The 1102279-nt window shown below is 38.4% G+C and overlaps 7 protein-coding genes, 2 non-coding genes and 2 pseudogenes across 25 annotated transcripts; 8 read left to right on the top strand and 3 right to left on the bottom strand.

Moving 5' to 3' along the window:
• Window positions 1–55537: 55537 nt before the first annotated feature.
• On the top strand, window positions 55538–56367 carry TAS2R16 (taste 2 receptor member 16). The gene is given in 3 exon segments (XM_053447905.1): window positions 55538–55635; window positions 55637–55871; window positions 55873–56367. Coding segments are annotated over 3 exon segments (828 nt in total).
• An 83832-nt stretch (window positions 56368–140199) lies between these two features.
• Window positions 140200–680251, top strand: CADPS2 (calcium dependent secretion activator 2). Of its 8 annotated transcripts, none has more exons than XM_047839609.1 (29): window positions 140200–140832; window positions 264905–265018; window positions 332047–332379; window positions 358478–358558; window positions 365077–365313; window positions 370632–370753; window positions 415533–415644; window positions 439967–440106; window positions 489917–489983; window positions 519717–519825; window positions 520830–521030; window positions 527965–528101; window positions 530386–530573; window positions 551033–551134; window positions 558479–558542; window positions 561516–561639; window positions 563659–563679; window positions 585140–585243; window positions 600146–600302; window positions 614407–614548; window positions 619490–619645; window positions 621018–621165; window positions 622108–622122; window positions 629144–629218; window positions 640463–640546; window positions 640645–640677; window positions 654445–654552; window positions 673611–673715; window positions 679357–680251. In XM_047839609.1, exons 1-29 carry the CDS (start codon window positions 140494–140496, stop codon window positions 679525–679527), a joined length of 3789 nt encoding a protein of 1262 aa, XP_047695565.1. In that variant the 5' UTR covers window positions 140200–140493; the 3' UTR covers window positions 679528–680251. The 8 variants fall into 8 exon arrangements, with proteins under 8 accessions (XP_047695565.1, XP_047695581.1, XP_047695572.1 ...); XM_047839663.1 differs by lacking the exon at window positions 140200–140832 and adding an exon at window positions 212767–212856; XM_047839625.1 differs by lacking the exon at window positions 563659–563679.
• On the top strand, window positions 305161–306256 carry RNF148 (ring finger protein 148). Its single transcript, XM_047839720.1, has one exon. The coding sequence runs from the start codon at window positions 305188–305190 to the stop codon at window positions 306115–306117; it is 930 nt and encodes a 309-aa protein (XP_047695676.1). The 5' UTR covers window positions 305161–305187; the 3' UTR covers window positions 306118–306256.
• Window positions 308713–310449, top strand: RNF133 (ring finger protein 133). The gene has a single exon (XM_047839707.1). The coding sequence runs from the start codon at window positions 308955–308957 to the stop codon at window positions 310089–310091; it is 1137 nt and encodes a 378-aa protein (XP_047695663.1). The 5' UTR covers window positions 308713–308954; the 3' UTR covers window positions 310092–310449.
• Window positions 413633–413735, bottom strand: LOC125161370 (U6 spliceosomal RNA). The gene has a single exon (XR_007150582.1). It is a non-coding gene; the product is annotated as a U6 spliceosomal RNA (small nuclear RNA).
• Window positions 603186–603315, top strand: LOC125161406 (small Cajal body-specific RNA 20). Its single transcript, XR_007150609.1, has one exon. It is a non-coding gene; the product is annotated as a small Cajal body-specific RNA 20 (non-coding RNA).
• Window positions 680252–689562: 9311 nt separating the features above from the next.
• Window positions 689563–698360, top strand: FEZF1 (FEZ family zinc finger 1). 3 transcript variants are annotated; one of them, XM_047839696.1, is made up of 6 exons: window positions 689563–689817; window positions 691035–691170; window positions 695362–696235; window positions 696495–696629; window positions 696829–696961; window positions 697390–698360. In XM_047839696.1, exons 3-6 carry the CDS (start codon window positions 695435–695437, stop codon window positions 697746–697748), a joined length of 1428 nt encoding a protein of 475 aa, XP_047695652.1. In that variant the 5' UTR covers window positions 689563–689817; window positions 691035–691170; window positions 695362–695434; the 3' UTR covers window positions 697749–698360. The 3 variants fall into 3 exon arrangements, with proteins under 3 accessions (XP_047695652.1, XP_047695642.1, XP_047695633.1); XM_047839686.1 differs by having other exon boundaries at window positions 689563–689997; XM_047839677.1 differs by lacking the exons at window positions 689563–689817; window positions 691035–691170 and adding an exon at window positions 692706–692825.
• Window positions 698361–734287: 35927 nt separating this feature from the next.
• On the top strand, window positions 734288–734797 carry LOC125153932 (transcription factor BTF3-like; annotated as a pseudogene).
• A 78242-nt stretch (window positions 734798–813039) lies between these two features.
• Window positions 813040–875454, top strand: AASS (aminoadipate-semialdehyde synthase). Of its 5 annotated transcripts, none has more exons than XM_047849779.1 (24): window positions 813040–813173; window positions 820976–821200; window positions 825346–825522; window positions 828234–828318; window positions 831352–831419; window positions 831528–831674; window positions 832608–832686; window positions 832814–832941; window positions 834331–834479; window positions 835887–836009; window positions 836398–836509; window positions 851766–851825; window positions 851989–852056; window positions 854716–854837; window positions 855025–855151; window positions 858973–859083; window positions 859176–859284; window positions 860161–860301; window positions 866487–866654; window positions 869514–869609; window positions 871715–871830; window positions 872502–872590; window positions 873121–873297; window positions 874430–875454. In XM_047849779.1, the coding sequence occupies exons 2-24, from the start codon at window positions 820991–820993 to the stop codon at window positions 874546–874548; spliced, it is 2781 nt and encodes a 926-aa protein (XP_047705735.1). In that variant the 5' UTR covers window positions 813040–813173; window positions 820976–820990; the 3' UTR covers window positions 874549–875454. The 5 variants fall into 5 exon arrangements, with proteins under 5 accessions (XP_047705735.1, XP_047705736.1, XP_047705737.1 ...); XM_047849780.1 differs by having other exon boundaries at window positions 813068–813173; window positions 820983–821200; XM_047849781.1 differs by lacking the exon at window positions 813040–813173 and adding an exon at window positions 813593–814627.
• An 8134-nt stretch (window positions 875455–883588) lies between these two features.
• LOC125160631 (glutaredoxin-1-like) lies at window positions 883589–884114 on the bottom strand (annotated as a pseudogene).
• A 3292-nt stretch (window positions 884115–887406) lies between these two features.
• Window positions 887407–1072815, bottom strand: PTPRZ1 (protein tyrosine phosphatase receptor type Z1). 4 transcript variants are annotated; one of them, XM_047849163.1, is made up of 30 exons: window positions 1072396–1072815; window positions 1016882–1016947; window positions 980176–980355; window positions 977749–977900; window positions 974202–974297; window positions 973635–973701; window positions 959564–959721; window positions 959263–959413; window positions 948948–949132; window positions 946945–947071; window positions 940270–940316; window positions 933220–936808; window positions 928117–928261; window positions 920430–920521; window positions 917646–917731; window positions 914664–914684; window positions 914402–914498; window positions 909726–909808; window positions 908080–908214; window positions 907401–907535; window positions 906229–906392; window positions 904221–904356; window positions 902602–902748; window positions 895101–895194; window positions 894743–894816; window positions 892796–892924; window positions 891860–892006; window positions 890433–890575; window positions 889554–889689; window positions 887407–888368 (listed from the first exon to the last, which is right to left on the bottom strand). In XM_047849163.1, exons 1-30 carry the CDS (start codon window positions 1072451–1072453, stop codon window positions 888228–888230), a joined length of 6981 nt encoding a protein of 2326 aa, XP_047705119.1. In that variant the 5' UTR covers window positions 1072454–1072815; the 3' UTR covers window positions 887407–888227. The 4 variants fall into 4 exon arrangements, with proteins under 4 accessions (XP_047705119.1, XP_047705121.1, XP_047705120.1 ...); XM_047849165.1 differs by having other exon boundaries at window positions 935809–936808; window positions 1072396–1072811; XM_047849164.1 differs by lacking the exon at window positions 914664–914684.
• Between the last annotated feature and the right edge of the window lie 29464 nt (window positions 1072816–1102279).

The following is a 1102279-nucleotide window of genomic DNA, read 5'->3' as shown; positions in this document are numbered from 1 at the left end:
CAGCACAGAGCCCGATGTGGGGCTCGAGCTCATAGACCACGAGATCATGACCTGAGCTGTAGTGGGCCGCCCAACCGACTGAGCCGCCCAGGCGCCCCAAAAATATTTTCAAAACGATTAAGAGCTATAAAGATATAAGGTATTATCAATAGAAAAGTGTTTTGAAAATATTATCTCTAATATTTATTAGATACGAGTCTAAAACCTTCTGGCTTAACAACATAGAATTCTTTTAGATTCTGTATGCACTTAGTAGATGCCTCAGAAGTTGGGGAGTTCCTTTCATAGCAACCTGAGCAAAAGGAGACTTCAGTGCTCCACCCCGCCCCCAACCTGTCCCTGGAGATGCATGTTCACAGCATACTTGAACTTCATAATGCAGTTGGAGTTTCTGCACCAGGAAGGTTGGCCCCTCTAAAAGCAATGCCTCAGAAATAGTTTGAGAGGAACCACAGAAGGGATGCCTTTATACCTCACCCTCTATACCCACCTCTCATAGAAGATGAGGAAAATACTCATGGGACCACCTGGGGAAGCACTTTCTCCAAAACAATGAATATATGTGAAAGACTTTTGACCTTGAAGTGGTGCAGGAATTAGGTTTACCCTTTGGTGTAGTTTAGGGTCTTGAAATCCTAGGAACCTACAAAGGTGAAGTAACACTTCAGACCAGATCTTCAAAGAAAGCCTCTGACTGAACTTCAGCTGAAGTAACTTCAAACAGGTGCAGACTCTGACATCTCTGAGTTCTTCCAAAGATCAGCCCATGTCTGGTTCTGATTTGCTGTTGATTTAGAGAAACTCTTTATTTTCTTTGGGCATCAAAGTTTGTTTTTGTCATAAACCAAAGCCTCTCCTATCTCACTGCCCCCAGACCCAGCTCATAGCAGAGTTCTCAGAGTATTTAATCAACAATAAAGACTGACGTTAACTCAAGAAATTTACTTAGAACTTTCGAGCATTAGGCAATTTGCTAGTTATCTGTGAAATTCATCTTTGACTTATAAAGCAATTAAACTTACTATCTTTTTTTTAATGCTTATGAAATTTTAAGAGAGAGAGAGACAGAAAAGAGTAGGACAGCCTAATTAGGTAATAGCTGATGATGACAATTGCACCTTTATTTTTCTTTGTATGATTCTAAACTTCACTCCTCTCTCCACACCAGTGCCATTATCACCACCGCAAACTCCTTTTCAACTGGTTTAATCATATTCTACTGGGGCTGCTTTGTGAGACAAATAGTAATAAGAAGTCTCAAGAAAAGGAAAGTTAAATAGTGATATATTTAACATTTTCACAACTCCTTAGTTTTTGAAGAATTTCAAGGACCTTGGTTCATTATGGACAGGCACCAGATACCTACCTACAAATGATGTTTTCCAAAAATAACACTCCTTACAATCACTACCTTATGTCACAGACTATGAGTCTGGAGTTCTCTCTTGTCCAGCAAGAGGACAGATGCAGAATTGAATATGAGAGAGGCTAATGTCTGGGAGGAGACAAGAGCCCCAAACAGGGGTATTTTATTGAGATATCAAGATCTTACACATGTGGTGAATGTGCAGAAGAAAACAAACAGATAGTAATCGTTAACTTGTGTGTGTAAGAAGCAAAGGGCCTGGGGGGCAAGTGGAATTTGAAGTTGTGATCAAAGTATATTGGTGCCAGATGGAAAGTAGTTTCCTGCAGATGATATAACAAGTTACTCGTGATCCCATTATAATATCTCGCTAACTAATCTTGGGCAATTTCTCCCTGTGGTGGCAGCTTTCCACCCTAAGCTTTTTTTTTTTTTTTTTAACATATTTGTGTAAGTATAAGGAATTCTTGAACCTATTTCCCACAACCTTAAGTCTGAAACAATTAACATGAGGGCAGAAAGCTCCCCCTGGTTTGTGGCTTTCTTTGCTATGGTCCCTGATATTGGCTCTCAGGTACCTCGATAAGCCTAGACTGATTTCTTATAAGTATACAAGAATGAGGGTGTGCCAACATAGCTTACTCACTTGCTTTTTCTCTCTGTCTCTTTTTCTCTCCAACAGCCTGTAGGATACAGGGGATATAAATACTCTTTCCTATTCCAGCCAATAACATTCCTGAAAGAATGAATTATTAACACCAGAGATTGTCAAACTATTTGTGATAAAATAGTTATACATATTATGAAATGTAGTTCTGTTCTATTATTTTCATCAAGACTGAGTAGACAAAGTGGTAGAGACCCATCACTACATGCAAACAAATTCTTTTCTCATCAAGGCCTGTCCCCATCCTCCACCTTCTGGTCACACTAATTATATAAGACAGCTTGTAGGGATAGTAGAGGCTCTCATGCCTACCACAGAATTCACATTTGGGTGTCAAAGCAAAAATTCCACCAAAGTCAAACAAGTAAGGAAGATTTTGTGCTGAGCTGTTGCAACAGGGAGCCAGGCCAGAACTTTGAATTCATCTCTGTTGAAATAAAAGGCAGGAGAGTTTTGAAGCACTGGGGTGAGCTTTTGAAAGAGTATTGGAGGACATTAGGAGGAAAGGTTGGTTAATGAAATGTGTGGAGCCACTGAGTTATTCCTGAGTTTGCAAATGTTTTTCTGTGATTAGGCCATCTGTGTTCACCCCTAGAACTTACAAGTTAGCCTCCTGTTCTCCCACAGAAAGTATGGCCCTATTTCCCTGATGATTACATTTCAAAGAAACAACTCCCAGACCCTGGAGAAAGACATTCCTGGGTTTAAAACTGGCGAGAGGTTTCTAAAAGGTTTATGTCTCAAAGGAGCAGAGAAAGAATTTACATGTTTTCTAAAGCAAATGCTCTGAGAAAAGGGAGGTCAGGATCCCGGAGTCAGGAAGAAGTCTGTCTAAAGTCAAGAAGCTGAGAGGAATGTTCAGGTTGTCTTGGTCATGGGCCCATTTTAATTACTGCTGAACTAGAGTGTCTCCACAGTATGACCTTCTACAAAATAAAATTTGGTAGAAAATGAACTTATTTTAACTATATACAAGAAGGTTTAGTCACAGAATGGCCTCCCTGGGAGGCCTCCTCTAAGGCAGATCTCCACAGAAGTACACATTAAAAAATACAAGATGTCAATTTGTTTTCCAGTATATTCCTACTGACTATTGTGATCAAAACACAAAACTGATTTTCACATGAAATCAAGTCACCATATGGCTCAAGTGACCTGAAGAACCATAGGTCTTGTGAATCATGTCTTGCTTTTTGCTTAGACATGAAGGTGAAATCCTTAAAAGCTTTTCCTCTTTTTAATGATATGCACTGATAGAGCTGCTGGTTTGTTCCCCACTTCCATATATCACAGAATGAGCTTTGTTACCAAAAATCAAGGACTTTGGTTTTCATTCCCGACTCAAACGCTCCCCGACTCCCACCTCTAGTCCTTTTTGGTTTTTTGTTTGTTTGTTTGTTTGGAAGTTGAGAAGCTTTTTTAACACCTTGCTCTTAGAATATAATTTATGTTGGGGCGCCTGGGTGGCGCAGTCGGTTAGGCGTCCGACTTCAGCCAGGTCACGATCTCGCGGTCCGTGAGTTCGAGCCCCGCATCGGGCTCTGGTCTGATGGCTCAGAGCCTGGAGCCTGTTTCCGATTCTGTGTCTCCCTCTCTGTCTGCCCCTCCCCCGTTCATGCTCTGTCTCTCTCTGTCCCAAAAATAAATAAACGTTGAAAAAAAAAAAGAATATAATTTATGTTTCTTTAGGTACCCAGAAGCCAGAAGGCATCATATAAATAAAATTAACTTCATTTTGAACCAGGCTGTAAACTGGTTAATGGAAACCAAGATGAATTGCTTCTGAATGGAAATCAACACTCATCCCTAGAATTGGAGCACCTATCCCAACAAACAAAAGAACTGTTACGTGAAGAATAATTTTCTGTTTATAAATCTCTGTGTATTTCCAATCATGCTTATTGTCATATGAACAAAGTGTAAGTTAGAAAGAAGCTCACTTCCCAATAGTTGGATCTTCATTTAATATTCATCCACAGTCGCTGCCGGAATTAATTACTCACACCTGCGCACGTTGTTCCCGTCATACTTTTGCTTCTACCAGCGGCCATCAGAAATTACCCAGCCTCTGGGCTACTTCTCTAAGTCGCTTAGAGCCACCCACTCACAGATTGTTTTTTTTCTAAGGATGTGGTTTCTTAGTATTCCTCTGGGTTTTCTTTGTTTGTTTTCCTAGCTTTGTTGAGATAGAGTTGACGTATGGTATAAAAGGTGTACAACGTGATGATTTGATATATGTATATATTGTGAAATGATTACCACAATAAGATTAGTTAACACCTCCATCCCCTTACACGGTTACGCGTGTGTGTGTGTGTGTGTGTGTGTGTGTGAGAGAGTGAGAGAGAGAGAGAGAGAAAACATTTAAGATCTCTCTTAGCAACTTTCAAGTATACAATACAGTATAGTTAACTATAGTCATCATGCTGCACCTTGGGTCACCAGAACTTATTTATTTTATAAGTGAAAGTTTGTTCCCTTTGACCAACATCTTCCCATTTCCCCCCACACCCCAAGTATTTTTCTTACAAGGAAATTCTATTTATTTAGTGCATGTTGGGCTATTCAGTTGAGTTAAATGGACACAGATCACAACTTGTTTAAAATTCTGATTGGCTATGTTCACCTTTAAGTCTTAACATTTCTATAATAATTAGGCTAATGACCATCTAATCAGAAGAAAATACTTCAGTGTCACCACTGCAGGGCATATGTTTGGGGCTGCTTTGATTAGCATCAAATCATTTGCAGTCTTAAGTGATCAAAACTTAAATGAGCGAGACCAGTGAAGGTTTTAGATACAGTGCAAAATCATGAAATGGAGTCACTTTAACAGGATTAGATATTGTTATCAAGTCCTTGAAATAACATGATACATACTTCATGGGAAAAAATGGCTTATTCAACGTTAATAACAAAGTTAATTGGAAGGAAGGATGGATGGATGGATGGATGGATTAATGGATAGATGAAAAGGAATATATATGGGTTATAGATTCGGTAAAATACAGTTTTTTTTTTTCTCAGAACAACATGATTCTTCCTCATTAGGTCATGTTTACATATATAAGTTATTTAATCAATATTCAATTGTTACACATTTATAATATGTATAATTCTTCCTTATTATAAACCCATCTGCAAAAAAAAATTTATAAATACACCTTAACATGCATCTAAACAGCAAACACGTATTATGACCTGTTGGTACACATACGTGACCCAGCACAGCATTTATTGGAGAAAACTGGCCAGGACAGGAGCAATCAGGAGCAGGTACAGAGGCTGCTTCTGCTCATCACATCTAGACTCAGTGCGAAAGGATAAAGCAGGGCCAGAGAGAAGCCCTGGGGGGTTTAAAGGACCCCAAGGCTTTCCCTTCCCTTAGTCTAAGCTCTGTGGTTCCAGCATATGGCAAAACTCTGGCCTCCTGTCTTAGTCTACCCTCTTTGCATTCCTGGTTGATGGAACATAAAGGGAAGAACCCAAATAGAGGACAGAATTTGGAAAAAAATGATGGAAGGGTGAAATTTTTAAATCTTTAGCCAAGGTCATGCCTAACCTGACCAAGTCACTTCAGGCATTTTCAATTATAGTCCTCTGTTTTAATTTCTTCATAGCAATTATTGTTGCCTTGAATTATTTTACTTTATTACTTCTTGATTTTGTGTCTCCCCAAACTTGAAGATGAATTCCGTGAAAGGAGAAATCCTGCCTGACTTACATTCCTGGCACTCAAAATAGTATCTGCATCATTGTGAAAACTGACTATTTGTTGAAATAAAAAGGGGAATGAATAAATAAATTCTATTACCTGGAAAATAACTCATACGTTAGATATATACTATGTAATATAAACATTTGTTACAATGTAGATACACAACACACATAGGTGTGAATATATGTATATATAGTGTATATGTGAGTGTGTGTGTACATGTGTGTATTTAGAACTGGTGTAAGAATGAGCTTACTTTGAGACTGGAAAACTGGTAACTATCTAAAAGGCAACATCAGAATTGAATTCTCTCTTCCCACTGCATCATGGGGTCTTGCTTCCTTCCATGAGAAAATGACAGGGTATTTACCTTTTTTGACCTCATAATTGCACTCTGCCGTTAGCTGTCCTTCCTCACTGCAGCTCAGACAAATTGGGGGTGAGGTCAAGGGGTGTTACCCTCTCTGGAGCCTATGTGTTTCTGGATTGACTTCACGATGTCTCTGTCACACTGAGGTCTGCCCAGTGCCGGGGACTGTTGCTGAAGTGTGGGCAACAATCTCATTTGGGAAACATCCTGGGATAAAGAAAGCAAATCTGGGGGTGCATGGCACAACCCTGATATCTGGCTAGGTAGGGGCTCCTGACACAGTAGGAATCTATTGCCCTGCTCACCTACAACTTGCTGGCTAGGGATCTGGCTTCAGCGGTCTGGCTCCTGCCTCCCTCACCTGTGAGCCCACAGGGTCACACAAAGCTCTGGTCATAATGTCACTGTTTGGTCTGAGGCATGGCCGTTTTATTTTTATACTTCATCAGTAGCTTCACTAGTAGCAAGGATTTCGAAACTCTGAGAACTGTCTGGGTTTGGTAGAAACTCCTGCTCATCTATCTCTGAGACCTACATTGGCCTCACACAGATATTTCAGTTTCAGTAAGCTGCATTTCACAGCATCTAGCTGATTGGACCCTGTCATTTCCCCCTAAGCCTAAACACATAATTAGAGCACATACTGACCTTTCTATCTACATGCAGGTGTGATTTAAACATGTGAACCCAGTAGTAACTGCACTCCTTGCTTCATCTTCTATGATTGATGAGTTTTCTGCTACAAAGATCCGCATGGACATAAATATTTCCTAATGCTGGATCCTGGCTGACTATCCCATTAACCTAAGTCTCCACTTAGCCCCAAGGTCTGAAAGCCCTCTTTCAATTCAATGCATTTTCTAACCATGAAACAATGTCCTCTTGCTTCATACCTGACACGATACCTGTGACATTCCTGGTGACAAACAGCTTATAGCAGTGTTACCCAAACCTACTTGATCTTGGCAGCTCGGTCTCCATGGGACTTGCTCTTGGCTACTGACGAGGTTCCAGTCTCATTATGAGTGTCAGAGACCTCTGCTCTCTTTTCAGGAAAGACTCTAAATCCTATATAAATTGTGTGTCTGAGGAAGAAAGATAACACCTCATTTCCAGCCTGCAAGTTTGAAGTCGTTTTTCACACCCTTTCATTCTGGGTATCTCACATAACACTGCCTCTGTCTAATTCAGCTGTGCAGGGGGTGGGGGAAGGTAGGGGGTGGATAGAAGAAAATTTGAAATATGGCTTTTGTGTGTACTCAGGAAGAAGTGAGGAGATCGTCAGCCAGAGCCCAGGAACTACCGCATCTCATTTCTTGACATATCAGCAGACAGTTCAACCCAAGATTCCCCCACATACACCCTCAAGAACTGCTTTAGGATCCACAGTGGTAGGTGAGCTTTTAACCAAAAGAAAACAAACTTCACAAAGCCATTCCATTTCAGAAGAGACTCAAGCATGCATTTGAAAGGAAGGGGTATTAGGATAATCAATCGGAACAAAGATGAGGTTGACAGTGAAAGTCTATGAAAGGGTTTGGACGATTATTCAAGAGAATAAACCATTTTTAAATTGAATCTTTTAACTTTTAGAAAGTGTGACAATGTTCTGGGGATTACAAGGGGCTGCTGTTTCCTCTTCAATTCTTCAAGGCATCATATTCCAGGCACTTTATTCTCACAACACTTGTAATTCCTATTTCAGACTCCTTTTCATGATCTCCCTCTTACTCTTAGGCAATTGCTTTCCATTCTTTAAAACCATAAATCAAGCATCTTGGAAAACGTGGTGTTACAGGGTGCCGATTTAATCAGAGTGTCAGGGGGCAAATCAAATAATAGATCTTAAATCTTAATATGACTACAATTAAACTGAATCACCTGGGAACTCAATAGGGTGTGATCCATCAGAAAAATATCCATATACACCCCAGAGATCTGTTTAGATATTTCCCTTCTTAAATTTCTACTCTTGGACTCAGCTGGTCAAAAGTTAATCCTTTTTTCTCTTTCCACACAAACCTTTTAAGATCTGTTTGTCTCTCCCATTTCCTTCCTTCCTTTCCAGGCTCCCCATTTCAGCTTCAGCCAAATCCATAAGCCACCCTCCCTCCTGCAAGAAGTTCTTGCCTTAAGAGGAGAAAGCCTTCAGCTTAGACTGGTTATTCTTTAAAAAGAAAGAAAAAAAAAATCACCTTCCTTAGAATCCCCCAGCTTGAATGTATGAACCAGAGTTTAGATTTTGGCCATCTTGAGTCAAGGGTAAAGGCTCTTCTAACATCACTCTGGACAACACAGAGAAGCCCAATCACTCCTCCGCCTCAAGGCTGCCCCTATAGTCCTACCTGGGAATATTTTCTCCTCCCTCAACTATGTTTTAGAACAGCATATTTGTAATGTAACTTTTTTTTCTTTTTTGCAGTTAATAATTTCGAGAAACTGAATAGTGTAAATAAACAAAATAAGCCCAAAGATACAAAATTAAAGTTTTACAGTTGATGTCCCCAGCTCCTTAGTGGATTACAAAGTTCAATTCCTGACTCTCTGGGCTCTCTAGGCTCCCTGTTACCTGATTCTGACTCTCTGGGTCTTGGCAGAGAGGCTGTATAGTTCAATGGTTATGAGGACAGTCTATGAAACTCACAGTTCCATGCTCACTGGAGGGTTATTTTTTTTTCTTTTAATGGTTTTTTAATTTATTTTTTAATATGAAATTTATTGTCAAATTGGTTTCCATACAACACCCAGTGCTCATCCCGACAGATGCCTTCCTCAATGCCCATCACCCACTGCCCCCTCCCTCCCACTCCCCATCAACCCTCAGTTTATTCTCAGATTTTAAGAGTCTCTTATGGTTTGGCTGTCTTCTTCCCTTTTTTCCCCCTCCCCCTCCCCCATGGTCTTCTATTAAGTTTCTCAGGATCCACATAAGAGTGAAGACATATGGTATCTGTCTTTCTCTGTATGACTCATTTCACTTAGCATAAGACCCTCTAGTTCCATCCACGTTGCTACAAAGGGCCATATTTCATTCTTTCTCATTGCCACGTAGTACTCCATTGTGTATATAAACCACAGTTTCTTTATCCATTCATCAGTTGATGGACATTTAGGCTCTTTCCATGATCTGGCTACTATTGAAAGTGCTGCTATAAAAATTGGGGTACAAGTGCCCCTATGCATCAGCACTCCTGTATCCCTTGGGTAAATTCCTAGCAGTGCTATTGCTGGGTCATAGGGTAGATCTATTTTTAATTTTTTGAGGAACCTCCACACTATTTTCCAGAGTGGCTGCACCAGTTTGCATTCCCACCAACAGTGCAAGAGGGTTGCCGTTTCTCCACATCCTCGCCAGCATCTATAGTCACTGGAGGGTTATTTAAAGACCATTCTGTGCCCCATTTTTCTGTGTGACTGATGATGATCAATTAGAGACATGACATCAAGATAGTTGCTCAGATGACTGTGCTGTTATCCCAAAATCCTGCACTTCCTCATTTGTCTGTAGATAAGGCCTCTGCTGAGTTAACCTGAACACATCGCTTCCTTGAAATCTTCAAGATTCTAAGACACTATTGTTCACACTCAAAAAATGAGATGCACTCAGTCTCTAGCTGTTTTTCTTTTTCTTTTTTTAAGTGTATGAAGACACTTGATTTACCCAGAAAAGTTTGCCAAAAAATTGATCAGAAAATAAATGAACTATCCTGAAAGTAATGCTGATGCTTCATAGTGTGATTTTTTTTTTTTTTAACTTAAGGATACAGTATGGATTTCTCTAAAGATGCTAGAAAGTGATTTGGTCTCAGTTCCAGTAGTTTTGAAATTTTATTCTTTAAGGAACTCTAGCAAATTTGAGGAAGAAGTTTTATCCCTTTCATTGCCATATTAATCAAAAGGAACTATGCAACTTTCTCATTTCCTGAATTATTTTTTAAAAGCTGCTCTTTTTATTACATAAAGACTTGGTAAAGAAAAAAATCAAAATAAGTAGAAACTAGCTCACCTATTTTTCTTTCAAGAGCTTACATTTCTAGTGCCTAGCACAATGTCTTTTCTATTCCTTATTATTTTTTTGCAAAAGTTTCTTTTTCAGTTTGATGTATAAATCAAGATAGGCTATGAACTATTTCTTCCCTTCAATTATGTATGCATAGACTGCCAAAAATGTATCACTAGCAAGTGGCATTTAAATGGCAATTGGAGGGGGGGCACCTGGGTGGCTAGGTCAGTTAAGCATCCCACTCTTGGTTTTAGCTCAGGTCATGATCTCATAGATGCTGACTTAGAATTCAAGCCCCTCATTGGGCTCTGGGCTGACAGCATGGAGTCTCCTTGCGATCCTCTCTTTCCCTCTCTTTGTCCTCTCCCTCTCCTGCTCGTGCTCTCATGATCTCTCTCTCTCTCTCTCAAGATAAATAAACTTAAAAAAAAGAATAAATGGAAATTTTTAATACTAAAATATAAAGCTATAATTAATAACCATTATTGACATGTCGAAAAATTACATACTCAGTTCACATCTGTGATTGTAGTCTGGGATTAGGCAATTTGAGAAACAGTATGTCCCTGACATGTTGCATTAGACTTACAAATTTTCTTTTTGTTTCTGTTTCTTTGTTTTTTTACATGCATTTTTAAATTTTTTATAATTTATGTATTTTTTATAATTTATATGCAAGTTAGTTAGCACATGTGCAACAATGATTTCAGGAGTAGATTCCTTAAGCCCCTTACCCATTTAACCCATCCCCCCTCCCACAACCCCTCCAGCAACCCTCTGTTTGCTCTCTATATTTAAGAGTCTCTATATTTAAGAGTCTATATTTAAGTTTTGTCCCCCTCCCTCTTTTTATTTTATTTTTGCTTCCTTTCCCTTATGTTCATCTGTTTTGTATCTTAAGTCCTCATATGAGTGAAGTCATATGATATTTGTCTTTCTATGACTGACTAATTTCACTTAGCATAATACCCTCTAGTTCCATCCATGTAATTCCAAATGGCAAGATTTCATGCTTTTTGATGGCCGAGTAATACTCCATTATATATATATATACCACTTCTTCTTTATCCATTCATCCATCGATGGACATTTGGGCTCTTTCCATACTTTGGCTATTGTTGATAGTATTGCTATAAACACTGGGGTGCAATTGCCCCTTTGAAACAGCATACCTGTATCCCTTGGATAAATAGCTAGTAGTGCAATTGCTGGGTCCTAGGGTATTTCTATTTTAATTTTTTGAGGAACCTCCATACTGTTTTCCCAAGTGGCTGCACCAGTTTGCATTCCCACCAGCAGTGCAAAAGAGATCCTCTTTCTCCACATCCCAGCAACATCTGTTGTTGCCTGGGTTGTTCATTTTAGCCATTCTGACAGGTGTGAGGTGGTATTTCAAAGTGGCTTTGATTTGTATTTCCTGGATGATGATGTTGAGCATTTTTTCATGTGTCAGTTGGCCATCTGGATGTATTCTTTGGAGAAGTGTCTATTCATGTCTTTTGCCCACTTCCTCACTGGATTATTTGTTTTTTGGGTGTTGAGTTTGATACGTTCTTATAGATTTTGGATACTAACCTTTTATCTGAGATGTCATTTGCAAATATCTCCTACCATTCCATCAGTTGCCTTTTAGTTTTTCTGGTTGTTTCCTTCGCTGTTCAGAAGCTTTTTATTACAGTGAAGTCCCGATAGTTCACTTTTGCTTTGGTTTCCCTTGCCTCGGGAGATGTGTTGAATAAGAAGTTGCTGAAAATGAACTATTGGAACCTCATGAAGATAAAAAGCTTCTGCACAGCAAAGGAAACAATCAACAAAACTAAAAGGCAACCAACGGAATGGGAAAAGATATTTGCAAATGACATATCAGACAAAAGGCTAGTATCCAAAATCTATAAAGAGCTCACCAAACTCCACACCCGAAAAACAAATAATCCAGTGAAGAAATGGGCAGAAATCATGAATAGACACTTCTCTAAAGAAGACATCCAGATGGCCAACAGGCACATGAAAAGATGCTCAACATCGCTCCTCATCAGGGAAATACAAATCAAAACCACACTCAGATATCACCTCACGCCAGTCAGAGTGGCCAAAATGAACAAATCAGGAGACTATAGATGCTGGCGAGGATGTGGAGAAACGGGAACCCTCTTTGCACTGTTGGTGGGAATGCAAACTGGTGCAGCTCCTCTGGAAAACAGTGTGGAGGTTCCTCAGAAAATTAAAAATAGACCTACCCTATGACCCAGCAGTAGCACTGCTAGGAATTTACCCAAGGGAAACAGGAGTACTGATGCATAGGGGCACTTGTACCCCAATGTTTATAGCAGCATTCTCAACAATAGCCAAATTGTGGAAAGAGCCTAAATGTCCATCAACTGATGAATGGATAAAGAAACTGTGGTTTATATACACAATGGAGTACTACGTGGCAATGAGAAAGAATGAAATATGGCCCTTTGTAGCAACATGGGTGGAACTGGAGAGTGTTATGCTAAATGAAATAAGCCATACAGAGAAAGACAGATACCATATGTTTTCACTTTTATGTGGATCCTGAGAAACTTAACAGAAACCCATGGGGGAGGGGAAGGAAAAAAAAAAAAGAGGTTAGGGTGGGAGAGAGCCAAAGCATAAGAGACTCTTAAAAACTGAGGACAAACTGAGGGTTTATGGAGGGTGGGAATGGGGCAACCATGCAGAAGCTTTATATCTTCATGAGGTCCCAATAGATGCATTGAAGAGGGCATCTTTTGGGATGAGCACTGGGTGTTGTATGGAAACCAGTTTGACAATAAATTTCATATATTAAAAAATAAATAAAAAAATAAACAAATAAATATTTAAAAATATATATTATCTCAAAAAAAAATAAGAAGTTGCTGCAGGTGAGGTCAAAGAAGTTTTTGCCTGCTTTCTCCCCAAGGATTTTGATGGCTTCCTGTCTTACATTGAGGTCTTTCATCCATTTTGAGTTTGTTTTTGTGTATGGTGTAAGAAAGTGGTCCAGGTTCATTCTTCTGCATGTCCAGTTTTCCCAGCACCACTTGCTGAAGAGACTGTCTTTATTCCATTGGATATTCTTTCTTGCTTTGTCAAAGATTAGTTGGCCATACATTTGTGGGTCCATTTCTGGGTTCTCTATTCTGTTCCATTGATCTAAATGTCTGTTTTTGTACCAGTACCATATTGTCTTGATGATTACAGCTTTGTAATACACATTAAAGTCCAGGATTGTGATGCCTCCTGCTTTGGTTTTCTTTTTCAAGATTGCTTTGGATTTGTGGGGTCTTTTCTGGTTCCATAAAAATTTTATGATTGTTTGTTCTAGCTCTGTGAAGAATGCTGGTGGTATTTTGATAGGGATTTCACTGAATATGTAGATTGCTTTGGCTAGCGTTGACATTTTAAGAATATTTGTTCTTCCTATCCAGGAGCATGGAATCTTTTTCCTTTTTGTGTGTGTCTTCTTCAATTTCTTTCATAAGCTTTCTATAGTTTTCAGTGTATAGATTTTTCACCTCTTTGGTTAGGTTTATTCCTAGGTATTTTATGATTTTTGGTGCAATTGTAAATAGGATTGATTCCTTGATTTTTCTTTCTGTTGCTACATTATTGGTGTATAGGAATGCAACCAATTTCTATGCATTGATTTTATATCCTGTGACTTTGGTGAATTCATGGATCAGTTCTAGCAGTTTCTTGGTGGAATCTTTTAGGTTTTCCATATAGAGTATCATGTCATCTGCAAAGAATGAATGTTTGACCTCCTCCTGGCCAATTTGGATGCCTTTTATTTCTTTGTGTTGTCTGATTGCAGAGGCTAAGACTTCCAATACTATGTTGAGTAACAGTGGTGAGAGTGGACATCCCTGTCATGGTCCTGACATTAGAAGGAAAGCTGTCAGTTTTTCCTCATTGAGGATGATATTACCATTGGGTGTTTCATATATGGCTTTTAGGATCTTAAGGTATGCTCCTTCTGTCCCTACTTTCTTGAGGGTTTTTATCAAGAAAGGATGCTGGGGCGCTTGGGTGGCTCAGTCGGTTAGGCGGCCGACTTCGGCTCAGGTCACGATCTCGCGGTCCGTGAGTTCGAGCCCCACGTCGGGCTCTGTGCTGACAGCTCAGAGCCTGGAGCCTGTTTCGGATTCTGTGTCTCCCTCTCTCTGACCCTCTCCTGTTCATGCTCTGTCTCTCTCTGTCTCAAAAAAAAAATAAACGTTAAAAAAAAAAAAGAAAGGATGCTGTATTTTGTCAAATGCTTTCTCTGCATCTATTGATAGAATCATGTGGTTCTTGTCCTTTATTTTACTGATGTGATGAATCATATTGATTGTTTTGTGGATACTGAACCAGCCCTGCATCTCAGGTATAAATCCCACTTGGTCATGGTGAATAATTTTTTTAATGTATTGTTGGAACCAGTTGGCTAGTATCTTGTTGAGGATTTTTGCATCCATGTTCATCAGGGAATTTGGCCTATAGTTCTCCTTTTTAGTGACATCTCTGTCTGGTTTTGGAATCAAGGTAATGCTGGCTTCATAGAAAGAGTTTGGAAGTTTTCTTTCTCTTCCTATTTTTTGGAACAGCTTCAAGAGAATAGGTGCTAACTCTTCCTTAAATGTGTGGTAGAGTTCTCCTGGAAAGCCATCTGGCCCTGGACTCTTTGTTTTTGGGGATATTTTTGGTTACTAATTCGATTTCCTTACTGGTTATGGGTCTGTTCAAATTTTCTATTTTCTTGTTTCAGTTTTGATAGTTTATATGTTTCTAGGAATTTGTCCATTTCTTCCAGATTGCCCATTTTATTGGCATATAATTGCTCATAATATTCTCTTATTATTGTTTGTATTTCTGCTCTATTGGTTTTGATCTCTCCTCTTTCATTCTTGATTTTATTTATTTGGGTCCTTTCCGTTTTCTTTTTGATCAAACTGGCTAGTAGTTTATCAATTTTGTTAATTCTTTCAAAGAACCAGCTTCTGGTTTCATTGATCTGTTCTAATGTTTTTTTGGTTTCGATAGCATTGATTTCTGCTCTAATCTTTATTATTTCCTGTCTTTTGCTAGTTTTGTGTTTTATTTCATGTTCTTTTTCCAGCTTTTTAAGACGTAAGGTTAGGTTGGGTATTTGTGACCTTTCTTCCTTCTTTAAGAAGGCCTGGATTGCTATATACTTCCCTCTTATGACTGCCTTTGCTGTGTCCCAGAGGTTTGGGGCTGTGGTATTATCATTTTCATTGGCTTATAAGTACTTTTAAATTTCCTTTTTAACTTCTTGTTTAGCCCATTCATTCTTTAGTAAGATGGTCTTTTGTCTCCAAGTATTTGTTATCTTTCCATATTTTTTCTTGTGGTTGATTTCAAGTTTCATAGCATTGTGGTCTGAAAATATGCATGTTATGATCAATTTTTTTGTACTTATTGAGGGCTGATTTGTGTTCCAGTATGTGATGTATTCTGGAGAATGTTCCATGTGCACTGGAGAAGAATGTGTATTCTGCTGCTTTTGGATGAAATGCTCTGAATATATCTGTTAAGTCCATCCGGTCCAGTGTGTCATTCAAAGCCATTGTTTCCGTGTTGATTTTCTGGTTAGGTGATCTCTCCATTGTTGTAAGTGGGATGTTGAAGTCCCCTACTATTATGGTATTATTATCAATGAGTTTCTTTATGTTTGTGATTAATTTATTTATATATTTGGATGCTCTCACATTTGGAGCATAAATGTTTACAATTGTTAGATCTTCTTGGTGAATAGACTCCTTGATTATGATATAATGCCCTTCTTCATCTGTTGTTAGTCTTTATTTTAAAGTCTAGATTGTCTGATACAAGTATGGCTACTCCGGTTTTCTTTTGTTGACCATTAGCATGATAGATGGTTCTCCATCCCCTTACTTTCAATCTGAAGGTGTCTTTAGGTCTAAAGTTGGTCTCTTGTAAGCAGCATATAGATGGATCTTGTTTTCTTATCCATTCTGTTACTCTTTGTCTTTTGATTGGAGCATTTAGTCTATTGACGTTTAGAGTGAGTCCTGAAAAGATAAGAATTTCTTGCCATTATGTTGCCTGTAGAGTTGGAGTTTCTGGTGGTGTTCTCTGGTCCTTTCTAGTCTTTGTTGCTTTTGGTCTTTTTTTTTTTTTTTTTGTCTTTTCTCCCCTCAGAGAGTACCCCTTAACATTTCTTGCAGGGCTGGTTTAGTGGTCATGAACTCCTTTAATTTTTGTTTGAGAAACTTTCTATCTCTCCCTCTATTTTGAATGACAGCCTGCTGGATAAAGAATTCTTGGCTGCACATTTTTCTGATTCAGCACACTGAATATATGCTACCACTCCTTTCTGGCCTGTCAAGTTTCTGTGGATAGGTCTGCTGCAAACCTGATCTGTCTTCTCTTGTAGTTAAGGACTTTTTTCCCTTGCTGCTTTCATGATTCTTTCCTTGCCTGAGTACTTTGTGAACTTGACTATGATATGCCTTGTTGATGGTCGGTTTTTGTTGAATCTAATGGGGAGTCCTCTGTGCTTCCTGGATTTTGATGTCTGTGTCTTTCCCCAGGTTAGGAAAGTTTTCTACTATGATTTGCTCACATAACCCTTCTACCCCTTTTTCTCTCTCTTCATTTTCTGGGACCCCTATGATTCTGGCATTGTTCCTTTTTAATAGTCACTGATTTCTTTAATTTTTTTTTTTAATTTTTTTTTCAACGTTTATTTATTTTTGGGACAGAGAGAGACAGAGCATGAACGGGGAAGGGGCAGAGAGAGAGGGAGACACAGAATCGGAAACAGGCTCCAGGCTCTGAGCCATCAGCCCAGAGCCTGACGCGGGGCTCGAACTCACGGACTGCGAGATCGTGACCTGGCTGAAGTCGGACGCTTAACCGACTGCGCCACCCAGGCGCCCCTGATTTCTTTAATTTTTAAATTGTGTTCCTTTGCCTTAGTCTAGCTCTTTGTTCCTGCTTCATTGTTCTCCATAAGTTTGTCCTCTCTATGGCTGATTTGCAGCTCTGCCTCATCCATCCTTATCACTGTGGCATCTATTCAAGATTGCAGCTCAGTTATAGCATTTTTTATTTCATCCTGATTAACTTTTATCTCTGCAGAAAGAGATTCTAATCTGTTTTCAACCCCAGCTAGTATTCTTGTCATCCTGATTCAAATTCTGGTTCAGACATCTTGCTTGTATCTGTGTTGATTAAGTCCCTGGCTGTCATTTCTTACTGTTATTTCTTTTGGGATGAATTCCTTCATTTTGTGATTTTTGAAGGAAGAAAAGGAATTAATAAGGTAAGGAAAAAATTAAAATTAAAAAATTAAAAACAACACAAAAAATCAAATAAAGGATTCTAGATCCTAGGTGTGTTCTGGTGTGGTTATTGAAAGAACCTTGATGGATTAGAGAAAAAAGGGAAAACTAAGAAAAGAAAAAAAAAAAAGGAAAATGTTTGAAAATTTGAAAAAAATACAATGAAATAGAATAAAATTAAATGATGGAAGTAAAAAAAATAGAATTTGAAAAATTTAGAAAAAAAGTAAAAAATTCAGTAGAAAAAAATTAAAGAAAAATATTTTTAATAGAAATGGAAAATAAAAATAATTTTTTTCTCTTTCTGTATTCAAGAATAAAAGAAAAGAAATTGAATAGATAGACCAGCAAACAGACTGAAGTACGATTGAAATTACATTGGTTTCCCCTAGAAGTCGAACTATGAAGCACTTCATAGTCTGTATACTAAGCAGGCAGAGAGACTTGTATTGTTCCTGAAGAGGGAGGTTGGCTCAGTTGGGCGGGGACTTAGTGTAAGGACTCCGTTCACCACTAGATGGCGCTGCTTAGCTCACTGGGTCGATTGCCAGTGGCGCTTGTAGGTGTGTATGCACATGCGCCAGAGGGGTGAAAATGGCATCGCCTGACTACCCAGTCTTGGAACTCTGTTCTCCCTGACCAGGCAATTGCACAGCTTTCCTTTGTCTCTGGCTTCAGTCCGCTCCTCGCTTTTACACTGTCTGTGACCAAGCCGTCAGGTTGCCAGGCGGCACCTCCCTCCTGAGTTTTATCTCAGGTGTGGCTGTGTTTCCCGGCCCCTCGCTTCTGAGGGACTGTGGCTTTGACCCGCTTATACCCTCTGGGGGAGGGTCTGACCGAGCAATGGTCGGTGCCGGCTGCTCCCAGGAACGTTTGTGGGACCATGCTTCTGCCAACGCCCAGCGACTGCGGCTGGGTGCCAGCCCGCCCCAGAAAAAGTTCACGCGATCATTTCAGGGGTTATGGAAAATCACAACACATCTGGCACCAGGCTTCACCCTTAACGACCTTGTTCCAGTGCAGCGAATGTGGTTGTTCTCTGGCGTCTGCTGACACCCTTGTCTGGGGGGGTCCACACAGCCTCTACCAGATGCCCTCCCAGCAGGGGAACCGCCTCTCCCCTGTGGCCTGCAGACCCACAGACTTCACTCTGCTCTTGGAGATTCACCCTTCCCACCAGCGCACCTCCAGGTATTGAACTGCAGAGTTTCAGGCTCTGTGCTCCCCCTGTTTATAGAGTCTTAATGGAATTTAAACTGTCTCTCCTTTATCCCTTTTTTGTTCAGTTCCTTGAGTACTCTTTCTTTTCTCTCCAGCTGCTTTGGGCGGGAGTGGGGATGCTTTTCGTACTCTGCCCCCCCCCCCCGTCTCCATCCTCTCTCTGCAAACAAAAACAGCTGCCTGCCCTCTGCAGCTTCTCTCTTCCCCAGTTCACCTCTCCGCGCCATGTACCTGCTGAGTTCTGTGGTTCAGGTTGTGCAGATTGTTGTGTTAATCCTCAGATCAGCTTACTAGGTGTGCAGGATGGTTTAGTGTTGATCTGGCTGTATTTCAGGGATGAAAGGCGCAAAAAAACTTCCATGCTGTTCCACCATCTTGACTTAACAAATGTGTTAAGTCAAGACTGTTTTCAATCATATTTGTTTCAAATTTCTGTTTAGGTGAAATTGTCTCAGACATTAGATTGGCTAAAATATCAAATGCCTGTTTAGAATGGGACTTTGCAAAAGCAGTGTCTATTTGCTGTCCCTTTTAAATCAGTTGAACTCAGTGCCATATATTAAAGTTGCCTGAGAAGGTTTAATATTTTTCATATTAATAGTGGAAGAGCTTAAATATTTTAATTTAATTGCACTAGAGTGAGGCTTCTAAAAAGAGTCAAGATATGAATCACTGATTTTCCCTAACAGTGAAAATTGAAGAGTCAGGACAAAGCGTGGGACCAGGAGTCTGTACATTAGTTGGTATCTTTTTAACCATGAAGGATTTAAGACTAACCAATGGTGCAAAAATCCCTTGTCTACTTTCATGTTTGCTATCCTTTATATGTATTCTTTTTTAAAAATATTTTTTAATGTTTATTTATTCTTGACAGTGTGTGTGTGTGTGTGTGTGTGTGTGTGTGAGTGTGTGTGAGCAGAAGTGGGTCAGAGAGAGGGAGACACAGAATCTAAAGTAGGCTCTAGGCTCTGAGCTGTCAGCACAGAGCCAGATGTGGGGCTCAAACTCACTAACCTTGAGATCATAATCTGAGCCAAAGTCAGACACTCAACTGACTGAGCCACACAGGCAACCCCCTTATATATTCTTAAATGTGGTTCACCCCAATTCATGTGGGCCTTTATTTTCAAGTAAGCATATGGGGGAGACAAACTTCACAGAGAAACTAAGAATGAACCATCTCACTTTAAATGGAGAACTCACAGATGAGCTTCCTTAATGTGGCAATCTGGACCAGAGCCCTTTCTTTTGTTATCTCAGCCGGCACTGGGGTTGGTGGGGGTCTCAGGGCTGTAAAGGATAAAATGCCACAGAAAACACTATGCTTCCGATTGTAAAGTTGAAAGTCAAAAGAGGTCATGTCTCATCTTCTTGCTGATTCAGAAGAAGACAGAAGATCCAAAAAAGCAGATGTTTCTAACAGTTCCTGGAGATGCAAGAGACCTGGACAGAAATATTGAAACCCACACTCCTGCTTCCCAAAGTATCTGAGTTAGTAGCCTTTTGCTCACCCAAAGGACACATTTATGGCAACCTCCCCCACTCTTGGCACATAACAGATGCTCTGTAAATCTTTTGGGAATTGATTAGGAAAAAATGGCCATAATAAAATGCTTGGATCCACAGGAAAAGAAGTCTTTTAAGCCTCATATAAAACCCATTGATGAGGAAATAATTTTTTTAACTTAACAAATTTGGTCATCTGTGTCCCTAGATTACATAAAACAGCCTTTTAGAAAGACTAATTGGGCTGATAAGCTAGAAGCTGATGCTGAGAAAGAACAGCTGATGTAAAATCCAGACCTAGAAAAGTAGGGTCTCATTGGGTTCACAGTAAAACTGAAACAATTGAAATTTATCACTCTGGTTCCATCAGAGAACTTCATATTTTGTTCAGGACACTGTACGTAACAGGATGAAAAAAAATACTAACTTACATTAAAAAGTTGTGACTTAACTATCTACATGGCTTAAATATAATAGTGAATAAATTCTAAGCCTTAATCATTATAAAATTTCAATTATGGGAAACAATTTATTTTCTGATAGAGCTACATAGATAAAACAATACTCTTTTTCTTTTCTATATGAAATAAAGACTCCTGGTCTGAGAGCAGCTATATACTCATCATGTTCTCCCTGAAAGCCCGTAATTGCCACACTTCCTGTTACCGTTCTCCCAATGGATTGAATGCCAGTCAATGTTCGCTACCGACTCCTGGGGGCTTCTGAGGCTTACATGCTGACTCTGTAATTAAAAGCCTGTGCCAGGAAGCAACTGTCAGCTCAAGCCTTCCCTCCTACTGGTGAATGTCTGTCAACTCAAGGATTTATTTTTTTAATATGAGAAAATGTCAGTTGCCGTCTGAAATAAAGTTTTTGATGATTCAAGCAAACATTGAATACCTAATGGTTAAATAAAAGAAATACAAAAAATACAGCATTGCTTTGAAAGCAACTCCTTTTACATTGTGAAAAGGATTTTACCCAAGAACTCATCATAGATCATAAATAAATGTTATATATTCCCCTTTTGTAAATTTTACACACACACACACATACACACACACACACACATATGTGTGTGTGTGTGTATGTGTGTGTGTGTGTTCTAGGGTTAGTGTTTTTTAATAAGAAGAACATATAAAAACCTCAAGATCTCTTATCACTACATCTGTTCCTATGAACATAAAAACATCTATAGTAGGAAACACCATGAAGTTTAGTAGCAAAGATGATATTTATTCATCATGAACTTTAACACTTGATTGAACAACATTATGACTATCCCAATTTCATACCAAAATAACAGTGTAATATTTTTTAATTCAGAAAAAACTAGTTGCCATATTATGAATACAGTTGACCCTTAAACAATGCAGGTGAAAAGAGTAAGATGAAGTCACTCATGTCAAGCAGTGACCCATGTCAAGCAGTGATGTAAGCAGCCAAGTGTGTTGCAGCTAAGACCACTGAAATCAGCACAAGCTGATGACACCAGAATTGATAACGAGCAGAACCAGAGGAGGCCTGCAAAGCCCCAAGACTGATTTTACTCCTTGAAAAAGAGAGGACTTTTACAGCAAGCTGCCAGACTCTCCAGATGCTGATCCTTTCGCGTCTGACAACATCAAAAAGGCAACAGCTGCTTAAAGGCTCTGCCTGACTGATCTCTGAACAGAACAGAGATCCTCCATTGCTTGAACATGATAAGCAACACGTGCAGAGGGCTGACCGTGACCGGATGGAGGCCTCATCTCAACTGCGCGCTCTCAGATTGATGTCACGTTTGGTTTGTTAACTTCTTACCCCTTGTTGTATCTGATTTTTTGTGTGACTTTGTATTGTGCTTTGCTTTGTGTGATGTGTATGAGGCCAAGTTAAATGCACAATGAAATATCATTGAGTTTGTAATCCTGGACCTGCTTTACAGTTAGTTAACCTTGCTTTATAATTGAATAAAGCTGACATTATGGAAAGACTCAACTCATGGGACGCCTAGGTGGCTCAGTCAGTTAAACATCTGACTCTTGATCTCAGCTCAAGTTTTGCTCTCAGGGTTATGGGCTCCACCCTGGGCATGAAGCCTACTTCAAAAAAGAAAAAAAGAAGACACATTGCATCCACAACTTATGTGTGCACCTTCATAGTGTCCTGATGACAGCAGGGATTAGGGGTACCAACCTCCTGTGCAGTTGAAAATCTGCATGTAGCTTTTGACTTCTCAAAAACTTAACCACTAATATCCCACTGCTGACCAGAAGCCTTCCAACAACATAAAAAGTCAATTAACACTTATTTTGTATGGTTTATTTTGAGAGAGAGAGAGAGTGTATGTGCGTGTGCATGATTGGGGGAGGGGCAGAGAAAGAGGGAGAATATCAAGCAGGCTCCACCCCTAGCGTGGAGCCCTACACATGGCTCAGTCTCACAACTATGAGATCATGACCCGAGCCAAAATCAAGAGTCAGATGCTTAACCAACTGAGCCACCCAGGCACCCCCATATTTTGTATGTTACCTTGTTATATACTATAATCTTACAACAATGTAGAGAAAGAAGATATTATTAAGCAAGCTATAAGGAAGAGAAAATACATTTACAGTACTGTACTATATTTATGGGAAAAAATCTGCTTATAAGTGAATCTGCACAGTTCAAACTCGTGTTGTTCGAGGGTCAACTATATATGCCCATGGAGATATTTATTTTCCAAATTCACTCGTGTAAGTTTGAGCACACCTTATCTACATTTGTTTATAAGTGCCCAGACTGTGATTTTGGTAGAAACAGTATAATGGTAATCTTTCATTTCTATCTTGCCCTCCCATCAACTATGGCTTCCGCCACATACATCCCATCCATTAGTTCTGGGATTCCCATGAATGACATGTGCTCTCAAACAGCTCTCATTCTATAAGACATCACTGTCACCCCATCACAACTTTTCCCCTCCAAGTCTTCCCCAGAAAGGACAGTACGTCTCAAAATGCTGTGGCTCTGCCATTTCATGTGTTCCTTCTTGAAAATGGGTCATCCTTCTCTTGTGCACATCCCTTCTCCTATAGAAGTTTCAGAGGAGACTGACAGCACACTGTCCCCTCCATTTCCTCCACATTGCTTCCGTTCTACAGGAGCCATTCTGGCCCTGGAACTTCCTTCTTCTATCATCCTAAACAAAGGCCTCATGCAAACCAATCCCTCATGAAGATCAATCCCTTTAGGCTTGTTCGAACCTTAAGTCACAAGGAAGGGTAGCCACTACACATTCCTTCTTTCAAATGGCTTTTATTGAGACCTTTACAAATTTCCAACACATGATTTAAGAAAGCTATACAGGATGAAGTGTAATGACAGGATGTTACGAAAGAGAAGCACACTAAAGAAGGGGAGCATTAAGATCATTCCTCTTCCTAAACTAGATGAGTAGCAGTAGGTGTACATGTGTGATTATGTTCAATACCTGCTTTTTATGAAGTGCCTCTAGATCACTTTCATTATAAACCTTCAAAGCAACAATTCCATCTTTATTTCATTGTTTTATGAATATACCTAGAGGCCTACTTGAGTAGTATACTTGATAAATCCAGTTAATAGCTGATAACTCTCTAAGATCACTCAATTGCTAAAGAAAGGGGCACATGCTAGGTTTATATTTGCAGACACTGAAATAAATTACTAGATTTTTATCCCATACAGCTAGAGGTAGAGATTGATAAAGATGCTAAGTCCCATTACTAATCTTTTTCTTGTACTGTCAGTAAATATGTTTTTGAACTCCTGCCATATGTAAGAAACTATGTTAGGTATTTTGATGCATTAAACAAATAAAAATAAAGTCACTGGCCTGAAGATAACTTACCATCTAGTTTGGGAAGGAAACCATGTACGTACAAATCAATATAAGGCCTTACACTATATTCCAAGTTTGAAGATTTGTAAAGCTATGTAAATTTAAAGTTTTTATTAAATATGTACATCATATTTATACAAGAGCATAAGCTCCTGTTTAGTAACTATGCAGAGATAAATTTTGTGTTCTTAATCTTTTTCCATAAAGTCTCTATGTAGCTTAACAAAGCTGACTAGTTGAGACCTGGTTATTGATATATAAATTCATCTTTTTGAAATAATCATGTGGTTTCTTTGAGATAGATTCTCATTTATTTGTTTGATAGGTGATAAATGCATTTGGTATGATATTCAAAAGGTAAAATATATAAACAGTGAAAGGTAAATCTCAATCTCTTTCTTCTTCTCTAGTTATCAGTCCCCCCACCCCCAGCCAATACTTTTACCAGTTTCTTGTATATCTTTCTAGAGAAAAATTATGCCTTTACAAATTGTACATACGTGCTTTGCTTTTTTGATATAAATGGCAGCTTACTATGTATAATCTTTTGTTTTATTCACTAAGTAACATAATTTAGAGTTATGATATTCCCATATTAGTCCATGTAAAAGTGTATATACCATAATGCATTTAATCAGTACCTTATTAAAGAACATTTAGTTATTGTCCAACTTTTATGAGTACAAGCACTGTTTTAGTGAATATCTTTGTACATAGATCATTTCACACATGAAATAGAATTGCTGGATTAATGGGAGGTACATTTAAAATTTTTACAGATATAGTCAATTTCCTTCCAGCAATAAATTTCTTCAATGGCAAATCACTTATGAAAATAGCAAACCCATGGAGCAAGCTGAACATCTGTTTTCTTATGCAAGAACCAAGTGGTTTTTAAGCCTTACATTTTAAGGCTATATCTATAACCAGAGTGGTAAGGCCAAAATTATTCAAGAACTATTTCAAATGAAGCATTTGTCTTTAAAATTAGCTACAGTCCATCGAGTAAAATTGTTGTCAGGGGACAAATTTTAGGGACAAATTTTGGGGCGTTTATTTTTAACTAGCATTAGGTCATAAGCAGGGTATATTTGGAAATTTTCTGTCAGTGATATCAATAAATATGGTCTAATAATTTTTCTGAACATTTCCCCAAAGTTTTTTATTCTTTTAAGTCAACAGGCAATATTTGACAAATACTTTAAGTATGTATTTTGAGTCAGGCACCATTGTAAATATATACTGAGTACAACAATGAATATTACATGGCCTCTGACTTCAATTAGAAAAGCCACATACAGGTAGAATAACATTTTAATTAAAAAGGCAGTGAAGTGTTACAGAAGTGTTAACAAGGACCAATGGATATACAAAGGAAAATATCAATTATAGCTAAGGGAGAAGAAGAGACTTCATAGAGGAGATAGCACACGAATTGAGTTTAACAAGTGAGTTAATATTCAACACGTACATTGAAGATGGAGATGACATGAGGAAGCAGAGGCCAGGAGGATGAAAAACTTTGGTATAGTCCATGAAAAAAATTCAGAATAGTCAAAAAGATAGATGTAGATAGACATAAATATACACACTGAACACATATATACGTAGGTACACACATATATATTACATTACATATAGGATATATATAATACTTTAATATATTATATATAATATATATTTATATGTATATAAAACTATGGACAAGGAGCAGAAAAGGGATGCAACTTGAGATAAGGTTGGAAGAGAAGTCAAAGACTAGATCCTGAAAGAACCTTGTATGATACATTAAGATATTTTGACTTTGAATCTCCTACGACTAAGCAGTGCACCACTTGGAACTGACAACACTAAATCTGTTACAGTTTCACATTCCATGAACAATTCAGCTCTAGGATGGCTGAGGATACAAGAAAATCTCCCAGGCATGTCCCTCTGAACAAGTAATCTCATCCATTTACACCAAAATATACATCATTTTCTATGTGTGCCATGATAAAGAGAAAAGTAGAGACAAACTCCTGTAGGTAATAAGAAGCTATTTAAGCTCCTAAATCACATGCAGTTTAGAAAGATCACTAAGAATTGCATGAAAGATAAAGAAGGCTTAAAGGCCAAGTACTGAGTTGACAATTGATAACGAGAAGGTACAATTAATATCTCCCAGGAGATAAAAGGATGACACCCACATTTTGCCTTCATTGACCAAGAGAATAGTAATGTCTCTTGTTGAATTTAAGAATAAAAGATAAGTAAGAGCTTTTGCAGGAAAGATGAGTTGAATGTTAGAATAGTCCTCGCATGTCAAAAGCCAGAGGGACATATAAGATACATATGAGATGCCAGTAGAAATATCAAACATTGGGGCACCTGGGTGGCTCAGTGGTTGAGCCCCAATTCATATTGGCTGAAGTCATGATCCCAGGGTCGTGGGATCAAGCCTGCGATTCCCCCTCTCTCTTCCTCTGCCACTCTACCCCGCTTGCACTCGCTCGCTGAAGAAGAAGAAGAAGAAGAAGAAGAAAAGAAGAAGAAGAAGAAGAAGAAGAAGAAGAAGAAGAAGAAGAAAGAAAGAAAGAAAGAAAGAAAGAAAGAAAGAAAGAAAGAAAGAAAGAAAGAAAGAAGGAAAGAAGAAAAGAAAGAAAAAAAAGAAGAAAAGAAAAATCAAATTTTAACATTGGCTTAAAATGCTATGTGTACTTAAAGTCAAGTAATAGAAACTGTAGATACTGCAATTACCTTGTGCCCTAGAAACTGCCCTAACTTTGTATAACAAATATGTGGAAAGTGGATTAAACAAGATCTAGATTTTTTTTTATTCCATGTAGCTTGTCCAGTCTGGAGTTGGATATTCCAGGACTTGATGCTTTAGTTCCAGGGTGTGATCAATGACCCAGACAGCCTAGGAGTTTTCACTGCACTATGCTTTCTGGTGATTTCCAGCCTTGAAGTCACTATAAGGTCATAAAATGGCAACTGTAGTTCTAGCCAAAATATCCACATTCCATGAAGGAAGAAGGAGACAAAGGAGAAGATAGAGGGCATGTGCCCATTGAGTTTAGTCATTCTGTTAAGATTTCCAAGAAACATTAAAACTTGCCTCCAGAATGAAGCTGGACCTTGTGGGAGTAACATAAGGCTGGAAAGTCTGAAGAAAGAAGGTATCCCTACAGGAAGCAGCCTTTGTATGTACAGAAAGGCCACGTGCAAAAAGTAAAGTTCCACACACACCCACCATGGGCCTTCATTTGCATCCGACCAGCTAGTCATGAACTTGTTTTCTTTCTCAAAATGGACTGTGCCCAAACTCATTTCTAGATGCTGTGAGCATGAATAAGTGAATTGATCAAAATAATAAGTACTGAAAATAGTTTCAAATATATTTGAGTCATAAAGTTTGTGTTAGTCGTTATCCTTATTTATTAATGCCTTCTTACATAGCTCAGCATACCATAAGAAAGTAGAAACATTAAGTAGCTAATATGTGTATTGAGTGTTTACGGGTACACATTTCAGTTGAAAGAAAGAAGAGAAAAGACCCAGGGCCTGGGCTCTTTTTGAATCACTACATGTCAGCATGTTAATCTCCACGGTTATGGTCATAGCCAAAATGTTCTACCTCCAAGGTTAGAAGTCCTTTCCAGCTGATAACTAATTTAAGTGTCTTGGTATAAGCTGGGAGAGATCTTTAAACACAGTAAGACTTGAACACATGACAACATAAGGAGTGTAATGAGATGAGAAACAAAACTAGAACATTCTACACTGTCTTGGTGTTGGGTAGGGGATTTTTAATTCTAGCAAAAGATACAGTCTTTTTTCCTTTGATCCTTTCCTTATTTTCATTCATTTATGGTGTTTGTTGGTTGGTAAACTTGCCTTGTAAGTCAGTTTTCTTGGTTTGTACTCTGGCATTCTCACTGCCAAATATGGGAACAACACCATTGGCTAACTATTGCATTTCTTTCCAAAAAACCATTTGATATTCCTTGTCTAAGCAATTTCCCATTAAATAAAAATCATTTATTGTCATTGTGATTATATAAACAGATCAACTTTTGACAATTCTGCTTTTAAAAACATCATTCCCACCAATCACCCTATTTCCTTCAGCAGTGTTCCTTTGGTGACTCCTATGTTTCCTTTTCAATTACCATCCTATTTTCTTTTTAAATTAATACTTAGTGGAAAATGTAAGTGCTACGACAATGTTATGAAAATAATCCCACACGAAATCTTTAAGAATTTTATTTCCCATTAACTTCCATTGTAAAAGTTGTTTTCATTTCTTGTGAAAGGCAAATTTAATAGACCAAGACTCACAGTTTAGGAAGTGAAGGAATGTTTGTGTGCATTCTCTCTGCTCAGCCACAGATTTCCCTGAGCTGTCCATATCTAGTGGATCACTGGGTGCTTCACACCCTATGGCTTTCTTTAGGTAATAATGACTATTACATTTTTCAAGTGATAAATACTCTTGACAGTCCAGGTAACTTTTCGGATTTTTGTTCCTACTTTTGCAGGCCTTATATCATCTTTTTTGGGTTTATCTGTTCTTCCTACTTTCTATTTTCTTCTCCTACCTCAGACATCCAGGAAATATAGAATGTGTCTTTTACTTTCATTCTCAAACTTTCAGGCCTTCACAAAAAGTAGAGAAAAATGTCTGAAGTTAATGAAAGGCAATTTTTCCTTCACCCACTGGAGAAATTGAAAATATGACCTTTCAAAAAGACATATAGAGAGACAGCTTAAAGTCTGATAAAATCTATGTCAAATTAAGTGATTCCCCCAGCCCATAATTGCTCTTCAGGTGGTTGATTTCCATCAGGATTACTCAGGACCCAGACTAGCTTGAGCAATTTACAAATACTCTCTGCCTTTTCCCTGCGTATTACCCCTTAGTTTTGGCCCCATTACTTCTCCTTGTCATTTTCCAGCTTTCACCCATTTGCAGACTAAATTACACATCAGACACCAGGAATCTTGAACACCAATTTCATGCACAGAAATTTGAAATGAAGAAGCTCATAGCAATGTCTCCTTTACCTGAAAAGAGCATCTTTATTTCTGTGCTAAGAAAATAGGTGTCCTATTATGGGTTTAGATATCCCTAATAATTTAATCTGCACTTAGTCTCATTTTTAAATTATAAAATAGGGATAAATAATCCTTTTAGAGTAGTCATGAGATTGGAGAAAGGTCCTATTATATGATCAATAAAAGAGGTTGTAATAAGGATAATAACAGAAAGCAAATGATTACCTAGCACTTTCCACAATGCAAAGGGCTTTCACATGCAGGTTTCATACTGTATATTTCTAAATTTGCCCTCATGGCAATCTCAAGAATTAGATAGCTAGTAGATATCACAGATGTGGAAATTTAGAGAATTAAAGTGACTTGATCAAAGTCACACACTTAGGAGGAATCAAAACCTTGACTAAACAAGGACATCTGATTCCTATCCCCAAACTTTCTATGCTTAAAACATAAAATAAAATAAAACAAATTTAACTAAGTCTATTTATCTTCCTTCATAAAACACTATTGTTCTGATCACTGAAAAATAGACTCTAAAAATTAGAAAAGTCTTATATCCCAGATTTTCACTCCGTCCATAAATCTTTTTCACAATATAGCAGATTCTCTGGATTCTTCTTAAATACCAGTGTCAGGGAGCATCCTGCCTTGTATATGGCAGCCTGTTCCACTTGAGTTATCCTATTTGTGTGTGTGTGTGTGTGTGTGTGTGACCAATATTTTCTTCCCCTCAGCTTTAAAGCTCCTATATCATTTGCCCTCTCTGTGTTGGTTATGTTCTTCAGATGCATCTTTTATCCTAGCCCACCAGATAAGTACTGTATGATGGTTCTACATATATTTTAAAATAGGTTTCTCTTCTGTTCTGTTTTCTCTTAAGTAAACTTCCCCAAATCCTTATATGAGACATTTACCTGCTTCCTCTCTAGCCTCGGTATCTGTTTTTTGAACATTTCCTAATTGCCAAAAGAGCATCCAGTTGAATCCCAGCACTCTTCTCCATAAGACATTGGAGGAATCATTTGGACATTTAAAAAAAACCTCAACCACCCTTTCCTGCCCTCCAACAAGGAATGAGAAAACCAAAGCATAGAGTGCTAAGTGACTCGTCTGAGGACACAAAAGTCATGGCACAGGACTCCTTGATATTATACAGTAATATTATTCTCTTAATATCATGATACCAATGATTCTCCCTTCTTAGACTTGCAAATATGAAAATCTTAAAAGTCACTGGAATGTTAAAACAGTCACTGAAAGAATGTTCTCAGTTGATTTTTCACTAAATTGGTCATTTTATATACTTATTTCTTGGGGCTAACCCCTGAAAAATGTCAGGGCACCAGCAGAAGCAATCCTTGCACCCTCATGGAGAATCACCTCCAAGACCATTATAGCTCTAATACCCTATGGTTCTATGTTATAGGTCAAATGATATCATGCATTCTACTTCCAGGGAAAATTACTTGCAATAGTATAGTTTAATCTCCGTTGCTGAGCTCCTGAATGACTAGATGTCTCTCAGCTACTAAAATTAGCCCACCTCTACTATTAAAAAAAAGTATTATACCCGGGGCGCCTGGGTGGCGCAGTCGGTTAGGCGTCCGACTTCAGCCAGGTCACGATCTCCCGGTCCGTGAGTTCGAGCCCCGCGTCGGGCTCTGGGCTGATGGCTCAGAGCCTGGAGCCTGTTTCCGATTCTGTGTCTCCCTCTCTCTCTGCCCCTCGCCCGTTCATGCTCTGTCTCTCTCTGTCCCAAAAATAAATAAATGTTGAAAAAAAAAATTTAAAAAAAAAGTATTATATACTTACACTGCATCTCTAAGGTCTTGGTACAAGGAAATATTAAATATACAAATATTTATTAACTGGTATAATTTAGGAATAGTTTGTTTTGATTACTCCATAAGCTTTCTGGCTAACGGAGCATTCACTCTCCTTACATAGTAAAATTGCTGGGGCAATGCAAAGAGTTGCCATGGAAATTCTCTTTGATGTGTGTATAATTGCATGTTTTTTTAAAGGTTTATTTATTTATTTATTTATTTATTTTGAAAGAGAGAGAGAGAGCGAGCACTTGCAAGCGTGCGTGCAGGCAGGGGAGGGGCAGAGAGAAAGGGAGAGAGAGAATCCCAAGCAGGCTCCGTGCTGACACTGCAGAGCCTGACATGGGGCCCAGACTCACAAACTGTGAGGTCATGACCTGAGCAGAAACCAGGAGGCCCACACATAACTGACCGAGCCAACCTAGCACCCCTGCATGGTTTTATTTTTAAACTATGTATTTTAAAACAGGTGGTTACCAGAGGGGAGGTGGGTGGGGAGACGGGTGAAATAGGTGAAGGGGATTAAGAGTACACTTATCATGATGAGCACTGAGTATTGTATGGATGGCATTGTTGAATCACCAGATTGTACACCTGAAACAAATATAACATTGTATGTTAACTACACTGGAAGCAAAGTTAAAAAAAATAAAAATGGTAATTCTACAGACTAAAATGCGACAGCAAGATAACCAATAACAGGAATTGGTTTAAATTTAAAAAGTAGGAATTTAAGTAGGCACACAGGAAAAATAAATCCTCTAAATTTTACATAAGTAGAAAGCTTAAGGAATGAATACTACTACTACTACTAATAATAATAATATTTTAAAAATCAGAAAAACAAGAAGTCTAAAGTGTTTCTGAGAAATACCAGAGGCTTAAAAAGTATTTGTGAAGGTCACAATTAAAATGCTACAGTCTGGGGAACCCTCTTGCACTGTTGGTGGGAATGAAGACTGGTGCAGCCACTCTGGAAAACAGTGTGGAGGTTCCTCAAAAAATTAAAAATAGACCTACCCTATGACCCAGCAGTAGCACTGCTAGGAATTTACCCAAGGGATGCAGGAGTACTGATGCATAGGGGCACTTGTACACCAATGTTTACAGCAGCACTCTCAACAATAGCCAAATTTTGGAAAGAGCCTAAATGTCCATCAACTGATGAATGGATAAAGAAATTGTGGTTTATATACACAATGGAGTACTACATGGCAATGAGAAAGAACGAAATATGGCCCTTTGTAGCAACGTGGATGGAACTGGAGAGTGTGATGCTAAGTGAAATAAGCCATACAGAGAAAGACAGATACCATATGTGTTCACTCTTATGTGGATCCTGAGAAACTTAACAGAAACCCATGGGGGAGGGGAAGGAAAAAAAAAAAGAGGTTAGAGAGGGAGAGAGCCAAAGCATAAGAGACTCTTACAAACTGAGAACAAACTGAGGGTTGATGGGGGGTGGGAGGGAGGGGGGGGTGGGTGATGGGTTTTGAGGAAGGCACATTTTGGGATGAGCACTGGGTGTTGTATGGAAACCAATTTGACAATAAATTTCATATATTAAAAAAATAAATTAAATAAATAAATAAATATATATATATAAATAAAATAAAATGCTACAGTCTGTCCATTCATCCCTGCTTTATCCTCTTAGAAGCTATGAATACTATGTTTACACAATTAAAGCTTACTTCTAAAAAATCTTTATTCCCAATGGATTAAGATCACTGAAATTTCTAAAAAACTTTTATTCCTTTTTTATTATAACCATAATACATATTCAACTTAGAGAAGTGGGAAATATAGGGAATATGTGGAAATATATCCACAAAAATTAATATTACTAACTCCATTACTCAAATGCGATCAGTGAAAATTTTGCCATTTATCCATTTAACCTTTATATATGCCCTGATGTAAATATTATAATATGTAAGTTTGAGGGGCGCCTGGGTGGCGTCTGACTTTAGCTCAGGTCGTGATCTTGCAATTCATGGGTTCAAGCCCTGCCTCGGGCTCTGTGCTGACAGCTTAGAGCCTGGAGCCTGCTTCAGATTCTGTCTCCCTCTCTCTCTGCCCCTCCTCCACTCTCACTCTATCTCACTTTCAAAACTAAACATTAAAAATTTTTAATAAAAATACATAAATTTGAAATATTGGGGTCATATGATACATAATGGAATATAACTTTTTTTTCACTTATGAAAATACCATAAAGCCTATTCCATATGTTTGAATACCCTTCAAAAATGATTTTACTCAACATAAAAATGTTGAGACATTGTTATGGATATATCAAAATGTGTTTAGTTCCCCTATGATGCATTAAGTTATTTCCATTTATTGTAATTAAATTTCTCTCTAGTAAACAATGTTGTGTATGTATTAATACAAATATATATAATATGTCCTATATACACATATACACATACATATGGGGGCATAAGGATATAGCTGTCTTGAAGTTCTTTGGTGCATATTACTAAAATGCCTTACAGAATTTCATGATTTATACTCCCATCAGACAAATATAGAATGCCTGTATATTTTTAACTCATTGTTTTAACTTGTGCCTATCATTATTTGTATTAAGACTGTTATGATAAGGAGGATAATGGTCCCCCAAAGATGTTCTAATCTCCCAAAGCTGTGAATATGTACCCTCACATGGCCCAAAGGACTCTGTAGATGTGATTAAATGAAGCTCTTGAGATCGGAAGATCATCCTGGATTATCCTAGCAGGCCCAATGTAATCACAAGAATCCTTATAAGAAGCAGGTAGGAAGAGTCAGAGAAGGCAGTGTGATAGCAGAAGCAGAGAAGATATGCTGACTGAAGCAGGAGGCAGAGAGAGAGAGAAATAAAGATGCCACACTGTTGGCCTTGAAGATGGAGGGAGGAGCCACAAGCCAAAAAATGCAGGTAGACTTTGAAAAGTTCTAAAGGCAAGGAAATAGATTCTTCCCTAGAACTCTTAGAAGAAATACAGGAATACAACCCTTTTGACCTCCAGAGCTGTAAGACAATATATGTGTGTTGTTTTAAACCACTAAATTAGTGGTAATTGTTACAACAGCAATAGAAACTAACACAGCTCTTTTCATCGATTGTGGATTCTGTTATCACAGGTCATCTTTTAGACCATAAATACATTGTCTTTTTTACTTCTACTTTCATGAACATAAGAAATGTTTGACAGTTCTCAGCAACCACCTATTGTTACTATGCTAGTTAATAGAATTACGGGTCTTACATCAAAAGAAGGAGATTTCATTACATACTCGAAGACATGGATACTCAGAGACCATTAGCTCTCCAAGGGAGTTTAGAGACTATAAAGTCCCACAAAAATTAAATCTTCTTATTCATGAAGAATACTTCAAGTTTATGAATAACTGGTTCACATTTAGGTGACAGTTTCATTTCACTTAATGTTAATTCAAATTCATAGTGAGAATCACAATAGCCTGCTACATAGGTATGAAAACAGAAAAAGATCATCAAAGAATCCCAACAATGGGATGAGTAGGAAAACCAGTCAGAATCCAGAAAAAAAGTCACACCAAATAACTGATTGGGGAAGGTAACAACCAGTACTTTCTAGGCTTTCCTCAGGAAATAGAAAGGACATCAAGTTTGTACCTCCTATAGTGTCCAGCCCCTATTTTGTAGTCACTATGTGTAGCACCCAGACACCTGGACCAATGTCTCTGCAGAGCAGATGTGGGACCAATCAGTACCCTGCAACACTGTGCACTGACTTCTTTTAGGACCTTGTCAAAATGAGAGTGACACCCTACTTTGAATAGGCCCAATTTAATTGACTTTTTAAGTAAACAATGAGATGGAAGCTTCTGGACACCAAAGAATGGAATTCTGTTAAAGAGATTGTCAACCTCTACCTTTCAATACCTACTGTTGTTTGAAATAACATTCCACCCTGGACCAGTGAGTCTTCTGTTCTCAAATTTTTGAGCAGACACCAAAAACTGTTTAGTCCAAATTTTCTGAGAAGCAGATATCAAGAAAGGATTAAATGTGCAAGGATTGTAATATGGGAAATGCCCGTGTGAGTGAAGTAAAGAAGCTTGGAGAAGCCTGGGAAACACTAAGATGAAAGTCTGACTTCAAGTGAAGGAGAAAGCCCATGTTTCTCTAGTCAGACACAGACACTATGCTCTGGAGAAAGGAATATCTTTCTAACTCTCAACTCCTCTCCACTACTCAAAAGTTGTGCAGAGGTACCTGGGTGGCTCAGTCAATTAACCGTCCAACTTCAGCTCAGGTCATGATCTCACCATTCCTGAGTTCAAGCCCTGCATCAGGCTCTGTGCTGACAGCTCAGAGCCTGGAGCCTGTTTCGGATTCTGTGTCTGTCTCCCTCTCTGCCCCTCCCCTGCCAGCTCTCTCTCTCTCTCTCTCTCTCTCTCTCAAAAATAAATAAACACTAAAAAAAATTTGTTTAAATAAAAATAAAAACAAAAGTTGTGCAAATATGGACAAGTAAAACTTCTCCAAGACTTAGTTTCTTTGTCAATTGAATGGGGATACTAATAGTATTCCCCTGCTACAGCTGGGCTAGTAAATGAAAGTGTATATAATTTAAGCTCAGTGATTGGCATTAAACTTTTAATAAATCTGGCTATTGTAAATATAACTTGATTAGTTCACCTCTCTTCTAGATAAAAAGAAAATAGATTAAAAACAACATTTCTCTTTTAAGATGCAGCAAAGGATAGTGAGTGCTATAAAGATAATTAAAAAGCATGATGGGCTATGCAACCCTACAGACCAGAGTTCAAATTGTATTTCAGCCCTCTGAAACTTACTGAGACATTGCAAATTAATTAAAATAGCTGAGACTTTCCTCATTTGTAAAATGAGGGTAATAATAATATCTATAGTATATGGATATAGTTGTTTCAGGGATTAAATGAGATAATAAATGTATTCAAAACCCCTACGCAGTGCCTAGCACGATAGTAAGAGCACAATACATTTTAGTTATAATCCACTATTGTTCTCTATTATATAGCATGATAATTTCATGGCTGATGAGTTAAGTAGAGTCATCAATTCCTGAAACTAATAATTACAAATTATTCTCTTCAAGGTTTTCATCATCCTTTTAAAAATGTTTTAAAATCTCTTTTCATGTTGTCCTTCGTGGTTCATGTATTCGGTGGTCACACTTGTCATCTTCACCAGAGTATGTGCCCATTTTAGAGGTTGTGCCTTCAATGTGCCTGTTACAGCGGCTTTGTTTCTTTCTTCCTAGATTTTGTTTCTAAGCTGCTTAGGTGCTTGGTAGCCAGAGATGCAAATTTCACTCAGTTGTATGCAAAATAAGAATAAATATATTATGAGTGAGAGGCCAAGAGATTTTCCTTGTCCAGAGTGCTGAGCTTGAGTACCAAGGCTTCAGTGAAATACATTTTGCTCTCCAAAGGCCATTCTCACATCCTTCCTAACTCTGCAATATTTCCCTATAAAAACTGAGTCTCAGATATCATATGATTTCACTCATTTGTGGAATTTGAGAAACTTAACAGATGAACATAGGGGAAGGGAAGGAAAAATAAGGTAAAAACAGAGAGGGAGACAAATCATAAAAGACTCTTAAATACAGAGGACAAACTGAGGGTTAATGGTGGGGGGGCTTAAATGGGTGATGGGCATTAAGGAGGGCACTTTTTGGGATGAGTACTGGGTTAAGAGATAAATCACCCAGCTCTATTCCTGAAGTCAAGACTACACTGTATGCTAACTTGAGAATAAAAAAATAAAATAAATTAAAAAAAAAAAACCACTGAGTCTCCAGTGGGTTGCAGTTGCTGACTATAGTCCTGTGCCCATAAAAAAAAAATGCCAATAATGGTTGTTAATTGAATGAAATGGAAATAAGTTGAAATAAGTTGAACCTTAGCAACATTACGACCAGTCTTCTTTCAGTATAAAAGTGTTATAGACTAAACTGTCTATAAATGTTCACATTATTTTATTTCTACCAACCACATTGCATGTCTGGTCATGTGTCCTTAGGAACTTTGATTTTCTTTTATACCAATGAAAAAATGAAAACTTTGCTAATCCTGTTGCAATCCTCTCTGAGGATCCATTCCTGTGTCTGATTAGACAAGTGTTGGTATATGAGCCTACCTTTAGGCACGGCAAACATTCAATATCCCTCTGCTTATTTGGTTTTAAAAAGGTTTGTGAAGTGTACATCTGGGTATTCTCAGCACTTCATTTTCCTTCTTTTCCAAGTGGCATTTAATACTAAACAAAAGCTGATCAGAGGTTGGGAATTATCCTTGGCCCATTGTGTTTCCATGGTTACAGGTCTGTGTTGTTCATCTTCCGAATTCAGCCTCAATGACTTACGCTGCCTTTGTGACCTGTGCTTATTAAATCTTGATTACTATGTTCCATCTGCATTGGTCTCTTACTTATACACCACAATAGCTTCTAAAGGAGGCAGTCTTCCTACATTGTGATTGAAGCATCTGAACACAAACATCACTTTGTCAGTATTTCTCACTTCTCATGACAAAGTCCACACTAAAATAACTGGCCCCTTTTAAAGTTATGCTTTGAGGAAAGTAACATCTTTTTAACCTCTTTTAACAATGTTATTCCTTCAAAATTCTCTCCAATGTATGATTAATCACCTCCTTTTCTACCTTCCCATCTAGAAAAACTATTATTTGTTTGTTTCACTACCAAGGTAATGAATGGATTAATATAATCTAGAAAACAATGAAGCAGTGCTACCAAATTAATAGAACATTACAACACTAATTAATAGAAGATATTTTGAAAATGAAAATGTAATTCAATTCAATCAGAATGCCTGCTGCCTTTGTAAGTAAATTTTAGAAAATCCTAGATGAGAATATTTGTAAAATAGAGAAAATTGAATTACCAAAGGAAGGTAATTGAAAAACAGTCTGTATCAGAATTAGACACTGCTGCCTGTAACAATAGTAATAAAAATAATAAGAAAAATAGTGTCGTAAGTAAAATAGAAGTTTTGTTCCCTAATAAAAGGATTCTAAAAGTAGGCAGTCCCTGGAAGGAATGGCAGCTCCATAGTCATCAAGGACCCAGGCTTCTTGTAGTTTCTGCCTCAGGATTTTTAGCAGGCTGATTCACAATCCATTAGCATTGCCAGAGCTCCAGCTCTCATAGCTACATTCCAGGAAACAAGATAGAGAAAGGGGAGGACTCCTTCAAACTCCACACATCATATGTACTTACATCTCTTTGGCCAAAAATTAGTTATATGGTCACATGTGGTTGCAAAGAAGTCTGGAAATATAGTCTCTTAAATAGGCTACAAGGTGGCCAGCTAAAAATCAAGATTCTGTTACTATAGAAGAAGAGGAAAATGGATATTGTGAACAAGTAGCAGTCTCTATCAGAAATCCCAAAAATATAACATAAAGATTATAAAGAATACCATGAATAGGCACTACTGACAAAATCATATTTAAATAACTGTTGTAGCATTTGAAAAACAACTTTCAAATATTTCTTTGTTTTAAGGAATATTTGACAAATTAAATTTTAATCTCTTCCCCTTTTTCATCTCACAGTATTGTCTTTACCTTCCCTAGACAATTTGATAATAAAGATAATTGACATTTATTGAGCAGACTAAGTGCTAGGCAATGAGCTTAATTTTAAAACCCCCAGGCCAAACTTTTGAAGTGGTTATAATTTATTGCCATTTTATAAAAAACAAATTTAAGGAGATAAGTAATTTGACCAAAGTCATAAGGCTAAGTGGTGAAGTCAAGACTCTAACTCAGTCAAGTTGACCAGGGAATTCTGTTCTCACTATACTACAGCACTATTCACTTATTGTAATTATAATTTGCTCCTATGCTTTTATATACTTCTATATACAATTCTTATCTCCCTTACCTTCTGCGTCTTACATCCAATTACCTTTTTCTACTCATTTTCCAAACTAGAACTCAGTAAAAACCTAAAACGTACACTAAGAAGCAATTTAGGGTTAATGTGTTCACTGTCGTCGTATATTGCCTAATATAGTCCCTTCCATAAAGTAGGTGCTCACTAAATACTTAGGGGCAGCATACAAGAAGGCTAGAAGAAGGTAATGGGTAATGTATGGATGAGTGGTTTCAGGTAAATGGTGGAGGAAGAAATAGACTATAAAACGTAAGCAGAAAAAGAAAGCAGGAATGTCGGGTGAGTCTGTACTCTTGAGTTTTGCATTAAAAGGTTAGAGGTTAAATAAAGATTACAGGGCTTAGCAGGATTTTGTGCAATTTGGGTTCTGATGGTTTGGTTTTTGTTTGTTTTGATTTTAACATCTGGGAATGTTGAGAATGTTTGAGGTATAAAAAGTCTGAGGAGGGGCGCCTGGGTGGCTCAGTCAGTTGGGCAGCTGACTTTGGCTCAGGTCATGATCTTGCACTTTGTGGGTTTGTGTGCTCACATTTTATAGTCTATTTCTTCCTCCACCATTTACCTGAAACCACTCATCCATACATTACCCATTACCTTCTTCTAGCCTTCTAGAACCCCTTTGTGGGTTCAAGCCCCGTGTCGGGCTCTGTGCTGACAGCTTGCAGCCTGGGGCCTGCTTCAGATTCTTTGTCTCCCTCTCTCTCTGGTCCTCCCCTGCTTGCACTCTGTCTCTCTCTCAAAGATAAATAAAGATTTAAAAAAAAATTTTAAGTCTGAGGAAATAAGGAGAAAGATAATGTAAGGGATAAAATGTAAAAATAGCCCCAAAGGAAGTGAGACAATATGAGATGAGGGCGTAAATGAAAAGCAGAACCTCAGCAAAGACAGAGAAGTCCATTTTCCTGAACTGTATGGAAAAATGGAGGTACAGGAACAATAATTAATCTCCTTTACTGCAACCTGAAATTAGGCACTATTGCTAGTTGAAATGAGGATAGGACAAGAGATATAAATGAAAAGGAATAAAAGAGGAAAAATGTTGGAGTCCAGCCAAGAAGTGACCCATGAACTAGATGTGGAAAGTTAGGCACAGAAAAATCATCGAAGAACATCGCTACAGATGGGCAAATCAGTATGGTAGCAAGAGCGATTCTCAAGGATCTAGTGGAGAAGCCACAAGGAGAAAGGGAAACTACTGACATGAAAAGCAGCCAGTGAAATGGATGAAGACAAAGGGGACTGAAAACAGGATCAGGGTATTTGGAGAAGACTGAGGTATGTGGGGGAAGTGAGAGGTGAGTAGACTTTTCCTCTGATAAATGTTCTCTAGTCAGCCATTGCATTAGAAGGTAATTTGAAAAAATGTCCTACATTAGCATATGACAAAAGGAGAAAAAAAGAACATTCTGTGCAGATCTAATCTTTGGGGGTATTCAAAGCAACAGCATATTGTTTATTATCATATTTCATAATCACAGAGTCATTATACCGAACTGACATTTTTCTCAAGTACCCCTTTTATTTTCCTCACCGCCACTACATTTTGCTTCCATGATACTATTTACAAATTTATCTCTTTGGCTAAATGAGATCTTGAGCTATTGCTCAATGAAATAATGAATAAATCAGTAGGTACTCCAGACACAAGGCCACCATCAGCGGTGGTAATGCAAATGTGAGATTTCTCCATGAAGAGATTCCTATGATTTCAATACCATTACAGCATTAATGTTAAATTATTTACCCAACTTGGCATAGACTTGCAATCATTTATCCACCTTTCTTCATCCGGTTCCCTTTCTGGTAATGAGCAAATATTTTTCAGAATAGGAATAGCCTTAGAAAAGCCGAAAACATCATTAGCAAATTTCAATGAATCATTCAAGAAAATATTTACTGGCCTCATTATGATCCCAACACTGTGTGGGCACTGGGGATCTAGTTGTCACAAAACAAAGTTCCTACCATCCCTCATTTACATTTTGATGAAGCAAGTAGACACTAAACGAATAATTTAGTTTATGGTGTATCAGCTGGGAATAGGTGCTGTGAGGAAAAAAAAAAAAGGACAGGCTAGGATAGATGAGGTAGGACTAGGGAGTGAGTAGGACAGTGAGGGAGAAAAATGCAATCTTAAATAAGAGTCAATAGAAACCTTGCTTGTGAAGGTAATATTTGAGTAAAGATCAGAAGGAATTGAGACAGTAAACTAGATATCTGTGAGAAATAGTTAAGTAAGACTGGGAACAACAAATCAAAAGACCTAAGAGACCCTGAAGTTGGAGCCTGCATAGTCAGAGAAATGATGGGGTTGTAGATCATTACAATATGGGAAGACATTGGAGGATTTTGTGCAGAGCAATAGCTGATTGGGCTCACGTTTTTAAAGGATCACTCTGGACATTATGTTGAGAATAAGCAGTAGATGGCAACAGTGGAGCCAGACAGATGGTAGAAAAACAATTGTGATATTGAACTGAGAGGCGATGGGACCTTGCTCCTGAAGAGCATTAGCAGCAGTAGTAAGAAGTGATAGGTTCCTGGGTCAGTTTTGGATATCCATATTTGCTAATGGATGGGATGTGGGATTTGAAAGACAGAGACAGCAGTGACCCCATTATTTTTGTCATGAGCAAATGAAAAGTTGGAGGTGCCATTGGGGCAGGAGGGATAACTACAGGAAGAGCAGATATGTTGCTTTTCTGTTGATGCTATTAAATCTGGAAGGCTCAAAGAGGATCAACTTAAATGTAAGAAACACCATGTAATTCTTCCAGATGGCTCAAGTTAGCTAAAGGAATAAGGGATTGAGGACAGTTAATCCAGGTCTACTTAAATTGAATACTCATCAAACCCAGACTCATGAAGCAAAGGTCAAACATTTTGCTTCAAAGACCAAAGGAGGGAGGAGAGGCCCCGGCCCTCATCTCCTCTTATCTGTCACTTGTGGTCTGATGAGAGGTTCTTCTCTCAGCCAGGGTGTCCTCCTTCAAGCTCAGGGGACAGAGGCAATATATATAAGGCTAATTGCTCCTCTTGCAGTGGGGTTCAATTAATGGTGAGATCTCGTAACATTTTCATAGCAATAGAGAGTGGGTAATAACCAAAAATTGGAGTTGGCTCTCAAATTTTATCAAAGCAGGAATGATGTGCAGCAGGTCTTTGAGTAGGATTCAGGGATTTTTTTTAATCTGTTTTTTTCCCCTCTTGCATCAGCATCACAAGTAAGGATCAGTAGTAGCTTATCAGTCCCATCCACCATCACCCCCCATTCAGGGTTGTTTCATCAATAGCAGGGGCTCACTTCTAATTTGCTTATTGATTTCCAAGAAAAATCTAGTGCTTGTGAATAACTCTCTTTATTTGATCAACTGAATTCTCTTACTTAATGAAGCAAAGTTAAGTGATTCTTAAATAAAACATTTGCTGCTATATAAAAGTTGTATCCACTTTTCCTTATCCCAAATACTATATTGACTAACCTAAACATCATTAACTTTTTCTTGTTTCCTATTGCTCCCCTTTATGAGGCAAGACAACCTTTAAAATATTCTAAAAACAACAAAAAACAAAAAACAACTTCCCAATTTAGAAATGTTTAGCCTTCATGTTGACGCTCCCTGTTCTGTTTCCTTTCTTCTCATCTTTACTGCGGTTGTGGAATATTACAAAGGAGCATGCTATTGGTCAAGAAAGAGCCTGAAGGCCCTGATCTGGATTTTGGTTCCTTAGCAGCTCTGTGTATGCTACCATCAGAATAAAAGTGTTTTCATAAACTACTGAACAACCAGCTAGTTAAACTAAGCCATGCATTTTTAGCCCTTATTATCCAGGAGAGCACTTTTCGTGTTTACCTGGCTGCAAAGGAAAGAAATAAGCTGATGAATCTTATCCAAAACAGATTACATTGTGAAAAACTGGGAAGGGGTATTGAAACTGGCATGCTGTATGTTTTAATCTAATGTGGCTATATTACATGTATATGTTAATATTTGAATGAATTGAGTCGTTTTGTGTCCCATATTTTTCTCCAGAAGGTGATAAAAGGAAGATATAGGTAACGAAGTTGCAAATATACATATATATGAAAATGAGAGAGAATAGAAATAAGTGAAAATGTATACAAAGCACACTGATAGTCAAAATATGTTATTAACTGGATGTCTCCACAGACTTTTCTACTTGCCTCTTTTTCTCATTGTTAATAGAAATATTATAGTATTTATCTGTTGTTATTTTCTCAAGTTCACTAATCTTTTCATCCGCAGAGTTTAATGTGCTCTTTTTTCCAGCTTTATTGACATACTATTGACATATAACATGTAAATTTAATGTGTACAGTGTAATTATTTGATACACATATATATTGTGAAATGATTACCACAGTAAGATTAGTTAACACTCCATCTCCTCACATAACTACCTTTGTGTGTGTGTGACAATAGCATTTAAAACCTATTCTTTTAACAGCTTTCGGATATATGATCCAGTTTGTTAATTATAATCACTATGGTGTACATTAGATCCACACAACTTACAGCGGAAGTTTGTACCTTTGAGCAAATCTCCCCATTTCCCCCATTCCCCAGCCCCTGGCAACCACCATTCTATTCTCTATTTCTATGAATTTAGCTTTTTAAAATTCCATATGTAAGTGAAAACATAGTATTTGTCCTTTTCTGTGTGACTTATTTTACTTTTCATAATGTCCTCAAGGTCTTCATCAGTATATACATCACATCTTCTTTATCCATTTACCCATCAGGAGACACTCAGATTGTTTCTATGTCCTGGCTAATGTGAATAAGTGAATAATGCTGCAATAAACACAGGGGTGCAGATACCTCTTTAAGATAGTGGTTTCATTTCCTTTGGAAATATACCTAGAAGTGAGATTGCTAGATTCTATGGTAGTTCTATTTTTAATTTCTTGAGGAACCTCCATACTGTTTTCCATAGTGGCTGTACCAGTTTACATTCCCACCAACAGGGCACGAGGATTCGCTTTTCCCTACATCCTCACCAACACTTGTTCTCTCTTATCTTTTTTTTATGTTTATTTATTCTTGAGAGACAGAGACAGAGAGAGACAGAGTGCAAGAGGGGGAGGGGCAGAGAGAGGATGACACAAAATCTGAAGCAAGCTTCAGGCTCTCAGCTATCAGCACAGAGCCCAGTTCAGGGCTTGAACCCACAGACTGCGAGATCATGATCTGAGCCGAAGTTGGATGCTTAACCAACTGAGCCACCCAGGCACCCCTCTTATCCTTTTTATAATAGCCATTCTAACAGGTGTGGGGTGATACCTCATTGTGGTTTTGATTTGCCTTTTGCTGATGTGCCTCTCATCTGCTATTAATCCATCTAGCCAATTTCTTACAGTTCTTTCATGTTTGATTTCTTTCCTCTTTTATCAGGCTCACCACATCCCCATCAAGATCCTTCTGAGACAACCTTTGTTAGCAGTCTGCCACCCCAGGAGAGGAGATAGAGTAGTTCCTGAGGGCTGCATTTGTTGCCTGGTAGAAAGGGGCCTCTACAGCACCTTCTAGCATGGGAGATATACTCGCTCTTACAGGGAATGGAGGGGTACTTCTGAAAGTGTTGAGTGTTTAGTGATATCTGTCTAGCCAAAATCCTAAGGGGCAGACATTCAGATATCCTTCATCCTGTGTCTAAGTATCCCAGGTTTTCCCAACCAGGGCCTTGACTTTACCCTGGAAGACCTGTCTTGGCTTAACATTTAAATAGTTCTGGATCTCTGCAACATTATCAAATCTTCATTTCAGTGCTCAGTTTTGTCTGCTGTTAGCTCTTCCACTATGAGAGGTAAGAGCCTCATGATAAGTTACCAAAGGTGCCTCTGGCTTTCATACTTAACCTTTAACTGCTTGTCCATGAATCTCAGTTTCTTCTTATCCCTTTCCAGGGAGTCAGTACAACTTAGCAGAAACCAGTGAACTACTTGTAGGTATTGTTCCCTCCTTATCTTTCAAATGACTAAATTATCACAACTTTAAGGTCAGTTCATTCCACTGAGATGTTTTCCCAGGTCACCACTGGTGAACCTTTAGCAATCAGGGCACCATATTGTGCCAGGGGCTATGTGTGTCCCCAAATAATATTCATATTGAGGTCCTCTCTGCCTGCTGGGATAAGAATGAGTGAGTCTCCAAATCCCATCTTATCACCTGCTCCTCAGACCACTCCTGGGACCACTTATGCGAGTTCAGACTTCCAAAAAGCAGACACCACAATAGCATCTTATGTGCAAAAGACTAACTGGATAAATTTCTGTGAAACAAAGAGGATGACTCTGAACATGACAGAGGTAGAATCCAGACTGAGATGAAATTTGACCTCTAGAGAGAAGGGGAGTGAGGAAAGATGATGAGGTAGGAAGATTCTTAGACTGCAGTGCAGTTTAAAGGAAGTTCTGGCCAGACTGAAAAGCGTCCTTGAACCAAAGTCACACAGTGAAGGAGTCCCCATCTCACAGAAATGGATCTGCATCATTCCTCCCTTTCCTCCAGCCATGCTCATTCTCCCTTTCCTCCTGCCATGCTCAGTCACTAAGTGAGAACAGCCCATGGGAAACATGGCTTTCATGGCAAATGCGGTTGTGGAACTAGAAGGACAGACGCTGGGGCCATCAGTCAAGCATGTTGTTACCAGCAGCTAGAAATCTGAGCAGCACATTTTCATGGCTACTGTCTCCACAGCTCCTTGCTAACTAGTCTATGTAAATGCTGCCCTCTAGAGTTCTGAAGGCACAACCCCTAGGTGTCTGATTCCTAAATATCTACTGCACAAACTCACCTCCGTCTTCAAATTCAGACAATTCCATCCCTTCCTCCTTCTCAGCTTACAATATTTTGTTTCCTACTTCACTGAAAAAAATAGGCACAATAAGAAAGGAACTTCAACATGTTATCACCATGTATATACTTCTTTTATTCCTGCTACTGGGGAAAAAACATTCTTGCATAAAACAAAGGTCAATTCCTCCACTTGGCTAGGTCCCATTACCTCTGAACAAAATTCCAGAAGTTCTCAGTCCCCTCTCTCTTCTTCTCCCCCGTCCTCTCTCATCAATCTACCTTCTCTACTAGATTACTCTTATCATATAAAAACATGCCATTATTAATCTTTAAAGAGGGTTTAGGCAGCCTGTGAACAACTCTAAATTCTGGGCTACGACAAAGACCAGGAGGCTTGAGAACTCTTGTCCTCTTTCTCTTTATTTCTCAATCCTTTCCTTTCCTTCATCTTCTTGCATTTTCATCCTTCTTGTTCCTTTTGTTCCTATGCAAATCCTTTGGGTAGCACAGAGATATCCTAGTCTTCCATGAAGGTTGCCACCATTGTTTGCATCCAGGGCTGGCTGATGAGTTATTGACCTTGTAGTTGTGAAAGATACAGAAGGAAACCAAGAGAAGGCTTCTCAAAGTTCTTCAGTAGCTCGTCTGTCTCTTATTCTTTTCTACCATGTGTCATTAAGTAAGATTTATTCCCAAACTTCTCTCTAAGGTATTTGACCTCTGAAAATATTATATTGCCCCAAATTAGAACAAGGATACTTTTGTAGTGGGATCTCATTTATTAAAAACAGGAGAAAAACCTCACTTATTTTATATGTGGACAGAATCTCAGCTTGGGCCAAAGTGTGTCTTCTCTTGGAGTCAAGATAAATTTATTTATAACTAGAACACCCTGAGGAGTGGCCACAGGGAAGCCTATGTATACGAGGTCCCGAGACATCCCAAGGCTAGAAGGAACCAGGTATGATGTATTCATATCAATAATTGTCAAACTTTATCAGGCATCCAAATCACCTAAAAGCCTTGTTAAAATTTGGATTGTTAGGTCCCACTCCCAGTATTTCTGACTCAATAGGTCAGAATAGGGCCCAAGAATTTACATTTCTAAGTATTTTTCAGGTGATAATGATGCTGTTAATTTATGGGATCCATGGTTTTAGACATTATTGCAAGAGAGGACTGTCTCTGAGGGTAGTGTTTATCATTCTGTCCTAACCCCTTCCAGCGTCATGGATTTATACTGTGTCCTAGGGAGAGAGAGAGAGAGAGAGAGAGAGAGAGAGAGAGACAAATAAATTAAACATCACTGAGGCTCTGGAATATTTGGCTTTGGTAGCTTTCTAATTGAATATAACAGGAGAAGGGGGAAATTATTCTCATCCACAGTACCACAGGTCATCAGAGCCCTATACCTTGAGTGTTCAAAGGTTCTAAGGCATCATGGATAGTGCCTGATTGGAATGATGAAATGGAGAGAGTGCCTAATGGAGGTACATATGTCACCTGAAACACAGTTGTTGATGATGATGGTGGTGGGCTTTAACTCCTTTTGGTCAGAATTTTGCCTAAGGCCTTTGAGTGGCATCATTTTAGTATTAAATTACAGTTCTTGTACTGTCTATAATTTGCAATTTGCCAACTGACTGAGTACATGCTCCCAGGGTTTCAGTAATGTGTACATTCAATAAATTAGAGACTAAACAAATTAATGCTATGATTCTTATCTAAAGAATGAGATAAAAAGCAAAGAAAAACGTTACTTGCTTCAGGCCACAAAGGTTGGTGGCAGAATTAGAAATAGGAGAGAGAAAGCTCCCAAACCTTCTTCATGGACCACGTTAGTTACTATTAAATATTCATTTAAACTGCTGACCATTTTCAAATGAAAAAGATCAATTCTGATTGTTATTGAATGCTGGTGACACAAGAAAGAATGTGTATGGCTAACTGGGAAACATCTAAGACCACTGTTTTTTGACAAATCTGGAATTGCTTTAACAAGAGTCAAAAGCAAAAAAACACCAGAGCACCTGGGTGGCTTAGTCGGTTAAGTGTCCGACTCTTGATTTGGTTCAGGTCATGATATCATAGTTTCTGGAGTTCGAGCCCAGCATTGGGCTCTGCACTGACTGCATGAAACCTGCTGGATATTCTCCCTCTCTTTCTGCCCCTACCTGGCTCATACTCTCTCTGCCTCTCTTAAAATAAATAATTAAACTTAAAAAAGAAAAGAAAAGAAAAAAGAAGGCACCAAACTCTATGACTAGCCTGTTGGGGAAGGAGTTCTGTTTTTCAGGGAAGGGAGTTATAAAGGAGAAGGCAGGTAAACAAAGCATGCTGTTCATTTTGGGGTGAAGATGAAATCATTTTTCCCACAGCCTTTAAGGATGGATACAATCTTCCTCCACAGAACAAATAAATACTAAGAAAAATAAGATTGTCACAGACGGAAAAGAAGCTTCCCCTACTATATATAGGAACAAGTATAGGCTTAAGTCACCTCCAGAGATGGATTATCTCTGAACTTCTATAACACAGGGAAACTTTAAAGAAAGAGGTATATAGAGTATATATCTTCACAGGATCTTTAGAGAAGGCTTTGTTTAGAGGTCACAGCCCTACATGTTGTGCAATATACAGGCTCTAATGTTATTAGATAATTAAAATGCACCTGGAGTTCATGAATGCTTTGAAAATATGATGCTATATATAGCATTAAACATTTCATTTGTAGCTGCAGAAAAATTGTGGCTTTTACTAGAATAATCAATATACCAGAATTTGGGATGATAGTAGAACCATAAGCATATTCACAAATTTGGAAACTAAGAAAGATCCAGCAAAATTTATATTGGGTGAAAGCACTGAGGGATAAAAATATGTAATGAAGACTATCTTCATACTGTGGATGAATGAGAATTATTTCCTGAAGAATTGGACACTCCCATCATTTTTCAGCTACTAAAAGCTTATGAAATGAAGAGGTCACTTCGCCTTACAGATGTTCAAAGTAAAACTACACATGGAAGTTTTGTTATTGTCACTACACATGCAAGTATCTTCCCCACAGAGGTGGCTCTAAAGCCGTGGGTCTAAAACTGAGCTGCCATTTAGAATTTGGTGGGGTGATTTTGTAAAATCCTGATACCCAGCCTATACCCCAGAAAATTAAATTAGAGTATTAGGGATGGAACTTAGGTCTCAGTTATTGATTTTTTTTTTACAGCTTTACTGAGGTATAATTGATACACAGTTGACCCTAGAACACAGGTTTAAACTACATGGGTCCACGTACATGCAGATTTCTTATAGTACAGCATGATAAATGTATTTTCTCTTCCGTATGGTTTTCTTAATAACCTTTTTTCTCTAGCTTACATTATTATAAGAATATAGTTTATGATACAGATAACATACAGAATATGTGTTAAATGACTGTTTATTTTATCCGTGAAGCATCTGGTCAATAGCAGGTTATTAGTAGTTAAGTTTCTGGGATTCAAAAGTTATATGCAGAATTTTTTTTTTATTGGGGGAGAGAGAGAGAGAGAGAGAGAGAGTGTGTGTGTGTGTGTGTGTGTGTGTGTGTGTGTGAGGGGGGTGGGCAGAGGGAGAGAGAGTGAAAGCGAAAGAGAAAGAGAGAGAATCTCAAGCAGGCTGCATGCTCAGCCCGGAGTCTGACACAGGACTCAATCCCACAACCCTGGGATCATGACCTGAGCCAAAATCAAGAGTCAGATGCTCAATTGACTGAGCCACCCAGGTGCCCCAGTTATATGCAGACCTTCAATTACATGGGGGGTTGAAAACTGTACAAAAACTACATATATTTAGTGCGTACAATTTGATGAGTTTAGACGTGTACAAACACTCATGATAACCATCACTACAGTCAAGGTAGTACCATATGCAACACTTCCCAGAGTTTCCTTGTGTCCCTTTGCTTTTTTTTTTTTTGCTTTATTTTGTGGTAAGAACACTTAACATGAGATTTACTCTCTTGACAAATTTCGAATGCATAATATCATATTGTTAACTATAAAATCCATGTTGTATAGCAGATCTCTAGCACTTATTCATTGAGCATGACTTAAACATTATTCCTATTGAATAACAATAACCCATTTCCTCACTACCCAACCTCTGGGAAGCACTATTATATTCTCCGATTCTATGAATTTGACTATTTTACATATGTCATATAAGTGGAATCGTGCATTATTGATCTCATTATGACTAGCTTATTTCATGTTGGATATCTGTCAGATTCATCCATGTTGTCACAAATAGTAAGATTTCCTACATTTTTAAGGCTGAATAATATTCCATTGTACATATATACCATATTTTCTTTACCCATTCATCTGTTGATGAACATTTTGGTTGTTTCCACTTCTGGGCTATTATGAATAGTGTTACAATTAACATGGGAGTGCGACATCTCCTTGAGATCCTGACTTCAACTTTTTGGATATATATACCCAGAAGTGAGATTGCTGAATTATATTGTAGTTCTATTGTTAAGTTTTTGAGGAATCTCCATCTATTTTTTCATAGTTGTTATGCCCACCAACAGTTACATTCCCACCAACAGTATTCCAATTTCTCTGTGGCTGCTCCAATGCTTATCTTTTTGTTTTTTAATAGTAGTCATCCTAGGGGCAACTGAGTGGCTTAGTTGGTTAAGCATCCAACTCTTGATTACGACTCAGGTCATGACCTCGGTTTGTGAGGTCGAGCTCCATGTCAGGCTCTGTGCTGACAGTGCAGAGCCTGCTTAGGATTATCTCTCTCCCTCTCTCTCTGCCTCTTCCCTGTGCTCTCTCTCTTTCTCTCAAAATTAGTAAACATTAAAAAAAGTTTTAAATAATAGTCATCCTAGCAGATATGAGGTGACATTTATTGCAGTTTTTTTTCTGCTTTATTGTGATGCTTTTAACCTCAGCACAAAGAGTAAGTAATTTATCTTCCACATTTTCTTTATTGCACTTCTGATTTGCATTTTCCTGATAATTAATGACATTGACTATCTTTCCACATATGTGTTGGCCATTTTGCAGGATACAAAATTGATATATAAAATTGGTTGCATTTACATACACTAATAATTAACCATCTAAAAGGGGAATTAAGAAAACAACCCCACCTACAATAGCATCAAAAAGGATAATATACGTAGGAATGAACTTGTTTTTTTCTGTAGAAACAAAAACAATTCTAAAGTTCTTAGGGGACCACAGAAGAATCATAGTAGCTAAAGGAAGATTGAAAATGCACAAACAAGCTAGAGACATCACATGTTCAGATTTCCAAATATATTAAATTTCCAAATATATTACAAAGTTGCAGTAATTAAAACAGTATGGTACTGGCATACAGACAAATATATACACTAGCAGAATGGGATAGAACAGAAAAAAAACCTATCGTGTACACAACCAACTGATCATTGACAAGGAATGGGGAAAAGAAAATCTCTTCAACAAAAGGTGCTAGGAAGCCTGGATACACAAATGCAAAAGAAAGAAACTGGACCCTTATACTATACACAAAATCAACACAAAATGCATTAAAGACTTAAATGTGAGACTATAAACAGTAAAACTCCTAGAAGAAAACATAGGGGAAACGTTCCTTGACATTGCACTTTGCAGTGATTTCTTCAATGTGACACCAAAAACACAGGGAACATAAGCAAAAATAGACAAGTGCAACTATATCAAACTAGAAAGTTTCTGTACAGGAAAGGAAACAACCAACAAAAATAAAAAGGCAACCTATGGAATGGGATAAAATATTTGTAAATCAGATATATAATAAAGGGTTTATTCCCAGGAGGTATAAGGAACTCCTAAAATTCAATAGCAAATAATCAAATAACCTGGTTCAAAAATGCACAAAGAACTTGAAGACATTTTCCCAAAAATGTCAGTTATGGTCTCTAAAGCTCTATAAATTAGTCCATGTGTACCTGTGGAGACTCTAGTTCTCTGGGGTGAAACTCAAGTATGTAGTAAGTAGCTTCTAAGTGGTCTACCTATATTTATCCTGATTTGTCACAGAAATCTTAGTCTATTCTATTGAGATTTTGCCTGTATATAAACCCATTGTTTTATTACTTACTAAATATAGGTACCTATAAATATAATTCAACTAACATAGAGTTTGGCTATCTGTTTCTTAGAGTTGCCTCTGTATTAGCTTCCTATTGCTGCTGTAACAAATTACTATAAATGTAGTAGTTTAGAGCAGCACAAATTTATTATCTTAAAGTTCCAGAAGTCAGAGTCTGAAGTGAGACTTGTGGGTCTAAATCAAGGTGTCCACATAGCTGTGCTCCTTCTGGGAACTCTAGGGGAGAATCTGTTTCTTGTCTTTTCCTGCTTCTAGAAGCTGCCTGGATTCCTTAGATTGTGACTCTGACCTCTGCTTCCATCATCACATCACCTCCTCTGACTCTCACTCTCCTGCCTTCCTCTTACAAGGACCTTTGTGATTACACTGGGTCTATTCCAGTTTTCCAGGATCATCTTATCATCTCAAGATTGAGATTATCTGCAATGTCCTTTTGCTGTAGAAGGTAACATAGTCAAAGGTTTCAGGGATTCAAATATGACAATTTGTGGACCCTTATTTTATCTATGAAATTATAAATAAACTACCATGTGATGGGCACGTGACCATAGTATTGCTGAAATTACATTGTATTAACTTGGGTTCATTTTGCCAGTCCCATTGGTTCAAACAGTGATTGACAGTACATATCCACAGTCATGTGGATCATGGAAATCTCTCTCCACAATGTCACATGTGATTATAAGTCACCATTTGTCTCATTCAGTTTCAGTGCATTTGTTCAAGCCACAATTTTTCCCTGAAAAATAGTTGCCAACTTAGGCACACTTATATTTTATCAACCTTGCCAATTTCAGTTATTTGAATGGCATAGGAATATAACCATAGTGTATATTCTCTACAATGTTAGGCCACTGGCCCTTACACTTACAGTAGAATATGTGGTTCTCTAGTCTGCTCTTCTTGTGTTCTTCATTCATTCAATAGATATTTTCTAAGCACCAACTAGAGGCTGTAGTGTTCTAGTTGCTAAATCAAGGGACCTCAGAGATTGCTCTACAGGAGTCATACACACAGACGTAATAAAAGACAACCTTTGAACTCCTAACCCCACAGAACATTAACCACCAGTTTATAGGGACTCTTTACGTGTCACTTTCAGAGAATCTGGGTTGTTTGATTGGTTGTTATCACAAAGAGAGTGCCTCTGTGGAGTAGAGTTGTGCCAGATCATCCCTGGGGCTGCGGGCCAGCCTATCAGTGGCTGGTTTGGACAGGTGCTCATTCCTGGTCCAACTACAGTGGCTGGTATTGTCACGAGGGCTATAGTAGTGCGTATTGTGCTTAAGAACCCCTCAGAAGGAGGTCTGGAGCATCATGAGCCTTCTGAGGTTCTCTGAGTGAGGCAGTGCCTGTTGGAGGCAACATGTTTAGTGCATCCTGGACAAAAGGCAGATCTTAATGTTATTATTGCATATTTCACTTACCATCACTTCCCATTCTCTTCTTTCTCCCTACTTCTGTATGGACACATCTTAACCCATTCACCTAGTAATCGCAAGCTACTGTTTTGTCATCTCACTTTTTAAATTTGCTGATTCTTGCATTTTATTGAGAATGCAAAGCACATGCTTTCTAATATTCTTTTTTCTAGTATAATTTTTTAACTATTGTTTTTACCTTTGTATCATGAGTTCAGTGGTTTATTGTTATGTTTAAGAATTCTAAGCATCATGTTGGATTGCTTCTGTTTTCTCCTCTGTGAATGATTAAAAGTCCATAAGACTTGGTGCTTATCACACATAAGGTCCATGACTTTCACTTTGTCTTTATCGCCAACTAGCAATTATTAGAATTTGCTTCTCATTTTTGAAGCCAGTAATTAAATGTTTGGTATCTATCTGGTACAGTTTTCCGGAACTCATTTCCTGAATTCATCCTCTAGTCGGCCTATATAGCTATGAATTAGTTCCTAGATATTTGGAAGTAATGAGTAGTTTGTCCCTTGTCCAAAACAGTGCTTAAAGTCTACCAGTTCACAGGTTCCTGCTTATAGGGATCTTTTTGTCTCGGAGTCTTTCAATTCCATCTTCATGTTCCAAGGTGCCACACACACCATGGGTTCACTTCCACCTAGCAGCATTAGGTACACTGAACTGTGGTTCTAGAATCAAGTTATAAAAAGAGATTGCTTCATGGAGGTGCCATGAGAGCTGTTTGAGAAACTGCGAATCAAGTTTGCCTCTAGTGAGAATGCAAAGCGTGGAAGGGCAAGGGGTTAAGCTTCCACGTCCCCTGTAACAGGTGAATGTGAACACAGGTATGCTTCACCACAGACCACTGGCTGCTCAGCTTGGGCTCAGGACCTGTAGCAATTGGAGCTTTGAGCATCATAGCATGTGATGGGGAAGAGTACAGCAAACACCATGGTACACTGCTAGAAAGGGAAGCAGCTGGCAGGTGCAGTATCCTCAGCAGGTGCCTGACAAATCAGACCATCCAGCATCTGCTGCAGTCAGTCTTGCTTGTGATCCCACAGGGGACACTTCCAGAAATAATTCATGGGTACCGTACAGAGGGCTGATAGTTTACAGGACCAGATTATACCAGTCAGAGACATTTGAAGTCACGACCATCAGTGATTCCATTGTTCCAGCCTCCCAAACAGAGAAAGCAAAGCTTCTTGGCTTCTCTGCTCAACAGGCCTAATTTTTAAAAATTGTTTTACTAGTGGTAAGAGGGCCTTCTTTATTCATCTTGAGCAATGTCAGCAGTGACAAAAAGAGCTGGCCATGTAGGAAGGCAAAAAACAATGATGTCAATGGAACATGAACAATTCTCAAAAATATATAAAGCATTGGCTCAAGGCATTGAAATTGGCAGAACAACAGCTAAGGATGCCACCCTCCCACTGTAGGGAGTGCAGTGCAGGAACTCAATGGGCAGTTATGAAAGTGGCATGCATTGGATGAGGGTACTTGAAGGTCTGGAATTCTAGCAATATTGCAGGTAGAAACTGAGAGTAAGGACTTTTCTTTGTTATTTTTAATTTGCACTCACACTTTGGTTATAGCATCCACTCCAGCCTACTGTGGAAGCCAAGGAGAGAGGATTTCTGAAGTTTTCCTTATTATGGCCTTCAGCAGAATAGAAATATTATCCAGGACATGAATGGACAGTGAAGGCTTTATCTTCCCTGTGGTTCAAATTTTAGGTTAAAGAAGTGAGGATATCATTTAAAAAATATTTTTTTTACTGTTTGTTTATTTTTGAGAGAGAGTGGGGAAGGGGCAGAGAGAGAAGAAGACACGGAATCCGAAGCAGGCTCCAGGCTCCAAACTGTCAGCACAGAGCCCGAGATGGGGCTCAAACCCATGAACCGTAAGATCATGACCTGAGCTGAAACTGGACGCTTAACTGACTGAGCCACTCAGGCGCCCCAAGAAGTGAGGATATCATTTAAAGAAGATGCGAAAATAAGTTAAAGATGCCTTAGACAGATAAAGATGTAAACAGCATGACTATGAAATAAGTATGTCTTTTATGGGAATAATCAAGGCACCTCAGGAGCAGGAAACAACATTCAAACAGATTTCTTTGCATCCGGGCCTGCTAAAAAACCAGCAAGCAAAGCATAAGCAGATCTTGCAGATAGGAAAATAGCAAAGTGAAAGATGAGCTGGGAAAAATTTACATCCAGAGGGCAGTATTTTCTTGCATGAGACAATAGTGGGACTTGGAGCCTATTCCCTACCTGGAAATTATTGCAGAGATTTTGAGTCCGTGTCCAAGAAGATACTTTGGAGTGGAAGAATGATGCCCCTCCGGCTCACTATCTTCTTCATAACCATCTATGTGCTCAAATCCTTGAGAGTAATTATGCAGAGGAGCTTAATGTTTGCAGTGCTGGGCAGAGTGGGTGCAGGCCAAAAGGCTGTCATCGGTGGACTTGAGTCTCATCTGCCTGGGTATTTGCTGCTTCTGTCTACAGTGGGCATCTGTCTTATACAATTTTTGCTCCTATTTTAACCCTAACTATGTATTTTGGTACTTATCAATCACCTGGGAATTTACTAATACTCTTACTTTCTGGTTAACCAGCTTGCTTGCTGTCTTCTACTGTGTCAAAGTCTCTTCCTTTACCAGTCCACCTCTTCTAGCTGAGGTGGAGAATGTTGAGATTTGTTCCTTGGCTGTTGCTGGGTTCTTTGTTGGTTTTTTGTGTGTCAATCATCTTTTCAACTATTAGGAATTGTGTCAACGTTCGCTTAATCACCATGGGGCGTTTCTCTACAAACAGCACTATGGTTAAGGGACTTAAGACATTCCATTTGTTTACCATATCTCATCTAATGGTTGCATTGGTTATTCCTTTCCTCCTGTTCCTGGCCTCCACCATCATGCTCATGGCCTCACTGTTCCAACACATGGAGCAGATGCAACACCATAGCACTGGTCACTGCAGCTCCAGCATGAAAGCTCACACCACTGCCCTCAGGTCTCTCACCATTTTCCTCGTCCTCTTCACTTCTTACTTGCCGACCCTACTCATCTCTATTATGAGTATCTCATTGGATAAGAGGTCTTGGTTCGGGGCTTGTGGAGCTGTCATCTGTGCTATAGTCTCTATTCACGCTGCTTAACTAATGCCGAGCATCCCTAAATTGAAAAAGTGTTCAAGATAAGGTGCTGGAGCCTAGAGACTGACTGAGGCACAGGGTACAACAAGACCCCTGGGTAAATGGGAGTATGCATTGACACAACTAATACCAATAACCAGCATTATTCTTGACAATCCCCCATGTAATAGTAATACACCATATGTGCAAGCCTCATTCTCCTTCATCCCACAGCCATCTATCTCTAATCAATTCTTTCTCTATTCCATGACACTCCTTCATTTGCTTTCCACAATCACCATGTTGGTCCCAACTTTCTCATACATTTTTATTTTATCCTTTTCATGACTGCCAATTACTTTATGCATTAATATGAATCCCTTCCCCTCAAGAATTTATTGCCCACACCCTGAATATTCCCCATGCTAACCCCTCAATCCACTTTCCTAAACTTAGTCAAGAAAGGTCTTGCCATCTCTCTCTCTCTCTCTGCTGCTACTGCTTCTAAACCTTTATCCAATGACATAAATTTTCTTATTTGGTTCTCTACCAAATACTGTCCCTTAATTCCGCTAAAACTCAAGTCAAAAATGAACTCCTCTTTTATTTTCATTCACCAAGAAACTATACTCTTCCCAGAATAGTAGACTACTGACCCAGTCTGGGTTCATCCTAGAACCTCTCCAAATATTGGCAACCTAACTGGGTCAATTGTAGATAGTTTCCATTGGTTGGATACTTGCCTCTCTATCGTACTACAAATTGGACAGAACTTTCTAGGAAGATTCCTAGATTGAGGCTTAGCTGGTTTTCGATATATAACCCAGGGGTCAGCTGGGAAACTCCTCTTACTTTGTAAAATCTGAATTACAGTGGCTTAAATTTTCTATTCTCTTCTATATGTGCTCAGTCATAGTCCAAAGTCCTCCTCAAATGGGTAAGAATATAAGAGTTGCATAGTACTCAATTAAAAATCACCTGTAGGACTTTCCTGTGCTTTGGAAGCCCTTTTCAGCCTTCTCAATCCCACAGAACTCTCTCATACTCTTTCCTTTGCAAAAACTAGCCCCACTCTCTTCCCATGACATCTTGTTCATTATTTCTCCCCTCTTCACCCTGGCCCACCGGCAACAAAGTGTCTTGGCAACACCCAACTCTCAGGCCTTTGGGTCTCAGCTTTTGTCTGCTCCAGGCACTTATCAAGGTATTTTTCCTAAAGACAGCTTCATCTCTTAAGGCATCCTGGTGCCTGAGGTTTCACCTTTTATATGAATCAAGCATGTGTGATGAACTGAAATTCTGGCTCTCTCACTAGAAGACTGAAGCACCTGCTGGGAAAAAGCCAAACTATCGGGAAAAGGACACAGTTATCTCAAGCTAGACTGTGAAAGAAAGACTTAGTCCCTGGAAGGGAATGGAAATTCCCATCTGGCCTTGGGTCTGTCATTCCAATTTGTCTCCAAGTAAAGCCATCCCTTAAATTCACGTTTGAAACTGAGGATGTGAAACAGAAGCATAGTCTGAGAGACCACTCTCACCAAAGACTCTGTGCCATGCGTCAGACCTCAGCACCACTGCTGCTGTTGCATAGAAAGGTCAGTGAACTATATTTTCCCACTTCATGGCACCACCCACGCAGCCTTGGCATTTCCCAAGCTCCAATGCTTCAACTATAGTAGAAGGTGGATGGAACATGGTGGATGCGGTAATATCTGGGGAACACAGTCATAACCCGATGAAGTGGGACTGAGAAGAAGAAAGGAAAATAAGAAGTAGATATCAACGTTGTGTTACCTAATCAGAGACCCCCAGGAATGCTTAGGAAGCTGGTGGGGAGATAGGTTGCAAGGGTTTGGGATCTGAACGGAATAGGTGGGACAAGAGACAGTAAAATTTGAGTTACTGCTATGGGTCAATTATAGTATCCACATCTTACATGTTGTAAAATCTCAGAAAGCTGAAAATAACAAAACTGTAACCTCCATATATGTATAAATAAAGAACGGAGGGGCGCCTGGGTGGCTCAGTCAGTTGGGCGTCCGACTTCGGCTCAGGTCACGATCTCGCGGTCCGTGAGTTCGAGCCCCACGTCGGGCTCTGGGCTGATGGCTCAGAGCCTGGAGCATGCTTCCGATTCTGTGTCTCCCTCTCTCTCTGCCCCTCCCCCGTTCATGCTCTGTCTCTCTCTGTCTCAAAAATAAATAAACGTTAAAAAAAAATTTTTTTTTTAAAAGAACGGGGGGGGGGGAACCCTCCCCTTAACTATCACATACATAGATGCTCTTCCAGAATCTGTTAAATATTTGTCATACTCAGTCTTCTTTTGTATAAAGTGCAATGGAAAACTTATTCTGGATATACAAAAGGTGGGGTGTTAGAGGTAGTTGAAGGGGTACAGAAATAAAAAAAATACAGTGGAAACTGAAATAATAACTATCTCTTATATTCATGGCACCTAACAATTCACAAAGAGTTTTCACATACATTTTCTCATTTTCAACTAAAAAGACAGGTCGAGATCATCCAATCCAACCCAGATGGAAAACAGACTTGAGAAGGTCAAGTGAATTACCTAAATTCGCATTGTTGGTTAATACCAGACCTAAGAATCAAGGGAAAAGAAAAGGAAACCAAGGGATAAATTTTATTTTATATTTTTCCCAATATATGAAGTTTATTGCCAAATTGGTTTCCATACAACACCCAGTGCTCATCCCAAAAGGTGCCCTCCTCAATACCCATTACCCACCCTCCCCTCCCTCCCACCCCCCATCAACCCTCAGTTTGTTCTCAGTTTTTAAGAGTCTCTTATGCTTTGGCTCTCTTCCATTCTAACCTCTTTTTTTTTCCTTCCCCTCCCCCATGGATTTCTGTTAAGTTTCTCAGGATCCACATAAGAGTGAAACCATATGGTATCTGTCTTTCTCTGTATGGCTTATTTCACTTAGCATAACACTCTCCAGTTCCATCCATGTTGCTACAAAGGGCCATATTTCATTCTTTCTCATTGCCACGTAGTACTCCATTGTGTATATAAACCACAATTTCTTTATCCATTCATCAGTTGATAGACATTTAGGTTCTTTCCATAATTTGGCTATTGTTGAGAGTGCTGCTATAAACATTGGGGTACAAGTGCCCCTATGCATCAGTACTCCTGTATCCCCAAGGGATAAATTTTAAAGAAGCAAAGAGTTTAAATTTGGAAAAAGATGATTAACATTTAAAAAGGAAATACTTTTTTTTTTTAGTTTTTATTTTTGAGAGAGAGAGACAGATCAGGAGTGGGGGAGGGGCAGAGAGAGATGGAGACAGAATCTTAGGCAGGTTCCAGGATCTGAGCTGTCAGCACAGAGCCTGATGTGAGGCTCGAACTCATGAGCTGTGAGATCATGGCTTGAGCCAGAGTCAGACATTCAATCAACTGAGCCACCAGGCGCCCCACAAGGGAAATACTTTATAGAGAACAGCAGCAGTGTTTGGACCAAGGACAAAGAAAATTCTTTTGAGAGTTGAAGTTAGCTAGATAAGAAATTCTATCTGCAAAAGGGCTATGTACCCGTGTTGTCCAGCTTGTAAGTAGTTTATCCTATAATACTCGTTATTAACATTAATTGACATGCATGCATAGAGTGTGTTGCCTGATAACTCACAACAATCAGGGAGCAGAAGATAAAAAAACAAAAAGAAGATAAAGAAGTCCTGGATTTTAGGAGCAAATGTTTAGAAGCCCATGGGTAGTGACAGTGAATTTAGGAGGAGCTATGTGAATGTGGCATCCCAGCACCTGTATATACACCAAATCTTTAGCAACTAGAAAGTAGATTCTCCACCCTTCACACAATGCCCCATGAGTTTAATGAATGTCTTATGATACAGAGAAGAGTAGCAACTGTGGTGAATTTCTGGTAATGCCTGGCATGGAGTCTGTTCCTAATTAGACACACCACAGAATTTATCCGTTGAATGATATTTTCTAAGTCCCAACCCCCACTCCTACCGTTCAATTTACATGAGTTCAAAAACTTGAGTTGCACCATTTTGCCTGTTTCTGAGCTGATGTAAGCCTCAACAAGATCTGCCTCTGAACCACTGGCCCAGCCTGAACTCCCAGTAATCTCCAGCCTAAACCCAAGTGTTTGCACCAGAAGCATCTGTTTCCTGAATATCCATGCATAGCTCTACATCCTCACATTCACTGATGCCATTCACCTTTTCCTGTGCTCCTCTTTATGACCATGGCCTAAGTTTTATTCCCCTTTGAGCCCTAGTGCCAGACAAGCTGCATACACAAGTGCCAAACCCGATCACTAACTCTTGCCCCTTCACACTTGTTCCCCTTTCTGTTATACCTAATGTGTTTATCTCTTACTTGGCACTGAGTGTAAGTTCTGTCCCATTATCACATATCTCTTTATTTCACCTCTTTTTTAAAAATTGAGATATAATTGACATATATTATTTAAGTTTAAAGTGTACAAACATTTTTTTTATGCCTTGTTGTTTATTTATTTTGAGAGAGAGAGAGCACGTGTGAGTGGGGAGGGACAGAGAAAGAGACAGGGAGAGAGCGAGAATCCCAAGCAGGCTCCTCACTGTCAGCACAGAGCCTGATGTGGGGCAGGGCCAATCGAGGGGCAGAGTTGGACTTGGGGATCAATACTCATGAACCGTAAGATCATGATCTGAGCCAAAATCAAGAGTTGAACAATTAACAGACTGAGCCACTCAGACACCCCACAACATGTTTATTTTATACACTTAGATATTGTAATATGATTACCACCACAGTGTTAGCTAAAAACTTCAATCATGTCACATAGTCACCATTTCTTTTTTGTGGTAGACATTTAAGATCTAGTTACTTAATGACTCTCAAGTACATAATACAGTATTATGAAATATAATCACAATGCTATGCACTAGATCCCCAGAACACATTCATCTTCAGATTGCAAGCTTTTAACGCTTTGACCAGCATATCCCAATTCCTCCACACCCAAGCCCTTTGTAACCACCATTCTACTCTACAGGTTTGGCTTTTATAGATTCCATATATAAGTGAAATAATACTTGGCTTTGACAGGGATTCCACTAAATCTATCAGGTGGCTTTGGGTAGTATGGACTTTTTATAATATTAATTCTTCCAATCTATGAACAAAGGACAGCTTCCCAGTTATTTATGCCTTCAATCTCTTTCATTAAAGTCATGTAGTTTTTAGTGTATGGATCCTTTGATTCTTCATTCAACTTATCCCTGTTTTATTGTTTTTGATGCTATTGTGAATGGGATTTTTTTTTTAATTTCTTTTTTAGACATTTCATTGTTGATGTATAGGAATGCAACTAATTTCTGTATGCTGATTTTAAATCCTGACACTTTACTGAATTTGTTGGTTACTTCCAAGTGTTTTTTGGTTAAGACTGGTCTCTATGTGCTCTCCCTGTGTACGCACATCACCTGTCTTGGGGCCGGGCATACACAGACAGCCACAGAGTCAGGGGAGGTACGGTTTGACACTCAGGGCATTGGGGGTGCCTGGGGGTCAGTTGCAGGGATCCTCAGGTGAGGTTTTCCCGGAAGCTCATGGGCAGAATTCCTGCTGGAGCCCAAAACACAGTCAGCAGTAACCATATCCCTTTAATGTCCTCTGATATTTGTATGCACGTCTTTTCCAATCTCCTCCCTAGTAGTGTCCCCCACAGCTGGGGAAGCCGGGCACTCACTCCACCCCTTCTCTTTCTCCTATGGGCAAGGTGACCAACCTGTTTCTCTTACCTACATCGATGTGTCCAAACTCTTCTGTTTTTCTTTCTCAAGTGGAGTGCTGGAACTTCTCCTCTGGAGAATCTGGACTTCTACAAGGGCTCTCTTGCTGGTGAGTATCTACACAAGCTGGTGATCTCCACATGCTCTTAGACTACAGCCAAAAGGGGCTTAAGCCAGTTCACAGTCTCCTGCTGGTTCCATAGCCAAAACCGATATCTGTTTGCCTCGTACCTGATCTACAGGTGGGCAAGACTCCTCCCAGGTCCCTTGGCATATGGTGTTGGACCCTACGACCACCACAGAGGCACTTTTGTTTATGAAAGGATGCTGAATTTTAGTTGCTAAAGGAGTGACAAAAAGGAAGGCATCTTATGCCTCCTTGATGTTGATGTCATTGTGTCTGCTCCTATGCAGTGGAAGCTTTCTACACACAAGAAATTCAACTAATATTAAATGGTGATGATGACCATGGGATGATAAGTAACAACACTGAATTCTGATGAGACAGCACAGGATTGGCTCAGATTTATTCCATAAATATTCACCGTCAACCTACTGGACACTGCTGGGAATATAAAGATGGGCTGGCAGCTGTATCAACCTGTGTTCCTCCTGGGAAATGAGGGCTCTTCCCTGAGAGTTCACATGTCAGCTTTGTTATCCCAGTGGAGTGCTTAGATCAGCTTTTACCCTTCTTGTTTCAAGAGAACGTGGGTAGAAAGAGGCTGTGGGTGTTCCACGAAGGGGTAAAAGCTCAAAGGAGTCAAGCAGTAAGAGCCTTTCCTATAGCAGGGAATGATCCATCAAGTGTGGAAATCCCATCTTGAAGCACAGGAAACAGCCTGCCTGCATTTGCACCCCTTCCCCAACAGAGGGCACCAATGGCCAGATTACAATAGCACCAGGCAGTTAGGCTTTAATTTTATTTCCCCCTCAACTCAATGGTCCTGTAAGAGCAGGAAGAAGAGAGAGAGGAGGAAGTGAAAGAATTGAATCTCCACTTTCTTCCCTGCTGGTCTTCAACCTCTGTACTAGACCTAAGATAGTGGAGGAGATGAAGACTTTAATTAGATATGACATTAATGTTGATTTAGACACTTTAAAACCTGAAAATGAGACTAGTCTTCAAAACCTGTGGAATCTATAATGCCATCAAGAGGTGATCTCTGGAATGTTTTTGAAGGCAGAGGTTGGAGAAAAGCTTGTTTCTTTGGAGTTCGGTCTATTCAATAAATGTGTTGTTCCATGAGACGTAAAAATCAGTATGATGTGAAATACCTCTGTATTTTCTTTGAGATCGCTTATCCTGTGTTGTGTATTTCATTCCCCTTATAAAAAGACCTTGAGATAAGTTCCTTGCTCAGAAAGAACTAAACCAAAGGTCAAGGTAAAGGCCTATCTCTGATAATCCTTCATTTTCTTGCCACTGTGGCGGTCACAACTTCCTCTACCTGAATCCAGATATAGCCGCCTTAAATTGTCTCTGTTGAAATACTTTTCTAAGGTACTCCTGACACAGAGCTCTGCTCTCCTGCTCATTCTGGTGCTTGTGTTTATATATTTCGTTACTGGTGTTATTGGTCTCCTATGAATGGTTCTTATCGTCTCGTATTTCTACTATAGATTGTGGCAAGTTCTTTCCAACATTGGTCTTGTGAAAGATAGAACAAGAGAAGACAAAGAAAGATTACCAGAGGCAGTGGAGGAGTAACATTGTAGCAATGAAACAATCATGACATACCTGCAATTGCAAACCAATTTTTTAAAACTGTGCAGATTTATTTTTATCCCAGAAACACATATTAAAGGAGAGAGTTTAGGGAACTTGTTCTTGTAAAGCCTAGAGGAGGTATCTCCTTACAATCAGTGGGAAATAAGTTATTCCTGTGACTATTCTTAATGTCAAAATTCTTCCCAACAGGAAGGGAAACCATCTTCTTCAGCCTTTAAATAGAATCCTTGAGACACATTCACCATCTATTAGCCACGTCTTAAACTCCCAAAGAAACACTTTTTGAAAGACTATTTGTTCTATTTTTAATAACACTTACAAAATTGATCCTAAGTGTGAATTGACTTTTTTGTTAGTTTTGCTGGCAAGGATATAGTTATATAAACTGTATTGCGGTGCCAAGTTTCTTCAAAACATATTTTTTAATAAAATATACCAAAAATGACAGGTTAAGTTGGTTGGATGAAAGATAAATCCCTTATCATGAGCTAAGTTTTCTTTAAATTTTAACCTAAATGATAGATTTTTTCAAAGATATTTTTTATTAAAATATGCTAGATGTAAGTAACTGAAACACAGCCAAGATACAGTCAAAATGATTGCGAATAATCCCTTGCATTGCAGGGAAAATAGATCTTAAAACTTAAGTTTAAAATTAGAAGAAAGATAAGTCTCACAAGCCTTCATTCTTAAAGTCTAAAGATAGACTGTGTAGGTCGATATTTCTTAAGAATATTGGCAGCTTGGTGTTGTCAGTACTTGATGGTTTGAATGAGGCCCACTCCAAGAACTTGGAAATAAGATCATCTTCTGAAGATCAATCTGTAGAGTCTGAAGAGTCAATCAAGAAATCAACTCGCATCCCTACCTCTTCTCTAAATGTAGTAACCAGAAAATGGGTGGCTAGAGCATAAGTTTTTAGTCAGTATATAGTTTCAAGGAGGGCTAGGGAACTAGGCAGAATCAATGCACCAAGCAGAAATACCCAACCATACCCACACCATCTGCCACTGGCATCCATGATGTTAGGGGACAGGCAAGAGGACACGCATCACAGCTGTCCTGAGAGCCTCCGATGCCTGTGACCCAAGATCAGCTCTCACCTACACAGCCACTACCCCACATCACTTATTTCCTCCTTGTGTGACTCTGGTGGGTGCCTCTGCTTACTAACATGGATCACACATAGAGTTCTAGCTGCAGAGTCTGAAAAATGCCATGTTAATATCCCAGCCTTCACTGAAGGCTCACAGGAAGGGAGCCAGAGGGGGTATAGAGTGAGACAAAGCAGTCTCTCCACAACTTTCTTATGCAAATACCTGCCACCTGTAATTTATAGACCTTACACATTGATTACCATTTTTCACTAATAAAAAACTAGTGAAGTATTGCCAAAAATGTGCTTATACCTAAAATGGATATGAAATGGATATGAAATGGATATGAAAATAAATCATGAAAGTTCTCAAGCAATTGATACCGGAAAAAAAAATCTCTATATAACATCAAGGATAATTAAATATGGCTACCTTGACATTTATTAAAATCAAGAATCCCAAACTCTAATAATTTCAGGCTAGTCACATAAATATGTGAAGTTCACGTAAGACAATGGTAAACGTGGCAGAACACGCTGACCGTTCCCCATGTCACTTGCTTTCTGTTGCAGAGGGGGAAAATACCTTAAATGTAATGGCAGAGAAGGGGAAGAAGACATTATTAGCTGTAGTATTAGATGGGCTTCATTTACCTCCCTGATCCTCTTTATCAAATCCGTGCACTTAGCTCCTAGCTGTTGTCACGATCAGCTGCTAACAGCTCACAAGAGCTCACTTCTTGAGAAAATTGCTAACAAACAACAGAAACAGCCTTACTCAGGAAACTATTTTCAGCCTACATATTGTAGCCTACAGCTAATGACTGAATGATATGGAGTGTAAATTCCAACCCCCTTGGGCCAGACTAACTCTATGGTACAATTCATACTCAGAACTCCCTCTGGGATCCCACATCCTTACCTAGCTTTCCCCTACCTGCCCTACCCAGCATGCCTCACTCATTTTCTCCTGAGAACTCTCCTTCACTATATCATCTGAACAAGAATCTGCCCAAGTTTTGTCTCCAGGGAATTAAAATGAACTAAGAAACTAGCTATTTTCAGTATTGTTATAGTAGAAAAATAGTAAGGAGCAAAGAGAAAAAAAGAAGGCACTAATACTTAGTAAAGAGAAATATATCAGAGCTAAACAGTATAAAAACACATGCATGTTAAAATGCTAAAATCTAGCAGTAGATAATATATCTTATTTTTAATTGTACATGCAACATGTTATAAAAATTGACCACAGATTAGACAAAAAAGAAAAAAACCCCAAAAGTTTCAAAATGAAATAATACAGCCAACATTATTTGACACAATACAATTAACCCAGAAAATAATAATAAAAACGATTAAAAAGACCTTTTTACATAAACCTTGAAAAGCATGCTGAAAACTCTTGGTTCAAGGCAGAAGACAAGACTTCAAAATTTATTGACAATAGCTGCAAACAAAACATATCAAGTCTGTGAGATACAACTAAAACAGTTTTAGTGTTGAATTCCCATAAAATACAAATACAAAATAAAAATCCATTGATTAAACACCCTACTCAAAAAACTTTGAAAGGAAAAGAAAGCAAAAAGAAATTAATAAAGATAAAAGCAAAAATTGATGGATTTGAAAACTGAAAAAGAGTTAAACTAATAAAATCGAAAAGTGTTAGTTGAAAATTTTAATACAATAGACAAATTACTAGCTAATTTAATCTAGAAATGATGGGAAAAAACAAAATTATCCAAAATTATAAGTGACAAAAGATAAATAACCATTAAAACAGAACATCAAGATTTTTTTTATAATGTTTATTTACTTTTAAGAGAAAGAGAGAGACAGAGACAGAGGCAAGCGGGGGGGGGGGGGGGGGGGGAGGGAGGGGAGGGGTTGGGAGGTGGGGTCAGAGAGAGGGAGACCCAGAATTCAAAGCAGGCTCCAGGCTCTGAGCTGTCAGCACAGAGCCCGATGCCAGGAGCCCACAGACGCCCCAAAATAGAACTTTTAAAGAAAATTGTGAAACTACTTTGCAAAACTCTGAGAAAATCCATTTTAAAATATAGATGAGGGACACATGGGTGGCTCAGTTGGTTAAGTGTCCGACTGTGGCTCAGGTCATGATCTCATGGTTCGTGGGTCCAAGCCCCATATCAGGCTCTGCGCTGACAGCTCAAAGCCTGGACCCTGCTTCAGATCCTGTGTCTCCCTCTTTCTCTGCTCCTCTCCCACTTGTGCTCTGGCTCTCTCAGTCTCTCAAAAATTAATAAACGTTAAAAAAATTGTTTTAATATAGATGAAATGGGCACCTGGGAGGCTCAGTCCGTCAAGCAGCCAACTTGGGCTCAAGTCATGATCTCGTTGTTTATGGGGTTGAGCCCCACATTGTGCTCTGTGCTGACAGCTTAGAACCTGGAGCCTGTTTCAGATTCTGTGTCTCCCTCACTCTCTGCCTCCCCTCCACTTGCACTCTCTCTCTCTCTCAAAAATAAAGAAAACATTAAAAAAATTTTAAATATAGATGAAACAAATAATTTTCTACAACAATGGAACAGAGGGACTTCCAGGTTTCTGTTCCACATGTAAGGAGCTTGGAAGTTGCCATTCCAGCCCAGCCCATGTAAAGAGCTGAACAGACTGAACCCTGGCAAAGATTACCTAAGCCAGGTGATCAAGGTTAACCTCATTAGTGGTATGTCATACCCCTGCTATGGGCCCCCTGGTAGGAAGTAATAAGAATGACACTTCAGCTCTGTGCTCTTCCTCCTAGAAACCCAGTGTAACCATGAAAACAACATCAGACAAACCCAAACTGAGAGACATTCTACAAAATACCTGAGCAATTCTTCTCAAGACCCCTCAAAAAATCGGAGAAATTGTCCCAGACCAGAAGAGGCTAAGGCAGCAACGATGATTAAATACAGTGTGATTATCTTTGATAAGAGTCCAGAACACAAAAAGGACATTAAGGAAAAACTAGTGAAATCTGAATAAACTTCAGAAATCAGTTAATAGTAACATATCAATGTTCGATCCTTAGCTGTGATAAATGTTCTGTATGTATCCTAAGTAACAATTGGGGAAAACAAGTATTAGCACTCTTTGCTCTGTCTTTGAAATTCTTTTGTAAATCTCAACTATTTTAAAATCAAAGTTTTTTTTTTTTAATATTTATTTATTTGGGGGAGAGTGCAAGCGGGGGAGGGACAGAGAACAGAAGATCAGTCTACCCTAGGTGATCCACACGTCCCTTGCTCTACCCTAGGTGATCCTTTCCATACATCCTTTCTCTCCTTGGAGGAGGCTGTCCCTGCATGGGTGTCAGATTGCTCACTCACCTTATGTCTTTAGCTCCATGGTGGGTTCAAGAAAAGTTACGATTTTGTCATTTATCCAGCTCTTTCTCATTGATAGATGGGAGCATGTTCTTTTCAGCTTTGCCCATCCTAGGTGTAAGACAAACTCCAGAGATTTCTCCCTAACTCTGAATACTACAGTCAAGCATGCATTTGGGAGGGGTGGTGATTATATTAATCACCATTAGAATATAATTCTAATTCTAATGGTGATTAGAATAATATACTTTTAAAACAGAGATTCTGGGGTGCCTGCGTGGCTTAGTCAGTTAAATGTCCAAGCCCTGATTTTGGCTCAGGTCATGATCTCACAGTTGGTGAGATTGAACCCTGCATCCACTGATAGCACGGAGCCGGCTTTGGATCCTCTCTCTCCTCTCTCTCTGCCCCTCACCTGCTCTTTTTTTTTTTCTCTCTCTCTCTCTCTGAAAATAAATAAATAAACTTTTTTTTTTAAAAAGAGAGAGATTCTGAAGATTTCAAAAGAATCATAGAATCGTAACAGTGCAAGGAATATATTAGAGGCAATCTAGCTTAGATAAATTCTTTAAGCCATGTCCTGTTTTATTAAAATTAACATTTCACTCATATTCCTTCCAGGAGGAGGTTGCTTCTAAGTAAAGATCACTATACTTCCTGCACATCCCTACCAATCAAAAAATATCTCTCACACTTTTCTTTCAACTGAAATGAAAAGCATAGGACATAAAACTTACAATATTGAGAATGTTTTCAAACTCTACACCCCTATCCTGACTCTGCTTAAATCAGTACTGTATATGGAATCTTCCCCCTCCTTAGTTAGAAAATAATTCACTATTCCAAACACTCCCCAAATAAATATTTTTCTTCTGTATATGTGCTTCTCAAAAAAGTACTTTTGACAGTGAATTCTTTACACTGACACAACAAACCAACGTGGTAGTAACAAAGATGGGGATAGATAACACGGGCAAGAGAGGGAGGACAGGTCTATCTCTTTTTGCAAGAAGGCTGAAAGGTGGGTTATAATAAAAAAGAACTGTGCCATCTAAGGACTCAATACTTCTAAGGCAAATGTGGTAAAGCACCAAACAGCCAAAGAACTGAGGTGATGGAACAGATTCATATCAAGTGTCTCTAGTCTCTGACCAGAAACAGAAACCCCCGTGAAGAAATCAGAAACATCTGCAATGTGAGACCTGAGGGACACAGCCCATCTTCGTTGTTTGTAATTCTCAAATGCTGGAAAAAAAATCCTGTAACGATTACCATTGACTAGTAAAACATAACCTTGGAGAAGTGTTCCCTTGTCATAAGAATCATCAGGCTTCCTATCAAAAATACAGATTCCTGGGAACCATTCCAGATCAAAAAACCAGAATCTCCAGGAAAGATTCCACAAAAGGTAAACTTTCTTTTTTTCTTTTTAAATGTGCATTTATTTTTGAGACAGTGTAAGTGGGGGAGGGACAGAGAGTGAGACAGAGGATCTGAAGCAGGCTCTGTGCTGACATGACAGCAATGAGCCCCGTGTGGGGCTTGAACTCATGAACTGCAAGATCATGACTTCAGCCAAAGTTGGACACTCAACCAAGAGAACCACCAAGGTGCACCTTGTTTAAAACAAAACAAAACAAAACTATTTTATTTATTTTTTAATTTAATTTTTATTTTTTAAAATTTACATCCAAATTAGTTAGCATATAGTGCAACAATGATTTCAGGAGTAGATTCCTTAAGCCCCTTACCCATTTAGCCCATCCCCCCTCCCACAACCCCTCCAGCAACCCTCAGTTTGTTCTCCATATTTATGAGTCTCTTCTGTTTTGTCTCCCTCCCTGTTTTTATATTATTTTTGTTTCCCTTCACTTATGTTCATCTGTTCTGTCTCTTAAAGATCTCATATGAGTGAAGTCATATGATTTTTGTCTTTCTCTGACTAATTTCACTTAGCACAATACCCTCCAGTTACATCCACATAGTTGCAAATGGCAAGATTTCCTTCTTTTTGATTGCTGAGTAATACTCCATTGTATATATATACCACTTCTTCTTTATCCATTCATCCATCGATGAACATTTGGGCTCTTTCCATACTTTGGCTATTGTTGATAGTACTGCTATAAACACTGGGGTGCAATTGCCCCTTTGAAACAGCACACCTGTATCCCGTGGGCAAATGCCTAGTAGTGCAATTGCTGGGTCATAGGGTAGTTCTATTTTTATTTTTTTGAGGAACCTCCATACTGTTTTACAGAGTGGCTGCACCAGCCTGCATTGCCACCAACAATGCAAAAGAGATCCTCTTTCTCCGCATCCTCGCCAACATCTGTTGTTGCCTGAGTTGTTCATGTTAGCCATTCTGACAGGTGTAAGGTGGTATCTCATTGTGGTTTTGATTTGTATTTCCCTGATGATGAGTGATGTTGAACATTTCTTCATGTGTCGGTTGGCCATCTGGATGTCTTCCTTGGAGAAGTGTCTATTCATGTCTTTCGCCCATTTCTTCACTGGATTATTTGTTTTTTGGGTGTTGAGTTTGAAAAGTTCTTTTTTTTTATTTTTGAGACAGGGAGAGACAGAGCATGAACAGGGGAGGGTCAGAGAGAGGGAGACACAGAATCTGAAACAGGCTCCAGGCTCTGAGCTGTCAGCACAGAGCCCAACGTGGGGTCGAACTCACGGACTGTGAGATCATGACCTGAGCCGAAGTCGGACCCTTAACCGACTGAGCCACCCAGGTGCCCCTGATAAGTTCTTTATAGACTTTGGATTCTAACCCTTTATCTGATATGTCATTTGCAAATATCTTCTCCCAATCTGTCGGTTGCCTTTTAGTTTTGCTGATTGTTTCCTTCACTGTGCAGAAGCTTTTTATTTTGATGAGGTCCCAGTAATTCATTTTTGCTTTTATTTCCCTTGCCTCCAGAGACGTGTTGAGTAAGAAGTTGCTGCAGGCAACATCAAAGAGGTTTTTGCCTGCTTTCTCCCCGAGGATTTTGATGGCTTCCTGTCTTACATTGAGGTCTTTCATCCATTTTGAGTTTATTTTTGTGTATGGTGTAAGAATGTGGTCCAGGTTCAGTTTTTTTGCATGTAGCTGTCCAGTTTTGCCAGCACCACTTGCTGAAGAGACTGTCTTTATTCCATTGGATATTCTTTCCTGCTTTGTCAAAGATTAGTTGGCCATATATCTGTGGGTCCATTTCTAGGTTCTCTATTCTGTTCCATTGATCTGAGTGTCTGTTCTTGTGCCAGTACCATACTGTCTTGATGATTACAGTTTTGGAGTATAGCTTGAAGTCTGGGATTGTGATGCCTCCTGCTTTGGTTTTCTTTTTCAAGATTGCTTTGGCTATTTGGGTCTCTTCTGGTTCCATAAAAATTTTAGGATTATTTGTTCTAGCTCTGTGAAGAATTCTGGTGTTACTTTGATATAGATTGCATTGAATATGTAGATTGCTTTGGGTAGTATTGACATTTTAACAATATTTGTTCTTCATATTCAGGAACATGGACTCCTTTTCCATTTTTTGTATCTTCTTCAATTTCTTTCATAAGCTTTCTATGGTTTTCAATGTATCGATTTTTCACCTCTTTAGTTAGATTTATTCCTAGGTATTTTATGGTTTTGTGTGCAACTGTAAATGGGATTGATTCTTTGATTTCTCTTTCTGTCACTTCATTGTTGGTGTATAGGAATGTAACTGATTTCTGTGCATTGATTTTATATCCTGCAAATTTGCTGAATTCATGAATCAATTCTAGCAGTTTTTTGGTGGAATGTTTTGGGTTTTGCATATAGAGTTATCATGTCATCTGTGAAGAGTGAAAGTTTGACCTCCTCCTAGCTGATTTGGATTCCTTTTATTTCTTTGTATTGTCTGATTGCAGAGGTTAAGACTTCTAATACTATGTTGAATAACAGTGGTGAGAGTGGACATCCCTGTCTTGTTCCTGACCTTAGGGGGAAAGCTCTCAGTTTTTCCCCATTGAGGATGAGTTTCTTTATGCTTTTGATTAACTGATTTATGTATTTGGGTTCTCCCACATTTGGCGCATAAATGTTTATAATTGTTAAGCCTTCTTGGTGGACAGACCCCACCCAGATTATGATATAATGCCCTTCTGCATCTCTTGATACAGTCTTTGTTTTAAAGTCTAGATTGTCTGATATAAGTATGGCTACTCTGGCTTTCTTTTATTGGCCATTAGCATGATATATGGTTCTCCATCCCCTTATTTTCAATCTGAAGGTGTCTTTAGGTCTAAAATGGGTCTCTTGTAAACAGCATATAGATGGATCTTGTTTTCTTATCCATCCTGTTACCCTATGTCTTTTGATTGAAGCATTGAGTCCATTGATGTTTAGAGTGAGTATTGAAAGATATGAATTTATTGCCATTATGCTTGTAGAGTTGGAGTGTCTGGTGGTGTTCTCTAGTCCTTTCTAATCTTTTGTTGCTTTTGGTATATATATATATATATATATATATATATATATATATATATTCTTTTCATCTTTTCTCCCCTCAGAGAGTGCCCCCTTAACATTTCTTGCAGGGCTGGTTTAGTGGTCACAAACTCCTTTATTTTTTGTTTGAGAAACTTTGTATCTCTCCTATTTTGAGTGATGGCCTTGCTGGATAAAGAATTCTTGGCTACATATTTTTCCGATTCAGCACACTGAATATATCCCACCATTCCTTCTGTCCTGCCAAGTTTCTGTGGATAGGTCTGCTGCAAACCTGATCTGTCTTCCCTTGTAGGTTAGCAACTTTTTTTCCCTTACTGCTTTCATGATTCTTTCCTTGCCTGAGTAGTTTGTGAATTTGACTATGATATGCCTTGTTGATGGTTGGTTTTTGTTGAATCTAATGAGGGTCCTCTGTGCTTCCTGGATTTTGATGTCTCTGTCTTTCCCCAGGGTAGGAAAGTTTTCCACTATGATTTGCTCACATAACCCTTCTACCCCTATTTCTCTCTCTTCCTCTTCTGGGACCCCTATGATTCTGATGTTGTTCCTTTTTAATGAGTCACTGATTTCTCTAATTCTTAAATCATGCTCTTTTGCCTTAATGTCCCTCTTTTTTCCTGCTTCATTATTCTCTATAAGTTTGTCCTCTATATCGCCGATCTCTGTTCTGCCTCATCCATCCTTGCTGCCGCTGCATCCATTTGTGATTGCAGCTCAGTTATAGCACTTTTAATTTCATTCTGGCTATTTTTTATTTCTTTTATGCCTGCAGAAAGGGATTCTAATCTATTTTAAACTCCAGCTAGTATTCTTATTATCGTGATTCTAAATTCTGGTTCAGATATCTTGCTTGTATCTGTGTTGGGTTAAATCCCTGGCTGTTGTTTCTTTGTGCTCTTTCTTTTGGGGTGAATTCCTTCATTTTGTCATTTTTAAGGGAGAAAAGGAATTAACGAGGTAGAAAAACTGAAATAAAAAATTAAAATTAAAAATTACAAACACACACACAAATCGAATAGATGATGCTAGATTCTAGGTGTGTTTTGGTCTGGGTGTTGAAAGTGATTTGACAGATTAAAGGAAAAAAAAGGGGGGGCAGGGGAAAAGAAAAGGAAATCATTTGAGAATTTGAAAAAATGAATACACTGAAGTAGACTAAAATGAGATGATGGGGGTAAAATAGAATTTGAAAAAAAATACACAAAAGTAAAAATATAGTAGAAAAAAATTAAAGAAAAATATTTTTAATAAAAATTAAAAACAAATGTGAATTTTTTGTTTTCTGTATTTAAGAAAAAAGAAATGAAAAAGAAAAAAGATAAAAATGAAAGAAAAAAGAAATAGTTTGAAATTTTGAAAAAGTGAAAATACTGTAGGATACTAAAATAAAATAATGGAAGTAAAATAGAGTTTGAAAAAATTTACATAAAAGCAAAAAATATAGTAATTAAAATTAAATAAGAATATTTTTAATAGAAATTGAATGTAAAAAATAAAGTTTTTCTCTTTTTGCATTCAAGAAAAAGAAAAGAAATGAAAGAGGGGGAAAAAAGAAAAAAAAGGAAATCGTTTGATTATTTGAAAAAGTGAATACACTGTAGTAGACTAAAATAAAATAATGGAAGTAAAATAGAATTTGAAAAAATTTACACAAAAGTAAAAAATATAGTAATAAAAATTAAATAAAGGTATTTTTAATAAAAATTGAAAATAAAAATGAATTTTTCTCTTTCTGTATTAAAGAAAAAGAAAATAATTGTAAAAAAGAAAAAGAAAAAGGGGAAAAAAAGAAAGAAAATTGAATAGATGAACTTGCTAACAGATTGAAGTAGGACTGAAATTACTTTGTTTTCCCCTAGAAGTCAGTCTATGTAGCTCTTTACAGTCCATAAATCAAGCCAGTGGTGAGTCTTGTGTTCTTTAAGAGTGAAGTTGGCCCAGTTGGGCGGGGCTCAGTGTAACAGCTCCACTCTCCACTAGGTGGCACTGCTAGCCTACTGGGGTGGATTGTTGCTGTGCTTGTAGGTGTGTTTGCGCAGGTGCAGGAGCCGTGAAAATGGCGCCACCAGGCTACCCAGTCTGTTCTCCCGGATCAGCAATCGTGCACCCATCCTCTGTCTTCAACTTTCGTCCACTCCCCGCTTTTCCACTCTCCGTGACCAGGCCCCAGGCAGTACTTCTCTCCCGAGTTTTGTCTCAGATGCGGCTGTTTTCCCCACGCCTTACTTCTAAAGGACTGTGTTCTGCCCCTCTGCAGGAGGGTCTCACCGAGCAATGGCTGAATGTCGGCTGCACCCAGGAACGCCCGCTGGACCCTGTTGTTGCCGGTGCCCCAAGACTCAGCCAGGTGCCAGCCCGTCCCAGAAAACGTTCATGATACAGTGTAGTAGCAGCGTTTCAGGGATTATGGAAAATCCCACCACACATGTGGCACCAGGCTTCACCCTTAATGACCTTGCCCCAGCACCAGCGAACGTGGCCGCCTTCCAGGTTCTGCTGGGACCACGTGGCTTCAACAGTCTCTACCAACTGTCCTTCCAGCAGTGAAACCACTTTTCCCTGTGTGGCCCAAGAACCTCCCAGACCCCACTCTGTTCCTGGGGATTCGCCCTTCCCATCAGAGCACCAGCAGGTATCGAGCTGCAGAGTTGCAGCCTTTGTGCTCCCCTTGTTTACAGTCTTAATGGAATTTAAACCCTCTCCTTTCTCCTTTCTCCCCTTTTAGTTTAGTCCCTGCGACTGTTTCCAATTTTCCCCTTTCTCTCCAGCTGCTTTTGGGGAGGGGTGATTTTCCCCTATTCTCCCCCTCTCCCCAGTCTCTGTCTTCTCTCCGCCCACAAAAGCGTTTCCCTACCTTCGTGGCTTCTTGCTCCCCAAGTTCAGCTCTCTGTGCCACGTACCTGCTGAATTCTGTGGTTCAGGTTGTGCAGATTGTTGTGTTAATCCTCCAATCAGTTTTCTAGGTGTGTAGGATGGTTTAGTGTTGGTCTGGCTGTATTTCATGGACGCGAGACACACAAAAAGCTTCCATGCTGTTCTGCCATCTTGGCTCCTCACCCCCAAAAAACTATTTTTTTAAGTTTATTTATTTATTTTGGGATAGAGAGCACACGCACATGCAAAAGCAGGGAAAGGGCAGAAACAGAGAGGGAGAGAGGATCCCAAGCAGGCTCCAGGCTGCCGGTGCTGGGCTGGACACGAGGCTGGACACAGGGCTTAGGTTCACAAACCGTGAGCTCCTGACCTGAGCTGAGATCAACGGTTGGATGCTTCACTGACTGAGCCACCCAGGTGCCCCAGAACTGAGACCCATGGGATTCCTTGGCTCAGAATTATTTGGGGAACACAGTTGGAACACAGCCTCTTCAACCATTCCTTGCCCTAAACAGCATTTTTGTATTATTAGCCAATTATTTCTGATAATCAAGGCCAAATAACCCTGATGCTTAACACTAAAATATTAAATATGAGGAGTTGCCTGTGTGCTTGTTAAACTATAATTTCTTTTCTGGAGATACAAACGGAAGAAACTCAGTGTTGAATTCACCTTACAGTAAATTTTAGTGAGAAGCTGGTAGCAAGCAAACTGAAGTGTTTTATTTTTGCCTGAATGATTTCCTTTAGAAAATTATTCAAGGACAAGATATAACCTTTTTAAACAAATTATTCCAATGAGTGTAAAATTATATGAGCAGGAACAAATCAAAATTTATTCATAAACATATGACTGACAGAGTAGAATCATTGCTCTAAACCTCTTGAGAATATGTCTCAGACTGAACCTAGATTGAGAGCCTCTTTGTGAACTATCCACGGCCACATACTTCAGTGGAAATATGTTTGTTTTAGACAAAAGGAGTTTCTAATGAAGAGAACTTTGTCTTTTATAGTAAAGATGAAAGGCATTGAGGCTTGGTTTTAATTTGGGGGAAAAGGATGAAAATACTGCAGAGACTTGTTTTGTTTTTTAAGTTTTTATTTACCAGAGACTTCTTTGAATTCTCCTACAAACTACCTCCTGGGCTCTTATCACTGACCCTTAAGCAGTGTTTCTTAATGTCTGGCTTGAGATTATTGGAGTCAGGAGTACTTGAAATTAAGTGTTTAAAATGCTAATTCCTAGGTCCCCTTAGACTTAAAGAAGTCACATTTTAAGTGTGTAAGCCAGAAGATACATTTTTAAAAGCATTCCAAATTATATAGATGAACACAGAAATTGGAAAAATCAGTGCCCTGAAGTATGGACCAGCAAATCTTTTCTGGAAAAGGCCAAATACTAAGTATTTTTACTTTATTCTTAAACCACTTTTTTTGAAGTATGGGTGACATATAAAAGGTTGTACATATTTAATGTAGATAGTTGTATGAGTTTGAGGATAAGTATACACCTCTGAAACCATCATCACCATTAAGATCATGGACGTATTCATAACCTCCCATGGTTTCCCCCAGCCCCCTCTATTATTATTACTATTACTATTTTGGTGTGATAAAAATATTTAATGTAAGATCTGTTCTTTTAGCAAATTTTAAGTATACAATACAATATTGATAGCTATAGGTACTGTGCTATATAGGGATTGCTCGAACTTATTTATCTTGCAAAACTGAAACTGTGTACCCTTTGACCATCATCTCCCCCATTTCGCTCTCCCCGCTGCCCCTGGCAGCCACTTTTCTATTCTCTGCTTCTGCGAGTTTGATTATTTTCGATTATCCATGTAAATTATATCACATAGGGGCGCCTGGGTGGCTAGTCGGTTAAGTGTCCCACTTTGGCTCAGGTCATGATCTCGCGGTTTGTGAGTTCAAGCCCCACATCGGGCTCTGTGCTGACAGCTCAGAGCCTGGAACCTGCTTTGGATTCTGTGCCTCCCTCTCTCTCTGCCTCTCCCCTGATCATGCTCTGTCTCTCTCTCAAAAATAAATAAACATTAAAAAAAAGTTTAATGATATCACTTAGTATTTATCTTTCTGTGCCTGGTTATTTCACTTAGCATAACGTCCTTCAGGTCTATCCATGTTGTCACACATGACAGGATTTCCATCGTTTTTAAGGCTGAATAACATCCCACTGAATGTATAAAGCACTTTTTCTTTATCCATTCATCTGTCAGTGGACCCAGGTTGTTTCCCTGTCTTGGCTATTGTGAATAATGCTGCAGTGAACATGTGAGTGCAGGTATCTCTCAAGATCCTGACTTTAATTCCTTTTGATAAAGATCCACAAGTGGAATTGCTGGATCATATGGTAGTTCTATTTTTCATTTTTTGAGGAGATAATGTAATTTTAGAATGCATTTAGCTAGAATGATAAACAAAACTATACTACTTGTATCCAGAATGTTTTTGTGTTGTCTACCTTTAAAAGACACTTATTAATTCTAATAATTTTAATAAGAAAACTCAGAAACTCCATTCATAATTAAGTGCCTCTTTTATTTGTAGCCTGTTTAGAAACTAACTCTTACTTTTGGAGCTCTGGGACAAATTATAATATTCCCCATTGAAATCTCTACCAGTTGCCTTTTGTCTTAATGTCTTTTGATCTGACTCTACTAACATTGTTAAGTGAGAGAAAGAATGTACTCTTATGTTTGCAAAACTTATTTCATACCAAATTTCTATAATTTTCTAGAACCAATATCAGAACTTCAGCATCAGCTTTATTTTTATTTTATACCAAAATACTCCTACATCCAAGAGGCATAAAGTTCTCTTCAAGGGTAAACTTTTTATGATCAAAGGCACTCCTAGATACCACAGGCCCCCAACCACCATGCCTTCTCTTTCTGCCTTCGCCGCTCTCATGGCCTCCTAATTCCCACATCTGCCACACATGCACACACGTGCTCGCATGCGCACACGCTGCACATCCTCTCTTCTTCCACAGACCCCTAATCGTTGTTGCCTGGGTTTTACCTATTTCCTAATCCAATGTTTGCATAGGAGAAAGTGTAAGTGATTACAACAGATAAAAAGGAAGAGAATTGAAAGGAGTGGAGAAAGTATTGTCGTGAGGTAGCCATGAAATGAAATAACAGCATAGAGAAGGAGCTGTGTGTAAATCTCTGCCTTCATCTGATGACAGATGTGTTGATGCAGAATTTGAGGGCTAGGATAGACCTGTGAGTCTTCCAGTACAAAGCCCTCTGTTAGCAGATAAAGAAAAAAAAAAAGGAGTAGAGAGTGGGTGACTTAATTCAGGAATTTAAATAGGTGTTGAGGAAACTAGAATTAGAAACTATATGTCAGTTTTTCCATTAAGATGTTTGAGTTTTGTTTTTGTTTTTGTTTTCGTTTTTCCTATTCATACATCCTTAGTAGCATGTACTCCTCCTAACCCATATGAGATAAGACTGGTATTTTCACCCCCGCATTATCAGCACAGTGATAGTGGTGGTGTATTCATCAGGACTCAGGGTTTGAGGGAACTGACTGTACTCAGATTGCACAAAGAACTATGATTAGTTTATGCTAATTAATTTGGGTTTATTGCATAAATACACCAAGAGTAAATTAAACAGTAAACAGTATAAATTGTCCCATAGCCAGGTCTCACGGAGCACTGGAATGTTAGTTGCAAAGCAAGTCTAAGGATCCAAAATTCTTGTTCCTATTCAACAGCAGACATCCTTGCTCCCTATTCCAGTGTTCTAATATGATGTTGACTCAGCTAATCTCTAAATGTAATGCTCTTATTTTTACTAATAACAGACTTTTTCCCCTTTCTCTGTGTGTATGACTAATACCACTCCCTTAGAAAAATGGCAATCACCTTTTAACGTGGAACGACCCAAACATGACAGAGCACTTGTGTGTGCCCACTTCAAAGGCCATGAGTTAACCCCCAGATCTGGTTCTTTTAGGTCAGATGCCCATCTTGTGTCAATCAGTTATGGCGAGGGTGGTGGCAAAAATCATGGCATCATATGAAATAAAATACGCCTCAGTGGAGGCCATGGGTATAGCAGCCCTATGGTTTCCCAAAAGGTCATTGTAACCACTTCACATGTTAAGCACTTCGCATGGCCTTCCCTATGAAGAAACAAGCTTTAAAAACAACCCCCACCGGGGCGCCTGGGTGGCGCAGTCGGTTAAGCGTCCGACTTCAGCCAGGTCACGATCTCGCGGTCCGGGAGTTCGAGCCCCGCGTCGGGCTCTGGGCTGATGGCTCGGAGCCTGGAGCCTGTTTCCGATTCTGTGTCTCCCTCTCTCTCTGCCCCTCCCCCGTTCATGCTCGGTCTCTCTCTGTCCCAAAAATAAATAAAAAATGTAAAAAAATAAAAAAATAAAAATAAATAAAAATAAATAAAAACAACCCCCACCAAAAAAAAAAATATACACAATGAATGAATACAGAATATATATGTGTAGTACACATAAAGCAGAGAGATTTTGGATTACAATTGAATGTACACAGTAGTCACACCTGAGACCACAGTAAATGATGACAAAGGAGGGGTGGGGTGGAGGCATCAACCTTTACAGATGAAGAGAAAGGAAGAGGGGACAAGAAAAACAGTATTTTGTGGGCAAGAGCACAGACGTTTGGTAACTGACTCAGCACTACTGAGAAAGTTGAATCCTAAACTGACAATATTAGAAAATCAAAAAGCAAGGCAATTTATACCACATGACTCATGAAGGAGATGAAGGCTCCGGGCACCTCTGGAAGTGGGGGTGAAAGTAGAGAGAGAACAAGAGATGTTGCTAAAGTCTGTTAAAGAGAGTAGTGGCCTCCATAGTTCCTCTGCCTGCCATGGCAAAGCCTGGGGCTTATTCTCCAGGGAGGATGAAACAGAGGGTAGGTCAAGTGGATGGCACTGGCACAGCTAAGATAGGGTACCATCCTGGAAAAGTGCCTTCTGCCAGGACTCAGGTTCCAGAATCCCAGCAGCTGAGTTTATACCTTTCAGGCAGGAGATTAGAAACACTTTCCTGAAGAATTCGACTACTAGGGGTTCCCTAGCCAAATGCCAAGCCAGATCACCCAGCAGTGGATCCCACCACATTCAACACATGACAGTCCTGTGCAGAGAGCTTCCCCTCAGCCTTTTAGCACCGGATTCTTCAATAGGATTGAATAGCATGTCCAGATATTTGGTGAAAGCTTCTAGTAGGAAAGGCAGAGAAACAAGAACACAGGGAAAAGTAGCTTGGAGGAAATAAAAATTTGAAAGGACCTAGTGGTGAATACTCCCCTAAAAAAAAATCACAGCTCTTTGCAAGGGTGTTATTGCTTTTCCTCCCATCAAGAGAGTCCATTTGAATATGGGCTGGCTGGTGACAGACTTGGAGAGTTTGTCAAGGGGGCCTATAAGCCTCTGCTATTGCTCTCTTAGAACCTGGGAATTGCCCGGAATCATGAGAAATAGTAAATGAAATTGTTCTAAACCACCAAGTTTGACATGTGTTCATTTTAAGATTGCATAAGAATCATGGTCTTACCTTTTTAAAACTATGCTTTAGCAACAGCCAGGTCTTCATTTTTCTCAGGTTGAGAGAATGCCTAAAACTGGGCGGGGGGTGGGGGCTGGGAGGCAAAATAAGCATGTTACTTAGAATAATGGACATTAATGTCAAAAGAAACCATGAAAGCTTGAAATTGTCATTTTTCCTTATAATCTTTACAAAAAACTCTTGTTTTATCAAAGTCTTGTGCATGTGTAACTTGGATAAAAGTTAAAACTACATCCTAAAATGTAAAGGCCCAAGAAAAAAGATAGAGAAAGAAATGTACCAAAATGTTCCTGATGCTACTGATTGCCTGAATGGTCGGTTGCAAGTGATTTTTATTTTGTATTGTTTTGAATATGTACTGATTACATATTCTCTAACTTTTCTCTATTTTCCAAATTTTCAATAGTGAGTATATATGGCTTACATAATCAGAAAAAAAAAAACTTGATGAGTTAGAGAAAAAAATAAGCAAGAAAGTCTTCTTGACCATGTTTAACTGCTAGGCTCTCCTGCACTCCCATGTCCCTTCCCATTCTCTTCAGGCTTCTGAATGTTTTCATCTCTTTCTCACTCTCACACATAATGAGAACACACAATCAGTTCCTTGACAATTGTCAATTCTTTTTAGGTTTTTGGTTCTTCCTGAAAACAAACCTTCTCAGAAAAACAAACTGGTCTGTATATGGCAGCTTTCTTTGATTTCTAGACATTCTCTGTGTTTCTGTATAACTTTTTGTCTCTCCCCTATCCTAACCCCTAAGACTACTGGCTCTGCCATCCTATCCTACTCTCCCTCATCTAGAAGTACCAAACTCAGATCCTCCATGTTCATGATTTGACTGCAGGATAGTGATTCGACACATCTGTGTTAAATCATAATCCACTTTCCCAAGCTGTTTTTCCTCACAGTCAGGACTGATGTTGGCCAGAAGAATGACAGAAGTACCATTTGTCTCTGGTTCCACCCCTTGTAAGCTCTTTTTAAGGGGAGCTGTGATGTTGAATGTCACTGTTCACACTATAACACCATCTTGTAGGCTGTCGATACTGTTGCTCATGTTACAGGTTGATCTGCATGAAATACGTGCACTATCCACAAACCTGAGAGTCTTGCAGAAAGGATCATTTAAGGAAGCCACACATAGGAGAAAGATTTTTCAAGGTATTAGTTCTTTCCTTCTTAGAAGAAAGGCTAATTTCCAAATAAAACAGTGGAGACAGGGAGGGCTGAGAGGAAAGGATAAAGACTTGCCTTTCACTGAGACATAAATATTTTATATGTGAAAGCTAGGATTAGTTTCTACTCTGGTCTTTGAATGTTTTTTTATTCTTTAGCTAAAATGTGCTTTTCCAAATTACAGCAGGAATATTATAATACAGCAGTACTTTCTAACCCTGCCACTGTGTCACACTCAACTGTTGTGGTTCACTCCTTTAAACTGTGCTTCAGATTACATAGATAAGTGATTATTAATACTGTACATATTTATGTACTTGATAAATTATTTTCAATATTTGCATTTTTGGTGAAAAAAGTCTCCCTATGTAGAGGAGAGGAGGGAGTCAAAAGGAAAAAAAACTATTATAAGCTAAGGGCAGGGCTAAAGTATTGAGCAAAGTATGAGTCTTCATGACTAAAATGTTCACTCCTATCTAAAAAAAACATACTACAGTCAATTGTTTGAATAAACAATTCTAAGAGCATGAAAAGATCCTTGTTTTTACATGGAGCACAGCTTGTATTTATATACAGTGTAAGGTATTAAAGTATAAACACAAGAAGTCGCTGCAATAGGTAATAACACCTACTTCCTTTGTGATGAGGGACTAGGAAGCTCTCAACTGTGTTGGAGAAAAATCATCCATGGGAAAGAAGGAGGGAAGAGAAAAAGAAGGAAGGAAGGGAGGGAGGGAGGCAGGAAGGAGTAAGGAGAAAAGAAGGAAGGAACCCTACTGATTTAAACTGTATTTACCAACTCTAATCCACCAAGAAATTTTAGAAATACTGATTTATGTCAAGAAAAACATTTTTTAAGGTTATTTATTAATTTTGAGAGAGAGAGAGAGAGAGAGAGATAGTACATGGGCGTGCACAAGCACAAATAGGGCAGGGGCAGAGAGAGGAGGAGAGAGGATCCCAAGCAGGCTCCATGTTGTGCAGAGACTGACATGGTGCTCGATCCCAGGAACTGGGAGATCATGACCTCAGCCAAAATCAAGAGTCAGATGCTTAACCGACTAAGCCACACAGGAGCTTCAGGAAAACATTTTCATCTTACATTCAGAAATGGGGAAAGGGATGGTCTGGTCATATCAAAAAGGGAATATTAAATTCTCTCTTTTTAAACTGCTAACAATAATAATCTATAGTTAAGACTTTTTGCTTAAAGGTACCAAAGAAAATAAGAAGACAAAAAAGAAAATTAACTTTATTGTATCTCCCAGAGTCTGTGGGCATAGCCAGCTGTGCATGATGTAATAGGGGGTACTGCAATAGATGGGCACAGAGGCCAGCACAGGAGATTTGAGCCACATACTTGGATTTGGAGAACTTTTGGAATCTGGGTTTTTTTTTCTTTGTTTGTCAGGTGGTACTAAAATGTTTTAATTTTATAAAATAAAAAAGATGGAGAGATAGAAAACTAAATGTGATAGAGATTAAAATAATAAAAAAAATCTACAGAGAGTGGAGTTGGGATGGGGAAGTTAATTACCAATTTCTATTCTGATTCTTCCACCTTATATTTTATCATAGCTCTTGGATATCACTTTAAACACAACTTTGTCTTTTCCTTATAACCCCATAACAAATTCCCCTTCTCTTCCCTTCATATTTTCAAATATACCCCTCTTCTCTCTTATTCCCTCCACTTTTCTTCCTTGTCTTTCCTCTTCTATTTCCTATTTTTCTTTCCCTAATAGCAAGAGACATGCAAAGTGTAGAACAAAATGGGAGTATTATTTTTAAATGAAATGGGGGAAAATGTCAAGAAACAGCAGAATATTTGGGAGGTCAGTTCGATTATGCTTCCTCTCTGCAAAGACAAGATGAAAAAAAGAGGAAGAGGAGAAGAAGAAGGGAGAGAGAAGGAGAGAGAAGGGGGAGAGAAGAGGGAGAATCTGGAGGAAGAGCAGATGGAGAGAAGGAGAGGAAAAAGGGGAGAAGAGGAGGATTTCCACAAATAATCTCCAGTGATCTTTGGGGGCAAAGGGACCCAAGTTTGAAGTACTAAGGAGTGACTGAGCCAAAGAAGGGAGATCAACGCAGAAGAGTAAGATGAAGAGTAATAGAGTGTACTAATGAGGTGGGAAAGGAATAGGATTAGTGGTAAATATAAAGCAAAAAAGAAAATGTGTAAATTGGATTGTTAAAATTATATTCAGTGCTTTCAGTTGTGTAAATCAAAGGTATGAAAATCCACTAGAAAGGCTTTTGTTTCAATAGTATCAAATGTCATAATGAATTAGAAAGCAAAATCATAACCAAGGACATTGTTGAAAAAATTCATTAATAACGCTTAAAAAGTTATAGCACACATAAATTGTTAAGTACTGCCCACTCAAAACAATTAATAATTCAACTTAATATGTAGCTCCTAGTCCAGACAAATGGTTTTAGCATATTTACTTAAATAATGAAAGATTTCATTAATTATGAAGGCTGGTAGTGGGATAAAAAGCTATTCAAGGCATTCAAATTGTTCTTTTTCTAGGATATGCTCTTATATGGAGTGTTGAAATGAAAAGGTGAGATTTGCAATCTATTAGAACACCAAAAACTAAGAGCTATAATATTGCTAAATACTTATTTGTACTCAATATTATGCAGTCTGTAAGGCTTTCCTTCTTTTCTTTTTAATTTGATGATCATACCCAACAAATTGCCTGATTTATCTCTAATTATCTTGTCAAAATTCTAAATAATAAATTTTTACATAAGTAGAATTATAGCCAGGTAAGAAATTTTTTAAGCTTCTAGCATATCTACTAAATAAAATATACTATGATAGACAAAGAGGATTATCAATAAATTTAATTTCTATTAGTAGGACAACTGCGTTAGAGCAAACTAATCATTTGTGAAGAGTGGACATACTTTAAAAATACATTTAATTAAATACATTTAATTCAGTCAGAATTGCTGGTCTTCTCTTTGCTCAAGACCTTATGTATATTAGGCATTAAAATGGGTCAAATAATTTTAGGTGAGAAACAAAAATACAAGTGATTATAAAACCACACTTGCTCTTATGTATACTTTAATATTTAATAGTTCAATAGTACAGTGGAAAGAGTACTATAGTAGTACAGTATCTGAAGTAGGAGAGATAAAAATAATAATGGAAAGACCTGGAAATCCCCACGGATTGGTAAGAATAATGCAGTGCCTTCCACCGACATCACAGGGAAGGAAAGTTTGAAAAGGTGGTGAAAAGCAAGAGCTAAGGCCCAGAGGTAGGCATCTCTTATTTCTGAAGTTTCTTCCCTTGTAGCAATCTGAAATCAAATCCTCTGTGATTTTAATCCCCTGATATTTTTCCTGTCTCTGGAGTTATGCACACTAGACCTATTCATTCCTTTAAAAGACGGCTTTTAATTACTGCTGATTGTGTCTGAGTCTTCTGTAAGTAAAGATCTTCTGTTCCTTCTTAAATGACAATTTTTAAGTGTTTCTTAACTGTCAAAATTTTGAATCACTTTATTATCTTCATTGTGTTCTTCTAAATCAGTTTCAGATTGATCATACTATTTCAAGTGTGTTGTCAAATGCCTTTCAGTGGTGACAAAGCAAAACTGGATTACAAGATCTCCTGCTCCCAAACACAGATGAATAAACAATTACCAAAAATGACAAATGTACTGCAATCAAAGAAAAAAGTAGAAAATTCTGGGCTTTTTTACATGGCTCTGAACTCCCAAGAAATATTATCAAGGGAAAAAGTGGATTGAAATCTTAAAAATCTCACAAATGCTATCTATGTGGAAAGAAATGTACTATAAGTGAATAGGAAGCAGGGGAAAGAAAGTCTTGAGAGTAGAAAGCAGTATGATTTTTCATGTTTTTAGAAGCTCAGCAGAGGCAGAATATGTGGTTAAGGATTGACATTGTCCAGGGATTTCCAAAATAAAGAACTAATGTCAAGCCTTAAACCATTGTTTCTTGAAAATACAGCATACCTTGGACTAGATAATGTGGACTCCATGAGAACTGGAGAAGGCCATCAAAAAAATATGAAACAAAAACTCAGCATCTGAGTCTTATGAAGAAGGCTGCTCCAGTTCCAGCTCTTATACATACTTCATATTTCAGAAAGGTGGATAACATGTAGTTCCAATCTTTAAGCAGAAGAGAAGCCTATCTTAGGTAAAGTGTTAACGCTGCAAGAAAGAATTCAATCACTTTAAATCAAAACATTGAGAATGTCCGGATAGAACTGCCCACATCAAACATGAGCAAGCTGAGAGAAAAAAGCCAAAAACAACAACCAATGAAAAAAATAAGAAAACAGAGAAGGAGAGGAAGAGAAGGATGAGAACAAAGCATGCAAAGATGAAGAACCCACTACAGAAGAAGGCATTACCCAAGGTAAAGAAAATCTTCCAAAAATGCTTTGAGCCACAGAAAAATGGAATATGGATAGGAATTCAATAAAACATAAACTCTAGGAGAGGATGATAAAGCATCTATATAAATGGCTGAAGAAACAAATTGAGAAAAAATGCATTATTCCAGAACTAAACAATAATTTAGAATCAGCAAGGAACAGAATTGACATGGCTAAAAATCTATTAGCTACATAGACAATAGAACTGAATATCACGGTAACTGTGTACAGTAGGTTAGATAATAACCACCTAAGAATATCAGGTGTCAGTCCCTGAAACCTGCAAATATTACCTGATAAGGAAAAGGGGTCCTTTCAGATGGGAGTAAGTGAAGGATCTTGACATGGGGCGATGATCCTAGATTACCCAGGTGGGCCATAAATCTAATCATAAATGTCCATGTAAAAGAGAGGCAAAGGGAGATCTGACTCCGTGGAAGAGGAGGAAGCAATGTGACCAAGGAGGCAGAGGCTGGAGTGACACTGCCATAGGAAAGGTTGCCAGCAGCGACCAGAAGCTGGAAGAAGGGGAGCAAATCTTCCTAGAATGTTCAGAGAGCCTAGCCCTGCTGACACCTTCATTTCAGCTCAGGGAAGCTAATGTCAGACTTCTGGACTCTGGAACTCTGAGAGAATACATTTCTGGTGTTTTAAGCCACTGACTTTGTGGAGCTTTGTTACAGCAGCTCTAGGGAACTAGACAGAGATTACTGCTTCATTTTTGCCTTCCAGACCCTGCAAAATTCCTCTTCTGCCCAGCTCTAACCTACTACCATACAGGAAAGGGGGGTCTAGGAAAAGTAGTTCACACTTAACTAAATGATTGATTTGGTTGGTAAGCCAACATGAGTAGCCTGAGGTTTCCAAACAAGGAGCCCAGAGGTTTGGAACAATTGGTCTGTAATCAGAAACCATTCAAACAAAACAAATCTGTATTTGCTTGTAAAATGATCTGCTCTCTTTTTATCTTGTTCTCTAATGATGCTTATTGTTTTCATGTCCAAGATTAAATGTCCATTCAAGCTTAACCAATTTCCTCCTGATGTTCATTTCAGGTTTATACCACAATGAGGTCATGATTTTACTCTTGCAATCATACATTGGTAAAATGAAGTTACTTCTGAAAATTATTTAATATCTAATTCAAGACAAAAAATTTGAGAAGATATGACACGTAACCAACACTGCTAGTGTTTAGGTAGTTGACTATCTTCCTATCTACTTTCAGAGTGAAGGATTACACGGAAACAGAGTAAAACTACACTACATTTGGAATACATCTGATACTTCATCCCCCAGTATTTTTTCTGATCAGTACTATCACTCATTTATTTATAAAGGAACAAAATGTAAGAGCGGCATTTTCTGATGTGCAAGATGGGCATTCTTGAATGACTATAAGTTTCATGCAGCATTATACAAAATTTAATCACATAGAGATAAAGATCTGCCCTTCCCAATTATCTTTCCATTGATTATACCAAAGAGAAAGTCTCAACTTCTTGCTAGTATCTTAAACATACCTCTAAATATAACTGTTCTCTTGAAGTAAATAGAGATCAGGTCTCAGGCCTAGGGCTTAGGGAAGGCAAGAGGACTTGCTATAACTTATGTAGTGTTTTCAATGCATTTAGTTTTATACAAGTCTACTTTCTCCAAGTAACATCACTGACTAATTATATTAGTTATAGAAAGCCAATTTAAGGAATATGGTAAGTAAATAATGTTACAAGTAGATGTGGATATAGCAAATATTATGAAGGTAGTACAAAAATGGATGAACTTAGAGAAACAGTGCATGGGGAAATCACGCAACATACCTTCACCATAACTGGTTGTCACTGCCATAAATAACACAAAGAAAGAGGTGACATCATCACAGGTTATTTTCTTTGTACTAAAGCTACTGTATTTATACTTAGAATTGTTCTTCACGAGGGATATTTCCTACTAAAGAATAGTTATGTATACATATAAAACCAGATTCAATCAGTTATGATGCAGGTTCAGCTGCTATTACTGGTAACCAAGTGAAAAATGGCTCAGATAACATAGAAGTTGATTTCTCTCTCCTGTAATAGGCATATTGCAAGTAGCCCAGGAGGTCTCCATTTCGCTTTTGCTCCTCTTGCACTGCTGAAGCTGCTACAGGATCAAAGATGCCCAAGCACACGTTCTACATCTCATGTAGCAGGATGAAAGCAGAAGCCAAATGAAGGAAAGCTTCTTCCCTTAGTGCTGTACCCTGGTAAGGGCAAAAGCATCTTGCCACATTTAAATATAAAGGAGGTTGGTTGGTCGTATGGTCCACCAGAAATTCCATTAGTATAGAAGAGAATGGGTATTCATGGGCACATAGGGGTCTGTTTAAAGATCCAGGGGATTTCTCAATACAGAAGAGATGAAATTATATTCAGTATTATTTTATCATTACTGCATTATTGCATCTTATGGTTCTATTCCATGCTAAATTAAATACAAACCCCTTGGCCTAAAGTTCAAGTATCTCCACAGTTACCTACAATATAAAAATATGGCTTTAAGTTACAGACAGTTTGAAATGGCAACACATTAGAGCTGCTTCTTTAAAAAAAATGTACAATGTTACTGAATGTATCTGGGTGGATATGATAATTAAGCAAGATGCAAATTTGAGCATGTAAGAGCATGTATATGGGGTTTATTTCTTGAAGACATCAACTGACACTAAAGCCTAGAAAGGTATTTATACATTTTTAGCTCTGCTAATGACCAGTAGGTGACAGAAGGTAAACTTAAGACTCCCACAGAAGAGGCTGACACTGATAAATGAAAACGAGGTTAAACAGAATCATTATAAAAATCCCTTTGGTAAAACTTTAGAAAAACAGAAGTTAAAGCCAGATGCTTCTGTTACACAGCTCATCCAATTTAAGTCCACACAAGTATCAAAAATCTCTCTTCTAAGACTTCATCACAAATGCCCAAGGTTTTGGGAGTGGCAGGAGAAGTGGTCAGCACTTGCCACTTCTGGGACATTTTGTATGAGGCCCCCAAAATCGTATAATTTGAGTTGTGGGAAGCCCCTGGAACCTGTCCTAGATATAAGGGTCTTAAGTCGTATTCACTACCATGATAGCACCATTGGGAATATAACTTTTCAACTTTCCATATCTTGGAAATAATTGTGACACATGGTAAGCAGAAAGTGGGACACTTTCTGTGGGACACAGAACTACACTCCCCCTGTAGTTCTGTGTAGGAACTCCCCTATACACCCCCAACAGTAACAGAGATTCCATTCCACTGTAACAGTGAAAATAAAGTGAAAACAATCATCAATATAATAGAGTAGTATTATCACTTACTACTCAAATGGTACCAGAGTATAAGAATTCACTTATATATCAGATCAGAATATGTACTAATTCAAGCATATATGACCTAATGCTACTTCTCTTTGAAATCTTAGAATATTTTCAATATGTAAAGAATTGTGTCCATCCATCCTTAAAAAGTAAAGCTATGCTGGACATGAGGAAAGTAGCTTAACTGTTATTAGGATAGCTCTAAATAAAATCGTAGAGTAGGCAGAGCTTCTGTCTTCACTTCCAGCCTAGCTCTTTTACAATTTCCTGCTGGTCTCTACCCCTAATCTTTCAAGCACCTGGTCTCCTTGCATTCTTCTCTATCCTATCCCACATCCTAGCTTCTGATTTCATCCATGCTATTCTTGCTCCCAGAGAAGGACCTTCTACACATGGCAATAGTACATTACATTGTATACTCAACTTCAAGGGGAAAAGAATGACTATGGACAGGGTGGCTAGATATTTCCATCCTCTTCCATCAACAGTATTATGAAAGAAGTCGTGCCCCACTCATTCTTGGTCATGTCATTTGGGTTGGATAAACCATTCACAACTTTAGGGGTGAGCCGTATGATCGCCTTTTGTCATCTGGATCAAGTACCTATAGAAGGCCAAGTTTTCAGTGGAAATAAAGAGTTTAAGGACTGTGGACTTGGTTGGTTACTTCTAAAAAATGTGGGAAAAGAAAATGATGAGTTTAGAGCTTTAAATTCATAGCACAAGGTCTAGGGAATAAACGGAAAGCTTCCTTACACCTTGTAGCTAAATGGTTGAGATTTCTGAAAACAAACCCAAAGTCCAATCCTGCAGGTGGCTAAATTATAATGCACATAGAGTTCACAGCCCCAGATTCTCTTATGTTATAGAATTGATTAGAAAAGAGTGGGAACTATGAAAAGTGGAATGAGACTATCTGGAGAAGTCCTAGAGAAGCTGGGCACCTTGAACCTCCAAATTCTGCTGTGTCTCTTTTGCCAGGAGAAAAAGCCTATTTTCACTGTGGAAAGAGGTTAGACTCTTCTTGCCTAAAAAACGTGTAATGACCTTTGCAAGAGAGTTACCTTGCAGGAAATCTTAATCTTCTTCTTACTATTACTCCTTACCTATAACTATGTTAAAATCCAGGGCACTGAGAATAAAGTATGACCTGGGAGGAAGTGGCATACACGATATTGCAAAATTCTGGCAATATACACAAACTAAAACCTGAGGAATGTGTATCATAATGGATTCTATCATAATGGAGTGCTTGGAATCAGGTAGAAGGAATGCACTATTGGCAAAGGCCAAACTTACTGATATAGGGGGATTAATGACAAATTTTGAATTTAATGTGTTATCTAAGGTAGTTTGGATTGGCTCTATGGGTTCAATTGCTTGATTGAAATTTGGAGTTAAGTGTGGTTATGCTGACTGAAGTTGAGAAACCAAAATTGCCCTGGTATTTTGCAGAGAAATGTATCAAATATTTAAGGACTATTGGATACTGCAGTGACTTTATAACATGTGACTTCCTCTCCCATCAAATTATGTCCTCAAGGAAGGTCTGGAGGGCATTTCCTTTATAAAGGCTTTGAGAAGTAGACTGGTGAAGGGATCACCAGTATCCTTGAAGGCTTCTGTAATAGCTTTTTCTGGAGGCCAGGGGTAACAGTGGGCAATGCTGCTATTAAAATAGGTTGTCTGAATCCTGTGTGGGAAGATGCAATCCCACTGTACCACAAGCCAAGTTCCAGGTCTTACTTGTCAAGAGTCAAAGAAGGTACAGTTACTATAACAGGAAGCAGACTATTTGACCATCAGTGATCTTTGGTCCTGGATAATTGATTGTGATGATTTTAGGTCTGAAATATACCATTGTAGTTTATTTGAATAATCAGAATGGCTCTGATAACTGAATAATGGTGGACAGAAATCTAACTTAAATCATCTCAATAGAGAGTCCTGGACCCTCAATCAATTCCCAGATTTGAGCCAATTTATAGGTAAAATCTCCTTGAATGAAGGTAGGGCTGGGTTTCCTTGAGACATTTGGGACCCTTAGACATTCCCAAAGAATATCCCATAAAACTTCTTAGCCTTTCCCAAAGGAATTGTGGACACTTACCAATGTGAATGCACTGACGAAAGGGTAACACCCAGATCTGAGGGAATTATTGGATCCTGGGCACTAAACCAAAACTAACTTGGGGAACAAAACCTTAACAGTCAAGTTAGAAGCTTATGGAAGTCAGGAGACCAATAAGGTTTTGGTTCATGTCTGCCTTGTAGTGGCTCCAGTAGAACCTCTATCCACTCTAGTAATTTTTTCCAATTCCAGAAAACAGAATTGAAATAGACACACCTAACAATTGCCAGAATCCCCACAGTAGTTCGCTGACACACAGTGAGGCAAGAATTATAGTAGGAAAGGCCAAATGGAAACCTCTAGAATAGCACTGAATTATCAAAAATTAATCTGATGGTGACTCTTGTCACAGTGGCTATTCTACATGTGTTTCTTGACTACAATAAATCAACATAGTCTCTGGTTCCTGGTGTGTAGCTGTTAAACTGGTGAAATCTTTTCCTCTGTACTTGCTAGAAACAATCAAGAGTAGTTTGCTTTCAACTATCTCTCTGTCCAATTCAGTCTGCAGGCACTTTGATAACCTATCCATCCTATAGGATATGATACTGCTCAAATACAATGGCATCACACTAATTGAACCTTACTGGTAAGCAGAAACAGAAACACTGGTAAGTCACATGTGGGTCAGAGGTAGGAAGAAACCTCCGTGAAAATTCAAGGGTCTGACACCCCAGTGAAATTTCTAGGAGTCCCATAGTATGGGGCATATCGAAATAGCCCTTCCATGGTTTAAAAATCCTCTCCAGTTACTAAGAAAGAGGCTTAATGGCATCTTTTCACTTCAGGGACATCATACTTTATTTGGGTATTCTATTACAAACCATTTACTGAAAAACCTGAAAGACTAAAATTTTTAAATGGACCCAAAGCAAAAAATAGCTCTGCAACAGGTAAAGGAGGCTGTACAGTTGTTCTGCCATTTGAGTCCTATGACCCCGCAGATCCAGTAATGTTTGAAATGTCTGGGCAGATAGGGATGCTGTATGGAGTCTTGGCCAGACCCTATAGGGAAAATGCATCACAGGAATACATTTTACAGCATAGCTATGCTGTTATCTGCAGATAACTATTTCCCTTTTGAAAAATAGTTTATGGCTTACCAATGAGGGTAAACAGACACTGACTGCTTGGCCATTGGCCCTTGAGTTAGTATATTTTCTGAGCTGCCCATGACAAACTGGGAATTGTCTGATGCCCAAGTCATTCATAGTAACAGTAAAAACACCTCGTCAGGAAAACGTAGTAGAAAGGAAATCAGAGTTGGGAAGGTCATGAGGCACAAGTAACAACATCAAATGGCTCAGATTCCTTAAAAAGCAGTTAATTAAAAGTCTACTACTTTCCCCACTATGTTCAGAACTCCTTGAAGCAGAGAATATGGAGTGTTCATCTCTTTATCTGTAATGCTTGAAAAATTCCCAGCAAATTTCAACATATTTTTATTGAATGTGTCCAAGCATGAAATAATTAGGGCCTAGTTAAGGAATGTGGGAACACAGCACAAAGGAATTGGTGGGTTAAATTAAATTAGCAAGAAAGTTGTACTGGGGGCAAAAAGCTGAGAGAACAGTTGGGGAACAATCAGGCAGCATGGGAAACATGGACAATGACAGTGAGAATTCTGATTTTTTTTTAACTAAACCTGGGGTAGAAAATGACATTTTATTGGTTGATATAAACAGAAATTTCAGAAAAAGAAGTTTCAGAATGATGCAATGAAGTATAGTGTCTGTGAATATAAGATATAAGGAGCTCTTCAAGGCAATTAGTATCCCGATGAAATAGTAGGTCCTCCAGAAAGGATCATAATCATATTAAAGGGGGTCATGGAGAAGAAGCAAGTAAAGAAGAAAATTCAAGAGCAAATAAGGGGGAGAAATGGAGAAACAAGAATAATGTAGTTGTGTCAAAGTAGGTAGGTCTAACAATACTGTCAAATATGCAATAAAGAGGGATAAGAATAGGCTCCTGCTTTAGGTGTCTTTGTCTTTAGTCACTTTTTAATTGGAATGATTTCAGTAACATGGAAACAGTGTAAACCACAATAGAGAGCCACAAAATTTGAAAAATAAATAGAGAAAGGCTGCAGGGATATTCTATTTGATCAAGTTGAAGCAAAGAGAGGAAGGGGAAGCATTCAGGGTGAGTATACACTGGGCAGAGGACATACCTCCCCATGTTTGAATATGGCAGGGCTGGAAGCAATGGGAAGAGGTGAACAATGAAAGAGAAAGCATGGGCTCAAGGCTGAGGCAGGTGGATGGCTGAAGAATAGGTATGTCTGTGGAGAACAGCTGATTTATGATTATGATATTGGAAGATGGGGGAAAGCGAAAAAAGATTAGGTGCCAAAATCAGTGATGTTTTCCCAAAAGTCCACCTCACAGGGCCTGGGAAGAAATGATCAATGGGGAATAATAGATTTTTTAAACTGTGAATGCTCATTAGTGATAAATAAAGGAGCAATAAAAAGCTGAAGATCATAGAAAAATATGCATTGTTTCACCTTGATTTGACTTGTCAGTCTTACAAGCTTTCGTTTTAATTGTATCCCAAGTACACAGAACTACACTTGATTATAGTCATGCATTTTGGATTAGTGAATATTTAACAATAAATTTTATCATGACTTAGGTGCTAAATTTTGCTCTGTATTCAATAACATCAATTATGAAATGTAATGTTCCAGATTCTAGTTCAGTAGCAGGGAACATGCACATTAATGGAATCTTTAAAAGCCTATATATATAAATTACAAATGCAAATATGAAAATCATATATATTATACAATCTTAGGTTTGAAAGATATAGAAAGATTTAAGAAGTCCTTTTTCTCTTACCCACTGAGGGCTATGAGATTAAACAAAGTTGTGGAGGCGTCCCATTGAAATGAAGCTTATTACCTTGACTATTTTCCTCCTACTCCACTACTCCTATTTTCATTCTAAAAACTCAATATAGTCTTAACATATTTTGAGTTTATCTGTGCATTACTTTATTTTCCCCATCTTGTTTAAGAATTCTGAGGGAATAGGAGAAGAGAAGTACCCTTCAGATACCCACAATAATGCTGCTTCCATGGAATCACATTCAATTAATTGGCACCTGACCCCAGACCTAGGAGCATCCTCCTGAAAAAAATGTAGTTAAAAAATGTTCAATAAGCATGTTCAGTGATAGATGTTCAAGTGCTGATTTTCAAGACCAGTTTTTCTATACCTATTAGCCTACCAGTTTTGTGGTTCTCTTCGTTTACCATCAGGAGAGAGCAGTCATAAACATAGCTAGTCATTAGGAGCTTGGGTGGTTTTAATAAAATGAAAATTGCCTTGTTTCTATTATTGATGATCTATCTCTTCCTTTGCTTGTATTGAATAGCAACTACTAAATGGGTTCATAATACTAATTCTTTGCTGAGTTCCCTGAGGTTGCAAGGAAAAGACATGCCAGGTTAGATGATATGGTGTTATTATAAGGATGGCTCTAGAAATAAAGAAGCATGGGAAGCCATCTCACCAGCTATACTCCAGTTCAGAAGTGCATCACCTCTAGGGATGGGATTGCATTTAATTCCATGAAAAACAAGCAAGGGCCCATTTTCATCAGGATTTTTCAGACTAAGGCCCAAGAACCCACCTCCTATTGGGGTATCTTCACATTAATGAGACAATCCAGTATGGAACATCCCAGTTGGGCTGAGTATTGCACCAAGCCATCTCAGTAGGAGATAGCACACCTTACATCCATGAGATGGCATATCTTATTTATGTCTATACTTTATGTCCAAGTTTATTTCAGGCAGGGTACCTATAGCTGGATCCCTATAGCTATTTCATATTGTGTACCTACTATAAACCATAGTAGCTTAAAACAGAAGTTCATTTCCTTATAACAGGTCTGAAGGGCATCCTTGTCCGCAATTCATCTCTGGTATCATTGCTTCTGTAGGTAAGTACTGTCTAAATAGTAAAACATTGGATCTCAAGTGTATGTAAGATTAACCTGTAATGCTTATTTAAAATGTAGGTGATTAAATAAATTTAGAGGGAGTTGGTGCTCTCATTTTTTATTAGAGAGAGAGAGGGAGTGCCTGCAAGGGAAAGGGGAACTAGGAGACAGAGAGAGAGAGAGAGAGAGAGAGAGAGAGAGAGAGAGAATCCCAAGCAGGCTGCATACTCAGCACACAGCCAGATGTGGGGCTCAATCCCATGACCTTGGTATCATGACCTGAGCTGAAATCAAGAGTCAGACACTCCACTGAATGAGCCACCCAGGTGCCATACATGCTTCCATTTTAAAAAGCACCTTTTGTGTTTCTGATGAAAGTGGTAGAGGATCGCACTTTGAGAAATTCTGTATAGAGAATGTCTTCTCAGCCTGCTTTGCTTTTTCCAGACTGAGTCATTTGAGGCTATTCAGGGTTTTACCAGGTCACATAATCTTGCACTCAGGTTCTTTAAAGACTAAATGTTTGAGAATCAGACCAAGATACCCATAGAGCAAGAAGAGAACTCATTAGGGACAAAGGTAGTTTTAGAAGTTACATATGACATGAAAATAAGAAAAAAATACTGTATCAGGAATTATTCTTTGCAAAATGCCTGTAATTCACCACCATTATCACTTCCACAGTTAGACGCTGTTAGAACGGAGGCTATTAGAAGACTCCACCCAGCTGGGTTTGGAAACTTGATTAGATCATGGTTCGGTGGCAGATGGTAGCTGGAAAAATAATGCAAAGCACAACTAAATGATAGCAGGAAAATGAGGATCCACATTGAGAGGGAACACACCATAATCTTTAATGACAAATTAAGTTCAGTTAACTAAGCTCGTCCAAGCCTTCAGTACCGTGTAGTGTGAGATTTTAGAAAAACATCTCTGCTAAACATGAACAAACCATTCTTTTATAGACAACTTAATCATTTATCTTCTTATATTGGCAGCTAGATAATTTCATTACCAAGCTTTCCTTGAAATACTTTTTAATTGATTACTTCTATGTAACAGGTATTTATGAATAAGTTTAGAAAGATACGTAAAACACCATTAGGAAGTTCTGTTGCTGGGTTTGCAATGTGAAGTTTATAAACTATTTTATTCAGAAGCAGTAGAGGCCAAGTTTCCTCTACATGTACCTCCCTCAAAAAGATTAAATGGGTAATACTTCTAAAATATTATGAGAGATTTAATTAAGACTACATAATCCAGCATATAGGATTAGAGAAGCACTGTTAACTAGCAAGAAAGGAAATACGGGCTCTGAAGGAAAAATCACAAAGCCTTAGCACGACAGAAGCATAGGTAGGTTAAGAACTAAGACAGGAGAAGGGGCCATATAATGGAGTGGTTGAGAGCATGGACCTTCTCTCCCTCTCTCTCTGTCTCTCTCTCTGTCTTTGTTGTTGTTGTTGTTGTTGTTGCCTACATTAGGAATCCTAACCTTCTCTATCTATAAAGACAGGATAATAACAATATCTGTTTCACAAGACTGTTGCAGAGTCAATGAGTTACCATAGGTAAAGGACTTAGGACAGTGCCTGCACATAGCAAGTTCCAAGTAGCCCTAACTCTTGGCTCTTATTATTAACCAGAGGAGATTAGAGGAGATTCACACCACTCTAAGACAGAAGGGTTTAAATAATAACACGTTCCCCATAGGTAAGCCAAATCCCTTCCTCTCTTTCAATTTAAACTCATATTCTCTTACTGTGTCATTCATGGCAGCAGGGAATAGTTGGACACTCTCCTCTGCATGATGACCCTTCATACTCTGAATGATTTCATGTATTCGGAAACATTTGTGGATGTAGAGCTCTTCAGGGAAAAGCGTGTCCCAATCTAATTTCACAAAGTAATGTCTGGAAGGAAACGATCAATGAGGTTAGTCTAAATCAAAGCACTTTAGAGAAAGTCTTTTAATCCATCTTTAGGCCAGTAAAGCATGGATAGAGAATCACTGATGTCCAAAAGAGTTCCTTATATCTATACTTCCTAGTACATTTTGAGGCTAAAATTAAAGGTTAGGGAAAGATTTAATCGATTAAATCAGAATAATGTGGAGTCTGTTTCCACATTACGATATCAGAATATTTATTTTGAATCTTGAGGTTTATAACATGATTTTGGTTTATCCTAATCTTGGTTTTAGTTACCTATTTGAAGTAACAACTGGAAGGCAGAGGATCCTATTTACACATATTCAGATTTTCACAAAACCTAGCAAATGGTTTACCTATTACAAGTATTCATTAAGCATTAGTGCTTAATGAGTCCATAGTAGTCAAGTTAGAAATTTAGGAGCTAACAATCATTTCTGAGTTCTGTTTATTAAAATTAATAGCAACCACGGAACATCACACCATGAGGTAAATGCTCAATAAATATATGTTGCTTCAAGCAGTGCAGACAAACAGTAAATGAAATGTCAAGCTCACTTTCTTTAATGAGTGCTGAGGGTGCTCATAGGCCAGTTGGGGGATTCATGGGTGAGGTGAGCCCAATGTCTCATGGGTGGAGTTCTTGATGGGAATCTCTGATTCACTTAGTGGGATCCACGTTCCTTTAATGTCCTCTGAGAGTCCTATCTTCCACTCTCTCAGCTTTCTCCCTCTATCTCCACGTGCAACTCATGATTCCGTGCTTCATATATGGTGAGAAGGAAATGGGTCTCTGGAGCAACATCCCACAGGGCTGGGGAAGCTTGGTTGTCAGCCACATGTAATCACTCTCCCCCATGGGAGAGATCACAGGCCAGTAAGGTCTCACTTGGCACTGAGCCATGCCCCTTGTAGGGGAAGGGTAATGCAGATGAAGTCAAACTGTTCCTCTGACTCCAGTGCATCCAAACTCGTACTTTCTTTTTCCTTTAGTGGTGGGCTAGAGCTTCTTCACTGAAAACCTGGACTTCCACATAGGTTCTTGCATCCATGGGTGATCGTCTAAGTCCACAGCCAAGAAGGGCTGGAGCCAGCTCACAGGCCACTGCAGAGTCCACAGACAGGACCAAGGTCTATGTACCTATTACTTAACACATGGGTGGGCAAGACTCCTCAGGTTTTTTGGTATATTGTGCTGTATCCCACAGTTCCCACAAATGCATTCGGTCTATGGATTGATGCCAAACTGTTGTGAATGCAGGATACAACAAGGGACATCTTATTCAGCCATGTTACTGATGTCACATATGAACATATACTTAACTCATACAGATTCTTCCCTAACTGAGAAATGTACTTTGATCCTGTATTACATTGTCTGTCACCTGTCACCATTGACCCAATACTACACTCAGGCCTTCCCAGACTTCTTTTCATTTTCATTAAGTTTTGAGGTTGTTTCATTAGGTTACTTTAGTCCCAATAAGAAATAAATCAGAGTTTTTGACACCGCAGGCCCAGGGCTCTTCCTTTCAAGTAGTATCAGGGTATGTTCTATACATTAAACATTAATACGTGTAATCCTTCTGTTGTTTCCCACAAGACAGAATTGAACGATATAATATATTCAGGCTGATTTTTTTTCCTAAAAAGTCTAAAATGTTTTTCAATGCTTTTTTATCGCTCCTATCATATCTTCCATATGTACTTGGGAAATGGGCAAAGAGCTTTAGAGTACTCAAGATCATGCGATGAGAAACTAAAAATTAGAATATTTGACTATAAGCTATTTGAAATACAGCTTTGCAATAATCTTCTAGTAATCACAAGAGCTTAAGATTGCATTTTGAATTCTTTTAAATATCAGCTTATTTTATATTTCATGTTCTGTAGGATTTTACTTGGCTCTTACTCATGTTCATTTTCACCTTTTTTTTTTCATCTTCTATATTTAAAGTCTAGGCAATTTCTTACTAAATTGTCATTTCCAGGTGAGGTTGGTGAGTGACTGCTGATGACATTTAAACGGTGAATTCATAAACATCCAAAATATTCCTCACTTGCATGAACTTTTCATTCTTTTAAATTAAAATATTTAGACTCCATAAACCTGCCATTAAAATTCAAATGTGATACTTGGAATAAGTAATATTTTAAGTCATTATCACTAACACGTTTTGTAATCAAATTAGTTGATGTACATAGTTCATTGAATTTCAAGTAGATACTCTTTATAACTAATTCAATTCTCCTGTTCATAGATTTATTATTTTTGAGTGCTATTTATTAAGAGAACTGTATTTTAGCTTTTGACCAGGTTAGAGTAGGTTAATATACAATTCCTTATAGGTTAATGAACACTTATTTCAGTGACAGAAATTAAATAAAATAAGAGATTGTGATGAGGAGGCAGAGAATTAGCATAGACTTCAATGCTACTTACAAAATAAATGTCATATGAACTAAAAAAGTTGATGGGTTCAAGGATCCAACACTATAACCTAAAATGGAAATTTAATAATAAACTCTTGTCAGCAGTTACAAATTACTCAAGTAAAGAATGAATTTGTAGAAAGAAAGCAACTCACAAAGGAAAAAACATGAGCAACAAATGTTTAAAATCTTTGACTAAATATTTAAAAATAAAATGTACATTAAAACAACAATATAACAGGATTTTATTTTGTTTTGTTTTTTACCTCCCAAATTGTCCTATTTTAAAAATTGATAACAACAACTGTGTTAGGAGTACAAAAAGAAAAAAAAAAAAACAGGCAATCCCTCATATTCATAGAAGCAATGTTAATTGATATAGCCTTTCCAGCAATTGGGCGACATATATGCAAATTTTCTGGCAATTAAAAAATATATACCAAACATCTTGAAATATATGTTTGTCAACTTAGAAAAGCCTCTTCTAAAAAGTTGTTTGGAGAAAATATTTATTGGTATCTGCAAAAATACAGCTGCATTATTAAGGGCTGTAAAGGTCCAATAATCAGGGTTAAGTAATTATGTTTCACAAATTGACGTGTAAAGTTATTCAAAATTATCATTAATCAGAAAGCCCATTTTTGTAAAAAAAGATATACATGCATATATAAATATAAATAGTCATAATTTCTGAGATATATACCAGGGAACTTGTGTGATATCAACTTTTTATTTTTTACTATTTTATTATTTCTATTTTACTATTCTATTTTGTGCATCTATATTTATAATTTTTGTCCAATGATCATGTATTTAAGTTTTTAAAAATAATCTAATAATTGTTTTACATACGCCTCAAATATATAACCCCCAAAAATCTCCTTAAGCTGTAATCCTTTTTAATGAAAGAAAATTGGGAAATGTATAAAAACCTGTTGAGCCATATACTCAGCACCATCCCCATCTCTGACAACTGCCCTTCTTCACCCCAGTGAGAGAGCCCGACAGCTCTTATTTTTTTGTTTATTTATTTACTTTGAAGAGAGAGAGAGAGAGAGAGAGAGAGAGAGAATCCCAAGCAGGCTCCTTGCTGTCAATGCAGAGCTTGATGTGGGGCTTGATCCCACAAACCATGAGATCATAACTTGAGCTGAAATCAAGAGTCCGAGGCTCAAACTACTGGGCCACCCAGCTGCCACCCCCCCACATAGCTGTGTTTTAATGGCTAACGCCACTGGAACCAGATATGGACATTTGTACAAACGAGGCCACTCAAGGTCTCTCCCTTTATCTGGAACTGGAATTCAGATTGGCTAGTAAGCAATACCTGAACTGAAAACAAATAAACCCAGAGGTATGGGATGTTGTAAGAGAAAGGTAGAAAAAATTAGCCTCCTAGAGACAGAAGGAAGGTGAGGGAAGAATAGAGAAGAGACAGACTGTGGAGTTACCAGGAAGACAACATGAGTAATCCTAGTTCTAAGGTTCTTTTCTGAAGCTTACCAGGCCTGATTGCACTTCCTGTCTCAGGATTCCAGGAGCAACATATATTCTATGATAAAGTCTATTTCTTCTTAAACGAGTTCAAGTAAGTTTCTGTTATTTTCAAAGAAAAAGCACAGATTAAGAAATAGTCTACCAGTTAAGAAAGCAGAAGTCATACCAACTATTTTAACTAGAAAATTTAATAGAAGGAATTGATTTAACAGTTACTAGAGGATCAAAGAGAGAACAAAGGAAACACTGAAGTATCGTTGAGGTAGCAACCACAGTAGGAAGCTACCACCTGTAGGGCTGGCATAATAAAGAGAAGAAAGTAGGAATACTGTAAAACCTAGGAGTTTTAAAGCAGGCTGCCTAGCTGGCGCTTGTAACTCAATGATCCTGGAGAAGAGGCCCCAAGAACCTGGGACTCAGGTATCCAAGAAGAGGATGCCAGCCAGCTGGTGCTGGTCTTTCTGAGAAGGCAAAATGAGAGTGGCTGTGGAAGTTTGAGGGAAAGAAGTAGAAACTAGAACCAACTGCTACTGTTATTTATTGTCACTTCCAGGGCAAAAAAAAACACTTCTGGGGTGATGTTGACAGTGACAGGAAACAAAACGGGAAAGAACACATCCCTTTTTCCTTCTTTGGCCTCCAGTATTCCTTTAGAATTCTCTATTGTCAAAGTCTAAGACAGAGGCACCTGGCAAAGTGGAAATGTGTATGGTTTGCATAGTCCCAGCCCTAGTAATACAAAGCAGAACGGAAAAGAGTAGGTTTGAAACAACAAGAAAATGCCTTAATAACAAGTAAATATGGCAGAAGTAAATTTTATGTTACTTCTTAATTCTATGTTTATGCCAAATACAATCTAAAAATACTTTCAAAATGAATGAAAAACACTGTAGAGAAACCATAGAAACCATTCAGTAGATAAATTAGCAAATTCAGGGGAAATTTGCTATTTTGGCAGTCTGTGTTCTGCTAAAAAAACTCTTTTAATTAGCTTTGTTTAGTCCTACATATAATTAAGTTTGTGAATTTAGAAGCAATCTTATATGTGTCAGTTGAACAAAAATGAGAAATTGTTAGCATCTTTTTTGTTGAAAAATGTTGAATTCCGACAGTACCAAAACCTAATACAAGAAATAATTGGAAGACAAAAATTTAAATGGGAACCATATGAGGTGATGAATTTGTTAATTAGCTTGATTGTGGTAATCACTTTACAATGTATGCTTATATCAAAACATCACATTGTACACCCTAAATATATGCATTTATTTGTCAAAAAAGAATAGAAAAATTAAATAATCTTAAATTAAGGAAATTAAGTCAATTATTTTTATCAAACAAATAAAATCACATCTCAAAAACTTCACTAGTGAAAATTTCTAAACATTGAAATAAAAAATAAGACCCACCCTAGATAACTCTTTCAAAGAATAGAGAAAGAGTGGATACTTTCTATTTCTTTTTTTGCCAACACAGATGTTACAAGAAAGAGAAATTACAGACCACCCTTTCTTGCAAATACAAATGCAAAAATCCTTTTAAAAAGTTGTCAAGTCAAATATAGCTATATATAAAAAGGATAATGCAACAAAACTAACTGGGGTTTATCCCAGGAATGTAAGGTTAGGTAAATATTCAAAAATTATTCAGTGTAATTTTTTACATTAACAGAATGAAGGGAAAAAATGATCATCTCAATAAGTACAGAAATATATTTGATAAAATTCAATACTTATAATAACAATAAAAAAACCCTCTTCACATACTGGGACTAGAAAGGAATATTCATATTATTATAATGGTTGTCTATGAGCAATCCATAGCTAACATTATACTTAGTGATGAAAGAGGCAGTACTCTCACCCTGAAGGTAGAAAGAAGACTCATATGTCAACACTCACCATTTGTATTCAACATTGTACCAGAGGTCCTAGTCTGTGTAATAAGACAAGTAAAAGAAATAAAAGATATAAGTATCAAAGAGAAGGAAGCAAAACTCTGTATTTTCATGTGACATGTGTGTATATATTTTTTAAAATCCAGACAAAAATTGCATATGACGTGTGTGTGAATATTTTTTAAAAGCCAGGAAAACTATTGGAAGTAATAAATGAGTCTGGCAAAGTTGCAGTATTAACAAGATTAATAACAAGGCTATTAACAAGGTTACTATACAAAATTGATTTTTTTCTGTATACTGGCAATGAATAAGTGGAAAGTAAAATTTTAAATCAATGTCATTTGCAATAGCATCAAGATCACCAAATACCTCAAACTAAATCTAATAAAAGATGTGCAGTGCCTCTACAATAAAAATTTCGAGGGGCGCAGTCAGTTAAGCGTCCGACTTCAGCCAGGTCACGATCTCGCGGTCCGGGAGTTCGAGCCCCGCGTCAGGCTCTGGGCTGATGGCTCAGAGCCTGGAGCCTGTTTCCGATTCTGTGTCTCCCTCTCTCTCTGCCCCTCCCCCGTTCATGCTGTCTCTCTCTGTCCCAAAAAATAAATAAACGTTGAAAAAAAAAATTTTTTTTTTTAATTTCGAAAGCTTATTAACTAGAATTGAGTAAATAAAGTAGCATTTCACCATATTTATGGCTTGGAAACCTCAATATTTTTTTAAGTTTATGTATTAATTTTGAGAAAGAGAGAGAGAGGGACTGTGAGTGGGGGAGGAACAAGGAAAGAGAAGGACAGAGAGGATCCTAAGCAGGTTCCACACACCCAGTGTAGAGGCTGACTTAGTAGGGCTCGAACTTACGAAGCATGAGACCATGAACTGAGCCAAAACCAAGAGTCAGACGTTTAACTGACTGAGCCGCCCAGGTGCCCCAGAAACCTCAATATTTTTGAGATGTCAGTTTCCCCAGATGAACCACTGGTTTCAATGTAATCCCAACCAAGAGTTCAGAAATGTGTGTGTTTATGAGTATGTAAACTGTCAAAATGTTGCTAAGAGTTACACGAAAATTAAAAAAAAACAACAACTTGAAAAGCCAAGACAATCTTGAATAAAAAAAATCTTGGAGGACTTAGACTATCATATTTCAAGACTTAGTATCATGCCAAAATTGGTGCAAGGATCAATAAGTGGAACAATGGAACCAAGTGGCAAAAGCCCCACAGCAATTCATGGAGAAATGAATTACTTTTCAATGACTGGTTCTGTGGGAACTGAATACCTATAAGAATCCAAAGGAGCTTGACTCCCTACTTCATACACTATACAAATAAAAACACTAGGTTGAGGTATATCAAGGGTAAATGTGAACAATGAATACATAAAGCAAAAAGACGGGGAAAAATCCCAGAGGACAATATCTATATTATTTTGGGACAGGCAAATATTTCTTACACGGGACACAAAAAGCATTAGCAATAAAAAATGGTGATGTTGGACTGCTTTAAATTAATAATTTCTTTTCATTAAAAGACATCAGTATTGGGTCAGAAAAGGTAACCGGGAATTCATATTTTCAGTTTCTATAACTGTCAAGGGCTTATATAACAGTTTATACAATTGTCCGGGATATTTAAGAACTCACACAGATCCATTAAAAAAAAAAAAAAAGACAGGCAATACAAGAGAAAATTGAGCCAAAAAAGGAAACCGACATTACAAAAAAGAAGAAAGTGAAATGGCTGGGAAATACATAAAAACATATTGAATTTTACTACAGTACCAGCTCCACAAAAATATCAGAATGAGAAGAACAGACAAGGACGACAATGATGCAGGACAATTGGAAATGTCATACACTGCAGTAGACATTTACATTGATATCACTTGGAAAAATTGTTTGGCAGTATCTACTACTGTGGAACATACACACACCTTATCAGGTTTCTATTCCTAGATCTATACGTGAGAGATGCATACAAATATTAATAAGAAAGACATATATAAGAATATTCATGGCAGTGTTGTTTGAATAACTCAAAACTGGAAAAATGTAAATGTCTACTTATGGTAAAACTGATGAAAAATTATGGTACATTTTAAAAAACGGAATGCTATCAGGGCGCCTGAGTGGCTCAATTGGTGAAGCTTCTGACTCTTGATTTCGGTTCAGGTCCTGATCTTGTGGTTTGTGGGATCGGGCCCCATGTGGCACTCTGTGCTGAGAGTGGGGAGACTGCTTGGGATTCTCTCCCTCTGTCTTTCCTGTGCTTTTGTGCACGCTCTCTCTCTCAAAATAAATAAAGAAACGTTAAAAAGTGGAATGTTATCGATTAGTGACAATGATCAAATTACAATTTCATGCAACAGCACAAATATACTGTTGGAAGAAAGAAGCCATAAGCAAAAAAGAAAATATTGTAAGATTCCATTCGTAGAAAGTCTTAAAAAAACACAGGCAAACTAGCCAATTTCAGGGGCGCCTGGGTGGCTCAGTCAGTTTAGCATCCGAATTCGGCTCTAGTCATGATCGCACAGTTTGTGGGTTGGAGCCCCGAGTCGGTCTCTGTGCTGACAGCTCAGAGCCTGAAGCCTGCTTCGCATTCTGTTTCCCTCTCTCTCTGCCCCTCCCCCGCTCATGTTCTGTCTGTCTGTCTGTCTGTCTCTCAAAACTAAGCAAATATTTTTAAAAAATTAAAAAAACACTAACCAATTTCATTAAGTCAGGATATTGGCTACCCTTGAAATGGGAAGGACAGGGTGGGGCATAAAGGGGCCTTCTGAGGTATTCATAATGTGCAGGTTAAGTGAACATGTTCATTTTGTGAAAACACATTAAGCTACTCTTATGATTTGTGTACTTTTAAAATGTATGTTATAATCCAATAAAATTTACATTAGCAAGCCTGAATGGAAGGATTAAGCAGCTAATTAGACACAGATGAGAAATAATGTGATGACTAGAAAATAGATCTGAAAAAACTTGGAAAAATACAGCACAGGGAGAAAATTTGAAAGATTAAAAGATGCAGAAAGTAGAATCCAAATGAGGATAAATACAAATTGATATACACTTAGATACAGCGTCATGAGATACAAAATGCCAACACACACACACACACACACACACACACACACACACACAAACTTAAAAGCCACAAGAGAAAAGAAAATTATCTTAAAAAAAGGAATGACAATTATCCTGGAAGCCAGAAAATTGTGGGAAAATATCTTCAGAATACTAAGAGAAAGTATTTTTCACTCTAGACTTGTACGCAACATGCCTGCATCCTAGATGAAAGTAAACCTGGGTATGCGAGTTCTCTTGTTTCTTGGGAGGGCTGACTTTACAATGTAGGAAATTACAAAACATAAGGCTGTTCAAAGATGTTGGACAGCCACTTCTGATGAATATCCCCTCCATCCCATTCCTTGACTGCCTGCCAACCACATGCTACTTTATTATATACCTGAATATCCAAAAATGAATTCCCTCACCCCAACAGAAGAATGCTGTTTCCACAAAAGCAAAGCAAAATGAACCTCATTCGTTTGTTCCCTAAAAAGGAACAATTTGTAAATATCATCAGGGACTGCATCTAAACTCCAATTTCAATATTCCAAAGAAATGTGTTTTCCTCCTGTGGATTACTCATGATGTTGTTTTTTTGCTTTGCTTTTTACATTTTTTAATTGAGATATAATTGACTTATAACATTATATTAGTTTCAGGTATATGACATAATAATTAGATATTTGTATATATTGCAAAATGATCAACACAAGAAGTCTAGTTAATATCTATCACCATACATAGTTACAGTGAGGTTTTGATATTCTGTAAGTTATGAACGAAATTACAAAAATGACCACCAGCCACAAATCCTATTTAAAATAGTAGATGAGGGGCGTCTGGGTGGCTCAGTCGGTTGAGCATCCGACTTCAGCTCAGGTCACGATCTCACGGTCCGTGAGTTCGAGCCCCGCGTCAGGCTCTGGGCTGATGGCTCAGAGCCTGGAGCCTGTTTCCGATTCTGTGTCTCCCTCTCTCTCTGCCCCTCCCCCATTCATGCTCTGTCTCTCTCTGTCTCAAAAATAAACATTAAAAAAAAAATTTAGGGGCGCCTGGGTGGCGCAGTCGGTTAAGCGTCCGACTTCAGCCAGGTCACGATCTCGCGGTCCGTGAGTTCGAGCCCCGCGTCAGGCTCTGGGCTGATGGCTCAGAGCCTGGAGCCTGTTTCCGATTCTGTGTCTCCCTCTCTCTCTGCCCCTCCCCCGTTCATGCTCTGTCTCTCTCTGTCCCAAAAATAAATGAACGTAGAAAAAAAAATTTTTTTTAATTAAAAAAATTAAAAAAAATAAAATAAAATAGTAGATGAATTGGAGGTGCTTCAAACTCAGTTAATACCTTAAATACCACCTTCATTTCTACAAATGGTCACTAGAGAACCAAAGTTCATTCCTTAGAGCAATAAACCTTTGATGGTCCTGTCTGGGTGGATATACTCTAGAATGCGGTCAATTCTAGTGAACGTGATAGTACAACAGGACACTAGGTTATCCCCACAATTCCATCTGTACTCCTCCAACCCTTATTGTTTACTTTGTACAAAATGCTCTGCAAAATGCCTTATGCTGCTTTTTATTATCTTGAGAATAATTACCACTTATATAGTACTGCAGCTGAGAATCTTTGGAAACTCAAGGCCAAATATACATATACACCCAAAATTGTCTATAGAAAGCATAAAATGCCTTCCCCATCTATGCATTTGTAAATGTGTAGATGGCACTTCCAACTAATGAAATACAGTTTACTTCATTGTTTCTCTCACTTAACAAGTATCTATTAAGGGGAGTCAGTCTATCTCATCACATGTGCCAAAAATAGGGATGGAGTGGATGCCCACAGGAAAAATTAGTTCTGTTACCAGAAGAAAAGTGATAGATTTTGAGCAGGCAAAGACAGCAAATAGTCACCCTGTCATTTATTTTCAAAATCTATATAGGCATGGAAAGATGAGAGTCGGGATGAAGTTTTGAAACTTTGCCCGTTCTTACCTCTTCCCTTGAAGCTCTGTGTATAAGCCAAAGATGAAGAAAATGACAATCATGATATAATAGAGTGGCAAGAATCTGAACTTTGTGTTAGTAATTTCACAACAAAATTATTTAATACATGTGAATATCAGCTTCCTTGTTCAAAAACAAAATGGAAGAGGAGGAGGAGGAGGGAAAGAGAAAATTGAATAAGATGAGCTCCGAAGTACCAAAATTCTATGCTTCTTTATCTTTTATTTTAATATTCCTGATTAGACAGAATCTCATTTTCCTTTTTTATGTTTAAGAATTTGATGTTTTTAATATCTCATGCTTCTTGGTTATTATCCACATATGTGCTGCGGTAATAATCTTACTATCTGGTATTGGGTTTTGAATAAAAACAAAATTGCAGTATTTGATGACAAATATATAAGGAAGATTTTTTTTTTGTGGAAGCATGGATACATATTTTCATGGAATTGTTTTTTTCTTATCTAACAGATCAGATTGGATGTTTTTGCAGGACAAGGATAATGTATTGGGCATAAAGTAGAGTTCATTATGGAAACGTGTTGCACTAATATCAGGTATAGAAATAATGCATTAGAGTCCAGGAGAACAGTACCAAGCAAATATAATGGTCATTTTGCAGTGATCTTTAAATAAGATGCTATAGAACCTTGGATAGGAAGATAATAATAACCACCCTTTATTGAACAGCTGCTAGGTGTCAGCTTTTTGTGTGTTCTCTGTAACATTCTCTTATAAACCATATTACAGTGTTGTGTATAGAGATCATGAAATAGAATACATGTATAAGGAAATGGCAAAGGGATTAAGGCTCAAAGATTGATAGTTTACCTAAACTCACAGATGTGGTCATTGACAACAACGAATCCGTTCTCAGGTCTCTTGGATATTTTGAGACCATTGTCTTTCCTACTTTGAGATTATGACTTTTGATAATTTCCAAGAAGAGAATGCCTCGCCTTCTTGTTTCATATCAGGAAAGTTGTTCCCTATGAAACATCTCTGCGACATTTGAATCTGAGGCAAATCTATATCAAATGAAGAAAGGTCTACAGAAATGCAGGAGTTGTGATTTTTTTATAAATTGCTATTTATTATTTGGTAGAGAATACAAAATGTTGACATAAGAAAGAGCAAATTGGCTCTTATTTCTAAATCCATAAATGCAGTTGATAGTGGTCTTGTAGAAACTCTTACTAGAATGTCCTACAGAGATATGAAATTAGGTTACTAATTTAGGATCTGTTTAAAGATAGCAGTATTAATTTCCCTTTGTTTTCCATGTTATCCAGAATAAACTACCTTATTTGGAGGAAGATGCTTCTGAAGCAAGAAGCACAAGAAAGCAGCTCAAAGTTTCTTACTCTTAAGAATAGTGATTGTTCCTTATTAAATCAGTGGTCATAGATCAGCAAAGCTGCCTCCAAAGGTAATTTCAGATGAATCAAGCCCTAGGTAATCAAGGCAAAGCTTTGCTATGCACATGTTAATTTGAGTATGTCTCACACTGCCAAAGGCAATAGCAGAACCCACCTAATAAAGTAGCTGGATGTACATATGGAGCAAGAGGAAGCCTAATAGGTCTCTGGTCTAGTTCAACAGCAAGACTTCTTTCTATTCTAAATTTTCACAACAAAGTGGTTATGCAAGCTCGGATAAATCTCAAGAGGTTGAATAATGGTTCAGGAGCCAATTGGAATGTTTCCATTTTAAATGTAGTCCTTAAAATAAAGAAATAAAAACAAATGTAGTCATTATTTTGGTAATGTCATGGATTGCTTAATTCTGCTAGTTTTTCAACAGTGAGAGGTAGCAGAATATACCACCCTCCATATGCCATTTTGACATATTGATTGTTTTGAATCAAAGTTCCTTAAGACAGTTAAGAAGGACACACTGACTCTCCTTTGTCCCCTTGAAAGCAAAAAATAAATCTCTGTGTAAAAGATACCCTCCCTTTATCAGGAGGAAGAAAAACATCATTATCACCAGAGACAGGGAATTTAGGGCTGAGAAAGCTATATAAACAAACCTTGTTACTTCTTCGCTAATTTACTACCCCAAGCCCAAACTTCTTTGTCTTGTCAATTCTTCACAAATGTATTGTTTGTCTAGAAGATATAAAAGATGCTTGCTTTGGTAACTTCTTGGAGTACTACATTTTGGTGGGCTCCTGTACATATGAAATTAAATTTAATTTTTTTCCTGTCAGTTTGTCTTAATGTCAATTTAATAATTAGACCTGCTAAAGAACCTCAAAGAGAAGAGCAGAAAAGGTTTCCTCCCCTACAGCAGAAAAGGGAAATGGAAACCATTGCTGTACTTGCCAATATGCAGCTTTACACGGATACCCGCTGAACTGGAATGGAAGCTATGCCAGGCTTTCAGTTAATGAGATTTCTCAATCAACTGGCTATAGGTGCTGAGTGCCTGCTCTAGGGGTGCACTTTTCCAGGCAAACTCTGTGTTAGATTTTCTATGTATAGCCACAAGTGCCTCTCCAAAATTTGGAAGAAGGGGAAATAAGTTTGTTTTAAGAGACAAACATTGAAATCAATGTATAAAACAACAGTAAACAGATTTGCCTCAAAGAGAGTGAAAGGCTCCACTGATGAATGGTAACTTGATTGAATGAAATAGCAACATATTTAATGGAAGAATGTGTTAATGAATGGAGAAATAAATTAGTCACACACACACACACACACACAGAATATGAGAAAGAGAGAGAGAATGCGAAAATCTAAGTATCTAGAAATAAAATGGGATCAGGGCAACACAAGTCTGGTGTAAATTAAACATTGGAATATTGTACCTTTAAGGGTAAAAACAAATTAAAAATAAGAAGCTCAATTCTCCCTATTGAAAATGAGAGAACTTCTCTCCCACTTCCCCTTTCTTAGAGAATTTACTTAGAAACCTTTTAAGTTCTTTTGCTCCTCTTGGAAATGTATATGTCTTTTATTTTTTATTTAGATATAATTGACATATAACATCATATTAGTATCAGGTGTACAACATAATGATTTGATATTTGTACATACTGTGAAATGATCACCACACTCAGTCTAATTAACATCCATCACCATACGTAGATAGAAATTGTTCTTTCTTGTGATGAAAATCTTCAAGATCTACTCTCTTAGCAACTTGCAAATACAGAATACAGTGTTATTCACTATAATCCCCATGCTGTACATTATATTCCCATAAGTTATTTATTTTATAGCTGGAAGTTTGTACATCTTAACCTCCTTTACCCATTTTGCCCTCCAACCCCATCCCCTATCTTGGGCAACAACCGATCTCGTCTCTGTATCCATAAGCTCAGGAGTTTGTGGGGTTTTATTGCTTTTTAGTTGTTCTTGTTGTTGTTGTTATTTTTTAGATTCTACATATAAGTGAGATCATATGGTATATAAGCCTTTTTAAAAGTTAGATAAGCCTGTTGGTAACTTCAAGAGCCAGGAATGTCTTTCTCAATGACCTAGGAACCATCTCTTTGAAAATGTAATAATCAAGACGGATAACACCCCTATTTCCTAGTTTCTGTGGAAGATTAGTGGCCTAACCTCAGTGAGAGTCTCATTTCAAGTTATAAAACTACTTCCAGTCCTAAAGTTAAAAGATTTTTTTTTTCTTTTGGGTAAAGCCAATTAGCTAACAAAGATGGTTATCCCAATTACCAAGTTAATTAAGGGTGAACTATGTGTGACAAATGGTGTTGTTCTCTTAAGAACTAGTTATTGTTCATCTTGAGAACATGGATATAATGAATTATATCTGCCTGGCTATATAAGAGTGAGATTTTTTGTTTTTGCATACTATTTGGTGGATTGCCTGTGATGTGTTTCACATTGTGGTTTACTGCTTATTCAATAATAAAATTGTTTACCTTCTCTTCTATCTTTGTGGTGAGGTTTTCTGAGCTAGGAGATTTTATTTCTAATTATTTTTCTACAACACAATTCCCTTTGCTCTGATCCCATGCTCATTCTAAGTTCTTGATTATAAATAGTTTTCCCTTAAAAGTCTGGATCCAATGCATTAAATAGGTGTAAGAATTTTTGGCTTACATTCTTATTCTTCTCCTTGTAAAATAATACGCATTTGTTTATACACATCAGTCTCTAGGAGTTTGATTATTGTTAGTACACTTTCAAAGAAGACTCCAATCTTAATTATGCTGTCAAGTTTTTAAGCGCGTAAATCTGAGAACCATCTTCCTATCCCTGATGAATTGCCAAGATGAATGCTACTCTGTGAGGATTCTTAGCAAATAGCCAACAGGCTTTCCCTAGTGAATTACTTTAGATATGCAACTTTTCATGCAAAATTTCTTCAGAAGCAAAAAGATAGTAGATTAGAAAAACTTGCCTACCTAACAAAAATTGCTAAATGTTAAAACAAATGTTGTCTGTTCAGATCTTGCTCTTGGCTTTGCACTAAAAAGTGGTTAAGTGTTGTGATGCCTTAAATTTCTTTCTGGGATATACAAGGGAATTCATCAATGTGGGAAGAAACAGGTATTCTACTGAGGAATGAAGGAAAGAAAACAAAACATTATGTTTCAGTGTTTCTATCCTAACATCTCTCAGATATAGGGCTTGGTAGCCAGCAGATGGAGAACACCATTCTCTCTGCCTAATTTCATTTTAAAAAATATGGAAGACTAAAGAAAGTCTACACATTATTTATTCTTTCTGTTATCAAATGCCCATTTTATTCTACATTTGTTTTAGATGCTTCCAGGTAGCATTAAAATATAAAGACTCATCAGTTTTCTGGGAAATTTCAATGTACCATTGAATATCTGGAGCTGACCTTTTAATTCAATAACATACTTGGGACCCTGTTCCCTCACTTGAACTTCTAGTAACAAGCCCTCATTTCTGTTTACCCTTTCTATGTTCATTTTGTTGTTCAGCCTCTTAATATGCTGGCACACTTTTATCCAGAGCAGATCATTTTTAGTATATCAGTTTTCTCTATACTATATAGAACTGAAAACTATGGTTTTGTGTAACCTAGCTACATTCAGGTTGCACACATATAAATTGCTTGAGATTTATGTACATTTGAAGTTTGGAGTACTTAATTTTGATTCTAGATTATCTTACTCTCCAGAATATTAGTTTTCATTTGTTTACTAAGAAACTTTTTAGTTTGTGAGTTCCATGGTTTTGTGATTAGCTTGAATTTTGGTTATGTACATATTGGTGGTGTGCCCTGAAATAATTTTATTTAAATTTCTTTAGTGTTTTATTTTTATTTTTGAAAGAGAGAGAGAGAGAGACAGAACGTGAGTGAGGGAGGAACAGAGAGAGAGGGAGACACAGAATCTGAAGCAGGCTCCAGGCTCTGATCTGTCAGCACAGAGCCCGATGTTCAGCTCAAACTCACAAAACTCAAGATCGTGACCTGAGCCAAAGTCAGATGCTTAACCGACTGAGCCGCCTAGGCACCCCCTGAAATAGTTTTATTAATCAAAGTACTATTCATCTCAAACTCTTCCAAAAACTGAAACTATCTGTGAATATAGTGGCTAGTTACATTTTAATCTTATCTCTAATGTCTATGCTTTGTAAGAAGAAGGGTAATAGATAGGTAAACTACTAATCTCCAGCTTCAACCCCAAAATGCACAAAATATATAATCATTGTCATATTCATCAAGGGTGAAAAACAACAAATGTATAAAAAAATGGGCATTTGATATAGAAAGAATAATTAATCTGTAGACTTTCTTCAGTCTTCCGTATATATTTTTTAACGGAAATTAGGTAGAGAGAATGAAAGAGAATGGTGAATGCTAACAATTCAAAATATATTTCAAGATACAACTTAATTAGTAGTTCTGAATGTAACCATAAATATCACATACACATGTAAACATACATATATATATATATATATATACGCACACATGTACACATACATACATACACACACACTGTTTCTCCTTTATTTTCTGAATTCCCCATAATATTTTGTACCTCTCTTATGATTGAGATCAATATCCGAAGTTTTATTTCTATAATTTTTTAAATTTCTTTTTTAATGTTTTTATTTTATTTTTGAGAGGGAGACAGAGTGCAAGTGGGGGAGGGGCAGAGAGGGAGGGAGACAGAATCTGAAGCAGGCTCTAGGCTCTGAGCTGTCAGCGCAGAGCTTGACACGGGGCTTGAACTCACAGACTGCAAGATCTTGACCTGAGCCGAAGTCGGACGCTCAACCGACTGAGCCACCCAGGCATAATTTTTTCTAAATTCTTTTTTTAATAATTTTTTCTAAATCCTTACTAATAATTGTTTTTCACTTGTTAAAAAATATTCTGTCTCATTGTAAGTTACAAATGGTTTGGTCACTAAGGTGCTTCACTGTAAAAGATCATCAGTCTCATTTAAAATAAAGCACACGATGGGGCACTTGAGTGGCTTAATTGAGTGCCCAACTCTTGATTTCAGTTGGGGTCATGATCCTAGGGTCATGAGATTGAGCCCATGCTTAGTGTAGGGCCTGCTTGAGACTCTCTCTCTCTCCCTCTGTCTCTCTTCCTGGCTCACGCTCTCTCTGTCTCTGTAAAATAAAAAATAAATAAATAAACAAATAAAATAAAGCACATGCAAATCCCCCTGTCCACTTCCAATCAAACCCAACAGATTTTTAGTCACTCTTCAAGAAGTTTTTTTTTTTTTAAGTAAGCTCTAGGCCCAACATGGGGCTTGATCTCCTGACCCCAATATCGAAAGTCTCATGCTCTACTGACTGAACCAGCTAGGCTCCTCAAGAGCTTTTAATAATAGTCTTAAACACCTACTTTGTCTTACTCTTTTCAGTGTTAATCAAAAATATTACAAATGGAGAACGTGACTCTTCTAATTAAAATATATTAACATTATTATATCATAAGGAATGTGATTTCTTTAAAAAGGTATGATAAAAATTTGCAATCTAACAGTTATATTTAGCAGGTAAAATGTTGTGTTATTTAATATTGCTCTAGAGAGTGTTGAAATGCTACATTCAAAAACATGAAGACAGAAGGAGAAATTGGGCTTAAATTGGTAAATAGGAAGATTCCACTAAATCTGATAAAACCTAATAAATGGCAAGGATTTGATAAATGGCAAGATTCACTGGCACTCAGTAAAACCTGAGATGCCAAGAAAACCAAAAGATCAAATTATTTTCTTATTTTATCTTAGCATACCTGCTTGTCAGTTGCCAAGAATTCAAATAATCATGTCCGATTACTTTAGTACTTTTCTGTGCTGGCTGAGCAAAGTCAGAAAAAGCTCACTGAAATAAATAGGAACATTGATGTGGTCTTTCTCCGGGGAAGGGCATACGGTTAGTTATGCACAACTCTAGGGAGTACTTCTCATATTCATGGTTGCCCTGGACTTGTGTGTTGATTACCATGGCTGTTTGTCAGATGGACGTACATGCTTTGAGAAAGAAATTTTCTCCTACTATGAACAAAAGCACCATTCAGGCTGCAGCAAGGCTAGACTCGGACTCTAGATACGCACTGCCAAGCAGTAACACAATAAGCCAGAATCTTTGCATGATTAGATTACAGCGTCAACCAAACTTGCATCCTTTGTGAAAACATGTGGAAATTCAAATGTAATATTTCTTCAGAAATTTAGTGACTTTAACAAGGATATCATATTCTGAAATAAAATAATAAAAAATGATTAGCTTTTATAGTATAAATATAAATAGGAATCTGCTGATTTTATTATTAGTTCTTCCCTGTTGCAGTCAATAGTTCTGGTTTGTTTCAGTCAAAAAATAGCTAAAATTTTGCACATCAAGTGGAATACAATTAGATAAAATATAGGAAAAAATTTTAATGAACAATATAGTCAAAAAGTAATATAAGAAATACAATGAAAACAAAAGTACAACCAGAAAAATAATGGTACATTAAATTACTGAAGAATATTACAGAGAAAGAAGTAGTTGCCCATGAAATGCTATTAAAAAGAATTATATACCAAATAGCATGAACTTGAAAACAGTATATTAATATAAAGCTAAGAGGGAAGGTAAGTCCATGCATCAACACCTATGCTCTGACTTAGAAGATACAGGGAAAGAACAATTGGAATAAACTCCCCAAAATAAAAGAGCAAAAACTTACCATTGAAGAACAGTTACAGATGCTTGTAACAGAATCAGATAGGTGGGGGAAAGAGATCTTGAATAACAGCAAAGAAAACCAGTAGAAAACTGTCCTGTGGTCAGGAGATCTTTGGGGAGCTCATTGCAAGAGAAGGAGAATATTGGAAACATCAGAATAAACCCCAGAAGTAAGAGGAGAAAAAAGAGTAGGCTGAAAGGAAAAGTAAACCCCACAGAGAAGAAGCAAGCATTCCATTAGGCAGTAAGGTATATCCTAGAATGAAAACACACAGTCTTGATGGCTTGAGTTCACATCCTACCTCTGTTATTCAACTGGCTGTGTGAACTTGGGCAAGGTAGTTACCCCTCTAAGGATTAAATATGTATTGTGTAGGTATGATATTTGTCATAATTGCATGCAGTATGTATGTCCAGCCATCCAATCATGAATATATGTATTATATATCTCATATATTATTATGGCAAAAACAAATGAGGGAAAGAGAAATGTTGCAACCAGGAATAGTATTCAAAAGAGTTTTAGTTTGAATCTGGAAATTCCAAGATGTAGAGGAGATAAAAAGGATGATATAGCCTTCTCACCATACAGTTAAAAATATTATTAATTATAATTCCTTTTCATCCCTATGCAGGTTAGAGAGGGAGCCATTCAGATTTTTCTGTTGACTATACCTACAGTTTGCCTTCTTGCAAGTTAGTTTTTCCACTAATTTCTTCAAAATGCCACTGAATATTTAGTTTACTATACTGACAATTTTGTGGTTGATGACATTTGTCTGCCCTGCCAATCTGGTCTCCTTTCTTCCTTCCTAGAAAAACCTCTTATTTGATCATAGCAAAACCCTTTTCCAGGGGTTGGCCTGATTGGTTTAAGACCAAAAGTGAATTCTAGTGACTGGTTCAAGGATCTAGACCTAAGCCAATCAGCACATGACACATCTTAGGCTACAAGATTCAGTCACAAATGGGTATGTGACCAAATTCTGGCTAATTGGGAGAGATTTGCTGAAGACTTCTGGGGGGGGGGGGGGGCGCGGGACGGGAAGCATCTTTGTTATTATAAGATGGCTCCCTGAATCTTTCCTATCTTTTTCTGGTGTAGTAATAGGCGATGGGCAATATAGCATTTTCGCTACTATGCAGACAGCAGTCTAAGGAAAAACCCAATACTCAGAGGAAGGCACAGGAAACTATGAAGAACCAGAACCAGAATTACTAAATGAAACAGACCTAAAGTCTGTCTGGCCTCTGGAGTCTCAGTCACATAAGTCAATAAATTTTCTTACTGTTTAAGCCAATTTGAATAGGATTTTGAGGTACTTGTGTGTGAATTGACTTCCATGTCAAAAGAGTGTTGGTTCATTCTCTGACCAGAGTGCCCTGTATCCAGTTTATGTGGCCTTATGAGTTACTGTATTTCAGCCAGAAGGACTTTTGGTCATAAAATGTTGGAGGATCTCCTGATCGATTCCGGACTGTATCAAAGAAATAAAAATTTCTTAGCTACCACTCTCAGGAAATTCTTCCGCTTGTTTGCACTGGTTTTTCTTTTTGTTCCAGATTAACAAATAAAACAGTGGATTTATTTCTCATAAATTCTTTTGCTAATATAAGTAGAGCGTGATTTCTGAGTCCTCTCTTCCTTTAGATCAGTATATGGCTGCCATGAGGCTTCTTCTATTCAGAACTGTCCTTCATAGGAAGTAGGCTGCTAAGAAAGAAAAATGAGATCATTCTCACCAAGACAGTTTTGCCTAAATGAAAAAGAGAAGACAAATAAAAATTAAATTAAAATAAATTCATTATGAGTTTAATACTATATTTTTTGATGAATAGATAGTAATTTGCATGTTATGTTAAATATTCTGAAATTATTGCCATTTTAATAATACAGAATAGTATTAGAAAAAATGTAAACTGGAGGAAAATAATTCAAATTCAATGTGTCTATTTTCCTTTTTTTTAATATTTTATTTTTAAGTAATCTCTACTCCCAACATGGGACTCAAACCCACAACCCCAAGATCAAGAGTCTCATACACTCCACTGACTGAGCCAGCCAGGCGCCCCAGTATGTCTATTTTCAAGTCAAACTAACAGGGTTTTTTTGTGGCTTTCATCTTCAAATAACTATCCTTTCAAGATGCATTTCATTTCAATTCCAAATAAGTAGCATTTCATTTCTTTTACTTTAGTGGGTTTTTCCTTATTATTTGTTCACCAATACTTAGTTAATTTACTCTCATGGGCTTGTACCTTAGTCCTGCTGCAAGTAATCTTTCACATCTATTATATATCTTGCTTCACAAGTATTTGGTCATGTTTTAAAATTTATTTGACAAGAAAATTATTCATTGCTGAGTTCAGATATTACCTCCTTTGGGAAGGCTGTCTGGAATCTCCTAAAGCAACTCAATCTGCCTCGTCTGTTCTCCCTAGAACATATAGTTACCATTCATACCTCTATAGCTTGTTATTTACCTCATTTTCTTTCATTTAACTTTTTAAGTAATGGTCTCCTTTACTAGCCTGTGATGTCTGCATTAGTAGACTCCCAGCCTTATTAGAACTTCAGGCCTCGGTACCTACCACAAAACCTGACACAGGTACAGCCAATAAAAGTTTCTTGTGTCCCTGCTCAGTTTAAGGTCTTCTAAGGAATGTGCCTAGTTTCTGCCATTCTTAACCTAAAAGTTGGAGACAGTTCGCTTTCACCTCGTCTCTATATTGCAGTATTTACAATTCATAGAGATTAAGAGACTGCATTCTAGAGTTAGATTATCTGCATTCAAATTCCAGCTTTGTTCGTTTCTAGCTGAGTAACCTTGAAGAAGTTACTTAATATCTCCAAGTCTCAATTTCTTTAGCTGTAAAGTTGGCATAATAATAGCATAGCAACTTGGCATAATAATAATATGCTAATAGGGATTTTGTGAAGATCCAGCGGGGGAAAAAATTATAAAACTCTTAATACAATGCCTGGGTTGTACTACGCATTCTCACCCTCAAGTATATGGCAGGCAGTGCTTTTGGGTTTAACGTTAGCTATTATTATTACTGTTGTTATTATTAGCTATTTAAATATTTTATTTTCAGTGTGATTAGATACTACGTTTCAGATAGTAATGAAATGTTGTTATAGAAGAAAGGCTGTTGATTTAAGGTAGCTTTAGAAAAATTCCAGGTAATATTACAGCTAAGAATTAACAGTATCAACAAGAAGCATTCACACCAGAATTCTGCTTTTATTGTTCACAGGCTATCTTTTTACAGGAAAACAAGTTTTATATTTTCAGTCAGTCTTGACCCACCATTTGAATTCAATGGTTGCTATCTTTGGGTTTTTAGCATGTGGATATCTTAGTACACAAACTCTAGAATTCAAATAAACAGTTGATAGTTGGGGGGAGGGATGTACTTTGCTATGTCTTCAAAATGCTCCAAATTTGCTCATATTTCTCTACATGATAGATCACCATGGACAAGTATGGACTGTGAGAGATTTAGAAAATGGACAACTAACTAAAATGCTGATTATTTAGTATTTTCCTATTAACTTCATTTTTTTGTTCACAATTCCAGATATTGAAAATTTGTGGGTGTGATGGAAATATGTGTAGGTATATGTCTGCCAGAGGAAAATTGATGTATATGGTACTGCTTCTAGGTGAAAAATCCCCAATATGCAGTCTATTCGAATTCCAAAGAATCTCACATGATTATTCACTGTGGTTCTTTAATGTTAGTGCTTGAAATATTCAAGTTGAAAAAGTTAAATTAGTTGAGACTAATAAAGACTGCCCCGTTAAAAGCTTAACCATGACTTTTGGCTGGACGATAGAAAAATTGTGTTTATTTTGGAAACTGACTCCTAAGACTCTGTTATTTGTAAACTTCATATGTAGGAAAGAAAAAAACAAATGTGGGATCAACTTGTAGATTCCAGTGTGGCAACTGTAAGAGAAAGCATTAGAAACCAGTAACAGTCTCCTCAGAGATTCACTACATTAGGTCTGAATTTCGTTAGATTCTGTAAGCACGTATACATTACCGTGACCTTGGGAGTACCTTCTCCGAATTCTGGAGACTGCGTATGCAATGTTTAATTCATTTTATTTTTGGGGTGCCTGGGTGGCTCAGTCGGTTAGGCGTCTAACTTCAGCTCAGGTCATGATCTCATGGTCCATGAGTTCGAGCCCCACGTCAGGCTCTGTGCTGACAGCTCAGAGCCTGGAGCCTGCTTCGGATTCTGGGTCTCCCTCTCTCTCTGCCCCTTCCCCACTCATGCTCTGTCTCTCTCTCTCTCGTAAATAAAATAAAAACATAAAAATTTCTTTAAAAAAAATAATTCATTTTATTTTTGTCAGTACTTCCAATTGCTTTAATGGGATTACATGTACTACCTCTAGTATTTTAATTTTATACCTGAAAATTATTTCCCAAATTACAAAAAAATCAACCTTCTTATATATCAGCAGTGCCTAAGGTAATAGCACTAGCTGAAGTCTATTTAAAAAGTCCCCTCACTTATCTGCCGGGGTTATGTGCCAAGACACCAAGTGGACGCCTATGGATAAAGTCAAATCTTATGTATACTGGGTTTTTTTTTCACTATACACACAAAGCTATGATAAAGGTTAATTTATAAATTAAGCACAGTAAGAGATGAACAATGATAACTAATAATAAAATAGAATAATAGTAATAATCTACTGTAATAAAAAGTTATGTGATTGTGGTTTCTCTTTCAAAATATTTTATTGTACTGTACTTACCCTTCTGGTGATGATGTGAGATGGTAAAATGCTTACGTGAGGAGAAGTGAGGTGAATGACGCAGGCATCATGTCAAAACTAGGCTACCATTGACCTTCTGCTAATTCATCGGGAGGATGATCTGCTTCCAGATTCCCATTGACAGAGGGTAATGGAAACCACAGAAATGAAACAGCAGATGAAGTGAGACTACTGTATTTATAGAAATTCAGCAGCATTACTTGCTTTCTAGTTTGCGATAAGCATCATCACCAATGAAATATTAATTTTCTATAGGTCATTTCATTCCGACTTTTGGAAACCTTTCTATTTTTTATTTATTAAATGTTTATTTATTTAGGGGCGCCTGGATGGCTCAGTTGGTTAAGCATCTGCCTCTTGACATCAGCTCAGGTCATGATCTCGTTGTTCATGGGTTCTGGCCCCGCGTTGAGCTCTGCATTGACAGGGCTGAGCCTGCTTGGGATTCTCTCTCTCTCCTTCTCTCTCTGCCCCTCCCCTGCTCACTCGTTCTTTAAAATTAAGTAAGTAAACTTAAGAAATAGTTAAATGTTTATTTATTTTGAGAGGGAGGGAAAGAGTGTGAACAAGGGGAGGGGCAAAGAGAGAGGAAGACAGAGAATCCCAAGCAGGTTCCAGAACCTCACGTGGGGCTGGATTTCATGAACCCTGGGATCATGACCTAAGCTGAAATCAAGAGTCAGATGCTTAACTGACTGAGCCATCCAGGTACTCCCCTTGTTATTTTTTTAATCAACTTTATTGAGTTGTAATTTACAAATAATGAACTACATTCATATAAACTACAGTAAAACCCTGGTTTGTGAGCATAGTTCATTCCAGAAACATGCTTGTAATCCAAAGCACTCGTATATCAAAGTGAATGTCCACACAAGAAATGAAGGAAACTCAAATGCTTCTTTCCACAACCCAAAAATATTCATATAAAATCATTACGGTACTGTAATATAATACAAAATAATAAAGAAACTACAAAATATAAAGAAAAATAAACAAATTAACCTGCACTTTCCTTTGAAAACCTTCATGGCTGGAGTGAGGGAGACAAGAGAAATGAGGATTATTATGTAGGACAAGTTTCACTATCACTAATAGAATCACTGCTATCTATTGGTCAATGGAATACTTTTCATTTCGTGCAGGTTTAACAAGGAACCTATCCAAAGACACTTGCTTTTGCCTCCTTTTGAGGATTTTGCGGAAATGTGACATTGCATTGTCATTAAACAGATTCGTTGCTCGCACTGTTACTGCCTTATGTGCGTGGTGCTTTTCTACAAAGTTTGCACAGTCTCCTGCATTTTACACATCTCCCTAATCTCATTTGAAGTGAAGGGTTCCTCCACCTTTTTCTCCTCCTCTGCAGATGAGATGCAGATGTTAAACTTCTTATAAAATCTTGCAATTTTGGCCACTCACATACCTCATTCATACTTCTTGATGATTTCCTTCCTAATTTCCACCATAATCATCTCCTTCTTACCACCTTTCTTTTCAACTTTTTCTGCATGGGGGTCATTGTATACACTTGCATGGATATTGACTACAGTTCAGTATTAATAAACTTGTGTCATATACTGTATTTAATGTAACTGGCAATAAGGTAGCAGAGGAAAAGGTCTCTATCTATAGGTAGCCTGACCTAGAATGAAGCAAAACATTTCTATTCTTACTCTTGTATGGAAAAAGTAAAGGACTGTCCATAAATACTTTGAAGTGACAAAAAATACACTAGTGCCAGTTGTGGGCACCTTCCAATGTTCTGAAAAATCACTGATTTCTGCCAAACACCATGGCCTGAGACCGAGCATCCGAGCATGGAAGATGATCACCCACAATCCCACACAAGAGACACTGAGAGAGAGAAGAACCATTGGCTCAGTTGTAATTATGTGACATTCAGCGTCATGTACTACTCATATTGCAAGACATCACTCGTTTATTAAGGTAACATTTATTATAAATATTTGCTTGTCTTATGAAACACTCACAGAACAAGTTAATCGCAATCCAAGGTTTTACTCTATATGATTTGTTGAGTATTGACGGAGGTATGCGTCTGTGAAACTACTACTATGAATCAAGACACAAAATGTTTTGATAGCCCCCAAACTATTCCCCATGGCATTTTGCAATCCATCTCTTCCTCTGCTCCTGATCCCAGGCGACCACTTTTGCCTTCTGTTATGATAGGTTAGTTTGCAATTGTCATACTTTTAGATAAATAGAATTATACATATGTCCTTCTTGTGTCTGGCTTCTTTCACTCATCACAGTATTTTTGAGATTCATCCATATTGCACATATCAGTAGTTCATTCCTTTTTATTGCTGAGTAATAATAAATTCATGCATTTACCATATTTTTTCCCATTCACCTGTTGATTTGGAGAGTGTCTAGCTTTTGGCTAGCATTATTGTGAATAATGCTGATTTGAGCATTCATGCATATCTTTATTTGGACTTGGGTTTTCATTTCTCTTAGGTAAATACATACTTAGGAATGGAATTGCTGGTTCATATGCTAATTATATGTCTAAATGGATGAGAAACTGCCAAACAATTTTCCAAAGTGCTGTGCCATTTTACCTTCCCACTTATCAGAGTGTAAGTTCCAGTCCTCCGCATCCTCACCAACAATTGGTATTGGTGATGTTTTTACTTTTAATTCAGATGGCTATGTAGTACTGTGTCGTTGTGGTTTTAACCACGTTAATGAACATTGCTTTTAAAAGTGGGGTATAAATGAAATTCAATGATCTTTTGCAAGGTTCCAATTCTGTCCTATCCCTAACTCTATTCAATAAGTATAGTTAATCATCTACCTTGTGTCATGTACTGTGTTAGGAAAGAGAAAAGAATAAGAAACTGTTTTCTGAAGACTTCACTTCATGAGACAGGAGTAAAAAAAAAATGTCACATACAGTCCAGTTGCTACTATAGTAAAGGTTTAGGAAAATACATTGACAGGGGCGCCTGGATGGCTCAGTAGGTTGAGTGTCCAACTTTCACTCAGGTCATGATCTCACAGTTTGTGAGTTCGAGCCCCACAGCAGGCTCTCTGCGGTCATCACAGAGTCTGCTTCAGATCCTCTGTCTCTCTCTCAAAAATAAATAAAGACTAAAAAATACATATATTGACAAGAGCATCTGGGTGGCTCAGTCGGTTGAGTGTCTGATTTTGACCCAGGTCATAATCTCATGGTTTGTGAGTTCAAGCCCCGAATTGGACTTTGTGATGATAGCTGAGAGCCTGGAGCCTGCTTCCGGTTCTGTGTCTCCCTTTTGCTCTGCGCCTCCCCCACTGATGCTCACTCTCTCTCTCTCTCTCTCTCTCTCTCTCAAAAATAAACATAAAAAATTAATATAGATAGATAGTAATAGAGGAAGGAAGAAAAGTTGGAGAGGACTTCACAAGCGGTGGTGTCACTTGAATTATCTTCATTATAATTCCTTTTACCTTCTTTTGAAAAGGAAATACATTCATAACAGAAAATTTAGAAAAAATAAATGAGATTTACCTCATTAATCTGTATTTTGGGTGCTAGCAATCTCATATGGACCAAAAAGTTCAATGAGGAGATGTGCCTTAAGTAAGAAAAAGAAACCTGGTTGTCTTGCCTGACAGGCCTTCCCTACAGATGAGTCATTTATACTGATATGGCCACTAGAGTTAACTTCACTTAAATGTAAACCTCTTGTCTTGTGCCAAACAAGTGTGCTTCATTGGAAAAAGGGAATGGGCTTGAGAGGAAACAAGATGGGTAGGAGAAGCCAGGAGGTGGAGATTTCATTAAATGAGCAGAGACACACAGAAATCGCAGTGCCTGCTCTTTACCCGCCATTCACTACGGGACACACATCCTAAGTGTTTTGTTGAATTCTCACAGCAACCTTAAGAGGGTTTTAAATAGAGAGAAGCTGAAGTAAGAGATATTAAGACTACCATGATAGATTCAAAGATTGTTTAAAAAAATTGACTCTCCCCCACCCTTACTTCCCCACTGCATTGATGCTTGGTTTGGTCATTTGACTGGGCTCATGGTGGACAGAAGGCAGAAAGACTTTAGTTTTGGCCATGTGATTTGCTTTGGTCAATGGGATGCTAACAGGTATAACACAAGCAGAGGCTTAAAATATGCATGCAGGGATGGCTTCTCCTCTAATGGCTCTGCCATCACAATGAAACATGCCCTACTTGGCCTACTGGTACAAGGAGGATGAAAGACAGGTGGAGCAGTCCTGGGACCAAGATGTAATTTAGAGTACAGGCAAGCCTGAGGCAGGTAGCCCACAGACAAGTGAGAAAGAATAGTTGATTATTGTTTATTCCACTGAGTTTTAGGGTGATTTTATTACTCAGCCACCTAAGTATCAGAAAGAATTTGAACTGTGACAACATAACTACAGAGTCTAAACCACATTGCCACTCATTTGGTTATTTTCAGATATCTAGGTAAAGATAACTGGTTGGAGGCTGAAAGATAATCAGGAGGAAGTTATGGGTCCGGAATTAAAAGAATATTTTGGGGGCGCCTGGGTGGCGCAGTCGGTTAAGCGTCCGACTTCAGCCAGGTCACGATCTCGCAGTCCGTGAGTTCGAGCCCCGCGTCAGGCTCTGGGCTGATGGCTCGGAGCCTGGAGCCTGTTTCTGATTCTGTGTCTCCCTCTCTCTCTGCCCCTCCCCCGTTCATGCTCTGTCTCTCTCTGTCCCAAAAATAAATAAACGTTGAAAAAAAAAAATTAAAAAAAAAAATAAAAGAATATTTTGTCGATTAAAGAACTAAACCTTGGCAAATTATTTAATCTCTCTGTGCCTTCCTTATAAGGCTATGGTGAAAAAGAAAATGCAGTAATAGCTATCATATCTCTTCAAGTGTGGTAAAAGTGTTATGGAAATGCTAGTTTTTCTTTTAAGTCTATTTTCTTTCCTGCTGTTTCTCAGTGCCTAGAACAGCACCTGGTGTGCAGTGGGCACTCAGTAAATATTTGTTAAGAGAAATTAAATTTTTTTCAAATAGTATTCTCAGTTTGTAAATGTAAATGACAGGAACACACTGTGCGTCTATCATTAGGGGAGTAATTTCTGTTTTTGACAAGAGTGGGGGAAGTCTAGGAAGTCCCTTCCTCTTAGAGCAGATTTGTGTGGGGTATACTCTACAGGGGATGTTCGTTTCCTGTCTCTATCACCCAACTAAAGGCACCCAAACTAATGCTCTGTAAATCCTCACATTAAGGGAGAATGTTATTGCAGTCTTATACTACGATGCTTTCTGCCTCAAAGATTGTTTTATTAATGGGAAAATATTTGAATTTCATATTTGTTCTGCCGTTAAAGAAAGGGAACTTGATTTATAAAATACAGATAATTCAGAAAACAGCCAAATGAACATCTGGGTTTGAAAGTTGGGTCACCATGATAAAAATGTTCATTTACCCTTTTTCCTTCTTTGTTTACCACAAAGCAAGATCTAGCCAAATGAGACATCTCACTTTACGACATTTGCATTTAAATCACTTTAGGATTCAGGTCAGAGAAATGGTTGGTTTGGTTTGGGTTAGATGAGCAATTTGTTCCCCACATCAACTCACAGAACATTCAAGGACTAGAGATGTTATTTAACTTGCTCTATTTTCTATTATAACACAGACTGCCTTTTTATCCCAAAACTTTTCCGAAGATTTCCCAAGAAAACTTCTGGTCGTGTGGATAAAGGATTACTTCAGCTCCAAACTTTCCTGTTAAAATATTAAACAGGAACATTTGAACAGTATAGTATCATCGCCATGAAACTGACTAACAATCTGGAAGCAATAAATTTTGCTTAAGTGTCCTCCATTGTACTGAGTGCTTCAGCCTGTGACAGATATTCTCCAGTGAGGGTTTCGAGTGAAACTCCTATCTCAGCTAAAAATCTTTTAATAGCTACTCCTAATCCTGAACCATTTTTGGCCTCAGTTAATATGTGTTAGGAATGTAATTAACCTATCAGTATCAGTAGTATGTTAACAGTTATAGACTAAATCTAGTATTGAAAGACAAAAAAGAAAAGATCAATTTCATTATTCTCGCTGTAGATTTTCATTATAATGAATCCTTTGTTTTATTTCTTGAAAATCCGTTGTATCTATTCCAAGACCACATGTTTGAAAAAAAATTTTTTTAATCTGATAAAAAAACAATTGTTTAATGATTACTTATTTTTAAGACAGAGAGAGAGAGAGACAGAGAGAGCATGAACCAGGGAGGGACAGACAGAGAAGGAAATACAGAATCCAAAGAAGGCTCCAGGCTCTGAGCTGTCAGCGCAGAGACCAATGGGAGGCTTGAATTCACAAACCAGAGATCATGACCTGAGCACAAGTCAGATGCTTAACTGACTGAGCCACCCAGGCTCCTCAACAATTTTCTTAATTAAAAGAATTTCGCAAGTCCAATATTGTACAAACTCAAAAGTTTGGGAGGCCTTAACATCTTCACTCTCATTTTTGTCTAATATCCATTTCTTCATCAAGATACTTCAGTTATAGCTCCTATATTTCTTTCCAATTATTTCCTTTCTTCTATTTCCACTGCTTTCACCTATTCTTGCCCTCTTGTAATCGCTACAGTGCAACTTGAGTGATTTTTATTATAAAAAATAAAACGTGAATATAATGCTGATGCCCAACACCATCATTGCTCTTAGGATACAGGCCAAAACCGTTGGGATGGTCCACAGGGCCTGGGCTGTCTGGCTTCAGTTCTGGGCATTCCAGTCACCCTGGCCTTCTTTCAGGGACTGAGAACAAACGAAACTCCTTCTTGTTTCAGGATGCCCCCTCAAATATGCCCCCTTCTGCCTGAAATTCTAGTATGTATCTCTCTCTCTCTCTCTCTCTCTATATATATATCCACATACCTATTATTGAAATTATCACACATATGTATACTAACAATACATTTTTAATCTTATTTCATTTATGGCACCACCTGCCTCTCCTCCAGCCCAGACAATTTTGAAGCAAATCCCAGGTATATTATGAAAGGCCCTTTCTAACTCATGCCTATCCTCACGATCTCTGCCCAAGCACCACCTGCTTTCCTCATCTCTCTGCCAGAGTGGGTCATATCTGCCTGTCTCATGTTGTCTTATGTTCACTAATACAGCACTTCATAATGACTACTAGCTTACTCAAAGTTTTTGGAAAAACTATAGCATTGTATCGGATTAAAAGGTGTAATGATGGTGTCAATCAGAAGATGGCACTGTTCAAAGGGAGAAAAATAATCTGAGCAATTGATGGAAAAGCCAATCAATAAAATTAAAAATATCCCCGAATTATAGCAGTAAATATTTTCTTTGAGATTTTCATGTGGCTATGTTATGCCTTAGATATACTTATATAGATATTACTGCCCTTAAGAACTTCAAGTATTTCCTTTTAGGAACACATTTTCCCTTATTACCTCCCCTAAAATGGTTTCTCTTCATTTGACATAAGATTGTTTATCTTTTTTTTTCTTTTTTTAATTTTTTTTTCAACATTTATTTATTTATTTATTTGGGACAGAGAGAGACAGAGCATGAACGGGGGAGGGGCAGAGAGAGAGGGAGACACAGAATCGGAAACAGGCTCCAGGCTCTGAGCCATCAGCCCAGAGCCTGACGCTGGGCTCGAACTCACGGACCGCGAGATCGTGACCTGGCTGAAGTCGGACGCTTAACGACTGCGCCACCCAGGCTCCCCAAGATTGTTTATCTTAAAAGTAAAGGATCTTGTAACCAATTTTTGAGTACTCTGTTTATTAAACCTGTTTATGAGTGATAATTAGATAGGATATAAAATATTACTTCTCCTGACCACATCACCTGAAATCAGAAATACATTATACAATTAGCACATCTTAAATTATCTTTCCCTCACTGGGTAAATAATCTAGAGGGAGAAAATTATTGAGTTAGCTCCTCTATAGTTCCTCAACAATTGAAAGGACATGCTTGCGTGTGATGTCATTTCTAATTTCCATTGGATGTTACAGAGGACTTCTAAAGACAACTGCTAACCTTGGTAGAAAGTGATCCTGTATATCATCCAACTGCTTCATTTGTCTAATATGGTATGTGCAAAGTGGCTATTTAGAAAATATCAGTTGAAATAAGAAGTTCAATTATTTTTTTCATCTATACCAGGTGACTGAATCTGGGGCAGGACATTTTAGCAGTTGTGTGATATATGAAAAATAAGTATGTAAAGATTCCAGTTACACTTATACTGACATCTCTAGAGCATAAGACTTAGTAAAAGTTAAACTCCAACCTAGTCTTTTAACCACATTTGTAATACATGTGTTTTAGCATTCAAGTATCTGACCAAGTTAAAGATACAGCACCATCTTATGGATATTTCTGTATTTGTAAAATCTGGAAATGCAAAAATCATTCAAGTTTGGGAAAGGAAATCTTTACCAGAAAAAAATTGTAGAAGGAGAATATTTTAATATAACAAGGGAAAATGATACGGTATTGAATAATCTGAATATGTGTGTGTGCATGTTTGAATGTGTGTGTTTGTGATGGCATATTAAATGAAGGCACAGACCGAGATCTGTAATTCTTTTTCTTTTCAAAATTGTGAATTCTGATAAAAAGAAAAATGAACACCTGTTCTTTCAATCCAAATTCATAACTTTGTGAAATAAGACATGTAGCCCAGAATCCTATCAGTCTCTAAATGACACTGAAATATCACTGAGTATCAACCTTGCAAAGATGCTTTCAAACTACAGAACTACTGAGAAGTAGAAGCGTGCTTACTAGCCATGAGTCACACTTCCTAAAGAATTCTGAGAAGCTTAGGTGATAATAAACCTATTTAACTATCTGCTGATACTACACAACTGGTAATAAAGTCTCCTTATATTTATCTAGTATTTAAATGTTTTCACAAGTGATTTATGCCCATTATTTTGTTTAGATTTTAGATGCAGATATTTTTGAATAATCGCTTCTTAATAGAACTCTTATTATTGTAATGTAGAACACAAAGCCGGTTTAAGGAGATTACAGAAAAATTGATGAACAAAACTCCCCAGTTAATGGTTAAGGTGCAGTCAGATACGTATGGTCCACCAACTTTCGTTCACTTTAGTTATCAAGTATGGGCCTGAGGCATTACATGATTTACCGAGTTCATATTTTATAGAATGATTCCGCTCTAACTAAAACACAGCTTCAGTGATTCTTAGATTTTTGCTGCCTTGAACTCTATGGTATAAGCTTTGGAACCTCTTCTTAGAAAAACAGTCCATGGATTTGATACATTTTGCATACAATTTTAGGGGGCTCTAGACCCCCTGGAGTTCATCCATACTCTATGATTTTAAATAATATTCTCCTTATTTTATTTTATTTTTAAAGTAGTTTTTAATATTTATTTATTTATTTTTGAGAGGTAGAGCAGGGGCAGAGAGACAGGGAGTGAGAGAAGACCCCAAGCAGGTTCTGCGCGCGGTCAGCACAGAGCCCCATGTGAGGTTCAAACCCACGAACCGTGAGATCATGACCTGAGCCGAAATCAAGAGTGCGCCGCTCAACCAACTGGGCCACCCAGGTGCCCCTATTCTCCTTATTTTAACATTTATTTATTTAGGTCCTATTTTGATGAGTAAAAGCCGGGAACTTAATTGCAAAAATATGAAGTCTTGTGATAGAGAGGATCTATAATTTTTACAAACACACACACAAACACACTCCTATTTGGTTTTAAGTCATTTCCCCCCACAACTAAATTACATAAAAAGATCATTGTAAATAAAGAGGTTCTTATTGGCTTATTTTTATATATATTTTATTTTCATATTGTTTACTTCAGAGTGAGATGTGAAAATATGATGCTGACTACAAGTAATATAGAATTTTTAGTTTTATCTGCACAGAATAGTATAGTTTCTAACAATGTCCTGTTAGGAATCATTTTTTTATATAATGTAGACTCTTGAATCTAAATTTCTAAATTTTGTTTTAAATGTAAACTTGTCACCAATTAATAAAATTAAGTTATCCCTAGATGTCCACAGTAGTAGAAAAAATATGACATAGTTGAAAAATTCTAAGCATACCATATATATCTTTTTTGCTCAGTTCTTAGATAAAGATAGGTATTTTATGACTTAAAAGAAACCCAGGGAAATTTAATAGGCTTATAATAATAATATGTTTAAGTTCAGATTCAAGGCATAATATTAGATATTAAATTACCTTTTTTATGTTATCAAATGAAGAATTATCCCTATATAAAAATTACTTTATTAATATTCCAGAAATATCTTGCTAATTTAATACAATGCTTTAATTTTTGAGAGAGACTGCATAAAATGTATGAAAAATTTATATATATGATAATTTAAAATATGAATGAAGACATTTTCACAATCTATATCTTTAACTGTAATAAGATCCACAGGATATATTTGTTCAACATAGTATAATACCTACTTTATTCTAGACAGAGAGAAGAATATTTGAGAGTGAATATTTAATGGGTAACAACAATGTTTTAGTTGTACAATAGCAAAATTAGAAACCTAACCCTGAAGACGAAGCATACTCAAAATACGATCCTTAAACCCCTGGGCATCCCTAAGACCCTAACAGAGAGGTTGAAAATTTTTTCATGTGAATACAAGATGTTATTGGTCTTGTTCACTGTGTTGACATTACATAGCTGCTGTAGAGACAATGGTAGATTCATGCTGGAACTTCAGCGGGAATCAAAGCAGTGGCTTCAAAAGCCACTAATATCACTGTGTCCTTCACCTGCAGACACTCACAGAAAGAAAAAAAAAGCCAATGTCACTTAAAAATATTCCTGATTAAGGGGCGCCTGGGTGGCGCAGTCGGTTAAGCGTCCGACTTCAGCCAGGTCATGATCTCGCAGTCCGGGAGTTCGAGCCCCGCGTCAGGCTCTGGGCTGATGGCTCAGAGCCTGGAGCCTGTTTCCGATTCTGTGTCTCCCTCTCTCTCTGCCCCTCCCCCGTTCATGCTCTGTCTCTCTCTGTCCCAAAAATAAATAAACGTTGAAAAAAAAATTAAAAAAAAAATATTCCTGATTAAGCAGTAAAAAGGTAATGAGTTTGTTAAGTCTCAACCCTTGGGCATACACTTAAAAATATATTCTGTGAGGTGAAATGAGATGTTCACATAGAACACTTCCACTGTATATTGAAATACAATGTTTGGAGGAGAAGGAACTGTTTGAGTTGCAAGCTGAACTAGCTGCTTTTTCATTGAACGCCATTTTTACCGGAGAGAGCAACTTGACAAACAAATTATAACTATTCAGACTTCGATAACTTGGGAGGCATTTCCTCAAACATGAGTGAGGTGAGCTTGTCTCCACTGACAGTATTGTTACCAGTTATAAAATTCAAGCTTTCGAATGAAAATTAGAATTCGGAAAATCTCTGTCTGCAACCGTGAGCTTAATAGTTTTCCGGTACTCAACGACTTTTTTGATGTTATTGCTGGTTATTGACAAATGTAATTTTTTGGGTGCTATGTAATTAAATAAAATGTGCCAACTTTTGGACAATCTAGATTATCCAATGAACCAGTGTAAGAAAGTTTTACTGATGTGGTTTTAGATTCCATATTGCAACTAATCTTAAGGAAACCCCCACTTATTGAGTTTGGGTATAATATCAAAGTAGCATAACCACAGTTACAGAAACAGGCTATTAAAATACTCCTTCCTTTGTCAACTGCATATTTATGTGGGATTGGATTGTCTTCATCTCTTTCAAACAAAACATATTTCAACAGGTTGAATGTAGAAACAGATAAGAAAATCTACATGATTTCTATTAAGTCAGACATTAAAAAGATTTGTGTAGTGGAAAATAATGCCACTCTTTCCACCCACCTTTTTATTTTGGAAATACAGTTCTTTTTTTTCATAAAAATATGTAATTTATGTTACATAATAGGTTTGTTACTTTTACGTTTAAATGAATTAATAAAGAACTATTCCTAAATTTTCTTAGTTTTATTTTTCTAATATTAAAAATACCAATAAATGTAACCCGCCTAACCAAGACCTTGTGGTCCTTAACAACTTTTAAGAGTGTAAGTGGGTCCTGAGAACAAGTTTGTTCAGCACTGCTACAGACCAGAGTAATAGTAGTTAATAAAAATATATCTTTATTTTTCCTATGTAACGTAATTTAACTACCACTTATAATTGTCTTCAATAAAAACTCTACTTCAATTTAGTTTAATTTTTTTGAGCATTATTGTTGAAATGGTGTAAGTTTTTTTTTTACAGTAGTAGAATTCTCATCTCTTGAGTAAGACATTGGTTGAATTTCTAGTCCATCGATGCAATGCTCTCTTTACAGTGCCCTAGTACGGTGCTTAATGTAGAAAAGGCACTCAATAAATATTATTGATTGGCAAAAAAATCTGTTCAGCAACAAAGTCAATATAACTTCAAGAAAACTATAAAAGGTAGATGGGGGGAAAAACCTGTTATTGCTTTATCCATTTATGAGCATAATTCCTACGTTTTAACATTTAAAATACAAACATCTTTTCTAGGCTAGATATCTGCTTCTCTAGAAGAGCATAATCACCACATGCATTATATAACTTGAATTAATGTAAGACTTTTCGCATGACATTTTGAGCACATAGGTCACAATATGTTTCTACTTTTTTTTCTCCTTGTACTTTACAACCAGCTCATTTCTGTTACCTCCTCCAAATTTCCACCAAATGGAAAATTAAGAACAAAACTATAATCAATCATTAATGAATGTCCGCAGATTGAATAGGAACAGAAGAAAAGTAGCTTCTTCTTGTGGGTCAGACCTTCTTATAAAAATTATGAAATCTTTGGGGTGCCTGGGTGGCTCAGATGGTTTGACGTTCCACCCTTGATTTTGCCTCCAGTCATGATCTCATGGTTGGTTCACGGGTTCGAGCCTCGCGTTGGGCTCTGCACTGACTGTGTGGAGCCTGCTTGGGATTCTTTCTCTCTCCATCTCTCTGCCTCTCTCCTGCTCCTGCTCTCTCTCTCTCTCTTTCTCAAAATAAATAAACATTTTAAAAATTTATGAAATCTTTGAGATCTTAATAAAATACTTTAACACATATTTGAGGGTTTCTTCAGTCTGGTTGTTTCAGGACAAATAATTTAGAAATACAAATTCTAAGCTATGTAAAACCCAATAAAAATGCATAGAATCATTTACTATATTATCTACAGTTTGTTTCTTAAAAAATTTTTTAATGTATATTTATTTTTAATAGAGAAAGAGAAAGACTGCAAGTGGGAGAGGGACAGAGCGAGAGGGAGACAGAATCTGAAGCAGGCTCCAGGCTCTGAGCTGTCAGCACAGAGCCCAACGTGGGACTTGAGCTCACAAACTATGAGATCATGACCTGAGCTGAAGTCGGACGCTTAACTGACTGAGCCACCCAGGCACCTCTTTACAGTTTGTTTTTATAGTTCTATGGTTAACAGTGAGCCAAATAATAAAGCAGTTATAATAACAACAGCAAAATACTTGGCATTCACTGAGAATTTACTCTGTATCAAATACTTTTTTAGTACTTTACGTCCATTATCTTGTTTTATCTTCACAACAATCCTTTGACTATATCTTGTGTTTATGTGCATGAGTCTGTGTATCAATGTTGACTACTCGTTTACTGGTCAATTTGTGCTAATCGTTTGCATATATTTTACCCATTATCTATAAAAAGTGGAGTCCTGGAACAGTTCTCCACTAGGACTCAAATTCTAACTAGAGAGGAGGAAAAAGGGAAAGCTAGGCAACGAGAGGAAAGGGATTTAAATAAAGTTGCCAGGAAGATCATTGCCTCATAAGATATAAATATTCATCTTCAAATTTGTTGTTTTTATCTTACTTCTGTAAATGCATAGTCTTTTTTCTTACCTGGGCTTGTGAGTTGACAGTTTTCCTGTACATATTTGCAAAACTGGTCCTTCTATTTGACCTGAAAAAGATTCCTCTCTCTGTTGTAATATTATTTTAGTGATAACTAGACTACAAAAAATAATAGACTGTCCAATTCCAAAACACTTAAGGGATATTTTGTGAATTTTTTCTGTATTGCCACAAGAGCATATATTACCATAATTTCTTATTTTGCTCATGTCTGTTTCACATGCATTGCCTCAGGGACTAACTTTTATTGTTTTTATCTATTCAGAATAGTGCAGAGCCTAGAGTGGATGCCCAAAAAAATATCTGTTCAATGAAAGAATGATTTCATTTGTGACTTAAAAGAGTTAATACCTTCCTTTCAGGTCAAATGCACAAATCAATTCTTAACCAGAAAACAGACCACCTATAGCTATTCAGGTCACACACCTGTTTCCTTAAATATCATTGCCAAAACACATTTTATATTCTATTTCATTACTGTGCATCCATCTTTCCCCAGGATTAAAGGTGTTTCATTAAAAAGCAGTATAAGCTCAATTTGTTTTTATATTCACCTTGACAAAAGTAAAAATGTATCATTGAATAAGTTCAAGTGTATTTTGTGTATTTATGAAATGGTACAAGCCAATCATAGTCTTACGTTAGGCATCATTATTCAATTATTCTGGAGCATCAGCTGATGTTATAATTGCCTGGAAAGCTAATATTTATGGTAAAATTTGGCAAGAACATCCATGCCAGCACAAAATAAAAAATGTTAATTAAGAACAACTGAATTCTAATGATCAGGTTGTCTTTTCAGGCTTGTTTTCTTTGAACCATCCTTTAACTGGAGAAGAGGCAGGGAGGGTTCCCCAGAGACCCATTGTTGGCCTTCTCTCTCTGAACATGATTTCTGGACCTTCTCATCTATATCTGTAGCTTCAACTAGCACCAATATGCTGACGATTCCCTTATCTGCTGACAGAATTGAATAACAGCTTTGCATCTCCAACTGATCTAGGATAGAGTTTAGGATCTCTATGATGGGTTCCTCAAAACTTCATGTTTCTCCAAACCTATGTGTCTATCATCAGTGAAGTTACCCTATCCTGAGAATCGTATTCTATTCTTAACCTCTTCCTCAGCTCCTCATCCATATTCTATTAATTCCTTTGTCCTTCTCTTAAGCGTCCCTCTTCTTCTTGTCCTCTGTTTAAAGTCAAGCCCTCACTGTTTCTCTCCCCGATTTTTTTTTTTTTTGAGTAATTTAATTGGTATTTTGCTTCTGGCTTCACTGCCCTTACACTGCTCTGGATGACTCTTAAGAGTTAAGGATCATCTTATGTTGTACCTTACTTAAGCCTTCACGTATAACCCCATTCGGATGCCTGCTCACTGTCCTGCTTGATGCTAGATTTGCCTCTGCCAATTCTCTAGTCTCACTCCCTTCATCTTCATATGTATCCTCCTCTTCAGGCATGCCAGTTTATTTGCAATTCTCTGAACATGGCAAATAATTGCATACCTTTGCAAACAGTTCCTCCTGCCTCCAAGTGCCCTCACCCTAATAGCTCTAAATCATTCTTCAAGACGTATGTCAAGCATCCTTCCTTTTCTCTGTCCTGCATGAGGTAATTCTTCTCTATCTTACATTATCTTTGGGGATACTAGAATAATCATCAGATTGCAATATCAATATTTATTTTCTGCTTTTTTAAAATAAATCATTTTCTCATTTGTCATTGTTTAATCTATACACTTTTAAAGGTTCAAGACTAGATCTTGTTTTTCTAAGTATACCCAGCATAGTTTTGACATATGTTAGCTTCTTAAGCGATGTATGTTTAATTAATGAAATCCTTAAACATTGTCTTTGTTGTCTTTTGGATACTTCTTTAATTTATGCCCCTTAAACCATTTTCATCTTCATAGAGAAAACACTACATCTTTTTTTAAAAATGTTTATTTACTTTTGAGAGAGAAAGACAGAGAGAGAGAGAGAGAGAGAGAGAGAGAGAGAGAGAGAGAATGAGCGGGGGAGGTGCAGAGAGAGAGGGGGACAGATGATACAAAGCAGGCTCTGTGCTGACAGCAGAGAGCCTGATGTGGGGCTCAAACTCACAAACTGAGAGATCATGACATGAGCCAGAGTCAGACACTCAACTGATTGAGTCACCCAAGTGCCCCCACTGTCTATCTTATTCTAAAAATTATTAGATGTTTTCCAGTCATGTCCCCAAGGCTTGAAGAATCTTTAATTTGGTAACTATTTTTAATAGGAAGAGAATAAGCTATTACATCAAGTAGTATTAACTAATTAATAAAGGAAACACAAGTATAGCTTTCTTTGGCAAGAAAAGAAAGGGCAATAAAACTGTTATAAATTGTACTTTTATGTTGCTAAGTACAACATATTTGAGTTATCAGTTTAATAAACATCATACATTTAGTAAACTGATTTATAATCAGATTATAATAGAAAAAAAGCACTATTTGGAATTAGAAAGGACTCATAATGTTGAGTCTTTGTTCCCATAATTCTGTGGGAAAGAGGATTCTCTAAATCTCAGGATCCTTATCTGTACAAAGGAACTACTAATAAAAATAAAAAAATGAAATAATGTATGTAAAGGGCTTGGTGCAATAGTCCATACAAAGCACCTAAAAGATTAATTGTAATCATCACCATCATCATTACCTGTTATCCAAAGGTTACTTTGATGGCATTAGTTAAGCACATTTACAAAACTTTGCAAAATGTAAATTGCTATGTATGTAAGCATTAGATACTATGACTGAAATGAATAGGCTTATCATTTATGGTTTACCTTGCCAAGAATAAAACATTCTTGAAATACATCAGTTTCTGAGATTTCCTATTCCTTGGAAAGTTGGAGATCTGCCAGCAGTAATGCCCTCAATGAACATTTTATCGCTATGGGCACCCATTGAGGATTGATAAATAAGCAAGGCTCCTTAGGAGTAAATGCCTCCTTATCTTTTTACCCCATCTAGGGAGAACGTCAGTAAATGCAGAAGGAAAGCCTCTCTATTGTGTACCTAACTGTGCAAGTGGCTTTAAAAAAGCTAGAACTGCTTTTTGGCCACAGAGTAGACAAGCTCAGAGTCGACAGTGTACCTCCCCCGTATCTCCCCGGCGCTTCATAATCTCTCTGCCAGTCTGGCCATAGTACATTGCATCTTGGATTGAATGCACTGTTTTCCCTGTTTCCCCCTCTTGACCGGATTAAGAACATTGGAAACAGAAATCACAGGAAGAAACTTCCAGGTGGTTCCAGCATTGGGACTGAGAAATCTGTGCAGATAAAACAGGCTTCAGGTGCAGCCTCGAGACGCCCACTTGAGGCCAGAACCAACAATGACCAAGTGCTGTGTGTCCCTGAGCTTCGCAGGCTCTGCCAAATGCTGACAGTGCCGGACAACGGGCGTGTGCACAAACGTTAGCTGAAGATATGTGTGCACTACACAAACTATTTGAGTCAATCTCATTCCAACCCAGAAAATAATCCAGCTATGTGTGAGCTGAACCAAAGTGCCATTCCAAAAATACAAAATCTATCTTGCTCATGTGGGAATAAAAACAGTTTAAAAAGAAAGCCTCGCGTGTTTCTTTTTCTTTCTTTCTTTTTCTTTCTTTTTCTTTTTCTTTTTTTTTTTTTTTTTTGTCAAAAACGTTCCTCTGACTTTATAATTTGGACTTCTGCATGAGCGTCAAACAGCAGCAGAGCAGAGCGAGAGACTTTTCAAAGTCTCTCCCCAACATTATTTTGAGGTGAGTGGCTCCCACTTTTCCGCACTTGGGTTCAATCTGGGCATCGGATTCGGGTCTCAGGGATGTTCTGGCCGCTTTCCTCACCTTCGGAGAGTAGCAGCAACTCCACCGCCCCCATCCACCTGCCCTTTAGGAATCTGTCGGGAGGAAAAGCATGGAGGGTAGGGGGTCAAGGTAGTCCAAGCAACCCCGGGTGTGCATACGGAGCAGATACGTCTAGCCCCTCCTCGCTTTTGCAAACTACCAGCCTCGGCACCCGGGATCCTGGGCCCCGGCAGCAGCCGCGGCGCGCGCACGCGTACTCCACGACCCCGCGCCAGCTCAACATTTTATTCCACGTGTTGCTTGTTGTAGGAGCCACAGGTTCCCCACCTGCGTCCGGGCGCTCGGGCCGCCCCGCCTCTGCCCGCCGGCGTGGCCGGATCACGGGGTTGGCGGGTCCCGGGCGGGCAGAGGAATTCACGAGGTGCTCACGTTCACCTCCAACGCTAACTCCGCCTATTTAATCCCGGCGGCTCCCCCTCGCCTCCTCCCGGCTCTTGCCCGCCCCTTTCGCCCTGGTGGTAGGAAACATTCCGGTCTTTAACTCGACGTGTCCGGAAAGCTCTAGCCAGTTTTCCTTTCGTTCTGCGGCCGCTGCTGCCAGCCGCACGGCTCCCTCAGACCGGCGGACGCAGCTGCCGCGGGTGAGGCGCCTGGGGGCCGCGGGCCGAGCGGCGGGGCGCCCCGAGCACCATGCTGGACCCGTCTTCCAGCGAAGAGGAGTCGGACGAAGGGCTGGAAGAGGAGAGCCGCGATGTGCTGGTGGCGGCCGGCGGCCCGCAGCGAGCGCCACCGGCCCCGGCTCGCGAAGGGCGGCGGGACGCGCCGGGGCGCGCGGGCGGCGGCAGCGCGGCCAGACCCGTGAGCCCGAGCCCCTCTGTACTCAGCGAGGGGCGAGATGAGCCCGACAGGCAGCTGGATGAGGAGCAGGAGCGGAGGATCCGCCTGCAGCTCTACGTCTTCGTCGTGAGGTGCATCGCGTACCCCTTCAACGCCAAGCAGCCCACCGACATGGCCCGGAGGCAGCAGAAGGTGAGTTGCACGCAGGACTCGGCGCCTCCGGCCGCCACTTCTACCTCCCCGGAGTTTTCTCCCGGGAGAGCGCTGGGGCGTTTGCCCTCTGCCCTTGTATAATGCGTGCACTGTTTTTGTCGGTCTTTACGGTTCAAGGGAATCTTTCAGGGGGAATCCCTTCGTGCTTTAGCCGGCTGGGTATCGGGTTGCAGCGGATGCGTCCTCCCCCAGCCCCCTTCCTGTTGGCAGAAGCTGTCAGCTTGGCATCTGGAGACCCGCAGCGCCCGCCGTGCGGTGGTTGCACCCGCTGGGACTCCGCTCCGGCCAGGTTACAACGCAACTTCCATCAACTTAAGTTTCTAAGAGCAGTGGTGCTTTCCTCCCCACCTGAGTTCAGCTGGAGCTGGGCTTTTCTGTGGGTCTTAATGATTGTGTAATTAGGCGAAACAGGTGGAATCTGGCCACCCCTGTTAGCTAGAGCAGCCTTCACTAGGGCGAAGGGGTAGAAATTTTCCGCAGGGAATAAAAAAGTTAACGAGCTTGCTTTACTGCTATGTAATGAACACTTCAAATCCAAACCCTGGAGAAGGTACGCAGTTCTTAGAATTGCTGTAGGTTGATAATTCCTGGTCTGGGCAGGCACTATTAATGAAAAACAAAGGATTGGTGCATAACCACTTGGTAAGGAATGCGTGGGTTTTTTTTTTTTTTTTTTGCTTTGTTTTTGCATCCCAAAGAGGTAAGGAGATTGTTTCAGGTGTAACGTCTGCCAACTTTAGTTTTAAAACAACATTGCAGGGGTCCGATGTTTTTGTAACAGTAGAAAGTCATGACTTCAATTGCTCTAATTGGGTAAATGGGAACCTAAGAAATCTTTCTGATAGAATGCTGAACCTAAAAGGTCCAGTAGAAATCTAACTATCTCTGACAAAATGTGGAGACCCAGAGAGCTTATAATTTGCCCGAGGCGTATCTAGATGCACACGTGTTTATTTTCTGAAATATCAAGCACATAAAGCATTTCTCAGAAATCCAGGGAGAATTTGAATGGTCTTCTGAAACACCACTGCAGCTTTGAGTACATGCAGTCCTCCCACCATCCTCCTCTATCCAGCCTTTAATAACACACCTAAACTAAGTAGCTGTTTTGAAACCCTTCACTCTCTGGGAATACTTGAGGGGTGATTCTTTACAGCTGGTGCCTAATTACACCGAACCTTCAAGAACCTAACCCTGTAGGTAATTCAGTCACAGAATGCTAGAGCTGGAAAAGACCTTGGTGTCCTCCAGGCAGACCCCTCATTTCGGAGGTGAGCAGTCTGAGTATCCTTTCCTCAGGGGGCATGATTGAAGTCCCCATTCCTCCAGTCAGTTGTGCGTGCCCCATGATGTTCTTGTGCACCTTCTATTCTTCCGTAGGTAAGTACCCTGCTTCCTCATCGTTGTGCTGTAGTCACCTGTTGCTTGTCCACTCCATAGGTCAAGCAGATTTCAACTTCAGTAGTCCTCCTTATGCTAAGTGTAAGTAATTCTTGACCTGTCTAGCCGTGTAAAGCTTCTGAATGTCAGCCTGTTATCACTTCAGTCATTCATATTGCATTGAAGCTTATTTTTAGTGTATTAAACTGTAAAAGCGTATGGTGAAACTAAAGCTAGTCCTGTCCAGACTATTCTGCTTTTGTAAAAAGTTACTGGTAGCTGACTTACACTGTGCTTGTCGCATTTTGGTACTGAAACTCCCCTTTGCTTGTTCATGGTTACAGATCTGACTCCTCCCATTTAAATAGAATGTTCCTACAGAAGTTATTTGAACTGTCAAATACGTTCACAACCCTAAGAAAACTATGACCTTACCCAGAGGTTACCAAAACCCAAACAACAAAACCCTGCATCTGATCTCTGCAAAACTACTTGGAAACTTCAGCTCTCTAAATCTTGGGAGCATTGAGTGCTGTCAGATTAACTTCAGTGAATTTTTATTAAGGGGGAGGCCACATAACCTAAATCTTTGCCTTATTCCAAAGTCCCCACACTTTTTTTTAACGTGCTGCTTCCTAGAGGGAAGTGGAACAATTCTTGGTAGTAGGTTTTCTTCTAGGATGGAGTGAAGTGGGAACTTCTATTCCTGTGAATTTGATACATAAGTCAATTAATGCCAGAAACTTTAAGTCTCAAATTATACACGTGGGTTATGTAAAAAATCACTGCATAATTGCAAAATCATTAATCCATTGTATGTTTTTTCCTGTATCTTCAAGTAGTCCGACATCTAATAAAAGGATCTGATAGCTTAAATTGTTATTGACCTGCATGTTGCTGCTTACTCCTCACAACTTTGAGAATTTAGAAACTCTCAGACTGAGATCTTGAAAGGGTCCTCACTTAAAAAAAAGAAAAAAGTTAATGTTTATTCACTTTTTGAGAGTGAGGGACCTAGCACAAGCAGGGGAGGGGCAGGGATGGAGACCCAATCCAAAGCAGGCTCCAGGTTCTGAGCTGTTAGCACAGAGCCTGACACTGGGCTCAGACCCATGAACTGTGATATGACCTGGGCCGAAGTCTGACACTTATCTGACTGAACCACCCAGGAGCCCCAGGGGTCCTCGTTTTATAAGTGACACAAGAGCCTTCCCTCTGGCTGTCCTAGCCCTCCCTTAAAGGGCTGGTGAGTTTTTTGAACTAGACCTCAGCTGCAGTGTTTTGTTTTCTCCTTACTTAGCTAGAAAGGCCCACAAAGCTAGTTAGGGGTTTTATCCAGGAGTTACTCGAAAGCTTAGTAGCATTAAACTCGGTTGACTCAAACATTGCTTTCTTTGCTCTTGGCTGGAAAACTTCGAGGAACAGTGGCCAGTGTATGCCATTGGGGCCCTGGGACTACTGATGGCTCTACAGAAAATTCTGGAAGTGAGTATCTGGGTCCACCCTAACAGCTTTGCACCAGGTGGTCACATCACTTAACTTATCCAGGGGTTCACACGTGATACCAATATGAAGTAACTGCTAATGGCAAAAGATTTAGTTCCGAATAGTGACTAAGCCTGATGCCTCTTTACCTTGATGACTTTGGTACCATCAGAATGCTACAGCAATAATGAACTTTGTGTGACTCTCTATCATTGGTTAAGGGTGGGATCAGTATTAATGGCAAAGCAGTTTACCAAATAAGCAAATCCGCTTCATCATAAGGCAAATCATAAAGGCAATTTATTGAACCTTTGGAAAAGTAATAGGTGTTCATGGTGACTAGAAGGTAGGGGGACTCTGACCCATCATAACGACTACCACAGCAGGGGGGTCAGTATGTTCATTCCTGTAGTTAAAGGTTTAGACTACAGGTCTGTAGGCTTCTAATGGGTGGTTGCACTGTTTTTGTTTTCGTTAAGGTTAGTAAAGTCTGATGTTGAAGGAACCTGTTCTTTTTAAACTAGAAATCAGGAATTAGAGTAAAATGGTATTTGATAACTTTCTGTGAATCCTAGATCGATGTTCTTGCCATTTCTACATGTATGACCAGTAATCACTCTAAATTGTGACTTACCTTCACCTAGAATAAGCATTCCCACCACTTCACATAATTTTTGTCTAAGTTTGAGAAACGTACACAAATGTGAAATTGTGGGTGGGGGTGGGGGGGAATGCATAGGTGCCTGCCTAGAACTCTGCCATCTGAATGTTTCATTACAAAAAGTGGCTACTTTTAGATCTTTGGACATGATGGTCTCTTTTGTTAACATTCTGACTGCTCAGGTGATCCCTAAGTTCAGGGAAAAGAGCCAAATTTTTAAAATTTTCTTTAAATGTTTATTTCTGAGACCGAGTGGGGGAGGGGCAGAGAGGGGAGACACAGAATCCCAAGCAGGCTTCAGGCTCTGAGCTGTCTACACAGAGCCCAACCTAGGACTCAAACCTGGAGATCTTGACCTGAGCCTGGGTCAGACACTTAACGGAATGAGCCACCCTGGCATCCTGGAAAAACCAGTTTTCCAAAACAAAGCCCCCACAGCTTTACAAGGGTTGAGAATCCCTTACCTAAGGCTAGGAAATCTTATGCCTTTAGTGCTGTGTTGCCCCCTCTTTGGTGCCTTAGCGTAGGGCGTCCAGCAAAAACGTGTCTGGGGGGGGGGGCGCGTGCCTTGGTGGCTCAGTTAGCTAAACATCAGACTCTTGATTTCAGCTCAGGTCATAATCTTGAGGCCTGCTTAAGATTCTCTGCCCCTCCCGTGCTCATTGGTGTATGTGCTCAAACCCCCCAAAACTTGTTTGGATACAAACAAGTGTCAGATTTAGTACATGTTGCAAAGAATTAGGTGCAATTTGGAGGAAAGCGGTGGCAGGGGTGGGGGGGGTGCTGGGAGAAAGGAAAGTAAGGGTCTTCTGATCTCGGGGAAACTAGTGTTCCTAAATGTGCTTTTGAGACCTCCAGGATTTTTACCCCCTGAAAACCATAAAAATGTAAAGCTGGTAGAACTGATGACTGCAAAGTGAAACTTGGCCACTGCCACTACCAAGCCCAAGAGACCAGCAGTGTAGAAGCCTAGTATTCTACCTTGTTTTCTTGTTTGCAGGTTTCCAGCAAATGATGTGAAAATCTTAAAAAGCCACCCTCTTTGGGAGTTAGGCTTAATTCAGCCTTTGTGCTCTTTCTGACTTTGGTACATTGTGGAGCAAATGCAGAAGGGATAGGTTATGTTGGTTTTTAAGAGCGAATACATTGTCCTCTAGGGAGTGAGTTGAAACCACATTAAAGTAACCTCAGACCGGACTTAATACAGTATCTCAGGAAGATGCGTGTTGCTTTGATTCATCTAACCCTCCACAGGGTGTCTTGAGATGGTGGCACTTAATTTAGTGGAATGAGTTGTGTTGATGAGAAGAACTCAGACGGATTAAGTGATATTGACGTTTGCTTCTTTCAAAAATGAAATCAGCTGTAATTCTGATATACAATGACTGCTTATAAAGTGAAATAGCTAATCATGTTTCCCTCTTTGGTTTTTTCTTAATGGAAACTGTTCCCTTTATTTATACCCTCAAAAGATAAATAACACTGTATGTAAGGTCATTAAAGAACTTTAAGATAAAATTAAAGCCAATTGCCAGGTTATGAAATAGAATTCCAAATAGAACATCCCACCAGTTTGGTAGTGAGGAGGCTTCTTTTGCATGATTGTGCTATTTTCTATGCATTTCAGATTGACTTAGATCTTTAGGAAGGAAGTGGTGGGTCACATAGTCATGTGTTGCCGTTTTAATTTTTGGGTTAAAGACCTAATAGCTGTAAATGTAAAGGTGGACGTATACTGGAACAAAGGACACCTGCCCAAAATTAATATTTAGGAATCAAATTATGAAATTGTCCTGAGTTGGTTACACTTCCTGTTAGGACCACTGTTTTTGGTCCCTGTGTTTCAAAATCAGCTGAGGATTTTGATGGGCTTTCATTTTTTTAAAAACAAAAATCTGATTTCTATCCTTAGCTGCACATTAGAATTCCCTGGAGAGCCCTTAAGAATCCCATCATCCAAGTTGCACCCCACATTAATGAAATCAGTCTCTGGGGGTTGTAGTCTTAAAGCTTCCTAGGTGATTCCAGTGTAGGGCCAAGGTTGAGAACTGTGTGTGTGTGTTTTCTGGAAAGCTGCCGGAAACTGGCTTATTTTCACATGGGCAAGGTGAAAGTATTTGCATTAACGAGTAAGATTACTGAGTAATTAAACCAATATTCCATGTTAAGGTAAAAGCAACAGGGATGCTCTAAGGGAGGAACGAACATCTAAATATTCTAGACTTTATTGAATCAATACAGTGGGAGGCCAGTACATATTAGACTTCCGAAAGGTCTTTAATTAGGTAATATGCTAGAGGCAATTAAGTTGAATTTGCAAGTGTGTAATTATAAAACCACAGATCACAACGTTAGCGATAGAAAATATAGGATGCTGAGGGTAAGCCTGAGTGTTGCTTCCTATTCCAAAATGAACTGGGAGAGTATAGTGAAATCTCAGAGGTTGACACTGAGTAATGCCTAACTGAAGAGTAAATTGCACCAAGGTCTTTCAAGATCTTTAGTCAGTGGAATATTTCCTTGGTATATGCAGTAGTCGTCCATATAGGTCTTTCAGAAAGTAACTTCAGAAGGCATTAAGTGAAGTACTTAGCTAAGTTCTTGTTTAAACGGTTTTAAGTGTTATATTTTTGTTTGCAGTCCGCAAAATTTTAGTGTTAGGTGGAGAGTATGGAAACCTGTTGAAATTGCATTAGTGTCACATAACTGTTGTACACCTGAGACTAACGTTGTGTATTGACTGTACTTCAGGAAATTAAAAAAAATACATTAATAGGTTGTAGTTTGCATTTGAGAGTCTTCTGTTTGTAGAGCATCATTGGTCTACTTTTTGAAACTTCTTCACATCACTTTGTAAACCTTGTGGTTTGAATATTTTCATTTTCTAACCTTCAGGTTTGTGATGAATTTTTACAACAAAAATATTACTGGGGCAAAAGGTATGAACAGTTTAAAGGCAGTCTTTGCCAGGCTAGCAGGATAGTTAACTCGCTCCTTCCTGATAGTGAAGATGAATATATGTGTATGGTCTAATGTCCTTTTTTTCATTTTTTTTGGTTGCGATTTTGGTAATGTGAACTCTTTATCAGTATGTTGAAAATAACATTCCTTTGTGAAGGGTTTTCTATAGTCTGCCTTTTTTAAAGATATACTTTGATCTTTTCCTTAACTTTTCTTCTCTTGGACAATTTCCCATCTAGAATTAATGTTTGAAGCAAGGAGTTGACATCTCCCCGGCCCCCCCCCCCCCCCCCCCCGCCAAAGTTAAGCAGTTCTTGCAGACTGATTCTTGATTTTGCTCTGCTTCCTTCCATTCCTAAGCTGGAAGGCCAAGTTCATATGATTTCCCTCATTAATTCATTGACCAAGTATCTATTGAGCCTCTACTTAACAAGATCAGATGTTCTGGAAACACAGTCAAGAATAAAACAAGCATAAATTCCCTCAGTAGTGTTCAGTAACTTATAGATTATGCGTATGTGTCTTTTACATCTTTTTTTAGGTTACCTATTCTAATTGATCTAGCTCTTTTCCTATTGCTCATATCATATAATTTTGACTTAGGATAATTACATATTTTAATACTTGATTGGAGTTCCCATTTGTCAAATTTTTTACCATTCTATTCCTCCCCCATCCCCACCCCCTCACCCTTAATTTTTTTTTTTAATGTTTATTTTTGAGAGAGAGCCACAAGAGTGCAAGCAGGGGAAGGGCAGGGATAGAGGGAGACACAGAATCCTAAGCAGGCTCCAGGCTCTGAGCTTTAGGCACAGAGCCCCATGCAGGGCTCAAACTCAAGGACCCTGAGATCATGACCTGAGCTGAGGTCAGCTCAGGCACTCAACCAAATGAGCCACCCAGGTGCCCCTCACTTGCCCTTTCTTAAAAAAAAAAAAAAAAAATGCAGCAGTTAGGAAATTGCTTTGTCTTCAGGGAGCCTGGCTTCATTCTTTTGTAGTATCCATGCATTGTATGAGTAAGGTATTTCTGCTCTCTAGGTCCTGGCTTTTTCATTTGTAAAAAGGAGCTAATGGCTGCATAGAATTTTTGTTACAATTAAATGAGATGCATAGAAAGTGTTTAGCTTAGTGCCTGCTAACACATATCCTCCCTTATGCTCCTGATTAGATGCTGTCATTTCTTGTTAAGCCTGTTTGAGAAACTAATTTTTACTAAAGTCAGTCTTGTTGATGTACATCCTCTTCAGTTAGGCTTCTTCTGTCGTCGTGATGTTTTGTCCCTTTCATTGTATTGACCCCTTGGGTTTATAACCAAGTTATTTTTAAACCTTTTACAATTTTTTCGCTGTGGCTTGTGTTTTTCTATTACCAGTAATTGGTAAATGTTAAACTCTAGCTTTGTTTTAACTGATCATATCGCTGTGCACTATTGTTTTAGTAAGTCCTATCTGAGCCTTCTGGGTTGTCTATGGTAGGCGGTTGAATCCTCTGATAGTAATGATTTGTCTTCTCCGGTAGCTGTACCTGTTCTGTTTGACATCTCTGGTTAAGAACGTTCAAAACCGTGTATTTGTTTTTTTTTTTAATTTTTAAAAAAAAATTTAAATGTTTATTTTTGAGAGAGTGACAGACAAGAGTGAGCAGGGGAGGGGCCGAGAGAGAGAGGGAGACACAGAATCAGAAGCAGGTTCCAGGCTCTGAGCTGTCAGCACAGAGCCTGACTCAGGGCTTGAACCCACAGACAGTGAGATCATAACCTGAGCTGAATTTGGATGCTTAACCAACTGAGCCACCCAGGTGCCCTGCCATATCCTTCTCTTGATGCAGGCTTTACTAGGAATGCTTTTGGAATTGTACCAAGGAACATATTGTTAACATTTTAGGGTATTCTTTGCTAGTCTATTTTTCTTACATTAAGTGAGTTGAAAAATATCAGGAATGGACTTTTATCAAATTTCTTGTCCCATCAATTGAGGTGATTGCCTGATTTAATTTTACTGATGTGATGGATTTACTAGGTTTCCTATTGTTAAACTGTATTTACATTCCTAGGGTAATTGCTCCCTGATTGTGGTGGTTTTTAAACTTGAGTTCCCTAGGCTTTTAATTTTTTGTATTTCTTTTGGTCTGTATTCAGAAAGGTCTTTTTCTGTGCTGGCTGTCAACTGTCACCGAAAATTGGCCATTTCTAGGTTTTCAGGTATATTAACATAGTTGGATATATCTTTCATTTTCTCTATCTTCAGCTTTTGGTCTCCAGGGTTTCTCCTTTTTAAAAATTCATTAGATAGCCCAGATACTCTTGTTCTTACAAATGTACACGTTAACTTTATAAACTTTGTTTTATAGTTTCTATTTTCCTAAGTTGGTTTTTTTTTTTTTTTTTTGGGGGGGGGTGGGGGTGGAGCTGGGTAAGGGGAGATACAAGGTGGTTCTTTGATCTGGCAGCTTAACAGGATTTTTTTTCTGCTTTGTAATAAAATGAAAGTATATGAAGCTATGAATTTACCTCTAGGTACATTTTGGCATCTGTAGTACTATGAAATTTTTGCTAAATGTTATTTTTCTCTTGAATCGGTATTAACGTAGTTAACCAGAATACTTAAAAATTTCTAGTGGTGAAGTTTTTTTTTTTCCTCTGGTAATTTCTAATCTTATGTTGACACTATGGTTCACTGTAGTATGCAATGAATATTAAGTTTTAGGTCAAAAATCATGTGGCAAATTTTGACTTTAGGATTTTTTTTATATATCTAATAATTAGCATTATAGTAATCATTCCTATCTTATTTGTTGTCTTTATAGTATCATCTTTATATTATCCTACAATTGTATGTATCTTTAACTGACTTTGTATATCTAGAAGTATTTAACTCCTAGATACTGATGCCAGATTCCTACTAGTATAAAGAGAAGTATATACTGTAGTCAGTGGAAAGGAACTCCCTTTGATTGATTTAGTGTGGGTGTTGGACAAGGATTCTTTGTCCAACTTTAAAGGTTAAAACTACTTTCTGTTGGAGTTTTGGATGTTAATCATAATGCATACACCTGCTTTTCACATCTATAAACACATCTGCATGTGTGCATATATACATTTTGAGGTTATTTTGTATTGAAGATTATTTAATACAACAATTTTTGCCTGGTCTTTGCTTTTGAGTTTGAAACCATCATTGCCAATGTACCATTAATCTTATTTTCCATTTTGTTTTTTGTTTCCTTTATTTTTGTTTTGTCTTGAGTATATGGCATTTCAGCTCTTCCATCCTGGAGCCAGGGACAGGTAGAGGGACAGGATATAAATCTTGCTAGGTCTTCATAGTTGTGCTTCTTGTTTTGATTCACAAAGCAAAGCATGTGTGCTTTAAGAAGCTGGGTCTCTAGTTTTCATGGATTATGAAGTTAATGGACATTCATCTTGATGGGTTTTAGTCTTATATTTCATCTGCAGTATTTCCTTTAAAAATACTGTTATGTATCTGTATGAATACTGGAAGATGGGAAAATTAAAATCTGCTACAAAACCTGTATTTTTATTTCACAAATTTAGGGAAATCTATTCCATATTTTATTTAAAGAGATGAGAGTCTTAATTTGGTTCTGTAGAAAAATCTCTAAAACTCAAAATACTTCTTTAGCCAGAAAGGCTTACAAAATGCTAAGTATCCTCAGGAATCATTCTGAACTATAACAAGACATCTATTGCCTACATTTGTGAAGCTCTGGTTTTCTTTGCCAGAAGGGCTTCATGTATTGTTGAGTGGCAGGAAGTAGGGAGATAGAAAGCACTTTTTTTTTTTTTTTTTTTTTTTTTTTTTTGAGAGAGAGTGGGGGAGGGCAGACAGGGGACGGGGGAGAGAATCCCAAGCAGACTCTTTGCTTTGATCGCAGAGCCTGATATATAGGGTTTGATCCCAAACTGTGAGATTATGACCTGCACTGAAATCAAGAGTTGGCTGCTTAACTGACTGAGCCACTCAGGCGTTCCAGAAAGCACATTCTTGTTCTCTATTCCCTGCTTCAACTAGAAGGCCACTCTGTTTTACATGATAGAACAGTATATCTTAAATTACTGGGGGAGGACAGTGTCCAAATAGCTTTAATGTTTCATAATTGTGGTTCAAGGGTGTGATCCTGTAAGAATGTCTATAATTTGATCGCTACATCCTAGAATCCTAGGCTTTGTTGCCTTTCTTATTCTTAAAAATATTTGAGAAGCTATGTGGGGATATACAATTTAATCCAATACAGATCATGCCATGAGGAACTTAAAACCTAACAGGTGAGATGTTGAATTTGTGGTCCTTGAAATAAGTAGAGCTCAAAAGGACAATTGTTTGGAGCTTGGGAGGGATTTGGGTATAAGAAGTAAATTTGAGAATTGTCATGTGGATTTCATTTGAAAGCATGGGCTTGAATGATGTAGAAGGAAAGTGAATCCAGCAAGAGAAGTAGCACTAGGAGTACTAGTTTGAGATTGTAATCTGAATCTAAGCTATTACAATATATTTACATAGCATAAACCTTGCAGAACTTAGAATTAAACAGTCTGTTCACTCTTCCCCATTGCCAATCAGCTTTCCAGAGGGAACCTTTATAACTTTTCATGTTTTTTTAGTTCTTTTGGAAATAGTTCATAAATTGAAATATGTATACCACTTTTCTCATGGATTCCTAGTGACTTTAGCCATTGCTTCCTGTAGAATATACGATGGGGAGAGTCAGCTCATTTCCTACAAGCATCTGGTTTCCTTTCTTCTGGAATATGGTCTTTTACCATTATTGGTTTCTGCTAGTTGCCTCCTCTATGTTCTCACCTTCTTACAAGAAATAGAATTTTTAGCTGGGCACGTGGCTGTCTGGCTGAAGACTACATTTCTTATCTTGCCCTCCCCTTCCTTTTGTTATCCGTGGAACAGAGCATGACTGTCCAGAGAATGTATGTCAAGAACCTAGCTTGGAGGGTGCCAACTTTATTTCTCCCACACGAGAATAGGGCCAGGTCCCATGGCCCTATCAGTCTTTACAAGGAATTGCACAGGTAATGTCTTTGTTTTTACACAATTCTGGAAGACCAGCTACAGACTTGAGATTTTGCTGAGGAGGGCAGGAAGGAAGTCTTGCCAGAATAGGAGGAACAAGTATGTGGCATACAAATTGTTGGCTCAAATTGTCGTTGATGGCTGGGAACAATTGGAATCTGATATTTGTTCTACCTTCTCTTGGAAGTTAGCTTAGCCAAAAGACTAATTTCAGGCTAGAGGGCTATGAATGGAAGTGATGTGTGCGAATGTATGGGCCGTTCCTTGTGAAGGGAAGGAAAAATTCGTCTTTTAAGGTTTTCTAGCTGGAGTAAGAATTAAATTTACATGAGACAGACCAGAGAAAAAGTTTATTGCATGCACACAGAGGCCCAATAATAGAGACCTAAAGACATGACTAAGGCAGCTTTTTCACTTTTTAGGTAAAGACAGTAAATCTGAGGAATTGACAACTGAATTTGGGGAGCTTCAGTAAGGAATTCTAAACAGAATTTAGGCCAAGGTACTAAATTAGTAAAAAGGGTTGTTTGTACAGGCTTCAGGCTCTAAATTTCCTGTCTCTCATCATGAGAATGTCTTTTAACCTCCTGGTACAGGGAGGGTACCTTTTGTGTGGGGCATGATGCCCTGCTTTTAAGGGGGACAGAGGAGGGTCTAGGTGTCCTTGTGCAGGCTGTCCCAGTAACTTTTATTTAAAGAAGTAAGTTAGGGGCGCCTGGGTGGCTCTGTCAGTTAAGCATCCGACTTCAGCTCAGGTCATGATCTCAGAGTTCAGGGGTTGGAGCCCTGCCTCAGGCTCTCTAGTGTCAGCACAGAGCCAGCTTCAGATCCTCTGCCCCCATCTCTGTCCCTCCTCTGCTTGTGCTCGTTCTTTCAAAAGTTAAATATTCCAGAGTGTGGTCTGTCTTGGGGAAGCCTGCCTTTGGCTCCTACACCGGAAACAAGAGGAGCGTGTCCCTGTCCCTCTGCTCTTGCCCACCCACTGGCTGAATATCTGTCTCAGTCTGGCAGTTAAAGCAGCCTTTGGATGAGGAGCCGGTTACTAATTGAGTCGCTGAGCGGCGTGGCTTGCAGACGGAGAGCTACCCCACCTCTCAGATCTCTACAGGAGAGAGAAGTGAACCTCTCATGGTTAATTTTCAAGTGACTTGATTTTTACTTGTTAAAGTGGGTCTGCTCTATCCATATTGTAACTACAGTTAGTTTGAAGTCTAAACAATCACTTGTTTTTTGCCTTCCTATATGAGGCAGGAAACACTCCTTGTGACTACAAGGAAAAGACTGCAGGAATTTCAGACACTGGAATTGAAATCCATTGCCAACAGCACCTGCATCTAGATTCTTCAATGAAGAAAATATCTTCCCAAGGTTAACTTTATCTTTTAGAATCCTTAAGACTTCTGGGGCTCCTAGGTGGCTCAGGTAAGTGTCTGACTTTGGCTCAGGTCATGATTTCACAGTTGGTGGGTTTTGAACCCTGTGTCCATCTCTGTGCTGACAGCTCAGAGCCTGGAGCCTGCTTCAGATTCCGTCTCCCTCTCTCTCCACCTCTCCCCCACTTATTCCTTCTCTCACTCGCTCAAATAAACACGAAAATTAAAAATCCTAAAGACTTTTGTATTTTGAGTAGCTGATTCTAAAAACTGGAAGCTACTTAGTGGAGTTCTGTCACTACAAACCACATAGTATGCATTGGTTGCATATCTTCTAAAAGTTGAAACTTTTCTTGGAGTTCTTGTTTTTCTTTACCTATTTTGTCTCAAGTTGTTAATTACGAACCATTGGTACTTGGAAGCAAAAACCTAAAAACAGGGAGGGGGACATGACAGACTCTTAAATATAGGGAACAGAGGGTTGCTGGAGGGGTTTTGGGAGGGGGGGATGGGTTAAATGGGTAAGGGGCATTAAAGACACTTGGTATGAGCACTGGGTGTTATACATAGGGGCTTAATCACTGGAATCTACTCTTGAAAATTGTTGTTGTGCTATATGTTAACTGGGATGTAAGTTAAAAAAAATATAAAAAGTGGTAAACAGAAAAAAGTTTTATTACTTAAAAAACAAAAAAAACCTTGGTTCCCAATGGGGCTGGTAATACCCCCAGCAGACACTTAACCAACATACCCCATAAAATGTTTTTTTCTCGGTGATTGGGGGGTTGCTACTAGTTTAGTGGGTAGGGTCCAGGGATTCTAGAAAAAACTAAAATGCAGGATAAATTGTCTTTCATCCTACATGGCATTTGAATGTCTTGTTGGACATTGGTGTAGGTAAATCCTGTCTATGGTTATTTGAGCCTAGAGTAAAGCTCTTTATAAAGAAGGTATTGGGGCACCTGGGTGGCTCAGCTGGTTGGGTGGCTGACTCTTAATTTTGGCTCAGGTTGTCATCCCAGGGTCTGGGAATTGAGCGCCCCCCCCCCCCCCCCCATCCTCCTACTGCCATTGTGCTCTGTGCACAGAGCATGGAGCCTGCTTAAGATTCTCTCCTTCCTCCCCTCTCCCCTGCTCATGCTGAAGCTTACTCTAAAATTAAAAAAAATCTGTGTGGTTTAATATGTATGATCTTCCAAAAAATCCAGACAACTTTTGGGTAAATTGGGGAAAGATTGAACTCTATTTTGTTAGGAACTTACCTGAGAATTGCTCATCATATTGGAAAAAAAAGTCACCAGTAGCAATGATGCTTATGATGTTTGTTATCGATATAGGATGCCTGTGTCAGCTTTCATTTTCAGTTGTCCCATTCTCCTGGATTTTATGGATAGGCAAACTGTTTAGCCCTTGAAAATATCAAAAGAGAGTGTTGATAACATTCAGTTAAATCTTATCTCCCTTATCTTAAATTCAGACTTCCATATCATATATGTGGGTATACATGTCGAGTTTACTTTCCTGTAGACCAGCTATGCCTAAGCACTTATATCTGAAATCCATGTTATTTCCCTTCATTTTATTATTCTAGTTAGGAGGTTATATTTTTGAAAGTATGTGGAAATACTGTAACCTAGCAGTAAAATCACTTCTGTGTAGCCAAAAGGTTATTATTTATTTATTTTTTTAAAGGAGGAGGATTATGAAATAGGGCCCAGTAGGAAATAACTGTTATGCCAAGGGGCAACTCACAAATGAGAGGGTCAGGTAGTTTAAGGGAACCAATGAGGGATGGTGAAGCATTCAAGGGTTACTACAGGGGGAAGAACTTACTTACCTGTAGGCCTCTGTGGGCGAAAGGAGGAAACTCTGACCTGAACTGACCAGGAAGCAAAGGTGTGGGAGAAAGCTATCTGACAGAGGGTGTGGTCTTCAGGTGTAGAATAGAATTATGGCCAGATGGTGCATAGTAGGGAGGTGGCCCAGGGATTAAATCTCCTGTTATCTTGTACTTCTTTCCCTCTGATTTTGTGCAGGCACCTCCCCAACAAGGAAAACCCAAAGAGAAGCTGAAGAACAAGCCTGCTTAGCTGTTAGGACTTATTGATTCTGAGAGTGCAGAGCCGGATAGGTGATGGGAAATGGAGCTCGAGACCAAAGGGGGAATCCAGCGCATGGGATATCTGATTGGGTTTGGAAATCACTATTACAGTGGATAGCTGGCCTTAATTGCTTCATCTCTTTTCTTTTGCATATCTTTCCCCTTTGGTTTACTCTGAACTCAGTGTTGGGACAACAGGCTGAGAGTTGTGATTCTCTTTTCATAGTTCTTGTGAGCTATAGAGCCCTGTTCCTATTTCCTAATTTTGTTTGAAAGTTTTCATACTCCCCTTTGAAGGAGTGTGACAAATTTTCTGAATCTACATGGGTTTGAAATTTTTTTCATAGAGAAATCAACTGGGCAGAGTAGTCTGGATTGAAACCCTCTTCCCTCGGAACTTTTAAGGCATTAATAGTACACTCTTCCAGTTTCCAGTGTTGCTAATATAAAGTTTGAAGTTGGCTTTCACTCATTTTTAGAAGACCCATTTTTTTCCTTTCTGGTGCTTTTAATGTACTTGGCTTTAGAGGGCTCTAAAATGTTAGTCTTAGTTTGAAAGTTTGTTGTGCTAGATGCTAAATTTTGCTGTTCTAGTCAATCTGGCTATAGGCACATGTCATCTTAACCCAAAGGAAATTATTTGTGGATTTGGGGTGGACAAAGGCTGGGTTATAAAAGGTGGTGATTGCTTTTCTTAAAGGTGAGAAAGCTCCTTAGAATCACTGGCTTTATAAGCACACTTAGAAATTTCACAGGGTTCTATTTGGATGAATTTTCTAATCCTGCTCTTGAGATTGTTTAAAGTGTTTTTTGCCTGTCTCTTGGTTTTGCTTTAGGTATCAGAGTAATATAAAGTTAGCTTAGAAGAATCCAAGAACAGAACAGTGTATTCATGTTCTGTTTATAATTAAAATGTTCCCTATTCTTTTAACTTTCTGTGTGACTTCCATGTGTACTAATGGAGCTGTTTAACTGGAGTAAGGCCGTGATGATAAAATATAAACATCTGGCTGAAAAAGCGAATTTCAAAAGAAATGTATTGGTATGCTGCATGGTTTTTACCTAGGGGCATTAAGCAGTTAATGCAAATGTTAAAAAATCTGATTTAACCAACTTTTTTTCAATCTGTATGTATGACTCCCATGTTCAGTCAGTCATTTATAAAATGGAGTCTTTGGGGATTTTATTGTAAAATATTGCAAACTTAGCTAAAACCCAGTTAAATTGAGTATCTTAAGCAGGCTTGGGAACACACCAATAAGGGAGTAGTGAGAGGAATCGGGAGTATATTCTGAAAAAGAACTTGGAAGTTATGTGCTAGGGTCCAGGAAGAGCTGGGAATTTTTATTATTTTTTGGGTAGATACTTAACTTTTCATCGTGCATAACCCTTAGGGCCCTGTTCCCTGATGATATCAATATGTGTTGGTTTCAGTAGGTAATAATGACTGTATTTACCCCCAAGAGCCAAGAGTGTGACCACAAGAACATTTGAATTTTATGAAGCAACTTATATTTTCATTAAAAAATGCTCTTTTCAGCATATTTGCTTAAATACAGCCCTTTTCGCGTGTGTTTTTTCTCATCAAGAACCTCACGAGACCAGTGTGTTCATCAGTTTCAGAGTTCGGTATTGCTGTTCAGAGGTCTCACAGCAGAATCGTCTCTCTCTTCATAAAAACATAGACTCTAAACTGTCAGCTACATACATTGTGCCCAAAATATTGTTGACCAGGTTCTGAGATGTTCTTCAGATCATGAGGGTTAAAAAGGGATGAAATAGATAAAATTGCTTTCTAAAAGAAATGAGTAGGATTAAATGGCACTTTCAAGTGTTGGGCGTTTGAGCTCATCTTATTTCTGTTTCTGCGTGTGCTCAGGGAATGTAAGTGATCTGCCTTAGGTCAATAAATGATGGCATTGGAATTACCCCGTCTCTGTGCCTCCACACCCTTGGATCTTCATGGGCTTGCCAAGGTGTGTTCTTGGTTTTTTTCTCTCACAGTAAGAACTATATTTGTTTCTTGAATAAGAGCTCTTATTTAAAACTGGTTTGTTGAATTGCATGGAAGTCAGGAGTACGTGGGTGTGTCGCAGAACAAGTCATGTGCCTCCAGTGCGTTACTACCTACAGTTATAGCCCAAGTGACTTGAATGTTTTTGTGATCTTCCACAGTGGCTTTCTACAGGGAGTTAGGATTGTATGGGAAATTGTTTGAATAGGAGATGTTCAAATGTCAGGACCTCATGATTGGAATTCTGAAGTCTCCTAAATTGTAATGGAGGCTGTCACACTGCTAAGGTTATTGATCTTGATTCCCTTTGGGTGCTTCAACTGAGGGCTCCCAGCTCCCTTCACCAAAGCCACATGAATCTGGTTATGGAAAGCTGTCCTCATTTAATAGTAGCTGAACCTGGGTTCTTTGTACTGTTGCATTTTTTTTATACTATCTTTTGTTTTTCTTATCTCCAGAGCTGTATATATTTTTTGAATATAGAAATAATGTGCTTGTAGAAAACTTCAAAAACAGAAGTTAAGGGGGAAGTTACTCAGGATCTGGCTAGAGGTAACAGTGGTGAGTGCTGAGCAGTTCATCCTTACTGTTCCCATGCGACTCCCATTGATCATGCTGTAAGCAACTTTGTATCTTGGCTTTTTCCCCCACTTAGCATTCTATCCTGAATATATCCCTGTTCAAAAAAACTTGTTAACGGTCTTGTACTCTTTCCTCATACATACTAATTTCATGAAAATTTATGTCCTGATGACCTTCTTGGTGTACCTTATGGGGATGAGGGATGGATTTTACGACACTTCTATTGTAGGTGTACAATAAGCGTGCACATGTTGACACTTGTAATATACAGTTGGCCCCTGAACAGCGTAGGGTTAGGGGCACCAAGCCCCCCCCCCCCCCACCGCCATTCTCCCATGCAGTCAAATCTGTGCATACGTTTTGACTCCCAAAAAACTTAATTTACTTATAGCTTGCTGTTGACTGCAAGACTTACTGATATCCTAAACAGTCCATCAATATATCGCATGTGTATTATATACTGTATGCTTAAAGTAAGCTAGAGAAAACGTTAAAATCCTAAGGAAGAGGAAATTTACTATAAGAGAAAAAAGATCCACATGCAAGTGGACCCACACAGTTCAAACTTCTGTTCAAAGTATATTGAGTAATTATACTGATATATACATACACACCTGTGAATAGTCTTTAAGAATATCTCCTTGCATCCTCGCCAACTTTGAATGTAGTAGAGATGTTTTGGTAAAGGTCTCTTTCATTTTAACAAAGACCATCTTCCTGTGCTCTGTGAGGAGTTAGACATCTTTGTATATTGGATATAAATGGTCTCTTTACTACTTAAAAATGTTAAAATGCTGGCTTTTCACATGTTTTTGTAGCCATTGTTGGACCCCATTATTGTGAAGTCTCTTGAGAGACAAAGTAGAATCCAAGAATTCATGTTGGTATGTCTGGAAAACTTGTCAGGAGAGGTTTGTGTGTCTAAAAAGTGTATTGGTGGCGGGGAGGAGTTTGGCGTTTCAGTGGTCTAGAGAAGGAGAGCATGAGTGAAGGTAGTGAAGGTAACGGAAGGGTTGTATGGTGTTTAAGAAACAATGAGGTACAAATGGGCTGATGTGAATGAGGAGGATTTAAGGATGATTCTTAGGATCTTGCTGGTGCCAGTTGGGGGGATGTGAAATGGAAGAACAGGATTTGGGGATCTTCCAGTGAGGATTTTGTTGGCTCTGAACAGAAAGGCAGTCTAATAGCTTAAATCACTGGGCTTTATTTCCCTTTACAAGAACAGAGTGCTGTGGCAGTGGCTCCCTTGTGCTTTATCCCTCCCATGACACTTTGGCCATTATGGCTGCAACTACCTGCAGGTGAGGCACTTACCTTCCAAGTGGAAGGAACAGGGAAGCCATGGGCTCCATCATGGAGAAGACCTCATTCTGGAAAGGAGGTCCCCTCCCCACTTCGGCTTCTTTCTATAGCTTATTGGCAAACCATAGTTGTAAAGAAGGCTGGGTGGAGGTGCCTGGAAGGCTCAGTCATTTGATTTTTTTTTTTTTTTTCCTTACCAGCTTCTGTATCAGAGGAACACAGAAGAGGAGGGATTTGGAATTGGAGTAAAGTTACTGAGAGTATGCCAACAAGGAAGGCAGGAAACAAACTAAATTTTGGCATGTTTGTGGAGGAGACTTCTGTGCAATAGAAAACAATGCCTCCTTCGGAAGTTGTCAGTGTTTGAAATACATAGGGGCAGTCTGTACTTCATATTTAGCCTTATAACTAAAGAACTTCATGTTTTTTCTTTGTTTCTGTGGCTTCTCCTAAATTCCATTTTGTAGGTTTCCTGCCAGTTGGTGGTTTCAAGACCATGTCCTCCACCTTCCAGCCACAGAGCTGGATTCCCCGTGACTTCTTATTCTGGTCCGGTGTGCTGTTATTTTCCTTAACTGTCTCAGTTCTCCTGGGTATGCTTCTAGTGTGAATGGGAGGGTCCTTATCCATGTTTGGAACTTGAATTCCAGTTTATAGCGTATAGATTGTAACCACAATTTCCAGTTCCTCCCCATGCAGTTGACCTTTGAATAACACGGGTGTAAACTTCACGGGTCCACTTGAATCCATGTGTGGATTTTTTTTTTTAATACTGTAATAGCATTTTCTTATGACTTCATAATTATTTTGAGCTTTATGATAATACAGTATATTATGAAACATACATAATGACTGTTCCTTTTTTTTAACGTTTATTTTTGAGACAGAGACAGAGCATGAACGGGGGAGGGTCAGAGAGAGAGGGAGACACAGAATCGGAAACAGGCTCCAGGCTCTGAGCTGTCAGCACAGAGCCTCACGTGGGGCTCGAACTCACCGACCGCGAGATCATGACCTGAGCCGAAGTCGGACGCTTAACCGACTGAGCCACCCGGGCGCCCCCATAATGACTGTTCTTGGTAAAGCTTCTAGTCAACTGTGAGCTACTAAGTTTTTGGGAAGTTGGGTTATACTTGGCTTTTGGACTACATAGCAGGTGGTGCCCCTAACACCAGCATTGTCCAAGGGTCATCCGTATATACCTTTACGTAAATGGGGGATTGGATTGCTCCTGGACTAAATGTGTAGTAACTCTTAACTCGAAAGGTCTATTCCCTCCTGGTATCTGTTTGGTATCCATTCACCGTGCTAACGCAGGGAGATGTAGCTTCCAGGAAGAATACTGCTGTGAGGGATACTCCTGCTAAAGAAGTGATCCCTCTAGGAAATGAACACTCCCTTTCCATAGGATGGTGCTTGTTTCCTCCCTTTCGTGTCCTTTGCTATCCTGAGGACAGCAGATGGGGATCAAAGTGACCCTTGAAAAGCTTTCAGACTACCACGAACTACTTCCTCTCCAGGGACAAAGGCTTTTAAGTAATTTGAAGCCTTTATAGGTTCTATTTCATATGGGTTGTATTTTCACATATAACGAGTCTGTAAACATCTAATGTTTTAGGTCTGACGCAATCTAGTTGATGTCCCTTTATACTATGACTGTCAAGGACATGATTCATTGTTGAATTAGTGGTGACTAACCGTTGGAGTGCTGAAGCGGTTTTCTGATCCGTGAGGCTACCTGTCTTCCCTGGGGTCAGTCCAACATTCCCTTTTATACCAAAGTGCTTATGCAACACAATATAACCTGAAGTATGTTTTCTGTAGAACTTGTTACTCTCACAGGCACTCCAGGCTGAATTTTCTGTCCTTGTATATGCATCCTGTTTATCTGCAGGGCTAATGAGCGTTAGCCTGGAGGTTGCCGGTAGAGTCTCCCCAGCCCTTGTGTGCACAGCACACATTGTTCCAGCCCAGCTGCGTGATGGAGGGGGTCTGGTTTGCCCATGTTCTGTAGCAAGTGTGGGTGGTATCTTTGTCTTGACACCTTAGCGGCTCAGGTTTTTCTGTTGACGTTTCTGTACATCGACCTCACCTCCTTTGACTTCTTAATCATTCTGTGCTGTGAGTACAGGGTTGGTGAAAGCAAGGCTCGTTTCTGGCAGCTTCTAGGACTGGCCTCAGGGGTGCCCGGAGCCTTGAGGTGGTGACTGATAGCAGCAAGTTCTCTAGGAGGACTGGGGTGAGGTTTCCTGGCTGAGCTGTAAGCCCTGAGGAGCCTCCAGGACTTTTGCCTTGGGCTCCAGATCAAGAGTATTTGTAAAGCACTTAATCCGTGATCTGGAGGACATCCCTCTTTGCCTCTTCCTCTCGCACCCCTTGCCCCTTTCGTCTCCCCTGATCTCCCTTCAGCCAGATTTCCCTGGGAAATCAGTGTAGGTTACTATAGAGTATGTGCATACCTTCCAGATTGTAATTTAACACACCATGCATGTATATCTTTTGACATAGGAGTACCAAAGGATCTAATCAGAAAAACGACCACCAAGTGGTTTCATAGAGGGAATATAATATAGGGAACTAATTACAAAGGTGTTAGGAAAGCCAAAAGAGCAGATATGAATCTGTTCTTCAATGCAGAGGTTACCAGCTGCAGGAAGCTGCCATTCCTTGGGCCACAGTGGGGGTAAGAAGAGTTCCTGTTGTTAGAGCCAAGGAGAGGGAGCGTGGTGGGAGCCCAGCTGTAGTAGAGGAGCCACCTGTGAGCAGAACCCAGGATCTAGGGCCACCTGATTCCAACTGGAACCATGGAAGAGGCTCCCCATGGGGAACTGAACAGTGGAGATCTAGCTACTGTTGGAGATGCCACCTGAAGTAGAAGACGTTGTGGGAGGAACGTTGATCTTTCTAGTCATGACGTCCAGTTTCCAGCTAGTCTCTTAAGCCAGCTGTCCAGGAATCCTGGGCACTGAAGTCTCTGGCCTTCAGTCCTGTGAAGGGGAAGGTGGGAATAGATGGGAAGGCAAAGGACAGGGCCTTTTCCTTAAGTAAGGTTCTTTATTAAAAAAAAAAAAATTTTTTTTAAATTTTTGAGAGCACGAGGGGAAGTGGGGGAAGGGCAGAGAAAGAGGGAGACCCTGAATCTGAAGCAGGCTCCAGGCTCTGAGCTGTCAGCACAGAGCTCCATGCAGGGCTTGAACTCACTAACCTTGAGATCATGACAACTAAGGTTGGACACTTAACGGACTCCCTGATGCCAGACCTTAAGGGATAGTCCTGCTGCTTTTCTAGCCTAAGGCACATCCCTGATGTACCTTCTATATTTCCACTTCAGATTCTTTTAATTGGTGGGATTTAATTTCATGTGATTTTTTTAGAATGGTGATTACAAAGCAGTCTGCACGCAGAATTCTGCAGTAGCCTTCTAAACGTGTTTTCTTCTGTCCTTCAGACAACCCAGTCTGATCTCTTCAAGCAGTCAGTGATTACTTTGTAACAAAAGTCAAACTGCTTTTGTTCAAGACCTCCAGTGGGTTCCACTGCACTCCTAGAAAGTCTTCACTGTGGCCTGCAAGGCTCTGCATGATCTGCCCCCTTTATCTCTTACCTCCTGCTCCTCTCTTGCTCTTTCTTCTTCTCTAAACGACCTTTTTGCTGTTCTGGAACATGCTGGCATGTTCTTACATCTGCCCTTTTGTTCTTACCATTCCCTGAACCTCAGATGCTTTTCTTCTAGATAACCCTCCTGCCCCCCTTCACCTGTACTTTCAGTTTGGTAAGGCAGTTTTGGTCAGGAACACCTGACCTTGGTCTGTCCTTCTACTCATTTACATACTAACTACTTTCTCTTCCTGCTTTAATTTTCCCTGTTGTACTTATCACCTAATATACTATGTAACCTTCATTGTTCCACCCCTACCTTCTATCTCCTCCCATAAGCTCAATGAGGGCAGGGAATTTTGTCAGTTTGTTCATAGAAGGTCTGGCATATGTATGTCTTTAGGAAGATTTTCTAGCCATTTGGAGTGTCAAGATTACTTATCTTTCAATTACATTGAGTGGGACAGTATTTTACCAACTTTTTAAAAGACATTTGAGAGAGTGCACATGTGTGAGTTGGGGAAGGGGAGGAGAGTGAGAGGGAGGGAGAATATCAAGCAGAGGTTATGGACCACGCAGAGCCCGATGTGGAGCTCCATCCCACCAATTGTGAGATCTTGACCTGAGCTAAAATCAAGAGTTAGGAGATAGACCAACTGAGCCACCCAGGTGTCCCATATTTTTACCAACTTTTAATGCGTATCTCATTTAACTTAATTCTTCGTAGAAGAAAAACTTCTTCACGCAAACTCGCGGGGTAGTAAGGACTTCTGGATTCAAATTAGAGTTGACACTAATTGATCGTGGTCCATCACCTTTGCCTTCGCTTCCTTGGTGATATTAAGGTAATAGTGCCTTGCTTCATGGTTGTGGGTATCAAGGCATAAAAAAGGTTGAGCCTACACAGTAAGTGTTCACTTGCTCTTAGCTGTTATAATGGGATTACATGCTGGGGTGACTTGTAAAGTGGATCTCCGGGGGCTCCTTGGCTCATCGCCCACTTTCTGGGAGTTGGATGCTCCTTTGCTTCCTCTGGCACTCTGAGGTCCTGTCTGCTGTGGGCTGGGCCTAGCCAGGTGACCAGGGACAGAAGGGATTGTAAGGTAGGCAATCCTTCAAATTGTGGGACTGTGCTAATGGATGACTTGAGCTCGAGGACTTGCTCTCCACTTGGCTGAACCTTTTCTTGGACCTTTGCCAGAAGTCCAGTCCTTCTCTCTTCTCCTTGAATCTTGTATGAGGATGCTGCCTGTCTTTGCTCCCTACTTGTTATGGGATGTGTGTGTGTGTGTCCCCAAAATTTAGAAGTTGAAATCCTACCCATCAAGGTGATGGTATTGGGGGTGGGACCTTTAGGACATGATTAAGTTATGAGGGTAGAGCCCTCATGAATAGGATTACTGCCCTTCAAAAGGCATCTATGAACCAGGAAGTGGGCCAGGCACCACATCTGCCTGTGCCTTAATCTTGGACTTCCAGCCTCCAGAACTATGAGAAATAAATGCTGGTCACCTAACCAATTATTCTTTTGTTTATAGTAGCCTGGATGGACTGGGACCCTACTCCAATAGGTCTTTTATTGGAGGCTCCAGGCTGCAAGCTGTCAGCACAGAGCCCAATGCGGGACTCGAACTCACGAACTGTGAGATCATGACCCAGGCCGAAGTTGGATGCTTAACTGACTGAGCCACCCAGGCGTCCTGGGCTTGTACATGTTTAATCTTACTAGTGGCTTCTTGATGGATCCGAACTAATGCAAATGACACTCAAAATAATAAAAGCCTCACTGAAAGTTGACCAAAGTTGGAGAGGAGTGATGGCTGTCTGGAGGGAAAGTATTCAAGGTTCAGGAAACTGTAAGACCATGGGGGCAGATGAACATGCCAGGATGTTCTAGAACACCAAGGAGGTAGTTTAGTTGAAAAACACAACCATCTCATTGTGGGCTTAGGACTTGTCCTACTGAGAGCAGAAATGTGTGGCCAGTGAGGAGCCTACTAGCTATGGTATGCCCTTTGCAGAGTAAGAATGGTGCCAAGGTAAATGGAGAGCATATAATAAACTTGTGTCTTGCTGGCTGTTGGAGTTTCTGCTAATAGTATTAGCTTGCAAGCTGTTTCCCCCTGCCTGCACCACCCCACCCCCGATTTCACGGAAGTGAAATCATATGGTATTTCTTTCTCTGACTTCTTTCACTTAACATAATATCATCTAGGTCCATCCATGTTGTCACATATGGCAGGATTTCATTCTTCATGGCTGAGTATATCCATGGAGTATCTCAATGGCTGAGTATCTCCATTGCTCGTATGTGCCACATGTTCATCTAGTGATGGACACTTAGGTTGCTTCCTTATCTAGATTATTATAAATACTGTGGTGAACACAGGGGTACATAAAGTTCTGAACTGATTTTCATTTTCTTTGGATAACTGGAAATTGGTAGTATGGTAGTTCCATTTTTAATTTTTTGAGGAATCTCCATCCTGTTGGCATTGTGGCCACGCCAGTTTATATGCCCACGGATAGTGCACAAGTGTTTGGTCATTCTCCATATCCTTGCCAACTCTTGTTATCTTGTCCTTTTGAGAATAGCCAGTGTCACAGGTGTAAGGGGGTAGCTCATTGTGGCTTTGATTGCATTTCCCTGACTAGCCGTGTTGAGCATCTTTACATGTGCCTGTTGGCCATCTGTAGGTCTTTGGGAAAATGTCTATGTCCTCTGCCCATCTTTTAATTACTGTTTTTTTTTTTTAAATAATGTGTAAACTCTGTATTTGGGATGTTAACCCCTTATTTGGGTAGGATTTATAAATCTCTTTCATCCGGTGGGTTGCCTATTTTGTTTGCTGTGCAAAAGCTTCATAGTTTGTTGTAATCACATTTGTTTATTTTGGCTTTTGTTGACCTTGCTTGAGGAGACTGGTCCAAAAAAATTGCTAAGACCAATGTCGAACTGCTTACTGTCTGTTTTCTTCTAGGAGGCTTATGTGATTTTTCTTTCAGAAGACTTTTGACTAAGCAGATTAAATATAATGAAAAAGTAAGTTTTACCCAGGCATCTTACAAATTGAGAAATTCAGAATGTGCCAACATTCTTCAATAGAACTGTTCAAAATTTTGGTAAACATGAATAAATTACATTTGTGTTTACCAAATAGTGGGTAACTCACTTATTAATCACTGATGGAAATGTGAATTTGAGTGGTCTCTAGATAGCTTGGTAAGGAGACTAAGTTTAGACTCCATTTCTTAGCCTTCAGATGAAAACTGTTAGATGTGGAGGGTTGAGAGGTTTAGCAATTATTCGTTAACCTGCCTGGGACTTTAGAAAGCAGGTTCCATGTTCTGGCATCTATTTTCTTAATAGAACACGAAAAGCTGTGCTGAGATGCTTCCGAAACCTTTTCTTGTGAAGTCTTAAGAACAACAATGTAGGGGAGAGAAAAATGACTTTGCTTCAACCCATCTAGGTTCTTGGCTGACACCACCTCCCTATAGTATGAGATTAAGAGGAGAAAAACAGAAGTTTAATACTCCACTTACCCCACACGTATGGGAGAGACAGCAGAAGACTCAATAACTCCCTAAATGGCCCAAGCCAGCACGTTAAATACCATCTGCAGCTAATGACAAAGAAGATGGTAGTGGGGTGGGGGGAGGATGGAAGGAAAGCAAGTTACGGGAGGTTTCTTAGGCAAACCGCAGTAAATAAAGACTTGTGGTGGTTCCTTGCCTTCTCCATTGGTAAGTTTCTAGAGATTTAATCTTCCCCCTCTACCTGGTAGGGAGAAGGGGGTACACTTACAAATGGAGATGTGTCTGCTATTAAAAATCATGAGCTCAAGATAATCCTTATGCCAAAGAGGTGTATTTTGGGGTGGCAGATTTTCCCTTTCAGTAGCTTGTGTGTGTAAATCTTGAGATTTCTTAGATGCATTCTCTTTCCCCTTCCTGACATCCACTGCCTCGGAGTTTAGAAGGAGTTGCCTGAAGGTTTTGGTTGCCTAGGTGTCAAATTCTTAAGGTAAAAGTCAGCATTGCATTTTACACACAGATGCAGAGTCTGGGTGTAGTCCACTAACATGGAAATATTTTAATTTGCAGTGACCTCTGAGAATAACAGTTCAGTGGGGTGGCATTGGAGGCTGTGGGGTCTGTTTGAATCACAGCTGTGCCACTTTGTAGCATCTGATCTTGGCATTTGAGCCTTTGGGAGCCCTGACTCCTCATCCATGAGGAAAACACTCAGCACAGATCTGGGGCATCATAGACTGTAGATAAATGGTCTTTACTCTAGAAGGTGATGTAGGCATTTGCCAGTTTGAGGGGAGACTTTTCCTTCTGACCCTTCCCATGCAAATGGAGAGATTCAGGTTCCCTTGTTCTTATTATTCCAGCAGTGACTCTAGTATCTGAGGGCTCTGTTTCTGAGGAAGGGCTTGTCTGTCTTGGAACACTGCCTCAACAGGGACTTTTCTCTTAGTTATGCTGGTTACAGGCCTTGAGAGAGTAAGGGTATTGCTTTTATCAGGGGCATTTATAAATTGGCAAGAGCTTAACTATAAGCAGATACTGAGTGTTCTAGTGGGATCACCTTGTTAGAAGGTTCAAATTGTCTATTCTGGCAAATTTTGCCATGTGGTTGCTCTAACAAGTTATCTTGCTCCCACCAAATAGTTTCTTGGCAGGATGTTTTATTGGTTTTGCTAATTTCTTTCAGTCCGAAGTATTAACCAATACTATTCTAATACCTTTACCATTCTTACCACTACTGTTGGAATTGGAAGCCAGGAACACTTTTTATTTCAGTAAGTCTAGAAAAGAAAAACGAGGGAGGTTAAGTAAGTAACTGATAAGGCTGTTGGGTTTGAATGGTAACTTGACTAATGCCTACCAGTGTGAACTGAAGCAAAGTTGCTTTTGAAAACCTGTTTTCCCATGTATTAAGAGGGCATAAGAATGGTATTTTTCTCATGGGGACTGTTAATGAAGAAAAGTCGAGTTAGACATAGATATATGGTGGCTGTTCTTGTTCAAACAAGTGAATTGATATAAAAAATGGGAAACGTACAGAGCTGCACACAATTGAAGAAAGCAGAAGGCCCTTTAGTTGATCACTGAAGACTTCTATTAGGTAAGTATTGAACTAGATTAGAAGAGATGAATGAGGAATAATGGACTAGAGAGACTTCCATTCAGGTACTTAATTACTTATTCAAACTTTTGTTTCTTTTTAATTTAAAAATTGTTTTTAAAAGTTTATTTTTGAGAGTGAGCATGAGCAAGAGGGAGGGGGGAGAGAGAGAATCCCAAGCAGGCTCGGCAGTGTCAGAATGGAGTCCAAATGTGGGGCTCAAGCTTAGGAAACCATAAGATCGTGACCCGAGCTGAAATCAAGAGTCGGAAACTTAATTGACTGAGCCACCCAGGCACCCCTTACTCAACATTTTAAAGCCATGGTTCTCAAACTGCAGCATGTGTTAGCCTGCTGAGGACGACTCCTGAGGAGACCTTCAAAAAATGCACGTTCCTGGGGTGCCTGGGTGGCTCAGTCGGTTAAGCGTCAGACTTCAGCTCAGGTCATGATCTCGTGGTTTGTGAGTTCAAGCCCCACCATGTAGGGCTCTCCACTCTCAGCAGAGGGCACACTAAAGATCCTCTGTCTTCGTCTCTCTGCCCTTCCCCAGCTTGTGCTCTCTGTCAAAAACATTAAAAACACATTCCTGAGCCTACTGCCAGCTGTTGTGGGTCAACAGGTATGGGGTGGGGCACGAAAATTTACATTTTAACAAGCACCAGAGTTGTGGCTACTGACAACACTACCAGTCTGTGGCAGGGAGATGCCGCAGGGTCCCATGGAGCTTGGCATGTTGCTGACGGGAATGGAGGCCAACTTGAGGGTCCTCTCAGGATGTGAAAGTTGCAGTTGGCACAGTCGCATAATTTGCTATATGCGGATTCTCCAGACAACTAGAACCAGTTGGCGTGTGGTGGGGGATGGTGCTCAGGAGAGTAGAGGTTTAATGAGGGAAGTGGCTCATATGACGACGGAGGCCAAGAAATTCCACAGTCTGCTGTCTGCAAGCTAGAGAACCAGGAAAGCTGTTGCTGTAATTCAGTCTGAGTCCAAAGGCCCGAGAATTGAAGGACCAGTGGTTGAAGTCCTAATGTAAGTCTGAAGGTCCAAGACTCGGGAGCACAGATGCCTAAAGGCAGGAGAAGGTGGATGTTGCACAGTCAGCAAATTGACCCTTCCACCTTTCGTCTGTTTTATTTAGATCTTCAAGGGATCGGATGTCCACTAGCATTGGGAAAGACCATCTGTATTCTGTCTTGTGATTCAGGGCTAATCTCTGGGGAGATCTCATATACACCCAGAAGTGTTAGATCAGTTCTTGGGGTATCTTGTAGTTCAGGGACATTGACCCAGTCATTCCCCTCTGCTCTGCGTATTTTCTAGAACCTCAGTTTTGACGGTTTTGGCCTGTTTGTGGTTGTTCCTTACCAAGATACAAGTAACTGGTCTGTGTCTTTCTTCACATTTTTGGCTGTTTGCAACACAAACCTCTCTCTCATAGCTCATATCAACTTTTATTTCTGCAATTCTGTTGAATCTGTGAATACATATATTTCACCTAAAAATTGAAGCAGTGCTTCAAATACCTCATCCTTGGCTTTAAATTTCCTATATTAGGTGACTTTTGCATCTAACTAAACTCAACCTAAAGTTTACTTTTGAGCCTTAAAAAGTACAGCCATAAACCTTCTCAACACTGGTGAAAAAATTTCCCATAATTTCCTTGATATTTGAGAGATTTGTACCATTTGCTTTAGGCTACAACTTAGTAGACCATCTTTTTAGTGTATGAAGCAGTTTTTCTCACACAGGTTTAAGTCCGTTTTTATTTACATCTTATTCCAGCTTTTACATCTTGTTTCTTAGAGTAGAAATGAATAAACCTTGCTGACTAGGTTTTATAGTACCTTTATCACTTAATATGACTAAGTGGAATGTGTAAGATGCAGTGCTTACCATTTAGTACCTTGCATTAAAATAAATGTCTCCAGCTTAATCGTGAATCCCTACAGAGAAACAGCTAGAATTCAACATATTTGCTTACCTCTGAATTTTTAGAGGTACATACTCCAGTTTTCTTCTTGGGTATTTTAACCATTGTGTTGATTTGCAAAAACACGACTTTGTGTTCCCTCAAACACTCCCCCCCCCCCCCCCCCCCCCCCCGCCCTTGGATGGAGTCTTCACTAGGTGCTGTAACCTTTCTTGGACGATAACATGAGTGATATGTCAAATTCTCTTATTTCCTGTAGTCCTACAAATCCCATTTTGGTAGCTTTCAGTTTTGAGTCATAATCAAAACTCTAGACTTTGAGGTTTGAAGATGGTCCGTCCTGTATGCGAGGGCCTGCCTTGGGCTGAGCCCCGTAGTGGGGTAAGTAGTGCAGTTGGAGAGAAATTTATAAATGAAGCTTCTTGTGAAGAAAAAAAAATGGGGCATTTATACAAGAGGATTAATTTTAATTGGAGTGATTAGAAAAGGTACCAAGGAGAGGTGCCTGGGTGGCTTAGTCGGTTAAGCGCCTGACTTCTTGATTTCCGTTCAGGTCATGATTCTGTGGTGGTGGGATCGAACCCTGCATAGTGCTCTGCTCTGGGTGTGGAGCCTGCTAAAGATTCTCTCTCCTCTCCCCCACTTCCGTGCTCATTTCACTTGTACGCTCTCAAAAACAAAACAAACACCAAGGAGTTGGCATTTGAATGCAGTCTTGGAAATCATCTCCTTTAAGTCTTATTCGAGGAGTAGGAGAGTGGCAGGTATGTTGAGAGGACTTGGTATAATCTGGGGAGATTGCAGTATAATGGACATGGTGGGGCAGGGGTGATAAAGTTGGAAAGGTCAAATTCTGGAAGTTTGAGTGCCATGCAAAGAAACTGGGATTTAATGAAGGGAATATTCCTTAGTTGTAAAGCATTGCGTGTGAAGCCCAGCTAGAGGTCAGAGCTGGGAACTGGAGCATGATCTTCAAAGATGCCATAAAGGGTTTACAGTGACATTACACAGCCACCAATCCAGGGACGTGTGAGAAAGATCTTTATCACCTCAAGTCTTCTGTGGCCATTATCTTCTGATGGATGGTGATAACCCCTATTCTCCCTCATTCCTAGGATCTGAGCCAAATAGAATTTGTGGTCGAGAACTGAGGATATCTGTCAGTGGGGAAATGGTGATTAAAATGCCTAATTCAAAGTTTTAAATCTCTCAGAAGCACCTTGATTTTGTCCCTCTGTGAACTATGGAATGATAAAATCTGTGGGGGGGGATCCCCATAACTTGCAATGCGCGCGCACACCCCCCCCCCCCACACGGTAACCAAAAAGCCTTAGAATAAAATATTGTTACGTCTTCTCATTTAAATACTGCTTTAGGCCACAGGTCTATCTTTACATCAGAATTTGACTCAAACTCTTAAAATTGCCTTCTGTAAATCTTTTGTCTCCTAAGCTCGAATAGCTGACTTTTCTAACTGCATCAGACCTCTGACCTCCAATCTTTTATTTGATGTGACTTTTTACTTATTAAAAATTTTAATATTTGTTTACTTTTGACAGAGATCCAGAACATGAGTGGGGGAAGGGCATAGGGAGAGGGACACAGAATCTGAAGAAGGCTCCAGGCTCTGAACTGTTAGCACATAGCCCGACATGGGGCTCAAACTCACGGACTGTGAGATCGTGACCTAAACCGAAATCAGACACTTAACCGTCTGAACCACCAAGGGGGGCACCTTGATGTGACTTTGGATAGTGTAGTCACTACCATGATTGCATACATTATACCTGAATCCTTGTCCACAAACTGTAATTTAGGATGCATCACTATATTGAGGTATTCTAAAAGAGCTATTTTCTACTTAATTCGGTAAGCTGTATTTTCCATCCTAGTATGAGTGCCAGTGTTCTAAAATGTTTCCTATGTGTAAATAGGATACAGGATGTATAGCGATACTGTATTGTTAAGGCATACTCTTTGAGAAGGGAACTCCTAGAAATGTTTGGTCCCCAAAAAGACCTGTATCTATGATCTAGATATCAGGGGTAAACAGGATTCTCAAGTATCCCTTTTAGAGGAAAGGTCAGGTAGGGTATTTCTTGGCTTTAAAGCTCTCAAAGAGTTTGCCTCTAATCTTAGAAGATGAACTTTAATATGAAAAGTACAACTTAGTTATGCCCCAACACTTCACTCCATCTTGTAGGTTCAGCCTCATCCCCCAGACAGGGCTGATTTTTTTTTTTGTCTGTAGTAGGGCCTGTATGAAGAGTTTGGAAGCAGAAAGCCATTAGACTCAACTTTAGGCTTGGCTTGTGTTCAGTCTGGTTCTCCTCTTGGTGCCCTAGTTGCCTGGAAACTGGATTCCTGCCTTGCTCATCTGTGATCACTTCTCTGCTGGGTATCCCAGTTTCCTTTCAGATACAACGTACTCCCTTTGAATTCCTTGTTCTCCTTTTTATCAGACCACTTGTGCCCATAATGCCTTCCAACTTGCCCTCCACCCAGATCCTATTTTCGCTTTCAACTTTTGGCTTATAATGGTATCCTCCCCCCACCCCAACTTCATCGTGTAGGCTCTTTTCATTTCAGATCTTCTAGACTCAGGCCCTCTTTTACCATCTTATCATTAACTGAGTCTTTTTTTCTTCTGTATTCTGATCAGTGTGGAATTTCAAGTCAAACCTTCCAAAGTCTGTCTTGTCAGACTGCTTAATTTTATGGTGAAAATATTTTTTCTTTGTCAAATGTCATAATTTGGTATGATAGCATCATTCCCCAAGGAACTGGGGTTTTCATTAGGAGCTCACACATGCATTGCTGGCTGTGCATTTTAAAATATTATTCTTTGTATCAAAGCACCAACTTCATTGTTTCCCTCTCCAGGGCATCACTTTTTGTTATCCTGATAACCACTCGTCTCATGGTTTCAGATCCAAGTATATATATACACGTATGCCTGGTCTATGGCTGAAGAATTAAAAGCTTTTACATATTATGCAGTTTAGCCAGGGACACATTGGAAAGCCAGAGATGAAACTAAGGATAGGACTCTACTCTTGCTAATCTTTGGTTCCTGTAGCCCTCTTGATGGAAGAACATTAACACAAAATCCACTATGTGGGGTGGTGCTTAAGCTGATCTTGATTCCCTATCTTTTGCCTCAGGAAGATTGTCTCTGTAGGCTCTGTAAGCTACGACCTAATTTTCATGATCTCTTTTTCCTATAGCTGAGAAGTAACTTTATCTGCCACAGGGCTGATGTAGTTGCTGTTGGGAGCTTAGGGAACCTGGGTTGTAGGGAAATGAGAATTCTTCTTGGGCTGTGAGAGTAGGAGAGAATGTTCAAATATGTGAATGATTACAACCTAGATTTTCAGGAAAGGTATCCAAAAACTAACTTTGGAGAACTAGGGTGTAAACTTTTTGAAATATATGCATTTATTTTTTTAATAATTTTTTTTTCAACGTTTATTTATTTTTGGGGCAGAGAGAGACAGAGCATGAACGGGGGAGGGGCAGAGAGAGAGGGAGACACAGCATCGGAAACAGGCTCCAGACTCCGAGCCATCAGCCCAGAGCCCGACACGGGGCTCGAACTCACGGACCGCGAGATCGTGACCTGGCTGAAGTCGGACGCTTAACCGACTGCGCCACCCAGGCGCCCCAAAATATATGCATTTAAAATCAGGTAGTGAGGACATTAATCGCACGTTCTTTATTAGGTCCAATGCTTTTTTTAAAATAACAAATAGTGTGTAATACCATTTTTTGTGTCCTAAAATAGCTATATGCTCTATGAATTTTATAAATATTTATAACAAATGCATAACCCAGTCATAATGCATTGTTATAATGCCTTATCTATAATATGAAGTAAAAATAATTTCAGTAAACTAACATGTAAATCAATGTGTAAATACTTGAACACAGCTATCCTGGGAGATCCAATTTAAGATGTGTGTATTCATATTTATATAAAATCATGGAATGTACCAATCTCTGGTGCAGACTGACATAAATGTATTCTGTTGATTTAAACATAGCCCACAGCAGGATTTTCCTAACTAGCAAATAGCTGTTAATGTTTCTAAAAATATGGTCTTTCCTGAATTTGCATAGTAGTTGTATTTTCGAAAAACTGTGGATATATTTAAACCCCTGCAAAAATGCTTGTATATAAACTTAGTATTAGGTTCTAGTAAGTTTTTTTCTCTTCTGTGGATGTCCTGGAGGATGTCTGCAGCCCCAGGACCATCCTTCATGTAGATCATTTAGCATTACTATCCCCTGCTTCTCTAATACCAGCTATGCCCCTTCACTCCCATGTCATTGGGACAACCGTCAGTAACCATTTTAAAATGTTCCTCAATGAGGGTGGTCTGTGGCCTTCTTAGAGATCCTGTGCGCCAGTCATTGGGGTGGTGATGCATCCCTGTAGATGAGCTTCCAACATCAAATAATAGGTTCGTTCGGGTCTTTTCTGACTTCTGCTAGGTTTCTGGCCATTTATATTCTTGGTGCTGCTGATATTATACTCAGAAAATAAAGTTGGACTAAACCCATTCTAGTCAAGGGTCCATTCTGGTCATGGAACCAGGAAGAATGGGTTCTGAAATACTTCTGGCAAGGAAGGGATAGTCCTCAGCCCTTTAAATTAGTAGTTGTAGTTCAAATGCCGGTCGCAGTTGGTGTGACAAATGGGTGTTGGCTTCATCTGTCTCCCACTCCAGGGCAGGAGTGGAAAAGACAGATTTTTTTTTTTTTTTTTTTCTCTAGCCCTGTGGTTCACGAATATGGCTGCATATTAGAATCACTTGGTAAGTCTTGAAGCAAAGCCAGGTCTACACCAAGTGAATCAGAATTCTGGGGCTTACCCTGGATATTTAAGCTCTCCAGACAGTTTGGTCAGTTATGGTTAGAGGGGACTTCTCCATCAGTTCTTATTCCAATTAACTAGGCTGGTGCCTTGTCCAGTCTAGCACTTTGATGTTCTGGCAAGATCTTTGGCTAATCGATATATCAAAAATGTGCTGGTTTTATCGATAAAAAGTTTTATTCATTTGGTAAGCAAATACCACAGATCTAGGACTTGAGGATTCACACTGACTGAGAAAGTAACCTGTCCTGAGGGAGGAACACAAAGAAGCAGTCAGTTCTCCAAGGCACCATCAGAGTTGACTTCTTGGAGGAAGTGAAATTAGAGCAGCAGGTTGAAAGGTGAATAGATCAATATGTGAGTGAGAGGGATTCAGATGGGATTAGCTGTAAAGGTACCAGGACATGAAGTGGCACATTGTGTGTGGGGGGCAGCTTTGGGGAAAGGCACATAGCAAGAGATGAAACTTGGTTAGGTGGGTGGGAACTGGGTACGCAGAGCCTTTTGCAAGAGTTTGGGCTTTATTCTGTAAAGCGAGACCTAGTGAAGGCTTGCACGGAGGAAAAATATGAGGTGAGTTCTTTGTAAAAAGAGCATTCTGGAAAACCTAAGGAGAATAGTTTAGAGGAAGGCAGAGGTGAGTGAGTGGGAAGGTCCTGGCAGAATTCGGACAACCTGAAGTAAGGTAGTAGCTGTGTAGGTAGGTAGAGATACTGTTGGGATGATCAACACATCCCAACTGTGTTGGGATGTTGGGGTTTGATCAGAGATCCAGTCAGTAGGAGAGTGGAGTCGAAGGGATTTATGGTGACTCCTCCCTTTTACATTTGAGCGACTGGGTGGGCAGTGATGGATTTCCTTCTAAAATGTTCCCTTTGAGGTCGATGATCCAGGCATCTTGATGGGACTCGCTGGCTCTTGAGGTGTGGGCTGACTCAAACTAAGCCCTTAGGAAGGTGAGAAGCTAATAGCATGTAAATAGAGATTTTGATAAGCATTGCAAAGGCAGCTGATGAATTTCCTTTGAAAAAGGCTTCTGTCTGGTTAGAGGAGGCCATTCACTACATCGGAGTTAGCTTGCCCAGTGGCCAGGTATCTTTGGAGGCTGTCCCGTGGGGCTACCAGACACTGTCACTGATAGTACATCTCAAATTTGTCACCTGTTTCTATCAAATATCCCTTCATCTCAAAGTTTGGTTGTAACTTTGACAGTAGACCGTGACACTTCAGAGGTCAAGGTAGTGGTGTGAGCAGATTAGTTACCTTCCTTCTCAACTTCCCATTTTGATGTTTTCCTGGCTTTTTCTGTTATGGCAGATACGTGGGTAATTCTGTGGCCTGCTTTCTCCATCCTTCTATATTGTTGAAGGAGAATTTCGTCCTGCTTTTGGTAGGAAAGAAAAAATAACCCATCTAGTACATTGAGTACAGGCTCTTGCTAGTGTGTGTTCAGAATGGGAATCCGGTATCTGGTATTAGAAAGCACTGTTCTTAATGAAGCCTTTTGTTTTTCCAGTTTGGTATCCTTAGCTAGCTGTAAAAAGAAAAAAAAAAAACCCAGAAAAACAAAAGGTTGGGGGAGGTAACAATCTCTTAAGTAATTTACTCATGGGATTGTAAAGCATTGTTTTCCTTTGTGCCTTCTTCCACATATAGTTACAATTGATTTTTATTTTTGCTCCATTAGAAGTGTTTAAAAACAACCCCCACAAAATTTTGCTTCAGTGGTGGCTACTGAAAGGCTTAAGTTATCTAGCTTATTTCCTTTAGTTATCTTGACAGCAAAAATGTTCTCAAACTGAGAATTGACTGGGCCCTTACTGGATAATCTAGAACATGTGTTTTTTCCCTTTCCTACCTGTTTGTATCTTAGTCTGGAAATTTAAAGAACACTGTATCCTATGTTAACACATACCATTTTTAACATATATATTCACATGCTTATAACTTTAACATACAAAGGATATGTACTTTATTTTTCTGATGCCATTCTGTGTAAGCATTATCTAGTTGACTTTATAATCTTAGTATCTCTCTTCCCCCCCCCCCCCCCCCCATTGTCACTTTTTGGTATGTAGGATTGTGACTATTGTTAAATGAGTGTCCATTTTCGACATGGTTAAAGAGGAATAGAAAGCGTTTCAGATGGTCAGGAGCCTTCCACCAGGTTTCAGGGCATCGTGTGAAACTGGCACGAACAATGCTGCAAATCAGAATTCGAAGCAGAAGAGCAGTCCTGAGGCTGGGCTCACCCTGTCCTACGAGATTGTTGCTCCTTTAGACTCCCCTTCCACCCTTTCTCACCCTGCTTTCTGCCCCAGAAGTGGACCTGCTTGGACTCTTGCTCTCAGGCTTCTGATTAGGTTTGGCTCTCGGGAACCTGGCTGAAGCTGGGAGGGTCGGGGGAGGAAAGAAGTCCCAAGTATTCCTGCTCCCTCCCTGACCCCCAAGGTCCTCTGGAGTGGGCTGTGCTCCTTAGAGCTCACAGCTCTCCAGGAAGCAACCATTTCTTTTCTTTTACATTTATTTATCTCTGAGAGACAGAGCACAAGTGGGGGAAGGTCAGAGAGAGAAGGAGACACAGAATCCGAAGCAGGGTTCCAGGCTCTGAGCTGTCAGCACAGAGCCTGATGTGGGGCTCGAACCCACAAACTGTGAGATCATGACCTGAGCCGAAGTCGGTCGCTTAACCAACTGAGCCACCCAGGCACCCCCCACAAAGCAACCATTTCTATGGCTATTTCTCAGACTGACAATAACTGCTCCTTCACCTACTTCTAAGCTAGGAGTGGTCACGGCCCAGCCACTGTCAGCCTAGGGCAGGGTTCTGTTACACTCCCACCTTGTAAATCACCCTTATTAAATTCTGTTACCACATTCTGAGTGTCCCATCTTTTTCTTCTTGGGACCCTGACTGAAGGACTGGTCATACTGGATAGTTGGCTTGTAGTACAAAGTTCTTAGTAGGAACTAGGCTTTGGAAATTTGGAATTAGTGGACTCAGCCTTGAAGATCTTCAGTTCTTCCTGTTTACATTGGTTTTGGGAAGAATAGTTGAGAATCCAAGTCAGCCTGGGGAAAAAAGTTCTGCTTTTCTTTGCTATTTTATGATGGGTGGAGAGGTTCTAGGTTGTTTGTTTTTGTTTTTCCCTGTAATCAGGTATATTTTTTGATTCTTCCTACTCTTAACATACTCAACTTGCATTTTCACCTCTTTCATAAATTGGCTTAAAATTTATGGTTGCTGTAACTTTCTTTATGCTACAAGGTAGGTTTATTTTTTTAAAGTGTTTATTATGTTATATAAAACTAAATATATATTTATAGTATATATATTTTTAAGAGGCAGTGTGAGCGGGGAAGGGGCAGAGAGAGGGGGGACACAGAATCTGAAGCAGGCTCTAGGCTCTGAGCTGTCAGCATAGAGCCCAACGCGGGGCTTGAACCCATGAACCGTGAGATCGTGACCTGAGCTGAAGTCGGATGCTCAACCGACTGAGCCACCCGGGCACCCCTTCAAGGTAGATTTGAAAAGTTTTCTGTGGTGCTATGTTATCTAAGTTATTAACTTTTCCTAAATCCTTGAGCTTGATACCAAATTTCATACATTAAATTACATATAATTATGTCTTTCCTGAGACTTCTAATTCTTTTGCCTCAATCTGCTTTAATTTTATGATTGTTTTAATGGTAGCCCCACCTTTACATTACAAACTAACTGTCCTGTCCCTTTCATGTTGGAGTACTTGACAACATATTCTTTCAAAATAAGTTTTGATTTATTTAGTGAATACATTTGTTATCACGTGTGTCTACAAGTGTACATGTACTGTCAGGTGTCATTTGTATAATTTACTTTAAGAACTGTAGATCTACTTTGCAATTGTAATGTTGACCATTTCCCCCCAGAATCTTCACCCTAAACAAATGGTTTAAAGAGTTTTATACAGTTTAAATTTGGGTGCCTGGGTGGCTCTGTTGCCTAAGCATTTTCTTTTAATTAAAAAAAGATTTTTTTTTTTTAACGTTTATTTATCTTGAGACCGAGCATGAACAGGGAGGGTCAGAGAGAGAGGGAGACACAGAATCTGAAACAGGCTCCAGGCCCTGAGCTGTCAGCACAGAGCCCGACGCAGGGCTCAAGCTCATGGACCGTGAGATCGTGACCTGAGCCGAAGTCGGACGCTCAACCCACTGAGCCCACCCAGGCGCCCCATGGCCTAAGCATTTTCACTCTTGATCTCCGCTCAGGCCCTCATCTCAGGGTTGAGTGTTTAAGCTCTGTCCTGGGCATGAAAGCTATTTAAAAAAAGAAACAAAACCCAAAACAAGTTTTAACTGCAGTATAAGCATTGGAAGGAATTTTTTATTGCTAAATGATGCCCGTAGATTACTGCATATAACCTCTAGCATGGCATTCTACAAAACAGCATTGATAAGGTTGATACTGATAGACTGGTTCTGTATTTTCTGGAACGTTAATCACAAAGAATTGATGTTTTTGCAGTTGTTTTCATAAAGGAATATTACAGGAATGTTACATAACTTTTAGGTACATAAATTTTATACCTTGATATATGGGCATGAAAATTTTATTATATACGTGACTTCTTTAGTAAAGATTATCTTTTCTGTAGATCTGCCAATATATCAATTCATATACTTTGCTATTTCCTATCATTGTATTAAGAATTTCCAAAAGGGGCATTAATGGTAGTAGGCCTTTTTTAAAAATCTATTTGAAGAGAAGTTCTCCACTCTGAAGTATTCTGTGGCTTTTTGTTTAGTGTGATACATTTTATTCTGTTTATCAACTTCTAAAAGGTTTTAACTCAGAAAAATGGAAAAATTGTTTTTATGACTACCCTCCCCCCCAGATACTTGTTATAGTAGCAAAGCCCCTCATAAGGTGGAGGGGTGCCACTGTGTGTCTTTCTCAGTTTATGGTACCTGGCTATTTTTGGGTAATTCTTCCATTGGTTTTAGGTATGGTGGTAGTAGACTCTCGGGCTGTGTTGAGCATCTATGCTGTGTACCGGTATCTCCCTTAAGGAAGTTTGACGTGACTGGCACTCTTGAGCCTGCTCTCTGCTCTGGTACAGAGTAGTGGTACAGAGAAGAGCAAGAAAGCCAGAAGGAGTCTAGAATTTGGTGATGGTATACTGCTTATTTTCTTGTCAGTGCTGTTTTGTAGAATGCCATGCTAGATGTTATATGCAGTGATCTATGGGCATCATTTAGCAGTCTTTTATCCAGGATAAAAAATTCCTTGTAATGCTTGTACTGAAGTTTAAACCATTTAGGGTGGAGGTTGTGTGGGGTAATGGTCAACATTATAATTGGTTAAGGGATCTAGAGTTATAAAGTAAATGTATTACACAAATGAGACATGCGTGATACACATATACTTGTATATACATATGACATAGTTTTTGGCTGTTGTAATCTTGCAAACCAATTAATAAAACCAAATTTTAACTAAAATTCTCTTATGGGCTTGGATGCCTTGAATCTTTATCTACAACTGAGTTGTTTCAGTAAGCTTGGAAAAGAGAATCCTCTGCATTCTGTAGAAAGTAAATTTTAATAATTTTAGATGTAAGGTAATGCTATCTAAGAATCTAACATAAAATTACTTTCACATACAATATTTACTAAAATGATTACTGGAAGGTTCACTGAACAGATATGGAATGGAGGCACCAAGAAATTTCCACTTATGCTTATAAGTAGATCTGAGTAAAGGATCTAAGTCGTCAGTTGGTTTTCTTCATCTTCATTTCTTGTTTTGCCAAAATGTAAAACCAAAGGTGACTTGAATTCCAACACTGAAGGGATTTGTTTTCCTATAGAAGATTTATAAAAATGAATTTGATTATATTTTGGGTTCCTTTTAAAATTGTAACTGACTTGCTTACGTAACTAATGCTTGCCTCCCTCCAGAAAAGTACTCCCTAATCGTCTCCAAGTCCTGGCACGCTTAAATGATAATTTGTATAGTACTTCCTGGTAACTGGAAAAGGCTTCCTTCGTTTGGAGTTGATGGGACCAGGTGATTCTGGTTGTCCTGGGCCCAGCCTTGTTCCTGGGCCATGGCACGTGTGCCATGGAGGCTCCGGGTAGAGCTCATTATAAAGTTCGGCAGCACAATGAATACATTCTTCAATACGGTTACTGCGAAAGACAGAAAGCACTGTAGGAACAGCTCCACTCATTCGGTTTTGTTGTTCTTCCATGATTCTGACCTAGGTTTTTCACTCTTCTGCTCAAAACCCCAGTGGCTCCCTAATACACTCAAACCACAGGTCTTAAATCACCTGCAGGATCTGTCATCCTTTGACTTCATAGCTTTACCTATCCTTGTTTCTCTGTGTTTTTAACTCCCCACTAGCCTTCTTTGTACTGCCTTCTACATGCTAGGCATGTTCTCCGTGCTGTTTCCTCTACCTGAAATGTTCTTCCCCAGAGAATCAGTATGACCTTCCCAGAGGCCAACTGACCACTCTTTGAAAAATGGATTTGACTTTTGGGTTCCCTGTGCATTATCAACTTCGCTGATAGTGGAACTTGGGTTTATGCTGGTATTTCTGGGAAAAGTCAACTGCAAAATCTACAAGGTTCTCTGCTTGTTGTTCCTGTCGAAACTGAATTCTTGAAGGTCTTTACCACTAAATCTATTGGCCTCTTCAGCTGATGTTTTCCTGCCCTTCTGTAGCATGGGATAATTGCCCTGCTTGTTAAAACCATCTTCTCCTTGAACTTTGGTAATTCTGCCCTTCCCTAGGTTTGTAATGCTTTGATGGTTCTTCAGTTTTCTTTCACCTGGGATTTTTTTCAATTCTTTCAGGGTAATTTCCCAAGGGTTAGACCTGAATTTTCAGTTACTACCCATTTAGTTTTTCTACCTTAACCTTTTCACCTATTCTCACAATGTTATCAACTCTGCCCTTGCAGGCCTATCTTGGTTATTATCTTTGATGGCACTCCTATCTGAACAGTTTATAAGTTTCTTTTAGCCAAATGTGTTTAAGGTAGTCTCTGGTTCCTGGCTCTTTTTCCCTCCATATCCATTCAAACCTTATTTAAGAACAAGCTCAAATCTGTTTCCCATCTGAAACCTTCCCAAACACTCAGTCTGATATTTCTTGAATTTGTGTTCTTAGAAAGTCCATAAATTAAGGACTTTTATTGTTAACTTGAAATTTTTTTATTTTTTTATTTTTTATTTTTTTTAATTTGTATTATCTAATAAACTTTTTATCTTTATTTATTTTTATATATGAAATTTATTGTCAAATTGGTTTCCATACAACACCCAGTGCTCATCCCAAAAGGTGCCCTCCTCAATACCCATCACCCACCCTCTCCTCCCTCCCACCCCCCATCAACCCTCAGTTTGTTCTCAGTTTTTAACAGTCTCTTATGCTTTGGCTCTCTCCCACTCTAACCTCTTTTTTTTTTTTTTTTTCCTTCCCCTCCCCCATGGGTTCCTGTTAAGTTTCTCAGGGTCCACATAAGAGTGAAACCATATGGTATCTGTCTTTCTCTGTATGGCTTATTTCGCTTAGCATCACACTCTCCAGTTGCATCCACGTTGCTACAAAAGGCCATATTTCATTTTTTCTCATTGCCACGTAGTATTCCATTGTGTATATAAACCACAATTTCTTTATCCATTCATCAGTTGATGGACATTTAGGCTCTTTCCATAATTTGGCTATTGTTGAGAGTGCTACTATGAACATTGGGGTACAAGTGGCCCTATGCATCAGTACTCCTGTATCCCTTGGATAAATTCCTAGCAGTGCTATTGCTGGGTCATAGGGTAGGTCTATTTTTAATTTTCTGAGGAACCTCCACACTGCTAACTTGAAATTTTTTTAAAACCCTATTGCTGTTGAAGTGAAAGTTAGAGGAAATACCCTCTTGGGCCCACATTAAGTGTATTTCAGCTTAATGTTTAACATTGTAATTCTTAAAACCAAGTTTAGTATTTAAACATAAAGCATGATACATAAACATTTTCCTGTTTCTTGAACTGATTCACAACATTTTAATAAGGTGAAAAAATGGTCCATTTCAGTAGGAATTAAAACATTACAAACCACTAGATACTACTTTCATCTGTTAGCAAAGATTTTGAATACTATAATGGTATGTTATGTTAAAACGTTATCTCATAAAGGGGCGCCTAGGTTGGCTCAGTCCATCTCTGAGCATCTGACTCTTGATTTCGGCTCAGGTCATGATCCCACGGTTTGTGGGACTGAGCCCTGTGTCAGGCTCTGCACTGAGAATGTGGAGCCTGCTTGGGATTCTCTCTCCCCCCCTCTCTCTGCCCCACTCACATTCTTTCTCAAAATAAACTTAAATTATATCATCACAATTAGGGAAAATGGAGATAGAAATGATATGAACAGAACAGAGGCTAGAAGGCATTACGAAAATGTTACTGGTCTCACTGTCCAGGCACAACTATCTTTCCTCCCTGGGTTATTTCCCCCACTTTTTGATCAGCAATATGGTATTTGGACATCTGTTTCCTTTTTGTAGTTAAAGAGGAGGAGTGTATTCACGTGAGCTAAGGAAAACAAAAGTGAAGAGAAATGCCGTTATTTCATCATGAAACTAATAAAAAAGTAAGACTTTCATTTTTTATAGCAGTGTTAAGTGCACAAAACTGAGGGGACATACAGAGGTTGCCTGTACACTGTATGACTTCCCCATTGTCCACATCCCCCACCAGATGGTACGTTTGTTACCACTGATAAACCTACGTTGGCACATCATAATCACCCAAAGCCCATGGTTAATTTTAGGGTTCACTCTTGGTGTTGTCCATTCTATGGGTTTGAATACAGGTATATTATGTATCCACCATTTTGGTATCCTACTTAGTAGTTTCACTGCTAAAATTGTCTTTTTATGATCTGGCAGTCTCCCATTCTCTGTATTGGAATGGCTTGCTTTCATGACCGACGAAGATTTGGGTAATGTTTGTGTAGATCTCACTATGTTATGGCAATTTCCATATCGTACTGTGATTTCTTGGCTTCTCTGGGGATAACCAGCTATGGTTTTGAATTACTAATTTGTATAGCAGCATTTGAACATCTATTCAGTTTACATCTGTGAGGTTTACTTCAGTTGCCTTGCAGTGGTAGGTAGAACCAGACCACAATATTGCCATCTGTTCCCACGGTTATACTGGTAGGTTTCTGGTAACACAGGCAGAGGAGGTCTGTTTATGTTCCATTTCTTCAGATGGAAGATCAGACCCAGGAAAATAAGCCCTTTTTCTATTTCCAGATGATTTCTGATCAAGCATAAATAGACTTTGAAAATCTGTATGCTACATTTCTCTTGAGCAAGTATTAGCAAAGGGCCACGTATGAAACCAGGTCTCTCTATGCTGTTTCAGGATTCAAGTTCACACTTCTCATTTAGTATACATGTGTGCACACATGTGTGGTTCACAACATGCTTTTTATATTTAAGCTTTTTTAAGTCCATGATCTTGGAAACTGTGGACTTAAGGGAATCTGATGTTTTGAGGGAATTAACACTATGTGTTTAGATGCCACCTACCACCGGAATAGAGTTCCCTTAATGACCACTCTGGTATTTGTTCCTTTATTTTTATTTTTATTTTTTTATTTTTGAGACCATGAGCAGGAGAGGGGCAGAGAGAGAGAGACAGACAGACAGAATCTGAAGCAGGCTCCAGGCTCTGAACTGTCAGCACAGAGCCCAGTGTGGGACTCGAACTCAGCCATGAGATCATGACCTGAACTGAAGTTGGACACTTAACCAACTTAAGCCACCTAGGCACCCCAGGACTGTTATTTCGTGTATGCATCCTAACAATGCTTGGCACATAAATATTTTTGAATGATTTTAGAGTGAAATACATACTTGTATATAAATCCATCTATTACCAAAGAGGGACAGTATTTTATAGCATGATTGATGTTGGCATTTATGGTCTCTAACCAGAATGGGACCATTCCTTTATGGAATGCTGACCTAGAGCTTTCCTTACATACTATATTGGCATCCCTTTTTCTGGAAAGATTTTCATTTTTCAAAGGGGAAAGATAACTTACTACAAGCTTCAGTCTATTTTATGTGAGAGTAGAGCTACAGTGACAATCCCTATGTATGCTTTGTGTGTGTATGTGGGGGGGGGTCTCTGATCAACTTTTTAAATTGCTAATATTGGAAAGGGCTCTTTAATCTTTGGCAGAATTGCTTGAGGGTGAGGAGTTTGAGTTCAGGCTTTTGGCCCCTACTGAGGTGGAGAGTTTATGTGATTGAAATCTTACTGGCAATAATTCTAGGGACCTCCTTTAAACTGCCCCCTATGCCAGACAACATCCCAACAGGAATACAGGAATTGAAGTACATCCCCATTTGAGAAATAACTCCTATATCTTCAGTCCTCTTTTTTTTTTTTTTTTTTTTTAAGGTAAAAGCCTGTAGAATTCACAATAAAATATAAACATCACAGGTTCTAATGAAAATCCATAATTGAATATACTGATGGTTTTTGAAGACTGGAATGTATCAATTTTTCTTGTAGAAATAATAAAGGGTTGCTTTGCTATTTTACCCCACAAATAACACCAGTTAGGGCATGATGTTTTGTTGCATGAAGTGATGATGTAATATAGGTATGAGTCCCTTATGTTACTTGATCATGTAATGTTGGACTTGGTTTTCTTTTTGTAACAAGAAGATCTGAATAATAGCCCCATTGATCACTTTCAGCGGGAAGAAGGAAGAGGAGGCCTGTTTCCTAGTAGGTCACTGAATTTTGTGTGGTATTACTACTTCCTCCAGCCTAGGTTCTAAATTTCTCCTAGAAAAGCCTAATAATATGGCCCTCAGATTTTTTACATTTAAAAGATTATGGGGCACCTGACTGGCTTAGAGCATGTGACTCGACCTCAGGGTCGGGAGTTCAAGCCTCACTTTGGGTGTGGCACCTACTTAGAAAAAAACCCAACATCAGATTTTTTTTTTTTTTTTAATTTCCGCTTTAATCCCGTGGTGGTTCTTTGTTTTTTTATCATAAGCTCTGTTCACTGGAAGTCCTGATTGCATTCTTTTAATGACCTATTGTGAGTACTTTCTTTTGAATTTCATGGTGTTATAGTTGGAATTTATAAATGGAAAACATGAAACTTTTTTTTTCTTAAATAGAATGGAGTTATTTTATAGCTGAAGGGGATATGTAATTATTGGACTTGGAACTATCTTTAGCCTTCTTTTACAGTATGAATTGCTTGCTTTATGATTAATCTTTTTGCTTCAGTGTTTTCTGAAGAACCTCCTAAATAGGAATTGAAGATCTTCCAGTGTCCAGAGACCGTTCTTTTTTTGCAGTTATTACAAATTGAAGACTACAAATTACTGAAAAAAATACTGAGCCTGGCTCATCTCTTTTTCCTCTTATGCACTATATATGGGAGAAGTTAAATTTCTTATTTTGGTACTTCTTATTTTTAAATTACTGCACATTCAGAATAGTCTGTCTCTGCAGACCTTTTGAAATTGGTGGGATTGGCATCCTTTTTTTTTTTTTTTTGTATCCTAATGCTAATAAGGTTTAACTTCCTGCTATTTCTATAGCACTGTCAATAAATGGAATGCCACTTTTTTAATCCTCACTTAAAATAGAATCCTTATTCTATAGATTTTACACTTTGCCTTTTAATCTTGCAGTAGACATTACTCTCCTGTGATTTTTCTGAGTCTGCAGTGTAGTGACGAGTTAGCAGGGACTATGGAGACCAGACTGTCTCAATTTTGATGATTCTGCCTCTTACCGGCTGTGTGGACTTGGGCTGGGCTAGTTAACCTTTCTGTGTCTAAATTATTCTCACCTTGAAACGGGGATAATAGTTCTTTCCTGTACTTTTATATATAGTGATCACTGTAGTGAAGTACAATGGATAGTTGTATGCCTCATTCTGTGTATTCATAAGTACTTTTTTTTGTGTGTGTCACAATACTTGAAAAGGTATCTGCTCTTGTGCTGTTTTGAATGAGCTTGGCCTAAATGAATTATAATCTTATTGTCAAATTTAGAGATATTAGAGGCCCCTTTTAAACAGTTTTGTAAAAAGAGGTGCATCTTCTCTGTAGGGTAAAGACTTCAAGCTGTGTTTTAGAAGTGCTTAAAATATATTTAATACATGAAATAAGCTAAAGGCTTAAGGTTACTTAGGAGTGAAATATTTATGTACCAGTTGACCTCTATAGTAAGGTTTTCCTGTAAAACTTCTGTCATGCTTTCTTCACATGAGACAAAAGATAGTTGAATCCATCTACCAGTTGCACATGACTCTTCATAGGGTAATTGAAAATATAGAAAGTGGCTTTTGCATGCAAGGTAGGAATGTGGGAGGTTGACCTTGTAATGCCATTCACGAGGTTTCTTCTTGCAAAACATTGAACAAAACTGATCCAGTATTCCTTCAGAGTGCAAAGGGAAGAAAATTTCTAAGTTTGGCTTTTGGATTCTCTGCTTCACTCTTTTGCTGAAGGAAAACAACACGTTAGCCTAATGCAAGTAGTATATACATTATAATCACCTGAAGACGTGATGGGTAGAATCGGTGGGTTGGACAGTGGAGAATAGTGCTGTTTGACCAAAAACACCTAGGTGTTCTGATGGCAGACCTCAGTCTGAATGCTCCCATAAAGTTCATAGTATTTCCTAATATTTTTAATGGCTGGGGGATTTACAGTGTTGTATTTCATTCTGGGTATCGGTGATGTGTGTCTTTTTCTGTTTTTATGGTTGTTGCTAGAAGTTTAACAAACTTATTCCCCCCCCCCCCCAAAACCAGCTTTTTATTCCATTGATCTTTTCCCTCTGTTGATTTCCTATTTTCAATTTCATTAGCTTTTGCTTTTCATTTCCTTCTAGTTAGATTGGATTTATTTTGTTCTTTCTCGGTTCTTGAGCTGAGAGCTTAAATTAAGACTTCTAAAATCTATACATCTAGTGCTATAAATTTTGCTCTCAGCAATGCTTGTGTCTAATCTAGATATATTGTATACTCATTCGGTTTAACATTGGTTTATTTTTAAAAATTCATTAGGGAGGGTACGCAAGTCGGGGAGGTGGCAGAGGGGGAGAGAATCCTAAGCAGGCCCCACACTCATCACAGAGCTTGATCTCACTACCCTGGGATCATGACCTGAGCTGAAATTAAGGGTCAGACACTCAATCTACCGAGCTGCCCAGGTGCCCCTCTTGTTTAAAAAAAAAAAAAAAAAAAAAAAAAAATTGAGACCCTCTTCGATCCACTTGTTTAGAAGTATATTGCTTGGTTTTCAGCTGCTTGGAAGTCTTCCTGTTGTCTTTGCTATTGGTTCCTAGTTCGGTCCTATTTTGGTCAGATAAAATAGTCTGTATGATATCATTAGTTCTTTTAAAGTTTTTGAAGTTTGTGGCTCAGGATACGGTCTATCTCAATATGTGCTCTGATGTCACTCGAATGTATTCTGCTGTTGGGCAGAGTGTTAACATTAGATTCTCCTAGTTGAAGGTATTGAATCCTGTATGTTTTCTAGTAACTTAGTTCATCTCCAACTGTAATGGTAGACGTGTATATTTTGAGTTTTAGTTCTGCTTTACATATTTTGCAGCCTTGTTTTTTGGTGCATGCACATTTAGGTCACCTAGGCCATCTTGGTGGATTGACTTTTTCCCATTATGTAATATCCCTTTGTCTACTAATTTTTCTCTGAAGTCTGTTGTATCTGATAGTCCTGATTACCTTTCACCAATGTTTGCATGATATCTTTTTCCTTCCATTTCCTTTCAATTGCCTGTGTCATATTTGAAGTGAGTTTATTGTATGCAGTATATAGTTGGGTTAGGGTTTTTAATCTGTCAGTCTGTCTTTAGTATATTTAAACCATTTATATTTAATATAACCATTTATCTGTTAGGGCATAAGTCTGCCATTTCATTTTGTTTTCTCATTTTCACTTAGTCTTGACTTCCTATGGGTTATTTTAATATAGGTTAAAATTATGATAATATCTACAATGAGTGTATCTTTATGGCCTTCTAAGAGGTTGCTCTAGGTATTACCTAAATACCCATAAATTCTTACAGTCCACTAGTATCACCTTTTTACTAGTCCTTTTGAAATATAGACTCTTTTTATATTTCAAAACACTTCTATTCCAGTGTGTGTATTCACACACATACACCACATCTGGATCCACTCATCTGTCAGTGGGCACTTATGTTGCTTCTGTATGTTGGCTATTGCAAATAATGCTGCAATAAACATGGGTGCATGTACTTTTTGAATTAGTGTTTTTGTGTTTGGATAGATACCCAATAATGGGATTATTGGATCATAGGGCATTTCTATTTTCAACTTTTTGAGGAATTTACATACTGTTTTCCACAGTGGCTACCCCAGTTGGCTTGCATTCCCACCAACCGTACACGAGGGCTTCTTTCTTTCCTTTCACATTTTTGTGAACACGTGCTATTCTTTTTTAATTTTAGCCATCCTTACAGGTGTAAGAGATCTCATTTTGGTTTGGACTTGAAATTCTCTGTGGAGTAGCTTTTCCTGTGTCTAGCCATCTGAATGTTGTCTTTGGAAAAATGTCTATTCAAGTTCTCTGCCTGTTGGATTGATGTGTTTTGTTTTTGGTGTTATGTAAGATCTTTATGTATTTTGGATATTAACTCCTTATCATAAATACTGTGCAAATATATTTTCCTGTTCAGTAGGTTGCCATTTTGTGTTGTTGTTGATGATTTTCCTTCATTGTGTGAAAGCTTTTTATTTGGATATAGTCCCAGTAGTTCATTTTTTGCTTTTGTTTCTCTTGCCTTAGGAGACCTATCTAGAAAAATGTTGCTATGACTGATGTCAGAGAAATTACTGCTTGTATTGTCCAGTTTTATGGTTTCATGTCTGACATTTAAGTCTTTTTTTTTTTTTTTTAATTTTTTTTTTTCAACGTTTATTTATTTTGGGGGGGACAGAGAGAGACAGAGCGTGAATGGGGGAGGGGCAGAGAGAGAGGGAGACACAGAATCGGAAACAGGCTCCAGGCTCTGAGCTGTCAGCCCAGAGCCTGACGCGGGGCTCGAACTCACGGACTGCGAGATCGTGACCTGGCTGAAGTCGGACGCTTAACCGACTGCGCCACCCAGGCGCCCCGACATTTAAGTCTTTAATCCATTTGGAGTTTATCTTTGAATAGGGTTTTAAAAAGTAGTCCAGTTGGAATTTTTTTTTCCATGTAGCTATCCTGTTTTCCTAGCACCATTTATTGAAGAGACTTTTCCCAGTTGTATAATCCTGCTTCCTTTGCCATAGATTGACCATATAAGCATGGGTGTATTTTTGGGCTCTATATTCTGTTCTGTTGATCAGTGTTTCTGTTCTGTAACAGATCCAGACTCTTTTGATTATTACAGCTTTGTGGTAGATTAGGAAATCTGGAACGGAGATTTTTGGCTCTGTTCTTTCTCAGGATTGCTTTGGCTATTTGTGGTCTTCTGTGGTTCCATACAAATTCTAGTATTCTGTGAAAAATGCTGTTGATACTTTGAGAGGATTGCATTAAATCCTATAGATTGCTTTGGGTAGCATAGACATTTGACCAGTATTCTTCCAATCCATGGGCATGGAATATCTTTCCATTTGTGTCCTCTTCTCTTTCATGAGTGCCAGAGTTCTCAGGGTACAGATCTTTCATCTCCTCGGTTACATTTATTCCTAGGTGTCTAATTCTTCTTGGTACTATTCTAAATGGAATTATTTCCTGGATTTATTTTGCTTTGTTATTTGTGTACAGAAATGCTACTAATTCCTGGGTATTAATTTTGTATCCTGCAGTTTTACTGAATCTTAGTTTTTCATGGCGTCGATAGCGTTTTCTATATAGAGTATGTTACACAGCCATGAAAAGGATGAGCTCTTGTTAATTGTGACAACACTGATGGACCCAGAGGGTATTATGCTAAATAAGTCAGACTGAGAAAGACCAATACCATGTGATTTCACTCCTGTAGAATCTAAAAAGAATCAGACTTCTAAATACAGAGAGCAAACTCAAGGTTGCCTGAAGGAAGAGGGTGGGGTTTATAGGCTAATAAGGTGGAGGTGGTTTTACAGTTATGGAATGAGTAAGTCATGGAAATGTGCACAGAATAGGGAATACAGTCAGTGATATTGGAGTAGTATCCTGTGGTGACAGATGGTAGCTACTTGTGAATGTAGCATAGAGAAGTTGAATCACTATACACCTGAAACTAATGCAACACTGTCAACTATACTGAAAAAACAAAATGAAGCAATTAAAAATATTTTTATACATAACATTGGAATGATATGAAACAGTGTTTTGCTTTAACCATCAAAAACCGTAATTTAGAAATCTGAAAAGGAAGAAAGCTTATTATGTTTACCTGTGTTTTGGTTTATTTGGTTTTTCTACCAAATGTTTTCTAGAAAACACTTCAGTTGCTTTTAAAGTAGGTTTGCTTGTGAAAAGTCCTGGGTTTCATTTATCTGAAAAAGTCTGGATATCCCTTCTATTTCCTGAGGACATGTTGGATATAGGATTGTAGGTTTGCCATTTATTTCTACTTTTGCATAACACTCAACTCTGGCTTCCATGGTTGCTAATAAGACACATATTTTCAATAAAGTATGTCATTTTTCTTAGCTGCTTTACAGATTTTGTTTCAGAAGTTTAATTATTATGGGTCTTGGCATGGATTTCTTCGGGGTTATCCAGTGTTTGGGGTTTTCTTGGTTTCTTGAATCCATAGGTTTGTGTCTCCATGGCAAATTTGGAGAGCTTTCAGCCATGATTCAGTACTTTTTCAGACTCCCCCTTGTTTCTCTTTTCCTGGGATTCCATTGACAGAAAAGCTAGATGATTATTAACCCATAGGTTGCTGAGACTCTGTTGATTTTTTTTTTTTCTCTTGTTCATACTGGGTATTTCCTATTCTGCTTTCTAGTTCATATTCTTTCCTCTGTTGCCTCCACTCTGTCATTGAATTCATTCACGGAATTTTAAATTTTGGTTGTATATTTCCTTTAAAATTCCCATTTGTGTTTTCCCTTGCTGAGGCTTAATTTCTTTGAGGCTCTTTTTTTTTTTTTTTTTTGGATGGGTTTTAATAAACATAATTGTTCTTTGAAGTATTTTTATGATGGCTGCTTTAAAATCTTTGTCAGGGGCGCCTGGGTGGCTCAGTCGGTTAAGCGTCCGACTTCAGCTCCGGTCACGATCTCACGGACCGTGGGTTCGAGCCCCGCGTCAGGCTCTGGGCTGATGGCTCGGAGCCTGGAGCCTGCTTCCGGTTCTGTGTCTCCCTCTCTCTCTGCCCCTCCCCCGTTCATGCTCTGTTTCTCTCTGTCTCAAAAATGAATAAACATTAAAAAAAAATCTTTGTCAGTTAAATCTGATGTCTGTCATTTCAGTGTTGGCATCTGTTGATTGTCCCTTCAGTTTCCAGTATTCCTGGTTCTTGGTTATGACTGTTTTTCTATTGAAACCTGGATCTTTTTGTGTCATGAAAGACTATGGTGGTGGTTAAACTTTAAGTGCTTGTGTTTGCTGCTGGCAGAGAGCAGGGGATACTGCCTCATTGCTAGCAGGGGGAGCTAGAAGTCTAGATTCTTCAGTGAGCCTCAGTTGACCTGTGAGTGGGGGTTCTTAATTGTTGGGTGGGGTGGAATTTTTGCCTTTTCTCTCCATGGACCCCGTGGTGTTTCTGCTGGTTGATGGTGAAAGTCTTTAGTCTGCACTAGGCCACCTCTGTCCCTACCTGAGTGGGAGGGATGTCACCTTGTGGGGGGGCTGAAGTCCAGGCTTACCGTGTTGCTTCTAGTGATTGAGGAAGAAGGGTGCTCATCATTGCCCAGTAGGCTTTAATCACAACTTCCCTCACTTACTCCGTGGTCTCTGGCACAACCTAGGCAGGAGTGTTTCAGGTGTTCAAGTCTCTAGAGAAAGTAGAATTCCTGACCTTTGTTGGCTTGGGTGGTGGAGATGAGGTAGGTTTGGTTATTTCTTGTGTTTGTGTATTTGTGTGTGTGTGTGTGTGTGTGTGTGTGTGTGTGTGTGTGTGTGTGTTTAGGCCATAACAACTGTATTCCAAATGTTTTCTGTCTAATCAAGTTGCCTGTTTGCTAGTATTTTGGTTATCTGGAGAAGCCTTTTGTCACGGCTTTTTTTGGGTTGGGCCATTTGTTTTTAGGTGTCCTAAATCTTTAGCTCCAAATCTGGAATATAAGAGGCAGAACCAAACAGTGTTATTTCTTGGTTCCCAGCTTTCTTCCTTCTCTTTAATATTCTTATCCTTGTTTTATAAATCCAAGATTTTCTGTTGTACTTAATGGGAGGAATAGGGAAAAGGACATCTACTCAGTTGTTCCAGAAGCAGCAAAAGTACCATACAATACTTCTTGAATGAAAAAATTGTAGAAATCAAAGATGAGTTTTGAACAGGGGTTAGGGATGGGGTGGGGCTGTGGCAGGAAGGTTATGTGTGATGTTCTAAATAAGCAACCTGAAGAATTCTTGTGGTTTTTGTACCCACGGTGTTGGATTAGAGGAACCTTCACTGGTGACCACATTATTTACAACCTAATGTGCATACACAAGGAATATGCATAATCTGGGGAAATTTAAGTTAGATGGATTGTGTCAATGTCAATATACTGGTTTCAGTATTGTACTCTGGTTTTGCAAATTGTTACCATGGATCAAAGTGGACATGGGACCTCTCTATTTGAACTATGTGTGATTATGGAGTGATCTCCATAAAAATCTTAAATTAATGAATTCCAAAATACAAAACTAAAACTATAGAGTAAGGTATATTCACAGAAATCTTGTTTTCAGAGATGTCCCCTCCTTTTTTGGCTAAGTAACCATATCTGTGTTTTTTCTTCTTGTTTTTTTTTTGTTTGCTTTTGTTTTTTCCTTTGGGAACCTTGATGTGCCCACTTATGAAGAATCCTATTGAAAACATTGTATATCGTGCTTTTTCACTTGATAATAAGGTTTGCCTTGGTCACTCTATATAGACTGTTTTCACCCATTATTGCATGGGTGAACCATAGTTCGTTGGCTCTTATAATAATACTATCTTTATGCTGTGGTTATTTTGTATTCTTGTGAGTATATTTTGGAATACAGTAGAGGTGGGATTTATAGATTAAGTGGAAACATTGGAAATTTTGCAAGAATTTTTAATTCTAGAGAGTTTGTAATGTAGTTAATACCAGGGTGGGATAATCCCATTCACCCAATTACTGTGCTTTTTCTGGCTGTTCTAGGTATTTTTCCACCTTGAACTTTTCAATGAACAATTGAAGGGTGTCTGGATTTTTTTTTCTCTATTAGATTATGTGTACATTGTTTCATTGGTCACAAAACCTAGTACTGTGTATGAAAAGGTTTATCAAATCAGTGAGGAAAAAATGGACTTAATAGCCATTTTTTAAACCACTGAATAGCCATATGGAAAAATGAAATTAGATTTGTTCTTCATTAATGCATAAGAATTAATTCCAAATCCAGAATAAATTCCAAATACAAAAAATGAAATAGTACAAGCCCTTAGGAATAGAGAAGGCATTCCTATACAAAATTCAAAACCCAGGAGCAATTAAGACATTAATACATTTGCCAAAGATATAAGCAAGGTTGAAGTAATCAAACTGGAAATCATTGCTACACATCATAGACCTAGAATAAGGACTAACCTTGATTTTGTAAGGAGCTATTAAAAACTGGAAGAGTAATAAAGAAAAAAGGGTAATGGAATAAATGTAAATGGCTCTTGAACAGGAAAGTATAGGGCATCTGGGTGGCTTAGTTGGTTAAGGGTCTGACTTTTGTGGGCTCTGGTCATGATCTCAGGGTTGAGATCAAGCTCCTTGTTGGGCTCTGGGCTGGTTGTGGAGCCTATTTGGGATTCTTGTGCTCTGGCTCCCTTAGTAGCTCCCCTGCCTTGTGTGTACATGCTCTCAAAAAAACAAAAACATGGGAAAGTATAAAAGCAGTTAAAACAATGAGTGAGCAATCATTTCTTTTGGATCAAGTGGCAGAATGCTACAAGTTTATTTTTTTGCTGGCAAAGCATTGAGAAAAAGCATACTGACATTGTAAGTTCAGATTCGGTGCTTGTGTGGAAGTTTTTTCAGGGTGCAGTTAAGAGCATGGACCCTATGCTCCTGATGTTGTAATTACTCTTGTTAGCTACATGACCTTGCACAAATTTCTTGGCTTCCCTAAGTTAGTTATCTTGTCAATGAAAGAGGGATGTAAAAATATTTATCTTGGGCGACTTATGTGAGAAATAATACATTAAATGAAAACACCATGATATTTTTTTCCTCATCACTTCTGTCCTCACTGTTTCCTAATTGTTAAATGATTGCCAGACTAATTCTTAAGCTGAAGATGAAGGGGTACTGGAGGGTACTTGGAGGTTGAGCTTGAGCAATTGCAAGTCCATGCCTTGTGCCTGTGCAAGTCACAAGGTTTGGGAAGGTCAGGCGTGGAACTGGAGCTCTGAGTGGGAGGGACAGCATAACCCCACAGTGTGAGGCGTTGTTGTTGTAGTTGTTGTTGTTGTAGTTGTTGTTGTTGTAGTTGTTGTTGTTGTAGTTGTTGTTGTTGTAGTTGTTGTTGTTGTAGTTGTTGTTGTTGTAGTTGTTGTTGTTGTAGTTGTTGTTGTTGTAGTTGTTGTTGTTGTAGTTGTTGTTGTTGTAGTTGTTGTTGTTGTAGTTGTTGTTGTTGTAGTTGTTGTTGTTGTAGTTGTTGTTGTTGTAGTTGTTGTTGTTGTAGTTGTTGTTGTTGTAGTTGTTGTTGTAGTTGTTGTTGTTGTAGTTGTTGTTGTTGTAGTTGTTGTTGTTGTAGTTGTTGTTGTTGTAGTTGTTGTTGTTGTAGTTGTTGTTGTTGTAGTTGTTGCTGCAGTTGCTGCTGTTGCTGCAGTTGCTGCAGTTGCTGCAGTTGCTGCAGTTGCTGCAGTTGCTGCTGTAGCAGCAGCTGTAGCAGCAGCTGTAGCAGCAGCTGTAGCAGCAGCTGTTGTAGCAGCTGTTGTGGTTGTTGAAAACCCAGCACTGCTTTTACCCTTCTTATGATATGATACCCAACTACTAGAGTAAATGGTGAGGGACCCAGAAACTGGTGCAAAGTGGGCAAGAGACTTTTTCAGAGACCCAGCTCCAAAGTTAGGTCCATTGCAGGTTACATTTTGTTAACATTTGAGTGAACACACCCAATGGAGTCTGTATCTTGAAACAAAAATAACCTTTTGAATTGGAGCTGATCTTCCTCCATAGTTACAGAGCCCTGCTACTGGGACTGTGGACAGGTAGGGCAGTTACCTTCAGAAATTCAGAATCTCTAGCCCCACCCCAAGCCTATTGAATTAGACTCTTCATTCAGCAGGATCAACTGGGGATTTGTATGCATATTTCAAAATTAGAAGCATTGTTTACTTGAAACTCTTCTAGGCATGGGGGGCCTGGGTGGCACAGTCGGTTAAGCGTCCGACTTCAGCCAGGTCACGATCTCACGGTCCGTGAGTTTGAGCCCCGCGTCAGGCTCTGGGCTGATGGCTCAGAGCCTGGAGCCTGTTTCCGATTCTGTCTCTCTCTCTCTCTGCCCCTCCCCCATTCATGCTCTGTCTCTCTCTGTCCCAAAAATAAATAAACGTTGAAAAAAAAAATTAAAAAAAAAAAGAAACTCTTCTAGGCAAACTATCTAGGAGAGAGGGACAGGCTATATTCATAACTTTTTATTACCTGATTAGCTTGCTTTTTCATTCCCAGTATTGAGGCTTTACAGACACATTGCAATTTATTAATCACTTATATGCTAAGACAGTGGTTAAACAAGGTATACCATTATCATCTAATACCTCAAGGTTAAGAGTTAAGTTCTGGTCTCCCCATTTTTACAGTGGAGGAAACTGAGGCAAGGGAATTTTCCCTGCCACCCCCCTCCCAAATGGAAACGCATTGTGCAATTAAGAACATGTGAGGTGAGCATCAGGTATTTCTCTACTGATAAGGATTGAATATTTTGGAGCACATGCCTTGACACGAAATGATTTCTTTAAAAGCTAAGAATTAAAAAATTTAGGAAATAGCATTTAATTTTTGAGAGAGTAGAGTTCATCTTTTCTTCTAACAATAGGTTAATTCTTAAGCAGAATGATTGCAATTAGAGCTGCTGAGAGTTGAAACTTTGCTCTCAGTGACTGCCAGGTTAGAGGTGGGGTAATTGGTCAAGTCTTCTAACCATGAAGGACCTGGTGGGTTTATTCCGTACTTGTCAAGGTTTAACAGTTCTCTGGAATGTATGATAAATTTTTGTTTTTCATTATTAGCCATGGCTCATTTGTTTCCCTCCCTTTCAGGTCTAGTTCTGTTGTATATCTGTATGGTTTCACCTGCTTACAGCATTTCTTGCTTCTACCACAGCCGGGGAATAACTTCAAGAATTACATATTTTAACTGACTTCTAAATTAGGTGTCATGTTTTGATCTTTTGTTTAAAAATTGTAGATAAACTTGTCTCCTGCACAGCTTTGTGAAATCAGTTTTTCCAGATGTGAGGTCAAAGCATAATCATCTGAAGTGTATTCTTGAGCATTACGTGGGGCCTTGAACACCCTTTTTCTGGAAGCAAATTAGCATTCTGGGTGAGTTGAGCAGTACGTCTCTAGTTAGGTGCACTTTGGAGATTCTCTGAACAATTGTGACTAAGGAAAGCATACATTACATGTAGAATGATAATTTAGCGAGTTACAGGAGCAATGTATTCAAACCACTTTATTGTAGCTATGTTGCAAAGTCTAAGCATGCAGAAGCCTTCCCCCCCACCCCCCACCCTCCACTTTACCTCTTAAATACATCTTGGTTTTTGCCTGTAAAGCTGCCTGCTTCAGTTGTATTTTCCTTCACGCTTTGTGCTAAAGCTCTGTTGGACTGATCTAGGAAAAATTCCCACTCATCCTGTTGCGAGTACAGGGACCCTGAATCAAAAGTGTCTAAAGGAGGTTTCCATGAACCAAAATACAATCAATTTAATAACATGACAACTGTATGTGAATATCATAGTTTCTTGATTCACAGGAACTTGTAATAAAAATAGTGAAATGCTGGCTGTCTTTAAAATTGCACAACAAAATAGATTAGTATGTGTATATATACCAATATACACAAATTCAAACATTTTAGGCTTGGTGTAGGCCATAGTGTCTCTGTATCCACTCTGGTAGTGCAGAAGTAGTCCTAGTATGCAGATACATGGCATGGCTGTGTCATAGCAAAATTGTGGATGCAAGTTTTAACTTCATAGAATTTTGGTGTGTTGTGAATAATATACTTGATTAAAAAATTTTTTTTTAAACATGAGAATACCATGTCTCCTAGAAAGTATGCTAGGCCCCCGTAATGTAGATTTTATAGTCTGTTGACACCATTATGGTTGTGGTGCAGTTAAGATGCTTCTTAGAGTATTTCAGTTGATACTTGAAAATTCTACATTTGTTTCAGGCTTCACTAAATTGGGAAGACTTCTTATTTTGCTTATGTGATCTGCTTTAAGTATATCTCCTCTCTTTGTAGGATTTTGCTAATACTACTTCCGAGAATATTGTCTGCTTGACTTTTGTTGTTCAGAATATTTAGCGAGATACTAGTTGGAAGGCAGAAATAGCTTGATGTAGTTAGGCTTTGTAATCAGGTTCCGCATGCTGGCTTTATGATTTGGGCCCACTCCTAAGCCTCATTTTACTCAGCTTTAAAATGGAAATAGAGGACTAGTTTTGCCCCCCACGTCACTATACACACATGAATGAAGTAATTTTTTTAAAAACTGGGGGAAGGGTGCCTGGGTGGCTCCATCAGTTATGCGTCTGACTCTTGATTTCTGCTTAGGTCATGATCTCATGGTTCATGAGTTCAGAGCCCCATGTTGAGCTCTGTGCTTGCAGTGTGGGGCCTGTTTGGGATTCTCTGTCCCTCTCTCTACCCCTCCCCTCTTCATGCATGCTGTGCATAAATAAACTTTAAAACCTAGGGGAAAAGCAAATTAAAACAGTGAGCTCCCACTGCATACCATAGAATGGCCCAAACTTGAAACATCAACACCGAATGCTGACGTAGAGCAACAAGAACTTATATTGCTGGTGAGACTATAAATGGTACAGCTACTTTGGAAGATGGTATGATGGCTTCTTACAAAAAGAACATACTCTGACCATACAACCCAGCCATTGTACTCCTTAGTATTTGCCCAAAGTGCTTGAAAACTTAAGCTCACACAGAAATCAGCACATACATGTTAATGGCAGCTTTATTCATAATTTTCAAAACTTAGAAGCAAGCAAGATATTATTCAGTAGGTGAGTGGATAAATAAGCTGGTATATCCAGACAGTGAAATGTTATTCACTGTTTAGAGGAAATATGAAGCCATAAGATGTGCAGGAACCTTAAACGCATATTACGAAGTGAAGGAACTGATTTGAAAAGGCTTCTGTAGAATTCCAATTACAATGTTCTAGAAAAGGCAGAATTATAGGGAAAGTAGATAAATGGTGGTTGAGGGCTAGGGAAGGGGAGGGATGAATAGGCATAGCACAGAAGGTTTAAGGCAGTGAAAAAACTGATACCATAATGATGGGTATGTGTCATTAGTATACGTTTGTCCAAAACCATAGAATGAATGCCACCAAGAGTGAAGCCTCAGGTAAACTGAGTCCTTTGGGGGGTTACGATGTCAATGTAGGGTTATCAACTATAACAAATACACTATTCTGGAGGATTTTGGTAATGGGGCAGCTGTGTATGTTGGGGTAGGAGGGTTTCTATGGGAAATCTCTGTACCTTTCCCTTCATTTTGTCAACCTAAAACTACCCCCAAAATACTTCTGATTAAAAGCCAGCATGGATAACATTATTTTAAAACTTTAAGTCAGGGCCACCTGGGTGGCTCAAGTCATGATCTTTGTGGTTTCAGAGTTTAAGCCCTGCGCTGGGCTCTGTGCTGACTGCTCGTAGCCTGGTGCCTGCTTTGGATTCTGTCTGTCTGTCTGTCTCTGTCTCTGTCTCTCTCTCTCTCTCTGCCCCTCCCCGCTTGCTTGCTTGCTTGCTTGCTCTCTCTCCCTCAAAAATAAACCCTTCAAAACCAAACAAACAAAAAAACCCCCAAAACTTTAGGTCAGACCTCATTTCTCCCTGGTTAACATTTTTATGGGACATACTCATTTTCCCGTGTTTAAAGAGGAAGGCCTGTTTTTGAGGGGGGGGGGGGGGGAGGAAAAGTTAGTACATCTGTAACTTAAAAAATTCTTTATTAAAGTATTTCCTAGTACCCAGTTTTTTGGGGGTAATACTAAGAATGGTATTATCAAATAAAGTCCTGAAGGGCGATTGAGACCAAGCTGTGAACACAGACGGTACAGTTTTTTTAATGCAGTGGTATTGTCAGAATACCCTCTTTATAGCCTGCATGCATTTCCAGGCATTTACTGAAGTCCAGTTTCTTGATGTTACAGTTCAGTTTTTAAGACCATATCTATACTTAAAAGATTCTTAATGTAAATAAGCAAGGTAATTTACAAGTGATAGTGGTTTTGAGTGTTTTTTTGACTAGAGAACAATGAACACTCCATTTATGGTTAGCAAACAGCTAGAAATGATGATGAGTTATATAATGCCACAATTACATTTTAGTAAAAAGACTTAAGAGTAAGTATCACAAATTAGCATAATTAAGCAATATAAGTATAGTCTGTTGATATAATTTGGAGCTGTGTGGAAAATTAAAGTGTCCTTACTCACTTTCATTTCTGAACAGGGAGTAGGAGGAGAAGAAAAACCCTATAAATGCAGGTATTGATTTGCATCTTGCAGGGAAGGGTCAAAAGGGACTTGGCTGTAGATAAAGACATAATTAGCTTGTACTTTTCTCTAAGATAATGTTGTCTTTGAAAAATCTTTCTACCTATGCTGCTTTAAAATCTGAGTGGAAGAAGAATGGAAAGTGGTAGGACCTTGGTCTTTGTTCATAGCTTTTCCTGCAGTGTTCCATTTTGGGTAGAATACCAGAAGATTGGATTCCTAGCTTTAGGAGGTCCAAGGAGCAGTTGACAAATAGCACATTGAGAGCCAACCAAAAATAACTACTAGGTTTTCAGGGTGTGTTAACAAATAGTAGTGTTGGTTATATAGAGAAAGTTCATAGGAGGACACTATTTAATTTAAAATGACCCTAATTTTAAGAAACCATAGTATTAGTAATGAAACGAGATCTTTTTAGCATCTAATCTGTAATAACTGGAAGATAGTATGGCCGAAACATAGGATGAATAAACGGTATGTGTTGGGTATTATATAAAGATTTTGAAAAACAAAGTGTTGTATCTATCATAAAGATGACCCCCTCCCCACCCATTTTCATAGGAAGTTTTTAATTGGAATTCCCATGTTAAAAAGTTCTTTTATGCTATTTTTGTTTTCTATAGCATTTACCAGCCTTTAGCATTTATTCATAGTTTTAGATCTATAGCTAACTAGAAGGAAAGACTATTTCTGTTCTTTGAAGTTCTATTTTCTGTCAGTATATCATGAAAATCCTTTAGAATAACTGATCAACCTATATAACCTTGATGGATGTGTATACCATCATGCAGATAGGGAATTGATAGCAGAAATCACTGAACATGTGTTGGGACAAGTAGGGTATTTAGTCCATTGGAACCTCAGTCTACCAAATTGTATGAAAGGAAACATACAGGAGGGGAAGAAATAAGTTGAAAATCCCAATCAGCTGAGGACCCAGAATACTAGAATCTTTAAAAGGGGAAAAAGCAACAGTAAATGATCTAAATGATTGAATAAATAATAGAGGAGTTTGCTCAGTTTAGCAAATTATTGCCCTAATTAGTTTTAGCAGTGGGTAATGTAATAAAACAATATTTTCCAAGATATTTCATCTCCGTATATTAAAAAACCACTTAGTAATAGGCATTTAAGATTCCTCTTTTTGTGGCTTGACAGTTGATATTTGTGGGTATTTTTAAATACATTACAAAGTGGTTTCTTTTTCAATGTTCTTTTTATTTTGTTTTGTGTTTTTGGGAGTGTGAACAGGAGAGGGGCAGAGAAGGGAGACAGAGAATCGAAGCAGGCTCCAGGCTCTGAGCTGTCAGCATAGAGCATGACACAGGGCTTGAACCCATGAACCATGAGATCATGACCTGAGCTGAAGTTGGATGCTTAATCAACTGAGCCATCCAGGTGCCACATACAAAGCTGTTTCATACTAAGATGTGAGGCAGTATTTTTTCTGTAGACCCTGTCATCTTCTAAATTTTTAGTAAATTTTTATTTTTGTGATCTGAAATGATATATGGCACACATGCAGAAAACCACATGAAACAGATCTAGAGCATAATGAATTATTAACTCGGCATAGCCTCCTTTTGGTGACCAGGTAGTTAGAGCTTGGCAAGTACTCCAGAAGTCTGCCAGTGTCCTAAGACAAGCCCTTGGTGGTCCTAAATTTAAATTAGAATTATCAGTATGAATCTCCATATGTATGAACACTACCTGTACATCAAAATCCTATCTCTCCCTATAAGATATTTAAAATCCATATTTCCTAGCTTTTACTCTTTCTATGGAAAATACATAGAAACAGTCTAGTAATAATGAGCATTCCTAGTGCCAAGACTAGCCCTTGAAATCCCGCTTTCCATAAGTTTGTCCAATATCTATAGTTTAAAAACATTTTTTAAAATTACGTTTGTTTTTGAGAGGCAGAGACAGAGTGTAAGTGGGGGGGAGAGGGGCAGAGAGGGAGACACAGAATCTGAAGCAGGCTCCAGGCTCTGAGCTGTCAGCATAGAGCCCGACATAGGGCTCGAACTCACGAACTATGAGATCATGACCTGAACCGAAGTCGGACGCTTAACCAACCGAGCCACCCAGGCGCCCCTCCATATCTTTAGTTTTACTGAAGTGTAGAAATTGTGGCAAATGCTGGGGCTTTAGAAGATGTCAGGTGGGGAGTATGCCTGTGTTCAGAGCTATGTGAATTTGGTATGTTCTACATTTATAATGAGAACTTTATAGCTAAGAAATAGTTGGACCTTGAACACAATACGCCTCAAGACAACACTTCAGTATCTGTGTTGGTATTGTCAAAGAAGGGGTTTGGTTTTGTTACTTTAGCAGTAAAGCTGCTGTTACCCAGTTTCTTAATGTTGTATTCCAGGCCCTCCTGCTCTTGATCAGTAAAGTTGTCAAGGTGGTTAAGAATGTGTGGCAGAACTCTGGAAAACAGTGTGGAGGTTCCTCAAAAAATTAAAAATAGACCTACCCTATGACCCAGCAGTAGCACTGCTAGGAATTTACCAAAGGGATACAGGAGTGCTGATGCATAGGGGCACTTGTACCCCAATGTCTATAGCAGCACTCTCAACAATAGCCAAATTGTGGAAAGAGCCTAAATGTCCATCAACTGATGAATGGATAAAGAAATTGTGGTTTATATACACGATGGAGTACTACGTGGCAATGAGAAAGAATGAAATATGGCCCTTTGTAGCAATGTGGATGGAACGGGAGAGTGTTATGCTAAGTGAAATAAGCCATACAGAGAAAGACAGATACCCTATGTTTTCACTCTTATGTGGATCCTGAGAAACTTAACAGAAACCCATGGGGGAGGGGAAGGAAAAAAGAGGTTAGAGTGGGAGAGAGCCAAAGCATAAGAGACTGTTAAAAACTGAGAACAAACTGAGGGTTGATGGGGGTGGGAGGGAGGGGAGGGTGGGTGATGGGTATTGAGGAGGGCACCTTTTGGGATGAGCACTGGGTGTTGTATGGAAACCAATTTGACAATAAGCTTCATATATTGGAAAAAAAAAATGTGTGGCAGAGAATTCAACCGAACTGGGCTATAATTCTGTAAAACTGTACTTTCTTAATGCTGAATCAGAAAGGTATGTATAACTGAATGGTGAAGTTCCATAAAGCATGAACATAGACGGTGGGGATTCTAATTAAAACACAAGTACACCATCAGTGTGTCAGAATTCAGTCTGGAGGCACAAACTGAAAGTAATTTGAACAAGAAAAACTTAACAGTTTACCATAAAAAGAATAAACAGAACCTTCAGTGATAGATTGGATAGATCAGAGCATCCAAGTTCTGGGCTGAAATGTGCCCTGTCACAATTCTCATGTTGAAATCCTAATGCTCCAGTACATCAGAAAATACCCATATTTGGAGATAAGGCCTTTAAAGATGTCACCAAGTTAAAATGAGGCTGCTGTAGTGGGCCCTAATGCAGTCTGACGAGTGTCCTTACAAGTAGAAGAAATGAGAACTTCCAAAGAAGACACAAAGATTCATGTGCATGGAGAAAGACTGAGGACCCAGCAAGAGGGCAACCATCTGTAAGGCGAGGAAAAGAGGCCTTAGAAGAAACTGAACCTGCTGACACCTTGACCTTGGACCTCAACCTCTTGAAGTAGGAGAAAACAAATTTCTGTTCAAGGCACCTAGCCTATGGTAGTGTTATGGCAGCCCTAATGAACTAATAAACCAAGGAAAGAACAAACTTGGGAAAGGGGGCTGCCTCTCCGGGGCTAGGATTCAGATTTCCTTATAGAAGGTATGGTTGCAGCACATGGTATAGCAGAAGTTAAATGAGTTTTCCAGGCTACGGCTGGTCCACAGTTGCCAGGCAAGCCAGATACTACTCCAGATAAGAGGCAGCTTGAGTCTGGTCGGTGGGGAATGCCTCTCAGGGGTTCAGGTGGGCCCTGATGGTGGAAGGAGGCAGAAAGATTCTGGCAATGGAAACGTGCTTGTTTCCCTGGCTGAGTGGAGCAAGGCCTGAGGTGTGCACTGTCTAGGGCAGGAGGCTCTAATGAAGTGTTGCCTGGGCTGAGATTTGGGGCTAGGAGCTCACTGAGAGTCTGTGGTTTGGGGGCGTGTAGCTGGTACAGCACTGTGTCCCTGTCTTTGCACTGCTTATAGCCGGTAATAGGACCAAAAAAGAGTGAACACAGGCACTTTGGAACCGGGAAGGTAGTGCCCCTTCCTCCTGCAATGTCCCACCAGCATCCTCTGCTGACAGTTCAATAGCACATTCACTGCAAAGGGAGGAATACTTCTTCGTGGTCAGCTCTCTTAGTGTAGGCAAAAAATGGTGGGTCTGGAGCCAAGAGGCAGTAGAATGTTTCTTGTCCTATGTGCTCTCCCTCTTTCCTATAAATGAACAGTCTTTAACGTTGTTCGGGAATTAAAAAACAAAATTCCAATGGACTTATCTTGCTTTTAATATTGCCCATGCTTAAGCCAAAAAACACTCTTCTCCAGAGAGAAGAAAGCAAGGGTTACCAGAGGGAGAGGTGAGTAGGGGGCAATGGGTGAAATAGGTGAAGGGGTTTTAAGAGTCCGCTTATCCTGGTGAGCATGGAGTAATGTATAGGTTTGTTGAGTCCCTATACTCTACACCTGAAACAGAACACTGTAGGTTAACTACACTGGAATTAAACATTTAATAAAAATACCCATCTTTGGAGTATAGGTTAAACAAATTTCTAGACTTGAGGATAGTCATAACTGTAGAGGAAAAGCTTATGGAAGTGGTAGTTTTTGGCAAAAATTCTTACTGTTAACCTAAAACCATGCGTTCCTTATCTGTATTCTGTTCACTGAGATTGCTATGTGAGTGTATCACCAACTACAGAAAACTGCGAGAGAAAGACAAAATCATTAGAATTGCTTTTAATAGATGACAGGATTCTAGATGAACAACTTGTTTATTTAGACACATCAAATTATTTAAGTCAGTGTTAAAACAGCATTTATGTTATAAAATCCATTAACTGTCCTTGCCGGTATAGTGAAGTTACTAGAAGGAATTATTTAGGCAATAAATTCTAGAATCAGGCCTTTATTTTTCAATTAGAACACTTTGTTAGATGTGTTTTCTTTTAGTTTGGGTGCGGTGGCAGGAAAAGAAATGACAGGCGAAATTTTTATTGCCAGTTCGAAGTAAATTTCAATGTAGAATGGAGAGAGTCACAAAAGTGGTTTATTCACTCAAAACGGAAAACCTATCTAACTCCTCAGAAACCTTTATATAGAATAAATTATTATAACTTAGTTTTTTAAACTACATCATGAAGAGCTTCTGACCATGCAAGTCTCATCCTATCTGGTGGTTCTGCCACAATAAGAATGCCAAAAACCTGAAGTAATGAGTTAGTACCTCTTAATTTTACTTTGAGAAGGATCCTGTGACAAAGGGTTGCATATCCAGTGCTCTGATATACATACTAATAGACATAAAAGGCATGATTCCTACTTAAACGAGAAAGTATTGCTTTGTTGGAGAGTTCATGGTTAAGTACCCTATAAAACCTCTATAAAGAGCTAGTGTTAAAGGTCATTGTGCCTGTGTCCTTTTATCCTGCCATTCAAGTTTAAGCATGGGATAGACTGTGGCAAATTGGTAGTATCCATTCACATTTTATTTTCCTTTTTGTTTGCAGAGGGGTTCTTCTGTGAGATGAAAGGTGCCTATTTCCTAGTAACTGGTCAGTGTGTAATGTTGGCACTTGGCAGTTGTTCACCAGCCCTTGCTAGTTCTGAGACCCTGTTTTTGTGACTTCTGATACCCGTTGTGGTCATCTAATTACTTGAATTCTAACCAGGAAAGATGGTTATGACCTGTCAGGGTAAATGATTTGGGAGGACTACATTTAGCTTGTAAATGAATAAATATGGAGGGTTTTGATCTTTGGTTCTACTGTTAAAATTAGCTTAGGTCCAGATAAATTATGTTTTGCTATTGAATATACAGAAGAATAAAACCCTGAAGGAACTCTCCCATGCTTATCACCCATGTTGGGTGTAGGCTGTAGAAATAAAAAGAAAGCCTGTGAGTTTTGCTCTCAAACTTGTGCATGTGTCTTCTGTTATTAACTAGAACTAATATTAAGTGGACAATATTGATAAATACAATAAAGGTCCTTCTGAGATAATATATTCTTATTAAGAATGCTCCCTACCAGGAGCGCCTGGGTGGCTCAGTCGGTTAGGCGGCTGACTTTGGCTCAGGTCATGATCTCACAGTTCGTGAGTTCGAGTCGAGCCCCATGTCGGGCTCTGTGCTGACAGCTCGGAGCCTGGAGCCTGCTTCGGATTCTGTCTCTCCCTTGCCCCTCCCTTGCTCATGCTCTGTCTCTCAAAAATGAGTAAACATCTAAAAAAAATTTTTTTTAAATGCTCCCTACCAATCCCTAGAGTTTACTTATGGTTTCCCTTATGATTCTAACCAATCTAGTTTAAGTGTATGGTATTAGAAATGGCAAGCAGGTGAGAAGAACTTCTAGAGGTAGCAAAGAGATTACAGGGAAAAAGGATAGTTGATCTCGAGGCAAGACCAGAAAATCCGATCAGGTGTATAAGAATTTGAGGCATGTCAGTCTAGTCATTAACATAGGGAAACTGACCCTCCATGGTACATAGTATCCTTAGGACATCTGTTATAATCTAGAGTAGTAATCTCCAATCACGGTAATTTAGAGGTTTAAGAAAGGCTGAAATATTTTCTGCTTCATTGACTTAATACTGCATACTCCAGTATGTAGCCAAAAATCCTTGTCATTTCCTTAAAATGCCATTGAAGAAATATTCTAGGGGTGCCTGGGTGGCTCAGTCGTCAAGCGTCCGACTTCAGCTCAGGTCATGATCTCGTAGTCTGTGAGTTTGAGCCCCGCATGGGGCTCTGTGCTGACAGCTCAGAACCTGGAGCCTGCTTCCAATTCTGTGTCTCCCTCTCTCTGTCCCTGCCCCTCCCTCACTCGTGCTCGCTTGCTCTCTCTCAAAAATATTAAAAAAATTTTAAAAATAATGGTAAGTTGATCTCTTGGCTTCAACTAGAACTGTCAGCCATTCAATTGCACAGGAGTTCAGAGAGCAGATAATCTATTACATTAAAAATACTTTCCTGAAAGAAAACTCAGTCTATATCTGTGGTTGTAAAAATGTAGCATTTAGTGGTTATGAATGTTGATATTCAAACTTTTGGTAGATATTTATAGATTTGCCTTGTTTTGACTTACAAGAAGTTATTTTATAAAAAAGTCATTTTCAAGGATGTTTAAAAGCTTAGAGTAAATTAACTTGTTTTTTTCTTCTAGAGAAATACTGGTTATGCCATTGCCTTGCGCTGATGTCTTTGTCTAAGACTTTTCTGAACTTAGAGTTCAGGTTCAGTCCTATCCTCAGTCAGGAACAGACCAAGAGCATTGTGATGGCTGGGGACACTGACCACAGTGGATTGATGGCCCTTTCCCACCATTTGGCCAGAGGGAGTATAGCTGTTAGTCACAAAGCAAAAAGCCTTAGTGCAAACATGTTTGTGATTCTTTCCGTTCAGGAATCATCCCCCCAACACAGTTAAAATGGAGCATAAATACACTGGAAGAGCCAGGCATTCATCTTGGTTATCTAAAAGAATGTTGACAGCTCTGAAGTGTGTATAATACTCAGTTGACAATGCCTTATGTTCTTAATTGAAGCAATTTAATTTTAAATTGAGGATCTTCTTTCTCAAACCTCTTTCCATTGAAGAGACCAGTGATGTCAGAGGCCTGAGCTCACCATCTAGTGGTTAAAGGTTACTGTGAGTAAGGGTATGTCACGTTATCATACATGATAAAGAGAAAACACCATGGAGAATGACCAGCTCTATCTCACAGTGGTAGCAACCTGACATTCTTTCAGATCCCGAAGTGAGCTCCATAATAGAATGTTTTCTTCCCTACTCTTTATCTTAGATTACCAGGACAAGGATTTAAGCAGGTGGTTACTGTTTCTACCTTGCAAAGGAAGAAATGAGTCTTGCCAGATTGTGATTACTCTTTACAGAATACTGGCAATATGTACTTTTTCACTTAAGATGTACATTTTTTTTTTAAGCAGCAAGGTAAGGGATTAAGTGAATTTCTACAAACAGCACTGAGCTGTATGACTTGTATTCACCGGTTTAATTTTTAAAAGTTAATTTTTGAGTTCATCTACAGTATGACAAGGCAATAAGGGGGGAGATGGGGAAGTGAAGAGGCCTAGATCCTTAAAAATACATGCATATGATAATGCATCCATATTGGTTTCTTATTAAAAACCATTTTTTAGAACAGTAAAATAAAAATGAGAAATCACAACATGTTAATAAAGGTAGTCATTGTAAGAACTGTATCCTTTTGTATACACGAATTTGATTATAAAAGGTATAGTGGTCTGTGTTCTGTACTTTACCAGCTTTCCTTAACTACTTTTCAGGGCTATCATTTTAATGGTCGATGCCATTGTATGCATGTGTAACTATTTAACCAACCAACTACTTATATTTGGATGGTGGCTAATATTTAAAAAAGTGTTTTGAAGAACCTTTTTATTTTTTTTATTTAAAAAAATTTTTTTTTAACATTTATTTATTTTTGAGACAGAGACAGAGCATGAACAGGGGAGGGTCAGAGAGAGAGAGGGAGACACAGAATCTGAAACAGGCTTCAGGCTCTGAGCTGTCAGCACAAAGCCCGATGCGGGGCTTGAACTCCCGAACCGCGAGATCATGACCTGAGCCGAAGTCGGACGCTTAACCGACTGAGCCATCCAGGCTCCCCTTGAAGAACCTTTTTTTAAAAATTTTTTTTTCAACGTTTATTTATTTTTGGGACAGAGAGAGACAGAGCATGAACGGGGGAGGGGCAGAGAGAGAGGGAGACACAGAATCGGAAACAGGCTCCAGGCTCCGAGCCATCAGCTCAGAGCCTGACGCGGGGCTCGAACTCATGGACCGCGAGATCGTGACCTGGCTGAAGTCGGACGCTTAACCGACTGCGCCACCCAGGCGCCCCTGAAGAACCTTTTTAAACAAACCTGTGTGTCAGGCTTTATGCCAAGTCTCAGAGATGACAGGGGAGATGTGATTTCTTCAGTGATGGAGCTTTTGATGGGAGAAGATACTTATGGTTGGACATTTATAATGGGATAGACCTATACCTAGGGTGTGTAAAGGCATGTGGGTGCATATCTACATTAGGGAATTCAGAAAAATTTTTTGAACTGAGGTCCCAGGAGTGAGACTGGGCCAGCTGTTACAGAAGACTGAGGTAGAGCATTTGAGGCAGAAAGAATAGGAAGTGCAAAGTTCCTGAGGCACCCGTGGCCTCAGCTTGTTGTTAAAAGGAAGAGATCTTTGAGTATCTATTTCTCCTTCTGCTTTGAAAATGAATCATGGGTTCAGTGTTAGTTTAGAAAGCTGGACTTTATTTTTTTTTTTTAACTTTAATTTTTTTTGCCCACATAGGGTAATTTCAGGGGGATATTTGGCACCCACAGTATAGTATTATTCACAGTACTATGCACATAGTAGAAACATAAACACTCTATTCAGGTTATTTTTACATCTTTGAATTTTTAAGATTTTACCCATATTGACACCTTTGAGACATTTTAAGTTTTTTCTATAAGATTTTTGAATACTGTTAGTTGTAGGTCTTGAAGCCCTTACTGAAGCCTTAGGGTTTAAAAATTCTCTTGACTTTCCATATGGATCTGATTTCCAGTAAATACCAATTTAAGTTTTCCTTTTTTAAAATGTATATTTTTGACTAATGTTTCTTACTGCATTGACTAAAAATATAGTAAGTGAGTAGTAGCAATGGTACTAGGGATCCTGTTTTTTTTCCTAATTTAAATGAGAGCATACCTAATATCTTCTGGCTAATTGTGTGGGAGATTTGTGCTAGGTACACTTTGATACCCTTTACTACATGAAGACCCTTGAATACTGGTCCTTGCTAAATACATTTTGTTAGCAAAGGGTGATGAATTACTTAGATCCTTTTAAGCATTGATGTGATCCCATGACATTTATTCTTTAATCTGTTAATGTAACAGATTTCATTAGGATATTTCTAACATACTGGACCGTCTGTACATTCGTGGCATAAACATTAATGGGTTTAGGCACATTATCTAGGAGCTTGTGAGAAATGCAGATTCTCAGGTATCTACTGAACCAGAATCTGAATTTTAAAAAGACTCCCAGGTGACTCACGTGAATGTTAAAGTTTAAGAATCCCTGTCCTGGAACTTGATCAGTGTTTGTTAAAGGTTACGTACGTGTTTTAACAGAGTATTAATCTGTGAGGTAAAAATTTCTCCTTTATTTTGACAAGTTAGATTGTGTACTGTGCTTAACGAAATCGGAGATGTTAAATTTTCCAACATGACTACATTTATCAATATTTCTCATGTGAATCAAATATGAAACAGGAATAGAAACTAGTATTGTGACTCTGGATGTATCCGTTTATTGAGTAATATATTCCAAGTATTGAACTAGATTGTAGACAGTGAAAATGGCTTATGTGTAAATGGTATTTATGGAGCACTGTTTGCATATATATCTATTTTAAATATTTTTATTTATTTTTGAGAGAGAGAATGTGAAGTGGGGAGGGACAGAGAGAGAGAGACACAATGCAAAGCAGGCTCCGAGCTGTCAGCACAGAGCCGCGGGGCTCGAACTCACGAACTGCGAGATCATGACCTGAGCCAAAGTTGGACACTTAACCGCCTGAGCCACCCAGGCGCCCCTGCATATATTAACTTTCCAGGACAAGGGAGTGTTAGGTGTTTCCTTCTGAGAAGCCACAAGCAGCCTTTCTAAAGTTCCTTAGCTGGTAGGTGTTGGGGCCGGGAGCTGTAGATTTATCTCCCCAGCCTGAGGTTTGGTGACTTTTTTCCCCACACGGATAAAGGTATTACCTGGGGAAAAAGTGTAAATATAAGGCATCGAACCTCACCACTTAGAAGAGAAAGTGAACAATTGAATATTTTAAAGAGTTTTAATTGTTAGGTTATATGTTGACTGATTGGAGTGCCATGGCTAATGTTTTTATCTGCTTGTTCAGGCCTTTTGATGAAAAGATTTTTGTTGAATTTGATTCCATTTTAATTCTTTAGGTTAATGTTCTATATTTGCTTAATGAGCTATACTCCTTAAAAATATACTTTCATCTTCTCAAAAAATACTGTGTTTTGTGTTTCTTGCATTATTTGGGAACTGTGTTTTATAATTAATATTTTCAGATGGATTGGCAATATCTCAGGGTTGGTATTTAAAGAAAAGTGCTGTATTATTGAAAGGTAGGAAGATTATAAACCTGAATCTGATTTTGTTTATAAAGCCATTAGGTTTATCATGTGACTGAAAATGTGACCAATATTTTAACAATGGAAGATCATTTTTCTAAATGTGAGTTATACCTGAACAGATGATTTCACTAGTACTCCTTGCATAGAGGGCTTTTTTAAAAGCCCCCACCTAGCTGTCCAAAGTAACTGTTAAATGCTTTCTGCAAAGGGAGACTTCTCTTCACCCTCCTGTCTTGGAAAAATCAAGCAGCAGGTAAAGTAGGTTTGCATAAATCTTTTATGAGCTCAGGAAAACTCAAACACTCCTCCCATAATGTAGCTTTTATTTTCTTCCTGGAACAAGTCTTCCATGAAGTAGAGTTTAAAATAAAATGGAAGTGGGGCCACCTGGGTGGCTCAGTTGACTAAGTATCTGACTCTTGGTTTCGGCTCAGGTCATGAACTTGCAGTTTGTGAGTTTAAGCTCCGTATTGAGCTCTGTGCTGGCAGCTTGGAGCATGCTTGGGATTCTTTGCTTTCTTGCTCTCTCGCTTTTGCTCTTTCTCTCCCCCTTCCTTTCTGTTTTTCTTTTTCTTTCTTTCTCTCGCTCACGCGCTCTCTTGCTCTTTTTCGCTCTCACTCTTTTTCACTCTGTTTCTCTTGCTCTTTTTTATCTCGCTCTTTCCCGCTTTCGCACTCGTGCTTTCGTGCTCACTTTCTCTCGCTTTCTCTTTCGTTTTCTCTCTCACTCTTTCTCGCTCTCTCGCTTTCTCTCGCTCTTTTTCTTTCTCTAGCTCTTGCTCTCACTCGCTCTCACTTTCTTTCTGCCCCTGCCTTCCCCCCAGCTGTGTGTGTGTGTGTGTCTCTCTCTCTCTCTCTCTCTCAAAATAGATAAACTTAAAAATACATAAAATAAAATGGAAGTCTCCAGAGTTCCAATACAATTGGGTCTACAAAACTTGTGATGGAGTCCATGGTAGAATTTCTTTTGTTGAAAAGGTTACCTTATAATGTTTTGCATTGGCTAAGGCTTTGTGAAGACTAACCTTCCATTTGCTTTTGCAGCATTTGGGATAATAAAGGACCTATATATAGGTTGATATAGAGACAGAGGCTGTAAATATCATCCAGGTAGTGGTGGTTCCCCTCTAAAGAATTTCATTTCAGCTGATAGTTAATGTCTTAGTCTGTGAGGAAGTTTATGTGCTTACTTTGGCTTTTCATCAAGGAGAGTAGCCTATTACCTTACTCCAGGGGCTGAGTGAGCTGTGGCCTTGAGCAAGCAATGATGGCTGAGTCGAGGATGGTGTGTTCAGGGAGGCTCATAGAGCCTTCCTTCCTGGTTTTTGCTCTTGATATTTACAATGAGTTAGGGAAGAAAAGAAGTTGTTAGAGCTTTACCATGGAGTTAGAGTTCTTGAGGATAATGTGAAGAGGAGGATTCCATGTCTGAATGTTAGTCAAAGAATAATGTTCAAGGGTTAGGGGTTGGAGAGATGTACCAAGGAATTTTAAACAGTGAAAGTGGGAAGAAATGAGAAAATCTGTGAAATCATAAGGGGCCTTGAGTAATCTTTTTAGACACTGGACACCATAAATCTGTGGTGTTTTAGGTTTGTGTGTATGTGTATATATGGAATGGCTGAAAGGTACAACTTTTATGTTTCCTCGTTTGCACTCGGTGGTCTTCGCATGAACTCAAGGATTCCTACTGGAATGCTCAGACATGCAGTCAGGAATCACATTAGAATTGTACAAATCTTATCCATGGTGTGTTGACTAGAAGTTGAGGTAAACATAGTGCTGTTAGAATGATCAGTTTATCTTGAGAGACTAGATCTTTTCCTGTTTCTTGGCTTTGGATGAGCCATCTACCTTTCATTTGCTCCATTTATGTTTAAACGGAACATGTTCTAATTCAATTTTTTTGCTTTAACAAAATAAGCTATTTGAAAGACATCAGATCTAATTTACTTGAAATCCATAATTTCATGCTACTAAATACCTTTGAGAATCTTATGGGTGCTTCTTTAAAGCCTGTTGAATTTTTACTAACAGTAGTTTAAGTTTGTTACCAGAGTAATGGTGATCTCTGTTCGCCACAGCATATGCTTGGGAATACATTTTGCTTGGTATACAAGATTGTGATTTGATTGACAGACACTGAGTCTGCCTTTTGTTTTTAGGTTCATTTCTTTTTAATATTCAGCACAAAGCAAATATGTGGGATTTGGTCTGTTGTTTAGAGACTGACTTAGCCACTTGATTTAGTTCCCTTAAGACATCAACCACTAATATAAAATGTATTTTCTTCACCAGAGATTTTGAGAAATAATTAGATGCATATAAATCATTTAATTACTAACATTGAGATGAAGATGCATTTGTGATTTACTCAACCCATTTAGTAATTTATAAAATTTAAGTGCCTTCAATTCCGAGCAAACATTTTAGACTGTGGTTTATAATTAGATTGAGTTCATTTTTTTTTATTTTAAAATTTACTCTGAAATTGAAAAACTTCCAAGATAGGCTGTTTGTGTAAAAATTCTTTTGTCCTGTCTTGCTATTCTTAATAGGATAATTAAATAGCAATAAGATGCTGATGAAAGTTGCTAAATCACGATGTACTTGGTAATGGCATCCTGTGTAATCTTTCTCCAGATTGTGTTTGAATAGCTGTTATTCTGGCAGTTGGCTGTTAGTTGCTGTGCTGGTATATCTGCCTATGAGTTTCACTCCTAACCTTTGGCCCAATTCAGAATGAACTCAAGATTTAGTTGACATTGACTATCAACCCAAGGATGATGGGAATGTTCAGAAGAAGAACTAAGAATAGCAAGGTTTAGAAACTTTTGTGTTTTTATCTCTGAAAAGAATACTATCTCATCCCATCTATGGCTTCCCCAGTGTGTTGTATAGTGTAAAATTGAAAAGTTAGGCAATCTTTTTTTTTTTTAATTTATTTTACTTGGGGTGGGGGTGGAGGGCTGGAGAGAGAGAATCCCAAGCAGGCTCCATGCTGTCAGCACAGAGCCCAACACAGGGCTCTATCCTGCCAACAGAAAGATCATGACCTGAGCTGAAATCAAGAGTGGGATGCTTAACTGAGCCACCCAGGTGCTCTGAAAGTTAGACAATATTGTATGCCATAGTGGAAAAATAATTTCTTCTGGAAAACTGTGGTGTTAAAGGAAGAACTTCATCTGAACCTCATACATTACAAATCAGTCGTTTGTACTCGTAACCACCAGCACAGTCTCATACAGCATATTTAATTTTTCCCTGGTCAGTGTGGTCTACAGCATTGAAGCACAGTAATAAAGACAACTGGTAGAATTGAGGGACCTTTTCATTTCCTGTGGGCATACTGCATATGGAGCTCTAAATTTAAAATGATTTGTACCTTTTTCCCTTTGCTATATTTTAGGTGCTACCGTTTCCTTTTGTACTTTGCTCATAGTTGAGATTCCTTAAATGCTTCAGTGTTAAGTCTTAATAGCCAGGAAAAGTTACGAAGATGGGCTCTTGGGAGACTTTAGTTCTACAGAAGGTCAGGATCTTATGCCTGAGAATTTTCGAGTAGCAGCTCAATTAGTCAGAACTAGTCATGCATTGGAGTATCTTGAAGAGCTATCTTGAAACCAATTTCAAACCTAGCTGGTGTTCATGAATTGTAATTTCAAGAATGAAGGATAGAGTACTAGATTTAGATGCTTCTTTAAAAATCAGTTTCATATGGATTAAGTTGATGTTTCATAAGCACTAGTTTGATCTTTATATGCCTCGATAGTTTAAAATCCTGTATTTTCCTGAGTTTTGAATTCATTTCTGTAGTGTTTATTTTAAAAAGCTAAATTGAAAGGGGGAAGATTAGGAGCCTTTTCTTGAGTTTAAGAACTTTAATAAAGTTGCATTTAAGGAAAAACTCATCCACTCTGACCATTCTGTTTTTGATCCACAACCTTATTGCAAACTTCGCTCCAGGGACCTGTGTTTGTCTTAAAACAAACAAAAACCCAAACCTGCCTGACGGGATTCTTTGTTCTTATGTCAACATAAAGTATTTATTTCCTTCAGCACCCTACCTTCAATTTATTTTTCTAAGAAAATGGGTTAAGTGCCATTTTTATTTTCTTCAAACTGTATATGCAAGTCCGTGTTCTTTTAAGGAAACTAGCTCTATATCTCTTAGCATTGCAGATATTTTTCCACACATAGTTTTGCCTTTCTAAATGGTGTTTCATTTTTTGCTCTGTTTTCATGCACAAGTTTTAAAGTTTTATGTAGTCAAATTATCTAGGTTTTCCCTTTGGCCTCTGGGTTTTATGTACAAATGACTTTTGAAAAGTGTTTACTGGCTATACCCTTACCGAGGGACATCTTTAGGAGTTAGAGCACTTTTTCTGATCTGGAAGTGGGAGAACTTTAAAATTTATTTTGAGAGAGAGGGAGAGAAAGAGAACATGAGCAGGGCTGGGACAGAGAATCTCAAGTAGGCTCCGTGGCCAGCATGGAGCCCAACATGGGGCTTGATCCCACGACTGTGAGATCATGATCTGAGCCCAAATCAAGAGTCAGACACTTAACCAGGTGAGCCACTCAGGTGCCCCTGGAAGGGAGGGAATTGATATGGATGTCCTCTGGGTTTGGGAACTAAATAGGTTTTGGGGGTTAGGTTGTAATCCTGATGTAGTAAGTGGCAGAGCTTTTTGTATTCCTGAGCAGTTCTCCCCTGTAAGACCTTTGGCTTCTGAGTGCTTTCCAAAGCAAGATAAAGTGGCTGAGGCAATTAAATAAGAGATCTCACTACTAATTACTGGGCCTTTGGAGTAAATGAACCAATTAGAGGCTAACCCTTCCTTGAAATGTATTGGCCTTAAGGGACGTGTGGGCTAGTAAAGCAGTAACCAGCCTTTCTGACAGAAAAGTGGTTATAAAAATGTGAAGTTCTGAGTAGACTCTGGATGCTGCAGCTGGCATTCTGAATCCTTCCAGCCCAAATGACACCCTACTACTGAAGTCTTTTCCTCTGAGGACATTCCCTTCGTCCCCTCATTCTTTTATGTATGTCCCACATGGGTCCAGGGCAGCTAAGCTGAAGACTGAGAAATAGCATTATCCTTGCCTCCCCATCTGACACTTTCCATCTCTGAGGACATGTGGCCTGGGGAGTATCTTAAAGCCTGGGACCGAGTGTTGGAGATAGGTAGGCAAGTACTTCTTTGTGGTCCACATCTAATGGCAGCCAGGGTGCTTGCAGCCTTTAGAGTAAGGGCTAGTGAAGTGTGGAACTGTTTGTCCTGCTGAAGCAGGCAGTTCCTTAATTGTGGTGACTGTTTGAGGGCTTAAACCCTGGGGAGCACAAGTCCACCTAAGCCTGACTGAACACAAGTGACAAAAGTGGAGCCCTGTGACCTCAGATCAGACTTAGTGCCTCAGGCTTTGCTGGAATCTACACTCAGTCATGGAATGGGTGGTTCCCTGAAGGCTTGCCGAGGGTCTTGCTGTAGCCAAATCAGCCTAAGACCATCAGGGACAATGTTGTAGTTTTACAAAGTCATGTTGATTCTTTGCAATGAGGGAGACCACACAGTAGAGGATCCACTCAACCTTTCATCAATAAAAAGAAAATACAGAGTTATTACAGGGTTTTGGAGAAGGATGAGGTTTGGGTGACATTTAAATAAACTTTTTGATAGGTTTAGAGCTGGACTTCGTCTAAATAGGTTAACATCACTGCAAAGTGGACCTTGGTCCTGTTTCCTTGGAAACTGCAAAGCTGAGTGATGAGAAATGTCCTATCCATCAACCTTTCTGAAGCTCTGTGCCTGGGTTTGTAAATCAAGTTTACTTCTTTGTCCAAGTGACTTAGATCCTCCAGGTTAAAGTGAAATGATTCATTCTCATCATTAGGATTTTAAACAAAGTTTCTGATAGTCTGTGATTTTAGTGAACTAAAGTTTCTTCAGGAGTAAGAAAATGGACACACAAAGGGGGTTATTATGGAACATTACAGTAGCAGGAGTCCTTGAGAAAAATACTGCTTTCTACTAACCTGGAAAGTGGCTCTATCCATATCTGTTGTTCCAGCCTGATGAATGGCTGGGCAGATTTTTACTTTAATTTGTACTTTTTCCTTCTCCAGTAGTACGCACTCAGTCTCAAAGGACGTTTGTTATGTAGTCTGAGTATGGTTTGTCAGGGACTCTTTGTTCTCTCCTAGGACCGTAACTGCACAATGCCTTTCCAGTTGTTTTAGGCTGGTGGTTGGACCTTGAGAGGTGTTGAGTGAGGTTTAGAGATCACTTAGTACTGCTTTGCCTCATCCCCTAACATGAAGTTTTGTGCATGGTAAAAGATACTACTGAAGGATCCCCTGCTATTGCCAGACATCCTGGAATGCAGTTAGTTTGTCAGGTTAGAATTTACTCCCTTTTCCCTGCCCCAGACATGTAATTGGGAACTTGCAGTGGACCCTGTAATGCACTAGGCACTTATGTCAATGTTAATACAAGGTGGTTTTGTCTTTTGGGAGCTCTGTTGGGAGAGATGAGTATGGAAGCAGGTTGTTGTAGTGAATGTTGGAGACACGGAGTTGGTGTTGATGAAGTGTCCATTTCCATTTGAACTTTAATAACTCTTCAGTTACCTGGGATTTGGGCCCTGCATTGGAATATATCTGGGCTCAGAGTCCGTTTACAGATGAGAGTGCATCATCCAGAAGTTTTATAATAACTTGTAGGCCTGTGGTTTTCATAGACCCTTCTGCGATGGCCTGAGACAGCATATGCATAAATTCATGGTACTGGACACGGCTGTCAAATGGCATGAAACCTAAGTGAATAAACTTTCAGGTTTTCCTTCTGAGTAGGGAGACACTTTGAGACACCCTCCTGAGAGGCAGGGAGGTTAAATATCTGGTCTCCAGTCACTCAGCCAGTGAGAGCATGAGATGTTCCTGGTGCTTAGTTTTGTTTTTGGAGTGAGTTATCCAGAGTATTTAGATGAAGGAGTTGGGAATTGTTTCCAAAGAGTCCTGTGTATTCCTAGGGGATTCACATCTTAAATGCTAGGTGAGGCCTGCCTATATGCCTGGCATTTGCTAGCACTAGGGATGCGGCTGTGAGAAACACCCATGCTTCATTCTCCTGGAACCTCGTTTCCAGCAGGGGAGAATGCATTGGGCTGGGAGGATGGAGTCTTGAGCAGTCTTGATTATCCTTTTATCTGTTGTCTGGTTTATTTCAGTTTTCTTTTGAATAAAGGGTAGCCAAAATCAATTTGAAAACCACCTTTATAGAAAAAAGTCGAATGTGGTGATGGTTTATTGCCCTTTACTTCTCACGTTATAGTTCTAAAAATACTGGTTGCAGTCCTGTCTGCAACCTGGGACTCCTACACCATTAGTAAAAGCATTTACAATTGAAGATTGGAAGGGAAAACTGTTCACGGAACTTGTGCCATGTATCAAAATTGGGAAATTTTGTGAGAATTCAACAATGTTGACATAATAGAAAAGAGACAAGAATGTCACTCCCTATTCGCCAACTTTCAGCTAAACATCCTTGTGCAAATCTAATCTATAAATGTGCTGCTTATCTATTTTGTAAATCATTTTGACTTTGCTTCAGGCATTATCTGGTTAGTCCTTTTTCTCCCAGTTTCTTGTCTGCTTGATCCTCCTCCTTCCCTTTTGAAATTTGCTCTTGGCATTCTAATGCTCATTATTAGCTGACCTACACCGTTCTCTCTGGCCTCTCACCCATTTCCCCAGTGTTGCTAATTTGCCACTTAAATGAACAAAAACTGTATTTAGATGTTGACTATATCCTATAAATGTCAAAAATGAAAGTCTATGTGATTCCTGCCTAGGAGGGCAGTTTGAAGATGTGGGTATGTTTTATTTCTCTTGGGACCTTGTTACCTGGCTCTTCTGAGCCACAGGGACCTATAGGCAGCAGGTTTAAGGGGGGTGGGGCTTCAGGGAAATGAAATGGTGGGGGCTTTCTCTAAATGGTCTGAGCCTTGCTGGGAGAACAGTGTTAGAACCACAGGATGAAGAATCTCAAAGAGATCCTGGAAAAAGGCTGGTCTTTGGAGATCTGCATGTTCCTTGGAGTAGGCGTGTGAAAGTGTGCTGGACACCCTAAAAGCCCAAGAGGAAGCTGACTGGCTAGACTGGGTCATTCATGCTCTTGAGCCTGAGACAGCAGTAGGCCTGAGAGGAATGAGACTTCCCCCTGCTCTTTGCCAGGGACTGACAGCCTCTTCAGAGCTCACATGGGTGCAATTTAAAACCAGGTTAGAGCTCAGGTTCTCCAACTTACATGGGGAATTTACATAACTAATGCCTGAGTTTTCTACTCTAGGGATTCTTATTTAATAGGCCCTAGGCTTTAGAAATTTTAAACTCCCCAACCACCCAAGTGAATCTAATGTGTAGCCAGATTAGAGAACCACCAGACTGGAACCAACAAAGACAGCAGCAATCTACATAAGACAACCTGCAGTCAGAAAAAGGAAAATCAAAACAAATTTGAAATGAAGTATTTCATTGGATGAGACATGTTAAACACTCAAAAAAAAACACCAAACAAACCCTAAAAATCTTAAGCATGATTCCTAATCAACTTAGTTCATGAATAAGAAGGGAATAAGAGCGAGGTTGGTCACTGCTGACACCTGAGTTGGTGTCCTTGGAAGATCAAGTACACAAATATCTCAGGTTACAGAAGTATAAAGATGATAAAAAGATAAAAATCACGAGGGGAAAATAGAAGAATGGGAGAGTAGATTCTAGAGGTCTGAAATAAAAGTAACAAATTTAGTGAGGTTAAAAAAAATAGGAAAGGTATGAATTCTCTATAGTAGAGAGTCTCCCTGACCTGAACATAGGAAAGATCTGGGCCAGTAAACTGAAATTGCTCACTAAGGTCTAGGCTCACCTGATGAGAAAGACCTATAGTCTAGACCTATTCTGGTAACATGATGTTCTGTAAGGCTATAGATGGTTCCAGGGAGAAGAAGAAGAAAAAAAAAAAACCCAACTTTAGAAAACAGTGGGAGGTGGGAACCAGCCTGGCATTGGTTTTCTCATCTGCAAGTCAGAGAGGAGATGGGGATATCCACAAGTTACTGAGAGAAGTGGACCATAATCCAAGAATGCTATTTCCAATTTATGTAACTCACCTGCCTACATGAAAGATGTGTGAGGATATGCATGAATTCAGAGAATCACCAGTACATACCCTATTGTAAGGATAGGTGCTAACTAAATACTAAATGAACCTGAACAATGACTTCAAGATGGGAAAAGATAGAGTAAATACTGATCATAAACCTTAACACATTTGTGCATAGACAATTAGAAATTAAACCTAAATGGATGGAGATCACTGGGGATTTGTAACTTAAATGCAAAATGACACCTTAAGTCTTCCTAGAAAACCCAAGGTATACTGTATCAGACAAACTGAGAGCGGTGGGCAGAGAAGTGGAAGCATTCTAGAAAGATCATAAGAGGGTTGAGGGAGGAGAAATTAAAAAGAACACACAGTGAGCTTACTAGGGCGGTATAAAAGGGTAAAGAGAAGGTCATCTTGGGAAAACTCCATTAATGGAAGTAGTTGTAATCTTGTTTTCAAAGAATGGAGCCTTATCTGGTGAGAATAGGGAGAAAGAAGGTGACTAATGAAAGAAAGGATGTCCAAATTAACAAGGGGGTTGGTAAATAACAAATCAGTCCTTCAATTAAAAACTGTGAAATAAAACGACTACAAGAAGGAATAATAGGAATAAAATATTAGTCCTTGTGTTAAATATAAACAGAATAATTAGAAAATTAAAAGCCAGATATAAGATTAATTAGAGTAAACCAAGTTAGTCTATTTATTGCTTATTGCCATTTATTGTTAGTGTTTATAAGAATATCTGAAAGAGATGCATTAAAATCATACTAGGAAATGACAGGTTAAAAACATAAATGCACCAAACAACATCAGTTAAACTGTAAAGCAAAAAAAAAAAAAAAAATGTGAATCAAACAGACTATCCATACACATAATCCATTATGTCCTCACATTTGGTATAGATGACCAAATACTTTTTATTTTTTAATGTTTGTTTATTTTTGAGAGAGGAGGAGAGACAGTGTGAGTTGGGGAGGGGCAGAGAGGAAAGGAGACACAGAATCTGAAGCAGGCTCCAGACTCCAAGCTGTCAGCACAGAGCCCAAAGTGGGGCCCTGAACTCATGAACTGCGAGATCATGACCTGAGCCGAAGTTGGATGCTTAACTGACTGAAACACTTGGGTGTGCTGATGACCAAATACTTCTTAGTGTGTGCTGATGTCATTTCCAATGAAAACTGAAACAGGAAGAAATTTAAATCAATCTTTAAAATTTTAGAATAAATGATTACTAGTATAACAGATTAACAACCAAGTTATCTAGTTGTGCTATTTTTAACATTTCTTGAAAATTTTAGTAAATGGGAAAGTAAAGTAGCAAAGACCTTGGAAGGTTATTGTTACTGTTATGGAGAGATATAATTTTATACCTAGAAAACTTAGTCTAGTAAAAGAATTTGATAATTTTTGTGTATTTACCTTATATCTAGCAACAATAAGTCTATGTGCTAAGCAGCCAAAATAAAAATGCAAATAATTTAGAATAGTGACAAAACCACATAGTGATAAATTCAAGGTAAGCATAAGACCTATGTGAATAAACCAAAGTTTTCCTGACATAAAATGAAATCTGAACAAATGAACTTAAAATGGAAGATTCAAGGGGCACCTGGGTGGCTCAGTCAGTTAAGTGTCCATCTTCGACTCAGGTGATAATCTCATGGTTGGGGAGTTTGAGCCCTGCATTGGGCTCTGTGCTGAGAGCTCGGAGCCTGGAACCTGCTTCGGGTTCTGTCTCCCTCTCTCTCTCCCTCCCCTACTTGTGTATGCATGCTCTCAAAAAAAAAAAAAAAAAAAAAAAAAACCATTAAAAAACTGGAAGATTCGATGGCAGTAAATATGAAGTCATTCAGTATATAGAGGTTTCCATTTCAGATGTCAACATGGTTGTTAAATGGAAAGAAATAGTTTATGGAGAATAAGTGCTTGGATAGAAAACTTAGGGGGATTTTGGCTACTCAGTTGGAGTATTCTCTATACTGAGTTAATAGTACAATATTTAATCAATATAGCATTGTGCTAAGAACAGATAAATAGGTGAGTAGAACAAAATTAAAAATCTCTGTAGAAAATTTAACACTGATAATGCTTTATTAAATGTAGAGACTAGGAAAGGATATTTACTGAGTGGTACCGGTACAATTGAAGGAAAAGTGAATTCTTTTATGTTCAGATAAAAGAACAAATGAGGTAAGAGATAAATATAAAAGCCTCCAGGTAGGAGAATAACACCTAACAAAGACTGGAAACACAAACTAAAAAAAGAAAAAACAGACTTTATAGTCTCTTCTACTCAGAAGAGTTATCTTTTAAAGAGTCAAAGAGCCCCCCACCTCAAATATCATACAAATGATGTATTTATAGCAATTACATGGAAAGACCTGGTAATAGACAAGACAAAAGGGTAATGGGTAAGGAAATAGACAATTCAGAGAAGAGCAAACCCAAATGATCAAATTTATGAGACGATGCAAAATGAAATATCAAAGGTTGATTTTTATTTATCAGACTGGTAATTGTAAAATGACGCTACATCATGGGTATGGCAGGAAAGGTATTCTGGTAGATCACTTCCGTAAGAAGCTACAAATCTATTGAAAGGGATACATCCATTACTTCAGTATTTTCACATGTGGGACTACTCTAGAGAATAAAAGCACCTTAAGTAAGGCTATATATGGAAGAATGGTTATTGGTGCATTGTTTGCAGTGACGTGAAACCAAAAACCATGTAGGTGCTGTCAGAAGAGGAATGGCCGTATGAATTGTGGTCGGTACAGCTACGTGTCATTTAGTATTATGCAGGTCCTAAGAGAAGGACTCAGAGCTAAACTGGATTACTTGCAGGGGAGGTTTCTCTGGAGGTACTGGTTGAGTGAGAAATGCAGTCTACCAAAAACTAATTTCCCATTTTTGTAAAATAAAACTATGGTTTAAAATACCTCTGTAGCTTATGTAGTTGTGTGCATGTTTGTATCTATAGAATTGAATATGGAGAAAAAGTCAAAGTTGTATTATTTCTAGTACTCCTGGTAGATGTGTCACTCTGAGTTTCTTTGTAAGACTATAAAAAGTGAAGGTTGGTGAGGAAGAGCATGGACTCAAGCTGGAAAGAAAAAACTACTTAAAAAAATATTGATAATATGTAGGGATTTGTAGAATGCTGTACAGGTAGACACAGATTTTTAAAATCTGGCTCTTGGGTATTTGACTTCGAGACAAGTTGAGCCAACCTACTTATCTCTTCAAGTCTGGAAAGGACCAACAAACAACAAAAACTAAACTTAGTGAAAGTGCTAGAAAACATGGAAGGATGCCACTGAGTAACCTGAGGCACTGAGGAATTTTTAGCAGTTCTGCAGCAGACAACATCAGATGAGGAGAAAAGTCCAATAATGGTGACTGGCCTGTGATTCATCACATGGAACAGAGGACGTGCCCAGGAAGTGACTCGTCAGTGGAGGTGGTTTTACTCAGAAGGCTTTAGTAAGTCTGTAGTTTGAGGGTAGCAAGGTAGTGATGTTAGGTTCATGATGGAGTGGTACACAGGGTGACAAAATGAAGGCCCTTTTGAACATGCGTTAATTCTGTGTGTGACTCCTGGCTTTGTCACTGAGGTCTGTTCCCAAAATAAATGGGACCTCTGCTGCAGTGGGTTTTGTTTGTGTGGGCACTCAGTTCTTTGTTTGTTTTTTCTTTTAATGTTTACTTTGAAAGACAACAAGTGAGTAGGGGATGGGCAGAGAGAAGGGGGAGAATTTCAAGCAGGCTCCGTGCTGTCACTGCAGAGCCCGATGCAGGGCTAAGATCACCTGAACTGGTGGGAGATCATGACCTGAGCTGAAATCAAATGAGTCCAGATGCTTAACCAGCTGAGCCACCCAAGGGCCCCCTGAACACTCAGTTCTTTTTTTTTTTTTTTTTTTTTTTTTTTTTTTTTTTTTTGAGAGAGGGAGAGAGAGAATGCGAGCCAGGGGATGGGGGAGAGTGAGAGGAAGCAGAAGCTGACTCTGTGCTGACAGCAGAGTGCCTGATGTAGGGCTTGAACTCACAGACCTGTGAGGTCATGACCTGAGCTGAAGACAGATGCTTAACCAACTGAGCCACCCAGGTACCCAACACTCAGTTCTTGAATACCTAGAAGGTTTATTTATTGTGTGGTGGAAAGTGGGGGCTGTGAACTAAGGCATTCACAATAACTGAGATTATTGTCTAGCAAATGCTTGCTCTTTTTTTCTCCTTCCAGGCAGAGTTTACTTTCCTTGCCCCTTGGCTTTGAGCCTGGCCTTTTGATTTCAGCCAGTGTAATGTTTGTGGGTGTTACTTGAACAGAGTTTTGAAATGTTACACCTATTTGAGGTTGGCCCCCTTGAGAGCTACTGACTTCAACATGAGAAGACGTGTCTTCTGTTCCTGAGCCTGGCCCCAGAATGAGGCCAGTGGAATGGTCACCTGGTTGACCAGAAGCAGCAGAGCTACCCTAGCTGATGACTCTTGAGAGAGGAAAGGCTACTTGTTTTTGGCTGACACGCTGTAAACAATAGCTGAGTGACACAGCTATTGTAGAGGAGAAAAACCTGTTGTTTTACAGGTACAAGAACTAGAAATTCCTCTGACTTTACTAGAAATTTTACTTTGAACTTGAGAAAAAGTACTTTACCCAAATGGAAGAGGAATCCTAATAACATGGAAGGGGAATGGAGGAATCAGCAGTGGAAACTGAAATTAGTAAAATTTATGATTAAGCTTAAGTAACAGCTTGTAAGAAGGCTGTGAATCTTAATACAGTTGTTAGGAAAGGATTTTCAGAATTCAAGATCTGTTCTGTTGGAAAAAGTATCGGGAGTCTAAGCTCAGTAAATTTCAGGAGGCTGGCAGGGAAGGGGAATTAAAACCTTGTTTATAGTCCTAAGTCCTATTTTACTGGGGGGAAGATCATATATAGTGTTGATTGTTAATGGTGATAAGCAAGTATAGGTGCAAATATGCTAAATTAAAGGTAAGTAAAAAATGCAATATTAAAAAAAAACTGCTCTCTGTGCCAGAGGGAGACTTTGTTTCCTAACCAGGGTAATAAATACTTCCTTTCCTCCCTCTGGGAGGAAGTTTAGAAAGCTATGCCTAGCATTTAATTAAAAAATTAAATACGTACATACTTACATACATACATACATTGACATTTCCTAAACCACAGGGTTTTGTAGCTGTGACACGAACACACTGTGCAGCATCTTGCATCAAGCCACCTTGCATCCCTTCTATGGGACTTCACAAGCAGAACCCCTTGACCATGAAGCTAATGCTCCCTTGTGTGTTATGAAAAATAATCTCCTTTAATCTTTGACTCAGGAGTTTCATCTCCTGTACCAGTGTCTATAAAACAACGACAGGCCAGTTTGTTACCTTGAAAACAGTAAAATCTCAGACTTTTCAGATATTGTTATACTGTTAAATGTTTTTTGTATCACCCTTGGATAAAAGGTACAGCATACTGAGAATGAGTATAATTGTCATCAAACTTTTATAATGCAAAACAACATGATAAAACTTCTGGAAGTAGTTTATATTTTCAAAAAAATTTTTTTTGAAAAAAAATTTAACGTTTATCTTTGAGAGACCGAGCTTGACAGGAGAGTGGCAGAGAGAGAGGGAGCTACAGAATCCTAAGTAGGTTCCATGCTCTGAGCTGTCAGCACGGAGCCTGGCATGGGGCTTGAACTCACAAACTGAGATTATGACCTGAGCCGATGTCGCTCAACCAACTGAGTCATCCAGGCACCCCATTTTGAAACCCTTATTTCAAAAGCTTTAACATGGTATTATCAAAAAATTTAACAAAAATCTAGGGAGATTTGACTATCACCCTCAAAAGCTTGAGTACATAAAATATTTATGGATCTACATATACCATATTAGAAAGTAATGTAAATTGAGTGCCCATGAAACCATTAAATACAGTGTAGGCTTCAAATGAAAGTTCAGTATTAAAAAGTAGAAACAATTCAGTCTATATTTGCTTTCCTAAATCCCTTTAAACTAGAAATTAGGTTGGAATTTTTGGTTCCAAACAGAATTGAAAGCTTCTAAATAATTTTAGGATCAAGGAGGATATCAAATGTAAAACTATGCTGCTGGAATAAGAGACATACTCTATAGCAAAGGTTATCTTAAGTGGTTAAACCATAGTTGGTAGAAAATTCATAACCTTATGCTTTGATTAAACAAAAGGATATGAAAATAAATGAGAAATTCAGACCTAGAAACTAGGGAGTCTTCACTAACTTTTCCTTGGAAATGGTTCTGGTTCTCACTGCTAAATATAAGCTTGTGCTAACACATTGTTCCATTTTTAGAAAAGAAAATAGCTTTTTAGCTTCTAAAGAAATTGGCTTGAGAAGGCTTTTTTGTCAGTTAGTATGTTTCCAGAGTGTGTATTTTTATTTTTATAGAAAAACTTGAATAAATCTTAGCAGATTTCTCATATTCAAAAACAACTTATAATAATTTACATCATCTACCTTTAGAGATTAATACATAGGACAACATGTAGTGCTTGAAATTTAAATGGAATTGAAGAGTTATTTTTTTTAAACCGAAATGCTTACAAGACTGATTCAGTATCTGAACTACATTTATTTATTTTTTTTTCTGGATATTTGGTTTTTTGTTTTTTTTTTTTTTTTTACAGCCTGTTAATAAAAAAAAATTTGACCTATAATGTGCAGAGTTTGCACAAGAGAGAACTAAGCAAACATAAGTTTATAATCCGTACAGCATGCAGAACAAACAAGGTGAAGGAAAATGTGAATGCCAAACATCAGAGAGCAAAACTGTGGAGATCTGTCTTTATTCCTTTAAAATGTAAAAGGTGATTTAAGGAAAGCTCCACAAGGGAAGTGGACTGAAAATTTGAAGTGCTGTCACGGAAAAGTAGTTTGCTACAGTAGTAAAGATTAAAAAAGTATTTTGTATGCCAACCTTTTTCTGATATTAAAGCAGTGCCAGAAAAATACTTGTTCATTTTAGAACATTTAGGATGTGTAAACATACAAAGAGGATGAATCCTACGTTTCTTTTGTGAAGTCTTTTCCATGTCTTTGGGCTGCATTCTTCTTAATTTTTTTAATGTTTAGTTTTGAGAGAGAGCACGAGAAGGGGAGGGGCAGAGAGAGAGGGAGACAGAATCTGAAGCAGGCTCCAGGTTCTGAGCTGTCAGCATGGAGCCTGATACGGGGCTCGAACCCACAAACTGTGAGATGATGACCTGAGCTGAAGTCAGACCCTTAACTGACTGAGCCACCCAGGCACCCCTCTCTGGGCTGGATTCTATTCCTCCTTTTTGTGTCCAAGGTGTACCCTTTTCATTCTTGGTATTTCATGCACAGTAGTAAAGCTGTGATTATCTTCTCCATTATGGTAGGTAGCATTGAAGTTTAAACAATGTTACCTTTTTTTTTTTTTAATATCGGCAATTTAGTGATGTCATTAATAGCACTCAGTAAACACTGATTTTTGGGTTAGTTATTAGGATTGATTTATTCTAGAAGAGGAGATGCTTCTTTAAGCAGAATAAACCGTATTTAGGCCTTAGGTCAACTAGCATTTCAGAAATGCTAACTGCCAATTTTTGCACTCGATTTAGGTTTAAAAATCCCCGTATCACTGTGTCCTTTCCAGCACTGGGCATTCCAACTTTAAGGTGTTAGCCAATGTAATCAATAAAATCTTAATGTGCTCTCTTTTCATTACTAGAGCGATTGGACATTTTAACAGTATTGAAATCCTGTGAATTACTCATGTCTTCTCCCTTCTGCTTGAGATCTAATTCTAATAAACTAAACTTTTGCCCATTTCATGTGAGGGAATGTTCTTCCAGTTTGTTGCTTTTTTAGTTTTCTTTGGGATCTGTGTACCATACAAAAGTTTTGTGTATTTAATATCACGGATTCTTTGTCATTTCGTTTGTCTGGAAAGTCCTTTTGTATGAAGAGCATACGTTTTCACTTTTATTTTCTTGTGGTGTTATATGGTTTAAGTGCCTTATCTGGGTGCAAAGAATGCATTGTATTTACTGGATTTGCATTAATTGAGCATGTGGATTTGTGAAGAATGGACATCTAACTTCTGGTCCAGAAACCAAACCGGTTTCTCCAATTATTTACTTGAAATCTCTCAGCGAAGATTTTTTTTTTTTTTTAATGTAGACTCCGAATCTTCCATAATTTTTCCTCTGTTTTAGTTTGGGATGATTTTTGCCCCTGGATTTTCCTATTATATAAAATTTTACTCATGAAAAACTTTTTTTTTCCCCCACAGATTGACCTATATCTGTTGAATTTATTGAACTCCCTTATTTACCAGAAGCTACCCAGTTCAGGTTTTCTAGATAGAAAGTATATTTAAGAGTAAAGTGATATTCTGGCTTGGGATTGTCCTCAGTTTTTCAACCATTAAGAATGCTCTCCGTTGTTGTGAAATGTAGGTTATAATGTTATTCCCAAAATGTACTTAATTTTTAAAAATAGGAATCCATATAGAATTTGACAAATATACAAATACCTTCTTGGCCTATATTAAGATCAAATCTACAGATACCTAGCATATATTAAGATCATTACGTGGTGTCAGAGTTTGACCTGTTGAAGTGCTCTACTAGTCAGATTTGTATATTAAACCGTTCTTGAAGAAATCTGACCTAGTCTTGGATTATTTTAACAGAAGATTGGAATCGATCCACTTTTATTTTCCCAAATACTTAATATCACATTTTGAGGAGCACATGAAAAATTCCTGCATACTACCCATCTGTCTCTATTCTGTTCTCCTTCCTTAGTGACTTCAGATTACCCTGACTTCTAAGTTTTTTCACTCTTCCATAGGGAATGGATGAATTTAGTTAAAACTTCTACCCCTAAATGTATGCAATCCTCCTTCCCCAGCAGCAGTTGCCTTGCTATGATCTCTCTTCCCTGCCCCCAAACACAAATTTGATCATGCCAGTTCAGTTTTCAAAATCAATTGGTAGTGTTGCATTGCCTTTGCAATGAAACTGAAGCTCTTTAGCGGAGTTATTTTGATCTTTGACTACCTTGAAGTCTTTACATTTGCCCTTATTCCAGTCTTAGTGCATCACCTTATGTTATAGAAGTATGATAGGTTCTCACAGCCTAGAATGATCTACTGCCTTATTTGCCTGGTGACTCCTGCAGCTTCCCTCTTAAGCTCAGCATCTACTTCATCTTGGAAGTGTTTTATGATAGCTTGGCTATGCACCCTAAATTTAGCTGTCTTTCCTGTCTACTCCCATTATAGCCTTCATGTTTGTGTTCTACTTATCACACAGTATTTTAATTTTCTTGCCTTTTCATCACTACGCATTTGAGAGCAAGTATGTTTGGCCTTATTCGTCTTACTGTGTCTCCTAAACAATAGAGGCTCAATAAATATTTGAGTGAAAGGATAGAGAAATAGACTACCTGGAGCCTGCATTATAGTAGACCCTGGTCTTTTCCTCTTCTGCCTCACTGCTACTGGTGTTCTTTCCAGAAGATAAATCTAACATTTTTAGAACAGCATTGTAAATCCTTTAATGAGTCTCAACACCCACATGATAAAGTACTTGAAGCAGTGTTTCTCTAGACTTGATTCTGAATGCCTACAGGTTAGAATCATCTGGGGAGTTTGAAAAACCATGGGGATGCCTATACCCTATCCCAGACCAGTTACAGTAATCTCTGGGGTTAGGCCTCAGCATGGGTATTTTCCCAAAACTCCCTGGATCCTAGTATGTAGCAAGATGAAATTTGCCCAGCTCACAATCTGGGCATTTCCAGCAGCCACCGGTCAAGTCCCTCAGTTTATCTGGAAGTCTGAGTGTCAAGGCTTGATGGAGCACTGAGAATTCTTCCTGGTTGTTTTCTCTCTGCTGAGACCTGCTTCACTGTTTGGAGACTGGCTCCTCAAGGCCTTGATGCCCTGGTTGTCTGCAGAGGCCCGTGAGTGCCCATGTGGCATGGTTGCCATCGGGACTGCCATTTGGGTGCCACCATACACACTGCAGATACTTTACATCCTCCGTGCGCTGTTCTTCACAGCTCTCCGGGGTTTACATTTATGGGTTTGCTCTGCCTAACCTGTATTGGGCACTAGGTTGAAGAAAGAGTGCTTTTCTTTGTCATTCTCCCTTATTTAATGGGTGTCATAAGAAGTGAAGCTACCTTATGCCTGGTATGTTCTAAGTTAGTGTGATGTCTTAGCTGAGATTGCGGTAACAATATACTGTAACCTGGGTGACTTCTACAACAAACATTTCTCAGTTCTGGAGGCCTGGGACGTCCAAGATCAAAATGCAGACAGAATCATTGTATTGTGAGCATGTTCCCTGGTGTATAGACAGCTGTCATCTGTCTTCATATGGCCCAGAGAGGGAGCTTTTGTCTTGTCCTTTTTTTTTTTTTTTTTTTTTTTTTTTAAATCAGGACACTAATCCCATCTTGAAGGACCTGCTCTCATCACCTGATCTAACCCTAGTTACCTCCCCAATGTCTGACCTCCAGATACCATCATACTATGGGTTAGTATGGATTTCAAAATGTGAATTTTGAGGGGAGGGTCTCAAACTTTCTCTAACAAAGGACCAGTGGTACCTGTGTTACAGATACTGTGTGTATAGATTTACCTTTGAGAAGGTTACTTTGTCACTTGCCAGAATGGTCTGTTACACTCTTTAAGGGGAATTTTTTTTTTGTTTTTTGTTTTTTTTGAAATCTGAGGGACGCTGTTAATCCCTTGTATCCTTAAATTTCTTTTGATAAAAGTGGTCTTCTCAATTAAGGTACTGATTTTATAATCCACATGATAGAGGGTGGAGTGCAGATGAGGTAGGAAAAAGAAAGGAGTGTGTGGCTGGTGCTATTGGAACAGACTGAATACCGTGTGCTCACTCAGTGAGGCAAGCTGTCCTGGAGGTGAAGGGTTCTGTACACCCACAGCTGGGTTTCAGTTTTTATCCCATCAGTTATAGCTGGTGTCCTTGGGTAGCCACTTAACCTCATGCCTCAGCTTCTGTAAAACACCCATGAGTTCTCATCTCATGGGTGGTTGTGTGGATTCAGTGAATTAACTATATAAAGTGCTTACAAGAATACCTGACACATAGAAGCGCTCAGTAAATGTTAGCTATCGTTAGAACTGTGAAAACTATAATTTTAACCCTCACAGCAGCTATTTGAGATTTCTCTTACTATCTCCATTTTAAGGGAGGAAAAACCAGCTTTGGAGATGTTAACTGAATGACCCAGGACATGTGATTTAACAGCTGACAGATTCAAACCCATGTCTGTCTCAGTCTGAAGCCTCTACTCTTAGTTTAACTATAACCATAGAAAGATGTTTAAACTGCTCCTAAGTATTGTTGAAGTCTTTGATTAGAAAGTTTTCAGTGGTTACTTGATCTGAAAACCACTAAGAAGATTGACCTTCGTCAGAGTGATTAATGTCGTTCCCAGAAAATTGTGCTGCACGTATGGAGTGATTGGTGGGGGGTTCCGGGGGGGGGGGTGCGAGGATAAAGACCTGGCAACGTCAGGTGACAGAGCTTGAACAGAGGTGGAGTCAGGGAAGAGTAGGAATATTGTGACCTGGAGATCTCCAAGTCCTTGGCGGCCGGCTACTGCAAGCCGTGGACCCAAGTGCTGCTTTCCTGAAGAATAGATCGCTTCGCCATGTTGGGAATTTGGAGGGAGGAGAAATGCTGTCAAGGCCTTTCCAAAGGGAGAGCATGAGATTTGGACTCTAATTTTTAGCTGTGGATTTTAAAACCATGTGTTGGCAGAGGTGTAAGAGCTAAGTGTCTTATCTAGTAATCGTAAGACTAAGCGGAGTTGTCTTGAGGGCAGGGCGAACATAAAAGCAGAAAGTCAGATTATAGTTGTCTCAGTGACTGGAGTCTCTCAAACTCGGGGTATGGATCTTACATTAAACATACACCGAATTTGACTGCAGTTAGAGTGGCAGCCTTGCTGTGATCTAGAAATACTTACGGCAGCTGTGGCTTTTTTTTTTCCCCCCTTAGAATGGCACTTAGCATATGCTGTCTTTCCAGGTTATCTGTATTTTCTGTCATAGGCTCTGCTTTGAATTGTGGCTGTCATTCCTCATTTAGGTTTTCTTTTTAGAACAAAATGTATTTACTGTGTTCTCTCAGGACTTGGTATACATGGGATCTTTGGGCTACTCGGTACTTGAAGACAAAACCTGAAAGGGGGAATACTTAAGTCTAAACATATGGCTTCCAAAGGAACTGCTATTACTTATATAATTATCCACAATATGATTTTCCTCATGTCTAAGCAGACACTTTAAAAATAGCATATGTCTCCTTCTGCAAAACTGAAGACATTATTTTGTGTCCTTCTTAGTCATTTTGTTTTCAATCTTGAAAAACAAATCCTTACCAGATAGTGTTTTAAAGATCTCTATCGGATGACCAGCGGGTAAGGTAAAGTAAGGTGACCTTCGTAAAAATCTTTCAGCTTCTATTTGACTCTAAGATTTACTGGTCCCCCTTTTCTCCTATTTAAAAGAATCTTAAATTTTTAGAACAAAGTAGGATTTTTTTTTTCTGAAATTCCTGTTTTTCTAACAGGATGGTCTGTCTGCTATTCATATGTGACTTGGTATATTTCTTAAGACTGACTAAAGCTTTATGTTGCCTTCACACTTAGCACCCGACCACTCTAGTAGCAGCTAGGAAATGAAGGTCATAACCCTGGATTTGGGCTTGCCAGTGTCAGGTTTTTCTGTCAGGTGCTTGTCTCACTCAGCCAAACTGATGATTAGACATTTGAAGATGCCTGCTGTAAGCCGTCCTTTATTAAGGGACAGTTTGGCTGTAATTATCACATTTCCCTTTGTTAATTTGTGACTGACACCTGGCTGCATCCTTCAAAAACTGTATATAAGACCACAAACTCATTTCAGCCGTGACTGTCACCTGATCTATTTTTCTAAAATTGTAAACACAAAAAGGAATGCAAACTTGTTTCTCATGTGAAATAACACATGAGAGGAAGTAGATCAGTCACAGTAAGAGAACCAGAATTCTAGAAGCCTAATTTTTCAACATGGATTATCTAAGTTCTATTATGAAACAGTTTCTTCACCCTTTTTAACTACAATCTCATGAAATGACTGAAAATCTGGGAGTTGTTCCAACCAGATAGTACCCTTCATCATAGTTTACTAAAAGTGCTTGGAGGTAAATTTTTGGAATGTCAGTAAGTGACTAATTTACAGTTGCTAAAATGATTGGCACACCACCACACTGGAAGGGTGAGGCGAAGGCAGGAAGAAATGGGCACGATGGGTGTGCCAGCTGTGTAGAAGTAAAGCCTTTGTGGATCTCACTGGATGCTTTAGAGGTCTTCTCATCTGTCGGCTTTTCCTTGCACAAAAAGTAGGTAATTTGTCTCCAACTGGGAAGTTCAGGTTCTTGAAAAGCATAGTAGGTGGCACCTGTGGGTTGTGAGGAGCGACGGGGTTAGGGTGGTGGCACAGTGTTCAAAAAGGTAGACTTTGGAATTAACATACCCAGGTTCAGAATCCCATCTCTCACTTCCAGGCATTGGCACTTTGCTTAACTGCTGAGCCCACATTTTCTTGTCTGTGAAATGGGGATACTAACCTCTGCTTCAGAGTGAACTAGTTTACTGTCTAAAACCTAGGAAGCTTTCAATAAAGGACGGTCTTGTAATGATCTAGGAAAAAATTAAAATGACATTACGTGCACATTTAAAAACTCATTAAGGGGCGCTTGGGTGGCTCACTTGGTTAAGGGTCAGACTTCTGACAGCTCAGCCTGGAGCCTGCTGTGGTTTCTGTATCTCCCTCTCTCTCTCCCCCTCCCCTTCTCCCACTGTGTGTGTGTGTGTGTGTGTGTGTGTGTGTGTGTGTGTGTGTGTGTGTGTGTCTCTCTCTCTCTCTCTCAAGGATAAAGGAACATTACAAAAAACCTTAAAGTTTCTAAAAGTGTTTGCTTGGAAGCGTTCTACAGTTTTTATTATTTATTCATTCATTCATTTTTGAGAGAAACAGACAGAGCGGGGTGGGCCAGAGAGAGTCTCTAGCAGGCTCCACACTGTCAGTGCAAAGCCCAGTGTGGGACTTGAACTCGCAAACCGTGAGAACACGATTTGAGCTGAAACCAAGAGCCGGACACTTAGCCAACCAAGCCACCCAGGTGCCCCGGAAGCATTCTACATTTTGATAGCATTGAAAACACAATTTGGCAGTCAGCCTTCTCCAGAAACTCCTTACATTATCTAGGGAATAATGACTTTTTTCTTTTAAATGTTTGTTTAGTTTTGAGAGAGCATGAGCAGGGGAGGAGCAGAGAGAGGAGGAGACACAGAATCCGAAGCAGGCTCCAGGCTGTCAGCACAGAGCCTGTTGTGGGCTTGAACCTATGAACCGCGAGCTCATGACCTGAGCCCAAGTTGGACGCTTAACCAACTGAGCCACCCAGGCACCCCGGGAATAATGACTTTTTATTAAGTAGCTGATAAGTGTTAGATGCTTGTCTTTCATATTTGGCTTTCATATTTTATGTGTATTAGTCATCTCATCTTATGCCAGTTCTGTGAAATAGGTACTATTATTATCCCCTCTTTATAGATAAGAAATGGAGGTGAAAAGAGTGAGTTACTTCCCCAGTAACGAGCAAATGATAGCACTGGCATTTAGCTTGAACTCCATCAGCAGGGCCAGAGTTGGTTGGGTACCTGTCAGCTAGGATGTCGTCATCTGCTGACATACATTCTCCTACACTTCTGTGTTCCACAAAGTCTTTTTAAAAGCTTTTGAACTAGCCCTTACATACTTGAGATTTACTGTCTCTTGCACTGGCATACACCCTTGCTAACACCTTGTCTTGGGTGTTAGCAAGACAGCTTTTCAAAGTCGTCTTGGTTTTGAAGGGTTTTTCTGAGCCAAAGCTGGCTGTATATTGAAAGAGAAGGGAAAGAACAGTTTTCATTTCCCTGCCCCATGGTTCAAAAAACATAGTCTTTAGGACATGTAACAGTAACTTTTGAGTTTGAGGACAGATAACTAAATGCGTAAAATGACCAGAGATGTAAAAATATTCCTAAATCCATATAAAACATTTCTAGGGGTGCCCAGGTAGCTTAGTTGGCTAAGTGTCCAACTTCACAGTTCATGAGTTTCAGCCCCGTGTCGGGCTCTGTGCTGACAGCTCAGAGCCTGGAACCTGCTTCGGATTCTGTGTTCTCCTCTCACTGCCCCTCCCCTGCTCATACTCTGTCTGAAAATAAATATTAAAAGAATTTTTTCTGAAAATCTAGTTGGCTAGCAATCAGTCTGTATTATATCTATACGACCATGGCTCAAATGAATGAAAAACTGTTGTTTACCTTCATGAGAGAGAAATTGGTCCCGGAAATCAAACACGTCTGAGGATTTGCATAATGGCCTCACAAACAGCTAGCTCTTGGGTGACCTCGGGAACCTTACCTGTCCTGGAGTACTGCTTCTCAACTGTAAATTAGAGATAATAAAAATTACAGATTTGTTTAGATGATTAAATGGGTTTACATTTTAGCTAGCATAGTACATAGGGTTTCAATTATTGATGGCTGCTACTTCAGCTGATTTTTGTTAATACGTTTTTACAAAGAGGACATGTTCCTAACAAAGAGTGCACTTGAGTTTTAGAAATATCGTAAACCACCTTATTTTGAATATACGTTGTGACTGTATTAGTGGAGTAGGTGCTGTGGGAAGTTCTGGAACTGGGAAGAAGTTGATGGCGATGGTCCTTGAGGTGTAGAAGGTCTGCAGACTAGTGGTTGAGTTCCTGACTGCATCTGTCCTCTCCTGGTGACTGACTGGTGAGTCGTTGGTCCATGTGCTTCTAAAGTGTTTCTTAACATATTCAGGGTGATGGTTCTATATCTTTAGCTTCCAGGGTTTGTTTGAGTTTATCAATCCCCCCACACACACACACACACAGGTCAACAGTAAGCAGTATAAACTGACCAGGATTCTCCATGGTCATTTTAATCAGTTGTCTTCCAGGAGGGAGAATTAAATATACTATTGGACTTCAACTTGAAAATTCTTGACTGGGACATATTGAGACCCTTGAGCCCTGACTTTCTACAGGAGTAAAATCAAGCTGTGAGCCTTCGAAGCTCTGAACTGTTGGAGTGCCTGAGCTATTACATGCCAGAACATGTACAGTTCAATTGGTATAATCCATCACCGTATCAGATGAGCCCCTGCAATTGGATTTAATTCATGAGAGTGCGAGTCGGGGAGTGTGACCCCACGTATGTCTGAGAGCCAGCTTACCTGGCACCCTCCATCTGCCCTCAGCTGGGTGGTGGTAGGGGGCACAGGAGCAGGGAAGGCAAGGTAGTAAGATGCCTGGGCTCCAGATTTTGCTGTTAGTGTAACAAACTTGACATTTTGTAGTTGAGGGGAAATGAGGCTTAGAGAGGTAAAATGATTTCTTGCAAACTTATGTAACTGGTTGGTGGCATAACTGCCTCGAACACATACTTTCCCTTTTCTGGGCCTTGGTATTTGGCTCTTACCTCTAGCTGGAGCAGACTTACCCTAAATGCCTAGTTTTTCCCTCCCTCACCATCTTGTCTAAAATAGCACTCCTTCTTTTTCCTTTCTACCACTTTACTCTGCTTTATTTTGCTTTGTGACCCACTCCGCACTGTCTCACACTGTTAAATATACTTGCATCTTTGTCTCTCCATCTAGAATGTAAGTTCCACAAAGGCCAGTTATTTGTACTCTTTACAGTTTTATACTCAAAGCCTAGGAAATGCCTGGCTACACAGTAGATGCTAAATATCACTTAAATCAAGGAACAAACTCGTTAATCAGACATCTGTCTACAGTGACCAAGTATTATACTAGTTGCTGAGGATACAGTTATAAATAGGCTATTTGCTGTATCAAGATTGCGTTTTCTAGTGGAAGAGAGACCAAATTCATTTAGTGTGTGTTCTATTGATAGGAACGCACAGGAGGGTCTCTAGGCTTAGAGATAGAGAAGTTACCCTGAAAATGTGATAATTTAAGCTGAGTCATAGAAGCAGCTTGAGTGAAACTGAAGTGTGGAAGTGTTGGGCAGGGAAGTGATGGACATCAGGCAAAGGGAGCTCCAAATGGAAATGCCTACAGGAACGGGAGCTGAGAGAATTTTAGGAGTTAGGTTGCCTGGATGAGGAGATCTTAAAAATCTTTTGGCCAAGCTGAATTTATAAACCTCTAGATATACTGATGAAATAAATGTGTACTCATAATATTGGTACATTAAATCCTGTACCCTATAAAAACATACCAAAAGTCCTGCTTCTATTTTAATCATTTGAAGTGTCTCAGCCTTTTGATGTGTATCTTCTGTGTTATTATCATAAATAGAACCGCTTTGGGGTTACCTAACAAAGTCTTCCAGAGCTGCTTATTTTTTACTTTGCTAAAGTCATGCATTCATTCAGTAATAAGCATTGCAGAGCAACTCCTTCGTGCCAGGCACAGTGATGGAAAATGGACAGAACCCTTAACTCTCGAGAATAGAGTTAACATTTTGAATGTTTGTGATGTGCTTTTTGAATGTAGATTTGGTATTTTTGACAATGTTATCTCTACAGATACTTGTATAACCTTAAAGCCATTTTTGCTCTTTTCTGTTTCTTCTGACAATTATACATGCCCATATTTTCTTCTTAAATAATTTTTTTGAAGTTTAGTTTGAGAGAGCCGGAGTGGGGGAGGGGCAGAAAGAGAAGGAGTCAGAGAATCCCATTTACAGGCTCCGCACTGTAAGCATGGAGCATGATATGGGGCTGAAACTCATGAACCATGAGATCATGACCTGAGCTGAAACCAAGAGATGGATGCTTAACTGACTGAGCTGCCCAGGTGCCCCCACATGCCTGTATCTCTAAAGAATGTTTATGTACTCATGTAATTGATCCATTTTAGCCATTGTCTGCCGAATTCCTATCATGGCTTAGGATTTAGTGCTGTTAACCCTCTGTCCCCTTTCCTTCCTCATATAGGGTTGTATTAATCTTTTTTCTTCTATCACTATTTAATATTTTGCATATGCAGTATTCACAACTGGGAATTATGCAGTGTGATGATATTTTCTTCATTTTGTTTTTCTTGAAACTAATGATGACTTACTTGCATAGTTATAACTACCAATTATACTTTTCCCCACTCTATCCAAAAGACTTTCTATGCAGCCCTCCATAAGTTGGTCATGTTAAGGAAAGAAAATCTCTTCTCTGATTTTTGGTGGTCCCATCTCTGTGGTGATCTCTATTGACCATGTAGACTGGTTGCGAGGTGGGCTGCCTTTTAGGTTTTGCGCGAATTTCCTTTGCTGTTATCCTGGATATTCCTTTTAAAGACCATATTATGGATATTCATATGACAGTGTAGAAGCCCACAGAGCTTTGGTGTACTAGATTAAAAAAAAAAAAAAACAAAAACACCTGAAGTCTATCAGTTGGGTTGAAGAAGAAATCACATACCTTGATGTAGTCATCATATGCCTGTCTTAGGAACTAAATACAGTTAGAAAGTTAGGACCAAAAGGAGAAGAGCAATTATTTTTGCAAAAAAGGGAATAAGATGTTTAAAAGGATAGGAGTTTTAAATCTGTATTTAAAAAAAATACACATATCAAAATTAAAATTGACATCTAATCATTAAATACACACTTAACCAAACAGCTTTGGTGACTTTCTAGAATTCACGTGTAGTGAGCTTGTTAAATCAGTTGGTAGCTGATTTTTTCCACATGTTGTATGTTCTATGTTGAAACTTCTCTGGCTAGTTAAGGCACAGGTAGTAAAGGTATGCTTTGATTAAATCACTAGTGATTGTCAGGATACAGATGATCCCCTATTTAAGCACAGCTTGGTGGATGCCTTTTATTGCTTGCTTTGCCCATGTGTGCATATGACTGTTACTCTTCTAAAAGACAGGGAAGTCCTATTTTGACTGTTCTTCCTTTCTTGCTCTTGTCCTATACATTTTCATGAACTGGTTTGTTCAATGACCTACACATGTAATCAGGAAATTAAAATAGGGAACAAACCAATTAATACACAACAGGGCATGGTGAAAATTGTGGACAACTCAAGAGTTCATCACTTCTCAGCTGTAGCTGTCATTGCCCAGTTTAGTACATCTTCCCTCCTTCTCTTTTCCTCCTTCCTTACTGTTATCCAGAAATTCAGTTTTTGTGTGTAATCTCACTTTGAAGAGGACTTTTGCCCTTTGAGTTGGTTCAGAATTTGGATCAGTAATCACCAGCTAAGTTTGGCTTTCTCAGTCTTGAGAGAGCATACATGTGCTGCTTCTGGCTTTCTGGGTGGAGTTAATTCAGGGGTGTTGCTTTCCGGGGCCTCTTGGTTCCTTCTTTGGCAGATGGCTCTGGCACTCCAGGTTCTTTAGCTACTCGTCTGAAGGGCTGGGCATCCATGAAGGATTTTTGTGTACTGCAGGGGTTCTCCTATTCCCTTCTTCTTTTGAATCCTTTTCTCTCTTACCAAGATCACTTTCTTGGTCTTTCACTTGCTTGGGCCAAACATGTTCTCTAATAGTGTCATCAAGTTAAAAAAAAAAAAAAAAAAAAAAAAGGTACAATAGCAATGCACACTGTGGTGACAGCCCTTAACAAATCTGCCTTTTAAGGGTCTCTTGGGTGGCTCAGTGGGTTAAGCCTCTGACTCTTCATTTTGGCTCAGGGTATGATCTCCTGGTTCATGACATTGAATCCCCTCTCCTGACAGCCCAGAGCCTGTTGGGGAGTCTCTTTCCCTCTTTCTCTGCCCCACCCCTGCTTTTGTACAAGTTCTTGCTCAGTAAATAAACATTAAACACACACACACACACACACACACACACACACACACACACACACACACACACAAATCTGCCTTTTGAGTCACAGTGTTCCAATTTGGACAGGGCTGCCCCAGCCATCTTGAGAGTTCAGTTTGCTTGGCTCCTTAGTTGATGCTTCAGTTTCCTAGGAGGATGTTCTCTTTCTTGGGAGGACATCTCATTTTGATGAAGCACATCCTCCAGTAACTTCCTGAGAGATGGTCGTGCGCGGGAGGAATATTTATTGAATTTTGTAAAACACTTTTTATTCACGCGTTCAATTAATAGTTGGACAGGTAAAGAATTTTCAGTCCATTTTCCTCAATTTTTAAAGCCTTTGTTCCATTGTCTTAGTTTTTGGTGAGTCTGAAGCCCTTCTGATTTCTCATCTATTTATTACAGTGATGTGCTTTGATTCGTAATCCGAATTCAGAAACACTACCCCTACCGTGTTTTATTACAAGGTGATACGCATGGTGAAATGTACCAAGGTAGTATTTTTTTTCTTTGTACTTTTGAAAAATCAGAAATGTAACTTCATGAAAATGGAGTTTATTCCTTCTTTAACCTTGCATTTCAATTCATCCTTTGTCTTGTGTCTTTAATCCTTTTTGTCCACTCACATCTGCTTCATTCCTCTTCAGAGTATATGCTTTTTTTCAATTAAAAAAAACTCAGAGAAAGGCATAATAATCTTACTCATTTTGGCAATAATTCCTGAGACTATCTATTTAGTGAGGAAATAGTAAATTTTTTGTCCTATTCAGTAGCTTCATAAAAATACAGTTTACTGCTCTGAAACTACATGGATTCCTCGGCCTCTTTTTCCTTTAAGGGCTTTAATTTTTTTCTTTTCCCTGAAATAAGAAAGCCCTTAATCACTATTTTTAGCTTATGCTAAGTAAAATTTTCCTTTCTAAACAAATGCACTCTTTGAATGTGTTAAGCTTAGTGCTTTCTTATCCTAGTCATTTTCCCCTTGAACTTTGCTGATAAAGATTACGAAACACTGATGGTTTACAGCTATCACTTTTTTTAATGCCAAAGGCTTTCATGGCAAGAGAAGAAATAATTGAATGAACTTAGTTCTAATTCTGAAAGGTGGTTTAGCATTAGCTCTGAAGACTGCTTAGGGAAAGGTCAGTAAACATATGCAAATCCCATCTTCCTTCGGATTTGAGTAGCTTTTGCCCCCGCATCCCTGCGAGTCTGACTGATTTCATATAATTTTGAGTGATACAGATGATTTGATGTGTGCCCGTTTAAAAAGTGGCAACAACTTAGTATTTGTTGAATAGGAAATCGTTCAAGAAGCATAGGTACTAAAATTTATGTTTTTTATACCAAAATCAGGCACTTGATATCAGTCTCAAAATAGTTACTTTATACATTCCTTGTGCTTTAAATCCAGTAGAGACTTTCAAAATAAGGAGCAAGATTGCATTTGCTTCGCTTCATCTCTGTGGTCATTATAATGTGTATGAAAATGTTCGTAAGAGTCTTAATGGGACTGATCAAAGATTTTAGAAGTTTAAGTAAAATACAGTGAAAAGTTTGGTTTATTTGTGGCCTGACCATTTTCTTGCTGTGCTGGGGTTGAGTGTACAATACCAAAACAAGAACTGATGTTGAGAACCTCTAAGGAATATAACAATAAGGTCTGACAATTTTCTTTCCTGCTGTTGAATTATAATTGACATACAACATTACTAGTTTCAGGTGTACAAGAGAGTGGTTCAATATTTTTACACATTTTGAGATGGATCACCATGAGTGGTCCAGTTACTGTCTGTTCCTTTCCAAAGTTATTACAGTGTTGTGGACTGTAGTCCCTCTGCTGTACATTTCATCCCTGCAACTTATTTTATAACTAGAAGTTTGTACCTCTTAATCTTCACCCCTTCCCCCCCGGCCCCCTGCTTCCCTGGGGGACCTACTGGATCTCTGAATCTATGAGTCTGTTTCTGTTGGTGGTGGTGGTTTAAGATTCCACCTACAAGTGAAAGTGGTGTTTGTTTGTTTCTGACTTAACTCCACTTAGCATCATACCCTCTAAGTCCATTCATGTCGTCACAAACATCAAGATTTTATTTTTTTATGACTAATATTGTGTATATATACCACATACTCTCCATCAATCAGTGGACAGGTTGTGTCCATATCTTCTTGGCTATCGTAAACAGTGCTACAGTGAACGTAGGGGTATATGTATCTTTTTGAATTAGTGTTTTCATTTTCATCAGATAAATACCTGGAAGTGGAATTGCTGGATCATATGGTCATTCTATTTTTATTGTTTTGAGGAACCTCTCTACTGTTTTTCACAGTGGCTGTACCAGTTTACATTTTCACCCCCAGTGCATGAGTGTTCCCTTTTCCTCCATATTCTCCTGTATGCTTGTTATTTCTCTTATTTTTTATCCTAGTTATTCTGACTGGTGTGAAGGGGGTATCTTCTTGTGGTCTGGATTTACATTTCCCTGATGATTAGTGATGTTGAATATCTTTTCATGTGTCTATTGGCCACCCGTATGTCTTTGGAAAAATGTTCCTCTGCTCATTTTTAATCTGATTATTTTTTTGTTATTGAGTTATTGAGTTCTTTATACATTTTGAAATTCAGGCCCTTATCTGCTGTATTATTTGCAGGTATCTTATACCGTTAAGTAGGTTGCCCTTTCATTTTATTGATGGTTCCCTTTGCTGTGTAAAAAAGATTTTCAATTTGATACTATCTTGGTTTTCTGTTGCCCTTACCTGAGATGTATTAAAAAAAAAAATTACTAAGACCAATGTCAAAAAGCAATTGCCTTTTTTTTTTTTTTTGGAAATGTTATGGTTTTAGGTCTTAAATTTTTTAATCCACTTTTTATTTTTCTATGTGGTATAATAAAATGGTCTGGTTTCATTCTCTTGCATGTAGTTTTGCCAACAGTTTTCCCAACATCATTTATTGAAGATTGTTTTTTTCCCATTGTGTTGTTGCCGCCTTTATCATAGCTAAATTAACCATATAAATGTGGGTTTATTTCTGGGCTGTGTCTGTTTTGGTGACAGGGCCTGACTGTATTGATAACTATAACTTTGTAACATAGTTTGAAATCAAGGCGTATGATACTCCAGCTTCCTTCTTCTTAAGATTGCTTTGGCTATTTGTAGTCTTTTGTGGTTCCATGCGAATTTTTGAATTACTCTAGTTTGGTATAAAATACCCTTGGGGTTTTTTTGTTTTGTTTTTTGTTTTTGTTTTTTTGATGGTGATTATTTTGAATCTGTAGATGGCTTTGAGTAGTTTGAACGTTCTAACAATGTTGTGCCAATTCCTTAGCACAGTACATCTATTTATTTGTGTCGTCTTCAGTTTGTTTCATCATTGTCATAGAATTTTCAGAATACAGGACTTTTCACCTCCTTGGTTAAATTTATTTCTGGGTATTCTTATTGATGCAATTGTAAATGGGATTTAAAAAAAAATCTTACTGCTTTTAGTGTATAGAAATGCAACAAATTCATATTTGTATCCTGCAACTTCACTGAATTCTAATACTATTTTGGTGGATTCTTTAGAGTTTTCTATACATAGTATCATGTCATCTGCAACTTGTGACAGTTTTCTATCCAATTAGGATGCCCCTCCTTTTTTTTTTCTTGCCTAATTTATGTGGCTAGGATTTCCAATATTGTGTTGAATAAAAGTGATGAGTGGGCCTCCTTGTTTCTGATGGTTGTCTTAATTTGTTGGCAATTTGCAACTGAAAGGAACTCAGTTTCATAGGCATGGGTGGTAGTGCATATATGTAAGTAATTATAATTTAATCCAAGATCTAAAAACTGCAAGGAAGTTTTTTACAAAGCATAAAGGGAAGCAAGCTTGCTTGTTGCATTTGCTTCCAATAGACTTGATGTCTGTCTACTAAGAAAGTATTAGGTTGTGAATGTTCCTGTCCAAGTGTTGTTAGTTTTTTAAATAGCATTTTATGTAGGAAGAATATAATAATTTTGGAAATCCTAGCTATACTTGTATGGTTATCTTATGCTTTTACTGATGTTAATTTTTTCTTTGAACTATGTGGCTATATTTAGGAAGACAGCCAGGAGTTTGATCTAGACAAGGTTTTTATAATTTTATCTTAAAATTAACTCTATATAATAGTATCAAATGGGTAATGACCACTTCCTTTTTTTGGCCTAAAATAAATAAATTTATAATTTTTCTTTAATCTTCAAGTATGTAATTTTTATTAGTTTTATAATTCAGCTCAAGATTGAATCTAAGCAGGAGTCTTATAAAAGAGGATTGTTCAGGTTTTCAGATTCCAGCCAAGTGTTCAGGACATGAATGTCTGGACTGCTTCCATACCCTAAGTGACTACAAAGCATCTAGAGCAGGAAATGGGATTTTGAGTTTGGTTGAGTGTGCCTCAACCAAAGACCTTACCATTCTCTCTGTTGCCACGTAAAGGTCTCCGGATGCCAAGTCTATTGTAGTACGGAGCACTTTGAAAAATACGCCCAACTTGTGGTAACAGAAGCTTGGTCAGCAGTGTTTTAAAACATTGCCTTTTGGCCATATTTCACAGCTTTCTCACTTATGTGTTGGAATACACTACAGTGGTCATTATATGTATGGCCAAGGGCTGCCTTTTTAGCAGAATTTTAGGAAGTACCATTCACGTTCATTCAACATAAAAGATGCCCCTCTGGAGAGGTACAGGATTAGCAGTACTGCATACTGCAACGTGGGATGCAAACTCGAGGGTATTAGGATATCTGTATTGGTTCAATGAAACAGTTCAGGACTTTTTTTGTTGCGAAGAATGATTTTGACCTGGGAAAACCTCTGAGTATCTGGAAATTTGATTACTAAGGGTATAAATATTCTTCAAATGTAGCATCTCTTAACAAGTGTGGTAGGTATACTTTTGTAAATATAAGTGCTTTTCAAATTGAACTTTCTCCTATCAGGACTTTCAGAATGATTTTATTCTTCACACATTGTTTACATGATGTCCTACAGTATGAGGATACAAATAACACCAACTAAGCTGTGCTAGTGACTTGTCTTAGCCTCACTTTTGAAGTTGAATTGTTTTCAGTCTATAAGCTTTGTCAGTACATGTTCACGTATATGCATCCAGTCCTTGTAATTTTCGATTAGTTCATTCTGGGTCTCCAGTGTCTGCCACTTTTTGAAGCTGGCCAGTAAGTATCCAACTAATCTGCAAGGTGAGTGTAAAGCATTACAGTTTTCTTTAAAAAAAAAAAAGTCACTTTTTAATTTCCTCTTTAGATACACTTTCCTGTGCCATCAGGACGCTGTGATAGGAAACAAATAACAAATGATGGGCTGATCTTCCTGTTGCCTCACATAAAAGCTGGAAGCAGATGGGACGGTAGCCACTTGGATTATATTCACCATTTGCTTAACATAATTTAGTATAAAATCCAGGCAGGCTTCTATAGGAAGGGTCTTTGGAAGAAAAATGACGTGGTAATTACATTGCAATATTTTCAGAATCAACTCTTGATGTCCAAGCCTTTACATATTCCTGTCAGTGCAGAGCATACACATAGGCCTTGTTTATATAATGTCTTATTTGTTTCTTGATTTTTCTTCTGCCACAGAGGATATTTCATTCCTAGTAGTTTGAGTATTTCTCTGCAAAACAAACAGTGTTGTTCTAAGCATGACTTCTCTGGAATTTTAGTTGTTTTTTTTTTTTTTTTTTAAAGACCATTTTAATAGCTGCAGATTCATTAATATGTAATGAAAATTAAATTTTTGATTTAGTAATGTTTGGAATTAGTATTGTCTGTCATCTGACCTCTTTATCTGTAAGAATTTGGACAGCTGACACCTTTTGGTCCCTTATACAATCTAATGTTGATAATATGTAACTGTTGAAATAAGCCATGTCCTGGTTTAGGTGAGATGTTTTGGCGTTGGCGTTTAATTGCATGACCTTGAGTTCTTGAGTTGAGTATGATACATTTGTAACAGAGCTAATAAAATTTCTTAAAATTCATCACTTATTTATGAATATATTATGGGAAGGTATGAGCATGGTTTTTGTGTAATACCTTTGCTGAACTTGATAAATGTTTGTGATGAAATAAGAAAAGAATTACTGGAATATACAAATCCTGATCTGGTATAATCTTCATACTGCCTAGTGTCAGACCTTCTTATCACTATTATCTGAAGGTGTTCTAAATTAAAAAGAAAAAAATGTATTTTAGTGGAAAGAGATCTGTAAAAACTCTATTCAGATGAAAGTTTTAAAGGAGACTATGAGCTATTACGAATTTGGAAACTTGATCCAAAAAAACTCTAAGGTTGCCTGTGTTAAGATTGTTAGACTATTCAAAAATTTAAAAATAGTTTTAGGAAATACTGAGATACAGATATCCTGTAATATTCAACAATTGAAACTTAGAAATTCACATAGATGTTCATAAAATAAAAAATTAAAAAAAATAAACATCTGTTCAGAAGCTCTAAAGGCCCTTAATCCTTTTCATGAAATTGCATGAATTGAGAAGCAAACTTCTTTCCAAATCATAGAATTCCTTCAAGGGGCAGACTTTGGTTAAGTATTAAAAACGACAATAGATAAACTTAGGAATAGTTGATCCAGTTCACAGAAAAACAATAGTAGTTGTGGTAGTAGTGATAAGCAGTGCCACTTTGTGTTAGTAGGAAAAATTATGAAACACAGAGAAGCAAATTAAATGGAGGGAACGCTAAACGTTTTACATGTGGGTGCTAAACAAAACTCCTTGGTTATAAACGGACTGCGAGGACAATTATCCTGTGATTCAGCTGGAGGTCGGGGGGTGCAGTTTGTAGGGACCTTATGCTGCTGCTTGTTAGTGTGGAGTGCTCTGCATCAAGCCTTATTTGTCAAAGTGACCATGACCTAACCAAGAAGGTTTATGGAAGGAGCCATGCAAATTATGTTCAAATAGGATTCAACTGATTAAAGCTTTTTGAATAGTACTTTGAAGAGGTTAATTCTTGTTGGTGACCTGCAGCCCTCAGGAAGCTCTGTTCTGTAGAGCTTGTTAACACCACCCCCCCCCCCCCGCCCCGCTACTGCCAGTGGGTGGGTAGGGGGAGTATATGCGTATGCTCTGCAAGTACGCTTATGCATTGGCGTGTTAATGCATACACAGTGTAGTCAGTCCTATGTTTGGCAGCCATAGCTGTTAGCTAAAGTGTAGTCTTTTACAAACCAAGATCACAGGAAGGAAGAAACTTCCTTTCTTCAATCACAACTCGATTTCAAAGTATCATAGTTTATTTTACAAAACACTGGAAAATGAGGATGTATTTTCAACCAAATACTAACTAAACTCACTGAAGGTAGACTTTTTTTGTCCCCCATTGTCACTGCAGTACTTGGTATGGGACAGGGTCTCGTATATTTGTTGAAATGAATATTTGAGAAAACCTTAAATACTAACAACCTTTCTAAATAGAAGTTGAGGCACTTATTGCTTTAAAGTTTCCTATTTGCATTTAGAAAATTGTAGGGCAGTGTAGTAATTGAGAAGTGATGTGTATGGCTTTTGGCTTAAACAGAGAATAACATGAGAATGAGTTTCTCTGCTTTATGTGTATGTAGCATAAAGTGCATCTCCTTCCTGGGAAATTTCTCTTTGATTTAGTTATACCCTATGAGATTTCATTTTTAAAAAATGTGCTTTTAAGATGTATATTAAAGATGTGTATTAATAAGAGACTAATTTCTAGGTTTGCAGTCACAAGTAATCTTTTACCTGAGGACTGGTGACGAAGTAATCTACCAGAATGTCCATTGAACACTTTCTTGGGATGACTCCCTTTTGGGGAGTAGAAGTTCCAATCTCAGTATCTTATTCTCTGTTGATCTGCTTTCTTCCCACAGCCTTCTATCTGCTTGCTTTCTTTTTCCTCTGCTGACTCATTTCCTAATCAGGAGGGAAAATCATTGGTGCCCTGTCTTTTAGGAGAAGGCTGCTGGCTTAGTGAGCTAATGCTAAGCTGCCATGCACTTTAAAGAACTAATAGGTTTAGATACTCACCTACTATAGGAATTTTTAACAAGGCAGAGGTTCTGGAAACAATACTATAACCCAGAGAGTTAGTCATTATAGAATGCCAGACATTTTGGTGGGCAGAGATGGGATATGTGAGTAATGTTTCGGAAGATGCGACAAATCACAAATCTGTCACATGGAAGCCTTTTGAGTTGTGTAAAATTTACCCAGTGTTTTTTCAATTTAGGTGCTTTATGTAATTTTTTGCAGTATCCTAATTACAGTGGCACTAAATTTCATGCTTAACTGTTAATGTATATTATTGATATTTATAATTCTGTCACTGTAGCCAAGTTTTGCAGTGATACCCAGGAACACTTCAATTATTTATAATACTCGGGACTTCAGAAAGCATGAGAATGTGGTATTCTTTGCTACAAAAGTAATTTAGGTGGTATTGTAATTTAGCAATGTCAATAGATATTTTATGGGATAAGTAGGGTTTGTTCATAGAATTTTTTGTGAGAAACATTAAACAGAAACACTGGAATGTCTTCCAATATGAAAAAAAATTCAGATGTGCTTTAGCACAAAATATTTAACTTTTCTGTTCTATATATTCACATCCTAGATTATCTTTCGGTTTTTAGCATCTTGAATCCCTTTTGAGTTGTCTTGAGTTTTCTTGGACATCTGTTTTGTGAATCTAAATTTTCTCCTGCAAAATGGAACTGATAATAGTCTTAAACATTAACAAAGAGTAAATAAGGACTCTTCTAGTTGGCTTGGCTCTAGGTCTTTGTGTGGGCAGGAGATGGAGTAGAGCCAAAGGCACCCCAATAGACAGTTCTAGGACCAAAATGCAAATTCTGTGGCCTGAATTGCATGGTTACTTCACTCTTGAGGAATCTTTATGTATATGCATTTGGTATAGGATAGGTTTTCTCTTGAGACCAATGTATTCTGTGGGGATACTTGACATGTGGTCACCAGTGAGTGATACTATGCAGTGACCCTTCTCCATTCCTGTGGTTTGGTTGTATTTGGAGGTTCGGTTTGTGTGGCCAAGGTCTTTCCATGTTGATTTGAATTGCTTTAATTTTTTTACAATATGGCATTCTATTTTTTTTTTTTTGCTTTTTTTGCTTTTTTAAACTTGTAGACTTGGTGTATAAAGCCACCTTCTTTAAGATTCAGGCAGGTTAAGGTTAGATTGTATGTGAAGGCTAACTTCCCTGGGCATGGTGTGAAGGAGAGCATGCTTTAGATTTTTTTAAGGTATATTTTGAGAGAGAATACAAGTGGGTGATGGACAGAGAGAGAGGGTGAGATCGAATCCCAAGCAGGCTCTGCACTCTCAGTGTGGAACCCAAAGCAGGACTCAAACTCACAAACCAGGAGATCATCACCTGAGCCAAAACTAAGAGTAGGATGCTTAACTGAGCCACCCAGGTGACCCTAATTTCTAACACACTATGTATGCTCAGCCTTCTACCTCAGTAGAATGCATGGCTAAACCTTAGGTTCTGTATGTTAATTCCCCATGCTCTGGAAAATTATATTCTGTATTTCTCATGAGAAATTTGCTTTATTTATAAGCATTTGCGTGTTAGATGCTTTCCAAGCAGACAAGATGTACAACTTAAGTTCCTGTATCTTAAACTAGGACTCATAATTACACTAACCAGGAGATAAATGTATTTTTTTTTTTTTGGTCATGAATAAAAATCTAAAAGTTGCTTGTAGTCCTACCCTGTGTATCTTGCATGTCTGTTTTCCATTTTGTTAGTTGAAAATACAATTTTACGAGTTAAATCTAAGCAGTATGTTGTGTAAATAAACTTTAATCCACTGATGCCTCCGTACATTTGTTTTAGTTAGGTAGATGTCTTAACTCATGGGCACCAGATCCAATAATCCTCTAACCTAGCTGAACATCAGACCCTCAGGAATTTAGAGTAGCTTTCCAGGTCCCTGTATTCAGAAGTTGAAATAGTAGGTCTTCAGTATCTGTATTTCTGAAAAAGCTTTCAAAGATTGTGAGGAGCCAGGTTTCAGAAACTCCCCAGTTTTTCATGGTTTAAAAACAATCACACATGCCTCTTAGTGGTGTCTCCTCTATTTGTCCAGTTTTCATCTTGCACAGCATATTGAGTTGCGTTGTAAAGATTTCCTTGTGAGCTTTCTTTTCAGATAGCACTGAAAAGATAAAGAAGTTGGAGGGGACAGTTACAGTGACACATTGTCAGGTCCTAAGAGGCAGAGGAATACAAGGCAATCCAAAGAACAAAGGGAAGATGTTATCAAAGCCTCGGTGAGTTAGAAGGTAGAATACAAATACAACTATAGGATACCCTGGGACACTGGAATTTTAGGTAAACTGTGAATAACATTTGACATAAGTATCCCAGGTAGTTCATAGGACATACTTCTAAAAACCACCCTAAGTACGTGTTTAACATAAGTATTTTATCATTACCTGTTGCTTATCTGAAATTCAAATTTATTGGGACATCCTATATTTGGCAGCCTTACCTAGAAGCACACTGGTATGAAAGGAGGACATGCTATATGCTTAGACTCAACAGCATAGCCAAAAGTGGCCGTTCAACTAAATTAGCTCTAGAAGCAGTTTTTATTTTAAGATCCCTTATTTTCTTGTTTTTAGTTACTTGAAAGCTAGCTTTGTAGTTGACAGAATAAACTATTTGCTTTTTTTTTTTTTTAATGCTTTATTTTGAGAGAGGGAGAGAGTGTGTGCTGTGTGTGTGTGTGTGTGTGTGTGTGTGTGTGTGTGTGTGTGTGTGTGTGTGAGCTGGGGAGGGGCAGAGACGGAAGGAGAGGACTGTGCTGTCAGGGCAGAGCTCCACGTGGAGCTTGATCTCATGAACCGCCAGACAACTTGAGCCAATACCAATAGTCCGATGCTGAGTTCTCCAGGTGCCCCCATTTGCTTTTTCTTAGTGGGGAAATGGTTACATAGTTTTTTGTTTGGTTTGACCTCACTGTGTTCAAGTGTACTATCTATCTACTTTTATCTACCAGCAGCATTCTGCACATGAATTGAAAATTGCTTTTAAAATCTAAAAATCTAAAGCACATGTCATCCAAGTCTATGTGTTCAGTTCTTTTAATGCTAATCTTGAAGAGGTTTTTGGGGGGATTGTGTGTGTGTGTGTGTGTGTGTGTGTGTGTTTAAACTCCGTTTAATTTTCACCAGTCCTTGAATTTGCTGATAACAAATGTTAAGCCCTGAAGTTGAGGTAGCATAGCATGCTTTGCTGGCTAAAATTCTGGTAGATTGTTCTCTTTAAAGGAGTAGTAATGTGATCTTCGCAGTTATCAACAGGGGTTAAATTCTTAAAGTTGCTGCTAAGATTTCTGTTTGAGGTACACACTAGGACTTTATGTGTTAGGGAAATTAGCCAGGCATTTGAACATAGAAGGCTTTAACTCTTCTCTGCATCTTTCCATTCCAAGCCTCCTTTTTGGAAAGGTCAGGAAGAACGACAGTTCTAGTTGGCCTACGTCATAGTCCTTCTGTAGCTACAGTTCTTCCCTAACCAGACCCTTGGATTTATTCAGATATCAGACCCCCATTGTGCGGGAATGACTGGATTCCTCTTGAATCCTCAGGGTGACTGACTCTGGATCCGTCCATCATGATACTACCCCTTCCCTTACTTCAGGGATTTCTTCAGGAATAGATCCATGAATCCTTACTGGATAGTAACATGTAGAGAGAAATACTACATGTAAGGGTGTGCTGATTCTGGGAAAGTTGTCTCTACCCGCCCCCCGCCCCTCCTCAGAGTAAAAACACTTTCTTTAATGTTTAGTTTTTGTGACTTGGAGGATGCCTTGATAGAGTGAACATGGGTTTCTTTGGAGGCAGGGAAGCTGGAGGACAAACCAGCACATGGAGGGATATACCTAGATGTAAAAGGCCTACTAAACCCTTGATGACTTCATTGAGTGACTCAGTTAACTGATCTGGAACCCTCTTGTCTTGAGATGTGCGATGATAAACCCCTATTTTGTCTAATAGGCCCTTTTGAGTTGGAGCTTGTGTAACTTTCAGTCTAATGCACTCTTACCAAATTAAAGGAGTTAAAGAGGATATTCTCTCACTGGGGTTGGCCCCACTGGGTGTGTCAAGGATGGGTCAACCAAGATGACAAGCTGAAAGTCCCCCCCCCCTTTTTTTTTTTAACAGATAGCCTTTGCTCATCCATGATGTATCTGCTTTAGAAAGAAAGCAAAAACTTCAAACATTTCTGGGGAAAGCAAATGTATATCCTATTTTCTTTTAAAAGCAGCTATCCCAGAGCACTTATTAGCTCCTGGAAAAGGCCATTGTGTGGCTTGGAGCTGGTCAGCTTGTTTAAGCTTTTAGACAAGTACACAGTTGTCTGCAGCAGTGTCTGTCCAAGTTCTTTGTGACGAATATAAAATCTCTGTTTCTTCAGCATGCGGAACTTTGCCATGAAATACCAGATGGTACCAAGGCACAGAGTTCTTCCTGCCGGAGAACAATATTCTCTGCAAAACAGAACTACTCACACTGCAGCTCAGCAAAGAAAGCCTTTGGTATTTCTTAGGTCCTCACTGAGTCTGACCATGCTTACTTAGACAACACACAGTCCTGGAATTTTAAGACTGTCCCATACTCCTCATTCAGTTATGTCACTGCAAGTGTTTTTTTTTTTTTTTTTAATGTTTATTTTTGAGAGACAGACGTGGCACGAGTGGGGAGGGAGGGAGACACAGAATCTGAAGCAGGCCCCAGGCTCTGAGCTGTCAGCGCAGAGCCCGATGCATGGTGAGATCATGACCTGAGCTGAAGTTGGACGCTCAGCCAACTGAGCCACCCAGGTGCCCTGCTAGTGTCCTTTGCCAATGGTTGTGACAGGATACATGCCCAGAAAAGCAGGGTAGTGCATAATGATCTCTTCCACTCTAGATTTTCTTCCAGTGTAGATGACTTTGTATCAGCAAACACTGTACTTAGTGGGAATGGGGATACATAGATGACTGACAGCCCTGTGTAAGGAATGTGTACTCTAGTGAGGAGAAAACCATGCTATGCAAATGATAGGGTACACAGAAGGTTTCTTGGAGGTTTTGTTTGGGTTCCTTTCTAAAGGGAGAAAGGAAATCTAGGCAGAGTGGACTAACCTGTGTTGAACAAGCATGGTGGGATAATGATATGGAGGGAAAGAGAGGAGCTTTTAAGGGGCGCCTGGGTGGCTCAGTTGGTTGAACGTCCGACTTCGGCTCAGGTCATGATCTCACAGTCTGTGAGTTTGAGCCCCGTGTCAGGCTCTGTGCTGACAGCTCAGAGCCTGGAGCCTGCTTCAAATTCTGTGTCTCCCTCTCTCTCTGCTCCTCCCCTGCTCGTGCTCTCTCTCCAAAAAAAAAAAAAAAAAAAAAAAAAAAAAGCCTTTACTCAACTTGCCAGGCTGATCAAATCTTGTGATGGCTTTGCCAGGCTCTGAGGGTCTTGTATCTTGACACTGGTATGAAGAATGATTTGCTCAAGAAGAAACTCAAAGGGTAGCCAGTGGCTAAGAGTGTGCTAGTCAGATGCACCTGACTCTGCCTCCAAATTATGTGAGTTGGGTCTTTCTTATCTGGGTCTTAGCTTCATATTTGACACAAGGAACCTACCTCATGGGTGCTTGGAATAACCCTTGTAAAGAGGTTAGAAATGTGCTTACTATGTGGTAAGTGGTCAATTAGTATTAGCTATTCCTAGGTATTAATTACATGTTTATCAGGGGTGGTCAAGGGGAAGTTCTATTGTTTAAAAAGGGCAATCCCCTTATCTCCCTTGACATGGTCTACTAGACTTATTTGTAGGAAGACAGGACTGCTTCTGACTTTGCAGGTGGTGAGGTGACTGAACATGTGCTGGACTACTTCCTGTTTTCTGCCTTTCTAACCTAGTTCATCTCCAAGATGTCTTTTGGGAAGTCTTGTATACCCATAGTCATCTCTGACTTGCTTGATTCCAACAGATCGTTAAGACTGTTATTATAATTGGCATATTAGTCAGGGTTCTCTAGAGAAATAGAGCCCATAGTATATCTATATATATCTGCGATTTATTACAGGAATTGGCTCACACAATTATGAAGGCTGAGAAGTCCTATAATCTTCCCTCTGTAAGCTGCAGGGCCAGGAAAGTTGGTATATTCAGTGAGTCCGAAGGCCCAAGAACCAGGAGCCGTGATGTTCAAGAGCAGTAAAAGATGGATGTCACAGCTCAAGAAGAGAGAGAATTCACCTTTTATCAGCTCGTTTCTATTCAGGCTCTCAGTGAATCAGATGATACCTGCTCATACTGGTGAGGGTGGATCTCTTTATTCAGTGTACTGAATCAAATCTTCATCTCTTCCAAAAACACTTCCATAGACCTACCGAGAAACCGTATTTTACCAGCTATCTGTCAAGTGGGCAGATAAAAAAAAAATATCCTCACGATTAGTTTGCATTTGCTTGTGATGAGCTGCTATTATTTGGGACCATTAAAGGTGTTCATAGGTCCATCTCCTTCTGAATTGTGGGTGAAACTGATGCTCTAATGAGTAAGAAGGTCCTAAAGCATATTGTTGAAAGATAATGACCAACAAAATTTGGCAGTTGGCTCTCTTAACCTTTATTCACTTGATTGTCTTTGGTAAGATAAACTGAATGGAGACTTAGAGTCAAACAACATGTCAGTGGGATAGGCAGCATGTAGGGATAAAATACAACTCATAGACTTGGATTCAGGATACCTAGGTTATGATCTTGCTTCTGTGACCTAACGGGTTATGTACCTTTTAACCTTTAAGACTGTTTTCTCATCTAAAATATGACTAATAATACCTACTTTGCTCTTTGACAGTGAAAAAACACTAGGCAAATACTTAAGTTTTTTGCCTTTTAGGCTCTTGTGTTCTTCTGAATCAGTCATACCCTAAGACTGCCACAAGCCACATACTGGGGGTCCCGTTGCTGTGAGGTCACAGCTATTTGGCAGGATGTAGCATGGACTTGTTCATCTGTCATCAATGGACACCTGACCATCACTCACATTTCTCTCTACCAGTGTGTCTGATTGAACTAAAATGGGAGCCGTGTAACTAACTTAAAATTTCCCAGTGGTGCTTTAAAAGCAGATGAAGGTCATTTTAATAAGTCATTCTATATATACAAAATGTCTTTCAATATATAACCGATATGCAAGTATTAGTGAGATGCTTCATATTTTTTATTGTACTGTTTGAAATCTTGCAGGTGTTTTAGACTTGGACCACATGTCAACTTGGACCAGCCACATTTCAGTTGCTTGGTGGCCAGGTGTGGTTATGTACTGGACAGCATAGCTCTGGGCAGTCTATTTTTAATGGTCCATCTGCATCCATCTTAAGATTGGTTTTTGTCTCTGGTCTCTGCCACTGTGGAAACAAAATCCCCATGTATTTCTAAAATAATAGGTAACAGTTCAAAGCATTTAATGTGTGTTAAGCAGTTTTCCCCCATTACTGGGAACAGCCTTATTGTAGATTGCTACCATCCTCATTGTGTAGATAAGGAACTGGAGACCTTGAGGGTAAGTGACCTGAAGAGCCTACAACTTGTGGGGGATCCTGGAAACAAAGGCAGTCGGGCACTGCAGCCTGTTATCTTTATTACTGTCGTTTGTCATGTAGAACCTTGTTAATGAGTAGGTGAACCTGTCTGATAAGCTGTTGTCTGATCTGTTGTGATGGATTGAGGTAGTCTTGAGGTGTTATGATTGCATGATAAGCCAACATTTTTGTGGGGGTAGGTGAGCGTGAGAGTGGAGGATGTAGCTGTCCTGGTAAGGAATAGTGTCATAGCGGCTGGTATATGTTTGTTCATTTGTTCATTCTTTAAAAAAAAAAAAAAAAAAAACAACAAACAAAAAAAAAACATGTTCTATGTGTTAAAATCATGTTCTTATCCCGATGAGGATTTTATTCTAGTGGGGAGACTTTAATAAGCAAAAGAAAACATACAAGCTATCTGTGACACAATGGACAGTGATAAACACCTCTTAACTGGTTGGGGGGGGGTGGTGGAGAGTGACTGAGCAAAAACAGTAGTATGGTGATTAGAAAGAATATAGGCTTTAGACCAGGATACTGGTTTACATTCTTCCCCTGCCCCTTTATCAGATGTGAAGTTAGGCAAAGTGCTTAACTTCTTTGGGCTTAATTTCCTCATGTATAAAACGAAGATGAACACTTTATAGGAGACTAAGGAAGATTGAAACACGTGTGGAATGTGTTTAGTGCAACAAGGAAATTGATGGAATTCATGGATTTAACTTGTCTAGGTCCAGTATTTACTAGCATCCCCCTACACCCTCCAATCCCATCATGGCATGTAATTTTGCTGAGGCTTGAATTTGACTTAGGAGGCCAGTGAGAATGGGGATAGAAGTAGTCACTTAGTGGCTAAGACTAGCCTGCAGCCTGTCTATTCAGAGGGATTTTGCTCTTTCAACTCATGACTGTATACATTTCATTATAAAATGTTTTAAAGCAGATTTGGGGCTTTTTAATACCCACTTTCAATACTGTGGACAATAGAATTCAGTCTGGCAGATAGCTTTATTTTTAGCCTCCATCAGGCACTTAAACCCTAGGCTTAACTGTTCATGGGGTGAAGTTTACTAGATGGTTTTTTGTTGGTTTGTTTTTACATAAAATAACATATGGAATGAATATTCTATTTCAAAACTAAGATAACCTTACCAGCAAGGGATGGCATTTTCACCCTGGTTGGGTATCTCACCGGGATTTGTATCAGTTAGGATTTGTTTCATTGCTATATTGATAATGAACTCCAGATAAGAGTGATCGGTATATAGAGGCTTATTTCCCTTTTACATAAAGGAAATTGGGGTGTAGATGGTCCAGGGTTACAGTGGCTCTTCCACATCAAAAAGGGCATCAGGCTCTTTCTATCTTCCACCATTTTTATGGGCCAACCTGAGAGTTACTGCAAACACCTCAAATTCCAGTCAGTAGGAAAAGAGGAAAGAGATAAAAATTGGCTTTTCAGCTACCTTTTAGGGTCTCCTGCAAGTTGCACACACTTGCTTACATCTCTTAAGCCTTAACTTGGAAATACTAGATGAAGCTGTTGTTTGTAGTCTTAGCTAGGAGTATTCACTGTTCCAAATATCTGTGCTTACAGAAGGGGGCAAGAAAAGTTATTTGGCTAGGAAACTAATAGCAATGCCTTCCACGGGCTTTATAACTTATGAGACCTGGCCACGGTCCCTCTGTTTTTCTACTGATAGGCAGTTTGGAGAGGTTTGTGGTTTTGGAAACATGGAAGGTGTGGATTATTTTGCCCTAATAGTGTCTTTTTTTTTTTTTTTTTTTTTTTTTGGAGAGAGAGTGTGCATACGAATGGGGGAGGGGCAGAGGAACAGGGAGCTCAAATCTCATGCAGACTCCATGTCCAGCACAGACCCTGTCACTGCGGTGGATCTCAGGACCCGAGACCACAACCTGAGCGAAAACCAAGAGTGGGATGCTTATCTGACTGAGTCACCCTAGGCGCCTCGCCCCAATGGTTTTGTGTAGATCTTTTTGACTGCCAGAATGTTGGTAGGGAGGGAAAAATGAAAATAGCATCTCTACTTTAGTCTTCTTCTGTTAATATCTTTTAGTATATCTCACTAATAGGCATTAAAGCTATGCTTGTGTATTTCAGAGACCATCTGTGCCTGGAGTAAATCCTTTCATTTTCTTGAAAAATATTTGTTAGTATCTCTTCGAGGTATGCATACACTGTGACCCATTCTCCAATCCTAGAGGGAGGTACCATACCCACTAGTCACCTGCCACTTTGCTTTGGAATCTGTGGTCACTTTTACGTGGATATCACACAGCCCCACCATGAGTGTGAAGGCTCTTGATGGGGAGCACAGGTCAGGACAGGCTTTGCACAGCAGTGCTTGCTGGATTCCCAAATTCCTGACTAACATAAATGGCTGGTTTCCTGCTGTAGTCAAGATGCTGATGTAAGTCTTCAGTTGGTCATGACTTAGAATGAAAATGCTAGAATCTAATTTGAAAATGAAGGAAAAAAACACCTAAGAAACATAAAACACATCTGAACTTTGAAAATTGTTTTCTGTGGCAGTTGTTACGGATAAATTATCACTGCCAGCCAGAAGTCGTAAAACTTAGCTTTTGCTGTCAGTATTCAGAATGTTCTGTTTATAAGCCTAATCTCTTGGCTGTATTTAGGTATTTGCAAGGATATTTATGTTCTAGTTTCTGCAATTTAATTTCATATAAAAAGCTCTCTAAAAATTCCCGTTGGATAATTTTTGCATCAGAGTTTTCTCTATTTGAAAAACGTTATGTATTCATTGGTAAGTATACTCTTGTGAAGGCAGTATATGGACAAAACTGAAATATAGGATGAATCCTAATAAAGTCAGCTACCCTGAAGAATGTTAATCGATTGTGTCAAATTTGGGTGAATCCATGTAATGATAGGTTTCCTGTTTCTTAATCCTCAGCTGAAGGTTTCTTAAAATGACTCCCCCAGTTGAAGACTACAGATACCACCTTATGTTAGTGGACATAAAGCTAGGAGTGTTATTTGGTCATTGGGTGAAGGAATTAGAATTCTAATAAAATATTAATCAACTGGAATAGTAGACCAAATCTAGCAAGATGAAACATGGCTTAATGAAACGCAGGTAAGAATGTTATAGAAATTTTTGTTTATAAGCATGATATGAGTCAGTTGATGTGACTGCCAAGAAGAGTTCATTTGTTTTCGGTTTGAATTAAGAGTGATTAGAATGTGGGAAGTGGTCCCCCCCTTCTGTGTTGCCCACACTGTCTTAGGAGAATTATGATCGGTTGGCTCAGTATTTTTAAGACGGACATTACTATTGTTATGAGCTCCGTTTGTATGTTACATCTTCCAATGTGCTTTTTTTTAATACTTACCTGTAACGAACTTCTATTTAATGGTTGAATGTTTAATTTATGAAGAAACCTTTAGGGTGTTGGGGAACTGGCAGACTTTATCCTGGAAAGGCAAAGACTCACAAATAAGCCAGTACCTGTTTTCCAGTTCCTGAACAGCTATGTTGAAGAAAGTAATGTTTAGTCTGTCTTGTCCTGGTGCTAGAACTAGGATTGTGTGAAAGTCCTAAGGGAAGGGAAGCAAATTTCAATTCTTGAAAATTTGTATAGGCTTCATTGTGAGGCAATGAAGGTGTGTGTTAGCTTTAATAGACTCCAAGGGAGGCTGAGAGATGACTTCATAGGGATTTTGTAAAGTTTAACGCATTGATCAGAATATTAAATAAGATGACTGCTACAGTTTTATTCTGAGTTTGTTGTTTTTTTATTTTCCTGGTCTAGAGATGTTAGACCCAAAAACTCAAAAACCCAAAAATCAACAACAACAAAAAAAGTGGGACTGTCAAGTTCAAATCTTTCACTTGAAAGGAGAACTGAAAAATCAGGTCATCTGTTGTCCAGTCTCCCTGCAGGATGATGAGATCTAAACTATATGCAATGGATCGTAATTGTTCTGTGTTAAAACATGTGGAAAGTTGCTCTCATAGCTTATTTTAAATCTAAATTAAAATTTGAGTGAAGAGTCCTAGGAGTTAAAATCTAAAATAAATATAGCAGTATAGGTTGAAAAGTCTTTTTTACTTTTTTCCATCTGTCCAGTGCCCATAGCCATCCTTCTCTAGTTTCCATCTGTGTGTGGAAACATATTCACATGCGTGTTCTAATTTTGCCCCTTTTCAATGGGAGTGGTGGCTTATTTTTATACCCTGTTCTATAACTAGCTTCCTTCCCCCAAGATATTTTGCAGATCTTTTCATATCCATACAGAAGAGAACTTTTTTCTTTTTATAGAGCAAATAGTATTGCCACTGTTTGGATATAGCATTTATTAGCCCTCTATTTATGAAAATTTAGGCTGTTAGCTTTTTTCTGCTTTTTGCTGCCACTGAGTGGAGGGGTGGGGGATGACCAGCTGCTACTGTGCTAGAAGCTAAAATTGGCCCGAATTAAACACAATTTACATTCAAGTCTTCCCCTGTAAGTTGCAAGCCCTCAGTAGACTCCAGAATTCCAAAATATTTATATCAGACAGAAACTGCCAATGCAATTGTAGGCTAGGTGGGAGAGATTTCTGGTGCTTCCCACTCCACCATCTTCCCAGAATCCTTCCTCTGTCATGTAGATCTAATTTGCATTTTACTTATTATGAATGAAGTTAGGCATGCTTTTTCATAGCTTAAGAGTCATTTCTCTGGATATATCCATTTGGTCTGTTTCTCTGTTGTCAGATTCTTACAGTGTCTGGGATATGTATTTGGAAATTAGCTCTTTAAGATAGGAGTTACATGTATTTTCCTCACCCCTCATTGGTCTTTTTCTAACTTTTTTGCCTATGATTTTTTTGCCATGGAGAATTTATATTTAGTGTATTTGTAATTAAATTTATGACTTGCAGATTTGCATTCATGGTTAGAAAGATCTTTTCACATGCTAGTGTTTAAAAGAATTTTCTTCTTCATGCACTTCTACGTTTTCATGTTAAAAGTTTTAATTTGGACTGTAACAGTGTGTGTGATGATACAATTTAATTTTTTTCTCTTTGGCTACCCACTTATTGTAACCCCATTCATTAAATAGACCATCTTTTGAGTGTACTTAGACCTAATTCTTTGGTTTATTCCATTAGTCTTTATCTATTGATGTGTAATATTTATTTTGATAATGCAAATAGATTTTAGGGAACTCTACTTTCTAAACAGCTATCCCTGCTGCTAGATTTTAAATTTAATTTCCTTTTTTCCCCTCCGTATCTTTTGTGGAAATACAGACTTCTATACTAAAAAAGTACTTTATTGACTTTTTATATATATATATTACTGTAATGGTGGCTGCCATTTTAGGTCTTAAATGTAACTGCAGTAATTGTTAAAAAAAAAAAAGTTGAAGTTGGATATTTAGCTAGATGCCTCTGGCCTGTTTATGAACTATACCAACAGTGTTGAAGTTTCTAAGAAGACTGTTTTCTCAGATATCATGTACCTAATTGGTATTCATGAATTTTCCATGCCGTAATCCCCCAAAAGAAGTAACTCATTGGTACAATGGCACAATAAACACTGTAAAGAACAAAATGCATCTGATAAGACAATTGAATGAAGAAGTCTGCAGTTTTTGAAAGCTATTTACTTTATATATATATATGTATATATACAATGTGTGTATAAAATGGATGTGTATAAATGTATAAAATACATAAAATATATATATCTCAAATGAGGGAGATGGGGAGAAAGCTCAGTAAGATCTCATCCAGTTCGTTGTCATTTGCACATTTTTCCATGTTCATTGTGTTACCTGGACACTTGGTTTGCAAGTTGAAGCCCTTGCTGGCAGTTCGTGGGCTTGGCAGCTAATGTGCTCTCAACAACTGCTGTCCTGTTTCCATCTGGTCCTTTTGTGTGAGCCATGCTTCAAGAGCTAAAGTCGTGGACTCCATTTGCCTTGCCAGTACTTACACACAAAAGGTCCCTGCTTTGATTTTCCTTATGTTATAAAGAGGCAAGTGTAATATAATGGTGATAGTTCTGCATTTGAGCTTGGTTTAGCTTTCCCTAAAATGAAGGAGATAAGGTTAAAAAAAAATGGAGTGGTATTTCTTCTCTGCTGCTCAGGGCAAGAGGTTTCTTACGCTGGGGTACAATAGGACGTTTCTGTGTAAGTCTGTCACTACCAGCAGCATTTTCTCTAGAAACTGTCTTATTTGTTAGATTCCTGAATAAAATCCCCTTTCTTTTGAAAGCGCTTGTCTTTCCTATTGGAATGGCATCTTAATAAGCCTTTTGAACAGATTTAAACTTAGGGCACATCAGCCTTCTTTTGGAAGCCAAATCGTTGCAGTTTATTTAGCCTTCCTTCCTAATCCTTTTTTAATCATTTTATCTTTAGCATATTTCCAAATGTTTCGTATCTCTCTGTAGAATCCAGAACTGGAATGAGTTCTTTAATAGTCTGATGAGGAATGAATGAAATGGAAAGATCACTTTTTCCTGTTCCTTATGTATGTTGGCATTGTGGGTTTTTTTTTTTTTTTTTTTTCCCCTGCAAGACTGTTCTCTCAGCAGGTAAGCACTTTCAACTGCTGTGGGACCTACTGTGCCCCACCTCTAGTGAAGTCTGTGCCCTGTATTCTGGGCTGGCTTCAGGGGCAGTTGCACAGGGCTCCATGCTTCAAAGGGCCCATGCTTGGTGGAAAGTGCTGTTACTACTGTCTTGAAATCCTTCAATTTTTAATAACGGGCTCCTGCGTCTCCTATTGCCTTGAGCCCTACAAACAGCTGACTCTGCTTGTCACTGATGACTATAGGACATAGTTGGTAAGTCATGGTTCGTGTCCCACACACCTTTAGTAATCATTATGGCAGCCAGACCCAGGGTGAGGAAATCTGGTTGTGAACTTGAACTCCCCTCCGTGGCGTATAGCTCTTGCTTGGTATGCTTATAATAAGGCATGCTCTGTCTGCCTGTTGCCTCTCTGTTCTCTGGATTTGTCTTCCAATCAATTCTTTATCTCCCCTCAAGCACTGAGATATGTTCATGGAATTCAAATTTGTGCCATCCAAAAAATGTTCTTTCCAGAGGATACTTTCTCAGGGTCCTCTGTCCTTTGCAGTCTTCCAGTTAGTCTTCATCTAAGGTGGCTGTTGTTCACTCACTTCCAAGGACCCTCGTTCTCTCTGTTCTCTGTGCTCAGGACAGCTGGCAATTTTGCACAACAGTTCATTTCTCATCCGAACTTTAGATTTTACCTGTTTCTACAAACAGACCAGGGTAGTAAACCTAGGAGCTCCATCTGGCATAGAAACTTGTATCACATTGCAATGTTAGGATTCCAGAGTATGGGGAAGTGAATTGGAAATGTTTTAAAATTGAGCCATAGTATAAGTTAGTAGGAGTTGTTAGCTTTTTTTTTTTCTTTTTTAACATAAAGCTAATTCTAGGTGTCAGATCTAACTTCTGGCTATTAAAATTTTTATGAATTGTCACATTTCTCAGATTGGCTGATTTTTCAGCTAATTCCCTCTTTTTCTTCTAGCTTAACAAGCAACAATTGCAGTTATTGAAAGAAAGGTTCCAGGCCTTCCTCAACGGAGAAACTCAAATTGTGGCTGATGAAGCATTTTGCAATGCAGTTCGGAGTTATTATGAGGTAAGTTTAAAGAGCTTTGTTTTTGATATTTTGATGCTTCTTAGAAAGATTTTTTAAAAATGGCTTTCCTATTTTAAGGAACTCACTGGTATGATAGGAAGGCTGTGAGTTTGCAACCTTCCTGAAAGCATTGTCAAATTTATTTTACAATTTAAAAACTCTAATTCCACAACCTGGCTTGGAGAGATAAACAGAATTGGAAATTATTCACATCTTTTCAGGAGAAGTAAACTGTTTAGAAAAATGTTCTGGCAGTGATTGATACAGGTGAGTATAGCTATCTTTGGGTCCACATGTCTAAATTATCCTTTTTAATCAGAATTTTAATAGTAAATTACTATCTTGTACCATTGTGTGCCCTAAGCTTTATAATTAAGGCTGGTACTAATTTCAATAGGATAAACTGAATTCTTTTTTCTTCCTGGAGGAATAATACTACCAATACCACCTTGCTTATTCTGATTTTAGTTTGTGATTCATCAAGAATTCTCTGTGGATTTCCTATGAGCACCAGTTTTCACACATGGTCATTAACTGCTTCAGTGAGTTGCCAGTAGATATTAAATTTAGAGAAATCCCTTTTTATCCTAAGCATTTCAGAGTCATTGGTGGGGGGTGGGGATGCATTCCTTTTACTGTGTAGACAGTCGAAATCTTTAGCTGTAGAAGCAGAACATGCAAACTAGTAAAAGGAAAATGTGGAGATGCGGTAGGTCAGAACTTGCCTGATGCAGGGAATATCTTTGCATGAAAAATCACTGGATGTACAGATAATTGGTTGCATTTGTCATTTACTGATGGTAGGCGTTCGGAGGTCCCTCATGCCACCTGAGGGAGGTTTGTATTAGCCCAAGAGTTGGCCTTGTTGAGTTGTATGAACGTGTGGAAGTCTTGCTTACCAAATGTCTATATGGCATGGATCTCATGACAGCAATGACGTGTCCAACTGGATCTCGACTCAAAAGATCTTAAAGTATAAGATATATGAAATATATATAAATATATATAAATAAATAAAGTATATATGAAATATAAGGACCTGTAGTAGTAGCCTCGTGTAATGAAAGAATAGCCAAAGGTCTGTGTTCGGGATGAAGGAAATGGAGGTTCTGGAAAGTAATTTGTGCTAAAAAAGAAACAAAAACAAAAACGGGGTGCCTGGGTGGCTCAGTCGGTTGAGTGTCCAACTTCGGCTCATGCCATGATCTCACGGTTTGTGGGTTCAAGCCCCACATCAGGCTCTTGTGCTGATGGCTTGGACCCTGGAGCCTGCTTTGGATTCCGTGTCTCCCTTTCTCACTGCCACTCTCCCATTTGTGCTCTGTCTCAAGAATAAACAAACATTAAAAATTTTTTTAATGTAATTAAAAAAATCAACCGGCTCATTTTTGGTTTGGGGAAATGTACTGTGGCCACTGGCTATGTTAACATTAGGAAAAACTGAGTCTGGGTGAGGGGAGTGTGTGAGAGCGTGCAGTACTATATCTGCAATTTGCGTGTAAATCTGAAATTATTCCAAAGTAAAGTATATTCCAAAATAAGTTATTAAGCACATTAAAAAGCATAATGTGATATGGTCACACTTTGACAAGAGGCACACTTAAGCTGTGACACTGGAGAGATTGAATTGTAATGAAAGTGTGTCCTCATTGTATCCTACATGGGGATTTTCTCTTGGTGTCCTGTATAAAGATGTGGACAAATTTAGGGTTATCATGTTTGGAACATATCACATGTAGGTTGTTTCAAGAAGTGAGAAATGTTTAGTCAGGAGATGGATTAGGTGTCTGTGGAGCCAACAGCAAAACTAGCCTAAGGTGGAAACTAAAGTGGGGAGATGCCAACCTAACATCAGAGTTTTGTCGCACGCCCCAAATGCAGAATGGCTGGTGAGAGCAGCATCACCAGAGGCTAGATTCTGGCTACACTTGCACATCACTTGGGAGGCATATTGCACAAACCGGTTCTGGAACTTTGCCCTGGACTTTGTGAGTCAGAATTTCAGAATCTGTCCTTACCAAAGCTCCTCAGGTTGTTCTCCTGCAGTTGGTAGGTTTCTAAACAATGGAATTAGATGATGATTTGCTGGGATTGTTGCAAAAAGAGTCGCAAGAACTGAAGAGGTGGTTGGACTGGGTGACCAAGCATTTTCTAGTCTTCTGGATACTATTTCTAGCCAGCGTGAGACTGTATCCACCTTGCCTTTGTGCAACTCTCAAAGCCATGTTAAGATTGGTGATACTAATCGTGTTTATGGAGGCAGCATTCCTGATTTACATTTGGGAGTTATTCTCAAGGTGGCACACAGTTGGTATTTAAACTCTTCAACAGGGGTGTTTTGTTGGGTAAATACGGCAAAAAAACTTTGCAGTTTTTTTCCTCAGAAGTCCTATTTTTGTACATATGCTGTGACTAACAGTGCTAGTAGCCTCTGGTACCTTTATGAGGTATTTTTTATGGCTCAATAAAAATCCCTAATTTTTTTCTTCCAGTGTCTCTAGTAAAGAGTACACATATTACCCACAAATGAGAGGTTAGAAACTAAATCTCACAGATGTTATAGGACTTGTCTGGTAAGCATCTGAGTTAAACCTGAACCTAGATGTTCAGAAACATTCTGATAGAGCTGTTTCATGGTTGCCATTTTGAATACACCTGTGTCAGGTAGTATATGTGAAGCACTTCAAAAAATACTTTATTTTTTTAAAATGTTTTTCTTTATTTTTGAGACAGAGACAGAGCATGAGCAGGGGAGGGGCAGAGAGAGAGGGAGACACAGAAGCCGAAGCAGGCAGTAGGCTCTGAGCTGTCAGCACAGAGCCAAACGTGGGGCTCGAACTCAGAACTGTGAGATCATGACCTAAACTGAAGTCCGACATCTCACCGACTGAGCTCCCCAGGCACTCCCCAAAATTATTTTTATTCTTGAATAAACCTTTTAAACAGACTTCATCTCATTTTAGAGATGAAACTGACAAGTGTCAAAATCTGTATTGCTAATTAGTAGCACAACTAAAACCTCTCTTTCCATTAAAGCTTTTTTCTTTTTTTGAGCATGAGACAGTGTAAGTGGGGGAGGGGCAGAGAATGAGTGGGGTAGAGAGAGAGAATCCCAAGCAGGTTCTGAGCTGTCAGTGTTGAGCCCTAGACAGAGCTCTCTCACGAACCATGAGATCATGACCTGAGCCAAAATCCAAAGCCAGATGCTTAACCAACTGAGCTGCCCAGTTGCTCCTCCCCTAAAGTTTTTTTTTTTTTAAACATTTATTCATTTTTGAGAGATGGAGACACACACATCATGAGTGGGGGATGGGCAGAGAGAGGGAGACAGAATCCGAAGCAGGCTCCGAGCTGTCAGTACAGAGCCCCAAGTGGGGCTCGAACCCACCAACCCTTGAGATTGTGACTTGAGCTGAAAATGGACACTCAACAGACTGAGCCCCCCAGGCACCCCTCCCCTAAAGCTTTTTAGAAGTAGATTTTAATTCACTGTATTTTGAGAAACATGTTGAACTAGATCTTACAACTACTAGAATAGGTGTTTCCTGAAGGATCTGTTTTTGTCCTGGTCATCATTGTATCCCCAGTGTGTAGAACACAAATGCATTCAGCAGCTATTTGTTGGCTAAGTGAAGGAGTATCGTAGCACCTATTTCTCTATGTAGAAATTGCTTATTTTCCCGCACAACAGTATTTTTCTAAGAGTATTTCAGTATTGCAATGGAATTTGCTTTGGTTATAAATGTTCTCATTCATGATTTGTTCTTCAGAAGTTGCAATTACTTGGGCACCTGGGTGGCTCAGTTGGTTAAGCTTCTGACTGTAAGTCACTATCTCATGGTCCCTGAGTTGGAGCCCCTCATCCAGCTCTTTGTTTACAGCTCAGAGCCTGGAGCCTGCTTTGGATTCTGTGTCTCCCTCTCTCTGCCCCTCTTCTGCTCATGCTCTCTCTCTCAAAAACCAATAAAAAAAAAAAAAACCCAAAAAACAGATTTCAGATAGTTTAGAAGTCTGGTTGAATTTTCATGTTCTAACTTAGTATTCTATGATTCTATGATCTGTGTTTTGGCTTCTCACATCCTTTGAGGTCTGTTTTCAGAGATACTTTGTTGTTTGCTATATATAATTGTTTTCAACTACTAATCTTATCAGTAGTAATTTTCTCATTTATTAGGTTCTGTACCCTTTAGCTGCAATGGCCATTTCTAAGTATGATAGGCATGAAAAACCCTAATAAATGTGTATTACCAATAAAACTGATAGTACATCTTCATACTTTGTGAACCAAAGTTCTCCCAAAGTCTGTATGCTACTGACTTTATTTTTATATTTTTGGTTTCATAAATGCTATTTAGTGATTTTTATGGCATCTTTTCCAGCTTGGTTGTATATCTTTTTTGTAATTTTTAATTTTTAATTTTTTTTAAAGACCAGAGTTACCTGCCTGGTTTTTGTTTTGCTTGTAACTTCAGATATTTGGTTTGCATTACTTTTTAGCAACTGGATCTTAATATGACTCAAAATACATATTTCTTCAAGGTACATTCATTACTTTAAAAGATAATTTCTTTCAACTAGATCATGACAGGATTGGGATTTGGTATTTTATGTGGTGCCCTCTTGGGTGTGCTTCTTCAGGTCTTTGTTTTAATAAATACCATGAATACTATTCAGTATGTCACTTACACAGAATTATATATTATGAAGGTAATGATTCCTATTGGACAAAATTTTTATCACATCGATTTTAATAAGATGTCTTAAGTTTGGCTTAAATACTGGCCTATAAAGTACTAAGAGTAAGTCTGTTTTTGAAATCACACCAGTCTTTCTCACCATAAAGCTAAGCATAATTAGAAAACTGTATCCAGGCATCTAAACCACCTAACGAGGCAGCCATATGGTACAGAGGGACCAGAACGGGAAAAGAGGAAAATGGCAGGTAGTGTATATAGCTACTTAATAAAAGTTAGCAGTTATTCTCTTGATAATTTCATCATTGCTAATGGTTGTTAGATTCTACCGTGCTTTTTTTAATTGAAATTTTCTTCCTTTCAAGTTTTTTGTTTTGTTGTTTTTTCTTATTTTTTTAATTTTTTTTAACTGCTGCAGGTAACTTATTGTCTGGAGGAAAGCATAAATGGATATTAAGTCTATGTATTTGTTTTTTCTTGCCTTTTTTTTTTTTTTGCGTTTTGCTTTTCAACTTAGGAAACTTCAGCTGATTCTGGGAATGGGGAAACATAAGTTTTATTACAACATAAAACTTTCCAACTTATTCTTCCCATCAGATATATGCTTGTTTCACAAGACTCAAGTGGACTTTATCCAAATACAACCAATGACAGTGTGATTTATAACAGATATGTGGGAAAGTAAATGGCTTTTCTCAGAAATTTCCAAGAGTATACAATTGCTTACTACTTGCTTTCAGCCCAACAAGCTTTCAAGTTCTGTTAGTGTGGGAGAAGGTAAAAAAAAAAAAAAAAAAAAAACCAAAAAAAAAAAAAACCAAGATATTGGAGCTTTTCTTTTCTTTGTTGGGTTGGTTTTCTTCACAACTTTTCAGAAAGGGTGTGATTTTTTTCTATTACTTCCACTTGTTTATGTTCTCTTCTGGTTCTGAAGAATGGACAAGGGTTATAGGGGTGTTTAGTGTTTAAAAATTGCCAAAAATATATTGACGTTAGTCTTGCCCCCACCATCACGACCACCACCATGTGCTCTCCAGAATTTCTACTTGCTAATAAGAAAAAATGAAAATTCTTTCACTAACTTAAATTTCTCTTCAGTGTTGTTCAAATTTCATATAAAATGAAAAATTACTTTCATCTCAAAATATAGTGAGCTCTAATTTTCGCCCTTTTATTGCATACTTTTATTTAAAATGCATTTTTAAATTCTTGGATTCAGAAAATGTCTACTTTATTGAAGAACACTTGTGAGTAGAAGTAATACATGTTTATGTTAGAGAATTAAAAACTAAACAGGAAAATTTGCTATCCTAAAACTGTTGTAAAAAAATATAGTACTATTTTAAAAAAGGAAAAACAAATAATCACCTATAATTGCAAAACCTGTAAATAACTCCTTTCAACAGTTTAGCGTTTCTCTCTTATACATAAGAAACTGGAATCATTTGAATTTCCTTATGTACTACTATGTCAAGACTATTTTTTTTTTTTTTATTTTGAGAGGGAGTGGGGAGGCAATGAAGGGGAGAGAGGATACCAAGCAGGCTCCATGCTGACAGCATGGAGCACAGTGCGGGGCTCAAACTCACGAACTGTGAGATCATGAACTGAGCTGAAACTGAGAGTCATCGGTCATCGAATGCTTAACTGACTGACTCACCCAGGCACCCCTGTCATGAGCATTCTTTAACAGCAAATGTTCACCATAAACATGGTTTTAAATAGGTGCATAATACATACACCATTGATAAAAATAAAACCCATGTATCTTTTAATTTTCTTAATAAATGTTCCAACTTTTTCCATTTTTAGCTATTAAAGTACTGAAATGGTCATTAATACTCATTTATTTTTGATAAATTTCTGCAGGTGGTATTACGGGATGATCTGAAATGAGCATTGTTTACTCTTCATACCAGTTACTAAATTGCCCTCAAAAGTAGTAATAACTTGTGGTAAAAACAATGAGAGCCTCATTTTTAAAAAAATGTTTATTTTTAATGTGTTTTATTTCTGAGACAGAGAAAGACAGCATGAGTAGGGGAGGGGCAGAGAGAGAGGAAGACACAGAATCTGAAGCAGGCTTCAGACTCTGAGCTGTCAGCACAGCCCGACATGGGGCTCAAACTCAGACTGTGAGATCATGACCTGAGCTGAAGTCGGATGCCCAACCGACTGAGCCACCCAGGCGCCCCTAAAAATGTTTGTTTTTGAGAGTGCATACAAGCAGGCAAGGTGCAGAAAGAGGGAGACACAGAATCTGAAGCAGGCTCTAGACTCTGAGCTGTCAGCACAGAGCCCAACACGGGGCTCGAACAGATGAACTGTGAGATCATGGACCTGAGCCAAAGTCGGACGCTTAACAGACGGAGCCACCCAGGCACCCAGAGAGTGCCAGTTTTTCCTTCACACTTGGTATTACCATAAAGTAAATGCCAACTATTTGGTTCACTTATTTCTGTTTTACTAGTGTGGTTTTGACAGTCTCTATCGGTCATTCATATTTCTTGAATTACCTGTTCATATCCTTTGTCCATTTTTCCATTTGGATATTCTGTCAAATACTGAGTTTATGGGTGTTTTTTATACAGCAAGAAAACTATTAATCCTTTGTTATGCTGTGGTCATTTATCTTTTTTTTTTTTTTTTTTTTTTTGCACGTTTCCTTACCTCCAGTAGTGATTCATTTCCTGTTCTGGTGGAATGAAAGACCTGTTCACATACAGAGTAGAACCTATACCCTATTTTGTTAGCTTTGGATTTTCTTCTTCAAAAATCACTTGTGACCGTGCTTTCCATCATACTTCCAGCTACTGCCTTTCTTTGCTCTGTCAGTAGCTAATATTGGTGTAACTCCTGTCACTGCTGTGCCTGAAGGGGGAAGATGATCTCAGACTGCCTCTAATTGCACAAGTCCCTGAAGGGTAATTTGTGTCTTGCTACTTTTCCTTTCTTTGTCCTGTGTGCTCTTACATCTCCAAAATGAAAAGAACAAATAGAGGAGCATGGCTTGATACTACTGTCCTCAGACAAATACCTGAGCCATAGTTTTGAATTAGATAAACACATTAAGACAAAGCAAAACGATCTTTCTCGTCCAGAACACCAAGGAACTTCGGCCTGCTTCTTCCATGGAAATTGGGGTATGCGTTCCTGTTACATAAAAATTAAGTGCAGGAGTGCCTGGCTGGATCAGGCAGTAGAGCATAGGACATTTAATCTCAGGGTTATGAGTTTAAACCCCACACTGTGTGTAGAGCTTTTTAAAAGGTTGACCTCAAGGGTTGCCTGTTGTGGTAGAGGTGACAGTGACCTATGAACTAGAATGAGGATAGAGATTATTAATCTCTGACCTTGATACTTGACCCTCCCCCATCTTCACCTCAATGATAAAATTGTCACATATTACAAGTATAGATATTTAATGGTTTGTGAAAACTGAGAGCGTTTTAATGCATTTTTGTCTTGTTTTATGTAATTACTGTCGTTATTTTAGAGTTAACCTGTACAGCCTGAGTGTTCCTTTGTCTAGTGTGTGCCAACTAAAAGGAGAGAGAGGCTGAGCAGGCCTGCATTTAAATATTTTGATGAAAGTTTCTTTATCATTTTACTTTGGGATAGAAAGATTTACTTTTCATATTCCAAGGGATGTTTGACCTGTCAAAATCTTTTACAATGTGAAATAATGCCATGCAAAAGGCCTATTTTTTCATAGGGAATTGACGATTGCTGAGTAAACCAAGATTGGCAGCCTGTGGCAGGAGGGTGTAAAAAAAGGTCAGCACATTCACAGATGAAATCCAGTAACCGGTAATGAGAAGTGAGGTTTTAAATTTGCATTGAGCTCTGCGGATCACATTGTGTTTGCTATTTTTGATATTAGCCATTTTATTTCACATCACATTTTCTTAAATTCTAAGGATGGCATTTTCAATTAAGTATTCTGTAAGAATCTGGAAAATGTTTTCATGTCTGAGATTCCTATTTCTGTTCAGGGGAGCTTCCTTGATGCTCTCTGTCAGTGGGTTTTGTAGACCTGCTTACCTTCTTGATGGCATCCATTTCATGGTGAAGAAGGGTTAGTCTATAGATTGTATGATTTTGTTGTTTGAAGGTAGGCGATGTTTGAAGCAAACCTGGTTTGACCATCTTCTTCCTCTTCACATGTTTTTAGAAGAAATTGTCTTTGTTTTTCAAGCTCATATAACGTATTTGTGGTAGAGGGCATGGTTAGACTTTATCTCTTAGCTCTTAATGTTCTTTACATTTTAAGACAACGATATTGTATCTTTACCATGGGCTATGGGTTAGTAGACCTAGTGCAGCTTTCCAGTTTGGCTGGTGATTTGGAAATTTAATCCAAGCCAGGTAGCCACAAAGAACAGAAGTATCTGTGGCTTACTTCAGGCCAGCATTCTCTAATCCCCAAACCCAGTGTGAGAGTTCTCCATTTAGGGTTACCACACGACAAAGGTAGACTTTTGAGCTTTGCCCTATCTCAGGTGCTTTTTTTTTATTATTAAATTTTAAAAATTTACATCCAAGTTAGCATATAGTGCAACAGTGGTTTCAGGGCTAGATTCCTTAATGCTCCTTACCCATTTAGCCCACCCCCCCCCCCACAACCCCTCCAGTAACCTTCTGTTTGTTCTCCATGTTTAAGAGTCTCTTATGTTTTGTCCCCCTCCCTGTTTCTACATTATTTTTGCTTCCTTTCCCTGTGTTCATCTGTTCTGTCTTAAAGTCCTCATATGAGTGACATCATATGATACTTGTCTTTCTCTAATTTTGCTTAGCATAATACCCTCTTGTTCCATCCACATAGCTGCAAATGGCAAGATTTCATTCTTTTTGATTGCTGAGTAATACTCCATTGTATATATATACACCACATCTTCTTTATCCATTCATCCATCAGTGGACATTTGGGCTCTTTCCATACTTTGGCTATTGTTGATAGTGCTGCTGCAAACATTGGGGTGCTTGTGTCCCTTCAAAACAGCATATCAGGTGCTTATTTTTGAGTCACACCACAGGCATGTTCTACTTTGGCCTAACATCATGATCCAGGAAGAATTTAGACCTATGTTGGTCCAACTATCATGCTTTCTATCAGGCACTCTCAGTTCTTTCAATAAAATGCAAGTCAGCAAAGCCATATCCTCCTCCCGGGAAAATTCCACATTAGTGCTTAGAGAATCTGACTGGTCTCACTGCTGGTGCTTTGTGATGGATGAGCTGTTGGGTCACAGATTACATTTTTTTTTAAGGGAAATGCTCTTTAAGTGTCTTTGAGAAGTTGTTTAGTGTCATTTGTTAAATTATGTCACCCTAAGGTTAACATGTCTTTGAAAAACTATTGTGCTTTGATTTACCTAATTAGGCAAGTTATATCTTATGTGGATTGTTTTTTGGTATCAGATAGTTGTTTCTAATTCTAAAGTTAATTTCTTTGATTACCTGGAGCATTTTTCAATTTTCAAAAAGTTTCAGGAGTTAAATAATCCCTTTCCCTGATGCTTTATGACCCTGAAAGCATCAAGACGCTTTGTGGTTACTTAAATGTCACTCTTGGGTCGAATGCCTTTCCTCTGCTTATCTTCTGTCAGGTTTACTCATTAGAACTTTTTAGCATTGAACTTCTATTTATTTTTAAGGGAGGGACAGAGAGAGAGAGAGAGAGGGAGACAGAATCTGAAGCAGGATCCAGGCTCTGGGCTGTCAGCATGGAGCCTGATGTAGAGCTTGAACTCATCAACCTCGAGATCATGACCTGAGCCGAAGTCAGACGCTTAACTGACTGAACCACCCAGATGCCCCTGAAATTGTTTTTAAAGCTTTGTCTTTCACTGGTTTCAGGGGTGAGATCTTGAGAGGAATCCCATGTACCCTTGTTAGCATAGTCCCAGTGGGGGCTGGTCTCGCCTTGGTATGTCTAAGTTTTTCTCTATCCTAAAAAATGAATAGAATATGCTCTTGAAAAGCATAAGGTATTAAGCAGGTAAAATATGCAAGACAATGACCAGCTAAGATTGCCATTGATCATCTGTTTCTTAGCTCATATAACTTGAATACCTCTGTTAACTGTTTTCAAAGTACTTATTGAAAGGCCTGTTTGATACCTCCACAAAACACACTGAAGATCTAGTCCTTATCCTTTAACACTTTACAGTTAAAACCAAAAAACCTCAGTGTCCATGAAGGTACTGGTTCTTCTGATCTTTTCAGAAGATCACAGAGAATTATGGAAAGAGCCTAAATGTCCATCAACTGATGAATGGATAAAGAAATTGTGTCCATCAATTGATGAATGGATAAAGAAATTAATTCTCCATACACAATGGAGTACTACGTGGCAATGAGAAAGAACGAAATATGGCCCTTTGTAGCAATGTGGATGGAACTGGAGAGTGATGCTAAGTGAAATAAGCCATACAGAGAAAGACAGATACCCTATGGTTTCACTCTTATGTGGATCCTGAGAAACTTAACAGAAACCCATGGGGGGGAGGGGAAGAAAAAAAAAGAGGTTAGAGTGGGAGAGAGCCAAAGCATAAGAGACTCTTAAAAACTGAGAACAAACTGAGGGGTGATGGAGGGAGGGGAGGGTGGGTGATGGGTATTGAGGGAGGCACCTTTTGGGATGAGCACTGGGTGTTGTATGGAAACCAATTTGACAATAAATTTCACATATTGAAAAAAATCAGAGAGGAACATTCTTTTGCATACAAATCTGTTTGTGATGGGAGTTTTATTTAAAAGTAGTTGAGCTGGTGAAAGAAGATTTGGTGTCTTGATGAAGGATAACTATTTGAAAAAAATTGTCAAGCTTCTTTGGAAGTGCCTACTATTTTTAGCCAAAGGGATAATATAAAAGTTGTATGCATTTATCCCATAATCCTTCAGCCTTCCACTCACTGTGTGTGAGGTGCTATGCAGGTACCCTTCAGGTGTTTGACTGCTACTTTGCTCCTAAAGTACTAGCTGTTCCATTAAGGGTAAAGACAGAGTATCAGCATTCCTAGCTGTAATGAGAGGAAGGATCATGAAGAATGGTAAAAGAGGGGTGCCTGGGTGGCGCAGTCGGTTAAGCGTCTGACTTCAGCCAGGTCACGATCTCGCGGTCCGTGAGTTCGAGCCCCGCGTCGGGCTCTGGGCTGATGGCTCGGAGCCTGTTTCTGATGCTGTGTCTCCCTCTCTCTCTGCCCCTCCCCCGTTCATGCTCTGTTTCTCTCTGTCCCAAAAATAAATAAAAAACGTTGAAAAAAAATTTTTTTAAAAAAAAGAATGGTAAAAGAGAAATGTCAGAGAGAAGCTGATTAATTATAATTTACAGCTGTGGATCTTTTTTAAAAATATTTTTTTAATATCCATTTGTTTAAGACAGACCATGCAAGCGGGAAAGGGGCACAGAGAGATAGGGAGACGCAGAATCCGAAGCAGGCTCCAGGCTCTGAGCTGTCAGCAAAGAGCCCTACGTGGGCCTGGAACCCATGAACCTATCTGAGCCACAGTTGGATGCTTCACCGACTGAGCCACCCAGGCACCCTACAGCTGAGGTTCTTAATCTGGATAGAATTCAGGGAATCTGAGCTCAGATGGAAAAACATTACACCTTTATTTTCACTAATCTGTAACTGAAACTTAGCATTTACTTATGAATGTAGAAAACACGCTACAGTAGTACTGGGTGTTATCTGTGGCTTTATCTCCAATCAAAATACATGTTTCTTCCTATCACATATTTCATTGCAGCTATCTTGAAATACTGTTTACATTCATGAGCTACACTGAAACTACAGTACTTTTAATACCTTATTGCATCTTTAAAAAAATTTTTTTTAATGTTTATTTTTGAGCACAAGAGAAGAGAGAACGTGAGCAGGGGAAGGGCAGAGAAAGGGAGACAGAATCTGAAGCAGGCTCCGGCTCTGAGCTGTCAGCACAGAGCCTGACACGAGGCTTGAACCCATGAACTGCAAGATGATGACCTGAGCTGAAGTCGGACACTTAACTGACTGAGCCACCCAGGTGCCCTCTGTATTGCATCTTCTTAATGAGTTATTAACGATACATATAAACTTCCTGCCACACATTGGCTTTTAAAATATTTTTTATAACTGTATTTCAGTAAAACTGCTTTTCTTTGTAATCCTGTGAATTTGTTTAAAAGCACTATCCTCAGAAGGGATTCATAGGCTTTACTAGACTGCCAAAAAAGATCCTATTACCAAAATGGTTAGAAATCTTAGAGGACTTTTGAAGACTTCAATACAGAGGGAATAGGGTGTAAGCATAAGGGGTGAAAGCGGGCAGACAAAAGTGTGTTTTGTTTCTGTGCTGGGGTTGCAGATTTAACACCTATCTGTGTGACTCCTAGAACTGAACCTTGCTGCTTCATTTTCTTCATCTGTAAAACGGTGCTAGTGCATCTCCCTCCCAGGATTGTTGATGATTAAATTGCCAAGCCCAGTGTTAGATGTGAGCTATTTATTACCTGGAGCATTGCTTTCCCAAAAGTACCCCCCCCTTTTTTTTTTTTTTTTTTTTTTTGCCTAGTTCAGCACTTAATTCATATTATGTGTATTCCTTCCTAATTAAATGCTCTTTCAGAACAGGAAACCATGGCTTATATATGCTACAGAACATAGAGACATAAAGTAATCAATTTTGAGTGAAATAGCTCATCTAATAAACATTGAAATGTTAATCAGGTACTGTCTTATGCTCTGGAAATACAAAGATGGATAAGCAAGGTCCCGTGACCTCAAAGACTCCAGTGTGTTTGGACGGATAGATACACGAGCAGTTGATGATTAAAATCACCCTGGTCCAACTTTACTGGCTTGGAGTAGGGAGAACTGAAACCACATCTAAGTTCTCCCTTCTGTACAGAGTAAACCTAAGAAGACTTGAATGTGCTGTCACCTACGTCTATGTGACAGTTTTATGTACATAGTAGTTGACACTTGGTGATTTCTATGAAGCTGTGAAAATTAGATTAAGTGTGTTAATGTACCACGGTGTGTGGCACATATTACATTTGTGATGGTAGCTTTTCAGTTGAATGATACGAAACTGCCAATATGTTTTTAATAAAAAAGCTTCCTATGGATACATCTGATAGTATTTAAAGCTGCAATAATTAATTCTACTTGCTGTCTCTCATAGGTGGTTTTGTGTGTCAGTGTTTTTTAAAAATTCTTTATTTTTGAGAGACTGGGTGAGTAGGGGAGGGGCATAAAGAGAGGGAGACAGAATTTGAGGCAGGCTCCAGTCTCTGAGCTGTCAGCACAGAGCCTGTTGTAGGGCTTGAACCCACAAACCCCGAGATCATGACCTGAGCCAAAGTCAGACGCTTAACCAACTGAGCCACCCAAGTGCCCTTGTGTGTCAGAAATCTTGTGAACATCTAGATATCGGTCAGAATCGTATGTGATTGACTTTTAAGAACGTGACTGGAGGCAGATGACTTATTAGGGGCAGACTAGAAGATTCCAAAGGTTCTTCATGAAAATCCTTCATCATATATACTTTTGTAATACCTTATGCTTACTTACTGTCAAGGTATATTTAAGCATATACAGTTTTAACAGCATTAATACTGTTTTTATGTGTTCTTAATTTTGTTTCCAAATATTTGACATGTCCTCTCAAATCACATTTAGAAATTAATATTAAAATTATTTAATTTAATAAAATGGTGTTTATTATCTCAGAAACAGTCTCTGCTGTCTCATGAGGTCTGACACCTAATCAGCATGGCAAAATGATTTTATTTCAGATCAGCCAACATTTGGATATCCATTGATCATGTGGATTTGGAGTAGCCCTGCCTGTGCTCCAAAATTAGGGGAAAATTGTGAGCTGTTGAATTCAAACATAATGTTTAGGAAACATTTTAGTAAATAGTTCTCTATTGCAAGAACTCTCCTTTTTGAATAAGCTTTTTCCATTCTGAGATGGTATGTACGTGTTTTCATTTTTTAAATTGCAACAGACAGTTGCAGGGGAAATTCTTCCTTCCCCAATGGCCTTTTAATCTCCGATTTTGAAGAAGCGGTAAGTGATGATTTTCTACTTCTGTGATTTTTTTTTTTTCCAGTCACCTTGGACTATATTTAATCCTTTATATACTGCTGAGATTTTAGCTTGACTAGAGTTCTGAAAATTTCTATCTCACATAGGGGAATTTAATTCCCATCCTGGCTTGGCTTCTCCTTTTCTTATAAAATTATATGCATGTTATAGTATAGCACGGATAGGTGTTAAACCAGTGATCATTATAGATGGATTATGAAGGGTCCTTCAAGAGGTAAGGCTGTAAATACACTTCATCTCAGTTCCATGCATACTGGAAAGAAAAATGGATGCCAGCTTCCCTCCCTGTTTCTGTGCCTAGTAGCCTTGGTTTTTAAAATTGACTTCATGTGTACTCTCATTAGTCACTCCGAAGGATAGGTGTGGTGTGAACTTGGCCCTCTTGTTTCCTTTACAGCATGGAGAAAGTAGATGATTTGAGCAACCTAGGGAGCAGAGAGGAAGGGCAGTGTTGGGGGACTTCCTGCTGACTCCCCTGTAAACAGAATTCCACACCTCAGTTAGGCTGGCCTTTTTCTGTTTCACTGCCTTGTCCTTCCTTTGTTTTCCCTCTTTCCCCGACCCCGACCCCGTTTAAAGAGCTCTCGGTATGGTCAGCACCTCTCATCTCAAACCTAGTGACTGCTGGCCCCTTCTCCTCCCACACTTGAAGATCCTGGGTTGCCCATGGCTATCAGCAAGTATGCTAAGGGGGTTGAGTCCATAGAACATGGAGGGATTTGCATCTCGGCTTTTTTTTTTTTTAAACTTCACCCCTTCAAAATTGATACACTGAAGGTGGCATCAGATAGCAGTCCCTGAAAGTTTAAAAAAAAAAAAGTTTTAACATTCATTTTTTTGTTTTTTTCAACGTTTATTTATTTTTGGGACAGAGAAACAGAGCATGAACAGGGGAGGGGCAGAGAGAGAGGGAGACACAGAATCGGAAACAAGCTCCAGGCTCTGAGCCATCAGCCCAGAGCCCAACGCGGTGCTCGAACTCACGGACCGCGAGATCGTGACCTGGCTGAAGTCGGACGCTTAACCGACTGTGCCACCCAGGCGCCCCTAACATTCATTTTTGAAAGACAAAGTGAGCAGGAGGAAGGAGGGGGTAGAGAGGGGGAGGGAGACACAGAATCTGAAGCAGGCTCCAGCCTCTGAGCTGTCAGCACAGAGCCCGACGTGGGGCTTGAGCACACAAACAGTGAGATGATGACCTGAGCCGAAGTTGGATGCTTAACTGACTGAGCCACCTGGGCGCCCCATCCCTGAACATTTTATTATTGAAACACAATCAGTGGCTAATGATTGTTGTAAATGTAGCAAGTTGGAGGTGTAAAGAGGTCCACCCTAAACTATATTCTTTGCCAAATTCTGTTTGAGAAAAGGAGTTTATTTGCTTTTATTCACTGCTATATCAAACCAGCTGACAGGGTCCTTGGCTCCCCACATTGTCTCTGAGAAGTAGTCCATGGTTCTTGTTTCGCTTCTGTGCTCTACAGTGTGTTCTCATTCTTTTAAATGTTATGTTGTAATGCTTGGATTATACATGGAGCCACTTGATCAGTTCCTTGCCAATTTATGTCTTCGTTTTAGTCTATTCAGGCTGCTATAATAAAACACCATACACTGGATGACTTATAAACAATAGAAAGATTTTTCTATAAGTTCTGGAGACTGGGAAGTCTAAGATCATGGTTCTGGAATAGTGAATGGGGTAGCAGGCAAGGAACTAATTCCTGGTTAATGCATGGTGCTTTCTTGCTGTGTCCTCCTCATTCAGTGGAACAAGCTAGGGAGCTCCATCGAGTCCCTTTTTATAAGAGCCCTAGTCCATTCATTGAGGGCTCTACCCTCCGGACTTAAGTATCTTCCAGAGACCTCACCTCCTAAAACCATCACATTGGGTGTTAGGATTTCAGTGTTCAGAATTTGGGGGGGCGGGGGACACAAGCCTTAAATCATAGACCTCGTTTCACTACATCATACATGACTGTTCAGTGATGGGGGAGGGGAGGGTGGTGGTGCATAACTGTAGTTACCTGAGAATGACATACACATCTTTTCATTTCCATGGTTTTCCCATCCTGCTCTATCCAGAGAACACTTATCTGTCCTGGAAGACTGAGCTTCCTTATTACGTCCTCTGTGTAACCCTCCCTTCTCTCCCCATCCTCCTTCCACTTCTCCCTTCCCTCCTTTTCTTTTCCCCTTGTCCTCCCACATGATTTTTCCATGTCAAAAGATTTACAGATCTATAGGAACATAATGGATGATGTGGATATGACCTTCTTGGAGTAGATTAAGATGTAATAGTTGAATTGCATAATGACGATCACATAAACTACACAAAGTTTCTACCCTTAGTAAACTCTAAATGTGAATTTTGAAAAAGAAAAAGGGGGGATATACTGCTGGTCTAAGGTAAATAGTATTTCGGTATTTTCTGCCCAGTAATTTTATTATCTCAGGAAAATGTTTATCTTCTCTAGGGTACATTCTTAAATTTAAGGCCTTTGAGCTAAAAGATGGAAGGGATGGAAAGATTTCAGTTGCTCAATGTTGTATAACATTGGTTTTTCTACAGTATAATGTTGTTTACTCCCTATTATCTTAAATTTTTTTTTCAACGTTTTTATTTATTTTTGGGACAGAGAGAGACAGAGCATGAACGGGGGAGGGGCAGAGAGAGGGAGACACAGAATCGGAAACAGGCTCCAGGCTCTGAGCCATCAGCCCAGAGCCTGACGCGGGGCTCGAACTCACGAACCGCGAGATCGTGACCTGGCTGAAGTCCGACGCTTAACCGACTGCGCCACCCAGGCGCCCCTACTCCCTATTATCGTAAAGCTGCTTCATTATTACTCTTAGCTTGGGGGTATGAAAATCGGTTTTTTATTTTCAAGATAACTTCCATATGGAAAACCTAAACAGTACTATCTATAAACCAATTTTTAGTCAATATTTATTGGGAGAAAAAGTTTCTGCTACTTTATAATGTTCTTTATAATTTTTATAGAAAATTCTACATGTTCTTACCCATTTAATGTTTTCATTCAAAAATTAAGCACTACCTACAAGAACTATTTATGGTCTGTGTTTTTAAATGTCTTTGTACCTTCAATTTACACATTTTTGAAGTTGTCAGAGTGTTAAGGCATTGCTACTATCTGTCCCCTTTGCTTATTTGGTGGGACCAAACAAAAAGAGGAGAAAACCTCTTAATTGGGTTCTTGACATGCTATTTGGGAAATTTAGTGTGAAGTAGCAAAAAATGATAGATAATGCCAAATATGAAAATAAGCTGGGGATCTGTGACATCTTGAATTCAAACATATTAAATGTACAGAATAGTTAAGAAAGATTACTTGCAGTAAAAATCTGTGTTTTGTCATTTAGTTCATTATAAATTTTGCTTAAGTGGTAAATTTTGTTTGTATATTGAAAACTCAGGTATAGCATGTGTTAGATTGTCCGCTCTGTCCTAGAATGAAAGGCGTGTTTACATTCTGTGTAGAAACTGAACTCCTTTTCTTCGGATGTGGAGTGACTATAAATAGACTCACAGTACTTTAGATCAGATTTGCCCCCAAATGAGTTTATTGCAAACTTCAGGGAAAAAAAAGTTCATGTTGAAATGTGTATAAAACATATGGCCCTTAGTAAAATCTAGAGGAGCACAATCATGTTCTTTTTTTTTTTTTTCCAACGTTTTATTTTTTGGGGGACAGAGAGAGACAGAGCATGAATGGGGGAGGGGCAGAGAGAGAGGGAGACACAGAATCGGAAACAGGCTCCAGGCTCCGAGCCATCAGCCCAGAGCCTGACGCGGGGCTCGAACTCACGGACCGCGAGATCGTGACCTGGCTGAAGTCGGACGCTTAACCGACTGCGCCACCCAGGCGCCCCTCACAATCATGTTCTTAATGTTGGTCACAGTGGATGGATGACTTTATTATTGGCACCTTACTAAGAATAGACTATTGGGATTTTTAGTCTGGAGTTATGTATTGGTTGGTTTTTACAGTTGTACCACTGGATTTCTTTTTGTCATAGCTTGTGTGTGAAAGTTTTAAGCCTTATGCTATGGAGAAGTTTTTGGCCTTGGCGGGAGGAGTATAGCTGGCTTTGTCCATGGGAAAGCTGCTCTTGATTTAGAGGCAGTTACTGTATTTACACTTAGACCTTACACAAAGGAGCATGCACTCAGTTTAAACTACAGGTGGCCCTGGTACACAGGCTTAGAATAACACTGGTGTTTTCCTAGGCATAAGTGTGTGAAAGACCATCTTTTTCACGTCTTTTAGGCATAAGCAACACAGTATCTGCTCATCTTTAATTGCAAGGCGTATAAATCCTGTTGTGTGACTTACAGAGGAGCCACGTTTGGATTCATGCTGTTTGTCCGTAGGCTCAGATTCCATACCCCCGACCCAGGCCCATTCCACCAGTTTGGCTGTGAGGAGAGAAACCTTCACCAGGAAGCAGGGTTATATAAGGCCTAACCAAACCTAACTAGTGACAGTGGACACTCCAATAATAGTCACTTACTAAAGAATAATGTCATGCCACTTGAGAGATTACCCATGCATGGGGGCGGGGAGGGTAAAGGGTATATACAAGTTAAAAGGTTTTATATATGATGGAAGAGATTGAGAGCCTCAAAACCTGGTATCAGGCGTTCATCATTGCAAAGAAGGAAAAGTGTCTCAAATGTCATTCTGAGAGTGAAGATTGTTTATAGAGGCGGGTTCTTACACCACCCACTTGGTAAATTCATAGTGTTAATTAAAGTCAGCATCTTAATGGGAGTACTTAGGTTTACAGGTCAGTCAGAACAGCTGCCATGGACTGATTAGCATCTTGGCAACATTAAAAGGCTTTTTTTTTTTTAAATTTTTTTTTTAAAAACCTTTGACTTTTCTATCTTGGCTATAGTTTTGGCTACATACACTGTTCCCTCAGATAACTGACTTACTGCTGAGTCCGGGTACTTAATTCTGTAGATAATTATAACCCCAAAGAATGAACTTGAAAGTAGTAAACATGATAAAAAGTAAAGAAACTGAGGCTAAAGTCTAGTTGTGGTAGACCTGTGAGACTGATGCTACCCAGATTAATGAAAAAATGCATAAATAAGCACAGTTAGATAAGCCCAAATAGCAGAATTACATTTGAATTTTAGCTACTTTGAACAATGCTAGGCCAATATGTTTGGAAACTTTTATGAATTGGTATTTTTGTTGGAAAACAAAATTGAAGAAGAAAAAGAAACCCTGAATGATCTATAATCCTTTAAGACAGTGAAATGATAAGTTGCACTCAAATAGTTTTACCAAACCTTAAGGGAAAAATAATTTCTAAGACCTGTTCTGGAAATGAGAAGAAATGCTTGTTTTATGAGGCTGGTAAATCTTTGTACAAACGAAATTGGAAAATATATGAATAGAAAACTAAAGATCAGCCTTTTTACATAGATACAAAAATCCTTAATAAAATGTTAAATATCAGTGTTGTGTATCAAAAAGTGTGTTCTATCCTGAGTGGGTGAATGGGTCAGTATTAGAAAAACTATTAATATTGTATACATTGAGCTAAGAGAGAAATCATTATGTCAATGTAACAAATGGCATTTAATACAATTCAACATGTGTTTAGGATAAAAATGTGCAAGATAAAAATGGGCACTAGAAAGGTTCTTGAATATCAAAAATTTACACAAAGCATCTAGTTAATGAAGACCTTGAAGTTTTCAAAAGAAAAGACAAGGCTGTCACCCCTTACTATTCAAGTATTCCATGATGTAACAGAAGTCCTAGTCACTGCAAATAAGAAAAAGTGACTTTAAACTTGTAAAAGTAAACTATCCATATTTGCAGGTGCTACGTTTTCTATGTAGACCATTTCAAGAAAACCTATAGAGAAACTACTAAAACTAATGACTTCGGCAGGATTGCTGGATAAAAACTAGGCCAACCTACAGAAATCTGTACCACTTTTATTAAAGAACTAGTAAAAAAAAAAAATGGGGAAAAAACCAATTCATTCTCAAAAGCATCAAAACTCAAAGTACCTGTTAGGTACGAATCCAACCAAATACTGCAAGGTCCCAGGGAGAAATATCATGAAATATTATTGAAGGTAGAGAACATGTTTCTGAATGGGAATATTTGATGGCATTAGTTATAATTTAACCTGAGCATAGTCAGGAAATCATTGAAATTAAAACTTCCAACAGAATCTTGCTTTTTCTTACGTTACTTGATAAGCTGATACTGAAACTTGTGTGGAAAAGCAAAGGATCAAGAAACAGGCATGATCGTGTGGAAAAGGAGAAATGGCATGGGGAGATTTGCTGTACCAGGAACCCATGATTATAATTAAGATGGCTTATTTACTTCTCTATTATTGTCATAATATAAATAAATCCATGCATAGGTATAAACTTGATCTGTTTCACAAGTGGCATTACAAACTTTTGAAGAAATGATGGACTGATGGATAAACATTGCTAGGATAACTGGCTACCCGTAGGGAGTTAAGATACTACTGGATTCTGTCCTCACACTCTGCACAAATACGTTCTAAACATGTTAAATACAGAAATGCAAAAAGCAAGAACTTTGAGGAAAATGTAAGTGAAAATAGGATGACAGGATTTTTAAGCCAAAGAAAGCACAAACCATAAGTGATTGAAAAAAAATGCTAAAAGCTGAAATACTTCACATGACAAAACAAAGTAGGGAGAAAATAGTTGGTATTACCATCAACAAGCCTATAATACATAGGCTTAATACCTAAAATACATACAGAACTCTTCTATGTCTGTATGACAAGGCAAATGGTCCCTGGACAGAATGGGTAAATTTCAAAGAATAGGAAATCTACATGGTTAATAAACTGTAATAGTTTCATGTAGCTGTTGTGATAGTTGCCACAAACTGATTGGCTTAAAACCTTTATTTTCCTAGTTTGGAAGGTCAGATAGCTGAAATCAAGATGTAAGCAGGGCTGCATTCTCTCAGCTCTGGGGGAAGACTCCTTCAAAGCTTCTTCCAGCTTTTGGAGTCTCTTGACATTGTCATCTTAGCTTGTGATCGTGTCACCCTAGACTCTGCCTTCATCTTTACGTTGCTGCTTTCCCTTCTGCCTGCCAGATATTCCCTGTGTCTCTCTCAGAAGGACACTGGTCATTAGATTTGGACCCCGCTTGATAACCTAAGATGATTTCTTCATCTCAAGATCTTTAATTTTATCCACAAAGACTTTTTCAACAAAAGTAGCTTTCATAAGCTCCAGGGGTTTAACATGGATGTCAAATACATGTTGGAGTCATTCAACCTGTTACAAAATTGGGATGATTAACATTCCTAGTAATCAAGGATGTTTAGATTAAAAGGAGATACCGTTTCTTCCAGTTTGGTGAATTTGGAAAAATGAAACTTTAATAAGGATATAGGAGAATGAGTAGTTACATGGTTCTGGCTGAAGTTGTAAATCTTTTCAAACAATCTGTTCAACTTGTAGCAGTGTAATGCCTATACCTTGTGAACTGGAAATTGGCCTGCCAGGAGTATAGTCTAGGGAAACTCAAGCACAAGGAAACCCATGTAGGAATGTCTGTCGCAACGCTGAAATATTGAAGGAGTGAAAACAACTCAAGTACTTATCAACATGTGTTTAGGATAAAAATGAATATAGGTGAGTGAATATAAAGTACGATATGTTCATACAATAGAATGCTATAAAACTGGTGAATCTCAAAGACAATGATCAAAAAAGTTGCAAAATGGTTTGTATGGCATAGTTGTATTTATATGGTTTTTGTAACACATAGCAGAGTTTTTCTATATGAATACATGCACATAAAGCTTACTGAAATTAGTAGCACTTTCAGAATAGGGTTTATCTCTGGACGTCTGGATTATTGGTTTGAGGGTGGTATATAAAGGGCTTCAAGTGTGTCTAATTTATTTTCATTAAACATCCTTTACTAGGTTGTGTAGTGTTCCCCCCAAATTCAGGTTCTTCAGAACCTCAAAATGTGACTTCATTTGGAAGTAGCGTTGTTGTAGATGTAATTACGGTGGGGGGCATACCAGAGTAGAGTGTGCTCTTGAGTTCTATGACTAGTGTCCTTAGGAGAAGAAAGATACAGGGGAGGACGCCCTGAGAAGATATGAGGATCAGGGCAGACGTTGCAGTGATACGTCTGTAAGTCAAGAGACTAAGAATTGCTGGGAACCACCAGAATGTGCTGGAAAACATGGACCAAATTCTCTTGAGCTTGCAGTAGGAATAAGTCCTGCCAACACTTCAATTTTCTATCTCTAGCACGAAGAACTATGAGGGGAAAAAAGCCCTATTTCAAGTCATCTAGTCTGTGGTATTTTGTTACATGGCCCTAGGAACTGAATGTGTGTCTAAGATGTTAAGATTAAAAGTTGGGTGATGAGTATGTGAGTGTGTAACATTTTCTTTTTCTTTTTAAATATTGCACCTTAAAAATACTTAAAAGCGAATAATCCCCACTAATTTGATTGAATTTGCTATGATTAACCTTTTTGTTGAAGAAAATAAATGTGTATGTAATTGTCTAAATGAGCAGTGCTGCAAATATTGCAGATGGACTCATGGCTGATAGTTGCAGTAAAATCCCAGCAGTATGTTTTCTGTTGTCTTTTAAGGTTTTAAATATTGAAGTGGGGGACTAATTCACCATCTGAAAAAGTTGTTCTTGGCCAGTGTCCAGTATGGTAAATGATTATGCATCGGGACCTGCTTATAAAAGTATATGGGCTATGAGACATTATGATAGCTATCAGGGTCAAATCCTGATTCCTATTTAACTCCCTCTGTGGTGTTAAATGACTACTTGCTTGGCTTCAGTTTTCTCATTTATAGCTTAGAGATTCTAAATAGTACTACTTCATTGCCAGGTGAATAGTAAAAGCGATAATCTAGAAGGTGCTAAACCCCACCATTTAGTAAAGACTCAAATTGAAGCTCTGTTATGGTTCATAGCAATAGCATTATAAATTACTGTACTTCAACAGATTATGAAAGTACTGTAGTTGAAATATGAGCTAGAACAGTTTGTAAAAATACTACACTAATAACCTTGAGAGTACTTTGTATTCCTGTGCATGGCATTGGGTTTTGTCTGATTGACTCTCCATCTGTCTCACACTCAGTAGCCCATCTTGTGTATTTTTTGAGACATAAATGTAAACCCACGAATTTTGTTTCAGTCTTCAGTTTTTTGTGGATTTTTTCTGTAATTTTCACCTGTGGCCCTACTTAATGTTTTTTGTTCCATGATTGATGCAAGAAAAGTATTAAATTTACTAAAGGTTTTAAAAGAAAAAATGACATTTGGAAGATGAAGTTAAAAAATAAGACCACCAGAAACAATTCACAAAGTTGTAGAGAGGAGAGAAGGTGTTAACTTCATATACTTGGAGATAAAAAGGCTGTCACTCACCTGTGTTTTTGGGTTAACTGTATCACCATCTTTTTTACAGTGTTTATTTCGACCACTCAGTCTCGTCACCCAATTTCATCACAAATGTACTTTTTTTTTTTTAATGTTTTTATTTATTTTTGAGACCAAGACAGAGTGTGAGCAAGGGAGGGGCAGAGAGAGGAGACACAGAATCCGAAACAGGCTGCAGGCTCTGAGCTGTCAGCACAGAACCCGATGTGGGGCTCAAACCCACAAACCACGAAATCATGACCTGAGCTGAATTTGGACGCTCAATAGACTGAGCCACCCAGGTGCCCCGCAAATGCACTCTCAATCCCCTCACTTATTTTACCCTTCCCTCGTTTCATCCATTCCCCCCACTCCTCTCCCCTCTGGTAACCATCTGTTTATTTTCTATCGTTAAGAGACTGTTTCTTGTCTTGTTTCTTTCCCCCCTGCCTTTTGCTCATTTGTTTCTTAAATTCCACTTATGAGTGAAATCAGATGGTAATTCTTTGACTGACTTCACTTAGCTACATCCATGCCATTTCAAATGACAAGACTTTATTCTTTTTTTATGGTGGAATAATATTTTAATGTGTGTGTATATCATAGATTCTATACCCATCAGTTGATAGATACTTACCCTGCTTCTGTATCTTGGCTATTATAAATAATGTTGCTTTAAACGTAGGGATGCATGTACCCCCTTTGAATTACTGTTCTTGTGTTCTTCAGGTAAATAAGCAGTATTGTAATTGCTGGGTAACAGGATAGTTCTAATTTTAAGTTTTTGAGGAACCTCCATATTTTCTAGATGGCTATACCAGTTTGCATTCCTACCAACAGTGCAAAAAAAGATCCCCCCTCCCCATCCCTGCCAACACCTGTTGTTTCTTGTGTTGTAGACTTTAGCCATTCTGGTGAGTATGAGGTGATCATTCATTGTGGTTTTAATTTGCATGTTCTTGATGTCAGGTGACTATGAACGTCTTCCCATGTATTCGTTGGCCATGTGTATGTCGTCTTGGGAGAAATGTCAGTCTGTGTCTTCTAACTTTTTTTTTAATCTTTATTTTTGAGGGAGAGAGAGAGACATAGCGCAAGCAGGGGAGGGGCAGAGATAGAGGGAGACATCGAATCTAAAGCAGGCTCCAGGCTCCCGAGCTGTCACCATGAGCTGTGAGATCATGACCTGAGCTGAAGTTGGACACTCAACCGACTGAGCCACCCAAGCACCCCTGTCTTCTGCCAGTTTTTTTAATTGGATTATTTGTCTTTTGGATGTTGAAGTTGTATCAGTTCTTCATATATTTTAGGTAATAGCCCTTAATTTGATGTATCATTTGGAAATATCTTTTCCTATTCCATAGGTTGCCTTTCAGTTGTATTGATTCCTTCACTGTGAAGAGGCTTTTTATTTTGATGTAGTCCCAGTAGTTTATTTTTGATCTTGTTTCCCTTGCCTCAGGGGACTTATCTGGAAAAAAAAGGTTGCTGTGGCTGATGTCAGAAAAATTATTGCCTGTGCTCTTTTCTAGGATTTTTATGGTTTCAGGTCACACATTTAGGTCTTTCATCCATTGTGAGTTTATTTTTGTGTATAGTGTGAGAAAGTGATCCAATTTCATTCTTTTACTTGTAGCTGTCCAGTTTTCACAACACTATTTGTTGGAGACTTTTTCCCCGTTAGATATTCTCTCCTGCTTTGTCAAAGATTAATTGACCATATAATTATGGGTTTATTTTTGGATTTTTTATTCTGTCCTGTTGCTCTGTGTCTATTTTTGTGTTAGTGCCATACTTTTTTGATTACTATAGCTTTGTAGTATAAGTTGAAGTCCAGAAGTGTGATGCCTCCAGCTTTGCTTTTCTTCTTCAAGATTGCTTTGGCTATTTGGGGTCTTTTGCAGTTCAATACAAATTTTAGAGTGGTTCTAGTTCTGTGAAAAATGCTGTTGGTATACTGATAGGGATTGCATTAAATGTGTAGATTGCTTTGGGTAGTATAGCCATCTTAACAGTGTTTTTCAAAAATACTGGAATGTGAAATGTCTTTCCATTTGGGTCTTCAATTTCTTTCGTCAGTGTTTTGTAGCTTTCACAGTTACAGGTCTTTCACCTCTTTGGTTAGGCTTCTTCCTAGGTATCATTATATTAGGTATGGGAATAAATGGTATTGTTTTCATAAATTCTTTCTGCTGTTTCGTTATTTGTGTATAGAAATGCAACAGATTTCTGTAGATTGATTTTATATTCTGTGACTTGAATTAGTTTATCAGTTAAAGCAGGTTTTTTTTGTTTTGTTTTTTGATGGATTTTTGTTTTTGTGGAGTCTTTCAGGTATCTATGTAAGGTATCATGTCATCTGCAAATAGTGAAAGTTTTACCTTTTTCTTGCCAATTTGGATGCCTTTTATTTTTTTGTCTGAATATTGTGGCTAGGACTCCCAGTACTATGTTGAATAAAAGTGATCAGAGTGAGGGGCACCTGACTGGCTCAGTCTGTACAGCATGCAACTCTTGATCTTGGGGTTGTAAGTTTGAGCCCTATGTTGGGTGTAAAGATTACTTTTAAAAAAATCTAAAAAATTTAAAAAGGTGGTAAAAGTAGACATCCTTGTCTTGTTCCTCACCTTAGGGAAAGGCTCTCAGTATATTCCTACTAAGGATATTAGCTCTGGGTTTTTCATGGATGACCTTTATTATGTTGTGGTTTGTTTCCTCTAAACCTACTTCATTGTGGGTTTTTATCATAAATGGATGTTGTACTTTGTCAAATGCTTTTTCTGTGTCTATTGAAATCATAGAATTTTTTATCCTTTCTCTTATTGATGTGATATGTTATATTGATTTGTGAATATTGAACCACGCTTGTAATCAGGAATAAATCCCACTTGATTGTGGTGAATGATTTTTGTATTATTGGATTCTGTTTGCTAGTATTTTGTTGAGGATTTCTGGGTCTGTGTTCATCAGACATACTAGCCTTTAGTTCTCTTTTTTTTTGTGGTGTCTTTATCTGTTTTTGGTATCATGATAATGCTGGCCTCACAGAATGAATTTGGAAGTTCCCCTTCCTCTTCTATTTCTTGGAATCGTTTGAGAAGAATAGGTATTAACTCTTCTTTAAATGTTTAGTAGAATTTGCCTGTGAAGCTGTCAGGTCCTGGACTTTTGTTAGGTGTTTTTTGATTACTGATTCAATTTCTTTGCTGGTAATTGGTCTATTCAAATTTTCTGTATCATCTTGTTTCAGTTTTGGCAGGTTATATGTTTCTAGAAACTTACCCATTTCTTCTAGGTTGTCCAATTTGTTGGCATGTCGTTTTTCATAAATATTCTCATAGTTGTATTTCTGTGGTGGTATTGGTCCTCTGTCATTTATGATTTTATTTATTTGGGTCCTTTCTTTTCTTGATCTGGAGAGAAGTTTATCATTTTTTTTTTTTTAAGCTTATTTGGAGAGAGCAAGAGCTGTGGGGAGGGGTAGAGAGACCGAATCCCAAGCAGGCTCCACACCAACAGCACGGCTCACTCCCACGAAGCGTGAGATCATGACCTGAACAGAAACCAAAAGCCAGACACTTAACCGACTGAGCCAGCCCGGTGCCCTAGAGGTTTGTTAGTTTTACTGATGTTTTTTTTTTCCCCTCTCCAAAGAACCAGTTCCTGGTTTCATTGATCTGTTCTATTATGGTTTATTTTTGTGTTTTGTTTTTTAGTTTTTATATCCTTTATTTCTGCTCCAACCTTTATTTCTTTCCCTATCCTGGTTTTAGGTTTTGTTCTTCTAGTTCATTTAGGTGGAAGGTTAGGTTGAGATTTTTCTTCTGTATAGGCCTACATTGTAATAAACTTTCCTTTTAGACCTGCTTTTGCTGCATCCGAAACGTTTTGAACCATTGTGTTTTCATCTTCATTTATTTCTGTGTACTTTATTTCCTGGTTGATCCATTCATTATTCAGTAGTATGTTATTTAATCCTATTTTTGTTGTTTTCTTGGTGAATGACTTTGTTTCTCAGTGTATGGTCAGAAAAGATGCATCGTATGACTTGGATGTATTTGAATTTTTTGAGGCTGGTTTGTGGCCTGATACTTGATCTGTGCTGGAGAATGTTCCATGTGCATTTGAAAAGAATGTGTGTTCTGTTTTAGGAGAGAATGTTTTTGAATATATCTGGTAAATCCATCTGGTCCAGTGTGTCGTTCAAAGCCAGTTTTTCCGTGTTGATTTTCTGGTTAGACGATCTGTCCATTGATGTAAGTGGGGTGTTAAAGTGCCTTGTTGCTGTTATGTTATCATTGGTTGGTTCCTTTGACCTAGTTATTAACTGTTTTAATTATCTTGTTGCTACCATGCTGGGTGCATAAATAGTTACAGTTGTTACATCTTGTTGGATTGTCTTTTATTATAAATGTTCTCCTTTGTCTCTTATTACAGTCTTTGTTTCAAAATCTATTTTGTCCAACATAGCTTTGCTACTTTAGCTTTCTTTTGACAACCTTTTGCGTGATAAATGTTTTTCTGTCCTCTCACTTCCAATCTATAGGTGTCTTTAGGTCTGAAATGAGTCTCTTAGGGACAGCATATACATGGGTCTTGTTTTTTTTGTTTTTGTTTTTTTATCCATTCCATCACGCAATATCTTTTTATTGGAGTGTTTAGTCAATTTACGTTCCAAGTAATTATTGATATGTATTTATTGCCATTTTATTAATTATTTTGTGGTTGAAGATTTTCCCTCACCCTTTTTTGTCTTTTTCATGGTTTGCTGATTTTCTTTAATGATCTATTTGGATTTCTTTGTTATTCTTTGCACATTTATTATTGATCTGTGATTATCATTAGGTTTGTATATAACATCTGTGTATACAGTCTATATCAAGTTGATGGTCCTTTAATGGAACCATTAAAGGTGGTTCCTTTAATGATGGAACCCATTCTTTACTCCTCCCCATGTTGTAGGTGCATGTATATAGGTCATATACCTAAAACATACCATACTTAAAACATATACCTAAAGGAATCATTTTTATTCTTTTATTTTGTGAGTTCCTTGACTGATATTTTACAAAAATGCTCATTTTTACTACTATTGTGTTTCCTGCCTTTATACTGTAACTTTTGGTTTCCTTTTCCACCCAGAGTCCCCTTTATTATTTCTTACAGGGCTGGCTTAGTGGTCATAACTCTTATAGTTTTTGTCTGGGAAGCTCTTTATCTCTCCTCTTATTCTGTGTGATAACCTTGTGGCGTAGAATATTCTTGGTTGCAGGTTTTTCCCATTCAGCACTTTGTATGTATCATCCCACTCCTTTCTGGCTTGGAATGTTTCTGCTGAAAAACCTGATAGATAGCCTTATGGTGGGGTTTCCTTTGTATATAACCATCTTTTGTCTTGATTCTTTTATAGTGTTTTTTTCCTGTATCACTACATTTTGCCATTTTGATTACAACATGCCTTGGTGTCGATCTACTTTTGTTAATTTTGTTAGGGTTTCTCTGTGCCTCCTGGATCTGGATATCTGCTTCCTTCCCCAGGTTAGGGGAGCTTTCAGCTATTATGTTTTCAAATATATTGTCCCCCTTTCTCCTTTTCTTCTGGGACTGCTATAATATGAATGTTACTATGTTTGATGGAATCGCTGGGTTCCCTAAGTTCTTTTGTGTAACTCTTTTTCTCTTTTGTTAACCTTGATTTCTTTCCATTACTCTTTTAAGTCATAAATTTGTTCCTTTCAGCCTCCTGTCCCTTCCATCCAGTGTGTTTCTTATTTTGTTTATCGAGGCCCTTATCTCTATTTATTCTTTATCTCTGTGTTAAGGGTATCACTCACGACCTACACTCTTTTCAAATCAAGTGAGTATCCTTCTGATGATTGCTTTAAATCCTCTATCAGACATGTTACTTACACCTGCTTCACTTAGATCTCTGGCCTTGTCGTGGTCTTTTATTTATTTGGGACATTCCTCTGTCTTATTTTGTCTAAGTATCTGTGCCTATTTTGTGTATTAGGAAAGTCAGTTACTTCTCCTTTAATGGCCTTATGAAGAAGAAATCCCATAGTGCCCTTGATTTTAGCATCCCCTGTTTCTCAGGGCCGGTGCTTCTGGGATTGTCGTCAATGTGTGCTCCGTGCACTCTGCTGTTGTGTCCTGGCTGTTGTTTTGTTTTGTTTTGTTTTTTCCCTTTAGACCAGCCTTCTGCAGAGGCTTTCTTTGTGTGTTGTGGGCAATGTTTGGTCCCTGGTCTGAATGTGCTAAGTTTAACTAGGTATGCTTTGATCTGCTTCTGAAATGAGACCTGTCTGTGTTGCCACTAGGACAGAGGACTTGGAAAAACCCCAGGGTTGGGGGTTGTGGTGTGGGCAGGGGTTTGGGCTGGTCTTCTGAGAGAGGGGTTCCTGCAGGGCCAAGACTGAGGCAGGTGTGACTGGGAAGGATGGTTCCACCATAGTGCAGGGGTTGGGACTTGGCATGAGCAAGTGACTTGGCACTGGCTGGTTACTGCAGGTAGCCCTGGGCTCAATGCTGAAGGGTGGGGAAGAAAATGGCACCTGCCAGTTCTTTTGTTACTGGTAGGATCTCACCCTCGATACTCCCTCTTTGGGACAAGCTCTGAGACGAGCACCTAACCTTCCAACTGTGTGCCTCAGGTGCTCTTCAGATAACGGTTTCCATACTGTTGGTCCACAGGCAGTTTGCCCTTCAGCACCAGTATCCTCCAGCCTCTCCCAGGGCCAAGCATGCTGACCCAGGCTTTAAAACTCCAGGCTTTAAGCTGTGCTTGTTTCAAGAACTCATGAAATCTAGGTCCTCTCACTTTCCAAGCCACTTGCTGTAGGGGTTCATTTTCGCCGTGTACTCCCCTATGTGCTAATCTGCCTCTCCCCCTTCTCTGCAACCACGTTTATGATCCAGTTCTCTCCCAAGCCACACCTCTGCACTTCCCACCTTCTTTGATGTGGCTTCCGCTCTATCTTTAGTTGAGTTTGTTCCGCCAGACTTCATGTTGATTTCTGGGATATTTAGTATGATCTTGTTGTATTCCTAGGATAAAGGGAGCCTAGGGTCTTCCTACTCTGCCGCCATCTTTTTACAGTCTACTTTCATTTATATGGGATGTCGATCATTTAGTTTTTCCACCTGAGTAATTTTAGTGTCCTCTCAATAAAATAGACAGTGGAACATCAGTAATTCAGCTATGTTGCACAGAATGAAATTCTTTACGTGTAGTTTACACATACTTTGCTTTCTCACATAACATCTGTCCCTTAAAACTCAAACATCTTTTCCTAAAAACTCATGGATAGTTTGAGTCATTGGTGACCTGAATGTTCTTCTTCGAGTTTAATGTGGATTAGTCATATAACAATTGGTGAAACAAGGCTCCTTTTCAACATAATGAACAATATCATGTCAGGAAAGCTAATCAAAAGCTTTACTTCTTTGTTTTGATTTTATAGGAGGTCTGTGGGTGTGAGGGAACAAAAAACACCTTTTGTTTGAAGTTGGTCATGTATATTCCAACAATAATAATAACTAAGCTCTGTGACTATTTTCTTGCCCCCTCTGAGTCCCAAAACCCTTTCTCTAAAGGGCAGCCATGTTAACTGTTTAGTTGGAGATGGTAAGAGGCATTTATGTAGAGACTAGGTCTCTAGTCTTTAAGAGTGAATGTTACATGTGGAAAAGTGATAGCAAATATTCTGTCAATATAGAGAACTTCTTAGAATTATAGGATTTTAATCAGCAGGTTTCTGGGGATTGTAGGATTTGACCACATTTTTGGCTGGGGAATATAGAAGGCCTTCTGGGTTGCTGAGAAAGTTGGTGTCATTTAGAACTTTGTGCTTTAAGTATTACTGTTGATCTAATCTAGGGCTTTGAGGTGCTGCAATGCGCAATATTAATCTGATACAGTTTTCTTATATTGACCATTTGACATATGACTTGAGGTACAGATATGTTGATCTATAAACTAAAATAATTTTTTTAATGTTTGTTTTGAAAGAGAGAGGTAGAGAGCAGGGGAAGGACAGAGGGAGCGGGGGGAAAGAATCCCAAACAGACTCTACACTCTCAGCGTAGAGCCTGCTGTGGGGCTCGAACCTATGAACCCAGGAGATCATGACCTGAGCCGAAATCAAGAGTCAGATGCTTAAACGACTGAGCCACCCAGGCACTCCTAAACTAAAGGGTTTTTGATTCAGTAGAGTCTACTTAAACATTAGAAATAGTTATTACTTTATGGCTGTATATTATTCCATTTTTCAAGTATAGAGTTGTGGATGGAATTTATTTCACAGAAAAAATGTCAGACGGATGGCCTCTGATCTTGTGATACTAAATAAGCCTTTGCTGGACAACTGTTGTCAAAGTAATTCTTAGCTGAGGGAAGATTTGTCACATCATTGCCTGTTTTATATATTTTTTAAATGGGTGGCTGTACAAAGCAGAGGTTGCCAGAGCTGCTGATGGATCTTAGTATTTTGAAGAATAAGTACTTGAAAAGACACATATTTGACGGGGACCCTGAGCGCTAGTCCCTGTGCTAGTATAGGGGGAAAAGGGAGGAAACCAGTTTTATACAAATAAGTTAACATTACTCACCAGACATTTTAAGCCAAACTGAACTGGGAACAGACATAAACACCTAACTACATGTAATATACGGCAGGATTGACTGTCAAATAGATGTAAAAACAATGTGTCATAGGAACAGGTGCTTTTCTCTGGGGAGATTGCAGAGGGAGGATTGGGATGAGTCGTGAAGGATGAGAAGAATGTTATTAGGTGGAAAATGGAGGAAATAGGCTATCTAGAATTGGGAAGGGGCGGAAGGGCCAGGCCTGTTGATCAAGCCTCTACCATGCCAGTGGTGTGCTTGGTGATTTCCGAATAAATGTGGAAGCGGTCATCTGATAGTCCACCATCCATCGTGCTGAGAGGCCGACATTACTTCCCCATCGTACAAGTGAAAAAACAGGCTCACTGTGGCACCCCTCACTCAGCATGTGGTGAAGACTGGGTTTCCCGGTGGGTCTGTCACATAGCTGGGTGCTTCAGCAAGTTGCTGCTAGCATGATGACGCCATCCTCCTGTTTTTTCTCCTCTGCTGCCTCCCAGGAGGGATTAAATTACCTCACAAATGGGTAAAGTTTTTGTGACCGGTGAATTGGAAAAATATAACTGATTTAAATGGGAAAATCTCCTTAATTGCCTCTACCCTGCTATTTCAGGTGGCTAAGAGCTTACTCAGAGTTAAGTGCTCTGCAGGACTGGTCTTCAGAAGGCAAAACAGAAACCTTCAATGACTGACTTTGGCTTAGGAAGGTCTGGAATCTACTTGAGGGTTTTAGAACAATTTTAAAATGGCAGAGCCTCAAAATCGGCCTTCATACCCATTTGGTCCTCAGTGTTGGCTCTTACTAACTACAGAAGCAGAAAGTCTATTGATAGAACAAGTTCTTGGCAGTTATTCAAAAGATTCCTTTTTTTTTCTTTTTGAGTGCATTGCCTATTCACCCTTTCAAACAAAACTCCAGACTAAATGATCGAGTTAATATTAAGATGTGTTTTGTCCCAACTCAAAGAAAGATGGTCATACAATCAAATACAGTTCTTAATCTTGTGTTTACTTAAGGATGTTCAGCTCCTTCCTCTCTCCTCCTTGATGCAAAGGTTACAGTGTAAATAAAGGTTTTTTTGCCCCAATTACTTCTCAGACTGGTTACTAATATATTCCTACTCTATTGATTACCATTCTATATTCGAACTAGGTAGATGGAGAAGAAAAAAAGATATTCAATTTAGTGTTAGTTATATGAACCTTGACTTAAATTCTGAATGCAGAAGAGAATATAATTTAGGTAGTTTGTTTTATACCCATTAAAATTTAAAGACATTTGGTCATACTCTACCTGCTCATTTATCTTTGTATTCAAGTATGGCTATAGGAAATCCAGTTTGGAGTATTAAATATACAGAATTCAATATTGAACTCATGCACATTCTAATTATACCCAAACTGAAATTATCACCCTTGTAACGATAAAACAAAATACATAATTATTGAATGAGGAATAGTATATATTAGGATATAGAGGATAATGACACTGTGAGTTTATCCAGCCTTCACTAAGAACTTACAATAGATAACTACATGTGCTAGATACTGTGCTAGAGGATGAGTACTGAAAATGAGCCATTGAGTCCTAGCTGTGAAGGAAGTTAATGGAGTAGATAATTCTGTAGAGGGAGCTCTGTCAGCTGCTGCATTATAAACCATCCCACACTCCTGTATATCGGAGCAGTTTCTTCTTTTTATAAACTGTAAAATAAGAGTATCTGTTACTGCTCAGAAGTCTAGGGTTGACCAGGTGAGTCTTCAGTTCTGTGTGGTCACCTCACGATCATGTAGACCTCTCTGCTTATCAAGGCCTTTCACACATGTTGGTCTATCTGTAGACGGATGTAGGGTGGGCTCAGCTAGGCTGCCTGGCCTCTCCTCCACTTAGCATCTTGTTAGTCAGGCTTGTTAGTCAGGCTAGTTTTCTTTACTTTGAGGGTGGTGGGGTTCCGAGAGCTGGGGAACAGGGCAAGACGGTAAGGCTTCCTGAGGCTTAGACTCAGACCTGGCATGTCTGTACTTCTGTTCTAGTCTCTTTACTACTTAAGTTCAAAGGGTATAGAAATAGATACACCTCCTGATGGAAGGAACTGCTCTAAGCCACATTGCAAGGGCTGTCATTAGAGGGAGGGAAGTAATTGGTGTCGTTTGCAATCAGTGTACCTACCATAGGAACAAACCCGCTTATTAGAAGGCATAAAGCCTGTGTAAGGTCTTCTATAGTGACTGCCGCAATAGGAGTGCAGGAAACTATAAGCTGTTTGAATTGAAGAAGATAAATTTCAGGATTGATAATTGTAGAAAATGAGACCAGATGAAAGCAAAGAGGACCAAGCTGGAGAGGCTTGTATTTCATTCTTGGCCGCTTGGGTGTTATCCTTTGAATAGAGCAAGCCGTCTAAAGTTTTAAGCAAAAAAAGGAATGCCATTGTAAACTTCATTACTTTTTGTCTATAGGTTGCTCTGGCAACGAATGAATCCAAGGTGATGGGAGATTAGATAACGATGCTATTGCAAAGTTCTACACTGTGGGAATGATTTTGAAGGCCAGACTAAAACAGTGGAAAGTATTCATTCAAGTGTGATAAAACCTGACCATGCTAACTACTCATTCACACAAGCTCTTTTGAGCCAGCACTGTTAAGTGTTTGAGTAAGGTGAGCATTCCTTGTCCTCCATGTCATGGTGGCTTCTTGGAGCTTTGGAGCTCCTACACTAACTAAACTTTCCTTCTGCATCTGTTAGGCATGCCAGTAAATAGAAATAGTAATCCTGGCTTACGTTAGTGAAGAAATGGTGGTTGGTCATGTGATTTAAAATGTGTCTGCTTTGGGGGCACCTGTGTGGTACTGTTGGTCTTCAGCTCAGGTCATGATCTCATGGTTTGTGAGTCCGAGCCCCTACATCGAACTTGCTCCTATGAGCACTGTACCCCTTTCTGTGACCCTCCCCCTGCTTATGCACATGCTCTCTCAGACCTTCCCCCAAAAAAACCAAAAACTTCACATGTACAGAGAAAAAACAAGTGTCTACTAATATACTTAATTACCAGAGCCCTTAATGACTTTGAAAGTCATTAAATTGGTTAATATAATGAATAATGAAGAGCCTGAGTAAATTTTGGGGTTTTCAGGTATCTGTACCTGTTCTAGTACATAGTACTTGACTGTCCAGGTAATTCCCAACTTCATGTTACTTAAAAAATTTATTGTCTTTCATTTAAGCATATTCAGAACTCCTTTCTGTGTTCAAGAATATTAAGAGGAGAAAGCATTTGTATATTAAAAAATTTTTTATTGCATATGTCTGAATATGTGAGAATAATGATTAACTTATGAGAGAAAATGAGAAAATACATGAGAACTTAATTTACAATAAAATAGATAATTTTAAGTTGATGTAATTCTGCCTTTTAATATTCTGTTCTTGCCAAATCCTATTATGCATTTAGTTACTGGCATAAAACTTACATAGTTTTCAAACTTTAAGTGAATCCAGTGTGTTTTGTGGATTCTTAGAGATCTCGAATATCATAGCCCTGGATACTGTGACTTGTGAAATCATTTATTAAAGTTTCTTCAGTATCACCTGTATCTTACAGATACTATGTAGGCAATGCTGAGTGAATGCATTTGGCTATTTCTGTCATCAGGGTGGAGATTTCTGGAAATTTGAGTAATGAAAATTATAACCTTCTTAACATTTTAGGTGGAACCTGAAAGTTAAGATACAGAGATGCCTATTTCTGATTTGTGCATAACGCTTTTCTACTACCTAGATGATGACCTCCTTAATAGAGGGGCCGTGTTGTGTTCCTTGTGATACAGGCTCTAGCCCTTGTCAGTGTATAGTGTGTATTACATGTTTGTTGTGGTTAATGATTATTTAAATATTCCTTTGGGCAAAAGGAATTTAGAGCCTGTAGCTGCTGTGTTGTTTACCTACTCACGTGGCAGTTTGTACCTTTTTCCTTTAGTGGGAGAGCACCAGTAAAGGAGATCGTTATTGATATATTGGCAATTATAAAAGCTGAATTTATGATAAGAGCTCAGATATCCCATGGAGAAGTAAGTTTTGTGTTGGTTCCTTCCTCACAAGCCTGTTCTATTAGTTTATTAGCCTCAGCATTGACATTTTGGACCAGATAATTATTTAACCGGGCTATCCATGTGCACTTTGGAATTTTAAAAAGCATCCCTGGCCTCTACCAGTGCATGCCAATAGTATTCTGTCATTGTGGCAGTCGAAAATGCCTTCAGAAGCAGCCAAATATCCCCTGGAAGGGAAAATTGTCCCCTATTTGGAAACCACTGTGTTGGAGATAAACAGTTGTTTCTTATAGTTGCATGTATTCTGGGACTCCAGCGAGTTCTATCATTGCCTTAGTTCCCTTACCTCGTAGTGAGAAAAATACAATGAATTGGTAAAATTTTCAAATCATTTTTCAACCACAGGACCTTGAGATTTGAGATGTGTTACTGAGTCAGAATATAGTTCCTGTTTAAACTGTTTACCCTTAAGAATTAGCAAACCAAAACAAAGTTAGAATTTTTTAACCAGATTTACTGAGGTATTGACAAATGGTGGACAAAAATTATACATGTGTGAGGTGTACAGTGTGATGCTTTGGTACGTGTACATTTTGAAATCGATCACAAACTAGTTAACCTATCCATCCCCTCACATAGTTTCCATTTGTGTGTGTGATGAGGACACTTGAGATCTACTTTTTTGGCAAATGTTGAGTATACAGCATTCTTGAAGTTGTGTGTTTTCCAGGTGTAGTTGACACACAGTGTTACGTATTTTCAGGTATATGCATAGTGACTGGACAAGTTTATACGTGATGTTCGGCCCACAAGTGTGGTAGCTGCTATCTGTCACCCTACAATGCTGTCACAATACGATTGACTAATGTTGCTTACACTGTGCCTTTTAGTCCCATGACTTAGAGAATTACTTCTTAAAATCCAAATGTTAAGTAATCCTACAGCACCTAATGTGATGATGTAAATGGTCTTCCTAGTAAGGCTTCACCTGATCAACGTTAATGGGCCAGCGCTTGACATGATTTGAAGCTAGGAAGAGTCCACGTTCTGTGTGTCTTCACAATAGTCCAGATGTGAACTGAATGATGAGACAAGTTTCATGGTTTCCAATTTTATTTTTGTAAGTGAATATTAAATATTACAAGGAGTACAACTAAATGCTTTTGTCAAAACGGCAGAATTCTGTCAACATGCCTCGAATTTTTTTTTGTCCCTTTTGTATCCCGAGGGCGTTAGGTATGCCTGGGGCATAGGCTACATTTTATATAATGAAAATGATAAATGTTTGAGTGTTGCCTGTTTATTGCATCTTTGAAACAGACTTCAGGTGAGATTTAAAATTAAAGCAAATAAGCATTAAAGGATCTTTAAAGCAGTAAAGATGCCATGGTTTGCAGCAATAAACTGAGTGATTTGTGGCCATTATGGTCCTCCTTTCCTCCACCCGCTACTACCCTTCCAGTTACCAGATCTGTTAATTCAACCTTTGAAGTGACTGACTTGTCTGTGCCTCTGCATGTTTACTACTATTTCAGGAGTCCAAGCCACTGTCTACCTAAGCTCCCCTCACCACTCTTCTCCTCCAACCCGCTCCCCGCATGAGACAGCCAGAGTGTGCTTGATAACGTGTCTACATCTTGAAATGTTTATAAGTCCACCTCCCCACCTTGCAACCCCTTTGGTGTGTTTCTTTTGTCCTTGGGACCTAATCCAAAATCCTGGTGTAACATTTACAACCCTGCACGCTGATTGCTGTTTGCCCTCCTCCCTCATTACCTTTTGCCCTCTCTCCTGTTTTGCCAAACAGACATTGCTTCAGATCCTTTCATTTGCTGTGTTCTTTCCTGTGTTAGGGTCTTGAAACTGCCATTTCCTCTGCCTGAAATACTATTCTCAGCTTAGGTAATTCTGATTTATCTTTCAAGTCTTAGTGGTACTACGTACCACTTCCTTGGGGAGCAATGCCTTGGACCTCTAATCAAATTTGTGTCCTTTTATATTCTTCGGATAGAGTGTTTTCCTTTCAGCGACCCTATCAACTTGCAGCTACGTGTTTGTGTGTGTGTTTAAGATGTGTCCTCACTAGGGGTGCCTGAATGGCTCAGTTGGTTAAGCATCCGACTTCGGTTCAGGTCATGATCTCACCATTCATGAGTTTGAGCCCTGCCTCAGGCTCTGTGCTGACAGTTCAGAGCCTAGAGCCTGCTTCAGATTCTGTGTCTCCCTCTCTCTCTGTCCCTTCCCAGTTTGCGCTCTGTCTCTCTCTTCTCAAAAACAAATATGTATTTATATATATAATACAGATTTTTATGTATATATATGTATATACATATATATAAACGTATATATACATGTGTATACATATACATATATATACATATATACATATACATATATATAAATCTGCGCTAGGTTGTAAGCTCCACACAGTAGGTGCCTGTCTGTTTTTGCCTCCAATGTATGATCCGTGCTTAGTGTTTGCCTAGCACATAGATTTTTAGTAGCAATTTTAGTGAAAAGTTGAATGTGCCTTGTGAGTTGGCAATGTATCAGGCTTACAACATGTTTATTGTTCTTATGTTGAATCTGAGATAAGCATTTAATTTTGAAAGAGAGTAGAAATGATTTGTTCCTGCTGCCCATAGATTAGCATATTGGGTAGCATGGAACCATGCATGAGAACTGGTGACTGGCCAGCCACATGCACGAATACATGAATGATTTCTACTTTGCTTAACAGACAGAAAAACAATGAATATAGAGTGGTATTAGGCAGTTTTCACTCTATCCAGAACTAGGAAAGAAACTCCGGGCTTAAAAACAAAAACTTGCCTGTTTATTGCTTTACAGTTTATCCAAATTGTTATATACCATGAGTCCTTGCTTGGTGGTTTTTTGGCCAATAGAATTTCAGTATGCAGTGCACTAATATCAACTCCTGGATTGGCTTAACTACCTCTGATGTCACAATATCCCCGTGAGGAAGTCATAATTTGCTTGAAATCACATTGTACTAATAACAACTCTTGTTCTGTTTCATTACAAGAAAGATAATCTACCAAAAATAAAAATGCTGGAAGGAGGAACATACCTCTGATCAACACAGACTTTTTTCCATTTATGTGCTTTAATTATCTACTGCCAACAATTGAAGTTAGCTTCTTTGCTGTTTTTTTTTTTTTTTTTTTTTACAACTGATGTTTTGGCTTTTGTTTGTCAGTTAAGAGGCAAATGGAGGAATGAGCCTACTTAGAATTACTCCTTCAACTCATAGTTCTGTTTCATCTCAACTATTGAGGCTTAGCATCTTTCTACTACTTAGCCTTTCTGGCTCAAAAGGAAAAGCCATTTGGACAGCCCACCTGAATATAACATTTCAGGTGGGAAATCGGATTATATCTGAATTAGGAGAGAGTGGAGTGTTCGGAAATCATTCTCCTTTGGAAAGGGTGTCTGGTGTGGCGGTACTTCCGGAAGGATGGAATCAGAATGCTTGTAATCCTATGACCAACTTCAGCAGACCTGAACAAGCAGACTCTTGGTTGGCCCTCATTGAACGGGGAGGCTGTACTTTCACACATAAAATCAACGTGGCAGCAGAGAAGGGAGCAAATGGGGTGATCATCTATAACTATCCAGGTACGGGTAACAAAGTATTTCCCATGTCTCACCAGGGAACAGAAAATATAGTTGCAGTAATGATAGGCAACTTGAAAGGCATGGAACTTTTGCATTTGATTCAGAAAGGAGTCTACGTGACGATCATCATTGAGGTGGGAAGAATGCACATGCCATGGCTGAGCCATTATGTCATGTCTCTCTTTACCTTCCTGGCTGCCACAGTTGCCTACCTTTTCTTGTACTGTGCTTGGAGACCTAGGGTGCCCAATTCTTCCACCAGGAGGCGAAGACAGATGAAAGCAGATGTGAAGAAAGCTATCGGTCAGCTTCAACTACGAGTGCTCAAGGAGGGGGATAAGGAACTAGATCCAAACGAAGACAGTTGTGTTGTTTGCTTTGACATCTACAAACCCCAAGATGTAGTACGTATTTTAACTTGCAAACATTTTTTCCATAAGACGTGCATTGACCCCTGGCTTTTAGCACACAGGACATGCCCCATGTGCAAGTGTGACATTCTGAAGACTTCAACCCAGACAATCTTCTGAAGATGTAACTGAGTCTTTCCAAAGGTTAAAATTAAATGAATTTTCATGTAGTACTTTATGTAGGGAGAAACTCCATCTTCTCTACCTAAGCACTGAAGAGGATGAAAGTTGCGTTTTTAAAATAAAACTCCATATCATGCCAGCTATTTGAACTTGTTGTTTTTCTATTAAGTTGTTAGATTTTTTTGTCTTTATCCAAATAAGAACATCAGTATATGTTTAAAAGCAAATTAGTTTTATCTTCAAATTAAAATGATTTTGGTGTTGAGGCTGTAGAGGATTAGGCATGATATTTTAAAGTTTCTTTTTTAGATTCATTTTATTATTTCTATGGGTTTTTTAATTATGAAATTGTCAAATTGGTTTCCATACAACACCCAGTGCTCATCCCCAACAGGTGCCCTCCTCAATGCCTGTCACACACTTTCCCCTCCCTCCCACCCCCCATCAACCCTCAGTTTATTCTCAGTTTTTAAGAGTCTCTTATGGTTTGGCTCCCTCCCTCCCTCTCTTTTTTTTTTTTTTTTCCTTCCCCTACCCCATGGTCTTGGTCTTCTGTTAAATTTCTCAGGATCCACATAAGAGTGAAAACATATGGTATCTGTCTTTCTCTGTATGACTTATTTCACTTAGCATAACACTCTGTTTTTGATACCTAAAATCTCTATTAAATAAATTTCATTATAGGGATGCCTGGATGGCTCAGCCAATAGAGCATGCAACTCTTAATCTCAGGGTTGTGAGTTCAGGCCCCAAGTTGGGCATAGAGCTTACTTAAAAAAATAAAATCATTATATAATTAGACCTTGATTTAATTCTCCATGGTTAATCAATAGGAACTCTGGTTTCCAAAGGCACTGGGTAGATCATGAGTTCTAAGTAATTGCTTTGGATGACAACACCTCTGGTTAGGTAACTAAAATATTTTAAATTATTATAGACCTCATTTAAGGAAAGCATCACAAAAAAATATCTCTTTTGTTTGTCAGAGCCTAGTTAGCCTAGCCTAGTGAATTTAGCTCTGGTAGCAGATTTCTCTTCTAGAATTAACCTTAGTAAGTGCTTTTGTTTTCTTAAAATGGTGGTGAGTGTGTTTCTGCTTGGGCATTTTGACACAGTTCTAGAGTGGAGCTGAAATTTTGTTTGGCTGCCTTTAAAAATTGTGAGTAGATAAACACAAATACTTCTGTGTAACAATGGAGAGGCTGAAAGATTTGGGTTTTGTGTTTGACTAAAATCTCTGGATGAAATGCTACACCATTGGTATCAACTTAGATGGCACTTTATGGATGTACACACTATGTACTACACATTTTGAAGAGTGGGTTGTATGGAAATACAATCAGGTTAGTGGCCTTTGGAAAAGAAAATTCACTCTTGGGAGCTGAAGTTTACTCAGTAGTATTTATGTTTTTATGCCACTTGGGTTGGGCCTGTAGGACCCTGTCCTTCTTCCCTCCCTCAAGTTTTGTTGACTCACATTTCATAAGAACAACTACCTCCCTTAGCCCTGGTGAGACCCAGCCAAAACTGTCTCTCAGCATCCTGTGTTGTAAGGACAGACATTTGTGTTCAAGGTAAAAATTCTTGCTTTCCTAGCCAGTGGATAAGAACCACTGAGAGAGACCCTCATGAAAGTGTATGCCCCTACACCAGGGGCTGTCCATGTTAGTCCACAAGTCACTTTGGTATGAAGTGTTTTTGTGCCAGTGATAGAAGTGGAGCAAAAATATAGGCAGAACTGATAGTGTATGTGGGGATGGGGAAGGGCAGTTTCTATCAGGGATGTTTGATTTTAGCAAATGTTTTGTTCAAAGCATCTGTGACCTTTAACACTGCTGTTGGTGTTCATCTAAATGAGGGACCTTGATGTTTTATTAAAATCAATAGTTGCCTTTTTGTTTAAAATGAATGATGCGAAGACTGCTAAACAGAATTGTTTCCCCTTATACTCTTCCTCTCTTCCCTCAAAATATTGTTAGATCAGTAACAGATGTCAGTGTCTGCAGAGAAAAGAGATTAAAGTTCTTTACTGCTGTCATCCCTATGGGTAGGCAACGTAAGAGTGAGACAAGCGAGGCTAAAGTAATCTAACAGGATACCCTCCTTTTAAAAATCAAAACCAAATCAAACCAACGAATCTGAGCAAGCAGTTGTTAAATAAACTTAGTACAGTGCTTTATGTGATAAATAAAAAATCTATTGTGATCACGTGAGTGAAAAATGGTAGTAACGCTCATTGCTTTTACCACATAATTGTTCTTCATGCTAATTCCTAATTATTTTAAACTTGCCATTTTGTTGCATGTTTCCTCGATTTGTGAAGAGTGATAATGCTGTGGCTTTCTTGCATATGCTTTCAGGTGTGTGTGTGTGTGTGTGGTATGAATTTTATATTTCTGATTTAATGTGATACCTGTTAATATGTTGCTCAGGGATTGACTTGATCTTACAACCTAGGTATCACCCATAAACAGTATTTGAAACTCTCAAGTCAGTAAGTTGACAGCAGATTCAAAGCTCTTATCTAATTGGCTGTGTTATCTTTTATGTCATAATCACATCACCCAATTGTAAACAGTATCTGGAGTTACATTAGTGGGACTGGGATTTTTTTCTTTTTCAATCTAAAGGGTTTCTCTTCCTCTCTCTAATAAAACATCTGAACCTCCTAAGACCTTTTTAAGAATTTCTTACAAAAACATGCCGGAAGACCGTGGAACTTGTTTTCACCCTGAAGATTTTTCTCATTTTATTATTTTCAACTGATTGCCCACAGATGTGGAAGCCACATCTTTTTGTTGGGTTGGTTCTTCAGTCGCTAGGTGGGGAGAGAGATGAATCCACTCAAGATTAGCACTTACAGAAACAAAACTGCCTCTTCCTGGCTTATGAAATTCAGTTTTCTTTGGCTTCTTAGTCACAATTGTTGCAGAGCCAGTGCTGTCTGGACTGCTTACATGAACATCTCGTTTCATGTTGGGAATCGGATGTTGTCAGAGTTGGGGGAAACGGGAGTGTTTGGAAGAAGCTCCACTTTGAAGAGAGTGGCAGGAGTTATTGTGCCACCTGATGGAAAAACTCAAAATGCATGTAATCCCAGTACCAGTTTCAGCAGATTGAAGAACTCAGAGACCTGGCTTGCACTTGTTGAACGAGGTGGTTGTACCTTCACGCAGAAAATTAAGGTGGCCATCGAGAAGGGAGCCGGCGGAGTGATCATCTACAACTTTCCAGGAACTGGCAATCAGGTTTTTCCCATGTCTCATCAGGCATTTGAAGACATCGTTGTGGTGATGATTGGCAACCTCAAGGGCGTGGAGATTTTGCATTTAATTCAGAAGGGAGTTCACGTTACAGTCATAGTTGAGGTGGGGAGGAAACACATCATCTGGATGAATCACTATTTTGTCTCTTTTGTGATTGTCACAACTGCTACTTTAGCATATTTCATCTTTTATCGTATTCGGAGACTTTGGATAGCAAGGATTCAGAACCGGAGATGGCAGCGGTTAACAACTGATCTCAAGAAAGCCTTTGGCCAGCTGCAGCTTCGGGTTCTGAAAGAGGGGGATGAGGAAATCAGTCCAAATGGAGATAGCTGCGTAGTTTGCTTTGAACTCTATAAGCCTAACGATACAGTTCGTATTCTCACTTGTAAACACTTTTTCCACAAGAGTTGCATTGACCCCTGGATTCTGGCCCATGGGACGTGCCCCATGTGCAAACGTGACATTCTTAAAGCTTTGGGTATTCAGGTGGATGTTGAAGATGGGACAGAATCTTTGCAGGTTCTCATGTCAAATGAATTGTCTGATGCCCTGTCCCCTGATGAAGAAGAGACAGACAGTGAACTTCCTCCTGTGAGAGGATCTGACGAAGGGACCCCTTTGGAAGCAGGGGAGGTGCCACTGCCCCCTCAGAATGACAGCCAGCCTACTTCACTAGTTGAAGATGTTCATCCTTTACCTTGACAGCATGACCTTTGAGCAAGTGGATTAAACCTGTTTGTCAACTCAAGTCCTAATACTGACAAGCAGTTTGTCTGTTTGAAGTGTGGTTTTTGTGTCCTCTTGTTACTTTGGTAACTTTCTGCATTGTTTGTCAAGCAGAAAAAGGGCCTAGCAGGATTTTTTTGTTTACCTTTTTGCCTTTGCTAAATGTAACTTTTTGTCCATGTCTATTGAGTATATATGTCTATTTGTACACGTGCATGTTAAAATCAAGAATGAACTTTCCCCCCTAAATGTTCGTACATATTCTGGGCTCCATTTTGATAAGAAAATTGTTCATATATTCGCATGTTCCTTATACAGAAGCCATCAATTGTTTGGGAACGATAAATTATGTGCTAGAAAGAGTAATATTTTTGATATATTTATAGTACAATATACTACTTTTGAAGTCAATGTGTGCTGTGGTTTTTTCATTCTTAGCATGAAAATTTTGCTGGCCAGAATTTTATTACTCTCACCCTTGGCAAGAAGTTCTTTTCAAGCTGTTAGTACATTTTGATGGGCTCTGCATATGCATGGTGATAGTAATTTTAAAAGTAAAACACTAGCACTTTTCAGTGAACAGCAAATAATTCAGTGCCCAATATTGCTGAAAAGTATTACATGTTCATGATTTGTGGAAAGATTTAAATGGTCAAGAATTCCTATGGTGTTTATTAGGGTGTATTCATTTCCTATGTATTTCAGCTTACTAAGTATGTTTTGTCATTAAAGATTTAAAACGTGCTAGATTATTTTCAGGTAAGTATCACAATGTAGATGTTCTTACGACAGCGTTTGTGTTTATTTTGTTCACTGTATTTTCAGGATCTAGCAGAATGCTGGACACTCATAGTTTTGAGTGGAAGGATGAGTAATAAGTATTTTTTTTTCTGTAACATAAATATATATTAATATGAAAACCTGGGTAGTTTATCCCAATCATACAAAATAAGGGGAACTTAGTCCTGACAATTTTCATCCTAAATCACCTTGACAAAATAGAAAACTGATTCTCCGCTCAGAATCCATTATTTCTACTTAACATATATAGTTCTAACAAGGAGCTTTGAACTCTTCCCGGCCTGATAGTGGGTTTTTAGTTCTTGTGCAACACTAAGAGAGTGGGGTTTTTTTGTTCTTGGCAACACTGGAGAGAGATCTGTTAGGAACTTTCTTGAGTTCAGTGCTGACAACCCTGGAATTCAGAAGCCGGTGGAAGGGCAACAGATGATTCTAACTGCAACACCAAGTCAGACTATTTAAAGGAGGGAGAAGCAATCATTGAAGGCCAGGGAGAATCGGAACACAGCAAAATGTGTCTAAGATGACCAGGTAGAGGGGTGAAACTTGACTTGGTACACACATGCTTCTTTTTATTTTTGAGAGTGAGTGTGCTATCGGGGGAGGGGTGGAGGGGCAGGGAGAATCTTAAGCAGGCTCCATTCCGGGCATGGAAACAGATGAAGGACTTGATCTCAGGAGTCTGAGATCATGATCTGAGCCGAAATCAAGAGCTGGATGCTTAACCCACTGAGTCACCCAGGCACCTTTACACAGGCTCTTATACCTAACCGGGGAGAGGTTTGATTCAGTTAATCAAAGGAATTGGTCTTTGAAAGAACTGCAGAGCATCGATACTGTGGAGGATTTCACAGAAACACTGTTTGGCAGATCTTTTTGCTTTTACCTGGGAGAGTAAATTTGTTTGAGGTACCAAGGATCACTTTAAAGAGACAGGAGACTGAAGATCATTTAAAAGCCACTCCTACTAGAATCTGTTGCTAAATCCAGGATAAGTTGTCTTTCTCAGACTGGCCACTGTTGGCATCTCAGTCTCTAGGGCTAGCAGCTCATGGAGTGGCAAGGGTGACTTCCACTGGTTGCCCAAGAGAATCATTGGAACTATGGAAGTGAATGCATCTTGGCAGCCCCCGAACCTAGGTTCTAGAATCATTACAGCTGTGTGTCCTCCTGGCAAATTAAATATGGGTTACATGTTCCACGATAGACCTAGCATTTAAATTTGCTTTTCACACTAACTGCCATTGTGTTCTCTTTCAGTCCTTCCTGTGCCTCCTTGGTTTTTCCTTTTGGTTCATCATTGTCAACCGTAAACATGACTTATCATGTGTACAAAATTAACATGTTTACTTTCATAATTCAGTGTCTCATTAATGATGGACATTTAACGCACTGTGGGCTTATTGTCTTGATCTGAGAATTTTCAGTGGATACCCTTTAAAAGGTGTTAGAACCTGTATTTGTGTTGGGGAAGGAAAGGTCAGTGAGCTTGGAAGCTGTCATTGCTGAGTTGTCTACCATGTAGGCAGAGGACTAAGTGCTTTCTCTTTCTTATGTCCAAACAAAAGTTTTAATTTTTGTCTTTAGAATGTTGTAAACAGATCAGTTAAACCACTTTTGCTGAGTTTAATAACTAGAACCTGGAAATAAGGCTGCTGTGTCAAATTTAAGGTATTATTCGTTGTAGTAAATTTTTACCTATTTTGTGGGCTACCTCATTTTCTCTTAGCGAGGTAAACGTCTTTTGTCATAATGGCATGGGACCATGATAAGGAACTGTCTTGCTCCTAATACCAGCGTCATGATACATTTCCCTTGTGTTTCTTCGTACATACTTTTGCATTCCCTGGTGGTTGATTCCCCACACCCACCTCTAATAGGGGGGTTTGATGTTCCTTATAAAAATGCAACTTCTTTGCTTCATTACTGGGATATATTAGGTTTAATTATTTACTAAACCGAAAGTGGCCTTAACCACTTGGGTGAACTTGACCACTGATTGGGTGATGCAATAGGTGATTTTATCTATACATTTCCTTGTATGACAAGACACACTAAACTATAACCCTGTCTCTTGCTATAGAAATACTGTAATGTAGTTGTGCTGTAGAGAAATGTTGGCCAACCATACTATTTACAATAGTTTGTGTACTTTAAAAGGCTTAGCTTGAGAGCTGGTGTTTCCGATGGTATTTAAGTTTTGTGTACAGTTAATGTTTTCTCCTACAGACTTTCAGGTTTTTGAAGTAGCACACAGGAATCAAGGAAAGGATCAGAATTTAGAGAAGCACTGATGTAAAAAAACAAAAGAAAAAAACATTCACTCCTGGCTACTGTGTGAAGAGGAATGGCGACTCCATGTTCTTACTCCATTTCCTATGGGCACCAGTTTCCGTCTTTTAGAATTTATTTGGCTTTGTGTTTGGTGCATTTTTAAGTGTTTAGTGCTTACTGATGAAGAATACGGATTATGAGTTACTGCAGTTACTAAAAGAAATATCTTAAAAATAACTTTTTATAAACTGCAAGTACTTTTTTTAGAAAAGGAGGGAATAATGCACTTGAGATAACTGCTCCCTGTGCACAGGTGTTAAAGCTCCTCATCACAGTCCCTCCACAGAAACCTGCCTTATTTGTAGATATTCTGCCTATAAGTCTTCACAGTTGTGCTGTCATCTTAGACCTCTGAGATAGAGTTCCTTGAGGACTTCAGCTGCTGACATGAACTTTCCTCATTGTTGACAACCAGCGTAATCCTGATTTCAAAACTTCTCTACACCTGTAGTGTTCATCTCCCAGTTCTACAACACACCATTGTCTCCGCCATCAGCTTCTGTCATTTTTGAAAATGACTCAACTAAGAGCATCTTTTTCAGAATTACCTCTTTGAATTCACTTGACTTTTCCTTTCCACCCCTTGCTTGCTTTGTTCTCATTCTATGGTTTCCTGTGCCCATTCTTTTTCAGCCCATCTCTTTTCCAGCTGCAGCCTAGAACCAACCAGCAGCCATTTGTTTTGTTCTACCACATGCCACTGAATTCCTTGCCTTCTAAACTTTTTTCCAGGACCATTGGTTGTCTGAGTCATCTCTACTGATTTTTACCAGATACTTAGTTCTGTTTAAAAATTCTTTATTCTCAGGGCGCCTGGGTGGCTCATTCGGTTGAGCGTCCGACTTCAACTTAGGTCACGATCTCACAGTTTGTGGGTTTGAGCCCTGCATCAGGCTCTGTGCTGACAGCTCAGAGCCTGGAGCCTGTTTCAGATTCTGTGTCTCCCTCTCTCTCTGCCCCTCCCCGCTCACGCGCTGTCTCCCTCTGTCTCGAAAATAAACAGAAAAAATTTAAAAATTCTTTATTCTCAGGGTGCCTAGGTGGCTCAGTTGGTTAAGCATCCTACTTCGGCTCACATCATGATCTGAGTTTGTGAGTTCGAACCCTGCATCGGGCTCTGTGCTGACCACTCAGAGCCTGGGCCCTGCTTCAGATTCTGTGTCTCCCTCCCCTGTTGGCTCGTGCATGTGCACGCTCGCTCACTCTGTCTCAAAAATAAATATAAAAAAATTTTAAAATTCTTTATTCTCTTAAGTCCCTCTTTTGTTTCTCATGGAGCAGTGCTTCTTGACCTTGGCTACACATCAGAATCCTGTTGAAGGCTCTTAAAATTCTCCATGTCCAGACTGCACCCAGCACCTGTGCTTTGGGCTCTGGCTTCAGAATTTTTTTTAGTTACCCAGTTGATTGCAATAAACAGACAAGATCAAGAACCACTACCATAGGGCTTTTTCAGAGAGCCTTTATGTTAATCAAGTTCCTTGTTTCACCTTCTGCTTACTTCTTATTGACTTGTTTTCACTTTACTCAAAATATTGAGATGGAAATCTAGCAAGTCATGAAGGGTGATATTTCATGAAGAGCAATTGATAAAGGCTTCTGGGAATATGAAGGAATGGATTTCAGCTAGAGAAGCAAGAACACTTAGCTCCATTTCAAATGTTACTTCCTTCTCTATCATTTGGGAAGAAGCACATTTTAATGGAGGGAAGGATGTGAGCAGCAGTGTGGTTCCCCCCACCAAAGAAATATATTGTTGGTAATTCAGGCAGTAAAATAATCATGTAAGAATTTAAGAATGTTGATATATCATGGATTATTATTATTTTTTAAGAGAGTGAGTGCACGAGAGGGGTAGAGAGAATCCCAAGCAGGCTCCACACTCAGCCATGAGCCCTACTCAGGGCTCCATCCCACAACCCCATGATCATGACCTGAGCTGAAATCAAGAGTCAGACGCTTAACCAGCTGGGCCACCTAGGGTCCTCAGATCATGGATTGTTAATCTGTTTTTTTCTTTTTCAAGTATTTAAATTACAGATAACATGGTATAATATTTCAGGTGTAAAATTTAGTGATTTATCACTTAAAATACCCAGTACTCATCACAAGTACCTTCCTTAATCCCCATCATCCATTTACCCATCCCATACTCCAAACCTCTAGCAACCCTCAGTTCTCTATAGTTAAGAGTCTGTTTTAACAACAGTGTTTTCTAAAGAAGTTAGTATCATGTAGAATTTTGACTAAGGAACTTGAAGACCAGGAATTCTGGAGGCTGTTGTAGGAAACCAGGAGTGATAAAAAGAAAGTGTAAACAAAAGCAGTAATGGGTGAAATTGAGTAAGAGAATTCACCTTCAAGATAACATGTGCTTTGATTTCATTTGCTGATTTGTATTTTTGATCTGATTTTTTAATGACCAAGTTGGTACTGATTTCAGAACTTGCCTTTACACCCATAACTTTCATCTTCAGTTTAGCAACACCGTGAATAAAGAATAGAAGGGTTAGGGTCAGCAGGAGTAGAGGAAGGGTCAGGGTCAAGGATGACTCCTAGATTTCCGTCTGGGGCACTAGGTGATAATGGTGCTATTCATTGGAGTAGAAAATAGGTGAATCAAGCTTTTGGGGTAGAAGAAGGGTTCACATTTTGAATGTGCTGGATTTGAGGAGCCCACATAACTTACAATAATGTTCACTACACGGCTGAAAATAATAGGTCTGTAGGAATTAAATGAGAACATAGCAAAAGAAAGGATCTGTACAAAGTAGTCAATTGTGGTGATTTACTAACAAAACAATCCACCATTGACTTGTATATTAGTGGTAATTTACTAATGTAAAATTTAATACTGCTGTTTTGGATTCCTTGATTTTATGATATTCCCATGGAAGTGCTATATGGCTTTTTCTCTCAAAAAGTGGTGGTTAGGATGGTAGTGTGGTGATAATAACCGTTTCGGCATGACAGGATGCTGTTCCATGTGTTTATCAGGCAGACACTCATTTAACCCTAACAATAACTGAGGTATGCTCATTCTTTAGATGATAAAACTTAGACCCACAGAGGCTAAGCAGTTTGCCTAAAGTTAAACAGCTGTTATGTGGCAGCATCTGTGTTTGACTTTGGTCTGGTTCCACAGCTCTTGGCCTTTACCACAGCACTACAATTAGCTTGAAAAACCAGTTTTTAAGAGGAGTCTTGTTTTGAGGACTTCAAGAATTGGGCCTTAGAAGAAAATTCCCAGCTAAAAGATACTGGGAGTGCTGGTGAGAGGGTGGTGCAAGTGATAACTGGAGAAATCTCCAGACAATTTAGGGATACAGGAGCATGGGTGGCTGAGGGTTGTGGGAAAAATGTATCTAATTGAGAAGGGAAAGTTGAGCTCAAGGGGAATGTCTGCTTACATTTAGAAAGTATGGATTCTGGAGTTGATCTCATACAAAAAATCAATTAGTTGGGGGGTTTTATGTAGTCTTTTATTCCTTTGAAGTTGGAAAGGGTTAAAAATAATTTTTACAATTGCCCTAATAATTGATAACACTCCATTTTGCATGTTCAGGGATAAGCACAGTTGCCTATTGAAAAGAATACCATGCTTTTTTATACATCAGGTGACCTGTATTCATATCCTTTCCCCCAAGGCAGAGCATCTCAGAACAGTAGTCCTCAGGCCAGTACCGTTAGCATCACTTGAGCCTGTTGGAAGTGCAGGTTCTCAGCCCCCACTAGACCTTTATGGAGCCAGAAAAGTTGGGGAGGAGGGGAGGGAGGCCAATACCTGTTTCAGTGAGTCTTCCAGCTGATTATGATGGACATTCAGGTTTAGGGATCTCTACTGTCTCAGGAAGTTTATTTTCAGAAGAGGATGCATCACATAGTTGTCATCAGATAGAAATAGTATACATGAAAATAATGGTGAATCTTAAAGCAGTACACAAATCATAGTTGCTATTGTTGTATTAAGAGACCTAGTAGGCATTTTTCACAGGTCCAACTTATCAGATTTATGTAGGACTTGTGCATATAAATGCTTACTCCTTTCCTCTCCTAGTTCTCGTTTCTCTACCACCACTATCACACTGCCAAGGGATTTGTGAAAAAACAGATTATAGACAATTTAGGAATTCCAAAGTAGAAGGTTAGGGGAAAAAAAAAAAACACAGCTTAGAGCAGTCGATGCACTGGGTAAGGATTGTTTCTAATACCACCTATTTAGTAGGTCTGAAAATAACCTACTAAAACGGGACCATCGATGAAATGCAGAAGGGAATTAGGTAAATTCCTGGGTTTGGGTTCAGAAAACTAGCCTCACAAATACTGGAGGGAGACTCCGTTTAGAGTCCATGAATATATAGCTGAAAATACATCTGTGCAGCTACCTGAAAATGCTTGGCGTCTTCTGTGTGAATAGAACCACTGCTTCTGTAGCAGGAGTTACTCCTTTTTGTGTTAATGGTGAGCATCTTACCCATATGGCAGATTCATTGATAATTTCATTCAATAAATATTGATTGCCTTGGAAGTCTAGGAATAAACCATATAAAACCCATTGCCCTGATGGAACTTGCTTTCTAGCATGTAATAGCAGGATAAATGTAATATGTTAAATAGTTTTAATTGCTGTGGAGAACAGACAGAAAACAGGATGGGAACTGTCAGAAGCAGAGTTGCAGTTTTAAATGGAGTAGGCTTTGAGGCACCTGGGTGGCTCAGTCCATTGAGCGTCCAATTCTTGATACTGGCTCAGGTCATGATCCCAGGATCATGGGATTGAGCCCCACGTCGGAGTGTGTGCTGAGTGTGGAGTCTGCTTAAGATAGTCTCTCTCACCCTCTGCCACTCTCCCCTGCTCACACTTGTGTTCTCTCAAAATTAAAAAAATAATAGTAATAAAAAATAAAACTTGAGGAGACTTCACAAAGAAGATCAAAAACTGAACCAAAGACCCGGAAGGAATGTGTGCCATGCACTAGAACACATGCATGGAAAGGGCAGCACGTGCAGAGGAGAGCCACCAGGTTAGTAAGGGGGCCTGTCATCTGAAGAGTGTTTAACCTCACAGCTTGAAGACCAGGTTAACTGCCATTAAAAAGCTTGAGGAATGGCCTTTGGAAGAACGGAGTTTGTCTTTGCGATGACATGAAGTAAAAGTCTGTGAGAGAATGACAGCCGTAAGGAAAGTGTTGCCACCGGGAAACAACCTTCCTGTCCTTGGTCCTGTCCTAGACAGATTATGGCAGCGGAGAGTTTCTCTTCCCTAAAGGAATTGGTGGTTGTTTAGATATCATTTTAATGGTGGTGGTGAGGGAATCCATGTTTTGAAAGGACTCTGGGGATTTGTACCCTTGAAGTCCTTTACTATCCTGAAAGCCAAATTCTGGGATTAAATACCAACAATGTTATTTCATGCATAGTAGCCATCTTGTGGAAAAACAAATAACTGCAAGGTATAAACCACAAAAATTCAAGTATTTACTGAGCACAATTGTATGCCAGAGAGATGGTAGTTCAACAAGTTTTGGGTTCATTTTCTTTACCATAGCAGAATGTTTGCTTTGAAGATTGACTTCCTTTCCAGAAATATTTTTCATTTTCATTTTGAAACTTCATTTCTCTGCTGTAGGCTCCTGGCTTATCAAGAGTAAATAACTTGGTATCCTTAAGATTCATGTTTTAGAAACCTAGAATATGAAAGGGTAGTAGCTCATTCTCTGGTATCCTGATAGTATTGTAGAAAAAAAAAATGTTTTGGTTTTTAGAAATGGTCTTTCTCAATTTCGGTGTCAACGTTAGTATATCACCTGTCTTCTCAAAAGTTTCCTGAGATATTGTATCTGCAGCAAAGGAACGAGTATTTGTTTTCCAATCCATCATGGATTATTTTGTAAAATAAAACCCATGTGTTTTATTTCCTCTGAAAATGTATAACAGAAGTAATTTGGATTGATGAAGGGATGGATGGATATGTGAAAGAAACACTAGAGTAAAATGTCATTTGTAGAATCTAGGCTGGGAGGTATATGTCAGAACAAAGGCAGTCGTTAGGAGTTTTAGCTTCTGATCTCTTCACATTTGATAAAGGAATGAAGATTGGTTAAATGAGTGATTTTTCAGACCACCAAAAGCTTTTTTTTTTCTTTTCCAATTTTTACGTTTGGACACTTCCATAGCAAAATGTTGATTAAAACTCTGCTTTTGGATGTCATGGCATTGTCACATCACTGCAAGTTTCTAAAACGTCTCTGTACTCTGTCCTTGTTGGACAGATGATGATAATTTGAGAGTTGGCGTTGGTCCACGGATCACACTTCCCATAACACTGATAAAACTGACACATTACTATATTCTATAATAAAAGAAAGCATATTGAAGAAGGCCGTTACCCCTATTCCACCAGCGAGGAAACTGACCCAGAACGTTGCATGTTCTCAGCTTGTGTCACACCTGGAACACCCAGGGCTGATTCCCTTTTTGTTACATTATTTTCCAGCCGACAAAAGGAGAGTGACACAGAAATGGAGGATGAGGTGAACAGAATTAGAGAATTGATGCTGGACTATTGTAGAAGAAGAGGACTGAGCACGTTCTTTGTTCCATACAATAAAGGATTTATTGAACGTCAGATACTATGAGACTCCAAAAGTAATCCACTGTTCAGTATTTTTTTTTTCTGTATCATAATCATGAGGGGGGGGGATATCTTTGTAAAACAGAACAAAGTAGCTCAACCCAGAAACTTAACAGTTTCTATGGTACCATGAAACATTGAAACAAGAGCGAGGAGATGGGTGCAGAGAGGGTGGCATCTTCTTTCACTCTGTTTGTATAGAAAAATACTGTAGAAATTCACATTTTCTATGTCATGGCTTGCTTTTCCACTGCGAACATGAGGTTTTTTTTCTTTGAACCCTAAACCATCCCAGTCTGGAGATTGGAATCCCAGCTAGTACCCAGTGATTTTGGTTCCGTGTGTATGGAACTTAAAGTGAGTGGGTTGGTGACTTTTTTCAGCTTCAGCCTCTCTAGTTACAGGGTTAAGGAAAGTTTGCCATTGGTTTAAGGAAGTTTAAAGGACATTCTTAAGCTGAAAAATACTTGTAAAGAAAACTGAAGGATCTGCTATTGGTTGATATTACAAGAAAAACTTTATAAAAACTTTGTAATGTTGACAATAGAAATAGCATGTATATGTTTTTCCAAAAAGCTTCGTATTTTTCCAATCACCTTTATGTTCATCTGGATATAAGTTCCCCTCAATCGAACTATAGGACAATGCAAGAAGACTTTAGTAGTTTAGGGGGTTCAGATTTGCTCTAAGGGCTTAGGTGAGTTATAACAAAAGGGTCATTTGAGAATACCTGCTTTCTAGTTTAAGGATAGAGGTTTAAAGGTATCACCCAATTTTTCAAATAAGAGATGGTTTGCTATCATTGTTAAGTTATATTTTCACATTTGATAAGGGAATGGGATTGGTTAAATTAGTGGTTTCCAAACTGTTGGAATTCAAACAAAGAAAACCCCCCGAGGTCAACTACAGCTTTATTATTTTTGTCAAGAAGGATCATTAACCACAACAAAAAAAATGATTCACAGTTTACTGTTAATAACATTGTATTACAAGTAAGTGACTTGTGCCTATGATTTCTATCAAAATATTGGAGTGAATGTAGCTTTACTAAAATTACTTTGCAATCTACATTTCTTTACATTGAATTAGGGAAAACTACATTCCAGGGTGGTCATAAAACCATCTTTTGGATTCAGTAACTTTCCCAAATTCCTTGCTCCTATGAGGACTCATGATTTCCTTTAAAATTTGAGTGTTGAATGATACCAGATCCTACAGAGGCCTTAAAGGTACAGCTCTAATGAAGTTCATAGTCTAAGCAGGGGAAAGATACAGGGATTGCTGTACAGAATTTGCTGCAGCGTGAGAACAGGTTAGGTTCTGTTCCTTAAGAGAGGATGGGGAAGCCCTAAGAAGGCTCACAATGAAGAGGCAGTATCAAGGCCGTGGGAAGCTTCACAAAGGAGGTGGACAGTAACAGGAGAAAATTCCGTACCTCCCAATTCTCTTCATCCACCCAATTCTGTAGCTCAGTTTCATAAACCATAAGTTGATCCCCAAATTTTATTATAGGGTGGGGGATGAGGAGGGGATCTCAAGTGAGACCCTCAGAGCTTCAACTTTGACCCTTCGGCAGTCTGGATGTGTGACCTGGGGCATGTTTCTTTACCCCTCTGCTTTATTTTTTTTTCTTTTTCTTTTTTACACCTTTAAAGTAGAGGCTAGCATGTACTTTGTGTTGTGAAGGTTAGTATATCTAAAACCCTAGAATGTGTTCTAGCTATTTTCAAAATGCTTTTTTAATCATGTGACTCCCGGACTTAAATGTTCGGAAGGCGTTCTGTGTTCTCTTGGGATAAAGACCAGGTACCTTCCAGGGCTTTAGGAAGCCTATCCCTCCTCTCTGGCCTCTTCTCATTCACTAGATGCCCTGTCCCTTCACTGATTCTAAGGAGCCTTTTCAAACCCACTTAGATCAGTTGTGTTCCCCGTCTACTATCTCTTGGTCTCCCCTCTTTCCAAATAAATTCCTCTCCATTTTCATATCTCCAATCACCACCTCAGGGAATCTTCTGTGACCTCCTCAAATAGGTTCAGAACCTTGTTATAAACTCTCGTGGCTCCAGAAATTCCCAGTGTTTTCACCTAGCTGCCATCATTTTGTTTGGTTTTCTCTAGTGTAAGTTCTGTGAAGGCAGCAGACTCTTGCCTTTTTCTCAGTAGTACATTCCCAACATTGAGCACATTGCCCAGTAGTTAGTATGTTTTGATAAAATATTTATGGGAGAAATGGGTGAGGTATGGGGGAGGGAACTTGTAGAGGACTGTGCTAAACAAGCGTTCCCTTTATTAGAAAAGAAAATGCATTCTTCCGACAGGTAGAAGAGAAGACTGTAAAGGAAGCTTGTGAGATACCCAGATGGATGAAGTGACTGGCACAGTACAGCCAGTAGGGATCCTATTGACTGGCTCTGGGCATGTGAAGTGACCTGATAGATGCTGGCGTTGATACTGGAAAACTAGAAATTGATACACAGTGGGATGAAATTCATCACTGTTAAGCTACATGAATTGATAACATCTGAAAAATAGGTTTTAAAAACAGTCACCGTTTCTCTGTGCACAGCCTCCATTATGGGAAGTAGAAGTAGTTGCCATTAAGGAGAAAAGGGCGTCTCTTATAAGTGGGGCTCTTGTACTTTCTCCATGTTTTTCCTGGCTGGACACCTGCTGGCAGCTTTCCCAGGAACCATCTCATAGATAGCCACAGTGATTTGGCACGCACATAATGTTTTTCTTGTCATTATACGATCCTTCTGAATCAGAGAAGCGATGCATGGATCAGATCAAAAGCAATGGCTGAACAATAAGTGCTTCTGTGGAAAAGTGTATTTGAAGTTTTATTTGGACAGCTGAGCAGACTTACCTTTTGCAGATAGAGCTTACTATTGTAGTCATCACATTTCAGTTGTTATTCTCCATGACATGAAGGTATTCAGTGACTTCTTTGGTATATAAACTGAGCAGCTGAATGGAAAGGGTGGCTGTTGGTGGTGCTCAGTGGGCCCCCATACGTGGTATAACTTGTTAAAATGTGGAGAAGACGTGACTACACGGTATGTTCTGGTTTGATATGAGGTACCTGACTCCCACACTGAATTGGTAGGGTGCGTTCAGTGGCATTTTCACATAAAGGTCACTGATTGGTAATTCCCATAGTGTGGACCAGCACCCATCAGAATATATATGCCTATCAGGGGTGAACCCTTGATAGGAGTGGGGAAGTGAGAAGAGTAAGTAAAGGAATGTTGCTTTTGGATTCCAGTGGTCTCTTCTCTCAATATGTGGCCTTAGGCCAGTCACTTAACTTCACAGTCTAGAACACTTAATCTGTAAAAGAGAAAGATAATAAAGGCCCAGGGAGGATGATTGTGGGGACAAAAGAAGATAATATGTAAAGAGCTCTAGGGAGACAGAATATCTGCTCATCAGTGGGTTTGCTGATATACCAAGTTCCCATCACTGCTTTAGCACCAATAATGACACACTATTCAATGTACCCCAGGCATAATTTTATGGAGGATCCTGGGGCTCTGACCAGAAAGCTGGCATGTGTGCACCCAAGGCTTGGAGGCCAGTTCCTAGAACCAGCCTCTTCATGTGGCCACCCTTTACCTGCCTTTAACTTGACAATTGTTACTGTGAAAGGTTAGAAGATTAAGATAGTTTATATCTAATGGGACTAAATCCATCATTGTTCCATAATTTATAACATCTGAAAAATCTTTAAAAACTATCTGTGATTACAGTAGATTGTCATTCAGACTTTTTAATTTTTTTTTTTTTTTTGAGATAGCGCGTGCGCACAAGCACCTGTGTGAGCAGGGGTGGGGCAGAGAGAAAGGGAGACACAGAATTTGAAGTGGGCTCCAGGCTCAGAGAGCTGTCAGCACAGGGCTCAAACTCGTGAACTGTGAGATCATGACCTGAGCCAAAGTCAGACACTTAACTGACTGAGCCACCCATGTGCCCCTAAAGTTTATTTTGAGAGAATGCATGCACACGCCAACAGGGCAGGGGGTGGAGAGTGAGAATCCCAGGCAGGCTCTACTGTCAGCCTGGAGCCCAACACAGGGCTCAAATTCATGAACTGTGAGATCATGACCTGAGCCAGAGTCAAAAGTCAGATGCTCAGCTGACTGAGCCACCCAGGTGCCCCTAGACATTGTTTTTAAACAGTGTTTTTAAAGTTTTTTTTTTTTAATGTTTATTTTTGAGAGAGACAGAGACAGAATGCAAGTGAGTTGGGGCAAAGAGAGAGAGAGGGAGGCACAGAATTCGAAGCAAGCTCCAGGCTCCAAGCTGTCAGCACAGAGCCCAACACGGGGCTCGAACTCACAAGCTGTGCGATCATGACCTGAGCTGAAGTCGGATGCTTAACAGGTGCCCCTAAACAGTGTTTTAAACATTTTAAACAAAGATGTTTTTCTGTCCCATTCATGTGGACAAGCTCCATATTTTAAGTTAAGCATATAATTGAAAATTACTAAACCTTAGTGGTTATTTAAGTTATGCAAGTGCATGGATGGGGAAATAATCATCCAAACCATCGTCATTTATTCATTTCATGGATATTTTCTAAGTGCATGCTCTGTACTTGGCCTGGTGGCAGGTGCTACAGATACAGTACTGAACGACACCATCTTTGGCTTTGGAACTTACTATTTACTGAGTTAAAGAATAAGATGACAATATAACCTTCCCTGAATTGTCACAGTGACAAAGTGCTAAGTACTGTAAAGGAAAAAGGTGCTAGGATTACATGCAAACACCGCCAGATTGGGCTGATTCAAGGCGATTGGGGAAGGAATCAGTAAGGAAGGGTTAATTGTGCCAATATCCTGCTTTCTTGATGATTACAGCTTTGTAGTAGAGGCTAAAGTCTGGGATTGTGGTGCCTCACGCTTTGGTTGTCGTCTTCAATATTACTTTGGCTATTCGGGGTCTTTCATGGACAGGAAACCCATCAAGACCCTAGAGGAGAAAGCAGGAAAAAGCCTCTCTGACCTCAGCCACAGCAACTTCTTACTTGACACATCTCCAAAAGCAAGGGAATTAAAAGCAAAAGTGAACTATTGGGACCTCACGAAGTTAAAAGCTTCTGCACTGCAAAGGAAACAATCAACAGAACTAAAAGGCAACCAATGGAATGGGAAAAGATATTTGCAAATGACATATCAGACAAAGGGCTAGTATCCAAAATCTATAAAGAACTCACCAAACTCCACACCCAAAAAACAAATAATCAAGTGAAGAAATGGGCAGCAAACATGAATAGACACTTCTCTAAAGAAGGCATACAGATGGCCAACAGGCACATGAAAAGATGCTCAACGTCGCTCCTCATCAGGGAAATACAAATCAAAACCACACTCAGATATCACCTCATGCCAGTCAGAGTGGCTAAAATGAACAAATCAGGAGACTATAGATGCTGGCGAGGATGTGGAGAAACAGGAACCCTCTTGCACTGTTGTTGGGAATGCAGACTGGTGAAGCCATCCTGGAAAACAGTGTGGAGGTTCCTCAAAAAATTAAAAATAGATCTACCCTATGACCCAGCAATAGCACTGCTAGGAATTTACCCAAGGGATCGAGGAGTGCTGATGCATAGGGGCACTTGTACCCCAATGTTTATAGCAGCACTTTCAACAATAGCCAAATTATGGAAAGAGCCTAAATGTCCATCCACTGATGAATGGATAAAGAAATTGTGGTTTATACACACAATGGAATACTACGTGGCAATGAGAAAGAATGAAATCTTGCTATTTGCAGCAACATGGATGGAACTGGAGAGTGTTATGCTAAGTGAAATAAGCCATACAGAGAAGGACAGATACCATATGTTTTCACTCTTATGTGGATCCTGAGAAACTGAACAGAAGACCATGGGGGAGGGGAAGGGGGAAAAAAGAGGGAGGGAGCCAAACCATAAGAGACTCTTAAAATCTGGGAATATACTGAGGGCTGATGGGGAATGGGAGGGAGGGAAGGGTGGGTGATGGGCATTGAGGAGGGCATCTGTTGGGATGAGCACTGGGTGTTGTATGGAAACCAATTTGACAATAAATTTCATATTAAAAAAAGGGTTAATGGAGGGGGGATCTGAAGCATTACCAAGAGATAATTAGATGATGGTCAGATGGACAGTGTGAAGTTTTGGAGAGACCAGTGGGACTGGAGCATGGAGACTGAGCGAGTGAGCAAGAGACAGACAGAGAATATGCCTTGTAATGAAGCCAGAGTGGTAGTTTGGAGCCAGTGAAGAATTTGTAAGCTGGAGGAGGATTGAAATAACAGAATTAAAAAAAATACTAGTTTGATGCCAGTGAAGGGAATAAGTTGAGAAAATGAGAATCATTTGGGTGGCTTTCAGGAAAACGGAGGTAGGAAAGCCAGTTCCAGGCACTCTGGGGTGCCTGGGTGGCTCAGGGAAGCGTCTGACTCTTGATTTCAGGTCAGGTCATAATCTCACGGTTGTGAGATGGAGCCTTGTGTTGGACTCTGGACTGAATGTGGGGTCTGCTTGGGATTCTCCTCCTTCTGCTCCTCCCCCACTTGTGCTCACTTGTGTGCTTTCAAAAAAAAAAACAAAAAGAACTTGCTTTTAGCTAGTTGAGACAGAGTGAGGTGCATAAACAACTTTTGTGGGCACAGGAAGAGGAAAAGAAGGATTTGAGAGGAATTTAGGGGGTGGGATCAGCAGGGTTTAGTGACAAGTTGTAGGGAAATAAACATGGAAGAGATGGAGGTTTTGAGAATGCTTTCCAGGTCTCAAGGCAGGAAGTAGGTATCTAATGTTCACTGAAGCAGATAGAGCAAACAATAGGGAAAGTTATGCATTCTGTTTGAGACTTGTCCCACTGGCACCCTAGACTTCATGTGTAAGGAGAGCTTTTGGTTGGTATTAGCTATGTCCGAAGCTTGAGTGATATTTGAAGAGTTTGGTGGATCCCGTTTTGTGATGGTGTCAGAATTGGGAGCATGTGCAAAGTGGACTACCCCAGACCTAACTGATACTGGTCAGCATGGGATCCCAGAGGAGGACACAGAAGGGAAAAGCAGCCATGGTATCATGGTAGGTCTTCCTTTCCATATGCCTGGGATCAGGGGAGGGCTGTCCCTTCCCCCTGCTTTCAGATCACGGCTTTTCCTTCCTCATGCAAAATCTCTCTTGCCTTCTGGAATGCATTCCTTTCCACTAGACCACAAATCTTTCAGCTTTTTAGTGTTTATTCATTTCATGGCTCCTCTCACACAGACATCCATATCTCAGGAAATCTGTGAGCTGGATACCTATGTAATCCTCTTCTTTAGCTTTAGAGTGTTCAATGTCCGTAGATAGTACTTTTTTCAACAAATCTTTATTGAGCTCCTATTATAGGACAGGCTCTGTATCAGGCCCTGGATTCACCAGCAAACAAAACCAAGTGTCTATGTACTAAGAAGAAAGTGAGAATGACAAATTAAAAGGGGGCCGAGGGGGCAGTTCTTCTCAGAAAGTGATATAACGGAGACCCAAATGAAGTTAATATAGTAACCCATGTGGGTATATTTGCTGTCTAACAAATAATCTTAAAATTTAGCAGCTTAAAGTGATAAATGTGCACATATCATTTCACAATACCCCAGTGTAAGGAATCAGGGTGTAGCTTAGCTGATGTTTCTGTCTGGGGTCTCTCGTGAAGTTGCAATCCAGCTGTCGGCTGAGACAGCCATTATCTCATGGCTCAATTGGGACTAAAGAATTTGCTGTCCAGAACACTTGTGTGGTTCTTGGTGACCTAGTTCACTGAGGGCCTCCTTTCTTTGCCTCCTAGCAGCTTGCTTCCCCAGCGCAAATGTTGGGAGAGAGGGACAGTATGCCATGGTCTTCTGTCAACAGATCTCAGAAGTGACAGACCATCATTATTTTCTGTCATCCATACCCTAAACTGCCTCTTTACTGACTTGTCTCCCTCATTGCCTAACTGCAATTTCCCAGTCCAGCTTCTCCCTCTTTTCTCGTTTCCCTTTTTATTCATGCTTCCTAAAAGGAGAGTTTATATTTGCTGTCCTAAGTTTTACAACTTGTCCCCCCTTTCTCTCCTACACATTGGCTCCCTCTCTCTTCCACCCCACGAACTCTTCTCTGTCAAAGGTGACCTCTGGTGATAAAGACTCTTCTTAATTAAAAAATCTAGTCTAAATTTAGTTACCTTCTCTTGTGGCATTTAATTCTTTTTCTCTTGAGATGATCTCCCCTCTGGATAGCAAATAGATCATATCTTGCCTTTTCCTTCTCTGACGCTGCCCCCTTTCTTGGATCCAGTTCTTTTCCCAACTGTTTAAATGTAGGTATTTAAGAGTTTTTTCTTCACTTTTTGTTTTTATTTTTTTTGTATGATTTTCACTTTTATTTATTTTTTTTATGAAATTTATTGACAAATTGGTTTCCATACAACACCCAGTGCTCATCCCAACAGGTGCCCTCCTCGATACCCATCACCCACCCACCCCTCCCTCCCACCCCCCATCAACCCTCAGTTTGTTCTCAGTTTTTAACAGTCTCTTATGCTTTGGCTCTCTCCCACTCTAACCTCTTTTTTTTTTTCTTTCCCCTCCCCCATGGGTTCCTGTTAAGTTTCTCAGGATCCACATAAGAGTTTCACTTTTTGTTTTTAGTTTACTTTGTCTTCAAAGCTGACTTCTGCCAAAACTAAAATAATCCATGACCCCTCCTGACACCACCGCCATATACAAACACTACACACACACACACACACACACACACACACACACACACACACACACACACACATGTTGTTCCATCTGTATTCTTTCACTCTTTATTTTTGGTTAATGGAATCCAGGCACCCTCTAGAACTTTTCCTGCCTTTCCAAATTCTATAATTCGTAACACATGTTAATTCTGTCTTTAAACTCCTTGCCTCTCCCTAGTTCTCTAGTTAATGACCTTTGCCCTAGATCAAGCCCTTCCTGTTTTCACCTGGTCTACTGTACTTGTATGGTAACTGATTACCTGATCTCTGTTCTGTTCCATCGTCATGTCTTTGATGCTGCTACCAGTTGTTAGCGTAACTCCTGCTTGTCAACATTTCAATACCTGGGTTGCCCGGCCATCATTGGCTCTCTGTCCTCAGAGCCCAGATCCCTTGCTTGGCGCACAGTGCATTTTGCCATCTGGTCTCTGTTGGTCTGCTTGGCACAACTTTGGCTCCCCTTACCCTTACATTTATTTAATGCTTCTGCAGTATGAAAATTCTGACGTTACCCTCAGAAGACCATGGTGTCTTATGCCTTTATGCTTTCATTTCTTTTGTTTTCCTGAAATGTATTTTATTCTCCCTTTTCTCCTTTAACCCACAGGTCAAATTACAGGTTCCTGTCTTTGTTTTGTGCCGCCTTTGTCCTCAACCTTGTCCCCAGACAATGGAGTTCCTTTCCTTTTCTCCCCCCTACCTCCTGCCCCCTTGCATAGGCTGCAGTTCTTGCTTTTATTTGATTATTTATCCTGTCTCTCTCTGGTTGTGTGAGCTTTGAGGGCAGGGTCTCTGGCCCATTCACTCTTGTGTCCCCTCAGTATTTAGCAAAATGCCTCACAGGTGGTTATCTAGTAAATATGTATGAATAACACGTATTTTGACTGAGTTAGTATGGCTTCACCTATGGTTTTATAGGGTAGTTAAGACTCCAGAGACTCCTTATTATCCTTGCTTCAAAAACATTGTCGTGTTCCTTGGTAGAATTTAGCACTGTGTTAGGCAGGAGAAGTTGAGAAAACATAAAATGCCTGCCAACTTAAAGTATCAAATACCAAGTAATTAAAAGCTCTTCTGAAGCCAGTCCTAAGGTATTTATTTTGCACATTAAAAATATCTTGCTGTTTCCAGCTATACACACAGCTACCAAATTTTTAAAAGTTGTTTGTCTCAACTCCAAATAATCTCCCATAGAAATAATGTTACTTACAGCATTTCAGTATTTCTAGATCAGGGTGCAGTCTGGAGACAGCGCACAATTGAGCAGGGACAATTAAATCAATGAGAGATTGGTTACCATGGGTAAGGAAAGCTGAAAAATATGGGGCACAGCACCTGGGGAAGGAACAAATCTGGGAAGGGTTCCACTCCCTGCCTCTCAAAGGCTGGGATCCGGTCCTTGTTGGAGATGATGGGGCATGTCCTACTGCATGGCAGAGACATTTCACTGAAGCACCACACTAGTGGGACTCAGGGGTGGGAGGGGGTCTGCCTTCTGAGGTGCTGCACAGCAGAACTCACTGGAAATCTGCCAGTGGGGGTGGTGCACTGGGAAGTCACACTCAGGCCTGGGGAGAAGCTGTCCAGGGGTTGGTACCACATGCCTCCAGGTATGAGAAGAGAACCAGAAGGAAGAGCCCTCTTCCTCCAGTGTCCCTCCAACACCCTGTAAAGTGGTGCTAGCTGACACAGGCAGGGTACTGGAAGGGTAGCACAGAAAAGCAATAAATTGACTGACCACTGAGCTTATCTATGTCCCCATTTAACAATATACCTGTATCACAGGAGTTAGAAAAAATACATAAATGTAATTTATCTTGAATTCTAGTGCCTAGTGAGAGTTGTGCAGTTAGATGATTAGAAAGGAGATGAAGGCACTCCCATGTGTATCGAAGTTGTTAATGGTATTCTTGGACAAGGTACCTCATTAAATGTCTTCATTTTCATTGATCTGCGTAAAATAAAGGCATTATTGTTACATCTGTCACTTAAGAATTAGTTGCAGCTTAGAAACCTAGAAAATAAGAGTATTTTATGTAATAACTGAGCCACAGCTGGTAAAGAGGAAGCGTTGTGTGTAGGTCTTAAATGTTTGCTTAATACAGAGTTTACAACCCCTATTTCAGTACATTAGTGGACCAAAATGTTTGAAGAATCAGGAATCTTCTGGCCAGTGAGCAAAGATAGGAATACATATTTTGTGTGAATGACTTTAAAAGGAGAAAAATGTTGGAGAAAGGTTTGGAGTTAGGTGACAGTCAATGGAACTAGTGAGGTCAGTTTATATGGAATGTGTGTCCTGCTTACTGACATGCAGACAGACAAGAGCCTGACTAGACAAGAGACTAGACTAGAGTCTAGTCTAAGTAGTGGGCTCATAACTTGGGGTGCCAGTTCTTTGGGTAAAAGTTAACAGGGATTTTTGTTTCATAAGCTTCACAGATGAAACTCTTGGGACTGCACTGAATAATCCTACATGCTCTTTGGGAAGAATTTGTCATTATAGGAAAAGAAGGAATAAAATCAGTCTTATCTGATTCATAGTGGATTCTTAGGACTATTGACGAGAAAATCAGTATTTGAATCTTGACTGATATTTGCTCATTTTGGGGTCTGTAACTTAGAAGAAAGGAGATGCTTAAGGCCAAGTGTGAGTTGTTGCACAGTAAGACCTTATTATCCATTTCTTCCTGTTTCATGAACATTCCTCTCCTTTTCTCTCTCTCCCTCTCTCTCCCACTCTCCCCCACTCTCCCCTTCCCCCTCATTGTCTTTGTATTTTATTTCTTAACCTGGTATTAGCAGACTGCTAGATGCTTCTTAGAGAATTTGCTTTTCTGTCATGCATTTTTACCAGCTATGAGACATGTGGGAGAAGTTGGTGGACTAGTCAAGTCAGGGTTGTGGAAGGTTATACCCTAACCCCCAGCTGTGGGGCAGTTTTGTTTAACAGTTATACATGCTAAGTATTGATTTGGATACTAGACTTACCACACTATTGGACTTAAGATCCTGACTCAAATAATTGGAACTCCTCTCCCCGCTAAAAACCTAGCCTAAACCCTTAAGTACAGATAAAAACGCTGAGTTGATGTCTCCAGTTACCTACTTAACTCTGAAAAAATTCAGTTGCAGAGATGCCTAGGGCCTTCCGGTAGAGGTGCATGTAGTTCGGGTTGGCTCATGTTATAGATTTCTCACCATTCATTACTGCCTCTTGTAAATGTTTCGTCATTTTAGAAGATTTGGGTCCTCCATTATGTTATTAGTTACCATGTGCTAGAAAACATTTTTAATCATTGTAGAATATTTGTCCTCATTCTGAATAGATGGCTAAAAGCAAGTGTTTTTGCCCAGTTGTAAATGGTTTTTTGGTTTGTTTTTTTGTGTCTTCTAGGTTTTTCTGAAGAGTGACCGAGTGGCAAGAATGGTTCAGAGTGGAGGATGTTCTGCTAATGACTTCAGAGAGGTGTTTAAGAAAAACATAGAAAAACGTGTGCGGAGTCTGCCAGAAATTGATGGCTTGAGCAAAGAGACAGTGCTCAGTTCATGGATAGCCAAATATGATGCCATTTACAGAGGTGAAGAGGACTTGTGCAAACAGCCCAACAGAATGGCCCTAAGTGCTGTGTCTGAACTGATTCTGAGCAAGGAACAACTCTATGAGATGTTCCAGCAGATTCTGGGTATTAAAAAACTAGAACACCAACTCCTTTATAATGCATGTCAGGTAAGTGGTCCATATTTCCTATTGCCCCGTCTCAGAAGGCACATCAAATGTTTAAAAACCTGTGAAAATGTATGTTTTATAATCAGTTGGCTGAAGAGTTGAGTGGAAATGAATTTTAGTAAATTGAGTAGTGGTATTTGAAAGAAACTTTGAAAGATGCATTTGATGGAGAACCTTTTATCCCGTGAGTAGTTGTTCCCATGCATCCTATTTGAGGACATCAGATTTTCACCTATTGGGTATATATAGGGCATGCCCCAAGTACAAAAGTGAAAATAATCTGTTATCTGAAGAAGTTGGGAGATTTAAAATAAACAGGTATTCCTGAGTGCAAAATAATTTTTTCATAAAGATATGCTGGTCTTTTGAGTTTTATGGAAGTAATTGAAATTTCAAACTTTTTTCTTTAACCCATCCAGATAGAAATGAAGATATTGCTGAACTATGTAATTAAGAGATGACCAAATTAAAAGTATTTTTTCTCTTCAGATGTTGTTTGTAACCATACATAGGAAAAATGGAATAAAATATATACCGCACCTTTCATCTTTGATTTGGTTTAAACCCTGTGATTTGTCTAATAATGTAGTCATTTCATATGTGCATTTCGTTTGTTTTAGTGGTATAAATTATTTAACTATGCTTTAAAATACAATTCACATTGACAAAATTCAGCATTTTGAAATTCGTGCATTCATGAAGAGTTGTACTGCTATAATCATACATTCACATTTTTCATCTTTTCACAAATCTCAGTTTCTGTGTTCTGTGTGTATCATTTGCATTATGAACTTGTGGATCAATTCAAATGAATAAATTGACAGTTAATAGTAAAGCAATGTAGCATCTTAACTATGAACAATTTATGCATTCATAATTGTTTTTCACTGTTATCAAACCGGATGGTTATTTGATAATAGTGGAGGATGACAGTAAAACCAAAATCTGTTTTAAAAGATCTTTGTATTTTTAATGAAACAGTAGCCCACTTGTACAGTTAAATTGATGAGCGTGACTTAATGAAATCCATAATCACATATTTGGTAGATATTTATTGAGTTAGGTGTGGGAGAAACCAAGCTGAGCAAAAGAAAGTATTCTCCATATCTCCATATGTTGAAGTCTAATAGAGCAGATAGACCTCTAAAATGAATTATTACAAATGCATTGGAATTTATACTGGTGTTAGAGGGTCATAAAATTTCTGTGAACCTATCAGTTTATTTTTTTAAATGATAACAGTGTTGTATCTTTTTATGTAAGTAATTCCTTTATAATTATATAAAAATCCCTCTATTTCTGATAATTTTCTTATTTTGAAGTCTGCTTTGCCTTAAACTAATAGGACTACTCCAGCTTTCTTTTGATTAGAGTTAGCCTGGTGGTCTTTCTCTGTTTACTGCTAACCAATCTGATTCCTTATGCTTAAAGTGGGGTTTTTTTGTAGACAGCATAAAATTGCCTCTTGGCTTTTTCTCTTTTAATCCAGTCAGACATTGTCTTTCAATGGATGTGTTTAGACTGTTCATGTTTCAAGTGATATTGTTTGTTTTCCATTCTGTTCCTTTGATCTATAGGTGTATTTTTGTGCCAGTACCATACTGTCTTGATGACTACAATTTTGTAATATAGCATGAAATCCACTTTTTTTCTTTTTCAGGATTGCTTTGGTCATTTGGGGTCTTCTGTGGTCTCGTACAAATTTTAGGCTTGTTCTAGCTCTGTGAAAAATGCTGTTGGTATTTGGATAGGAATTGCATTAAATGTGTAGGTTGCTTTGGGTAGTATAGATAGTTCATGAGCATTGAATGCCCTTCCATTTCTTTGTATCCTCTTCAGTTTCTTTCACAGGTGTTTTAGTTTTCAGGGTACAGGTCTTTGACCTCTTTGGTTAGTTTATTCCTAGGTATCCTGTTGTTAGTACAATTGCAAGGGGACAACGACATTCAGAAGAGTGAAACTGGACCACTTTCTTACATTATGCACAAAAATAAATTCAAAATGGATGAAAGACCTAAATATGAGACAGGAAACCATAAAATCCTAAAGGAGAACATAGGCAGCATCCTCTTTGATCTCAGCTGCAGCAACTTCTTACTAGACCTGTCACCGAAGGCGAGGGAAACAAAGGCAAACATGAATTATTGGGACTTCATCAAGATAAAAAGCTTCTGTACAGCGAAGGAAACAATACACCACTAAAAGGCAGTCTACAGAATGGGTGAAGATACTTGCAAACGACACATCTGATAGAGGGTTAGTGTCCAAAATCTATAAAGAACTTATTAAACTGAGGACCCAAAAAACAACCCAGTTAAGAAATGGACAGAAGACATGAACAGACACTTTTACAAAGAAAATATCCAGATTGCCTAAAGACAGATGAAAAGATGCTCATCATCACTTATCAGGGAAATAGAAATCAAACCCATGATGGAGTTTGATTTCTCACCCCTGTCAGAATGGCTATAAAATTAACAGCAGAGGAAACATCAGGTGTTGGCAAGAATGTGGAGAAAGGTGGGGGGGGGACCATTTTGCATTGTTTGTGGGAATGCAAAGTGGTACAGCCACTCTGGAGAACAATATGAGGTTTCTTAAAAAGTTAAAAACAGATCTACCCTACGATCCAGCACTGATAGGTATTTACCCAAAGGACACAAAAATACAGATTCAAAGGGGTACATGCACCTCAATGTTTATAGTAGCATTATCCGCAATAGCTGAGCTAAACTATGAAGAGAGCCCAAATGTCCATTGACTGATGAATGGATAAAGAAGATGTAGACATACACACGCATGAACACATGCAATGAAATATTATTCAGCCATCAAAAAGAATGAAATCTTGGGGCACCTGGCTGGCTCAGTTATTTGAGTGTCCAACTTCAGCTTAGGTCATGAACTCAGTTCGTGAGTTCTAGCCCTGCCTTTGGCTCTGCACTGACAGCTCAGAGCCTGGAGCATGCTTCAGATTCGGTGTCTCCCTCTCTCTGACCTTCCCCCATTTATGCTCTGTCTCTCTCTCTCTCAAAAATGAATAAACGTTAAAAAAAAAAATAAGGAACTATTATAGATGCAAAAAATATGATCTGGTTTGTTGAAATTCTACAGTCTCAATTTGTAAGTGTCACTTCCTTGAATTTGTCCTTTGTCCCCTTCCCCACCCATTTTGCCTTCTCTCATTTGAATTGAATGCTTCATGGGATTCCGTTTTATGGGATTTTCTTTTGATGTACTATTTTTTTAAAACTTGTTTAGGGCTTGGTTAGTGGTTGCTCTAGAGTTTACAACCTACATTTCAAAACACTCAGAGGTCTACACTCAAGTAACATTATAAGGGCCTCAAGTGTAGTACAGTTGTCCCATGATAAAGAATTCCCAATTCCTGCTTACTATCCCTTAGGATGTCTGTCATTTATTTCGCTGACCTTTCTGTCCTTCATTTCCTTGATGTTATTATCACCCAGCACATTGTTACTATTATTGCTTTAAATAGCTAACGTTTGGGTATTGAGAATAAGAAAATAAGAAAAAGTTAAAAAAAATTATCCATTTTTACCTTCATTCATCCCTTCTCCTGACCCTCTTTCTTCATGCAGACGCAAGTTTCTGACTGGTGTCTTTTTCCTTATCTTTCTTCTCACATTTCTTGTAAGGGAGGACTATTGGTGATGAGTTCCTTCAGTTTTTGTGTGTGAGAACGTCTTTTTTTCCCTTCATGTTTAAAGGATAATTTCATTGGATATAGGATTATCAGCTAGTTCTTTTTTCTATTTCAACATTCTAAAGGTTTCACTTCACAAGTTTCTTGCTTGCATGCTTTCTGATGAGAAGTCTGAAGCTCTTCTGACTTGAGTGTTTTTTTCTTAGTTTCCTACAGTTTGAATATGATATGCCTAAGTATAGGCTTTATGATATTTCTCTTGCTTGGCATTCTCTGAGCTTTCTGGATCTGTGGGTTGGTGTTTGTCATTAAATTTGGAAAATTCTCGGCCATGATTACTTCAGATTTTCCTTCTGTCCCATTCTCCCCTTCTTCTGGAACTCTAGTTCTGTTTGTCACTCCTCTTTGATTATTGTTCTCCACAGTTTTTGGATATTCATTTTGTTTGGTTGGGTATTTAAAATTTTTGAGTTTTTTTTCTCTTCGCTTTTGAGATTTGGAAATTTATGTTGACTTTTCTTCAAGTTCAGGGATTCTCTCAAAATCATCAGGTCTACTGATAAGCCCATCAAAGGCACTGTTCATTTCTGCTAATGTTCTTGATTGCTAGCATTTCCTTTTGAGTCTTTCTTGAGGGTTCTCATCTCCTTGTTTACATTACCCATCTATTCCTGAATGTTTCTAACTTTTTCCATTAGAGCCCTTAACATATTAACAATAGTTAAACTTTCTTAAAGTATAACATCTCTGTCACCTCTAAATCCAGTTGGAATGCTTCCCTTGTCTTTTCAGACTGTGTTTCTTTTTCTTTTTTGGCATGCTTTGTATTTTTTTGTTGAAAGCCAGACCTGTTGTATCAGATAATAAGAACTGAGATATATTTTCCTTTAGTGTGGGGGTTTATAGTAATCTGACTGGAAGTTAGGCTGTGTTTAATGTTCATTGTAACCATAGGTACAAGATTTGACTTTAGACTTCCCTAAGTATTTCTGTTCAGAAAGAGTCTGTCTTGCATCTCTGTTAGCTGTGGTACTCTGCTGTGACACTGGAGTGATGTTGGGGAGTAGGGACTGTTCTACAGTCTGACTGAATCTTGGACTTTTGGTGGGCCTAGGTCTCAGGGCTGTAACCTTCACAAGTGCTTCTGTCCCTTGTCTAAGAGTATCACTTCCCTCCCCAACATGTGCCTATTCCTTTTCTTGCCTAAAGCATCCCCAGTCTGTTTCCTTGAAGCCGTGTCTCCTGTTCCCTCAGATGTCCCCTCCCCCCTCCCCACCCTGTAGAAGACATCAGAAGGCTGCAGAGGGTATCCTTCTTTGTCTCCAGTTGGGATAATTTTTTCCTGTTTCCTTTTGGCAAAGTCCATCCCTCTTTGTTAGGTAGAAGAATCTGGGAGGTTTAACAGTGGCTTTTCTTCCCCTCTTCCTGCCAGGTCCACATGGGGATCTTTCTTAGATCCCTACCATGAGAACTTGGTGGGGTTACTGGAAGTAAAGGCCAGTAGATTGTGGGAGTCCCCTCTGACTGCAGCCCCAGGATTTTCTCACTCTCTTCACTCAGCTTTTAGTGATTTGTCCAGATTACTAGCCAAGTAAGTAGTCATACGCTTTATGGCCTCCATAGACTTCTGCTTTCTGTGTTGTGCCTCTCTGGTTTTGATTGTGTCTCTAGGTTTTGGGTTAGTGGTTTGCCCTGCAGCCATAGTTCTCTGAGAAGTCCAAAAAAAGTCCTTGATTTTCAGTTTATCCAGCTCTTAATTTTAAGAATGGCAGTGATGACTTCCATTCTCTACACATGTCCGAGGGGAAACTACAATTCCTTTTTTTGGCTCTGGGGTTTGAAATACTTTTGGATTATTTTGTGATTGACTTGAAAACAAATTACAAATAATACTCATACATAAAGGAAGAGTTTTACTTTGGAGTAACAATCATTTTATGAAATCAACACAGTTATGAAAATAGAGGGTTAAGAAAACAGGAGAGATTTTTTTTTTCTTTCTCTAGGGCATATGGATCTTCTATGTTCTTCCATTGTCTTTCAACAGAGGTTTAAAAAGAAAAGGTGATAGAAAACACAGATGATAGTCTATCCTTTACTAAGGAAAGGAATAGTCTGAGAAGAGGAATAGTGGAGCAGGGCTCAGGGGAGCGGAGAGAGGACCTGAAGCCAGCTGAGCTCTTGGAACCTGGCTCCAGGTATAGGTCAGTGAAATGTATTCCACTTTTTCTGGCATCTCAGAAAAGGCTTTAAAACTTACTAACTGTAACTCTTCTGTATTTGTTTACCCTTAGCTGGTCCCTTGTTTTTGCTGGTAGTGGTTCCCTAGGAAATCTCAAAGATGTGTGCTTGCTTCAGGGTCAGAAGCTCAGGATAGGGATCTGTTCTGTTAAGATGCGCATGATGGTGACAGCCAGTCTGTCCCTGGGACTTGAGAAAGAACAGGAATGTGAAGGGAACGGTGCCAGAACTGCAGCCTGATGCCAACGGGATCCTACCTGAAAGATACTGCATTTAAATGATAAAGCTAAGGATAATTGAAAGAAAAATTATTACATGTTAACAAAAAATAGAAAAGAATAAGAACAATCCATGTATTTCATAGATTAGCTATTGTGCTATTAAAGCTATCTGTCAGGGGCTCCTGGATGGCTCAGTTAAGCATCCAACTTCAGCTCAGGTCATGATCTCGTGGTTCGTGAGTTCGAGCCCTGCGTTGGGCTCTGTGCTGACAGCTCAGAGCCTGGAGCCTGCTTCGGAGTCTGTGTCACCCTCTCTCTCTGCCCCTCCCCCACTTGCTCTCCCTCAAAAATGAATAAATGCTAAAAAATGTCACATTTTGGATTCTTTGGTTTGAGAGTCATGTGTATTGCACATTTACAGAACCAAATATTAAAAAGAGCTCATTCTAAAATGAGCAACATAACAGTATGAGAATCTGAATTTGTTAGCCATGATTTATTTGAATCAGACTATTAGAGGTGCAGTAAAGTAACAGGTCTGAAAGACAATCTGCTGGTGGAAAGTTTAATTTCAGAATAGTTTTAAGGAAATATAGTGAATTTCAGGTAAATATAGTTATACTTTTAGAGAAAATAGTTATTAAAGGTATATATTTTATATATAAACTTTAATAGTTATTAAAGGTATATACCTTTATATATAAAGGTATATATTTTATTAAAGGTATATATTTAATTATATAAATATAATTAAATTAATTATATAATTTAATATAATATATATTATATTAAAGGTATATATTTATATAAATATATATATTTATAATATAAATATATATATTTTAATATATATATTTATATTAATCTCAAGTAAGAATTCTGTCACCTATTTTTTTTATTAAAAAATCTTTTAATGTTTATTTTTGAGAGACAGTATGAGTGGGGAAGGAGCAGAGGAGGGAGACACAGAATCTGAAGCAGGCTCCCATCCAGGCTGTGATCTGTCAGCACAGAGCCCAACGTGAGGCTTGAACTCCCCAGTCGCTGTGAGATCGTGTGACCTGAGCTGAAGCCAGACGCTTAACTGACTGAACCACCCAGGCACCCCATTTCATGTATTTTTAACGAAAATGTGGTTATTGAAATGGTACTAGTAATCAGCTTCCTTTGAAAAGAAGTAGGCTTATTAAAGTTTATTTTAAAATATGACAGGATAATATATTACGTTCAAATCGATAGTCTGCATTATCATGTTTGGGGGGTGATGCGGGGGAGGAGAGATGCTGGCTCTTGTCTCGTGGAGTCGAAGAATGAATCTCACGGACAGCAGAGAGTGAGCAAAGTGATAGAGTTTAGCGAGGGCAAGTATAAAGCTCTCAAGAGTGAAAGGGGTTCTGACCGCATAGCCACCAAGGATTTTTGTCCCTTTTTATTGGGACCTTAACAGAAAGTTTGTGAGACTTGATGTGTGGCACTAGCCCAGGAGGGTCCAGAACACGTTTACCTTCTCTTCTTCCCCAAACTCTGCTGCCACTACTGCTTCCTCAGCCTCCCACTTGCAGCCGCATTCTGCCTCCCTGAAGTTCCCTGATCTTTCCCTGCCTAATGTTAGCCCTTTCCCTATTCAATGTTAGGAATATATGTAGTGAAAAAGTATGTGCCAAGCACTGTATTGAATGATAGGAACACAGAGACCAGACCTAGTTATAGCTAGATAAAAAGAAAAAAAAAAAAAAAAAAAAAAGACAAAGCCCTGTTGTAAATGCCGCAGTGATGTGGTGAGTTCCTGGCTCTGTGTTCTTGAGATTGAAAAAAATACAGTATTTGAGGAGTGTCATGAAGATACCAGAATAAGTTGCTAAAAAAGAATTATGCAAGGAGGGATGAGTAAGTGTAGAGTATCCAAAAAGGCATGGCATTAAGGGGAACTGCAAGTCTTTGTTGCTGCTGGAGTATAAGGAAGAGAGGGGCTGTGGTTTGAGAGGACATTAGCCGATGTAGGTAGGGGTGTTGCACACTGTGGAGAACAATCCAACCCTAGATGACCAGAGTCGGTGTGGTGGGGTCATAGTACTAAATCAACACTAGTTCTTTTACTTCTTTATTTGTATTTTAAGAGAATTAGTAAGGGAGTTTTACAGCTATCCAAATCCTATCTTTTCTGCCTAAGGCAACCTTCATTAATCTTGCATAATCCCATTACATTAACTGAAGAAAGTGATTCATCCATAGGATCCAAGGGTCAAAGCAAAGTTGAGTGAAATCTTCCTCTCTAAATATTCCTCTGCCCCAGATCTCTTATATTCTGAAGACTGCAAGAACTCTAAGTGATACTACAGAACTGTTGTAAATTTTAAGGGATAAGTGGGAATGATTCACAAATGGTTAGAAAGTAGCATTCAGGTCTATGATACCTTTTCTCTGGGATTTTAGCTTTGGAGTTGAAGCACTTGAGTTTAAGAGTTTCAAGGAAATGGGCAAATCTAGGCAGTTGCAAGGTTCTTTGCTCCTCTCATTGTGAGAGTCTTGCCTTGGAAGACCTGCATTCAGAATGTCAACTGCAAATGGAAGAGCGAGGAGTGTGAATACTCCGAGGAAATTGGTATCTGCCTTGCACCACTACCCTCTTTTCTTCTCCACTAGTGCTGTGTGATTTGATAATACTTCTTGTTTAATATAATTTGTCTGCTTTGGCAAAAATAAAAGCACACCCTACAGAGGCAGTTACATTTGATAACAAAAATCATTTTCAAAATTAGAAAATAAAGCAGTAGAAATGACCATTTGCAGGGTGTATCTTTCAAATCCTCAAAATGCTTGAGGAAAATGTTGAAATAAATGTCATTAAATGGCAGTTATGTTCTAGGATGCCTCAAGAAGCTTAAGACTTTAAAAATGAGTTGATTTTATAGTCTCTGATTTTTCAAATTCTGTAATTATAATTGGAATGGCCATAATATTTATGTACATGTTCACTTTTTAAAATGAAGGTGTCATGATATGAATTAGAGGACTCTGATTTCATTTCAATGAATTTGAATATCTGATTAACATTAAATCAGTTTTCTCTCTAAAAATTAAAAATTTTAATTGTGAATACATTTCTAATATATTAAACCAAATTTTAGGTTTTATCAATAAGTTTTGCTTCATTCAACTGTGCATTATTTTGTTTTTTTTTTACCTTTGGCCCATCTGTAAGAGAACTACATAAGAATATGCCTAAATAAGATTTCTCCCAAAAATGTTTTACTTTGCTTTTTCCCAAATCTCACTAGATACCAAATATAGGCTACCTTCAGACATTCCTTGCATTTATTTTAGGGTTTTCTTTACCCAGATCTAGCCTATACAAATTAAGATATTAACTTTTCCACTTTTTAAATAAGCGAGTACAAATCTTCAGAGATCAGGCATCTTTGTAGTAGTAATAGTTGAGCCAGGGTGGAGGTGTATTTTTGCTAATATATTTCAAGACCTGTTCTCAACTCTTCATAAAAAAGGATCATATGCATATACTGTTTCAAGTATAATAAGCAATTGTATCTTTTTCATGATTGTTCATGAAAATATTCTATGGAAATTAAAATGAGGTATCTAAAAATGTCAGGGAGAATGCAAAAATGACAGAATTTGATTTTTTCAAGGTATCTGCATATGGTCAGGGGACAGATCTATAAAGAAAACGTAATGGTATAGTTAAAAAGTGTGATCCTGAGGCTATGTATACTGCACAACGTGGGCATGTGTGTGACTGTATTTTAATTTGACATGGGTTAATTGGCACAGCTTTCTCTAGTTCTCCATCCTGGCTGCACATTAGAATGATCTAAGGAGCTTTAAAAACCACTCAATGCCTCAGCCCCACCTCAGACTAAGTGAAACAAACCATAGAAATGGGGCCTGCTGTCTGGTTTTAAAAAGCCTTCTACATTACGCTGATGAAGATGCCCAGTACGGTTGGGGACCCCTGGCCTGACTGCCCATCGAGGACTTAATGCCATGGTGAGCTCAAACCATAGAAACAGCTTGAGAACTGTCTGAGAACAGTCTACCGTTGTGCTCCGCAAGAGGAGTGTTTGGGCAGTGTGGAAAACCTATTTTCCTTTGTAGCTTTAATGAAGGTTCTAAGAAGGCACAAATTCCTGAATTTTAGAAGATGGGTAGAAATTTGACCGACAGGTAGGTGGAAAATAACATTTACAAAGGCACAAGGAGAGTGAAAAGGCTTGGAATTTGCTAGGAAGGTATGTTGTGTGTATTGCTGGAGTAGAGGACATGAGGCTAAAAAGGACTTGGATATTAAGGGTCTTTAACTGGTAGCTGGAAGACCTTAGACTTTATTATGGGCTGGTAACAGAGCTAGGCTGGAAGAAAAGAAATGACAGGAGCAAGGTGGGATTCTGCAAAGCTTTTTCTCCGTGGCCTAAAAAATAGATTGCCAGTGGTCAATATCGTGCCTCACCCAACCTGTGGGCATATTGCAGCATTATTAAAACAGAAGTGGGTAGGGGCTCCTGGGTGGCTCAGTCTGTTGAGTGTCCAACTTCGGCTCGGGTCATGATCTCACAGTTGGTGAATTCGAGCCCTGTGTCAGGCTCTGTGCTGACAGCCTGGAGCCTGCTTCGGACTCTCTCTCTGTCTCTCTGTCTGCTCCTCCCCTGCTCACATGCTGTCTCTCTCTCAAAAATAAATAAAGATTAAAAAAAATTTCAAAAAACAAAAAAACAGAAGTGGGTCAGGGACCTACGTGTTAATCCTTCAAGTAATCTCCATGCTCTGCTCCTTGCCCTGCTGTGGTCCTGTTTTATCTCTCTGTTGCTTGTGAAGTTCCTAGACTACTGGCTTTGACCTAGGAGTCTGTTGTCGCATCCTCTTAGATCCATCCCCTGTATTGTGCTTCACAGTCCTGCTGGGTTCCTCACATACTTGGGAACTTGGCCTTGAGTCAGAACACTGGAACACCTGTTTGCAAGGAAAGGGACAAAGAAGTCTGGCAATGCAGGCAGAAGCCAGGAGTCAACTTGGGTCTATAACTTAAGACATACCATTTTCTAGAACTTTGATTAAGACTGCCTATTCCTCTCCCTTTCTTTTTGTAGGAAAGATCCTATGCTTTAATGGCTATCTTCCCATTTGTTAATGCTTACCTGATTCAATGTTTATGTTAACCATGGTCTGATGAGGCATCTTTGATTAGGGTTTTCTTTCATCATAGTACCTACTCTAGTCCAGCACTGTTGTAGGCTTTCAATATATGCTGTTCCCTCTTCTCAAGGAGCAACATCTTGGGGAGGGAAAAGTGGGGGGGGGGGGGGAATCAGAGGAGTTCTGTTTTATACATGCTGAAAACAAAATACTAAATGTCCACATGGAAAAGGCAGGTGGTAGATGGATGTGCAAATCTGAAATGCCAGTGAGTGGTCTGGGTGGAGATACAGATTTGGGAATCATTTAGATAAAGTTAATATTTGAAGCCAGAGGCCACTATGAGATCATTTTAGGACAGTCTGGAGCTCAAGAAGTAAAAGGGCCCAGAAAAGAATCCTGTGGACACCAGGATTCAGAGGCTGCACAAAAGGCGAATAGCCAGGGAAGTAGGAGGGAAACCATAGCATGTGGTATCAGGGAAGCCAAGAGAATACCCGTCAGAGAAGGAGAGGGTTTATGCCACAAGCTTCTCAGAGGTCAGGTAAGAGGAAAATGAAGTGACCCTTGTATTTGTCATGGTAGAAGGCACTCTTGACTGTCTTGGAGTGGATTAAGAGAGGAACCAAGAAGGCAAGAAAATGGAATTAACAGTAAATTCTTTAGGGGATTAGGCAGTAACATAAAACATTTACATATTCAAGAAATCCCTTCTATATAGTACATTGAATCGTTTTATTAAATTTGTTGGCAACTTACTGTGTGCCAAGCTCATAGCACCAGACTTTCTTCTTGTTTATTATTTTTGGATTTATAGAAATGTGTGGCCCAGAGAATTTAACACCTGCTCCTTTTGGTAGATGGTTAGAGCAACTTTTTGGTTTTTATAATGCACTTAAAAAAAATTTGAAAGGCTGAGGGAAAGGGATTGATACATACTCACAAAAGAGTACCTGCTGATATTTAATGCTTTTTAGCTGATTATCAAGGTCATAATATCCTAAATCCTCTTTGCTTTAGACTATAAAAAATTTCCATTTACCCTAATCACATTAGAGCAGGGCCAACTGATCATTATCTTAGTAAGATTTTGCTTGTGTAATGGGTGGCAGTGATTGATTCTGGCTATTTATTACAAACTTCTAGGAAGGCCTCTGTTATTAAATGTTGAAAATGATGTTCTTTTCTGTTTGAGTGTTTTCTTGATTCTGATGTGAAGGTCTCCAGATTAACAAGGCTTACATCTCAGTCTGTGAATCCTCATCAGAGGTTTGTGAACTCATTTTGTACATGGTATGATAAGAGCAATAGTGTTTGAAAATTAGAAACAGGCTCACTACCCTATTTTTGAGAAATGAGATGCTACTGTTTTTGTTGCATTGCGTTAGATCCACTGAAAAATACTGCAGTGATAAAAACAACACCACCACTCACTGTGTTTTGCTTATTTTGAGTATTAGTGCCTTTTTACCCTTTTTACGTAGGTCAGCTCCTCCCTCTCCATTCTGTCTCACTATAGCCCAGGGCAAACTGATGAATCTGAGACTCCTGAGACACAACAGGTTCAAAATGCCATTTGTTTGCATCCCAAACACGATTCTTCTTTTATTTGTGTCAGCTTTCTGACTCATAACCATCGGTCCTTCTATGTCTTCCCAGCCCAATTACCTGCACTGCTGCTTTCTCCATAATGCTGTATCATCTCTCTTATTTATTAAGAAATTTATTATCAAATTGGTTTCCATACAACACCCAGTGCTCATCCCAACAGGTGTCCTCCTCAATACCCATCACCCACACACCCCACCCTCCCACCCCCCATAAGCCCTCAGTTCTCAGTTTTTAGGAGTCTCTTATGTTTTGGCTCCCTCCCTCTCTAACCACATTTTTTTCCCTTCCCCTCCCCCATGGTCTTCTGTTCAGTTTCTCAGGATCCACATAAGAGTGAACACATGGAATCTGTCCTTCTCTGTATGACTTATTTCACTTAGCGTAACACTCTCCAGTTCCATCCACGTTGCTACAAAAGGCCATATTTTATTCTTTCTCATTGCCAAGTAGTATTCCATTGTGTATATAAACCACAATTTCTTTATCCATTCATCAGTGGATGGACATTTAGGCTCTTTCCATAATTTAGCTATTGTAGAGAGTGCTGCCATAAACATTGGGGTACAAGTGCCCCTATGCATCAGCACTCCTCGATCCCTTGGGTAAATTCCTAGCAGTGCTACTGCTGGGTCATAGGGTAGGTCTATTTTTAATTTTTTGAGGAACCTCCATACTGTTTTCCAGAGTGGCTGCACCAGTTTGCATTCCCACCAACAGTGCAAGAGGGTTCCCGTTTCTCCACATCCTCGCCAGCATCTATAGTCTCCTGATTTGTTCATTTTGGCCACTCTGACTGGCGTGAGGTGATATCTGAGTGTGGTTTTGATTTGTATTTCCCTGATGAGCGATGTTGAGCATCTTTTCATGTGCCTGTTGGCCACCTGGATGCCTTCTTTAGAGAAGTGTCTATTCATGTTTGCTGCCCATTTCTTCACTTGATTATTTGTTTTTCGGGTGTGGAGTTTGGTGAGTTCTTTATAGATTTTGGATACTAGCCCTTTGATATGTCATTTGCAAATATCTTTTCCCTTTCCATTGGTTGCCTTTTAGTTCTGTTGATTGTTTCCTTTGCAGTGCAGAAGCTTTTTATCTTCATGAGGTCCCCATAGTTCATTTTTGCTTTTAATTCCCTTGGCTTTGGGGATGTGTCAAGTAAGAAATTGCTGTGGCTGAGGTCAGAGAGGTTTTTCCCTGCTTTCTCCTCTAGGGTTTTGATGGTTTCCTGTCTCACATTCAGGTCCTTTATCTATTTTGAGTTTGTTTTTGTGAATGGTGTAAGAAAGTGGTCTAGTTTCATCCTTCTGCATGTTGTCCAGTTCTCCCAGCACCATTTGTTAAAGAGTCATCTCTCTTATTTCCATGGTCATTGCCCTCGCTCCAGACTTCACTTATGAGCACAGCATATGGAGCACGGCAGTAATTTAACTGCTTCCCCCTCCCAACCTTAATGTATTTTTGTTGCCAGATTAGTATTATTGGAGCACCATCCCATTCTCATCATAACCCAACTATGAATAGGAAAGAAAAAAAAATGCTCCTCTCTGTCAACAGAATGAAGCTAACACCACCTCAGTGTTCAATCTGGCTCCCACGTGCCTTGCTTATGTTATTTCCCATGTAACAAATCTTTACATACCCTGTGTTCCATGTAAATTGAATCGCTCCCTGTATTTTCTTATATTTTAATTTTGTCTCCTAATATTCTCTTCACTTCAAATTCCGTATTCTTCAAGACGCAAGAGAAGGCCCACTTGCATGAAGATTTCCCTGCTCCTGTCCCCATTTTTCTTAAATACTGGGAGAGGACCCCCCAAAAATGAGAAATTTACAATTCCTTATCATTACCCAAAAGCCTACCATATTCTACTTTGCATTATATTTATATATGCCTCTTCTACTTCATTGAATATGGGATATTGAATCTTTGTATCATTAATTTGACAATATTTAATGTGCTTCCTATTGTGGGTACTCCTGGATAGAGCGAATGACAGAAAGAATGGAAATTGAGTGTGAGGTAGTTAAGTTGAACCCTGCACTCAAACTGCCCTGCCCCTTATTAACTGTGTGACCTTGACCCTGGATAATTGCTTAAAGCAGTCTGTGCTTCAGATTTTTCATCACTAAAATGGGATAAAGTTATCACCTATCCCATAGGGTTGCTTTGAGGCTTAAATGCCATCATGTTTATAAAAACATAGAAGAGTTTCTTATATGTCATAAGTGCTGTATAAATTTAGTTTTTATTAATCTTGATGAAGCTGGAGTTCTAATGTACTGGGACAAAGTTTTCTAATATCCTTCATTAGTGTCTGTTACTTAATATTAAACTCTCTCAATTTCCGCATTATTTAATTATTAATGTGAATGTACACTCAACTATTGAAGTGAACATAGTTAGTAGTTGCTTGAAAGTATTAACATGTTACTCTTGTCTGGAAGATAAAATGTTAATATAAATGAAATACTGAAGATTCTATGATATTTCAAATTTTGCCACCTACCATTTTAGAGAATATGCATGCATTGTCTTCAGGCTATTGAAGTCTCATGGTTTTTAGATTTGAGGTTAAATTCTTATGTTCTTGCTTTTGAACACTTTGATCCATTATTTAATACAGTTCAGTTCACATAGGGTAATCTTATATGTAATTAACTCATTCATCTTTCCCCTACTTCTTTAGCATTCAAATGAAAGTGTGGTTTGGGAAATGATCTTTCTTAGTTTTATTGAAAAATAATTGACCTATGTCTTTGTATAAGTTTAAAATGTACAGCATGATTGTTTGGTTCACGTATATTGTGAAATGATTACCACACTGGTTTAACCAAGTTCTGTCTTCTCCTATAGATACAATAAAAAGAAAACGGAACTTTTTTTTCCCTTGTGATGATAACTCTTAGCTTTTCCTATATATCCTGCAGCAGTCCTAGCTATATTCCTCATGCTGTACAGTATATCCTTAGTGCTTATTTATGTTATAACTGGAAGTTTGGGCTTTTTGACCACCTTCAGTTTCCTTCCCTCCCAACCCCCTCTGCCTTTGGTGACCACAGTTCTGATCTCTGAGTTTTGTTTTTTCAATTAGAAAAAAATTTTTTTTAGATTGCACACAAGCAATCCTACAGTATTTACTTTTCTATGACTTACTCTACTTAGCATAATGCCTTCAGGTTCGATACATGTTATTGCAAATGGTAGGATTTCTTCTCCTTTATGGGTGAATAATATTCCATTGTATATATACACTACAACTTCTTGATCCATTCATCCATCGATGGGCATTTAGGTTGTTTCCATGTCTTGGCTATTGTAAATAATGCTGCTACGAACATGGTGCAGATATCTTTTCAAGCTTGTGTTTTCATTTCCTTTGGATATATTCCCAGAAGTGGAATTGCTGGACCATATGGTTGTTGTATTTTTAATTTTGTGAGAATCCTCCATACTGTTTTCCATAGTGACGGCACCAAATTATAGTCCCACCAACAGTGCACACAGGTTCCCTCTTCTCCACATCCACGCCAGCATTTGTTATCTCTTGTCATTTTGATGATGGCTATTCTAACAGGCATAAGGTGACATTTTTGTGGTTTTCATTTGCATTTCCCTAGTGACTTATCAAGTTAGGTGTATTTTCATGTACCTGTTGGTCTTTCATATATCTTCTTTGGAGAAATATCTATTCAGGTCCTTTGCTCATTTTTTAAATTGTGGTGTTTTGTTTTTGTTTTGATTTGTATGAATTCTTTATGTGTTTTGGATACTAACTTCTTTTAAGATGTATGGTTTGAAAATATTTTTTCATTCCATGGGTTTTCTTTTCACTGTTGGTTTCTTTTGCTGAGCAGAAACTTTTTAGCGTCCTATAGTTAATACTTGTTTATATTTGATTTTGTTGCATTTGCTTTCAGTATTGTATATAAAAGCAAATAAATCAGTACCAAGACCCCAGTCAAGGAGCTTTATTCCTTTGTTCTAGGATTTTCACGGTTTCAGGTTTTATATTTAAGCCTTTAATCCATTTGAGTTAAATATTGTGAGGGGTGGAAGATATGGGTCCAGTTTCATTCTCTTACATATGAATACCTAATTATCCCAGCATGATTTATTAAAGAGATTGTCTTTTCTCCATTGAGCATTCTTGGCTCCTTTGTCAAATATTAGTTGATTATACATTGTTGGGTTTATTTCTGGGCTCTGGACCTGTTCTATTCATCTTTGTGTGTTTTCATGTCCATGCCTTACTGTTTTTGACGACTGTAACTTTATAGTATAGGTTGAAATTAGGAAGTGTGATGCCTCCTGCTTTTGTTCTTTCTCAGGATTTCTTTGGCTTTTCAGGATTTTTTGTGGTTCCATGTAAATTTTAGGCATATTTTTTCTACTTCTATAAAAAAGAAATGCCATTGGAATCTTTATAGGGTCTTCCAGGCTATGAACATGGGAAACCTTTCCATTTATATGTGTTTTCTTTGATTTCCTCAATTTTATTTACCAATATCTTGTAGTTTTCAGAGTAGAGATCTTTGACCTCCTTAGTAAAATTTATGCTTAAGTATTTTGTTTTTGATGCTATTGTAAATGGCATTTTAAAATTTCTTTTTGAGAAAATTCATTGTTACTGTATAGAAACACTACTGGTTTTTCTATGTTAATTTTGTATCCTATTACTACTAAAGTCATTGATTAGATCTAATAGGTTTTTGGTTGAGTCTTTAGGATTTTCTGTACATCAAACCTTATTCTCTACAAGTAAAGACCATTTTACTTCTTTGCAGTTGTGATACCTTTTATTTCTTTTTTTGTTGCCAGGTTGTTCTAGCTAGGTCTTCTAGTATTATCTTCAATAGTAGTACTGAGGGTAGGTGCCCCTGTGTTACTCCTCATCTTAGAGGGAAAGCTTTTAATATTTCACCATTGAGTATGTTGTTAGCTAGGGGCTTATTATGTTGAAATAAGTATGTTCTTTCTTCCTTCTGGGAAATGCATTTTTAAGACTCTTAGAACTGTTCTACAAGGACCCATGGCAGAACTGCTATTTCTGAGTCAGGTTTTTTATACATAATCTATACAATAGATACAAGGGAATTCTTTCAATGCTTTGCCTCTAGCACATGTGATGTTACCTGAATCATACATAACATCGTATATGCAAGTGTCTCTTTTGAGAGTATGGGAATAACTTCATTTTCTTACTATATTCTTTTTGTTGTATGACATTACAAAGAGAGTTTACCATGTTGTTGGCTGATTCCCAGTGACCAAGAAAAAGAGAGGAAAGAGGTTTTGGTTTTTTCAGGGGGATTGACTCACAGAAGATGGGTCAGCTTGGAGGGAATGTCTTGGACATTCTTTGTATTTGAATTAAAATTTACACTAGTTCTTTGAATTCCCCTATTCGAGATGGAGTTGTTTTACCCCTTTGGGTAGGCTGGGCTGACAAGAGGCATACATTGCAGGCTGAGGTAGTGGTCATAAATATCTGAAGTTCAACAATAATAGGAAACTATGAAAGATATGTCATGAGATAATACCTGCTTTATTATTAAATGATTGGTAAGGTAATCTCAGATTTTAAGATTGATCAGGACAGTGAAGGTAGGTAAGAGAAATGTTGCTGGCAGAAGAAAGAAACACAAGCAAAATGCATGACTGGGAAAATGTAACATGTTCAGTAAACACTAAACAAACTGACTTGTATAGATAATGGAATTATCCAAGAGCTTAAAAATATAGATTGGTACAAAATTTGGGAGGACCTTAATACTAACCTGAGGTGTTTGGGTATCATTCTCTCTATTCATATTGATTTATTTAGTCCTTTCTCTCCTTTCCTCATCTCTCTTCCTCCCTCTGAGACTGTAGCGTGATCAAGGGTAGTGGGAATTCTATGTAGAAATAGGAAGCTATGTTGAAGAGTGGATGATAAAGAACAGATTGTTTTTTTGAAATTTTAACTTATTTTTTTAATTTACATCCGAGTTAGCATATAATGCAGTAATGATTTTAGGAGTAAGTTCCATTGATTCATCCCATATGTATAACACCCAGTGTTCATCCCAACAAGTGGCTTCCTTAATGCCCCTTACCCATTTAGCCCATCTCCCCATCCACAACCCCTCCAGCAACCCTCAGTTCTCTGTATTTAAGAGTCTCTTATGTTTTGTCTCCTTCCTTGTTTTTATATTAGTTTTGCTTCCATTCCCTTATGTTCATCTGTTTTGTATCTTAAAATCCACATAATGAGTGAAGTCATATGATATTTGTCTTTCTCTGACTAATTTTGTTTAGCATAATACACTCTAGTTCCATCCATTTGTTGGAAATGGCAAGATTTCATTCTTTTTGATTGGCGAGTAATTCTGCATTGTATACATATACGACATGTTCTTTATTCATCTGTTGATGAACATTTGGCCTCTTTCCATACTTTGGCTATTGTTGATAGCACTGCTGTAAACATTGGGGTGCATGTGCCCTTTCGAAACAGCACAAGAACAGGTTTAGTTTTAGCTTGAGGACTTTGTGGGTGCCTAAAAAGAAAGGCCTTGCCTTCAGCTGGAGAGCTGAAACTCAGGGGAAAGGCCAGTGGTATGTACTGACTAATGATACTGTTTTGAGAAGTAACTGGAGATACTCTGATATCTAGAATAGCCAAGAACGTGTGTGTGTGTGTGTGTGTGTGTGTGTGTGTGTGTGTGTGTGTGTGTGTGTGTGTGTGTGTGTAGGCATGAGGAGGTGGGGAGGCAGCACAGAAAACAGAAGTAGTAGGTAGAGTTAGGTGCTATCTTTATGATAAATCTGTGGTTCAAGTAATAATAAAAATTAACACGATTTATAGATCAAGTAAATTAACACCTAAAGCTTTTTGATGAGTGGTTTTAGGTTCTGTTGCAAAATCCATGTATATTTGATAGTGTCAAGTAAACACTGGGCTACTAGAAAATTACGTGATAAAGTGTTGAAGTGTTTTTTTGGAATCCGTGTTAGGTTTGTACTGCTTACTTCTCATGATGTATTATGTATAAATCACTGGATTTATAGATAATATAAATACAGTGGACCAGCATATGGATTAATCTTAGGGAAAACACGAAGTTTATATAACAAATCCTAGTCTCCTTGCATTTTTCATACTAAAGCATAAGGATGAATATTGCAAGAAAATAACAATATAATTTGAAAAGAGGTATGCCATAATTGGAGTATGGAGTTGGAGAGAATACTAATTTCTTCAGTGGGAGAAAAGACATGATTGAGTAAGGTTGGCACACACAAAGGCATCATTATGGGAAAACAGCTATTCCCCTTTTTAGTGATTGACAGTGTTAATACAGTTATCCTGGTTCTAGAAAATAGATTGATAGGAGAGGGTAATGATGCTAAACAGCGCTGTGAAAAGTGCTTTTTATAAATGATCTTTTTTTTAAAGATGAGCAAATTTAATGAACTCAAATGTTTGATATTTATAGTTTTTAAACCATTGAAAGAATATCACAAGTTGTAAAATGAAGGTGTTAGATGGAACTTGGTAAAGTTATTTTATTGCTGTTTATTACAGTTTGTGAAAATTTTAGACTTGGACACCACATAGGCTTTGGGTCCTCCTGAGGCCTTTCTGCAAAGGGAGATGTGCTGATCCCTGAGATCTCTTTTCAGAACTGTTTCCAAGGACATGAGGGGAATGTGGCAAAGACAGCCTAGGGTTAGAGATTTGTAAGTCAAGACCAAAATAGACTGCTGCATCAGGTCAGCATTTTCTCCTCCACCTTTTACTATTTCCATCTTCACGAATCCATCCTGTTACTAATCAACCAGGAAACACATCTCTCTCATTACTGAATTCTTACAGCACCTGGTCAGTAACTTTCTTGTGGCAATTCTGTTCTGTGTACTATTTTTACTGTTTTCGACATAAAGTGTGAACTTCTGGAAGGCCCTTACTTCTGTAGGTACTGATGAGCTTTCATAGTGGTTGCTATATGGTAGGTGTAGGAAAGGTAAATAGAGTTGGTAAAGTAACTGTGGACCATTGCCAACACTATTGAGAGTCTGTGTCTTAGCATCCCTTTACAAAGATTTAACAAATCTCTGTAAGAGTAAGGTTGATGATGTGTAGGTCTGAGGTGACCATTTCCCATGGTTTATTTTTTAAAACCCATATAGCCTCTTCTAGGATATAGAAGCTTCTAGAAAGATGATGTCCTTACAGAGTTGTTCTTTACTTTGTTTGAGTTAGGGAGTTGCCACCCCTTTGAGTAAGGTATGAAAGTCAAGCCGTTCCCCAAGGGGAAAAAAAAATGCATAACTCTACAAAATTTTGCTCACAACTTGAGTAATTCAGACCCCCCAAAGGTCCAGGTTAAGAATTCCCTAGCCTAGAGAATTTTAATTAAGGAAATTATAATCCCTGTGTAAAAACAAGAGGAAAATAAAAATTCACTTTCTGTATTAAATATTAAGCTAGTGAAATATTTTCATCGTTGGAGTGGTCACTGATTTTTGAATATGGTAATTGATTTTGAAATGGTATCGAAATTGATAATTTTCAATTAATCATGGAAAATGCTTTGTATAGTGGATAGTAGAGGCATTGCAGGGAATAAGGCTACATTTGGGCACCTGTCATGGTCAGGGTTGATTGACCCTTTTGAAAAGACCTGAAAGATCTTCTGTCCCAGAGGATTCTGAATGTGGAAACAGTAATTTCTGTGTAATGAATAGGAGGAAACTAAAAGTACATTTCCTGTACTAAATATTTGCCATTCCAGAAACATCTCTTGATAATTGAAATTGATAATTTTCAATTAATAATTGAAAATGCTCTGTGTAGTGGATACTAGGGGCATTACAGAGAATAAAGATACATTTGGGCATCTGTTATGGTCAGGGTTGAATAACTCCCTTTAAAAGACTGGGAAAATATTCTGTGCCAGGAAAGGACACCTGTGAGTTAAGTCATCTATTGTCAAAAAGTGTTGAAATCAAGAATTTAAAAGAAAATGAAGTTTAAAAATGAAGTTGCCCTTGTGGAATGAAACTTATGTCTAGTCCCTACCATGAATTCCAGAGTCTGCATATCCCCATTTTATCTCATACCCCAAATCAGGCATTAGAGACAGATGTGTTTCCCAGCATTTAATTTTTTTCTTTTATTATTTTAACATTTCTTTGTTTTGAGAGAGAGTAAGAATCCCAAGCAAGCTCTGTGCTTTCAGGACACAGCCCAATGTGGGGCTCAATCTCAAGAACCGTGAGTTCATGACCTGAGCCATAATCAAGAGTTGGATGCTCAACCGACTGAGCCACCCAGGTACTCTGGTGTTACCAAGCATTTTATTTTATTTTAATTTTTCTTAATGTTTATTTTTGAGAGAGCGCATGCACACGCACACAGTGGGGAAGGGGCAAAGAGAGAGGGAGACGTGGAATCTGAAGCAGGCTCCAGACTGTGAGCTGTCAGCAAAGAGCCTAGCACAGGGCTCGAACCCATGAACCGTGAGATCATGACCTGAGCTGAAGTTGGACGCTTAACCTACTGAGCCACCCAGGTGCCCCTGTTACCCAGCATTTTAAAATCTGATGTCCCACATCTGTAAACCACCTAACCAGACTTCTCCTTTTTTTCTATTTTTATTTTTTGAGAAGGGGGTGGAGGGAGTGGTATAAAAACCCATGTTCTCTTGAGGGTTCAGAAAAGGAAAAGAATTATGTTGACCATAACCATAGGTACAAGTGTTCTGATGAGAGGAGATGTACTTGAAGTGGCTAAGGAAACACTCCACTCCCCAGAAAAGTGGTCCTGGCCAAGAACTCTTGAGTACCTCAATTCTGGTCTGCCTCAACAATGTGATCTAGGTTTCACCCTGCATGGCTCAAGGTTGGGTTGGATGTGGGCCGTGAGACAAAGGGGAAGGTTAAAGATGACACGTAGGCTTTGGGCTTGAGCATTTGTATGACATGGCATTATTCATCAAAGGAGTGATTGGGACAGGCTACTAGAAATCAAGATTGCATTTTGGGCTTACTAGTGCAATGAGCCTTCTCTTCATGCAAACAGAAATGGTAAATAGGCAGCTGGAAGTGTAAATCAAACTCTAATGAAGGATTGGAGCTAGAAATACATGCTTGGGAGTTGTCAATGAGTAGATGCTATGTAGGGCCATATGCTTTGAGGAAAGAACTCAGGTGGTGAACTTGAAGATTTAAGAGGTCTGAGACCCCCCATCTACTGTTGACAAATGTTAACCTCATAAGAGGCCATGTCCAATTTCATAATGGAAAGTAAAAGAAAACCCATATGCCTTTTTAGAATTTATTTTTAGACATTGTGAAAAGAGGTGCATTATTATTAAAACCAACTGCAGGTTCCCTGGAGGGAAATGGGTCTGGTTATAAAAGGGCAACTTATGATGTTAAAACTCTTCACTGTTTTGACTGGCGGTGGTGAACCTGTGAATCTAGATAAATAATTGGTTAAGACGAATAAGCATAAAACTGAGAAACTCTGGATAAGATGGATGATTATATCAAAGTCAATATCCTGGTTGTGCTAGAATAGTTTTGTATGATGGTGCCATTGGGGGAATATGGGCAGTGGGTGTATCTATTTCTTATAACTACATGTGAAACTAATTTCAATTAAGTCAACTTTTAAGAAAATATTTATAAAAATTACATAAGCTTTCAATGAATTTGAAAACAAAGGCAATACTCAGAAGAAAACAAAACGCATGGGACATTAACATTCTTACATGTAAAAATAAAAAAAGCTAACCAACTGATCTACTTCCTTCAATTGTATTTAGTATTACATGACACAAAGATAAGAATTTATTGGTTGTTTTTATTAGCTTTTCCTCTCTTTTGTTAATGTGTTTGGAATTATGCTGTTCTATTTTCACCAAATGACACCAGTAGTCACAAAAATTAGTGTTCGGTCTCTGAAAATTTATTAAGGAAGAGAAAGCTATTCAAAGGTCGTTTGGTACAGCAGCGCTCTGCTTTTGTCTGCCTACGTTGTTTCAGAAAAAGCACTTAAGGTATTAATATTTTTTAGAAGTAGCAGAAAACTGGCTCTTGCAGTGATCATTCTTGCAAAACCCAGAAGTAAGTCAAATAATCCACTTAAAATTAGGGGCTGTTAAGAAGATAAGAATATTTGAAGACGTTAAATAGTGTTTTGTGATTGAGTTTGAAGGAGAACTATGACCTTTTATTTTAAGATGTTAAATACTGTGTCTTAGTGGAACTAGAACTCTTTACATGCAGGTAATCATTTCATTTCAGTTTTCTGTGGAAACATACTGATTAGCATTTAAGCAAAAATCGGAACATTTTCCGTGTTAAGTTTAACGTATTTGAAGTATTATAGTTACAAGTTCTTACACATAATTTTTGCTTTTAGGACCTTGATTTCCATTACCTAGAACAGACATACCATGTATTCTTTAACAGTTTTGTTAGTTTTTAATGTAGATTATTTTGACTTTGGACACAGTGAAGAGAAACTGTTTGACTTTGCCTCCTATTAACTGTATTTGTTTTGAGATGACATGGAAAATTGTCTACCAACAATTTAGTTTAAGAAAATCTTGGCTATTTTTAAACTTGTCTTTTAAAAGAATTTGATCTTTTAAATGAACTTGGAAACATGTTTTTTGGAAAGTAACCCCAGATCTCTCTTTCTAATGAATAAATAATAGACTTCCTATGTCCCTCTAACCTGTTGTTAGTGCCGGAAACAGAGTGATCTTTCCAAAATCCTGTTTAAAACCTCTCAGTGAATTCTCATTGCTGTAGGAACCAACTCCAGACTCCCTAATGTGGCTGTGAATAGTAGTTTATGAAGTAGCTGGTCTCTCTCCAGCCCCATTTTCCATGTATCTTCCCCTGCCTGCCCCCCCATCCCATTACCAAGATTATTAATCTCACCTCCAAACTTTTGATGCCCTCTTAGTGAAACATCTTCCCCTTTTCTTGACTCTTTATATTTGCCCCGACACCACCATCCTGTTGACCTGCATTGCCCCCACTCCTCTTTTTCAGGCATTATTTTTTTCTTTTTTAAGGCCGTGTTAAAGCATGTAATCTCGTCCATTTGTAGTTCTTCAGCAAATAGAATACATCTCTATTTTCCTAGGCATTTAATGTGGTACTCAATACTAATGCAGTCTTTAGGTGGGCCTTTACTATAATACAGTTGTATTGTGTGGTCCTGTTTTCTTAATGAGGGAAGTAGGAAAGGGGAAGGAATTAAAGTTGAGAGAAACATCTGTAGCCCACCCAGTGCATCCCCCACTGCGCATGGCTCATAGGACCTCCGCAGTTTAGCAGTTTTTATAATGAACTAATAAAAGAAATTGATTATGAATAATTCAGGAGAAGGGAATCATGAGGAAAAGTTAAAAGAAAATCTATAAGAAAAGGGTTATTTCACTGGATAAGTGAAAGTAATTTTCTGTGTAAATATCTTTAAAAAACAATGACCACGTGCTTTTCTTGCTTTCAATCAAATTTAGTACAAGAGAATGGAATTCTAATGTGGTGCCAGTCTGTGAAGAGTAGAAGGGTTTCCTGGCAGTATAAGTCTGTTGAAAGCTAGAATGAGGAGAATATGAAAACTTAAAGGGTAGGAAGTTCTATCAGTCAATCAAATGCTACTTTTATAGTTTAGCACTAATGCACAAACTTGTTATAAAACTGACGAAGAAGTAAAACATTACTCAGTATCTCACCATCCAGAAATACACTGTGGAAATTTGAAAGAACAAGACAAGAGACTCGTCTATCTGGAACTACTTAGGAACTGACCTTCAAGAAGATAGAAGGATGGACTGAATAAGCCTAACAACCATTTAACCAATTTAATATAACTTCAAGGAAACAGCTTACTGGACACGTTGGGCAAAGAATGATTATGGTTATATTTTTGGTAAACTGAGCTATGATTCTTAGCAATTGAATAACTTTTATAGCAACTGAATAACTTTTTTAGCAATCGGATAATTTTTTTGTGAACAAAACTAAAATGAAAGGTGCCCAAGAAATTTAATTGGACTGCTGACCTAATTAAACATTGTTCTGTGTTCTCAATAGGTAACTGAGAGAATTTATTAAAAACAAAAATCGAGTCTTTAAATCTTCACTTTAAACTGTAGGTCACTGCCGTTAAGTAATCACATATGTGTAATTTCTGTCTTAAAGCTGGACAATGCAGATGAGCAAGCTGCTCAGATCAGAAGGGAACTTGATGGTCGTTTGCAGCTGGCAGAGAAGATGGCAAAGGTAAATGGTTAACTTTGACACACTGTGCCACACTTCTTTGTATGTAGATTTCTGTGAGCTGAAAAAGTTTTGTATAGATAAATGCAGCATAATTTTTATCATTTTCTTCTCTGTGTGCATGTTTCTTAAGCCCAAATATCTGAATGCATATTGTCTGAATGGGGCATATTATCTATTTTACAGATCCTTCCTTATACATAGGACATATTTAAGTTCAGTAACTTTTGTAGATTAAAGCCACGCCTGATTTTCTCAAACTGACAGATTTAAAAGAATTTTAATATTGCACTAAACATAATATAATCAGGGAGTAAAATATTGTCCCTGTGAAATATGTGAAATCACATATTCTAAAGTATTCAGCACGGTGATTGGCACATAGTGGAGTCAACTAATATTTGAATGGATGAAAGATACAGCTTGAAGTTTCTTGTAAAAAGTCTCTGTGTATTTAATGTTTTATTTTGTGCAATCACTGTGTTTCTCTGTAATAGGAATAAATTTCTTAAAAAAAATTTTTTTTTGATGTTTGTTTATTTTTGAGAGAGACAGAGACAGAATGCGAGTGGGTTAGGGACAGAGAGAGAGGGAGACACAGAAACCGAAACAGGCTCCAGGCTCTAAGCTGTCAGCACAGAGCCTGACGCAGGGCTCGAACTTGTGACCACAAGATCATGACCTGAGCCAAAGTCGGCTGCTCAACTGCCTGAGCCACCCAGGCACCCCTGTAATGGAAATAAATTTCAAACAAAAACCTTGAATTTCTTCTTAAGACTTTAAAGATCATGGAACTTCATTATCTGCCTCATTCTTTAGTATAGTTGATGCATTAATTTATTAGTGGTAAGGGAAAATTTAGTCTTTACCAATAGACTTGAGGCTATAGTGCTCTTGATCTGAGACTATGATTTTTTTCCCTTTTTTCTGCTAAGCAAAACTTTGAATATTTGGTGGTAGACTCTTCCTTTCCCTCCCTCCATCTTTCGGATGACTCCTCCCTATTGAGGGAATATTACTCATTTCTTTAAAATTTATAATGTGTACAGTATACAGATAGTTGACAGCTCAGTGAATATGTGTGTATATATACACACATATATATATATACACTGTGCGACCACCTCCCAAATTAAGATAGTGAACTTTTCCAGCACTAGAGAAGACACATCCTGTGCTGATTTTAACAATTTAAATGCGTTTGTTTTTGCAAAGACAAATATATTTGTGAATAATGTATAAGTTTTAAGAACACTAATACTGTGTTTATTTAAAAGTCTGTTAAACTAAAAAGTAGGGAAGTTGTTGAGAAATCGGAGATAAATAGAAAAGTAGAGAAAATTGAGAGAAATCCGGGTAGCAGAGAGGAGAGTAAGTTGTGAGAACCAAGTCAGAGATAGACGAGGAAGTATCTGCAGATGAATGAAAACATAGGATGGTGTGAGTTGGGAGCTAGAGAGTTATATTCATCCAAAGGGCAGTGGTTATAGGGCAGCATGCCTTGTTACTATGGTCTGGATATCTGGAGAGGCACTGCATCATCCCAGAGATAAAAATGTCAGATTCATAGCCTGGAAGTCAAGTTAGATTAAGACGATTAGAAGCTTTAGAGAAGAAAATACTTTCCCCAAAACCCTCAGCTGAATTGGAAACTGGCTGGAAAGACCTTTGCTTTTCTAGAAGACCCGAGGCTGGGAGAGAATCCAGAGAGATCTTCCAGACCCTGTGGGGAAGGACCCTGGAGCTGAGAGCTGCATTTGTAGATTGCCTAGGTGTATGTAGATTGTACCTGAGACTTCGCACATTGTCATGAGTTGGATTTGCTTCTGTAAGGGCCTGGCCAAAGATGTGATGCTTTAGAATAAAGTTTAAATGAATTTCTGGAGAGTAATGAAACAGGAGAGCCTTGGTGTTTTCTCAAGGCCAGGTCTGGGGAGGAGGATGTGGGTTTATAACCTCTGGACTTGAGAAGGGTCAGTGATGCACCTACAGAGAGTTCTCTTTGATGATACCCTGCTGATGCCATCACAAACATTGATACATTTTAAAAAGTGTGGAGAAGGGCCAGGCACTTGGGTGGCTCAGTTGGTTAAGCAAGTGTCCAATTCTTGATTACAGCTCAGGTCAAGATCTCATGGTTTCTGAGATCAGCCCCATGTCTGCTTGGGATTCTTTCTTACTCTCTCCCTGCCCCCCCATCCCACACTCCCACTGTGCCTCATCTCTCTCTCTCTCTTTAATAATAATCTCTCTCTCTCAAAATAAATAAATAAATAATAATACATATATAAATAAATAAATAAATCTCTCTCTCTCAAAATAAATAAACATTAAAAAATAAAGTGTGGAGAAGGATGTGAAGCCAGTGGGATTGGAAGGGGGGAAAATGCCACCAAAAATAAAATGCCTTTTGGTGAATGTATTGACATAGCAGATAGAACATGTTTAATTGCTTTCTACTTTAATTGCACCAATTATAAGCCATCTTCATAAAATATTCATGGCGCTAATTATAATTACTGACCTTGTTGCATTGTATATCTATAATCTATGAACCCACAATGGCAGATGATACAATGAATCTGTTTTATAGACCAGGATATTGAGATCTAGGGAAGATTATTGATCTCAAGATTACATAACAAATAATGTGCTGGAGGCTGGGCTCAAACCCTGGTCCTTTGACTCCAGAACCTAGTTTGCGCTCTTGGGTGCAACTGCCTGTTCAATCTGATAAATCCAGAAGTGTTGTCCATTAGCTAATCATTGGTAATCAGTAACCCCTCCTACCACACTTCACAATACGATAGAATAACAAGGAAGCCCCAGGGCAGAAATCTGTTTGAAAAGATAGAAATACTGACCTTAATACTTTAGCCAAGGTCTAATTTGGAAGTAGTCGGAAAGGTGTGGACTGAGCCAGAAAAACCTGTAGGCAAATCCATGATTGCCATTTCCTAGATATAGAACATTAGGCAAGTTTGTTTAACTTTTTGGAGCCTGAATTTTTCCATCCGTAAATTCAGTGTTTATTGAACACCTGCTAAAATAGCTATGCAATGTTGTAGGTGCTTAGGATACATCCAGACAAATGTGTGGTTGTCTTGGGATAAAACCAGACAAAAATATATCTGCTATGCCCTAACAGAGCTTGCATTTGAGAGAGCCCCACAATAAGCAATATATGTTCTATATAACTGAATTATGGAGGGTGATCATTTACTGTTTAGAAAATAAAGACAAGGTAGAGTCAGGAGTTTGGAAGGGAGGGAGGGTGCTTAAAATCTCCTGTTAAGTGGTCAGGTTAGGCCAGTTCTTGGCAGTGGTGTCTTTTCGATGACACCAAAAAACTTGGAATCATCTCTGACTCCCTTCTTTTTCTCGTGCTTCATGGCAAATTTATTAGAAAACCCATTTGCATCTGTCTTCAAAGTATTTCTAGAATCTGACAGATGTCTCCATCTTCCACCTACTACTCTGGTCCAGGCTTCATCTAGTGAAGATTAGGAGCACTTAAAAAGTGACTAAATTTGAATACTGTGAATTTTTTTATGGAGCAAACATTTTCACATATATCATGTGTTAGGGCTGCTAATGAGCGAGTGAATTAGGACTTTTAAACCATGGTTTATAAGAGCAACTCACAGTTAAACTAGAGAATAACCCATTTCTGATTCTTTTCTAATTTAACAGATCAAATTTAACATATAGAGTTGCCTGAAGTACCCTTGATTTTGTTTCCAAGAAAGAGGCAACATAAGCGGGCTAAATAAAGTTGATGAAATACTATTAATAAGCCTCTGAGCTTTAAAGCAGGATTGTCTATCTTTTCCCCCAGAGAGAAAAAAAAAAATGAGTATAGTCTATTTCTTGAAAAGTTGGAAAATGCTGATAAAACAGTCACTTCTGGTGATTCCTGCCAGTCTCCTCCTTAAAAAATGATAGTGAGTGAAGTGTTGTTGTTGTTTTTTTTTTGTTTTTTTTTTTTTTTAATTTTTTTTTCGACGTTTATTTATTTTTCGGACAGAGAGAGACAGAGCATGAACGGGGGAGGGGCAGAGAGAGAGGGAGACACAGAATCGGAAACAGGCTCCAGGCTCCAGGCTCTGAGCCATCAGCTCAGAGCCTGATGCGGGGCTCGAACTCACGGACCGCGAGATCGTGACCTGGCTGAAGTCGGACGCTTAACCGACTGCGCCACCCAGGCGCCCCTGAAGTGTTGTTTTTAATGCTAAATAGGAGTAGGATCTTTTATATGGTGATGGTAAGTTTTCCATCAAATAACACCTTAAAAATTTGACAAGAGAAAATTGGTGCATCCAGGCTTTCAAAGAAGGTATTTCTTTTTGCTTTGCTAAAACAAAAATTTTACAAAGGCAAAAATCATGACTCCTACACATATACAATGAACACACAATAAAGGTTTCATTGAGAGCATAATGAACAAGCCAACTAGTTATAGATGAAGTAACCTCAAGAACATACTAGAACTAGGTGGTTTTAGCCAAGGTTAAAATAAGATTCATGGATTAAATCTGAACGTGGTTAATTTCCAATAAAGTTGTAAAGTATAACCTTTGGATTCTCTTATTCACCAGACACACACTATTTGTATCTTTTTCAGACAAAATTCTGTAAGGTTAACATGTAATTTCACTTTTTAAATTTTTTTTTTTTAACGTTCATTTTTGAGAGACAGAATGTGAGTGGGGGAGGGGCAGAGAGAGAGGGAAACAGAATCCAGAGCAGGCTCCAGGCTCTGAGCTGTCAGCACAGAGCCTCCTGTGGGGCTTGAACCCACAAATTGAGAGATCATGACCTGAGCCAAAGTTGGATGCTTAACTGACTGCGCCACCCAGGCGCCCCTGAGACTTTTCATCAATAAACAGTAAACTGAACTTAGTATATTTCCTCAAATGACCCTTGGATGTCCTTTATCCATACAGGACATTGAAAGGACCTTCCCCCCCTCACCCTTTTGCCTTATTTCTAAGTTTTGGAGACTTTTCATAACAACTTTTAAAGTCAGTGCACCAATCTATAAATCTATTTTTATGGCTTATTTTGCTTGTAATTTTGTTTTTCCTTTACATACATTGAGAAACCATTCCAAAACTTTTCTTTTTCACCAAGGGAAGCCAAGGTATTCTGTACCTGACTAGCTATGTGTTTTTCCTGGGATTGCAAACTGACTGTTTTTGGGGTGTCACTTCAAACTATAAAGGAATGTTGAAAGGGTATTTAAGAATCTTACTTACAAACGTTACTTCTGAATGTGGATATTTAATTACTGTGTGATAATACTCAATTTTAATATTGATTATATGTAAATTATGTTAAAAGAAATACGTGAAGGTTGTACTGGGGACAAGAAAAACAGGTGGCCTGGGACTCTGGGACTGATTTGTGAAGTGGTGCCAGGTGTCGCTTTCCATCCCATGAACAAACGAGGGCATGTGAGTCACAGGTTAGGTGCTGGTTGATGGGAGCATTCTGGATGTGTTCCAGTTATCTCAGAGATGAGGGTTCCTTGGGTTAGGCTTTGAATGATGCCAAGGGAAACTGTAAGGAAGGCACTGCTTTTCTAGGGCATTAGGCAGCTGTTTGAAAGGTGGCTGCTTTAGGCTTTCATTCCCAGCCAGTTTTGTGCAGTAGGTGGATATGGTATGTCATACTTGATACCATTATAAACTCTCTACCTCTAAGGAAAGAGCTAATGCCAATTGTCAAGGGTTAAGGAAGAGCCAGTAGCGGGAGGAAGTCTCATTTTGCTGTTTGTAGTAATAGGAATGGCTATAATCTTCTCTAAGGGCAATTTGGCAGTGTCTGTCAATATTTTTTGGAATACTGATACTTGGAATGTCCTTTTCATCGAGTGAAAGAAACCAAAATCTGATGGCAGAGATAGAAGGATCAAATGTCAGTGCTCATGTGACCAAAAAGAAAATGACTCTTCTAAGTTGATATTATTCTTTTATATGTAGATGTGAAAATTCTAGAAATATCATATTGCTATTTCACATGATTTTTTAATTTGAATGCTTATTTTATAAAAAGGATATCTTCTCAATAATACACATCTGTGGTAAGGGAGAGATTTAAAATGTTTGTTTCCCAACAGGCAAGGCATCCTGTACTGAACATTTTTCTTACCGACCAATTACCCCAAGCATTTCAAAGTTACCAGTGGCTAATTAAGATCGATACACACACTAAAGTTTCTTTCATGTAGGTTTCCAGTTTTTACTTAAGCAAAACCTTATCAAAAATAAAGTTAATGTTGAAAATGTAATTCATCTTGTACCATAATGATTCTGAGTAAGGGATATGAGTAGGGTACTCTTATACATAATCAAAATTGCCAAAGCCTCATGATTTTAAAGCCTGAAGACTCAAGTATTGGGTAGCTGCATTTATACTGAGTATCATAATTTCTGAGAGTCAAATATATACATCATGTGATCTTTTATGATAAAATTGAAATATGTCTTTTGTAACGTTATTTTAAAATTATTTTCAAGGAAAGAAACTTCCCCAAATTCATAGCAAAAGAAATGGAGAACATGTATATAGAAGAGTTGCGATCTTCAGTGAATTTGCTAATGGCCAATTTGGAGAGTCTTCCAGTTTCAAAAGGTGGTCCGGAATTTAAACTACAAAAACTAAAACGTTCACAGAATTCTGCCTTTTTGGACATTGGAGATGAGAATGAGATTCAGCTGTCAAAATCTGACGTAGTGCTGTCATTCACCTTGGAGGTAAGTGTCTTTATCCCATACTCACCTCTGACAGCCTGAATGAGGCTGCAAAATAATTTCTGCTGACCTTCGTGGTAACTCTTTGAATTTAAAGCAGTGTAATATATTTTGAAGAAGTTACATTATTCTTCATTTGCTAGACAATCAGGTTGTGAATGCAGATTAATGCAAATTGCTCTTTAAACCTAACAGTTTTAGGATTAAATAATAAAATGAGTTTTGAGGGAAGTCATCTTGTGCTGGTGTACTAGGCTGGTGTACGTTTATTGATAAAGTTAAACACCAAAGCACTCTTTAAACACATGATTTAAATCTCTAATTTGGGAATTGCTTTCAGGCTTTGGTTTAGCTTTGTTTTTAATCTACCTCACTTGTGTTTTTCTAGCCTCAACTCACACCATCTAGCTTTGAAACACAATATTGGGTGAATATAGATGATAAGTAGTTCTTCCTTTCCAGGATGTCCATTTTTGTTATAGATGATATTTTAAGGACCAGGAACAGATGTGATACATTTAAAATTGTCCTCCTGGAGGCGCATCTGAGTGGCTCAGTTTCAGTGTCTGACTCTTGATTTTGACTCGGGTCATGATCTCACTTGAGCCCTGTGATGGGCTCTGTGCTGATAGTGCTGAACCTACTTGGGATTCTCTCCTTTGCTCTCTGCCCCTTCCCTGCTCATGTGTCTTCTCTCTCCCCCTCCCCCCTTCTCAAAAATAAATACATTGTAAAAAGATAAATAATATGTGTTTCCTGAGACTTCAGAGTTTCATCATTTTTATATAATTCACTGGAAACCAGATACTGATACGGACTCTTATTGCCACAACCACTTGATGTTTTTCATGATTACATTTTTTCATTGCTAATCTGTGTATTTGAGCTAATCCATGTAATATTTTGATGTATTTATACATAAAACAGACACACAATATCAAGGTTAAATTTATAGCTCTCTCAAAAATTAAAACTTCTAACTCCTTCCTTGCATTGTTAAATTGTCACTTTGCTGGTACCCAGTACTGCTATTTGAGTTTGTGGATTGACAGAGAAAAGTACATGGAGTCTTAGGAGGTACCGTTTTAAATTTCCCTGTTGATACTTCTTACTCTCGGCTCGCTTAGGTTGTGGCAGAAAAATGTGTGCTTTTTGTTCTTTCCTCCACCTGTTCAACTCTAAGGTAAATTCAGGCTTCAGGATAAGCCAACTGCCTCTCTCTTTCTTGACTTCCAGGCTAATGATTTCTGTGTAGGTTAACAGATTAAATGTACTATCAGAGTAGAGATAGGTTTTCTTCTGACTCAAGCCTCAGTTCTGGGGTTCCCTAATGATTGTGCCATTAATGCCTTTCTTCTCAGTCTCTTGTCATTACTGGGTTTCTTCTCAATCTCTCCAATATCTTAAAGAGATATTTAAAGGGAAAATACACAGTATCTTACATGTCGAATTTTCTTAGCATACCTGTCTCAGTTTTCCTATTGACCAAGATATAAAGTGCCCAGTTTTTTTTTAAGGCTTTGTATGAAACAAAATGAGTTTATTATAATTTGTAAAGCAGCTTATTTTTGTCCTGTATAAATCTGCCATTATATAAACACGCAGAACTGGAAACAGTTCAGAACGTCATCTCTTTTCTCTATTCTTTAAAAAACTGTAAACAATAGTAAATAATTGGCTCTTACGGACTTTTTCCCTACTTAAAAACAAAATTATGTTCGTGAGTTAGTGTCTGTGTGAAACCATGCGTTGTTCTATGCTTCATCACCAGTGTCTTAAACAGGGCTGAGCATGTAGCAATAAAATGGCATTGGGGGAGAATAGGAGTTAAAACTTCATTTTGTGTGGTCTGAGAAGCTTGTATATTTATAAAATTATTTTGATGTTCTTTATTGCTATGTGTATAAAGGCAGATATTTTCCTTCCTTAGCATAATACAGATCTTTTCCATGATGCCCCCAGTATTATAAATAGGAGATGTGTGTTCAACAGCAAAATGAAATCACATTCAGTGCAAACTACACACACAGTATGTATCCATCAGTCAAGCTTAGAATTGGTCTAGTGAGAAAGGTTTTTTCTAGGAACTGAAGTCTGGGTCGAAAGGGTAAGTGCAGATTTGAAAAACTCATATTTTATCACCCTCTTTAAAATTGCTGCTGACTGCTCTCTTCTCTCACCCCACCCTATTCTGTGTTCAAGCTGAATTTTTGCCACAGCTCTTAACCACCTACTGTATAATTCAGTTATTATGTTTATTATTCATCTGATTTATTCTACTACAATGTAAGCTATGGGAAGTTGAGGTCTTTTGTTTACTGAGGTATCACACGAGCCTAAAACACTGCCTGCTACACAACTAGCTTGATAAATACTGATTGAGTTGGGGACTTTGGTCGTTCAAAAAGCAGCAGTTGGTCACACATGATTACTTTCAGGTCTCTCCATTCATGAAGCCTTCAGTTCAGAGAGAATAGTAAAGCAAGAGACCAGCTAAGCCACAAAACTGTAAGCCATACAATGGGATTTTAAAATTAAATATTCAAATCAGGGGAGGACAACAGATGTTCATCTATGAAGTTGAGTCTGCATGTCGTAAGAGAAGAGGAATGGTTTTCGCTGGCATGAGAACAGTTGGTTTTCACTGGTTTTAGGCTTGCAGACCCTGTGACTTCTTTCTCTGGTATATGTGGTCCCCATATACTGCTCAGCTTTGTTTTCTCAAACTTGCCCACACCCTGATGCCACAGAACTCTGGACAATTCAGAAGCATGTTACCAAGCTTTATATTTTGTACGTGCCTCCCTTCTTTTTGCTTCTAGAATAACTCTGTATATTTTATCTTTATCATATCAGTCACAGAGAGATTGGGGAAGAGAAGATGAAATTTAGACTAGTTTTATTTTCTGTAGTTGCATTGTCAAATCTTGCAGGGAATTGGTAGAAACCGTTACCTAAAATTAGGTTAGTTGATGGTTCATGGGATTCTGGGCTGTCTTTATCATTAATGATTGAGACTAGCTGTATTTTTTTTTTCTCCTTTTGGAAACCAGATCTGCAGAATTGTGTTGTTTTGTGTATATGTATGGATTCCAAACAGAAGTTCCTTCTTTTGAGAGTGGCGATTCTGCAGAATAAAACCTTCCCGGCACAGATGGGAGTATTGTTTTGCAGAGCAGAAAACAGTTTCCTGAGTTATATGCTTCAGGAGGTCCTGTTTACAGTAGCTTGTAGTAGAGGTGACAGAAATAGTGTTAAGCATATGCTTCCTTTCTTCTTTTTTGAACTTTGACTATTAAACACACTGTAGAAAGAGATGCAGTGCAAATAAACCTATTCCCAAATAGGAACTAAAACATTTCTAGATTTATCATGTGTACATGATTCTGTTGCTTCCTATATTTTAAGTGATCTTCCAAAAATTTTATTTAGAAGTCATTGGGGTCAGGGCACCTGGGTGGCTCAGTCGTTTAAGTGTTTTAGCTCAGATCATGATCTCACAGTTAGTGAGTATGAGCCCCTCCATCAGGCTCTATTCTGACAGTGAGGAGCCTGCTTGGAATTCTCTCTTTCCCTCTGCCTCTGCTCTCTCCTGCTCGAGCTCCCTCTCAAATAAACTTAAAAAAAAAAGTTTACAAATGACCAAAAAAAGAAGTCATTAGGGTCATGGTAGTAAGTCCATGTGGAGTTGGCTTTTGATCGATAGGGTTACAGATCTCATTTGTTTTAGTTTCTGCTTAGTTCTAACGAGTTTCAAAATGATTAACAATGAAGCTGATTTATTAAGAATATATACCTTCTTTTGCTTACTTTCCATCAATAAGATGAAGTGCTTTACTTCAACTTCCTTGAATGTATTAGGGAAGCTGTGAAAGATAATTCTGTTATCTATTAGTTCTTAGTCTGTTTTCAGTTAAGTCCTTATTTTTATTCGTGACTTGGTATGCATTTCATTGCAATAAAATGACAAAAGTCTTGATTGAGGAGGAAAATGGTTCAGAGTTTGACCTTTTTTAGTGATTAGTTTCCTATTTTTTTGTGAAAAACAAATTTGGCATTTGTATTTATGAACATAATCCTTCTGTTGTGCTGGAGAGTGAAAGGAAAAATAGTTTTTTTAAGATGGCTTCTTTGAGACCTTTTGCCTCCAGATTCATATCACAATTCATTAAAGGGGTAATGATTTAATAATGCATTAAGTGATCAATATATGATTTTTTAGTGGATATTTTGGTAGCTACTTGGCATGAATGCTGTTTATCTTGTTTGTACAAATACAACACAAGATCAGTAAAGACATGAATGTATATTATGAAAATGCCATTGAATATATTTTATGCAATTTGAGAACTGAGGAAACTTTTGGGTTGCAAGTTTTGGTTGAAAAAGCTATAGCATGTAATATTCAATAATCATATTTTATGTGTATACCCAGTGAAAACATTAGGTTACAGTGTTTTAAAATCAGTAGCCTTTTATATGAGTATAAAAGGCTCACTTGAAAAAAAATTGTTTCCCTTTTTTCCAGGACTTATAGATGCATAAAATAATATCACCTTCTACCCTTTTCCAGTAAACTGCCTTAAATTAGCACATACTTTTAGTGGATGAAGAAGTCCTTTTTTTTCCTTGTGAAGTTAGTAGAAAGATGTTCATTGGCAAGTTAAATTTTCCATATTTCATAATACATACATCTGCTATAATGCATATTCTTCTATAAGTAGTAGTAGTCATCTAAAATAAGTGAATATAGAAAATTCTGATGTCATATATTCATAACAGTGAATTGGTATTATGATGTGTACCACTCATAAATCGTATTCCACTTTATGTGGCACTCAACCTGTACATGTTTTAGCACATTCACTGAGATTTCATTGGTCATTCTGCTTTACCTGATGCAGACTTGCCATCGTTTTTTAAGGATCTGAGTGTATACCTCACTTATTAATTCAGTAGGGCTTATATTTAGAGATTTTAACCTTACTGTAATAGCTGGCAGGAGATATTTCTTCAATATCCAATATTTCTTCAATTTCTTCAAAATTTATTCAATTTCTTCAATATTCTTCAACTCCAATATTGAAGAAATCTTGAACATTCTTCAGAATATTGAACATTCAGAAATATTGAACATTCTTCAGAATGTTATTTACTTTACCTTTCATGAATACAGGTGGATTCTAAGGAAGAAAAAATACCATTGGTGTTACCAGATAATTTATTCAATTGGTCATTCTAATTGTAGTCAATGCTGCTATCTCTGTATATTGCTAAAGGCTGCCAACTTGATGTATCATTTAAATTTTTTTTATCTTTAGATTGTCATCATGGAAGTTCAAGGTTTGAAGTCTGTTGCTCCCAATCGAATTGTTTATTGTACAATGGAAGTGGAAGGAGGAGAAAAACTGCAGACAGACCAGGCTGAAGCCTCAAGGCCACAGTAAGGCACTTAAAAAAAAAAAAATTCTCCCCTTCCAAAGAAACCCGGTTTGTTTATTTGCAGCATTGTGTGGTTTTATACTCTGAAACTGTTATTTGGCCAGGCTTGTCTGAACTGTGCTAGAATTATCGTATGCCTTTCTAGATAAGGATGCCATAAATAGAACTGTAGCAGAATCCCTGTGTAGTACGAACAGAAAATCTAACATGCAAATGAGAAGCGAATTATTAGGCAATTAAATGTTGGTAAGTCATTTAAAAGGGAAACATGCATTATATGTTATTTAGAAGGTAGTGCTTGATCCTATTTCAGTTTCTAGAATTGTAACTTAATAGCTTTTCAATTTCCATATATTATAACACTTATGTTGAGGTAGCTACAATTTGGCACAATGTCTTAGAATACTTAGGGAATAGGCTTTAGGTAGAGAAGCAGTTAATGACAACCATACAGTAATCAGAGAAGCTAAAGCTGTTTTCTGCTGGCAGTTTTATGTTTCAGATTGTGGAAATGAGTTTAATTAAGTTTGGAAGATGTTCTTTTTAACTGACTGAAACTTGGGAAACATCACAGTCTCTGGTAGAAATAACCAGGCTAGTCTGAGGAATTTGAGTGAAAATTGCCTGGCTTTCATTTGTACACTGCCTATAGAAAAGGAATTTGTTTTTCCTTCCTCAGGATTTAGGATTTTTGTCTTATCACAGCATGATGATGGGACTAATCATACAGGAGACATCAGTTCAGATCCTGGCTAGGCACTGGTTAGATAGTGGTAAATAAAACCTTTCGTTCTCTGTAGGGCAGGCACAGTTTAAGGTAGAGACACAAGTTGACATGTAACAGGACAGATGTGCACAGGGTATTATGAGATGGAGGAAGAAGCAAGTTGCAGCTTCTCACCCTGCCTTACAAAAAGCCATACAGGTCTGCCCCTAGCCCGCCCCTCATTACCTCTGGGACCTCACCTTGACCCTCGGTTTCCCTGGTCAATTACTGGACTTCATGCAGTTCCTTCAACATCTCAGCCTGTTACCATTGCACTTGCTTTTTCCCTCTGCCTGCCTGCTTTCTTACCTTTGTATGGCTGGATCCTTGATACTAAGAATCTTAACACAAACTTCACTTGCTGGGAAGATCTTTTAGATAACCCAATATGGAGCAGATATCTTCTGGCTCATTTTAATTTTTAGACCAATGTGTTTCTCATCTGTTCATTTGGTATTGTTTTCCCTTGAGAAAGGGGAAGCTATCTTGTCCTATTTGATCTTCTAGTACCTGGTAGATTGTCAGAACTTACTAGTTCAGTTGCTTGCACTTATTTTTATGACTTAGTCACAGCAGATATTTAAGGTCGCAGTATTTACTCTTGCAGGCAAGTAGAGTTGAGTTACATTGAGTTGTGACAATGAGGTAAAAATAATGAGGGCAAACAACTCTTTTAAGAGATTTTCTAAACCTAAAAGAAGGCTGTGGAGATAGAAGGAAGTCGATTGGGGCCAGTTTTGGCCAGGCATATGGAGTCAAGGGAGAAGTTTGTTTTCTGTTTTCAAGGACAGCTATATTAGTATATGTTAGTATATTCACAGAATTATGCAACCATCAGCAATTTTAGAACATACTCATCACGTCAAAAAGAAACCCTATACCCTTTTCCTAACAAACTTAGATTCCCCGTCCTGAGCAACTAAGTGACCTTCTTTCTCTCTGGATTTGCCAATTCCAGGCATTTTATATAAATAGGATCATATAATAGGTGCTCCTTTGTGACTGGCTTCTTTCCCTTAACATCATGTTTTCAAGGTTCTTTCATCTTGCAGCGTGTGTCAGAACTTCATTCCTTTTTATGGCTAAATAATAGTCTAAAGTAAACACATTTTGTTTCATCTAGATTTTTGACGCTAGGGTTGTTTCCACCTTTTGGCAACTATGAATAATGCTATAACTAAAGTTGTACAAATATCTGTTTGAGTTCCTGTTTTCAAATGTTTTAGGTATATTCATAGGAGTGGAATTGCTGGATTATAGAGTAATTGTGTGTTTAGATTTTTGAGGGTCCACTAAACTGCTTCCCACAGTGTTTGCACCATTTTATTTTCCCACCAGCAATGTATATGTGTTTCAGTTGCTTCACATTCTCACCAGTATTTATCATTTGTCACATACACACACAGTCCTTCTAGTGGGGGTAAAGTGGTATCTCATGTTGCTTTCATTTACCCTTCCCTTCTAATGAGTTGTGAGCATATTTTCATTTGTTGATTAGCTGTTTGTTGATTTTCTTTAGAGGAAAGTCTATTCAAGTCTTTTGCTCCTTTTTTAACTGGGCTGTTTATCTTTTCAGTTGTAAGAGCTACCGGTATATTCTAAATGTTAAATCCTTATATATATGATTGCAAATGTTTTCTCCCATTATGTGGATTTGTATTTTTATTTCCTTGCCAAGAATCTGGTGTCCAGTCAAAGTCAGAGACTTATACCCATGTTTTCTCCTGAGACATTCATAGTTTTTCCTTTGACATTTAGGTCATTGATGTATTTTCAGTTGAGTTTTGTTCACAATATGATATAAGGGTTCAACTTGTTTCATTTGACAATTCAGTTGTCCAATTCTTCAGCTGAAGAAACTATTCTTATTAAGTGTTCTTGGTACCTTTTTGAAAATCACTTTACCGTAGATAGATACATGGGTTTATTCCTGGAATCTCAATTGTATTTCGTTGATGTACTTAATGCTAGTACCACATTATTTTGATTACCATTGCCTTGTATGAAGTGGGTTTTTGTTTTGTTTTGCCTTGTATGATGTTTTAAGCATCCAGTAATGTTCTTTTTTGAGATTATTTTGTCTATTCTGTATTTCCATATGACCTTTAGGATGAATTTGTCATTTTCTGCAAAGATTTTGCAGGTATCTCTAGCTGAGATTCTGACAGAGATTGTGTAGAATCTGGTCCATTTGGAGAGTATTGCAATCTTAACAGTGTTGAGTCTTCCTGTTCATGAACATGGAATGTCTTTCTAGTTATTTAGATCTTTTGTTTCTTTTAACAATAGTTTATAGTTTCCAAAGTTTAAGTTTTAAACTTCTTTGGTTTAATTTATTATTTTTGACCCTATTATAAAGGAAATTGTTTTTGGATTATTTAAGTATATAAAGACAATTGATTTTTTTTAGATGTTAATCTTCTATGCTGCACCCTTGCTGTACTTTATTCTAATGGTTTTTTGTTGGGTTTATTAGATTTTTCTTATATAAAATCATGTCATGGGGTGCCTGGGTGGCTCAGTCGGTTAAGTGTCTGACTTCGGCTCAGGTCATGATCTCGCGGTTCATGAGTTCAAGCCCCACGTCAGGCTCTGTGCTGATGGCTCAGAGCCTGGAGCCTGTTTCAGATCCTGTGTCTCCCTCTCTCTCTGACCCTCCCCCGTTCATGCTGTGTCTCTCTCTGTCTCAAAAATAAATAAACGTTAAAAAAAATTTTTTTTTTAAATCCTGTCATTTGCAAATAGTGATAATTGTATTTCTACCTGATCTGGATGCTATTTATTTACCTAATTACCCTCTCTCCTTCAGTGCAGTGTTGGATAGAATTGGCAGGAGTATAACTCCTTGCATTCTTGCAGATTTTAGTAGGAAAGCTTCTATCTTTCACCAAGTACAATGCTAGCTCTCTGGGGTTTTTGTAGATGCCTATTAACCAATTTGTGGAAGTTCCTTTCTATTTATAGCTTGTTAAATGTTTTCATCGTTAAAAGGTATTGGGTTTTGTCAAACAATTTCTCTGCATCTGTTGAGATGATCATAAGGGATTTTTGCTTTTTATCCTGTTGTTATGGTGTATTACATTCTTTAATTTTCAGGTGTCAAACCAGCCTTGCATTCCTGGCATAATTTGCACTTGCTCATGATGTATAATTCTTTTTATTTGTTACTGGATTCACTTCTCCGGTGTTTTGTCAAGGATTTTTGCATCTATGTAAGAAAGAGTGGTCTACTAATATCCTTTTTTGTGAATTCTTTATCTGATTTTATATTGGCCTCATAGAATGAGTTTGGAGGTGGTCTCTGGTTTCATTTCTTTGTTTTTGTTGAATTTTTTTGGAAAGGTATGAAGAATTGGTATTCTTTAAGTGTTTGGTAGGATTTACAAGTGAAGCTGTCTGGGGCTGGGCTGTCCTTTATGGATAATTCTCTACTAATTCAGTCTTTTTATTTGTTATAGATTCATTCAGATCCTCTGTTCCTTGTCACTTTTGGTATTTGGGATCTTTCCAGTAATTTGGCCATTTCATTCAAGTTATCTAATTTACTGGCATACAGTTAATTTATATTTTTCCATAAAGTATAATGTTTATAATGTTATATAATGTTTTTTTATTTCCATAAAGTAGTCCCTCTTTCATTTCTGATTCTAGTAATTGGAATCTCCTATCTTTTTCTTACTCCAATCTAGCTAAAAATTTATGCTTTCTGATGTTTAAAAACCCACCTTTTGCTTTACTGATACTTTTTTTTTTGCATTAATTTCTATTATAATCTTCATTATTCCCTTCTCCTTTTTCTTTTAGGTTTAGTTGGCTCTTTTTATAGTGTCTTAAAGTGGAAAGTTAGGTTTTTGAGGTCTTCTTTCTTGATTTAGGCATTTAGAGCTATAAATTTCCTTCTGTGCACTGCTTTATCAGCATGCCATAAATGTCCACATGTTTTCTTCATTTTCATTCATCAAGGAGCCTTGAGCCAGGGACATGTGTTATTTGCATGATAAATTGTGGAAGTAGTTTCTTAGCTGCAAGAAGATACAAGCCTCAGATGCTGTCCTGCCCCCCCACCAGCAACTGAGGGAATTGAAGTCACTCTCAACCCATTGGAAACATAACAGTATGTCACCACTCACTGGTTGGAAGCTCTTTCATGTCAGCTATTTTAGTTTATTTAATCTGTGTGTCTTAGTTCAGGCTACTGTAGCAGAAATGCCGTATACTGGGTGGCTTAAACACCAGACGTTATTTGTCACAGTTTTGGATGGTGGAAGTGTAAGATCAAGGTGCTGGCATGGTCATGGTTCTTAGTGAGGGCCCTCTTTCTGGGTAACGGAAGGCCACTTTCTTGCCAGATCATCACAGAGTAGACAGTGAGCTCTTTGATCTCTTTATCCTCTTACAGCTGCACCATTTCCGTCATGGGGGTCCCTCGTGACCTCCTCCAAATCCAGTTATCTCCAAAGGGCCCCACCTTAAGACACTGTCACATTAGGGATTAGAGCTTAAACATATGCACTTTGGGTGTGCACATTCAATCCTTCACATTTCACCTATGGCCTCTCAAAATTCGTATCTTCACCTGCAAAATACATTAATTCCATCCTGACAGCCCCAAAGGATTTAACTAATTCCAGCATCAGTCCTGAAGTATAAAGTCCAAAGTCTCATCTAAATATCATCTAAATCAGATATGAGTGAAACTCAAATTATGATTCATTCTGAGACAAAATTCCTCCAGCTGTGAACCTGTGAAACATTCAAGTAAGTCATATGCTTCCCAAGAACAGTGGTGGGAGAGGCACAGAATCTATCTTCCCGTTCAAAAACGGGGAAATCAGGAATAGAGGGGTGAGTACAAGCCCCAAGTAAATCTAAAAGCTAGCAAAACAAACCCTTTAGACCTTAAGGCTCAAGAATACTCTTCTTTCGTTCTATGCTTTGCCTTGTAGAACCACTTAGGCAGTGCTCACGCCTGTGTGATGGGTGTTTTGCCCTGCAGCTTCTGGTGCCTGCCATCTGGCCTATTGAAACCAAAGTGATGGCCCCATCCACAAGGTCCTGCTGGGAAGAGGTCTTACCCTTTGAAACCAAGGGTGGGGATAGCCCTTTGTGTGCCCCCCCCCCCCACCCCGACGTGCCCTGTCCCACAGGCTTGTTGCACTCAAGGCCTGTGCTGGGATTGGCAGCCCTAATAATCTCTGAGTACTTCTGGAGTCATTCCTCCCTTGCTTTGAAGACTAGAATGTGTTCATAGCTGAATCTATGGTCCATCTGTGTAGGGGCTGAGGAGTTCAACAGCCTTCCTTCATTTCTTTCCATCTCCTTTAGTTCAGTGGTGTTCTTGCTGGGATGGTTGACGAGGTTCAGGGTTCATACCTATACTTACCTCCTTATCAAATGGTTAGTCTACCACACCTTTAGTGTTCTCTTCTGTACCTGCTTTTAATTTTTATTTATGAACAGGTTGAGAATCTTTAAACTCTTTATGATCTGGTACCTTTTTGCAGAATAATTCTGTCTTTAATCCATTGATCACTGTTGCTTTTTACTGCAAGCGGTCAGGAGGAACCAAGCTGCTCATCAGCGCTCGGCTTAGACATTTCCCCAGGTAAACCTCCAGGTTCACTGCATGGAAGGTTCTACATTTCACAAAAGACTAGAACATGAACACACTTCAGCCAGGTTTTTGCCTCTGGTAATGAAGATCGTCTTTCTTGTGGTTTCCAATAACCTGTTCCTCATTTCCACTGAGACCTCATCAAAATTGCTTTTACCATCCATATTTTCTGCCAACATTCTGTTTGTTATATATTCTCCAAGAAGACAGAAGCTTCCTCTGTAGTTCTCGTTGCTTTGAGTCTTCACCAGAACTTCCTTTAGAGTCCCTTCATTGTAATACTGGCTTCTTCCAGCATGCACCTCAGAATTCTTCCAGCCTTGATCCAGTTCCAAAGCTGCTTCCACATATTTAGGTATTTGTTTGTTACAGCAGCACCACGCTTCTCCAGTTGGGCTGCTAGAATGAAAATACTGTAGAATCCGTGGTTTAAACAGCAAACCTTTATTTCTCACAATTCTGGAACTAGAAGTCCGAGATCAGGGCACCAGCAAGGCGGGGTTCTTGCTGAGGGCTCTCTTCCTGGTTTACAAATGGCTGAGTTCTGCCTGTACCCTCACATAGTGGAGAGAGTGATCATCACCTCCATGACCTTATTCAAACTCGGTTCCCTCCCAGAGGCCCAAACTCCAAACACCATCATACTGAGGATTAGTGCCTCAACATGAGAAGTGGGGGTGGGGACATAAGCCCTATGACAGTAGTAATCCATGTAATCTTGAGGGAGTGCAAATGCCCTAAGAATCTGAATACCACGTTATTTCTTTTTACAGAATCTTTTTAAAAAGTTTTGTTGAGCTAAACTTCATATAGCATAAAACTATTCCATTGTCATGTAGATGATTTTTAGTAAATTTATGTGCTTGTACCACTACCAGCTGGTGCCACTCTCAGTTCAGTTTTAAAATCCATCACTTCGAAAAGTCCCTCATGCCCATATTTAGTTTTCCAAATGCCAGTTCCAGGAAGCCACTCATCTACCTCCAGCGCTATAATTTTCTTTTTTTCTAGACATTGCATATAAATGAAATCATGCAGTATGTAGTCTTTTATATCTGGCCTTTTCATGTAGCATAATTTCTATAAAATTTATTTGATACTCAAATATTTGGTCAATCAAACAAATTAACTTTTATATCAGTAAAGTTATTTTAACAACTTTATTCACAAATAGGTTTTCATGAGGTGTTTCTCATTAAAAAAAACTTTTTTAATGTTTATTTTTGAGAGAGAGCACATGTGCGAGTGAGTGCGTGTGAACAGGGGAGGGGCAGAGAGAGAGAGAGAGAGAGAGAGGGAGACACAGAATCCAAAGCAGGCTCCAGGCTCTGAGCTGTCAGCACAGAACCCAACATGAGGCTCGAACTCACAAACTGCAAGATCATGACCTGAGCCAAGTCTGAGGCTTAACCGACTGAGCCACCCAGGCACCCCAGGTGTTTCTCATTTAATTTATGATGTATTCATAACGAGATTCTGATAATAGGAAACATGTAAGTGGACAATTCAAGTGAATTTAAATGCTTAGAAGTGAGAAAATATTACAATAATCCTCCAGTACTTTTTTATTACTCTGACCGCAAGGAAATTTGGCTAAAATACTGCTTTTCTCTTTCCTCATGAACACGTAGTTAACTTATAAATTGAATTAAATGATTTATATTTATCATGTATCCCAGGGGCAGATTACCTTAAAGATGTGTCTTCTGAAGCTGGCCAACTGCGGCTTTTCAGCAGTGTGGTAACTTCTGTCTTGAACTCACCTTGCACAACAGGAAAGAGATTCATCTCCTCCATCATTATAGCGAATCATGCCTCAGACACGTTTTCTATGTTTTATTGCTTTAACAGTTTCTGCTGTATTGGATATCAATTCATTCTTTTGTCTGATACTAATTAAAGTGCCTTATTTAGTCCATATTTCCAATAAACTTAATCAAGATTTCTAGTCATTGCCTATTTCATTCCTGTAGTTCACATTTCCTACCAGCAATTAGGCGGAAACAGTGTGTGAGATTGGTGCATAACTTAGGAAATAGAATCTGAGATCTCATAAAAGTGTGTTTATAGACAAGTTTGATTTACAAAGAGTAGTAGTGAGTTAAAGTTTTTATTTTATAATGGAGGGAAGAGAATGTATGTGAACTGTATTTCAGTTATGAAAGAGACTGTTTATGGATTTTCATAGTCTCTCAGCCAGGAAAGGTTTTGTTCTCTATGAATAGAGGTCCATAAACACTGTTGCTACCCTTGTGTAGCTTTTTACCATTTCCAGACATTTGGTGATTTGAGTTTTAGCCCATACCCTTCATGACCTGCCCCCCCAAAGGAAAGAGAGCGTAAGAATGACAGACTGAAAGGGGAAGGGGTCGGTTGTGTTGTCCTCACCAGTCTCTCAGTAACACTGTGCCTATAAATAATGACCATCTTTGCCTAAGACACAAAAGCTGATAATTTTCCGTGGAGGGTGAAGATAAATCTTGGTACCAGAAAAATAAAAGCAAGGAAATTAGTTGTTAGAAACAAACCAGAAGTGCCTGGGTGGTTCCATTAGTTAAGCTTCCAGCTTGATTTTGGCTCATGATGTCAATTTGTGAGATCAAGCCCCGCATAGGGCTCTGCACTGCCAGCATGGAGCCTGCTTGTGATTCTCTCCCCATGCCCCTCAAAGTAAATAAACTTTAAAAATATTAAAAAAAAAATAAACCAGGAACTGGGAGGAGGGGGAAATGAGGAGTTGTTCTTTAAGACATACAAAGTTTCAGTTATGCAACATGAATAATTGTATGAGACCTACTGTCTAATATTGGACTTACGGTTAACAATACTGGACTGTACACGTAAGCATTTAAAAGGCAGATGTCATCCTCCATGTTTTTACCACAATAAAAAAAGATGGAAGCAGCACTGGTTTTGCGGGGGGGAGGAGGGGTGGTTTTGTTTTTGCCATACTTTCTGTATCTCTTTCATGCCGTAGTGTTTTTAAAGGTACCTCTATTTCTTTTATTAAAGGTATTTGAAAGTTAATTGGTCTCTGCTCCCAACCCTCTGAAAGTAATATAAAGGTAAGGAGCAATTAAAAAAACTAATGAGGTGCATTATTAGAGAAATATATTTATGGATATGAGGACAAAACTTTCTTCTTCCTCATGAAAATGATGAGAAATACAGGCTCCAGTACCCATTTCTGGAAACTCTACATTCTGAACCAGAATTGTAACAATCTGTCAAACTATGGAAGGAATAGTAGAGCCACAAATGGAAGGCTTATCTGTATCAAGGGGTTGGGACAAGTGTGTGAGAGATTAAGTACAGACTGCATAGAAACTAAAAGAAGCTAACCAGGCTTTTTAAAAACAGTAGTTTACATCTTAATTTAGGAATGTCAGAGTTTTGAAATATAATTCATTAGCCTGCTACTCTTGCAGAGCAGAGATCAAATATACTAAATTGATATGTGATCTGTCAAAAAGTGTGCCTGTTTTCAATGAACCTAAAGGTAAACACTAGAATGGCATGAGTCCCATCTTTTCTCATTTCCATCTTGAAAAACATGAGTTTGCTTCGGCTTACATAAATAAATTCACCAGAAGTAACATCTCTCTGAGCTGATGCGACTGGTACAGAACAAAATGAAGCCTAAAGAGACCAACATTGGCCAAATACAGGAATTACATTCATTGAGAATTTATTTGGAAGTAAAGGAAGCTGATTTGGCAATCCTTGTAACTAGCGACATCTACATTAAAGGGAAAACATGATGGATTCAGGTTCCAGATGCTGGCTCAAGAGGCCCTATGAGCTAAAGTGGAAAATGGCCATGAGAGAGCTTGGGGGAAAGTTTATATAATTATGATTATCAACATCTCTGTGATGGATTTACAACTTGTAAATTACTTCCCTTTACAGTCCGTGACTTTTTTTTTCAGAGCAACCTTTTGTAGTTGTTTTCATTATTATTCCATTCAATTTATGTAACCACTGTATCAGATGGGCTAAATTTGGCAGAGAGTGAGTAGCAAACAACTTAATTTTTATCCCAGTATTACTCTCAGACACAGACTAGAATCTCCCTTCATATCCTTTGAAGAAATCTTGGCAGAAAGCATAGCTCTTGTTGTTGTTAGGTATTAAATACCATGTTCGGGTATTAGAATTTTCAGGTTTCAGTCAAAACTTATGCCATTTCAAAACTTGTTCCTTTTCTTCCAGCTCCTCCAGAAAGCTGTAGGAGGGAGGAATATACTGTAGTTCTTTTCACTATTCTTGTTTTGCCTGCCCATATACTTTTTCTACCACTTTTGAGTAGGATTGAGGTTGGGAGGAGGGGAAAAGGTGAAAAGGGCACATCGTTTTTGTGTGTGGTGCTCTTGTAATCCTCTCTTCTAGCAAATGGCTTCTGTCATGGCCTACGTCCACACCTAACTTTTCTCTAGGGTAGTTCATTGGAGACACCCATGCTGCCAGCAACTTGTGACATCGCATTATTCTTTCCTAGAATGATGTATCATGTAGCTGCCATCTTTCTCTTCCCCCTGAGCTTAATAACATCCCCCACATAGCTTCTTCCTGCTTACATTTACTTTCCTTTGCAGATGACTCACATGATGTAGAAGCTACTTGAAAGACAGGGGCTATATCATAAACCTCCTGGTTTCTGTTTAGCACCAGCCGCAGTAATATGGCCAAATAGTGCTCAGTAATCTGAATGTTTACCCTTCAGAATATGAAAAATAGAGTCTCCCGGTAGGTTTCCCGGTATGACAGCTATTACCTGCTTGTGATCAGCATATCCAGCCCTTGTTCTCCCATCCCAAGCTCCCATTTTTCTAGAAATTCCTTGGAAAACATATTTTAAAGAGCAGCGCTTTTGCTTGTACTTACTGGTGACTGGAATTGAGGACACTTCCGACTCTTGCTACCCTTGCTATCCTGAGATGGGGGACCCTCTGGGTAAACAAGACTACTTCTTCAGGAATGTGGAGGCACAAGTATGATTTTAATGGAATCAATATATGATTCCTTAGTTCACACGTACTCACTCCTAAAGCTCTTCTTTCTAGAAAATAGCCTGCTTTATGCAAGTTCTTTCTGGAACTTGGCTCTCTTCTTTGACTTTTACAAAGGAAAGGCACATCTCTCGACCAATTTGAGTCTTACCGTCATTTTTGTCCTAGAGTGGAAAAACCTCTAGGTCATCATTTGAAAGGGAAATTTATGATTCGTTTTGAGAAAGTGATTGACAAATGATGTCATAAGTCCTTCTGTAGATTATGAGGCTTGTATTTCTTTGTTTTCAACAAAGATGAAGGGTTTATTTTGAACTGCTAAATGATTGAAAAATAGTTTTTGCTTATCAATCACTGTAGTTGGTGACATTTGAATAAAAAATAAGCAAATTGATGGAAATTGCCATAATAAAGTCTAATTATTTTTAGTGCCTACAATAGGAAAATAGTTACCTGGAAGCGGATCAATTGAAATTGATACTGAAAATCTAAATTAAGTAATGGCCACTGCTTTAGATAGGTTAGATAGATTCATCAACTAATTGGGGAAAAACACTATCAATTTCATTAAGAGATATATATCAAAAAATATATTTTTTGTATTAATCACTTGTCATATATTGGATCATATGAATACTATTTAGTAATTGTAATAAAAATTAAATTCAGAAGGAATTTTATTTCCTGGTTTAATTCTTGACTTGGTTTTTGACAAATAACTATTTAAGGTGTACAACATGATGTTTTGGTATGTGTTATGAAATGATTATCATAATCAAACTAATTAACATATTTCACATCCCATAGTTACCTTTTATATGTGTGATGAGATCAGTTGAGATCTAGTTACTCTTAGCAGATATCGACTATACGGTACATTATAAACTGTAGTCACCATATTGTGATTAGTTCTTGAGAACTTACTCATATATGACACATTCTACCCTTTGATTAATATCTCCCCATTTCTTCCACCCTACAGTTTCTGATGACCACCATTCTTGTGCTATTACTATGAGTTTGACCTTTTTTTTTTTCCTATGTATAAGAGATCATGCAATATTTGTTATTCTGTGTGTGGCTTATTTCAGTTAGCAAACTACACTCCAGGTTCATACATGTTGTTGCAAGTGACAGGACTTCTCTCTTTTTTAAGGCTGCATGATACCCCATTGTATGCATATACCGTGTTTTCTTCAGCCATTCAGCTATTGATGAGCACTTAGGTTGTTTCCATATCTTGGTTACTCTGAAGAACACTGGAGTGAACATAGGCGTGCAGATCTCTCTTCAAAATAGTGGTTTTTAGGGGCACCTGGGTGGCTCAGTCTGTTAAGCATCCAGTTCTTGATTTTGGCTCAGGTCAGGATCTCACAATTGGTGGGTTTGAGTCCCGTGTTGGGCTCTGAACTGACAGTGTGGAGCCTGCTTGAGATCCTCTCTCTCTGCCTCTCCTCTGCTTGTGCATGCCCGCTCTCTCTCAAAATAAACAAACTTAAAGTGATTTGGGGGTGCCTGGGTGGCTCAGTTTGTTAGGCATCTGACTCTTGATTTTGGCTCAAGTCATGATCTCTTGGTTCATGAGTGTGAGCCCTGCATAGGGCTCCACACTGACCGTGCAGAGCCTGCTTGGGATTCTGTCTCTACCCGCACCCCCCCCCCCCAAAAAAAAGAAATAAACTTTTAAAAAAATGATTTTATTTCCTTTGGGTATATACTCAGAAGTGCAATTGATGGATCATGTGGTAGTTCTATTTTTAATTTTTTGAGGCATCTCCACACTGTTTTCCATAAAACAGTTGTACCAGTTTATGTTCTCACCAAAATGCAAATGTTCTTCATATCTTCATCAATACTTGTTATCTTTGACTTTCTGATAATAGCCATCCTAGTAGATGTGAGGTAATATCTCATTGTGGTTTTGATTCGCATTTCCCTAATGATGAGTGATATTTAGCATCTTTTCATATACCTATTGGCCGTTTATAGGTTTTCATTGAAAAAATGTTCAGGTCCTTTACCCCTTAATAGGTATCTGAGTTTTGTTACTGAGTTGTAGGAATTCCTTATATATTCTAGATTAATCCTTTATTAGATGTATACTTTGCAAATATTCCAAAAGTTTCTTTTTCTTTTTGTTGGTTATTTGCTGTGCAGAAAGTTTTTAGTTTGATTTTTGCTTTTGTTGACTGTGTTTTTGTGTAGTCCAAAAATTCCTTGCTAAAACAGGATGCTTTTCTTCTGCATTTTCTTTCAGGAGTTGTGTGGTCTCAGAGATTATGTTTAAGTCTTTAATCCATTTTGAGTTTATTTTTTGTATATGAACACAGATATCCAGTTTTCCCAGCACCGTTTATTGAAGAGACCATTCTCTCCCATTGTATGTTCTTGGTACCTTTGATAAAAATCAGTTGAACGCATGTGCATGGATTTATTTCTGGGCTCTCTATTCTGCTCCCTTGATCTGTGTCTTCTTTCATGACCATACTATATTGTTTTGATGACTATAGCTTTGCAATATTTTTTTTAAATTTTTTTTAACGTTTATTTATTTTTGGGACAGAGAGAGACAGAGCATGAATGGGGGAGGGGCAGAGAGAGAGAGAGAGAGAGGGAGACACAGAATCGGAAGCAGGCTCCAGGCTCTGAGCCATCAGCCCAGAGCCCGATGCGGGGCTCCAGCTCACGGGCCGCGAGATCGTGACCTAAGCTAAAGTTGGACGCTTAACCGACTGAGCCACCCAGGCGCCCCTATAGCTTTGTAATATTATTTGAAATCAGGAAGTGTGATGCCTCCAGCTTAGTTCTTCTTTAAGATTGTGTTTAGCTATTCAAGGGTTTTTGTGGTTCCAAACTAATTTTAGGATTTATTTTCACTTCTTTGAAAAATGCCATGGGAAATTTGATGGGGATTGCATCGAACTCTGTAGATCACTTTGGGTAGAATAGACATTTTAACAATACTATTCCAATTAACAAACATGGGATAGCTTTGTGTTTTTTGCAGTTCTTTTCGTTAGCATCTTAGAGTTTTCAGTGTTCAGATTGTTCACCTTTTCAGTTAAATTTATTCTTACGTATTGTACTCGCTGTTGTAAGTGGGATTGTTTTTTTTTAATGCCCTTTATGCAGAGTTTGTTGTTAGCATGTGGAAATGCAAGTGATTTTTGTATGGTAATTTCTATATCCTGGATTTATTCATTACTTTTAACAGGTTTTGGGGAGGGGGTGGAGTCTTTAGGGCTTTCTATATGTAAGATCATGTTTTCTACAGAGACCATTTTACTTCTTCTTTTCTGGCTTAGGTCTCTCTCTTAGACTTCCTATATTCTGTTGAATGTAAGTGGAAAGAGTGGGCACCCTTGCCTTGTTTGTGATCTTAGAGGAAAAGCTTTGTGTTTTTTCACTGTTGAGTGTGAAGTTAGCCATGGGCATGTCATCTATGGCTTTTATATTGAGGTATGTTTCTGAAGAAGATAAATCTATATATTTTTATATAAATAGGTATCTTTATTGACACACCATTATACATATTAATATATATACTGCCTTTACAGAGGACCTTATCAAAGAAAATAAAAATTATATATAATTTAGCACAGATAATTAGGATCCTCAGTAAAGCATGTTCAAGTGTTAAAATATATTACAGTAGAATAAAATTCTAAATTTGTGAGGGGATAAAGGGAATCAAAGTGGGATCTTGAAGTAAAATGAAATGTTGCAATTCTATTAAAGAGGTGTGCAGATGTTTTTAAAATGGGTGGTGGTAGGATTATCTTGCTATGATAGATTGCATTGAATCCACTTAAGAATGACATCACATTTTTGTTAAATGGCAACGTTTACAGTGCCAGGAATTAGACCCTTTGTAGCCCTTTAAATGTATATTTCAAATTTCTAGATATGAAATTGAAAATGGGTGTATACTTTTTTAAAATTCTTTTAGGAATTACGGGAGAGAAAATGTGAAGGCTGCTTCTTTACAGTGTGCCCTGTATTAGAGCCAGACTAAGTCCTAGGTCAGAAGACGTTGTTGTGTTTTAGATGCAAACTTATACGGTCGAAAGAATGTCTTTGTTCTTAGTCTCTGCTGTCCTTATATCGAGAATTCTGCTTGGCAGTCTAGGAGATACCCCTGGGGCCCACCTGCACTGCTGCTGGTACAGATCTTCACCCAGACCAGAGCGCTGTCTAGTGATACAACATAGGACTACTCTTCCCTTGGGACACTACTTCGAAGACTGCTGTGAGGAGCTGGGGGGAGGAGGAGCATCTTCAAACGATTTGCCAGGACCCTTAGAACAATCAGTGGATGAAGAAGAATGATGATGAGGGGCGCCTGGGCTGCTCAGTCAGTGAGCTTCTAACTCTTCATTTTGGCTCAGGTCATGATCTCATGGTTCGTGGGATCGAGCCCCACATGTGGCTTTGCACTGACTGTGCAGAGCCTGTTTGGGATTCTCTCTGTCCCTCTCTCTCTGCCGCTCCCCCACTCATAGTCACTCTCTCTCTTTTTCTCTGAAAATAAACTTAAAAAAAAAAGAATGGTGATATCAGTAAGTAGAGAAGACATTTTAGGAAACCTAATTGAATAATATTTAATGTGAAGTGGTAAATAAGTTCATATTTTCAGAAATGACTGGGAATTATAATAATTAAAAATAGAAAGGCCTATATTGGAAGTAAGAGTTGAGGAGATAGAGGTTTTAGGGGTGCCTGGGTGGCTCGGTCAGTTGAGCGTCCGACTTTAGCTCAGGTCATGATTTCACGGTTCGTCGGTTCTGGCCCCGTGTCAGGCTTACTGCTGTCAGTGCAGAACCTACTTTGCATCTTGTTCCTTTCTCTCTCTACCTCTCCCCCTCTCACACGCTGTCTCCCTCTCTCTCAAATATTTTAAACAGGAAGTAGAGTTTTTAAATCAGATTTTGAGACTTTTAAAATGTTAATTTCACAGTGATTATAGTGGACGTTTATCAGGGCAACATGGCTTTAAGGAAAAGAATGAGACCAGAATATAAATCTCCAGATTTGTCACAGATGAGCCATGTTATCATGGCTAGTTAAATCTCTTTCAGTGTGTGTCCTGATTGGTGAAATGGGGGTAATATGCTTGTATCAAGGATTGTGAATTGAGATAATGCAGGTGGGAACACTCAGTCATGCTCTTCTGCTTTTACCTCTCCCCATATACTATTTTTTTCTTTGACCCTTTGTTTCGTGTGCTTGTCACTGGAGTTGTTGATGTTTCTTTCTTTAAAACATGTGTATGTGCTCTCTTAGCATCCTGTTTGAAAGTCCAGAGAATTAGCAGGAGGGGGCTCACACTTGATGAAGGATTGAGTGCTTCTGACAATATGAAAGAAATTTATTTGATGAAGTGAAATTTGCTTGTGTCTCCGGAGTCCGTCCTGCCTGAGATTTTCGGTTGGTGTTTTTTATTGTCATGTAATATTTATTTGGTAAGAACCCCATAACCATCTTTTCAAGATTTGAGAGTTACTTTCAATCAAATGTAGGCAGTTTTCAATATGAATAATGGCCTGGTGTCAGTTACGAAGGGACCGCATTCTTTGGTTGTCAGATATTTACTATCAGCACTGGTTTTGTTTCTCAGTTGATGTCATTGAAGATTTATATCTTCTCTGGTAAAATGCAGCTGTCAAAGGATTGCTAGCACTGTGCATCAGAGCATTCTGCAACTGTTGACAGTAACTTTGCAGCCATGTCTTCCATGTTGGCACCGTGTTAATACATTATGTGCGGGGCACTCAACTGTGACTTGTATTGCAGCTGTGGAATTGAAATGCAGCTGGGAGCTCCCACTACAATTGATGTGTGGATCAGCCAAAGAAAGGATAATCCTAAATTCAATGCAACCCTTTATTACTGGGATTGTATCAGCTATAGGGAAATCTGAAACAGTTTGTAAAAATATCTTGGAATCCTTTGTGGGCCCTCAGGGTAAGAAGGGAATACTGGAGGTTGTTTCTGTAAGTTAGAGTGTTTAAAGGGCCTCGGTGACTGAGATGCAAGGTAAGTAGGAGTCAGGAGTGCCATGCTCCGCGAGGCCTCTGCACGTGAGAGCACGGTGCTTCCTTTGACTTTCCTCTGTCCAGGAAATCTGAGGACTGCTCCAAGACCACTTGAACTGGGGGAAGGTTTGCACCTGGATTGATCTCAGGGTGGTCTTTTCTTTATTAAAGCACTTTTTTTTTTTTTACTTTTAAATACAGTGAAATGTTAATACAACATATTATAATGTATTTACACTTTTATATTCATTCTGATGAATCCTTATATATATGCGTTCCTAGACAAAAATACTCATTTTGGAGTAGTATCTATATTGTGTACATTTATGTATATATGCATTACTATATAAATTTTCAGTTAAGTGACTATGAAATACAATTGCGGTAGTTGTAATAGGATGACAATGGACATTATTTGCAGGTGAAATTTGTTACTGTGGTAAGGACACAACATAGGATCTCCTTTCTTAAATTTTTAAGTGTAAAATATAGTATTGTTTACTGTGGGCAAAATGTTTTTCACTAGATCTCTAGAATTTGTTCATCTCCTAGAACTGAAACCTTTTACTTCTTGAACAGCACCTCCTCAGGTCCCCTTCCCCCGCAGTCCCTGGCAACCACCTTACTGCTGATTCCAGGAGTTTGACTATTTTCGATAGCTCCTGTAAGTGGAATCATGCTTTTTTTTTTTTTGTCCTTTTGTGACTATCTAGTTTTACCTAGTATAATGCCCTTGAGGTTCATCCCTGTTGTCACATGTGGCACGATTTCATTCTTTTTTCCAGGTGGAATAATTTTCCACATCTTCTTTATCCATTCATCCATTGATAATGCATTGAGGTTGTTCCATAGCTTAACTATGGTGAATAATGACGCAACAAGCATGGGAGTACTGGTATCTCTTTGAGATCCTGATTTAAAATTCTTTTAGGTATATACCCAGAAGTAGGATGGTATGGTATTCTATTTTTTTTAAGTTTTTGATGAACCCCCATACTGTTGTCCATACTGAATGTACCATTTTGTATTCCCACCAATGGCGCTTTGAGGGTTTCCGTTTCTCCATATCCTCACCAGCACTTCTCTGTGTTTTAGATTAATAGCCATCCTAACAGCTGTGCGTGATCTCTCACTGCAGTTTTGCCTCGCGTTTCCCTGATTATTACTGATTTCCCTGGTTATTACTTTTCATGTACCTTTGGTCATTTGTGGATCTTGCTTAGAGATATGTCTGTTTAAGTCCTTTTCCCATTTTCTAATTGGTTTGTTTTTTGTGTTTGCTATTGAGTTGTACTCTCTGTATGCTTTGGATATTAACCAAAATTATTAATATCGGATATAAGGCTGGCAAATATTTTCTCGCATTTCATAGGTTGCCTTTTCACTGTGTTGATTGTTTCCTTGGCTGTACAGAGCTTTGTCTGATATACTTTCACTTTGCTATTTTTGCTTTGTGGCTTGTGCTTTTTTAGCATCATATCTAAGAAATCATTACTTAGACCAATGTCCCGAAACGTTACTGTTTTCTTCTAGAAGTTTTAAGGATTCAGATCTTACATTTAAATCATTAATTTATTTTGAGTTGATTTTTGTATATGGTGTAAGGTAAGGGTCTAATTTGATTGTTTTACATGCAGCTGTTCTGTTTTCCCAGCCCTATTTGTTAAAGAGATTACCTTTTTTTTCCCATTGTGTGTTCTTGGGACTCTTGTTAAAGATTATTTGATTGTAGATGTGTCGGTATGTCAGGGCTCCCTGTTCTGTTTCATTGATCTCCATCTTTTTAGGCCAGTATCCTATTGATGTAATTATTTAGCTTTGTAATTTGAAATCAAGAAGTGTGATACCTAAACTTTTTTCTTTCTTAAGATTGCTTTGACATAAGAGACTCTTAAAAACTGAGAACAGGGGCGCCTGGGTGGCTCAGTCAGTTGGGCGACCAACTTCGGCTCAGGTCATGATCTCGCGGTCTGTGAGTTCGAGCCCCACATCGGGCTCTGTGCTGAGAGCTCAGAGCCTGGAGCCTGTTTCAGATTCTTTGTCTCCCTCTCTCTCTGACCTTCCCCCATTCATGCTCTGTCTCTCTCTGTGTCTAAAATGAATAAACGTTAAACAAAAAAAACAGAACAAACTGAGGGTTGATGGGGTGTGGGAGGGAGGGGAGGGTAGGTGATGGGCATTGAAGAAGGCATCTTTTGGGATGAGCACTTGGTGTTGTATGGAAACCAATTTGCCAATAAATTTCATTTTAAAATTGCTTTGAATATTCAAGGTATGTAGTGATTCTATTTGATTTTTAGGATTTTTTATTTTTTATAAATGCTATGGAATTTTGATAGGGATTATATTCAGTTTATACATCACTTTGGGTAGTATGAACAGTTGAATAATATTAAATCTTCCAATCCATGAACATGGGGGATCTTTCCATTTATTTACTTATTAAGTTCTTTCATCAATTTCATATAATTTTCATTCTAGAAGTTATCATCTTAGTTTATTCCTAAATATTCTTTTTGATGCCACTATAAATGGGATTGTTTTCCTAATTTCTTCTGTGGATTACTCATTGTTAGTGTATAGGAGTGCAATTGATTTTTGTACATTGATTTTGTATCCTGCAAATTTATTTTTATTAAAAAAAATTTTTTTAATGTTATTTATTTTTGAGAGAGAGACAGAGTACAAACGGGGAAGGGGCGGAGAAAGAGAGAGACACGGAATCCGAAGCAGGCTCCAGGCTCCAGCCCAGAGCCTGATGGGGGGGGGTTGAACCCACAAACCATGAGATCATGACCTGAGCCTAAGTTGGATGCTTAACCAACTGAGCCACCCGGGTGTCCCGTATCTTGAAAATTTATTAAATTTGTTTTGCAGTTTTAACAGTTGTGTTGTAGAATCTTTATAGTGTTTTCTACATACAAAGTAATAGCTGCAAACAGATGATTTTATTTCTTCTGTTCCAATTTGTATGCTTTTGAAATTCTGTATTTTTTTTTTATTAATTGCTCTGGCTAGGACTTCCAGTACTATATTGAATAAAGTGCTAAGAGTGGAGTACCCTTGCCTTGTTTCTGATCTTAGAAGAAAGGTTTTCTGGTTTTCACCATGGCGTATGATGTTAGCTGTGGACTTATTGTATATGGCCTATATTATACTGAGTTAAATTCCTTTTATACCTAATTTTTTCAGAGATTTTTATCATGAAGGGTGTTGAATTTTGTCAAATGCTTTTTTCTGCATCAGTGGTTATGATTATATGGTTTTTATTCTTCTCTCACTATGGTGTGTCCCATTAATTTGTAGATGTTGAACCATTTTTTTGCATCCCAGGAATAAACTCACTTGGTCATGGTGTATGGTCCTTTTAATGGCCTTGTTGGTTATATTTTGCCAGTATTTTGTGGAGGGCTTTTGTATCTATATATGTCAAAGATACTGGCCTGTAGTTTTTCTTAATGGTCTTTGTCTGGCTTTGGTATCTGGATAATGCTAGCTTTTTAAAATGAGTTTGAAAATGTTCTCTTCAGTTTTTTGGAAGAGTTTGAGAAGTGATTAGTAATTCTTTTTTTAAATTGTGGTGTAATTTACCGGTGAAGCCATCTGATCCTGGGCTTTTCTTTGTTGGCAGGTTTTTTATTACTCATTCAATCTCCTTATTAGTTATAGGTGTGAACAGATATTTTATTTCTTCATGAATCAGTCTTGTATGTTTCTAAGAACTTACACATTTCCTCTAGGCTGTTCAGTTTGTTGGCATTAATTGTAGTAGTCTTTTACATGATTTTATTTATGTGTCATCAGTTGTAATGTCTCCTCTTTTGCTTCTGATTTTGAGTCTTCTCTGTATCCCACATATCTGTATCCCCCTGTATCTATCCATAGGTTGCACAATTTAGTTGAGGAAATTTCTGCTCCAACCATGGAAGTGACCTTTTCTTCCCCTACCAAAGCACTTTTATTAATGTATCAAGACGGTGACTTTCCTATTTTAAGATTTTTTCGTTACTAATTTATGAAGAATAATAAGTTATTTTTAAATTTATATAATTTTTTTAAAAATCACAATTTTGAAGCTTGTTTAGAAGGAAGGGGGGACACATTAAATACATTGTGTAACATACTGACAATTATCAGGGAACTTAGGCAGAGTAAGACTCATTATTCATGGTAGTTGTTCCTACTCTATGAAATTTTTGAAGAACTTTTTAAATATAGGAACCCTATTACTGGAATATATGACTTTGTTTTTTCTTAAGTTTTGTTTTAAGAAAAGAATAAGTCTTCTGTAAACTTAATGGTGAGGGGGGTCGGATTGGTGAGTTTTAATTTTTTACACTTCTACATCTTCCATAGCTTCCAAATTAAACATGTAGGCTCTAGAAATACTGCTGGACAGGTAATGACATCACATTATTTAAAGAGAGTTTTGAAAGTTTGGGAGACAAGCCTATTTTTAAATTTCTTTTTTCTCAGAAAAGATTTCATTGACTTAAGAGACCACCAAAGAAGCCATAGTGATGGTAAATTTGGCAAAAGAAATAAAAGTGAATCATTAGTCAATTTTTAGACAACGCTTTTGTTACCTTGGCTCAGATTTCCTTATTATATAAAATGCAAGATGGATTTGGTTGGCAAAGATTTGATATCTTTTGGCTTTTATAAAATAGCAAAATTTTACCTGGAGCAAAGTTTTTGAGCTTTTCACTGTGTTCTAATGTTTAATTTTCCTCTTTTTGCCATAATATAGCTTTGCTGGCAGATGGCAACATTTGGATCATATTGAATTTGGCAAATTCTCATAAGAATCTTTAAAAATTTTAATATTTGCATGTGAAAAAAACACAAATTTTACATAGCTCTGCCAAGAGGTAGAGACAAAGTCTTCTGCATTTTTCTTATTTTCATACCCTGTATTGCTTCACATTTAAATAGGGTAAATGTCTAGGAAAAACATGAATTAATGTATAACAAATATAATCTTCAGGATATAAAAACTTAACCTATCATGTTCCACATTTAAAAACTGTGTTCCTAAAGTAGAATCTTGTGTTTTTCTTAAAATAAAATCAGTAGCTGAAGGTCAACATTCATGTCAACACTAGACAACTTTTCCTGTAGCTTCCCTTTAAAAATTGGAAATGTTTGCATCTGATTACTTATTTTACATAGGGGCCAGTGTTTCAGGTCACCCCATTTTCCTGTTTGCTCTACAATGCTGGGTTCCCGGAGAAGGCTGTGGAACTATCTGCTAAGAGGGAGGCCTGTTGTTGTTCTTTTAATAAACGGGACCCGGGGTATGTAGGACCAAAACAGATATACATTTTTTTTTTAATTCAGCTCCAAATAAATTCATGCCATAGCTAGATTTTGGTGGATTTACGTATTTATGCGGAGCTCCTCCCTTAAGCACACATCCTACTTATAATGGGACTAGAATTATAAATGGCTTAGACTCAGGGACTTGAATTCTGTGGCAAACTCATTAAAATTGCACAACTATTTCTGGAAGGCTCAGAACAGGTTTGTGGACTTAATGCGATTAGTCACTTTTGTGATGAGACTTACTGACAGATGGACCCTGTTTCTCCCATAATCAGACAGATTGGTTGATTACATGAAAATTTCATCATTAATATTTTCTTGGGCCTATCTGAATGTTTCATGGCTTAGTTTTTCAGAGAAGGTCCCCAACCTCGCCAGTGACCTTTGGCTGTTTTCCCTCAGTTGGTGGGATCTTTAAAAAGACAAAGCTTGTTTACACCAAGCTGAGCTTGGCTTTGTTGCTTTGACTCCATGGGGCTGCTCTTTCTGTTCACAAAGAGGCTAATTCCTTAGCTATTTTCTGTTGTTTGCTTTCTTGCCATCATGTAGCTGTGATGGTCTGGACGCAAAGTGTACATCCATTTTACAATCATTCTTTTCTTAAAACCAGTCCAAAGATGTACTACTCAAATGTCCTATTCTTATAAATTGATCAAAATTTTTCAGTTTTATAGCACCACTTATGTAAATTAAGATATATTACAAGGAGGATAATTCATCTGATGTAGAAATATTTATCCATATGGTGTGGATGAGCAAGAGCTTCCCAGTGGAATATAATCACTCTCTTTTATTAGATAGGAGACATATAACAATTTATTCTGCATTACGTTAATATGTGAGTAATTCATATTGTGTGTGGTGTTGTTTCTTCTGAAAGAAACTTTCATGGCGGGCCAACCCTTGTGATAGAATACAAAGAAAAATAGCTTTCGGATTCAGAAGGCTGTTGCTGAAAGCAATTCTGCAAAGGACAGAATCCACTTTTTAGTTCACCCGATTGGTTCTGGATGGCATATCCTTCTGTCTGGATATCTTCATTCGGATATCTTACCCTGAAATTCACATTCAAAATAGAAACACTTATTTTTACTTTTAACACTCCTTCTTTCTGTTTACCATCTCAGTGTGTGGTCACTCCATCTACAGAGGCACCTAAGCCAGAAGCTTGGGTGTTCCACACTTCTTCCTCTTTCCAATCCCCACATCTAAAATCCTGTCTGGTATGCCTCCTCCATGCCCAACGAAACTATTTCCCTTTCCACATCTTCATTGTCAGCACATGGGTTCAGCCTTTGCTAACTTGATTTCAAGAGTCTGTATTTGGTCTCCCGGCCTTCCTGCTTGCCCCCACTGCAGTCCAGTTGCTAAAACACAGGTCAGATTATGTCATTCCCCTTGACATTTTTTAGTGACTTCCCTTTGCCTTCGTGAAGAAGTCTGGCATGAAAGACTCTACGTTTACCTGACTTCCACTTAACTTCTCCACCCTACTTCTTTTTGCCGGTCACAGTGTTTCCAGGCATTTGGTTGCATTTTGTGGGAGCGGTTTTCATCAGTGGAACTGCATTATAGGTAATTTAGCTTTCATAGCCTCTGCCCATACACGTATTTAAATGCCCTGAGCAGGAGGAGGAACCATTTCTGGGGAGAACCACTATCTCTCCTTGTACATGGACTGCCTGCCTTTCATTTGTACCTAGCTGCCTACCCTCAGGTAGGTTTGGGGGGCTCTCCTCTGTGTAGAGGTCCTGAACCCCCTGCCCTCACTTTCCTCAACAGGCTTCCTGAACAGTGTGTGTGCTCTGTCCCCCAAATATAGTTGCCTCTATTTGCTGCTGCTCAAAAGCTGTCTGCCCCCCCAAGATAGAGCCCAGGTCTTATTCAGCATTGCACCCTCAGCATCTGGCTCTGCGACTGACCTCTATTTGATGGAGTATTTGACCTTTAATAGCTGACAATAGTATTCTCTTGAATCTATTAAGTAAGCGTTGATGACAATATATAGGGGAAATACTGATTAACAAAAATTAGATATGCATATAAAACTAGGTACACACTGACTTGTCTTCTAGTGTTCATGCAGAAAAAAGTTAAAAGTGAGTCTGGACTTAATAGCAGCTGGGAGCAATTGTTACCCTAATTTCCACCCACTGCACAGTTAAATACAGTCTAAGTGACATTGTACAGATCACTCTCTGTGTCCCACATATCCCTTCACAAATTACAAATAATTTAACATCGACATCTCATCTCACATATCTGGAATATTGGTATGGTGACAAAAACACTATATATTAAAATCTCTATAAATCACATGCATTATCTAGGGGAAACACCCCTTCAATTTGAGCTGGAATTTTAACTTTTCTTAAAGTTATCGTGATACTCTAATTTTTTACGTATGAAGGTATTTTTCAAAAACACATTTGTAGCAAAGGTAGAAAATTTTTATTTAGCCAAATGTACAACGGTGCTTGTTTTCACTTAGAAACTTTCCACCCACATTGCTTACTTCTTTGGCATATGGAAGTAAGGATTAACAAGTGACAGCTAAAAATGTATGCATTATAGGTAATTAAGAAAGTTGTAATCGCAAAATAATTAAATATCTAAACTCTATTTTGTAAACACATGATTTTGGAGGTCAAGGGCCCAGATAATATTTTGTCTTCTAAACTATATTATTCTCTTCTAAAAACAAATGTTAAGATGTGAAGTCTGGCTTTGCCACAAGTTCTGTATGCTTCCATTGAAAAACGTGACCGGGGCGCCTGGGTGGCACAGTCGGTTAAGCGTCCGACTTCAGCCAGGTCACGATCTCGCGGTCCGTGAGTTCGAGCCCCGCGTCAGGCTCTGGGCTGATGGCTCAGAGCCTGGAGCCTGTTTCCGATTCTGTGTCTCCCTCTCTCTCTGCCCCTCCCCCGTTCATGCTCTGTCTCTCTCTGTCCCAAAAATAAATAAACGTTGAAAAAAAAAATTAAAAAAAAACGTGACAAATGTATCTTCCCTAATTAAATTGGAATACAAGTTCACAGTTAAATGCTGTGATTCATCTTAAGTTCAAACATATCAGACATATTTGGTGAACTTAATGTTTGTGAGGTATTAGAATGGAAATTGGAAGTAAACTACCTTTCTCAACTGAAGTTAGTATTTAGTTTAACAATGTGTATAAATAGTCTTTGCCTCAGTCTTTCAGTTTTTTATGTCAGGGAAGACTTTGGTGAATAAAAAGATCTATTGGAGATTTACCTCCTAGAGAAAATTATGGTTACTACTCAAGTAGTCATGTAACAGTTACTTCTTGCAAAGTATTCTGTTGTAATTCTCTACTTATGCAGGACACAGGTGCAATGATGGTAGGATAAATAAAAGTATATCCCAACAGACAAGTGAAAAAATACAACAAAATGATTTAATTCAGTCACTGCAAAGCTTAAGACACACCTGTTACTCATTAACAACTTTTGCCTAAAGAAACTTCCTCCTTTTCACCATTTGCTGATTCAGAGATTGGGTAAGAGATGAACAGTAGTAGTCTCAGGTAAACACACTTAACGTGTGTCCATGTGTTTATTACCTCTGACAGTTCTAATATGTAGATATTCACTTGTTTTAGAATCTTCACCACTATAAATAGGCTAAAATGACCATATTATTTTACACACGTCGTATTTTAAAATACCGAAGTGGCTTTCAGATTCAGGTGATTATCCCACTCCGCCATCTTGAGTCGGTTGCATTGTCCAGGAAAACTGTTCCTGCGTAAATATGAAAATTTTTGCATATTTTTGTATCATTGACAGTCTGATCTAGAGCTGTTGTACATGCGTGTTGTTTAGTTGTCCAGTGTGGCGGTGATTCAGGAAACCCCATTCCTGATCTGGTTTCTGTTCTACATTTAACAAAGCAAAATATACTGTCAAGAAAACTCGGTTATCCAGGGGCACCTGAGTGGCTCAGTTGGTTAAATGGCCAACTTTGGTTCAAGTCACGATCTTAAGGTTTGTGAGTTCGAACCACACATCGGGCTCCAAGCTGACAGTGCAGAGTGTAATTGGGATTCTCTCTCTCTGCCTCTCTCTGCCTCTCCCCCACTTTCTCTCTCTCGCGCGCGTGTGCGTGCGCACAACATAAAAAAGAAAGAAAACTTGGTCATCCAAATACTGTGGCTCTCATCATAGTCCTTTGAGGATTGTCCAGAATAAAGTATATGGTGTCCTTTATTAAATCAACAAATAATTTTGAGCTCTGCTCTGTGCTAAGTGCTGCACAGGTACTGGGGTTGAAATGATGACTAAAATCAGACGTGGCTGTAGCAAATGGCATTTGTTGTCTAAAGCAGAGGAGCTAGGCATTAACAGCTCAGCACCTAGGATCATATAATTACAAACTAGGTAAGTGCTTTGAAGGAAAGGAATATAATCCTATGCAAATATGACACAATGGAACTTATCTGGAGGACTGCACAGTGGAGCAGGTGGCGATGGTTAAGGAAGTCTTTCTGAGCAAGCAACCCTTGGTCTTTCAACAGAAAGACACATAGTAGTTACCAGACAATGGAGTGGAGCAATGAGGAAGCAGCACTACTCCTGACGGAACAGGCAAGTGTCCTGCCCTATGGTAAGAGCCTTCTGGATGGGCACAAATGTGGGTTAGAATGGTTGAGATGAGGCTGAGGAATAGCCAGGTATGCTCAGCGTTGGGAGCTATGGTTAAGAATGTTAATCTTCATTGTGTTGTCTTGTTTGGTTATTTTACCTTGTCTTTTCCCATCTTCTATGGTAGAAACCTGAGTATACTTAAGAGGTTTTGTTTTCATTTCTAAACATTGACCTTCTTAGTGCTTCTCAGAACTGCTGAATCTTTCTAGAGAAAAGGGAATTAGTTTCATACTCTGGACTTTGGTGGCAAAGAACCATTTGTAAAAATAGCTCATGTGTAAAACAACAGTTTTTTGTTGTTGTTTTTGTGTTTTGTTTTTTCCTGTCATCATAGCAGAAGGCTAATGGTTCATGATCAGTTACTCCAGCGCTGTGGCTAGATCAAAGCTTGCTTCTCTGGTAACCTTTACCATCTTCGCCTGTGTTCTTTATCCTGGATTATCATTTTCTGATTTTTCCATTCTTAGCTGATGTTTTGGGATTATGCTCAGTCTGTGTTATTATCTGTTCTTTCCATGCTGTGTAGTGCTCTGTGTGTAACACCACATCCCTCCTATTTGATTAGGCCTGTTTCTCAACTCTGATCATTTTAGCTCATCTATGTAGCCATTCTTCGCATTTTTTTTTTATTATCTCCACCTTCTAAAAATAAGACTGTTGGTAACCATGGTAGCTCAAGGACATAGTTAGGAAAGGAAAAAACAAAAAAAACAAAAATAAGAAAACTCAAGCGTCTCCCTCTGTGAGTACCAAACCAAAAGGGGGAGAAGAGACCTGCCAGGTAGTCTTGAATCTTTTTTTTCTTAATTTATTTATTTTGGACGTGTGTGGGAAGGGGCAGACGGTAGTGGGAGGGAATCCCAAGCAGGCTTCACATTGCCAGTGTGGAATCCGATGCAGGGCTGAAACCTATGAACCTTTGAGATCATGACCTGAGCCGAAATCAAGACTCAGACGCTTAGTGGACTGAGTCATCCAGGTGTCCTGATGAATTTAAGTCTTAAAAGAGCTTAAATTCACCTCTAGACTTTCCACCCACAGACCGACTAAAGCCCCACCTGAGCTACGAAGTTCTTAGACTGACCAAGATCAGCACCAGCTTTGTACCACTACAAAATACTATTAAGGAGTGGAATTTTTAATTCTTGGGTTTCAGAATTTCTTCCAAAACAGACCTGTGAAGATGTTATTAAATATTTTAGGAATTCCAAATATATTGGACATGTCATTTTCCAAAATGCTTCTTCCTACCTTAAGATTGGAGTACCATGACAATGTGAAAATAGCAATGCCTTACATGAGCTGATTAAAGACTACATTAAAGCCAAAACATGTACTTGCCATGTTTGCTGGAGCTAGTTTAAGAGTGAGGGAATTCCTAAAAGTCCGCTATCAACACAAGCTGTATTCCCAAGTAATACAGCTAAAACCTGGTGTGTTTCAGGACCTGTCTTCTACCGTACTTGATATTTGCTGCTGCTTTCCACAGAAAAGAGACTGTAGGATCACTCAGATGACTTCTTCCCCTTTAGAGAAGATGGAATGGGAAAGCAATCAGGAATTGCTCATTGGACCCCTGCCCTGACATCAGGAAAATGGGGTGCACAAGTGAAAAGACAAGAAGCATTTGTTTTTTTATGCCTCCTAATTTTCCAAGCATTCTAGTATTTTCTTATTGATTTCACTCTTCTGAATACTTAGGTGGGACTTATTACTATTCCTATTTTCTAGATAAGAGAATGGATCCTTAAAAAATATTCCATAGCATACCTAAATTAACTCTGTTATCAGGAGAGCAACCAGTATTCAAACCCAGTCCTCTTAGATTCCAAAGTCCATGCTCTCCGTACACAGTCTCCTTTCCTGAGCATGTGATGTATGCCGGTTATTTCCTGGGCCGTAATGGTGGCTGCAGTGAGAGATGTAGCTGTAGTTGCTAAGACAAATCATGAAGGTAGAAAAGTAATGCAGGTAGTCTCCAGTATTAAAATGAAGGTCACTCTTCAGCTTTCCGCAGCACTTTCATATTTATTACATTTCCTGCTTCTCAGTTTCCTCCAAGTACAAGTCCTTAGGGGCTGCAGTCTGTTTTCCTTCATCTTTGTATTTTTCACATTCATCCGCATGACGGGCACATACAGAGTACTTATTACATATCATTTCGGAGATTACACGAGTGAGGAAGTGAGGACCAGAATTACAGTAAATGCTGTTATTTCAAGTTTCCTTAACCCTAACAGGGCTTCTGTTACCTCATGAGTACCAAGATTTTTTTCCTCAAAATATCACTGTAAATGTCTTTAAGCTTTAAAAGCATGTCTGTGTTGTATTTATGTCCCAAGGTTATCTCAAAATTAGTCACTGGCCATCAGAAATCTGCAAGTGGGGATTTCGTTTTCTGAATAATATGGGGATAGGTCTCTTAGGAACCAGGAGCAGCAAATGCCCCGGTGATTACTTAGTTTGTGGGGATTACTTGAGCAGATTTCTCCTGAGGCTGCTCGTAACATGGTCACCTCTGTACTGTGTGCTCCCCTGATGCTCCAGGGGCTGGTTTCAGCTGTCCCCTTGTTTTGCTGGCTGGACTGTCTGGTTGCGTCTCCTTCCCGCACTGTGCCTTTTTTGAGCACCTCATGCTTTTTACAATCTTCTCAGCCCCCTCAGGAATGGTCTCAAGTAATTCTACCCTCTGGAAATCTCCAGATATTTGTATAATTCAGAAACTTCTTTCCTCCCAGATTCCTCCTGTGCAGTTGAAAAGTCTTTATTTCACCCAAAGAAACTGTCATTTAGGAAAGAGAAACAAAGTTTTATCTGCAGGGAGCTCCCCAGGAGGACCATTCCTAGGAGAAATGAAGTAAACCTGGGTAGATACTTCAGTCTGGTATTCTCTCTTTAAAGCCCCCATGTTACTGCTCTAAGGACCAAGGAGTCTTTTATCTTTGGAGAAGCTGGAAACATTGCAGGAGCATTTGCTTTTAAATGGAAACCGTTAAGAATAGAAGCACTGACATTATAGGACTTGGGCAATTCCAAGGTGTTCAAATTAAGAAAATAGAGAGCAGACCATTTTCACACCCATATGTCTGGCCTCCAAGAGCATCCCACCGCCCCCTTTGAGGTTCTGTCAAATTAGAGATGAATTACTGGAATGGATCTGGTAAAACAAGGACCAGTAACAGATACTCCAGTTTACTAGAAACAATATGCTCTATTGATTAATGATGATTACAGTAGTTTGTGTTTTACATTTCTATAGTACATTTTATCTTTGAGGGATAATGCATTGATTCACAGTTGAAAGGTTTTCTTTTTGTCTAGTTCATGTAACACATTCACATTTTTGTGTCAAAAACAAAAAACATAGGAGCAAACCAGGCTGATGTTCTCACATTACTTCAAAGTTAAGGGTATAACCCAAGTGTGAACATACGTTAATAAGTATGTGTAGTGATTAATTATTGGCTTATGCAGTAGAGTTGTGCTCATTTCTACACCATTGCATTTTATTATTTTGAAATCTTTCTAGAGGTTTGTTGTATAACACATTATGCATTAAAGTTAAATTAATGTACCTGATCAGTTATTTTGCTTGTATTCCTATACATAGGTTCTTGAAAATCTTGGTTTCTGATAAAAAGTTACACTTTTTTGTACTGCCTTGACCAAGTAAAATTGTAATGCAAGATACAACAAATGGTTCTCTTTAAAATTAGATGCTTCAAGCTAATGTCTTTGAACTACCCTGCTATGAGGAAGAAAAAGGAAAATGCTTGTGAGGGATTATATCTTCTATTTTTTCTGAAACCTGGTTTTGTGCTAACATGCTTGCTAGACTTTCCCAGAAGAAAATGGTATAAGTATAATATGATTACTCTGGATATGGAGGTTTAATGGCATGAATACTTCATAAATGAAATACGGACTTTAGAGGATAATTTTACTCGGTTATTCTTGAGGCTTTAGCAATCTTTAGAGCAGCAAAATGGGAGCTGTCTCTTTGAAGGGAAATGGAAATTTCCAGACACATTAAGAGAGAATGAAGGGTGAAGTCCCTGGGATTTTTCTCTTATTATAACAGTGATCATTACCCACCCCAAGCTATCCCCAAATATTTTTCTGCCTTCATCGCAGGATTTCTTCTTTGCCGTGTTGAAAAGAGAACTTTGTATTGTCTTTTCATCATAATGAAAAGTTTTAATGTAGTGTTTTTGAAAGATCATCCCAGAAGCTTTGAGTGATAAAGCTTAGTTACTTTAAAGGATATTTTCTAGCCCTTCTCTTAAAATTTGCATCATGTCAGCATTTTAGACTAAATATTTTTTTAAAGAAAGATTAAAGATCATGTGCAAAATACATCAAGATTGATAGTAACTCAGTTTATAACTCTTTATCCCAGGTTGGTCCTGTGTTAATCGTCCCTTCTTTTCTCCATCTCTGCCCTTGTTACCACCCTCTCTCTCTTCCTCTCTCTTTTTTGTCCTGTTTTGCTGTCAGTGGAGGTCTCTCTCTTTGTAGTTTCTTCTAGTGCCTGGGTTTTAGTGTTGCTGTTTTATGAAGTTGATTAAAACTTTAATGTTCCAGGCCATCCATCGTCTTCAAGTAGGTATCATTTTGCTTGTGCAGTTAAACTAGAATAGTCTACTGTGGCTGCTAATAACAACAGTTAGCATTTGATGTGCGCTGTCCGTATGACATTTGGGTCATACGTGCTGTGGCATTATGGGTGTTAATGTGAATTGCCTTCATTCGCACCTCCACGGTTTGAGGAGGGACGTAGTATAAGATTAGAGGCAAGTTGATTGCTCGGACTCCCTTTGTGTGTGGGAATTTGTCTTTGAGCCCAGAAATGGTCTCTGGGGTCTGCACTGTGGAACCCTGTCTCTCCATGACCGTACTCTGCTGTGGGCAAGGGCTCTGGTACTGGTTCTGAAGTTTTTTCCTTCCCTTCCCTCCCCTCCTCTCCCCTGTTTGTTTATTTTTGAAGGAGAGAGAGACAGAGCATGAGCAGGGGAGGGGCAGAGAGGGAGACAGAGAATCTGAAGCAGGCTCCAGGCTCTGAGCTGTCAGCACAGAGCACGATGTGGGGCTCAAACTCACAGCCATGAGATCATGACCTGGGTGGGCCGAAGTCAGATGCTTAACTGACAGAGCCACCCAGGTGCCCCATTTTATATTTTTTAATCTTTTCCCTCCCCTCACACATCTTTATATGAAACTATTTAGAACAATGTTATATTTGTGTTGCTAATTTCATCCAGGTGGTTATCTTTGTATAGCTGTACAGAACAATTCCTTTGGTTTTGTTGAAAGGATAGAATATTTTGTCTTAAATGCCAGTGTAATGGTAAATGTTATCTTCTTGACCCAGAAGGTCATGCCATGATTTCATTAGTTGGCGTAGCTATATTGCCTTGGAGGTATTGCTAACCTGTGTGTGGTTCAAATTTGATATGAAATTGAAATTTAAAGTATGTCAACCACAGTAATGATAATAAGTAAAACAGTTTTTATAAACACTATTGATCACCCAACTTAAACTAATTAAATGCATAGGAAATGTTTTTAATAATATACCCAATATATTTTTAAAGTAAGAAATTTAATCTCTACTACAGATTATTAAAATTGAAGGGAAAGGATGTTTACAATGAAATTTTGAAATCCTAGAAAACTTGGAATTTGTTTTACATTGAATTTTGAAATTTTGGCTTTTGGGATAATGTGGCTTTTGTGCTCAATTTTATTTACATAGGTATGTCTCTTATGAATCGACTTTTTAAATTAGTATAATCTTTTGTATTTAAGATGAGTTTAAAATCTTGGGGGGCACCTGGGTGGCGCAGTCGGTTAAGCGTCCGACTTCAGCCAGGTCATGATCTCGCGGTCCATGAGTTCGAGCCCTGCGTCAGGCTCTGGGCTGATGGCTCAGAGCCTGGAGCCTGTTTCCGATTCTGTGTCTCCCTCTCTCTCTCTGCCCCTCCCCTGTTCATGCTCTGTCTCTCTGTCCCAAAAATAAATGTTGAAAAAAAAATTTAAAAAAAAAATAAATAAATAAAATCTTGGGCTGTCTTAGAAGTCTGTCCTTGGTCTTCTTTTCAGTATTTCTGTAAAAATAATTAAATATATATGAGGATGTCTTTGCAACATTTCTATAATAGTTGAAATTGGAAAGAATGCTACGGTCTGTCAGAAGAGTGAATATGGTACAACTATACAAGAGGAATGTGTTAGAGTCTTAAAATATTGTGTAAAATCCATGTACTCATAGGTGAAGATGTTCAATATGTAGTGTTACATAAAAGCACAAGTTATAGAGCAATTTGGATATCCCACTTATTGAAATATAATAAACGTGTTTAGGCACACACATACACGGATATAGAAACATATGTAGGCCTGGATTTGTAAGATACCAACTCCTACCATCATGGAGTTTTTAATGAACACCCCTTCATAGGTTTTGTTCATTCTTAGAGTTTCTACTATCCACCTCTGTGTTAAGAATTCTCAAATCTGTGTCTTTATTTGCAGCCTTTTTGCTAAAGTCCAGACATGAATTTTCAGCAACTTATTTGGAATCAGACTCTTGGGGTTTTCAGATAAGTCCCTTCATCTCTTACATATACTTTGATAATGGAAAAGGATGACACCAGCCATCCACATTTCTGTGAAAATGTAGTTACCTTCACTTCTTCCCTTTTTCTTGGGCTCATGTCCATCAGTAATAACACTGATACATTTGGACCCTGGGAAATGACGTAGAAATGCTGAACTTTTTAAATATCAAAAGCTGCCCTTCCAAAAGTGTCTTCTGCTTAGAGCTTTCCATTAAACTGTCTTAATTGCTCTTAATAATCAGAAATGCTGTATTTAAAAGAATTTGTTCAGGGGGCGCCTGGGTGGCTCAGTTGGTTAAGCGTCGGACTTCGGCTCAGGTCATGATCTCACAGTTCGTGAGTTCGAGCCCCGCGTCGGGCTCTGTGCTGATAGCTCAGAGCCTGGAGCCTGTTTCAGATTCTGTGTCTCCCTCTCTCTCTGCCCCTCCCCTGCTCATGCTCTGTCTCTCTCTCTCTCAAAAATAAACATTAAAAAAAATTAAAAAAAAAATTTGTTCAGTGCTTAATACTATTAAAATGCCTTCAGTGTTCTATTTAATCTTTATATAGTAGGCTCTTAGTGATTCTTTTTAAACTCCTCAGTTTTAAATTCTTCACTTAAAAAGAGGTATATTCATCATAGTGAGATCCTGCATTTACTTTGTATATTGTACAAGCCCTATTAATGTGCCTGTTTTACATATACATCTGTTTCAGAAGAGTTTGACTGTATTGCTGTGGTCATTGTGAGCAGGACACTGACTGACAGAAAGATACCCACAGAGGTGCAGATATAGCTTTTTTTATGTAAGTAAAGCAAACTAAAGCTCACCTGCATGTCCCTGCATGAGTAGGGACACAGCTCTGTGCCCTGAGTCAACCAGGCAAGTTTCCCTGGCCTCCTGACCCCAGGACGGCAAACAGCTGCGGATGGTTTCGTCTGACAGCCCTGAGGATACACACGTTTAGGCCTTTCTGGCCGACTCCCTGTATCCCATTCCCAAGCATCACTATTCCCTCTTGGCGGCTCTTAGACTTGTGAAGAGTGTTCATCTATGTTGTCACCAAATAAGAATGTTAAAAATAACTCCAGGTGATCCTGTTTATTATTAGGTGAATCCAATCCTGTAGGAGTTGTGGGGGCAAATGTCCTATATGACAACAGAAAGTGACCTCAAACCCATATGAAATTGATTGCAGAAAACTTGGGAAGATTTTCTGTTTCATAAGTGAATGTTTAAATCAATATCTACCAAATATCTGATGTTTGGATATTTAAGTTATGAACCTAAACTTGATTGAGACAAGTAATCTTGGATAAACATGACATTTTAATCTTAAAATGCCTAAGTTATGAAAATTAAAATCTATAGTTGGATTGTTAATATTTTTCATGCTGCAGTTATTTTAAGGATTATGCATAATTAAAAAAAATTTTAATGTTTTTATTTATTTCTGAGACAGCATGAGCGGGGGAGGGGCAGAGAGAGAGGCAGACACAGAATCCGAAGCAGGCTCCAGGCTCTGAGCTGTCAGCACAGAGCCTGATGCAGGGCTCGATCCCATGGAGTGTGAGATCATAACCTGAGCTGAAGTTGGATGCTTAACCGACTGAGCCACCCAGGCACCCCAGGATTATGCATAATTTTTAAAAGACTTTCACTTCAGGGCGCCTGGGTGGTTCAGTCAGTTAAGAATCCGACTGTTGATTTCGGCCTAGGTCATGATCTCACAGATCATGGCTTCAAACCCTGCGTTAGGTTCTGCAGTGACAGAGCGGAGCCTGCTCGGGATTCTCTATCTCTTCTCTCTACCTGTACTTTGTGCATGCACATGTGCTGTCTCTCAAAATAAATAAAAAATAAATAAACTTAAAAAAAAAAAGACTAACTTCTTCCCCTTTAGATACTGATTTCATGTTTTCTGCTAGAAAATTAGTGATGTTTTTGTAATTACAGGTCATTGTTAATCGATTATTTTAGTAACTCAGTGTTTGTAATAGGATTAATGGTAATTTGGTCATGAAAACATTTAAGGTTTCACTGGATTGGAAGTGAGGCAAAACTATTACTTATAAAAAGAGTTCATAACGTTCTTGTATACCAGCAATTGTCAGATAACATAAAGGACACAGTTTCCTTAGGATTCCAAAATATAAAATACTATGAAAGTGGGGTCCCTGGGTGGCTCAGTCGGTTAGGTATACGATGCTTGGTTTCAGCTCATGTCTCATGAGCTCACGGTTCGTTGGCTCGAGCCCCACATCAGGCTCTGTGCCAGCAGTTGCAGAGCCTGCCTGGGATTCTCTCTCACTCCCTCTCTGTTTGCTCCTCCCCCACTCCCTCTCACAAAGTAAATAAACATAAAAGAAAAATTAGAAAACTATGCAATAATTTTAACACAGAATGTGTAGGACTTACCTGCATGGAAGAAGGAAAAAGTTTAAGACTTTACAAAAAAAATTAGAATAGATCTTAATAAATGGAGAGAACTCCCTTTTTATTGAATAGAAATGTAGTAAGTTGGAAATAATCTAGTTCCTTCTTGTACTAACTGGTATTCTAATATCTCATAAAGCCACAACAGTTCAAACAGTATAGCCCAGCTCAGGAGGTCTATCTTGAGGACAAAGTTCAAAATCAAACCCCAGTTTATATAATAATACCACAAGTATATTTGATTTCTTAAACTAAGCGAGATTGGATAGATGAGAAATTAAGGGAAAATACCATTTAATATCACTGTTAAATTTTAGACAACTTGAACGTTTAAATAGTGGAAACGTGGAAGAAATAAAGGTTAATATTTATATCATCCTTGGTTAAGTAAAGACTCTTTAGGATGTCAAAATCCAGTACTATAAATTACATTGCTAGAACTTTACTGTCTAATATTTTAAAAGTATACATTTAAAAAAAAAAACCCTGGAAAGAGTTAAATAGAAAATAACCAGCTGTGGCAAATTTGCCATATATATCAGAAACAGTAAATGCCTTTCTTTATGTTTTTTAAAATCAAAAGAAAGCCTCCTAGATAGAAAGCCTAATGTAATAGATAAATGGACAATGATAATAAAAAAGAAAGTCATAAAAGAAATTTAGATGACTATAAAGAGAAAGTGCCTGATCTCAGAAGAAATTTTTAAAAGTGCTGTTTAGAAAGCTTGTTCAATTCTGTGTGATTGGATTTATTATTTATATTTATGAGTTTATAGGTCTTTTTCCCCTACCAGTCTGAGCTCATCTAGGGACAGGATCTGTTTTCTTAATTTTTTTTTTTTTAAATGCCTACCGTTTCCCAATGCCAGCTCCACAGCTGGATGGATAAAAGGATGGAGGCATGGATAGATGAAATAATTTTTCAAATTACATACACCCTATTCATCAGTGCTGGTCCTAGATAAGGAACATGGATTGAGTCTTCTTTTTAGTTTTATCTTTTATCATCATGTATGCATTATATGTTCACAAGAAGAATTTTGAATTAAGGGATTTGAATGATTTTTTTTTCAACGGTTTTTTGTTTGTTTTTGGGACAGAGAGAGACAGAGCATGAACGGGGGAGGGGCAGAGAGAGAGGGAGACACAGAATCGGAAACAGGCTCCAGGCTCTGAGCCATCAGCCCAGAGCCTGACGCGGGGCTCGAACTCACGGACCACGAGATCGTGACCTGGCTGAAGTCGGACGCTTAACCGACTGCGCCACCCAGGCGCCCCGGGATTTGAATGATTTTTGATAACTGTTGCAGTGTTGATGACTTTCAACGTACTTTGAAACAAATATGCTAATACTTTTTGAGAATCCTTTTAGGTCCCATTTTAAACCTAGTTCTCCCGATGCTGTAAGACGCATGAGAAGTATCCAGCTGTTAAGAACACAGGGCGAGGTGTTCTATGTTATGTATATATTACAGTATATAATCAAATTATTTGTTATCTATAATCTATTAGAGTATCAGTTCCAAGAGAGTGGAGACTTTGGTTGACACTAGAGTATTGTCTGGCACATACGAAGTACTCAGTATGGTTTTTGAGAGAATAAGAGGTCCAGATTGTTTTCGCTTCCACATTACCATATCACCCCATATCACCTTCATAGCCATCATTTTAAGTAGCAGCAAAATATTCCATTGTGTGCCACTAAGTTACATAATTTTCCTTAAATGTTAGATATTTGAGATGCTTACTTTTGCTGTTATACATGGTGCTGTAGTGAATATGTTTCTGCTGCTAGTCTTTTCAGTACTCACGATTATTTTGTTAGGGAAGATTCCTAGAAATAGTTTTACTAGATGAATAGACATGTACATATATTTTGGCTCATCATGTGAATTTCCAGGATACTTAATTTAGTAGCAAATACATAATTAATATCAGTTCCTTCAGTTGGTATGTTAGCTGCCATGTGTTTGCTTAGCCAGGAAGTCCTGCTGTCCCCGTACAGGTGCTTTGTAGATATTTTATTCTTTTGAAGATTTACACTGGAAGTCTGAATCCTCATAAATAATACATGCATAGAAGTGGAAAAAGGCAATGTATTTTGAGTCAAAGCAAATTGACAGCAAGGGAAACGTATTATTTTATCACAGAATACAGAGAAAATAGTAGGAAGATAATAACTGGTATTAATTCCTGGAAGTATTTAAACATGCCTGTTAAGTAAAAAACAAGGAAACATCTTGGTGAATGTTGAAAATATTCACCTATTATCTTCCTTCCTTCCCCTGCCCTTTTGGGGGGTTGGGTGTAGGAAGGAGGACTTTGGTTTTTAATTCATTTATTGTAGAATTCATAAGCATTTTCTAACTGTATATATCTTTTAACGTTAGTTCTTAGAAATTCTCAGGTCACCTGGGTGGTTCAGTTGGTTGAGCATTTGACTTTGGCTCAGGTCACGATCTCGCTGTTGGTGAGTTTGAATCCCATGTCAGCCTCTCTGCTGGCAGCTGGGAGCCTGGAGCCTGCTTTGGGTTGGCTCCCTCTGCCCATACCCCGCTCGTGCTATGTCTCTCTCTCAAAAATAAACATTAAAAAAATTATCAAAGGGGTGCTAGTTTGTTTGTATTCTGGAATTTGGGATTTATGAGGGCTATTAACTGCTACTGTATACTTAGGCATCCCTTTATAATTGCACATTTTTGTTGACTATCATAAAAGCTTAGTCCTCTGGCTGTTGAAGTTAGGATCCGTCAGTCCCCTTGTGCCTTTGCTTATCTCTGCCTGAAAGCATGTTATTTAATGCTCTCTCATTTCACAGGAGCTGACCATTAATGTTCCATGCCCTTGACTCAGGTGGTCCCAGACCTTGTTAGGTAGATAACATTCTTGCAGATTGCTTTACCAGGGCTTGTGATATTCCTGTTTCCTGCCCTCATTGGCATAGGTTTTGAGAATGGAGATCCTGCATTGTTCCAAGTTCTAGATTACTAGTGGCTTCCTGTAAAATTTAGCTCTTTGTTTTCTAATAAATTACTATCTATACTTGCCATGTGTTGATTAGGTTCCTCATGTGACTTCTCTAAGCATGTGTTTGTACTTATTACCATTCCTGGCATAGTGTTCACTAATTTTACACAAGTATAATGGTAGATAAGTATTCATGGCCTTCAAATTATAAAAGATAAACACTTCATATTAAAAGGCCAGGGTTACTATTAAATCTTTTACATCACCGAATAGGATACCAAAAGTTGACAAAAAGATAAAGGGAAATTGTCAAAATCCCTAGGCTGATGGGAGAGGATAATACTTCTACCTTGCTATATAAAGGACACCAAAAAATCAGTAATGATAAAATAGATTTGCACAGTTAACAAGCATGATCTAATGTCCACATATACAACATTGTACCCACAGTGGAAAATACTTTGCATTTCCAAGTACTCATGGAAGAGTTAAACACACACACCCCTACCTACCTATTTTGGAATATATAAAAGCTAGTTTCAATTATTTCAGAAGATTAGTATCCTGTAAGTTATATTATCCCTTGCTAACCTAATGCAATAAGCATAGGGCTTATCTAGGAAAAGGAAAACTGCATATACAAATTCTAGAACACACCTGAAAAGAGCCAAATAATAACAAAAATAATGTCAGTTTGGGGGATGCTGTACTTAAGGTGGTTAAGGGAAATGTATAGCCTGAAATGCTTACAATGCTAAGCTTGAATGCTTAGAACAAAATAAAGGCTTGAAATTAATGAGCCATGCATTCAAGTTAATTCTACAGTTCTACATTTTTAACACCGATAAATTAAGATAAAATAAAAAAGAGGAATTTAATGAAATAGAAAACAAGCGTGCAGTGGAGATCGTCAAAGTCCAGCAATAGTAATTTGAAGAGAATAATAAGACTTATGTCAAAGTTAAAAGTGGGGAAAAAAAGATGAGGAATGAGGAAAGATACTTAACTACAGATGCCATAGATGCAAAAGATAAGAGGAATTTAAGTTTATTTTGAGAAAGGGGGGTGGTTAGAGCATGCATGGTGGAGGGTCAGAGAGAGAGAGAGAATCCCAAGTAGATTACCTGCCCAGCACAGACCCTGACTTGGGGCTTGATCCCACAACTGTGAGATCATGATCTGAGCCGAAATCAAGTTGGCTGCTTAAGCAACTGAGCCACCTAGGTGCCCTCATGCAAATACTTTCATGTGGATGAAATAAATTTTTCTAGTAATATATCAAAGTGGCTTAAATAGAAAACTGGAATATTTTTATAACTATAACCTGTGAAGAAACAGAATCAGCATCAAATGCTTCATTACCACGAAGAAACACTGCACCCAAACATCTTGATAAATTCCAAGAACAGAGAATTCTCATTTATTGCAAACTCTTCCAGATAATAAAAATGTGGCAGTGTTCAACTGCTTCAGTAAAACTAGCGTAAGAAAAACAGGAAAATACAAGAATGTAAATCTACAGGCTGGTTTCATTGATGAAAATTATACAGCATAAACTACAGCATCCTAAATCTGTGTGTTTTTTTTTAAGATAGGAAATTAGGTTTATCTCTGAAAAGCAAAAAAAAAAAAAAATCAATATAAACCACTGTAATTACCATCTCAGGAGGTACCGGAAAAAGTTTAATGGAACATTCATTTCTGGATTACAGATAGGTAAGATCTGTGGTCTAGATCTGATAGATATATATAGTGTGTGTATATATATAGATGATATACACACATAAAACTGGGATATATATGATATATATCTATATTAACATCCATAAAACATACCTGCATCTAGGGTAGAAAAGTCAGAAATGGATTCTATATAAGATCTCTAGGAGGTGGGCACCCGGATGGCTCAGTCAGTTAAGCCTCTGACTTTGGCTCAGGTCATGATTTCACAGTTCGTGAATTTGAGCCCCACATTGCGCTCTCTGCTGTCAGCATAGAGCCTGCTTCAGATCCTCTGTCCTCCTCTCTCTCTGCCCCTCCCTTGCTCATTCCCAACATAAATAAACTTCAAAAAAATCCATAGGAGGATATATATAAAATCTAGGACATAGGTAATATACCATGATGTATATCCCATATCTGATATATGTGTATGAAAGGCCTATATTCCGATTTATTTGTGGGTATATAATGTACTAGGAAAAGAAGATTATTTTCTTTACCCATTAAAGACCAATTACAGGACACCTGGAGCAATGATCACCTCTAGAGGTAAAATGCTAAAGATACTCCCTTTAAAAAGAAAGCCGAGACAATTACTAATACAGAACCCAGAATCCTAGCTAATCTTACGGTGTGGGGTTGGGATGAGAGGAAGATGTGATCAGGGCAGGACACAAAGAGGACTTTCCTGATGTACTGGTATATTCTCCGTTGTAACCTGGGATAGTGGAAATGCTGATATTTTATTCTTTAAACTGCATCTCATCTTTAGATACTTAATGTCTAATTTACACAATAAACTTTTTATTAGATGAGAGAGGTCTGAATAAAGACTGAAGATATAGGGGTGGGATACTTTTCCTTTCTGGTAGGTTCTTTGGTCTAATAATTGACATAAAAACAAAAACTGGGGTGCCTGGGTGACTCGGCCAATTAAGTGTCTGACTCGTGGTTTTGGCTCAGGTTTTGATCTCCCGGTCATGGGATCAAGCCCCAAGTCAGACTCTGTGCTGGGCATGGAGTCTACTTGGGATATTCATTGTCTGTCTGTCTCTCTCTCTCTCTCTCTCTCTCTCTCTCTCTCTCTCTCTCTGTCTTTCCTTCCCTCCCTCTCTCCTTCTCTCTCTCTTTCTCTCTCTCTTTCTCTCTCTCTCTTTCTCTCTTCCTTTGCCCCTCCCCCACTGTCAAATAAAGTAACATTAAAAAAATAGAAAAACAAATTTAATTTGTACATATATGAAATAGGAAACTCAAAGTGACCAGAGCAGGCAGCTTTTAGATCTCTTAGACAAACAATAAATTTGTGAAGAACTGAAGTCAAAAGAAGTTTGGGCTTTGGGGATAGTAAGTTAGTAAAGAAGTAATGAGGTTTGTTCATGTAATTTCCTTGGCCCTAAATTTCCTGTTTCTGGTAATAAGGATGTCTTCTGCCTTCCGGTTTGGGGGGTAGGGGAGGGTACCTTTCCGTAGGAGATTTATTTCCTGCTTTCAGGGGGACAAAAGAAGAGTCCTAGTTTCCTTGTTGCACCTCCTGTTTCTTCAGTAACTTTAATTCAAGGTAATATGCCAACATGGCATATATTGGAGTGGCCTGTCCTGAACCCCATCAACGAAGAGTTGTTGAAGATCTCTGTTTATGAAGGATCTGAGGTACAAGGCAATTTTGTGGAGGTTCATGGGTTCATGAGTGAGCACAGTTCTTTACATATGCATTGTGATTTGTCTTACTCTAGCAGTGGAAATGGCAATGCATTTCCCTTCGTGTATCATCCTTGCAAATGGGGCCATGCTGTTCTTCTCTGTATCATTCCAGTTTTGGTATATGTGCTGCCCAAGAGAGCGTGCATTTTCCTTCATGTAAAGTGGCAGAGAGATGGGAGTCAGAGATGAAATTCACAGTCTCCCAGTGATGGTTAATGTGGTCATCAGTACTTTTCGCTTTGGAGAATTGCAGTAGATGGGAGCTTACATACCATCATAGAAAACAGTGTAAGCACTTGCAAAGGCTTTTGACATTTAGAGGGAAGAAAATAACAAAGGAATTTTTATGAAGAGAATTAGTTGAAAAGATGAGCAAATTCTATGTAAAACTGTTAGGCTGTGTCTACATGGTTACTACAGATCTTTGATTTCACTTGTAAGGAAATGTCTCAAAGGGTTTAGTTTCCCAGATTGAACCACATGACACGAAGTAAAGGCTAGTATGTCGTGGGAATTTACTCTAGAGTTGTCATCTGGATAGCCTTGACTAATCCTATGCACTAAACTGAGAATTTTTCTCTACTCCCTTATTTTGGTTCTGAATCTGTTTTTACTTTTAGTTTTATTTATTTAGCTCTACTTTATCTCAGACCATCTTAATTCTATGAAACGGCAAAAAAGATTCTTTGCTAACCCCTTTCTAGAAGTCTAAAATAAAAATTAAGCTGCTTTTCCATTCTAACTGAATATCTCTTTTCCCTCTGGCATACGACTTTAATTTCAGGAGGACAAATTATAGCTACATACTAGTTTCTTCGGCCACTGAAATGGCCTCTGCTTTACTGTACACATATTACAGTGTTATCACTGTTGTGGTAGGGAAGGAAGACATCAGTTATTCAGTTTTTATTAGACTTCCTCCATTTTTTTTATTTCCCAAGGTTTCTGAATATGGTTTATAAAATAAAATTTAGATAATGCCTTGAAAATGGTAAATTCATTTTTTTAAAATAAGAGGAGAAAATTAATATTTTTAACATGGTGATTTCTTTGTAGCAGGAATCCTTATTGTGTTAAATCTCACTTTAGTGTGTTTTTCTCAATGGCATTTTCTTGATGCTGTGCTGCATTTCATGCCTGTGATCCTAGCGTTATGAGAAACAGTGATAAGATTTTTTAATATCAGGTGTATGCCAGTTGAGTTTGTAAGCACACTAGGATGAACTGGTGTGTGGTAAAGCTGAGATGCTATTAATTAAAAGATAAGCCAAGAAAAATGTTATTTTGTTATGATGATTTGAAAAGCCAGATGTCGACAGACTTACTGCATTCCTAGGAGAGTGTATTGGGAAATTAACTGTAAAATACTCCTATTTTTATAGTGCTTATTTATTTCCTTTTGACAGGAGCTTTTAAAAATCATAAAGTAATAGATGTGAGATAATTACCTCCACTTTTTAAAGTACAAAATATCTAGTAAAGACTTCCCAAGAAGTTATGGGATAAAGTTTTTAGCATGCAAAAAATAGTTTTCTGTGAAACTACCTCTTATATAAAGAAACTTTTAGCAATATCCTCCAGGCATCTGTAAAAATTGGGTTATAATTTATATTTGAATTAATAAAATAGTAGAGTTTAGTAGCTCCGTATATAATGCTTTACCTTAACCTAAATTCTTATTGCACACTCTGTTATATACTCTATTGTGCTAACTTTTGGAACAGCTTTGGAATTATTATAAGCTGATAAGCTATAAAACTTACTGTTATTTTTCCTCCTTGACTCTGCCATCTGTCAGAAACAAAAGCAAAGCTAAAAATCTCATTGAGCACCAAAGATTCTGCATTGCTTAATGGGCCTTCTAAGGAGATACATCTGTCGGGGAAAAAAAAAATTAATGCTGCATTTTAAAGAAAATCTTTGTTCCTTAATTGCAGATGGGGAACTCAAGGTGATTTCACCACCACCCATCCTCGGCCTGTGGTCAAAGTAAAACTCTTCACGGAAAGCACTGGGGTCCTGGCCCTTGAAGATAAAGAACTGGGAAGGGTGAGTTGTGGTCAGTCCTGTGTGCTTGAGGTCACACAATTGCTACTTCTTGTGCTTTACAGTTAAGGTGGACCAATATGTAGTGTGTGAACTTACTGTTGAAAACCTAAATAAAATAATTTACTTGTAATTTTCCATTGTCCCGGATTAATAGCTCTAATCTATTAAAGGCAACTGTCAATAACATAGAAAATACTGTGATAGGCTTTGGGTATATAAAGGTTGTATATAAGATCATAGTCAGGGACCCGTTTTGCTTACACGTGCTTTGGTCATTGGGTGTTTATGGCACAGGGCAACTTGTTCTTTTGGGTGAAAGGGAATTGTCATTTAAACATTTCCATCTATGGGTTGAAAGAAGCATCTTGATATTTAAAGTCCATCTGTTCAGGTCCATTATGATTAGACTAATTATAGAATATCTAAAGGTATTTCTGTCTCAATCTCTCGTGTTTTCCCTGTGAGTAGGTCTTTTTCACGTATCTTTTAACTCTGGATTTTTTTTTCCCTGTACTCACTTCATACCTAGAATATATTTATCCGCAATTCCAGGGTCTTTCCACTATACTCAGCTCTTGCTGGCAGTGCATTAAGATGAGGGTGGATTTGTGATCTTAACACCTCTCTGTGTGAAAGATTATCTGCAGTCCCATTTATAAAGTACATGTGCTACAATGAGTAGGCTATAAAGTTACCTTCTCTAATGTGGATCTCTCTTACCCAGACCTGAAGACTGAACTCGTAGGTATTTTTCAGAGATTAAAGCCTTCAGAAATCTTACCTGAAATTTTCTGGTAATGATGGACAGACAGCTTATGTGATGGTGGATGTTGAAGGATACTAGGATCATTGGGTATATTGAAAATTTTTTTCCCCAGAGTTGGGCTTTTGATTCATTTCAAATCTGTATCCTCTTGTGTCTCCTTTATCTGATTAGAATTTCCCATTTCTAGGGATTTTGTGTATCTGTACCCACGCTCCAGAAATTGAGAATCTATATTCATATTCCAGGTTTCCTCTTCTGTTTCCTTGTTAGGTGTATTTGTTAAGACCTAAGAGCTAGGCCATACCATTCATTCATTCATGTGCTTACATATTTGTGTGCTTAACTCATTCAGCAAAGGTACATGTACAGGTAGCATAATCTTATAGAAGACCTTTGGAGACTCCGTATGATCTGATGGATTTATAAATCATGTTTTTCACTTAAACTATTATTAATTTTACCCTATTTCCTTATGACTATTTTCCACACTCAAATAGCAGCCATTTTAAGTCTAATGCTATAAGGTAATTCTTTAGATATTTTTTATTTATTTATTTATTTATTTTTTAAATACTTAATAAAAAAGTATTATTGGAGTTATTTTTTTTCAATATATGAAATTTATTGTCAAATTGGTTTCCATACAACACCCAGTGCTCATCCCAGCAGGTGCCCTCCTAAGCAGGTTTTAAATTGGGTATGTAAGTGATATGCTTCCCAGTTATTAGTATATCTGAGAAAGGCCTCATGCTCCTTTGCCCTCTTCATACAAGACAGGTTTTCTTTCCATACAAGGGTTTCTCAACCTCAGCACTATTGATATTTTGAGCAGGAAAGTGCTTTGTTGTTAGAATCCTTTCTGTACACTTTATATTTAGCAGCATCCCTGGCCTCTGGTCAGATGCCAGTAGTGCACCCAGCCTTCGGTCAAGATGGTCAAAAATGTGTCCAGACATTGCACCCTGGGAGGTGTGCAAAATCACCCTTAAGGATCCATTGAACTACCCTAATGATCTGAGTAGGTTCCATGATTATAAATATCATTTATGTGGCAATAACTTCTTCCAAGTTAAAATTTTTCTTTCTCGGAGCTTCAGATTTGTATATCCAATCCACATACTTAGTATTTCTAAGTTGCATTTAACAGTTATCTCGAGCTAAATATTTCTGAAATAGAAATTATGATTAGCAACCCCATAAAGTTTTCCATAGAGGTAGTTTTTAAGTCCGTGACATGACATATACTTTGTTTCTCCTTCCATCACCTTAATGCTCCCATCTATTTGCAAGTTCTGTCAGCTTTCCCTAAATTTATTCTGAATACGTCCACATCTTAATTTCTCCTCTACCCTAATTCAGGACACCATCCTTCCTTGCTGCTAATAGTCTCCTTACTACTTTCCCATTTATCATGTTGTCCCCTCTGATCTAGCTTTCACACCTCAGCCACTATGATCTATTTAAAATTCTAAACAAATCACATCATTCTGCCCTAAAAATCTTCGAGTATCTTCTCATTTATTTGGAACAAAAATCAGACTCCTCGGGGAGCCTGGGTGTCTCGGTCAGTTAAGTGTCTGACTTTGACTCAGGTCATGATCTCACAGCTCATGGGTTCGAGCCCCACATAGGGCTCTGTGCTGACAGTGCAGAGCCTGGAGCTTGCTCCAGATTCTGTGTCTCCCTCTCTCTCTGCCCCTCCCCTGCTCTTGCTCTCTCTCAAAAATAAGCATAAAAAATTTTTATTAAAAATCAGAGTCCTCATCATGGTGTAGCATGTCTAAGAATGGTTCTCAAGATGGGACCCCAGATCAGCGATATCAGCACCTGGAAGAGTTAGAAATGCAGATTCTCAGGCCTTGCACTCGATCTGCTGGACCAAAAACTCTGAAGGTGGTGTGCCGTAGTGTTTTAACCGGGCCTCCTGGTAATTTCAAGACACCCCAATGTTGAAGAACCCTGATCTACATGAACTGACCTTTAAGTCTCCTGTTAGAGCCATCTTGCTTACTGTCCTCTTGCCTTCAGACTTGGCTTTCTTCCTTTCCTCAAACATATCCGATTCATTTCTGCTTTAAACTTGGGGTCTTCAGATGTATTGTAGTCTGAGTCCATGTACATACGCATGCACGATTAGAAGAAACTGGCGGTGATCAGGGCACCTGGGTGGCTCAGTCGGTTGAGTGTCCGACTCAATTTCGGCTCAGGTCACGATCCCAGGGTTGATGGATCAAGCCCCATGTTGGGATTGTGTGCTGAGTTTGGAGCCTGCATAAGATTCTTCCTCGCCCTTGCCCTTGCCCCTGCCCCATCTCCCCATCACACACTCTCTTACTCTCTAAAATAATAATAATAAAAAAAAACTGGTGATCATCTCTGGCTGGTAGAGCTACTAGTAATGTTTCCTGGTATAGCTATCTACTTTTATATTGGGAAGCAGAAACAGTTCGGTTTTTTCTTTATTTTTTTTTTTAATTTGAAGGAAAAAGCCTTACATGATCTGAAATTTACAGTGTAAATTTTTACAAATCGATACCTGGAGATCCTAGTTTTAAAGTGAAGTTTTCTAATTAAAATTTTGTGTAGCAAAATTGTGTTGAATTTAAAGATGAGCAGCACAGTCCCTAAAATAGATAGATACCACAAGGAGACCCCACCACTATACAGTTGGTAAAATGGCTAACATACAAGAAAGCTGACAATAACAAGTGCTGACAAGGATATTAAACAACAAACTTGATCTCTGCTGGGTAGAAATGCAAAATTGTACAGCTACTTTGGGAATACAATTTGCCAGTGTTTTTGTTTTTAAGTGAAATCTAGACATGCCATATTACCCAGAGGTTGCCCTCTTAGGTATTTACCTGAGGTTTATTACTTAGTATCTGTATGTGAATGTTGATAACAGCTTTATTCCTAGTCACTAAAAACTGGAAGCATTAACATGTCTTTCAATGGAGGAACTGATACATAAACTGTGGTACATCCATAAAATGAAACGCTATTCAGTGATAAAAAGAAATAAACCATTAATTCATGCAACAACATAGATGAAACTTGAATGCAAGAGAACGAAATCAGACTCTTTGCCCCATTTAATCCTCTTTGAGGATGGTAGTCTCATCCCATGTTGAGACAGAAAGTGAGAATCTGATTAAGACCTCTCAGCAAGTGCAAGAGTCAGTATTTGAACTTGGGTTTTCTGATCCCAAAGCCTATATTCTAAATCATTAAACAGTACACCTGATAAGACGAGGAAATTTGGCAGTATTTTACAAATCTTGGTATGAATATGGGCCCATTTAATTTCATGGCTTAAGGCAGGAACCAAATGTTATTTAAGCTAATGCCATTTTATGCATTTCATAATATTTTATGCCATAATTTTCATCTTCCTACAGTAATCTCTGGAGGCACTTTCTTTTTACGTTTATTTGTTTTGATAGGGAGGAAGGGAGAGAGAATCCCAAACTTGCTGCATGCTGTCAGCATGGAACCCTCTGTGGGGCTCGATGTCACAAATCATGAGATTGTGACCTGAGTCAAAATCAAGAGTCAGAAGCTTAACTGAGCCACCCAGATGTTCCTCTCTGGCTGCACTCTTCCATGTCATAGTGCCACTCAACTGTCTGTGCACATAAAGAACCCCTAGGAAATGCATGAAAAGACTCAGGCTATAGGCCCACACTCATCTTTTGGTTGGTTGGGGGTGAGTCCAGGAAGGAGCATTTTAAGCACCTCTCAGGAACTAACAGTGTGCACATAGGTTTGAGAAGCACTGGTACAAATAGTGTCACTAAGCAGCCGGAGTTGAGAACTGGTAACGCCCAGGGATAAGAGAAAATCTTCTCTAGCATATAGTTTTGTAAAATGATAGTTCAAATTTAAGTAGGCATTGGCCAGTTGAAGGTTATGTTCTTTGGAAAGTACTTGGCATGCAGATTTCGTTTGGAGATGGCAGGTGCAAATACTTATTTATAGAAATGGAGGTGGCATATGGAGATTTTTCATCTGAATTGGTGGCCAACCCTCTACCAGGTGCCTTAGAGAATACCTGGAGACAGAACAGGGAATTTTTCATATTATGGGCTTGTTCTAGCAAGGAAACAGTTGACCAATCAAGCACCAAAAGTATATCGTTCATCAATGATACTGCAATAGTACTTTATGGTAGCTATGCTTTTGATGAGCATAGTATAATGTATAAACTTGTCGAATCACTGTGTTTGTACCCCTAAAACTAATGTCATATTATGTGTCAGCTCTGCCTAAATTAAAAAAAAAATTAAGATGATTTTGTCCCCAAAACTTTAAAGGCAAGGCTTACTTAACATAGCCGTATAAAAATCCAAATTGCTTCCAGGACATCTATTTGTGGACAACGGAGTTTCCATTGAGCCTTTCAGAATTAATTTTTGTACTCCTTGGTAACTTTTTAACTTGCTGAATGGTGTTCTTTAGTACAAAATGAATATTTGAAGTTTCCACCCAAGTAACTTTTTAGTTTTAGGAGTGTTTCTATCAAAGCATTCTAACCGTTGTTAGAAAAAGAGCCTAGTTAGTGTCTGTTCAAGCGCTGAGTTCATGGTCTTGATAGCACATCATCAGTATCCACAGAAGGATGCTCGTTTTTCCCCCATGAGGATAGAGACTCCCACAAATCAGGGAAGCTATTTTCCTTTCCAGGGGAGCCAGAACGTCTTCTAATTTGATTAAATATTTTAAGATAGCAAAAGACTAACAGTCTGATTATCTCTTAGATATACATTTTTAGAGTAGTTATATTTTTGAAATTAAGGTTTCATTTTATGTATTTCTCTCACTTTTTCTATTTGACTATCTGCTTGTATTTAACATTTCTCAACATGGAGATGTTCATACCCAATAAATTCAAAGTGACAGTCACGTTTGTTTTACAAATACAAATACTATAAGGAAATAGCAGCTGGTGGTTAATTTCATATACATTTTAAATATTAAGATAAATTAGAATTGCTGAAATGATTACTCCATTACATTGAACTATTATCTTTCAAGCAGCTTGTAATGTCTTAATGTAGCAAGTAAAAATTAGCTTATATATTTGCCTTTTTCGTTGTTTCTTCTGTTTGCTTTATGAAGCATCAAAGGAGATCTGTCTCAAGAGTGATCAGAATATGCACAATTTTTATTTGTTTTTGAAACTTGACAAGAGAAATAAGCAATTGAGTGGTATGTTAACCCGTCTGTCGTCTTGGGAGGTAAAGAAATAGTTGTCTTAGGAGCTCTAATTAACTGATCAGTCTAATATTCTTTTTCTTGCCTCTCTTGTTTTTCTGGCGTATATCCTCTTCACTTTTTCTCATTTGTGTGGCTTTGATTGAATTCTCTAAGTTTTTCGTTAATGCTAAAACTTTCAGCAGCCACATTAATTATTAATGCCAAACTTAGCATATTTAATTGGATATCCCATATATAACTGGTTAGAACTCATAGACTTAACAATTTTTTTAATGTTTATTCATTTTTGAGACAGAGAAAGAAAGAGTGTGAGCGGGGAAGGGGCAGAAAGCAAGAGGGAGACAGAATCCTTAGCAGCTCCAGGCTCTGAGCTGTCAGCACAGAGCCTGACAGGGGCTCGAACCCACAGACCATGAGATCGTGACCTGAGCTGAAGTCAACCACTTAACCAACTGAGCCACCCAGGTGCCCTTAGAGCTCATAGACTTTAAACATTTGTCTAATTGCCTGCTTTATACCCAGTCATCATAGAACTTTGATTTCAACATACACAGTAATAAGTTAGGAATAGACTACAGATGTTTTAAATAACTATCCTAATTTTTCAAAAATAAATATACAGTTAAATTCATAAAAAACGTTTTAGGCCTTTCCTTCACTCAAACCGTCAAAATTTATATTTGGATTAAAAAAAAGTTTCCAGCATTATGTGAATTTGATTCATCTACATATGAATCAAGCATTAGAGAAGCTGCTAGCAAAATCATAATACGTATTTTTCTTCACTTTGAAAGCGAAATTTAATATCCAGTTTTATTGAAATTGCCAGCACTGGATGCCTGCTGCTGTGGCCGGCGAATTAATATCATATACTGCAAAATGGAACGGAGACTCATTTGCATTTCATATGCCTAATTGAACTCACCCTATACTGTGGACTTTAATTTTTGTAGTTTTAGCAAGCACTGTAGCTTCTCTGAAACTAAAATTCGCAGAAAAGGTCTCATCCTCCTTTAGTCATTTCATATAGCCATCCCTCCCAGGACTCTGCTGTCCTGTCTCAGGATCCGTGCCAGTGACAAGCTGGACCACGGACAGGTGGAAGGCCATGGATGATTCATAGATGGTGCAAATTTTTTCTAACTGTTTTTTCTAACTGCAGTTAATTATGTCTGCTCATTAATCACATGCCGTGAAGAGTTAGAGAAGACTTACCATTCAGAGTCTGACTTTGAAGGAAAAGCACCTTTGATAACATGCATCAGTTGTTAGTGACTCTGCCTCAGACCTTCTCTAGGGAGTTGGCTGAAATCTTCTCTGTAGAGGTAAAGGAAAGCATATTCTTACCTACTCACATTCAAGTGGGTGAACAGGTTTAAATAGGCATCCTCCATGGTGGGTCCATGTGGGTGATTATGTTAGCAGAAGTTGGTGTTTCAGTTTTCCCATAGTAATAAAGGTCTGCCTCTCCCCCAGACAGAATATTAGAAACCATATACACTGTACTTATCTCTTATTTCTAAGAAGTATGGTGTTATTTCCTCATGGTTTTAATTTTCTTTTCTCTACCAACTAATACTGATCATGTTGAACATTTTTTTTTCATGCTTGTCTTCCACACATCTTCTTGGTATATACATTCATCTTCTTGACCCATACATCTTCTTTGATGAATCTGTTCAGATAGCTTCCCCAATTTTTAATTGGGCTGTTTATTGTTCTTGAGTTTGGAAAGACTATAATAAGTTGTTTATACCTCCTTTATCAGATATATTTGTAAATATTCTCCCAGTCTTTAGTTTGTCTTTGTATTCTGCTCATGGTGTGTTTAAAAGAGCAGGAGTTTTTAATTTTGATGAATGAAATTCAGTTTGTGAATTTGTTTTTATGGCTTGTGCTTTTGGTACTATATCTAAGAAATTTTTGCCTAGCCCAAGGTCAGAATTCTCCTCTGAAAGTTTTTTAGTTTTAGATTTTTATGTTTAGATCTTTTATCCATTCCAAGTTAATTTTTGTATCTACAGCGATGTATAGGTCAAAGTTCACTTTTTTGTTATATGAATATCTGGTTCTAGTACCATTTGTTTATTAGAGAGTGCATGTGCAAGGGGGGAGAGGGGCAGAGAGAGAGAGCATCTCATGCAGGCTCCACGCTCAGTGTGGAGTTCGATACGAATCTTGATTCCATGACTGGGATCATGACCTAAGCTGAAATCAGGAGTCAAACGCTCAACTGACCGAGTCATCCAGGGGCCCCTTTAGCACCATCTATTGAAAAGACTTTCTTCACTGGTTTTCCTTAGCACTTTTGTTGAAAATCAATTGTATATGTATCTGTGGGTCTATTTGTGGACTCTCTAGTCTGTTCCATTGGTCTGTTTTCCTGTCTTAATGCCACTAGTGTACTGCTCTGATTACTTTAGCTTTCTCATAAGTGTGTCATAGCAAGTACTGATAGTTCTTCAACTTTGTACTTTTTGTTTTTGATTTCCCCAGTTTTGTCTGTTGTAATATAGTTCTTTGCCCTATGAATTTTAAAATCAAGTTGTAGCTTTCTATAAGAAGACACTCAGTGTTATTTTGACTATGATTTCATTGAATGTGTAGGTCAATTTTGGAATTGATCAATAGTATTGGGTCTTTCGACCCATGGATACGGTGATATATTTCTTTAGGTCTTGCATCATTCCTCATAGCAAGGTCTTAGAGTTTTCAGTGTACAGGTCTTGCATTTCTTTTGTCTGATCTGTCACTTGACTATTTCATATTTTTGATGCTATTCTAAATGGCATTAAGTTTTTAAACTAGGTATTACTAGTATATTGAAATACAGATGACTTTTCTATACTGATCTTCTATCCTGCAGTGTTACTCAACTCACTAGTTGCAGTAACATTTCGTAGATTGTTTCTCCGTAGACAATATTGTCTAAAAATACAGTTTTTCCTTTCCAATCTAGATAGTTTTTATTTTTGTTGCCTTATTGTACTTACTAGAACCTAAATTACAGTGTTAAATACAAGTGGTGAAAACGGACTTCCTTGTCTTCTTCTCAGTTTTAGGGGGTAAGCATCTAGTCTTTAAACATTAAGTATAATATTAGCTGTACTTTTTTTTTTTTGGGTAGATCCCCTTCATCAGATTGATAAAGTTCCTTCTAATATTTGTTTGGGCTCTGATCTTTATTATTTCTTTTATTTACCTTGGGTTTAATTTATACTTTTTCTATTTATTAAAAGCTGAAGGCATTGATATGAGAAAAATCTTTTTTCTAAAATAGACATTTAGTGCTATAAATACACATTCCCTAATTATTGCGTTCATAGCATCCCACAGATTACTTTTTTTCATTTTCGTTCTTTTGAAAATACTAGGTTTTATTTTGATTTCTTCCTTTGACCATAAGTTATTAAGCATGTGCTATTTAGTTTCCATATATATTAGAGTTTTTCAGAGTTTTGTTGTTGATTTCTAATTGAAGTCTATTAATTAGAGAATATACTTCTAGAACTTTGATCCTTTTAAAATTTACTAAGGCTTAGTTTATCACCCACAACCTGTTGGATTTCCATGTGCATTTGTAAAGACTGTATTCTTCCATTGTCTAATAGGGTGTTTCGTAGAAGTCAGATAGTTCAGGTTACTCAGATCTTTCATATACTTACTGATTTTCTGTTTACTTTTTTAAAAACAATTTCTGACAGATTGATACTAATCTCTATTATTCTGGATCTGTCATTTTTTTTGTTTCTTCTATCTTGAAGATCTGTTCAAAAATATTAAGGATCTGTATATATTTTTAAATTAACTGACTGCTTTGGCATTATGAAATGACCTTTCTTAGCCCTCATAATATACTTTGCTTTAAAATTTCCTTTATCTTAGGGGTGCCTTGGTGGCTAAGTCAGTTAAGTATCTGATTGTTGATCTCAGCTCAGGGTTATGAGTTCAAGCCCTACATTGGTCTCCATACTAGGCATGAAGCCTACTACTACTATTACTAATAATAATAATAAATAAAATCTACTTTATCTTAGCCATCCCAGGTTTTTTAAAACTAGTGTTAGCATATCATGTCTTTTTCCATCCTTTAATCTACTTCTTTACATTTAAAATATGTTTATTTAAGGCTCAGTGGAGCATGTGACTCTTGATCTTGGGATTGTGAGCTCGAGCCCCACATCAGGTGTAGAGATTACTTAAAAAAATAAAATATATTTAAGCAATGTATAACTGGGTCTTTTTTTTAGTCAATCTGGTAGTCTTTTAATCAGAGTATTTAAACTATATTTTATTACAATTTTTGATATGGTTAAGTTTAAATCTGTCATTTAGGTATTCTTTGTGTCTCATGTCCTTTATTCCCTTTTTTCTCTTTAGACTAACCAATTTTTTAACATATTTATTCATTTTTGAGAGAGCATGAGTGGGGCAGAGGCGGGGACAGAGGATCTGAAGGCAGGCTCTGAGCTGACAGCAGCAAGCCCGATGTAGGGCTTGAACTCCTGAACCGTGAGATCATGACCTGAACCAAAGTCAGATGCTCAACTGACTGAGCCACCCATGCGCCCCAACTAATTGTATATTCAGTGGTTCCATTTTTTATCAATAACTGTTATTCTAGGTGTTGCTTTAAATCATCACAGCCTAACTTTAAGTGATATTATAGCACTGAGTATAGTGTAAGAACCTTACAATAGTGTATCTCCATTTCCTGTTGAAGGTGAGGCCAAGGACATACTGTCATTTCACCAACATCTAACAGTATTTAATCTATAATACATGTGCAGCTAATGTTGGGAAGATGAATGAACAAATGAATCTCTTGAACTTGGCCTGGTTCCATTTTATTTCTCATATGCAAAATTATAGCAGACAGTAGAATGACTCCCTTTGAATGCCTGAGCTTCAAGTTATAAACAACAATTGCAGAATAATGTAAGGTTTGGATCCTATAAGAAGAGTGAGGTTCTAGTAGAGTCAGGCTCTCTCCTTATAATACATGGAATAAGCAAGTTGGAAGAGCCTCAGATCCATTGCTAACCTCTTCTTGTAGTTGCTGCATTAAGAAAAGAAGTTCCTATGCATCTTGCTGCTATCCATAACCACTTAGGAATATTCATCATCATGGTCTTTAGCACTGATGCCAAAAAGCTAAGTACTTTTGTTCCCTACTAGTTATTATCTGCAGTGTTTGAATCAAAAATAAATTCTTTAGGTAAAAGGTGCATGATTCAAATTGGTTCTTGAGCACCAGAAACTGAAAATTTAAAACCTGCTTCCAGAAGACATGGATTCTGGTATTGGCTTTGTCATCGTAGCCATGGGGACAAGTGGACAGATCACTCAACTTCTCATTCTCTGCCCTAATCTTTATCTTCCACATACCTCCATCTTACCATATACTGAATGTGAATCAAATATATTTTAAGGATGCAGCTGAATCCAGGTTTAGACAGTCTGTAATTTCCTCCTTCCCATCCTACTATCGTCTATTCTGGATTAAGAAATAAAATTGACTTGGCTCTAAAAATCCTTACAGTATTTAATAACCACAGCGAGAACAAAGCTACATTAGTTATTATAACGTTTGTGAAATAAGGGAATAATTTGTTGGATTAAGGAGGGGGAGGTAACACTGTAAGTGTCCATTGTTATCCTGAAGAAATTTTCTTAGGTATCCATTTAACTTCAGTGTCAAATTATTTACATAACCAGAGTAACGCCTATCCTTTAAGGGTGATGTGAGAATTAATTTAAATTTCACAAAGCACTTTGAGGCATTCACTTGAAAGGTTCTTTATAAATGCCAGGCATTATTACAACCAGCCTAGTAAAAAGAAACGGGATAAAGCTACTCATGCCGTGTCCTTTGACAGGAACTGTATTGGTTAGGGAAGTATAAAGGTTACCGCTATTCATAATTTATGGTTGAGGGGAATAGATCAAGAATAGTAATGGCGCTTTTCTGTCCAGTTAAATCTTAAAAAACACAGATATAACAGTGATGGAATATATTGCTCTTCCAAGGAGAAGTATGAAATTGATACCTTACAAGCAATAAAAATGATATAGGAAGATGAATAAAGGCCAGTATCTTTAATCACGTCATAAAAATACAGTGACAGCCTTGACTGTCCCTCCTTCAAAATCTTCAAGAAAGACTTTGCAATGGAAGAAATGATTCTTGATCATGTGGGTGTATAGAATTTGAAATTTGCTAGAAATACATGCAGATGGTCTTCGTTGTAGTAACCAAAATAATCAGCCTCATTGTTAAGCACTTAAAAATGTATATGATAAGTCAAAATTTTAACACACAAAAACTTTTCCAAAGATTTCATACAAGCAGGATGCTTCAGGTATGTGAGAGATAATCACACACAAAAACCTCCCGTTAAAGTAATCAGACGAAGCTACCGATTGAAGTCTGTGTGTAAAAATATCTTTGAATCACACTTGGCAGAAGAAATTTAAAAGGTAAATTTAGTCTTCTTTTAATCTCAGCATTTAGTGTTTTTATGATCAAATCTCAGCCTTTATTGTCTGTATTAGTTTCAATTGGGACTTTAACAAATTATTAAAAACACAAATTTATTGTGGAGGTCAGAAGTCCAAAATGAGTCTCAGTTAGCTAAAATCAAGATGTTGGAAGAGTTGCGTTTCTTTCCAGAGGATCTAAGAGAGAATGGAATTTATTTTTACTTTTTCAGTTTCTAGAGACTGCCTGTGTTCTTGGCTCATGGCCCCTTCCATACCAAAGCCATCAATGGCTAATTTGAATTTGAATGTTTCTCACATCACATGGCTCCAACACCCACTTTTCTGCTTTTCTCTTCCATATCTAAGAACTCTTTTTTTAAAGTTTGTTTATTTTGAGAGCGAGCAAGTGAGCTAGTGGGGGAGGGGCAGAGAGAGGGAGACAGAGAATCCCAAGCAGGCTCCATGCTGTCAGCACAAAGCCAGACCCAGGGCTCCAACCCACAAACCGTGAGATCTTGACCTGAGCCAAGACCAAGAGTTGGACGCTTAACCAGCTGAGCCACTGAAACACCCCTCGGAACTCTTGTAGTTGTGTGAGGCCCACCTGGGTAACCTGGGTTATCTTCTCATTTTAAGGTTGGCCAGTTAGCAATCTGCAATTCCATCTGCTACTTCAGTTCGCTTTTGCCTTAGAAGAGAGCATATTCATAGATTCTGGGGATTAGGTTGTAGGCATCTTTGGGAAACTTACTCTACCTACCACAGTCCAGGAATGGAAAAGAAGAGTTACTTAACTTTTTGCAGACTGGCAAGTAAACGGCATACAGATTCTGACATTGACTATGGTCATTTTCTGTTACCACGGTTGGCAGTACTTTAGTTGGCAAGCCTTTTTCTCTTTTCACCTCAGTGAAGTATCCATTTTAGGCTTGTATTTTTGTTTTGGGTTTCTCTCTGCATGCATCCATCCAGTCAGCCACCCAAAATGCTTGGTGTAAGTATCTACCCCAGATTTGAAGCTAGGGGACCATGGTGAGGAAGAGTTTAATTGAAGATACTGACTTAAATTAACCTGTAAGGCGCTGATGAGCTACTTTACCACACCATAGCTTCTGCCTTCAGGGAGCAGAGTCTGCTGAATGCCTTCGAAGAAATTCTTCACATAATGGTTCATTATTAAGTCGGGATTTCAGAAAAGATTGAAGAATTTTGACACCTTGGTTTTTCTTTTCCGTACCCTTTTCCCAGCTCCCATCATGCAAATAACAAAGTTTTTCATCTCTGTCTTTTAACAGTTAATGTCAGGGAAAAGTATTTAATCAAGATGATAATATTTCTTGTACTGTTTTATTTATTGATTGATTTTTCGAAAAAGGCCTTATTTGAAAAGCACTATATAAAAGGAAGCAATTGTGTGGTTCCGTCAGGTCAGGTGCACATTTGGTAAGGGGTCGGGAGTTGGATCAGTTCCATATTGTAAATTCCAGGATTCTTTCCAACTTTAAAAATAAAGGGAACTGGATTTAGCCCACGGACAATAAGGTTGACAGAAGACTTAATGGTAATCTTTCAGTATACAAAAGAGCATTGTGTTAGTGAGAATGAGCAGGTGTTCTTTGTTTCAGCTAAGTAGGACAGGAAGCAGGGATATTAAATGGAAGGAAAAATAATTTAGACAAAGCAACCTCATGTGTATTAAAACACAGGAAAGTGTTACTAAGAAGGATGTAGATTTCTCTCAGAAAAATCTTTCGATTTATCTTCTCCGTGCACTGAAAATACAGAGGCACCCGATACTGGAGAAAATATATACTAGTTATTAACATGTGCTAAATAAAAATTGATTGAGATGAACTAAATTCAGTTATTCTTTCTCTCAAGGTTATAACTCTCAGGAAGGTACTTGAGAGGTTCACAAGGAATAGTCATTGTGAATCTTAGCTAATGTATAAAATCTCTGTCATTTGAAGGAGAAAGATAGAAAAATGTCAACTGAACCCAAAAATCAAGGTTTCTTATCAAGACAACTCTGCATATCTGAGGAGATGTTCCCTTGCGCATGTCCTTAAAACAGCTGTGTCTCAAGGACATCTGATTGTCCACATAAAGGATTTTTTAGGGGGGAGCATGCAAAGGGAAAGAGAAGAGAAAGAATCCCAAGCAGTCGCCATGCCCAGCATGAGGTGGACACAGGGCCAATCCTACAATGGTGAGATCATGACCTGAGCCAAAATCAAGAGTCAGATGTTCAACCGACTGAGCCACCGAAGCTCCCCTCAGAAAAAGGATGTTTAATCACAATTGAAACATGATTCTAGCTAATAGCATTTTCACTGCCACCTGTCTTTTAAAGGTGTATTTCCAAGGCCAGATCATCTCTTAGTTGAATGTTAGGATACCTCACCACACATTGAGTTACATGACTGCATCTGGGATGCATACAGATGGATAGAGGGGTATTAATTCTTTACTCCAGGATATACAAATTTGGTTGTCATTCCCTGGCTTAAAAGTATCTTCTAGGGGCGCCTGGGTGGCTCAGTCGGTTAAGCGTCTGACTTCAGCCAGGTCATGATCTCGCGGTCCGTGAGTTCGAGCCCCGAGTCAGGCTCTGGGCTGATGGCTCAGAGCCTGGAGCCTGCTTCCGATTCTGTGTCTCCCTCTCTCTCTGCCCCTCCCCCATTCATATTCTGTCTCTCTCTGTCTCAAAAATAAGTAAAAACATTAAAAAAAAATAAAAAAAAAAAGTATCTTCTAAATGCATGTTATGGGATAACCTTATAAACTCCTTAGCAAAACATCTCCTTTACAGACTATCCCTAGTCTTCCTTTCTGGTCTCATCTGTCAGCACAAGCTTCCCATTTCCTTACTGTCTTCATGCTTTCCGGCTTTATTCCCCCCGCCTTGGCCAACGGTGCTTTTCTAGCCGAAGTGATCTTGCCTGACTTGCCCTGACATCACTTAGGAGTCAGGTGAGGTCTTTTCCTATTCCTCAAATAGATTTTTGTTCTTGAAACTATTGCAGTCTGGCCTCACATAACTTGATGAGATCTTGAGTAATTTGTCTGTTAAACCAAGCAATACCCTTTCTGTTTTTCCTGTGCTTAACCTCTCAATTGTCATTTGACACTGATGGCTATTTCCTACTCCCTAAAACACTGTCCAGCTTAAATGCAGTGTATCACCTTCTGGTTTTTCTGCATACTTGGCCCCTGGTCTCAATTCTATAGTTGTCTTCCTAATTCTCAAAAGGTCTTCACAGAATTCTCCCTTACCTTTTTTTTTTTTTAACAGTATTATTGACTATATTCCCCAAGCTGTACTTTTTATCTCTGTGACTTATTTTATAATTGGAAGTTTGTACCTCTTAATCTCCTTCAGTTATTTTGCTCATACCCCCATCTACCTCCCCTCAGCAACCACCAATTTTCTGTATTTTAGAGTCTGCTTTTTTTTGTTTCTCCGTTTTTTAGTTTCCACATATAAGTGAAATCATATGGCATTTGTTCTAACTTATTTCACTTAATACCTTTTAAGTCCGTCCATGTTTCAAATGGGAACATCCTTTTTTATGGCTGCATAATATTCCATGCTTGTATTCCGTCTTCATCTATCAGTGGACACTTGAGTTGCTTGTTACTGTAAATAATGCAGCAAGAGATATAGGGGCATGTGTATCTTCTTGAATTCGTGTTTTTGTTTTGGCTTAGTTCCAACAGCCTCATGTCTTTGTCTTAGCTTCTTCCCCATGTCTTGCCTTGTAATTCTTAATGTGTTCTTTTAGACTCCCAAATGGAAGTAATTCCTCTATGCAGTCTGTCCTGATCCCTTCCAGAATTGCTGGTTGCACCCATCTCTGAGCTAGAATTGTACCAAGTATGTATCTCTATTTTACTTTAAGACTAAAATGCAATTATTGTGGTCATATACTCTTTTTTTCTTCCTCTCTGCTAACAGATATTTATAGGAAAGCAGTGAATTGTTTATCTGGCTCCAGGGCCTGCCTATCCCCCTCTAGTTCTTCTAGATTTTTTCCCTTAGCTTTTACATCTTTAAGACCTTGTTGAAATTGTTTAGAAGGCTTTAAGTGGATAGGTCACAGAGTTCAACTAATGTGGTATGTGCATAAATGTACATGACTTCGCTTTAACTAAGGTATTTTAATTAGGAAAGCAATGTAGAGATGTCAGCTTGTACAAATATGTTAGAACAGAGATCCTATGAACTATTACTCTAAACATTATGTGTATGTGTATATTTACACTTCATTCTTAAGTTTTTTCTTCCTGTGTATTAAATTTGACAGAATTTTAAACAAAGTGTAAAAAAAATTGTGTTTTTCATTTACACTTCAGCAAACATGGCAAGTAACTTTGACATTTTATTATGAAGAAGACACATTGGCTTTATATTTAAGGTAAGGAATCATAAAATGTGTGTGCCATGCTAAGTGACAAGACATTTCAAGTGTTGGTGACAAAAATAAACTAGAAGAAGCATGAATGTGTATAGAAAGGTTCAGAGAAATGGATGGCAAAGAATAGACTAGTTTGCTTAATAGAAGAAGCTAACTATTTTGTACATAGCTATAGTTTAATTTAGATGTGAACCTGGAATATAGCAGAATCCTTAATAAATCTTTATATCTGTTAATATTTTAATTGTACCAAATCCTTTTTTTAATAATTTAACTTTATTTTTTAAATTTTTTTAATGTTTATTTTTGAGAGAGAGGGAGGGAGGTGGAAGAGCAGAGAAAGAGGGAGACACAGAATCCAAAGCAGGCTCCAGGCTCTGAGCTGTCAGCACAGAGCCTGATGTGGGGCTCGAACTTGTGAACTGTGAGATCATGATCTGAGCTGAAGTCAGGTGCTTAACCGACTGAGCCACCTAGGCACCCCGTTTGTTTTTTTGAGAGAGGTCTGAGATGGGGAGGGGCAGGGAGGGAAGAAGGGAGGGAGAGAATTCAAAGCAGGCTCCAAGGTGTCAGCACAGAGCCTGACCTGAGGCTCAAACCCAGGAAACCGTGAGAACATGACCTGAGCCAAAGTCAGATGCTTAACCGTGAGGCACCCAGGTGCTCCTGTACCGGGTCATTTTCAAGTAGAACTGCTTAAGAATTGTAAGTGCTTACCTGTTAAAGAAGATACATGAAGCAAAACTTTGTTAATGTTTTACTTAGGATTCTATGAAATGCTGTGACAAACATTTCACTTGTTCCAAACAGTAACACCTGTAGAACACTTTACTGTGGGTGTTACCGATAGATGGGGTAGATGTCCTCCACCTGGTGATTCAGGGCTCCGGTTTCTCTCATTTTATGGCTCTCATTTCCTAGAGCAGTGGCATCTCTGGATTTGGCTAGCAGATGAGTAAAGAGGGATGTATCTTAATTTTTCCCCAAAGTGATACTGACCACTTCTCTTCATATTCCATTAGCTGGGACTTTCATGTGTCCCTACTTCGTGTAAGAGGAGCTCAAAAACATAGCCTCTGGCTGACTAGCTGCATCCGGCAGCAGCTCTATGCTAGTAAAAGCACAAATCCTGGTAAACAGATGATCAGCTGTAGTTTGCCCCTATAGCCAAAGAGAATGATTGTGTTACCCTGCCTCCTACATACAGAACACCTTCACTTCAACTCCAGGGCATCACCCCAAAGTCTCTTCCGGTCCAGCTTCTCCATCAGTCCCAGCTGTGGCTCTTTGCAGCCTGATGACCTATGAATTCAAGTTCATGTTTAACTACCTCCACCTCCCCTCCCCACATTGCCCTAGCACAAACCCTAGCACAAAGTCTACAGCGGTGGAACAGGAACAAGAGAACTACAAGTGTCCCATCTGAAAAAAGGTAAAGTAGAAAATGCATAGTAATATCTGTCCATCGACAGTACTGAGATCCTGTTCTGGCAGGCACTGTGAAGATACCCTGTCCTGGCAGTGTTTAGGATCTCTTGACTAGACCCTCGTTATGCATCTGAAAGAGAACTCCTTTGTCCTTTACTCTCTTTGGCCCTTGGAGCTCTACACATTGGGAGCTGCCTCTTGTCTGTTAACATCCTTGGCAACATCACGTAGAGGAGTGTGACCACTTCATGCTTGTGCAGTTTGGGAACCTGGAAACAATTTTACAGCCATTGTTAAGACTAAGTTCAGGGTTTATTCACCAGTACAGTCCCTTTAGAAACAACAGATAGCATAGGTATGGATCTCCATTGGTTACACATGTCCGTGTTTCTTCCTGACAAACAATTTCAGGTATTTCAAAAGGAGGAAATGTAACACAAGGAATTAGCTTCAAATGTGATAGAACAGAGCCACCAAAGAAATGACAGTGAGTAAACCTAGAGACTGACAAAATGAGAAACCTTTGCACATCTTAGGGATAGAAGGGCAATAGGAGAAAGTGATATGATCAGATAGTATCCGATATTATATCATCAGATCTTAGCTCCAATAACAAGAAACTGTAAACTCCGTGAGGGATCTGAGTCATCCATATTCTTTTACCTTTTTGTGTCCCCATATAATGAGCCCTCAGATGTTTACTTAAGTAGTAAATCCTTCCACTGATATCACTTAGGAATACTCACTAGGAATCTAAAATGTGGCAAAAATGATGGTATTCAACAGTGAGATGATCCTTAATTTGTGGATCAGATGCAGTTAGCTGTTTTGGGACCTTATTTGATAACTGTCATCAGCATTTAGAGAATGAGAAACTGTCAAAAGTTTTCATTTAAATAATCTCTTCCTGTTTAAGGCTTTTGGAGTTTGGAACAACATCAGTTTTTGTATAAACATAGAAGGAAGAATTAAAAAGGAATAAAGTATGTATATGTAGGTGGCTCATGCCAAAATAAATTGGGGGGGGGGATGTGGGGAGAAAGAGAAAAAGCTTTCCAGAATTGCTAGGGAAATGGAAGCTATAGCTTCAGAGGTTAGATCTACAACTCTTAGGCTTTGTTTCATTTTTGGAATCATCCTCTAAGTTAGTAATAACATTATTTTGTCTACTGGTTTGAGCCAAAAATCATCACTTTTTTTTAAACTCATTTAAGAAAGAATCTGTAAAATATTCCATTGGATACTTTAGCAGTCACAGAGGACTAATTCTATAATACAGTTTTTGAAGATCTCACAAATGCCATTTTCTCTGTTCCTGGATGTGCCTTTATATGCTCAAGTGTATAGATATGCTGGATTCAACTCAACTGTGGCTTTTAGGATAGGCTTTGAGCAAAGTCTCAAAATAGTAGATACATTTAACAACTTGGGAGTTGAGAATAGTTTAAGAAGCTTTTATGACTGTTGTCTTTCTTAGAAAAAGAGCTTTGCTTGAAAATTTCTATGTGAATAGTTCCACTTATCCACAGAAATGATGACTTTTTTTTTCTTTTTTTTTGCCAGAGCATGCCAAATTTAGTTGCCATGTTTTGCTTTTAAACACATGAGCATGTTTATAATTCTTTCATTTACATAGAAACTTCAGGTTTGTTTACTTCTCACATTGGTATAAAATAAGAATGGCTTAAAGTATAATATACTGCATTTCATTTTTTAAATTTTTAAAGCACGTGTGCAAGCAGGGGAGAGGGATAAAGGGAGACAGAGAATTTTAAGCAGGCTCCACACTCAGCCAGGAGCCCGATGTGTGGGGCTCAATCCCATGACCCAAAATCAAGAGTCAGATGCTCCAGCCGACTTAGCCACCCAGGCTCACCTACACTACATTTCATATCTTTATCCTTCAGGATATAGGCTTCCCATTTAAAAATATCAAGGCCTTGATATAAGCTGTGTCTAAATAATATTCTGACTAACAAGGGGGAAATACATCATTTTACATACAGACATGCCTCAGAGATACTGTGAACTTGGTTCCAGAGTTCTGCAATAAAATGAATATCATAAAGTGAGTCAATTGAATTTTTTGTTTTTTCAGTGCATGTGAAAGTTACATTTATAATATAGTGTAATATAAGTGCAATAACATTGTCTTTAAAAAGTACATATCTTTGGGTGCCTGGGTGGCTCAGTCTGTTAAGCATCTGATTCTTAACTTCAGCTCAGGTCATATCCTCACAGTTTGTGAGTTCAAGCTCTGCGTTGGGCTCTGTGCTGACAGTACGGAGCCTGCTTAGGATTCTCTCTCTCCCCCTCTCTCTGCCCCTCTTCCACTAAGTCGGTCTCTCTCTCTCTCTCTCTCTCTCTCTCTCTCTCTCTCTCTCTCTCATAAACTTAGAGTATATACCTTAATTAAAAAACACTTACTACTGAAAATGCTAACCATCATCTGAGCTTTCAGCAAATTGTAATCTTTTTGCTGATGGAGGATCCTGCCTTGATGTTGATGATTTCTGAATGATCAGGGTGGGGTGACCCTGGTAATTTAAGATACATGAAGTTTGCCATGTCAGTTGACTTTTCCTTTCGTGAACAATTTCTCTAGCATGCAATGCTGTTTGATAGCATTTTACATACAGTAGAATTTCTTTCAGAATTAGTCAATCTTCTTGAACTCTGCCATTGCTTTATCAATGAAGTCTAGATAATATGCTAAATCCTTTATTTTCAATTCAACAATCTTCACAGCATCTTCATTAGGAATAGATTCCATGTCAGGAAATCACTTTCTTTAGTCATCTGTAAAAATTACCTCCTTACCTATTAAAGTGTGATGAGATGATAGCCATTTGTACTGTGATTTATTTCGCTTAAAAACTTACAGGCCATTGCTGGGTGATTGGCATAATTTCAGTATTGTTGTATCTCAAGGAATAATTAGTCACATTTTCAGGTTCCACTTCTGGCTCTCTTGCTGTTTACACCACATCTGCAGTCACTTCCTCCACTGAACTCTTAAAACTCTCCAGAATCATCCAGGAGAATTGCAGTCAACTTGTTCCAAACTCCTACTGTTACCTTGACCTCTTCATGTAAATCGTAGATGTCCTTAATGGCATCTAAAATGGTGACTCTGGGGCATCTGGGTGGCTCAGTCAGTTAAGCATCTGACTCTTGATTTCAGCTCAGGTCTTCAGGGTTGTGGGATTGAGGCCCGTGTTGGACTCCGTACTGACAGTGAGGAAACTGCTTGGGATTCTCTCTATGCCCTTCCCCTGTTTGTGCATGTTCTCCCCCCCCCCCCCAAAAAAATAAATAACTTTAAAAAAATGGTGACTTCTTTTCAGAAGGTTGTCCATTTACCTTGCCTAGATTTGTCAAAGTAATCGTTATTTAGAGCAGCTTTAGCCTTAAAAAATATTTCTTAAATAAGACTTCAGAGTGAAAATCACTCCTTGACTCTTGGGCTACAGAATGAATGTTGTGTTAGCCAGTGTGGAAATAGCATTAATCTCATTGTCCATCTCCAGAAGAGCTCTTGGGTGACCAGGTGCATTGTCATTAAGAAGTAATAATTTGAAAGAATGTTTTTTCCTGAGCAGTAGTTCTCAGCGGTCCTCTTAAAATAGCCACAAACCATGGTGTACACAGATGTGCTGCTATCAAGGCTTTGTTATTCCATTTACAGAGCTCAAGCAGAGTAGATTTAGCGTAATTCTTAACAGCCCTGGGATTTTTGGAATGGTACATGAGCTTTGGCTTCAATTTAAAGTTACCAGCTGTATTAGCCCCTAACAAGAGAGTCAGCCCGTCCCTTTGGTGCTTTGAACCCAGCAATTGGTTTCTCTTCTCTATGAAAGTCTAAGACGACACCTTCCTGGACGTTGAAAATCTGTTGTGTAGTGTAGCCACTTTTATTAGCTAGATCTTCTGGATAACTTGCAGCTTCTACATCAGCACGAGCTGCTTTACTTTGCACCTTTATGTTATAGAAATGGCTTCTTCCCTTAAAGCTCGTGAACCAACCTCTGCTAGCTTTACATTTCTGCAACTTCCTCACCTTTCTCAGCCTGCTTAGAATTGAAGAGAGGGCCTTGCCCTGGATTAAGCTTTGGCTTAAGGAAATGTTGTGGCAACTTGGATCTTCTATCCAGATCGTGAAAACTTTCTCCATATCAGCAATAAGGGTGTTTTGCTTTGTCATCATTTGTGTATTCACTGGAGTATAGTTTTAATTTCCCTCAAAAACTTTTCTGCTGACAACTTGGCTGTTGGGCCCAAGAGACCGAGCCCTCAGCCTCTCTTGGCTTATGTCATGCTGTCCTCACTAAACTGAATGATTTCTAGCTTTTGATGTAAAGTGAGAGACATGTGGAGCACCTGGGTGGCTCAGTCGGTTGAGCATCCAACTCTTGATATGATCTCATGGTTCGGGTCATGATCTCATGGTTTTTGAGGTCGAGCCCCACATTGGGCTCTGTGCTATCAGTGCAGACTAGGATTCTCTCTCCTCCTTTCCCTCTCTGTCCCTCTGCCACTTGCACAGGTGTGCACACTCGTGTTCTCTCTCTCTCTCTCACTTTCAAAATAAATAAAAATTTAAAAAGGTAAATAAAGTGAGAGATGTGTGACTCCTTCTTTCATATTTAGAAACTATTGTAGGGTTATTATCTTGATTTCAGTATTGTTGTGTCTCCAGGAATAGGAAGGCCCAAGGGGAGGGTGAGATACAGTGGAATAACCAGTTGGTAAAGCATTCAGAAAAACACAAATTTATCAGTTAAGTTCATTGTCTTATGTGGATGTGGTTTGTGATGCCCCAAACAATTAAATTAGTAACGTCACAGTTCTTTGCTGATCACAGGTCACTATGACAAATACAACGTAAAAGTTTAAAATATTATGAGAATTACTGAAACTTGACAGAGACGTGACGTGAGTGAATGCTATTGGAAAAAGGGCACCAGCAGACCAACTCGGCACAGGATTGCCATAGACCTTCAATTTGTAAAACGCAGTATCTGCGAAGCACAATAAAGTGAAATGCAATAAAATGAAGTGTGGTTGTATACGGCGTGTAAGTTATGAAGAGTAAGCTTGTCTCTCCTGTGTCGGCTCTGTGAAGCTGTGGTATTAGAAAATAATCAGTTGGAAATTTTATTAAAAATAATTACTTTGTGAGGGCGCCTGGGTGGTTCCATCAGTTAAGCATGTGGCTCTTAATTTCAGCTCTTGTCATGATCTCATGGTTTGTGGCATCGAGCACCACATCAGGCTCTGCAATGACAGCACAGACCCTGCTTGGAATCCTCCCCTCCCCTCCCCTCCCCTCTCCTCTCTCTCCCTTCCCAGCTTGCACGTGCCAGGGTCTCCTTCCCCTCCCTCCCTCTCTCTCTCTCAAAATAAATAAATAAAAATTTAAAAATTTATTTTAATTATTTTGTGTCAGTCCTTATAGTATTTATAGATATGAAGACATCAGGAAAAAGTCCTCTGGTGTTGATCTAGGACAGAAAATGTGCTATGATATCGGTCTTTTCCGTCTCTAATTGTGTTGACTTCCTTTCATGCTGTCTTACAATGCAAATATTAAAACATTAGGTATATTTTTGCTGCCTAGAATAATTGGTTTTACTTTTTAAACATGCTATCTGTAATTTCAAAAAATATTTCCTTCTGAACTTCCATGCCCTGAGTTTAGAATAGTCTTGAAATTATAGGTGTCTAATAAGTATTTCTCAACTGTCAATTCAACTGCAGCCTTTGTGCTATTACCTCATTAGGAAATGACACAGGAAGAAAACTCGTTATGTGATAATATGAGAACACATATTTGTCAAAAAGATAAATGAGGCTGTATTGAAAACCCATCTGTTGTGGTGGGAGTCAAGTGGTTTAGACACATTTGGGCATGATACCTTCTTTTTAAACAGGAAAACAAGATTTCTGTTTCAATCCTTGGAGCTTGTATTGTGCACTTAAATGTGTTCTTTTTTGTCTTTTATAGGTGATATTATACCCAACTTCTAATAGCTCCAAGTCAGCTGAGTTGCACCGAATGGTAGTTCCAAAAAATAGCCAGGACTCTGACTTAAAGATCAAATTAGCAGTGCGAATGGATAAACCACCACATATGAAACATAGTGGGTGAGTGTGTACATGAAGGTGCTTTTCTCCTGAATTATTGGATCTCGTTTCAATGTATCATTTTTGCCAGTTTACTGACAGAACAGGTATATCATGAAATTTTCCCCCCAAAATGACATTTACAGGTTAACTTAATTTTTTACACTCCTAGACACGTTTACAGCTAAATATATGTGTATTTAGTTATTATAACTGTGTGCATGCTAACATAATATTAATAATTGATTGCACTGGTATTCTGTATCACTCATGTCAATGAGGAGCAGTGATGGATGGAGATAACTTCCAAGAACTACTCTTCAAAATATAATAGTCAAAACAAGCATAGTATTCAGCTCTCCAACAGCTAAACTTACATAAAATATATTAAATTTTTTTTTCAACGTTTATTTATTTTTGGGACAGAGAGAGACAGAGCATGAACGGGGGAGGGGCAGAGAGAGAGGGAGACACAGAATCAGAAACAGGCTCCAGGCTCTGAGCCATCAGCCCAGAGCCTGATGCGGGGCTCGAACTCACGGACCGTGAGATCGTGACCTGGCTGAAGTCGGACGCTTAACCGACTGTGCCACCCAGGCGCCCCTAAAATATATTAAAGCTAAGATGTCGTTCACATATAACCCAGGACACTGTGAAAGGTTTGTCAGGGAGGGATGTGAGTGTTCATCCGATATGTGAGTGAAAAACTAAATCAATGCTGGAGAGTAAGCCAGAGGGCAGGACCTGTCTCCTGCGGACCACCATGGGTCAGAGTCCGTCGTCCTCTCTTCCAGGGTTCCTTTTCCCTTGTAGTTGGTGAGGTAATAAGTCTGAACTCTTGAACACAATGAGTTTTTTAAAAACCTCGGTCTTTCTCAGATTAACACTGTAGGGCTCGCTACAGTCAAATCACAGCACAGAGTTGTTAGCTATTAGGAAAGCATGTGATCTTTTTCTTCACGAAGGAGAGAAACAGTCGCTAAAGTGGCTCCCTTTGAGATTAGCAGCCAACATGAGTCTAAGAAAGTACATTCCTATACAGAGAGGTGTCATCTTCTAGCTTTAGAGCCAAATCACCAACACTGTAGCAGAGTTCACTGATGAGTCAACAAAATAAGGATTCTTTGGATGACTAACACGGGGCTAAGGACTACATTGCCTCCTTAGTTTGGATGGGCAGTGTATGCAGTGTCAGAATGAGTCTCCCTGATGGGAGAAACAGCTCAGAGGGTGGGCTCTTTGAAAGGAAACCGTAAGTTGGGTAGCTCACATTGTGGCATCTCAGTGTAGTGTTGCAAACTAAAGTCTAACTATGACTCAGCTCATAATGCAGATGGAATTCTTGGGATTTAATATTTAGAGTTCTTCTCATTCATTCATCTCCCTGGTCACCATTGATTTATTTAGCAGGCATGTATTGAGCACTTGCTCTGTTCCACCCAGAGCAAACCTCAGTGAGGTACCCTCTCAGGCCTAAGGAAAGTGGCTAGTCAGGGATTCAGACTTATATACAAGTAGCTGTAATAGTGATGTTAGTCACGAAAATCCCACAAGACACCTGACTTTCAAGATAAAACTTGGAAGTGTGAATTCAGGTGGGCAATGAGGAGGAAGAGCATCCCAGTCACATGATCTAGCATATTCATGGCCAAGAGTTCTGGAAGGGCTGTTAGCCAATGAAGACAAGTTGGACACAGTTAGCATAGAGCGTGTTGAGACAAGAGAGTTAGAATACTACTGCCGTAAAGTGCTTAGAGATTAGTAGAGCCTAGATTTGGACATAATATTTCTTCTGTTTTTACATCAGTCTCTTTTGATGAATGGCACCATAAGAAATTGGAACCTATGTATTATAATTCCAACAGAGTCCTTAATTTGCAAATGTCCAGCACCATGGTGAATACCCCTGGAGCCTTAAAATTGTCCAAAGAACCAAGATTAAACATGAGGTTAGGCACATGGCAAATTCTGCAGCCTTTCACTTGTGTGGAAAGAAAGCCCTGCTCTCTTCTTTGGCAATTTCTTCCCTTAGAATGCTCCAGGGCAGGTGAGACAATCCAGCCCCCTTCCAAGACTTGATTTTGTTGTTGTTTGTTTTTCCTTTTTTTTTTTTTTTTTAATCACTCCTTTGCCCTTAAGAAGTACTGGTTTATATCCTATCTCTGAGCCCTTGACTAAATCAGGACCCCCCCCCCCCCGCCCCCGCCCCGCCGCCCAGGATGTGTGTGGAGTTGACTTGTGTTCAAGACTGCTGGTGAAAGGGATCACTAAAGAGAATATATCTTAGTCTCTCAATTTAATACATAAAGCCCAAGAACTCGCCTTGGATTCAGATGAGGAATGCTTTAGATCCATCCACATCAATTATTATCTAAAATGATCGTGACAGACATTACTAGATATTCGGGTGTCTCTGCAGTTGATAGTATGTAAAAGGAAGGAATTCTAGAACTGAAAATATCTGTGATGCTGTTCTCCTAGTTGGTATGTTATTCAGCATAATTAAAGACAACATATTTCATAATAATTCCTTAAAAACTAATACCAGTATTGGACATAATAATGATCAATCAGAATTAAAAGTTTTCAACACTGCTATAATAGGTGATCCCCATGGGCAGGCACAGGTGTTTACTACAAGTGCCTGATTGGGTTCCTCAGCGCCTGTGGAGACACACAAATATTTTGAATATCACCCCTGTGTATGTGGACAAACATGATTTGACCTATATTATAATTGTATTCATCTTTTTCTGCAGTGTTTCATAAATGGATTTTACTGAACTTAATTACATTTAAGAAGAGAAAGTCCACTAACCTTTTTCTTCCAAGTACTCTATCATATGCCAAAGCAATAATAGGATATGAGTAGTAGATTAATAGCATTTTGCTTTGAGGCTGGAGTGTGTTCTGTCAATAGTTCATCCCATAATGAATAATTAACACATGAATAATGAATAATTGAAAAAGAAACAAGTCAAGTTAAAAAAAGATTAATATATTGGGGCGCCTGGGTGGCTTGGTCGGTTGAGTGTCCGACTTCGGCTCAGGTCATGATCTCACAGTCCGTGAGTTCGAGCCCCGCGTCGGGCTCTGTGCTGACAGCTCAGATCCTGGAGCCTGTTTCAGATTCTGTGTCTCCCTCTCTCTGTGACCCTCCCCCGTTCATGCTCTGTCTCTCTCTGTCTCAAAAATAAATAAAAACGTTTAAAAAAAATTTTAAAAAAAGATTAATATATCTTTAAAATATAGCAAACCTCTCTTACAGAGAGTTGTCAAGTGGATTAAACAATAAATTGGGAGGGTTATGGGTTTTTATCTTCAGAGCACTTTTGAGAACTAGACTTTGAAATACTCTGGGTTGTTGGTTATAAAAACCTATTGGCTTTTAAAAATAATACGGGTATCTCTTATATGAACTATTGGAACATATAAATAGATGAATATTCATCATATGTGTAGAGCACCTGTATGGTCCCTAAATATTTTATCAATGTTTATATTTTTTGTGGCCCCAACTGCACTGTGAGTTTCTTAGACCCATTTGAATCCACTGCCTCCCACAATGTGCAGTCAAGGACAGATATTAATATAATGATGATGATGAAAATAATAGTGTGCTCCTTAGAGTTTTAAGGAAAAAATTTACAGTAGGTTGCATCCTAAGTTGAAAAGTAAAGAGTTCTAAACTCACGTTACATAGAACAGAGTATAATTTAAAATGAAAAATACCTAACGGGCACCTGCGCAGCTCAGTTGGTTAAGCACCCAACTTCAGCTCAGGTCATGATCTCCCCATTCGTGAATTCGAGCCCCACATCTGACTCTCCACTCTCAGTGCAAAACCTGTTTCAGATCCTCTGTCTCTGTCTCTCTCCCTGCCCTTAACTTGCTCATGCTCTCTGTCTCAAAAATAAACAACCTTAAAAGAAAAAGACCTAAAATAAATGTGTTTGGTTCTCAACTGTTGCATTTTTAAATAATCTTTTTTTTAAGTAGAAAAATATATCTGTTCTAAAGCTCATTTTTCTGATAACTAATGAGTCTGTGACTATACATTATAGTTTTTTTTAAGTAGGAATAACTGTATGCAAATGAAATTACATTTAATTTGGATAAAATAAAGATGATTTCATTCTTTTAAAACCAAACCACATGACATATATTTGATTGTTTAAAAAGAGCTCATTTATTCTTTTGGAATATATCCTATAAACTAATTATATAAACTCATATAAATCTGTTAAGTGAATTACCAGGTAGGTTTTGAATGGTTAAATAATTCATATCCATTTTTTTTGCGGTTGTTTTCCTGCTTTTTCTGGGTAGCTGGAAGACAGACGTGTTCTAGGACAAATGGACTATCCTTTAGCATAGCCTAGTGGCTAAGTAGCAGCATTAACTTAAATCTCAGAAAATACTATTCCTCTTTTTACTGAATTACATTTTCCTAATTCAAAGGTTATTTTTTTTCAGTCAGACAATAAAGTGGAATGAGATAAAGCGAATGATTTATTATGACAATTAAGCCTACAATGGAAAAGGAAAAAGAAGAAAATTAAATTGCCACAAATATGCAGAAGCATAAGACCAGGTTCTATCTATCCGAGGTCTCCGTGCACATGTTTTTTGGTTTTCGGTTTTTGGTTTTTTTTATAGTGAAAATGAATGAAAACCTCATGAGTGTCTAACCATAGGAGAGTTTTGTCACAGTTAAGAACTGGTAAGACTTGTAAGACAAAATATTAGCCAGATCACTCTCCTCCTATACATCTGTTTCTCTTTGTGCAGAGTCATGCTTGGCTCTTTAAACATTTCTTGATCAGATAGATGTATTGAAACATTTTGTAACTGTCGTTTATAAGTCTCTGTTTAATTAATATCTTAAAGGTTTCAAAGGCCCCGGGGCCTGTTTCTTGCTGCCAGGGAGAGACAGGAGTGGAGATTGCAGTGGGAAGAACAGTGTCCACACCAAGCTGGCTGCAGGATTATTATCCCCTGCTTTCCCACAGAGCTGGCCAGCCCTGCATTCAGGGACTGCGGTGTTAGGCTATCAGACGTGGCATTTGCTCTTAACGTGAACGAACTGCGCTGTAATAAAATTGGATTGTTGATGATTTTAAGGTTTATGATCTTCAATTAGTTTGGGGGGGTAGTCTGATCAAAGGGAGGAAAAATCTTACTTTCGTCAAGATGGCATTTGCTCTCAGGGTCCAGGCCTTACAGAAAGGACACGTCTGTTTTTTCCCTGGAAGAAAATTGATTCTCACTTTAAGTTGACCTTTTAGAATGATTTTCCTACATGTCCTTGTCTAAAATAGCCATGTTTTGACATTTGAACCTATATATAGGTCTGTTTGCCTTCCCAATTTGAATTTACCTCATTCCGACTTATTCTTATTTCATAGAAATCCTACTTCTTACTGCCTTGCGAAAACCTCTGACAAAGTATTTGCTAGGTTCTTAATAAATGATTGATTCCTTTTCCAAATACAGCTCTCAGAAGAGAAGTCTGTCTGTGGTACTTTATAAACATGAATGTAACTGTTGTAGAATGATGAAAGGAATAAGCCCTCAAGGCAACTTCGTTTTTCCAGATACCTTATATTCATGTCCCTTTCTGCATGCTAATTTAAATCATTAACTGTATTTTTCATTTTAATTTACTGATGACTAGTTATGTAATAATCATAGAAACATATTCAGGCATGGCTTTAATGATCCTTAAACTACATGTTTTAACTTCTCCTTTGCAAAACCTTCTCGGATTTCTCCTGTAATAAATTAGTTTGCCACTGAGGGTTGATGGGGGGTGGGAAGGAGGGGAGGGTGGGTGATGGGTATTGAGGAGGGCACCTTTTGGGATGAGCACTGGGTGTTGTATGGAAACCAATTTGACAATAAATTTCATATATTGAAAAAAATAAATTAGTTTGCCTTTAACTTTAAGCTTAAATGTGGCTTTCTCGAGATTTTTCTCCAGGGAGTGACATTTTAAGTTATTTTTCATGCATCAAATAACTATGCTCTCTTGCTTTTAGGCATCCTTCAGTGTCCTATCTGAGCATCTTAAAAGCATGTGAGGCCAAACAACTAAAAGTAGAATTGAGGTCTTGTAAAATTTTCTTTCAGGAACCCCAGACCATACTCATAGGTTATCCTAATGAATTTGGGGCACTTCTTAAAAAATTACAGTGAAAACTAGGAATAATTTAAAATATTTTATAAACAGTTAACATACAGAATTATAATAGACCAGTTCCATCTCCTTTATTGGTGCCTTTTATTATACAGTTTTTCTATTTGCACACATTCAAAAATTTTAAAATATTATCACCGAGTTTATAAATTAAAGCTCTTGGGCTTGTTAATGAGCATTGTGGGAGGTCGGGAAAAATTTGAACATTAGTGACAGACATTTAGTTGATTCCTCAGATACGTGACTGCATGGTGGTGCAGGTGGAGGGCAGTGCGGTAGTAGTTGTATACGACAAGTACAGGTGTCGAGCCCAGGACACTGGGTTTGGGTCTCAGTTCTGCCACTAACTTGGATAAGTCACTGCACCTGTCCTGGCCTGGTTTCATCAATTGCTAAAGGGGACATCAGACTAGAACATTTGAATGGTCCCTTCAGCTCCCCAGAGGACAGCCTGAGAAGATAGGACATTTGGGGATTCATGTCAATCTTCTCAAGATAAGAAAAGGAAGTATGGAGACTGACTGAAGCATCAGGCTGCTTTTGTAGAAAAGTAATTTGAAAATACACATCGTAGAATTGTTTATACTCTGATAGTAATGTTAAAAAACAGATGCATATAAAAATTTAGAAGTGAAATACACTAAATATACTAAATAGAATAATGCAACTATGGGTAACTATTATGGGTACTATTATGATGAAAAAATGCAATTATCAAACTAAAGATCAAACAGGTTTTCTTTTAATTAACAGTAGATAACCACTAGGGTGCCTGGGTGGCTCAGTGGGTTGAGTGTCTGACTTCAGCTCAGATCATGATCTCAAGGTTAATGAGTTCAAGCCCCAGGTCAGGCTCTATGCTGACAGCTGGGAGCCTGGAGCCTGCTTTAGATTCTGTGTCTTCCTCTCTCTCCCCCTCTCCCTCCCTCCCTGTCTCTCAAAAATAAACACACACACACACACAAGGTAGGTAATCAGATATTTGGTAAAACTAATTTATTAGGGAAATTTATTTGAGAGGTTTCCTTAAGATGGCCTTGAAAGACTCCTGTCCATCCAGCATTTGTCCTATTACTTTTTTTTAAGTTTATTTTGAGAGAGGATGTATGAGTGGGGGAGGGGCAGAGAGAGAGAGAGCAAAAATCCAAGCAGGCACCACGCTGTCAGGCCAGAGCCCAATGCAGGGCTCGTTCTCACGAACCATGAGATCATGACCTGAGCCAAAATCAGGAATTGGACACTTAACCAACCATCCAATATTTAAGGACTCGGTGTGGCTTAGGAACGTGCACTCTGGAGCCAGACTGCCTCTCTTCATATCCTGGCTCCGCCAATAGCTATGGCATCTTGGGAAAGTTGTAAAACCTCTCTCTGCCTCAGTTTCTTCATCTGCAAAATGAAATTGTTGTAGAACGTAACTCATAGAATTATTTAGAGGAGGAGCATTTTATTTTGTTATTGCAATGTAATTAGCATACAATCTTATATTGGTTTCAGGTGTACAACATAGCTTTAACAATTCTATACGTTACTCAGTGCTCATCACGGTAACTGTATTCATCACCTGTCCCCATACAACGTTATTACAATATTGTGTGATGCTGTACTTTTTATCGCCATGAATTTATTTAATAACCAGAAGTTTGTACCTCTTCATCCTGTTTATTTGACTGATCCTCTCATCCATTTCCCCTCTGGGAACCATCAGTTCCCAGAGTTTGTACTTTTAGAGTCTGGTTTTTTTTTCTTTTTCTTCATTTATTTTTTTAGATAACACATGTAAGTGAAATGATATGGTGTTTGACTTCCTCTGACTTAATTCAGTTAGCTTAATACCCTCTGGGTCCATCTTTGTTGTTGCAAATGGCAAGATCTCATTCTTTATGGCTGAATAATACTCCATTGGATATAGATACCACATCTTTACTCAACACTTGGGTTGCTTTTATATCTTGGCTATTATAAAACTGTGGTAAAGAAAGTGTGCATATGTCTTTTCAAATTAATGTTTTTTTTTCTTTAGGTAAATACCCAGTAGTGGAATTACTGAATTGTATGGAGTTTTTATTTTTAATTTTTTGAGGAACCTCCATACGTTTTTCCACAGTGGCTGCACCAACTTATATTCCTATCACCAGTTTATGATGGTTCCTTTTTCTCCCCATCCTCACCAATACTTGATGTTTCTTTTTGATACTAGCCATCCTGATGTGAGAGGATACCTCATTGTGGTTTTGATTTGTGTTTCCTTGATAATTAGTGATCATCAGGACCTTTTCAAGTCGTCTTTAGAAAATGTTCCGTATGTCTTCTTTAGAAAAATTTTTATTCAGGTCTATTTTTAAATCAGATTATTGTGGCTTCATACAAATGCCAGTGTTCTAGTTCTATGAAAAATGTTGATATTTTGATAGGGATCGTGTTGAATCTGTAGATTGGGTAGGATGGATGTCTCCACAATATTCTGATTCATGAGCATGGAATAGCTTTCCATTTGTTGGTGTCCTCTTCCATTTCTTTCATCAGTGCTTTATAGTTTTCAGAGTACCAGTGTTTCGTCTCCTTGGTGAAGTTCATTTTTAGCCTTTTTTTTTTTTTGATGCAGTTGTAAATGGGATTGTTTTCTGAATTTCTCTTTCTGCTACTTGATTGTTTGTGTATACAAATGCAACAGATTTCTATATAATAGTTTTGTATCCTGCAACGTTAATTGAATTCATTTACCAGTTCTAGTAGTTTTTTGGTTGAATCTCTAGGGTTTACTGTATATAGTATCACGTCATCTGCACATAGTGACACTTTGACTTCTTCCCAGGTTGGATACCTTTTATTTCTTGTCTGTTTGGCGTGACTAGGACTTCCAGTATTATGCTGAATAAAAGTGGTGAGAGTGGACATCCTTGTCTTGTTCCTGATCTGAGAGGAAAAACTTTAAATTTTTTACCATTGCATATGATAATAGCTGTGGGTTTTTCATATATGGAGAAGTAGTATCTTAGTGTGTATAATGTGCTTTCAAGAGTAGCTGGCTTGGGCGCCTGGGTGGCTTAGTTGGTTAAGTGTCCAACTTGAGCTCAGGTCATCATCTCACAGTTTGTGAGTTCAAGCCCCACATCAGACACCCTGCTGTTGGCACAGAGCCTGCTTCAGATTTCTCTCTGCACCACCTCCGTGTTCTCTGTCTCTCTCAAAATAAATAAACTTAAAAGTAGCTATCTAGCTCACAGTAATACCCAAAATGTTTTAGCTATTGATAAAACCCTAAAGAAGGTATGTGTTTGGGTTGAGACACTTACTAAAAGAAGGAAAAATAACTCTTAAATATTTACAATATGAAACAAAACAAAAACCAAAGCACCATGATAAAAAATGCTGGTACATCAGAGAAGACAGAATAGGACTGGGTGGAGTGTTACTCAGCACTGGAGAAATAGGACATAGCGAAGACCCTTGTGGACCATACTAAGTACAATCCCACCTGGCCCTGGGTTGTGGGGAGGAACTTTGGTAGTTAGGTGACACATGAAATGTCTACTTCCTGGGCCAAATTTGGTTTAAAGCATAGTCTGTGTCACACACCCAGTGATCCATCCAAGAACAAGGACTGCAGCCTAAATTCCAAATACCAGAGACTGAAACCTCAGCCTTGCCTATAGGAACACCTGCATCTTTGAACCTTTATCATGTTTTGTACGGGTTATTCTCTGTATGAACTTATTGCGGTAATAAAACAATTAACAAAACAGCTTACATTTGTATTTTCTGTTTCCTACCTGTCTGCCCCATATTTTTTCTTCTCAAAATCCATTCCTTTAAAAAAAAAAATCTGGGGCACCTGGGTGGCTCAATCCGTTAAGCATCCGACTTCAGCTCGGGTTGTGATCTCGTGGTTTGTGAGTTTGAGCCCCGTGTCGGGCTCTGTGCTGACAGCTCAGAGCCTGGAGCCTACTTCAGATTCTATCGTCTCCTCTCTCTGCCCCTCCCTGCTCATGCTCTCTCTGTCAATAAAAAAGCGAACATTAAAATAATAATAATTAAAACAAGTCTTTTGGAGAAGTACGTGTTAGCTAGGATTTGTTCCAATCTACGGTTGAAGATGGACTATCACTTGATCTTGATAAGGGTGGGGAGAATCAATCCTTGAAGTTAGTTTCTGTGGGGTATAATAGATTATTCTACTTACTAAAGTATTTCTCGCCCATCCTGCAATCGTCATGCATGGAAGAATATTACTCAGAACTGCATGTCAGGAAATGGATGGTAGAGAAACGTTTGGATTAAATCTTATTACCAACCAGCTAAATACTTTGTTTAAGCCCTCATTTTATTAGAATGTTGCTATAGAATGATCTGGGCCTTGGGTCTCAGGTGGTGATGAATACATAGAACACCTTTTTCTTTCTTTTTTTTTTTTTCCAGTTAACATTCTTTATTTCCTATTTATTCTGGATCCTTCACTTTTTTCCAATTTTTAAAAATTTAAATCCAAGTTAGTTAACATATAGTCTAATAATGATTTCAGGAATAGAATTTAGTGATTCATCATTTAAAGATAACACCCAGTGCTCATCCCAAAAAGTGCCCTTCTTAATGCCCATCACCCATTTAGCCCATCCCCCCACCCAATGCCCCACCAGCAACCCTTGGATTGTTCTTTGTATTTACGAGTCTCCTATGGTTTGTCTCCATCTGTTTTTATCTTATTTTTCCTTCCCTTCCCCTATGTTCATCTGTTTTCTTAAATTTCACATAGGAGTTAAAAAACGTATTTGTCTTTCTTTGACTTATTTTGCTTAGCATAATACATTCTAGTTCCATCCACGTTGTTGCAATGGCAAGAGTTCATTCTTTTTGATCACCAAGTAATATTCCATTGTGGGGGGGAGTGGTATATATACACCACATCTTTATCGGCTCTAGGCTGTCGTCCTCCCCCCCCCTTTTTTTTTTTTTACTGCCTTGTCCCAAAAGGATGCTCTAAAGATGAAAGGTGGTCTTAAAAGGGAAGATGAAACTTCTTGAGCAGCAGTCTTTCCTCCATATGATCCTAATAAAGTCTTTGAAGGAATTTCATTTAGAAACCCCATTCACAACTAAGTGAATTAATTAAAAGGGCACCATTTCCATCTCACCTGCACCTCTGACAACTTTCTCTTGCTCCTTCTCAAGCATCCATTAGGGCTGCTACTGAGTAGTAGAGGGGACTGGCCTGTGGATGACCTAGGCTCTAGCCTGCTCTGCCTACGGGTTGCTCTGGGTCTTTAGTCATGTGCCTCCTTAGCTTCATCTTTAAAGCTGCATATTGAGCTCGTTAAAAAAAACAAAAAACTTTTAGTTTTCTTCCAGCTCTGAAATTTCTTTCAATTTTTTATTTTAAACCTAAAAGTAGGTGTCTTAAGGAAAGTAAAATACAAATAGTTCGTATTCCTGGGATAGAATAGAAACAGGTAAATGATTTTCAAGGCATATCATTCTCTTTAAGGACATTTCCATAAACAAGAGGCACAGGGTACAGGGAGGTTAAGAACACAGGCTTTGGAGTTAGACCTGGGTTCATACTTGAGCCCTGTCATTTTTATGCAAACTTGGTCATATCTAGCTTCTCATGGCCTCACTTGTCTCAACTATAAAGTTGGATTGTCCTCAGCAGGAAATGAGATCTACTCAGAAAGCATGTAGAACAGTGCCTGCTACACAGTAAGTGCTTGATCACCTAGTAACAGTTGTTACTAGAATAAACATTATTTTTAAAAAATTGTAGTCCCATGAGGTATAATAAAACCTAAGTTTAACATCATAGTTTGATTGTATTTGGAAGAAGATGCCCAAAGACATATGGGAAAATAGCAAATCTTAATTCCTTCAGAATATAAAAATTATGTCCCCCATTAGGGCCCTATGCTTTAATTTTTTTGACAGTTATGGACGTAGGTGGTGGTGGTAGTTCATATGTGTACGTTTTGCTGTTAACTTTGTTTTGTCTTCTGTATGTCCATGGAGAAAAATAGAAAATATTATGTAAGAGCACTCAGATAAGCTCAAGTTCTCAAAAAAAAAAAAAAAAACATCTGGAGATTATTTCATAGCAAGTGAGAAGAAGATAGAACTTTTCCCTTTATTTTAGCCCACTACAGTCTAACTTATTTTTAAAATGGCAGATGCTTTCAAAGCATGATATTTTAAACAACTAGTCGTGTCTTTTGCTGATTTAGGGCAGTTGCTGATTTTAATTTTCTTAAATCTTTAGGTGAGTGTTGATCTTCTATAGCTTTAAGCAGCCTGTTAGGTTTGGAAGTATTAAAATTTGTCCACTTTTCAGTAAGTTATTGTTCACAGTAATTTTTACATACTATGTAAGTTTTCATTTTGTTGGGTGTTTTAAGTTGGTTTTATACATGGTTCATTTAAAGAGGGATTGAGAAAAGCTTACTCAATACTTAACGATTCAAAGACTTGTGTTTTGTAGTTGATAGCATCCAAGACCTTCGTGTCGTTGAATAATTAAATATGCTAATGTTTTATGAAAACAGTTGCTGGGAAAGATTGGCATCATTGAGGTTGGGGTTCCAAGGATTCTTCATGAATGTTCTCAAGTGGTTCCTGGTACATGCCTTTGGTAGTGTGGTGGACACTTAAAGAATGCTTTTACCCCGACCTCTGCCCCTGCACCTGTCAGTTCTTTGGTCAGGTGTGATCTCTGCACAGGGGCCCATCCTCCCCACCCCACACAGAATAGTGCCTTTCTTTCCTCACTGCCAACTTTCTCTTCTAACTAGCTTCATTATTTTCTTGTTTATTTTGAGAGATCATGCGAGCAGGAGAGGTGCAGAGAGAGAGAGAGAGAGAGAGAATCCCAAGCAGTCCCCTGGCTGTCAGTGCAGAGCCCTATACAGGGCTTGAGCTCACCAACCATGAGGTGATATGATCGGAACCAAAATCAAGAGTGGGTCACTCAACCTACATAGCCACCCAGGCACTCTGGTTCATTATTTCTTAAGCTCTTATCATTACCTGATACTATTTACTGCCTGTTGTTTGACTATCTCATTACTACAATGTTACTTCCGTTTGGATGATTTGCTATTAACGTAGCCCTCCCAACCAAATCTAATTTCAGTAGGGAAATTTCCGTGGCCTTACTGCTATTTTTAAACCTAGTTTTTTAAGAAAACTGTCTATTGCTTAGTAGAAGCTAAATAAATACTTGAGTGGATGTTTTCTTTTCCAAAGAAAGAACAGAATGCAGAACTTAAGTTCACAGTTCTTTTATATTCAAAATAAGTGTTGGATTGATGGGATAGAAACTTCAAATTATAGTATTCTCTAATTGGTACCACTGTAAGTTTGTTGGGATATGCTTCAAAATATTATTTCCCCAGAGGATTTACAATAGGTTTTTACAATTATAGAAATTTAGAAATTTCTATAGGACTAGAAATCAAAAGAAAATTAGAAATATAGGGGCCCCTGGGTGGCTCAGTTGGCTAAGCGGCCGACTTCGGCTCAGGTCATGATCTCGCGGTCCATGAGTTCAAGCCCCGTGTCGGGCTCTGTGCTGACTGCTCAGAGCCTGGAGCCTGCTTCGGATTCTGTGTCTCCCTCTCTCTGACCCTCCCCCATTCATGCTCTGTCTCTCTCTGTCTCAAAAATAAATGTTAAAAAAAATTTTTTTAAAAATTAGAAATATAGAAATTATAGAAATTTACAATTTCTATAGGACTAGAAATCTGAAGACTATTATAAAAAGAAAATGTATTGTTCAAAAACACTTCAAGGGGTGCCTGGGTGTCTCAGTTGGTTAAGTTTCTGAGTGTTGATTTTGGCTCAGGTCGGGAGCTCACCGTTCATGAGTTTGAGCACCATAAAGGACTCTGTGCTGACAGTGCAGAGCCTGCTTGGGATTCTCTCTTCTCTCTTCTCTCTTCTCTTTCTCTCAAAATAAGTAAAAAAAAAAAAAAAATTTAAAAAACTTCAAAGTCATTATTCTCTAGAGTGAGACTTCCTTTTTTAATCATTTTTTTGCCTATGATGGAGGAAGTAGATTTGTAATATTATCTGTCAACATTTTCTGTTTTGACCATTTCTTTGATACATGGTGGAACTGTAGGAGGAGTTTCAGCAACACTTCCTGTGGGTAGGAGTTTATCCCAGTGTTTGTATACAAGAATGCTGTATAACCGATACTAAAGGCCAAAAGAAAACTAGATTTGAGCATTGTTTATGCTGTCTTTGTGGAATCAGTAAAACTTTTGCTTTCTTTCTCCTATGGGAATTCCAGATTGAAGTCCTATTTATTTCAGGGTTTATTGTTTTTCTATTTCATGAACACTTCTCCATTTACATTGGCTCAAAAAAAAAAAACATTTCATGAAAATATTCTCCCCAACAACTGACAAAGAAGAACAAAGAGAAATTAAAAAGAAGCCAGTGCGTTGATCATCCGAGACAGAAAGAGTCATGGATATATCCGGGGAGGGGAGCAGAAGGGAGGAGGGAGTGAGCAAAAGAACCCTGCCTGTTGTCAACCTGAGTGAAGATTGTGCAGGGGCCAGAGTGTGGTTTGGGTCCAAAACAGGAAGAAACTTAGGAGCCTGAACATTACATGAATTTAGAAAACAGGATGAAGCCTGGCAGTAGTGAAGGACCATACCTAAAAAGAACCTGGTCGACATTTATTGCTGTAAAGCTGGCCTTGTTGGAAGCCCATGACAAGGAGAGCAAAATAGTTTGGGAGTTGGGGGTAATGACGAGGTCCAAAGGGAAGAAAATGGGTGTTAGTGGAAAGTAGGGATGGATAGAACAGCACCTGAAAATACAGAAACAAATCTCTTCAAAAGTAGTCCCAACTCATCTGCCAGTGTATTTTAATCCTGGCATTCTTTTCACAAATCCCATCTGGTCATAAGGAATACTTCCTAATCCTCTCTTTATGATCATAGAGTTTAGCAAAATGGGTATTGGTGACAGGATATAAACTTCACAACCACAGTTTTCTGTCAACACCATATTTGAGATGCCCGAAAATCATTATGTTGATGATGGGGAAGATAGCTAATGAATCTGTTTCAGCTGCATGGGTGGATGGATGGATGTTTTGATTATAAAAAGAATCATCACCAGCCACCTGGGTGGCTCAGTTGGTTAAGCATCCAATTCTTGATATCAGCTCAGGTCTTGATCTCAGGATCATCAGTTCAAGCCCTACATTGGGTTCCATGCTGGCTATGAAGCCTACTTTAAAAAAAAAAAAGAAAAGAATCATCACAACTTTAATTGATACCCATGTTAATTACATGAACAGAGCATAGAGTTCAGGAGTATTAAAATGTCTAATCATTCATCCTGGAATCTTGTATATCCTTAGGAGTAAATTAATATTCAGATCAGAAGAAAATAACTTATTTTCATGATTTAAAAAAATCTGTGTTGTCTTTATGAATGTATCTTTTATTGTCTTTGCTTATTTCATGTATCAGTACTTTTGAAATTTTTTTTAAATTTGACAGTGGGCTAGAGGGTACAACAGTAGACCAGTCATAAAGGTAACAGAAAATTTGAGTATCAGCTATTTCCACCTTTGTGAAATTGGCAAGCTTATTTTTGCCGGTTGGATTTTTAGGTTCATCTTTAACTACTTTCTGTTCACTGACATTAATTAATCCCTAGCTGTCTTTAGTATTTGCCACAGAAAATCCCTTTCCATTCCTTCTCTCAATTCAGTCTCTACCCTGAAAAAAAACACCTGTTCTAATAATTTTTGTAATGATCTTCCTGCATTCACCTGTTTTCCAAAACCAATCAGGAAATTTAGGAGTACTATTTGTATTTTTACTAAAAAAGTTCTAGTGCTTTCTGTTGCTAATGGGACGAGATTCACATTCTATATCCTTGCCTTCAAATTCTTCAAAAATCTGGCCCTATCTGATGTTTCGCTGTTTCTCCTTTTAGTGCTCCAGGCAAACCCCCAGCTTCAGCCAAATCAGTCTGTTCATATACCCAAACACGCTTTAACTAACTCAGTCCTATTTCTTCCACTTTGACTTAACCTGGTACTGGTCCAGTACTAGGTTATCTGTTTTCTCACATTAGTACAGATGTGCCAAGAAAATTGGTTTTCTCTATAGTCTTTCTCATGAGCAGATGGTCTGCTGACTGCCAACTAACTTTGTCCCTCCCTGATTTTGAGGGAACTGGTCATCGTTTCACTGGTTTACTTGCACCAGAAGAGTGGGCTTTCATTCTGTCTGCCTACGACCTTCCTTATTTAAAACTCTTTAGTCAGCCAGATCTGCCTTTTGTTCTATTGGAAGAGATATGCTTATTGAGAAAATTCATTCTTTGTACATATGGTAGGTTGATTGTGAAAGTGGACCCAACAAATGCACTCTCTATATCTTTTTTTTTTTTTTAAGTTTGTTTAATTATTTTGAGAGAGAGAATCCTAAATAGTCTTTGAGCTGTCAGTGCAGAGCCTGACGCAGGGCTCGGTCTCATGAACTGTGAGATCATAACCTGAGCTGTAATCAAGAGTCTGATGCTTAACTGACTGAGCCACCCAGGTGCCTCCTAAACTATACCCTTTGTCCTATATCTATGTTGTTCCTTCCAACGTTGGGCTCAGCCATGTGACTTGCTTTGGCCCCTGGAACAGTAGAAACTGGGCATAAGCAGAGGCTTGAAAAAGCACCTGTGCATTTTCACTTCTTCTCTTGCTCTCTGCCTTCATCATGAGATGACCTATGGGTTTGACTGTCAGAGGAACAGAAATGGATGAGCCCAGTTTTTCTGGCCAAGGTCTCAGACATGAGTGAGCCCAGACAGAATAAACAAAGCTGGCTAGCCAATTTGTAGCTGACCATAGGTCAAGGAGTGGGTCATGTAGAGCCCTGATCAGATCAGTAGTAATGCTCAGTGAATGATAGGTTTATGAGAAATAATAAATGCTTGATGTGTTAAGGTGCCAAGTTGAGGATGATATGTTACACTGCAAAGGCTGATACTGTGCACTGTTGTCTTGCTACTAAATCCTGTTCACTTTTTTCTTCTATAGATCAGATGCACAGAATTGGATTAGTCATAATCCTTGGCCCATGCAAGGGCCATATTGATCTATACATGTAATAGTGTATGTAATCTTTCCTGTATAATATGCCTTTCTATAAATATACTATGATTTATGCACTTTATCATAATGGGCATTGAAGTAGTTTCCAGATTTTGGCTGCTTCAGGAAGTGCTACTATAAACATCTTGTGTTTATCTCTTGGTACATATATTTTCTTTCTCTTTAGTGTGTACCTAAGAGTGAATTGATGAGAATGTAAAAGTTCTCTTTACAAGATAATGCTAAACTTTTTCAAGTTTTAACAACAGTTGTAGCAATTTCATCCAGTTGAATGTGAGATTGTTTTGCCATCTTTGTCTCTTACCACATAGTACCTTCTTTTGATAGTTAGATTTTCATATATTTTATGTGTATAGCTGTATTATCTCCTGAAGGTAGGGAAGGTATACTTTTTCCTTTGTTACTTTGCCCACACACTTCAGAACATAGTGGATACAAATTAAGTATTGACAACTGGTTCATTTTTATGTACTTTCAAATTAAGAAGCAATATAAAAATTCCTTGACCTCATGTTTCCACTTCAGACTGATGTGGGCATCCCGAATCTGTGCTCATAGATAGCCTGAGAGTGTTCTGTTATAGAATTATAACCATTCACACTCTCTCCAGTTGGGATTAACACCTTGTAGACTGGCGCTTCTTAGTCACCATTGTTTGACCCGATGCTTAATACAGGCATGGTTTCATCAAGTGATTTATTGATAACCATGTGCCAGGTTCTGAGCCAAAGAATGGATGGGTGCAGTTTGTTATAAGAGTAGTAATTCTTTGGGTGCTTGGCTGGCTCAGAGCATGCATCTCTTGTGCTCAGGGTCATGAGTTCAAACGCTCCATGTTGGGAGTAGAGTTTACTTTAAGAAAAAGAGTGATACTTAAGAAACATTAATCAGCAGGAGAAATACATTAGATACAGTGGAGCTAATTCTCCCACTGAATTAGAACAGTTGTTAACCTAACAGTATAAACTTAGAAGGTGAAGAGAACCGTAAAATGGAAAACAAGCTGGCAAAATATATAGAGAATGTAATGGTCTTACAGATGATTGCTTCTTCCGTGACTTTGACATCCCAGTTGACAAGATATAAATAAGTGATTCACAGAATCTATTTTAATTGGTGGTTTGAAGCTGTTTCCAAAAGCCCTTATATCAGAATTCAAAAACACTTCTAAAAGATATGCAATTTGAGGGGGGGGGGCGGTGGTGCCTGGGTGGCTCAGTCAATTGAGCTTCAAACTCTTCTTGATTTTAGCTCAGGTCATGATCCCGGCATCATGGGATGGAGCCCCACGTCGGGCTCCACACTAAATAGCCTGTTTAAAATTTTCTGCCTCTCCCTCAGCCCCTTTTCTCTGCTCACACACATGCATATTCTCTCTCTCTCTCAAAAACAACAACAAAAAAACTTTTTATTCTTTGTGGGTATTAGTATGCACACACAAGTGTTTAGCTTGGTTGAGTATAATTTTCATTGGTCACTCTGCTCTGAAAGCACAAGAATATGAGTATTTGGGAATAATATCTGTTGACTGAAAAATATTGTCCCAGTAGGTAATGGTAGTAAGAATTGTGCTTATGAATGTTTATTAAACGAAACAAATTTTAAAAGGATGAAAGGGCTCAGCTCTTTGCATGAAATGTGAAAAGTGATAGAGGAGGAAAGCTGATCAAACCTCAGTCATCCAGATTTCTAGGCTGATGGAGACTATAATAACCAAGGCAGAAAAAATGACTAGGTGAAGGGAGTCCAAAGGTACAAACTTCAAGTTATAAAGTAAGTCATGGGAATGTAGAATGTACAGCATGGTAACTGTAGTTAATAATACTGTGTTGCAAATTTAAACAACACCTAAGGGAGTAGATCTTAAAAATTCTCATCACAAGAAAAAAACAATTTCTATGTAGTGATGGCTGTTAACCAGACTTGCCATGACTATTTCGTAATATGCACAAGTATCGAATCATTGTTGTACACCTAAAACTAAAGTTTTATGTCATTTGTACCTCAATTTAAAAAGTAAGGATTGGACCTGAAATGAGTAAAGTAGTATAAAATGAATAAGATGGCTACAAAAAACAAAAACAAAACCAATACTGTTTCAGTTGTAAATACTGCAGAGAATATGGATAAGGTTGTCATGCTTTGCCATACCACTGTTTGCTTTGGACACAAATTGGGGTTTTTTTTTTTTAGTTATTTATTTCTGAGAGAGAGTGAGTACGAGTGGGGAAGGGGCAGAGGGGAAAAGAATCTCAAGCAGGCTCTGTGCTATCAGTGCAGAGCTCAACCCACAGCTCAGTCTCACTGACTGAGATCATGACCTCAGCTGGAATCACGAGTTGGTCATTTAACTGACTGAGGCACCCAGGCACCCCACAAATACATCTTTTTATGCAAAGGAAAAACAAGTTTCCCCATATGTTTAGTCTTTTCCTTGACCTTAAATAGGATGCAACTGTGGACATTTTGTTTATAGTTCCAAAACTTGCACTTGGTTACAGATAACTATGCATTGTTCACTCAGAGGTTTAACCTTTCGACTTAGTATATCTGAGAGAATCAAAGTGTTAAGTTACATGTTATACCGTGTAAGTTTAAGATATTTTCATATTACAGTAGTAATATATATTACAAAAAAATGAATTGTAAGAAAAACATCAAAAAGGAGATAAAAGTTTACTTCATAATCCTTTAAAAATTTAGGCATTTAAAAATTAAAAGTCTGTCTCTCTGATCCTATCAGCAGCATTAATGACTTGTGCATATATTTTCATATTAACATATTCAATTTAGAGTAGTTTTAGATGTCTCCTTTTCAGCACTGATATTTCTGCTATCATCAACCACTTTAATGTTCTATCATTAAAGTCCTAGCATGAATAAATGGGTTAAAAAATATTTCTTAATTAAAATTATTCCCACAACTTGATCAATTGGTTGTAATAAGTTATATAAAATGAAAAATTGAACTTTGTGATACAGAGTACAAATTGCATTAATGATTGATAGGTAATATGCGTGAAATGAAAAATTACTAGGCAGGGAGGAAAAAGTGTTTATCCTGCTACCAAATTCTCGGTGAATAGAGTATAGCTATGATCATCCCTCTAATGTTTCTCATAGTAATTGACAGAAAGAGGTATGAAGAATCATGAGACCTTAATAATATGCCTTGCCATTTTAATTGCTGAGACAAGTAAGAGAATCTTAATTGCCAGGGGACGCATTACTAATTAAAGTGTCATTCTACATTCATTCTGAAATAATTAGTTTGAATATTTGTAAGAGCTGAGATATAAATTTAGTTCCAAATTCAAGAACATACCCACAGCAGACTTTGTTAAAATGATCTATGGTTAAGAAAGGTTAACAATCATAAAATTTTTAATGTTTCTTTAATTTGGTACAATTTAATTTTTATTAGATTATTGAACTTGAAAGAATGGAGTTCATAGTATCATAAAACTTAGTATGGTTTTTAAATTGCTATAACACCGAGTTAAATTCCTGAATTCCTTTTGAGATTTATGAGATGTTGATATTTTGTTTTGGTGTTTATCACAATTTGGGAAAAACCTTTAATGAATAATGATGTCAACATATAGTTACATTATAATGTATGAATTGTTCTGTTATCACTACGTGGCAACTTACGAATGTAGCCATGATTCAGTGGACTTTTAAAATTCAGGAATAAAGTATTTAAGTACGAGATTAAGTTGTTAAGACCTGTGTACGTTGTTACATATTCTTCTAGGTCATTCCTTCTTATATTCCCTAATATCTGTTACATTTTACCTATGCAATCCTCTAACGATGAACACCTGAATTGTCTCCAGTCCATCATCTTAATAGATATTAAATAGATCTTTGTTTCTGTCCACTTGTAGGCCTAGTAAGAATTTGTCCACCACATGTAACCAAGAATCAGACATACACATACTTAATTTCGTCAAGTATTCCAGGTTTACTTTCCAGATTACCTGTTCTTCTTTACAGTCCTACATCCCTGTATCCATACCCAAAATTCATATATAGACCTTTCTAATTTTTGCTTTTTCTGATGAGTGTGAAATAGTGTTTGATTATATTTAATAAGCTTGAATATCTATTCCTATGTGTTTCCACTAGTTAGTCTTCTTTTCTGATTCATATGTTCCTCTCCTCTCCCAGTTCACTTTAAAATATTTTTCATTGTTGTAAAATGTTCTTTCTATCAACATTGTCCAGTACAGCTTCAGTGATGGAAATATGGACCTGGACTATCCAGTAGGTTAAACCACTATGAAGCTAAGTTGAATTCCTAAATTTCTTTCTGGAGTATTGGTATTTTTTCATTATTGTGTTTCAGGTTTATCACAGTGTGGGGATGATGTGATTTTTGAACACTTGAAATGTAGCTAGGAGCCAATATTTTTATTTTAATTAATTTTTGTTAATTTAAATGTAAATAGCCACACTTGTTCATTCTGCTGGACAGAGAGATTTTAGATAATCTTTTGTTGGCTTCAGCTATGACAGATAGCCTCTTACCTTTAATCTTCTGGATAACCTTCTTGAACAGAAATGCTTAATAGTCAAACCCATCATTTTTTTTTTCCCACGTGTTTGTGCTTTTCGAGTTGTTTTAAAAGTATCCTTCATCTCTAACTCCCGGAAATAATCTTTCATTTTCTTTGTTTGGTTTTACAGATTTATCTTTAATTTTTAAGTCTTTAACCCATATAGAGCTGGCTTTGGAATATGGTATGAGAAAGGCCTCCAAATTTTCTCAAAAAGCCAGTTTTCCCACATTGCACGTGGAAGGCAATCCGTCCTTCGACCTTTGCTTTTGGGGTATAAGCACGGTATTGATTGCAGTAAGCTAATCTGACCACTTGTCTTTTTCTGTCCTCTGCAAGGAGCCATTTTTTTCTTCTTAATTTAGTGTCCTTTCTCTTTTTTTTATTCTATGGGCCAGTGCCTCTAGTGTTGTGTTAGTTAGAAGTGGCAGTGGGCAAACTGGCTTTTTCCCAGTCTTAGAGCTAAATCTGTTAGTCAGGATTGTCCAGAAAAACAGAACCAGCAGGATACACACACATGTGTGTTTGTATTACATATATCATAAGGGATTGGCTCGTGTGATTATGGAGTCTGGCAGTTCCAAAATCTAGAGAGCTAAGATCTGAAAGCCCCAAGTTACTTTAGAACCAGGAAGAACCGATGTCCCAGTTTAAAGGCCATCAGGCAGGACATGTTTTATTTCAAAGAGGATCAGAAGTGGGTCTTACTGGAGGGAGGGTCAGCTTTTTGTTCTATTCAGGCCTTCAACTAAGATGAGGTCCACCCACTTTCAAGAGAGCAATCGACGGGCTACCAATTTAAATGTTAATTTCATCCAAAAAACATCCTCAAAGAAACACCCAAAATAATGTTTCACCAAATATCTGGGCACCACCCCGGGGCTCAGGCAAGTTGATCCATAATATTAACCATCACCATATCTGAAATTTCTTTCATTAGGCATATTTGCTTTATGTTCTTAGTATGCAGCTTTACTAAATTTCTTAAACCAAACATGGTTGAACTTTATCACATGCAAACACTTTCTCCTATCACGTTAGTGCTATTTTTCTTCTTTAACCATCTGTATGGTGATTTACATTGGTGGGTTTTCTGACGGTAAACCATCCTTACATTCAGAGATACAATGTTCTGTTAAAGTTATTTTAAATTTAAATATTTGCAGCATTGGCAAAGAACACGGATCACCAAATTCATGATCTGTAAATTGAAGACAGTTGATAGCATTCATACACAGATACTGAACAAGTTTAACAACTGTAGTCGGCCTCGAAAATGATGTCTACCTAACAGTGGGATGAAGGAAGAAAGAAAATGTTTTCTTGTTTTAAAGTTGGAATAGATACAGATATTTTATGTGACATGGCTAGAGCACATATCATGTTACAAGCAAATTCTTATCTAGCCAAAAAAATTTTTCACAGATGTAAAATATTCAACATTTGTGCCATGGGTTTTAATTTGTAGGCCACAGATTTGGGGGGGAACAGTGAATCTGTCGGATCTCTTTAAGTTTATTCTCTTCAGAGTTTATTGAACTTCCTTGGTGTGTAAACTAATATTTCTCATCAAATTTGGGAAGTTTTTGGCCATTATTTCTTCAAATACTATTTCTGGCTTTCCTTCTGAGACTTCTGTTATGTGTATGTTGGTTGCTGCATCTCAGCCATTTGGTGCTCTGTTTTTCCTCCCCTCTCCTTCTTCTGTTCCTCAGACTGGGTAACCTCAATTACCTATTTTAATGCCTATGGATTCTTCTGCCAGCTCAACCCACTATTGAGTCCTTGTAGTGAGTTTCTAATTTCTTTTACTTTGAAACTCCAGAATTTTTAAAAATAATTTCTATTCCCTTATTGATGTTCTCTTTTCGATGAGACAGTGTTTCATAATTTTCTCTCTAAACGACATTGTCTTTCGTTCTTGAAAATATTTAAATGTTTAACATTGTCTTATGTCTTATGTCTTACTCTGTAGAGATTATATTATGACAAAATTTGTGTCTGGAGAAACCCAATCACAAACATTTCTATGAGAGCACGTTGCCCTATTACAGGTTTTCTCCCTTTGACAATAGTGAGAGGTAGTCTGGAATTTCTTCTTTTTTTTTTTTATTTGTTAATTTCTCCTTTTAATTCTATGATTATATATTTGAAGTGATGTTAACTGCTGATTACACATTTTATTTTTTTAATTTTTTTAATATATGAAATTTATTGTCAAATTGGTTTCCATACAATGCCCAGTGCTCATCCCAAAGGATGCCCTCTTCAATGCCCATCACCTACCCTCCCCTCCCTCCCACCCCCCATCAACCCTCAGTTTCTTCTCAGTTTTTAAGAGTCTCTTATGCTTTGGCTCTCTCCCACTCTAACCTCTTTTTTTTTTCCTTCCCCTCCCCCATGGGTTTCTGTTAAGTTTCTCAGGATCCACATAAGAGTGAATACATATGGTATTTGTCTTTCTCTGTATGACTTATTTCACTTAGCATAACACTCTCCAATTCCATCCACGTTGCTACAAAGGGCCATATTTCATTCTTTCTCATTGCCACGTAGTACTCCATTGTGTGTATAAATCACAATTTCTTTATCCATTCATCAGCTGACGGACATTTAGGCTTTTTTCACAATTTGGCTATTGAGGGTGCTGCCATAACATTGGGGTACAAGTACCCCTATGCATCAGTACTCCTGTATCCCTTGGGTAAATTCCTAGCAGTGCTACTGCTGGGTCATAGGGTAGGTCTATTTTTAATTTTTTAAGGAACCTCCACACTGTTTCCAGACTAGCTGCACCAGTTTGCATTCCCACCAACAGTGCAAGAGGGTTCCCATTTCTCCACATTCTCGCCAGCATCTGCAGTCTCCTGATTTGTTCATTTTGGCCACTCTGACTGGCATGAGGTGATATCTGAGTGTGGTTTTGATTGGTAGTTCCCTGATGAGGAGCGACGTTGAGCATCTTTTCATGTGCCTGTTGGCCATCTGGATGTCTTCTTTAGAGAAGTGTCTCTTCATGTTTTCTGCCCATTTCTTCACTGGATTATTTGTTTTTTGGGGTGTGGAGCTTGATGCGCTCTTTTAGATTTTGGATACTAGCCCTTTGTCCGATATGTCATTTGCAAAATGGTTGCCTTTTAGTTTTGTTGATTGTTTCCTTTGCAGTGCAGAAGCTTTTTATCTTCATGAGGTCCCAGTAGTTCATTTTTGCTTTTAATTCCCTTGCCTTTTGGGGATGTGTCAAGTAAGGAATTGCTGCGGCTGAGGTCAGAGAGGTCTTTTCCTGCTTTCTCCTTTAGGGTTTTGATGGTTTCCTGTCTCACATTCAGGTCCTTTATCCATTTTGAGTTTATTTTTGTGGATTGTGTGAGAAAGTGGTCTAGTTTCATCCTTCTGCATGTTGCTGTCCAGTTCTTCCAGCACCATTTGTTAAAGAGACTGTCTTTTTTCCATTGGATGTTCTTTCCTGCTTTGTGAAAGATGAGTTGGCCATACTTTTGTGGCTCTAGTTCTGGGGTTTCTTTTCTATTCCATTGGTCTATGTGTCTGTTTTTGTGCCAATACCATGCTGCCTTGATGATGACAGCTTTGTAGTAGAGGCTAAAGTCTGGGATTGTGATGCCTCCTGCTTTGGTCTTCTTCTTCAAAATTACTTTGGCTATTGGGGGTCTTTTGTGGTTCCATACAAATTTTAGGATCGCTTGTTCTAGCTTCGAGAAGAATGCTGGTGCAATTTTGATTGGGATTGCATTGAATGTGTAGATAGCTTTGGGTAGTATTGACATTTTAACAATATTTATTCTTCTAACCCATGAGCATGGAATGTTTCTGTATTTCTTTATATCTTCTTCAATTTCCTTCATAAGCTTTCTATAGTTTTCAGCATACAGATCTTGTACATCTTTGGTTAGATTTATTCCTAGGTATTTTATGCTTCTTGGTGCAATTGTGAAGGGGATCAGTTTCTTTGTCTTTCTGTTGCTTCATTATTAGTGTATAAGAATGCAACTGATTTCTGTACATTGATTTTGTATCCTGCAACTTTGCTGAATTCATGTATCAGTTCTAGCAGCCTTTTGGTGTAGTCTTATCGGATTTTCCATGTATAATATGTCATCTGCAAAAAGTGAAAGCTTGACTTCATCTTTGTCAGTTTGGATGCCTTTGATTTCCTTTTGTTGTCTGATTGCTGATGCTAGAACTTCCAACACTATGTTAAACAACAGCAGTGAGAGTGGACATCCCTGTCATGTTCCTGATCTCAGGGGGAAAGCTCTCAGTTTTTCCCCATTGAGGATGATACTAGCTGTGGGCTTTTCATAAATGATTTTTATGAGGTTTAAGTATGTTCCTTCTATCCTGACTTTCTCAAGGGTTTTTATTAAGAAAGGATGCTGAATTTTGTCAAATGCCTTTTCTGCATCGATTGACAGGATCATATGGTTCTTATCTTTTCTTTTATTAATGTGATGTATCATGCTGATTGATTTGTGAATGTTGAACCAGCCCTGCATCCCAGGAGTGAATCCCACTTGATCATGGTGAATAATTCCTTTATATGCTGTTGAATTCGATTTGCTAGTGTCTTATTGAGAATTTTTGCATCCATATTCATCAGGGATATTTGCCTGTAGTTCTCTTTTTTTTACTGGGTCTCTGTCTGGTTTAGGAATCAAAGTAATACTAGCTTCATAGAATGAGTCTGGAAGGTTTCCTTCCCTTACTATTCTTTGGAATAGCTTGAGAAGGATAGGTATTATCTCTGCTTTAAAGGTCTGGTAGAATTCCCCAGGGAAGCCATCTGGTCCTGGACTCTTATTTGTTGGGAGATTTTTGATAACTGATTCAATTTCTTCACTGGTTATGGGTCTGTTCAAGCTTTCTATTTCCTCCTGATTGAGTTTTGGAACTGTGTGCGTGTTTAGAAATTTGTCCATTTCTTCCAGGTTGCCCAGTTTGTTGGCATATAATTTGTTGTAGTATTCCCTGATAATTGCTTGTATTTCTGATGGATTGGTTGTAATAATTCCATTTTCATTCATGATTTTATCTGTTTGGGTCATCTCCCTTTTCTTTTTGAGAAGCCTGGCTAGAGGTTTATCAACTTTGGTTATTTTTTCAAAAAACCAACTCTTGGTTTCATTGATCTGCTCTACAGTTTTTTTAGATTCTATATTGTTTATTTCTGCTCTGATCTTTATTATTTCTCTTCTTCTGCTGGGTTTGGGATGTCTTTGCTGTTCTGCTTCTATTTCCTTTAGGTGTGCTGTTAGATTTTGTATTTGGGATTTTTCTTGTTTCTTGAGATAAGCCTGGATTGCAATGTATTTTCCTCTCAGGACTGCCTTTGCTGCATCCCAAAGCATTGGGATTGTTTATTTTCATTTTCGTTTGTTTCCATATATTTTTAAATTTCTTCTCTAATTGCCTGGTTGACCCATTCATTCTTTAGTAGGGTGTTTTTTAACCTCCATGCTTTTGGAGGTTTTCCAGACTTTTTCCTATGGTTGATTTCAAGCTTCATAGCATTGTGGTCTGAAAGTATGCATGGTATGATCTCAATTCTTGTGTACTTATGAAGGGCTGTTTTGTGACCCAGTATGTGATCTATCTTGGAGAATGTTCCATGTGCACTCGAGAAGAAAGTATATTCTGTTGCTTTGGGATGCAGAGTTCTAAATATATCTGTCAAGTCCATCTGATCCAATGTGTCATTCAGGACCCTTGTTTCTTTATTGACCATGTGTCTAGATGATCTATGCATTGTTGTAAGTGGGGTATTAAAGTCCCCTGCAATTACCACGTTCTTGTCAATAAGGTTGCTTATGTTTGTGAGTAATTGTTTTATATATTTCGGAGCTCCCATATTTGGCACATAGACATTTATAATTGTTAGTTCTTCCTGATGGATAGACCCTGTAATTATTATATAATGACCTTCTTTATCTCTTGTTACAGCCTTCAATTTAAAGTCTAGTTTGTCTGATATAAGTATGGCTACTCCAGCTTTCTTTTGACTTCCTGTGGCATGATAAATAGTTCTCCATCCCCTCACTTTCAATCTGAAAGTGTCCTCAGGTCTAAAATGAGTCTCTTGTAGACAGCAAATAGATGGGTCTTGTTTTTTTTATCCATTCTTATACCGTATGTCTTTTGGTTGGAGCATTTAGTCCATTTACATTCAGTGTTATTATAGAAAGATATGGGTTTAGAGTCATTGTGATGTCTGTAGGTTTCATGCTTGTAGGGATGTCTCTGGTACTTTGTCTCACAGGATCCACCTTAGGATCTCTTGTAGGGCTTGTTTAGTGGTGACGAATTCCTTCAGTTTTTGTTTGTTTGGGAAGACCTTTATCTCTCCTTCTATTCTAAATGACAGACTTGCTGGATAAAGGATTCTCGGCTGCATATTTTTTCTGTTCATCACATTGAAGATTTCCTGCCATTCCGTTCTGGCCTGCCAAGTTTCAGTAGAGAGATCCGTCACTAGTCTTATCAGTCTCCCTATATGTTAGAGCACATTTATCCCTAGCTGCTTGCAGAATTTTCTCTTTATCCTTGTATTTTGCCAGTTTCACTATGATAATGTCATGCAGAAGATCGATTCAAGTTACGTCTGAAGGGAGTTCTCTGTGCCTCTTGGATTTCAATGCCTTTTTCCTTCCCCAGATCAGGGAAGTTCTCAGCTATGATTTCTTCAGTACCCCTTCAGCACCTTTCCCTCTCTCTTCCTCTTCTGGAATACCAATTATGGGTAGATTATTTCTCTTTAGTGCATCACTTAGTTCTCTAATTTTCCCCTCATACTCCTGGATTTTTTTATCTCTCTTTTTCTAAGCTTCTTCTTTTTCCATAATTTTATCTTCTGGTTCACCTATTCTCTCCTCTGCCTCTTCAATCCAAGCTGTGGTCATCTCCATTTTATTTTGCAGCTCATTAATAGCATTTTTCAGCTCCTCCTGGCTGTTCCTTAGTCCCTTGATCTCTGTAGCAAGAGATTCTCTGCTGTCCTCTATACTGTTTTCAAGCCCAGCGATTAATTTTATGACTATTATTCTAAATTCACTTTGTTATATTGTTTAAATCCTTTTTGATAAGTTCATTAGCTGTCGCTATTTCCTGGAGATTCTTTTGAGGGGAATTCTTCCGTTTCATCATTTTGGATAGTCCCTTGAGTGGTGCGGACCTGCAGGGCACTTCCCCTGTGCTGTGGTGTATAACTGGAGTTGGTGGGCGGGGCCGCAGTCAGACCTGATGTCTGCCCCCAGCCCACCACTGGGGCCACAGTCAGACTGGTGTGCGCCTTCTCTTCCCCTCTCCTAGGGGCGGGATTCACTGTGGGGTGGCGTGGCCTGTCTGGGCTACTTGCACACTGCCAGGCTTGTGGTAATGGGGATCATGGTGTATTAGCTGGGGTGGATCGGCAAGGTGCACAGGGGCAAGAGGGGTAGGCTCAGCTCGCTTTTTCTTCAGAGATCCACTTTGGGAGGGGCCCTGCGGCACCGGGAGGGAGTCAGACCTGCCAGAGGGATGGATCCGCAGAAGCACAGCATTGGGTGTTTGCACAGTACAAGCAAGTTCCAGGAGCTGGTTCCCTTTGTGGTTTCGGCTGGGGGATGGGCGAGGGAGATGGCGCTGGTGAGCGCCTTTGTTCCCCACCAAGCTGCAAGCTGCGCTCTGTTGTCCAGGGCTCAACAACTCTCCCTCCCGTTGTCCTCCAGCCCTCCTGTTCTCCGTGCAGAGCTGTTAGCTTATAACCTTCCAGGTGTTAAGTCCTGCTCACTGTCCGAACACTCTCCGTCCAGCCCCTCTGCTTTTGCCAGCCAGACTCGGGGGATCTGCTTGGCCGACGGGCTGCCCTTCCGCCCGGCTCCCTCCCGCCAGTCTGTGGAGCGCGCACCGCCTCTCTGCCCTTCCTACCCTCTTCCGTGGGCCTCTCATCTGCGCTTGGCTCTGGAGAATCCATTCTGCTAGTCTTCTGGTGGTTTCCTGGGTTATTTAGGCAGGTGGGGGTGGAATCTAAGTGATCTGCAGGACGCGGTGAGCCCAGCATCCTCCTACCTGGAATTTCTTCTAAGGTCTTATTATCCCCTCATCCTCAAGTATGGTTGGAAAAGTAAGAGTAAGACTTATAGTGAAAGTTTTGAAAAGTTCCATAAAGGCTCCAAAAAACATGTGAGTCACTTTTGGTGATGTTAGGTTCAATATTGCATCCCATCAACCTGCAGTTTTACCGGTGTTCTTTAAAACAAGATCTAATTGCCTTGGGATTCTTGTCAAAGTTTTAAATATATGTGTCTTCATCAGTGGTGCAGTTATATTCTTCATTAGTTCTTAAAGGAATGTGTGGTCAATATGAATAATAACTTGTGCCCTTTCTGTACAAGTCTCGTGAACACACTGGGAAGAGTCCTTGACAGCAGCAAGCAGTTATTTAAATAGGACATGTATCCATTATCTCGTAGAGTGTTCTTTATCCGTTATTTATTTATTCATTTTGAGAGAGCGTGCATGCATGCACATTGGAAGAAGGAGAGGAAGGAGGAGGATCTTAAGCAGGCTCCATGCCCAGCGCTGAGCCCAACACAGGGCTCAATCTCATGACCACGAGATCATGACCTGATGTGAAATTGTACTGGATGCTTAACTGGCTGAGCCACCCAAGGCACCCCAGAATTTTACCCTTTTAGACTTCACATTTATTATACTATTAATTAGCAAGATGAAGCATATTATTTCTTACACCTGTGACATCAAAATAATGTTACAATTCGATGTGATGTTTTATGTGATTTATATGATGCATTTATATATATCATTTGATACTGATGTCACTATTACATCAATTTACAGAGAGATTACTGAGGCAAAGGAAGTTAAGGAATTTTATCAGAGTCCTATAACTCATTAAGTGACAGTGGTTTAAACCTGTTTGTCTGATTCTAGAGCTTGTCCCTAAACCACTAGACAGCACTGCCTAATAACACAATACTTCTCAGAAGTGATTGCACTGCAAGTTCACAAGAGTCAAATGCTGCAGAAGGCCAGGCAAATCAAATAAATGCATGAAGTCAATTAAGTATAAGGTCAGGAAAAGTGGAATAGTCAGGATCACGGGAATGAAGAGAACATGAAAAGCAATTCAAACTATATATTTTTAATGCAGTGCTTTCAAAGCACATCTGCAGGCCAGATTTGGCCCATAAGGTCACCATTTTGCCTCTCTTGGTTTATAGAAATCATCTCTTTCTGTTCTTACCTTTGAATAATGTTTAAGGCTTTGCTGGCTGCCACATACTCAGAAATAGCACTTATTTTTTAATGAGTAAGGGACCTTAAGGAATTACATATTTTTAAATTGATTTCATTGAGATAAGAGAATGAAAGGAATTTTTAAAATATTTTTTTAAACCTTCTTCATATGTTCTTTTAAAATAATGAGGTCGTCATTAATGGACATTGCTGTTACTCTACCATCTAATTAAATGATCTTTTCAGTTGTCTCTTTTTGGTTATTTGATATTAAGGTTTTAGAGGCCTGGCCCTATTGGCTACTGAATAACCAATTGGAAAATCCTAAACATTAGGGTCTTCATTTAGGACATAATGCAACATTGGTCTACTATTTACCCTCTGAATTGCATCCATCTCTAGACGTGCCATGATGAATACCTTAATTCATAAGTATGTTTTAAGTCTGTGTCTTGGCCATAAATGATATAAAAAGCAAATCTGCATAACATCTTTTAGCCAAGTGAGTAAGTTGATCCCTTCTGTGTAGGTATTTTGCTAAAATAACATTTAAGTACTCTGTTGGGAGGGCTTTGTGGAATAGGCTTTTACATGTTAAAAGCTTAGAATTATCCTAGTTCAAGGAATTTACCTCAGTACAAAAGCAAATGGTTTTGATGATTTAAGTGTAAGATTAGGTAACAAAAGTCCTCGCGTTAAAATGCTCTAGAGCTTAGATAAAAATCACAATCATCCTTTTAAAAGAGTTCAATAAATAGAATTTAGAGCATCACATATTCAGACTCCTAAATCAGTGGCAAATTAGGGACTACACAGGGCTGGAGATGTGAATATTCTATAATGAGGATAATAAAGGAGTTGAATGTGATGTGCCTTGGGTGTACGTTAGTAGCTAATTCCAGTAAGAATGCTTTGCAATCATTTGTCGGTTGAGATGCATGTGTTCAGCTAAATGGAAATCTTGGACGTTCTCTCATACACCCCATTATTTGTAATTGAACACCTGATTTCTATCATGCAACAAATTAACATCTGCACTGAATCTGTCTTTTATGCATATGGATACACTGATTAGAATTTTGCCGATAGGCAGATACTTGAAAACAAAAAGACAACATTGTGAAACACTTCCAGCCATAATTTTTGATTACATATTGAGAATCGTTTAATTATCTTACTCCATTTAATTAGCCCTTCTACTTAGGTCAATTGCTTTTTTTATTAGCATGACGTGTTAGCAGTTTGTTAATTGGCATGAAATAACATGAGACTTTTCTGGGTATTTTGTATGAGATCCATATTTCATGTGTGCGGAAGAAATTTAAGGGAAGTGCAGAGAGAGAAATGTACTCATTAGCCCCCTTCCAGCTTTTACCGGGGTCATTATGTGGTGCCACCAGAACCTGGGTTTCTGCCCTTCAGTCCTTGTATCATGTCGAATGAGTTTGTTGGTTTGAGTGATGAAAAAAATTGGAGAGCCTGGGCATACATTTAAAATAGAAGGGTCTTTTCTGAAATTAAGATAATGATAAAAAGAAGAGGTGTATGTGTGTGTGAATTTATATATATATAAATTTTCCATACATATACGTATACACATATACATGCATACTGGTAGATGGGAGGGAGGTAGGCATTACATACATGCATGTAAGAAAGTTACTAAGAAAACGATTTAGTCAGTATCTGGTCTTTTTCGCCATTGTTTTCTATTTTAAATAATTTGACATATCAACAGTTTTCCTTTTGTAGCTAAGGCCCCCCAGTTTAGTGATTCCATATATACCCTTTGAAGTAAAAAATGAAAGTGTAAGCTGATATGTTTTTAAGATGAGTTACAGAATATAATATGTAAACATCTACGGAGTGTATGTAAAGATATCATCTAGGAAGAAAGTTTATTTTCTTCCCAAGACTTCCTCTAGGATATGGCACAGACAACTACCAGTCTCCTGCGTTGGAGAGACAGGTATGTAGCTGGAGCACATTTAACCACCTTGCATATATTCAATCACCTAGGTACAAATCGTTGTTGTTGTTTTTTTTTCCTAAATGCTAAATTATCACAACTTTGAGGAACTGTGTGATGGCGAGAATGGAGAGCACAGAACAATAATAGTTTTCCTGTTAGTCGTTTCTTTATATTACACTTTTTTCTAAATGAGATTTGTGGTTACTTCCTGCCAACATAAAATTAAAGAACTAAAAAAGATTTTGGGATCATCTGGCCCAATATTAATGTTGTATAAGTAAAACACTGAGGTCAAGAATGGTAAGTCTTTCTGAAATATGTGTGGGTGTTTATTTAGCTAACCTGTACTGAAGGTATGCTGGGCAAAGCACCAGTTTGGGCATTCTGGCAAATACGAAAGTAGGTTTACATAAACCCCATCCCAGTGAAAATCGGTCCATTTTCCTTTCTTGTTAGTATTTTTTTATCCACTTGGGGGCACTATGATCAAATTTAAGAGACAAAGTTATTTGGTTTATTTCATTTAGAAAAATTGCTTAGGGTAAAGAAATCTTAACTGATTATATATTTTTAGGTAAAAATACATTTTAAAATATATAGGTATGGCTGAGGTTTTTGTTTCTGTTGAAGTTTCAAAACAGATCTGGTCTCTGGACCAGGAGCACCAGCATCTCCTGAGAACTTGCTAGAAATGCAGATGGTCAGGCTTGATCTAGTAACTCTACCTCAGGGCCCAGCAGACTGTATTTTGACAGAGATTTTCCTGAGATTTTGTGGAAACTACTGGAAGGGAATACTGCTGCACCGAAGAGAAGACCTCCAAACTTTTCTGCTACAGTCAGTAGGAAGATCTTCCAGAGATAGGGGTGACTGGATGGTAACATTGGGACTGTGAGATTGCCCTTCCTGGAGGGATTCCCTCACATCCTTCATACTATGCTAGACCTCAGACATGCCCTAACTCCACCTCTTTTCCTTTCTCTTCCATTGTAGGCACTGCTTCTTTGTTTCTCTTTGTTCAATTAAAGTGGTGTAGAACTTCTAAAAGTCTTTATGCTGAGGGAGAACAAATGATGGAGTCATAAGGGATATGAGAAGCTTCCTGGAAAGCTTGCCATCATTCTCAGGGCCTCTGACAGTTCACCTACTGTCCTCCACTAGCTGTGTTCCTTCCTCAAGAGGCTGACCTGACTTAGGTGGTACCCTTTGAGGATACCCTACTGTTTTGCTTTTAGTCTTTGCTCCAAATGAAGACTCCTATTTAACACCTGCAACCCAGGGAATGGTCTTCTGGCTAAGTAAGCACTTTCTCATTCATAACCAAGCCAGGAACTGGGACACAATGCCTCTCACCCAATATACAATGAGTGGTCTTGATCTCAAAGACCACATTCTCCATATATACAAGGTAACCTCTTCCATGAACACAATTGTTTTATGTGTATAACAACTGGAGGTTGTTCCTTTATAATTTACTTACGAAATGAATCTTATAGCAAAGCCAAAAATCAACTGAAAATATCCAGTAAAAATTTGTAAGTAATACTGAAGGTAGTTCTTAACATAGTTTTTGTAGTATTAAGATTATCAGAAGTTGGTTATAAACTACATTTGTTGTAGTTTATAGCAGTAACTATACCTACCTTATAGGATTGTTGTATTAACTGAGATTATATATGTAAAGTACAAAAGCACAATGCCAGGAATTCAATAAATCTCTAAAGATAAAATGTAACCTGTTATAATGAAAACAATGAGGGGCATCTGGGTAGCTCAGTCAGCTAAGTGTTTGACTTCAGCTCAGGTGGTGATCTCACAGTTCGGTTCGTGACTTCGAGCCCCATGTGGGGCTCTGCGTGGAAAGCCTGGAACCTGCTTCAGATTCTCTGTCTCCCTCATTCTCTGCCTCTCTCCCTCACAAAAATAAACATTAAAAAGGAAGGAGGAGGGAGGGGGAAGGGAAAGGAGAAGAGAAGAATGAAATGCATTGGGAATAGTTATTTGAAGCATATCAGTATAAAATTATTCTATAACAGAACGTATCCTAATATAGTCTGCCATTTTACTTTTTTTTGACTTTGTTTTTTTTACTTTCAGATAGCATCAAAAGGATGCTAGCAGAATAAGTCTCACAAGAAACCATATTTCAAATTTTATTGCTGAACATTCTTTTAGTATTTATTAGAATTCTGTGTTGCTTTTCAGAGTTAATAAATATATTTTTATTTGAGGATTGAGGATCATTTATTTTACCTATGCTCGTCTGTCTGAAAATCTCGGACTTGTACAAATTCTCATGATTGTTCATCTTCACTTTTCGTAATACTTTCTACCTTAGGCTAATGTCCTATGTCTTATGTCTTAAACTATACAAGGTAAATATTAAATATCTCTAAAGAACATTGACTCCAAGATATGTCTCCTAATTTCTGAAGTAAGTTTGTTTTCTTATTTTCCTCTACTTGTATAGCAAAGGAAGGCAGAAAAAAACCCTCTAAGTTGAAAGTTATTTGAATTCTTGTCCATTACAGTTACACTGTAATTTATAATAACTTTCTAGTAATTTATGCACCCCACTGAAAGGCAGATACATACGTGCCAGCAACTGAATCAAACCCCAGGATGTAATTATGACACAGACCTTTGAACAGGATTCCCACTTTGTTTTATTAGGAAAAAATAATATGTCTTCTGAACTGAAAATGAACAAATCTCAAATTTCTTTGCAGTTCTGCTATTTAGGTGGTGCCACCATAAAAAGAATAGGAGAAAAAATATTTAGAGGTCAGTGTATTCCATGTACTGGTTTTTTTTTTGCATTCTGTTTTATTATTTTGGTTTTAACTATTAAGAAAAATTCAAATATATCTTTGGAATTGATGTAATTCTTTTCTATATGAAGTAATCTTGATATTACAAATTTATGGAACAAAATTCTAATCTTTAGCTCTAGCTGGATGGCTAAATGGAAGAGAGCCTCTGCTTATATTTGTTTTAAAATTACATGCTGGTGTTTTTTAAATAAATAGTTAAATAGTTATCTCATTTCCTGCATTTATATTTTTCTATTTCATGTACACTTTTGCCTGTGAATATATAACTCTCGAATGATTCCATTAAGAAGGGACTACTGAGTTATGAACTGACATGTATTTGAGTACATTTGAAACAATGTACATTAACCTTGGGGGGAAAGGTGCCAATTTCCCCTACTGACACATGCCTTCAAACACAAGAAAGAGAAGGACCGGATTTTCTTCCAAAGTTGGATATTAAAGGAAAGTATCTTTGGAAGAGTTAGTTTTTGTTTGATGGAAGTAGTCATATATTTATCCAGTAGGTGGCGCAAGCATTCCCTGAAAACAGAATCATATTTTCTTTGAGTAGAGAACTTGGTAATAAAGGTGGCACTATTTAAGGAGTATTAAGTAACCTTCAAGACATTTTCTTTAAAAAAAAAAGTGTAAGAAGAAAGGTTAGAAGGAGGTGAAGTGGTAGCTCATTTTGGACATATCAAACTTGTCAAGACATTTTATCAAATTAATGTAGAAAAACTTCAATGCTTAGTAGTAGATGAATGATCAAAGATATCACTAAGGTCAGTTTTAACCAAAAATATGTGAAACTTGAAATTCTGACTATGTTTTGTAAATGTCAAAGGTTTTCTTCTCTTAACTATATTGATTTCATTTTTCTTTGTATCTTGCATTCATAGAAGTCTCATAAATACAGTTTATAGACAAATAAATAAATGGAATTCTTAAGCTTTAAAATTAAAGGAGAACAGGAAGCATTTTACAAGCCTAGCCCAATGAATCCCAGCTTGATTGTACATGGCCCCCTTAATACTATTGCCTTTATTTTGTTATTCTCCAAATAGATGGAGGTAAGAGAGAAACTGGATGTAAATGTGCATTTTTTCATAGTATTCTAGAATTTTGTTTCTTGATAAGTAACAGTTTCCTAAGAACCTAAGGAATTTAGTGACTGGGAAACATATATGTATGCTACAGAAATATTACTTGTATCTGATGAATGAGAAAAACTAGTTTTGTCGTAACCTGTGCGATATACTGTTATTCTTGATTTTAGAAAAACAGGTTTTTGCCCACTCTTGGAAAGTTTTTTTTAATGGACAAGTTGGAAAATTCATTGTCACTCCCCTGCACTTGCCGAAGAGTCCTTCAAAAAAGTTAGATTGAAGTATTTTTCAGTATATTCTACTACAACTACTATAATGATGATGATGCCTTGATTTACCTTGTGCTTTATAGGTTTGCACTTTATAGTTTCAAAGGGACTTTTACATACATCATTTCACCCTGTTTTTGCACTGACCCTGTCTCTTGTACTCAAGGCAGACACTGCTACTCCTATTTTATACATGAAAAAAGGGAAAGTCATGCTGGGCACATAGAAGTTAAAGGAACTTAAAAGTTGCATGTGTTTCTGTATTTTTGTTCCCCCTCCCTCCCTCCCTCTCTCTGTGAATATTTTCACTTTTTCATCTCTGTTTCGACAAAGCACTTCTTGCACACCCCTGATACTTGCTTGCTTCCATGTGGCGGGACATCCACGACAGTAATACCCCGGCTTCTCTCCTATCCGTTTTTGGACTTAGCTGAGTGGTTAGCTTTAAAGCAGGAGCTGGGCATGCATAGATCAGCCCTTTCCACTCTGTCCTTTGAAGGTGAGTTGTCCATGGGGAGTACCTGTTCTCTGCTTCTCCCTGAATAAGTCTGTCAGAGGCAGCATCTTCATGCCTCTGGACATGGACAGGCCTCTCCTGTTCAGCACTGTCTGTGACTGGAGACAATAATGGTGAATGAGGTGATGTTTTTGCCTCTTAACTATATTCTCAGAAGCCAATTTGTTCAGAACTTAGGCAAAGAAAAGAGAAATATACTGTATAAAGTATCGGGGCTTCTCAGAGACTCCCAACAATGTCCATATATCAGCAAATTAAAAAAAAATAAAAGAGTATTAGTGGAGTTAGGAATCTGGGGGAACTTTGAGATCTTTAGACCTAGAATGTATTCTATTCCATTTTGACTAAAAGGCCCCTGTGATGCTATGACCTTGAGGCTGTTTCCAGCAGTGGTTCAAACTGTTTTGCCTAAAGTTCAGGAGTCTCTGGGGACCCTGACTGGCTCAGTCAATGTAGCATGTGACTCTTGATCTTAGGCTTGTGAGTTCAAGCCCGATGTTGAGTGTAGGCCTTATTTCAAAAGTTCAGGAGTACCTTTTTTGGATAATGGGGTGGTGGGTAGACTGGACTCCTACTAAAGTTCTGTGCCTGCTTTCATAGCAGTTGATTTATGCTTCCTTTATGTTTTGATTTTCCATGTTAAAAATTAAACATTAGGATAACATTCTGCTAAAACTATTTGAGTACTTGTGATTAAATAAGTCTAAAAATAACAACTTTATGAAATATCCAAAGTCTATCCAATGCTTTTTATTTTACTTTGATACGTTATATAAATTTTTGCTGAAGGTTGATTTTCTTTATGTTCTTATTATAATTATTCCTTATGACAGACGTAGAAACAGCCATTTAGTCATTCCAAAAATGCTTATGGAATATCTGCTATATAAAGGCCCAGTGCTGGGATGGAGTGGTGAGTCATGACCGATGTGGCCCTTGACTTACACAGATTTACGGTCTTGTGCTGGAAATAGACTGATCCAATATGCCTCGCCATAGGCCGTGGCAGAGCTATGGAAGAAGTGTCCACATCTTGCCTAATACATGAAATAAAGGAATATGACCTTATTAGGGATATCAGGGAGGGCTTGTGTGGAAGGGTAGTGGCTGAACTGAGAGATGGGAAGAAAGTGGAAAGGTGAGACTCAAGAACTAAATTAATTTAAATTGCAGGAAATTAATGAAAGATGTTAGATGTGTGTGGAACTGATTAGAGGAACAGCAAGAACAGAGTATCTGTGCCGACGAGTACATGGTGTCAAAACCAAGGGACGTATCTGCAGATCTCAGCACAGGCAGTGGTATTTGCAGATGTGAGCCATCGCCGATGGCATCACCGATGCCAAAGCAGGGTATCAGAGAAGGATGCACAAGAGCAAAGCTGGGTCCTTGGCCTGGAGTATTGGGTTGCTTATCCAAACAATGAGGGCAGGGGATAAGACACTGAGGCCAAGGTACAACGTCAGAACTGGAGTGATAGTCCCTGAAGTCTTGAACCAGAACTCCACACAGTTGTGCTGGACTACAAAGAAGATCGGTCACAAGGCGTAACATTGAAATTCAGGTGAGACAGTGCGGGTAGAACAAGGCTATTAGGGCAGGGAATCTGTGAAACACGCCGGGTGTCAGGAGGAATTCAAATGCATTAATAAATGACTCACATGAGGGTAAGTTCCTTTAAAGATGGATATAGCTTTCTAAATTTCAGAGTCTTCCGAAAATGTCCTCATTCACTAAGACCAGAGAGAAACATTACAGAGCAAGTGATCTTTCAGAAATCAAATATGATCCATGGAGATTATGATCCAAATTTTACAAAAAACTTTTTATCCCCCAAACATAAGTGTTGACAGATTCCTACAAAAACGATGTTAGAAGTGAAGAAGATATTTTAATTATGATTAGGATTTTTGTTAATTCCGAACAGAATGTAAAAACTCAATTGTATAATTTTATCACTTAAAGACTAATTATCAGTATTCTAGTCTGCCTGATTTCCCAAAGTGTATGCTGGAAAACATTACTCCTACAAGATACTTTCTGAAGAAGATTCTGTAATTTTGCAGACGCTACACCCGCTCTTCTCCCTTCCCCTCCTGCTTTTTAGTGTCTCTTCCAGGTCTACGATAAGCTCTCACTCATCCTCTCATTCCAAATGCTTTCAGCTTTTTTTAACTGAGTATTTCTCACATGTATTTGCCCACCACATTTGTTCTTTTTTTCGCACAATCCTTCTTTGTATCCAATTCCCAAGACACACAGTGGAAAACACTGAATCTCACATTACCTTCTCAATGATTTTCATTTTCCTTTTTTTAAATTTAAGTTCAAGTTTAAATAGACATACAGCATAGTCTTGACTTCTTTTGTTTTTTGGTTTTTTTTTTTTTAAGTTTATGTATTTTGAGAGCGCACACACACTGAAGCAGGGGAGGGGCAGAGAGGGGGAGAGAGAATCCCAAGCAGACTCCTTGCTGACATGGGAGAGGCGGGGGGGGGGGGGGGGGGGAGGGGTCTCCATCTCCCGAATTGTGAGATCATGACCTGAGCAGAAATCAAGAGTCCGACGCTTAACCAACTGAGGTACCTAGGCGCCCCATGATTTTCTTTTTAGAGTGTATACAGTTTACAAATGGGCATTTTTTGTGCATATTTCATCTCAAATTTATCATAAATATGAAGAAGGTAGGACAGATGTCTCCACTTACAGAAAACCGAGACCTAAAAATTTCTGCTAACTCAGCATTACCTATATTGGATATAATGTTTAAAAGTGATTATTTTTGCTTTGTTTTGGGAATACTGTGTCGAAAAAGAGAACATATTTGGAATAGTCAATAAGATACAGTTTGTTACATAAAAACCCCTTGCTAAAACTTTTGTTTCATTATTACCAAATCATTTGCACTTTCAGGAAGAGGAGAGTTTAATGGATCTCTCAAAAGTATCTGGGATTGTCTAAGTGAATTATTTCATCTTAATTGGTAGGTGCCCTAGAGCTTTATTGCCAAGTGCAGAGTGTCCTTCCTTTTGGATCGTGTGGTAGATGACCCTCCACCCACCCCCACCCCCCAGATTCACATCTTCCCAGCCTGTACCCTCCTCCACAGAAGATGGAGGTATGGTCTTGACTCTGCAAGTTAGCCTGGTTGGAATAGGTTGCTTAGTACATTATTTGGACATATTTTCACTTATCCCCTTCTGAGATATTTTATAATTAACTTGGAAAGCTAATTTTCTTTAACTTCTAACAAAGCAGTAAGGCTTCTGCACAGGCAGAAAAGTATTACTTATTTTGAAGGACGTTTGAACTGAGGGCAAACATGAAGAAACCATGCTTACAAAATCTGCCCTCTGTGTTACAGTATATTAGAATGAGACTCTAACATATTGGTGTAACTTTGTAAAATATGTGAGACCATGATCCATTAAAAAAGTTTTTAAGACTACTTTTCCTGTTGACATATAAAAGAATACTGCTGATCAGTCATCAAAGATAAATCTAGAAAAAAACTGCCTTTCAAATAGATTTCTCTGTGCGGTTTCATTTAGGTGGTTTGCCTTGTGCATATTTAAACATACTTTTCGAAGAGCTACTGTTATAATTTCCCCAGTTTGGTTTGTTTCTGGGTGACTGTGCATTGCTTTTTATTTTGGACCTCTTTTACAAATGGTCGTTTGGAGTTCTTAATGTCTTACCCGAGGTTGGGGTATCAGTCTTCCCATGTTGGCAGATTGCCTCCGTTCGTGTTCTGTAGTAGGCAATGGCAAACCGGTGTTTAGAAGACAGCTTTCATACATTAGACTGTTACACTCTGATAATGCTGATACAAGCTGAGAGTTAACTCAGGCTTAGAGTAAACTACCAGAAGATGGGACTTAGGAAGAAAAGGAGGGGTGATTGGTTTTATGTTACTAATTCTATAAAGTGTGGTCCAGAAAAGGAGTGGAGAACTCTACATTTTACTCGTTTGCTTTTGTAAGTCTGTTTATACAGCACACACATTTCAACTTCTTGTTTAGCTGTAGGAGTTTCATATTTTTCTTTGTTCATAATTTCTCTCAAAATGTTAAGTAGTTTTGTTTGGTGGGGAACCTTCCTTTGCCTCCCCAACCTCATGTACTCTTTCCCTTAAGAATTCAGGAGGTAAAAAGCCAGTTGGAAGGTATTTATTTCTCGGTTTCTTAATGCCCAGGTCACACTGTTGTCTTGAATCAGTTTCTTTCTCTCATCCTTAGCCAAAAGTACCCCCCACCCCCCAAAAAAGGCTTATCTTTCAGGGTTAAATAAAAGAAAGAATGCAGTGAAAGGAAGATTCCTTTTATCCAGGCAGCAGAGAACAGGGAACGTGCAGGATGACTGAAAGTGCCTGAGGGCATTTGGTCCCTATTGGTTTTCACATCAGATGCAGTGGTGCCCACAGATAGCCTGTATTGTTGTCAGTTAAATGGGATCATGAGTGTCTGAAAGGTGTTTGAGAATGAACCGAAAATCATTTTCACAAGTGGATGATTACTTCTGCCACATGTTAACCGAACTCTATCAGAATGGCCCAGATTTTTGAGCCTGCATTAATTGCTCTTTCAACCTTGACTGAGGTTTCTCTTTAAGAAAGCCCTTTCCAGGACTAAACGACTCTATATATTGATTTTTTTTTCCCTTTCTGTATTTTTCCTTGAAAAATGAAGCCTTGTAGAAGGAAAGGCTTTATCATTCAACATGTAGATTGATTGTTCCATTTCTTTGAATAAAAAGCTGGACTCAAGTGATCCGACAAAAGAAATAGTCCTTTTTTTCAAGCACCGAATAATTCCCATATTCTGTACACAATTATGTTTTTCAAATATTCATTAGTGATGATTTTTCATCACAAAGTGAAACCATGAACTCCCACAGCATGGACTCAGAGCAAATAAATTGTCATATTCTCCTTTCTATTAGACCTGTATGCCACCACTCTAATTGAAACTTAACTACAATATTTAGTAATATGTTTGGAGAATTTTTGTGTGTTGAAGATGCTTTGAGCAGTCTTTAAGTTAGGTCTTATAAAGTGTTTTTAGAGTGTTTGGATAATTGTTATTGGTTCTCCCATTTTCCATTTCAAATATGACATAGAGAATTTTAGCTGTTTATTTACTAGAATAGGATAGGATATATTAGAGCTCAGACACACTGTGTTACAAAGTTGAGTTAACTCTCAATTTTAAAAACTAACCAAACAATGAGTTCCTGAAATTTCAATAACTTTTGTGATTATATATTAGCAGAGAATATATACCATTTACAGAAAAATAGTTTAATTTATTATTAAAACTAATTTGGGGGGTTTGGGGCTTAAAGGAAGACACATCACAGAATGATATATGTGAATCTACTATTAAAAACCATTCACAGGAGCACTGTGTAAGAACAAGCATTTAAAATAATTTTATTTTACAAGCATTGCAATGTAAACATGTAATGAAATCTAAATATCTCCTTGAAAATGCAGCAAAAATGAACATGTTGCCAGTTTTTGTTTGTTTGATGCTTGTTTTTAGGAAACTCCATTTTTTCCAGTCTGTGGTTGAGGTCATTTTCTTGGTAATAATATATATCGTTAATAGGCAGCACATGTCTGAAGAAAAGTGTTTATCCCTGTTGTCATAGAACGTTCTAATGGATTTCATAAAGGCTCTGCTTTTGTTTCTCCACAGATGAAAACTTTTAAAAGCACCTTGTCTTATCAAGTTATCACATAACTCTTTTAAGGATGATAGAGATTCCATAAAGATAGTACAGTTTTTAGTGTTGAGATTCTCTCATAGTCATGACAGGGATTTGGTCCCTGTTGGGTTTTTTGGTCCCTACATAGTTATTGACAGAGAAGATGAGAAATAATGCCCTGTTTTCCTTGTTGATACTAACTTGAGGTTTGCTGTTGCCAAAGTTCATTAATTTTCTTTTCTTTCTTCATGTGACATTTTCCCTGACAGTATCCACATCATATTTTAAATATGCAGTCAAAACTCTTGAAAGTGTCACATTTCTTTTATATTTGAGGATAGAGCATGACCAAGAATAGTACCACCAAAAAAAAAAAAAAATAGTCCTAGGCGAATGAAACATTGATACACATTTAGGTGGGTCTGTGCCTTATTTTCTAGCAATGATTGCTATGTCTCTTTGGAACAAATAGTACTCTCCATTAGAAGCAGCCCTAGAAGAGGGATTAATTCTTTAAGATTATTGCTGTGTTGATACTGATTTATAAAACCAAATGCTTCAAGGCTTTAACTCTTGTGTGTTAAATCCAAGCTTTGTGCCAGTGCTGTTAATTTCTTTGTTACCTAATCCCCATGTAAGAAGAGAAGATTTTAAAGTTAATCAGGCAATTTTTTGTTCAAAGGGAACAACTTCCTAATACGTTAAGTTGGGTGTATTGATGAAAGCAAACACTATTAAATAGTATCTGAGCAGTTACTCTAAGTAATCCAAAATACTCTAGTTACATGAGTATTATGCTGCATTGGAAATATTTTAATGGAAAGACGTTACATCTAGTACAAATTAGGGATAGAAATCTGTACTTTTCAAATGTGTTATGTACAATAGAATCTTTTTTCCCATTCAGATCATTCTTGGATCAAATTGAATTTTGATTAAATAATTTTTTTTTTCTGAAGGCCATACCCTAATACAGGCTTGGAGAATGTGGCATGACCATGAACATGGCTGATACAGGTATTCCTTCATTTTCTGTCCATTTGTTACTTAGCTGAAATAATTTAACAAGGATGAGTAAAAATGTTTAAAACCAAATTTTGTAGGCTAATGAAAATGAATAATGTTGAAAGTCCCATGGGAGGACAAAAGAGAAAACTAGCTTTTCTCTTTAAAACCTCTTCAAAATAAGGTGAAAAAAAATTCACAGTCTGCATTAGAGACTACTGCTGTCATATATATGATATTTTATTGGATAACCTTATAAGTTGTCAAATAAAGCCCAGTTAAATGTGTGTTCCCAGTCTGAGTGGTATTTGGCAGGTCTGATTTACATACCCTTTAAAAAATAACTTTCTTTTTGAGTTAATCACATAGTCAATTGAGAGGAAGCTAATGATTCAGCAGGTTACAAAATAATCAGGGAGAATACGAGTGCTGAGCACACCCGCCAACAGACCTGTAGTACGCTAGCCAAAGTAGTCTGTCTCCAGAATGACAAATATACTTCCTGGAAGAGACTCTCTACACTTTTATGGGGTAGAAGTAGATTTTATAAGGCAGTAAAAAACCAATTCGTTCAAAATTCAGAAAGAAAGATATTAATAATAGATTTTTTTTTTACATTCTGAGCTATTTTTATGAAACAGAAATGGATGACAGGTAAATAGCTTTCAAAGATGTGCTTAATACTATTGCTGGATTTAGACCTGTCGACGATACCTTCTCCTTTACAGAATTATGCAGTTATAATTGACGTTCCTAATAATGACCCTGAGGTGCCCTAGCATCTTTTCTAAATCAAGTCAACCTGTTGTATACAAAATCCTTAAAAATTCGTTATGGGTATAGTTTCTACATAGAGTAACTCATTTTTCAGTAATTAAGAATACTCAAACATCACTATGTAAATGTAATGAACTGAATCTTAACTGCCTACTAGAGCACAACATGTTAAATGTAACTTTAGTATATTTATCTGAAATAAAGCTTCCTGGCTTTTTATCTATAAATGAGATAATTTGTAGCCTAACACTCGACATTAAAAACAAAACAAAACAGGTGAGGAGAGAATGCATATTAATTTTTACAGATGTTTCTAAAAATGGATTATCTGATTATAACCGAATATTCAAATGATTTGGGCTAATTTTTTCCTTACTCTCTCCACAATTCAACTCTTGCGCAGCTAAGACCACCAAACTACAGACTTGAGAATAGCCATGACACCTGAAAAACCATTGAACTATTAAAGCTTATAGGGGTGCCTTGGTGGCTCAGTTGGTTAAGCGTCTGACTTCGGCTCAGGTCATGATCTCACAGTCCGTGAGTTCAAGCCCCACGTCGGGCTTTGTGCTGACAGCTCAGAGCCTGGAGCCTGCTTCAGATTATGTGTCTCCCTCTCTCCCTGACCCTCCCCTGTTCATGCTCTGTCTCTGTCTCAAAAATAAATAAATAAAGCTTATAGAAGGAGTTCTCCAATGTACTCAAGATACCTATAGACCAAAGAGAAGGATCTTTGTCACTGTATTTGACTTTGTCATACCAGAATTACAATTTATGGATCCATAATGAATATATCCCCCAAATCCCTCAGAACAGTAATTTTTTCTGATTATAAAATAAGAGGTACTCTCATATATTGCTGGTGGTAATACAAAATTGTGCAGCTACTTTGGATAACCAGTTTGGCAGTTTCATATAAAGTTAAGCACACACTTTAAATATAATCCCGTAATCCCACTCCTAGATATTTACCTGAGAGGAATGAAAATATGGACCCACAAAAGACCTGGACATGCGTGTTTATAGCAATTTTGTTTATGATAGCTAGAAAAATGAGAGCAATCCAAACATCCACCAACTGGTAAATGGATAAACACGTTGAAGTAAATTCATACAATGTAATAAATTCAGCACTGACAAGAATGAACTCCTGATATAGACAACAGGGGTGAATCTCAAAAGCTTTTTACCAACTGAAAGAAACCAGACGCAAAAGGGTGCGTACTGTATTTTTCCACTTACGTGACATTCTGGAAAACACTTAACTGTAAGGTTAGAAATCTGATCTGTGGTTGCAGAGCTAGGGGATGTGAGGAGGAGACTGATTATACAAAGGCCTCAAGGAAGGTTTGGAGGGATGCAGATGTTCTGTTAGTTCATGGTGGCGGTGGTTACATTGCTATGTCGACACTCACCAAATTACCTAAAGTGGATGAACCTTACTGTATGTAAACTATACCAATAAATCTTACTTTAAAAATACGGAAGATATGCTCAGTGTAGAAATTGTGGAAATGTGAAGGCCTAGAGAACGATATGAAGGAGCACCTGGCTGACTCATGAGGTAGAGCATGCAGCTCTTAACTTTGAGGTTGTGAGTTTGAGCCCCACATTGGATGTGGAGATTACTTTAAAAAATGAACTTCATCTTTAATCTCACCACCCCAATATTAACTGCAGGCTTAACATTTTGATTCATCTTTCTGGGTTTTCTTCCCATGCATATACTATAAGCTCATGTGACAGCTTTTTTTTTTTAACTTAGCATTGTAATAATTTTTGCATATTATTTTTTGGCATTATTTTTCATGGCAACTTATTCCTTACCATTGATTCTTAGATGATTTTGAGTTTTTTCTTTTAAACAGTATTGATGAATGTCTTGTTCTTCATTCTTTCCTTAATGTTAAATATCTCTTATGTCCAGAATCTACTTTTATGCTAGTGAGAAAGCAGCTAGCTAGTACTAGACATCTAACTCCAGAAATCATTCTTAGAGTAAAAAAAAAAAAACCTCAAGTTGGTTGAAGTTAAGTTTAGTGCATTCTTATTCAGTATAGTTATCTTTTCTGATGTATTCATGTCCATTTTATTTCATTAGATTTTTATCTGGCTAATGTGAAAACTGAAGGACAGAAACTGTCATTTTGCTACATAGCGTTTATAACGTTGCCTTTATGCAGTCTATCTTGTGTTGAACGTAATCTGTTTTCTTATGCAGAGAGCAAAACTCTCATGCTTAGCTACTTTCTAGATATGTGTGATCACTTGTGACTTCTGTTGGTAGTTGACTGAATTCCTTCTTACAGGGCAACACCCCCAAAACACCCCAGAGGCCAAATGCTTACCTTGGTTCCATTCTTAAATCATCTCTTATTCAGTTCCTTACATCTCCCAACTTCTAGTATACACATGTATGTATCCACCCACTGCTCTGCTGTCTTCAGAGAAATCCTACAGTGTCATTCCCAGTATGTTGAGCCCGGATTTTGAGTGATGTTGCCGCTGGTAGTAGTATTACTTGTGTATCACCCTAGCAAGACTTACACTCGCTTGTGGTGTTGATGGTTTGCTTCTCACTAACTGAGATGCTGAGTGAGACGCTGAAGCTGCTGAGAAGCAGGCAGTGGTCACAGGCAAAGGTAATTCCCAATATCTTCTGTGGCTCCTCAGCAGCTATTCGGTGCACATCTTGCCAGTGCACTTTTATAGAGGGCGTCTGTCGTGTCCACAGTGTCTGGCTCCTGAGGTCATTGCTGTTAACCCTGTAATAGGAGTTGGGGTGTGTGCATTTCAAGGAGAAGGAAATTACGTACAAAAGACAGAAAGAGAGCAGCTAAGCACCTATCACCAGAACCCCAGAAGAGAAATTAGAGCCTGGAGCAAAGGTGGGGCAAAGGGTTTTAACGGGACCTCAGGTGGTGATAGTGAACAGGTGAGCCCGGTAGCAGTGGATGTCTCTGTCAGGCAGTCACTAAATGAATATCCAGAAGTGCAGGCAGCGTGGTGTCAGGGGTATTGTCAGAGCCGAGTAGAAGTTCACCTAGATAGTGGATAGGTTTGACACAAAATACGTACTTGATTTGGGCAGTTATGGATGATGATTTCCAATGCAAACGTCTAGTTTCTAGTTTGACTTTTAGTAACTGTATCTTTTTTGTTGTTTTTGTTTTTGATTCTGAACATTTAGAACCCAATAAATCAAGCTCATAGATACAGAGAACACATTGGTGGTTGCTAAAGGCTGTTGGGCTTGGGGTGGGGACAGATGGGGGAAGGGGAAAAAAAAGTAAAGAGTGCCTATTCATTTCTTGCATCACTTTTTAAAAGGGGGGCAAAAATGCTTTGCTGTGCAAAAGAGAATTATTTTAATACGACAGAAAGTAAAATTTCAAGCTAAGATTTTAGTTTTAAAAATTGTGAAACTCTCAAGACTTTAAGCCCCCAAATAAGTGATTAACTGTAGTGCTTTTTTTTATCACTCAGAATTGTATATAAATTTAGTTTGAATAGCCTTTACAGTGGTGAACCTTCACTTCAGAAAAAAAAGGATTATGATAAACTATTGAAAAATCGTATTTTAATTTAAAAACTAGGCCTGTATTTATCATATTTCAAACTCTAATGATATTTTCCACTTTTGTAGTGTGTATATCGTTCCAAGGTGTAATTTTTTTCCCCATGGTATAATTTTTAAATAGCTCTCCATGACATGCTTATACTAGAGCAATTTTTAATTTCTTCTTTTTCCTCCTTGATAAACTTGATAAGCTTACATCTATATATATTCAGTAAGAATATTCTCAAATGATTGACTCCTTTATTCATTTCAATTCACATTGTTAATAGCAATGCACAGTTCAACATAGTTTCAGCCAGGGCTTTTGTTTAATTACACCATGTTCTCTTCACCTGAACTTCATAGTTAGGAAAATTTGCAGCAAGATACTTTCTGTAAATCAGCTAAACCCCCAAATTATGAGGCCGGCAGAGACCTTAGAAATCAGCAAAGCCAGTCTTGCCATTTATAGTTGAAGAAACAGAAACCGAGATTGGTGCTGGGACAACTTGGGGTCACCCAGCTGGACAGTGACCCTTCACTCAGGTTCTTGACTGTACAGCCACTTCTTCTGGGGCCACACTTCTCAGCCGCGGTCATCTGAGAGCTGAAACACTGAGTCTTCTATCCCCAGTTTGTAGTCTTTGTCTATCCTAAGAAGTGTGTCATAAGCATAAAATTCCCACTGGTTCTTTGATTATTCTTTCTAGCTCCAACGCGGCTCAATTTGTAGTAAGAACTGACAAATTGATAAGCCACATAAATCAATTCCCTTTCAAGAACCTAGAATAAGCTCAAGTTGTTTTATAACACAGAAGCTACATGTTTTCTCCATTTTCAAATGAACTAGACTTTGCCTTTAGCAGGCTGGTCTCCAGAACGAATGCCTGTGGAAGAAATATGATTGCACAGAGCCACAGCATCATTCATCTAAAATATCTTTTGCTTGCTTTTCTTACCAGGTATTTGTATGCCCTTGGACAGAAGGTCTGGAAAAGATGGAAAAAACGTTACTTTGTTCTTGTTCAGGTTAGTAAATTTTTTTTCCTGTTACACAACCGGTCTAAGAGCAGTGCTCAAACTTTCGTTTGGTGGGTTATATCTATAGGTATTCACTGTGTTAGAAATTAAAACAAACTTTTAAGTATTTCATTTTAAAATTAGTGAATTTCTTTACATGCCCACACAAGTAACATTTTTATGTAAAATAACTTTTGAACAAAACAATTTAGGGAAATGAGTAATATTATTCCAGGATTTCACATATCTCTTTAATGTCTAGCTTAATAGAATGCAGCTATATTTTCCTATCAGGTTCTACATTCAATCTGTTGTAATATCAGATGAACTTTAGCCTCTGGAAAATTCCACTGTACACACAGAGAATAACTGTGGAAAATGCAGATGATGTCTGAATATTACAGTTTTGACCTCACAGATTCCCTGAAAAGATCTTGAAGTTCTCCAGGATTGCAAAACCACACCTTGGGAACCACTGCATGAGTCTGATATTTTATAGATAAACCATAATACTTCGAAGCTTCCATTTTTACACAAGTCTGACATTTTTTTATCACTTATTCACATAACTGTAGCTTTAAATTTCCAGGACTGGTAGATATGTTTGTAATAGGATTCTGAATATTATTGGATTATTGGAATATACGTTCTGGCTGACTCTTCCTTGTTTTGTTAGTTTTTAATCATGGATAACCTTTACTCCTAGAATATACTCATTAAATTAAATTTACATTAAAGAATAACTTTCTAAATAGTAGTCATTCCATTCTGTGATGAATACAAGCTATTTTGTTCCCAGTGGTTCTATAGAAAAAATTGTTCTTGGTGGTATTAACATAAGACAGTCTCTAAACTCTTGTCAATTCTTACCCACACATTAAGCAAATTTAAATGGACTAGATCAGAATAACATGGTGAAATGCCAAGGAAGGAAAACTTGTCATTTTTCTGTCTTCCATAAGTAAGGTTATCTATCCGCTTTTGGATGTGCCACAATGGCGTGGTAACTTCATGAAAAGTATAAAAATTCAGTCAAAACTAGTTTTATCTATGTGGAAGATAGCCAGTCTGTTTGGTTAAAATGTAGCGTTTTCTCATGTGATTAGAACCAATATTTGGCCAGCTACTTTAACAAAAGATGCACATATGTGTGCACAGCATACATTGGCAGTCCTGATATAAATAGATTGAGTAAGGGGCTCCTGTTTGGAGTTGAGTGATCTGCCCTCCAAAAACCATACCCATAAGATGTCTTCTTTGGTTTCCAGGTTTAATTTCTTTACATTGGCACAAGCATTTAAATGCATTTACCAAGCAGTTTTAATGCAGATCTTTCTGGACATTTGATTTTATTGCTATTTACAGATGTCTCACATCTAATGTGACAAGTTTACATTAGCGACTTGTCTTTATCAAATCTTTCTAAATCACTCAAGTGATTTTTCATAGAAACAGTAGCTGCTTTTTCATAGTCATACTCAGTGCATTTAGGTAGAATCTTAATTAATTCCATATTTTTAATAGCTGATGTGACTGGCACAAACCTAGCTGACTCTTAATTAGCATGAACTTTTACTTATTAATTATTATGTTTTTTATTTTTACCTTTTTAAAAAAAACTTTATTTTTTAGAACAGTTTTAGGCTCACAACAAAACTGAGAGAAGATACAAAGATTTTCCATATATCCCGTCTTCACATATGCGGTGGCCTCCCGTTATCAACATCACGTGATACATTTGTTACCAAAGATGAATCAACATTGACACATCATAATCATCCAATGTCCATTATTTACAGTATGGTTCACTCTTAGTGTTGTATATTATACGTGTTTGGACAAATGTATAATAACATATATCCACCATTAAATGTCGTACAGAGTATTTTCACTGCCCTAATAATCCTATGTTCTCTGCCCATGAATCCCTTCTCTCCCCCATGGCAACCACTGATCTTTTTATGGTCTCCATAGTTTTGCGTTTTCTAGAATGTCATATAATTGGAATCATACCCCATGTAGCCTTTTGAGATTGGTTTATTTCACTTAATAATTTCAATTTCCTCCATGTCTTTACATAGCTTGATAACTCATTTCTTTTTAGCATTACGTATTCCATTGGCTGGGGGTGCCTGGGTGGTTCAGTCGGTTAGCATCTGACTCGTGATCTCTGGGTTATAATTTCAAGCCCCACATTGAGTTCCATGCTGGGTGTGGAACTGACTTAAAAAAAAAACACACATTGTCTGGATGAATCATAGTTTATTCATTCATTCACCTATTGAAGGCCATCTTGGTTGCTTGTAAGTTTTGTCAACTATGTTTAAAGTTGCTGTAAACAGTCCTGGGCAGTGTAGACATAAGTTTTTCAATTCCTTTGGGTAAATACCAAATAATGCAATTGCTGGATGTTTTAAAGAATGAATCAGAGAATGTTCATTAGTTTGGAGATCTGGTTAAGTGACAAGCTAAGAGAGTTTCTGTTATATTGATCATATGAAAATTGGCTTTATTATTTATTAGATCAGTCTTGAGAGATCAGATGATTGCCTCATGCTTTTGGCCAGGTAAAGTTTTAGGTAATCCTTTTCTGCATACTGTATTTTCTAGCATATGATCGCAAGAATCAAAAGTTACAGAACAAACGTATACTTTGATCACCCTATAAAAGAGTTTAGAAATGAAAGAAAAAATTAGAATACTTTGAGATCATTTGAGGAACATTAACCGTGTCTTTGGGAAGCTAGAGAGTTGGCTCAGTAACAAAAATAAGTTTGACATTTTCAAAGGCAAAATTTAAGCCCATAATTAAAATTTAATTTAAAGCCATATACTCCATAATTGGAATTTAGAAAAAAAAATCACCAGACAATAATGAATTCAGATTTATTCTACCTGAGGTACCTTCTTAAAATCTGAAGTCCTATTTAAGCCTTATAATTTTGCACAAATATATGTATACACACGCATTCATACAGAGAATTCCATGCCCACATGCATTGAAATAAACATGCCAGTACACTGGCAACTTGTTCGAGTTTTAAATACAATTGAATCTTCCTTTCAATTCCAAACGTAATGGGAAGACAAATTGAATGCGCACATTTCCAAATCAAGATGGATGTGTATGGAGATTCAGTGAGAGTGGCCCATTGGGAGGAACTGGGTAGTTTTTATTAGTATTTTTAAAGATAGCTCTCATTCTGTTGGCATGCAGCCTGTAGGTTCATACCTGCAGGCTGCATTATTGAAAGGTGAAGGAGTCATTTTTCTAGGGAGGACACTGTGCCCCTGCTGTGTCTGCTGCTGCCATCGGCAGGATGGTGCTTTGGCGATAATGTGAATCTCATCACCACTTGTGAGTGTGTATTATATGAGTGATATAGCTGGAGATACAGCCATCAGCTCAAGAATTTGTACTCATAAAAATTGATCGCGAGCCTGGTTTGGCCAGCTGCAAAGTCATTGTTCAAAGTGAACACTCGAGGGGCTGCTGAGGTGAAAAGACTTTCACATCAACATTTAAAGCAGAGTCCAAAATGGGAAAATAAATTATTTGTTAATATGGGGTGCTTTTCTAGCTTCTAAGTAAGATTCTAAGTAAGTAAGATTTGGTCTCCATTTAGATTCTGCAGTCAGTATAATAACTGTGTTAAATAGATTTTCATGTTTCTTAAGAGGCTGCTTTTTTTTTCCAATGAATGAATGAAAGTAAATGTTGATTCAAGCCAAACTGAAAGAACAGTTAATTTTGAAGAATATGTTTGAAATCTTATCAAAATTAAACTTATGTTTCTTACTCATTTTTCTTATACTTCTTCAGTGTTTTACTATTTGATTTGGAGCATATCATTATTGTGAAGTACTTATGACACTTATGAACATTTTTGTTCATTATAGTCCAACCATTTAATAGTCTTAAAATTCTCTAAGATTTAGTCAAAAGGAATTATTTCATAATTCTGTGTTCTGCTAATGCCTATTCAAATAACTGTCCCCATGTAGTGCATATTCTGTAATCCAGATATTTCTGAAGCACTCTCACCTACTACTGTAGGTATTGCTGTATTTATTCTAATACTTATTAAGCAATAGTAACAGGCATTTATGCAAAGCACTTTTTAACACAGAATGAGGTATGTTTGAGGGATAGGTGTTATGATCCCTGTTGTATGGATACAACTGATACACAAAGGGGTTATGTTATTTACCTGGAATTGGAAAGTTAGTATGTGATAGAGTCAAGCATTCAAATCCACATATAGTCTAGAGAATAGACTTTTCATTTCTCTGTCATCGTCCTGTGATTAAATGGATGCACACAAATACAGTTGATATAGGAATAATCTCTGTGGATCATTCATTTCATGAGGTACAGAGCACTTTTACTAGAAACGGCTAGTGATAGCATAGTGTCGTGCTCATGAAGGGCACTTATTGTGTGACATCACGGGAAACTGACAGTGTTGTTTTGACCCTGTATCAAAGTGTTCACTGCTTGTTGTCAGTGTGCCAGAATCATGACTTGAAGTTCTACAAACAACAGGCTATCAAGACATAATGTTAATTACATGCACATCAGCTGAGTTGGCACAGGATGTAAACAGTCATCCATGTCACTGAGTGATCTGTACATGCTACAGACATGCAAGAAGCACTCTGTTTAGTGAGATGCCATCAAAATCTGCTTTAGACTTTAAAGAAGTGACTGCGCTAGTGTCTTGCTATCTGAAATCTTCAGCACACATGGAAATCCACTGCAGCAGGCTGCTGTCACATATCAGAGAAGGCCACTACTGGATGAAACGCTATGGTCTAGATTTAGTCTGAGGTCATCAGCTATGTTGGCTTGTAGTAATATGAAGTGGACAGATACACTGTTGACAGATGCAGAAAATCATGGGATAGTAGCTCTCTAGCTTTATGTTTTAAATTAAAATTTACAAACTCAGGGCACGTACAGTGTAGGATGAAATCAAATCATACAGAAGTACTTATGGAGAAAATGAAGTGCCTTTTTTTTTTAATTTTTTTTTCAACGTTTATTTATTTTTGGGACAGAGACAGAGCATGAACGGGGGAGGGGCAGAGAGAGAGGGAGACACAGAATCGGAAACAGGCTCCAGGCTGAGCCATCAGCCCAGAGCCTGACGCAGGGCTCGAACTCACGGACCGCGAGATCGTGACCTGGCTGAAGTCGGACACTCAACCGACTGCGCCACCCAGGCGCCCCATAAGTTCCTCTTTTTTTAATGAGCAGTGGTACAAGCAGCATATGTAAAGTTTTTATATATTAAGTTTTGTGTGTATGTGGGCATATTCTTGTAGAAATGAAATTACTGGGCCAAAGGGCTTGGATACCTATAAGAAAAAGTAAGATTATAAACCTTTAGATGACTCATGAGTACTTAGTCACCAGAACTTCAGCTTGTTTTTTCATTTATTATTTTTTATAGTTAATAAATAGTCCTTATATGTCAAGTAGCATATATTATTTTGTCTTTCAAATTGCACACCTGTAATAATATGAAAGAAAATGGAAAATTCTATTGGCTTGGGGGCTTATTTGGAACAAAATGTTAGAGGATAAGAAATTTTTTCTTAGGTTTTATTTTGTAAGATAACTTTTGGTTTGTGATCAATTGAGTTTTCCATAGCAAAAAAATGTGTCATTTTATATGATTTACCCTTAGATATTAACTAACAATGCATTTACTCTTCAAAATAGTTCTAAAATATGAACTATTATGTGATCATTTACCTGTATCTCAAGAGCTAAAATTATAAAAGACAAGGTGAAGTGAACATTAGGCTGGATTTAGTAAGGAGAATCTCATATGGATCCGGTGGTGATCTCAATGCAAAACTGCCTCTTTTATATAGCCCCTGTGTTCCCTTAAAATGTTTGTTGTTATTTAGATTCCAAGGAAATGTCGGATTCCTCTTATTGTATAGCTCATACCTGCAAAAAAATACAAAGGACCTAGGAATGAGGATTGTCTGATGTTGTAAAGTCAGCATTAAATATTGGTGGGCTATTTTTTTTTAGATGGCTTTACAAGTGTCCACTTTTAAATGTTGTGTGTACGTATAGCTTATGTGTATATTTATGTGCATGTACAGTATATCTTTACGTATACGTGTGCAGCGTGCTTGCCACATAGTAAAGACTCAGTGAAGATTGAAGTGAATATAGCCTGTCCTTTAACTTAGGCTTCTTCTCAGACCTTTATGTGGACCATAAAATTGACTTACATTTGGGCATACGTGACAAAACCTAGGTGTTATGTTTGATCTGCAGCCCACACAGTGCCCCACTTACATCCAGTCCTCCCCGTTTTCTCTGCTGCTGTACTAGCCGAAACCGCTGTCCCCTTCCCACAGACTCCCACAGCATTATCCCAGCTGCTTCACCGCCATTCTCCTCACAACCTATTGCTTGCATTGTCCAAATAATCTATTTGAGGCTTAACTCCGATTCTGCTACTTCTCGCTGCTTAAATGGTTCTATGGCTTCCCATTACACTTAGAATTACCCCGACCACGACCTGGGGAAGATGCTACAGAATCTGTCGCTAACTTCGTCTTCAGGGAGTCTTTCCCGGTCACACTGAGCAGCACGTCAACTTGCAAGGTTCTGCCCCCAGATAAGTTACAGTGCCAAGAATTGTAGTATTGCACCTCACTGTCACTAGCCTCCCTCTCCAAACATATCTCAAATAAATACGTAACATGGGTTTAGTTTTTAGTGTGTGATTATGAAGATTTGCCTTGAATTAAGTCCCCTGCCTTTCTTCCATCTATGGTTGTTCGGCGACTCATAAATATCTCTGTAGAAATTCTGAACATTCTATTGCTTTCATTTCTCCGTGGCTGGCTCATTCTATCCTTTCAAGGGTCGGGTCAGATGTCGTCTCAAATGGGCCTCTTCTGCTCACCCAATCTAAAAGTACCTCTCAACTCACTCCCTGTCCCAGTACCTTATTTTATATTTTTTCAGAGCATATTCCTAATCAGAATGATCTTTTTATTTAAATTGTCTTTGTATTATTTCTTTACCCCTTCTAGAATATATGCTCCATGAAAATAAGGGTCTTGTATTTCTTATAGTCTACTGTGAGTAGAAACTATATATTAAATTAATATATGTGTGTCACTCTCAGCAGTGTAAAAAGACCGCCTTTCCCCTCTTTAGTTTATACACTGATTGCTAAATCTCTTTTATGCCATTTGGTCAAGGCAATAAATATATATTCCCCTCAAATCCATCATGGTCTTGAAGAAGATATATTCCTTTTCCTTGATTAAATTAAGCTGTGGGATTTTTTTTTTTTTTTTTTTTAAATAACTCTAGCAGCACCTTTGGCCTCTGCCAAGAACGTTTCCAGCTAAGGATTTTTTAAGCCTTAATCTTTACTGAAATTAGATGGTGGCAGTTGCTAAGCTGCCAGCTGTTAACATGATCTCTGCAGTAGGAATACAATATGCGAACCTGAATGCTGTGGTCTCTAAAAACTCATAGTTAGCCCTTGCACATGTGGACACAGGTGTTGAACAGGTTGGCAATTGAAAATGAAATGGGAGGATTCCCAGAGCAGATGCAGATTTTACCTTGTGGGACCTCAGCCACCTAAGTTAAGGTGCCCTGTCAAAGGTAATGATGCCAAAACCTGATTTAATGCTGTCCTCAGATTAAAGTCTGCTTATATCCCCCAATTCTCAATAAATCCATTCTTTATGGAGTTAAGAGTGGATTGGGTTAAGTATATGAATGTTTATCATTGCTGTGTCTTTCCACCAAAAGGATTTTCAGTTGCAGTGTAGTATATTATACGAGCTTTGTTCAGTAATGTACAAGTAAGCTTTTAAGTGAAAATAAATACTAGGTCAGACCACCTGTTTTTATCTAATTCCCTGGCATGTGGTGATGGGCCAGAGTGCAGGCTGCAAAATCTCTAGCTTGGGAGTGCAGGGAGCAGGATGACCCCCTTGGTCCCATCGCTCCTTTTAGCCACATGTTTTGACTATTAGTGCCACTTCGTTCAGAGGGCAGCTTCTCCCCATGACCCTTAATTTGGATCTTGGCTGGCAAGCCAGTAGCTACAAGGTGTTACCACCATTCAGAAGGATTCACTAACATATACGTTGCGGCCTCATTGTAGGGTTTGTTTGCCTCAGGAATGCGATTTCACATGACTTTGCAAAAGAGATGGGTAAAGTAAAAGCTCTTGGGGTTAGTCAAGGAATCCAAAGAAGCTCAAAATGCCGCATCATTTTATGGACCTAGAACCAGGAGCCAGTGACTTAAAAGGATGGTGTTCATAGTTAGTTGCTTCTGGAGCCCATGTATTCGAAATTCAAACTGTACTTTGTTCAGTTGTCTCCTGGGTCAGGTTTCCTCATTCTTAGCAGTAGCTTTGTCAGTCTGTGGTGTTGTGTTCCTGTTCCATCTGTACTCTCTGTTAAAACCCTCGGCCCAGTTACCTGTGACAGAGTCTGGGTCTTTTGAGTGACTTTTGAGATGTGAAAATATTAAAGGTACGAAGTAAAATAAATGTTTAATACCTTATCATTTAAATCCCCATGGCTTTAGAAAGTAGGTGATTCCTCTGAGGTTGTGAAGGGGTTTGTTTTTTAGGCTTTAGAATTTCTAAAGATCTTGAATGTGCTTCTCCCAATTTTATATATCTATCATGTTAAATAATTATTTAGAGCTAGCTAGAAATACAACACTAGAAATAAAGCCTAGAATAGCAACTGAACCTGTATTTCAAGTTATATAAAGAAAGAGCACTGATCTAAGCTTTTCACACTGCGTGTAATAAAACAAGCCCTTTGGGTAATTTTGAAGACTAGATCTTAAATGGCAAGCAAACTTTTAGCATTTTAGGTGGGTTACACATATCAAGTCTGGGTTCTTTATTTTTATTTTTAATGTTTGTTTATTATTGAGAAAGACAAAGTGTGAGCAGGGGAGGGACAGAGACAGGGGGAGATACAGAATCCAAAGCAGGCTTCAGGCTCTGAGCTGTCAGCACAGAGCCCAACGTGGGGCTTGAACTTACCAGCCGTGAGATCATGATCTGAAGTTGGACGCTTACCTGACTGAGCAACCCATGTGCCCCTAGTCTGGTTTCTTTAAGGCATGACCACATGAACTTGATATATGTCTCAGAGATCTTTAGAGATGAAACCTTTTTAAAAAGATGAATAATTTTAAAAACCTACATTAAAATCTATAGCCACGATACTATCCATTAGAAATAAAAGGGATACTAGCTAAAACTACATTTATAGGCATCTCTATCTTCTCTTTCTCAGGTTATTGTTCATTTACATATCCATTCAGCAAGTACTTTAAACATTGTCCACTGTGTTCTTACAACCTAGGGGAGAGAGGGAGGGAGACAGGGAGGGAGCCAAGCGAGGCCGGGAAACAAGCTGAGACAGCAAAGCCAACAGCCCTCCCATCATTCACAGCAGAGAAGCATATGGCCTCACAATCAGTTCAGTCCCCAAATCAGCCAGGTGCCTCCCCTGTGTTAGAACAACGAAGCACATCTCCAACCCCCAATGAAATGATCCTTGGAATACGAGAAGGAAGATGGTTTCCTGACAGCTGGGTTTGGTTGGTTGGGAGACTGCTGCTCCACAGGCAAGCCAGTGCCAGTGCTCCACATCAGTTACCTCTGATTGTCTGAGAAACCCTGTGGCACGCATTATCGTGGTCTCTTTTACAGAAAATCAGACTGAGGTATAGAAGAGTTAAAATGATTTTCCCAAGGTCATGTCGAAGATGAGTTGGAAAGAATAAGTAACTGAGGAGGAATGAAAGTGTGACTTTGATTTTGCAATAACAGACTCGTGTTAAACCTGGCCTGTGAAGGGGACTTCACTTCCATTTGAAATGCAGTAAAACCTTGGATTAAGAGCATAATTCATTCCGGAAACATGCTTGTAACCCAAAGCACTTGTATATCAAAGTGCATTTCCTCATAAGAAATAATGGAAACTCAGATGATTCATTCCACAAACCCAAATATTCACATAAAAACGATTATGATGCTGTAATATAATACAAAACAATAAAATGCACAATATAAAGAAAAACAAACTAACCTGCACTTACCTTTGAACACCTTTGTGGCTGGTGTGAGAGAAAGGAGAGAGGAGGGTTATTGTGTAGGACAACTTTCACTATCACTAAGGGAATCACTTCTATCTATTGGCTCAATGGAATCTTGTTCTTTAAGTGCAGATTTAACAAGGAACTTATCCAATGATACTTGCTTTTGCCTCCTTTTAAGGATTTCGCAGAAATGGGACATTGCATTGTTAAACAGATTTATCATTCTCGCACTGCTACTGCCTTCTGGGGGTTGTACTTTTCTACAAAGTTTGCACTGTTTGCCACATTTTACACACCTCCTTAATCTCTTTGAAGCGAGGGGTTCCTCTGCCTTTATCTCCTTCTCCTCTGCAGATGATATGCAGATGTTAGACTTCTTATAAAATCTTGCAATTTCAGCCACTTGCATACCTCATTCACACTTCTCGATTTCCTTCTTAACATCCACCATAATCATCATCTTATTGCCTTTCTTTTCAACTTTTTCTGCATGGGGGCCATTGTATAAGCTCACACGATGTTGACTACAGTACAGTATTAATAAACTCTTGTAATATACTGTACTTAACGTAACTGGCAATAAGGTAACAGAAGAAAGAGTCTTTTTTAATTTTTTTTTCAACGTTTATTTATTTTTGGGACAGAGAGAGACAGAGCATGAACGGGGGAGGGGCAGAGAGAGAGGGAGACACAGAATCGGAAACAGGCTCCAGGCTCTGAGCCATCAGCCCAGAGCCTGACGCGGGGCTCGAACTCCCGGACCGCGAGATCGTGACCTGGCTGAAGTCGGACGCTTAACTGACTGCGCCACCCAGGCGCCCCAAGAAAGAGTCTTTATTACAGGCAGCCTGACCTAGAATGAAGTAAAGCATTCCTAAGCTTACTCTTGTATGGAAAAGCAAAGGACTATCCATAAATGCTTTGAAGTGACAAAAATATACCAGTGCCAGTTGTGGGCACCTTCCGGTGTTCTGAAAAATCACTGATTTCTGCCAAACACTGTGGCCTGAGCCCAAGCATCTGAGCATGGGAGATGATCACCCACAGTCCTGCACAGAGAGAGAGAGAGAGAGAGAGAGAGAGAGAGAGAACAACCCTTTAACAAGTTAAAATTTACTAGAAATGTTTGCTCGTCCTGCAGAACACTTGTAGAACAATCTGTTGGCAATCCAAATTTACTGTACCTTAATACGATTATCTTTAGAGAGCTCTTTTCTGGCCAAATTATCAAAAATATACCCCTTTAACTATCATTCTCTTTACTCTGCTTTTTTTTTTCTTGGAGACAATTCACGACTCAAAATTGTTTTAGATATCTCTTTATTTGTGATTGAGTCTTCTCCGTTCTCTCTGTGTGAGATTGATTTCATTTTTCTAATTTTTTCTCTGATTCTGATGCTGGGGGATTTGTTGTAATCCTCAAGAACTAGAAATACTCACTCTAGATGCTCAGTAAATATTTGTTGAATGAATAAGAGAGTGGGAAATACCCATAAGAATGGAAGAAGATATGAAAATTATAAATGCACATGAAGCGAAAGTCAGTTATTTACCTTACTGATTAGTAGGCAAGGAAACACTAACTCCCAGATCTGTAAAAAAATACCAAAGAAGGACAAAATACAGCTTTCTAAAAGACCAGATTACATTCACATTAGTCTTCAAACTGTTTTGTTAATATATTGTCCCTTAAAATAATTTTGTGCAACTTCTAGATCATTATAACTTTTCACCATAAATTAGTTGCAGTGGATATAGTTTCTAACATAAAACCGTTTATCAATTGTAAGCATGCCTCGTAGAATCTAAATGCTGTTGTGAATCTATATCTACCTGTAACCATGGAAAATTGAATATCAGTAGCTTTTTTCCCCTCGAGTTCTTATTTCCATGGCTCTTTCCCAACAGAAATTTACTCTTAGGAAATAAATATTATGTTTTAGAATCCTATCTGATCACTCTATCATGCTTCTCTGCAATTAAAAAGTCTACAAAATTGGAATTAAAAATTCCTGTGAAGTCCTAACCACTGGTGTCTTAGAATGTGACTTAGTTGGAAATAGTGTTGTAATTAGGATGAGGTCATAGTGTAAAAGAGGGAGGGGCTCTAAGCCAGGATGACTGGTGTCCTCGTAAAGAAGAAGGTGTTTGGGAGTAGTCCTGCACACAGGGAGAGCGTCACGGGTAGGTGAAAGCAGAGGTGGAGATGATAGTTCTACAAACTAAGATATGCCAAAAATTGCTAGTAAACTACTAGAAGTGATGGGAGAGACCCAGGATAGATGGTCCCTCACAGCCCTCAGAAAGAACCAACCTTGATTTTAAACTTCTCGCCTCCAGAACAGGGAGACAATAAATTTCTGTTTACGCCACATAAACAAACTTCAGCAGAGAACAGATTGCTAACAGATGCAAAAAAATAACATGGGAAAGACAAAAAGCGCCTTTCACTAAAAATAGCTCCATCATTACATCTTTTTTAAATATTTTGTTTTGAGAGAGAAAGCACATTGCATGAGCAGGGGAGGTACAGAAGGAGAGAATCTCAGGCAGGCTCCATGCCCAGTGCAGAGCCAGATGCTGGGCTTGATCCCACGACCATGAGATCATGACCTGAGCTGAAATCAAGAGTCAGATGCTCGACTGAGCCACCCAGGTGCCCCCATCATTACATCTTTATATACTAAACACCCAGATTTATTTCCCCTTCTCCCTCTGTTTGAACAAACCAAGTTAAACTACCTCACCTGAATAAAATTAAGACTTGGAAAAGGAGAAAGCAAACTGTTATAAACAAAAGGCTTTCAGTATTAAAAATTATTTTATATTGATGTATATTTGCAATGATAAGTAGCAGAAAACTGATAAAAGCATATAAATATATGACGAAATTTAAAGGACAATTATTAAACATAAAGTTTATTGGAAATGCCCATCTTAATGAGCTAGATACGGCTTCCCTTCCCAATTTAACTGTAAATGAGTATTTTTCTAAAATGAGAAAAGGTTTCAGACTGACTCCTTGTTTATAGTGTTTGACAGATAAGCATGAATGAACTCGGCTCACCTAAGTAGGTTTATGGAAATAGTTTTGTCACATCACTCAGTTTCTCAACCGGTGTGTGTGTGTGTGTGTGTGTGTGTGTGTGTGTGTGTGTGTGTGTGTGTGTGTAAGTTCCTAAATTAGATTCCCCCAACACGTAGTGATATATCATAAAAAATATTTTTAATATTCTGTCATCTTATAACTAAATTAGTTCCTTTCATATCTTTGCCAAAAGCAAAAAATGCAAAAACCATCTAATTTTCAAATACTTTGTTTTGCCTCTGAATGTAGAGCACCACAGCACTGCAGCTGGAAAAATTCCTATGCACATCTCACTACATAAATGCCTGCTAGAAAATGAAAATTGGGTTAGAGGGAGCTGTTCATTTCTACTTCTCTCCAGCTTGAGTTTGAAGAGGTAAATCCTGTCAGTTCTCTAGTAGGAGATGAAGGGGAATCAATGAGGATTTCCTGTCATTTGGCGAAATCAGACCTTGCAAGATCACTGTTTGTTTGAGGATGGAGAAAGGGGCAGGGTAGTGTGGAGACCTATGGAGACCTATCAAAGGATTCTGTAATATTAAAATCAAATATACTGATTTTGTTTAATTTATAAGAAACATGGACACTATTGAAAAGTGAAAATGAGAGTTGGCTGAAATTAATAAAAGAGCTCTAAAAAATAAGGCAAAAAACAAGTTGATGTCCACATTTTAGGTAATGTACAGAATGAACACGACATAGATGAACTCAGTAATATGGAAGACCAGAGAAACTCCAAAAGTGTGAAGTCAAAACCCTACCTACCTATACTAAGGAAAGAAAGCCAATACTCAGTATGACCAAAATCTGCTTATCTAAATGGGAAGAGAACACAGATAAAACAGAAGTAGTGATAAGAGCAATGGTGAAAATAAAAATAAAAGGAACATTTTCTGATATTTCAAAGAAATTAGTCTGCAGAAATACAGACTTCCCACATTTCAGGAAATTTAGTGAGAAGAAGGTATTTCCAATTTCTTCTAAAACATTTTTTCAATTAAAAATGTGTGTTGAGTGTTACACTCAAATACAAAAATTAGTGGAGTTAGATCTACAGAGAATGAATGGAAAATTGACTTGAGAATTTGGTATACATCCAAGATCTGTAAGTCACCTTCCTGAAAATATATAAAGAGGAGCTCCTGGTATTTGAGATGAAGGAGTATAGTTTCTCGGGAACAGGAAACTTAGAAAAGAATTAAAGAGTAATGATAAAAAATATAGCTGAATCTCTATTAATGTTATAAAATACTTTGAGCCCAACACTTGTAAACATGAGGATTGTTCCTGAACAAGTTGTGGATGTATGAAGTAATTATAACAAGATGTGAAACATAAACTCAAAGTTAATGAATGCAGTAATAAAAACAGGCTGTACTCCTCAAGTTATGTAAGAAACAATCAGAAATTAGTTTATATTTTCAATAGAGAAAATACGGGGTCAACTCTGTCCTTGAAAAGTTTTAAAGTCTACAAATTAGGATGCCTAGAAAACTTTAGTAAACATAAAACAGAAGACAGCAATAGGTATGTAAATTGTTACTATGCATGTGGTAAATAGAAGTTTTAGGAGTCAGATTCTCAGAATGGGATTAAAAAACAAAATCCATATGTATGGTGGCTTTCCGGGATACACCATAAAAAAAAAAAAACAGAACATGGAGAGAAAGCGTGACAATATTTAGACTAAGGAAACTTTAAGAGCAGTATTAAACACATAAAGGGTTATAATTTTATATTCATTAAAGATATCATCAACAATTAGTATAAAACAAATAATGGTTGTTAAAATGTCAATACTACCCAAAGCAATCTACACATTAAATACAATCCTAATCAAAATAGCAACAGCATTCTTCACAGAGCTAGAATAAACCCAAAATTTGTATGGAACTGCAAAAGACCCCATATATAGCCCAAGAAATGTTGAAAAAGAAAACTAACGCTGAAGGCATTCCAATCCCAGACTTTAGCCTATATTACAAAGCTGTAATCATCAAGACAGCATGGTATTGGCACAAAAACAGACACATAGACCAATGGGATAGAATAGAGAACCCAGAAATAAACCGACAGATATATGGCCAACCAATCTTTGACAAAGCAGGAAAGAGTATCCAAAGGAAAAAAGACAGTCTCTTAAGCAAATGGTGCGGGGAGAAATGGACAGCGACATGCAGAAGAATGAAACTGGACCACTTTCTTACACCATACACAAAAATCCAAAATGGATGAAAGACCTAAATGTGAGACAGGAAACCATCAAAATCCTACAGGAGAAAACAGGCAGCAACCTCTTTGACCTCAGCCGCAGCAACTTCTTGACATGTCGTAAGAGGCAAGGGAAAGAAAAGCAAAAATGAACTATTACGACCTCATCAAGATAAAAAGCTTCTGCACAGCAAAGGAAACAGTCAACAAAACTAAAAGGCAACCTACAGAATGGGAAAAGATATTTGCAAATAACATATCAGGTAAAGGATTAGTATCCAAAATCTATCAAGAACTTACCAAACTCAATACCTGAAAAACAAACAATCCAGTGAAGAGATGGGCAAAAGACATGAATTGACACTTTTCCAAAGAAATCCATATGACAAACAGAGGCATAAAGAGATGCTCAATATCACTCATCATCAGTGCAATACAAATCAAAACCATACTGAGATACTACCTCACACCTGTCAGAGTGGCTAAAATTAACAAGTCAGGAAACAACAGATATTGGCAAGGATGTGGAGAAAGGAGAACCCTCTTGCACTATTGGTGGGAGTGCAAACTGGTGCAGCTGCTCTGGAAAACTGTGGAGCTTCCTCAAAAAATTAAAAATAGAACTACCCTACAACCCAGCAGTAGCACTTCTGGGAATTTATCCAGAGGATACAGGAGTGCTGATTCATAGGGGCATATGCACCCCAATGTTTATAGCAGCGCTATCAACAATAGCCAAATTATGGAAAGAGCCCAAATGTCCATCAACTGATAAATGGATAAAGAAGATGTTGCATATATTTATTTATATTATGTTATACTATATATATGTATATATGTGTGTGTGTGTGTGTGTGTGTGTGTGTATATAATGGAACAGTACTTGGCAATGAAAAAGAAATCTTTCCATTTGTAATAAGGTGGATGAAACTAAAGGGTATTATGCTAAGTGAAGTAAGTCAGTCAGAGAAAGACAGATCTCCTATGATTTCACTCATATGTGGCACTTGAGAAATTTAACAGAAGACCATAGGGGAAGGGAAAGAAAAATAAGTTATAAACAGAGAAGGAAGCAAACTCTAGGAGACTCTTAAATACAGAGAACAAACTAGGGTTAATGGGGGTGAAAGGTTGGGGGGGGGTGGGATGAGCACTGGATGTAGTATGTAAGTGATGAATCTTGGGAATTTACTCCTGAAGCCAAGACTGCACTGTATGTTAGCTAACTTGACAATCAAATAAAAGTAAAATAAAAGGCAAAACAAATGAAACAAATGATGTATTGAATATGTACCTGAAGAAGATAATAAAAGAATAATGCATAATGCCTCAAATTACTTGCTATTCAATTTCTTTCTCTCTCATAACCTTAGTAGTCTTAGTAGTCTTTGATTATAGATTCTTACATATAACTGTATATTATATAGCTATTTTAAATGATAATGTTACCATAGAATATATGAGGTAATTGGCTTATGTGGGAAAACAGGATAAGCTTTAGAATGCCAATTATAAAATAAGGTGGTATATTAGAAGGAGTACTAACTGTATCTGAGGAGAGTTATGTTTCTAGACTCAAGATGACATTTTCCTTCTGAATGACCTTGGGAAAGTCAGTTTGCTCTTCTGTGAACTCTGGAGTAGAGATCATTATCTCCAGGGCCCTGAACCCCAATCCCCTAATACTAGTATGTCCTATGGAATAATCTTATTTTTTCTTTTCATTGAAGCTTAACTCTGGGTTTTAATTATTAGTGATTTAGTGAGACCTGAGTCCTCTAGATATCATAGTCTCTAGTTTCCAAATGTTCTTAAGATCCTCCCCACCCAACTTAAATCTATAATTCTATCAAATGTAACAGTATTTTATGGGTTAATATTTACTGATTAAATATCTTGTAGAATATTAGGACAATACTATCAGAAAGTAAACCTACAATGCCGAGAAATCCAATCCCATCTATACTATTACATAATACATATCTTACCATTTTTCCTGATGAGTTTTCAATTTGCAGTGCTTATAATATTTCGGCTCTACCTTTTTCTTATAGCAAAAACATAAAATATAACAAGGTCTCACATGAATCAGATGTTTTTGAGGAAGTTAAGAATTTCTTTTTAATATAATCACTCCCTAATTACCGTTTCCCAATTATTGTTTGATATTTCATTTTGTTTTTTTCCTAGTGATCTTGTGATTTTAATGGGTTTCTTAGGACTGTGATCACATCGTAGCTATTGGTATACCTGGAAGACTAAGACCTGGTTCCTCCGTGGCTCTTAAAAGTGGGTCCATCACACTCTGGGTGCTTCAGACAGCCTAGTTGGATAAAGGAATGAACTTAGCCTCATGTTTATTGTTTCCTGAACATTTTAAGTACAGTGTTTGACATTTTTAAAAATCTAATATTACTTGAATGGTGAGTGGAGGAGGATTCATTTAAGAGTACAAGTAGGGGGGGCTCCTGCGTGGCTCAGTCGGTTGGGCGTCCGACTTCAGCTCAGGTCATGATCTCGCGGTCCGTGGGTTCGGGCCCGTGTCGGGCTCTGTGCTGACAGCTTGGAGCCTGGAGCCTGTTTCAGATTCTGTGTCTCCCTCTCTCTCTCTGACCTTCCCCCATTCATGCTCTCTGTCTCAAAAATGAATAAACGTTAAAAAAAATTTTTTTTTAAAGAGTACAAGTAGGGTAATTTGGACTGCTAGACTATTAGTATTTTTTTTTAAACAAGGTAAGTATGTGATCTGTCCTAACAAAGATAATAGATTTTCAAACGTGGCTGAGTAATTTATTAAGTTGAAATAAGTTTAATTTCCCAGAGAAATTAAAAGGCAGGGACAATATGCCAGGCACTGTGGGAGCCAATGAGTCACAAAGAGACAACAGCCAAGTAAATGCAGTTAGGTGTGAAGGGGACAAGTTTGTAAGGGTGCTAGAGGGAGGAGGAGGGCTTACTAGATTAGGAAATCTATATAAATCATGCAATTTCAAAGGTGGAGGTGATCTATTCCTGCTTGGGAGTTCAGGTAGAGAAATGAATAAAAGTGGACAAGTCTTGTTGGGGAGCCTGTCTGGAGTACCAAACGCAGTGGTAGCTATAAATTCCGACTAATATTTGTGGGAGATTTTTGCAAGCCGTGCAGAGAAGACAGACCTTTCTGTGCTAGTCATCTTTCTCCCAGCAGATTCCAGATTGTTCGTGTGGTGATGTGTCAGGAGACTTTCTTTAGCCAGGTTTATATGATTCTTCCAAATGAAAGAATAAAAAGGGGAACTTTTTGGATAATTGGCTCGATATATTTCCTGTTTTGTTAACAATGGTCACAGAAGTATTACTTTGTGTAGTAGTCCCCTGAAATCTAATAATTATATTTTCATTATAAGACAAATTTGAACATTTTTTTACAGTTTGTATTTCAGCTTTATTTATGCTTCCTGTTAAGAACATCTGATGTTTTTTTTTTAATACAAAATTTATTGTCATACTGGTTTCCATACAACACCCAGTGCTCATCCCAATAGGTGCCCTTCTCAATACCCATCACCCACCCTCTCCTCCCTCCCACCCTCCAACAACCCCCCATCAACCCTCAGTTCTCAGTTTTTAAGAGTCTCTTATGTTTTGGCTCCCGCCCTCTCTAACCTCTTTTTTTTTTTTCCTTCCTCACCCCACTGTCTTCTGGTAACTTTCTCAAGATCCACATAAAAGTGAAAACATATGGTATCTGTCTTTCTCTGTATGACTTATTTCACTTAGCATTAACACTCTCCAGTTCCATCCACGTTGCTACAAAGGGCCATATTTCATTCCTTCTCATTGCCGTGTAGTATTCCATTGTGTATATAAACCACAATTTCTTTATCCATTCATCAGTGGATGGACATTTAGGCTTTTTCCAAAATTTGGCTATTGTTGAGAGTGCTTCTATAAGCATTGGGGTACAAGTGCCCCTATGCATCAGCACTCCTCGATCCCTTGGGTAAATTCCTAGCAGTGCTATTGCTGGGTCATGGGGTAGGTCTATTTTTAATTTTTTGAGGAACCTCCACACTGTTTTCCAGAGCAGCTGCACCAGTTTGCATTCCCATCAACAGTGCAAGAGGGTTCCCGTTTCTCCACATTCTCGCCAGCATCTACAGTCTCCTGATTTGTTCATTTTGGCCACTCTGGCGTGAGGTGATATCAGAGTGTGGTTTTGATTTGTATTTCCCTGATGAGGAGCGACGTTGAGCATCTTTTCATGTGCCTGTTGGCCATCTGGATATCTTCTTTAGAGAAGTGTCTCTTCATGTTTTCTGCCCATTTCTTCACTGGATTATTTGTTTTTCGGGTGTGGAGTTTGGTGAGCTCTTTATAGATTTTGGAAACTAGCCCTTTGTCCGATATGTCATTTGCAAATATCTTTTCCCATTCCGTTGGTTGCCTTTTAGTTTTGTTGATTGTTTCCTTTGCAGTGCAGAAGCTTTTTATCTTCATGAGGTCCCAGTAGTTCATTTTTGCTTTTAATACCCTTGCCTTTGGGGATGTGTCAAGTAAGAAATTGCTGCGGCTGAGGTCAGAGAGGTCTTTTCCTGCTTTCTCCTCTAGGGTTTTGATGGTTTCCTGTCTCACATTCAGGTCCTTTATCCATTTTGAGTTTATTTTTGTGGATTGTGTGAGAAAGTGGTCTAGTTTCATCCTTCTGCATGTTGCTGTCCAGTTCTCCCAGCACCATTTGTTAAAGAGACTGTCTTTTTTCCATTGGATGTTCTTTCCTGCTTTGTCAAGATGAGTTGGCCATACTTTTGTGGGTCTAGTTCTGGGGTTTCTATTCTATTCCATTGGTCTATGTGTCTGTTTTTGTGCCAATACCATGCTGTCTTGATGATGACAGCTTTGTAGTAGAGGCTAAAGTCTGGGATTGTGATGCCTCCTGCTTTGGTCTTCTTCAAAATTACTTTGGCTATTGGGGGTCTTTTGTGGTTCCATACAAATTTTAGGATTGCTTGTTCTAGCTTCGAGAAGAATGCTGGTGCAATTTTGATTGGGATTGCATTGAATGTGTAGATAGCTTTGGGTAGTATTGACATTTTAACAATATTTATTCTTCCAACCCATGAGCATGGAATGTTTTTCCATTTTTTTTATATCTTCTTCAATTTCCTTCATAAGCTTTCTATAGTTTTCAGCATACAGATCTTCTACATCTTTGGTTAGATTTATTCCTAGGTATTTAATGCTTCTTGGTGCAATTGTGAAGGGGATCAGTTTCTTTATTTGTCTTTCTGTTGCTTCATTATTAGTGTATAAGAATGCAACTGATTTCTGTACATTGATTTTGTATCCTGCAACTTTGCTGAATTCATGTATCAGTTCTAGTAGACTTTTGGTGGAGTCTATTGGGTTCTCCATGTATAGTGTCATGTCATCTGCAAAACATGAAAGCTTGACTTCATCTTTGCCATTTTGGATGCTTTTGATTTCCTTTTGTTGTCTGCTGATGCTAGAACTTCCAACACTGTTAAACAACAGCAGTGAGAGTGGACATCCCTGTCATGTTCCTGATCTCAGAGGGGAAAGCTCTCAGTTTTTCCCCATTGATGATGATATTAGCCGTGGGCTTTTTATAAATGGCTTTTATGAGGTTTAAGTATGTTCCTTCTATCCCAACTTTCTCAAGGGTTTTTATTAAGAAAGGATGCTGAATTTTGTCAAATGCTTTTTCTGCATCAATTGACAGGATCATATGGTTCTTTTCTTTTATTAATGTGATGTATCACATTGATTTGCGAATGTTGAGTCAGCCCTGCATCCCAGGAATGAATCCCACTTGATCATGGTGAATATTTCTTAATATATGCTGTTGAATTCGATTTGCTAGTGTCTTATTGAGAATTTTTCCATCCATATTCATCAGGGATATTGGCCTGTAGTTCTCTTTTTTTACTGGGTCTCTGTCTGGTTTAGGAATCAAAGTAATGCTGGCTTCATAGAATGAATCTGGAAGTTTTCCTTCCCTTTCTATTTTTTGGAACAGCTTGAGAAGGATAGGTATTACTCTGCTTTAAATGTCTGGTAGAATTCCCCAGGGAAGCCATCTGGTCCTGGACTCTTATTTGTTGGGAGATTTTTGATAACTGATTCAATTTCTTCACTGGTTATGGGTCTGTTCGAGTTTCCTATTTCTTCCTGTTTGAGTTTTGGAAGTGTGTGGGTGCTTAGGAATTTGTCCATTTCTTCCAGGTTGTCCAGATTGTTGGCATATAATTTTTCATAGTATTCCCTGATAATTGCTTGTATTTCTGATGGATTGGTTGTCATAATTCCATTTTCATTCATAATTTTATTTGGGTCATCTCCCTTTTCTTTTTGAGAAGCCTGGCTAGAGGTTTATCAATTTTGTTTATTTTTTCAAAAACCCAACTCTTGGTTTCATTGATCTGCTCTACAGTTCTTTTAGATTCTATTTTGTTTATTTCTGCTCTGATCTTCATTATTTCTCTTCTGCTGGGTTTGGGGTATCTTTGCTGTTCTGCTTCTGTTTCCTTTAGGTGTGCTGTTAGATTTTGTATCTGGGATTTTTCTTGTTTCTTGAGATAGGCCTGGAGTGCAATGTATTTTCCTCTCAGGACTGCCTTTGCTGCATCCCAAAGCATTGGGATTGTTGTATTTACAATTTCATTTGTTTCCATATATTTTTAAATTTCTTCTCTAATTGCCTGGTTGACCCATTCATTCTTTAGTAGGGTGTTCTTTAACCTCCATGCTTTTGGAGGTTTTCCAGACTTTTTCCTGTGGTTGATTTCAAGCTTCATAGCATTATGGGTCTGAAAGTGTGCATGGTATGATCTCAATTCTTGTATACTTATGAAGGGCTGTTTTGTGACCCAGTATGTGATCTATATTGGATAATGTTCCATGTGCACTCAAGAAGAAAGTATATTCTCTTGCAGAGTTCTAAATATATCTGTCAAGTCCATCTGATCCAATGTATCATTCAGGGCCCTTGTTTCTTTATTGACTGTGTGTCTAGATGATCTATCCATTGTTGTAAGTGGGGTATTAAAGTCCCCTGCAATTACCACATTCTTATCAGTAAGGTTGCTTATGTTGGCAATTGTTTTATATATTTCAGAGCTCCTATATTTGGCGCGTAGACATTTATAATTGTTAGTTCTTCCTGATGGATAGACCCTGTATTTATTATATAATGCCGTTCTTCATCTCTTGTTACAGCCTTTAAAGTCTAGTTTGTCTGATATAAGTATGGCTACTCCATATTTCTTTTGACTTCCAGTAGCATGGTAGATAGTTCTCCATCCCCTCACTTTCAATCTGAAGGTGTCCTCATGTCTAAAATGAGTTACTTGTAGACAGCAAATAGATGGGTCTTGTGTTTTTATCCGTTCTGATACCCTATGTCTTTTGGTTGGAGCATTTAGTCCATTTACATTCAGTGTTATTGTAGAAAGATACGGGTTTAGAGTCATTGTGATGTCTGTAGGTTTCATGCCTGTAGTGATGTCTCTGGTACGTTGTGGTCCATGCAACATTTCACTCACAGAATCCCCTTAGGATCTCTTGTAGGGCTGGTTTAGTGGTGATGAATTCCTTCAGTTTTTGGGAAGACCTTTCTCTCTCCTATTCTGAATGACAGACTTGCTGGATAAAGGATTCTCGGCTGCCTGGTTTTTCTGTTCATCACATTGAAGATTTCCTGCCATTCCTTTCTGGTCTGCCAAGTTTCAGTAGATAGGTCTGTCACTGGTCTTATCAGTCTCCCTTATAAATTTGAACATATTTTGATTTTACATGCAAACCCCATCAACAAACTTCTTTTCCTGGAATGTGGTGAATATAATAGTTTTTCTCATATATATGAAAGCTAGACCTATTATTCAGAATCTCTATAAAAAAATTAGAATTGAAGGATTAGCAAAAGCATTTGAATTGGGGTCTTGGCTAGTCTGCAATGTAATGCTAAGAATTCTTTTATGGAAAACACCTAGAAATGCTGGGTAAGGTATAATACACATCTTTTTTACATGCATACCTGAACTGCAAGAAGAAAGGAAAACCCCAGGGACCAAAGAGTGAAGCTTGTGAGTTGACTTTGTAGCTGTATGGGGCTGGACACACAAGGGTGTTGATGTTGGTTTGTAGGGATTTTACTGTTCACGCAAAGAAAACATACCCTGAGGCATACTCAGAGTGGGAATTTGGATAAGAGATCTTCTCATAAAGAACTTAAAAGATCTAGATCACTGTGAAATGTGGACTAGAAAAAAAAAACTGCCCCCAGGCTAGTAAATTTATATTTGGCTCTAAATATGGAGTAAAAATGACTCCTGAGAATTTATAACTATTAGCCTGTACTCAGAGAATGTTGAAGTTCTAATTTATTTTATACAAATTTAAGGGAGAAATGCTCAAGTTAAGAAATAAACATAAAAAGTACTTATGGATTGGTGATATATCTGAGGCATGTGACATTTTTAAAAAACTTTTTGGAGAGATGAACCTTTAAAGTAGGTTTTATAAAATATCCACAGATAAAATGGTGTTGGATATGAGCATAATTTAAAATCACAAAACAATAAACCACTTATTTATACACCCAAGAATTTTAGTAATAACTATCATATGTATAAACTACAAAATAATTAAACTTAGGGTGATGAAATTTATAAACTGATTCAAAACTATAAGAAAAGAAAACACACTATGAAAAATGAACAAGCAGGTTTGGAATAGGACTATGTGGAGCTAGTAAAAATTTTAAAGTCATTGAAATTATATCTTTATTGGACAGGTTAAACAGTAGGTTAGACACATCTAAAGAGAAAATTAGTGATGTAATTAATGATAGAATATTATAATCTTAAGAAATTACTCAGCATAGAGAAATGAAGAAGCATAAAGTATGTAGAGGTTAAAAGGTAGGAAAGAATCTACAGTTCCAAGATACTTGTGATAGAATTTGAAGAAAGAGTAAAGGGCAAATGAGATAGAGTCAACATTTGAAAAGATAATGAATGAGATTAAAATTTGATAAAAGTCACAAATTATCAGATACAAGAAATACTACAAATATTAACCAAGATAAACATTAAAACTCCCTAAAATTTCACAGTAAAACTATAGGATAACAGGACTGGCTGGCTCCATTGGTAGAGCATGCAGGGTCATGAGTTTGAGGCCCCTTGATCTCCGGGTTGTGAGTTGGAGCCCATCGAGGGTAGGGTTTGCTTTTAAAAGAAAATTTTTAATTAAAACACAGGATAACAAAGATAAAGAGTACATTTAGGAGAAATTAGAAAAGGCAAATTCACTGCAAAGGGACCACAGTCAGAGTGTCATCAAACTTTTCAATATGGATTATGTAAGGTTTCTGATGATGGAATATCTTCAAAGTGCTGAAAGATTACTAGCCTAGAATATTCTATAACCAACTAAACATTCATAGGGTAGGGGCTCCTGGGTGGCTCAGTCAGTTAAGCGTCCGACTTCGGCTCAGGTCATGATCTAGCGGTTCGTGAGTTCAAGCCCTGAGTCGGGCCCTGTGCTGACAGCTCGGAGCCTGGAGCCTGTTTTGGATTCTGTGTCTCCCTCTCTCTGACCCTCCCCCGTTCATGCTCTGTCTCTCTCTGTCTCAAAAATAAATAAATGTTAAAAACAATTTAAAAAAAAACATAGGGTAGAGTTAAAGACATTTTTAAAATAAAAACTGACTCAAAAAGTTTTTACTAAGGAAGGAAATTGAACCCAGTGATGGTGCGTGCCTTCTTTTTAAGCCTTCTTTTAAAAAGCTGGTCATGCCCTAGGCAACAGAGCAGGTTTCAAAAAATACTAAAATTCTGAATCATTCTGGTCACAATAGAATTACTTTAAAACTCAGTAAGAAAAATGTAACCGCACATCCACATATGAAAGCACACTTGTAAATAGTTCATGTATAAAAAAGAACTAATGAAATGAGAAATATTTAGAACTGAACTAAGGAAAATGCTGTATGATAACTTGTGAGATTAAGCTAAAGTAAACTTAGAATAAACCTAGATATATATGCATTTAGGCTTATCGAACCTATATAATAACAACTGAAAATGAGTAAGCTAAGTAGATGAATTAAAACATTCATAAAAGAATAAGCCCCCCCAAAAAAGAAGGGAGAAATAATAAAGATAGCAGAAATTAAGAAATAGAAAACAAAGAATAGGGAGGAGTAACTAAATGCAAAGATACTCCTTGCAGGTGCTCAAAAAGGTAAATAAATCTCTTGCAAAACCGATTATGGGAAAAGGATTTGAATGACTGATAACATTAGGAAATGAGCAAACTTGTTTAATAAAGTAACCCACAGAAAAGAAATCCCAAGTGGCTAATAAAAATAGGAAATGTTCAGCCATATTAGTAATGAGAATTCAGAGAATCCAGAGAAATTCAGAGAATAGAGACACACCACGTACCATTCGTCAAAGTTGGTAAAATATTAAAGACTCAAAAACCAAGTTAAGCAAAGATATGTAGTACCAGGAGCTCTCCTGGACCCTTGGTGTACGTATGCACTGGAAAGTAGTTTTGTAATGTCTAGCGAGGATGTAGATACACATGCCCTACAGCCTAGCAATTCCCTTCCCTGATGTAGCCCTTTAGGCAGCTCTAACACATGTGTGCAAGAATGACCGTTATGACACTATTTTTAATGGCAACAAGTGGAAGGTACTGAAGGCCATCATTAAGACATTGGGTAGAGTGTGGCAGTTCAGATAACAGAGTAGGTATCAAGATGGCTAAACATCATGTTGAACTTTTGGGCGAAAAGTTGCAGAAGAAAGATACATGATTTATTCATACAAAGTGTTAAAATGTGTGAAGAAGTACTTGATTTTCTCAATTTACTTATGTGGCAATTGTGATTTGTGATAAATACATACTTGGTCTTTATCCCCATTCTAGCATAGAATCCTTGTACTTTTCTACTGAGTGGTAAAGCTGTCTTATGTTAGTGAGATGATTTTAGAGCCCACCTAAGCATGGGGGCTGTTTGCCTAGAGAATCAACAGTGTGATTAGAACTGGAACTTTCACTTCCACCTACCCCCCACATCCTCCCAGACCTCAGGGAGGAGGCAGGCTAGAGGCTGGATACATTGCCAATGACCAGTAATTTAATCAATCAAGTAAGCCTCTATAATGAAGCCTCTGTAAAACACCAAAATAAGGGGGTTGAGAGAGCTTTTCAGGTTGGTGAACAGATGGAAGACTTAGGAGGTTGTGGGAAACCCTGATCTGTAGCCAGTCAGAAATACAGGTAATAATTTGGACTAGTGTCTGAAGTACAAGGAGAGAGGGGCATCTGGGTGGCTCAGTCAGTTAAGCTTCTGACTCTTGATTTAAACTCCGGGCATGATCTCATGGTTTGTGAGTTGGAGCTCCTGCAGTTGGGCTCTGTGCTGACAGCATGGGACCTGCTCGGGATTCTCTCTCTTCCTCTATCTCTGCACCCCCCTTCCCTTCCCCCCTTCCCTTCCCCGTGCCCCCCCCCCCCCCCGCCACTTGCAAATAAATAAACTTAAAAAATGGAGTACAAGGAGAGAGTGGTAAGAACCTCCCATCTGTAGGTTACATTCTGGGTTTATGACTGGCATCTGAGGGGGAGTGGGGGTGGGGCAGTCTTGTAGGACTGCACCCTTAACCTATGGAATTTGAGTTCTATGTGCTGTGTTGGTATAGTGTTACAATTGAGCATATTGTAGGATACCCAACTGGTATCCAGAGCATTGCTTGTTATTGGTGTGGAAACCACCCTGCCTATGTATAAACCAGGTTGGAACTGGGTCTAAGAACCTAAAAATTTATGTAATAAAAGTTGTAAAAACATGCATGGGAATAATAAACACAAAATCCAGCATGATAATTACCTTTGTGGAAAGAGAAAAGAAAAATGGGTTTGAATATATATATACACACACGCACACACACATATATATATACATTAACTGTATCCAGACAAAAACCTTTAAATATATATGTGTGGGTGTATATGTACATATGTGTGTGTATGTGTATACACACACACAAACACACACACACATATATGTTTTTTTGTTTTTTTAAGTAGGCTTCACACCCAGCTCAGAGCCCAATGTGGAGCTTCAGGACCTGAGCTAAGATCAGGCTTAACTGACTGAGTAACCCAGGCATCCCCATAATAGCACTTTTCAGTAATTAGTATAAATATTTTCATCTGTATCCTGTTCATATGTATGTACAGTGTTTATCCAAAAAAGTACACTCTACATTTTTGTTTTTCTGTCTGCTTTTTATGTTATATCTTAGAAATAAAGATATGTCTTGAAAAAAAAATCTGTCGTAAGTGCTTTGAAGGCTGAATAGCATTGTACTGTGTGATCATGTTGTAGTGTATTTAACCAAACCGCTATTGGTTTTTCCAGTTTTTCTTACATTCAGTACTGCAGTGAACATACCATGCATGCATCTTTGAATATTTTCCATTTGTTTACTCAGAATAAGTTCTAAGATTTGCTGGATCAAAGGGATTGCGTAATAAACAGTGAGGCTTACATACTAGGAAGTTTCCAGCAGGCTGGAAACTCAGGAGGTGATGCTACAGTCTTGAAGCAGAATTGCCTCTTCCCTAGTGACGCTCAGTTGTTGCTCTTCTCTGTCAGCCTGTATTGATAGATAGCAGTTCTTTGCTGAATATATGTTTTGCATACATCTTAGTTTATGGCTTTGCCTTTTTACTCCTTTTTTTTTTAACATTTTATTTATTTTTGATAGAGACAGAGCACAAGTGGGGGAGGGGCAGAGAGAGCCAGAGACACAGAATCCAAAGCAGGCTCCAGGCTCTGAGCTGTCAGCACAGAGCCTGATGCAGGGCTCCAACTCACAAATCAAGAGATCATGACCTGAGCTGAAGGCAGACGCTTAACCGACTGAGCCACCCAAGCGCCCCTCCTTTTTACTTTCTTTGTGGTGTCCTTTAATAAGGAGAATTTCTTAACTTTAGCATAGTCTGTGTAACTTTTTTCCATAATTAGCTCTCGAGCCCTCTTTAATTTTTGTGTATTGAAAGGTATTTTTTGTGTTTTCTTACTTTCATTTATGTTTATAAGTGGAAAGGGGGCATAATTTACATTACCCAAACTGTTTTCCATGGAATCCTGTGTTCTATGATATTTTGCAGTTTAAGTGTTAATCCACCAAACATTCTTTTCTCCTGCTGGGAACAGCACTTCCCCTCTCTATTTGGGGGGAACATCTCAGAGCCCACCTATTGGAGCATTTGACATTCTTTGCCACAGATGTAAGCTCTTGACCCATACTGGACTAATGTCAGTTTTACCCCTTAGCCATAGTGATTGGTCCAAATATGGCCTTAAGACTCCAGGTGGGACAGCCAGGCAGGTGACTGAGGAGCTGCTGGCCACTGTGGTTCTAGGTCACTGAGACCACAGCACAAGAAAATGAAGCCAGTTTCAAAAGAGAAGTAGAGTGGAGACACAGAGTGATCTTGGCAGTGTTGAGTCTCTGGCTGCCAAAAAACTCATTCCACCCGGAACCTTCCTGTGGGTTTGCTTATGTGGGCCAGTAAATTCCCAATTTTTATTGAAATCTTTTTATTTATTTATTTGTTTGTTTGTTTGTTTGTTTGTTTGTTTTGAGAGACAGCACACGTCTGTGTGCACATACAAGCAGGTGAGGGGCAGAGAAAAAAGGGGAGAGAAGATTGGAAGCAGGCTCTGCTGACAGCTGAGAGCGCGACGCAGGGCTCCAGCTCACAAACCGTGAGATGATCATGACCTGAGCCGAATTCAGATGCGTAACCAATTGAGCCACCCAGGCGCCCCTGAAATCTTTTTTTTTTTAATCTGGAAATAAGTACATTTTAAAGTGTAGTTCCATGATCATACACGTTTGAGAATGCTTCTGTTATATCTTACTCTTAGAGAGTCACAAAGTATGTTAGCCTACTAAAGACCATAACAAAACATGCAGTAGAAGAAGCCTGTTTATCTTTATTTAACCCAGTGATTCTCAAACTTATTTTTAACATGAATACTTTTTTATGATGCTTCTATTAATGTCTCATAGAATCTTGGCCAGCAGATCATCGGCTTGGGAAATGTTATCGTAGGCATGGAAGGGCCTAACTGCAAGCTGGCAGAGGAGAGGTGCTTTCATTTCTGAGTTAGGTTTTGAAAAATGCTAACACCTATTGAATTTTTAAAATTTGGCAAAGAATCCTCTGATTAAAAAATAAAAGAGATTTAATGCTAGCAATTTGCAAACCTTCTCTTGTGCAGGTTAGCCAGTATACCTTCGCTATGTGCAGTTATAGAGAAAAAAAGTCTGAACCACAAGAACTAATGCAGCTTGAAGGATACACTGTGGATTATACAGATCCCCACCCAGGTAATTCTAAGCCGAATCTCTTTCTCTGCCACGTATTCATGAAATTCTCATAACTCTCCTGTCTCTGTTCTATGTTTCAAGCTCCATTGAATGAATAGGGTGCATATTTCACTGAGGTACCTGGACAAGACTTCATGAGATTCGACTTCTATCTTTCTGCGGACTACTTAGCTTTAGGCTAAACTCATCATTTCTGTCGTCTTTAGGACAAGGATGCAATAGTGAAAGTTACAATAATTGGAAAAATTGTGTGAGCAATATCAGCAATGCTTACATAAACTTCTTTAGTGGAAGGCAAAAAGTTACAAGAGACAGAAATAGGGAAAGAAATGACCAATGAACTTTTATGTAGTCTATCAATTTTTTCCCCAATAGCACATTCTTATACTTCTCTCCTTACCTCCATATTAATACTAGGTATGTAGTAGACATTTGGTGTCTAAAATTGGTAAGAGAATGAATTAATGAATATGTGGCCATGAATGAAATTAATAAAGCAATATTAAGGAATACATAGATTTAATAAATGCAGAGATTAAAAATTTCACATAGATGAAAAGTAGGAACCTGTGATCATGTTCACTAATTGGTCAGTGAAAAATGAAAAACGTCATCTCTGTGAAAGAATTTTGCAGAGGATAAGATGCCATACAGATAAAAGCATCATTTTTGCCTTTTCTGCTAAAATTACCGTATATTTCTCCTGCATCTAGCATTAGAAATGTGCCAAGAGAAGACTTTCTTCTCTGGCCTGAGCTTTCAGACTACACTATATATTTCTATGGAGTAGGTTTATATGGCTTGCATAATGTTACTGTGCCATGAACTATTCGTTTCCCTAGGCTATTTTTAATTTTTAAAGTAGTACGGAAATTTAAACTTTTCTTAGTAGCATCGAGCTATTGATATCAAATTCATTCTTTTCTATGAGACCATTTAGCAAATGAGCTTAAAACTCTGCCAACTACGTAAGTTTTTTTAATGATGTCTTTCTTTCTCCACAGGCCTTCAGGGTGGACAGATGTTCTTTAATGCGGTTAAAGAAGGAGACACGGTGATATTTGCCAGTGATGATGAACAGGATAGAATATTATGGGTTCAGGCCATGTATAGGGCCACAGGTCAATCATATAAACCCATTCCTGCGATTCAAACCCAGAAACTGAATCCTAAAGGAGGGACTCTCCATGCAGATGCTCAGCTTTGTAAGTTTTGTTAAAACATAATTTCATTATCAATTAATAACCTTAATAATATATAAAATTGCCTGAGGCAAATTTGTTCAGTATCATAGTTTACATCATTAACGAATTCCTAATTGAATAAAAATAGTTTGTATTAGTCATAGAATCAGCTCTCTAATTTTTCATATGGATCTGGAATAAATGGTGCCTGGGTTTTCAGTTACAAATTTGCCAAGCATTGGGGTACATTTGGGCATCTCAAGGGCATATAAGAAAATTCTCTAAAACTTCTAAAAGAAAATTTATTTTAATACTTATAATTGTAACTTTTTTAAATGTGTTTTACAAAAATGGAAAAAGTATTGCAAAATTAAATGGGCATTGATAGGACTCCAGAATACCAAAATCATGAACCGTCACTTTCTAGGGTTGTTCTTAACTCAGAAGAATAAGAGGGCTATTTTCTGTTGTAGATTGACAAAAAAGAATGAGTCATCAAGCCAACTTTCTTTATCTAAATACCTTAGTATTCATGTCATTCTTTTTATGCTAATTTAAATCAAGAATTTTATTCTTCATTTGAATCTACAAGTGATTAATAACGAATGATGTAATAATTACAGAAACGTTTTCGAACACAGCTTTAATAATCATTAAACCCAGATATTCTAGTTTGTTACACTTGCAAAGCTTCTCTGGTCTCTTCTGTAATAAGACTTTTTTTGGTATGACTTTAAATTCAAATTTTGACTTTTCATTCAACACCCTTTACTGTTAAGGTTCTTCTCCAGGAGAGTAACATCTTGACGTGCATTATTTTGTTCTCCACATCAAATAACTACTCTCTTTTCTTTTTGAGCCCCCTTCAGTATCACATCTAGGCATCTTAACAGTACATAAGGCCAAATAATTAAAGATGGAATATGAGCTCAACTCCAATTACCTTTGTGTTATACCATACGTATAGTATATATACACACATAAATATATATATATACATATACATATAGTATATATACACAGGCACATATATATACACACACCACTGTGTGTCTGTGTGTGTGTATGTATATATATACACACTATATATAACATATATATAACATATATAAATATATCTATGTAAATATACATATGTATATACACCATATATATAACATACACTTTATGTTAGCTAACAGGACAATGAATTATTTTTTAAAAAACTAAAATAAAAAAGAATACTGATCTTGACCTCTATCAGAGAAACCATTTAACTTTCCAGAGAGTAGTTAGCCCTTAGTATTTTCTTCATTCCATGACTTCCATAGCATTCCTTTTTCTTCTTTTTTGGTCATCTCTTGGAAGAACAGCTTTTAGAGTTGTTCTTAGTTAATAGAAACTAAGAAGATAACATGAAAATAAAGTGACTAGTTATAGAAATAAATGTTCTCCTAATCTATTTAACTATGCTTTTTCACTCCTTTGCTGACCTATAGCTGGTAAAGGTAAGTGTTTTCATGATTTTCTTTTTGCTTCATTGTATTAAAATTTTTGTAATAATGTGATTGTTGAAGGAATATCATGGTCTTATTTACAATGCCAGTCTCTTACTTTCTAGGCAAACCCAGAATATTTAGGTTAACTTTGCCATTTATGAAACAAAAACGTATATTTTTGCCACAACAGAGAAGTAGAAACAACCTAATATCTACCATTCATATGGGCATAAAGGTCATGGCTGCGAAGGTATTACAACAGCCTGCAAAACACTACTCAGTAATGTTACGTGGAAAAATACTAAATTGTGTGTATGGTATTTCACTGTGTTAGACACAGTTTTATAAATAGAATAAATTATTCACAGTATATGAGTTTAATTAAAGGGACTAGTTGCTAGTCCATTTCCTCTATTTCCTGAATTATCTTTGAAATATTTATGTTATAACCTAAACCTTTTTTAGAACTAAACATTTTTTAATGTTTAGAGATAGTCAGAAAAAAATAATAAATTTATAAAGTCTAACTTATTTGAAGATAACCTTATTTTAGGATATAAATAAAGGTATGTATTTATAAATTTTTCTAGTAAGTGAATCTATTCAACTTCCCTGTTTCTTTAGCTTTCAGGATATTTAGAAATTTTAAGAAAATAGAGTAAACTGAACAGATAGAGAGTAGGCTTGATATCCAGTTTCTCTGCTTCAGATAGTACATTGCCTTCTGCCAGACTGACAGGCAGTCTTTGATTAAACTGTCCTTTTCTATGCAAAGCAACTATTTTTCATTTTTCTCTCATGTATATAATGCAATACAGTATGTATGTAACACAATACAGTACAACACAGTTCATTTCCAATAATGTCAAAAAAGAACCAGAAAATTTACCTTTTTATTTTAAACCAGATTTAAAAAATCTTAAATTAGAATATAAGCTTACATTTAATTTTATGAGCTTATTTTCTTGATTAATCTAGTAAGTTGAATTTCACACTTCATAGGTATGTTTTATCTTACATTGAATATATTATATATTGTAATATACTATTTCAAATAATACCTTGTCTGTGATTCTAGTCTGTATGTGTTGATTAAAATTGTCTTGTGAAAATACTCCTTATTTGTTATTCGTTGCAGAAAGCAAGATGTGTAAATTCATACATCCGGTTTTAATTTAACAAAAACAAGCTAAGAAATTATTTGGATCGATAATAGAGGTGTGAACAAACTCCTAATATACGTATCAACATTTCTCTTTGGTGTTCAGCATAATACATGTGTACATAAAACAAAAAATATTAACCAAGATCTACATAAAATTTTGTAACCTGGAACTTCCTATTAGTGGCTACGTGGGTGCTATAAAAAGACAAGTGGTCCTTATCTGTCCCATGTTTAACTTCATGTGAATTTTCAAGCTCATTGAGAGTTTGACCTAAAAGGAAAGTATAATCAGATGTGGGTATCGGGAAATGCAGCTACCAGCAAACTCTTAACCATAGGACAGTCTTAAGTTATTGTATTTGAAAAGATTCATATGCTGCTTAGTTCAGTTCAGGATTTTGCAGAGGAGGAGATGCACTCTTAGGTAGCAACACCTTTTTCATAGTCCTTTTGGTACCTGAGTCCCAGGTCTGAACACCAGAGTGTTCTCAGAATGCTAAGGGATGCCTGCCTCTTCCCCTGCAGTGTCACATTTGCCCCTTCCTCACATCCTTTTCTCCCCTGTTTTATATTTTAATTTCTCTCCACACCAAGAGCAGTGAGCGTACATGCGTGCACGCACGCACACACACACCATCCTTAGAATTAGTTGCAAAAGAAGAAACATTTTAGTTGATTTAAAAAAAATTTTTTTTAATGTTTGTTTTTGAGAAAGACACAGTGTGAGCAGGGGCAGGGGAGGGGCAGAGAGAGAAGGAGAGACACAGAACTCGAAGTGGGCTCCAGGCACAGAGCCTGACGCGGGGCTTGAACTCACAAACTGTGAGATCATGACCTGAGGTGGAGTCAGACGCTTAACCAACTGAGCCACCCAGGTGCCCCTTCAGTTAACTTTTTTCCCCCTCACATCTGAACTCTGACTTCAAATGCCTATCCTCGTGTTTGCATTCTTGAGCACACAGGGGCCGGCAGTGGTCAGTGTCTACCGAAGAGCCCCCTCCCACACACCACAGGGGGGCCTACCAGCCTGCTAATAGTCCTCGCGTTGTTTCCTAGGCTAGCTGTTTTCAACTCAGTGTTAACTGTTTAAATTGGTACTGTCAGCCTACTCATTCTTTTCCCTGGACTTCCAACAGCTGTTACCCTAATGACAAATTTAAATTTTCAGGTTCCGTTTGAATAAGCCTCTATAATTCCATACATCTATAGCAAATAATAATCTTTCTCAATTTGGGTTTTATTCCATCCACTTTTACCACACCTGGTGACAGTACCACCTAAAGACGCTGGCGCATATAGCCAACTGTTACCATAGAAACTCCACCAGTATCCTCAATTACCGTGTCCCACATCTGTAGTTAGTCCATAGGTTAATCATCACAATTTGTGACAGTTTTGCAGTGCGTTGTTCAAGCTCAAATCTCGTCGGTTTCTTTTGATAATTTTCTTACACCGTTTCAGAAGACAAACTGAACTGAAATTTGTCCTTATCGGTGAACGCTTGATTAGTGCCATGAATAATTTTTCATTTAAAACTAGTCACCATAATTTTGTGTTATAATAAACATTAATTGAAGATAATCGAGTATAACCCAGTTTTAAAGCCGGTCTCCAAGCTTTGCATTTGGTATGTAATTGATATCCAGATGATATCTCTGCATTTTCTAAGAGTAAATGTAGGTATGTTACGCCAAGAGAAAACTACATGAAAATATTCTTGTACAGAAATAAGAAACTAGATAGTATTTCAACAATAGTTTTCCTATTGTACTTTGGTTCATGAGCGGGTGTTTTAAAGTGAAATATTTCTCACACAGAGATCAAAACTGTTGCTTTTTCAAAATTTATTTCTTCATGAATTTATAGAAACTAATGAATCAGTGGTGCATCGTGAAATATATTTGCATGAAGTATTTCAAATTGTGCTTATAAGGTATAAAAAGAAAGTAGAACAGCTTGGTCTTTGCAGCCTGTATTTTGAAGATGGGGCAATCCTTAAGAATACATTTCACTTTCATGGAAATGTAGCCCCAGCGAGATTGTGGGGTTTCTTTCTTTAATAGAATTTTGTTGGCCTGCATATTTTATCACTGTCGATATGGAGTCCATTTTTGTGACTTAAACTGCTATTAGGAATATTTTTATCATGAAAGCCAGTTGTTGGCAAAGTAATTTTTCATTCATGTGTGTGATTCAGAAGGGCTTAACACATAGGTAAATGTGTGGTTTAGAGTTACATTTCATGAGGAAAATACTTCGTAAAGTAAATTCATTTTTAAAAATACGATTTGATTGCAGAAATGAACCATAAGTCATATTTTTCAGGACCTTGTAGATTTTATTTAAAGACTGTAAACACTTTGCTTTAAAATGAAAAAAAATTGCTTCTATAAACCTCTATAAAGGGTGGAAGCAAAAAGAGAATTATGTACAATGTATTGTATGTATTTATGTATGTAATGTATGTATTTTGTAGAAGTGTAAAAGAATTGTGGATTTTCTGTGAAATTTATTGTATATCCTATTCTCAACAGATAAGCCTTAAGTGAGTGTTATTTTTAACTTCTTGTTATGACCTTCTCCGTTGAAAGAAATAATGAATAAAATTCAGATGTTTTATAAAACTAGTAATTTCATAAAGATGTTACTAAAAGATTTTTTTCACTCAAACGGAGAAATGAAGATTCTAAGATTATTTAGAACACAAAGTAACAGTTTTATTATATATGTACCTTGCATTTTTCAATATGCTGTCTAATTTGATATTATTTTTGCATTATTATATATGTAACTTTATTTTGAAAGACTTATACATACAAATAAAGTACAAGAGAATTTGGATTGTCTCATTTCTCAATTCAGGAAGAGCAGTTTAATAACATTTGGTGTTCATCCAGTTAATACTAATTTACCACATGTAATGCATTTAATCATTCAGTTAAGTAATTAGTGAATGCAAGGGAATACATATGGCAGTTTCTCCATGGATCACAACCCAATACCTTACATCATCGATGAACACCCATTCATTGCTAACTTGCTGCATTCACATCTGCACTGATGTGAGATTTTTTTTTAATGTGATTCTGAAGACCCTTCAGCTTGAATTACATAGTTCTTCCATCCACAAATATGGCTGAAAGTTGAACTTGACATAGGATCAATATGATCTGGGCTAAATATCTAAATGTGACTGATTATGTTAGCATCATGTCCACAGATCAATATTGAGTTTTATTATGAGCCTGACTCTATAATTGCGTTTAATCAATAAACTTTTGTCTTCCTTCCTTTACAATTTTAGGATTGTACCATATAGGTTTTAAAAATTACATTTGGCTTACATTTAGGACTCTACTTCTTGTGATGACCAGAATGAGATCTGTCTATGAATTTTAAGGAACAATGGAGCCTCGGCCCCACCATTGTCAGGAGAGTCCACTTTTACCCTGATAACTGATTGCTTGCCTGATGCGCGCTACATTTCTAACAGAGCTAATGTAGTAACACCCCAGCACTCCTTTTGGGTGGTGTGTGTCTTTTTTTCTCTCTACTTAGTAAATAATTCACATTGAAGACTTTGACAAAACATACCATTAATGAAAGCAGTCCTAAAAGCTTGCCTTTTGATAAACCCGCAGGGTCTGCAGGCGTTGAAAGATGCAATCTGCAAAGAACAAGAAATTTGGGTCTTTGATTGAAGTGCCATTTGGGACGTTATGCTTTGTCTGCGTATTTGCACAAACATGATGCTCCCTTTTTCCCATCTCTTAAACTTGAAGCTTGAGAGCATTCAGTGCCATTTCTACATGAAGGTTGGTCCCATTAAAGGCTCAAAAAAAAAAAAAAAAAGAAAAAAAAAAGACTGGAAGTGATCCAGCAGAAGCCTGTGTGTTCATTTCTGTCCTAGTTTGCCATTTGGAAAGCAAGCTTCTAGCCATCATTGCTATTTTTTTTATGACTAGACCTGGGTTCTTTTCCAGTCAATTCCTTCTTTAAACACATACTTAAAATGTATCTACTTTCTTAAAATTGGAAAATAAGATTATTTCTGTGATGAATATTAGAAGAGGCTCTGATTGAAAGTAGGATTTCCTCATTTCAAATGATCTGCAGATTTTTCCAGATCATTTTTCACTAGGCTGCAGAAAAATTGCAATTTATGTTAATATGCTGGATTCCTGGCATCCTATTTTTTGCAATAGAAAATAGTGTGTTATCATGAGGCATGCATTTGGTGTTCAAAAATTGTATTTGCCCATGAGTAAGCCAGGAAAGTAAATGTATTATACATGCTTTTCTGGATTTACAGATGCAGACCGTTTTCAGAAACATGGTATGGATGAGTTTATTTCTGCTAATCCTTGCAAGCTGGACCACGCCTTCCTTTTTAGACTACTCCAGAGGCAGACTTTGGATCACAGACTGAATGATTCCTATTCTTGCTTGGTGAGTACAAGTCTGTCCATCCAGTTCCCTGTAGGTTAGAATGAAAGAATTTTTTTAAGTGAGAAACACTTGTTATGAAGCGGCATTTTATTCCTGACCCCTTTAATAACTGTAGTTGGGAGTTAGGGATAAAGGATTCCAATCGATTGCTTCCCAATTTGAAAATTATACACTTGAAGACCACTGCTGTGCCACTCAATAGACAGGAGAATAGACTCAAACAGACACTGACTTGTGGTTTATCAGTTCCTCTGGAGAAGGCTGAATGAAAATAAAGGCTTTAATGAAGGCAAAAAAAAAAAAAACACACCTCTGGGATAGGATTTACTAACACCTGTAGAGACATTTTAAGGTTTAAAGTCTCACCAAATGTTGATATCTTTCGTTTCTCTCTTGTTTCTAGAAAGACAACCTAAGTGGCGGGGGAAAGAAACAGTGGGATAAATGATATGACAGGGCAACATGTAACAAGAAACCTTTGGTTTCCTTTAACCTTCCAAAAACAACTTGAATTCCTTAAGAAAACTAAATCAAGTAGCTAAACTGCTACTCTGTATGTGTTGAAACCAGGCAGAATTTGGCATATAAAGTACCGTTTACATATAGAAGGAATGCTTGACCCCTCAGAATGTGGGCATTAAACTGTAGCCTAGGAATTGCACGTGCCTTTCCAAGGATTTATATCAGCGGCCATTCCTCTGAAATGTGTCCAGCCTGAATATGCCTGTTTCCATCACCACATGGTCTTTTGACTGCTAAACATGGTATGGTAGCTACCTACAATAAAGCTACGGTCTCTTTAAAGTAAGATTTTAGACAGGATGTGCTCCAAGCTCATTGGACATGTTTGAATAGGCAGGAGGAATTAAAACCACTTACTGCTGTGATCCCAATTTACTGTCCTGATAAGTCATTTGTACATTCATTATTAAGTACACTACGTGCATGGTTTAAACCTGATCCAGCCCAAACTTTACAATTATATGGAGAGTGAAATCGTCACAAGACCTGATGGTGCCTTTCTGGGGACAAGCACACACACAGTGGACATCAATGACGGGCTTCCCTGGTGGATTTCCACTCAGTGGAGTTGGGTACTGAATTACAAAAGTTGTTTTGGTTAAGTGGATGACCCCACGTGTCATAAGGAGTCTGAGGAGAGCACTACAGTGTGTCTTCAACTGCATCTAGAGGGTAGTGAGCATGGTGTGATGAGAAAAGGGTGTTTGGAGGCAGGATGGATGGCCCTGGATGTAAATCATGGCCTGACAATCGACTTTCAGTGTCTCGAGCAATTCACTAAATGTTGCTGCATTGTAGCTTATGTGGCTGTGACAGGGAGAGCATAGTAACTACCAGGCACTATGGCTCTAATATTACAGAGAGTGCATAATATTGTATGTCCAGTTCGGTGCCTGTACCATCACCACAGTAAGTTTTTGAGAGCTTGTTTTTCTCCATCTTAGTGTTCTTGCTGTCTTAGCTTTCTGCATTTCTCACCAATGTTTTCCTTCTCTTGTGCCATTATCCTGCCCCCTTTTAAAACCATTTATTTCTTAGTTCATATAATCCATCAAAACATTTTATGAACCAACTCTGCCTAACCCTGCCCTCCAGTATTAGCCAAGCAGACACTACCTGCTGGTTCAGTTGGCTCTCACACACACACACACACACACACACACACGCACGCACGCACGCGCGGACACACACACACCTTTCACATCTCGTTTCAAGAACACCAAAAACTATTATAAAACATTAACTCTGTTATATTGGTCACAGAAGGACAAACAGAACGAGAACAATGTCCCAAAAATGTAAATTTCCAAATAGCATATGTTTACCACTGCTAGACTTAACTAGGATTTTCTTATAAAAGTGCTTCTGGCAACTCGGCAGTTTCGATTATGGTGTCTGATTTACCGTTCTCTTTTTAATTGACTCATTCATGGATCGAAGTTTGTCAGAATGTTATTCTTTGTGACTGACAATTTTAGATACTGTGAATAAATTTGGTTAATTTTGAATGACGGTGGAGAAAAACCGGTTTCCCGTGCCTTGCCGTGGCAATAAAGAGAGAATGATGTTAGGTGACCAGCGTCCCAGATCAGGTCCAAAACTGTTGACATTAGCTTTCTGAAAATAACATGCAACATGCTACTAATAAAAAAAAAATATATCAAAAGACACTTTGATGCAGCTTCTTATAATGTCCAAGAGTGCCTACAGAAAAGCAAATCCTAGTACAGAAAGAAAAAAAAATTTTTTTTTTCTTTTGCAGGGTTGGTTTAGCCCTGGCCAAGTCTTTGTGTTAGATGAGTACTGTGCCCGTTATGGTGTGAGAGGCTGTCACAGACATCTCTGCTACCTTACAGAACTGATGGAACATTCAGAAAACGGTGCTGTCATTGACCCAACCCTGCTCCATTACAGCTTTGCATTCTGCGCCTCTCACGTGCATGGCAACAGGTATTTTTACTTGCAAACACGCAGTGATATATGTAGGGTTGACTTGGGAAGAGAGAAAAATGTGCTTTGCCACTATCACCTAGTAACAGATTTTAAATAGCAAGCACTTCTTGCAAGAGACGGGAAAAAAACCCACAAAGGAAAAATGTACATCAATATGCTGTTGATTTAGGTTGGCTGCACTTTATGTTTCTTTTTGCCGTTGAAGCCACTTGAAAGAGAAAGGAAGAGAATAGGAGATTAGAAGTTGCCTTTTAGTTCTTAGGTACCACCTCGCACTCAGGTCTGCACAGCTGAAGTGTCCTCTGTATTTTCATCATGATGCATATGTATGTCTGGGTAGAACTTGTTGACAGGTCCGTGTATACCTAATGGTCCATCCTTGCCTTTCCACTGTGGAATAAGTTTTCATTGATAAAGCAAGATAAATAAGGAGGTTTATGGGGAGTCTTCTCTTAGCTCCTGCTCTGTACCTTAGGAACAAGTGTCCCGTTTTAGCACCCTGAGCCAGTGACCTCACCTTTTGCTTTACCAAAAGGACAAAAAAAAAATCACCTAATACAGGCCCCCCACAGCTATGTGCTTCTGAGCTTAAAATCTCTCCATGTCTCGTTCCCTACCTTTTCTTCATTCTGTTCCAGGGAACCTTATTAGGGTTCCTCCCACAAAGGGGTTACCCCTTATCCCATCCCCCTTTTGGCTTGTTTCAACCATCATTCCATCTCTCCATCTTCCTATTTCCTTTCTTCCCACAAACCTGTGTAAGCTTTTGCTAGCCTCACAGCATTACAGGATGGTCAAGGGACTCTGAAGTCAGAGTGCTGAGTTCAAAGGAATACAAATTAACAGTGTGAGGTAGGGTAAGCTTCATCATCTAGTGAAGTGTCTGGGTTTTCCTGTCCTTGAGAAGGATAGAACATAGCATCTTTCTCAGAAGTCATGAATTGGCTAGGGATTAAGTGCATTAGTATGTGTCAGGTACTTAGAACACTGCCTGACACATGATTTGTCAAAAAAATGTTAACTGGTAGTTTATGTTGTTGTAAGTGTTGTTATTATGTCAAGCTACCTTTCCATTGTTCTCTTTATCTCCCCAACCAACCTTCTGTCTCCATTCCCCCATCTGCTTCTGGCTTCTAGCTCCTCACTTACCAACAAGGCTTCTTGAAATAGATTGCATAATGACCTAATCCAGGAACCTCTTCTCCGGCTTCACCTTCGCTACTCCCACTGAAAAGATGATGCTCTTGAATTTCCCAGGGTCTGTGCTGCTTGAACTGCTGCTTATCTCCCTGGTGCCATACCGCCTCATGTCGGCTCTCCCCTTATTTATTTTTGACCATCTCTTTGCTAATAATTTTTGTTCCTCCAGACTCCCAGGTACAGGATAGCTCTTTTCTCACATCTGTTCTTGAACTTGCTCTTCTTTCTGAGAATTTTTCTACTTCACAGAAAAATTGTACTTCAGTGATCTTGCCCCTTTCCACACCGACCTCTCTTTTTACAGACAACTCCATCCCAATGACTCTTCTAAAGTATAGGTCTCTATTGACCATGGATGGCTTGAATGTTCTGGTACTTTCAACTCTGTATAAAATAAGTCTGTCATCTCACTAGACCAGCTTCTGTACCTCTTGTAGCTCTTAGCAGGGTACCTGGCAAAGAGTAACGAAATAAGTGCTCAGTAAACATTTGATGAGTGAATGAATGACTTCACTAGTTATGTTAATATCACTTCCATTAATGACATATTCATTTTCCGTTCATCTTTTGCTTTTACCTTCTAGACCCAGTCTGTTGCCAGTGTCAACACTGAGCACTCCTCAGGTTCGCTTTTTTATCATTTTCATTGCATTATCCTAATTCAAGCCTTCATTTTTTTCTTGCTTATTTATCTTTATACATGTCTGTACTGCTTTTTTTTAATTTTTTTTTAAGTTTATTCATTTTTGAGAAAGAGCATGAGCAGGGGAGGGGCAGAGAGAGAGAGAGGTAGACACAGAATCCAAAGCAGGCTCCAGGCTCCAAGCTGTCAGCACAGAGCCTGATGCAGGACCCTAACTCACAGAGCATGAGATCATGACCTGAGCTGAGGTCAGAGGTTCAACCGACTGAGCCACCCAGGTGCCCCATCCATCTCTACTGCTTTTTTAAAAAAAATATTTTGGGGCGCCTGGGTGGCGCAGTCGGCTAAGCGTCCGACTTCAGCCAGGTCACGATCTCACGGTCCGTGAGTTCGAGCCCCGCGTGAGGCTCTGGGCTGATGGCTCAGAGGCTGGAGCCTGTTTCCGATTCTGTGTCTCCCTCTCTCTCTGCCCCTCCCCCGTTCATGCTCTGTCTCTCTCTGTCCCAAAAATAAATTAAAAAAAAACGTTGAAAAAAAAAATTATTTTAAGAGAGAGCACAAGCCAGGGAGAAGGGCAGAGGGAGGGAGAATCTTAGGCTCCACCCTCAATGCAGATCACGATGTGGGGCTTGATCTCAGAAACCATGAGATCACAACCTGAGTTGAAATCAAGAGTCTGACGCTTAACCAACAGAGCTACCCAGGCACCCCTCTCTGCTGGTTTTTGCCCTCCCTACAAAAGTCTAGCAATCACCTTCAAAATTACAGATTAACTTTTATTCTACTCCTTTACAAAAAACTTCAGTGATCCTTGTTTGATTAGGAAATAAAAGATAAGTTCCAATCTATATTGTTAGGGTTTTCTCTACATATTTCTTGTCTGATCTACCCAGACTTCTCTCCCAGTATGCCTCCATATATAATCTTTACCCCAGACAGCTCATTTATTCATCATGTCCTATTTGTCGTTTCCCAAATTTGTAATCGTCCTGTATCATAAAGCTCCTCAAAGAAAGCTTCAGTTAACTTAAACACTAAAAACCTTATGCCTGTAGTTTTCTTATGAACTTTATCCCGCATACCTACATGCTGCATCCATGCCCACACTCACCTGCTTCTATCCTAGTAGGTCATATTTTAAAGGCAAAACCCAGCTCTCATTCACCTGTTGTGCTCTGCAGGAGGAGACCACACTGCCTTGTACATTGTGGGCACACAGTAAGTATTTGCTGAGTTGAAGTTGTCATTGTTGCCATTCTCATTCCACAGTAAATGAAAACCAATCCTGGTCTCAGGATCTGGGACCTAATTATGGAACACAACCTTAACTTGAGAATTAAGGGGAAACTGCAGATTGTAGTCATTTCCCATTACCCTAAACTAAACCATCTACACTCCATAAACTTTGGTGGGGGGGTGGAGGGTAACGGGGTGGCAACAACAGGGGACAGTCAGGATCACTAATCAATAGCCAACATGAGCAGTTTTTTTGTTTTTTTTTAAACTAAAACTGTTTCTTAGCTCCTGGCTCTGTCTTACCTCCTCCTGACCAATGGATGTCAAAAGATACGTCTCCCAATGTTAGTTAGGCAGGATTCCGAAATGCAAGAGGCTGAGAAGGTTGTACTGAAACAGACCTACCCAAAGAATTTGGTACGATCAGATTATTTTCATCATTAACACTGAAAGGGATAATTAAGTTGAGAACCTTAAGTAGGACATTCAGCTAATGCTTCCCCAAAACGTGTATGTTTGAGACACATTTTAATGGAAAGTTACTGAGGCAGCTGGGAACTGCCACCTTGGAGGCAGGCTGATTTGAATCTATAGGTTGCCATAGTTACTTTTATTCTGTAAAGCTATTGTTTTCTTTATAATGGTACACTGCAAAGTATAATATAAGGTGTGCTTATATGTTCATGCTTGTGTTATGCTTAACATAAATCCATTTTCTGGGTTAAAATGTGTACAATTTCAGATATCTCTGCATGGTATAAAACAAATACGGGTCAGTCTGGGATTCAACATTTAGGTCACATGCAGCTTAAAAAAGAAAGGAAGAAATGCAGTTTTAGGGAAATTTGAACCTCAGTTTGAGGTAGAAATTATCTAAGATAAGCTGACGGGTATGATGTCATTCAGAAATGTCATGCCATCACAGTGAACGAATAAAAAGAGGCAAAAGATCACTACTTGAATCTAACTCCGAAATCTGCAAACTGACCCATTTTGGGCAAATGACTTAATCTTTCTGAAACTCCCAAGTTCTCGTGTGTAAAAGGGGAAATGCTAATATGAAGATACTGGATAATTATCAGTACTTATTAGTTGTTATTCTAACAGTGCTTTTTCCCTTTGCCACCCAGCCACAGGGACGTAAACTGTAAGGAGCAAAAAAATGTGAAAAATAGGTAGAGCTGTGATAGCTCATCTAAGTGGAAATATTTCAGTGCATATGTAATTACAATCTTCATTTCTTTGCTGAAAGAATATTCAGGTTTTAGCAACCTCGCCTTATGAAAATAAACTTCTCTTATCCAAGTCTGCAGTATCTGATATTTATACAGACTTTTGTTAAAAATACCATCAATGTCAAGTCCGACTTTTCTACAGTATTTGCCATAGTCTCTCTTTATGATCGTTTTCATCTGTCAAGACACATTCAGAGCTCCATTTTACTCATTACCTGAGCTACCTCTGTCAAAAATTCAAAAGGAAAAAAGATTGCCTTTTGTCATTGACTGAAGTGAAGGACAACAGTGCCGTCTGGATCTGAAATTTTTCCGGGAGCACATCCTATTACACAGCATTGAGCTCTCAAGGTGCTCTGTGCCGACCCATCTTCTCTGAATAGCACTCGGAGTGTTTCAGGAATAAAAGAATAGAGTTAAACAGAAAAGGTCTGGCTGGTACTAAGATGGAGGGAGAGAGAGAAAAAGAAAGGAAGAAAGAAAAAAGTGAGTCAAGGACAGAAACAGACACATTCCTGCAGGATGATAGCCGCACGTCTGTGAATAACAGAGCCACTCAGTGATCGTGACACTAAGGACTGACAGGAAGGAGAAAAGAGACTTTCAGAGACTATGCATTATAGGGCAAAGTTCTAGGTTGATATGTGTGGTTATGCATCTTGGTTTTGCTAGTCACGCTGAGGGTGGAGAAGCTAAAGCAGCAACACAAAATGGCTTTTATGTGTCAGTTTAATGTAAGGTATGTATACAGGGTATTCACTGGCTTGGCCACAGTTTAGTGGGCCCGCCTTAGAGCTGCTGCACGTCTGACAAAAGCCAGCTCAGATGCGCTTTCAAGTGTAGGGATGGGTTTGTAACATGACTAGAGTTTATATTGAAAATAATCTCGATTTTTTGTGGACTCCAGACTACGTCACAGAGTAGTAGGCAGCCTTCATGGGATCAATCATATTATTATATGATGATGTCTCCATCTTCACAGATAACATTTCCTCTGACGTATCACTTCAGAAATGGTGCCTTAACTTCCTGTCTCTTAATTTTAGGGACAGTGGTGCATGTTTGAGTAAAATCATAGATAATTGCATCAAATAGGCTCATCAAAACTTTTCCTTACCACTTTTTTTTTCCTTACCATTTCTTTTTTTTTTTAATTTTTTTTTAATGTTTATTTATTTTTGAGACAGAGAGAGAGCACGAACGGGGGAGGGTCAGAGAGAGACAGAGACACAGAATCTGAAACAGGCTCCAGGCTCCGAGCTGTCAGCACAGAGCCTGATGCGGGGCTCGAACTCACAGACTGCGAGATCATGACCTGAGCCAAAGTCGGCCGCCCAACTGACTGAGCCACCCTGGCGCCCCTCCTTACCATTTCTTAATTCTAGTCTTTTATATGTGACTTAGAGAAAATAAGTGTAAATGTCACATCAGTTGTGAATCTGGAGACTCACTTCTGGGACAGGTGGGCAACCAGATCAAATGCCATAAGCAAGGTTCATCTTCATGTAATGCGTCCAGGTGGACAGATTTCATCCTATGTGCACAGAAGGGGAAGGGATAGTGATCAATGAGTGCCTTTTAAAATATACTCTGAGGGTTCTTTGTTGATTCTCTCAGAAACTATAGAATAACCTCAGATCTGTCTCAGTCAGACTTGCCTAGCAATAACATCTATCCCCACCCAGCCTTGAGTTCAATACTAGAGCAAGGTAATTATGCCTTTCAAAACAACACAGACAAAAACAGAAAGTGAGCAGTTGAGTGGAAAGACATAGTATGTTGAAACAGAACATCTGTCTTCAGCTCTCCTACTTATGAGCTATTTCCTTTTGATCAGTTGGTCCTGTCTGAGCCTCAGTTTCCCATCTGTTCATTGTGAATAATTACATCAATGCTGCCACCTCATGTTTCTGGAAAACATTGTGGGTCTAATGGGACAGTGGCAAAGACCTCGCCAAAAGCAGGAGTCAAGAACCCAGTCATCAAGGGTAATAAGTAAGCTGCCAGAATGCAACCTGAAGAATATAGTTATTAAAATCACCTAATCAGTTTCCTGTTTTCCTTCCACACCATTCATTCGCAGCACACAGCTCCTAGATTTTTCTGAAATAATGCATAAAAGAGCCCACTGAAGGTAAATCGTTAAGGAAGAGACAAGGCAAAGGGTTTTTTAATACGTGTTAGAATGTAAATCAGGTTAATTTACCTTGTAAATTAGCTCTTGTAAGCAAGAACTACACCAGCTTTTTTTAAACTCAGGGCCTTTAGCGCCTTCTTAGCATCTAGACTTAGGTGTGGAAAAGTTTGAGGTCTTGAGTTGGATTTTCATATAACTTTCTATTATACTAAAGTTTTTTTTTTTTTAAGAACATAATATGTAATGCTGTTACATAAAAACAAACACAACTATCTGTGCACATCTATACCATTTACTAGTACTCTTGCCAGTTTAGGGTTTTTAGATCTATGTTGATGCACAAAATTGGCCTATTTTTTCCCTCTCTCATACGGCTTTTATTGGGATGTGATATTCACGTTACCATAGATAGCCATATACAGTGAGTTTGGGAACTTTGTAGCTTGTTTTGTATAGACGTCAAATGACTTACTGTTTAAAAATTATCAGTGACTCCTCTTTAAAACCATCTGGGCTTTGAGACTTCTAGATGGAAAGATTTTTACCTATCACATTAGTTAATTTTGTAGTTAGCTATACAGGCTTTCCTTCTATCTTTTTGAGTGAGTTTTGTCGGGTTATGGTTTTCTAGGAAATAGTGCATTTTATCGAAGTTTTCAAATGCATTGATACTAAGTTCAAGTCATTCTTTGTACTTTTTGCTCTGCCTACTTTTTGTACATTATACTGTTGTTTATTTGTATCTTCTCTTTTCCCCCTCAATCCATCTTGCCAGAAGTTCTGTAAACTTTATTAGTCTTTCCAAAGAAGTAGATTTTGGCTTTGTTGAACTATACTACTCTTTTCCCTTTTCATTAATTTTTTTTAAAAAACCAACTTTTTAGAAACATAATTTTAGATTTACAGAAAAATTGCAAGGATGTTGCAGGGAATTTCTATATTTGTTTCCCCTGTTACCGTCGTATAATATCATGGTATATCTGTCAAAACTAAGAAACCAACATTGGCATGTTACTGTTAGCTAACCAGTAGTTCTTAATTGTGTTTCACTAGCCCATTTTTTTGTGTCCTATTTTTTCTTTCCTGTTCCAAGGTCCAACTCAGGATGCCACCCCTGTTGCATTTAGTTGTCATGTCCCCTCTGATCTGTGGAGTTCCTCCATCTTTTTGTGGTTTTTCACAACCTTGACCGTTTGGGAGAGTTCTGGTCGAGTATTTTGTCAGATATCTCTCAGTTTGGGTTTGTGGGACATTTTCATGATTAGATTGAGGTTATGGGATTTTAAAGAGATAAAATACTGTCTCATCTCAGGAAGTCCTTGATAACCCCAAGACATCACTGGTCATCTTCACTCTAGGGTCACTTGGGAAAGGTAGTGCATGCCCGGATTCTCCACTGCAAAGATATTATTTTGCTTTCTCTAAACACTAGTTTTTGAAAGCAAGTCACTAAGTCTAACTCACACTCAGTGGGAGAGTGCCACTTTCCTGGAGGGAGGACCAACTAGATATATTATTTGGAATTCTTCTGCAAGGAAATTTGTCTTCTCTCTATTTACTCAGTCAAACATTTATCTATATTAATCTGGATTCATATGTAGTTATTTTGTACTTTGGGTTATAATCTGATAGATACTGCTTTATTTTGTTGCTCAAATGGTTCCAGCTTGAGCCATTGAGAGCTCTTTCAGACTGACTCCCTATGATAGGTACTAAAACATGCTCCAAGCTCATCTTGCATTTTCCCCCATCTGGTAAGTGGAAAGCTGTAGCTGCCATAGTGGATTCTTTCTCCTGCTTATGCCAGTTTTTGCTTTGTATATTTTGAGGCTGTTTATTAGGTACATTCAAGTTTAAAATTGTTAAATCCTCCTAGAGAATGGGAATTATTATTATTTAATAATGACACTTTTTACAACTAATGTATTTTGCATTCAAGTTTATTAAGATGGTTATTAATGTAGCCTTCTTTTGGTATTTGTCTGATATGTTTATTCATACTTTTAGCCTTTCTGTATTCTTGTGTTTTAGTGTATTTTATAAGTAGCAAACCAGATTCTGATTTAATTCTCCAGTATGACAATTTGTTTTTTAATCAGTTTAGTCCATTTACAATTATGTGTATTGATATAAATGAATTTATTTCTACCATTTTATTTTGGCCTTTCTTTTTTTTTGGTTCATATTTGTAGGCTTTTTGTTTCTTTCTTGCCCTATTGTTTTATCCAGGTTCTTTTCTTCTGTTTTTTTCCCCCTCAATAGCTTACATTTTCCAACATTTGAGATTTTACCAAGCATGTTGCTAAAAAATTTTTAAGTTTTATGCTAATCAACACATTTCTTCTCCTTCTAAAGAGTAGAGAGACCTTACTCTCTATGCTTTTATTCTCTGGTATTTCAGTTGTATCCTTGTTTATTTGTTTTCTATTTTATACTCAACACTTGCTTAGATTTAGAATTTTTTCCTTTTTTTCTGAAGTATATTTTTTGGAATTTCCTATTATGGAGCACTTATGGATAGTGAATTTTTATTTGGAACTGTGTGTGTTCTACATTTTTTCAAAGAAAATTTTGCTAGGTGTACAGTTCTACATTGGCCGTTACTTTCTCTCAAAACTTTAAAGATGATACTTCATTCTCTTCTGGCTTCCTTTGTTACGAGAAAGAAAGCTGTTGGCAATCTAATTGCCATTCTTTTGATGTGGATTTATCTCTCCTCTCTGGATACTTTCAAGATTATTTTGTTCATTAGTGTTTTGTGGGTTCACTATACCATATCTACATGTGGATTTCTTTTCATGTATACTGTTGGGGGTTCCTGTGGATTTCTGATCCATGTACCCTGTTATTGAGTAAGTGCAGATTTCTTTGAATTTACCTTGATTTGGGTGTGAAGATCCATGTTTGCCATCGTTCTGGAATATTGTTATCTCTTTAAATGTTGGTTCTCCCCTAATCTCTTTTCTGAAATGTCAAATATCCATATATGAGGCATTTATCTTATGTATGTTTTAATGTCTGTAATACATATTCTACTTATTTCTCCAGTTGCATTCTGGGTAATACTTTCAGTTCTATCTTCAAAGAACTTGACAAAGTTTTTCTATAAAGGGCCAGATAGTAAACATAATAAATATTTTGGACTTTGTGGGCCATATGATGTCTGCCACAATTGCTCAAGTGTATGTTTTAGTGCAAAAACAGCCAAGAGTAATATGTAAATGAATGGGTGTGGTTTGTGTTCTAATAAAATTTTATTCATAAAAACAAGTGGTAGAGTATACTTTGCCAACCCTTACTTTATCTCATTCTCTCTTTAGTGAGGATATCTACTTTTTAACCCACTCATTGAATTGTTAATTTCAATTTTTTTTTAGTTCTGGAAATTTCTATTTGGTTCTTTTTAAAATCCATTTGATTTTTGTTTTGTTTGTTTTTTGTTGTTGTGTTTTGAGAGAGAGAGAGAGTGTGTGCATGCATGATCCAGGGAGGGAGAGAATCTTAATCAGGCTCCACTCTGCCCATGTGGGGCTTGATTGCACTACTGTGAAATCAAGACCTGAACTGCAATCGAGAGTCAGACGCTCAGCTGACTAAGCCACTCTGGCACCCCCATTTCATCATTTCTGAACCTCTCTCATTTGATTCTTGGTTTTTATCTCTCCCTCCTTTTCCCCTTAGACCTTTATAATTATTTTATATTCTGATCAATTTTAATAACTAAAATTTTCTAGGCATTTATATCTTGTTTCTGCTGACATTTTTGCCATGGTCACTGTTTTCTTATTCAGCTAGCTTTTTTTTTTTTTTTTTTTTTAGTAAGCACATGTATTTGAAATTAATTTGTGAGAATTCTATAAGGCCTGGTTGAGAATGAGAATACTCTCTTTTAAAGAGGATGTGCTCTTGCTTTTACTTGGTGATTGAGGTGCTACTGGAGCTACTTTAGTTTCTCATCTTGGGGATTTCTTGATTGCACAGGTAGTACCCAGTTTAATGAGGTTGGGCATATGGTTCATATTGTCAGGAAAGACTCTTTCACTCAATCTTTAGATGTTGTGGAAACAGACAGGTTTCCTTGTTGCCTCCCCCTTACAAGAATGTGGATTCTTTCTGGCCCGTCCTTTAACTGATAGTACAGCCCAGTTGTTTGTACTGGGCCCAGTTTTTGCAGGAATCTTCGATTCAGTGGCCCCTGGGGTTGTGGACCCCATGGTGCATTCTCTTGAACATAGCTGTAAAGCCTCCTTAGTATCAGCATTTACCCCCCCAAGGCAGCCCTGTTGTTCACATGCACCCCCACTTTGGTTTCAGTTTCTGGTTCCTTTTCATTTTCCTGGCTTTGGAGAATTTTTTTTTTAACTTTCTTCTAGTACAGCACATTTAACTACTGTATGCTTATTATGACTTTGGCAGTGTTTAGGTGTTTTGTAGTGAAAAGGGGCTTTTGGAGTATCAAGTCAACCCACTATACTAGAAGCAGAAGAGTCATATAAAATTTGCATTTTGGAAAAAAAATTGAACATCTTGACTATGGAGAACCTGTTGGAATGCTCTCCACAACCTCTGCTTCTAGTTCCACCTGATTAAATACTGCTCATCTGTTACATCTCAGCTGAAAAATCATTCCAAACCTGACTCCTTCCCTGAAAATCCATACTACCTCAAAGCTTTGTACCTTTGCCCTTCTTTATTGCAATTGTACATTACTGTCTGGTTTTTCTTTTAATGCCTTTCCCTGCTATAAACTCTGTTGGGGCAGGAGACATTTCTGTTCTGGTTATATTTTCCCCAGCACCTAGGCAGGTACTCAATGAATATTTGTTGAGTCAGGAAATGAATGATAGTGGCCATCTGTTTACAAATTTTATAAGTGAAATGTTGGGGCACTTGGTAAGTAGAGTTCACAGTTAAATATTCTGAATGAATCAAATGCAATGATTTTTATGACCTGTGGAGAGATTCTGTGTAAAGTGGAAAGATTGTATCATTTTGCCACCCAGAAATTAATGGATTAAAACAATGAAATACTGTTTTTATGTATAAAATTGAAAATGATTATAACAAATGATAAAGACAACAGTTGATGAGATTGCAGGGAAATGAATCATTTCATGCACATGGGTCACGGAGCAAACATAAGTAAGTGCTTTCTTAAAAAGCAATTTGGTAGTATGTATCAAATTTCTGAAAACATCATTACATTGTCTTAGCTTGGGCCGCCATAAAAAAACTCCATCAGTTGGGTGGCTTAAACATTAGGAATTTCTTTTCTCACAGTTTTGGGGATTGGAAGTCAGAGATCAAGGTGCCCAGCATGGTCAGGTTCTGGGGAAGGCTCTCTTCCTGACTCGCAAATGACTTCCTTCCCCCCATGTCCTCATATAACAGAGAATAAGAAATCCCACTCTTTCTCTTCTTAGAAGGCCACCGATCTTATCAGTTTAGTGTCCCACCCCTATGACTGACCTCTTTTAACCTGATTACCACCTAAAAGTGCCATCTATAAATACAGTAACATTGGGGGCTGGGACTTCAGCATATGGATTTTCATTCATGGTGGATTCAGTACAATCCATAGTACCACTTATCCAACAATGTGCCTTCAAGAATTTACCCTAAAGAAGCAATAAGAGATGGATTAAAAATATTATAGTGTAAGATTGTGTATATGTAAGAATATAAGTGTGGGGCACCAGGATGGCTCAGTTTGTTAAGCGTTTGAGTCTTGATGTAGGCTCAGGTCATGATCTCACAGTTCATGGGTTCAAACCCTGCCTCAGGCTCCACACTGACAGTATATGGAGCCTGCTTGGGATTCTCTATCTGCCCCTCCCCTGCACGCGTGCACACGTGCTTTTTCTCTCTTGCTGTCAAAATAAACTTAAAAAAAAAGTTTATATATGGTAGTATACATGGTAGGAAGAAATAGAGGAAAAAGTCTAAATTCTAATGGAATACTGGGTAAGTTATGGTACTTCCATAACATGAAATATCATACTTACATTAAAAAGCATAAATGGCGGGGGCACCCAGGTGGCTCAGGCAGCTAAGAGTCCGACTCCTGATTTAGGCTCAGGTCGTGATCTCACAGTTTTGTGAGTTCAGGTCCACACTGGGCTCTGCACAGGCAGTGAGGAGCCTTCTTGGGATTCTCTCTTTCTCTCTCTGCCCCTTCCTCACTCATGCTGTCTCTGTCTCTCTCAAAATAAATAAATAAAACTAAAAAAATTTTTAAGCATACATTAGGAGAAGAGGTTTATAGTTCATTATAAATAAATTCAAATTATAAATCAGACTTGCAGTGCATGTATAGATTTATAGAACAAAAACTGGAATTACATTTACAAAATGATTGGGACATTTAAAGAAATTTTAAATTTTGTCTTTGTGGTTTTCTGAATTCTTCTCCTAAGTTATGTACATATAGGCCATTAGTTAAAATGTTGTGGTTTTTTTAAAAATAATATTAGGTATGGGTCAAAGATGACCTATCAATACTACCAACGTTAATACTCTTTATTTTTATTTAAAAATCACCTTGATATTTTATTTCTATTTATTTCTATTTCTATTTCTATTTATTTCTATTAAATTCTAGAGTTCTATGCAGTAATGATTTTAGTTTGGTTCCAGGAGAGCCCAGTTATCAAACACCTTGATAGTGGTCTATGACCTGTTCATCACTAAACACAAAAAACTGAGTCACAAGATCACATATCTTCATAGAGTTGGATAACTGCTTTTTTGTGAATAAGTATCTTTTTTTTTAATAACTCCCAAAGAAAACAGACCACAGTAGGAAATTCAAATAAGGAATGGATTAGGAGGGAGGAGTGTTTAAAAAGATAATAGGAGTTGTAAATTTCATTTGCAAAGTATTTTTTTGCAATTCATGGAAAGTGCTGCTTCTGTCACAATGAACGTAGGGGTCAAATTAATTTCTTCTGGATATTTAAAATAATCAGGGGAAATGACACTGATTTATGTGACCAATATATGATCATCCAAATGAGATATCATTTTGTTTCAAACAATTAAGAAGTGTTCTAGGTTAGGGAACAAAATTGAGAGATTGTTGTTTTCTCCCTCCTCTCCCGTCACTTCTCATTCTTGTGCTGGTCTTCCTCTCCTTTTTATTCTGTTCACAAATGGATATTGGTGGGAACTACACGAAGTGCAAAGTGACTTTGACCTGCTGTGCTGCAGGCCCAGTTGACAATTCCGAAAGGCCACTCTCCAGGTGTCTCTCCCCTTCTCACTTTGTCCAGAGGAAGCTAAGAGGTCCTACATTCCTCATAAGAGACAGCACGTGAAAAGAAGCCTCTAAGAAACTCAGACACACCATGAACTTTGCTATCTGCCCTGTCATTGCTTACAAAATCTCTTTTGCTGCAAGCCACCAAACTTCCAGGACAGACTTATTTGATGAACTGGGGCGGGGGCGGGGTGGGGGTGGGGGTGGGGAGTGTTGGTGAAGGAAATCTGTATTTACCAGACTTTTCTTTACAATGGTAACTCCTGGTATCTTTCTTCAACCCACAAGCTTCCTGAGCACTCTCTTCCAAGCAATATGCAGGCTTCTAGAGATTATAAAACCAAGGACACTTTTATCCCTTAACTATCTAGAGTCTGTCCGGCTGATAAAATGATTAAGAAAATAACCATAGAATGAATATGTTAACAATTTTCATTAAGTAACCAAATACTCATCAGCACTAAATGAGTCTTTTGAAGTGGGAATTGTGGAGAGATCCCATGATCAAATAATTTTGAAAAGTGATGTGAAAGTTAAACAGATTTCTTTACTATGAGACTTCGCAAACGCCTTGAAATGCCTTGGTTACATCATGGGCCTCCAGCAAGGTCTCATAAATTATATTATTCAAAAAACCCTTGAGTGTTAGGACCATAGTTTTTTAAAACCCATTAGGAGCCAGATGAAATAGATATTTAAATTAGTTTTCATCAGTCTTTATGGGCCTCTGAATGTCTGTATTATACTGGGAAAAAAGGACCATAAAATGTGTGAACTGTAAACTGTTCAAGGGAAATGAAGCTATGAGGTTAGACTATATTAAAATATTTAAGCAGATTGCCTCATTAATGTTTGCTCTTCTCCAATGACGGACTCTGCAACCCATTTTTCACACTTTCCCTTTTAGATCTTTCTTGAAATATAATTCTTACCTTCACAGAAACTAATTTCTTATCTGAACTACCCCAAAAGCCATCAGAGATGATAGAAGGTGGGTTATGATACTGTTTCTCTCTCTTGTTCTGAGTGGTCTTTCAAAAACATCCCTCTCAGGGGCGCCTGGGTGGCTCAGTCGGTTAAGCATCCAACTTTGGCTCAGGTCGTGATCTCACAGTTTGTGAGTTGGAGCCCTGCATTAGATTCTGTGCTGAGAGCTCAGAGCCTGGAGCCTGCTTGGAATTCTGTCTCCTCCTCTCTCGGCCCCTCCCCCACTCACACACTGGCTCCCTCTCTCCCCCTCTCTCTCTGAAATATAAATAAACATTAACTTTTTTTAATCTTTCTCAATTTAGAGCTTATTTTGTACTTGTCACCAAGAGTTGCTAGCAATGACAGGATGTCCAGCACATATAATGGATTCTATTTGTTTTAAAATGCCTAATCTTCCAGATTGACGAATGGCACAAGTTACAAAATCCATTGTAAGATCTCTTAGTTCATGTAGGAATTTAATAAAATTAATTTGTATAAGGCCTTAATATGTATAGGAACTATTTTTGGATGAATCTGCTTTTCAGAAAAGGTAGTGTGTGTGTCTATACGTGTGAATGTGCCTGCGTGTGATTCTTTCTCAGAGAACAGACTGTGACCCCGAGGCAAATGTAAGATGGGGCTCTTTAGCATCAGTCAGAGGATTCCATTGCATGAATTCTTTTTTTTTTTTTAAAGAGTCTATCAAGTACAATTAACATAGACCCAACTACATTTGGTGTTCATTTGTTTATTATGTAATGCCAGAAAGATGTTCTATGTCATAACTCGTTTGGGTCTATAATTAAAAGAAATGCATCTACTATTACACTGTGTTTTATAATTTGTTAATATCTTAAACTTTCATGGAGCAGTTTTCTTAAAATCATGTGACTTCAGTAACTGCAGGCCCCAAGAAAAAAAGGAAAGATTTAAATTTTGGTACCTGAGAAGGTCTTCTTGTGTCATTGGAACAGCTTTAATATTTAATTATCAGTCATAGAATTAAGCTCCAAGTAACATTTGAATCAGAAAATTGGCTTTTTATTGTAGAATTGTCAATAACCATATTTTAACGTCATCTGAAAAGATGTCAGTGTCAAAGAGGCATTATTTATTTTACTTTTATTATCTCGGGGGGAAAAATTCTGTTTTTGAGATTTAAAGCAAATGATTTCACTAATAATTAAATGACAGGTAAATACTAAAAATGTTCTGCTAAGTGTAAATATAGCTAACTTTTTTTAGAACTCTTTTACCCAGAATATTAGAGTTAATTCCTGTTCTGTTTGTTCGTCAAAAAATTTCCTGTTTTACCCACTGTGATAGGATTTAAAACATTGCAAATAATCTAATACTAATAAGCAATCATATTTTTGATATTACTAATTCATGAATTTTTATAATCTGTACTTGGCATTTTTATATTCTATGTATCACTTATTCATGTCTTTAGCACTTCTGTATTGAACATCAGTCTGCCAGTTCTGGTTACCAGGGTTGCAGCACAAAGGAGGCAGATAATAAAAACAAGTCTGTCATGTGTGGGGTGATGGCAGTATGCACAGTGAGCAGCAGTAAAGCATATTAAAGGAGAAGAGACCTGTGGGAAGGGGAGATTACATCTTTACCTCAGGAGTTTAGAGATAACCTCACTGAATCTGAGTCCTTTAGGTTGAGATGAGAAGGGAGTGAGCAAGCCATGTGTGACTAGAAAAGTGGAGCAGCATATGCAAAGGTCCTGAGGCATGTGTTCTGTGTTTGAGGGCTAGCTAGGAGACCATCATGGGGTGGGGAGTCTGCTGTGAGGGGTAGAGAAGATCAGAGTGTAAGTGTGGGGAGAGGGGGTCCTAACAGGTCTTGCGGAACATTATAAAGGTTTGGGCTTTTGCAATGAGTTGTTCGCATGACAAAGTATGACTCATACTTGCAAAAGGCTCACCCTAGTGTGTTGCCAAGACTCTGACATAGAAAAGACTAGAAAAGGGAGACCAACGAGGCTGCAGCCATACCAGGATATGTTTTGAAGGTATAACTGACAGAAACTAATTTATAAGCTAAGTTTGTAAAGCTATTATTTTAAATTTCTATTACCTTGGGTCTACTAGATGAATGTTCATAATATAAAACTGTTTTAAGTTTCTCTTAAAGCTGCTTTCTACAAGTACAAATTTCAGAACTGACTTTGTTGAGATTTTTTTAATAGAATTACTGATTCAGTGGCAGGTATTTTGTTTTTGTTTTTGTTTTGTTTTTTAATATAATTTATTTTGAGAGAGAGCACACATGAGCAGGGGAGGGGCAGAGAGAGAGAGAGAGAGAATCCCAAGTGCAGGGGGCCCCACCCGGGCCTTGATTTCACAAACTGATGAACTGTGAGATCATGCCCTGAGCCAAAATGCAGTCAGATGCTTAACTGACTGAGCGACCCAGGTGCCCTATAGGTATTTTAAATTTTATCAATTTTTAAGCTTGCTGCCATATGTGAGTAATATAGAAAATGTCTGATGTAAGTAAGTATGTTTGAAATATTCCACATTGCTTCTCAGATACAGTTTCCATTTTTTAACACAGATTTTTTCCTCTTTATTATTTTCTGTGAAAATATCGGGGAAAGAGAATAAGACGTGGGCACTAAGAGCCCTGGATTTGGAATGCAAGAGACCTAGGTTCAAGTCCAGGCCTCTGCACTTATAATCGCCAAGACCTTGGGAAAGTCACCTCACCCCCATGACCCTCAGCAGCCTCCTCTCTTGGAGGCTGCAGAATGGATTGCTGTGAGCCTCTTATGTTATGCATATAAAACAGCTAGCATAGTACCAGGGGCACGTTAAGAATTTTGTTTCTGGTAATTGCTATATTTGTTCTGATAACAACCATGACAAGGAAGATCTGATGACACAGAGATATTTGTGTTTATTAGGAAGAATAATTTTAGAAGGAGCTGTTACCTGTAGGCATGACTGCAGCTAAGTTACTTGTTACCATCACTTAGGTATAGATGCCCACTCCATATACCTAATATTCAGTACGTAGTCTGGTATATGCACTAAAGGCATGTAAATAAGGACAAGTCCAAAATACTAACTCCTGTGTTTAACTGGTCAGATTTATACCTAATGAAATAATCTCACTAAAATGGCAGCCCTTCGCTGTGTATAACAGTCTTTATTTTAGTGAAAGTTCACACAAGTGATGTTCCCCTGACTTACCTTTCTTGCTTTTCATCACCTAAACCCCTGGCTCCGTTGTGTCAGGTAGGTGAGGTGCCCAAGTGAAGTTTGATATGGCAGGACGAGTTGCTGTATCCTTGTGAATCACAATCTCCTTTGACAGTTGAAGCAAGGTTGACTCTAACATAACTGTGTGGAGTCTGCCAGAGAACAAAGCCAAAGAACCATATCAGTCATCAGAAAACTAAAGATAAGTTCCTTGCCCTTTTTCATCAAAGTTTGCATAGGTGAAATACCCACCCACAACGTGGTATGAGTTTTTGTGCTGTGTACTAACATAATGTGGCTATAGTTTTCATCTGAATGCTCAAATTCCCAGGTTAATGATTTATATAGAACTCACCACTTGAACTTTTGTGATCATTATTGTACTTATTTTTAAGTGTACTTATTTTTAAGTCTGGGTTGTTATCGTTTTCTCAGTGGGTATTTATTCTGAAGTACTATGTGAAAAATCCATTTTATTACAAATGATTATAATATTACAAATTTGTTTTTAATTTTTTTAATGTTTTTATTTGTTTTTGAGAAGAGAGAGAGCATGAGCGGGGGAGGGGAGAGAGAAAGAGGGAGACACAGAATCTGAAGCAGGCTCCAGGCTCTGAGCTGTCAGCACAGAGCCCGACGCGGGGCTCAAACTCACAAGCTGTGAGATCATGACCTGAGCTGAAGTTGGATGCTTAACCAACAGAGCCACCCGGGTGCCCCTATAATATTACAAATTATTATAAAACATTGGGTTAGCTCAAAGTTCATTGTTTTGTAATTTCTAGATCAGACTTTCTTTTCTCCTTCCTAAAAATATTTGAAAAAATATTTGAATATTTTTCTGGAGTTCACATTCTGATGCAATGTATTATTCTATGAAATTAAATAATTGATGTTTCCCTATTTAAGGATGAAGTATAATTATAAGAATTTCACAGCATAAATTCTAGCAGCAGTGAGTTTCTGAAATAACAAATTATTTACTCTATAGTGGAAAAGAAATTTTTGGACTTAAGAGATGCCTTGATATCAATAAAAGGTCTTTGTCATAATGATTCAGGTATAACTTTAAAATTAATTGCTTTTATCCTAATTGACTAGTTGCAAGCATCAAAGATACACACACACACACACACACATATACATATGTATATATATATATATGTAAAACAAGAGTGGGAGAACCAAATAAAAACCTTATGGGAAAGTTATATGAAGCATTTCCATAATTATTTCTACCCATTTTATACATAAACATTAAAAATTAGTTAAAATTATAAATAATATAAGTCTTTGGTAACTAAAATATAATCTTTAGAAAAATAAGCTAATTGAGGAAGAAATGATTAGTGTTAATTATCAAATCCAAAAGATTCATTTTGTTGAAATATACACTTTTTGAATGAGATCAATACATCTTTCTCTTTGCATTAACTAAGTTAAAATTTGTTCAAAATTTTTGATGATTGTTGCACAAGCAGACTTAAACTTATATAGTATAAATTCTAAATCCATTATTCATTAGAAATATCTTATACTTTTAATCCTGACCTTAGTAAAAGAAGATGTCTGTTTAGTCTTCATAATTACTTCTAAAAATTTTAATGAGATCTTGCCTTGATTCCATAGGGATATTTGGCTAAGCACAAAAATCCTGAAACACAGATGGTCTGTCTTCTCTATATGTTTTTATTCAAGTATTTATTTTTATTTTTAAATAAGTTAAAATTTGTGTGCCGACACACTTAAATAAACAAAAATATGGTACAATAAACCACTACATCTATTCAGAATTTCTGTGTTTTTTCAATTAAAATTAAATCTCCAGTTTCACATTAGCTTAATTTTTATTTGGAAGAAGAGCAGTTCAGATATTTTAGTTTGTGTTCAGTATGCTTTTATAATATTTCTATCCAGGGGATATTTATTCAATTTGTCAAATATCTGATGCCACTATAAAACACTTTTCACTGTCATCTCAAGGACTAATCATTGTTTTCTGTAGATCTGGAAAATATTTATTGTACTCCTTTACCTTGAAGGCTGTCTAAAACAGAATAGTTCGATTGTATTCATTCCAGGTTAAAATCTGAAACAAATGACTACAAATACCTCCTTTAAATAAATTTCCATTATAGATGCAAGTAATATGTATACTGTGAACCAGTATACATTTTACTTAACTATTCTTCAGGGAAATATAAAGATTACACACACACACACACACACACACACACAAGGGCAATGGGTAGCTCAGGTGAATAAGCATCCAACTCTTGGTTTCACCTCAGCTCATGATCTCAGGGTTCATGAGACTGAGCCCTGTGTTGGGCTCTGCACTGATGGCATGGAGCCTACGTTGTATTCTCTCTCCCTCTCTCTGTGCCCCTCCCACACTTGCACTTTCTTTTCTCTCAAAATACATGTGTATAAATAAAGATATATATATATATGTGTGTGTGTGTGTGTGTGTGTATATATATATATATAAAAAGATATAAAATACATGATAATAACCATTCTATCAATATAAATGACTGATTTTGATTTTTTCCAGGCCTGATGGAATTGGAACAGTTTCAATGGAAGAAAAAGAGAGATTTGAGGAGATAAAAGAAAGACTCTCTTCCCTTTTAGAAAATCAGATAAGCCATTTCAGGTATATATATTCCATTCATTAATATTAAGTATTTGCTTTCTTCATTCAACACTCCAATCCCCCACAGCTGTTTATCATGTCTTTCTGCTGCTACTCAAGAACTACCAGTAGCTTCTTTTCCAATGCCTGCAAGGTAAGATCCACGTTCCTCAGTCCGTGGTCTGTTTCTAAGCCCACCACCATTCAGTTTCCACCATTCGCTAAGGTAGATCCCTTCGCCCTTCAGTGTCCAGTGTGGAACGTATTTCTCACGTGTGCATTTCTCATTCTTGAGTAGCCTCTTTCCCCAGCTCTGGTGACTAGTCCTTTCTCTCAGAATCATCAAGCAAGGAACCTCTTATGTCCTGTCTTCACAGTGCAGCCTTTCTCAGTCATTCCAGCAAAGACTGAAAAACCTGAAGTCTTTCAGCATATATCATCTGTACTTTTCACTAGTCGTTTATCACATAGTTATAACACCCATTTTTTAAGCCATTAGTTATCCTTTTATTTATATTTTCTGAGAACAAGGGTCCCACTGCCTGGCACAGTTTCTTGCTCAAAAAAACCATTTAAACTAAGAAACATTTGCATAGTGAAAGGTCAAAAATCTTAATATTTTTCCCCCTGATAGCTGTTAGCTGTTAGCTGTCAGCTGTTAGCTGAACAGAACCTCATGGTTAAAAACAGAAATTTGCCAATATGTTCCCTTTTTTTTTTCAATCATTTTTACCAGGTCCTATAGTATGTTGTGTCTTACAACATACTTGTCTTGTTGCAGAGATCAGACTTGAAATTATTTCATCATTACTGAAAACTTCGGTTTAATATACTTCTGTAAGAGTTCAAGAAAGCTGTTACTTAACCATTACCTTCTAGGCATATTATAAGTCTTCCCCTGTGAGTCTGACTAGCTCAAGAGAGAAGACCTAAAGCCATGGACAATAAAGACTCCCACTGGAACAGCCCAGCCAGATTCTTCTTTAGCAAAGACCATAGCCTACACATACCCACCTTAAGAGCATATAGCTTCCATTCAGAAGCCAAGGTCATCAGACATTTGAGGAAAGTATTTAATATGGAAAATAGAGTCTAAAATAAGTAAATACGAAAAGAGCAATTGGGAAAACATGGGGAAAGAAAATTAATGTGGGGACTAAGGCAATGAAAATCTGTTATTGATGTCCTTAGAGAGGTTTAAGAAGATAGGGCAACTATAAAACAAAAGCAGGATGTTGTTAAAAAGAAAAAAAAAATAGGGACGCCTGGGTGGCGCAGTCGGTTAAGCGTCCGACTTCAGCCAGGTCACGATCTCGCGGTCCGTGAGTTCGAGCCCCGCGTCGGGCTCTGGGCTGATGGCTCAGAGCCTGGAGCCTGTTTCCGATTCTGTGTCTCCTTCTCTCTCTGCCCCTCCCCCGTTCATGCTCTGTCTCTCTCTGTCCCAAAAATAAATAAACGTTGAAAAAAAAAATTTTTTAAAAAGAAAAAAAAATGAATAAACCTTAAGGAACAAATACGAACACATACACGCTATTAAAAATTAAGTTAATGAAACCTTCTAGAAAGTAATAGGAGAAAGGTAGGAAAATGGAAATACAAAGATAAGAAAAATTAAGGATTTGCTCAGGAGTTTCATCACCATAAGTAATAGGAATTCTGGAAACATAAGGCTGAAAGTAGGAAATTGTCGATACATTTATTCAAAAACATTTTACAGAAGTAAAAGACCTAAGGTTCACAGTGAAAGAGCTCATTGAGTACCCAGCACAATGGATTAGAATAGATACTCATCAGGGACATTTTCATGAACTTCCAGCATCTTGGGGATAAAAGAGAAGATCCTGAAATACAAAGAATCCAGAATCAGAATTACTTCTCAACATTGATTCGTTCTACAAACATACATTGAGTACATATTGTGTGTCAGGCAGAGAACAAAGTTAAAGTTCCTTTTCTTCAACTTTCATTCTGATGGGAGGAGCAATACCGATATTCAGAAAACAATGCATCACTGTCTTCAAATTTCTGAGGAAAGATTATTTTCAACCTAGAATTCTATACCAGTAACAGTCTTAAGGGTAGTAGTAGAAAAATATTTTCAGACATTAGGACCTTAAACGATACGCTTCTTGAGGTGACTGACTGCTAAAGCCAGTAGAGCATGTAGCTCTTGATCTCAGGGGTTATGAGTTCAAGCTCCATGTTGGGCATGGAGCCCACCTAAAAAAAAAAAAAAAGATACGCTTCCCATAATCCCTTTCTGGAGAGTACAAATTCCAGACAAAGGAAAAAACAAGGAGGGATCGTTAAGATACCTGAAACTGAAAATCGGCATTAAAGAAGAGGGAATCTTCATGGTGATTGTTAATAGAAACCCCAAGTGATGGCTGAGCTTTGAAAGCAGCCAGTTCTGATAAGAGCAGGTCAGAAAAAAATCTTCAAGTAAATTAAATTGACAAAATACTAAGATGTTTTAATATGTTGAGAGAGAATTTACCCATTTGGAAGTGAGTTTGGAGTTATATTAATTAGATTATATTAGTTATATTGGAATTTGGAATTACATTAGATAAGGTCTATAAAAAGAGGAAATTAGGGGCGCCTGTGTAACTCAATCAGGTGAGCATCTGACTCTTGATCTCTGTTCATGTCATGATCTCACAGTTGTGAGATTGAGCCCCACATTGGACTCTGCTGTCAGCACAGAGATTCTTGTGATTCTTCCTCTCCCTTTCCTTCTGACCCTCCCCTGTGCACACATGCACTCTTGTGCATGTGCTCTCTTTCAAAATAAACAAAAAAATATTTAAAAAAATAAATAAAAATAAAGACAGGTATTAAATATAAACAAAATGATGACACATAAGAAATCATAGTACTGTGTCTCAGTTATCTAGGATATTACATAATATAAATACTCGATTTAACCCCCAAATGGTATAACTGTGTTAGAAAGACAGGAAGGACAGGAATTACATTTAGGGTTGGGTAAAGTAGTCAAAAAAAAAATAACATATGTCTAAGATGGGATGATATTTATCCTGTCATCTGAAACAAAAAAAAATTTAAAGACTAAAGTATGTGCAAAAATGCTTTTCAACACATTAAATATAAGACCATGAATAAAAGTGATTCTTGAGAGATGAGAAACAAATGAATAAGCCCTTTCATTGCCTCTGCTTAGCATGAGGACAGTGTTTCCAGGCCATGGCCCAGGGAGGAGAATCTCAGTGGACCCTGACTTGAGACAGAGATGGGAGTCCAGGAAGGACAAGACAGCCAGGATTCTCAGATCAGACTTCTAAAGAAAGAGAGAAGAGACCTACAGGTATTTGCTGAGGGTCCCCTTAGAGTCTTCAACTAACTATTGATCTGAGCAAGTATGTAAGGAAACTATTTAAAGTCAGGCAAATAATCCTTTCTCTCTGTGGTAGAATTACAGAGGATAATCCCCAAAACTAACACAGCTAAGAGGAGTACCAGTTTCTACCACCCAGATTGGAAAGCTTCTAAATCATGAGTATCAGAATACTGAGACGGCTTTGCTTCAGTAATGGAAAAAAAAAAATTAGCCCTGTTTTTATCTCTCCTGATGAGAATTAAAATCAAAATTCAAATAAATCAAACTGTTTTTAAGTCATTTCATTGAATTCCAGAACAAAGTTCAAGAATAGAGGAATACAAAAATATTGAGCCACCAATAATGTAAAACAACACTGTCTAGCGTCCAGTCAAAAATTTCTAGGCATATGAAAAAAAATAGTAAAATATAACCAATGAAGAGAGCAAAAACAGCCAAAAGTAGAAATAACACAAGATAGAATTAGTAAACCATACTATTAAGAGAATTATTACCAAATGTCTTATGCTCAACCTGTTAAGGGCTTTAATGGAAAACCTACAGCTTCATACTTAATATGAAGACTGAATGTGAAAGATTGAAAGTTTTTCACCTAAGATCAAAAGGCAAGGATGTTTGCTCAGAAATCAGTATTCAAGGTAGTGTGGTATGGACAGTTCAGAAGTAGACTCATACACATATGGTCAATGGATTTTCAAAAAATATATAAAGATAATTTACAAAGTATGCTTTTTTTCAACAAATATTAACCTGGACCCATACTTCATACATGATTGAAGAGTTAACCTAAAATGGATAGATCTAGAAAACAGAAAAATGTCTCTGTCCTTAGACTAAGCATAGATTCTTAAACACCAAAATCACGATTCATAAATGGAAAAATTTTACCTTAAACTTCAACAACATTAAAAACTTTTGATCTTCCAAAGACATTGAGAGAATAAGAGATACATTCCAGAATGGGAAGAACTGTTTGCACAATACGTATCCCACAAAAGACTTTTTAATCCAGAATATATAAATAACTCTTAAAACTTAGTAAGAAATGAAACAACTCAATAAAAAAATTATGATATTTCACCAAAGACATATGGTGAAAAGGCATATGAAAAGATGCTCAACATCATTACTCTTCAGGGAAATACAAACTAAAATACAGTGAGGTACTACTATGTCATTAGCATAGCTAAAGTTTAAAAATTACTCCCCAAGGTGTTGGCATGGTTGTGAAACTGGACCTAGCCTATGACCTAGGCCATTCCACTTGTAGGTACTCCCCCGAGAGAAATGAAAGCATATGTCCACACAGAGACTTTTATGTGAGTGTTCAAACCTTAACATACCAGCATTATTCCTAATAAACGTAATATGAAAATAAGCCAGGTGGCCATCACCGAGGAATGAACAATGTATTGCAATACTTCTGAGCAGTAAAAAGGAATGAACTGTTGATAGCATAAAAATATATTGAGAGAAATTACATGCAAAGAAGTACATGCTATGATTTCTCTTACATAAAATGATAGAAAATACAAATTATTCCAAATGACAAAGTAAATCAGTGGTTGCCTGGGCCCAGTGGGTGGGGAAGGAACATTTGAGGGTCATGAATATATATATTAAGTTGCATGTAGTGATGGTTTCACAGGTGTTTACATGTGTCAAAACTTATCAAATTATATATTTTAAATATGTGCAGTTCATTATATATCCTTTATGCCTCTAAATCTATTAAAAACTAAGTACTTCCATAGTGGAAAGTCAGTAGAATCATATTTAAAACTGAAAAATCAAGAATCAGAAATATTAGCATGTAGGTTAGGAATATAACTTTTAAATACTGAAAGAAGTAGCAAAAAGTTAAAAACTTTTTTTTTTCTGAAGAAATTTACTTGGGGAGTGGGGTGGAAATGACATAAAGAACTTTTTTTCATAAAAAGTCTTGAAAAGAAGTTTCCTTTCAGACTATGTGCATATATAACTTTAACAAAAAGAAATCCTGTATTTTAAAATGGATAAGGAAAGGAAACAATTTGTGGGACATGTGTATGCAGGTTCATTTATCTGTGTAATTAATTTACTATGTTAGGAATCAGGGTGATTTTAATTTATTCAGATTAGATATTAAACTTTGTTGAATTTTATTTGATAATTGAGTATTTTCCCCTTTGCTTTGCTATTAGAGAGCTATCAAAGTGGTAAAAACCTAAAATATTTATCCTGAAAGGCAGAACAAAACTATTCCTTTCTTTTAAAACTCATTTTGTAAAGATTAATTAAGCTTCTGTGTAGTTATTTTCTGTACTTTATTGATTCAGGATTACTTGTACTCTGTAAATGTGCTGAATTATTTACACATCATGGGCAGCTATGCTAATTCAGAACATACCCAGTGGGACCTCAGAGCCCTGAAATGCTAAATGTAATCTGGGGATCAGTAACATTCCATTCATAAAATGTGTCACCCACAGGTTAATGGAAATAAACAATAGGAAAGACAATGGGTGGATTATGCAAATACACTGAAAAGATTTAAGCAGGGGGAGGGGACTATAAGAACCCAATTTGTGTTTTATTTAAACGTGGATTAAGGTTTATGGTACACAAAATGATGAAAGCTACTTTGCTAATTTGCTAATGCTCTAAAAGGCAACACTGCCCAGGAAACAAAACTATCAAAAATAAATTGGTGGTGGTTTTTGTGCACGGGAGCAGAGGGAGGAGTGAGAGAATGCATCGAGGCAAGTGTAAGTGAAGGAAATTTTTGACAGTAAATGAAATGATAAACACTGTTGGGAAGAAAAATTTGAGTGACTGGATTTATGACATTTTTTTGCATTTATCTGAAACTAATAAAAGTTTCATAAAACTAAAACCCAGCCCTAATATAAATTTAACAACTGCTTTGTGAGAAATCAGTCTTTAATCACTCTTTAATCACTCTTCAAAATTCACTCCTATAAAATAATTTGAATTTAAAATATACGTGCTTTTAAGGAAACCTGTTCAAATTGCCTTGTGAAAACAGTAATTTGATAGTGAGTTACATCTTAGAAGATGTGTTAACCAAGTCCCTGAATAATGACAAAGGACATGGAAATATACAAACTTCAAGTTACTAGTGTCAAGATTTCTAATACAGATCCAAGTGGCAGCCTGTGGACAGCTCAGCTGCCTGGAGCACTTGATCTTGGGGGGGGGGCAGTGGTTGGGGGGGTGAGGTGCTTTACTGAACTGATTCAACAAAGCGAGGAGCTCCAGCAGGATGAAGTGGCCCTGACGTTTTCTGCTCTTTAAGTGGAAAGTGACCTGAAGAGGGACTCCCGTGTAAAGAGCCATAAATCTGTTACCACCATGTGTCAACAAACTTCCAAGGAGCCCACTCACTCCCCAAGCTTCTGACCCTGATTTCAGAATGCTAATGTAACCTGTCCTCCAGTTGTGGGGGTGAATTAGGAATACACAGGACTGGAAAGACTGAGGATGACCCACTCTGCTGGCAAACTGCAGAGTTCCCCAAGGTTTATGTGTTTTGTGTGGGGAGATGCCACCGGCACAGAAGACAAAAAGGGAGAGCTGAAAGCCATTTTTTGTACTAGAAGTTATGACTGGTGGGGAAGGGGGGTGGTATTTCCATCTCAAGCCACACAAGTACAGGAGTAGATGGGCGAAGTCATTTTGTTGATGATAGGGCTTGATAACAACAAACCTTAAGAAATGTTTAGGGAATATGTTTTAATTATCTCTTTAATAGGACCTTTCTGAACATGTATCGTCAAAACTGTAGAACCTTTTCATCACAGTTGACAGCCTTACTGTTTAAAGAAATTTACAGCATGAACTAGGTAAACTTCTGCTGTTAAAATTTTTCCCAAATGGGCTGATGCTATTTTAACCAACCTTTCACTGTTCTTTAATAATGCCAAGTAATAGAAGAGGGAATTATTTAGCAGTCTCGGATATTAAATGTGTGACTTTTTTTGTTCCTCCTTTTGTTTTTAAAGATACTGTTTTCCCTTTGGACGACCTGAGGGTGCTCTAAAAGCTACGCTTTCATTACTCGAAAGGGTATGTTTGAACACTACTTTGTAAACACTATTTGCACTCTTAGTGGCTGTGTGTTTTAGTTACTAACCCAGGCAGATAAGCCCATTCCTCGCAAGTGTGTTCCCTGAGGCTGTTGGTCACATTTCATCACTTTGTCATCTGCTCTTACCACAACTCCTCCTATTGACTATTTCTTCCTGTCCGAAACCTTTCTGAAGCCCACCCCGGCCATCCTGTGCCGAGATGATGGCATCTTGGTGGTATCCATTTTCCCCACCTCTTTCTTTCCCTCATGAGATTTTCTAGTCAAGTATAATTATGTTTTTCAGACTTGATTGTTGTCTTTTATTACCACCCTCCACCCCGACTTATTTGAACTTCTGTCATGTTTGTCACACCTATAAGAGTTTATCATTTAATATTTACAAACGTAACATGCCTTTCATTCTAAATCTCAGAATTCACTTCAACTTATGTTACTTTAAATGAATACACAAATGGAAGAAATTCATTTTCCCTCAACTAAATAGCAAACAAGGCTTTCATATCCACGCTAAAATAACTTACTAATGAAAATACGTTCTTCACTCCTGTTTTTGTGGCAGACTAAATTTGAAAGGGAAGAATCATTTTGATATATTTATAAAACTATATGCTGGGTGGATCCTAACAGTTAAGCAATGTGGACAATTCCTTTTCCTTATCAGTATTAGAAACAATTTCTAAGGATCATTTATAGCTCATGATTTGAATGTTCTGGCCCTGATTTATGGACTTCAAACACTTGGTCTTGCCCACTTTCCTGCCAAATGAATTCTAGATTGTTTATTAGCACTTCTATTAAAAGCAAAAAGGGATTTCACGGATTTGAGCACTTGGAAGATGAGGGCTAGAACTGATGAATGTAATGAGATCTTTGGATTATACATTGGTTTCCGCTGTATATCCCTGTCTTATTGTTCCCTGTGCATCATGTGATAGAAATATTATTATAGTAGTGACCTGTTTTATTTGAACTTTTATAATAAAGCTGCATGTAACCTAGGCTTTTCAAAGTATTCATTTCATCCAGTTCATTAAGGTATCATAGAAAAGATAAAATCTTTACAGAGAGCTTTACTTTTGGAATGGCATCCCATCCTGGGGACCTAATACAACCTGTCTGTGTTCCGGTTTCCACGGTGGAGCCTCCATCCTCCCCCCATCATGGAAGAGTTAGTAATAGCAGAGATGCTCTCACGCCCTGACAGGCGGCAGGATGAACAGTGACCTTTTTCCCAGTTATAGTCGCTAATCATGTCTCTTGCTGAACTGAGACAGAAATGGGAGGGCCACTTCTTCATTTTCACGTCTCTGTATTTATTGACATCTTAGAAAAAATCTCCATGTGAATTCTTCATACTTATTATGCCTTGGAAGAAATGGAGAAGATACAGGAGACAAGCTGGGTCTCTCTTTCGCACTTGCGCCCTAACATTGCCCTTTGCCAGGAAAGAGGATACAGTTCCCTCCATTCCAAATTAAATACCCAGCTCCTGGATACTATGAACTATAACCCAATTTCATTCCTGGACTCATCTCTGTAACAGACCACATACATTCTAATTTCAGCAGCTCTGTTATTTAAAAGTGTACCACCAGGGGAAGGCCTGATAGTAAAGTTCATCATTCTGCGTGTGGGACAAAATTAATATTAAATTTAAATCTTACTAATAATCACATTAAAAATAATAGTACACATTAAAGCTTTTTTTTTTTTTTTTTTTTTTTTTACTATGAGCCGAAGGGTTTTTCTGCCTATAAAGACTCTGATGTGTAGTTCTAATTAAAGTTCCAGATACGTGTGAAATATGTTAAAAATTTTTAATACGAAACTATGAAGAATAATTGAATTTGATGGGAAGGACATTTTTCAGTGATAAAGTTTGCTGTTTTGAAAAGGAAACCTTGCCTGACAAAATTAAAATATGTTGTGAAAGACCACCAGTGCTTAAGTGGTTGAATAAATTTGAGATTATAAAATCCTTCGTGCCGAGGCTGATCAAAAGAGAATGAAGTAATAAAGCATGGATGTTTTCATGCTCTTTTGATGATTCTTTAAGGTGAAAGACTAATAGAATAGTAAGAATACTTACTGTTCTTGTCTTCTTTATACTCACGTTTTGCCATATATTTTATAATTTGAATATAAGCAAAACCAGAAAAGCTGCATTAAGTATATGGAAAAATAGTTCTGGACTAATGGTATAATCAAAACTGACTGTAAGCAATTTTATCACTGAAAAAGTTTTAAGGAAAATTACCAATGAGTCATTATAAAAGTGCTTAAATACATAATATCTTGAATTCTGGATATGATTGCATTTTTGCCTTGCCAATAATAATACTTATAAAGGAAAAAAATCTAAAAATACAGTTAAGAACTCAACAGAAAATAATCTGTTCTTTTTAATTTCAGAAAGTTTCTGTGTGTTTTAACACAGAAATGCCATTCATTTCACTAAAACAAAAGATTTTTTTCCCTCTCAGCAGATCACAGGAATTAGTTTGTGAGAATTAGAGATCTTGATTTTTATAGAGCTCAAAAACAGTGCTTGTTATTAATGGAACTTTGTTACTGTTTTCATATATATCGCTCAAAAGATTTAAAGCATTTAAATTAGGGATGTGCAAGAGAAACTTTATTGCTTGTCCCAAGGACTATAATCCTGATCTGAAACAGCTGCTCTAACGGTGTCCTGGGCCCCTGGAGGAAAAGTGACAGTCCTCACACTGAATGGTGGTTTGGCCTAGGGGAGGTTTTGATGTGCATAAATGAGGCTTAGACAGGAGGAGCCAAGATTGGAGGATTATGTTCCCAGTTGTGATGTGCCGACTCATTACTTTCCCTCAATGTTACCTAGGACCCCTTCCTGGTAATAGATATAGGACAATTTGTATAATTTGATTTTAGTATCTGTTTTATGCAATCTCTCCCTGTCTTCCTCTCTTTAGGTCTTAATGAAAGATATTGCCACTCCCATACCAGCAGAAGAGGTGAAAAAAGTGGTCAGAAAATGTCTCGAGAAAGCTGCCTTGATCAATTACACCAGACTCACAGAATATGCCAAAATAGAAGGTCAGTGCAGTGAGCAATTGCCGAAGTGGCAGTGAGAGCCAACAATGCCTATTAACTGAATTTTCTGTGAGAAGTTCTTTCCTTTCCTGAACAAACCTGTACTGTGGCAAAGGGAAATGTCTCATTAAAATCTCAGCTGGTGAACTGAAGAGCTTTTTCCTATTCATTGCTTTAATATGCCTCCTGGGACTCTGCTTGAATGAAAGACCCAGGATTCGTGCTTAAGTTGTCCTTTGTTCTTATTTTGAGTTTTCAGGGAACCAAAAGGTGTTTTCATGGGTTGTATTTTTTGACATTACCGTAAGTATGTCTAACGTTTCAACTGTAGGTAGTGTCTTCTTTCCTGATCAGTAATAGTGTAGTATTACATAATTTTATTTTCTGTTCAACAGTGTTGCTCAGAGAAGGAGGAAACTTGTTGATTATGATGAGGGCCAAAATAAACTGACAGAATTCCCTGCAACTTCTCATTGCTTGCAATATATTAACACATTTGAATGATTACATCTCTTGAGAGGACTGCACTTTTTTTTTCCTCTTCCTTCAGATTTCACTCATTAAGATTACTGAGGTTTAAGATGCTTAGAAATAACTAAATTGAAATTTGTGGCAAAGACACAAAAATGGGCTTTATTCGACAATCCTTTGATACAATTAAAAATGATAGAAAGGGCCTCAAAGTTTTTGCTCCAATTATTCATAAAACTGGCTTGTGTCGTCCATGTAGCATTCACTTAGGAAAAGTTTGCAAAGTTAAATGCGTATATCTAAAAATAAAGGCAAATCCTCTGTTAGAAAAATTTTAGTAACTTTTAATATAAAATTGTACTGAATTATAAATTTGTTAATTATTGATGTGAAGATAGTTTTATCAAAAGTGGTACAATGAAAAAGATTGATTATAATTGGCTGTGTTATATCCTTTTTTTCTCTCCGAATCTGATCAAGCTTTCTAACAAGCATGCAATAACCAACCTCCTGAGTGATTAACAAAAAAGCCATCCCATCACTATAGCAACCAATATTATATCACGAGAGTAACAACATGAAACCTCCTTAGTTACCAGTTTAACATCATTAATTATGATATCATGTTGTGTTAAAGCAAAAGCAATGAATATTAGCTCATTTGGGGAAAGTGGAAGATAAACAGATTGGTTTTCACATCATGAATACTCATTCAAACAATCTTCGTGTTTTGAACATTGTGTGTTGTGAACATGGGTTGAAAGAATCGTTATAAAAATAGACCTATTAAAACCTTTCAAATCTAGTAAAGGGAAAAAAGTTTGTGCACAACTTGAATAAACACAGTATTGTTTTATTCAAGTGTTTAAACTCAATCCAAAAAAAAAAAAACCCTATGAGAATCCTTTTGTTCTTAACTGGCCATTCCAGTTAGTATTTTTGACCATTGTGCAAGAATACCGAAAACAGGTTATTTCTATTTTCTAGTCCTAGAGTCCATTTTAACATGGACAAATAAAATTGTCCCAGCCATGGATAACTTTTGTTAATTAGTTAGACAAACGTGTTAACACTGGTGGTCAAAAGACATAGCTGTTCCTCTGGATCACACATGAAAACAAGTCTGTGTTAGAGAAAATCCTATTCTGGGACCAAATAAACAGTGAGCAGGGAGCTCTCATAGCTCTTTCCTTTCTGGAGTCATCTGTCTCTTACTTCTAGTCTACTGTGAGAATATTCTAGAAAATGGATCCTAGGAATCTAGGTGGGACTACTGAGCAGTCTCCATTTTCAGAAAAACAAAATGCATGCTTATTATATGAGAAAACGTCTATGCATTTCATTTTCTCCCTTCCTTCCCACCCCCTTTTGTGTATGTTAAAAAATAAAGCGCTTTTTGCTTTATGCTCAGGAGCAGACCAAGAACAAAATCAAATTTAAGTTAGATATAGGAAGTGGGCCACTTTTCTTTGCTTAATTGACTTTCTGCATTATGTGAGCAACATGGGTAGAGTCTGCTTTTTTCCTAAATTGTCTTTTCTTATGTTTTAGGCCCAGCAGAAAAGGAAGCAGGTAATGGATGTTTGTGCATGCACGTGCTGTTGTTTCTATTGTGGCATGATGTTTGATATTGATGAATAGCTGTCTGCTTTTCAGGGCTCCTATTAGATGACTTTAAGATACTGAAAATACTTTCATTTTGGGAGAACTATTGTTAATGCTCTGTAGGTAAAATACAGGCCATTTATCTCTGTTAAAGTTCAGCATTTTTTATACGAAGTCAAAGCCAAAAATTGGAGGCTATATTAATGTTTTAAGCATGGACACTAATCTTATTTGGAAGCTGTAGCCAATATTTGGAGGGCTCTTACAGCTAGAGAAGAGGACCATCTCTCCTTTATCACTGCTGAAAAATAACACAGTGAAAAGCATAAATGCTATTAAATAAGAAGTAAGAAGCTCTTAACTTTGAAAGTTGCTAATCAGAGGAATGAGCAGGGATTATGAAGTCCTAGTCTCAGGAAATTGCTAGGAAAGTGTTCTCCGGATCACTGAATTTTTAAAGGTTTTTTTACTTTTCTCTTATGCCACTTATCACAGTTGTAATTAATTTAATTATGTGCTGTTATCTGTTTATCTTGTCTGTCTCTTCTTTAGCCCCTTGCCGGCAGGGTCTTTATGGACTGTGTTTACTGTTGCATCCTGGCACCCAGCCCTGCACCACTGGCCCCAAGTAGGCTCTCGGTGCTTTGGAGAGAGAGGAGAGCTTAGCTAGTTAGTTCCATGGGGCAAGAGCCCAGGGATCAACCTTTCTAGTCCGAGTTTCCCTGTCTCATTTAAAGCCTACATGCAGTGTTATAGACAAGTTTGGGTTGGTTTTAACTGAAGTCTTCGACTAAAGGGTTCTCTTTCTGTTTTCCTAACTCTTTCCATTCTGTTTCAGCATTTGACCCCAGAAAGTGTGAGGAACAAAACACTCTGAGCCAGGAAAAGGGGAAAGAACACGATGACCACTAAAGTGCACTTTTGAGACTACCATCACTTCTTAAGACAGCCCATTGTAATAGCAACAGTCCTGTTCTCTTTAACAAACTTCTTCAAAATCTCTTAGGGCATTTCATCCACTGCAGTGTTCCTGTAGTGAAAATAGTTTTTTATATAGTTGACACACAGGAAGTCTGGGGTTGTTAGGGCTTTCCCACTGACACAGAGTAAATAAATCAGCCAGCTGGGACTTGCATCAGGTGTCCTGATCCCCAGCCTACCAAGGCTATGCTCCTTCCCCTGTGAAATATGAGGGAGTCGCAGCACGTCTTCATGAAGGTTGAAGTGGAGGAACCATGTAGAGTTGCACACATTCCCATTAAAAAGAGGAGAGAACGAGAAAGTTGCTGTCCCTCATGTACCTCACTTCCAGACAGAAGCCTTCCCTCACGCATTTCTGGCATCCATATGACTGTTCAACTCTAGAGGCTGATGATGCTAGGAAAAATACTTTCCTTAAAATTAAATTCTAAGAGGGGCATCCGGCTGGCTCAGTCGGTGGAACATGTGACTCTTGATCTCAGGGTTGTGAGTTTGAGCCCTACTTTGGGTGTAGAGATTACTTAAAAATCTTTAAAAAAAGAAAAAAAAAAGGCCCAGATGGAAGAGAGAAAAAAATCAGTGTATAGTCTAGATGATTTCAGTGGATTGAAGGGATAGTTAATCTCAGTTGAAGAATGTTGTGAAATAATAAAAGAGAGGTTTAAAAAAAAAATGTAGTTCTATTTCTTTGGTTGCATCTGGTAGCAAGTTTAAGAGAGTTACCTAATGTTCTTGGGGGTGTAAATGACTCAAAATGAGAATGTCAGTTACATGTGTAAGAGCTCAAATGCTTCCAAGCAGTATTCTCTTGGGCATTATGATAATTTTCCTCAGTTAGTTTGTACCGTGTAGACAAGAGTTGAATTCTGCCCAAGATTGGTCTTCATTTTGTCATCTGTTGACAGTTCCCTCAGAGGTTTTGTTTTTGTTTTTTTGTTTTTGTTTTTGTTTTATTTACTCTGCTTCATTAGTTCCTAAAACAACTGTAGAAAACAGATATTTCATAGAAGAGGTAACCAAGACTATAGAAAAAGTCTGTAACTTTCACAAAGGTGTGCTGTTGTTATTCAATTGAGCAGACATGAGATTTGTACCCGTGCCTCTCAGATATGGAGCGTGTTCTGTCCACTGGTTGCCCTGCCTCTGGGGCTGTCTGATTCTGAGGCACAGTGCAAGAGCCAAGGGGTCACTTTTTCCAAAAGTATAGATATTTACTTAATAGTAAGAGCAAACACTCATTAGTAGGAACTGTTTTAAGCACTTTGCATGTGTCCATTCGTCCTTTACAATAAATATTTCTATTACTGCTTTTTTAGGAAACTGAAGCAGAGAAGTCACTAGTCATACATCCAGAGACCACTAGGAAGCAGGAGATTAGAACACAGTGTCTCCCTTTCAAACTGTCATTTTATTTTCCTTGGTCTTTCTCCCTCCCTTTTCTTAGCCTGTGTAGTTAAGTTTGTACTCAGTTAAACTGCATGGGCATTTGAAAGGAGGTCTGGAGCGGTGTGGTTCATAGAATTATGATGAAAGCTGTAGATATAACTTAAAATTTTCTAGTAATCGCATTAAAGAGGTAAAAAGAAATGGAAAATTAATTTTAATAATAGTTTTTTAACCCAATATATCTAAAATATTCCTTTAAAGTATATTCAATATAGAAAATTGAGATATTTTACAATATTTTTTCATATGTAGTCCTTGAAATCTGGTGTGTATTTTTACTAGCACATTTTGTCGCCCCATGTCAAGTCCTTGTTTACCACATGTGACTATGGCTGCGGAATTAATCGGACAGCACAGATCCCATGGTAAGGCTAGGAACTGACTCCAAAATCCGAAGCTTTTTGTTTTTACGCTCACATATCTCACAGCGTCAGGTGTTGAAAGGGATTAAAATTGCAACCTTGCCCCCCCCCCCAGCCCATACGTAGCCTCTTTTTCCCTCCCCTATTTTATTTTTCTCTGCAGCACTTGTATTCTAGCACATGATATGGTTCATTCATCCTACTCTTGTCCTAGAGTGGTAGCTCCACCAGGGCAGGACTTTCATATTTTAGTAGCTGCTGTATCTCCGGTGCCTGAAAAAGGTGCCTGGCACATGTTTGGTACTCAATAAATATTTGTTGAATAAATGAATGAGTTTATGGCACAGAATGATCAAGCTATTTATAGCAGAGAGAACATGTATAAACTGGCAAGCTGGCTTACAAAAGGTCATTCAGATCAATCACTAAATAATCAGAAATATGAGAGCAAAAACTAACCACTTAAAAATAACAAGATTGGAGGGGCACCTGGGTGGCTCAGTTAGTTTAGCATCCAAATTTGGCTTAGGTCATGATCTCGCAAGTGATGAGTGGGTGAGAGCCTCGCCTCGGGCTCTGTGACAGCTCAGAGCCTGGAGCCTGCTTCAGTTTCTCTGTCTCCCGCTCTCTCTGCCCCTCTCTGCCCTCTCCCGCTTATGCTCTCTCTCTAAAAAATAAACATACATTAAAAAAGTTTTTTTAGGGGCGCCTGGGTGGCGCAGTCGGTTAGGCGTCCGACTTCAGCCAGGTCACGATCTCGCGGTCCGTGAGTTCGAGCCCCGCGTCGGGCTCTGGGCTGATGGCTCAGAGCCTGGAGCCTGTTTCCGATTCTGTGTCTCCCTCTCTCTCTGCCCCTCCCCCGTTCATGCTCTGTCTCTCTCTGTCCCAAAAAATAAATAAACGTTGAAAAAAAAAATTTTAAAAAAAGTTTTTTTAAATAACAAGATTGGACAAATTAAACCAGAATTCCATGCTCTTACCATGGGTGTGGGATACTAACCCTGGATCACAGCAGCCAGAGGTGATGGAGAACAGTGGCGTTAACAGTAGTTAGCATTCTAACCTGTTTCAGTTGTTTCCATAATTCAACATATGCTCAGTTGGACTTCTAGTTCTCTTCCATCCTTGGGAATTCTTCCCATTCTCCATCGGCAGCATGTATTTGCAGAAAAAAGGAATTTTACAACTTTGTAATAAATGAAATAAACGACCTCTCTCTAAATGTCTTCTTTCCTTCTTAGGATATCTTTGCATTTGTTTCATGAGAACAGTGTTCATTTTGAGAACTTAATATTTCTACAAGGCATTTTTTTTTAATTTTAAGAAATATCTGAGAGCTACATGATTGCAAAAATCAACTGGTGCTCTTCCTCAATTTAATTTTATCACTACTGTGCATTTAACAATAAGATCATTTTTACAGTATTTATAGTCTAGGGTTCAAAAAGGTACTGCAACTTCATCTTCCTAATTGTGTCTTTTTTTTTAATTTAAATCACATACCTTTTTGATGCAAACTAGCTCTTTTTAAAGGAGAATCAATTCCTTACTTCAGGGAGTTTCTTATAGACAAGAACAGCAGTCTAGTAACAGTCCCTGCTATCTCCTGAAAACTACGTATCATATGAGGGCTTATGATAAAAGAGAGAGACGGCTCATTAGAGCTTGCCTTGACCTGAGATCTTTTGCATAGACTTGGTAGCTAGGCTTATTGTGAATCTCAAAACATGGAGGTGCCCTAAACAAAAGGTAGCATGGAATGAACAGGCAAGAGCTTTGTGCACTGAGGATCTGTCTGGACCCTTTGGTTGCCAGGTTCCCAGGTCTAACCCCCAAGTGCTCTCATTTTCAAAGTCTCGGTTGAACAGGTAGAGATGCTTTCCCAGAGGGCCACACTGCTTGCTTTCTTTGAGAGAAGTTGCACTTTGGCAGGCCTTACGTCATTAGGATGTGTTTGCCATCTGGGTGGCATTTTAATTGAGCGCTCCACTGTCAAGAGTATAGCGATAAATAATAAATAGAATCCGTTCTTAAGTGTATGTGTGTGTAGAAGTTGAGTAGATCAAAAGCATACTTGATGAAAATATTTTTTTGTCAGTGAATAATTTCTTACTAATATTTCTAGGATAACATAACCATTTTCTCTCATAAAAGCTATATTATAAATTTGATTTTAAAAATTTTGAATATTATGTTATGATGAATTCAGGTTACTGATATCTCTAAATAATAGTCCTGAAATTTTGCATTCCCATAAGAATTGACAGTACTCTGCAGGAAGTGATTTGTGTATTAGAAGAAACAATTCTCACCTTAAAAACTATAAAGCAAAGTTGAAGAATTAAAGAATTTTTTTGTAGCCTTTGTTAGCGTGGCTTGGATAGTAGGACTTTGGCACGAAAACCTTTATGACCATTTGTGCTTCTGAGTCACCTGATGACTTACAAATTGAAAAATGTAATTTCTGACTCTAAAAGAGAATATCTTATTGTTGTCTTCAAAATGTTTGAGAAAATTAAATCTATAAAGAGCTTTTAGTTTATAAAACTATGTATGTAGCGTAAACATTTGCTGCTTGAGCTACGCCATCTGGATAGGGACCAACTTAAAATTTATTTTTGTACTATATACAGAGAAAAAGTATTTTTCAGATGATCAGTGGACTCTTTAAATTACCTGAGAAGATAAATTTTTCTGATAGCTCTAAGTGACTTTTATTCCACTATCTAATATGCATCGGATGTTAATTTTAAATTATTTTTTCAACATGTTCCCATCAATATGTTGAGTTAAATGTTTTTAACACCCACTTCCTTGCTACCCCAGTAGCCTCATTCTATAGGTCATATATACCAGAAAATATTATGACCATATTCTCTTTTCAGTACTATGTAAGTAATACGAATTTACTTTGGCCATTTCTACATCTAATTTGGAATGAATGAGGATTTGTAATATGTTTATTTGCTTCAGCTTTTTTCCCACCACCTCACTAGCCTCACAAGATAGCAGCAGCCCCACACTGGATAATTTGTGTTCACACCAGTTAGTTAACTCATGACAGTGTTGACAAATTAATTCCTATGAATCAAGAGATGTTTGGGGGACAAACAGGAGTTGCAGGGATTATTGACGAGAAGAGGCAAATGAAGACATTGGCTTCCATCCGACAGGGCTTTCCAGCTGTGCATGTACCTTCAGTCAGCTCAAGACAGACTTAAGACAGGAAGAGTGTGCTGTGCAGTTATACAGTGGCTGTCTGCACACTCAGGTGACCAACTAAGAGAAAAGTCAACTGAGGACACAAGGAACACCCTGTATACCAGTGACAGTATGATGGTAATGTTTGGAACCCCTCTCAGGACCACTGCACGTATACTACCCACAGCTTTAGTGACCAAAGGACGAAGGTTCTGTCAACTCCACACAAACCATGGAGACACTTAAGGACACTTGGCACTCTCTCCTCTGATATTGGTTCTGTCTGCATTTCATTAATATTCTTCTTGATTCGTTTGTGTGTAATTGTGAGGAAGCATTAATATCTGTCACTCCGTTAAAAACAACTGCTGATAGTACCGTCCTGTTGCCTCTGGTTATGACTTTTCACCCTTTACGTTGGAGTTAATATTGCCAACACTGGATGATTCGTCGCGCCTCCGCTGAGGTGTTCTGTGACCAAATGGAGTGGCATCTGTCCTTGATTCACAGTCTTTGTCGTGAGTCATCCACCATTTCCTTCTTTGTTTTTGTAGTAGAAGTTATAATGGATAAGGAGAGTCTCAGTCAGGGATGGTCATAGCTAATCCCATATTCAAGGTGAAGCTTGACTCAATCTTGATTGATGTTCTCTTTCCAAATCAGGCTATCACAGGAATTTGATCTTCAGTTTAAATGACAGCTAAGTTTAGGGTATTCGAGGGCAGTCCCTTCTTTTCCACCTTGGAAGCATAGTAATCCTCAGCTCTGTAGGCTCTATACCTATAAACTACTTGGCATCCCCACCCACCTAGGTCTCCTGTTCTCCAGCATCAAGGGATGAGGTATCTTCCTCTTCAAGGTAGACTCATCCAACCTGTGATATTGATCTCAATTGCACCTACTTCTTTTTGGGTGGAATTTACTCCATCATATATCTCTTCTTTCTCCTGTGGTTAGTTCCCCCATCTTCCTTCTACATATTTCATTTCCATCTATAACCATGGTATCTCCATAAATAAAGCAGCTTTACCCTGATCTTCCATTGCTTGCCATCTGCCATCCAAAGAGCAGCTTATGCTCACATTCATTTCAGTCACCTTCACTTCACTTGTCTGCTCCAACGAGTTTGGTTGCCAGTCCCCAGTCTGTCTTGTGGGGAGTTCTAGCCTGGAGTATGGCTGAGCAGAGAGGGAGTGAAGGGTCGTTGCCTTGAGACCATCAGTTCCTTTTGCCTTTGGAGTTGGTAGCAGTAGGCCAGATGGCTGTTATCTGTGGCTTTATCAAAACTGGGCCCAGCTGTGCTGCCATGAGCTGAAAACTGGAATGAGCTGAGCCACTCTCAGGCAGTCATGCCTTCAGTCCTCTGTATCCCAACATCTAGCCTAGTGGATTACAACCTAAGGAGACTTTTGGTCAAGTACTGCAGCTTTGAATCTAGCAGATTAACAGTGAATCCATGTCCTTAGAAGTTGCCTAATGGGTTAGTAGCAAAAGGAAATTAGTAGTAGTATTGGTCTTGTATTCTGGGATCCTCTACTCCAAAGCCTAAGTTTCTCTGTCCTCAAAGGGCACACAGGCAAGCACCTGCCTATCATTCCATCCTGAGTTTCTCCAATGACCATGAGCTTTCAAGTCAAAGTGGACTCCTGAGGAGTTACAGCCCCTTATAAAAGACAGTAAACGAAATGATATGTGTCATCTAGAACTTACTATTCTTAGGAGCAAAAATTTACCTTAAGCATAATATACTCAAGGATATATTGGAAGATTCTAGAAATATGCAGGAACAAGAAGTCATGAGAAACCAATTGGAAATATTGAGTATTAAACATTAGGTATGAAAATAATATGGTAAGAAACATTGGATACAGGATGAATACAGCTGGAGAGATTGTCATCTGGGAGATTAGTGAGAGCAGCAGGAAAGGCGAAGATGTAGACAGTGTAAAAAGAAAGCAAAGTGATGTGGAGAATAGAAAGAGTAAGATAGACTTCCATTAGACTGATTATGAAAAAAATTCAGGTAAATATAATATGAAAAATAATTAGAGACACAAGAGGTATAGAAAATAATGGAAGAGTATTATGAACAAAGACAAAAATTGAAAGTCTAGATGAAATTGATTACATTTCTTGAAAACCTATATTGGTGTGGTCAAGACAAGAAATGAGACTCAGGCTATTAAGTTTTAAAGTAATTGAAATGGTTGTGAAAACCCTCCCTTTCCCAGATCCCTAAGCCTGGTTGGTTTTGGACGTGAGTTCTACCATATTTTTAAGGAAAAAATCCTATCCAAAATAAGTTCAGTGAAGTGGAAAATGAATGAATCCTGTCCAGTCCATTTCATGAGGCAAATACAATCTTAATTTCCATACCTGGTAAAGGCAGTAGAACAAAAGAACGTTATTACAGGCCCATTTCATTGTGAGCCTATATATGCAAAACCCCTAAGTATAAGCCTACAGAATCCAACAGTTTATTGGGAAAATAATCAACGGGGTTTATCCCAGAAATATAAAAGGAGTTCAACATTAGGAAACAAACTAAAAGCAAAAATCCTACCTCAAGAGACGTAAAAAAAAAAAAAAAGTATGTGGAAAATTATACTGTGAGCATCTTGGAATTTCTTAGCTTTATAAAACCCATATGGAAAAAAACCTACACCAAATGTTTTACATAATGAAGGAAGTTAGAGGCATTCCCACTAGGGTTTGTGATAGTTACTTCCAGTATCGTCACAACACTGGGAGTCTTGGACAGCATGAAAGAAATGAAAAAAGTAAATCCAAAGAATGGAAAGAGGAGATAAAACCATCATTGCAGATGAAATGACCATCTGCCGAGAAAATCCAACAGGATCTACATAGAACCTTTTATATGTAAGTGTTCAGCCAGGTTGCCAGCTATAAAATCAGCCTGCTAAAATCCATAGCCTCTCTCTACACCAGTAGTTCTCAAATAATTTAGTCTCATAAACTTAGTACACTCTAAAAATTCAGATCCCAAAAAGCTTTTGTTCAGATAGGTTGTTTACCAGTATTTACCATACTAGAAGAAAAACATAGAGAAATTCATAAAATATTACTCTTTACAAATAGCAATAGCAAACCCATTACCTGTCAACATAAATAGCTTTATAAAACATTTTTGCACACCTCTTTAATGGCTGTCTTCATAGAAGACAGCTGGATTCTCACAGGCACTTCACACTGAGTCTATGACAATATGTTATTTTGGTTGATATATGTTTTTTAAAAATCGACATATACTGATCTGCAGTGGGAAAAGGGGAAAATATTTTAATAGACTTTTTAGATAATTGTGGGTTTTCTTCTGTGTTATACTAAAGCTTGGCAAGTGATAATTTCTTATGGGTTAATTGCAATGTCGAATCTGAAAGCCTATCAATGAATTTTTCATGCTATTAAATCCGGTTGGTTCATCATGTACTTTGAATACGTTTTTCACCATGCATGGTTTTTTAACACCATGTACTAATCATTTGGTCCACTGAGTTAAGATACTCTTAGTGTTAACAAGTATAATAAAGTCACCCTTGTTAATATCATCAGAAAAGTCTCAAAGTCTTGGGAAGCTGTCAAGTGCATGACAGATACAGGCTTACTAAAATTCTAATTTTCCTTGAAAGCTTTAATTTTATCATTAGCAACAAATACTATTTAAGTGACAGGTTTACTTAATTTTTCAGAAAACGTCTACCAAATATCCCCAAGTCTGAATAACCATATTTTTGTCCATCGGTAGGCTTTTCAACTAAAAAATGGTTCTCTGAAAATAAAACAGTTCAGCCTAGACTGAAACAAGCACACACTTTTACTTTAGACAATCATTACGCTTCAGTATGCAGATGTGCCTAATGCCAAGTTCTCATTTTGTCACAGATGATATTTAAAAATGTATACTCAAGGGGAGAGATTCAATAAAGTGGGTGGGTTTTTTTTTTTTTACTGTTTTATCAAGGACTTTTGTATGTAAAACTGGCTTTTTTCTTGCATGCACGGGGGTAAAGAACCCAGTGATTATAATTTAGCACCACAGCCTTGATTCATGCTAAGGTAACAAGAGTTTTACCTGCCACTGCTTTTGTACCATCACTGTGAAGATCAACTAAGTCAAAAAGGCAAAAACATTTCAGTATTATTATGAAAATATTTTTGCACTCACAGATCCCTGAAAGGTCCTGGGGATCTGCGGTGGTCTGCAAACCACAGTCAGAGAACCACTGCCTAGAAACCACTAACCACCATCAGTTAACTGCCTAGAAAATATTAACCAAAAGTATCTTTTACAGTAACCACCAAACATCCAGGAATTAACTTTGCCAAAAACATGCAAAACTTCCTAGACCTCTAAAGAAAATTTTGAAACTCAGAGGTCATAAAGAGAGATCTAAATAGATGTAAGATAGTCCTTGCCCTTAAGAGAGAGGACTTGACAGTATGATATTTAAACTCTCCCCCCAAATGTATAAATTAATTGCAGTGTCTGTTGGAATTCCAGAGGTTTTTTTTTTTTTTTAAGAACGTGATAAATTGAAAATATAAGTGGAAGAATAAAGGATACTGAATAAGTCAACTTAAAACGCATGGAGACTTGCCTTGGCCAACACTAAGATTACAAAACTATCACCAAAGCCTGTGAAGAAGAATCTACAGGCTCACGTACCGATGGGAGCCTGCTGTGCTTCATCCATAATAAAATGGACCATAAACCAGTGGGGAAAGGATGGACTGTTTCGAAGATGATGCTAGAAAGAAGGGCTTACTAAATGGACAAAAAATAAACTCAATCCCTCTCTGGTGGAAGCATGGCCTCCAGAGAGATCAGAAACCTCAATGTAATGAAGAAAATGTCTACTGCTATGGATTTAGTGTTTCTCTTTATTTTTTTGAAAGTTTGAGAGCGAATGAGTCGGGAGAGGAAGAGAGAATCGCAAGCAGGCCCCAAGCTATCAGCTCAAAGCCCAGCGTGGGGCTTGATCTCACAACCACGAGATCATAACCTGAGCCAAAGTCAAAAGTTAGACGCTTAACTGACTGAGCCACCCAGGCTCCCTGGTATTTCTCTTTATTGTAACTATCCCCAACTAATGTTTTTACCGTTTTGCTTCCTTGGTAATTTCTCAAACTTGTCTGGTATCTATTTGAGATATGTAGCAAAATTGTTTTTAACTTTCTGATAAAACCTAGCATGTTCCAATGTAGTTACTTCATTTTCTACATAGAATTGTCAGCTAACCATCTATCCTTGAGAAAATACTTGACTGCTCTGAAGTGATGCCGTGAAAGCTTCCATGAATCCTACTGATTCCCAGTTGCAAGAGAGAAAAATTCAGAAGATAATATAAGGGAGCTACACAAAATAATGCATCAAGAGTACTTAATTGAATATATCCCGGATTGCCCGCGAGCTGGAAAAACATTATCTTCCCCCCAAACCTTCTCTTTGATGAATATTTGCCTTCTGTAGAAATTCTTAACCAGAACATAAGCACCTCCTGAGAAAAACCAAGCATTTATGTAATGTCTCCTTCAGTGTGCCCCTTACCAGGAATTATTCCCTCAGCCATGATCTCTAACACTCTGAACAGCTCTTGCTAAAGTCTTCTCTCCTTCCTCCGAAGATGCATGGAAATCTCATTACAAGTGTTCAACACCTGTTCCCTAAAAGGTCTCAAAAAGGATGTCAGTTTACTCAGCTCACTTGACAATGTGTCATGTTTTTTTTTTTTTTTTTTTTACTTTCACATGGAATGTGGTGCACAGATAAATGCAGCCTTGGAATAGCAAGTTTTCTTATGAGCCATTTGGTAGAATTTATCATTCTCTAAATCCATAGTTTGAAACCCACTGATTGGTGACCTTTTCATTTATTTACTAACGTGTGTCAACAGGTAAACCAAGTGACATATAGCCCTGTGGCTCCTGCAGCACCTTGTTAATCTGAGTAGTTTAGATGTATTAAAAAGTCTTTTCCAGTTGGACAAAACCAGAGTAATGCAAACTGACAGATTTCACCTCTTGATAGCTCAATAGAGTTTGTAAGTACTCAGAGCCTGGACAGGTGAATAGTTTTAGAAATCAGAGGTTATTACCTATTGGCCGGAACTAAGTGGCCATATAGCTTCAAGAGCTAAATTAAAAGGCCTAATGAGTGTCTGCAATGCCAGATCCTTTTTTATTTCAAAAGGATAAACCTGTAAAAATACCCCAGAGGCATTTTGTTTACACACATTTTCACAGTGGCTGGCAGACCCAGGATGTTAAAATTGTAGAAACATTCAAGATATCACCAAGCCCAACCTGCCTCTCTACACCTGGTCTTTACACTTGTCCAAGTAGGAGACATTCTCCAAATCTAAGCATCAGATATCACCACTAACGCATTAGTTGGCTGCCCTACCCCATCTTGTTTATATCTCAAAGGAGACAGAGATACATACAGACATCAAGATCTTTGACTCATTTCTTAGTACCCAAGGCTACAAATCTTTTCAAAATAGATCTTTCATACTGTTCTCTTTCCTTCTTCAGCTTGCCTCCCACTGGCCAGCCTCTGCAGTCCTGACTTTTCACCCTCCTCATTGCCCGTCATCACCACTACCTCCAGGATCCTGCTTTGCCTGACTGTTCACAGGCAGAGCTTCTCCCTGAGAATGAAAGAGAGTTTAAGGGGCAGGAGGAAGATGGGAGAGTGGAGGTGTGATGGTACTTCTTTGATGCGTGAATGTAACAAATGACCAAGAAAACGCTATTTTAAGTAAATGTAATTAGAAGACAAGAACTAGGCATGAAATTTAAGATGCTATAGCCCTTAATTATGTGATAATTTAGTACTGGCCTGGCAGTTATTATAACTGAGATCAATTTCTGAATCTGTATTCTGTTGAGAGGATAAGGAGCACTAAAACCAAGGAGACCATTTATCAGTTTCAGCTGCTGAATATATATCAGTGTGTGTGAGATATATGATAGATGTATAGGCTATATAACGGGATAGCTATAAAGACCAGTCTTTAGGAAAACCCCTGTTACACAGTTAGGCAGAATTCTCCATGGAAAAATTTTATGCTGTCATTAAAATCCTGCAACATATTTCTAACCAGAGCTGAACAGAGTTAAATAAACATTGCAGAAAGTTTTTTTTCTCTGTCAAGCCTTCATAGTCCTCTCAGCCAGCAATCCTATGAAGATATTTTTTTTTTCCTGTGAGATCCTGGATCTTCCTTCTTCACAAACTTGAAAGCCAGCATCACAATAGTTAAAGGGACAACTTTATTTTTTTTAAACTTTTTAAGTGTTTATTTTTGAGAGAGAGAGCATGAACGGGGGGGGGGCGGGGGGGCGGGCAGAGAGAGAGGGAGACACAGAATCCTAAGTAGGCTCCAGGTTCTGAGCTGTCAGCACAGAGACCAATGCGGGGCTCAAACTCACCAACCATGAGATCATGACCTGAGCCGAAGTCAGATGCTCAACTGACTGAGCCACCCAGGTGCCCCTAAAAGGACAACTTTAATAAAATCAAGCCAAGGTGTCTGTGTTTCTCCACTCTTACAAATCACATAACTATAAAAGCCTGTGACAATTTAAGCCTACTAATGTTTCTCCGATTCCATCACCATCATCCCTTATTTTAAGATCTTAAGAGGAGACTATGTTGCCGTATTCCTCCTGAAGAAAGTCTCACAAAACCTCACTGATGTCTACCTCACATATGTATCTTTTTATGGCCCATTACCCCTGAATCTCCACTTGTTCTTGGCTTCTGCATTTGTTCGGTTTGGGTCCATTCTGGCTGCTATGGGCCTATACTCCAGTGGCCAATCTCCTTTGATCCAGAGTTGACCATTGGCTTAAAAATGAATTTACTGAGGGGAGAGATAATCCAGGTAAAGTAGCTAATGTGACTGTCACAACAGAACAATTACTCCAAAGTGCTGTATCATTAGCATGGTTAATTCCAGAGGTATTAACTGCAACTGTTGCTTTAAATGGCAGGGTTATTAAGGAAGTTAATACCCAAGGGATTCTTGGAATTAGGCCACAGACCTATTGTTTTCAAACATCCATGGTATTAGTACTCTCAGGGATTTTAAACAGTTGTAGGGAGGCCATAACATTCCAGATATTTTCATTCACCCAGAATTGTTCAAATATGTACACCATCCTACTGAATAACATGACAGAAAAGTAAGATGTGTTCAGATTCTACAGAAAAAGTCACCTTTTTTTCCCCCCTAAAATGACTTTTATACAAAGAGGTAGCTTGATTTCAGGTAAACGAAATAATCTGAAGTTCCTACGGGTCACCGTGATATATGTTTGTTTTTCATAAACACTGGTAGTTCTCAAAGTGCATTCCCCAAAGCGGCATCATTGGCAACTCCTAGGAACTTGTAGGAAATGCAGATTCTTGGGTCCCAAACAAGATCTACGGAATCTGAAATTCAGAGGGTGATGCCAGGGAATCCGTGTTTAACAAGCTCTCTGGGAGGTTCTGATGCATGCCGAAGCTGAGAACCACAGATCTATACGGAAGCTATTCCAGTCATCAATTGCAGCGATGGATGTATTCCAGCACTCTCAAAACTGTACTAACATTTAGGTTGCCATCAGAAAATCCAGGAAGGGATCCATGTTAATGCTATTCTCTTGCATTAGCTGAGAGTACCACATCTTGGGGAGTCAGATACCGGGCAAGGTTGAGTCAGGTTGGCCCTGAAGAGTTGGGGAAGTAGAGTTTAGTTTTAGAAACTGCTTCTCCCCTGGATTCTGAGGCAGTCTTCTTAGCATGTTCTATCCTGTTTCCTCTACGTGGCTAACTCAGGGTTCCCCCTGGAGTCATCTAGTCACGAGTTCTGAAAGTGGCAGACAGGTTTCAAGAGGGAGTTTTGCCTAATAAGGAAGAATTTTCTCTCTTACCCACCTTTCCCTCTCAGGATGAGAAATCCCATGAGCATGGAGATCTGGCTGGGATTAGGACTTGAAGAAGCCTGGTCGTGTTAGGCTCTGGCACTCTCACTCACCACAGGTTGCTGTGCTAGAGCCAGAGGATAGGTCAGAAGACCTCAATAAATTTTAGACTTTCCAATTGAGTCATCAGTCTGGATCATGCAAAGTGGGAGAACATTAACACCAATAAGAGTTAAGGTTACAATTAGGGACAGACTAGAGTCAGTAGACATTCCTTGAGCCAAGGGAAATACAAATCAGAACTACTATGATGTACTACCTCACACCCGTCAGAATGGCTAAAATTAACAACTCAGGCAACAGCAGATGTTGGCAAGGATGCAAAGAGGAACCCTCTTGCCCTGTTGGTGGGAATGCAAACTGGGGCAGCTACTCTGGAAAACAGTATGGAAGTTCCTCAAAAAATTAAAAATCGGATTACCCTACGACCCAGCAGTTGCAACTATGATGTATTTATCCAAAGGATACAGGAGTGCTGTTTCAAAAGGGCACGTGCACCCCAGTGTCAACAATAACCAAAGTATGGAAAGAGCCCAAATGTTGATAGACTGATGAATGCCTAAAGAAGATGTGGTATGTATATACAATGGAATATTACTCAGTGATCAAAAGTGATGAGATCTTGCCATTTGCAACAACATGGATAGAATTGAGTATATTCTAAGCAAAATAAGTCAGAGGAAGATAAATATATGATTTCACTCATATGAGGAATTGAAGATACAAAACAGATGAACATAAAGGGAGGGAAGCAAAAATAATATAAAAACAAGGAGACAAACCATAAGAGACTCCTAAATACAGAGAACAAACTGAGGGTTTCTGGAGGGGGTGTTGGAGGGGATGGGCTAAATGGCCGATGGGCATTAAGGAGGACACTTGTTGGGATGAGCACGGTTATATATAAGTGTTACATATAAGTGATGAATCCCTAAATTCCATTCCTGAAATCGTGATTACACTATATGTAAAGCAGTTAGACTGCTGCTGACTTTCTCTGATCTAAAGATTCTGACCTCACAGACTCACTAAAAGAAGCTTTTATTTCTGAAGATCTCCTTATGTTACCTATGAGCAACTTAAAGCCTTCCTATTGACGTATCTTTGATCATATTTCTTGCAAGATAATAATGCTTTTCTTGCATGTTGAGTCCATTTAATTCCCTCTGTATCAGAGCTTTATAGCAGAACTTCCTCATATTGACCAAAAACCTATGGTATAGAGCTATCCTCTATACCATATAATCTGCCAAGAGAGAAAGACACATAACTTCTTTGAAGCCTGAAATATTACCTTGTTCATCATCATATCCCCTTAGTTGTTAGTAGACTACCTTCCAGGCAATAAATGTTGACTCAAATTCAGGGTCACAAAATCTGGGGATGTTGAGGAACCAGGCAAGAAATCTTAGTTCGTATATAGGAATTACTTTTTGATGTACTCTAGCTGGTTATCATGACCTAGATGCAAGGGAGAGAAGTATTATGGTAGTCCCTTTATCCAACACCATCTTTATCGTTTGGTTGCAAGTATAGATATAAGTCTGTTAAGACTTAAGGTCAAATACCTTACAAATTTCTCCATATCCTATGTGGGGGAAAGGGGGGACTGAAATGATCTTACTGGTCTTCTCCCCAGGTTCCCTTGCAACCTTCACTCTGAGCATCACTGTGTGTCCACCACTAAGGATTTTGACAGGAAACGGCTAGAAGGGAGGCAGCTGGGGAGAATATGCTAAGAGTATGCAATAGGGAACAGAATTAAAGCCTAAAGCCTGCTAAAGCAAAATAGTCAAGCTGTCTTCTCTACCTCCTTACCTTTTTTCTGCTGAGATATTTTCTTCAATGTACAGAGCTATAATGAAAAGGAATTGCTTTGACCAGTCAGGGAGTGTTAACTGTAGAAAATTAAAAGTGGTGCAAAAGGAAGAAAGCTTGTCCCCAAGAGCAGTGCATTGAAAAGTCATCAAGCAACCTTGCTACTTTGGGCATATTTGTTTCAAATGACACTATTTGAAATGTATTACAACAATCATCAGCTTGGTGCGAAGCTTGAATATAGAGACATATGTAATGCTGTGAAGATGTTACAGAAAGTGAACATTTCGAGGAGGAATTCTCAGATATTCAGTGTTCAGATTCGTAATGGAGCCATTGATAACCTTGTTATCTAATAGAGTTCTGACTATAGACATGCATTAAACTTCTTGGCTGTAGTCAAATGAGTGACAGCCAGAGATGGTATACACAGTGTACTTGATAAAAATGCTATTTATTTAAAGTATTAGAGTGGCCATTATGTTCAAGTACAAAGTTCTGCTCTTCTCAGTAAATTTAGTCTGGAAAAAATAAAATGTTTTAAACTGTTTTTAAGTTTCAGAAGGACACAGGGTACTCTCCAAGTTTTTACTTAAGATAGTGTCAAATGTAAAAGCTGGTTTTGACATAGTCACCTGTAAACAGAAACAAGTTTTCAGGTTCTTTCTGTGATTATTTTCCATTATTGCATACTTGTGGCTAAGGATATGGTGACTTAATAAACTCTTCAAACCTGCAGCCATTTCAGAAGCTTCTATTGAACGTATACAGTCAGTCGAGTGTATGTGTGATTCCTATTCAAAGAATTGAAAATTAAAAAGGATTCAGTCCTTGTGTTATTGCCGCTTACCTGACATCAGAGGTAAGATTTTAATCCATTCTCAGCCGGTATCCTGTATGACCTTGGACACCTTCTTTAACCCCTCCAAGGACTCTCTTAATATGGAAATGGGGGCCATTATTTTCTAACTTGCAGAATGGTTGTAAGGATTCAGTAAATAATGTAATAAAGAAGGTAGGAAAGTAAGTTCTTTTGTGATAATAAATTTTGTTGCTTTTCTATTTCCTTATGAAAAACACATGATATAAACATAGAAATATGTTTAACACAATCCAATGTAGAGAAAGCCCAACATTTATGTTTATAGGAAGCATAGAATTTCTTAGCTAGAAGGAATTGTAGAGATTATAGGATTTGGTGACTCTTAGCATTTGTTTAGTTTATGAACCACTTTGAGAACCTGAAAGGTATGATCCTTCTCTCCCCGCAGTGCCTTCATACCCAAAACTTAGCAAATAATTTTAAGGCTGTGCCCTAAAACCTGTTCCTAATCTCTAAATCCCTTGGGTTGAGAATCCTCAACTTAATTCAATACCTTCATTCTAAAGATGGAAAAATTAAGGAATGTAAGTGATATGCTCTTGAGAATTAAAAATTATTTTGATAACCCTTTTACAAATATGTCTTTCTCTAAGAATACAGCATTCATCAGATTTTTGAGCATTATTCTCAAACTGCAGCCACATTTCATTGGTGGACTTGCCGATTCTGTCACCCTTGTCATGTTAGTGACAGGAGCAATTTGCAGTCGTACACAAAGTTAAGTGATTTGGGTATTTACTTTTAACACAGTTTTTCCCAAAAAGGTATATTCTTGCATTGTCAATAAACTTTCATTAGTTATCTGTGATGGTCCAAAGCCTATTCAAAATATTGAGGGTACAAGATAATGAGATCTAGTTTCTGACTTGGATCTGGGCATAGACTCATAAGCCCCTAAGAGGGGAACTCGGAGGAAGGAGCAACTCATTCAGCCCTAGAACTTTAAGAAGGTCCCACATTTAAGGCAACATTAAAGTTGTATCTTCAATGATGAGTAGGGGTTTTCTAGGCAGAGAATCCAGATGTCTTAACTCCCTGTGTGGGCAGATTTTACATGACTTAGTTGTCTTTTTAGTTTAGAATCATTAACTGATACATATATGGCAGTCCTAAAATATATAGGACGCCCCATTGGAGACCCATTCCCTGGTTTTACAACCATGCATTCCTCATTTCCTGAGCCACACAGTCTCCAAACCTCAGAGTCATTCTCCTCTCTGGCCTGCAATTTCTAGTAACTTTCAAGGGCTTGCAAATTTGTTCTTCAGAGCATCCCTGCGCCCTCCTCTTACCATCTTCCCATAGTTCTCCATATTGCTAGACCTGACCCTTGGAATCCTGGTCACACAGCCTCACCAATCCTTCCTTTTTCTGCACAACCACAAATACATTTTCCTAAAATCAGTTTAATCTGAAGCCTTGCAAAGCAACACTTGCTGTGTTATACGTAGGATATAGTTATCCAGTGTACTTATGATCTTACTTAAAGCCTGCCACAGTCCGAGCCCAAACTCATCACCTATTATTCTCCTGCATGTTTGCACTCCAGCCAGGCAGGGGCAAAGCAGAAGTGGTAAGAGCCCACATTAAGTTCAGTTCTCCCCTTTTCCACTTGCTAGCTGTTGCACTTCATCCTTCCAGGCTTGTTTCTTTATCTGTAAGTTAGATGAAGAAATAACCAAACAAAGCTGTTAGGGAAATTAGTGTGGTGATGCATGGAAAGTGCCTGGCGCTATATGCCTGACACATAATTGACTCTCAATAAATGGTAACATTTGTAATCATTATCTTCCTCTGAAACGCACCTCTCTGTCATAGAGACATTTCTAGAAACCTGTCCTCTACCTACCAGGTCATTTGTTACTCCTTTAGGAGCTGCTTCAGGTTCTGCTTACCTTCCTGATTCCTCCCTCCAAACCCACCTGTTCTCGGCTGCTCTCACGTCTACGTTACTGCTGTGTTTGCTCTGCGTTGTTTTCAAACTTTTCTTAAGGAGCTTGTCTTTCTCATCAGACTGTAGTAGCTAGAGCTGCCCCCAAATGGAGGAGATGATTGTGCAAAGCCATGATCTCCTTGACTTCACCCTCTTTTGAGGATTTTGAAGTGATCGTGAAACAGGTGGAAGATTGGATAGTTGATGTCTAAGGATCCTTTTCAGTAGTGATCTTGGAGTCTGAGTTGTTACAGATCAGGGACATGGCTTACACCCCCTCCTCCTCACAGCTTAAGAACATGTAGGGACACTCAATTATGTGGTGTTTGGCAGACTGGCTTTCCGCTCTTGACCCCTGTCACAGACAAGCGGTGGCTTTCCATCCTGCAGGGAAGTTTAGGAGAATGAGTGCAGGGTTGGGGGATGGAAACCCCCACATCTATCACACTGTGACCTGTAGTACGCTTATAATAAATGTTTAATGAGCAAGCACCAGCCATAAGCAGTGTTTCACTGCCTCATTGTACAGCCCTTGGAAATAAGAGCAATTGGAAGAGTGTCTTTCAAGTTTAAGGCTAAAGTTTTAGGAAGAAGTTGAAGGAAAATATCCATTGCCAAAAATCAGAACTCCTTTAGGTTCCGCAGAAAAAGCCATTTCTCGGGGCGCCTGGGTGGCTCAGGCAGTTCAGTGTAAGACTCTTGATTTTGGCTCGGGTCTTGGTCTCCCAGTTTGTGGGATCGAGCCCCCACATCAGGCTCTATGCTGACAGTGCAGAGCCTGCTTGGGATTCTCTCTCACCTTGCTCCCTGCCCCTCCCCTGGTCCTTGTGCACTCGTGTGCTCACCCTCTCTCTCTTTCAAAATAAACATTTTAAAAAGAAAAAGCCTTTTTCCTGAAAATTTTATTTCCCTTCTTTACAACCTCCTTACTGGGACAAAGAGTCCATGAACGTAAGACAGTGTTTATCTTCAGTGTGCTTGTTCGAAACTCTGTTCTTCACATTCAGTTTGAAACAGTTTCATTATACGAGGCACTGCTGATTTCTGCCAGTTTGTTGTATCTCTAAAATCAACTGCTTTTCCTTCTCTGTTGCTGAATTTCAGGTAGCTGTACTTAATCTTATTGTGGCCTTGCCTTTTTATACCAGTTTCCCTAATGCTGAGAGAACCTTCAGCTTCAAAGAACTCCTCCCCACCCCTCTCCAGTTGGAGGAGGGCAGTGGGTGGCATAATGGCAGACATGGAAGGATGGGGCGGGGGAGGGGGAGGAATCAGTTAATCGCAGGATGTCCAAGTTGTTTTAGGTGGCTTTATATTTCTTGAATTTAAGATCAATGTAAACTATAAACATTTCAGGCTGAGAATTTAAATGGCAACAAAAAACCATGGTTTTTGCTAATGTCAGGAATGACTCGTCTGGTGAGAATGGTATTGTATTGATAATACAATACAGAGAGAAGGAAAAGACTACAGTATCGTCTCTCTTTGTGTTCCTGACCTTGAGGAGAATAGTAACTTGTTTGTTGCAGAAGTTGAGCATCTAATGTGCTGATGCACCTGTTCTTATATATTAAATGGCAAAGCACTTGCAGTTCTGTGATTGCTTTGTGAGGGAAATATTTTCTACAATCTGGTGAACTGTTTTTGTTTTTTTTTTAAGAATGTATTTATTTGTATTTTTTGCATCTCTTATTTCTCAAAAATATGCTTTCTATTCTACTTCAACACCCTGATCTCCTCATTACATATTGGAGTATGTTTGGCTTTTTCTTTTCAAGGTAACATTATCATGATTTCTTTTTAACATAGAGACCATGAACCAGGCAACTCCTGCCAGAAAGCTGGAAGAGGTCCTTCACCTAGCAGAGCTCTGCATAGAAGTCTTACAGCAGAATGAAGAGCATCATGCGGAGGTGACGACTTGCTTTAACTGTCCTATAAAGCTGCACGTGATGCTTTGCCATAGTAGGAATAGCACTGAAGAAGTGGCCTGCCCGTAGACTGATAGGTAGCTGGCCATCTACCTGTAAGAAAAACTGAGAATGTATGTGCATTTCCTGGGTATCCAATTCCTGTATGTTACAGAGGGACTGTAGATGTATATAATTTATTATCTGTTCCTGACAACAGTCACTCTGTGAGGAACACGGGAGAACTTATGGGATCTGCCAAACACGAACAGGTAATCAGAAGCAGAGCTGGAACACAAACCCATCTCCTGATGCCGGATTCCTTGCGTCTCCCCCATGCTGGGATGGCTTTAGTTTAGAAATGGAAATTAATCAAGATGCAAAAGGAAAAGTAGTGATAAACTATAACAAAATCAAGTAGAAGACATGGATAACTACATGACTGATAATTAGTCTTTTATTCTTACCATCAAACTTTTCTCTAAATTTTCACTAAACCTGCATTCTTTATAGTGTTAAAAGTTTTAATTATGTATTAACATTCACTCTGTAGAGTGGTATTTCACCGGGCCAACTGCTTATTCTAAGACTTAAAACTGCTGCTCTTTTTAATAGTCATGAGCGTATTAAAAAACCAAACAAACAAAAGGGGGCACCTTGGTGGCTCAGTCGGTTAAACCTCTGACTTCGGCTCAGGTCATGATCTCACAGTTTGTGAGTTTGAGCTCCACGTCGGGCTCTGTGCTGACAGCTCATAGCCTGGAGCCTGCTTCAGATTCTGTGTCTTCCTCTCTCTCTGCCCCTCCTCCTTTCCTGCTCTGTCTCTCAAAAATAAACATTAAAAATTAAAAAAAAAAAAAGGAATTTTATGACTTTGAATTCAGTTTGGAAAATATATGGATTTAAGTAAGTATAATAAGTTTCAGGGCCTTAACAGTGCTTTTATTCTTGAGGAAGCACATGAAATGGGCAAGAGTTTTTTAAAAGCCCAGATACATAAGACTTTATAGAACATTTATATGTAATGAGGCCAAGTTCTTAAAAATATGAGAAACTATAGGAAGTACATTTTAAGCAAATTCTTAAAAAAGAATATTCAGGAAACCTTACTATAGGTAACTAAGATTTATGGTATCTGATTATAAATATGATCATTCAAAACATCTGCTTTTAGCTCACACTATGGAATCTAGTTTTTACCTTACATCTGTCATGTGTGAACTTGTTATGGATATTTTATTTTAAACTGAAGAAACAGCTGCTTCAATAATGTGAAATGAATCCCCATGAGGATCTTCTCTAGGCTAGTACTACTGCTATGTTACAATGAAAATGATTATATGCTGAGATATACGTGTGTGATGTCTTTGTCTTTTGTTAAAAGGCATTAGCATCAGAGTGTTAGACATTTTTGAATTAAAAAATATTTCTGATTGGATATTCAGCTTCAGTGTATTTCACCTAAATGGGTACATCTAATATTCCCCTACATTTCACAAAAATAACATTTCATTTTCCTGTACTCATAAGGAAAATAATTACTCTCCTGTCTTTTAAATGCAATGATTAAGTGTTGTCTACTCCACGCAGTCACTAAATGCTTGTTAAAGGTAATGTATTAAAATATAATTAAAATGTAAATAATATTTTGTAATCCACAAAAATATGGTTGACGAGATGGATAATTATAACTCATAAATATCACTCTACTATATGCTGAAGTATAAAATTATTATAATGACCTCTTTTTAAAATGCTTTGTAACACTATGGCCTTTTCCATTACCCAATGCTTCCAAATTCTTGGAATCCATCAGGGAAGAGAGGTGAGTAAAGCTGTTCCCACTGTTTTTCTAGCATGGAATAAATAACTCTTTTAGTGAAGATTAGATAGAACCCACTTTGATCGTAGTTACTTTAACGCCAAGTTACTTCTCCTCCTTACAATTAAAGATTATTTCTTTGAATGGACTTATCTTGGTTGTATCGTTTCTATAAATGTATCTTAATAATTGTGTGCATAATTACTGCTGGCCATCTAAGTAAGGTTTTTGAAAAGGTTTTGATGATTTGGTTTTATCCTTTTTTTTTTTTGCCTTTTTCTTTCTTTTTTTTTTTTTTAAAGATTTTTATTTTACTTTTAAGTAATCTCTGCACCCATTGTGGGACTGAAATGTACAACCCTGAGATCAGCAGTTGCATGACCTACTGACTGAGCCAGCCAGGCACCACCCCGCCTTTTTCTTTTTGTAACCAGCAGAGCAACTTTTTCTTTGAACAGTATTGGGGAGAGAATTGGTCTGATGCTAACGTCATTTCCAGAGTAAGTTAGTAGACTGCACTCTGCACTGATCTTTATTCTGCTGGGTGTTCACATTGGAGTCTCTTTACTCCGCACGAGCACCTGCTTGGCTCCCTTGGTGGAGGTCAATGTGTCTGCCTCACAGAGCCCTCCCATTGGCTCCTGTGTAGGCTTCTTTTACCTTTACTGTACCTCTATCACAGTGGCAATTTAGTTTCAGGGCTAAGAGGTGGTTTCTAGCAGCAATTTCCCAGTCAAGCAGTTTTCACTTCTTCACATTTTTAACAGCCCTCCCTTCTCTCTGATGGCCTCTCCACTTCTCTTTTGAGGCCTTATTTCTGACCTTGTTTTCTCTTTAAAAAGATAGTTTAAGATCCTTTCCAGAAAATCTTTAAGGCTGTCTCCACATTCCAGTGCCCAGACTGTGCCTGACCAGAAACGTAGGCAAACCGATCTGTCAACTGTCCATCCAGAGGCCACTCACTTTGACAATGCCGGGAGGACCCAGATGTTGAGGAGAAAGCCCTGGGCTCCCACCAGCACACCGTCTCCACGTTCGCCATTTGACTGATAAGAAAACTGACCCAGAAAGGTTGAGCGACTTGCCAGAAATGCACAGGTGGTTAGTGATGGGACTGCAGACCTGGGTGCTTTGCATTGAACCACATTGTTATTTCTCGTTGACTGGAGGGGCAGAATAGTTGTCTTACCCTGGTCTGCTGCCAAGTTTCATACCGGGCATCATAGCAGGGATGGCAATACAGAGGGGATGATTATGGTGCAAGCCTGGGGTGCCCCTTTCCATTCATTCTCTTCCTTTCCTGGCTGTCTGGTGGATCCTAGGACTCTGCCTAAGGGAGTGGAGTACTGAAAATATCAGTAGATGGGAGGAGAGAAGAAACATCATCAGTGCAAGCACAGCTCAGGTTGTTCCTTTGTTGCTCATGATTACAGCAGGATCTAGATTTAAGGTTGCTGAAATCATCGAAATGTAATATTGTCCGTCATATCAGGGACACTGTAAGAAAAAAGGATGTTGCCAGTAATTTGGTATTTGTGGCACAGATCGCTCTCAGTTCACTGCACATCGGCGATGCTTCTTGTGCTTCAGCTGGCTGTGTCCCAGGCTCTTCCTCCGGCAACGGAGGCAGGACAGGAAAGGAGTTCAGGGTGGACACACATATTTGTGTATACACTCACTCATATGAACATCAGTATCTGAACCAGATGATGTTTCTGGATGGATTCTAACGTGAAGAGAGAGGGTATTTGATTTTTTTCTCCATTTATTTTGCCACTTTGTGTGTGACCCTACTCTTCTCACTAACATGCACATCCAAGGAGCATCTTAAAGTACGGTTATTTGTTCATGAACGAGATCTGCTTCCTACCGACTACTGACTAAACTACAATAATCCCAACCGTTGAGTTAGTATTAATTACGTAGTATTTGTATCTCGATAGCCAGTGAGATAAACCAACATTTTTTAGAGTGGTTTTACTATTGGGTTAGATTAGCCTCTGGTCCAACAAATGTCCCTTATTTTGAAAAAAGATAACCAGCAAGTGGCTTTCAGATGGCAAAGTTATAGAGACAGAGTTCCATTTGCTGCAGTGACTCTCAAATGGAATTCCATGAACATCAATAGCCTACCAAAAATGTCTGTTAATTATTTAGTAATGTTTAATACTGTGTGTATATAATATATATAATACTATATAATAATAAGAGTAGTACTTTCCTCTGTAAAGTACTTTCCCCTAAGATATGCTTTGAAATATTTTCAGTTTGCTTTCTCTCTTGATTATTTCAATATTTATATTCATGTATGAATCCAATGAGGGAGAGATTTTGTTGAATCCAAAGAGCCATAAAAAACCTATGGCTAGGTTGACAGTGGTTTAGGTGTCGTCCTCTAGACCATTCTACTGGTTCCTCAAAAGAGCGTACATATTTCTGGAATATGGCCCCTTAGTGTTACATTGCTCTCTGTGTATGTGTATGTTGGGGCTGGGGGATCTTCCAGACACTAGACTTGTCTCCAGAGCTTTCAAGATTGTCTATAATATACAGGATTGCAAACTGATCTCTTCCTGAGGAAAAAAAAATGAGCACATAGTGCATTTCAAAATCAGATTCACTGTTTTTTGCTTATTTATGCAGTTACCTTTTTTTTGTAAATTATAAATTTTAACTATATTTTTTAGGGTAAAGTTAATCAAAAGCTTCTGACCTCAAATAAATTAGAAAAGACATAAAGGAATATTAATAGATGTTCTGGCAAGAAAAAACCGGAAGACATTAACAGTGGTCTGATCTGCACAACATGATAGACATACAGATAGAAGGACAAGTATTGTTGATTAAGAAGCATCTACATGTGTAAAAGCTTGGTCTCTATACTCCAGCTGACTGAGATTCAAATTATTGTCCTGACACCTACGAAGTGTATGACTTTGGGCAAGTTCTGTAAACTCTCTGTGTTTGCTAACATAGAAAGCAAGGATAATTATGCCATTTACCTTTCTGGAAGGGTTGTTTTGAGGATCAAATAATATAATGTATAAAAAGCCTTTATAATAGGGGCGCCTAGGTGGCTCAAGTAAACATCTGACTCTTGATTTTGGTTCAGGTCATGATCTCACGGTTGTGGGATCGAGCCCCACATCAGGCTCCGTGATGAGTGTGGAGCCTGCTTGGGATTCTCTCTCTCCCTCTCTCTCTGTGCCTCCCAAGCTTGCTTGTGCTTGCTCTCTCTCTCTCTCTCTCTCTCTCTCTCTCTCTCTCTCAAAAAATAAATAAGGGAGGTGAGGAGAAGTATTGCCAATTTGCAGAAGAGGAAATGGAAATTCACCGAGGGAACTGATTTGTCCATGAGCACTCAAGTCTCACCACTAAGTGCAAAAGCTTGGTACTCACTTCTAGTTTCAGTGTCCATTCTTACCTGCACTGTTTTCAACTATGCTTAGAAAACAAACACAGCTTTCAAAGTATTGTCACCTTGTCGCATACATCATTTTCACTGTATAAGATCTTTTTGTTGTTAGAATGTTGGTAGAAATGGTATGGCTGAAGGATTACAATCAAGTTTTGTATTTTCCTCTTAAACAATTCAGCATTACCTTCTGCCTCTGTCATCTCATATACAAAAATTAGTGGCTTAGCTCTAATGCTAAGTTAACTTTAACCCAGGTAATCATGACTTGATTGGTGCCCTTCAGATGGCTACATTTCTGGGTGGGGTTTCCTCCTCCCTGGTGGAGATCTTGACGCCATGGAACCTCCACAATCCTCCGTAAAGTGGTCCTTGAGGGAGGACATCGTACAGCCTCTCTTCTTACAGTCCACGGTGGGATGACTGCCACCTAGGGGGATGGCAAAAAAGTAAGTGGGTAGGTGTCGAAACCACTCTGTTCTCAAGGTAACGGCCTTTGACCCTTACTTTTTCTTTTCAAAGACTGTGATTGCTTAAAGCTTTCTCTGGTCGTCTTAGGAGAACAATAAGCGTTCATCACAGATTGGCTTACATTCATCAGGAATACAGTTTGAGACACAGAAGTACACTTCTGTAAAAATAATGAAAGTTGTGAGTTGATCGCAAAATCTTGCCATCCTGAAGTTACTTTTTTTTTTTTTTTTTAGATAAAATTCTGTTCCATTTTATTTCATTCCCTACCGTGGCTTTGTCTTCCAAGTTCATTTTAAAAAGAGCTCTGTAAATTTTTCTGAGCCTTGAAACGATCCTTGACATAACATGATAGTTACTTTCTTAACCTTTTGAGATTAAAAATTTTAATCTTTTGTGAAAGTACTGGTTGTGAACTACAAGTAAGACCACAAGTCCCTCTTTGCAGCACCACATTTTTGCTTGAGTTTCTATCCTGCTGCAACTAGAGTCAGGAATCTCCGGTTCCTCTTATGTCAGTCATTGCTGTAGCTCTAAAAGATAGGAGTAAGACATATGTAATGAAATGACACTGTTTTATTTTTTACTTTTATATTATTTGTCACATACCCATTTTTTTTTATGTTTGTTTATTTCTGAGACAGAGGGAGACAGAGAGTGAGTGGGGGAGGGGCAGAGAGAGAGGGAGACACAGAATCTGAAACAGGCTCCGGGCTCTGAGCTGTCAGCACAGAGCCGGATGTGGGGCTCCAACCCACGAACCATGAGATCATGACCTGAGCCAAAGTCGGACGTTTAACTGAGCCACGCAAGCGCCCCTGTCACATACCCATTTAAGTAGATAGTTAAGAAGTATTCAAAGATAATATTTTGAAAGAGCAATAGCTCATGACATAAAGCATACCATTTCCAACAGTTTTTCACGTTTATATATTTGTAGCAGCAAAGTTCAAGTCCTAAACACTGAGCTGGGCATTAAATGTCCCTAACTCTCACATCTGTTTGTATTCCTCCTGTAGGCAATGCTTTCTTACACTGGCCATCCATTAATTCATTACATGGCGATGTTTTGTATTAATAAATTGTGGGGCGCCTGGGTGGCTCAGTTAGTTGAGCATCTGACTTCGGCTCAGGTCATGATCTCATGGTTCGTGAGTTCGAGCCCCACATTGGGCTCTGTGCTGACAGAGCCTGGAACCTGCTTCAGATTCTGTGTCTCCCTCTCTCTGCCCCTCCCCCACTCATACTCTGTCTCTATGTCTCTCAAAAATAAATAAAACATTTAAAATAATACTTGTATTAATAAATTGGACATTATCTTGTGATACAAGTTTTTAAGAAAATACCCAATGGGTTGATATTTTATAATCCATTTTGTTTTGTGGTTTGACACTTAATGTGGTTTTAATCTAATTTACATTTGAAGAAATTAAATGAAGTTTTACAACCATGTATCACATGTTCTTAGAAAGTTCTTGAAAGTAAACGTTGACTTCTCTGGCTATAGCATGATGAATCCTTTTTTTTTTTTTTTTGTAACGTTTATTCATTTTTGAGAAAGAAAGAGAGATGGGAGGAGTAGAGAGAAAAGGAGATACAGAATCCAAAGCAGGCTCCAGGCTCCGAGCTGTCAGCACAGAGCCTGGCACGGGGCTCGAACTCACGAACCATGGGGTCATGACCTAAGCTGAGGTTGGAGGCTTAACCAACTGAGCCACCCAAGCACCCCCATGATGAATCCTTTTTAAGTGATTAATTCTAATTGGGAACTAATGGAAACTTCTGTATCACAAACGTGTAAATATTTTGTATCTATTTGGTTAACACAGTACCAAAAGGTAAATTTTAAAAGGGGGAGAAAGGGGGCTCCTGGCTGGCTCAGTAGATAGAGCATGCAGCTCTCGGTCTTGGGGTGGTGAGTTCAAGCTCCATGTTGAGTACAGACTTTATTTAATAAAGAATTTTTTTTTCTAGGCTGGGGAGGGGGGGAAGACCTGAAAAACAATTCACTAAAAACAGTATAAAGAGAGCCCTTATGGATATGAAAAAATGTTCAAACCCATTCATTATTAGAGAAATGCAAATGAAAACAGAACTGAGATGCCGTAGCCAGACAAATCCACATTATTTTTTTTGTGTGAGTGTGATAAGAGCACTTAACACAAGATGTAGCCTCGAAGCAAAATGTTGAGTATGTAACAGAGCACTGTTAACTCTAGGCACTGTACTGCACAGTAGATCTCTAAGACTTGTTCATCTCGTATAATGAAATCTTTGCACCTTTCACTAATGCATCCCTGATTCACACTCCCCCCAGCCGTTCTGCGTCTGAATCCACCATTCCACACTCTGCTTCTAAGGATTTGACTAGTGTAGATCCTACTCAGCATAAGATCTTCTAGATTTAACCAGGTTGTGGCAAATGGCATGATTTCCCTCCTTTTTAAAGGAATTTCCATTGTATATCAATGCCCTATTTTCTTTATCCATTCATCTGCTGGTGGACATTTAGATTGCTTCCATGTCTTAGCTATTGTGAATAATGCTTCAGTGGACAGGGCAATGCAGATATCTCTTTGAGATTCTGATTTCAGTTCCTTTAGATATACTCATATCTATATATATATCTATATATAATCCTATATATATAGGATTGCTGGATCTGTGGCACTTCTATTTTTAATTTGTTGAGAAATCTCCATACTGTTTATCATAATGGCAGTAGCAATTTACATTCTCAGCAACAGTATACAAGAGTTCTCCTTTCTCTACATCTTCAACAAAATTTATCTTTTGTGGGTTTTTTTAGTAATAGCCATCCTGATAGGTGTGAGGTGATAGCTCATTGTAGTTTTGATTTGCATTCGAAAATCAAAGTATGATTAATGATGCTGAGGACCTTTTCATATGGCTGTTGGCCGTTTGTCAATCTTCTTCAGAGAAATGTCCATTCAGGTCTTCGCCCATCCTTTAATCAGATTATTTGGGTTCTCATGCTGTTGAGCTGTAGCGTTCTTTATACACTTTGGATACTAACCCTTTATCAGAGAAACTCTTTGCAAATATGTTCTCCCGTTCCATAAGTTGCCTGTTGATGGTTTCCTTTGCCATGCAGCAGCTTTTTAGTTTGATATAGTCCTATTTATGTATTTTTGCTTTTATTGTCTGTGCTTTTGGTGTAATATTCAAGATATCATTGGGTAATTGTCCCTTTTCATCTTTTTTATTCCCATGGCATTGGTTTTAATGCCTTCTCTTTCATTTATGATTTTATTTGCATCGTCTTTTTATTAGCCTAAAGTTTTCTTGGTATTGTTTATCTTTTTAAAAATTTAACTTAGTATCATTGATATCTTCTATTACTTCATATTTTCTATTTCATTTAAGCTCTAATATTTATTATTTTGTTTTTTTCCTAACTTCAGACTTAGTTATTTTTCTAATTCCTTGAAGTGTGACATGAGGTTGTTATTTGAGATCTTTCTACTTTTTTAATATAGGTGTTTATTGCTGTAAACTTCCTTCTTAGTACTACTTTTACTGCATCCCATAAATTTTGGTATATAGTGTTTTCATTTTTGTTTGTCTCAATATATTTTCTATTTCCCTTATGATTTTTTGTTTGACCCAATGGCTGTTCAAGAGTGTCTTGTTTATCTCCATATATTTGTGATTTTTCTGTCTTCCTTTTGTTACTGATTTCTGATCTCCTTCCACTGTTGTAAGAAAAGATACTTGGGGTGATTTCAAAAGTTAAGAATTTTTTGTGACTTAGTATGGGATCTCTCCTGGGTATTATTCTGTGTGTACTTGAGAAGAATGTGCAGTCTCTGGCTGGTGGGTAGAATGTTCTTTATATGTTCTTTTAGGTCCATTTGGTCTAAAGTGTTATTCAAGTCTGCTGTTTCCTTATTAATTTTCTGTGTGGAAGAGATCTATTCATTATTGAAAGTGTAGTCTTTAAAGTCTCCGAATATAATTGTATTGCTTTCTATTTCTCCCTTAAGAGTGTCAGTGTTTGTTTTATATATTTAGGTACTCTGAGCTTGGGTGCATATATATTTATAATTATTCTTTCTTGTTAGTAAATTGACTCTTTAATCATTATATAGTGACCCACTTTTTTTCTCTTACGGCAGTTTTTTACTTAAAGTCTGTTTGTTCAATGTAAGTATAACCACCCCTGCTCTTTTGGTTACCATTTGCACAGAATATCTTTTACAATACCTTCACGTTCAGCCTATGTGTGTCCTTAAATCTAAAGTCTCATAAACATAGAGTTGGATCTTTTAAAAAAAAAATTTTTTTTAACGTTTATTTATTTTTGAGACGGAGACAGAGCATGAACAGGGGAGGGTCAGAGAGAGAGGGAGACACAGAATCTGAAACAGGCTCCAGGCTCTGAGCAGTCAGCACAGAGCCCGACGTGGGGCTCGAACTCACATACCGCGAGGTCGTGACCTGAGCCAAAGTCAGACGCTCAACCGACTGAGCCACCCAGGCGCCCCGTTTTTTTTATTTATTTATTCAGTCTGTGTCTTTTGATTGGGGAGTTTAATTCATTTACACTTAAAGTAAGTATTCTTAGGTAAGGATTTACCTTTTAATTGGACTCCACACCTTTTAACAGTGGTAACAACTTAAATTTAAAACACTACACTTTTACTTACCCCACTCACACACACCTACGTTATGCCATTGATGGGAGAATTGACTTCTTCTATACTGTGTATCCATTAACAAACTTTTCTGGTAATAGTCATTATTAAAAATTTTTTTATGGTAAAAACCTTTTGTTAACACCCTTCATACTCATGAGGAGGGTAATAAAAGTTGAATTCAGACAGTTTTTATCTGTAACTGAAACTTACCATCTTGATCAGTTGACATCAGACTTCACATAGCCCAGTTACATTTATAAAGCAGAGTAACCAGTCTTTTCAAAGCATGGGATTAGTATAGACTCAAACATTTTGATAGTCTATCCTTGAAGGACTAGGAGAAAAGTATGTTCTAATCGTTTACATGAGGACTCTATGTTCTTTAACTCCCCTTACTATGTATTAAATTTGTAGTTCCCACATTAAAGAAGACCTGAGAATGTATCCCCAAAAGTGTGAGCTTAAAATACAAGGCTGCCATATTAAAATTTTTGTTGACATTAGATCTAGCAAAGGCTCTAGGGGAAAAAAAAGTGCTGACTGTAAATGCCTTCTATTTATGTACATAAGGATTTCTTAGGAAGCTTGATGCTCCATTAAAGGTATTTTTAATTCATTGGGCCAACTTCTAAAATGTATGGCACATTTAAAACCTATACCATAGTTTGCTTCTTTATATAAATCAAATAGACCTAAAGGAAGTAGACACTTAAATCTTTGTATTTCAGTATGAGTTATCTGATTTGGATTTGATTTTTCTTTACAAAACCCACACTCACTCATTAGAGTCATATTTATCTACTTAGCAGTTTAGGGAAGAACTTGGTAATTTTGTGGTTTTTGAGATTATCATTCTCTTAAAGTGCCAGTGTTTTAAAATAGTGTTCTTGTATACAATTTTACAGGCTTTTGTGGTGGAGTGCTGTTTTGTTATACAATTTTGACTTGGATTCTTTCAATTTGCATTTGTTTGTGTAATTTCAGGAGAAATACTGAACATCTGAGTCCTGGGTGATACTAATAAACTAATAATTGCAGAAGTTTTTTTTTTTTAAATACTTTCCTGGGGTTCCTGGGTGGCTCAGTCGGTTGAGTGTCTGACTTCAGCCCAGATCATGACCTCACGGCTTGTGGGTTCAAGCCCCGTGTCAGGCTCTGCCCTGACAGCTCAGAGCCTGGAGCCTGCTTCGGATTCTGTGTTACCCTATCTGCCCCTCCCCCACTCATGATCTGTCTCTCTCTCTCTCTCTGTCTCTCTCTCTCTCTCTGTCTCTCAAAAATAAACATTAAAAAAAAATTTTTTTTAAATACTTTTCTCTTTTAGATTTTATACTAGAATTAAAAGTGATTTGTTCACCCCTATTATAGTATTATATTACTATTAGTCTATGTATTTACCTTTACCAGTGAGATTTATATTTTCACATATATTTTTGTTGTTGTTGTTGTTGTTTAATGTTTATTCATTTTTAAGAGACAGAGAGAGACAGTGTGTGAGTGAGGGGCAGAGGGAGAGGGAGACACAGAATCTAAAGCAGGTTCCAGGCTCTGAGCTGTCAGCACAGAGCCTGGCATGGGGCTCAAACTCACAAACTGTGAGATCAGGACCTGAACCAAAGTGGGACACTTAACCAACCGAGCCACTCAGACGCCCCAATATTTATTTATTTATTTATTTATTTATTTATTTATTTATTTATTTATTTATTTATTTATTTCTTGAGAGACAGAGCACAAGCCGGGGAGGGGTAGAGAAAGAGAGGGAGAGAGAGAATCCAAAGCAGGCTCCGCACCATCAGTGCAGAATCCAATGCAGGGCTTGAGCTCAAAACGACAAGTTCATGGCCTGAGCTGAAATCAAGAGTAGGACGCTCAACTACCCAGGCACCCCTATATTTTCATATATGTTTGTGTTAATGTTTAGCATCCTTTGTTTCAATTTGGAAGAATGCCCTTTAGCACTTATCTGTAAAGGCAAGTCTAGTGGTAATGAGCTTTTTCAGCTTTTGTCTGGGTAAGTCTTTACTTGTCCTTCATTTTTAAAGAACAAGTTTACTGAGTATTCTTCGTTGGCGGGGTTTTTTTTTTTTTTTTTTTAGCATTTGTATGTATCTTACCATTCTCACCAAGCCACCAAGGTTTCTGCTGAGAAATCTGATAGCTTTGGTGAGGTGGTGGGGGGTGTATATGATGAATTACTTTTCTCTTGCTGCTTTCAAAATTCTCTGTCTTTGACTTTTGACAGTTTAGTTATAATGTGTCCTGGTGTGGACTTTTTTAGGTCAAGCAATTTGGTGTCCTTTAGGTTTCATGAATCTGGATGTCCATTTCCCTATCCAGGTTTGGGAGGTTTTCAGCCACTATTTCTTTTCTTTTCTTTTCTTTTTTTTAATTTTTTTAAATATTTATTTTTGAGATACAGAGTGTAAGTGGGGGAGGGGCAGAGAGAAAGGGAGACACAGAATCTGAAGCAGGCTCCGGGCTCTGAGCTGTCAGTGCAGAGCCTGACATGGGGCTCGAACCCACAAACTGAGATCATCACCTGAGCCAAAGTCTAACGCTTAACCGATTGAGCCACCCAGGTGCTGCAGCCACCATTTCTTTTAAAAAGGCTTTCTGCCCCTTTCCCTTTCTCTCCTGTCTTTGGGACTCCCATAATATCTATCACTGGTTTATTCAAAGATACCTCATAAATCCTGTAGGCATTCTTCACTTTGTTTGATTCTTTTGTTGTTATTGTTCCTCTGACTGGAGAACTTCAGATTACTTGTCTTCAAGTTCATTGATTTGATTCTTTCTTCTTGATCAACTCTGTTGAAGCTCTCCATTGAATTTTTCAGTCATTGTTCAGTTCTAGAATATTTGTTTAGTTCTTATGGTTTCTGTCTCTTTGTTGAACTTCTCGTTTTTTTAATGTTTTCCTGAACTAGTTGTTCATCTGTGTTCTCTCGTAGCTTATTGAGCTTCTTTAAGATGATATCTTTGTATTCTTTCAGGCACTTTGCAAATCTCCATGTCTTTAGGTTGGGTACTGGATCTTTATTTTGTTCTTTTGTTGATATCATGTTTCTTTGATTCTTCATGGTCCTTAAAGACTTGTGTTGGTGTCTGCACATATGAAGAAGCAGCCATCTCTTGTAGTCTCTACAGACTGGCTTCCTCAGGGAAAACCCTTCACTAATCATCCCATTAAGAGATTGTTGGTGGGCTGGTTGGTAGGGACCATGGGAGATTGGGCCTGCTGCTGGATTCCATGGGCAGGCAGTCTTGGTGCTGTGGTCCATGGTCAGACCACATGGTTTTCAAGAACTTTCTAGAAAGTAAATATTATTTTCACTCAGATAAACAGCAGATTTTTTAAAGTGAATATTGCCATGACCTAAAAGGCACTAGAAAATGCCCAGCTGACTATAAAATAATAAATAGAACATATACAGACTTGTCTTTGTAGTGTTACTGTCTAATTAAGAGGCAGAAATTAAAATATTCGCATATATAGTCATATATACAATGCCAAGACCTGCAAAATTAAAATGCTGGGCATCAGAGAGACTATGGAAGACTAGTTACGACAAAGACCATTGGAGCACCTAATTAACATCAGAGTTAAGAAATCCCTCCCTTTGAAAGTATATTTTAGCTTTACACCTTAGATTTATTTTTTAAAGTACTACAAATAAAAAAGTAGTATTTTTTAAATGTGAGAAAAAATGTTATGCACAAATTTTAAATAAGCAAATTTGGCATTGAATGAAATAGGAAATCTAAAATAGAATTAAAATGCAAAATGACATTTATCACTTCATGTTAAAAATACATGTTTAGGGGCGCCTGGGTGGCGCCGTTGGTTAAGCGTCCGACTTCAGCCAGGTCACGATCTCACGGTCCGTGAGTTCGAGCCCCGCGTCGGGCTCCAGGCTGATGGCTCAGAGCCTGGAGCCTGTTTCCGATTCTGTGTCTCCCTCTCTCTCTGCCCCTCCCCCGTTCATGCTCTGTCTCTCTCTGTCCCAAAAATAAATAAACGTTGAAAAAAAAAATTTTTAAATACATGTTTAATATATAACATTTGAAAATATAAAACAAAAAAATCTATTTCATAATTTAAGTATAACTACTTATGAATGTTTTTGTGTATTTCTACTATCGCTTTTTTCTGTGAGTTGACTTATTTTTAAATGTGTTAGGGGCGCCTGGGTGGCGCAGTCGGTTAAGCGTCTGACTTCAGCCAGGTCACGATCTCGCGGTCCGTGAGTTCGAGCCCCGCGTCGGGCTCTGGGCTGATGGCTCAGAGCCTGGAGCCTGTTTCCGATTCTGTGTCTCCCTCTCTCTCTGCCCCTCGCCCGTTCATGCTCTGTCTCTCTCTGTCCCAAAAAAAAAAAAAAAAAAAAGTTGGAAAAAAATAATAAATGTGTTACATATCCTATTTTATAGCATTCTACAGTTTCACTTTTAATGACATGTTTTCAGGTGGCAGGGTATTTGTGTGTGTTTCTAAGAAGTAATCTAATTTTACATTATTTATTTATCCTTTTATAGGCATTTGCCTGGTGGCCTGATTTATTGGCAGAGCATGCAGAGAAATTTTGGGCTTTATTCACAGTGGATATGGATACTGCACTGGAGGCCCAGCCACAAGACTCCTGGGATAGTTTTCCTCTTTTCCAACTACTTAATAATTTCCTCAGAAATGACAGTAAGCACGTGCGTTTTCTTTCATATATGAAATGGGGAGGGGAAGGTCGATGAAGAGAATGTTGTGTGAATGAATGTGTATTTATAGAGCTCTCATACTCACTGAACAAGATTGACATTGATAACATTAATGTTTTCTCAGTCTCCCTGACTTTTTCAAGCTGGGTTCTGGGGGAAACCAGTAATATGCCCAGATTTCTCCACTGGCCTCTGAAGTTCCTCTTATTTATACCCTTCTGCTTTTATCAAGAACTGATAATTATAGGCATCTTCGCTGTACCTTGTGAACCAGAAAATCTTCAGAGGTTAGCATTTCTAAAGCACTTGAGAATACTTGCATCTCTGAAAGACAACTTAGAAGTGTGCCATTATTCTAAGAATCATGCTATGTTAAGGCTTCTACTAATATGCATTCTGACAGTTTTGTTTGCCTGAGAGGGATTCGCTTCCGTAATGATGGTGTAATATTGCTGTGTGGTATGGGTTGCTCTCTCAGTATTTAGAAATTTAGGAGGATGTAAAGGTCCTCTATTGAGACATTTCTTTCCAATGCAATAACAACTTCTACAACTTTTCTGGCACATGGTCTTCTAGAAGCCAGAACAAACCTAGTTTTACATCAGAACTTTATGGGGACATTTCTTAACACACAGATTCCTAGGCCTTTCTCATGATGATTCTTTTTAAAGTACCCTTAAACCCAAGTTTGGTTACTACTGACGGCCTTTGCTTCAACACTTGCAGTGATCACAGGTCACCGGTTACCTGTTCTATCCTGTTCTTCCCATTATAGACCAAGTTGATCTCTGCCGCCCCCTCCCCTCTGCTTCTGACTTGTTCTACGTGATCGATGTAACAGCCTTGTACTATTGTGTGTTTTCTTCTCTGAGCCATTATTGCTAGGTCATTCAGTCCTTTCTCGCATGATAGTGTTTCTGTGCCCATTACCACTCTTACCACCTTCCTCTGCATAGACCTCAGTCCATGTTTCAGTATTGCTCTGGAGTGTGGTGCTGTGAAGAGCACAGTGCTCACAACGTGGCCTGAGTAACCCAGACCCCCAGGAGAGGTGCTGTCCCTCTGCCCTGTCTTTGTGCAGCTCATGCTGCTCTAACTTGCCAAGGAACTCAGTCACCCTGTGATACATTGCAAACTTAGTGTAACTTAAAACTCCAGATCCTTTTACTGCCCTCGTTCCAGGACATCACTATTATGTACTTGTAGGCTTAAACTTAAATCCATGTCTTTACATTTATCTTTGTTTTTAAAAAAAATTACTCTTGGGGCACCCAGATGGCTTGGTCAGTTAAGCGTCCGACTCTTGATTTCAGCTCAGGTCATGATCTCACAGTTCATGAGTTTGAGCCCTGGGTCGGGCTCTGCACTGACAGCATGGAACCTGCTTGGGATTCTCTATCCCTCCCTCTCTGCCTCTCCCCTGTTCCTTGTCCCCTCTTTCTCTCTCTCTCTCTCTCTCACTCAAACATTTTTAATTTTTTTAACTAAAAAACTTACTCTTTCGGTTTTGTTCCTCACTCTGCTCTGTTACATCTTACCTTTCTTTGTTGTTCATCCTTTTCAATCTCTGATAAAACTGTAACTGTTTTTGCTGGAGGGGGAAATCCACATTAATATGAAATTGTGTGTAATATTAGACTCCCCATAGACATCAGATTTAGGATGGCAGGTCAAGAACCTCCGTTATAGTAAGAGAGGTGTGATTTTTAGTAATTATTAACATGGACTGTGATGCCAGAGAGATTCACATCTGTCTCTGCCACTTGCAACTTGACCTTTGACAGTAGCTTGACCCCTGTGAACTTCAGGTTCTTCATCTATAAAGGAAGGAAAATAATAGTACATACAGTGTCATTGGTGGTGAGGATTGAACACCATAATAGTGCACATATAGTAGACACAAAATAAATATTATAGGTATTAGTCTGAAAATTTCAGTCTCGACTCTTTCAACTAATTTCATTCTCCTATCCAATTTCATTTCCAAAATATCCTACTAGAAAGCCAAAGAACTAAGCTACATTTCCTAATTCATATTTAACCACAATATCTACTGTCAGAAGTAGCTAAACCCACATTATCTGTATGTGAATCATTCATTCTGCAAATGATCCCAGCCAGCTTTTAAGTTGTACTTTGGTTCCCTCCTCCCAGCTAGCAGACTTTGAATGACCTTCTTCTTTTCCCAGTCTCTTAGCATCATTTATTTTCTGCTAAGAAATTATAAGTCAGGTTTCATATTATCTTAAGATAATAAACCTGTCAAAAATAAATATATGTGTTATTCATTAAGTCCCCAACTGAACATAAATAGTTGTAAGCTTATTTTGAGCATTGCTTTCTCCATTTGTATGAAAAAGTCAAGAATTGACCATATTTAAATTTATTTGGGAGTTCATTCAAAAATGAGGCATTTATTAATGTTCATAGTCAAACAGTAAAGGTGATGAATCATTTAACTTATTCAACATATCAGTATTTATGCATGGAGAAAACAAGTATAGGTTTCTAAGAAACCTTTGCGGGGGGACCTAAACTGCAAACTCCACTGAATTGGCCTCTTTTAATATTTATTTTTTAAGCTTATGTATTTATTTTGAGACAGAGAGAGAGTGGGGCGGGGGCGGGGGGTTGGGGGCAGAGAGAGAAGGAGAGAGAGAATCCCAAACAGGCTCCAAGCTGTCACCACAGAGTCCATGGAGCTCAATCCCATGAACCATGAGATCATGACCTGAGCCGAAGTCAAGAGTGGGACCCTCAACTGACTGAGCCACCCAGACATCCCTACTATTTATTTTTAATAAGAGTTCTTAAATTGCAGGTGTGGATTTATGAGAGTTATATCAAAAAGAACACTAAAATGAAGGGCCTCTCTCCCATGGGGCTGTGTGGGTCCCTTTTCTCTTCAACCAGGGTTGGAGGCCAAGATCAGCTCTCAAGGATCATTGTCGGGGCTGTCATGACCTAATAACCTTATTTTCCTGCCTCAGACATCTGTAGTTGCTGGGAGCTCCCACTTGGTCTATATCAGGCCACAGACACACAAGGGTCTAAAGTGGCAGCACTGGGCAGGAGGCCTCTGGCTCTCCTTAGATACTGCCAGACTCTCATGAGCTGATTGATATTAGCCTGTGTTGTCCCAAAAGTAGCTTGGCCCCCTGCCTGATCCATAGGCAGCACCTAACAAACACACCTAAACAGGGTCTCGTACGGGATTGCGTGGTGCAGGGTGGTGAGAAAGAGCCGTGAGTGGGTGCCGGAGAAGAAAGAGTACCGCGGGCATCAAGGCAAGGAGATCAGACCTGACACTCAGGAGGCCAGTTGCAAATACAAGTCCCGCTTCTAAGCCATTAGCTGCATCGAATTGGACAACTTGGGCTCCACACAGTTGCACGGGGGAGAGTTTTCTCTGTTGAAGTGCTTACTTCCATCAGCTGACAAAATAATGTTTTAGAAAAGTTTTCAAGTGCTAGCAGTTTTTCTTCACTAACAAAAGTTCTGAAAGCATCTTATTTTGTTCTAAAAGCAACAAACCACTTTCTGTAGAACTAGAAAAATAAAAAGGAACACTAAAGTGAGAATAGCAGAAAGTTAATTTTTAGCCAGACCTGCATATATTTAATTCAAAATAATTGAATTTTAAATTAAAAATTTCCCGTTTTAAACCATTTCTATAACATTGGCTACTATTAAATGCATAAAGTATAGTTTTATGTTGTGTTGTAAATTATTCAACTAAAACATGGAAGCATTTATTACTGATCTCTTTTGAGCGCTATCAGTTTTGAGGTAAGTCTAGATCTTGGCTTTGATTTTGCAGTGATTAACAGATTTGAAGAAAACATCAATTATTTCAGAGAAAAACAGCTCCTCCATGTAGTGAGGTATATAGAAAAGTTCCCCAGTGCCATAATTTCCTTTTGGTATTGGGAGCACAGTAGAGTCTGGGGAATTGAAATACAATGCAGTCACTTTCCTCTCAAACTCAGAAGTTACTATCCAAAGCCAAGACCACTGAGTATCTTGATAGTTGGTAAATTGTACTTTCTTTTTGCTATTAATTCACTCTTGATAGTAATGAAGAATATTGTTAATAATTATGTGTTTGTTTTATTAAATTCCTGAAATATTCAACGTTTATTTATTTTTTGGGACAGAGAGAGACAGAGCATGAACAGGCGAGGGGCAGAGAGAGAGGGAGACACAGAATCGGAAACAGGCTCCAGGCTCTGAGCCATCAGCCCAGAGCCTGATGCGGGGCTCGAACTCACGGACAGCGAGATCGTGACCTGGCTGAAGTCGGACGCTTAACCGACTGCGCCACCCAGGCGCCCCAATTCCTGAAATATTCAGATGGCGATTTAGTGAACTCAGTTCAAACGTTAAAATATCACCCTACCGCTGCCCCTGTATTGGCCTTTTGGAAAGCTTTAGGAAAACATACAACTTCTATCCTTTTAATTCCCCCTAGAAACAAAGAGCCTCACATCAGTACTATGGCATGACAGTTTTTTCCACATTGACCCAATTAACGTTAGAGTCCAAATTATAATTAATTACAACTTTAACCAGGAGTAAAGGAAACAGATCACTCTGAAATGTCCAGTCTTGGAACGGGAGAGAATTTGCTAAATAACGGTGCTTACTGTTAGCCCACATGTGGTACACAACTAATTATATACTATAGATTTTAAATGGTTGTGACTTATAATAATGTTGCATGCTTATGTTGGCATTCCCAAAATAAAAATTACTGACACACCTCAAAGTAGTGGAGGTACGGGTTAAAAATTTTACTTCATTTATTTGTGCCTTGAAAACTTGGTAGCCGAGTTGTTTTGCGTTTTTTTAATGAATAATTCAATATGTCCCCATTGGTTGTTTCCCATCTTTCTTAATGCTTGGATTTTTTTTTTTTAAACGTTTATTTATTTTTGAGACAGATAGAGACAAAGCATGAACAGGGTAGGGTCAGAGAGAGAGGGAGACACAGAATCTGAAACAGGCTCCAGGCTCTGAGTGGTCAGCACAGAGCCCGACGCGGGGCTCGAACTCACGGACTGCGAGATCATGACCTGAGCCGAAGTCGGCTGCCCAACCAACTGAGCCACCCAGGCGCCCCTGCTTGGATATTTTTAAAATAGGTGTTTATCTTTTGGAAAGGGGACAGGATTTTAGAGCTCTCCATTTTCCAGCCTAGGAAAGTAAATCCCTAAGAGGTGATGTGGCCAGGCAGGAGCTGGCTGTTGGGAGTCACAGACAGAGGTGAGCAGGAGCCCGCCCCCTTGGTCTCCAGTTCCGTCTTGGCCTGTGCAAACAAAAACAGATTCTGGGGCACTTACAAAATAATATAATTTTTTAAAGGAAGACAGGAGATTCCATGAAGTTTTGTTTTCACCTCAGAAAATTTTCATAAAGCCCTTGAGTTGTGGGGGCAGAGGAAGAGAGTTGGTCAAAGGGTACAGAATCAGATAAATGGTATATGTTGTCCTATCACGTATGATATGAAACGTCCACAATGAGAATGCCAGGGACTGAACTAATTAGTTGGGGGAAAGATTCAAGACAGCAGATTCAGTTTCTGTTGTAAGGAGGAGAAAAATTCTGTCGGGGTCATGCGTCTTTCCGTAGAGTTGGGCATGATTGGGGAAAGTCTTAGCCTTAAGAACCCTTGGAGATGAAATGTAGCTTTCCTCCAGGGAAGAGTATCAGCTGCACCATAATTTTAGCAACTGTCCCCAATCTCCCGCCCCTCACAGACTCACCCACTGATTCCCAGAGCAGGACTGATGATGAAAACAAACTCCGGCTCCTTCATTTCTGTCCAGAAAAGACTGAGCTCCCGCTCGTCCCTCCATCCTACCTCCGTCCACCCTGATCCACTCCCCCTGCCCCAACTAAAGAGATAATTAGGTGGGTAATTACTTTAAATGGTATCTAAGGAAACAATTTTGAGAAAGAGATGTATTAAAGTTGAGGGAAAATAAATGTTTTCATAATGAAGCAATTAGCATGATAGTTAAATGATGCTGTGCGACTCTAACGCTAGTACAAATAGATTCTACCCTTGCGTGCTGTCTGCCACAATTGTCCTGTCGATAATAGATATGGCAAGTGACCGCTTCTGACAAATGAAAGCCATCTGCAAATGGCACAAATCATTTCTTTCAGCACTACTGAAAGGCAAACCCTTAGAGCTAGTCACCTTTTAATCTGTGGATATGTTAGCAAGTGGCAAATGACCATTCTTTTGGGAACTGATTCCCAAGTGAAAAATACCACGGTGCTTCTTCTTTAATTAACAGCCTTTTCACATTGCTAGCACATTAAAGCCATCCTGAAGAACACCCGTGCTTATATAATCAATGTCACAGCGTCTCTGCCTAAACGAATAATAAATGTTCGGGCTCTGCACTAAGTGAAAACCTATTCTCCAAGACTTTCACCTTCATAAAGATGGGCTCATAAAAATCGAAAAAGGAAAAATTGGAATGTGGTCTCATGAGGATAAAAAGGCTAGTGTTAATAATTAACAAGGAGAGTGAAGTGGAGTCAAATTAGCCATAATAGAGCCCAGAGTGACTGGCAAAGTCACCTCTCATTATCAAAAAACTCATTAAGAAATGAAGAAGTGGAAATCCCGCTGGGTTATTCTCACACTTAGGCTGTATCAGAGATTATTTTTCAGATTTCTTTCAAATGAAGAATGGTTAGGTCACCATATTGTATATTAGGTTAATCTTCAAGCTTTGAAATATGGAGGGCTGACACCTGCGTGTTATCCTGTCTCAAGCACTTAAATGAGCCGTGCATCTGAAATTCACGAATTGGTGTTTATAGATACATCTGTACATACATCTACGAGGCACAATGCAGAAAGGATATGACTTCTAGATGACAACAGGGCTGTGTGCCAGCCTAGTTTTATAGATAGGCACTTTTACAAACGATGAGATGACCACAAAAATGCAAAAATGTATTTAACTCCAGTTTCCAGAGTTGACTGAATGCAAAATTACATGTCAGAATGTGTTCTGCCAGTGTGTAGAGTAAAATAAATGTAAAAGCCAGCAGTCACTAGCCTTTTTTTTTTGTAGTTGAGTTCCACAGTGTTGCTCTAGATTCTTTACCACATGTAGACATCTAAAATTTTCAGTCTGATTTTTATATTTTCATGAGAACTTAATGCCTGAAAAAAAATAACCTGCTCTAAAATGCCTACGTGTCCCTCACAGTAGATTTGCAGAAAGCTCTGTAACCCCTACGGCCATGAGCATCAAGAAGCCTACACTTGAGGGTTGTTGATCACGTTACAGCCGAACTCAATTGTTTTCATCACCTAGGGCAGGCATTGAGGAACATAATCCCAGTCAGAAAACTGTATGTAACTGGAATAAAATTACAGACTTCTCCATTTGGATTGTTTATTAATCTCATAAAAGACAGCATGAGAAGAGCAGGACCATGAGACTTCATTGTCTATGTTTGCCCTAAGCCTTGGTTAATGTTTATATCGGGTTTTTTCCTGAATTCTGCAACAAACATGTACTGAATACCTAAAATTTACAAGTCCCAGTCACTTTGCAGAAACTTGGATTAAAAAACAGTCCTGGCCCTTGAAAAGCTTATCATCTAGTAGAGCATATGGACATATATGCCTTACTGACTATAATGCAATAGATTGTAGAAATAGAACTCAATTATGTGTACTGTACTATGGCATCTTTAATTATAGTTTTAAACTCGGATTTGTTGGATTTGGGGCTGCTGTCCAAAATATAGGAAACATAACACCAGTGCTATCGCTCCGTAGGTAGGTTAGGCAGATACGTAGGTAGGTAGGTAGATAGATAATTTTTAACAAGTGCACCAAGGAGAAAGGAAGAATTGGATGTGGTTTTAGGAGGTCGTTATGCTTGTAATTGTACAAATTAAATATTACCAAACTATATAGATTTACTTATTAAGCTTTTAATTAAAAGGAAAATAAAACCCAGTGAGTTTCCTATTCTACTTAAACTTCGAAGGGACACTCTCAGAGTTTCCTTTAGGCAGTGGATATTTATTGGTATTTATTCAGTAAACACACATTTATGTAGTGCCTATTTAATGTGCCAGATTCTTGGCTGGTGCTATTCCTAGATCTCAGAGGATTTTTTTTGTTGTTTCGCTGTGTGTATTTTCTTCCTTGTACATCATTCTGTTTTAGACTGAAATCTTCCTGACTTTTCTCCTGAAGCCCTTGTTCAGATTTCAGTGATCCTCATTGTATACATTTGTCAACTAATTTTATGTCTTAGTCTCCTGGGTTTTCACTGTGCAGGATCCATACAGTTTGTAGTCCCTTGAATAATTGTTGTTTTATGGCAAAGTCTTGTTTTTATTGTGGTCAGTGCTGTTTATTTTGCTGGTCATGAATTACTAGTTTCCTTCTCAAATGGCTATTTAGAATTTTAGGAGAAGTCATTCACCCTAGTAATCCATTAATGCTGACTAATTGGAAGGGGGTGGTACAGTATAAAATTGGATTAAATGGGCTCAGGAGTCACCAGCATATTTTTACCCTAAAAAGAATACAGGAACTCTTTTATCTGCTTATTCTTCACTTGTCCAGTGATTACTATCTCAGTAATTGTTATTAATTGGATCATAGTTTATATTCTTAGATGAAATCTTACTATTAAAAGCCTATGACAAGTACTTTTGTAAATGTAAGACTCTTTTTGGTATGTAAATAATCAACATTAATTTATTAATTATTGGGATGCTCAAAATAATTGGGCACATCCGCATTCCTAGTTTACCTTTTGTTTAAGCCTTTTGCTTCCTTTTTGCCATTTCTAATTGTACTGTTCAGCTAGATGTCATTGATGCTTCATTATTTTCTGACAAGGTGGTATTGGGAAACATGGAATCTTTGAGGGGAAAATGATTATTTAACAAAGTAGATGCTGGGTCCTCCACTTACATTCTCGTAACCACTATTTTAGACTCCTTCCAAGCAGTCCTTTCTGCTTCCACACCTCGGATATAATGTCAGAAGCATTCTTGGAGGAGGCCACATTGAGGAGTTGCCTCTTGGAATAAGCTGTTAGAAGGGGTGCCCTGCAGAGGCTTGATCTGGACAGGTGGCAGCCCCAAATCGCAGCCTACCCTTACTAAACCGTATGGAGAAGATAGAAGCACTCATTCTGATGCCTGGGGCTCCATAGTAAGAGGGCGTTTGATGGTGTCTGATAGGAGTGGAATGCAAACTGGCATATGGGCAACTGAGAAAAAGAGCATGCATTTACATACACAAGTACAGTGTCCTGTGTGTTTCTCTAGTCTTGCCTTTTGACCCGAAGCTTTCGCTTTTCTTTCTTGCTCCTTCTGCATTTTTTCTGTATTTCTTTTCTTCTCTCTCTTCCTCCTTCTCTCCATCCCTCCCTTCTCCACCACGCGCCACCCCCCCCCGCACCTTTCCTGAGTCTAATTACCAAAGAAATAATACTGCTAATTGCCAGTTTTCTAAAACTTTGGAAAATGGGTCTATAATTTGATTTTTAAAAAATAAAAAGGAACACCCTGAGGCAACATGAGCAGACTTTTGTCCAGAAGTAAGCATTTGTGACAGGTCTTAGGAAATAGAGAAAACCTCCCTTTTCTCCTAATCTTCAGGATGTGTTAGTTTGCTACCAAGAGTCATGACTGAACAGAAAAAATACTCCTCTTGCCACATTCATTAAGATAAGAGACATAAAATAGCCACATTCATATCCAGTAGAATTTTTAGTAGTCTGGTCTTAGACATCTGGACTACCCTATTTTAAATAAGATATTCAAGGACACGTGAGTAGCTCAGGTTTAGCTTCTGATTTCAGCTCAGGTCATGATCTCACGGTTTGTGAGTTTGAGCCCCACATCAGGCTCTGTGCTCTGTCGTTTTAAGGTATGGCATGGATGGCCTTCATGTCATGCAAAGACTTTTAGAGTTTGTTGCTGATGATCCACTAAAGGTTTACAGTCTTTAGGAAGGACATTACTAGTTTTATATATTTGCAAGCCCCTCTGCTTGAGATTTGATTGACAAAGAGAAAATATGGATCCTGGAGACCAGGAAAGAGATTACTGCACTAGGCAAGGCAGGAGATAAGAAGGCTGGAGGAAGTAGGGCAACAGCAGTGACGATAAAGAGAGGGAGGGATGTGTTGAGATGGATATTAAGGATGCAAAGTACATAGGTCTTGATTACTCTTTGGATGTAAAAAGTAAAAGCCAAGCAGGTAGTACAGTCACCAGCTTCAGATATAGTGATCTGGTGGACAGTCTCTGCTTTCACTCCCATGATGGGAATATGAGAGAAACAGGCTTATTTAACAAGTTGGTGAATTCAGGGCTTAGCAAGTGTATTAAAAAAGAGAGCTCTTGCTAGAAATACATTTGAGTCAACTGGTACTTAATCTTAGAATCATTATAACATTTAATAACAACATTGAGTATTGATTCTCCTATGTGCTTCATTTTAACAAACTAAGCATGACTTAATAACCACCATACATAATCTCTAAATGCATAATAAAGTAGCGTTTGGCTTGATGAGGTAGAGTTACTCTCATTTGTAGATGTAATGATTTCATAGGGGCGTGTGTGTTTTGGTCTTGGACTAGTTAAAAATAACGATAGTGCTTAACAGCACCTGAGATGTAGAGCCTGTGGCTCTTTGCATTTTTTTTTTTTTACATTTTTATTTATTTTTGAGAGACAGAGTGCAAGCAGAGGAGGGGGCAGAGAGAGAGAGAGGGAGACACAGAATCTGAAGCAGGCTCCAGGCTCTGAGCGGTCAGCACAGAGCCCGACGCAGGGCTGGAACCCATCAACTGTGAGATCAAGACCTGAGCCGAAGTCAAACACTTAACCGACTGAGCCACCCAGGTGTCCCTGCATTTTTTTATTAGTAGCCCACATAAATTAAAGGTTAGGCTATAGTCTAGCTACATAGCAATGTGAAATTGTCCAGCTTTCGATGCATATTATAAGCACATTGAATATTTTCAGTGTTCATTCATTTTTCACTTCATTGAGTCTAATAGTTCTGTTCAATCTCTTGACTTATTCATAGTGTAACTGAGTTTTTCAAAATTCTAATTCTAAAAACATAATTCATCTAAGATGTGGAGTAATGTGTTTGTCATTTGCAAGATTTTTCTACCTAAAATAACCTCTACTTTTCTAAGTCTTAAAAGATGCTGATAGGCTGCTGGTAGGTTGGATGAATGATGAATGGATGCATACACAGATAATAGTTTATGGTTATGTAAATTGAGAGGTGGCAGTATTATACTCTATGGAGGTTAAGGGCTCTTGTTCTATTGTTTAATGACTAGATGGCTTTGCCACATGCCCCCTAAATCCTCTGTGCCTCAGTTTCCTTATTGATAAGACTAAAAAAAATAATAATAGTGCTTCTATCATAGAGTTTTTGTAATGATTAAATGAGAGAATGCATATAAAAGACTTAGCACTGTGCTTGACACTCCAAAAATTCTGGCAAGGAGGAGGAAGAAGGAGGAGAGTTGTTAAGTGGAGATCCAATAAATTCAGATAGGGGTGTATTTTTTAATTTTCTTACCACAGTGACTTAGGTGGCTTGAGAGAGAATATTTCATCCTTAATGTTCAACATCCTTATTTAGGTGACATTTGGCAAAAGGAACTGAATTACGTGATCTATAGTACCTTGAGTTCTTTGATTGAAACTCTAGGAATAAATAAAGCTCTTTTCAGTGTGCTAATGAAAACATCATTAAGATAACATTAGTCTCCTAAGTAAGACATTTATCTTTAAATATGATTATCATTCCCACTTTAATAGGAAATCTTTTCGCATATAGATAACCCAGAAAAAAAACCTACTTAACCACAAAAAATACTAAACCAAATTAACTAGAAATAGGAAAAAAAAAACAGGGTTGTATTTTCCTCTGCATTTAGAATTTTTTCCAACCCCACTTTTACATGTCCGTAGTTTTCCAGCCTCTGACAAATTTCAGAATCCATTAAAGCAGTATTCATGCCACTATGGTAAGCATCACATACTTTGCCCAAGTTTTAAAACACTATTTAGCTTTTGGGGTATTTTTGCCATGAGGAAGATTTATGTGGGAAATTGGCATATTTAGTGGAGTATTTTATATGACATTACTATTAAAGTTACTAGTTATTAGATTTTGTACACAGGCACACACAGCTATTCAGATCCATAGAAGTGAATGGGAGTCCTGAAGAACTTTCCCCCATCTTTCACCTCTGCTGCTCTAATCCCAGTCCCCATTCATCATCACCGTCACCCTTTACCTGGTCTATTGCAGTGAAGCACTGAGCACTGAGTACCTTCTTTGCTTCCCCCCCGCCCCGCCTTGGTCATCCACTCCCATCTTCCACACAGCTGCCAGACACATTCTGTCGTGTCACTCCTCTGCTTAATAATAATAAAAATAATGATGCTTCCCTGAGGACCCACGTCCTACCATCTAGACATCACCTTGCACTATTCTTTCCCTGTCTCTCACCCTACTCCTGCCACACTGGCTTTCTCGTCCTTCTAGAAGTGCATCTGCTTATACCCTGCCTAGAACTTTCATACCAGCTCTTCTCTCTACCTGGAGACCTTCCCTCCAAATCTTCTGTGAATGCCACCCTGTCATTTAGGCTCAATTAAAAGACTATCTCTTCAGAAATACCTTTGCCAACCATGATGTATATTTTGAAATGAATATGTTTTCACTTTGAGAGTCAAAAAAACATCACAGCTGGGTTTAAGATATGTTCACTTGAGAAACAAACATGTACCATCATCTAAAAAATTTCAAATTATTTATTGAATATTACGTAACATTGCTTAGTATTTTCCTATAGATTCTCTGTTCTTTCATGGTGCAACTTAGACACATACTGGCTGTCTTAGTCCATTCAGGCTGTTACAACAGAGTACCAGAGATTGGGTGGCTTATAAACAACAGAAATATATTTCTCACAGTTTTGGGGGCTGGGAAGTCCAAGATCAGAGTGCCCACAGATTCAGTGTCCGGTGAGAACTTGCTTCCTAGATGGCCATCTTTGAGCTGTGTCCTCAATGGCAAAAGGGTCGAAGGATTTCTCTGGGATCTCTTTTATGAGGGTACTAATCCTGTTCATGAGGACTCTGCCCTCGTGACCGAATCATCCCTTCAAGGCTCTACCTCCTAATACGATTACATTGGAAGTTAGGATTTCAACCTATGAATTTGTCAGGGGAGTGGATGGGTGGGACACAAAGAGTGTATAGATAACACTGAGCGTCTTCTAATCAAATTATGTCCTGTGCATAGAAAGCATCCACCTTCTGGTATAGGGAGGTGCACCTTACCTACTACCTACTTACTAAACAGTCCTGTCCCAGTAGCACAAATTCTAAGACCTCTACAACTGCTGTAAGTAGGGTGTTCCACAGTAGAATTCATTAAAGACAAATGGACACCTGGAAAAGGCAGGGGATATGCTGTTTTCAAAGACTCGTGTGGAAAATTGGGTAACAAGAAAATCCACAAATAACTGAAAAGTTCATGAATCAGATTAGACATTCCCAAGGCCACAGTCACCCTCCTGGTGAATTAAATAAGTGTATCTCTTACAAGTAATCAAGCTTAGCTCTTAGAATTAAATGGGTTTAGCTCTTTGTGATACACAGTATAGCACAGGGATTGTAACGCTCTTTATCACTATATTTACATGTGTCAAGACCTTCAGTGTATCCAACAGCTCCCTTGAATCTCTAGCAAGTAGTCCTATGCCTCATGTGTTAAACCTCTTAGAAAGTAAAAACATACCACCTGCCAGGAACATTTTATAGAGATATAATCTATTTGCAGTTTTGACAGCCATGCTTAGGAGGTTGATTATACTTCTTGATTAGCTTTCATGATATATTCAATATGAGGAGCAAGACCCATTATCATCTATGTCAGTTCTTCTGTGTCAGACTCTTCCAGGAAATGTTTTTTTCACCCCTGTTTCCCAAATGCCTGATGCGATCCCTCTGACAAACATATTTCTGCTTGACTATTTCAGCACTTTTGCGTAATGGAAAATTTCACAAACACTTGCAAGAGATCTTTGTGCCCTTGGTTGTTCGCTACGTGGATCTCATGGAGTCCTCCATTGCCCAGTCAATTCACAGAGGCTTCGAGCAAGAGACGTGGCAGCCTGTCAAGTGGGTATCTTGCCTGGTGTCCATGGAACATCTGTCTCTTCAATCCTGACCTTATGACTTTACACGTGGCCGTCTGTAGTTCTTGCTTATGGTGGTCCCTTCCCACGTTGTTTGTTTCTTTACAGGAATATCGCCAACAGTCTTCCCAATGTAGCTCTTCCAAAAGTTCCAAGTCTGCCTCTTAATCTTCCACAGATTCCTAGCTTTTCTACTCCTTCGTGGATGGCTTCTTTATATGAGTCCACGTGTGTATTCCTCACTTATTTCCTGGTGGTGCGTGAGCTAGTGCATGGCCTGGGCTGTGTTCTGTGCACATGTGTTTAGATTGCATGGCATTTATCATCGTTGGTTGAGGGACACTATGTTTTGGTTTTGTTTGAGTTTTTAAGCTATTAAGCTAAGCTTAGCATAGCGATGATAAATGATGCAGTTTTGTTTTTTTTTTTAACACTCATTGGATTGATGTAGCCTATATGTAATCTGTTGGTCCGAGGTCATTTTGCGACCCAGGTTGTAGACTCCAGCCTAAATCATAGAGTTCAGGCAATCAATGTGGTACCAGTATGTCTAGGAACCTTAGTTGGCTCCAGCTTTGTTACTTCCCACATAGGTTCTCTTGCACATGTAGAAAACCATTGTAAGAACAGTTTCAAGAATATAATCCTTTTTTCTTAGTCTCACTTTTAAAGAAATATTGTAGGTTGCAGAGAAGTGATTGTCCTTTATTTCCTAACACGAGCAAATTCTTCTTTTGTCCTTTCACATATCAGTTGATGTGACCCGTTATTTTTAAATAATCTGTGTATCTTTAAAAACTGTATTTATTAACTCCACCTTGTGATAAGCCTACCAATTGCAGATTTGGTAACTAAGGGTCATTAAAACAAAAAGGACACAGGCTTTGAAATTGAGCAGCACTGAATTTAGACCCTTGCTCGTTATTCATTAAGTTCTCTCCTACCCTCAGTTTCCTCAGCTCTGAAATGGTTATGATACGTAATTTAAAGACATTTTTGTGAGAAGAAACAAGGGGGGAGAAAACTATGAAAAGTTCCTGGCACACCCTAGGCTCTCAATCATAATAACTACTCCTATTCTACATTATGATTTTATTGTCATTATTACTGTCATCAGTCATCATTATTCATGATTGTATAGTTTTCAAAAATATGAGCCTCATAGGCAACAGATGAACTCAATAATAGTCCATGTTTTGCCCAAGATCTCCCATGAAGTCAACTAGAAAGAATAATACTAGAGGAAGAAAAATAGCTACCATTTATTGAGCATTTATTATGTCCCAGTTACAGTGCCAAATCCTTTATCTCATTTAAGCCTTATAACAACCCTGTGAGGTAAATGTCATTGTCCCCGTTTTACAGTTAAGGAAACCAAGTCCTAAAGAAGGTAAGAAACAGAACCTGCCCGGGGTTTCACAGTAAGTGAGTGACAGAGGTGAGCTTCGAATTGAGGTCTGCCTCACTCCTCTCATTTATGTATCAGGCTTCCAGAGAATATACTAGCTAAGAACTTGTCCAGCATCCTGTGTGCCAGTCCTCCCACCACTGTTAAACCTGCTCCCAGTCAAGGCTGCATACGTTCAAGAAAAGAAAGACCAAGAAAGAGAAGAATAACTTGCGAGACTGCTTAGCAATACTTCTCTAAGTTAAACATCGTCACTGTGCCTGTGCTAATTATTAGGATATTGGGTTACATGTGAATCTTTATCAGGCAAATGCTTTGGGCACTTACGGTGTATAGAGTGGTGTGTGTGTGTGCTTGGCAATTATCTAGGAAGTATAATGAATCTAAGTTGATGTGTTTTTGTGCTTCTTAATACTGTTTTATAATTTCACTCCTCTTCTTCCTCATCCCTCATCTGTTTCCCCCCACCTTGATTTTCACCAAGAACACCATTGTGGGCATTACCTTGTGAAATTTAGATTTTTTTGTCATTATTATTTTATTAGCTTTGAGGTATGTCTGAAACCTGAATCTCATTATTGGAAGCCCCTTTTTAAAATGACCCTCAGGACACGAGTCAGGACAGACTGTGGCTTTGTAAATAAAGTGCTCATATTTTCATCATTCTGGATAAATAAAAAAATATGGTATACAAGTCAGTCACTATTATCTTTTCCTGCTAGGATTATCAACATTAGGCTCTTCAGCAGGGTGCTCAGAATTACTTATTAATGTTATGATGTAATCACAACTAGTTTCTGGGTTTTTTTTATTTGCAGGGGGAGGGGAGGAGGGAGTTGTTAAAGATTTTATTTTTATTTTTTAAAGTAATCTCTATTCCCAATGTCGGACTTGAACCCACGACCCCAAGATTAAGAATTGCATGCTCCACTGACTGAGCCAGGCCAGGTGCCAGTTTTTTTAATTTTTGTTATAAAGCATTAAATACCGCCCGAATCGTTCCATTTCATACATATAAGGAATTAAAAGTACAACACAACTATGGCTTTAAAGGTACATCCTTATCTGTTAATGTATGTATCACCTTACAAGGTTCTCCTCCCCATCTTCCTTCTGGGTTTTTTTCAGCTCTAAAAGTAGATGCAGTAAGATAAGTTCCCTACTGGTGGTTTTAGGAAATTATCTCAGAATCCATTATTCACATTTGAATTCTTTGATCTGTTAATAATACTTTCGGAATAGGTGACTGCTTAGAAATAATTTTAAAATGAAAAAGTTCTGAGTAAATTGCAAGGTATATATTCCAGCTCAAGAGAAAACCTATTTACATTTTTTTATCTAAGTATAACAAACACTTGTTACCATAATTACATTCCCAATTAAGCACACTTATTATTCTAGAGTCTTACCATAGCATCAAATAACAGTACATATATCCATACTCTCTGTAAAGATTTGTTATATGTTATGAGAAAGTCCATTTTCAATAGAATTCCACCTTCACTATTTCAGAGTTTGTCTTGATGGTGGTTTTTGTTGTTTTGTTATGCTGTGAAGAATACATTCATGTTGCAAATAGCTACTTATATTTCTCCACAGTAAATAATGATAAGTAGTAGGTTTGCTTCTTTAACCAATTGTATTCAATTACTTTTAAAATCTAGGTCCTCTAATTTACCGCATTGTATACTATGGATATATAGGAGGATTTTGCCTGGTCATTTTTTCCTCTTATTTTTATTCTATATACGGCAAAAGGGAGAAATAAGTATGGTGTTTTTTCTCACATTTTTCACATCGACATCAACATGGTTTGTCTGGTTCTTTTGATTGATGGTAGTTTGGGGGCACTGATATTTAAGGTGTGAAGAGATATTGAGTAAAGAGGTGGCATCAGGGCTTTGCTGCGATTCTCCCTTTGAGAATTAACTCTGGGCACATGTTGGCTAGGCAAGGAGACCATGAGGAATTACAGGCAGACTGGGAGAAGAAACACAAAGTAGGCTGGTAATGCAGGAAAGATGCTGAGGTGCAGGTGGTGGAGGCAAATGAGCATTTAATCAGCCAGAGAAGGAGGTGATTTTTTTAAGCCAACTAATTAAGATATATTTATCCAAACAAAGTGGGTATTTAAAAGAATTTTATTTTTATAGGGGCACCTGCATGGCTCCCTCCATTAAGTGTCCCAACTTTGGCTCAGGTCGTGATCTCACAGTTCACGAGTCTAAGCCCCACATCAGGTTCTGGGCTGACCGCTCAGAGCCTGGAGCCTGCTTCGGATTCTGTGTCCCTCTCTCTCTCTGCCCTTCCCCCTCTCACCCTCTGTCTCTCTCTCAAAAATAAATAAACGTTTAAAAATATATAAAAGAATTTTACTTTTATAAAAGTTTTCTGCTGTGATTTTGTGATAAATTATTTTATTTCTCTGATTTTCTTTTGCACACCCAAAAGAGAACTTTTAGGCTAGTATATGTGAAACATTTATGGGAAAGCTGAGGAGAAATGAATCACACAGGGGCTTTTTTCTCCTTTAATTCTTAAGTTTCAGTGTGTTTTAACATAGGAACATTTTACTCTCAAAGCATCTGTTTCCTTATTAGGCTATATACTTGCATAATGGAAAGGAGTACTATTATCCTTTGCCCAAATGTTATATGTACTTTGATACGAATTACTTTCCTACATGGGGTGAAGCTTCAGTCCTCTAAGTAATTTTGCCACAGCAGTGACCACAGAGCAGATCTACGCTCCACAGTTAGATGGATGGAACAATCTGAAATACGTGAATTGGTTCCCACTACAGAACACCCTGAATGTCATTTCTCTGTTAGACTGTATAGATACCTCGTACTGTTAGGTTGAATTATGAGCGAGAAAAGTCAAAAGGCATTTCAAAATGGGCATAAGATTTGCCTCCCTCCCCAGTCTGTTATTCCACTGGCAGTTCCTGTTTCACCTTTACCCATAATTGAGAAATTTAAGGATCTTGTACCCTACATACGTGTCTGTAGACACACAGAAGCCGTTGTGATGGCAAAGACACATACATAGGCATGAGCAGAAGAGTAAAGATTCCAGTTGCTGTCATATGGGTTTTCTTATGTAAAACATACTTTTCGGAATTTCTAGGAGGAAACATTTATGAATTTTATCTTTATCTTAAAGATTGGTAAAAAGCATTTGAAATGTTCTTCCCTGTCCAATCTGATTTATTTTCCTTAGTGAACTACCCTTATCCATTCTACCCCTTTCTATGAAACTTTACTACTAGATTCATTTCTATTTTGTTTTGGGTGTTTTGCCTTACCTTATTAAGAAGAAGTGAAAAGGAAGAGATTTAGAAGGTTGAATAAAGAAAATACCAATGATTAAGGAATTTACCTGCTATTTTGTTTTTTTTTTGTTTTTTTTTTTTACTAATGGCTATTGATACAGAAAGGAAATCACAATGTATTGTTGATCTCATAGCTAACCATGGCCATTGATGATGCTCTTTGTGTTTCCTTTTTCTTCTAGCAATGGCTCAGCAACATCAGAAGACCTTTTTTGGAAACTTGATGCACTGCAAATGTTTGTCTTTGATCTACACTGGCCAGAACAAGAATTTGCCCACCACTTAGAGCAAAGACTTAAACTAATGGCCAGTGATATGATAGAGGCCTGTGTCAAAAGGTAGACCTGTGTTTTCAAGTCGCTGCTTAGTATGCCAGCAGCCAAAGTGGCACTTTTCACCAAGCACCTGTTATATAATTGTCACAAGGGAAGGTTTCGTTATGTACTGCTATTACAAAATTTAATGGACATGAGGTTCTCAGACCTAAATTCTGGGGACTCCTGTAACTAACAGGCTTGACCTGAAACATTTTTTTAGGCCTCCTAACCATTGCCCTCATCAGTGGCATCCGTATTATATTAATCATTTCTGTTGTGCTTATTGTTGTCTCTCTGGGAATACTGTGCTTTAAATTCCCAAGGCAGTACTTCCAGAGACATATGGAAAAGGTCTGTTAAGTACTTTACGCATTATGCACTATGTCTGTACGCTGTGAAATGGCCTGGCAAACTCAAATTATGCTCAGTGCCATTGATTCTTCCGTCTTCTGGTAGTCTCTATCAGTATCAAATGAGTTCCAAGTATCCATTTACATTCTCCAGAATTTAACCAGAAATAAATTATGAGGCTTTGGATTCTTCCAAATGTGCTTCCTTTTTTTTCTTTTTTTTTTTTACATTTCCTACAAAATCAGCATCGTATCTCTCATTAGCCAAGCATTGTTTTTCCCATTGCCCTTATTCATGACACATATAAGGACAATGTGGGCAGCATATTGGAAGAAACACTGGTTGGAGCAATTGAATAATCCTGAATTCTTCAAAGGAAGAACAATCCTGCCTTTAGAATAAGGTTTAATGGCTTCCTAAGGCAAGGCCATGAATTAGATTATTTAATGTTTAAAAAATCATGTTTGTCATATGTGATTCTGATGTCTCAAATTTATGGAGGTTCTCTGGATACTTTAGCAAAAATAAAATTCCAAATTGCCTGTTCCACAGTTTCTTTCAAACAGCTATCTACAGTTATGGGTATTTGAAAGAAAACCTAAGTGATGACATTCATTATGATGTTTTAGAGTTTTCCAGACTTCTACGTTTCTTTATTTGGTAAACTCTGATGCAGAGGATTTGTTCTGCTTTAATGCAGAGAAGTAAGTGGTTTTTATACTTGGAAATTAATCCAGGCAGTTAAGTAAAACTAAGACGTCTTTCTATTAAGAGTTATACACTAGATGTAACAAATAGCTTCATTTGGGTAGAGATACTGTCTGCATGACTGCAAAAGCTCTGTGTAATATAAAATATCTCTGTGATCTCTCCTGTGAGACACCTGAGAAAGAAGAGCTTCCCGTCCCCTAGCTCCCAAGCAATGCAACACTCTGTATTTGCATGTTTTAAATTAGCATCTTGTAGTGTTGATTTCACTTTTACTGAACAGGTGACACGTAGTTCAGAATTACTTACTATGAATTCATGTTTTAATAACTAGAACAAGAACTGCATTTGAACTCAAGCTGCAAAAGGCAAGCAAAACAACTGACTTGCGCATTCCAGCTTCTGTGTGTACAATGTTCAATGTCTTAGTCGATGCCAGAAAGCAAAGCGCCAAACTTTGTGCCCTGGATGGAGGACAAGAGGTAAGCGAACTGAGTGTCACATATGGATATGCAGCATGGGATACTGGATGCTGTTTCCAGAAGTCTCTGGTTTGATTGGATTAAAAGACCAAGGTCTCCAATAGAAGTGTTTGATCTTTTCTTTACTATAATAATGGAAGGCCCTTTATCCTTTCTTCATGTCAGTTTCTTCTTTTTTATATGAAGACTGCCTAAGATTTTACAAGTGGCCATTGAATTTCAGATACACCTTTTAACAGCTTAGGTGTTGTGTTTTTACATAAACCTTACTTTTCACAAGCAAATAAGAAAGCTAGAAAGCTACCTGCTTTGTTTATACAAATCTAGAGTATCCTGAGTTTGCATTCAAAAGACAAGGCACAGAAATAGCATATGAAATATTTTATTTATACAAAAGTTTCCATTTTTTTAAAGATCTGGTAGAAACGTACTTTAAAAATTAGGCTTTTTGGGGTGCCTGGGTGGCGCAGTCGGTTAAGCGTCCGACTTCAGCCAGGTCACGATCTCACGGTCCGTGAGTTCGAGCCCCGCGTCAGGCTCTGGGCTGATGGCTCAGAGCCTGGAGCCTGTTTCCGATTCTGTGTCTCCCTCTCTCTCTGCCCCTCCCCCGTTCATGCTCTGTCTCTCTCTGTCCCAAAAATAAATAAACATTGAAAAAAAAAATTTTTTTTTAATTAGGCTTTTTTTTTGTTTTAATAAATATCCCATTGTTTCACTTCAATTCATGTTTTGTTTGGTTCTATGTTCAGAAACAGCTTATTTACCTTTTTGTTGAGAGTGGCGATTGGATGAAAATGGATCTAATTTTCTTAGATTATCTGTTTAAGTTGACATTTTGTTGCCTCTTTTCTCATTGTAATTACTTTTCATCATTTTTTTACTCTTCCCCTATGTTCTCCTTCATCATCTTTTTTTTTTTTTTTTCTCCATGGCATGATCCAGTTTGGTAGTCAATGGGTAAGTCTGATTTTTTGTTGTTGTTAAAACACACTTTCATTTGAATTATTATTTTTGTAAATGTACATTTTTAAATTTTCATCTTTTCAAGTTAAAATAATGTAATTAATTCCATTTTCTTGTTTATGGTTTTTATACACATGTATAACACTAATGACTCACCATAACTTAGCAATACCCAGAAACACGTTAAAGTACACATACTTATACCTTAAATAATGTCAAGGGGAATGTTTCCTCCCTGTTAGGCTGCAGAAACACAAACTGCTTTTAGATTTTTAAGGATAAAATTATTTAAAATGAAATGAATTCACCCTCCTTTAAACAAAATTCTAAAAAAATTCAGAAGCAGAGTGATTATAACTATTTTCAAGGTGCATATATCTGTAGTATGTACTTCCACTAATCCTAGAAAAATTTGGAGTTTGGGGATTTGGATGACATAAAGTACATGTCAGGGTACCTCTAAATTCGAAGACCAGGAGGCCATTCCTAAGGTCACTTCGTGCAGAAGAACCCAATTGTGGATTTCAATAAGGTACATGCCCACCAGTGATACAGTCTTTCCTCCCACTCATAGCCTGGGAAGTAACCATCGTCAGAGGCAGGTAAGAGGCAGACCTGTGTCAGGAGCCTTTCAGCTCCTCCCCGCTACACAAGGTTGTCTTGAGTTACCACCCAGAACCTCAGAGGGACATGATTTGAAAACTTATATGCCTGTATAATTGACTAGATATTACATAAATACATGTAAAATAGGGGCGCCTGGGTGGCTCAGTCGGTTGAGCGTCCGACTTCGGCTCAGGTCATGATCTCGCAGTCTGTGAGTTCGAGCCCCGTGTCGGGCTCTATGCTGACAGCTCAGAGCCTGGAGCCTGCTTGGGATTCTATGTCTCCCTCTCTCTCTGCCCCTCCCCTGTTCATGCTCTGTCTCTGTGTCAAAAATAAATAAAACATTAAAAAATAAAACAAAATAAAAATATGTAAAATATATATATATAATATATATATATTATATATATGTTTATGTATTATATATATATATATGTTTTGATAAGTCAGTGTTTTTGTGCTCTCTGGGTATGTTAAATCTTACAAGTCTTAAAGTTGCCACCTGGGAGTCCAGCTCAGGGTGAGTCTACTAGGTTAACGATTCTCATCCAAGCAGAAGGGCTTATGTAGCTCTGAAAAAGGATAAGAAGGCCCACTATTGGTGAATTTCATACTTATTTATCCCAGACATAGACATTAACTATTTGGCCATACTTTATGTGCATGCACACATATTTCATTCTTTGAGTAATTCAAGAGGAAAAAATACATTTCTAATACCATAGCATACAACCTTACAGCTGTATTAATATTATTATATAATATTATATAATTTATTATAATAATTTATTATTTCTAATTATCTGAATGAGGAAGCAGCTGGCTTGGATATCAACAGCTCATCTCTACCTTTTCACATTTTTCAGTACTCAGATGTAAGCCTTTGATGGTATACTGTCTTAAGTCTTCATAAGCCCATCCATTTCTTGTCAGGTTCATAGAATCATCTTGCCTCTTCCCATTAATATTGGATTTACCCATTTGTTTTTATTTTAACATACACAGCAGTACCTGACACATAATAGGCACTTAGTAATATTTGTTGAATGAGCAGACTGGTATGTTGTCACTACTTTAAAAATCCTCCCCTGTAAGAAACAACTTATTCCAGTACTAAAAAAGGAAAAACAGGCACACAGGCAGATGACAAAACATTGTTGCATTGTCAAATGATGTCTTATGTTAACAAGTAGATGGTTTTGAAGAGTAATCTGCTACTGTTCATTATATTTGCACCTGTACCTTCTCACCAGAGACAATTAGTTCCCCACAACTTTCACACAATTAATATAGTTCAAAATGTGCAGGTGTAAAACCCATTAGCAACTATGAAAAGTGGTAAACAAGAATTTCAGTGCAGAAGAAGGATTTTATACTTTGCTTTTAATCACCAGTAAACAGACCCACATAACTGCACAGGCTTTCCCTCTCTGTGCCCGAGATAAGTTTTGGAATTGTTGCAAATTAGCAAATACATTGCCTGCATAGGTGAACCAGTGGACCCCATTCTGTAGTAAGCAGCAAATTAAAAACTCAATTATTGCACAATCTGGAACCTTGTGAAATATATACTTACACATAGGTAAACCTAGTAGAAAGATTTTTCTAACTTTTAGGGAATTGCCTCGCCAGAGTCCCCAGTAAATTTGTTTTATGCCGCTGCTGAGATAAGACCTTCTCAGCTCCTTTCCCACAAGGCAGTGCCTTCTGTGCTCCTAAGTGAGGATTCTATTTTCTCACGTGGCACACGATGATGCAAACGTGCTCAACCGCAGCCCAGAATGGTGTTTAATGGAGTCATTAGTGAGCGAATGATCCACTCATGTGACAGCTATGCATAATGAGTCAGCAGTCTGAGGCCAGTTCCTGAGGGACAGATGTTGAGATCACAAAACCACCAGTGTTTAGAAATCTTCACTCTCCATAAACTGCCTGGGTCTTAGTCCTCAGTGCCGCTGTGTCGGATGGCCCATCCATTGAGGATGAAAGCACATTCATGGAAGCGACTTGTGCAGGATTTGTTCTCAGCTACAGTAAAATGTTTCCATTTCCAGAACTAACAATCCAATACCTTTCAAATTCTTCCCAAGAGAAGGACAAAATCTTTTAAGAATGCTGATCGTACTGGCATTTGATTAGTCTTCATTTCTTGTGTGCTTACCTTAACAACAGTCAGGTGAAATGATATTTACCTAAGTGTGGGGAGACCAGGATTTCAGACTCTTGCCTGATATCTGAATTCCCTGGGCTCCATGAAGTAAGAATTCTTTAAAGGTTAATTTTAATCTAAAGTCAGAGTCATCTGCTGGAGAAGCAGGGCACATACACTTCATTTTTCAGGGCAGATGTAGGGAGAATTATTCTAAGAAGTGAGCTGTAATTTGCCAGAACCCCGGTATGTTAGGGTTAGCGATCCAACTTGAAATATTCTGATAGAAGTTTTATAGGTTTTTATTGTTGCAGACCAAAAATTTGCAGATTTTTATCAAAAATTCGGTCTGTTGGGGTGCCTGGGTGGCCCAGTGGGTTAAGCACTTGACTCTTGATTTCCGCTCAGGCCATGATCTCACACTTCTTGGGATTGAGCCCCGTGTAAGGGCTCTGCACTGGGATTCTCTCTCTCCCTCTCTCTACAGCCCTTCCCCACTTGCATGTGCGCATGCACATGCACACATCTCTCTCTCTCTATCTCTCTCTCTCTCAAATAAACTTAAAACAGTGTTTTTTTTTAATTCAGTCTGTTAATGTAAATGAACTATCTACCAGTTTTAGGTTAGGTAATGTAAATGTCTATGCAAATAAATTCTGTTCTTATCTGTGATCTCTTGGTATGTTTTGTTTGTGTTTGTCTTTGGAAGCTGTCTGGATTCCCTGATGAATAACTCTTTCCAGCTAACCTTCTATCTCTATGTGGCATACGTGGGTTATTCTCTTTGCAGAACATATATATATATATATATGTTTTTTCAGAAGAAAAAAATAGCTTTCAAAAACTTACATCTTAGGAAACCATTCAACCAGCAGCTGTTAAGTTGGTCTAATGTTTATACTGACCTGAGTACTTTTACTCTATGCATTATGTTAGCTGTTCCAAGAAGCCTTGAACCATCAAGATAGGGTTAGTCTTTACAAGTCACATTATATATATATATATATATATATATCTGTCACATTATATATATATAATGTGAATTCTGAGGCTACCTGCCCAGTTCATGCAGACCACCTCTACCAATTGTGCAACTAGAGCAGATTCTGGAAGTTTTAATATTAGTGAAAGTTCAAGCTAATCAGATAAGTTTACAATAGCAAAATCTCATGTTATAAAAACCTAACAAACCTTATGCTATTTGGGTTTGCCCCTTGGGTAGTACATTTAATATACTTTTCTTCCTTTTTAATTTTTTGTTTCTCTTTCGCCTTCTCCTCCTCCCTCACTCCCTCCTTCTCTCACTGCTCTTGGCTAGATAAGATGTCAAAGAAAATAGCAATTTTAAAGGTGTGTATAATAGGAGAATTTGATGGCTCCAAGGGTCCATGGCTTTCCCTGCCTTTTGATAAAAAGGGTGTAAGGAACCTCCTTAGTGGCTCATCTCTTGATTTTAAGATGTGCCCAAATTGATCCAGTCTAAAAGTTTAACATGTAGAAACTCTATACTTTTATATCCAATAGCCTTCTGATGACATCTGATTACTTTTGAGTTAAAAAAAATGTAATATATGGGGCTCCTGAGTGGCTCAGTCTCTTAAGCATCCAACTCTTGATTTCAGCTCGTCATGATCTCCCAGTGGTGGGATAGAGCTCTGCATTGGGCTCTGCGCTCTGGGCCCAGCACAAAGCCTGCTTGGGATTCTCTCTCTCCCCCTCTCTCTCTGTCCCTCCTCTGCTCATACTTCCTCTCTCTCAAAAGAAATAAACATTTAAACTTTTTTTAAAATTTTTTAAGTTTTATTCATTTTTCAGAGACAGAGGGAGACAAAGCATGAGTCGGAGAAGGGCAGAGAGAGAGAGGGAGACAGAATCTAAAGCAGGCTCCAGGCTCTGAGCTGTCAGCATGCAGCCCAACCCATGGACTCTGAGATCATGACCTGAGTTAAGTCGAAGGCTTAACCAACTGAACCACCCAGGTGCCCCTAAAAAATTGTTTGGGTGAAATATATGACAGAGGCACCTGGCTGGTCCAGTTGGTAGAACATGTGGCTCTTAATCTTGGTGTTGTAAGTTCGAGTCCCTGGTTGGGTATAGAGATTACTTAAAAATAAAATCATTTTTAAAAAGTGAAATGTGGGGGTGTCAGGGTGGCTCAGTTGGTTAAGCGTCCAACTTCAGCTCAGGTCATGATCTCACAGTCTGTGAGTTCAAGCCCCATGTCAGGCTCTGTGCTGACAGCTCAGAGCCTGGAGCCTGCTTTGGATTCTGTGTCTCCCTCTGTCTCTGCCCCTCCCATGCTCATGCTCTGTCTCAAAAATAAATAAAAACAATTTTTTAAAATTTTAAAAATAAATAAATGAATAATGAAATGTGTAACAAACATAAACATATCAAGTATATATTTAACAATTTGGAACTGCTCAGAGGTCTGGGCACCTTGATCCCTACATATTCTTTCCAGGGAAGAGGGAGGTGAGAAGCTTAAAGCCCATCTCCTGTATCCCTTTCGGACTCTACCCCAAAGAGGAACCTCAGTCTGGTATTTCACTTCCTCCTGCTGCACAGATACAAATTTGGAGACAGAAGGATATGAAAAGAGAGTAGCAGGGAGGGAGAGCCTGGGCAGGGCTCATTTGCATAAGCTCCTCACACCAGGTCAGCTGTCCAGCTTCACGCGGAGCTGGGGGACCCTTTTTGTACCTGTGTCTGTAGGGGGCTTCCCAGCCATCTCAACTACCAGCCAGATTCTTGAAGCTCTTTCTTTTCTACTTTGTTTTTCTTTATTTTCTCCCCTTTCCTTTTCCTTCTCTTCAAGATGTTCTAAAAGGAAAAGAATCAACACTACTATAATAGAAATCTACCCTCTGTGTTTCTGTTCCAGTCGTCTCTGGGGAGCACAAGTTGGGGAATCTGTACGGCTTTCAGTCAGACAGACACATAATATTTCCCTGCATTAGGTGAAATACATGTCTGGAAAGCTCCATATTCATATGTGTGTGGTTAATTTTAGACCAGTTGTCAACACACCCACTTACACATGCAGAAAAGAAAATTCACGGGCTCCAAAATTATGCTTCCTTTATTATTTATGCTGGTAGATAACCACTTGTAACTGGCAGAGCCACTGGGGGAGAATCATTCCTATGTATTCCAAAGCAGAACTAAGTTGATGTTTTGTTGTGTGTGGAAACTTTGAGACATGTTTTCAGAAGAAAAAAATAGCTTTCAAAAACTTACATCTTAGGAAACCATTCAACCAGCAGCTGTTAAGTTGGTCTAATGTTTATACTGACCTGAGTACTTTTACTCTATGCATTATGTTAGCTGTTCCAAGAAGCCTTGAACCATCAAGATAGGGTTAGTCTTTACAAGTCACATTTTCTGTGAAGTGGCTATTGGGGACAATCGGCTGTCAGATAAATGCTTCTAAAGGAAGAATTAGTGTTTAAATGAATGTGCCTTCACACACTGCAGAAGCCGAAGCTCCTGCTAATTTAAGAATGCAACTCTCTAGTATTCTCTAAAGAAAGCAAAAAAAAAAAAAAAAGAGGCTTTCAGGTTTATTTTAAATACATCTTTTTTTATATTTACTTAAAGGCGTCTTTCTCATGAGGAAACAGCGATAAAACTATGGGGAGTGAGTGCTGTTCCATTATACCTTTTATGGCCTATTAATTTGTTACCATCTATTCACCTTTGTTGATGAAATTTTAATTTTGCCCTTGCTTGAGCATATTGTAAGAATTGTATAAACTGCTACTCCCTGCACTGACAAAAACGGTCCTTTGAGGGGGAACAATTGGGAGCTCATTTTATTTCTAGAGCACATTTAAAATAACTTATGAATGAGAGTTGTCAGACACGAAATGCTGTATTAATTAAATCTTTTTCTAGTCTTTTTGCTTCTTCAGCTAAGCCAACCCTTTAGAAAAATACACGGCCACCTTCATTATAGAGAAGAAGACAAAAAGTACCCTTCACATTCCTCTGCCTGAATAAGAATAAGAACTCAATTCATCTATATAATAACCCCATTAGCTGCTTAACTCAACAGTGCACATGGGAAAATTTTCAAACCACAGTGTAAAAAGTGTTGATTGGGTGGATCGTTTTCAAGGTTTTGTTCTTCTGGTGTTCAAAATGATCATTTTAAGTAAATCCGATATGTCCTAACCAGTAGCTTTAAAGCATTTCTGACTTAATGACAAAAGTTTCATGTCCACATCAACTAACGCATCTTTGTCTTTTAACATCCAGCAACAATACCATTCGAAGATAGATGAGTTGATTGACAACAGTGTAAAAGAAATCATTTCACTGCTAGTTTCAAAGGTAATGTATTATTTACTCACCTTTATAAATCAAAGTCAAAGATATATTTTGCTGAGAGGTTGTAGAAATGTCTGTCTTGTGTTTCAAATACCTAAGTGAGAAATAGTAGTTTTAAAAATAGATGCAAGAACCGATCAGATTTTAAGAAGAGTTCTGAACCAAATAGGAACACTCTTTGTCAACAACTTTTGATGGTTTTGTTTGTTTGTTTACAATTCCTTTTGGCTTTTCTTGCAACTGTTGTCCTTTTAAAAATAACCGTGTCTTCCAGTAAGACCTATTATTTCACATTCATGTTCTCTTACTATCTATCTTATCTGTTTGGCTGATTTGAGTCCTCACCAGTCCTTGAATGGAGCCTGTTTGTTGTGACGACAGTGCTGAGGCTCTAGGCTGGTCCCAGGCAGACAGAGAAAGCTGGCCGCCTGGACTCTGATGTTCTCCACTCCCGGGAAGGCTCCCACGATTTCCAGTGTGAGGCTCCAAACACCTTTGACAAAGGCTCTGGCCTTTAATTGTGTAAGTGGAGATGAAGCATAAATGAGTATTCCATCAAATGATTAGATGAATTAAAACCCCACTGAGGTGTAACAGACTTCCACGAGTGACACTTGAGATCTGGCTCTGCAAGGGGAAGACATAGAAAACGGAACTCAAGAGGGTAAGGAGCCAGAATGGACATGGTCCAGGGGCACATTCACATGAGCAGATATAGCCCTTGCTCTTGCAAGGCTCAGTCAAAGGACCTCAAATCAGACTTCATAGAACAATTGGAAGAATATACAAAGAGCAAAGGAAAAAACACCCCTAACTTAATAAACCAGGAACATGTTACTTCGAAAATAGAGTGATGCCCAATAAGCATTAAAATTGTTAAACCTCATTAATAACTTAAAGAATGAAGAAAAACTCGGGTGCCTGGGTAGCTCAGTCAGTTAAGCATCTGACTCTTGACTTCGGCTCAGGTCATTATCTCACTATTTGTGAGTTCAAGCCCTGCATCAGGCTCTGCACTGACAGTGTGGAGTCTGCTTGGGACTCTCTCTCCTTCTCTCTCTCTTCCTCCCTCTCTTGCTCTCTGAATGAATGAATGAATGAATGAATGAATGAATGAATGAATGAAAATAAACCTAAAAGAATGAAGAAAAATATACTATTTTTTCTAACTCGTTTTTAAGCTAACACTTGGTTGTAGAAAAGGTGAGCTGGGACACTCATATTTCCTGTCTATGGGAGTATAAATTGTTACAAATTTTGTAGAGATAGTTTGGAACTGTATGGAGTACTTTAATACCCTTTCACCTAATAATTATTTTTGCACTTTTTTCTGTGAAGAGAGATGCACAAAATGTATATACATTGATATGGTCACATTACATTTAATGAAAAATTGGAAACAACTTTAATCTCTAACAGTAAGGGAAGGTGAAGTAAATTATGGGACATCTATATTAAGAAACTATGTTTTCAGAGACTATTAATGATAAAGGAAAAGTTTCATAATATAGTGTTAAGTGAAAATGAAAGCTTAGTATTTTAGAAATATAAAGTATGATATGAATTCTCATCACATAGAGAAAAGATGTTGACAAAATGTTGACAGAGCTTCTCTGAATGGTGAGATTATACTTGATATGGGGAGAGGAGTCTTCTTCAGGTTTTGTTTTTGTTTTGTTTTGTTTTGTTTTGTTTTGTTTTTTGTATTTTCCAAATTCTTTGGTAGCAAGTGTTAAGATGGAAAGTAGCCACAAAGATGACTTTAGAATAGCACCACCCCTCCAGTTTGTTCTTGGTCTCCTGACTTCTTCTACTGCAAGAATTATCTATACCTCCACATACAACACACTCCCCAACAATAAGTAAGGGAAAAGGTTAACAGGGAAGCCATCCAGCAGGTGGTGGGAGAAGTGAACCCCTGGAGAACAAAGCTCCAGGGGAAGGACAGGGAGGTTTCCCTTCTCCCAGGAGCCTACGTGCTCCCCTCAGCCACGTGCAGCCCTGCACGGACAGCCCACTGAAGTGAAACGTGCTTAACGTTGCACCTTCGTTGTCTGTGACTCATCCGGGCAAATTTTACTGGGCTGCTATGGCCTCATCTTCACAGTTCTCCTGTGGAAGTTGTCTTTTGTGAGAAGGGGGCATAATGGAAGTAATTAAATTGCGTCGGGCGCCTGGGTGGCTCAGTTGGTTGAGGATCTGACCCTTGATTTCCATTCAGATCACAATCTCAAGGTTTAGTGAGTTTGAGCCCCACGTGGGCTCTGCGCTGACAGCGCAGAACCTCCTTGAGATTCTGCCCCCCCCAACACACACACACACACACACACACACACACACACACACACACTAAATAAATAAATAAATAAATAAATAAATAAATAAATAAAACTTTTAAAAAAACATAAATTGTGTGATAGCAAGCAGTTGGTAAAGGGTTAAATAGGCAGCAAGGAAAAGAGACTAGTTTGGGTTTTCCATTGGTGGGAAGTGGTGGGGGGAGGGTAGGAAAAGAGACTAGTTTTCTCTTGGGGGGGGGCGGGAGGGGGAGGGTAGAGAAAGAAACTAGTCTATTGGTGGGGTCAGTGCTGGGGGAGGGTGACAGAGAAGGCAGGCAGGGCTCTGCATGCTTTTCTGGCAAAGTAAAAAACTGATTGTTTAATATCAGGTCTAGGTTAGTCTTTTTCTATGGATCATTTCTCCTATAATCTAACAGTACTTATTAATAATCTTCAATTCTTTGGTTGAGAATTATAAAATAAACTGGCTCGACAGATTGAACCAGCCGTCTTAAGCTCCCACAGGAGATGACAGTAAATGGTGGGTTTTTTCTTTCATTAAACAAACACAGATAATCTGCAATACAGTTCTTAAATGTTAGCGTGCCAAAAAAAATTACCTGAGATCTTGTTAAAATGTAGATTCCATGCCCTGCTTTCCGACAATTCTGAGTCAGAAGCTTGGGAAGAGGAACAGGAATGTATGTGTGTAACCAGTCACCGTGGTAATTTTGATATATAGGTTCAGTGAGCCAGACTTTGAGAACCACTGCTCTGATGAATCGCTATCCAGGCTATCCTGTGAAAGATCTTTAAACTTCCGTATAGTGTTTAAAAACAAAACAGCTTCTAAGATGGTGTGTTCACATTTGTTTTCTCTGAAGAAATGATATTTTAAAAGGAGGTATTTATGGGGATGCCTGGGTGGCTCAGTCCCTTAACAAGTATCTGACTTCAGGGGCACCTGGGTGGCTCAGTCGGTTAAGCATCTGACTTTGGCTCAGGTTGTGATCTCGCAGCCCGTGAATTTGAGCCCCGCGTAGGGCTCTGTGCTGACAGCTTGGACCCTGGAGCCTGCTTCGGATTCTGTGTCTCCCTCTCTCTGACCCTCCCCCGTTCATGCTCTGTCTCTGTCTCAAAAATAAATAAACGTAAAAAAAATTTTTAAAAAACTGTGTCTGACCTCAGCTCAGGTCATGGTTCGTGACCATGGTTTTTTGTTTTTGTTTTTGTTTTTAATTTTTTTTAAGTTTATTTATTTTTGACAGAAACAGAGTGCGAGCATGAGCTGGGGAGGGGCAGAGAGAGAGGGAGACACAGAATCCGAAGCAGGCTCCAGGCTCTATGCTGTCAGCACAGAGCCCAGTGCGGGGCTTGAACCCACGAACTGTGAGATCATGACCTGGGCCGAAGTCGGACACTTGACCGACTGAGCCACCCAGGCGCCACCCCCCCCCCCTTTTTTTTTAAATCACCAAGGAGTGTCTTTATTCAGCATGAGCATGGTTCGTGAGTTCAAGCCTCACATCAGGCTCCCTGCTGTCAGCACAGAGCCCACTTTGGATCCTCTGTCCTCCTCTCTCCACCTCTCCTCCATTTACTCTCTCTCTCAAAAACAAGTAAACATTTAAAAAAGAGGCATTTATGAAATACCTACTGTGAAACACCTATGGGATGGGTAGTCTATTTCACAGATAGAAACATAATCCTCAAAGTAGTTTAGTGAATTGACCACACACATAATAAGTGAGAGTCCCGAATCAAACTTCTGAGCTTCAGATTCCTAATCCATTGTACCTACAGATTCCAGATCAGGAAATCAGTGAAAAGCAAAAATACCCTAAAACTTAAAATATGTTACTTCTAAATTAACTATCTTTACTTTACCCTGTCAAATTTCAAGAGTCATGTCCTAAACATTTTTACTTTATCCTAGCATGTTAATTAACTCAACATAAAGTAGATGAATAGAATAATGAATTCCTTGTGTTGTATTCCAAATGTTTCTTCCCAAGTTTTAATTATTCTGTGCATATTGATAAATCTATTTGCTACATTTGGATAAATTAGAATCCTCCCTTCTTTTTACCTCCTCTCTTCAGTCACCTCCATATCCTTTTCTTATACTAGCACTCAGCAGTACATGTCCCAATTGCATGCACATTTTACATACCTAGAAAAAAAAACTTGGTGTTCCCTCTCTGTGTCCTTTGTCCACCTAGCACCTAAATGCTGGTATTAGTGAGTTTCCATCTTTAGTCTTCTTTTGAACTCACTTCACAAATTTCTTTGACTTTCACACTTCTGACCTTATATACTAATGATTCCCAACTCTGTGCCCAAGAGGCAGAGTGGAATCGTAATGAAAAGCCCAACTTCAGACCTGAGGATCCTAATGTCTTCATCCAAGAACAGTGGGAAGCCACCAAAGGGTTGGGGAGGCAGCGAGTAGGGGTAAGGAATTAATCATATTTTCACTATAGGAAGATTCATTGAATTACCTGTAGCAAATAGGTTACAGAGAGGGTAGGATGGAGACTGTTATGTTTGATCTCTGGTGGACTAATTCGAAGACACTTAAGGAGTGCTGTAGGCTGAATGTTTGTGTCCTCCCACCCAAATTCATATGTTGAAACTTAATCTCTAAGATGATGGTATTAGGAGGTGGGGCCTTTGGGAGGTAATTAGGTCATGAGGATAGAGGTCTCATGAACAGGATTAGTGCCCTTATTTTAAAAAGAGAAAAAAGAAAAAAACAAAACACCCCACAGAGTTCCGTAGCCCCTTCTGCCACACAAAAACACAGCCAAAGACATCATCTTTGAACCAGGAAGTGGATTTTTAACAGACACCAAGTATACCTCCACCTTGTTTGTGGACATCTCAGTCTCCAGAACTGAGCAAAAATTGTTCATTGTTTATAAGTCACCCAGTCCAGAGCATTCTGTTATAGCAGACCCAGGGTTAGTATTGGGGAAAGGAAAACCAACCAACCCTAAGGATGGTTCCTAGGTTTAGGGCTTGAAGCACAGGATGGATGTTGAGGCCATCGACTAATGCAGGGTGCCTGAAAGAGGAATGGATTTTGAGAGAAAGACCATGATGTCAGTATTGGACATGTTGAGACTGAGCTGCCTCGGAGAGATCTGAAGGACGAGAGATCAAGGAGACATTCACATAATAGTTGGGTCTGGAATTCAGAGAAGGCGTATGGAACCAAATGTGGTTATAAGATTTCAACCATTGGAAATGATTCTATGTCAGTGGCTACTATTCTTAGGCAGATTTTGCATAACTGGAGACCCTATGGAGAAATGAAAGTCAACCTTAAAGGGGGAAAAAATAAATAAAGATGCTTCTACCCAAAAAGGGACTTAGATTGTTTTTAGTGAGGGAAAAAAAAAGTGACAGGAACATTGAATCTTGCCAAGGAAAGGAAACAAAAAATGTTGTATTTATTGCCACCCTATATTAATTAAGTTGCCTTAATTGTGGGATAGTCAGAAGATCTGAACTCTGCTCCTGTTTCTTCATGTTACCATCTGGGTCTTCCTACACAACTTAATTTCCTCATCAAAAAGCATGAGTATTAGATCAAAAAAATATATTATCTATAGCCTTTTGTCAGTCTAAAACAAAATCCTTATATAGAGTTCTTTATAGAAGCCTCTGGGGGCCCGCATCTTTTCTCCCCAGGTGGTAGTGTCACGTAGGACACACAGTGCTACAGTTGGAACCCTGAGACCCTCTAGCCTGGGATTTTCAAACATTTTTATAATGTTTATAAGACACATTTAATGTTCTCAAGTGTATGTTGGGTAGCCCCCTAAAGTACAACACTGATCAGAGCAAAGGTGCTCTGATTGAAGAGGGAAGGAGGCCTACATCTCCACTTACGGGGCTCCATCTCCCAAGGCAAGCCTGATCACCAGGGCTTGCCCCAGAGTCCAGTCCCGTTGTTCACAGGTGAGGAAACAGAGGCCCAGGTTCACATGGTAGGTAGCTGTGGAGCCAGGACTTGATCCTCATGGTCCCTAGGCCCGTCACCTTTCCACAACACTGCACAGAATTCAGCAAGAGCAGAGAGGAAGAGAATGGGTGCTTCACCTCCCAGGCTTCTGGTGTGCCCTCTATGTCTGGGTTGTACTGACCAGCCTGTGTCCCTTCTTTGACAGGCATACATGCTGTGGGACCGGCATGGGCAGGTAGATGAGAATGGAATTTATTGTGTGTAATATGAGGATGCTGAAGAAAACCTGTGAGAGATGAGAGAAGGAAGTGCTTGGGGGAAATGGTTAGCAGAGCAAAGAATGAGAAAATGACCACTCCCATAATGCACTCTGGTAACAGAGCTCAGTAAATTCTGGGTATGAAGTAAAAGAGCAGAGCAATCTATTCAACTTCCTAAATCCTCAATTATTGCAAAACGGGATTTGGGAAAGAAGATACACTGCCTCACTGAGTTCATATAGCTATAAATGTGTCGGTGTAAATATATATGTACACACCCTTGTTCTTTCTGACAACCTAGAATGTTTTCCCTGAATTTCTCTTAATAATAAGATGAGCAGAGGATACATCAAACCTGACTACCTAGATTCTGTAATTAAAGTATCTCACCAACTCAACCTAAGATTAATTTGATTAAATTTACTCATTCAGATCAAGGCTATATATTCAGAAGACACCTGTTCAAAAACAAGTATATGCCTGAAAGGTTTCTTAGGAGCCATCAGGAGAGAGGAAATACAAAATGTGATGGGTCACTCCATTTGTGGGGCAAGGGTAAAGGAGAGAAGTGTGTGCTGAATGCGCCATTTTGGAAATTGTCTTAGATATTTTGTGGAATGAGGTATGTTACAAATAAATATTTGCCATCAAATACTAGATCTCCTTGCTCAGGGATATCATGCTGTATCTTTCTATGTCATCCCAATTTTAGTATACATGCTGCCAAAGCAATCACTCGAATACTGTCCATCCTTGACACAGATGTGGAGAATCTGGAAAGACCCTTTGGAAGTCCACTGGAACAAATGTTCAGAGAAATGGATTCACAGTTGGAGAAAAGTGACTGAGGGAGGGACCATTGCATTGTATCATAACATTAACCTTCTGATTCGGGGAAGAAACCAGTCCGTGGTATTCTGGTTCCCTGGGGATGTTTAACAAGACTAGCTAGTCCTGATCTTACCAAATAAACATAAAACACCTGCTAATAGATATCTCCAGCACCACTAACCCTCGCCCCCGTCCCCACCACCAAAAGAAAAGGAAAGAACTTAGTTTTTCACAATGAGTCCTACTTGGATGAATCTCTTCTCTGTGGAAGATGTTACAATTTGCAGGGCAGATGATGTGAATATCCCTTAGTTATTTCACGAAATGTAGCTGAAAAAACAAGAACTGTGTTTTGAACCCACCAATCTATAGCTGGAATCCTCCCAATAACTTTTTAGAATTTGTGGTCTACTTTCCGTGCACATGGGAAAATGAATCTTATACCCTGTTAAAATTCAACAGGAAATTGAAACCAACATGCCTTGTGGCACACTTCATGTTTCATTCTACTAGTTATTTCAAAGTGCTTTTCATCTTTAATTTCCTTGAGAGTGTGCTAGTGAGGCAAAGTTGGTAATTACCCAGACAGACTTTAGGTGTTAAATATTATTCAAACAAACCCAGTAAATGGCATCTACAATAAAGAGCAGGGAAACAAAGAGATTACAGTGTTTCATTCCAACCCGACACCCTCGGGAGAACAGAGAGCACAAGGCAAACCCCTAAGTGTTTATATACTCCCTGAGCTGTACTGAGAAAGTTCACAGGAAGCGGTTAAAGACACAGCAACTAAACCCAGCATTTAACTGGATTTCTTTGGAATCTTGCTGTTTTGTGCAATTAACAGCCAGACGGAAAATATATCATTATTAGTCAATCCTGATTTTAATAGAGTTTGATTTCTAAGGCAGCTCTTCTACCACATATGTCTCGTAGAAATCTCACAAAGACAGCCTTCCTGTAGGAACTGTATGGCTGGGCTGGTTGATCCCAGTGGTGCAGATGCTGTTCACTGCCATGTAAGCACATAAAAGTCCCCACTGTATTATGCCTCCCCAAGGACTATTTGGGGTAGAGAGGAACTCAAGGAGACACTGTCCGCTATTGTTAAAATGGAGGCAAAGAATGTTGTGAAATGCATGCAACAGCCAACCGGTCCTTATGTAGAATTTACACAGTTACAACCCAGGCTTGGTTCTCACCAGAGATGGTGAGACACACAGGCTGCCAGATGCTGCAGTGGGGAACCTTTTGCCCTAAAACCATCCACCAGTAGGCTTGCCTGAGTGTCATTTTATCTAACCCTCCATTTCTGCCCTCCTGAGATCAGCTCCTGTGCCACCTTGTAAATGAAGCTTACCTAACGTCCTCCAGTTAAAAGCCATGCTTTCCCTCCTCCTGTTTCAGTTACACTGTTTACCCATCTTTGCTGGACCTTAAAACTTTCTGCCTGTCTCTTCCACTAGTTTGTGTGTTCTTGAAATGAAAGGTCTGAGACTCCTATTGTCTGCATTTTGCACATTAGGTACTCAATAATAACAGAATGACATTTATTGAATACTTATATGCTGAGCACATTACTTATTTAATACTTACAACTGTCTACTGGTAATGAACATGGGCTTTGGAGCCAGACCACCTATGTTCAAAGCGTTCTTCCTCTGCTGTCAGCCAAACGACCTTAAAGCAGATGGGATTTTAATGCAGGTCGTCTGATTTACAGCTTCAAATCTGTTCTGCCTCAGTAGGTATCTTTAAATTGAATTAGACCCATTCACTGGTAACCAAACTCATTATTACTCCTTATCCCTAAACAATCCTAAGGCTACGCCCATTACCCTGTGACTTATACATTTCTAGACCTATATAATGGATAGTTTTAGCTAATCATATCAATAATATTAGTTCTTTGCATTTCTTTAGTATTTTGCTGCACATAAAATATCTCAAATGATCTTCACTGATCCTTCTAAGATGGACATGATGGCTGCCGTTTTCTTTCCCTCTCTGACTGATGAGTCTAAAGCTAGAGAAGCTCATGGCTTGACTGTTGTCGTGTAGCCAGAGATTGGCGTGGCTACAACTTGAACTAAGATCTTCTAAATCCATCCACAGGCGTCTTGCCTCTACCTTGCCTTGTCCCTCAGCACCACCCATGTGTGTCCACGTATACCCACTCGAGGGTACCAAGAACCAGGTGCCGTGCTAGAGCCTTCACTGGCTCAGGTTGTCCGGTAACCATAGCAATTGTCGCTCTGCTCTCCTCATGGCAAATGAGATCACCTGGCACACACTGGCTCTCTCAAGATTGGAGTTAGAAGAGATGAAGCATTTTCCACAGAGGGCCATTAAGTTTGGAATTCCCTTCCCCTGGTTTGACATAACCCTGGAGTATTGGTCTTCTGGGTCTTTGCAAACCACATCAAGTTGAGTTAGCCAACTGTGACTGGTAAGAAATCCTAATGGGCAGGAAGAAAGTGCTAAATTGACTTTTAGTAGTTGTGAGCAATTTGTAATTTTGTGTTTTTTGCTGTCTGTATCCCTTAGGATAACTAATGAACCATACATAATTTTCATTCTTTAAAAATAAAATTTTAGTCAGCAGTTTGCATGATTTTGTTTCTGTGTTCTTACATCATGTCGCACATGATGTGATGGGGAAACCTATAGGGAAGTTTTTGTTTCTTTTGCATAAACTATTTTGCAGTAATTGACCAGCCATAGAGAAAAGATTATCTCCTGTGCACTCTCAGTGAGTTCTCTGGTCACCAGAGACCAATAAGCTGTGTCCCTAGAACTATTATCACTTTGTTGAAGAAGCTGCTATGTGAACAAAAACCAGCCTTCGTTAATTTCCCTTTTCGTATTTAAAAAACGTTGTCAGTATTTTCCCTTTGGGAGTTTATAATTTGTCAATAGTGCATATTATTTTAGTTCTAAAGAGGAAAGTTGCAGGGCAGTATATTCTTAACTAATTTCTTTATCTTCTTGCCAGATTTTAATGTTGCCACTCGCTGAAATGTAATTTCCTACATTTTTAATCATATTATGGTATATACGTCTTTTCACTTCATAGAAATATAAAATTTTAGAAATGTACAACACTTGTCAGGCAAATTTAATTTGTCACACACACACACACACACATACACACACACACACACACACACACACACACACACACACACACACACTTTAACTGATGGGGGAACTGATTGATGCAGTAGTTGGCCTGAGCCCACAGAGTAGTCAGTATAGGAATCAGGCTATATAAGCTCAGTCTAGTACTCTTTACCTTGCTGCCTGCAGTGTGTTTATCTGTTCTAGCTCTCCAATGGCTTTGTAAGCTTCTGAAAGCAGGTTTGATCCTTGTATGTCCCAATTAGAACCGCTTGGTTAATGCCTGTTAACTGATATCAGACTTGATTGCAGTGTTACAAGAGCCTCAGAGGTTACACATGTCTTTCGTTATCTGGTCCTTATTCATCCTCTTCTATAGATAGAAAAAAGTTGGGGAATGGTCAAGTGATTTACAATAGAAAAGAATTTGATTAAACTTCACCATCATTGCTCCTACACATCTATATTGAAGTTGAAAGTTGTTTTAAGGAACAGTCTAAGGAATTTCAAGTTATTTATTAATGGTTTAAGTTATCTCACATGTATAGTGACCAGACTGCTATTACATGTTATTCTTTGTTGTTAAAAAACAAAAACAAACCTTGTGTATTATTTCCAGCAATGGAAAAGGACCTTTGAGCCCATCTTCAAAATGAAAGAGTAAATGTAACAAGTCAACACCACCGCTTCGATGTGCATTTTTGTGCCGTGGGAGAAGTTGGTCTTGGGATTGTTTGCCCTGTTATTATTTTGAAATATTCTAGATACTCACTGTAAACAATTACAGTTTGTTTCAGTGTTGGAAGGGGTGCTGTCTAAGCTGTCAAGATATGATGAAGGCACTTTCTTTTCATCCATCCTGTCATTCACTGTAAGTATTTGAGTTCTCTTCTGTCTTTTGACTGTTGTCACAGTACTTATCTAACAGTTCAGAAAATAATTCTTATAATTATCTCTTTTCCACTTAAGGTGAAAGCAGCTGCAAAATATGTTGATGTTCCAGTAAGTATTTTTCCATTTGTTTTTTAAAAAATAAATACATATGTATATACATACATATATATATGTATATATATGTGTGTATATATGTGTGTGTGTGTGTGTGTGTGTGTGTATATATATATATATATATATATATATATATATGTATATGGCACCTGGATGGCTCAGTCAGTTAAGCATCTGACTCTTGGTTTCGGCTCAGGTCATGACCTCATGGTTTCATGGCTCAGATTATGACCTCATGGTCTCTTGGGTTCAGGCCCCAGGTCGGGCTCCATGCTGACAGTAGAGAGCCTGCTTGGGATTCTGTCTCCCTCTCTCTGCCCCTCCCCAACTCACACTGTCTCTGTCTCTCTCAGAAAACTTTGTATATGTGCGTTACATGTATTACATGTGTGTATACATATATACACACACATATATAATTTTTTTAAATAATTTTGGTTTCCCACAGGTTTATTTCAAATCTTCAAAACAGTAAGTGCCAATTCCTAAGGGAGCAGTTTATTTTCCTTAAGCAAGTGCTAGCCCTCATGGCAAGGCTTGACATGGTTATTTCAGTGTATATTGTCCATTTTAACTTGGGAACTCTTTTGGAGGTCAAGTCATTGTGAGAACATGTCAGTTGCAGAGGGTAGTAACATACTCTAGGATGGGATAGAAAGTGCCTCATTCTTTTTGTAGAAAAATGCTCTCTCTTCCCTTTATGTAAAAACTGTAATAGGTTTCTTATAGGAACCAAAGTAACAATAATGATGGACCAGTTAAAGAACTAGTTTTCTAAACACGAAAGTATTATAAATCAGTTTTCACTTATTTTAACATTTGGTTTTTCACAAAATTCTTGGGAAATAATTTGTAACCTATAAATCTGTTCAAAGATTAAGATACCATGAGCTACAATTAGAAAATTCACATGATAGGGGTGCCTGGTGACTCAGTCAGTAAAGAGTCTGATTCTTGACCTCATCTCAGGGTCTTGATCTCAGGATTGTGAGTTCAAACCTCATATTGGGCTCCATGCTGGGTATGATGCCTACATTAAAAAAAAATTCACATGATAAATATAATCAAGTTAGTGCAGCATTTTTAAGTTGATAATCCTGACAAATTAGTTTTTGCCTTCATCCTACTATCACGTATATGGTCAAGGCCTAATATGTTCTGTTTGATATATATATTGGCATATGTATCACTTTTCAAAGAATTTGAACACAACGGAAATAAAGTTTACAAATTAAAACTAAATGGAAATGGAATAGAAGTCATCTTTGCTTAAGATTGTGCTTGGGCAGCACCACATCTAGATTGTCATTATGAATGTTAGTGGTTTGAATCCTCGCAAGCTTTGTATACCAGTAGTAGATAGCTCTTATCTTTAAAATGCAGAACCACATTTTATACTGTGGACTAGATAGTCCCCAGATTTATTGCTGCTATAATTATTATAAATGGATTTTTGTATCATTTTATATTTTTTTTCATTGTGATAAGTGTACTCTTTAATCCCCATTCCCCTACGTGCCCCATCCTCCCACCCACCTCCCCTCTGGTAGCCATCAGTTTGTTCTCTGTAGTTAAGAGTATAAATGGTGGGGCCCCTGGGTGACTGAGTCAGCTGGCAGACCTGGAGCCTGCTTTGGCTCTAAGTCTCCCTCTCTCTCTCTCCCCCTCCCCTGCTTGCATGCTCGCGCTCTCACTCTCATTCTCTCTTTCTCTCAAATATAAATAAACAGTTTTTTAAATTTTTAAAAAGAGTATAAACAGATACTTTAAATGAAAAGGCCATGGACTTTCCTGCCTTTGCATGGGGTTTCTTTGTAACAAGCCTTTTTTAATCTTACAAATGATTCCCAAAGAAATCTTGACATACTCCGTGTCTTGTACATAGAATCAGAAAATCAGCACTGGGCAATAAGCAGAAATAATCACATGTAGGGTCTTGCAAAGTGACAGCACGAAAGAGAGGATGGGAAAATTAAGGGCAATAGTTTATATTTCCTATCTTAGAAAAAGACAAGGAATCATAGGAACACATGAAATTCATTGGCATTCCTAGCACATATTTTATAATACAGTTTTGTTTTTATTTTGAATCATAAATGGAACGGGAAACAATAATTATTTTCGTTCTTAGGGCTTCTGAAGTTCTTAACCTGACCCTGCCCTAGATCTGTTAGACTTTGCAGAACTTCAGAGTTGAAAGATACAGAAAGAGGTTTATTCATTTTCCTTCTAGGTGCCGAAAGCCCTTCCCCCAATATCCCTCACAAAAATTCATTCAGTGTCTTTTAATTTTTTCAGTGATTGCAGCCTCCTCTCACGTTTAATGAGTTGAAATTCTGTACCTCTATGAATTCTACCTTGGTTCTAATCCCTCTTCTGCATGATAGCCCTTCAAATATCTGATGATAATTAATCATGCCTCCTCTTCCCAAAGGGTGTGGTGGCTATTCAAAGGGATATACTGTCTGGGAAATTCTTACTTTCTATATTACACAAGCTCAGTTTCTTCACTGAACTCACTAATTAAATATTTATGTAACACTAAATGCTAGGCGCTGGGCTTACATGATAAAAATATACACTGCCTGCCCACAAGCTGTTCAGTGTCCAGGATGAAAGAGATAGGGAAACAGACATAGCATGAAAACAGCTACAGCTGTAGATGAGTTCCAGCTTACCAGCGCCATTATTAAATCAAGCTGTCCCCCCACACTCTCCCCTCCTAGCAGAGCATACTAAACCATAGACATAGTCTGGCCTTGGCAGATTATTACTGATGCCTGTGAATATTAACTTCAAAAGCTGTAAGTTGCTGTTGACTGTTACTGTTTTTTATGCTAAAACACCAGCAAATATGCCTCCCTGAAGCATTCTTTTTAGAAGAACCTCACAAGAAAAAAGAACAGTGGTTCACCTTTCACAAAAACTAACTCAAGACTGTCCAAAAACCTACCAGTAAAATGCAAATTATGAAACTGAGAAAACATAAGAGAAAATATATGTGGTCTTGGGTTTGGTGATGATGTTTTAGGTACACTACCAAAACCTCCGTGACAGAAAAACAGTGTACATTGGACTTAATAATTAACCGTTCTGCACAATTAAAAGAATGAAAAGACAAGCCAGAGACACATGTTTGGTAAATAACTTGTGTCTAAAATGTACGAAGAACTCTCAACAATAAAATTTTTTTTTAAATGGCAAAAGATCAGAATGGATACTATACCAAAGACATACAGATACCAAATAAGCGTATGAAAAGATGCTCAGCATCATTTATTGGTAGGGAAATGCACGCTAAAATAATGTGATACCACTGCACACCCATTAGTGTGGCTAAAATTTAAATTTAAGAAAAGCTGACAATGGCAAGATACTGACAGGGCTTTCAGAGCACGGGGACTGTCATTCATTGCTGGTGTAAAAGTAGTATGGTCCGGCCACTTTGGAAGACTGAGAGTTTCTTACAAAGCTAAAGAGTCTTACCTGCAACCCACCGTTTGCACTCCTAAGTATTTATCCAACAGATTTGAAAACATGCATCCACACCAAAACCTGCACATGAATGTTCATAGCAGCCTTATTCATAATCACCAAACATTGTAAGCAACCAAAATATCCTTCAATAGACAAAGGCAACAATTGGAATACTAGCCAGCAAAAAAAAAAAAAAAAAAAAAAAAAGAGAGAAAGAAAAAGAGAAATTGGCTGGTAGGCCACACAAAGACATGGATGAACCTTAAAGGCATAGTGCCAAGTGCAAGAAGCCATTCTGAGAAGGCTACACACTATATGATTCTATTTATATCACCTTATAGTAAAAGCAAAACTATAAAGATTATAAGGCAGATTAATAGTTGCCATAAGTTCAGGGTCAGCGATGTGAGTAGGTGAAGCCCAGGAAACTTTTAGGAGCAGTGGAACTCTTCTGTGCGATACTATAATGGTTACATAATACTAGGTATTCGTCAAAACCTAACTTTATGGCACAAAGATTGAACCTGAGCATAGGTAAATTTTTATTTTTTATTTATTTTTAAACATTCGATATTTTAAATTTTTTTTTAAACATTTACTTACTTTTGAGACAGAGAGAGACAGAGCATGAACAGGGGAGGGTCAGAGAGAGAGGGAGACACAGAATCTGAAACAGGCTCCAGGCTCTGAGCAGTCAGCACAGAACCCGACGCGGAGCTCAAACTCACAGACCGTGAGATCATGACCTGAGCCGAAGTCGGACGCTTAACCGACCGAGCCACCCAGGCGCCCCGAGCATAGGTAAATTTTTAAAAGGACAATTAGGATATCATGGGATCCCAGGATGGAAAGGAGACTGGTATTTTTGAAAATTTAATTCTATTGCAAATGTGTGGAGTGATCTCACTGAAAAAGATGGAGGAAAAAGTGCTGATTTGAGTAACTTTGGAAATAATTAGAGTCTGTAAAATTAAAGGAAAAGGGAACTGTACATAAGCATTGTAGCCTAGTTGACAAACTGTTTCCCCTACACCTATGCACTAGAAGTGAATGATTAAGTAAAGAGGTGGTATTTGGTGAAAGCCAAGTTTCTGACTGTGGGGAGTGAGAGGTTGGAGACAAGAGGAAGAGGCTAGAATGATCCATGTGGTAATGGATTAGAGTTGGAGTCATCAGTGTGACTTGTCTTGAGCTTAATACGGTGCTGGGTACATGCAGAAATATAGATATACACATATATTTCCTTGGCTTGTTAGCTGGGAGAACCCAGAAGCAATGATACCCCAGTAGCAACAACCACACCGAGTGCCCAGATCTTAGTATCTAGTCTGCAGTAAAATGAACCAGGACTCTTTGGAGAAATGGCAGATGCTAGGACTGGGGCAGCAAATCTACCAGATGAGCCTGGAGCATCTTGCAGTGACAGAAAGTAAAAGAAGTGTTGGAAAGAAAAAACCCACAATTAGAGGATGTGTTAAAGAGACACACGAGGAGCCTGAAGAGCTCCCAAGGGCCTGAGATAGGATAATTTGAGCAACTAAATAAGTTAGGTAGTATTAGATTATAACCCAAAGTATAAAATAAATATCCATTAGTCCATACTCATGCAACTAAATGATTGAGCAAATAAATGCAGAGACAGATAAATCTCCCTTAAGAAGACTTCCCAGTAATTAACATAGATACTTGACTCCCAAGGAGGCAGGGTGAGTCCCTACAACCTGAGGCCATGCATAGTGACTTCCTTCTAAAGAATGCAGTATGAGAAGGGGGTGGGGGATAGATTTATCATGGAGAAACCTGACAAATACTACCTCAGCCCCTTGATTGAGGTCAACAGCAACTGTGATAAATTATGTTGACAGTATTTACTCTTCATAAATACTCTGTGGTCTTCCTGCAAAAAATCCTCTAACTCCAGGCCAATCATGACAGGCATTGTTCCTTTCTCCACGATATTTTTTTCCTAGCTCTTCATTTTCTCATCATCACCTTCTAGGTGGCATTTTGGGGCTTTGTTGTTGGAAAGGTTGGAATAGGACAGACCTTAAGAGTTCACAGAATGATAGGGGCACCCGGATGGCTCAGTCATTTGAGCATCCAGTTCTTGATTTTGGCTCAGGTCAGGATCTTATGGTCATGAGATAGAACCCTGCATTGAGCAATGGAGTCTGCTTGGGAGTCTCCCTTTTCCCTCTGCCCCTCCCCTGCCCATGCTGTCTCTCTCTCTTTCAATCTCTCACTCACTCACTCAAAATAAACATTTTTTAAAAAGTCACAGAATGATAGAACGTTGCAGTAGGACTCAGGCAGTTTTTATAACATCCTCGCTCATTTTATAGATGACTAAATTATAGGCTGTATTAGTTATGAAGCATGTTGGTGTGTGTCTGTATGTGTGTGTGTCCACAATGCCTATTGAAAATTGTCTTGTTTCCATTTGCACCCACATTGCATATGACCTCTCTGCTAGACAGTGAGGTGACACAGCTAAAGACACCTGGAGGACATGATAAGGATGAATTTGACCATGAACAATGAGGAAGCAAAGGAGAAACTCCTCATTGATCTGCTTCACAGTGCTGGTGCCTGATCCTGGTTTTCTGTCCTGAGAAATGGAGATGGTTTCTTTTTGTCTTGTCTTCATTAATAATTCTTTCAAATGTTCTCTCTTCTTTATGACACTTGCCAAAGATTTCTAATCTTCCACCTCCCCAAAGTATGGCTTGAATTCAGCTCTGTAATATCCAGACTTGCTGTGGAGTCCAAGATTTAGTTCACATCCCACCCTTTGCATCCTACTAGCTGTCCGACGCCTGGGCTTCCATTTTCCCACCTTCACGCTGAGGATAATGGATAATTCCTGTGCTGTCTCCCTCATTCGGCTCTTAGGAGGTTCAGTGAACATATTAACATAAAAGTTCTTTGTAAAGGTAAAGCACTATTGAAATAAATAGGATTGTTACTGCTTCTACCTGGAGTGATGCTTCCTGTTCTCATACACTACTCTGCAGTTCCCATTGCTTGCTTCAGAACATGATTGTTTTCCAAAAGAAAAATCTTCTGCCTTCCACAGTGAACAAATAAGATCATTTTTCATTTATTTTCCTTTTATTTTAGAATATTAAACACTTCCTGTATATCACTGGTGACTTTTAAAGGTATAGTTGCCTAGCTGACTCAGTAGGTAGAGCATGGGACTCTTAATCTTGGAGTCGTGAGCTTGAGCCCCACACCGGGCATTGAGATGACTTAAAATAATGTTTGTTAGTGCCCATTGCTGATGGTTAAAAGTTGAATAAGGATTTTTGTTAATTAAAAATAAAGTTATAGTTGGTCAGTTCAACGACCATGGCATTTTCCCTCCTTCCTTTGCTTCGAATATTTTTTTTATTTCTTAGATGAGGCAGCTTGAATATCAGTGTTTTACGTCCAATTGAGAGCCAGGCAGAACCCAGAGAGTGAAGCGCCTGCCCCCTGGGCATATTCACCTGGAGGGAGAGATGCATGCTAGAACCAGATTAAAGTTTCACCATTCCAGGAGAAGAGGAGGGTGCCTATTGCCCTTTCTAGATAAGCATTTTGCTTCTCTCATCTTTGTTCCTTTGTTTTTTTCTGGCTGGCTTTTCTCATATAAGGGAAATCCATGGACTGCCTCTGGCTTTGAGCTTCTAACATCCTCAGGTCTCCTTTGAGCTAAAATCTGAAATGTTCCAAATTGGGACTGAGTAAATCAATTCCAGTCAATCTAAATTTTAAACGCTAAATGAAATGATAGCCACAGCATTTTAATTTCAGGCCTTTGAGTCCTTAGTGTCATTTCTGTGGTTGACGTCGTAACAACTGTAGACAGACAAGAGAAAGGTTAGTGAACATTGTTACAAACTGAGATTGAGAACCTTCATCATCATTATAATCATTACTCATGAAAACAAGAGTATAAAGGAATTAGGTGCTACTTATATTGGCACTTTTCTTGTCTGGTAGTCCTGTATCAGCACCCCTTCCTCTAAACTTTGAGATGTTGGTGATCTTTATTACAGATCGGAAATAACAGGAGAGATTCTAGAAGCCCATAGGCTCAAGTGAGCAAGACATAGTAAGATTAAAATTGAGCCCATAAGTCTCAGTTCAAAGTCAACCTGCCTCTTTTCCTTGAGGGTTTCAGGCTAGTGTTTTAAACCATTATTCAGTATTCCTTTTAATACTTAAAATAACCTCCTCTTTGGAAAGATATTTTCCCCCAATGATACAACAAAATATCAAATAACAATATTGTATGTTGGTACATACAAATGCTTAGACCTGTGAATAATATATCACAATGTAGAAGAAATAGTGTGAAGCATTCACATGAACTGAAGAGTGAAAACAATATGACTACAGAAGTTACACAAATATTAATAATAGCAGATTCTGATATACTCTCATAGCATTGTGTTGGGAACGTGCTGTTTACCAACTATACTCACAGGGAGCAGACAGGAGACTCTTTTCCAGAGCAAGAAGTCTAGAGACATGGAACCATCTCTGTCTTAGAAATATGGGACTAAAGGAAACATACATACTTAAAACATTCATGTTCCATGTCTAAAAGACGTTTTCAAATGGATGCGGGTGCCATTATCTTTAGTTCAGAATTTTCTACTTCCCAATTTGGAGTCAAAATGTATAATAGTGTTAATTAATGGAATTTTGAATACCACCAAATTTAACAGAGAGAAAGGTGACTCTGCCTGCTTCACTGCTTAAAATAACAGTTTGGAGGGTTTTCTAAGAACAATGAAAATTGTTTTATTGTTTTAAAAAGTTAGGTAAACTATTAGAAATCTTGAAAACTTCATATCGTGACATTTTCATCGTTCACATTTCTTCCCCCCCACTCCTTTTATGAATTATTCCTCTTCCTGGGCTGATGTAATATTTAAGATGGCATAAACCTAGTTTGAAGGGTTAGTTCTGTTTATTTCCTTTTGCTTTTCAGTGTGGATACAATATAATTATTCTACTTTGTACAAAATTGGTAAAATATATTTTTTACACCATAATCATCGTAGCGATACTCAAAACCTATTTTTGGAAATATTTGAGAACATATAACTTACTAAACCTACTCCAAATGCTTTTTGAAAACCTTAACTTTAAGAACATTTTCACTCAAATGTAACACTGTAGAAATGGCTGCATGAATGTCAGAATAATGAAAAAATATGTTGAACAGTGAAAGAAAGATATATATTGTTAACAATAGCTGGGATAAGTTGTATGTTTGTAGAATTACGTCCCGTGTTCCCTGATGATCAGTTACAGACCATTTCTGTATCTGAAATGCCAGAGCTGACATAGAAACTGCTCCTACTACAATTTCACACTGAGAAGGTGTTCAATTGTTTCAAACGTCACAAGATCCATGCATGCAGATTCTTACCCATCAGGGTAGCACAGCCCCACCCTTGATCGTTTCTTCAAGGCAAGCTTTTTTAGGTTATGAGAAGCGCACTTTCACATTAAGTCAATTATACTGTAGCTTCTGGTTAATCTTTGAGACTAGAATAGTATATTTAAAAATCTGTCTCCTTGTTAAACAGACACCATGAAAGTGTTTGCATAGTGTATTGTTAACCTCCCATGGAAGGTTAAGCGGCTTCTTCTGCATCTAAATCCGTTGCTGTGGAAAATGACCGGGGCAGCACTGCACCCACCTACCCATGAATAGGGAGGGCGAAGACTTGCACCTGTGGGATTAGGTAGAGCAGCAGGAAGTAAGAGCATTTGCAGCGTATAATTAACAAGGAATTTTTTTTCTCCTTTTCTAAACGGCATTTTCATCCCACTAGGTTAACTAGTGATTAACGCTTAAAAAAAATTTTTGCTGGAGCCTGCACCCTTACTTAAACTCACTCACTCACTGGTGTATTCTGTTACTTATGCCGCCAATGTCAGAGACACGCTCCTCACCATACTATATTTCCCTCCACACTTACTGATTTCTTTATGCTCATGGGGGAATTTTGTGATGTTTGTGTTAACTTTGTTAGCCAAATTTTGTTCTTTTTTGAAACAAATTAGAATTCACGATTCCTATTTTGATTTAGAGATTACTGCTCTAACAGACAAGATGGAGAAGTTAGTGCTTAGTGAACCAAGGATCTCAGAGGTGTAAATGGTGGAAGGCAAAAAAGTGTTTAAGTGGTAGATAATGCGTAGCGTGCTTGCTACCTAGTTTTAATTGTTGTTTTCTCATGTTCGTTAAGAAATCTATAATTATCAATATAGAACAGATTTCTAAGTTTAGCTCTCTAGGGGCGCCTGGGTGGCTCAGTTGGTTAAGCCTCCGACTTCAGCTCAGGTCATGATCTTCCACTCCGTGAGTTCGAGGCCCACATCGGACTCTGTGCTGACAGCTCAGAGCCTGGAGCCCGCTTTGGATTCTGTGACTCCTTCTCTCTCTGCCCCTCGGCCTCCGGTGCTCTGTCTCTCTCTCAAAAATAAACATTAAAAACAATGAAAACAATAAAAAATAATAAATTTAGCTCTCTAGATTACAATATTCTTGATAAAACCTCATCCATATCCACAGTTTTTGAGGTTTAATAGACCTCTACTTTGATAAGGTTAGTGGACACCCACTTGTACCAATATGTGTAGCAATTTGTTGTCTCTGCCAAGCAGTCACATGCATTCCCATTCATTTACAAAAAATGAAGCCTTGGGGCGCCTGGGTGGCGCAGTCGGTTAAGCATCCGACTTCAGCCAGGTCACGATCTCGCGGTCCATGAGTTCGAGCCCCGCGTCAGGCTCTGGGCTGATGGCTCAGAGCCTGGAGCCTGTTTCAGATTCTGTGTCTCCCTCTCTCTCTGCCCCTCCCCCGTTCATGCTCTGTCTCTCTCTGTCCCAAAAATAAATAAATGTTGAAAAAAAAAAAATGAAGCCTTAACAGAGTGTGTTCAGTGGTTTGTTTTTTTTTTTTTTTACTTTTTAACAAAACTGCATTTCCTAATAAAAGATAACATCTAATGATGAAATTAGATGCATAACGTGTAATAATGGAATTAGATGTAGTGACTTCCAAAGTATGTAAATTTTACTGCCATAAAACAGAGTCTTTGCACAAAGGAGCACTGAACCAGTGATAATGTCTTCTATCCAAACACATTTGTACTGTAAGTAGAAACTGTTTAAAAGGAAAATTACATCTTTTTCAGCAATTTATCAGAGATAATTACCCTTCATACACTAAAGGAGGGATAAAGAACCATAATTCTAATTGGTAAATGTCACCAACTGTTGCAGTTACTCTTACTTGTGTATATTCTTTTAATGATTAGAGTCTCATGCCACAGCTACATGAAAATATACTCACTAGGTGTGAAATTCCCATATGTCACAGTTTCAAGAATAGGTAAACAGCTCAAAGATAAAGAAATAATGCTAATGAGAAATGTAAGAATTCTAGGTTTTGTTTTCCAGGCAAGTGGATCTTAATTTGCCAAAAGGGGAGAAAGTATAATTAAAAAAAAAAAGAAAGAAAGAAAGAAAACAAAATACAAAAACACTTAGTTTTGTTGGATTAAACTTTTAAATGAGCTTTACTTCACACTTTCAACCAGAGATTTTTATTTCCTTAGAAAGTTGTAGAACTGTCTCAACCTACAGATTTCAGGATCGTATCCGTTGGGTCTGCCAAAGGGAACAGCTTTTAAAATTCTTTTAGGCTTAAACTATAAAGTGTTTTGTTAGTTTCAGATGTTAGAAGATAAACTCCTCCTGGACAGTGTTATATTTTGTCCAGTGTTATCTTGAAAAGGATCAAAAAAACAGAAAAAATGACCTTAGAATCTATGGCAAGTGTTTAAAGTCACTCTTCTCCAGTCTTCCTAGCTATAAGTTAGTTTCCAGTGAGCTTGATGGGTCAAGTGATTGACTAGATAAAACTTGTAAGCCTACTTTTCTTTCAAAAGGTAGAAATAAAAATGGGGTTGAGCAGGGTAAGAGATGATGGAGAAAACAAACCTCTCGTTTGTATATTCTGTAACTCTCAGGTTAGCTGAGCTGTGCCCGACTGCTTGGTATTATATATGTCATAGTATTTTGTTTCCAAGCACCTGGCTGAGGTTCAGATGCTGAGCTAACTTTCTATATGCTATCCATTGTACGTAGACCAGTGTTCTGTTGCTGTTTTCATTCTGTGGCAGTATGTTTCCTGGATGTCGTCATTTCTGATGTTTTGACAAAGTTTGAGGAGCGTGGAGAGAAGTACTTATCTTATGGGCTAGCACTCTTCAAGTATTAATAGTAGTAATTTTTGTACAAATTACCCTGCCTCTTCACTGGAAAAACTGATATATAGTTCCCCACCCCTGGCTGCAAAAAAAGAAAAAAAGAAAGAAAAAGAAAGAACCTAGGGTTCTCTTGGTTATCCATGTCATTGTATTTAAACTTTCAAACATGGCTCAAGAGAATTATGCAGAAAAATAGTAAAGGAATGAATTTGATAAGTTGCCTCCCTTAGGTTTGAAACCTATTCCCTACATTGTATATGGATGCTCTTGAAGGAAAGAACAGTGAAAACATTTAAGTGTATATATTATAACTGATAACTAACTTTGTCATATTAGGGTTATGTTTGAAGGGATCCTTGAATTTATGTGGCATATGTTTCCCTTCTGGCTAAATAAGAGAGCAGTAAGAGCTTCCTTACCCAGAAGGAACTCGCATTACCCAGAAATAACTTTGTTACCAAAAAAATCAAATTCAGTTTTATTGGTGACATATGCTCATTGCCTATACTGTGCACTGGTGAAGAGATGGGCAATTTTATCATTGTATATAAAATATGCACCCTCCCCCCACCAAAAAAAAGTGGTAAGAAATTTTTGTCCTTCATTTAAGGAGAGGGGCTGCCACGATACTCAGTTATGCTTTTTTCTTGCAGCAGTAATCGTTAAATGAACGATATTCTCTTTCACTTCGTTTCCTTGCAAGATTTACTTTGCAAAGTGAGTCTGATGATGGAGGTTATAAGTACATTCATTCTATGAATATGAAATGATACAAGACCAATGGACTTGGGCCTCAGTTCCACCATTTTATTATTAATGCCATATTCTTTATTATTATTTTAGAAAGAGAGCACGAGCAGGAGAGAGGGGCAGAGAGAGAGAGAGAATCTTAAGTTGGTTCCATGCTTAGCATGGGGGTGGGAGGAGGGGAGGAGGGCTTGATCCCACAACCTTGGGATCGTGTCTTGAGCTGAAATTAAGTCAGGCACTCAACTGACTGAGCCTCCCAGGTGCCCCTTAATGCCATATTCTAATCAAATGAATACCTCAGTACAGATTATGAATCAACCCCACGTGTAGATCATTCAAATGAGTATTTTTATTAACTAGTCTAGCTATTTGAAACACAAAAAAGAACTAAAGATAAGTCTAGAAGGAAAACTCTTTGGAAGCCATTCAGATTTTTGTCCCTTCCTAGTACTGATTTTGTAGACTTTGTAACAAGGAGGAATTATATTAACTGCCCTATCTCCTCTAACATCACAAGACACCAGATGTTGTATACCTTCAGAAAGTTATCTGAATCACACTTAAGACTCTTCTTAGGAGACTGGTTCATTGATATGCTTGTTGTATTTCTAAAATAAAATAAATCTTTGAGATAGATAAATACGAATGAGTAGAAGCAATGGATAATCCACAGAATTTTGGTTTACATTTCACTTTGTAATCCATTAAATTTTTTGCCCAATATCTTCCTAAGAATATTTTATTCAAACTAATAAAATTTACCTTGTATGCCTTGAGCACTGATCGTAGTTGAGGCAGGCAATCCAAGGAAAACTAACATTTTTGTTTTTAATGTATATGAATAAACCAGCCAGAGATAGTGACAAGTAAATTGTATTGGAAATTAGGAAAGGATTATTGCAAGTGGGGACTTCTTAAAAAAAAAATCATTCATTTATACTGCTCGGCATATTAACCGTTCAAGATAGCCATTAAAGAAAAAAGATACCTAGTAGTTTACAGCCACACGTCTCTACTCATTTTCATAATGATGAATAACCGTGACCTTAAGTTACAGACACCAGTAATAAACTTTTATTTATTTTAATTACAGAATTTACTGAAGGTGCTCATTGTTGATTTTGGTCTTGAGCATAATTTACTAATGTAATTTTTGAAATGATATGTGAATTACTTTTTAAGGTTGTGTTTTAATAATGTTTTCACAATTGAGACCTGATATTTTATTCCCCATGCTTTTCCCCTACCACAGAAACCAGGAATGGATCTGGCAGACACCTATATCATGTTTGTTCGGCAAAACCAGGATATTCTTCGAGAAAAGGTCAATGAGGAAATGTATATAGAAAAGCTGTTTGATGTAAGTAACTGCCCTCGCAAGGCTTCCTGGCATCATAGAAATATGTGCAGGGAAAATTGCATTTTGATGATATGTTTGCAAAGCAGACTCCTTTTCTGATCCCCTTTCTTCTATGCGGCTAATACAGTTGATAGTTTTATTTCTCTGACTGTTGACAGAAGGCTTAATTGGCTTCTTTTGTATGTGGGAAGTGTCACTGTTAGAATGGAGGGCTCAAAAACCTTCTAAGGTTAATTTTAACGAGCAGGATGATAACCAGTTTACCATTATGTACAGCATCGGTCCGCTTGCCTTTGTGCATTCCTTCAACAGGATAATGCTGGCATGGAGTTGGCCCATCCTCGTAAAGTTTTGCGAGTCAACGTCATGCTCCTTAGTTGCACAAAGACATAAGCTTCAGTAAAGCCAAATATCCACCACCAATCTACTGTTATTGAACACTTTCCCCTTGATTTACAGCACTGGCATATGCTGACGGTATCACCCTGGGGTTCTATCAGCACAAAAGTCTTCATTTCCACAAGGCAACTCCTAGAAGTAGGGGGGTGTGGTTTTAGAGAGCTTGATCATTAAGTTTCATTTATCTGGTTATCTGTAAAGGAAACTAAGAGAGCAATCCATTTCAATAACAATGTTGTCATTCATTTGTAATTATTTAACAGTCAATTCAAAGGAAATGGTGCTTTTGCTTGTGTTGGAACTTCCCAGAATTCACCACAATGCTGATGCTGAAATGGAATATTTGCTTTGAACTGTATTTATTTATGTACATCTCCCCTGCATTTTGGAAATGATTTTCTGGCAGTTTCATTTAATTATGCAAGTTGCCGCAAATGTTTTCATAACAGCAATTCACGGGCTTCGCGGTGACACTTCAGCTGTGGCAGTTACAGAAGGTCCTGCTACGTCATCATCTCCTTCATGGTCTGTTGTGTCAGTGTTCACTGTTTGTCAGATCCGGTGGTCAACATGAGTCTCCTCTTTCATATTTTATGCTTCTAGCCTCTACCCAGGCTGTTTTACAATAAAAGTATCATCTGTTTTAATAAGCTAAGTGTTAATATGTGTGAAAAGAATGATTTCCTAAAAGCTTTGATGCCCTGCAGGGGTAGAAAAATTATCATCTATCCAGCTGGCTCTTTTACAAAATACTGGAACCGTATTAGCAACTTCTGCTTCCATTTGGTATTGCTCTGAATTTACAAGCATATGTTTTACTTCCAAATTCTCTTTTACCTTTTTTGCTTATGTGGTAATTTTCACAAATGTTGAACAGAATTGGGAAATTGGATTGATGGTATTTCCTTTATGTTTATTCTTAGTATATCTGAAGCATGTTTTCTATGATGGGAAAAGATAGAATCATCTGGAAATAGGCCACTATAGGTAGGGAGGTAGGGGTGTGTGTGTGTGTGTGTGTGTGTGTGTGTGTGTGTGTGTGTGTGTGTGTTCTTAACATCTTCAACTTTTTATCTTGGTGACCTATTTACTACAAAGCCAGCCATCAGTTCATAACAGAGGTAGAATTTTTTCGCTATAAAGATATTCCCTACTTCGTCTCTCTCACATTCACCAAACTTTCTTTGAAGACTTTTTGTGTGACAACAATAATCAACAGAGCTGACTGAAGTAGAGTCAACATTAAAAGGGCCAACATTAAAATTATGTCTAGTTTAGGGGGCACCTGGCTGGCTCTGTCGGTAGAGCACATGACTCTTGATCTTAGGGTCATGAGTTCAAGCCCCACATTGGGCATAGAGCTTTCTTTAAAAAATGTAAAAGTATGTCTAGGTTAATTGCCCTGGTTATGTACACTTTCCTTTGATACCTAAGCGTCTGACATGGCGGTAAGTTTGCTTCTGAAAAGAACTCTTGACAAGCAACTGTTCTGTTTTGGTTGTGAAGGTTTTGTCATTTTGCGTATCCCCAGTAGAACAGTGGACTTGTTACTTGTGAAATAGTTATAATGTCCTTAAACATTCTAATATTTTTAAATTGCACATTTTTATTACTGTAATTAAAAATAAAAAGTAGACCCTAATTCTATTGATATGTCATCAAGAATAACATGTATGAGGGGTACTAAGAGCCCCTAATTAGCCAAGACTGAATTTGCCTCAATTATAGTTAGTAAATGAGAGGTTATCAAGTATGTGTTGAAAGGTAAAACAGAATGTGTATCTTAAGCAACAGATCATTACTGAGAGACATTATATAATTATTGGAAATCCTCTTGGCTGGAGTTTAAAATAGTATTGTTAGATGTCAAGAAACAGTTGAAAATAATGACCCTATAAATAGTGTTGGCAACCTTAGTCTATTACAGATAAAAGATTGAAGAGAACAATTTTATTCAGGCATCACGACAAACTTTTGCTATTTCAATTAAAATAAGAAGTAAATAGAAGGAAAGGAAAGGAGAGGGAAGGGAAGGGAAGAAAGGAGAGGAGAGGAAAGGGGAGGAGAGGAGTGGGGGGAGGGGGAGAGGGGAGGGGAAGAGACAGAGACCCCTAACTTCAGACACAGAGGAAAATGTGCATATACACATACGTGCACACGCACTGCAGTGAATCAATACTTGTGGTTTAACCAACCCGGGTAAGGGTATAGGGCATCCAGCTTCTGGTCATTCAGTATGATAACTTCACTCCTTAAGAAGGATATTCTTTTGACCCAAACGAGATTCGCTTCATTTTGGAAATCCCACAAATTACAATATTTTTATATAAAACAATTATTGCGAAGACATACTTTCATCCTGCCTTCGATGCCGACACTTTAAAAAAGAACTCGTGTGTTTTACTAAGTAATCTTTTTCTGCATGATGCTCTGCTCACAGAAAAGACTATTGAAAGTTCTGTGAAACTTTCCCTGAGAGTAGTAATTACCTGTATTTCTGGCCTCAGAAACGTTTTGATCAATTAAGCATCTTAATGGCTCATGATATTTGTGGTGAAATACTTTAGGGTTCTACTTACATAATTGTACCAGTGCCTAAGGCCAAATAATGACCATTACCCGAGATTTGTGTCCATCGCTTTGCATGCATCTACAAACAAAAACAGTACCTCCTACGGTCATCCATGTACAACTCGTGAAGCCATAAGCCATGGTCCGGTTTCCTGAGCATCTTGCACTGCAATTATTATTGTTCTAGCCTCCATGGAAAGGGATTTTGTTCCCTTAACTTCAGAGTCTTAAAGACAGGAATGATCAAAATTCGTATTACCTTCAAGACCCTAAATATAGGATGACCTTTAGACTTTTACATTAAATTTTAAAATATTAAAGCCAAATGTACCCTTGAAAGATCAAAAAGAGATCGTATTAGGACAAAGAACCAAGACATTCTACTTCAGTCCATAAGTAGTTAAACTTCTGAAACATTTTCTGCATCACACAGAAATAATTTTTCAAAAGTATAAATAAACAATGGCAGATCCATGCTGCTAACAGAAGGAACCGAGTTTGTTTTAAGGTATATCCCTAATCTTCTCAAATTATCAAAATAATAATACTGGCCCTAGCTGTCATCACTAGCATTCCCAGGGCACCTCCATGTGCCAGGAAATGTGCTATGTGCTTTACCTATGTCATTTCTAACCTGCTGAGCTAGATGCCATCATCTCCATTTGTGCTGATTTTCAGGTTAAGGAATCTCCCACTCATAGAAGATAAGTGACTTGTGAATTGTTGAATCAGACTTTGAAATTGTGTCTCTCCAGTTCCAAAGTCTCTGCTATCTCCACCATAAAGTCTATGCTATCTCCACCATACTTTAGACTTACAAAACCTGAAATGGTAACACAGTACCATGGGAGAGGCCTGGACCAGGAATCCAGATCCCTGAGTTCCAGCCACGGTTCTGCCATTGATTGTCAGAGTGAGTGTCCAGAAGTTATGTCACCTGCCTAAGACTCAGTATAGTTAGTACATACAAACTGAAGAAATTGGTCCAAAACTCCAGACGGTTTCTGAAATATCTTCCAGATTTTAAAACAACTAAATTAAATTAGTTTCAATTATGTTAACAGTGATGACAAAAATTACCGGATTGGTTGGATGCTAAGCCTTGCACCCCAGAGTAGCAGTTCTTAAGGTGTTTTGTTTTGTTTTGTCATGGCCAAGTGAAAGCAGGTATCCCACCCAAGAATCAACAGCAAGTGCAATAGATAAAGAAAAAAAAGAGATTCTGTATAAAAGAATAGCTGTACCATGACATTCTGTGTATCTACCACCAGGGCTCTGAACCCCTTTAGAAAAATAGTTGGAACTCATCCATTCCATATTCATGCAAAATCTTTCTGAGCGACCAGAGTGTTTTAAACAGAGACTGTCTCTTCCTCTCAAGCCGTCATTACACATGCTGAGTTTAAAATCTCCATGTTAGGGGTACCTGGGTGGCTCAATCAGTTAAGCGGCCGACTTCGGCTCAGGTCATGATCTCGCGGTTGATGAGTTGGAGCCCTGCATCGGGCTCTGTGCTGACAGCTCAGAGCCTGGAGCCTGTTTCAGATTCTGTGTCTCCCTCTCTCTCTGACCCTCCCCCGTTCATGCTCTGTCTCTCTCTGTCTAAAAAATAAAAATAATAAAAATAAAAAAATAAAATCTCCATGTTAAATTTACATTTTCAATTTAGAAAAAATGTGCCTTATCTGGGTAAGAAAAATCTTAAAGTTCTCCTGTAGGGAGAGAGGTCATGGATGCGCCAAATGGTTTTTCAGCTTTCTATGCAATCTCTCTTACCCTAGTGTTTTTTTCTTACATATTAAACACCATTGTCAGCAACCTTTTTAAAGTTTTTATCAAATCGAAACCATCTACAATTGTCTAATCCCAATATAGAAGTATGACAAAGATCTTCTAATTCTTAAGACCCATTTTTAAATGTCTACTGTGATGTTTCTTCCCACACACTCAGGCTTCAGGACACGCAGTGCTAGCCACAGGTTCCCGTGTGTCAGGAGAGAGGCTGGGTAGTTCCCGCGAGACTCTGGTTTGGACAGTGGTGGTGTTTCCAGAGTCAAAACTGACCTGTGCAGTAATTGCCCAAGAGCACGCGCTGTGGTCCTTTCCTAATGTCCAAGAATATTACAACTTGGAGGTAGTTAGGGGTTGACTGAAATACATTTTATTGTCCAGGATGCACACTAAACCCACCTACCTCTCTAAATCTTTTGTATATTTATTGGGCATTGCCCTTCTTGAGTCCCTTTGAAACAATTTCATTTCAGCTCTCATGTTGCTGAAGACACATCAGGGTGCAGTATTTAATTGGTAAATCATGCAGATTAAATGTTCTCATGTGTTATAAACTGATTAAATATTTAATTGTTGAGGAGTTTCATCTCAATGAGATTTTTTTTAAATATTGTGGTGATGTCTTATAAAATTAAAAGTAATTCTTTAAATGATAGTTAATCAGTTATATTCATCCAAATAGTTTTTTATAAAGGATTAATTTCTCAGGGCTTTTCCTTGAAAAGAATTATTTTCAGTAAAGCGACTCTACATTAAACACTGTAAGTAAAACTGACCTACGCTATCTACGTGAATTCGGTAGCCATCCTAAGATACGATAACATACAAAGAAAAAAAAAACTGAACCTGTGACAAGAGACTATATTTCTCAAAATAAAAGTCATTTCCCATTTCTGTGCTCTCGTCTCTGACTCTGAAATAAGAAAGGGCAGAAATGCTCAGAATTTTTGAATGCAGTTTCACACCAGTGCCCAAACTTTGTGACTCCGGAATTTATTCATCCTCAGTAAGATCAGCACTACTATTCTTAACTTCCTTAAAGATTCAGTTTATTATCATGTTGATTTTCACAAGAATAGTTGAAATCAACAGAGCTTGGATAATAGTGGCTGCTAGATGAAACTTTCCTACCGCGATGCCCTCCATGATATGTATTTAAAGCTGACTCTACTTTCTCAGTCCTTTGGATAAATTTCTTTGTGTGTGCAATCAGCCTCTTTATTGGGAATGCAGGCTGCAGCCCAGTAAGACTGAAAACTTATTTGTCTTCTTGCGTTTCTTATAATTCTAAGATATTATAGGTATATTCTCTAGTATGTGAATGTTAATTTAAAAAGAGCAGTTTTCTTCTTTTCAATAATCTTTTACTTTCAAATGACTAGGAAGTTGTTCTATAAACTACATAAATCAGTCTAGATTCCCATTACAGAGGATGTTCTCTTTGGTTTTGCCTCTGTATAAAAAGAATTCAAATATAAAACATTAACTGTTGGACCATTATGCCCAACCATGATTTTCCTGTCACCAATCAAAATTAAAGGTTACTATCACTCTCATACCAAAGCCATTATGTTCCTTCATCGATAGGAAAGGCTGGATGATACGTTCAATGATGGACTCGAGGCTATTTGAGGTAATGTATTTCTAAACGTGGTTGTGCTACAGACTAAACATGGTTTAGTACCTCGTTGCGTCCTAAAGGTGGATAAAAAGTTTGATCTCCACTTGTTATCTGTGTTACTTTTGACACTGTTAGTGGCTTTGATACATCGTTCCCCAGGTGTTTGGGTTTTTGTGTTTAATTGTCTATATTTCCGCCTCATTTTACCTACAGTATTTGGTCTCACGCTGAAGTTGTTTGACCTCTTTTAAGATAGTCCTAGTCAGACGTGTTCTGCGGAGCATCTTGTCTGCCTCAGTAAACGCCCTCCACAGCCTGCTCCTTAGCGGTTTGTTTCCTCGGAGTTTGTTTCTGTTTAAAACCTCTGCTCTCGAATTACGGCTGTCTGGTTCGTTTTTGTTAATAACCTTTATTTTAATGTTAAGCTATTATTTGTAAGTATAAGAATTTATTGAAGAGTCTACTTTTTGATGTACGGTGGGTGCCGGAATAGCTCTGGCAAGTCCAGACGCAGCCCAGCGCCGCCAGAGGCCCTCATTTGAATCTAAGCTGTGGGTGAATTAAAACCTGGGAAACTTGAGATACGCGTGCCTAATTGCCTAAAAGAAACTCCGAGAGAAAGTGTATTGTAGCGTGTTGATCTTTTTCCTTTGATAATTCAAAAGAATCTTCAAGAAATATGTGGGCTTCTTCCTTATATTCCTGAAATGTGATCATGAAACACAATGGTCATTTGGCACATTCCCAGAAATAGACGTCTTTGCATGAGGCACCTGGACATATGTGGCAGGTCTGGTAGAATCAGCTAATTAACAACACAGGCTTAAACAGGCACCTCATCTGGCAGTGCAGTTAGTTGCCTGATGGTGCTCAGCAGGACTGGGTAGTGCTTTTTATTTTTCTATCCTAATGGTCTGCTGCCCACCTAATTTTGCCTTATTGTCAGTCACTACTTACCGCAGCTTGGGGCCCTCCCAGGAGGCTAAATTATTATCAAAGGATTAGGGAGATGTAGCCTCGCAGCTCTGACATTTCTGATTGCTTGTCTATGCCAGAACACTAATTAGCTGTGACTAATTAAGAAAAATGTCCCTGCCATAGAAAACCATTTAAAAGAACTGAGAAGTGGAAAAAGCAATTCAGAAGCTGAGCAGTGCTCAGATTTGCCGATGCTCTTTAGATTTCCACCAGAGCCTTAACTCACCTTTAATTGTGCTCAGAATTTAAAAAAAAAGAGAAAGAAAGAAAGAAAGAAAATCTCACATGTGAACTGATCTGAGGTTGTGCTTGAATAGGAAGAAAAAAAAATTGTTGATCACGTAACCTCTCTTAGCGAGGGTAAAATTGTCTCTGATGAATGGAAGATGACAAAACTTTCATTTTCATGGAGACATTTTTCTAAACCCCAAATGTGTAAATGTGCATTAGCATTCATTCACCCAAGCCAATAACAACGACTTAATAGTCATTGAAGGAAGTTAGAATATTCCCTGGACTGATGCTCTAAAAGATGGTTCAAATGATCACAAGCAGCACATTGAGCATTTTAGAAGTTATTTAGTATTGATTTCATGCCGCTTCCACATTTAAGACAGTCTGGAAATTGTGGCTTCTCCACGCACAGCCTGGTGTTTCCACAGTGATTTTACATGCTTGTACTGCAACTGGCCACCAGTGACTTATTACTGAAAATACCCGGGACTCCCCTGAGACCAGTGTCTATCAGTTGACCAGTGCAATGTTTTCATAGAACTGGTAACTACTACTCTCCTTCTCTTCCAACCTAACTTCATCAGCAAATGTCACACGGCCTAAGGCCACTTCCCGTGGTGGCTTTTTGAGCTCCTCCTCTGTCAGCCCCCTCCTATGCAAGCCTTCCCTGCATCCCTGGCAGTGCCTCTCATGAGTGGACACAGCAGTGACAGCCAGCCAGACTGCCAGCCACCGTTGACTAAGTCCAACTGGAAAAAAAAAAAATCTGTGTAAGGAAGGAGTTGTTGTGGCAAACCATTATTCGATGTATCTACCGAATGCATTGAAAGGAAACTCTATAAAAGAATAATATCCAAAGGTACTTACCAGCACCTAGAGAGAGCCCTTACTTAATTTCCTGATTACGGCCCAGCCCTAAGTAAGAGACCATCTAAATTTTACTGTGTTCATACAAGCAAAATATTTTGTTTGAAATAAAATTCTAACCCCGTCTCACCTAAACTTTCATGCTAGTTTTTAAACTCATTTTCCCTTTTCCTCTTGGTGGAGAAAAAGCAGGTAGCCAGCATCCTCTAGGGAATAATCCTTCCTATATATGAAGACTGTTATTAAGGCACTTGTCATACTTGTCTACTCCAGGATAAATAATCCCTGTTTGTTTAACTTCTCTTCATAGGCCCCTTTCCTAGCCCTCTAATCATCTTCGGGGTTGTCCTTTGAAACTTCTCTAAGCGTTCTCTGTCATGCTTAGGGTTTTGAGTCAGGAATGGGATGCAGTGTTTGAATGTGGTTGAACAAGATTCTTTCAAGCCACGTTCCTGCTTACGCAGTCTAATATATAGCGTCCCCATACTTTTCCTCTGCAGATCCTCAGAAATTTGGTTCTGTATACTCCCCACAGCTCCTTTTGTTGGCTTTCCCCTCAGTGACTGCCCATACCATACGCATATAATGTGTATGTTTATTGATGTAGAATGTCCGTTCAGTTGACGTGTTGGATGCATGAGGAAACCTCCCATTCACGTCATGTGTATGGGATAGTGTATGCGATAGTGGTGAATACTGGGACCGAAAGGTTTGGTCCTGGGGTGGTGCCTGGGTGGCTCAGTCGGTTCAGCATCCTACTCCAGCTCAGGTCATGATCTCACAGTACGTGAGTTTGAGCCCCACATTGGGCTCTAGGCTGTCAGCACAGAGCCCGCTTTGGATCATCTGTGCCTGTCTCTCTCTCTCTCTCTCTCTCTCTCTCAAAAATAAACATTAAAAAAACATTTGGCATTGTTTTATCCCACACAGATGGATATCTCTGTCACAGTGACGATGGGATTCTAATTAAAGTAGGAAATTGAAACTCCCCTTATTAACCATTTATTCAACCCCCCCCCCAGTATTTATTTTGTAGAGGCCACATGCTATGTGGCAGCGTTAAACAGGATACACCAAGTCCCTGTCTTAAAGAAGCTTACATTCTTATGATCAAATGGGCCTTTTGAAAAAGTTAATTTCTCATTAAAGTGTTTGACATTTTCGTCTCCAGAATTAACATTAACATTAACATATTTTCTTTGAAATGGATGTATTATGGAAAACTAAAATTTAATTCCCTTCCAAGAGAGATAATAGTGATTCAAGAAATTCATTTATTTATCTGTGTCAAGTGGAAGATTGGAAACTTGCCAAAAATTAGGGCCGGTGCAAGGTCATCCCCACACAGCTCCACTGTTTGCAGTATCAAATGTCATGACTGCAAGATAAGGGCACACTCTTCCTCTTTACCCTTCGTGAGTTCTTTGCTCAAAAGCCAGGCTTGTTTCAGGTCCCAGGAGAGTTGTCACGTTCCCTTAGACTGAAACCAACAATGCCATAGCAGTGATACTTTTCTGCCTTAAAAAAAAAAAAAAAAACTCTTGTACAAAACCAGCAAGTATAGAAGTCACCCAGGACATGTCACTTGGTGGTCAAAATGCACAGGCAGCACTGCCAGCCGTCCTCCAGATAGGCTCCACAGCCGTCAATAACCTGTAGGAATGGGGCCCAGTACCCCAGGGCATATGCTGGTGAGGCAGCTCCCTGCTTGCATGACAGACTCCCAGAGCCGAGCACATCAACACCTGAACACGTGGTATTATTAGATCTGGTGTCTGTAAACTATGTATGTGGATACTCGTGTATGTCATAGACCTAGGGGTTTGTTAGTTTACAGTACTTTCTCCTTTATTTAATTCATCACTTACGTGAAATTAGACGGTCACATTTAAAGCTCCGTTTTAGTCCTATGTTAAGTTTCTTTAGCTAAACGCCATCATTTACTTTTTGGTGATTTCTACAACTTTCACATCTATTAAATTATTTCTCTATCAATGAGACATGCCATTCAAATCAACAAACTGGCTCTGATACTCTCCTATCCTTTCTCTATTAAAAACCTCACTCTCACTATTACGTATGTAGCACTTTATATCTCCAAGTATTCTAAAGCATTCTAGTCCTTTGACAAATATGCAATGCATGCTGTGTGCCAGTCTGTGGAGGGCTGGAGATAGCAGTAAAAATAAGACTTGGTTGCTGCCTTGCGTTTACACATAGCCCATTGAGACAGACGTATAGCACATGGTGCAATATTTATATAGATGTCGGTACAGAGTCCTAGGAGCAGGAACTGTAAGAGCGTCTAATTCTGCCTAGTAGGAGATAGTGTTGGCTTCCTAGCAGAAGTAATGGTTGAAATGAGTTTCAAAGGCTGACGTGGATCTGGCCGGGGAAGCATACTTTGGGATAGAAGTCCAGACGGAGGGACTGACATGACCGGAAATCCCAGACTTAGAGGACCCCAACATGCAGCAGGGGACCGGGTCTTTCCATTTGCTAGGGATGGATCCTGTGAGAGTGAGCCAGGAGTTGGAGACTCCTGGAGCTGCCATGGAGGATGGTAGCTAGTGAGTTCAGTCCTTACAATACTCTCCAAAAGTCATTTTGAAATGACGGTCTCCCATTTCTGTAAGGAAACTTCAGTTTCAGTTTCCAGGAAGACCTACTAATAGTTAATCCTCAGGCCTAGATTTTTCTCTCCAGCTTGTGCCATCCAATACAAGCCCTTCCCGGAGTCTGATACCTATTTTTATTCAGATACTACATTATGAATTTAAATGCAATCCTGACCAAAATTGTGTACCAAAATGCCTCACTGAACCAGATGAAAAGGTCATAGTGCCCAAATGAACCATTCAGAGACTATGTGCCCCAAACTAGTACCTACAGCAATATAACTGGACTGACTACTGAGTTTGGCCAAGCCAATGATTAGTCATTTAAGTCAAAAAATTAGTCAAACCAGCATGCATCCCATCATTTGTCATGAAGTAGGAGAGAGGGGAACGGCTGATTATCTGAAACTTTCACTTTGTAATGAATCTTTTTAACACCAGGAAAAGGGCCCCAGAATAAACTTACAGAGGCACTTGCCTACTTGATAATAATGAAGAATAAAGAACAGTATTGATGTCAATGCTCTTTGTGTAGCGTGGGAAAAGATAGGCTAGTTTGATAATACTATTTCCAGGACATTTTGGAATGAAGGGAATGTTCGATTAATGAAACGTGCTTGTACAACTCCCAGTTTATGGAACTTATCCTGTTATGTAACTTGTATTTTGTAACTTAAGAAGATCTAATTCATCTAGAAATATCTTGGTATTTACACATTTTTTGTCAGTTTTTTTTAAGTAATCTCTACACCCAATGTGGGGCTCAAACTCATGACCCAGAGATCAAGAGTTGGATGCTCTACTGACTGAGCTAGCCAGGCACCCCTACCTTTTTTTTTTAAACACACAAACAAAAAAATATGGTGGCACCTGGGTGGCTCATTCGGTTAAGTGTCCAACTCTTGGTTTCTGCTCAGGTCATGATCTCATGGTTCATGGAACTGAGCCTTGCATTGGGCTCTGTGCCGACAGTGTGGAGGCTGCTTGGGATCCTCTGTCTCTCTCTCTCTCTCTCTGCCCTTCCCCTGCTTGCTTGTGTGTGCACTCTCTGTCTCTCTTTCTCTCTCAAAATTAAAAAAAAAATAGTATGGGGGGAAAAGTATTGAACTTCAAGAATAGGAAAGTTTTTTCAGCATTCAACAAACACTTATTAGGTACCAACTCTATGCCAATCTTTCCATGTTATAAGCACTTTTTACATTTTCTTAACAGGCATCAAAATGCTCATAAACTCTCTTTTGTAGACTTCCTGATAGACTAGAAAATGAAAACCACCCTGCATGTCAGGTTATTATTGAATATGGAAGAAAAATGACATGAATCAAATGCTTCTCTGCTCTATGTTTAAAAAAAAAACACATGAAAAAAGCTGCATATATAGATCAAGTCCCTTTATGAATAAACCAAGGATCTTTTTTCCTACATTGCCTTGTTTTGTTATAGTGGGGGGAAAAAACCCTTCCCAGTATTCCTAAGCATTAAGGTGTATGGCACCTTAAAACATCTTAAGAATAGGGTGGCATGGTGTGGGGCGCCTGCGTGGCTCAGTCAGTAGCTCCTGCAACTCTTGATCTCTGGGTGGTGAGTTCAAGCACCACATTGGACATAGAGATTATTTAAAGTCTTAAGAATGGGACATGTGGGAAAGGCATAGCAGAAGAACCACTTGGTTATCCTAAGGGAGTGTGGTTCTTGAAAGAATTGATTTACATTACATATTATATTATTAGGTTTAAAAATATCTTTGGTCTTTGGAAACACAGCTTGCATTCACTTGCAAGGAAGTGTGGTAGACTTATTTGAAACAATTAATAAGCATTTCCTGTTTACTTCACAATCCTGTATTACAGTAACGATCAGGAACCCCCAGGAAGGGTAGAGGTGGTTTTCTTAGTTGTCTGCTGGAAGCAGCAAACTGCCCTTAAAGAATCAGAGATTTTATTGACAGAACAGACTGTTTTCTAGAAGGGACTGGAATAACCTAGCAGTCATGAGTACAGACTCTGAATCATGTATCCGTATAGAGAAGATATAAATCTAACCTTGCCATGCATACCTATTGTATAAATCCAAATAACACGCTTAATCTAAACTCAGTTTCCTACCTATGTAAGCTCAGTTTCCACATACGCAAAATAGGAAAAATAACAGCCATCTCATTAAGGTTGTTCTCAGAAGTAAATGAAATTTTAACTGATGCATTAAATTTCCCAGGGAGAACTTAAAAAATCAGATGGCTTTATAATCCGAATTCATAAAAGAATAGAAATGAGTAACTGTACCTCACAGTTCTTGAGAAATCTCATTCAGTCCTCATTACACTTTTCCTGTTTATAATGTATTTGCACTTTGTTAAAAGGCCAAAATGAGTAAGTTAATAACAAACAAAATAACAGGTGATAGAAAGTTCTGGAGCTCTAGGCTTGCATTTTTTTTCTTTTGAAGAATAAAGCTGTATTTCAGCACCATGTAGAAAGAAAAAGTGTGATAATTTGGCTTTTCCCTGCAGTTCATTTTTTACAAGAATCACAAGCTCTATTGGTTCTAATCATGCCCTTTATTCTGATGATCAAGTCTAATATCATAGTATTTTGGGAGAACATCAGAATCTTCTTATTTAAAAGCCAGGTTCACAGACTCTACCCTTCATATTACAGATGAGAAGACTGAGACAGAGGAAACCCTGACCAGCTTGGTCAGGCAGACAGAGCATAGAAGGTGCTGGCCCTTTTCCCCTCTCAGCTTCTGTGTGCTGTGCTTCCACGTTCAGACCCAAGCCTCTATTTTTCCCCAACGAATAGTTCTGGGTCTAGCTGGGAGGCTTGATAGGTATAGGGTGGGTTGAACACTTCTGTATTTTTAACCATAAGAGACTGGTTTCAGTTTTCCCAAAATGTTGCCCTCGCTCCTATTCCAAGCCAACAAAAAATCTGCACTTAAAACTTTATAGATGCTGGTGTTTCAGGGGTCTGTTTTGTGGAACCGCATAGCATCGTTTCAGTGGGATGCCTCATATAGAGGAGGGAAGTGTTGGTGTTACTGTTTCAAATTTACCATAAATATAAAATGTGTACTTTAGTGTTTAGAAATGGGAAGTGACTGGCCATGAATTTAGTTCTGTTAAATAGATGCAGTGTTGACAAAAGAGACACTCAATGTACAGTGAAGCATTTATATTTAGTGGGGCATTAATGTTTCTAAATATTGTGTTGCTCTCCAAAGCTACAAAATGATACTAAAGAATGCCTTATATTTATCAACTTATCAAAACCTTCAGCATTTAAAAAATATCATTTGTTATTTTATTCAATTCAACTTGGCATTTAAAAGGTACCTATTTCCTAAAGTGGTATTTTCTAGATGGTATTGTGGTTGAACTTGGTGACTCAACACTTATAAAACCGACAGCTTCCCCTGAAATAAATGAAGAAATACATACACACTGGAAATTTAGCCATTCCATATCTTAGTGCCCTAAAAACTGTTGGCTTTCTTTTTTTTTTTTTTTTTTTCTGTTGTTCACCTATTGAGCTGAGCCTAGCTGGAGAAGAATGAAAATATATCAACTAGTTGTACCAATTCATAATCAATAAAAAGCTAAACACTTAAGCAGAAAATATATCACAGATTTGTTCCCTAGCAAAGCAGCTATTTTTGCCTTGCCATCATCATCAGAAGCCACATTCTGACAGAAATCATTTGCTCGAAGCAGCCGTGATATATACACCCTATGTGGTCTTGTGGTTCAGATTTAGGAATATCAGCCACAGAGGGTCTAAAGGCATTGTGCATTAGTATGTATTGAGACCTCATTCCAGGTGGCCAGCAGCTGGACTTTTTGAAAATAAAACTTCCAAAATAAATGTGAAGTGCTTGTTTCCAGGCAATAAGTGTTACATTTAATTGAATCATCCTCCAAAATGTTATAAATTAGGCAGAAAAGGGAGTTTGCATATTTAATATATTTGTTTTATATTTCCACTAGTCAACAGAATAATGAAATTCCTTAACTACTTCTCTTTAACTTGCATGAAGAAAGCACGGTATGTTGCTAAATCTCTTTTCACCAGCACCGCGGAGAAACAACTTTAATCCTTGTTAGAAAATTGCCGAGTCTGGGACTGACAAAGAGCTCATGCTTGTTCCATTGTTAGTGCTCCCCGGCCCCAAGAGCAGAGCCCTTTACAGCTGCGTGGATCCCGCCTGGCTCAGCTGCACTATTTAGGAGAGGAGGTTTGTCAATTTCTATTGACAATGGAGAGAGTTTTTCAGGGCCTGTAGCAGTGCTGACACAGTTGGGGATCAATGCCAGCCATTCAGACTGCACCCTCTTTCATTGCTTTGGTTTGTTAATTCAAGACTAAAGGTCCACTGAGGGGGTTCAGGGTGTTTAAGAAAGCTGATGAACTGTTTAAGAAAGCTGATGAACTGCAAGCATTTATAGCCCTGGTGTGGCAATTTCCATAGTCAGTGGCAACTCCTGGCACTGAGGGAGCTGTGTCCTTGTTGACCCTCTTGTTATTAAAAATGCACAAGTGCTGCGCTTCTCAATATTTCAACAATCTTTCATTGTCAATACCACCTTCTGAGCCCTTCAGCTTGTTGCTTGCTCTAAAGATCTTCTTAGATTGGGTTTGAAAACTTCACCTTAAACACTAGATTAGACTGATGTTCTGTTTTCCGTGCTCCTGTTGATTTGTTGAACCTTCCCAGGGCTGGAAAGCAAGTAGCAGCTTGATGGGGAGACGGGCTGCTAATATGATTTACCAGTCTACAGTCATGCACAATAAGTGTGAATAAATACAGGGGTCTCACAGAGTCAACCCTAGCCTTTCCTTTTCTTTTATTTTTGCTTTAAAAGAAATATCTCAAGAAAATGAAGTGAGTAATGCATGCCCTTACAGGAGTTGAATGAACCACAGAAAGAAAAAAAAAAGACATATTTTTTTGTTAAAGTGGTAGGCTGCTGTCATGGATTGATGTAGGAAAAATGTAGAATATACACTTACTGCTTTATTCCTAAGTAGACCAAAGCAAAGAAAGAAGCAGTAATGCCATACCCATGACTTCAGTGCAGACCACAGCGCCCCTTCCTTGTCGTCCCCTGAAGGGAAAAGTGAATCGTCCACCCAATTGTTTTATAAAATTAACTTTTCCAAAATGAAAGGACATTTTCTAACATTCACACTTTACTGGACATTCACCCTTTTTGAATGCTTTTTTTCCTCGTAATGTTAAAGGATTGGTTTTGTTTGGGGTGGGGGAAGATGCAGCCAAGCTACCTTTGACTTTTTTGTCAAGATATAAAAATGAGACCTACCATATTGCAGCACCCCAGAGAGGAACATGTCAATTCCAGCACCAGAAATAGGAAACTGCTGGAGATTTCCGTTTGGTTGTTTTGTTTGTTTGCTTATTTATTTACTTGGAGTGCGTGCATGTGTGTGCGTGCACACGTGCGTGTGTGTGTGTGTGTGTGTGTGTGTGTGTGTGTGTCTATTTCCTCATATACAAGAAAGAAGCAGTCCTAGTGGGTTTTTTGTTGTTAGCTTGTTCTTAGTAACAACATAAACTCTGAGCAAAAGTACTGCTTTCTCTTTATTATTTGTTTGTTTTAGCTGAAAATCTTCAAAATGCCTTGACTTGGAGACCAAAAAATAGGCATTTGTATCTGATAGAATTATTTTTTGTATAGAATTTTCCTTATAATTTGGTTGCCTTTAAAGCTAAGATGATGGTAAAGTAGCTTAAGCTTTTTTTACTTAAGAGTGGTTCTCTTTTTCTCTCTTTTTATAGTTAACTTCAGATCATTTGATTCCCAACTTATTTTTCTCTAAAGTTATAATTTTGGCATTGTGTTAAAGAAGTTATATTAATAATAAATTTCTGTGTTACATTAAATGCCCTTTTGATTATCACTTAATCATAAGTATCATTGATGTGTAATGGGAAAATGAGTTAAATTAATTTTAAATTGTGTAAGGATTTCTTAAAGATGCATAGGGAGTAATTTTAAGAAAGGATTTTCATTTCCCTCAAATTCATACAACTTACAATAAATATAGTAACTTTATAGTCTGACAGATTAGCTAGTATGTTATGCTAGACCATATATCATCTTTTGTTTCCCCCAACAAAAAAAATATATTATCTCTTGCAAAAGGACTATAATTTAAGAGTTATAACCATTGTGACTACATTTTAGCTTTCAAATTATCTGGAGAGTGGTGTGGAGGTGAGGGTCTTAATTTAGTATACTCATATTCAATATCACCAATACCTGGGAGTGTTTATGTGTATTAAAATAGAATTCAAGAGGTTGAGGCTATAAATAATTTGAAATAAGGAAGTATAGGATTTAAATACCAGTAGAAATTAATATGTCAGCTGAAGTACTGAATTCATTAGCAGTTTATTTTTTTAAGAATTTAGGAGTGTATCTTATTTTGTAAATCTTATTTCTGATACTTTTACAAAAATGTCCTGAAAATTAAGAAAGCAGTCATTAGGAAAGAGCAAAGTCGGGTACATGAATAATATTTTTTTTAGATCCTAGCCTATCTCACATTTTAAAAACCTGAAACTTCCATTCATCCATGTGATATAATATTTAGTAAATCAGTTACTCATTTTAATTACCTTATCTCATTTTATGCATGTGTGTTCAGTGTATTAAATTAACAGAAATAAGTCTAATGAAATGTGAAACTAATTCATGTTTAATTTATGCTTAAAATACCATTTCTTATACCAAATTTTGTCAGAACAAGGTTAATAAATACGAGTCCAGATGAATTTCAGACTTACTTATAACATGTGATGGTACTCTTAGAAATTGAATTTGTCATTTTAATACGGAAGAAAAATATTTTTTATGATTTTTTTCCTGTGTTTGAATACCTAAGACACATGTACCACACGTGCATGATGTATTGTGTCACTATGTTTGTGTTTACAAACAAGACACAAAATCCCTTTTCTCATGAAACTCTTGTTATTTCCTAAGTGCTGAATGGGCTTTGAGATTGATTTCTTACTGTTATTTGAATGAGTGGCATTATTAATTTTCCAGTACTACCTAAACCTAGTTCTAGTGTGTAGTGCTGAATCCCTTAAAATGTCACCACTAATGGCAGATTGCCTTTAAAACACAAAAACAAAAACAAACAGGAACAAATTTCTTCTTCTATACTCGTAGACATTATACAGGAGCAGGAAATTACATTGGAGAAGAATTTCAGTTTCCCTCTCCAGAAAGTGGTAATAAACAGAGGAAAAACTATGAACCCTCCAAAAACACTTGTAAAATGAAACCAGTTCTTTCCTTTCATAATTTGATCAACTGACATCTTTTTTATTCTTATAGACACAACAATTCCATCCTGAATAATGTTCCTTCCTCAGGCGTCCCATCTTTATTTTCAGTGGTTTTAAAACATCTTGGCAAATACTTAACGATACTAGGTAAAGGTGTGATTGAGGATGTCTTACCATCACTTCTGTAAAACGTTATTTCTAGGTATTGACTGCATGCGTCATGGCATAAATCTACTCTTTGATTTTTACATAACATGCGGGCTAATTAGAAATTTGCCTTTGTAAGTAATTTACCTACTTTTTCCTGCTGTTTGGGAGTCCATTCAGTCCCATACCATGTATTTAGTGCCCGTTGTTACCTACCAATTACAAAGCAGGCCTCTAGGCCTGCAAGTGCAAAAACACAGTTTCCCTTGAATATGTTACAGCTGAAAGACTAATGTTAATTCATGTAGAGAACAGCCTAGGTCAACTTAGCAGATTTTCTAGCAAAACATAGAATTCTGTTAACAGGAAATTATAGCATTATTGACTTCAAGTGCTGATCTGTGGTCATTTCAGAGTGTTTCATTACCCCCTCATTACCGAATCTGTTACATGAATACTGCAGAGGCTGTTTTCTTTTCTGTTCTCCTCCCCTCCGCCCCCATCCTTCTTTCCAGCAATGGTACAGCAGTTCCATGAAAGTCATTTGTGTCTGGTTGGCTGATAGATTAGACCTTCAGCTTCATATTTACCAACTGAAGACGCTCATCAAGATTGTGAAGGTAAACAAAATGTGTTGAGATGTGAATTGCCCACCAAGCTATAAAGAATAATGGCTAGATATTGACACACAAGAAAATTGTATGTGACACACCTGAATGGATGTAAGTACTTTAAAAACATCACTCTCAGCAGTGCTGTGCCACTGTTTACTTCCATTTTCAGTTAGATTATCAAGTAAATGTAAATTTTTCTGCACTAATAAATAAAAGATATTTTATCAGTAGTCAAATTTTAAGACAATGTACACAAAGCCTCTGGCACATTTACCTGATTGTAGTAGGTCCACAGTAATTTCGTCTTCATTTTCTTAGGTATAGAAATATTTTCTCCTCCTGATACGTTTGCTTCATGCTTATTAGAATCGCATATGATTATGAGGACTTTTTTTTTTTTGAACGTGCTCACATGCATGTACTCATGTGCAAGCTGGGGAGGGGAAGAGAGAGAGGGAGAGAGAATCCCAAGCAGGCTCCACACTGTCAGCATAGAGCCCACAGCCGGGCTTGATCTCACCAACCATGAGATCATAACCTGAACTGAAATCAGGAGTTGGTGCTTAACCAACTGAGCCACCCAGGTGCTCCATGAGGGCTTTGGAATTGTATTGGCCCACAGCATAAGGAGAGTGTCCGTTATTTTGTCATATCCTGACACAAAAGTAACATTGTCACTGCCTAACTTCTTTAGAAGCATGCCCCATCTGACATGTAAGAGATGATCAGTTTGAGTGTTGGGGAACATCCCAACCAACAACAGGTGTCACATCCCTTAAGGCCATTTTGTCTTTTGCTCTTCAAAAGAAAAGGTAATAACACAAGTATTATATTTATTGAGTATATTTATTTATTTACTTAATGTGATTTTATTAATATATATAATTATTTAACATGATTTTTCACGCTCCGTAATTCTAATGGAAACACAAAATTTGCTCCAAGTGTAACTTTTTCCTAAAATTGAGACAAATCCTACTTAATGACTAAAAACATAACTCTAAGCTATTGAGAATCAGCTGTTCTTTTGAAAAGATGACCTTCCATTTTAGTGCCATTTGTCAAATGCAATATATGTGTGTGTATATATATATATATATATATATATATATATATATATTTGGGTGTGTCTATATAGGCACAAATATGTATGTTTATATTTATGTGTATGTATGTGCATATGCGACACACAGTAGTTCTCAAAGTGTCATTTCTGACTTATATCAGCATCACCTGGGAACTCATTAGGCATACACATTATTGGGCCCTACCCCAGACCTGCTGAGTCAGAAATTCTGATTCTGGAGCCCAGCAGTTTATATATTAACAAGTCCTCCAGGTGATTCCGATGTTAAAGTTTGAGAGGAACTATTGCATTACATCATTAAGTTTTAACCACATTAAAATATTTTCCATCATTCTCTAGATTCCTGTAGTCTAATTAGAATACAAATTATTTTGTGCCATAGACACACAGGTTATCACAAATTAGACCCATAAATAGGAAAGTTCTGTTCTAAAGTGAGAAATTGGCAAATCTACCGGAACATAGAACCAGACCTATAATGTCACAGTAATAGCAATCATGATTAGTCATAAAGAACAAGTAAAATTATAGCCACCCACTAATTTTTAATACCTCTGAACATGACATTTCAATGGAAAAAATAACTTTGGTCCAGAACACTTCTTACCAGGTGTTATTTGTTTTACAAAGAAACCGAAAGTGCACAATAATACGTTCATATTTGCCTTCGATTCTGCAATGTTTCTTTCTTGTTCTATTAACGTGACTTGGAGAGCTTTCAAATGAAGTTTGTTTTTCATAAAAGAGATCAGAATCTGTGTATACCTTCTACATATATGTGTATGTTGAGGTTGCAGTCTGTACTGTGACTAATACTGGGATTAGCTGCTTACCTTACAATCAGTCATATTTTCAAGTTAACATCTATTGCATTCAACATGTCAGAAATTACGTATTCAGCTGATTGGCATTTTTGGCTGGATTGTTAAGCTCTCTACTTTGTTTTTAGAATAAAAATCTCTATTAGCCCATCATCTTTCAAAGTTCTTCCTCTTCTCATATTCACACGTCATTACAATTAAAGATCAAATACCAGTGAATATTTTAGCAGAATAAAATGATAATGTCACGAATTATGCGGTGGCATTTCCATTGTACTCTACACCAATCAATTTATCTTAGTTTAACATATTCTTCATTATGGCTACCAACAGTCAAGACTGATAAATATGGAAATAAGTTTCATGAATATATTTGACTTTCCATGCTTTGTTTTTCACGAGCAGGTCCCCAGACTCAGCCAATGCTTTCTTTGGCTGATACATTTAATCAAATTGTAGAGCTTTATGTAATAATTAAAAATTCTTATTTTCACAAAGAAAATCAGGATGAATTAATAATTTAATGTTTTGATTGTTTCCTACTTTGAGTATAAACAGACTTTAACCAGTTTCGTAGATAGATTCATAATTCTTCAGAACCTATATGGTTATATTTGTAATGTTCATTTTTCAGTGAATTTAAGAAGCTATTAAATAGCACACGTATATAGGGGTGCCTGGGTGGCTCAGTCGGTTAAGTGTCCAACTCTGGCTTTTGGCCCAGGTCATGATCTTACGGTCATGAGATCGAGTCCCATGTCAGGCTCCACAGCATGGAGCCTGCTTAAGATTCTCTCTCCCTCTCCCTTTCCCTCTCCCTCTGCCGCTCCCCTGTCCACTTGCATGCCTGCACGCTCTCTCTCTCTAAAATAAAAAATAATAATAAGTATAAAAGCACATGTATACAATTGTGAAGGCCCCTGAGTAGGCTTTCCTTCCGTCCACATCTCCCGGTGCTAGCCAGCATGTTACTACAGAGTAGTGCATTCTACCAAGGAGCCAAACTGCTAGTTGTTTGGTTTTTTTACTCTACAGGCATAGTCATTCTTCTCTGCCCACTGGAGACCCAGATGCCACCAAGATGTATATTACAGCCAACTTTGGCCCACAAAGACACTTAGATACTAATCAGTTCATTCATGTCACTCGCTGAGAAAAAAACAAATTCCACTAACAGATTCACAGAGAGTTTAGGGCTATGAAATTATTCGCAGTTTTAACATCGGAATGATTTATTGAAGGAGGGGGAGAAACAGAATCCTCAAACAATCAAAGTGGCGGACGGATTTGTGTTCTCCCGAGTGGCCCTATGACATTTAAAAGCAGTTAACGTAGATCAGCTGCTCTTACTAGGAGACAGGAAGACAAGTGAACAGCACCCCATGGCAGGCCCTTGTCTTAAATAAGAACTAAGCAGACCTTCCTTGCCAGCCACAGAGGATGTCCAAGGGCCAATAATATTTTATGAATTCTAAAGAGAGAGAGATCACAAGGATACCTGTCCTGCAGCTCCCCTAACTAACTACCTGTTGCTTGGTGATAAAATAAGGCAGTAGAGTCTTAATTACACATAAATTAGAAAGCCTTCAGGACTGCAGATCTACAACACAAATCTGTCCTGGCCAACTTACTGACAATTAAGCTAAGTCTAAGAAAAGTCAATTCTAATAAAACAAAAAAGCAGGACTTATAAACTCAGCATATAATTGTTAACGGAACAATATTTCATATCAGATGCATTATGCAATATTTCGTGTCAGGTACATGAGTAATTTGTGTACTTGACATAGTTTTAATCAAACTATTAAACAGTTACAGTCTTGAACACAAATCTCTGGGGTAATACTACTGTGTATATTAGTTACCAGATTTTCTGGATAAAACTTACCCTTCAGAGCCATTCCCATGTGTCTTGATGCAAGTTACCAGAGGTTTTGGTGTAAGAGAGTGCCACCTTAGTAATAATGAGATTAACACCTTAGAAAGAGAATATGAGGATAGTGGGGTGTAAGTATCTTAAAATATTAAAATGTAAGTAAAAATAGTTTTGATCATTTAAGAAACCACTCTCTGAATCAAATTTTTATGGGCTGTTAAGATACCTCTGATACTGCACAGCATTTCTCACAGTTCAGTTTATTTTTGGACAGGTGGTAGACTTTTCAAATATGAATTTTATTTATAACAAGTAATGATCCAAATGAGAAAAAAATTATTCACCCTCCATACTTGCTTTTGGCATATCACTTCTGAAACTTGTAATGATACTGTGGGGCATACATCAGATTAAAAAAGACAGGAAAATAAAATGTGAAAATACCAATGGCCCCCACAACCTTGTAATGATTTTGCTCCTTCCCCGAAATCTGTTAGTAAACCAGGTGTGTATATCAAGGGGATTAAGGTGCTATTCATCAGCATTTCCTACCTGATATGAATAAGTACCTTCAATGAAACTGTGTGAATATTAAAAGTTTCCTTCCATATATTCTGTTGAACGAAATCAAGCATGCCTTCATGTTAATGTCCAGCTATTGGAGTTGTAATATTGGGCCAGAAAGTACAACATTCCTTCTTACTTGACTTTTTTCATCTATTAAGTGTAAAGCAGACAACAACAAAAGTACCTACTAGAAACATTTAGAACAATGGTGGCATGTTGATACTGATACTTGAGGCCAGTCCATTAAAATCTGAATGTTTAATATTCTAAATCTAACACAAGACAGTAAACAAAATCTGGAAAGATATTTAGCATTAAAAACAGCCTTAGAAGTGACTCTACACAATGGGATATCTTCATTTGTGTTTTGTTTCCACACTGAACTAATTCTAGATTTTTCCCACAATTAAAAAAAAAAACAGTAATAAAATTCCAGTCCTGTTTAGTCTCAGAAAAAAATCTTATATGAGGAAAATTGCACATAAGGGGATCAGTGAAATAAGCGATGCTTTCTAGGTGACATATCTTAAGTGCCACAGAACCCAGAATTCTGTTGTTCCTGTCATTGTTCTTAGGATTCATGTTATAAACATTAACGTGACGTTTGTTCTATTTTTGACATATAATACATCAAATAATAGGCTTTTCACAGAAAATATAAATACATGTTGTATTTATCATCTGTGGAAGCTTTCTACCAGAATTTTGACACTTCACATTCCAAGGGAATTTCAAAAGGAAAGGGCAGAATTCATCCAGACTTCTGGGTGTACACAAATTTTTAACCGGTGGTACATATAAATAAATGTTGTAATTCACAATTGCTGAAAATGCAAACTTCTTTTACTGATAATAGGATTAATTATCTCCCTCCACACTTCCCCCAGAAAGCTAATACATTGCATAAAATGTGTTTTTCAGTATTAAAGGAAAGACATGTCAACTGAAAAACTAAGAATTCCTTCATTTAAAAATGTACATAAGTGCCTATCATTTTACCTTGTCGCAAGCTATTCAAATAGCAAAGTCTGTGCCATTAGCAATATTTTTCACTTGTCATCTGTCAGAACATTTTGATCTATTCAGAGTGATTCTACTTTGAAAAGCAGGATCCGAGGTCTCATTTCTTTTTCTCCCCAGAAATATACCAACAGGTTGACTGACATGGGCAGCTACAATCTGAGTCCATTAGTGAATTGTCCCACATTATTTTTGAAATGCTAACTGAGGATACATACGGACGTCCATCCATACAACTCGTGAGCTATCTAAGCAAAGTCTTTCTTCTTCTTCCAGAAAACCTATAGGGACTTCCGACTTCAGGGTGTGTTAGAAGGCACACTGAACAGTAAGACCTACGATACTCTGCACAGACGTCTAACAGTCGAGGAGGCTACAGCCTCCGTCTCGGAAGGAGGAGGACTTCAGGGCATCACCATGAAAGACAGTGATGAAGAAGAAGGCTAATAACTCCCAGCTCTGTGGGAGGAAGGAGGACCTTGACATTATTTTGTACCCTGTCCTTGTAATTACATTGATTGGTTGGACCAAATAAAAAATGCTTGTATTTCACTCCGCATTGTAAAGAGTGAACCTGGAAGCAGAGTTAAAGGGGAAAATGGCAAGTTTCTTGGTTTGGGGGGATTTTTAAAGATGAGTCTCTTTTGTGTAGTTTGACCTAAAATGAGCTTTGGCTTTGTGATTGGAACATAACTTTTTGGTTTTTTTGGAAGATTTGACTTTTCCGTCTGTAATTACATCAAAGTAGTGTCCTGTGTGTGCAATGAGATATGTATTTCTCATAATGTGACATTGTGAGAAGAAGCTACTTGGATCACTGTGCCAGCTCTATCGTGCCCTTGTTAAAGTGGTGTGTATTTAATAGTTTATCATTTATGTGTGAGGGGTTTTTTTTTTGTAGTTAATTTGCCATTGTTGTGATGTGTATAAAAACTTTAACCTCTGTTCTTAGTATTCTGAGTTCATCTGCAGGCTTCAAGGACTGCCAAACCCAAATATAGACTAGATTATCCATCAGCTTGTGTCTTGTTTTATTCTGAACATTCCTTCTTTCAAGTGTAAGAAAAAAATCCCAAAGTGTAAGGTAGTAAATGTGCTGCCTTCAACATACCCTATTCTCCTACTTCTAAGTGTAAGAGCTTGCAGGCAATAAAAATCTCTTTGGTCGAAACCACTCCTGTATTTATTAGACTTGTGTAAATTAAATGCAGTAAAAAAAAAATGTTTGCAGTATTATAAAAACCCCCAACAATTTGTCTCTGTGTTTTTGTGTTTTTGTTTGTTTACAATCAAATGAGTAAAAGATATCAACAGTGCTTTTGCACCTGGAAGGCACACACATTTGTTAAAAGAGTAAGTTACTCCGACAGTCTATTTCCATAGCAAAGGTAATGTTGACTACATACTCATATGTGTTATTATCGTTAGCAGTGTTAACTAACGAAGAGTAATATAGGAATGCTGGTAATTTAACTAGCAATTGACAGGTTAGTTAACTATTATATCTTCTTCCAAAATATTTTCTTGCTATGATTTTGAAAAATAATAGTGTTACACTTTGTAATTTCTCTGTGAGTTTTAATTGTGTATTTTTTCCTAAAATTCATATTGTGCTACTGCATCCATTCATAAATAATCTTTAAATGAGGTAAGTTAATGCAGAATAAGCAGAGGTATCCCTGAATTTATGTAAACTGTAGTTCTGGAATTTTGGAAGTGAAACCGACTTCTTAGACCTCCAAATTCATTCTCCTGTGTTGTTATAAATGGTGTCTCAGTAGCTGGACTAGCCCACAAAAATCCATTTAATTCAGTTATTATATACTACTGGTTTGGGCTCAAATCTGGGTCCTGGGGGTAAGACACCCTACGATACAGGACAAACATGAAAGTAGATGTCTTCCCCTTTCCTGGATTAGAAACTAACTCTACCAACTCGGTGTTGTGGAAAGTCAGTTTTTCGTGAAATGTCCTCTTTCCCTGTCTTCACCTTCACATCCAGTATCATCCTCTCTTTGGGCCCCTACGTGTCCAGTTGTGCCACCCTAAACTCCTCGGTGGTACCCTCTCCACGGTTGCTGCCGCACAGCTCAAAAGGCTGGCTACTTGCAAATTACCCACCCTTGTTTTCTTCTAAATGTCTGTGTCTTTGATTCAGCTCATCTCTAAGTAATTGGCCCATATTGTCCTGAAGTATGAGTGATGGATGACTGATCCCTTCGCCCCCCTGCAGCCCGATGAAAGGAAATATCTAGCTGACCCAATTCAGAAATGCAGGGGAAAGCCCTTGGGGCCAGGCGGATCTTCCTGCTGATCTAGTTCACCTGCCTGCTGGCTCTCTTGGCTGGTCAGCCTCTTGTAGCTTCTCTCTAGATTTGCGGGTTCTCTGCGCCTTCCCTTCTGTACTCAGGAGATTTCTAAAACCCCTACTCCCCACTCCAACCTTCAGTGGCTTCCACAGGGAGAACAGCAGAGCCAAAGGCAGGTAGTGGGGATGCTCAGAAGTTTATGATGACTATGTGGACTAACCTTTTAGCCACAAAGAGGCGTAGAAGAGAAATCTATAAAGTAACTGAAAGAGAATGAAATCCCACTTTTGGGTTTTTGCCCAGAAATTCTCTCCAACATAACTGCAAATTGCTTGAGACGACTTAATAATTGTTCATCGGTGTGTGTAACTGTTAGGGTGAATACCCAAGCATCTGTCTATTAAAGGAAGCCAAGTGTCACTATTTTTTAAAAAAGTATTATTTAAAGGAATTTAATTGAACGACGAACAAGTTTTAACAAAATTTCTGAAGTGAAAATCATTTTTAACTCAAAGAAATAGTCCTGTCCTCCTAAATGGTTTTGGGCAAGGGCCAAAAAGTGCGTTTTGGGGGCAGTTTGGTGAGTGTTGCAGGAGAAAATAACTAATGCAGTCCAATATCCAGCTGGAATGGATCTGTTAAATAACACGTCTAAAAGGAAAGTTTCTCCGAACGCATGGAGAAAAAAATAATAATGCCTTTTCCCGGAAAGGGAAAGAACCACACAGAGCTTAACGGAAACCTCTCAGCTCCAGCTGTGGGTCGTTCTTGCATTCACGGGTTTTTCCACCTGAATTCCCCTTAGTTCTTGTTCATTGTCCCTCGCTCTGCAGAAAGGACTTCCTGCTACTTTTGCAGTAAGCGCCCGTGCAAAGTGTCTTGGGGCACCCACCCCGCCCCCCACGGTCATAGCCCGGCCTGGCCTAGCGCCGCCCTCCTTCGCCCGCGAAGAGTTCGGGTCCCTGAGCTCCGGGAAGGTGCGCTTGGTGGGAAGGAGGTCACACGGCCATCGCTACTCATGGAGCCCCTCCCTGCTGCGACCTCCTGCAGTCCGAGAGGCGCGCGCCTCCAACCCTCCCTGCCCGCTCCCTGCAAACGCGCGGAGACGCGGGGTCAGCGCCCGGCGTACGGGACTAGGGCGCTGGCGGTCGGCAGGATCCCCGCGAGCCGGAGCTCAGAGCCTGCCTTCCCATCCCCTCCCGCCTGGCGTTTGGTAGAAAGACCTGAGCGTGGAGATTCGAGCATGAGCCTGGTCGCTTTTATTTTTTACTCCCCAAACAGAAAATGGAAATTTCCCGGTCCGGGTCCCTAAAGGGAGGTGATAGATCGATGGTCCTGAGAGATGTTCACGCGCCGCTGGTGGCGGGGTAAACACTCGCCCAAAGAGCAAGCAGATCGGCCCCCGCGCGCTCTGCGCCTCTGCCTTGGCCGCAAGGCCCAGCCCCCACCGACTGCCCTCGACCCATCCCACCCCCGTTAGTTTTGCGCGGAATTGGAGGCCTGGTCTGTGGGAGTTCGGGAAGACCGTGTTCGTCCTATCCTTACATGGGGTCCTCCTAACTCACCCCCCTGCCCCAGTGCTATGCGGCGAGCGCGGTGGAGAGCGGGTCTCCTTTCCCCCTTCAAACTCTGCTCGCTGGACGGGCAGGAACCTTCGGGGAAAGCGGACGTCTGAGTTGGCTCCAGTACTTTGCTGCAGACGGAGTGGAGCCCAGGGGCCTGGGCAGCCGGGCGGAGGCGAAGAGGAGCTGAGACCCCGCAGTGCCCGAAGCGCGCGGCTGGCAGTTGCCCCCCCCTTCCCCTTCCAAGGGTGAGGCTTTCCCCCAGCGTTGACTGAAGGAAGGGGTGCAGAGATGCCTTAATCTGCTCTTCTCTGTGACACTGAAGAAAGATACTTAGAGGAGTAGAAGCGGATAGAGACTGAGCGCAAAGCGCTGAGCCTGCGTTCCCGAAGTCACGACCGACAGTCAGTCGCGCCCTTCGTCCGTGTGCAAGATGTGATTGTTTTAAGGGAATAGGCAGTGGAGTGTGAGAGTGTAGTGCCGAGAAAAGAAGAATTCGATGTGGTTCCCAAATGAAGACCCCTGATTTAATACCAAGAAACCGGTGCACAGGACACCGCTTGGAGATCGTAGTAAGCAAGGCCTTGGGGCCAGAGAAGCCTGGGTTTGAGTCTTTTGAGTCCTAACAGCTACGCCTCTTCCCCGCGTCTGAGCTCTGTGTCCTTGGGCAAGTCACTGAACCTCACTGTAAAATGAGGACTTAATAAGGCAGGTGGTTGTAAGAATTAGAGACAGGTGATAAGTTGTGGCCAATACTAACTAGTTCTTTGTGAGGAATGGATTCAAAAGAAATCGTGGCAGTCCTGCCTCTGCCAATGCGCACCACCATTCTCCAGCCATTGTCCCCGCGGTGGTTTCAGGGTCCTTCTGCATCACAGCCAGCTCAGCGGATCTTCAGCCTCGCCCCCGGCGTGTCAGTGGACTGGAGGGTTCCGGGGTTATATATAGGGCCAGCCTAGTGGGAGGAGAGGAGAAGACGGGGAGGGGCAAACCTTGTCGGGTCTCCAGAAAGGGCCGGCTTCGCCTGGAGCAGCCCCCGGAGAGGCCGGAGGGAGGGGAGGCAGCTGGAGACGTGCCTTTGGGGGATGGAGTTGGTCAGAGGCTCAGAAACTAGACAGGTGTGATCCCGGGGTGCTAGACCACAAGTGAGGAATCTCAGACCTCGGCCTCTGCCCAGTAGGTTCTAAGTGCAAGAGAATTTAAGGGGCAAATTGGTGTTCATTAATGTTTTCCAAAGTTTAAGGAGGCCTAGAATGGCGTCCTGCGTCTCAGACCGGAGATGCGCACACAGTAAGCGCTTGGAAAATTCGAAGCGGAACCGAAAGAGCAGAGGAGGCCGCAAACCGCCCCAGCGCGCCCCACGGAAGTCGAGCGAAAACGGCTGACACTGAGGGCAACAGTCAGCACCGAGTCCTGGCCCAGAGTGCGGAACTGCCAGCCCTTGTAGGCTGTCGTGAAAACGCCAATAACTGGGAGGCCCAGCGTGGGCCGAGGGCAAGCCCCAGGGGCTCATCCCAGCGTGTCCGTGGCGAGGGAGACACGTGCCCTGGTGATGCTGGGGCCAGGCACTCGGCGGCCCTGGAGACGAAGACACTCACCACTTAGCAAAGGGGAAGATACTCCCCCTGCTTTGGGCTGGGACTAGAGCTACTTTTATAACTGGAGGGATGTTCCCCACCTTCATCATTCCTGTAAAGTAGCCTGCCTGCAGCTATTGGGTTCCAGATAGAGGAAGCAGAATGCCACAGATGCCTTTAACTCCCAGGACTTCATAACTTTACATCAAAAGTGACTGTATTTATGTGCTTATTTGTGGGTGATTGTTAAAATTTAGCAAATAGGGGCACCTGGCTGGCTCAGTCCGTTAAAGGGCGGGAGGAGGGGGGGAGGGTTGATTTCAACTCAGGTCATGAATGTAAGGTTTGTGGGATCCAGCCCAGGAAGCAGGGTCCAAGCTGAGAGCACCGAGCCTGTTTGGGATTCTCTCTCTCCCTCTCTTCCTGCTCCTCCCCTGCTCACTCTCATTTTCTCTCTCTCTCTCTCAGAATAAATAAACTTAAAAAAAAATTTTTATATAAAATTTAGTAAATAAACATATTCTAGACATATTCGTCTAAAATCTTTTTCCATCCCGAGGCGCCTAGGTGGCTCAGTTGGTTGACCACCTCACTCCAGCTCAAGTCATGATCTTGTGGTTCTTGAGTCAGAGCCCCACATTGGACTTGCTGCTCTCAGCACAGAGCCAGCTTGGGATCCTGTATCTACCCCTCCCCCCCCCCCACTCTCCCCTGCTTGGGTGTGCTCTCTCTCTTTAATAAAACACTAAAAGATATTTTTAAAAAATCAATAAAATAAAATCTTTGGCCATCCCTAAGATCAGTGGTTCTCAAGTCAGAGAGGAAGTGAAGAGTTTATTTTGAATTCAAGAATCATCAGGCAGAGGAGTTACCCTTTCCTGGGCTCAGACACAGACTTGTTTCTGGGTCCCCTACACACAATTTGTACCTTTGAAAAAATTAAGTGGTGTGTCAAATCTTTTCTGCTTCAAATCAATTCTGACTTGCCTCTTAACACTGCTTCCTTGCTAACAGCCAACCAACAAGTAACACCTCTCGTGGATGTGATTGGTGGAAAGAAACATTTAAATGCTGAAACTTTTTAGGGCATTTCTCTAAAATGCCAAGGAAGCACAACGAATTGTAACTTTGGAAGGAGATACTGCTAGGGAGGTAGAAAAAGTTTCATTAAAGAGGGGTTATATAGTAAAAGGTCAGAACCCAGCAGGACTGTACTTCAAAAACTGGAAAGTGAAACGTGGAAAGATGGGGGTAGCAGCTGATTGTGGCAAGAGAGAGCTTTGACAGGTTCCCCCCCCTCCCCAGAGCCGGGTAATAATTTTTTAAAACACACTTCAAAGTTGCTGTATTAAAGAATCTCATTTGTTGTCATTTGTTCAAACTGCCCAGGCTTTTTTGTTGTTGTTATATTGTGTGATTGCTGGGTGTATTCTTTCATATAACTAGGATAGTCTATCAAAAAGTTGATTAATTTTAGAAATGCATAAGTGCTTCTAAACAGATGAAATCTGCTTTAATCAAACTGGGATTTTTGAAAAGCTTTTGTGAAAGGTTAATTCATCATTCTACAGAAGAAAGTGTCCCCTGGAGACCTTAGGACTGAATGTGGGAGAGCAGGCCCCCAAGGATAAGGAAAACCCTCAAGGCTGTGAAAAATAATTTAACAAATGTGATTCTTTACGTGCATTTTAACATGTCCATGTATTTAACCAGAAATCAAATCGTTGAGCTGAAGGGGTGTTTTTTAAATACACATTTTCTGAAAAATATTTTGGAAAAGTTTGTAGCCTAACTTTTTAACAAGGTGATAGATAGCTTTTCATATGTAAAGTAGTTTTATTTTAAAATCCCTTTTCAGTCTCCAAGCCTCCCAAGAATGAAATAGGCTTTGATTTAGTCCCATTTCACAGAAAAACAATCCAAGGCAAAGGGTAACTGCCACCATCTGTTGTGGTTAACAAGGGGTCCACTAGCTGTGTGGCCTTCCCCAGATGAAGGCACTCTGCTTTAGGAGGCCAAAGCAAGGCAGGAAACTGGCATCATTTAATCCGGCCCTCAAAATGTGTGGGACAAATTGGTGATAGAAGTACATACGAAAAACTGTCTTAGAAAGGGGGAAAGGTTGTTGTCCATTTCAATGGACAATTGAAGAATCCAGCTTTAAAATGATAGTAAGGGGGGAGGGGTGCCTGAGTGGCTCAGTCCCTTAAGTATCCGACTTTGGCTCAGGTCATGATCTAGATATTGGTGGGTTCAAGCCCAGCATCAGGCTCTGTACTGACAGCGCAGAGCCTGATGGGGATTCTCTCTCCCTCTCTGTCTGCCCCTCCCCTGCTCGTGCTCTGCCTCTTTCTCAAAATAAGTAAATAAACATGAAAAAAAAATGGAAGGATAGTAAGGAACACGAAGGAAAGGGGATTATAATGGCTAGTTTTGCATACGGGTTTTGCAGAGGTAAGAGAAGCTGGAAGAACGGAAAGATGCAGGAGAAGGAGGAGGGGGGAAATGGTCTTTCCCGTTTGTGATTTCCAGTTACCACCACCCCCACGTCTAAACAATGAGGGAAGGGCTCCGATGCCCGCTCGCGCGCGGCTGGACGCGAGGCGCGTTGGCAGAGGCGGAGCGCGAGACCAAAGGCCACTCACACCAGTGCGGCCATCGTGGCTAACATAAGAGGACGCTGGGGTCCCACAGATCTTGCGGCTGGATTTGCCCCTGTCCCGCATTTGATTCCACATCACTAGGATGAATCATTAGGAAAATGTTTCAAGTAGGGCTCCGGATTTGGAATTTACTAGTGGTATCCAAGTTCAAATTCAGAAAAGAAAGAAAAAACACGAATCCTAGAAAGGCACCGACAGCAATCACGTGTACTTCCTAGCTGCCGCCTTTCCCTTTTCCATCTTATATGTGAATCGGCCGGTTGGAGCCCTCTCGACAGAGAAGGCATTCTGTCAGTAAATGTTGGGGCCTTCACTTGTCTAGAGAAATAATAAATTGGAATGTTCTGCTAATATTAAAGGCTAATGATTTTCTTCTTCAAATAAAACGTCGATATCTGCCAAATAAAAGGGGAAGAGATCCTTTGGAAAGTAAGGAACCCCAATTATTATCATGCCTGCTGCCTTTTGAACGCAGCATATGCTCTTAATTTTTAAAATTGTTTTGCTTTCCGTAAGAACTCTAAATCAGCGTCATTAAAGCCAATTTCTCCTTCTTTCCCTTTTTTCTCCCTCTCCGCCTCTTCTTTCAACAGTGGTGTGAAAGTTCAGTTATTCTCCGTCATGAGTGTAAAGCTTTGGAAATCAGCTCATGTGCCAACACCGGGAACTTTTCCAGGCCCACGGTGCGAAAATGGAATATGTGCTGTGGAATTATTATTTTTGTCCTTTAGGTTTACATCTACGCCTTTGTATTATGTAAATTTATGAGAAGCTGTGAATCACAGGGTTAGGTAGAGGAGGGGTTTCTTTCCGCTCCACAGGCAGCGGGAACCGACCCCATTCAGTCTTTGAATGATGCACAGCCTTCTTATCCTTCCGAGGTTTTTTTTGTTTGTTTGTTTGTTTTGTGTTGTGTTTGTTTTTTTTTTTTTTTACCCAGACCCAGCTTCTCTCCCCACCGTCGACCCCGCGGGCCGGCAGGGGCTCAGGGCTGACACCCAGGCCCCAGGAGCCTCGGCAGACACGTTCGTGACAGCAGCCGGCCGGCCCCACGAGGTCGCCGGGGGCCGCGGGATGCTGTTCCCCTGTTGCCAGCGTCAGCACTGACGCGGGGCGCTGAACGCTTCGCGCTCTTTCCAGTACCCTCGTCCCCTGTGAGTCTAACTGGAAGCTATGAGGGCGGACCCACTGTCAGCGAAAGTCAAAGAGTTAACAACTCCAAGAGGACACAGAGGGAAGAGAAAAAGAAAAAAAGACTTCCAAACTAATTCAAACTAAGACGGCAGTAATTTTACCTAACATCGTAAAAGTTGGAGAGATTCCTTAAAGCCTGGGATTCACAGTTCAACTTTTGAAACATGTGCAATGCCTACAGGATCAGGTCTGAGAGAGGCCTAGGGTGGTGGGGGCAGGTGTCGCAGAAGAACGTCCACCTCCACCAAGAGAGGGGGCCCCGGCCAGTGGCTGAGCGTCCCCTCTCCGTCCTTCAGGGATTGTGAAAGTAGCTGGAGGTGGCTGTGGGGGTATTGTGCTCCGTTCACAGACATGCCCTCTCCTTTAGCAAGGAAGAAGGGCTTGGCAGGGGGAGCTCAGGAACCGGAATGAAAGTTCAGGTTGGAGGGTGGGGCCCAAAGGGGAAGGCAGAAGGAAACTCTTCCACCGAAGAATCGAGTTAGAAAACTCCCTCGCTTTCCCCGAGACCGTCAGGAGACACCCAACAATTGGCAGCCCAAGCCGAACGGCTCCGAAGGCAGGATTCGCGCGGCTGGGGCGGGCACTGAAACAGAGCGCAATGGACACGAAAGGTTTTCGGAGGAGAGCTCACAGGTGCCCCCACCACCCCGTTTAAAAGTGGCTTAAGGAAGTGTTTTCGGGAAACTGAAAGTGACAGGCAAAACTTATAAAAAGATGCTCCGGTTCTCTCTTGGGCGTGCCACAGCGTCAGGCCTGTTTTCTTTCTCTTGACATCTAGATTAAATGACCCTTCAGTTACACCCGGAGTCGTCAAAGCAAGTCTATTAGCGACTGTTCTGTTCAGAAACTTTTCAAACGGGAGTTCTCCGCCATCTGTTACTTGGTCTCTAAACCCGATCCGGCACCCCCGCCCGAAACCCTTTGGTGACTGCCCCCATCTCCCACCAGCCTTGGGGGTGGGGAGGGGAGGGACGGAGCCGCCGCTGGATCCGCGGGGGTGCAGCGGGGAGAGGGAGGAGCGAGATCGCGCCCCAAAGGAGCGCGGGGCGCGAAGGTGTGGTGGAGGCCCCGAGGCCAGAGGTCAGAGGGACCCGAGCGACGACCGCGCGGCGCGGGCAGGGGGGGTGGGGGCGCGGGAGCCCCGCCGGACGCGCAGCGCGCGGGGGGCGGGCGGGGAGGTCTGGCTGGCGGCGGGCGGTGGGAGTAGCGCCCCGGCTCCCAGTCGCCTCTAAGCCGCTCCAGCCTCCCTAGCCGGCCCCTCCAAGGCAGGGTCAGAGAGCCCGGTCGCCCCCGGCCTTGCCGACGTCATTTTTAACCGTTCGGGACTCGTGAGCAAGAACCAATAAGTGGAGATCCCAGCCCGGGAGTGTTGTCAGCTTTTCGGTTTCACTTCGGGCTTCTTTTTAAATGGCTCTGCTCCGGCAAACGAATCGTGAGTGAGGCCGGGCACCTCAGCTCCGGCGCCCGCAGCGGGAACGCAGTTCCCGTCCGAGGCCAGGGCCGTGGGGGGGGCGCCGAGGTCGCCGCCGTTATGGACACCCAGGCGGCCGAGGGCAGCGGGTCGGCGCGGGGCGCTCCCGGCCGGGAGCCACCGACGGCCGGGGTCCGGGAGGTAACTACGTTGATAAAAGGCTCTCGGATTTTCATTTACTTCTGTTGCTTCTCCATTTCTCTAAGCTCCTTCTCTGCTCTGTATTATTTGATTTTCTATTATAGACATTTATTTCATGGGAAATCAGAAAGTTTGCAAAGAACATCACAACTGCTCTAACCCTCGTGGGTAGTATCAAGGAAAGAATCGGGCGGTGTCGAATGTAGGTTTTATTTTGACCACAAAAATGACTCGTAAAAAATTATCTGGGGACTGCTGTTGAAAAGCTATCATCAGCCAGTTGCACAACCAGCGATCAGTGCAGAACAAAAGAGCGTGTTTGGGGCGTCCTCTTCTAATTGTTCACTTCCCAGGCTTCCAGAACTACCTTGTAAATTGCAAGCAAAACTTGTCTGACTTTTGTAGTTAGACTTGTAGGCAGCTTCTCGAATGAGTTGGAAACATTGGGTTGCTTGTTTCTGAACTTCTTTTTCCCCCAAGTCCGGCTCTGAGTCGCAGTCTGTAGGGAACACACCTCACAGGCCTGTGGGAACGGGTGAGAAAAACCCCAGCATTAGTGGAGAGGCAGAAACAAACCCGCCGCAGGTGATCCTTGTCTGTAATGCTTGCCGGCTCATTAACAGCCCTCACCTTTGGGGCTCTTCCTTTACTTTTACAAACCGATTTAATATGTAAATGCTGTTTTTAGGACAATAATTCCACTAGGTTGAACCGGGACCCCCAATAAAAAGAAATAAGTAGTAACAACAAAGGTCTAAACAACAAACCACGCTCCGTCCTCCCCTCCCCCAGAAGAAAGGAGAGCTCGGTGAGTTAACTGACCCCTCCTTCACAACCAACCGAGGACACTGCCCTTCACACGCTCTACAAAATTAGCAAAAATTCTTTATTTGCTGCCAAACTAAAAGCACACTAGTAGCCTCAAATCGGAACTCGTAGCTCTTGTGTTTGTTGATGTGCTGGAAAGTTAGTTCCCACTGTGTATTCATTAACTTAATCTGAGGTACTCAACAAGACTCTTCCTTTGAACCTTGCAGATCCCCCTCTTTGGGGCCTACTCCAACGCTCCACCTCCATCACACAGTACAGGAAGTAACAAAAGACAAGTCAGAGATAAAGACTGAGTAAAACTGTAGAAGAATTTAGGAATGTTTTTCCTCCTCCAGAAGGCAGGTAGGTTGCTATTTATTAAACAGGAAGACTTGTGGATGGGTCCTAGTGCCTGGGGAGGCAGGGTGGTCGGAATAATAATCTAGTCTCTTCCATTGAGCTCATAGTAGCTACTAAGAAGCAAAGGGAAAGCAGGCTGTTACTTCTGATGATGAGGCAGGGGCCATGGATGTTGGAGAGGCCTGAAAATCCTTAAAACATGAGCAGGGATGAATTCATGCACTTGGCAGAAGGTTGGATAAGTTATAATAGTTTCTGATCCATGTGTTCCTTTTTAAAAACTCAACAGTACTTTGTGGCTTATTAAAGAAGAAGAGGGGAAAGATTGTGGATTATAATCAATGGCTCCATTATATTGCCTTTTATTTCAGATTGCAATAGTCTTGACCAAAAACTGCATTTGCTTGTGATAGGAATGTAAATGTAAAAACCTGTGAAAATTATGCAAGTTCTTGAACAATGAAGAACAAAGTTGAGGAAGCACTGAAATAAAAATTGGGCTCCCGAGGCAAAAAAAAAAAAAAAAAATGAGAATTTGAAATTATTTTAGAAGAGTAGAAATTTTTCGTATTTTCTCAGGAGGTCTTCAGAGTTGATCAGGTCTCTTCATATCAAGGACTGCTCTGCTTCCCTCAGTACATCTCAGGCGGGATAAACCACACACTTAATACTCCCCTTCCACAAGGATTTAAATACTGGCCTTCTGTGATTGGGAAGGAGTGGGACACTTAAATCACTGGCTCTGACCAAAAAGGGGATTAGCAGAGTCTCAAAGAAAGTCCAAAGAAACTATAACTGTTTCTATTTGCCATTAATGAAACGAACAAGGCTGTCTTGCATTCTTTTAATAAACAATTTTTAAGTGATGAACGGTTTTAGAAGCTTCTGAATTTGCCAAATATGCTCTTCTTTTCTTTTTTGTTTTGTTATCTTTCAAATGTGGGGAAGAAAACCCAAAGTACTGGACAGATTTGACAAGACGATGAAAGCCCTTCCTAAATGCATGTTGCATTTTGTTTACGGCAGTTCTAACTGAATAGAGATATATTTTTTTAAGTAAGAGCTTTAAGTTAGGTTTTGAATAGAAGATGCTCATTAACAAATGTTGGAATATCAAGACCTTGATTTCATAAAAGCACCTCTGCAGTCTTTAGGATTAGCAAACTCAGGTCTGATGTTTTAAAGGGAGGGCATAATTGCTACTTTGCAATATTTGTGTTAACTCGCATGACACCTTACTTTCAAACACTTGTCAAAAAGGCAAATCCCGAAAAGACCAGTGAAAAGCAAACAGTGGAAATATTAACTATACAAATAAGTATACCCCTTAGCCAATAATTCTCCTTGTTAGTTCGGTGTCCACCGAAGGAGAAATGTACCGAGGTCAAAAACAGGACTCTGGCCGTTAAGGAGGAGGGAGTGGGGGAGGGGGAGAGGGGAGTGCGGAGGGACACGCGACGAACGTAAAACAAACTGGTGGCATTCAGTCCAGAAGGCAGGTAACGCTCCGGAAGCGGATGAGGTGTACCAGTCAGCTGGGCGCTCCGAAGCTTTCCAGAGCCAGGCTGTTTCGTGCTTCTTTGCCTTTTCCTTCAAACCTGGCCCTATGTTGGAGGGGTGCAGCGTGAGGGGGATTTTTCGATGTTGGGAAGTGGCAGGTAGGAAAGGAAACCTGACCTCCCCCAAAAGGCAGCAATTAAAGTCTTAACGGCGACCCATCTGTCGTGGGACGCCACCGCCCCCACCCCCACCCCGCCTTTCCCCTAGCAAAGCCGTCCCCGAGCTCTTTGTCTGAGCCGGGAAGAAGAGGAGACAGGGTCTGAGGCCCCAACAGCAAAAGGAAAGGAAATTTCCAGCTTGGGTGCACCCTGGGTGACTGAGCCCGGGCCCAAATCCGCTGCGAAGGCGCTTCTCTCTGGACTCGGCTCTAGAGCCCTAAGCTCGCCTCACCCTGCACCTGTGTACGGCTGCAGCCTCCCAGCCCGAAGCCACCCCGAGACCCGAAAGGAGGCATTTCCCAGGCCTAGTTGTTAAGGCCGGTCGCATCCAGACTTTCTCCCCATTTAGCCCTTTGGCTGCCTCCAACTTCCAATAGGACTCACGTCTCCTCCCCCACATCCTTAGCAATTGCGTGTCCCCACCACCCATCCCGCTGCTCTGCTCCGCCGCTGGACACAAGGCGCGCGTCCCCAGCCCTGGCTCTCTGCAGTGTCCACCCCTCTCGGCTCGCACGGCCGGGGCGGGGCAGACCCTCACGAAAGCCAGAGTGAGTGGCCTGTGCTGAGCATTGTGGTAGGGAGGAGGGATTATTTTGAGGCAAATTTCCTCCGTTTGGGGTCCAACTTCTCATTTTGGGGTGACATTGCTCAGAGGCTCAACAATCCCAGGTTTTATAGTCTGCATCCAGGCTCCCACTGCTGACCCTTTCCAGGCCTCTTGCAAGAAGTCACCCACACCCACCCGTCACCACCCGTTCTACACGCACTCACTGAGGGTAACTCACCAGGTAGATGGCACCCTGGGCTGCAGCGGGTGGCCGCTCCCAGGGGCTTGCGGGCCGCAGGGTTCTGAACTGGCACGTTTGCGCTCTTCCTCCACTTCGTGGCTCGGGCTCGCGGCCGCCGATCTCTCGCCGTGCAGCCGCTAGTCCCACGGCTAAGCTCTGAGGGATCGCAGGCTTGCAAAGGGGAGCAACCAGGAGCGAGAGCGCTGCAGTGGTCGGCGCGCTCCGGACCGCGCCTGCCTAGGCGGCGGGAACCCGCGCAGCAAGGAGGAGCAGCCACCGGAGGCTTCCAGGAACACCCCTTACGCTCTACCGCTCCTCGCCGAGTTTTGACAGAGGCGCCAGACCCGAGAGCGCCGGCATATTGGGGCGTTGCAGGGACTAGGTCTCCGCGCGCTCGCGTGCCCGCAGGTCCCGGTGCTCGCCGCCGCGCGGTGAGCACACGCACCCAGGCTGCCTCCTGCGCTGCTATGACAAGTGGTGGGGACTCCAGCAGTAGGGACATGGAGGGCTGGGGGTGGAATCATAGGTTGTTTCCTTTCTCTGCTTAACTTTCAGTGTCTAAAATGCTCCGAGAGAGCTCTGAGAGCAGGTACTTAACATAAATATTTTTTCTGGGCTCTCAATGGAAACGTATAAAAGCGCGCGTGTGTGTGTTCGTGTATATCGGGGGTGGGGTCGGGCCGTAGCCGAGGTTTCTTGTCGTGTGATACCCGCCTATTCCTTGCAACTCCTTCTCAACTTTGTGGATGGAGTGCGGCTTTCCCAAACTTCTGTCAAGGTACCACATTTACAAAACCACAAATACATAACAAGCCTCCCAAGGCCTTTAATTCTCAGGGACGTTTTGTGAGGCCAGTTACCTGCTGGCGTCTTCCAAGTGGTCCAGATTCGGCTTGGGCCGCAGAGACTCCGGGATGCCAGGAGTCCTCAGCCCCGGGCCCCAGAGGAGCCCTAGAAAGAGGGCTGCGGAGGAGGCGGCGCGGCTTTGACCTGGGCCCGGTGTCGGCCCGGCGGAACCGTGCAGAGAAAGCTCGGATTTCGCTGCGGTCGGCTTCCTGGCCGTGGCTTTCTGGAGCCTGGCGTTTCATAAATATAGCCGGGCGTTTGCCCCTGAATTAGACTCCGTTTCCTTATTTAGCCTTTGCACAATGATTTTAGATGATGTCACTTAGAGCTAAACGAGAAAATTGATCTCAGATTTGCTTGGCCTTTAAAGCCTGGTTAAGCAGATTGAGAATTAAAAAGACAGAGGAAAAAGCAAAGGGGCGGGGGAGTTCGGCGAGGTGTGCGCCCGAAAGACTGCGCGCAGAGGGGAGGGCGTGCCGCGCGGCGAAGAGCGCCCCCGCCTCTTTTGGGCGGGGGAACTTCACTCACCAATGAAAAGTAGTCACTGACTGCGGAGAAAAAAAAAGTTTTCCTGTTGACTGTTGGAAGCGAATTGAGCAATTATCTAGTTTACCTTCTCCTCTTGGAAGTTAACGATTGGCGAGATCTTGGCTGCGTTATTGACACAACACTTTCTATTGATAGAAATAAGTAGTGATTGTCCTCGAGTCATTGGTGCGCCAAGAACTCTGCGATGGGCTGGCAGGAGTCCATTGGGCTGGGCAGGCAGGTTCGGCTGGTGATGCTGGGGAGGAGGAGGAGGAGGCTGTTGGTGGTGATGGTGCCCGTCCTCCTCTCCGCAGGTCTGTGACAAGCAGGGAACAAGGCAACGACGGCGCAGCCTGGCCCCGGCTGACGGACGCTGGCGACTCAGAGATGGACAGTAGCTGCCACAACGCGACTGCCAAAATGTTAGCTACTGCTCCGGCCCGGGGCAACATGATGAGCACCTCCAAACCCTTGGCTTTCTCCATCGAACGAATCATGGCGCGCACCCCAGAGCCCAAGGCCCTGCCCGTCCCCCACTTCCTTCAGGGAGCCGTGCCCAAGGGGGACCCCAAGCACTCTTTGCATCTTAACTCGTCGATCCCTTGCATGATCCCCTTCGTGCCTGTGGCGTACGATACGAGCTCCAAGGCTGGAATGACGGGCTCGGAGCCGCGGAAGGCGAGTCTGGAGGCTCCGGCGGCACCCGCAGCGGCGCCCGCAGCGCCCGCGTTCAGCTGCAGCGATCTGCTCAACTGCGCGCTGAGTCTCAAGGGCGACCTGGCCCGGGACGCGCTGCCGCTGCAGCAGTACAAGCTGGTAAGGCCCCGTGTGGTCAACCATTCTTCCTTCCACGCCATGGGAGCCCTGTGCTACCTGAATCGAGGTGACGGCCCCTGCCACCCGGCAGCCGGCGTTAACATCCACCCGGTGGCCTCCTACTTCCTCAGTTCCCCTCTGCACCCTCAGCCAAAAACGTATTTAGCTGAAAGAAATAAACTGGTGGTCCCGGCGGTGGAGAAGTACCCCTCGGGAGTAGCTTTCAAAGACTTGTCCCAGGCTCAACTGCAGCATTATATGAAAGAAAGCGCCCAGCTTCTGTCGGAAAAAATCGCGTTCAAAACCTCTGACTTCAGCCGAGGCTCTCCTAACACCAAGCCCAAAGTTTTCACTTGCGAAGTGTGTGGAAAGGCAAGTACTATGCAGGAGGGAGGTCTCCCTTCCTTCCTTCCTTCCTTCCTTCCTTCCTTCCTTCCTTCCTTCCTTCCTTCCTCCCTCCTTTCCTCCTTCTTTCCTTCCCTCCTTCCCTCCTTTCTTTCAAATTTCATTTTAATTTGTAATTATTTGTATACATTTTCTATAAGGTTATTTCCTCCCTCCCCCTGCTCTGCCGCGCTTAATTTCAAAGTACTTGTTGGGCTAACCTGTTCTCCATGTGTTTAACTTTAAGGTCTTTAACGCACACTATAACTTAACCCGTCACATGCCAGTGCACACAGGAGCCAGACCCTTCGTTTGCAAAGTGTGTGGAAAGGGCTTCCGGCAAGCCAGCACCCTGTGCAGGCACAAGATCATTCATACCCAGGTGCGGAACGGTTGGTAGAAAAATAGCCGCTAAACCCTGTTTAGCAAAAGGTTTAAAATGTGCTAGCTGGACAGGAGGAAATGCCATGTTTTTGCCTTTGTTCTGCTTAAAAACACGGGAGACAGCATTACTGTGTTTCTGAGTTTGCAGGACTCCACAAAATACCTTAACTTCTCTGCTTTTCTTCCCTTCCCCTTAGGAAAAACCTCACAAATGTAACCAGTGTGGCAAAGCATTTAATAGAAGTTCCACTTTAAACACGCATACCCGAATACACGCAGGCTACAAACCGTTTGTGTGTGAATTCTGTGGCAAAGGATTTCATCAAAAAGGTATAGAACGCAGGAGGCATTGCCTTTAACCAGTAGTCTTACTGAAAGTTCCAATCTTTTCCGGGTATTTTGGAAAAATGATTTTTAAAGTGCACCTAGTTACTGGTGCATCTGTTGCCATTCCAACCTCCTGCCCTTGCATCTGATCAGTAATAGAGAAAGACATGGTTTATACACTGAGGGGTATTTCCGAGCGGCTTGTTCTCGTTTTATATAACTGGGTTAATAAATATGTTTTAAAATGTGGAGGGGATGGCCTCATTGCTGATATTTACAAGTAAACGTGGGGAGAGAAGTGCAGGTGCCCAGCGCAGCCCGGCACCTGCTGTCCGAGCTGTGGCAGCTCTTCCTCTCGCTTTGCAATAGTCCACTCCTCTCTTTTCAAGCTCTCAACTTAGACCCACGTCCCTGTCATCTGTCTGTTTCAGGGAATTACAAAAACCACAAGTTGACCCACAGCGGGGAGAAGCAGTTCAAGTGCAGTATCTGCAACAAGGCTTTCCACCAGGTTTACAACCTCACCTTTCACATGCACACTCACAACGACAAGAAGCCGTTCACGTGCCCCACGTGTGGCAAAGGCTTCTGCAGGAACTTTGACCTCAAGAAGCACGTCCGCAAGCTACACGACAGCAGCCTGGGGCTGGCCCGCACGTCCGCTGGGGAGCCCGGCACGGACCCGTCGCCCCCTCTACAGCAGATGCCGCCTGCCACCCTGCCGCCGCTGCCGCCGCCGCTGCCGCCCCCCGGTCCCCTGCAGCCCGGGCTCCACCCGGCCCACCAGTGATCAAGGCCAAAGTCCCTTCCCAGCCGCATTCGGGCCCCACTACCGAGGCAGCGGGGGAATAGAGCTGGTCCTGCAGACCCAAGCTCGTCTGCAGACCCCAGGGCGTGTTGGGCCCCACGTTAGCGCCTACCAGAAGCCTCTGCATTTCCCCCGCTTTTAGCCTCTTGCATGCACCTGCTAAATGGTTCTGTGTATTATATCCTATATACGCACTAACGATTATGAGAAAATTGGGGGTTTTGTTTTCTGATTTTTTTTTAAACAAAATTCTGCTGTATTTATTGAGATCTGTATTATCCTACCCGGGAATGCTGCACCATTTTAATTTTATTATTGTATATATTTCCATTGTGTTATTCTGCAGTCTCAAGATGCCTGCCGATTGTTTATCATTTCCTCTTTCCCTGAGGTAACAAGACACTGTGTGTATGTTATATATACACGCATAGATGTGTGTGCCTGTAAAGGCACATTTCACAGTCGTGAGCACACACACACACACACACACACACACACACACTAGAAAAAGGTGGTTCATTATGGATGAATTTGAATTTTGGTTTTGATTCTTGCACGTGAAAATTGATTCATTGACTGTTGGAAATAAATACTTGGAACATGCTTATTTAATCAACAAACGTAAGGGCTCTGTTCATATTATTCAGCTAGAGATCACTATTCTGACCCCCTCATCCTTCCACATTCTTTGAAAGTTCAACCCTGGGTTAGTACCACCTAATGTTTGTTCTGAGAAATTCACCAAGAACAAAATAATAGTCTCTTTACACAGTTACAACTTCGGCCCAAAGCAATGAAATTTGACAAAGTTCAGAGGCAGAAGATGTGAAGTTTTCTAACAAACGTCTTTGTCCTGGGCCATCTGATCTGTTTGAAGTGCTGGTTAAATGGAAACAACGTATCTAGGGGATGTGTGTAATATACATCCCAAACGTGCATCAGGACAATACCATGCAGAAAGGTATCTATTGTTTGCATCCTGAGTGCACACAGGCACTTGTACACAGCTGGCAAAAAGATCCTCCGTGTTTTTATGTGTATATATGTTTATAGACGAATATACTTCCAATCAAGGAGGGAACATGGATGAAAACCAAACTGTGTCGGGTGCCAGGTCCTTGAAATGCTTCAAGTGTTAATCAGCAGCTCCACTGTGAGCTCGGGCTCTGGTGTTTTCTAACTGCAAGTCTCTCCTGTTTTCTTGCCAAAACAGTGAAACAACTGCTAAAGACTTTAATTAAGAGGGGTAATTAGTTCAGATTTATCAAAGCCGGGTTGTTATACTATTAGCTGCTCAGTAGAAGCTGCCAGACAAACTCGCAGAGCAGCACAGCCATCCCACCGCAGCGGGACCACATCCGGGGAGAGATGCAGGGGACAGCGGGCCGCAGGGGTCCCCGCCTCGCCACCGCGGTCCCGGCACCCCTGCCCGCCCGCAGGGTGCGTCTCGGCCCCTCCCCTCGGCCTGGCGCTATCTGCAGTCCTGGCGGTGGCGAACAATCCACCGCAGATCCACACCGCGGGCACAGGCTCCAGAGAAGCCTAGATTCTCTTCCCGCGCCTGGGGCAGCGCTGCCTCACTAGCTCTTGGAGCGCCCCGATGGTTGCATGAGAGAGGCGCGGGGAACGAGTTTAAAAATGTGCTGTGCCGCCTCACTTTTGCAAGTCTTTGTGGCGCTCCTGGCAAAGTGGCGCCTTCAGCCAGAGGCGGGACGAAGAACGAACCTGGGCCGGGGGCACCGCGGGGGCAAGGCGGCGATTTCCTTGGCAACCAGAATCTGCATTTCAAGGCCGGGAAGGATTGGCGCGGGCGCGGCGAGCCCTCGACCCGAGGGGCTCCTCTGCGGCCCAAAGGGCAGGGAGACGACAGCCCCGGAGAGGACCGCGGGCGAGCGGGTGAGCGGGCCCCGCTGGACACCCTCACCCAGTCCACTCGGGGCCCCTTTCGGGTTCGGGGAGCCCCAGACGCGTGGCGCGGAGTTGCACCCGAGGGTTCCGAGAACGGGGAATTACTGATTCCACGTGCAGACATGGGGTCCAGCCTCCCCTCTGCTCTTACCCAAAGACGCTCGCCCTACGGCATCCCACCGCCCTCGCGCACTGGGAGTTTTTTAAGTCCCGGCCCCGCAATCATTAGATGGAATCCCCACGTTTTTCTTTTCCTGGCCTCCCCACACCCCATCTTAAACTTTGGTGCGCCCAGATCCATGTTGGGGTTGCCTCAGAAAGAGATGGAGAGGTTTGGAATCCCGTAGAGTTGGGTGGTTTCTGAATCTACGCGGCAGGTGGAATTGTGGTCGCTCCCTAAATGTAGAGGCCGATTGAAAAATCTTGTCCCAGGCGCTAGCTGCAATCGTTTTCACAGTTGCCCACGCCATAGAGGGAGTTTTGGGAAATGTCTCAGAGTTTAGAAGTAACTACCTTTTGGAGGTGGTTTCGGCGCATCTTGAAAGCATTTGTTCCCTTTGAGTAAACATAATGAGGTCAGGGGTCATTTTAAAGGGCAGAAAATGGCCTTTGCTTCGTGAACTTATTCTCAGTCAGTATTTGAACTTATTCTCAAAACCCCGGGAAGTAGTTCTTCCAGACTTTCAACGTGACACGATTTTACTGGTGAAAAACAAGTTGAACAACGTTGAGGAAAATTACTAAACCATAAAATACTTGCAGCGAGAAAGCACTTCTATGTGGTAGTATCCCCACCCTCTACCCCATGCCAGTGTGCTTTGACTTATATTAAAAATAGACATCTCTGGAAGGAAAAATTAGGTTGGGGGGTGGGAGAATGAGAGAGGGAGAGAGAGAGAGAGAGAGAATGGGTGTGTGTGTGTGTGTGTGTGTGTGTGTGGAGTGGGAGGGGGGTCTGTTACTGTAATCTGGAATGACTGTATAGGTCTAATTTGGGGAGGTACAATGGTTCCAGAGAAGGCAGGCAAAAGGAAACGTTGTCTACCTGCTCACAGGTTTGAGTAGCCTGAAGCGGTGGTGATTAAGTAGGCGAAGCCAGAAGGAAATTCTCTAAAATAAGCACTCAAGAGGACTACTTGTCTGGAGGCGAATTATGGATGAACTTTGATTTATGACACAGCTGGTAGAGCTTACTAAACATCAAGGACAATCTCCTTAAAGATAGGATGAGTTTAGAGATTAAGAGGGAGGGGCAGGTAAAAATTGATGAAGAGGGATACTTAGCTAATAGTTGATGGAAGACTTTACAATTCTACCCCCTCCGACAAATATTAAAAGGTGTTTTTCCCCTAACTGTTCAACCTGTGTATGTCTGTATGTGCTTACATAAATGTTTATGTTCATTCATGAAACGCGTACCATAAAAGTATAAATCGCAAATTGGCTTATCCCAGTCCACCTTCTTTTTACCAGCAAACTCAGTTCTTTGGTCAGTTTTGGAAATCAGAATATAGTACAAAGCGAATAATGTAAGTAGTTAATTCCTACCAGTTTTAACACAGAATGCAAATCCTGATTTCCAAAAATATCTTCCCAAAGGATATAATTTGTTCAGACTTTCAAAATTTTAGTTGGAGAACGAGTTATTGTGCAAGATTAGAACTAAAGTGACCATTTTTCACTAGTAAACAAAAGCATTATTTAGGGGCCTCATCAAAGAAGTTACTTGTTAGTGAAGTTTGAAGGTTTATGAATTTTGTGTAGAACTTCGATCCTTTACAAATGTGAAAGAAATGAATCAAAAAATGAAATGGAGTCATGATTCCCAGAATCTGTGCACCCTGTTTGATAGATGCTTCTTTTATTAGTAGTAGTTAGCAATGTCAGAAATCATAATACGACTCAAAGCATTGACTGAATTATAACTATAATGGGTATGTTTTGTCTTTGTAAAATACTCATCCTAAAATAGACAATATAAAATATAAATTACTTCAAATTCAAAATCGGTGAAGAAACAAAAATATTTTTGTCATCACTTGTAAACCCCTGTAATGGGTAGATTTTTGTTATACTTTGTTTATGATTTTAAGAGATCATAACTTACTCTGTTACCAAACAGTGTATATTTAATTTTTTTTTTTCAACGTTTATTTATTTTTGGGACAGAGAGAGACAGAGCATGAACGGGGGAGGGGCAGAGAGAGAGGGAGACACAGAATCTGAAACAGGCTCCAGGCTCTGAGCCATCAGCCCAGAGCCCGACGCGGGGCTCGAACTCACAGACCGCGAGATGGTGACCTGGCTGAAGTTGGACGCTTAACCGACTGCGCCACCCAGGCGCCCCTATTTAAATTTGTTTAATGTTTATTTATTTTTGAGAGACAGAGACAGAGCGTGAGCAGGGGAGGGACAGAGAGAGAGGGAGACACAGAATCCGAAGCAAGCTCCATGCTCAGAGCTGTCAGCACAGAGCCCGACGCGGGGCTCGAACTCACAGACCGGAGATCATGACCTGAGCTGAAGTGGACGCTCAAGCAACTGAGCCACCCAGGCGCCCCTAAACAGCGCATATTTAAAAGCATGAAAATTAAAGACAAGACTGAACTTCAATGGGTAAGAATATGAAGTTGTTGACTGGTCCTGAAAAAAAATTTTGAACCAGATAAAACATTGCCTTTTTGCTATATTTTTGCCAAACCCCAGATTACTTTCACACAAGAAATTATATACTACCACTAGGTTAATTAAAAACCAAAAAACCATATTTGTAAGGAGAACATACTTTATTATGAATTTCATTGTTTCTAGAAATCAAAGCATATGTTCATTCCAGCTCCGGGGCATACCAACTGAAAACAAATATTGTAAAGATACATTAACACACTGGTCATTTGTGTACTCTTAGTGTTGAAGCAATTGCCAGTTCAAGCCAGAGTAGGGTCTTTCACTCCAGGCAATAGAGAAGAGGAGGAGGCCTGGTGTTTAAATGACCTTGGTAGGAAAACCTGCCTCTGTTATATTTTTCTGCTTCTATTGTGATATGTTGCTCACAATGAACTTTAAGCAAAAGTCAGAATCCATCATGCACTTGAATGGGCACAAAGTTATTCCAAAAACCCATGTACATTTTCTGTTCAAGTTTGAGGTGACGTTGGTATCAGATGAAATCATACTGCTTTGGTCTTATGGAGATTAAGTTACTAAATAAAGATGAAATAAAATTCTGTCAATACAAGTCTCCAGGGCTAATATTTTGCTGTCAAACAAATGTTGCTCAAGGGTACAAAGGTGAGAGTGGGGAGAGAAAGCATCATGTATCAGTTCCTAACGAGCTAGAAATCTATACAAAGTGAAGAACAGATCTCCAGTTTGATTTAACTGTGTCCTTCTTGATAACCATAATATAGACTTTTTGTGTGTAAAAAATCTAAAAGTTCATACCTTTCTGATACAGAGCCCTCTGATGGCAGTAACAAATATGGTGATGTCTTTTGATAACCCACCACAGAAATGTAATTTTTCAGTTAAATGTAAACCAAATCTGGAGGATAGGTGCGACATTCCACAACATTTTTTTTACGCAAATCTCTGGATGAGAGCTGTATCTTTAAAATTTCCGCCACAGACTTCGGAACAAACCTCTACAGGACAAAGAACCTAGTTTCTTCAACAAATAATAGTGAGGGAGGGACTCCTGGGGGGCTCAGTCAGTTAAGCGGCTGACTTCAACTCAAGTCATAATCCTGTGGTGGTGGTTCCTGGGTTCGAACCCCACTTGGGGCTCTGTGCTGACAGCTCGGAGCCTGGAGCCTGCTTCAGATTCTGTGTCTCCTTCTCTCTCTGCCCCTCCCCCACGCGGGCTCTGTTCTCTCTCTCTCTCAAAAATAGACATTAAAAAATTAAAAAAAATAATAATAGGAAGAGGAAGAGGAGAAACAGGAGGAAGGAGGGGGCCAGGTCAGGGATAACAAGAAAACCTATCAGTTAAAAGAGATTGGAAAAACAAAATAAACATTTGTTATGTATGGCTCTCATTTAAATCCCAACTGCATCAAATGAACCTTACAAATAAAAGTCAGTATGACACCTTAAACTACTGGAAATTTCAATGCTGACTGGGTGTTTAATGAAATTAAGGAATTATGTTGACTCCTTAAGATGTGGAAAAAATTATTTTGGTTTTGTTTAAAAAATAGTGTTTTTAGAGCTATGCATTCAACTCTCTAAGGGTGAAGTGATAATATGTCCAGGACATGCTTAAAAATAATACAGAAAAAGGGAAGTGGATTTAGGGGCAGATCAACAAGATTGGCCATGAATTTATAATTGTTGAAGCTGGGCGATGGTAAACAAGATTATAATATATATCTTGAAAACTTTTGATTAAATTTGCAATTTCACATAAACAGTGTTTAAATATCTTTCATATTAAGTTGCATCGTGTCACAAAACAGTTTCCCAATGAAGACTCAGAATCCTGCCACCTTAAAATCATTAATTGTATTTTTTACGTTGTTCATTTTAGTCTGATTCCAGGACTACTACCATTACAATACACAGCTCTAAATATTTTGTAGAAATGTTTAAAAGTTAAGGTAAAATAAGATATGTAGAAGGATTTGAAGCGGGGAGATGGACTTTAAGACACATAAAAATTCTAGTGATTGTCAGTTTATGATGTAAAGGAAGAGAACCAGTGAATCTGTTACTTTCCTGAGGAGACAGAGTTGAGAACAAATGACAATAAGAAACTTCCATTGGCTAGGCGATTTCAGGTAGTGAGGAAGAAAAGCAATACATAAAAGGGAAACCACCTCAGCATTGTATAGTCACTCCGGGTCCTAAGAAAAGCAGAACTAAAACTCAGTATTCATTCACCATTTCATCGATTCATTCAAAGTACAAGGGGCATCAGCCTAGCTGCTGGTTATGCAATAGGATCTAAGACGATTATTATGTTATCTTCCTGGAATTTATATTCTAGCAATGGAAATAGAAGTCAGCAGTGAGTTTATGTTATTTTAAGTGTGAACAGAGTGCTTATGTATTCAGACACAAGAGTCATCTTTGGGGTAGCCTGAAATTCAGCTATTTTTCTTCATTTGCTTCATGCCAGGGCTATGGTTTCAAAGGGGGTGGGGGAGAGTTTTCTCCCTGAGGGCATTTGGCAATGTCTGGAGACATCGCAGTTTTCATAACTGTGAAGGGAGTACAATGGGCATCTACTGAGTAGAAGCCAGGGGTGCTACTAAATATCCTAAAAACGCGTAGGACAGTTCCCTACAACAAAGAAGTACCTGGTCCAAGATGTTGATAGTGCCAAAATTGAGAAACTGACTTAGAGGCTCTAATTCCTCAGATAGGTTCTGATGGGGTCAGTTTGGTCTTTTCATTTGACCTGTTCATTTGGGTACTGATTCACGGTCCACATGAATACCTTGTGGCCCAGAGTATCCATTTTTCTCCCACAGTGTCCAATATGCTAGTGGGCTCATTCAGTGAAAATTTTATTTCAGATATTATATTTTCAGTTCTAGAATATCCATTTATTCTTCTTTTATAGTATCCTTTTCTTTTTTAAAAGTTTATTTGTTTACTTATTTTGAGAGAGAAGGAGACAATGAGTGGGGGAGGGGCAGAGAGAGAGGGGGGCGGACAGAGGATCCAAAGCAGGTTCTGCACTGACAGCAGAGAACCCAAGGTGGGGTTCAAACTCATGAACTGTGAGATCATGACCTGAACCTAAATTGAACACTTAACTGACTGAACCACACAGGTGTCCCTTATAGTATCCTTTTCTTTTTGACTGAGATTCCCCATCTATTTGCTCATTATATCTGATAATTTCCCTTGAATTATTGAAGACTTTTATAATAGTTGTTTCAAAGTCCTTGCCTGCTAATGCCAACATCTCTGTCATCTTGGGATATGTTTCTATTGCTTATTCTCCAGATCATGTCACATTTTTTTTTGCTTCTTTCTATGTCTGTTAATTTTTTTATTCTATGCTAGATATGTAATATGAGTTACTGTATTATTGTTTTCATATCCTTTAAATAGTGATAAGTATCTTTTAAAGCAGGCAGTTAATTTGCTGGGGAATCAGTGTGATCCTGTTGGAGATTGGATTTAGGTTGTGTTAGCACAGTCTGTAGTGGCATAGTTAAGATATAGCTTTTCTGGGGTCTCTGCTGAATGATTTGTATTCGGCAAGTCTTTCTACCCTTGCTGGTCAGAATTCCAGTATCTCCCAGCATTGGCAAACTCTAAAATATCTGTTTAGCTCAGAGTCCCCAGTTATTCTCTGCCAGGCTTCATATAATTTCTCCCTATGCATATAGAGTTTAATATTCTACCAAAGACTCATGGGGACCCCATTCATACTTCTGCCCCCCCCCCCCCCCCGTACAATTCATTCCTCTCCCATAAGCTATCCTACAATTTGCAGCCACTTCAGCAATCCCACAGTCTGGATTTCTCCATCCAGCGAGATGGTTCCTTTCTGTTTGGACTCACTTCTTTGTACCTTGCTTTGTAAAGTTTAAGAGACTACATCGCTAAAAGTAGAAAATGGAATACCACGTGATTTGGGTGGTTGGATATTTTTAGCTTTGAGGAAATGTAGTCTTTCATTTATATGATCATTTATATAAAAATGTTAGAAAATTAATATGAGAAGTGGATCAGAAGTCAGGACTATCCTTAATCTCACACAAATTGGCAGAAAATATTGCATAATCCTTGGTGCATTGTGGCACATATTTATACAGTATACATGCATATTTATTGCTGTTCAATTAAGCACAAACATTTTATAGAGTGAACTTAAAATATGAGAAACCATATATATAATTAGAAATAACTAAAAATAATTAAAAGTATGAAAAGTACAGTGGAAAAGAACTGAGCACCTCTCAAAGAAGATTTAATGAAGTCTTGGAGTGAGAGAGGTAGATATTTGAAAAGGTTTTCCTGAGGAAGTGATTTCAATGGGAGCATTTTTACCACCATCTGGATCCTTCTTTGTCTATAAGGCAGTCTTTTTTGGCAAGAGACTAATATTAGAGAATAAAAGAAAATACAAATTCTAGAAAAAAAAAAGGTTACCGTTCTACTTTGAGCCTCAGAGTTGACTTTTATGGTGCGATAAGTCTTATCTATGATGAGACAAGTCTTAAAATCTAGGCTTTTTAAAGAGACAAATGATTTTTCTTAGTTTCAAAACCCACACTTAGTCCTTCTAGATATCTTCTGGGCAGTTTTAAGTATTAGCCTCAAACTAGTTAGTATCTTTTATATAAAAGATAAAGAATATAATTGTTTGTATAACACCTGTTTGGCTTGTGCCTAAGGTAAGGTGATCTTGGAGAATGACACTTGAATTATGAAACTGAATCAGGGGCTGGTTCTAATTACAGCTGCCGTCCGTCTATGGTCTCTCTTCTGGAGTGTGTGAACATGCACCCTGGGCAGGCATACTGTTGTCCATCTGCTGAATGCTCCTTTCCTCTGTAATGAGGAGTAAAGACTGCCTGAAGCCACTTGTTTTCACTTGGAAAGGACAGCAATACACTTTGTCTTACCTCTGAGTTATGTGATTTCTCATGCTTTCTGCACAACCTGAACTGCTAGAAACTTGAGTCTCGCTGTCCCTCAGGAAGTCATGTCGATCCGCTGTACTGATTATATCATGCTGACTGGCTTTGTTTAGCAGGGAATTGCAAGTCTATTAGAGGCCTGGGTAAGGCACAAGTGTGTCAGAAGTTTAGAGATAAACCAAATGAAAATTCAGGAGAGTGTCATTTTAGCGATGTTTGAGGGGTCTGGAGGTCTGGGGTGTGTTGAGATAGCACCTCCAAAGTGAAAATATTGCTGCATCTCATCTCACACTGCCTATCTTTAAGATAAGTGTCACAACACATGGTGGTTTTGATTATGCCATAACAAACACGGCTGACCTTGCTCCTGGGACTGACTTACTGAGGGGCCTGAAAGGCTAAAAGTTTTGAGTGGGGTCAAGAGCAAAATAAGTCTTCAGAAATGGTACGGCTACAGTTCAAAGAGCTGTGCAACAAATTCAATAGTGTTGTAAATGTCAGTGGCAGATCGGAATGCTGAATGAATACTCTTTCAAAACTCAGTAGGAGAATGTCTGAGCATATCCTTGGGTTTTAAAGCAAAGAAGTATCTTCTTTTTTTCAAATACTTAACGCTCTATTTCAGAAAAAACTTTTGACTTGTACCGAGCCCTGGAGGAGATTTGGTGCCTGACAATGGATGTCAAATAGCTTTAAAACCTAGTATTGCTAATGTGAAACTGGGTGTCTCTGGTCCACCATGTCACAGAGTTGAGTTTATGAAGCATGATTCCTTTACCAAGAGAAAGTGGTAGACTTGAAGTTGGGCCCCATTACATTCTAAAGGCATAAGTAAGTTGCAAGAGGAGATGCCTCAGGCTTTTGTGTCACTTCTGTTTTAACCCATACTTATGGTCTTCTGTGGGGTGTTCTTTATAATTGAGAGAAGAACATGAGCCTAGTTTAAAGATTGCTCCACATGATATGCTGAAACCAGTCAGAAGTGAAACCTGGAACATTATAATCCCAAATAGAGGACAATTTCAGAGACAAGTAAGGGAAATACGCCCTTGGGAAAGAACTTTTGAGTAACATATCTGATTGCCCATTTGAAGGAGAGATGGCAAGAAGTATAGATATACATATGTTCTTAATCAGTAGCTAATTGTTCCCCCAGAAGGAACATGATTGGAAAATTTATGAAGACGAGATCTGGAAAAACAAATATGTGAATGGACCTTTCTGTATGGCCCAACATCAGGATGTTTCTAGCTTATATGATTGCGACAATCAACCCCCGTGATGAAATGTAATTTTATCAGGTGGACAAGATTACCTGTTCTCTTTCCCCAGTCATCCCATACTCGCCCAATGGGTTCATAAACAAGGTGGCCTTGGTGACAAGGGTGAAAATTATGTGTGGGCTCAATGGACTTCCCTGTCACTAAGATTGATGTGGCTTTCATGGGTGAATGACATCCTTACGAATAGTAAGATCTAATGCAGAGCCTTTGGTATGGTATTACGGGACCAGCTGACTACCTGGTGGTACACTGATCACATTGGACTCCTTCCTCACGGAGGATAGCATGTTGTCTTTGTTGGAGTAGACATTTATCATGTATATAGATTTGTCTTTTTTGTACACAGGTGGGTTTTTTTTTGTTGTTGTTTTTTGGGTTTGTTTTTTTTTTTCCAGAACTTCCATCCGTGGATTCTCTAAATTCCTCATTTACCTTCATGCCACATGAAGTTTTTAGAGCAAGAAATATTATAGCAAGAAAATTCACTCACTGTGAATATGCAGTGAGTTTACAGAAAGTATTTGCAATGAGTAAAATGACTAAAACATTCAACACACGTAATTGACTAATAGTATCCAGCATATATAAAGAAATTTGTACATTAAAAAGAAATGACAAAACAAAACTAATAGAAAAACAGGCAAAAAACTGACAAGGAATTACAAAGGAAGAAACCAAAAATGTTCATATACATGTGAAAAGATGCCTCATCCTCTGAGTGATCATCATAATTCAAATTATCACCCCAGTGAGATCCATTTTCATACTTAACCAATTAGACCAAGTTTTACAATAGCAAGAGTGGTGAACACCTAGAGCATCCACAACAACTATATGCCCTCTGCCCTCGATAGGAAAGGAACTCATAATGGTTTTAGAAATCGTTTTAGAAAATGTGGGCATTATCAAGCAAATTTGTCTATACACTTTCCCTGTCACCTAGAAACTCCTCCATTAGCTGTATAACTTAAAGAGCTTCTTGTACACGGGACATATAGGTACAAGGTAGAAGACCTCATATTTGCACCGTTATAATTATAAAAAATTGGAAACCACCCAAATGTCTATGAACAGGAAAAGAAATAAATAGCGGTATGCTTATACAATGGAGTAGTATACAGGAGTGAAAATAAATGGATTACTATTACATGCAAAAACATGGGACAAATCTCAGGAAGATAATTTGAGTAAATATGCAGGTTACCTAAGGATGTACTCTATGTGAATCCATTAAAAACATCTTAAAACCGTCTGTGGCAAAATTACCAATAAAACCCAGAAACGAAGAATAAAAAATTTAGAATAATGGTTACCCATGAGCATGAAATAAGCGAATGAGATAGGATACACAGGAGGCATCAGTGATCATATTTATGGTCTTTTTGTTAAAACAAACTGTGTGTAGGGGTGCCTGGGTGTCTCAGTTGGCTGAGAGTTGGGCTCTGGACTTTGGCTCAGGTCATGATCTCAAGGTTTTTGGGTTCCAGCTGTGCATCCAGCTCTGGCCTGTCAGTACAGAGCCTGCTTGGGATTCATTCTCTCCCTCTCTGCATCTCGCTCTCTTTCTCCATCTCCTTCTCCCTTTCAAGAATAAATTAATTAATTAAAAAACTTCAAAATAGATTGTGTGTATACAGATGTTTGTTGTGATGATTCCTAACAGATTTTATAGCTATTATTTTCTGATTAACACTTAATAAAAAAAAGTTTAGAAAAAATACTATATTTTGGAACCTCTAGTATACAACTAAACCACTAAACCAGAAGAAAATACAAGTCCTTAAATACAGAATGTGGGTAGAATTGTCTTTAAGATAGTTTTTCTGTTTGTTTGTTTGTTTTGTTTTGTTTTGTTTTCTAACATTTATTTCTTTTGAGAGACAGAATATGCGCCTGGGGGCTTGAGTAGGGGAGAGCCAGAGAGCTAGAGGGAGAGACAGAATCTCAGGCAAGCTCTGCATTGTCAGTGTGGAGCCTGATATGGGGCTCGAACCCACGAGTGAGATCATGATCTGAGCCAAAATCAAGAGTCTGACGCTTAACTGAGCTGCCCAGGCACCCTAGGATAGTCTGGTTTTTTTTTTTTTTTTTTTTTTAGCTTTATTTATTTAAATAATCTCTACACCCATGTGGGGCTCAAACCCATGACCCAGAGATCAAGAGTCACATGCTCCTTAGACTGAGCCAGCCAGGCCCCCCTTCAATATAGTTTTAACCAACTAAATAAAACCAAACCAAGGTTTTATAGCAGTGTAGCAGTATGCTATCATTGTGTGAGAGAGAGAAAAATGTCTTCTGCTTGTACGAGAACGTAATATTCCTAGGAGGATATGCAAGAAACTGGTAACTTTGGTTACCCAATCTGAGAACTGGTAGCTGGAAGGGTGGGAAAGTTGAGGGTCTGAGGCAAGGGGTGGTCGGGGGAGGGAAGATTCTACCTACAATAACCCTCCCCCTCACCCGCAGTTTTGCTATAGGCAGTCTTCTCAAAGGCAGTGCGGAAGCGGATGATCCTCCTGACGAATCTGCAGAAGGTCAATAGTAGCCTAACCTTACGTCAAGATGCTACGTGATTCACGTCCCTTCATCTTATCACGTACCGTGTCTCATCATCACAAGAAGGGTGAGTACAGCCCAATAAGATGCTTACAGAGAGAGAATATTCACACAACTTTCATTATAGTCTGTTGTTAAAATTGTTTTATTTTACTAGTTGTTGTTAAACACTTTGCCTAATTTATGAATTAAATGTTATCATGGATGTGTATATATAGGAAAAAACATAGTATATATGGTGTTTAATACCATCTGCAGTTTTGGGCATCCACTGGAGGGTCTTGAATCCTATCCCCTGAGGATAAGAGGGGGGGGGGGACTACGGTATATCCTTTTACTACATACTCTTTTGAATTGTGAATCAGTATATATGTGTGGCAGACACTGTTACTAGCCTATCTCCTAACCATTTAACTTTCTTCGCGCTGGAAGAGACCTGATTTGGTTCAGGTGTTCACATTTTGACTTGTAACTCACGTATATTTTGCTTAGTTTGTGCCTATCATTGTGTTTTTTACCCTTGTCGGGGGGCTGTTGAAAATGAGCAGTGGGGTATTGGTAAATATTTAACAACTGGCTCTCAAAAAAAGTCCTGATTTGTAGCAATCAACAATATCTCTGGTGTAACTACTCCCACTGTGACTGATTCAAATCACCGGGCTCATAAAATTCCCGAAAATTTAACAATTGACTCTCGCGAGCCAATATGAGCTAGTTACAACACGCCCCTGAGAGTGAACATCTGATTGCTTCTGCCAATGAGAAATGAGGGAAATTATTCTGCGAATTATTTGGGGGAAAACTTTTATTATTCATAAAAAAAGATTCAGAAGAACAAAACAATCCTTTTTCTTCTGGCTGGTTTTTCCTAGCTTTTTATTATAAAAAATTCTTTAGCAAAGATGAAAGATTTTTATAGTAAAGGTATATATATATATTTATCACCTGGATTCTACTATTAATATATTACTATGTTTGATTTATCCCATATCTATCCATCTATAATTCCATTGATCCATCTTGTTTCTTAATGCACTTCAGGGCAAATTACAGATGTCAATACTCTTCTCACTAGATACTTAAGCATGTATAATATTAAGTAGAGTTCACTATATGTTTATAATTTTTTTCTTTTGAAGTAAAATTTGCAAATGAAATGTAAAAATCTTAAGTGATAAATGCATACACTGTGTAACCCAAATCGCCCCCAATATACAGAACGTTGTTCTTACTCTAGAAAGTTTCCTTATTCTCCTTCTAAGTCAATCCTTACCTCTTGCCCCAAGAAGCACCTATTCTGGTTTTTTTTCTATCATAGATTAATGTTGCCTATTCTACAATTTTATATAAATAGAATCATACAATATGTACTCTTTTGTGTAAAACTCTTTTCAGTCAGCATTGATTGGGCTTTTGAGATTTATCCACATTGTTGCATGTATCAGTGATTTTTTCCTTTTTAAATTAAGTAGTAATATTGCATTGTATGAATATACCACCGTTTGTGCATTCTTCTACTAGTGGACATCTGGGATTTTTCCAATTTTTGACTATTCTGAGTAAAGTTGCTATAAACATTTTATACAGTCTTTTCAGAAGCCTATTTTTATTTCTCTTGAGTAACCACCTAGAAGTGGGATTGTTGGGTCAAAGGGAAAGTGTTTTAATTTTATAAGAAAGCTTTCCAATGTGATTGTAAAATTTTACACTCAACAAAAAATATATCCAAGTTCCAGGTACTCCACATTTGGCATTGTGGTGGTCGTATAGTGGTATCTCATTTCCTTGATGACCAATGATGTTGAGCACTTTTTCATGTGCCTATTAGCTATTCATTCTTTTAAATGAAATATTTGTTAAAATGTTTTATCTGTTTGTTTAATTGGGTTGCTCATCTTTAGATCATTAAGTTGTAGGAGTTATTTATTTATCCTACATACCAGTCTTTTATCAGAAATACATTTTGCAAATGTTTCTCTACAGCTGCAAGTCTATAGCCTCCATATCCACTTTCTTAATGACGTTTGATAAGCAGTTTTTAATTTTGATGAAATTTATCAGTCTATTTTCTTTTATTCATCCTCTCTAAGAAATGTATTCTTACCTCAAAGTCACAAATGTTTTCTTCCGTTTTTCTTTAAAAGTATTATGGTTTTAGCTTTTATGTTGAGGTCTAGAATCCATCTTGATTTAATTTTGGAGTAGGTATGGAGCAGGGGTTGAGGATCATTTCTTTTCCGTATGCGTATTTAGTTTTCCCAGAACTATTTGTCAAAACCTTTCTTTTTCCCACTGGATTTCTTTGGTGCTTTTGTTGAGAATAAGATAACCATATAATATGGATAACCAGTCTATAGCTGGAATTAGTATGCTATTCCATTGATTTAAAAATTATCTTTATTCTAATAGTATATTATCTTGATTATTGTAGCTTTATAGTAAGTATTTATTATTATTTTTTAAGTTTATTTTTATTTATTTTGAGACAGAGCTAGAGAGCAATTTGGGGAAGGGCAGAGAGGGAAGGAGACAGAATCCCAAACAGGCTCTGTGCCATTAGCGCGGAGGCCACACGGGGATCAAACTCATGAACTGTGAATTGACATATTAAAAATGCCAAGTTTTCCGATCCATGAATATGGTTTATCTCTTTATTTATAAATTATCTAGTTTCTCTGGGAAATGTTTTATAGTTTTCAGTGTAGAGGTTTTATATATTTTGTTGAATTTATGCCTAAATATTTCATGCTTTTTTTGGTCCTATTATAGATTTAATTATTTCTGAATTTAATTTTTTAATTGTTTCCTTGTAGTTTATAAAAACACAGTGGAGTTTTGTACATTCACCTCATATCCTGTGACCTTGCTAAATTTATTAACTTGTGTAATTGTTTAGTAGATTCCATTGAGTTTTCTGAGTAATATCTGAGTAGTATCATAATCTGCCAATAAAAACAGTTCTTTCTTTCCTATCCTTTTGCCTTTTATTTCTTTTTACTTGCCTTATTGGAATGGCCAGTGTCTTCTGGATATTTTAGTGTTTTTATTTGTTGCCTAGAACTTTAGCAGCCATCTTGTAATATGAAGGAAGATAACTTGAAAATAACATGCTGGAGATGGCAGAGCATAAATCTGCAGGGAACCTGCACCTTAATGACTTCATCAAGCTACTGAATTAATTACCTATTTCAAATTTACTTCCAGACTTTTGGTGAGGGGAGGTAGAAATCATTTTTGGAGGTAGATTTAACATAAAGCTTAAAAATCAAGGTGTTTCTTGTGCTCAGGGGTTTCTGAGACCTGGAGAGTGGCCTAGCAGTATTGAATTTATATCTGGACATTTTTTTTGCTTGAAGAGATCCTCAAAAATGGTCGAAGCCTCAGGTTTCGTAATGCTTGAATCTGCCTGAGATCTTCCATTGTTGAAGCCATTTTGAGTTGTGATCTCTGTTATTTGGAGCGAAAAGCATCCTAAAAAATAAAGAGGTAGTATGGCATTTGTGTCCTTTAGCATCTTCTGACAGAAAATAAATTCTGTTGTTTCTTTGTTTTTCCTTCTTTCGTCAGAGCGTATCTCAAGATTGGGATCGCTTGCCAGATATCATCATCATAGTATTTACATTTGAATCAGAAAGTGGGGCCTCTCCCCTTAAGAAATAATGACCCTGTGTACTAATTAGGATTTCTGAGGACAACCCACAAAACTGGATTTGTATATCTGAAAAAAAAAAAGGAATTTATTGAATGGAAATTGTTTGTTTCACAGATACAGTTGCTCACAGTTTGGATCCCAAAGCTTTAAACGGAACTCAGAAACAGAGGGAGGGAATAGCCGTGATCCTGCCCAGGATGATGCCACAGACTCCCTTGCTACTGGATACTAGACAGCAGCACAGCCATGGGGCCTGGTGCTAATATCTCAGAACAAAGAATTCTGGCCAGAAATACTACACTGACCTTTCAGAGAATGGTGCTTGGATGTTCTCTGTAGTCATCCTCCTGAGCTTCCCCAGATTATAGTTTCAAGGCTCGTTACAAAGTCTTCAAAAATGAGTTACAGAACATCCTTTCTTTCTTCCCCCATGGCGACATTCTATGCAGGCTGGTAGTGTAGGTTGAAGAGTAGCATTTAAAGGAGGACCTCTGTAATGAAATACAATATTTTTTCCTACTTGGCTACCTGAAATGCCTTGAGATTTTTTTTTTTTCTGAAAAAAATTTCAGTAGGGGCACTAAAAATGATTTTCTTTGCTTCGGGAGGAATTTAAAATAGATTACTAGAACATATAAATACAATAAGAAAATAAAGTCTAAAGTTAACAGGTGAGAAAATGAAGGCAGGAAAGATGAAATCAAGCCTGGACTAGATTTAGGACATGAAACTGTGTTGGCAGATCTTGTCAGTTTACTGGCACTGAGACACAAATTATGTTTTACGCTTTCGAAAAGCAAACATGAAAAGGGAGAAATCATCAGTGGTGTGATTGACTGTACAAAGATTTGCTGCAAAGAAATAAAACTGTACTAGGAGTGAGACGCAGCAGAAATCTTTACACCGGGTCTTCCTAGAGAAGACCCTGACAGGATGGAACGAATTTCATCCTCAAAGATTTCCATACAGTAAACTTTGAAAAATTGTGTCATATAGATTTGCTTAGCCTGGGCCACTGGTGAGCTATGAAAGTAAAACTTAACAAAAACAACCACCGACGGGCCTAGCAGTTTGGGTCAGGAATTCAGTTCTTCATTTTTTTCCCCTAACAATAGAGATTCTATGGGTATAGTTAGACTGTATTTCAGGTACTTTTTTATGAATGTTGGGTTTCCTCTAATGGAGATTTAAAAATTTGGGGGCATCACCAGTGAGTTAAGGTAATATAATCTGGGATATAAATTGCTAGGTAATCAATAAGCAATGTTTTAAAAATCAACAGAGATGGGAGATTGAATCAAAATCCCATTATGAAAATTGAGGAATCAGGTTAGGTTATGTGCCAGAATACATTGCTATACTACAGTGGTATACAGGAGGTCTGAGGGATACCTTTATATAGTATAGGGCCAAGATTCCTGGAAGATGTAATTTTGACTTTGCTCTTACCAACAATGAATCATTGAAATCTACGGGCTTTTTTGTTCGTTTGTTTTGTTTTGGTTTTGGTTTTGGTTTTTCTGTTGTAGGGCAGAGCTGCAATGAGTTTAGCCTGGAGAAATTTCAAAGCAGTTGTAAGCAAATACCTCAACCATAAAAAACCACCACCACCACCACCACCACAACAACATCCCAAACCTCAGGTTATTCTATAATATATAACATTGTGTGATGTAACTTTGCTCATTGAGGAACTTTTTCCAGGATAAACTGTAGCCAAGTAGGACAGTAAGTTGACCATACTGTTAGTTTGGGAGGCTGTACATCCTCACCTTGTAGCAAGTTGTTACTGTATAAGGGAGAGAAAACAAGTCTTTATTTTGCATACCTACCACCCAGCATGACCCTGAAGTTTGGCAATGAACTTAATGGGTTTGAGAGTCCTGTAACTTGTTTTAAAATAATTTCCTTTCCATAAATTTAAAACACGAAAAAAAAAAGATCAGTAAAAGCCCACAGAAAAATTTTAAACAGTTTTATTGAGGTATAATTTATGTATCAGACAAAACACCCATTTAAAGTATACAACCTAGGGTGCCTGGGTGGCTACGTGGGTTAAGCATCCACATCTTGATTTTGGCTCAGGTCATGATCTCATGATTCATGAGATCGAGCTTCACGTTGGGCTCCACGCTGACAGTGCACAGCTTGCTTGGGATTCTCTCCTCTCCTCTCTCTGCCTCTCCCCCTCTCAAAAAAAAAAAAACACAAAAAACAACAAACAAACAAACAAACAAAAACCCAACAACTTAAAAAAAAGTGTATAACCTAATTTTTAAAAGTAAGCCCACAGAGTTGTGCAATCATTACTAAAATCTAACTTTAGAACACTTTTATCCTGATTTAGATATAGATATATAGATGTAGATATTCTGGAAGTCCCCAAAACAATTTTTTTGGGTTATTCTTAACAAATTTCTTCACCAAATCAAAGGCGGAATAATCATGCCTAAATCTTTTGCCACATCCTCTGTCATTTACTCCATAATTCCTACACTTTCTCTTAGCTTCTTCAATGTGAAGAGAAACGAGATGACATAGCAAAGCCCTTCCCACATCAGGGCTTCTGCTTATGCTGTTTGCTATTTGTTCTGATTTAACAGTCACTCTTCTCTGCAGGAAGTCACCTCCTCACATTCGACTTTTTGAATCTCAAGTTAAAATATCAATTCCTTGAGGAATGAAGTTTTTCCTGATTCACTAAGGCTACATCAGCAACTCCCTTATAGTTTCATAGCTTCTTATAATTTTTCCCAATAGCACTTATTGCAGAGTGAAGTGATACATTTCTGTGATTATTTGATTAATTTCTCTATTCCCCACTACACTATAAGCTTCTAATGGAAAGGTTAATGGATAGTGCTGACTTTAGTACCTGTCACAGGGCACACAATAAAAACTGTGGAATTAATGAGTGAATGCATGTATTCTGTATTCCATATATATATATATATATATATATATATATATATATATAAATAATATAGAATATATATATAATATAGAATATATATATATGATAACTGAACTGCTTTTCAGAGGTGTTTCCCCTCATGCTCTCACCAGCACCCTATCAAGCATCAAGTACCATCCTCATAAAGGTTAGAACTAAAGTGACAGAATAAAAATCATTTTAGTGTCCTTTTATTGATAATGAGCTTGAATAGTTTCTGCATGTTAATTAACCACTTACATATTTGTGTCATCAGTACCTTGTCTCCTTATGTCCTTTGTCCATTTTTTGAAGTCTCATTTTCAGTAGAACTTCCAGCTTTTGGGGGCTTGCTGGTCTTGCTGAAGTTTCCTGAGGACAGCCTCTGCCAGAGGGTGGGACTCTTGCCTCTGACTTTCCTCCCAAACCAGCGGTGATTTGCAATCTTTGCCATAGTCCATTTGGCCAGTCTTACTAGGACTGATGTTCTCCTGAGTTAGTGAAGAATCAAGTCAGGAGCAGCACGTTCTTCCCTGTCAGGCTTCTTTTTTGTGTGGCTAGCTCTTTCCATCTGCATGCTTGTTTCTAGTTTCCAGCACATTCCAATTCCTGTCAGTCTCCTGCTTTCTGCATATTTGCATGGATTTGGGGTTTGCTGTTCTCTTGGTTTCTGTTGGAGTCTCTGCCTTCTGCCTCTCCTTCACTAAGCACCAGTCTCTCATGAGCTCTGCAGTTCTTTGTCTAGGCTTCTTGCTTCCTTTTCCTTGATTGGCTGCTGCCAAGAACCCACTTGGACAATAGCATTGGTGGCATTCAACCTTGGGGCTAGAGCAGAGGAAGCAACAATATATGATCACGGTAGGTACTGCATTGGGCAGGTCACAAAATCAAGAAACCTTGAAGAGGTATAGTCAAGGGTAATATTTTGTGTAGTATTAGTCTTCTGTCTAATTAATAAATGTCAGTAGAGTCAATTCAATTAAAATAGTACAGTACAGGCTAAATTCCTAGCATAAATATAGAGAGGGGCTTTGGATGGCGTCCTGTGGCCAGGCCCCACTTAAAAATTCTTATTTGGTTCCTCATTATTGGCATTTGGAATTGGTAGTTGTGGTTGAAAAATTAGTGATCTGAAATTCCCCTACTGTGAGTCTAGTCAGCATTGACTTCCACTTTGGACTGTGCTCCTTAACTAGTCTTCCTCATGATTAGCAATGATCTCAAACCCTCTTTCAGTGCACACTTCTCTTATTTGGGAAGTTTCAAATCTGCTTTGTTCTCACTTAACAGCGATCACTTCTGTGGCCTGAAGTGCTCAGAAATACTTCTTCCAAATTTATACCTGACTGAGATCAGACTCCTAAATAATACCAGGAAATTCTAGAGCAATATTATAGGACATTGATCTGCAGCTCTTGGGGAAAAGTTGGACAAGTGTGTCATTCTTAATACCTTTATTTCATATATACTAGTTGAACATTTACTACTGTGGTAAATAAAAATTAGGACAAATGTGAATTTTGCCTTTATAGAAATTTTAGCTTAATATTTATAGAATAGACTAAAATCGAACATATACCATGACTTATTCTGTGAAAGAAGTTTAATCAAAGGCTTATTTAATTGAATATTATTGAGTGCCTATAACAAAATGGAGATACTGCTGTGAATAGGTAAGACAAAAGCTTTTTCCATAAGTCTTATAAGTAAGGGAGAGGTTGTTTTGCATTTGGGGAAATCAAAGAGAACTTCATTGAAGAGATAGTATTCAGGAGGGTCCTTAAAGCACAGGTAACATTTATCCATGTTTATCCACCCAGTCATTCATCTATCCATCCATCCATCCATCCATCCATCCATTCATCCATCCATGCATTTAATACAGAGTCTGGTATGAAGCTCCCATCAAAGAAGCTCAAATTCCAAAGTGGCAAAAGAACCAGGCCCGTGGTAGAATAGACTGAGAATGTTTTAGAAGATATAGCTTGAATTTGCATTTAGATGGGTACTACTGATTTTTTCAAGGGACACAATTTCCTGCCTTTGCTTCTTTGGGGCCTGGATGCACCTCACTCCTGAAAGTGAAAGTCTCCAAAAAGACAATTGCTGGAAGGATGTGGAGAAAAGGAAACCCTTCTGCACTACTGATGTCAATTTAAATTGGCGTAGCCAATATGGAGGTGCCACAAAAAGTTAGAAATAGAATTAATAGAACTAATGACCCAGCAGTTTCACTTCTGGGTGTATATCCAAAGGAAATGAAATCACTATCTCAAAGAGATATCTGCACTCCTATGTTCACTGGAACATTATTCATAATAGCCAAGATATGGAAACAAGCTAGTGTCCATCAGCAGATGATGAATGGATAAAGAATATTATATATATATAATATATATATATATTATATATAAAGAATATTATATATATATATATATATATATATATATATATATATATGCAATGGAGTATTATTCAGCCCTCCCCCCTCCAAAAGAGGGAAATCCTATCATTTGTAACGACATGGATGAAGCTAGAGGACCTTATGCTAAGTGAAATAAGCCAGAAACAGAAAGACAAATACTGAATGGTGTCATTTATATGTGGAATCTGAAGGAAAAAGTTAAATTCACATTAGCAGAGAAGAGAATGATGGTTACTAGGGGCAAAAGGATGGGGAAGAAGGAGGGATATTGATCAGAGGGTACAGACTTTCAATTATAAGATGAGTACCTTCTGGAGACATAAGGTACAGCATGGTGATCATAGTTAATCATAATGTATTGCATACTTGAAATTTGGTAAGAGAGTAGATCTCAAGTGTTCTCACCACACACAAAAAAGAGTAACTATATGAGGTGATGGATATGTCAATTAGCTTGATTGTGGTAACCATTTCACAATGTGTATGTTTATCAAAACATTACATTGTACAACCTAAATGTATACAATTTTGTCAACCATACTTCAGTAAAGGCTAGAGAAAAAAAAAGACTCAGACTCATAGTCAATGAAGGACACTACCAATGCTTTTGAGAAATAAGCAGCTTCTCAGAGGTGGATAAAAAATTGGCAGTCTCCAATTTCAGCCTTTCAAAAGCAGCCAGATAAGTTTCTTACTACCCTTTCATTTGTGACATTAAACAGCCAAGGCAATATGCTCGGTTAGGGAGAATACAGTTGCTGACACCCTTCAAGACTTCCAGTGAGCTGCTTAAAGTCTGAGACTTAAAACCATTTGATCCTGCTGCCTTCTCATCCCTGAATCCCCTGCCACACTCAAAATGCAGGTCTCCCTGGTCAATTTTGCTCTTATACAAAGTAATTGCCATCTTTCAAGCCATTCATGAATGCCATTGCTAACCTCTCTTCAATACACTTCTCTGAGACCTCTTTATTCTTTTTCATCTAGATCACTGCCACTCCAGGGTCTTGCCTCCTTCCCTAGTTAGCCTACACTTCACAGCGCGTGATGTCAGCCACTTCCTTGCCAGTATTTTCAGCATCCTAATCTTCTAATTTTACTGCAAGCCTCACCTTAAGCTCCAGTCTTGAATCAATTCATGTACCTGCTTACTTTCTTACTGTACACAGGTTGCTAATGTGCTACTGGAGAAAATCACAAAACTGTATCTAACTGGTTTCAACCTCAGGTGGGGAGTTCTACCTCCCTGAAGGCAGAGCTTCTACATAAATTATTTGGAATTCTTCTGCACGGGAGATTTGCCTTTTCTCCACTTGTTTATTTATCTGTTTAAGCATTTATGTATATCAGTGTTGACTCATAGATGTTCACTTTATACTTTGAGTTATAATATAATTCTAGTTTATTTTTTTGCTCCAATTATTCCAGCTTTGGCAACTGAGATCTTTTTCAGTTGGCTCCTATGTCCCTTTGACATAACCCTATCATTGTCAGTGCATGTGCGTGTGCATGTTCGTGTGTGTGTGTGTGTGTGTGTGTGTGTGTGTGTGTGTTTGAGTGCTGCCTTACATGCTGGCACTAGAAGATGTTCCAGGCTCATCTTATAAATTTACTGTCCGAGTCATAGATTTCACTGTTTTTCCAAGAATCCCTGGTTCTTTTTATTGGAGAATGATAGTAGAAATCAAGATTTGGTCACTAGGTATGCTCTTTGCTACTGGGCATTCATTGCTTCCAGGCCCTCAGAGCTGTCAGAGCAGGGATATATACATGTGTATAATAACTGGCATATGTATATATATATATGCACATATATGTTTATGAAAACATTACATTGTACAACCTGAATGTATACAATTTTGTCAACCATACTTCAGTAAAGGCTGGGGAAAAAAGGACTCAGACTCATAGTCAATGAAGGACATTACCAATGCTTTTGGGAAATAAACAGCTTCTCAGAGGTGGATAAAAAATTGGCTATACACACACACACACCCCTATATATATACATACATACATACATACATATATACATACATGTATACATATATAAACATATACACACACAAATATGTCTATGTATCTATATGAACCTAAACATGAGTTCATATTGCTGTCTCAGACTTCACTCAAGTAATACATGGATCATTCTAGCCCTCCTCTCTTTCTTATTTTTAATCTCCCACTCAAAGAGTGAGAAATCTCATTCCTGCCGTCCACTATCCATTTACTTATTTGTTCACATAGAGTGGTTTCTGAATTGGTAACCTGTACACCTATGGGGAAAAGCTTCATCAGCTAGAATATCATGCTTGTGGACAGTTCATTTTGTCTGACATTGTCCATTTATTTCCAACGTGACTTAGATAAGCAACATTTATCTCATCCCTCCCAGTGAGGTTGTTTTACATATTTGTAATACAGTTAGATCTTGTTCCAGTCTGCCTTCCTTCCTGGGATTCTAAGAACTTCTAAGTAACTTTTTAAAAATTTTGCACACATTAAACTTTACTCCTTGCGCTGTAAAGTTCCAAGGGCTTTGGCAAACATATAATATCATAAATCCACCACTGCTGCACCATACAGAATTATTTCACCCCCACCCCCAAATCTATGCCTCATCTGTTCAGCCCCTCTCCCCTTGAACCTCTGGCAAAAACTCACTGGTTTCTAATCCATGGGTACACACTGTCTCTCCATTTCTTTAGATTTCTTTCATTGATGTTTTATAGTTTTCCACACATGGGTTCTGCATATATTATGCTAGATTTATACCAGAGTATATCATATTTTGGTGTTATTATAAATAGTATTAAGAAACATTTTCAGGTTACAAATGTTCATTACTGGTGTATAAAAACACAGTCTTCCTTTTCACATTGACATTATATCCTGTGAACATGCTATATAAGCTTATTAGTTCCAGAAGTTCTTTGTTGGGGATTTCTCTATATACTATCATGCCATCTATCACTAAAAGTATTTTTATTTCTTCCTTTCAAATCTGTAAATCTTTCTATTTATTTTTCTTGTCTTAGTGCATTAGCTAAGATTTCTGGTATAATGTTGAATAGGAGTAAAGAGAACATCTTTGTCTTGTTTCCAATCTTGGGAGGAAAGGGTCCAGTCTCTCACCAGTCAATTTGATGGTAGCTGTAGATTTTTTGTAAATGTTATTTTTTTAAGTTTTGTTTAAAAATTCTATTTAACTCATGTATATGTATATGTTATTTATCAAGTTGAGACAGTTCTCCTGTCTTCCTGGTTTGCTGAGAGTTTTTATCACTAATGGTGTTTCTGCTTTCTTCCTAAAGCAGAAAATTGATGCTTTTTCTGCATCAATTGATATGTTCATGTGACTTTTCTTCTTTAGGCTACTGATATGGTGGGTTAAACTAATTGATTTTTGTTTTTTTTTAAATTTTTTTTGATGTTTATTTATTTTTGGGACAGAGAGAGACAGAGCATGAACGGGGGAGGGTCAGAGAGATAGACAGAGACACAGAATCCGAAACAGGCCCCAGGCTCCAAGCTGTCAGCACAGAGCCCAAGGTGGGGCTTGAACTCACGAACCGCGAGATCATGACCCGAGGGGCAGTCGGACGGTTAACCAACTGAGCCACCCAGGTGCCCCAAACTAATTGATTTTTAAATGTTGAACCAGATTTGGACATTTGGAATAAATCCCACTTGGCTGTGGTGTTTAATTCTTTCTATACATTGTTGGATTATGTAAATATGAGTTAAAAAATCTCCTCCCTTAAACGATCTTATAGTCAATTAGAGGGAAATAAAGAGATGAGCACATACTTAACTATAGAATCCAAGGTGGAGCATATCAAGTGTTCTAAAAGAGGGGGAAATCCTACAGGTTTTCAATGGAGGGAAAAACCATATCTGGCTTGGAGGAGTTAGGAGACACTGCTGTATAAAATGTGGCTAATGTAGTATCAGAATTTGAGACCTGGAAGAAACTTTTGATCATATAATTCAAGCCCTCTCCTTTTCTGATAAATGAGGTGGAACACAGTCTATCTCTCCCTAAGTAAGGAGCTGGGATCTGATCTGAGTCATCCCATCCTTATGTCAATAAGCTTTCCTCTGCCTCACACAACCACCTACTAAAATAAGTCACATAAATCTCAACTTTTAAGTAGCTGATTTAGAAAATGAGCATGGCTGTTCCTTTGAATTTCCTCATTCCTTCAATAGAAAGAAAACTGGAGGCACTAGGTGGGTATGGAATTGCCTAATTCTGCAATTGTGTTCCATCGTGTTCTTGTGCCTCAGACCGAGAAAGCCAAACAAAGAAAACATAATCCCCATCTGCTACAATCTGTAGCTACCTTGCTCCTCCCTGAGGGAGGTGATTCCCGGCTGGTGCAGCCATTACTGTATATTCTCTGCACAGACTTGTCTTTAACGTGTGAGTTAGCTCTTTTTTCTAAACTTGGGCCAATTTCTTTCCCACAGAAAATTTACAGAGAAACTTAAGTTGAAGTTCACCTGTGTTTATTCTTTGTAATTTAAAGAGATAAAATTCACTTTGCCCTAAGGACATTTTAAATAAGGAATTTGTTATAGCTTATTCCAAGAAAGGCACATTCTTAAGGTTATTCAAAATAAAAACTGTCACTTTATATAATTGCTGATAATTGGGTTCTTTCTATCATAGCCATGTGCAACAGAGGATGGATATTTCTACTCATCTCATATAGAGAATTAATTTTCCTGAAATGATAATTATGATAATGAAGATAACAATGATAGTTTCTGCTATGTATACTGAATCTTCCAAGATGTCCAATACATTCTATAGGTGATTTTTTAATTCTCTCAACCATCCCATGAATTAGGACTTGTTAATATCATCCCCATTTTAGAGAGGAAGTAGTTTTAACTTAGACAAGGTAAGTAACTTGCCCAAGATGGTGGAGTTATGAAGTAACTCTGGTGGTTGGTCTGACATCAGTTCTTTGGTTTTTACTGCAGTGATCTACTTACTGGCATTTACAGCCTCTCCCTTGTTAGCCTAAGTCCTTGGCTGGCACCCATTCCCCCCCCCCCCCCCACATACACATTCCCTCTTCCTTATTCACCCCAGTGGCCTCTGTGGCTTCCAATTATCCTGACATTCAAATCCATCCACAAACAGCCTCCTCCTCTACAGCCAACCACTTCCCCACATGAACCCTTCAATCCAGCTAAAGGAGTCACTTTTTTTTTTTTCCCCCTCTCCATATAGTCTCACCTTTGCTCAAGCAGCTCCCTTCAGCTGCAGTGCCCATTCCCACCTCCTCACCACCTGTCTACATTCTGGCTGGGTCAGCTGAAAAGAAAAATTTCCAAGGATGGAGAGAAGATAGGCAGTGGGTGGCTGAGCCCAAGGTGAAGTAAAATAATGTTTTCTTTTATTGATTTACCAATGTTTGTCTTTTAATTTCTGGAGAGCCTCAATTGCATGCAAAAATGTTAATAGGAGTTGAAGGTCTCTTATTCATACAGTTCCAATCTATTCTGCAAATAAAAAGCAGTGAAAATGATTCATATGTGAATAATTCCTCCAAACCTTTGCTTATTGAAATGGATCAGAGATAATTACCAGGTTGGAGAATTTGCATCCACACAATTTTCTAGTCTCACAAACATAATTTTCTTTAGAATGAATAGAAAATATTTGCTCTTTTAAAAGCTGCTGTGAATGGTGGAACTGTATTCTTTCCGTATCTGCAGAAATGTGGCTGCACTGTCCACTGCTGCCACCCGTTTGAGCAGGGGACTTCTTTCTCCCAGCCGGCCTCCAGCGCTGTGGAGCTCAGATCATTTTAAATTCCCATCTGCATTCATCTCTGGGTGGAAACCTGTGTTTTCTGTTGGTCATTACATCCACAAAAAAGAAGTTCATGTAACCTTGTAGTTTGGGTGTTTGTAATTTCTTCTTCAAGATGACTTCACATGCACACCACTGGTCGGGAGACAAGGATAACCTGTCACATCCTTGGGGTTTATTAACTTTGAGTGTTTAGTGGAGACTAGGAGGAAATTTTAATTGGAGTTGCTCTGAGAAGGGGGTGGGGACAAACGCTTTTTGTCTGTGATCCTTCAGAACCATCTGGAATACACATGAGATTCGTTTTCTGCCATTGTGTCTCCAAAGCATCAGGCTGTTGTTCCAGGTGTGTGAAGTGCCAGTATGGCTTAGGTTTAATACTTGATTTTCATTATGCCCAACAGCTTGGTCCTTTATTCTCTGGGGATGTGTTTTCAATACCACAGGAGATTTCTTTATGCCCAACCAAATGAATCTTTACAAACAGCTCAACTGGTATAAGGCCTCAGGTGGGCTTAAGGGACCCACAAGAACAAGGTTTATGTGTAGGCACAGGGCATATTCAAATGTGGCATTATATAAAAGGCATTTTAAATTTCTCTATTCTGGTTTTTTAGAAAAACAAGCACCCTTCCTTCTGAGACTAAAGAACAGATTCCAGGGTTCCTTGAAACTATGTTGGAAAAAGAAAAAGCAAGGCATGTACGAGATACTGAGTAAAATAAATGAGGATATTGTGGAAAAAGAAAGGAAATAAAAAACAAAAATTTAATGTTTTTAAAGGAGCAGATGAGAAAAAAAGGTGACGTCCATAGATGAATTTCCAGGAATGGATTAGGTTTTTTTTTGTGTTGCTCCGAGTTAACACATTATCTTTAAAATGGAAAAGGAAGTCAGTAAACAAAATGAATGAACATTGCTACATAGGGTAATATGGGTGAATGTTAGGAATATAATTTTAAATGAAAAGTCCCCAGAGATTACATCCTGCATGATACCTTTAAATAGCCCTTTTTATTGTGAAATATAACATACTAAAAGTGTATAGAGATGCCCTTCTTATAAGTTTAAAAACAGCCAAACCAAAAGTATATGCTATTAATAAATACAGATAAACCTAATATAATTGTATGCAAAGGAAAGCAAGGTAACAATGAACTCAGGTTTCAAGGTGAGAGACAGGGAGATAGGATGGGCAAGGATCTCATGTGGATATCAGTTATCATCATCATTTTGATTTTTGTTGGGTGATGATTTCATAATTGTTTGTTTTTAAAATCAACAAACCAAAAATGAACAACAAATAAAGGAGAACTTTTTATGTATAAATAATGGAAGGCTGTTACGGATTTAGGATTATGATTAAAGCAATTCTGTGCACCTGAGGTCCAGTTTTAAAAATCTGACAAAGGAAAAGGGGAAAGAAATAGTTCTCCTTTGAGTAGCATATTCTAAGCATAGCTGTTCCTATACAGTATATTTCTTTCCCCCAGAATTGGTTATTAATTATTCTTCTTGCCTTTAAATACATATATGTTTATATATGTATATATTATTATATACATATATATGTATGTATATGTATATACACATGCATATATACATATATATGTATACATATTATTGTATGTATATACATATATATAACATGTATGTATATATACATATTATTATATACATATATATGTATGTGTATGTATATACACATACATATATATGTATGTGTATGTATATGTATATATACACCATATGTATATACATATATGTATGTATATATGTATATATTATATATAAACATATATGTATTTAAAAAGAAGAATAATTAATATATACATATATATATGAATTCATATATTCACCCATATTACCATATGTAGCAATGTTCATTCATTTTGTTTATTGACTTCCTTTTCCGTTTTAAAAATAATGTGTTAACTCGGAGCAACACAAAAACACCTAATCCATTTCTGGAAATTCATCTATGGATGTCACCTTTTTTTTCTCAACTGCTCCTTTAAAAACATTAAATTTTTGTCTTTATTTCTTCTCTTTTTACACAAAATCCTCATATATATACACACACACACACACACACACACACACACACATATATATATATACACATGTATATACACACACACACACACACACACACGTGTGTATATATATACACATACCTGTGAAGATTTCTCAATTCCACCAGCAAGTATTAGTCTCTTGGGAGATACTCTCCCCTTGCTGCAGAAAAATAATTTGTTGGTACATGTTTCAGGCAAAAGCGCCCTCTGCTATCAGGTAGTGGTATGACACTTCTATGAACACCACCAGATCTGTAGTGGAGCTCAAGGTATAGGTAGGTCTCCACCAGAACTGAAAAACCTAAGTGTCAAAATGGATAACTTGAATTTCCAAGCAGAACTAATATTCCTCCATGCATCCCCAAAACTATAAATGCAGAACTTTTAATCCTAACTTATTATACTGATTCTTTGTATTAATTGTTGCTAGTTGGGTTTCCTGGGAAGCAGATTGAATTGGAGAAAAACATCTGTAATCATGTGAAGGAAGCAGGATTGGGCAGAAGGAGAAGTTGAATTGTGATGCAGTCATAAGAGAAGCCCCAGCTGATCCCATAGTGTACTAAATAGCTGGGAGAGTTCTGAAGAAATGTCTCCAACTGAGGCAAGGGGCCTGAGCCTTTGAACTCCCCTTCTCCAGGGGAAATCCACATCCAAGACTGCCTTTGGGGAGGATTTTCCTGATGATACCTCTCCGCCCCCAAGTCAGGATATAGTGCAATTGCAGCCAATTTTTGGCTTGCATATAAATACTGAGCCAACCCACCTGTGAACTAACTCAGCATGGCCTTTTCTCACCTCTGGACTATGGGTCTAAGGTAGTATTTGCGATAGGTGTGAGCAGAGGGGGAGGCATACTTGCAATAATAATGGATGTGATAGGAATCTGGATCATCAACTCATGCAGTTATTTGTGCCCTCTGGTCTTGCTTATGACTCATCTCCGATGTACCACTTCTGTGTTACTATAGCCAGTTCTCTGCTGCAGATGCCATGGCCTTACTCCAGAACTTTAGGTGTCTAATGTTATAACTCTCCTATGAGAACTTGCCATAACCCCCTACAACATCTCTTCTCATCACAGATTCCTCTAGGGTCTGTTAGATTATACAGCCAGGGCTAACTTGTGCTACAGCCATAGAGTCCTTTGCATGTCTGGATCTCATTACAAGTTGTCAATCTCCCATGTCACTCAGTAAATAGGTTGGAGTAGTATTTACAAGTATAAAATGTGTTGTCTCCAGAGCCTCATGTGTGATAATCCTGGTGTACCTCAGACCACTGAAATCCTAAACAAAACAAAACAAAACAAAACAAAACAAAACAAAACAGAAATCTACTGAAAGTCTCCAACATACTAGCTGTGTTTGCTCAACTGATCCAATTTACATGATACCATTGGTATAGTGGGCCAATGTTATGTCATGCTAAATGTCAACGTCCAGATGGTCTAGGCCTTTTTGGACTATATTGTGACAGAGAGCAGGAATAATATAACCTTCAGAGAAGACTCTAAATGTATACTGCTGTCCATCTTACATGGATGTGAATTGTTTCTGGTCTTCCTTGAGAGAGATGGAAAAGAAAGCATTTGCCAGACGAATAGCTACATATCATGTATCTGGAATCATGTTAATCTGCTCTAGAAAATATTTCATATCTGGCATCTTAATTGCAATTGGGACTACTGTTGAATTGAACTTAACACTTCCACCCTTGCAACCTTTAGATTTCTAAGGGTGCTATAAATCTGTATCCTTTTTCAAGAGCAAGATATATGCAATTAATTAATTAATTAATTAATTAATGTGGTTGGTTGGTTTTCACTGAAGTATAATTCATTACAATAAAATCTTAAGTGTATGTCGTCCAGTGAAATATGACAGTCGTGTGCAACTATGTAACCTAACACAGTCAAAATAGAAAACATTTTTACATCCAAAAATGTTTTCATATACCATTTTCAGGTTAATTTTACCTGCTTTCTCAGCCCTGACCCCAGGCAGGCATTGATCCACTTTCTGCTTGTATATTATATTTGGCTTTTCTAGGGTTTTATATAAATAGAATCATACAGTATGATTTTTGTTTTGTTTTGTTTTGTTTTGTTTTTGGCTTCTTTCACCATACTATTTTGAGATTCATTCATATTGTTCATGGTATCACTTGTTTGTTCCTTTTAAGATTGAGTAGTATTCCAGTAAATGCATATGTCATAATTCATTTATACATTCTCCTATTAATGGATACTTGAATTATTTTCTAGTTATGGCTATTAAGAGTAAAACTGCTATTAACACTAATGTCAAGTTTTTTCGTGTGTGTGTGTGTGAACATATATTTTCATTTATCATGAGTAAATTTTTAGGAGTAGAATTGTTGGGTTATAGAGGAGATGTTTATCTTTTTAAGAAACTTTGTAAAGTGTTCTCAAAAAAGGTTATACTAATTTTTCACTCCCACTGGCAATATATGAGGTGTAGATCCTCATCAACACGGGGAACTAGCATAGTTTTGGCTTAAGCCGCTCTAAGAGGTGTGAAATGGTGGTTTCATTCACTTCAACCACTTCCTTGTGGTTTTAGTTTGCATTTTCCTGATTAATGATTTTGAGCACCTTTTCACATGATGTTGGCTATACCTGGTCTTCTCTTACTGTCTCTTTAACCCTTTTGCCCGTTAAAATTTTTTTTAATAATTGATTTGTAGCAGTTTTTAAAAGTATATTCCAGCTATAAGTTCTTTCTTAAGGATATACTGTGAATATTTTCCCCAGGGGTTGACTTTTCTTTTCTTTTTTTTTTAAGTTTTATTTATTTAAGTAATCTCTACACCCAACGTGGGTCTCGAACTACAACCCCAATATCGAGAGTTGACTGAGCCAGCCAGGTGCCCCAACTTTTCATTTTTTTTAATTGAAGTATAGTTTACCTATAATGTTATATTCGTTTCAGGTACAACATAGTGACCTGATAATTCTATACATTATTCAGTGCTTACCACCCATTAGTATAGTCATCATCTGACACCATACAGTGTTACTATAATATTATTGACTGTGTTTCCTATGCTGTACTCTTCATGTCCATGATTTATTTATTCTGTAACTGGAAGTTTGTATCTTTTAATTCCCTTTCTCCTATTTCACCCATTCCCCCACCCACCTCCCCTCTGGCAGCCACTAGTTCTCCATATATAAGAGGCTGTTTGTTCTTTTGTTTGTTTGTTTTGGCTGTTCACTTTTTCAGGTGTCTTTGATGAGCAGAATTTATTCTTTTGTGGTTAATGCTTTTTGTGATTTAAGAAACCTTTTCTTGGGGCGCCTGGGTGGCGCAGTCGGTTAAGCGTCCGACTTCAGCCAGGTCACGATCTCGCACTCCGTGAGTTCGAGCCCCGCGTCGGGCTCTGGGCTGATGGCTCAGAGCCTGGAGCCTGTTTCTGATTCTGTGTCTCCCTCTCTCTCTGCCCCTCCCCCGTTCATGCTCTGTCTCTCTCTGTCCCAAAAATAAATAAACTTTGAAAAAAAAAAAAAAAAAGAAACCTTTTCTTACCTCAAAGTCACGAAGATATATACTTATATTTTCTGCTAAAAGCTTTATGAATCTAGCTTCTACATTTAGGCTATGATACATCTCAAATTAAATTTTGTGTATGGTTGCATGGAGGCAGAGGTCCATTTTTTCCACATGCTTATCCAGTTCCAGAATCATTTGTTAGGGAAAAAAAAACTTTTCTTTTCCCCCTCAATTGACATATGTGTGTTGGTCTATTCTGGACTCTCTGTTCTGTTCCACTGATCTATTATTCATCTATGCTTAGGCCAACAACATTGTCTTAATTATTTTAGCTGTAAAATCATTAAATCAATGCAAATATTTTACTTTGTCCGTCTTTTTCAATATTGCTTTGGATATTCTAAGTGCTTTGCATTTTTATGTAAGTTTTAGAATAAGCTTATACATTTCTATGCAAATCCTTACTGGAATTTTGACTGGGATTGCATGGCATTTGGAGAGACAGGAAATACAATATTGAGTCTTTTAATTCATGAATGACATATATCTTTTCATTAGTTTATGTCTTCTTCAGTTTCTTTAAGCAATACTTTGTAGTTTTCAAGGTAGATGTATTACATGCCCTTTCTTGGATTTATTCTTAATTGTATGATGTTTGCTATTGAATTATAAACTTATTTTAAAACATTTTTAAATGTAATTTTAAAGTGTTTTGGATTACAGTTTTTGCATACTTTGATTTTTGCATACTGATCTTGTATTCGATCACCTTAAAAATTCATTAGGATTAGTAGTTTTATTACTAGTGTTATTTATTTATGTTTTATTTTATTAGTTATTTTATAAGTGTTTTTGAAGATTCATTTGGGTTTTCTATGTATGTTTGCATGTAGTTGGACTGTAGCAATCAAGGGTTATACTTCCTAATATTTCTTTTTTCTTTCTTTTTTTCTTGCTTTATTACATTAGCTGGGACTTGCATTATAATGTTGAATGGAATAAGTGACAGCAGACACGTTTGCATTATTTCCAGTGTTAATGAAAAAGAGTTCAGTGTTTTGCCATTATGTATGTTAGCTATAGTTTTACGAGGATTCACTTTATCAGAAAGAAGTTTTCTTCTCTTCCTAGTTTGCTAAGTTTTTATGATGAATACATTTTTTTCTATTAACATGTGAAATACTTTTCCTCCATCTATTAAAATAATAATGATTCCCCTCCTTATGCTGTTAATTAATTGGGTGAATTACATAGATTGATGTAGAAATGTTAAGCCAACCTTGAATTTTTGGATTAAACCCCATTTGATCATGTTGTATTATCTTATATAGTATATATGCTGCTGAGTTTGATTTGCTCATGTTTTGTTAAGATTATTTTGTTCCTGTGTTCAGAATACAGGACACAGAATAATAATTCTGAATCTTTCATCTCTTGTTTGTGTCTTTTCAGGTCTAATTTCTTAAATTGATTTGGGAAGTATTCCCTCCTCTTACATTTTCTTTTTTTTTTAATTTTCTTTTTTATTTTTTAAATTTACATCCAAATTAGTTAGCATATAGTGCAACAATGATTTCAGGAGTAGATTCCTTAGTGCCCCTTACCCATTTAGCCCATCCCCCCCCCAAGACCCCTCCAGTAACCCTCAGTTTGTTCTCCATATTTATGAGTCTCTTCTGTTTTATCCCCCTCCCTGTTTTTATATTATTTTTGTTTCCCTTCCCTTATGTTCACCTGTTTTGTGTCTTAAAGTCCTCATATGAGTGAAGTCATGATTTTTGTCTTTCTCTGACTCATTTCACTTAGCATAATACCCTCCAGTTCCATCCATGTAGTTGCAAATGGCAAGATTTCATTCTAAAATGGTTTGTGTGAGATTAGAATTATTTCTTCCTTAAATGTTTAACAGAATTCACTGGTAGTGCTATCTGGGCCCGTAGTTATTTTTGTTACAAGATTTTAGTTGGAAATACACTTTCTTTAATAGATAGAAAGCTATTTGATTTTCTAATTTTTTTCCTGTCCACTTTATTATTTTTTTTTTAATTTTTTTTCAACGTTTTTTATTTATTTTTGGGACAGAGAGAGGCAGAGCATGAACGGGGGAGGGGCAGAGAGAGAGGGAGACACAGAATCGGAAACAGGCTCCAGGCTCCGACCCATCAGCCCAGAGCCCGACGCGGGGCTCGAACTCACAGACTGCGAGATCGTGACCTGGCTGAAGTCGGACGCTTAACCGACTGCGCCACCCAGGCGCCCCTCCTGTCCACTTTAAAAAGTTGTATTTTTCAAGGAATTTGTTCATTTCCTTTATCCATCAAATTCATTGGCATGAACTTGTTCAAAATATCCACTTATTATCTTTTTAATATTTGTAGCATCTGTAGTGATGTCCCCATTTCATCTTCAGAAGGGTCCCCATTTCAGCCTTCAGAAGGCTATTAGTAATTTGTGCCTTCTATTTTTTTTTTTGATAAGTCTTTACTAGAGGATTATAAAGTCAATTAAACTTTTAAAACATTTTGTTGATTTTTTTCTGTTGTCTATTTGCTATCGTATTGATTTCCATCCTTTTTATTGTTTTCTTTCTTTATTTTGGACTTAATTTACTCTACTTAAAAAATAAGGTTTTAGGCCATCTTGCGTCCCCACGTGTGTGCGCCTAATCTCAGCTGGTCCACCCGAGACCGCCTGAGCGCCAACCCTAGTCCCCTGCGCGCGTTCCCATTTCCGCCCCAACAAGATGAAAGAAACTATCATGAACCAGGAGAAACTCACCAAACTGCAAGCCCAAGTGCGCATTGGTGGGAAAGGAAGTGCCCCCCGAAAGAAGAAGGTGGTTCATAGAACAGCTACAGCAGATGATAAAAAACTTCAGTTCTCCTTAAAGAAGTGAGGAGTAAACAATATCTCTGGTATTGAAGAAGTGAGTATGTTCACAAACCAAGGAACAGTGATCCATTTTAACAACCCTAAAGTTCAGGCATCCCTGGCAGCCAACAGGCCATGCTGAGACAAAGCAGCTGACAGAAATGCTACCCAGTATCTTAAACCAACTTGGTGCAGACAGTCTGACGAGTTTAAGAAGGCTGGCTGAAGCTCTGCCCAAACAATCTGTGGATGGAAAGGCACCACTTGCTACCGGAGAGGATGATGATGATGAAGTTCCAGATTTTGTGGAGAATTTTGATGAAGCTTCCAAGAATGAAGCAGACTGGATTGAGCCAACTTCTGAAGAAGAAAAAACTTGAAGCAGTTACTGGGAGCTGCTGTTTTATATTATGACTGCTTTCTAAAAATTTTGTTCATGGATCTGATAAAACCTAGGTCTCTAATATTTTTAAGCCCAAGCCCTTGGACACTGCAGCTCTTTTCAGTTTTTGCTTATACACAATTCATTCTTTGCAGCTAAATTAAGCTGAAGAAGCCTGGGAATAAAGTTTGAAACAAGATTAATAAAGTTCTTTGCCTAGTAAAAAAAGAAAAATAAGTTTTAAGGTGGAAGCTTAGATAATTGACTTTATGCTTTTTTGTTCTAATGTAAATATCTAGACCAATAAATTTTTTCTTGAAGCACTACTTTTTGCTGTGTCTTGCAAATTTTGATATGCTAATATACTACAACCTTTTAATGACCTTCCAGTACAAAATATTTTCTAGCATTATAATTTTTTTTTGACTCATGGGTTATTTAGAAGTGTGTTACTTAATTTACAAATATTAGGGATTTTCTAGATGCCTTGATTTTTATTGATTTCTGATCTAAAGCCACCATGGTTAGAGAACATACTTTGTTATACATTTATGATTTTAAATGCTGACATTTAAATATTGACATTTTAAATGCTTAATTTTTTATTTTTATTTTTTTTAAGATTTTATTTTTAAGTAATCTCTACACCCAATGAGGGGCTTGAACTCAACCCCGAGATCAAGAGTTGCATCCTCTGACTGAGCCAGCCAGGTGCCCCTTAAGTACTTTAAATACTGACTTTAAATACTGGCAAATGGTCCTTATGCATTTGAAAAGAATGTGTATTATGAAATTTTAATTGTGATTTTTTTCCTCAATGTTAATTAAGTGAAGTTGGTTGATAGTGTCATTCAAATATTATATATCCTTAGTGATTGGGGAGAAGCTTAATTTTTCTACCAGTTACTGAGAGAAACCTGTTAAAATCTCCAACTATAATTGTGGATTTGTCTACTTTCCTCTTCTAATTTTACCATCTGCATTTTGTTTTCTTTTATCCCCTGTTATCTTATTTTTGATGAAGTAATGTTTTAGGACCCTAGTTTATCTCCTCTATTGTATTTTTAGCTGTATCTCATTTGACTTTAGTGTTTTCTCTAGAGATTATGATATATATTTTGTCACAAAATATCTTCAAATAATAGTCTATTACCTCACGAGGAGTATAATAACCTTAAAATACAATGCAAGTGTTTTTATTCCTTTTCCTGACTTCTGTTTTCTTATTCTTATATATTTTACTTCTGTATATGCTATAAACTTTACATTACTAATGTTACTTGTTTTTCTTTTTCATAATCAATAATCTTTTAAATAATCTTTTAAATTTTTAAAATATATATATTTTGGTGCTTTTTTTCCTTTTCTCATATCTAGTATTTGATAGCATTTTTCTTCAGTCTTAAATTCTTTTAGTGTTTCTTGTACAGATCTCCTGGAGACAAAATCTTTCAGGTTGCTAATGAGAATGTCTTTATCTCATCTTCATTTTTGAAGAAAAGTTTGCTGGATATGGGATTTTAGGTTGGCTTTTCCTTTTTCTTACAGCACTTTAAAATATTTTTCCATTCTCTTTTGGCCTTTTCCATTAGCTTTCTTATTGTTTCTGATGAGAAGTGATGCCAGTTTTCCTCGGTGTATAATGTGTTTTATCTTCTTTCTGCTTTTTTAGATCTTTTCCTACCTTTGTTTTTCAGAAGTTTGGCTATGTTGCGCATAAGTGTGTGTGTGTGTTTCCACTTGTGGTTCACTGAAACTTTTGTATTCATGGGATGATGTATTTTTATCGCTTTGGGGGAAATTGCATTATCTCTTTGAATATTTCTTTTGTTCCATTTTCTTACTCCCTTACTTCTGGCATTCCATGTATATGTGTACCAGACTCTTGAATATTTGTCTCAGAAATTTAAGATGTTCTGTTTCATTTTTCATTCCTTTTCCCCTTTATATTTCAATTTGAGTAATTTTTATTACTTCTCTTTAAGTTTACTTATTTTTCCTCTGCCGTATCCAATGTGCAGTTAAGCCTATTGCTTGAATTCCTAATTTTGATACCATATTTTTCTTTTATAGTAATTTCTTTTAACTTTGTGTATGATTTTCATCTCTCTTCTAAAATTCTCCATCTGTTTTCACATTTTGTCTGTCTTTTCCAGTATTTCTTTTAATGTTCATAATTACTTTAAAATCACTATCTTTTAATTATGGGATATTTTACAGTCTGAGATATAGAGATAGCTATATAGAGAAAGAGAGAATCTGCTTCATGGTTTTCCTCTCTTGGTCATGAGCCAGATTCTCTTGCTTCTTCTTATATCCTATATTGTTTGACTATATGGCCCAATATTATGTGTAAGAGAATAGTAGAGACTGAAGTAGATAATATGGCGATCCTTCTTCTGGCAGGTCACCAGTATAGGACACTAAGACTATCATATCTGGACTTTGAACTGAATCTGGACTTTGTTGTAGCTTTAGTTAAATTCAGTTCACCTCTGGTTTGAATTTTGTGTGGGGTTGTTTTGTTTTTGTTTTTGGTTTTGGGTTTTTTTGGCAGTATCAGAACTTTTCATTCGTCAGTGCTTGGAATCTGGGCTCTGCCCAGATTCTGGAGTCTTTGTGCTCCATAGCCTAGTTGCCAGCTTTTAGTGTTCCTGAAGAGTGCTTCAGGCAGTGTTTTTTGTTTTTTTGTTCGGTTCTGCCACATTGTAACCGATCTTTGGTACATAATCCTTGTGTACTTGGTGAAAACTTATGGGAAATGTTAGACTAAGGTAGATGCAGACTTGCTCTTGGCTGGGGACTCCTTGGGATTCCAATCCACATGTTCTGCTCTCAGAGGCTTATTAAATGTTTGGTTGGTTTCCCCTTTCCATTGTCAAGGCTGTATTCCTCCTCTTCCCAGTGCTCTGCCAGAAGTAGAAGCATCTCATCATTTTCTGGTTTTTAGTTTGGTTTTAGTTTTTAGTTTTTAGTTTTTAGTTTACTTTGGTTTGTGTCCTAAGCCCTCTCATCAGTTAAATAAAGCCATGATTTAGGTTTTTGGTGTTTTTTTTTTTAAGCTTTTTTAGCTTGTTGGCAGTAGTGTTGGAGTAATAGTCTCATTACTGTATATATTCTAACTGGAAGTGGAATTCTCTCGTTTATTCACTATCTCACATAAGGTAAGGCAAGATTCAGAAGCTTCCGTTTGGTTTCCTTCACTGCAACATCTCTTATCCCACATGTCAAGGAATTAATGTGTTAATTCTGCCAACCACTAAATATATTCATTCATGGCCCAGAAAAATGACCATTGGATGACTCTATGAATTAACTGGATCCAGTGGATCTACCCAGAATCAAATCTAGGCCAGAAAACCATTTATTATTTCGTTCCTATATGCTTTCACTTTAACAATTAGGCTCTAATGGCACGTCAAGTCCCTGGGTATCAATTTCAACTTAGACTGTTTGTCCAGGAGTCCTAAAATAAAACAAAAACAAGAAATAAAACTGTGTATTTCCTCTCCCCAGTTTACTGTTACCCAGGTATCTGGGGTTCTGAGCCTTTGGGGAAGGATTAGAATAATTAATATCATACATACTTGCCAGAAAGGCTCTTTCTCACGGCACTTCTCTCTAGGCTACATTATTCTGTAACTCTTTCGAGTGACAATAAAATGGAAAATTGAAGGACACCAAGAGACAGAACATGCTAATGATCTTTTCAATCCATTTATGCCCTGCTAGATAGAAAACTGATCAATACTGAGATGTTTCATTGTTGCTTCCAGTCCTTTGCCTGGAGGTAGGATTCTTCAGTTATTGAAGAATTCTGGGCCATGAGTTCTCATTACCCTCTCCTTATTGGGAATGGACCATGAACAGAGAGGTTCTTGAAACTTCCAAGTAAATCTCTTCTATATTGAAGTACTATCTCCCAAAGGAGATATTATGACCCCCTTTTTAAAATTTTCTTTGGGGTGCCAAATTCCAGCAAATGCTTTAGGTAACTTGGAATCTACTCATCACTCATTTTCTCTTGATAATTTCTACTAAACAGGACACTAGAGGGTAAGTTTCTTCCTATTCTCCAGAAGAAACACAAAGACTGGGTTTGCATAATTTCTAAACAAAGAGGGACTTATAGTAGGAAATTTGCAAATGTCATTTATTCTTTTTCTTTGTTGCATTATGTAGTCTATCTTCTGGGAAAGAAGCCCACAAATCTTAAAGCCATGGACCCTAGTCTAGTTCCAATCTGTTAATTCCATCTCCTTCCCATGGGTGGAATGGTAGTTGTATATTGCTTATTAACAAATATTTAATGAGCATCTGCAATCATCCATGCATTGTTCCTGGTGGAGGTACTTTGGTTAAAAGAGACAAAAGCTTTTATGGAGCTTACATTCTAGTGAGGGGAGGCAGTCAGTAAGTAAGTTAATGTGTGAGATGGTATTAAGTGCTATGGAGAAAAATAAAACAAGAACAGGGGAGAGAGCTGCTGGATTGGAGCTGGTAGTGGTTATAATTTTAACTAGGGTAGTTAGAAAAGACTTTACTAAAAAGGTGACATTAAAGATTATCTGTGGGAGGATGTCAAGGAGTCTGAAAGCCCAACGAAGGGAATTTTTCAAAGCATCTCCCATTTCACCTAAGTTAGCAGCAAACTGAGGCCCAAATCCAGGTATTAGTATCCTTTGTCTCCTGTGCTTTTCCATTCTGTGACACTGTTATAAGGCCCTATAAGGGATTCAGTGAAGCAGTATATCAAGCGATGTGGTGTAACTGTGAACTGTTGGCAAACAGGAGTGGCAAACAAATTAGCTAAACAAGTCCTCATTGATTCCCTACTGTTCAGAGAAGATCACAGGTTCCCTAGGGATCTCAGAGAAATACACACTGGATTTCCTGCCTTCAATAAGCTGACAACATGGGGTAGGAGTGGGGGCAAAGAACAAACAGATCAAGCAGGTGTTTTGATGATACAGTCTGAACAGTGCAGACACAGAACTACAACCAGGGATGTTCTTAGGGCAGTGTCTTTTGCCAAAATCCAAATGACGTTTTTCACAGGCTTGCTGTGAAGGAAGACAATTCCGTTCACTCACCTTCTTTTCAGCCTTGCTCACACACATGGATTATCATACTGTCAACAGCATAATCTAATAAGAAGGATGGCAATATATTGTCTTTTGTTAGCTGGCTGAAACCCAAGGACTGTGGTTGTTGAATACAGAAGGGCAGACAGATGGAAGTTTCACGCTGTCCTGTAATTGCAAAGTAGCTTTACCTTTGAGAGTCCTTTTCAGAACAGTGTCTATTACCTGTGGCTAAGTTGGGATGGTACATTTTAAAATAATATGGAATAGACCTACTGGTGAAATTTAATTGTTACCAATTAGATCTAGCAGAGGGAGAATTTATATCAAGCACTGTGACTTACCTAATTGGACTGCAGAATTGAAGTTGTCGTTATATTCAGAAAAGCAAGTACTTGTTTTAGATGTCGGTTTTTATACTGCATGGAAAATAGTGGCTAGAAACTAGGCATATATTGCCTCCCCGTGCTGTGTACCATGGTGCCGGAAGTAACAAATATGCAATTCAAAAGGTATTAGAAAGTAGTCCCAGTAAAAAGAAGAGAAATTCAGAAAGTCTAAGATATATCTACTTTGCAGCAAACGAGGGTGTGTATTTGATAAAAAAATTCCATTCAGGAAATATCAGCCAAACCAGTGATTGTCCTTACATTTTCGTTAAAACTTATAATATCATTAAAACAGCCTGGTGTTTGTCTTTGGTATCCTGAAGAGGACTCACTTGGTCTCAGTTGTTGTTGTTGTTGTTGTTGTTTTTTAATTTGTTTGACTTTACCTTCCTCAGTTTTAAAGAAAAAAAAATATTTACAATAGTTTAAGTTTTATGGCACATTTAAACATTTGCCCCTTTATCCTGTTATCTGTTAGATAGGAATTATCAAAAGAAAAAGAATGGTGGCTATATTTTAAGATACATAAAGCATTTGCTTGAAAAGTGATAAGAAATTAATATTTGGGGTTTTAAGCTTAACTCCATCCCTGATTTTGTGTTTATTTTTCCAGTTAACATAAAATGGGCCCCATGGGTCCTACTTTTAATATACACAACGCATACATACATATACATGCATAATTTCCCTCATATTACACATTTCTTAATCGAGAGACATTTGTGGTCTACTAGGTTTTCCTATTATTGAAATGTTATTAAGGACCTACCTTTTGGAGTTTGAATAAGTTAACTACTTAACATTTAAAAGTCATAAATACCTAGACTTGTCAGTTAAAATTAGTACAGCATTATTGGATTTTTTGGGGAAACTTTATTTCAATTGTTTCAAGATAATCTTCAACAGGTCACAGAAAAAGCAGCTTCTAACTGCATTCAGATCAGAATCCTCTGGGAAAAGGACTTGCCTCTGCTTCCTGGAGTCCGGCACCATCCAAAGATTTGGTTTATTCTAATTTTCTATAGGCTTAGAATTTGTAGGTAACTGAAAGGTCAGTTCATCACTCCTAAGGTTGTCTTAATGAACCACAGTGAATTGGAATAAAAGGTTCTTTTGGCCTCTCCCTTTGAGTCATTCTCTCTACTGAAGTAGTAGCAGAAGATGACCTGCTTACAAGCCAGGGCAAGTTAGAAGTACAATTGGGCTGTTTTGCAATTAATAGATTGTAAACAACAAGTTCAAATGTGGCACGTCACCAGTGGATAATGTGGTATGAGTTGGACAAACTATTCTTATGGTGGTGGTGGTGGTGGTGGTGGTGGTGGTGGTGGTGTGGGATCTGTGAACTGCAAAATTATTGCCAAAGGTGACTGGTGATTGCCTAGCAACTTTTCTCTTCCATCTCCCCCTCCCCACCTAAATACCTAGCATGGGAACGTGTGGTGAGCATAGGGTAGGGCGTATGGTATCACTGCAAAGAAAGAGACCTTATTAAGGCTCTGGAAAATAAATGTTGGGTTTCAAGCAATCTAAGGAACCAAGAACCCAGCTGAGGGCTTGAAAGAAATGGTGCGGTAGTTGGCAGGGAGCAAATCCAGGTGGGACCAGAAAAATCTGGATATGAAGGACATCCAGGAGAGGGAGATACTGACAGCATGGGGAGTTTTAGTTTCTGATGGCAGTAACTTAGTTAATGCTGTTACTTGTATTTTCTCTTAAAGAAACCTTTTGTTGTTGTTGTTCCCAATACACTTGTGTTCATAATGATAGCAGTATCATAGGGCAAGCTCTTCTGAGCCCATGTTTTATATCTTTTAGGGATGGTGGGATAAAGGTGGGGATAGAAAAGGGTTTGCACAGACTAGCACAGTAATGATTTCACAATGCTAATTTGGGCGCTGGTGGCCCACACTTATGTGGTTGGTTTAGAAGGTTGCTGATACACTAAGCCACTGGAGAAGTGTTATCACCAGCAGCATGAGTGAAAAGATGATGTTCAGCAGACGGAGAGACTTGTGCATGGTTTTCCTCACTGCTTGCCTTGTACAGTGTTATCTTACCAGCATTATCACATGGTTTAGTTCAAGAAATGGGCCTTTGGAAACTGTCTTTACTCTTCCTGTTTTTATAAGATGCAGTGGGGGAATTGCTCAGATGGAAGAATAAGAGGGGACAGGCTTCACCATATTTTAAGTTTCCTCCTTACACTCACAGCTTCCCAGCAGCACCTTAGCTAAGGCTACGAGTGCCTATATTGTTGGGGGGGGGCGGCGGAAAGAGAGGAGTAAAAAGCCCATAGAAGTTGACAGAAGAGGTTAGAGACCTAGGACAGAGAAGGAAGAGTGTGTATCAGGTAATAATTGCTAACAATTACTAAGCACCTGCCTGGCAGGCACTGGAAGGTAGAAGATGGAAATACAAAGTGCAAAGGAGCTGGTAAACAGGTGGGAAGTATGCGCTGAGGTGTTGGGTGAATCACAGAACATTGGTTCACAGAAGGCATATTCTCTCTCTGATGTACGTATTTTCTCTGCTATGCCTGGCAAGGGGGTGAGACACACCTGGAACAAACTTCGGGGAGCTCATTGCTCTCTGTTTCTCTGCAGAGCTCTAATGGTTCCTAAGTTCCTCTTCAACTAACAGTGATTGGTGTCTCAGAAAGCCCTGCTTCTCAGGACCCATCAGAGCAAACTTAATCTCTTGTCCACAGTAGGTTTTCAACCTTTGTTCCTTGTTTGTTTTATGGTGAATTCTTCCCAGTTTCTTCCATTTTCTTCTGAACATGAAATGACATGGGTCATTGATCATCCTGCTAATTTCTTCTGAGTAGACTTTGGTTTGGCAGGAGCCCTGGGGAATGTGATACCTGAATTGAACACCCTAGGTGTGGTCTGACCAGCTTGGAGGAGAGCTGGACAATCTCTGCTTTCGTCTTGGACTTCATTGACAAAGACTGCTATCTCATTAGCCCCCGGCCAGTCTCTTTATAGTTGACTGAAATGAGCTTATGGTCCATGAAAACCTACAAGTCATTTTTATTTTTATTTATTTTTATTTTTTTATTTTTTTTTATTTATTTTTTTTTAACATTTATTTATTTTTGGGACAGAGAGAGACAGAGCATGAACGGGGGAGGGGCAGAGAGAGAGGGAGACACAGAATCGGAAACAGGCTCCAGGCTCTGAGCCATCAGCCCAGAGCCCGACGCGGGGCTCGAACTCCCGGACCGCGAGAGCGTGACCTGGCTGAAGTCGGACGCTTAACCGACTGCGCCACCCAGGCGCCCCTACAAGTCATTTTTAATATATATTTATTTCTCGTCCTGTATTTAAACTTATTTTTGGGTTGCCTGGGCAGCTAGGTCGGTTAAGCATCCGACTTCAGCTCAGGTCATGATCTCGTGGTTCGTGAGTTCAAGCCCTGTGTTGGGGCTCTGTGCTGACAGCTTAGAGCCTGGAACCTGCTTCAGATTCTGTCTCCCTCTTTCTCTGCCCTTCCCCCGCTCATGCTCTGTCTCTCTCTCTTTCTCAAAAATAAACATTAAAAAATAAAATAAATGCACTTATTTTTAACAGAGGACATGATATTACATATTTCTGTGATGTATTTCATCATTTAGGTTTATCTTATTGTTTAATCTTTTTGGATATTGGTTCTGTCACACAAAATTAACTTCCTCCAAGGTCTGTTCTCCTCAAGGTTTGATTAACATGACATCAGTGTCTCATCTAAATGATTAAAACATGTGGTGAAAAGGCAGGTCAGAGCCTTGTAGTCTGACCCTAGGAGCTCTCATCAGAAGCAGTTTTTGTTCTCTTCGGAAAGCTAAAGGATTCCTACAAGTCAGAAGAATCTGCTGTTCTGAGAAAGGTCCTTTATGACTTCTACATCTTCCCTGTGCACCTGTGTATGGGTCTGCATCTGGGATGAACCACTGAGTTATACGTGGGTTTGTGGGTCTTGAGTGAGAACTTGTTTTCCCAGTGTGCATCTCTCCGAATTCCCCCTTGTGAGTCAGATTGGATTAAGGGCCCACTCTATTCCAGTGTGACCTCATCTTAAGTAACGAACTAACTACTTTGCAGTGACTGTATTTCCAAATAAGTTCACATTCTGAGGTCCTAGAGAATAGGGGTTCAACATACGGATTTTGGGAGATACAATTCAACCCATAACATGTGGTGAACCTGTGATGTGTGGCTCTGACCCCTTTCAGCTGCTGAAGATACTGTTGTAAGATGGTCTGCAGCTGTAACACCTTTTTGGCATGTCTTCAGCTGAAGAAAACTACCTCTCCCAAGATCTGGCTTCCTTCTAGAGCAGCCTCGAAAACCGAGCAATCAGTAGGTATAGTTTCCTAGCACCTTTGCCTCAACTTGGATATTGCTGAAGGGCCATCCCAGCTGCAGAGCTGCCTGTAGGGTCAGATGGGCCTTCATTGGGACTGTATCCCAGCCTACCTTCTCCCTTTGCCCCATCTTGCTTCTGATCCCTCCCTTCCACAGGGGCACTTCCTAGAAACCTTCTGCAGGCCAATCACTTTTTCAGAGTCAGCTTCCAATCTATGAAACAAGGTAGCATTTATCAAAGACTCCTAAAATGTCAAAGAATCTTGCTCTTGAGTCACTATCTGAGCCTATGTCTCAAGCTGGCCTATGCCACAGATAATTTTTTCTATCACCTTTCAAATTGCTGAAGGTATCAGTCTCTTATCTTGCTTTCTGGGTCATCCCTAATGTATTTCATAGCACTTGGTTTGATCATAAAGTTGTGTGGATAGGTGGATTTAAAATGTTGTATGAGGAGAGGAAGGAAGACTGATGGAGAGTTCAGTGGTAAGGAATAAAAATGCCAGTTTATTACAGATTGATTAGCTGCCCCAGTTTTTTAAGTGCCAATGTAAAATTAATTTAAATTTAAAAATTTAATTTAAAATTACAGTGAATGCTGATTTCCAACCCAGATGAAAAACTATGGTTTATATACAGAGACATGGGAGGATGCATCGGTCATTAAAGAGAGACTTTTAAGGTGGTTGAGCTCAGGTTATAGGCTATTGCTGCCATTTTCCTGCAGTGGGACCTTGAGTCACCTTTCATTTCCTCATCAAAGAATTGCAGAATTGTGTAGATTAGATAAGGCATCTAGTAGATTCTTTCTTTTTTTCTTTTTCTTTTTATGTTTATTTATTTTTGAGAGAGACAGAGACAGAATGAGAGTGGGTTAGGGGCAGAGAGAGAGGGAGACACAGAATCCGAAGCAGGCTCCAGGCTCTGAGCCATCAGCACAGAGCCCAACGCGGGGCTCGAACTCACAAGCTGTGAGATCATGACCTGAGCCAAAATCGGGCGCTCAAACCGACTGAGCCACCCAGGTGCCCCAAGGCATCTAGTAGATTCTTGGCATCTACTAGACCAACAATAAATTATATTCAAAGAACAGTAGCAATAATACAAATAATAACAGTGGTAACTGTTTGGAAGTAGAATGATACATTATTTCAAGTGGCTCCTATATGTATTTAAAATGTATTCTAAAATGAATGTAAAAATGTATAGATTATTCTAGAAACATGGCTTGTTGTTGGCTCATACTTTTAAGATCCTTCTGCTGAAATCACATCTGTGCCAGCAATGCCAAGATTATGCTGAAGGATATGTTTTTTATGTTTGTAGTGTTTCAAATAGCATCTTCACATCCAATTTCCTGAATTGTCATTTCAATAGTTTGTAGTGAAAGAAGTAAACTATCACTTGAAAAGAATGTATTATATAAAATGTATTTCTAAGAAACTTGAATTTATTTGAAAAATTTTGTTGGGGCTCAATTTGTTAATGAAAAACATTATTTCATGTAAGTAGCTTTCTCAAGAATTGAAACGTCTCCATTAAGTGCTAAAGATTTCATATGGTACCAGGTTTTTAAAGACTTAAAAGAACACCTAAAAGCACCAATAAACAGCTTATTCTGCCTGTGTGCTCAGAATTAGAATAAAGCTTTTGACAATATCATCAATGTGCTGACATTATTATTAAAGGTCCTTAACCTTATTATAGAACCGTTGAACAATACGTGCTTGTTCATCCCAGACTCATGTAGGAAAGATCGTTGGGTTCCAAGGTTTTTAGGCACTTTTTTCTTTTCTTCTTCTCCTTTCTCCTCCTCCTCCTCTTCTTCTTCTTCTCCTTCTTCTTCTTTCTTCTTCTTCTTCTTCTTCTTCTTCTTCTTCTTCTTCTTCTTCTCCTTCTCCTTCTCCTTCTCCTTCTCCTTCTCCTTCTTCTTCTTCTTTTAAAGCAAAAGTGATGTTGGCAAAGAAAAAGAGTAGAGTGACAAAAGCAGATAGTACCTGTGGAGACAAGTTCTCATGTTATTGTTAATAGTGATAAGAGTCTCTAGACATGGGTAATTTTTTTCATACACTTATTTTTTTAAGCAAAGCACTTGCATAAAATTGCTATTTTCCCTCTGAAATCCACTTGACCTTTGAGAGGTTATAAAATAACCTGTTAAATGAACTTACATTGGATATTTCACTGGTGTCTCACATTGTCTCCAGTGAGGAACATAGGGGTTTAACCTGGGCATTGCAAGGTTTAACATGCTCTCACATCCCCCTGTGTAACTGGGACTCAGAGCTCTTACATTTTTGAGAAGGTAACATTCTAATCCACCAATCCACTTTATTTTTTAGTTTATTAAAAAATATTTAGAAATTCATAAAGAATACAAAAGTGGTGTAGTTGTGCCATCCAAATACCTCCAGTTGAACTTTTTAATAAAAAAAAAATAAAGTACCAGATTCACATGATTAGAAAGTTACAGTAGAACTGAATTCTTGATGTATTGGTAATGTGTAGTGTTGGTAATATTCTAAGATGCGTAATTCACATGAATTTATTTTATTATGCTTCAAAATATTCCATTACATAGTTCCATTACATAGTTTTGTATATATCCAATGTTACATGAAGAACAATCTTTAACTCTTCCTCAAATAAATCAACAACAAAAATAGAGAGATTGAAATAAAAAGTAAACATTTCTTCATTCTGAGACACTCTTCCTAAAGGAAACTACTATTTTGCCAATTTCTAGTGTATCTTTCTTGAAAATGTTCTATGCATATAAAAATACATATTTTAAATATTTCTTTTATTGGACTGTAAAGACAGCATAGTACAGGCAGGACCTCAGACTCCAGAGCTAGAAAACCTGGGCTGGAATCCTGAATCCTCCAAAGACATTATGTGACTTTAAATAAATTAATCTCTTTGTGCCTCAGTTCTTTCATCTGTAAAATGGAGCTATTAAGCCTCAGAGGGTTGCTTTTAGAATTGGATGTGTTATGTTAAAAACACTCCTGGCACATAGCATTCAGTAAATGAGAACTACAATTACTGTTTATGCCAAACAGATTGTTTATTTTTCAGTTTTATAGAGATATAATTGACAAATAAAATTGTAAGATACATGACGTGTACAACTGATGATCTGACATATGTACATTGTGAATAGATTAATTAACACATCCATCACATTACATAATTGCCTTTTTTTTGGTAAGAGCATTTAAATTCTGGTCTTTAAGCAGATTTCTTTAAAAAATTTTTTTAATGTGTGTTTATTTTTGAGAGAGAGAGAGAGAGAGAGAGAGAGAGAGAGAGAGATTGGGAACGCGTATGCACACATAAGTTGGGGAGGAGCAGAGGGAGAGGGTGACACAGATCCGAAGCAGGCTCCAGGCTCCAGCTGTCAGCACAGAGCCTGATGGGGACTTAAACTCATGAACCAACTGAGCCACCCAGACACCGCTAAGCAAATTTCAATTATACAAAACAGCATTACCAACCTATGGTTACCATGGTATACATTAGATCCTCAGTCATTTATCTTATAATTTAAAGTTTATACCCCTTTACCAGCCTCTACTTATTTCCCTCATGCCCTAGCCCCTGGCAATCACTTTTCTATTCTGTGTGTTAGGAGTTTGACTTTTTTTTTCTTCTTCTTCTTTTTTTTAGATTTTATATATTAGTTATGCCATGCAGTATTTGTTTTCTCTGTAGGGCGCATTTCACTTAGCATTATGTCCTCCAGTTTCATCCATGTTTTTGCAAATGAAAGCATTTGCTTCTTTTTTTTAAGGTTGAATAATATTCCTTTATATATGTATATACCACATTATTTTTTGTTTATTTATTTATTTTTGAGAGGGAGGGGCAGAGAGGGAGACAGAGAATCCCAAGCAGGCTCCCCACTGTCAGCACAGAGCCTGAAGCAGGCTCTGTGAGATCATGACCTGGGCCTAAATCAAGAGTTGGATGCGTAACCGCCTGAGCCACCCAGGCATCCATGTACCACGTTTGTTTGATCCATTCATCCGTTAATGGGCACTTAGGTTGTTTCCATACCTTGGCTATTGTCAATAATGATGCAATGAACGTAGAAGTACAGATATCTCTTAGAGGAAATGTTTTTGTGTCCTTTGGATATATACCCAGAAGTGGGATTGCTAAATTACATGGTAGTTCTATTTTTAATTTCTTGAGGAACCTCCATACCATATTCCATAGTGGCTATACCAGTTTGTGTTCCCACCAACACTCCACACAGCTTCCCTTTTGTCCACATCCACACCAGCATTTGCTATCTCTGTCTTTTTGATAATAGCCAGCCTAACAAATATGAGGTAGTATCTCATTGTGGTTTTGATTTGCATTTCTCTGATGTTTAGTAATGCTGAGCACTTTTTCATGTACCTGCCACTCATTTGTATGTTTTCTTTGGAAAAATTTTGAGTTGATTTTTGTGTATAGTGTAAGATAGGAGTCCAGTTTCATTTTTTTGCAGGTGGCTATCCAGTTTTCACAACACTGTTTACTGAAGAGACTATCATTCCCCATTGTATATTCTTGGCTCCTTTGTTGAAAATGAATTGACCATATAAGCATAGGTTTATTTCTATGCTCTCTATACTGCTCCATTGATCTACATGCCTTTATGCCAATACCATACCTTTTTTTTAAAGATATTAGAACTTGGGTAAATTTATTTCTTTGACAAATTACTTATAAAAGTATACATTCCAAGGAAAAATTATTTCAAATATTAATGATAACATTTGTGCATGAATTTTCCTATTTCTATGTCTACTAAAAATAAATGGTTTATTAGCCAATATACAAATTAAAAAATTTTAATTCCAGTGTAGTTACCATACAGTGTTATATTAGTTTCAGGTGTACAATATAGTGATTCAACACTTCCATATATCACTCAGTGCTCGTCATGAGAGTGCACTCTGAATCCCCTTCACAAATTTCACTCATCCTCCCATTCACCTCCTCTCAGATAACCATCCATTTGTTCTCTGTAGTTAAGACTCTGGTTTGTACCTTTTTTTGTTGTTCTTCATTTGTTTTGTGTAATTTCACACATGAGTGGAATCATATAGTATTTGTCTTTCTCTGACTGGCTTATTTCACTTCGCATTATACTCTCTAGCTCTATCCATGTTGCCGAAAATGGCAAGATTTCATTATTTTTCATGGCCAGATATATTCCATTATATATATATATGTATTATGTATACATATGTACACATATATGTATACATATGTACACATACATACTATTATAAAAATATATAATATATATTAATGTGTGTATACATTAATTTTAATGTAATTATTATGTATTATATAATATATACATTAATATATATTAATGTATAATAATGGAATATATGTAATATATAATGCAGTATTATTTTGTATATATTCCATTATGCATGCGTATTGAAATATCTATCTATCTATCCATCTAGAGATTGCATTCCCACCAACAGTGAATGAGAGTTCCTTTTTTTCCACATCCTTACCAATACTTGTTGTTTCTTGTGTTTTTGATCTTAACCATTCATTCTGACAGGTGTGAGGTGATATCTAATGTGGTTTTGATTTGCATTTCCCTGGTGATGAGTGATGGTGAACATCTTTTCATGTGTCTGTTGGCCATATGTATGTGTTTTTTGGAGAAATTTCTGTTCCTGTCTTCTGCCCATTTTTAAATTGGATTATTTGGTTTTTTGGTGTTGAGTTATATTAGTTCTTTATATATTTTGGATACTAACGCTTTATTGGATATATCATTGCAAATATCTTCTCCCATTAAGTAGATTGACTTTTAGTTTTATGTGTTGTTTCCTTTGCTGTGCTGAAGTTTTTATTTTGATGTAGTCCCAATAGTTTATTTTTGCTTTTGTTTCCCTTGCCTAGGAGACATATCTAGAAAAATGTTGCCATGGCCAATGTCAAAGGAATTACTGCCTGTACTCTCTTAGTGTAGGTTTTTTATGGTTTCAGGTATCATATTTAAGTCCCCAACTTATTTTAAGTTTATTTTTCTGTGTGGTTTAAGAAAGTGGTACAGGGGCGCCTGGGTGGCGCAGTCGGTTAAGCGTCCGACTTCAGCCAGGTCACGATCTCGCAGTCCGTGAGTTCGAGCCCCGCATCGGGCTCTGGGCTGATGGCTCAGAGCCTGGAGCCTGTTTCCGATTCTGTGTCTCCCTCTCTCTCTGCCCCTCCCCCGTTCATGCTCTGCCTCTCTCTGTCCCAAAAATAAATAAACGTTGAAAAAAAAAATTAAAAAAAAAAAAAAAAAAGAAAGTGGTACAGTTTAATTCCTTTGCATGTAGCTGTGTAATTTTCCCAACACCATTTTGTTGAAGAGACTTTTTCTCATTGTATATTCTTGCCTCTTTTGCCATAGATTAATTGACCATATAATTGTGGGTTTATTTACAGGCTGTCTATTCTGTTCTTATGATCTGTATGTCTATTTTTGTGCCAGTACCATACTGTTTTGATTATTACAGTTTTTTTCTTTTATTTATTTATTTATTTATTTATTTATTTATTGATTGATTGATTATTACAGTTTTCAATAGAACTTGAAGTCTGAAATTGTGATACCTCCACTTTTGATTTTCTTTTTTCAAGGTTACTTTGCCTATTTAGGGTCTTTTGTGGTTCCGCACAATTTTTTGGATTGTTCTCGTTCTGTGAAAAATGCTATGTCATTTTGATGGGATTTCATTAAATCTATAGATTGCTTTGTGTAGTATAGACATTTTAACAATATTCGTTCTTCCAATCCATGAGCATAGACTATCTTTCCATGTATTTGTGTCATCTTCAATTTCTTTCATCAGTGTTTTATAGTTTTCCAAGTACAAGTCTTTCACCTTTTTGGTTAGGTTTATTTTTAAGTGTCTTATTTTTGGTGCAATTGTAAATGGGACTGTTTTCTTAAGTTATGTTTCTGCTGCTTCATTGTTAGTGTATAGAAATGCAGTGGATTTCTGTACATTGATTTTGAAAACTGCAACCTTACTGAATTCATTTATCAGTTCTAGCAGTTTTTTGGTGGAATCTATATGGTTTTCTATATGTAGGATCATGCCATTTGCAAATAGTGAAAGTTTTATCTCCTACTTGACAATTTGGATGCCTTTTATTCCTCTCTTTTGTCTGAGTGCTATGGCTAGGACTTTCAGTACTATGTTGAATAAAAGTAGTGAGAGTGGACATCCTTGTCTCGTTTCTGACTTTAGGGGAAAAGCTGTCAGTTTTTCACCATTGAGTATGATGTTAGCCGTGGATTTTTCATATCACATTTTTATTATATTGAGATATGTTCCCTCTAAACCTATTCTGTTGACAGTTTTTGTCATGAATGGATGTTGTACTCTGTCAGATGCTTTTTCTGCATCTATTGAAATGGTCATAAGGTTTTTATCCTATCTCTTATTGATGTGATATATCATGCTGGTTGATTTGCAAATATTGAACCACCTTTGCACCCCAGGAATAAATTCCATTTGATTGTGGTGAATGATTTTTTTAATGCATTGTTGGAAATGGTTTGCTAATTTTTTGGTGAGAATTTTTGCATCTGTGTTCATCAGAGATATTGGTCTGTAGTCCTTTTTTTGTGCTGTGCCTGTATCTGTCTTTGGGATAGGGGTATAGAATGAATTTGGAAGGTTCCTTCCCTTTCTATTTTTTGGAAAAATTTGAGAGGAATAGATACTAATTCTTCTTTAATGTTTGGTAGAATTCACCTGTTCACCTGGTCCCGGACTTCTGTTTGTTGGGAATTTTTGGTTACTGATTCAGTTTCACTGTTGGTAATCAGTCTGTTCAAGTTTTCTATTTCTTCCTGCTTCAGTTTTGGTAGGTTATGTTTCTAGGAACGTATCCATCTTATCTAGGTTGTCCAGTTTGTTGGCATATAATTTTTCATAATATTCTCTTAAAGTTTTTTGTATTTCTGTGGCATTGGTTTTTATTGTTCCTCTTTCATTTCTGATTTTGTTTATTTGAGTCCTCTTTCCCTCCCTCCCTCACCTGCCTCTCTTTTTATGAGTCTGGCTAGAGGTTTACCAATTTTGTTGATCTTTTCAAAGAACCAGCTATTGGTTTCATTGATCTGTCCTGTTGTTTTTTTAGTTTCTGTTTTGTTTATTTCTGCTTCAATCTTACTATTTCCTTCCTTCTACTGAGTTTTGGTATTGTTTGTTTTTCTTTTTCTAGCTCATTTAGGCATAAGGTTAAGCTGTTTATTTGAGATTTATGTTGCTTTTGAGGTAGGCCTGGATTGCTATAAATTTCCTTCTGAGAACCATTTTTGCTGCATCTCAAAGATTTGGGGCCATTGTGTTTTCATTTTCATTTGTTTTCCTGGAATTTTTGGTTTTTTTTATTTCTTAGTTGGCCGATTCATTGTTTATACCGTGTTTTTTACCTTCATGTATTTGTGCTCTTTCCAAATTTTCTCTTGTGGTTGATTTCTAGTTTCATAGCATGGTCAGAAAAGATGTGTGGTATGACTTTGATTTATTTTATTTTATTTTATTTTATTTTATTTTATTTTATTTTATTATGTTGAGACTTGTTTTGTGGCCTAATATGTAATCTATTCTAGAGAATGTTCCATGTGCACTTGAAATGAATGTGTATTCTGCTGCTTTAGGATGGAATGTTTGAAATATGTCCATGAAATCCATCTCATCTAGAGTGTCATTCAAAGCCACTGTTTCTGGGGTGCCTGCCTGACTTAGTTGGTAGAGCATGCGACTCTTGATCTCAGGGTCGTGAGCCACACTGTCTCTGCACAGAGCCTGACATGGGGCTTGAACTCACGAACTGTGAGATCATGACCTGAGCCAAATTAAGAATCAGATGCTTAGCTGACTGAGCCACCAAAGGTGCACCTGTTACTAACTGTTTTATGTATTTGAGTCCTCCCATGTTGTGTGCATGGATATTTACAATTCTTATGTCTTCTTGTTGATTTGCCTCTTAAAGATTACATAGCATCCTTCTTTGTCTTGTTAAAATCTCTTTTAAAGTCTATCTTGTCTATTGTAAGTATTGCTACCATGGCTCTTTTTTCACATCTGTCTGGGTGATAAATATTTCATCATCCTCTCACTTAAAAAAATTTTTTTTAATGTCTTCATTTATTTTTTTGAGACAGAGAGAGACAGAGCATGAGCAGGGGAGGGGCAGAGAGAGAGGGAGACATAGAATCAGAAGCAGGCTCCAGGCTCTGAGCTGTCAGCACAGAGCCCGATGCAGGGCTCGAACTCACGGACTGTGAGATCATGACCTGAGCCAAAGTCGGCCACTCAACCGACTGAGCCACCCAAGCGCCCCACCATCCTCTCACTTTTAATCTGCATGTGTCTTTAGGTCTGAGGTGAGTCTCTTGAAGGTAGCATATAGATGGGTCTTGTTTTTTTTTGGTCCATTCTGTCACTTTGTGTCTTTGGTTGGAGCATTTAGTCCATTTACATTCCAAGTAGTTACTGATAGGTATGTATTTACTGTGATTTTGTTTGTTTTGTGTTTTTCAATGCTTATTTATTTATTTTGAGAGAGAAAATGAATACACAAGGTGGGTGGCAGAGAGAGAGAGAGAGAGAGAGAGAGAGAGAGAATCCCAAGCAGGCTCCGCACTATCAAAAGCAGAGTCTGATGTGGGGCTCAAACTCACGAACCATAGATCATGACCTGAGCTGAAATCAAGAGTCAGATGCTTAACCAACTGAAGCACCCAGGTACCACTGTTTTCTGTTTTTGTGGATCTTCTCTTTTCCTTTCTTCCATTGCTCTCTTCTCTCACCATAGGTTGGCTTTCTTTAGTGATATACTAGGATTCCTTTATTTTTTTGCATATTTATTACTGTTTTTTTATTTGTGGTTACCACTAGGTTTATATACTACATCTTCTGTATATAGCAGTCTATGTTAAGCTGATGGTCACTTAAGTTTGAACCTATTTATTCCTCTCTTCCCCATGTTTTAGGTGTATGGTATCATACTTTACAGTTTTTTAAAAATTTTGATTGATCTTTAACATATATTTTTAACTTATTTAAAAATAAGCACTGCTTTTGTGCTTCCTGCTTTTCTTACCTTTGCTTATGGTCTTCCCTTTCCACTCAGAGAGTCCCCTTTATCATTTCTTATAGGGCTGGTTTAGTGGTCATTAACATCTTTAACTTTTGATTTGAAAACTCTTTATCTCTCCTTATATTCTTTTTTTTAATTTAATTTTTTATTTTTTTAAATTTACATCCCAATTAGTTAGCATATAGTGCAACAATGATTTCAGGAGTAGATTCCTTAGTGCCCCTTACCCATTTAGCCCATCCCCCCCTCCCACAACCCCTCCAGCAACCCTCAGTTTGTTCTCCATATTTATGAGTCTCTTCTGTTTTATCCCCCTCCCTGTTTTTATATTATTTTTGTTTCCCTTCCCTTATGTTCACCTGTTTTGTGTCTTAAAGTCCTCATATGAGTAAAGTCATATGATTTTTGTCTTTCTCTGACTAATTTCACTTAGCATGATACCCTCCAGTTCCATTCACATAATTGCAAATGGTAAGATTTCCTTCTATTTGATTGCCAAGTAATACTCTATTGTATATATATATACCATCTCTTCTTTATCCATTTATCCATCAGTGGACATTTGGGCTGTTTCCATACTTTGGCTATTGTTGATAGTGCTGCTATAAACATGGGGGTGTATGTGTCCCTTTGAAACAGCACACCTGTATCCCGTGGATAAATGCCTAGTAGTGCAATTGCTGGGTCGTAGGATAGTTCTATTTTTAGTTTTTTGAGGAACCTCCATACTGCTTTCCAGAGTGGCTGCACCAGCTTGCATTCCCACCAACAATGCAAAAGAGATCCTCTGTCTCCTTATATTCGTAATGACAGTCTTGCTGGATACAGTATTCTCAGCTGCAGATTTTTTTCCTTTCAACACTTTGAATATATCATGTCACTCTCTTCTGCCCTGCAAAGTTTCTGCTGAGAAATCTGCTGATATCCTTATGGGGTTTCCCTTGTATGTAACTTATTTCTCCTGCTGCTTTAAAAATTCTTTATCACTCACTACTTTTTGGCATTTTGATTACTATGTGTCTTGATGTGGACCTCATTGGGTTGATTTTGTTGAGGGATCTCTGTGCCTCCTGGATCTGAATTTCTGTTTCCTTCCCCAGATTTGGGAAGTTTTCAGTTACTGTTTCTTCAATAAATTTTCTTCCCACTTTCTCTCTTCTTCTAGGATCCCTATAATGAGATTTTTATTACGCTTGATGAAGTCACTGTGTTTCCTAAATATATTCTCATTTTGCATATTTGTTTTTTCTCACCTGCTCAGCTTGATTACTTTCCATAACTCTGTCCTCCAGGTTGCTAATTAGATCTGTATCTTCTAGCCTGCTATTTATTACATCTAGTGTATTTTTTATTTCAATTATTGTGTTCTTCATCTCCGATTTGTTCTTTTTAATCTCTTTGTTAAGAATTTCACTAATGTCCTCCACTCTTTTCTCAAGTCCACATCTTGAGATCATTGTGATCTTTATGATCATTACTTTATGATTATACTTTATGATCATTACTTTAAATTCTTTATGATCATTACTTTAAATTCTCTATCAGGCATATTACTCATCTCTGTTTCACAGGTTTCCTGCTGTTATTTTGTCCTGTTCTTTCATTTGGGATATATTCCTCTGTCTCCTCATTTTGTTTAACTATCTGTGTCTGTTTCTGTGTGTTAGGAAATTCAGCTATGTGTCTTATTCTTGCAAGTAGTGGGGAGGATGCACACTTTTAACAAGGTGGTCCTGGTCCTCTTCCATAGGGGATGTGCAGCCACCAGGGCCACCTTGCAAAATGGTTGGGGGTAGGGCTTGCAGTTTTAACAAGGTGCACACATCCTCCTTGGGAGGTACTGGCCACCAATGCTGCTGGACTGAGGCCCTGCAAAACTCAGAGTAGGGAGACGTAGTGTTGGCAAGGTTTTCACCTGTCTTCTGAGGGAGGGGGGACACATAGCACTGAGATTGAGACAGGCCCAGCAGGAGGGGGCAGGGCATAGTGTAAGCAAGTTAGGCAGGAAATGCTGGTGCAGGCTTGGTTTCCAGTAGGTGGCTGTGTGTTTATGCGGGGGGGCTGGGTAGGGAAATGACACCTGTCAGTTCCTTTGTTCCTTGAGAAGTCCCTCAAGGAACTCGGAGAGTAGTAAATAACTCCCTGCCATATGCCCAGGTGTATTTTCAAACTTCTGCTTCAGTGCTGTATCTCCATGGGCTATTTATTGTGCTGTCTCTTTCAGGGTGAGGAGTCAGTTTTCTATCACCCTCCCAGCTCTCCTAGAGTTGTGTCTGTTGCAGACTTTGCAGTCTGGAGTTGTCTCTTTTCCAGCAAGAGAGTGGACACAGAATTGAATATGAGAGAGGCTAATGTTCCGGAGGAGACAAGAGCCCTGAGTTAGGGTCCTTGCTCTGTATTTCTTAGCATCAGAAGGCTTACAAACATGACGGATGTGCAGAAAGAGACAATGAAACAGTGATCATTAACTCAAGTGTATGAGAGAAAGGGGGTTTTGAAGATATGTGGTGTTCAAGGTTTGGGTCAATACAAAACAAAATCCCGGCACCAAGCAGTTTATGGCAGTTTATGGCAGGCACAAGGTGCCATGTCTGTTTATCTTAACTTGCCTAGGGGATAAGATAGTATGCTACCTCAGGGTCAACAAGGCACTTTTTTTTTTTGCTAATTAGCCCCAGGCAATTTCACCCTTTTGTGGTGGTCTTTTGCCCCATTTACCTGTTTACTATTCTTGGATGCTTTCATCCTGTGGAAGCAGCTTCCTGCTCTACACTTTTGTTCTACTCTGGGGCACTTTTGTCCTGTGGCCACTTTCCACTCTAAGCCTTATTAACCCATTGGTGCAAGCTCGGGGATTTATTAAACTTATTCCCCACATGTGCCTACTGATTTTTTAAAGTTCCAGGGTTTACATCCTGCTGGTTGTAAGAGCTCATGAAATTCTGCCTCTCTGGTTTTCAAAGCCAAATGTTATGGAGATTTGTCCTCTTATGCAGGCTTTCCAATAGGATAGCCTGTTCCTCTCCCTTCTCCACACACTTGTCTCCCTCCCTGTGTCTCTGCCCTCCTACTCTCTTCAGTGTAACTTCTTAATTTTTTAAAAATGTTTATTTTTTTTGAGAGAGAGAGAGAGGAAGAGAATGAGTGGGGGAGGGGCAGGGAGAGGGAGATACAGAATCTGAAATAGGCTCCAGGCTCTGAGCTGTCAGCACAGAGCCCGATGCAGGGCTCAAACTCAGGAACCAGGAGATCATGACCTGAGCGGAAGTAGGATGCTTAACCATCTGAGCCACCCAGGTGCCTCTCTTCAGTGTAACTTCTTATCTACATTTAGTTGCAGAGTTTATTCTGCCAGTCATCAGATTGTTTTCTGTGTTATTTGTACTAATGTGAGTGTTATCTAGTTGTATCCATGGGAGGAAGTGAGCTTAGGGTTCTCCTACTCTGCCGTCTCCTTGGAAGTCTCAATACTATAATGTTTTGATTACTATAGCTTTGTAATATAGTTTGAAATCAGGAAATGTGACGACTCCAGGTTTATTCTTCTTTCGCAAGATTGTTTTGGCCATTTGGAGTATTGTGGTTCCACATACATTTTAGGATTATTTTTACTATTTCTGTGAAAAATGCCATTGGAATTTTGATAGATTGCATTGAATCTGTAGATTGCTTTGGGTAGCGTGAGCATTTTGACAATAGCAATCCATGAACATGGAATATCATTCCATTTACTTGTGTCTTTAGTTTCTTTCATCTGTGTCATAGTTTTGAATATATAGGTTTTTCACCCCCTTGTTTACATTTATTCCTGTTTTATTGTTGTTGATGTTTTATAAATGGAATTGTTTTCTTAATTTCTCTTTTGAATAGTTCATTGTCAAAACAGTATATTTTAATTCCTGCTTTACTTTATTTAGCTTTGTGTAACCATTTTTTATATATTCTCATTTTTAAACTTCTTCTGAATCACATTGTTTTCAATGTATTTCTTATAAATAATACATAATTTTAAAAAGTATGAAATATGAATTCTTCCTCTTAGCAGATGAATTTATGCTGTATTTATTGATAGAACAAATATATTGGGTTTTATTTATTTATATATTTTGTTATTTTATGTTAAGTTGTTAACGCATTCTCTATAGTCTTTCTGTTGTTGCATGGATTTTTTTCTGATGTATTCATGTTTTTCTTTGAATAATTTGGACAATTATTATCTATTTTTAAAATTCTACTTACATTTATAACTTTATATTATACTTGATCTTCTATCTTTATTTTTGAAATCTATTTCATTTTATTTATTTACTTTTTTTATTTTGGAGAGAGTGTGTGCAAGTTGGGGAGGAGGGTAGAGGGAGTGAGTGAGAGACAGAGAGACAGAGAGACAGAGAGAGAGAATCTTAAGCAGGCTCCATGCTCAGCACGGAGCCTGACACAGGGCTCAATTGCACAACCCAGGAATCATTACCTGAGCTGCAATCAAGAGTCAAACACTAAACCTACTGAGCCACTGAGGCCCCCTGATCCTTTAGCTTTAAATATAACAACTTTGGGGTGCCTAGGTGGCTCAATAAATTGAACACTGACTCTTGATTTGACTCAGGTGATGATCCCAAGGTTGTGGGACTCAGTCCTGCTCAAGATTCTCCTTCTCTCTCCCCTTGCCCCTCTCCTCCACTCACACACCCTCTCTAAGATACAATAAATCATAAATAAATAAACTTAACAATTTCAGACAATACTATTCCTTGCAGAAGGAAATAAGAAAATTAGCAATTTACACTTTTATTTAGCTCTTTCCTTATCCTCCATCTTCCAAATATTGTTAGTTACATTCTTATTTTCAGTCACTTTCAATAGTTTGGTAGAGTTTAAAAACATTTTTATATTGTTAAATCTTGATTTATCAAAATAGGAATATTTTTTATTTACTAAGAAAACTGCTAAAAGTATAAAGTTTATTTTTATTCCCATTTCCTGTCCAAATTTTTACTTGTTATAAGTGCCAAAATTTAAAAGCCTTATTTTCTGTAATCGTACTTTCATAGTTGTTTGTTTTAGTTGTATATTTGAGTAGATTCAGTGCTCATAATAAAATATTTGACCCCAGAAGTTATTTAGAATTGTGGTTTTAAATTTCCCTTGTGGTTATAACTTTTTGTTGTTGTTGTTGTTGTTGTTATTAATTTCCAATATTTGTTGAGTTGTGGTCTGAATAATACCAATTCAGTTAAGTTTCTTGAGTCTACTTTATGGCTTGCAGTCAGTTTTTTGTTTCTTATGTGCTGGACAAGAATGTGTATTTTTTTATCTTTTTAGATGGAGTATTCCATATACATCTAGCTTATTGCTCAAATCTTTTTTGTCTGCTAGCCTTTTAATAATAGAGAGAGCTATATTGATATCTCCCCCTATGAAGGTGATTTATCCATTCCTCATTGTGCTTTTAATGATTTTTTTTCTTGGTTATTTTGAAGATATTTTACTAGATGTATACAAAGTTAAAATTTTGAAGCTGCCTTGACTAATGGAACTTTTCATCTTTATACAGTGATCTTTAAAAAAAATCATATATTCTGTTTGATATTAAAATACCTATCCCAACTGTCTTTGGCTAATTTTTTTTTCCCCTGGTATAGTACTGAAATCTTTTACTGAAAGCTACTATTTTGTGCTTCATATTTGATTTACTTTCTTTTTTTCTTCCTTTTCTGTTTATTTTGTTTTTTCTCATTACACACTTTTTTCCCCTATTAGTTGGAAGTTATACACCCTATTTTATTCTACTTGCTGTTTTTCTTGAAATTTTACCATTTATATTTAACAAAGTCCAAAATTTATTCCTAACCCCTATCCCAGACAATGATCTTAGCACATCTTAATTCTGATCAACATTTCTGTAGCTTTATCTACAGTTACTTTTTATTTTTTAACTTTTGTTCCTTTTTGTATTCAAACCTTTTCTGGACCTGTTTTGCTTCTTCCTGAAGCACATCTTTAGGAAGTTCCTTAGTAGATCTCTATCACTAGGTGCTCAGTTTTCTGTATCTTCCCTCAGAGATGACACTAAGCCCAGACAGGTATTTAAGAACATTCTTGTTCCTAAAAGATAATTTTGATGGTTCCAAAATTCTAGGTTTTTTCTCAATGAGCTCAATACATGATTTTACCGTTCTCTAACAATTATGGATGCTCACATAGTGGTTGTTGGTTTATCCATCAGTCCTTGCTTTCCAGCTGTTTTAAAATGTAAAGTTTGGAGCACCTGGGTGGCTCAGTTGGTTAAGTGTCCAACTTCGGCTTAGGTCATGATCTCATGGTTCATGAGTTCAAGTCCCATGTTGGGCTCTGTGCTGACAGCTCAGAGCCTGGAGTCTGCTTCAGATTCTGTCTCCCTCTCTGTCTGCCCCTCCCTAGCTCACACTCTGTCTCTCTCTCTCTCTCAAACGTAAATTTAAAAAATACTTAAAATGTAAAGTTTTAAATCAAAAATATTTGCTTCCACCTTCTTCTCCAATTTTGTTACAGTATTTATAGGTGTGAATTTTTATATATTCTGTTTTGGTTTTGATATATTTAAAATGTGAGACTTGGTATCTTTTATCAGTTCTGGAAAATTGTTAGTCATTACCTCTTCATATTTTCCCTTCTCTCCATCTTCCCTCTTGTCTTTTCTTAGATTCCAATTAGACCATCTTATTTGAACATTTTATCTCTTAAATTTCTTTCGTATTTGTCCTATTCCTGTCTCTTTGTGTTGCATTATCCATTGTGTTAATGGATATGTTAATTCTTGAGCTCTCATCTTTGGTTCTTCAATGTGCTTTCAACTGTGTTTCATATGCTGTTAACATAGTCATTAAGGTGTTATTAGTAATCGTAGCAGTAGCAATAAATGTAAGTTAGTTCTCAGGTTAGATGTTGAATTTCCAAGTGTTCATTATATTTTTTAAATAGAACAAAATTTAAAAAGGCAGTTCTTGGCAAATGATTCTAGTGTGTCATGATTCAAGGGTTATGATTAAGCCAGTTCTGTGCACCTAATTTCTAATAAAAATAATAAAAGTTTTCAAATCATCTCGGATATTTAATTTTTTAAGCTATTTTGTTATATTTTAATTATTTTTTACTATACTTGACATATAGTGTTATATTAGTTTCGGGTGTAGTACATGGTGATTTGACAATTCTGTACATTATCCAGTGCTCATCATGGTAAGTGTAATTACCATCCATCAGTATACAAAGTTATTACAGTGTTATTAAGTATATTCCTATGCTGTACTTTTCATCCTCATGATTCATTTGTATCGTAACTGGAAGTTTGTACATCTTATTCCCCTTCACCTGTTTGGCCCATCTGCCCACCGCTTCCCCTCTGGCAGTTGCAAGTTTTAAATAATTGTTTTTCTCATTCAAAAAAATTATATTTTGTATTTTAACGTATTTCCCACCTAGTAATTTTATATTGTATATCAATTTCAATATCTGAAGACTTCAGTTTTCTGAATCTGTTGTTTGTTTTAATGCAATTTGTTACTCATGTGTCTTGTAACTGAAAAGGAAAAGATAGATAAATTGGACCAAATTAAAAACAAGAACTTTAATTCATCAAATAAAGCCATTAAGAAATTAAAAGTAAAGGGAAAGAAAGAAATTAGAGGGAAAGAAAAATTTTGCACCTATATATCTGATTAAAGACATATCTAGAATAAAAAAAAAAGCACCTACAAATCAGTAAGAAAATGACAAACCACTAGATAATTGGGCAAAGAACTTGAATAAGTACTTCACAAAAGAGGATTTCCAATACAGAAGTGCTCAACCTCATTACAGTGCCGGGAAATTAAAATTAAAATTAAATAATTAAGTATCGGTACACCCCTGATACAATGGCTAAAATAAAAAAGACTGGCAATCCCAAGTGTTTGTGAACATGTGGAATTCTTATATGCTGCTGCTGGGAGTGTAAATTGATGTAACCTCTTTGGAAAACAGTTTGGCAATATCTACTGAAATTACACATAAGGGACCTAGCACTTCCACTCCCAATGACATGTATACATATATGCACTAAAAAGCATGTACAGAGAATCTTCATAGTAGCACTGTCCGGTAATAGCTCCGAGAATCCATCAACTCTAGATTGGAAAGATAACTTGTGGTATAGTCATACAATAGAGCAATGAAAATGAGATACTGTGACATCACAGCAACATAGATAAATCTCAAGAAATAATGCTGAAAGGTAAGAAGTCAGACACAAGAGTACATTCTGTGTATTCCATTTATGGAAAGTTTAAGAATGGGCAAAACTAATCTATGGTGTTACAAGTCAGAATACTGATTACCTTTGAGAAGTGGATAGTGACAGGGAGAAAGTACAAAGGAGTGGGCTTTTGAAATACTGGCAATGTTCTATTTCTTCAGTTTGATTACTTGGGTCTGTTTATATTTTAAATGTTTATTGAGCAATTCATTTATTGCTTGTGTACTTTACTATATGTATTTATACTTCAGTAAGAAGTTAACTTGAGAAAACAACCTGTATATTCTTGAAAACACTTGGGATACTAACATATTTAATATTTGTTTTCAATTTTTTAAATGGTTCACACTGGCCTTTGTGGGCTATTTTATATCTAGCATCTATTGTTTACCAGGAGGTGTACTAAATATTTTGCGTTCATTAAATCTTCACAATAATCCTATAAGTTAGAAATTGGGTCCATTTTATATATGAATAATTAACTCAGAGAAACTAAGTTTTTGGCCAATATCATACAACTAATAGTTTATGCTATCCTACCCTAACAATATTTAAAGCTACAGGTTTTTAGAACAGAAGCAGTTTTCAAGTTGGAGTCTTGGGCCTGGAGACATAGATAAGTTATTAACCCAGTGTCTTCACTTACTAGCTATAATATAAATTACATTTGACAAGCAGAACGGTGCTGGATTTTTTTTTAATTTCCTGAGCTTTCTAGCTCCTGTGAACAGAAGGAAAAGTCATAAACAACCACCGTTAATACTAAATATTTTACCTGAACATGTTTGCATGAATTGCTTTACAAATAAAATCCATGGAAAGTTAATATTAATCTCTCTGTATCTGTTGTTGACTGAAGAATTCCATCCAATCCCTGGGTTTCTGAAGCAGCGATAAATACTTGCTACTGTTTGTCTTTTGATGCCTTATATAAGGAGGCAAACTGCAGAACACTCCAAAGGGATTCTCTTTCCACTATGAAACATATTGTCTGACATTAGATTAAATAGCTTGAAAATACTGTAACCATTGATGCACTGTTGTTGTTACAGTGTCTTAGAATCAATGAAAGAAATTAATAAACAGAAAACCCAGTCTTAAGAGAGATCTTCTCCTGGTTTTCTAGTTAAGAAAAAATAAATTAACACTCTCAACAGGGGGGAAAGCAGTAGATTGTGTGGGATTCTTTTGAAAAAGAAGAACTTCACTTCCAATGTTAATTTAATTTGCATGCACTTCTGGAGAAGTCATTTATCACCTTACTGTGCTTATACCTTGGATAATATTTATGCTTCTATATAAGCTTTTAATAAAATATACTACCATCTCTGGAATACCAATTCAGAATTGGTTAATAAAGGAAACAGTGAAAGGAAAGTTTCAGTAAGAATTTAGTATAATCCCTTCGCATGTCATTTTAGGGACTGTTTCATCACGTTATGATCAAAGACTGAGAACAAGGAACTTCTGATTGTATTTATTCTCTTCTAGTGCTGTTTATGCTGCCCTGAGCTTCTCTTTGATTCACAGAAGGCCGGCTGTCATCAGTATGTTGGTTCCATTTTCAGTAGTCATGAATTTGGGGAGCTCGGATAACTTAAAAAGAAGAGTAAAGCTGATTTGCTTTGCAGATTCTGAGCAATATTACTGATATCAGTGTGAACTAGGGTGTAAGTGTTCTTATCCTATCCCTGAATGTGTGTGCTAGGCAAATAGTTATATCAGAAAGTGAAAACCAGTTCGCCCTCTTACCTTTGACTGCTTCAGCCCTAACTAGGACTTGCTGTTGGGATCCCCTTTCTTTTCTTCATCCCTGTGTGAGCTCTGAGTTCCAGGTTGCTTTCTGCTTAAAGGACAGAGCTGTCCAATCTTTACTAGGTATCTTTGTGTTTTGGTTTTCTCACTTGTGTAAAGTGAGCCCTCTCTCTTTGCCATGCTGTCCTGAGTAATAGATCAGACTGTCAAAATGACCTTGCAGTTCATAGGAAAGAAGTGAAGACCAAATATTTGAAGACCAAAGGGATTGCAGGTATTTACTAGATAAGGAGACACCCGAAGATAAAGAGGGCTGTGACTGTCCTGTCAGCAGCACAGTGTGACAGTCAGGAGGGACTCAGACTGCCTAGGCTCAGGTCTCCATGCCTCTACTCACTAGCAGGGAGACTTTGGAGAAGTTACTTAACAACCCTTGAATCCTCAGTGTTCTTGTCTGTAAATTAAGAGTAACATCTAATTCTTAGGGGTGATGTAAGGATGAGAAACAACCCTACAGATACAATGCTTATGTATTATAATTTTTATGTAAATGTATATAAGCATCATTATATATGCATGATACTCATATTTATATTATTATATAATTATATATAAAGTTATACAATATGAAGTTATAATGTTTACATACAAAGTTATATACAATTATATATTTATAAATACATCTAATAATTGATATATAAATAAATAAGCATTGCATTATTTTTATTACATTATATTTAATATATTATGTATTTATCCTATTATATATACAAATATTTGTATGAGTAGGTATAACTATAGTAATTATATTCATTATAATTATAGTGCCTGGCATGCTTTAAATAGCCAATAAATATTAAATTTTTTAAAGTTGGACACTTTTTTAGGTCTGTTTAGTACCCCTTCGCCCTTCATCTGGGAGAGCATAAGATTTGAGCACAGAATTTGGACATAGCCTATCAGAATGTCCCAAATTACAGATCTGGGTCATCATAATTAGTTTAAGTTGAGCAAATGACTGAGCTAGGTCAGTTACTTTAGATCTTTTTAATCTTCCTTAGCCAAGATAGTTGCTTAATACAACAACTACAGTTGTTTTACATGTTTAAAGAATACTGTAAATACTAGTGAATAAATAGTAAATAATAATGAACTAATTTGTCACATCTTATGGGTTAAAGGGGTAAGAATGGGAAAATGGGTTGAGTGTTATGTAAACATCAGTTTCTAATGGAACAAATGAGTATATGAGCCCATATATTTCCTTTTGTTTTATTTTTTAAGTTGGTTTGAGTAAAGTTCCATCACTCACAATAAGAAGACTCCTGACCAATCTTAAGAAGTAATAGAAGTAGTCCATGTCCAGAGATACTAAATTGGGCTTTGGGAGCAGTCCCCAGGACAGCTTAACCATAAGTGCTGTGCAAATCAAATTGAGGCCAGAGTTGGATCCTTAATAAAACCATAACAAGCTGGTCAGTTTGGGCAAACCAGATTTTCTTTGGAGTTTTAAGAATTTTCACAAATTAGATTTGGAAAATTTCAAATACCTGGTTGCTAGAATAATCAATATTAGAAGTTAGAGCCTTCAAATTCTTAATTTTATAAAAAAAAAAAAAAAGCTTAATCCCAACTACTTGCTGCAGACTGAAGGTCTCTGGGCAAATGAGACCTTTATTCATATATCATGGAATTAATCATTTTAGTTAGAATCCCTGATGTTCCTGACAATAGCTTATACAATTCTGTCTCCCAATTAACTAGAATGTATTGTTTGACAGCTACTTACATTTAAACTTTACTCATTTTTTGCATGACCTATCTGAAGTTGTAAATGAAAATATAAATACACACAAATTTGAATTAAAAAACATTTCATAGTAAATGTTTGGAATGAACTGATTGACTTATATGAAGAATATTAAGCCTGAATTTTCCTTATGTTTGCTTTCATCCAATGGTGATCATTTTCACCCAATTTTCAATACTTGATTGTGAAAACAATGTTCCAGAAAATCTGATGTTCTAATGATAATGAGATTGGTCAGTGACATTTAATTGTGTCCTTATCTTTTAATCTTTTATCTAGATGTCTGTCACAATCATTTCATTAGTCATTTCAATATCTGGTCCATTCATGTTTTATCTCCAGGACAGAAAATTGCCTGTATTAGAAAACACTGTAAGTAACTGTGGGATCTGGGCTCTCTGCTGCCATTTGAATAAATCATGCTTTTTAAATAAAAAGATTGTGCAATTTAAAGGTCACATCATAATGACTCACTTTAGTCTTTAATATGACCAGCCATCAGAGCTGGAGTTAGCAGTGAGATTTGGATAAGAAAGATTCATAATTCTGATTTTCATCTGTGCACCTTGGCAACACTTCCCGAGGATAGTGTGAACAAAATTCCAAGACCAAATAGCCAATAGCATAATATACTTTCCAGCGTGCTGAGAAGTAGAGGGTGAAGAAAATTAAAGCTCCAATGGTCTCCTGTAAGGATTTCATAAATTATTTTCTAGTAAAAAAGTGAGTTGAAAATAGCTCTTGTAACATTTTTTATACTTGTACCAGATTTAGAACTATGACAAAAATCCAATATTATGAAGGTATTGGTACTTATAAAATATATTTAAACACGAATGACTATAATTTTAATTGTAACTACTATGTAGTTACTAATGTACTACTAAGTAAGTTACTAAGTTACTACTAATTGTAACTACTATGTAGTTACTATGTACTAATAGTAAGTATCCTTACTATTTGCCAGCAACTGGGCTTAGTGCTCTGTAGACATTATTAGTTCATTTAATTCTCACGACAGCCTCAGTGTGGTAGGTATTATGAGGTCCATTTTATAGATAAGAAACTGAGGCATACAAAGATTATGGAGCCAGGGCTCCAGCACAGTTTTGTTGGCTTCAGAACCTGGCTTTTCTTGACAGTGCTGTTCCATGGAAATATTAAGTTTATTTGCTTATCTTCTCTACAGATACTCATATATTTATAATTTCCTACAATTAAACACAATTTTAAAATTGTTCAGTTCACACACATATTTATATATTTTTTTAAACTTTTTACTTTAACATAATTGCAGCATATTAGGGTTCTCCAGAGAGACCCAGGAGGAGGATATAAATATATATATGATAGTGGAGGCTGAGAAGTCCCATGAACTGCTGTCTGTAAGCTAGAAACCCAGGAAAGCCAGTGGTAATACTTCCAAGAACCGGACAGGCAATGGTGTAAGTCCTGATCCAAGGACAGGAGAATACTGATGTTCCAGCTCAACCAGTCAGTCCGAGAGAGTGGATTCCCCTTTTTGCCGCCTTTCTTCTTATTCAATCCCTCCATGGATTAGATGATGCCCAGTCACATTAAGGAGGACAGTCTACTGAACCCACTACTTCAAATGCATATCTCATCAAGAAACACCCTTACAGACACACCCAGAAATAATGTTTAACCTGAGCATTCCATGTCCCAGTCAAGGTGACCCATAAATTTAACCATTATATACAGATACACAGAAAGTTGCCACAAATGCACACAAAGTTCACAGGAGAATACCAGGAGCTCTTCACCCAGCTTCTACCAATGGTGACATACTGCATAATTATAATACACTGTCAAAACCAGGAAACTGACATTGGCACCTTCCACATAGTTGATTCTAATTTCATCAGTTTTACAGGCACTCTTTGCCCACCATAGTTTATTATAGGCTTTTGATGCCATCCATCACATGGAAGGTCTTAATTTTATTTGGCCAAATATTTCAATTTTTTTTTCATTGCTCTGACTTTCATGATTTGCTTATTACAAAGACTTTCCCCCAAACCAAATTATATTGGTTAAAAGATATTAAATATATAAATATATTAAAGATTATATATATTAAATATATATATTATATATATTTTTATATATAAATATATTAAATATATTTTCTTTTGGCACTTCATTTCTTTTAGAATTTACTTTTATGTGTCGTGTAAACAGAATCTAATTTTTCCCCCAAATGAACAGCCACTTGTGATAACACCACTTACTGAATGGCCAATCCTTTCCTATTGGTTAGAATGCCATTTTATCATATAGATTTGTGTGTTTTTGTACCCTCCATTGTGTTCTATTTTTCTTTTACTCTACCAGTACTGTATAATTTAGATGTAGCTTTCTTTTTTTAAATGTTTATTTATTTATTTTTGAGAGAGGAGAGAGAAGGCAGAGAGAAAGAGAGAGTCCCGAGCAGGCTCTGCACCATCAGCTCAGATCCCGGATCATGTCCTGAGCCGAAACCAAAAGTCAGATGCTCAACTGACTGAGCCACCCAGGCGCCCCTAGATGTAATTTTCAAAAGTATATAAATATTGTACTTTTTAAACAAGGCAATGAAATGGATGTAAGGCTATGGAGTGTGAATGACTTCTTAGAGAAAGGAGGCCATCATGGTCCTATGCAGAGCCCCAACTCAAATGCTTCTGGAAGCCATGAAGGTATCATAAATAGAGAAGGAGGTCAGCACTAAGTCAATAAAGATTGGTCTATACCATAAATATATGATTACATGTCTCTCCTAAAGGAATTCCATTTCAACTTTTTTTTTTTTTTTTTTAAATTTTTTTTTTCAATGTTTATTTATTTTGGGGACAGAGAGAGACAGAGCATGAACGGGGGAGGGGCAGAGAGAGAGGGAGACACAGCATCGGAAACAGGCTCCAGGCTCCGAGCCATCAGCCCAGAGCCTGACGCGGGGCTCGAACTCGCAGACCGCGAGATCGTGACCTGGCTGAAGTCGGACGCTTAACCGACTGCGCCACCCAGGCGCCCCCCATTTCAACTTTTTAATACAACTTCCTGTCCATATACTTCTCTGGCATTTAAATGTCTACTTCTAGTCTAGTGGAAATAATTTGATATTAGAATCAAAAACGTCTCCAAGTTTCCCCATTTATTAACTGGGAGACTTTAAGCAAATAACCTCTCAGAAGCTCAATTTCCTTATTCTGAAAAAGAAATAATACTTATGCATTAATACTTACTAATTATTACATGAAGTAATAAGTAATATTGCACTACATATAGTGCCTTGAGCATGTTCTTTCCTACATAGATATTAGTGGAATTTAAGCAGTAATTTATTTAGGGAGAGAAACATATCTTTTGATCTAGATAAAGGCCCCTTTTAACCCATGAAGTCCAGGTAGCTAGGACATTTGTAAATAAACATTTATTCATGAACTTTTATGTATAGTACTATTTTGGGTACCTTCTGGGGAATACAAATAATTATCAGATATAGTCCTTACTTTTGATAAGTTTGTAGCCTGGTGAAGACACAGACATTGTAGAGTTTAGAACATCTTTTCTTTTCCTTTTCTTCCTGTCCACCACCTTTTCTCACTGTTTCATGATTTGACCATCTTACTCTCAATTTCTGTATTGGGTTGAGGTTTCTCCAGAGTTAGGCATCTATGTCACAGACCTAGCCTTTTAGAGATGACCACTTCCCAACTACCATGATTGCTTCAAATCTGAGCATGGACCCATATCAGCTCAATAAACTCTGAAACTCTTGAGACTTTTGCTGGGGCTGTTGGGAAAAGAAACTCTTTCTACAGATTGTTACCCTAGGAAAATTTGAGTCTGAAGCTGTCCATGGGCCATAATTAACCAAAACCAAAACCAAAACCAAAACCAAACCAAATCAAACCTCACCAAAAAAGCCAAAACAACAGCAACAATGACAACACGCCCAAGAAGGAAGCCAGTGCAAAAGTTTGCTGAGTTGAAAAACAACAGAAGGAGAGACCAAAGCTGATGCCAGAGTTAGGGCACCTGAATTCAGCTCTGTATGTTCATCCCTTGAACTTCCTAGTTACCTTTTTGGTTAGAAAACAGTTTGAGGTGTCTTTCTGTTATTTTCAACTAACAGTTCTAACCAATATAGAAATATAATACATATATAAAAAACATGCAAGGAAGCTTACAAAGCAACATAAATAATCAGTCCTTGAGAAATCTGAAGGTCCATTTCTCTTCCTAGGCATAACTGTTCCAAGTCTGGTTCATACAAGCAGGGGAGCAGTTTTGAGAGTACATTATAGGCATTGGTACAATTTAAAAAAATACCCTTTAAAGATTGGGGTTCCATTTACCCAGCTAGCTCAGTCAGTAGAGCATGAGACTCTTAAAGGTTGGGGTTCCATTGATCCTCAAAGATAATGGAACCAAAGATTTATTATAGGGGGACTTTTATTCCTATAACTAGTGTGTATTATGTATCCTACAGTTTCAGCATATTTCCTGAGTATTTCCAGCATATTTCCTTGGTTGGAGGAGAGTAGTGAAATGGAATTAATAAAAAATATGGAGAGAATTCGTTTTGATGTAAGGACTAAGATCACGTGAGCAACATTTAGGTAATAACAAGAAGTGTCCTGTGGTGGGAATTGCCTGCAGAAGGGGCTTTCTTCTGCTGCCTCCCCCAACACTGCTTCCTACAAAGGAATATCTTTTGGGTACTGGGAACCTCTGCCTGCCCAACCTATCTCCCTCTGCCACAGAGTCCAGCACCAGGGCCACTCTTTTGCTTCAAGACATTACATGTTTACATCAAGACAATTACATCAAACACATATAAATGTGTTTAAAAATGGACATTGGAATCCATAAACCAAGTACGTTTTGGTCCTTGAGATCAGCTAAAAAAATTTTCCAGCCCAGAGCTGCGGCACAAAATGGGGAAGTTCTGATCCAAGTGAAGTGGAAGAAATGATGGAATCTGAAACACAGACACAGACCAGCCATGTGGTCTCTGGCCTCCCTGTGACAACACAAGAGGGCACCGTGAGACTAAGGGCGTAAAGAATAGGCTGATCTAATTTTCAGACATGGTCCTATTGCTTACTGCTCTTGGCAGTTACTAGGCACTCAGTATTCTTTTCTGTAAAAGGGGAGAATGATAACACCTATCTCAAATGATGCTGAGAACATTTGGTAAGGTATTGGCCACAGACCATGGAGCCTGGGCATATTTATACCTGCTCAATGTATGTCAGCTGTTGTCATTACGATCGCCATCGCTGATGTTGGTTTTACTACAATAGGAAAGACGGACGCTTTAAGGAAGGAACTGTGCTGAAAGCCACTTGACTCGTTTTCCAGGTTTGCTTTAGGAAGGTAAATTTTTGCTATTAGGAAATACAAAGATTCATCTTGAAAATCACAACCTTCCCAATCAATGAGAAAGAAAAAGCCAATGGAGGATTTTGAGCAGCAGAGTGATAATTTCACATTTAGCAGGATCACTGGTAGCTGTGTTGACAGTGGACTGTAGGGAGGGAAGATGGTGCCAGGGAGATTGGTTATGAGGCTGTTGAATTAACTGAGGCAAGAAATGGTAGTGGCTTGGAGCAGGGTTATAGGGGAAGGAATAGAGTGAAGTGACCGGGTCCTTGTCATGGTCCTTTGGGCTGCTATAACAAAGTACCACACACTGAGTGGCTTAGAAACAGCAGAATTTAATTTTCGCAGTTCTGGAGGCTGGAAGTCCAAGATCATAGTGCCAACATGTTTGGGTTCTGATGAGGCCCTCTTCTGGCTTGCAGACTTCTTGTTGCATCCTCACATGGCAGAGAGGGCCAGCGAGCTCTGTGGGGTCTTTTTATGAAAGTAGTAATCCCGGGGCACCTGGCTGGCTCAGTTGTTGGAGCGGGTGGCTCTTGATCTTGGGGTTGTGAGTTCGAGCCCCATGTTGGGTGTAGAGATTGCTTATATATATAATCTTTTTAAAATTTTTTTATTTTTAAGCACTAATCCCATTCGAGAGCTCCACCCCCATGACTTAAACACCTCCCAAAGGCCCCACATCCTAATATCATCACATTGATCATTAGGATTTCAACATATGAATTTTAGGGGGACGCAAACATTCAGAGCATAGTAGTCCTGAAGGCAGAGAAATAGAGCTAGTGGATTGGATCTACAGTGTGAGAAAAAGAGAGGAATCAAGGATAATTCATGTGTTTCCAGTCTGAACAACTGGGAGGAAGGAACTGTCCAAAAGGACTTTTCTCTTGCCTCCCATGCACTATCCTTTTCCAGTTTTCTTCCTTCTGTGCATAATTTTTTCTTCATAGTCCATGAGAGGGCTGGTTACAATGCATATATAACCAACCTCTGTATAAAGTACAACTTTTTACTACTGGTTTTATTCAGATATAATAGACATATAACATTGTGGAAGTTTAAGGTGCAGAATGTGACGATTTGATATATATTGTGTATATATAATATATATTGTATATATTGTGAAATGATTAAAATACAATTTTGGATTGAATGTGTAAATTACCACCAGAGGAAAGAGGAAGGATGAGGCAAGAACATGTTGAAGGCTTTATTCCCTTTAAGAGAAGACTGCTTTGACAGGGAAATCAAAAGATGACTTCCCAGATCACAGCAAGACAGATAAAACCTATCAAGGGCACAAACCATTGGAGTGAACTCTCAGAGCAGATTGTTTGAGAAAATAGGTAGTTATCGGGGCACCTGGGTGGCTCAGTTGGTTAAGCATCCCACTCTTGGTTTCAGCTCCAATCATGATCTCATGGTTTCATGGGTTCAAGCACCGCATTGGGCTCTGTGCTGACAGTGTGGAGCCTGCTTGGGATTCTCTGTCTCCCTCTCTCTATGCCCCTCCCCCACTCACGCTGTCTGTCTCAAAATAAATAAATAAAGTTAAAAATTTTTAAAAAGAAAAAAAGAAAAGAAAATATGTGGTCATAAGCTTTACATATTGTCTAACCTGAATTCACAAAGCTGGAGCATATTTGCGTTGCTTTCTGTGTCTTTGTACCGTGAATTAGTTTATTGTGACTTATGTGGTTGAACAGTTTTCCTCTGGATTAATCTAATTTCTAGTTTAAACATCCATTAGTGTTGTTATATAGAATTTACTTTGAATCAGGACTTTTGAATTGAAATGTTCATTTATTATACACATAATTTGTTTTTTCAGTTATGAACATACAGTGAAACCATTGGTTTTTAGCACTGAATTGGGGGATCAGGATGTGATTTTACCCGATTGAAGTGTTTAGTTCTTGATTAACTCATATAATTTAAATATTAACTGCTGTGCACCAGTCTCAATTGCAATTGGAAATTGATTTTAAAAGGTAAAGTTTGGTGCCATCCAGTGGCAAAATTGAAAATTGCAGCATGAGCTAATTTGTGAGGAAAATTGCAAATTGAAACGGTAACTGGTTCATTATTATACCCTGTAATTCACAGAGATATTCATAATCACAAAAGAGAAATAGTATAAATTTTGAATTACATTTAACTTCAATGTGAGATAATGTAATATAGAAATAAAACATGGAATTGAGAGACTGGGGACAGATGTTTTGGACTTGTTTCATTTATGAAATAGGAATATGTTACCTACTTGATGGCTGACAGCTGGAAAATGTATGTGTTTAAGATACAAATTAATATTACATGTTGTACTTTGGCATTGACTGAATTATATTATAAAAGAAGATTTTTATATTATACTTTGTTAGATAACATTTTTACATTTACATGTTTGAAAAAAAATTTTTTAATGTTTTGTTCAACATACAAGAGCCCTGAAAAAGTCTGAACTTTCAAAACTCATTCACAAGCAAAATATGAGGCATGTTACCCAAGGTGCCAAAATTAAAAGTGAAAATTTCCATTGTGTAGGAGACTGTCTGCTTGCTCACAAGATGCATTTTGTGGAAGTATCAGGAAGTTTTTGGTCATTTGGTTGTTATTCAACCATATGCATTAAAAACACTTTTTTTGAATATGAGATATACCTTTATAGTGAGACTACCTGGTCAGGACCTGTATTAGTTAGGATATAGGTTTGGCTGTTGAAAGATGCCCAGTAATAACAGTGTTTAATTAAGATAGAGGTAAGTTCTCTTCCATGTTAAAGCCTGAGTAGGTGATTTAGGACTGTGGAGCTGTCCTGAGAAATCCACTATCATCCAAGACCCAGGCTTCTTCTACTTGTGGCCTTAAATATTCAGCTTCCATCTAATGGTCCCTGATGGCTGCCCTGTTCCTCTTCTCATCCATAGTTTTCTCTGCACTTCTCCATCTTTAAAGACATAGGAGGCAAATGGGCAGAGGAGAGTTCTCAGGACTGGTTGTATGGTTCAAGTCTTACTGTGTCTCATAAATTCCTGTCTCTTTTTTATAGAAAGTACTGCTCCCAGTAGAATATCTGGTACAAAAGCACTATCAATATATTCTTCTATTAATGAAATATACATATATACATTAATTTATTTATACCAAAATTACGAAGGAAAGTAAACCAATGCAATTGGTCCCATTAGACCGATGGTTCAAAAGCAGTGGTTCTCAGCCTTTGTTGCACGTTGTCATCACTTGAGGACCTTTAAAATTACTGATGTCTGAATCAAGCAATTGAGGTTCTTATCTAATTGGTCCAAGGTGTGCTTTGGCCATCAACAAATTTCAAGACCTCCCCAGGTGATTCTAACTGCATAAAGATTGAGAACCATTGTTCTAGACCTTGGTGTACATCAGGATCACCCAAGGGGCTTTTAAAAACTCTTCTGAGCCTTTCCCTCTGCCCCCCGCCACCATTTGGTTATGCTGCAGTTAATCTAGAGTGGGTCTCAGGCCTCTGTGTTTTTTAAAAGTTTCTGAAGAGATTCTAATTGCAGGCAGGGCTGAAAAACTCTGTTATAGATGGAAAAGAGTTTCATGATTTTTTTTTTTTTTTTTGCCAATCTACATACTGACCCTTCTACTTGAATTTATAGAGCTATTCTGGTAGATTCAATGAACAGTTCCTGGGATAAGAAAACTACAATTATATTGTAGATTTAACCCTCTCACATGAACAGCTCATTAAAATTTCAGATTTCCCGCAACTTCAAATAGAATGCTGAGTAGTGTCAGCAATAAAATTGACTACCATTTTATGGACTTTTGTTTACATATAATTTCCTAACCTTTGCAATTGTTAGGAAGCTTTTAAATAACTTGATTACAGTTAAATGGTTAAAATTTTCTTTTGTCATTTGAATGTTTCAGAGAGAGACACTTTTATTAATAAGATGGAAGGACTCTTCAGAAAACATAACCTTTCTCTTCTGTTGCCAACACATAGATTATTCTGGGTGGGGCTGGAAGTTCTATAGCCTCCTAAAGGAATTCTTTTTACCATTCACATCCTCCTTATACTTTTATGTACCAGCTCTCCTGGACTGCTACAAATCCAGTTGTACTGGGAACCTCAGAATCTGGATGCAATCCAGTTTAGCCAGGAAATTGTTGGCCAAATACCTACTAGAGTCTATATTTCCTTGTGCTCCAGATTTCCACCTTGGGGGCCAAAGGTTGTTTTGTTTTGTTTCGTTTTTTTCCTGTTATGGTAATTAAAATGAATTCCAACAGGGAGATCTAGTGAGTATTTGCGTGAAACTGGCCAGATTCTTTAAGAAATGTCTGAAGGAAATCCCTTAACACAGTGTGCAGAATGTGTATCTCACTGGTGTACTGTTAAATACTGCTGCAGGTTAGGGGACCATCTACCACTGACTCATGTTTTCTTTGAAGGAAGGGAATTTCCATTCTCCTCCCAAAGAGGCAAAGTCTACAAGTAGGACACTTCTAGCTTCTCCTTGCCCCTTTACTTTCTTCTCCCTCTGAGAAGATTGACTTCTCTGGCTGGTGAGTTTTGGAGAAGCTGCATATGCTTGGCTGTACTGCTTCACATTCTCTTCTTTTGAGATCTGCTTGTGCAGAAAGGAACTGTATGCTGGTCTTCTGTGGATAGTGCAGAAGCTTGATATAAACTTTGTCCTTACATTCATGTCTACTAAGCTCAGGTGTCTCCCAGTGACTCTACCACAGTTTTCCAGTCCTGTCCCACTCCTACTCTCCCAGATGAATTCTTCATTCTTCTCTTCTCTCATTACACTTCTGACACTTCCCAGCCCAAACCACAGGATCAGCTAATGATCCTTATTCTTTTTTTGCTGAGAAAATAGAAGTTATTAGCAAAGAACTTGCACAAGATTCAACTACCTAATCTACTAAAGCATCTATACCTTGTACCTAAATCCACATCACTCTCTTCTCTCCACTTAAAGGAGATGAACAGTTTAAGTTCCAGTCTATGGCCACTTTCTCCACTTGTGCCCTGGATTCCGTTTCTTCTCACCTTCCCAAGGGCATTGCTCTAGTAAATTCTCCCCTCCCTCTTCAGTTGTTAATTTGTATTGATCTACTTGTCCATTCACATTAGCATATGCATGTACTATATTATTTCTCACCTTAAAAAATGTTTGCCTGACCCCCTACCTCCCACTGGCTCCCACCATTTCTCTGCTCCCCTTAACAGCAAATTTTCGCAGAAAAGTAGACTGCCTTTTCAGTCTCCAGTTCCTCTCCTCCCGTTCCTCATGAATCTGCTCTAGTTAGGCTTCCATTCCTATCACTTTGTTCCAAATAAAGTGAGAAATGACCTCTTCATTGCTAAGTCCAGTGGTGTATTTAAGTCCTCATCTACCTCGATCTATCAGAAGCATTTGACAATTGGGCCACATCATTGGTTGCTTCTTCTTAGTCTCCTTTGATGGATCCTCTTCATTTTTCCAACTCTTTTCCCTCTTCCGTTTTCCAGTCTCAGATCACTTTTCTCCTCTTTCTGCATTCACTCCCTAGATGACTTCATCCATTTCTACAATTTCAGTGCTAACTATGGAACTTAGGATACTTAAAGTACCATAAAATGTACTTAAATTTTAAGTACTTAAATTCGGGATGACTCTCAAATTTTTATCTTTCAGTCAAGCCCTCTCACCTGGACTTCAGACTAAGTGCTTACTTAACACCTCCATCTAGATGTCTGGTAGGCATTTCAAATACAGCATTCCTATAAACATGTTATTGACTCTGTGCCTTAGAGCTGTTCAGTCTCAGCCTTCTCCTTCACAGTGAATGGCAGCTCCATTCTTCCAGTCTCTCAGGTTAAAAACCTTGAAGTCAGTCTTTTTTAAAAAACTTTTTAAATCATTTTTTAAAATTTAAATTCAAGTTAGTTAACATACAGTGTAGTCATGGCTTCAGGAGTAGAACCCAGTGATTCATCTCTTACATATGACACCCAGTACCCATTCTGAAAGTGCCCTCCTTAATGCCTATCACCCATTTAACCCACCTCCCCACCCGCCTCCCCTCCTGCAACCCTCAGTTTGTTCTCTGTATTTAAGAGTCTCTTATGGTTTGCCTCCCTCTGTTTTTATCTTATTTTTCCTTCCCTTCAGCTATGTTCATCTGCTGAGTTTCTCAAATTCCACATATTAGTGAAATCATATAGTGATTCATAGTGAATTCATAGTGATTCATAGTGAAATCATTTTTCTAGCTGGCTTATTTCACTTAGCATAATACACTGTAGTCTCATCCATGTTGTTGCAAATGGCAAGATCTCATTCTTTTTTTTACCACTGAGTAGTATTCCATTACATATATCTCACATCTTCTTTTTTTTTTTTTTAAGAGGCGCAGTGTTTGGTAGTCCTCTTTCTTTTTTTGTGTGTTTATTTATTTTCGACAGAGAGAGAGAGACAGAGCATGAGCAGGGGACGGGCAGAGAGAGAGAGAGGGAGACACAGAATCCTAAGCAGACTCCAGGCTCTGAGCTGTCAGCACAGAGCCTGACACGGGGCTCGAACCCACAGACCGTGAGATCGTGACGTGAGCCGAAGCTCAACCGACTGAGCCACCCAGGCGCCCCTCACATCTTCTTTATCCATTCATCAGTTGGTGGAAATGCAAACCAGCGCAGCCAGTCTGGAGAACAGTGTGATAGACAGTTCTCCATCCCCTCACTTTCAATCTGCAGGTGTCTTCAGGTCTAAAATGAGTCTCTTGTAGGCAGCTTATAGATGGATCTTGTTTTTTATCTCCTCTGATACCCTATGTTTTTTGATTGGGGCATTTAGTCCATTTACTTTCAGAGTGATTATTGAAAGATATGAATTTAGTGCCAGTGTATTATCTGTAGATTTCAAGTTTGTGGTGATGTTCTTTGGTCCTTTGTAATCTTTGCTGCTTTCCACTCACAGAGTCCCCCTTAGGAACTCCTGTAGGTCTGGTTTAGTGGTCACAAACTCCTTTAGTTTTTGTTTGTCTGGGAAAGTATCTCTCCTTCTTAGGGCAGAAATAAACGCTTTAGAATCCAAAAAACAGTTGAACAGATCAATGGAACTAAGAGCTGGTTTTTTGAAGGAATAAACAAAATTGATAAGCCCATAGCCAGACCTCTCAAAAAGAAAAGAGAGAGGCCCCAAATAGATAAAATCACATAGAAAAGAGGAGAGATCACAACCAATACCACAGAAATACAATTATGGGAGAATACTTAAAGTCATTCTTGATCCCTCTTTTCTCTTGTACTAAATTCAACATGTTTAGCAAATTCTGTTGGTTTCATCTTTGAAATATGTTTTATTAAGATTCATTCAGTTAGAGAAACAGAACCACTATGATATCTGTATCTATATCTAAAAAGATTTGTTACTGGGATTGACCTTATAGATCAATTGTGAGAGCTGGTTGAGCACTCTCTATAAAACTATTGTCATCATATCTGATACTGGATCTTGAAGTCCACAGCTCAGGTAGTCAGAACGGAAAAGTCTCTGTCTATGTCTATATGTAGAAATATTTAGAAATATCTACATAAATGTTTATGGATATCCTTATAGACATCTCTAGTTATGTACATATATCATTATGCTTCTATCTCTTTCACAAGAATCTACTCTGACCCACCCTAATAAAAAACTTACCTGAAAATAAAAAACTAAAAAAGTGTAGTTCAACGTAGTCAAATTGACATACCACCATCGTCCATTCCCTGTTGAACTGGCATCCATGCACATTTCCTTAAACCATATGTAATCTCACATTATGACAATAAGAAAGTCACACTTCCACTTTACTTGCTACAACTGTATCACGTAGAACTGAAAAATATGCTAACCCTTTCCCGAGGAGAGGTTATACGTCTCTTTTTTGTTTGTTTGTTTGTTTTTGGGTGTCCATTCTTCTCCTAGCTGACTCACATTCCCCCTTTGATATCCTGTTAAAGAGCTGGCTAACTACTAATAACATATCCTACATTAGATAATAAGGGTTAACGGAGGTAAGAAAACAAAAATAGCCACATAAAGCTAAATAAAAACACTGATAACTATTAAATTCCTAATTTCTGCAACAGGTCCCATGGATGTAGCTAATATTTATAACTACCTTCTTCTACTACCCATTCCATATTTCCTTTGCTCTGAGAATTTACCTCCACTGATTGTGATTCTTTGCCTGGTGATGTGACCCTAATTCTCATCCTTGAAGGGTCTGAGCCATTAGTAGGTCTACTTAAATTGATGTAGTTTTCCATGGACTTTACTCATACGACATGATAGTATTAAGAAGTGTCCCACAGGATCTCCTGTTTTCCAAACTCCTCATTTCTCTCATTGTGTACTGGCAACCTTAATTTCCCCCTTTTCACTCAAAGTCAATCAGCCCCCCACCATACAATTACCCCTCTTTTGCCTGTTGAGTCAGTGTCATGAGGAGCTCAACGTGGCCAGGTGCCAATCTCAACCCCCAGTACAATGAATTCACTGAATGTCCCTTAAGCATAAGCTCAAGATGGTGGCAGTGTATTAGGAAATTTATTGAGGCTGATCATTTAAGCTTTATTCCCATAATTTTATCATTAATAAAGTTCATGCTTTCATCTCTGTCAGAGTTTTGCATCTACTGGGGTAAAAAAGACAGGAGTGCTATTTATTGGCCCTCTAAAGCCATAATCACAAGGTCCTGAAAAATGAAATGTCCACTTTTTAAGTTATACCCAGTAAAGCCAGTATAGAAACATTTAGGGTAAATGCTTAGGGATCTGTAGTTTTAGGACTTATACTGAGTTCACTGAAGCTCTGAATTTTCAGGGATTCTCTTGCACATGCCTATAATTCTATATGGGGGTCTAGTCTAACCCTTACGAAGACAGTTGCTGAATGCTGGAAGCTTTGAATCCTCAACATTGCCAGAACGTAAGTTCTAGGTGCTGGAACTCAGTTTCCTTGTGGCTGATAGGTATAGCCTTTCCTTAATTGTAATTCATTGCAAAGTGTTTTCTGGTTTCACACAGTGTAGGGGAGGTTGCCCATAAAGCATGTTGTGCAGAGAAGAAAGGTGATGGGTTAAAAATAAATAAATAAAAAGGTACAGCAACAGCATCCTTTAAGTTTAGCCTGTAAAGCCTTTACTATACCTGAAATGTTTTGTACTTCTTTTTCAGTTATGTACATACTTTCTGCTTTTGGAATACTTTGACAATTGTAACCAGAAAGACAGAAAGGATGGAAGTTTTAAAATAAAATTGCATTTGTAAATCATTTTGTATCAGAATGTAATAAACCTCTCAGATGTCACCTATTCTGTTAGAAAGCAACTGCATATTTTAATTGCTAGTGATAAGCTATACAACTGAAAAAAAAGGTAATCTAATAAAATCTAAATCTAATGTAATCTAAATTCCTTTCCAAGAGAATCAATCAATGATGTTGCGAAGAAAATGGAATAGAAAAACTGTTCACCTTGTAGCCATTATTGCACATTCATTACTGAGATTTCTGGTTTGGTTGCCATTGAGGGATTTTTCTTTGAAAATGTGAAAATCAAGGTAACAGTTTATTGTCACACTTTTGTTGCTATGGAAGTATTCATTATCTTGTAACATCTAATGCAAAGGAACCAAATAGAATTATTGGAGACATAAATGGAATATGAACTTGTGACTCCCTACACTGTAGCTAGAGCAAGTCTCTTTCCTGACCTTTCTTAATAGATTATCTGAAACTAATCTATGAGAATATGGGATGGTAGTTGGAATACAGTCCTAAGTCAGGACTATACTGCCTGTTAATGCTCATATGGGGTTTCAGTATAGGACATAGGGAGGCAGAGAAACAAACTTGTGAAAAGTTTGGGTGTTTGGTTTGGCATTGTTGATATGAATTGAGGTTGGCCACTGTGTCTTTAGAACTTCAAGTGAATGATCCAAGCCCCAGTTTTGGCCAGTTTTGGTCACTTTCTAGGTCTTTTAAATGGATCGAGGCAACAAATGAGACATGTCACAAAGATCACATGAAAGCCTGGTTATTCTCATTAGTGACTGTCTCCAAAGCAATTCAGACAGCATCCCATTCATTTCCTCTCACTAACCCTGTCTTCCTTATCATGCTACCAACTCTTGGTTCTTAGCACTTAGTACCAATATCACTGCAAATCTTAGGTCTTACCTCCAGATTCTGAAGAGCCACTTTGGCTCTGCCATTGGGTTTTTCTACTGAGCAAAATTTTGGAACTAGCTTTTAGCTGGTGTAACTCCAGAATTTCTATATGGGAAAAGCATATTGGTGGCAAGAAGGTAAGAAAGCAGGGGCTGGAGCGTTGTGGAGAAGTTTTACGTGTGTGACTAACACATTGTTTTGCTTCAGCTTGTTTGTTAAAAGCAATTAAAATGCAAAGTTTTAAAAAGATACTTCAAGGAATTCTGGTCTAAATATATGTGATGGTTTAGAGATGGACAATTAATGGAAATCATATGGGAGTGGAGAATAAAACCCTGGCATAGCCCTAGACCTTCATTTCTAAGCACCACATATTCCAGTACCCTGTTCTCCAGCCTAGCCCTTTGAATGCCTATCAGAGGGGTCTGACACAACTACTAGCTGTACTCAGATGTGGCGGGGTATATTGCCTATACCACCAAACCTTCTATGATACGTCAGAGCTTTTATAATCATGAGGACAACAGTGTGGAGGTTCCTCAAAAAATTAAAAACAGAATTACCCTATGGCCCAGCAGTAGGACTACCAGGAATTTATCCAAAGGATACAGGAGCACTGATTCATAGCGACACATGTACCCCAATGTTTATAGCAGTGCTTTCAACAATAGCCAAATTATGGAAAGAACCTAAATGTCCAACAACTGATAAATGGATATAACCATTTATTGGTTATCCCATTGGATTGGGACAGAAAACCCAATCCAATCTTAAGCAAAGAGGCATTTGTCTACTGTAAGAGAAATGTACAGGGGTAGCGCTAGTTTCAGATCCATATGGCTTTAGAGTCTGGAAATGATCTATCTCTGTCCCTTGGCATTGTTCTGTTCTACAGGTCGATGTCATTTTCAGATGGGCTCTCATCTTTCCACAGTGAAATGGCTGCAGCAGCTGCAACTTCACATTGTCACCCAGAAGAGGTCAGGGACCTCTCTTCCTGATAACGTCTGCGTAATTCCATGAATTCATGAAAAATGGGCAAACTTGTGTCACACACCTAACCCTGAACCAACTTTTATAGTTGCTGAGATGAAGTTGTACTAATTGGGTTCATGTACATTCCTGAACCAGTCACTATGACAAAAGGACCTTGGTATTCTAATAGGTTTGGTATGAGTCACACTGAAATCTGTGGAGCTTGAAATAGAGCCTCATCTTTTTTTTTTAAGTTGATATATTTATTTTGAGAGAGAGAGAGAGACCACAGTGGGGTAGGAACAGAGAGAGAAGGAGAGAGAATTCCAAAGAGGCTCCGCACTGTCAGTGCAGAGCCCAACGTGGGGCTGGAACTCACAAACCATGAGATCATGACCTGAGCTGAGATCAAGAGTCTGTTGCTTATCTGACTGAGCCACCCAGGCGCCCCAAAATAGAACCTCATCTTAAGCTCCTGGACTGAGGGCAGGAAAAGCTGGGCTTGACAAATACAGTTGAGGTGCTATTCCTGGAAGAATGGGGAATGGATGTCAGATGGCGAAACTACAACTGTCCACCTCATGTGATTAATTAACTCAGTCATTGCATCTTTTCCTACCTGGTATTTTCACCTTGGTCTTAATGTACAAGTCACGCATTCCATCATCTTCCTCTTCCCCTTAAATAACTACAAAGCACGAAATAGGATGTGTGTGGGATTCCATGCAGAGGCTTAAATACTTGTCTTAGCCTGTCACTTTTAATTCAATACATTTGTAGTAGATGCATTTATGTAAGGCACTGTATTAGATTGCTTGGCTTCAGAACAAGAATACCCAGACATGTCTACTTTTTACATGATAGGCATTTATTTCTTGGTACCGTAATAATTTGAGGAAGATGTTCCTAGTTGGCTCTCACCCATACAATGAGTCAGGAAGCCAGACTCCTTCCATTTTGTGACATCACCATCCCAGGGACTTGTAGTCCTGGGAATCTAGCTGGTGAAGGTAGAGAAGGTGCATGTGCTTCTTAAAAGCCTTGGCATCGAGCAAGACTGTTCCACTCACAATTCATTGGTGAGTGAGAACTAGTCACATGGCCACATGCAGGTGCAAGGTGACTTGGGAAATACAGGTTTTAGCCATCTTTGCCATTGGTACTATGCAAGCCATGGTATCAGGAAATGTGAAAAAGATACAGTCTGTTTCTTTAGAAGGCAGAGTTTTCCCATAGACACAACAATAATGCATAGCAGATGATTAAAAAAAAAATCAGTTAGGGAAGGGCAGAAAAGGGAGATAAGATTCATTCTGAAAAACTGAACATTTTGGTGTCGTTCCAGATTTGACTTCCTGAGTGCTGGGCATAAAATGTGTTGAAATTCCTTGGCACACTGCCATTCCCCAAACTATGCACATAGTTAGCTTAGTGATATTTGAAGGTTATATTGTTCCTCTTACTCAGGTCAGGTTCTGCTTTCTTTGAAACTCCTCATGTGTCTGGTACAATGACCTGATCATAGCAGGTACATATGGAGAGTTAGGAGGTACACGTGGGACAGTTCTACCTTTACGTATTATTAACCTTTTACAATTTCTTTCCTGACTTTTCCCTTTCTCTCCTACTGGAGATGTTCTGGCCTTCATCGTGAGCCTTGCACTTCCTAATTCTCAAGATTATCAGTCCTGGTTTTTTCCTCAGAGCAGCCACTCAGTGGTACATATAGTGTCACATTCAGATCCACTATTCCCTTGAATGAACCATCACGCAAGGCAATATCACCTAAATATTATGCTGGATGGGTGTGAACTGTTGTGTGAGGATCTGTCCCATCATACTGGAACAGGTTAGATTTTTCTCATTACTGTAATATGTTAATTACTACACTATCTTCCCTAAGATCATACTTAAAAAAAAAAAGTAGACAATATATCATTTCAGAGTTTTACATAGAATGTTTTCTGCTTTTTTGGGTTACTTTTTAAAAAAAGATTTGTTTTATTTTTGGAGAGAGAGAGAGAGAGAGAGAGAATCTCAAGCAGGCTCCAAGCTCAGCACAGAGCCCTATGCAGAGCTCTATCCCACAACCTTGGGATCATGACCTGAGCCAAAATCAAGAGTCTGATGTGCAACCGACTGAGCCATGCAGGAGTGCCCCCCACCTTTTTTTTAAAGTGAAGCTCACTACCATCAGTTTTAATGCTTTTGTGTCCTTCTACCCAGGTGCCATTTACTCAAAGTAAATTTATTCTTAGAAGAACCTCACAATTCTGCATTAAGAACACATCTATCTAACATGAGCTGTTTTCCATGTTATGTTAGTATAGCATACTTTGAAGCACATTTATTTTTAAGCCTTTAGCTCAAACTATTTTATAGTCTCTAACAGAGAAGAGAACCCTAAGCGAATGCATATTTGAATATATAACAGGTTCAGGGCGCCCTTGGGTGGCTCAGTTGGTTAAGCGACCAACTTTGGCTCAGGTCATGATCTCACAGTTTGTGAGCTCAAGCCCCGCTTTGGGCTCTGTTCTGACAGCTCAGAGCCTGGAGCCTGCTTCAGATTCTGTGTCTCCCTCTGTCTCTCTGCCCCTCCCCCTCTCACACTCTGTCTCTCTTAAAAATAAATAAACAACAAAAATTTTTTTTAGTTAAAGAAAAAGAAAAAGAACAGGCTATTATAATTGTAGAAATCTCAAGTATGGAAAAGCCTTTCTTTCACGTGGTTGAGTCCAGACACTTTATCCAATGCTTGACCACCTGACTGCATGGCTCTCCTTTATAACCCTCTTTTCTACAATTCCAGTCCTATACTTTTTGTCTCCAAGAGAGTTCTGACAGTGGCATGAATATTGGTAACTCCCTCCTGTTTGGGGAAGGAAAGGAAATGGGAATTAAGGAGGCAAAGGCATGTTCTCAGTGGGAAGCTCTAAGTAGCACCATAAAGTGGCGGAAATGTTGAAAGACACCAAAATAGACAAATGACAGACACAGAAGTGGATTGGGCAGGTCCTGGTTTTGCAAGGTCTGAAGCTTATACAGTTGGAGAGGCCCTCTTTAAGCAAAATAATACAAGATTATAAATGCACAATTAGATACAAAGTGAATATTTATTTAGAATGAGAAAAGAAATCACATCTTACACATTTTTGAAAAGGTGATAAATGCTACAAAATCACAAAATCAAGAAAAATCAAGAAAAACTATCTGACACACTTTGCCCATACTTGTTTGGTCTATATTTCTTACTTTTTAATCACTTCATGTGAAATGACATTTGGTATAAAGAGAATGGAAAGACAGTTCAGTATTTTGTCTAACATGGTTAATTGAAATTTGTTTTTCCTTGACTGTTGAGAGGCATAAAGCAAGTGACATCTGGAATACTGCTGTAAGTTTGTACTCTATAATCATAGATTGTAATAAATTTTATTTTAAGTACTTGGCATGAAAAAAGAAAAAAACTATGCAGTGTGTTTATGACGGTACATAAATGTATTAGTGAATATGTTCTTCATGGAAGGGAGCTTCCATTTACATAAGATGTCATTGGGAATCATCTCCTTTGCTTACATTTTACATGTCTCACTGTTGGAAGGATTTTTCCACTCACTGGCTTCTGGCTCCACACATTTCAACCTTTCTAACTCTCTGCTATCTACATATATCTGGTCCTAGATGCTGTGGCACATGTTCATACCCTGATTTGACCTCTGGCTCTACACTTTTTCTGTCGGACTCCAGATGTATTTGCACATTAACATTTTAGGAATATCTTTAGGAAGGTGTTCCTATGTTGCAAATAGCTAGGTGTAACTATTCATGGAAGTGACTGCATCATAAATATATTGGCTAAACTCAAACTAAATATATCTCCAGCTCAGTTTCCCCTTAGCAAGATCCCCCAAATGCCTGTGGCCACTACAACACTACTCCACCAGTGTGGTAGGGGGCAAGTCAGAGTGGAAAGAGATCATTGTTGTGATTCATTGTAATTAATATATCTTACTTTTGTGTTAAAAAAAAAACATACACACACACTAAAGCCTGTAGCAATCAGGGTTCAGCCATAGAAACAGAACTAGTAGGGGATCTATAGCAAGAGAGTGATTGCCAAGAATCAATTTATACAGTTGTGGTAGTCTGAAATCTTCAGGGCAGGTTGAAACTTCTGGGCATGACAGAAACTGCTGTAGAGGTAAATTTTCCTTTAATTTTTTTGATGTTTTTATTTATTTTTGAGACAGAGAAAGCTTGAGCTGGGGAGGGGCAGAGAAAGAGGGAGACAGGAACCAAAGTGGGCTCTGTGCTGACCACAGAGAGCCCAATGCAGGGCTCAAACTCACAAGTGGTAAGAACATGACCTGAGCAAAGTCTGACGCTTAGCCAACTGAGCCACCCAGGCGCCCCTAAAATTTCTGCTTCAGGAATGTCTCCGCTTGGCTCTTAAGGCCTTTCAACTGATAAAATCAAGCCTACTTAAAGTCAACTGATTATGGACTTTAATCACATCTATAGAATATCTTCATAGCAACACCTAGCTTAGTGTTTCATTGAATTACTGGGGAATGTAGCCTAGCCAAGTTGTCAAAAAACCTTGATCATCACAGGAATGTTCCCAGACTTTGAAGATGGTCGATGTAAGAGAGGGACCCTGAGGCTTAAGCTTCATTTACTTTATTTATTTATTTATTTATTTATTTATTTATCTATTTATTGTTTGAATATAGTTGGCACATGATGTCATGTTAGTTTCAGGTGTACAATATAGTAATTAGATGAGTTTATACATTATGGCTATGTTTTTTTTTTTTTAATTTTTTTTTTCAACATTTATTTATTTTTGGGACAGAGAGAGACAGAGAGAGAGGGAGACACAGAATCGGAAACAGGCTCCAGGCTCTGAGCCATCAGCCCAGAGCCTGACGCGGGGCTCGAACTCACGGGCCGCGAGATCGTGACCTGGCTGAAGTCGGACGCTTAACCGACTGCACCACCCAGGTGCCCCACATTATGGCTATGTTTACCACAAGCGTAGTTACTATCCTATCTCCATACATCGCTATTACAATATCATCCACTAGGCTGTACCTAGGCTGTACCTCTTATTTCCATGACTTATTCATTCTATAACTGAAAGCCTGTATTTCCCACTCCCCTTCAGTCCTTTGGCCCATTCCCCCACCCCTCTGGCAATTATCAGTTTGTTCTCTGTGTTTATAGGTCTGATTCTGCTTTTCGTTTGTTTATTCATTTGGTTTTTTAAGTTGCATATGAGTGAAGTCATGTGGCATTTGTTTTTCTCAGTATGACTTATTTCACTTAGTATAATACCTTCTAAGTTCATCCATGTTGTTGCAAATGGCATGATCTCATCCTTTTTATGGCTGTGTAATATTCCATTATATATCTATAATTATCTCTCTCTTATAGATATATATCTATATATATACCCCTCCTATTCCATTCCATATATATTTCACTATATATGTGTATCTCCCCCCCATCTTCCATATCCATTTGTCTATCAGTAGACATTTAAATTGCTTCCATATCTTGGCTATTGTAAATAGTGCTGCAATAAACATAGGGATGCATATATCTTTCTGAATTAATGGTTTTGTTTTCTTTGGGTAAGTACTGAATGGTGGAATTATTAGATCATATAGTATTTTTATTTCTATTTTTATTTATTGTTTGATTATTTTTTCCACTAATTTTGTTTAAAACTTAAAAAAATTATTTAGTTTTGAGAGAGAGAGCAAGTAGGGGAGGGGAAGAGAGGGGGAGACAGAGGATTCAAAGCTTCCTCTGTGCTAACAGCAGAGAACCTGATGTGGGGCTTGAACTCATGAACCGTGACGTATGCTCTGAGCCAAAGTCAGACGCTCAACCAACTGAGCCACCCAAGTGCCCCAAACTTTAAAAAATTTTAATATAGTTAACTATAGTACCATATTAGTTTCAGGTGTGCAATATAGTATATCTTCTTTAGAGAAATGTTTGTTCATGTCTTCTGCCCATTTTTTAATTGAATTATTTGTGTTTTTGGTGCTGAGTTAAATCAGTTTTTTATATATTTTGGATAATAACCCTTTATCAGATATGTCATTTATAAATAACCTCTCCCATTCAGTAGGTAACCTTCTAGTTTTGATGACTGTTTCCTTTGCTTTGTTTAGAAGCTTTTTATTGTGATGTAGTCCCAATAGATTATTTTTGCTTTTGTTTCCCTTGTCTCGGGGGACCTATCTAGACAATTGTTGCTATACCCAATGTCAAAGAAATGACTGTCTGTGCTCTCTTCTAGGATTTCTATGGTTTCAAGTCTTACATTTAAGTTCTTAATCCATTTTGAGCTTATTTTTGTGTATGGCGTAAAAAAGTGGTCCACTTTCATTCTTTTGCATGTAGCTGCCAATTTTCCCACACTATTTGTTGAAGAGACTGTCTTTTTCCCATTGCATATTCTTTCATCCTTTGTTGAAGATTAATTGGCCATATAATTGTGAGTTTAGTTCTGGGCTGCTATTTCAATTTTTAATTTTTGAGGGAACCTCTATACTGTTTTCGATAGTGACTGTACCAATTTGCATTCCCACCAACAGTATATGAGGGTTACTTTCTTCCACATTTTCACCAACACTTGTTTCTTCTTGTCTTTTTTATTTTAGCCATTCTCCAAAGAAGACATACAGATGGCCAACTGACACATGAAAATATACTCAACATCATTCATCATTGGGGAAATATAAATCAAAATCACAATGAGATATCACCTTACACCTGTCAGAATGGCTAAAATAAAAAAGCTTCATTCACTTTAGATAAATCTGTGCCTGGAGAGGGCATAGAGAAGGAGGAGGTAGGAGTGGAGAAGATTATGCAGAACTTTACAATTTTGGATCGGATAAGTCTTACAGACCCATTTACTTATCTTGGACTATTTATTTCATATATTTCTATTAGTCTTCAGTGATTTCTCCAGGTTGAATTTATAGAAGGAATTATATTGGATTGCTCAGGGCGATCCATTGTTTTACCCCTGAGGAATGGGAAATTCATTGTTATATGAAGTAGCACATCATATAATAAGAGTATAAATAGAGTCATTCACTTCTACTGCTATGTATCTAAGAATAATAAAGGTCAATGCCTATGAGTAGCTAAGTTATGAGAAGTTTCATTCTAAATGTTCATCATTCTCTGCCTGGGCTAAGTTTTTGAAAAAACAAAGACTTTCAATATCAGGAAGGCAATAAAAATTTCCAAGGTTTTGAAACTAGTGATCTTTCAAAATCAATCTATTTGACTGCATTTACTCATTGAATTGAAAAAAGGAGTCTTTTAAGATAAATACCAGAAGCATGAATAATGCTTTTGAAACATTGTGCATTAGGGTGCAGCACTTAATACTCTTCTTTTTTTTTGTAGATAGAGTTTAGTCAGAGTGATGTTTTGTAAGAGCCACAGTAATGCTTATAAGTGGCAGTATTCAATATATTTGGACCTTGGCTTTGAAATGTTAGTAAAAGTGTGTGAAGGATTAATTTTTGTTCCTTTTGTTCAAGGCACAAAACAGGCTGCTACTGCATGGGAGGGAAGTGTTTCACTGTTTTCCACTTCATGTCAGTGAATCTTTATGAGTATTTGTCATTTTATCAATTCTTTTAGTTTGCCAGAGTTTGTTTAGCTTTTGCCTTGGGTTCCCTTGACCAATGCTAACTTTTAAATATTAGGATTTTTAAAAAGTACATGAATATGTACTTAAAACTGAGGAGAAAAAAGCATATACATACATTTATCTCTAAATCCATATTAAGATCTCTTAACAAATCCAGATTTCAACACTTTCTTAAGATGTGATCAAACAAAAAATACCTGATAATGCAAAATAGAGCAGACATTATGTGGCTCTATTTCCATCTGTCTGAAGTTAATAAACTTGGGTTTAAATCACCAGGAAGAAAGATATGGTGACAGGGATGGGCAGTGGTGTTCTGATAAATCAGCTCTCAAAACAAACAAACAAACAAACACTTAAATAAATAAGCAAGCAAGCCCTGATTTCATAGTGTTTGCTGATTTCCATGGTGTATATACTCCAATCATGGTGACTTTTAAGCTAACAATGACTGGTTCTCAGTATTTCCAAATATTTAACCATCAGTAACATCCAGTTCCAGTTGGTTCCTGCACATTGCTGTTCACTTCTTCCTTTAATTAAAAGAATAAACATTTATTGAGTATCTAATATGTGTCAGCCACTATGCTAGATCTTTATGAGAATAAAGAGATTAATTAATTTGTTCTGGTCCACAAGGAATTTCTGTCACTCTCTCTTGAAGTGAAGAAGTTGTTTAAAATTTGGGATATAAAACTGAGGGACAAATAAAGAACAGCATCTCATGATTTGGGAAGTCTGTATGAGCTCATGAAGTAAGGTGTGGAAACTTTCATTGCCAACATTCAAGAATAAATTGCAGTGAACATCTGGTTGCCATTTTCATTGTTCCATAATTTACGAGTTTCCATGAAAATCATGTCAGCTGACCTTGTTTTCACTTAAAAAACACTACAACCCTATAACTAATTCTATTTCCTTAATGTTAAAAATGAACCTAAAACTCAACTTGTACTAGGTGCTCTTCCTACACCAGTGTTCCTATCGAAATCTTTGGGTTCATTAACTACTGTGGAAGAGGGGAAACATTTCCCCTTCTTTCCTGAGTTTCTGTGTCTGTTCATATGCAAGAGACTTGTGGACCAACCCAAATTCATACTTCAGAGGAATTTTGAAGGGAGTTCCTCTGGCCTTCCTCTTTTTTGCACCCCATCCTCACTCCTCTCCATAAGAGGAGGAGTTGCAAACCTGATTCATTGGAGTCTGAGTGATAGTGCTACATCAGTGCCTTTTGGCGACACAGTCTCTTGTCCTCTGACATGCTCTTGGATTTAAATGCAAATTGGATAAATTGGATAACTTCTTCACAACAAGCAGAAGTCTGGGTAAATGACGTAGGCCTGCTCTTCTCATTCATGTGGCTGGTTGGGTTAGTGAATTAGGTGAATGCTTTGCACATCATCCCTCCCTCCAACTGTCCTTCCCTCCCTTCCAGTACTCATAAGAGAGTAGGTCTCCCTTTAAGTTTGAACTTAAACTGTATCTTCTTATTCTTATTTACCATTGAGATCCAAGGTGTTAATAAAATTGACAATAAATTTTTGCTTAGCTATTGATTTTTATAATATATTCTCTCCATCAGGCCACCTCAGAAGAGAGGAAGATTAAGCTATAGGAACTAAAATACCACTGAAAACCATCCAATTACCTTTAATCATTTTTTTCATCGCTATCCAATTCAACCTATTTTTTTGTGTGTGAGTTCTGCCCAGACTTACATTTCCTTGATACTAACAACTGTCTTCTTTCTCGATAATTCTGTTGTCAACAAATTTTGAAATATTCCAAATAGACATGTTATTTTTTCTACTCGAAACTCTGGCTTTGATGAAACTACATTTATATTTTACAGTATCTCAGTTGGAGACCATTTCAGCCCTCCATATCACAGGATGAAGATAAAAGGGTATTAGGTTCCTTTTCTTATTCCTCTTAGCCACTTCCAGCAGCAGTATGCAACCCTTTATTCTTAAATAGAAATTCTAGTAGTCAGTGATTTTCAGAACTGGAGAACAGGGAGGGACAGAAAATCGTGGGTGCAATAAATCGTTAAAAAAATGATATTTTGTAATGATATGGTAAGTTGGGACAAAAGAGGGACAAGGACAGGCACTGTGCTTGGAGTGAAACTGATCAGTGAACACAAGATGTCATTTCCATTTCTTTGTGTCTTTGAAAGTTTCTTTCATCAATGCTTTGTAGTTTTCAGGGAACAAATCTTTCACTTCCTTAAGTTTTTTTCTAAGTGTTTTAGTCTTTTTGATACTACTGTAAATAGTATTGCTTTTTAAATTTCCTTTTTTGGATCGTTCACTGTTAGTGTATACATATTTGAGGGTTGATTTGGTATCCTGAAACTGCTAAATTTATATATTAGTTCTAACAATTTTTAAAATGAAACCTTGAGGGTTTTCTACATATAAGATCATGTCATCTGTGAACAGAGATAATTTTATTTCCTCCTTTCTGATTTGGATGTCTTTTATTTCTTTTTCTTGCCTAATTACTCTGGCTAGGACTTCCATTCAGTCTTGAATAAGAGTGGACATCCTTATCTTATTCCTGATCTTAGAGGAAAATCTTCAATTTCTCACCATTGAGAATGATGTTAGCTGTGGACTTTTCATGTTTGGCCTTTACTATGTTGATGTAATTTCCTTCCATTCCTAGTTTTTTGAGTGTTTTTATCATGAAAGAGTGTTCAATTTTTCAAATACCTTTTTTACATCTATTGAGATGACCCATGTAATTTTTACCCTCTGTTCTGTAAATGTGATGTATCAGTTTGGTTTCCAGTGTTGAACCATGTTTGCACTCCTCATAAAAATCCCATTTGATCATGGTGTCTGATCCTTTTAATGTATTGTTAGGTTCAGATTGCTAGCATTTTGTTGCATCAATAGTCATAAGAGCTATTGGCCTGGAATTTTCTTGTAGTGTCTTTGTCCAGCTTTAACATCAAGGTAATGCTGGCCTCACAAAAGGGGTTCAGAAGTGTTTCAAGACTAACTATTGTTAAAATTTCCATACTACTGTAAGCACTTTACAGATTCAATACAATTTGTATCAAAATCCTATTTTTATTATTTTTATAGAAATAGAAAAAAATAATAAAATTCATATGGAATGACAAAAGACCCCAAATAACCAAAATAATCTTGAGAAGGAAGAATAAAACTAGAGGCCTCACATTTCCTGACTTTCAAACATATTACAATGCTACAGTAATCAAAAAGGTATGGTACTGGCATAAAGACTGACATATACATTAGTGGAACATAATAGAGATCATAGAAATAAACCCACACTTATGTGGTCAAATCCTCTTTGAAAAAGATGCAAAGACTACACAAAAGGTAAAGAATAGTTTCTTCAACAAATAGTGTTGGGAAGGCTGGATACACACGTGCAAAAAAATGAAACTGGATCCTTATCTTACACCAAACAAAAAAGTCAACCCTAAATGACTTAAAGACTTAAATATAAGATCTGAAACTATAAAGCTTCTAAAAGAAAATAGAGAAAAAGTGTTGTAACACTGGACTTGGTAATGTTTCTTGGATATGATGTCAAAATCGCAGACAACAAAAGAAAAAAATATATATGGGACTACATCAAACTAAAAAGCCTCTACACAAGAAGGAAACTGAGTGAAAAGAAAACTATGGAAAGGGAGAAAATATTTTCAAACCATATATCTGTTAAGAGGTTAGTATGAAATATAAGGAATATATAACTCAAAAGCAAATAAGCAAATAACAGTTTAAAAATGGGCAAACTACTTGAAGAGACATTTCTCCAAGGAAGAGATACAATGGTCAACAGGTACATGAAAAGATGTTCAACATCACTAATTATCAGAGAAATACAAATCAAAGCCATAATGAGATACCATATCACCTCACCTGTTAGAATGACCATTATAAAAAACAAACAAAACTCCAAGTAAAAAAAGTAAGTGAGAGGATGTGAAGAAGTAGGAACTCTTCTACGCTGTTGATGGAAATGTAAAATAATGGATCTTCTATGCAAAACAGTGTTCAGGTTTCTCAAAAAATAATACATGTAAAATAGGGAACTTCTATGGAAAACAGTGTGGAGGTTCCTCAAAAAATAATAAGCAGTACTACCAGAATGATCCAGCAATCCCATTTCTGGGCATTTATCCAAAATAATTGAAAAGAGAATTTCAAAGGGATATTGGCACTGTCATGCATATTACAGCATTATTTGTAATAGCCAAGAGATGGAAACAACCTAAATCCCCATCAATGAATGGGTAAAGAAAATGTCAGGCACACACACACACACACACACACACAGGGCAATATTATTCAGCCTTAAAAGAAGGAAATTCTATCACAAATTCTACCATAAATTACAAGGATGGACATTGTAGACATTATGCTAAGTGAAATAAGCTAGTCACAGAAGGACGAATACATTGAGTCTACTTATATGAGGTATCTTAGAGTAGTCAAACATTCTCAGGTGAGGGAGGACTAACAGACTTTGTTGCCAGTAAACTTGCTCTAAAATAATTGCTAAGGTACATTTTTCAGCCAGAAGGAAGATGATACCAGAAGGAAACATGGCATATCAGGAATGGTGGAACAGCAATAGAAATGGTAAATATCTGGGTTAACATAATAGAATGTTCACCTCTTCTTGAGTTGTAAAATATGTTTGATGGTTGAAAACTGGATATAAGAACAACAAAAATATCTTTTATTTCCATATATTAAGAATAGCAGTTGGGGGCGCCTGGGTGGCGCAGTCAGTTAAGCGTCCGACTTCAGCCAGGTCACGATCTCGCGGTCCGGGAGTTCGAGCCCCGCGTCGGGCTCTGGGCTGATGATGGCTCGGAGCCTGGAGCCTGTTTCCGATTCTGTGTCTCCCTCTCTCTCTGCCCCTCCCCCGTTCATGCTCTGTCTCTCTCTGTCCCAAAAATAAATAAACGTTGAAACAAAAAAAATTAAAAAAAAAAAAAAGAATAGCAGTTGAAACTAACATTAAAAAATATGTTTTAAAAACTCTAGAACCTTAAGTACTTAGGTATGAAGCTAACAAAAAAATGTACAAGATTTGTATGCTAAAAACTGCAAATTTTGAGGAAAGAGATCAAAGAGGACCTAAATAAATGCTCACAAATTAAAGGATTTCATAATGAGGATATTAATTCTTCCCAAATTGATCTACAGATCTAATGCAATTCAAATGAAAATCACAACAGGATTTTTTTTATATAAACATTTATATGTGAAGGGCAGAGAATTAGGATAGCCGAAACACTTTTAAAAGGAGGAATAAAGTTAGAGGAACTATTAAACTTGATTTTAAGTTTACTATAAAGCCAGAACAATCGAGATTGTGTGGTATTGGCAAAGAGACACATACATCAATGGGATAGAATAGTCCAGAAATAGAGCTATTAAACATTGATTTACTTTTGACAAAGATGCAGAGGCAATTCAATAGAGAAAGGGTAGCCTTTTATTTATTTAAAAAAATTTTTTAATGTTTATTGATTTTTGTGAAAGAGAGCATGAGCAGGAGAGGGGCTCTAAGAGAGAGAGAGGGAGGCACAGAATCTGAAGCAGGCTCCAGGCTCTGAGCTGTCAGCACAGAGCCTGATGTGGGGCTCAAACTCATGAACCGTGAGAACATAACAGTTCTCACCAAAGTCGGATACTTAACCAATTGAGCTACCCAGGTGTAGGGAGAAAGGGTAGCCTTTTAAACAAATCATGCTGCAGCAATTAGACAAACACTAGAGAAAAAAAAAAAGAACATTGACATAACTTCACATCTTATGCAACAATTAATTTTAAAATTGCTCATAATCTAAATGTAAAACTTAAAACCATAAAATTTTTTTAAAGTAATCCTAGGAAAATTTTTATGGGGTTAAACAAAAAGTTCTTGGGTAAGGGAGCAAAAGCAGAGTTCATAAAAAAATAATAAAATCAGGTTTCATTAAAATTAAAACCTTTCTTTCTGTGGAAAACCCTGAACAGGGAGTAAAAAATAAAAATAAAAAGTTACAAAAAGAAAATATTTGCAATCCAGATACTCTACAAAGATCTTACATCCAGAATATATAAAATCTCACAAAACTGAAGAGAAAGAAAACAATCCAATTTAAAATGTGCAAAATACTTGAAAAGACAGATCACCAAAGGGGTTATATGAAAGACCAATAAGCAAATAAGCACATGAAAAGCTATTCAACATCATTAGCCATTTGGAAAACACAAAACCACATTTTTAATGTCATTATATATATGTATATTAGACTGCCTAAAATTAAGATGACTGAACGTACTGAGTACAGGTGAGGATACAGAATAACTGTAACTCTTCTGGCCTCCTGGTGGTGCTAAAACATGATAGAGCCATTTCTGGAAAACAGATTGTCAGTTACTTATAAAGTTAAGCTTCCCATAAATCTCATAACCCCACTCCTGAGTAGCAAAATGAAAACACAACAAAGTTCTATTGATTCTACCACTGAATCTGCTGGCACCTTGAATTTGGATTCCCTAGCCCCCAAAGCTATGAGAAATAAATTTTGGCTGTATGGATCACCTAGCCTATGGTATTTTGCTACAGCAGATTTAGCTAAGACAACGGATACTTCAGGGATATGTTAATACACCAACAACCATAGATCTTGTAGTCACAGAAGCCTGGGTGGCTCAGTCGGTTGAGCAAACGACTTTGGCTCAGGTCATGATCTCATGGTTCATGGGTTCGGGCCCCAAGTCAGACTGCGCTGACAGCCCGGAACTTGCTTCGGATTCTCAGTCTCCCTCTCTCTCTGCTCTTCCCCTGCTCTCTCTCTCTCTCAAAAATAAATAAACATTAAAATAATAAATTAAAAAACTTAAAAAAAGAAACTTAGGTAATGTGTCATAAATTATTCTCTCAGGGCTTCACAATAAACAATAACATATTGAAGAATCTAGGAAATATTTTGTCATAACAAAAAGAAACTCGTTTGACTGAGTTGAGAAAGTTTTTTCCCATCAAAGCTGTTAATTTCTCTGGAACTCTTTCCCTGAGTAAACCAGTTTGGGAAGTTCTAGTGTTCAATAGTCTTTTGAGAAGTTTGTCAGCAAGTGAAATAAGGCCAATGGGTCTTTCATCTGATTGGGAAGAAAAAAAAATCAAAATGAAAACTTTTTATAACCAGTACTTTATTTTTAAAGTGAACATACAGTAAAATTTACCCTTTTTTGAGAACAGTTTCATGAATTTTAACACATGTATAAATTCTTAAACTCTAACCACCATACAGTCAAGATACAGAACAGTTCTATTGTCCATAAGACTCCCTCAGGCCAATAACGTCTTGCTTCCATCCTTAACCCTGGCAACTAATGATTTATCCTCTGTTGCTATAACGTTGTCTTTTCAAGAATGACATATAAATGGAATCATAGTCCAGTCTAGAAGGGTTCCAGAGAGTTCATGTCTTCAACTATCTTCTTTTTCTTTGCTCTCAGTATCCTCACCAGCTCCTGGTTTGTGTTATCTGTGCATATACATGCCAAATCCTTATCTCTAGCCTTAAGTGTTCTAACTCTAGACTTGAATTTCCCAGTTCCTACTGTATATTGTCAGGTAGGCTATCTTGCTGGAACATTGTATTTGGATTTTCTAATACAATTCTTAACCTCTACTTACTGTATTAGGCACTGTCCTCCGACTTAATTGTTTTCAATTCTGCTGTTTCTCTCCCTGTCTCCCCTTGGTTTCCAGGCACCTTCAAAGTTCTGTTGATTCTGCCACTATACTATTTGTCTCATCAATATGAGCTCCTTTTCATGACTACACATTCTTCTTCTGCTTTTGAAGTGCTCCAGGCACAGCCATGCTGGCGGTCATGAGAATTGAAGAGTGTCTTCAACTGCCTGTGCTTTGGTTTGGAAATTTCTTCAGATACTCTCTTATTCTTCTTGTATCAAACTTTCCCTTGTGTTGGCTCCTTTTGGGTTCACATCATACTCTCTTAGTACCTTTTTCATTCTTCACTACTCCAGCATGTGCTCCCCAGGATTCTCTCCTATTTATACTGTCATATTCTAGCCCCGAGCCAAAGTTTTTATGACGAAGTGATTCCTGATAGGTATCAATAGATCTCAAGAGAGTCTTAAAAAGTTACTGTCTGTCACTAGGCTGCTTCATCACATGCTTTCATAATAAGAACTGCATGTCAGTCAACCCAAGGAGTAAAGAAAAGGAGGTAAACATTAGCCTGGCATTGACAGAGAAGCAGGAATATGGTTTGTACACAGTGCAAGGCTGATGTTGCAGTATAAACATATCCATTATGGGTTGAATTGTGTCTCTTCAAAATTCATATGTTGAAGCCCTAACCTCCAGTACCTCAGATATGTTTTCAGAGATAGAGCCCTTGAAAAGGTGATTAAGTTAAGGGGCACCTGGGTGGCTCCATTGGTTGAGTGTCTGACTCTTGATTTCAGCTCAGACCATGATCTCATGGTTTATGGAATCAAGCCCCACATTGGGCTCTGTGCCAACAATTCAGAACCTGCTTGGGATTCTCTCTCTTCCTCTCTCTCTGCCCCCCACCCCCCACTATCTCTCTTTGTCTCTCAAAGTAAATAAATAAATAAATAAATAAATAAACATTAAAAAAAAGAGATGATTATGTTAAAATGAGGCCATTAGGTGAGACCTAATCTGGTGTAACTGGTGGCCTTATAAAAAGAGGAGATTAGTACATACAGACACCAGGGATGTACATGCACCAAAGAAAGGCCATGTGGGACTATGGTGAGAAGTTGCCCATCCACAAGTCAAGGAGTGGGGCCTCAGAAGAAATCAGATCTGTTGACATTGTGATCTTGGACTTGTAGCTTCTAGAATTGTAAGCAAATAAATTTCTGTTTAAGTCACACAGTCTATGATATTTTGTTATGGAAATGCTAGCAAGCAAGCTAATACATCATCAATAATAACAGTAAAATGTGTTCATGGCACAAGCCATAAAGTGGTGTAAATATTAATGGTCAAGCTTCAGTGAAACAGGCCATGGGCAAATTTGGTGATCATAATGAAGTAGGGCAAAAGGCAATTGCTTCTCCAGTTTCATCTCTTCATTTACTGAGCTAATAATAACCACAATAGAAGCGGCCTGAACACAACCCACCTCTTTCTTACTTCCGCTCCTTCACCCAAAAGGGAAAGTTATGGAGTGTTGCTGGTGAGAGGCCGAGATAAGGATGTGCAGGAAATGAAATGTTTTGCTCATTCTTCCTCAAATTGGTTTTTGGCTCCATGAAATGGATATAACTGGGTGAGAATAAAGCCATCCCCACCAGGTGATGAGAAATTTAAAAAATGCTCACATTTGCTCTGGTGGTAATTTTGTTTGCCCTAGATAACATTGGCAAACATGTATAGTATTGTTGAAGGAATATTTCTAGTTTTAATTATAGCAAATATAATTTGTAGTAAATTATATTCTAAAACTGATAAATTCCATTTTAACAAAATTGCACCAGCAAAATATTCAAATTCATTAAACCTCAAAAGGAAAATATAATCAAAGTGAAATAATTATAAGTCATGTTGGCATTTGTTGAGTAATCTTCCCATTAAGAAGTGAATTTAGGGGCGCCCGCGTGGCTCAGTCAGTTAAGCATCTGACTCTTGGTTTCAGCTCAAGTCATGATCTCACTCACGATCCATGGGTTTGAACCCCACATCGGACTCTGTGCTGACAGCACAGAGCCTGCTTAGGATTCTCTCTCCCTCTCTCTCTTGCCCTTCCCTGTCTCACTATCTCTGTCTCTCTCTCAAAATAAATAAATAAACTTAAAAAAATGAAAAAAAGAAGTGGATTTAGATAGTGGGGTCTCAGGCTTCTAGAACAGAGAGCATCTTCCATACACATGTTCATATAGTCTTTTATATTAATTGCTTTTAAGAGACAAATACAGATTTTTTTCCTCAGTAAAGAAGATTGAAGTCTTCTCAATCTTAAATTTTATAATTCAGGAATTATAACTTAAAAAACAACTTACTTAAAAAAATGTGTGGTCATTATCTGACTGCTCCATCACACCCATTCTCCAGGTTTCTCTGAGTTGCTCTGTGCCCCAGGAGGCTCACTTGTTCTGTGATTTTTATGGATGGCACCCCCAGAGTTTAAGGTTTCTTGTCGATTTGGGTTGGATAAAGTCTGTGATATGGGAAGAAAAAGAGGCCAAGTCACTCTTTGAGTGAATTATGTTTCTGTTGAGACCCTGGCTAATATTCTTTTGAGAAGTGACCTCGGGAGGCAGGTCCCAAAAACAGCATTCTAGGATTACAATGCTCACATATTTGAGTGTATGGATACATTCCTTTGTGGGGGCAAAATGGGATATAGTGTATCACACATTAACATCACATTACTCAAATTATCATTGGAGGTAGCTTATGATGGAATACAGGGAGAGGATTAAATCGTGAGAGATCAAATAGTGTGGCACTTTGTTGCTGCAGCAACCATGAGGTAAATTGTGAAATAGATTGGACACTTCTGGCTGCTCTGGAGAGGGTACACAAGGGATATATGTAAAATCTACAATTCCCAGCTCAAAGCACTAATTAATGAAAAACCGCAATAGCTTAATAAAGTCAAAAATATCAAGGATTCGTATTTTGGAGGAAAGAATGTTTGGGCAACTTGGTAGATGAAGAATTCTGTTCATTCCCATCAATAGTGCTTGAGGGTTCTTTTGTTTGCCACATCCTCTCCAACACTTGTTATTTCTTATGTTTTTTATTTCAGCCATTCTGACAGGTATGTACACACACACACACAAGCACACACACACACACACACGCACACACACACAGGAATATTATACAGCTTAAAAAATGAGATCATGCCGTTTGCAACAACATGGATGGACTTAGAGTGTATTACGCTAAGTGAGATAAGTCAGACAGAGAAAGATAAATACCCTATGATTTCACTCATGTGTAGAATCTAAACAAAAAACAAAACAAAAAAAACCCAAAAAAACAAATGACCAACCAAACAAAAACACAGAATTAGACCTATAAATATAGAGAACAAACTGATGGTTGCCAGAGAAGAGGGGGAGATGGGCAAAATGGGGGAAGGGGTGTGGGAGACATAGGCTTCCAGTTAAAGAATGAATAAGTCATGGGAATAAAGTTATAGCATAGAGGATACAGTCAATGATATTGTAATAGCATCATACAGTGACAGATGATAGCTACACTTGTGGTGAACATAGGATAACATATACAGAAGGTTTTGTTTTAAATGTTTTTATTTATTTTTGAGACAGAGAGAGACAGAGCATGAGCAGGGGAGGAGCAGAGAGAGAGGGAGACACAGAATTCAAAGCAGGCTCCAGGCTCTGAGCTGTCAGCACAGAGCCCGACATGGGGCTTGAACTCACGGACTGTGAGATCGTGACCTGAGCCGAAGTCGGACACTTAACCGACTGAGCCACCCAGGAGCCCCAACATATACAGAAGTTGAATCACTGTGTTGTACACTTAAAACTAATTTAACATTCTTTGTCAACTATACTGAAATTAAAAGAATTCTGTACTGCTAAGATACTGGTAGTGGGTAAGGGAATGAGTGATGAAACAGGAAGCTATTATTGTCAATTTAGGTCTTGTGACTGGCTTCAGAACACAGTAGAAGCTAGTTTTAATTAATTATTTCCCCCTTTTCCCTCTTCCATTTTAATAAGAGCGCTAATGGTGGCTAACATTACAATTTAGGTTCCAATAGGAAGTATGAAAGAGCTGACATCACTCAACAACAATACTGCGGCTGATGAGAGTTTGTGTTTCTCCATGATGGGACCAGAAGTTCTTCATCCACTAAAAGGTCAAGGGTGGATGCAAAAGGGAGATAGACTGTGTTGGTTATTCTCTGTTTGCTTCTCCCCACCCATATCTTGATCCATACCATGCCCTTCACCTTTTGTGCTCTAGGACACTGACCTCTATGGATTCCATTATCAAGGTTCTTTTGTCCTTTGGCTTCTAGATCAGTTTGGTCAAAGGAAGGCAGCCATGGAGTATTGGAAGATGGGAGGAGAAAGAGGTTGGAGTATGTATTTCCCCTCTCCCACCTTTTCTTGATCACAGATTTGGCAGAGGCTCTATTCTATGGATACAGCTTCTATCAGCAATTCCTCTTTGATGGCTCCATACTGTTTTCAGTCTCTGGAGGCAACATTCACTATTCTTGCCTCTTAATTTCTGGAGTAGTAATGATTTCCCTCTATTGCTGGTCCCTGGGTATTTCCCCAAGCTTTTTGCTCCCCTTAGCTTTCTCCATATCTCTTTAAATAATACTTTCATTAAACTCGCAGTTCCAGCATTTGTGCTTACCATTTCTTTCCTGCTAGTACATGGACTGATACATCATAGAAGGAAGGACAAATTTGTGAGGGATCAGGTGAGGACAGCCATTGGCATTGGGATGCAGCTACAAGTGGTAGGGGAAATGCAGCTTGGAAGACGGAACACAGAAAATAGAGAATATGGGGATATAACAGTTAGTATTCTAGATGAGCAATCAGCACTACAGAATAATTGCAAGGAGTAGTGATATGAATTTATGGGCATGTGCAGTAAGGGAGTGAAGAATCCAAGAGAAGATAGTCCTTGGGAGAATCTGATGGCCAAATAGAATGAGAGAATCAGAGTTCCCAGACATCAGGGCTTCAGGTACCAGAGTTCTTGTCTTTCTTTGGGAGTTGGAAAATGGACAGAAAAGCTTCAGTGTAGATGGTTCAGTTCCTAAACAGATTATCAAACACTAGTTAATTTCCTTCACAGGTATGTTTATTTGCTCATTCATTCATAAAATATTTATTGAGCTCCTTCTGTATTGTAGGCTCTGAGCTGGACACCAAGAATATAAAAGTGATTAAGGTACATTATCTGATTTCATGGGGCTGACGATCTACCAGAAGGTAAAGATATGCATGAATGTAATTTCAGTACACAGTGATTAGACACCTGTATCTAGACATATACCGCAGTGTATGAAATAAAATACGCATGAAACTTAACTCTTCTTCTAAAAAGTACATCCCCTCATCCATCACTCCATTTCATCAATAGCAAGCACTGCTATGGCCTTGTCCTAGGGAAACAAGATGTGATTCTTTTTTTTTTTTTTAAGATGTGATTCTTTTTAACTAAGACCCTAATTTATCTCTTGATACAATGGCATTGATTGTTCTCCTTTTTTAAAAACCTATTTTGGGGGCGCCTGGGTGGCGCAGTCGGTTAAGCGTCCGACTTCAGCCAGGTCACGATCTTGCGGTCCGTGAGTTCGAGCCCCGCGTCAGGCTCTGGGCTGATGGCTCGGAGCCTGGAGCCTGTTTCCGATTCTGTGTCTCCCTCTCTCTCTGCCCCTTCCCCGTTCATGCTCTCTCTCTGTCCCAAAAATAAAATAAAAACGTTGAAAAAAAATTTAAAAACCTATTTTGTGGGGCACTTGGGTTGCTCAGTGGGTTAAGCGTCTGACTCTTGATTTCAGCGCAGGTCATGATCTCATGGTTGTGAGATTAAGCCCCACACCGGGCTCTGAGTTAACAGCATGGAGACTTCTTGGGATTCTCTCTCTCCCATTTTCTCTGTCCCCCTGCCCCCGCTTGCACTCTCACTCTCTCAAAACTAAGTAAATAAACATTAAAAAAAAAAAGATTACTTCTCTCCCCCTTCCTCTGCCCCTTACCTGCTCGTGCTCTTGCACTCTCTCTCTCTCTCAAAATAAATAAATAAATAAATAAATAAATAAATATTTTATGTATCACTATTAGAACATTTTTCTTACTTGTGATTCTGATGTACAGTCAAGGCCAAGAACATATTAGATATAGAATTTATCCTAAACTGAGATCATAATTGGTCTTTTAAAAATGGAGTGAGCTGTATCTTGTGAGGGGTGTGTGTGTGTCTGGGAAGGGGAAGAGTTGAGTGTTTCTTGCTAAGTGGATATATGGGCTTAGAATCAGGTGGCACTTGTTGAAAATGTCAAAAATATAGTGTGGCTGGCTGGTCAACTAGTGAGTCTCAGTATATTATTAGCTAGGGCCCCCAAATTCAACCTCTCTCATTGTTGTCAGCACTTTTTGTTCTTAGGAAGTGACTCATCCAGATTGAACTCAAAAGAGATTGAAAGCCAAAATATCAGTTTATTACTAATTTGCAATTAGAACTACATGTCACTGCTTGACAGTGCGTCCTCCCCTATGCAGGGAAGTCTGTGTTACAACTGGATGCAACCTTCTCTATGGAGGTAGATGTAATAGAAAGTAAAAAAATACCCTTCAGCTTTGGCTCCTCCCTTACAAGAGCCCCGTGAGTGCTGGGAGTGGCTGGGAGCTGCAGAGTGTTTTACATAGCGGGCGAAGCCAGAATTGCAACCGGAAGACTTCCTATGGACACATTTTTGGTTAATTGCTTAAAGAGATTTCAGAAGAATGAGACCTGAATTGGCAAGCCTCTAATAATTCACTGTGAATTTTTTTTTTATAGGCTCCATGCCCAGCATGGAGCCTAATGCAGGGCTTGAACCCATGACCCTGACAGCAAGACCTGAGCTGAGGTCAAGAGTCGGACGCTTAACGAAGTGAGCCACACAGGCACCCCTCTTTTCTTTGTATAAATAAATACTTCTGTACTCATTTTGAATTCACAATTTTGCCTTTTTTATTAAAAAGTTCCCCCAGCGGTGCCTGGCTGGCTCAGCTGGAAGAGCATGTGACTCTTGATCTTGGGGTTGTGAATTCAAGCCCCATGTTGGGGGTAGATCTTACTTAAAAAAAAAAATTCCTCCAGGCTCCTCAGTGTTTGGATCTGTCCCTGTGTTTCTAGCGTAGGGACATAGACACTCTGCTGGTTTGGCCAAAGGACACTCTTTCAAGACCCTGTTTACTTTTTCTTAGATTCCATAAATTTCACTACTCTTGTTACCATATCATTCCTTCAGGCAGAAAGCAAGCAATTAAGTTATGGTTCATTTATATTATTGTATCTCATAGAGGTCCTTGTAAGAAGACAACAGGGTCTCCTGAAGAAGAGCTGGGAAATATCTTAGTCCTTCAGCAGTTCATTTAGAAACAATTTCTAAATTTGGCCACTTTCCCCTCCATTTTGTTGCTGTTCACCTGTTTCACCTGAGGGTGATCCTTTTCTGACTTTTTTCTCGCATTCTGGGGGTTATTGTGTCTAGTGTACCATGTATAATAACAATGATGCTATCTTCAAGATAGTATTCACCAGTTCTCTGATAAGCTTTCTTCAGCCTACCTAATGAGGGAGCATAAGTTACAGACAACTTGTCAAGAATGACAATGATTTAAAGCAAGTTGTTTCCACCACTTTTCTTTTCACAGTTTATTATAAGTGAGATGCTCTTGCTAAATGGGTCTGTAGAAATTGTAGGTATAAAGCTGCTTCTCCAAAATCCTTAGGCATAAGTCTTTTAAAAGTAGGATCAAACAGCCTCAGTGTACCTGTATTTCAAATTGTTTATAGAGCTCACCATGAGGCCCCAGATTAGCTTCTGTTTTTCTAGACTTTTAGAGCAAACAAGCTGTCAAAGATCAATCCAACAGAGTGATCTTGACCTCAAACTCCTGCTTATGCAGTTACTTTCACCTTCTTTGTTCATTGTATGATTTTATTTTGTTTTGTGTCTTCAGATAACGGTACATGCACGATCACCCAGACATTGGAAGGCAGCCTGGCTCTTTGGTGATTTGAGAGCACATTGGTTTCCCAGGGCTGCCATTACAAAGTGCCACAAACTGGGTGGTTTAGAAACATGGAACTTTATTGTTTCGCAATTCTGGAGACCAGAAGTCTAATCTCAAGGTGTTGGCGTGGTCATGCTCCCTCTGTAGGCTCTAAGGGGAGAGAGAGAAAATTCTTTCTTGCTTCTTCCAGTACCTGGTGCTTTGGGGTTCTCTGGCTTGGAGCAGCATGACTCCAATCTTTGCTTCTGTCTTCGCACGGCCCTCTTCCCTGTGCTGTCATGTGTTTTATTTTCTGTCTCTTAGAATGACATTTTCAATGGATTTAGAGCCCACCTGAATCCAGCATGATGTCATCTTGATTCTTACCTTAGTTTTACCTGCAAAGACTGTATTTCTAAACAAGGTCACAGTCTGAGGTTCTAGGTAGACATGAATTTTGGGGAGACACTATTCAACTCAGTACAAAGGCCACTGAACTCAGGTGCTTAGGGACACAGTTCCCTTGCTTTCCATCGCGAAGGTATCTCACTGTTGTCGCTCAGCAGATAGCACAGCCAGACTTCCAGCAGCCAAACCGTGGTGCTTTCACAGCAGCCAGGAGGAGGCTGGGGCTGAGAGAAGGGGCTGAGGGTGGAAGCGGGCAAGGGCAGCCTCATGCCCAAGGAAGAGAGGTATTAAGGAGCTGACGTTGTTGCTAGCTGTGAAAGGTTTCTTGAACTAATTCCTTTCTTAAAATTCAACAGATGTATTCTAAGATTTGGGTTTTTTTTTTTTTTAAAACCTTTGACTCCTTTTCCCTTTTTGAAATACTTTTCTGTTCTCGCTGGCAGCTTCTTGTTTCTGTCGCACTGGACTCACACGCAGTGAATACATTTTGCCTTTCCTGCTGTAGGCCTGGCCCCCTCCGCTCACTTCATCCTTCATCCTGGTTTTTCCACTCTCCCTCATTTTGTTCTTGTCATTTCCCTGTGTTACCTGTGGTCCAAATCTGTTTCTTCCACATAACTGCATGGATCCCTCAGGCCTCAGTGTGTGTAGGGTGAGCAGTAGACACTGGACGATTCCAAAGACACAGAGCGCAGAGTCTCTGACTCCTAGGAGTTTATACATTGATGTGGTGTTTGTCTTGACACATCTTTGACATTGTGGGCATTTAGCTTCTTAGGGTAGGGGAAGTGTTTACTTAAACCCCATTTACAAAACAGCTGACAAACATTTGCAGCTAGTCTATGTGTATTGGCCCAGGCAGCACTCTGGTTATTTCACACATTCTTGTCTTTTGCCTTTGTTTTGTTTTAGAGGGTTAGGCTCCTTCAATAATACTAAGTGCTAGTGACAGAAAGGCCTGTACCTACTATCATGGGCAGTGCCAACATTACACCGTCCAACAGGAACATCCTCCTCTGGTGTTCTTTTTCTGTGCTTTTCAAGTTCTATTACATTTTTGTGAAGAACTATATAACTGGCAATTATCATGAGTGTCAGTTCAATGTCAGGGGTACTTTCTTCACCTGATTTTTTTCTTTCTGCCATGACCTTGCCTATGCTGAGATTATTTTTCTTAGATGCTACTTCTTATTCTGCACAAACCCAAATTTTATGGTTTTTTTTTTTTTTTTAAATTTTCTCCTTCCTATCTTTATGGTGTGATGACAATGGTAAAAGATTGGTTTTATTCAGTACCTGACCCAGACTGGGGCTTGTATGAAAGGTCCTGACTCTCCTACCTCTACCTGGCCTGCTGGTTTTCTCCAGCTCAATTACACTTAGAAATACTCCAGAAAAACTAGGCCTGTGTTTTATTTTTGCTGTAATTACCTCCTCCCTCCTTTCTCCAGTCTTTTCTCAGTGCTTCAAGACACCTTCTTTCTTGAGACTTTCATTCAAATAAGGCAGAGAGAAGAGCACTGAGTTTTTTTCCTTGATTAGATCCATCATTTGTTGGGGAGATAGACTCCAAAACTTGCATTCCCCAAATTTGCTTATATTATTATAGCATACAATTCACAGCCAATTTATAAAATGCAAGATACGTAACAGAAAATTTGTAAGCCCTAGTAGACTTCTAATAACTGTTAGCAAGCAGGAAATGATGGGCAGCAAACTCAGGACCCAATGAGGTACACCTATACACATAATTCTCAAGGGATGCCAACACCCTTGAGGACTTTGTGAAACATTAGAAACCAGCAAAGGCTGACTCTGGAAATGCCGAGGAACTTGGAATTTTCTTGTGTTTTATTGTCTTCAGGAATGCTCTTTAAGGGCTGCTAATGGGAGAGGAGGTAAATTAGGAATTAGTTTTCTCTGCTTTCTAATGAAAGGGTGGGAGGGAACAGTCCTGTGGGACATCACTATCTCGACCCAAAACCTGTTTGCAGGAATTACGATTTACCTGTGGGTGGTTTCTGCTCTTGCCTTACCTGATCAGAGTTTTAAATTGCTTGAAGATAACAAAGGTATGTTTCATTCCTAAGATAACTGGGGAGGCAACAGTAGTAACTGTCATTTAGAAACTTTTCCTTCCTAAATGATTTTTTATTTTGTACCTTTGACTTTGCACTTTCTGCCTACAAGAAAATTGTCTTTATAATAGAATAATTTATTAGGGTGGATAGATTATGGGTGATATAGTAAAAATTGCTGTTCATGTAAGAAACATAAAATCTTGAGAAATAAACAGAACAAACTTAATAGTACGCTGGATTCCTTGCACCACCTCCCTCCAAATGCTCACCTCTTTTCTCTTTATAGCAAAGTTCACTTAAGTTTGAGAGTGAATTCTGAACACACACACACACACAAAAGTGGGGGGGGGAGGAGAAGATGAGATAGAATAAAATAGTAAGCACCAATAATAGCTCACATATGTTGAGAACATGCATCACTTAATCTTCTTGCAAACTCTATGATATATCCCACTATCCTGATGGGGAAAATGAAGAAACAAGATGGCTTGTTAGTGAGTGGAAAAGGAGGGATTATGTCTAGGTTCAGCTCACTGCAATGTTTGGATACCTAACTACTACCCTCATTGTCTCTCAGGAAGGGCAAAACCAAAGCAGCAATTTGGGAAAAGAGGAAGTCAAGGAAGTGGGGAGAAAGAGAGGCAGCTTGAGTGGCCCCAGATCAGCTTTCTAATTTAAGAGTGTCAACCTAGCACCCCACATGGGTGAAATGGGTCGCTCATATTGAAGGTGTCTGAGGGGTTGACTGTGGGGGCTGCCTTGGGGTATATCCCAGGTTTGTTTTAGTCTCATCTGTTGCCCCTTTTCATTGGGAAGAAATTTCTGAGAACTGTCACACTTATTAAAACAAATATGACTATGATGAAAAACATTTTAATTCCCCATTTTAAGAACTAGTATTTCTCATGTGCATATTTAGCAAAATTCCTGCATACCATAAGCATTTGAACAGTAGTTTAGAATTCACAGAAGAAGGATTTGGGGCCAGGTTAATATTTATTCAAGGTGAGGGCAGGTCAGAAGTGCATGGGGTTTCAAATTAAAGCAAGAGAGAGGCTGACTGGGCCTTATGGATCCTTGGTGGAGTCACCATGGTCCAGGGCCCATTCCCAAATTTGTCCATTCAGGGAAAGGGTTTTCCCATGAGTGTTCAACCATTTGTAGAGGAACTCACAGTAACCAGTCATATGATTCATTAATCTCAACAAGCATTTGCTGAACACTTTTTGTGCTGAATATTCTCCTTTGAATCTTCTATAATTTCTGCCCCCTTGGTACCTGCTCTGTCTCCGAGGGACTAACATTTATGGGCTGCACCAACCCTCTGCCTTTCCTTGTGTTCTGGAGAATGAAGGGGGGGTTATTCATTACCTAGGCCAGAGGTCTGTAAATTATGCCCCCCAGTCCATATCTGGCCTGTAATTTTTTCTTATAAATAAACTTTTATTGGCACCCAGTCACACCCATCCATTTAAGTATTGTCTGTGGCTGCTTTTTACAGTCTAAATGACAGATTTGGGCAATTGTGGCAGAGATCTTATGGCTTGCAAAGCCTAAAGACTTTATTTTCCGGCCCTCTACAAAAAGAAGTTTGTTGACTCGTGCCTTAGGTGGCTCCTTCTGGGTGGAGTTATCGGTTCCTTAGGCAGCTTCCTGCCCGCTAAAAAAAGCCACCACTGTCAAGTGACACTTCTATAGCTTCAGCTACACCACAGCTAGAGCTCTTTCTGAGTCCTGGTAACAATCTGTTGCCCTGGCCACATTAAGGCTTGCAGGTGGTTCTCACTGCTGCTAGTCCCAGGATGTGGCAGCATCTTTTTTTCCCTTCCTTTACTGCTGCACACACTTACTCCTTTCGTGTCTCCTAATTTTCCCGGTTGGATTGTGCCATGTCTCCTTCTGAGACTCTGACTGGCCTGTCATATGCATAGTATTGTGTTAGAAGCAATGGAATAAAAATGAATAAGGATATACACACACAAACATATACTTGCTTTTATCAAAGTTTTTATGAGCCAATGGTGATGACAAGTGGAGATAAGATAGATAGAAATGGCTATTGCATGAGGAAGACTGTGGTAAGTACAACCAGAGAGGCAGACCCAGAAGAGAGAAGGAAGAGATCGTATCTGCTTGATATTCTGGGACAGTTTTATTGATGAAGTAGCATTTGAGCTGAACCCTAAAGGATGGATTAGTTTTAGAGAGGTGAGTGTTTTTGTCAATAAGAATTATGGGTAAGTGGACAGGCAGTGAGGGGAGATAAATAATAACTGTCAGTTTCTTTAGACACTTGGAAGAGCACTTTGGGCATCATCTTCTTTTATCCTCATAATGACCCCCTTGAAGTAGTTCCTGTTATTGGTCTACCAACAGATAAGGGAACCTAGGCTTTTTTTGAAAATGAAGTAACTTGCCCATGATTTACAGCTTAAGGTGGGAAAGTAAGGATTCTGATCCAGGCTCCTAATCCTTAAGGATATAGCAAAGCACAGACTGTGTTTCAGTGTTCGTTAAAGGCTGATTCTTCAATGGAAATAAAGCTAAGATGGCTGATTTTAGCCATATCTTAAGCAACTCACACGTTGTGTGAAGGACTTTGCACAATGGTCCACAAATAGTGGATAGTCCCAGGGGCTTTTGCTCAGGCTAATGAGATGATCAGAGTTGTGTCCTTAAGGGAATATGATCTAGGTAGTGTATAAAAGAGGTTTGGGTAAGAGAGACAGTAGAGGGATTTTAAAGGATGGAGTCAACCCCAGGGGTAAGGTTGACAGACTACAGGAAGAATTGAAACAGATTTGGTGTTCTGGCCCAGTGGTGATAAGGAAGCTGGTGATATCAAGAATGGAACTGGGAAACAGCACGAAGGAAAGGCTTTAGAGGAGTGATTAGGAATATGATTTTGGGTATGTGAAGTTAAAGATACAGAGGACAGTCTCAGTCTGCAGAAAAGATTTTAATTTTCTCTGCACTTGAGTACAAGTGGAGTTTATAAGAATGTTCTAAGCTCTAGATTGTTGACACAAGAGTTTCGTGTTAGGTATGAGAAAAGTCTAAGTATTGGAGAAAGTTATAAAAACGGGAGGGAAAATTACTCTTTGACCATTGACTCCCTAGGAGGACCACAGATGAGCATCTGGCATTTCTTCAGTGTCTAGTGCTGAGGCTAGTCTTTATGAAATGCATTTTCCCCTGTCCCTTTAAGGCCATTCAAGACTTTTTTTTTTTAATTTTTTTTTTCAACGTTTATTTATTTTTGGGACAGAGAGAGACAGAGCATGAACGGGGGAGGGGCAGAGAGAGAGGGAGACACAGAATCGGAAACAGGCTCCAGGCTCTGAGCCATCAGGCCAGAGCCCGACGCGGGGCTCGAACTCACGGACCGTGAGATCGTGACCTGGCTGAAGTCGGACGCTTAACCGACTGCGCCACCCAGGCGCCCCATCAAGACTTTTTAAGAATAGTAGACTTCGTCATATACACATAGATTCTTAATATTCATGGGATACACTACACTTAATTTCCTAGTCTCAGCTTGTTGGACTGTTCAACTGTTCTAAGAACTGTCATCTGGCTTCATCGGCTTATTATGAAGCTGTGAAAATGCTTTGAGAAGTGTATATCGCTAAACAAACGTAATACACGTGGGCTTGCAACTTTTTTCCAGCAGGTACACACATCTATTTAGTGTATGATGCCCGGACTGTTTTCGTCCTTCAGTGTCTCCGCCTGTCCTTTGCTACGGACAGTTACAAAGTCCTGGGAGAACGTGATGCCCCCAGCTAAGGACGCACGCAGGTCAGAGATCTAGAAGGCAGAAGGATTTTCGGGGAGGAGCAGGGGCAGGGCATGACCTAGCACCTGGCAGCGCCGCCGATTGGCGGAGCAGAAGGTTGTTCCCTCAGGGCGGCTGCTGATTGGCTACGGGAGGAAGAGGCATGACGTCCTCAGAAGTTGAGCAAACACCTCCTCCTCCCGGCTCCCATCCCAATTTCTGCTGGGAGTTCGGAGCCTACCCAGTCCGGAGCTGGGGGCTCGGAGGCGGCAGGACCGGTCGGCACAGCAGGGAGGACACGGTGAGGAGGCCGCCCGAAGGGGCTGGGCCGACGGGCGGTGGGCTCAGCCAGCGAGTTGCACTTGGAGGTCGCCGGCGAGGCTCCGACTGTCCTCGGAGAGGGGCGGGCGAGCTCGGCCTCCCCCACCCTGCGCCGCGGGCGACCTGGCGACTCCGCGGAACCCGGCCGTTGCCGGGACGGGCGAGGGAGAGGGTGGCGAGCGTTTGGGCCTCCCTTGCGAGCGTTTCCCTTGGAGCGGGGAAGGGCTGTGGGCGCCGTACTGGAATTTCTGAATAGGAAAGGGAAGGGGTGGCAATTAGAATTTCTTTTCTTTTCCCTCTTTTATTCTTCTTTCTTCTTCTTCTTCTTCTTCTTCTTCTTCTTCTTCTTCTTCTTCTTTCTGGCGGGGGAAGGGAGGGCTGTTGCTGGGGAGTAAAGGATAGGCGTTGAAGCTGTAGAAGGAACACCCTGTTAATTTTCCGACTCGGCTTATTTATCAGGTGGTTGGCTGGCTGCAGTGTGTGGTTGATGGAGTCTGTGGGGGGCAATCCTCTCCCTTACCCCCAGCTTTCTTTGTGCGCGGTTGTCCTTTCCACCTCTGGCCTGCTTAGCCAAACTCTGATCATAAACTTCTCACCCAGACCATCTTGGGCTGGCCATTCTCTTTAGGTAGGGCCCCCTCAGCAAACTGCCCCCAGGCTACTCTCTAATGGATCTAGAAGGCATGAGAAAGTTAAACTCCCAAGACCCTGTGGGGCTGTGAGTCCAGGGTGAGCACTTCAGCGCGGAAGGAGCGCAGGCAGACCACCATTTGTTACCTACTCTGCTTGATTGAGTTGGGCTAAATGCCCTGACAACTTCCGAAGAGATGTGCTTTTCAGACACTGATTTTAGGGGAGTGGGGTGAAGTGTGGGAGAAGAAGGGAAGGGGAGAGCGAGTGTCTAGTAACCTGAACAAAGGTGAACATTTTTTGATATTGTGAGCCATCAGTTATCAGAATGTGGGTAAGGTGTAGCTGTGATTATGCCGATGTAGCTACTCATGGGACCCAAGTATTGACCCCGGTGGTAGCTTTCACATACTTGATAGCAAAAAAAAAAAAAAAAAAAAAAAAAGCCACCAATAGCACTTTGCATGGATGCCTGTATGTCTCTCTCTGTGTCTACTTTGTCACCTGCGCTGCCCTCCCCCTTTTTCTCCATAACAATTAGTGAATCTATGGGTACATGACCTTCTGGCACTGTACGCTTGTGGCCATTCTGTGAAGTGAGTTAGGAGGACAAAGATCTAGGCCAACTTTCCCTAGTGACATTCCCGTTCCCCAGACAATCGTATTTGTTGTCAATCTCACTTGTTATTGGTGACATCATCAGAACTTTGATTTATTTGCGATGGAATCCTCCCTCCCACCCCCAAATAAGACTTTATGTAAGCCTTAACGGACCTTGGCTCAGGATTTTGGAAGTGATCTTCGGTATGTATGCAGTGCCCATTTAACAAAAGTTTACATTTTTCGAAATATTATCTTGTTAATTGTCTCATAGAAACAACATTGCAAACAGTGGCAAGTTTCCTTGGTAAGACCACAAAAAAATTCTATGGAACTAATGGAATCACAGAAATGGTATATTTCGCATGGGAAATAACAACATTATTACCCTTTTCATCTAATCTAAGATGCTATCAATTGTAAAATGCATTCCTCTTTCAGGGATGCTAAAATGTGAAAAAAATGGATCATAAATTTAATGAAATGCCGTATTTAAATTAAGTTATTTATCTTGAACACCCATGCCTGCAGAGTGAAGAGAGGGCTTACTGGGCTCTGTTTTGTTTTCCTTGAAAAATATAAAGAAGGGAGGGGGGATCAATGTGGAGTCCTCATGAAGGCCTCACTACAGTGTGACAAAGATGACAGAAAGGTAGTGTTTTCTGTGAGTGGTGTGGTTGTGCTCACCTTTGAGGTGGAAGCAGGCTTGGAGCCTTTTTCTGTTCTTGACATTTATTGAGTGTTAACAGCATGCGAGACAGTACTCAGTATTTTACTCATATGAGTTCAGATAAACTTCACAATAGCCCTGAGATGTAGATATCAATACGAATCCATTTTGCAGATGAGACACAAATAGGTCAAGTTATGTACCAAGGTCACAGAGTAAGCATTTACAGTTTAGCAAAGAGGCAGACAAGCAGATAAACATTTTGGATTAGAGTCCAACTTAAAATGAACTTTGCATTCCATCTCAATGATACTAAATTTGTGGGCTAAAGACCAGAAGAGTCATGGATCTTAGATCTTTGGATGACTTTGAGAAGCTGCTTGAAAACATGAATATTCCTAGACCAGATTAATTAATATTAGATTCCCCCTACCCCAAGTCTACTGTTTTTTGTTTGTTTGTTCATTTGTTTGTTAACATAGCATTAACAGTTTTATAAAAGGTTTCGTGTGGAAGCATGACAAGAGTGTACCTACGCAAGGGGAAGTGAAAGTATGGAGGATGGTGTTGTTGCATGCCCAAGCCTCGTTCTAGCAAGCCTTGGGGTTGGGAGGTATTTGGATTAGTTCTAGGCCATCACCAGGTGTCCTATTAATTTGGAACTCTTTCGGGCCTCTCCAGGATTACTGTGGTCTGGATACCAAATATGTAGTGTGGGCCAAGACTCTTGGCCGTGGAGCTGTGGTTCTCTGCCCTTGTAGGTGGCTTTTTGTCAGATATAATTTCCTATGAATACATCTCACAAAATCTTCTTTGGTTCATTCATGTGATTTAGGATGATGATCTTTTATTTCATAGTAACTGAAAGAAAATGGTGGGATATGTATGGAATGCCAGGCTTGCCCTGTCTGTCTATCCATCTACCTATCCATCCATCCTGTCATCTAATCACCATTTTCCTTTTCACTTCTCTTGAAAAGGTTAGAAAATACTAAGGACATTTTAGCATGTCCTCCCTCTGCCCCTTTCTCATGTGTACGTTGCAAAGATAGAGAATTTAGAAGTTAAAAGAAGTTCTTCAGTCTTCCCCCTGTTGAAAGATGGAAAGAGAAGTATGTTCTATTGCTACGTCCAGCCCCTTAATCTTCCTCCTATCACAGTACATGTCTGTGTAATTCACTATAATACTCCCATAAGTGTTTAGAGTCATTTCAAATTCCTGATTGATCCTAGGTAAGTAAAAACATTTATCTTAGTGCAGATCCGATTTTATAAAAACAGAGAGAAGAATCTTTTAAATTTCATTTTTATGGTATTTGGAACATTGGTCTTTCATATGATGAAGGAAAGACTGTTTAGAAATTGTCAGGAGAAGAGTCTTATTTCCCTCCACTGCCTATGTGACACTTCTCTTTCTACCCCGTATTCCTCTTCTCCTGTTCCTCCTCCTTATTCTTCTGACTCTTCCTTTGTCTTCTCCTCTCATTTTCTTGCTTTCCCACATTCTCCTTTCTCCTGCCACAGGCTGTCATTAGCACCTCGCACTGTCAAGTGAACTCACTAGAGCCAGTAGATAAGCCAGGGGTCTTCCTGCTTCGTTGCATTGAAAGCATTGCCAGAAATACACCTTACGTTTATTTCCTGTTATTCTTGGAAAAGCCCACAAAACTCAGGACAGGGAAATCCAAAACAGCCCACCTGGGCATATCCATGAAATACCAGACCCTGCAGTGCCCTCCCTAAGAGCAATGAAGAAATCCTCACTGCTACAGATTTTTTGATGACCTTAGGGTGAAATGAATGGTGGGCCTGGAAAGTTTCATGTTGAGACCCAATTTCAAGGTTCAAGCAATTACTAACACAGTAATACCTGCTATAATTGAATCTTTTTTTTTTCCAAGCACCCAGAAACGTAGAATTTACCTTGGCAGTGACTCAGGAAGGGTTTTCGGTGGCACATGGGAAAGGGATCCACAGAAGCACCCCATCCTGGAGGGGAGAACTGATCATTTACTCTAGTAAAGTCGATGCCATATGGATCTCTTTTATTTCTGAAACGAGCTGGCAGCGGTAGCAAGCATCAGACCTACATGGTGTAGATCTGCAGGCTTTGACAAAGAGAAAATCCCACGTATTAAATATTAACCCGGGAATCCTGCTTCTGCTTAAAAGCAGCAACTCTAGTCGGACTCCAGTTCAGTTTTTCATCTGTAAAATAGAGATAATAACAGTTATCTAATCATTAAGATTTTTGCAAGGAGGAAATGAAATAATGTCTATAAAGAGCTCAGCATAGTGCTTGGTACATAATGCTAAATCATTGCTAACTACTGTTGCATTTATTTAAAAGCAAAGCTACAGAAATTATGAGTTGAGAATTCCCTAGAAGAAGTGAAAGTGAAAGCAGCTTCCCAAATCAACTTCAGAGTGTCGCTCCCTGCTCCTTTCCTTTTCTAGCCTGCACGGAAAGTTCTGCCTTTGCAAACACATGTGTGTGTATGTCCGTGACTCCTCCTACACTGTATCCCCCACCCCAGACAAGGGAGGTGGGGAGGAAGGGGTGGGATGGTCACTGAGTGAGGGGAGGCTGCGATTATAAATCAAGTTTGGGACGAGGAGAGAGACTAACTTATCTGATTGTGTTCCCTCATATTGGCTCCAAGAATTGCTACTAAGAATAGTGGATGCAGGGTCATTTGGTCACCTATGGTGTGTGAAATAGAGCCCCTGCTCAGAAGATGGGACCATTTTTGGGCTCATCTGTGTGTTCAACAAACCTCACTTGTCTTTGGAATTGGTTTTATTTAAGAACATAGGGACTTCAGTTCTATGAGAGTTGCAGGTTTCCCTTTGTTTTGGGGAGAAGAAGTGTTGTGGGCTCGGGCTTGGGTTTGGGTCTAATACAATCTCTTTTAAAAACAAAACTATGAATAAACCAAAAATTAGAATATATGGCAGTTTTGCTCATCAGTATTTTGGCCCAAGTAAAAGTTAGCCTGAGCTCTATCATCAGCGTGTTTGCTTGCTGTGGACATTGTTTTTCTTCCTGCCTTTCTTCTTTCTAAAGCTTCTTAGCTGATCTCCTTGCTGTTTGCTTTGTTCTTTTAGTCTGTTGTGTTGTGAGTTGACCTATAATTTTTCTATCTCAAGTGGCAAGTAGTTGCCCCCAGGAAATGCACTTGTATGCGCCACTGTTTAGACAAAACTTCCATCTGCAAAGTGAGTCTGATTTAGAGATTGCAGTCTGATGTAACAGAAATGTGTTCCATAAGAATTTTTATCTATGCCAGCAGTGATTGGTGGGAAATTTCTAGAAGGTGTGACATCATTTAGTCCCCATATTTTGATGCCATCCTTAAACATAAAATCATTGAAAGTAAATTGTCATCTGACATGACATTTGACTGCCAAGTATATGTAACCATTTGAAGAGGAACAGAGTATTGTTTGATACTTATGCTTTTATATAAAACTTACTCTCTGCTGACGCATAGTAAGCCTCTCATCAACATTTCTTGATTGAATAAATGAGTGGAATTATGCAATCTGGAATAGCAGTTAGAAAACTGGTTGAGATAGGTCTGGGTTTAATCTAAAAGCAGGAGGAAGTGGCATGAAGAGGAAATCCTGAAAAGGGGAACAGCATGTTTATAGCAACAAAAGAGTCAGGGAGGGTTAAGACAGCGCTTCTTAAACTTTTAACAGCTATGGTGAAGAAACATGTTAGTTTTGTTGTCTTAAATTTCTAATCTGCCAGGACCAACACTTTCATAAAACTCAATAACAATGAATTACTGCAAAAATGATCATGTGATATAAAGATTTACAAGTGCTTACTTCCTATTTCTACATAGCTCATACAGGACCTGTAAAAAGCAGTTCACTGACCTACAACAGGCTCCAAACACACTTTAAGTAGCACTAATTTAAGGATTGGTCGGCGATAAAACTCAAAAGAGGTTGGAGCTGGATTGTCAAGAATCCTGCACATGATTATAGGATTCCAACCTTTATGCCATCAAAATTGGCACAAATTATCTTCCTGTACTTGCATTTTAGGTTAACATGCTTAAAACTTTTGTGCTGGACACATGGTTGATGAAACGTATACAGTAAAACCTTGGATTGCGAGTAACTTGTTCTGCGAGTGTTCCACAAGACGAGCAAACATTTCTAATACATTCTAACTTGATAAAAGAGTGATGTTTTGCAATATGAGTAGTATGCGGTACCGAATGCCACATGATCACAACTCTCTCTCTCTCTCTCTCTCTCTCTCTCTCTCTCTCTCTCTTTCGCTGCGGGTTTGTGGGTGATCGCCCCCCTCCCCCCATGCTCAAATGCTCAGTCTCAGGTCACGGTGTTTGGCAAAAATCAGTGATTTTCCAGAACATTGGAAGGTGCCCACAACTGGCACTAGTGTAGTTTTGTCACTTCAAAGCACCTATAGGCAGTCGTTTGCTTTTCCATACAAGAGTAAGCTTGGGAGTGCTTTGCTCCATTCTAGGTCAGGCTGCCTGCAGATAAAGACCCTTTCCTTTGCTGCCTTATTGCCAGTTATATTAAATACAGTATATGACAAGAGTTTATTAATACTGTACTGTAGTCAATATCCGTGTGAGCTTATACAATAGCCCCCATGCAGAAAAAGTTGAAAAGAAAGGCAATAAGAAGGAGATGATTACGGTGGACGTTAAGAAGGAAATCATCGCGAAGTGTGAATGAGGTATGCAAGTGGCTGAAATTGCAAGATTTTATAAATCTAACATCTGCATCTCACCTGCAGAGGACGAAGAGAAAAAGGCAGAGGAATCAGTCACTTCAAGTGAGATTAGGGAGATGTGTAAAATGTGGGAAACAGTGCAAAACTCTGTAGGAAAGACCCGCTCCCATAAGGCTGTAGCAGTGAGAGCTATGCACCTGTTTAACAAAGCAATGTCCCATTTCCGCGAAATCCTCAAAAGAAGGCAAAAGCAAGTGTCATTGGATAGGTTCCTCATTAAAGCTGCATGTAAAGAAAAAGATTCCATTGAGCTAACAGATAGCAGGGATTCCCTTAGTGATAGTGAAAGTTGTCCTACACAGTAACCCTCCTCTCTCTTGTCTCCCTCACACCAGATGCGAAAGTTTTCAAAGGTAAGTGCAGGTTGGGGTGCCTGGGTGGCGCAGTCGGTTAAGCGTCCGACTTCTCACGATCTCGCGGTCCGTGAGTTTGAGCCCCGCGTTGGGCTCTGGGCTGATGGCTCGGAGCCTGGAGCCTGTTTCCGATTCTGTGTCTCCCTCTCTCTCTGCCCCTCCCCCATTCATGCTCTGTCTCTCTCTGTCCCAAAAATAAATAAACGTTGAAAAAAAATTTTTTTTAAATAAAAAATAAAAAAAAAGGTAAGTGCAGGTTAATTTGTTTATTTTTCTTTATATTTTGTATTTTCCTTATTATTTTGTACTATATTACAGTATTGTAATCATTTTTTAATGAGTGTTTTTGGATTGTGGAGCAAATCATCTGAGGTGCCTTTGTTTTTTATGGGGAAATTTGCTTTGATATACACGTGCTTTAGATTATAAGCACGTTTCTGAAACGAATTCTTCTCTCCAGCCAAGGTTTTACTGTGTATAAAGAACGGTTTTGGCTTAGCAGATACTGGTTAGTGTCCTATAATTTGCTCAGTACTTTCTTATTTTGGAAATAAATAAACTCACTGGTGGAAATTTGGGTTTGTTGAGTAAAGGAGCACTTTTTATCGTCTAGGGTTCTCCTCCTCTCTCTTGTATCTGTTCCATCTGAGTTGGTTGGATTTTACAGCAGATTTCTCAGGAGACCAGAACTGATCTGTGAGCCCTCCTGCCTTTTATTGCGCTATTCTCTTATGGTGTCTTTTCAGTCACCAGGTTTCAAGATGCTACGAGTACAAAGGACCAAACTGGGCAGGCTGGGGCTCAGCTTGTACAAAGGGCTTCACCACAAGGCTGTGATGGCCCTGAGGCGGGAGGATGTGAACGCCTGGGAGCGGAGGGCACCCCTGGCCCCCCGGCACATCAAAGGGATCACCAACCTGGGGTACAAAGTCTTAATACAGCCTTCCAATCGGCGGGCCATTCATGACAAGGTAAACATTTCTAATTTTTTCAATGAAGGAGCATCAGAGTAAAAATAAAATGTTTGCTAGTGTCATGTAAATGCCACATGACAGTATCCCTTTCTCTTTCAGAATTTTTCCTTGGGTCCAGTATTCAGTCAATAAGTATTATTTTCACTCCATTGCATGCTTTCTCCAGCTGAGGGGTGGAGGGATTGCCTTTCGAAGGAGGTGGTGTCCTATAGTCATGTCTCCAGGTGTGACTCTAGTTCTGGGACTGGGGAGACTAAGGTCAATAAAAAACTGCCTTGCCTAGGAATAAATCTCTTTCCTACATAACCATCATACCTAAGAAATTAATAATTCCATAATATCATTTCACATAGCCCATCTCAAATTCCCAATGGTCTCAATGGTCTTCACGATTTTTTTAAATTTTTATTAAAAATTCTTTTATTACATTTCTTTATTTTTGAGAGGCAGAGAGAAACAGAGTGCCAGCGGGGAGGGGCAGAGAGAGAGGGAGACACAGAATCCGAAGCAGGCTCCATCCAGGCTCTGAGCTGTCAGCAGAGAGCCCGATGTGGGGCTGGACCTCAGGAACCAGGAGATCATGACCTGAGCCCAAGTCAGACGCTCAAGCGACTGAGCCACCCAGGCACCCCTATTTTTTTTTAATTTTAATTGAGGCTTAATTAAGGTTCATTGCATTCATTGTTATGTCTCTTTAGTTCTTTTAATCTAGAACAGCACACCTGTTTGATTTGTGGTATGGACTCTTTTTGAAGAATCCAGGCTAGTTGACTTGTAAAATCATCTGCTTCTGGTTGTAATTAGTCTTGTTTTTATTCTGGTGTTTACATTCAGGTTAAACACTTTTGATATAAATGTGATGTAAGTGATCTATGTTCTTCCCATTGGATCACATCAGAGACACAATATATCAGGTTGTCCCAAGGTTAGAAATTTGTGGTCACTTGGCGGAGGTGGTTACCACCAGATCTCTCCATTGTATAAGTACCTTTTTCCCCTTGTAATTACTGAGTCATCTGTGGGATGATATTTTGAGAGCGGTGAATCTCCTGCTTGTGTCTCAACCACCTTTTGCTAAAGATGTTAGTTAGCATCCATTGATAATCTTTGCCTGAATCATTTTTTCCCGTGGAAGCTTGCAAAATGATGATTTTCTAATTTTATCACTCTTCTAAGTTATTTGCTGATATTCTTCTGCAGAAAACAGATTTCCTTTAGTTTTTCCTTTCTCTTTTGCTCTTTCGAGTATCATTATGGATGTATGAGCCTTTTCCCTTGCTGATAATCTATTAACCATTTTCTTAAATGTCCGAATTATCCCAAATTTGAGATAGAGGGTCTCTTTAAGGGTGCTCCTATGTCTTTGGACATGAATCCATTTATTTTTGAGGTTTCTTGTTTCCTGCAGCAACATATGGTCTTAGCCTCACCTTGTGCTTTTTTGCCCCACACCTGGGATTAGCCATTTCATCAGGGAACCCTGATTTCTTTTAGTATATAGAAACCAAGATCTGATATCTCGTGTTAGGTGTGCTTATTTTTACCGGGATAGTGTCGTTCTTAGCCCCTTTAGTGGACAAACTAAGAAATACACAGATTACACATACCCATACACATATATATACATATAACATACATATAATACATACATACATATATAATATACATATGCATATATATTATTTAATCATGAGTTAATACTGGTATTTCCATTAAAAATTTTAACAGTGCAGGTTTTTCTTACCTTTAAAATTTTATATTTGTATGTTTTCTCCAGCAGTGAAAATTTTAATTCTTTATAACATTAATGCATGTTTTTTGCTCTATCTTATATTATACATAAAATAGTTTTGGAATCACAATACTAATATTACAACTAAGGATAAACCTATTAATGCTAGGGGAGTAGATCTTAACAGTTCTCATCACAAGAAAAAAATTCTGTAACTATGCATAGTGATGGATGTTAACAAGACTTATTGTGCTGATCATTTTGCAATACGTAAAAATATCGATTATTATGTTATACACCTGAAACTAATATAATGTTGTATGTCACTTCTACCTCAATAAAAAATAAACTTATTAAATGCAGTTTAATTTTTTTAGTTGAAAATTATTTTTTGTTTTAGAATACATCTCAGAACAAATATTCAGAGTGCTGTATTCAAGTTATGTGAATTATACAATGTGTAGTTACACCATCGTTGTGATCTACAGCTGGATTTATTTGTATTTTTTCTATACATTTTAACGGTTGCTTTAATATCCTTTTTGATTTAATTATATTTTTAAAATAAGTGAAACATTTACAAGTTTCAAAGGTGAAAATGATGTACAGTGATGTGCTGCAGAGAAGTCTCCCTCTTATCTTAATCCCTTAGATCCTCTTCCCACCCACTGCATAGGTTACTATTGTCATTTCTCATCTATTATTTCTATATTTCTGTCTGCGAAAATGTGCGTGCATGAGCGCGTGCGGGCGCCCACGTGCGTGTGTGTGTATTCTTATATAGAAGGTTGTATACTATACATACTGTATTGCACCTTATTTGTTTAGTCGACAACATACCCTGACACTCACTCCATGTCTGTTCATAGAGATCTGCTTCATTCTGTTTAACGGCTGTGCTATAATTATTCTGTTGTAATTACTCCATGATTTTTTGTGATTTATTTAACCAGTCTGTTATAAATGGGTAGATTATTTTCAAAGAAACAAGGTATGAATTACATGTTCATTCTTGTAGTGTCTTTCTTATAGCTTCCTTTGAAGTAGATTCCTAACTAGATTCATCTTCCTTTTATTCAACGGCCACTTTTGATGCTCTTTTAATTCTGCCTGGATCATGCTGCTCCTTTTGTTTAGAAATCTGAAATGACTGTCTATTGCCTCCATGTACTAGCTATTCAATCTCAGATAAATGTGTAAACCTCAGGTTTCCCATTGATAAAATGGCCACAATAATAGCACCCACCTCATGGGAGTTTTATGAAAATTAAATGAGATAATTCATGAAAAGAACTCAGTTAAAGCATGTACTGATTTATTAATAAATGATGATTTTTTTTATCCCATAAAGATCATATTCACCATGATAATACTTAGTTTACTTTTCCAAATTGATTTACCCACTATGCCCTTAATATCTCCTTATTTTCCAGGCTGCAAATTTGTATGTATTCCTTCAGTGCCTCTTACTGATATTACCATGTTGCATTTCCCACCTCCATCTTTCCAAATCCTACCTAGGCTTCAAGATTACTTTAAGTTTGCGTATTTCCTTGGTAGTCTTACCCAGGAATTATCTCAGTATTCATTAAACTACTGTATCACTTAGGTTCTGCTGTGCACAATTCTTTTGAATTTGGTCTCATTTACTGTGCTCCTGACTTCTTTTTACTATGTTTTGTTAGTGCCTTTACAGGAGGGGTGTTGTCTGCCTTTTTGTGTATCTTATCATCTCATCTGTAGCACAGTCCGATGGACAGAATAGGGCAGTAATAAATAGTAATTGAACCAAAAAAAAAAAAAAAAAGAAAGGAAAGGAAATATTGCAGATACATGTCTTTCTTTTAAAAATACCTGAGTAAGGGGTGCCTGGGTGGCTCAGTTGGTTAAATTTCCAACTCTCCGTTTTGACTTAGGTCATGATCTCACAGCCATGACGTCCATGCCCAGTGTGGAGCCTGCTTAAGATTCTCTGTCTCTCCCTCTGTCCCCACCAACACTGCTCAGGCTGTCTCTCAAAAAACAAAACAAAACAAAAACAAACAAACAAAAAAACCTAAGTAATAAATTACTATTTTGCATGTAGTGTTTCAGTGCATTGTTGATATAAATTATACATTTCACAAGTATTTTTAAATCATGTGTGTTAGTGGTTATGATTAAACTATTAACGGGACTTAAATAAGAATAGGTGGTAAATTTTCTAATTGTTTTTTTTTTTTTTTGCTACAAAAGTCAAGAGTATTAAATTGATCTTTAGCCAGAAAGTAAAAATATTAGAAGCAGTTGTTCTGTTATTTGTTCCAATGCCTTCAAAAGATTGTGCCTTTAATTGCTACACTTACTTATTAAAGAAAATGTGAATACAAAAAATCAGGGAAATAACTTTTAACCAAAACTGCATTCCCAGGAATATGTTAAAGCTGGTGGCATTCTTCAGGAAGATATTTCTGAAGCTTGTCTAATTTTGGGAGTTAAAAGACCCCCGGAGGAAAAATTAATGTCTAAGAAGACTTATGCATTCTTCTCCCACACAATAAAGGCTCAGGAGGCCAACATGGGCTTGTTGGATGAGATTCTAAGAAAGGTAACTAGTGACCAGTAATCATAAATGTTAACACAGAAACAATATTTCTTTTTACTTTTAAATGTCAAGTGGCGTTTTAGTTTTCTTTCAGCATCTAGGGAATACATCATGTTATTCACCTCAGTAGGAAAGGTGGTCTATGAGTTAGTGCTAGAATGGCTCTGCTTCTTTTAGGGCTCCTCTGCTGTGCAAGTTTGGAATTTGTAATAAGAGAAACCAAACATATTTCATTCTTTTTGTATTTTCAAACAGAAAGAATGATAGAATTGTTCCCCCCAAACGATTAGCAGTCTATAAGGCCAATTGGTCAGATATTACCAAGTAGAATTTTATTGCTGAAAAGAGCCTCAGGAATCATATAATCCACTTCTGTCATTTTTCAGATGGAGCCCCGAGAGGCAAAGTGACTCAACTGAGGTTGCACAGCTCTGTAGGGCCAAACCTGGATTGGGGATTACTTTTACATTTATTAACATTCATATAGGAAAAAAAATCAATTTTCGAGATACAAATACTATGGAAAAACTATCAGGTGTTTAAAATGTAGAGTATTCATTCAACAAATATTTGCTTAGTGTCTACAATGTGTCTGATACTGTTCACTGCAATGGCAATAAAGTAACTGTCTTTATAGAGCTTACATTCTAGGGGGAGGAGACAGATGATACATATATAAATAAGACATCTCATCTGTCACTTGGAGATATGTGTGATGGAGATAAATATGATACAGAAGGAGAAAAGGGGTGCTGGGCACCGCAGGTGGTGATAGTTTAAATCGGATGATCAGGGAAAGCCTCACTGCAAATTTGGCATTGAGCAAAAATTTGAAGGAGGTGAAGGATTAAGTCTTATCCATTGGAGAAGAGACTTCCAAGCAGAAAGCAGAGTAGTGCAAAGTCCTGAGGGTCTGGTTGAGCAGAGGGTTAGAGTAAATCATGCTCTGAAGTTCTTATTCAGCTTGCTGTGTGGATAATATCGGAGGTGGAAGGAGAAAATTGGCAAGATTGTTAGTCTAGATTAGTATGGGTGCCAGGTTACAAAAGACAGTGGCTCACATGAGGGAGGTGGAAATGGAGGTAGTGATACACAGATCAGTATTTTAGAGTGTATTTTAGAGATCAGATCCTGCAGAAGTTACTGGTGAAATGAATGTGCAGTATGAGAGAAAGTGGAACTGGAGAGGAGTCCAAGGTTTTGGCCTGAGCAGTTTGAAGGTTGCCACAGACTGAGATGATGCTAGCGCAAGAGGAAGCAGGCTTGGGTGGGAGGATCAGGAGTTGAGTTCAGGGCCCGTTGAGTCCAATTTGTCCCTTAGACCTGTAAGGAGATTTTAGATTTTAGACATTCAATTTTAAGGAGATACTGAGACGGCTGTTGATACGAGTTTGTAGCTCAGGAGGGTCGCTCCTCCTGAGACACATTTTGTGGTCAGAGACTTGATGGCATCTAAGAACATGAGACTGGATGAGGTAGGTAGTGAGTGTGGGTAGAGAAGGCCAATGTCCAGGTCCTGGGGTAAGGATGTTAGAGCATTAGAAACGAGACTGGAATCTGCGAATAGGCAGAGGACAGGAGACTTCACAAACAGTAAAAGCCATAGAGGAAATGTGTTTCGTAAAGGCCTATGGCATACATTCCTACTAACTTCAAATATGCTAGACCTCAGCTAGTTAATTGCCAGTGGTTCTGAAGAACGAGTTCGAAAAAGTGATTAGTGGAAATAATATTATAAGAGGAAGGTTTCACTTAAGTAGGTAAACTCCTTAAAAAGTACTTCAGAAATTTTGTTGTTATATGAACTTTTGTTCATTACAAGAGAATTAATAGAAGCAGAATAGGCATGGCTGCTTTTTGGCAACATTTTGTAACCAATTACTTAGAGTTGGATGAATCTTAAACATTCTGAAATTCAGGCACTTGGTAAAAATCATAAGGTATTTAAGGAAATATAATGGCTGTTTAAAGCATTCTATAATTACAGTGTGTCAATAGCTTTTAACCATGAATTGACAGGACATTCCTGAGAGGGAAGGTTCCCAAAGACAGGGAAGAATGTGGTTTTAGTGAAGCTGAGAAAGTGAAAAGCAGGCTGTATGTACTACTACTTTGTGAATAAAGCTTATTTGTAAAAGGACGGGGAGAGAGAAAAGAGGGAAGGAGGAAGGAAGGAAGGTAGAGAGAGAAAGAATGAGAGATTTGTGCGTACGGACTTGAGAGGGGTTGTTGTTATTTTCTAGGTAGGAAGGAGCAGTGTACACAGGGATGATGCAGGAAGAGAAAGTTCAAGAGTGGTCTGGGAGGACACGGGAAAAGCTGGGATCCAGTTCGCAGAGATTAGCCTTAGGAGGGACTTGTTTTCTTTGAGGCTAGAAGGATGGATATGGGGATGAATGGGGCTATAGATATATCCATGGATGCTGCTGGCCTAGGAGAGGAATTGATGCCTTTCCTGTTTCGTTAACTACCATCAAGGAGCACTAGGCACTCTGCTAGGACCATTCTTTCATCTCAAATCATAAACCTATTACTGGTTTGTGACCCAGCATTTTCTAAATAGTTCATGGTGCACCTAATGGTAACTTATAAAGTCTAGTGAAGACATATTTTATAAGAGGAAGAAATGTGAAAATTTACTTGCTCGTATATGTGCTTACTCATTGATATGAAGCTGGATGGGTCTGAGTCAAAATCTTTTATTCTTTCTTCAGGAAATCCGACTGATCGATTATGAGAAAATGGTGGATCATAGAGGAATACGGGTAGTGGCATTTGGACAGTGGGCAGGTGTAGCAGGTAGGTATGCCAGGGTTTTACATCACTCACTTTCTGAATTTGCCTGGGGTGTAACTAGGTGTTTTCCTTTTTTTCTGTGGCAAGGGCATGAAAGTGTTCATTTCCACCCACTAAAAATAAACATGGGTGTGTGCCTAAGGGTGATGAATATTAGGGGAATAAAATAAGAAGGTAAATCATTAAATACCTTCATTACAAAAGTTAAAAAAGAAAAATCAGGGAAAAGGAGAACAACTATGAATAGGGTCTGGCTTTTCCGGTAGTTCTGTCTGGAAGACTAGGAGAGGTCAGTTTGGTGATGAGAAATTATGAAGAGGAATAACGGGGGGAAGGAAGGGAAAAGATACAGGGGTAGGAACCAAGAGAGGAACAGTTTAGAAAGAATAAGAGCTGTAGTTTGGGGGAAACTACACTTGACTTTTGTCCCATTAGTACTTTGAACCTTCTTTAGTTGAGAAAACATCACCTTATGTTATAACCATGCATCGGATTAGATTACTTGAAGGTCTGTACTTGTTAAGACAAGCAGACAGAAAAGTTGTGGGGATATAGGACAGGAAGACATCATCAGCCACCCTAACCTAATTGACAGTTATTGAGTACTCACCCAGATGGCCCATATGCTGGATCACAAAACAATTCTAAATAAACATAAAATGTTTGAAATCATCAAGTATGTGCTCTGACTATAATAAAGTCGATTTTGAAATAATAATAGAAAGATATTTAGAAAATTTCTAGATATTTGGAAGATAAGCAATATATTTTTGAATAACCCATAAATCAAGAAGGAATCACAGAAAAATTAGAAAATATTTTGAGGGCGCCTGGGTGGCTTGGTCGGTTAAGCGTCCGACTTCGGCTCAGGTCATGATCTCACGGTCCGTGAGTTCGAGCCCCGCGTTGGGCTCTGTGCTGACAGCTCAGAGCCTGGAACCTGTTTCGGATTCTGTGTCTCCCTCTCTCTCTGCTCCTCCCCTGTTCATGCTCTGTCTCTCTCTGTCTCGAAAATAAATAAATGTTAAAAAAAAATTTAAAAAAAAAGAAAATATTTTGAATTGAATGAAAATTTAAAACAGCATACCAAAATTGATGAGGTGCAAATAAAATGATGCTTATAAGGAAATTTTTAGCATTTGGTGCTTTTATTAGAAAAGAAGAAAGTCCAAATTAGTGATCTAAACTTCCATCTTACAAAGCAAGAAAATGAAGAAGTAATTAAACCCAAAGCAAATACAAGGAAAAGAATAATAAAGATAAGAGGGGAAATCAGTGAAATCTAAAGCTAGTTATTTTTAAGCAAATCAATAAAATTGTTAGGCCTCCAGTTAGACTGATTAAAAAAAATAGAGAAAGAGAGTGAAGCCACAATTTACCAGTATTAGGAATACAGGAGGGGTCGTCACTATACATCCTATAGACATTAAAAGGGTAAGAAAATATTATGAATAGGCCAATTAATTTGACAATGTTGGTCAAATAGACAAATCCCTGAAGGACAGAAATTACCAAATCCAACTCAAGAAGAAATAAAAAACTTGAATATCAATGTACAAAAGAAATTCTAATCATAGGCATTTATCAAGAGAAATGAATAATTTTTTTTGTAAATACTTATTTCTAGTAGCTTCGTTCATAATAGCCTAGAGACAATCCAAATGTCCATCAGCAGAAGAATGGTTAAATAAATTGTGATATATCCATAAAATAGAAAACTCCTTCATCAATAAAAATAAGTCAACTACTAATACACTCAATTATGTATGAATCTCAAAAACATTATGCTGAGTCAAAGCAGACGCAAAAAAGAGTATATACTTATAATTTCATTTATATGAAACTGTAGAAGTAACTATTCTCTACAGAGAGAAATGAGGTGAGTGATTTTCTGGGGCAAAGGGTTGGAGAGGACTGAATGGGGTGTTGGAAATATTCTATATCTTGATTAGGTCAGTGATAATATGGGCGTGTACATATGTTCACAGTTATCAAATGATACATTTTAAATTGGTGTGTTTTATTGAATATAAATTACTCTTTTAAAAGTTGACTTAAGAAAAAAGATCAAAGAACATTTCAAAGGGATACAGAGAGGGCAAGTTATGTTCCTAAAAAGAAGGGGAGAATGGATGATGAGGTCTTTGCTATGGGTATGCTGAGTTTTCGTTGTTTGAATCCAAATTGAAAAATCCATGAGGTAGCTGATTAGTTCTTGAAGTGAAATATCTGTGTTAGAGATACAGACTTGGGGTCAGCAGCATACAGAGTACTCGAAATTTAGGACTGGATGAGATTAGCTAAGGAAAAAAATGTAGAGATTGAAGAGAATAAGGCCCTGGACAGAATCCTGAGGCTGATTAAGGTATAAAGAAAGGGCAGGGGACACTAGTTTAAAAGAAATGGGCAGGGGAAGAGGCACCTACAGATGTAGGAGGAAAGTTTTCAAGTCAGAGCTGCTAAGGGAAGAGAGGGTTCTAATAAAGAGGGATTCCATGTTGCCAAATATCTCTGACAAGTAAGTCAAGATCTGACAATTGTCCACTGAGTTTAATTAACTATTTAGGTCACTAAAATTGCTGACAGCGGTCACAGGTAGGGCCAATGGTGACCTCGTTTTGCTTGTTCATTAGTTTTGGTTCAAGAGGAATGTAAGTGTCTTTAAATGTTGATAAGAGTGAACTAATAGGGAGGGATAGTGAAAGAAATAGTAATTCAAGAGTGAATTCCTTAGAGAAGGAATGGGAAGAGATGGGATCTGGAGCAAAGGTGGAGAGATTAACCTTAGAGAAGAGGACGGACACTCTTTCCATTCTGGCAGATTGAAAGTGGAAGGGATAGACAGAGATGCAGCTGAGTTAGTACTTTTGATGGCCGCCAGTTGAGAGGATGGATAAGACACCGGGGCCCCTTCCAAATCTGAGATGCTGTGGTCTGTGCTTCCTCAGAGCACCGAGCAGGTTGGAGAATGGTCAGAGAAAACAGCTTCAGCTCCTCCCGACTAATGGTTTTTCTGTTGGTCTGATTCTGCAATAGGGATGATCAACATTTTACATGGAATGGGGTTAAGGCTCCTTGCTTTGGGACATCACACACCTTTTATGGTGAGATGTGTATTTTGTTTATCATTTTGAAAATACATATCACACTTTAAGAACAGGTAAATGTCTCAGGATGTAGACTAATTTGAATTCGTGTGTGCTTGCTTTCAGCACATTGGCATGGCTCATAACTACAGGAACAGCAGTCAGGCTGTGCAAGCCATCCGCGATGCCGGCTATGAAATATCTCTGGGTTTGATGCCAAAATCGATAGGGCCCTTGACATTTGTGTTCACAGGGACTGGTAATGTATCTAAGGTAACTTCTCAGATACTTCTAAGAATATCTGCTTTCTGTAAAGCAGTCAAAACTCTGAGACTAACCCAAAGGGTGTGAGGATTTTAGGGATATTTTAGAGCCCTGCTTTTTGGATGAGTGGGCATTCTGTTTTTGGTACTTTTCTTACCTATGTACTTTTCCCACAGTAAGAGAGAAGTGATGGTCCAAACTCATTTTCTTTGCTCTTGGTTGACTCCAAGCTGTCAGGGGTTTTGAATGCTTTTTCTTTTTAAAGGGATAAGTCATTGTTAACGGTATAAAGGTCTGTTCTTAGAGAGGTCTGTTTTACCTTCGTCACTGTGTTGTCCAAAAGTTTGGAATTGACCAAAGGATGTAAACTCTTGTAAATGACTTGGGGTTTTGCCAGTAAGATTTTAGAAAGCCTAATTTAGGATTGTAATTCATACTTTCTTCCTTTTGGGGTGGTTTTGAGAAGACACTTGTGATCCCCCAGAGAAACTTGTAATTGTAAAAGAGATCTTTCAATGAAAATATTTTACAAACAGGACATCACTATTTGTATTATACTGTGAGATAGCCATCTGATTTTTTTCCATAGGAAATATAATTCCCCCACTTGAAATAATTCTGCAGTGGAGCAAACATAAATAGGAATATTTTGTTATGTTTTCATTTCTAAGCACCCTTGTGTCTCCTCTGGGTAACTTAAATAAAAAAAAGTAAAAGTAAAGCTCCTTCCAATTAATGCTGTTTCATTAATAAAATAAATAAAAACTGGTTTGTAGGCTGTGTGCCAGAAGCTTACCTGTACTTCTGGGTTGCAATCCTCGCTGTAGGGCAGGACAAGTGGAGCTGTGTAATTGTGGGGAAAGCGAATTGGAATCCTTGCGGGAAACCATGTTGGCTTTTGTCCTATTGATTTTTAGATTTGTACTCATGCATTATTTATAGGGAGCCCAAGAAATCTTCAATGAGTTACCTTGTGAATATGTGGAGCCACACGAATTAAAAGAAGTTTCCCAAAATGGAGGTAAGGGGGAGGAGGATGACTGCATGTATCTTTTACTGTTTTTAACAGTTTCTGTGTTAACATATTTTATCACCATAAACCTTTATCATTTGTCACCTACTTTACTCATTTCTTTCTCTTCTGCAAGACCTGAGAAAAGTCTATGGGACGGTGTTAAGTCGCCATCATCATCTTGTCAGGAAAACAGATGGTGTGTATGATCCTGTAGAGTATGACAAATATCCTGAGCGCTACATAAGTCGTTTTAATACTGATGTGAGTATCACACTCTGCTTCTGAGTTGGTTGCTCATAACACACTATTGTTAGGTTGTTTTCAAGGAGAAAAATTATGAATGTATATATTGTTTTTCAGTTCCCCATAATGACTCGTGACTCCCTTGGGTTGGCCTTAGGGGTTGTTGGCTTTTATTGATGTTTGGAGTGGCCTTTGCTTAAGTGGTTTTGCTGGATATGTTCTTTGCTTCGCTGTCTCTGTTTCTACTTCAGGTCTGCATGTGCCCAATAACTCTAAACATTTCCCATGGCGTGTTGTTTTCTGTATTTATCTTGGACTAATTAGTACTGTTGGCAAAACACAATGTCTATGAGGTTTCATCTCAACCTAGGTTTATCCCACCTGTTGTCACAAATTGCACTCATAACCCCAGCCAGCTATCTTGAGGCATGGCATTGGTTACAGGGGACTAGGGTGAAACAGCTACATAAGCAAAGACCCATCCCCACTGTACAAAAAGTTATGTACAATTCAAAACCTTCTGATGGAGACACGCTGGGCTCATCTTCTAAGAAGAACAATGTATTTGTGTGTTCTGTAGTCAGTGGTCATGCAAAGTCCTCCTCAAAATAAACCAAAAAACCAAAAAAATAAACCAAACAAAAAGTGCATTTACTGTGAAAAGAAATGTTTTAAATAACTTTAAGTATGTTTGAGTAACAAGATTCTAGATTCTGGTATGAAATTTAGCTGTTCTAGCATATAGAGCATGCTATAGAGAAGAACTCTTACCTGTAGCTTGAGAATGCCTGAGATTTTTGAGAAACAAAAATTATGAAACTAGTTTCAGACTGAAAAATTAAAAATCTAGTAAATTTACATCCCTCCTCTTTTCCCCAATCACAGAAGTGTTGGTGATTGGACGCATCCTAAAACTTATAATGACCTAGTTACCATGTATGTATGCATGTAGTACATTCGTCCATGGAGCTTACAGATGTTATCTGATTTAATCTTTACAGCATTCCTTTGAGGAATGGGGTACGTATTATCCCCATCTGGCAGGTAAGGAAAATAGAGCCTAGAGAAGTTGAGGTAGTGTGATGTAGATCACACTCCTGGTGGTTGAGCTGGAAATAGAGTACTAGGTTGCTTGATTCTGTCCTTTCCTTTTTCTTGGCCATGCATTATATTAGAGAACAGAAATATTAATGCATTTATGTTCACGTATTTCTCTATCATGGAATAATTCTGGGTGGGTATTTATTGTCTTCACCTCACAAAGCTACCAACGACCTGGCAAATAACAAAGTCAATTAGAAGTAACATTAAATTATTTCTCATGAACTTTACTGATAGTTCTCTTTCAGCCTACTTCGTTGAAATTCTCTATTGCCTATCTTGTTGAACTTGGCACTTGCTTTACAGATTGCACCCTATACAACTTGTTTAATTAATGGAATCTACTGGGAACAAAACACCCCTCGATTACTAACTCGCCAAGATGTCCAGAGCCTCTTGGTTCCGGGCAAGTCCTCGGTTGCTGGTGTGGAAGGCTGCCCCACATTACCACACAAGTAAGGACTTCCCTTCAGTAATGATGGCAGTTTGTAGCAGCTGGACCCACTAGTTACGGTATCATTATAGGAGATTCATGTATCACCAGACTTGACTATTAATGACTAGTTGTCTGCTTTATCTTACTTGATCTCTTGGCAGCATTTGACAGTTAACCTTCCTTCCCTCTTGAAACTCTCTTCCCTTAACTCCACACGAAGCTCAAAAGTAACCTCAGAAAGATCTGCGTCCCCAGCCCCGTCTCTCTCTAGTCTGTTACTTTTTTTTTTCTCTGAAACTCACGATCATTTATTTTCCTGTGTTTATGATTTTTCTCCCTCCTATTAAAATTTAATCTCCTTAAGGATAGCGGCCCTATTTATCTTGGCTTCAAGTACCCAGTACGTTGCCTGACATGTAATTTGCATTCAAATAATTATTAAATGTTGAGTATATAATTAATCAATAAATATTTGTGAACGCTTCATCTGCCTTGCACTCTGCTAAGCTAAAGGACAGAGAAAATATATGATTGCTACCCTCAGGCATGTAGCTGGCAAGAAGTAAATGTCAAGAGAATGCTAGGAACAATAAATAGCACAAGAATTGAGAAGAAACTGGGAACACTGGGCTCAGCATGGCTTGAAAGGGAGGACTGAGGGAAAAGAGAATTTCAAGTGATAGGATTGGTGCCTGATAAATACGGAACCACCAAAGCACAATTTAAGTCACAGCGAGTTAAGACATTAGCTCTAGTGCAGGGTTTATAAAGGCAAGTGGTAGTTGGAGACTGGGCAGGGAATTTTTGGTCAACCACTAAAGGATTTCAAAAGCTGGGCTGAGGCTTTTGTTCTTAATTCTAGAGGTTTCCCTGTATTAACATGGAAAATTCCGTAGTAGCTCTATAAGCACAGACTCATCCCCACTGTACCAAAAGTTACCTACAATTCCAAACCTTCCGAGGGGGCACACTGACCTCACCTTATATGAAGAACAATGTATCTGTGTGTTCTGTAATCATTGGTCATGCAATGACCCTCAGAACAAACCTTGTGCCACTAAGCAGAGTGCAGACAGTGTCATCAAATATTCATAAGTTATTTAGAGCTGGCTAAATAGGTTAACTTTAACTAGGCTGTTTGCTGTGATTTCTCTAGGGAAGCGGTTTTCCACTTTGATTTTTTTCTCATCCCCCTCTTTTTCTCCTTATTTTTGTGTGTGGAGACTAAAACTCATCTTGGGAAGACTTGTCTATATCCTAGAAGGATACAGTGTCCTGAACAGTGAAGTGTAGGGAAAAAAGCTGAAGAACCCAGGAAATATTTGGCATCCACACTGAAAGTTGTTCCAAGCACCTTTCACTTCTATTCATTTTTTATCTTGTTGAGAATTCCACACTTTCATCTGAGTGTTGATGTTATTTTCAGACTTGTGGCAATATGTGACATTTCAGCTGACACAGGAGGATCTATAGAGTTTATGACTGAATGTACGACAATAGAACATCCCTTTTGTATGTATGATGCAGACCAGCATATTATTCATGACAGGTAAGTTTGCTGGGGCTGCAGATGATAAGAGACACATAATAATACATCACTTACTTACCTTGGTATAGTAGTTTAAAGTATTCAGTATTTTACATTTTTATGAAGGCTATGCAAATACCAGAGATATGCTCAAACATATTAAAAAATTTGGTAAAAAAAACAACAACATGCAAATTCAAACACTTAAATACATGCATACTATATTTAAATGGGAGATGGGTGGCTGAAGAAGGGAGGTTTGGTTGAAAAGTCTTGTTTCTTTTCTTACACACTTTGATACCCAGCTTTAAATTATTATGACACAAATGCAATGGTTTAGGCATCTGGGAAAGTTAGAGCTTACAGATAACACTGTATACATCTGAATAAAGCATCTCACTTCTCCTAGTGTCGAAGGCTCGGGGATTCTGATGTGTTCCATTGACAATCTGCCAGCACAGCTTCCAATTGAAGCTACAGAATACTTTGGAGACATGCTTTACCCTTACGTTGAAGAAATGGTAAGCTGACTGGCAGCATCCACAGCAATTCTGTGGCTTTCAACAGAACTGCAGCGTGGTCCTAGGGATGTCTGGTCTTCTATATCTAAGAAATCTGTTGTAAAATGGAAGACCAGCCCTCCCTCAAAAGTATTTATAGACACTCTTTTATATATTCTGCTAGCTTGTCTCATGGGGAATAGAATTATATAACTGCCTTCATAGTGAATTATAATAGCATTTATCTTCCATTATTCATATTTTGTTAAGAAAGTGGCCTGTGGGGTAAGATTTTCCTTATTTTCACTCTTCCTGCCATCTAGGTCAATGCATGTGAGAACATTCTTACTGTGCTGTGATTAATAGATTTGAAAAATCAGAAATACAGAGACTTATTGGATGTTAGTCACTAATGCTTAGTTAAGTGACAGCTTTTGTTGTGGTCGTGTATTTTTCACTGTAATCAATGATCGACTGCCGAAATACCGTGCTCTCTAAATTCCGTTTCGTTTGCCAAAGATAAACACTCTTATTTCAGTGTTTATCTTTCTTTTTTTTTTTTAAGAGAGAGAGGGAGAGTGTGCACACCAGTGGGAGAGAGAGGCAGCAGGAGAGAGAAGCTTAAGCATAGAGCCCGAGGTGGGGCTCGATCCCGCCACCCTGGGATCATGACCCGAGCCCAAATCGAGAGTCAAACACTCAACTGACTGATCCACCCAGGCACCCCCAGTATTTATTTTAAGCGTTCATACTCGCTTTCTCTGTTGAGAATTTCTATCTTTTCATACCTTATGAATGTACTGTTCTTTATCACATAGTCATAGTTAGAAAAGCCACTTTATAGTCTTTGCATCATATTTCCCAGTTTCTGGGTCAGCTTGGGGCTGAACTTTTATTGATTGTCTTTTCCCTTGAAAATGGGTCAAGTCATAGTTTCCTGGTTTTCTCCAGTTGAATAATTTTGGAGTGTGTCATGGGTGATGTGGATAGCTATGCTGTGGAGATTCTGGATCGTTACATTTCTCTTCAAAGTGTTGATTTTTTGTGTGTTTTAGCAGACATTTAATTTGGCTAGCTTTAAATTGAAAACTCTGTCTCACCTGAGGTGGGGAGTAGTTCAAATAAAAGTTCAGCTCTTTGCTTTCCTTGGGCTGCTTGACCTGCAGATGCTCAGTTTGGGGGTTATCCTGAGACTCGGAATAGGGTTCACATGAAAGTTGGACTTCGCTTTTTCCGAATCTGTGCCCTCTGCCATCCCCCCTCACATTCTGGAGGCTGTGGTTGCTCTGGGTTCCATTCCTGTTTTTAGATCAGAAAGTAGTGAGCTGGCTGCGTGTTTCTATGTCTTTGCACCACGTTGCCCATCCTGGGCAGTGCCAAAGGCTGGGCAAAGGAAACTACGTGATGGTTATTTCTTCCAAGTTTTGACGCTCCTCCAAAAACTGCCAGCTATTTTTTCATTCTCGGAAGCCCTCAAGTAGTTGGTTTTGTTTGTGTTTTGTCCAGAGTTTGTAGTTGTTATCTGCAGGAGGAATGGTCCGTTAGAACTCCCCACAGGCCTAAGATGAAATGCGCCAGTCATAATACATAGAATCAACTGGACTCTAGTAGACTTTTGGAGTATGTAGAAGAGCTGTTGGTGAGCCTTTGGCTTTAATTCCTCTCTTTGAATGCTTAAATTATGTGTTTTCGGTGCAACTCTTCCTCTATATGGGCCTGGTTTGTCTTGTGGATGGATTTGACTGTTAATTTCTTGAAATGTGTTTTTGTATGGCTGCTCTAATATCACTTACCACTTAAAAAAGTTGTTATAAGCCATTTTCAACTCACAAATTACTACGTTTCAAAACTTCAGTTATAAGTATATTTCCATTGGACCCTACAACGGCTTTTCATTCCTATTTGTCTTTAATCAAAATTGCCATTCATTGGGGTGCCTGGGTGAGTCAACTGAGAGTGTGACTCTTGATTTTGGCTCAGGTCACCATCTCATGATCTTGTAGGTTCGAGCCCCACATCAGGCTCTGCGCCGACAGCGTGGAGCCTGCTTAGAATTCTTTTTCCTCTCTCTCTGCCCCTCCCCTGCTCCCTCTCTCTCTGTCTCTCTCTGTCTCTCAAAATAAATAAATAAACATTAAAAATGTATTCATCCAGTAGAGTTGATCTCATATAGATACTAGGAGAAAAGCAAGCCAGTTTAATGAATTCCCGGTAAAGTGTGATTCAGGGTTAGCCTATGTACTTGATGGGGGATAAGTACATTGATTAAATATAATTTTCATTAAAGAACAATATATATTTTTACATTATATAATAGCATGAAAATTAAAGTGTCACATATAAGTGATACACAAGTATACAGCATGTTAAATTACCACAAAGACACCTATGTGAACACTGTGTAGATTAAAAAAAAAAGCAATGTTAGCATTCCAGAAATCCCCTTATACCCCTCCCTCTACTGTCCCAGCTCTCCTTTCAAAAGATAACTACTATCGGGGTGCCTGGGTGGCTCGGTCAGTTGAGCTTCCGACTTCGGCTCAGGTCATGATCTCACGGTCTGTGAGTTCGAGACCCGCGTCAGGCTCTGTGCTGACAGCTCAGAGCCTGGAGCCTGCTTCAGATTCTGTGTCCCCTTCTCTCTCTGCCCCATCCCTGCTTGTGCTCTGTCTCTCTCTGTCTTTCAAAAATGAATAAACGTTAAAAAAATTTTATTTAAAAAAAAATTTTTTTTAACGTTTATTTATTTTTGAGACAGAGAGAGACAGAGCATGAACAGGGGAGGGGCAGAGAGAGAGGGAGACACAGAATCTGAAGCAGGCTCCAGGCTCTGAGCTGTCAGCACAGAGCCAGACACGGGGCTCGAACTCACAGACTGTGAGATCATAACCTGAGCTGCAGTCGGACGCTTAACCGACCGAGCCACCCAGGCGCCCCCAAAAAAATTTAAAAAAAAGATACCTACTATCTTGACTTGTATGTATGGATTAGTTTTGCCTTTTGGGGTGAAAATTTTATTTTATTTTTTGACAGTATTCATCAAAGTTTAAACTCACTTCTGATAATTCCATTAAACTTCTTGGATTTGTTTATGTTCTTTGTTTTTTTTCTTGGTTTCAGTAAATTCTTATCACTTAATATGCATGTTTTTTATTTTTATTTTTAAAATTTTTTAATTTATTTTGACAGAGAGAGAGAGAGAGAGAGGATGCATGAGTGGGGGAGGGGCAGAGAGAGAGAGGGAGAGAGAGAATACCAAGCAGGCTCTACATTGTCAGTGCAGAGCCAAACATGGGGCTCGATGCCAAGAACCGTGAGATCATGATCTGAGCCAAAACCAAGAGTTGGATGCTTCACCGACTGAGCCACCCAGGTGTCCCTGCATGTTTATTTTTAATTGAATGCTAGATATTGTGTATGTAAAATTGTAGAGATGATTTGAGGCTCTTTGGATGTTGTGTGATTTTCTCCAGAGAAGATTTCCTTTGTTTCTGGCAGGGAGAAAATCACCTCAGTTCAGTGACAGAAGGGCAAAGCCAGGCTTTAGATGTTTAGAAATCTGATGTCTTTCACTTCATCATTTATTTGAAAATGCAGTCTTTCAGGATCCCAAATGAAAATCTGGCATTGACTGGGGTCTCCTTCAGCAGAACTGAAACTCCAATTTTTATTACAATATTATTTAAAGTTGGCCAAAAGCTCTTCCCAGTTTCTCTGCATCCCAGCTGCCACTTCCACATTGGCAACTACACCCATGGAAAGTGGTGACAGATGCCAGACTCATCACTTTGGGCTTCCTTCCCCAGAATTATGGTGCAGCAAGTTTTACCTATCTTAAATTTTTTTTTAATTTTAACTTCAGTATAGTTAACATGTAATAGTATATTATTTCATGTGTACAATGTAGTGATTCAACAATTCTAAACATTACTCAGTGCTCGTTTTGGTAAGTGTACCCTTAATCCTATTGACCTATCTCATACATCCCTTCACCCACCTTCCCCCTGGTAAGCATCTGTTTGTTCTTTATATTTAAGAGTTTATTTTTTGGTTTGTCTCCTTTTTTCCTTTGTTTGCTTAATTCCACATATGAGGAAAACCATGTGGTATTTGTCTTTCTCTGATTGACTTATTTTGCTTAGCACTATATTCTTTGATTCCATCCATGTTGTTGCAAATGACGGGATTTCATTCTTTTTTAAAAAAATTATTTATTATTTTTGAGAGAGAGAGAGCACACAAGCAGGGGGAGGGGCAGAGAGAGAGAGAGAGAGAGAGAGAGATACAGAGGATCTGAAGCAGGTTCTGTGCTAACAGCAGCCAGCCTGATGCGGAGCTTGAACTCACCAACTGCGAGATCATGACCTGAGCCGAAGTCAGATGCTCAATCGACTGAGCCACCCAGGCACCCAAGGATTTCATTCTTTTTTATGACTGAGTAAAATTTCAGTGTGTGTGTGTGTGTGTGTGTGTGTGTGTGTATACACCACACCTTTTTTATCCATTTGTCTATTAATGGATGTATGGGCTGCTTCCATGATTTGTCTATTATAAATAATGCTGCAATAAATATAGGGGTGCGTATATCTTTTCAAATTAGTGGTGTCATATTCTTTGGGTAAATACCCAGTAGTGGAATTACTGGATCATATGGTAGTTCTATTTTTAATTTTCTGAGAAACCTCCGTACTGTTTTCCACAGTGGCTGCTCCAGTTTGCAATCCCATCAACAGTAACAGTGCGCAAGTGTTCCTTTTTCTCCACACCCTTCCCAGCATTTGTTGTTTCTTGTGTTTATGATTTTAGCCATTCTGACAGGTGTAAGGTGATATCTCATTGCAGTTTTGGTTTGCATTCCCCTGATGATGAGTGATGTTGAGCATCTTTTCATGTGTCATGTTGACCTTCTGTATATCTTCTTTGGAGAAACGTCTGTTCATGTCTTCTGCCCATTTTTAATTGGATTATTTATTTGTTTGTTTTGGTGTTGAGTTATATAGTTCTTTATATATTTTGAATACTAAGCCTTTATGAGATAATGTCATTTGCAAATATCTTCTCCCATTCAGTAGGTTGCCTTTTAGTTCTGTTGATTGTTTCCTTTGCTGTGTAGAAATTTTTGTTTTGATGTAGTCCCAATAGTTTATTTTTGCTTTTGTCTCCCTTGCCTTAGAAGACTTATCTAGAAAAATGTTGCTATGGCCAGTGTTGGAAAAATTACTACCTGTGCTGTCTTCTAGGATTTTTGAGCTTTAGGGTATTACATGTACGTCCTTAGTGCATTTTGAGTTTATTTTTGTGTATGATGTAAGAAAGTGGTCCATTTTCATTATTTTGCATATAGCTATCTCCAAAAACCGTTTGTTGAAAAGGCTGTCTTTTTCCCATTGGATATTCTTTCCTGCTTTGTCAAAGATTAATTGACTGTAAGATTATGGGTTTCTTTCTGGGCTCTCTATTTTGTTCTGTTGATCTGTGTGTCTATTTTTGTGCCAATAGCTTACTGTTTTGATGACAACAGCTTTGTAGTGTAACTTGAAATCTGGGATTATCATACCCCTAGTTTTGGTTTTCTTTTTTAAGATTGTTTTGGCTATTTGGGGTCTTTTGTGGTTCCATAAAAATTTTAGTATTGTTTGTTCTACTTTTATGAAAAATACTATTGGTATTTTGATAGGGATTGCATTAAACTTATAGATTGCTTGGGGTAGTATGGACATTTTAATAATATTTGTTCTTCCAGTTCATGAGCATGAAATATCTTTCCATTTGTTTGTGCCATCTTCAATTTCTTTCATCAATGTTTTCTAGTTTTCATAGTACAGGTCTTTCACCTCCTAGATTATTGCTAAGTTTAATAATAAACTCCTAAGCAGTAATAAACTCCTAAGTTTATTGCCAGATATTTTATTCTTTTTGGTGCAAAGGTAAATGGGATTTCTTAATTTCTGTTTCTGCTGCTTCATTATTAGTATATTGAAATGCAGTGGATTTGTGTACATTGATTTTGCATCCCATGACCTTACTGAATTCATGTGTCAGTTCTAGTAGTTTCTTGGTGGAGTCTCTAGAGTTTTCTATATATAGTATCATGTCATCTGCAAATAGTGGAAGTTTTGCTTCTTCCTTTTTAATTTACATGGCTTTTATCCCTTTTTCTTATCTCATTGCTGTGGCTAGGACTTCCAGTACGATAAATAAAGATGGAGAAAGTGGACATCTTTGTCTTGCTCCCAACCTTAGGGAAAAGCTCTCATTTTCCCCCCATTGAGTGTGATGTTAGCTGTGGGTTTTTCATATAGGGCCTTTATTTTGTTGAGGTATGTTCCCTCTAAACTTATCTTGTTAAGGGTTTTTATAATCAATGGATGTTGCACTTTGTCATATGTTTTCCTGCATCTATTGAAATACTCATATGATTTTTATCTTTTCTTTTGTTGATGTGATGTAGCACACTGATTTGCAAATATTGAATCAAGCTTGCATCCCAGAAACAAACCCCACTTGATCATGATGAATGATTTTTTAAAATATATTTTGGATTTTATTTGCTAATATTTTGTTGAGGATTTTTAAATCTATTTTCATCAGGGATATTGGCCTGTAGTTTTTTTTGTTTTTTGGTTTTTTTTGGGTTTTTTTTGGTTTTTTTTTTTTTGTAGTGTGTTTATCTAGTTTTAGTATCAGGGTAATGCTGGTCTCATAGAATCAACCTAGAAGCTATACTTCCCCTTTTATTTTTTGGAATAGTTTGAGAAGACTATAGGTATTGACTCTTCTTTAAATGTTTGGTAGAATTCACCTGTGAAGCCATCTTATCTTGGACTTCTGTTTGTTGGGAGTTTTTTGATTACTTATTCAATTTCATTGCTGATAATTGGTCTGTTCAAATTTTCTGTTGCTTCCTGATTCAATTTTGGGAAGTTATATGTTCCCAAGAATTTATCCACTTCTTATAGTTTGTCTATTTGTTGGCATATAATTTTTCATAATATTTTTCATAATATTCTTTTAGTCATTTGTATTTTGTGTCGGTTGTTATTTCTCCTCTTTTATTTCTGATTTTGTTTATTTGAGTCCTCTCTGTTTGTTTCTCTCTCTCTCTGGTTTTTTTTTTTTTTTTTGGATGAGTCTGGTTAAAATTTTGTTGGTGTTTTCAAAGAACTAGTTCCTGGTTTCATTGCTCTGTTCTATTGTTTGTTGTGTTTTTGTTTGTTTGTTTCTATTTTGTTTGTTTCTGCTCTAGTATTTATTATTTCTTTCCTTCTACTGGTTTTGGGTCTTATTTATTGTTCTTTTTCTAGCTCCTCTGAGATTTGAGATTTTTCTATTTGAGATTTTTCTTGCTTCTTGGTATAGGCCTATATTGTTATAAACTTCCTTCTTAGAACAGCTTATGTTGCATCTCAAAGATTTTGGACCATTGTGTTTGCATTTTAATTTGTCTTCATGTATTTTTTTTTTTGAGAGAGAGAGAGAGAGAGATAGAGACAGAGAGACAGAGAGAGAGAGAGAGAGAGAGTAGAGGAGATGCAGAGAGAGAAAGAGACACAGAACCCAAAGCAGGCTCCAGGCTCTGAGCTCTTGGCATAGAGCACAATGCAGGGCTCGAACTCACAGACTGCAAGGTCATGACCTGAGCCAGAGTCAGATGCTCAGACTGAGCCACCCAGGTGCCCCTGTCTCTGTGTACTTTTTTATTTTCTCTTTGATTTCTTCTTTGAGCTATTCATTGTTTAGCAGCTTTTTATGTAATGTCCATGCATTTGTGGTCTTTCCAGATTTTTTTCTTGTGGTTGATTTCTAGTTTCATAGTGTTGTGTTCAGAAAAGATACATGGTATGAATGTGATCTTTTTGAATTTGTTGAGATTGTTTTGTGGCCTAATATGTGATCTATTCTGGAGAATGTCCCATGTGCACTTGAAAATAATGTGTATTATGCTATTTTAGGATGGAATGGTCTGAACATATCTGTTAGATCCATCTGGTCCAATGTGTCATTCAAACACTGTTTCTTTGTTGAATTTCTGTTTGGATGATCTGCTCATTGATGTAATTGGGTGTTGAAGTCCCCTACTGTTGTTGTATTACTATCAATAATTTCCTTTATGTTTGTTATTAACTGCTCTATATATTTGGGTATTCCTATGTTGGGTGCATACATATTTATAATTGTTATATTTTCTTGTTGTATTGTTTTCTGAATGATTATGTAGTGTCCTTCTTTGTCTCTTGTTACAGTCTTTGTTTTAAAGTCTTTGCTGTTCAATATAAGTATTGTTATCCCAGTTTTCACATCTGTTTGCATGATAAATTTTGTATTTCTTCACTTTCAGTCTGCATGTGTCTTTAGGTCTGATGTGAGTCTCTTGTGGGCAGTGTATAGATGGATCTTGCTTTTTTATCCATTCTGTCACCATATGTCTTTTGATTGGAGCAAATAGTCCATTTACATTCAAAGTAATTATTTATGGGTATGTATTTATTGCTATTTTGTTGTTTTATGGTTGTTTTTGAGGATCTTCTCTATTTTTTTTCTTCTTTTGCTCTTGTCTTTAATGGCTAGTTGACTTTTCCTAGTGATATATTTGGGTTCTTTCTGTTTTATTTTTTTGCATATCTATTACTGATTTTTGATTTGTGGTTTTTACTTAGTTTGTATATAACATCTTCTGTGTATGTCAGTCTATATTAAGATGATGCCCACTTAAGTTTGAACCCATTCTTTACCCCTTTCTCTCCCACATTTTAGGTATATGGTGTCATACTTTACATCCTTTTATTTTGTGATTTCCTTGACTGATTTTTATAGATATACTTAATTTTTCTGCTTTTGTGCTTCCTACTTTTCTTACTCCCACTTATGTTCTTTCCTTTCCACTCAAAGAGGCTCCTTTAATATTTCCTGTAGGGCTGGTTTGGTGATCATGAATTCCTTCACTTTTATTTATTTTAAAATGTTTATTTATTTTGAGAAAGAGAGAGCATGAGTGGGGAAGGGACAGAGACAGAGGTAGAGAGAGAATCCTAAGCAGGTTCCATGTTCAGTGCAGAGCCTGATGTGGGGCTCAATTTCACAACTGTGAGATCATGACCTGAGCTGAAATCAAGAGTCAGATGTTTAACTAACTGAGCCACCCAGGCCTCTCAGAATTCCTTTACCTTTAGTTTGTCTGAGAAACTCTTTATCTCTACTTCTATTGTGAACTATCGACTTGCTGGATAGAGAATTCTTGGCAGAAGGTTTTTTTTCTTTCATTACTTTGATTATATCATGCCACTGTCTTCTGGCCTACAAAGTTTCTTCTTTTTTTTTTTTTAACTTTTTAAATGTTTATTTATTTGAGAGAGAGAGAGAGAGCGTGAGTGGGGGAGGAGCAGAGAGAGAGAGGGAGACACAGAATCTGAAGCAGGCTCCAGGCTCTGAGCTGTCAGCACAGAGCCCAACACAGGGCTTGAACCCATAAACCATGAGATTATGACCTGAGCTGAAGTCAGACACTTAACCAACTGAGCCACCCGGGCAGCCTTGGCCTACAAAGTTTCTGGTGAAAAATCTGCTGATAGCTTTATAAGGTTTCCATTGTATGTAAATGTTTTCTTTTCTCTTGCTGCTTGTAAAATTCTCTCTTTGGCACTACTTTTTGCCATTTTAATTATATGTGGTTTTGTGTGGATCTCCTTGGGTTGATTTTGTTGGGGGCTTTCTGTGCCTCTTGGATCTAGATTTCAGTTTCCTTCCCTGAGATTAGAGAAGTTTTAAGCTATTCTTCAAGTAAACATTCTGCTCCCCTTTTCTGTCTCTTCTTCCGGGATCCCTATAATGCAGATGCATTACACTTGATTGTGTAGCTGAGTTTCCTAAGTCTATTTTCATTTTGTATTATTATTTTTCTCTTATCTGCTTATTATTTTTCTCTTAGCTTATAGATAACAATCAAGCTGATTGTTATCTGTCCTCCAGATCCCTGATATTTTCTTCTGCTTTCTCTAGACCACTATTTATTCCATCTAGTGTATTTAAAATTTTTTTTTTCAACGTTTTATTTTTATTTTTGGGACAGAGAGAGAGACAGAGCATGAACGGGGGAGGGGCAGAGAGAGAGGGAGACACAGAATCGGAAACAGGCTCCAGGCTCTGAGCCATCAGCCCAGAGCCTGACGCGGGGCTCGAACTCATGGACCGCGAGATCGTGACCTGGCTGAAGTCGGACGCTCAACCGACTGCGCCACCCAGGCGCCCCTAAAATTTTTTTTAATGTTTATTTATTTTTGAGACAGAGACAGAGCATGAGCAGGGGAAGAACAGAGAGAGAGGGGGGACACAGAATCTGAAGCAGGTTCCAGGCTGTGAGCTGTCAGCACAGACATCAATGCAGGACTTGAACTCACAGACTGCAAGATCATGACCTGAGCCAAAGTCAGATGCTCAACTGACTGAGCCACCCAGGCGCTTCTCCATCTAGCGTATTTTAAATTTCAATTATTGAGTTCTTCACCTCTGATTTGTTCTTTTTTATGTTTTCTCTTTGTTAAGGGTCTCACTGAGGCCCTCCACTCTTTTCTCACGTCCAGTGAGTATCTTTGTGGCCATTAGTCTAAAGTCTCCTTAGGCATATTACTCATTTCTGTTTGTTTCACTTAGGTTATCTTGTTCTGGTTTTATCCTGTTCTTTCATCTGAGACATATTACTCTATCTCCTCATTTTGTCTAACTCTCTGTGTCTGTTTTTATGTGTTAGGAAAGTCAGCTACATCTCTTGCTTTTGAAAGTAGTGGCCTTATGAAGAAGAGATCCTGTAGGGCCCTGTAGTGCAATGTCCCCTGTTGCCCAGAACCTGGTGCTTCACGGATGTCTCCTGTGTGTGCTGCGTGCACTCTGCTGTTGTGGCTCAGCAGCTTTTTCCTTTAGTCCAGTTGTCTGCAATGGCTCTCTTTGCCTGTTTTGGGCAAGGTTTGATCCCTGTGACGTTAGTAGGTTTGTCTGGGGCTGCCTTAAGCTGGAGTTAGGTCAGACCTGGCTTTTGCCATAGATGTAGTAGCACTGAGGTGCAGTTTGCTTTCCCTGTTTTGTCTCCTGGGAAGCTTTTATAAGTGGGTGGGGCCTGCAGTCAGATCAGCTATCTGCCCCCAACCCACTGCTGTGCCTGCAGTCTGACTAGTATGTGTGGTTCATTTTCTTTCTCCCTGAGGTACGCATCACTTTGGAGTACTGCTGGTCTGTCAGGGCTGCTTGCACCCTGCCAAGCTTGTGGCACTGCTTTGGATGGACTCAGACCAAGAGTGTATTGGAAGGGGTGGATCTGCAGAAGCCCGACGTGTCAGATGTGGGGTGTTAGCAAGGCTTGCACAGGTCTTCTGTGGAGTAGGCATTCAGCTGAAGCTGGGCTTGAGGGGGTGTGTCTGCAGGGGAACACTTGGGTGGGGCACACTATTAGCAAGATAGATAGGAGTGTATGTGCTATGCTGCTTTCAGCTGGTGGCCCGGTGTTTAGCCTGGGGGGTGGGGCAGGGAAATTGCACAGGCCAGCTCCTTCACCTAGAGAAGTCTTTCATGGATCCTTGTCTCTCCAGCTCACACTCTGAGATTAGTAAACAAATCTTCCTCCAATATACCCCAGGCGATTTTCAGACTGCTGCTTCTATGCTGTGTCTCACTCGAGCTTTTTGTTGTGCTGTCTCTTTAAGGGTAGGGACTCAGTTTCATCCTGCCTTCCAGGCTCTCCCAGAGCCAAACCAACAGATTTTTAAAGTTCCAGGTTTTAAGTCCTGGTACTTGTAAGAACCTGTGAAATTCCGCCTCTCTGTTTTTCAAAACCAAATGTTACTGGGATTCATCTTTTCTGTGTGGGCTCCCAGTCTGTTTCTCTCCCCTCTCTGTGCCTGTGTTGTCCCTCCCTCCTGTAGAAAGTTCTGCAGGTCCCTGTGTCTCAGCCCTTCCCACCCACTTTGATGTGGCCTCTTTTCATTTAGCTGTGGAGAGTTTGTTCTGCCAGTCTACAAGTCGTTTTCTGGATTATTTGAACTGATGTGTTCGTTATCTAGTTGTATCTGTGGGAAAAGGTGAGCTTAGGATCCTCCTATTCTGCTGTCTTCCCAGAAAAAAAATTTTCTTTATCTATCCTTTGAAGCCAAAAATTGAGGCTTTTCATGTTTTACCTGGTTTTACTCAATGGGAGGATTGGTCTGAAAAGATCTAATTCACCCTTGTTTAGAAGGGAAATGTCCAAAAAAAAAAGAGGTTAGAGGGGAAGAGAGCCAAAGCATAAGAGAGTCTTAAAAACTGAGAACAAACTGAGGGTTGATGGGGGGTGGGAGGGAGGGGAGGGTGGGTGATGGGTATCGAGGAGGGCACCTGTTGGGATGAGCACTGGGTGTTGTATGGAAACCAATTTGACAACAAATTGAAAAAATAAATAAATAAAAAATAAAGGCATTGTATTATGAAAAAAAATAGAAGGCAAATGTCCATTTAAAAAGATGATATGTTTTTGCTTACTAAATCAGCAGTTTGATAGTCTCTTAGGCAACGTGACAAAGTTAAAAATATCTGACAGTGAGGTGTTGGAGAGTTTTGGTCAGACTGAGGCAGGTGATACTGCCTATGACTAAGCCGGCTTCTCTAAATTGTCACATATTTTTCCTTTTATACATCACAATAGTCTTCCAGACAGTGTGGTGGGATTCTCTTAGGGGCATCTATCTCAGCATTACATATAAGCAGTGGACATTTGTGAAAATGTATGGCTATTTATTGTAGTCTTGATTTGTGTGTATCTGCTTACCACTAAAAAATTAAGTATTTTGTCTCTGTTCTCGTTTGATAACTGTATTGGAGCTGTATTTTCCTTTTTGACATAAGATTCAGACCCTGTGGCATTGCAGGGCACAGGCTATCATTTTGAGCCAATAGAAAAGTTTGTTTCGCTTGAATTAATTAGACAGTTATTGTCTGCTGGAACAAGGCACACATATGGTTGAAGAAAATGAAAATATACCTTCTGGCCTATAGTAAGATGAGGTCCAGGAAGGGAATGAGATAAGTGCGCAACGCTGCCATAAAGTGGAATATGACAATCATTAGAAAAATGTTAATGGAGTTGTGGAGGGTGAAGCTCTGTCCTGTTGGGTAAAGCAAGAAAGGTTTTATGAAAGAGGTGACATTTGAGCTGGCTCTTGGTAGATGTATAGGATCTGTTCGTTTGCATGGGAATGGGAGGCATACTATCTGATGGAGACAGAAGAGCAAAGGTGGGAGTTAATCTGACAGAGGGTTTCTGTGAGCTGTCAAGTCTGACAGAGTAAAAGGAGTATGTTGGTTCCATATTGCAAAGGGTCTTAACAGCAGGATAAATAGCTTGAAATTAATTTAGGAGAGAGTGATGAGCTCTCAAAGGTGGCATATGTAAAAGTGACAAGGCATACCATATGCTTTAGGACCCTTGTGCTTGTAGTTCTGTCATGATTGAATTCTAGCAAGGAAGGCAGTTAATATAATAATTCAGCAAGCAGCCTTTTGTTGTCTTTTAGGTTTGCCTTTCTGTAGGTGGACTCAAGACACTTAGTTCATTTTCTTGGAAAAAATCCATATGATTATTGTATGTATCCACTAATATAGTTATTGAATATTTACCATTGTATTGCACAGGCAAGATGCCAAAGTGCAGTTCTTACCTTCAGGGTGTGCTTCGGGGCAGATTTTGATTAAGGCTTCACAGAGGAGGCAGTTCTTCAGCTATATCTTGGAGGACGAAGAGTAAGAATTCCATGTAGAGGAATAGCATGTGAGACATCCACCTGGTATAGAGGCATGGGAAAGCTGATGTAGATAAGCAGCTCCACACTGTTAATAGGACTTGAGTTTTGAGTATGAGACAAAAGGGAGAATTGAGGTCGGAGAGGCAGACTATAGAGAGTCTTGGAAGCCATATAGGGAGCTAGAGACTATCCTGAGGGTATCGAAAAGCTAGTAAATGATTTCAAATAGACACAGAAGAAATGGTCACATTTTTGTTTTAGAGTGAAGGTAAATGGAAGGCGAGAGGTGGGAGGTAGTTCCCATGGTCTCAGTAAGGCCTAAGTAAGGCTGTAGAGTTAGAGATAAACAGTAGAGAAAATGAAGATACTAAAGAGTTCAGTGGTTTAGCCATATGCCAAGTGAAATTCAAATCTCCTCTTATTTACTAATGGCTCCTGGCCTGCAGGCAGGGCTGGTAGGTGGAGCAGTCAGCCTGACGGGGAGTGCTCCATAGGTGCCTGGGCAGAAGAAGCAGTGGGAGGACTGCAGGTATCCCAATTCCATGAGCTTCCCCAAAGGTGCCCTGCCTTACAGATAGATATATCTTTTTTTTTTTAATGCCTGTATCCCAGGGATAGCCTAAGTGTCATATGTTTTAGATACATGAAAGTAGTTTTGACATTTATTTTGATACAGTAAACAAATATTCTTCTGCCAGTATCTGGTAGGTACATTTTTGTCTTTTCTTAGCTGGGTGAGTGCTCTAGACTTTAACCTAAAAGGATAAGGAGGGAGTGGTTGTCTCACTGATCCTAAGGCCCTGACCATCAGAAGCAATAAAACTAACTTATATGACCTCTACCCTTTGGCAGTCTATTCAGGAGTTGGATATCTTGGAAGAAAGGAGGAGGATTAGAAGGATGCTGGGGTGTTAATATGAGAGATGTGGCTTTTGTTGTTGGCCATCTGACTCATTCTTGTGAGATTAATGGGAAGACTGGGTGACTTTTTGAGGTCTACTTGGTCAAGCCATTTTCCCCGACACTTTTGAAATTCTGATGTGCTTATACATAGAACTAATCTTGGTGTGAGGTAGACTCCCTATTGCAGGGTTGGGGACTTTTTGTCTGGAAGACCCATTCTCTCTTCTGATAGAGCAATGTCTATCCTTTGGGATAGGATACAGGCCTTCTGAGTGGGGACAATGGCTGCACGGCTTGTGGTGATGTTTGTAGCATGTTCAATATGACACATCTAACTGGAGGGGAAGGATAAACTACTTTGTGTTTTCCACAAGCAAAGATGATTATAATCAAATTTTAGTTTTAAAATTGGAACTTGTACTGAAATAGTATGTTCTTGGGGGGCACAATCCATTGCCTGTAGATCTCTATTACCAATTATTTATATTCAGTGCTCCTTAGAAAACTTTTCTAACTTATTTTTTCCTTTGACTAATATTTTAATATGTAAACAAACACCAAGAATCCTTCTTTGCAATGTTATTTATCTCTTACCAATCTCATTTTTCTTTCAGATATTATCAGATGCAACACAGCCTCTTGAAAGTCAGAATTTTTCTCCAGTGGTGCGGGACGTAAGTTATAATAGTTTTTTTCCATGAATGTATTTTTTCCACTACCTTCCTCTCTCCCTCTCTCCCTTACTCTCTCCATCTTTGTTCTCTGTCAGTCATAAGCCCATGTTTGTGGGTCTAAAATATGGACACTAAAGAAATGTCTTGTGTCATACACATTTAGGCAGTGATTACATCCAACGGTACATTGCCTGATAAATATAAATATATCCAGAAACTCCGAGAGAACAGGTAAGCATTATTCTTATCTTGGATTTGTTGAGTATTTTTAAATGTTTCTATGTGAGTTCACGATACTAGGCTTATACAATTTTGAAAATGTCTTTTAAGTATAGGAAATCCAAACTAAGTGACTAGCTGAAACCAGTGGGAATTATTTTGGTTTTCTAATCTCTGAACATCATTTTGGTTTTCTAATCTCCTGCTTTGACTTGTATGTAAGCAAGTAAAGTCCAAAAAGTTCTCCTTTGGGTAGCACCTTGTTCTTTCTCTAGAATTTTGCATAGTGTTATGTCTCAGGTGTTTTCTCAAAGAACATAAGCACACTAACCTTTTTTGTGGTATTTTCAGTCTGGTTTCTAGTTGAGGATTTGGACTCTGTTTCGTTTAGTATGATGTTTAGATAAGTGGGCTCTTATTTAGAAATTAACAGAAGTAGTGAAGAAAGAAAATGGTGAGAGGTCAGTTTTCCCTGGGGATTCTTCTTAGGAGGAAGATGCCAAACAGTTATGTGGTAAATCTACCCAAGAGAATAGTGCTCTTAGAAAAGTACTCAGCTAAGGCCCTTGTTTCTTTAATTGATTTTACTCTTCAGAATTTGAAAACATTGACATTTCTTTGGAATGTTCTGGTCCTCTTCAGCTGATTGCACTTGATTTGTGTTTATATCTGCTCCACTGGTCTATTCACATCTAACAAAATAACCCATGCACTGAATTCTCAGGAGAGACCAGAGTGGAAAAATTAAAAAGAAACAAACTGCCTTAGCTTCTTTCTCAGTTCTTCTATCTATAAGAAATAAAGAGATCTGCTAGGATCAAGTATACTACTCCTGTGCTTGTCCATCTGTGTTAGTTTTCTAATAGTTACTTTTTATGTGTCAATGAAATATTCTGGCATAAGATAGCAAGAGTGATTTTTTTTTTTAAGTGGCTAGCACTATAGGCCCATGGGAGAGTTTCTTAGAGAGGAAACTTCACATCTGTTAGTTTTTCATAACTCTGTATTTTTGATTCTTATCTGCTGATGATCTCTTATATTGCTAATCCTAATAACATGTCTAACATGACCAGTCACAATGATGTTTTCACTGTTACATACCATATTTCTTGTAGCAGCAAGTCTGCTAGGACTTCCTGCCCTCCTTCCTAATGGAATATTCTGTCAGGAAACTGATAATGAAGATTGTATTTTGAAAGGAAATTTAAGTTATCTTAAATATCTTCCTTATTTGAATGTTCTCTTCATCACTTAGCACCATGACTATTAACCTGGAGTCTTTGAGGTTGCCCATGGGGTGGACAGTATTAAAATGTAGGAACAAGTTTTAAAAAATGTATTTTGAATATTTTATTTTTAGGCATCAAAAGTGTAATTTATTTACAGAGACTATAGAAAGTGTTGTTAGAAAGGATATACAATAACCAAATTACTAGTTCCCTTCTAGGGGTTGAAATGGATGGGGACAGAGGTTAAAGTAGAATCACCTCATCAGTAACATGAGTGTTGGGGTGAAGAGGGGCAGGGACATTTTGTATTTAAATTTATTTGTATTCATGGAGTGCCTGAGTGGTTCAGTTGGTTGAGTGTCTAACTCTTGATTTTGGCTCAGGTCATGGTCTCACAGTTCATGGGATCAAGCCCCGCATCAGGCTTAGCACTGGCAACACAGAGCCTGCTTGGGATTCTCTCTCTCTCCCTCTCTCTCTTCCCCTCCTCCCTGCAACCCGCTCGTGCATATACGTACACACTCTCTCTCAAAATGAATAAATAAGCATTAAAAGATACATTTATTTGTATTCACTTATAATTAACGGAAAGGTTAAAGTTTGAGAGACAGCTTGACCTAAAAGATTCCAACAGCAGAGCCTTCTGCTTACGTCTCTGGCACAAAGCCATTTCCGTGGTCTTACACTGGTATCTGGGAATTTGATTCAACAGAGTTTTAATGAATATCTTCCATATTTAAGACAAGATTTGTTGAGCATTGCTGGGTTTATAAAGATGAACAAGACAGTCACGGTCTTGGAGGTCATAATTTGTAGGAAAGACAGAGAGTTAATCTGACAGGAAGGCACAAATTCCAACAGAATAAACTGTTCAGGCATTAGAATCCTGCCTCGTAACTCATCTTAGGTTTTTACATTTAACCCATGGCATTTGTGATTTCAAAACTATGGTTTTAATTGTTTTCAAGCGACCCTAATGATAAGTGACAAGCAATGCCTAATATGACTAATAATAATCTCCTTCTCAGATTGTTGTCTCCTCAGATTGTTGTGAGGAGGAAATAGGGTTTCTGATGTAAAGCCCCTGGCATGGTTTTAAATCATGTCCCCTGGAAGGATAGAGTGTGAAACCAGGTTACTCAGTTGTGAGTAAGCCAGGCAGTGGTCCAGAATCGCACCTCAGTAGTGGTTGGGAATTCGTGAAAGTTCATGGACAGTCACTTCAGAGAGGTCAGGGTCTGTTGTTCATCACACAAAATCTAAAATAATTAATGGAAAATGTTGGTATAAGGAACTCCTGTTGAGGTTCTTGTTGTAAGAAATGTGGGAAAAATTATCATTTCACAGTCTAAGATTTCGTTTGTTTTGGGGACAGAAAGATTTTGTTATTTTAATTTCTTTTGTTGTTAAAATTTTCTCTTCCTCCCCTCTTTTATTTATAGGGAGCTTGCTCAATCACTTTCAATGGGCACCAAGAAAAAGGTCTTGGTTCTTGGATCTGGTTATGTATCTGAGCCTGTACTGGAATATCTGTCGAGAGATGACAGTATACAAATAACAGTAGGTAAATAGCCCTAAGTTTTAGAGCAGAAGACGAAAAACTGATTTCAAAACGTGCTTACTCTGTGAATTTCAGATGACCATCTTGTTTCTAAACTTTGAGAAATTCTTTTTGGAGCTGTTAAAATGTGTTTTACTCTCTGATTAGTGAAAGGAAATCTTAAAGTTGGACTTTTATATTCTTGAAATAGGCTCTGATATGAAGAACCAAACTGAACAGTTAGTCAAGAAATATAATATTAATCCTGTTAGCATGGACGTTAGTAAACAAGAAGAGAAATTGAGCTCCTTGGTGGCAAAACAGGACCTTGTCATCAGGTTAGTATCTAGGTAGAGAAGATGGCCATATATTTTGTTGTTTTTTCTCTTTTTCCTTATTTTCTCTTTCTCTGCTCTAAGTAAACTTTCAAATGAAGTGTGTACCCAGATATGACCAAATCATAAGTGTATAGTTCAGTGAATTTTCACAATGAACACACTTTGTAACCATCATTAACATCCAAGCACAGAGTAACAGTACCCCAGAAGCCACCCATGTGTCCCTTTCCATTATTAGCCCGATCCCCCAAGGGTAAGCACTATCATGGCTTCTCATGTACATTAGTTCTTGCTAGCTTTCAACTTTGTATAGTTGGAACCACTCAGTCTGTCCTCATTTGTGGCTGCCTTCTTTCTTTAACACTGTGATTGTGAAAGTTGTTTGTGTTGTTGCTTATAATTATAGTTTATTCATTTTCATTGCTATGTAACATTCCATTGTGTGAATATACCATTATTATCCATTTGACTGTTGATGGGTGTTTAGATTGCTTCTGGAATTTGGCTATTATGAATTGTGTTGCTGTGAACATTTCAGTATTTGTCTTTTGATTGCCATATGTATACATTTCTATTGGAAATCTATCTAAAAGTGGAGCTGCTGGGTCAGAGGTCTTCATGTTTCATTTATTTTGGTGGCCATTTTATCCTTTGAACTTATAAAGTTTAAGTGAACATAAGTAGCTTCTCTAGCCTTATGACCATTTTTAGTCTTATCATAGGAACAGATCTTGAAATATAGTTTTTATTACTGATAAAAATGCAGATCTAACTTCTAGGTACAGAGCTACATGAGAGTCACTCTATAATTAAACCTAGTTTTGAAATACCAAAGTGATGAGAATAAGCATTTATTCTTAGAATATGATTTTTCCAAGATGGACGGAAGAAAATCACCTGCTCATCCATAATTAAGTCATTTTCATAGTTAGATTAGATTAAAGTGATATCTTTGGAGGAAGTTCTGTGATGTTCTACTTTAAAGAAAAAAGGGGCTGCAAAAACACAATGAGAGGTAATTCTGTGTGGGAACGTGTGCATTATCTCTTGATGTATTTAAGTTAATGTCTCACTTCAGGCACTTAAAATATTATTCTATTTATAAAAATTTAATGTGCAATAATTTTTATTCAGCAAATATTCACCAATGACCATGGACCTTGACTGTCAGTGATATGATTATGATTCATAATGGAATGTTCTAACGTCCTGAATAAAACAAAGAAATCTGTTTTACCACACATAGGTACCTAAATAAAACATTTTTTTTCTTAAAGAAAGACAACATATAAGACACACTTGGAATTAAATCTGAAGCAAAATATGACAAGATAATAATCTATTAATATGTTGCAAATTTTAAAATTTAGCAAACTGATGGCCTTGAATAAGATTTAGCATTAACAAAATCTGTTTTATATTTAGTTTTTCTCAGTTGGTTGAGTTTCCATGCTGAATAGTGTTAATGTTGTTGAACATCCTGTACCGTTCTTTAAATAATTTAAATTTTTTTTAAGCTGGAGAAGGAGTGTTTTGATGAAAACACAGTGGTCACCAAAATAAAATGAACAAAGAATATGTTTCACAAAAAAATTCATAATAGTATGTCAAATCCTCATGGTTTTAATTTTGCAATTCTAGTTTTTAATGATTTAATGCAAAGTAGTAATTGAGTTTCATAAATTACTTTGAAAATTCCATTTGTATTTTGTGTATGTTTTAATAAGTGGCATTTCCAACTATTTGGATTAATTGGGTTTGAGTCAACTCAAATAACTGAAGAGTTATGTCCCTTTAAGTAGGTACTATATTACATACTCAGTGAGTTATGAATGCAAATCCTTTTGTCTAAAACAGGTACCATTAATCAAAGTCCTGGCATTCTAGTTCTCAGTATATTATTCGGTTAGTGCAGATTATGCCAGAGTTTAAAAATGTTATTAGATCTTGGTAAAGTTTTTATCAAGAAAGGCTTTAATGTGGGGAATGTGGGGAAAAAATCCCTACTTAATTTTTAAGATGATGCCATTGTACGTTTTCTATGAATATTTTTCCAACAGAGTCTTGCAACTATTTTGTTCATGGGCTTTTAGAGGCTACTGTGTTTAGCAATAATTCTTTGTGATTAAAAAAGTCAAAAAACAGGGGTGCCTGGGTGAGTCAGTTGATTAAGTGTCCTACACTTGATTTCTGTTCTGGTCATAATCTCATGGTTTGTGAGATTTGTGGTGACAGGGAGTAGCCTGCTTGGGATTCTCTCTCTCTCTCTCTCTCTCTCTCTCTCTCTCTCTCTCTCTCTCTGTTTATCTCTCTCAAAATAAATAAATAAGCTAAAAAACCCAAAAGACAGACATTAGGAGTTTTCCTGTTGATGCTGACAAAATAGGTACACAATTGTATTCCATATGATCATAAATCTAAGTAGCAATACTTCATTAAAATTTTGTTTTAATGTTTATTTATTTTTTGAGAGAGAGAGTGAGACGGAGTGTGAGTGGGGGAGGGCCAGAGAGAGGGAGACACAGAATCTGAAGCAGGCTCCAGGCTCTGAGCTGTCAGCACAGAGCCCGACGTGGGGCTCGAACTCACGGACCGCGAGATCATGACCTGAGCTGAAGTCGGATGCCCAACCGACTGAGCCACCCAGGCGCCGCTAGGTAGCAATACTCTACTAACCTGAGGAGGCATAAGTATCTCAGAGGTGGTTTATTATTTTGTTTTATATAAAATAGAGAAAACCTGAAGTTTGCAGGATGAATTTGTCAAGTACAGTGATGTAGTGTGATAATGTTTATAAGTTTGTACTTACATTTTCATTGTACTATGTAGATTGCTTCAGCAAATAGGCAATAAGCTAGTAGAACTTGACTATTATTATGCAGTTGACAGGATGTTTTATTATTCTTTGGATAGAATATGACTATGTTCATTTATATTAACATTTATGGAAATTTATTTTATTTTTTGTGATTGTCTAGTCCCAGTGCCAAATTAAAACACCAAAGCCAATTTTTTAAAAAACCTGATTGAAGTTGAGTTTTGAGCACAGTTTCATTTTTTGCCTAGCATATAGACTTCTAGCCATTTTGATAGCCTTTACACCAATCAATACCATTAAAGCTTATTTCCTCCTTTGGACCTTCCTAGATTCTATTCTGTAATGTAACATATGGGTCACTTTGACTTAGTTTAACCTAACCTGATGGCCATTTGGGAAATGTGGAGGAAAAAGAAAAACAACCTTATCTTTTAGTAGGGGATCCAAGACAGAAAATCATAGAACTATAAAGATGAATGGAACAAATCCCATTAAATGTTACCAAAAAAAAAAAAAAAAAACCCCAAAACAAAAACAAATAGCTGAATGAATGCAGAAGAAGGAGATCTGGCTTTGGGGGAATCTGAGAGAGTTTCTTGGAGAAGATACCTTTTCAGACATTTCTTTACGGAGAGTATGGCCTGGATGGAGGTGAGTGGGTGGATGTAATATTCCAAGTAGAAGGTATAGTGAGAGTAAAGTTTCAGGGCTAGCAAAGTACGGACTGTGAGTGGAGAATTACAATAACTTCTTTGGTTTCCATATATGGTTACCGTATTTGGTTTATGAAGCAGATTGAGGGAGAATAATGGAAAGGTTAGGTGAGGGTCAACTGTGGAGGGTTTTAAATGGGATAATAGGATGAATTTATTCTGTAGCTCTTGAGGAGTCACTGGTCATCTTGGAGAGAATAAGTTAATCAGAGTGATAGCTTCAGTGCCGTTCAAGACATATTGGAAGGTAGGCTTGGGAAAGTTTCTGATAGCTTCTCTCTGTTTTTAAGCTTGTTGCCTTATGCATTGCATCCTCTTGTGGCCAAGGCATGCATCACAAGCAAAGTTAACATGATCACCGCAAGCTACATCACACCGGAACTAAAAGAATTAGAAAAGAGGTAAGTTCTAGTCATTTTCAACAAAGTAGTTCCATGGCATTGTTTTTATTTTGTATCCAACTTTTTCTTTCTCCTCTTTCTGCCTGTTGTAGTGTGGAAGACGCTGGCATCACAGTTATTGGCGAACTGGGACTGGACCCTGGTCTTGACCATATGTTGGCAATGGAAACTATAGATAAGGCCAAGGAAGTGGGAGCCACGGTGAGCCCAGTTTACACCCAAAGGTCCATTTAGGAAAATATTAAAAGGTCCCGATTTTTGTGTACAGAAATAATCTTTTTGTAATTTTGATTAAGGAAGCTATTATATTCTAACTCATACTTTGACTAGAAATTTCAAGTAAAATCCTGTAACTTCAGAAATATCTGTGTGATATAACAATGTTCAAGGCTTAAACAACTGATTTTTAGAGAAATAGATGCTACCATAATATTTTGGTGTAATGAAAGGTTTTAGACTACTTTGGAGATTCTATAATAATGTTTGACTTTTAAAAGTGGGAAAAATTCTTTGGATTATTGTCAAACTTTTGGTTTATGAAATATCTTTTACACATGAGAAGGAACTATTGGGTATGAAAATGTGACGAGTCAGATTAAATGCTTTAGGTTATATACTTAATATGTATGTAGTCAAATGTAGAATCAAATTATAATTATCTATTATATAAAGATTACGTTTTATATTCATTATATATTAATACTAATTAATTATACTTGTATAATATAAAATATATAATCAAATTATAATCAAATATGTCATTTGAACACAAAAGTCAGGAGGAACTGACCAAGCAGAATTGAACTAATAGTTGGATTTTTAACTAGCAAACTGTTGGTCACAATCTCCAGTGGATTTTAAAAATGAATACATAAAATGTAACTGACTTGATCAAATAATGTTTGGCTCTAAGAATGTGCTTTTGAAAGCCTTTGTAACTTTAAGGAAAAAAAAAATCCAGCGAGTTTAACCTCATTTGCTCAGTTTTTGTCATCGTGCTCATTTAATAACTTAGATACATCAATCTCCCTTACTTAATATTAATCCTCTTCAATTTATTGTTCCCTTACTTTACAGATTGAATCTTATATTTCCTACTGTGGCGGGCTTCCAGCCCCGGAACACTCGGACAACCCTCTGAGATACAGATTCAGCTGGAGTCCAGTGGGAGTTTTGATGAACATAATGCAGCCTGCCACCTACCTGCTCAACGGAAAGGTGAAGGATTATCAGCAAAGCTTTAGAGATATGAACCTACAGTGACCATCTCACAAAGTCCAAAGTCTTTCTCCCTGATACAGGCCCTTGGACAGTGGCTGCGCGTCCTCCATTCCCTCCTCCACCAGTGTTTCCCAGTGGGTATTTTCTGTTCCACTCAGTGTGGTCTACTTGCTGTTCCCCGTGAAGCCTGTGCTCATTCTTTCCTCTTCACCCTCTTGCAAGGTGTTTCTGCAATTTGAAAACTCACTTCTCAACTTCTCTGCACGTATAAAAACGGGTCACCTTGTGATTTCTTTCAGTAGGAAAGACATTTACCGAGTCCTAAATGTGTGCTGAGTCACTACTGTGTGCAAGGCACCAAAGGTTGTCCCATTGAGTGAAGTTCTTGACCTCGGAGGACTCACAGCTAGAATGGAGGGTTTGGTGGGTCAGGGAAAGAAACTAACTTTCTTTCCCAGCTGTTGTGTGCCAGAATGGAAGAGTTCTCCAAGTTCAGTGTCAAACCCAGATCTTTTACCAGATTGCCTCATGGCAGGTAAGACAGACAGTAGGATAAGTGGCTAAGATCCGGTGGGAGAAGTTCTAGGGTGTGCAGATGAGAGGGCAGTTGATTTGACCTTGGTGAGGACGGGGGAGAAGAAAGTTAGCAGAGAAGACAAGATGTGCTCGGCCTTGAAGGATGAGCAGGTGCCGGCTGGGCAGGGACGCCGCCAGCCTAACTGTGCTGAGCGCCAACCTCACTTGATTCTTACGACCATCCTAGTGGGTGGCATAAGAAGCATAGCTAACTCAGCCACAGTCTAAGAGACCGCAAGGGACACAGCCAGTGCCCGTATTGCACTTGTCTGCCTTCATAGTTCATGCCCTAGCTATAAGGAACGAGTCTTGCAAAGAGCACATGTGACTAGACTGAGGGTTTCTCCTTAACTTTTGTGATCTAGGCACCTCCTTGTCCCTGGCTCCAGCCCTGCAGGGGGTGGTGAATTATGTTACTAGCTGTGTGTCTTACAGAGATGCTTCAAGCAGCAGTTTTCTGAATCCCCAGTGTATCTGATTTAAACATATTTTGTGTACAAAGGAGTAAATTGAAAGAATTTCTCAAGACACAAAGTGAACGTTATTATCCGTTGTCCTCTGTGCCTATGATGTACAGAGTATACATCGCAGCCTTAGGTGTGCATTGGAATCAACAGAGCGGTTTGAAAAATAATGGTGCCTGGGCGCATCCCTAGAGATGCTGATTTGCCTGGGTTTGGGGATCTTCAAAGACTCCCCAAGTGATTCTAATGTGCAGCCGAATTTGAGAAGAGCCGGTTTGGTGACCAGGGGATCATAGCTGCACTGAAAACAGTCCCAAACAAGCAGGGCACTTTGATGCTAGAAAGATACATGTGCGTGTTTCGGGATATGAAACAGGACCCCTGTGTTCTGGTCCAAGTGCCGACTTCCCTCACAGTGCCACCAAAGTCCAGGCAGTTGTCAGGGTCCATCAGGCATCAGCCTCCTAACGGTAATGTGGCCACTGACGTCTCATCTAGCTCTCCAGTCCTGAGAGTCATGAAGGTCCAGCCCGAAACAGTCTGCTGTTCTGCCGAGCACATCCTTATATGCCTCCGCCTGCCTCCTGTCGCATTTAGCGGCTCCTTCCACCACCTGCTGTCCTGGAGAAGAGACCAGGCCATGTTTGGTTTACACTAACATGTGGATGCAGGGAAAATTCTTGCTTCCATTGGGCAAATGCTTGTTTTCAGGAGGCCATATAACTGAAAAGATGATGACCATGGACGGGTGAGCAGAGCCTGTGTGAGAGAAAGAGCTGGGGCTTTGATGGTAGTGGGCCTGGCTCTGTGCTCTTGCTCTGCCCTTTGCCAGCTGGTGGCTCTAGAACCATCCCCGAATCTCTCCGATCTTTGGGCTGCTTGTCTGAAGCTAAGCAGAATCATAGCAGCCGTGTAGAGTACTTGCAGTAGGGCTCACTGAGGCCAAAGAGACAGCAATCTGCCTAACGCACGTTCTCAGGCAAGGCGTAAAAGTTAGCTGCATAAAGAAATTGATCGTGGTAGGTGCTCAGGAAAAGCAAGAGGTTATTTCCAGGCAGCAGAAGTTGTACATATTGAATTTGAAGTTTTTCCTTTTCATCCTCAACTTCTTTTGTAAAAAAGGAATGCTTTTGCATCTCCCTGACACTGTGGAGGAAGCCAAGAGAAAACATGAGGGCTTTCTTTTCTTTGCTAAAAATGATACTTTTTTCAAGGTCCCGCTCAAGTTTCCTCTTGCGGAGACAGCTTTTCCTGACCACTCCAACCCCCATTCACTCTTCTTTTGTCCAGACTCCCACACTTTGTCTGTGTAAGAATTTTCCGGATGCTGTATTATTCACTCAGTAATTCAAGTGTATCTGTCTGTCTCCCAACCCAGATTGTTAAACTTCTTAAAGCCTCTCTTATATTCTTGTCCCTCCATCCCCTCCACCACTCTCACCACCCCCACGGAGCAGGCCTTATATAATTCAGGGAATCATAATGGAGGGTCAGGTGACCTCTCTGGCTTCTGCTTAAAAGTTGAAGCCTTAAACTTTTCCAGCAACTCAGGCAGTGGCCTATGAAATAGGACATACCTCATTGTTCCACATCCTTGCAGAATTTCCAGCCACTGACACCATTCTTAACTTCTAACTTCTAATCCTATTTCTTTTTTTTTTTAAGGTTTATTTATTTTTTAGAGAGAGAGAGAGAGAGAGTGAGTGGGGGAGGTGAAGAGAGAGAGGGAGACACAGAATCCGAAGCAGGCTCCAGGCTCTGAGCTGTCAGCACAGAGCCTGACATGGGGCTGGAACCCACAAACCATGAGATCATGACCTGAGCTGAAGTTGGACGCTTAACTGACTGAGCCACTCAGGAGCCCCTTTCTAATCCTATTTCTAACAAATATGATTCCCTTTTACATATCTGGAAGACAGTGGCTGTGTCTTCTCTTAGTTCTGTTTTCTCTATGGGTGGTGGGACATTGGTGGGAGCTGAGGGTGATAATGGCATCATCTCCTTCAGCCTCCTCTTCTAAACTACTCGCAGTGAAACAAATATTCTCCAGATCATGCTTGCTCTGAAAACTCAGCTCTGAGGTAGGTTTTGTAGCTGTCTTCCCATTGCTTGCTTGCCCCTACCTGGATTGCGGCACCCAGCCCTCCTTTGTAGGAAGAGCCACAGCTCTTCATTGCCTGCAGCCATTTTGAATGCAGTTTGGGGGTGTATCACTGGTGCCATAATGTGGAAGGTTACACTGTGTCAATCAGTAGCCTTCTCAAAATAGTGATCCACAGATAAGTTCAAGTAAGGGGACAGTGTGGTGTAGTAGAAAGAACATAGACGTTGGAGTCAGATAGATCTGGGCTCCAATCTGCCTCTGGGTGACTCTCAGTCCCAGTTTCCACCTCTGAACAATGGATTATTGCATGAATTGAAGGTAATGTATATAAGGCACTTAGCACAAAGCAGGTCCTGAATAAATGAACTGTCTGTGTAGTTCCTGTGTTTAGGTGTCTAGTCAGTTTAGCAATCAAGCTTATTGTCGGTTAGTGGTTGGGAGACGTGTGGGTGTGGCTGCGTGTGTGGGAAGGGCTGGATTTAGGGCAGTCTGTGGCAGCCATGGGTAAGGAGCCACTGTTTCTGTTGGCAGTAGGTGCTGGGTGTGTGCGTTGTCGAGTCAGGCAAAAATGCATATTCTGTGCCAAATAGATAAATATGTCATTCTTTATCCAAGCCATTAATAAAATATTAAACATGATAGGGCATATTAATGAACCCCATGATATGCCACTAGACATACGACTCTGTATGAATATCACAGGACACGTGATTACCCAGTAATTTTTTGGGTCAGGTAGTTTTGGCAGTTTTCAATCTCTCTAAATGAATCATTATTATTCAGCTGATATTTCCCTATTTTCTTCCGAGGATCTCCTGATAAACTTATGAAGCAGCTGACTGACTTCTGATTAGTAAAGTGCTGGAGTACAGTAGTTTTTATTGTCTTTTTCTTTAAAACAATTTCCTCACCTTCAAACAAGCAAACAAAACGTTAGAATTGCTGTAAGTCATAGAAGTGAGATGTGTGTGGAGACCCTAAAGGTTAACGTTTGCTTTCTTATTAGATTTCTTTTAAATTTAGAATTCTGATAGAAAAAAAAATCTGTTTGAAGGCAATGGTACAGAATTGGTCCCTCTGGAAATGTTTACTGTCCAGAGGAGTTTCCTAAGGAAAGTAAATGAGAAGCTTTCCTCACCTCCCTCAGCCTGTCACTCTTGGAGTTTTAGTGGTGCTTGGTGCTTGGTGCTTGCAAACCCAAGCCTTTTAACTGCAGGGATGCCTCCAGGCCTGACGCCAGTCAGCGTCGCCCGTTTCTTCTGGGCCTTCGGCTACCCACACACACACATTTCCGTTTTCTCTCTCAGAGCAAGGCACGTGCAGAACCCATCTACAAATAAACTCCAGGGATCTTAGCAGAAGACTCTTTGGGGTGGTTTTGTGCAGCCGCAGACCCGTGGTGGGAAGCCGTTTCCAGTGGTGCAAGGGGATGAACCCAGTTCCGCCAGCAACGCCCCCCCCCCCCCCCCCCCCCCCCCCCCCCCCCGCCCAGCCCTGATTTGATCACTCCGGGATGTCTTCCATCATCTCAGGGATGATCATAAACCTCGCAAGCCAAAAGAAAACTTTAGTCCTTTCATCAAAGTCAAAGGGAAAAACCTGCATCAGTGCATTTTGGGTGTGTGATGGGGGAGGGGGTGGGAAAGAGGATTTTAGAGTGAAATCAGAAGAGCTTGGGAATTGACTTAATTCTAAGCAGCGCGGTAAGACCAGGGGGTGGCACTTCTATGGGTTTCGCTGTCTGTTCACACGTCGTCTCTCTGGTAAGGGGACTTCTCTCCTGTTCCCCATCCCCAGTGCACACCCATAGGTCGACTTGTCTAGGCTGTGAGCTCCTTATGGTCGTTCTAGCACCGCTGCTGGCACTTGGTGGCCATTCAGCAAATGTTTGTTCATGAACCGAGGGAATGGAGACAGAAATTGCAACTTCTTCATCACTCTCCTTCCCTCCACAAGGAGTGTGATCCCAGCACGTACATGGTAGGTCCCCCGTTAGTGCTAGCAGTGACAGAAATGCACAAGACTGGTGCCCGATGCTCGGCGTTCAAAGGGGGATGTAAGTGAAGAATGAAGTGAGAATATCGCTGTTGTTATTGGAGCATAGCCATTTATTTATTTTTAGTTTTTGTGTTTTATGGTTGGTTTATTTTTATTTTTAAAAATTTATTTATTAATAGTCAAGTTAGTTAACAGAAAGTGTATATTGGTTTCAGAAGTAGAGGGGCGCCTGGGTGGCGCAGTCGGTTAAGCGTCCGACTTCAGCTCAGGTCACGATCTCGCGGTCCGTGAGTTTGAGCCCCGCGTCAGGCTCTGGGCTGATGGCTGGGAGCCTGGAGCCTGTTTCCGATTCTGTGTCTCCCTCTCTCTCTGCCCCTCCCCCGTTCATGCTCTGTCTCTCTCTGTCCCAAAAATAAATAAACGTTGAAAAAAAACATTAAAAAAAAAAAAAGAAGTAGAACCCAGTGATTGATCACTTAGGTGTAACACCGAGCTGGAGCACAGCCCTTTAAAATTTCCATTGCTTTCAGCTCACTGAAACCCTAATGGGGCGCTCTTCAGTGCCATCTTATCCAGATTTAAGTCGGATTTCATTTTATTTTTTTTAATGTTTATTTATTTTTGAGAGACAGAGTGAGAGCGCACATGAATGGGGGAGGGGCAGAGAGAGAGGGAGACACAGAATCCCAAGCAGGCTCCAGGCTCTGCGCTGTCAGCCCAGGACCCGACTTGGGGCTGAAACTCACGAACGATGAGATCACGACCTGAGGCGAAGTCCCACGCTCAACTGACTGAGCCACCCAGGAGCCCCTTAAGTTGGATTTTAAAGCTTGGGAGAATAATGGCCTTTTGAACTATATTAGTTCAATAGCTTAGGTATGAGATGTCAATTATGGTAGTTTCATTAAAAAAATTTTTTTTTCAAACCCTCTACTGCTTTCTTTTAAAAATTTGATTTTATTTTTTAAGAAAATAATGCAGATGAGTCCACAGGGAGCACAATATTGTAACCCCATCCGTGCCCTTTCAATGTTCTTCAGGTTGTGAATGTCGCAGGGGGCATCTCCTTTCTTGATGCAGTGACCCCCATGGATTATTTCCCCGGATTAAATTTGGAAGGCTATCCTAACAGAGACAGTACGAAGTATGCTGAGATTTACGGCATCCCATCTGCGCACACTCTGCTGCGGGGGACACTGAGGTACAAGGTAAGCAGCTCTATTGGAGATGAAGCCTGTTGCCCGTTTTTGGGTAAGTGAAGTGTACACGTAATGTTTCTTAGTCATCAAAATAATTAAGACAGTAGGCCAGGCTGGAATCTGTTTTCTCAGGATTCTTTTGACTGAATGTTTTAGGAGACAATTCAAAATGGCCTGAGCTAAGAAAGAATTTTTGATTCATGAGGAGTTTGGCAGGGGGACAGGTGAAGGGTCACTTAAGGTGTAGCAAGATTTGGGGCCCAGTGACCTCATGGGGACTTGGTTTCTCTTCACCTCTCAGCTCTTCCCGTATGTGCTGGCCGCAGTTCCAGGCTCCACACAGTGGCAGGGTGGTGGCAGCATCCCCAGCATTTTTGGTTCAAATCCAGTAGGGATTAAAAAACATATCTTCATAGCTAAAAATACCATTTTTGTCTCAGCCCCTGAAGTCACTGGGATAAAATATGCCCATCAGCCTTTGCCTTTGCTTCACTTCCCTAAAGCTGAAGATGTAGTCATTGTCACTTTCCACAAAGCAAATCTGAAATGTTTTTTAGGACAGAATGGCGTGTAGATTCTGGGAGCATAAACACAAATGCCCACCACACACTTATGTATTAATAACAAAAGAGTAGTGGCACGTATGACCAGATTAAGACAATCAGTGCAACAGTTTCCTGGGGCTGTTTTAACGAATGGCTACAAACCAGGTAGCTTAGAACAACAGAAATTGACTCTCTCACCTTTCTTGAGGTCAGAAGCCTGAAATCAAAGTGTGGGCAGGGTTGGTACCTTCTGGAGGTTTTGAGGGAGAAACTGTCCCATGCCCCTCTCCTCACTTCTGGTGGCCGCCTGCAATTCTTGGTCCAGTCTCTGCCTTGGTCTTCATATCACCTCCTGTTTGTGTCACTGTGTCCTCTCTTCATCTTGTAGGGACACCATTCATTGGATTTAGGATCCACCTTAAATGTAGATTGGTTTCATCTTGAGATCTTTAACTGACTATATCTGCAAATATCCCAAAAAGGTCATACTCTGAGGTTCTGGGTGGATGTGAATTGTAAGGGAGACGCTATTCAGCCCACTCCAACCAGCATCCCTAACATACATACCTCTCTAAAAATCAGAAATCTGATTCCAGGTCTTGGTGCCCTGTGAGATTTCCTGGTGAGGGCAGAGATGGGATTTGTCTTGTGTGTGTGATCCACCACTCACTAATCTTGTCTCTGGAAGATGGAAGGCACACGCGTCCAACAGTGATAACCCCTCCATTTTTGTGCACACTTTCTCCTTGCTCTTACTGTTCACTGGCTGTTACTTTTGCCCAGAACCTGCTCTCCCAGAGATCTGCACACTCTCCTTCAGCTCCTTTAGGACTTTTCTCAGTGATGCTTTCCAAATCATGTTATTAAAGATCACAGCTCCCTCATCCAGGACTTTTCCTGTCCCCCTTCCTCACATGGGGAAGGCATCAGGAATCGGTGAACACGGGTGGTATTATTTCTGTGTGAACAAAGTTCACGTAAGAGCAGAGGTTGTTTGCACAGTGTTGGCACATGAAGTGTGGCTTCTGGTTTGCCTCATGTCTCCGTGTCTAACTCCTGTTTATTCTTAAAGAGAGACAGTCACTGCATTTCTTACTCGTTAGAGCTTCCTTTACATTTATTGGCACCGAGCACTTGTGTCTCAGCAGTTTTAGTTAGGTTTTTATGTACATTTTTCTTATCTCCTGAAATAGATTGTATGCTCGTGGATGGCAGGTACCTGTACTCCTCTGAATGTGATGTCCTCACTGACCAGGAATCAAATGAGATGTGGCTGATAGCAACCTATGGTCTAGGAACCATGGGTGTTCATTCCACAAGCCTGTAAGCACAGCAGAAACTCTAGTCTGAAATGAAGTCATAACATCCTCAGTACTGGCAGATTTCTTGATTCTGTTTTCTTTATTTTGTTCCAAGAATATGAGTGGTCACATTTTGGGGGGTCCGGGAATTAGGATTTTCTGGTAGCTTTAGATATAGTCTCTTGGCAACACGAAGACCCAGGAACAGAGAATTGTAAGAGTTTTAATAATGAATAAAGCTCTCAAGGATGTGTATGGATAATGGCTGTTGCCACAGAACCCCAGAAGATGGAAGATGTTGCAGTGTCCACATCCATGAGGGTCACCATTCAGGGCAATGCCAGCAGCCCTTCAGTAACCTGAATATTCTTTCCAGTATTGGATATGAGACACTATCATCTGAGTATGACAGGGAGGCTTTGGCTACTCTCCTGAACCTGCCTGTTACCTGCTTGTCCTCGCAGAGCCAGCTTGCTGTCACCTTCCCAAGGGATCTTTCTCAGCTCCTTCTTGACACCCCTCCCCCACATTGGTGTGATTTCAGAAGAAGCTCTCTGATTCCTACCTCTCTTCCTGCTACCTATATGCATTAGGATAGTGGCTCTTAATCAGTAGAATGGATTATCTGCTTTTGGGTGATAATATTCTTATAAGCTCCTTCTTTCATTATAAGAGAGGGAACCGTTCTATTAAATACGATTCTGCTGAACTGAAAGCACATAACACAGGAGGAAATTTGCCCCTCTGCTGTCAGAAAATACCCCTCCCTTGTTACCTAGAAACAGAAGTAAAGACCAAAGTCTTTCAAGGTCTGTTATGTAAACCAGCAGAATTGCTGTGACACTCTTGATTCCCCTCTGAACCTGAAGGTGTTTGCATCCATATACGAGCAATTCAGATGAATACTTTAAGCCTGTTTTCTAAATGAATTACAAAGACAGATCCCTCTTTTCAAAAAAGCTTTTTAATTTTTTTCTTTGAAAGGAAAAATTTCATTTACTACTTCATAATTCTTTTTATAGGGTTATGCCAAAGCTTTGAATGGATTTGTAAAACTGGGTCTCATAAACAGAGATCCATTTCCTGCCCTTCGACCTGAGGCCAACCCTCTCACCTGGGTGAGTGACTCCAGAGTTATATGCTGTTTGCTGTTCTTCAGAAATGGTCAGATTTGAACTTTGGTTTGGACCAGCAAAATTACCCATTCTGTGGCTTATGTGCAGGAAGATGAACCATGACCCCCAGACCCTCTTTTCTTCCCCTGTTATGGAAGAATGGAGAGATCATGGGCCTGACCCACTGGGCTTATTTCTTACAGCCACTTGTGCTGCTTGATTGCTCCTTCCACCCTGAGAAGAGATGGATTTGGGCTCTGGGCTCTACCACTTGTCTAACTGGTGACCCAGTGACAGGAGTTAAACTTGGGCCTCCTGGAACTGATAAACTGGGAGAGCTACTGGTGGTGTCACAGAACTAGACTCCCCACCCCCGAATCCCATCAGTTCTATCATTTGATCATTTTTAACCATGAGTAATTTGAGTTTTCAATTATGAATTTATGTCCAAATCTGTGTTGCATTAAAATCTCAGAGTCTCAAGGTCGGAAGGGACTCTGAAGGCTTGGAATTGCATGTAAAGTAGAGTTTCCACTAACTGCCAGGTGTTACCAGTCGGTCATCCAACTTGAACAAATGTGCCCATATTCCAGTAGAAAATGCCAGAAATTTATCATAAGGAGAAAAGGATCAGTATTGCTAACTTTGGTATTCTTGCTAGCTATTGCTTTAGATTCAGTTTTCTATGTTATCTGAAAGCCTTCCAAATCTTTCTTACCTTTCATAAATGTATGTGTTGGACAGGAGTGAGTAAATATATACACAGTGAATTCCAAGACTGAGGCCGTTGGATTGGGAGGGTTGGTACTTGTGAGAAGTAAGTCCACTGACCCAAAGGAGGGACGCAAAGACTCCTTTGCACCCTGCAAAGGGAGCACAGTGAAACGAGGCTTTAATCAACATTTTTGTAAGACTGGGTGTCTGATGAACAGGCACACTCAGGGCAAGTCAGGGCGGACAATTTATCTCCTAGTGTGCAAGTCCCTCCCCTGGTTCCTCATTGGCTGAGCACTACAGAAGTTACAGCCTTACCTGGAAGCCTCCTATGCCCATGTAAGGCTTTGCCTTATATTCCTTGAGGTGATGCAGAGACCTCAGTTCTTGGGTGCATGCTAATTGCAAAGCCCGCAAAATTAAGTCCACAAAACAGAGCAGGGAGAAAAATCAGGAATTGAAGTGTCTAAGGGTTTGAGACTCCATTTCAGAGGGGGTGGCTCATACATATTTCCAATAGGTTGTAAATCTATTGTTAACTAGACAGCAACTGCTTTTATTTGGTATTTCTGAAAATGAATCATCTCACTTCTCACAGTAAGGGGGGATGGATAAGTAGTTTGGTAGCTATAGTTTAGAATAGGGGCTGGTGAGGTGTTGTTTTTTTGTTTTTTTGTTTGTTTGTTTTTTTGTTTTTTTGTTTTTTGGTAAAGGGCCAGATTGTAAATATATTAGGCATTATGGGCCATACATACTCAATTCCTCCATACACAAATACATAGACAAATGAACATGGCTATCTTCCAATAAAATTTTTTCTTTAAAAAACCAGGTGGTGAACCAGTTTGTTGATTCCTAGTCGAAATTACAACTTTTTTCCTTGAGATCCTGGAAAAAGTCTTCTTTAGAAAGTAGAGAAAGCTATGACTGCTGCTTAAGTATTCTTGCTTTGAGGTTTTATCATCTGCCAGGTCTTTCTCATCTCTTGAACCTACAAAAGAACTCCAGTTGCTTCTGGCAGCTGTAGCAATGAGCCCCTTTCACTTGATCCTGGCCAAAATGGGTCTTGGAGGGTAAGGGAGAACAGGTAAAAAAGTAATGGAGAGGATATGCAAAGGCGAGAATGCGATGGTAAATATGGTACCATCTATTTTTTATTGATTTGATGTTATGACCTATTTTTATTGCTGAAATATTATTTAGGAATATAATTTATTCATGTGTGGGTGTGCAGACACGTGTATGCATATATATGTGTTACTGTTTACTATTTCTAGTCCTTTCTAATTTAAAATTTGAGGTGCATTTGAGGCCAAATGTCTTAATACGATAATTTCTCAGCTGATTTTTTTTTAATTAGGAATTTAGGATTCTGTCTTTATTTTTATAACCAGAAAGAACTCCTTTGTGAACTTGTTGGGATTTCACCCTCCTCCACGCATGATGTGCTTAAGGAAGCTGTCTTTAAGAAATTAGGAAGAGACAATACCCAGCTGGAGGCTGCTGAACGGTAGGCATGCACCAATCAACTTAGAGAGCAAAATGCTGGATTATCTCAATATCAATGATTACTTAGTCCTTTCTAGTCAAAGAGAGGTCAAGATGAAAGCAGACATTTTACATTGTCTTTGACTAATTTGCTGCTCTAATGTTGGCCTGTTGTAGAGAGATAACCATGTATTGAGTTCATGTGGGGATAAAAAGCAGATAAAAAGAGAAATTCAGTGGCGATTATAACTTGGGAAATACTTATTTTGAGACACTACTACTTTGAGAACTTTCAGTTCCCAAGAAAGCGGGGATATTTTTTTCTCTCCAGAAGGAGATTCTCCTGGTCTTCTGGAACCCACTTTAAAACTCTTTCACACAGCTGTGGCATATTATGCTGGTCTCCTTAATGTGGGAAAACTAACCTGTAAATTAATCTCATAAGAAGCTTTGCAACAGCACAATGTGTCAGTTCTGCTCCAGAGAGCACTACCCCAAGAGTCTGGGGATGATTCTGAAGATGAAAACATTACTGTTGTTATTATTATTTACAACTCAGGAGAGTCCTATAGCTTGGATTATCATCTTGTGGTTCTTCCCTTTCAAGATAAAATCCAAAGAGCTCCCTTCTGCTTCCCAAGTGAGATTATGTGTAGGACTTGTCCCAACCCAGCTGCCTCTTGTGCTTCTCAGGTTGGGCTTACTTGGGGATGAACAAGTCCCTCGAGCAGAGTCTGTGGTGGATGCACTCTCCAAGCATTTGGCCAGGAAACTCTCCTATGGTAGGTAGGCCTTGGGGTGTTAGCTACACCTCCCAGAAGCAGCAGCATCAGATGCAGTCAGCACGGCTAGTGAATGGGATGGGAGGCTGGAGCCAAGCGGTAGTGGGAGGAAGTACGCAAGGAGGGAAAGGGCGCTTGCGCTATTTTTCCAGAGGGAAGAATCAGAGAGCTATCAAATAGGAATGAACTTGGGGAATATGGGAAAGGAACAGATATTAGCTTCACTTTTAATGCATTAGGGAAATGCTAAAGGAGCATTTTTGAGTGAGGAGTGGGTGTTCTATCGCAGTGCCCTCACATCTGTAGCCGGGCTCCTGTGCTACCAGCCTGACCAGAGGAACGTGGGCAGGGTTATCGTTTCTTGAGTTTTTCACTTGGTCTTTGGACTAAAAAGCAGCATAGATAATTGTCTAAGGACCGCATATGATGGGAGGAGAAAGTTGTGACAGCAAAAGGGCAGGAGCAGATGAAATGCAGTATCGGAGTGTAATGATAATGACATTTAATAATGTCTGTTTATTTATTTTAAGGCCCTGGAGAGAAAGATATGATTGTGATGAGAGACAGTTTTGGAATCAGACATCCTTCCGGACATTTAGAAAATAAAACCATTGACCTTGTGGTTTATGGGGACGTCAATGGCTTTTCAGCCATGGCGAAAACTGTGGGGTTACCCACTGCTATGGCAGCCAAGATGTTGCTTGATGGTAAGTTCCTTCATTGGAGAACTGAATCTGTCTCCATATCATCTCTAAGTCATTCGGTGCCTGGATGTCAAATAATTACTCGTGAGTATGACACTGGAGTTCACTAAAAGTGAGCCGTCTCAGAAGTTGAGTGCTGACCGGGAGATCACGTTGTGGTGAGTAAAAGCCACGGGTTTTGGAGTTAGCAGCTATTTCTCTCCAAGTTCAATCACAAGATGGCAGAGTCATGGGGTGCAAGTTACTCAGCATCTCTGAGCTAGCACTCCCTCATCTTTAAAGTGGGGATTGTCTTCCCTAATTCAGAGGTTTTTGGTGACGCTGAAGTGAAGTAATACATAAAGATCCTACCACATATGTGTCCCTCCCCCCCAGGCAATATTAATTCTTCCTTTTCTTCATTTTTCATATTTTAGGGGTAGTTAACACTGAAATAGCAGAGGGGATTCACTTTCATATCCTCAAAAAATATAGACCATGTTTTATTATTCTTCATGTCTCAGTATGTTATCAGTACTCAATATTTTGTATTGAGCGAATTCAGATTTCAACCATCTTCTCTCCCCTTAAGATCATCTATACATTCAGTAAGCACTACCTCTGAATAGAATCCCCCATTTGGCCCTTGTGAGTATGTGAAGGGAATAACAAACATCAAGCACACAAATGTGAAATACTGAGAAAATGTATCTACAATAGCATATCAGCTAATATCAAATTAAACTACCTACTTAGTTCTTGAGGAACCAAAGTTGAAGAAGTGATGAGGAATGAGGTCATCATGGACTTTAAGAGAAGTACTCAGACAGGCTCTTTCAGTCCCCCTCAGAGAAGCCTGTGCCCAAATAATCAGACTGGTTTTAATTCACTCTGTTGTTGTTATGCTTTTTTTTTTATCAGCAAATAAAGCAGACAAGTTAAGTTTACTTTCCTTTCATACTACTCTTTATTCTCTGCTCATTTTGGCAGTAGTTAATGCAGTTAGACACATGCACTCTGACTCTGTCCCTGAGTCCCCCTGTGCTTTCAGTCTCCAGGTAACCCCTTTCCCTGTTAATGGTTTGGAGACCCTTGCTGTGGAAACTAACCTTCATAACACCTTTAAAGTGGTAACTACAAATTTATTTTCTTCTAGGTGAAATTAAAGCTAAAGGCCTGATGGGGCCCTTTTCAAAGGAGATCTATGGACCAATTTTGGAGCGAATTCAAGCAGAAGGCATTATATATTCAGCACAGAGCATAATCACACCATAACTGAGAATTATATCTTGTTATCTTCCCATGTAGCGTCGTTTTGAACATTTGTGCAACAAACATGCTTGCTAATGTACTACTTTGAAATATAAAGCATGATATTTTTTTTGAGTCAGTCAATGTAATGATATTTTTAAAATATAAGTCTCTATTTTAATATGAAAGCATTTGGAAAAGGAGATGCCAGTAATTACCAGAGAAGTTTAATAATTCTACATGTATTTTTTTCACGTGTATGTAAAAGTGATGATTGTGTTATATGTTAATTTATTGTGCAGCCTTTTTTCTTATAAGAATATATTTTCCTATCATCAGCAGATAAACTTTTATCTTTTTTGGTAAGAAAAAAATTTTTCCACAGCTATATTTTTGTATTTTTCAAATGAGTCAGTTAGACACTTTTAGATTACTTACCTATGAACCTTTGCAATAGTTCTGTTTTATGGCTTTTTGGTAAAATTATGATTTATCTAGTAAATAACATTTCTTATAGTTTTCTTTTGAGCATTTGGAAAAAGAAATAGGTAAGATTAAATGAAAATCCACATGATCACCTTGTTAGAGACAGAAAAAGCATTTAACAAAATCTAACACCCTTTCATAATAGAAAGACTCAATAAACTAGGAACTGACTTTTTTTAACCTGATAAAGAACATCTATGAAAAACCCATAGCTAGCATCACATTTAATGATGAAAGGCTGAAGGATTTCCCCTTGAAATCAGAAACAAGACAGTAATATTTGCTTTTGGCTCTTCTACTCAACTTGTACTGGAGGGTCTAACCAGGGCAATTAGGCAAGAAAATGAAATTAAACACATCCATATTTGGAAAGAAGAAGTAAAACTATCTCTATTTGGAGATGGTATGATCTTATATATAGAAAATCCAAAAGAAGACTTTAAGAAAATTATAGAACTAATACTTGAGTTCAACAAAGTTGCAGGACACAAGATTAATATACAAAAATGAATTGTATTTCTGTATAATTATCAATAAATGAAAACAAAAAATGATACTGAAAAAATAATTAAACTTACAGTAGTATGAAAAAGAATAAAATAGGAATAGATTGAGAGTCCAGAAATAATCCTCATATTTATGGTCAGTTGATTTTTGAAAAGGGTGCTAAGACAATTCAATAGAGGAAAATAGTCTTTTCATCAAAAGGTGCTGGAACAATTAGATAACCACATGCAAAAGAATGATGTTGGACCCCTACCTCACAGTATATGCAAAAATTAACTCAAAATGGACCAAAGACCTAAATGTAGGAGCAAATGCTATAAAACTTTTAGAAGAAATCATAGATGTAAGTCTTCATGCCCTTGGATTAAGCAATGGTTTCTAAAATAATTGAAACCAAAAACACAAAGAACAAAAAAGAAAAGTAGATAAATTGGGCATCATCAGAATTAAAAACTTTTGTGCTTCCAAGGATACCATCACAAAAACAAAAAAACCCATACAATGAAAGAAAAATTTTTGCAAATCATATATCAGGTAGGCATGGAACCTGTATTTAGAATATGTAAAGAGCTACTATAACTCAATAAGTAGACAAAGAGCCCAACTTAAAAAGTGACTAAGGGCATGAATTGACAGTTCTCCGAAGAAGATATACAAAACCAATAAGCACACGAAAGGATGTTCAACACCATTAGCTACCAGGGAAATGCAAGTCAAACATACAATGAGATACCACTTCATACTTACTAGGATAATTATAATGAAAAAAATAATAACAAGTGTTTGTGGGGGTGTGGAGAAATTGGAACTCTCATAAACTGCTGGTGGAAATGTAAAATTGTGCAGCCACTTGGGAAGACAGTTTGGTGGTTCCTCAAAAGGTTAAGCATAGAGTTACCATAGGAATCAGCAATGTCACTCTTAGGTGCATACCCCATAGAAATGAAAACGTATGTCCACACAGAAACTTGTAAACAAATGTTTATGGTAGTATTATTCAAAATAGCAAAAAATCAAAACAAGCCAAGTGTTCATCAACTAATAAATGAATAAACAAAATGTGATATATCTGTACAATTGAATATTACTTGGCAGTAAAAAAGGAATGAAGTTCTGATACATGCTACAACATGGTTGAACCTTGAAAACATTATGCTAAGTGAAAGACACCAGACACAAAAGTCCACATTTTGATATGATCTCATTTATAAGAAATTGTCCAGAATAGTAGATTAGTGGCTGCCTAGGGCTGGGGGTTTGGGGGAAAGTGGTAGTGACTGCTAATGAGTTTGGGGTTTCTTTTTAGGGTGGTCAAATGTTGTAGAGTTGATTGTGGTAATGGTATCACAACTCTGTGAATATATTAAAAATCACTGAATTGTATACTTTGTGTGAATTACATAGGTTGTGAATTATATCTCAAGTTGTTATAAAATGATTCAATTATAAATAAAACCTTTTCATTTTTGTTCCTTGGGGAAAAAACATTTCCATTTAGAAATATAAACTAAACCCTTGTTTGACTTTTCAGGACTATTCTCATATCCTGGCATATGGAATAAATTCTGCCCTTGAAATAAGGAGGCATTATGTGTAGAGTATATAGAAGTTGAGAGGGATGCCTGGGTGGCTCAGTCGTTGAGCGTCTGACTTTGGCTCAGGTCAGGATCTCCCAGTTCGTGAGTCTTAGCCCCGTGTTGGGCTCTGTGCTGACAGCTCAGAGCCTGGAGCCTGTTTCAGATTCTGTGTCTCTCTCTGCCCCTTCCCCGCTCAGGCTCTTTCTCGCTCTGTCTCTCAAAGATAAATAAATGTTAAAAAAAAATTAGAAGTTGAGAAAACATCTATGCTATTTGAAATGGATCAGAGTTGACTAAGGTTTAGTCCCACCTGTCAAAAATAATATACGGAGATCAATACTAATACATAGAGACATTTCTGTTATGGCAATTTTTTAACCACAACATTGAGTTCAACATGGTCAATTAGAAAATATGAATGTCACATTGATTCTACCTGCAATCTGGAAGAGTGCCCAGATGGAATGGGAACTAGGGAACTAGCACCTTAGGTGGGTGAGGGAAACGTGTTGAGTGCTCAGTATAATTACTTTGTTGGACTTCATAATAGCAATGAATGATAAAGGGGGTATGATTGAAGAGCTAGTCTGTTATCTGTGCTGGTGGCAGTGCTGGAAAAGTAAATGTCAGTAAGTTTGAGTAAAGATGGGTGTAATCACACACTGCATTGGCTCTCAATCAGCTTTCCAGGAGAAATTTCAATAATGAAGGTGGTGGTGGTAAGATCTAGGGGTGAATGGGTAGAATATAATTACAAGCGAATGGCTCACCAAGGGATCAGCAAACCTTTACTATAAGAGGCTAGATAGTACATATTTTAGGCTTTGTAGGCTCAAAGGGGGTCATGACTTCTCATTTCTGCCTTTGTAGTGTGAAATCAGCCATACACAATACATAAATGAACTGATACGACTGTGTTCCAATGAAACTTTATATTTAAAAAGTGTTGGGCAGACGTGGCCCTTTAACTGTACTTTGTTAATGCCCTGGTGTTACCATGGCAGTAGACTGAATACTCACATCTTCCAGATCTCTTTTGGCATCTTTCATATAATATCTATATTTGTGTTGTCCAGTTTTCCTTGTCCTAGACAAAGGAGACCCTGGAAGTTCTTCCCCTAAAAGCAGTTTGGTTGATTTTACAACATATGAGCTACTTCTCCATGAAATAAGGATAACAGTAACTTGCAGGATAGTTATAAAGGTTAATGAGAAAATGTAAGGGTAAAGTCTGGCCCCTTGTAGATGTTCAAAGTTAGTGTTCTTACCTCTTTTGCCGTAACATTTTTGCCTGCCATTTATGTTAATGAGATTTTAGCTTAAAGAAGTTTTTTCAATCTTTTGGATACCTTTGGAAGACTTCGCAAGGATCCATGCTACTCAAACTATAGGTATATCTGCTCCATAATGAGAATCTTAAAGCAGTGGAGCGGAAAGGACCACAACAATCATTTGGTTCGGTCACTGAGTTTACAGAAGAGAAAATGTGCCTCACAAAGTTAAATGCTTGTCTAAGGGGACGAGACTTAATATTGAAGCTTTATTGTCATTTGAAGCCATTCAAAATATGTGCTTGATAAAATTTGGGAAACGCTTTGATTTATAATACCTCTCTTGTGGGTTAGGACCACCACTAGCCCATATGGTGCCTCCTTGAGAATTACAGAAAGACACTGCTCTTTCAAGACGCTTCCGTCAAAAATTTTCAAATATGTAATTTATCAGAATATTTTACTACCTTCATAATAAGTATTAATCACATTAAATACATGTCATAATACTTGATGTTTATGATGTGACTAGCTCCCCCTTAGTTGCAGCGCACAATTTGCCGTCATGCAGAGTAGCTAATATTACCCTTATGTGTCGTATAGATTAGCTTTCTTTACAAGGGTTTACGTTTGTTGACTGCAGTGAAACTACATTTACCAGACTTGAAATCCACCGGAAAGGATCCAGTGAGAAAAGCTTTCTGTTTTGGAGCAATACTTGGTAGTCACTGACTGCTAATCTGCTAACTCCCTTTTTCCAATTTTGTTTTAGTCCTAACACTCATTTTTACTTTTTATCAGCAAGAATTATGAAACATAGTGTTGGGTCCTAACTTGCAAGGTTAACAGGTTCTGACCTTCTCCTTTATGTTGTTGGTGTAAAATACAAGTTTTCTGGTGTCTTCCAGTGCTGTGCTGATTGCTAAAGTACACCACATCATTGAATAATGCTTTCATAAACCCTGAGAATCTCACTTCCAGCCTCAGAGCCTGATAAAACAGCATTGATATGGCTCGTCTCTTTGAAGATGATTCTGGGCTGTTGCCAGGCACAACTAAAGCAGCAGCCGAGCACCTGGCTTCAATTCATTTGAAGGGCGTTTTCTTCTAACCAAGCCAGGTTCTTGGTGAAGTTGGCACAGGGTGAAGCAAGTCCCCACACTTGATCAGAAGCCCGGCAACTCTAATACAGAAAAATCCTGCTTATCTTACTAGCAGACTGTTGATAAAAGGAGTTTTTTCTTCTAAGTTGAGAGAAATACTTAAAAAGAGGTAGAAATTAAATGGGAATTGATAGAGGAAAGAAACTGGAATAGGCTGTAGAACAGAGAAGACCAAGAGAAAAGATGAGGGGCACAGATTGTTAAAATACTATAATGTTTTTTGTTTTTTTTTTAAAAAAAACCTTAAATATTTTGGCTGGCACAGAGTGGTTCCATTTAATTTCTGGTGTGTGAAATTTTAAATTTAACCATTATGCAAATGGTTCAGTATGTAAGATGTTTAACGAAGATAGGCTTTGAACATCACCTTTATCGCTAAAGAATCCAAACGTCCTCACCTGAGCTTCTGAGTATGTATACACCCACCTACTACTAATATCTCTGTTGGGATATGTCCCAGTATAGATTTAAGAGTTTAGAGTATAAACTAGGGTTTCTCAGTGGGGCCACTCTAGGGACTTTCCCCCCAAAGTAGTTCTTCGACCTGATTGCCCATCTCAGGAAATGGCAACCGCTGTCTTCTTTCTGTTTAGGATGTAATCCTTGATACTTTCCTTTCTTTTACTCCCACATTCAGCAAATCAGGACTTCTTCCTCTTCTCCACCGAATCCATCCTCATCCATGCTTGGACTTCATCCTTGTCTTTCAACCACGTATAGCTAGTCTCATCCAAGGTCACTGTTATCTTGTATGTGGATCATTGCAACAGCCTTTTACCTGGCCTCCCTGTATCCAGAATTACTTCCTTGATGTCCGTTCTCCTCACAGCAAACACATTAGACACATTGGTCTTTCAAAACTACAAATATGATATTTCCCTGATGTTCCTGCTGATGGGTATTTTCTGGGACTACCTACTTGTACTTAACACATTGTCTCAGCAGCTGCTTCTGTGGGAACTCTAATATTCCAATGTATTTTTTTTTCAACGTTTATTTATTTTTGGGACAGAGAGAGACAGAGCATGAACGGGGGAGGGGCAGAGAGAGAGGGAGACACAGAATCGGAAACAGGCTCCAGGCTCTGAGCCATCAGCCCAGAGCCTGACGTGGGGCTCGAACTCACGGATCGCAAGATCGTGACCTGAGCTGAAGTCGGACGCTTAACCGACTGCGCCACCCAGGCGCCCCTCCAATGTATTTTTTAACACCCATCACGAGGCCTGTGGCCTGGCATACAGTGGTGTGTGTGTGTGTGTGTGTGTGTGTGTGGTATAGTAGTGACACATTTAGAAGCCTGGTGGTAAAGTGTGGTAAAGGTGGAAGTATAGATAAGGGAAGGTTGTTATAGGCTCTGCTTGTATATAAAACAGTTTTGCTATCTTTTAGCATGAGCTGGTAATGCTGAAGAGGCACTCTTCACATTTCTCTTTCGTTTGTTGCTTCTTAGAGTGCTTGTTGAAATTTCCCCAGAGCATAAGGGTGGGTAAAGGGCATCATTTTGTGATATTTGAATCAGCCCCAACTATCACAATCATTGGGTCACAATAGATTGAAATTATGTCATGATCAATAATCCAGGGGGCTGGTAAGATCAACTTTGTGCTTCTAAAAGATTGTTTTGGCTCCAGTGTTGAGAGGGACTTGGGAAAGGGTGAGAGAGTGTGATATTCAGAGGCCTCTGTTGTAGTTGAAGAATAAGAAGGTACTTAAAAAAAAACTGAGAATGTCATTTAGACACGTCTCCAGGCTACTGAATCAGTTATTAGGAAGAGGAAACATAAAACATGCCAGATATTAAAAGAGGCACACAAGGCAGTAGGAGCAAGATCTTATACTCATAGCTGGGGCCCACGTATTGGGAAGCTTGAATCAGGAGTACTTGGTCTTCCCGTCATGGCTGCTATTGGTTCTCAACTTAGTACACTGGAGCTCAGCTGCCCACAGGTCTACAATCTTCTTCCTTTGACCAGTAGGGTCAAGGAGAACAGGAAGATGGCCTCTGCCTTATTTCTGTATTCCAAATCTTGTGTGACAATATTTACAGAGTGGCCAGAGAGTCAAGAAACATAGGCTAATACATAATAAATGGGTTAATATTATATTACAGTGCATGGTAAAACAATATTGTCTATGTTTCCAGACTTTGGCTCTCTGTATTTGGTGGAATGTAATTCACCCCCACAACTCTAGCTGCAAGGGAGTCAGGGGAGCATAGTTTATAGCTTTTTGGGCTTTGAGGTTTAAGAAGTGTTCTAATTACTATCCTGTGTAACAAACCACCCCAAAATGGAGTGGCTTAAAACAAAATTTTTGTTTTAATTCGCAGTCTGGGCATGACTCAGGGGGAACAGCTGTCGCTGCTTCACACAGTGTCACTTGGGCTGTGTTGACTGGGATCTGGAGGATACGTTGCAATACAGCTTGTTCCCATAGCTGGCAAGGTGGTTCTAGCTGTCAGCTGGAAGCTCAGCTAAGGCAGAGGGCCAGGGCCTGGTTTTCTTTCCATGTGGGTCTTTCCAAGCGTGGGCTTCACAGCATGGTGGCCCTGTTCTCAGAGTGAACATCCCAAAAGAGCTGTATTGCCTTTTATGACTTAGCCTCAGAAATCACATGGTGTCACTTTCGCCGTAGTCACGAATCCACCCAGATCCAAGGGGAGGGACCATAGATCCCACTGCTCAGTGGGATGAGTTTCAAAGAATCACGTGCGATGGAAGATACTGTTGAGCTATTTTTGGAAAAGACCATCCGCCTTGGAAGGCACCCTAGAAGGAGAGTGGCATGTGGGTGGACTCTGCGAATACAGTTATGACCCCAATAATCATTCTTTCCTCATCGGCCTTCATTATTTTCTAACCATTTCATGTTTTGTTTAACTGGTTCTTTGAATCTCTTCTACGAATCAAATGGTTCATAGAATCGCCATGAGCTTAGAACTGGACATACTAGAATGACAAAAGGTGGAAGGTTTCTCACTCTCTAAAAAGCCTCAGAAATGCAGGTGTAACTTCCTGCATCCATTAAAGCACTTACTTGAAATAAAGGTGTTATGAAAGAATTTTCTTTTTTTTAAAGAAATCTATTTTATGGTATTTCTTTATTTGCTTTGTTTACTTATTTTTTCACTGTCATCTCTGAACATTTATTAGAAAAGAAATTAACCATTCCCACTAGGGACTGCGGGAGGAAATTAACTTAATATTGGAGTTCTAGATCAAACTTAAGAAGGAACTCTTAAGTTTTCACGGAGTGGAAGGAAAAAAGGAGGGAGAGACAATCATTTAGGACCATGTTTCTCAAATTTGGCCCCTTTCACGGACATACTGTTGGGGAAGGGGTTTGCAAGTTTTCTGTGGTAATATTATAAATGTTGCATTTGACTTCTGTTCATAATCTAAAGTTAATATCCTCTTTTTCAGGTTTGCCTGGATGACCATCTTAGACAGGGAAGGAGGAGCCCCATTATTGCAGCTGCTCTACTGAGATCTCTGATCCCTGTGGCACCAAGTGAAGAGCAATAGTGCTTAACTTTTCATGTGGCATTTCCCAATTGGGTCCTTAAGACCCTTCACAGTATTGTTGAACATGTCTTGTGAGATCTGTGAGTTGTTAAGATTAAGAACATGGATTCAGAGCAGTGATTCCCAAGACAGGATAGGGTGGGATGGGGATAATGACTGGGGAGACACATAGAGCTTGAAAAAGCACACTCAAAATACCTATTGTTTTTGTAATGCAAAATCTATCAAGTCAAACTCAACGGAGAAACTTTCAGGCAATAGCAGGAACCAGTTATAGATTCATCCTACGGGGTTTGGGTAATATTGGTTGAGAAACACTGGCTTAGAGGTAGAGGGGTCCTAGCATATGGAGAACAGTAAGAGACATGTGCCAAAGAGAAAAAATGTCTTTTGGGTCATTGGTTGAATCCTAAGCCATAACTTGTCATGGTCCTTTGGAACCCAAAGGGCCAATGGAGAAGAAATCCAAGATGTCTATCAACTTTCTCAGACCTATAGTTTGGGGCAAGTTAGTCCCCTTTCAATACTGAGTCAAAAGAAGGAAAAGCTGTTTTTGCCCAAAAATCCATCCCCCCTTTTTTTGGTGACCACATTTCAGAATTTTAAGTAAACAGTTGCTGTGGCTGTTAGCCCCAGATCCATCCACCAGAAAGTGTGGTCCTCATTTGAAATGCCATCCAGCTTTCAAGGGGGATATCATCCTGGGTTCTGCCCTAGAATTACTGTAGAGCTCCAATCTGTTTTAGCTGCTTCAACAGCTCCCCACTCTGATGCATTTCCATTAGGTCAGTGCATCCCCCTAAACAATCTTTACGGATAAAAATCTGAGGAACTGTTCTGGCTCCTGTGAGCTGTTGCAAATAACCTTGAATCTTGCTAGTGTCACTGGTGGCTATGATATCAACAAACTCCAAAACCTCTTGTTTGAAGGGCAATTGGCTGAGGAGCTCTTGGGTCCTCGTGCAGTAGGGGCAGGAGGGCTTGGTGAACACAACCACCTTCCCAGGCTAGATTTTGCAGTTCACAAACTCTTCAACCATGCTGACAGCTGCCTCCTGGGGAGGAATCCTATTTTATTTTTCTTTAAAGATTTTATTTTGAGAGAAAGAGAGAGAGAGAGAGAGAGAGAGAATCTCAACCGAACTCTATGCTTAATGTGGAGCCTGATGTGGGGCTTGATCTGACGACCCTGAGATCATGACCTGAGCTGAAATTGAGAATCGGATACTTAACCGAGCCACCCAGGTGCCCCTGTGAGAGACTTTTCTAATTTAATATTCCTCACTAGGAGGGGTGCCTGGGTGACTCAGTCGGTTGAGTGTCCGACTTTGGCTCAGGTCATGATTTCAGCTCATGAGTTCGAGCCCCGTGTCGGGCTCTGTGCTGACAGCTCAGAGCCTGGAGCCTGCTTCAGATTCTGTGTCTCCTTCTCCCCTCCCCCACTCATGCTCTGTCTCTGTCTCTCAAAGATAAATAAACGTTAAAAAAATTATTCCTTATTACGTGGCAATGAGAAAAAATGAAATATGGCCTTTTGTAGCAACATGGATGGAACTGGAGAGTGTGATGCTAAGTGAAATAAGCCATACAAAGACAGATACCATATGGTTTCACTCTTATGTGGATCCTGAGAAACTTAACAGGAACCCATGGGGGAGGGGAAGGAAAAAAAAAAAAAAAGAGGTTAGAGTGGGAGAGAGCCAAAGCATAAGAGACTGTTAAAAACTGAGAACAAACTGAGGGTTGATGGGGGGTGGGAGGGAGGAGAGGGTGGGTGATGGGTTTTGAGGAGGGCACCTTTTGGGATGAGCACTGGGTGTTGTATGGAAACCAATTGGTCAATAAATTTCATATATATAAAAAAAATATTCCTCACTAGGAGCCTTCACGCAATAGTTTCTAGTGCATGGCTTCATTAAACAAGTGAGTGCAAGGCAGACATTTCTTGCATCTCTTCATTTCTCTATGTGGATAATTCAGAACTGAGGCACCTCCTCTAGGGCTGAAGCAAGATCCTAAGAATCTGAGAGAGATGCTGAATGGCACATCCAGAGTTGAGGAGGAAAGCATTGCAAATTAGCATATTTGGAAAGTTTTTCAAAGGTCAGTCTCGTGGCCTGCTTAGAATGTGTCACCGTGGAAGGACTGAGCAGAATGTATTGTGTCTGCGATGAGAAGTTTCAAATTCACACCCACAGCCTTTCTTACTCCCACTCCCTTTACCTTGTTTTAAGTTTTAAAAATGATTACTCTAAAAAAAAATCTTGTGAATTCTAATTCCAAGGATGTTTAGATTCTTAGAAGTGGTATAATACATGTCATTTATATGCTTTAATATTTAATACCACCTGCTCTAACATACCAATATTGTACTAGTGATGAGGGGCCCTCTGATGTATGAGAATATTTTGCAATCAGCGAGTGAATGCTATTCATTTGGGGTTTATACTAATAAAAACAAATGTGCTTTATTTTGACAAATATGTAGATTTTCCAATTTTCCTTAAAAAGTTCATTTTAATCCAATACATGATCAGCACTTCTGATTCTATGTGCTGTTTGCAAGTGGGATTCAATTCTAATAAAATATGTAAAATTATATCTGCTTATAAAGAGATCTTATTTTCCAAGTTCTCTAAGTCATTTTAGATGCTAATGAATTAGGGAGTTTCAGATCAGAAATACAAAAATTAAGATTTCTTTGCCATAATAATGAGTAGAATATGTATGTATGAAATGTTTGTATTAATTATATGTGAAAAAGGAGCTGCTATAAATTTTCAGGGAGTATCACACTACAACTATGATGGACCTTATAGTTCTGGTATATTTATTAGAATTTGTCTATGAAATGTTGAATTACCACACATATTGCTTCATAAGTACTTGCCTTTGGAAGAGATTCTGCAAGGCACCTCACTGGTAAATAACCATGAAGGCCAGAAAGAAAAAATCCATATCCCCCCCAAACGGGTGTTTGTTCTTGGGACAAAGGCCAAGGGAAAACCAGACAAAATTATTAAGGTGACATGTATACTCTTGGTTCGGAGCAATTTACGATGAAACATTGTGGGTTATGAGGGAAAGAACATAAAACAGAGGACTAGGAGATAAGGTTAGAGAAGCAACCAAGGAATCAAAGTTAGCCTTGTGGCTTTCCTCCCAGGGAGGGTGAGAAAGAAACACAGGAATTTTTGTTGTGCCTGGTAAAGCAGTGCTTACCAACATCTTGGGATTTGTGACACTCTATCATCTGTTGACCTTTTTCCTATTTCACATTTCCTCATGAGTGTTGCCTTAAGCGGAAAGCTAACTTTGGTTCTATTTTAAGGGTTTGGCAAACATTTCCCGATAGTGCTTAAGGAAACTGGAGGCTCCCTGAATTGTTGCGACAGAGCAATGGTTCTCAAGCTCTAGCCTGGATTAGATTGTAGAGCTTCATCTCAGAGTTGCTGATACGGTAGGTCTGGGATGGGATTCAAGGATTGGCATTTCTAACAAGTTCCCGGGTTTTGCTGATACTGCTGGTCTGGGAACCATATTCTGAGAGCCCTGGTATAAATGAAACTTTTCCTGGCCTCCCGCTCGGGCCCCTGATGTGGGCATTCTTGGAGATTAGTGCCCTCCTCATCAGGCAGTGCTACAAAACACTCCTGGCTGAGGCAGGAGACGGCCCGTCACCCAGGCCGATTCTGTTTTCCTGCACTGCAGCTCCACACAGCTCTTGGATCCTATGTGCCTTGACATAGGACCCTGGGGTTTAAGAGCTCCTGAGCTTTGTCTATCAATCCACCTGGCTTCCAAACCAGTCCCCGACTGGCAAATCTGCCTGCTTCTAAGACCCAGATTGATTCTTTTTAAATTTAATTTTTAATGTTTATCTTTGAGAGAGAGAGACAGCGTGCAAGTGGGAGAGGGGCCTGTGGAGGGAGACACAGAATTTGAAGCAGGCTCCAGGCTCCAAGCTGTCAGCACGGAGCCCGACGCGGGGCTCGAACTCACAAACTGCGAGATCCTGACCTGAGCCGAAGTCAGACGCTTAACCGACTGAGCCACCCAGGTGCCCCAGTCCCAGCTTGTTTCTAAGTCAAAGTCCCCCGACATTTCTTGGTACACGGTAGTTAGGTCCAGGAAGTCAGTAACAGTAGTTGAGCAGTATGAGTACTGTTGCTATGTTCTCCAAACTTTAAATTCTGTGAGTTCCCTATGTGTCTCGATGCACAGATTGGGACTCACAGCTCTATATGCTGCTCCATCCCATCAGCCTTTCTTCACTTCCATCATCATTGTGGACCCGTGCCCACAAGTTTCTGCTACACGTGCCCCGGCACAGCACTCCCCAAACAAACGCACGTTGATAGCAATATTTGTATTTATTTTTGCAATGCCTTGGATAAAAACCAATGAAACGATGTTGGGTAAGGTGTTATTCTCATAAAAACATCTTTCAAAACAAATGTATTTCTATTTTCCATAAAAGTTAAAGTTACATGCTAAAACAGAGTTAATTACTGAGATGACATGGAAGAATATCAGAAGACTCGTAGGGTAAGACCAGATAATGAATTACATCATTAAACTAAACCATTACACAGAACTAGAAAACTGACTCAGTAGTAAAATATAAAAATCTACAATTATAAATATAAATTTGGTCCATGGAGACACTAGAGCAGTATTTACAGTAAGTACCAGATTATTTCTACTTTAGGTGAATACTGCAGTTGTGAAACATTGAATATCATAGGGAATGGAGTGTTTTATTTACAATCTACTATATTAAAAGTTATATTTCTAGCAAACCTGATGATTGCTACAAATATGGCTAAAAATTTGACACTAAGAACAAACATGTTTTCTGTAGTTGGGAATTCCTAATATCTATAAATTCAAATTTCCTGTTAAAATACGAAAAAAAACCCCACAATGCCATTCTTAGAAATACTGTAAAATCCAATCATTTTAGTTTAGACACAATAAGTGAATTACAAGAAGTTTTGCAAAAAGGCACACATTGTTAATGATGTAAATTTGGCAGCAGGATCCTATGTCGTGAAAATTACTGTCAGGTGATGGAAAGTGAACAGATAACAGAAGAACTGAAGTGATTTTCCTGTCTAGCTTCAGGAAGAGGCAAAAAACGCTCAATACGGATTCCCCTCGCCCCTTTCTGCGCTACACTAACGACTCCAAGCTCTCGGCTATATTTCCATCGGGCAATGCCGCGCCATTACTGTCCAGAGAGGTGGATGGATTCTCTTCCTGCCTCGTGCTCACAAGACTGAGGACAGCTTTGTAGAGAAACTGATACTGCTCCTGGAGAATAGAGAAGGGGAGATCGTAAACAGGAAGCTCCATGAAGATGCACGTTTGTAAAAATGAAGGGAAATTTTCAGTCACGCGTTGACACTGTTTGCAGAAGGGCATTGTGTTAAATGGTCTGTTAAACTCAGCGGAGGTACACAATCTATATTCATATCTCTTTCTGAAGAAATTTAAAGTAGCTTTTCAAGTAGCTAACATTCAATTGACCTAGGTCAATTTCAACTGACCTAGAAAATTGGCCAACATACTTTTGCCAGTGGTAAGCACTCCATTCTTTTTTTTTTTAATTTTTTAGGTTTATTTATTTATTTATTTGGGGAGAGAGAGAGAGAGAGAGAGAGAGAAACAGAGACAGAGCGAGTGGGGGAGGGGCAAACAGAGAGGGAGAGAGAGAGCTCCAAGTAGGCTCCGCACTGTCAGCACAGAGTCTGACATGGGGCTCGAACTCACAAACTGTATGTTCGTGACCTGAGCCAAAATCAAGAGTTGGACGCTTAGCCAACTGAGCCACCTAGATGCCCCAGCACTCCATTCTTGTTTATCTATGTCATGGAATCAGAAAATGATGTGACAGGTTACTGTTACCGATTTACCAACTGGTATGTAATCCTTTGGTACAAGGCACCTGTAAGCCACTCATTCTCCTTTTTCCACTTGTCATGAAATCCACTGGGTCCCTCTCTCTATGGAGAGGTCCCAGAAAGGACTGCACTGTCAGCTCGGGCTCACGCAGAATCCTTTTTACAAGACCCACTGTTTACTAAGTAGTCTTTACACTCTAGCAGCCTGACTGGCCCCACGCCTTGCTTTGAGCAAAGGTGAGCATGGGCCCTGCTACGGTCTCAGAGTAGAGACACGGAAAAATAGAGAGTTCTCAGATTAGTTGGTGCTTTTGAGGGTATTTTTCAGAATTACAATAAATCTTGCAAAAAGACACATGTGAAAATTAAATTTTATACATTAATTTTCCAGAAGATAAACTTTGAATGTTTATTGTTTATTATTCCAGTTCTATGGATTGTGGACTGAGTAACTCGTAATCCAGCTTGAACACCACATGGAAATGTTATCAGTCAAGGTGGCCTCTTTTGATACATGATAAAATGATTTTGGCAGCCTCTGGGAAGTAAGCAGTACTCTAATGGTGAAAGTTTAGTTCACTGTTCTATTACTTACAATGTCAGCAAAGACTCCTGGCCTCATCAAATTGATCATCTTGGCTACCTGGTAAACATCCATGGAGTTTTCCTTTTCTAGTTGGTGCATAAGGGTTGTCAGAGCACAGAAAGTTCCTGCAGTCACTCCTCCATGCCTTGAAGCAAAGGGACAAAGACTCCATTCAGATGCATCGAACGTTCACATTTGGAACTCACAAAGTACATGGCCTTAACAACTTTGTAGTGGGAACATGGAAATTTTTAACGAAATGTCTCTCTTTTATCATGCAGAGAACTACAGTTTAATTTGAAACATTAGCAAGTATTTATGATATTAGTAATGGGATACTTTATAGAAATTTAATGTTTGCTTATTCATTTGTTATTTTTACACTCTGGAAGGGGCTGGCAATCAATCAAAATCATCTGACAAGTTATCACATATATCATATACAACATAGATATATTATTCCAACATATTTTATTTGTTCATAACAGGAGACTTTAGAGATTTATTGTATAGGTTCCTATTTCTGATTAATAAAGACTGTATCGATTTTCATCCTATCTAGGGTGTCAATAACTAAGAAATGTCTCTCTGGTGAGCACCTGTAAAAATTCAAGTGCCAAAACACTGACTCATCACACAAAGTGTTCTTAGCACACAATGCAAGAGCAAATTCTTGTGATCACATACCTATTTTTTGCCTTCAACATGAGCTCTAAGAGAAGCGAAAAAATCTAATTCTGTGTTAACCTTGGTTATAGGAAGCAGATCATCTACCCCGGCTGAGTTGCTACAATTGGTCGAAAGCATTAGGTTAGTACAAAGACAAAAGAAACATATGCCCACCCGGAGAATGCTCAGGCACGAAACCGTTTAAAGAGAGGAACTTACTCATCATGAACAATCACAGGTCCATCCCTGTTGGCAGCTTCCTCTTTGATAACACTTATAAGTTCAAACGTTTTACTAATAGGGCTGTCTGGATTTGGCCATTTGGGGCACTGAAAATGCCTCACTTCAAGTACATAATCATCCTATACGAAGAGAAAAACCAGTATTTTAAAAAGAGTCCCATTGGTGACAGTTCATTATGAGTGGAATAACTGGGGGAATCAGGAATACAGGGAGGTGATAAAACCCAGTCACATGCACTATAGCCCGTCCTCCATCTCAGAGGGAAGAAATTGCTGTGATGCCTCATTTCTCACTGTAGATATAATCTCTTTTTCATTCTAAAAATGTCTTAGTTGTAGGTTTATTATGGTATTCAAACTTCGAAACCATGTACCAAAGATGTGTCTGTGCCAGTAAACTTAATACAAAAAGAAATCTTCAGTGCTAAAATTTGTTTTAAAATAACATAGACTTCTTCAAATCCCAGTATTACTTGGGAATAACTGAGTGGAATTACATGACCCGATGGGGAAATGCTGGCAAGCAAGGCTGGGCGGGTGGAGACGTAGGTTCCGCTCCGGCCCCACTCTTGGTTCTTGTGCAAGTGGCCAACTGGGCTGTGTGACTTTACATCCCTAAACCTCCAGCTTCCCAAAGTGTAGTCAATAAAATGCTACATTTAAAAATAAGCAGCAGAACCTGAAATTTACATGGTTCACCTGTTCCAGAATTAGACTACAGTGAAGTGCAACATTGAGACCATCGAAAACATGGTTTAACCTTTTTCTGATCGGGAAGGTGCTCTGTCTCTCACGTGCCTTGCTCATTATTAGTATCTTTTAGCATTTTACCGTAGTTGTACAGTAAATTCTGTACTGTAATTACATAAATAATTCTTGGCAGAGAATTCAGATTGATACCTTATATATAACCAAGAATTAGTAAAACAATCCTACTTCATTGTACTGCACAATTTTCAAAGCACTTCTTCACTTGTAACACTTCATCTCTTGGTAGACAGCGGTAAGCTCATTTTGGTAGATAGTATTTTTCCTATTTTACTTAGAAGAATTCAAGGTAAAAACTTACCTTAAAACAGGAGAATTCGGATTAATGAAATTATTTTTTTACTGAATTTATTTTCAATTTAAGGTCTATCAGAACTACTCTGGAGTGAAGAGAGAAATCTTTGATTCTCTGAGTGGGGACGGTGTAGTTTAGTGGTGACTGGTGTTTAATGATTCTATAGGATTTTAAAAATGAAAGTGACAAGTAAGGTAAAATTGGTTATTTGGGCAATCTGTCCTAATTTGTAAGAAATTAGGTTCCTTTGTTTTATTTCTAGGGAAGATCCTTAAACCAACATATATTTAACAAAGCATGTACTTAAGATGAAAAGTTTGTCATTTCAATTATGTCCATACCTGTGTAGCTTCTAGAATAAAATCCTGAATTATAAGTTTTTCTTCATTAGACAGACATTTGTGTTCTTCAGCCATAAGAGTGACCTTAAAACTCTCACAGTTTATAGGCTCATCTTTATTCGGCCAGTAAACAAATTCATCTTCTGCCTGGAGGATTAAATACCAAGGAAGAGTCTAGATTTTAGTCAAATGTTTACTAAGTCAGACTGTGAAATGAAGTTAACTGGTTGACATAGAAAATTCAACTCAAAGTTTTCTTTGAATCTCAAAATTTACTCTTAAAATGTTGAGCCTTAAACAAGTTTGGTGTGCAGAATAAAGTATCACACTTAAGAAACCAAACTATTGCTTTGTTGTTTTGCTCTTAGCTCATCAGTAACAATGGTAAGTTGTTGCTTCTATAAATGATAACTGAGTAGAAAAGATTCAAGTGATTTTAAGAGCTCAGCAATTTCCAGTGTCATTTGGAATGGCCAGTCTACTTTTACAGATAAGAAATAAATCTCCAAGTTACATATATGTGCAAAATCTAAATAAAATAGGCCTTTATTTTGGGTTTTATATAGATCTCCTTAAACTGAAGGACTCTCCAAATATCCTAACAAGTTTTATTTTTAAAAATGTAAATAGAAGCATAGGGACTGACTTCATTCATGATTGCAGTTCTAATTTTTCATAAGCAGTATCACAGAATACTTAAATTTAAATGAATTTTAACTTATTTTTAGTTAAAACTGTCGTTCAGCAATCTCAGACCTGGGAGGTGGCATCACCAAACCAGGCCCAATAGTAGACAATAGCAGACCAGTAGCCAACGAGTGATATTAGTTTATTAGTTGAAAAAAAATTGTTTGTTTGCTTGGACTTCCGGCTGACATGACTTGCTATTTCTCCTGTAAGGCAAGTACCAAAAGTGACGTGATGGGGGAGACTTACCATGTTTTGACCATCAGGAAGCATAACTACCAGCTGGGCATTATGGTCCCATATCATCCGCCAGAAATCCTTGATGGTATGAAGAAGAGGATGCTGGGTGATGATGAATTCATTGCTCTGATAGTAACCCTACAAAAGCAAACAGAACATACAAAGAGCCCTGGCATATGACTTTAAACGCTTAAAGTACATTTATAAGATAATGGGCCTTAAGTCAAGGCAGCCTTTTTGCTTTTAGATTGCATCTGTAAATCACAAGGTGATTATTTTAGTTGCTGTTTAGAGGGCACTTTCCATACACCAGGCACGGGAGTAGCATTTTCTTTCTTTTTTAAAACATTTATTTATTTATTTATTTATTTATTTATTTATGAGAGAGAGAGAGCGTGAGTGAGGGACAGAGAGGGAGAGAGAGTGCGGAGGCTGGAGTGGGGTTCGAGCTCACCTGAAGTGGGGCTAGAGCTCACAAACTGTGAGATCATGACCTAAGCTGAAGTTGGATGCTTAACCAATTGAGCCACCCAGGGGCCCCAGGAGTAGCCTCTTCTTCCCCTTAAGGCTCTCACGTCTCACGGAAGTACTATGCGATAGGAACTGTGATCCCCATTTTGTAGGTGGTTAAACTGAGGCTTAAGAAATTAAGTGTTGTGGGGCACCTGGGTGGCTCAGTTCGTTAAGTGTCTGACTCTTGATTTAGGCTCAGGTCATGATCTCACAGTCTGTGGGATCGAGCCCCCTTTTGGGCACTGTGCTGGCAGTGCAGAGACTGCTTGGGATTCTCTTTCTCCCTCATTCTCTGCCCCTCCCCCTCTCATTCTCTCTCTTTCTCTCTCATTCTCTCTCTCTCTCAAAATAAATAAATAAACTTTAAAAAAACATTAAAATCCAAAAAGTGTTGTGCCCAAGTCTACACAGCTATCATCTCTAGGAGCAGACTTCCCAAAATGGCATGTGGACCATGTCTCCTACACTGGATAGAATGGACATTCGGAGGAGATTTTATATTTCTCACTTTCTGTAAGTCCCAATGGCAAAGTGTTAAATTTGCACCCACTGACAACAGAACACCCTTGGTGTGCAGACACCCTGGCTTCCTCTATCAGGGAGGAATCAGAGAGGCACCTTGCAGATTTTGCTGCAGAAACCCAGAAGCTGCGTCCTCTGGATTGGTCACGATTTCCATGGTGTTGCTTATTAAAATCATGGCTCGTTTATCCTCCTCTGCTCTGGGGTCTCTCAGATCCTGTTCCTATTCCCCACAGGCTCATGGGAAGTGCAGCATGTATTAAATGCTACCACAACACATCTCCCTGTTTCCTGCATGGATAGCTTGCAATATTTTCTTTGCTGGATAAATGAAACAGTGATTTTGGCATGGGAATTACCACCTTTTCATGTGAAGCCAAGCTCTATGATTGATAGACCTGAAATGGAAACGAGGGCCACGCAATGGCTACCCAGAAACACTCTCCCCTTTCTCACAGAAGATCTAAACACAGAAGGAGAAGATTATGTCTTTAGAAATCCGGGTCTCTAAATGAGCCCAGTCCACAGGGTGAACACTGTGTTGCAAACCTGGAGTAGTAAAGTCAGTGAGATGGGCTTTCCAGAATCTGGAATGTCCTGGGTCTGTTCAGGGTAAATGTAATGGAGCCTCTTAGTTGGCCCAGTGTATATTGTGTATCTTCTCATAAGTCCTGAATGGTAAGTTTGGTTCCTGCATTTATTTACTAATTTGTCTAGCTTGAGGGATCTCCAGTCCCAGCACACATCAAAACATCAAGGGATGCTGTTATTCTCTTTGCTGCTTGGGGGTTGTGGTCTGCAGTCATTCAATTAGATCTACCCACCAGCAGTGCCACAGCCACTGCTTCAGGAAGCCCGTTTTGGTTTTGGTTCTGGAAGCACAAACTGGTAGGTAGTTTCTCCAGTGACTTCTCGACTTACCATGATATAGGAGGCATTGATGTAGTCTGTGCCTTCCCCACTCAGAGATGAAATGCCAACCCTTGATCTCTCCACTGGAACACAAAACACTCATCATGAACCACCATGCTCACAGCTCTATACCCTTCCCTCCACCCCCACATTGTAAAACACAGCTGCATGTCCCAAGTTGAGTGACTTTGATCTGTAAGCTAGTTTTTCTATGTATTTCGCATCTTTTAGATGGACTTCAGGATTTAACAGTCCTTTTTAACAAGTAAATTATCAGGCATAATTAGAAAAATACTGAGTGAATTCATTCATTCCAAGATGTACAAATACTATCATCTTTTTTTTTTTATGATTCAACATAACCTACCAGGGATGATGGAAGATGTTCTGTTCTTTTCCCTGTTACAGTGCTTTAGGGCTGTAGAATAGTCACTCTGTTGTATATTCGATTGACTCAGGAGCTGAGAAAGGGAGTCAAAGAAAAATATAGATTATTTCATTTAAGTCATCTAAGTACTCAAACATACACACACACACACACACACACACACACACACACATACACGACCTAACCAAGAAATCAAGATAAGATACTGAATATACATATATCTGACTTGTTTTCCAAAAATTCCTTGACCTAAATCCCTGGCACATCTGTGTTCTACACCAGGGAAGCTCGATGAAGCAGAGAATGCCCTTTAGTTTGACATTCAGCACTGGGAGGATCTTCCCTAGGGTTTCCCTCATAAGCATACACTATGTCCTCCACTTACATTTCACGGTGCAGTTGGGGTAAATTGCATGATATGTGTATGTGTGTGTGTACACATTTATGTATATGGTTGGATTTCATTCATTTTTTCAGTACTGCATTACATGAATAATCTATTTGTTATTTATCTATTCCCCCAACTAGTGAATGTTAGGATTATTTCTAATATTTTGCTTTTCTAAACTTTGTAGCAATGACTCTCTCTTGTATATTACTTAATGCATACACATGGAATTAGGAGTCATCAGCATTATTTTTTGACAGTCTGATAGAAGTGATAAACCATGCTTTTGATTTGCATTTCCTTGATTACTGTGTGATTGTGAATTTTAGCATTCATTAGGCATTTAAATTTCTTTTTTGATGATTGCCTTTTTATATTTATACTTCACTGTCATTTATTAATTTTTAGGGGGCTTGATGTCTTGAATTTAAGTCTATAATCTGTTTAAAAATTTGCTAATGTCTTTGTTGTCTTTAATCACACGGACATTTATAGCCAATTAATTAATTTTTTCTTTAAGATTTCTGCCAATTATGTTTTTAAGAAGTCCTTTTCTACACTGATGCCTTCAAAATATACATTGCTAACATTTTCTTGTAATAGTTATAGAACCTTGCTTTCACCTTTAAGTACCTAATCCATCTTGAATAATTTTAGTGTTTAAGGTGTGTTAAGAACCCAGTTTTACTTGTTTCCACATGGAAATTCTCCCAGTATCACTTATTGGTTAGTCTGTCCTCCCCTCACTGATTTGTCATATCTATCATATAACCATTTCCACAAAGACATGGTTCCTTTAGCTGATTTGTCTGTTTTTCAGCGTTAATTATCATATCTGTATAAGTCTTCTGTATACTGTCCAACACATTTCTATTTTGTTCTTTATTTTTAGTAGTGCTTTGGATGTCTTTGTTCTTTACTTCTCCAAATGTTAATTTTAAGTTCAGTTCTTAATTTACCATGAAAATCCTGCTGGGAATTTGATTGGTACCACACTGATTTTTATACTTAATTTCGGAGAATCGACATCTTCAGAATATTTCCATTCATGAAAATTGTATCTATATTTGTTGGGTCTAATTCTAGGCTCTTCAATTCAGTTTTATAATTTTTTCTCTATGCATTCATTGTACCTTTTGTTAAGTTTATTTTTGAGACCCTGGAGTTTTTGTTTCTGTTTATTGTTGAACTCCCTTTTTATTCTAATATCTCTTCTAACAATTCACAGCTAATGAGTTACGACGCTATTGATTTTTATATATATTGTTGAACTGTAATAAGAGTTGAGTTCTAATAAGAGATATCTTATTTTGTTTCTCTTGATTTTCTATATAGACAAGTGTATCATCTACAGATTATTTTCTATTTCTAAACATTTTTTTTTGTTTGACTCGATTTCCAGTACAGCGTTGGCTAACAGTGTCAACAGTTGGCATTTCTTGTTTTTTCTTAAACCTACTATGAAAATTTCCAAGTTAAAATTTTGTATATGACATTTATAATGTAGCCTAAGATGAAGAAAGCTTCCCTCTAGTTTTAATTTACTGATAGTTGTTGTTATGAATAGTACTGAATTTTATTTACTGCCTTTTCTACATCTTTTGAGAGGGCCATACAATTCTCATAACTATATCTGTTCATATTTTCTACTGTTAAGTCATCACGAGAACAAACACTATGAATCCTAATTGGTCACAATATTGTTTTAAAAACCACGCCGCTGGATTTGAGTTGCTGCTATTTTAAACAGGATTTCAGTGTTTAAGTTCATAAGTGAAACTGCTCTGTATATTTCTTTACTTGTGCTCTCCTTATACAGTTTTGGTAGCAAAGTTACACTTGCTAAAACAGTAAAATAGTTGGGTTTGCTTTCTACCTAGATATTTTATCACAGAGTTTGGAATTTTCTGTTCCTTAGAAGTTTGGTAATTCTTCCAGTTCTGATTTTATTTTGGAGGTGAGATTTCTGGCAACTGATACAATTTATTTAATGGCTCTTGGTCTAGTTGGATTTTGCGTTTCTCTGTGAGTGTATTTTGCTTACTTTTTCTTAAAAAATATTTCTTTCGGGGCGTCTGGGTGGCTTAGTCATTTAGCATCCAACTCTTGATTTTGGCTCAGGTCATGGTCTCATGGTTCTTAAGTCTGAGCCCTGTGTCAGGCTCTGTGCTAACTGCATGGAACTTGCTCTGTCTCCCTCTCTCTCTGCCCCTCCCCTGCTTATGTGCTCTCTCTCTCTCTCTCTCTCTCTCTCTCTCTCAAAAATTAATAAATATTTAAAAATATTTTCTCTCATGTAGGATTTCAAATGTACTGTCACAAATATGCTCACAGTATGCTTCTTAAGTTTAGAAAAACAGTTCTAAAATATTTATAAATATATCCCTATTTTTCACCTTAATATTTATTCGTGCAAAGCCTCTCCTTTTCTTACCAATCTGGCCACAGGTTTATTTGTCTTATTAGCCTTTGATAGAACCTGCATTTGGTTTTGTTTCATCTGTTTCTATTTAATCACTTTAACCATCTATTTAAGAAAGCTTTAACTTTCTGAAAATATTTCTGTCTCCCTCTTTGGGTGTACCATGCTTTTCTTCTAATTTTAACATGATATGCCTATTTCATTTGTTTTTATTTTTATTTATTCTCAAATGAATATATTTAAGATTATAAATTTCTTTCTAGATACAACTTCAGTTGTTTCCTACAAGCTGTGCCATGGAGTCCTTCTGTTGACCTTTAATTCTAAAGATTGTATAATTTCCTCTTTCATATTATTATCGATTATGTAAAAGAGAATTTTTATTGTTCAAATATTGGGATATTTTTAGGGCCAAGTTTTCATTTCAACTTCCAATTTTCATGTATTAGATTCTGAGAATATGGTTAGTACTGTATAGATTCTTTGAAATTAACTCTTCCCCCTCCATTGGATATTTAACGTCTTTATCCTAGAATGTGTGTACAAACACACACACACACACACACACACACACACACACACACATACCCTGTGCCCACGCACACACAACCCATGCCCACGCACGTGCACACACACACACACACACACACCCCGTGCCCACGTGCACACACCCCATGCCCACGCACGCGCACACACACACACACACACACCACACACTCACTTCCTGTGTCACAGAGGGAATAGAAGCCATAGTATCCCTTCAGTCTGCAGCCGTGGAGCCCACACACTTACTGCTATACACACCCACTTAGGTGTCCCTGCGTTTGCCCCTAATTCCTCTTTGCCTCTTCTCAGGATTTCCTCTCCCTCTAAAAGTCTGTTCTCTCCTCCCTCTCCCCACCACTCCCACCATACATCTCTTTTCATTAGTGTCTTTTAAATAAACTATTTTTTAAGTGTTTATTTTTGAAAGAGAGAGAGAGAGAGAGAGAGAGAGAGAGAGGGAGAGAGGGAGAACATGTACAAGTGGGAGAGGGACAGAAAGAGAGGGAGAGAGAATCCCAAACAGGCTCCTCGCTGTCAGTGCAGAGCCTGATGCTGGGCTCACACTCACTGGGAGATCGTGACCTGCGCCAAAATCAAGAGTCGGACGCCCAACCGACTGAGCCATCCAGGAGCCCCTATTTATTTATTTATTTATTTTTCAACTTTTTTATTTATTTTTGGGACAGAGAGAGACAGAGCATGAGCAGGGGAGGGGCAGACAGAGAGGGAGACACAGAATCGGAAACAGGCTCCAGGCTCTGAGCCATCAGCCCAGAGCCTGATGTGGGGCTCGAACTCACAGACCGTGAGATCGTGACCTGGCTGAAGTCGGACGCTTAACCGACTGCGCCACCCAGGCGCCCCCCTATTTATTTTTTTAAGTCAACTCTATTCCCAATATGGGGCTCAAACTCACAACCCAAGATCAAGAGTCACATGCTCTACCAACGGAGCCAGCCAGGCACCTCACTTTTCATTAGTTTTTAAACAAACTCAGATGCCTCTCATTAAAACATAAAAAACAAAACAAAAAAATTTACCAAAAAAATTTCTTACTTTCTAACTTCAAGTTTCCTTCTAGCTATCATTATCATTCTCTTCAGAGTCAAAAATCTTTAGAGTTATCTAAATATGGCCTTTAATTCCTCACACACGATGTCTCCTTACCTTCCTAGAGTCTGGCTTCAGTGCTATCCTTCCCTGAAGTAGCTTTTATGGCTCAGTCCAATGGCATGCTCTGTCCTCATCACAACTGATTTGTCAATGGGATTTGCTGACCTTTGTCCATTTCCTCCTCAAAATGTTATTTCCTTCAGAGTCTATTATATCCCCACTGTGACCAATTTTCTCCTACACTCCAATGCCTACTTCTTCCCTTTCTTTTGTGGGCTGTCCATTCATTGGTTAGTTATAATTTTTCTTAAAAACCCCTTCCCAAGCTTTCTTGGCTGTCTTGTCCAATTCTAAGGCTTCACGTAACCATCTCTATGCTGATTGTTCCCAAATCCTTTCTCCAAGCTGGACCTCTCCTTTGTGCTTCCCACTGAGTATTCAACTGCCCACTATGCCTGTTTACACTACACCTCCTGAGTTCCTAAAATTAGGTTGGCTCCGAACAAATCTCACCATCCCTTCCCCACCACACCCAACAAACATGCGCTTTTCAGTCTCAGTGAACAATATCTCATCCTCCGTGCTCAAGTTAGAATGCGGGTAGTTAATGCTTGTCTTTGTCTCTCCTCGCTGCAATGTCCAATAAATCACCGAGTCCTCTATGCAACCCTTCACTATATCCTGTGCAATTCTTCCCTGAAGAGTTGCATCCTACAGCACCCGTTTCACCTGTGTGATGGCACTTTCCCCCTGTTTTGTAACTGTTTTCTTGCCTGTATATCTCACTAGCTCAAGAGCAGGAGCAAGTGTCACAAGGGCAAGACCTGGGTGTGATTTTTTGAAAAAATTCATGTTTGTATCCTAGTATCAAACACAAAAGGCCTGGTATGTGGCAGGTGCTTGATAAATATTTGTTTTCTTTTTAAAATGAGGTATGACTGACATACAACATTATATTAATTTCAGGTATATGTCTCAATGATTTGATACCTGTATACATTGCAAAATAATCACCACAGTAAGTGGAGGTAACATCCCTCACCATACATAGTTATGAATTTTTTTTCTAATGACAAGAACTTTTAAGGTCTACTCTCCTAGCAACTTTCAAATATGCAGTACAGTATTATTAACTATAGTCGCCATGCTGTAGATTATATCTCTATGCCTTATTTATTTTATAACTGGAAGTTAGTACATTTTGATCTTCTTCACCCATTTTGCCCACCCCCTACCCTCTGCCTCTGGCAACCATCAATCTATTCTCTGTATCTGTGACTTTTTTTTTTATTTCTTCATGTAAGTGATACCATATGGTATTTGTCTTTCTTTGTCTGACTTATTTCACTGAGTTATTTCTGACTTACTTCACGTGCCATAATGCCCTTAAGGTCTATCCATGTTGTTGCAAATGGCAAGATTTGCCATTCTGTTTTATGGATGAACAATATTCCATTGAATATATATACTACATTTTCCCATCTATTCATCCATCAATGGACACTTAACTTGTTTCCATATCTTAGCTACTGTAAATAATGCTGCAATGATCCTAAGAGTGCAGGTATCTTTTTCAGTTAGTGTTTTCCTTTTCTGCAGATAGTCACAAATAAATGCCATATAATTTATCTCAAGGAATTGTTTCTACAGATAAACTTGAATGACTAATGTCTTATAGAACAGTGCATACACACACACACATAAACACACATACTTTTTTATCTCCCCGGTAGTGTGTTAACAGGAAACAGAATCAAATGTCTCCCCATTAAATAAGATTCTGGCCTCATAATTGATATTTCTATTTTGATCCTGGGTTATCCAGTGTAAGCCGTATCAATTCTTTTATGCAGTTGTGTAGGGGTAAGTCATACTTCAATGAAAATTATGTTGAAAATGGGTAATACTTATATATTTTTTAATTTAGAATAAAGCTATCCTAACAACTTAATGCTGATGTTTTATACTCCTTTATTATTCATTTGTAGAAGGCAAATTGCATACTTTTTCTTTCTCTAACGTGTTCTGTTTTCGCTCAGATGAGCTTTGCCGCATAAAAACACTTATGTCTTCCTGATGGCAGGTTCAAAGCGCAGCATTCACCCCAATCTTTCTCTTCTCCAAAAGTACAAATGGTGCTGACTGAGACAACAGAAAATCAGAAGGAAGTCCTAGCGACTAACATCTTTTAAACTGTAGTGTGGGGGAGAAGAGGAAAAACAACACTCTGCAATCTCAAGATTTGTCAACTCTACTAGGTTTTTCCAGGGTCTCAAATTCTTCCTAGATATTCCTCCTTCAGAAATCGGCCCATTTCTCTAGGAATCCTCGGAAGTAAGAGGTTAGTATAGGAATAAGGTGGAGCAAATGACCAGCCTCCATCCTGTGGGAAAGTCAAAACTGTGCAAATCCCCCTTAAACAGCTAGAAGGTCCAGTAACAACTGTTTTCTGAATTCTTTGCTGGCTGATTTCTGGAAGTCAGAGAACTAGGATTGTAGAAGGTATGATATTGAACAAAACATACTCCCTGCTCTAGCTCACTGCTTCCCACAAGGTGGGTGGGAGGAACTGGGGTTGAAGAGCTATTGTTCTGGTGTGGCCTCTTCTCTAGTCCAGGGGCTTCAAGTGAGACAGATTTTTCCAAAGAATAGCATGAACAGCCTGAGCCGGAGCACTCCTTGTTAAGTGGTCTGGTTCTTTCAAAAGAAAAAGAGCACTTACGAAGTTTGTATGATGAGGTCTGCCTGTCCCTTCTGTTATGCTCTGTGCCCTCCTTCTTGGACCAAGTTTACACTTGTAAACGTTAATCTAGAGTTCCTGAGAACTTTTCTTCTTGCTCTCAAAATTAAGATTCTCCTTGAAACTTACCACGTGGCTTTGCCGCCCACTCTAAAGAATAATACACAGCCACTGTGCCAACTGTGCTCTGAACCCGTCCACATGGCCTTGTCAACTCAGACAAAAAGATGCAGGGACACTGAATTGCGTGGTAACGTCTAAGAGGACTCACCTTGAATTGTTTCTCTAGCTTCGTTTTGCCTGTTGGTCCAGGAATGAGGAGCGCATTGACATAGGCATGAATGTGGCTGTCTGGCACCTCAGTCTCTTTACTAAGTATGGCCTCAACCAAAGCATCATGAATGAAAACATACTGTTCCTGGCAAAACAGTGACAATGAGCAACATTACTTCAGGTTTTCTTTACATGTACCTAAATACAAAAATAATTTTTTTCCCTGACAGACAAAAAAAGTTTTACACAATGGTGGGAATGGACCCACAAAAGATTGCTTACTCGTCCTGAGGGAAATCAGACGTAGGAGAGGAGGCAGTCAAGAGAGAACACGACTCTTCTCGTCCCTCCTGTTACTTCTGATGTATTGACATTTGTGGGAAGGAGGCAAAGCAATGCTCTCTCTGCCCTTCCTTCAAACCTGTGACCCTCCTCCATATTTTGCATGAGGGCTTTCCTGACGTTTATACTCCTCCTGGGTCTTCTTCTGCTGTCCATTCCCATTCTCCTTTCAGCAGTCATATGTAACTTAGCACAATTTTATGTACAGTTTTGTCTTCTGTTTCCTGTATGTGACTCTTTCATGGTCTAATCTGACTAGTGTGTCATTTCCTTCATGGAGTGAAGTTTGGTTTAGTTTGATTTTTGCCCACAGGGCAATTTGCCTTTGATTGCTCTCGAGCTGCCGTCCATAGTTTCCAACTTCAATTCATTTTTATTTCGAAACAGGGGAAAATATACAGATATGCAGACTTTGTCCTGTGTCATGTAAACTATCTATGATAAACTATATGGACTTAAAAAAGGCTATCATTTGAGCAGAATTCATACTTTTAAAATATGAAAATAAAAAAATTTCGACAATGAATGCATTTATTCACTCTATGCAGGACAAACTTGAGGTGTTTGCTAGCAGGGATGGGCACTGCCTGATCTGCTTCTTTTCTTTCTTTCTTTTTTTTTTTTTTAATCTTCTCCGCCATCAGTGTCATTCCAAAGATATTCCCTATTTGGTCACAAAACAGACAAAATGTACCTGGTCCACCTATGACATACAATGCCATTATCTGGTGTTATGGCTTGAATTGTGTCCCCCAAAAAGATATGTCGAAGCCCTAACCCCCCAGTACCTCAGAAGGTGACTGTATTTGTAAATAAGGTCATCGTAGATGTAATTAGTTAAGATGAGGTAGTGACTGTTGTTCTTCCAAGAAAAGGAAATTTGGACACAGAGACAGAAAAGCCAGCCATGTGAAGATGGAGGTAGATATCGAAGTAAGGCTGCTTCATCCAAGCAACACACGGGCTACCAGAAACTCAGACAAGGGAAGATCCTCCCCTAGAAGTTCTGGAGGAAGCATGGCCCTGCGAACACCTTGACTCTGGGCTTTCATCCTCCAGAACTATGAGGCATTAAGGTTCCATTTTTTAAGCCAGCCAGTTGGTAGCACTTTAATATGGGAGCCCTATGAGACTCATCAACCTGGAAAAACAAGGTCAGGTCCATCCAACTTTAGCATTTTAGGGACATTTACAACCCTTAGATAAATCAAAGTATCCTTTTTGGTGGGGGAGGGGGAGAGCAACAAGAACAGAAAGTATCCTTTTTTCTCATACCTCAGTTTGCACCAAATAATTTCTTTGTGAACGAATGTGTTTTAAGAAGCCGAATATGTTGACAGTTCCTTCCTGTTGAATTTGCTGCAACATACTGTCTAGCACAATGTATGTGCCTGTTCTTCCAACTCCAGCACTGAAGAGAGCACAAAAAAGAACCATTTCAATGTCAAGCGCAAAACATAATTTGAAGATAGGTCACTCCTGGCTGTCTTGCAAATTAAAATAATTTTCTTCCCCAAGCCACTGAGCCACATAATAAACAGTTCAGCAATCCAAAAGGGTAAACAGTTTAGTTGTTAAGCATGATGCTTCAAAGAACAAGTAGTTTACTTTTTATTTTTGGCCGTAGGTCGAACTGTAAAATAACCTATTTCTGTTGGAGATTATTTATTTATTTACTTAGAGATTTTTTAAATTTTCAATAATTATATTTATTCCTCATTTATATATTATACAATGAAACATTATGTACCAGAGCATAGCAACTAGACATTTAATCTGAGAAAACTGAAAGCATCAGCTTCACCCAACCCTGAAAATTAAAGGTCTTGGGGTCTGTATTGCCAGGTAGACATGTTTGTAAAGGTTTTCATATTAATCAGAAAAAGAATTTGATAAGGCTTTCTGCTGAAAATACCATTTCAGCGAGATCGTGAGGACTAAAGCATAACTTCAGTCATTTCTAAAGGGCCATTATCTATGGACTTCTTCAAAGCCTCTACAGGAGGGACAGAATTCATAGGCAGGGATTCTTTTCAAACGCTGCGACAAGTAGAAAGAACTAGAGTGGAAAATTAGCACCTGCTCTGTACAATACCCTGGTCCTTCTCCATTTGCTGAGAAACAATCCCTGACCTTCAGAGCTCTTTTTCTTGCATTTTCCTGTTTCTCTCAGCTTATCATCAGGCTAACAGATGAAAAAACTCAAGATAAGTCTCTCAAACTTTGTCTGAGGGTAAGTCCTGAGATAGGTAATTAGAATGTGTCAGATAAGCTGTATATCAAAGGAAAACACTTGCTTCGGTAAGAGCACAGACATTGCTTTGAGAAAAACACCGTAGACAGAAATCAATTTGATTTGTGTGGTCATAAAGTTTGGTACAGATTCAGCACTCAGTAAATGTTAACTGTTAATTTTATTTTAACTGAAAAATATTAGATTAAAATCGCTGACATATTTTTTTCTCTTTCTTCAAAATACCATTCTTCCTATTCATCAACGTAGTGTTGGAAATAAAGTAATTGGGTAACGATGGGTTGATAATCCCTTGCTATGATATAATAGATAGAAATTGGGAAAATGAGAAAAAGAATTTTGATCCGAAATGATTTAATAGCAACATAAAAGTATTTTGCCAAATTCTTCGCCCTCTATGAGCTTTGGTTTCTCTAATATAAACCTGACATAATAACTCTACAATAGACTGCTAACTCCTAAGAACAGTGGTTATGTCTCAAGCACTTCTTTTTCAAGTTTATTTCTTTTGGGGAGGGGGGAGAAGATGAGTGGGGGAGGGGCAGAGAGATGGGCGACACAAGATCCAAAGCAGGCTCTGCGCTGACAACAGTGAGCCCCATGCAGGGCTCGAACTCACGAACCGTGAGATCATGACCTGAGCCAAAGTCAGATGCTTAACTGACTGAGCCACCCAGGCGCCCCAAGTCTTAAGCACTCTTATCCCATGACATTATGTTGTAATAAATGTTTAATGACAAAACGCTGTTCCTCCTGTCTCACACATTTAATAAGTTAAAAGTCCAATTCAACAATCAAATAGAATAATAAACATCATAAAAATACCTGGTGCTTTGAAATATTTAGCAATCAGAATCTGAGTCTGGTGCACTCACTCCCCCGTGATCAATACTTTTGAAAATGGGCACGTAGTTTCATTCCCCTTACTTCGTGAAAGCATTCCAATTCGGCAAAACCTTTGTTCCACGGCTTCCCTTTCTGTCAGCAGAAGCCATTCTGTGGGTTTAGAAACGCACCCCTGAGGCTCACCTGCAGTGGACAACAACAGGCCCCACCGCGTGGCGCTTGGCGTGGGACGCCTTTCTCACAAAGGCCAGCACTGGCAGCGAGTACTCTGGCACTCCCATGTCAGGCCACTGCGTGTAGTGGTACTGTGTTACCACACGCCCATTGGGTCTTCCTTTCTGGGAGCCCTGGAAGAGTTCAGACAGCTTGTAACAGGAACACACACGAATGTGTACGCAGAGAAACACACACATGCACACACATGGGTCCTTAACTATCAACTTGATTTTGGTGGTATATAAAGAGGCAAAAAAAAAAAAAAAATACATCGGCATTTGTGACGGTTAATTTTATGTGTTAACTTGGCTAGGTTATGGTAGTCAGTAGTTTGGTCAAACACCAGCCACACCAGATGTTCCTGTCAAGGTTTGTGTTTTTTTCCAAGACATTTTTTTTTCAAGACTTTTAAAAAATAATCTCTACACCTATCATGGGGCTCGAACTCACAAGCCCGAGATCAAGACCTGTATACTCCGCTGACTGAGCCAGCCAGGTGCCTCCCCGTTGTCAAGGTATTTTTTAGGAGTGACTGACATTTAAATTAGTAGACTTCAAGTAAAGCAGATCACAGTCCCTGATGTGAGTACACCCCATCCAATTAACTGAAGGCCTTAAGAACAAAGAATGAGGTTTCCTGAAGGAGGAGGAATTCTCCTTGAGACTAAAATATAAAAACCTTGTCTGAATTTCTGGCATGGAGTCTATTGCTTAAAAAGTCTCTCTCTCTCTCTTAATCTCTCTCTCTCTCTCTCTCTCTCTCTCTCTCACGTACACACACATTTTTCTGGAGAACCCTGATTAATGTATCACTGTTTTTTTCTTCCCCTAAAATTTTGATCTCCCCTATTTCTGGTTGCATGTGCAGGTATCACATGGGGAAGGAAGTTTCCCTTGGGCATCAAATCCACTGCAGCCACTGGCACCATGACCAATCTGGCTCCAAAGCCTTGGCTGGCATTTAGAGACTTAGCAGAAACCTTTGGGAATGAGGTGTGGTTATGAGAAGAACTCTCAATGCCTTTAGTTATATTATACACAGAGAGAGTTTTAGCCTCCCCTGAGTTGTGTCATCCACGCACTTAAAAAAAGACCAGATGTATCACTCAATTGATGATGACCTTCATTTGTGGACTCACCTTTTTTATCTTTGTGTTTCTCACAGTAAAACTCCTCACAGTATAATAGGAAAGCATTTGCACACTCTTCTGAGTGACCAGAAAGCTCCCGTACTCTTCACTGCCATCGGCAGGCCAATACTGGTCACATTTTCTCTGCAAAAGAGAAAGTAAAAGGCTCAACATAAGTGTTACCCTGAAATCTGGAGAGGTCTGACACTGGGACAGGAACGGGCTTCCCGGTTCTTTCAAACATTTCCTTTTCTATGTGATGGGGGAGTAGTTTTGGAAGAGACCAGGGACAAAATTACAGAGCTGAGAAACTTGAGATGATCTGGTCCAAACTTCCCCCTTTCAGATGAAGAAATAGAGACCAGATGAACTGAGTCACTACAAAGTCGGGGTTAGAATCCAGCTCCTGTGAATTAAAATCTGTTTTGCTCTACATTGCTTTGCAATGAGCCCCAATTACTTTTTTTTTCACAGTATGAAGAATGCATTTAAGTAGCAGATAGCTTGATTTATAGTGAAACTTTAATTACAAATGTTAAACTCCCCATTAGCCGTCAAACTTTAACTAGAGAGGAATCCTGATCAGTCTTCATAACCTCACCTGCTTCCTAATGCCGAGCCCATTAAAAGCAACTTAAAGCACTTCTGATTACCATTGTGGGGATGAGATCACAGATTACCTACATACCCTTCCTTTCTCCACGAGGTTTGTTATCATGACGATAACTTCCACGTTATGCTCCCATATCATTCTCCAGAAATCTTCAGCTGTGGATTTCAGTGGGCCTTGGGCAGCAATGTAAGCTTTTGGTCTGTTGTAACCCTGAAGAGACAAATTACAAACATTTTTTACTAAATTGCTCTTTTTATGCCATTTTATTGTGCAATATGTAAGTTTTTAAGGTCAGCATATTTTTTTCCTATAAGAGAAGAACCATAAAAAGTAATCTTGCAATGCTGGAAAACTCGATAGTACTAGCAAAAATAATAATCATTTACCTATGATCTTTGTTAAAAAATATAGAAAGTTCTTTGTGCCTTGGCACAGACACTATTCTCTGCACCTTTAGTCCAAGTACATTTAATCTAAATTAATCTAATCTATTTACTATGCTGGTCTTGAATTGTGTGTATACTGCTTTGAAATGCATATCGGGCATTGGGGCTCAGCTGTCTACAGCAGTCAGGAAGCCTCTGGTTGTCTCCCTACCCTCTCCTTGGCGGTACTAAGCAATGCTAATAACTAATAGCTATCCTTCACTGAGCACCCACTGTTACCTGAGACGGTTTATGAACATGAACCTGCATCCTTAATCTGCATGCATAATGGAAGCGTCATCCTTGATCTGGAGATGAGGAGAAGCTCAGGGGCATTAAGTGGCTTTCCAAGCTTTCATGGCTACCCAGTGACAGGGCTGGGACTCAAAACCAGTTCGAACTCCAAAGCCCACATTGGATCTGCCGTACACATTGCCTCCTCCGGAAGCATGAAGCGCCGCCTCTAACAAAGACACCCTGTATTTTGGGGTGCTCACTTCTTTGAATTAACTGTTCCACACAGCATAAAGCCTGAAGGCAGCTAGACTGCAAGGTCAGTGTCAGGAAAGTAACTGAGCTCCTTTGACATTCAACTGACCACAGTGAAAACCGAGTAAATCAGTCAGTGGTCTGGGGTCCCTGGAGATTGCTAATAAGCCCCACATAGCTGTGTATCCTGAGAAGTGCCAGAGATGATAAGGCTGATAAGCAGCTTAGTAATCACATGTCTGCCTTTTAGCCAGGATTACCTTCAGAACTTCTCAGTCAGGATTTATTGATCACCTGCTCCTTACACAATACGGTGCTAGGAACTGTGGGACATTCAAAATAAGCACTAGTCCTGACCCTCACAGTTAAGGAGTTATAAACCTATCCAAATGTCAAATGTGTATGTATATATGTGTACATGTACATATATATATATATACACACACATATACATATATATATACACACACATACACATATATACACACACATATACATGTATATACATATATATATATACACATATACATGTACATACATATATATATATATATATATATATATTCTACCTTGAACGTGCATTCCCAGCCTGAATTACCTCTCTCACCTATGAGAGAAAGCACGTATAGGGCTTGAACGTTATTCAATCTGAAATCCTTTAGCTGTGGGATGTCCTACTGCTGATTTGTATTGTTTATTACCTGTCAGATAACATGTATTGAGCACTAGTATAAGTACAGCACAGTGGTGTAATAAATTCATGGTCTAATATAATCTCCATAAACGTCCCAATGGAAGCATGCTTACATCAACATAATTGGCATTGATGTAATCAGTCAGTTTGCCATCTTTCTCAGCAAGTTGTGCAAGCTTAACCCTACTATGATCATCTGTAATAAAAAAAAAAAGAAAATATTTCACTATAGCATGGATGAATTTTCAGCACAAAGGACATTTATGTTTACATAATGGTACATCAAATACAATTAAAATCAATGCAAATATAATTTACTTTCAGTAGGTTTTACGGATTACAGAGGTGACAAATACAACAAGTGCTTCTGCTTTCAACAAGGTTTCTAATGCAGATGATGAGAACAGATATATAGAAAGAATATGTTCAGGTGTCAAGCGTGGTGCAAAGTGTGAGGGGGGCACTTGAAGACAGAGATTGTGTTAGTTTGGGATGATAATAAACGTTTTCATAATGGTTGGAATGCGACATTGGCATCTTAGATGGTTTCCAAAGATGGATCTTGGGGCTGTGAACAGTTGACAGGGAGAGAAGAGTGTTGTGGCGTCTTAGAAAGCTAAGGAAGGAAGACAGCATGTGCACTCTGAACTGGAGGCTGGTGGAGGAAGAGAAGGTAGACAGAGAAGGAGAAGGGACTTAGGAAGTTTCTTTGAATGGTTAGAGCAAACAGCTCTTTCAAGGGGACAACCTCAAAGACCTGCTAGTGCACAGCCAGGCAGGAGAATGGCTGCCCAAGAACAGGGCGCATGGGTCCCACACTGTCTATTTAAAGGGGGTGAAAACTATGGTAACTTATACATGGTGTACTAAGGCAATTAAGATATGTTGAAATGAGGAGGTTGAGATTACCTTTGGATCTACAGGGAGATTATATGGACTTGGAGGAGCGATATAATAAGAAAGCAAAGTGTTACTAGCAGGAAAATTGGTAGTTTCACGGGGCAGAATTTATTTATTCTTTTCAAGGATGAAGAAGTGAATACATTCCAAACCATGACAATTAGAGAGACATTCTGATTGTAATGCTTCTGTGACAACAGCAGCTCACCAAGTGCAGGGAATGTATTACAGAAATAGATATATGTGGCAATGGAGAGATGGGCTTGGTGCCAGGCTGACCTGGTGTTTTTGTTTTTTGTATTTTGGTTCTAATACTTTCAGAGGGGTATTACTGGGCAAATTTTCTGGGTTGTTTTTCTTCAAGTCTACAATAGTATCTACAATAGTATTATTGTGCAGGATTATCTTAGGGATTAAATGAACTAATATATTTACAGAGCTAGGCATGAGGAAGGTATACAACAAATGTTAGTCTCCATCCCCTTCTTAATTACCTGGTAGGTGCTTTCTATTTAGCTTGTAGAAGGAATCATTTGATAACTTCACCCTCTCCAAGAAGCAACTGAGTTTTTATGTGCAGCCAGGAGCGTTGCTTTGGTTGAGGGGGACAAACATGAAGCAGAACGTGCTACTAAAACTTTCTAATAAAAATCTGTGTGAGCCCTGTAGGAAGGAAGCAGCATCTGTCCAAACTATTTAAGAAAATGTGATGATTAGGGGTGCCTGGGTGGTTCAGTCAGTTAAGCGTCCGACTTCAGCTCAGGTCATGATCTTACAGTTTGTGGGTTTGGGCCCCGCATCCGGCTCTGTGCTGATAGCTCGGAGCCTGGAGCCTGCTTCGGATTCTGTGTCTCCCTCTCTCTGCCCGTCCCACACTTGTGCTCTCCCTCTGTCACTCAAAAATAAAAAAAAATGTAAAAAAAAATTTTAAGAAACTGTGATAATTAAATGTTAGTATCTAAAATATATAAAGAACTGACACAACTCAATCCTCCTCCCCCCAAAATGAATAACCCAATTAAAAATGGGCAGAAGACATGAATAGACATTTTTCCAAAGACACAGAGACCCATGAAAAGATGTTCAACATCACTCATCACCAGGGAAATGCAAATCAAAACTACCATGAGATATCACCTCACACCTGTCAGAATGGCTAAAATCAACAACACAAGAAACAACAGGTGTTGGCAAAATGTGGAGAGATGGGAACCCTTCTGTACTGTTGATGGGAATGCAAACTGGTGTGGCCACTATGGAAAACAGTATGGAGGTTCCTCAAAAAGTTAAAAATAGATGGGAATGCAAGCTGGTGCAGCCACTCTGGAAAACAGTATGGAGGTTCCTCAAAAAACTAAAAATAGAACTACTCTACGATGCAGCAATTGCACTACTAGGCATTTATCCAAGGGATACAGGTGTGCTGTTTCGAAGGGACACATGCACCCCTATGTTTATAGCAGCACTATCAATAATAGCCAAAGTATGGAAAGAGCCCAAATGTCCATCGATGGATGAATGGAAAAGGAGGTGTGGTATATATATACAATGGAGTATTACTCAGCAATCAAAAAGAATGAAATCTTGCCATTTGCAACTACATGGAATTAGTCAGAGAAAGACAAAAATCATATGACTTCACTAATATGAGAACTTCAAGAGATAAAACAGATGAACTTAAGGGAAGGGAAACAAAAATAATATAAAAATAGGGAGGGGGACAAAACAGAAGAGACTCATAAATATGGAGAACAAACTGAGGGTTACTGGAGGGGTTGTGGGAGGGAGGATGGGCTAAATGGGTAAGGGGCATTAAGGAATCTACTCCTGAAATCATTGTTGCACTATATGTTAACTAATTTAGATGTAAATTTAAAAAAATAAAAAATAAAACAAGTTAAAAAAAAGCATAAAAACAAGTTAAAAATAGAACTACCCTATGATCCAGCAAGAGCACTATTAGGTATTTACCCAAAGGATACAAAAACACTAATTCAAAGGGATACATGCACCCTGATGTTCAAGGCAGCATTATCTACTATAGTGAAATTATGGAAACAACCTAAGTGTCCACTAACTGATGAATGGATAAAGAAGGTATGATATATATACCATATATATATGCTGCCTTGAACATCAGGGTGCATGTATCCCTTTGAATTAGTGTTTTTGTGTGTATGTATACACACACACACACACAGATATATATATACATTACACATACATATACATACACACACACACACAGGAATATTACTCAGCCATAAAAAAAGAATGAAATCTTGCCATTTGCAATGACATGGACAGACGTAAAGTATTATGCTGAGTGAAATAAGTCAGTCAGAGAAAGGCAAATACCATATGATTTCACTCATGTGAATGTAAGAAACACAACAAAGGAGCAAAGGGAGAGAAACAAGCCAAGAAACAGATTCTTAACTACAGAGAACAAACTGATGGTTACCAGAGGGGAGGTGAGGGGGGGGGGGGGACGGGTGAAATAAGTGATGGGGATTAAGGAGAGCACTTGTGATGAGCACCAGGTGTTGTGTTCAAGTGTTGAATCACTCTATTGTACACCTGAAACTAATATTATGCTGTATGTTAACTAACTGGGATGTATATAAAAACTTCTTTAAAAGGGGAATACGGTTTCTTGGCTTCCAGAAACTAGAAAAGAACTGGAATTTAAATAACCAAGCTGGTGTTCATAGGATTCAGGGAGACCCACTGAATATAAAAGGAAGGAGAAAAGGTATAATTTTCAGGGGATGGGATGTGGATGGATTTCAAGAGATGGAGGGGGAATATAAAGAAAATAAAAGGGAACATGTGTAAACATGAGGTGCTGTAAGAAGATAGAAGGAAGACTAATTTCATAGGAAAAATAGGTAAATTTGCATTAAACAAAAGAGACAGCTAGTCATTGAGGAAAAAAAGAAAGAACAGAGAAGGAAATAAAGGGAAAGAAGGAATAAAAACAATCCAACTAGGGGCCCCTGGTGGTACAGTTGGTTAAAACGTCCAAATTCGGCTCAGGTCATGATCTCGCAGTTCATGAGTTCAAGCCCCGCGTCGGGCTCTGTGCTGACAGCTCTGCAGAGCCTGGAGTCTGCTTCGGATTCTGTGTCTCCCTCTCTCTCTGCCCCTCCCCTACTAGTGTGCTCTCTCTCTCTCTCTCTCTCTCTCTCTCTCTCTCAAAAATAAATAAAACATTAAAAAAAAAAAGAAACCAACTAGCCCATTGTAGCACCCTGGGACGAATGGCAAGAAAGGGAGGAAAAGGGTAGAAGGAAAAATAAAATCTAAAGAAAATCTCATTTGATTAGTAAACTCACATAGAAGTAAACAGATCTGAAGTGAAAATAGGAACAGGGAATATAAATAATGACAGACACTGTAAGAACAGATTTATAGCCCATCATGTCTGAAGAAAGGCCTGGATTAACATTTCAGTTTGTTTTGTTTACAAGAAACACATCATTGGGGTGCCTGGGTGGCTTAGTCGGTTAAGCGTCTGACTCTTGACTTCAGCTCAGGTCATGATCTCACGGTTCTTGAGTCTGAGCCCCACATCGGGCTCTGTGCTGCCCGTGCGCAGCCTGCTTGGGATTCTGTCTCCCTCTCTCTGCCCTTCCCCTGCTTGTGCTCTCTCTCTCTCTCTCTCTCGAAATAAATAAAAAGAAACTTAAAGAAACCTATCACTAATTGCAGAATGTATTTTAGTCAGAGCAGTAGAATGCTATGTACTGTCTAACAGAAGTCTTACTGCCTGATGCCAAAGCCCCTGACACAGCTCTACTGAGGTCTGCCGTCAGACTGCCAGACAGCGCTAAGTAGCACGAGAGTGACCCTGATAATGTCAGGTCTGCATTAAGGAGATACTTACAGGCAACGATATTTATGTAGCGGTTCTTGTGCTTGTTGTCTGGGTGATTGGAGCTGTCTGCTGTGATACCTAAGTCCGCAGTACAGCCCTGCACCTCCTGTAAAGAAATTTATGTATAACATTTTAACACATATCCTTTCAAACAAAGTGCCTTCAAAATATAATGTAGAGGACAAAACAAATTAGTCTATCCCCCCCAATTTTTTTTACATGTTATAACTATTTCTTGGCTAAAAGAAAATGCAGCGAAATAATGCCTTACCTGGTAAAACTCTTTCAGTGTCTAATGAGGGAATGAATGCCAAAAAAGTAAAGAAATCAAATTCCACAGCACACGACAAATGAGAAAAAAAAGCGTTCATATTAGGTTTACAATGGAAAACTATGATCATGCAATAAATACATTTGTCAAATAGCAAAAAAACAGAATGTTTCAAACAGTTGCATGCAAATAGAAACTTCTAACAGTTTGAACCTTAAAATTATGTAAAAGGAAAAAAATAACACTTTTAAAAGGGTACGGTGGTATAATAATATGATGAATATAAAAAATGCAGATGAGAAAAACCATATATTTGATGGCACATTTTGTTGGATTAGTCAGATTTGCTAATATCCAAATAACATTTTATTTTGACCACGATAGCACTATTTGAAACTCTGAATTAGTGACACACACATATATATATATATATATATATATATATATATATATATATATACATTTTATTTATTTAGGGTAATTTTAAAGAGTAAATATCTTCCTATTTGGTGGTCTGTAACAGATTTAGCATTGTCAGAACATTACAAATTCTTCTAATTTTTTTTTATCACACATATTATATCATTTTGATTTTGATAGCATTACTTTCTACATATTTAATGAGTAGACTTCTTTTTAATTTAAACTTCCATGGGTACAGAAAAATTATTTCTGCCAATTATCTTTTAAAATGAATTAAAATCCTTTTCAGAGATGTTTTCTATCTAAATACATTAGGTAGGAATTTATAATTATTTAGCATTAAGATAATAAGATAAAACCTTTATAATTTTTGAGAAAGTATATAGCCCAAATGTGAATCTGACTCCTCTGCAAATGGCCCAGCCTCTGTCCAGATAACCCTTTAAGGCCTCTTCTACAGCAAGTACAGCAAGCCCTTCTCACTCTAGATTTACAAACAATTTCATGTTATGAACTTAAAAGGCATAGTATTACCAGTTGTTAAACTAATTCTTAAGTTAATGAAACGTTTTCTTGAATCAGACTGTGAGATAAGAGCAATGGAATTAAGAATACAATTTTGAGTAAAAATGTGAGGCTATTTTATTAATTTAATCATGAGCTGCTTCATAATATTGAAAATTATTTTATGGTTGTAAAAACTATGAATCTGCCTTTGTGCATATGTTAGCAGCAAGTTTTATTATAAATTATCTACTTTTCCTCGTGATTTTTAAAATTTGGAAAATTAGATCCTTGACCCATTCTCCCTCTTTCAATTGCGATTTTGTTTCTGAGCCTGATAGTTTCTGTGAGTTAACAAGGTACCACCCACCCTCTAACCTCTATTACAGTAAGAAAAAATAATTTGATGTTTTAAATACGTAATTCTTTATATTATTCCACTTTACTTGGTCATTACCTCACACCGCTATTTCAGTGTAGCTATGACTTAGATTTCTTTTAAAATTAAATGAATTGGCTACTATTATTTTTCATTTAGTGAAAATATATCACATTTCACTTCTATTTCCTTTGATTTCTTAAAGCTTTCTAACCTACGGCATTTTCCTTCCCTAAATATATCTTGGTTGATGTGACTCCTGGGAAGCAGTTGCGGGGTGCAAGGGGAGAGTGGGACACTCTCTCATCAGGATCAGAGTTCAAAGTGCTTCAGAGGGGGAGGTCCATAGAGCACTTCCGGGTTGAAGGGGAGACAGAAAAGCAATGTGACACTTCTTAGAAGGGAGGGGCCAGAGGGAAGGCTGAAGATCCCTTGCTTTCTGCAATGGAAAATGTAGGTAGGCCACGGAGGCGCCTACGTGGTTCCATCTGTTAAGCATCTGACTCTTGTTTTCGGCTCAGGTCATGATCTCACAGTTTGTGGGTTCAAGCCTCAAGTCAAGCTCTGTGCAGATAGTGCAGAGCCTGTTTGGGATACTCTCCCTGCCCTTTCCTCTCTCTCTGTCTCTCAAAATAAATAAATAAACTTAAAAAAATTTGTTTAAAGTATGTACATGTGTTTTAAAATCACGGACCTACGTTTGAAACCCAGCACTGCTATTTTTAGAAATTAATTACTTAAACTGAAGCATAATTAACATGTAATGCTATATTATTTTCAGGCGTACAGTACAACGATTCGACAATTCTACACATTACTTGGTGCTCATCACGGTGAGTGGTCTAGCCCTGCTAGGTATGACTTGTTAATTAACTTCTGTGGAAGTTGATTTCATCAGTAGTATGAATAGAAATAAAAACAAATAACTTCTAGAGCTGGGTGAAGACTAAATATAAAAGCATTTAGTACAAGGACTGGCATTATTAAGGAGTGCTGCATAATGGTAACTTTTATTTTTTTGTGGTTGTCATTGTTAACTCTGGGCTTACAGTACCCTGTTTTGAAAAATCTGCTTAACTGAAGGTTCAGTGCGCCATGGTAAATTTGCAGCAAATTTCTTTGCCACTTCTAAATATGAGTATTTTACGGAACATTGCTAGAAAAATTTTTACTGATTGTGCAGTTGAAATGTTTTTTAGAAATGCATATTTTCTTAAGAAGATGGGACCTTACCTTGTATAATATTTATTACTTGTATTATACCTTGTAAATGAAATGCTTCTGTACTTACAATGGTGGAAAACTGAGAGTTTATAAGTACTTTGCTTGAAAATCGTGAAATTTAGTAGTTTAGTATAATTTATATAATTTAGGAAATTAAAAAGAATCAGTGTTACTAATTCAGATTAAAAGAAGGATACTGGAATTCTGTACTTTAGGGGAGAAAATTAAAAATGTTTTTTTTTTTACTAGTATGACTTGGTTTTTAAAATGGAAAACCAATTTTCTACATTATATGGTAATCATAACACATCTCTTAAACACATAAGTGATTATGGAACTAGTATTCTTTCTAGAAGTGAAAATAGTTTCAATGTTTTTAGGTCAAGAAATAGCCTACTGCTATTCAATTTACTTTTTTTGTATTATTTCAAATAAGTTTATTAAAATCATACCTCAAATTCTTCAGTAAACCCACTACTTGCATGTAAGTCTGCAACATGCTTTGGAAAGTGCTTTATTGGAATCGCTCCAACATCATCTAAGTAAATAAAAAACAATTTGTTTGGAAAAGATAATTCAACAGAAAGGAATATGCCTCTCACAAAGATTTATAAAATGCCTTCTTCTAAAGCAACTTCAAAGTTCAAGCATTCCTACAATCCCGAGTGAATCTCAGCATCCAATGAAACATTAAGCAATGGTTACCAAGTTTCTCTGTATTTACTATCAATAACTTGCATTATATAATTCTGATTTGATCACGAATCTCTTTTCCTTTCATACTCTAAAGAAACAAGAATTTTTAACGTTAAATGATAAATTCCACCAAAGCCTCACATCTTATCAAAGGACTGCATCTTTTTATGGATAACATTCTTTAACATGAGTAGAAGTTGCATTTACATTTAATACATTAACACGAATGTGAGTTCTGGGTAAAAAAAATGCAGAAATAATATATTTTCAATTTTACCAAGAAGTAAACATAATATGTGGTATAATTTCAATTTAACATAGTTTAATGTTTTACAGTTATATAGTCAGATGTTTACATTCAAAAACATTTTTTATTTTTCTCTACAAATAATAGAAAACATTGACATGCAGACTATTCATTAAGGATAACGTCAAAAACCTTTGGGACTTTTAATATGTAAAATTTCAGGAATTCTTACTTAAAAATATGCTATGTAAACAATGTCATTGGATCTGTTAATTAATTGTGAAGGGGCCAAATTATTTTAACTGGCTCTGTTTTTTCTCTTTCCCTCCTCTGGAAAGACTTTCTTAGATTAAACATATCACTAGTTCACAGTATGCGATTTCACAAGTGATTTCTCTGACAAGGAAACATCAAACACATTTCTCTAGAAACACTTATTTACATCAACAGATGTTCAGCATCTAGGCCCTTTAATATTTTGAAGCTTCAGTTACCAAGAATTTGTTGATTTTTTAAAAAAGTAGAATCCATCTGTTCTCTCCCTTCCGTGAGTGTACCTGAATACTAAAACTGAATTAAGCGTAAGAAACACTAGACAAAGGTGCAAATCTGCCTTCACATCTACGGAAGGATCTTCCCTGGAAGTAGCTTTTATAATTAGACAAGAAAACAGAAATAGCTTGTCACATCTAAATCATCAGTTCTTCTGGTAAAGGTCCTTCAAACCCATAGATATTATCCTGCACACCTAACCTCTTTTCACAAACTGACTACTTTTTATTTACAGTTGTGTATTTTGGTTAGTTCTTTCACAGACTGGTCTGCAAGTGAGTGAGACCAACATATCCAATTTCTGATCGTACATGAAAAGGTGCTTATTTGGGTGATCTGGAGCACAGGTGAAATGAGGAAGTGCCCTTGATCACAACCCTTCTGAGAAGTAGAACAGGAGATTCTGGGTTTCCTGGGCAAGGTCCTGATTTGGGATTATTTACTGCTAATAATAAATTACACTGGACTTTGGATATTTCGGATAATATCATGTTGATGTGCTCCCACATGCTGGGGGGAGTCTGTAGAAGAGGTATGTTTGAAAGTGAAGTGAATCAAAATGCAACAGATAACAGAGAGCTGTCAATCTCACAACTCTTAATATGCTGATGAGAAACTGTGCTGTACTCAAATAACTGTACAGAATTTTAACAGAAAAAAACCCAGAAATAAGACAGTGATGGCTAAAGACTCAGAGTGGACAAAAGACGGGAAAGAGCCAAACACTTCTAATTCCTATGCCTGCTGAGAATTACACAGAAATTGCTTCTCTTTGTTTTGTTTTTTATGTTTTTTAAATCACGAGATTTCAGAAAATGACATCTTGTGGAACTTGGGCCTCTAACAATAACCTAAAGAGTATCAATTTAAAAGGAGGTCTCTGTAAAATAGCCACGTTGTCAATTTTTTCCCTTCTATTTTGGTTTGGTGGTTTTCTGTGTCTTTATTTCTTCCTCTATCCTTCAGGGGCTTCCTCCAAAGTTCACATTTTTCTAGGCAATTCCTTTATTGTTACTGCTTTTCATTCTGAAATGTTATGAAATGTTAATTAAATAAGTGTCTGTGATCTTACAGTGTGAACTCCAGGGTCAATGGACGTCTCAGTCAAAATGACCCTGGCTAATTCTTGAGTATTGTTAACCAGGTAAGTTCTGCTAAAAATAGTCGATATTTCCCCAGGTACTCAAACTGTTTGACATTGTGGCTTTAAGTATTTCAGGCAATTACACATTTCTTTGTGCGCTCATGTTTTCCTTCTACCCCACCATTTTACAGTTTTTTTTCTAACATAATTAAGGGAGATTTTCTCACATAATTTCAGATGATCAGAAGGAAACGAAACTTTATCCTTACTTTTGTTATTTTGTCCTATTCACCCTTACTGCATTGCTTTATCCTGACTTTTGTTGTTCAGGTTTCCATTTAAGTAACGGAAACGACGAAGGTCACCCTTATTCTTAAATAATCTTTTATTGCTATGTTCATGTTAACATTATATCTGAACAGTCTTGAGTTATTTTGCCATATTGTCTACCTGGCTAAGAATGTCCAAAATTAATGAGAACAAGGCAGAAACCTGGGTGCCTGACACCCGGCTGTAATAAATACTTTGGGCAACTCAGAAGTATTACTCGTCTACGTTAGAGCCATTTACAAAGCACTGCAACAGGGACAAACCTTCCAGCATATGCTTTCCATTCAACATCTACCAGCTACTTATGGTCACACCTTAAGCTATTACCTGAAGTTGGAAAGACAGGTGTTGGAGGTGTGGATATTACTCGAGGGGAGGTACTGTCCTCTAAATAAAAGTGTGCGGTCTGAAAGCATTTCCTGGAAAGAAAAGAAAGCAATTTATGTACTAGCTGCCACAAGACAACTTCTGAGCTGAAAACTGCTTGAAAATTACGACAGAAATCTCCAGAATTAAAACATAAATGGGAATCTGTATTTTACAAAACACAAAGCATTAAAGAATTGTATGGCCTCCAAGTTTATCTCAGTTTTACATGTGCCAGATGCATACGAGTGAGTAGATACCAGACACACGCTGAAAGCAGAGGTGGCATTTGCAGTCGTAGCTGGTACCCAACAGTATCTTGCTAGGATAAGGACACCTCATCACCCTGGTTACTCTCCCACTGTTGCTATATACCAGCAACAGGGGACTGGACCAGAGTGGAAGAGAAACCAGGCCCAGAGTTCTTTTCACTCCATAATTAAGTGACCACACCTTTCTGAGCCATTCAGCTGCTAGGAAAAGGTAGCTATGACTGTGGAAGTGAGATTTGACAGCGGTGATATTTTGATGGACAAGGAAGGCAGCTTTATACTGAGAGCATGAGAATGCAGTAATGACAGAACAAAGTGAGGAAATAATGAGCATGTAACCAAAAACAGGCGTGATTTTCTTTCCAACAGATGCTAGCCTTGTTGATGAGCGTTTTGAGAATGAATATATTTGGAATCAACGACAACTATGACCTACGATGTCACCTGAATCTATTTTCATTCAGATAATAAGAGTAACATCTGGTAAGAGCAGACCACAAACTATTGAGAAGAGCAAAGAACCAACTGCTGCTTTAAACTGATGCAAACCACACTTAATTAAAAAAATTTAGATAATTAAAACTGCTAATGACACTCTTTGATGTGGGTCATTTAATTTATATGAAATGTTATTCATGAGTATTTAAGTTTAACTAGAAATATCTGTGTGAGTAAAGATGCCAATCTCACTTTCCATTTAAGATTCAAGCTACAAGATATTTATCTAATGAGCTTTAACGTAACATTTGTTCTTATGAGGACACACCTCAACTGTAACATTCTTTCAGTAATCAGTTCCCTGTGTAAAATTCTTCAGTGGCTTCCCCAGTGGAATCAGAATGATATTCAGTTATTTCATCAAGGGCTATAAGACCCTCTATGACCTGGTCCTCCCCCACCTGCCTCTGGGGTCCTCTCCAACATCCTCTACTACCAGGCTCAGGCCCACACTGGTCTTCTGCTCCTCCTTCCAAGAGGCTCCATCAATGTCACCTTGGGGCCTTGGCTCTTGACGTTTCTTCTGGCCACCTGCCTCCTTCCCATTGTTTTTGTACTTCCTGTGACAATCCTTCCCTGACCATGGTAACTAAAAGTACCAGCTCATCCCACCACATCACTATGCTTTGGCCTTTTGCCAGCTTTATGGCACTTAGCACTTTCCGAAAATCCTTACTTATGTATTTGTCTTACATGTTTTTAGTTGGTCGTCCCTCATCAGAATGTGAGCCCTGCAAAGGCAAGGTGGTCTGACTTAATGCAGTGTTATGCCTCAGTGCAAAGAACAGCAGTAAGTCCCCCCAAACTTAAAGTTGCCTGTGCCCCAAAATATTTGTTCAATGAATTCACTGCTATGACTAGTATAAAATCATGTAGTTTATTTATAATCTTAATGTCACAAGCAAAAAAACCAAGAAACCAAAAAACAAACCCAGAAAAACAAACAAAAACCAACAGAACCACCCAAAAGCAACAACGTGCATAGTAAGGACTAGCCCCCTGCTGGGATCGTATAAGCCTTTGACAAGAGGACACGATCAAGACAACACAAGCATGTCTTCTAGTGAGAACAGGTGGTACGGGAGGAAGATGACTGCGTGTCGAATCCAATGTCGAGGGGGCCTGAGCCAGGTTCACCTCCTGGAAAGCGGAAAGAGTACAACCGACTAGGAACAATGGGAGGGATGAGGGCCACAGGTCTCGTGCTCAACTGTCCCACTGAAAGTCTCCACTGGAGCCCACGTGAAGCCAGACTAGAGCAGAAACTAGTGGGCAAGTTTGGTAGCATGTTCTGACACAATAGGAAAACACTGGGTTCGATACCTCTTTTAAGATCACAGAGTTAAATCTCTTTGATTCCTCTAAAATGGGGTTACACCAGCTGGTAAAGGGGTTTCTATTTATTTTTCAATGAATCTTAGAGTTGTAAAATGTCTTAAGGAACCTGGTGCAACATCACCACAGACAGAAGAATTTCTTGGACAGCATCTCTGACATAGAAAGATCATCTCCGGTGACAAGGAGTCCTTTATGAGGACACCTTTAGTTGCCACATATTGCTTTCTCGTCCTAACTGAAAACTCCTTCTAAGTACCTCTAAATGGTACTGCAAGAGGAGGCCATCCCATCCCACTGTTAGGCCTCCTGCTGTTATTTTTTTTGGTATCAAGCCAAAAATCTACCTCCCTGTTACTTTGACGTCTTGGCTCTATTTCTGTACCTGACAGGTTTTATTTAGCTAATGGTGCCCAAGATCTTTCAGTACTTACATGCTATCTATCTATGGCCCTCACCCCTTTTGACTTTCTTCTTGAAGTTTATACTCCACAAAGACAAACAAGTTGTAGATCTCTAAATATGCCTTGTCCTGTCCTCACTTTCTCCTCCCTGCTTCAAATATGGTTCTCCTGACCAAAATGCCTTACTCACGAGTACTACCTTCCATAAAGGCAGCTCAATGGTATCTTCTCCGTGAAAAAGCCTTTCATTTCTGGGGCACCTGGGTGGCTCAGTTGGTTAAGCATCCAACTCTTAATTTCAGCTCAGGTCATGATCTCACAGTTTGTGAGACTGAGTCCTGTGTTGCGTTCTACGCTGACAGAGCGGAGCCTGCTTGGAAGTCTCTCTCTCTGCCCCTCCCCTGCTCTCTCTTTCTCTCTCTCAAAATAAATGAGTCAACTTAAAGCAAAAAAAGCCTCTCATTCCTAAGCTGCCTCTAGCATTCCAGTTTCTCTGTTTTCACTGCACCCAACACAAACTTTGATTCACCTTCACCTTTACAAAGACTATTTTGAAAAATATGTTTAATTAATCCAAGGATGGCCTTCACTTCCTGAACTCTCTGCTAGACGATTTTAAATATATTTTTTTTTTTTACTGATTGTTAGTTAGGGTAATTATCTTGCAATATATTTGTTTTGTGCCTATATCCTCATTATATTTTTTAAAAGATGGGGCCATGTCTTCTGATTTATGTAAGCCCAACTCTGAAAACAGTGCCAAGGTGTTAATGATTAGATGGATTTCCAGTAGCAAGTAAATCCCACCAACCATAAGTTACTCAGCTGCATCCCAGACTTCTTGACTACCTGTGCTTCAAATGGGATAACTTAAAATCTCAAGATATTTGGGAAGGAGAAGTGAAATATATATAGCTAGAGGAAGATGGATGGATGGACGGGTGGATGGGTGGCTGGCTGGCTGGCTGGATAAGTAGATAGAGGATGGCTCTGAGAAAATGGGAAGAAGGCAGCCCGCATGGAATAGAAAAAGGTAAGTTGAAACTTATTGGTATTAGGGTCTAACATGTTAAATATTCATTGTAGGATCTGGATAAATACCAACTCTACTCTTTTTAGCTATGTAAACAAGTATTTGTTGTTTAAGCAAATAAGTGGTCCAATCGTGTTATTTGCATAACAAAAGAACGCTATAAAATCATACCAAAAAACTTGTAAGTGGGAAAAATCAAAATTAAAATAGTGTAGGATAAAGCTTTGAGGAAAGTCACACGTATTATATTCAGTCCACTTTATAGTGCAGTTCTACCTAGGAAGTGACATTCGACTTAAGAGGCAGCATGGTCATGGGAGGCCTCCATTTTGGGTTGGTAGCTACCCTGCGTGACTCACAAATTTGAATTTCAGACCATGAGAGAATTCATATTGCTCTTCCTCCCTCTCCCCAAAGCCAAAACAACTGTCTATGGGAAGTTCTTTTTTATACTGTTTTTGATGGAGTGCCATTTTGTTGATTATGCCTTTGATAGTTTTTAGCTTTTAACTCTTAAAAAAGCTCTCAAAAATTTGCCCTTTGTCTTCTTTAAAAAGAACTTTTTGAAAATCTTCCTTACTGAAGTCATTTTGTATCTTAGAAACTTACGACTTGGCTCATGTAAATTCTACCTTAAAACATCTGGAAAATAATTTCAGGGCACATTATTTAATGTATGACAAGATTCAATATCTATAGTCCATCTGTTCTGTATAAGCAGTGAATGTCTTCACGTCTATGTGCTAAGTGTTGATAACTATGTCTCTTGCTAATTATCACTCAGCCATAATGAAAAAAGTGATGACTGTTTTAAACTTGTAGACATAGGTCCTATCAATCAATGTTAATCTGATTATTTGATTTACACCTTTTCATCACAGTAAGTATTTGGAATTAAAAGCTAGAAATGTATTTCCATTTTTTGGATCCTTATACAAATATAAAACCATATTTATTCATTATGCTGCATTCATCACAGAAACTCTAAAGAAGCTCGGACTGCAATCTTAAAGATGATCTAGTGAACCTTCCCCCGAAATGGCACAGAGAGGAAAACCAGTTCCCAGGTGGATAAGTGACATGCCCAAGACCACGTAACAAATGCCAGGCAGAAATGGGGAAGGGATCCAGATTTGTTCTGTCTTCCGACTACAACATGCTTTCTCTCAAGGCTTACACAAAACCTCAGGGACCGCTTTGAATTGGGTAAAGAGACAAAGAAAAAAAAAAGACTTATTATACCACTTTACAGTAATTTTTTATCCTAAGAAATTAGATTAGAAAAACATTTAAATATATCAGCTTGGAAAAACTCATAAGGACCATGTTACTATGAGGACTTTTGTTGGTATGCCATTCTATTTTGAACCTTTCCACACAGGCTGTGCTTTCCACAAAGGTCTAAAGTGTTTCCATACTGGCTAGTGAAATCGTATTGTTTACAAATGGGTCTACATCAAAATTTGAATATATTCACAAAAACCCCGAAGAAGGCACTAATACAGTCATCTTGTGTTGCACCAACTAATACCCCTGGTGTATCCCTGATCTAAAAAGTTACATTTTGAAGTGAATTAATTTCAAATGGATGTGAGGACAGAGGTGTTAAATTTTGAAACGGGTAAGTAAAAGAGTGACAGATTTTATCAGAACGTTTGACAGATAGATATAAAATATATACATAAAATCATCAGAGCGCTAATTTTTTAAGCTAACGCACTCTGTGTTCAAGGTACATAAAGTGTTATTTGTGAGGAAAAGAGAAACATCTTGTTGGTGAAGGTCAAATTAGTATTTTTCAACTAGTAATTTTATCTTTTTTCTCCACATAATACAGATGAGATAATCCATTACTAATAGAAAATAAATACCATTCCAGATTTTAATTTTCCATGAAATATCAAATCATATTAAATAAGACACTTTCAAATCTACAAAAAATAAACTTGAAATACTAAGTAACAAAGATCAAAACTCTCATTTCAATCTTAAGATTGACATTTCTTTCAGAAATTTATTCTAACACTCTTTACTGTGAAGTAGAATTTGGGCTTACTTTCCATCTTATTTAAAAAAATTTTACCTCTAACTCCAAATAACTTCAAACATTGGTTTGCCAGGGAAAATCAGATTAAATATAAGCCAGTAATCTGAACACATCAAGGTTGATAAAAAGTTTGGCCAACAAACCGAGTGGGGAGTATGGAGAAAAGCAATATGAATTCTTGTTGAAAAAACATGTATAAATCATGTACTGTGTTCACGGTACTCTGCTGACCATGGAATCTTCTGTAGAAAGAGTCATTGGCAATTATAGGAACCAGTGGAGAAAGCAGCTTTGTTTGCATCATGTTATGGACAAAATAGACCACCAACTCACATATGGTAACAAAAGTATGATCTGTTCTCTTACTGCAGTTTACTCTTTTCTGTAAAGTTGTTGGATATGAAATACAGTTGATCATGAAAACATTCTACCTTAGTCCACCTGTGTCCAACTACATGCAACTGCCTGCCCCAGGCCTGTCTCAGACACACCCAGCTTACTCCTGCTTCCTGTTCCTTCCACCTGCTGTGTTCCTGCCTGAAAAGCTGTCTCCTTTATCTCCACTTTCTGAACCCTATCCAGTGCAAGCCCAGCATTTTACATTTACTCTGCTCATCCTGGCCTATCAAGATTCTTTGTTCCCTGACCACTCTTAACATTAGTGATTTCAGGTGTCGTGTGTATACTTGCGTATAGTAGGTTATACATTTTTCCTAGAAAATTCTCAATAAGCATGAATTTCTCAAGGATAGTGACTCTCATTCATTCATCCGTTTTTGATATTTTCCATAGTAGTCAACATGGTACTAAGCACATGAGAAACAGTCCTTAAAAATGGCAAATATTTTTGAATAAACTGAGAGAATATGTTTTAGGATAACACATAAAGAGATAAAGAGTGGCCATATGAGCTTACAGAGAGACATTACTAAACAAAAAGGAATTAATTATAGATCTTCTGAACAAAATTCTCTTTTAAAACGAAGCAATAAATTACAAAGCTAGGATTCCTTATATCATCGTAAAGTTTTTGTTTTTCAAGACACAGTTATAATAGTTATACTGACTTACACTGTTTCTCCAGTAAACTTCCTAATTTGCAGCGTGTTCTGAATGCCATGGGATGGGAAGCTTATGGTGAGTGCAACCGTCTTTGTCCTTTAAAAGTTTTAATAGGATACAGGGGTGCCTGGGTGGTTCAGTCAGTTAAGCGTCCAACTCTTGATTCTGGGTCAGGTCATGATCTCACGGTTCCTGAGATGGGGCCCGTGTCGGGCTCTGAACTCATAGTGCAGAGTCTACTTGGGATTCTCTCCCTCCCTCTCTCTCTGTCCCTCCCCTGCTTGCACATGTGCACTCTCTCTCTTTCCTTCTCTCTCAAAATAAATAAACATTAAAATCAATAAACAAAAGTTTTAATAGGATATTGATGACAGCAAAACTATATCTTATCCTCAAGGCAAGCTATAATTAACTTCAGAATTCTATGCATCTTAATATAGTCAACTTTATTTTCTAATTATATTAATATTTTAATTGCTTGATTTTTACTCTTGTGTATGGGGCTATCCGTTTTTGCTATTAGCATGCAGCTGATGTGCATCTTGTACAAAATCCACAATTATAAACAAACCATGTTTTTACTATAGCAAAAACTATGTTTTTTCTAAATAATAACTTTTGAAATTGTAACAGCTGGAGCATTTAAGCTGAGAAGCTTAGATTTATGTTAAGTGCTATGATAACATTTGAAGGTTAATTAGATTACTATGAAAGTACAACTGTCAAAATACCGTATTAAATATTAACTAAGCCAGGGTTCCTCCATTTTACCCTTTAATTGTTTCACTGGTGTATGAAAAACAATCAAGTATTATATTATTATGTCTTTGGATTTACAAATTCACCTAATTCATCGTTACCTGGATAAATTAATGGTAGCTCTCAAGGAAAAAGAATGTGAATATGCTTTGAAGAACTTTCAGGTAAAACAAAAAAAAAAACACAGGCAAAATCTGAGCTCTATGAAATACATTTCTAAAACAAGCATTCAACTTACCTCCAGTAGATGAGAATACCCACAAGAACCACTAGACAGATAAAAGTCAGGGCTGACACGATCACGAGGGGTATAACTGCCTTCTTCTCGGATTCCAACCCCTCAGCTAGACCAATACGAGATTCATGGCTACTATTACTGGCCTCTGTAGTCAGAGAAAATCGAGAGAGTTGATATTTAAGCTTAAGGAAAAGGCACAACATTTTTCAACTGAGTATTTGCAACCTTCATTGTTGTTATTTTCCTTTAAAATTTCAAATCTACGATACAAAGAATGTCTATGATTATAAGCCAATTTGAGTAAAACAAAGCTTAAAAAGTAAGGCTGAAGAACTTAGAATGTCCCAACAGAGATGAGCACCTAGGGACGGGTGCTGTGGCAGGAAGTGAGCATAATATTGCCTTGAAAAGCTTGTTAAAAGGGAAATAGAAGTATTAAAATAAGAAAATAAAAGAAGTATTAAAATAAGTTTTTAAATAAAATAGCCAGGAAGAATAATGCTACTTACTGTACCATATATAATCTTGAGTTTCCAAACTTAATCTGAATACAAGGTTTCTAATCCTGCAATTAAATAAATAGCTAGGAGCAATTAATAATTTCATGAAGAGAGAATCTTAGGAAAACCTTCTTACATTAGGATAGCCATTCACCCAGAAAACTATTTACATTGTAAATATAGGTTGCTTTTGAAGTGTTACTTTGAATGCCTTTCTTATCAACTATTTTTCTCTATCAAAAAAAAAAAATACGGGGTGCCTGGGTGGCTTAGTCAGTTAATCATCTGATCTCGGTTTCAGCTCAGGTTTTGATCTTGTGAGTTCGAGCCCTGCACTGGGCACCATACTGATCATGTGGAGCCTGCTTGGGATTCTCTCTCTCCCTCTCTCTCGGCCCCTCCCCTGCTTGCACACACTCACGCTCTCAAAATAGATAAATGAACTTAAAAAAAAAAAAGAAAAATAATATTGCATGGGAACTGAAGGAGTACATAGGTTGAAGAAATTCTTTTCAAATATGCAAGTGTAAATTATGGAAAAGCTTAAGGTCTGTTCTGGGGTTAATTTCAAAAGATGGAAAATGACTATATCTGTGGCCAGTTGGGTGCATTATTATTCTAGCACTTTCAAAATCATTGCGACTGGAGCTAACCTTCCAAGTTGTTCAAAAGAGTTTCAGAACTTCAGTGTATCAGTGGCCAGTCACAATGCTTCCCTTCTACACTGAGGTGTGTGCAGGGGGGAAGCACGACAAGGGCACATCAGAACTGCTCTGCCATGGTGACATACTGACACCGTTGCAAAGTAAAAGCCCTCATCGCATCCACCTGCAGAAGTTCCGGAAGAGCTCTTTAGGTAGAACATTTCAGTTCCCCACGAGAGTCTACATTGCTTTCTACACAGCTGGCACATTAGGTTCTTTTATACCAACTATCTCACTTTAGCGATAAGGGGAACAAAAGGAATTGATTTAATTTAAAGATTTACAAATAAATTTGAGAGTAACAAATTCATGAACACAGCACTGAGGTAGAGCTAATGGCAGAGGACTTAAGGTTTAAAACAGTAGCTTTCTTCTGAAAGATGATACACAAAGGGCCAAAAATTTAACTCACTCGTATGAGAAATCTATCAATCGACAAATGATACTCATATTTCCTTAGACATTTTTTCTTATAATTCTGAATGATTTGCCTGAAAAGAGTAGAATGCAAAGGGATGACTAAAAATCACAAAACTGAATAAAAAGTGGAAATATTGTAAATCCATTGATCCCTGAGCTGTAGTTCATATTCTTGTGAGAGAAGCCCAGGCTTTAGTTTCTACTGTTACTCATTTGCTCTGGTCATTACACATTGCAACGAGGCTCATCTCGAAGCCTAAATAATCTGATGGTGAATGCACTGAGTTTCCTTATAAAATTTAGGAAACCATCTTGTTTTAATACATAATTGTCTTCACACTTTTTCTATTATAACTATTATTATCTAAATGGAAAATTTGTGGCTGAACAATGAAATAATCCACTTAGAGAAGCCCCTGGTACCTAGAAATTACAAATAGTGGTTCATATCATTATCAACGTCAGTCATTCTTGAAATGTGATTCCCAGAATACTGGCATTGACATCACCTGGAATTTGTTAGAAATGCGAATTTTGTGCCCCATGCCAACCATCACAAATCTGCTGAATCAGAAACTCTCTGGACAAGGCCCAACAACCTGTGTTTTAACAAATCTTCCAGGTGATTTTGATCCATATTAAAGTTTGAGACCAATAATGTACATTAATTTATACACAAAGTGTGCTTATATAATCACACAGGTCTTCAATGACCACAAATCTTTATAGAAATTTGTATATAGGTGTATATATGTATGTATGTGTGTAGATACATGCATTTTCATTTATGTATATGTATGTGCATACATATATGTGAGATATGTCTGATCATACATGTGATATATATGTAAGATATATAACACATAAAATATGTAACAAATTACCATATATATCACACATTGCATACATATATGCACACACATATAATCTTGTAATATAGACTTTACTCATAAGTTCTCTGGGAGGTCTGATTTTAAAATAAACCCTTTCATTGAGGAGTCAGAGTGATAAATCCATGCTAACTACATATTATGAAACCTAGGTATTTTATACAAGATGAGGTACCACATGAAATTGTGGCACTATTGGTAGAGTATGCAACTTTTGATCTTAGGGTCATGAGTTTGAGCCCCAAGTTGGGTGTAGAGATTATTTTAAAAAATAAAGAAGGAATAAAATATACCCAAATTAAAAAAAATTATATAAAAAAAGAAAGTACAGACAATCAACTGGTTCTTTTACATACTATAATGAGGAGCTAGTTGTATTGATTTTTATATTCATTAGTTGAGGCTAAAATATCTATTTTGACATGGTTCAGTAGTGTATATGAGCTACCTAAATAAGACAAGAATCTACTTGATTGGTAAACAAAGATAAGATGAATACTTTCAAATACATTTTTAGAATAAAACAGTATAATTTTGGTATTACAAATTAAGCATTATATATATCTCATTGTCCTCAATTATGAAAGCATAGTCTCTAAGAGACAGACACCAATAACACGTTTGCAGTGTCAGTTTGTGTCAACTCCCTATGTGACCTTGATCACGTACTTTAGTATCTCTGGGTCTCAGTTTATGCATTCACAAATTGCAGATACTAATATTGGCCTTACCTCTATTGTTGTAGGGAACATGTCTTATAAAATACTCTACATTCTAGAAGTACATAATAAAATAATAAGTTTCAAAATTAGTCTGTATGCATTTGATAAAGAGGCATATTCAACTATTTTATAAGACAGAGTACATACGATTTTTTACAGATGCAGTTTTTAAAACAGGCGAGAATTTTCCCCTAATCTTGTTTGATCTCACTCCATTAATTGTGTTACCTGATGATATTGGAAGGTATATTTCTACTGTTTTGTCCTCATCAGTGGGAGAACATACACTTAATAATTAATCAAATTAGCACATTGAAAAGAAATTGCTAAGTTTCAGTCAATAATTCTGGGTTTGGCATTTTGTAATATATATAGTTTCTTCCTGATAGCATAACTTAGAACGTACTGACGATATCACTGTCTAGTAAGATAAAATAAAAAGGATGAACTCCTCATATGTCTTTAAATCTAGTAAAAAATTTTTTAAAAACCCCACGTACTATAATTGAAGCCAGATAACAATTCATATATATGGCAACACTAATGAATATAGTGACCTACGGATTCATTATTCCTTCTCACATAGCAGAGTGTAAGTGTTTAAACTGGAATGCAATGTTAAATAGGTATCAAGTCAGAATGCAGAAAAACTTCTATCAAAATGCACAAACTTTTAATTGCTGCTGCACTGAAGGAAAAATACAACTAATTCAAGAGATGGAAATGACAAAGAGAAAAAAATATGCTAATGAGACTGGTATCTATGATCTGGCTTATAAATATCCGCTTTTATGCAATAAGATTGCAAGATGCTACCTTGATCTATCTTTTGACTAATTACATTAAGATTTAAATATTTTTGTTGTTAATTTAAAAAATGCCTTAAAATTTAATAAAAGCAAGTTATAAAATTCTTATGATCAATTCCATGAAATTATCTAGTATTTCATATGCTTAATGGTTTTCAATTTCCCTTTTTCTCCCCACTGGCATTTAAAGCAAACATCTATATTATATATGTTGCAAGTAATCTGCTCTAAGAAACATCTGGCTTCTAAACTAATTTGCATAAAATACATTAACAAATGAAATGCATTTCTACAGAAAATGGTCTAGTGTTTTACATCTTGTCATACAATACCTATACATACTATGCATATTAATGACCATTATTTAACTTCTTAGAAAGGGTTGTATAACCGCGAGTACAAAGTAGAATGCATCTTGTTAGTTCACACTGCCCTCTTTAGGCAACATTAAGGTAATCAAACAGAGGCAATTTTAAAAAATGAAAACGTTCTTTAAAGAAAATCTTACCATTAACTCTCAAAACTCAGAAAGAGAACTTTTTTTTAAAGTTTAAAGTTCCAGGCTGACGTGGATGTGCAAATTACCACATCTTTTCCATCGGGTGGGTCAGAGAGGTGTTTTGTATCATACTACTATCGGAGTTTAGTAATTCATTTTATAATTCAATGAAATTAGTTTACAACTTATTTTAGAACATAAGTGAATATAAAAATGAAAACTATCTAAAAACAACACACTCCCATCTATCATTTAAAAAGCAGTATACTAAAAACGCATTACGCACACTTAAGTGCTCCCACATGTAACTGGCAGCTCGCAGAACATGAAAAGTTGACAATAAAAACCATTTTATCCATCCACTAACCAAAACATGTCGAATATTCATTTGAAATAATGAGTAAAATCATACTTTAAAAACCGTGAATGGATTTGTTGAACGTCTTGATTAAGAAATAAACGATGTGCCACTTTACCAACTTTCTCTTTTCACGATTTTTCTATTTTTTGAGGAAGAAAACCACCACACCTCAGTCTATCTCTTGGATCCATAACTAACCTGCCTCTGAAATGTTGAACACTTCTGAGTGCCTGCTAGTCACAGTCGGGGTTGAGGACTGTGGGGATCCAGGAGTTATTTCTGAGTCGGCTGCTTCCAGGACCCCATCAACATCTCTTTCGTTAACGTCTGGAAAACTGAAATCTGTGGAAGTCTCGTTATCATTAAGGTTATCTGAGACAGCTTGCCCTGATCCACTCTCTTCATCACCTGCAACAAGTACCCATGCTTCAGATTCTGGGGTGAAAGGAAGCAGGGCATTACCGGTCTGAATGTCATTTTCCTGTCTTCCATCACTGGGGTTTGGGGGTAGCACATTTGTTGGTGGTGCTTTATCAGGACTTCTGTCCGTATCGGTCTGACTGTCTGATATTACACCTGTGACTTTATTTTCTTCTTTAGAGTTTTCAGATAGTGAATATGAGGTTGGATTAATCTGATCCACAAGATTGTTGTCTTGGGTGTCTGAATCATTCATTACCTTTTCCTCTGATTCTCTATAGGAGGAGCATGCCATACACTTATTTATGGATAAGCCATCTCTATCTCTGTCATCATAATCATCATCATAATCATCAAGATCACCATCGTCACCACCACCCACTAAATCACCATCAGATCTGGCACTCTGAATGAGCTCGGAAGTTGTTTCAGAAGGAAACAGGAACTTGGTTGTGGTTACAGAACCATCTTTGTTGGGAGAAACAGCTGTAATGGAAACGTACGCATTTCCTAAAGGAACAGAACCATCAGCAGTTACAAGTGTGTCAGAAACTGCTGGAATACCAGCAAATACCTCATCAGTGAGAGACCCCTTGGTGGAGGTGAAAACTTCATCAGAACATAGAGGCTTATCTGTAAGTGTATTTGGTGGTACATCGATTGATAAAACAGGAGTAGCAAACGCATGCCTTCCTTTCGGGGGAAAGGCATGGCTAACCTCCAAATTGGTAGTTTGGAACAACTCATCATTACTGTACAATGAAGGCACCACTTGCTGGGAACTTTCGCTCTTAAGCAAAACTGGTTCAGAGTATTTCTCACTCGCGTAAGAAATGGTTAACCCTTGAAGCGAAGCAGCATGCACATTAGAAGTAGGCGATACATCAACAACTGGTGCAGATGTAGAGTGCAGCATGTTTTCCCTTGAGGCAGAATTTGAGGCCATGAGATGCAATACTGTAGAACTAATCTGCTCAACCTTGGGGGTTTCAACCAATAGTGGATCACTAGGCACAGGTGGAAGAGCAGTTTTAAGCAATGTGTCAACATCAGAAGCCTGAAAGGAAGGTTGCAGCAACATTTCAGTATTAAAAGAAGCGGAGGGCTCATATAATAAGAGCTGAGTTGAAGGAGGTAACATTTCACTAGAAGCGGGGTCAGAGGAGGCTGGCTCTGAGCTCGCCCTACGCACGGGTTTAAGCGAGGTGCCACCAAATGCTTGAGACACAGCACGTGTAGGCTGAACTGAAAAGTTATTCTCTGGAACGTGACTAATCTCCTGATCAAAAACCTCAGTGGCGGGATGAGCAAGAGACCCTGGAAGTATGCCCTCTGTGCTAGAAAAGGAAACGGGGGATTCTTGTAAAGATACGTTTGACTTATTTATCTCATCATACAGGCCGGGCATGACTGTGCTTTCAGAATGGTAAACCATCTCACTGAATGAGGAAATCTGCAGTTCAGTCTCATTTCCATATAGTATGTCACTTTTAGAAAGCGGCTTATTATCATCACCAAACACAGATGCCGTATATGTAAATTCAGCTACAGAAACAGGTGAAGAAATGTTAAGGGCTGTCAGACCATCTGTGTCAGGTAAAAGAAATTCACTATCAGAGGAGGCTCCAGACCACTCCCCATCCCCAGAGAGGCCATGAGGCGGCAGCAGCAATGACGCGGTTGGGGTTATGAACGAAGACTCAGGCACTGGAATGTGGCTAGAGCTGCTAAATAAGGAAGCCTGATGCGATACACCAACAGGACCATGCACAGGTACTGCGGAACTGTAAGGAACAGTGAAGAAGTGTTGGGAGCCCTCATTATTAGATAAGGCATAGGAAGGTTCGGGCCCTGAAGAACGTGCATGCATCACGACATCGCTGCTGGGCGGTTCAAGTTGAGAAAACATATGCGTTTTATAAAGGACACCAGATTCACTACCACCAAATCCCAATGTCTCTGAAGCAGCATGAGCAGTGGTCTGATGCAACATCACATCAGAATATTGAGCAAGGCTGGGCTCTAACAGCACATCACCCCCAGCCACTGGCAGAGAAGCATGCAGGGACAGCTTATCACTCTCAACAGCTGAAGTAACTTGTGGAAGGATTTGAGAAACTGTATACAGATGGCGAAACGATTCACTACTGAAGGAAGCAGAGGAAAATGGAAGCAAAGGTGCACCATCATAGGAAGACAGGATGGATTCAAATGACACATCAACACCAGGAAATACAGGCGTAGCATGCAAGGCCGAATCACTACTTGAAGCAGCAGGGGTAGTGTTGAGGATCTGATTGTCAAGCAACAAAGGGGTGACTAGAGGAAAGACTTCACTACTGTAGAAAGGTTGAAGAGGTGTCTCACCATTGTATACCGGTTGAGTTGTCTGCGAGTGTACCATGTTGACGGTGGGGACCGAATCCTGTTGTCCAGAGGATGGAGTAAAAGCATGAGGCGTTACCTCAGTCGGGAAGTAGGCAAAGGTAGAATAAGGTGGCATCTCCAGATCTGTGCCTGGGGGACCCTGTGACACCAGGGGGCCTGGAGACGAGGACTCAGCTGTCTTCTCAGATTCATCAATGTGTATCTTGGCGTAATTAGTCTGGAGAAAGCTCTCTCTACCTGATCCAACATCGGGCTGTGTTATCACATCTGGAGTGCTAGCAAACCACACATTTCCATCAATGGAAGGATCCTTTAGAGATTCTTCCGAACCTGACGAGGCTGAATCTTCTGAAGCATTTCTTGTAGATTCTGGTAGAAGGACACGATATGTGATTGTCTCTGGGTTTTCTGAAGAAAACACAAACCCATGGGATATTTTCTCAGAGATGAATGGCATAGCAGAAGTTGCCGGACTGGAGCCTGAAGAATCGTCAGCTCCGGTATCGAACTTGAAGCTTGTCAATAAACTCTCTTCCTCACTGATATCAGTAGACACCTCTTGGGATTCTGTTATAGAAACTGTATTTAAAGATTCCACAGTCCCAGTCAAGTTCTTCTGCAGAAATCTGAGAATCGTTTTAGAGCTGTCATTTAAAGAGGCTGAAGCGCCTTCCAGGGTGTGAGGTGGCATTTTAGTCACAGTCTGTGAAGTCAAAGAAAAATGTTTTTGGGGGGCTAATCCAGTGACTGGTTGGGACGTGGAATCTAAAGATGTGTTGGGGATATCACCCTTCCCAGAGAACTCACTTCCTCTTGTTGGGGATCGGTTAGTCTTGGCCTCATTGTATTTAGTCCCTACACGATTGTAGTTTGTTGTCGTAGGAATCCGGGGTTCCTTTCTCCTTATTTGGTTTGTGGCACTGTCTCTACCAGGATTCACAACAGTGTCTTCTTCAGTGTCTTTTCCCTCTTCTTCCTCCTTTGAAAAGCAAACAAGAGCTAATGAAACATAAGGAAATAAAAAAATGGATTCTTAACAATATCTTATGCTGCTGTTAATCTTCACTTGTGGGATCTTGGGAACGTCTCCTCATAAAGCACCATCTCACAGAGGCCATGCCGCTATCCTATAGCCTTTATCATCCACATTCTAGGGACACTAATTAAACTTAATGAAAACACCTTATTTATGGCTGCCTTTATTTTAATGCTGTGGAAGTAATTAAATTAATAGATACCACAGCTTTGAAAGAAAGGCGTACTATAATGTATTTATTTACAGTGTTATTTAACTTCGTATTTATTTTGTTTTATGTTTCTCTGTTCAGTTCATCTGGCAACAAGCTAAAGAGCAATTAGCTTCTTACAATAGGAAATGAAACAATTTATTTCAAAGATCTAATTACTTTCAGATTCAGAATATTTCATTGTATATATTCAGAAAAAAGTCACAATTTTTAAGCCATCATAAGAGGAAGATTTAGGACTAGAAGAAGTTTGGGTTTTTCATTTTGTTTTAAATATTTTCTACTCAAGACACAGGCAGACATTCTAAAGACAAACTGTCAAAGTATGCTTCTAGTACTAGTTATTTGATTCTGTGTTTTTCTTAGAAACATCATTCAGGTGACCCAGTCTTTTGGGAACACTCAGTCACTGAAATGGCTCAGGAGCGGTCTGAAGGGAGGTCAGTCAAGACCCAGGTTTTCTGTTTTTTTCTTCTTTTTTAACTTTGCATTTTATAATACATCAAACCATATGCTTAGAAAACTAAATTGCCAAAGCTATCGAGACACGGTATTTTTAGTTCACATGGAATATGACTTTTCTCAGTTTGCTAGCATTATCATTTATTAGATCTTTTACTTTTTTATTTTTATTTATTAATTTTTTTTAATGTTTATTTATTTTGAGGAGAGAGAGAGAGACAGAGCAGGAGTGGGGGAGGGGCAGAGAGAGAGGGAGACACAGAATCCGAAGCAGGCTCCAGGCTCCGAGCTGTCAGCACAGAACCGGACACGGGGCTCGAACTCACAAACCACAAGATCGTGACCTGAGCCAAAGTCAGACACTTAACCGACTGAGCCACCCAGGTGCCCCTCATTTATTAGCTCTTTTAAAGTCATGTCCCTAAAAAGAAGAAAAAATGTACAGATTGGTAAGAAATTGACTGATATCAGTAGAAAGAATCTGAATCTTAAACCATGTCCAGATTTCTCTCTCTCTCTCTGCCCTTCCTCCACTTGTGCTCTCTATCTCAAAATAAATAAATAAATAAACTTAAAAAAAAACCATGCTCAGATAACTCTCAGAATGTGATGAAAATAATGCACCATTCATTAATCCCACCTAACCAAACCTTGTAGATCTCTAGAAGGCATATGATCTCATGTCAACACCTCAAGAACAGATCATTCCTGCTCTATGATTACTTTGTACATACCTGAAACCACAAATATTTTAATGTATACTGCTTCCTATCATTTTTTATGAAGTTATTGTGACTCTTTCTTCCACTATGGTTTTGATGTGTGTCTCACCTGTTATCCTTCACAGCTTCCATTAAAAAAACTTTTACTATAAAGGCCTTGATCACCCTGGAGATACTTTGTCCTTCAAAGTAATGCATTTTTATTTGAGAACAATCTGAGAAACATCCCCCAAACTATTCACTTCCACATTCAGTTTTAAAAGCCATTACAGGGGCGCCTAGGTGGCTCGGTCAGTTAAGCGGCCGACTTCGGCTCAGGTCATGATCTCGCGGTCCGTGAGTTCGAGCCCTGCGTCGGGCTCTGTGCTGACAGCTCAGAGCCTGGAGCCTGTTTCAGATTCTGTGTCTCCCTCTCTCTGACCCTCCCCTGTTCATGCTCTGTCTCTCTCTGTCTCAAAAATAAATAAACGTTAAAAAAATTAAAAAAAAATAAATAAAAGCCATTACAGACACATTCCATGTATCTGTTTTGCCAACCTCCATCATTCATTCCTGCAGGAATCAATGGTAGTGTGTAGTGTTATGGGCTAAGTGTTTGTGCCCTCCCCACCCCCATTCCTATATTGAAATCCTACTGCTTGAAGTGATGATATTAAGAAGTGGGGACTTTGGGAGGTATCTGGGACTCGATGAGGTCATAAGCACGGAGCCTTCATGAATGGGCTTGGTGCCCTGACAGGAAGAGTCACGAGAGAGCTTGTTTCTTCTGCTCTGCTCTCTGCCATGTGAAAATACAATGAGAAGCTGGCAGTCTGCCACCCAGTGATCACTTCTAGGTATATGCCTATCCACGTGCACATGCACATGGGCACACATGCACACCCACCCACACACAAATATCCTTGGCAGAATTTTGTGAACTCTTTCAAAGGTGGACTGCTCACTTTGCTAAAATAATCCTTTGCAAGACAGAACCGCCATAAGATACATAAACTATTGAGATAATTATACATGTGAAAACAATCTAATTAGTATTTATTGCCAGATAATAGTTATTACACTCTATGATCTCATACACACGTATGTGCATATGCATACATTTGTACTACATTAGGAATAGCATCTGGATTTAACATATAATCTCAGTTAAGATGAACAGTATATTTGGGCTTAGGATCAAACAGAAGATACATCAGTCATTATTTCTTTATTTTAGAAATTAAGACAATGTTAGAATTTATAAATATTCCCTTTTTTAATGTTTATTCATTTCTGAGAGAGAGAGAGAGAGAGAGAGAGAGAGAGCAAGTGGGGAAGGGGCAGAGAGTGTGGGACACAGAATATGGAGCAGACTCCAGGTTCTGAGCTGTCAGCACAGAGGCCCACGAGGGGCTCATACCCATGAATGGTGAGATCATAACCTGAGCTGAAGTCGAATGCCTAGCCAACTGAGCCACCTAGGTGCCCCTATAAATATTCTCAAATACCTATTTACTTACAGGACATTATACTAGCCATAGACACTTATCATATGACTAATCCAAACACAAATATTCAGACTAAATGGGGGAAAGAATACATACAACTTATGTTTTGGCTCATATTTGTTATCAATCTGTCAACCACTGGTTAAGTTAATTATAAATCAACTGTAGAAATACTAAGAATTGGTTAAATGTTGTTTTAATCTTTTAGAAAAGCTTGAACACTGAAGAAAATTCTGATTTATAGCTATAGTTTATAGCTATAATTATCTTTAATGTTAATTTGTTTCATTATCACCAACCCTTTTCCATCTGTTACTTTTATTATACTATCAAAGTGACATCCAACTCTTGATGAAAGAATCATGTACGTCGATTATATCACTATCTATAAAGCTCAACAACTAACCCTACAACGAATAATGCAACATGAACTTTGATTAATGTAACATCTGAAACCTAACCAACAATTGAAAAAAGGCTTTTTAATTTTAAAACATTTTAATATAAAAACAGCTATAATACCTTGACTATTTCTTCAGTTCCAATTAATTCAGGGAAGAGGTCCAGCTCTACAAAATTAGAAACAAAATTATTAAAATGTTTATTCGATTATTTCAGCTGTGTGGATCTACCTTTGGATGGAAAGAGGGAAGGGGGAGAAAAAAAAAGACTTGTTAGCTTTGAAAATACAGAATTTCCAAAAATAAAAATTAAAGATTTGTGTTTCAACACTTCTGAACACTACGTAACACACCACAACATAAGCCTATATGAAACAGCATTCAAAAACTTCATTTCTATCCTCTAATCCAACTCCCTTCCCCTCCCCTCTCCCCTCTACAGGTGTGATTGAAGCTAAGAAGGGAAAGGGGGGCAGGCTGAGTATAAAAAACCTAAATAGTTTTTCATCAGCATAGATGATAATTGGGGAAATGCCAGGGATTAGGAGGAGAATTGACAGGATTTATTTTCTTATTCAGCTACTTATTCTTTCAGTTCCTCTTCTGGTGGAGGGCCCAATGATTTTTTTCTACACTGTGAATTTGAGCTAATGCTTATATGTACACAGGGTGCTGCACCAAACAGACAGTGCCTTCCAGCAGGTCCAACCTGGCTGGCCACAGGAAGGACTGACCAGAGGGATCTGGTTCCTTCTCGCCAGGGAAACTTAGCTGTGCTCCCGCAAAGATCTGGCCAGGGTCAGTCAAGTCTGCTGTTCCCAATGACCAAAATCCGTTTATTTCCAGTACATGGATGTCTCAATCCTAAAACAAACCCTATCAGTAATGTGAGGAAAGATTAGGAGCTGGGTCCCTCTCTCCAACAAGGAATCTAGCCCAATGTCAAATTACCAAGGGGCCACCTGCAGAAGCACTGTTCCTCATGCTTCACCTGTGCCACGTAGGACTTGGGTTTAACTAAGCGTTACTGCAGGATTCCTTCTCTTAGTCCTGTTATTTCATCGACTCTCACTCCATCTCCAAAATTCATGCTCTTTACTACCCCAATGCTGCTTATGTTCTATGTTTTATACCTCTAGGTATCCTCAGAAGAAATGCATACTCTATAAAGTTTTCAAAGGCAAAACTGAACTAACATGAAATGTTTATCAAATCCAGGCCTGTATTATGATAGATTTTACTGAATCTACTTTTAACAGAAAATTCCCAGATACTAAGAATAAAATGTGGTCCTGTGTGTGGATTCCATTTAGAGGAGAATTCAGGACGAATTTAGAAGTGAAGTCACGCTCTCAAGTTAACTTAGATAAAATTAATACTCTTGACTACTTAGCTATCTCAAAGTTACTTACCCTGAACAATGTTAATTTAGCCCTGAATTAAATTTTAACATTCAATTATTTTTTTTTCTTGTTGAAACTGACCGTGAAAGAGTTTGGAAACCTTTATTTGGATCATTAATGTTCTCCATTTTCTATGTTTTGTTTTTCATGTTCTTTATTCTTCACATTTTCAAATTAAAGTGATTTCAAACAGTCTGAAACATTTGTATCTCTATAACCTCTAAGGAAACAAATACATGTGAGTTGAAAGATGAGATGCAACTAAACTGTAAAAGACAAATAAGAAATTTCAATATGATTTTCTATAAACTACAGTTAAGAGAAGTTCATGCACATGAAAACCTTCAAATTCAGCATGTGAGACAATACATAATTTGTTGAAATGCTTTTATTTATTTTTTAATGTTTACTTATTTTTGAAAGAGAGTGATAGAGCATGAGTGGGGAGGGGCAGAGAGAGAGGGAGGCACAGAATCTGAAACAGGCTCCAGGCTCTAAGCTGTCAGCACAGAGACCGACGCGGGGCTTGAACTCACGAACCACAAGATCACGACCTGAGCCAAAGTCAGATGCCCAACCGACTGAACCACCTAGGCGCCCCTTTATTGAAATGCTTTTAAATGGAGTCATACCTTTTCATGTACTTTTAAAATATTTTAATGTTAATAAGGGCAAGTTATAACAAATATTTGTTAGTGATACATATATTATACTGTAGATTTTTCTCTGTTAAGAGGCTATGGGAAAAAAACTCAGTGATAATCCGTTCTCTTCAACATGCTTAAGGAAATATTTTAAAATTAAAAACAAACAAGGGAACAAACAAAAACATGGTCTAACTTTACCTAACTTGATATTTTTAATAAGCAGAAGTAATTTTCTTATTGACTGTCAAGGCTGGCATAGGGTACATATAATTATCACATTGAGGACTGATTTCCCTATTATTGCATTTAATTTATTTTTATCCATTTACTGCAGCATAAATTAACTATATGGACTCTGGTTCTTATTAAGTTAAAATATGTGATTTTACCCAGTACTTTTCCCTCAAAGAGCATCAGTGAGTTCTACTGAAACTGGCTTTGCTGTTTACTGAAGTAAGAGATAAGACGTCTTCTGGCCCGCTTTGGAGCCTAGAGGCAAAATGTATGGGTCCAAGCAGTCCTTTGGTCCCTCTTTGCTTCATGGCACTCTCCTGGGTGAATACCCCAAGTCTTGATGTCTTCGTATCTGTAAGTATTAACCCTCTTTGAAGGATCTTCACTTTGGTTTCTTATTAGATTATTTGAATTGACTAAAATTCTGTGGTTGCCCAGGAGCAATTCAACATGCCTTTCCCCCATACAATCCAGAGCTCTCCTGCTGAGCCTCTTCAGAACAATTCTGAAGTAAAATAATTTCACAAATTTTCTTTCTATCTACCCGGAGATTCTGAGGCCATACTTCTGAGTCTGAGAGTTCATAGCACCCAAGGTATAGCTCTGGTGGTCGGCACAAGATCGCATACTCCGAACCCTTTGGCCTGCTGGTTCCTCACAAACAACCGATATTTTGGTCACCACTGATCGGACTCAGGCATTACTGACATACTAAGTAGTTAAGCAACTATACTGCTTTATAGACTTCTCACTCACTTGGTCAAAATAGACTGCATGAAGCCTACAAAACATGTAACAGTAAAGACTGTTAATTCTTTTTTTTTTTTTTTGTCAGTGAACATATAAAATTCACGTATGTGTGACAACTCAGCAAAAGCTATTGGTTCATTCTGGTTTTGTTTTGGAGCACATGTAATGCCACATTTTCTACAAGAGCATGTTAGTACCACATTAATATTCCATAACACAAAAAAGCAACACTGACATGGGTTGGCAAGCAAGGCTTATTTAATTGTTTAAAGGAAAGCCAAGTCTCACAGGCAAAAAGTCAAAGCAACGTAGACTACAGTCTCTTCAAACTGTGATTTTAAATATTATTGTAACACCCATGGCATAGGGTGGTACAGGCAGAACAAGGACAGATGTATAGTGATTTAACAAACACAATTGTTAAATAACTGAAAAGCACGCACCAACAGAAAAATGTGTTGATCTAATTCACCACACATGTAAATTTAACACATATAACTATCAAGGCTCTAAAATACGTACTTAAATAATATCCTCTATAATTGTATAATAGTTAGCTGTATATTACAGATTTTAAAATGACACGATTATTTTAGTTACAATGACATAAATTATGGATTATTTTTTCATAAATATAATTTTCTATAAAGTATTTGCAAAGACTATGCACTTCAGTTTAACCTTAAAATGGTTTCCTGGACAAATTTAAATGGTTTCTTAATATGCATTTATGCATGGATTTTAAAATAGCAATTTATAGTAATATTCATGGATGCCAATTTTATGGTGATACTGTTGTACACAGCAAGTGTAATTAAAATGCACAAGCAATAATCAGATTAGCTAAAGTTAAGGGCATAATTTGGGAGATTGAGTTTTCCTTCATGGATATTGACTAACATATGTGAAATCTACAATTGAAAGAATGAGGGCAGTTATAAATAACCTCCTTCATTTCTTTTTAACAAAAGCAAAGAACAATACAGTGTTTAGAAAAAAGCCTATCCAAAATAATAAAATATAACTCACTAGGGTACATTACAATGTTACTAAGGGAATGAACAACATAATTAACAGGATGAAATGGTACTAATAAAAACCATGAAATAAACAGCAAACTCAAGAGTCACTTACATCTCTATTAGCCACATAAATCGTAAGATTCTTGCGGGCACCATCACACTAAACCTCAAGACAGTACTTTTTTCAAAACTTTTACTGTGACGTATTGACTGGAGAAGTATTTAAAATAATGTAATTTTGGTAACAAATTGAAAATACATGAATTGAAATGCCATTGCAGCCTTTTAGATCAGAAAAAAAATGAGATCTAAAGGAACAAATATTTTCTTTATGAAACATGAGAAGACTCCAAACTTTGGGTAAATTGGCTTTTGATGAAGGACTTTTTGGTAGGAATAACTGAGGAATAAGCCATCTAAGTTTTTAACCTTTGCTTTTAAGAGGAATATCATAATGAAACATCAAATCAAACACTATCTTTTACTAAAACATTATTACTGTACAAAATGCTTTAAGGGACTGAGACATCCATGGAGATCAAGTGGTATGCTCAAACTAACATCTCATTAGCTCAACAGTGTCCCCAGCCTTTGAATAAATGGAAACCAAGTGTAATATTTATTATTTTGTACAAATGTGAAAGTGCTACAAATGATACAAGAATGTTGTACTTTGTGCCAGTGTAGACTCAGTCTAAAAGGATCACTCAGAAACCACTTCTGTAGAAAATAGATATTTGATCTGTTTTTCTTTATGCAATAAACATCTCAAAAAGAAAAAAAACAAAAAAATTCAGAAAGTTTAAAATTTGGCAGAGTGGATACAGTGAGAAAGAGCATAACATAAATAACTACAATTATTTTTTGTAAACTCCTGGGAAATTGTTTTATGTGCAGAAATGAGAGTAGTATAATTAAACCAACGTAGTAAATGAAATGAATGTATTTAATATAATCCACATCCCGAAATACACAATAGGATTAGAGGAGATTTTTATGCCACATTTCATCAATTCACATGTGATACTGGCCAATATGGTGAATGATGCCCTGCTAAATATGTGAATTTCTAGGGGCGCCTGGGTGGCGCAGTCGGTTAAGCGTCCGACTTCAGCCAGGTCACGATCTCGCGGTCCGTGAGTTCGAGCCCCGCATCGGGCTCTGGGCTGATGGCTCAGAGCCTGGAGCCTGTTTCCGATTCTGTGTCTCCCTCTCTCTCTCTGCCCCTCCCCCGTTCATGCTCTGTCTCTCTCTGTCCCAAAAATAAATAAAACGTTGAAAAAAAAATTAAAAAAAAAAAAAAAGATGTGAATTTCTAGGTGGATCCATATGGGGAATGTTGCAGAGGGACTGCAGTCAGTGCATGATATAGTATAACTAAAGCCATGGTCAGTTTATTTGATACTCACCTTTCAATAGCATTTAGAGCTCACATTCCATTTAAAAATAACCTCATTTTGAAAAACAATGCTATATAAAAGCAATACATTATACACAGGCCATGAGGCAGATCATAAGAAATATCAAATAGTGATATTGCCATCATAATAGTAGTAATATTAGTTAGCCGTCAACATTTTAATCTGGGAAGTAACTTGGCAAGTTTGTAGCCTGTGTTTTAGAAAGGTACCTAATCTATCCTCAGTGCTCTGACATATATACTTTAACTTAAAAGTTTAACTAGTGAGAACAACTATGAGGTAATCAGTGAACAAGCTCATAATGGATTAAAGACCCTGTTGTATCATGTAGACCACAAAGGCTAATCAATACACATCAGTTTTCCTTCAATATGTCAAACTGGAATATGCTATAATTAATGTAATTTATTACCATCCATCTCTATGAAAAATTTATAAAAATATCAGTGAGTAGACTCATGGTAGGGAAGACCAAAGAATATTACATTTATGTATGTACGTTTGCATATATTTATAAATATGCATATGCATGATGTCTGTGTGTATACACATGTACATATGTACACATACATATATATTTCATTCTATTACTTTAAAACTGCTTATATTAGCAAAAGAGAGACTTTAATTACATGCATTTGTAAATTGTCAAGTTATGATCTGTACTTCATTCAGTTACTTCATAAGATTTTAGATCAAAAGATTTCCCCATAATACTTAGAGAAGATGCATGCAAAAACAAAAACAATTAGAAACAATATCTTTGTTTTACTTTGTGAAACAGTACTGGCGAATCAGCTAGGAGAAAAGCACTCTCCCCCACTTCACACAGGAGTATACAAAGTGGATAAAAATATCTAAGATAAACTGTTGGATGCTTTGTATAGATATTTCAAAGTACCTCACATGATCCTAGGATCACGTATATACTTACTACAAAATGCTTTGGGGGCTGAAAAAGGAAATAAACACAAATGAAACCAACTGTTCATTATCAAAATAAAAGTCTTAATATTCACATAGCTATTTTCATTCAATGACCATTACAGACATAACAATCAGTTTTGCTATTCTTATTCTAAAAATAGAAAAATTCAGTATTTAGAATAAATTTACTTATTGTCCTGTCCCAGATCTGCTGAATGAAAATGGTTTCCATGCTTCACAAAATTGGCGGATGATCCGGGTTAAAAAAAAAAGAAATCATTTTGTCTTTTAACCAAAACAATATAAAGTCAGAGAGAAAGCACCACTGCATCCAGTAAGTAAACTAGCTTCCTTATGTAGATTACATAAAGGCATATCAGGAGAGCACTTACCAGGGTCATCAGAAGGCATGTCGACTATAAGCTGGTCACTGTACTTTCCGTGTAAGCCATTAGTGCATATGGCTACTATTTGAAGCACATAACTCATATTGGGTAGTAAATTATTGAGAATAGCACCCTAAAAGAAAGATGTCAGTAATTATATAAATGTATTACTCTTTTTAAAATTTTCTTAAATGTTTATTTATTTTTGAGAAAGAGAGAGTGCATGTGCAAGCAGGGGAGGGTGGCGGGGGGTGGGGTGCAAGTTCTGAAGCAGGCTCCTGGCTCGAAGTACAAAACCCCACCTGGGGCTCAAACCCACCACCTGTGAGATCATGACCTGAGCCAAAGTCGGAGGCTCAACTGACTGAACCCCCCAGGCCTCCCAAATGTATTATTCTCATAAGAGTACTAACATAATAGACTTCTGTCAATGAAAAATATTTATATCTTATTAACCTAAGAAAAAGTTTATGCAATGTTGTTAAGTTGGATTTGTGATATCTGTGAATTATGAAGATACTGGAAAACTAGGCTTTTTTGTTGCTTAAAAAATATAGTTCTAGAAAGTTTCATTTTCAACTAGAACTCATCAAATTCATAAATGTGTACCCAAAACTACAAATTAGTATTTTAGACAAATAAACATGGACTATTTGCAAAGAGCAAAATGTGAAAAAACACAATGAAAACACAATTTATCTCTTTATCATAACAATATATAAGCCAGGTAGTAATAGGATTATCTTCTTAATATTATTATGAAGTGAAAAATGGCAAATTTCCATAAATTATATAACATCCATGTTCACAGCGTCTCTGTTCTAAACACCCGTATTAAAAAGTTGTTACATGTTTTATCAATTTGCCCACATGATGTTCCACACCATGATAACAAAGACAGTTTTTGTTTAAATGCAAGTTCCCAGGCCTTGCTGGACTCCAGTTGTCCAAATACATTGTCCAGTGTCTTTGACTTGCAGTGGGGCTTTCCTAAGGCCATAACCAGATAGGGTTTTCTCAACCAGACCCCAATCTATGGCCAATCCTTCCCTACCAAGGCAAAGTTTAATACTGAGATGCCCAGGTCAGAATCTGGACTTTTTGGGGCGCCTGGGTGGCTCAGTTGGTTGGGCGGCCGACTTCGGCTCAGGTCACGATCTCGCGGTCCGTGAGTTCGAGCCCCGCGTCGGGCTCTGGGCTGATGGCTCGGAGCCTGGAGCCTGCTTCCGGTTCTGTGTCTCCCTCTCTCTCTGCCCCTCCCCCGTTCATGCTCTGTCTCTCTCTGTCTCAAAAATAAATAAAACGTTAAAAAAAAATTAAAAAAAAAAACCAGAATCTGGACTTTTTAAAAAAGTTTTAATTTTAATTTCAATTAGTTAATATACGATGCTGTATTAGTTTCAGGTGTATAATGTAGTGATTCAACCATACCATACCACACTTTATTTTCTTTAATTCGTGTGCATGGGTGGGGAGGAGGAGGGAGTGGATCTTTTCCTAAAGATGATCTGACTTGTGTTAAAAAGTCCTGACACAATTAGCTTCACATCTATTACTTGGAACTTTGATGCAGTGTCTCCTACTCTATTTTCTTGTGCCGGAAGAGTATGGTGTGAGAAATGATACATGGCAGTATCAGAGCACGGAGATTCCAGATCCAATTATTTCCACAACTGTGAGATCACAGTCAACTGTTCTTCGAGACCTTTTATTTTTAAAGAGAGGCTACACTAGATGAACTCTAGTTTCTAGGTCTTCTCTACGTGTCTACTCTATAATGTTGTTGTTGGCAAAGCTGTAATCTTCCTGTAATTGAAAACAAGTAAGAGCCTAGTGTATGATTCACTGTGAGTCTGGACCTAATTTAGTATTGCTTCTGTTTCCCCTCCTCCCCACTGGAGAGTTTCATACAAAGTTTAGAGCAACAATATATAATCATTTGTAAGTTCCTACCTTGAAAATTAAGCTATAGTGTTATCAACACATGAAACAATTGATCTTATAATTACCAAGTCCTGATAGCCATCTGTCAAAAATTCATGCTTGGTCTGGTCTTCTCCTTCTAACTGCTGGTACAGAACTGCGAACTTCTCAATCATGGTATCATAAACCACTCGAGGTCTCTCCCACGTAACAAGAAGGCTGGTATAATTCTCTGGGTCAGCCTGAACATTTTCTGGTTCTGAACTACAAACTTCAGAGAAAAAAAAAGTTATTGAAACAACTGTCAGCCTCAAGGATTTTAACAAACGAGACATACTCTATGAAAATTTCTGTTTTATTTCAACAGAAGGTAAAAAGTTACACTTCTCCACTGTGAAGTTTTTGTTTCTGCCATTTTGGGTATCTGAAATACTTCTTTCCCTACCTATCTGTGTCTACCTTCCCATTCAGAAAAGGTCTAGGTCAAATGTTGCCTCTTGTTATGCACCCTCTGATCTCTGCGTAAGTGATCTGTGTCATTTTGAATTGTCTGTTTTGTTTTAACACTACTATTGCTTTAACTGCATGTTCTCTTATATTATTCCCCCCCCCCACCTCCTCCCTGAACAGGTCTTAACTCCTGTAGTACATAATAAACACAAGAACTACAGCTTTTATTTCCATATTGCTTAGATCCCTATCTGGAATATATTTGGCATACAAATTCAATTTGAGAAATAAACAAATGATAACTTCAAGTTCATGATGTTTTTATTTCTCTTGTTTGGTGCCTGACAGATATGTTTAGCTCAGAAGGAGGAGAATTTAAATTATAAAAGATGGTCTATTATCAGATATTTTGTTGTTTCAAAATCCTTGAAATAATTTAAAGTTCCCTATCGAGAAAAGCATAGGAGAACAACTAAAACTATCATTTCTGAATTTTGGGGACCTGCTGACAAAAATACCACTTTGGCATTTTAAATAGATTAAGCAACTGATTTTAGGAAAATTTGTTCTGTCTGATCTGAAAAAAGTATTTTGAAAATTGTTCAGGGACTTCTCAAAATTAATTCAAGTCTATGCTGAGAATCATGCCAAAAATTTAGTCCCATCAAAAAGAGTATTTTGATATTTTCTGAAATGCACTCATAATGTGAATTTGGAATAATTACAAAGATAAAAATTATACAATTTTGTGATATTGTGATAATAGAGCAAAGCAATAAATATAATCTCTTCATGGGTTAAATAAATTTGTAAAAGAGAGAGAAAGGTCAAGCTAAAGATTGATGTGCTCACAGAATCCAAGCTTTGCTTTTGGGAAATACCTGAAGTTACAAAGCCACTAAATGAGACCATGCGGTTGACTTAAGTCACTGCCACAAAAACTCAATGAAAACATCGGAACAAGAGCATCAGAATGTGATCAAAAAAAACTTTGGTCTCTATTAGTTTGTAGTTTTGCTTGTGAACACAGGAGGGCACCCAAAACTAACAATTGACCTTGTAAATTGAAACTTCACTTTTATATACAGTATTTATAATAGGAGTTTTAGCCTATGAATGCTATGCTAGCAATGGTATGTAAATGATCCAGAAAAATATAAATATATATACTTTAAATAATGCATGTATAACTTTTATGACTTGGGAGACAAGATTATTCACTGTAAAAACTGTAATATTATTTTTTGTCTATTAAGGATTTAGGATGGGGTGCTCCTTTGGGAATAAAAGAACAATTCTTCAAAGCCACAAATTTACGAAAAAGTATGAATTCAGAATAAGAAAATGTATTCTAATTTAATTCTACGCTACACCCTCAGTGCCCTATCTAGTGACACTTCCGTACTGGCCACCAGATGGCATAAGACCATCGAATCATCTCAAAAGTGAGCTACTCACATAAACTATATCACTGGAGGAAAAGGATTGCCTCAGTCTTGCTTCTAATGAGCCCAAGTTCATTTTTAGAAGGTTGAAAGTGATTCTTGACAGTGTAATCTGTATATTTTGTCCTACAAATATCAATCCCACTTTTTAGAGAGTAGGAATGATTTAAAGTGAACTATTCTCTTCCTACAAAATGAAATTACCTTAAAACGCATTAAAGTTTCATGCATGGACACTAACCAAAAATCTCTTGAGAAAATATAAATTATTAGCTGCAAAATACCCAAAGGACTGCTGCCTAATTAGCGCGAAATTACTTTGGTTGAATGTCTGTGTTTATTTCGCCTTAATTGTAGAAATCAGCAGATGTTTCAAATTTTAAGAATCAGCATTAATATGAAGTAGGACTTCAAAAAGAAACTTGTATTTCCTTGTCATTAAGTTTTTCTTTCTTTGCTTTCTTCTTTATAAATCTGTAAGAGCTTATAGATAATTCGCTTAATAGTTTAAACTTACATTTTAACTAGAAATTTATTTTTTTTAAATGTTCCTTTTGTTTATTGATAATCACAGCAGCTTAGTAATATATTATAAAGCTGCAACTAAATTTTACCTTTTAGATGCTGAAATACAGGACTTTATGGGGTAAAGATGATATACTTTAAAATGTATTCAAGTGGCACCTGGGTGGCTCAGTCAGTTGCACATCTGACTCTTGGTTTCAGCTCAGGTCATGATCCCAGGGCTGTGTGACACAGAGCCCCGCATCGGGCTCTGCGATAACAGCAAGGATTCTCTATCCTCTCTCTGCCTCTCTCCTGCTTTCTCTCTCTCTCTCTCTCTCTCTCTCTCTCTCTCTCAAGATAAATACATTTAAAAATAATAAGGGGCGCCTGGGTGGCGCAGTCGGTTAAGCGTCCGACTTCAGCCAGGTCACGATCTCGCGGTCCGTGAGTTCGAGCCCCGCGTCAGGCTCTGGGCTCATGGCTCGGAGCCTGGAGCCTGTTTCTGATTCTGTGTCTCCCTCTCTCTCTGCCCCTCCCCCGTTCGTGCTCTGTCTCTCTCTGTCCCAAAAATAAATAAACGTTGAAAATAAATAAATAAATAAATAAATAAATAAATAAATAAATAAATATAATAAAATGAAATGTTTTCAAGAGGAAAAACCTGTACTTCTGTATGTTGTTTATTATCTTGCCAAAGGGCTGACCTTCTATAAGGTAGGAATGGATTTTTAAAATAACAATGTAGTTCATTCCATATACACTACTTGGTGTTCTAAAAAAAAAAAAGCAGGGTATGACCATGGAATATGTTATTAATTTGCACTAAATTTTCCAGGTTTTCTTATATTTCTTATTGAAATGGACTTACCTTATTACAAGGGCATATACTGCATAAAGCACATTATCTGGATTGAAAATCAAGAATGGTTCTCCAGATCAACATATACTCAGACATCAGATATAAGCTACCAACTGATAAAATCATGACAATAAATAATTTCCTTGTTTATGGGGAGTTCAGAACTAGACTGATGTTTCATTTTCTTCTTTAGGACTGAACCGTGTGTCTAGATTCCTTTCCAGAAGCTAAATGTGATGTGGGTCACAGTTACTGATTCTCTCAGGAATGCTGGCCAAGAAGGAGAAACTGGTTCCTGCAAACCCTTGGCCACGAGCCAAATCATGTGACAAATCTGGGGTCCATGTCAAGTCACACAGAATACAAGTAAGTGCTTCAGTACAAATGCAAGGTTGCTCATACATAAAGAATGAGGATGTAGTTTCCTTCATAAAGCTGTTAAGTGTTCTTCCTTCAAAACTTTAAAAAAAAAATTTTTAATGTTTACTTATTTTTGAGACAGAGAGAGACAGGGTGTGAGCAGGAGAGGAGCAGAGAGAGGGAGACACAGAATCGGAAGCAGGCTCCAGGCTCTGAGCTGTCAGCACAGAGCCCGACGTGGGACTCGAACTCATGAACTGCGAGATCATGACCTGAGCCGAAGTCGGACACTCAACAGACTGAGCCACCCAGACGCCCCCAAAACTTATTTTTAACATTCAATTCTCATCTACTGGGTTCCAGGCACTCTGGACATACAACTACAGACGGTGCTGTTCCTGCCTTTAGGAAGCTCGTTCCTATGCTAACTTCTAACCTTTAATTTCAGTAAGCTATTAAACATAATGGGTGCTTTGAGTTTCTACGTCCTAGACCCCATTGACAGAAGAATGCAAAATAAACTTGTAAAAAATATGCCATGTAGACCAAGTTAGGTTGTATTTTTCAAAATTACACGTTCTTCCCACTCAGAGTTGTAAAAGTTTCACGAAATTTTGGCTGATACAAAGTCATGTATTTTCTCATCACTTACATAAACTTATATGAAGAGTAAACACCTCATACAGAGGAATGCACATTACTTGCAGAGTAAGTACCAAAGAGTGAAGCAATGAGTGTTAGAAGGAAAAAAAAGTGGAAAAAGAAAAGGGAAATAAACAAAGAAGGAGAAGTATAAATGACAACTCTGGCTGTGACCAGTCTCTCAGCTAAACACAAAAGCTGATGCGGATGGCTAAGGGAGACCGGACTCTTTGCCGTTCCGTGCTTAGCTTGGAAGAAGGGCAGGTGCCCTGAGGGAGACCAGCCTTAGCTCCATGGATTACGAGTACAACCACGGATGCAGGTAAAAAGACAGAGTGGTGATTCTTGGGGAGTGGCAGAGAAAATGTCGCAATTGCCTAAGATGTCACTAGACTTTACTGTTATTTCCCACTGAGTTGAAGTTTGGTGCAGTTTAACATGGCCCGTGACAGAAATACTTTGTGATCCACACTGATGAATCTACCACATTCTTGTCTGAAGTTAATGAGCCTCACTTCAAAAAATATTGGGACAGGTATTTTGATGACTTTGTTGTGAGGAACTCGAAGATTTATAGACTTAGAAGACAACCAGTATTAAGGTCATCATTTCCCCTCAGAGGGCAGCAGATCTTAATAAAACAAATGTAAACATGCCCACAAATGTTAAAAATAGTAATTAGAAATTATCCCCCACTGATTTGTACTTCTCAATGATTGCATCGCTTACTTTAGATAAGTGGCCAAAAGGAATCTTTCAGATTCTGCTTAATTCAGTCAGTCTTTTACAGGGACACACTGTTAACTCCATCAACCGTTCGATTTGTAATATATAACCTTCTAAGAAGTAAATAATCTTCAGGTCACGTTTCTGCATACAGTTGGAGTGCAGTGTTAACGTACACATGCCCTTAATGAATGCTATTTAAAACTACTGACCTTCAAGAAGATGAGTCTAGTGATGTTTAATTCATCACATTTTCCAGGAAATTACAGAAAATTTCTCATAGCTCAAATGCAATATTAAGCTATAAGGACACTCCTTTCATGCAAACCTACCTTGAAAAGCATTTTATACTGTATTATTAAAGAAACTTTGCATTGAATATATTGCAAGGCTAGCAAATGAGATCTGAAGTGTATTTATGATTTTATTCAACAAAAGTCTTAAACATGGGAAACTTGAATAGCACCCCATACTTGTGATAGTTTGTCCTCATATGTGCACACACACACAAGTGTGCATACACACACATTACAATAGTAGTAGCTTTCAGTCTGGGACACATTATGTTCAAGAGACTGTATTTCTTTGCAAACATTAGCCCATTTAAACCTCACAACAAGGTGGCACCTTCATGTTATAGGTGAAGTAACTTGACCATTTTCATATAACTAATAAGTACTGGCACTGAGGTTTAATACCAAAAGTCTATAGACTTTAAAGCCCAAGATTTTCTCCACTGTATTCCAGAACGCCCCTGCTTCTTAGTGGGAGAGTCCTGCTAGTGGGATAAGAAGGCAGCAAGAAAGCATCTGGTGTCTGGAAAGCATGGGATAAAGTTGAACTTCACCTACATTATACTTTTGCTGGGTTCATACAGTTATTCACACATATTCCTCCTTATCTAAAAGACAGTTTTTACTAACTCCTTCAAGGTTCTATTAAATTCTGTGATTCTTAGAAGAGTCAGTGTCCATTCCATGATGCCAAAAAGAAACGCCTCTAATAAATGGCAACTCTATGTAAAAATGCAAAACTAAAGGACTGAAGTTCTGGTAAACTATGCATTCATTCGCAAACATTTATTGAGTTCCTGCTATGAATGCAAAAATGAATAACGCTTGATCTCTACCCTCAAGGAGTTTACATAGATATACAGACCTTATGTGATTTTTGCAATTGTTTGCAATGTTTTGTGCAAAATATACTTTTCTACAACGTGTTTACTGAAAACTGACAACTTCATGCCACCCTTTACTTCTGTCTTGGTCAAAAGGATGATGCTAGATATTTATAGCACCAAAATATATCAATATAACCTGAGTGTCCGAAATTGAGGAACAGGTTTAGTAAGTTGTTATAAGTATACAGTGGAATACTACACAAAATTAAGAATGGTGCATTAATGATATATTTGTACCACTGAGTAAAATAAAATCAACAAACATATATGTAGTATAGTCCCCCTTTTGTGAGATATAATAATATATATTTAATTTAAGCCAAAAGCCTGGAGAGATATTCACCAAAGCCCTATAGTGGTTATCCCTGGACTGTGACATTATATGGAAATTTATTTTTTTCCTGTGTGCTTATCTGTGTTTTCTGCCTTTTTAATAATGTTCATGTAATACTGAACTTTTATTAAAAAATAAAAAATCTCCAGATTAAATTTAATAAAGGTTAAATCCTAGATATAAATGTAATCCTCAATTTTTATTTTCAAATTCAGAAAGTTGAAGGGGGATAGTGTGTGTACTAAGAAGAAAACCAGGGCACCTGGGTGGCTCAGTCCATCAAGAATCTGACTCTTGATATCAGCCTAGGTCGTGATCTTGTAGTCATGAGATCAAGCTAAGCAGACCCTACTTGGGATTCTCTCTCTCTCTCTCTCTCTGCTTGCCTCCCCCCTCTTAAATACATAAATAAACTTAAAAAAAGAAGAAAACCATCACAGGAATATGCACATAGCAAATGATAGTGTTTACTGAATGCAAAACATTCATGATGGAAAAATTAAGAATTTGATCACTCCAGTTTTTGAAAAAAGCCAACGCTATTTTTTTAACATTTTAATTTTTAAAATTTTTATTAATTTTTAATTTTTAATTTGAGAGAGAGAGAGAGGCAGAGAGACAAAGGGAGAGAGAGAATCTTAAGCAGGCTCCACACCCAGCTTGAGCCTGATGTGGGGCTTCATTCCATGACACTGGGATCATGACCTGAGCCAAAATCAACAGTCAGGTGCTCGACCACTTGAGCTACCCTGACGCCCCAACCCAATGCTATTTTTAAAAAAGTTTCATGTCATTAAGAATCAGTTTTTATTATAAAATTTCATCATAAATTATGTATGCAGAAATTATGTTCCCTTATAAAGCACAGCAGAACTGGAAGGCTTTAGAATGAGATGTGTTCAAATACTGACTCCAGCCCTTTATGGTGCTGTGAACTTGGGCAAGCCACTTAACATCAGCTTCCCAAACTGTAAAATGAGAAAAAAAAAAGCCAACTTCATGATGGTGTTGGGAGGCTGAAATCAAATCCATATGGTTCAATGCCTGGTTGAACACACTGGTCCACACAGTACATGGTAGTTATTACTGTTTTTGTTATTCAAAACAAATAGCCTTTGTTTTAGCCTTCATCACTTAACTGTGAAATGAACAATATCTGACACTGAATTGGAACTACATTTGGTTTATACTTAAACAGGGCAAAAGGCACCCATCAAGCACAACCACTCAGTTTTATTGTATGAAAATGGATTCTTTCCATCATTCGGTATTTGGTGAATGAGAACTTTACTTTAGCCCAGCAATGGAGGTAAAGACTAGTTACTTCTTTCACGGGCTCAGAGTCCAATGGGGAAGATGAATAAGTAAACAGACAATGGTCATACTGTGGCAACTACTGTGTACTTTGGATGTGCAGAACACAGGAGCACTTGGGCATATGACACACCTCCAGATGAGCGTCGTTGATTTGTACTTTATGACTATGGCACCTTCACGAGTGCACAGTCCTATGCCAGGGCCACAGGCAGACTTGATGAGGATGGAGATAGAGGGGGATGGTTCCCCCGTGGATGCAAAGTCTGCTTGAGTCTTGAAGAATGAGGAGGAGGGAAACAAGTGAAACAGCAGGGAGGAACATGCCACGGCAAGGAAACAGCATGTAAAATGTAACCTCGGAGAATGTGACCTTCCTTTCTTCAGGGGATGTAACCTCGGAGAACGTGGCCTTCCTTTCTTCAGGGGATGTAACCTCAGAGAATGTGGTCTTCCTTTCTTCAGGGGATGTAACCTCAGAGAATGTGGTCTTCCTTTCTTCAGGGGATGTAACCTAGGAGAACATGGCCTTCCTTTCTTCAGGGGATGTAACCTCAGAGAATGTGGTCTTCCTTTCTTCAGGGGATATAACCTAGGAGAACATGGTCTTGCTTCTTCAGGGGATGTAACCTCAGAGAACGTGGCCTTCCTTTCTTCAGGGGATGTAACCTTGGAGAATGTGGCCTTCCTTTCTTCAGGGGATGTAACCTTGGAGAACGTAGCCTTCCTTCTTCAGGGGATGTAACCTAGGAGAATGTGGTCTTGCTTCTTCAGGGGATGTAACCTAGGAGAATGTGGCCTTCCTTCTTCAGGGGATGTCCAAGAGTTCAGTACGAGAGAAGGAAGCTAGTGGCAGGGAGTAAACGCTAAGACTCATAGGTGCTAAAAGGGACCTACCATGTAATGATGAGTGGTTTCGATTTTATTCTAAAAGCAATGGAGAGCGACTGAAGAGTTTTAATAAAATACAACTGACAAAAGTACATAACAAAAAAATCATATTTATTTAATTTGTTATGTGGTACATTATATTTTCTAAAAGGAGATGGTTAAATCTAGTTTTTTTTTTTCCTAATCAATTGTCTATTATTTACCAGACAGAATGTTATAGTATTTAGTATTGCTGGTAGAAATGTAATGAGATTTCTTCCTTTGGGGGCAATTTAACTAGAAACTCATTGTCACGTTAAATGTAGCTATTCATCACTGTTGTCTTGGGCTCTATTTTGTTGTTGTTGTTAAAGGATAAGTAATTCTCACAAACGGTACATTAAAACATGTAATGTTTTTTAAAAACATGCTTTTTTAATACTAATCTTCAAAAGAAGATGATTATTAGATTAATACTTTAGATGGCCAAAAATTCATTGTACAGCTGAAATCATTTAAATTTTTTTTTCAACGTTTTTTAATTTATTTTTGGGACAGAGAGAGACAGAGCATGAACGGGGGAGGGGCAGAGAGAGAGGGAGACACAGAATCGGAAACAGGCTCCAGGCTCCGAGCCATCAGCCCAGAGCCTGACACGGGGCTCGAACTCACGGACCGCGAGATCGTGACCTGGCTGAAGTCGGATGCTTAACCGACTGCGCCACCCAGGCGCACCCTTTTTTTTTTTTTTTAAACATTTAAATTTTTTTTTCAACGTTTTTTTATTTATTTTTGGGACAGAGAGAGACAGAGCATGAACGGGGGAGGGGCAGAGAGAGAGGGAGACACAGAATGTACAGCTGAAATCAAAGATGGCCATGTACTTGGAAATGTTTTAAGTCCCCAAAGCAAAGGCCATGTCACCTATTTCTTTCATTAACCAGTACACTATCAGTATAAACTGAAAAGGAAAAGTCAGTAGATGCATTTGATTATGTCCTCTGGACATTTTCAAAGGCTTCTGCCTGTTGTGTCAACTTCAAAAGACACAAAGGGCACTCTGGAGACTTTCCCCCTGGAGTCCTCTCCATTGCTTGGGTCGACAAACTTCTTTTCTCCCAAAGAAGGAAACTGGGGGGAAAAACTCCCTTTGTATTCATTAATAATTCAGTGCATTTGCTTTCAATCCCTACTTCATGCTATGCTCTTGCCTTGGAGCTGCCAACACAGACGTGAGCACCTTAAAACCCAAATCACGCACCAAGACTCCACTCAAATGTCATTCCCTCGCAGAGGCTCTTGACTACCCCAACTAGAAGTGATCTCCTCAAGCTCTGCACACCACGGCTTCTTAATCATTCATTTCCTAGAGCTCTTAGCACAGGCAAACACCATGGAGTGAATTTGGAAGGTGTATGTGGCTTTGCTATCTATTACCACGCGTTTTAAAAAAATCACTTTCGTTATTGAATCTCAGTTTTTCTCATCTGCAAAATGGGGTTATTCATGTGGGGAGGAACAGCTATTTTTAAATGTTATTTTATAAATGTGGTAATTGAGATTCAGAGAAGTTAAACGGCTTATCTAAAGTGACAAAGCTAATAATCAAATATTTCTAAATATCTAAGTCTTGTATATTTTCCATTATTCCACAATTACCGCCTACAACATAAAATCTGTAAAAGTAGTAGAAAAATTATATTTCAATACATACCTGTTTCATGAATCTCTTCCTTTCCAGTGTATGAGGAAAACACCTGCCTAGAGAATTTGTATTGTTGCTCTCGAAAATTATTTTGTAAGTAGTCCATCAGCATGACATAGCCAGACTGTTGCATTGTAAGAACTTCACAAAAAACAGCCAACTGGGGAAAAGATCATTTAACATATAATTTAACATATCTGATTCAAAGGCATCTGTAAATGCTTTAAAATAGATATTTGGTAGTAAAGCTTAGAAACTAATTATTTTTATTGCTTTGAATGATTGCATTTGTTTGAATTTCCAAGATTACCTGGCTTTCAGAGATGCTAACTGTATCTTTAAAAATAATCCAGTCAACAGTGTCTGTGCAGGGAGGAGATGTCAATGAGCCATTGTAAGTGTAATATTTGTCAGTTGAGTTTGGCAGAAGGTTCAGCAATATGAAGGGATCTAATGCAGACTGTTTCCCTACAAAGTAACAACATATATCTCAGTTGGGATCTCAACACTGGAACTCAGCGGTTCAAAGCTTCTATGAAACAGAGACATATGGTTTGTTACAAATTTAATCAGAAATGAAATTTTAAGAATATTTTAGGTATATTTCAAAAATGGTGATAAAACCAACATATTCTGAATTTCCTTACATACACAACTACATAGGTTATATTAGTAAGATCCTGGAGAGATTATTTTACATATAAAAGATATTCAGAAATCATATAACCATGTTAACAGATACAGTAAAATCACTTGAGAAGACTTAATACCAGTTTGCGAAAAACAACAAAACCTTATTCTGGCAAAGATTATCTTCCAAAGCCTATGACAAACATTGTATTTAAGGATGACCGATTGGGAAAGCTTTCTCCTAGAGATAAAGAATGAGACAAAAACATCCTGCTATCACCATTTCTGATTAACATTGAATTGGAGGACTGGGCCAGTACAATAAAGAAAAAAGTCATAAAGATTGGATATGAAGAAATGATACCATCATATTTTGCAAATGCATGATTGTACATGTATGATATTGAATTTACAAACTATCAGAATTAGTAAATGCATTTAGTAAAGTCACTGCACATAAGACCCATATACAAAAATTAATTATATTGCTATGTACCAGTACGAAACAATAGAAAATGCAATTTAAAACAATATAACTCATAATAACAACACAGTATCAAATACAGGTAAATCTAACAAATGATGTGAACAACATCTATATTAAAAATTATAAAACTTTCTTAAGAGAATTAAGTAAAAATTAAAATTATGGGAAATTAAAATTATGAGAAATACCAAGTTCATGGGTTGGAAGAGTTAGTATTGTACAGGTGTTGACTGCCCCCAAATTGATTTATGGAGTCAAAAAATCTTATCAAAATCCCAGAGGCTTTTATACACATGTGTTTTATACAGAATGTGTTTACTGACATGCTGATTTAAAAATTTAAATGGAAATGAAAAGTTAAAACAATCTTGAACAATAACAGCTACTGTACGACTTTCATTACCAGGTAGGAAAACCGATTATATAAAACTATAGAAGTCATGATAGTGAAATATGCATGCAAAGACAGACAAAGGGAACAGTGAAAGAGAAAAGAGAACTCAGATCCATACATATATAGTCACTTTATGTATGTCACTTTTTTTCTTTAGGACAGGAAAAATTACTATGTAGTTGGAATGGACTGCCTTTGCAGTAAAGAGTGCTGTATCACTTGGGTATCCTTACGGAAAAAAGTGAATCATGATTCCCTACTTCACATCTTAAGCACATGAGTTCTAAATACATCTAGCAGATCTAGATTTAGTGGATCTAAATGTGAACAGGAGAGTAAAACTTTCAGAGGAAAACAGAAAATTCACTTTATTACCTTAAGGTAGGCTGAGATTTCTGAAATGGTACACAAAAATTGTTAATTACAAAGGGAAAAATGATAAATTTTAGTACATGATAATTAAGATCTGTTTATCAATATTTACCTATTTATCAATAGTCACTATTAAGGGAATAAATGGTAAAACAAAGGGTGGAAAGTATATTTTACATATATGTTGTGTGTGTGTGTGTGTGTGTGTGTGTGTGTGTATTATACTTTTTATCCAGAATAGAGAATTCCTTTAAAAATTTAGTAGAGCTTTCCTAAGTGGCATATCTGGCCTTGCAACTCTCAAACAATCCAATTATATCTGTCTCCATGAATGATCCCATTTTTGCTTTTGGACCTTTCCAACAGCACTTATCAACAGCCATTTGGCCTTTAGTGTACCTGCCCTCACTCATATAGGCAGCAATCTGCTTATCAGCAAGATCTGTGTCTAACTCATTTACCCATCCTAACTATCTAGCTCAATGCATGCACGTCCTCTGTTCTTTGTAGTAGACTTATGTCATTAAGAAGTAGCCCCCGAGACCTATTTAATCTATTCTTAGTGAGATAGCACAGTGTAGAGTGGTAGTTTTGTCAGACGAGGTAGTTAGACAGACATGACAGGAAGGGGAAGTAGGAGGATGACGATGGGAAATTGCCAGAAATCACATGTCTGTACCCAGAGTCCACCCCATCTCCCTCAGACCAAGCCCTTGTGTGGTACACCACAGACCCATAAGCAGGAGATATGGGCTCCAGGGACTGCCTTAACTTTGGAACATGTGCAGTTAAGAAAGACTGTGTCACGACAAGCCTGAGAAACCAAGATGGCAGAACAGCATGGAAGTTTTTTGTGTGTCTCACGCCCATGAAATACAGCCAGACCAACACTAAACCATCCTGCACACCTAGAAAACTGATCTGAGGATTAACACAACAATCTGCACAACCTGAACCACAGAACTCAACAGGTATGTGGCACAGAGAGGTGAACTTGGGGAGAGAGAAGCTGCAGTGGGCAGGGAGCCTCTTTTGCAGGCGGAGAGAGGATGGAGATGGGGGGAGAATACTGGAAAAGCATCTCTCCCCAAAGGCAGCTGGAGTCAAAAGTGGAAAAGTGGAAATAGCTACAGGGACTAAACTAAAAAGGGAGAAAGGAGAAAGGAGAGTGTTTAAATTCCATTAAGACTGTAAACAAGGGGAGCACAGAGTCTGTAGCTCTGCAGCTTGATACCTGGAGATGCTCCGCTGGGAAGGGCAAATCCCCAGGAGCGGAGTGGGGTCTGGGAGGTTCTTGGGCCACACAGGGAAAAGCGATTCCACTGCTGGAAGAACATTTGGTAGAGACTGTTGAGGCCACCTGGTCCCTGCAGACCCCAGAGAATGGTCACATTTGCTGGTGCTGGAACAAGGTCCTTAAGGGTGAAGCCTGGTGTCAGATGTGTGTTGTGATTTTCCATAATTCCTGAAATGCTGCTGCTACACTATCTCTCAAACTTTTTCTGGGGCGGGCTGGCACCTGGCTGCAGTCTCTGGGTTTCAGCAGCAGCACAGTAATGCGAACTTTCCTGGGTGTGGCTGGCATTTGGCCATTGCTCAGTGAGACCCCCCCGCTGCAGAAGGGCAGAAAGGGTCAAAGCCACAGTCCTTCAGAAGTAAGGGGCCGTGGAAAACAGCCGCATCTGAGACAAAACTCAGGAGAGAGGTACTTCCTGGTGCTTGGCCACAGACAATGAAAAAGCGGGGAGTGGACAAAAGCTGAAGACAGAGGACGGGTGAGCAATTGATGATCCGGGAGAACAGAGTTCCAAAACTAGAGACTGGGTAGCTGGGTACCGCCATTTTCACTGCTCCCGCACATGCACATATGCACCTATGAGCACCACAACACAACACCCCAGTAGGCTAGCAGCACCATCTAGTGGAGAATGGAGCCGTTACACAAAGCCCCGCCCAACTGGGCCAACCTCGCTCTTCAAGAACACAAGTCTCACCCCCTGCTTAGTTTATAGACTAGAAAGCATTCATAGTCTGACTTCTAGGGGAAAACAAAGTAATTTCAGTCCTATTTCAATCTGTTAGCAGGTCCATCTATTCAATTTTCTTTCTTTTTTTTTCTTTTTCACTCCTTTTCTTTTTCTTGAATACAGAAAGAAAAAATTCATTTTTATTTTTAATTTTTATTAAAAATATTTTTCCTTAATTTTTATTTCTATATTTTTTACTTTTGTGTAACTTTTCAAATTCAATTTTACTTGCATCATTTTATTGTAGTCTACTTCAGTGTGTTAATTTTTTCAAATTTTCAAACGATTTACTTTTTTTTCTTTTCTTTTTTCTCTTTTTAGTTTCTTTTCTTGTTCTTGAATACAGAGGGAGAAAAACTTCATTTTTCTTTTCAATTTCTATTAAAAATGTTTTTCTTTAATTTTTATTTTTACTATATTTTTTACTTCTATGTAAACTTTTCCAAATTCTATTTTATTCCCCTTGTTATATTTTAGTCTACTACAGTGTATTCACTTTCAAATTTTCAAATGATTTTTTTTCTTTTTTCTTTTTTGTTTTCTTTTCTTATTCAATACAGAAAGAGAAAAAATTCATTTTTATTTTTAATTTTTATTTAAAGCTTTTTAATTTTTTTCTACTATATTCTTTAGTTTCATGTAAATTTTTTCAAATTCTATTTTACTCCATCATCTCATTTTAGTCTACTTCAGTGTATTCAATTTTTCAGATTCTCAAAAGATTTCCTTCCTCCCCCCCCCCCCGCGCCTTTTTTCTCTAATCTATCAAACCACTTTCAACATCCAGACCAAAACACACTCAGGATCTAACATCATTTATTCATTTTTTGTGTGCGTGTGTTTTCAATTTTTCAATTTTAATATTTTTTTAATTTTAATTCTTTAAATTTTAATTTTTCTACCTCATTAATTCCTTTTCTCCCTTCAAAATGACAAAATGAAGGAATTTACTCCAAAGAAACAGCAAGAAGAAACAACAGCCAGGGATTTAACCAACACAGATACAAGCAAGATGTCTGAACCAGAATTTAGAATCACGATAAAAAGAATACTAGAGGCAGTTGAAAATAGATTAGAATCCCTTTCTGCGGAGATAAAAGAAGTAAAAACTAGTCAGGATGAAAAAAAAAAATGCTATCACTGAGCTGCAATCATGGATGGATGCAGCAGAGGCAAGGATGGATGAGGCAGAACAGAGAATCAGCGACATAGAGGACAAACTTATGGAGAATAATGAAGCAGAAAAAGAGGGAGATTAAGGCAAAAGAGCACAGTCTAAGAATTAGAGAAATCAGTGACTCATTAAAAGGAAACAACATCAGAATCACAGGGGTCCCAGAAGAGGAAGGAAGAGAAATGGGGGTAGAAGGGTTATGTGAGCAAATCATAGCGGAAAACTTTCCTAACCTGGGGAAAGACACAGACATCAAAATACAGGAAGCACAGAGGATCCCCATTAGATTCAACAAAAACTGACCATCAACAAGGCATATCATAGTCAAATTCACAAAATACGCAAGCAAGGAGAGAATCATGAAAGCAGCAAGGGAAAAAAAGTCGCTAACCTACAAGAGAAGACATATCAGACTTGCAGCAGACCTATCCACAAAAACTTGCCAGGCCAGAAAGGAGTGGCAGGATATACTCAGTGTGCTGAATCAGAAAAATATGCAGCCAAGAATTCTTTATCCAGCAAAGCTGTCTTCAAAATAGAAGGAGAGATAAAAAGTTTCCCAGACAAACAAAAATTAAAGGAGTTGGTGACCACTAAACCAGCCCTGCAGAAATGTTAAGGGGTACTCTCTGAGGGGAGAAAAGATGAAAAAAAAATAATGTGTGTGTGTGTGTATATATATATATATATATATATATATATATATATATACACACCAAAAGCAACAAAAGATTAGAAAGGACCAGAGAACACCACCAGAAACTCCAACTCTACAAGCATCATAATGGCAATAAATTCATATCTTTCAGTGCTCACTCTAAACATCAATGGACTCAATGCTCCAATCAAAAGACACAGGGTAACAGAATGGAAAAGAAGACAAGATCCATCTATATGCTGTTTACAAGAGACCCACTTTAGACCTAAAGACACCTTCAGACTGAAAATAAGGGGATGGAGAACCATCTATCATGCTAATGGTCAACAAAAGAAAGTCAGAGTAGCCATACTTATATCAGACAATCTAGACTTTAAAATAAAGACTGTATCAAGAGATGCAGAAAGGCATTATATCATAATCAAGGGGTCTATCCACCAAGAAGACCTAACAATTGCAAACATTTATGTGCCAAATGAGAGAGCACTAAATATATAAAATCAATTACTCACAAACATAAACTCATCAATAGTACCATAATACCATATAATACCATATGTACTATAGTACCATAGTACCATACATACTATAGTACCATAGTACCAATAATACCATAATAGTAGGAGACTTCAACACCCCACTCACAGCAATGGACAGATCATCTAATCAAAAAACCAACAAGGAAACAATGGCTTTGAATGACACACTGGACCAGATGGACTTGACAGATATATTCATAACATTTCATCCTAAAGCAGCAGAATATACATTCTTCTCCAGTGCACACGGAACATTCTCCAGAATAGACCACATACTGGGACACAAAAAGATCAAGATCATACCATGCATATTTGCAGACGACAACACTATGAAACTCAAAATCAACTACAAGAAAAAAATTTGGAAAGGTAACAAATACTTGGAGACCGAAGAACATCTCTAAAGAATGAATGGGCTAACAAAGAAGTTAAAGAGGAAATTAAAAAGTATATGGAAGTCAATGAAAATGATAACACCACAGCCAAAAACCTCTGGGATGCAGCAAAGGCAGTCATAAGAGGAAAGTATATAGCATCCAGGCCTTCCTGAAGAAGGAAGAAAGATCTCACATACACAACCTAACCTTCCACCTTAAGAAGCTGTAAAAAGAACAGCAAATAAAACCCCAAACCAGCAGAAGAAAGAAAATAACAAAGATTAGCACAGAAATTAATGCTATGGAAACCAAAAAAACAGTAGAACAGATCAATGAAACCGGAGCTGGTTCTTTGAAATAACTAACAAAATTGATAAACCACTAACCAGTTTGATCAAACAGAAAAAGGAAAGGACCCAAATAAATAAAATCAAGAATGAAATAGGAGAGATCACAACCAACACAGCAGAAATACAAACAATAATAAGAGAATATTATGAGCAATTATATGCCAATAAAATGGGCAATCTGGAAGAAATGGACAAATTCCTAGAAACACATACACTACCAAAACTGAAACAGGAAGAAACAGAAAATTTGAACAGACCCATAACCAGTAAGGAAATCGAATTAGTAATCAAAAATCTCCCAAAAAACAAGAGTCCAGGGCCAGCTGGCTTTCCAGGGGAATTCTACCAAACCTTTAAGGAAGAGTTAGCACCTATTCTCTTGAAATTGTTCCAAAAAATAGAAATGGAAGGAAAACTTCCAAACTCTTTCTATGAAGCCAGCATTACCTTGATTCCAAAACCAGACAGAGATCCCACTAAAAAGGAGAATTATAGACCAAATTCCCTGATGAACATGGATGCAAAAATCCTTAACAAGATATTAGCCAACTGGATCCAACAATACATTAAAAAAAATTATTCACCACTACCAAGTGGGATTTATACCTAGGATGCAGGGCTGGTTCAATATCTGCAAAACAGTTAACATGATTCATCACATCAGTAAAAGAAAGGACAAGAACCATATGATCCTCTCAATAGATGCAGAGAAAGCATTTGACAAAATACAGCATCCTTTCTTGATAAAAACCCTCAAGAAAGTAGGGATAGAAGGAGCATACCTCGAGATCATAAAAGCCATATATGAACGACCCAATGCTAATATCCTCAATGGGGAAAAACTGACAGCTTTCCCCCTAAGGTCAGGAACAAGACAGGGATGTCCACTCTCACCACTATTATTCAACATAGTATTAGAAGTCTTAGCCTCTGTACTCAGATAACACAAAGAAATAAAAGGCATCCAAATCAGCCAGGAGGAGGTCAAATTTTCACTCTTTGCAGATGACATGATACTCTATATGGAAAACCCAAAAGATCCCACCAAAAACTGCTATAATTGATTCATGACTTCAGCAAAGTTGCGGGATATAAAATCAACACACAGAAATCGGTTGCATTCCTATACACCAACAATGAAGTGACAGAAAGAGAAATCAAGGAATCGATCCCATTTACAGTTGCACCAAAACCCATAAAATACCCAGGAATAAATCTAACCAAAGAGGTGAAAACTCTATACACTGAAAACTATAGAAAGTTTATGAAAGAAATTGAGGAGACACAAAAAAATGGAAAAAGATTCCATGCTCCTGGATAGGAAGAACAAATATCGTTAAAATGTCAATACTACCCAAAGCAATCCACATATTCAATGCAATCCCTATCAAAATAACATGAGCATTCTTCACACAGCTAGAACAAATAATCCTAAAATTTGTATGGAACCAGAAAAGACCCCGAATAGCCAAAGCAATCTTGAAAAAGAAAACCAAAGCAGGAGGCATCACAATCCTGGACTTCAAGCTATGCTACAAAGTTGTAATCATCAAGATAGTATGGTACTGGCACAAGAACAGACACTCAGATCAATGAAACAGAATAGAGAACCCAGAAATGGACCCACAAATGTATGGCCAACTCATCTTTGACAAAGCAGGAAAGAATATCCCATGGAATAAAGACAGTCTCTTCAGCAAGTGGTGCTGGGAAAACTGGACAGCGACATGCAAAAAACTGAACCTGGACCACTTTCTTACACCATACACAAAAATAAACTCAAAATGGATGAAAGACCTCAATGTAAGACAGGAAGCCATCAAAATCCTTGAGGAGAAAGCAGGCAAAAACCTCTCTGACCTTGGCTGCAGCAACTTCTTACTCAACACGTCTCTGGAGACAAGGGAAACAAAAGCAAAAATGAACTACTGGGACCTCACCAAAATAAAAAGCTTCTGCACAGCGAAGGAAACAATCAGCAAAACTAAAAGGCAACCGACAGATTGGGAGAAGATATTTGCAAATGACATATCAGATAAAGGGTTAGTATCCAAAATCTATAAAGAACTGATCAAACTCAACACCCAAAAAACAAATAATCCAGTGAAGAAATGGGAAAAAGACATGAAGAGACACCTCTCCAAAGAAGACATCCAGATGACCAACTGACACATGAAAGAATGCTCAACATCACTCATCATCAGGGAAATACAAATCAATACCACAATAAGATACCATCTCATACCTGTCAGAATGGCTAACATTAACAACTCAGCAACAACAGATGTTCGTGAGGATGCAGAGAAAGAGGATCTCTTTTGCATTGTTGGTGGCAATGCAAGCTGGTACAGCCACTCTGGAAAACAGTATGGAGGTTCCTCAAAAAACTAAAAATATAACTACTCTATGACCCAGCAATTGCACTACTGGGCATCTTTCCACGGGATACAGGTATGCTGTTTCGAAGAGACACATGCACCCCCCCCCATGTTTATAGCAGCACTATCAACAATAGCCAAAGTATGGAAAGAGCCCAGATGTCCATCGATGGATGAATGGAAAAGGAGGTGTGGTATATATATACAATGGAGTATTACTCGGCAATCAAAAAGAACGAAATCTTGCCATTTGCAACTACGTGGATGGAACTGGAGAGTGTTATGCTAAGTGAAATGAGTCAGTCAGAGAAAGACAAAAAAATCCTATGACTTCACTCATATGAGGACTTTAAGAGACAAAACAGATGAACATAGGGAAGGAAAACAAAAATAATATAAAAACAGGGAAGGGGACAAAATATAAGAGACTCATACATTTGGAGAACAAACTGAGGGTTATGGGGGGGGTTGTGGGAGGGGGGATGGGCTAAATGGGTAAGGGGTATTAAGGAATCTACTCCTGAAATCATTGTTGCACTCTCTGCTAATTTGGATGTAAATTTTAAAAAATAAAAAATTAAATTAAAAAAAACAAAAAGAAAGACTGTGTCACTAGCAACCTCGAGGCTATTATAATATCATAAAAGCCATATATGAACGTAAACACCATATACGAATTAAAATATCATTAGCAGTGCGGTCAGGGCCCGCCCCCCAAGGGGTTGCACTTAGGCCCTCCTGGGAAAATGACTAGGACAAACTTGCAGCAAAAGTTGGAGGGGAGGAAACCAAGGCAGTTCCAAGGGTGGAGTGAGAATGACGAGATGGGAGGGAGGGGAACAAATAACTCCTCATAAAGGAACACAATGAGGAACTCGGCGCTTTGCCACCTATCCTTGGGTCAGCCTGCTCCTCTGTCACTGGAGTGTACTATCACTTTTTGCTAAAAGAAAAAAAAAAAGCCTTTGCAACATTAACTCTCTATCAGGTCTTTCAACTGAATTCTTTGAGAAGACAAGAACTGAGGAATTCCATAATCTAGGGCCTGGTAGTAGTTTCACCCCTTATTTGAATAATCTGGGGAGCTTTAAAAAAAATAGCAGTATTGCAGGCCCCACCCTAGCCCACTTGAACTTAAATCTCTAGTAATAGGGCATCTACATTTTCAAGACAGCATCCCCAGGTGATTCAAACATGCAGCCCGCATTGAAAATCCAAAGCAGAGTGAAGTCTTTGCAAGATGTTAGTATTTTGAACCCACTTTCTACATTATAAAATAAAATGACCAACCCAGATTATTTTCATAGTGTATTCTGGCTTTAAACTCTATGAAGACTGAACATATCCAGAAAGCCTCAAAGAAAAAAATTTCTGTTTAAAAATTAAATTATTGAATGTTAATTTGTCTACAATGCAGAAACTTTTGAAGGCAGGAGGGACTCTGGTAATAATTAAAGTTATAGATAACTGCTTCCATTCTGAATTTAAGACTGACTGTTAGAAATGAAAATCTGCTTGACCGAACAGATAGTGTTGTGTATATACAACCTAAATCTAGTTTTAATCTGTTAGAAAATTCAAGTTATGCTTGGTTTAATGTATTAATTAGTAATTTCTAAAAGTATGTCTTCTTCCCTAATATCAAGGTGAAATGATTAGAATTTAGACTTGGATTCAAGTTCTCTGAAACTGAGGAAAATCTTTTTATATGCGAGTATTTCCCATTTTCAGATTTATGCTTTTATTAACTGAAAAATTTTTAAGTCCATAACCTCCTTCTTAATCATCAATGGGCTACAATTGTTTCTTTTTTTCTGCTGAAGACAAAATTTATCTTACAAATGTTCTCTGGAAATGTGGATGTGCAGAATACTAATTAAGTAAGGAGGCAAACACTGACTCACTGCTAAATTAGGTGGGAAATGAAATGACACCAGGAGAGCTACAGGCCAGAAAAGGAAGAAAAGAAGTGAGATCTGAATAGGGAAGGGGAAATAGAGAATTTTCTTGAAATGCTAACTGTTTTGTACCTTATTTTAAAAACATTTAGAGGGGTGCCTGGGTGGCTCAGTTGGTTAAACATCTCACTCTTGGTTTGGGCTGAGGTCATGATCTCACGGTTTGAGGGTTTGAACTCCAAGTTGGGCTCTGTGCTGACAGCACGGAGTCAGCTTGGGACTTTCTCTCTCTCTCTCTCTCTGCCCTTCCCCTGTGCACGCTCTCTCTCTCTCTCTCTCAAACTTAAAAAAATAAAAATGTTATTTATATACATGTCCTAAATTTCTGTCTTGGATATCACAGGACTTTTCAACTACAGTAGCACTCTTCTTTTTTTTTTTCCTTTTCTTTGTTTAATGTTTATTTTAGAGACAGAGAGAGAGACAGAACATGAATGGGGGAGGGGCAGAGAGAGAGGGAGACACAGAATCTGAAGCAAGTTCCAGGCTCTGAGCTGTCAGCACAGAGCCTGATGTGGGGTTCAAACTCACGAACCGAGAGTTCATGACCCAAGCCAAAGTCAGATGCTCAACCCACTGAGGCATCCAGGCACCCCAGAGCTCTTCAATTAGACAACCATCTTTTGAGAAAATTGGAATAAGGCGATTTTTTGAGTATGTGTCTAGCAAAAGCATTTGCTTCATCTGAATCACCTCATTATTAACACAAGCAAGAATCACACCTGAGACAATGCTGCTGTAGTTGTGATCATTCATTCAGTCATTATTCACTTAGGCACATATCGGTGAGCAACCAATCAGATGCTCCCCTTCTGTAGGAGGGTGACAGCAAGAGGGGGAGGATAAGTAGGGAGAGAGATAAGGAGATAGACAAAGACCACAATAGGGTCAAAAGAAAGGCAGGAATGAGGGAAGGAAAGGGAAATGGGTTCTTTCATCTTTTCGAGAGGAATACAGGAAATGAGTCATCAGCCCACATTGGACTAAGATAGATTTTATAATCTTGATGATGGTTGAAAGTGTTGTTTCTTGAATAACTAACATCATATAAAGAATATGGAGCAGGATTTGGGAGCTGAGCTTCAGTTGCAGAGTCTCTGTCCACAGACAAGCACTGCCTTCAGTCCTCTAGGTTCTCAGCAGCAATGGCTAAGAGCCAGTATCAGGGAGCCTCTCGTGTATTGGGGACTAGGGGTTTTCTAGACTCTGAAATAGATTTAATCTAAGAATTCTCAAAATAGAAACATTTACCTTTAGGAGGACTTAACTTATTTAGTTTGTACAGATCATATCTAACAACCATTCAAATCAAATTGACCTGTTTCAAATATGTCCTGAAACATAACTCATACAAATCGTCACAGTGTAGTGGAACAAACTTTGTGGACAGACCTGGATCAAGATTTTGGCCCTACCACTTACCAACTGAATCAGCTTAGGTGTCCTTGCCGAATATATGGAAATAATTACGTATCTAGTGGGTGAGTTGACGCACATGGAGGATTTTATTTTTCGGTAAAAGAGGAGGGAAGAAGTCAGTGCACAAGTAGCAGGGTAGAGAGAAAGAAAACAGAGTAATGGAGGGCAGATCGGGATGTGTTTCCAGGCAGCCAGGGAGACTATCGGTTCTGCTTCCAAATTAAGAGCCAGGATACGGCCAGAATAGTGCTGCTGGGAATCCATGTTCTCGAGGAGGCTATTATGTGGCAGCAGCAGCTGTGAGGAAGCACCTCCCTCAACGGCTTATGGATAATAACTATATTGAAAAGTAAACTTTAGCCAAAGAACATGGGCAAATTGGTTCTTACACTCATAGGATCCTCATATGACCCTCCTAGAGAGCCCCAGAAATAACTGAAGAAGCATCCAGAAAAAGAGGCCAGAATACCACAGCGACACAAGTCAGGACTAACAACCCAGTGTTAACACCACTCTTGTTGGCCCCACAGGCTGACATAAGGCCTGGGAACATTTGGAGTTCATGTTTTATACAAGTTTCAGTGTAGGAATTCAAACTAGCTGCCTTCTTTCAGTCTGAATAAAATCCACTTTCTGACTAAATGAGGGAAAAATTAAGTGTGGCTTATGGCATTCAATGTTGAATTTTGCGATCTAGGTGGATGGAGGGAGATAACTTCATCTTGTGTTTGATTGCACCTTTTGGAAAAAACACGAAAACAAAAAACACAAAACAATGAAAGCTGCACTGCATGAGTTCACATATTCCTGACTTCTGAAAAGTTCTGTCACTTAAGGCCCTCACATGTGATTGACAAAGATGAATCAATCCAAGGCCCAGCTTTTGCTTTCAAAAAGGATCTATATGAATTTTGTTCCTGATTTCAAGATTTTGCAGCTTCCCAGAGAGAAATAATCCTTATTTTGTTGATAGGGGAACATTAATCTCCTGCGTGTGGATGCTTACTAAAAATACAATAATGATAACAGGTTTGCTGTCTCTTGCAGATGTTGTTACAAGCATTTGCTGTGACAAATGACAAGATCCATGAGCTAGCAGGCAGAACAGTGAAACATACGGCATCTTTTTCTATGTTAAGTGTTTGCCTTCTTCCAAAAACCTTGTCATACTGGTAAAACAAAGGACCTATCAAGGAAACCACCAGGGAATAAATTTTAAGTTGAGTAACAATTGTCTTTTCACTTAAAAACATGACTTTTATAACACTAGCTGGTTTCAGATTATAAATCAGAGTCTTTAACAAATGTATAATGCAGACAGAATAGAGATATACATTTTAAATGCGTGACATAATTAGATTATTTTCAAGAATAAAATTAGAAAACTTTAACTTCCTACTTATATTAACTGTTTATGATTTTTTATGTGACAAAAGTTTCAGATAAAATGTTGTTTAGTGAGACATGTATAAATCATCAAGTGTGAGAATTGGAAGATTGCTCCTTTTTGAAAAGGTCTTTCCTTCTTCTTTGGAGCAAGTGACTTTTGTAATATTATAAAAATTCATATGCATCCAAAGTACAATCTAGAAGAAAAGGATTTCTCCAAATAGCTTACCAAAACGACTAACTCTCTCGACTCCATCAATAATTGCTTTGTAATCCAAGTTTTCTTCTGTTCCAATCTATTAAAGAAGAATGACATTCTAAGAATGGGATAAAATATTTGATTAACTCTTCAATCAAATGAAAAGATAAGTGAAATCCATTTTAAGTATCTAAATGCAATGTTCTCCAAATGCATACTTCCTTTTTTTTTTCACAGCAAGACAAAAACAAATAAAACAGACAAAAAACCAGCTACCTTTTAAATTTTCCACGGAGAAAAGTATGCTTTAAAATGTTGATTCCCAGTCACTGCTGTATTATTATGATGCTTTGCATGCACACAAATCTGCTCACAGAACAGGCTACTCCAGCTGGAAGTGATGCACCCCATTAATGAACACAAGAGTCCCCTTTTAAACACCCCAGCCAAGGGGTTGTTCTATTTGCAAATGATCACCAGTTAGCATCCCACTTGCAAGCTCTTCAATTTGTTAAAAAGCATGCTTTGATATGTCACATCAATTACTTCAGGGGATTAAAGAATTAAGGTAGTGTTAAATTTATGTATAATGATTACCTCAAATAAAATGGATAAAGCTCTTAACTTCCCTTTTCCTTTTACCGCTTCCTCAAAACTTGAAAATCGGTCTGCATCAAAGCCATAGATTTGCATCTATAAAGGTAACAATGACAGCTTTATTATATACAAAGACATCACAAAAGTCACCAGAGAGACAATAAAATAATTTACTGATTCAGTATACTATTGGAAAAATTCTGTAAACTGTATAATTCAATACTCTGTACAGTTTCAAGATATTTTATCAATTACGTGTATATACAACTGCATTTACTCTCACGATTATCATCCTTCAGTAAGGAAAGAAGCACAAAGTTAGATACATCTAGGATGCAAATGACCACCTTGAGATTACTAGATAATACTGAGGTAATAATATACTAGAATGATTATCAAATGGAATAAATTATCAAGTATTATTTTAGCTGTTTTCTGGAATCCTTTCAAATATCGTTTCATTCTTGACTGGATGTGCCTTTCTTGTTACCTTTTTTGGACATTATCATACTATGATGCTCTAATAATAGTGAACTCTCGAGGACTTTCTGCTTCTCCATACAAACTACCAAAAAGAATTTTAAGTTCCCTGTTTTTTAAGGGTCCTCTTCTGCTGCCGGGCAATATTCCTTGTTAATTTCGACTTCAGCCTCTGCATTTGTTGACAACGGCTTCTACTCTCACTTACAATTTGGTGCTCCCCATGTCACCATCTTAGAAATCAGGTAACTTAGCTAGTTTAGACAAATAATTCTGGGAAGAGCAGAAAGTCTCTGTGAGGACTAATGCTTGGTTAGGGCTACGACTGGAGAAAGAGCAGGTGTGGGTGGAGGATGGCAGTGGCTCCTGCCTCCGGTTATGACCACAAAGCCTTTGAGGATTGCTAAACTGACTCCTGTAGGATGAGCAGCTTAAAAACTGGTGGGTGAAAAGGAGGGGCAGGCAGCGGCCACACCAGGAAGGTCTGTGAAGCAGTCCCAGCCCTTTGCTCTGGAGAGCAATAGAGAATCCTTGGTGTACTTCACCTAACAGGGATTGGGGGGCAGCAGGGCTGGGGGGAAGAGGGTGAAGAGTGGAAAAGATTAAGACTAGAGAGAGGGAGGGGCACCTAGGTGGCTCAGTTCGTTAAGCATTTAAACGGCCAACTCTTGATTTCGGCTCAGGTCGTGATCTCAGAGTTACTGAGATGCAGCCGTGAGTCGGGGCTCCAGGTCATTGTGGAGCCTGCTTGGGATTCTCTCTCTCCCTCTCTGTCTCTGCCCCTCCCCTGCTCCTGTGCATGCTCTCTCTCTCCTCTGTCTCTCTCTCAAGACAAGTAAACATTAAAAAAAAATAAAAATAAATTAAAAAAAAGACGAGAGAGGGAGACCAGTTCGGGAACATTTAATAATCCAACTAATAGACAAAGGTGGTTGAGCTCTTTTCTGCCCTCCCACATCACGCAGGGGCAGAATCGAGAAGACTTCATGGTTGGATGCAGGAGACCAGGAAAAAAAGACCAAGTCAAGGATGCTCCTGGATTTCCCTGCTTGCACAATTACATGGAGAGAGTTTTAAAAAGGCAAGCAACAAACAAACAAGCCATCAGAGAGGGAACTCAAGGGCTTTCTAAATAAGGAAAATAGTTGAAGCTTAGTGCACAGACTCTGTATCATTTATTTTGCTATTTCAGGGCTTTTGTTGCTGTTAGGGTCTTTCTTGATTTTCCACTTTGCTCTAAATAGTGTTGTGACAGGGCTAAACTCTCCAAAGTGAGAATGTTATGTGTTTAATAAATTGACTTTCATTTCTTCGACAAACCAAATTTGATAAATGTGCTCTTCCTTAAGGATATTTAATATACTTTGAAAAACACAAATTTATAAGCTATGAATTAGAATATGATTATCCATAGCAAAATATTTTTAGTCCTTTAAAAGATAACTCACTCATCTTATTTTTATTATCAATAACTATTTTGACTATAAAAGTAATATAGTTCTGTTATAAGTAATTTTAAAAATATGGGAATTTTAAAGGAGAAAAGCAAGGTACTTATTATGCCATCACCCATGGAAAATCCCTGCTCGTGTCTCCTTGGTTTTCCTCAGTTATTTTTATAACAGTAATAATTCCTTCTCTTATTTAATCTTCATAATAACTTCATAAGGCAGGTGTTACTACTCTTAGATCAGTTTTGGAGGGGAGACATGGAAGCTTAGGTAAATTAAATATTTGTATAACGTCGTGTCTACAACTCATATCTAAATGGTGAAGTAAGTATTCAAACCTAGTCCATCTGATTCAGACTCTGGGCCCTCAGTCACTATTAAGTTAGTTTTCATGTTTTACAAAATCAGAGTAATAATACTGCATATACTATTTTATATTTTGCTTTTAAAAAGCATTAAAAAAGGAAAACCCATTAATATCTTATGATGAACCTTTTTTGTGTGTAAATAAATCATTCAAACACATGGTTTTACAAGATCTGTAATACTCCATCATAATGTATTTAATCATTTCCTTTCAACTTTTTATTATTGTAAATAAACCTTTGCACATACATTTTTGAGCATGTCCTTATTTTTTAGACTAAACTGTTAAAGGGGAAATGGTAGGTATTGGGATTGAAACATTTAAAGTTCCAGATACAGGGGCGCCTGGCTGGCTCAGTTAGTAGACTGTCCAGCTCTTGACCTTGGGGTTGTGAGTTCAAGCCCCACACTGGGCGTAGAGATTGCTTAAATAAATAAACTTAAAAATAAAACCTTTCAAAGTTCTGGATAAAAAGAAGCAAACTGCTTCCCAGTCTACCAATTTATACTCTCTCCAGACATGTATGAAAGTGTTTATTTTACTGCATACTCATTATTTATTATATTTATGTTTCCAATTTTAAAACTGAAAATGTTCTCACTTTATTTTACATTTCTTTGCTTCTCCAGTAAATTGACAAAATTTGCCCCTTTTTTCCTCCTGAGTTGTGGAAGCAAATTTGTTTATTTGTTTACACATCAACATTTGTTGGTCGTCCTAGTGTGGCACTCTGGGTTGCCAGAAAGTGGAAAATCAAATGTGAGTGTGACGGAGCTTAGTCCAGTGAGGAAGGCAGATATTAACCAAGTAAAATATAACTGTATAGTCTCCCTCTCTCTGACCCTCCCCCATTCATGCTGTCTCTCTCTGTCTCAAAAATAAATAAACGTTAAAAAAAAAATTAAAAAAAAAAAAGGGGGGGGCGCCTGGGTGGCTCAGTTGGTTAAGCGGCCGACTTCGGCTCAGGTCATGATCTCGCGGTCCGTGAGTTCGAGCCCCGCATCGGGCTCTGTGCTGACCGCTCGGAGCCTGGAGCCTGTTTCGGATTCTGTGTCTCCCTCTCTCTGACCCTCCCCCATTCATGCTGTCTCTCTCTGTCTCAAAAATAAATAAACGTTAAAAAAAAAATTAAAAAAAATATAACTGTATAAATTATAATATCTGACTGTAAGTTAATCAAATTATATGCTAACTAAAATCTCAATGATTTCGGAAAACGAAGTAGGAACCAGTGGAACCAGTGACTTACCTCAAGTGGAAATTTTTGTCCTTCTAAACTATGTTCTGATCCATCAGAAGACATATTGCATTTTCCCCAGTGAAAAGTTATCTTGCTTGCTTTGAACACCATTTCGGAAACTCCTCCACTGAGCCAGTAGTCATTAGTGAGATTAATTTCCACTTAAAAAAAAAAAAAGCACACACATGCACAAAATTGCACCTATGTTTCTGCCAATCAAAATTACAAACTTTAAATTTTTTCTATCCAACATACATTAAGAGAATCATTTATTTGATAAATTAAAAACAATTCAGTCACCATTTGAAGCTGAACTTGTTACTCTGCAAAATACACTTAATGTATCTTATTGCCACAAATACAAACTAAAGCAAAGACCTTAACTACTGTATGGCTCTTATAGCAGAAGACAGCCAGTCCCTCTGCCCTGTTCATTTGGTGTCCTGAGCTTGCCATTTCTCCAGGGGTCTGCTTTCCTAAGGCATTTTAGGGTAGAGAGGGGACAGAGCAAAGGGCGAAGGAACAGAGGAGTGGACAAGAAAAGCCTTCTCTTGGGAGTGCCCCCCACCTTCTCACTTTTAGCTCCTTCTACTCCTTATCAGGCAGGTGTTTTTGTCCCATCTCCTTATCCCTGCAAGCAAGCATCATACCAGGTTTCATCAGGCTTCAGAAGTCCTGTCCTCTACTGTGGCAAGGAAGGTGGGAAATCCATTCCCACTGAAGGGGTTTTAGCTATCTGATGTTGGAACCCCGAGTAGCAACTCAGAATCCTAAACTCTCCTATTTGAGTTCCACAACAGATTATTGGAACTCTATTTTACAAATGGTCTGAAGATTAATGATTCTTTTGAGAGCTTTACGTAAGATTTTAATGTCTCTCAATCAGATTTAAATAGTCTTTGTTCCATGAGGCAGAAACCAATGTTTGCATTAGGGACCCAATCCAACATCTTGGCCAGCAAGCTAGAGATATAAACTTCCGTTAATAATAGTAACAACAACAAGAATAGTATCAATAATGCTCAACATTTATGTATCACTTACAATGTGCTATGCATTACACGGAGTACTTTACGTGTGTTAAATATTTGATTTTTACACAACTTCACACAATGAAGGAAGGAAATATCATTATAAGGAAATTGAATCATAGACAGTTCAAATAACTTGCTAAAGGTTCCACACTTAAAGGTTCCACTTTAAAGAGCCAGTAGTGAACCTAAAAAGTGTGGCTCTAAAGATCAAGTGCTTGACCACACTTCACTAAGAAAAATAAAGCAGGGGTGCCTGGCTGGCTCAGTCAGTAGAACATTGTAACTCTTGGCTTCAGGGTTGTGAATTTGAGCCCTACATGGGGTGTAGAGAGAACTTAAAAATAAAGTCTTAAAAAAAAGAAAGAAAGCAGAGGCTACATGCTTTATTTCTTTGTAACATTCTTCAAACCTAGTAATGAAAATGTTAAGATTTGGGATAATATGCTTTTGTGTATTTAATTAATATCTTATATAATAATTTTATTAAATACTTATTAATTAAGATATACCTACTGAATGCTTATTATATATCAGGAACTGATACAGTAAAATTCTTACTCTCATGGGACTTAAAATTAAATTACTACATTCAAATTACCAAAATATCAAGAATAGAGAAAAAATTCACTAATGATAAAACCATCCCAACATAGCTACTATTATAATTTACAATATTTTTTTCTTATGACTATGTTTGTTTTTATATAACTTCCTGATATACATACAATTTTGTTTAAAATATAATATCAGAAAAGGAAGGCTATTTCCTTTGAAAACTATTAGTTTGTCTCTCTATTGTTTACTGGAATTTTTCGTGGTATTATATTTTGCATGTTTAGAAAAAAGGACAGTCTTTAAAAAAAAGCATTTAGAGAGTGCTTCCTAAAGATAGTATATAACTTTAAACTTTCTATCTAGAAGCACTACTAATTTCTTTTCTTAAAATTCAATTATAGTTGATTGCTTTTTTGTATCCCAATACTCAATGTAGCATGAAGCTAAGCAGACAAGAGCAAATAGAGTATCCAAGAAAGGGAAATTCTGATTAAGTAATTAACCAGCGATGGAGTTATAAAATTACATAAGTTATATATTGCATTATCTTTATCATTTCTTCTGGTGGAGGCATCAATTCTCTTTCTATTATTGGAGAACATGATGTGATGACTTTGGTCATTTTATTTTTTGTACACATTTTCAAAATGTTACCTAAACTTCCAATTTACTGTGTTCTATTTGGTTTCTTCTGCCTATAGTTTCTGTGCATTTACAGTACATTATACTTTATACAAAGAAGATGAAATGAAATAAAATGAAAATGAAAATAAAATGAAACTGACATAAACATACTCTAAGCCCAATAAACATATTAAAGTCACAAACAAAATGCAAACAATTTTACCTGTTTTCCCAGTGTTATGAATGAATGTGTTTTCCAAGGATGTTTTATCCCAACCCTGGAATTTAAGTTTTTTAAGATTCACATTGACTTGGGTAAGATCTTCATCAATATTGATAGGAGACTGTTTGGGGCTACTACATGTTGGATATTTCTTTCCCCAGTTTTTTTGATTCAGGGCTCCTAGGAAGTGAAAGGGTAAGAAATTAGTTTCTTAAATTACTATGCAAAATTTAAATTTTATATTATAAAGTAATTAATACATTACATAAAAATAGAAACAATAGTAGAAAAAACTGGAATATCTTTGAGTCACTGCATACAACAATTATGCCCAGGTGTGGATTCTGGGCTTTCCTATAACACACTATGAAAGGAGGCCTATACAATAGCCACATCAAGTTCAGTGTTCAACAATGGCTTTGCTTAGCCATCATACTCGTCCAAATCAACAGAAAGCCTAACTGCCATGTCAGGTAGTCAATCTGAGCCCAGGTTCCAGGCTGAAAGGTGTCCAGATGACAGGTGCTAAATTCTTGACTTCCTCAGCACTCTCCACGGGGGTAGTTCTCTTTAGACCTACTGTCTGTCACTCCTGCCACTGAATGATCACGTTTAATTTTCATCTGCTCAAGGTCTGATGTATAAAAACATAATCACATGCTTTCCTTGAAATATCTCCTCTCTGTCACTTTTTTTGGGGAAGGTCATAAAGCTTAGTAAGTTTTATTGCTTAACAACGAGAAACAGAAAACAGGCTTTCTATAAAGATTTCACCTACACTGAAGTGAATTTCCAGCTGTTCCACAGAGTGAACAGTCCTCTAAAGCAAAACTGCCCTGGGCTGCCTTTATTTCACCCCTACCTGAAACCATGAACCATCTCTCGTAACCTTATTCCGCTGGACATTACCTTAGCTACATCCCAAGCAGCACCAAGAACAGGTATGTTTTATTTTAAAATCATCAACTTTTCTCTCTACATTTCTGCAGCTAGCCCAAGAGCAGGGTGGAAGCACCATTTTCAGCTTCTCTCCTTTCAAATGCGTCACTTTCAGAAAATGAGTATGGGGGAAGGGGCGCCTGGGTGACTCAGCAGGTTGAGCATCCGGCTTTGGATTTTGGCTCTGGTCATGGGTCACGATCTAGCTAGCTGCTAGGTTCCTGAGATTGAGCCCCACATTGGGCTCTGTGCTGACAGTGCGGAGCCTGCTTGGAACTCTTGCTCTCTCTCTCTCTCTCTCTCTCTCTCTCTGCCTGTCATACCCTGCTCACACACTCTCTCTCTCAAAATAAATAAAAAAATAAATTTTTAAAAAGAAAAAAGAAAATAAGTATGGGTAAAGTCAAGATTTTACGTGGTTAATGTTTAGGGAAACTATACATAAACATACCCTCCGTATGCCCTCGTCTATGCCATCTTGTTTTTTTGATAAAGGCATCAGAGAAGATTTTGACTTCCATGCAAAGCTCTCATAATGTGACAAAATGAACTTTGCATAATTTAGCCCCAGAAAGAAATAATCATTAGTCGTATCGTGAAATGGCCTATATAGCCAGGAAAAATGAAGTGATTCATCTCCTAGTGAGGCATCTACCAAAATCAATAGGTGCTGAGAACTTAACTTTATTTTAAAATCTAGCTCTATTCCTAGAGAGTGCTGGAATACAATATGCTTTAAACATGCACAGTGATGCATATTTTGGCTTCTAGGAACAGCTTTAATGGTTTGAGTAATGATATGTTAATTTCACTGTAAAGAACAAGGACATGGGGAAAAGAAACTGCCTGTTTTACTAACGTCACTGTAAGAGAAGCAGAGAAACTGCCGCATGAATCAGTAAGACCCTCTGTACTGCTTAAATTTTTTAATGCACTCCAATAAATTTCAAGCACCCTTAGGAAGAGTCTCATGATTGTGGTGCAGCGAACATAAAATTTTAAGTGGCTAGTAACACTGCATTTGATTAATAAACCTGCTATTTCCCACATCATATAGTGATCATCTCTATGTGGACTCTAATTTGGCATATCCACCACTAAACACTTGATTTCTGCCCAGAAACAAACTCTTCCTACGACCTCTGCCATCCCCTGAACATAAAAGTCGTCCTCGTGGCTCGGTTTCCTCCTCACCAAGCCCTTTCGGGTCGACCTTCAAATTATATCCTCTATCAGACGGTTTCTCTTCTCCACTGTTACCACCTTAGCCTGAGCCACGGTCCCCGTGAGCCTGTCTGTGTCTTGCTATTTCACAAGCAGCATTGCCATCACCTAGGAGATTGTTAGGGAGACTCAGGCCTCCACCATAACGTTGCTAAGTCAGAGTCTAATTTTAACGGGATCCCCAGGAGATTCACATACACATTAAATTTTGTGAGGCAATGGCTTAGATATATCTCTAGTGCCTTCTCACCAGTCTCCAGCTTCTTCTTTTGCCCCCCATCCACAATGCCATTCTCCACTTTCGTTGTAGGCAGAATTCTGAGATGTCCCCCCAGATTCCCACACGCTGCTCTACATGCCCCGCATAATCTCTTCCACTCACAGGTGGGCAGGCTGTGAATATAATGGAATAGCCATTCCCTTGATTAGGTTACATTATATGATGAAGGTGACGGGGAGTCCCTGCTGTGATAGAAGGTCCTGTCATAGCAAATTGGAGACCGAGAGAAAGATTCAGAGTGTGAGAGATTCTCCTGGCTTTGAAGAAGTACGCTTCTTCAAAGGTTGGAAGAGGGGTACAAATAACTAGGATCTGACAGCGCCCCCAGGCTGACAGCCAGCAAAAACAGACACAATATGCTAGTCATGAAAAGACAAATACTGTGCGATTCCATTGACATGAGGTAGCCAAAATAACCAAATTCATGGAGAGAGAAAGTAGAACGCTGGTTACCAGGAGATGGGGAGAGGGGAAAGGGGAAGCTATTTACTGGGTACAGAATTTCAGATTTGCAAGATGAAAAAGTTCTGGGGAGCCATTTTACAACAGTATGAGTATACTTAACACTACTGGACTGCACACTTAAAAAATGTTAGGATGGAAAATTTTGTGTTATGGGTTTTGTTTTGTTGGTTCGTTGGTTTGTTTTACCACAGCAGAAAAAAGTGGTTAAGATGGCAAAAACAAATAAACAAACAAAAACGGGGACCTGGACCTCAATCTCACAACAAGGAAGTGAATTCTTCCAATAGCCTGCATACAGCTTCAGATGAGAACATAGTCCAGCATCTCGGTTTTGCACTTATGAGACCCTAGGCAGAGAACCCAGTTAAGTAGTCCCTCTCTGATCCTGACCCACGGAAGCTGCGAGATAACAAATATGTGTTTAAAGGCCACTCAATCTGCAGTAATTTGTTACACAGCGTAAGAAAACGAATACAATCAGTAACTAAAGTAATCCTTTAAAATATATATCAAGGGGCCCCTGGGTGGGACAGTCAACTGTCTCCGACTCTCGATTTTGGCTCAGGTCGTGATCTCACGGTTTGTGAGTTAGTGTCCCCTTGGGTTCTGTGCTGATAGTGTAAAGCCTGGTTAGGATTTTCTCTTCCTCGCTCTTTGCCCCTCCCTCACTCTCTCTATTTTTCTCTCAAAGATAAATAAATAAGCATTAAAAAAATATAAGCATATACATATCAAATTGCGTGTCACTTCCTGATTTGGGTCTCCCCAATCCCTTTTCATCCCAGTCAGAAGAAAATATAAGCTCTTTACCATGGCGTAGAAATCCCATATAATACCATCACTCCCATCCTCTCTGCCTTCCGCATTTATCACTCTACTCCAGTCACACAGGTTCCCTGGAGCGAGGAAAGCCTCAGGGCTTGACACTTGCTGCCACCCTTCCTGGACTGCTCTGCCCCTGAAGTCTGCATGGCTCACTCTCTCACTCTCCTGCTTCTATCGGGTCTCTGCTCAAATGCATCTCCTTGGAGAGGCCTTCAGTGAACCTCCTGCATGAAAAACATATCTCTCCCTTGGTCATTCTCAATCCCCTCTCCTCACGTCATTTTTGTTCTCCTGAGATATTAGGTTTATTTATTTGTTTCCACACCCCAGAAGCTAGAAAAAAACCTGGCACATAGTATGTGTTCAATAAACACTGGCTTAATGACTAAATCAGACAAATAAAAAAGGATTGCTTTTTTGTTTGTTTTGAGTTTAAAATCTCAAAGAGATCTAACATAAAATGGCAATAGAAAAAAGAAAACATTTCTAAAATGAGCCATAGGTCATATTTGACTGTTTGTTATATGACAATTTTGTTGAGTAGTCCCTGCCAAACTTCTGCTGACAGATATCAGGAAGACCTGATCTCCAACCTGTAGATTTGGACACTTTGTAGCACAATGATCCTAAGTGACTGGATTACGTTTGAAGTGTATCAAATGATTATACTGAGTGTGGATCCAGTTTAAAACACCAACTAGATCATGGTGCCAAGAAGAGCATATGTCCAAGAAGCCTCCCGAATTTTTGTAATTAAAAGACCGAAAAAGGGGCACCAGGATGGCTGTCGGTTAAGCATCTGACTTCGGCCCAGGTCATGATCCCACGCTTTGTGGGTTTGAGCCCTGTGTCGGGCTCTGTGCTGACAGCTCAGAACCTGGAGCGTGCTTTGGATTCTGTGTCTCCCTCTCCCTCTGCCCCTCCCCTGCTTGCACTCTGTCTCTCTGTGTCCAAAAAACAAACATTAAAAAAAATATATATTTTAAAGACCAAAAAAAAAAAAAAAGCCCATAAAAAGAACTTGAGGTTCTTCTTGAAAAGGACTCTGGAAACAAGGTTGTTTCAAATCATCATAAGTAGAAAGCCAAAGGAAGTAAACTAATAAAGTGTTGAAATTGTGCACAAGAACGAAACATAGATCAAGAAGCATTAAATAGATTTTACTTGTCTTTACTAATGAAATATTAGATTAATCTTATGCTTAACTACTATTTTTTAAATTCCCAAATTAATATTTTTAATGTTGCAATTGGAAACCTCAGTGGTTAAAGCCAGGATGATGTGCCTGAGAAAGCAGGTGTAAAGAATTCATTAGAACTATATTGTATCCACCTGAGTGTGATTAGAGACTGTCGTGAAGGAAGAAATTAGGACTCACTGTGTTTGCAACAGAAGATTATCAGGGTGACTCACCCATAAGGAGGACGGCAGAGTACTAAATGTCAACTTTAGAAAATTAAAATAAATTATTCATTCACATAGTCATCCATTCTTTCATGCACATATTGATTCATCTGAATTAGTATCATTCCTATAAATTTCCTGTGCTTTCCTCTATGGGAGCACTTACCAGACTATATTTTGTTCATTAATTTATCTATTTCATCTATATCTTATTGCCAAACTTTGAGTCTGGCACATAGTAGAAACAAATTAAATGCTTGTGATACAGTCTTTGTGCACCAAATAAATGTATTCAATACTTACATTCTGTGTACTCTCTATTCTAAACAGAATGAAAAGCAATTCTAGCCTCTGTGGGGAGATATGCATGAGTTCAAGTTTGTTTGCTTGTCTATTTATTCTTGCATTCCAGAAGGCTGGGGCGTGTGTTAACTACAAAGTAGACAAATGTCTAAAGGAGTAGATGGGATAGAAATAAATGTGAGGTCAAAAGCACACAATGGGGGTCTTGAGGGAAGGGGGGGATCTTGACAGGCAGAGGGAACCAAGAGCAAACCATGGTGGCAGAACAGTTTAGGCAGGACTCAGAAGTGAGCAATCTAGCTTGGTCCAATAAGCAAGAGTGGATATCAAGCAATTCTAGAAGGAGATGAAAAGACAGATCGATCAAATGTCGCTGGTTAGGCCAATGGGAGGCAGGAGGCTTTGGAAGAGTAAGAAACTCACAGCTGCCTTATCAGAGAGATTAAACTGGCAGGTATGCAGGATAAGAAGGAACAGGCTACTTAATTTGGGGCCGTTTCAAAGGCATCTTCTTTTTGTCTTCATTTGATTTTTATAGAATGAATCCCTGTGCAATGGACTGAATGCCCCAAAATTCATGTTAAAAATTATAATCCCTAGTGTGATGGTATTCAGAGGTGGAGTCTTTGGAAGGTGATCAGATCATAAAGACAGAGCCCTTGTGAATGGGGTTAGTGCTTTTAGGAAAGAGATCCCAGAGAGATCTCTCGACTTTTCTGCCCTGTGAGGTTACAGTAGAAAGATAGTGATCTAAGGAAGCAGTCCTCAGTATTGCCTTGACCTTGGACTTCTAGTCTCCAGAATTGTGCAAATTAAATTTCCTTTGTTTGTAGGCTACCAGTCTAGGGTATTTTGTTATAGCCGCCTGAGCTCTAAAACGCCTTGTACTTATCTGAACTACGATAAGTCTGCCTCTTACTCATATTGTAATTTCAGTATCTTTCTGAAAACTTGGCACTTAAGAATTACATAAAATTTTCCTGAATGAATATGTACCTCAATAAGATGTATAGCTACTCACCCTTCAATGTCCTTGTACTGTACATCTTGACCAATAGAAATAGAATTCTAAATAGAAACACATTTTTAAATAGATTCTGTGTAGGGAAATATTTCACCAGTATCTAACTTAGGATTCTCTCTCTCTCTCTCTGCCCCTCCTCCGCTCTCTCTCTCTTTCAAAATAAATAAACTTTAAAAAAACATTAATAAGAGCAAATATAAAGGTAATATTGAAGTGTGGACTGCAGTGATGATTGTAGTGTCTATTGCTAATTGCCTCGGATTAACTCCATTCAAAATTCTACACCCTGTAAGTCAGAGCTTTATTTTTTTTTAATTTTTAATTTTAAGATGATTTTTGAGAGAGAGAGAGACCAAGAGACAGACGGAGAGTGCAGGCAGGGGAGGGGCAGAGAGAGAGGAAGACACAGAATCTGAAGCAGGCTCCAGGCTCTGAGCTGTCAGTGCAGAGCCCAACTCAGGGCTCTAACCCACGAACTGCGAGATCATGACCTGAGCTGAAGTCAGACGCTTAACCGACTGAGCCACCCAGGTGCCCCATTCAGTGTCATTTTCAATGAAAATTTAGCATTAGAATTTAGAACTCCAGCAAAATGGAAAGATGGTATGTTTAAGTAGACACTTTTCAGATGCTCAAGTCATCTGCTTGAGAAAGGGGGCTTTCTCAAAGACAAGAAACTAAAACCTAAAAGTGCTGAATAACAATCATTAAGTGATTTTATGTCCTATCAGTAAAAGTCATCACGTAAACTGACCGAAAGCAAAGGAAGAAGGATGTCTGACTAATTTCCCATGGAAGAAACAAGAATGAGGATGAATTTACATGCACAAATCAGCATGCCTGTTTCTGTTTCTGGCCAAACAGGTTTTTTAAAAATTTTTTTTTTTTCAACGTTTATTTATTTTTGGGACAGAGAGAGACAGAGCATGAACGGGGGAGGGGCAGAGAGAGAGGGAGACACAGAATCGGAAACAGGCTCCAGGCTCTGAGCCATCAGCCCAGAGCCTGACGCGGGGCTCGAACTCCCGGACCGCGAGATCGTGACCTGGCTGAAGTCGGACGCTTAACCGACTGCGCCACCCAGGCGCCCCCTGGCCAAACAGGTTTTTTGGAGCTAGCAGGAGCAAAGCAGTTGGCGAATATAGATAATGGGTACTATTATCACTGGACTGAAAGCCGATCAAATGCAGGCAGTTCCAGAATGAGAACCTGTTTAGTCAAGATCACATTTTCCTTTATCATCTGTTCTAATGGGACCCTCACATCAGGACAGCAGAAAATCTTGACAAGCCTGGCCGATATATCCCATTGAGACATGTCAAGGGAAGGTTGTTACCAATTTATGTAGAAAAATGCTAGCACATATGTTCCATAAACATTATGATATTTAAGAAAAGAGACCCAGGGGCACCTGACTGGCTCAGTTGGTTAAGCTGGCAGTGCAGAGCCTGCTTAAGATTCTCTCCCTCCCCCTGCCCCCTGCTCTCTCTTTCAAAAAGAAAAAAAAAGAAAGAAAGAAAGAAAGAAAAAGTCCCATAAGTATAGAGAAGAAACTAGTAGTTGCTAGAAGGGATGGGGGTGGATGGACACAAAGGAGTTAAAGGGAGTGGAAAAGCAGGCTTCCAGTTATGGATGAATAAGTCACAGGGATGAAAGGCGTAGGGAATATAGTCAATGGTATTATAATAGTGTTGTATGGTGACAGATGGTAGCTTGTGTGAGCATAGAGTAACATATATAGTTGGAAAAAAATTAACCTAAGTTCAACACAAATAGAGAAAGAGATCAGAAACTGACTTCAAATTCCTATTTAAAATTTTAGGACTTTTTCAAGTTAGAAAAATCCAAAGTACACAAACAAAAAACCACAGAAAACAACAACAGTAAAAACTACTGCTCTATAATGCAACAAAAAATAAACTTAGGTTTTTGTAGACCACAGGAAAAAAATAAAAACATTAAATGAAAAGGTCTAAGGACACTGACATAGTAAAATACTACTGGTCTTAATGTAAGTAATCAAAACCTGATCATCTGTAGTGGGTATAAATGAAGTCATCAAGTGAAACAAGAGAATGATGCTCATTCTACATAATAGACTACATACATAATAGGTTAATAGGCTACAATTAACCACTGCTTTAATCAGAAAATGAAATAAATCCTATAAAGAAGTAAAGAAGAATTTCGTTTAAGACAAGAAATTACGGGGGTACAAACTGATGCAATAAACTACTAAAAGCAGCATGTTGTTCCGAGAATTTAGGAATGTTTTAAAGGATTCTTATCTGGAAGTGATCAAAAGAGAAGGGCAAAGGATGACTTCCAAGATCCTGACTAGAGCCTGCCTGGGTGGATAATGGTACCAGTCGTACTGGTTGTGGGAATGGATGGAAAAAAAGACTTTGCATCTGATTTTGAACATACAGACTTTGAGATGCCCATGGAAGTTCATTAGACAATAAAAATACAGGCCATTAAGATGTCTGGACTAGAGAGAGGTTAGAGGATGTCATCAGAGAAGTGTAATTTAATAGATGTGGATATATTTCAATTAAACTTGATAGAGAAGAAGAGGGTCAATGATAAGACACTGGAAAGCACTAACATAAGGAGCATGAGGGAAGAGGAAAGCACCAAAAGAAATTAAGAATGGCTGAATTACAAATTTAGGAGAAATGGCATCATGAAAGTTATAAATCTCTCAATGAGAGATTATTCCAAAGTAGGAAGCATGCACAGCAGAGACCAAAGGTCACGACTGACGAGTACCCACTGGATTTGGTTATTTCTTAACAGCAAATCTCACCTTCTTAGAACAAAACAACTTCAGTGAAATGACAGCCCTGGAATTCAGACTACAGCAGGCACAAGAGTGAACTGGAGGTGACAAAGGAGAGGTAACAAATCTTTTTAAAAACTTGCTGTGAAGGAAAGAACAGCAATAGGGTAGCATCCAGAGGCAGATGCAAGGATGAGAAATGGATTTTGACACAGAAAGAGATTTATGCAGGCAGAGAAAATTATTACAAGAAGGAGTTTGAAGTTAAGGGAGGTTCATGAACAAGGTCCACCCAAGGGAGGAAGATATAGGCCACGGATGGAGGATTATTAGCTCATGAGAGGAAAAAAAAAACATAAAAAAATCAAAGAAATGTGGATTTGTATTTAAGTGTTTAGAAATGGGAAAATGAGAAATTTGATGGTTCATACCACAGAGCCTCAGCTGTAAAGCAAGATCACATAACGTGGAAGGAAAAGAGATTTGGGAGTTGAGCACACCATTCAGAGGCACCCCACACCTGCCACTTTATCTGTAATAGGAATAATAATCTCTCACTCTCAGACTGTGCAGTCAAGGAGCGAAAACACGTACACGGGCAGATATGTGAATCTTCTTATCCCCTACCCCTGTTTTCTTAGGAAAACTGGAGGGAGACAGGACCTTCACCTGTGGGGTGAGGCAGGGAGGGGACTGAGCTTGAGGAAAATCGTATGAAACAGGAAAATTGACTGAAATAGCGGACAGGTAAGACTGACAGAAGGCACCCAGAGCTCTGCTGATGTGGGAGCCATGAGTCTGCAGAGGCACCTCTCAGAAGAGTGTCTCTGTGTGTTTTTGTTTTTGCAAGTTCTGTGGTCCTGATGGGACAAGCACAGAGGGTAGGGGGCTGTGGTCCTACAGCGGCTGACAGGACCATGAGTGGGTTGGAATTCTAAAAGGTTGGGGAACCAGAAGTTCAGCAAAAAAGTGCTGAAGCTCCGCTCCCTCCCACCCCACACCCCGCCAATCTCAGATCTGGTATGGGGAGATAAAGGTAGTTTTTTGAAAAAGCTATTGAACAGTTACCACAGCATCCTCCGTCATCTTTAAGCTAGAAAATAAGAGCGATGGTGACAAAGCCCAATATTGCAGTGTTTCTACTGCCATAGACTAGTATCAAATATTTAATCAAAAGTGGAAAAATCCTCGTTGGAATTTAACAATCACCAGCAACCATGGAGAGTTCTTGTTACTGTTTTCTCTCCTGACAAGCCACCACTTCTAAAAGGAAGAAAAGGCTCAGGGTTTAGGTAACTCGGTGATTAATGTTACGACCTTTATATTTGCCTGATTCTCTCCAAATGAGTCCACTGTTTAATATTCAAGATTGAAACAGAAGGCAATGCAGGCTGATTAATTGCAGGACTTGTCTGTAGCATTTGTTGTTAACTGACTGACCTCAATGAAAAGCAGAGAAATTATCTGTGGATTGAGGAGAGACACACAGAGCAAGATTTCTTTTCTTTGTTGCTACCGTCTGGCTACTACTGATGAGATTGCAAATACAGAATCCAAAAAGGAGCCCTGGAAATTACTCCTGGATTTGGAATAAAAAATAAAAAACTCTTTTTGTAGAGTAGCTCTGAAAGTTGCCTTCGCCTCACTGTAAACTCCCCTGTGGTCATGAACTTTTCCTCTTCTGCAAAGGAAGCAAAGGAAAAAGCAGCACAATAGATAATGGTGGCTGCACTGGTGGCAGGGACGCGACTGTCATGACTGTGCCCAGTGCTCATTGTCCACATACTTATTATCCATATGGGGCATGGCCGTGGCTCTTTTTCCTACCTTTGGTGAAAGGACCAAGGATTCAGAGTTGAAGTCTGAGACACAGATATAACCTGATATTTTTCTATTTGTGATAGGGCTTTGGATCAATTTTCCTATAGTATGGTTTCATTGCTTTGGTAAGAGAACATGCTGCCTGTAAGACCAAAGATTCTGGCTTACTTCCTATATAAAATCATCATCTCCTCCTCTCTGTATGCACTTATCACAAAATACTCTCTTAAACCAAATCTCCCAGATGTATGCTATTGGTCACGAGCAAGGACTAAGAAAGAGGCTGCGGGTAAATACCACAAATCCATTGCTCCCACCAGGAATTCTTTATTTCATATTATCTCGAGATCCCATCAAAAGCTGATTCCATTAAATACAGCTTTTATTTGTTCATTTGTTCAATCATTCATCAAATACTTATGGAGTGTTTAATGTTAGAACTTAAGTGGTAAAACAACTCAGACAAATAAAACAGTATCCATCATCAAGAACTCATGTTTTAGTTAGGACCCAAGACATATCAACTATTAATTCGAATATAATCTAATATGTACAAGAGAAGAAATAAGCATGGAATATTCCAGGGACACAAAAGAGTTTTACAGAATATAGATGGGACAAAAGACAAAGAAAGAGTCCTGAATGACAAGATGCCTGAGACAAGTCTTGGACGATGGACAAGTATTTCAAATGAAAGGTGGGGAAGGAAGTTAGGAAGAGAGAACAGCATGAGCACAGAAAAGAGAAAAAAATGGGTGTTTGGGAAGAACAGTAGGAGGTTCTACTGACACATAAAATGCAAGGCAGGAGAGAGGATAGGGGTAAAAGTGAGCAGATGTTCAGGCTTTGAATGCCAGGACAAGGAGGCTGGACATCATCTGGTAGGCTATTGGAGGAATTTAAGTTGCAGGTGGCATGGTGTTACTTAAGTTTTATTAAAAGTCTGTTTGCCTTTTGCAAAAATTACCTTTTCTCAGTCTTGCTACATTATATATGGGGTTTGAACACACAAAGTGAGAGATCATGACCTGAGCTGACGTCGGCCACTTAACAGACTGAGCCACCCAGTTGGGTGCCCCTTAGCAATGATGTTTAAATAAAAGAGTTTTTGAATATAAAAAATTCCAGTCCATGACAATTTATAAATCTGATTTTAAAAAGCTGGTGACTAGTTTACATTATGAGCAGATTTATTGCAATAGTCCATTCAACTAGCAAGTGCCCCTACTTCTTATGTATATATATAAAAAGGCTCTTTTTTAGAAGGCTCTTCTTTAGAAGAGAAAGGCTTTAAACTAAGATAGTATGAGTCACTGCCAAGGGACTATCCATCCCAAATAAAGAAAAAATTGTTATGCAAGCCAAGTATTTTTGATTTTCAATAAATTGATTATTCAAGGTTTTATCCCTTATGCAAAATAAAGATATACTTGTATGGATTCAAATGAATCTTAATTTATGTCCAGCCCAGTGGAAGATTCCTTAACAGCCTTTTCAGTAATGATAGATTTAAGTAGACTCTCTTTTTGGATGGGCAGGTTCATAGCGCTGGGGCAAAGGAAGTGAAGCAGGCCCAGAGAAGGGAGCCCCTTGAGAACTTACAGAAATCCTAAGGAGGGTTTAGGATTTCCACAGGCAGTGGAATGTAAGGGAATGAAGAGGTGGGCTGGCTTTTGAGCCAGCATAACCTATATCTTTGAAAGGCTGGAAGGTCCCAGATGACATCTGTTTCAGACATTTTTTTTTACTAATTGATGCTGAGAGAAGGCCAGAATTAAGAGCAAGGTAAAAGTCATCAATGCACATGCAAAAGAGCCAATTCCTCTGTTTGCTCTGGTTTAGTTAATGCAATACCGTATCTTCACATATGCCATTACCTACTAAAATTACACCACATTTCTGAAATGTGTTCAAGGGCGCCTGGATGGATCAGTCAATTGAGCATGCGACTCTTGATTTCAGCTGAGGTCATGACCCAGGGTCATAGGATTGAGCCCCACATTGGACTCCTCATTAAGCATGGAGCCTACTTGGGATTTTCTCCCTACCCTCTGCCCCCTCTCTCCTATTCCCATATACTCTCTTTCTCTTAAAAATATAAATAAATAAATAAATAAATGAATAAATATGTTCGAGATGGCCATATTAAAAAAGTTCTTCAAATAAATCGGTCTTTTTCACTGCCCAAAGACAAAACTTTTAAATTTTAGTAATACCAAAAAGTATTGCAAACGAAGTATTTTTTTTCTTCAGTGGTAGGTAGCAATGAGGTTATAATTATCTCAATTCCAAGAAGCCACTGATATCCCTTGTTTAAGAAATCTATCTGAAATTTTGAGTTTCAAAGAAGGTGACCCTATACCATATCTCTATAAAAATCAACAAACTGGCTTAGCATAAAATGTTTATTTTCAACTACTTCACTGTAATTTCATTTGGTAGAACTCTAAAACACCAAATGGAGAAAACTTCCAGATCTAAGATCTAATTCCATACAAATCATGCCTTTTTACTGAATCACTTAGATTCCATAATCTCCTAAATGAAAAATGTATTTTAGTGAATGAGTCTTCTGATAGCATGTTCAAGGAGCACACGTCTAGGACCTGGATGGATCACTGGAAAGTGAACGCTGGCCACAAGTACACTTCTAAATCCAAGTTTGACTGGCTGAACCTATGCTCTGGACCTTAAGGGCTTGCTACTTATTGTCTTAGTTACTTTCTTTTTAATACTTTAGGTCTGAAAACAAAAATATGAATTTTCCTTCAGTGAATCTAGGGTCTAGAAGAAGACATAGAGATAAACAAATCAATGCAATCCAATGAGAATTACAGTTAATCTGAAAAGACATGAAATATCAATTCCCTGCTTTCAAGTCTCAGCCAGATTGCCAGTCCCCTTGAGAAGAAGACAATGGGGTTTTCAATATCTAAGTGCAGCCCTCCTGTTTGGGCTTTTACTTTGCTTCTTCAGCTACATCTGGCATTGGGGGTCTTTACCATGTTCTGACAAGTCAGAGTCTCATAGTCTCTGGCCACAGCATGCCTATCATAGATTCTCAGGATCGGGAAAAACCATCCTAGTTCAATTATCCAATGACTGCCTGAATCTTCTACAGACAATTAATAACCCTCTTAATAACAGGGTTTTCTGCCTCAGCTTAAATACCTCTGATGTTGGGGTCTCTTTATCTCCCCCAGAATAGATTATTCCAATTTTAGATTTTTTGGATGTTAGAAAGTCATTTCCTTATCAAAACACATTCCTCTTCAAAAGTAGTTTTCTCCCAAAATTGTATCTACTAGGAGGCCATACAAAACGTTTAGTTATTTTTCCACCGGATGGTCCTATAAATATATGAATAGTGACTAAGAGATGAATAGTTTCCTGAGCTTTATCCTTTTCATGAGAGTCACACATGCTTCACAAATGTCAAGACTCTTTACTAATTCTTCCTAATACTCTCCAATTTGTCTATATTCTTTGTTTGTTTTGTTTTTTTTTAATTTGTCTATATTCTACGTAAAGCTTGGCAAATAGAGCAGGCACACATTCTTTATGGAATGAAATACGGAAATACAGATGAGTTTTTTAAGCTATAAAAGGTTAACAGAAACTGTATCATAACAATAACAATAGTAATTTACATTTGTATGGTGCTTTCTTTGGGAAATAGCATGGTATAAGATTGAAAGCACAGGTTCTGAAGTCAGACTGCATGGGTGAAAACATTTCTTTACCATTCTGTTACTCAATATCACCCACTCAAAAATAAGGACCATATTAGGATGAGCCTCATAAGATTTCTATGAGGCTTAAAGGAGCTAATACAGAGAAAACCATTGGCACGATGCCTGACATAAGGGGCTCTGTACTCTGTCCATTTTACCACATTCCACTCTTCCTCAATCACACCATTGTTTTTGTCTCAGTGTCTTTGCACTCACCATGCCCTTGCCTGAAACACTCACCTCCCTACTCTTCACTGGCTGGCTGTTTCTCTTTCTTCATATCTGAGCTGAGATATCCCTCTGTTGGAAAGGCCCTCCTATTTTTGCTAAGCTCTTCTCTATCACATTATTGTGTTTATTCTTTTCATAATACTTCTCATACTCAGCAATTATCTTGCTTACTTATTTTTCTCTCCCTAATCGAAGGTAATCAGAGCAGGGACCTTATCTTCTCTGTCATTGGTTATATCTACAGACACTAGCATTGAATGAATAAACTGATGAGTATCATCTACAATTATTATTGTTTTTGTATTTGTTAGCATTCATCATTTCTCTCAGTTCTCATGAGTACTCTGCAGTAGACAGATAAATGAATTCCCATTTTTAGAAGAATTAAAATGTGTAGGAACATGCATTTCACAAAGGTAAGAGGAAACATGGTCACAAAAATGAATCAATCCACTAGAACGCTCCAGATATTTCTAAGCAGCTACAGAGAATCCAGTTCACTGGAGCATAAAACTCCATTTCATGTGCCCCAGTTTGTCATATTAGGAAGTTTCAGCATGCGTATTAAAAGAAAACACTTATTTAGAATCAGAATGATAATGTTACCATGGCAGATCTATTTAACTTAGTCTGGAGTTGGCCTCATAAACAAAATTCTTCTAACAGAGGCTAAATAACAAAGTTTTAAAGAGTTACAAAACAAATTCTCACTGCAACATCCTGTTTTCATTTATTTCAGTTAGAATCCCTGGCACATCTGAATAAACGGAAGCTCACATTAAATGATGTATTTTTGAGTCCCCAGTATTATTTTCTAATCCAAATTATTTCTATAGAAAAATCATTAAACTCAATGTAGAATTACCAATTGAATTATCTTTGTTTTTCAATTAAAACTAGAGGGTAATTCAATAGAACTGAAACTAGTATAATTGAATTTCTGCTTTGGTAGGCACATATTTGCAGGCTCTATGATATTATTTTTCCATTTCTTTTCTATTAAACAATTAAAATTCGCATGTATTTTCAAGTGAAAGAGCAACACAGAAGACTATAGAGTAAAATAGTAAGAGTCTCCATTTTAACCTTCCCCACCTTCTACTCATCTTCTATTTCTTTCTTTCTTTTTTTTCCCAGTGCAAAAACGGTGTTTTATTATAGCATGGGGACAGGACCCGTGGGTAGACAGAGCTGCCTTGGGATTGTGAGGAACGACTGATTATACACTTTTAAGTTGGGCAAAGAAAGATAAAGGAAGTTTCCAAACGGATTTTCCAGGGCACCTGAGTGGCTCAGTAGGTAGAGCACCCGACTCTTGATTCTGGCTCAGGTCATGATCACACGGTCCTGGAATCAAGCCCCACACTTTTAGGGTTCTCTCTCTCCCTCTCTCTCTCTGCCCCTCCCCCACTGTTTCTGTATCTCTCAAAATAAATAAATAAACTTAAAAAAAATTTAAAGACGACTTACAGTATCCTAGAGGTCTGGCTATTGTCAAACTAACGTTGCTTTTCACCTCTAGCAAAAACATTAACATTAAGATAGTTGTGAGTTCCTGGAGGAATGTCATTTTCTGCCTGTCTCAAGTATATGTTAATGGGCTGCAAACTGTAAGGAAATTGAATTTTATCTACATTTCCTTTTGCCTTTGTTCTCCTCATTATTCCTTCCCCTGAACAATTTTGACCCTTAAATTTATCTCTAAGGTTGTTGAGGGTGGAAGGTCTTACCTTCTGTAACTTCTTCCTGCTAAATAGGGGCCCAGAGATGTCCCTACTTAGGGGTCCACATTGGTCATATATATACATTACCAAAGGCAGAAGCAGCTGAATCCAAGGTTGACAACATATAAGAACCCCCTCACATCTATATTAACTGGTTGTTGGTTGCTGTATAACCTTTTCTTTGGAAACCATTTTAAACTTACAGAAAAGGTTCAAGTACACAAGAAAGCCATTTCTTTTTCTTGAAACATTTGAGAGGATGGTGTCCTCTGTGGATATGCCCTCATCGCTGTTCTTAGGTTCTGACACCCATGCAGGTGTCCTACCTAATGTCCTTTTCATCATGGCCTTGTTCTGACACTCCACCCCAAGCCACTCACAATGCGGACATCCTCCTCACTTTATATGAACAAATACCTCATAATGCACAGCCACCACCCCAGATGACATCCTCTTCACCCTAAGTGGGTTCCAATACCTCACACCAGGCAGCCCTCTTACATGAATGTTGCCCTCATCTGACTAGGGCTCTGCTTCCCCAGAGCATCAGTCAATGCTCTCCATACCTCGCTTAGCATCTGACACTCTGCCTTGGCCAGTCCTCCATTGTGGGTGCTTTCCTCCTCAGGCTTGGAGCTGGCACCTGGCTCTGGGCCACTGTTGACCCATTCTACTGCCACAGGCGTTTGTTTTGCTTGGCTTCTCCTAATGGCTTTAAAACTGAAATATTCAGGAAGAAATCAAATGGAAGGGAAATGAAAGAAGAGAAGAAGAGCTCGAGTTCTTTGCCTATGCACGTAAATTGTGATGCATGTACACATCCCTATAATCATTTTTCTTCTTACTTTTTGACGTAAATGAGATCACATTAAATATGTCGACATCATGTGCTTGTTGTCTCTAAATACCAATGTCTCCGAGATCACCCCATGAATTCTGCCACATTTTTTAAAGTGGGTGGCTACATGGTATTTCACAGAAAGAATATACTATAACTTATTTTACAAACACACACACACACACACACACACACACACACACACACACAGTATGGTTACTCACTCTTCTATTCTTGGGCATTATGATCGATTCCAATTTTCCTTATTAAAACCTAAGCTTCAATTAACATCTTTTCACACCTATATTTTTAATCTCACTATAGAAATCTCATCACATTAAAACAGTAACAAATTTTACAGAAACTATAATGCACTAATAACTTCTTTGATTTATGGCTTCTCGAAGGCTGCTCAAGCATGAAATAACAAGCAAAATGTCCAATCTTTTCTGATAAAAATGAAACTATTCCTTTATCTGGTATGATTTGAAGGGCACAAAAAGGCTCACTGACCAAAATTATCCCCTTCACAAACTGACACATGGCCTGAAATTCTCATGCAATTATTCTTCTAAGGATTCTACCTATAAAGGTAATCTGAAAGGTAAATATCTTCCCTGAAAGGGCTTCCATGAATGTATGAGTTCTTATTATTACTGTACCAGGGTGAAGTTCATCAGCCAGTAAAACAGTATTTGAGAACAAGTACTGAGAGATGAAGTTGCCAAGGACAGAGTGAACCACAAATTAGACTTTAGATGAAAGTTTGAGAGATCAAAGAGCAGACATCTGGCAAATTCCTGAGAACGAGGCTCAGCCTGAAGGGCAGGTCTTTTGAAAGAGGGCATTCCAGGCACTGAGGGGAGCTGGGTGTGGCATGGCTGAGGCCTGGAGGAGGCTACAGGGAAGAGCGGTGCCCAAGGAGCATCTCAGGACTTGCTTCAAGCCAGGGTGCACCTGCTTCATGTTTCTCTTCGGGAACGGAGAAAGATGACCGGTGTGAAAACTGAGATGGCACCAAAAGTTGCACTTTGCGTTCACTGGTTAACTATAACTCGTTATTTTTGTAAATGATATTTCTTCTATCTTAACAGTTTTGCTACATAAAAATAAGAAACCGTGAAGTAAAGAAAAACCAAATCTAGTTGATTGACTACAAAACAGAATTACAATCCAGCATTCTTCAGCACTGTTACTTGAATGAAAACCTTACGCTACCAGTTTTGTTGGAGCGGTTGTAAGTGCTGTTTAGAAACATTAAGGCTGTGCCAATGTGAATATAATATATAAGAAATTGTGTTAAGTCACAGATAACAAGTACTGTGATATAATTCTGTTGAAGTGTGAAGGTAATACAGGATTTTTAGTTAAACGAAATCATGCCCTTGTCATGTCAATTTTGTGAAGTAACTCTAAATATGTTTAAAAATAAATCCTTCATTAAAAAATAGTTTATTTAAATTTTATGTCTTCTGGTTACAAGGATAATTACATAGAAAAATATCATTCATTAACTATGTTATCTTGTAAAATCCAACACCCTTCAAGGATAAGATAACCTAGGTAACCAGACTATCACATGTATAGGGCAAATAAAAAAGGAACATTTTACTCTAAATTTCATCAGTTGATAAAAAGTGGGTGGCGGGGGGGGGGGGGGCAGGAATCAGTAAGTAACACAATAACCAAGACATGGGCAAGTGAGAGGCTAGGAAGAAACTGACCTGTGTGTCAGATTATAGGGACTGAAGCACACAGACTGGGGTTAGCAATGACAGACATCTAAAAAACAGAATGAGGTTTAAGCAGGTTAGACTGGGTTCTTCACCATCACAGTGAGGGAGTCGGGTGTTCTTAGTGGGCTGGTAACAGATTTTGAAAGGAGTTGAACTCATACTACCCTCTTTGTGTGATCCCCTCCCCTTTGGTCCCAGGAGAGGCAAAGTCAGGATATATCCAGAGAACTGGTAAATGGTAAGTGAGGGTGAAGGCCTGGCTGTGCTGATGTTGAGGGTTGAGCCTACAGGCTGAGGGTTTCTGAACCCTTCAAGGATACCATCGCCCCCCTTGACTTTTCAGTGATCTTGTAAGTCTCAAAGTTAATTTGAGACTATAATTTGAGACTATCTATAAAGATAGACCTGGCTCTTCCATTTCTCAGACACTCTAGGGATTCTGTATGGAAAACGCTGGGTTATATTGAGACTCTTTTGTCTTAAGGAGACTGAGTTTCCCAATTTATTCTTCTGGGTTGAGACCCAGCAAGTCCACGTGGTCTTTCAGAGTATAGCCATTTTACCAATATCCCTACTCTACCAAGGGAATACCCCTAAATCTTGGGGATAGCACCATTTCTAAAGGAGGCTTTATAGAACTTTTCCTCTACCCTCTAATGTGCAGTTTCTTTTATAAGAAATGGATTAATGGGGCGCCTGGGTGGCTCAGTCGGTTGAGCGTCCGACTTCAGCTCAGGTCACTATCTCACAGTCCGTGAGTTCGAGCCCCGCGTCGGGCTCTGGGCTGATGGCTCGGAGCCCGGAGCCTGTTTCCAATTCTGTGTCTCCCTCTCTCTCTGCCCCTCCCCCGTTCATGCTCTGTCTCTCTCTGTCTCAAAAATAAATAAACGTCAAAAAAAAAAAATTAAAAAAAAAAAAAAGAAATGGATTAAGACCCATGGCAACTGATTTTAAGATTAGTATGAGAGATAAACAGCTCTTATATCCCTCAGGCTATCATGAGGGAGGCTCTCAGTTCCCTCCCAGATTTATATCCTCCCTTATGTCCTTTCGGGTATAGTCTTTAGAATTCAGAAGAGGTTTCCATTAGAACTGCTATCCTGGGGCCATCCTTGCATCAGGATATGGGGGGTGGGGAGAAATGTTAAGATCCCCCACAGTGCTGAATAGTTTCTTAGCCTTTTAGGTAATCACTAGATCTTTTCTCCATTTCTTTAGTTAGAAAGAAAAAGCTTATTTCAAATTCAGGACATTCAACCATTATTTCCCAATCAAAATCAGATCTGAGTAGGAGTGTTCTTCAGGATTCTCTGGCATTAACATCTAGAGTCCTGACCAATATATATTAGTACACACATGGTGGTAAGTGCAGAACTTTCACCGGTGAAGGACATGTCATAATCGGGGCATGGTGCCTACCGAATTCTACTATGAATGCTTAATGATAAGAACTTGACCAAAATGACAAGCTGCTTCTTATAAACTTTTGAGAAAATAATTCTTCTTTTTAAATTTTTATTTATTTATTTAGAGAGAATTAGAGAGAGAGAGAGAGAGAGAGAGAGAGAGAGAGAGTGCAAGGTGCAGAGAGAGAGAGGGAGAGAATCCCAAGTAGGCTCCACATGGCCAAGCGCAGAGTCTGACGTGTGGGTGGAAGTCACAAACCTCAAGATCATGACCTGAGTCAAAATCAAGAGTTGGATGCTCAACCAACGGAGACACCCAGGTGTCCCTTGAGAAAATAATTCTGTCACTAAGTCTAACATTCTTCTCAGCATTCTGGAGAAGAAGCTGTCTTTAATCCACAAAAGATATCTCATGGCTAACAAGGGAGAGAAAATGTCTCCTCCACTGCACTGGATATGGATAGAGATGTTATGCTTGGCACACTGCCTCCAAGATATGGATAAGGGGAGGTCCAGAATGCAAAGGAGGAACAGGCATTAGTGAGAACTAAGGTATGTTCAGTAATTTTTCAGGAGTTGTGACATTGACCAAGTCATCAAGTGGCATGGCTTAACTGGGACTTTCCATATAACCTTGGAGGTATAGTATGAATCTTTCCAAGCCCAGAGGAAAAAGTGAGTCAGAGGAAATTAAAAAAAAAAAAAAATTCATGAAACTTTCAACTTTGAACATTATAAAAAATATTTACTTTAAAAAAGATGATATATTGACTTTAGAAATTTTGTAGTTGTTTATTTACTTGTAGCAATGGTTTCAAGTTCTAAAATTTTAGAATCTCTCCACAGCCTGAAAGACTAAAATGACTGTACTCAACATTCATGAATAGGATGGCATCCTTATGCAGTAGAGTTTAATAAGTCACCATGAGTCATTTCCTTTACCTGTACATGTTTGTACTTAGTCTTTTTTGTTTTTTGCCGCCAGATAGGAAATGCTCAATTAAAATGTGTTGAATGAATAAATGAATGAATGAAATTATACCCAACAAGTTCAGGCTCTATCATCCACTGTAAGATTTCCAAACAAGTTCTGTGCTAGAATAATGAGATCTGACAGATGTTTTAGATTTTTTTCTCAATTTCTATGGACAACTATTAAAATTTTCAAAAATATTCCCCAGGGTGAGAGACTAAATTCCAAGAAAAATATAGCCCAATGATGGAAAATATAATTTGTATGTGTAGCAGTAAAATAATTTCTCCTGTGGAGTTGACACTAAGTGGCTTGAAAAGTGGGCAACTACCTGAGTTACTTAACTCCAAACAGCTGCTACAGAAAGGAATGAGTAACAACCTTTACTAAAAAGAAGTCCAGAAATATTTCTATCCTATTTTAAAAGTTCTGAAGGTAGCACTAATTTATATTACCAGCATCCCCCCCCCCCCAAAAAAAAGTGGAGAAAATCATTATTAAGAAGAGAGTTTAGAAGGACTGTAACACCAGACTTTGGAAAGAAGAAAAGAGATGGGAAGAAGAACAGAGGAACTGATAACACAATCTTGTTATCACCAGGACCCAGGAGCTTTAGAAGGCAGGCCAATAAAAAGTGATTTTAAAAAGGTTACCAAAAAAAATATTCCTTGGAAATTGCTAGAGATAAATGTGTCTAGAATAATTCAAGATAAAGATAGCTTGCAGCCAGGCTCACAAGTAAGGGATTCCCACTGGACCTACCTAGCCAAGGAACTTCCCTATGTCAGGAAAGAGGCCCCTGTCTAGCTGAGGAAATTAATGTAAGCTGTATTAGCAATTGTTCAATTACCTCCCCCTCTGCTGATACAGACAGAGGGTTTCCAAAATAGCGAACATTGAAAATTGCGTTATCATATAACGTTATTATATATTAAATGGAAGCTGTAACATTATTTCATATTAATGTATCATAGCTGGAGAACTCAAGCACTTTCACATATATTAATCTATTCATGAATATGCTCTTTTTTTGACTCTATCATTCATTCATTCCACAAACTGAAGCAATATAAGGAGAGACCGATCTAGATTCTGGATACCACAGTATAAGATTTCCCAGACCAGTGGCAGCAAGACCACCCGAGAATTTGTTAGATATCCAATGTGTAGCCTCCACCTCAGGTTTACTGAGTCAGAAATCCTGGAAGTCAGACCTAGCAATTTTATTTTAGTAAGCTCTCCAGGTAATTCTGAGGCACACTAAAGTTTAAAACCACTGTTACAGAGTCCAGAGGGTCTATATTTAATGTTCTCTTTATTCTTTACCATTGTAACTGTTCCTTTGGTAATTTTATTTTCAAAAAAGGAGCAGAATGTAAAAGTTTTGGAGCACTCCAATTAAGAAAATGGGATTCCTTACTAATCCAGTATTTTATTTTTTTAAGTGTTATTTAAATGTATAGCATTTTCACATAGATTGTTACAAAAAGTTATTTTTACTTGACCTATGTTCACATACTAGGACCAAACATACACTAAAGAACTATCTGTGATAACTTAGCATGAATCTTAACGCTAGGAAACATAATTTTTTAATGACAATCTACAACATACAATCTTTCAAAGGTGTATGAATTTTAACATGTCTTGTAATCTACCCTAATGTAGTCCAAATACGGTGAGAAACTTCTATATATCTGGCAAAGTTTAACATTTATCTGGCCAACAGCTGCTTGCTATGTAATTACTTAAAATTAGGAAATTGAAAGGTGGTGTGATAAATCTACTTAAGGCCAAATATTAATTAGGATTAAATAAATATAGTTCCTTAGATCTCTGTGGTATCTAATCTATATAAACATCTTGCAGCGATGACTCATAAATGATTAAACAAAGACCAGACAGATTAGAGGAATTTGCATCCTATGCCAGGACTTAATTTTCTACTCAATTTACTTTTACAAATGTTGATGGCATAAAAATATGTCAATAGGACTTAGATTTTAAATCAAGCCTTCTTTCTTATACTTAAACATGAACAAGCAATTACCATGAATGGGAGGAGTAGAAGAGTTATTATAATTTACCGATTCATGCACGTTTGGGGATAAAAGATCATAACTAAAAGCCATAGAAACTTCTCCTTTAATCTACTCTGAAACCACATAAACATATCCCAAACTGGGATGTGTTCTTTCTTTGTTATCTCCATAGAAATTAGAGATGTAATTATTCTGCTAAAAGAAAACAATAGAGGCTGTTCTCTACAGATTAACTGAACTGTTCTCCTTTCAAAAGAGAATGAACTCTAGCATGTCAATAGAGACTCACTTAGAAAATGGTGCACTGGGGTGGGGAATCCTTTGATCTACAGGTCAGCAACACTGTCACTGGATGTGGAGAAGAATTTGGGCTCCAGGGGTGGGTGACTGTTCTGAAGCACATTTGGAGGGCATATCAAGGCTACAGGTTACCTGCATAATTGTTCCGACTTTTTAAAAAAACTATACTTTCTGGTAAATGATGTAGAAAATGTGACTGAGCTGGCAGTGATTCAGACAATCAACTATGAGAAATTGATTCTCACTGAACTGGGATAATGATCCGAGATTGTGGAGATTGTGAAATGAATGTGAAGTGAGTACAATGTGTCATAGCAGAGAAGAAAATCAAGTTGTGTGGTGCTTTAAGTGCCCTCAGTGGTATCCTGGCCAGGTGAAGTCCGGGTGAAATGCAAATGTACCATGATATGACCATTTTTCTAAGAGAATATTATCTATTTCCACGTTGTAATTTATTACCTACCCTTTAAGGATAAAGATGACTAATACAGTATTTCTGACCTTATTAGTCAGTAAAGACGTTCACCTGCTACAGTCATGTTGAAACAGGTCCAGATATAGGCCCCTCAGATCCGTAACACATTAGACCTTTACAGAGTGAGAAAATACAAAGGGACAGAAGTCGTTCTGTGATGGTAAACCAACTTGTTGATCCCGGGAGAATAAAAGTAATTTAAATGGGTTTATGTTATATTAAATAAACATTTAAGCTCCCTTTTCTCCAACGCAATTACAAAACAAATGCGTTTAGTGTAGATAAGCTAGAAGATACAGAGGAGCAAAGAGATGCAATAAAAGGCATCTGCAATTCCTATTTTTAGAAGTGGCCGCCCCTAATACATTCCTTAAAATGTGTCTACAGGCAGGGGTGCCTGAGTGGCTCAGTTGGTTGATTTCAGCTCAGGTCATGATCTCACCATCGTGAGACTGAGCCCTGCATCGCGCTCTGTACGAGGATGGATGCTGCTTGGGACTCTCTCTCTCCCTTTCTCTCTCTGTCCTGCCTCCACTCATGTGCCCGTTTGTGCATGCACAATTTCTCTCTCTCTCAAAATAAATTAACTAAAAAAAAAAAAAAAGACACTTGCATAAAACAAAAAGAGACCATATCAAACACAAGGGCTTGGGAGCCAGCATTTTTTAATATCTACACAAAAACTCAAAAATCTAACAGCTTTATGCCTAGGTTATCAGTCACATCCCTGAAGCAAAGCAATCAGATGTGGCAGGGGATTCTCAGGCAAGAGCAGTGGAAGTCAAAACTCAGGCTCAAGTTTCCAGGCTTCTGCTTGATTTGTGATTCTGGGCAAGTAAGTGACTTCATCTCTGTTTTTCCACTTGTAAAATGAAAACAGTCTTCTCAGCTTTGTTTTTTCATGCCATAAACACTTACTGACCACATCCCACATGCCGTGTCCCTGTGTTATGTGTCCCTAAGAGGGGGAACAGGGATAGTATGTGAAAGTGAGGGATCCTCACTGGCCTGGGGGCAGGAGGAATCAGGAAGGCTTCGCTTTTGGAAGGAATTATGGGGGTTAGTATTCAGGCAAAACAGTGAGGAAGAATTAGAATCAGAGAGCCCTGCTGTTAAAAGGCTAGTATGGCAACAGGCAAAGGATAAGAAAATTATGGGGGATGGATGTATGGGCTGGAACCAGATCGTGAGAGTCACTGTATGCTACACTAAAGAGTCCATCTTTCATTCTGTAGGTGATGGGGAGCAACTAAAGAGATTTAAACAGGAAAGTAATAGCAGCATAGCTGTCCTTTACAAAGATAGCAGTGTGATGGATATACACCTGGTATAAAACAAGTTTCTGAATATTGCAGAAGATTTGTCTGACTTTCATATCTTTATTGAGCACTTTGTATGTACCAGGTACCATTCTAAGTGTTTTGTATATATGAACTCATTTAATCACTGATGCCCCCTTTGAGGTGGATACTATTATTATCTCTTCTTGCAGATGGGAAAACTGAAAAGAAGCAAAGTCTATGGAGTCCAGATTTGAAACCAAGCATTTAGATAGTCCAACCCCAGAGCTTGTCCCCCATCAGACATACTAGCATAAGAACCCCCACTGAAATGTGCTTCCTTAGAATATGGCCAGTTCCATAATCTTTATGTCACTGAGAACTCCCTGCAAAGTCATGTGACAGTGTTGATTAGTCCTATCTTCTTGAAACTCTCACTTGGATCCTATAAAACCTCCCCTTCCTCATACTTGTCTCTCTCTTTTTTTTTTTTAAACCTTATTTATTTATTTTGAGGGGGGGAGGGGCAAACAGAGAGGGAGAGAGAGAATCCCAAGCAGGCCCCAAGCTGTCGGCACAGTATGATGTGGGGTTTGATCTCACGAATGAGGAGATCATGACCTGAGGCGAAATCAAGAGTCGGATGCTTAACTCACTGAGTCACCGAGGCACCCCTACTCATATTTGTCTTCTTTTGGTCTCTCTCATTGGTCCCTCTTCTTCAGTTTATTAACTAAAATGTTGATATAATACCCTGCCTCATATTCCTTAATACAAATAAGTCAATAACTAAAAATATAAGTCTTTGTCAGTCAAAATATGGTGCAAATTTTATTACCCAGAATTTTGGACAACCCAAGAATACCAGCTAAATCAGAATTAGTTCTAAGAATTTTGTCTCAACACATCCCTAGTTTTCTGTCCCAAAGGCAGGAAGAATATGCAAGACTTCTCAATCACACAGGTTAACAAAGCTGCCCCCTTTACCTAGAATAATCTTTTACCCATGTTGGCTTAGTTCCTACTTATGTTTTATCTCACTTTAAAATACCTTTCTTTGGGAAGCTGTCCTTGAACCCCTGAAGCTATGTAGGAGTCCCTAGACCTTGTGTCACCACAATCTACTACTGGACATTTATCATACTTTGTAATGGTTGCTGTCACCATGCTTGTTGTGATTGCTTTCATTCTTCACTGCATCCCCGGAGCCTGGCACAGGACCGGCTCATGTTGTATACTAATATAAGTATTAGTTAATTAAACTAAATGATCTCAAAACATTCAGGTAGGAGGCAAGAAATCAACCACTTCATATTCTAACACAGATCAATTGAAGCTAAAATTCTTCTCAAGGATATGGGAGGGTATTATATGCATAAATGTAACTGATCTTCAAGAACAAACTTCTGGGGTTTTGAAAAAGAAAGACTATATGTTACCTATACAAAATTACTACAAGCAGCTCTTCCTTCCTAGGGATGCTCATTAAAACATGAGACGACAGGAACCACACGTATAAAAAGCTACATTAGTCATTCCCAGTGTAGAGGTAATCTAGGTTAGTACATGCCAACTTCTGGATTTGCTCTGATGCTCATTCTGGGTGACTCTGCTATTGCTTCTATTTCCAGGAAGCAGAGGGCTTCAAAGTAAAAGCCTTTGCTGTTTTCCAGTTAATTAAGATTTATAGCTGCTTCTCATATACTAGAATTTGCTCTGAACCCACACCACGATGTTTTTGTGTATCCCTATTAGTTGCAAGAAAGATTTGGGTTTGGTTCCCTAAAATTATGTTATGCTATTCCTCCCAGGTGAAATTAATTCTGTGTCCCAATGAGGCTGAAAGAAGTAGGGTAAAAATGACTATTTATTGGGATCTCTGTGTGAAGCTCTACTTTAGGCACGGAGATACAATGAAAAAGATAAAGCTTTGCTCTAGTAGAAGCCTCGCTCTCTGTTTCCCCCACCCTTAGTTACTTGGTTACATTATTAGAAAAATATTCACAAACTATTACTGAAATGAAAGTAGATCACAGAGCAGCATATATAGTAAGACGTCATACAATGTCAGAAGGGGAAATTAGGAAAGACAAATAGACATTAAAAATAAGAAACAATTCAGGGCACCCGGGTGGTTCAGTCAGTTGGGCGTCCAACTGTTGATTTCGGCTCAGGTCATGATTTCATGGTTCATGGGTTCCAGCCCTGCACTGACAGTGTGGAACCCACTTGGGATTCTCTCTCTCCCTTTCTACCTCTGCCATTGCCCCACTCGTGCTCACTCTCTCTCAAAATAAATAAACTTAAAAAATAAATAAAAGACAATTCTTACTGAATATCAGGAAGAGACTTCTCCCCCTCCTTTCCTTAGAGCGTTAACTTTAGAAAATATCACCGTAAGAAGTACTTTAGCCTCTCCTTGAAATATACATAAATTCTTCCAAAAACTTGGTAAGTCTTTGTCAGCTTTATGATCTGGGAATGTCTTTCTCAAAAATCTGGGAGCCATATATGATGAAGTGTAAATGTCCAGGAAGATAACACCTCTATGCTTAATATCTATGGGAAGGCAGGAGCCTAATTTTGGTGTATGCCTGGTTCCAAGTTGCAAAGCTACCTCCTATCATAGGGATATGAGGTTTACTTTTCCTCCTGAGACAGCCAATAATAAACTAACACATGTAGTCACTCCAATTACCAGATAAAATCAGGACGAACTACATGTGACCAAACTTGCTATCAAGTCTTTACTTGAAGACTAGTCATTGATTGTCTTGAAAACATGCATGTAATGGGTTGTATCTGCTTGGCTATATAAGGGGATGAGATGCCTTTTTGTTTCTACAACCTCCTAGTAGACTGTCTTGATGTGTATCACATTGTGGTTTAATGCTTATTCAATAATAAAACTGTTTTCTTTCTCTACTATCTTTATAAAAAGGATTTCTGGGTTGGGAGATTTTGTTTTTAATTATATTTTCCCAACAGGGGACATTAATAGCAGTTATATCTGGAAGATGAAATCCCACCTATCTAAAATATATATTTATTTAAATTAAATTTAAATATTTGTGTATTTATACAAATATATTTATAAATATAAGTATTTTTAAATATATTTGTTATATTTACATTGTGTGTGTGTGTGTGTGTGTGTGTGTGTGTGTAGTTTAGAGAGAGATTGCAAGAGGGGTAGAGAGAGAGAGAGAGAGAGAGAGAGAGAGAATCTTAAGCAGACTCCATGCTCAGCTCAGAGCCCAGAGCCTGGGCTCTATCCCCAGACCCTGGAATCATGACCTGAGCTGAAATCAAAAGTTGAATGCTCAACCAACTGAGCCACACAGTTGTACTTTAAATATTTATGTATAAGTCAATGTATATTTATATATAAAAATTACATATATATGCTATTTTCTTAATTGATCATGTATTACTTCATAATGAGAAATAAATGCAGTGGTTTTCATTTTGGGGGAAAATACCAAATTGGCACTTAGGATACTCATTAAGGTAATGGCTCAGATTTCTACACTTCATAGATCTCATCATGGGGGGAAACTGATCAGAAAGGCATCTAGAGTCAAATCACACTTGGTGTCCTCAGCCTGGGTAAGGTCTCCTCTTTATCCCATTTGTCAAAAAGAGTTATTCTGTTAAATTAGAGAACCCAACAGCATCCCCTAAGGGAATAAAGTTTAGCCCGTATAGACAAGATTCTGATTTTAAGTCCAAAGTTGCCGCTCCTTGTCTAGACCACCAATCACCACCCTGGCCATGGCGGCTGCTTGACTGAACTGGATGCCTGGTCTACCACACTGTCTGCCTTGGAACCCCTGGGGTTTTCCTCTTCTCATTTCTTGCTCTTTGCGAAGGAGCCCTGCAATGGAGTTGCATGGGCTCTTTGTTTCCAGCCTGCAGGCATTTAAGAAGCAGGGAGGCTCTGGGTAGGGAGTGGCCCAGGAGCATCACAGGGAACCCGGAACCTGCTCTCACTGATACTGCTCTGCACCCAGCTTCTGCTGCCAGGTTTCTTTTCAGTCACAATTGCTTCTCAGGGGCTTCCTATTGCCTCTTTTTAGGTTCTGGCTTCCATTTGGCCCACCTTCCCTAGGTTATCAGACACTGTTTTGAACCCTAACTCTACATTGGTTTCAAGTTCCCTTCCCTTTTCATGGAATCTTAGGCTTATACAGTTTGAGGAATGAATCCGAATAGCTGTTAAAAGTGTCTCAGAATTGGGGTGCCAGGGTGGCTCAGTCGGTTGAGCATCCAGCTCTGGCTCAGGTCATGATCTCACAGTTCATGGGTTCAAGTCCTGTGTCAGGCTCTGCCCTGACAGCTCAGAGCCTGGAGCCTGCTTTGGATTCTGTGTCTCCCTCTCTCTGCCCTTTTTCCCACTTTGCTTTCTGTCTCTCTCAAAAATAAATAAACATTTAAGAAAAAAAAAATGTCCCAGAATATTCTGTAACGGTTAAGAAGTTCCTTGCACAGTCTACAACACTTTGCAGGCTGGCGTGTCAGAGGCCACAAAGGACCTCTAAAATTCTCTGCATTTCAGCCAGGAGAAGTCCCAGCCCTGGCCTCGTTCCGGGGTCTCTTACTTGAACAAAACACAGTGCATGGTTAAAGCAGAAACTTGGTATTCATAGGTAGCAGGAAAGAGAGACAGCCATACAGATACATATATATATTCAATGGAAAAGGAAATAAAATCAGTGAGTTCTAAACATATCTGAATAGATTTCAAAATAATTTCTGTAATTCTGTGCTTCAGTCATAAAGATATAGTTCATTTAATATAAAATCCTTCTGAGTATATGAAATGAGTCATTTACATATTTTTTATCTTTTTGTTCTTTGAAAATCCTTGGTTTAAACAGTTGGAATTACCACAGACAAAAACATAGGAAACTAAGTAAGTCTTGCACTTTGCCTTTGCTGATTCATAAAATAAGAGGATGACATAGGTCAAGTTAAAATACTTGTAATGGTATTTTGCCTAAAAGTTGAAAACATTTAAGTGAACTTTGTGATAGCACAAACTATAGCTTAATCTCAGATTTTTTTTTAATAATGATGTAATACTCTCTCTCTTTTTAAAATATTTTTTAAGTTTTTTTTTTTTTTCGGAGAGAGAGAGTATGAGCAGGAGTGGGGCAGAGAGAGAGGGGGAGAGAGAAAATCCCACACAGACTCCATGCTGTCAGTGCAGAGCGCGATGCAGGGCTCGAACCCATGAACCGTGAGATCATGACCTGAGCCAAAACCAAGAGTCAGATGCTTAACAGACTGAGCCACCCAGGCACCCCAATACTCTCTTTCAAGACTCTAGATACTGTTAGCAGGGAGCAGTTATGAGTCTGCACCACAGAATCTATGCAATTTCAACTGCAGTCACTAGGGAATACTCATTAGTATACGGTTGTACTATTAGATAAATTTAGCAATGATTATTTCATTGTGACACTATTCTGCATCCATGTCTATTTTTTCAATTGTATACTAAGTGATAGTTGCATATAAATTAATTCTGAATTTTAGATCATTTAACTGAACTCTATTAATTTTTTGGAGTGAGGAATACTCTACTTACACATTTAGTATAGGGAAAGTTTGCCTAGCATATAAATCTTACACTTTTAAAAATATGCAGATGATAGGAAACACCTGTCTGTAACACACATTCAAGCCAATCAACTCCGAAATCCTCTTGTGACATTATTAGATACACCCAGACTTGTTTAATCTGTTTAGGTTCAAGTTAAGACACTGTCAAATCATCATCACTTGGATTTGTAGTATACTTGCTCAGAGAGATTTCCTATGACAATGGGAAACATGTACTCGATCTATGTACAATTAAGCATGACATTATTAAAAACTTTTTACTGGTAAGAAAACTGAAATACAGAGCAGTGAAGCAGCCTGACCTCTCTACCTGTCAGTGATGTCCAGAAAGCCTGATGCTACGGTTGGATGTCTGTGACACCCTCTGCCTCAACTCAGCCAAGCAGAGACCCTACATTCTGACTGTTGAAAACACAAGACTGTGGTTCTTGTCCAGACACCCTTCCCTTCTTAGCTAAAACTAAGTTGAAGACATTGATTTCAACAAAGTTATATATATAAAAAAAAAAGCACAATCCAAACAGTACACACTAAGATGTGAAAGTCTCCTGGCTCCTATGGCCTTCCATAGTCCCATTCCTCAAGGGTCACCATGGATGTGTCTCTTTCCAGACCTTCTATTCGTGTATAAACATATAATTTTTTATAGAAATGCTATAATGCTATGCATGGAGTTCTGGAACTTGCTTTTTCATTCCTAAGTTGGAAATGAGACATGAACAGTCTGTTTAATATAAGAAGTGATAAAACAAAAAAGAAAATATAGTATGTTAAAAAGATATTTCAGATTCTAGAAGTAAAGAACGGCCTGGACGAGCCAGAAATCAGCCGCTACTCTACACGGATTCAAATTTCCCTTCAGGTTACATTTGGCCTACTTTCGTCTAGGTTAAAAGAAGAAAATGCTAAAACCCTACTATGTCTAAAAATAAATGCCAAACATCTAACCACATTATACACCACCTTATATTATGGCTCTTTTGTTTTCCATAAGTAGTATCTTCTAGTCTACATATTTCTTGGAATGGAAATGCTATTTAGACAGAATATTATATTTAAGGAAACAACAAATTCAGTGTTTAAAGCCTCTTTCACTGTGGTGTAGTCAGCCAAGTGTCTAATAGTGACTCTTGTATGGCCTTTCTTGCTTTTATCCAATGCAACTCTTCAGCTAAAGCTTTAAAGGTGTCTAGGTTTAAGAACCCTTGAGATGTATCAATATAAAATTTTCAATTTCAAGTTCCTTTAAAGTATGATAAAAGGAAACAACAGAATATTCTTTAAAGTCCAGGAAATAAAGATTATATTTCAATTGTGACTACTTCTAAGAATGAAATCCATCCATTTCTGGTGATCTTACTGCTTCAAGTTGCAAAGGTCTAAGAACACAAACAGAAGGAAAATGTGTTTTCTTTGAGAATAGCTGACACACAATATTTCCTTAGTCAGGTGTATAACATAGTGATCCCACAACTATATACATTATGCTATGCTCACCACAAGTGTGTAGCTACCATCTGTCACCATATAACGCTATTACAAATCGTTGATTGTATTCCCCACGCTGCATCTTTCAACCCTGTGACTTATTCATCCATAACTGGAAGCCTGTTTCTCCCACTCCCCTTCCCCATTTTGCCCATCCTCCTACCCCTCTCTTCTCTGGCAACCATTAGTTTGTTCACAAACAGAAGCAAAATCTTAATATCTCATGTAATTGAGGGCTGTGTGTTCATGATATCAAAAGAAAAAAGAAAACCAAATGACTCATTTATTTTCACTGAACTCTCTTTTTTTAGGCATTGTCATAGAAAACTTGAGGTTAATAGAAAAAAAGGAAATTCATTTTCTGAAATCCTTAAATACAGCCACTATGGAAAGAAGAAGATTTTAGTGCTGACATTCCCAGATTTACCATTCACTCTTTTATAGCACAGTGGCAAACAAACCTTGCTCACCTTCTTATAATAACTTTAAAAATGGGATTGTCGGCTGTATTTACCAACCCTGTCATTTCTCAGCATAATTATAGCATACATCCTGAATGGAAAAGTTGTTTTTAATCTATGTAAAAAAAACACAACTGCAACAGGACTACCTTCTCCTCCCCTCCCACCCTCTATTTCTCTACCCATCTGATAGCCAACAGGGATTTGTATTGTGTCTTCACATAATTGTGTAATCCTTCATAAACAACCTTAGCTGTAATGATTCCATTTTGATAATGTTTGATACTTGCCGTATGGCAATTTTTAAATGGCTTACAGTAAAGCTAGGCACTCTCTTACTGGCATGTTACAATTTTCTTAGTAATTTTTACTAATAGAATTCTAGATGTACAAATGTTCAAGGGCAAGTCCTTCCTTCTGAGATTGCACCTAACCTGACAAATTTAAGTGACAAAACAGATGGAACAGAAACATATAAGCTATTATGAACAAAACTAGGACCAAAATGTAGTCAGAACCAATTTACCCAGGCCATTCATAAGATTAGTTACATTTAAGAATCTTAAAACTAACTTATACTGAAATTTTACACAGTATGGTTTTTCAGATTCCAGGTAGAATAATAAGGATAGAAAGGGAAAACACTACCAAGTTTTAACTACTTGTATTTAAAATAAAAAAACATAATAAACTTTACGATGAAAAATCTACATTTTAAATGCTTGGCTTCAGTGTGCTCTACTTGGGAGAGACATGTTCTTTTGGATAATGGCTTTCATTTGTTTTTGTTTTCGTGGTGACACCCCAAGAATTCATAGAGCATAATTAATCCACACTCAGTTTGAGCTAAGCAGTTGTAAAATGTCCTCATCTACAGCTCTTTCTAGTCTCTTTCTAGGATCTTTAAATATTCTAGGAACAGATAATTTTTCAAACCAATGAGAAGCACCAATGCAAGTACAGCAATCCATTCTTTAAAACTCTAATTAAAGTTTATAGCCTCACCTCAACTCTGGAATATCCCCTCTTGAGACCTACCATCCTCCTCCATTCCCCACCACCCCCCAAGCAAATAACACTACTTAAGGAGTCCACCTGTTCGATCCTTTAGGAGCTAAAGCCAACAGGACTTAAGTTATAGGTAGGATAATGACCTTGATTATAAATCAAAAAATTGTGCATTGTTTATGCATAGACCCATCAATGAAATCCTGGCTGCTCTATAAGCACCATGTCTATACACAATTAGCCTGTTAAAATGAAGCACTTCCTCCTGAGGTAATAGGACATGCCCAGTAACATCTGCCTAAACCCACTGGTAAAACTGCTGTCTTCTTTTGACCTGGTGAGGCACATCCAGCTGCTCAAAGACCCTGGGCTGCTGAAAAATACCCACCATTACCCCTCTATACAGAGGCCCTTGCCTGGGTGAGAACTGTAACCTCCCTGCTTTCCAGGCTGTCGGTCCTCCATTTTCTAATTCCAGGTTTGGGGAGAATGGAGGATGCCCAGATAGTGACCCCAGCAAATAATTTCCAAGAGAACCAGAGAGCTCCCCATTGTGATGCCCTCTTCCATGGCTATGGAAGTACCCCAAGCATTTATAATCTTAACTAACATGTTTTGTATAATAGAAGGGGGGCAGAAATCAGTTGTAACTTTTATAAAGTACTAGGATTTTGATTTTGTAGAAAAAGAAATACAAAATGGGTTACAGGTGTCAGATACAAGGTTGCAAAGTGTATGTAATGTGAATATATATTATATTTACATAACTGTTATTTATATTATATATAAAAATATATGAAATTTACCACTTCAGGGGTAATCAAACAGAAAAAATTAAAACAAAGTGTCATTTTTAACCTATCAAATAGTGAAGATTTTCAAAATGACAATCATTAAATCCTGGGTAGTATTAGTAGGGTTATCACTTACTTACACTACAAATAGTGTAATCTTTCTGGAATGCAATTAAACCATAGTATCAAGAGTGTTGACAGCATTTATTTTTTTCTGCTTAGCAATTGCCTATCAAGAATTCTCTAATAAAGAAATGATAAAAAGAAAATGTATGAAAAGTACAAATGATACAAACTATCCGTCTATTCATCCATTTGTCATTGTTTATAGTAGCTTAAATATCCAAAAATAATAGATCGTCAAAAATATAATAACATTTATATATAACGGAATGTTAGGTATACATTAAGTACCATGATCATTAGGAATCACCACTGAAATGAAGAAATGTTCAAAAATAATTTCTAGAGTACATTGGATGTATAATTCTAGGTATAAAATACACAAAAATAATATAATAAAAACTGGTCTGAAAGGAATGTACCTTTTTTTTTTAAGTGAATATCCCTGGAGTGAATAAAGACTGATTTTTATATTCTTTTTTTTTTGGTGCTTTAATGTATTTGCTAAATTTTCCACAGTGAAAGCAGGAATAAAAAAAGAAAAGAAATGCATGCCTATCTAGTAAATCCATTGTGCTGCTGCTCTTCACCTATAAAATAATGTCCAAGTTGGCTAGGCTCACATTAAAGTCCTTGTAATGCTATCACATCGTATCACCCAATCGTATTTCTAAAGATTGTGCAATTCAAACACCCAGTTCTGTCTCAGATGGTCACCAGGCCTGTCGTGGGCCATCTAGATTCTACTCAGGCTCTTGTCGTCAGGCCTAGAACTTCTCTTCTCTAGAGTTTCTGGTCATAACTCATGATTGTAACCATTTTAAGCCAACTTCAGATATTCATGATGGTCTAAACCAAGCCTGGCAATCATACAAAATTCATTTTAGACCCTGATTCCAATTCATTCAGCACAATAATTTAGAAGGAAGCCCCTTCTGAGAGCAAGAATCCCGTCAATATTTATTAAATGAATGAAAACAATCACTACTGTAATCATAATAGCAATGGCAACTAACATTTATTGAGAGCTTTGTATTTATAAAGAGGCACTGTGTCAACTTCATTGATTTTATTTAATGCTCTGAACAATCCTCCATTTCACAGATGAAAAAAACTGAGCCTCAGGTAGGTTATGTATGTTTCCCAAGGAAGTATATAACTGGTGTCGACTTGGGATTCAAATCCAGCTGTGTCTGATACCAATATGCTCTACGCTACCAAATTTTCTACCAGAAGGTCTACTAGAAATCATTTTGCCTATGATACATTTTTATTAATTAATCCATGAAGCTAAGTAAAAATGATGTGTTGAATTACAAAGTTTTCTTTTACATATGAAAACAGATACAAAAACAACAGAATTTTCTGTTGAATCTCATTACATAATGAAATGTTTACCTGTATAGGACCAGCCAATCTCTTCAACAAGTTTCCTTTGTTGTCTGTAGTATCCATAAGCCCAATCTACAACCAAGAAAAATCAGTTGATCAATGTGTAGAAAAATATGTGGTCCAAATGAAAATATATCAGATGCCCAAATCTTTTATCCCATAGATGGTCCTCAATTAATCCTTCCCATGGCACCTTCCCAATGATTCCTCTCAATTCTGACCTCCATAATTATAGTCTCTGTTGTTCCTGTTCTAGTAGTTAGTATAAATTTTAGGGGGCACATTTAAAAAATGCCGAAGTTCAGGCAGCAACAAAGCAAACATTCTGGGTAAAGCAGGAGCAACCTAGAGGTGTTCATCCCAAAGAAAGATGGATCAGAGAGAATAGTTTGTCCTATCTCCAAAATTTTCTTACTATTCCCTTAGTCTAATATCTAAGATCCTGTTGATTAGAGATACTTTCAGGTTTACAAACCAAGTCTGGTCCATCAATGCATCTAGGAGACCCAGAGGTTATCATGTTTTCAAAATTTGCTTCCTTTCTGCCGAAAAATGAAATTAGCTGCCTTGAGTAAATGAGGATTTAAATGTATGTATGTTTGCTGGAAAAAAGGCTGTGTTTGACCTTGTCCATGACTTTGTCTCTTGGAAAAACCTAGATGCCCGAGTGAGGTAATACAGTAGAAAGTTTAGGCATCATAAAAGTGGATGCCTCATGACTCAGAGAGAGTAATTATAGATCAAGAACATGTGGCAAGAGGTATAGAAAATGGGTGGAAGCCAAGGTGTCACTCTGCATAATTTATAATTTTGCCAGGAGCCATGCTTGCACTCAAAAATATATATATATGCTATATATATATATGCACACATACCATACATATAGGTATGCTATAATCTTTCTCACCATTTGAGAAAAGAACCCTATTTCTTCTTTTTCTTGCTACACAGTTGTTTTCTCTTTATTGACAATTCTCAATTTCAGGAATGCAAATATCTAAGGGCACTGAAGAAATTATTTTCCTCTTGTCCATGTTATATACTCTCTGATTAATACACCATGGTAATTAATAACTACTTAGACTAGTTCATAAAAGGTAAAAATCAGGTTTGCTAGCAGAAATACATATTCTGAATCTATAGATTATTCAAAACCCAAACTTACTTTTAAGAAATAAGGGTTTTGTATTTGTTTTAAAACTTTTATTGTTCATAAACATAGGTGAATATTCTATTGGCCACATAGCACATTTCAGCACATATTTATGTTTATAGCAGCTATATTGAAGTATAACTTATACATCACACAATGCACCCATTGTATACAATTTTGTGGTTTTCAGTGTATTCAGAGTTGTGCAACCATCACCACGATTTTAGAACATCTTCATCATCCCCATTAGAACCTCTATAGCCTTCGGCTGACACCCCCAATTCCACCCTCGTATCCCACAGGTCTAGGCAACCACTATCTAATTTGTTTCTATGGATTTAGATATTCTAGACATTTCATATAAACAAAACCACACAATACAGCCTTTTGTGACTGGCTTCTTTTTGTGTGTTTGTTTGTTTGTTTATTTATTTGAGACGGAGGAGGGGCAGGGGGCGGAGAGAGAGAGGTGGCAGGGCGGAGGCAGGGAGGTGGTCATGGAATGTCAATCAGGCTCCACACTCAGGGCAGAGAGAGCCCAATGCGGGGCTCATTCCAGGAACCTGGGATCACACATGACCTGAGCCGCAATCAAGAGTTGGTGGCTCAACAGACAGAACCACCCAGGCACCCTGTGACTAGCTTCTTAAATTTAGCATAATTAATGTTTTCAAGGTTCATCCGTGTTGTAGCATTTATCAGTACTTCATTCTTTCTTATTGCCTAATAGTACTCCATTGTGTGGTGACCCAGATGGCCTTAAAGTTCCCTTCAGCTTGATTAAACTTTGGACAGGCTTCTTCCTGACTCTAGGCCCCGATCCTATTTTTCTTAGAGCATTTAGTTTAGAAAACTTTGTAACTGTAAATTCCTTCTCTGCCCCTTTGAGATGTAAATCTTTTTTTAATAGCCACATGCCAATTTTACAACCAAGAATGTACTACTCAAGGACATGGAACCATCTCTTTTGTTTTTTGGGTTTTTTTTTTTTAATTTAGTTTTGAAAGAAAAGAGTGAAGGAGGGGCAGAGAGAGAGAGACAGGTGAGAGAGGATCCCAAACTGGCTCTGCATTGTCAGGGCAGAGATCCATCTCATGAACCGTGAGATCATGACCTGAGCCAAAATCAAGATGCTAACCAACTGAGCCACAAAGGCGCACTGGGAACCATCTCTCTGAAAGGAAATAGGGCCTTATCACCCAGTTTCTATGAAAGGGTAGGAGCTTAACTTTGGTGAGGTGCCTTGCTACAAGGTGCAAAAACTACCTCCTGTCATGCAGATATGAGTTTATTTTTCCTTTGGATAAAGCCAGCTGGCAAGCAAAATGGCTGATGGCTTCCTGCTAATATCCTGCTCTGCTGTTCCACTGGGGGCTCAACATCAGCCATTAAAAAACCTTTTCCCTTCTATTTCATAAAGTTGGGTTCTGACTTGGTTCTGGCTTCTCTCTCCACTGCAAGAGCCTTGACTAAAGTCTCCCTTACTTGTTTAACTTTGTCCTGTAAAATTTTTGTTTTGACAATGGATATACCCCATTTTATTTATCCATTCATCAACTGAAGGATACTTGGGTTGTTATTCTTTTTGGCCGTTATAAGTAGAAGTATTAATATTCATGCATATGTTTGTTTTACCACTTAAAAAGTAAATATTAGGTTCATAATTTATTTTTCAAATACAGTTGTCCAATAAAATTGTAGTCATTTAAGGTTAAGTTCTGAGAACAAGTGTTTCTTCATGATCAAGGAATATATACAGTTAGATGTTAGAATGGGCCTCAGAGGTCATTTGACTGAGACTTTAACAGTTTACAAAAGAAATAATAATTCCTGGAGATAAGGTACTTTATTCACAAAAAAATGTAAATGATTTGCACAGGTGGTAAGTGGCAAAAATGGAAACAATAATGCATGGCTCCTGTCTCCTACTCCGGAAACTTCCCCAATATCAAGGGTCCCAAACAATCTTGAGTTATTGGTTACTCTCTTAAGGTGTTTTGCCCGAGAAAGACCCCTATAGAATGTATGCTTTCAAGAGGAACAGAATAAAACAGTAGTCTAGAAATTAACCTGAAGAAATTATTTGGACAAATAAATTATAGAGAATTGATTATACCAGATTTGACCTGGCAATCAGTTAAATTTTTTCCTCTGAAATTTTACACTGGCCATAAGGGAAAGATGTATTGTCATTTATTACATGTTTCAAATATAAATATTTTAAAAATAAGATATCTTTGACATATAAATGCATTTTTAAGATTTCAAAAAATCAAAACCTACATTTAACCAGTAATCCATTGAAATAAATAAAACAGTAAGTGTTTGTTTTAATGATTCAGTCTAAAAGATGACAGCAAAATATCAGCAGATTTTAGCTTTCCTTGTAGGGCTTTATCACTACACAATGAGCATTTGTCCTTCGTTTTTAATTACTTACATTAAGAAAGCTTTATTCAATACAGGATTCCCAGGTGTTGGTAGCTCTCTTCAGTTCCTTTATGTATTGTTCCCCTAATTGTTACTTCAAACAATCCGTTACACATTCATATGCTAATTACATAGACCTTGGGCGTGAGAGAGTACCCCACTTTTAAAATTCTGCTTAGAGGTCTGATAGATGAGATGTGATAGCTTCAATGAACAAGAAAAAAGAAGCTAGGTTCATTTTTTTGTTGTTGTATTATATACTTTGAAGACCAGTAAATCCTATATGAAATGAATCTATCAAAATGCTTACACATTTTTAAATAAATTAAAATCATGAAATATGGAATGTTTTTTAATATTTATGTGAATTTCAGTTTCTTTCATTTTTACATTTTGTTTCTTTCAATTTAAAAGTATTTGCCAGGTCTGTATTGGCATGAGTGTTTTGTAGTGAAAAAACTAAGAAAGAAATTTCAGGAATGAATTGTACGTGCAATATAGAAGAAAATATATATTACTAAATTTTTAAGGCTACTCTATTTGTTCTGAAAAAATATTCTTCATAAAGTGGACTTTTACCCTGATACCAAAATTAGGAGAAATTTCAGGCAACCTGAAATGTTTGTTTCAACATATTCCATCTTTACCTATGTTGAACACCAAAGGATATGTAAATATGTAAACGTGTGTGTGTGTGTGTGTGTGTGTGTGCCCTTTATTTTTCCTTACATTCGGATGATGAAAATCAAAGTCTACCAGATGGAAGATATAGATTAACTTAGCACTTTGTTGTTGTTGTTCACGTTTATTTTTTTTAAACAAGAACAAAAAATCTGGGTGTTCATTTCCTACTAAAAATATTATAAATATTTTGAGTTATAAAAATGCCTCTGAGTTTGCCCTTACCCTAAAGAAAGTCTCTGCTTCATGTTGATTAATAATTTCACCTGCATCCTACTATATAATCTAGCAGCAGCACTCTGACCACACACACACACACACACACACACACACTTTAATGCTATAAAGTGGCCAAACATATGACAGGGAGAAGAAATAGACTGGTTCTCTGAAAAAGAAGCTTCAGGTAGAAAATAATCACAGATAATGTTTGAAGACTAGGATTCTAAAACCAGGTTTCTCAAAGCAGACTTTCCCAGGGTAAATGATACTTGCATATTTCACCAAAGAACTTCAGCAGAGGAGAAAAGGGAGTTAGCTGATGACAGAAATCTGGAAAGGCAGAGAAGAAGGAACAGAATTAGAGATGAATTTTTAAAGCCCTTGAGTATCACCTTGGCAATGAAAGACTTGGGGAGAAAGATCAAAAATGTTCCAAGTGGAGGAAAAACATGTGCACTAAGAAGTGGCAAATTGTGGTACCAAAGGTTTGAAATGCCACTTGGGCTCTCCTGTGACCTGCATATAGGACACTGGGGACTTATTCTTGGTGACAGCTCACCATGATACAAGGCTCACATCAATTTTCACACTTTTTGTTCTCATCCCACTGTCTCCTCTTACCTCAATTTCTTTTGCAAAATGAAAGGAGATGGTCTGTTGAATTGATCAAAAAGTATTGCATATATTTAGTATATTTTTTAAATGTTAAAGAAGAATATTAAATAAGTAGATAAATAAATTGAATTGAAGTGAAAGAGGTTGGGGGTAGGCAGGTCAAGAAAGGTAAGTAGCTGGTGGCCACTTGCAGAAGGACTTGGAAACCCCTAGGGACAACCTAGTGTCATCAGAGCAGTAATCATCCACTACACCCTTTGGCTGTCAGACACGCAGAAGACTGAAGTGGCAGGGGGAAAACAAGTTGATAGTTATAGCAGTCATAACCATTTCTTATTGAAAATAAAGTAATAAAAGACCTCTCTCAGAGAACAAACAAATTCAATCAGAAATATGAGTTCTTGTAAGCAGAGAATCAGCTTTTGACTGAAGAACACCTGTGAGCACATCACCTGGCTATGGAAAGTCCTTTATTTGTGCCGATGCTCTATTGCAAATGGCTTCTTCGGGTTGATAAGGAAGCTGAGTTTACGACCCAAGTGATCTCACTCAAAACCTTGTTTAGCTAGCTAAGGCAAAGTTTCCAGGTAGAATTCAATCTGCCCACGAGTATAGTATAGAGTCTATAAGACCACACATGGCAGACTTTTTTCTATGGAAATTCCCATCATTGTATGTGAAGAATTAGTTTGCTGTCAAACTGTGTCATAATATAGCCTGTAGTTACCTATCTGGAATATAAATTTTTACTTGGTATATACGCAGACACATTTGTGAAACAGAATTTAATTATGATAATTCAGAAAATAGGCTTAAGATAGTTACAATGCAAACATTATATTTACTGTTAATCACTTCAGATGTAACCAGACTTCCTAAAAACATACTGCTTTTAAAAACACATGCATATTACTTCCCCCCTAAGTTACTTGTTTTTCTATTTCAGCTGCTTTCTAGTGTTAGAAGAAGAGTTTCATTGGTTTCTCTCCTCTGCAAAGGCTTAAAAATAAAAGTACTTTTGAGACTGTAAGTCTCAAAAGTTAAATTGCAATTTATTGCCAAATAGGATGGCACACGAAATCATATTGTTAAAGAGATGGAAAGAGATGTTTCTAGAGTCCAGGTGACCTCTTTATTTAAGGATAAAGTTAAAAAGGTGACAAATGTAGATACCTGAGGCACTATATGAACAAAAAAAATCAAATGGTAAATTCTCAAAGGAGATGGAAATACTAAACATATTGATAATGTAAAAGAAGAAAGGGAGCTATTTCTTCCATATGTTTTTTTTTAATTTTTTTAACGTTTATTTATTTTTGAGACAGAGAGAGACAGAGCGTGAACAGGGGAGGGGCAGAGAGAGAGGGAGACACAGAATCGGAAGCAGGCTCCAGGCTCTGAGCCATCAGCCCAGAGCCTGACGCGGGGCTCAAACTCACGGACCGCGAGATCATGACCTGAGCTGAAGTCGGACGCTTAACCGACTGAGCCACCCAGGCGCCCCTCCATATGCTTGTTTTAATAGACATCCAATTAAATACATATTCCTCACAGGAGTAAGAGTCTGGAGGTGAGCAGTTAGATTTTTATGGTCTCTTAACACTGAGGATGGTGTATGCTTTCACAGAGAGGATTTGTATATTGACAATATGTCTACCAAACCTATTCAAAACTTTTCAATGAAAGAAAATATTCGCAGGCTTGTCATGGAAAAGTAGCCAGTGTTTCTTCTTATACTTAGATGAGTTTAACCTAATGTGATTTGTCTATATTCCTAAAGTTGAGGTATTTTCTGTTAAAAACATTTTAATAATTTTGACCTTCATCACATGGGCAATAATACATTCCTGTTTCAGGTAAGTTAGAAAAAATAAAGATAAGCATAAATAATTGTAAAAATAATCTATAATCTTGTCTCCTAAACATAACCATTCTTTACCATTATGCAAATATAGAAAATTTACACTTTACACAAATTGAATTACACTTTCATTATCGGGTGCCCCACTTTTTCCACGTAATGACAAATCGCTGGTACCCTCTCAAGTTAACAAATATGATTTCATAGCATCGTAACAGTTCACTTAAAGAATTCGCTGCTATTGGATATTAAAATTAAAAGTTGATTTAACTTCAGAAAATTTATTCCTTAGGCTTAAATGATATGAGGAATGAAAAGTTCCCATTAAGCTAGTGTGAGCTTCACAGATAACATGAAGTCTGTAGGAGACTACCACATTTCCCCCCTATCAACCTTCTTCAACACCAGATAACACTAAAATGGCACAAATTCATTGCTATAATGTAAGAGTGAATTTATTGTACTGCAAGAGAAAGCCTAATTGTTGGTAAAATCATGATAATGGCAGCAGAAATAGAAATAGCAACATGTGTAAAACAACTATTAGAAGAAGAGCAAAAAATAATATTAAGAGTGGGGAGAGAGCAAAATCTGTGAAGCCGATGAAAATGGGTAGAAAACATGGAATTCATCAAATTACAAAAATAATGTTCCATTCATTACGTTATATATTATTATATGATATATATTATGTATTATTATGTTATTATACCGTTACATTATCCATATTATAACAGTGTGCCATTATTTACCAACCTAACTAATGTTTCTGTTGGAAAGCATTATATCTATGCACTTTCCCTAAAATCAGGAGTGCAGAAAAGGTGTCTGTTGTGTAGCTCTACGATTAGGATCACTTGGGAAGTTCCGGGCAACTGGTGCACTAAGACAACCAATTAGAGGATAGAAAGGGATTCCATTAACATTTACTGTGAAAATCGTAAAACATCAATAAGTGCACAAATAAACAAAATACAAACTATTATTAATATACAAGAAAATGTGAATAAATAAAAAGACCCACCCCTACCCTTAAATGGGAACACTAAAATATGGGGAAGATATCAGTTCTTTCCATATCAACGAATAGGTCAGATTTCAATGGGATGTTTTCAATTGGCAAAGTTATTCTAAAGTTTATGTAGAAATCTTAACGTAGAATAGTACTAGATAAGAAGGTCTGGAAAAAGAGTGAAATAATGGGGGCTTGGTTAACCAGTTACTAAAAGGTAAACTGACAGGCAGATCAATGGAACAAAGCATATAGCACTAAAACTGGACTCAGTATAGATACCAGTTTAACCCATGACAAGGGAAAACATCACCATCACATAAGGAAAGCATAAAGTTCAACCAATATTGGGAACACTGGTTATTCGGGGAAAAAAAGCCAAATCACGCTTCATACATACGTCAAAATAAAGTCCAAGTGGATTAAAATGACTGATAAATAAGATGCACAAAACCTATAGGAAAAAATATAAATGAATGTTTACTTCATTGCCAGATGGGAGGGGCCTTTCTATACACAAACAAAAGAAATCATAAGGAAATACTTACAGCTTTGATCACCTAACATTCAAAACTTGTACAGAAAAATGTTTAGCGAATTGAAAATTGCAAATGTTAAGCTATTGGGAGCTGCTAAAATGCATCAAACAAATATAATGATATATTCCAAACACAGAGAATTCTTCCAAATCAATAAAGGCAAATCTATGAGCAGACAAAATTTAAAAATGCAGATATAATTAATTAATAAGCCTATAAACTGTTAGATTTTAGTGGGTATCAAACAAATTAAAATGACACTGAGATAGCATTTTTTCCAGTTACCAAATATTGCTATTACTATTATTATTATTATTACTTTGAAAATATTGAATAATGCCCCAAAGATCTTGAAATGTTGCTTAACCTACAGGTAGAAGTACGAACTAGTATGAACTCTCTGAGAAGTAAGCTAGTAAGAGTTAACAAGAGTCATAAAATGCTTCATAGCCTTTGGGACAATATATTCCTTGTCAAGGAAATATTTCATATTATCAGAGATGAAAACTAAGTTTCATAAAGCAAGATACTTACAATCGTTTAAGTCACCATGAACAACTGTAAAATATGTTAATGTGCAAAAAGTGGGGGAAGTTTAAATAATGTACTATTCATAATATAAAATAATGTGAATTAATTAAAATTGTGTCTCAAAAACACATATGTGGAGAAATTCATGTGATATAAAACATTGTCAACAGTTATGATACAATTTTAAATATATTACATATCCAGAAATGCAAATCTCTACACGTGGTGCCATTGGGAGTGATTTTTTTCACCTTTTTAAAATATGTTCTAATGCTTTCTGTGTATTTTAGCAGTTTGTATTAGCTAAATATTTTAAAATGTTAAAGTGAACGTGTATTTCTAAAGGAATATCCCTGACTCTACAGGCAAATGGATTAGAGACAAATATATAGATATGTTTTGAAGACGGGGTAAAGAAAAACTTTGAGTTTCAAGTCTCCTATTTTGGATTTTACAATAAAAGCTCCTCCTTATTCACAAGATACTGCATGCAGCAGCTAGCATTTTTAACTTAAGTTTAGGAAAGCATAGCCAAGTCTACATATGGCTGAGCACTTCCGTTCCCAAGAAAATTAAACGCAAGAGCCACAGCAAAATAGACATTGTAACAAACTCACATCATCTTATTGGCTGTCATGATCAGACTGATTAGATCATCTATTTGGGGTAAATTTTGAAACAGCACTTGTTTTAATTTGTGCCTTATTTCTAAAACAATACTTTTTGCTTAGATAAAATTAGGTCCAAACTTATGTATCTATCTATTAAGCAGGAAAACCTGGCAACTTTATGAGCTGGCAATCTAATTCTGAAATGTGTGTGGATCACATGTCAAAATTGATTCATTATGCAGTTATGTCCGGGCAAGGCCAAAAAATTTTCTTGTCTTCTTTCCAGGGTACTGACAGAAAATTCATTTGTGTCATGCTTTTTTAGACTGCCTTTTATTGGTCCAGAAAAAGAAAACTTTTATTCATAAGAAACGTACTCATTTTAACAAGCAGACTGGTATTTTCTCAATTTTTTTAGTGATTCACTTTCAATTTGCCAATATATTTTATAAGCTTACTAAACCACATGCTACTGTTCATTAAGCCTACTTCTTTCAAAAAGAAATCAGGGGGGAGCATGGTGGACCCATCCGACTTAAACTATAAACATACATCAATATTTGGTGGCTCTTTTCACTAACTCTTAGGGTCAGAAATCTAGACTCTCCTTTGGAATCCTGATTCCAGACAAGTCAAATGTCTTTGTATACCTACAATTGTAAAATGAAAATAAGTATCTCCTGTGTGCAATCAAGTATACTGCAACAAAGGATAGGGCATAGGTCAGCCATTTTGAACTCTTTGTAAAGCATGTGCTTACATCAACTCATTTCATTTTTTTTTTTTTATTTTTTATTTATTTTTGAGACAGAGAGAGACAGAGCATGAACAGGGGAGGGGCAGAGAGAGAGGGAGACACAGAATTGGAAGCAGGTTCCAGGCTCTGAGCCATCAGCCCAGAGCCCGACGCGGGGCTCGAACTCACGGACCGCGAGATCATGACCTGAGCCGAAGTCGGACGCTTAACCGACTGAGCCACCCAGGCGCCCCTCATTTCATTTGTTGGATTAATTTTTCCAGTATTTAGTGTTTTTTTGTCAACAGCGAAGAAAAATTAAAAAAAAAAAACAACACTGTGATGTTTATATCATACACATGGTGTATGTTCAATTCAGTTACAAAATTATTCATTTGTTGTTGTCTGGTTCTTAACCTAAAGTATTCTTTAGTCTTAAAGATAAGTATAGATGCTCAGTGCAGATGGAATATACAATTCCCTATATTCAAATGTTGAACTGAGTCCTACAAGAACAATGTGAACAGAAAACATACTTAATTTCAATTAAACTTAAAGAGACTATCATCTAATTTTTTAGCTACATTCCAAAATGAATACATTTTTAAAAGCAAAGGTTTCACAATATTTATATTTTCCTTGTTTCAGAAGACTTAAGGAAGTATAAGATCATTATTTAGAAGTTCATACTGTTTACATTTTTAAAGAAGTTCATTTTAGAACCACCTTCCCCACTAGCAATTGTAAGGAATTAAATGCTTTAAAACATTTTTAATGTTTATTTTTTGAAAGAGAGAGAGAACAAGCCCAAGTGGGAGAGGGGCAGAGAGAGGGAAACAGAATCTGAAGCAGGCTCCAGGCTCTGAGCTGTCAACACACGGCCCCAAGTGGGGCTCGAACTCACGGGCCGCGAGAGGGAGTGCATGACCTGAGCCAAATTTGGACACTTAACCGACTGGGCCACCCAGGTGCCCCCGTAATTAAATGCTTTGATGACAACCTTAATTAGTTCGCTTTCAATTAACAAGCACTTACCTATATTAGTCACTGATTTTGTTCATAGCTGTATAAAAATGATGACATCTATTGCTTTTTTGGTATAGATGTCTCATTGTCACTAGCTATCAAGTGATAATTAATATGCATCTTCTTATTTTGCTCTGTTGTAGAATTTATTTGAAGTGAGTGGAAACTGCTGAAATCCTACTGGCTCAATTGACTGGCACAATGTAGGGATGTTCTATCTGGCTAGCAGAATCATTTTATTTGCTACACTTTCTTCTGCTTGATACTTTTGTGCCCCTCCCCCTGCTCCCTGCTCCATGCTTCTACTCTTTGCAAATTTTGCATTCCCCCTGTACTCTCTTCTCTTTCTCATGCGCATTCTCCACAGAACTTGGTGTCTCCTTGACGCTCATTCTGTGAACCACCAAAGTCTAAGAAAAGAGGAGTGAGTTCGACCCTCAATTACAACACACCTATCTTCATATCTTGCACTGGTGAACTATCCTGACCAATGACAGTACTGGGTGTTACCGGGCCACCCTCAAAACAACTTTTCCCAACTTTTGCCTGAAATTTGAAAGTTCTCTGCAGTGGCAGATGCTCATTAGATTGCCTAGATGACCCAGGTTTATTGCACTCAGAGGGACAGTATCTAAAAAGCATTCCTGTTAGTACATAATTAATAGCCTTGGAGAATACATCTCATTAATTACTTTTTATACACAATCATAAATAGTCAGCCAGGGGTTGGATGTTATTTATTTTGGAATAGTTAACTCCATTGGAACAAATATGTTTACTCTCCAGGTTTACCTTTCTGTTTGTGAAGATGTCAAGAGACTGAACAAGTTAATGCAGTGTTTTCAACCTGGATTGCAACCAGACCTCCACTGGCATTCTGCCCTGAAGTTACTGGGCCACTGGGACACCTCAAGATAATTAACATACTCCTGTGGTGTCTAATGTGATAACAGTGGTGGTTAAATGAAAAAGAACATCCTACAACAGACAAAGGGTAGCACCTTTGCACCTCAAGGGAAAATAAAAGGTGTTTTAAGGGAAAAGAAAAGGTGTGTTTTTTTTTTATGACGGGATGTAGGCCTTACGTTTATAGATGATATATCATGAAGACTTAACATATTGAAATAAGACTTAAGTTTTCTTTAATATACTTTTAAACATCTAAGTGACTTCACGCCTTTGTGAAGTTCATAACTTTTGCCATTAATTTCACTAAAAGCAAATATTTTTTGGTGGAAAATGTTTAATTGGTCATCTCTCACTATCTAGCCAAAGACATATTGATTTAACCTTGGAAATAAAATCTCATAATGCTCATTTTGTGTTCAAGGGAATGTTATTTTCTTGATGTCTTGATTTTTGCAATTAAAAAAACACAAAACAATGGAACTGAGCAGATCTATGAATATAAAGAAAATGCTGTAAGTGCCACTCCAAGTTTAAAGTATAAACATGGTAAACCTTGGATGGAAAACAATACTTTTGTCTTCTTCCATATTTATTCCCTTAAATGGTCATACTGGCTGAATACAGATTACAGAAAGAAAAGGCAAGAGCTAACTGTTCATTGATCTGTGTCTTTAACATGTAGTACTAACATGCCATTAAAGATTTGATATTCATATTATCTAGTTTATAGCTACTTGCCTCCTACAATGCCTCAACTTTTTCAGTCAAGGGTGCCTCTCCCAAAATAAAAAGCTGGTCTTCATTTGTGATACTCTGAAAGGATACATATCATGGCGAAAAGAAACTGGAACTAGGGATGGGGCCAGAAGAACTTGGAATGTAACTCCTGGCTTTAAAACTTCTTGACTGTGGATCTTTGGAAGAGTCATTAGCCCCCTCAGTTCCTCTGATAAATAAGGTCCTCCTATACTGGTGCGGTAGGTACACTCAAATTAATTAATTCCTTTGAGTGTGTAAAGGATAAGATGATATATTGATATAGGCAATAATGCTTTCATTTGGGAAGTAAGCTGAACTCATTTACATATTATTTTCTAAAATGAATAAAGGTTATTTAATACACTGCTAAGGCAGGAGTTTTCTCTCTTTTCTTTTATTCTCCATGTGAGATAGTACCCATTACACTGTTTAAAACGGCTCTTGTATTGCTTACTATCTCTGTAAGCAAGCTAACGTGTCTAAGTCTCACTTTCCAGGCCTACAGAATAGGCATAATAATTATACTGACATGTGTTTGGGATAAAGCACATATGGCTATTAGTCCATATATATTATATTAATTTATAATTAATATTTTAGATGTGTAATTATACATATATTATAGGTAATTATAATATTTATTTATTACACATTTATATTTCACTTAGACTTCATTCTGCTATTGCTTTTTTTTCATTTCAGCAATTTCACTGATTCATTATTTTCTGTGTAAAACAACAAACTTAATTTGCCAACAAATAGGGTGTGGTGAGTCATTGTACACAAAGGCCTTTTCGAGAATATGTTCGTTGAATTTCAATACAAGGCGAGTTCAACATTTTCCCCCCTGTGCGTATATTGTCAGTTTTACTCAATAACACCCTCAATCTAACTGAAAAGATTCAAAGGCAAAACAATCAATAATATACAAATTTTAGTTTAATTAAACTGAAAACAACTCATTTCAAAAGCCGAATAGTCACAGAAATAGCTTTGAAGCAAATGAGTACATAAATTTCATCCTATATACCATTAGCAATACCCAGAGTTTAGATTTTGACATCCTCAGGATATATACAACTGTCATGAATCCAGAAGTAAGAGTCACACAGAGTATCCCACAGTTATACATCTAATAGAGGAAACTGTGTAAGGTGAAGGAGAAAATCTGAGGCAAGAAATTCAAACAGCATCAAAAGGTGACAGCAGATGGTTGAAGAAGTTGACTGAACAATGATTACAAATAAAAAGACAACCTCAAGAATAGTTTTGGACTATTCAATGACACGAAAAATGACATTCATTCTTCAATACTATCTTAAGGAATTATTACAGATGAGAATACTGGGATACAGACGTCACTGAAAAAGTTATATTGCATTAAGGACATTTTTAACAAAGTGGAAAACCAATTTATATTTTAGAAAGATTTTTATCATAAACTGGGAAAGTTTTTTAATAAATATTTTGTGCTTTGAAGGATATATATTAGTTACTTAAAAAATTCACTTCTGTGGAATGCCTCATTCCATCAGAATGATGCCAAAATGGAATATCATATGCAATTAATTTAACAGTTATTGGCTTTATATTAAACTCCATGCACTAAAGATGCATAGTTAAAAAAAAAATAGGGCCTCTTCAAGGAGGTCACAAACTAGCAGCATAATGCCTAAAGTTCTTTAACACACTCAAGTTTATTGACAAGAAAATTGTAATTATTGAGGTACTAATTATTTTAAACTACCTTTTTTTAACCTCAAAAAAATAAACAACACCCCAGCTTACAGAAACAGTCAACTCCTTTAATCTTTTTACTTTTTATTTTCTTATTTTAGAGAGAGACAGAGAAAGTGAGAGTGGGGGAGACAGGCAGAGAGAGAGAGAGAGAGAGAGAGAGAGAGAGAGAGAGAGAGAGAGAGAGAATCTTAAGCAGACTTAATGCTCAGCATGAAACCTGACGTGGGGCTCTATCTCATGACCCTAAGATGATGACCTGAGCCTAACTCAAGAGTCACCCAGGCATTCCCTCCTTCAATTTTATAATTTTTTAAATATTTATTTATTTATTTATTTATTTATTGATTTATTAAAAATTTTTTTTTAACGTTTATTTATTTTTGAGACAGAGAGAGACAGAGCATGAACGGGGGAGGGGCAGAGAGAGAGGGAGACACAGAATTGAAAGCAGGCTCCAGGCTCTGAGCCATCAGCCCAGAGCCCGATGCGGGGCTCAAACTCACAGACCGCGAGATCGTGACCTGAGCTGAAGTCGGACGCTTAACCGACTGAGCCACCCAGGCGCCCCTTTATAATTTTTTTTAATGTTTATTCATTTTTGAGAGACAGAGACAGAGTGTGAGTGGGGGAGGGTCAGAGAGAGAGGAAGTCACAGAATCCAAAGCAGGCTCCAGGCTCTGAGCTGTCAGCACAGAGCCTGGCGCAGGGCTCAAGCGCATGAACCGCGAGATCATGACCTGAGCTGAAGTAGGCTGCTTACCCAACTGAGCCACCCAGGCGCCCCCCTCCTTCAATTTTAAATGGTATCCATGTACCTTCCACTAACTGAATGTTTGCTTCACATAGTATTAAATGAAAGGCATACTTCTTTTGAGGATGCAATTCCCAGAAGCCTCTCTGGTATCAGAGCAAGGAGCATTAGTAGGACAAGAAGCTGGACATTTCCCAAGGACATCCCAGCCAGACTCCTTGAGACTTTGTGCACTCACTTTCCACTTGAACATCCCTAGTTATGCCAGTGGCCGGAGAATGCACTGTTCCCTCCTGCTCAGAAGTGTCTGGTGATTGCTGGTGGTGGGCCACACAGGAAAACTGATGGCAACACCATGGCCCTGACACAGCTTTCCCATCTCCCACTGAGGCCTGTCAGTCAGCTGGAGCCTGTGTGCTGGGTATTGTGATGCCCTGTGGGCACTGCTTACCCATCTCTCCTCCAAGGCTGACAGACCACCCCAGCTCCCTGGCACACTGAACAAGAACCAACGTAATTTCATGAGCCCCTCCATAACACTGCCCTTTAATGCCCAATCTACCAAATTCTTTATGTGAGACCTAGCTGTGCTTAGGATATAACAAGAAAACAATCCTAGTATGCTCTGATTTTAATCATATTGTTTACTTTTGTCTTTAAAACGCCACTGACCAGCAAGGACTTTTCAGCAAAAATAAAAACAAAAAAAGATTAATCGATAATTTATGATTTTAATGAACTTGATTCTTTGAATTCAGGGCATGTCTTGAGGATTTTTCACAAAAACAGTTGATCCTTTTCACGGCTTAATGCCTCCGTAACTTCCTGCACACAGCTAACAAACTGCCCTGGGCACACACACTCCCATGCCTTTCACACTCTGTGGGTCTCCAGAAGTTTACATTTGGGAACAAGAAGAAAGATCTGGGGACCTTCTCTACGCATGAAGCTTCCTTAGACCTTCAACAGTATGCATCTTTGTAAGAGATAATACAAAACATTACTGGAAATTCAGCGTATGCTAAAAACTTTTTCTACAGAAATAAAAAAAGTAATGCTTTAATAACTCAGATACCATCAACACCCACAAGCAAATGACTGAAGACAGTGGTAAACACAAATGATTTCACAGAGGTATAACAATCTGCAGCTAAGAAAACCAACGCTAGGTTTTTGCCTTTTTAAAATAGGCACTACATAGGGAGGAATGAAGATAAATACACAATTTTAAAAACAAATATAGGGGCACCCCGGTGGCGCAGTCGGTTAAGCGTCCGACTTCAACCAGGTCACGATCTCGCGGTCCGTGAGTTCGAGCCCCGCGTCGGGCTCTGGGCTGATGGCTCAGAGCCTGGAGCCTGCTTCCGATTCTGTGTCTCCCTCTCTCTCTGCCCCTCCCCCGTTCGTGCTCTGTCTCTCTCTGTCCCAAAAATAAATAAACGTTGAAAAAAAAAACAAAAAACAAAAAACAAATATAGTCCGTGTAGCTGGATAATTCAGGCAACCGTTCCAATTTTTCCCAGCAATGAAGGTGCATTATTTTTGCCTGACCGTTATGAATAATTTCCTGAATGTATTTAATCTGTGTAAATAAATTGAGACTTACTTTGGTTAAATATTATATAATTTGAAATTCTACTCAATCTTATCCTATTGTACTGACAGTACTCAATAAAAAGGAAATGAGAGAAAAATCTTCCCCATACCTGTTGTCTAAGGTAAGAGAATTGTCTCATTCTCTTTGTAAGTAATCCCAAAATAAACTTTCATTTTATGCGCCATCTGGGTATCACCTTAGAGTATATATAAAATTAGCACAGGGTAAATGTAGCATCATTGTATCAAATAGGTTTGTTAAATTAATTAATTAAATGATTGTAAACATAAGAAGTACCAAATTAAGCTAAACAAACAGATATTTATTCCAGGCACCCTGCTGGTATACAGATGAAGACATTTGGGGTTAGTCTCCCTAATGCAGAGCTTTTCAAACTTTTTCATATCATGACTCAGGCAGTTAGAAAATGATAATTTCTGCAGTGAGGTAACATATAAAAACAGAACAGATGAGTATCAGGCATACCGGTCACCTGCTATAGGCCCCATGGCACAGTGGGTAGGAAGTACTGCACTAATACCCTCAAACAACTCACCTCAGGGCCTTTGCTCAGCCATCTCTCTGCCTAAACATCTCTGCTATCTCTCTTCTCTATCTCTACCCACACCAGATCCTCTTCATCCTTCATGTAGCATCTTAGTACCACTTCTTTGAAGAAGTTCTTCCATGACTCTTACACAGTATTTCTCACAATTATCATCCAATAACAATTTGTGTTATATATATATATATATATATTTTTGTTGTTGTTGTTGTTGTTGATATTTGCTTACTGTGCTAGGCTGTGAACTCCTTGAGAATTAAAAATGTGTCCATCTTGTTCTGTTGTATGCTCAGCACCCAACCTAGGCCATACAGTAGTATTCAATATATATTCATTGCATGAATAAACTACAAATTTAAGATTTACAATCTCAGAGGAATGTTCCCTGCCACCCATAATCATTTACCCCTCTCTGGTCATCAATAGTTTCCAGACTAGGGACTGTGCTAAATCTCTCCCTTTACTATTTGGAGCTGACCCAGCATTCTGTTAGCACCAAGAAAATAGAAGTCACTGCATAGGAATTTGGGAAAGTTCCTTTCTCTCTACCTTGTAGCTAGTTTTATCTTCACTCATTGTTCTCTTTCCCTTTCTATCTCACAGAGGAAGGTGGCCCCACACTGTCCCATCCTTCCACCTCTTACAAGATTTCTTGAGCTTCAATCTCTCCGTCTTCACTGTATTGTTTTTTGGGGCTCTTAAAATGCACTCAAATCTGATACCCTACAAATTTCCCTTCCCTCGGCCCCTCTTTACCAAATGTATGAAGCATCTGCACTTCCATACATCTGTGTAATGGCAGCTGCCATACTCCAGTGAAGGTATACGTGGCTCTTCTCTCCTCTGGCATTTACTTTAACATCACAAACCAGGAATCCTTGGATTGTCGCTGGTACCAGGCACAGAATAAGCGCTCAATACATATTTAATACCAAATATTTTTTTAAATCCTTGTATATAGAATGATGCAGAGCAGTACTAAACACATTATGCACTTTATAAATGGCTCTTATTCTGTGTTTCCCATACTTGACTGCTCTCAAAGAACAGTTCATACAATGTTGATAACAGTATGCAAACTTCACCTTGTCATTATTTTCATATAAAATGTTTGCTGTTAAAAGTAAATATATAAAATTTAAAAAAATCAATACATAAAATTTACTTCAAACTTGCTCCAGGATTGACAAGGTTTTTTTTTTTTTTTTTAATGTATTTAACACTTCTGTTTGATTATTGAAATCTTTGATTATGAACTAGTCCCTTAGGGGTAAAAGAATCTTTATTTTCATACTATTAGAAAATGTTTCATCATAATTTTCTATTTCTTTTTCTTTTCTTTTTTTTTTTTTTTTTTTTTTTTTTTTTTTGAGAGAGAGAGAGAGACAAGAGTGTAAGCCAGGGAGGGGCAGCAGAGAGGGAGACACAGAATCTGAAGCAGGCTCCAGGCTCTGTGCTGTCAGCACAGAGCCCAATGCGGGGCTCGAACTCACGGACTGTGAGATCATGACCTAAGCTGAAGTTGGACGCTCAAAAGACTGAGCCACCCAGGTGCCCCAATTTCAAATATGACATGGAGAGAGACATTTCCCTTTTCAAAATAGCTCTATTTCTTATTAACAAGTCTTTAATAGAATTTTAATGAATTTTACCACTCAAGTCGTCCTGTGTAGATTTGCCATTGAGATAAATCTAGTCAGTCACTGACCTTCCAGTGGTTGAGGTGCCTAAAATATTGAACATGGAAAGGCAGTTCATGCATGTGTGTATGTAATTATAAGGCTATATGTACATAGAGCGAGAGAGAGAAAATGCTTTTTCTTATGTGATGTATGACACGTGAGAAGATAGATCTTATGCCCGGAAAGGGCAACAGTCACGAAGGAGAGCATAATCAGTTGGTAGTGAAGACAACTGCGTTTATATTGCAAAATACTTGAGAATGGGATTACTTCCTCTGTAACTTTTTCTTTTCACTTGGAAACTCCTCACTAGCCCCTGGCAGGGGAAAAGGCCTTGAAAAGTCTGCAGTCTTTCATAACCACACTTTCCTACCACTCCCTGCTACCTATCTAGGTTCCAGAAAAGGGAGGGACTATGAACAAGAGAAGTTAAGAATCAGAGCTAGGGGAGGGTTGCTGTACATCTGCTCATGCATCAGACTTTAGGCATGAATACTAACTCTATATGTTGCCAATATAGAAGCATTTATTCTTTATATGAAAGAAAACCACAACATATATATACTAGTTATTACTATCCTTGGGACAAAACAACGAAGGAGTTTATTTCTCTAAACTGGCTGATTATAATGTAATCACATTTATCTATAATTAGTGTTTTCACATATACAGTCAAAATGAAAACAATATTTTTCTAATTATCCCACAGTTTAAATCAGTGTATATAATTATCAAGAAATGTATAGGCCTCGTTCTTTCTTTCTTTCTTTCTTTCTTTCTTTCTTTCTTTCTTTCTTTCTTTCTTTCCTTTTTCCTTTCTTTTTAGTTTACTTATTTTGAGAGAGAGAGACAGCGTGAGTGGGGGAGGTCCAGAGAGAGAGGAGAGAGAAAATCCGAAGCAGGCTCCATGTTGCCAAGCACGGAGACCAATCTGGGCTCAGTCCCACAAAACCGCGAGATCATGACCTGAGCGGAAACCAAGATTCGGTAGCTTAAGCAACTGAGCCACCCTAGGCTTCCTTTTCTAAGTAAACGTTATAGATGTTTATAGACAACAATTTGTTTCCCTAAATTGTTAATAAGGACTGTTTTTTTTTTAAATAAAATAAGACTATTAATAAGTTCAACCTTTCATTAACCTTAGATATGAGCTTTTATATCCTAAAGCAGAAAAATTTTCATCTTTGTAAACCACAACCAAGCTATATAGATTAGGAAACACACTGGAAAACCTTTGACAAAAGCTTTCTTTATTGTTGTTAGCTAAATTATTGTACCATTCATTCCATGTCCAGAACTTCCATGGATTTAAATGAAACTCACACACTTAAATTTCATTTTTGTATGGTTTCTTAATGCTGTTCACTTCTAACAACATATATTAGAATCCTGGTATTTTTAATTTTCAGATCTTTTCTGCTCACAAACTTGCTGAAATGTTGGTTTTAGACATAATGCATATTTTCCAACCATGTTATCAATTCCATCTTCAAAACCTATCTCAAATTTTTTCTCTCCACTTCTCTTGCCTCCCCCCAGACTCAAACTACCACCGTTGTCTATGAAACAATACAAATGCCTCCTACCTCATGGGCTTTGTTTTGCCCATCTCTCCATTCTTTCTCGCCTGCCTTCCTTTAATCCCTCGAGTTACTTCACTTAACCAATACTTACTGATTGCCTGTTGTATGTCAAGCACACACCCACCCACCCAATATCCTGTCCTTGCAGAACTTTCATTTTAGTAAGGGGAGGCAGGAAGTACATAAGGAGACAACAAATAAGTCAGTCATATAGTGTGTACGAAGGTGGTAGTGCTCTGGAGAAAAGTATTAGAGCAGAATAAGGCAGATGACTGAGCAGGTACAAGTCCATACTGGATGCTCAAGGGACACCTTGCCGAGAACATGCCATTCACACAAAGGCTTGAAGGAGATGAGTGAGGGAGCCTGCAGACACCTGAGAGGAGAGCAGTTTCGGCACTGGGGTAGAACCCCTAAGATGGGATCACGTCTGGGGGATTTGAGAACAGTAAGGAGAACACGATGGCTGAGGCAGAGAGAGGGCAGGGTTGAATAGTCAGAAACGAGGATGGAAAGACCAAAGTGGCCTCTTCTCGCCTACTCTATAGACTTCCCGGTGCTGCCACAGTAATTTTTTTTCCTTTTAAAAAATATCTAAATTGATCAAATAATGCATACACATGGTTTAGAACTTCAAGTAATGAGAGTGAGAAATAGACCTGCCTTCCCTCACTCCACCTCTCTCTCAGGTTTCCCTGAGGTCACAGGGAAATTTCAATTTTCACCTCTTATGACGATCTCTTCTGTAATTTAAGTTCATAATTTCAAGTCATAGTTTAACTGTGATTTGTCTTATGAATTTTAAATATTACATATTGCCTTTTAATTTTGATGATGTGCTTATCTTCCAACAGAAAGAGCCCCCTCCTTCCTCTCCAAACTGGCAGCATAGAGATCATTTTTTAGGAATATTCAACATAACTATGTAAATACTGATGACTGCCTAGGAAAATAGTGCACTATGATTACACTTTCTAATCAACTGTTTCTTTTCCTTGCAGTTCATTATGCCTTTTAAAAATTTTTTGATTCATTTTCTTAGCACCAATTGCTAATTTCCCCCAAATCTATACAATCTCTCCAGGTCTCTCAAACATGTGTAGATTTCAATATTGTCTGGTGTGGTCAATGAAGTAGGTAATATAGTAGTTCTATTTTTTTCCCTAAAAATCCGTCTGTTCCAATTGGTGGCACCACAGACCTCTGCCTAGCTGGTTTCCTCAAGTTTTCCTTCATTCCTTCCTTCTGTTTTCTGAATTTCATGAATCCCCTTCTTGATTTATTGGTTTTGGTGAAGTACTGAAGCACATCCTCCAATAGGAAAAGTACATAGGATAAAAGTTTCTTGCAGAAATCCCAGGTCTTTCTGAATGACCTAGTCCCATATTTACATGGTTTTGTTGTAGGCTGGAGCAGAGAAGTGAAGAGCAGCATCCTTTACCGCAAACATTGTCCCATGACTCATCCTGTCTCTCTCTTGTCCAGGACTGTCTTCACAAAGGCTAGAACGTAATGAGAAGGACGCAGGGTGATAGCTGACTGCAGTAGGATCTGTTCTCCTGGTATGCCCTGGGAAGCTGCTGCCTCCAGTTCCACCCAATGATAAATATCAGCAATTCCATGGCAAGAGGAGAAATCTTCCTCAGTATCTTATTGGAAAATTAAATGATCTATAGTGTCTTTGGTTAAATTTACATGAAAAGTGTATACTAAGGCTTAAAGAACACCTGTTTTAGAAGTAGACAAACCTACATAGAGTTCACTTCCAAAAATCTTTTCATACACTGAATAGCTTTCATAGGCAGCAAAAAAACGAAATTAGTTTGAATCTATCAAAGTCAAGCTAAGTATCAACCAATAGTTCTTAGGTACCTTAAAAACTGAAATATTATGGATCATATAATGTAGTTATTTTTCTAAGTAGTTGAACAAAATTGTGCTCACATTTACTAAAGTAGCACCAATATGAAAGTTATGTTACCTAGCCAGAGCCAAGTTCTCATTATTATTAGACACCAAACTTTTCTAGAAATTATAAAAATTATTCCTTCAAATTCCAGAAACTCAAAAATCTATCCTTTCAAAGCTAAAGACAAAATTATCTGAGCGTCTTCTGATTATTATGCCCACTGAATTTTATTAATAAAGAATTAAAATATATTTCCTGCTTCATGAGAATAAAGAGTTAAAATTATTTATTGTGTCAAAGTGGAATAAACAAATTGTTAAAGCTCAAAACAATTATTATATTACTTATGGTCATCTAAGAACATAATAAGAACACAAAACCAGCACATGAAAGATGTAGCAGTGCCTGGCTGGCTCAGTTGGAAGAGCATGTGACTCTTGATCTTGGGGTCACAAGTTCGAGCCCCACGTTGGGTATACAGATTACTTAAATAAATAAAACTTAAAAAAAGAGAAAGATATAATACATAGTAGATGTTCTCTAAATATCAGTTGAAAAAATGGATGAATAAATGAATAATAAAATAAGCAGAAGTTAAATTCAAGGTTTTACTGAAAGTTAATCTGAAATATATTAACTGTGTTCCAGTCTTTAAGTCACAGAAACAGTAGGTGTGTGGACCCTAAGGGTCTGAAGAAAAAAGGTAAACATGGAAATTTAAGTGAAAGACCTCCTTTGACTATAGATTACTTTTTCTATATTATTCTGCTAAATGAGTGTGCCTCGAAGCCTTCACTGATACATCTCCAAATAGTTCCCCATTTGGTTGGGCATGTGTTTAGTAAGAGGGTGTGTTGATTTTCCACCTCCTCCCTCAGTAGGGAAAAAGGATTTGAGAGACTAGGGAGGGTGAGCCATTTTTCAGGTATCCCACTCAAGAAGCTGGCTGCCAGTTGAGGGCTGCTCAGAGGGAAGAGAGTGGGGGACAGATCACTGGGGGTTAATACTGAGACGAGGAAGATGACAGTCGGACACCAGGTCTCCCTGTGGAGGCTCTGCCTCAGGCTCCTGCAAAGAAAGCAAACACAAGCTCCAAAAGAGGTTTAGCATTTGGGCCCCACCCATGGGGGGCATTAGCCAGAGAATGAGCAACTACTAACAAGGAGAGGATTACTAGAATAATCCTTTCTTTTTCCTCCTCTGATTCTCAAATTAGAGCAGTGTTTAAGAGGGAGGAAGGGAAATGGGCCAAATGGTGGATTAAATCTCTCTTTATACTGCAAACTCCTCAGGCCTGAGCTAAGGAATGGGTAAAAGAGGAGGTCTGAATTGAGTTTAAAGTGATTTTTTAAAATAGAACTGGACTTTGAAAACCCAAAAGTGATAAGAAAATTGTGGAACCTTCCCAGGATGCCATTATATGATGGGGAAGTGAAATTCAACCTACTCTGGTTGGACATAATGACTTGGTCAGAAATAAACATGCTTATATTTATATTCCATGGAGTTGATGCTCAAGAGGTACAATTTTACTCAAAAGTGAACAACTGAACCTTTGCTTTCCTTCCTTGTGTTAATATCTAGTAAATCTTTGACCACTCAAAGCAGGGAAATCAATGCTTTAACTACAGCAAAAGTCTATCGTGACATTAAGTTCTACCATTTTTTTTCACGGTGAAAAAATGAACATGGCAACAGCTTTTTAAGTAAGTAAGCAATATTGCAATTGGTAAGTGGTAATTACAGAATTCCTCGCGAACTCATGCCTTCCAGAAAAAAAAAAGAATATGCATTTTTATCAAGCTAATATATTCATTTTAAAAATCACCATTCAATATGTTATATGATACTTAACCACAAAGAACAGTTGCCCAACCTTAATTAAGTGATGCTGTCATAATTACACTGCATTAGTAGCAAGTACATACAACGCTACATTCTACAGGGGCAAGGGACTGGACAGTCTTGTTCTCCTCGATATTCCCAGTGTTGAGTCTCAGTGCCTGACACGTAATAAGTGTTCCATGTGGAATGAAGGCATAGAGCATTCAAAAGAGGAAACGTGGTAAGAAGCTCTGGTTTTTCTTTCTCCTACATTAATAAGAAAATCTGTTGATTTTTTTCTACATGATTATGGAATTTAGAAGAAATACAGAAAACAATATTCTAATGTTTTTGCTTCACTGTGGGCATGCAAGAAGGAGGTTACAAATAAATCTATACAAATGATCAAAATAAAGAAATTAATAACCATCTTTTTTGTAACACTAGATTATAAAAGGTGAAAGAAAATATTGGATAACAAATTACTGGGATAAAAGAATTTTTCATACTCTGATGTACATTTATGGAATAATTCCTACAATCATTTCAGCAAGTAAAATCAAAGGCCAAGTAATCGACATTTTCTAAAAGCATTCCTACAATGAAAGTTAAAAAGACTATTACCAAAAAAATTCTGGTTTAATTTGTGAAATATTTCCTTCGTCAAATTTAGAATACACTAACTACTGAAAACATTTTTGATATCTATGTAATTCCATAATATTCACTGAATCATTTAAAAAAAGATCTATGTCTTCTATTATATCCTGGAGCAAACATACAGAAAACATGTTAAGGGCTCAATCCTCTGTTTCCCCAATTACTAACCACTTTAACAAAGTACGACTGTTTTTGCAATAATATTTACCTAAATTTAGCTTTTATTGCATTGCTCAGGAACTTTACATTACGTGGCCTCATCCCTAATTTTACTTTTGCTTTCTCACTTTGAGTAGGCTGTGCACATGGAAATGAGATTACTGGCACACATAATGTCTTTGCCGGAATTATGGAAGGGATATCTTAAAATATTACTCTCTGTTACTACTTTCATTCTTAAGAAAGAGACGTTACTCAGAATCTAAGGGCATTCGTGGTGGTAAATATCAGAAACAGAGAATGCGGTACATACGCAGGGACATACTAAGATCCTCCCTTTTCCATGGGCTCAGACACTTTAATCCAAGCTCTCCTACTTACTAGCTACATGATACTGGGAAAGTTATTTGACCTCTCTGTACATCATCTTCATGTGTGAAATGGATACAACAAAGCTTTTGGTTTGTTGTTAAAGTTAAATTAGATAAAAAATGAAAACCACCTAGTAGTGCTTGACACACAGGTCCTAGGCAAGAAACAGTGGTCATCATGCTTATTATTAGGCTTTGTAGGCAGGGATTTCATCATCTGCATTTTGTATCCCAAACGCTGATTATAATGCCTATTAAAAAAATACATAAACACAACTTCTGGTTCTAGGAATGTCCATATATTCCTATGCCCTTCTACCAATGCAAAGATTTAGAGGAGGCAGGGAGACACATCTGAATGGATTGTGGCAACATGACTTAACCTTACCATATCCCAAAACGAACCAATATATCAAGGCTATTTACTGTTTCTCTCTACAAACGGATACTCCCAACGTCTCTCTGACAATTCAAAATCATTCATCTGAATTGCCATGTGGTAAGATAGTCTCGGGCACCAAGAAGTTCACAGACTAGAATGGGAAAAGAAACTCACAATCATTAAACAATGTGATCCAAGCAGCAAGAGGTACATCAGAACAATATGATTTCACAGAAGAGGGAGTGACAATGTCTTGAGACCGTGAGAAAGGAATCAGAGATATTCGATGTCTGTATTCTGTCATGAAGGGTAAGAGGCCTTTCTTGGGTTGTGCTGGTTTTCTAAGTTGCCAGGGTTTTGACCCTCGTTCATATTTATGACTGTGTCTGTGGATCTAATTTCAGTTCACCCTTTCTATTTGCCCTTTCCATGGTCATGTTTCTTACTTCCTTCCAGCTCCTAAACCTGACCTCTGCACTCTGTAAACCAAATACGGATTCTTGACACTCGTATCTCAGGTTTCGGTGTTTGTTCTTGTGTCCTGTTCCCCCTCAGTGAACTCAGTAGACTGCCTCAGTCTTATCTCTACTCAGACTTTGGCCATGAGAGTATCTATTGACTGAGCTAGAGTTTTCTTCAGAAGATGGATCTGAGTCTGTTCCAAGATCAGTGCAGACCCCAATGTTTACTGACAGAGAACACAGTTGTCACTGCTGTTACACAACTACATCCAGAGTCACAAAGGATATTTCTAGAATTTTCCTGGACTTTAAAAACTCTCTCTTGTCCCAGGTCCCAAACGTAGTCTCCAATAATCCATAAAGCGTGACCTCAATCCATATACTCCATGTAACATTACTTCAGGGGGTCTGCCAAGTCCATATTGAAAGCTTTTCCACAATCGGGCCCAGGCCTGCACAGAGCCTCAGGGCCTTCCAGTCAGATCTGGTCCTTGCCTGGGCCAAGGCCTGGGTCTCCCTTGTCCCAAGTCCACAGCCACCCCCACCCCTCTTCTCCCAGCCACAGCTCTACTTCCCAATAGCTCCAGGACCCAAGCTTTCTGAGAAGGGAGAAAGTCTGAAAGAACCTAGAATAAGTTTCTAAATGACCATTCATTCAAATGAAATCTGAGCTTTTAAATAATTTTAAAAATAAAACAAAACTTCTGATAACATAAATAAGATGTGAGCTTGTACAAATAGCAGAATTTATTGTTTATAGATTCAGGGTGTTACACATAAAATATTAAGAATATAAGGAAGCAAGGAAGATGCAGAAAATGTATTTGAAAGATCCGGAAATCATTTATGAATATATTTCTAAGCTTTAGAAGTTAGAGACATTTTGAATCATGACTGAAAATAAATGTAATCAATTTGAATTGGGACGTGAATTGCAATGCCTAATAGGATTTGCAGAGAACAGGAAGGAAATTGAGATATGTTCTCATCACTACTGTTTCAGTCCAGTGAAAGCCAATAGTATTGAGGGCTTTTGAGGCTAAGACATTTTTATACTCTGGAACTTGAATGGTAAGATAAGATGATAGCAACAGAGAGAAGGAAACAGTGATGGCAGGTTTTATCTAGGAAAATTTAAGGTACAGCAATGATCTGAGTCTTTATAATAATGAATAAACACAAGCATTGCATTGGATTTGCTGGTTGTTTCTGTAGTGTCACCTCATAACAATTCCTCGTGCGCTCTCATTAACTGTTCTGTTCTACTCTGCGTTAGTTTTCCCCTAAAGCTAGTCAACCTGAACCACTTGCGAACAGCCCCCCTGCACTCTTTGGTAGATTATAAGTATATGAAATACCTCTCGTTGTAGCAAGCTGTGCTTATCCTCAGAGTAGCATCCACCTTGTTCTAATGTATAAATCAGCAGCACTCTTGGAAAGATTTCTCAATTTACTCAAAAGAAACACACTCAAGAATATTCCTTCATCTGCCCAAAGGAAGGGTAGTGATATAATTGAACTTGCCACTATTCTTAAAGGCAAGAAAAACATTATTAAAATATAAAAATGGTGAAGGTTGACAGCAAACTTCAGTTTCTCATGCTCTAAAATATACTACTGAATAGAACAGAGATGATATTTATTATACATACAGTGTAGTTCCTCGAAACAGCAGATGAAAAGACTTCTAAGAAATTCTTAATAGCAGAGACACCTTCTGAAATGTATGGAATGATACTATTTTTGATTGGGAAAGCATCTATGTCCTACTTCTTTTGATCTGTGCCACAACAACACCATGCATACATAGAACATGAGAAAATCCATCGAATACTTCCATGGTTAAAGGAGATCTTCTCTGAAGGGAATTCAGTGAGTAGGGTGAAATCTCTGAGAGCTGCACATATTCTTGGATGTCCCTAAATGCTGAAATGGCTTATTGTTTCAGCACCAGAAGGGGTCATAACTCTATACATTTTTAGGCATTACTTTTTGCTACTATAGCATTTAAATATATCACCAATGGATGTTACTTTCCTACTTACTGAGAAAAAGTTCTTCTCCTCCTCCTTCTCTTCTTTCTCCTGCTTCTTTCTCTTTTTTTCCCTTAAACTAGGTCAACGAATAGGTCCATTATGGTATCATAAGGTTTTAGGGAAAATAAGAAGTGCTTAAAAACTCTAGTCGAATGATTGAATGAGTAATAAATGCCTGAAATGGATGACTTTGCCTTATATACTATCATGCCTCTTTGTACTTCTGGCCACCACAATCACTTAATGTTTTTTGATCACTTGCTCTTTTTGCCCAGGGAGCAGAAACTTTATTCACTGCATATTGTTTGGGGAAGAGGCAGAAAAAGGTGCGGTGCACAGCTCTACGGGAAGGAATGCTATGAGACAGGCAGGAAGATGGGGACTCAGGTTTCCCTCTTAGTGGGGAAAGTGAACCTTGCAGCTAGCTAAAGGGAGGGATCTTGATGAAATATGGCCATTAAGACAGGCAATGGAGACAGCAGACTAACTGACCAGACCGTGTTGTGCTCCGGGCCAAGGGAAGAGAGGAATAAAACAAAGGGAAGCAGAACAACAACAATGACAAATGTCCATACTTCTGAAACCACCATGGCAACAGTAAGCCTAAAACCAGAAGTATCCACGTAAAAACCTCAACATTCTGGGTTTTGAAAAACAACTGTGTTCCATTTTCTCCAAAGAAATTAGTGCTTTGAAATGTGTGTCGTAAGAAATGCTAAATCTTAACTCCCACCACTGTTATGAACAAAGCCATGTTCACTGAATGGTACAGGGGGTTAAAAGTAGAGACTTTAGAATCAGCAGACCCGGATTCAAATCTTAGGTCTGCCACCTTCCACTTATGAATTTAAGGAAGCTGAAAAGGTGAATAAGATGTAGAACAGCAATAATGTCTATCAAAGCATCAGAATTATATGAAAAATACATAAAGTGTTTGGTATCATGTATGTCTTAAAAAATGGGTATTATTAATAATGAAAATCTTAAACTGGTGCCTCTCTTCACACAGCAATGCTGATTATTAAATTGCCAACGGAGAAGAAACAGGCCGGCCTCACAGGCATGGAGCAGTGGAAAACATGCCCCCAAAGAGGCTGTTGCCTCAATCCCTCTAACGTATCTACTCTGTATTTCTACCAGTTGCAGAATCATCAACCCTAGGGTGCTTCTCTTTTAATGTACATACATTCTTATTCATTTTGGTCATTTACAACGAATTACATTGATCAGATAATTAGTGAAGAAATATACAATTGAGCAGTCAAGATAAAGAAATGGAGGTTTAATTGGGAAAAGAGGAAGAACAGCTGACTAATTAGGAAGCCCCAAAGTCTCGGCAAGAAGGACACGGCAAAACAAAAGTGGATACTGGCCTTCCAAGTGCAGCTGGAAGAATTATGTATCTGGGGGGTGGGGAGGGGGGTGAGGAATACGTCAAGGGTGAGGAAAGATGCTAAGCTAAAGTGGTTTTTTGTTTTTTTGTTTTTTAGACTTGTCTGGATGTCTGAAAGACCTGGTCTTATTTTTTTTGAACTTTATGGTATACAGACTGTAGGTTGCCAATTTCTTGTCTATCCTTTCCTCACAAGGCCAGTTTGAATCCTCATGAAGAAAGACTCTTGAATGATTCTTTAAGACAAAGAGATCTTTTTTAAAAAAATTTTTCTTAATGTTTATTTATTTTTAAGAGAGAGAGAGAGAGACAGAGCATGAGTGGGGGAGCAGGAGAGGGAGAGACAGACACAGAGACAGAGAGACAGAGAGACAGAGACAGAACCTGAAGCAGGCTCCAGGCTCAAAGCTGTCAGCACAGAGCCCGATACGGGGCTCAAACCCACCAGCAGCAAGATCATGACCTGAGCCCAAGTCACACGCCCAACTGACTGAGCCACCCAGGTGCCCCAAGACAAAGAGATCTTTATTTCTGAAATTAATAGTATGTAACACTAGAAGATTCATAAATTGTAGCACTGAATATATGCAACAACTTTGTACACTAAGCCTTCACTACAACATATAATATATAAAAATCTCTCCTCTCTTTCTATAGTTCACATTTCCTTAAAATACTATTTTTTGTATCTCTCTCAAAAAATATCAAAAAAAAAAAAAGAAAAAGGAGCATTGCTATTTTTGGCATATGTGGTCTGCAAGAATTCTAATCAGTTTATGGAATCAATCCCACTCAACACTATCAACCTCCTAGGTGTCCCCATTTTCTTACCCTAGAATTCCAATACCTGTCTCCAAAAAATATATAACCATGATTATCCCACACCCTGACTGGGGGCAAAAACAGGAATAGAAAACAACAGCAAGAAGAGACGGGTGGGTCTTATTTATTTTTCTCATTAGCGTCACAGCCAGACTTGTTTTAGGCCAATCCTTTTTTTTATGGGCCCTAAAACCAAGGGTGCATCCTCTGTTTTCAAAAAGATACAACATATCTTTTCTAAGTATTTGGATCTCAAAATAGTTAAAGATATTTAAATAAACAAGATAATTGATTTATGCAAATAGAAGTATGCACATAACATATTTCACTTCTGTCTTCCACATTCGAGGAGAGAGGTATTATTAGTATTTTTTTTAATTAGGGTGATACTTTCATGAAGAGTTAGCCATCATGACATTTAAGCTATCTTTCATTTTTCGAGTCTATTCACTTTCCAAATGATAAATCCCCAGATTATTCTGAAAGCTAAATGACAGGGGAGCCTGGGTGGCTCAGTCGGTTGAGTGTCTGACTTAGGCTCAGGTCATGATCTCATAGTTTGGAGTTCGAGCCCCGTGTCAGGCTCTGTGCTGACAGCTCAGAGCCTGGAGCCTGCTACAGATTCCATGTCTCCCTCTCTCTCTCTGCCCTCCACCACTCTGTCTCTCTCTCTCAAAAATAAACATAAAAAAAGCGCTAAATGACAAAAGTAATGAACATAAACAAAATACTCTCCTCCAAATCCAACAGAGTATCTCAAAATCCAAGGATATGGGGGGAAACTGATAGATAGGTAGATAGATAGATGGATAGATAGATTTAACATAAAGAGTTCTAATAATCTAGGAGTAAAAATGCAAACTCTCAATGGGATAAAGAGCAAACGCTTTCTACAAAAGACAATTCACAACAAGTGATATATAAATAATAAATACAAATGTGTTCAATGTTATCCATCAATAAATAAATGTAAACTAAATGCAAACTAAAACAAGAATAGTTTTTTTTCTTTCTTTTCTTTCTATCTTTCTTTCTCCTCCCCTCCCCTCCCCTCCCCCTCTCCTCCTCTCTCCTCCTTTCCTCTCCTTTCCTTTTTTTGCCTCTATATATCTAGCCACAGAGGAGCACTCTCATCCACTCTAGACAGAGTGTCAAATGCTACCTGATTTCTAAAGGGTGGTTTTGACAGTCTGAATCAATAGCCTTAGACATACGCATACCTTTGTGGTAGAACTTTGTCTTCCAATAATTTACCCTAAAATAGTAATTAGACAGTAGGTGTTGGGATTTGGATTCAGAAGTCAGATAGTCCTGGATCCCAATCTCATGTTAATCAACCATTTATTAGGCCTATGAAAGTGACCAAACTATTCAACACCTTCTCATTTCCCCTTCCTTAATCTTATCCCTGAATGAGGATAGAGAAGGGTAGTTGCCTAATAGGATGATTATATTCAGCTGAGAAAACATATGTAAACTATTAGCATACTATCTGGCACCTGATAAATATTCAGAAAATCTTACTTATCATTAAGAAGTTAATAGGGGCGCCTGGGTGGCGCAGTCGGTTAAGCGTCCGACTTCAGCCAGGTCACGATCTCGCGGTCCGTGAGCTCGAGCCCCGCGTCAGGCTCTGGGCTGATGGCTCGGAGCCTGGAGCCTGTTTCCGATGCTGTGTCTCCCTCTCTCTCTGCCCCTCGCCCGTTCATGCTCTGTCTCTCTCTGTCCCAAAAATAAATTAAAATGTTGAAAAAAAATTAAAAAAAAAAAGTTAATAATAGAGGGGAATTATGAAGATGTGCATTAATACACTGTCATAAGGGCCAAAGAACTGATCAGAACAGTTTAATGAAATACTATTTTGACACCAATTGTTAGTGAGGCCCCAAAAACCATTCTCCCCTTCTTCTACATTAGCAAAATGTTTAGCTGGGCATCTGGCCATCTAAAAGAAACTTTAAATTTTCAGGTGTTCCTTTGAGACACACAGATAAGTTTGGCAGAGCTTCTGTACTGTATCTTTAAATAAGTGAAAATGTAGACTATGCGATTTTCCTATTTGCTTTCCCACTGGCTGGAACTCTGACGCGGCTGTGAACCATCCGAGACATAGACATACGGAAGAGGATAATACCCCAGAGATGGTGGGGCAACAAGATAAAGACTGTGGGTTTCAACACTGTGAGGCTCCAACCATCTCCAATAACTGTAGGTGAATGCTTCATCAAGTCTGGACTGACAAGGACAAGGGAAAGAAATGTGATTCCTGTTTGAAACACAGTCATTTGGGGTTTCTTGTACATACAATCAAACTATATTAATTCCACATTTTAAGATCAGGATGTTTAACAAAATATAGCAAATTATTCACTATATTTTAAACTCAAAAGGCAAATCACCATTTGAATAGGGCAAACTTTTTTCAAGATGCATGCTTTTCTCATTTTTTCGCTCTCTGCTTCTCTCCCTATTTTTGTGTGTGGTATGTGTGTAGGTACTTAGAGAAACTTCAGGAAAGAGGTCAATTAATATGTTAAAACTATTTATCACCAGTGGAATTATGGGTCACATTTGCTTATATAGATTTTGGGCAATTTCTGAATATTTGCAATGATAATTTCATAATCATGAAATAGATTTTTGCACAGAACAAGGAAACTCATTATCATGCAGGAAATATTATATATTCTTGGGGTGCCTAGGTGGCTCAGTTGGTCGAGCAGCTGACTCTTGATTTCGGCTCAGATCATGATCCCAGGGACATGGGATTGAGCCCCATGTCAGGGCTCTCTCTCTTTCTAAAACAAATAAAAATAAAAATAAAATATTGTTGAAAGGTTACCGCATTTTTAAAAGTTCTAAATTAGGGGTGCCTCAGTGGCTCCATCAGTTAAGTGTCTGACTTCAGCTTAGGTCATGATCTTGTGGTGTGTGGGTTTGAGCCCTGCATCGAGTTCTGTGCTGATATCTTGGAGTCTGGAGCCTGCTTCAGATTGTGTCTCCCCCTCTCTCTGCCTCTCCCCTGATCTCTCTCTCTCAAATATAAAATAAAACATAAAAAAAATTAAAAAACAGAGTTTTAAATTATAACTATCTTTATTTTGGGCAAATCCCAAGCATCTTATCAGAAAGACCGGATTGTTTTCTTAAGAGTCACTGATGAAATTCACACACACACACACAAACACGTATACACACACACATATATGTATATGTGGGTATGGCTATGTAAGTATATGAGAAATGCTTGCAGAACTCTATGATATATCAGGCAGAATGACTTTGCCTCTCAAATGGTGAAACAGAAAAGCCAAATTTAATATTTGTGAATTAGTCATGTTAAATATTATAGTTGCAGATACATAATTTTTAATGTATTTAATTATTTTGACAATGGAGAGATGATACATTCTGTAGGTCTAATGTCTCAATCAGACATCTGTGTCCCCTCCTTTTATCATGCGGCCTCCCGTTTTGAAGAAACCAGGGTGCTGCTCTACTCCCATCACCCCTGCCTTGTTTTCCAGCCATCAAATATGCCAGTTCTAGCAGAAAAGAAGGGGTCTTTGGTGGAACCTTTTAGTCTTTTCTCAGTAACACTAAGTGCTATAATATTAAAAAGCATATAAGAAAAAAGGTCGCAATCAAATAATTTTATGTCCATCCTGGTTGTCTTTCATATGTGGAGGAGAAAAATAACTTATCATATGTGTCTTGATACCGAAAACAAGTCACCTAAATCTCCTTTAAGCAATTACTTCAAAGAGGAGTCCAACCAAGAATGATAAAATTACGGTATGAAACAACAATACTGTAAACTGTAAGGCATACAAAGAAATCCAGATGTATCTGGCACCACTGTTGCTGAACTAATTATGAATGTCCAAAGAAAATGTAAGAAATGCTGACTTAATAACAATGTTCTGTATTTAAATAACTAATCTGTGTTTATGACAGCAGGTAACAGTAGTAGAGAAGTTGAAGGAAGGTGAAGGAAGCCAGGTGAAGGAAGTTGGTGGAGTGTGGAAAGAAGGCTCTTGCTGGTAGGTAATGCATTTCATATCTGTTGTGGTGAAGGGGTCACAGGAACAGTTTCTCTCTTGCCAACCAGAGGAAAAAGTTTTAAAGCATTCTACTGGTTAAAGTTAAAGAAGAATTTAAAATATGACTCGGGAAAAGATAAATGCAAAGTCTAGACAGTGCATAAAACAAAAACCAGAGAGTACGTAGACAATGAGAATACATAAATATGACATAATAACACAAGACGTAGGGAAGATGTTTAAAAAACCCCCCACAGATTTTAGATAAAGTCAAAATTGACTACATGATGTTTTTAAGGGACGTTTAATGGAAAGTTACATGAAATGTACACAATAAAACGATAGCTTAAGAATATAGCAAAGCAGTGGCGCCTGGGTGGCTCAGCTGGTTAAGTGTCTGACTCTTGATTTTGGCTCAAGTCATGAGTTCAAGTCCCACATCAGGCTCCTTACTGACAGTGCGGTGCCTGCTTTGGGATTCTGTCTCCCTCTCTCTCTGTTAAAATAAATAAACAAAAAATCAAAAAGAATATGGCAAAGCAAACTAAAGAATGACATGGTGGCACCAGCCAAAATAGAATTCAAGGAAAATCAAACTAAAAAAAAAGGGGGGGGGGTTGTTTTATTTACCTATTCATTGAGCACCTATTCACTGAGAACCTATTCTGTGATAGGCACTGTGCTAGGGACTGGGTCCAGAGTGAATAAACACACAGACCCTCCTGAGGCTTATTAATGAGGAGAGACAGAAAGGATATAATGTAGAAAAATAAATGTGATAAGCATAAGGAGGAAAATAAAGACCAGGTAATTGAAGCCATCTGGGGGAAATGGTTACAATTTTACAACAAGGTGCCCAGGAAAGTCCTCAATAAAAAGGTACCACTGAGTGAAAACCAACGGAGGTAAAGGGGTAGAACATAAAGAGTTATAGAAGGGCATTTCACTCAGAGAGAACAGCAAAAACACAGCGCAGAGGAGACTGCCTGGGTGACTGAGGAGCAGCAAGGAGGCCAGTGAGACCAGAGTAAGGGTGTGGAGCAGGGGAGGCCAGAAGAGAAGTAACAGGGCAGGCACAAGGTCATTCATGGCTTGATGAAAACTGTAGAGATTTGGGCTTTTACTCTGAGTCAAACAGGAAATTGGGGAGTGACATGATTTGACTTACATCTGAACAAAATCAGCTGGGCCGATTTTGAAGCAAAGCAGAGAGACCAGTTGAGAGCTAGGGAAATAACCCAAGGATGAGATGAGCACAGATTAACTAATGGCAGTGATGGCTGAAGATGACGAGAAAAGATAAACCAGGAGGCACACTGAAGCGTGCTAATAGATGGGATGCAGGCTGTGAGAGAGGAGCAAGAATCCAAATGACCGCAAAATGTCTGGCCTGAGCAACTGAAAAAGTGAAGTTGTCATTTACTGAGATAAAGAAAACAGAGAAAGTTAGGGATTGGGGTGGAGGAAGGGCAGGGGATCATGTTTGGACAGGCCAAGTTTGAGAGGTGGACGGTTGGCTCTGTAATCTGCAGTGCAGGCCAAAGTCCTGGTCTAGTGATATAAATTTGAGAATCACCCATGTAGAGACTATACGAATGGGATAACAGTGTAAGTAGTGTAGACAGGAAAGAGAAGTATCCCAAGGAATGAGTCTCAGGGACTCCAACACATAGAAGTTGGGAGATGAGAAGGAAACAGCAAAAGTGAAGGAGGTGGCCAATGAGACAGCCAGGAAAACCAGGCAGGCGTGGTGTTCTGGAAGTCAAGTGAACAAATCTTCACCAACAGACAAAGTGACAGCTGTCAAAAGTTGCTTACAGATCATTAAAAAAAAAAAAAAGGTGGCTCAGTCCACCTTAAGCTCAGTCGCTTAAGCATCCGACTTCAGCTCAGGTCATGATCTCATGGTTCACGAGTTTGAGCCCCACATCAAGCTCTGTGCTGACAGCTCAGAGCCAGGAGCCTGCTTCGGATTCTGTACCTCCCTCTCTCTCTGCCCCACCCCTGCCTGCACTCTCTCTCTCTCTCTGTGTGTCTCTCAAAAATGAATAAAGGTTAAATAATTTTTTCAAAAAGTTGCATGTAGATTAATAAAATGAGGACCAGGAGTATTGACTACTGGACGTAGCAATGTTGAGGGCCCTGGTGAGATTGATGAGGGCAGTTTTTTGAAGTGTTAGAAACAGAATCCTGTGTAGAATCCAAGTCCAGGAGCAAATGGGAAAAGAACCAATGGAGATGGTGAGCACAGGAAACACTTTTCAAAAATTCAGTGATCAGTGGAAGGAGACAAATGCAGCAGAAGTCAAGAGAATTTTTTTTAATGGTAAAAATAACGGTATGTTAAGGAACACCCATTATTTTAACCGCATTTACTGATTAATTCGTATTATCCTATACTAAGCTAACAATTTGAAAGAAAATACCAACACTTAAAATATGAATGGATATAATGTTAAAAAAAAAAAGAATTTTGCTGCTAAACATATAACCTTTAACTGTAAGCATTCACAAAGAGCCTTGCCTCAGGATGGGAAGAAGTCCTCCCAAAGTCACTCATAGAAGTCTTGTCTACATCACCTAAGATTGTATTGTCCCTTCTGCTTTTGCACAGAAGATAATTTCTTACCAAAAACTTCTGGAGTCATAGTAAGCTTTTCCAAAAACATAGACTACACATAACTCGATGACTAATATTGCTTTCCAAGAACCATAACCATATTGGTGGAATTTTGTGCTAGGCTTCTCATACTGAATGTTTAACTCAAACCTCATGTTAAATAACAAAAATATTTAAAGTCTCTTTAAACAACAGAATGAAAATACAGTATCCCTTAAAAATTAATGTTAAATCCACCTAATTCTTGACTGTGTTCATAATTTTAAAACTTCAATAAGTTAATTAATTTCCTATAAAATTGTATTTGAAAATCTGATTTTCCCAAAGTCCCATAAGAACCTTACTCATCGCTTACCACTACTTGTCTGCTCTTCATCAGATATCACATTGCTGCCTCTATTATATAATAAAACAATAGTTTTTTGGGGGGCAGCCTGGGTGGCCCAGTCAGTTAAGCATCCGACTCCTGATTTCAGCTCAGGTCAAGATCTCACCGTTCATGAGTTCAAACCCCACACTGTCAGTGCAGAGCCTGCTTGGGATTCTCTCTCTCTCTCTTTGCCCCTCCCCTGCTCATACTGTCTCTCTCTCTCAAAATAAATAAATAAAACTTTAGAAAGTTTGAATAGTAGCTTTTTAATTTTTTTTTTTTAATTTTAAAATTTTATTTTAGAGAAAGAGTGAGCCTGCACACCACCTGAGCCTGGAGCCTGCCGTGGGGTTCAATCCCACGACTCTGAGATCATGACCTGAGCTGAAATCCAGAGTCAGATGCCCAGCTGACTCAAGCACTTCTAAAATAATAGTTTTTTAAACTGTTATTAAAACTATGTTTAATATTAATATTAAAACAGTTTTAAACTGTTATTAAAACTATGTTTTAATAACAGAGTTAGGGGCGCCTGGGTGGCTCAGTCGGTTGAGCGTCCGACTTCAGCTCAGGTCACGATCTCGCGGTCCGCGAGTTCGAGCCCCGCGTCGGGCTCTGGGGTGATGGCTCGGAGCCTGGAGCCTGTTTCCGATTCTGTGTCTCCCTCTCTCTCTGTCCCTCCCCCGTTCATGCTCTGTCTCTCTCTGTCCCAAAAAAATAAACGTTGAAAAAAAATTAAAAAAAAATAACAGAGTTAATATTCTATCAAGCATCACTACTTATTTCAACAAACACCCTCTTTCTTCAGTGCCATCTTGTTTTTTATTCTTTAGTGTCTTCTAATAAAATATATGAATGTTATAATTATTTTCCTCAGATGGGTTGTTTTCTCTTAATTTTGTATTTCTTAAATTATAATGATTACATTTTGTCCTGGGCATATTAAAACAAACATTTGAAAATAATTTTCTAAATCATTTAGTATTCAATATTAGTATAATTTAACTATTTTAAAATAATGACCTTTTTTTCCAGTATATGTGATTATGTATTTCATGGACCTTTTGTCCTATTCTAACTAGGACAGGTTTTCCTGAATTGGGGCTTCTTATCATTATTTTCGTAGAATTGGGAAGTTACAGAAGTCTGTGCACATAATTTTTATTTGCCTATCAGTCTCATAAATAAATTATTTTTATTGAACAGAACACTAACTTCTATAGCATTTGATCAAACTTTGCCCCATCTTGATAGCCTTTTGTTTTCAGCAGTCTATTCTTCATAATCTATTTGTGATCATGTGTAATCTATTCAAAGTCTATTTCCTCATAATCTCTTTGTGTTTTGCAGGTCTTATTATGGACTCTCCAACAACACTGTAAGCAAGCTAAGCAGTCCAAAGAGAACAAATTCTGATTCCTGTCACAAGATGTAGTTTTAGAATGTCTCTCTTAGTACCCCAAGCAGGGCAGGGCATAACCCTGCTTTTCTCACATTTTTTTTTAAAGCTTTGAGGTATCAAGAATACTGGTCTCTTTCCCAAGGAAAATAGCTTTAACTCTACAGATCTAAAACTTATACTGTTCACAAATGTCGAAGCATGGGATCCATGATAAAACTCTGACAATACAGCTATTGATGGCAACAGGTAACCAGTGGCTGTAAAATATACAGTGCTTTCTCCTAGCTTGAATCAAACAGGATCTCACATATCTCAGATCTTGTTCTTGGTAAAAAAGAGGAAAAAAAGAAGAAGAAGAAGAAGAAGAAGGATAAAAGGAACTGAGAGAAATGCTCTTGGCTGGCACTGGCCGGAGTGTTGGAGGGATGAGGAGGTGTTAGCGAGAGGGATCCGGTATCTTTTTGTTTCATTAAAACCCTGGCTTGACAGGAAACATAGGGAAAACTTAGCCATAGAAATGGTGCATCCGCTGTGCAGCCCAACAAGTAGATTCTCCCACCGCTACTTAGAATAAAGAAACTTATAGTCCTCTTTCTCTCATGTTTCTGGCCACAGTCATCTTTCTTCCCTTCTTCTGCATTCACTATTGTACTCGATTCCAATCACTTAATTTTCTTTCTTAAAAGTCTGAATGCCAAGAGTAAAAGCCCTTAGGAAGTTGTCCGTGATCGTGTGCCAATTCAGTTCAAAATCTATATAGACTCTTGGACCTGTTAAAATGAGAATGTAATTTGATTGACCTACTTTTACTTTACTTTTTTTTTTTTTAAATAAGAGGGATTGAGTGAATTTGAGGGTGAATTGAATTCTAATTCCAAATGCTGGAAATGTGATCCCAAGTTTCTTCTGATGCTAAAAAGTGTGCTGAATCAGTCTGAGGCAGTGGTAACATTTCACATTTGACAGGATGGGTCCTACTGCATTTCCTGTTTTTTTGTTTGTTTGTTTGTTTTTGTTTTTTTAAGTGACTGCTGTGGAAGGAAACTCATTCACTGATTTATGCTACAAGTACTTACTGAGCACCTATTACATGCGTCAGGGGCCTGTAGAGCCCAGTGTGTTCATCTCTTAAAACCAGACTCCTTCAGGGAAGAGAGCTATGGAAACAACCGAAATATGATGTGAGTGATGCTTCCTCTTTTCTGGCAAGGAATGGTGATGTGTTAGAGAAGATTTCACAGTGGAGGTGAAAGATAACTGGTACACAAGGAACGATAAGCCACCAAAGAAAAAGGAAAAGTTTGAGCCAAAATGAAGGAGCATAGGTGTGGAGGTTCAGGTCACACTGAACAGGCAGCCTGAGTTCAGGCTTTGAAGTACCTTGCACGCCCGGGTAAAGAAATCATATGACATCAAGGGTTACACGAACCTACGGGTCCTTTCTAATGATGAGTGGAAGCAACACAAAATCCCATCCCTTATTTTCTTAATGGTTTCCATGGATGGAGACCCTTATTCCTCTACTGTGTTTCATTACTTAAGTCAGCTGCTGAAAAATTTCTTTCTGACAATTACAAGAACACACTATGTAAGAGGAAAGTCCTTCTTCTAAGATGCAAGTTCCTAAAAGCATTCCAATATCCATTGCTACAAACTTGCAAAACACCTTTTTAACATTGGCCGTAGGCGAGCAATAACTTGCGTCAAACAAATCATGCCTACGGTGTGTTTATTCAACTGTATACATTTTGGCAAGAGAACAGGCTGCTGAGGATTTCCTAGGTTAACAGGGAAGCATTTGTGCTATTTTTGTGGCTCTGTGCATATGTGTGAGTGATATTTAATGAACTGCAACTTTCCAACTATGTTTTGATCAACTGATATGTATGTATGAGATTTATAGGCGACTAAGCAAGAACATATATGAAAAAAAGTTTTCCTTCTCTATTATTGAATACCGTAGAAGAATCTTGAGAGGGTCAAACAGTGAGAACTTAAACTCCAGTCTACAAATCCTAAATGGGATTGTATGTGAACATATTTTCTCACCAAAACTGCATAGTCTGGCATACTGGATTGTAAACAGAATGCAATAAGCAAGCATAATTACTTCCACACAAGAAAGTCTGGATCAATCTTTTCTTGATGACCTATTTTTGGTGAGTTTTCTCCAGTAATGCAATCACCGAAACAAATCTCCAGCAGACTGTGTACTACAGTCTCAAAGCCTCACATTAAAAAAGCCAGCACTCTCCATGTATCTCTAAGGGAAAACCCGGTGCATAGAGGTGCACTTTCTCTGCCAGCATTCAGAGAAGACCCAACCTGTCTCACCTTAAAAGGGTTTAAATGCCATTATCATTAGTGGAGGGATTATCAGGCTACAAAACTTTTAATCTTCACCTGCTTGAATGGCATTGAGTCTAATACAACTTAATCTCTTATCATGTTTGGAAAAAAAAACTCTTATCATGTTGTAAAAACTAACAGTTGTTTTATTTTTTCAAGTTGACAGATGCTGTAGGATTCTAATTAAAAAATGTAAAGGGTGGGGGAGGGAGAAGGGAAGAAGAGAGAAGAGCTGCAGCCTTAAGAAGCCCCTGCCAAGCTGGAAACTGGAATACTTTTTTATGGGTGCTTTATCATGGGGGGGGGGGGGGGAGGATGGAGGGGTTAGTATAAAATTTTGAATAAGTTATTAAGCAACAAAGAAGCATCTTGTGTTTTGTTGATGTCTTCTGCCAAGAATACTAAATAGCTACAATGTAATGAAAGGCTGGGAAGAAAATAAATTGGAATCGCAGGCAAGAAAGAAGCCCGAGGAGATGGATCATGCCATCTCTCTTGTGGGATAGATGATGCCCAGATTGTGCTGTATCTTAAAGGATTCAAGGGCAACATGTGCTAGACATTCTTGGCTAATTAAAAGTGATTTCATTTCATTCTCTGTGCTTCCTTCCAGGAATCCATTCTGCAGACAGCACTGACATCTACGTCCAAAATTCTTACCCCATTATGATAGACTTTTAGCCAAGAATCATATGCATATCAAGTCATTCTTTGAAATTTTAGCACTAAGAGTTTACCTTTGTCACAGAATAGCAGCTGCCACCACCAAAAATGAAGCCTCAATTTGGGACAGAATTCACGATGGCAATTACATGACATTTTCTTAGCAGTAGGTGTCGAACAGACCATACAAGAAGAGTGTTTTAACTTGCACATTTCATTTATATATTTTGCTGCTTACCTATTATTTTGAATGTGGCCATGCAGAATATTGAAAAGAATTAAATGCATTTCAGACTAGAGCTGCAAAACCCAACCAATTTGGGGGTTCAAGCTCCTCTATGAGTGAATAATCTAAAATGAATAAAATAGATGTGTCTCTTTGTTCTGTATAGAACAAAAAAAAAAAAAAAAAAAAGGAAGGATGTGTGAGAGAACACAAAAGAAGCTTAAATTATTGAAATGTAAAGTAAATGTTCCATGTTCAAAAGGAGGAAGTACTACTCACATGCTCACAGAGACATTTTAAAAATGAATTTACATCTTTGTCTCCCCTTTATATGACTTTCCACAGACTTAAAATCTGATTCGTACAATCTAATATTTATTTCATTATTTTCCATTCTGGTGTGCTCCCACCAGGGTTCATTTGATACCTGCAACTAGATTAACTTATCAAAAAGAAAAACTACTGAAGTCCAAGCACAGTGTTAAGCACACAGTAGCTGTTCAATAAAGGTCTGGTGAAATGAGTTCTATTGATCTCACCTGGACTTGACCCCTTTGTAGAGGGACAGCACTGTATTCAGCTCACAGAAGAAGTAGACCTTCTCCCTCTCCTTTCTTTGTGCTGGAGGCATGAAAAAGTAAGGCTGAAAATACCCAGGTAATTCCTACCATTACAGTTAATAATTTTCCCAAAGGATTTAATCTTTTAATGCTCAAAATAAAGCATAAAAACATTGGGAAGCAGAAAAACATATATATTCCTTACTTGTTTACCGTGTGTATGTATATATGCATGTAGATACAATATACAATACATGCATATTTACACATAAATACATAAAAATACTTATACAAATATATATTATATGTATGCATACTATGTGTCATTTACTCACTCTGAAAACCATCAAAGGAAATATTACCAAAACCAAATATTACTCATTAAGAATCTATTTAGTCATATTTCTTACATACAGAAGTCTTGCATCCAACTTTTATATAGCACAATGTAAATATATTACTTCATTATACAGGTTAACACACACCAACATTTCCATTCTTGACAGGCATCACGTTATCGCTTTCCTAAATTAAATGATTTGTTAATTTATCACTTCAGGTATCCTTAATATATGTTAAGAGACATACAGTAGGTAACAAAATCCTATTGCATTTTTCATGAATTAAAAAAATGCTAAAATCAATTTTAAAATTTCTGGGAAGATTATTCTATAGATTCTTTTTCATTGCACTGTTTTTATGTAAAACACAAGTTTGCAAGCAATTTATAAAATACCAGTCTATGTGACATGAATATGATACCTTCAAGCAATCTGAAATTGTGGCTATTAGGAAAGCCTATTTATTGGCATACAGCTGACTGAAATGTCTCAATAGTACCTGGTGCTTATTTTTAAGAGCACAAATTTTGATAAGACTTGATAAAATTAGCCTGACACTATGAATATACTCAAATTCTTTCCATCCTCAGGGGGGAAAAAGTGTTTTTGTTGTTGTTGTTGTTGTTGTTGTTGTTATTACGACCTCTACTAAAATTAGTAAAAATAGATCATTTCAGGGGTGCCTGGTTGGCTCAGTTGGAGGGGCATGTGACTCTTGATCTTAGGGTCTTGAGTTTGAACCCCACATTGGGTATAGAGATTACTTAAATAAAAGAAAAAAACTTTAAAAATAGGCCGTTTTAAGTGGTACCAATTCTTATTAACTCTCAAGGCCCTGAGTTAATCATTTCAGAGGAAATGTTTAGCTTCAACTCCTACATCTTATGGTAACAAATTTGGAATTCTATCATTCAATAAATGAGCAATCTTCAAGCTACCAGGCTCTGTTTCTCCCTCGTTTCTTTCCTTCCAATTATCAATTTCAGTAGAACAGTATGTATTTGTTGCCTCTACTTTTTCTTCATGGATATTTCTTTGATTCTATATGGTCCTTGACACCTTTAACTTTCCAGGTAAGACACTCCCTTGAAGACTACCAATGACCCACCAAGACCCAGTAATTATGCCAACCGCACTTATATCAAATGAGGTGAGGTATTTGATGTACCTGTTAATCATTAAAGTATTTATATAAAGAGGATGGTATTGTTATACCTCCAAATGATCTATCAAATTTCCCCTTTGACTGTCACACTGTAACAGTCTTTTAAATTGAGCTTCCTGATCCCTAGTCTCACTCTGCTCCAATCCACCCTATACTGATACTTCAGTTATCTTCCTAAAATAAAGAGATCTAATCAAGTCATTCCACTACTCAAAACCCTTCAATAGTTCACCATCATATACTGGATAAATTCCAAACCCTAAATCATTCAATTAACCACTGGAAGTCCTACCTGTTATTTGATACTTCTCCACTAGTACATCCCTCCCGATTTTTCTCCTCCCTTTAAACAGCACAATCACTCCCATTCCATGCTTCTGTGTATGTGATCCTTTTGCCACTGATGCCCTACTAATGCTCTACCCAGCCACCCTGCAGGGTTTACATCCAGCCCCACCTCCTCCTAGAAACCTTCCCAGAGGTGAATTTAGCCTACCCTGCCTCACGACTCACACTTCCATATACTACGACCTCTGCTTTGTAGGAGAGCTATTAAGGTATGGATTTTTCTCTCTTGCAAAAGCTTAGGAGACCACTGGAGGAATACTCTCTCTAGAGGAAATTACAAGGAAGGTGCTCCATAAAGATTCAGTAAATTGATTTGTGTTTGTGTTTTTACCATTAATGACTATGTTGAAGTAGTTGTTTGGACCATTAAAAAAGACCCTTGTTAACTTTTAAGTAGAACTATTAGTGCTTTTAAAATACAGTAAAAACAAAATGCCTCTTAAATATATGCCTTTAAATAATGCCTTTTAAAATACAGTAAAAAGAAAATGCCTAGACTTGACAAAAAATGCAAATGTAATTTTAAACACACACACACACACACACACACACACACACACACACACAAAACAAAGTGCTGAAATGAAAAAAGTGTAGCTAAATGTTGTATCTGCTACATCACAGAAAATACCTCTGATTCTAACAAATTATACATGGAAAAAGAAACTAAACAAGACAAGGGCACAAGAATATGTATCATTGACTAAATAAAATCTATTCTGTGCTCATGTCCTGATACAAGCAATTGTTCTTCCCACCTGCTGAGAGATGTGAATCTTTGGACCAACTCCAAGAACGTCTGGCCTCTTGAAGTTTCTCTGGCTTGCAAAGACTATGAGGTCAACCACTGTAGTCCTTACTCCTCCTTCTAAGGTTACCCTGAAACTGAAGCTGCCTTAAGAAGAGGAGAGATGGATGGGAAGTTTTCCAGGGCCTTTGTCCTGTGGCACTAGCTTTGTTTTAGGATAGCATGAAACTTGCCAATATCTCTACCTTAAGACAAATGAACTGAGATTAGTAGCATCATGAGGTTGCCCTAGAATGGTGGTTTTAAACTCTGGCTGTACTCTGTAATCACCTGGGGAATTAAAAAAATATATTCATGTCTGGGCTCTGCACCCACGCATATACTTGATTCAGGGTGGAGCCCAGACATCAGGATGTTTTAAAAGTTCCCCAAGTATATAGTCAGCTTGGGCTGCTATAGCAAAATACCATAGGCTGAGCGGCTTAAATAACATTTATTTTTCACAGTGATAGAAGCTGAGATGTCCAAGATCAAGGGGCTAGCTAGAGAGAGCTCCCTTCCTGGCTTACAGATGGCTGCCTTCTCACTCTGTCCTCAAATGATAGAAACAGAGCTCTGGTTTCTCTTTCTCTTCTTATTAAAATATTAATCCTACCACTCTCATGACCTCGTCTAAACTTAATTACCTCCCACAGACCCCACCTCTAAATACTATACACATTGGGTAGTAGGACTTCAAAACAGTAATGTTGGGGGGGACACAAAGAGTCAGTCCATGACACCAGGTAATTCCCAAAGTGCAGCCAGGATTGCAAACCACTGAACTAGATCAATGGTTTCCATTTTTTTTTTTTTTTTTTTGCACTGAAACAAACATAACAGTGATATCGCATGTGCAATATGCTCCTCAGGGCAGACCAAGAGTCTGACAAAGTCTCTGTGTTAGGGGAACGCCACTTTTATATATCCCATTTGAGAAATGCAAGACGGTGAAAATGTCCCTATGGAACAAACTTTTAACTTTTTTGATGACAATGCGATTGAAAACCATGAGAAAACCTAGAAAGTTCTTTTTATATGGCCAGCATTTTATTATTCTAAGCACATAATCTGGACTCTGGTGGTGATCGTGATCTCTGCTAAAAATTGAGGTCATTTTAAGCAGCAACATTTTCTTTTATTCCTACTCACGGTACTGAGTTGATCAGTTCAGAGAAAAGGTCTAGTATCAAGCCCCATCTTGAGGTAAATACACTACAGCTTTAGAATTCAAGAAACAAGTGGTCCAGTCAGTGAAAGAACATACAAATTCTGGAGTACATGTTAATGGAAAAGGCAGAGAAAGAGAAGGACAGAAAGATTCTCTAGGAGTGGAGAGGTGTCTGTGGTCACTGTCATGGATATTTTAACAGAAAATCTTTCTTGCTTATTAATTAATAAATTATTCTTTTCAAATATATGAAAGCTGTATTTCCAGGGAAACTTAAAAAAAATCTATCTTTTGTCAATGTGGACATAAATTGATGCATGCTTATTGAGTGAGAGGACAAAGTTCACAGTAATGAGGACCCTAAGTAACTGAATTTACTTTAATATCTGTGCGCAAATATCAGAAGCAAAAAGGCCCAAAACAACGTGCCCATTTTAACATACTAGAATTTGGGGAAAGAAAAAAAATGTTAACCAATACTTTTAAAACTGTGTTAACTACAAAGCTCCCCAAATTATATTAACACAGTAAAAATATTCTTAAATAATGGTATCAAATAGTATCAGTCTCCTAACTAGCTCTTCATTGAGATGCTGAGCAATGTTGAGGTGTTTTGTTTTGTTTTGTTTTTTTGTTTTGTTTTTGTCCTAGATTTGTGCTTAAAGGAAGTGAATATGGAAGGGAACAGCCACACACACATACATAAAAAAATGAAAGGAAGGGAGGTGAGTGAGAGAAAATAAAGCAAATATCCAGACATCAGGATGTTTTTAAAAAGAGCAAGTCTTTTTTCTATTTTTAACTTCTGTATTTCTAACTCATGCCATTGCCTGTTCTATATGAATTCAATTCAATTCAAATATTTGCTGAACATCTCTATGTGCAGGGCTAAGCTAGGTTCAGTACATCATCTCTGTGATGAATGATAAAACTACAGACAAATTCCAAAAGCATGCATATCCACATAATGTAACTGTACTTCCTGTCATTTATCTGGTTTCCAGAACTGCCTTGGGCCACTACCTCTTATGGCCAGAGTGACGAGAGGACTGAATCCAATATGATGGCTTTTGACTGATTGAAAATAGTCTTCATGGGTTCAAGATATTTCATTTCTCACTACTAACCACCCCTCACCCCCACTACCTTCTCCTCCCTAATAGGTGAACATGTGCACACACACTCATACACACACACACACACACACACACAGACACAAACACACACACACACACACACACACACACACACACACACACAGAGGCACATGCATACTGCTCCCTGGGACATATCCAAGCTTAATTGATGCTAAGACATCTATAATTAAATGTCAAATTGCTCCTGCTACTACACATGCATGATCAATCATTGGGACTTCATTTTTTATGCAGATAGCTACTGGATCTATGTGATGCTTATGTGAGAGAATCAAAGTGAAGTCCTGGTGCCTGAAGTAGCATTAAAAATGGATGGGTCAAGGTGAATGCAGATCTGTCTCAAAGACTGGGATCAGAATCAAAAGTGGGAAAGGCCAGCAGCACCTGGGTGGCTCAGCCAGTTGAGCTTCTGACTCTTGATTTTGGCTCAGGTCATGAGTCCATGGTTATGCGATCAAGCCCTGCGTGAGCCTTGCATCTGGCTCTGTGCTGAGCATGAAGCCTGCTTAAGATTTTCTCTTTCTCTCTCTGTCTCTCTCTCTCTTCTCTCCCTCTCTACCTCTGCCCTTCTCCCTTGCTCATGTGCTCGCTCTCTCTCTAAAACAAATAAAAATAAAATGAATAGAATAGAATAGAATAAAAAAGAAGGAAAGACAAGAGGAAACCGGCTGATCTCAAGGGCAAAAAACTACTGCTATGAAGCTGTACAGTATTATCTCTGTATGACCTTATGCATTAAAGATTTATTAAGCACCAACTGTAGGTATTAAATCCAAGAATGTTGAGTCCAGAGATGAATGAAATACAGTCTTTGCCCTCAAGGAGCCAGTCCAGTTGGGGGAGACAGGCACTGCAAAAACAATATAGTGAATGCTGCAACAAATTAGGGAACATGAGCTGTGAGAACAGAACACTCACTCCTGAACTAGCAGCTATCTCTCCCATTCAACCTGAGTCCATAAAGGCCACCAAGTAGCCCTTAAATTTTCTTCATCTATTTCTGCTCTCTACCTAAGGTCACCAGAAGGTCTCTGTGATTTTTATATAGTTGACGCAACAAAGGACAAAAATCACCTACGTATATCAACACTAAAAATAATTTTAATGACTTTAGAAGTGTTTTTAGTAGAGTTGACAACTTCTGATCAGTAATAACAACATTTTATCAGCTTTTTTTAAATTCTAAACAGCACTGTTCACAGACTTCCTGCAGTGGTAGAAATGTCCTGTATCTGCATTGCCCCAATTCATCGGGCCACCAGCCACATGTGGCTACTGAGCACTTAAAATGTGGCTACTGTGACTGAGGAACTGACTTAGTTTATTTTAATAAACTTAAATTAAATGTTCACATATGCCTAGTTGCTATGGTATTAGAAATCACAGTTCTAAAATATAAGTGTTTTAGGATTGCGCAATATGATCAAATAATTTTCCCCTTAATGCTTATACAGTTTGTTACACATTTCTCTGAAGAATTACAAACGCGGTTAAAAACTGATTTCCTTTTGTAACCTGAAGTTGTTGCTAGGGATTACTCCCAACATTAAAAGTTAAAAAAAAAAACATTAAAAGTAAAGCACAATCCCAACACGCATGTGTTGTTTAAATTGGCTCTGACTTTTACCACTGACTTTGTTGATGAAGTGGGAAACACTGTAATATATTTGAAAGTTTAGATGTTTAACACATTAAGAGAGATTTGGAAAAGACCACTATTCACAACTAGTTCTAAATGAAGAAAGTAGCTTAAAAGTGAGATTTAAAGAAAATTTTCATAGTGGGGACTGAATCAGATCAGCTGCATTGGAGGCATCATGAGTGTTAGGACTCTGTGGGTTTACACACTGCTTAAATTATTACTGCCTAGCAGATGTCAGGCACTTAGGAAACACATAATGAAAGAGTAATTAAAACAGTATTGATGGGAATGTGCTACATCTGGATGAAGGTGGTTAAGTGACCATATGCATGTGTCAAAACTTCCAAGATGGTACACTAGAAAGGGTAAAATTATGCCTTAGTTTTGTTTTGTTGTTGTTGTTGTTGTTGTTGTTGTTGTTGTTGTTGCTGTTGTTTAAAGGGGAAAAAAGTAATATGGGAGCACATGGGTAAAATAATGAATGGAGAGCTGCAAGAAAGCACATAGGAGAATGTGAGATATAACATCATATCTCATATGAAGTAAGCTAGTAAATTCCAAACAGCAAACTGGTCTCCTAGGAGATAAAATAGAAAAAGGCTCAGGCTCAAGAGGCAGAAGAAACACTTAGGCTAAGACAGGCTGAGTGATACTAGGTAAATCATTTGACTTTTCTGTGTTTCACTTTCCTCAGCTGTAAAATGCGTAAAGTGAAAACACCTACCTCAAACAGTTTGGGGGAGAATGAAATGAGAAAACGTACATAAAATATTCAGCCCCTGGAAAACACAGAGTAGATGGTAAATGGAAATAAAGCACAAGCTCATCTTCTTAACCAAGCCCTTCTTTTGAGATCCTCTGGTTTTGAACGAGGGGTTCCATTTCCACAGTAGCCTGAACAGTTGGCAAATGAACGGTCAAGCAAAGCTACCAGATTAGACAGAAGTCAAAGCTCTTTGGAGCAAGGGGAATGGGGGAATGCAGCTCATGTTTCTGGAAAAACCTGAACCTGAATTTTTGCCAGAAGCAAAATTCCCACAACATAAAACTTTAAGAAAGTTCCCAAATATCTCGTGCAGACATGAGAGCATAAGTGAATTCATCAATGAAATGATTTATCCTGGCAAACTTCCCTGAGCGAAAGCAAGTACCGTCTACATAAAAAGGAGAGAGATGAAATAAAGAAAATTGCTCCTCTGCAAATCAAAAGTAATTAATTTCCTGAATGGAGACTAGTTATTACTTAGGGAAAGAAGCATGCGTATTTTCTATTCCTGTTTACAATTTGTTTTCAGAGAATAAATAGACCAAACTGAGAGTCACAACATTTTGGATTCTACTGATTCCATACTCAGGATAAATTAAGCAATTAATTCTCACAAAGGAATTGAGTACAGTTTGTAGTTAATGTGTTCCTTAAAGCAGTAAGATATGACTTAAAAGCTCAGAAGTTGATTCATTACATGTTTCATACTACTGTTTAAACTCTTTAGGGGCGCCTGGGTGGCGCAGTCGGTTAAGCGTCCGACTTCAGCCAGGTCACGATCTCGTGGTCCGTGAGTTCGAGCCCCGCGTCAGGCTCTGGGCGGATGGCTCAGAGCCTGGAGCCTGTTTCCGATTCTGTGTCTCCCTCTCTCTCTGCCCCTCCCCCGTTCATGCTCTGTCTCTCTCTGCCCCAAAAATAAATAAACGTTGAAAAAAAATTTTTTTAAACTCTTGAATTCAGAGTAACTTGCATGGCTATAACTCAATTCAAATATCCTGCATTCTCATTAGTTGAGAGAAACTATTCCTTAAAAGCTCTTAAAACACCTACCTCTCCTCTGTGACTCATAGTTAGCCTCCTCACAGAAAAGCCACTGAAGTTTTTCCTATCACCTGTTCAGTGGGTCAAGATTAAATAATGATAGAGTTGTTTAGTCATTATATTAGTTCCCCACCTAGTAGAAAACCTCTCAATTATTCTTGAGAAAGTCCGAATTCACTCAGGGAATTACCTTGGAGCCATCTTTAATTTCTGCCTCTCTGATTAAGCATCTCCTTCAGGTGAGTAACATTTAATGTTGTCTAACTTAGGTGATTTTTAAAAATACTATTAAGTTGGGTATCAGAAATCAATTCCACAGTAAAAGACTTGTCAATAATCCAGAAATTTTGCTAACATTTAAATGTTAAACTAGCTCAGTAGTTGTCAAAGTATGGACCTGAACCAATAGCATCACCATTTTCTGGGGATTTGTTAGATATCAAGATTCTCAGCGCCCCCCCCCCCAGACCCTCTGAATCAGAAACTCTGGAGTAAGCCCCTAAATCTGTGTTTTAATAAGTTCTCCTGGTGATTCTGATGCTTACGCTAGTGTGAGAACCGTGATCTAGCTAGTTCTGGCAAAGATACCAGAGGCCACGGGCCAATTTTGATAGAATTACCCAAATAGATGAACCCACAAATATATTTAATCCCCACCCACCAAAAAAAAAAAAAGCCCATAATGTTCCTCTTTGGTCTCCAGAGATCCCTGGTAAAGAAAAGGATCCCTCGTAAAGAAAGGATTTCTTTCAGTCCAAATGATTTAATGGTAATTTTTTCTGTTTGGAGAGTTATTTGAAAGAAGCAATTGGTCTATATGTCCAGATTAAAACATCAGGACATTTTAAGCATGGAAAGTGGTAAAGTCATTCCTTGCTAACTGACTCTTAATTGCTAACAAAGAACACCTTAATGAACGCGACAAGTTGTCCTAGGATGATAGTAAGAATGGCAGCCGTATTGGAGCTGTCATCCGACACAGCACATCTCAGTTGACAGACCTTTCCTGAGCATCTATTACATATGCCAGGCCACCCCATTGGCTCCAAGAACCCTGAAGATGAGCAACAAATATAGTCACAAATACCATAGTACATGTTGGAGGAAAAATAATTGAAATGGAGGCTGCATATCTTATTTGTAGATAATACGCTTCAGTTTTTCAAAACACGTTACCCTGAAGTCAAGACATTCACCCCATTTGAGGCTGCCAAGGCCCTAGGTCAAAGTGTGGGCAACAATGTAAAAGGTCAACTTTGTTGTAATGGGAAGGGATACAAAAGTAGTCACCTGTCAGTCACACACAAAAAGCACATTTTGAGTTCTAATACAGGCTTACATTCAATATCGTTATGTAAACTTGTGATCCTCTTAGACATTAATTTAATTTTTTGTAGTTAAATTTTACATCATCAAAGCATTAAAGAAAGCATCCAATAAACCGAAATCTGTATAACCCAAAATAACGAGCTATAAAGAATGTTTTATTGAAAAAAGATTTTGCGGGGCGCCTGGGTGGCGCAGTCGGTTGAGCGTCCGACTTCAGCCAGGTCACGATCTCGCGGTCTGTGAGTTCGAGCCCCGCGTCAGGCTCTGGGCTGATGGCTCAGAGCCTGGAGCCTGTTTCCGATTCTGTGTCTCCCTCTCTCTCTCTGCCCCTCCCCCGTTCATGCTCTGTCTCTCTCTGTCCCAAAAATAAATAAACATTGAAAAAAAAAATTTAAAAAAAAAAAAAAGAAAAAAGATTTTGCACACTGGCAATACTGGAATGGAGTATTATTCAGCCATAAAAAGGAAAGAAATACTGATACAGGCTACAACATGGATGAATCCTGAAAACATTATGTTAAATGAACGAGGTCAAATACCAAAGACCACATACTGCATGATTCTATTTACATGAAATGCTCAAAATAGGCAAATATACAGAAAATACAAGTAGCTTAGTGGTTGCCCAGGCTGGGGTCAGAGACAGTAAGGAATGACTGTTAATGGAGTTTCTTTGGGGGTGACTGAAATGTTCTATAGTTAAATAGCGGTGATGGTTGCACAACTTTGTTAATATAGTAAAACCCACTGAACTGATACACTTTAAAAAGATGAATTAGAAGGCACCTGGGTGGCTCAGTCAGTTAAGCACCTGACTTCGGTTTAGGTCATAATCTCACAGTTTGTGAGTTCGAGCCCAGACAAGGGCTCTGTGCTGACAGCTCAGAGCCAGGAGCCTGCTTCGGATTCTGTGTCTCCCTCTCTCTGCCTCTCTCCCACTTGCATTTTGTCTCTCCGTCTGTCTGTCTGTCTCTCTCTCTCTCAAAATAAACATTAAAAAAAGATGTAGTATATGGTATGCAAATTATAACTCAATTTTTAAAAATTTATAATATATTCAAAGCAGTGGTTTGGATGGCATACAAAGCAATATTCTCTGGTTTACTTCTGTACTACAGTGAAATTTACTTTAACTAATAATCTAAGTACCAAGACGACCTAGCTTTCTTGTTAAAACAGATCTATAATAAAAATGCAAATTCAACAGGTGTGTATTTGATGAGCACAGCACTTTCAAAAAATGTCTTCGCCCCTCCAGAATTAACTCTGTGGTTTTAGAGAAAACCAGGACCAGATTCTCCTGCAAGTCTTAAATGCCAACCTTGTGTATCTCATCACCCCTGAGTATTTTTGTAAAGCATTGGGAATTTAAATTATGTCCATGTATCACGGGGGGGGGGGGGTTGTTGGCAATTATCACCATATTTGAAATGTAATTCTCATTAGTTAGAACATGAAAATGATTTCTCTTTGTAAAGGTTACCATTCCAAGAGCAGCACCATCAATTGAATAAAAATGTAGGTTAGTATCTACTTTATAATGAACAATCTAAAATTTAAAAAAAATGGAATCCTCTAACGGAAAAGAGTAAAATATGTGTATTCACAAACCGAGGTACCTTTTCTGACTTTCAGGTTAATACCTCCAAACCTATTATAGTCCATTATAATAGGAAATCTTCATGAAGGAAAAAAGATTTTTTGAAACAAAATGTAAAAACCCAATCTTAACAATTCTTCTGGAAAATGACTAGAACACTTGAATCTGCATCCCAGGTAAATACATTTTTTTTCAAAATGTAATTTCAGTATTGAATGTATAAGCTGGAAGGTGGTGGATGAAAGATGAATCCATGAATAAATATATCAACCTGCAGCTTTCCTCTGACTTTGGCAGCAGTGGTAGACGATGACAGAAATTTTGATAGAAACTTTTTTTTTTTTTAAGGTAACTGCCCAGACTTGAATGTGACTAAATTAAAAGTACTGGAAAACACTGAAAAGTCAGGTTGGTGCTTGTTCCTGTTACTACCTTTTAGACGTGTGTGTGTGTGTGTGTGTGTGTGTGTGTGTGTGTGTGATTCGCATCGGGCACGTGTATTTTTCATTCAAGTCCATAATGAACTTAAAAGCAAAAACGCGATCTAGTACGCAGCCCCGCACCTTGGTTTTATTCTCTTACGTGTACCTAGAAGGCTCTTTCCACACTTTGCAAAACGGGAGAGAGCAGAGCCCGGCGGACTTGGACCGTGAACCGCGAGCCTCTCTCTTCCGGACGGAGCTCGCATCCCCGAGGGCCGATGGAAGGTGGCAGAGGTGCGAGGTGGGGAGGGGGCGCACTCTCCCACGCCGCTGAACACCCACCGCGGCGCCGTGGACCCCGTGGGCTCCACCGTGCCTTTTCCCTCCTTGCTAGATGGCGGCGGAGGCAGCAAGTATCTAAGGCTCTCAACCGCCACCCCCCCAACAGTGTCCCACACGATCCCGGAGATGGAACCCCACCGAGGTCTGATCACTCACCCAGACGGCAAACACAGAGGAGCTGGATACAGGCGAGAAAGCGCTTTAGGATTAGCATTTCCAGACGTTCCGAGGGCCCCCACCACGCGGCTGCTCAGCTTCTTGCGGTGGAGAGGGAGGGGGCGCGACGGAAATGTTTTCTCCTCCGGCGTATAGATTGGTGGGAGATTGTGTGTGTGCGCGTATGTGAGTGTGTCTGAGCGAGCTAGAGAGAGCGAGAGGGAGCGCGAGCGAGCAGAGAGAGAGACTGGAGTGAGACGGGAATAATCGTAAACAGGACGCGCGGTGGTCGCGGGAACCGGGAGCCGCTAGCCCAGGCGCATGCCGGCGGGCGCGCGGGAGTTGCTGTCCTCGGCCGGCTGCGGCCGCGGTCTGAGCGCTCGGAGCGCACGGCGCCTGTGTGCCGGGGGCGCGCTCCGGCCCGGGTGTGCGCGCCGCGCCGCGGCTCGGCGGGGGCGGGGGCGCAGCAGCGCGCCGCTGGGAGCGTGCAGCCCGCCCGGGGTCGCGCGCAGCGGGCGGAGGGGCGCAGGGACGCGGCTCTCCCTCAGGGCCCGAGTCTCAGAGTGGCGATTCACATAGCGACACCCCTCCCCCCCGGCCTCTGCCGGTGGCTTCGCTGCTCTGGAGTTAGTGGAACCCGCTGGGGTTTAGAATCTTCGCGGAGAAAATGTCTCTTCATTAAGACTCCTTCATCCTTTTGGAAGAGAAGAGGAGGCCAGACCCCCCATTGTCCCGCACAGCCGGAGATTGACCCGTGGGGTTCACCCCTGGAAATGTTTTTCATTTCATTGTTGTCCTCCCTGCAGATGCTAAGTGGGTCCAATCAGCAAGTGGTGGGGGCTCCTGGGTAAGCTGAGTCCCCCCTCTCCGTTTTCTTTCTTTTTTTTACCGAATCACCAAAGTAGTTCCAAACCCCATTACCTCTAGGGCAGTTGACTGCAAATAATCTCCAGCCATGATTGTGACCAGTGAGACCCTGCCCCTCCCCGGGCTCCAATCAAACTGTGGTGTTGTGCACAGCTGCTTGGGGGAACTTTCAACCTTGCAATGTTCCTCCGGCACGGAACTACCGAAGTGCCTCCTCTCACAGGGTCGCCCGGAAAGATTTATTTTAATTGCTCGTTTGAAGGGTATACAAAAGAAATATAATACGTACCTTCTGCTCCCTCCGCGCTGGAAATGTCACGCTGTACGTGCGTGTTTCTATGGTGGTTTCTGTAACTAGACTGTGAGCTCCTTGATGGCAGGCAGTTTGTCTTATTTACTGTTCTGGCCGAGCTCCTAGCACAAAGGCAAAAATAGTAGGTGTACTCTAAAAGTTTGCTGGAATTAATTCGAAGCCTAAATGAAAAGATAAGGCAACTGGTATCCTCTATGAGACTGCCCAGAGCCTGAACATTTGTATGCTTTTCACAGATGTTTTTTATATATCCTTTAGGTGTAAGTACGCTTTTCTAACTACATGAGACCCAATTTGGAGCCTTTTCGGAATCCACTCTAAGGCACAGAAAGTCAAGTTCTGGAATTATCCCTTGTATTTTTAGGAACCATTGATGTAGGTTATCTGTGCAGTGTGTACTCCCGTGTCCTGTTCTTGGTTCAAAAATAGTGTTAGCTTAAATATTTCAAGAAAGATTATCACGTACAAAATAGGGTTCACAATGTATTTTGAGTATTACTACCAGTTCTCACTAATATACACAACCTCTCAACACTAGATTAAATGTGCAGAGCTAATGATGCAATTTGCTGTTGCTTAAGGAATTGATTATAGCCATGTAATAACAAATTTCCAATCTATCTGGAAAGTTTGTTCAGGAGTACATATCAATATTGATAAATTGACATTTGATCTTATTTTTCCCATGAATAAGAATAGAAATGCTGTAACTTTTGTAAGTTATTATGGGAATTGATTATTGCTCATGTGAGTTTCCACCTGGGAAGAAAATTTTTGCTAGCATTAGCAAGAAGTGTAGATATAAACTAGAAACGCACTGAGAGCTTAGAGAAAGTGTTTAACATGGGCTGGAGTAGGCAGAGGTTTCCTAGAGATATGTAGTTAATGGAGGAGGACTAGCCGGGAAAAAAATGATATACAAAGAGGTGGGATGGAAATGAAAAGCAGATGTCATGTACTATAAAAACAATGTGAATTAAATTTTTTTTTTCAACGTTTATTTTTATTTTTGGGACAGAGAGAGACAGAGCATGAACGGGGGAGGGGCAGAGAGAGAGGGAGACAGAGAATCGGAAACAGGCTCCAGGCTCTGAGCCATCAGCCCAGAGCCCGACGAGGGGCTCGAACTCACAGACCGCGAGAGCGTGACCTGGCTGAAGTCGGACGCTTAACCGACTGCGCCACCCAGGCGCCCCAATGTGAACTAAATTTGAGCAGATTGAGTGGAGTCAAAGTACGGGAAACACTGATTTCCTAGTGGAGGAGCTTATACCTGAAATAATAAGAAAGAACCACAGAAGAACTTCAGCTGTTTAGAAGCTTGGTTTGCTCTGGGGCATGTATGGTATTCCAGGAGGTCTCAGTTATCAAGTCTATCCCCAGCAGACTGCCAGAGTAATCCAATGGTAATAAATATCATCCTAACTCCCCTCACTTGGTCAAAAAAATTACATGACTAGTCACTTTTTTGTGTTAGATCACAAAACAAAGGCACTGCTGAAGTCAAAGTTACCCTGGTAAAAAGGGCAGGTGGATCCTGTGGTTTCTGCTAATTCCATTCCCATATTAAAAAAGATTGCCATCCACCTGGGAAGACACAAAAGTCACCTTGGGGAGTAGTGAAGTTGCTATTAAGGTTTGTATGGGGAGAAGAATGACAACCAACTTTATGTGACTGAGTGACAACAACGGAAAATGGACTTCAAGGACCACCCAATGTGGATCTGAGAGTCCTGGGAAGGGTGATGGAGTGGGAGGCTCTGGAGGTCAGGTCCTTAGAAAATTAGGTCATTGCAATAGGCCAGGTGTGGGAGATGAGAACCTATCAGAAGGGTGGCAACAACAAAAACATACTGTATCTCACATTTCCCAATTTTATTGAGGGTCATGATAATTTCTGAGACATGTTACCACACATCATAGTCCAAATACATTAGCCATTGTGAGTTAAAGTTATAAACCTCTAAAACCACATGGTTTCATTCACAGTCTAAATTTATTTATTCATACATCGATTGATATAAATATAAAAATATGTATTCTATAATACATATCATATAAAATATATTTTATATTTATAACCTCTGTGTGTGTGTGTGTGTGCACGCACATGCTGGTAAAGTTTATTTATGATATGCCTATCATGTCAATCACATTTCAGTCCTGAGAATTTGTGTTTATATGCAGAGGTTTGCACATTCCTGGGAGAATACTTTTTTCCACCCAAACAATAACAAAACAGGATACAATTAATATGATAGTTGGGTAGCTGAATGGACAACATGCTTTTTGAGAGTCTCATCTGGGATTTTAGAGTGAATTGCATCCAGACACAGCCAGGGGCGATTCGTGAGAAAGCCCTTGAGTTCTTTACTTTTCACCTGAAGCTCTTGAATTCCTCAATATCCCACTGAAGATTTGGGTCTTCCAGTGGGTCTTCATCTTGGTTTTCATCCACAGCTGTTGTTTTCTCAAGTGTAACCAAAGTTTCAGCTGGGCATCCTGAGGTCACACACACAAAAAGAAGGCTGCATCCATTTCCATTTTCTGCATGGCCCCAGCTGTAGCCAGCAAGAGAATAACAGGTGTGCTGTTTTTCATGGCAGTTGGCCAGAGGTAACCCTGGTGGGGTGGGGGGGGGGGGCTGAAACTGGCTTCACTCTTTGACGGTACCAGTAATAGTTGTTTTGTTGAATTATGCCAACAGAATAAGCTATAAAGTAAATATTTATATCTATCTATATCTATTTCAGTTCTTTAAAATTCATCCTTTACATTCATTCATTCATTCGTGCAATGCATTTTTATTGTGTATCTATTCTGTATCAGACATTGCTTTAAGGGCTGACTATTCAAATATGAATTACCCCATCCCTACCATAAAGGGACTCAGTCTGATAGACAAAGACGTTGATACTACAAAATGTCTTTGTGGAGGATTGCCAAATAAAATACAGCATGCCTGGTTAAATTTGAATTTCAGATAAACAATGAATAATTTTTAGTACAAAATAATTTTAGTACACTATGAGGCACTAAATTTAATGAATAAATTTTTTGTGTAATGAATAATTTTTTAGTACAAGCTAATATTTTAGTGCAGTTCATGCAAAGTTTGGAACACACTTATATTTTTTAAATTTTATAATTTTTTTTATATTTTTAAAAATGTATCTGAAATTCAGACTTAACTGGGTGTCTTGTATTTTTATTTACTGAAGCTGACCATCTCACTTTGGTGTGTCTGGGAATTGCCTGATGTATCATTTGAGGTTGTGAAATGTCCATAGTTTCCCATAAGTTTCCTTACTCTACAAATTATTTCCAAAGTATCTTTAACATGAATACAGTTAGGTGCACATGGGAAAAACAGAATGTTTCCTTTGCAGAATCTATTTGGCTCATAAATTCAGTGGAAGTGCTAGGAGACTACAGAATATTGTACAGTCACTAAATAAAACATGGAATTAAAGGGGAAGTAAAATATCTCTACTTCTTAAACTATGGCAGTAACAAGTTGTTTTCCTGTTTGGCTCACATACATTATTGCACATTTTTATCCATTGTCATTTGAATAGAAGTTATTAGGTTAGGTCACTTAAATATTTACAGGTTGAGAAAGTAATGTTACTTGCTTAGAAGCAAAATACAGTTCTTGGAGTTATAAGATGTTTGCCAGAAGGAGTTCTCATGTTTCTCGAAACCCTGAATTTTACATTGTTGAGGATAGATCCATCTTGTGTTTGGTACTTAACAAATTTTGTTCACTCTGATTGACACAATGGCATCTACTCATGGCATCTTGTAGTGAAATTTCTGACAAGAGTTAAGAGTAATTTTACTTTCAGCAACATGGTCAACACTTTTATTTGGATTTGTCCTACTAGTAACTGGTAAAAAGCAATTACTTCCTACCTGCCCAACAGCCCTCAGGAGTTTAGTTAGATGGCCTGTTACTGCCTTTCCCCACTGTGAGGCATAAAACTGGTGGGAACATCCTCCATGTGTAAGTCCAGAGCTTAGAGTCCATTTGGAAGAAGCATAATTATGATTAAGACAAAACCATAGCATATTACATACTTTGCCTTTTCGTGTCTTGTTATGATTGACTATAAAACAATTTACTCTTATTATATGTGAAGTATATAATTCAGTGATTAAAATTGTATTAAAAATACAAAAAAGTAGGAATCAATTTTTGTCCATGTCAGGAATACTTAATATAGTACAAGACTCAGGATAATTCTTCCTATGTATATTAGCAGAATAATCTTTTTTCATATTTTATATATTTTCATTTTTAAAAAGTTTAAAAATTAAAATTATAACTAAAATAACCATACATGTTGCAAATTATTTGTGGATGACTATCTTCAATGTAAGTCAGAAATGTGCTATATTGTTAATTGTTGGTTGTATTAAGATAGTTGTTCGTTGTACTAGGAGAATTGCATTCTTTGGAATAGAAAGGCGATTCCTCTTCTACATTGTCCTGGTCATAAGATAGTGACTGATATTTCAATACCTACACATCTGGTTCCCTTCTCCCCACTTCACTAACTCTCCATTATGAATCAGAATAATCATATTTTTCTGTTACCCCAACAACTATTATCTGAACTCCGTTATTCAAATGAGTTCCAAGAGAATCTCTTCAAATTTGTATTGTATTACAAAGACCCACATAACCAAATTTTGGTTTAATAAACCTAAATGCTACTTTCCTTTCCTTGCCATTTAAAGGTGAAAATGCACTTCTCTTTGTTCTACTAGAGGCAAGCATGGGATTTAAAGTCTTTCAACAAGCTTAATTTAAAATCAATATTTGTCTGCTCTCTAGGTCTTTGAAAACTGTCCAAGATGGTGTTAGAGTAGAAAGCAAATGTATAAAATAAGTTCTGCAAATCAGAAAATCAGCATTGGATTGGGTCATTCAAATGAGCTTCTGTATTTCAAATGCATAAACATTTCTGATAAATGGTCATTTAGCTGTATCTTGCCTATCCACCGTCAAAAATAATGTAAAACCGCTCTACGTGATCTATTATATACATATTTTAATTAAACATTTTTTTAATGTTTTATTTATTTTTGAGACAGAGAGAGACAGAGCATGTGCAGGGGAGGGGCAGAGAGAGAGGGGGACACAGAATCCGAAGCAGGCTCCAGGCTCTGAGCTGTCAGCACAGAGCCTGACGCGGGGCTCGAACTCACAAACCGTGAGATCATGACCTGAGCTGAAGTCGGATGCTTAACTAACTGAGCCATCCAGGTGCCCCTGATCTATTATATTTTTGACATTAAAAACCACTTTGTTCATCTTTATTTTTAGCCAAAATATGATATCTCTATAACTGCCATCCCCTTGATTTTAGGGACCCAGAACAAATCTCTTCCCTTCCCTTGTAGAAATAACTTTTCCTTTACTCTATTCCCAGATAATGAGATTTTTCCTTCTTTTGCTAAACCTAATCTGAACCCCCCACATTTTCTGGATTTCTCTGAATCTCTCCCAATTTATTCTTCTTACCAAGTATTAAAATATTTTTCCAGTAAAAAAAAAATCCTTTTCTTGACCACATGTCTCATTATATAATTATGGTACCAGGTGTGTCTTCTTTCATAATTTTCTTGTAAGAATAGACCACAATCATTATCGCCATTTCCTCACCTTCCAATTTTTCTCAAACCACTAAAGTTTCTGCCTTCCTTATTCCATTTATAGTGCTCTTTAAAGGTAAAAAAATCATATTCTAATAGCCTTGTAATGGTAAGTTTATTTATTTACTTAGAGAGAGAGAGGGCTGGGGTGGGGCAGAGAGAGAGAGAGAGAGAGAGAGAGAGAGAGAGAGAGATAGAATCCCAGGCAGGTTCTGCACTGCCAGTGTGGAGCCCAATATGGGGCATGAACTAACAAACCATGAGATCATGACCTGAGCCCAAGTCTAGAGTCAGATGCTTAACTGACTGAGCCACCTAGGCGTCCCTCTAATAGCCTTGTAAATACTGTGCACCTGAAGCTAAAAACTCATCATTCCTCCCCAAATGGTATTTTCTAGGGTCCACAAAACCTGAGAAGTCTCCTTGGCCATTGTTCCTCACTCCCCCAATGTAATCAGTCATGTTCCACAGCTTACTCTTAAATTCCATCTTGTTTCTACCATTATTTCTTCACCTAATCAGTGGGCCTGGCACATATTCCGTGATTAATAAATGTTTAAATATGTGAACTAATTTATCAAAGAAGGGTATCTCTCAGGCAAATGCTACTGGCTACTTCTCTTGTCTGCTTCTAACAAGGTTCCAGAGAGCCCCTTTGATGTTTCCCTTTCAGTTCCTGGTCACTAACCTAGACCCTCTGACTAAGGAGGCATCCCCTCTCCCTTGATAACAGACTTAGACTGCTCATAACATATTTGTCTTGACTTAGAACTTAGAATTCAGGCTAACAGGCCTAGAACACCTCATGTGCTAGATTCGTTACTCTTTGACTTTGAGCTATAACTCAAACAGATAATGTACAATTAAGAAGATGGTATAAATATAAATCGGAGTTCTAGAAAACTAATGATCAACCTATACTGAAATCTTGTACCACAGTAGTAATTACAGCCACACTAACATAGCACCAATTACGTGCCAAGCATTGTTCTAAAGGCGGGGTTTATAATTGTTTAAGACTTCAGCAAACGATGTGTGTAACATTACCATTTTCCCAGTCTCATTAAAAAAAAAAAAAAAAACTGAGGCAAAATTACTTGTCCAATCACATCGATCGTAAGTGACAGACCTTGGGTGTGAACCCATATACTTAATTATTAACCTACACTGCCACACCCTGAAGAAAATCAAGAGATTCTATGCCAAGTAATCCCTTACCAAACTCAGACCGATGTCTTAGATGGTTGGAAATGTGATCCTACTTTGCTTTCCTGATACATAGTATACTTTACAAACCTTGTCCCATGTCAATAACATAAACAATGTGCGACGTGAGAGGTAAACGCCATTCCAGGAATCCAAATGTGCTGTTTGCCCAAATAACATTACTATTAGCGTGAGAAGAATACGGTTACTCCCCCTTATCTGCAGTTTTCCTTTCTGCAGTTTCAGTTCCCTGCTATCAACCGCGGTCCGGAAGCAGATGGATGGTCCTCCTTCTGACGAATCGGCAGAACGTCAATAGAAGCCTAAGTTTACGTCAGAATGCTGCGTCATTACCTCGCTTAGTTTCGCCCAGGCATTTTATCATCTCACATCATCGCATGAAGGGTGAGTACAGCACAATAAGATATTTTAAGAGATCAAAACCACATTCACATAACTTTTATCATAGTCTGTTGTTGTAAATGTTCTATATTATTACTTGTTACTCTCTTACTGTGCCTACTTTATAAAGTAAACTTTATTTTATATAGGTATGTTTTATATAGGTATGTTTATAATAGGAAAAAGCATAGCATATATAGGGTTCAGCACTATCCAGGCACCCACGGGGGGTCTTGGTGCATATCGCCTGTGGATAAGCACGAACTGCCATATTGGCCTGTGTTTCTCTTCAGTTACATAAGTAGATACATTTGGAACTAATCCCTACAGAGATTTGGGAAATCAATACAGGAGAGTTGAAGTGAAGGAGACATCAAAACTAGAGAACAAAGGGGTACCATTAAGAACCTTGTTTCCTTCCCCGAAGCCCCTAGCACCTGGTAAATTTCCCAAATCTCATCAGAAAGCATAATATATTTACAGTAATATTTATCCTCTTGACTAATAACTCTGTGCCAAATATTTGCCTACATTAAATTTAATTACTTCCAAACCCCACAAATTAGATATATCATCCCCCCATTTTGCAGATGTTTTCCAAGGCTGCAAGAATTTAGCATTACTAAGAATCAAAGAACTTGTGGTTGTGGAAGTGGAATGAAAAATGGAATTTCTCTGATTCCAGTGCGTAAATGTACTTTGCGTTGTCAATCCTAGGATAGCATCTATCTCAAGCAGCAGTAGCCTAGTATTTCCCATATCACCTAGTGAGGACTTGTGGCTCAAGGTGAATTGACAAGATTCCTGCCAGCTTTATATTCCAAAGAAACTGGTTGTTCATCACATTTATGCCTATACCTCTGTCTATGTGTATATCTGAGAAATCAAAATTTGCAGGGTGATCAAGCATGTTTAGTAATGTGAAGAAATGCCTAAGGATAAGTGCAAATTAAAATTAACACCAAAATAGAGAAATAGGTTATGCATAGTGAGTATATCAGTCAGGATGAGCTAGGTTATACTACAGTAACGACAATAACAAAAAATTAAACTGTCTGTGATTTGGCCAGACAAAAGTTTATTTTTTGCTCACTTGAAGCCAGTTTAGGGTTCAGGTGACTCTCCAGGATAGTCACAGGTGACTCTCCGGGATAGTCACCTTGAATGTGGTTGTTTGGCAATCCAGGCCGCTTGGAGCTTTTGGCTTCTTCTCAACACGTGTTTTCACAATTTCAGGGAAGGAGAGTGCTGATGTGTCTTGTACTGTCAACTTAAATATCTCCATACAGACATGACATATATCACTTCACTTCCAACCCATTGGCTCTCCAGTGTGCCTAGAAGGAAAGGAGAAACAAACAGTGAGTAATACAAGTGTCTCCTACACAGAGCAAAAATCAAAAAAGAGAGAGAATATAAAGTATAAAATAAACAGAGAAAATCGATACAGTGAACTGTGTTATGATTGCATGATTGATCATGTTTTTGCTATTTTAGGTACTGAATGATAAAAATTATTCTAGAGGTGCCTGGATGGCTTAGTCAGCTAAGCGTGTGACTCTTGATTTTGGCTTGGGTCATGATCTCATGGTTCCTGAGTTCAAGCCCGGCGTCTGGCCCCCATGCAGCTCCTAATCAGGCTCCCATTGGGCTCCTCACTGACAGTGGGGAGCCTGCTTGGGATTATCTCTCTCTCTCATTCTCTCTCTCTCAAGATAAATAAGCTTAAAATAATTATTCTACAGTCTTTCAGAGGAAAAATACATGAATTTCCACTGTTAGAGTTGAAACAGCTCACTACATGTTACCCTGTACCTTCCATCAGTCTTTGAGATGTTGCTCCGTCCCTGAAGGCTTTTTAGTGGGTTGAAGAGGTAGATAAGTAAGGGTAAAGAGACTGACTATGACAGCAGAGCAAATAGTTTATATTGCACAAGCAAATCACTTCCCTGATTTTTTCCTACCTTTTTTTTTTACCTTTGAAAAGAAAAATGTTGATTCCATTTATATACTTGAATATCATGAAGGCATGAACTCATTGGTTGTATTTATAATAGCACCAGTCTTTCTATTGCTGCTTAGAAAATGAAAAACAATTTTACTGCTTTTAGCTTGGACCCCACTTCTTTCATTTTAAAGAATATAGTTTTAAAGAGAACCATTGCTGGAAATAAGGGCCTGAGGAAAGAGCATGGTCCTTCAGCTCACTTGAGGGACATCGTGTTCCTCTCTATTGTATTCCCCAGAGCTAATGTTATCTAAGTGACATACAAATTGAATTGGCTTTCCAGATTTTCATATACTTGTAACAGGTTGTTGAAGAATATAGACTCATAGAGGTAAGAATATAAGTTAAAAATTTTTCCCGAACTGTCCTCGATAGTTACTATGCTATAAATTACTTTTTCCATCTCTTACTGAATCTTTGTCAGAGTCTATAAATTTTCCAGCCACTTTTGTTTATTTATTAAGATTCCAATCAAGTCTGCAGCATCAATATTGTATGGATTCAAAGCTCTTCTTCTTCAAGGATAGAGTCGAGTAGCTTGGTGGTGGTACTTTCTTCTTACAAGATTCATGCTCCTAAATCTCCTAAAAGTTCTGACTTCTCTAAGCCTGGGGATAGAGATATCAGAGAGAAGTGGCAAATCCTTCCCCGTTTGTCTGTGTGATGACACAGTCCTCCTCTTACTGTGTTTTTCTTCTGTTTTGTTTTTGTCACTTTTCTGACTGTCATTGATTGGCTATCTATGCTTTTTGGAGAATATTTGGTCTAACTCTTGATAGCTCAGCAAATATGTTGGTCCTTTTGAGCTTGTCCACTACAAAGTTTTCTTTTGTACACCATCTAGAGTTGTCTCCACTTTTCCCCCTTAAAGCACACAACCACTGATCTACCCCTCGGAACTTTCTGGCTGGTTACCTTACAGTACATCAGTGGGAATTGGGAATCTGTCTCAGGTGAAGTACTAGAAAGATGGGTAAAGCCCAGATGTCTTCTGAATTGTCCATTCTGTCCCTAGGTGTGTTAAATCATGGTAAGAATAGATGGTCCTCCAAAGATTGCCACATCGAATCCCTGGAATCTATGAATGTGTCATGCTACATGGCAAAGAGAAATCAAGGTTGCAGACAGAATTAAGGTTCTAATCAACTGACTTTAAATGAGAGATTCTCCTGAATTACCTGGGGGGATCCAGTGTAATCATGGAGGGCCTTAAGAGTGGAAGAGGGAGGCAGAAGGTTAGGTCAGAGTGGGTCAGAGTGGTGTGACGTGAGGAGGACTTGACGCGCTGTTACTGGCTGTGAAGCTGGAAGAAGAAGGTTACGAGCCAGGAAATGTGGGAGACCCCTAGAAGCTGGAAGAGGCAAAGAAACATCATTTTCTAGAGACTGCAGAAGAGAAGGCAGCCCTAGGGGCACCTTGACTTTAGTTGAGTGAGACCTGGGTCAGACTTCTGATCTACAGAACTATAAAATTGTCAAGTAAAGCTGCAAATTAGTCTTAAAGCACTAAATTTGTGGTAATCTGTTATGACAGCTAGAAAACGCATACACTGGACAATCCTTGCATTCTTGCCATGCCAGTGCTTCCAGTTGCTCCACACGGCTGCCTCTTCTTTCAGCCTGGGCTCCCTTTCCTCAACTCAGGCCTGTAAAGGTACAGACTAGCAGTTCTGCAGCCCAGGGAGTGTCAACATGGGGAACGAGGGGCGCTTTCCCTTCACACAAGCAGTGGCCTTCTACTTACTTTTGAGTTCATTTTTTCCTGAAAGGATACATTTATTGCTAGAGTAAATGTTTTACAAAGCTCTTTGCAAAAACACAGCAGCCTCTTGCCATCAGTACCTTCTACTGTTTCCTCGTTTACAGAGGCAACCGACTTTAATTCATTTAGCTATGCATTTTGGTAGTCATACCTCTAAATGACGTGCTTATATTGCTACTTCTTGATCTTTCTATATCTGTTGTCTTCCCCAAATGGAAAAATTATCCATCCTTTACCTACATCCTTGCCCACCATACATAAAATCTCCTCCCTCCCAACCTCCCAAGAGGGTTATGTTATAATTTTGTCTTAATAACTGTTAAGAATTTATATTGTTAGAGTGCCTAGGTATCTCAGTCGGTTAAGCACCCGACTCTTAATTTTGGCTCAGGTCATGATCTTGTGGTTCACGGAATCTGGGCTGACAGTGCGGGGCCTGTTTGGGGTTCTCGCTTTCCCTCTCTCTCTGCTCCTCCCCCCTACACACACACGGCCTCTCTCAAAATAACTAAATAAACATTTTTACAAATTTTAAAACAAGAATTTACATTGTTATGACATGTAAATCCTCACACAGTATACTATGATTTTCATCACCTTTGGGATTAAAATTGTCTTTTCTGTTAATTTGATTTTCTGGGTACACATTATGCTTCCACCTCAAATATTTGCCAAATAATAGAAATCCTCTCTCAATACTTTTAGAGGCAACAGGTGTTCTACTTTTAGTATTTTCAGAGAAAACACAGCCATAAACTGATCTGCTTCAATCTGGACTGGTTGCCTCTAGGTCCCTGCAAACCATTCCTCCTGAGATCTCCTTCCATTGTCTTCCTGAGGGTTCTTTAAATTTTTTTAATGTTTATTTATTTTTGAAGGAGAGAGGCAGAGCATTAGTGGGGGAGGGCAGAGAGAGAGGGAGACACAGAATCTGAAACAGGCTCCAGGCCCTGAGCTGTCATCACAGAGCCCAGTGCGGGGCTCGAACTCACGAACCTGGAGATCATGACCTGAGCCCAAGTTGGACGCTTAACCAACTGAGCCACCCAGGTGCCCCATCTTCCTGAGGATTCTTGTCACCTCTTGCTTGTGTCAGATATGTTTCCAGTGTCCACTACTGGGAAAGTATGAGCAGGAGGTAAAATTTGAGGATTTTGTCTATCTAAAAACATCTCTTACCCTTGTCTCTACCCTTGTCTTGATTTTGTCTGGGAGTTGAACTGAAAATAATTTTTGCTCAGAATTTTGAAGCAATTGCTCTGTTTTCTTCCAGCTGTCAACAATATTGATGTCAGACTTCCAAAGCTGTTCATACTCTTTTTTTTTTTAAGTAATCTCTACACTCAACATGGGGCTTGTTCTATGAACCAGGATGCTAGTCCTCAGCAGATATTGAATCTGCCAGTGCCCTGATCTTGGATTTTCCAGCCTCCAGAATTATAGCAAATAAATTTCTTATAAGTTGCTTATAAGCCTTCCAGTATATGGTATTTCTGTTATAGCAGCCGAAACAAACTAAGGCACTCCATAAATTTTCCTTCCTTCCTCCCTCCCACCCTCCCTTCCTCCCTTCTTCCCTTCCTTCTTTCCTTCCTTCCTTCCTTCCTTCCCTCCCTCCCTCCCTCCCTCCCCAGGAGATTTTGTTTCCTAGGAGATCTCACCTTGCTTCCAACATGCATATTGAGTTTACTGTTTCCCTTGACATATTTTTAATTCTCAAGGGCTCTTTTTGGTCTCTAAGTGCATTTTAAAAGTAGTATCCTATAATTGTTTTGTGTATGCTGCATTCTACCTTGTGTTTTATCCTCTCCAGAAACTAAAACCTCCATTGTCTACCAGGTTGGAGAAGCTATAGTAATATATTTTCTGATATATATACTATATAGATATACTATATAGATATACTATATAGATATATACTATACAGATTTTATATACTATAAGATATAGTAATATATCTTGATATACATATATATATATGGTAATGTGAATATATGAAATAAGTGAGAGGATCTAAGATTCTAACTTCTTCTTAAACAGACTTTCAGCCAATCTGCTGTTTTTAAAACCATCTTTTCCCCCTACTTCCAAAGCATCTGGTGCTTCCAACTACTGGAGTGTTTTCATGGATGAGCAATGCAAATTGGGTTATTTATTGGCCTTCATCACTGCCAGTTTAGGATCCAGCTCTCTCAGGGCTAGTAGATCCATTAACTTTCATTCTGATTTTCAGATTCTGATTTTTCTCAGTTTATCTGCTTTTGCAAGTATTTTTTCTCCTGTTTTCTTTGTTCTTGTGATATCATTCCTTTAAAAATTCTGCAAACTGTTGTTTAGTAGGGTTTTTATAATGAGTAGGGATAAAAGTATATGTTCAGTTCATTGTATTAAATACCTTTAATTGGGATGACACCACACATGTTTATGAACAATTCACTTAGAATCATCCTCCCATTCTAATCACTTGGCTTTGGCAGGAGTGGGGAAGGATAGCACAAAGAAAGAAAACCCTCTCAACACAACACTATACTTCTTAGAGAACTTAATGCTTTCTGCCATTCCCTAGGTGATGGTTGCAGACCTGTTTCTATAGCCTGTTAGAAAATGTTGTGTTAAGGGTCTCACCCAAATTTTTGTTTTGTTTTAGAATTTTGCATTTAAGTTTTGGCTTTGTACCTTAGCTAAAATTCTGAGATTACAGGGAAAACTCCACTCAAAATCCTATTATATGCTGACCTGGTTATTATATTTCCTAAGAAGTCTTTTTTCCCCAAGTTAAATTACAGAGTTGTTCCGAGTAATCAGACGGTTGATGATAGTTATTTTGTTTGGATTTCTTTCACCTGTACCTTTTGATTATGTTGTGTCCTTGGTCTTAAACATAAGAGTAGGAACAGATTCTTTGTGTTTGTACTCCCACAAACTTATGCAGGTCTTCAAATGCTATTTATTTCGTGCCAAGAATGAGTATGTCATCCTAAATGAAGACCTGATTAGGAATATTTCATAACATATGGTTCTGTGTGTTGAAGAGTGGAAGTTTTGAATTAGGACTTGTAGGAAAAATCCTTGTATAATACCTTCAATCAAATCAAATAGACTACACTTATTGTATTTGAAGTATGTCATTTTCCCCTTCTTACTTTTTAAAAATATTTAATGGCTCAAAACAACTTTAATACTAGTTTTAATCCCTTGAACATATATGTACATACATCATAAATTCTTAGGACATAAGGTTAAGTAGTATCATAATTAATGGTTTATAGCTCTGTAACATCACTTCCCGTTTTAATGTCCTCTAATTCCATTTAAGGAACTCACCCTGGACCTGGATCTGTTTCTAGCAATAATAGTTTTTATTCATTGTCATTGTTCTTTTATATTATTCTATTTTTATGAAGCAAATTCAAATGTGAGTTTATTTTTCTCTATGATGGAAACTAGACTATTGATCGATTAATTTTCACATGCAAGGGTTTCTTATTTATTTATTTTTTTCCCCTGACGGTATGGCACTGCTAGTGACAATATTCCAAAAGACAGCTCCATTGCTTCTGTGCCTAGGACCTAGAGTTAATTTTCAGCCTCATTTTTGATCTTACAAGCCTACTGCAAATGTGATGTTGGTAGAAGAAAGTTTTCCTCATCCTATATATCTTGCACATGCCTCTTGACAGTATTTTACGATATCATTTTTTACAAAGATTTAAATACGTTAGAACTATAATTTCTGGTAGTTGATTCAATCAAAGTAAAGTAAAATAAAATAAAATAATGCTATGTTGCCATAAATTGATCATATTAGGGTGTTTCCTTAGCAAGGTGAAGCTTCAATCTTTGTTAAAGGGAATGACTACATTTTGTAGGCCGCCAATCAGGAAAGAAACATAACGGGAGCAAGTGCTGGCTTTGCCTGGGATTGAGCCGTCCTGCCCAAAGCAAAAAGGAAAAATGAACTCTAGCAGAGTAGTGTCAATTAATGAAGGTTTGTCTTCATGTGCAGGAGCCAAGATATTATAGTGAAAAGGCTGATGTGGGTTCTGAGACACAGAGACCTGTCAGGGCTCAGCCATTTGCTTGCTGTGTGACCGTGAACAGGTTACTGACCTGAAGCTCACTTGCTTCCTTGGTAAAAATTTTATATCTTACAAGGTTCTCATGAGGATTCAGTGAGATAAAATTTGTGAATGTCCTTTGTAAATTTAAAAATTCCACGGAAATCCAACTGGTATGATTGTTTAATGCTTTCTATAGCCAAGGGTAGTTTAGATCGCATTTCAGGACTGTCTAACACAGTGTCTGATAAAGCATATGCTCAATAAATAGTAGTTCCTTTCTTTATCCAAGGAATAAAAATAAATTTCCCAGTAATGAGCAATTATAAGATACCATAGCGATTCCAGCACAGCATGAACATTTGGGGGCTGGGGGAAGACAATTACATGGAATATTCTAAAGTTTGTACAACCTAGTTTTCCAAGGATTATCATTATTGTAGAAAAAGAGTGACAATGCACATATGGTATATATGGCACAAGTGGTTTTTCCTGATCACAAAAATAATACTAAATAAGCTAAAATTTACATAAGAAGTCAATAGATTAGATGATCATGATATAATAATGGTGAAATTTAACACTTTTGAGGAATTGGTAAGAAACTTAGAAATCTCTTCTATATTTCAATAAACTGGCATTATTCAGAGATCTCGTATGAGTAAGTAGTTATTTACTTGAATGACTAAGTTACTAAGTAATCTATTTAGTGGATAATAAAACCAGAACTGAAACACGAATCTGTTGATCCTCAGCTTAGTCCTTTTTCTACAACACTAGGCTGACAATTCTATCATTTATGATTTCATTCATTTGACAAGAATTTAGAATACCTTAGTCATTGACATTATTAAACATTATTAAACATTTTCTTTTAAAATAATAATTTTTTTTCTGAATATGCTAGTTTTAGAAATTATGCTTCCTGAAAAATGCCCATTGATCCTGTACCTGTGCCTCATTGGCTCCTCCCCACCTATATAACTATGCTGGATAAAAGCAACTGTTCATTTCCTAACAGCAGCAACAAATCCTGTGGATTACCTCCCTCAGCATATATTCCAACCTCTTGTAGCATGCGGAAGCTGGAAAGCTAAAAAAAAATCTACATTTCTCAGACTTCCTTGAAGCTACAGTTACACTCATCAGATGACCTGAGGGAGGCCTCTTTGGAAGTGAATGTGGGTAGGCATGTGGTCCCCCCACTTTTCATTGCAAATCGGACCAAGCTGACATAATTCTGGGTCTGGCAGCTGTTTTGGAATTTCCCCATTGTACAAATACCTTAGTGATCACAGGCAGCAGATTTTTATACTTTACAATCTAATGTTCATAACCATAATGTTTCCTTGATATTTCACTAAATGACTAAATCACAATTTTACTAAAAATTTCCCCATTGCAAGTTATTGACTCTTTTCAATTTTTACTATTATGAACACTGTTGGAATATAATTCTGAATGTTTAAAGTTATCGCCTTTAAAATTTTCATACCTGAGGATAAATTCACAGATATGAGATTAGGAGCTGAAGGGCATACTCACTTCTGTAGGATTTTGTTCTGAAGAGATGCCTGTGTAGGGGCCTCTTCTGGGCAGAGGACAGAGGTATGTATGGATGTAAAATCTAGGAGGAATGTAAGTTACCCTCTAAGACCAGGCAACAGTTGTTTTGTCCTGACTTCTTCCACATACTTACAGGCTGAGCAGACTCTTTATGCCACTCAAAATTAGGGGCAGGAAATATGGTGGAAGTTTAGGGAATCCTCCCTCTGGACAGAGTAGGAATGGAGAAGAAAACTTCAACTTGGCTTCTATGCAGACCCTGAGAAGGAAAATTGGGATCTACAGACATTTATAGAGTTAGACACAGTTACTGTATATCTATTTAAATAATTTATAATTGTTATACAATTATGAAAAATTTAAAATTTCCAATTTTAAATCATTAAACTTTGCCAATTTCCTTAGTAATGTTCATGAAAATAATTTGAATGAATAGGGATGCATTTATGATTGGGAGCACCAAGAAAGGGAGGAAGCAGGGACTGTGCTGCTTTTCAGAGCCCTGGTAGAAGAACACAGCTTAATTGTGGACCACTTGATGAGGTGAACTGGCTGGTCCCTTCTCATGTGTAAGCCTTGGATCTAGTGTCTCAGTCAAGTGTGTCCGGAGATTGAAAGCTCTTTTTTTGTGAACAGCCAAATACACAATGGTGTCTACCTAAGTGGTATATCCAATGGGACTAAAATCCATTAACAATATTTTTTTTTTGCTTTGTTAACACTAGTGTTCTTAACTTAATGGTTTAGTTATTCTATGTCTATCTTCACGAGGTTTTTTGGCAGAACAAAAATGTCTAAAGTAATATTTAGCACTGAGAACATAAATAAATTCAGTTGCAGTATATCTGTAACATAGTTAACACAAAGTAACATCTAGCAGCAGATAAAAAGCTATGACATTAAAAAAAATGTTTGCGTGAGCATTGTCAACTCAACTAAAAATGTGTATTAATTACCTGTTTGTACCTTGTGCTACGTACCTTAGGGATGGGGAGAGAAGGTAGGTACGAAGAACCACAAGAGAGGTCTGTCCTTGCCCTCAAGGAGCTAGCAAGCTCTATTTTAATGAGTACTACTAGCCATATGGACATTAGGGGAAATCTATATTGTGTATGCATGCGTGTGTCGCAGTTTTGCTGTCTGTAAATATGGTGTGGAAGCGCTGAAGTCTCTACTGCCAACGTGTAAGTACATGAGCAAATGAGACGCCTCTTCAGCTACTGTTCTTGTGCTTATGTTTAACACATTTTTAAAAAGTGGTTATTGGATATACCCAAGCCCTTTTTTATTATGGAAATAGATATCTTATTAGGAATTACGGGCCCTCCATTCTGTCTGATGTGTTGAGTTTTCAAGCTGTCCTTCAGGATAAGTGAGTTGCAAAATATAATGATGCATGCCTGTGTTGGAGGTGAACAAGAACAAGTTTCAATGTATGTTGAAGTTATTTTAGAGCAAATTTCACAATGCTAATTGTCCTTCAAAGTAATCTGTCTTAGAAGTCAAATCTAACCAAAGAATTGAATGCCATCTATTATAACAAATGTAAAACTCAATCATAATTTATTACTGTGACATAGGATAACACTACATAAGTATAAACATTTTTTGATAGATATGAAAAATTGGGCAAAAAATTCGTAATAATCCTTCAATATCCACTCAGTCTCATAAAGATAGGTCCACGTTTTTAATATATATTATCCTTAAGTAAGATACAAAGAAACATTTTGTACTTTCATCACACATGTAGAGGAAATGATATTATCTAAAATTTTGGTTATTATATGTCGCTATATCTTATACAGATGAGATACCTCATATGGTAAAATTATATTTTTATAAAATAGCTGTTATTTTGTTTTACAAAGTTTATTTGGGAAATTATCAATTAACTGTGTTAATTTGATATTCATTAAAATGTTTATTCTGGAATTGTCTAAAATATCCATTGAACATAAACATGCCATCTGCAAAATAGGCAGCATTCCTTTTAATTCATTTAGCTGTTTTCTCTGACAAATATAATGACCTTTTAAACTACCCTTAATATAATATGTTTTATCGTGTAAGGCTTCATTTTTTCAGCAATATGATGAATTAAAAGCAATACTTGAGCAGGAATTATATTGCACCTGATTAATTATCCCTAAAATTTTCAATTTATTTTGGGGCTTATTATTATTGAAGCTTAAATTGCTTAGAATTAAAAATGGAATGAACTAAACTAAGTTTTAGTGGAGTCATCCTATGCTGAAAGTGCATTTTGTGGCTTGTGTCAATTATGGCTTATACTGACTTGCTTTTGCTTCTGAGAAGAACTGAAGAAGATGCCAAATATGGCAATAAATCAGCGTGGGTTGGGAAATCATTGAAATTTCAAAAGTCTTTACACCTTTTGTAGCAGCCTGTATAATCTCACAAAATGAGAAAATAAGTCATGGTGCCATAACATAGTGGTATTTTGTGTCTTTAAACATAAAATTTGTACTCATGTGACATTTTATTGCTAAGGTAGAAGTACCAGACTCTTGAAACTATTATAATACATAGTAAAAAGAGGAGACATTGTTTATGATTCTGTGCACAAATAGAGGGAAATGTAAATTATGTACTGAGACTAGGGAACAATTGTTTTTTCCTGATTATTGCATGCACCTGCAGGCTGAAAAGACTCTTCTTCCTAAAATGATACCAATCAAAAGTAGGGGCCCGAGGATGGTGGAAGTTTGGGGAACCCTTCATCTGGATGGAGTAAGAGTGGAGAACAAACTGTGAAATGTTCTGTGAAAATAGCTTACCATCTGTATTAGCTATGTATTGCTGCATAACAAAATACTTCAAAAATTAACAGCTTTAAGAAACTAACATAACTATCTCACACAGTTTCTGAGGATTAAGAATTTAGGAATGGCTTTGCTGGGTGATTCTGGCTCAGGATCTCTTACAAGATTGTAATCAAACTGTTGGCTGAGACTCCAGTCTTTGAAGACTTGAGTGACATTTGGATTAGCTTCCAAGTTCATTCATATGGATGTGGCAGGAAACTTCAGTTTCTCACCATGTGCTGCTCATGATGTGTCTTCTGTCAGCAGAAGTAATCCAAGATGGAGGCTATAGGCTTTATACACTACTCTCAGAATGGACACACTTTCTCTTCTACCATAGTCTACTGGTCGCACGAATCAGCCTCGATAAAATATGGGACATAAGTACATAAGGATATGAACGCTAGGAGCCAAAGCTCATTGGTAGTTATCTTGGAAAGTGGCTACAGTCACCTTTCACAGCATCCTTTTTTCCATCATTTATTTACGCATTCACTCATTTGTAAATACTTATTAAGCCTCTGTGTTCCAGGAACTGTGTTAGATCTTGGAGATAACCAAGGTAGACATAGTTTCAATGCTCATGGAGACAAAGAAGCACCAGATATTTATAGTGATTAAAGCTATGTTAAGGAAGCCCACAGATTATCTCATAGCCTCCCATAGTATTTTGTATTTCCTTAACATAGCTCTGGTTCTTGTCCGACTCCATGAGTGTAGGGAGTATTCCTACCCCAACTGATAATGCTTCTTCTCTGATTATTTTCACTTCTATTCCATCTTACTACATGTTCACTTCATGCACAGCAATGGAACTTTTCTTCACCTAAAGCGTCTTTGCCTTCAAAAGTGCTGATTTAAATCGTCCACTCTTTAATCCCAATTGAAATTTCCAACTTCCTTATTTAACTAATTGTACTGGGATTGTACTTAAACACTATTGTGATTTCTGGGCCATTTATCCTCATATTTTCTTCCCATCTGTCAGATTGCTCCTGTCTCCACTTCCCTTTCTAGCCTCATCATTTCTACAGTTCATCATTTTAATTTTCCTGTTGCCAATATCCCAAATTCACTTCCCCTTGTTTGACAGAATGCCAAACTAGAATGAACACAATTATCTATTTATTTATGCCTTTGGATGACAGCTAGAGTACTGGAAGAAAAATCCAAAATAAGGTATATGGATTTCATTATAAATTTATAATTATTAAGCTGAAAATGTATTCCAAGTATGCCAGAAACCTGATCTCATTTTCCAAGTCAGCTTGTTCTTCAACTACACACTATTCTATTCCTTTTCTCCTCTCCTTAAATATCTGACCTGTCTGTACCCTTACACTCTCAACTCTCAGCAGAAAACTTCTAAGGAGGAAATAGAAGCCACCATCTGGAGGTGACTCAACTTCTCTCTACTATATTTCCAAAAGTAATTCTGGTTGCAATCATTCTGTCTTCCATCCCTCCTCTTTTAATCACTGGAGAAAAAGAAGTTTAACATTTCAACAGAGAATGAGTATTCAATGAAGCAAGTATCTGGTGGAGAGGAATCAGAAAACTTTTGAGTTTTAGGTAAAGATTAAAATGGCATAGGTTTAAAGCTCCTATTTTGAATTAGAGATGAGAAAATCTATGATTGAACCTAAAGAGTTACAACTACATAGGTTCTTCTGCTGTGCTTTCATGGCGTCCCACCACACTAACTCCCTTCCTTCTCCTCTATCACTGTAACTATTTACAAACCTATCTCCCTAGACTCTTGTGTCCCTGCTGAGGAGAGGGCCCAACTAAGAAAGAATGGCAATCCTTACGGCAATCCTTACAAGCCCTTAGCAAGTGCAACTTACAAGGCCAGGTTTTATGAGTGGGGTAAAGTGGTAAAGGCTGTGGGAGAAGTCAAGCAAAATGATGCAGTTTGAGAAAATAGAACCCAAGTATGATTAAAAATATTTTTAAACTTTTTTGGTAATGTTTGTATTTATTTTTGAGAGATAGAGACAGAGCACGAGTGAGGGAGGGGCAGAGAGAGAGGGAGACAGAATCTGAAGCAGTCTCCAGGCTCTGAGCTGCCAGTACAGAGCCTGACGCGGGGCTCGAACTTGCAGACCGGGAGATCATGACCTGAGCCGAAGTAAGATGCTTAACTGACTGAGCCACCCAGGCACCCCTAAAAAATAATTCTAACAGCCCCCCTCAACCTAACAATGAAATGAGAGAGAAATAAGTGGGAAAACAAGGAAATAAGTTGGATCATATACGAGAAATTATTAAACATAAAGGCTTCGTTTCCAGAAAGACAGTGGATTCAAATGTGTGGCCTCTCAGGAAATATTTTCCAAATTATTAAAAACTTTGCCCTTCATCTCAGCATGAGGGTTCCTCACCTTCTTCAGTGGAAGACCCATGTGGATAATTGCTACAACTGTCCACACCGCACGTGATTTCATAACATTGGAGTCAGTTTCAAGAAATTTCATGGGTCCCATTTATTTTCTGATTGTATGACTAACTATTGATGGTCTCCCCATAAGCCCCGGAGACACATGAAAGATAAATATTTGATGATTTATAGTTATCTGTGGTGTTAAATTTGTTTTATTTTTTTATTGCTTTTACTGTTCTTTCTTATCTTTGAGTGAATCAGACAAGAAAACGATTTGAGGGGAGCAGCTCTCTTTTATGTTCTTCTATTTAGGACTGGCTACACATGGGTGTCCGTGCAGGTGTATATATGTGCTGAGAGGACAGGTTTGGTTACCTCTTGCTCCCACATTTCTCCCACCGTCCCCTCACTTTCAGGATTTCTTATATAAGAGGGTTGGTCAATGTTAAAATACAGAGTTAACAGAGATGCAATATTAAGAACTATTAGGTCCACTTAAAAGTGAATCATAGTCACTAAAGGCTGATAAGATTCATAGTTGAAAAAGGCATCATGATAAAGAAACATGATAAATAATGAAAAAAGTAAAAAACCTGGAGAAGTACTTAAAATAAGACAATGGCAGCCTAATTGGTGAGGGTTCTTTGAAAATAATTGAAATCCAGATCAAATCGCATGCTCAGAGGTAATAATCCTAAAATGATTGATATGGTACCAGTTTTATTCATTAAAGTTTAAAAAGAACTCTATTATAAACAAAAGAGAGTATTTTGTAATGTTTATTTATCTATTTTGAGAGAGAGAAGAGAGCATGCAAGCACAGGTGTGCGTTAGTAGGGGAGGGGCAGAGAGAGAGGGAGAGAAAATCTTAGACAGGCCCTGCTCTGTCAGCGCAGAGGCTAATGCAGGGCTTGATCCCACAACCATGAGATCATGACCTCAGCCAAAATCAAGAGTCAGGGGCTTAACTGACTAAGCCACGCAGGAGCCCCCAAAGAGAGTATTTAATTGAATTATAAATGATGACAGTTTGTAATGCTTGATTTTATTTTTAACTGATTTTACCTTTTCCCTTTACTGTCTACATTTTGAATCTTGAAAGCTTTGTTCTCTGTCAATAAATCCATAATCAATGCTAAAAGATATGTCACACACAAAATCAGTTATGTAGTAAGTAATGAATAATTTTGGAAACATTATTAGTACAATTTAAAAACTAAAAAAATCCGTTCATCAGTTGATGGACCTTTGGGCTCTTTGCGTAATTTGGCTATTGTTGATAACATTGGGGTGCTTGTGCCCCTCTGAGTCAGCAGTCCTGTATCCTTTGAATAAATTCCAAGCAGTGTAATGGCTGAATTGTAGATAATTCTTTTTTTAATTTTTTGAGGAACTTCTGCACTGTTTTCCAGAGTGGCTGCACCAGTTTGCATTCTTACCAACAGTGCAAGAGGGTTCCCATTTCTCCACATCTTGCCAACATCTGTTGTTTCCTGAGTTGTTAATTTTAGCCACCCTGACTGGTGTGAGGTGGTATCTCAGTGTGGTTTTGATTTGTACTTCCCTGATGTTGAGTGATGTTGAGCATCTTTTCGTGTCTCTATTAGCCATCTTCTCATTTCTTCTTCTCTTTTTCTCATTGGATTGTTTTTCAGGTGTTGAGTTTGGGAAGTTGCTTATACATTTTTGATACTAACTCTTTGTCTGATATGTCATTTGAAAATATCTTCTCCAATTCTGTTGGTTGCCTTTTAGTTTTGTTGACTGTTTCCTTTGTTGTGAAGAAGCTTTTTATCTTGATGAGGTCCCGGTTCATTTTTGCTTTTACTTCTCTTGCCTTTGAAGACATGTCAAGTAAGAAGTTGCTGTGGCTGAGGTCAAAAACGTTTTTGCCTGTTTTCTCCTATAGGATTTTGATGGTTTCCTGTTTCACATTTAGGTCTTTCATCCATTTTGGATTTATTTTTGTAGATGGTGTAAGAAAGTAGTCCAGTTTTATTCTTTCTACGTATTGCTGTCCAGTTCTCCCAACACCATTTGCTAAAGAGACTGTCTTTTTTCCATTGGATACTCTTTCTTGCTTTATGGAAGATTAGCTGGCCATGTATTTTTGGGTCCATTTCTCAGTTCTCTATTCTATTCCATTGATCTCTGTGTCTCTTTTTATACCAATACCACATTGTCTTGATGATTGCAGCTTTGTAATACAAGCTAAAGTCTAGGATTGTGATGCCTCCAGCTTTGGTTTTCTTTTTCAACATTACTTTGACTATTGGTTTTTTTTTTTTTGTGGTTCCATACAAATTTTAGGATTGTTTGTTCTAGCTCTGTGGAGAATGCCGGTCCTATTTTGATTGGGATCGCATTGAATGTATAGATTGCTTTGGGTAGTATTGATATTTTAACAATATTTGTCCTTGCAATCCATGAACATGGAATGTTTTCCCATTTCTATGTGACTTCTTCAATTTCTTTCATAAGCTTTCTATAGTTTTCAGCATAGAAATTTTTTATGTCTTTGGTTAGGTTTATTCCTAGGTATTTTATGGTTTTTGATGAAATTGTAAATAGGATCAATTCCCTGATACCTCTTTCTGTTGCTTCATTATAGGTGTATAGAAATAAGACCACTTTCTGCACATTGCTTTTACATCCTGTGACTTTGCTGAATTCATGTATCAGTTCTAGCAGTTTTTTGGTGGAGTCTTTTGGGTTTTCCATGTAGAGTATCATGTCATCTACAAAGAGTGAAAGTTTGACTTCTTCTTTGACAATTTGGATGCCTTTTATTTCATTTTGCTATCTGATTGCTGAGGTTAGGACTTCCAACACTATGTGAAACAACTGTGGTGAGAGTGGACATCCCTGCTGTGTTCCTGATCTTAGGGGGAAAGATCAGTTTTTCCCCATTGAGGATGATATTAGCTGTGGGCCTTTCATATATGGTTTTTATGATGTTAAGGTATGTTCCTTCAATCTCAACTTCCTTGAGGGTTTTTATTAAGAATGCATGTTGCATTTTGTCAAATGCTTTTTCTGCATCTATTGACAGGATCATATGGTTCTTATCCTTTCTTCTATTAATGTGATAAATCATGTTGATTGATTTGTGAATCTTGAACCAGCCCTGTACCCAGGAATGAATCCCACTTGATCATGGTGAATAATTCTTTTAATGCACTGTTGAATTTGATTTGCTAGTATCTTGTTGAGAATTTTTGCATTCATGTTTATCAAGGATAAGAATATGTGGTATATACAATGGAATACTACTCAACAATGGAAAAGAATGAAATCTTGCCATTTGCAACAATGTGGATGGAGCTGAAGGGTATTATGCCAAGCAAAATAAGTCAGTCAGAGAAAGACAGATATCACATGATTTTACTCATGTGGAATTTGAGAAACACAACACATTGACATAGGGCTAAGGGTAGGAAAAATAAGATAAAAACAGAGAGGGAGGCAAACCATAAGAGATTTGTAAATATAGAGAACAAACTGAGGGTTGATGGGGCTGGAGGAAATGGGCGATGGGCATTAAGGAAGGGACTTGTTGAGATGAGCACTGGGTGTCATATGTAAGTGATGAATCCCTGGATTCTACTCCTGAAGCCAAGATTTTACTGTATGTTAACTAACTTTAGAATAAATAAAATAAAAAAATAAAGGGAGAGAAGAAACAAAAAAAAATTTAAATAATTCATATTAAAAAAACCTAAAAACTAAAAAAAAAAACCAATATACAGTTGAACTCAACAGAGACAGGTATATTTCAGGTGCCAAAATAAAACGGGGCGGGGGAGATCAAAGCAAAGCAATAAACACGTGTTGATAACGACATGACTTATGGGATTTGGAAGGTGGAGCTAGAGTTTTAATTCTTATGTGGGGAAAAGAGATCGGGCCAGGGAAGAAGGTGAGTTGGAGACTGAAGACTGACTTATTCTCTAAAGCTCACAATCTCTAAAAACCAGCCTCCTACTATCTCTTTCTTGTATCCAGGAGAAATCTAGTACCTATTACTTAGGATAAATCAGTGACTGTTATTGAGTAGATCTTTTCTTTCCAGAGAAAAGGAAACTAGTTCAATTACATGGTCCTCATAACAAGGGTAGATCTTAATGTAACGCCATGTTTGTCCAATGAAAAATCATTGAGTCCTTTTTTCCTTCCTTCTTCCCTGCCTCCCTCCTTTCTTCATTCCTATCACTTTCCATTATTTTGCTCCTTTTCAGAATAGTACATATTCCTGACTGATGATTACAGTCCCAGCTCAATTCCCATATGGCACAAACTTGAACATAATTTATGATTAAAACCAAATGTGGAGATAGTGATGTTTTGTACTTAACAATTTAAGTTGCCAAGCAGGAGTGGCCGCAGTAGAAGATTCAAAATCAGAAGGAAATTAATATAAAAACTGGTACAGGATTTATGAAAACCGTGGTATATGGACATTTGCATAATTCAGGTTCTATGAGATCTCTCTATCTCTTTCACATGCACACACACACACACATACACACACACACTTTCTATGTTTGCAGTTAAAAACTACACACAACATAAGAAGAACTATTATAGGGAGAGTATCAAATTTTGAAAACAGAATTTTTACCATAAGAACCAGAAATATGAGAACAATTAGAAAGATCTTAAACATTATACTTATATAGATTATAGGGAGTTTCTTGTGACTCCGCTCACTGGGAACCAGTCCTCCACCTGCCAGAGTAGGCTTCTGTACTCACTTGTGGATGTGGTTAGGTGCTGTGGAAAGTGTGGGTGAGCTCTAGCAATGCCACTGTGAACTTAGTCCAGAGTAAATCAAGAGTTTTCTTTAGGCGACCCTGTAGTGATGGCCACCGAGATCAGTGAAGCAAAATCTTCACACTCTCTTTGTGATTGTGGTGGTTGACAATAGACAGAAAACTACCACAGCAGGTGGAAGTCCCACATGCTCTCTGAGAAGACAGGCTGGTTTCTCTGATAAAGAAATGGTTACAAGGAAGTAATAGATGGGTCAATTAAGCATCTCTTTCCAGACGACTAGTATTATGATACATAGTTCCTTTGTAATTTTTTTTTGCAGTAGATGGTATTGGTGAACCTGGTGTCCTGGCAAGCAGTGGAGCTTTTGTAGCCCTCTTGTTATGAGATATTTCTGGAATGGGTATTACTGGAGTGATATAATTAGGAACGATTGATGGAGAATGTGTTAACATAATGTAAACATACAGACAAATGTCTTATACTCTAAACCTGACGGATACAGAAACACCAAAAAGTCGGATTGTTATGCTGGAAGTGTCTGCAAAAAATTTAGTGCCTCAGGATTCCTGCCACAGCATCAAAGTGGCAGTGAACTCCACCCACTGAATAGTGTAGGCCATACAGCAATGAGTAAAAGAAATTGGTGTTACAAAACAGGTAAGTAAGACATTATTTACTGCTTTCTGAGAGACTGTGAAATTCAGTCATACATGCACTTTGGAAAGAAAGGTTATTTCATTTTAATTCTCAACATTTAAAATTTCCAGAGATAAAGCTATCAACAAGATGGAGGATAACAAAATGAGAGTTTCTAGAGGTCATTCCATATAAATGGAATCCTTTAATATCATTTTACAGGAGGTTTTTAGAGGTATTATTTTGAATGGCTACAGAAGGTATGATGGTTGAGATATGACTGCACTTATAAATTGTAAGGTTGATGTGTTAAAACTCTTCATGGATCAGCACTACTTTAAAAAAGGACAGTTGCTGGCACTCTGTGCGGTCACATGAAAATTCACCGTGAAGTCTGACTTTATTATAGTAGCTGTAAATGGAATAAGAGGTACAAGTTTTATGTTGCACTATGAGGTTCCTACCTACACCACTAATAAAATTGATGAAGTCATTCACATAAGTGGAAAGGAACTTGGTGCTCTCACAGATTAAAGCTCTATACACTGTTATTCACAAAGATTTTGTTTTCACTGTGAGAGTCACAGTTGAAGTCCTTGAATAAAATGGTTCATCTTCTACAGTAGTGTTCTCTAGTAGAACTCTTGGTGGTGCTTAAAATATCCCATACCTGCATTGTCCATCATGGTAGCCATCAGCCATGTGTGGTTCCTGAGCTGTCAGAATGTGGCTAGAATATCTGAGAAACTGAATTTTTAATTTAATTCAAGTTTAAATTTGAATTCAAATAGCTGCATGTGATCAATGATTACATTATCAGGCTCTCCATCTCTACAGCACTGATTGGTGTCGAATGAATGTAAGGGTTCCAGCTTTGTCTGCTCTTGCGTATGTGGCAATGTGATTAATTACCAAAAACAATCCTGAGGGTAAAATAGTTTATCATTTTTTCAGAATTAATGGAAATTGAAGTTTAAAATGAAATGATGTGGATTTTAAGATAGCTGACATCCATAAGGGAATAGTTGAAATTCAAGCCAATATTAAATTTCCACGGGCACCAATACAAATTTAAGGGAGGCCATTTAACAAGCCTCAGTAGTAAAGAAGATATAACAGGTAATGAACAAACAATTCAAAGCCTCGAGCATCTAAAAAGTAAAACAGGCCTGTTGTGAAAACTGTCCAGATTCCATTATCAAAAATGATCCAAGCTTTTTGGACTGGGAGATAAAATTTTTAAAACTTCAGGTAAAAAAGGGGAATAACTATCAGTTAGATAAAGAAACATTTTCTGTATTTGCATCCCCATATTGTGCTATGCCTGAAGTGAAAGACTTCATTCCTCGTGTCCACAAAGATAATGAGGCGCTGCAGTTAGAATCTGAGGCAGTCTCCACTGACACAGTAACTGCCACC

The sequence above is a fragment of the Prionailurus viverrinus genome, chromosome A2 (assembly GCF_022837055.1).
Source record: "Prionailurus viverrinus isolate Anna chromosome A2, UM_Priviv_1.0, whole genome shotgun sequence".
Lineage (NCBI taxonomy): Eukaryota > Metazoa > Chordata > Mammalia > Carnivora > Felidae > Prionailurus > Prionailurus viverrinus.
The sequence above is the reverse complement of the archived record's forward strand: the minus strand, read 5'-3'. Positions and strand labels throughout refer to the sequence as shown.

Bases quoted from the DNA above. Each gene is read 5' to 3' on its own strand.
- FEZF1 (XM_047839677.1), top strand. The intron at 696,236-696,494 runs GCAAGTACTATG...TTTAACTTTAAG, and splicing joins CTTGCGAAGTGTGTGGAAAG to GTCTTTAACGCACACTATAA. The intron at 696,962-697,389 runs GTATAGAACGCA...TGTCTGTTTCAG, and splicing joins CAAAGGATTTCATCAAAAAG to GGAATTACAAAAACCACAAG.
- RNF148 (XM_047839720.1), top strand. From the start codon at position 305,188: ATGAGCCTACTTAGAATTACTCCTTCAACTCATAGTTCTGTTTCATCT.
- RNF133 (XM_047839707.1), top strand. From the start codon at position 308,955: ATGAATCCACTCAAGATTAGCACTTACAGAAACAAAACTGCCTCTTCC.
- AASS (XM_047849779.1), top strand. From the start codon at position 820,991: ATGCTACGAGTACAAAGGACCAAACTGGGCAGGCTGGGGCTCAGCTTG. The intron at 855,152-858,972 runs GTTAGTATCTAG...TCTGTTTTTAAG, and splicing joins AAACAGGACCTTGTCATCAG to CTTGTTGCCTTATGCATTGC. The intron at 859,285-860,160 runs GTGAGCCCAGTT...CTTACTTTACAG, and splicing joins CCAAGGAAGTGGGAGCCACG to ATTGAATCTTATATTTCCTA.
- CADPS2 (XM_047839609.1), top strand. From the start codon at position 140,494: ATGCTGGACCCGTCTTCCAGCGAAGAGGAGTCGGACGAAGGGCTGGAA. The intron at 551,135-558,478 runs GTATATATATTC...TTGTTTTTAAAG, and splicing joins AATCAGATAAGCCATTTCAG to ATACTGTTTTCCCTTTGGAC. The intron at 640,547-640,644 runs GTAAGTATTTGA...TTTCCACTTAAG, and splicing joins CATCCATCCTGTCATTCACT to GTGAAAGCAGCTGCAAAATA.
- PTPRZ1 (XM_047849163.1), bottom strand. From the start codon at position 1,072,453: ATGCTAATCCTAAAGCGCTTTCTCGCCTGTATCCAGCTCCTCTGTGTT. The intron at 895,195-902,601 runs GTGAGTCCTCTT...TCCCTTTCTCAG, and splicing joins AGCTAGAGAAACAATTCAAG to CTCCTGAGTCAATCGAATAT. The intron at 894,817-895,100 runs GTAGGTTATGTT...TTTGTGTTCCAG, and splicing joins AACATCTTCCATCATCCCTG to TGGAGAGATCAAGGGTTGGC.